Below are 1153433 nucleotides of genomic sequence, written 5' to 3'. Positions count from 1 at the left end.
CCTTTAAAATCCCAATCATGCTCACATGCTCACAATAACAATCACGAATAGCATAAACGTTTGATGAATTCCCTGTCGCTTTTTTCTTCTTTACTGCAGACGAACTACCGAAATTCGTAAACTACAAGAAAAGTTCACGATGTATGTATGTATGTATGTATGTATGTATGTATGTATGTATGTATGTATGTATGTAAGTATCCAATGCCTACCCACTTCACTTTACGTGATTCGGGTTCCGCATATTGCGGATAAATGGGACGTCTGTGACACATTTTTCTAGTTGTACACCACTTCGGCGGGCCACACTGTAAATGATGTGTATCTGTGGAGAGTTATGTCGTATACTAGAGTGAGTGTATGTATAAATGTTTGTGTAAGTGTAGTATCTGGAATGAGTGATGATGATGAAGATGAGGAAGGAAGAAGCGGAAACCCGGTGCCGTCACGTAGCCTACTCCTGTCGAATAGCACCAAGGGGGCCGCCAGGCTTAACGTCCCCATCCAATGGACGAATCACTATCAACAGTGACATATGCCTTCTCTTCATATGCATTGCGGAGAGATTTTGGGATTCAACCCAGGCATATTGGTGCACAATCTAGTGATTAGAAAGTTCAAGATGTTTAATTGCTATTTGTATTTGAATTTTAATAGTTTTTAATGTTCCCGAATCTTTCTTTAACGTAATATTTGAAATATTTTCTTCGAGAATACTAATTTAATATGACAGTAACCAGTTATGTGTCATAGCAGTTCCGGAGTTATAGTCCTTATTCTAGTTGTATAAATAAAATCAAATATTTCATTCAAGCCCCAAAACTCGTTTCTTACAAATTTAAAACAATTACATCCCGAAGTAAGCTCTTTCATTGACACCGAAACTCCAGCTCTTGAGCACTGATGCAAGATCCGTCCCCTGCTACTGTCCAATCCGTCAGATCTCTCAAGGGCTTATACGAGCGGCTTCACAGAGCTTTCCTTTAAGGGACAGCGTAATAAAATCACACGGCAGACCCCCCGGGATATAAAGTTCCGGATACCGGAATGAGAACTTGCTTGATTTATAAGAGATAGTAAAGCAAGCGTACAGTCTAGATAAACGACAAGTGAACCAAAATAAAGTAGCTCACTTCTCAAAACACATCGTGAGGGTTCTGTATACCAATTGAGCTTTGCAGTGCTTATACTGTTGATAAAGAAAAAAATAAGGGATTAATCGTTGTTCCTGCAATAACTCCTATGTGCAAAATATAAAGTTTTTCAGTAGGAAGAGAAAACACATTTATTCATCCTATGGCAGCCGTACATAGGATCAAAGGTGGAGAGAGAACCGTTTCCTTTGGGGGGGGGGTAAAGTTAAACCATAGAATCCCCATATAACGGGGTTTTGGAGGACATGATTTGCCTCCTTCGTTATAGCTTGACCGTGGTACAGTATATCGGAATATGATTATTTAATAAAGGTATTTTCGGGGGGCATGTTTCTTACAGTGTTACATCCATATCCGCAATGTTACGGGCAGAGTTGTATAGGGCTTGAACTGGAGGTCTACTACAAATTATAACAGGGCATAACTTAAAACAATCTCTCCTTTTCTCTCTCGTAGGTACAGAAACACATGCATACATCAATAAAACTACGTAACAATGCTAATAGAAACTTTTTTATATGAAGCTTATCTTCCTGAAGATATATTACGAAATGTAAACTCTAATTATTTTATTTAATCTCGTCTTTAAGTTTACACATTATACAGCTATCACTTTTCTTTTTCTGCATTGTTGTCCAGTATGTTATTTATATTTCTCCAAGTGGCGGCCTGAACACCTGCAGATGTTAAACACATGAGTAGGGCCTACAGACCGTTACAAAGCAAAACATTATAGTTCTTCCATTCTTCAAATGAGATATAGAAATTCTTAAACATTCAGAAATTTTAAATAAATATTATAGTCCAGACACATGGTCTGGAGACATTAATTCGTCAAAGCACAGAAACTTAATCATAAAAAAAGGAAAAAAGATCTTTTGAATTCAATATTTTCTAACGTTAATTAATATAAAAAAAACAGTTCAGACAAGTTTGGGGGTGGCAGTGCCCCATCCCCCCCATACTCCGCCTATGCATAGGAGACTGTAAATTCTTACATTTTCGAAACTAGGAAATATAATTACATAAGGAGATTTTATTTGCTGTATCACTATTTAAGTTATTAATTACAGCAAAAATCTCAAAATCGATAAATATGTCACATAGGAGTTATTGCAGGAATAACGACGATATGCATTTTAGATACGGAGAATAGTAATGTATGTATGTATGTATGTATGTATGTATGTATGTATGTATGTATGTATGTATGTATGTATGTATGTATGTATGTATGTATGTATGTATGTATGTACGTATGTATGTATGTAAAAACTGCGGTGGCTGACTGGTCAAACCTTCATACTGTCACGCAGGCGGCTCGGGTTCGATTCCCGGTCAGGTCTCGGATTTTTTCATTGAAAAAATCCATAGTGACACTTGCGGCGGACAAGGTCGCAGTTGGGGTTTTTCCCGAGGTTCTCCCGTTTTTCCTCAAATTAGGCATATACATCATTCCGTCACCATTTCTCCATTTCATTATCATTCGCCGGCCGGCGACGCATGGAGGGTTGGCCAAGGGACGAGTGGGGTTGCTTGCTCGAAACCTGGGCATACAGAGAACCTTAGTCTGGTCGGTTGGTGTGGGTTTGGGAATGCGTCACCAGAGGGCTAGCGCAATAGATCTGAACAAGGTCGCAGTGCTGGGTCATAGTGCCCCCCTCCGTTAAATTCACTTCAATGTATGTATGCATGTACTGTACGTGTGTACGCATGTATGTTTGTATGTATTATTTCATTCACATTGAATATGTGTTAACACCGATGTGAATGATAGTAATTACTCATATGATATAATTATAACCAATAATAATATAATATTTAGTTATTATTATAACAATTATTATTAGCGTGAAAACTTTAATTGAAAGAAGTGCCCTAACGGAGCACCCTAAATTAAGGGAAACGTAATTTAAAGTATACATAATATATACCTTTACTCTACCATTACAAATTAAGAACAGTTCCAAGCTGAAACACGCGAGTGCAATTAATCACCTGTCAACTTACGCGAACTATAGCCTATTGATTGGATGCCAACCTAATTAACATTTACGCCTTATATTGGAAGAACACTGGTTCTCACGAGGCTGAAGGTGAGATAGAAAAAAGAGAAACATTGCATAGTTTACGAACCAAGGGACTTGAAGCGTTGTGAGATGAAACGCCGTCTTGGGTAAGTGGCGGCCATGTTAGAATTTTTCCGTTAACGATGACAGACGACGGTGTGCTTGGAAACGCACGTGGACTTGTGAACAGATCACAGGATTTGAAAAGGCGCTTTACAGATTTTAAAACCCATCAGTAATGGAACCTTTAATTTAGTTGCTGAAGAATTTTACATAGCTAAATCGCTTAATAATAATGTTTCATTAATTAATGTACAATTACCTAGTTCCGGTAACCCCTTATTTAAATTAGCCAATGGAAACTCTTCTCACTGCGGCACGTACCCCCCTCCACTTACGTCATGACGTGTTTTCTCATACTGTGTTATTGCACCAGTCACTACCACGCTACCGACCAGGCCACATTACTTCTCTTACTACGCCAACACCAAAGATCTCGTAAGTGGTTTATCATCACTTCATTTTTCTTTCTGTTTCTATACAGGTCCCTTAACTGTCTGTGTCTCAATTTTAAGCTGCATATATGTTTTGCAGATTTCAATTTTTAAACAAATTTTGATCTATAAGCTGCATACATGTTTCTGCAGGCTTTAACTCCAAATACTTTTATGTATTAATTTTTGAGACCTCATAAAAGTTTAACTGTCATATATATATATATATATATATATATATATATATATATATATTCGAGTGTTCATAAGTCAAATTTTACTTGTTTTTCTTATCATTGTATTTTTATATTCTCACGTCATGTACCTTAACACATTTCGATGTTACTTGTACATCTACGTCTTTATATGAAAGCTTAACATCACGCAAGTCTGACCTTGAAGATGCTATTATAATAGCGAAAGCGCTAGTCAAAGATACGCTCATCTAACCTATGTAATATTTTGTATTTTGAATAGACAGTTATTGAAGGACTTTTGATATTTTTTCTTTTAAAAAGATCACAGGATAACAAATAAATAGTTCTCTATGGTTTCGCGGGCTAACAGCTGAGTTAAGTTGATGAATTTGAATTCCCCTACTTCTGGTTTGTTGCGGAAAATGGTGCTACCACCAATCGATTCTTTACATAGGTTCTGGTTATCGAAATTTTTTTGAACAACCAGTATCATACAGTTTTCGAGAAAAAAAGGCTGATACGGGTGGTCCGAAACACCCTGTATGTATACAGAGTGGAAGGCAACCTTTTACAATACTTCTGGGATATGATATCTCGAATTATGACAAACAAGAAAGTCTAATAATATTTTGTTCTCAGAAAGGCGGTTTTCGGAAAAAAAGGTCTTTTTTAACTTGAAATTATGATTACGTTTTTCACGAAACTACTCAAAATTGGACTTTTATTTCATGTAGGATGATAGAATAAGCTATGTATGTCCATGTTACAGTAGTATTTGTGTGGAAAATAATACAGATTTCGAATAAATTGTGTTAATAGTCTTGTATACATTGCATGGGAACAGGGCTGTGACACGCTGGCAACACTATTTCTTACGTACGCAAACCATGTGACTGAGCTACGGACGATACGGAGCGAACGATACGCTTACATTCACTGCGTCATTATTTCAGGCTACGTGCAGTTCGAAGCAGTTGAAACACAACAAGATGCCACAGTTTTGTAATCGTCAGTATCTGGATATGTTTTAATTTATGGCCAAACTGGCCACAATGCCGCTGCAGCTGCTCGCTTATACCGTGACAGATAACTGGATCAGGAGTGTGAAAGTTGTAGACACGCAACTGATGGACACTTTGAACAATGCCTTTAAAAGACACTGTAGAATGGTGTACAAAATTTAACAGTATACCTCACGTTAATGTGTATTATTTTCATTTAGTTTCAAAGTTGTATATTTCTTCCAAAGATTGTATTATAATTCAGTTGGAGTGTATTTCTTCCAAAGATTGTATTATAATTCAGTTGGAGTGACATCAACTGTGTGATCCTCAATGTAAAATAATACTGTATCTAAACGATTAATTTTGTTTTATGCATAAATTTTCATTCTATTATTGATGAAATTGCCTTAAAATGTAACGGAAACTACGTGTTTGTTCGTATAAAATGTAGTGCTGAAACGATATAATAGCGAACATTTCATCACAGATAACGAATAACATAGTTCTTGTAATTAACATGTTACGATTACATAAATTTTTATTTGACTGCATTCTCAAGAAAATATTTTTGTTTACAATACGGTATGTGTGTACTGTACATCTTCTCAAAACCCCTGCCAAGTAGATGATTGGAGCGGCATTCAGTATCCTGGGATGCGATGATCTCGCGAAGTAACCACTGCTACTGTCTACAACGTTGCAACATTGCAACATTCGTTTTCTCGAAATATTAAAAAAACTATTGGTCGTATGAAAAAATATTATTTGACAAAATGTTCCCAAATGACATGATCAAATTCAGTTAATTGGCTATTTATCCATGAAATTGCTTTCAGGTTAATATATAGGTTTTTTTATACTTATGTTATATTTCATAAAATAATGTTATGAGAATGCGCTATGACGTGAACTTATTACAAAACTACTGTTACTATACAAAATGTCTCCTAGAAAAGAAAGAAGCATTTCATTAAAAACCTATAAAACTGTCTTTGACATGACTTCACTGCAGTATCATAAGATCCACGTGCATAGCAACTGGGTTATTGAGACATGTCATGATCGAAAGTTCGACGTAAAGATTGTGGGAAGTATTTTCGACGTGCTGAATGAGATATGACTTATCACAATAAGTCTCTAAGTCTAACAGCGATCAAGAACTTTTGAGTCAGAGCCACCTGTCGAGTTATGTCGTTATATACGTCACACAGGTACGAGTCTAGCGCTTTACGGGAATACGAGGATCAAACAATAACAAATTCCTTACATAGAATATTGCAATTTCCTGGATATTTTAAAATAGATCAAATATGTGACTGCGCGCATTGCAATCGAGAGTAATTTTATTTCGTGAGATCGTGTAGTAACATATGTATTTTCAACAGATTTAAATTGCATTATACATAGTTTAAGTTGGCATTATTAACAGTGTAGAAATCACTTTTTATCCTGACGAATTTTTAGTACAATGAAGAGCATGTTCCAATTTTTACGCCTTGTCGGCGTTATTTTAATGTGATCAATAATAATTCGTGTCTTTTTGTATAGCAAGTCATCGACGTATTTTTATGACTTTCAGTAATTCGTTTGTTTCTGTACATGTGTAGCATAATTTATTACGATCAATAATAGTTTGCTTCTTTCTCTGTAATCTGCTTCTACCATATATTATTACTATCAATCGATTGCTTGCTCTATATAACACCAAATACCTTACTATAATAATATCGGACAGCTGTATACTAGCAGCATTGACGTGAGTGCGAAACATCGCGGACCTGACATCTAGCAGAACGGCGTGGAATTACGTCCACAAATAAAAAAAAATATTAACATAACGGGAATCGGACTATTGTTTAAAACGTGAGGTACTAATGTAGAATAATATACGAGACGCTTAACAAAAGTTGAATAGTATTTAATGTCGCCTAACATTATTTTATATGAAAACTGCATATTATGAGAAATACTGCTTTAATGCTTTATATACGCGTTGCTGACACTGCAAAGATAAAATTGGTGGTAATCTGATGCTTGTAATAATTAGTAAAGGCATCTGGACAACAAAAATTTAATTTGATAAACCTCAAAATTTCCAATACATTTTAACTTCTATTCATTCATTAGGCCTAAATAAAAAAAACTAATTTTTATTGTTCTATCAACACATAGACAAAGGCATTAGGCCTAATAAAGAATTTTGTTGACTCACGTTTTATGATCCCTCGGAAATCGAAAGTACGATTTGGAGCAGTTTGTAATGCTGTATTGTAGCAATAATATATGCAGCACATATACACCCTGACATTTTAACATAGCAATGATTAATAAAACTATTAACTAGACCAGCAACAATATACATTGCAGTTCATTACAGCTTGTTTCGCGAGTATCGCCACACCGGCCGCCCAGGTAGCAGCACCAGCGTCGTTCGCGCGCAGAACTGCTAGCTGACCGGTATTATTATAGTAAGGTATTTGATAATACTAGGGCATTCGATAAGTACTCCTAGCGGTGACCATTGAAATATTATACTACGTAATAGAGCAGGGATTGTTTCATAAATTTGCAATAAGCCTATTGAAAGTCTGGAAGTAGCCATATTTTGTATATACAATGGCTTTTTATAATTTGTAGTACACAATACAGCCCTAAAGGTAGGAACAAAAGCGTTTAATAAAAATCCAAGTTGCAAGAGAAAAACATGCAACTCTGTGTTTAGGACATTACAAGAAGCTTGCAAGAGAGAAATCCTACCATACTGAACTACTACAAGTTGGGTGGAATCGAGGCATTCGCTTTTAATCAACAGTTCATATCGGAATAGCTGTAGTTTGATCAGTGGGAGAGATATCCAGAAATGCTGCTGCAGATGGAATCCGCCGTCTTTCAAAAATTTCACAACGTATTGTTGACATGGCAGGAGACTACATTTGAAGTATGTAATGTCAAAAGTAACCTAAATAAATGTAGTGTGAAACAGCAATTAACTATGTTTCCATTATTTTTCGAATACCCTAGTATATTCATGATCATCATTAGCGCTACGGTCCGATACGAGCCTAGACTTCCTTCAGAATTCCCTACATGACTCTCTACCCATAGAAATCATTCACTAACTTCAAATTCCCAGCTTCTTTAAAGTGTAAATACTACTTTAAAGAAGCATCTAAATACATTATTAATTTATTAATTAATACGTCATCGTTATTGATAGAATTGCACATATATATATATATATATATATATATATACATATACATATACATATACATATACATATACAGGGTCGAATGTAAGGTAGTACATTAAGTGTTGGATGTGATTCCTTAAATATAACGAACAAAAAAGTCTAATACCATTTTGCTCGTCTTTGCGAAGTTTTTTTGAAGAAATAATACTTTTATGCAGACATTTCGATCGCGAATTTTACGAATACTGTCTAAAATACGGTTTAATTTCTTGTATAACAACGAAGAGAACGTTTGTTACATTCACGTTGCAGCAGTATTTTAATTAGAAAATTCACAGATTTCGAATTAATCGATTGAAGATACATTGGAAACATTGATTGTCGAGTCACGTACAGGAGGTCTAAAAATCTGGCATCGCTGTCCGGACGGCAAACAGTTGGCCTAGTACTCGCAACTGATCAGCTGTTGTGATGTTTACATTGCATTAGTGTGTAGTTGGATGTACAGCGATGCAGTTTAGTTCATTTCAAAACTACGAGATGCCAGAGTTCACAAATCATGAGTACTTAGCCTAAGACATGATCCAGGCCGCGGAAGAAATTCGGAACAATGAAGGACTACTGGCCAGAGTTAGTCATAACTGGACTAGAAGATGTGAAAGCTGCACGCACGCTGATGGTGGACATTTTGAACAGTACCTGTAAAATGTGAGTGGAATGTGGTTTACAGAGTTCATTACTCTTTATAGCATTATTAACGCCCGGAATTAGTGATTTATAAAACAATAAATTGTAATGTTAATTACATCTTGTTCACAAAGTTACATCAGTTTTATTTTTTCATTAATTGTAACTGAAAGTTCAATCATAAGTATTTTCACTAATTTTGACAGTTTCCTAATTTTCACGTTATTTCTTGTTATTACTGCATGTAGTTCTTGCTTACATTAAAATTATTACGCCATACTTAGTATTGAATTGTTAGTGTATTGCTTTGTAAGTTGATAATTCTGTATTCATTGTTGAACTGCGCCCGGACACGAGCTATTTTGTCCATTCGGGTTATTAATTCATATTTTCTGACATTAAATTACACAAACTAAACAAATAACAGTTACGTCCCTATCCGGAGTTTACGCAGGTCATTTTTGTGCGAAGATTTATCCCCAGATTAGCTCGCGAAGTATTGCACCGAAGCACAGTACATTTTTTGCTTTCTACAGCCCTCCCCTCATCTGCTGCAAGGTACACGGTGAAAGGTAGTTGAACTTAACCCGCCCCCTTAAAGTGGCTGACCGCATGGGGTGTGGGATATTACTTAAGCGGCATTGAGACATCTTGCAATATTGCCGTCAGAGCTTTCCAAATACTTGTAATTATCTTACTATCCGTAAGTTTTATAATTTATTTTATTTCACAAAACTTAGGCCTACTCTAAATAATGAGATCTATGGCTCCTGTCAATTAATGTACTACTTTACCTTCCACTCTGTATATATCAAAATAACATTTCGGATGGCTGGGTTGTTTCTTTCATGAAAATGACGGAATGCACACAACTTCTTCAAATATAAAAACAAATGAGGATGAATCCGTTAAAACAATAAGTATAGTTTGCCCATTCCATTTATTAAATTCTGTAATTGAAGTATAACCTGGGCCATGAATGAACAAATGTAATGAAATTGTTTAAACAAAGAATGCTTTGCGGGTGGAATCTCAGTAACTCCAATAAGGAGCAATGTTATCATTTTTGTTTCAATTTTCTCGAGTGGTGTAAAACGTTCCACGTTGAAATTCATTAATAAAACTATACAGCGAACAAACAAGAAATTGTTGAAACGCGTTGTCTTAATGAAAGGGAAAATAGGACAGCAACAAAAACAATTACATACAAGGGACAGAAGAACGCTTCACGGCCCAAAAGACAATGAGCCGCCTACCTCAAATTTTCTGAACACAAGCAAGCCCAAGTTTCTACCAGTGCTGGTGGTGGTTTGGTGGTTGCGGTGATGGTTGTGGTGGTGGTAGTGATGATGATAATGAAGGTGAAAAGGTGAAGATGAGGCTACCAAAATGTCATCACATTGGTACAGAACAAAATTGATATAGCAGTCAAAACGTTCTCAGGAGAATTGAAAATGTACACTTGAGCTGAAATATGGAAACCCTGACGATTACATTTTCCCTGTACAGAAAGTAATAAACTTAGGCGAGCAATTCTGCTCCCGGGCTGGCAGGATAATTAGCACTGAACTCTGTAATACGAGATCCCCGCGAGCTCAGGTGCCGCGAGGGCAGAGGCTGTCGGAACAATAACGGAGCAGTTCTGCACAGTCGTTCTATTGTTCGGCGCGGTTCTGTGTTGGAAACTCGCAAATTGCAGCTATAGAGTTGTAGAACTAGGTTCAACGGCTTGTCCACCCTCCCGCCCTTCCTGAGCCAAGGAGTGCGGGAGCCAACAAGTGTACGCTCTAACGAAGACCTTCACAATAAGGGGGAAAAGTCAAATTAATCGTTCTCTATAGGTTGCAAGGTCGCAAGTTCAATTCTACTAGAAACATCTTCAGATGACAGGATGTTTTAGTTGTACGAATATAATAGATGTTAATAACAGTGGCGATTCCTCCATGAAGGGTATGAGGATGATCATACAGTTTAATTTCGTGCCTCTGAGGACAGAAAACATTTTAATTACAGATTTTGATTTTCAATACGTCCCACTTTCTGTCGTGAGTTGTCGCCACTGCACAGCTCAGAAATAATTTCCGAGGGACCATCCAAATATCTTACACAAAAGGTATTTCTAGCAGTGAAGTTAGTGGACGGGGAGGGTGCGGAGGGTGGGATACGGCTTGAGTTTAACCGCGTTTGAGGATATGGCCGCGTATCCTAATACTTCGACCCTTCTTTCTGGGTGCTGGAGCCCCTGTCAGAGACTACAATAAGAATCTTCAAGTATCCTCATAGCCTCCTTTAATGCAGTTCATTGATCGTTTTAAAAGAACAGAATAAAAGAAATAATAAACAATTTAAAATGATATTATATAAAAAAACAAAATGAATAAAAAACAAAATTACATAAAAATAAATAAATTAATCTGCAATAAATACAAGAATTAACAGGACTTTCACATGACAGGGCAGTCGAAAGAATATCTGAAGTTGTATTTGATCATTTAGAAGAATTTAACTGTAGCAAGAAATTAATTGCGCAAACGTACGACGGAGCATCGGGAAATATCGGGCAGTACAATGGCTTAGGAGCCATCTTCGCAATTAAAAAGGAGAGGAGAATCGAACTTCACTACTAATAAATTGCCAGTTCCAGAATGGTGAGTCAAAGACTAACATATGCCCAACTTGTGTTGATTTTGCATCTTCTATTATTATTATTATTATTATTATTATTATTATTATTATTATTATTATTATTATTATTATTATTATTATTAGTTTCTGTCTTGGTCATCAGTCGTCAATCTCATATCCTACATCCTACATACAAAAAATATCACGAGTCGCCACTGGTTAATAATGAAATTGGAAAATGTCAGTTAATGAAGCGAGACGAACCCTGTGAAAAAATGCAATGACTCAATGGACGAATGAAGGGAAAACAACAGAACATAGAATTGATTACTGACAAGTTGCCACTAGTTCAGCTCAAGCGAGACTTCAACCGTAGCACCAGGAGGATCATACGGCAGGATCGTACATACGACATTTTACATAAATGAAACATCACTGTTCCATATTACCCGAATATTCCATAATATCCGAAGTTCCTCTATATGTTTCCAGAACTTTCAAGTCTATTCTTTTAGTATTTCCCAGAGATATTGGTTCCTAATGTACCAATTATATAATAATAATAATAATAATAATAATAATAATAATTATAATAATAATAATTATAATAATAATAATTATAATTATAATAATAATAATTATAATTATAATAATAATAATAATTATAATAATAATAATAATAATTATAATAATAATAATTATAATAATAATAATAATAATAATAATAATAATAATGATTTATTTAACCTGGCAGAGTTAAGGCCATACGGCCTTCTCTAACACTCAACCAGAAGTAAAAACTGTGTTACAAAAAAACACTACAAATTTACAAAGTACACTACAATTTTACACACAAAACTGAATAAGATAATAATAATAAAATGTAAACAACAAGTAAGAAGAAATCAGACATAATATATAACATACAGAAAGAAAGAAAAAAAGCATAATAAAATGTGAACAGCGGGTCAAAATAAATGAGGCATACAAAGTATAAGAAAATAAGAATTATTGATGATGATGATGATGATGATGATGATGATAATAATAATAATAATAATAATAAAATAGTGCAGTACAAAGCATACAATGAATGCAATATTTTTAAGTACACACAATAAGGAAAACTATGATTATATATAGCTCAACTTTTCACATTACAGATATACCATTATGAAAATATGAAAACAAAAATATAAAATAAGTTAAATATCACTAGAACATAAAAAATGTGAATACGTGGAAACATGCAATACAACACTTGTCATAATAGTAAGTTAGTTTGGCAACTCGTCATAAGATAATTTTCTAACTTGGATTTGAAAGATTTCAATATTCGGCAGCCCTTGACTTCAGGCGGCAGAGAGTTCCAGTGACGAGAGGTAGCAACAGTGAAAGATGAGGAATACAGAGGTGATGTGTGAAGTGGAATTTCTAGCGTGTTATCGCGTTGTGATCGAGTATTAATATTATGAAAGCGAGAGAGAGTATGAAAACGAGAGAATAAATAATAGGGGGATGAAGTGTGCATAATTCGATATAAGAGAGAAAGTGTGTGCAGATTTCTCCTCTCATGTAACCTAAGCCATGATAACTTCTCGAAAGAAGGTGAGATATGATCATAATATCGAACATTATAAATGAAGCGGACGCACTCGTTATGAACACGCTGTAGTTTCTGAGAGGAATCAATCCTGAGATCACTGAACAAAACGTCGCAATAATCGAAGTGAGGTAGAATGAGTGTCTGTACCAGTGTCTGTTTTAATTTAGATGGAATTTAATTGATATACTGGGTGTTCATTTCAAAGTGTGTCATGATGTCGCTGTTGTGAGTCAGCGATTTGAAGCGAGTTTCAGCTTTTATGTCAGAGAAGTTGCCTATTAGTCAAGGCGTTCAATCTGAACTTGAGAACGTGTACTCTATAAATTGAACGTCGTAGCAACAAATGGCGGCCTGTAAAGTCTGTGTGCTACCATACCATCTTTCGAACTGTGTTTTGCGCGGGCAAGTCATCAGTTGCGTACTGCAACATTCCACAATACAAATCAAATGCTCCGTGTCCATGTTGACCGTCGAAGTTAATGTCAACAAATACGTAAGTAATCATCTTAACCCTCTCCACATAGCCCGACAGTAAAAAAAGAAACTCACCTCAGTACGTGTTTCCAAACAGTTCACATTCCTGCCACTACAGGTGTTACAGTACGTATCGGTAAGTACTCTTTAGTATGAACGCCGTACTTGCTAGGCAACTTCTCTGGCACATACGTAATACGCCTCTGTGGAAGTGTAGGAAGATTGAATTCTCTAGGTTCAACGACTAGCCATATGACAGCATAAAGCGGGCCATGACACACTTTGAACTGAACACGCAGTATTTTACTCAATCGTTATTCCAAAACCAATAAAAACATTCAAATACAATTCTGACCACAGCTGCTATTATACTTGTGGATTTCCAGTTTCAAATCTTGTAATTTTATAATAATATTTGGTTGAGATACAATTATATTTATCAACTCCGATAATTTAGTAATTTTAACAAACAGATTCCCTTAACCTGGGTGACTGAACAACTGATTTATTTCCAACATTAATGATTTACATCAATACACTGTCTATTCACTGAAACGCCACTGTCTCCGTAACGAAAGTATAGGAGCCCGCTTGACGATAGCCAAAGATGCTGCTTCCCGGTCAGAAAATAAATTGCTCACCCTCTTTCTGTAGTACGTTCAGTCGTCTTGGTTCTGGAAACATGTTCTTTTTTTACTTGGTTATTTAACGATGCTGTATCAACTAACGAGGTTATTTAGCGTCGATGGGAGTGGTAGCAGCGAGATGGTATTTGGAGAGATGAGGTTGAGGATTCGCCATAGATTACCTGACATTTACCTTACGGTTGGAGAAAACCTCAGTAAAAACCCAACCAGATAATCAGCCCAAAGCGGAAATCGAACCCGCGCCCGAGCGCAACTCCGGATCGGCAGGCAAGCGCCTTAGCCGACTGAGCCACGTCGGTGGCCTAACACCTGTTAATCCATGCTTGTATCATAATTCACAGAATTAAATTACATTACGTTACAATACATATGACACTCTTCTCTTGTCTACGAATGATAGGCCTACATGACTTCTTTGATGCGCTGTGTTACTGCGAGAAACAAAATAATACAGGTATCCTTATTGTATATTGGAAGCAATAGTACGTGCGTGCTCTGTGATTATTATCATAGACGTAAGACGTTTACTTCACCTTTTATTGCCTATACGGCCAGACGGTTGGTTGGATTGTATTACAAGATAAACATATTATAGCACCTATTAGGTAATGTGTGTCTATTAACCTTCATATTGGAGAAATTCGTGATTATGTCTAGCTGTAGTTATACACCTATGTAAGCCTAATTGAGATCGGTGTTTGTTTTTAGAAACTATACCTTATGTTTCAATATTTTAGCCCAACTATATTTTTATAGGTATTAGGCCTACTGTATTCAGAGACATACATTTGCTTCAAAGCTTAATATTTCACAGACAAAATAATTTAAAAAAATCAACTTTCTGGAGAAACTACATTTTTTAGTTAGTTATTTAAGAAAGCTGTATCAACTGTAACAATCAGATCTCATGTTTAACTGGGGGAGGTGTGACTACATAAATTCTTGTAACAAAGACAGAAGAGCAGGTTTAGCGTGGCTAAAATTGGGGGCATGGAAGGGTAATAAAATTGTCAACGAAGAAGGAGAGAGTCTTTGTCTACTGTGCGAGGAAAAGGACTCCTGGAGACATATTTTATTGCAGTGTGTCGAATCGGAACATATCCGGAGAAAATATCTACCAACCTCTATGCTAAGTCAGAATAGAGTTCGCTTGCATGTCTTGACCTCATGGGGAATAGAGAATGGGAACAAAAGACTGGATTGTTCCTCTTGAAGACGAGACAGAACAGAACTTCAGCTGTTGAAGTTTGTGATGCGAACTGACGAAGGGATAATGGTAACTACTCAATTATACACTTTTATGCCTGTTTTAGGTTAGGATATATTATATAATGTGTTTTCTTTGTGCCATTTTCATTTTTCTCTGTGTGTTCTTTTGGAGAGTGGTTGGATTTAATCATAAGTGAGGGTGTCAAACCTACAAAGTAGGACTTGTTTTACACAGCACGTACGGTCAGAAGCCCGTGCATTTGATTTAAGAGAAAATTCTGATAATATAGTACATCTGTATGTATAATATTGTTCAATAAATCTATCTATCCACCCATCCATCTACCTATCTACCTACCTACCTATCTACCTAGCTACCTAACCACCTATCTATTAGGTTATTTAGCGTCGATGGGATTAGTGATAGGGAGACACGAATATCCCATATTAAATTACATTTCCATTTGCACTAAGTTATAGATAGCACGCTGGAGTTGTTCTGTTTATATAATAAAAATCTGATTATCAGCAAATTTCGAAGGTTGTTGATCATTATTCTTTCATGAGATCCTAATTTCCAATATTCAATGAAGATATTAATGTTAAATAATTAACAGCAATACTAACAGATTGCAGATTTGTCCTACGCTTATGTTTACTTTTTAAATTGTTACCTCGTGGCAAAACGTCTAAATTGTAGAATATTCTCTTATCACCTAGAACAAGGGTAGGTCTATGTTTCCTATTTCTGAATGCAGGAGGGAGAACTGAAATTTCTCCCCTCCTAACTATTTACTATAAGACGTTGTACCAAATTTAAGAATAGCCTCAACTAGTTATTTAGAGAGAGAAATGTGTTATCATCAAACTCATCATTAACTGTCATGCTTATACTTACTGTATACACCAGGGATGTCAAAGCGCCTGAATTACGTGCTCATACTACAAGCAATACAAATCCAACAAGGTTCACTTTTTAGCAAGATAAAATTGCAATCCTCTCCATTAAGGAAATGTAGTTCGGGTTCTTGAGAGCACGCAGTTTAGGCACTTTGACATCCCTGTTATACATTATACATAGGCTATACTAGTCCCCCCCTTTTAAGAGGAGGGTCACGAGATGGGACTGCTCTCACACGCAGGTCGTTTAGGTGGGGCCATTGTGCTACACGGAATGGCACTTCCAAACAAGAGATTATCCTACGGGCCGCCCTCGAACTCCCCTACAGCCTACAGAATGTCTTTACCTTTCCACTTAGGCATCACTGTGGTGTCTCAACCCCGGTCCTACTAGATACCATTAGCCTAAGGCAATGGTGACCAAAACTCGAACTACAGTGATTACATGCGACAGACAGCCTGTGAAGTAAGGAGACGAAGGAAAGGTACTTGGCATGAAAACTACAACCAGTGGTGATTCCTGTACTAACATCTTGATCAATCCCGTGGATAAAAATTTCAAGCTTTGCTGTATCAGTAATGTCACTGCTGTCATCAAGAGCTAGTGAATAATATACGATTTTTCTTACTTCATTTTTTTAATTTCCTCTTGAATATAATCAGGAATTTTCTAAATTCTTCTCTCGATACTTGGTCGAGAAATTCGTAGTTTTCAAAATTAAAAACTTCTTATGTACAAGTTATTTAAACTATTTTAATCACTACTCTTTTGAGAAATTCTGTTCTATTAAAAGGCTTTAGAGCAAGAGATATTTCAAACCCCATTAGGTAGCTGACTTCCTTACATTTATTTATGTCATCTTTCTCTTACTGGTCATGCTTTAAGACATGTCAATTGCTGGAGTTTTACAGTTCGTTGGCACATAATATTGAATCAGTTTTTCCACAATATCATTATTAAATGAATAACTAATAAATAGTTACCCTCATCTAAATATTGAGAAAATTAAAATTGAGATAATTCCTAATAATTTTATCCTTCTAGGAGAAGATCTAAAAATATCAATATTCATGCACGTACAGGAGAATTATAGAAACACATATTCATGGTCAGTAATAATAATAATAATAATAATAATAATAATAATAATGATAATAATACATTATTCAGTGTGGCAATTAATGGTTCTATATAACCCTAATTGAACCGTTGAGCAAAGTAAACATATTACATTTTGCCCGACAGAACAACAAAAAACTTATCCTTCTCATTCTTTACGAAACCACCTCTTACTGCTTGTAGAGACAGAGTTTGTAGAACGACATGATACTACCACTGCTTGCCTTCAGTACTTGAATGAAACACACAACAATGTACAGGAAACTCCTCGTACCCGTTTGAATGTCTGTCACGATGTAATCATGACACCCGCTTTGGTCACCGCTGGCCTAGAGGGAAAGCTCACGATACATAGCACTACCACCAGGAACTAATGATCACTTATCAAGGGGTCAAGTTCGGTGACGGCCTGCAGCCGACTCTACATCTCAAGACCAAATTGAAGGAAAGAAACGGAGACAATGATGAAAAAGAAGACGCATTAATGATGGCGAAACGAGCCCGAGGTCCAACGCCGAAAGTTACGCAGCATTTCTACTTAAATTGCTTGAGGAAAAGTTTCAGAAAATACCGAACTCAGATAACTTGTCCCAACTAAGTTTTGAACCTGGGCCTGCTCGTTTCACAGTCACACATGCTGACCTTTACTCTACAGCGGTGGATTAATACTTGGCTATAATTTGTGTGAGGATTATGTACCAACTCTAGATTATCTGTAAGCGGTACTCCTTTGATGTATGTATGTATATATGTATGTATGTATGTATTTATTTACACTGCAAGTGGGCAAGCACCCGGTGGCAGTGGTATATACAATATAAACAGTACACAATAAAATGATAAGCAATACACAATAAAATGTACAATACACAATACAATTTTACAACAAATATACAATTTTATACACAATACAATAAGAATACACAATACAATTTAACACAATAATAATAAAACATAAATAAAATATCTAATTTTACAATACAACCTACATAATTATGTATAGGTCCTACATAAGTTTCAATAGTCTTTCACTTTACTCTCATCTCATTCCCTGTAGTGGCACTAGGAAGCATTTCACTGACACTTTAGCACACATTTCACTGACACTCTAGAACACATTTCATTGACGCTATAAATTATCACTGATCGGAACTGATCACTGCACTGTAAAACCATAACTTCACTGACTCACCTCGCTTCACTGATACAACAGTTCAAATAAGTCAAATAATTACATCCTTATGCATAGGCCTACTTATAAACAGAACTACATTTAAACTAAACATTTCTAGTCTAAGGCCCTCTTACACGCTATTTTTAAATAATTTACAATTCAAACCAAGGAAGTAAACCCGTCAGGCTAGATAAATACATGTCACCTTAAAAAATTAAACGTTGAATGTCACCTTAATTTTAATTTGCACTTCATACACAACTTTTTAAGTTATTCTTGAATCTCCTTAAGGAAGGACAGCACTCAAAGATCGCTGCAGGTAGGTCATTCCAATCATTTATAGTTCTATTTAAAAATGAGAATTTACCTACATCCGTTTTCTGTTTCCTACATTTGATTTTAAAATCATGATCGTTCCTACCATAGTACGTTGGCTTTTCTAACCGAGCCGTTATGTCTACCCATAATAATGATGTATAACTATCACGATACTGGACTGTCGCTTAAAACATTAAAACGTTACAGAACAAAAACAAGGCAAAGGAGACGCCTCTAGTCCCATTTAGTGCGAAGTAAATCTCCACTTCACTGAAAGAACCTTACAGGGATTCGTAAATTTTTTTGCTGGGAAATCTACCGCTTGACATACAGTGGAAGACAGTATAATGTGATGTCACTTCCATTCTTAAAGGTTCAATGAAAACCTTGAATGAAGGAGATATTTTCTATGTGTGGTTTTACAAAAAGCGTATTGCGTCTTCTGTAGGAACAGACTGGCAGACTACCACAGCGACAAGGATAGGTTCGTGGCAGTTACACATTGACACATGGACTTGTTCTGCGGGTGGCATATGCACGGGCGAAGCCAAGACAGTAAGAAGAGAAAGCAGTATTGTCAGCATCAGATGTACGACCTGGTACAAGCTGCATACAAATACGCGACGCAACACACTGCAGCTCAGCGACGTACTTAGAAATCGGTCTGTTGCCATGACAATCAAGCAACCCGGTTCTTGAGTTACAGACTTTTTTCCTAAGACGTTGGAATTAGATTATATGTTAAAGCCGTAGGCCTATATTTCAGAATATAATGCGCACCTTTTCTTCAATCATTGACTATTCAAAATCGGGTTCAGTCTTATATTTGTGTGTTCCTTATATTCGCATAAAATGCAGGCATTCTCAAAATTATTTATATAGCCCATTCACACATTATAACGACAGAGGAACGGACGATATTAAGGAGCATATATCTTTTACAGTAAAATTGAGAGACGATAAACTGCGCACATTGTTTTGCCAATACAATATCACTTAGTCGTCATGCAAAGGTGGAGCCGTGCACAACGTGTTCTTGCAACTAAATGTTTTCACAGGAACAAAGACAGTTTTGAGGCTGCTAAGTGCACATTTCATTATTTTAATTTATGGCGCCATGATCCCGTCCCAACTGCTCATGCTACTAAAATTTTCATCAATACAAAATTCAAGTAGTAGCCTACATTAATTTAAAACATCATGATTTTCTAAACCGAAGAAACTGATATGTTTTTTTGTTTAAATTTAATTTAACTGAAATAAATAATTATTTTTTACTTGGAAGTTTAGAAATGAAAGCCAGGGGCCTATTCCACCATTAAATTTGGCAATTTCGCAACTTTCCACTTTTCAACTTTTAAAAAGTGAAATATTTTCCTGTTCCTCGATGAATAATTAGAGACAGTTTGCACGTTTCCATTTCATTTTGAAAAGTCTGTGCGTATCAGTAGTCATTGCGACTTCATGTTGTTCAGCTCCATTTGAATAATTTATTGTTTTTTATATTGAAGAGAAACTACTTCCTGTTTTTGGTTCTAGAATACACCCAATTATTACAAGAACATAATCTGCTTGAGTTGACAAAATTCTAAAACATTCACGGAATTGAGATAAATGTAGGTTATGAAAATTTATCCTGTTTTTATGCACTCATTTTTGGGTTAAACTATTTTCAACCCAAGGCAAAAAGGTACTCAATGTAATGAATTTAATCTCAATGGCAAAAAAACGTTGTTCTTTGCACAAATTCCATGCACTTTTCAGCATATGACATTGCACTTTTCAAAATTATTGTAACGGTGGAAGAGAAGTAATGATACTGTATACCCGTAGTTTAAAAAGTTCCTATACGTTTCCTTTTCACTTTGCGAACCACTTTTGAACGTGATAGTGGAACAGAAACCGCATTGAAAAGTGCAAACTGCAAAGTGAAATGTTGAGAATAGAGATGAACAACGATCGAGAAAGCGAGACTAACAGCGCCCGCAAAGCCGAAAACCCACACGACAATGTTGAATTACGTGACGTCCTTCACGTAAGGACTGGTTATGAGTGTTCCGAGACTCGAGATTGATCACTCCCGAAGTTCCGAAATCCCGAATTCAAGCAGCCTTGAATCGCCACAGTTGTTTATACCTCACTTAACTTTTATCTACTTTGGCAACTATTATACAATATATTTATAAAAAATCAAGTAGCCTATTTGAATCATCTTTACATTTCAGTGTACAATAATCCGTTCCCCAGCCTTTATTTAATTACTACGCCCTTATTAAAAGGGTAGGAATTTCCTTTCCATATGTTTAAGATCAATTGTGCAAGCTCAAGTAAAAAGCTATTCATGTTATGTTTTATGTTTCTTAGAAATGCAAATTTATTTCAGATTTTTTTTTTCTATTTATATAACCATAGGTAATATCTGATAATAGAACCAGAATATTTTGGTAACTAAGATACTGTTCTATTTTGTCTTTTTGTCTCATTTAAACATTTATAATGTTATTTATTTCAATGATGTATGTTATTCAAAGTTACGAAATCTTTTCACGCCGACCAAATGCGATGATGATGAGGCGAGATTCGAAGCGCAGGAGAATGACGAGACGAGACTCGAAAGACAAATGCAACGAACACAGCGAGCGAGAGCGGCAGTTGGTTTTGTTCATCTCTAGTTGAGAAGTAATAATGATAGAATAGGCCCCTGATATGTATTATGTCACTAACGCAGCATGCAAAGAAAACCACTATACTTCATCGCCCTGCAAGGATACAGTCAGCAAGGATTCGTAGGATGAAATGCGTCCTGGGATCAGACAGGGCACTTGCGAACCTCTAAATTTCAAACCTCAGGTTGTCTAAACTGTAGTTAGAAGTCTAAGTGGTGAAACCGACCGCGATGAGAGATTCAGCGGAGTGCTGTGAGCGTAGGCTAAGAGACGGGATGGGGTGAAAAACCGCACGCAGCACATGTCTATCGATCTGACATTTCGTTACTCCTAGTAGCTATATTTCACTGTGCAGCGGCTGCCACAATCTGAGTACGAACCGTAGAGTACATTCAAACAGCCTGAAACACTATCATCCCATTACGAGTGACGTCATTTTAGGCGCCAATGTACTCATGTAGTTCACCATTTGGGCCAGGCTACGTTCTTTTTGTCACACGTTCTATTGGTATTTCATTCAACAGAATTAAACAAAAATACTGTAAGGAGTTCAGGACTATCAACCTGATATCGCACTCGGCGAAGATTCTCCTGCGAATACTGAATCGACGTTTATAATCTAAGATAGGACAGTTCGAAGAAGAGCAGTTTGGCTTCAGGTAAGAAAAAGGTTCCAGGGATGCAATTGGACTACTACGAACAATCGGCGAAAGATACCTAGAGAAGAATAAAGTAGCGTAGTATCTGTGGACCTAGAAAAGACGTTTGACTGATTGGACTGAAACAAACTGATGGGGATCCTGAAGAAAATAGGTGTGGATTGGAAAGAGAGGAGGCTTTGGTGAAGAACTGTTTTCGGATCACGGAAGGGGTTATAGTAGGACGAAGAAGAATAAAATAAGTTTGCTGATTATATGGAGCTGTTAGCAGAAGAGCAGATGATACTAAGGAATATGCTACTGAAGCTAAATGACAGTTATGAGCAGTATGGGATGAAGATAAATACAAACAAGACGAAGACCATGGTTATTGGGAAAAATAAAGAATATAAATTTGCGAATACTAAATGAGGCAATAGAGCAAGTGAACAGTTTCAAATACTTTGGGTGTACTATAAGCACTAACAGATTTGCAGCCAGGAAGTCAAAAGGAGAATAGCAATGGCCAAGGAAGTTTTTAATAAAAAAGAAGGATCTTCTGCGGATCTCTGGGAAAAGAACTACGGAAGAGAATCTTATTTTAATTTAATTTATTTTAACTAGCTAGTTAGCGGGTACAAATTAAAATTATAAAACAAAAATGTCTCTAGCCACTACCGTAAGAGCCAGGCTCGTGTACCGTGTGGTCTTAGCCAATAATATAACATAAAATTTACAAAGACAGTTTACTAAATACAGTAAGTATCTTAATTCAAACCAATAAATAACATACCAAGAGCAAAAAAGAAGAAAGAGAAAAAGAGAGTAAAAAACACAATTAATATAAATTGACAAATCGGAAGAAGCCAGTGATATTCAATAAAAACATGAATATAGTCGAAAGAAATAAAAGGTAAAAAAATACTTACATTTCTTGTTATTATATATCATGAATAATTTCATAAATTTCTTTTTTTAAAAGCTTCACTTCAAAATATTTCAAATTTGGAAAATGGTTTGTAATTTTATTATAAAGTCTTGGGCCGAAACTAGCATCATGTTTAAGAGCTGCACTTATATGACATTTAGGCTCAATTAATGAGAAAATAAACTCTTGTCTTCGAGTACGATTTTCATGTCGATTAGATTTATGTTTTATTTGATTTCTGTGGTAGTAAGTTAGTAAACTATATTTATAAATCTCTTAAATAGTTAATACTTTAAAATCTGTGTAAATTAAATTTGTTGGGTAATCCATATTTTTGGTTAGACAATTTTTTCTTAATAATTAAAGTGCTTTGGAATTGTATGGTGCAGAAACATTCACATTACGACGAAGTGAAGAAAAGTGACTAGAAGCATTTGAAATGTGAATATGGATATGAGGAAGAGTGGAGCGTTTGAAATGGGCAGACAGAGTAAGAAATGAAGCTGTATTGGAAAGAGTGCGTGAAGAAAAAATTGTACTGAAACTCATCAGGAAGAGGAAAAGGAATTGGTTGGGTCACTGGTTGAGAAGAAACAGCCTACCGAAGGATGCACTGGAAGGAACTGAATGCAAGAAGCGTTCGGGATATAAGAAGATATTAGATTATTGACGACAATAAGGTATATGGATCATGTACAGAGACTAAGAGGAAGGCAGAAAATCGGAAAGATTGAAGAAGGTTGGATTTGCAGTGAAAGACCTGCCCTTGAGCAGATCACTATGTATGTATATGTATATGACTAGCAGTGCCCGTGGAAAATAAATGAGAAATTCGCAAAATAGTACATACTATGACATTTAATGTCAGAGCTATTTTATGACTTGTAAAACATAAGCGAATTCTCCCATTAGAGTTCAAAATTCCAATATCACTTCTTTTATAAATCGAGTTATTATTTGTAGACTTTAAGCATTCTGAGTTATATGGCATATTGCAGCTTTCACATGGGAACGACTCTAGAATACAGGTTATTGGCTAAAAACCGTGCCGCAATTTTTTTTATCCAGAAGTAATAGGTTTACTAATTGATTAAAAATATTACTCATTTTAACTTATTCTAGGCCACATTATAACATCATCTAGGCCTAGTAAGCATGCCAAAGTCTTTGGTCCACAGATAATTATTCGGAATACATTGCATAATCATTTTTACTGATCTTCACTTGTTTCAAATGTAATCTTCATCTTACGATGTTTGGTGACGTATACACGTCCGTTGATGTGACATATTAATGAAGATGAAGATTACATCTGTAAAAGTTTCTTTCAACCCATAAGCAATGCTGACTAGATCAGACGCTATGGACAGTACTCTATAACAGAGTCGCCAGTATGAAAGGATAATTCCAAGCCTTTGCAGTGAGATGAACTCGATAGCTCAGTGGTAGAGCGCCTGACCGCAGAACAGGCAATCGCAGGTTTGATTCCCGCTCGAGGTGGTGAAATTTTTCTTTCATACCATGGCATGATTGTGACTATAATAGTATTTAAATTCATTCACTTGTTTCTTCCTTCCTTTGCTTCTAGGCTTGACACGACACGGGCACTAATGCTCGAACAGTTTGCTTACCTGTATACTAGAGTTTGGCGTTCTCCTTTTTAAATTGTCCTTTTACATGAGGAAAATAACACTCTAGACCAGACATTTTCAACCAGTGTGCCGCGAATGATCCGACGGTACTGTGCCGCGATAAAATGAAAATAGTAAAGGTTGTAGCAAAAATTGGAAAAGTGAAACTGGAAAGACTGACGCGCAATCGGGGTTGCCAGGTCAGCAAAGTCAGAATTCTATTCCATTCCAATCTTCAATTAACTAATTGAATTTCAATTTAAGGGAGGAGCACTACAACCCATCACTGCGACCTTATTAGATCTATTGCGCTGACCCTCAAACTAGGCGCATTCCCAACCCACACCGGCTGACTACACTAAGGTTCGCTGTATATCCAGGTGTCGAGCAGGCAACTCCACTCGTCTCTAGAACAGCCCCCCTCCATGTTCCGCTACCCGTGTTCGGGAAATGATATGGAATGATGACGAAATAGAGAAATGTTGATGGAATGATGTAGAATCCTAATATGGGGAAACACGAGAACTCCGAGAACATCCCCAACTGCGATCTTTTCCGCCACAAATTTAACTATGGACCATCAACCTTTAAAAATATCATATTTTACAGGTTTCTATGACAAAAAATCCGCTCTAGTTAGGATGTACTGGTTTAGATTATATGAGTGTGCAGCAGGATTTTAAATTGAAACTTCAATGTGCCATATTGAAAAAAGGTGGTCTAGCTTATTGAATAAAATAGGTTCCTCATAAGGCCACATATAAGGGCAGTTCCTTACACTACCGATGTTATTATTTTAAGTCGTTATCTTCAACAAATTCTACTTCAACTTAGAGTACTTCATGGTGCACAATATTCGAAGTGAAAATTCCTTTGTGACTCTTCGTCGTTATTCTTATACCTAGAGTAAGTTTCTGGCAGGTTGGAATTACACTTCAGTAAACAAAACTAATTCTTCAAGGGATAAAAAAACAAACAAAAATTCTAACGCATCCTGCCTGGACTAGCGTTAAGGAATGTCCTCAGCTTCCATTTATCGAGCGATGATCGATTCCAGATATATATTGTAAAATTTATAACTTTTATATTTTGTGATTTGTATTCCGAACTAAATAAAATTTTAATTAAAAATCGTTATTATAATGCTTACTTATTTACAAATGGCTTTTAAGGAACCTGCAGATTCAATGCCGCCCTCACATAAGCCCGCCATCGGTCCTTACCCTGTGGAAGATTAATCCAGTCTCTATCATCATATCCCACCTCCCTCAAATCAATTTTAATATTATCCTCCCATCTACGTCTCGGCCTCCCCAAAGGTATTTTCACCTCCGGTCTCCCAACTAACTCTTTATATGCATTTCTGGATTCGACTATACGTGCTACATGCCTGCCCATCTCAAACGTCTGGATTTAATGTTCCTAACTTTGTCAGGTGAAGAATACAATGCGTGCAGTTCTACGTTGTGTAACTTTCTGCATTCTTCTGTAACTTCATCCCTCTTAGCTCCAAATATTTTGCTAAGAACCTTTCAAACACTCTTAATCTCTGTTCCTCCCTCAAAGCGAGAGTCCAAGTTTTACAACCATACAGAACAACCTGTAATATAACTGTTTTATAAATTCTAACTTTCAGATTTTTTTGACACCAGACTAGATGACAAAAGCTTTTCAATCGAATAATAACAGGCATTTCTCATATTTATTCTGCGTTTAATTTCCTCCCGAGTGTTATTTTTATTTGTTACTGTTGCTCCAAGATATTTGAATTTTTCCACCTCTTCGAAGGATAAATCTCCAATTTTTATATTTCCATTATGTCACGAGACATAATCATATACTTTGTCTCTTCGGGATATTTGCGCTCCAAGTACCAAATCTCATAACTACAGCGTTCATTTTTAGCCCCTTACCTTTTAGTTGTGTGCATATGGAGTTCACGTCGTTGATTGTTGACATCAGATCGAAGGGGTGGAGTACCCGCTGGGACACACTGGACACGTACACTCGCATTAATATAAAGGTGAACCAATCTGTTAATCATTCTTTAGCGAAACACGTGAACTTCAACTGTTGCAATTTATAACTAAGTGCACGCGTAAAGTATCGAAATTAAAGCTTCTCCTGCGATCACTCAACAACAATTTGTATTTAGAGAAATTTCTCTCAGCATCATAAGACGTTACTGGACCAAACAGCAAATAAGGAACGTTACCGTACTCTCTTTTACTCCACCTTGTGCCAGTTTTTTGCCACATAAAGCGTCTTTGGGAGAACACAAAGCCGAATAACCAGGGTTCTTGTGTAGGACTCCGTTAAGTTTATTCTTAACTTTTTCGCCAACGGTATTACCTTGTACATCTAGAACATTTTGTGATTTGTATTCCGAACTAAATAAAATTTTAATTAAAAATCGTTATTATAATGCGTCTGACATTTTGAGATCGCGACCTTCTATACGTGTAATTGTTTTCGAGAACCCTGAAAAATTATTGTGGATGTACAACAGATTATTATGTACATATCGTTCGCTAAGTGTTGCAGGTCGTGGTAGTTTATGTTGTGTATATTTTTCCAGAAAGTCCTTAAAATAACTATTTTCGAGCTTATGAAAGGTATATTACATTTAATCATTATTTCACATAAATCTCTGTAAAATTCCGAGCCCTTAACCCGATTGTCAGTAGAGGCGGACGATTGTTCATTGCCTACATTGGTGAACAAATTTACGTGGTAAATATGTTTCTTCGAATTACAATGTTGTTTCAAGTACTTACTTTTTCTTCCCCTATTGACGTCTTACACAGAACACATACTGTATATTATAGAGTCGTCATGTGACGTTATATGTTCATTTCCAAAGTCCTCCACAACCTTATTCAAACGATCCTGTAAAGAACGTTCTGCTTTCGGCATTGTAAATGCACTGATCTTGTACAACTAAAGATAACTGACACGGTACGTTCGCTGTGTGCTCTACGTGGACGGTCTGTCTTACAACTCCGCAACTAACCGAAAATGTGTTACACATCATTAGTTTTTCCTATATTATCGCTCAACATTTCTCCGGTAAGATTTTAAACCGAGATAATCCCAATTAACCGAGATAATTCTGTTGGTGAATACAAATTTAACCAATATCTAAGTTTTTTTAGCTAAAGACCGGGTTAAAATGTTTACCAACGTTGGTGAATACGGCTCTTAATAATTTAATTTCTCTGATTCGCCATGTATTATTAATCTTGAGTACTCTACTATAATCTTTCCAAACAACATAACTCAATATGAATTTTTTATGCCCTCAGCCACCCCTTGACCGACCGTGGTGATAAATTATGTTTAATTTAAATTGAACTCGTTCTTATGGTTTAATTTGCGATATAAAGGAAAGACTGTGAAACCTTACAGACGGTATTTCATGCTTCCTTTAAGTTCATATAGCCTGTTTTGAAGGTAAAGCTTTTTAACCCTAAAATTAGACGAATATTTCGTTACACTCGTGATGTATGTTGAGTAGAAGTCCGGATCTCAGAAAGCATTTTGATTTTGTTTGAAAAGTGTTCTTTTGCATTTTCATAGAAAGAAATGTTTCCGCAGCAAAGTGTTAAGTTTGTAGACCCCTGCAAATTGAGACGCTTCTTTCCCTGGCACACATCTATGCGGGCGGGCGGTCATACTTGTATATGCAGGCAGCAAGATCGGTTTGTGACTTCGCAAGCAGAAAACTCGCAGCTGAGGAAATTTATGCTGTGTTCGCAGATCAGACTAAAATCTTCTGCACAGACTTCATGTTAGCACGAGCCACTGAAAGTGTTCTTCTTCCTGTTCAGACGTTCAAGTTATACACTTGAAGACCGTTTTCGAAATCATTCCGTTTACCTAGGCCCAAATGTCACGTCTTTAGCCAAATGGCTAGAAAAATTTGTAGTGACGGCCATGAAATTATACAAATGATGTTTGACTATTATATTGTCCTACATTACACTATACTACACTTCTACATTATGTTTCATTTAGTTACTTGATATTATTATATTATATTTAATATATTGTATTGTATTGCATTCTAATAGGATAATATACTATAGCTTAAAGAAAAATTCTTCGTTTAAGATGGTTTTATTTATATTTTTATTTACTATGAAATAAAATTAAGAAATGAAGGCTTACCAACGAGAGAGAGCTTGTATGAACTGTATAAGTATTTCTGTAATGAAAGAGGGATGGGAAATACTAGAATAAGAGAACATTTAGATATGCTAGCTGCACATTGCAGATTGAAGCGGGAAGTACAACTTAGGAAGGTGAACAAATACTGATTGTAACTACATACTAGAATGAGTTGAGTCTTGCACAAAACTAAAAGCAAGTGCAAGATTAAACAAAAACAATGTTGTTTATTAAATATGTAAATTGTAGAAATTGTATTTAAATAATACTATATCTTTGTGTAAATAATTATTATAAAGTGTGTAATGTAAGGCTTCAATTGATTACTTGTATGTACTTTGTCTGTGATCTATAATATAATAAATATAAAATATTTATATTTTAATTTTTATGCATCCATTAATTAACATTACATTCGAAAGTGTAATTGTATTCAAATTTTAATTCTGTACTATTATTGTATCACTTGTGCTGGGCTATTATTGTCCTATGCCTGTTGACCAGAAAATAAATAAATATATATATAAGTAAATAAATAAATAAATAAATAAATAAAATTACATTACGTTATGTTATGTTAGGCTGGGATTACGATGAACGTTCGTTTTCGTTATGTTTCGTTTCGTTCATCCGTACGCTGAACTTCTACCGAACGTTCAGAGACTGTGTATTATGATCGACATTCGTGACATCACTAATTCCTGTCAATTTTAATTTCTAAAGGAACCATAGATTCTGGATAAAAAAAAGTGTTGAAATATAGTAAATTATACCCACGAAATGTGTACTTCCTCCCTTCAATTATCAACGTATTTAGAGCGTGAGATGTACAGTAAACATTCATGGAAAAAATATGTTTCTATTACAACAGACAGAAAGCAGTATGGCAGTCCTGGGCACAACGGGGAAGTGGAACGGAACTCTGAAACCCCCCCCCCCCTCTAATGTCCTTTCCGCTTCACTGTCTTATAAACAAACGCACAGTGGGCACTGTAAATCAGTGATGGATTTCAGGCGACCAGCGAGAGCGAAAGTTCGTAAAAGCTATGATGCAATCCGTCACTGAGCAGTGCTTAACTGCCGGTCTACTCGTCTCAGCCGAAAAAGGTGGAATGAGGAGCTAAGGGAAAATCCTTATGACTCAATTGAACTAATAGCGCCCAGGCCTATATTATGGCACAAGAACGTAATAATAAGTGAAAATAATAGTAAAAGAATATATTTGGTAGATTTTTGTTACTTACAAATCTTACACAATAAGCATATATAAGCCGTTCAGAGCAGAAGTGGTGTAAGTCAAAAATGGGTAATGAGATTAAAGTAAACATTCTGTAAAATACAGCTCAAAGTAGCAATTAATATTAAATTTATTTAAACTATTAGTAATCAGTGGATAGCACAAGTACATATTAATTGCTACTTAGCGCTATATTTTACAGAATTTTTACTTTAAACCTCATTACCTAATTTTGACTTACACCATTGAACGGCTCGTATATACATAATTAAAATCACAAATTTTTAATAAAGTTACAAATTAATAATTGACCACGTAACGGGTTGCAGTTTTTCATGAATGTCCATATATTTTGTATACACCCGGTATAAGATTAAAATGTAACTGAACTACACCGTCTCTCAGTTGAATTTGCCTCGGAGTTCATGCGAGGTAAAAACAAATTCCATCTGAACTCGCAATAACCTTAAACTAACGTCGGTCGCAGTGGCTTCCCTTTTTGTGACCTTTAACCCCGGTTCAAATTAAACCAAGATTTGAACGGTGATGGTGAGGCGGGGACTCGAAATCATTACGATTACCGTCTCGTCTCTAACAAAGGCAAGTAGTCCACTTGTCGGAACGCCCGGAAGCCGCAAGAAGATGGCGCTAATTCGCGAGAGCTCGGAACACGTAAGAGGCTGGGAATTCGAACAAAGCCACTAGGGGAGGGGGGATCGGAGAAGAGGTTAGGCACAGCTATGGAGTCTCAACTTTGTGTCAATGGACGAGAGAGAGAAGTGAGGCTTTGTACCACTTGTAAAGTTCACCCTCCACCCCATCACTCACCCCTATCCAACTTTCCTCTTCAACCCTTCAAAGTCCAGAGAGAATGGAATAGAACAAAACATAAGACCTTAATCTACATTAGGGGGCGGGACCGTAGAAGCAAGTTGTGGGAAAAGTGGATTATGCTTTGGTTTGCGTCCCGTTTTGGTTCTCGTTTTTTCTTTTCAAATGTTTGGAGGGATTTTGTGTCCTAGAAAGAATATTAACTTTGTTTCGCCACTAGCAGATCTACTTGTAGCCCACTCTTCTTCAATCCTCAATGCAGGCGTTGAAGTAATAATGGTCTTTCTGACTCGTCTTTGGTCACATGGAGAGTGAAGTGGTTTTCTAAACTGGATGCAGAAGTTAAACTTCTTATAAGTTTAAATGGATTTTTAGTAAAATATGTTTGTTGAAATAGTTTATCTACTACATTACTGGTAATTTTTCAATAACCACAATCTGAAGATTTAAATGAAAATAAAACTTTCATCTCGTAAAGATTTAAAATTACACTATTTCTAATGGATCTTCAAATTTCAAAACACGCCTTTTATTTTTGATCGTCTAGTTGATGCAGTAATTGAAATTTAAAATCAAAACGCCAATGTTATAGGTGAAAAATTATTTAATCGCTTTTCCATGAAATACCTCAATTAAAAATAATTTCAGTAATGTATTCTTATCCACTTTGTTAGCATGATGCAAGACCATTGCTTGAATCTGTGCACAAATACAAGAAAAGATGTCCTATTTTCTTGGCTACTTGAATGTGTATATGAAGAATGAAACGTGTGGAATGGACAGATAGAATAAGAAATGAATCTGTGATAGAAAGAGTGGGTAAAAAAGAATATTTTGAAACTTCAGGGAAAAAGAAGAAAAGAAAAGAAAAGAAAAGAAATTGGCTGGGTCACTGGCTAAGAAGAAACTTCCCACTGAAGGATGCACTGGAAGAAATGGTGAACGGGAGAAAAGTTAGGGCAGAAGAAAATATCAGATGCTAGACAACATTATCATATAGCCTAAGGATCGTATACAGGGCTAATAGGAAGGCAGAAAAGAGGAGAGATTGGAGATTGCTAGGTTAGCAATGAAAAATCTGCGCTTGGGCAGAAAACTGTGAATGAATGAAAAAAAATGGTGTTAGCAGAAGGAGGTGTGATATAGATGAGGAGGCGAGACTTCGCTTGTGAGCTGTGCGAGAAGTGAAGGAATGAGCTAAGAGAAAGAGAGTTTGATCCATGATGGTTAACATTATACGAATCTACCAACACGGAAGTTCATCTCAGACTAAAGCCTACTTCCCCCCTCCATACTCATTAGTGATATGACCACGGCACTTGATAAGGTCATAGGACAGATCTCGTTTCTTCTACTGTAGTAATTTTAAGGGAAATGCTACAGGTGCTAAATAATGACCTGTGTACAATATGGGATGAAGATGAATGCAAAAGAAGACGAATACCATGCTTATGGGAATAATAATAGTAGCAATAATAATAATAATAATAATAATAATAATAATAATAATAATAATAATAATAATAATAATAATAATAATAATAATAATAATTTATTTTTGCTGGCAGAGTTATGGCCGTAAGGCCTTCTCTTGACCACCGCTGTGGAGTAACTGTTAGCCTTCTTGGATGTGGAACGAAGCCTTCTTGGATGTGAAACGAGCGGTCTGGGTTCAAATCCTGGTTGGGACAAATAAGTTATGTGTTGGGATTTTTTCTGAGGTTTTTTACTCAACCACTCAAAGGAGAATTGCTGGGTAACTTTCGGCGTGGACCTTGAACGTATTTCGCCTTCATTAGTATCATTCCATTAATCATCTTAATAGTTTATAGATGGACCAGGAGGACATGGCGGACGTGATTCCAGGAACTGCCTATCTGCGACATCTGTCAGCGAGAGCTGTACATATCCAGCGGAGCAGCAGGGGCTTTTAAGCGGACTGTGGGCGACAGGGGTACTGTAGCTACGTCGAATAGATGGCGCCTTGGTGAGTTGTGGAATCCACTGCGACATTTTCTTCAGGTTAAGGATACAGCAGATTCAAGAATATGAATTTTCGAACAGATGTCATCAATCTGAGGAGGTCGCAGAACAACATCACAGGAAGGCAGAGGATCATGTCTCCAGTCTGGACTGAATGCTGTGCCTGAATCAATAGGATGACAACATGTAGTGAATCATGCGCTTGAAGAGCGAAGGCATCTTTGTAGACCACGAATTGCAGAAAGTTATCCTTTTATTGTCATCCGCCTGTGTAAAACTGAAGTCATGAGGTTGATGTGTGCCTAGTCGTTTAACTTCAAGTTTATCTTTTAATTTTAACGAAGAAAACGTTGTTTTTAATAGGTAATCCACTTTATTCATGTTCACATACTTCGCTCGCATGCACTATTCAAAGTTCACACGGACAATTCCAGAATTAACCCGCTGTTCAGTGGCACTACGACTCACAGAACAACGAATAACTACGACTGTTGCTTCTGTCCTGCAGACGGGCCAGGCTTGTCGGGCCCCAATGTGAAGCATTATACTCGCAACTGCAACTTCGTAACATTTCGTGAATTTCCGTCAGTAGCGAACATTGCATACCTCTCGCACCATGGCAGTTGAGCGTTAAAGTGCTGGAGCGCGGGCCCAAGCTCACAATATTTAGTGTCATACAAACTTTGACGTTTTACTGACACACATCGCGTCATGTGACGAAATTTACTGAAACAATTATGAATCCAGTACACTGCCCTGAACAAAATGTAAGCATTTTAAATGCGAAAAAAAAATTCTGGGGAACGAAATATTGGTGCGCCACGGCCCCTGTGGCCCCTAAGGACCGGCCGCCCCTGCGCTTTACTGTCTTCAATGCACTGCCAAATTTATCATAAAGCTTTGAAGTGACAAATGTAAAAGTTCAGGGTAGAATTTCAAGAGTTTATATTAAAATGATGAACTGTTTCTCAATTAATACACTTGTTAATAATTCTGCATTATATATTTTGTGTAACTTTGTACTTATTCCACACCTCCAAGCTACAATTTTACAGGCCTCGCAAAGGATTTTGATGAATGACTTTGATCGTCATACCCAAGCGGCGAGCCTAGTCAGTATCGCTCTCGTAGTAAATCCTCGCCACATACTTGACCGTACCAAAACAATCTCCGTTCCTTTGCTCAAACTATGTAAACGTACAGTTCCTGCAATATTCCGAAGAGTTGGTCTGATGGGAGCAGCTCTGATTTGATGTTCCTTGTATCCAAAGTGGAGCTACTTATAATCGTCCATGCGGGTGAATGATTAGGTTTTATACCAAATGCTCTCCTCATTTACAGGTCGCAAATGAAAAGTGGAAACTTTCACAGAGAAATGAATACTGATAACTAAACCAAATGGCTTCGTATAATGTTAATTCCAAATTTACTTCCTAACTCTCCTCGTTATCAACAATGCTTCATATCATAATACACAACTGGATAAACCCCCAACCTCAAATTCCTTACGAAAAGATATGCAAGCCTGGTTGGTGCAACATAACGTCTCAATTGATGAAAGCAGTGCCAAAACAAAGTTGTGCGAATTAATCTTAGGCAATAATCTAGCACAGAAGACCTATTTAATTGACCAAATATTAGACGAATACAACTATACAGCCTTAAGATTTCCACCTTACCATCCCGACCTGAGTCCCATTGAATTTATTTGTGGGGACGTTAAGTAACTAGTTTGTAATAGAAATACCACTTTTAACCTTCTAAGAAATGAGTGGGGTGTTTTGACACCCCAGTCGCAGTTCTTTTAATTAAAAGCACATTAAAAAGCTGTTCTTATGTAATGATATTTTTTTATTATGCCAAAGTTGCTTTATGTTTTCATATGCCAAATGTTAAAAATAAGACAGTTGATTTATTTTCTTAGAAAACACATAACTAGTAGGTGGGGTGTTGAAACATCCCACATAGTCTTTACTGTCACTTTATAATTATTTTATTTTATTTTGTTTTTATTTGAAATGTTTTGTAGATTATATTCATGTTGGTAGTAGCCTACCGGTTTTAAAACAATGTTATTTAAATATTTAAATGTGTTCCAAATTTTAACTTATCGTTTAGTACTTTACACATGTTGCAGAAACAAACCACTTCAAGATACTAAGACAGTAAGTGATCTTCAACAATGAATAAATTAATTAAAATTTGAAACATATTTAAATATGTAAGTAACATTGTAATGCCACACTCCACACAAAGCATTTCACTAGTCTCTTCCTTAGTTGTTTTTCCAGAGGTCCGCAAAAGGAGCATCTTCTGCAGACTTCTGAAGAAAAAACTAAGGAAGAGACTAGTGAAGTACTTTGTATGGAGTGTGGCATTGTATGGGGCAGAAACATGGACATTACGACGAAATCAAGAGAAACGAATAGAAGTATTTGAAATATGTATATGGAGAAGAATGGAACATGTGAAATGGACAGACAGAATAAGGAATGAAGTTGCGTTGGAAGGATTGGGTGAAGAAAGAATGATGCTGAAACTGATCAGGAAGAGAAAAAGGAATTGGCTGGATCACTGGCTGATAAGAAATTGCCTTCTGAAGGATGCACTGGAAGGATTGGTGAACGGGAGATGAGTTCGGGGCAGAAGAAGATATCAGATAGACAATATTAAGATAAATGTATCATATGCGGAGACTAACAGGAAGGTCGAAAATAGGAAAGATTGGAGAATGCTGGGTTTGCAGTGAAAGACCTGCTCATGTGCAGAACAGTTATGTTTGGATGTATGTAGGCTTATGTTTGTTGTAAAACCGGTATGCTACTACAAACATAAATAATTTATAAAACATAAAAAAATAAATAAATAAATAAATAAGAAAATTAGAAAGTGACGGTAAAGACAATGTGGGGTGTTTCAACACCCCATCTACAAGTTATGTGTCTACAGTGATTCATTGCTGCTCCTCAGTTACTGAGAGTGCATAGAAAGAATCAGCTGTATGTTTTTCTCCTTATTTTATGCAATAAGAAATATAACTGTTTGTAGACATTGTTACTAGTTACCATTGTTGCTAATCTCGGTTTTACAACAATGTTCATTACTGAGGTTCATTTACTGTCCTGTTGCCCTTTTGTGAATAAAAATATACTTAAAAAAAAAGGAACAGAAATACTTACTATCTCAAATAATCAGTTGGAGTGAAGAAACACCCCACATAGTTGCCTGTGTAACAAAATGTATCCAGACCTCATAAGGTTAAAATAAAAGATGTCGAAGAGTTGTGTCGACAAAAATTTGAAGAAATCGGCCAAACGGAATGGAGGTAGGCTATGTCATATTGAATTGAATCAGAGTATTGTGAGAAGGATGGCATTGTGGAAGAAAGAAATGAGAGGATAGTAATTGGAGATAATGGGATGGAAAGCAGCAACGAAGATAAGGAATGTGAAAATGGCCCAATGGAAGATGTCAGGTGTGAAAGAAATGGAGGACGATTAGATTTTTTGTGTTCGCAAAGTGTGTAATATTAAGTGGTATTTAAAACAGTAACACAATATCACTATTGTATTTGGTAATGAGTGTACTTTGTCCGTGCATCAACAGACTGTAAACACGGAGTGCAATTTGCTTTTAAATATCATTTAATGTCGGTAGCTAATATTGTGGGATTAAAAAAAATTAACATACTGCCTGCATTATATTTAGTTAGGGTTACCATCCATCCGGCAAAAGGAGGACATGTCCTCTTTTTTAATCATTTTATCCTGTCCGGCAGGCATTTTAGAAAAATTTGAAATGTCCGACATTTCTCATTTCAACTGGAATTAATATGAATATTGAATAATGTGCAGTATTATGCATAGAATATCAACAAATGGTGAAAAACTATGAAAGAAATTAACTGCTTTCAATGGTTGAAGCTGGAACACATAAAAAACATAAAATATGTTGACCTATTGACATGCATTGAATTCTTACACTTTAAAAATGTCACTATTCATGATTCTAAGCTATTTTACCAATTTTACTCTGCAATGTACAAAGATATGCCAATCAAATTAATTTGGACAAAGATTCAAGTTTATCTAAACAGTGGAGCAAATTCATCAATTCCAATAGTTCTTCGAGCACTGAAACTTTCTCAGAACTCTTAAAAATATGTAAATTCTATTAAAAATATGGCAATTCTATTTGTTTATCCCTAATATCTGCTCAATGGACAAAATAACGGAATCGCATGCTAACGGAGATAGTCACAGGTATCATCATGGTGAAATATAATTTCAAGGACATGTCCTGTGAACAATTCCATAGTTATTTGTTACAAGATAGAAGTTTGTCTCTTCAGGCTCTTCTGCACAAAGTGGGCTCCACCGATAAGTAGGGTACAGATGTAATACTGATCCTGCAACTAGTGAGAGAACTAACTAAGGTGAGCCATTGTTTTTAGGGGAGAGTCGGGTAGTATCGGACATCGGGTAATATCGGACAGTGCATTTCTTTCATCTATCACCATATGGTAGTACCTGAATGACATGGTTACGTTTCTCTGTGCGACATCACAGAAACGTAACGATGTCAATCAGGTACTATCTTCGTGTGGTAGATGAAAGAAACTCACTGTCCGATATTACCAGATGTCCGATACTACCCGACTCTCCCCTATCTTTAATTTTGTTCATACCAATTTTTGAAAAGTCCTGCTTTTTCAGCAATGTTTTCTTATTTTAGATTTCATGTCCTCCTATAGAATTTCTTCTCATGGTAACCCTGTATTTAGTCAAGTAGTGACTGTACTTTCAGTAGGTAAAAGTAGTGTGTGTGTTATCGATGAAATCTGACCCTGCTAACTGTCTGACACTGCACTGGTTATGAAGTATGTTGTCCCCCCCCCTTTTCCCTCGACTGATGATAAAGTAACTCGCATCTTGGCTTCCATTACAAATTTTCATTCGTTTAGATTATAGGGCTATCATTCCATCCGTCTAGAACAAAAGCTATATCTGTAATGTAAGATGTGTGGAACAAAATATATGAAATTATATCAAATACGCATCTTCTAGCAAGAAATTGTATAGTATTCTAGGCTAAAATTATTTGTGCTTGAAACGAACTTTTGAATTTTAGTAATATTGAATCAATATTTTAAAAGATAACAAAATTTATGTATTTTATTATGTATTACAATTACCTATACAGAAATTGTTACCTTTAATCTACAGTGAACTAAAAAAAATTGAAATAAAAATATTAGTAAATTGACAATAAAAAACGAAGGGAATTGCAGAAGAAATATTGAATACGTTACTGAAAGAAGTTGAACAAAAAATTGCAGTCACAGGAGAAAATTATCTTACAGGACAAGGGTTACAATGGGAAATAAAGAAAAGACTCGAAGTCTGACGTCTTCTATTATGAGAAAGAAATGATCGTGGAGGTATCCGGAATTTGGATATTCCTTTAATCAGCAACTACTTTTGATTAGAAGTAGCGCCGGGCGGAGTATAATCAAACTTTTTGTTACCTCCAAGATGAACAAAATCAGTAGGCAAAAGAAAACGTCTCTCCAAATGACAAGGCAGTGAAAGGATATTCTGCAGTCTTGAAGCAAAAGTTAGTTAGGACTGAGGCATTTTTCTCTCTTCCTCTTTTCTAACGTTACACTCAATATATACGTAGAAAATCTGTATTGCTTTCCAATGCTAGAAATTAATACAGACATAGCCTACTCTTAATTAGTTAGAGAAAGAGAAGCAGGGTTAATTCCCAATCAAAGAACAGTACACATTACATTATATTGATATTTATTTAGTAAATTTACAATGCTTTAGGCATCATTTTTGGTTCAAATTATACTTTTGTTGTTTTTCTTCATTTCTCTAATATACGCCCTACCAACGGAGCAGATAATGTAAATATCCTTGAGCAATTAAAGAGATACATTTCAGAAAAATTTGTGTTCTTTTTCTCTATTCTTTGAACAGGATAAATGGAAGTGATAATGTAAGTACCATAGACGAGTATTGTAAGAGAGAGAGAGATTTGAGAAATATCATGCTGTACAAAATCTCTAACATACAATATACAATATTTCAATATCTTGTTCATTACAGAAGTCAGACATGTGGATTTTACTAAATAATAGATCATCCTTAATAAAACTATAAACACCATCTTTTTTAAAGTCATGTCTAAAGAAATCAAAACCTAATATGTATCCGTGTAAATGCAGCTGTAATAATTCCTGTTTTGTAAGATGGCCTGTTGCACATACAGTAACATAAGACTTATGATTCTTATATGCCAAAGCAATTATAAATATGAGATGTAATAAGGTAGTAACAGATTATATAGATTTTAATTCCATATTAAAATGAACACCCTTTATATGACCTCTACCACAGAACAGCGTGAAAACCAGTGAATTGAGTAGCAAGATTTAAATTCGGTTTTTATCTGTTCAAGAATAGCGGCAATTGAGAGACAGATATCTAAACTGGAATCTAACTGCAGATACGGAAGGGGATGAGAAGGGGTGGAGACTTCACTCACCATCACGTGAGCACCAGAGATTGAATCTGGAGAGCAGACCTGCCTCCGAGTTTGTGTAGATACATTTACACGCGAATAAAGCTTGGAAATCTATGTTATTCCGAAGGGGATTGAAATTCCATACAACTGATGCCTCACCCTGTAGGACTGGGAGCGAGATAAATGATGCACATTCAAGCTGCTGCAGCTAAATCAAGTGGGATTACTAGCAACTCAGATCGAGTTGCGTCAGAGATGTTTACTGCCAAATTACAGTTGAAACCTGAGAGCAAAATCCTTGCTGACAACTGACAGACGCCGCAAGTAAACACTTTAGCGTCACGTCAAAGTGTTAAGTGCCCGACGGCGACGTTAAAAAGGTTGGACATCATTAAAAAATGAAAGCGCGGCATTGTTATGAGCTGTCAGGGCTAGACGAGCCTTCGTTGCCTTGGCGATAAACTTGTGTTAGTGCTCATTCATTTGTAATGCATTAAATTTGCAAATAATCCCCTAACTCACTTCCCTGCTCGTATGTCGAGTTCGTCTGAATGTTCTAAAGGCGCCGCTGAATCTGTTTGCTAGACAAGCAAATGGGTTATGGGACTTGGGGATTCCATTCCTTTTGTAAATTAACATATCTAAATCTCTCTTACTGAATGATATTTCACAGCCCTTAAGTTTCACATACTTCACTTAGTTTATATAAATGTTTCACAAACTTATATTTCAATTATTATCAGCTTTTCCAGTTAATTTAACCGTTCACTTATTTTTGTCAAATAGAGTTACTTAATTTACTTTTATTCCCTGAATCGTTTCTGAATAAGATTTGTTTTCTCTTCTACATTACCTCCAGAACGGCCCTAAGGTTCACTCAGCCTCCTATAAAATTGAGTAGCGGATCTTTCCAGGGGCTAAAAGGCATTCAGAGCGTGGTGCAGACCGCACCACCTCATTCTAGTGCCGAGGTCAAGAAAGCATGGGGCTCGACTTCCATGCCCTCAAAGTGCCTTCATGGCATGTGAAGGGGATACCTTTACCTTTTTTTTTTTTTTACTTCTATAATAAGAAATGAACTCGTGTTGGAAAGAGTGGGTGAAGATTAGAATAATGCTGAAACTGATCATAAAGCGAAAAAGGCATTGGTTGGGTCACTGGCTGAGAATAAACTGCCTACTGAAGGATGCTCTGGAAGGAATGGTGAACGGAAAAAAAGTTCGGGGTAGAAGAAGATATCAGATGATGGAAGACATTAAGATATGTGGATCATATGCGGAGATTAAGAGGAAGACAGAAAATAGGAAGGATTGGAGAAAGCTGGGTTTGCAGTGAAAGACCTGTCTTTGGGCAGAACACTATGAATGAATGAATAAATATTTGAGTACACGTTAAAAGTGGAACAAGGTACTGTACATATATACAGACAAAGTGATATTAGAAATATAAAGTGACCAGAAGCGATCTTACTAAATACCAGTCATGTGACACATAGACGGTGTTTTGTTTATGTTCATAGAAGCAGTGCAGGCAATCAGCGACTGACTGGGCGCGCTGACACAGAACGAATGTAGTAAAAAAAACAGGCTTCACCTCAATTAGGCTCCAAAATGATCGAAAGTAGACATTAAAATACAGTTTTAGGAACCTAAAATGTTACTGCAATTACAAGTAATAGTATCAATAATAATAATAATAATAATAATAATAATAATAATAATAATAATAATAATATTCATTCATTTATAGTGTTCTGCCCAAGGGTAGGTCTTTCACTGCAAACCCAGCAATCTCCAGCCTTTCCTATTTTCTGCCTTCCTCTTTGTCCCCGCATATGATCCATATATTTTAATGTCATCTATCAACTGATATCTTATTCTGCCACGAAGTCTTCTCCCGTTTATCATTGCCTCAAGTACATCCTCCAGTAGGCAGTTTCTTCTCAGCCAGTGACCCAGCCAATTCCTTTTCTTCTTTCTGATCAGTTTCAGCACCTTTCTTTCTTCATCCACTCTTTCTATTTCTTACTGTGTCCACTTCGTACGCTCCATCCTTCTCCATATCAACATTCGCTTCTCTTCACTTCGTCGTAATGTCCTTGTTTGTGTCCCATACAATCATAGGCTCCACACAAAGCACTTCACTAGTCTCTTCCTTAACTCTTTCTTCAGAGGTCCGCAGAAGATGCTCCTTTTTCTGTTAAAAGCTTTCTTTGCCATTGCTATTCTCCTTTTGACTTCTTGGCAGAAGCTCACGTTACTGCTTATAGTACACCTCAAGTATTTGAATAGTAGTAATAATAATAATAATAATAATAATAATAATAATAATAATAATAATATAATAATAATAATAATAATATAATAATAATAATAATAATAATAATAATAATAATAATAATAATAATAATAATAATAATAATAATAATAATACTGTGTCAAACATCAATACAGCCACTTTATTGGGTTAAGAAGAGCTTCTAATACAGATTTAAGATTATGTGCAGCACACGTTTACCGTTATTAAATGTTAAGGAGAGCTCATAATACTAATTTAAGTATATATTCAACGTTTTCCGTTATTAAGTGTTAAGAAAAGCTTACAATACAAAATTAAGATTATGTGCAGCACACGTTTTCCGTTATTATATGTTAAGAAGAGCTTATAATACAAAATTAAGATTATGTGCAGCACACGTTTTCCATTGCCAAATGTTAAGAAGCGCTTATAATACAAATTTAGAATTATGAACAACACACTTTTTCCGTTATTAACTTCATACTACAATCAAACATTAACCTAAGTTACATATCTAATGCCTTTGTTGTTTTGCCGACAGTTAAATTTTATGTACCGGTAGCCTACTTTAAAAAATAAGCACATACAATGTTATACGCGTTTTAACAGTGTGAAATCTTAGCCTCAACTGTACCACCCCTACTTGTCGGTTAAATTTTTCAGCGGGAATGTTTGGCAAGAGTGCGGAAGACTATTCCACCAATTTAACTCTTGCTCCCTTAATCGTAAATTAAATATATGGTAATTTTAGAGGTGTAACAGAATTTTAGCATATGAAATCGATCTAGTTCTCAATGAAATTATTTTCTATGAATTGAAGGAGATTAATTAATTCCCAGTTGTAAAGGAAATACTTGTAATACTTCATGGAACACCCGCTATATGTTCAATGCTATTTTCTTAACGTGGAAGTCTCTATAGTACTCTACCAACTGAGCTTACTAGTCTGGCTCCTGGGAGCAGAACACAAAATCATCGTTATAAGTAATGTGTAATGAAAAATAATACCTTTCAGGTTCACTTAATTTTCGTCATTAATTTACAATTTAATCTTAGGATCGATTTTCTTATATCGCGTTAACAAGCCATACTACGTATACTGTATGTGGTTGAGTGAAAATACTGAAATGCGTCATCATTTTGCACATTTATAAATTTTAAGTGTCAATCTTCTTTTCTTGCGTAAACAAAATGTAGCAATTTTATATGCTTTAGTGCTTTAAATGTGCTTGAAACTAATAGTGACATAACATAATCATCTTTAAGCCTTTTTTCGCTCTGTACTGTTTCTAAATTATCTTATTACTGAGAATATGATGTTAACCTCCTGACATTCAGACTTTAACAAATGACGTGTTGTTTATCTGTACTTCCGTTTCTGTGTTTTTCAGGTAAGTCCCATCACTGCCACCAGAGATCGCTGCCGTCATTCACCGAGAGCAGAGATAACAATTGTGTCAAGGGAATGAAACAGTGGGGTGACGTCGCGCTATCTGAGTAAGCCACTGTGACAGATGAAGGGAAACAAGGGACTAACTCGCAGCTCCGAAATCGCCTTGTTATAGTCCAGTCTGATTTAAAATTAATCAGCATCAAAAAAACAGCACGGCTATGTTGCCGCTTGTTTCCATTCAAATAGCATAGCAATTAAATTATATTTTCCTTCTCTGTACAGTTATTGAAACATAGTTCACTCACAACATGAATTTTCATAAAATCATGTCACAGCATTGAATATATTTTTTAATCGTTTATATAATGACTATAGGGCGGATTTTATCATATTTGCACGTTTTATTCCTTAGTTGCAAATCATATGCTAACATTATACTGAGTGTCCCAAATTTACATATACACATTTCGAAACACTATTTCTCAGCAACGAGATGAGACAGAAATATGATTTTGCTGTTTTGTATTCCTTAAGTCCCTACATTTTCAAAATGGCCCCCTTCCGCCACAGTACACTCCCAACAACGACGTACAACAGAGCGACATACCAACTGGATTGTTGCTAATGGAATATCATTACAGGCATGTTCAATCTGAACTGTAAGTTCCTCCAGTGTTTGTGGTTTTGTGGCGTAGGCCTACACTGCGTCTTTTAGAGCTCCCCATAGATAGAAGTCTGGAGGGATTAAATCCGGAGATCGAGGCGGGAACTCCGCAGCACTTCTTCTTCGTCCTATCTATCTCTGATTGAGTGTGCGATCGAGAAAATTCCTCACATTGACATGAAAGTGAGGTGGAGCCCCGTCTTGTTGAAAGTAAAACCCATTTTCATTCTCAAAGAGGTCAATAAGACGTGGAATCGTGGTTTTCAACATTTGCAGATATTTCTCACCCGTTACAGTCCCTTCGAAGAAGTACGGCCCAATTATTACCCTGGAAGACAGAGCACACCATACTGTTACTTTTCTCATATCAACAAACACAATTAAGCACAATTAAGTCACTGCAAAGCACGTCTTCTTTACTCTCTGGCAAAAGGTACGTGTGTAAATAATGCTGTGAGAGAAATGTTCTTTGTTGATAAGTGTTATGATGGGTGATGTTACGTTGGGCAAAATATCTGCGGAGTAAATGTCTTTGGCCGGTATTAACATGGTAAAAATGTCCGTGAGGAAATACGTCCTGAAAGCCACAACCTATAATATTATAAGGCCGTGACAAACATGCCGGCTATTATCGTTCGGTTGTAACTTCAACTCGCGTTCGTAAACAAAACGGAGCGACATGTGCCGTAGAAACATCTGGGTACCTTGTTCATAAAGACATTCGTATCTTACCAGTCTTTATAAGAGAAATTACACACTACACCCTTTTGGATTATATTAAAAAGATACACTTATAACAACTGCAAGAAACAATAACTTCACTTCATTTTAACACACTTTATTCTTGTCTGAATTCAATGCCTGAGTTATTGCAGTATACAACAAGCCACATATATATATATATATATATATATATATATATATATATATATATATATATATATTGAAACAAAATTTACTGCCGATTATCAGACAAGTGACATTTTCGTATGCTGAAAAGCTTCGTTTCACGTCGACTGAAACAGCTGTGGCATATGTGAAGTTTTTTTTACATCATTAATATCTAAGACGAGTTCAATTAATGAACATTCATGATGAGAAATAACATTAGAGATTTTACGCAGATCACTATATTTATAGTTTTCGTTCAATATTGTTTTAATTTCGTTTTGTACAAGTTCCTCTGTTTCATCTTACACGGTATTAAGTTCATACACAATACTTAATGTTTGCGGGCCTTTCGTACACTATCTTTTGTCCACAATATTTTTTGTTCATTACTTTTCGTCCACTCACTTTCGTCCATGTTATCTTGTCCACAACCAATTGTTCCATACACTTTACGTCCAACCATACATTTTGTCCACACGTTTTATGTCCATAACCTTTCGTCCATTTTAGAATATATATTTGTGTTTCCCATCTACAATTACAACATCGGAAACATGGTTATGAAATGTGTAAGAAACAGTCTTGAGTGAGGAACAGAGAATTAACAATGCCGTCGAAGGTTGGCATAGTAAATTAAAGAAACTCATGATTGTTCATCATCCCAGCATTTGAAAGTTTTTGGAAGTCTTGCTGGATGAACAGAAATCAAATGAGCAGGTGATTATTCAATTGTTGGGAGAACACACGCGAGTCCGTGCACCATTAACTCAGACATGTCAATAATCATGAATGCATCAGGGAAATGGTTACAGGGTATGAAGACTACAAGAACGACGGCCGGTTGGAAACATACTTTTACATACTGGCTTTTAAGGAACCCGGAGGTTCATTGCCCCCCTCACATAAGCCCGCCATTGGTCCCTATCCTGAGCAAGATTAATCCAGTCTCTACCATCATATTCCACCTCCCTCAAATCCATTTTAATATTATCTTCCCACCTACGTCTCGGCCTCCCCAAAGGTCTTTTTCCCTCCGGCCTCCCAACTAACACTCTATATGCATTTCTGTGTTCGCCATACGTGCTACATGTCCTGCCCATCTCAAACGTCTGGATTTTATGTTCCTAATTATGTCAGGTGAAGCATACAATGCGTGCAGCTCTGCGTTGTGTAACTTTCTCCATTCTCCTGTAACTTCATCCCTCTTAGCCCCAAATTTTCCTAAGAACCTTATTCTCAAACACCCTTAATCTCTGTTCCTCTCTCAAAGTGAGAGTCCAAGTTTCACAACCATACAGAACAACCGGTAATAGCTTATAACTGTTTTATAAATTCTAATTTTCAGATTTTTTGACAGAAGACTAGATGACAAAAGCTTCCCAACCGAATAATAACACGCATTTCCTATATATATTCTGCGTTTAATTTCCTCCCGAGTGCCATTTATATTTGTTACTGTTGCTCCAAGATATTTGAATTTTTCCACCCCTTCGAAGGATAAATCTCCAATTTTTATAGTTCCATTTCGTACAATATTCTGGTCACGAGACATAATCATATACTTAGTCTTTTCGGGATGTACTTCCAACCCTATCTCTTTACTTGCTTCAACTAGAATTTCCGCGTTTTCCCTAATCGTTTGTGGATTTTCTCCTAACATATTGACGTCATTCGCATAGACAAGAAGCTGATGTAACCCCCGTTCAATTCCAAACCCTCTGTGTTAACATATCTGTGAGGAATTTCATGTAATTTAAAAATTAACTCTGCTGAAGTTCTTCATGAAGAACAAAATGATGACTAATCATATTTATAATACAAACAGTATGTACATTCAACAACACATTTAAATTTAAATAAATTACTTTTTCACCAAATGAATTATATTTCATGTCATCTATTTTTTTCCCATAGAGGACGAAATGGTCAGTAGAAGAAAACATAATGGACGAAGCATGAAAATGGACTAAATGGCCAGTGGGCAAAACTTAATGGACGAATCATGAAATGGACAAATGTGTCAGTGGACAGAATTTAATGGACGAATCATGAAATGGACAAATGTGTCAGTGGACAAAACTTAATGGACGAATCATGAAATGGACAAATGTGTCAGTGGACAAAAAAAGTGGACGAAACGTAGTGGACCAAAGGCCCTATAACGATGCTTTCCATACGTGCAATTTGACTGACTAGTTATCCCCTGGTTTTTTTTTAGCATTCAATGCAAAAGTAGGAATCCATACCTTGACTTTATGTTTTCAACTTACTTTGCATGACTGGGACATTCAGAAGACTTTGTGACACTTACTGAAGCTGCGTCGTCACTGTTAAAGGATTTAAGACTTTCTGAAGACTACCGAAGATGTCACAATGATATCCTCACGTCGCCAACCAGGAACCACATCGCGTAAGTACAGGAGGTGGAAGCAGAGGAAGACCAGGACATTGTTTCTTAAATTATGACATACAAGAAGGTGACTTTACAAACACTTTCTTTGCAACATTGAAAATCAGCCGGTCAAATTCTGGGAAATAAATTCGTACTTCTTCTGAATCCGTGACAGGCGTGGGCGAGGCAAGGAACGTGAATGGTTTTTCTGCATTTGGTTTTAAATTTCCTGTCCTGCCTTGACCATGTAAGATGCCGCATCATTAACGAACATTAGTACTTCGTTGTATTGTACACCTGAAGATCATAGCAATTGCAAGGCACTGCAAAATAACTAAAAAAAATTGTAGATGAATTCACTTGATCTAATTCCAGACACGTAAGCATGCAGGGTCATCCATAGCTCCAACGATCACATTTACCACATGCCGTCCTCTGCAATCCGTTGTATCTACTGATATCCATATATTGTTATCGTTAATGTTTCCTCTGATATCATCAATACTTGTAGGCCTATCGTAACATTCCTGTCCGCAATGTTTTTTCAAAGTTGAGGAATCTGGAATTGACTTTGCGTATACTTACTTACTTACAAATGGCTTTTAAGGAACCCGCAGGTTCATTGCCGCCCTCACATAAGCCCGCCATCGATTCCTATCCTGTGCAAGATTAATCCAGCCTCTGTCATCATAACCCACCTCCCTCAAATCCATTTTTATATTATCCTCTCATCTACGTCTCGGCCTCCCCAAAGGTCTTTCTCCCTCTGGTCCCAGCTAAGACTCTATATGCATTTCTGGATTCGCCCATATGTGCTACATGCCCTGCCCATCTCAAACGTCTGGATTTAATGTTCCTAATTATGTCAGGTGAAGAATACAATGCGTGCAGTTCTGTGTTGTGTAACTTTCTCCATTCTCCTGTAACTTCACCCCTCTTAGCCCCAAATATTTTCCTAAGAACCTTATTCTCAATCACCCTTAATCTCTGTTCCTCTCTCAAAGTGAGAGTCCAAGTTTCACAACCATACAGAACAATCGGTAATAGCCTATAACTGTTTTATAAATTCTAACTTTCAGATTTTTTGAGAGCAGACTAGATGACAAAAGCTTCTCAACCGAATAATAACAGCCATTTTCCATATTTATTCTGCGTTTAATTTCTTCCCGAGTGCCATTTTATTTGTTACTGTTCCAAGATATTTGAATTTATCCTCCTCTTTGAAGGATAAATCTCCAATTTTTATTTTTCCATTTCGTACAATAGCCTATTCTGGTCACGAGACATAATCATATACTTTGTCTTTTCGGGATTTACTTCCAAACCTATCGCTTTACTTGCTTCAAGTAAAATTTCCGTGTTTTCCCTAATCATTTTGTGGATTTTCTCCTAACATATTCACGTCATCCGCATAGACAAGAAGCTGATATAACCCGTTCATATATTTACTAAAAATTCTCGCAATATCCCGTTCAGCAATTTGTTTAGAGGGATTTTGGCAGTTGCAAATGCCTCACACATATCTGGACAAAACCTTTTATTACATGTAGTGTGATGTTCGGTCCCCGACTCTTCATTTTGTTGCACTCTTTCAAGAGCGCTCTTGTGTTTTTCTGTGTTTACGTGCTGTGTAACACTATATGTTCATTTGGGTGAAATTGAAGTTTTGCAAAGTTTACACATAACAGTATCCTGACTAACGTACTTCAGATACTCACCATATCTTTACGTAACATTAATAACTTTGCTAGATATACTGCCTGTTTTCTTCGACTTTTGAAGCACACTTAATAACTGAATCAAACTCGGACCTTGTTCGTACTGACGACTTTTGTCGTGCTTGTACTATTATCTATGGCTTGTTTTTTTTACTGGGTTATTTAACGACGCTGTATCAACTACAAGATTATTTAGCGTCGATGGGATTGGTGATAGCGAGATGATATTTGGCGAGATGAGGCCGAGGATGCGTCATAGATTACCTGACATTTGCCTTATAGTGTGTGTGTGTGTGTGTGTGAGTGTATCCAATGCCCACCCAATTCACTTGCGTGATTCGGGTTCCGCATACTGGCAGAACTGTGACCCATTTCCTAATTGTACACCACTTCGGCGGGTCACAATGTACATGATGTGTATCTGTGGAGAGTTATGTCGTGTACTAGGGTGAGTATATGTGTAAGTGTTCGTGTAAGTGTAGTGTCTGGAATGAGTGACGATGATGAAGATGAGGAAGGGAGAAGAGGAAACCCGGTGCTTGCACGTACCCAACCCCTGTCGAATAGCACCAAGGTGGCCGCCTGGCTTAACGTCCCATCCGACAGACGAATCGCTATCAACAGTGACATATGCTTTCTCTTCATATGCACTGCGGAGAGATTTGGGATTTAACCCGGGCATATTGGTGCACAATCTAGTGATAAGAAGTTGTGCACCGCCATCTCTCCTAGTCCTGAAAATTTCTGACTCCGCCGGGAATCGAACCCAGGCCGGCTAGTCTGGAGGCAGATACGCTACTACAGAGCTAACTCGGCGGAAACAGTGCAGGATGAGATTAAGTACAATTTGCAATTTTAAACAAAATATTCCCACAATACAAATTTAAAAAGAAATCTGCAATTAATTGCTTCAAAACTAGAATTCTATGTTTGATAAATTATTAGAGTAATAATTATAAATGGAAATAATGAAAGTGCTGTGTTAATATAATTGAAGTTGAATGAAATTCCGCAATTTTACACTTAATTAAGGCTTCATAGTTATCAGGTCAAACAAATGATAGACTCTATAATCAGTATGTGCAAGATCAACAGAGATCGACTCTTACATTGCAGAAATTTAATCTCGTATTCATGTTGTTCTTCCCGGATGGAGTTAAATTTCTGCCAGTATCAATGTGCTGACACATACGTATTAAATCTGGGCAACAACCTGAGACAAAAACAATATAAGGTCATATTGAACTCACTTCAAATTTTTAAGAGTTATAAAATAAGACGTCATTTTTACAGCGTTATGATTGGTCATTCAGGAATATTTAATAGTGTCAGACATAAATTTAGATACAATCTTTTTAACTTAATATGATGTTGCTGTTGTTGTTTAGTCAACTGTCCGAATACAGGTCTGGAACTCATAAGTTAGAGCAACAAGGCATCACTCATGACGCAGCTAAGTCAGGAGATAATAGGAGTAGGATGACTAGTTCCTTTCAGCTTCCATTGCATACATCCCTGACTAGTAACATATTATACTAATCAGTCTTCAGATATATACAAATAATAATTGTTCTTTCCCTCACACATATCGTCAAGTGAGATGTATAGCCTACGCCTGAAAATAGATGTACAATACATATCAGCCAGAATCCCAATCAGAGTTTTAAAAAAATTATTATTAAATCAAAATACTCTGTTTGGGTGACGCATAAAATTTTACAAATCGTAAAAATGAAAAAGAAATGAGCAAGAAAAATAAAAATACCTAACTATTATGATGATACGAGTATATTCCGATACTTGAAGACTGGTTTGAAACAAAAAATAATGAAGTGTACAAAGACTACTTCAACCAATTGGAAGACGGCGATATAAACATAATTTGGTCTTTTCTTATAACTCGATCGAGGCGAATGGAGCCGCGGGCGTAGTGTGAACTATCGCGATGCGGTATTACGAACGCAGTAGCAGTAGCGCCACGGCTCCGGGCTGGAGGACACCACTGGCCTTGGTCGAGTAATAAGAACAACTATCACGTTCGCTAGAAAGTGGGTTTGAATTAAATGGCTCTAATCATAATTCTATAAATATTTCTGAAGGGTTTGCTCACTATATCTCATCCGTATATGAAAAATGTAACTCTAATTATATTTTCAGTATCGATTATGGCGAACATATAAATTTACCAAAATTGGTTATATTAGGCCTACATATAAATAATTTATATTATTTAATATAATATATATTATATATTATTTATTTATATTATTTAATAATATATATTATATATTATTTATTTATATTATTTAATAATTACATAATTATTATGTTATATTAAGAGATGAAGTAAATGCAACAATTAAGAAAAAATTAAAAGCAAATCAATATCCTGGACTTAATGGTATTCCTTCGTTTTTTAAACAAGATGTGGAGATAATATATTATCATCTCGACATATGTCTGTCCCTGAAGATATATTGTTTAAGAATGGATAGTATCATCAATTACACTGATTCTAAAGACTGGCAAACATGAAAACTTATGCAGCAATCGGCACATTTCTATATTTAATTCTGAGGCAAAAGTATTTGAGGAAATACTGTATAAAAACATTTTTCTATGTAAAACCAGAATTATCCTGCTTTCAGCATGGTTTCTTTGCCAAAAAGTCAATTATTACACATTTGTTATGTTTCATACAAGAAGCGTATAATAATATAGATATAAATATAAGAACGGATGCAATATACACATATGGATTTCTCTGAATTTATAAAATAAATAATGAACTTTTGACCTACAATCTAATATGATTATCCGTTTCTAGAAATTTAATTAAATCTTCTGCTTGTAAACGAAATACGTAGTAGGAAACTATTTGTGACATTCCGCAACGAGCTATGTGAGTGCTTTATTAGTTATTCTGAATACCTCAATGATCAGATTTTGGACCCCTGTTGTTTTAAATTAAACTAATGATTTATCTGACCCTACAGATGAGGCGAGAATTGCCATCAGAAATTAATGACGTACTTTGGTGTAGAGAAAGTTATATTTTGTTTAATCCGAAAGAGACTAAAGTTATGAGTTATTCACGAAAAAAGTGAAGTAACTGTATGCTATTTTATGAATGATGTAAATCTAGAGTCGGTAACAACACTTAAGGATTTAGGCGTAACATGTTAAATTTTAAATCGCATATAACGTCAACTGTTAATTCGGCTAATAAATCACTTAGATTAATCAAAGGCACTCAAAATTTTTTACCAATCCATCAGTCAACATTATATTACAATGTAACAGTTAGGCCCCAAAAAAAATTATAATACGTATCAATAATTTGGAACTCTGTTCAAAAAGATGAAATAGAACAGTTTTAATTATTCAAACTAAATTCCTAAACATATTTATTTTAAATTGTTCAAAATTCTATGCCCACTTCAAACATCAAGATCATTGCTACGTTAGATCAACGTTCAATACGTAATATCTTGATCTGAATGAAAAGGGGGGGGGAGAGCAACGGTGAATAGTTTAATGGTTGAGTTGTATGGACTTTTTCCATTGCTAATTTCAAAAATTGTAGCAGAACGTTTCGAAGAGTGGATCTCTCTTCTTCGTCACGTGAAAACCTACTATGGGGATCGTTACAAACAGCTAGCCATCAGTCAAACAGGCTAGCTGTTTGTAAAGGTCCCCATAGTAGGTTTTCTACCTGACGAAGAAGAGAGATCCACTCTTCGAAACGTTGTGCTACAATTTTTGAAAATTAGCAATGGAAAAAGTCCAAACACCTCAACCATTAATGTAATATCTTCATCATACGAGATAGCACATACAATTATTCTCTTCTTGAAGAAAATCGCTACAAGTAAAATAGATTCACCAGAAATTTTGAAATGTTACTTCCTTTCTAAGTACCATTCCTCAAATCACGCAAAACTCTAAGTTCTTCTGAATTCACGATCAAAGACAGTCAGTCACAAGAATTCACTTATAATTGTAGTTAATTAATATTTAAAACATCATAATATTAATTTACTAAGTAAGTAGATACTCTTCTCTGGTATTAGATTCTGATTTCTCATTGTACGTATTATAAACTGTGCTGTAAGCACGTTTTATATGACTTGAGACTTTCCCGGCGTTTGATGTAGAATAACACTTCTCGGGTTTTCAGCCAGGTGAGTTGGAGATTTGCTTCCAAGCTTTCAATGGCTAGCTGTGCCATCTTCTTCAGGAAATGAAGTGATGTGGGACCATGTCTAGCCGGCCCGCAGCGGGAAGCCCTACTATTGCATATATACCGGCTAGACATGGTCCCATATCACTTCATTCCCTGAAGAAATGGCAGAGCTAGCCATCGAAAGCTTGGAAGCAAATCTCCAACTCACCTGGCTGAGAGCCCGAGAAGAGTTATTCAGCGTTGTGTTTTGTTTATATATATTAATCTTTTTGTAATGAAGTTATTTGTAGCACATAGGGATGACTCTAGAAACACGTACAGAGCGCTAGTTGGGAGACCTGAGGGAAAAATACCTTTGGGGAGGCCGAGATGTAGATGGGAGGATAATATTAAAATGGACTTGACAATGGGGACTGGATTAATCTTGCTCAGGATAGGGACCGATGGCGGGCTTATGTGAGGGCGACAATGAACTTCTAAAGCCATTTGTAAGTAAGTTTTTTTGTGAAGAACGTATTTCTATGGACACGTCTGTATACTTTCAACTTAGATTAAATAAATAAACAAACATCTAAAGAAATAAATAAGTAAATAAATACATAAATAAATAAATATTTTATACATACATATATATATATATATATATATATATATAGAGAGAGAGAGAGAGAGAGAGGCCTACGGTACCGATACTCGTAAGTTTCAAGTTCTACTTCTGAATAATAAATCAACAGAGCCTATAACTCTACAAACTTCACAGTATTTGAAGTCATAGCGTTTTATTGGAAATTCCGTCTGTTGAACAGCTGGTCTGTAGAATAATAAAATTAGTTATTTTATTTAGGATGCAGAGGAACAAAAAACATTTAATTTTTTGTGACTATTTATGTACTCTGAACGAGAGCTTCATAAATTATTTCAACTGATGCTGACGATCGATAATGATTGGTGTTGGCTGGTATTGTTGATAAGTGGTGATTATTAATGGTGATTATGATTATGTAAGATTATGTATGCCAATATGGCTTATCAGCGCAAAAGCTTCCCAATTAAGGGTCCATGGTTCAATTTTCGGTATGGGTGGAGATTTATCTCCATTCCATGGGACTGGGCTTTTGTCCTTGTCTTATACTTCTCCTGCGACATCTCCGAGATGGCCCTGCATCGTGCTGTCCTCACAGTGAAGGAGGCCCACCAAATGACAGAGTCCAGTATTGGTCCAAAGAAAGGCCAAAACATCTGGATGATATTGTAGTAAGGTCTCAAGAACAAGAAGATTATATATGTTACTCATGGGTGATAAAGCTGATAAAGTGATGATAAAAGACGTTGATAATATAATTGATAGTAATAAATTGAGGGGTTGGAGAGTAAAACATGGTAAGTGACGTTTTAGTGTTTTGGAGTTTTTAGGTAGGTAAACATTTATATATGCAACAGTTTGTGTAGTTACCAGGAAAGTAAAATGCAATACTTCTACCATCTGTTCAGACGTTGAAAAACTAACTACAGTACTGCATTAGATGCAGAATGTAAAATAGAATATTATACGCTACATATATTATCTCATTTTTTACCAAAATGTCAGCTACCATATTCTACGGTCGAGCCTTTCAATTTATTGATGCTGTTAATAACGACGGATGTTTAATGATTTATTATGATTGAATGTGATTGTAAAACAAAACGGTTTACAAGTAGTGATAATGAATTATGTTGTCTAATGATTAATGGCGATTCATCCTTGATGATAACTACTGAATAGTGGTTATTTCAATAGTTAATTATGTTAAAACATTTGCTTAAAACTTTTCCTGGCCACTTAAAATTCGCCTCGAGTTTTAGAACGGCGTACAAAAGTTTTACAGTTCGTAACGGCGTGATCTCTGGGGTACAACTGAATCTGTAAGGAATTACTGCATTATTACAAAGGAATACAAACAGAAATCAGTATCCATGGCAACGCCTGAATAGGGGGGAAAGAGATAGCAAACTAAATCCGAGTTGCATTAAACTTCATATTCTACTTCATTTCAGTGAGTTGATGATTTATACTTGCGGATTACGTTTGTCCAAGTTCTGACATTTATTATGATGCAAGGTCATGTGAAAAGTTGCGAAGACTGTAATTACAAAAAGGCCATTAAGGTTCTTTCAAACAATGAACATGTAAAGAGTAGAAATGATTATATCATGGCTTAAAAATGATTAAATACAAAACGTACTGCAACAAAATACTATATTTCTACGTTCCTGCATTAGGCAAGACATCTCTTGCCAGCATTCTGATCTGTTATGTTTTATTTAACGACGCTCGCAACTGCAGAGGTTATATCATCGTCGCCGGATGTCCGGAATTTTGTCCCGCAGGAGTTCTTTTACATGCCAGTAAATCTACTGACATGAGCCTGTCGCATTTAAGCACACTTAAATGCCATCGATCTGGCCTGGGATCGAACCCGCAACCTTGGGCATAGAAGGCCAGCGCTATACCAACTCGCCAACCAGGTCGACTTCAGTATTCTGATGATGTTCTTATATTTTTCATTACGTTACATATAGTGTGTACATAAAATAATACAACAAAAATACACAGCAATAACGTTCAAACCAATGGCATGATTTATTCACCTTTTTTTTTTTTTTGTAAGAATTACCTATGTTGGAAGTTTAGTTACACAGTTTCAACTTATTATGTGTAAAATAAACAGAAAATAAAGATTTTATTGGTATTGTCTCTTATTGTAATTGCAACAACATTCCATTTAACTTTACACTAATAAAGAAAAAATTAGACCTATGTATTTTTTCACGTAGGTAAGTTTATGTGTAACATTTCAGGTGTATCGTGATTATCCTCACGGTCCGTCTCGCTCCATTCTAGTTCGAAATCTGATAGTGAAACATTAGAAACCATAATTGTGAACTTTTTTGCGATACAAGGATGGTTAAGTACGTACATTACAACAGAATCGAAGGAAAGTTAGAAGAAAACGAGAAGAAGTTGAATCTTTTATATTTCCGAGATTATGTTACGTATTTAACGTGCGTATTGTATACTGCTTTTTTTTAAGATCATATATTTATAATTATAAATACTGTATAATTCACGAAAAATTCAACTTATGAGAAATTAGGGTTACAACCTTGTTCTGGGCACCTATGCAGTTATAGAAAATTGGCTGTAATTCATTGATAGACCTACTATTATGTCTTAGTACTGTTATGAATTGTAACAATATATTTCTCCAACAATAAGTACTCATGTTGTAAATTCAACTTACAAGACCTGTTAACAACAGCGAAAAAAACGATCGTAAAAAAACGTGATTTTAATAGAAGTCATATTTATGCCAAAATCTTCAGAACAAACGTTCCACTGTCAAATTTTTACGTAATGAAATTTATTTTATGCTCGACCATGCCGAAATGTAGTAATTATACACCTGGTAGCAGCCCTTTAATGGACCTCATTAAAATACACCTATTCATTAAAGTTCAGGTGTTCCACCAATCAGAAAACACCATTGTAGCAATATGAAAGCGCAAGTATCGATTATTCTCGGATATGCAATCGAAAGACAACTAGCGAAACGTCACGGAGGCTGGAAATCCAACACTGTGGCTGAAGGTTATGTTCTGTTACTATAATAAGTAGCGTTAATTGTAAATTATATTCAAATAAATTCAATTTGTCATCTCGTTTTTCAATGTCTAAATCAATTTCAAGGTTATATCAAGATTAATGTTAATTTTACTCTCTATATTATATCAAGGTCAATGACATTTGCTCTTCGGAAAAAAATCAATACTTTCGCGTCTGCGCACATCTCACAATTTACGAGATATTGCACAAGGTCACATCCACTGCCCAGTCAGATAAGAATAATATGAATACTTATTAATAACGTCAAGTTAGAAATATGGTCGAGCATAAAAAGTCGTATGAAACTTGCCTATAATGGTAATTAAGACGCTCGTATGAAAATTATGAAACTCGCTTGCGCTCGTTTCATAAACGTAGTCGCGTCTTAATTACTACCATTATAGGCTCGTTGCATAATGTACTATTATACACAATTTTATTGTGAAATATAATTAGAAATTCAGTAATCAACAGTTGTAAATTTAGAGTAGTTGAAACCAGGGAATGGAATTTCATTTCTGGTGGTTAGCTCACATAGAGCCGGTTGTTCTCTCTCCAGTGGAGGAGGAAAACTGACGCGATGGGTTTTGTCGGCCCGCACTTTAGCGTCGTTTACGAACTGTGTATAAACATAATAATATAAACAGTGTTTCGGGAGGTTAACATAGTTGAATCATATTTCCATTAGTCCCGTGTTTATACTTCCAATATGATAAACATTTGAATACATAACTATATCAACATGTAGCACCACTGCCAAGTGTTTAAACAGTCCGCTCATATTAATACTCCAAATACCTCTGAATCAAACGAAACTTCAGCATTTGTTACTTTATCACAACAATGCGCAAAATTATACCAATTCAACAAAACTATCGATTTTCAGATTTAGATGCTACTACAAAGCCAATTGATTAGCAGAAAATTTGCGTCTGCTTATCACGCCGGGAAACCTGACATCAGAACCTTGGATACCCAAGTCGAAATTGTGATGGAAAGGATGCTGTATTTGATTTTACAAGTGCATTCCAGTTTCTACTGCCATTGTGTAGCTGTTTCTTTATCATCAACCTCTCTAAGAGTAATCGTTTTGGCCTTGTCAAGTAGCACTGCAAGATATACTCGTATTTGAATACGTAGTACAGATTTCATTTATCTGATAAGCCACTGATATAGTGAGGATCATGTAAGAGTAGGTCTTAAAGACTAATTTGGCCGTCTCTTCAATGTTGCCAACTAATAGCTGATATCACCAAAGACGATAAAGTCACAATACCATATTATTATAGTATTAACAATAAGTGTGTCTTGTTTATTTACTTATTTACCACATCTCATCTTTATGTTGGGAGATGTTTTATAAATGGTTCAATAATTTGTAAATGAGTATAGTTTTCTCCTAGACATTTCTCACATTATGGTGATAATTAGTAGATTAGTATGATCTTTTATAAAAATGTATTTTGTCTGACAACATGAAATTCATTGTTCTGACTAAACAGTTTACGATTTACAAGACCTAACCTAAAAATGTATTTTGTTTGATCATTTGAAATGATTAGTATGAATTCCGAAAACAGAATACCACTTTTTACTGAATACCCTACTTAAAATACATATTTATAAGTCGTTACCATGCTATATTTCCTCTCTTGGACATTTGAATAAAAATCTGAACACTAAGAGATATATTTCTGTCCATCAGCCACGTGTAAGTCTATAAGTTACATCTTATTTAGTTACGCTTACCTGAATGTAGTGTTGAATTGGAATTACAACGCAAGAGATTTGAATTACGTATTGATATTAATATTAATATCGGTATTACTAATTAATTACGTTCAAATTCCACAAGTTTAGGGACTTCAATTTCATCAGTTTCCTTTATTGCAAACCAAAAGTATTGCTTCCAACATAACAGTTAGAATATAACTTCCAGCTGTCGTATTTGTTAGTATTCGAAATTCGAGACAAAATTGGGGGGAAAAAATTCAACCTTATATCTATTAAATCACTATAATCCATTAGCATATGTAATAATAGGGGAAAATGCTTAGGTTTCAACCTTATGATATTAAGTAAGCTGATCCGGACTATACTGAGAGAAACTGAGCATTACCTTTAGGCGAACAACTAGAGACACAGTTATTTATCTACATCGTAAATCTGTGTTCTAATTCTGAATGTCCAAATGTAATTTGTAGCGATGTTAAGGCAGAACTTGCAAGCTAACTGCACTTTCTCGACCCTTAAAAATGTTGTTGTCATATTTAAAAGGCCGAAAGTGAAAGATACACATAATAATTGTAATTAATAATAATAATAATAATAATAATAATAATAATAATAATAATAATGTTTTTAAAATTTGATTTTATAAAATATAGCGTCCCTTAGGGTTCAATTTTAGGTTAATTGCTCTTTATGATGTATAGGGTTATTCAAAAGTCACGTAATATTTGAAAGTTCACTATGTTTGTTAAAAAGTAAGTTTATAGAAAAATAATAGTACAGTTTTGTTCATAAAATATTGGATACGTTATATTTTCACAGAAAGACGTATCATTTAGTACAAATAATTGTCTCAAATAATTCTCTTTGCAGATAAAATTAGCACTATTAGAAGTTGCAAAACTACTAATCACATAGCAAGTAGACTGAATGTAGTAGACTGCTACAAGACCTTGAAGAAATAAGACACGGTTCATTTATGCAATTTCATCCACAAAACAGATATATGTTGAAGAGAGTGTTGCAGAATTTGACTATCGTGTTAATGTATGCCGTGTGACAAGGAGTTGTTACTTTAAGTGTTAATATCGGGTCACTAAAAACTTTGAGTGTTTCTTGAACAAATTTTACATATCAAGTTATTGTATCAGTAATACACATTTAATTAGAATAATACGAAATTGATATTATTGCTATGAAACACAGTATATTATGAAAAATGGTTTAATTTTTGGAGGGTAGGCCTAATTACTCTGACAGAAACCCATAGTCGTAAAAAACTTTTTGTAAACATTTATTTCCAAAGTACCAAATACTGAGCCTTTTTGTATAGACGGTCTACGTATATAATCACGGTATACGTAGTAGGGAGAAAATGCTATTATGCAAAACGGTGGGTTATCTCTAGAAAAGTCCATTGGCAAAGATATATCAAATGAAGATTACATAAACAGCTGTTATTATGCGAATTTGCTCTAAATTAAATACATATATTCAGACGGTATCTTACATTCTAGTTTCGTCTTCCTCAATGTCTTACCATGCCGGCTGTTGAACCCAAGGTTCGCGGGTTCCATTTCGATCGAGGGCGATGGATTTCAAAAGATAATAAATTCTTAGCTTGACTTCTTCCGGGAGAGAAGTAAAGCTTTGGTTCTATATCGTACAATTCCTGATACAAGTCTCTAGGTAAAATTTGTTAGCCATTTCTCGTCCACGTTGAATTTTGAATCTAAATAAACTTTACAATTGAAAGCGTTATTAAATAAAAACTACTAAGCTTACTAACTGCAAACTTACCAGTACCACTACTACTACTACTACTGTCACTACCTACTACACTACTACTGTCACTACCTACTACCACCACCTACTGCTGCTGCTACTGCCACTACCACCATCACTACTATTACCTCTACCACCACCACTACCACTACTATTACCACCACCACCACCACTACTATTACCACCACCACCACCACCACCACCACCACCACCACCACCACCACCATCACCACTACTACCACCAGGTCTAGTAGTAACTTAACGATCTATTATCACCTACTAACTACTACCTACTAACTATTACTGATACCTACTAATACCACTACTGTCAACTAGTAACAATAAATTACTACCACCTACTAAATACTACTAATAACTACTAATAACTTCTTACTACTAACTATTAGCTATTAACTAACTACTAACTAATCATATACTAATTACTATGACTATTACTACTAATTACTATTAACTACTAAAATAATATTAACCATTAATTAGTTACTACTAACTGCTAACCATTAACTAATTATTATTATTATAACTACCACTATCAACAACTATTGCTACTGCTGCTGCTGCTACTACCACCAACTATTAAACACTAATTACTAACTCTACTACCACCTACTAACTATTAATACTAATTTCTATCACTACCACTACTAAATAATATTAGTACTATCAACTACTAACTATTACTACTAACTTTTTACTACCACTGCTAAATAATATTATTACTACTAACCATTAACTACTTACTACTATTATTAATTACTACTACCACCTACTAATAGTACAGCTATTAACCACAAACGACTAACTACTATTAATACCTACCACTACTACTACTACCACTACCACTACCACTACCACTACCACTACTTTTTTTAGAACAGTACCGCTACTGCGTCACATAACGTAAGATTGATATTTTTCTTTACTAATTTCGGCACCGCAGCCGGAGGCTTATTGTGCCTAGACCCACAACTCTATGAACACACGCACACACTGCAGGACTCCCCCGTTTACTGGGTCAGAGTACCCGAGGGGCCACTGCGAAACACCACACACACTAGGACAATAGACAGAAAACCAGTCCCCGTGAAGAGGTCTGAATTAAATTCCCCTGACTTCACGACCGGGAATCGAACCCAAGCCACCTTGATCAGGAGTCCAGCACGCTACCTCAAAACCAAGGGGGCGGACTACTGACTAAGAAGTTCTTACTGCTATTAACTATTAACCACTAGCTACTAATAATTACTATTAATCATTAACTACTAACTACTACCACCGACTAACTACTACTACTGCTACTATTTCTACCACCTCAGGGAAGTTAAAATTACCTCGAGAATCGAAAATTCGAGATGTGTAAGTTCGAGTGCATTTGTGATGTTTGCTGTGACCTGCAACTGGTCGTAAAAAGCACAATTCTGCTCCTTATAGTGTCTTCAAATATAAAAAAGCGGACACATTTTTCGTATTTGGATTTTATTTAAGCCTACGTACATTTAATGGTTGGTATTTCATTTAAATGAACCATGCACAGTAGTATCATTGATAACAAACTAAAGTAGGCCTACTCAATTGTTGCGAAATATTACGAAGATATGTCTCATCTTCCTGACACCTGGTCATTTGTTGTTTTGTTACTGTACCTACATAGAGTGTCACTGTTCCACAGCAGCGAAGCTTCTGTGATGTATAAGGGTTGTAAATGCATTTTATTGTTGTGGGGAATTCTGTTAATCAAAGCCGGAGTTAGAGCGCAAATTAACCTAAGTTTAGGGTTGCTTTTACGACGAAAACAAGAAGTGAGGGTGCAAATAGCGAGGATTGAAGAAAAGAAAGGAAAAAGGGGGAAAATAGAAAGTTTTATGGCGGGAAACCGTGAACAGGGGGGAGGTGGGGAGGTCCGTTTTAAAACTATTTCCTACTCCCTACGGAGCAGTTCTATGCATATTGCCTCTCCAGAAAAAGAAGAAACATAGCTGGGAATAATAAAAGACAGTTTCTTTCTCCATATGCCAATCTCCTCTGTGTTTATTCTGCGTCCCGCCTGATTTTCTACGGCTGTCACGCCGGCAGAACTCCCGAGTTATGACAGAGAAATCAGACAGCTGTGAGAAAGTTGGACGGAAATTACTACGAGGGGAAATTGGAAGACGTCGACGTCGTCGGTAGGATCTGTCGGGGGAGCCGAGGCGCTGCCATGTCGACGTCAAGGGGGTGACAACAGAGGAAATTCAAGGCAGGATTACAATAAAACGGGCAGAGGGAAAGAAGAACAGGTGGAAAGGAAATGGGAGAGAGAAGACGAGGTGAAGGAAGAATATTCAAATGAGAGAAACGAGAAGCCGTCTTGGTGAGTCAAGACAACTGTGTGAAAGTTTCATGTGAGCGACCCCGGCTTCGATCCCCGGCTGTGACAATCGTGACATTTGTGGTGAAGGAAGCCAAGGTTGCGAGGGCTTTTCTCGGGGTTCTCACTTTTAATTCCGATCATTCCGCCCAAGTTCTCCATTATCATCTCCGGTCAAAAGTTAACAGGAGATTTAAGGAAATCCCAGTGATTGCGTGAAACGTCTAAATTAAAAAAAAATGTAAATTATGCTTTATTTAACAATGCCCGCAACTGCTGAGGTTATATCAGGGTCTCCGGTGTGCCAGAATTTTGTCCCACAGGAGTTCTTTTACATGCCAGTAAATCTACTGATATATTGTTGTTGTTTAGTTAACTGTCCGAACCTCAAAAGTGATACCAAAATATGTGTGACACTCTTCTTAAGTTTTACGGATGATGTAAATGTGACTTTCTGTAAGATACCTCACAATCGTCGTCTTCTTCAGCATTACAATAACATTTTCCTCTCGAGAAGGTAAAAAGACATAAGAGGGGACAGAACCAAAATGAAGGCGTCTGAAGAAGTAAGTTAAGAAAAGTAACATTAAATTACCTCTACCGCTGTGGAGTAACGGATAGCGCATCTGACCGTGAAACGAAAGGGCCTGAATTCAAATCCTGGTTGGGACGAGTTACCTCGGGGTTCTTTCCGACGTTTTCTCTTAACCAATTGAAGCAGAATAATTGTTGGGTAACTTTATGCGTTGGACCTCGGATTCATTTCACCATCATTAAATCACATTACCATTATCATCCATACCATAGCCTGGGTTCATTTCACGGTGGTGCAACGTGCTGTACTTGTAGGCTAACCAATCATTCACAGAATAGGAGTGGTAAGCACAATAAGCCTCAGCTTGCAGTGCAAGCCTTCGGGTCCCTCCTCCGTACAAGGAAATAAACCTTTAAATTGAAATGATTATAACAATATGCATAACACCATACAGTGCAGTATACAGCCTACACGAAAACGATTCATCAAAAGTTGTGAGTAAAGAGTGGGTAGCAACCTAAACATTTTAAAGACAGAAACCATGAGCCACATTAGCTTAGTTGGCAATACATGAGTCAACTTTAAAGCTGCAAATCTGGAGAGTATTTGTGGCTGGTCGGCTGGGACACGAGAGAGAGGTTGATCTAGGGTCGAGAGGGTTGCCTGTTCGAAACCTAGGTACGCTGCGAACCTTAGTGTAGTCAGCCAGTGTAGGTTTGGGAATGCGTCTAGCTTGAGGGTTACCGTAATAGAGATTCAAAGGTCGCAGTACTGAGTCGCAGTGCCCCCTCCCGAATTCCCATTCCATTTGTGGCTGGTCAAATGGAAACAAAACTGAAGTGTTTAGAAAATACACGTATTTAACGGAAAAAGTAACTTTTAAACCAGGCCTGGGCACTATAAACTGAATTAAGTCATAAAGATTTCCCCTTACCTTCCCACTCAACTTTCCCCGGCTGAGACGAGTAGACCGGCAGTTTAGCACTGCTCAGTGACGGATTGCATCTTGGCTTTTACGAACTTTCGGCTCTCGCTAGTCTCCTGCAATCCATCACTGATGCACAGTGTTCACTGTGCGTTTGTTTATAAGGCAGTGTAAGCGGAAAGGACATGAGAGGCGGTTTCAGAGTTCTGTTCCATTTTCCCGTTGTGCTTAGGGCTGATATAAACTAAACTATTAAGCATAGCACCATTGATATTATGTCAAGCAACACAACGTAGCAACAATTCAAACATTCTCTTAAAAATTCTATAACTGATTCGGCTCATTTTCGCTGTAGTCATAATGCGCAATACTAAGGTTTCGTCATCCCCAACTTGTGTGTGATACATTGTGTCCTCCATCACACCAGAGAGGAGAAAATCGACCCGTATCAAGTCAGGTAATTAACCATAAACATGTTTTACAATAATGAAACTTTTAAATTGGCGAAAGAAGGTCCATAACGAAGCGTCTGTGATCCCTAAATACTTCGTTTAGTCCTCATTTTTTACTTCCAAATTTTCTGTAGTACGTTTTTCCACAAACTATGTAAATCAGTAAAATTATGAATATGTGACAAAATTAATGAGAAGAAGATAAATATGAAAAGTCATTAGACATAATGAGTGTGGCAAAGAAGACACAGGAAGGTTGAGAGCGTTAATATTCATATCTTGACATTACGAAATGTGACTAACACCACGACTTCCACTCATGGCGAAGTGCATCAACATTGATTAAAAACGCAGTAATCATAGATTACGAAACGATGGTTAAACAGTAGCCGTGGTTAAAATGTAATTTATGTGCACCATTCATAATCACCGATTACTAAAACTTGGCTAGCTGACACCTCATTTAACCAGAGTAAAGTCTATGATGGTACATTGTTTCTACAAAATGACTAAAGGAAAGCATCCATACCGCTGCAAAGATAATAGTCTACGTCTAAAAACGACTGCGCTCACTATGTTCTACATCGAAATGAACGTATCCTACATTTTCGCGTTGCATTTGTTTGCCTTTGGGCGCTGTTATATTTGTGAGTTCCATTTCTTTGTTTTTCAGTACTTTTGGGTTAAAATCGTACAAAATGGAAAATTGAATCCAAAAATGATTATATCCCAATGTTAGGTTGAAGTATCGATAGACTTAATTACTAGATTTAAATGTAGGCCTATTATATAAAAAAGATGGAATATCCATAAAGGAAAAGGATGCAGAAAATTGGTAGGAATGTGTGTACGATCTTGGACTACACCAGGGAATTGTGCATTATCCTAAGATCCATCCATAACCTCTCTTTGTTCAGCCAGTGACATAGAGAAAGAGATACTGGTATTCGAGTATTCCCTCTTAAAATACAGAAAATAATAGTTACATAGAATCGTAATATAAGCAGCCGATCCATTGGAGAAATATGATTGTTCTTGTGTTATTTCAATTGATCCATTTGTAGATTTTGATAAACGAAATCCCTCCTGAAATTTTCTGTCACCTAATTGCTCGCAAGAATTCTCTCTTTCCACTAAAGAACCTTCACGCTCACGCTCTATCCAAGTAATTCAAGTACTGCACAATAATAATCGTCTTCGAAATAATCACCTGTGGTTATGGCCGCCATTTTGCTTCACTTGCTCTACTAATCGCTGGTTATCTCCTTTAACCGCTCATATTTGGCCGGTTAGAGATTACTGTGGTTAACTTCCTATTTAAGTCGTAACCGAGGTCGATCCACCGTAAAAATGCTTAATCGGGGATTAGGTCACAATTTTAACCGATGGTTACACTAACCGACGTTGATGCACGTGGGCATCAGACTTTATATTATACAGGGTGATTCAAAACCTCTGCGACAAGGTCTGAGGGGTGATAGATCTAACAATAAGGAACCCTTTTTGTTAAACAAACTGTCTTTTGGCGCGTCGTTTCGAAGTTAGCGTTAAAAATGTTTTTGCGCGGGCGTATATCAATGTATGCGAACGTGTGCAGCCCTGTTTGCTTGTTTATTGAGATGTTTGTAAGAGACGAGAAGGGTTGTTGTTGTTTGTTTACGTTTAATGTTCAATACCTTTTCCTTTCAGTTCAGTATAATCATAATTGAGAATGGATGTCTACGCGGTCTTCCACTAATGCGCCGTGGACGAAGAGACCCATCGTCTCAAGGCGCTGATAAAGTCGAGCAAACATTGTGTGGTGAGGGTGATTTCTGTTTTGAAACTGTTGTTGGTACACGTGGAGAGCTCTTCTTCCGTTTCCGCGAGCCTCCCCATAACACATTATCATGTCGGCTAACTCAGGAAAAGTGTAGACATCCATTCTCAATTATTGATAATTAGACTGAACTGAAAGGAAAAGGTATTGAACAATAAACGTAAACAAACAACAACAATCCTTCTCATCTCTTACAAACATCTCAATAAACAAACTGGGGTGAACACATTCGCATACATTGACATACGCCAGCGCAAAAAAAACATTTTCAACGATAACGACGCGTCAAAAGACGTAGGTTGTTTAACAAAAAGGGTTTCTTACTGTTAGATATATCACCCTTCAGAGTTTATCGCAGAGGTTTTGAATCATCCTGTATAACCTCTCTGCCTACTGACAAAGTCAGCTGGAATCGAGTGAAATTATGAAGAAATTTACATGAATATATAGTAATATAGAGTACAGTAAGTTACATAACAAACTTGGTGACACTATAAGACGAAAAGGGTGATGATGTTATAGACGCTATAACATAGACTACATGAGCACAAGAACATTTTGAAAGTAAGACGCGAAGATGTCACGAACAACCCTGCAATATTGAAGGAAAGTAAATAGAAAGTTACGCTATGATATAAAACGAAGCTAAGAAAGAACGTAACTTTAGAAAATGAAGTATATGGAAGTACAGAAAAAATAGGTTAAAAGAGGAAAGATAAAGGCTAGAAAGAAGTGTCAAAAGAACATCGAAAGAAGAAAAGTATAAGTTACCTAGCTTATATTCATATGAGAATGCATGATGAAAAAAAGCTAGTGAAAAACTCTGAAAAGATATAAAGGAATAAAATTACGATGACAGAGCAAGAAAACGTGAAATGAGCAGCTAGCAACAAAGTAACAAATCAAAATGAAAGGCAGGTCAATGAAAGAGAAAAGAGAAAGAGGCGAACACTGGGTTCTTGATATACAGAATACATGAAAAGGAGTTCTTATCTTGAATGCCTTTCCTCCCCCCCCCCCGACATTCAGAAGGGAGCAGTGTGGGAATAAGCTCAGAGGACAAAAATCTACAGCAGTCTCTCTGCAGACTTCAAAGAAAACGCTACATGCCACAACTTGTCAATTCGCAGCTCCGGGACTGAAGTTTCGACATATATTGAAGTATGTCGCAGAAATATAACACAGTGTGTTTCATAATCAAATTTACATCTATATTCTTTCTCAGTAAAGTTCTATGACTGCTGTATCTGTATTTAACGGTTTTTTTAAATAAGACTATTGTGACAAGAGAAAATGTGGAACGAAAAGCAATTATTTATGCAGGATGTGAACGAAATAAACTGCCGAAAAAATACTAGTGATAAAGCATAAATAACCGAAGAAAAGAGTCAAATAATGCTTTTCCATAACTGTCAAGGTATACCTGAAAAAAATGATTTGTGAGTCTAACTTTTTTAAAAATGAAAATAGAATCTGCATTATCCAAGTAATACAATATTATGTAAGCTTATTTGAAGGTCACTGTTCTAGCGAACTGTGGTGAATCCTTCTTTCAAAACCAGGGCACATACTCTGTTGTGTCTCCATTTAGTACTGGCATGTATTGGGCGCAAGGTCAATAGTTGGCATTTACGTTCAGTCGAAATGTAAACAAGACTACTACCAATCTTAAAAACATGGCATTTTAAAAAACAGAAATAAAATTATAAAAATAATTAAATTTCACTCTCTATATTCTCCTTGCACCATATCTATTCGCCTCTTATGCTTTCTATTTTCTATTCACGCTGCCTATTCATTATTTACTTTCATGTTGTTTTATGGTATACATATTAATGTAATTTTGTAACTAGGGTAGTATAAATATGTGTATCAGTGTTATGGTTTGTGATTTGAAAGTTAGCCAATGGAGATGCGTGTACCCACGTATGTGATCTTATGACATCTTATGCCATCAACATTCATTCACAGCATTACCCTTCTGCGTCTCATTCTCCTGAGACTTTCTCCTGGTTGGAGTACAGTGTAACTGTCTTCCTTTACTCCTCAATCTGTTTCGCTCTTTCCGTATCTGTATCATGTCATTTTAGTTGCATTTTAGTTGTCTCAATTATTAGGCAATTCATCGTCGATGGGATTGGTGATAGCGAGACAATATTTGGCGACATAAGACCAGAATTCGCCTTGAGATTACCTGACATTCTCTTCTTACACTTGGAAAAACACTGAAAATAGCCCTACAGTGTGATCAGTACAAGCGGGAATTGAACCCACGCCCAAACGCAGCCTCGGATTAGCAGACAAACACCAGTGAGCTCTATACTAAACTGGAGGCACTACTCAAAGCTTTAAAAGCGTGACGCGAGTGCTGAGAGCCTGAGCGTATTGCTCTCTCTTTCTAACATAGTGTTGTCCTTGTCTCTCTTGCAGTGAACGCTATCTTACACTAACGGTATTTTATTGCTTATTGCGCATGTGCAACATGAACCTCACGAAAGACTCATTGAAACACATTAGTTAGAAAGAGAAAGCAATACACTCTCCAACATGGCGTCTACAGTCACGCTTTCATACAGGAAAGAGCATTGCGGTGGTGCCTCCAGTTTAGTATAGAGCTCACTGGCAAACACGCTACCGTCTGAGCTACGCCAGTGGCTCTGTCACTATTGTTTGTCCTCTATTAACCCTCTCCTTCCATCTCGCTTCCTTCATCCCCCTCTCTCTTCTACCTCCGTCATTCCTTCTTCTCTTTTCCCCACTCTCCCCGCCGTCTAATATCAGACGGTATTTCTCGCTCCTCTTGTATATTTCTACACTCGTAAGACAATAATAGAGTCGGCATGAAGTGGCTTGTGACACCCCTAATTTACAACGGCATGGGAATTGTATATTGCTGGAGGTATGTTTATATTCAGAAGATTACACAGATTTGCATAGTGCCGGGCTACTTTGGAGAAGTGAAGAAAACTGAAATGGTTCGAGGAGAGGAAAAACCCTCTCTCCAACTAATTTTAAACAACTCGGAAAAACTTTTTCACTTCCGTCGAGCTATATATGCCCTTTTCAGTCTCTTTTCTTTCTATGTTATGCAAATAAACTTGCGAGAGGCCGCAGCCGTAAATATCTCTCTCACAATTTAATGCAACGGCAGCGTGTAAGAACTTTTTAATGATCGTCAAAATGCTCACTCAACAGGGGCCGGCATGTACGATCTCGTTATCTCCCTCTCGTTCCCTCAGAATCGTTCTGTTCCACCCTGCGAACACTCCAGCAGCTCCAGACGTGCGGGCGGGTCATTTTGCCTTATCATTACTACCAGTAAATCCCATTCAAACTCTATAAATAATAACTCTAAATGCAATCCAGCCCTCCGTGTAATGTGATAACTAGGGGCGTACAGTACGGCTGTTATGTGAAGTTATAACTACAGTTCAGACAGAGATAAATTTTATACGCCGAAGTCTTGTTTAAATACTCGGAAGAGGTGTAGCTTGGATTTGATCAGCATTGCTGGTGCAATATATATAAGAACTAACAATCTCTTTCAAAGATAGGTCTATCTTCACACATTTCAAAGGACACTAGAACTTAGTAAGAGCGAATGGTAAGAAAATTCATTTTTGACCGTTTACTTTTTGTTCAAAAATGTTCCTTTGGCACTTATAGTCCCGTCGCTCTTATTTCCGGCAGCCAATCACATTGTAGGTCGGCTACATTTAAACGTGTACATCTTGTGATTCGCTGATGAAGATAAGAAGGCTCGATAAATACTTAATATAATCGCCCGCCATTTTGGCTCCTTCGTTGGCGTTCGCAGAAAGCACACGAGGACGTTATTTGCCGCTCAATTTGTATTTGCTGAATTACACTGCGTTTGATTTAATATCATAGGAGCTACGACATGATAATGTTTAACGGTGTGAAAAATAGATCCCTCGTCCTGTAGCTCGGCAACGAAAGAACAAAAATGGCGAACGATACTACCTACCTAGACTTAATAGAGCCTTCACTTTCTAAGACGTAAGCAAAGAGGCGGAGTCACGCCGGAAATAACAGCGTCGCGACTATAGGATGTTGACAGTGGCGCCTCGGGGCCTAGAATTTGTCCGGGGCTGTTTGATTATAGTTTGTCATGCGTGGTACTAAAACTAAAAAAGTCATTTCATTATTGCTCATAAAATTACATTACTTTTACTTGTATTACTCTATTTTACCGCGATACGAAATAAATGAGCCCCAACAGTCGTCCCTCTCCCGGCGCCTTCACTCGCAACATCTGTGTTATAGGATCTAGCATCTCCGTGCACTGAGCACTACTCCGAACCAGGAACTACGTCATACTCTCCTCGTAAGATCTGTACTAGGAATCTAGCGTCTCCGGGCTAGAATTTATCTGTCGCTTCTACAACAGAAGACTATAGCATCTCCTCCGCGCAGATGAAGTCCGAAACTTGACTATAAAGAGAACGAGACTTCCTCTATATTTGAGAGTTGTTCGTAAATATCTGAAATAATATATTACGCAAATTTTTATGCGAGGCTGAGCCCCGAAAGCCCCAAAGGACGAGACACCCCTGGACGTTGACAGTAAGAGGTTTTGTTTGCTTCTAGATATTTTTTAGGCCCAGCAAGGAGTGATGTTTTATACAGGACTGCTACATGTGTTAGTATTGCATCCTCTTTCACAAATTTACCTTTTCTTCGAAACTACAATTTTAGATGTTTATAAATGCTCCATGAGATGCTGTTGTCACCAAATTAAATGAAAATTTTCATACGTGTTCAAGAATATATCACCGGAGATCTAACGTTGAAAAATATTAAGTATCTTGAAAATTAAGGACCAAAAATGTATATGGAAAACACAAGTATAAAAATAAATGTCTGATTTTCAATAATTTATTGTGCCTAAACTAACCTAAATATAATCAATTCCTTAACATTAAAATACTGTCCACCAATTAGAGTCTATATAAAAATATCAATTTGCTTTGTTTAAATGTAATGCGCCTTGAACACTTTGATTACATAACTCATTTCCATAATTAAAAAAAAAAATAACTTCTCAACTACCAGTTCGAGTGAGCTGAAAACGTGTACTCACCTTATTCTTAATGCATCTAACACACAGTTAAAAATTTATTAAAGAAATCGGATTAGAATTGTAAAAATATCAAAACTCAAGATTCACTTATATTCATTGTATAACCACGGATGCTGGCACAAATTTTACGAATAATAAATAAAAATTACCAAATCAAACTCCCATAAATTTACAGAACTTCTTACTGCGAATGAATAATAAATTAAACAATCATTAAGATGAACATAATCAAACCATGCAAGTGTCCCTTAAGGATCCACTATGACTGTGATAAATGTCAGGCCCAACTCTTTTCGCCAGTCCTCGATAGGCATTATTTAGGCCTATGTGAATACAACTTATGCAACAGTCATAGGGTAAATCTGTAAAATATGCAACGTAAAATGCAACGGAAATCCATTAGATTCAAAACCCAAGTCGGTACCACTTTCTCGACCCCTCATCAATTTGAACAGAAGTCCCTCAAGGATCTGTCATTGGTCTTCTAATGCAGGTCGTCCCATTCAACATCTGAGGGTCTCTCACCGCGTGTTTATTACTAATGTGTTTATTACTCACTGCGCTAATCACTATAGGTCAGTATATAGTATAAACATATACATATTTATATTCCTTCTCACGCGTGTTGCTGCAAGAAAGACAAAACTAGAACTGCAATAACACACGGCCTTCCCAGTCTCTTATCGCCCACATAATTATCACTCCAATGGTTGGATTCCTGCACACGGCTTGTCTGTAATGCCTCTGCCCTACAGTTTAGAGCATTTATCAACGACGTTCCCTTTCGCTACATACACGACAGAAAAAGTCACGTAGAGAAATAGTCTTAACTTCCCAACATGTATTTGAACTTAATATCTCCAACGTTTGATTAAGAATCTAGATGGTCAGAAATATCTCAGATATTTGTAAAGATCTATGGGAAATAATAGGTCAAAAATGTAATTAAAGTAGTAACAAAGAATCGAACATTTATTTGGATAGGACATATATTAAGAAAGGGCAATGAATCTTTTGAAAAGATAGCTTTCAAGTAGAATACTCAAGGGAACAGAGGAAGAGAAAGATCAAAATAAACATGGAGACGAACAGTAATTGAGAAAATTACGAAAAAAGGAAAAACATGGGAGGAGGTGAAGAAGCTGGCGCAGAACGGAATCTGACGCAAACATTTTTTTGGATGCCTTATGCTCGTGCTAGAAGAAGAAGAAGAAGAAGAAGAAGAAGAAGAAGAAGAAGAAGAAGAAGAAGAAGATGATGATGATGATGATGATGATGATGATGATGATGGCCATAAGCATGCAGGGAGTGGATTTTTATGTAGTAAAAACTAATATTTTAATTCGTTATAGTTAGAAAGTAGCAAGCAATAACCTATGTATGGTATAAATAATACCATTAGATTTCAAAGTGTTAGCCAATTGTAGCGAATATCTCAACTACGTGTTTGCTGTTTAATTGACGAAGTTCCTGACATTCTACATTATTGGCTTCAGTAGGCGGCGCTCGCTTTCCAAACACAGTTCAAATGAACGGTCTCAGACATTATTTACAAATAGCAAGCGCGCGTCACTAGATTCATTCTCGAGTCTATGTGACCCAGCTCTCCTCTGTTAGGTTTCAGATTGTTGTAAAAAAAGGCATCAGAACGATTCTGACATCATATCCACACAAATATACTGACATGTGATTGTTATCTTTGGTTTTTTAGTACATAAAAATCCGCTTCCTAATTGATGATGATGATGATCTCGAACGTTTCATAATTAATTGCAGGTTCCATCCCCAAGGTCCTAATGCCAAAGAACTGAAGGGTCTCGTACTACTGCATGTTGGTCTGTTATACGCAGGGTGCGAATTAAGATTTCTGATGGGGGGGGGGGAATAGAATCCTAGATAGAGAATACCATACATAAAATTATTATTATCCTCATTCGATACGGCTCAACGCTTGGTCGCACTGAGTTGCTTGTCTTGCATCTTGATCATATTAATAATTATATCCATGAGCAGGCTTAAGGTAAGATGTGTAATTCATAAGTTATTGATTGTTGTCAGCTTGCCTGTGATGATAATGCATCAATATTATTTTCTTTGTTTACTTTATACTGTACTTTATAAAGTATACAGTACTTGTTTTAAAACAATTATATTTTGTGAGGGGAGATAGAAGTTATCCCAGGCAGGGATGTTAATATGAATTTATGAGAGGGGGATAACGTTCCAATAGGGGAGGGGAAATCCCCCCCCCATCCACCCAGTTAATTCGCACCCTGGTTATACGTCAATAATAATCTGAAAGTCATTTGTATATTTATGCAGATGACACTGGCCACCTTGGCAGTGGCAAGACTTAGAGGTAAGCGCTCCGTAGATTACAGTGGATCTTATATCACTCCAGCCGTGGTTCCATGACTGAAGGAACAAGGTCAAGGTAAATTATTGGAAACCGTAATGTTGTGAAACTAGAGGATATCTTCACGTATCGACCAGTTCACGGTTTAAGCAGTGCTACGAATATATTGCAGGAGTATTTGATATTTACACGTTTTTAAATTTGTACAGAGTGTAAGCGATATAAACTGCCAAAATTAGGCCTATATAGGGAGTACATATTGAATAAAATATCTAATGAAATTTAATTATACCTTACAATTTTATTTGTAATTTGTAAAATACCATGTTTTTTAAGATTGATAGCAGTTGAATTATTTGTTCACATTTCGACATAAAATGTTATTGCCAATGACCTTGCATCCAATACACAATACGTATAAATACACAACAGACTGCTTGAGCGTACGTACCGGGCAAAGTAGCCTAAATAATGACTTCTATTTTTTTAAATACTCACAAAACACATTTTTTTTTCTAGGAAAACCATGAAAGTTACAGAAAAACATTTGACTCTTTTCTTCAATTATTTATCCTCTACCACCAGTATTATCTTTTTTTTTGGCAGTTTATACAGTTTATGTCGTTTACACCCGGTATAGGCCTATATTTATTTACATGTACATTTACATTGTGGCCATACTTAAGAGTCCAGAGAGGGTGTGCCGCTCGGCAGACCACAACATTAATGGTAAAAGTATGGCAAAGCCAATTTCCCAATTCCCGAAGTAGTAAGAGCCTTTCGAAGAGAGTAAGTGAAACCAAGGGCGGATTAGGTTAAGTGAAACCAAGGGCGGATTAAGGTTGTACTGACGGCTACCCCAATTAGCATGAGCCGTTCAGAGCAGAAGTGGTGTAAGTCAAAATTGATTAATGAGGTTTAAAGTAAAAATTATGTAAAATACAGCGCCAAGTAGCAATTTAATATGTCCTTCGTGCTATTCACTGACTGTTAATAGTTTAAATAAGTTGAATATTAATTGAATAATTTCAAGGAAAAAATTGTTCCGGGGCCGGGTATCGATCCCGGGAACTCTGGTTGAACGTACCAGCGCTCTACCAACTGAGCTACCCGGGAACTCCACCCGACACAGTCTCAGTTGGTAGAGCGCTGGTACGTTCAACCAGAGTTCCCGGGATCGATACCCGGCCCCGGAACAATTTTTCCCTTGAAATTATTCAAATCTGTTTTACAGGGAGCGTTACCTGAAAGACTAGATATGCATAATATATGGTACGTCACTGTGTACGTTAACAGAAAACCACAATTACAAGTCACACAGAGATTGTGTGCACTCGATGTGGGTCTCTGGCGTTTCGTCAGCCCACGCGAGTTGTGTGGATATAAAGAGAAAAGTAGAGACGGTGTCGGGTGGAGTTCTCGGGTAGCTCAGTTGGTAGAGCGTTGGTACGTTCAACCAGAGGTCCCGGGATGATACCCGGCCCCGGAACAATTTTTCCCTTGAAATTATTCAAATCTGCTTTACAGGGAGCTTTACCTGAAAGACTAGATTTGCATGAATATTAATTGCTACTTTGCGCTGTATTTTACAGAATGTTTACTTTAACCCTCATTACTCATTTTTGACTTATACCACTTCTGCTCTGAACGGCTCAGCTATTTATATGACTCAATTAAATATTCTAAGGTAATTGGTAACTAATGAGGTTTTTTTATTAATTTTAAAACAACAACTAGCTACACTTAATATTATCTAATTATTTTTATCGAGAAACAACTCGCCATAAACGAGATAAATACGAACATAAAGTGAATTAAAACATTTATTTTAAATTATTCTTAATTTAAACCCAGCAGTTCGGCTACGTGTAGATTTAAGGTCCAGTCTACCGAGACGTGTTGCCTTGTCGTTTAGTCTTTGCCGAGAACCTTAAGGTACATTAAATAGAGAATGCAACGACATGGACCACGTAGAAAACCAAGAGCTACGAATGATGAAAGATCGGTGAAGCGGAGAAAAATTCTCCCCGGCACCGGGATTCGAAGCCGGGTTTTCAGCTCTACGTGCTGACGCTCTATCCACTAAGCTACACCGGATTCCAATTTCGATGCCGGATTGAATCCTCTCAGTTTAAGTTCCATCTCTTAGTTTCCTTTTAATGGCCAACCCTCATGCACTGTGTCACAGATGTGTGACAGTGGCACAATGTCCAACACACTAATGTGCAGAGGTGCACTCATTACGAGTGACTAAGTGGAGCTTAAACTGAGAGGATTCAATCCGGCATCGGAATTGGAATCCGGTGTAGCCTAGTGGATATAGCGTCAGCACGTAGAGCTGAAAATCCGGCTTCGAATCCCGGTGCCGGAGAGAATGTTTCTCCTCTCCACCTATCCTTCTTCATATAATAACCCAGAATTCCTGCACGGAAATATCATATCGTCGTTGTTCCTGCAATAACTCCTATATGCAAAATATATAATTTTTCAGTAGGAGGAAAAAACACATTCATTATCCTATGGCAGCTGTACATATGGGACTGTGAATTCTTGCATTTTCGGAAGAAAGAAATATAATTATATATAGGAGATTTTATTATTTTCTGTATCACTATTTAAGTTATTTAATAGAGCAAAAATCTGAAAATCGATAAATATGTCACATAGTTGAGTTATTGCAGGAACAATGACGACATGTACTTCGGTACATCGCAATAATAAGAGCTACGAAATTCATCTTACATTCTGTTGCCATAGTACCACAAGTGACATCTGAGCAAATCTTTCATGTCAGAAGTTTAAAATTGTTCTCACTTGAGCCTCGAACATGGATGTTTCACGTCAGAATGCGACATCGTCACGCAACACGCGGGCCCTAATGTGCTAACTACTTGCCGACATGGTAACTGCAACAGAATTAGCAGGCATAGCAGTGTGTACAATTAAGGGAGCGTAGCGGAGTCGTTCATTACGGATTAATTTAAATTGCTTCGCGCAGCAATACGATACAAGCTCAAATAATCAGCGCATCGTCTGCAGAAGATAATGAAGACACCAGTAGACAAGATTCGCTGAAAATTATCAGCATGAGGAACCGAATCAATCATTTCTACACAAGGAACTTCACATATTCGCATTTTGGCCGCCGAAATATGTGAATAAATGGTTGATGAGTAGGAGCTTCAATATGGAACTCAAATCCTATCTAGGATACAGGTGTTTAGTTGTTTATGTGGATTTCTGACTTATATGAATCGAAAGCCCGAAGTCGTACGAACCATGTAACAACGTCTCTCTCAAGTAGTCCAATGCAATAAATGACTGCAACACCAATATAGCTATTACATAAAATTTGGGGAGAAAATTGCACGAATCTACTTAAAAATACAGATTTTTAATGAGTTCAAATGCGTTCATTTAATTTTGACGTGTTAATTGTACATTCCATTTACATTAGTAAAAAATTAAAATATTTGGTGGAACGACTTTTTATACTGACGTCATTCGGTATTGATAGCCTTGTAAACCATTACTTCATATATGATAAACTCAACAATATGAACGAGTCCATTCGTGCACAAAGAGAGCCGGCATATTCGGTGTACATAACCTAGCTCAAAGAGTTCATTATGTGAGTATCGAATGCCTACCCACTTCACTTGCGTGATTCGGGTTCCCCATACTGCGGACAGATGGCAGGACTGTGACCCATTTTCAAGTTGCGCACCACTTCGGTGGGCCACGTTATGCATGATGTGTATCTGTGAAGAGTTATGTCGTATACTAAGGTGAGTGTATGTGTAAGTGTTCATGTAAGACAGTGTAGTGTAGGGAATGGATGAGGATGATGATGGTGAGGAAGAGAGAAGCGGAAACCCGGTGCCGGCTACGGCCTACGGCCTACACCTGTCGAATAGCACCAAGGGGGGCCAGGCTTAAGGTCCCCATCCGACGGACGAATCACTATCAACTGTGACATATGCCTTTCCTTCATACACATTGCGGAGAGAATTTGGGATTCAACCCCGACGTATTGGTGCACAATCTAGTGATTTGGGGCCGTATTCATAGACATTCTTAGCGCTGGCTTACGATGGATGATCAGCGAACTAACGTTTTTCGTATTCATAAACCAGTGTTAGCGATATGATATGATATGATTTGATATGATATGATATGATATGATATGATATGATATGATATGATATGATATGATATGATATGATATGATATGATATGATATGATATGATATGATATGATATGATATGATATGATATGATATGATATGATATGATATGATATATGATATGATATGATATGATATGATATGATATGATATGATATGATATGATATGATATGATATGATATATGATATGATATGATATGATATGATATGATATGATATGATATGATATGATATGATATGAATCCTGTACAAGTAATCAGTCGATAGCCGGAACTAGTTTAGCACGCTCGTAGCGCGGGCTAGCGAAATACCTATGCATAGCACCGTAGATGTGCACCTCCATCTCTCCTAGTCCCGAAGTAAAAAATTATGGATTTGCAATAAAAGTTTTTATCCATGACCATAACGAAAAACATGCCTTTACTAAATACTTTTGCGTTTGTAAAGTAGGCTTTTATTCAACATTACTTTATTTCACTAGTGAGATAAAGACTTTACCTCAGTTTGAACTTTATCTCACAGTTCATTAGTATTTTCCTAGTACCCGGGTACACACGTATACTTTTCCATTGAACTATTACTCAAGTTGCTAATATATTAGTTACTAGATGTCACTACCTCTACTTCTTTATTACCATTTCTTAATCTCAATCTCCTTCTCTTTTCTCTATCTGCTACGTCGTAATTTGTACATTACATCCATATCTAATATGCATCTTTTTAAAATTTTGTAATAATTTATCTTTTGGGATGCGAGGAGATTTGAACCTGCGAATTTGGGTTTATAGGATTTTAAAATTTTAAAACTTTTAAAACAACACGCGTTAGCCAACTGAGCTAAACAGACACGATGATTAATTAAGTTTTAATATTCCTCTTAAGTTTACAGAAGTAAAATGTGAAATTATTTTAATCACAACAGTCCCGTGAACACTTCTAAATAATCCCTGAAACTTCAAAAAGACGAAAATACACGTTTAAAATGAAAAAATATATATTAAAATTATATAATTAATTATAATTTGTTATTTATCCAACGCCTTAGATACCATTCTTTGAGATGCATGAGCAACAGCCACAAGAGGTGTGTCGTGAAAAACAAGTCATCTATGAGCCTTGTTGTCAGCATCTTGAAACACAATACCACATTACACATTGGACAGTTTTTGGGCTCATGTTCGGTGCCCGTGGCACGATCCCACGTGAAACTTTAAATCAACTTAAACAATATAAAATTTCTGATACAACGATTGATGTCATAGGATCTCACGTGTTAAAATCATCCTTAGCTATAATTAGTAATCATTTGTACCCAACAAAATTTTTATTGTAAATGATTTCCTACGTTTTCTTATCTTAATGTTTTTTTTTTTCTTTCCAAGTGTCACAAAATTGTTTTGTTTACTTATTATTCTTTATGAATTGATTAGTAGGCCGATCTATCGAACCCTTATTTAGGGCGGCTTTTGTTTCTACAAATTATATCTGGCCTCCTACATCATGACCTACCTAGTACACGTATTGATTCTAAAATCCATGCCATGGTATGTGATTACATGAGGATTAATTTTCAACATATTTTCTTTTATAAAACATAATTTTTCGTTATGGTCATGGATAAAATTACGTATGGTACTTGTGAGCGTAATCTTTATTGCACTCGTGTAATTTAAGCACTCGGCTGACGCCTCGTGCTTAAATCTTTCCACTCGTGCAATAAAGATGCACTTACCTCACAAGTACCATAAATAACTATAAGTTAATTACACTTCAATAATGGGTTTGAGGTGTACTTTGACGTGGACGAGAAACAGGCGCGTGCACAGTGCATGCGTTAACTATAGAGAGTCAATACATGGTTAGCATTACTCGCATAATAGATGGATAAATAATAATTACAAGATTTATGTGATATTTTCATGTGCTTATATGAAGTACATCCGTTATTGTTAATAGTTTGTGGCTCAAGAAGAGTTCTTTATTTGTCTTCTTAATATTTAATTCTGTTTGAATGTATTATTATTATTATTATTATTATTATTATTATTATTATTATTATTATTATTATTATTATTATTATTATAGAATTGACTAATAATTGGACACACTTAAATCTAACAGCAAATTTTATTTATTTACCTTATTCCATTACCCTAATTCCTATATAGACGTTACAAGGAATCATACGGATTTCCTCAATCTCCTGTCACATTTTTAAGTCCCTCCCGGTGTTAATATCGTTATCGAGTCACCGGCTTAGCTAAGGCGGTATCGCATTTACCTACTGATCTGGAGCTGCGAATTTCGTTTGACATGATTACCAAATTGCTTTTTTTTCCTGTATAGGCCTATATTATATTAATCACTGTTTCTTTCATACTGTATTTATTCTTTCACTTTTTAATTACTTATTTCATTCTTCCGCCTCTTTTCTCTTGTCTCATGAGAGGCTGTGCGCCAGTTCGGAAGTATATCAACATAATGTGTGCCTGTCGAGTGAAGTAACGAGTATTTATTTATTTATTTGTCTAATGGCTTGTACATGATATTTACTATCATTGACTGGGGGAAAAATAAGAAAGTGGTGAAAAAAACTATGGATTAAGTAATTAAAAACATTCGGGCTCTGGCTTCCCAGTAGCGGTCGACTTCCTTGGAGGATTTCAGAGCAGGGCATTTTGCAAGATGTTGTCTATCCATGTCTTCCTGTTGATGACACAAAATGCAGGATGCTGATGGAAGGATGCCAAGACGATTGAAGTGTTTACCCAGGATGTCATGTTCAGTGTTAAGACGAAAGCTTGCAACTGCTAGTCTTCTGGGTTCAGGAGGTATATCCTTCAGTAATTTCCTACGTTGTTGCGAAATGTTTATATCCAGTTCTTGTTGGTGATTATTTTTTTGTAGTTGCTTGATATATTGTTTTACTGAGCTAAATGACAAAGGTTTCCGTGGGTTTATTTTGAGATTGGCACCCTTCTTAGCTAATGTGTCAGCCTGTTCATTCCCATGTAGATTACAATGTCCTGGGATCCGCTGTAACACAACTGTTTTGCCACGTTCTTTTAAAGTTGCAAGTATTTTTTGACAATTATTGATTTGTTCTGTGTAGGGGTGATCAGTTTTATTTACGGACAAAATGGCTGCTTTTGAGTCCGAGAGGATGACGGCGTTTGTGAATTTATCCATATGGAATAAAAGTTGATTTAAGGCAACATGTATAGCTTCAATTTTTCCATCATAGGCAGATAGATTATAACCAACTGGGAGATAGAAGCAAAAAAGATTACTAAAAATACCAGCTCCTGCATTTCCTTGAGGGTCTGTTTTCGAGCCATCGGTATAAATTCTTATCCAATAGTCTTCCGGATATCTGATGTTGACGGTTTCAAGGGCCAATTGTTTTAAATTTTCTTTACTGTGTTGATTTTTGGTGATTTGTTCTAGGAGGTCTATTTCTGATTGAATTATATCTATCTGAAGTGGGTTTTGTGGAAGCATTAGAGGTTGAAGGAGATTGGGTATATCGAGTTCTTCTTTTAGTTTCTCTGCGTATTGGATGAATCCGTGTTGCGTTTTCAGATACCTTTCTGTGTTAAGGTATGTGGACCAATAGTCGTCATTACTTCTGATCAGTTTTTCATAAAGGATAATGGCTCTTTCTTCTATTGTTGTTACAAGAGGTTTAATGATTGTGAGGTAAAGCATAGAGTTAATGGGAGTAGATTTCACTCCTCCTGTGATAAGTCTGAGTGCCTGGTTTTGTACTTTGACAAGTGGGTTTAGTGTAGTTTTTGGTGCAGTGACTAGAGGTTCGCAGCAGTATAGAAGACTAGGCTCAATATACATCTTGTAGGTTGTTACTAGTGGTTGTCTTTTTGATCCCCATCTACTTCCAGCTAGCCGTTTCAAAATAGTCAAACGTTTTATAAACTGTTCTTTCAGATGTTGTACTTGTAGTTTCCAGGTTAATTTATTATCAAAGGTAAGTAGACATATCTGTTTGGGTAAGGTGATTGTTTTTGTATATTAGTTCTGGGTGAAGGGTTTGGTGAGCTAAGGAGAAAGTTTGAAATTTTGTCTTATTAATGTTGACTTTCATGTTATTTTGAGAGCATCAATTTTCGAGTGTAATAAGAGCTGCATTCAGAGCTTATTCAGTTTTAATTTTAGTTTCAATTTCGGAGTTTCCACTCAAAAGACTAAATCATCTGCATACATGAGACATTTCACTCCTGTAATTTTGTTGAGTTCCAAAATCAGATCGTTGACACAGTTGTTGAATAATGTGCAGCTAGTTGCAGCACCTTGTGGAACACCAGTTTGAAGTAGTTTGGAGTTTAATAGGTGGTTGTTATAATTGACTTTGCAGGATCTTTCACGGATAAAGGCTTCTATCCAATGGAGCATTTTGGAGTTTACACCAGATCTGAGGAGTTCTTGGAGTAGTCGTTCCTTCCATACAGAATCATAAGCAGTACTGAAGTCAACGAAAATTGCTGTTAAGATATGTTTTCTGTTAAGTGCATCCTTTATATGATTGCTTAATTTTGTGACCTGTTGATTAGTAGATCTGTTTGTTCTGAAACCTGTTTGTTCGTTTGCCAATATGTGAGATGTTTCTATGTACCAGTTTAATCGTTTATTAGCCAATTTTTCCACAGTTTTACTCAAGTTGCTAATTAGTGAGATAGGTCTATAATTTTGTATATATGAGGGATCTTTATCCTTTTTTAGGATAGGTATAATCATCGCTTTTTTTCACTGTGCTAGTATGTCACCTGTTTGCCAGATTTTATTCATCCATAAAAGTATTGTTTCCCTGGCTATATGTCCGAGATGTTTGATGAATTCATTGTGGATCCTGTCTTCTCCAGGAGATTTTTTTGTTTTTTAGTTCTTTTATTGCAGTTATCAGTTCTTCATATGAGAAATCCTCATCGAAGACTGGGTTTGGATTCTTACAAGGTTCTTTCTTCATCTTGATAACGTCTTTCTTTAAGATTTTCGACATTTTCATAGCAAGGGGGCTTTTCTTTTGTGCCTGAGCAAAAGATTTGGCAAAAGCATTAGCAATATCATGATCTGATGTAAGTAACTGATTTCCATAATTTACTGGTTCTTTCTTTATAGTGGATCTCTTGTTCTGTATATTGTTTAAAAATTTGTGGGGTTTATTTTGTGCTTGTTGAAAGTTGGTAGTTGAAATAAAGGTGTGGAAGATCTTGTGTTTAGCTTCGTGTACTGCTTTCTTTAGGCTTGCTGCCTTTTGGTGCCACTTCTGAATATCTTCAGGTTTGCCTGTGTGCTCCGCAGTTTTCCTTAGTTTTGCTCGTTCATTTTTAATGTGTTCAAGGTCACTTGTCCAGAAGCATTCATAGTTCTTCACAGTGCCTCTTGGGATAAACTGTTTGGCAGAAGTAAGAATTATGTCAGTGATAGTTTTACCTATTACGCTAGGGTGTTGTGAGAAATCTATTTTGTTTGATGTAAGGTTTGTTTCCAGATTAGCTCTATATCTCTGCCAATCTGCTTTTTTGAAATTCCATGATGTTCTAGTATGTGTTTTTCCTTGAGTTCTGACTGTTTTTAATTTAACTTCTGCTATGACTGGCATGTGACCTGAGCCAGGGTCATCAATTATAATTCGTTTGGTGTATGAATGTATATCAGTTGATACGAAGAGAAGATCTGGAGATGACTGGGAGCCATTGTAGTGAAGATAAGTCTTAGGATCATTAGTATTATATACAAGCTGTAGATAGGTGGTGTTGAGTATGTCTTCTAATTCTGATGCCACTGCATTTGTGTCTTTATAGCCCCAAAGGCTGGAGTGGGCATTGAAGTCACCTATGAATACAGTATTAGAAATGTGATTAACTCTTAAATTGGTAAAGCTTCATTTCTCACACTAGTTTATTAAACGTTGTCGGACCGTAAAGAAAACAACTATCGCAATGTCCATATTATATATGTTGTACAATATTACAGTATTGTGAAATTTTAATTTTCCCACCAATTTTTTTATTGTTCTATTAAAATAGTAGCATATAGCGTTTTAACCTGTTGTATCCTATACGATAATTTGTCAATTTAAGGGTCAAATAACGTAGACAGGAATGTAACTAACAATACGATAAATACATCTCTGTGGAGTAACGCCTTGAATGCCCGATCGTAAAACAAGTGTGTCCGAGTTCAAATCCTGGTTGGGACAAGCTATCTGATTGGGTTCTTTTTTGCAGGTTTTCCCTCAACCAATTTAAGCAGAATTGCTGATCACCTTTCGGCGTTGGACTTCGGACTCATTTCGTCGTAATTTATTCCCATATTATTCTCATCATTACCATAGTCCGAGTTAATTTCACGGTGCAGCGTGGTGTATATGTACAACAGCGCGACCATTCGGTGACAAACAGCATTCACAGAATAGGAGTGATACGCACAATAAGCCTCAAGCTGCGGTACAAGCCTTCGAGCCTCTCCTCCGTAAAAGGGAGAGGGGAAGTAACACTAAAAACTAAATCGTTTTCGGAAATTGACAGAATACACAGGGTGAACCGTAAGTAATGTCATTAATTCTGGTTTATGCTTCCTTTGGTAAAGACCAACAAAAAAGTCAAATACCGTTTTGCTGTCTTTTCAATAGTTTTCCAGAAAAATGTGAATTTTAAAATACAAGAATTAGGAGATCGTGCAACGCTGTATAATCAGCAGGGAGTGCACATAATGCAGTGTTGCTCTGAATAACTCCTTCACCTGACTTACTATGAACAGGAAAGCTAAAGGTCATTGCCACGTACATTGTTTTTAAACCCGTAAGAAGAAATACAGATGATGTACAGTTTAATTTTTGTGTTTAATCTGTATTAGAGAGCGCAGAATGAACACTGCTCATTTCACTTTAAATAAAATCTTGGAATATTTAAAATAAACTGTACAGCCTAATTTTAATTAGATGTTCAGAAATCGCAGACAGTAAGATACGCTTATTTCATAATAAATCCAAAAGATTATAAATTTAAAAGCTTAAGACACATTTCTACTCTCCCAATTCAATTCAATGCTCTAAAGAACGTAAACAATAATTATGCTCATGCCATCTTATACAAACAAAATTTTAAAACATTTGAAACTCTAAAGGAAAAAATAAAAAATACGATATTTTTATTTTACATTAAACGAACTAAATGAAAAATGTTATTTTTTAAACTCTTCGACTTAATTTTAATTAAATATTCGGTGACTACAGACAACAAGAAAAGCTTATTTTACGTTATACAAATCTAATTAATAATTCGAAAACTCTCCGCTTGGTGTACTCCAAGCATTTTCTTCAGTCAATTAGAAATAGTTCCACTTTAATTTTTTTAGGTAGTAACCGGTAAACTTACATACAAGAAATCAAATTTCCCTTAAAAGCAATATTGTGTGTGTTATGTTTACTCGTTGTCTAATCCATCTCTCGCATTACGCGAGCTGCATCTCTCCAGCAAACAATAACCTTTACAGGGTTGTGAGATTCCATCAAATTTTAAAATTCCTCTGCAGAAAGAAAACTTGCATTTGTTGGGTTAAAATTTCTGCAGTTTTAAAGGACAAAATTAAAATTCTTTCAATCTTTTATCATCATAATACATGCTTTTTTAAATTGACTGAGCATATCGGGAATAATTCAATAATTTTCCCAAAATATGCTATGAAATATTTCATGTATTTTTTTTTCCAAAAGGAAGTAAAAATGACCAAATTGTATTAAACTTTTTTGTTTGAAATTTTCAAAGAATGACCCACTGAAATTAAGGACGTTACTTACGATTCACCCAGTATAATGCGAAAGTATGTATCAGCTTGATGACACTTCTTATTTCTCACGTTTAACTGAAATGTATTTCATAAGAAAAAACACAAAAATTCCAATAGGGGTTCGAACCCATGCCTGAGCGCTGCATCGGATCTCGAGCTTCGTTCGTTAAGCCGTTTTTAGTTTTTACGCCACTAGATCTCCAAGTTGTTCTTACTTTCAAATTTCCATCAGACATACGGTACTGTATGTTTAAATGTACGTTTGCAAAGTGCTCCTTTTTTCCTATTCAGGCAAAGAGAGTGCGTAAATAAAAAGTTCTATTGAACAGGGTGAACGTATTTTCGCGGCACGGTAAAGTTTTTGAACTTCACAGTTGATGCAATAAACTTTATATTTGCCTTACAGATGGCAGCAAGCATTCAATAATGGCGGCTGCCTCACAGCTGATCCTGCTGAACTAAGTTTGTAGCCGAGTTCTCTTTAACCGATAGTTCGTGTGTTGTGTTACAAACAGTTACTAAATCGGCAGCTTAACCTCCCCTCAGTTCGGAAACGGAATTTTACGCTCCCCACGAACAAACAGAAGGGAAGACAAGAGCTCCTAATGTGGGAGTGGAGCGTGAATGTGTTGAGATAAAGCTGCACCCATTGTCAAGGAGCTATCTGCAGCACTAGACTTCGTGATAGAAGGAATAGGATGCAGGAGGAAAAGGGGTGAATGGAGAATTAGGGAAATTAATACTGATGTACATACGAAAAAGAAACAAATGTATAAAAATGAACAGTTTTAAAAATAGAAAATATATAAAGTAGCAATAGAGTAAATATTACACAATGAAAGAGCAATATAAAGGAAGATAAATATAGATAAGGAATGAAAAATAAACGATGAAAATCATAAAAGAAAGGCACATAGGCCTACTTTCTCAATATAGGTTTAGATTTTCCTAAAAAAAAATCAGTAACTGTATTACTGAGAATCAAATTAGACTATATAATTTATTTTATTGCTCTATTTCTCAAAACACGTACCTAAACGAAATCATTTAATATTCTCTAATATGAGAAAGAATTAAATTTTCTAGAACGTAAAATAAAAGCAAACAATGAGCCTATAAATAATCCCAAAAGTACATACTAAAATGTTATTTTATTTATACATCAATAACCTATAATGAAATATGAGTATGTCGGTAATATTACACTAATTTATGCAAAATAACAGAAATAATACTGTAAAAATTTCCAATAGGATTTGTCTGTTTACGAAAATTTGCATTTGCAGAGTGATAGAATATTAGACCGTGTTGGAGTAGTTAACAAAGACGTGCAACAAGGATGATTTCTTTCCTCTAATTTAACACACACACACACACACACACACACACAATATATATATATATATATATATATATATATATATATACACACACACACACATTATATGTACGTATATTATATAGTTATACACATACATGTTCTCCGGGAATTAATGATGGGGTTTCATGAAGTTATTGTGAATGTGTACACGGTGTTCCATTCAAACCTCCCTGATTTCAGTTAATCATTGCTAACAGGGTATGCGGATTTATGAAATGAGAAACTCAAAGAATTTGTATTTCGTTTGTTTGAAGTTGATTGTTTTGTCACTACGTTGCGCAACAATCGCAAAAGCAAAAATGGTGACACCACAGCACCGCGGGCAAACGGTGGTGTGATATGCGGAGAAGAAATCCGTGATTTCAACGCAAAGAAATTAAAGAAGAATGTACGAAGGAGTTACACCTGATGCAAAATCAATCGTCTGCTGGATTTACTCGGGGTTCTCTGAAATCCCGCTTGAATTTCTTCCACCTTTTCTTCTGTCACGGAATGCCGAGATCCACCAGATAGTTTTAGAACACTGCCGGTCGTAAGCAACTTTTTCAACCAGGTTTGATAAAAATGTTTCAGACAAAAATTGTTTTATGCTCAAAATCAGAATCTTATGGAAAAAGTTTGGATTCCGATTAAAAAAACAAGTTGACATTGAAATGACCTTGTTAACCCCCACTAAATAAAAAATAACTAATGCCGTTGTTTTTCTCCTTCAAAGGAAGAAATGTTTACTCAAAACTGTACTCTCGCAAACGCGTTGTTTCAAGGTAAGCAGCTGGAGGGGGGAACTATATGTAACAAATAAAAGAATGATACGATCCCGTTTTCATAATAAAATTAAGAATGCACACACTGAGGGGAAAAGGGACGTAGACTGTGATACAAAGAGGTGAAGGATACAGTTGCCACAGAGGACTGAACATTTCGCTTTTGTTTGCTGTTGATCTAGATCAGACGTGGCGAAAATGTGACTCGCGAGCAATTATAGCTGTGCATTTCTCTTGCTTCCTACCTCCCCCAACTCCCACCCTCTCACTCACTGGAGTCAAACTTCGTTCCATTTGTATTTGTCTCTGACCTGAGAGTGGCATATCGTCGCAATGTCTCTCTCGAAACCATGTACTTCTACAAAAACGAAAGTTTCAAGTAGGATGGGAGGACGCATTTTTTGCTGCTAACATGATGAAAATATTAAATGTATGATTTGTTCACAAGTATTACTAGGAAAACGGTTGTATAACATAAAACGGCATTAGCCTATACTACATATCACTTATGAAACATTAAAAGGTTATTAACGTTGATCCTTTTTCAGCAGATGTACGAACAATGCGGTTAGCTCTGCAATTTATTTAAACTCACAGATTTACCATGTGATGTTAAATGAAAGCCAGATGTAAGGACTTGACAAATGTTGAACTTTTCAAATATTTGCCAAAAAATAAATATCCGAAGCTTCGTTCTTTCCCTTGCTCTATTGAAGCCATGTTCGCTACAACTTACGTTTGTGAAAAATTATTTTCAACAATGAAAATAGTAAAAACCAAATTTAGATCACGACTGACAGACAAATACCTTCGTGATCAACTACGACTGGCAGTGACATAATTCCTGATTTTGAAAGTCTGTCGCAGAAACATTCTGAAGACAGCTAATTTTAGGTTGTGATAATGTGTCCTATGTTTTCTTGTTCATTTCTTTCTTCATTACACGTACTAAACATTAGTTTGTAACCTTGTACTGTATAAAATTATATTTAGGTGATTGACGTAAGGAAAATGAAAATTCGTTAATAAGTCAGACAGTAGCTTCACTTCCCCTTCGGGTGTCCGCCTCCTTCCATAAGTGGTATGCACGTTGCAGGTTACACAGTGGCTCGGCACACAATCACATTTTCGCCACGGCTGGTCTAGATCTAGAACATAATGACTTTGAAAAACATTGCCATTTTGATATGAAATTGAATGGGGAATAGAAATGAAGTTGCAGTGAAGTCTATTACTAAGAATATTTTTATGGAACAGAGTGACAGAAATACAGACAAATATTCTTTAAAAATTAATATTTTTATTCTCATCTCAACATAGTTAATATCTGTGACTAGATAGAAGACAAAATTCGGAATGCCTCCTGGCATAGCAGACGAGCCTGTTGCCTTGACAACTGGGGAAGTGTTTGGAAGACAACGAAGCGACTAAACACGGCTGTGTGTTTCTGCACACCCTTCCGGACCGGTTGCGGATCCTGGCAGAAGGGAAATGAGAAACAACGGCAGAGCTTGCTGTGAACAATTTTAATATAAATGTCAGCGCTACCCGCGGCGATATTTCGGCTTACTTGTGAAGTGAAAAGACAGTCGACGACACAACGCAGAGGTCCTTCCCCTACTTATTACACTTCTTCTCCTCTTTTCCGCGTACATAAATTGTTCATAATTTTCATTAATTCTACAGGGACATCATTTTATTTTTACTTCAATTTTTATTGTACCCGAGTTTTTGAATGTACTTCACTCCCACCCCTTCAACCGTCTTCCACACAGATCCAAGACCGCATATACAGTCATAGTAGTCACAGTACGTTCCAAAAATATGTTCGCATTTTCCAGTGATGAAAGAGCTTTCAATATTGAATCATTTTCGCACAGGTACTGTCGTCCATTTGCCTACGTCGCATCCCGGTTTCCCCCACCAGCTATTATTCGCCAGCAAGTGGCTGGGCTGTCTTAGCTCCTTTTTGAAAACATTAATTTCTGTTAGAAATTGGACGTCTATGTAATATTATACAACTATTTAAAATAATTTAAATGAAAGGGCCTCGTTATGTAGGCTAATTAACTGTCACGTGATTTCCCCCCTTTCTACGACCCTACGACAAAACCCCTTGGACGGACAGTAGATAGTATGTCTGAGTAATTTTATCTTTTCGGGCAGAAGTGAAGATTGAATTTACAGTACGTAAGGTACTCTTTTATAGAGTAGGTACAGAATTATTTCAACATGAGTTACTAGTACGAAGAACTGGTAATTGGAATTAAGTACAATAGTCTGTAGTGCGATAATATGCACATAGAACTGAAGCCTGTATCGAAATGTGTTTAATATCCATATTATGATTATTTTTTCAATTTAACTTCATTCTCTATATTGTACGCTAATGTGTTGTAGACAGTATAATATACACTGCATAATGAATACGTCCACATGGATAGCTCAGTTCGTGAGTAAAAACACTCATTTTTAATACTGTACTGTATTTTGATTAAACAAAAACCTAATGAAAATCATGAAACTCAAAAGCGCAATATTTCCTAGTTTACATAAATGGATGAACTATTTTTCTTCCCTCCTATACCTAGTAAAGTGATTTGTTTGTATATTACGTCAGTATCATCGAACTCCAGTCGTGGAAGGAGACAGCAAACGGCGTTGATCCAGATGTATAGACAAGTTAATATTAAAAATGTTAGTAAAAATAAAGTGATGTCCCTGTACATTATATTCCTCCATATGCTCTAGCGACGGAGCTCAAGAGTTCCGAGCTGCTCATTATTATTATTATTATTATTATTATTATTATTATTATTATTATTACTATTATTATCATCATCATCATCATCATCATCATCAGCGTCTGATTTTTTTTGTAAGCGATAAACGCAAAATGTGACGGAGAGATAACAAGGAAGTAGTATAGGCTATCCAGGTTTTGTCATATATGATTGATTCATGGCAGTAAATTTATCGCACATTTTGCGAATATCGCCTGTTTCTGCGAACAATCTTCATTTCCGCGATAAAACGGCAAACTATCGTTTTTTTAATTATTTTAAGGAATACTGTTGCCGATGTTAACTGTAAAAAAAATAAGACACAAATTATTTGAAAATTCTATTATTCTCTTTAATGACCTACAGGACTATGAACATAGGCCTAATGGTTTTTGTATAACATTAAGTTAAGTAAAAATAAGGCTGAATTATTATTATTATTATTATTATTATTATTATTATTATTATTATTATTATTATTATTATTATTATTTCGTCATTAATACTTCAAATATAATGCCTCGTATATTCTATGCTAATTAAAACTGTATGTGGAATGTCATTACATGATGAAAAAAATAATCACGAAATTTTCACAAAATTAGTCACATTTTTAACCAAAAGTATGTCTACGATATATTATTAATTCTTCGCGAAAAAAAATTGAAAAATGTTTACAAAAGAATCGGACTGATTTATTCTTATTATTATTATTATTATTATTATTATTATTATTATTATTATTATTATTAAGACAAAGTATATGATTATGCCTCGTGACCAGAATATTGTACGAAATGGAAACATAAAAATTGGAAATTTATCTTTTGAAGAGGTGGAAAAATTCAAATATCTTGGAGCAACAGTAACAAATATACATGTCACACGGGAGGAAGTTAAACGCAGTATAAATATGGGAAATGTCTGTTATTATTCGGTTGAGAAGCTTTTGTCATCTAGTCTGCTGTCAAAAAATCTGAAAGTTAGAATTTATAAGACAGTTATAAGCTATTACCGGTTGTTCTGTATGGTTGTAAAACTTGGACTCTCACTTTGAGAGAGGAACAGAGATTAAGGGTGTTTGAGAATAAGGTTCTTAGGAAAATATTTGGAGCTAAGAGGAATGACGTTACAGAAGACTGGAGAAAGTTACACAACGCAGAACTGTATGCTTTTTGTATTCTTCACCTGACATAATTAGGAACATTAAATCCAGACGTTTGAGATGGGCAGTGCATGTAGCATGTATGGGCGAATCCAAAAATGCATATAGTGTTAGTTGGGAGATCGGAGAGAAAAAGACCTTAGGGGAGGCCGAGACGTAGATGGGAGGATAATATTAAAATGGATTTGAGGGAGGTGGGATATGATGATAGAGACTGGATTAATCTTGCACAGGATCGGGACCAATGGCGGGCTTATGTGAGGGCAGCAATGAACCTCCGGGTTCCTTAAAAGCCATTTTAAGTAAATAATAATAATAATAATAATAATAATAATAATAATAATAATAATAATAATTATTATTATTATTATTATTATTATTATTATTATTATTATTATTATTATTAGCTATTGTTGTTTAGTCAACTGTCCGAAGACAGGCTTGAACCTCGTAACACCAATAAGGTATCACTCATGGAACAACTAGGCCAGGAGATACCGCGGTAGGGTGGCCAGTTCCTTTTCCCCTCCAATGCATACATTGCCGATTAGCTACATTTATTATTATTATTATTATTATTATTATTATTATTATTATTATTATTATTATTATTATTATTATTAGAGTGTTGATTGTTATTCATAACTTATTTCATTCCGTTCATTAGACACACTTAACTTTAACAGCAAATTGTATTTATTTAGCGTAATTCAAACACCCTATTCCTATATAGATATTAGAAATAATCATACGAACTTCTTCAAATACCCTGTCAATTTCTTATCGGCAGAGGTTAAAGGTTGAAGAACCGTATTTTAAAATGTATACCTTACGTACAAATATTTCCGGGCTCTCCGTGTTCCCTGCAATATTTTGTTTGTAAAGTTACACAAAGGGGTAACATCTCTCAAATTCGGAGCATAGGCATTAATTGAAACAATATTATCGTACCATGTCTGATCAACTGACAGTAGTCTTTCACCAACACAATAAATTGTAGACCTACCCAGCATGCAAAACGCTCATTTACCCTAAGATCCGATATTAATGAAGGTCACTCTCAGGAACATCAAAGGCTCGGGTTCAAAGTTCGCCATTCATATTATGGCGAATATAATATAGTTGCCGGATCACATTAGTTCGTGCACACAAGATAAAAAGACATCACGGCTATATGCAATGTCAATTGCTAAATATCATTTTTTACTAATTATTTTCTATCTTCTATGGAAATGTTATACAGGAGAGGTATGCGATATTCAATTTCATTTACATTATCCGTTTATTTTTAATTCAGACTTCCTGCTTCAGTAGATAGGCCTACCATATTTTCTGTTCTCGTATTTTATTTTACGACGCTTTCAATTAATTGCAGAAGTTAATGAGCGCCGAAACTCAACCTGTGATAGTTCATTTGTTTCATTATTACTGTTAAAAGTACTCTGCAATTTATCTTTGTATCATACCGTAAAAGGACTTGAGTAAAGACTATGTTTTTTGTGTCATTCGGAGCAGACAAATTTGACTGCATTTCAGTAAAATGTGAATAACGATAAATTAATAATATATTATTTATCCAGCGTTGTCTTATTTGTAAGTAAACTCACTGCTAGATTATTCGGAGACCACGGAAACGCAATCACAGAAAACCAAAATGGTCTTCAGTAAACTGTCCTACTGCCTGAAGATAGATATTTATATGGCGTCATTTACGTTAATCGCTGATCATAGGCATACTGTTTAGAAGTCTGTTGCTGGCCTTAGTTTCATTTTATTGTATTTCGGATGGATTTCTCCTATAGATTTCCGGTTTTTAGGCATTCAAAGCTCCCTTATTACTTACACCAGGTATGCTCAAAATTGTAAAAGCCCCGATTACACGGATGATGCTGCACTGCATAACACACACTGTGTACGGACTGGGCTCCGCAACTACATCGCAGCACCGCCCGTGGTATAGTTCTTACACTCTTGCAAATACGGCTAATAAACTGAATTTGAAAAAGGAAAGAGTATACACTGCAATACTCAGTTATTACATTATTTATTATATTTAATATAGTTATGATATAATAATATAGATAATATCATTTTCATATTCCACCATATAGTCTACTTTGCGGTCTATTCAACATCTGCATTCTCTTCTGCAAGTAATCGGGAATCTATTTCCAACGAATTTACTGCAATGCGCTAAAGATGCTCATCTGTTAATCAGGACCTATGTTTGGATTTAGTAACCTTCATTCTCGAAAATAATAATTGTTCGCACACATATGTCGAGGCGAAGGTAGCTAACATAATGGCAACGAATAAGCTCATCTTGTAATATTTAGTTTTGTTCATTTTTTAAATAATTCTATGCTTGTCAAGTCATATTCTCAGTATTTACTTCTGAATTCTACGTTACTTAGTAAATCAATTAACTCGTTCTGGAACTGCACTCTCACGGATTGTACTAAATTTATGAAAAGATTAACAAAAATACTAATATCACTCTCTATACGTCTAAAATCACTAAATCTATGTTCTGTGAATTCACATTTGAGCTGTTGCAGTACAGAGACATAATTAACTATATTTTGTTCAGGCACCATACATCCTCTTTACAAGTTCACCATCCGTGAAGGGTTTTAGTGCCTTAGCTAATTCCCAACATACTACATAGGCTAACTTGCTCCAAAACATAGACTCTGAATTATTCGACTCTCTTCAATGTTTGGCCTTTCATGAAGTGCTTTCAATTCTTGAAGCTGTAGTGCACGTTGCACCCCTGAAAAATTATTTTATCAAAATATCTATTTCTGCTGGAATAAAATCACCGCAATAACAATAATAATAGCAATAATAATAATAATAATAATAATAATAATAATAATAATAATAATAATGTTGGTATATGAAAATAGGCTATATTACAGAAAACAGCTTATCTGTCACTTCGGCATGTTCAGGGTAGCAGAGCCTATAATGTAGTTTTATGTTGCTCAGTAGTATTCTGACAGTACCTTACAATATAGTAATCACTTTCCATTTTCACAGAAACGTACAACAAAAATAGTCTTCCTTCCACACTGTACGGAATGATGTCCACACTTTTGGAGTAACGGTCAGCGCGTCTGGCCGCGAAACCATGTGGCCCGGGTTCGATTCCCGGTCGGGGCAAGTTACCTGGTTGAGGTTTTTTCCGGGGTTTTCCCTCAACCCAATATGAGCAAATGCTGAGTAACTTTCGGTGCTGGACCCCGGACCTTATCACCTTCATCTCATTCAGACGCTAAATAACCAAAGTTGTTGATAAAGCGTCGTAAAATAACCTACTAAAATGAAAACGGAATGATCGTTTGCTTACAGAAGGTTTTGACTGTGTCATTGTTCCGCACTGTTCGTGCATTTACTAAGTACTTGAACTGCCTTCTGCAGCCATCCGTCGAGCTTCGAACGGGGAACAGCACGCTTGTGATTACAGAACGTAATCGGGAGTCAGAGAATGAGCATACCTGACTTACACCATCAATGATTATAGTCAACTACATTTAGATATCTAATATATCAAACTCAAAGCCTAATGTTACCCACACGATAAATGCTCTTCAACGACGCTTATTCACTGTTATTTCTAAAATTTTCACAAAAGCGTAAATAAAAGCGAATATTCAATTATGTTCAAACAGTCAACAACAAAATTCATAAACACATCCCTCGGACCCTATACTTTCGCTTAGCACTGACTCAAGGCTCCACAATGATGTGAAACTATGCTGAGATCCATTTCATGTAATTTCAGGTCAATGAGTGCTTTCACTTGAGCTTGAAAGTCACGTGACGGTATATAGGGAATTTTGTATAAAAAAGAAACATATACATAGTGTGTGTGTGTGCGTGCGTGTTTATATTGAAGAACTTTGAATTTTACACCACTAGACTTTTATTTATTTATTTATTTATTATTTATTTATTTATTTATTTATTTATTTAACCGAGTAGAGATAAAGCCATCAAACCTTCTCTTCCCCTCTACCAGGGGATTACAACTACAATATTAAGAGTACAATTACAATTAATATTAAATTTACAAATACAATAAAAATTAAAGTACTAAAAGATTAACTAATTAATAAAGGCTAGACAGTTTGTTTTAGGAGTTAAGAACAAAGAAAGATTTTTTTTATTAATCAAGTAAAAATTAAACCTATTCTATGCAGTAAGAAAATGCTTAATAAGTTTGTTCTTGAACACTGCTAAATTCCGACAGTCCCTGAAGTCACTGGGTAGGATATTCCACAAGCGCGATAGCGACATTGTGTATGATGACGAATACGATGATGTCTTATATGTTGGAATGGCTAGTATGCGGCTATTTTGCGTGCATGTGAAGAGAGTGTGATACGATGACAGATAACAAACGGGAGGCAAGGTAGGTAGGTGTAGAGGTGTGAAGGACTTGGAAAAGGAGAACAAGGGAATGAAAATTTCTACGTTCGTTAAGTCGTAGTCAGTTTAGAGTTTGGAAGGATGGGGTAATGTGTTCAGCGCGACGGACATCGCAGACGAAGCGAACACAAGAATAAAATTATGAACAAGATGTAATCTTTCAGACTGGTTGACATTGAGGTCTGTCAGTAGAAAATCACAATAATCAAAGTTGGGCATTAGTAGTGTTTCCACTGGTATTTTTTTTAGTCATAGCAGGAGAAATTTTCGAATGCTGTTTAAGGGATGTAGTATGGAAAGCACTTTCTTGATAATATGAGTTACTTGGTTATTCCAGTTTAAATGCGTAGCAAAGTAAACTCCAAGTTTTTTAACACAGGAAACAGAAGGGATTATTGTGTCGTTTAACTTGACGCCCTCTATACGCCCTCTTGGGGATTTAAATCAGGGAGAAAGAGGGAAATCAATCTCACAAGCGTATTATGCGCTCCAGAAAACTGCAGTATATCAAACTGTACTTCAATTAGAGGACTTCGGATATTCCTCCTCCCCCTAGAAATCACTGCATGGAGTATCAAAGTGAGCTAAAATTTTCCGTATCCTATAGGCTGAAACATTGTCTTACGAAATTAAGAAAGTTAGTCTAGGAATCAGATGAATCCAAGACATCATCTTGGAATGAGACGAAATTTTAAAAAACTAAAGCTTCGTGAGGCACCACTCGTTCATAAATTGAACAAAATGGACCATGTACTTAGAGTTCAATTCCTTCGAAAGGAACAAACTCCAGCGTGTCTAGAAATCTTTTGAAAAGCAATGAAATGTGAATTAGATAGAGTGGTCGACAGTTCCAGCACTAATTATTATTATTATAAGGTAAGCCAAGAAATTACATTTGAAATATAGCCTATAAGTAGCGACTTATCATGCTAAAAGCCTACGCACTGAATCACCGCTTAGCAGGCTGTTACTTGCCCATGTAATTTTTCGAACGGCGCCGTACTAAACGAAATCTGTTTCCAGGCGTATGCCCGTTATATTGTCCTGAAGTTAGAACATGTATACAGTTCCGAAACCTTATAGACTTTGATTCGCAGCACACAGTTTAACAACTTAAAATCTACTTTTGAATATCAATTAGGAAGAATTGGAACAAATTCACATTTCAAAGTTACGTAAGCCCAAGATGTTGATAGTATTATTTTTACAGTTGCAATAATGAGTGAAATAAAAAATCCAGATTAATTTTAAATGTAATAAGGCTTAGGCAAATTCTCGGTGAGTTATTCAATTAGTGAGTTGTTGGGATAAGGAATCTACAAGGCTGTGTGGAACTGCGAATATCACGACGCAGAGAGACGCCTAGTCATCATGGAGACGACGTGGACGCACCAATACCGCGTACCGCTGTGTAGCTATTCAGTTTTTCCTCTCATGTAAAAATAAACCCTATTTCCTCTTACACTGCACGCGTCATAAAAAGTTGTGTAGGGAAATTACACGTACCGCAATTCCAACACATTGTGAGAGCGGGAGAAATAGGAGTCAGAAAGTAGGTAGGCCTATGTAGTGGGTAGAAAGAACAAGAAGTGATTTGGGAAGAAAACTATGAATGAATTAATAATACACATACGGGAAGATTCAGTAGATATATAGATAAGTATATGCTCGATGGACAGCCTCTTGGTCTAGTGGTTAGCGACGCTCCTAATCAGGAGGTTTCGGATGCGATCCCCTACTCTCCCAATGGATTTTTCTTTGGTTAGGAATTGTTCCTGGGTGTGTATAGCCTGAATGTTTGTGTTGTCCTTAGGATTTAATTAGATTTACACACATGTCCACACCTGTGGAGTAACGGCTGGCGCGTCTGGCCGCGAAACCAGGTGGCCCGGGTTCGATTCCCGGTCGAGACAAGTTACCTGGTTGAGGTTTTTTTCCGGGGTTTTCCCTCAACCCAATAAGAGCAAATGCTGGGCAACTTTCGATGCTGGACCCTGGCCTCATTTCACCGTCATTATCACCTTCACATCATTCAGACGCTAAATAACCTGAGATGTTGATACACCGTCGTAAAATAACCTACAACTATAAACACATATGCATGACGGCCGGATGGCTCAACTGGTAGAGCAGCTGGCTACGGACGGGAAGATCCGGGGTTCGATCCCGGGTGGTGACGGGATTTTCTCGTTGACAAGCTTCCAGAACGGTCCCGAGGTTCACTCAGCCTCCTATAAAATTGAGTACCAGATATGTCCTTGGGGGTAAAAGGCGGTCGGAACGTGCTGTTGACCACACCACCTGATTCTAATGCCGAGGTCACGGAAAACATTTGGCTCTACCTCCATGCCTCCCAAGTGTCTTCATGGCATTCAACCAGGTAGCAAGTTGAGTTCAACAGTGAACTGACTTTAATTCGAAAAAAAATATTAAGAAAAGACTTATTGAAATGTACATGAACTGATGGATCGTTGAAACTTTATAGAGGCATAGGCCAGCTTCGAGTTTTGAATCAAAAGAAGGTAATAATGCCTCGAGGTTGCAAAAGAAGCATACTAATTTTTTTTATAGTATGCCTATTTGCAAATTCGGATTTACACTAAATTAGTTTCTAATATATGATTGTCATCAAAAGCGATAAATTCAAAATGATAATAGTTTGTGAATGTACATTTCAGATTTGAGAAGCAACTTTTTCAAACACAGGCACATTTATCTCATTAATAAATTATTTTTAATTTATAACTATTGAAACATTTTTTATGATCAATGTTGTTTGCGTTTATGTTTCTAAATACACTATAATTTTATGTTAATAACGCCTTTTTTGGTTTATCTTGTAAATTATCTCGCGACCTCCTTCAATACTTCACATGACTCCCCCAGATGGTCGCGACCCCCACTTTGGGAACAACTGTTATAGAAAAAAGTTAAAAAGTAAAGGTGATAGTGCATCTCCTTGGTTTAGCCCGCAGTGAATTGGACAGAATCTGACCTATACGGACTTCCCTGTACGTTTCACAAGGATATATTTGAATTAATCGATCTAGTTTCTTCGGAATACCAAATTCAATAAGAATATTATATAGAACTTCCCTCTTAACCGATTCATATGCCTTTTTGATATCTAAGAATAACTGATGTACTAAGCCTTTATACTCCCATTTTTCTTCAATATCTGTAGAATAAAAAAATCTGATCAGTAGTTGATCTATTACGCCTAAAACCACATTGATGATCCCCAATAATTTCATCTAGGCCTACATATGGAGTTAATCTTCTCAAATGAATATTGTACAAAATTTTGTAGCATGTCAACAAAAGTAGTATTCCTCGGAAGTTACTACAGTTAATTTTTCCTCTTCTTAAAGATAGGTAAAATAAAATTATGGACTCCTTTCATTGGTCATTCCCAAATAGCAAGTACAAGCTTATAAATTTCGCTAGATAATGCGCTTCCACCCTCTTGTATTAATTCTGCTGCGATTTTATCGATACCTGGAGACATACTTTTTTAGCTTTCCTATAGCAATTTCGACTTCAGAAAGCGTGAGTTCGGGTATCAATGGCTCAGCAGTTTGTATTTGGATTTCGTCCCGATCATTTCTATTTGGTCTATGTACACTTAGTATTTGTCCAAAATAGTTTTTCATCTGTTCAGGATTGAATGAGAGTCTGCAAGTAAGTCACCAATATCATCCTTGATCAAGTTTATCCTTGCCTGTTATTCTTTCTTATATTCCTTTATGCTCTTATATAAATCTCTAATGTTTTCATTCTTCCTATTTGTTTCTACACTGCACCCTTTATTTATTACATTATTTAATCCATTCTTTCACTCATTGTTTCGTTCGTTAATTCATCCATTTTAATTAACTCGTTGATTGATTGATTGATTGATTGATACAATCATTCACTTATTCATTCAGTTACTTATGTGTTCATTCACTCAATCAATTTATTCACTCATTTATTCACTCACTCACTCAATCACTCACTCACTCACCTATTGATTCATTCACACATCCATTCATGCTCGCTATAGTCTCATTATTTCATAGGCCTAAGATGTATTTGGACTATTGCGGTTCAAAATCTGATAGTTAAATATCCGAAATCATAATTGGTAATATTTCCACATAAACGCGTTCATGTCGAAGAGTAACTATGCTTAAAAACTATTTCTAACAGAAGTCATTAAATATGGGAAATGCGTGTTATTATTCGGTTCGAAGCTTTTGTCATCTAGTCTGCTGTCAAAAAATCTGAAAGTTAGAATTTATAAAACAGTTATATTACCGGGTGTTCTGTATGTTCTGAAACTTGGACTCTCTCTATGAGAGAGGAACAGAGATTAAGGGTGTTTGAGAATAAGGTTCTTAGGAAAATATTTGGGGCTAAGAGGGATGAAGTTTCAGGAGAATGGAAGAAGCTACACAAAGCAGAACTGCACGCATTGTTTTCTTCACCTAACATAATTAGGAACATTAAATCCAGACGTTTGAGATGGGCAGGCCATGTAGCACAGATGGGCGAATTCATAAATGCATACGGAGTGTTAGTTGGTAGGCTTTAGGAAAAAGGCCTTTGGGGAAGCCGAGACGTAGATGGGAGGACAATATTAAAATGGATTTGAGGGAGGTGGGATATGATGATAGAGACTGGAGTAATCTCGCACAGGATAGGGACTGACGGCGGGCATATGTGAGGGCGGCAATGAACCTTTGTACAAGCCATTTGTAAGTAATTAAGTCATATTTACGTCAAATGTTTCGGAACCAAGCTTCCACTGTCAATTTTTATCTATTCTTTTTCTTTCACTTCTCACGAATTTTTTTCTCTTTCATTAAATCTCTTTCTCTTAATTCACTATTATGTGTTAGTTTCATTGATGTCCTTCCTTTCATCTTGCTTCAATTCCTTTTTCATTCCCTATTTTTATGTCGTGATTTTTCTTCCGTACATTTTTAAATATCTCTCTGTCCTGCTCTTCACTCTCTTCGTTTCTTTCTTTCTCCTTCCATCTTAATAATTTTATCATATCTCCTCCGTCCTCCAATTCCCTCTTTTTTTAAATTTCACTCAATTTCCTTACGTTTCTCTCTCATTCCCTCTATAATTTTTCCCCTAATTCTCTGTCCTCTTCATCCAAATGCTTACGCTTTCCCGGAGAGGTGTCTGTCCTCATCTTATCGGCCTCGCCGCACTCCACCTCCCAATTAGCCCGTACTTACTGCGAACGACGTTGATAAGAAAGTACTTCTTGAAACACGTGTTTGATTGCTCTCATCCCTCACGAGGAAGGCTGTAACTGCCAGCACTTCCATCTCTCTAAAGGGGGTGGATGCAGCTCTGAATGCAAAGCCGTGCGGCGAGTGCTGAAACTGACAAACGCTTCAGTCTGTCCCTGATAAGGGGATTTCGGACCGGTCAAACCAACTTCTAGTTTGATTACAGCGACGGCGAATCAACGTCGTCGGGCTAAGCTCGGCGGCGTGCAAATCACGCCACGACGACTCCTTTGACAACTACTGATTTATTGTACTGCCTATCTTGTTAATTAATTTCAGGTATAACTCGGAGCTTGTAAAATAACATCCCAGTTAATGATATATATTAATATCACATAAACATTTAAACTTGAAAATTAATATACGAATGCCAATAAAGCAATAACTGGGCACAAAAATGAATAAGAAATTACGCATGAAAACTGAAATGAATGATAAAGAATAAACATTGAAGGGAATACAGATACAGTATAGTAGGTATTTACTTATTTACTTATGGCTTTTAAGGAACCCGGAGGTTCACTGCCGCCCTCACATAAGCTCGCCATCAGCCCCTATCATGAGAAAGTTCAATCCAGTCTCTATCATCATATCCCACCTCCCTCAAATCCACTTTTATATTATCCTCCCAGCTACATCTCGGCCTCCCCAAAGGATTTTTTCCGTCCAGCCGCTCAACTAACGGGCGTAGGAAACTGCACACTAAAATTTGCTACCTGGATTTCGGTCATATAGGAACTGCACACCAACATTTTGTACCTGGATTACTGCCATATGGAAACTGCACACCAAAATGTTTTCTACCTGCTTTGCCGATACTACACATAGTTTTAATTTATCGAAGTATTTTAATTTTATTCGAAATGGAGCGTTTGTTTACATCTGAAAGTGAATGGGGAAATTTAGTGCTGGTATATTAGAATTGTAAATTTTCTAAAGCCAAGAAATTGAAAAACTTCGCTCCATCTAATGTAGTAATAGACTCTGAACTACTGTCCACATTTCACGAGAGGATCTCTGCGAGGGGTGTATGGTCCTTGCGGGGTAAGAGGAGAGAGTAAGCCAGTAACTCGGCGTTCTTGAAGGAGCAGATGGATGGGCGTGATGTCATTGGCCGGCTGGGACAAACAAGACTCAGGCAATGGCCGCCCGGTTCCGAGTTGAGGGATCTTCTCGTGAAATGCGGACAGTAGCTATATATGCTGCAGTGGTGAAACGTGGGAATACGTTATTATTATACTTGTAGGTTGCCGCTTCCATCTTGGGCTAGCATGGTGGCGTAAAATGCAGTGTGTAGGACTGGCGAAGGAGTACAAGGAAGACAGTGAGAGAGGACAGTGGCTCAGGATGGTTTTTGGCATAACGTATTTGAATCCAGAGGAAGTCGGGGATTTCTTCGCTATGGAACTGGTTGAGGTAAAACTGATAGATAGCCTATTAGACTTGAGAAATTTGCAGATTATATACTAGAAACGTACATCTCCGAAGATGCAATTTCCCCTCCTACTGAATGCGCAGCCATGACTGCATAGACCTCTCGCACAACAAATAGCTGAGAATCATTTCACAAGCATTTTAATGTCAGTTTTTACAGCAGTCATTCTTCATTGTATAAATTCGTGAATCAACTTTTGGACATCCAAATTGAGACTTACATTAAACTGCAAAACAATGAAGGAAGGAAGGAAGGAAGCGAAATTTCAATGTAAAGTCAGCCAAATGCAAAAGAAATACATTTTGTAAATTGTGCAGTTTCCGGATAGGATTAGTAAAACACTTGTGAATCAGTGTGCAGTATCCGAATAGGATTAGTGGGTCCCTCGAAAAGCGGTGTGCAATTTCCGGATCAAAGTGTGCAGTTTCCGCCTACCCTCAACTAACACTCTATATGCATTTCTGGATTCGCCCATACGTGCTACATGCCCTGCCCATCTCAAATGTCTGGATTTAATGTTCCTAATTATGTCAGGTGAAGAATACAATGCGTTGTGTAACTTTCTCCATTCTCCTGTAACTTCATCCCTCTTAGTCCCGAATATTTACCTAAGCGCCTCATTTTGAGACACAGATATAGGAATGAATAAAAGGACAATGTGAATAAATTAGACAATAAAAAAACTCAACATTAAAATGAATTAATATACGCATGAACTGTAAAATAAAATAATAATCGGGCATGGAAATCAACAGATAATGAAGATGCAATTCAACATTTAAAGGAACACTGCAGTTTATAAACACTTTTTTGGTAGGTCCAATGAAAACGTCAACTGAAAGAAAATAGTCCTGGTTACTTATTCTGGGTATCAATCAACGCAACACGATTTGTTTTTTTTTTTGGGGGGGGGGGATGTTTTATGGCGCTGTGTCAACATCTCAGGTTATTTAGCGTCTGAATGAAATGAAGGTGATAATGCCGGTGAAATGAGCACCGATAGTTACTAGAATTTGCTCATATTGGGTTGAGGGAAAATCCCGGAAAAAACCTCAACCAGGTAACTCGCCTCGACCGAGATTCGAACCCGGGCTACCTGGTTTCGTGATCAGACACGCTAAAAGTTATTACACAGATGTGGAGAGGATCTGTTTTATGATTGGTGGGTAAAAATTTTGTTTGGCTATCTGTTGTAGTTCTGGAGAGTGTTCAATTGTTTTTTATGTAACGTAAAGCATACGGAATAGCTGGCAACCTCTGCCAAGTGTCGGGTAAAATACTAAATTTTTCGGTTAATGAAATCTTTACCAAACCAGTTAATTTTGTTAAATTTTAGACGTCATTTATTTTCATGATGTTTTCGTTTTGTGGGATTGAATACTGGTTTAAACTCAACGATATAATTTTACGTCATATATTCCTATTGCAACGCTTGCTTTGGACACTGGTTTATCACATTTTTGTCGTCTCCATCATTACCTTGTTTCTCTTGTGTCCCATTCTCTCCACTTACTCCACGCTGTTGACTTAGTACTGATTTAAAATCCGGCAACGTTGCAAGCAACGCTATGCTTACAACGGCACGAGCAATCCCACAACTACATCATCCCTACCTTCCTGTTCCACTCTGTAAAACATTTCTGCGTGTACTATACACTAAATTGTTCCTAATAGGCAGCGTTTTGATGCTAAGACATAAAACATAATTTGTGCCTGTCTAGTGTATTGTTCTAAAGATACACCCTTCCATACATCATATTGGAGTGAAGATTGGTATGCAAGGAGAAGGCAAAATGTGACGAAGAAAGGAAGAAATTAATGATTTATTTTAGGGGTTTCTTCTCAATAACTGTTCTTGTTGTTGTTGTTGTTGTTGTTGTTGTGTAGTCAACTGTCCGAAGAAAAGTATGGACCCCACAAGTGACATCATCAAGGCATCACTCATGAGGCAACTAGGCCAGGAGATAATGGAGTAGGGTGGCCAGATCCTTTCCCCCTACATTGCATACATCGCCAGTTAGCTACAAGTTACAATAATCAGACTTCAGATGCATACAAACAATAAAATTGTTCTTCCTCTGAAACATATCGTCAATTGAGATGTACTGCCTGGTAATAGAGGTACATATCAGCCAGAACCTCAATCAGAGAATTTAATAACAGTTTAAGAAAGTCAATCATAAACGACAATGAACCTTCTTTTGTTTGTTTTAGTTGGTTATTTAACGACGCTGCATCAACTAATAGGTTATTTAGCGTCGATGAGATTGGTGATAGCGAGATGGTGTTTGGCGAGATGAAGCCGAGGATTCGCCATAAATTACTTGGCATTCACCTTACGGTTGAGAAAAGCTCTGAAAAAACCCAACCAGGTAATCAGCCCAAGCTGAGATCGAACCCGACCCCGAGCGCAATTTCAGACCGACAGGCAAGGGCCTTAACGACTGACCCTCGCCGGTGGCTGCTAACTTCTTAATACTGTATTTTGATTTTCTCCGTTTTATACTTTTCTATTTTAATATATATCCGATTTTGTGTACGCATTCGTTTCTTTTTAGTTGGTTATTTAACTACGCTGTATCAACTACTAGGTTATTTAGCGTCGATGAGATTAGTGATAGTGAGATGGTGTCTGCCGAGATGAGGTCGAGGATTCGCCATAGATTACCTGACATTCGCCTTACGGTAGGGGAAAACCTCGGAAAAATCCAGTAATTAGCCCAAATAATTAGCCTACGCGAGAATCAAACCTACGCCCGTTCGTAACTTCAAATCGGCGGGAAAGCGCCTCAACAGACCGATCTACGCCGGTGACTTACATTCGTTTTCCATTATCCGTTAATTATTGCTTCAATTTTCATCTGATTCCTCTTTATGAATTTCTTACTCCTTTGAAATTGCACCATTTATTTTTCCATAGTTTCATTTGTTTCCTTCTATATGCATTTCTTTTGTTCATCTTCTTTTCCTTATACTTACTTACAAATGGCTTTTAAGGAACCCGGAGGTTCATTGCCGCCCTCACATAAGCCCGCCATTGGTCCCTATCCTGTACCAGATTAATCCACTCTCTATCATTATATCCAACTTACCTCAAATACATTTTAATATTATCCTCCCAACTACGTCTCGGCCTCCCTTAAGCTCTTTTTCTTTCCAGTCTCCCAACTAACACTCTATATGCATTTGTGGATTCGCCCATACGTGCTACATGCCCTGTCCATCTCAAACGTCTGGATTTAATGTTCCTAATTATGTCAGGTGCAGTTCTGCGTTACGTAACTTTCTCCATTCTTCTGTAACTTCATCCCTATTAGCCCCAAATATTTTCCTAAGAACCTTATATTCGAACACCCTTAATCTCTGTTCCTCTCTAAAGTGAGAGTCCTAGTTTCACCATACAGAACAACCGGTAATAACTATTTTATAAATTCTAACTTTCACATTTTTTGACAGCAGACTAGATGACAAAAGCTTCTCAACCAAATAATAACACGAATTTCCCATATTTATTCTGCGTTTAATTTTCTCCCGAGTTTCACTTATATTCATTACTTTTGCTCCAAGATATTTGAATTTTTCCACCTCTTTGAAGGATAAATTTCCAATTTTTATATTTCCATTTCGTAGAATATTCTGGTCACGAGACATAATCGGGTTTTACTTGCTTCAAGTAAAATTTATATGTTTTCCCTAATCGTTTGTGGATTTTCTCCTAACATATTCACGTCATCCGTATAGACAAGAAGCTGATGTAACCGTTCAATTCCGAATCCTCCCTGTTATCCTGAACTTTCCTAATGTTATATTCTAGAACAAAGTTAAAAAGTACAGGTGATAGTGCATTTCCTTGCTTTAGCCCGCAGTGAATTGGGAAAGCATTAGATATAAACTGGCCTATAATAATTATTATTTCCATTTAATCGTTTGTTTTTCCCCCACTCAATCCCTTTTAACTGACATATTATCACTCCTTAGTTTCCATCCACATTTTTGTTATCCTATTCCAGTCATCAGTCATCAGATACGAACTGTCCAAACACACTCTAAGTCCTAGGGAATTGTTCCGATGACGTCAGCTTTACTGCACATCCAGTAAAAATTAACACAGAGATCTAATCAACCGTGCAGTGGACTGAACCACCCTCATAACCCGTACCTGGATACCGCCCGCATGGTTTCCTCTGTATGGGTTCATACAATTGTTATATCACAAAGACTGGCCTTATCACAGTTATATGAAAGCTCGGGCGGAACTCTGGAAACTAAGGCGTCACTTGTTCTCGTAAGATGAGGTTCTATGGAGACGATAATCTGCATCAGACCGTCGCGTTGTCATGAATGTGAATGTAACGGTTTGAATCTTATTTTTTAGGGAAGACAGAAATGAACTCTGTCACATTAATTGTTGCTTTATTTAAAGACAAGTTAAAATTATAAATGATTCTCATTTATTGAAGAGTTGAAAGAATGTTTATGAATTGCTGAATACGAAACTATTTTCAAGAGAGTAAACTGTGACCTACTTTAAAGAATTTTATAATTTTCTTAGATGAAAGAATTAAGACAAAAAGAACTCTCATGAAGGTTACATATTCTTTCTCATTATAAATTTTTCTCGTTTCGCAGTATATGGTTTTCATATGAAAGAATGATATTGTCGTCGTTATTATTATTAGGCTATTATTATTATTATTATTATTATTAGGCTATTATTATTATTATTATTATTATTATTATTATTATTATTATTATTACAGACATTGTTTCGTAATTAATATCGGCTTTTGAGGAAAAATTTAGTTGAAGTGTGTTGTGGCAAGAAATTAATCTAATCTTCCATGTAAAAGTCAGTAGATTCTACGGTCTTCAGCCACCTTTCAGCCAGGTTTTTTTTATCCCGCGACGGTACCAGTTTATTTTTTTTTAACTTGGTTATTTAACGACGCTGTACTAACTACTAGGTTATTTAGCGTCGATGAGATTTGTGATAGCGAAATGGTACTTGACGAGATGAGTCCGAGGGTTCGCCAAAAGATTACCTGACATTCACCTTAGGCTTGGGAAAACCTCGGAAAAAACCGAACCAAGTAATCAGTTCAAGTGGAAATCGAATCCACGACGGAGCGCAATTCGGATTGGCAGGTAAGCGCCTTAGCCGACTGAGCTACGCCGGTGGCTTGGTACCAGTTTCTGACTTTTGTTGCTAAGAATTCAATGATAACCATTTCAACGGTTTCCAAGTTTTGGAAATTTTTTCTACACAGGAAGTGGGCCATGGATCAAATCAGATGATAATAATCTGAAGACGCAAGTTCAGAGCTATATACCGGGTGTGGTAGCAGTTCGATTCCTCCCAATTCCTAGATATTCTCCACGGTTGTTCGAGCAGTATGGGATCTTGCATTTTTCCAATTTCAAAGAGAATTCCATTTTGATTAAATAATGCTGGGTATCTCTCTTCATGAACTCGTTCTAGTCTTTCAGAATAAAGATCCGCATCGACTGCATATCCGTTCGGAACAAACTCGCAGTGAATCACGCCTTCAAATTTCACCAGTCATATAACATTACTTTGGGGCCAAACCGATTTTGTTCAACAACGACTTTGGTAGGCTGACGGGGATCGAGCCACTGTTTTAATATGTCAGGGTTGCAGTAATACATAGCCATTTCTCATCATATGTGACAATTATCTTGATAAATCTATCATCCATGGGATTGACGATAAGCCGACGACAGATATTCGCTTCGCGTTGAGCCTGTGAAGTGTCAATTCATGAGGTACAGATGTACAATTTCTGTACGATTTTCTAAGCGTCTTAATGTGGTTATGTATTGCATCTTTTGAAGCACCAAGTTCTTCTGACAACCTAAGAGTACTTTTTTGTGGTTTTTCTTCCAAAACTCTATATACTCTCAATATTCTGTAGCTTAATTCTTCCAGGACGTTGTAAATCTCCTACGCCATTATTGGATCAATGGAACCACCATTCTGCTACATAGTCACCACCAATGACACCTTCACTCCGAACCCTACACATTCTTCGAACCGCGGTAGCAGTTTTATAATCTTGTTTCTAGTACTGCTTCAGAAGGATTCTAATCTGAAACTTCAACAGCGTCCTCTCTAACCCAGAGACATCTAACACCCCGATCTGGGGTGCTCTCTCACCATCACGACATCCACCGCAACGGCTGGACGCTTAAATCCCGACCAGATCGCCGAGATGCCCTCTCACCAACATGACAACTATCGTGACAGCTGGATGCTTAAACCCTCTACTGAAGCACCATTTAAACTCTCACTTGACAGACGCTATCTCGTATATAATTTTGCAACTATTACGTAGCTGGATTGCTGAAATATTACTATTGTTAGAGGGATAGCAGTCTTATTTTCCTATTTTTTGAAATAGGGTACCAATCCAGCACTTGCCTTTATTGCTAGAAATATATTGCATAATAGATTGAGGGAACACAAAAAAAAAACAATCCGGTTGGCCGGCCTCGGGGTTTGAACCCTGGACCTTCCGAATACGGGTCTCAAAACGTAAACGTCCAAGCTAACACACTCAGTAATAGAATAAAGTGAATATAAGAGTATATTTAGATAACTTAAACGAAAAAATGAATAAATATATAAATCGAAGTTCACAGCCTTTGCTCTGTGGATAGCGTACGCGCTGTCCAACTAAATGACCCGATATTCGATCCTCGGCATAAACAATGGATGAGTAGAGTGCTGGCCTTCTATGCCGGAGGTTGCGAGTTCGATCCCGAATCGGGTCGATAGCATTTAATTGTGCTTAAATGCGCAGGCTAATTTCAATAGATTTACTGGCATGTAAAAGAACTCCTGCGGGACAAAATTCCGGCATACCGGCGACGCTGACATAACCTCGGTTGTTGCGAGCGTCGTTAAATGAAACATAATTTCATTTATAATGAATGAGATTTACCTTCTGTACATATAGTTGATTGTACGTTCCATACTATGTTGTAACCTGAGTTTTCTCACCGGTGGCCCTTTGCCATTTAATCAGGAAGGCCCGCAAAGTGTGTCTTGTGTCTTCCTAGTTTTATTCCAATGTTACATGTTCCCCTATATAGCATTGAATTGTAAGTCGGTATCAAAAAAAGTAAAGTCCAATTAAAAAAGAAACAAAATATATTTAAGCATAAAATAAATTAAACAAGCAAATAAGAATTACAATTAAATATGTCATAGAATATGTTATCATTTCCTTCTAGTTTATCAAGTGATGCAATTGGATATGACTAAAAAGACAGTAATTCTACGTCATCATCCATACAAATATAAGGCCCAAGACCTGTTACGGTCTCTGTGGTCATTCTCGGTCCACCTCTTTTTTTGGAGCGGTCCAAAGATCTCTTTCCCTGGGGACGGTATTGAAGCATGATTTTTGGAAGTCTATTACGATTCATTCGTTGGACATGGGTTTTCCAATACAGCTGGTACTCGTTTATAAACTGTCAGACTGGTTGTAATTGAAGTCTTGCATGATATCCTCATTTCTTTTACAGTCCAAGCGACTATATCCTAGTGTTGCTCTCATTAATTATATTTCACAGGCCGTTATTCTGCTGATATCCATACTTCTCATTGTCCATGTTTCACTTCCGTAACATAGTACAGGTCTAGCTAAGGTTTTATACATACGTATTCTTGTGTGTCGCTATACTAGGGAAGGCTTTATAATTTTGTTGATTATTCACATTGTTTTATTGTATTTGAAAATTTTAGAAGTTATATCTGTTTCACCAAAAAATGTGAAATTATAGCCAAGATACGTAAACTCATTTAGTCTTTCTAATAATTTGTTATTTAAGCAAATTTTGCTTGTGACTGGGTATTTCCTACGAAATGCCATGACTTTTGTTTTTTCAATATTGATTTCCATGTCGTATTTTACGCTGATCATATTTAGATTATGCACTGAATACTGAAGCTCAGCTTCATTGCATGCAACTAATGCTGAATCATCAGCAAAGAGTAGACTATCAAACCGTAGAGAAAAATGCTACATAGATGGGAACCCCACCAATTAAACCCTTCTGGGCTAGCAACCCATTAGGTGTTCATTTTATATTGATTTAAAGTGTCATACGAAGTAATTCTACGTATCTGGTGTTAATTATTAAACTTTGCAAAGAAGGACACCAATGAGTGTAATTAAAATCTAGTTATGATCAATATAAACTGTAAATAATATTACTGAGCCAAGAAATTAAAATAATACTTCATCTCGCACCATTCTGTACAAATGTATTAGGGAACTATTAGCATTAGGAAATGCATAACGAAAATAAATAGATTTAACATAATAAGCGTGAAAATAAAAAAGTAAATATTAACAAATATAAAGAAGTGAATTCATATGCAATTTTCATTACAATTTTCTACTATTTTATGGAGCGATATAATTGGATTTCGCTAACCACATAACTCTACTAATTGTAAATATCTGGTGTTAATTAGTACTAATGGGAATGGGATCATAAAATCATAATATTTAATTCATGAACATTACAAATTGTAAATAAATCAGCTACTAAACCACGAAATTCGAACATACGACTTCTCACATGTGCCTAAATTACAGTAACTTCTGGCTCGCAATCATTTCATAAGCACATATTTTAAACATCTGCAATACTTTAACCGTTAAAGCATTTACACTTCACTTTAATTCACTGAGTAACAAAAATTAGACAGATGTAAGCTCCGAGCAAACCTTCTTTCTATTCTTGACATCTGATATCTCCCGCACCATTATTAAATTCTACCACATCCGCTTCTCAGAGTCAAATTTCAACTTTTTACCCGCTTCGTCTACATAGCGCCACCCCGTGCCAGGAAATACCAGCTCGCATTACATTTGTAACACAAATTTATGCAAGGTAAACCTACAGTTTGCTTTTTATTCGTGTTTTTTTAGATATTGTACCAAACAGTTGTTTCAGAAAACAACTTCATAGGAATTAAATGTTTTTATAGAAGTAAGCTTCATTTAAAATTAATTTACTAAAGAAATGGGATCACAGAAATAAATTTATTCACTGAAATAAAATAACATTTTAGTAAGAAACGGAATTAATTAAAGAAATAAGCAAACCCATTTATCCATTTCCTTCGAATGTAATATTTCATACAGAAAAATTAATGTCTTGAAGGCAGCATAAAATATATTTTATTATTATACAGTTTTACGAACTTTGTTACAATTCAGTTTCTTACCATGTTAACAAAGATATTACTGTTCATATTGAGCATATTCCGAATCTCACCGGTGAGCAATCCGATGGCATCACTGTGTTCCGAATTCCACCGATGACGTCATTGATGCTCCACCGGTGTCGCACCGGTGCCATCAACTTGCAGAGGTGGTGGCAGTCTCCATCAGCAGCCATCAGTGAATCTGATTGGTTCTTGTATAGGGCGGGAATTAGCAGAAGAATAACATCGTGCACTGTTGTGTCATGGCGGTGTGTTCTGCTTTAGTTCTGCTGTATTGTTTGTAATGAGCACCACGTAAAAACAATATGTTAATGGCTTATGAGCGAACATGTCAACGGGCCCGTTATTACTAGCGGTTCAAGAAATAAATTGTTTATGCTATCTTTTCTTTGAACGAGATGGGAGTACGAAAATTTCGCAAAATTTTGCTAGCGTAGCACAGACAACAACTTCTACAGTCGCCATGACAGCCATCGATCCTTCCAACAGTTTTGTTCCTTATTTCGCTGCAACGTGACGTCATTGATGCCACCGCATCGGTGAGATTCGGAATACGCTGATTGTTACTTCACAGATAAAACATCCAATTTATATTTGTCTACACATTCCTATGACCATTGTATTTAATATTAACTTTTTTAAAATCCACTCACCTTAAGTCAATTTCTGTTTTTGTCCATGGCTTTTATATTCATAAGCCTAGTCATTTCATTTTGATGTAAGAATCCATAAAAACGCTAAGATAAATGCTAAAATATTAAAATATTCATTAGGGAGAAAATGCAGTGCTAGTTCATTCAAAGAAAAGCAGAAATTTATTATATTATCAGTATTTTTATTCCCACTATCATCCCTACAATACGTTTTTACATCAACAACGCTCTACAAAAACCGCTGGAAGTTGGCATAATAGATTTGAGCGTCAAATTATCATACACCATGCCTCAATTCGTTAATTGATGGAGATCGGTAGGAAAGACCAAAATAATAACGGAATTACTATTATGTAACTGGTTAGAGGCCACCAAATTGTTAGACATACCATTAAAACGTCATACTCCCCGAATTTACGACAACTAGAGCGAATACTTCGGAATTGTTTGGTGTACAAAAATGAAGATGATACATGAGTAGCAAATTACCTGAAGGTAGCTAACGTCTCAAGCTTTATGAAGAAACGTTGCTGCAACTGAATTAGTAAAGTTATGCAATATAATTATAGCAAATCTATATTTTAATTTATGTAATAATGGATTTTTATATGTAGGCCTAAATTATTGTAATACATTTTCCTAGCAATGGTCTCACTCTAAAATGGAAATTATACCTATTGAATATCCTATAATTACCAATTCCTTTTCTGGACTACAGGAATCATGAACATTCTATAATTTGGAATTCCTTGTCTTGAACTTTATTTCGTGGACATTTAAGTAGTGGATATAAAGTAATGTACATATAATTTATGGACATTACCAAGTGGATATTGTGTCTGTGTTTCATTCAAAATACGTTTGAAAAAAATAATTTAACTTTAACAAATATAAGCATATATATTTCTTTTCTCAAAGGCAGAGAAAGGCATTTAGGGTAAAATTGTGATGCGAGTAATATTATGATAGTTCTTTTACTGAGCGAGAGAAGGACCAGTTTTGCACAGAAACTTGTCCACGAACATTCCCTTAATACGTTGACGCAAAAAATCGATCTTCCTCTCGCTTAGTAAAATTGTAATAAATTTTCAAAAATAACTATCACAATATTACTCATACCACAATATTACCAACCTTTACCCTAAAGCCCAGACATGATATATCAGACAATACATAAATTGGTTTCCCAATAAAATTATTATGTCAGCCATTTGATCTGAAGTTTCTTGCTTCAGACGCGACCGAGAGAATGAAATTAAAAGGCCTATAAATTTCTTAGCGTCTCTTTCTACGGGAGGAAATAAGGAGATAATCTCTTAGTACTTTGATTTTTATTGTAATTGTAAATTTAATATTAATTCTAATTATAATTGTAATTGTATTCTTAATATTGTAGTTGTAATAATCCCCTGGGAGAGGGGAAGAGAAGGCCTGATGGACTTATCTCTACCAGGTTATATATATATACATATAAATATATATACACACACATATATACACACGTATATATATATATATATATATATATATATATATATATATATATATATATATATACAGACACACACTATTAAATTTGTATTAAGAACTACGATAAAGAACTTTGATAAACCTACGAATTCATTTTCAATATGAACGTAAGTTATGAAAAGGAAAACAAATTATACATTTTTGTAAAAAAAAATAATTGTCTATAGTAACCACCGTACCCATGGGCCTTCAAAGACGCCTTCTATAAATATACAATATTCGGTTTTATTTGACATTGATGTCGTATTGTAATCCAGCCAATCAGAGTGCGAATTAACGGGGAGGATGGGGGGATTTTCCCACTGTTGGAAAGTTATCCCCTCTCATAAATTTATATTAACATCCCTGCCAAGGATAACTTCTATCCCCCCTCACAAAAAATAATTGTTTTAATAGGAATATATGTACATTATAAAGTACAAAGTAAGCAAAGAAAATAATATTTCTATATTATCATCACCAGCAAGCTGACGATAATCAATAACTTAGGAATTACACATCTTATCTTAAGCCTGTTCACGAATATAATTATGATTATAATCAAAATGCAAGACAAGCAACTCAGTGCGACCAAGCGTTGAGCCGTATCGAATGAGGATATTAATAGTTTTTGTATGGTATTCTCTATCTACGATTCTATCCCCCCCCCCTCATCAGAAATCTTAATTCCCATCCTGCAGCCAATGAGAGTAAATCAGAGGTCAATACACAAAATGACAGTTACTCGTATTTTTCAAGTCTTGTGTACGCAATGCATACTCATGGTTAATGCTAATATGTTGATGTTCTAATCATGGGGGAATCATGGAGAAATGCAAGTGAAAACAGGCAAATTGTAGATGAAGTAATTATTATTACGATTGATACGTATTGCACAGTAGTAGTCTGTAATTACGTCATGTATCATATAAATAGAAATACATTATCATATTCCTGATGAATTAGTGCTATTAAGTTTAGTCGACAAGATGTAATAATTCGACATCCAGCTGTTCCAAGAAGTGTATGCCATAAAAGCAATATCAGTTATATTTTATTATCAAAACCCTATCGGTTGGGTACAGTGTAAAAGAGGTTAGCATTTTTCGTCCTATTAAAAATTTTTCAGACTAATATTTTTCACTTACACATGTATGTAAGAATTATATTCTAAGACCTACTTGTCACGAAATAAGATCCTTGTCTTTAATTTTTTTTAGAAATAATTTTAGATTAGATTTATTGATATTAGTTCACAAAAGTACAAACTTAATAATCTAAAAATGATCTAAATACAGAAAATAGTTATACATTATAAATATACAATTTCCTAAACTACTTAATCTAGCGCAAATCTCAGTAATTTATTGGTTCAAACTTGCACTTACGTCTCTTTTAGTGCATGTTCAAACCAATCGTGACAACCATTAAAATTTTAAAACTTATTTATCTGCTCCTTTTGACAATTTTGTACCATAAACATTTTTTAACCAATTTTTCTTTCTACTTTAATATCTTAAATCTCTTCTATAACTTTCATGTTTATGTTTAGTTATAGATTTAGTTATGCATGTTAACTATTCCGTGTCATCATATCGCATTCAGGTTAGCAGTTGTTGACATATAGCCAGGAGACTGCAATAGCTGAAATTGGTATTTTTCAGTATGTAAGCCAGTCTCAATACTTGCTACATGATTGTCAGAAAGTTGTATGCGTATCATTTATACATACATCTTTCAGTTACATGTAAACATACTTGACGTATTAATTACATACATCAATATCAATTACAGTTATAACATTCTTGTCCATGCTCACATTTTCGTTTAATTCTATTCTACTTTTTATTAAATTTATTCTATTTGTAATCTTATTGACATTAAAAGTCTTGTATGTACAAATTAATTTGGTGGTCTTTAAAAATAATAAAAGAAAACAAAAAGAATTTTACTACTAAATACCTCTTTCTTGTTCAGATTAATTTTTTGGATTAGAAATAACTTTTAAAGACGACATTTCAAATTTACTTTCGCACTCCTTTTCTTTCCTCTCTTTGTTACGCAGGAAGACCCGAGGGCTTGCATCGAAATATCAGTATGTTTTATTTAACTGTCTTTCGAATGAACAGATTTTTAGTATAGAAATTCAACGTGCGTCGGCGAGAAATGACTGATAATCTTTTTTTCGAGCCCTGTTTCTAGGATATGTATGCCATTAAGTCTAAAACACGAAAATCTACGAGTTTCTTCCCTCTCAAAGGAAACTTTTTTAAAGATTTTATCGTCTTTTAAAATAACATCATTCTCAGTCGGATTTGAACTCGTGAACATCGACTATCATGATGACCACTTGACAACCGAGGATTACCCTAATATTTAATCAGTAAAAAAAATCCTTTGTATACAGTATTTATGCACAGAAATTTAACTTCTACACACCCTGTAGTATGTCATGCGGGTTGCTAGTCATTGCACATAAATAGAAATACGAGCAAAAACTAGAGGAAAACGGCTGAACTTTGACTACAGCGAAAAGTTTATTATTCATAACTTTTGACGTACACACGTAACGTTTCCAGCAGACTGATGCATGAATATTGGAACAGAGTTTATTTTACTTAATGAGGGGTTGTGCAAAGCCTGACGTGATAATCCGGCCTGTCACAAGATCCGCTTCCATAATATGGGATAATTGGATGCACCTCCCGTTACGGATTCTTTTCTGTCAAAGTTCACTGTCCATTTACAAAACATTGCGATATTTACCTCGCCCGCTTCTTTTTACTTTTGCCTTATACATCTACTGTCATACGTATACACTCGCGCGCATACACAAATATATAGTACGCGATTACGTATAACATAAACCAAATACAAGATATGCAAGGGATATATCTACTATATAGAGAATAAGCCGTGAGTAATGTCATTAATTTCAGGGAGTTATTCTTCGAGATATCACAAACAAAAAAAGTCATGTTCGAAACTGCAGCGTTGTGTTTGTGGCCAGCTATGTGTTGAGTGACATGAGATCGCCGTCCAGCATTTATTGCATTCCCATAAGGCTGGCAGTATAGGACGCTTCCATCTGAATTAAAATGTTAAAATGTTATGTTTTATTTAACGACGTTCGCAACTGCAGAGGTTATATCAGCGTCGCCGGATGTGCCGGAATTTTATCCCGCAGGAGTTCTTTTACATGTCAGTAAATCTACTGACATGAGCCTGTCGCATTTAAGCACACTTCAATGTCATCGACCTGGCCCGGGATCGAACCCGCAACCTTGGCCATAGAAGGCCAGCGCTATACGAACTCGCCAACCAGCTCGACATCTGAATTAAAAATATCCTTAAATTCTTCAACACATTGCTACAAACTGTAACTTGACGTTGCTTTTACTTTAGACATTGTTGTAATACAATAAGAAAATGTAACCGTGAAAACCATCACCTCACAGCATCAGAAATTAACAACTGAGTAATGTGGTCTCGACCGAAGTACTAGTATGTAACGTTTTGAAAGAACAGAATACTTATTAAATATTTATGGTAAGATTGATAAAGAGCTCTGGTCATTGAGAAACCACTCCATAGAGACATGTTTATGATTGGAAACGAAAACAGAGGCAGCTGATATTTATGAAATTATAATTGCTTCCTAAATCAGCGTTATAACAATGCTTATGTGTGTTAGTTGCAGTACTGTGGTGACAGCTATTATCGCTTGTGATGAGATAGCAGACTGGAGTTCCATAGGTCAACAGCTGCCACGCCTAAGCAATTGCACTGAACATTCAGGTGATGATTAAACTGAAATGGGGATTTTGTTGAAAATTATTTGATGAACATTTAATTTTTATATGTTTTTATGTGAGTATTTGAAAATAATATGTATTTACATAAAAAGGAAAAATGTGTTTTTATGTGAAATAAGTTGTTTTATTCAAACGGTGAGTGTAAAGAAAATCAAAGTATTGGTGTATTACTGGGACCACATGTGAAAGATAAATTGGTATCAGTGAGTTATGTAGATGACCGGGTGATAATGGTGAGACTCCAAGGGACGAAAATGAACTTAGTTCTAGTGCGAGTTTATATACCATATAATGAACTAGGAGACGAGGAAGTGGAAGAAAGCTGTGACAAGATAGAAGAGATAGTTGGGAAGGAGAAGAAGGGAGCACTCGTAATCCTAATGGGCGGCTGGAACGCAGTTGTAGGGGAAGGTCAAGAGGGAAGAACAGTTGGAAAATGTGGATTGGGAAAAAGAAATGATAATGGTAAATTTCTGTAAAAGAAATGCAATGATTGATGGAAACACATTATTCCAACAACATAAATGAAGAAAATATACATGGACATGCCCAAGGGACGAAAGCAGATACCAGATAGATTACATACTGGTACAGGAAAGATTCCGAAATTGCTTAAAAAATGCGAAGACTTTACCGGGACCAAATATTAACTCAGATCATGTCTTGCTGATAGGCGAAGTAGTTATTTGTCTGAAGAAGATAAGAGGAAGACATGTGATAAAGAAATTGAACATGGAAAAACTGAAGAATGAAGAGGAAAGAAGAAAATTTCAAGCAAATTTTCAAGAGAAAGTCGTTACATTAGAATCCACACCTGAGAATACTAATGAGTACTGGACTCGTTTGAAAAGTTGTATAAAGACAACAGCAGAAGAAACAATAGGATGCACAGAAGGTGTGAAAATTAAGAAACCTTGGTCACAGGGAAAATGTTGGAGAAGATTGAAGAAAGGAGAAAATGGAATAACATCAACACAAAAAAGATAGAAGAAACTACAGAAAACTAAATAACGAACTAAGAAGAAAAACTGATAAGGCGAAAGAAGACTGGATGAAAGAGAAATGTAAAGAAATAGAGGATCTAGAGAGAAAAGGAAGATATGATTTAATGTACCGCGAAGTAAAATGTTTGGACTTCACAAATAAGAAAAGCAAATCCATGTGGTTTATAGAGGACGAAATCGGAAATGAAATAACAGACAATCCAGGAATACTGAACAGATGGGCAAAATATGTAGACGAGTTATATGAGACAGGGAATCGTCCAGTTGACTTTGCTGCAGAAGACGAAGCAGCCGTATCAGAAGACGAAAAAGTATTTCCTACTTTAAGGAATGAAATTGAACTAGCGCTTAGGGAAATGAAGACTGGGAAAGCAACAGGAATTGATGTTATCCCCATTAAATCAGTGAAATGTATGGGTGAAGACAAGAAGGAAATTCCATCATTATGCAACGAAATATATGAGAAAGGGGACTGGAATGAAGATTTTACGGAGACAGTGTTCTTTCCAATACCAAAGAAAAAAAATAATGCCAAGAAATGTAACAAGTTTAGGACTATAAGCCTGATATTACACTCAGCGAAAATTTTTCTGCGGACACTGAATCCACGTATATATTGTAAGATGGAAGAACAGTTGGAAGAAGAGCAGTTTGGCTTCAGGAAGAAAAAAGGTACGAGAGATGCAATTGGAATGCTACGAACAATCGGCGAAAGATACCTATAGAAAAATAAAGCAGAGTATATAGTATTTGTGGACCTAGAAAAGGTGTTTGACAGAGTGGATTGAAATAAACTGATGGGGATCCTAAAGAAAATTGGCGTGGATTGGAAAGAGAGGAGGCTGTTCAGTAACCTTTATATGAAACGAGTGAAAGAATGGGAAAAGAAATGTCTCAAGGAAGTGAAATAGGGAGAGGAGTACGACAAGAATGTCCTTTATCACCTACCCTGTTCAACATCTATTTGGAGAAGAACTGTTTTCAGAACATGGCAAGAGTGATAGTAGGAGGAAGAAGAATAAGTGTATAAGATTTGCCGATGATATTGCGTTGTTAGCAGAAGAGGAGATGATACTAAGGGATATGCTACTGGAGCTAAATGAAGCTGTGAGCAGTATGGGATGAAGATAAATGCCAACAAGACGAAGACCATGGTCATAGGAAGAAAAGTAAAGAAGATAGACTTGCGAAATCTAAATGAGGCAGTAGAGCAAGCGGAGAGCTTCAAATACTTGGGGTACACTATAAGCAGTAACATGAGATGCTGCCAAGAAGTCAAAAGGAGATTAGCAATGGTAAAAGGAAGCTTTTAATACTGTAGAAAAAGGAGCGTCTTCTGCGGACCTCTGGAGAAAGAACTAAGCAAGAGACTAGTGAAGTGCTTTGTGTGGCATTGTACGGGGCAGAAACATGGACATTACGACGAAGTGAAGAGAAGCGACTAAAAGCATTTGAAATATGGATATGGAGAAGGATGGAGTGTGTGAAATGGACAGATAGGATAAGAAAAGAAAGCTGTGTTTGAAAGAGTGGATGAAGAAAGAATGATGCTGAAACTGATCAGAAAGAGGAAAAGGAATTGGCTGGGTCACTGGTGTCAAGAAGAAACCGTCTTTCGAAGGATGCACTGGAAGGAATGGTGAACGGGAGAAGAGTTCGGAGCAGCAGAAGATATCAGATGATAGACGACATTAAGATATGTGGGTCACATGAAGAGACAAAGAGAAATGAAGAAAGTAGGAAATACTGGAGAATGCTGGGTTTGCAGTGAAAGACCTGCCCTTGGGCAGAACACTATGAATGAATGAATGAATGAATGAATGAATGAATGAATGAATGAATGAATGTGAAATAAAATTTAAAATATACACTCAGGTGACTTTGTTCGAAACTTAAAACACAATTAAACGCTCTATTACAGTGCAAATAAAATATTTATTTACCTAAGAATCCTAGCCTCAATCATAATACACTCTACTCTTTAATTGACTGAGCATATTGGGAATTAAATCAATGGTTTTTCCAAAACACGGTATGAAATGTTTCATATAAAGCATTTTTATCTGAAAAGCAGTTCAGGTATTTGGTATGTTCTGCATATTCACAGTTCGGTAGATAAGTGGATAGATATAAAGCGAGTTTTCATAAAGTCGAGAATTAATGACAAGTGAAAAATTATGGTGATACCACTGTTACGAGTTATGTCTTTCTTACCTATGATAATGTCAAAAAAGCTGATCCGTCGGGTAAACCTATATTGTAAGAAACGAAGGTATTTGGGACGGGCTTGGTGAGTTTACAGCTACCGCGGTGATCACATCGTGTCTCGGAAATTGTCTGCTATAATTTTGAGGCTATTTTTAATTATTTAAGTAGCTATGTTTTTTTTCCTTCTGTGTGTGGTGCATAGCACTCTCGAAGATTCTCCATAAAAATACGTAGAAAAATAATTCTTTCGTAAGCAGCTGTAAAATTGTAATACAAATATTATCTGCTAGAACAAGACTCTATGCCATAAATACCGAAATCATGAATTCAGCAATTAATCTGGCTATTTCATAAAATCTGCAAACGAAGTTGTTTTATTCATGAAAAAAGCTACATTTTACCTATTACGTGGAATAGACATTTTAAAGATTTCAGCGTAACATATACATTCAAATTAATATGAGCACTGCCGCAGACATATTATACACATACATTACACCTCAGAACTGAAGCTAACCCGCATAGCTACAAATGCAGAAAACCCAAACTCTTTTCCATAGTACTAAAATACGTTTTTCTATAAAAGTTTCAAATATAAAATTTTAATCCTTCTATATTATTATACAACATGGAACTTGAAAAATACTTTTCAATATAAATTATTAACATGAGCAGTACGAGGCGGTGAAGTGCAGCAGAGATAGCCTCCATGCGCAAGCCACCTCCAACACCCCCGCTCTAAACAATACCTCATGTCAGTGCGTGATTAATGAAGAAATTCTGCGGTAGCGGAGGGAGAGAGAGAAAGAGCTTTACTAATTTTTCCCATGTCGAGTCCGAAGGGTCAAGGGTCGATATAAACCGCATGGCTCTGAAAGCAATTGCCTGTCTAATATGATTTAACAAAAGGAAAGTGAGGTCGCAGGGTGGATATACGACTGTCAGACCGCCATAGATCACTCACTGCCGGGGGCAGGAGCCCCTTCCATGACGGAAAAGGAAGAGATTTAGGTGCTGCATAATATAAAGTGATCTTCTTGAAAAAGATATGTCATTTTACAAGTAGGGAGAGAAATCGCGTGGAAGAAGGCTGGTTTGTCTCATGTCTTTACGTTAAAACGTTAGTTCCATTACAATTACAGTATTTATTTTTTAACGTGAAATTTTTATATGCGTTTGACAATCGTGAAATCTGATCGTACTTTCTTTTAATGTGGTGATGTCACCCTAAGCCCGCCAGATCTCTGATTAAATCTCTGCCGGTCAGTGGCCGTTAAATTTCAAATGGTTATTTTTAGTGGGTTATTTTACGACACTTTATCAACAGCTTAGGTTACTTAACGTCTGAATGAGATGAAGGTGATAATGCCAGTGAAATGAGTCCGGGGTCCAACACCGTAAGTTACCCAGCATTTGCTCTTATTGCGTTGAGGGAAAACCCCCGGAAAAAACCTCAACCAGGTAACTTGCCCCGATCGGGAATCGAACCCGGGCCACCTGGTTTCGCGGCCAGACGCGCTAACCGTTACTCCACAGGTGTTCAAATGGTTATCTTACAACGTGGGCGTCAGTGTATTCAAAGCATTAAAACTCTACTCGCATCCCCTGAAATGTGACGTTGCACAGAGGCAGAGATAAAATCCGAAATCTGTACGTCACGCAAGCTAAAAGAGCCGGGCTGTCCCGCTCAGGTTGAGAATATTTGCAGTATTAATGTAAACGTCGAACCAAATATTCAATTTAATTCAATTTAATAATAAATTATTATTATTACACAAATGCAGTTATTAATAAATGCAGGAAGTATAAATACAAGAACATTAATTTGATATAGTCTAATTCCAAAGACCTTAGCTGTGATATTACTTTCCAAATGAATTTAATTCTCTGTAAAGACTACAGGGTGTCTCTAAATTAGACTGACAAAATTAGGAAGCAGATAGATAACCTTCGTGGAAGCATATTTTGTTAAGGAACCCATGGGCTGCGACTCTTCATTTCAGTGCAAGAAGGAATTACAGATCGGAATAGAGTAAGTAGGTATGGGGTCATTCCATATCAAATCAACAAGGCACTCAACCCGACCGACTCAGATTTCTTTCAAATTTTGAGGTTTGTTTGACCTGCCGCGCTAACTAGGACTGCCGAGTTTCATATGTCCTGTGCTTTTCGTTTTATGTCAGTGGCGTTTCAAACATGAAGAAAAATCACATTTTTGTAAGCACGCCGCTTCAATTAAAATTATATATCTCAACAACGTCTCCAGATAAATTTACAAAAATTGGGTGATACATTCTTACTATGTGATAGTTTTTATTACTTATATTGTTTTCTGCATGTATTCAATTACACTAAAAAAACATGGTGAAACAATTTTCATATATTCATATTTAAAAATGCGGGGATTCTATTTTAATGAAAAAAATATATAGTACGCCTCAATTAGTGATATAATGAACTGATAAGTTTCAACTTGGAATCATCATAGGTTACAAAGATAAAAATTATTATGTCACTGCAAGCGTAAGCAAATCGTATAAGTCGCGATAATTATGTCCCACACATTCGTTGTATTTAATTATATTTGATCATATTCTTGAATGTCGCTATGTAATTTAACATGTAGTACATAATTCGAATTCTTTTAATTATTACCTGAAATAAATTATTGTCACATGGATTTTGTTAAACCTGAAGTTCTGTAAGAAATGCTTAACTTTCATTGCTGAGATGAAATAGCCTGATCATCTTTCCAGACAGGATGCTGCGTTGTTTCAGCTGCATTTTAAAACTGCTTAGCAAGTATAATACCCATCCTAAACAGCAGGACTGTATGAAACTTGTGTTCCAGGCACTGCGGTGGATTTTGCAAATCGAAGAGCAAGCATTTTTTCCTCTTCAGTATAGCCTTTTTTAGTCACATAAACGGTATTAATGTTTGGGAGATGATCCCTTGTCCAGTCGTACAATTCCCTAGGTGTAGTTATTTGTTTATCGGATGGTCTCTGCAAACTAGCACAAGCCGCAAACCTTTTAAGTGTCCCACCTACAACGTCGCATGCTCTTTTGCCATGCGATATGCAAAAATAATGCAATTCTGTTGGAAATCCAAAATCTTCTTCATGTAATGTGAGGTTCAGGAAATTTTTTTCTATTTTTATACTGAGCAGAGAATCCATCGGAGAAATACATAATTTTTGTGGTGAATTACAGATGTTTGTTTTAATGACTCCATTAGATATTTTTGAAACAGATGTACAGCTGTAGTGTCATATTTCGGGCAGTGTGAAATTATTACCAGATTTTTAATAGAGACTGTATCGGATGACGATTCGTTATGATATACTGTATTACGAAAGTATGAATGATTATTTGCACATTAGTCCTGTGATATGACTGAATTTCATCTTGGATTACGAAATAATAGTTTTCAGCGAAGTCGCATAACACAACAAGCAGGCAAGGCTGTAGAAATGATTTCATATCACGTAGAAACTTACTTTGTTCAGATGATATAAATGAGTGAGTCAGTAAATCACCAAGTTTCTCCAAGAGACAGTCGAAAAATTAGTCTGTGGGTTTCATTATAGTCTCAAGCGTTGATCGGTCAGTCGTCCTCCACTGCTTGTAGGTCACTGATTCACTGCAGTTTTATACGAAACATTTCTCTAAACCCTCTCTTATTTTGAATGGTTCAGGACATCCTGTACATTTTATATTTCCTGAACAAGCAATTTATATGAGGAGGATTGCACACCATAGTAGCCAAGAAATGTTAAGTTGGAAAGTATAAAGAAAAATTTTCTTGAAATCCACGTAGACCTGAAACTTTAATAAATTGCTTCCGGCATAAGTTTTACATTCTGATAGGACACAAACACAGACAGTATAGTCCACTAACTCCAGCTATAATACAATTTATTTGGTCAGGGTTAGAATTTTTAAACACTGCATATAATTAATTTCTGCTCATGTGATTTACTCCCCGCTTCTTTAATCACAACAAATATTTCTTACCAGGCATCATTCTGCTTATCTCGTCAGAACAACAGAATTCTTTAACTTTACCGGCAACAGCCGCGAGCAAGGGTTTTCCAGGTTTCGGATTTGGTGAACACAAAATTCCCTTTCCCTTTGCCAGGACTTTGGCTTTCCGAATTATGTATTCGAAAGCTGAAAGAAACTCCTTTTTATATTATTCACGCTGCAGCTTTTAGGTAGTAGTGTTAAAATGGTGATTTTATAACTTTTACCTGAATTTTGAAAATTTTCCTGCAACTGAGACAAAATTTCAGAATCAGAAAGGTCCTGGTTTCTCGGCATCTTTATATCGAAGACTTGTCTTTTACAATATTTTCAAATTTCTGTCTCTTATATTTCTCTTGTTGTAGCCTTTCTTGTTTAGTAAGGAACACACCTTGGTCAAAAAGACTTGTATTTAATGAACTTACATTTGCTGCAGAGTCGACGTATTCTTCATTACTAGAGTCATTATGAGGATTCTGCGTAATAGCATCATATTATATTTTTATTCCTTTGCGACACATAGCGCACACCTTTTGTTCCTGTTTTAAATCAGGAAATACATTAAGCATCCACGATATAACACTTCTTAAATTGTTCCTCTAATTACAATGCCCTGATTTCTCGAAGGGATTGCAGCAAACATAGCCCTCTAACTTAAAACGCGACTCCATTACATCGCACAAAACTACCACATACTACGAAAACTAACGACACTGCACTTGAAACAGATTGCACGTTTTGTATAAATTGAAGACTGTATAAACTGCCACACATGACGGCCTGACAGATCGATAACGCAGCTTATCAGACAAGTACGAACTCGTGCGCATGCAGTGTTGGTGTAAGACGGGGTTAAGTGCTATAAACCAATACATTGATATATTTTTTTACTGATATTCCTGAAACGTTTCCAAAATGAAACTTACACCAAGGGGAGGATACTCTTACCTCTATAACATACATTTTTCTCGAAATAATTTATGTCCCTCATTTATAGATATTCAATGTTAAAATGTGTTTCACGTGACTATTCAATAAAGAATTCATTACTTTGATGCAAACCTATTTTTATTGAAACGTATGATCCATTAGCTTTAAAATAAGCCCAAGTTTAAGATTCTATCTCAATTAGAAGAGAAGTTATGAATTATTTTTGTTGACATAGTATGCGACATTTTTACATTTTTTCTCGTATTGACAGAATTGCTGTAGGGATATCGTGCATTATTGAGGGCTAAAATTTTACATAATTAGCCTACTTAACTTAAGGTTCTTTACTATCCTACCAAATTTAATGAAAATCTGAGGTGGTCGGGTTGAAAAGTCCACTTTTTTGTGTTGATTTGACATGGAATGCCCCTATGTGCAAATAACAAACGATTCTGTGTCACGTGATTCTGTGTGTTACTCCAAACAAAGAAAAATACGTACAGAAAGACGAAACCAACGACGCATTAAACTGTGCTGAACATTACAACAGAATGAGTGCAGTACAAGTACTAAACTACGTAGACGGATAACACGGATAACAAGAAGTCGTACCAATGGACTTAAATAAACGTGCTGTAATCGATACCAAATGATACTGAGCTCCGGACGTAAACAAACTGAGTGATAGTAGTATGACACACCACTCTTGGACTGAAAAGAGTGATTATCCGTCCCCGCCTTCTTGCAATGAAACGAAGCGTCGCAGCCCATGGGTTCTTCAACGAAATATGCTTCCACGAAGGTTATCTATCTGCTCCCTAATTTTGTCGGTCTAATTTAGAGACACTCTGTAAAGTCCTTCGTTTGGTTATTTTCAGTACAAGTTAGGTGAAATGGTTCATACTAGCTTCACTTGTTTCGGAGAGCTCTGAATCTTCTCCCCGCGCCGTTTCTTATATTTACATCTGCTTATTCTTATAGGTACTGAACAATGAGAACAGTACTCACGACCAAAATATTCTGTCACTTGGATTTAATAACAAACTAAATATTTACTTAAAGTCACTGTAAGAGCAATAGAAGATTATCCTTACATTAAGTAAAACTATCTAAATTCAAGATAGATTCTAAATTCATGTTTTACACGTGAACATTGTAACACAAAAGTTAAACGCTTTACAGCAGAGCAAAGATAAATATTTTACCTATATGATTCTTGGATAGACATCGATTTGACTTTCCAAAAATGGTGGCAGAAAAGAAAAGATGTTAGAAGGGAAAAAGTATAATAGGCTTATTCATTCATTCGTAGTGTTCTACCCAAGGGTAGGTCTTTCACTGCAAACAGCTTTCTCGTCTTTCCTATTTCCTGCCTTCCTCATTGCCTCCTCACATGATCTATATATCTTAACCCATATCTGCCTAGTGTTGCGTTTTCGAAAGATTCTGCATTAACTATTGTTCTGCAAAAATGCAAAGGAATGAATTACAAATTTAACTTTTATTTCATCGTTGTGTATACTAGAAGAATCAAAGGAGCCTGCAGCACAATAATTAACTTCCATTTCAGTTTCATGTGGCGGTGCGAAAATTATGAAAATAATCAACAAGAAAAAAGTTATGGGCATAAATGTGTTAATGTCGTCCATCATCTAATATCTTTTTCTGCCTCGAACTCTTCTCCCGAAAGGGTTATAATAGTAGATATATGGCTCGTCCCAGGCATCTGTGAAGTTTGCGCATGTGGGCGGAAAGAATGGGTCGAGTCTGTCTGTGCCGGAGTGTATTGCAGGCAGCATCAGCTCGAGGCCCCTAAGGGGCAAGATGCTAGTGATAGATGGTATTATATAACAGAAAGTGTGGCCATATTTCTTAGGGCCATATTCATAGATATTCTTAGCGCGGGCTTCCGGTGGATGATCAGCGACCTAACGTTTTTCGTATTCATAAACCAGTGTTAGCAATATGATATGATATGATATATGATATGATATGATATGATATTATATTATATGAATCATGTACAAATAAGCAGTCGATAGCCCGGGCTAGTTTAGCACGCTCGTAGCGCGGGCTAGCAAAATGTCTATGAATAGCTGTCTTAATGTCTACAGATCCCCTCCCTGCAAGCTCGCTTCGTTCAAGCAATGCCTTCCCCCCAGAGCGGTCATTGGTCCTAGTCCTCCCACATACCACATGCGCAGAGGTCTCGTTTCGTCTTTGTACTCTACAGGTTCCTGGTATGGACCATAGATTCCGAAACTGGATTTGTTGATGGTGGTCTTCTTATTTATAAAGGTAACTCAATAACTGGTGACTACCACCGAGAAACAGTTGAGGGAGCGAGTAACTCCTAACTTGCCACCTACCTCTGTAACAGTGCGAGTCCACTATGGACGAAATAATTCGATTGAGTGGAGATGATGGAAGTGCTAGTGATGATGGCGGTGGTGGTAGTGGAATTAAAATCCTAGTGCTAGTGATAACTCTGCCTTAGGAGTGAAAAACACATTGTTTTAAGTGAAGGTAATAACATTTATATATGTTATACTGTAGGTATATGTATACACATACATACATACATACATACATACATACATACATACATACATACATACATACATACATATTTGGGTTGTATTATGAGCAGTAATATGAGCTCTTGTCAGGAAGTCAAAAGGAGGATAGGCATGGCAAAAGGAGCGTTTAATAGAAAAAGGAGCATCTTATGCGGATATCTGGAAAAAGAACTAAAGAAGAGACTAGTAAAGTGCTTTGTATGGAGTGTGGCATTGCATGAGACGGAAACATAGGCATTACGTCGAAGTGAAGAGAAAATACTAGAGGCATTTGAAATATGGATATGGAGAACAATGAAGCCTGTGAAATGTACAGACTAAATAAATGAAGCTGTGCTGTAAAGACTGGGTGAAGAAAGAATAATGCTGAAACTGATCAGGAAGAGGAGAAGGAATTGGCTGTGACACTGAGTGAGAAGAAACTATTAATATTGAGGAGAAAAATTCGCTCCGGCGCCGGGGATCGAAACCGGATCCTTGGTTCTACGTACCAAGCGCTCTGACCACGAATTTTTCTCCTCAAATATTTATTGTCAATTACAGTGAAACCTGCCTTTGCGGTCACTTCATTTAAACTGTCACCTGGCCAAAAGGCCAATTTTCTCTGGAACCAATTGGATTTTCCATTAGATCAATACAAATTCTCTCTTTATTTAGCGGCCACCTCATGCGCCGGCCAGCGGCCGGGATCTATTTGGATTGGAACCTGACTATAACAGTCACTGTTCAGCAAAAAATCTTTTCACGAATACTGTCTGACCTATTTTTTCGATGGTTAAGAACAGGAAGCAACTCTCGAGGACAATAGCTAAGTGAACAACAGTACACCTCCATATCTTGGTGTTAGTTGGTTACTACTTTATGACTCTTTTGTCACTTTCCACTCCGACCTTACACAGCTATAAATTCTTACTCGTTTTTAAAGGATTGAAACACGGACTTTTTCTATCGAAAATGTCACAGTATGTTTTAGGTCAGAAGTTAACCATTCGAATTTTTATATTTTTTTCTCCTCTTTCTATATTTCTCTATTTGGACCAGCTTTTACGAATTTTTCTTTTTTTCATTCAGTTGATTTAGATTTTAGAGGAACTGTGCAGTTAGTTTGAGAGAGAAATCATGTCTAACAATAAGTTTAGAGTGGTGTTAAGTTTAGAGGTGAGACGAAAAATGATTTAAGAAAGTGAGAAGGGAACATCTGCGAGAAAAATTGGAGAAATATTAAAATATGGAAGGACACAAATAAACGGCATAATTAAGAATAAAGATGAAATATTAAAATAATGAGAGAAAAATATGCGTGGCGGCCAAAAAAGGAAGAGAGAATCTGTGTTTAGTAATGTGAATGATTTCGCTTACGAATGGTTCAAGTGTGCGAAGGTGAAGAAATTGCCAATAAGTGGGCCTATGATTCAAGAGAAAGCTCTTGAAATTGCCAAAAGAACTCAATGTAAGCAATTTTGTTGCTAGTAATGGTGGTTAGAGTGCTTTAGAAAACGGCATAACATTGCATTTCGTTCTGTCTGGTGAAGGAGGTGACATTGCAACCAATGTTATTGAAGAATGGAAAAAATAGACTGCCTTCAATTCTTGCGGAATATGAACTCATGAACTCAGAGACATTTACAATGTTAACGAAACAGGTTTTTTTTCAGGGGCCTCCCTAACAAAACTTTATCGCAATTTGATCAGTGAAATTGGTGTTTCTTTCCCCAAATACGATATCACATCTCCAGCCCCTTGATCAAGATATTATCCAGTCATTTAAACTGAGATACCGCAAGCGAAACTTGAAAAGGCTAGTTGCAAGAATGGAAGAGGCTGACATTAATATGCACTATTGTTGTACGCGCACAGTACTAAAAAGTCACTGAAATTCAGTATTTTCATGCTGATTCATAAAAAACCGCAACCTTAATCAAGCGGCCACCTGATAAAACGGCCACTTTACAAGGTAACTTCAGATGGCCGCTTTAGACAGGTTTCACTGTAATTACAGAGATTATTCTGTAGGACAAATTAATAAATTTTTAATAAGAAGAAACTGCCTACTGAAGGATGCACTGGAAGGAATAGTGAACGGAAGAAAAGTTCAAGGCAGAAGAAGGCATCAGATGATATATGGACATTAAGATACATGGTTCATATCCGGAGACTAAGAGGAAGAAAGAAAATAGGAAAGATTTGAGATTGCTGGGTTTGCATTGAAAGACCTGCCCTTGTGCAGAAAACTATGAATATATATATATATATATTTTTTTTTTTTTTCAGAATGTAAAAATGGCATTTAATTGCTAATTCACACAATATTCAAGTTAGGTAGTATATGTCTATATTTGTATTTTATATTGCATATAACGTAGTCTTTTTCTCATCGGAATTCCAATTTAATTGTGGTGCGGATATAGAGCAAGTGTTTTTGTACGCTAGTACTAACTGTTGTAGAATGTTGTGAGTACATCGCGCTTATCGCGATTACGTCATAATCAGGACTTAGGAGTCCAGCTCGCTACTTAACGTGGCCCTACAATATTACTCGACCAAGGCCAGTGGAGTCCTGCAGCCCGAAGCGCCACTTGTACTTCCCTGCGTTCGTATAGCGTCATCGCGATAGTTCACATTACGCCCGCGTCTTTACTCGCCTCGGTCGAGGTATAATACTCGACGAAATTTCACTGACCATTAATTCCGTCGTTATCATCAACACCACCTTGTCCACGAAAATAACAAAATGTTCCTGTTCGTGAACACTACCATTTCGACCCTTGCTTATTTGGCGTATTTTATTTGCAGTAATTAATATACATATAAAATTAAACAGGTAAAACCAAGTGGAATAACGAAATAATACCAAATTTTAAAATGAAATAAAACTGGAAATTCAATTTAAATTTTATAAAACAATGGCTTTACGTAACATGTTAGCCTATATGATGGAACCAAAATTCAAATATGAAGCGTGTTAAAAATGCAAATTTTTAAACAAATTTCGGAATATAAAACATTTCGCTCCGTCATAAAGGTCTCTCTTTGTAGCCTGTGAGATGAGGAAGTCGATTTATGTGGCTACAACAGCTTGTTAAACAAGTAACCCCTGTAGCATTTGTGATAAGTGACTTTTGCACGATACAGCGACAAGGGCACTCTTGGACCTGTGGTCTGCATTTGGCATGAGCAGTGAAGCAGGTGAATTCCTCCGGGTATTGATTCATTGCAGTTCGATATCGGATTTGGTCAGGAAGCCAATTACACCGGGTAATTAATACTCTGACATCCGTCGAATTTCCGACCATGTCGTCACCCCCAACCACCGCGTCAGAAAGTTTCCACAGTGTGACAGAGAGCCAACCAGATGTATCCATTTTCCAACATGTGCTAAGATTTATACTATACCAACTTATAGTGAGTAAAGTAAAAAATTAAGTTTCAAAATTGCAATACGTCTTGCTATATCGGTTATTTCATTAACAAAACTCAGTTTGCTAACCGCCAATTCAGCAAGGCTCTTTATGTGTGCAAATGCAATTTGCCTTGTTGTGGCAGCTGCTTTTCACCCATCTGTTACGTCAGTTACAGACTCACTAGGAATTTCGAGTTTATCGCAGTGCAGAAACTCTTATTTATTTTTGTAACTCAAATTTTATACATATATTTTTTTGGACGATATGACTAGTATATATTGTACTTACTCGTATTGCTAACATGCATCGTAATTAACTAATACTACACCTTATCTGGTTGCTACGCAAACAAAAGAAAATGAAATGGCGTCATAGATAAATAAAGCACACATGCGTTAGTTGAATTATTACAAAGTCAGGTTTTATTTTGAAATATTGTACAGTTTTTTTCATTACAAAAGTTATTGGCTCATCTGCATTTATTTAAGTAAAAAAATCTTTCTTTCTTCTGAACTTCATAATAAACTGTCTTGACTTTATTAATCAGTTAATCTTTTAGTAATTTGTTTTTATTGTACTTGTAAATTGAATATTAATTGTAGTTAAAAATTGCAATTACATTATTAATAATGCACTTATAATCCCCTGGTAGAGGGGAAGAGAAGACCTGATGGCCTTATCTCCACCAGGTTAAATAAATATTTATACTATACTATATACTATAATAAATACTATACTATACTATAGGCCTATACTACACTATATTATATACTATACTATACTATGCTATAGTATTTAAGGAGAGACTCCAGTAAAAATCATGAAAATTTTCCCAAAAAAATTTTTTTGGTTACTTTAGAATGTCTATTTTCATACTCCACATGGATTTAGTTCAATTCTGATTACAAATATGTTTTTTTTAAGTAAGGCTGTAAGGAGACGTGGCATTTAAAGAGCTGTCAAAATTATTTTTTCATAAAAAAATCTTTTTTTACAAATTTTTTATTACAAATCTAGTAACTTTTCGTTCTGAAGTTGCTCCCTGAAGTTACTAGATGAATGCAGCGGTGGAGAATTTTTATTTACATTAATGTTCATTTTACTTTCAAATACATTTTTCCGTAAGTTTATTTTTCTTCATGCAACACCAACTTCTTTATGCCAAATATTAATCAATCTGAATTAAATTTTTACTTCAAGTATTTATGAGGCAGCTGCATGTTTCTATGAATTTATTTTGCGAGAAATGCTATTAGTTTATTTTGTTGATTTTGTTTCCATGTATTATAGTAAAAATAACATTTTCAAAATTAAAAAAATAATAAATAATAAAAAAGTGAACAAATGAGATATTTCATAAAATTAATGAATAGAAATGTTTCTCTCTCTTGTGAATGTAACAAAAAATGAATCTTAAAAATTGAATTCTACTAAGAACTTAGGTTTGAAAATATTTCTAAAAAGAATAGAAAAAATAAAAAGTCAAAAGCTAAAAACATTTGGTAGTCCAAAATTTGGATTTTATTAATCCTTTACATAGTAAATAAATATGCGCTCAAAATTTGGTTGATAAATTATTAGGAAAAAAAGTTGTCATTTTAGTGGAGTATCCCCGTAAGTTGAAAGTATTCGTATTCTTCAATTCTGTAGAACATGACGTCATTGATACATCTGGCGATGTTCCCACATTATCGCTTACACTATGCAAAATCTTGTCCGCAAACTTAATTTTGCTTTGTATAGAATCCTCAAAATAGCCTTTGCCACATTAATGATTTCCAGCCTTCATGCCTTTCGGGTGATAGAATGTCAGCATTTGTATGTACAAAGTTGCAGACGTTCTCCTGAAAGCATTTTTGGAATGTAGGCTGCTATATGCCACTTAAAACCTTTTCTTAGACTTCTAAGGTACTAAACTATCACATCGGAATCTAAAACCCTCTTCTAATTCTGCATCTTCTGGCACGTTGCCTAATATTTCTTCCATAATTTAATTAATATATAACTTTTTCAGCTTCAGAATAGGGCGTCAAAGTAAAAAATACGCCGTATCCCGCTTAAATGGATCGAGAAAAAAGTGCTAATATGAAGTATAAATAATGGTTTTATAACATAACTTTTCCTATAACTTGATGTAAAAACTCTCCGAGTTTCGGAAAATGGTCAGTGCAACTCGATGTGTGCGCCTCGAGCTACCCTGAAGACATCTAAAAGGTACTCAACCTTCTGCCAAGCGTTCCATAACATTTATGGGGTGATTAGAGCAGCTGCATTTAGGCCTATAATGCGTGGTTTAATTATTCCAAAGTATCAACTGTATTATCACTTTGGTACACAATACTTGTCACAAAGCCCCAGATGAAGGTCAATGTGCGTCAAGTCGGTTGATCTAGGTGGCCAGGCAAGAGTTCTCCTCTTCCGATCAACCTATTGGGAAAGTTTGCATTCAAGAAGCCACGCACTGCTCCATAGTAATGGGGTGGAGCCCCATGTTGCTGCAAACCGATTCTGGGAGGAGTTGATCAACAACAAAAGTTCTGCAACATGTCCAGATACACATTCCCTGTGACTGTTGCCTCGATGAAGAAGAATGGTCCAATGACGGAATTGTCTACTGAATGGCGCCAGACTTGTTTCCATGATAAACGTTAGTGCGCATGCGCATGAACATGCAACTCTTTTTAAACCGTTGAACAGTTTCTGTATCTTGTCAGATGTAAATCACAACGATATCTTCATCTGATTTTAAATGATTTGCATTTATTTCTCGATCCCTCTATGAAAGCAAAAATACCTACATACTCCCTTAGAAACGACAGGCAATTCATATTTCGATCTTCACTGTTTTAATCGCAATACTCTTTTAATATTCCAATTAATAATGATAATATCAATCGTCCAAAAAATAGTATGCAATACACGCGCGTTAAATGCGTAACAGAATGTCTGAAACTGTAAACACTCGACGCAAGCGTCTCGTTTTTTAAGAACTCTTTCCTCGATTCTGTTAGAGTGCACTTACCATCCTTGTAACGCAATATACTATAACGGACGTCAGCTGGCAGTGAAGAGATGAAGTTGCCGTTCTTTTTAAATCTCCGAGGTTTTCTGAACAACATCATGTATAACAGTATAATAACACATTAAATTGATAGCTTACTGTGTAGTTTTGATATTGTGAGAGAAAAATAACAATTTATGGTTGAAGAGAGCAAAGTATGATTTCATTCATGAGTGAAAAGTTTAGTGCCCGAGGCATAGCCGAGGTTGATAATTTCCACGAGAGAATAAAATCGATTTACTCTCCCGCTCTATACAATATTTTATGCAATACTAATATCTAAACTAGAGCGTACATTACATAAGAATATTTTAAATTTAAATTGTAGGCCTATTGTTGGTAATGTGTTGGTTGTAAAGAAATAGTTGGTCTAAATTAGAGATGAACAAAACTAACTGCTGCTCTCGCTCGTTGTGTTCGTTGCATTTGTCTTTCGAGTCTCGGCTCGTAATTTCCGCGCGCCTCGAGTCTTTTTACTTGAGATTGCACACTTGATCTCAAACATATGAAAAGAAAATTTCCAGCCTTTCAACAAGGGCCCAGTAATTAAAGACTGGGGAACGGACCATTATACACCGAAAGGCAGAGATGATGCTTCAAATAGGCCACTTGACTGTTCATACACGCATAACAGTTGCCAAAGCAGATAAAAATTCAGTCAGGTACAAACAGCTGTGGCCATTCAAGGCTGTTTGACGTTCAGGACTTCGGGAGTGATCAATATCGGCGTCTCGAAACACTCACAAGTAGTCCCCAAGTCAACGACGCGACGTACGCAACACTGTCGTGCGGGTCCTCGGCCTTGCGGGCGCCGTCAGTTCTGCCCTCTTGATCGTTGTTCATGTACAGTATGAATGTATGAATGAGTACATTTCATTGTTGGAAATACTGTATGTTGGTTGTAATGTTTTGAGAATTCCGTAACAGAAAAGGGAAATAAACATATAGTACATACAAAGGAACAAGGAACAGTCTGTTATAGTACTTGCTTGTGCCAGTCGTGTTTCGTGGTAGTGCACGGGCAGTAAGAAATCAGGTGTCATTGTGAGAGGTTCAGACATAAATAATGGCAATGGAATCAGAAGATAGTGATAGTGACCTAGTAGGCCCTAATCCCAAAAAAAAATCTGCATCCGGTGTACCAAAATACACAGGACAGAAAAAGAAATTGTAGAAAATTATAGTAAACAATTTCTTAATTTAAAGCCTGGTTTTGCTCTCATGAAACAAACTCTAAAAAGGATAGATGCAGGTTGTGGCTCTTCTGTTCCTGCTCTTGTTGATCCTTCTGAGGATCCTTCCAAAGTAACGAGACAACAAATTGTTCAAAAATCATTTTATGTGCTGATATTTAATTTTTAACAATTATTTCCTTATAAGAATTTTTAAAAATCGTTTTTAATAAAACATTGTGGAGGGAATTTGACAGACTTTATTATTACGACCAAGTTATTAATCAACTGTAAACATCGATGTTAGCACTGCGACCTGTTACGGTCTACTGAGCTAACCCTCGAGCTAGGCGCATTCCCAAATCCACACCGGCTGACTACACTAAGGTCCGCTGAGTATCCAGGTGTTGAGCAGGCAACTCTCCTCGTCCCTAGGCCAGCCCCTCTTTTCGACGTCAGCCGGCGATCGGGGAATGCTATGGAATGACGACGAAATGGATAAATGGTGACGGAAAGATGTAAATGCCTAATATGGGGAAAAACGGAAGAATCCCGAGGAAAACCCCAAGAGCGATGTTAGATACATAATCACAATAGGCCCCTATACGTATTCTACTATATTTCATATCAGATAACTGATAGCAATTGTCAGTATATGCCATACCTCACAGATGTAATTCCACATAATTCTACAACTATGTATCACAATTAATTTATTCATTAAGTATGTTTTTAATTGTATTTTAACTATTTTGTAAAACATTTAAGACATAACTTCCACAGTGCAAAACATTGTGTATATTGCTGTTTATTTATTTATTTATTTGAATATATAATTTCTTGAACCTTATTTTACATTAGGGTTACAGTAAGTTATATACTGTTAGTTTATATTAATATAATAAGAATTCCTTTGACCTGAGTAACCCCGTCTTGCTACTTAAAATTAACACCTATATCTACTACATTAATTTGAATTAATTACAAGTTCTTAAATATATTACATGTAGAATTACAAAACTGTTTATAACAGCATGTTTTTCTAAACACATTGAATAATGTATTATACAAATCTGGCTTTCAGGTAGTAGCTCCCTGTAAAGCAGGTTTGAATAATTTCAAGGAAAAATTATTCCGGGGCCAGGTATCGATCCCGGGACCCTTCGCTTAGCGCGCGAACGCTCTACCGACTGAGCTACCCCAGGAAATATACACGACACCGTCACAATTTTTCCTTTTTATATCCACACAACTCTCATGAGCTGACAAGATGCCAGAACTCAACTATGAGTGCACACAAATACTGTGTGACTTTAAATTGTGGCTTTCTGTTAACGTACTACCAGTTTCTGGTGGCTTTCTGTCAACGTACCTCCAGTAACGGTACTGCGAAAACAATATTATTTACGGTGTGCTGCAATAGAAATTGAACACTTTACTTTGCTATTACTGGACCTATATAGGAAACTGATTAACTGCAATTTCTTGACTAACAAAATTATGTAAATCTATACCTATGAAACATATGATAATAGTTATATGGTAGTTAGTACCTGTAATAATAATAATAATAATAATAATAATAATAATAATAATAATAAAAATAAAATAATAATAAAATAATAATAAAATAATAATAATAAAATAATAATAAAATAATAATAATAATAATAAAATAATAATAATAAAATAATAATAATATAATAATAAAAATAATAAAATAATAATAAAATAATAATAATAATAATAATAATAATAATAATAATAATAATAATAATAATAATAATAATAATAGTAATATGATAATCATAATCATAATAAATATTTGTGCACCACCAGGATTATTTATAACCACACGCCACTGCCACTGACCTACTGAAAAGTATTACATAAAATGTTAATTATCTGATATTAGATTTCCTTGTCGAACATTCGACACAATGCCCATAAGCTACAACGGTTTTAATGAAGAGCTTCTGGCAAGATTTTAACCATCCAGTATCCCATGGCAGTCGTCTATGTTTTTGTACACTGCAGTAGAAGATAACAAGTGAGGGTGGATCAGCGGGGGAGTTCCAAAGCTCTCTGTACAGCTAAATTGGAGAAAGAGAAAAAACAGAAGGAAATTAGAACTGGTCACGTATTAAAAAGAAAACTTAAGATGAATAGGCTTTCGCCGAATATAAACAAAGTCTTCTAGCACGAAATTGGTTTCCATGGTAGAATAAACAGTTGAAATGCGATATGCGATATGAGACTGGGCTGAGGAACGTGATAAGATCCCGTATTGGCGGTCCTGTTTGTAGGATGATAAATATTTCTTCTACTTTGTCGTACTTGAAAGAGTCCCTCACTGCAAGTTAGTGTGGGAGGGGAACATTTCACTTCCATGTTTGTCGAATAAAATATGAGGTGCTTGCATTGAATATAGATGCATGAATGCAGAATTTTTTGACCCCTTATGGAGTCGGAGTCTGTTTTCAGGGTACATATACGCAGGGGTGTGTAAACTAAGATTCACAGTTTACAAATTTGTTGTTAAAAACTACAGTGACATCATTTTATTTTTACTAACGTTTCTAATATTAACCTGGCTATAACTTTGGATTAACGGTTGAGAACCGGAAACACCGTTTGCTACTCCCTTCCACGACTGGAGTTCGATGATACTGGCATAAAAAACAAACAAATCACTTTACGAGGTATAGAAGGGAAGAAAAGTAGTTCATCCATTTACGTAAACTAGGAAATATCAGAATTTTGAGTTTGATAATTTTCATTAGGCTTTTGTTTAATAAAAATACAGTATTGTATTAACAATAAGTGTTTTTACTCACGAACTGAGCTCTTCATTCGGACGTATTGATAATGCAGTGTATATTATGTCTACAGCAAATTAGCGTACAATTTAGAGAACGAAGTTAAATTGAAAAATAATCATAATATGACATGTAAACACATTTTTGAAAATGATGGCCGTTCATTTCGATACAGGCTTCAGTTCTTTTTTGTATATTATCGCACTATAGCCTTTTGTACCTAAGTCCAATTAGCAGTTTCGTCCTTCGTACTAGTAACTCATTTTGAAATAATTCTGTACCTACTCTATAAAAGAGTACCTTACGAACTGTAAATTCAATCTTAACTTCTGCCCTATCCGAAAAGATAAAATCACTCAGACATGCTAGCTACTGTCCGCTCAAGTAGTTTTGTCGCAGGGTCGTAGAAAGGGGGGAAATCACGTGAGAGTTAATTAATTAATCCTTCAATTCATCAGTGGTGTCCTACCGTTCCTGTGCAACAATGCTCTTATTGAAACCCCATAGCGCAGTGTCACAGGTGTGAGGTCAGGGCTCCGAGGTGGCCAGTAGAGAGAAGCTGTAAGATTGGTGGCCCACGGCAAATCCAGCGTTGCGAGAACCTGTGAAAATGCGCTGTGGGGTTTCATCAAGAGCATTGTTGCACAGGAACGGTACGATACAACTGATGAATTGAAAGACGCCGTGCGACGCGCTTTAAAACAGATTACACCAGCAATGCTGAGGTGAATGTCATGCCGAACCTTACGATGCATTATTTTATGTGAGGAGAATGATGGGGGGACATACTGACCCTTTGGACACTTAGAACATACAGTTACTGTAAAGTAGATGTATGTCTGCATTATGACGGGAATTACATAAACAGTGTGTATATTTGACGTATTTATAGAGTTAACGTGACTTTGTGGCCACCCTGCACTACTACTACAACAACAACAACAACAACAACAACAACTAGCACTACCGACAATACTACTACTACTACCGACAATACTACTACTACTACTACTACTACTACTACTACTACTACCACCGACAATACTACTACTACTATTACTATTACTACTACCACTACTACCACCACCGAGAATACTACTACTACTACCACTACCACTACTACTACTGTAATTTGTATCAACGTACCAATAAACAGTAGCAGGAACTACATGATGGTCAATGCGTGCGAAGACATGCATATTGCATACTTTTATGTAGTGCCGGCCACGTTCGACAGGCGGGTGTCATTGTGTGCGTACGGCTGCTTCCGTAGAGTCACAGGCATCCATAGCATGTGAATGTAGCAACGCTTTTATATGTTTCATTTTTATCCGGAATGAACCGGCCCATCGCCTAGCCACAGGCTTGTGCGAAACTAGCCTATCTCTGTGGCAGTTCCAGGCTACAAGTCCACCCTTGGGGCTCTATCACCTCATCACAACTTCCCTTCCAGGGGCTTCAGTGAGCATAAAGGTTCAAATAGTCGAGAAAGGACTTGGCACCATCTCCCCAGCCACTGATTTAAAAAAAAAAAAGATGAAGAAGGTTACAGCTACAATATAGTTTGTGAAGGCAAATTTCATTCCGACAACAATCTCTATTATACCCCTTATTTCCACTAGTTCCATACGATTTTACTTCAGCATAAAAATACATGCCAGAGATTGACGAGAGAGCTCAGAATAAGGGTTGGTAACTTGCAGCACTCGTAGCAATTCATAAACATGACCCACTGAAAAGCTATACCCTTAAATTTTGACGTGTAACGTCTATTGTTCGCTCTACATTCGACCTAAAAAAAAAACAATGAAATGATTTGGTGCACTTACTCTGATGCCATTCGACTTCGATCGCCATCGAAATTCTTACGTCATATCCTATAAACCTAACAATGTTAACTATTATATACATATACAGAAGTGGGGGTCGGCACATACAGAGTGTTAAAAAAAAAAGTATTTCATATTTTGAGAAGTGATAGTATGCACCAAAACAAGGAAAAAAGTCTAACAAACATGGGTCCTAAAACTAAGAGTTCTGAGCACTTGTACATCATCGTTATAAGAGATGCTTAATATGATGTCCATTCATAGTAACGTCTTAGGAAATCACGACTCTTTGAAACACTCCTGATTGATCTCGAATGTGCTGACAGGCATTGATGATTCACTTCTGTAGTAATGGGGGTTGCATACAACAAAGCTTCAAACGTCCCCACAAAAAAAGAATCCAAGTGATTAAGGTCAGGGGATCGAGAAGGCCAACGTACCGGACCTCCCCGACCATTTAATATCTGTGTTAGGTGTTCTAGCACATTTCGGTGAAAATGGGCCGGTATTCCATCATGCATGAACCACAACTCTAGCCTATGAAGGTGTGGCACTTCCTCCAGCGAGACAAGCTATTCGGTTTCTATGAAATGCTTGCACCATTCGTACGCAAATATGGAGGATTGAGTATTGTAACGTTGGCCCCCATCAATGATGAGTATTAGATGAGCGCGTCAACAATGTCTGCCAGCACATTCGAGACCAACCAGGAGTGTTTCAAAGAGTGAGTGATTCCCTAAGAGGTAGGGCAGAAGGATGCATTACTATGAATGAACATCATATTGAGCACCCCCTATAGTGACGGTGAACAAGTGTTCATGGCTCTTATGGCATGAGCTTTAGAACCAATGTTTGTATGACTTTTTTCTTGTTTTGGTGCATACTACCTCCTCTCAAAATATGGAATACTTTTTTTTTTAACAACCTGTATACATAACCCACTTGGAGGACTTCATTATAATTCATAGGGATTTGAAATATAACTTTTTAAAAATATTATTATTCAAAAATGTTAACTACACAAAAATAGTACAAGGTAGCAGTTATTAGACAAATTCGTCCACTGCTGGTTAGCATGTCTGACCGTGGAACGAGCGGGTCTTGGTTCAAATTCTGGTTGGGACAGTTACCTGGTAAAGGTATTTTCCAGAGTTTTCCCTCAATCCATTATGAGAAAATGCTGGATAACTTTCGGCGCCGGACCCTGGATTAATTTCGCTGTCTATTCAGACAGTAGATAACTATCGCAGTTGATAAAACATCGTAAATAATTAATATTAGAAGAGAAAAATTCGCTCTGGCGCCAGGGATCGAACCCTCCTTGGTTCTACGTTCCAAGCGCTCTCACCATTGAGCTACGCCGAAGTCCAATCCACAGCACCGGATCGACCTCCACTCCTCCAGTGTTTTTCCCTTTGTGGTCTGACTCCAAGTTGGACATGATACATCACATATTCATTATGAGGTCTCGCCCACCTCATTGAATATTACACGACTACTATGAAGTAGCCAATGTGTATTATTACTATTTAATACGAGAATAAAGCATTACGGGAAGGGTTCGGCCGGCGCCGTGTATCGTGTCCCGGCATAGCTCAGTTGGAAAGAGCGCTCAGTGCGCAGAGCAGAGAGGTCCTGGGTTCGATTCCCAGTGCCGGTACGAATTTTTCTCGTATTAAATAATAATCATTGGGCATGTATGTTGACATTTTATTAAGTCAACTGCCATTATCCGGTGCTGTGGATTGGACTTCGGTGAAGCTCAATGGTGAGAGTGCTTGCTACATAGAACCAAGGACCCGGGTTCGATCCCCGGCGCCGGAGCGAATTTTTCTCCTGTAATATTAATTGTTACCATAAGAGATATATTCTGTGGGGCCAAAAAATAATAATCTTTAGCAAATAAATCGTAAAATAAACCAACTAAAGAAATCTGTAGTTTATAACGCGAAAAGGTTATGCATCTAACATTCCAGAATGTTGGCCACGTTTATTGTTAATGCGGTGATATCAGGGACTACAGTAGGTCTTGGATGTCTGAAAATATATGTTTAAAAGAAGGTATAGAAGTTTCGAAGCCAGCCAGCGGCGATAAAACAAAAAGGGGAAAAATTAATGTGATATAATGAATTAATTATTGTTCGCATACAAATGAGAGTTAATTACCGTAATAAACATGGTATTACTGTAATTTCCAAATTAATCCAGTTCTCTGTAATAACATATTGTTATTCATTACAATAATTGACATCAGAATCGTTTCGATTATAATCTTTACCTTTGAATGCAAATAACCCGAAAAGCATTTATATAATTATGGCATATGATTTGCAACTAAGGAATAAAACATGCAAATATGTTGAAATTCGCCTCCTATTGATTACATACAGGACCTTGGGTAAAACATATTATTTCTTCAAAATAAGCTAGGTCATAGTATTTCCATGGTTACAATGAATTTGTTTTCATCTCTGTTGTAAAAATGGCTGTAAGATTCAGCTTGGAGCAAAGACAAAAGCCTGCGGCATGGATGGAGGTGTTTCAGTCCTTCACAAATGTTGGCAAAGATATGACGCCTACTTCAACAGTGATCTACCATCTCCACTGCGTGCTCTCAAGTACCCGAACCAGAGTGCTGCATTGGAGTTAAATCGCTCGCTTGAACTCGGTCGAGTGTCGCACCCTCGAGTGAAATAAGATCGGTCGTGATGCGCTCGTAATAAATAGAAGCACAGTACAAGGTCATCTCACAGACATGTCTCATCTTGTATGGAAGGCGACAGATAAGGTACACATATGTTTTGCTCACACGGTAAAAATAAGGCGTTTATGACAAACGTTTAATGGAACAGTCAATGGAACGTACCAAAACGGGAACATGAAGTTATAAATAAAATCGTATGAAAAACTTCGATATACAGTTATTATTGCTAATTAATAATTATTCAATGTTTGATTTACCACATATATAATATGTTAGGTCCATACATAGTGTTCCGCCTATATACTGCGACAATGTAGAAACGTTTTACAAAATATTATTGATATAGCAGTAGCCTAGATTAATAACAATATTAGTACAGAGAAAACGTCACAGATAATAGAATAAAACGAATAATCATGCTGCACAACTGTTACAGACGGAAAGATTTATTCACTAATTATTAGAGATGATTATTATTATTATTATTATTATTATTATTATTATTAGAAAACTTGATACAGTTCTTGCATTATCGTGATTGTGTTCTCCGTTTATAATAATTACATATACATCCAATAACATCTATCAGATGTGGCAAAAACAAAATCACTCCTGTGTGGGGAAGAAAAAAAAATTACCTACAACATTTATATTACATTTTAAAGCAAGTTCTGTAGTTGTACTATGGAGAGGTTAGTTAAACACTGCCAAGTTTTGAAATGATAAACTTCTATGATATTACTACACAGTTCATCACTGTAACAAGAACGAATGTCTAACGCATTTATCGCTCGCGACAATTTTACCCATCATGCATGTGCGCCAGAGACCTGCAAGAGAGCGATGCTTAACGATATCTGAGATCGGTTTTACCGAATGCTCTTCGTGTCTAATCGCTCGAGCTCGGGTTTGGCCTGCGCTCGCTCGAGCTCGCCCGGGGGATCGCTCCCCTGTCAGAACGAGCGCTCGCTTCAACCACTATACGCGAAGCAGTAAGCTATAGTACTACGTAGTACATCATTGGTAAAAATCGAATGAATTCATTTGATTATCAAAACCATTCGAAATAATAGAAATATTCACAATATCACTCGATTATTCATTGATTTTGCTTACCACCACAATAAGCCGTATGAAGTTACACAAAATATGTACTCGCATAACAGAATGTGTTCCATTTTAAGATAATGATAAGAGCTTCGAGTTCAGAATCATATGACGCAAAAATAGAATGATAAGCTTCGAATGTTCTGTGTGGTTGTAGCGTACTGACTCTTCTAACAGCCTCAGTATCTGACCCTGATCTTCATTAAATTAAACACCTGACCTACATGGCGATAAGAAAAAAGAGCGCTGCTCTCAGGCTATAGACCTACGTATAGAATGACTAATCAACATACTGCAATGTTATTGAACAATTCATTCATGCATTCGAATGATTTAATCCTACAATGGAATAATCATAGAAATCATTCGATTGTTTTCAACAATTATATATTTTAGTGGAAATTTAATTAATTATACATTTTTCTTTGTTTAGATTGAAAGAGCCTGAAATGATTTTCTGTATAAATATATTTCATTCCTACTCAGTTTAACATTTAACTTCAAAAACAGACTGAGACACAAATTTAATCGTAATAATATTGTAAATGCAAATGAAATGTTTGGTTGTATTACTATAAAATGTATATAAAACCGAGAAATTACATTTAATACGTGATAACTAAAACTGTCTATCGAAGTATGAAATGCAAATAATAAATTAGTAGCGATATATTTTGTTTCATCTCGAACGTAATATGAACTTTACTCATATTAACTTGGGAATATTTTTATTTTTGATTTTAGTAGGTTATTTTACGACGCTTTATCAACAGCTTAGGTTATTTAGCGTCTGAATGAAATGGTGATAATGCCGGTGAAATGAGTCTGGGGTCCAGCACCGAAAGTTACCCAGCATTTGCTCGTACTGGGTTGAGGGAAAACCCCGGAAAAAACGTTAACCAGGTAACTTGCCCCGACCGGGATTCGAACCCGGGCCACCTGGTTTCGCGCTGACCGTTACTCCACAGGTGTGGACAATCCTATGTACTTTAAGGTATTCTTATCCCTTACTTCTCCGAATTTAGTCCAAGCAGAGATAGTAACTACTTTCCCTTTTTTTCCACTACTCTGACTCTGCTGATTTAACTTTATTTTCGGCATATACTTTTGACATCGTGTCTTGTAATCTTTTACCATCAACAGAGACGGTGTCCGAGCCTCTGCTTGAGATCGATGTCGATACTATTGAATCATCTTCACATTCGTTTTGATGTAACATACTGATTAGACAAGCCTACAATTCACCTACTGCGTACTGCTACCGGAAGAGCACTCATGAATAGAGATGGCCGATATTTCACAAACCGATATTTTGTCACAGGTATTTTTTTGTCACAGATAAACCTGTGACTGATGACGCGAAATATCTGTGACAAAATATCGCTATCGAAATCTGCTCCGTATTCAGTACTCTGTGACTGATATTTTCTCCTCTACGTCGTAATTTTGCGCGTGCGCATGATACGATAACAGCAATCTGGCGGTAGTTTCTCCATCTTATTATAAATGATGTAGTTATAACACGATTTAAATAATAACACCATTGGTTACCAGTACTTAATCTTGTGTAAAATCCTGTCTGAACAACTGTTTCGTTTTGTAATTATTTTCCAATGTTTTTCCGAATACTTATGTTTTATTAATTTTTATTCTATGATTCAATATTATAATGTTAATGCAATACTTAAAATAATTTATCCATTATATCATATACAATAAAAAGGATCAATTTTTGAAACGATTAGGATAATCATATAACCTCAATTTCTCCATACCCAACTACATTTAAAAATGATCAACTGGTTCAGTATCTATAATATAACCTCTTGGTACATGAGGTTAACTTTTGACATATTACTGTTCATTTAGGTAAGTATTGATTTGTTAATGGTACATGTACATAATTTCTTTGTTGGATTTTCCCATATAAATCACTGATGAGTGGTGTGTATAGGGAAATCGTATTCATATTTCACTGCTCTTCAATATTTCCTGCTAATTTTTATCGGTGTGACAAAATATCGCTGTAATTCATGCACATTGTGCTTACATATCGATATAAAATATCGGTGTGACAAAATCACCTATAAAAGTCACAGATATTTAATTGTCACAGTCACAGTTGTCACAGATACTTGAAAATATCGTTTAAGCTCATCTCTACTCATGAACACCGAGCGCTCGTCGTCAGACCCGATCGCTTGGTGTGTTATTTACTTCGTGATTTATCGGAAATATTCGTATATGATCGCTATTCATTCCGTCAGTGCCTTCCTGGACTGATAACGATATCCCGCGCTCGCTCTCTTGCAGGTCTCTGATGTGCGCTACCTGTCAGATTATGCTATGAACTGGCGCTCGAGCGAAAACGTCCGATGCAGACCTCTGACCCGAAAATTTCCTTAAGAGCGGAGATTGCACTTTATCTTGCTAAAAAGTGAACCTTGTTGGATTTGTATTGCTTGTGGTATGAGCAAGTAATACAAGCGCTTTGACATCCATGACCTAGATTAATCATCTGCCATGCTTATGACAACCTACAGAGAATTACAAAGCCAACAGCGGTCGACCACATACAGGCATAGTGTATCTCTTGAAAACATAGTTGCTGGACAAATGGCTTTATAACGTAGTCCAAGCAAATCAACAAGACGATACAGTGCAGAATCTGGTCTCTCCAGATGAACTGTATACAGGATGTTAAAAAAGTATTCAATATTTTAGGAGGTGATAGTATGCATCAAAACGAGAAAAAAAGTCTAATGAACATGGGTTCTACAACACATACTTTGAGATCTGAACACTTGTTTACAGGATGTGCTCAATATGATGTCCATTTATGGCAATGAATTTTTCTGCCTATAATACAGCAGGCTACCACATAATTATACCGTAGTTGACACCCCTGGAATGGAATACTGATACTTCGCAAGGAATACTGAAAACAAAAGTCTGGTTGCGGATATGAGCGGGGTTCAGCAGAGATAGTGTTGTGAATTTTCGTAATCAGCTTGTGTAGGCTGATGAAAATTCTCATGTACTTGAAGAAACAAGGCATGAGCACAGATTCTCAATCTACGTATGGGCAGGCGTTCTTGGCGATAGATTAAGGGCAATACGTGCTACCACAGAGATTAACTGGGGATCGTTATCAGAACTTTCTTATTAACGTATTGCCTACTTTGTTGGGGTATGTGCCATGTCAGCAAAGACTACAAATGTGGTTCATGCATGACGGCACACCAGCACATTTTTTCCGCAATATGCGTGAAGACCTGACGCTGACATTTCAGGACCGCTGGATTGATTGGGGAGCCCCCACACCTTGGCCTGCTCGTTCCTCAAATCTGAATACCCTAGAGATTTGGTTATCAAGAACAACCAGGTCAATTTCAAAGAGCGTGTGATTCCTTGCGCCGAAAGGCACAGGAATGCATCACCATGAATGGACGTCACATTGAGCACCTCCTATGAACAAGTGTTCAGATATCAGAAAGTATGTGTTGTAGGACCCATGCTTATAGACTTTTTTTCTTGTTTTGATGCATACTAGCACCTCCTAAAATATTGAGTACTTTTATTAACACCCCGTATAAGGTCTTGGGATGGATCTTTGGATGCGGCCATATATGCAGATTGTACAGGCCCTATCGCACATGTTAATGCTTTTAAACAATCACAAATTGCAATAGCCAGCACGTTAGCTGGATCTTACTCCCTGCGATTTTTGGCTGTGGAGTTTGCTGAAAGATCGTGTACATGCAACTCAGTCACGTAATTTTTACGATGTGCGAGAGAGAATAATGGATGTAATCGCAGCAATTCCACAAGAAATATACATCCAAGCTCTGCATACCACAAGGAAAAGTTTCCGTACATGTGTTGAACACGATGGTGAACATGTGGAGAAATTTTGAACTTAGTGTATATGTGTGTGAATCACTATCCATATCAGTGTTAACATTTCTAGAAACACGCTGTACTATATCTACAATTAAGCTGTCGCAGATGATCTACCAAGAATGCTCTTTTATTTCGAATTCACTTGACTGACCTGCAATGCGGATTACTGGACTGTATATTAATATATAACCACCGTTTGAGCTGGTCTGTTTCCAGGTTTTTCAGTTGGCACCGAGTGTTTGGTCAGGTTATACAATGCGGTCTGGGTTTCCATGCAACGAACGATATTTTTTTCGGCCTGCTCATCTGTCATGTTTAAACGCGTTCGACGGTTGAATCAGCTCCAGTTGGCTGGATCCATTATTTAATGGCGGACTGTAGTCAGCTGTTATATTTGCTAATAGAGGGATCACTCATGTGCTAACAATTTTCTTCGCTCCCGTACACAGTTATTATGTGCGGTTTGCATTACGGAATGACGTGTGATCGACGAAATTTATACCGCAGGTGGGGACTGATAAAAATTGAGGCGTACGTAGTAAGGAAATGGTAAAGTGTACTCCGCTCAATGGTTTGCTTACACAGTTTCCGTCTATATGCGTCTCTTTGAGTGGCCGAAATGTGTGGTATAAGAACGTTATTTCCTTGAATCAGTGGTGTGCTAGGTGAGAAATAAAACGTTTGTAGCTAAAAACATAAGAGTAAGAAAGAAAAGCTAAGGAATAGACGTGCAGAAGGCCTGGAAATATTCCTGACCGGTTGGTTCAGGCGAAGTAGAACATAAAGAGACTGCGGTAAAGAACTGATGAGGATGTGGGTTGATAAAAACAATGATTCTATAGAAGAACTGTATTTGTTCAACAGTTTAATGATTAAAAATTAAAGATGACCAAAAAAATCTCTACAGGGCAATGACCTCCTCGCGAAAGGTAGTCCCTACTTTGTGGTTTTATTATTACTTAATCTTTTCTTCTCCCATGGTGTATCAGTCCATAAGAGATACGTATGATATATTTTGATGATACAACAAATAAATCAGCGTCGTCGAGTATTACAAAACATATTATAGCGATGAATAAGTCGATAATAAAAATGAGCAGAACACAAAAACATATTAACTCTTTACGTGGTGTAAAAGGAAAGGTGAATGCTCGGAATAGTGCACATCTTCAGGTAGTATTGAACTTTCTGGCTTTTTCCCCTGTGGTCTGGCTTAAAGACTGGAGCCTCGGTCAGACCTGGAATTTTTCATTACTAATCTATAGTGACACTTGAGGCAGACATGGTCGCAGTTGGGCTCGGGTTTCTCCCGTTTCCCTGTATTGGACAACTACATCATTCCGTCAACATTTCTCCATCCCGTTATCATTCCATAGCATTCCCCGAACGCCGGCTGGCGAAGCATGAAGGGGGTTGATCTGGAAACCTGGTTACGCAGCGAACCTTAGTGTAGTCAGCCGGTGTGAGTTTGGGAATGCGTCTAGCTTGAGAGTCAGCGCAATAGATTTTTCAGTAGGTTATTTTACAACGCTGTATCAACATCTTAGGTTATTTAGCGTCTGAATGAGATGAAGGTGATAATGCCAGTGAAATGAGTCCGGGGTTCAGCACCGAAAGTTACCTAGCATTTGCTCAAATTGTGTTGAGGATAAACCCCGGAAAAATACTCATCCAGGTAACTTGCCCCGACCGGGATTTGAACCCGGGCTACCTGGCTTCGCGACCAGACGAGCTAACCGTTACTTCACAGGCGTGGACAGCGCAATAGATCTAGTAAGGTCGTAGTGCTTACTCCTTAAATACAGTTCAATTCAATACTGATGATACATTGTAGATATTTTAACTTTCACCAATGGAAAATTTAGAATTGATAGAGGTTCTTATGAGAGCCAGACATTGATATCAGTAAATCAAGATTTCAGGTATAACTCCCTGTAAAGTTGATTTGAATAATTTCGAGGGAAAAATTGTTCCGGAGCCGGGTATCGAACCCGGGACCTTTGGTTTAACGTACCAACGCTCTACCACCCTCTATATCCACAGACCTCAAAGTGGGCTGACAACCGTCAAGCAACCAACTTCGAGTGCACACAAACTCCGTGTGACTTACATTGTGGTTTTCTGTTAACGAACAGTGACGTGTATTATGCAAATCAAGATTTCAGGTATAACTCCCTGTAAAGTTGATTTGAATAATTTCGAAGTTGGCTGCTTGACGGTTGTCAGCCCACTTTGAGGTCTGTGGATATAGAGGGAAAAATTGGATCGGTGTCGGTTAGAGTTCCCGAGTAGCTCAGTGGTAGAGCGTTGGTACGTTAAACCAAAGGTCCCGGGTTCGATACCCGGCTCCGCAACAATTTTTCCCTCGAAATTATTCATTGATATCAGTAGTTAATGTGATGGAAGTTTACTTCAGAAGTATGATACCGCACATGGAGAGTCCTTGGAGTTAAAGAACTTTTTATACAGACGAAGACGAACTTCAGAAATGGAATATCTGTTCAGGATTTGACTCTTGTAAGGAAAGGAAAGAAATGTTTTGTCCAGAACAACATTTGTAGAAAAGGCTGATACGAAAGTAACAGAAAGTTCAGAAGTTCAAAAAATTGCACACAATATATTCCGTTATACTCGGATATATTTTTTATAAACTTCAGTTACTATGATTAACTTTAGATGACTCGTCAATTATATTTAACTTAAAGTTAAGACGAAATAACCTAAAGTTAGTACTTATACTAAGTTCGCAGTGAAGTATAAGTGAAGATCCATTTGATGTCTTAATCTGAGGTCAATTGTTTATACAACTGGCCAATTAAGAAGTTTCATTTCAGAAATCCATACTGATACTGATGTTTCCTTCAATTTTCCAATCGGCCATCTAACGACTCTAAATTAACTGCGAGGTTGTCTGGAATCGACGCAGTGATGACAGCGATGGTATTATTTGGTGAAATGTGTTGAAGAATTCGTCATGGAATTATCTGAAATTCGTTTTACAATTCGACGAATCAGAAACGCAGACAGGTGATCAGCCCAAGCAGGATTATTTATTTATTTATTTATTTATTTATTTATTTATTTATTTATTTATTTATTTATTTATTTATTCATTCATTCATTTCTTTATTTACTTATTCATTTATATATAATTCATTGATTTATTTTGTTTGTTTATCTATTTCCTGATCTATTTACTTATTTATTTACTTCCTGATTTATTTCCTTATTTATTTATTTCTTGGTTTATTTACTAATTTATTTATTTCCTAATTTATTTGCTTATTAATTTATTCCCTGATTTATATACTTATTTATTTATTCCCTGATTTATATACTTATTTCTTTATTCCCTGATTTATATACTTACTTATTTATTTCCTGATTTATTTATTTATTTATTTACTTATTTATTTCCTGATTTATTTACTTATTTATTTATTGCCTGGTTTATTTACCCATTTATTTATTGCCTGATTTATTTACTTATTTATTTATTTCCTGATTTATTTACTTACTTATTTATTTCCTGATTTATTTACTTATTTATTTCCTGATTTGTTTACTTATTTATTTCCTGATTTGTTTACTTATTTATTTCCAGATTTATTTACATATTTATTTATTTCCCGATTTATTTACTTATTTATTTACTTCCCGATGTATTTACTTATTTATTTCCTGATTCATTTACTTATTTATTTATTTCCTGATTTATTTACTTATTTATTTATTTCCTGATTTATTTACTTATTTATTTATTTCCTGATTTATTTACTTATTTGTTTATTTCCTGATTTATTTACTTATTTCCTGGTTTATTTCTTATTTCCTGATTTACTTAAATTTATTTATTCATTCATTCATTCATTTAACGATTTTGTATGAAAATATGGGTTACCTAGTGTTCATGAAATTTGTGCTAGCGAGATGGTACATTGAGGAAGTAAATCCAAGGACTTACCGTGGAAATACCTAATATTCGCCTTAATTTTTGGAATAAATACGAAAAAATCTCAAGAAGCCAGAATCGATCTCAGTGAGCTACTGTAGTGGTGACGGGCGTAATGTTAAATTGCTATAAAATGAATTATTGTAGCACATCACATGCATTACTAGAATTAAGCTGATATTTCTGCCTCTACTACGTTTTTGGTAACTTACCAAAAGTCAAAATCCCAACAATAAAAAATGCTGTGTATTAAAGTCCCATTTCCCAATGGTAGACAAATGACAAACACAAAACCGATAAACAATGCGGTTTGGAAGTCTCCGTCCAAAACATTTTGCCATCATTACAACCAGTGTACCCTTGTAAAGCAATCAAATAGGAGCATTATCAGCTACAGTGGAACAAGTTCTGTGTATCGGAAAAGTTTTAAAACTGACACAAGCTATCTGAGCGCACCACACAATTTATTGCAAATGTTGTACAGCGTCATTTGGTGTCGCATTGTTTAGTGGATGCAAGGTGGCACGGCGCCAGGCACAGGCCGTGCGCAATTGCGGCGGACAACTGATATCTCAGTCGTCGTGGCAACGACCCTTCCCACTCACAGCGCGCTATCACTTATCTCCATCGTGTTATGTAATAGTATATTTCTTTATACTAGTTCGAACGTAACTTTTGGGGGCTATTTAAAGATAAAGTGGCACAAGTGAAGTCTGCTTTACGTACAGCAAAACTGGAACATTCACATAAGATTTTTACAGAATTTCATTGGGCTTTAGCAAACATAGATGTCAATGATTATTAGAGGGGAAAAATTCGCTTCGGCACCGGGATCGAACCCGGGTCCTTGGTTCTACGTAGCAAGCGCTCTAACCACTGAGCTACGCCGAAGTTCAATCCACAGCACCGGACCGAAACATTGTTACCATAACAGATAAATTCTGTAGGACCAAAAATTAATCTTTGCGTAGATTCTTCCCCCAACAGTGCATATACTGTGGAATCCCGGCCACCAAGTCACTCAGTTGAGTGTGCTCCTTGTATAATGATAGTTGACTTAATATACTTATATCGACATATATGCCGAACATGCAGTAAGGCCACAAAGGGAAAAACACTAGAGGAGAGGGATTCGGTCCGGTGCTGTGGATTGAACTTCGGTGTAGCTCAGTGATTAGAGCGCTTGGTACGTAGAATCAAGGACCCGAGTTCGATCCCCGGCGCCGGAGCGAATTTTTCTCCTCTAATAATCATTATTACCATAACAGATAAATTCTGTAGGACTAAAAATTAAATTAATCTTTACATAGATTTAGCAAACATGTTCATCAAAGGAATGTGGAATTAGAATACGCAAGGTTATTCAGAAGTCATTTCAAACTTTGAGGGCGAAGATGGGTGAAAATTCTAAATCCTACAGTTTTTTTTTTTAACTAGAGAGTTTAATTTCTTACGGCATTCCATCTTTCAGTTGCTATAAGGTTGTTGGGTATGCTACGGAAACCCGTTCTTTAAGATAATCCCACAATCAAATTCGACCGATTTCATACCTGGAGATCGTGCAGGTCATATTCTTGGAAAGTGCCTATTGATTATACGATCGAAAAAAATCCGTGTAATTAATTACTTTGCAGGGATGTAGATACGCCGCGATCCGCCAATTTGCATAAAGAATATGTTTTCTATTTCGTGATTTAGAGTTGAGGAAGTTCTATAATTTACTGTAGTAGCGCTCCCCGTGTACTGTGAAACTTTCTGTTATTCCAGTGCACGAACAGTCGGCGAAAGATATCTAGCGAAGAATAAAGAGTTGTATATAATATTTATGGACATAGAAAAGGCATTTGACATTGGATTGGAACAAACTGATGGACATCCTGAAGAAAATAGATGTGGATTGGAAAGACAGGAGACTATTCAGTAATCTTTATATGAAAGAACGTGTTAAAGTCAAGAGAGAAGAAGAAATGTCTGAAGGAAGTGAAATAGGGAGAGGAATACGACAAGGATGCCCTTTATCATCTACCCTGTTCAACATCTACTAAGAGGATTTGGTGAAGAACTATTTTGAGAACATGGAAGAAGTGATAGTAGGAGGAAGAAAAATAAAGTGCATAAGATTTGGTGATGATATGGCGTTGTTACCAGAAGAGGAGATGATACTAAGGGATACGCTACTGGAGCTAAATGACAACTGTGAGCAGTATGGGATGAAGATAAATGCAAATAAGACGAAAACCATGGTCATAAGAAGCAAGATAAAGAAGGTAAGTTTGCGAATTGTAATAATAAGGAAGTAGAGCAAGTGAACACCTTCAAGTACTTGGAATGTACTATAAACAGTAACACTAGTTGCTGCCAGAAATTCAAAAGGAGGATAGCAATGGCAAGGAAGCTGTTAATTCAAAAAGTAGCATTTTGTGCAGATCTCTGGAAAAAAGTCTAAGGAAGAGACTAGTGAAGTGCTTTATGTGGAGTGTGGCATTATATTGGGGGCAGAAACATGGACATTACGACGAAGTGAAGAGAAGCGACTAGAAGCATTTGATATGTGTATATGGAGAAGAATGGAACGTGTGAAATGGAACGACAGGATAAGAAATGAAGCTGTGTTGGAAAGATTGGATGAAGAAAGAATGATGCTGAAACTGATCAGGAAGAGAAAAAGGAATTGGTTGGGTCACTGGCTGAGAAGAAACTGCCTGCTGAAGGATGCACTGGAAGGAATGGTGAACAGGAGAAGAGTTCGGGGCAGAAGAAGATATCAGATGATAGACAATATAAAGATATATGGATCATTGCGGAGACTAAGCGAAAGGCAGAAAATAGAAAAGATTGGAGAAAGCTAGGTTTGCAGTGAAAGACCTGTCCTGGGGCATAACACTTATATATGCATGTATGGGGTAAAAATTTAAAGAGGAAACTTGACTTCACTGTGACCTGAAGTACAGTAATATGCTTTAATGTTTCACACTTCTATTCAATTTACATTTATCAGTAAAAGTATGTGTATAATAATAATGCAACATGAAGTCAATAAAGTTAAGATGTCTCCCAAATCTTTTTTTCTCATTAAAATATAAAGTTTACTGTGTATTTACTTCGAAAGCATGTCCTACGTTGTCTTGGCATTGAGTTGCTGGTCACCATTTTCGTTTACAAATAGTAGTTGAAACACGCATTGCAATGATTGGATCGTCTTCTTGTGCTTTCTGTTAGTCCCAAGAAATGTCAGGAGCTTGACAAGCACAGAAAAGAAGTTCTCGATAACTATTCCACTTAGTAGCAAATTTGAAACAAAATGCATGTATAAGTATGGTATAGCATACTCCAGGACCCATGAAGATAAAAATTTAGAGCTTGTAAGGAAACATTTTCAAATCTTTTGAGAGTATCCTGAGAATTGACTCTACTCTTTAGGGCAGAAATTGTATGGAGCTTTTTTTAGAGCTTTTCTAGATTACTTTCCTCTATATTCATGGCAGCAATCGCTTACTTTCTTTGACGTATTTTTATTTGCTGTAACTGAAACAGACTCAGCCCCACTTCTGGCAGATGAATATTGTTAGTGACAAATAGTTTAAATATCAGTTGGTTTGAATTATTCTCTTCACTTGATCAGTGCATGCCTGTCTAAACAAATCAGTAGTTATCGTAATTTCTGTAATGAATTTTTCCTAAAAGAAAGGATTAATATGAATATGGATATAGTATGTAGATATATATTTATTTCATTAGTCGTAAACAGATTAGAAAATATTTAATATAATGAAATGTTATTACAATACTCGTATACAAAAAGAGGTAAAAAGATGGAAACAATGATTTTTCAATTCCCAAAAATGAATATCAAAATAGACATCAAACTGACTTTTTTTTTCAAGTACTTTCCGTATCATCCCTTAAAGTAAAGGCACTTGTCCTTACATTCTGTGTCTTTCTTTATTTGCATAACACATCTTTAACCCTTGTGTTTATTATAGTTTTAATTTCCTCTTTTTCGTGCATCATTTCACTATTCTTAGATATTTCATTACTGTTGGCTGTAGAAATTCTTCCACTTAAGTTTCATTCCCTCGGAGTTTCAATATTTTTCTCTGTGCTAGAAGAATGTCATTGGAACAGGTGCCCAAGATAAACTCAGATAACTTCCATCACCTCATACTGTAGATGTCTGTACAAACATGATTTATTTACATCTCAGAGGAATATGCGTGCAACAGATATACTGTTGGGGTACTGCCTCTCCGAACTGAGAGAAAATCGATGTTTCATTGTGTCCAACAACAGGCAGTGAAGAAGCAGGGATCCGGAACGCACCTAACCGGGTGCAAAACATTTTGATCCACACTTTTACATTTTAAAACTGAAGTCATGAGCCCTACAATATATTTTCAGCTGATTATATAACAATACTGTATCAAACCACAAGGTTATTTAGCGTCATTGGGATTGGGGAAAGCCATATAATATTAGTAGAGATGAGAATGAGTATTCACCATGCTATTATCTGACAACTGCCTTACAGCTAGCGAAAACTTCTGAAAAAGCCTACCCAGATAATCAACTCGAGCGACAATCTAACCAACGGCCCAGCGCAGATCCATACATCAGTATGCAAGGGCCCTACCACCTGAGCTACTCCAGTAACTCACGCAAATTTAAAAAGAAAATATTGTAGCAGCTTTACACCAAGCACTCCATCACACCTTTATTGCAACTACAGCATCTCCCCTTCGCTGAATTGAAGGATTCAGAGCCATAGTGGGCTAAGCGCCATTTATTAAAAACTGAGAAAGCAAGGGTTAAAGTTAAGTGAATACCATAGTTTAATGAAGATTGGCATATCATTTAGTTTTAATGTGTATACTTTGTATTAATTGCTATATGTTTCCATTGAATTATGGTGATAACTTCATTTTAGCCCTTGTTTTCTACGGTTTTAGTAAATGGCGCTTGGCCCACTATGGTTCTGAACCCTTCAATTAGTTTCTATAGTTCCAAAGATAATGTTAAATACGAATTATGTATGTATGTATGTAGGCTATATATGTATGTAGGCTATATATGTATGTAGGCTATATATGTATGTAGGCTATATATGTATGTATGTATGTATGAATGAATGTATGTAGGATTACTTCATATGCTGTAAATCGAAGTCACGAGCATCCTAAGTTTGATTTCCACCTAAATGAAGCCATGCTAAAGTATTTATCGGTTTAATATTGCAATGCTCTCAACCCTATTTGAATTCGCTAACCTTCGGTACAACTGTTAGTACGGTATTCCTTAGATCACCGAGGACAACTCGATCCCATGTAACTATTTAGATGAATCAGCATCGTTAAAAAACTTATTCAAAATGCATTTCTATATAAATGTGTTTACTCTACCTATATACAATCCTATATGAATTAATTTTTGTACTCTTGACGACGGGGTTAACTTTTCACTTGTAATGTCTAACTCCTAAGTAAAAATTAGAAAAATAATCGCAACGTTTTGACATGCACGATTTACTCTGAGGTCTCGTGGTACCATGGAAACAGAAGTATAAGATGCATTTCGAACATCGTGGTTTCCCACACGGTCTGTATCGCTCCATTCTGCATTAATGTGTCTCGAGATTTCTCACACAACAGTCATGGAAAATTGGGTATATGCGTTATGTATATACATGAAGATCGAAAAAAAATGCGTTACTACAGTGTTAAACAAAGTGCATATTGTATTCTATTACTTCAATTTGAATATATATAGTCCACACCTGTGGAGTAACGGTTAGCGCGTCTGGCCGCGAAACCAGGTGGCCCGGGTTCGATTCCCGGTCGGGGCAAGCCACTTGGTTGAGGTTTCTTCCGAGGTTTTTCCTCAACCCAATATGAGCAAATGTTGGGTAACTTTCGGTGCTGGATCCTGAACTCATTTCACTGGCATTATCACCTTCATTTCATTCAGACGCTAAATAACCTAAGATGTTGATAAAGCGTCGTAAAATAACCTACAAAAATAAAAAAATAGAATATAGACGTTTCACACAATTATTCTGATTTCCTTAAATCCCATGCAAATTTTTATTCCATGGTTTTAACTTCTCGATCTTGTATCAGACGGAAAACTAGCTAATTGGGCATAGATTTTAGCACGCCGCTGTTCTACCACGCAAATTAATCAAGTCACTATATCCACAAAAACCTTTGACCGAGACGAGATTGGAACTCATGACCGTGGCTTCCACGAGCCATATGTTTTGCATAACCATACTCACTTATCATTATTAAGTATGTTGAATCAATTTAGCATCAAAAAACTATTTACCAGGCGAGTAAAAAAGTATGGAACAATGGTTGTAGCTTCCCATTTTTAATATTATGAAGAACTCTGTAGGCTATACGAAAGTTATGTGGGGCAAAAAAAGGAATATTTTGAGCATACCTATTTAAAAATATATGCTGTATATGTTTTTCATTTATAAAAGCTGTGCTAAAGAGCAACTTATTTTTTTATCACACCATGTACTTAGGTTATTCAGGCTCAAAACATTAAAAAACTATATTTATCACCGATTATAAACTATAATTTTTGTAAAATTTCCTCAAACTTATGATTAATTGTATGAGTACATAAGAAACAGAAGTGCATCAGTATATCAATTTATCACTATTGAGAATAAAGGAGTCATGAAATTAAATAATAGTGCAAAAAAATCTAGCTTAATTTATGGACCTCTTATTGCCCATAGCGTTAAATTATTCATATAACCTCCTGAAACATTTCTCTTTTTACGTAGGGCCTACTTTTACATATGGATAATAAATTTGAGACAATTTTAACGAAATAATTGTTCAAGAACGGCAAAAAATAAGATTTTGTACATTCTGAGACCTAAAAAATTAAAAAATGGGAAGAAATAAGTACATGGTGTCATTTGAAAAAAGAACATTCTTGGACACAACTTTATAAATGAAAAATGCACTTCTTAAAACACGTTCAAAATATTCCTTTTTAGCCCCTATAAATTTTAAATAGGCCTATTGTTAATGTTTATTCATAAAATCAAAAATAGGAAAGCTACAAGCAGTGTTCAATATTGTATTGCAATCTAGTATAACAATCACTCCAAGAAACTAGAAACTATGGTAACAGCGGTGTATCCTTCATTTCTTACCTATACACAGATATGAGATCTAAGCACACGAAGCGTCGTTATTGTGTTCTGTGACGAATATAGCCTATCAATTTTATTATGAACGGATTACGAAATGATATGTAAATTGTGACACAGCCTATCTTACCCTGTCTGACTCGGCGTAGCCTTTAACCGTTGCTATAAAATCCAATATTTTGGAATATGGAACATAACGAAGCGAAGGGCGATACAGCTGAACACTAAGTCCCCTGCGACTACTGACCATGCAACCCGCTCGCTAGAGAACACATTTTCCATTTTACACAATAACTCTTTCCATATTGCTGCCCCCAATCCCTTCCTCGCGAACCTTCTTTCTTCTTTTTATCCATTCCACCACTTTGCTCTACTGAAACCCATTCTACTACTTCGTCTACCAGAGTCTGTACAATTGTAACTCGTCTTTTATAGAATATATGGATCAGTATAGTCCTGTAATGTGTCTAAAGTGTTAGCGAATGACTCTACAAATCCATTCTTCGATTCTCGGCAGCAGAAAAGGGAAGATTCATCTTCCTTCTATATGCACTGGGTTTGTGTCCTTATGTTTTACTTGGTTATTTAACGATGCTGTATCAACTGCGAGGTTATTTAGCGTCGATGAGATTAGTGATAGCGAGATGAGGCCGAAGATTCCCCATAGATTACCTTGCATTCATATTGCGGTTGGGGAAAACCTCGGAAAAACTGAACCAGGAAATCAGCCCAAGCGGGGATCGAACCCGCGCACGAACGCAACTTCAGACCGGCAGGCAAGCGCCTTAACCGGCTGAGCCACGCCGGCAGCAATAATAGACGACATTAAGATATATGGATCATATGCGGAGAGTAAGAGGAAGGTAGAAAATAGGAAAGACTGGAGATGCTGGATTTGCATTGAATGACATGCCCTTGGGAAGAACACTATGAATGAATATCAGTCTTATTTTAAGGGATTAGGTACAGCTTACAGCAGTAAATTTTTTGGAAATATTCAACATTTTTCTTCCAATACTGTATCTTGTACAATAATGAAAATTGGTATGTGTAAAACACTTCCCTTCTGCTATATAAAAAATATTTTTACGTTTTAAAAAAGTTATATATATTATTTTATATTATATATTTTTTCGAAGTTCATAACAGTGGTACTTCACTGTGCAGTGATGAAGCGTTTCCCTCATAACATAAACTTGTCAACTTTTTCATGTTCTCTCTTTTTTTATTTTATTGCTGAAACTCATGTTTACAATATCATGCTCTTTCAACTACATTCCTTAATAAATAATATTCTTTTTATTTTGTGTTATAAGAAAATACTGATATTTGACCACTTTTTCAAAGAATTTATTTTTTATCAGACAATCTATGAAAGGTAGAAGAGTGAACTTGCATCATATTGTAGATATGACATGCATAAATACACACACAAAATTTCATCACAGAATGTTGGATAGTTTTTTAGTGTTATGTGGGAAACGCCTCATCACTGCACAGTGAACTGAATTTTGAAAAAAAAAAAAAAAAAAAAGGTAAATAATTTTTCTTAAATCGTAAAAATATTTTTTTCATACAGCAGAAGGACAGTGTTTTACACATATACAAGATACAGTAATGGAGGAAAAAAAATGTTGAGTATTTCTTCTAAAATTTTACTGCAATAAGCTGTACCCAACCCCTTAAGGCAAAAAAAAAAAAATGAAAATTCACTCGTTTTTCACCACATTAAAACTATCCTCTCCTCTTAAGAGTGAAGACTGCATTAATATAAGGTATTCCTTTAGGAGCTTCATCTTCATCTTTACCTATTTAGCATGCTGACAATAACGATGGTAATGAGTAATAATAATAATAATAATAATAATAATAATAATAATAATAATAATAATAATCTGTCTTTCAGAAATCAGTGTCCTTCCCAAATCAGAATGTAAACATAGCTCTCTGTGAAAGTACGTCGTGTCGTAAACTGACAGAGCTACGACTGGTTGGATCCCATATTAGTGCGGAGAAATTACCAACACGAACACGTTTATGAATATCGCTTTGTGTACACACAGTAAGATAATTTCTAACAAACGAGTCGTTGGCAACTTTCTGGAGAAGCCCCAACAGTGTGAAACCTTTTAGGTCCGCGTAAAACTAGTGTTATTACGTACAGCGTCGCTTGCTGAGAGGCGCCGACGTCGGCGTCGCGTTGTAATCCTCTTCCAACAAGTAGTTACACAGCACTTACTGACTGAGTCCAAATAGCGGAACTAGATGAAACACAATATTAAAAGTAGCGTCGAATGCCAAGCCTTTGTTCCTTCTAACATACACAAACAGTCCATGCAAGATTTATCTCGCACTTGGAACAAAGAAGATGGGGAAATTTGCGACAAAGCAACTCTTCAACTGCGAGAAAGTCACGCGTTAAAACAAGACCGAAATTTTCTAAGTTTTCAAGTCACAGTTTATATTAGCTCTCACCAAGTTTAACGTCAGGTTAAACATTTGATTTAGTGTAACAAAAGTTAAACTGAGAACTGAGATAGAAGTTCTGTGTGTATTATTAATGATATAAAAATAAATAAACCAAATAGTCTATTGAAAAACTTTTATCAGTCAACTATTAGGTCATCATCATCATCATCATCATCATCAATATATATATATATATATATATATATATATATATACATACATATATATATATATATATATATATATATATATCAAGTCGATTACAGATTACTCATATAAGATTTTTGTTATTTAGTTAAACAATTATTTTCTTTATTTATGAAGATAGAAAGTTATTCGTGCATTAATATTTTAGTTATTCAGTCTAGCGTCATCTGCTCATGCTATCAAAACGATAAAAAATTTCGAAGAGACGAGTTCTGCTCTAAAGAAAAAACGTGCAGGGAGAATGAGAATTGTGCGAACACTAGAGAACATCGCTGCAGAAAGAACTGCACGAAGTAACTGAATAACTAAAATACTTATTTGAGTAATCTCTAATCTACTTGATATCTGTAATAATAATAATAATAATAATAATAATAATAATAATAATAATAATAATAATAATAATAATAATAATAATGCGATTATGGTAATCTAGTGGTTAAAACGCTGGACTTATAATCGTATGGACCCGGGTTCGATTTCTGGCGTACCCACGATTTATAACTTGTATTGGGCAAGTTCGTGATCCTGGTAACACAAGGGTTTACTCCGAGAGCTCCGGTTCCCCTGTCGCATACCAACAAAACTCCATCATCATCATCATCATCATCATCATCATATCTCATCGCACGTGCAGCGTAGACCAGCCTCCTATGGCACACCATGGGCAACGACTCTGTCGATAAATTCGTGTACAACAACAGGCTCCGTATGTGTCAATGACGAACAATCAAGTACCCGCCATTAGTAAAAAATAAATAATAATAATAATAATAATAATAATAATAATAATAATAATAATAATAATAATAATAATTATAATAATAATATATCCTCTGATTGAGGTTCTGGCTGATATGTACATCTATTATCAGGAAGTACATCTCACTTGACGATATGTGACAGAGGAAGAACAATAATTGTTTGTATGCATCTGAAGTCTGACTAGTGTAATATGTAGTTAGTCGGCGATGTATGCAATGGAGCGAGAAAGGAACTGGCCACTCTACTCCATTATCTCCTGGCATAATTGCCTCATAAGTAGTGCCTTCTTGGTATCACATGTCAGGTTCAGACCTGCCTTGGGACAGTTGACCAAACAACAATAATAACAATAATAATAGTAATAATAATAATAATAATAATAATAATAATAATAATAATTATTATTATTATTATTATTATTATTATTATTATTATAACATCAAGCAAGATTGCTGAGTGCTAACACACTGGACTTGCATTCGGAAGATGCCGAGTTCTATCTCTGGTGCAGATCAATATTTTTTGCATTGTGTCCTAGATTGAATATAACTAATTTTCAGTTAAATAATTCCAAATGTCTCTAAACCCCAATTACCACGAAATAATAGACTCAGTCAAACAACAACAAGCATCCCCCAACAGTAAAACTACAGGTAATCGCGATATGACCTAGGAGTTAAAGCGACTGTAAATAAATGAAGATGAAAAATAATTTTATTGCTATTATTACTAATTTTACAACTATTATTATTATTATTATTATTATTATTATTATTATTATTATTATTATTATTACCATTATCATTACTAATTTTCCAACCTATCAATGTTCTTCTCTGCCGAACTGACATAATATGCCATTGTAGGCTACTCTAATTGTGCAGATCTTCCAGACAATTATTTAACGTCATCTCTTTGCCTAGTTCTCTAAATATCGAAGTCTTGGTCCCCATGGGTTTGCGACAATTCGGTGGTTCTTCTAAAATTCTCTTATTTTTTTTCCTTCTGGGGCTCTTACTATATACTTATATTATCTGTTCCCTGTAGAAACTGTAAATTTCTTCATTTGTTAATCTTGTCTATTCCGAACTGATTGATTGAAATTCTCCACCAAATATTTTACTAAAAATTTTGCATTCCAAGATTTTCAGTTTCTGTTCCTCTCTTTTCGTAATTGTCTCCATTTCAGAAGCGTAAGTTAGTACAGGAGCAGTCAGCGATTTGTACACATTCTAAGCTTATTCTCCTTTTCTTGGACTTATAATAATAATAATTTTGAAGATAGCTTGAAAACATCAATTTTCTTTCAGAATTCTACAGATAGCCTATTGTCAATATTTTCTAGAAATTTACCTTAATGCAATAAACAACAGCTATACTGTAGTAGCCACCGGCGTGGCTCAGTCGGTTAAGGCGCTTGCCTGCCGGTTTGAAGTTGCGCTCGGGCGCGAGTTCGATCCCCGCTTGGGCTCATTACCTGGTTGGGTTTTTTCCGAAGTTTTCCTCAACCGTAAGGTAAATGCCAGATAATCTATGGCGAATCCTCGGCCTCATCTCGCCAAATACCATATCGCTATCACCAATCTCATCGACGCTAAACAACCTCGTAGCTGATACAGCGTCGTTAAATAACGAACTAAAAAATATATACTGTAGCCCTACATTGGCACAAATACAGTTAAAACAGTTGACGACTTAAATAATTAACAACATAAATAAATTCGATTAACAATAATTAAAAAAATATAAATAATATTTGACGTTATACATCTCTATTAGACCTACAAGGAGAAAACTTATAATTTAATGAAAGGTGTAAGCTGCACGTCACTCATGGTACCATAGAATCATGTGTAAGATGGACAGCGCGTCTCTTGGTTTTCCACACGGTCCGTCCCGCTCCATTCTCTATATTTTAATGTGTCTCAAGGTTTTCTACACGGTGCTCTCCCTCATGTGGTAGATATTTGATTACGTACATTCTTGGCTTTTGTCTTTAAAAATTATATTAAGTTCCTTAAAAAATTTCAAATTATGGTTTATGTAACGACGCTCGCAACTGCCGAGATTATATCAGAGTCGCCGGTGTGCCGGAATTTTGTCCCGCAGGAGTTCTTTTACATGCCAGTAAATCTACTGACATGAGCCTGTCTCATTTAAGCACACTTAAATGCCATCGACTTGGGCCGGGATCGAACCAGCAACCTCGAGCACAAAAGGCCAGCGCTATACCGACTACGGCACCGAGGTCGACTTAAGTTCCTTCAAAGAAATGGTAAAACTAGGACTGAGATAATTAGCCAACAGGCTTGGAGCTCATAAAAATTCTTCCTTACAGCCCTGAATTCCCTTGCAAGGATGCGCTATCGCCTACCTTTCAATTATTTTTCCTCCCATTTGCCATTCTTTTATAGCGTTTTTCCACACGGTCCGTCTCCTCTTCATTACATAATTATTAGAAAGAGTGTACTCATCCTGCCTTCGGTAATATTTGTTAAATCCTTAAATCCATGTTTACATAACCTAAAAATTACGTACCAAGAATAAAGACGTTTCACGAAAATCCCCTGTCACATTTTTCTTTAATCGTATTAATTAATATTTACACTGTTAGCCCCACTGTGAATGGTCTATTCGGACACAAGCAGTGAATATGAGTGTGGTACTGATCTTCGATTACAAAATATAAATACTTCTTTCAGTACACAGTGTTACGAACCCTTGTTCATGCAGTTCACTGCGTGGGTGTACCATTATACACAGCAATGTGAGCCGCTCTTGGTCAGAGGTCCGATTGCAGGAAAAAATAAACCATACATGAGGGGTGGTACAACAGCTACTGTTTTGCGCATCTCTCGTTACATGAGGTGGAAGAAAGTTGAGTGCATTTCAATAATGTAACCAACATGCCGATATACACAGTGATTCACGAGGATTTACCGTCACTTACGCAGCTTATTTCCAAAGACATTCTGAGCAAAATATGTCATATAAACATTTGTCCTAATCGCAATATTTTCAAAGTTACATTAATCTGAAATTGCTAGTAAAATACTTTTCTTCTTTAGTTTTACGAGTAAAAATATTACAAATAGAGAATGAACTATAGAGAAGTGGCATTTCTTTAATTGGCTAGTGTTATGAAGCTAAAAATGTGTTATTTGCTTTGTACAGATTTTATTTTTCAATTTTTAATTAAAAATGATACCATTCTTACGCACTTATCACAAAAATTGTTACAAATCATACGACTTTAGGATTTGATTCTTTATAGTTTAATTATGCATCCTAATGTACAGTCTTAAAGAATTTAGAAAAGTGCCGTGATTTGTAACAATTATTATGATAAATGCGTAAGAAAATGTAGTTCTGTATTTAAGAATAAAGAAAAAAATTCTGCACGAAGCAACTATGGAATTCACAACACATTTTTAGCTTCAGAATATTAGCTAATTCAATAAACGATACTCCAGAATACAGTAGTTCATTCTTTATCTGTAATATTCCTTTGCACTTAAAACTCAAGAATAATGGTATTTTACAAACAACTTCAATTTCTGTAAATCCTCGTGAATAACTTTGTATAATGATAGTGACAGAGGCGAAGTGAGAAAATGTCATTTGTTTGTTCAAGTACGGATGCTCAGTATAAATATGAAATGAAGTCTACAAATTAAAAATAGGTGCTAAAAATAATAATAAAAATGTCTTTTCATCTCATACTGTTACTTACAAATGGCTTTTACAGAAACTGTGTTTCATTGCCGCCCTCACATAAGCCCGCCATCGCAATTTTCCCAGTCTAGGTGGACAAAAATCAAATTTCGACTTGTTTAGTTAGGCATAGGTGAATATGAATTCATGTTCTTTAACATTTGAAGAATGTTATAAGAAATAGCTTTTACTGTTTTATCAGCGGCAAGCTATATTTAGAAGGATATGAACAATGAGTTTTTCCTGACACTTCTCGCTCCTGTTCAGTCGTAGACAGAGAGACTCATTATGTGAATGAAAAAGAGCCAATTGTTAGTGATATATTGTGTTGTGAGACATGGAATCTGTTCAGGTGCAGTAGGCACGTTCTTACTAATATAACTTCAATTATAAGTTTGTAAAGTATTTTTGTTCTTATAGAAGGGTTCAAAAATTACACTTGGAAAAAATATTATTTTAAAGTTCTCCAAATATAAAGTCAGTTTTAATATAGTCGGTCATGTCCGGTTACAACAATTCCTTTACCATTTAATACAACATCATTTAGAGCAGGGATGAGACGATATTAGCTCCCAATCATGGTAGAAGAGCTCGACCTTGATCACGAGCGCATAGCGCATCCACTACATAGCGTCGTAAACGTAGACGTTAGGGATGTACATGCACATGCAGCGAATAAAGGCAGCAATTATTACAATACCTTGCGTTACTAAATTTCTGGCTAAGTAATAGGGCTAATTATTCAATTATTTAATATACATGTACATATATAACAAATCGCAAAGGGAAGGATTTTTTAGGAATAAAAAGAGAAATAGCAAAAGTTAATTGTATGTGAACCATTTTCTTGTTAACAGCAATTATTTATTATTATGTAAATACTTCACTTCATAGGTTAGGAGAAACTAATAGGGTCTACCTGCTCCACGTGTGTGATCTCTAAGTACTTTTGAGTATTTGTTGAAAAAATAATAATGACAGTATTGATTGAAATAGAGTATATTGATTGTGTGATTGTAAAATGTAGTTCTTACTCTCCAGTCGTGATTATGTAATGAGTTTTCTTAGAGCGATTTGTGAGATGCACGTAATACGAAAAAACAAATTGATTAAATTAAGATATTGAGAGCCATCGTAATTTTCGGGGTCAATCATTTAAGGGGAGATGTATAATTTTTAAAACTTCCGGCCAAAATTTGTGAAATTTAAACTATATAAACAGATCTATAATAATATCATCTGTACAAAATTTGGTGTAATTAGATCTAATAGTTTTGAAATTATATTTTTAAGTATATTTTTATATTGACGTTACTAAAAAAGCTCCTTGCATCAAAGTTTTCAAAATGTTTAGTTCATATTTGCTCAAATCCTGAAAATAGTTATTGGAATTAAAAGTGAATTAGCTTTTTGAGCTTAGTAATAGTATAAGTTAAAGTGCAATCAAATATAAAATATTATTTCTAAATTAAAGAAACACGTAGTCTAATAAAAGTAAATATCCAGAAACAAGCAACAAATAAAACATCAACAATACATTTAAAATAAAGAAATAAAAGGAATCTAGATACAATCTACTGACCCAAATGTAAATTAATTCACCTTAGATGTCAATTCCGAAAGCAATTTATTTCTCTCTTCTCCTGAATAATGCCTATATACAGTATATTTTTTCATGTTGCGTCTCATAATGCCGTTTTATGTTGCTTTTTTGCAAATGATACATTTTTTACACAATAAACACTGGACTTCATCACCATGTTCGAAGCATAAATATTGTATCTTCCACTCTTCCTTGAAAGCTTTAAGCGCTTCAGTTCCGTCATGATGCGCTGTGTTCTAAGATCTGTACATCCTTTAGCAATGTTTACAGGTAAAAGAGCTCCGAGCGCGCGCAGCGGGCAGAAAAGAGCTCTCGCTCTAAAGTACTAGTCGCCATCGCAAGACTGATTTAGAGTATTGAATCCCTGTTTTAAAGCTTGCGCGTTCTTGCGCATTTATCTGTAATTAATTTTTTTTAATTGGTGGAGCATACGGTAACTGTTCCGTGTTTGGATCAACAGCAGAAAATAATCATGAAATAAGGAAGTTTTTATTTACTTGTAAGTGTTTTAAGCCTGCACAATTATTCACATGACATCGAACATCAGGTTAAAAATACATTGGGCACATTTTTATCTAAACTTAAACGCACAGTGAATCAGAACGCAAATCACTAGCTGAACAAAATTAATAACTTCTCTGCATTCTAACGGAATGTAATGAAACTTTATACATGCCTTACAGATGGCACACATGTTTTGTGTACAAACACTGATTAAGTTTTCACAATAAAAACTACCCCTTTACAGCGGGTGTATTTAAACAAAATTAATAACTTCTCTCCTATCTAACAGATTTTTATGAAACTTTATGCAGAAGTTACAGGTGAAATATATTTTTTGTCTACAAAGTCTGATTATGTTTTATAAGAGGAACTGCCCCTTTATAGTGGTGCATTTAGACAAAATTAACCTTCAGACTACCAAGCGGGGTCAGAAGAGACCCCGAAGCAAATTTTTTTATTATGTTCGTGTGAAAACCGTATCTGTGCACATTGATACTTCTTGTTATTGTCAGATTTGTTTATCACGTTATGTCTGTCGTGTTGGTTACATAAGTGTTCCATCCCTAAGAGAATAATATTTATTTTTATTCAGTGGGGTCTCTGTTGACCCTTCTTGGTAGTTTGTGTTGTTCAAAACTTTTGTCACCAATTTATTTTCTTTGCCCATTGTTGTTGTTGGTAAACCTTTCAGGCATCTCTTATTGTTTGTCCATTGTTATTGGGAATTTGTCTTCACTTTTAGTTCAGAAGATTACTAGTTTAGATTGAATTGTACAAGATTACTCTTCGTGATACATAAAATGTCAGGAAGGAAAATATATAAATCCATGGCGCTACAGCCCTTTGCAGGGTCAAGACCGACCAGCTGGCTGCTGGCCTCATGTCCACATGCCGAAACAGAGGTGGACGATCATCCAACCAGAATGAAGGTATCGTGTGGTTAGCATGATGATCCCCCAGCCGTTATAGCTGATTTGCGAAGCCGGATTTTCGCTACCTATCATAGCTCCCCAAGTGCACCACGATGCTGGGTGGGCACTGGTCCCATACACTGGCCGAAATTTCATGAGAAAATTTCTTCTCCCATGAGGACTGGAACCAGCGCGCATTCCGTAACGCGAGTCCTAGGCGGGATGCCTTAGAATACGACGCCACGGCGCGGGATAGGAAAATATATGACATACATAATCAGGAACATGTTGGTGAAGTGACTCATATGATACAGAGTGAGAATGAGAGTGAAAATGAAGAAGTAGTTGATCTGTCATAATTAGGAGAGACTAATAGAAGACGTTGAAGAAGTAGCAGATGAAGTAGAAAATAGTGATACTGATGTTACTGAAAATAAAAATGATAAGCAGACTGATGAAAATTACACGAGTAAAAATGGAATGTCGTGGTCTAAAAGTCCACCAAAAGTCACGCGACGAACAGTTCAAAATATTGTTGTAGTGCCTCCGGGGCTTATGTGTGCATCTCAGAGAATTCAGACAATGAATGATGCTTTCAAGATATTTTTTGATGATAGTATTTGAAAAATTATAGTAGACTGTACTAATAAAAAGGCTCAGGCTTTTCATGAAGAATGGAATACAAAAAAAATCCAGAAAAACAGAGACAATGGCTGCCAACAGATTTCGATTAAATGTATGCATTTTTGATAACCATGAGTGTTTTGAAAGCTAAAGGGGAGTCTTTGAGTTCTTATGAACTACAGATTGCATGTACAAAAGAGACATATTTCTGGCTGCACTGTCTCGAACTCTATTTCAGCATTTATTGACATTCATCAGATTTGATGACACTAGTACAAGAGATGAAAAGAGACGAAATGATAAAGTGGCTGTTATCAGAGATTTCTTCAGTTTGTTTGTCGACCACTGTAAGTCCATCTACTGTAAGTTGTGTATTGGGATTGCAGCTGAACAACTTGTTTCTTTCCGAGGACGCTGCCCTTTCATTTTTTATATGAATTCAAAAGCTGCTAAGTATGAAATGAAAATTTGGGCCCTGGTTGATGTAGAATCAAGTTATGCAATAAACTTACAGGTGTACACTGGAAATGAAGGGGCTGCTCCAGAAAAAATCAATGTCGAAGAGTAGTGTTTGATCTAACCAGCTGCCTACAAGGAGGATACGGCATTACGACAGATATTCTTTCTTACATCTATTACACTTGCAAGTGAACTTTACAAGAAATATTTGACAGTGTGTGGAACAATGAGAAAGAATAGGCAAGGAATACCCAAGGTATTATTGCCTAGCCCTAAAAGGGGGTGTAGATACTATGGACAAAATACATACATTCAATGTCCTGCGTCTCCCTATGGGGAGCATAGGGCCACAACAAAAGAGCGCCATTTTGACCTATTTGCGGCCAAGGCCTTCACTTCTCTCCAGTTCTTCTCTAGATTTTGGACTTCTTCTTGAACAGACCGCCTACACGTTATCCTGGGCCTTCCTCTTCTCTTACTCCCCTGAGGATCCCATTCGAGTCCTTCTTTAGCAATGTTTCCTTTGGGCGTCTCAGGATGTGTCCAATCCAGCGCCATTTTCTTCTTTTTATTTCCAGATCAATGGGCTTCTGTTGCGTCTTCTTCCAAAGTAATGTATTGAAAATGACGTTCGGCCACCATACCCCCAATAAGTTTTGTAAACAACGATTCACAAATGTTTGGAGTTTATGAGTGAGGTATTTTGTCACTTTCCATGTCTCACTGACATAGAGAAGAACTGATTTTACGTTGCTTTCAAACAAGCACAGTCTATAGACAAAATGATAAATGAATATTCTGTGAAAACCACAAGACGATGATCTAGTGTCTTATTCCTGAACATTGTCGACATTGGGTGGTGTCTCAATGCTTATATAGTATGGAAGACGAAGAATCCACAACTTCAGTCACGTTCTACGCATGGAAGAAGGAACTTTCTGCTCCAATTTGGGAAGGAGTCGATGATTCCGATAGTGAAACGACGACTTCACCATCCCACAGGATTTCACAAACCAGCAATAACTGCAATGAGATATCTTGTTTCTGAGCGAAAGCCTATGGGAAGAGAAGATGGTGAAGCTCTAATCAAGCTATATAAAAAAAGACGATGTCAGTTGTGCCCTAGAAAAACTGACAGGAATGCTAGTGAATCCTGTGAAATGTGTAAAATAAATGCATGTGCGAAAGCCATACAAAGAAAAAAAAAAAAAAAGAACCAAAACAGTGTGTCTTCCATGCAGTGAAACTGTGAAGTGGACTTCAGATGTGAAATTTGTTACATAACTTAACTTTCTTCTGTTCAGTTGTACACCCTATTTATTTTTTATGAATATTTTTGCTCTTATTGTCAAAAGTATACCTGCCCCAAATTAGTCTGAACTTTTAATTTGAACTCACGAAAGAAATTGTGAAAAAATTGAATGCATAAATTCGAAATATGAATAAGTGTACTAAAGAAGGAAATTTCAGTTAGGTTAACGTAAAATTGGACTTGTATTGTTTCCGAACTCATTGATTAAATATGTTGTATTTTCAAAATGCACTATATTTATAATTTTGTTTAAGTATTTTATTACATACTGTTCTCATTGTTCTTTATAAAGCAATTTATCCTCGGGATCTTGGCTGACCCCGCTTGGTAGTATGTGTTGGTCTTAGAGCTTGGTAGTCTGAAGGTTAATAACTTCTCTCCTATATAATATATTTTATGAACCTTTGTACAACAATTAAGCCTACAGGTAGCATACAGATGTAATCAGATTTTGTACACAAAAATATATTCTACCTGTAACTCCTGTACAAAGTTTTATAAAAATCTGTTATGTAGGAGAGAAGTTAATTCTGCGTAAATGCACCCCTGTAAAGGGGTACTTCCTCTTATGGAACCGTAAATATAATTTGTACACAAAAGAATATATTTCACCTGTAAATTCCGTCCAGTGTTTCATAAAAAATCTCTTAGATAGGAGAGAAATTATTTTAGTCTAAAACCATCCCCCTATAAAGAGGTAGTTCTTCGTACACAAAAGTAATCAGAGTTTGTACAAAAAATATGTGCTATTTATAAGGTCTGTACAAAGTTTCGTAACAATCCGTTGGAATGGAGAAAAGTTATTAATTTTGTTCAACTAGATTTACGTTATTGCACACTGTGGCATCGGTCTCATCCTGAGCAAGATTAATACAGTCCCTAGCATCATATCCCACTCCCCTCAAATCCATTTTAATATCATCCTCCCATCTACGTCTCGGCCTCACAAAAAGTATTTTTCCCTCAGGTCTCCCAACTAACACTCTACACGAATTTCTAGATTCACCCATACGTTTTACATGCTCTGTTCATCTCAAATGTCAGGATTTAATGTTCCTAATTATGTCAGGTGAAGAACACAAAGCGTGCAGTTCTGCGTTATGTAACTTTATCCATTTTCCTGTAATTAACCCCATATATTTTTCTAAGCACTTTATTCTCGAACACACTTGACCTCTGTTCCTCTCTCAAATTGAGGGTCCAAGTTTCACAACCATACAGAACAACCGGTAACATACCGATAACTGTTTTATAAATTCTAACTTTCAGTTCTTTAAAGCAGACCAGATGACAAAAGCTTCTGAACCGAATAATAGCAGGCATCCCATATTTATTTTGTGTTTAATATCCTCTCGAGTGTCATTTATATTTGTTACTGTTCCTCCAAGATATTTGAATTTTTCCACCTCTTAAAGGATAAACGTCCAATTTTTATACATTAGATTTCGTACTACGATCTGGTCACGAGACATAATCCTACACTTTATTTTTTCGGAATTTATTTTTTTCACTGGTCATTTAATGACGCTGTATCAACTACTGGGTTATTTAGCGTCGATGGAATTGGTGATAGCGAGATGGTATTTGGCGAGACGAGGCCGAGGATTCGCAATAGATTACCTGACATTCTCCTCAGGGTTGGGGAAAACCTCGGAAAAACCCAACCAGGTAATCAGCCCAAGCGAGAATCGAACCCGCACCTGAGCGAACTTCAGATCGGCAGGCAAGCGCCTCAGCCGACTGAGCTACGCCGGTGGCTTTTTACTTCCAAACCTATCTCTTTACTTGCTTCAAATAAAATTCCCGTGTTTTTCCTAATAGTTTGTGGATTTTCTCGTAACATATTCACGTCATCCGCATAAACAAGCAGCTGATGTCACCAATTCAATTCCAAACCTTCTCTGCTTTCCTGGACTTTCCCAATGGCATATTCTAGAGCAAAGTTAAAAAGTAAAAATGATAGGTCATCTCCTTGCATCATATACTGTATTACTCAAATCTCTTAAACCTACTATTATTAGTTGAGTATTAAGTGTCTTGTAAATAATTTTCCTACAGAAATTGCCTTAAGCTATAATGTATTTTTTCTAGCTGTCTATAGAGGTAGATTAAAATGGAATCGAAGTATGCAATGATGATGAAAATCTGAAGCATTATTTTATTACCTAAATTTACATTAAGATTTTTCATTTTAACCGCATGTCCTTTTCATAAATATTTCACTCTCAATACACAACCAGTAATTTCGCCAAATCATCGAGGGGCAATTTACATTTTCTGTCTGTTGGCACAAGGTTGTAGGCAGAAAACTAACGCTTAACGTCTACTGATAGCGCGGAAGCATACCCTAGTTTTAGGATTGATTGTGCTGGAATGTCACATTTTGCAGTTTTGTTTCACTTCCCAGAGAAAACATTCGCTGCTTCACTGCGATATTGCGATCGGTAAGTTCAGGATCCTTCTGGGAAATATTTTCTGGCTTTTCGCGTACGTCTGCAACTGGTTCGGATGCTGAGAAAAGTTTCTCCCTGTCATGAGCTAGAAGGTGAAGTTGCTCACAAACTCGTTTCCCTAGCACCATTATTTATAATAATTCATGAAACTTGTTATTACACAAAGCCTGATATCTAGTGATGTTATGATATGATCGAATTTTCTAATATTACAGACGAAACAAACGCAGATATTGAGAACACGCTATAATATGTGGGCGAGATGAATATTTAGATTCGTGAATAGAGAATCACAATATTCAAAGTTAGGCATCAATAAATTTGAATGAGGTTCCTTTTTGAGGCTAAGAGGTAGAACGTTGGTCAAGTGTTTGAGGGAATGAATTACAGAAAACGTTTTCTATGACCAAAATTATATAACTTCATTATCAAAATGCACCCTGGACTTTCAACATTTTCCGTTAATAAGTTCAATAAAAATAAACCTTTATTTATAAATTATATTTTAAGTTATACAATGTAGACTATAAAGTATTTTCTATTTTTTTATATTTCTGTGTATTAACATTTGTATTTCTTGTATGTAGATGTAACTTCACCCGAACACGAGTTTTGCTCATAGGGGTATTCCCGATTATTTATATTTTAAGTAATTTAGCATAATTGGTATCAAATGTCGTATATATTAATTGTAATAAGTCAGAGAGTGGAACGAAGTTCTCATCTTTTTGGTCATGTGAAGACGAGAACAGGTTCAACATGGAAACATTGTCAATTTTATATATTCTCTCAGGAAACATAATATTTAGCCTAAGTCCATATCCAATAAAATGTGATCTTAATGCTTCATTTAGAAAGGCAACTGCACCAATTAAATTAGTTTAGAATACAGTTAACGTACAGACAACTCTCAAACACAAACCCATAATTGAACTCTGTTTTACGTCTAGTAAGTTCCAAGGATTTGTTTCCATGGCAATAATGTGGAAGTAGTTTCGGATTTATGTAGTTGTAACTGGAAATGAAATGGCTTCTTTATACCGTGGTCTAATTTCCTAATGGATTTCTTACATCCGCTTTCTGTATTCATCTTTCCTTATAGTTCAAACATCGTATTCTAGATTGGAGAGTACAGCACAAAGATGGAGTCTCAAACTGCATTAGAATAATTATCAAATTGCTTCAAATGTGTTTACAAATCTCTTTGTAAGCCAAGTTATTCTAAGTTTGATATTACGTTCAAGATACCAAGGGGTATTACATGTGCCTTAAGCGGTGGTAAGAAGTTTCTAAGTTACGATATGAAAACAGGCGGAAGTCCATAAAGTACACAGCGGTTAAGGTAAGGAACTCTGTTGTTCTACTTAATGTAATTTCAATTTCAGTTCTATATTCCGCGAACATTTTCAACAAGAACTTGTAGTAAGTACATTGTAACTAAAGTTATTTAATTCAGAAACAATAGGAGACTCCATGCCGGAAAAATTAACGCAACAATGAGGACACATGCTTTCTCATTAAAAGTTTCACACGTGTCGCAGTATTTCAGTTTGTCATGTTACGGATATCATTACTGTTTGCAGTTTATAATATTTTCTTTAAATGTTATTCAGAATTCATATGTAACTTACTAAAAAAAAACAGTGGCTCAATATACTCTTAGTCAGGTGAAGAAAAAGGTAAAATATCATTCCGCGCTCTCCTCCTCTGCGCGCGTTAATTTCAATACGTCATAATCAGCTGGCAGCAGAATCCGGCAGTAAAATATGACACTTCTACAGGGTAACAATTCACCTACGTCATAAGATGTGGAGGGATGCAGAATTTGTGCATGCCCTAAACGGCCATCTCTTAAAAAAAATATGTGATTGCAAAATAATTTAAAAAGTTCGAGAAAGACCAAGCTTGCAGATCTTTCGTGTGAATAGAATTTCGTATCGTAACAAAAACTTACACTTGCTCTACCAAAACTCCTACAAGCATATATACATTTGGGTAACTTCTGGCGAATTCATTATTCGGTCTTTCATGAAATGATTCGCAAGTATTTATAGTGTCCCTTAATTAGTTATAGCTGGGGACAGAGATCCATAAACTTGGTGGAACCAGACTGTCCTCAGATAAGGAGTTAATCATTATTCTCTTGAGTCCTGAGAGTATAGTATACTATACTTCATACATGATTACGATATAAGATGTATGTGCAGAGAACCGAAGTATAGTATAATATACCTGCATTTGTGCCCTAAATGTATAACCTGCAGACTTTTTTCAACATTTTTCTTCACTTCAGTGATTTCTTTTAGTGTAGAATTATAGCCTATTGGACTTCAAAAATAAAATAACATATCGCTGGCTAAATGTTACAAGCGTGTATGTAGTAATATTTCTGATATAGACATAGAACCTTGTAATATTGAGCCAGCGATATGTCTCAGGACTCAGGAGGTTAAGTGATATGAAATGCGATTGCATATTTAAAGTTAAGTAGATGGGGCATCAGAGTACAAGGTCTCGCAGGGTGCGACGTTATGGTGAAAATAACATCGAAACTACTCAATCAGGTAAAATAACATCATTATTTAACATTTTAACACAATGAAGTCGTTATTTATTAATTTAGATCACTCAACAGTTAATCAGTGATTATATGTGTTAAAAGACTGTATACAAGAATGAAGTGCCAATTATTCGTTTATTAGTTTTACGAATTGCTACAAGTGAATGGTACAATAAATATACCCATTTAACTATATAAAGGTATATTTTTGTTTATCAAGATTCATGTTCAGAAGTTTAATTCTATCTCAGAGTATCACAATAGCACAATTTCTAGGAATTCACACGATATTATTATTCTAGGTGTTTCGACATTATCTTTACCTCCCTGATTACCAATTTAACAGAATTCCTAGGAGTTTCAGTCTAGGCCTACATGTAGGCCTATAACAATTTCTTACCCAATATTTACAATAATAATCAATACCTAAGACGTCACGGGAGGTGGAAGAGAAAGTAAGTTGTATAGCAACAAATGACTCTTCTAGACGCATATACATATTGGCGTATTCAAAGACCACCAAACATGGGTTCATAATACAGTAGATCTTACAATTAGAAGATCACCAGTCTGAGGAAGTTCACCAAGAAAATAAACACATTTATGAACAAACTATTGAGTACTTTAAAGAAAAATAATATCTTAAACACATAGACAAGTCATTTCCAACTCAATGCTCTGTAACGTCATAGCGAGCTTCTCTCTTTCCCCGTAGCAATCCAGGTAGACTCTTGGAGCAAACCACAACGTCAGACCCTATCGAAGCAGTGGTGTATGGCAAACCAATTTAACTTAGCGTTTGTAGAATAATAATAATAATAATAATAATAATAATAATAATAATAATAATAATAATAATAATAATAATAATGATAATAATAATGATAGTAATAATAATAATAATAATAATAATAATAATAATAATAATAATAACATATTTGTGCATTAGGAACGTGATAGGTAAATGCTATTATACTTACATCATTCTGGTATCTTTCTGACACATTTAATTCATGTGGATTTATTATTAGACTAAACTATTAGTCCTGGGCGGTAGGGCCTTTTAATAAAAATTCTTTGTGTCAACCCAAGCTAAATGCAGTTAATTTAGTCGGTTGGCATATTTTACTTATTTAGAAAGTCATCTGATGTAACCTAGATAGCAGAACAACATGTATTTAAATAATTTTATATCTTATTTTCTAGTTTGAAGATATAAATGAAAATGCAAATAACTGCAACAACCTTGAAATTTCTGCAAAGTGTTTCAAAATAACTATTTCTGTTGGAAGTGAAGATGATTTATCAGCTCACAATCGTAAGGGAGAAAGATTAAGGGGAAAATTAAAATGACTGCAAGAAAAATCTGGCATTTACAAAATAAAGTATTCTCATTGTCATCTGTAGAGAAAACAGTTGTGATTTTCAGCTTGTGGATGGAAATACGACCAATTACAAATTTATGTAATAAGTTTTAGTACACATTGTGATAATTCAAGTGGACTTACGGGACCGTAACAAGAAAGGAATGTGATACCCAAAATAACTCGAAACTGTGGCTCTAACGATGTTTTTAAGTCCTGATATTTGTAATTTTATGCAGTACTACAATTTCCTACAACAAGATGCTTAAGACAAATGACAGAAAAACGGCAGTATTCTCCTGAGCCAAATGAATTTATATTTTCTAGTCTAAAGTTGAAAGTGAGTAATTTAAGTCAGACAGAGAAATGTAGTCTTAATTGCAGATGAAATGTCAATTTTACTCCATATCGAATGATGAAATAGTAGGATTACGTAATACAGGTACTGTACAATGAAGTGTGTAATCTGTTTGGCATGAGCTGATAGATCTGCTTTCCTTTCTGTGTATTACTTATTCTCTATACTGAATACACTGTTATACTTTACATTCAACCAGACATAGTAGCTCTGACAATGCACGACCCGCCACAACTACGAGCTCAGCTCTGAACGTTTTCTCTCGATCTCTTCTCCGAGAGGAAAAGCGTGCTCCAACGTCACAACTCGGCCAGTTGGAAATGACTGACATATACGTTATTAATTTTTTTTATTTTGCTAGTAACGTCATTGGTCTTTTTATGAGGGCCTGTGGTGTTATTCCAAACTTCTTTAATGCATTTAGGAAACAATTTGGTTTACCTAAATCTTTAATAGATGCCATTGTCACAATAGTTTTAAAAAATCATGTCAAATTTTAAATAATCATTTACACTCTAAAGATATATTTTAATTAGATTTTAATATACATATTAATTTCTTTTTCTTCCTCTTATTTTACTCTGCATTTATATTTGTAAAACATGTGTCAGTATAATGAGGCTTAAGAGTCTACTTCCGTTGGGAGTCAATAATAATAATAATAATAATAATAATAATAATAATAATAATAATAATAATAATAATAATAATAATACTTACTAGCTTTTAAGGAACCCAGAGGTTCATTGCCGCACTCACATAAGCCCGCCATTGGTCCCTATCCTGAGCAAGATTAATCCAGTCTCTACCATCATATTCCACCTCCCTCAAATCCATTTTAATATTATCTTCCCACCTACGTCTCGGCCTCCCCAAAGGTCTTTTTCCCTCCGGCCTCCCAACTAACACTCTATATGCATTTCTGTGTTCGCCATACGTGCTACATGTCCTGCCCATCTCAAACGTCTGGATTTTATGTTCCTAATTATGTCAGGTGAAGAATACAATGCGTGCAGCTCTGTGTTGTGTAACTTTCTCCATTCTCCTGTAACTTCATCCCTCTTAGCCCCAAATATTTTCCTGAGAACCTTATTCTCAAACACCCTTAATCTCTGTTCCTCTCTCAAAGTGAGAGTCCAAGTTTCAGAACCATACAGAACAACCGGTAATATAACTGTTTTATAAATTCTAACTTTCAGATTTTTTGACAGAAGACTAAATGACAAAAGCTTCTCAACCGAATAATAACACGCATTTCCCATATTTATTCTGCGTTTAATTTCCTCCCGAGTGTCATATATATTTGTTACTGTTGCTCCAAGATATTTGAATTTTTCCACCTCTTCGAAAGATAAATCTCCAATTTTTATAGTTCCATTTCGTACAATATTCTGGTCACGAGACATAATCATATACTTAGTCTTTTCGGGATTTACTTCCAACCCTATCGCTTTAATAATAATAACTTAATAATAATAATAATAATAATAATAATAATAATAATAATAATAATAATAATAATAATAATAATAACTTAATAATAATAATAATAACTTAATAATAATAATAATAATAATAATAATAATAATAATAATAATAATAATAATAAAAGAGATCTACGAATCGATTTATTAGCAACATTTTGGAACATAGGCCTAAGTAGAGCCTATATCGTCACCTGACATGGAATTTGCCGCATTAAATTAATACCTGTCTGATTTTGATAAGGGTGCAGATGTAGCAGCTCTTCTTTAGACTGATTACTGCAACAGCATTGCTCGGTACCTACAAGATTGACACAATTAACAGAGAACAACTTGTACTCGGCGAGAGCTCCATTTAGCACTGTTACAATTCAATGTCTTGTGTTGAAAAGGGCGCATATTAGGCTCCTGCGATGTACAAAAGCGTTCTGGTATTTCATTTCGCGACAAGTGTCATAATTTGTAGTGCTAACGAATGCAAATTGCCGCGTTAAGTTATGACAAGTCTCATGGCAGCTGACGGGAAGTCTAATTACAGGAGCTAATAACTCATTCATCACGACGCAGGTTCGATGCTCCTTTCACTCCGAGCGTAAACTATATTACGACTATTCATTAACATTGCTTCTCGGTTTACGTGCGTCAGCAATGTAAAAACAGCTTCTGCGTTACTTCCTATGTTGCCATCACTTAAGTGGAAATCCTGCGGAACACGCAGACGGTAATTTAAAGGAACAACAGTACGGAAACAAACACAGAATGGAGAGTGAGAAATTGTATATACAAAGGTGACGGATAACGTCAAGATCTGAAAGGCTGAAAGAAAGTAACATGAATTAATGATGCAGAATAAAATAAGAAGTAAGCAATGTAAAGCAGATATAAAAGGATAAAGAAAGAAATAGAAGGAAATAATAATAATAATAATAATAATAATAATAATAATAGTAATAATAATATTTCTTTATTTATACTCGCACAGTTAAGGCCATAGGGCGTTCTCTTACACTCTACCAGGTCACAAACTATACAAGCAGTTAAAATTTAACAAAAAGTTAAATAACAGAATACTAACATATTACAAAAAAATAATAAAAATAATAATAATAATAATAATAATAATAATAATAATAATAATAATAATAGCCTAATAAATTCGACAATAAACAACATGAAAATAATACCATAATAGAAAAAAAAGTAAAATACATTGGAATATAGCAAAAGCAACTCATTTAGTAGAAATGATTAATATGGAACACTTAAGGAAGAATATAACAAAATAGAATGTAATAAAATAATAATAATAATAATAATAATAATAATAATAATAATAATAATAAAGAAAAAAAGAAAATTAAATAAAATTCAAAATAAAAGGCTATGATAATAAATTCATCAGCTGTTAAAGAGAACAAAAAGGGGAAAGGAAGGAAAAGAAATATAGGCCTATAGCCTATATTTTTACAAAACTGTCGCAGAGAAAACTGCTTATAACTGAAAGGAATCTGAATTGAAAAAGTGAAAGATGAAGAGTAGAAGAATGTTTTGTGTTTAGGAATGGAGAGTGTGATATGGTGTTTCGAGCGAGTATCTCTTTCGTGATATGAGGACAAATGTTGAAAACGAGAAGCCAAATAGCTAGGGTTAGAGGTTTGAAGAATATTGAAGAGTAAAGTGAGAGAGTAAATAGTTCTTCGCTCTTTGAGACGGACACAGGACAGCATATTTAGTGACGGTGTGATAAAGTCAGATCTACGGACGTTGCAAATAAATCGAACACGTGCATTATGAACACACTGTAGTCTGTCTGTCAATTTCATGTTAAGGTTAGTGTAGAGAGTGTCACAGTAATCAAAATGAGGCATCAAGAGCGACTGCACTAAATTCTTCTTTAGAAGCAACGGAAGGAAATTTCGAATTCTTTTTAGTGCGTGAAATTTCATAAAAATTATTTTGTGTGTGTGTGTGTGTGTGTGTGTGTGATTTGAGTATTCCAACTTAAGTTTTTGTCCATATAAATTCCTAGATATTTTACTCTATCACTGTAAGGGATAATAGTTTCATCCATTTTAACAGGAGATAAGTCACCTGTGTTTAATTTACTTAAAAGTCGTTGATGTCCCATTATACTTGTCTGTGATTTCTCCGAGTTCAATTTCAGTCCAAACTTTTTTGTCCATGAAATAATTGATTTTAGGTCCTTGTTTACTTCATTTATTGCGTAATTTAGTGTCGAGGTAGGTGCAGATATATATATATATATATATATATATATATTTGTACGTCGTCAGCAAATAGGATATGTCTACAGTGTTTAATAGATTGTGATGGCATTTATATAGATCGTAAAAAGTAGAGGTCCAAGAACTGAACCCTGTGGTACACCTGCACCCACGGTACGCCAGGAAAAAAAACGATCACAGACCCGCACACATTGTTGACGTACTTGAAGGTAGGAGGTAAACCACGACTCTGAACTTTCTGATGAATTAAGGGCTCGGAGCTTGCAGAGTAACAGATCTATGTCAACTGAGTCAAAGGCTTTGCTGAAGTCAAGTGTCAAAATGGTCAATTTTGTTTATCTGAGGCTTCCCGTATGTATTCCGTAACTTCAAGTAATGCTGTGTTTGTGCTACGTCCTGTTCTGAAGCCTGTCTGATACTCGTCAAGTAAATTGTGTTCGTTGAAGAAGTCCGTCAATTGTTTGTGAACAATGCGTTAAGATGAAGGAGACTGAACGAAAAACAATGAAATGAAAAATGAAAAAAAGAAAAAGAGACAAAGAAAATATAGCAAGAAAATAGTACATTATGCAAAGAGCCTATAATGGTAGTAATTAAGACGCGAGTATGTTTACGAAACGAGCGCAAGCGACCATATGCTCGACCATATTTCTAACTTGAAATTATTCATAAGTATTCATATTATTCTTACCTGACTGGGCAGCGGATGTGACCTTGTGCAATATCTCGTAAATTGTGAGATTTGCGCAGACGCGAAAGTATTTATTTTTTTTTTCCGAGGAACAAATGTCATTGACCTTGATATAATCTAGAGAGTAAAATGAACATTAATCTTGATATAACCTGGAAATTGATTTAGACATTGAAAAACGAGATGACAAATTAATTTATTTTAATATTATTTACAATTAACGCTAATTATTATAGTAACAGAACATAACCTTCTGCGATAGTATTGGATTTCCAGCCTCCGTGACGTTTCGGTAGTTGTCTTTCGATTGCATATCCGAGAATAATCGATACTTGCGCTTTCATATTGCTACAATGGTGCTTTCTGATTGGTGGAAAACCTGAACTTTAATGAATAGGTGTACTTTAATGAGGTCCATTAAAGGGCTGCTACCAGGTGTATAATTACTACATTTCGGTATGGTCGAGGATAAAAATAAATAAAGGAATGAAGTAAAAAGGAGTCGTAAAAAGGAAAAAGGAAATGGATAAAATAATATAGAAAGGAAGTGTCGAGATAAAAATAGAAAAGATAAGAACAAAAATTTAAAAGTGATAAAATGTAAAGGAGAAAAAGTTAAATGGGAAAAGTTAAAAAGAAAGACAAATTAAAGAAAAAGAACAAGGAGAAAACAGAAGAAGGAAAAGTTACAACAAAGCATAAGGCAGTAAGCAGAGGGCAGAGTAAGAACAAGGCAATACAGGGAAAAGACAGAGCTAGAGAAAGGCAAAGCAAGGAAAAGACCGAGCAAAGTGCAAAGCAGACTAAGGGCAAGACAGACGAAGGGAAAGGCAAAACAAGGGAAAGACCGAGCAAAGTACAAGGCAAAACAAGGGCAAGACAGAGGAAGGGAAAGGCAAAACAAGGAAAACACAGAGCAAAGTTCAAGGCAGAATAAGGACAAGACAGAGGAAGAGAAAGGCAAAACAAAGAAACGACAGAGCGAAGTACAAGGCAAAATAAGGGCAGGACAGAGGAAGAGAAAGGCAAAAGAAAGAAAGACCGTGCAAGGTACAAGACAGAATAAGAGCAAGACAGAGGAAGGGAAAGGTAAAAGAAGGGAAAGACTGAGCAAAGTTCAAGGCAGAATAAGGACAATACAGAGGAAGGGAAAGGCAAAACAAGGAAAGGACAGAGCAAAGTACAAGGCAGAATAAGGGCAAGACAGAGGAAGGGAAAGGCAAAACAAGGAAAACACAGAGCAAAGTTCTAGCCAGCATAAGGACAAGACAGAGGAAGTGAAAGGCAAAACAAAAAAATGACAGAGCAAAGTACAAGGCAAAATAAGTGCAAGACAGAGGAAGAGAAAGGCAAAAGAAAGAAAAGACCGAGCAAGGTACAAGACAGAATAAGAGCAAGACAGAGGAAGGGAAAGGTAAAAGAAGGGAAAGACTGAGCAAAGTTCAAGGCAGAATAAGGACAAGACAGAGGAAGGGAAAGGCAAAACAAGGAAAGGACAGAGCAAAGTACAAGGCAGAATAAGGGCAAAACTGAGGAAGGGAAAGGCAAAAGAAGGAAAAAACAGAGTGATGTACAAGACGGAGTAAAGTAGAAGACAAAACAAGGACTTTTAACAATCTTTTTTAATTCAAAAATTGGTTTATTAATCTAGAAGTTTTGTCTAGTCACTATACCAAATTCCAGCACAAAGTTTATTCAGGGTACGGAGTAATTAATATTTTGAATTGTACTAAATTTATACGAGCGAAATGCGTACATACGCTTTTAAAAATATATAAAGATGAAAAATTCAGTAGTACCTAACTTAATTTCTAAGCCTCAGTTATTTATCATGCTTGCTGTTATTCGCTTCACTGTTCCCGCAATAGACGGCAGTTCATATTTTTACAGTTGCTCTAACAGTAGTAGGATATAACAGTTCAACCAATGTGTTATGATCAGTCTAGGTGATGACTTTACAGTATGTCGACATCTGCTCACTTGTTTGAAATAATAACTTACTATGTAAAAGAAGACCTAAAAATTAAACATATATATTCGATAAATAGAGCAACAGGGAAGATTGATGTATACTTGTTTATTGTAGAGTTAAAAAAAAAATTAAAAAATAATATGTAAATAAGCTTTAAAGTCTTCTTTTTGTTTTAAATAAACGCGCTTGGTTGAAACTTGCACTAAAAACTAGACGTAAGTGCAAATTAAAGCCAACATAAATTGAAAAAGATATATGATGGAAAATGAGGTATTACATGTATATTTATTGTTTATAATTGCTATTATTTGTAATTTATTAAGTTTTTGTGAACCATTATTATTAATAAATATCCATATCAATGACCAGACTGCGGCCTAGGGTCACCAATTCGCGAGATTGAAGTTTGAAACGCTCGAAGTATACATGATGCCATGACCCATGGGGTGGGATGGCACTGTGAGAGTACAGTTGTTTTCGTAAGAAATTATATTACCGCCTTTCTAATTCTGCTTGGCGTGGGTCCTTGCAATCACCATACGTGCTTGAGATCCTGCGAGTAAACAAGTATATTTTATTTCTTTTCATGTATTTATTTGATTATTTATACACGCATATTTGTGTTAGTGTTAATTTAGCTGTTTAATAGTTTACACTACTGAGGAACATGTTCGAAATTAAGAGCACCAAGCGTTCCCTTCAGAACAAACTTTAAAGAAGTTCGGAAAGAAATATTTTCTTATTAAAGAAACAAAGCACTGAATTTTGCAAATTGTTAAAATTAGTAGCTAGATAGATAGATAGAACTCGATTCTTTTAAAGCAGTGTATGTAATAGAAAAAGGTACATGGAAAATATTTAATTAGGCTATATAGTTAAAACTGGCCTTCAACATCAAAATCAGACATAAAATATCAAAAAGAATTTCATCGAGAGTTGTGTACAATGTTGGTATATGCTAACACCCCTTTGGCGTTTCTTGAAAAAAAGTTATTTGAGTGAAAGTAGGAGATATTTTCCTTTTGATATGTTGCGAATGTACCTTGTAATTCGGTACATTGAATTGTGAAGAAATGCATTTTATGTAAGAATTGAATATTTTTTTCTGCTCACACACAAATGATTATTTTATATTGTTAAAATTTGTACAGTACAATGTAAATTGAAATATGTAATGTTAGGCATTTATTTGTTGTACTAGAAATGCACTGTATATATTAGCTAAATTTGTGAACGTGAACATTTACTTTATGATCCACTGTGATCGCATGTTTACAAGTTGAGGAAAGAAGTAATTGCACTCTGACTCTCCCATTCCCCTCCATTTACACAACATAGTGGTTCGTGCGTTCGTAACTTAATGCGTTTCGATACCTTGGGCTGCAGTCTGGTTATGACCAGGCTTCGAGACTTGGGACCCGATACAATAAGTTTACTGTGCATGTACTATAGTTTGTTGACTCGCTACAAGTAGTGAAAGGTAGAGATGTGTTGAGGTAACAACGTTACTATTTAGAGTAGAGTACGGTAGTATGGGGAAACACACACACATATGTACATTCTGAAAGTAAATATACATTTCACAATGACAATGTCAGAAGAATGTAAAAAGCATTTATTCTCCTGTCTTTTATAAGCATTTGTGTTTAATTATACACACTGTTAATGGTGGAAATAAACATTTGCAATTTCAATTTCTTCATTTATCCTATTGGTCGTCTTTAGGAAGTACAGTTACAGCACCGACACAGTCAAATATATAGTCACGAAGCTCGAGTTTTGAGGGTAATAGGAACAATAGACTGTGCCGGTACTATTTCGCATTGTCTGTAATGAGGCGATAAAAGCGATCTTAGTGGTCAGAAACTAGCTATGGATGCATATTTACTACGTATTGACCTTCGTGACTGTATATACTAGACTGTGGTACCGAATTGCAATGTACTACAAGATACATTTTCAGTGTCTCAAACGTAAACCTTTTTCAGTTGTCTACCAAACACAGTTTGTACTGTGAAAAGCTGCGCTATCCGTCGCATGACGTGATAGGAATAAAACGAAGAAACCTAACATCATTGCAGTCTCTAAGATACAATCCTTTATTCTCGGGTGACTATGTGCACTAATTTGCTGTTTATGTTACAGAATGTTCCATTTCCGTTATTTTTACATAAAATTGATTTCCACTTCTGTTTCACACGTTCAGAAACCGGTGTACTTGGGGTCTAATTAAATCTCTGCTTCATTTCCTCAACTAATTTGAGGGCTTCCGGTATCTTTTGCTCTGACTTTTCTAACCGTGTAATAGTTTCAGACACAGTTTGAAAATGGGTTTGTATAAAAACCAAATTATTCGCTGGAACCTTCAAATCCAGAGCATTTTCCTTTGTATATTTGTTGGCATTCATTCTACAGTACCCCCATCCACTGTACGCTTTACCACTATACTCAGCACACCGTTATGTGGATTTCCCACTGAACTGCTTTATTGGGTCCAAAGTCTCGAAGCCTGGTTATGACTTGTGATCTTAAACCAGTGCATGTTCAAGAAATGATAAACCTACAGGACGACACTGCTTGTCACCCAGTGGGCGCTATGGCGCAACCCTGCTCAGCCGTAATGTCTTGCTTTGCAATATTCAGCAGAGTATTATCCAAGCCGAGTTATAGCATGCGAGTTATCAGGCGACATGACGCACTTTGCTACGTCACACGATTGTTCTGCTGCTAAGCGCCTCCAAAATTCCTGTCGTACAAGATGAGGCCGAGCTGCGTGTCCATGGAATAAGCAGCAGAGATAGGCTATGCAAGCCAGCGAGGGTTGGGAACAATCACCACTTTCGACAGAACTCAGGGGAGGAAAGAAGGAAATGAAAGGGAGGAACGAAGTAGACTAAAGTGTTAAAGAAAATTAAAAGGTAGAAGTCTAATGAAATGAAAAGGACGATTAAAAATTTAACAGAGGAATCTTGGTTCTCAAGTTACCTTTGTATAATATTATGTTAGTGTATTACATGAACACGTACTTTACACGTTCACTTCAGTACATGATGCATTATCTATAGATGACGTCATAGGGGACTACGTAACAGTTCTCTGCTATATAATAAAACTTTATTAACAAATTTTACCAAAACCCTTAAACTCTGTAAGTTAGGTAAAATGACAATACAGTACAACTCATGTTTAGTTACCGGTACGTATTTACACTGCCTGCTCGATCGCATCCATGCATCCGATGGCTGCTTATACTGCCTGCTCTTCAATGGTGAAACACGAATAGGAAAAAATTGCCGCTAGATGGCAGCTCCTAACGGCTAGTGAAATATCTTAGTGGATATAGGTCATTTGCTTTATACGATGAAAGAGTATGGAACGGAAATATCATATGTACTTCGGTACATTAAAATAATATATATGATATGCGTAAATCACTTCGTGATTTAAGATAGCGCTTATTCCGTCGGATCCCGTCCAACTAGTCACTCATAACGAGTGCACCTCAGCACATGTGTGGACTTCAGTCCTCATAGACATCTATGACGTAGTGCAGAGGGCGGCCACTAGAGGGAACCCAAGAGTTGGAACTTAAACTGAGACGATTCTGTCCGACGCCGGGGTGGGTATCCGGTGTAGCTTAGTGGATAAAGCATCAGCACGTAGAGCTGAAAACCCGGGTTCAAATGCCGGCGCCGGAGAGAATTTTTCTCCGTTTCATTACTCTTTCATCGTATGATGACGTAGAATATATGCATGGAAATATCATATGTACTTCGGTACATTAAAATAATGTACATTTGCTTTATGTTTGTAGTATGTGATTAAAATATTACTTTGTGTCGCTACACTAATAGCTGCTTATTCCTCTTCGTTAATCCATTACATTCTTTGCTCTTGAAGGAACAAGAAAAACGGAAAACTTTTTCTGTGTGGAACTTCCTTGCGTTACTAAGTAGATGTTTGACATATTTATCCACATGGGATTTCTGATACAAGTTTCTGATGGTTATTATTCCTAATATAATTCAATACGTCACATTTGCACAAAATAAATAGAACTTTTTTTTCATAGTTTGGAGCAGACATACGGACGGACATAGTATATTTGGTGCTGCCACCTATTACTTCAGCAAAATAATTGTTAGAATGATCTTATGAGCAGGCAATATAAGTAGCCATCGGATACGTTCAAGCAGGTGATGCGTATTTCACTCGCAAAATTTGAATCATTCACCTGAACAACGCTGTAATTAATATTTTTGTTGAAGATAGAACTGCTTTATATCTGTTCCCCTTCATGTTATGGGAAACTTTGTTTCTGCCTAAATCAACAGTTGGCACCATTACACATAGGCTATATGAAATCACTGTTTAGTAGAACAACGTTATAATTTTCGCAATTTTTACATTTTTTTTTTTTACTTTGATATAAAATTACTTTTTCTTGCTTATAACGTTATTCGAGTGAATGATTAATTTATAGATGTAACACTTTTAGACTATTTTGGGCGTGGCAGGCGACTTAATTGAGAGTAGGCGTAATCTAGAATTACTGCACGTTTTCAGTAATTATGTAACAATGCATAAAATACTCACTATTGAATAATAGTAGGTTATATTATGAAATTAGTTTATAATGTATTACACTTTATTGAACGATTAAATGTTTAGGAATGCCATAACTACAGATCTATAACATTATGGCCCGGTTTCTTCAACCTTTGTTAAATTATAACTGTGTTATTCCATTTCAACTGTAAACTTGACAATTGAAGCATTTCTTCAACTATTGTTAGTACTAACAGACTGTTAAAACCCATGTTAATTTAACTGCCAAATTTCATGCAGTTAAATAATTTAACTCTCTGTTAGCATAGAAACATTCAATATGCTGAACTCTTATGTCTTGATTATTTAGAAAATGATATCCGTGAATACATAAGCGGATGATTTCAGTGATTTGACAGACGTTCGTACAAAGGTATAAGCAATTTGCTGTCAAGACTCACTTTTCGCTTTCAACGTAGATCCGTTTGTTTGTTTTTTTTTTTTTTTGTTTGTTTGTTTGTTCCCAATAATTGATTTATACTGCGAAATTATTTACAGTAGAAGGCTTCTCTCGAACGAAGAGAAATTATTAGTCCCACGATTTCTTTTTGTTCCAGTGATTTCCATTTCACAACAGCAATACCAATACGTCGCTCCATGCTATTGTGATATAATATATGTTTTCAAATTCATCTTTTGGATACAATATCGAAATCATTAGGGTGATCTTCTCACTGCTCCTAATTATTTACATTTATGCTGAGAGGTAGTTCGTGTATGATGCTGCGCTTCCGTCATAATCAGGATGAGCAGCATGAAAACTAATTTGATTTACAATTACTATGATAAGAGGAACGAAGGTGTAAACTACTGTGATACAGACGACGGAAAGAAGCAGAAATCAAACCTGAGGGAATAGAAATACTTCTATCCTCTCTGAATGAAACAACGGAAACAAGCGAGAATCGCAATTGTAAGAGTTCAGAAAACAGAATTGAGCCTAAACTTGGTTACAGGTTATGGTTGAACTCTAGAATCTTTGGTCCTAACAGAGAGTTAAACAGATAGTGGACTTAACAACATAGATCACTTTTTATTCATTTTGCATTTAGTTTTCTTTTTCTTTCTTTCTTTTTTTTTTTTTACAGATATGGAATTATTGGCATTAAACCATGCTATGCGCCTGCGTGATTTACATTTTGTGTCTGGCGTATGTTCTTAGATTAACGTTATTAAACGTCCAAAAGAAATTGAAAAGGGAATGGAATGAAATGAAATGTAAAAATGATGGAAGAAAAGTATTTACCTTAAAGTGAAGGAAATACAGAATGAAAAAATGTTCCAAAGTCTTCTTGAAGAGATGTAAGCGCTGTCGCTCCCACATCTCAGCCCTACCACTCCTACGTTCCCGCTCTGAACGTCTTCCTAAACAGCACGGACTACACGCGCATTCACGGTTTGAGCTAATGTAAAGCTGTCAAAAAAAAAAAAGTGGCCGCACTCGTGAACAGCGAATATTTTCAAAGTCCACTTCGGGTCGCGGCGATGTTACACGATGCATGTGCTTGTACAAGCAGTTACGGAACTATGAAAGTGTTCCATATCTGCGCCTCGTAGACCAGCGGTAGAGTGCTTGTTTAATGATTCAAAGGTTGTGGGTTCGGGCCTTCTTCAAGTTTTCATTTTATTTTTTAATCGTTCTTTAGCGATGTAAATTATATTCAAATTATCATTTATATCCAGTTATCGTTCTTTATGGATATCACGTTATTTATATTTTGTTATCGTTCTTTAGAGATATGAATAAAATTCAGGTCATCATTTGTATTCTGTTATCGTATTATAACGATATGAATAATAATTATTATTGTATCTCCAATGGGGGTTAGCCCTATTTTACATATGTATGTTAGGGCTATAGTTTTATACACAAAAAAGATAAGCATAAAGAGAAATGGAAAAGAAAATTAAATTAGCTTACGCGATGTAAACAAAACATAAACAATCCGTAAATTAGGCATTGCGATTGCAAAACAAATATCAGATATCAATTTGAAACATACAAAAACATTAACAACACACATACGTAACACTACTACAACACAAATATGCAGATTTCCGTACCATACATCATAAATTAATACACAATAGTCATACAAACGCAATCAAACTATAATTACGACATTGCGACAACATCAAGCATCCCACAACTGACTCGCATACATAACAAATCAAGCATCCGTTACAACACATACACTTCAACATAGTAACCACACATTTAAAAGTTACAAATTTGGCTCCAAGAAGAATAAATAGGACACTGTTACTAATTACTATTCCTTCTACAATTTCTTAAATACATCTGTAATAAATCTGTGAAATTCCGATATGAATAATATTCACATTTTTTATATTGTTATCGTTCTTTAGCGATTTAAATAATATTCAGGTTATCATTTATATTCTGTTTTCCTTCATTAGCATTATAAAACAATATTCAAGTTATTTATATTGTTATTGTTCTTTCGCAATATATTAATTAAACAAACCGATATTTATCATTTATATTCTGTTATCGTTCTTTAGTGATATTGTATAAATAATATTCAAGTTATTTATATTGTAATCGTTCTTTAGCGATATAAATAACATAAATTTAATATTAGGTTTGGAAAAATCCATTTGCATAATACTGGTATTAGTTTTTCTTTTTGTATTATTACATTATACTATCTTGAACCACAATAAATTGAAAAGGAGTAACGAGGAATTGAACCTGAGACGTTGACATCTAAATTCCGACGTTCGTCCGCTGAGCTACGAGAGCAAAAGTGTGGAAACATTTTCGGAAAAATTGGCCCAATCACACTCTAAGATTTTCTGATGATTCGTAGAAGCTAGTCCAGGATGCGGGGGGCAAAGGCTAATTGAGATTTCCCGGTCTCTGACCGGGTCAAACATCCTCATAGAATTAATATTTAACCCTTGCCGTGACTTTCGGTGAAGTCCGGAGGGCCCAATTAGTCAAATCCACTCTCCTCATCTCCACGCTTGGGCCCCCTGGAATTTAATAAGATGCGAAAGAGATAGTGGTGTGCGGAAAGCAACGGGATGTTACCGCATTTAGGCCTATCCTTCCCAAGAAAATTGCAAACATGAACAAAGGAAGCTTTTAATAGAAGAAGAAGGATCTTCTGCGGACCTCTGGAAAAAGAACTAAGGAAGAGACTAGTGAAGTGCTTTGTGTGGAGTGTGGCATTGTATGGGGAAAGAACATGGACATTACGACGAAATGAAGAGAAACGAATTGAAGCATTTGAAATGTGGATGTGGAGAAGAACGGTGCGTGTAAAGTGGACAGACAGAATAAGAAATAAAATTGTGATTGAAAAAGTGAGTGAAGAAAGAATGATGCTGAAACTGATTAGAAAGAGAAAAAGGAATTGGTTGGGTCTCTGGTTGAAAAGAATAATAGACGACATTAGGATATGTGGATCATATGCAAAGGCAGAAAATAGGAAAGATTGGAGATTGCTGGGTTTGCAATGAAAGACCTGCCCATGGACAGAACATTTATGTGTGTATGTTCAGAATGTCTGGAATATCGTGTCTAAGAACAGTCGCTATATGCAAAGACTAGTCAATTCCATGCCCACCCGACTGCAAGATGATCGAGATAAGAGGAAGATAGACTAAATATTGAATTGTGGCTTTTTGTTTTGGTTTTTGAACGCTTAATTATTTGAATGTTTTAAGGCCGACGCCAGTAAATTTGTTTTGTTTATGCCACGAAAGATATTTTATTGAGAATAAAATCTTTTTTTTTCCATTTGCAGCCACAATATCATAATGATAATGATAAAGTCATGGCATAATATATTAATGAACGTGATGTTAATTACTAAAATAATGGTAAAAGAGAAAGGAGCCATTATGTCTAGTTTGTCTCTCTCAAAAACAGAACAAAAAAGGACATAAAAAGCACGAGGTTGTAGTCGAACGCAGGACCTCATGAATAAGAGGCCTGAACGCTACCATTATGCTATCGAATAACACACAGTATACTTCAATTATAACTGTAGATATCAGGCAACGTGGTCCAACAACATGTAACATCGCCTGGCTCCGAATTGTAGCGAAGATACCCGAAGGGAACTTTGTTTGAGGAGAGCGGCCACTTTTTCTTTTGACAACTGTACATGGCTGCCGTGACACGTCTCTCCATTCTACAGCCAATGAGTCGAAGGAGTACAGGGTTGTTTCCGATCTCTGATAACGATTTTGGAATGACGTCATGTGTGTCAGGAGTCACATGACAACTGAACTGTGGCGAGAGGTGACAGACCAGTAATTAGTGATTTCATAGAGTGCACGGTGTCTCACAGCACCAATGCCCAAGAAAATCGAGCCTTTTTGGAAGGGGCACATTAAGAACCTTTGCGATGCCAAGTATAGTTAAGTGCAAATAGGCCAAATAGAACCCTGCAAAAAACATGGTTTCGTTATTTCCAAGAAAGACTTCTTCTGTGTACTTAATAAGAGTGGTAAAGCTCGGATAGAATTAATTTGTAACAACTTCTGAGGTAGTGCGGCTTGTGACGTGAGGTAGATTTTCTTGCTTTTTTCCCCTCTGGAATTAATCTCATTTGCCAGTCGTATTAAAGTACACAGAAGATGTATTTCTTGGAAGTAACAAAACCACGCTTTTTGCAGGCTCCTATGATTTTCATTTAACGCTATTATTTCACTGAGTGAAGCACATAAAATGACGCCGGAACGTATTTTTCGGAAAAACAGACATACTTTTGGTTTCGCTACGTTTATTTATTTAAAAATCGATTCTAAAGTAATATGTTTTAGACATCGTTACCGAGTTTTTGTCAGCATACCATGTCGAATACAAAGACGTAGTTGTACGTAAAAAAACGAAAAATTTCAAAATGCGAAATTAAGGAAGTAGAGAAGGGAGAATGACAAGACAAAATTAAAAATTTTATGTCTTGAAGAATTGATGGAATAAGTAATAGGTCGATGGTATTTCGGCGAAATTAGCCTTAGAACTTTCCTTGGATGTATCTTACATTCGCGTAGCAGCTGTGTAAATCTCGGAAATAACTCAACCAGGTAACACTGAACAATAAATTTTTACCTTTTTGTCTTGCTCCGAAATAGAAATAGGTGAGTATTACTAATATGAGTGCCCTAAATCTGAATTTAAAATCCAAATTGCCCCATCATGTACCATTTTCTGGAGAAAATGAATTGAATATTTTATGAAAAAAAAAACTTTTTTTTTAATTTTTCACTGCTGCAGGTTCACTAGGGATTCAAAATGTCTCATAATGCTTGAAAAGTGTATACTGGATACAAAAATAATGTTACATAGTTTAAAACACAACAATTAAAATATTTCATGCGTATAATGGAAAAAATCTTGGACTTTAAACTACATTTAAAAGAATTTTCTGGATGACTTCCGTTTATAACTAGATCCGGGATTGTCTTTTACAAGGATCCAACAATAGTCTGCAAGCATGCTGGATGATGATCTTCCTTTATATCGCCTTTCCATTTCTGATATTTTCTTGATAAAATCTTTTCCCATGCTCGTCGCTTACCGCTCCAAGGTTAGGAAGAAAGAAATCCAAATGAGAATCCAAAAAGTTTATTTTGAGAGACATACTACACCCTATTTTCTCATATGCACTTGGAATGGTTTCCACAACAAGTTCTATGTAGTTGTCAGCCCTAGAATTTCCAAGGAAATTTGAACAAACATCTTTAAAAGTGCGCCATACCAATTTTTTTTTTCTGCAACAGAAAGTTTTTCCTCAAACAAAGAGTCAGCCATGACATTGTGAATTTGTGGACTGATGAAAAAACACTCTTTTAATTTGCCTTCACTCAAAATGGTAAACTTTTCTTTTAAATACTGAAAACCACACCCTTGTTTGTTCATTGCGTAGACTTCACTTTGAACTATTATGAAATTTACAGGATAGAAGGACCAATATCTGTTTATTATAATTATAAGTACAAAAGAACATGCTAACAACCATAAGAAAACTGAAATAAATCATAAACTCATAAAATGCATTAGTTTTTTTTTTTTTTTTTTTTTTTTTGGTTTACAATCTTAACCCGCGCCACGGAGAAAAATTCTTGTTGTTCAGTGTAATCAAGGTTCGAATCCAGGATTCAAAATACGAATCCTGCTTGCCAATCTCAGGCGGTCGCGGCCGTGTCAATAAGTAGAGGATAATTCAATAGAAGTAAGCGATAATGATAATGATTATGATAATGGTGATGATAATGATAACGATGATGGTGGTGATAATGGAAGTGATTGTGGTTGTGGTGGTTATGGTGATATTAGCATTTACGGCAACGTATCATAACGGAAAAATTAGTATCAGATCCTTTTTACAAAAAAATACAGTGACTACAATTTCAGCCAGCAGAGGATTGAACTCATATCCTCTAATAAGGAAAATTAAGAGCAGAAGCGGATGCGAAATGGAATCTTGTAACTCGTCGCCATGGCAACGCGTTACATAATTATAGCGCGTCAGAGGCATAATGCGCGTTGCGTGTAGGCCAGTTTTTTGGTTGCAGTCTAGTGTAATTTAATTGTTAATACAGAATTTGTTAGCGGCGCAGGTAGCGCAGGGCTAATAAATCAAAGAGATGCGCGCCACAGCCCGCGAAGAGGAGGGTGCGCAGCCGGAAAAGTTCGCGGATCGCTACACGAGCTAATATGCAGGGGTGCCCGACCTCGCGCCACAGGCCCGAATTAACAGTTTCACTTCTGCAAATGTACAAAAATTCAGCTGACATACGACTGGGAAAAATAGTCGAAGCAACGCAAGAATAAACAGGGACCGTGCAGGGTTGTCCAACGTCCTGACACATAAGTAAGTATGCCAAAAATCGCAATAAAAGAGCAGAGTTTACATGCAAATTGTAATAATTTAATTTAGCCCTGAAGAAAACAACAACAACAAAAATGTCTACCACTTCAGGGAAGATTTAAGACTGTATTTTTGTACATGTTATTTTACTAACAATAAGCAAACTTAAACTTCAAAAATATGTGAGCCTTGAGAGCAGAAGTGTATGTCAAAAATGGGTAATGAGGGTTAAAGCAAACATTCTGTAAAATACAGCGTAAAATAGCAATTAATATTAAATTTATTTAAACTATTAGTAGTCAGTGGATAGCACGAAGGGCATATTAATTGCTACTTTGCGCTGTATTTTACAGAATTTTACTTTAATCATTACCCATTTTTGACTTACACCACTTCTGCTCTCAACGGCTAATACAAGAAATGTGAAAGCTGAAGCCAGGCAGCAAAGATGAGTTCATTATTGTCATTCGTGTTGAGGCGTCCACATCGACGTATTTGTGCATTCTTTCCTGATCATGTCTAGGCAGCAAAGAAACTGTATCTTGTCAATGTTTCCTTTGACATGGAAGCCACGGTGTGTTATTTTCATTAACTGCCACAGATGTCACAATAATTTTCAGAAAATGGGAGGAGTGATGGTAGGAGGAAGAAGAATATAATGCATAAGATTTGCTGATGATATGGCATTGTTAGCAAAAGAAGAGGGATATGCTAGTAGAGCTAAACGACAGCTGTAAGCAGTTTGGGATAAAAATAAATGCAAACAAGACGAAGATCATGATTGTCGAAAGGAAAAAAAGTAAAGGTGCGAATTCTAAATGAGGCAGAAGAACAAATGGACAGCTTCAAATACTTAGGGTGTACTATAAGCAGTAACATGAGCTGCAGCCATGAAGTCAAAAGAAGTACGGCTATGACAAAGGAAGTTTTTAGAAGCATCTTGTGCAGATCTATGAAAAAAAAATAAGGAAGAGACTAGTTAAGTGCTTTATGTGGAGTGTGGCATTCTATGGGGAAGAAACTTGGACATTACGAAGAAGTGAAGCGAAACGACTAGAATCATTTAAAATGTGAATATTGAGAAGAACGGAGCATGTGAAATGGACAGACAGAATAAGAAAGGAAGTTGTTCTAGAAGGAGTGGGTGAAGAAATAATAGTGCTGAAACTGATCAGGAAAAGAAAAAGAAATTTACTGGGTCATTGACCAAGAAGAAACTGCCTACTTAAGGATGCTCTGAAAGGAATGATGAAGGGAAGAAAAAGATATCAGCTGATATATGACTCATATGCGAAGACTAAGAGGAAGGCGGAAAATAAGAAAGACTGTAAAATGATGGGTTTGCAGTGAAAGATCTGACCTTGGGCAGAACACTATGAATGAATTAATGAATATATACAAGAATTTCAATCGAAATTTAATACTGTGTAACAAAAGTTATAAATGATTTGGAGAGAAATTGGTTGATCCCACATGGTCTTATTCTAGATGTGTTGAAATAAACAAGTATGCTTCAAATTCTAAAGCTTGCAATTGGAATATTTGTTAATGATCTCTTCTTGCGAGATAATACGTAGAGCAGTGAAGCTTCAGACTCGAATGTCACAATGAGGCCGAACATATTCATAATTTTTAATCAAGAAGGGAATAAAACAGAACAATCAGATATGATGTAATGTGCTATGCTGAAGAAAGATGCAGTACGTAACAAAATAGTAGAACTACGCTATTTACTGAAGCAAGCAGTAGCATTCAATATTTCTAATTTAAATTTCATGAAACTTGGAAAACAAAAGACATGTCTACACTCACCAGCCGGAAACCAGGCGGAGGTCAATTTCAATTCAGCGTTCTCATTTACTTCGCAACGTACCTGTAAATAAAAAGTATTAACACTACACTCAGGTGAAATTTGAATTTTATTTATCGTTTACACATGTCATGCTGCATACAAATAGGCTCTGTACAAAATACGAATTATCAACTTACCTACTTACTTACAAATGGCTTTTAAGGAACCAGCAGGTTCATTGCCGTCCTCACATAAGCCCGTCATCGGTCCCTATCCTGTACTATATTAATCCAGTCTCTATCATCATATCCCACCTCCCTCAAATCTATTTTAATACTATCCTCCCATCTACGTCTCGGCCTCCCCAAAGGTCTTTTCCCCTTCAGTCTTCCAACTAACACACTATATGCATTTCTAGATTCGCCCATACGTGTTACATGCCCTGTCCATCTCAAACGCCTGGATTTAATGTTCCTAATTATGTCAGGTGAAGAAGATAATGCGTGCAGTTCCGCGTTGTGTAACTTTCTCCATTCTCCTGTAACTTCATCCCTCTTAGCCCCAAATATTTTCCTAAGATCTTTATTCTCAAACACCCTTAATCTCTGTTCCTCTCTCAAAGTGAGAGTCCAAGTTTCAGAACCATACAGAACAACCGGTAATATTACTGTTCTATAAATTCTAACTTTCAGATTTTTTGACAGCAGACTTGATGACAGAAGCTTCTCAACCGAATAATAACACGCAATTCCCATATTTATTCTGAGTTTAATTTCCTCCCGAGTGTCATTTATATTTGTTACTGTTGCCCCAAGATATATGAATTTTTCCACCTCTTCCAAGGATAAATCTCCAATTTTTATATATCCATTTCGTACAATATTCTGGTCACGAGACATAATCATATGCTTTGTCTTTTCGGGATTTACTTCCAAACCTATCGCTTTACTTGCTTCAAGTAAAATTTCCGTGTTTTCTCTAATCGTTTGTGGGTTTTTTCCTAACATATTTACGTAATCCGCATAGACAAGAGGCTGATGTAACCCATTCAATTGCAAACCCTGTCTGTTATCCTCAATTTTCCTAATGGCATATTCTAGAGCAAAATTAAAAAGTAAAGGTGATAGTGTATCTCCTTGCTTTAGCCCGCAGTGAATTGGAAAAGCACGAGATGGAAACTGGCCTATACGGACTCTGCTGTAAGTTTCACCGAGACACATTTTAATTAATCGAACTAGTTTCTTGGAAATACCAAAATATTCAATAAGATTATTATATAAAACTTCTCTCTTAACCGAGTCATATGCCTTTTTTTTTTAATCTATGAATAACTGATGCACTGTACCCTTACACTCCCATTTTTTCTCCAATATCTGTAGAATACAAAAAATCTGATCAATAGTCGATCTATTGCGCCTAAAACCACACTGATGATCCCCAATAATTTCTTCTACGTATGGAGTTAATCTTCTCAAAAGAATATTGGACAAAATTTTGTACGACGTCAACAAAAGTGATATTCCTCGAAAGTTACCACAGTTAGTCTCGTCCCCCTTCTTAAAAATAGGTACAATTATGGACTCTTGCCATTGTTCTTATATTTTTTAAAATTTAAAAAGTATTTTGAAAAATTACCATTCCTACAAATTTCAACATTTTTGCCTAAAATTTGCTCCACATTCTTTACAAACTCCCTGAAACTTAACTTGCTATTCACTTTTTCAGATCATTCTTCAAGAGCAAAGAAAATGTTATTTGATGCAATCAAATATAAAAACATGTTGAAATTTGTGAATGTCTAGTAAAGAAAAAAATACTTCCACCAAAAATCTTGAAGTTTAAGGAAAATTCAAATAGCACGCCTTTAAGAAGATTCACAAGAAATTATGCACACAGTACAAAATTTGGAGAAGGAGAAGTATTTATAGTAAAGCAATGTGTAAGAAAAATGCAAATACATACTGTAAAATTGGGTTTAAAATTTTAAAGCGCCACGCAGAGCGTGCAACCTTATAATTAAATGTCGGCCGGAAAAGCTGATTGAAGGTGCCTATCTGTATGAAAATTTGTGAACAGGTTCTCTGAACCACATACAATGTTTAATGTTGAAAATGAAAAATTGAATTTAAGAAATCGACAAAATTTAACATTAGAGTAACCTTTATGAAACGAAAAAAAGTATAATTGAAACGCTACATTTGTAATTTTAACGTCTTCTTTCTCGTCTTATTCCCCACTATTTTACAATTTACAATCCAATGTTGTGTAGGGGACGGTGCTTTTGGACCAACACTAGACTCTCTCACAATGCAGACCTCACAGATCGTGCACAGACCAAGTACAGAGTCATTACAATATACAGGGTGATTCACGAGGATTTACCGCCACCTACGTACCTTATTTCCAAAGTCATTCTGAGCAAAAAATGTCATATAAACATGTGTCCTCATCTCAATATTTTCAGAGTTACACTAATTTGAAGTTGGTAGTAAAATATCTTTTTTCTTTAGTTTTAATGATAAAAAAATATTACTCAGAAGTATAATTTCTTTAATTGGCTACTGTTCTGAATTTGAAAGTCATATTTGATTTCAGATAAGTTGGAATTATAATAGAAATGGTTATATGGTTTCAGTCAGCAACTTATCGAAGTATATACAGTAAGTATAGAATAAATTCTGTCACATCACATTAAATTATATAATATTTCACGAATATTTTCAACTTATATAAAGTCACCTTCTGGTGATAGACACAATAAAAGCAACAAAATTGAACATAGGTGATATACATTAGGTGAACACTTGTATACATTACAAAATTAAAATTTTAGACTCATTATAAGAGAATATAAGTGTGGCTCTAACAAGTCACAACAACGTGCGACATATAATGAATAGAGAGTTAAAATAGTCATGTAATATTTTAAAGACCACATTTGGATTAATTCCATAAATGTTGTGTAACTAATAACAGATTGTATGCCTATATTTCAAATTAAAGTTTAAAATATCTAAAAGTTAAAAAACGACGGAATTATCCACAAGTGATGTAATGTTCAAACAAGCAAAGTCTATAAGATGTAGATATTGGCATTCTACGTGTGTTTTCAGTCGCTCGTAGCGATGAGTTGTAAAAATATCTGAAAGATTAACCAAAAAGATGTTTGTTTATAATGTAATTTGGGAAAGAGAAAAGCATGAATAGTGCTTTATATTAATACTTACAATACGTAAGAGAGTGATGTATCCAGATGTTGATGCCATCTCATCCCTGCGTTACAAATGCGACTGATCATGTGTACCTTATGAGATGTGGACAAGGAAACGAAAGGAAGTAGCTTGGCAAAACTATTCGATGAATGGTTATTTAGTGATGAGGTATAGGGGGTTTTGAAACTTCGGAATCTGTTCATTAAGTAATTGTATATTATGATAATAATTTCTGCTGTATTAATAAGTTGCGGGTCATTCACTATTTTCAAAAATTTCAAGGTATTTATTGGGCTGTAGTAATTAAGTGTGTAGAAAATTTTGATTTGTTTCTGTTATTAATGAAATTAGATTTGTGTTCCTTGAACCTAGTTAGAAAATTAATTTTAGTTTGACCTATATATTTCATATTGCAATTTGTACAGTCTAATTTGTAAATGCCACTATAGGCTATAGATGTTTGTTATTATTCTTGATTCTATTGGGGATTATTATTGGTTTTATATATAATGTTTATATTTCTTCTTTTGAAACAAGCCGATAATTGATTATTAATTTTCCCTATGTAAGTCATGGGGTTACAAACTTTAGCTTGTTTGGAATCTATTGGCTATAAGGTAGTGGGCACCTTGGTTTTTAATTTTCTAATTCTATTGTGGATGAAGTTCTGGATCATTTTCTTATTAAAACCATTTTCTGCAGCTAACTGTATTATGTATTTATATTCTGTTCAATAAGTTTTTTATTAAGAGGTGTGTCTATTAAACGGTCAACCAAATATCTGAATTTACAGATTTTATGAGAATGTGGATGATTGGATGTTTGATGTATGGTGTAATTAATTGACATAAGCTTCCGAAAAAAATTATATAGAAATTTATATTTATTTATTTTAATATTTAGGTCAAGAAAATTTATACTTCTATTTTGTTGTTCTTCTTCTTACGTAAAATTTAATTTGGGATGTAGGCTATTAAAAGTATTGACAATAGGTTCTGATTGTGAAGTGCCATTGTGTATTATTAAAGTATCATCAATATAATGGAGGTATGTTTTAATACTATGTTGTTGTTGTATATTCGGAATATGTTGATTTTCTAAATGTTGAATAAAATTTTCTGCTCGAAATCTGACAATGAATCTCCCATGGCTAAACCTTTAGTGTGTTTATATATCTTATTATCGAAAGTGAAATAATTATGATATAAGGATTTGCGTAATAAATTTTCAATTTATTTTACTAGGTCTAGGTTAATGTTAATTTTAATAATTTTGTAACCATTATTTGGATGGTTTCATCTATAGGGATCTCTACATGAAGTGTTTCAAATTGACATATAAAAGCAATCTGTTAACAGGAAAATTTTCATTGTTCAGTAGTAAAGAAGTTTTTTTTTTACAATTTTTGTACAGTTACCCTTAAAAGGAATGAGACGACTCTTGGTCGTCGGAAGTTAAAGTTTTACAGCGCGGTTCACTCGATATCGACGAACGAGACATAACATGAGAAATACGGCAAAAATTGTTACGAGGACCACAACAAGGACAAGGACCAAAATAAGAATCACGAAGAAGACAGCCATTTAAGGCAACGATTTCACAACATAGCTCGAGTCACAAGCTATCATTGCTTCTCTGTACCGAATGGCAATGGTCTGCTATGGGATCTACATTCTAGACTGCTGTTGTCACTGTCTTGTCTCGGTAGCTCATATAATAGCGTGTCGGTTCCACTGCTTAACCGAAACGTCTCGTGTTCGATCCAGGTGAAACTTTTTTTTATTGAGGTGTAATTAATTTCTTCAGAGTTCCTAGACTATCTAATTTGTCGAAAAATATGAATAATTTATGCCCAATTTCTGGTCTTACAAGTGGGCTGAACCTCGTCAAAAAAATAAATCTTACTTGACAGTTAAGAGTATTTTTCCTCAAACAAAAATCACAAGAAACAAAAAGAGACCTGTCAACTTGAAATCTTGTCCACATGCCATCAGCTTCTATTACAGCTCTAAGTCGGTCCGGCATGGATGTCACGAGATTGTGGAATAAATTCTAATCCCCGGCGAGATCTTCCCAGGTTTCAACAACTTGATCCCACAATTCGTCTCGATTTCGAGGGCATCGGTGGGCATAGGTGGCTATCCTTCTCTTTTTCAATTCCGCCCATAAATTTTTGATGACATTCAAATCAGGTGACTTCGGAGGCAAATTAATGATTTCGATCTCGGGTCTACTTTGAAACCATCTTTGAATGCTTGCGGCATAGTGCACGGGATGGTTATCCTGTTGGAACAGCAATGTTCTTTTGGGAAAACGTTCTAGGGGCGGAAAGAAGGAATATATTTTCCAGAATGTGCTCGTACGTTCCCGAATTAAACCGGTCATCGATGAGTTCTATAACGCCAAGTCCATCGCAAGACATCCACCCCAACACGATATCACAGTCTACTGCTTACAGTCACGAAGCTTGAGTTTTGAGGGTGCTAGAAACAATAGACTGTGACGGTACTATTTTGCATTGCCTGTAATGAGGCGATATTAGCGATCCTAGTAGTGAGCAACAATCTAATGTTTGCATATTTACTACGTATTGAGCTTCGCGACTGTATATACTAGACTGTGACAATATGCTAAAGCGCCCCGATCTTTCACGTCGGTGCACATAGCGCTGATCATGTGGGAGACCATCCTCACGATAGACACGGACAGGACTTTCGTAGTCACTCGAGATGGTTGTTTCGTCGGAGAAAATTACATTTCTCCAATCGAAATCCACTCGATTGGTAACGAAGGCAAGACGGTCGACAGCTTGTGCTTCCCCCAATATTTCCATTTGCGCAGCCCTCAACCACGGTTCCTCAACCTGGTGATCACAGTCTGTGAAGAACCGGGAAAGTTAGACGCTGCTCTTATTTCATTAGCAGTCCGAAAGGGGTCCTGTCGAACTTCCTCGAATAAGAGAACATCCTCTTCCAATGAAGAAATCCGCGGACGCCCAGGAATAGGGCGATTTTCGACCTCCCCTGAATTTTGGTAACGATGAAGCCCACCTCTCGGCTGTACTTCCAGAAACACCGACCAAACGGCCAGCAGATCTAGCCCCATATCCAGCCTCAACTAGAGCCATAACTCGCTGTCTCATGTCACGTGGTTCGCCATTAAGATGAGAAATGAGGGATGATGGTAATACTTTAGTATAGACAATGACTATTTAACGTGATATAGAATTATTGAAATAAGGGTCATCTTGCACAGTAAGAGTTAATAAATCAACTCTAACTTAAATATTTAAATAACAGGATATAACAGGAAGTCCAATTGTTGCGAAGCTAATCAAATTAAATCTAATTACATTAAGTAAACAAACCCCAAGTTATGACACCTCATTGCTACAGCTAAATTGTAAGTTATTAATATAAGTATTGAATAGGTCCGTGATTGTGTTGGACGACAAAACCAAACATCGAAAAGTTCGAATCTTGCCGAGGAATGTAACTTCTTGCTTTTTATAATGTAAATCAGACTTGTAACTACAATCATTCATATTTCTTAATATTTATTAATATTTATAGCCAACATTGAATTTGTAAAGAAAAGACTTTAGAAATCTCATATGGAATTTGTGATTTGTAGTGGCATAGACATAGATTATCTCTCGGAACTTTTCCGCAAAAGTAAATTAAATTCACTCCTTGAAACTAGAAATCTTAGTCGTAAACTCATTTCCCCACCAGCATACAAGCTGAAGTAGCACAGCCATTGATAAAAGTTTTGTGCACTGAATTAGACTGAATTCCTATTCGGCAGCACCTTTAATCAATGGCTTGTATGAACATGATAAACAAATCCTGTTTCCAATGTTACTGAACAATTTCAAAATATTAATTTAAAAACTATAAAAGGGTCGTAAATGCTGTATCTAGTGATTATTTACATTTATGTCTACAAAATGAATCTTGGAAAAACGTATATGTTACTGGTACTACTGATATTAAGAGTAAATGTATTGCATTTTTCACTTCAATTCAGAATCACTTCAGTGGATGTTCTCCACTCAATGTTTTGAAAAAATTCAAAATAAAATCATGTAGATAATGCAGGGACTTAAAAATCTCATGTATTAAAAAGAAGAATCTATATGTAATGAGCTGCAATGTAACTATCCTCATATTCTTAAATACTACAAGAAGTACAGTGTAATTTATCAACATTTATGAAAGAGGGAAATAGAACACATTTGAATAGAAAAGCACAAAATCCAGATAATGCAATTAAAGCTATTCGGAATATTATTAAAGTTAGACTTGTAGATATCCTAAGAAAGAAAGTATTTTTTCATTAAAATTAGTGATTATAAAGTAGAGGATCCCAAATCTATTGCAAATTCTTTTAACGTCTTATAGCATATAGTACATAAATATTATTGACAACTTAAACATTCAAGATTTTGCAAAAGATACTGCAATTAGTTACTTAATACATGCATTTAATAGTTAGTATTAATATATGTAATTGATCAATAACTGCAACAGTGCTTATACATTCAATCATAACATGAATTAAATTGAATGCACATTAAATTAAACACGTAGATAAAATAGTTAAAATCAACTGAAGGGGTGAGAATGAAATAATCCAAAGCCACACTTTTAACAAAAATTGTTTTGTGCGAGTGCATTTCTTACACATATGGGAAAGCTACTAATAAAATATTGTAATAATTACTCAACAAATGACATGGCCTAAGGACTCTAAACCTTTGTAATCGTTTGTCTGTGTGGCTTAGGAATATATTTTTAATTCATTTTAATTGTTAGTTTTGAATATATATATTTACATTGTATGTGTGTGTGTGTGTGTGTGTGTGTGTAAATGCATTCATTAGATTAACGTTTATAATATTATAACTTGTAATTTTGTAATTTCTGTGATCATTAACACTTAATCTGAGGACTTTGTAAAACTCTATTTCAACGTTATTTAGAAAAAAAATCGTTGATATAGACTAAGAATCGAACTCGCTCTCTTATACACAACACGCAGAGATCTTAGCGTCTCAGCTATTGCAACGACACGAAAGCTTTACTTTCTTTGCGGAGTGTCGATCTAGTCATGAAGGTCCATTGTCGATTTAACTACACGAATTACGTATATATTTATCTCTTATTTACGTAATATTATCATATTTTTTGCAGTTTTTGAAGTGAATTCCGGAACGATGGTAGTAACAAACCAAATAGCTTGAATCTAAGTAACTCAATATTCGTTATCTTGTGTATCAGTGCTCTGGTCTCTGATCATGCGTAGTGTTTTACATCTGAGACTTAGGAATATTCAATCGTCTCATTCCTTTTCAGGGAAACTGTACATTAGTACTATCAATTGTGCTTAAATAATTAACGTTACAATAATATGAGACTTGTGGAGAGGGTGACGTCCAATAACGTTCCTCAAAGCATCAACAAATCAGTGTGCCTTTTCCTCTTGAGGTGACGATCAGGCCGTGCAGGGGGTAGATTCCGAGGAATCTGGTTGATTAAGCTGTTAGAATGTGTTGACAATGTTGCAAATAAGCGTGTGTAGGAAGAATGAATTGGCTAGGTCTAGATCTGAATGAAGTGTTTCATTTCTAATGTACCATGGTGCTCCAGTGGTTAATCCTTAGTGCCCGATTTTGGAATGTTCGAATATGCTTGATTTGGCTTATAGAAGCCGATCCCCATAATGAATATCCATAGAGCCAAATAGGTTTAAGAAGCATTACATATATTAACCTTTTGTTGGAAAGGGAAAGACAAGAGCTGGAAAGTATTGCTTTCAATCGATGAAGTCTGTATCTTAATCTCTGGAGGGTGTAAGTGAGATGTTTATTCCAGGTCAAGCGACTGTCTAGGATGAGTCCAAGATATCGTAGGCCTACTTCTTCATGCTGTGGTACTGTTGAACAGTTGAGGTATAATGGAAGTACTTTTTCTTTTTTGAGGTATGTGAATGTTACTGTTGATGACTTATTTGTGTTCATGACTGTTCTCCATTTTTTGTTCCATATTTCAATTTCTTGAAGAAAGTTTTGAAGAATGGTTGTCACTTGTTCAGCAGTATCTCCTTTGCTAAAGACAGCAACGTCATCAGCGAACTGAGCTACAGTTAGAGAATCTGATTTAGGTGTTGGTATATCATGAGTGTAAATTAAATAGAGAAAAGGGGCTAGAATGCTCCCTTGAGGTATACCTGCACAAATATATCTAATCTGAGACTGTACACCTTCGTATATTACCGAATATATATATATATATATATATATATATATATATATATAATGGGGAATACAGAATGGGAACAAAAGACTGGATTGTTCCTCTTGAAGGCGAGGAAGATTAGAATTGCAGCTGTCGAAGTTTGCGACGCGAACTGAGGAAGGGATAATAGTATCCACCCAACTGTACACTTTTATGTCTTTTAGGTTAGGATATATTATATAATGTGTTTTATTGTGTCATTTCCATTTTTAATATGTGTGTTCTTTTAGAGAGTAGTGGATGTAATTATAGGTGGGGGGGGAGAACCTACAAAGGAGGACTTGTTTTGGGTACAAAGCAAGTACGGTCAGAAGACCCGTGCATTGGATATTAGACAAAATTATAATATAAAATTTGTATGTATAATATCAGCCAATAAATCCATATATATATATATATATATATATATATATATATATATATATAAGAAGTGTGAAAAATTTCATTGCTTTATTTAAAATATTTTTTAGGAAAAGATTCTTAAATCTTTGCAGCACAAATGTATTATTTTATGTTCTCAAATCATGGAACATAACAAAGCCTCGATCATTTTTTTTTTTTAATTTTAACTCTGCACACAATTTCAAAACACAGATGGCACCCCTATGCATCCTCAAGATGTGGTTTCATGGTGGAACATATGTTATGTTTTATTTAACGGCGCTCGCAACTGCCGAGGTTATATCAGCGTCGGCGGTGTGCCGGAATTATGTCCGCAGGAGTTCCTTCACATGCCAGTAAACTACTGACATGATACTGTCGCATTTAAGCACAATTAAATGCCATCGACCTGGCCCGGGATCGAACCCGTAACCTCGGGCATAGAAGGCCAGCGCTATACCAACTGCGACAACCAGGTGCTACAATTTTAGAGTAAGAAAGAAAAACTGTGGTTCTTCTGAACAACCACTATGCTGAAAAGAGTTAATTGTAGAAAAGTCCTAACTGTATAAATTAGAACACATGCCGCGTGTTAAGAGGAAATGTCAATGAAAGTGCCGTACATTGCTAAAAATTTAATAGCTCCATTAGTGTGTGCAATAGCGTTATGAAATATAGATACGATGCATGTAACATGTGAAGTATTTATGAAAATTTTCATGAACATTGAATACGGTATGTGTTTTGGACAAGAGTGACTTAAAGAATTTTAATAATTTTAATTTTAATCGTGTACTATTTTTACAAAACCAATGAATATAACTGATTGAAATTTGTACACTTTATACATAATCAGATAATTCTTAGGATTTTTTCTGACACTTGGGTCGTCTTATATGTTTTATATATGTTATTTTAAAATAATATTTCAAAATTTATTTTTCTGTGCAGCAACAAATTTTGTGCTAATTGAAAAATACACCAGCTATGATGATTTGCTTGATATTGAAGTAGGACAAGTACAAAGTTAAGCAAATATTTGAAATGTCAGCACAATCTATCAGTTTCTGGGTTATGGGTACAGTGAAACATGCCTAAAAGAGAACCTGAATAAACCGGAAACCTACCTTAATCGTAATTTATGTCTGGTAGCCTCACGTTATAAGGTATTTTATACAGTTTAAAATGGAAACCTGCCTAACGTGGAAACGGAACAATATTGCCAGTGCCCCGAGAGAAACATTGTTGAATAAAACAGAATTTCTACCAGTGTAATACAATACAATACAATTAAAATGTCAGCAAAATCTATTAGTTTCTAACTTATAAGTACAGTCAAACACGCCTAAAACAGAACCTGAATAAACCGGAAACCTGCCTTAAACGTAGTATTTCTCTGGTACCCTCAAGTTATAAAGCATATTATACAGTTTAAAATGGAAACCTACCTAACGTGGAAAAGGAACAATATTGCCAGTTCACGAGAGAAAAATTGTTGAATAAAACGGAATTCCTACCAGTGTAACACAATAAAAAAATACTGCAGGCAAGAATATCACTCACTGCCTTCTGAACAGATAGTTGAATAGCCTATGATGAAATGCTCGTTCTGTGGCGCTGTACTGATAACTAGGGACCGTATTCTGGCTCAGGGCGTACGGAGATAAGGTTAGCGTTTCCTCAATTCTAACACCTGTTAATTTTATTTCTACAACAATTAATAAAACCAATTTATAAACTATATTGACGTGTCGTCATGTTTCGCGCGCGACACAGGTACCATTAGGGAACATTTGCATCTTGTTTATGATGCAGTTGGACGTTCTATACATGATGATTCAAAACTAGACTCCGCAGACTGTTCACAATGCATTCTACTCATAAAGAATGACATTAAAATGGCCTTTCCTACAATTTAAACTATTTATTCATTTATTTAAGTTTTTTATTTTTACTGGTAGAGTTACGGCCTTCTCTTCCACTTATCCAGTATGTAAATATTATAAATAACAGCAATACAAAAAACAATGGAATAATAATAATAGTAATAATAATAATAATAATAATAATAATAATAATAATAATCGTAATAATATTGTAAGGGCAATATTTAGATATGTTTAGATACATGCAATTCTAAGAGTTAAGCAATTGCAATTTTGTGTTAAATAAGATAATTTGGACTAAAGGAATAATTAATATGAGGCGTTCCGTATGAGAAGGGCGAACCCGCCAAATTTACCTGTAGAGATAATCTATGTTCAAAGTATTTTACCTGTAAACGAGATAAGGGCGAAGCCGCCAAGTACACGTCTGTAAATAATGGTCATTACTTTGTACACCGAAAAACGAATACCTTTATTTAAAATTCCAATTAAATGTCCAATTTAATATTCCAACTTAATAGTGATCATAGATGACATGAATTCATCAATATTATGGGAATAATTTGAGAACAGTGTATTAGAAAAAGTAAAGGGCGTAGAATGAACTCAAAAGTGGCAGACATTTATAACAATATAACAACAGTATAATAATAATAATAATAATAATAATAATAATAATAATAATAATAATAATAATAGACCTAATAATAATAGTTAATAAAAACACTTAATCGCACTGTGATGTGAGGTCGGCCTGTTCTTAATGCGACATCTGTTCACACCAACACTGGTTACGAGCTTAGAAATATAGGCATTCTGGTGGTCATAATCACCCAACTCCCAGAAATTACGAAATACAGGTTGTATTTTCTCCATACCTAATGCGTTGAAGCACTCACAAGTACATTGCAGGCCTATACCGCGAGCTTGCACATGTCGACATGTTTTCTTACTAATGTATGATTCACCTTTTTTTCCTTTTAATCTTTGCTTGTACGTTTATCCATTTTTCGACATGCCTCTGACATTTCCTACAATAACCAGATATGCCTGGTTGATTATTACTGTCACTATTACTCATAATAAGCTATTGCAATGTCCATAAATACACGTAATTCCTTACCACGCTTGTACTCGTCCGTGTGGTTACAACAACACACACAAAGAATGAAGCGCGCCTTCAGGCGGAGTGGCGTATTCGCCTTTCTCGTACGGAGTAATATGAATATTATGAACCTGTCACAGGCTACGCAGTTTCTCCAATCTTACAAACAATGATAATTTCGATGTAGTAAGGGAGAGCCCGCTAACGTCAGCCAGGCTTATGTTTCAGATATGTGTCTTAAATATTCGGAGGAGTAAAAAACACAAAATTCGACCCTTGACGGGCTCGCCCTTCTCTTACGGAATGCCTCATATAATGAAGAAAAATTGAAAAATAAAAATTATTTTCTACAAAAGTAATATTTGAAGAAAGATCATATTATTCTTGAGACGAAAAGCAATTTTTTGACAATCGGCTTTTGGAAGTAGTTAATATCTGACAGCCCTTTTACACTATGTACACTAGAATACTCTATTTTTACTATTTACACTAACATAAAGAATATAAGCTTACATTTATCACACATATTTACACTATTATTATACACTATTTACCAAATAAGTCGGCTATACTTACTTACTTACTGGCTTTTAAGGAACTCGTAGTTTCATTGCCGCCCTCACATAAGCCCGCCATTGGTCCCTATCCTGAACAAGATTAATCCAGTCTCTACCATCATATCCCATCTCCCTCAAATCCATTTTAATATTATCTTCCCATCTACGTCTCGGCCTCCCCAAAGGTCTTCTTCCCTCCGGCCTCCCAACTAACACTCTATATGCATTTCTGGATTCGCCCATACGTGCTACATGTCCTGCCCATCTCAAACGTCTGGATTTTATGTTCCTAATTATGTCAGGTGAATTATACAATGCGTGCAGCTCTGCGTTGTGTAACTTTCTCCATTCTCCTGTAACTTCATCTCTCTTAGCCCCATATTTTCGGCTATAGTATTATTATGATAAGTCGGCTGTAGTATTATTAAATAATATACCTTGCATTTCAATACACAACACAGCACATACAAATGTAAATAATGTGCGATCAATTTAGGCCTATATTCTTCATGATAGCGTAAATAAGTTAAATTGTAAATATTAGTGTATTGTTAAAGTGGTCCAAGCTTTATTCTGCCCAACTTAACCAAATAAGAATCGCGTGACAGCCAGTCAACTACTTCGCTTGCATATGCATGCGTGTCGTCCACTTAAAAATCCAGTAATACTTAATCCTGTAGTCTCAGTGACACAAAGTACGGTCCTTACTGATAACCTTCAGATACAGACCTACCCCTCTACAACTTCAATCCGTTAGTTTTGTTGTACTGTGAGAGTTATTACTTATCATTCACTTCAGTTTATTAATGATAATGGCAGGGAAAAATAGAAAAATTTTACCCTATATGGAAAAAATTGAACTCATAGGAGCAAGTGAAATTCAGAAGGAATCTATTTTGCAATTGGAGAAATTTGCATTAACCGCAAATAATTCAGAACTAATACGTCTTTTATCAACACTTTTATAGCACCGGAGTGTCTTAGACTTAAAAAAAATAGGCTCTGTTTTATGCTGTAATGTGTCCTATACTGCAATTACCTGTTAATTTATCATTAATGGTCCTTAAAATGTAAATATTCTGTATGTGTACTGAGATAGCAGTATAGAGCTATAAAAATCAGTCAACCTTGCATAAAACGGAAACCTCTGTAAAACGGAAATTATTTCTGTTCCCGAGCACTTTCGGTTTAGACAGGTTTTACTGTACAATATGTTTTCAAAATGTAACATTAGGAAAAAGTAGCGTGAAGTTTATAATTACTATAAAGAACAGTGGGAAGACACCATGGATTTAATAATTATTTTGAGGCATTTCTTGATGCAATTTCTAAATAAAATACTGGAACCTAGTCTTCGAAAATCATAAAATAAAACTTAAATTAAAAATCAAATTATTTAACATTCTCATCATTCTTATGGACATTTCCTCTTAATTTTTATTCGAAAAACATACATAAATAATTTAGTGTGCAACCGAATATGAGTTTACGTTTTAAGGTTTGCACACACAAAAGAAAATCGCTATAGTCCTCAAATTAAAGCATTTGACTTTAGGTACAAATTATGTTGTTTAAGTAGATAAATGTAATCAACTTCCACAAATTTATGAAATAAATAGCTAAATGAATATTGTAATAATTTCTATTTGTTTATTAATATTGTCGCGAATCGGTATTTAAAAGTTACACTAATATTAAAATATATTACCGGTATTTATTCTTCGGATTACTCTCGCATAATGAGTGTGTTTACAAGGGAATCTCACTTTGATGAACTTAACTAAGGACAGTGACTACCAGCGTTGGGAACTGGTGAAATCTGGAAACTTTAGCCTTAGTAACTCGGAATAAAAACTTCACAATGGAAAGCAGAAATAATTCATTTTTTCCAAACGTACGAATCCGCAGAATTACTGGACAGTTCATTTTATTTACCTCGTCGTATTAGACAGAAAGAAAACTAAAACAACCAAAAAAATGATGAAATCAATGTGAGTTCGTTGCCGTTTCATCTTTTCTTTATTTAAAAAATTACTTATTAAAATTTGAATAAATACATATAGGCCTATCGGTATTACATTGTAAATCAAGTGAATTTCTCTCAGATAAACTGACTGAGAGATGCCACACTGAATATGAGCGAAATAAACCCAGTAATTAGGAGAAATCGCTGTACATAAACGGAGAAAGAAACAGACAGTCTATATACTCTACTCGAAACTACTTTTTTTAGCTAGTTATTTTTGAAAAAATATCTAAATGTTATTTGTATCATCACAGAACTGTTTCCTGTTTCTAGTAGGCCTATACTCCTCCTCCTTGTACATCTCTCCCTGCTTCTGGTACTTTTCCTCACACTTATCTTTCTGTTACTTCCCAAGGTTCTCCTCTTCCTTCTTTGTAACTTATCTTTCTCATTAACTTTCCTCTTGCTTCTGTAACTTAACTTTCTGATGAATCTTATCCTTCTTCTGTTTCTTTACCGCTTTATACGTTTATTTTTTCTAGTAGTTCTCCTGATAATCTCCCCCTGTTACTTCTCCTCCTATTATTTCTTTCCTTATACGTCCCCTCCTACTGTTGTTCCTCTTTCTAATACCTCTGCTCCTGTTATTGGCCCTCCTAATACCTCTCCTTCTCCTGTCCCTTCTCCTTCTAGTATGTTCTATCCTTCTGTAACTTCTGATAGATTCATGCTTCAGTTACTTCTGATACGTACGAGTATAACACATTTCATCCTTCAGTTATTTCTGATATGCCTCGTCATTCTTTTACCTCTGATACGTCTCATCTAGAGATGAACAAAACTAACTGCCGCTCTTGCTCGCTGTGTTCGTTGAATTTGTCTTTCCAGCTTCATCTCGTCATTCTCGTGCGCTTCGATTCTCGCTCATCATTCTCGAAATATATAGCATTTGGTCGGCGTGGGAAGGTTTGTAACTTTGAATAACATACATCATTGAAATAAATAACATTATAAATGTTTAAATGAGACAAAAAGACAAAACAGAATAGTAGGCCTATCTTAGTTATCAAAATGTTCTGGTTCTATTACATAAATAGAAAAAAAAATCTCAAATAAATTTGCATTTCTATAAAACATAAATATAACGTTAATATCTTCTTACTTGAGATTGCACACTTGATCTCAAACATATGAACAGAAAATTGCTAGCCTTTTAATACTGGCCTAGTAATTAAATAAAGATTGGGAAACGGATTATTATACACTGCAAGGTAGAGATGATGTTTCAAATACGCTACTTAATTGTTTATACATATATAACAGTTGCCAAAGTAGATAAAAGTTTAGTCAGATATAAACAACTGTGGCGATTCAAGGCTGCTTGATGTTACTTCTGATACGCCTCGTCATTCTGTTACCTCTGGTACGTCTCATCCCTCTGATACTTGTGACACGTCTCATCTTTCAGTTACTTCTGATACGCATCGTCATTCTGTTACTTCTGATAAGTGTCGTCATTCTGTTACTTCTGCTACGTCTCATCCTCTGACACTTGTGACATGTCTCACACTTCTGTTATTTCTTATAAGTCTCGTCATTCAGTTACTTCTGATAATCTCATCCCTCTGATACTTGTGACACGTCTCACACTTCTGTTACTTCTGATAAGTCTCGCCATTTTGTTACTTCTGATACGTCTCATCCCTCTGATACTTGTGACACGTCTATTCTTCAATTATTTCTGATATGCCTCGTCATTCTGTTACCTCTGATATTTGTGACACGTCTTACCCTTCTGTTACTTCTGATAAGTCTCGTCAATCTGTTACTTCTGATACGTCTTATCCCTCTGATACTTGTGACACGTCTCATTCTTCAGTTACTTATGATACGTCTAATTCTTCTGTTACATTTTAACACATCTCATCCTTCAGTTACTTCTGATACGCCTCGTCATTCTGTTACCTGTGATACGTTTCAACCCTCTGATACTTGTGACACGTCTTATCCTTCAGTTACTTCTCATACGCCTCGTCATTCTGTTAACTCTGATACGTCTCATCCTTCATTACTTCTGATAAGCCTCGTCATTCTGTTACTTCTGATAAGTCTCGTCATTTTGTTACTTCTGATAAGTCTCATCCCTCTGAAACTTGTGACACGTCTCATCCTTCAGTTACTTCTGATACGCCTTGGCATTCTGTTACTTCTGATACGTCTCATCCCTCTGATACGTGTGACACGTCTCATCCTTCAGTTACTTCTGATACGCCTCGTCATTCTGTTACTTCTGATATGTCTCATCCCTATGATACTTGTAACACGTCTCACCCTTCTGTTACTTCCCTTCACAATATCTCTCCCCCTCCTCGTATTTCTCCATCTCTTGACACTTTTTCTTATTCTCTTTTCAAGCTTTCGGTTCCGTTGAGATTTAATAAAACACCCTTCCTACCTTTCCTCCGGTCACTTTTTTTTTTTCCTCTTTTTTTTCGTCCTGTTATGTCCTTTATCTGCGGTTATTTTTCTTGCTGCTCGTATTACTCTCTTTTGATCCTTATTCTGCTCTTCATCAACCACTTATTCATATCTTCTCTACCCTACTGTAACTCTTGTCTGTATAAAATTAGGCAGTAAGTTGAGGGTTACACATTATTCTACATCTCCAACGACCGTCTTCCCATGTAAGCTCATAGCCAGTACTGTACAGTATAAAAATTAAGTTAAGAATCTGTAACTGGAGGTCAGAGCGTAGGAACCTAATATTTGGGACAGCCCTGTTACGAGGAGAGTACGTACCCGAATGTACTCCCTCAGTTCGCTGCATCAGTCACTCTTCGTCGCCCTCTCTCTCTCTTCTCTCCGCTACTTTGTACCTCTGTCTCGCTTCTTCTCTTCCTCTATCTCTACACATATATTCACCCCCTGCAGTCCTCCCGCCCGTAGCAGAGAATTTCACACTTCGCGGTTCTACGACTTCAATCAATCACATAGAGGGCTGGTGGCGGGGTGGGGGTGGTGCTCCAACTGACAGGCCCGGGCCTCCGGGCACCCCTACACGATATAAGCCTCGTTCTAGTATAACTTTGCTTGCATAATTAATCTTCATAGCCAAGAGCTCTTATGTTGTAGTTTAGAATCGGCTGAAGGGGGAAATGGGGTGGAGACGAGATATAAAATGATAGGCACCCCCACTCTCCACCTCTCCTAGACTACTGTGCATTCTTCTACTGTCCGCGGAGTGGAATTCTAGTGTTGGCTGCCAGGCAACATCAGTCATCTGTTTGTACGGGCTAATGCACATGAATCCGTCAAGAAAATCAAGGGCGCCGACTTGGACTCCGATCAAATTTGTCATGTTTGACAACAGCGAGGAAATAGCTTTAAGCCGATAAAAAAAAAGTTCAAGAGCTTTGTAATAATTTGATTATAAATGCAAGAAACAGGAATATGAGTTAACATACATGGTGATTCAAAAGGAATAGTAAATATTTTAAGGGATGATAGTATGGATTATTCTTAGTAAAAAAAAAACATATATCTAATTATCAATGAGTGTAGAGCAGCGGTGACCAAAACTCGAGTTGCAGTAATTACATGCGACAGACAGCCTATGAAGTAAGGAGACGGAGGAAAGTTACTTGGCATGAAAACTACAAACAGTGGTGGTTCCTGTACTAACATCTTCATCAATCCCGCGGATAAAAATCTCAAGCTTTGCTGTATCAGTAATGTCACTGCTGTTATCAAGAGGCAGTGAATAATATACGATTTTTCTTGCTTCTTTTTTAACCTTTCTCTTCAATATAATCAGGAATTTTCTAAATTCTTCTCTCGATACTTGGTCGACAAATTCGTAGTTTTTCAAAATTAAAAACTTCTTATGGACAAGTTAGTTAAGCTATTTTAATCATTACTCTTTTGAGAAATTCTGTTCTATTAAAAGGCTTTAGAACAAGACATATTTCAAACTCCATTAGGTAGCTGACTTCCTTATATTTATTTATCTCATCTTTCTTTTCATCACTATGATTTAAGACATGTCAATTCCTGACGTTTAACAGTTCGTTGGCACTTAACATTGAATCAGTTTTTCTACAATATTATTGTTAAATGAATAACTAATAAATAGTTACCCTTATCAAAAGATTAAGAAGATTAAAACTGAGATGAAACCTAATAATTTTATCCTCCTAGGGAGAAGATCTAAAAATATCAATATTCATGCACGTACAGAAAAATTATAGAAACACATACTTAGTGGCCAATAATAATAATAATAATAATAATAATAATAATAATAATAATAATACATTATTCAGCATGGCAATTAATGTTTCTATATACTCCTAATTGAAACGTTGAGCAAAGTAAACATATTACATTTTGTCCGACAGAACACCAAAGAAGTTCTCCTTCTCATTCTTTACGAAACCACCTCTTACTGCTTGTAGAGGCAGAGTTTGTAGAGCGACAAGATACCGCCACTGCTTGCTTTCAGCACGTGAATGAAACACACAGCAATATACAGGAAACTCCTCGTACCCGTTTGAATGCCTGTGATTACATGATGTAATCACGACACCCGCTTTGGTCACCGCTGGTGTAGAGATACAGCTGTTTGTATGTTACCCATAACAAGTCTTGCAAATGGTCGGGAAAAAAAAAAAAACGAAAAATTTCGATTTCTATTTAGATTTCGATTTATTTATTCGTCTGGTAGAGTTAAGGCCTTCAGACCTTCTCTTCTACTCAAGCAGAACTAACTACTACAAACAATATAAAATAAGGTATTATAATAAACTAAAATAGATACGATGGTTTGGGCATAAGTAATAACTATTTCTCTCTCAAAGTCAAGTGATGGTAACATGTGATGTCGGATGTCGATGTCATCCATAGTAAGTGGTCGCATCACTAGACGGCAGTATGGTTATCGCACAGAGAGCAATCTGAAAGCAATGTGAATTCAGTAACAGTTGTGAGTCGACCTCCGTGCCGTACATCCATGGTGTGAATATGTGATAGCATCTCTACGGGGATGGCAATGTGATACGGCTGTCGCACAGAAACCTATGTTACGCGTAATTAATAATGCAGTTGCGAGTTGACCGCCGTGCAGAATTGATGTGACTCAATGGGTTTTTAGGATGGGTATGTGAGCTGTAATGCTACTCGTATTACAACTACAGTGTAAACACAAGTTTCATAATGCTGTATTGTTTATGGATGTTTGATCCCTACCAATACATAAAACCTGCACTTTCATTTGCATAATTAAACATTTCAACTCGCGCCAGCATCTCACAAAAAAAATAGTTGCCAAGACTTATGACCCAACCCTCGTACAATAAAATGATTTTACAAAACAGTAATGGCATAAAAAGATTCAAGTAAAGGGTTTAACCTAAAAATTTAAGCTACATTAAGAAGTAAATTATATTATTTAGTAATTGGTTACGGTATATTAAATAATATTAGGAAAAATATTCGCTCCGGCGCCGGTGATCGAATCCGAGTCCTTGGTTCTACGTACTCTAACCATTGAGCTGCACCCAAGTTCAATCCAGAACACCAACTCGAAACCCTCTCCTCCAATGTTTTTCCCTTTGTGGCCTGGCTCCAAGTTTGACATGCATGTTGACATTTTTATATTAAGTCAACTGCCATTGTACAATGAGCGCACTCAGTTGAGTGACTTGACGGCTGGGATTCCACAGTAATTTGCACTGTTGCTCAAAGAATCTACGTAAAGATTAATTTTTTGGTCCTACAGAATACGTATTACTGACTTAACATAAAAATATCAACATACATGTCGAATTTGGAGTCAGGCCACAAAGGGAAAAACACTGGAGGAGAGGTTTCGATGCGGTGCTGTGGATTGCACTTCGGCGTAGCTCAATGGTTAGAACGCTTGGTACATAGAACCAAGGACCCGGGTTCGATCCCCGGCGCCGGAGCGAATTTTTCTCCTGTAATATTAATTGTTACCCTAACAGCCGTATTCTGTAGGACCAAAAAAAAATCTTTACGTAGGTGCAGTATATTAAGCCTAGTAATTACACACACTTAGTAAAATTAAAAGAAAAAGGAGATAAAAGTATGGGTAGACAAATCATATTTTACATTTAATAATAGTGAGGTGTTTGATTGTTTAATAGATGAATTTTCAATTTCATTTTGAATTTTTACAGCCCCCGGCAATCTCTGATAAGAAGGGTAGAGAATTCCAAGTTTAGCAAGTGAAACTGTGGAAAATAAAGAATATAGTTTAGTGTTACAAATGTTTCTAAGTATACCGCACAATGAGATTGTGGAAACAAATTATCAATATCCTGTGAATGTGCGGTGCGGTGTAATCCACAATCAGTTTATTGGGGTGTTACCAAATCGTCTTAAACGGCGAAGCTGCTTAGACTTTCTGCAAAACGAGATTCCATTATTGCTGCTGGAGATTTCCTTTGGCTAAAAGAATGGGCATGTTCTTCCAGCATGACGGAGCTCCTGTACATTTTAGCCGTCAGGTCACACATCATCTAAATATCACATTCCCCGAATGATGGATCGGCCACGATGGCTACGTGCATTGACCACCAAGGTCCTCAGATCTACTTCCTGTCGGGTAAAGTAAACACAAGGGACGAATTGGTCGTTCACATTATGAACAATACTGCCCTCATAAAAGAACGACAAGAATATCACAGAAGAGCAACACCTACTGTTGTCTACAAAGCGGAAAAAACCATACATTTTTTAACCATGACTTTAAACATCGGAAAATATACTGATAACATATAATCGTTAAGTCATATTGTCTTTCCTTCTTCCATTTGTAACGCTTGTTATGTCTGACATTCAAGCTCCTGTAGCATCAAATCCATTGAAAATTGGACACTTGTTTATATAAACTCTTTTTTTCATTAAAATTTTTTTATTTCATTGATCGGCATGATCTTGGCCTCCTGCAATATGAAATTCATAGCAAAACATTTGGCAATAACTGTCGAAATTACGGTTAATGAAACATCAAAGTTAGACAAATACTTTTGAGGTTATAATATTTCGTTCTGAACTAGACTTTTATTTAGTGATAGTATACAAGATGGAAGTGAAATAACCCTGCAGATTTTACAGATTTTCAGAGCGAATAGCTCATTTTTTGTAAAGCAAAAGAGTGTAATACCGTATTAGTGAAAAGCCCATATTTTTAATGGTTTTTTTTTTCTAAATGTTTAACACCATCTTTACAATTGCGAGTAGGATCGTGATTTTTGTCCATATAAAGAATCATTTATCTCTCTGGCGTATTTCATAGTGTGGACGGATTTCGTATAAATTTAATTTAAAAACCATTAATTCCAAGCCACTGATTGATGCGGCCAGCTTGCAACATTGTAGCCAGGAAGAGAGATGGGAGGTAGTTCACTAAGGCAGATAGACCTGAGTTCGTTGACCTCTTAATCTGTATTACAAGAATAAAGAGAATTGTGTTAGCGGCGCTGTTGCCAGACTGCTGAAACTTTTAACTCAATTTCCTAATTTACCATACATTTAATTACATTTTGCAACTCAATTTCCTAATTAACCACACATTCAATTCCAAAATGTAATTTAAGTTTTTCTATTCATTTAAGTCACTTTCAATCTGTAGGATTATTTTACTTCCACCCTGTATATGCAGTTATTCTATTGCTTGATATTTCTCAAATCTCATTTCTTTCGACACAGGATTCTGAATAGCCTACTGATTCCAAATCATCGTTGTATGTCTTTTCGTGTTTGTTGGTGTTAAATTACACTAGTCAACAAGGTTTTTGTCACAAGGGTGAAAATAGTCATTTTAGATCAATTTTTGTGTGCTGATAGTAGATCTAAAATTGAAAATGTTCCATCACGCACCATTTAAGAGGAAAATTGGAAATTTTGAAAAAAATAATGAATTTACCAAAGAACACGGGTATCGAACTATGGACTTTATTTAAACGGTTACACAGTATATTCATATGTTTCATAACTTATTGTTGCTCAGGATATACTAGAAGTGTATTTTAAGGAATAGGTTCTTTCAAATACATGAGTCTGCATTAATAAGGCGCGTAGTGGGTGATATAATATATCTGTATTACGTTATTGCTTTATGGCGCTAGACTGACAGAAAGCACTGAGAGGGTGGGCTTTTAGAGTGAAATAGATTGCATTTTAGGATTAGCTTAATATTGTTTGAGCTTGTGACAAGTTGTATCGCTGGTTTTAAGTGTTCATTTTCGCGTTCATTTACACTTTCTCAGAATGAAAAAATCTCGTTGTGCGTGTGTAAATTCGCCGGACATCTTTTTGTTACGTATGTGGAGAATTTACGGCAAAATCGCAGCGTCGGCCTTTATCAGATAAGTTAAAACAAGCAAGTTATTACTATTTTGAATGTAATGTGTGTGATGAGGGCAAATCATGGGCTCCCCATATGTGCTGCACAACATGTTACTCAAAATTGATAAAATGGATGAATGGAGAGAAGAATCGAAGTATGTCGTTTGCAGTTCCAATGATCTGGCATGAACCGACAAGTCATGCAGAAGACTGTTATTTCTGTTTAACAAATATTACGGGATTTTCAAAGAAAACAAGATCTAAAATTGAATATCCTAATGTTCCATCTGCAATAAGACCTGTACCGCTTGGACCAAAACTCCCTGTTCCTAATCCTCCGCAATTGGAGGAATTGGTTCTTCCAATAGAACAAACAGATGACTTGACTCAACCATCAACATCCTCTGATCCGCCCTATAGCCCAAAACATCACAAAGAACCCCATTTAATTCAACAATGTGAACTAAACGACTTAATAAGAGATCTTAATTTCACTAAACAACAAGCTGAGATTTTAGGGTCTAGATTGCAACAATGGAACCTGCTAGCACCAGATACTAGAATTTCACTGTACAGGAAGAGACAGGAACGGTTTTCAAAGTATTTTATAATGAAGAATTCTATGTGCGTGTATGTAAATATAGACAGCTTAATGGAAGAACTAGGATTTCAGCACATCCCAGAGGAATGGAGGTTATTCATAGATTCTTCCAAAATAAGTTTAAAAGAAGTGTTATTGCACAATGTAAACACTAAACCGTCAATTCCAGTGGCGTATTCAGTAGGTATGAAGGAAACTTATACAAATTTGTCAGTGTTACTAGATGCAGTCCAATATAAAACATACTGCTGGCAACTCTGTGGAGATTTGAAAATTGTCGCTTTATTGCTCGGACTTCAGGATGGATTCACAAAATACTGTTGGCTTCTCTGTTTGTGGGGTAGTAGAGCGACTGAAAAGCACTACATAGTGAAAGACTGGCCTCCCAGAGAAAGCTATGTCCCTTTAGTAAAACCGGAAAAAGTACTGCTTCCTCCTTTATATATCAAGCTTGATTTAATGAAGAATTTCGTTAAAGCTATGGATAAAAATGGAGAAGGTTTTACATATGTAAGGAATTTTCCGAAACTCAGTGAGACTAAAGTGAAAGAGGGAATTTTTGTTGACTTTCAAATTAGGAAACTTTTGAAAGATGAGAGCTTCGAAAAAAAAATAAGTGTTGAGGAACTAGAAGCTTGGAATGCTTTTCGAAGTGTTTTTAGGTAATAATAAAGCTGACAATTACCAACAGCTTGTACAAGAACTCCTGCATAGTTACCAGAAGCTTGGTTGTAGAATGTCATTGAAAATGCATTTCCTACATTCCCATCTGGACTTTTCCCAGAGAACTTAGGAGCTGTAAGCGATGAAAAAGGGGAAAGATTCCATCAAGATATACACAGGATGGAACAACGATATCAAGGAAGGTGGGATTCTAGTATGATGGGGGACTATTGTTGGTTTTTGTTCAGAGAAGGTGACTCAAACTAAAAGAGGAAAAAAATAACTGTAAGTAACTAAATACTTTTTTTTTAATCTGGCTTGAAGTCTGTATATGGTTGTTTACTTCAATGTAGGGCTCCTAAGTTATTTGATTTGAGATTGTAATCAATTTAATTTGTAAACCTTAAAAAATTATAGTTCATTTGATCCAGTTTTAAATTAATAAAATAAAAGCCTATTTTGAAGGGAAAAAAAAGGAACATAATGCCATTTTTTCTTATTGTAATTATTATTTATGCAGCGTTATTATTTTTTTGTGAAATGTCAGTGTATTTTGTGTGTAAATTTTGCATCTTAGGAATTTATTTATTTTCACTGTTGTAATTGAGGGGCTGGGTGCCAGAAGGGCATTTTAGAAGATGTGCCCTTTTTTGAGTAAAACACTTTATTGTGTTCTCTGATCTGTTATGCATATGATCACCAAGTTGTAGTTCAATACTGTGATCACAGAGGTCAGGAGTACCCAAAATGTATAAGCGTGCATAGGTAACGTTATTACGGTTTGAGTTTTCAACATCAATTTTCTCAAAACTTGCATTTGAGAGAAGTGCCTTTCTTGCACCCAACCCCTCAATTACATATATTGAAATGCGCGAAAACGTTTTTTTTTTTAAATCAAAATATTTCCCCTTCTGTCACACAAAAATGTTACGTGTTACAGATTTTTCGCTGCCATTTTCGTAATCAGCAGGGTCGATTTAGTAAAAATCAGCTGATTTCATTTCTGTGACAGACAAAAAGTTAAAATTTGTTGACTAGTGTTATTAGTAACAGTCGTATGGCTGCCATGACCTTCTAAAGTTTCAATCTGAAAAGATGCATTTGCGAATCGCCTGTGGAAAGAGAAAACCGACAATCTGAAATCTACAATATTACAGTGATAGATGCTATGAGTTGTTCAATTCGACGCATTTTTAAACTTCATTGGTGAATCGGTGTATGAGCGAAATAGTAAAAAAACAAAAACCAAACCAAGTGCTCGTCTTCTACAAAATATGTGCGCATTTCTCTCCCACTAATTGAACTTAAGTGTAATAGCGAATTCGGTCTCAGGGATAGCTATAATTTCGGTCCAAGAATATACAATTATTTAATTAGCTCTATGGTAGCGCGTCTGCCTCCAGACTAGCCGGCCCGGGTTCGACCCCCGGAGGAGTCAGAAATTTATATGTGAAATTTCTATCTCGAGATTGGGAGAGACGGCGTTGCACAACTTCTAATCACTAGATTGTGCACCAATATGCCTGGGTTAAATCCCAAATCTCTCAGCAGTGTATATGAAGAGAAGGCATGTGTCATTGTTGATAGTGTGATTCGTCCGTCGGATGGGGACGTAAAGCCTTGCGGCCCCCTCGGTGCTATTCGACAGGAGTGTCGGCATGGTTGGCGAGCTGGTATAGCGCTGGCCTTCTATGCCCAAAGATGCGGGTTCAATCCCGGGCCAGGTCGATGGCATTTAAGTGTGCTTAAATGCGACAGGCTCATGTCACTAGATTTACTGGCATGTAAAAGAACTCCTGCGGGACAAAATTCCGGCACATCCGGCAACGCTGATATAACCTCTGCAGTTGCGAGCGTCGTTAAATAAAACATAACTTTAACTTTAACTTCGACAGGAGTAGGCTACGTACCGGCACCGGATTTCCCCTTCCTCATCTTCATCATCATCATCATCATCACTCATTCCACATACTAGGTCTACACTTACACATACACTCACTTTAGTACACGACATAATTATCCACAGATTCACATCATGTAGAGCGTGGCTCGCCAAAGTTGTGTGCAACTAGAAAATGAGTCACAGTTCTGTCATCTATCCGCAATATGCGGAACAGGAATCACGTAAAGTGAAGTGGGTAGACATTGGATACATACATCAAATTATTTATATCTAACAATGATGAATAATTTCACTTTTAAAAATGAAGTGTACAGTATAAATTAATTCTGGAAACTTTTCTCCATTCTCACATTAAATAGAGAATGGAGGGAGATGACCCGCGTAGAAAACCACAAGGTACGAACTTTATCTAACAGACCTATGTTTCTTGGTACCACAAGTGACATCAGAGTAGCTTTTCATGTCAAGACGTTACTGTATTTGTCTCTTGTCCATAGACTTTAACGTCAAAGCAGATACACAGATTAACAAAAAGACAGGTTGATAAATTGTGTGTATGTGTGTGTATCCAATGCCCACCCACTTCATTTGCGTGATTTGGGTTCCGCATGCTGAGGATAGATGGCAGCACTGTGACCCATTTTCTAGTTGTACACAACTTCGGCGGGTCACACTGTACATGATGTGTGTATGTGGAGAGTTATGTCGTGTACTAGGGTGAGTGTACCTTTGGGGAGGCCGAGACGTAGATGGGAAGATAATATTAAAATGTATTTGAGGGAGGTGGGATATGATGGTAGGGACTGGATTAATCTTGCTCAGGATAGGGACAAATGGCGGGCTTATGTGAGGGCGGCAATGAACCTCCGGGTTCCTTAAAAGCCAGTAAGTAAGTACTAGGGTGAGTGTATGTATAAGTGTAGTGTCTGGAATGAGTGATGATGACGCTGAAGATGAGGAAGGGAGAAGGGGAAACCCGGTGCCGGCACGTAGCCTACTCCTGTCGAACAGCACCAAGGAGGCCGCTAGGCTTAACGTCCCCATATTATATTATATTAAAATTTCTGATCCCGCCGGAAATCGAACCCGAGCCGGCTAGTCTAGAGGCAGACACGCTACCACAGAGCTAACTCGGCGGATGATTGATAAAGTGTACGGCAATGTGCTTCGCAAAGATATTGTTACTAAGTTCTTGAAACTGAATGAATATAAAGTGTTTTGAAATTTCTTCCAGAGTAGTCTATACCTCACTTTCCAGGCCATAAACAAACCAGAAAGAAAATTCTATTAACATTCTCATGTTACTTGTTATTATGTCAAAGAATGAAATAAATATCCAGCCAAGTATGAAGAAAAGTGGTACGTAACATCATACCCAACTGCGGAATATTTATAGAATTTTCTCACACGAAATTCCCTTCAGGTCTGGGGTTATATAGCGTGAAACTGCATAATAACACAGATCCTATAGCTGATAACGTCTTGGAAATCCAAGACGTTGAAAATATAAATTAAAAGCAGAAATGTGTAGCGTGTTGGAGGCCCATTGCACCGAGATATGCCGAGTCGGTAATGGAGCCATGCCGACTTGCTAGAAAACTAAACTTTTCTCGTTCCCTGAAACTTTCTGTTATATATAGAAGGCGCTGCGTCTAAACTTTTCACATCATGTCCTGGATGGTTTTTCACTCTTCTCATCTCCAAATAGCTTTCCTTTCCCCTCCCCACCCACTTGATAACTGAACTCTACACCTCCTCAACTATTCCATTATCCTACCTGAAAATAAACGCCGCCATGCACTTTATAAATGAAGAATAATATACAAATACGAGTATTTCGATTTCGAATACAGGCAATTGTGAGAGAAGAAACTGCTCATCAGCGACTAGGCATTGTAGGACTCTTTGGTTCATGAAGCCAAGTCATTTATTGGTCTTAAAGATGCCAAAACCTATCAATATCTCCTCAGTATTCACTGAAGAATCAAAGGCATTAAGGACACAAAACCGTATAGGCAAATTGACTGAACCTATCCGACCTATTAGGGCCTCACCGAAGATGTACGATTCTAGCTACAGTGATCACTAGGTAAAAAAACACTGTTTCCGAATCTAGGTCACTTTTGTTGGGGAGATATCTTGTGGACTAGCGTCATCCCTAAGAAAGCAACGCTGTTAAATCTATAGCCTATTTGTTTGGGAAGCTGTCCTCTGGACTAGCGTGATTTCTAAAGCTGGGTCCACACTATAACAAAACACGTTATGTAACAAACTTTATACGCAACATGTTTCCTTAACTTGCTACATGTTGTACTTGTGTTAGTATCAAAATAATATTCTTGTAACAAATTTTATAACTCGATAAATTAAATAAATTTCACGTTGAAAATGGCATCGAGTGCAGAGGATGTAGTTCTTGCTCCTGCCGCTTATGTGATCTGGCACGAAGTAGTAGGCCTTGATAAACGAAAATGTTGGGTGCGACTATCGTTACAAGCTAGAAAACAATACAGTGGAATAACTTTTCAGAAGATCTTAAGAGAAATGATGGTAATTCCTTGGCAGGGGAACTTCGATGTGATGGAAGTTTCAAAAACTTTGTTTTTTTTTTTATTTCTGTCTTTGTAGCCCATATCAGCCGGATCCCGTAATATCCGTTTTTCTCTGAACAGCTCAATTAACTCACAAGTTGCAGTCTTGTTCCACTCCTGCGTACAAGATACTACGCAATAATACAAGATACATGACGTGATGATTCCAGCAAGACTCAGCTCGTACCGTTTTATGCAGCGGGTGTGTTTTATAACAAGTTACATGATGCGTAAACATGTTATATAACGATGTTTTATAAATCTTTTGATCTTTTCCGACACCCAATGGATAACATATAACTTGCTATATAACACAAAAAACCTCATGCTATATAACATTTTCTTCCCGTTTTTACAACAAGTTATATAACTTTGTTATATAACGTGTTTTGTTATATAGCGTTGACTGAGCTTAAGAAACCGCTAAATCTAGGTTCTTTTGTTTCGGAACCTGTTTTGTCGATAAGCGTGATCTCTAAGAAAACAACGTTGCCAAATGCTGTAGACTGGCCTGATTTCTAAGAAAGAAATGTTGCCGAATTGGATTCATTTTGTTTGGGATACTGTCTTGTGAGCTAATGTAAGCTCTGACTAAGAAAACAATATTGGCAAATCTAGGATCTTTTTGTTTGGAAAGTTGTTTTGTGGACTAGCGTAATCTGACTAAGAAAGTAACGTTGCCAAATGTAAGGTTCTTTGGTTTCGGAAGCTGCCTTGTGAATTATCGGTTTAATTTAACGACTTCGTATAAACTGCAAGGTTTTCTAGATCAGAAAATTGACGACAGCGATGACACCGAGTATTCATCATGTATTGCCTAAAATTCGCTTTCCAAGCTGGATAAACCTCGTAAAAATTAAACCATGTAATATATCTATGCCAAACTCGAATCCACGCCAGCTCCAAACCCCGGATTAAGAGATCAACCATTTACCTCTGAACTATGCCGGTGGACTAGGAAGTTGTACTGCGAACTAGGAAATAAACCTTAACAAAAATCTTCCAGACAGAATGCGTTGTGATTTAATTCATTGAACAGTGGCCATAGAGTTCCATTTCAATTTGATTTAGATTTGTATAAACTGCAAACCAACATGCCAGATGGTGACATCTGAGTTGTATCGATTGCTATTGTAGTCCTTGGGTCCGAATTGCGCGGGTTCAAATCACGACGAGGACGATGGAATTTCGAGGAGGGGAAAATATTAATCATGACTGCCTCCAGAAAGAAAGTATAGCTCTGAGTTTCATGTCTTAGATATATAAATCGAAGCAGAGCCCTCTCCCTGATAAAAGATCTTCAAGTCAAATTTGTCGGTCATTCCTCGTTAACGCTGAATTTAGATTCTTAATAAATCCTGCAGCTCAAAGAGGCGTCAATTAAAACACTACCGCAACTACTACCACCACATTCATCACCACCACTACTACATGTTAATACCGAAAAAATATAAATAAAAAATTATGAAGTTTCAGTCAAGTCAAAACTGTTGTGATAGTTTTGAGAAGTTCAAGAAAATTAACATACCCATTTCGGTCATGTACCAATTCAACAATTTAGTGAAAGGATCTGTTGAATTTCAATCGATGAGACTCATGTATCACAACAATATTATGGAATTTATATTGCTATATTTGTCTTCTAGCTGATGACTCGCAATTCGTTATTGCTTGACAGGCTAATAAGCACAGACCGGAACTTTGGCAGAATGCCTTTTTAAATGTGTTAAATCTATCTTCATTTTGAAAGTAAATCTGTATGAATTATACCTTTGTGATTGAAACGTCACAGTTTTATGTTGCCCTTTTCTGCCTTTTTTAATATAAATGCCTAATTTACAAAATAAATGCTTTTTTTTGCCTTTATTTGATTATTTACAATGAAAGTGACTTCACCGAATGTATATTATTTTCTCTCAGTCAGTTCACATTCTCTTTGCAACAATGAGTGCTGCCGTGCAAAAATGTATAACAGTAAGAGTTTTAATTATCTTTTGAGTTTATTTGACAAGACAACAATGATTGCGGGTCTAACGTTATTTTTCTTTCAGTTTTCATTGCGACGTTGTTGTAGCTAGCTAAATATTTCATATCGCAACATATCAGTACAACCAAACACAAAAATGCACTTTCCAAGGCTACTGGGAAGAAGATTTCTTTGCTTCCATCAGTAATTGCAACATCGAGTCGAAAATCTCAATTTGCATTCGACTTATGTAAAGCTTTTCTTGCTGCCGAAATCCCTTTGTGGAAAGTGCAAGGTTCTGGGTCTAGTTGCAAGGTTTTTGTAATTGCCTTTTATTGCGTATTTTAGCTATTTATAATGCCTTTTTGCCTCCTTATTTTAGCTATTTATGATGCCTTTTTGCCTGCATATTTTAATGATTCTTAATGCCTAAACTTCCCGTCTCTGTTAACAAGTATTAAAGAAGGCAATGGAAATTGTAGTGTGTCCATACAAAACAATGAGGAATATCATAACCAAATTATTAAAAAAAAACTCAGATATAATGAAGGAATATATTTTGAACATTTCCTTTATTACGTAATACGACTTATTCCGTATCGATTGATGGTATTATTCTACCACGTAACTTATTATGTGAATAAATGATTGTAAATATCTTTATAATAAAGCCTCTTAGGACTTTTGTTTATATGAAATTATTTTTCGTGCATAATCCGATCCCCGAAATTTGTACAGAACTTTAAGTTGTACACTATAGGGCAAATCCGGTAGTGAAGTCGCGGCGGGAGAGTTCTGATGGTTCTGGTCATTTTCGTTAGATAACAGCACATTATGTTATAGCCAGTTAAATCAAACATTGTGAGTGAATGTGTTGAGTAATTGAATTTGTGGTGTTTTACGGGTGTGAGTTGAAACTGATTTCATGCGGCAATTTTCTTAAATGTAGCATTAAAGTTTTTCTAACCTTTCATACAAAGTGCCAGAAGCACTTTATATCGCAGTAAACATGAAACTACACTGCATTAAAGGTTTCTAACATTCTTCCTCGTGACTTCACGTGATGTTGCCGCTTTGTTCAAAATTCAATAGAATGTGCAGCATCTTTACCTGAAGTTTGGTAGAGATGCCTCAAGAGTTAAAGGGATAAATGGCAAAAGTATAAAATAATTTAATATATTTTTTTATAAATTCATAAATATATCTACCTTGAAGGTCATAGTTTATCTATTATTTTATCTCGCTACTAAGTAGATCATTATTTAAAAAAAATGGCAATGGAATTTTTTTTACAGATTTTAGTATATATTACAACACAAAATGCCTATTGAATATAAAAGAAAGACGAATGTAGACAGGGGCCAGTGGAGTGTGGAGAAACTTCGATAGGCAATTCATAGAGTGAAAGGTAATGAAATATCGTTCAGAGAAACCAAAAGATGTTACAGTGTCTCAGCAAGAACTTTGAAAAGAGAATGCCGTTTCGAAATTTAAATAACGACAGACTTTGACCTTGAAAGTTATATTTTGTTACGAAATAGAAGGGAGTCAGCTCAAAGAGTTTCAAATGATTTAGTAAACAAATTCCTTTGAAGCCTTTACTTCCTCCAAAACTTTGAAAACTCTTAGTCCTGTGATCAAACTACCAGGAAAGACCCAACAGCAACATTGCAAATAACATATGTCTTCACTGACACATTAGACATTGAAGAAAGGCATAATAGGCAAAGAGAAAAGGAAGCCAAAGAGAAGAGGAAAAGCTCAGGAGGAAACAGTCCTAGTACGTCAGGTCTACGAAATTAGAAAAATTTTAAAATGAAGAAGTCGTTCAAAAGCTGAAATCAAGAAAATACTGGCCCTGAGAGTTCAGACTGGAACAAGTGCTTGAGTGTTGGGAAAACTACGTACTTGCTTACAATAAAGAATGATCATTGGATGGAGTGCATTATAGATTGTAGAAAATGTTTTCATGTGTCTTGCTCTCAATACGGAGATCAAATATGTGTTGATTATTGTGGTATGAAAAAAGCATGACAGTTAAACCGTACCAATAAAAAATCAACTTTTTCAACTCTAACAAACTGAGTACAAAACAACCAAATTATAAATAGATACTCTGAGAACCTTACCTACCTATAGCCTATGTAATTAGTGAATATAAATATTTTCAACAAATTGGACGAGTTATAGTTTCATTTACATGTGCTTTATATTTAATTCACAGCGCGGCGTTTCACCCCGAACAGGCGCGTCAACTCTACCAGCACAACCGGGAGAGATGCCTCGAAACCAGTTTTTTTTTTATTGTTGTTATATCAACGAAACTTTAATTTCTACATCTGCTCTGCGTATATATTATAAAAACCCATATATTAAATATATTGCTGCAGAATTTTCAAGCATTTTGAAGCCTTTGGAGAGAAGTTATAAACATAATTTTAAAAAATTCGGCATCACTACCAGATTTACCCTATAAAGTGATGACAGTATAAATCTCACATCCACTGTAATATTTGTAACGCTGTTGAAAACCCATACTTATCCCTCCCCTGCATTACCCTGCCAAAAACTAGGCGATGATATGTGAATGACAGATAAATATCTATTCAGGACTCATGAAGGATGGAGCATATTAAAACTCGAATTCGAATCCCGACGACAGTGAGAGATGGCGATAATGATCGGCGACTGGCACGCAAGGATTTTTGGTTGGAGGTGACGTGTCTCTTGACTAACGCGATTCCTTAGAAAGGAAGCGACGTTACTAAATCTTATTGAGAAAATACTTAGTGGTACGTTTATTATTTGAATTGAGACTGTCTCTGAACATTAGTTTCAAAGTTTAACTTCAACTTGAAATAGATTTGTGTGAATGCAGAACTTACATTACGAATGCATGAATTCTCTACGAAGCTGACATGACTTTCTCATTATACGCTTCAAGAGTATTTGAATGCTATTACTGTGTATAATTTATTTTCGCCAAATATTATTCAAAATAAATACGTGAATAATATTACTATTTATTTTACTTTATTCTTTAGCAACGCTTTATTAACTACTTGATATTAAAGTCGATATACCTGGTGTTAGCGAAATAGCTTTTGGCGATATGAGGCCGTGTATTCGCTATGTGGTTACCTGATATTAGATAAAGGGCTTAACTCCTGAGTTACGCCGGTAACTCTGGATCAAAACTTTCAATAGAGGAGGAATGTTTTTTTTATTTTATTGGGTTATTTTACGACGCTGTATCAACATCTAGGTTATTTAGCGTCTGAATGAAATGAAGGTGATAATGCCGGTGAAATGAGTCCGGGGTCCAGCACCCAAAGTTACCCAGCATTTGCTCGTATTGGGTTGAGGGAAAACCCCGGAAAATACCTCAACCAGGTAACTTTCCCCGACCGGGATTCGAATCCGGGCCGCTTGGTTTCGCGGCCAGACGCGCTGGCCGTTACTCCACAGGTGTAGACAGGAGGAATGATCGCTATGTTAGGAAATATAGAGAAGACAAACCGAAGAGGATAATGTAACTTATATGTTGATTAATTTTCTGGTGACGAATTTATGCAAGGTTGATTTTCCAGAGACTGTGAGAAGAGTGATGAAAGCTGTAAGGGACATGTTGAATGATGGGTAGGGACGACGAGGGCATCTAGTGGACCATAAAGGAAAGGTTGACTCTGTCATAGATCGATCAAAAGATCGATGCTAATACAAAGCGACGGTAAAAACAAAGAAAAATGTAATTTCTGCACTAATAAAAGTAAATAAGAGTGTCGTATAGTGGCAGATTTTTATAAACATTGAAATATACCTAAGTAAAAATATGAACATTTTAAAATAATTTTTTGAGGATGAAAAATATTTTTTCTATTAACCGGATATTCATAATGTGATGAAAATGGCGGCAAATATAGCCAACTGTATTTTAAATATGCTTGCATTTTAAGAAGCTGTAGAGCAAAGGATTTCTGAAAAAAAAAAAAAAAATGTTCCTAAAATACCGATGTTTTTAACTTAAATTTAATTAATATCTGTCAGGTGTGAAGTACATTTGGTAGAAGGATAATCTAAAATCCAAAATATACTTGTAAATATGTGTATGCTGTAAAAATTGTAAAGTGATAAATTCAAAAGTTCAAGAGTAATAGCAAAATTACTTCAACGATATACAACCGCCGTACACTCAGACTACCCAATCCCCTTAAAACAGTGCTTCTTACAAAAACAATATTTCTACTAAAAACTGTGGGTGATGCAAATAAATAGGAGTCATATTTAGTGTTAAATTGGTATATGCTATGACTTCCAGTCATAGTTTTTCAGGAAACAAAACCCTTGTTGCACATTGGAATAATGAGGTGATGGCAAAACTATAATTTCAGTAAAAATCAGGTTCCTCTGAGAAAACTTCCCCACAATCCATTTTTCATTGTACATTTCATTTCACTCAATTTGCTAGGAATGAAAATCTATCCCCTCCCCTGCGAGACCCGCAAAGAGCATCAATACCGGACTAATTTCAGTACAAGTGTAGGTGGAACAGGCTAGCGTCCTTGTAGCGGCAGAGTAATAAACTGGAGTATTTACCACGAGTGGCATAAAACACCATTGGGGTCATGTGACACAGTCAATCAGCATTAACGTCGTCGCGTCACACGTCACTCAGCCGCGCCCACCTGCAGCGCCGAGCAGCACGCCTGTCCATGTCTTCAGCAATGATACGCTCCAGCACCAAGGGATCATGTATTCTTAATGCTGCCTCCAGGAACGCCTTTCTTTTTCACTCCTTTCTCAAAGTTCAAGATTCAACAAGTTATTTCCAGCTCGCTTTGCAGGCCCAGTGTTGAAAAGTGTAATTTAAACATCGAGCGAACATCAGAATGCAAACTTCAAATATGCATAGCTACTATTTTACTACTTTACTGACAAGTTAGTTTTCCTCATTGCCGATTATATAACGCGTTCTGTATTCTTTTATCAATTCTATTCGCCTTGCTGAGACAACAACTACTTCTACGTATGGGCTATTCCATATGAAATCGATCAGTAAAAAACCTCGCATTTTTTAGACTCTAATTTTTTCCCTATTTATACAAGGTGCTGAGGAGAGTGCATTTTCAAAAATATACTATCGAAAGTCAAACGGTTTTCGTATTATTGAACGACAAATTTAGCGTATTTTATAAAAACAAGCCTCTTTCAGCGCTCAGAACTCTGGAACCATTTACTGCAGAACATTGAACGAGAGCTCATTTTGAAGCTGACATTTGGCAGGTTATGTTAATAAGTAATCCTTATTTTTATTATATACATAGAGACAGATAATATGATTTTACTTACTTTTAGGCTTTTTGCCCATTTGTAAAAATGTAAAAAAATATATATATATATTGAGAAAAACCTTGCATTGTTTGGTTAGTGGTACGGCAATAAGTTTCGAGGGTATTAAATAGATTATTTTCACACGCCTAGACTTGAACGGCGCAGTACCGCACGCACTGGCCGATAGCTGAAGATAAGCGAGCGTTGGGCGTCATTTTACTCCTGTGTTTATGAAAACCTGTGATAAAGCTAGCACAGCCATGACTGCTAGACGAGACATCACATGTTTATGTCTCCTGGCCTTGCTTACCTCGGCTAGCTCCCGCCTCACAGTCAGCTGCTTAGTTCACGCACATACTATTTTTCTTTATTTGATATTTTCAATACTTTCTTATCAACGTGCCATCAGTAAAAAATACGTGTTTATTTGTACTTTCAATGCGGAATCTAAATATATATTTTTAAAATATTTTCTCCTTGGCAAAGGCGTCTTAATGAGGAAAAATCTAAATTTCTCCATTTCCATAAAAAGTAAGAAAATCTGTTTATATGTCACTATAAACTTTAATTTCTCAGCATCAAAATAAACCATGATTTTGATCATTGGGTGAAAGGGTTTCTGAGCTACAACAGTATAAAGCTGCAAATTTTATGAAAATACGATAAATTTAAATATTTTTAATCTAAACACTATGAAGTTCTGATGCCTAAAACTTTGCACAAAGCATTGTATCACAGCTCTCTACATACAAAAAAAGTTTTATTGTATTTAGAAATTGTAAAGTCAATTTTCTCTATATTTCTGGCGATTTGAGATGGAATAGCTCGTATGCTACATGGCGGTTACAGTCGCAATAGGCAATGAGAATAAAACGACTGAAAATTCTTAAAAAGCAGTAATTAAATAACACTAATATCAATGGGCTAGTCGCCCTCGGTAGCGTAATTGGTATAGCGCTGGCCTTCAATGCTCGAGTTTGCGGGTTCGATCCCGGCCGAGGTCGATGATAATTAAGTGTGTTTAAATGCGACAGGCTCATGTTAGTATATTTACTGGTATGTAAAAGAACTCCTGCGGGACAAAATTCCTGCACACCTACGACGCTGATATAACCTCTGCAGTTGCTAGCATCGTTAAATAAACGATAATTTAGTTAATCAATGGGCTACAAAAATATTCCTTCATACCAAAATGGAAAAACAATGCACGTATGGAAAATGTTGTTTTTGATATGTCCATTTGTTCCCAACTCATACATTTCAAATTATATACTTATATTCATTCACCTACCTACCTACACATCCATTCATGCCTCTTTCCATTCGTGCCTCCTTCCATCCATCTCTCTATCTAGCAATCTATACACCTATCGCCCAATCCATCTATCCATACATATACCTATCCATCCATCAATCCATGTACCTATCTATTCATCCATCAATATAGGCCTATCAATCCATCCATATACCTATCCATCCCTTCCTTCCTCCCTAACTCCACTCATCCATACATCTTCTACCAATCCATCCATTCATGTACTTATCCATCCATCCACCAATTAAAATAGCCTTTATATCCATCCATATACCTAGCCATCTAAACAATCATGCATTTACCTATCCAATCAACCGCTCATATACATATTCATTCATCCATATACATATCCATCCAACTATCAATCTATCCAGCCATCATCCAACCATCCTTATACCTATCCACCCATCAATCTATTCCTCCATTCACACATATATCCAATCAACTACCCGTATAAACGTATCCATTCATCCATCCATCCATCCACATAGATCTACCACTCCATCCATCCGTAAAATAATCTATCTACACATAATCATATTCATCTATCCATCCCTCCATTTATCCATCCAATCATTCATACGATGAAGGATGGGTGGAACGGAGAAAAATTATCTCCGGAACCGGGATTTGAACCCGAGTTTTCAGCTCCACGTGCTGACGCTCTATCCACTAAGCCACACCGGATTCCCATTCCGATGCCGGATTGAATCCTCTCAATTTAAGTTTCACCGTTTAGATTCCCTTTAGTGGCCAACCCTCATACACTGCGTCACAGATGTGTGACAGTGGCACAATTTCCAACACATCAATGTGCAGAGGTGCACCCATTACGAGTGACTAAGCGGCCGGGATCAGACGGAATAAGCGCCGTTCCACCCATCCTTCATCATATGATGACGTAGAATTTCTGCATTGAAATATCATATGTACTTCGGTACATAATAATATACAATCATTCATACATCTATCCATCCATCCATCCATCCATCCATTCACACACCTATCCATTCAACTATCCGTATACTTATCCATCCAACCACGTAGGCCAACCAATCCATCCATCCGTCCAATAATCTAACTACTTATACATAATCATATCCATCTCTCCATTCATTCATCCATCCATCCATCCATCCATACATCTATCCATTCATCAATCTATCTCTCCATTCACATACCTATCCATTCAACTATCCGTATACTTATTCAGCCATCCACATAGGCCTACCAATCCATCATCCGTCCAATAATCTAATCATACATAATCACATCCAACTATCCATCCCTCCATTCATCCATCCATTCATTCATACACCTATCCATCTATGCCTTCATTCTCACACTTATCCATTCAACTATCCATGTACTGATCCATCCACTTAAGCCCAACAATCCATCCATCCGCTAAATAATCTAACCATACATAATCATATATATATATATATATATATCCATCCATTCATTCGTGTACCCTATCCATCCATCAATCTATCCCTCCATGCACACACCTATCCATTCAACTATCCATATATTTATTTATTCATATCCACATAGGCCTGCCAATCCATTCATCCGTCCAAAAATCTAACCACACATAATCCTATATATCTATCCATCCCTCTATTCATCCATTCATTCATCAATCTTTCCCTCCATTCACACACCTATCCATTCTATTATCCATATGTACTTACTTATCTACCAAACAACCATTCATCCTTGCAACCGTCCATTCATCCATTTATCAATCCACTTACCTACTTATCTATCTACCTATATATTTAGCCATTAATAAAATTGACGTATGTACCTATCTAATTGCATGTATATTTGTACACCTGCCTACATACATACATAGGCCTACTTATGTATGTGGGCATTAACATACCAACATATATCTACCTACTGATATGCATATCAATCTACAATAGGATCGAACAGAATTTCTACTTATGCATTTATCTACCTACTGAATAAACCCTAAGATGGTTTCGCATTTGTTTCAGTTGTCTTTCCTTCTACTCCTCTTCTCGCGAAGCGCCCTCGTCTCCTTGGAGACTAGGCGAGGCAGAATATTGAAAAGTTGGTGGAGACAATATTATATCGGTAAACAAAGTCAAGCGGTTAAAATTAAATCTAGATATCAGAAGGAAAGACGTAGAATTTTCCTCTTGAGTGGTGAAATTGAAACATCGTGTGACATTCTAGAGCTCGTCAAACAAAACAAGAAGCTTTCAGAGATGATTAATGTAAACAGAGATAAGTCCCTGCACATAAATTATCCATCCACGGCGATCCCCGAAACGTAAAGGAAACAAAAGAAGACTGATATCCTTTCATAAGCTGAGAATTTATTAAATAGAACTGTCTGCCAGAAAGCTTCGGAATTCTCAGAGGATATCAACTAGCAAGCCACATCGACTAGAGCAGTCACTTTTCAAATCGGAGACATGAGTTCGAAATTCGCAGATGATAGAAATAATATATTGTTTAATATTCTCCCTGTACTGATATTTTGCTACTGTAATTTCAACATGTATACTTTCTCACAATATGAAATATGAAGGTATAAACCGTAGTATTATAAAAATATTGATTTCTATATTTTTATTCAAATTTAAGATATCATTATCCCTGATACATATAAATCTTTTTCCACACATGCCGTCCGTCTATCTGCCCCTCTATGTACAACCACTTCTCTCAAATTACCAAAAGGACTATGTTCATTTCAGCATCAACGAAGCTAATAAACAGAAATGATACACTTTAAATATAAAATGGCGCACAAATGACTACATGTTCGAAACCGGCTCGAATCGTTTATTGTGAAACCTTTACGCGCTTGACATTCTAGAAATCTGGTCAAACTTTCTGTTACTACGTTGACGTCATTCAAACGCTAGCGTTAAAAGCTGCGTTGTTCAGTTCAGTCTGATAATATGAACAGTAAATGTAAAAGAGTACCGAAATATTCAACTTAATTTAAATTTAATGAAGTATTACTTCGGAATATGTATGATAAGACTTTCTTGTATTAAATTCTAACGTACCATGTTTACATGTTTCGACCTTTTATAGGTCCTTCTGAGGATGACCCATAAAAGGTCGAAACATGTAAACAAGGTACGTTAGAATTTAACACAAGAAAGTCTTATCATACATATTCCGAAGTGATGCAGTGTTAAAAGTTGTGTAATCAAGATGTATAAAAAAATTACTATTCGTACACAAATAGGAGTGATTAATAAATGCGGTGAGCATAAAGACAAAAATAGTTAATTATAAGTAGATACTTACTGTGATAGGCACTATTAATTTTCAAATGAATCCAAGTCTCTGTGATGATGATGATTATTATTATTATTATTATTATTATTATTATTATTATTATTATTATTATTATTATTATTATTATTAATTACAAATTTCAAACAATTCATTAGTATCATATTGATGCCTGTATTATTTCGACTATAATTGCATTGTTGTTTCGAGACTAGCCTCATTCGATGAGGAAATATTTATGACGTACCCATAATTAATTTAAGAAAGAAAGTTAGAAAAGAAACATGGTTGAGATTTCATAATGTGATGGAAACATGGACACGAAAGAAAAAAGTTATAAACAAATTTGAACCTGCGGAAATGAGATCCTTGCGAGCAGTTGAAAGATCACAATTAAATTTAATTATATTTATATAACACGAATAGCAGCACATAAAATTAACAGATACAAGGAAAACTGGAAGTTACTGTAGACTACATTGTAGAAAACTGCCAGAAAATAGAATTCAATATAAAGTGTTACAATTTGAGCTACCTGAAAGGACTATTGGGAGGTCAAAGAAAATACTCGTATGTAGCCTATCTGCGAAGCTGTGACAGGCTATTAGCCTAGCACGTAAAGAAAAATGAAGAATGTAACGAGGAATTTGATTGACTACGTTATTTAGTCTTTTACGTTATCATTATCATTATCATCATCATCATCATCATCATAACTATCATCACCATCATTATCATCATCTGCAGGGTGAAGGCGGACCCTATCACTACGTCCATCTGAATGAACTGTTACGCTGACTCCCAGCTAGGCGCGTTTTCACCCACTAATTACAAATTAATCGATTCAATATAAATTTTACGAACTATATTCATAGAGGTTAGTAGTGTTATTACTTCAAAACTTCACAGTGACATTTCAACAGTATGAGTGAAAACAGCGAATAAGATGTACTGTAAAATGAGTACTAAAATAACAATTATATAGCCTACACATAAATATATTTGAGTATTAATACTTGTCCTATCTGCAAAGACGATCTCCATTTCATATATGATACTAAGAGGAGCTTAAGTTCCCCTAACCACGCATTACATATATAGGCCTATTTTGTGTATTAATACATGCTCTACCTGAAAATACGTATTTCCATTTCATATAAGGTTCCTGAAGAAAATATGGCAACCATAATTTTTTTAATTAATTTTTCCATGGATCTGGTATTCAGTAAATAAAAAGTTCATGTGTTTGTATGAACTTTGATTTTTTATGCATAAGTAGAAAAATAATTCAAGACTTTTCTTAAAATCAAAGTGCTTTGATTTTTACATTTTGAAAAATCTTACATTACGCAGGTAATATGCCCATATGAAGGTAATATGGTCAGAAGAAAGAAAATTGATTATTTTGGAAAGAAAAACATTTATAGGTGATTAATGAAGTTTGAATTGAAAATAATGGTTCTTGGCTTAAAAAAAATATTCCAACAAATAACACTGAACAACAAGAATTTTGCTTCGACTTAAAACAATGTGTCCCTTATGGTTTGATGTGCGCTGGATCCGAAAACGCATCTCTTTTCTTCGTATCACGTAGAAACATCTGGCGCATGTATTTTATGAGTTTATGACTTATTTACGGTTTATTATGGTTGTTGGCATGTTATTTTTTACTTCTATTAAATCAGCAGATATTAGTCCCTTCTATTAAGTAAATTTCATAAGAGTTCAAAGTGAGGTCTATGCAATGAACAAACAAGGGTGTGATTTTAGTATTTAAAGGAAATGTTTATCAGTTTGAGTGAAGGAAAATTAAAAGAGGGCATTTTCATCGGTCCACAAATTCAGAAAGTTGTGGCTGACCCTTTGTTTCAGGAAAAAACTTTCCGTTACAGAAAGAATGGCATGGCGCGCTTTAAAAAACGTTCGCTCAAATTTCCTTGGAAATTGTACGACAGAGAACTACACAGAACTTGTTGTGGAAACCATGTTAAGTGCATTGACAAAATGAAGTGTAATATGTCTCTCAAAATACACTTTTTACATTCTCATTTGGATTTCTTTCCTCCTAACTTTGGAGCGATAAGCTACGAGCATGGGAAAATATTTCATCAAGAAATATCTGAAACGGAAAGGCGGTATAAAGGAAGATCATCATCCAGCATGCTTGCACAGTATTGTTGGTTCCCTGTAAAAGACAGTCCCGGGTATAGTTATAAACGAAAGTCATCCAGAAAATTATTTTAAATGGAAGTTCAAATTCCGATATTTTTCTCATTATACGCATGAAATAATTTTATTGTTGTGTTTTAAACTATGTTACATCATTTTTATATCCAGTACACATTTTTCAAGTATTATGAGGAATTCTGAATCCCTAGTGTGTTATAATTTCATCAGTAGCATTGAAAAATTAAAAACAAATAAGTTTCGTCATAAAAAATTAAATTCATTTTCCCCGGAAAATGGTACATGATGGGGCAATTTTGATTTTAAATTCAGATTTAGGTCACATATATTAGTAATATTCACCTATTTTTATTTCGGAGCAAGACAAAAAGTAAAAATTTGTTGTTCAGTGATAATTTGTGACTAGTTCTATAAAACATTGCAGTTTGATAATAAGAAATGCTGACAAAGTTAACAAACATATATATATATATATATATATATATATATATATATACAGGGTATTTAGAAAAAGAATCGCATATTTTTACAGGCGGTACCATAGGTCGAAACTAGAAAAAAAGTTCTTATAAACATGTGTCCGGAAATAACAGATATCTGTTGAGATATGGGCCATGCTGTATTGTGGCCTATGATCGTCATTCGTTTAAAAACACAAAACAATGATACATGTTTTGAGAGTGGATAGCATTCCTCAACAGAAGTAAACCGAGAATTAGTAGTAAACAAAAAGTCCAGTAGTCTATCATCTTATTGGGTTATTTTATATCAACATCTAGGTTATTTAGCATCTGAATGAAATAAAGGTGATAATGCCAGTGAAATGAGTCCGGGGTCCAACACCGAAAGTTACCCAGCATTTGATCGTATTGGGTTGAGGGAAAACCCCGATAAAAAAACTCAACCAAGTAACCAGCCTCGACCGGGATTCGAACCCGGGCCACCTGGTTTCTCGGCCAGACGCGCTGACCGTTACTCCACAGGTGTGGACGTCTATCATTTTATTTATGTTAGTAAGTATGTACAGTACGTACAGTATTCAGTGGTGTAGCTTGTCTTTCTGTTAACGCACAATGGGCTACCACTTTTCTACGCTTCGTGCGACAATATCTAACCCGTAGGTTTAATGGGCGATGAAGTGGTCAAGGAGGTCCACTACATGGCCTGCCCGATCACCTGATCTAAATCCTTTGGATTTCTGGCTATAAGGACATTTAAAAACATTGGTGTATGTCACACCCATCGAAAATGTATCTACGTTACAGGAGCGTGTATCCAATGCATATGAGTAAATCCGTCAACAACCAGACGTGGTCGCAAGAGTTTTAGATTTACTGGCATGTAAAAGAACTCCAGCGGAACAAAATTTCGGCACACTGGGGACGCTGATATGACCTCTGCAGTTGCGAGTGTCGTTAAATAAACCATAATTTAATTTTAATCATTAGATTTAATGCTTATCTTTGTTCCTTTATCCATATTATTTTATGACATTTATTAGCTGTGGTGAATAACCTCATTTTTCTTAATGTTACCACAGGATTTTTCTAGATGGCTTTCTCAATTATTCATATATAAAGTTCACCTTTTCATTATCCGATATAGAATAAAAATGTCATCAACTGTTAACGTCCATGTCTGAAACATTGTGGTTCTTCTATGGAGATGCTATCTGAGATTTGAGTCATTCTACTACAGGGTTGTTTCTGATTTCTGATAACGAATTTGAATGATATAATGTGTGTCAGGAGCCACACGACAGCTGAACTGTGGCGCGAGGTGACAGGTAGTGAGTGATCTTATAGTCAGAGTGCACGGCGACTCACAGCAGAAATTCCCAAGAAAACCGAGCCTTTTTGTGAGGGGTTCATTACGACACTTTCCAATGCCAAGTACAGTTAAGTGAAAATAAAAGAAGCTTGCAATAAACGAGGCTTCGTTATTTCCAAGAAAGCCATCTTGTATGTACTTAATAAGACTGGTAAAGCTCGAATGGAATTAATTTGTATCATCTCGTGGGGTGCGGCGACTTGGGACAGGGGGTGGAATTTCTTGCTTTTTCCACTCTGGAATTAATCCCATCCGAGCTTTGCCAGTCTTATTAGGTACACACAAGATGCCTTTCTTGGAAATAACGAAACCACGTTTTTTGCAGGCTCCTATGATTTTCACGTAACTGTACTTGACATCGGAAAGAGTTGTGTAGCCCTCCCAAAAATGCTCGATTTTCTTGGGCATTGCTACTGTGATACACCGTGTACTCTGATTATGAAATCACTCACTAATGGTTTGTGACCTCTCGCAGCAATTCAGCTTTCGGTGTGATTCCTGACGCACATGACGTCATTCAAATTCGTTATCAGAGATCGAAAACAACCCTGTATTTGCTATTTTAACACAAATCTTATAACTTGTATTTAGCACATAAATGCCCCTTTAATTATTACTCTGGATCCTCTTCTATATTATTGGCTACAATATTGAATACTGCGGTCCTTCAAGCATCAGTTTACTTCCTCTAAACAGTATGACTACATTTATTGAATATTATCTTTTTCTTTCTCTTATTTTCTGTCCTTGACTTGTTTTGTTTATATTCCTACCCCGTATTTCTTTAGTTTCTCTGTCAATATGTCGTGCCTTTATACAAGTTATTTTTCCTGTAACTACCACAGGGTGAAAACCCATTTGTAGTTAACAAATATTTATTCATTTATTCATATATCATAAATGTATCGACTGCATACACATCGCAGAAAGTGGGTTTGTATGTAGCTTCACTAATAAACAATATTTCGAAATGATCTATTTTGTATCGGCTGTATCAACTACGAGGTTATTTTAGCGTTAATTAAATTGGTGATAGGCCCTAGCGAGGTCGTATTTGGCGAAATGAGGCAGAGGATTAGCTATGAGATTATTTGGCATTCGCCTTACAGTTGGGGAAAACCGCGAAAGAAAAAACAATCAATTAATAAGCTAATACGAGTTTCGAATCACATATTGATCTGTAGGAAAAAGCGCTATCGCCTGAGCTAAGCCTATGGCTTTAGAAATGCTTTGATAATAATAACGATGATGATATTTTTATAACGCAACTCCTTTAAGTTAGGGCCCTGAGAAAAGTGTTAATTTAAATGGAAGATAGTGATGAGACGATGACACAAAAGTGGAAGCTCTACTTTCGAATCGTCTATATTACTTCTCTATTTCATGGGACCCAGACATCTGGATATGAGTTCGTTATAGCATTAAGTAACACTTCCCGATCTCCAGCGCTAATCGCTCCATAGTTCTACTTTATCTCATTAATTATCAGCTCCCGTCCCTGCTTCCTCTCCCCTTTTATCGAACCAATGAATTTTACATCCTTTATACGATCAATCGCATGAGATCAGAAAACAATTTAACCGTGTAATACTAAGGCTATAACTTTCCAACCATCTACGAAGCCCTTCTATTTCCAGAATCTCTGTCTATCCTTATTTGTATAATAAACAAAGAGTGTTATACAATAATGTTTCGGCCACAGTTTTACACAGCGACCGAGTTACAGACCTTCAGTGTCGCGTGGAACCGAAGAATTTATTTATCTTGCAACTAAATTTAATAGGAGAAGATTAATTGAATAGCTGATTTTAGAAACCAGCCAAAAAAAAAAAAAGTTAAAGCGGCATAATGTTCTATGAGGTTATTCGTACATTTTAGTGCTGAAAGCAGTCAAATGCCATCCTCCTGTAATGGCCAGGCATTACATTGAATTTCGTGTTTAGGTCAGAAACCAGTCAAGCGACAGCGCTTAGCTGGTTTCTGCAGTAAACTCTGGGTACCTTGTGTTCATAGTTTTGTGACCAACCGATTGAAAAAGTGTTTTTTGGTTAGCGTAGTACAGGGATGAGATGATATTAGATCCCAATCACGGTAGAAGAGCTCGACCTTGATCACGAGCGCATAGCGCATCCACTTATTGGCGTCGTAACGTAGACAACAGGGATGTACAGTACATGCACATGCAGCGAATAAAGACAGCAATTATTACAATAACTTGCGTTACTAAATTTCTGGCTATGTAATAGAGCTAATTACTAAGTTATTTAATATACATGTACATATATGAACAAATCGCAAAGGGAAAGGTTTTTTAAGAACAAAAAGAGAAATAGGAAAAGTTAATTGTATGTAAACCATTTTATTGTCAAAAGCAATTATTTATTATGTAAATACTTCACTTCATTGGTTAGGAGAAACTAATAGGGTCTACCTGCTCGACGTGTGTGATCTCTAAGTACTTTTGAGTATTTGTTGAAAAAATAATAATGAAAATATTGATTGAAATAGAGTATATTGATTGTGTGATTGTGAAAATGTAATCCTTACTCTCCAGTCGTGATTATTTAATGAGTTTTCTTAGGGTGATTTGTGAGATGCACGTAACACGAAAAAATAAATTGATTAAATTAAGATATTGAGAGCTATTGTAATTTTTGGGGTCAATCATTTAATGGAATTTGTATGACTTTTAAAACTTTCAGTCCACACCTGTGGAGTAATGGTCAGCGCGTCTGACCGCGAAACCCGGTGGCCCGGGTTCGAATCTCGGTCGGGGCAAGTTACCTGGTTGAGGTTTTTTTCCGGGGTTTTCCCTCAATCCAATACGATCAAATGCTGGGTAGCTTTCGGTGCTGGACCCCGGACTCATTTCACCGGCATTATCGCCTTCATTTCATTCAGACGCTAAATAACCTAGATGTTGATACAGCGTCGTAAAATAAAGCAATAAAATAAAATAAAAAATTAAAACTTCCACAATTTCGGCCAAAATTTGTGAAATGTAAACTATATAAACAGATCTATAATAATATCATCTGTACAAAATTTGGTGCAATTAGGTCTAATAGTTTTGCAATTATATTTTTAAGTATATTTTATATTGGCGTTACTAGAAAAGCTCCTTGCATAAAAGTTTTCAAAATTTTTAGTTCATATTTGCTAAATATCCTGAAAATAGTTATTGGAATAAAAGTGAATTAGCATTTTGAGCTTAGTAATAGTATAAGTTAAAGTGCAATCAAAGATAAAATATTATATCTAAATTAAAGAAACACGTAGTCTAATAAAAGTAAATATCCAGAAACAAGCAACAAATAAAACATCAACAATACAGTCCACACCTGTGTAGTAACGGCTAGCGCGTCTGGCCGCGAAACCAGGTGGCCCGGGTTCGATTCCCAATCGGGGCAAGTTACCTGGTTGAGGTTTTTTTCCTGGGTTTTCCCTCAACCCAATATGAGCTGGACTCCGGACTCATTTCACCGGCATTATCACCTTCATCTCATTCAGACGCTAAATAACCTTAGATGTTGATAAAGCGTAAAATAACTACTAAAATAAAAATCGACAATACATTTAAAATAAAGAAATAACAGGAATCTAGATACTATCTACTGACCCAAATGTAAATTAATTTACCTTCGATGTCAATTCCGAAATTAATTTATTTCTCTCTTCTACTGAATGATGCCTATATTTTTTTCATGTTGCGTCTCATAATGCCGTTTTATGTTGCTTTTTTTTTTTTTTTTGAAAATGGTATATATATATATATATACCATTTGCAAAAAAAAAAAAAAGCAACATAAATATATATATTGCACAACAAACACTGGACTTCATCACCATGTTCGAAGCATAAATATTGTATCTTCCACTCTTCCTTGAAAGCTTCAAGCGCTTCCGTTCCGTCATGATGCGCTGTGTTCTAAGATCTGTACATCCTTTAGCAATGTTTACAGGTAAAAGAGCTCCGCGCGCGCGCAGCGGGCATAAAATAGCTCTCGCCCGCAATTATTAGTATCCATCGCAAGACTGGCGTAGTGTTTTTTTAATAATAACAATAGACCTATATCATAGTGAAAAGCCACAAAGTTCAGAAGACGAACCTGTACCTAAAAGGAAACGAGGAGTGGTCAACGAAAACACTTATAAACGTAATACTATACGCAATGCAAGGGTAAAAGGAGAAGGCTATGTTTCTTATTCTGGCAGGGAAATACCTCAGAAAATCAAGCCCGACATTCTCAATTGTAAGTGCAATGCGAAATGGTATTTAAGCATTAATGAGGAAGTGATACATGAAACATGAAGATATGTTCCTTCTCTCGAAAATAAAAACTCTCAAGATACCTACATTCAGACTTTGGTTGAGGTTACTGAAGTTAAGCGTATACGTAAAAAACAAAGTCCAGAGCAAGAGTTCGGCCATGAAAATATTAATGAAGGCAATGTTAAAAGATCTCAATCTTACAATTATAATTTAAGGACTGGTGGTGTACTGAAACATGTTTGCAAGAATGTATTTATGAAAATCCATGGTATTTCACATAACAGATTAGGGAGAATTTGTCAGTTACTGCTTGAAAATACTACCTCTAAAGACATTACATATTTCCTTTAAAAATATGGCTTTCATAACAAAATCCTAAACAATTCGAGAAATATGCCATAAAAATATGTTTCCACCACTCGTTTATTGCAGAAATCAGTGAAGTGAAAAAATTTTTCGTATTTTTACAGCTAAGTTAAAACGCACAAATTAATTTTCCTTAGATAAAAAAAATTGAAATATACACTACTTTCAGCGAAAAATATCAAAACCACTAACAAACCATTTAGTCTGATGCTAGACAGTTTTTATTTTTTTTTTTATTTTGCCACAATTGGCTAACTTGGCGCTTGACTGGTTTCTGAAATAAGCGTTTCAATTTTTTGAAATCATCGATTTTTATTATTCTGTTTTGAATGGAAGTTATCGGAATAATTGGGAGATCTCGGAACTGAGAGTTTACGCCCCATTCTTGTAAGCGTGAACGGTTAAACTAAAGAAATATATAAAAAAAAAAGGAAGAAATGAAGGTCGGGTGACGCAAGGAAGTCAGTTCACAGCTTCAAAATAAGTAATCACTGCAGTTATAAAGATAAACATTTAACAGGAATAACTTTATCTACAACAAAATGAAATAAAATTCTGAAATAAATATCTTCTGTATATGTTTTCATCTTGTCCAAGATCTTTCGAGAGTTTCCGTCCACTAAATTTTAATGTCAATGTCTTCTTCGGTAATTCTTCATCACCCATCTTCATGACATATCCAAACCACCCAATTCTGATACCTTTCAGCTAATGTTGCAAATTTCCAATTCCTAAAATGTTTCTTATTTCTTCATTAAGTATTCCACCTCTTCTTTCTGTTTTTTTGTACTGTGTTGCGAATAAATCTAATCTCTATTGCCTAAATTCTGCTTCGATCAATTTTTTTATATTTGAAGACCTCCTTGGAACAAGTATGCAACATCAAATTCTTTAAACATGTGAGGCGGTCCATTTCAAAACTGGCTATGTGCACTTTCACAAATTGTTTATGATAGAAAAAAATATTACTTCAACTAATAAAAGGAGGTGTTTCATTGGCCACAAGTTTAGAGGAATGACATGTAAGAGCAAAATGGTTGCTACCTCTCTAAATTAAATTCTCATTCTGCAAAAGCCAGTTTTGGTATGACAGGACTCCAAACAATAGAACATTTTGAAATGACACTCAGGTTTTAACGTTAAATATACCAGGAAAATAAACGGTTTTGACAAATAAACAGTCTGCCATGTGATGCATTAATACTTCAAGTAGTCTATTATTATACTCAATTTTTTTTTAAGTGCACATATTCAGTTTTGAAATGAATCGCCTCATGTGACGTACGTGAAAAAAGTAATTTAAATCATTTATAATAATAGATTATTTCTTTTAATAGCTGATTAAACTTGTATCCTTGTTTAGTAAATATAGACCTAATGAAATATTTATAATTGAAGAGTTCAGAACCATAGTGGGCCAAGCGCCATTTACTAAAACCATAGAAAGCAAGGGTTAAAATTAAGTTATTAACATAATTCAATGGAAACATATAGCAAGTAATATAAAGTATACACATTCAAACTAAATGATATGTCAATCTCCATTAAACTATGTTATTAACTTGACTTTAACCCTTGCTTTCTCCGTTTTGAATAAATGGCTCTTGGCCCACTATGGCTCTGAACCCTTCAATTTCAGTTATTTTTCTTTTCCTGAAACATGAAGTACAGTTTTGTTGGTTACATCCTTACTCGGGAGAGATCTTCATTTGTTTGTGTTTCCAAAGCTGGTTTCAATTATGATTTATACATAAGTTTCTTGCAGTTTATAGTTGTTGCCGTTGCTTGCTCTTAGGTTTGAGGAAATCCCTATGATTGCGTGTTTTGTCTGAACAAGCATTATGGTAATAGGATTATGATAAGTAATAGTAATTTACAGTATAATAGAGTAAAATAACACTTTATCCGCGAGAGGGATCTTTAGCGCCCGAGGTGAGGCAGAAGGTGATTATTTCCACCAGAGCATAAAATCTTTCTATTCATTACTGGTATATAAATTTTAATTTCAAATTTTAGGCTCTTTTTTGAAAACTGTTCTTTGTGAAAAAGTTATAAATGATTGAATGTATGGACTGAATTGTTGCTATCATGGAGAGTGTGATGAGAAAGATTAATTCACTGCTGTTTAAGTTCACTGCTGTTTAATTCACTGCTGTTTCACTGTTTAAGTTACTAAGGACAGTGAAATAAGGATCATTTTAGATACCAGTCATGGATTTAATACAATTTTCTGTAAGATTTAAGTGTGTTTATTGAACGGAACGGAATAAGCTATGAATAATAGTCAATCATCCAATAACATAAATGCAATAAAACAGAATACACCATTAAAAAGACAAGTAAAGAATTGTTTTTGAGCCACAGACAACTGAAAATTAACTGGTATACTGTATCCTATATAAACACATAAATATATCCTATAAATACTATTATACTTATTTATCTACCTGTATGTGAGTATGCCGAGCTTGTATTAACTTCCCATAGTTACTCATATACTCATGTGTACGCGTCTGTCTCTAGTCAATAGAATAGAATATTTTATTTTCGATGAGATTGGTGATAGCGAGATGATATTTGGCTGGATGAGGCCGAGGATTCGCCATAGATTACCTTGCATTCACATTACGGTTGGAGAAAACCTCGGAAAAAACCAAACCAGGTAATCAGCCCAAGAGGGGATCTAACCCGCGCCCGAACGCAACTTCAGGCAGGCAAGCGCCTTAACCGACTGAGCCACGCCGGTAGCTGGGGTAATCAATAGTGCTACTAATACCATCACGATTACCACTCATCACGACTACCATTACCACCATGACCATCACTAACGCCACCGGCATAACTAAGGCGGTAGCGCATTTTCCTGCTGATCCAGGGTTGCCCTCGGACGTGACTTCGACTCTTGCTTGGATTGATTACCTAGTTGGGTTTTTTCCGAGGTTTTTCCGAACTGTAAGGCAAATGTCAGGTAAATTCCTAGTGAATTGTTGGCCTCATTTCGTCAAATACCATTTTGCTATCAAATAAAAATTTAAAAACTATTACTAACACTGCCAACAAACACCACGACCATTATCACAACTATCGTCACTGCTACTTTCATATTTCAGTGCCTGTAATGTAATGTATTGTAGAAAAAATTTATGTTTTCACAAATAGAAGTACAAGTAAGTGATTCTTCAAGAGCATTGGGATATATTTCATGTCCATCTCATGATATAACCTGTGTCCCGTAGAATCCCTACCACAAAGAAATATAAATATCTTGTCACTCAGTGAATTTATAAATATGTTTCTCATCTTGTCTTATGTAGAAACTCTCCAAGTTTGATAACAATGAAAATTATGACTCTAGTGCGCATGCGCGGGGTATGACAACAGAGTTAAAATGGCGGAATTCACGGTACAGCAGAAAGTGAAATGTTGTTATTGTTAACCGAACTGAAGTTCTCAATTCAGTGCAAAGACGATTTAGGCAGGAATATGGTGTAAATGCTCCAGAACGTCATACCATTGTGAAATGATATAATCAGGTGTTGGAAACAGGCTCTGTTTTAAGGAAGAAGAGAAGAGGAAAAAAAGCAGTGTCCGCAGCTAAAGTTGAAGATATTAGGCGAGCATTTCAGCGCAGCCCAAGGAAATCAATTCGACGGGGCAGTTCAGAGCTGGGTATTCCGAAGTCGACTGTTCACAACATTGCCCATAAAAGATTGCGACTAGAGCATACAAAATCCAACTTGTGCAAAAGCTGCAACTTGTGCTTCCGTCACACCTGTAATGCTGGAGGGAGATAAAATACCGTCTTGATATTGTTCGGGGCACCAGAGGCACACATGTGGAGATCTATTGAAACTTGGTGAGTTTTTGTAACATAAATATAAGTCCGGTTATTCTGTCACTATTAGTTTAGCAGATATTCAGGTTTCTTTGTGGTAGTGATTCTACGGGACACACTGTACTAAAATCTTCACTCTAGTTTTCTTTCATTTTCTCATTTTCTATTCCACTTATTCATATTTGTCTTCAAACCTCCTTCTCTGCGATCCCTGGTCTATTGAATACATTACCCCGCACTCTGTTGGCAGATGTTGGCCACTCAAGTGCATTTAGCCACTTGTAACGACCACAACGAGTAGGTTACCATTCTCACAAGCACTGGTGTAGCTCAGGCGGCAGCGCGTTTTCCTGTCGATCTCGAGCTACGTTCGGGCGTGGGTTCGATTCCCTCTTGGTCTGATTACCTAGTTCAGTTGTTGAGTTTCTTCCGAAGATTTTCTCAACTGTAAGACAATTTCAGGTAATCACATGGCGAATCATCGGCGAATATAAGGTAACCTATAGCGTATCTTCGGCCTCATCTAGCCAAATACCATCTCACTACCACCAATTCCATCGACTTAAGGACCTAGTAGCTGATACAGCGTCGTTAAAAAATCATACGTAGAACTACGTATGGGTGCAATCACAATATGTCGTCAGGAGTACCTACAACCTGCTTCCGCAACCCTTGCCTTATCCTTTTGTTCTCTACTGTTCTCTTTGTACTCAATTTGTTCACGTTATCTTTCCCATGTTCTTTTTATATTCCTCTTGTCCTTATATGCTCTTCGTTCTCATTGTGTGCCCCTTGATCTCCTTGTGTACCCTTAGTTCTCATTGTGTGCCCCCTGTTGTCCTCGTGTTTCGTTTGCTCTCCTTATGTTAATATTTTTCTCCTTGTCTTCCCATTCTCCTAATATTCCATTGCATTCATTATATTCCCCTAGTTGTCCTTGTCCTCTTCTTCTTCTTCTGTTTCCTTTGTTCTTCTTGCATTCCCCTTGAGCACATTTTCTTCTTCTTGTTTCCATTGTGTTCCTTTAATTCTCCTTGTATTCCTCTTGTTCTCCTTACATTCCCTCTTTTCTACTTGTGTTCGCCTTGTTCATCTAGCTTTCCGCTTGATCTCCTTATCTTCATATTTTTCTCTTGTGTTTCCCCTGTACACTTTGCTTTCCCCTTCTTCTCCTTGTCTTCGTCTTGTTATCCTTATACTCCCTTTGTTCTCTCTACAATCTACATTTGTCTTGTTGTCCTTGTGTTCCCTTGTTTCCCCCCTTGTTCTCCTTGTCGTTTCCTTGTTCTTGTCTTCTCCTTGTTCACTTTGACTTTTCGTTGAACTCGTATTTCAGAAAATGTTATCGGTATCGGTTTATTATTAAATTTATTGATACATTTTTACTCTTTTGCCAGTAATTCGATTTTTTCCCTTTGTATTCCCATTGTTCTCTTCGTATTTCTCTTCTTCCCTTTGTATTCACTTGTTTCCCTTACGTTTCCCTCGGTCGTCATGTATTTCTCTTATTCTCCTTTCCTTCCCGTTCTCGACGATAATAGGGTGTTGTACTTTTATGTGACGGCAAATTCCCAAGTTACCTTCATACCTAGTGAGGAGAAAGACACAGTTCTATACATATTACCCTTCTCATACCTGCGTTGTTGCTCTCCGAAGGAGGAAAGACGAATGAACCTTCGAAACGTTGTGAAATCTAATTCATCACGAACAACGAATAAGTGCAAACTACTTCTCTTCTGAAGATGTAATATCATATTTATGTCTTCTTTCGGTTTCTTCTGTGCTACCCACTTTGTTGCGCATTAACCATTTTCCTTCCGTTACAAAATATAAAAATACGTGCATTAGAGTTCTAACACTTTTGTTGCGTATTGTAAATTTTTCGCAACGCGGTAAAGATACCCGAGAACACTGTAACAAACGCCCAGCAAAGTTCTTTTGAAGATAAAAATAGTAGAGACGTGTCATTACTCGCAACTCATCTGAGAGCACGCTCTCTCAAGACCTGATGGAGGTAATTGAAAATTGCAATTAGTAGAATTCGCCTTTGAAAAGGTCTCTTCTATTCAGCAGCTAAAAGGGTTCCATTTGCCCCCCTCCTTTCACATAATAAGGTTCATTCATCGTCCCCCTTATATTTTACTGATTATAACCATAGCACGAACAAAACTTCGGGGCCTCTTATACATCCCCTATCTTCCCTCCCTCCCCAGACAATTCCAACACCGTATCTAACTCTCTTAAAACGGTCTTCTGAATGAGTAATGGCTCAGGGATATTGAAGTGCTCTCAAGTAAAATATCCCTCGGTTGAGAGAATTTTTTTTTTTCGCGCACTTTACGACCTTTGTCCCAAGTTAAAACTTACAGACATTTCTGGACTAACCCACTAGCATATAAATATCATAGTGCAAGCTCCTTTTCCAGGGATTAGCAAGATCATAACTATGTAGTGTAGGATACAATAATAGACAATAATACATATTACTCTGTGTGAATGGTATATTAGCCATTGAATCGTAAGTATAGACGAGAATATCCCACGCCCTTGAATAATTCGCTGGCTTTAATAATTTTCTGGAAATATTATTTCAAAAAAGAAAATAATATTCCTAACTCTTTAAAAATATTGAATTCTATTTACAACCCTGATTTATTCTGGGGAAGCTAAATCAACTCCACTTAAAGAATCTTTAGAACCGCTCTCTTAATTTTTTAGTTGGTTATTTAACGACGATTTATCAACTGTTAGGTTATTTAGCGCCGATAGGGTTGGTGATAGCGAGATGAGACAGAGGGTACGCTATAGATTACCTAACATTCGCCTTAACGGTTGGGGAAACCTCAACCAGATAATCAACCCAAGCGGGAATAGAACCAAAGCCCGAGCGCAACTTCGAATCGGCAGGCAAGCGCCTTAGCCGACTAAGCTACACTGGTGGCTCCCGCTTACTTGCCTTGAACACTAAGGGTGCTATCCATAGACATTTCGCAGCACGCGCTACGAGCGTACTAAGCTAGCCCCGGATATCCACTGGTTACTAGTACAGAATTCAAATCATATCCTATTGCTAACAATGATTTATGAATACGAAAAACGCTGATAATCCACCGAAAGCCCGCGCTAAAAATGTCTATGAATATGGCCCTAATATCCCTAGAGCCTAGCCCATTGACAGTTATTTTCAATATGCCCATTTCTCCAGTAAAAATATAACGAAACTGTCTCTCCTTTCCATAATTAGACAACTCTGTTTCGACTGCTGGAAACTTCGGAAAGCTTGGTTCATTATTCATTTGTTGAGGGTGCACTGTCTTTATTCTTACGCCAGTCATGGTTACAGTTTTCACGCCACGCTCAGGGTTTTTGCCCGACAGGTCATTAAAATTAGCTCGTACATTCAGAGCATCCTGATTTTCACAGATATATTTACGAAATAACAAAGTAGGTTATATCGAAGACGCAGATGCAAGTCTTAGTCTATTTATAAAGTAATTTGACTAATCTTTCATATTTTATCAACTCTTGTATTCGGTATGGTAGGTTCCAAACCACTCGGCAACGAAGTTACAGAAATCGGGATAGGTTATATCGCACAGACAGCAGCAAGAATTATTCGAGAACACTGTCTTAATATAATTATTGCTGTTAAGGTGAATATCGGCAGTGACAATCAACATCCCTAAGACAAAGACCATTGTCATAGGAAGAAAAATAAAGAAGGTAAACTTGCGAATTCTAAATGAGGCAGTAGAGCAAGTGAACAGCTTCAATTGGGATGTACTATAAGCAGTAACATGAGCTGCTGCCAGGAAGTCAAAAGGAGGACAGCAATGGCCAAGGAAGCTTTAAATAGAAAAAAGGAACATCTTCTGCGGACCTCTGGAAAAAAGAAATAAGAAAGAGACTTGTGAACTGCTTTGTATGAAATGTGGTATTGTATGGGGGCAGAAACATGGACATTACGACGAAGTGAAGAGAAGCGACTATAAGCATTTTGAAAATGTGGATATGGAGAGAAATGGAACGTGTGAAGTGGACAGACAGAAAAAGAAATGAAGCTGTGTTGGAGAGAGCGGGTGAAGAAAGAATGATCAGGAAGAAGAAAATGAATTATTGTTTGGGTCCCTGGCTGAGAAGAAACTGTCTACTGAAGGAAGCGCTGGAAGAAATATTAAACGGGAGAAGAGTTCGGGACAGAAGAAGATATCAAATGATAGACGACATTAAGATATAGTGGATACAAAAAGTGAATAATTTCGAGGAAAAATTGTTCCGGAGCCGGGTATCGAACCCGGGACCTTTTGTTTAACGTACCAACGCTCTACCACTAGCTACTCGGGAACTCTAACCGACACCGATCCAATTTTTCCTCTATATCCACAGACCTCAAAGTGGACTGACAACCGTCAAGCAACCAACTTCGAGTGCACACTAACTCCGTGTGACAATACAAAAAGTATTTGCACACCCTTGTTTTCCTTAATATTAAAATAAATATCAAAGAAAATGTTATAAACACAATTGTAACAGGTAACAGTAGTAAAATTAAGAGATATGTACTTGATAAGAATTGCTTACATTTACAAATTGAAATAAGAATCAGAAAATTTCAATTTCTTGTAGTAAAAAAAGTATTTGCACATTAAAACTCTCAATGGATAAGTCCTGTTTTATTGATTGAATCCTATCCAATATAATATTTTGATGTTATAGTGGAGATTAATACTCGTATGTGTATTGAAGGAAACAACATCAATAAGCGACATGAGTCCGAAAGCACAAGAGCTACCAGAGTCCGTGCGAGGTAGAATTGTTTTTCAACGTTCGCAAGGTCAGAGTTACCGTCAAATTGGAAAAGATCTGTCCCTACCTCTTTCTACTGTGCGTTATGTGTGCAAGAAGTACGAGGAGACTGGAACAACAGACAATAAACCGCGAACAGGAAGACCAAAGATTCTTACAGTTAGGGAGAGACGCCAAATAATCCACACTGTCATCAAAGATACATTCCGAAGCGCTGCGTCCCTAGCTGCTGACATTTCTACAACGTCGGGCAAACAGATTAGTCCTCAGACTATCAGGAATGTTTTGCATAGTACTAAATTCCATGGCCGAACTCCGAGAAAAAAATTCCTACATTAGTGAAACTAATAGCAGGAAACGGTTAGAATTCTCTAAAGAATACAAAGATAAGCCCCTGGAATTTTGGGACAAGATTATTTTTTCCGACGAAAATAAGTACAATCTATTTGGTTCTGATGGAAGAAAATCAGTATGGCGGAGACCTAATCAGGAACTGAAAAAGGAAAATCTTACAGTCACAGTAAAACACGTTGGCGGTCATTTCTTGGTTTGGGGTTGCATGGGATCCTCTGGGGTGGGAAATCTAGCAATAATTGATGGAATAATGAATTCCAGAATGTATATCGATCTGTTTCGCCATAATTTACAACCTAGAGCAGAAAATTTTGGTGTCAGTGGAAATTATTATTTCCAACAAGACAACGACCCCAAGCACACTGCTCACATAACAAAGATGTGGTTGTTGTATACCACACCCAGACGGCTTGTGACCCCACCTCAATCACCTGATCTCAATCCAATTGAGAATTTGTGGCACTTATTGGGCAAAGAAATCAGAAAACACCACGTATCAAACAAGACAGACCTTCATAATGCTGTTATGGAAGAATGGACTAAAATTCCCCCCGATACAACAAGAAAGTTAGTGCACTCCATGCAACGAAGACTAGAAGCCGTGGTTGAAGCCAATGGATTGCACACAAAATACTGAAAGAGACTTCTCTAGTTTGCTTGAATTTATTATTTAATTTACTGGCTGTGCAAATACTTTTTTGGCATCTAAAAATGCAGTTTTTAGTTTGTAATTTTATTTTGTAATTATAAGCAATTTTTCTTCATTATATAAGTCGTTCTTTCCGTGCTGTTACTCATTAAAATTGTATTCAGAAAATCGTCGTTAATATTTCTGTGAACATAAAAAAAACAAAGGTGTGCAAATACTTTTTGTATTCACTGTATATGAATCATATGAGGAGACAAAGGCGAAGGCATAAAATAGGAAAGATTGGAGAATGCTGGTTTTGCAGTGAAAGATCTGCCCTTGGGCAGCACACTGAATGAATGAATGAATGAATGAATGAATGAATGAATGAATGAATGAATGAATGAATGAATGAATGAATGAATGAATGAATGAATGAATGAATGAATGAATGTGCCCTTTTTAAAAATGAATAACACAAAACAATTTAAGTGACAATAAATTAAACTTGTATCATGTACACACATTCCAAGAGGAACATATGTGCAAAAAATGTAGACCTATCTATCTAAAAATTTTAAGAAGTTATAATTTTCATCCACCTCCTCTCTTAAAGGGTACTTACAGGCCGAATTAGACCGTCGAATTTTCAGGAAAGAATCTTGCAATATGGTACAGTTAAATGAAGCAATATAAATGTGAATTGTTTCACTATTTTTGACACACTGTACATAAACCCTTAATGAAGATGGTGATTTCGCTGTTTGTTGCAGGGCTGGCCGCGGGGTTCGACTCGCATCTGCGCGGTCCCAGCTTCCTGCTGGAGCCGCCCCCCAGGCTAGAGTTCTCCAACTCCAGTGGCGGCTGGTTGGACTGCTCCGCTTCGGGCAGTCCGCCGCCCTCCGTGGACTGGCTGTCCGTGGACGGCTCGCCCGTGGGCGACGTGCACGGCGTGAGACGCGTGCTGAGGAACGGCACGCTCATGCTGCTGCCCTTCCCGCCTGCCGCCTACCGCCAGGACATCCACAGCACCGTGTACCGCTGCGTCGCGTCCAACGCTGTGGGACGCATCATCAGCCGCGACGTGCAAGTCCGCGCAGGTACCAGCCCAGCCTACTTGTATCACATTCTGCTCCATATTTCATTTTGGTTCAGAACCATGTCTTTGTATTCGGCACGGTAGGTCGCCAACACTTTCAGGAATTTTCGTCCATATCTTTTCGTCCAATATACATTTTCGTCCAGATTCTTTGTCCAATACTCTTAAGTCCTGTGGAATATGTGCATAACATTATCGGCCAACAGTACATTTCGCTCAAAAAATATTCAGTCTTCGAAAAGTTTGTCCAATGTAGCCTATACACAAGAGTCTTTCATAAGTAAAGAGTCTGTCGAAAAATGAACTATTTTGGATAATTTTTTGAAATGATGTCCATCCTCACGAGAAAGAACCCTTCTCGTCATTTCAAAAATTATCCAAAATATTAATTTTTCGATAGACTCGTTACTTATGAAAACCCCTGTATTGTTCAATCGTTATTGTGTGGTTTGGACATTCAGTCTCTAGAATGGTGTGTGATACCATTCTGACAAACTCCAAGAACCATTGCTGGTAATAGAAAATACAGAAATGGACTGGTATTACCAAGGAAATGCGTATATCAATATCACATAAAATATCTGTCATGGATTCCAAAAATATGTGGAAGAGAAATAAATCATTGCTTATCAAAGAAGCTACCGTAACCAACGCCACTCTTATTGTAGAACTGAAGTAGAATATACTGGGGATGTGAAAATCGGTCAAGCTCTAATGCGCGTTGCGTTACAAATGCAGATTTGCAAAATAAACATACAGGGCCGTATTCATAGACATTCTTAGTGCGGGCTTCCGGTGGATGATCAGCGTTTTTCGTATTCATAAACCAGTGTTAGCGATAGGATATGATTTGAATTCTGTACACGTAACCAGTGGATAGCCGACGCTAGTTTAGCACGCTCGTAGCGCGTGCTGCAAAATGTTTATGAATAACACCCTACAAACATTAATATTGCTGCACAACTTCGTCTACCGGATAGCGCTGCAATGAAAGCAAAAAAAGTGGTCCGAAGAATAGAAGGCATAGCTAGATGACAAAATAAAGCTCTCAGTGAAATTATGAGTCAAGATATGGAATAGGTACAAAATAAGGAGATTTTGGTAAAAATGTCCAACAGACAAAATGTTACTAGAATAATTAACGTAGCAAAATACGACGTAGTAAGACGAGCAGTACCATGGACAAAACTAGAAGTTAACTTTAATGATTCATACACTGTAGGCAAATGAAATTAACAGTTTATTTTGTGTGAAAGAGAAACCGAAAGATTATTAATATGTTTCCCTGAAGACAACCGATAGAACGACGAGGTTCAATAAGATTTTAAAAAAATGAGAAAGTAACAGATTATAAAACAAAATCCTTGTAATAAATTTAGAAAATATTGCATACTTACTTACCTACGTACAAATGGCATTTAAGGAACCCGGAGGTTCATTACCGCCCTCACATAAGCCCGCCATCGGTCCAAGATAAATCCAGTCTCTATCTTCACTTCCCACCTCCCTCAAATCCATTTTAATATTATCCTCCCTCGGCCTCCCCAAAAATCTTTTCCCTCCGGTCTCCCAACTAACACTCTATATGCATTACTGGGTTCGCCCGTACTTGCTACATGCCCTGCCCATCTCAAACGTCTGGATTTAATGTCCCTAATTATGTTAGGTGAAGAATACAATGCGTGCAGTTCTGTGTTTTGTAACTTTATCCATTCTCCTGTAACTTCATCCCTCTTGGCCCTAAATATTTTCCTAAGATCCTTATTCTCAAGCACCCTAATTTCTGTTCCTCTCTCAAAGTGAAAGTGCAAGTTTCACTTTGAGAGAGGAACACAGATTAAGGGTGCTTATGAATAAGGTTCTTAGGAAAATACAGTATAACTGGTAATATAACTGTTTCATAAATTCTTTCACATTTTTTGACAGCAGACTAGATGACAAAAGCGTCTCAACCGAATAATAACAGGCAAAGTACATTGGAAAAGTAGTTTTCCTGTTCCATAGACTTGTTTCACTTGTACTTATTCATCCACAACTTCACGTCCATAATTAGAGCTACAATAAACAACAAGCAACTTTTCAAGATTAACGCACAAACTTCTGTCACGTTTATTGGACAAAATCAGTGTGACATGATTAATGTAACAATAATGATACGTCGGTAGAGCCGAGAAGTCCTACCAGCAAGCACCGTGTTTGTCCACCACAAATTATAGTTAGACCCACCAGGATTCGAAACTGGGTTATCAGCGTAGAAATCCAATGCTTCATGTATGTGACTAATAACTGACGTTTGTTAATGTTTAGACAGGTTGGAACCTCACAAGTGGCACAAATAAGGTATCACTCATGAGGCAACTAAGCCAGGAAGTAATGGTGTAGGTCAGTGCTGGAGTCAATTTGTCAGGTAGCATTGCTGGGTAAGGACAAGGTCGATTCCAATGATAAGCGAAACAATAACACTGCATTGCAACAGGGTGTCTCATATCTATGGCTACTACAAGAACTGCAATTTCCTTAGTTTCGAACGCAGAAATAAATGCAGTATTGTTGAATAGTAGTCATATAAAGAAAAAGGCAAAAAAGTACATATAAAAGCAAGAAAAGGACAAAAAAGCACATATTAAAATAAAAAGGCGTAAATGACAAAAAGGCAAAAAAGGCAAGATCAGACTTCATCAGAATGTTTCATTTCTCATGATTCGTGCACATTTACTAAAAGCCTTTAAATATGAACATTCAACTAAATAAAATATGCGTGTGATACAAAAGAATTATTCCTCCTGGGCACTAGCTTCTGAAGCCCAGAAATTATGTTAAACAAGGGTATAAAGAGTTTTAAATTAAATTTTCTTCTTCCCCAGTATATTTAAGTTAATTTGCATCTTCATATTTGTGCTTATTCATTAACCATCTTCAATTGTATTATATTCACCCTTATAACCTTCACTAAACATCACCTTATCATCTCTATCCCATTACTGCTCTCATCTTCATTGTCTTCATCAATATCTTTATATCCAATTTAGTGTTATGTCCCGCACTATTTTCGTCTGTCTTTGCTTTATTTTTGGTTCCCGTTGTGTGTGAACTATCAGAAGAAAAGTGAATTTGTCTCCTCCGATGAAAAGCACCAAGATAGCACGCTAGCTAGTACTGAACTGTGCTTTAAATCAATGCCTTCCCTACATAATTTAATTTGTGTGAACGGCCGGAAGTCACTCACCAAAGAGTAGCGGGCGGGTCGCATTATCCGGCTGATTGGAAGTCTTCATTATGACGGGTTTAACGCACTGGAATTCACAGTGCAGTGAGCGGAACTAGCATTTAACACTAATTTAATTAATCGGGTGCACAACTCTTCTATTTATTAATATTTTATTGTTGTGAAAATTCAGAAAAAATAAAAGTAGATAAAACTGGAAGGTAACACAACCATACATTACGCTTGTCAATAACTCCGATATAAATTGTAAATAATGACAAATCGCTATAATGGAAAAGTGAAAGAGAGATGGTTAAGGACAGTATAGTCGGAGGCACCGATTTTGGCAGATGACCTCGATGACATTTCCAGTAGGCGAGCCAATATTGTTTGTGTAAGCTGCGAGAATGAGATGCGATAACATTCTGAGTCGTTCATATTTTCATAACAGCAGCTCATATCAATTATCCATATTATGAAACACACCACGGTACAGTCCTACTCAAAGAATACCTTTAATAAATGTAAATGACTTCCGTTCGCAATGATTTTACAATAATATAATAATAATATAATAATATTTATTAATACTATACACTTGAGCTACATTAGGCATTGCAGCCCGAAAGAGCAGAAGCTCGTGCTCGGGCACAGTTCAGATCAATTATACAAAATATATCACAAAATTACGAGAGTTCATTGAGCACAATCACATTAATAAATGGTAAAATACATACAGCATGTAATAACAGGGTCTATATACAAATAGAAAATACAGAAGTACATGAATATTAGAGTAACAATTTTAACTCAATTAGCTTAAACAATTAAATAATTAATCTGATTTGTTTCTTAAATCTATGTGTGTTAAGTGTACTTAGCTCAGGGTAAGCTCTAATTAATGTATTATATATTTTGGGTCCAAAATTTCTGCTGTGTTTTAATCCAGCAGTTGTGTGGCATTTGGGAGTATTTAGAAAGAAACTGTAGTTTTGTCTCGTCTGGTATTCATGAGGATCAAATTTAAATTTATTGTGGTTTTTATGGAAGTAAATCAGCAATTTTTGTTTATAAATTTGTTCTAGATTTGATACGCCAAATTCCTGAAAAATTAATTTTGTTGGGTAATCAAAAGGTTTATATAGACAAATTTTGATAATTCTTTTTTGGAGCAGATTTAAAGGACGGAGAGTCGATTTTGCCATTCCTCCCCAACCTAAAATACCATACTGAATTATTGATTGAAACAGAGCTAAGTACACAGTACGCAGAACATAAACAGGTAAATAAGAGCGTAGAATGGAAAATTTGTGGATTGTTTTACGCAATCTGTTACACAGAAAGGAGATATGCTTGTCCCATTTTAAATGTTGGTCAATAATAATGCCTAAATATTTAACTTGTGAGGATATACTCAAAGCGTTACATGAGCAAGTAGGTAGGTTACAATCATGTATAGTTATATTATTATTTATTTATAGTTGCTCAAGGCCATGTGATGTTAATGAAAATGGTATTAATTTTGTTTTAGAAACGTTCAAAGAAAGTAAGTGAGCATCCAGCCATTCTTTAATAATATTAATACCACTGTTAGAATTTTGATAAGTTTCATTCCAACTCGAACCGCTAAATATAACCACAGTATCATCAGCATAAGAATACAGAGTACCAGAATATTTCTCAACGTCAATTTTAAGTAAATCGTTGATATATATTAAAAACAAAACAGGACCTAAAATCGTCCCCTGAGGTACACCTATATCAATGTTACGTGATTTACTAAGGTGATCATTTATTTTAGTTGCTTGAGTTCTGTTACTTAAGTAAGATTTAAATAATTTTAAAGCAATTCCATTAATTCCTAATCTATCCATTTTATTCAAAAGTATACTGTGATTGACCGTATCGAAAGCTTTTTGTAAGTCTAGAAAAATTCCTAGACATTTATTTCCTACATCTAATTCTTGAATTATTTTTGAGGTAACTGCCATAATAGCATCATCAGTGCACAAATTTTTTCTGAAACCAAATTGATTATCATTTAGTAGTTTATTTTTTTCTAAAAATGTTATTAACCGTGTTTTTATACATTTTTCAAATACCTTAGAGAGACTGGGTAATAGTGAAATGGGTCTGTAATTATTAAGATTATTTTTATCACCAGACTTGTGAATTGGTATCACCACAGCATGTTTTAGGGCTGAGGGAAATACACCTTGAGATATGCACAAATTAAATATAAAGGCAAGTGGTTTAGAAATAGCTTCGATAATAAGTTTCAGGGTATTTGTTGTAATACCATCAATACCAGGAGCCACATTATTTTTTAAACTGTTTACAATATTAATGATTTCACATTCGTTTACAGGAAACATAAACATAGATGATATACTTTTATTATAAAGCTTATAGTGATGAGTACCAAATACTTTCTTTTTTATATTAGATACGATGTCATGACTTACATTAGTAAAATGATCGTTAAATTCATTTGCGATAGTTTCCTTATTTTCAATTGTTATTCCATTTCGACTTATAATTGTCTTTAATATACTATTTTTATTACATTGGGTGTCAGTAGCTTCGTTTATGGTCTTCCAAAATTGCTTTGGGTTATTTTTATTTTTGTTAAATTTTTCAGAATAATATTTGATTCTCTGATTTCTTATTACATTAGTGAGAATATTTCTATATTTTCTGTAGTAATTTAATAAAACATTGTTTTGTGGGTCTCGTTTAACTTGCTTAGCTAACTTATCCCTAGATCGTATTGATTTAACAATACCTGTGGTAATCCAAGGTTTAATTTTTTTGTACTTACTTGAGAATTTGAGAGGGACATGATTAGAATATTTACAAATTAGGTTACAGAGTATTTTATAAAAATTATCGAAACATGTATCTGCGTCTTCATTGTAGAATATAGATTCCCAATTAATATTATTAATATTTGATATTAGGCTTTTATGGTTTATAATTAGCTTATAATTGTCCGAAGGTTCAGTGGCTTCTCTGCTAATACTTTTATTACTGATTGACAACAATGCAAAAGTCATATAATGATCTGTTATTGCGCTTGCATATACTCCAGGTATAAAATTTAAGTTATTTCCCGTTTTTAGGAAAATATGGTCAAGACATGAATTGGATGATGGACGAGTAATGGAATTTAAGTATTTCACGTATCCATATTCATGCATGATATTTAAATACGTGTTGCCAAAATTATCTAATCTATTTTCTAAAATTTGAATGTTTATGTCACCAAGAATAACATGGTTGTTTAAATCTTTGTATATTGACAAGAAGCTTTCAAAATTTTTCAGAAATTCATTTTTGCATAGTTTTGGAGATCAAATACGTCTCCTACATTTTCTAAATTAAATTAATTCTTATTTAAAATGAAAAAGCATTGCATTGCGCATATATGTATATATAATCCTACCCTTACCAGAGCAATATACAAGATTTGTCCAGTAATAATCTAGGGATCGTCTACTGGTGGTGCGACAATTCAAGTTAATAAAATTACGATTCTTCTTAATAATCAAAATATAATTTGGTTAATTGGGTAAAATTGCATGCTGCGGAAGTTAGATTTATATAAGAGTATAATAAATAGGATTGTAATGGATATTACAAGGACAATAACTTCTTCACACGCACATTGTGAATAGAACAGACAAGAAAGCATTTTAAAATATTCGAAATCGTACAAAATATCGGAGAAACCAATTTTCCCTGCACAAATTGCACCAATTGAAAAATATAATTACCATTCACAATAAATACTCTATTTTATGGATTCTAAAAAGTTGTTTATTAATCTAGAGGTATTGGCTGATGACTCTATTAAATTCCAGCACAACATTCATTCAGAATATGTAGAAATTACACTTTGGATTTTACTAAATGTAGAGGCCTACTATCAAAAGGTGTTACATACCCCCTTAAATACTGTACATGTGTTACCTGTGCGATATCCGATGTTTAATTTTTTAAAATGTAATTCATAGTACTGAAACTGCCATATTGAATTCGCACAAATTGTATTATTCGTAATTTTCGTCTCGAAAACCCCTAAGATATCTAATTTAATTTTTGACCCATTTTTGTCCCATTCCACCACTTTAGGGACAAAGTCGGACTAAATAATACCTTATTCGTATTCTGTGATCGTAAAGATCCCCAGATATCGACTTTCATCGAGATCGGATGACATGAGATTTCTCACTCCCTTCTGCCTTTTCATCAGTACCTTAGGATATGGTATTTAAAAAATCTAAGAATGTTTAACCAATATTGTAGAGAGTAACCTTCATTTTAAATTTTACGTCTCTAGTTAAATATAGTTTAGTGAATTTTTAAAATCATCGACTTCTTTCTCTCTCATCTCTGCTCGGAAGTAAAAAAAAAAAAAAAAAAAAGGAGAGTAGCCTACATGAAATTGAATTTTTTTACTTTCCTTATACATTTTAGAAACAATTCTGAAAGATGAGATGAATAGTCTAACCCAATTTTATGAGTGAAGCTTTGTTTTAAATTTAAAGGCTGCACGTCTGCTGGTTAAAAAAAATAAATCGGTATAATTATTTTGATCTTTACTGCCTCCCATTTTCCATCCCTTAATGTTCGTATTTCGTAAAACTCAGTCTCATCTATTGACTAACGATTAACATATTTCCATATATATAACAGATTATATTTCCATTTCGTACAATATTCTGGTCACGAGACATAATCATATACTTTGTCTTTTAGGGATTTACTACCAAACCTATCGCTTTATTTGCTTCAAGTAAAATTTCCGTGTTTTCCATAATCGTTTGTGGAGTTTTTCCTAACATATTCACGTCATCCGCATAGACAAAAAGCTGATGTAACCCGTTCAATTCCAAACCCTCTCTGTTATCCTGAACTTTACTAATGGCATATTCTAGAGCGAAGTTAAAAAGTAAAGGTGATAGTGCATCTCCTTGCTTTAGCCCGCAGTGAATTGGAAACTGCTGTAAGTTTCATTGAGACGCATTTTAATTAATCGAACAAGTTTCTTGGGAATACCAAAGACACACATAGACTACTGTAATATGTGTTTAGTTTTTGGAGGTGACTGTCCAGAGTGCACAAATACTCGGGCGTGCATGTTTACTCTTATGTCCTACCCATTCCAGCTGCGACAGAGATAACAGCCGATCTTGCAGCGGTAAGGGACTCGCTTTCCAGTTCACATTGAGAAAATCCATCTGCCAAAATCCCTGGCGCGACCTATAACAGGAACGCCAGAAAGGAAGAGGGAGTGAGGGACTGAAGTGGTGCAATATACGACTAACCATGTATGCGGAAACTGAAAAATGGAACATGGGAGTGGTCTAAACGAAGAAGAAAGAGAGAGAGAAAAACAAACAGGTATGCCTAAGTAACAAAACTGCAAAATATAAAAATAATAATTTGTTCTGCAGACAAAATAGGCCTAATGACAATGGTCTTAATAAAAAAGATGAAGAAATAGGAATAAAAGAAATTGAAGTTGGAAACGTAAGTGCCCCAAAGGTGACATATACTTTCTCAAGTGTATTTTAGCATTCCGAAGCAATTTAAATTTCTATATTTTGTTACACAACATTCTTTATGACAATTTACAATACATCTCGATTAACTCGTTCGAAAAATACAAATATGCTGACATCTGAACGAACGCAAGAGTAAAAAATTCACATAAAGCAACACTTAATAGAACAGAACAAATAGGGGACGTCAGGGTGTGAATTAAGATTTGTAATGAGGGGAGGATAGAATCGTAGATAGAGAATAACATACATAAAATTATTATTATCCTCATTCGATACGGCTCAACGCTTGGACGCACTGAGTTGCTTGTCTTGCATCTTGATCATAATAATTATATATAAGATAAGATGTGTAATTCCTAAGTTATTGATTGCTGTCAGCTTCCTGCTGATCATAATACAGACATATTATTTTCTTTGCTTACTTTATACTTCATAAAGTACATATACTCGTATTAAAACAATTATATTTTGTGGGGGGAGGGATAGAAGTTATCCCTGGGATAATTCCAGTTACCACTGCATAATCTGTTCCTCGTTACTATAAACTATAAAGACAATCTATATATAACATAGTGTATATATATAAAAAAAAATATTCTATAATCAACAGACTGACTGACTAATCACCTTAAGCCTTGTGTGTAAGTTTCTATTAATCGTCAGTCAAAAGATAAGACGGAGTTTTACGAAATACGAACATTAAGGGATGTAAAATGGGTGGTAGTAATGATCAAAATATACTGCTTTATTTTTTCAACTAGCAGACATGCAGCCATTAAATTGAAAACAAAGGCTCCTTTATAAAATTGAATTAGATTATTTATCTCAGCTCTTATTTCACCATACCTCTTCTTTCGGTTATTTATCGAACGTGTCGATTTCTGTCGCTTCCGCAACTCATTCTTGTACTTCATGAATGTTTGTTACTAATTCATGCCTTTTTTTTGCCTGTCGCTTCATGAAGTAATAAACATTTGTAATAATTTCTTGGTTCTGGTTATACAATGTTTCTTTCCCTCCCCCCTTTTAATTTATAAAAAGTGACAGGCGAATTCTAAAATTATTACGAACAAAAGTCATTTACGGCACTCCTATGAATTGGACAGTACTGTGGTGTGTTTTATAATAATGGCGATACGAGCTGCTGGTGTGTATAAACAACGACTGACAGCGTTATCGCAACTCATTCATGCAGTCCAAACAGAACAACATTTGGCTCGCCTACTAGCAATGCCATCGAGGTAGAGTTGAGCTTAAACGATATTTTCAAGTATCTGTGACAACTGTGACTGTGACAATTAAATATCTGTGACTTTTATCTGTGAGTTTGTCACACCGATATTTTATATCGCTAAGTAAGCACAATATGCATGAATTATACCGATATTTTGTCATACCGATAAAAATTAACAGGAAATATTGAAGAGCAGTGCAATGTGAATACGATTTCTCTATACATGCCACACATCAGTGGTTTATATGGGAAAATCCAACAAATAAATTATGTACATGTACCATTAACAAATAAATACTAATCTAACTGAACAGTAACATGTAAAAAGTTAACCTTATATACCAAGAGGTTATATCGTAGGTGATTGTAGATATGGAATCAGTTGATAATTTTTAATGTAGTTGGGTACGGAGAAATTGAGGTTATGTGATTATCCTAATCGTTTTAAAAATTGATCCTTTTTATTGTATATAATATAATCGATAAAGTATTTTAAGTCGTGCATTAACATTATAATATTGAGTCAGAATAAAAATTAACGAAACATAAGTATTCGGAAAAACAACAGAAAATAATTACAGAACAAGACAGTTGTTCAGACAGGATATTACACAAGATAAAGTATTGGTAACCAATGGTATTATTATTATTATTATTATTATTATTATTATTTTTATTATTATTATTATTTAAATCGTGTAATCACTATATCATTTATAATAAGATGAAACTAGCGCTGAAGTAGTTTCGGCAATTTCAGATGTGAAAATCATTGCATTTATAAGGAATTTTTTTGTGGAGAGACAGTTCCTCAGGTTAAACTAGCGCTGAGGTAGTTTCGGTGATTTCGGAAGTGAAAATCGTTGAATTTGATTGTTTGTGGAGATGCAGTTGATCGTATATCCAAGGCATAACAAAGCCTAAACTAACCAAACCTAACCTGTCACAGATTCGTATATGCAAGGTGTATAAGGGGAATACGAAGGAAACTACCTCAAGGTTAGTTTAGCCAAATAAGTTTTATCTCGTTCGGTTTTAATTCTATAGGTGCTGTTGTCGGCTTGTGAGAAATGCTTCGAAAGTTCGGAAGAGCATAACGTTCAGTGACACGGAGTGAACTAACATGATTTACGTTTGATACCCCTTATTTTCAAATGTAATTAATTATCCCATTTATGTGTAAGTGTAGGTCTATTTTAAAAGTGTGCAAGGGCAATGAGAACGATTTGTTGGAGCAGTGTCTGCTGGATGTCAGATCTTTTTGGAATTTATAAAATTGACAATTTTTGCTAACTACCCCCATATTATTATATTTAAAAGTTGAAAATTACTTGCAAGTTGATGATTTTAACAATATCTAGATAAATATCACTAAATATCAAGTTTAGAACATTGATTAGGCCTATTAATTGGGTGAAATAACACCCCACACGAGTACCAATGTTAGGAAGCACTGTGCGATTTCCTAAGAGTTAATAACCATAAACAACACACCGGTAATGAACTTATTACAAATAATTTTATTTTAAGTTTAATTATTTTAATTAATACTACCCTGCACTGTTCGTGTTAGAGCTATACATTAAAACTGGATCATACATAAATGAGAGAAGTACATGTAAAGTTATTAAAATAATGTAGGCTCCTGTAACTATTCTGTTTGTAATTAATAGTATAACCCTAGATCATATATATTAACAGATAGCTCTTTTATATAGGCTTTAGGGTTTGCAGTCGAGGCCGGCTTGATGTAGTTCAATAATCGTCAACAGATGGCACAATGACCAACACCATCACGAGACACGAACTCTGAACCGGTCTGGTCGGTCTAAATCGATTATTTCTTGCTTACGAGATATTCTCGTAAGCAACGGTATGTACTGTCGACAATTGATGACCATGGATAAATATTATTGGCCTATATGACCTAGGCAAGTTCGGAACGAGGGAGATCTAATTATAGTTGTCACGTGGGCGAAGCGGAGAGATAAGATAAAGTACGCCTTTGTATTGAATAGAATACAATGCAGAGTCTCGCGCAAAGCCAATCTACCTAGAATTTTTAGACCATGTTATAAAGTTATCGGTGGGCTAAATTATGATTCGTTATCTCTTCTGTTTTTATATATTTGTCGTGAATATTATTTATATTATCAACTGAGTGTATAACATAATTTATCCGTTAATTGATATTTCACTAATGATAAATCCAAAGAACAATGGGAAATAAGGGACTAAACACTGAAAAATAAATAAAATAAGAGAATTTGACGTTCATAATTATAATGTTGTCGGAGTTTTGTTATACTTTACTTTGAATTATTTTAATTTGCACCACAAAAACTTATGAAAATTAATGTTAACATTACCTATTTAGTTATGATAGTATATTGGAAAATTTGTGCATATAGCCTGGTTACAATATATAAGTAATCCTATCCTAACCTAACCAATGGTAGTCTTGTTTATTTCAGACATGTTCGTATAATTATACAAAAACAAGAATAATCTAGTTTGCAGCCTGTGATATTGTCTCGTTTACAGTATTATATAATATACATATTACGATATTTACTAGGTACTTTAACAATATATAGTTAATAATATAAAATATACAGGCCTAATCCATTACCAAGAAATAGCCCTTCCCTCACATGTTCAATACTGTTTACCTCAAAAGGCCTTCAAACCTTAAAAACTATTAGAAACTGGATTAAAATAGTCATGTTGATGTAGGCCTACAACATTACATTTTTTGTCACTACTCCTGATCCCATTCTAACAGTTTCAGGTTTTGTAATTTGTAACAATACTAACAATACTGATGGGTCATTCCATAGTCACACACGTAACATTTTCGAAGTAACTATGATCTTCACAGGATACTTAATCAAATACTTAGGAGTTCATGAAAGACACATAATTGTTTTTTAACGTAAGCATTCCAAAATATAAACAGAAAATCATAATGAAAAGGAATAATTAATAATGTAAAAAATATTAAATATTATATGGTGTGACACATGAACATTCTCTTGCCACTTAATTTATTACCAAAATGGAAAATGTTCATATTATTGTGCCAAATGTCATAAATGCATTTAATTGTTTTTGAAACAATTAAGACATTTGTGAAGTACATGTAACTGCTAAATCGCATACTTTAATAAAAATAACAGTGCCATTAACAAATAAAATATTACAAATTATATTGTGACACACGAACATTTGTGTCAAGTTGATTACTAATCTTTTCAAATGCATATAGAGATTTACCGTATACACTGTGTCTACAGTTCTTATTATACAAAGCAACACTTGATTACACTAAAGTGTCCACACCTGTGGAGTAACAGCGCTTCTGACTGCGAAACCAGGTGGCCCGGGTTCGAATCCCGGTCGGGGCAAGTTACCTGGTTGAGGTTTTTTCCGGGGTTTTCCCTCAACCCAATACGAGCAAATGCTGGGTAACTTTCGGTGCTGGACCCCGGACTCATTTCACCGACATTATCATCTTCATATTATTCAGACGCTAAATAATTTAGATGTTGATACAGCGTCGTAAAATAACCCAATAAAAAAATACACTAACGTACACTTTCAGATTTAAAATATCCACGGTTGTTTACAACTATATGTGGTGATATCTCCTGTGTAATGTCACGTAACAAATACATCAATATAAGCTATCCACTTTTTCTGCCATTTGTAGTACTTCCCTTTTTTTAACAACACAGACGCTTTAAATTCTTCGCCACTACAAGCTTTTGTAACTTCCTCTGCTTATCTGACGTCTTTTTTTAAATTGATTATTTAACGATGTTGTATCAACTACTAGGTTATATAGCCTCGATGGAATTGATGATAGTGAAATGATATTTGGCGAGATGAGGTTGAGGATTCGCCATAGATTACATGACATTCGCCTTACAATTGGGGAAAACCTCGGAAAAACCTCAACCAGGTAACTTGCCCCAATCAGGATTTGAACCCGGGCCCACTCATTTCACGGTCAGATGTGCCTACCATTACTCCACAGCAGTGGACCGAACATGGGTTATGTACATTAATTCTTTTGACTTTCGGTTAGCTTTCTTAAGAATACGCATAAAGAAATGTAGTGTTTTCCAGGCTATCCTTGTAATATTAGTGACTTATTTCAACCAGTTTGTTACTAAAATATATACAGTACCTAAGTGTTTACTTGTGACACTGGTGATCCATTTAATTGGTATATGAGACGAATTTAATTTTGTGTTTTACAGAAGGATACATATTGATTTATTTTTGCTCACATTGATTTTAATTTTATTTGTTGTAGTCCAGTTTTCAATAACGTCAAGCTAGTTTTGCAAGGCGGTGATATAAGATTTATCACTAATTTTTTCTGTATATTATACAGTCATCCACGAATAACCTTGCCTGAGAAGTGACATTTCTAGTCAAATCCTACAATAATTTTCAGTAAATATTTTGCACCGAGAAACTATTATACATTTAATTTTACTTCTGAGACCAGTGAAATATATGCCAATTTTATTAGAAAGGTGCATGTATAATTATCCAATAGCATGATATTATCTGCAACAAAAACTAAAGGGCATGAAAGAAAAGAAGAAAACATTAATGCTGTGGTTCTTAGAGTTCCATTAGAGTTACACGTTCATTGTCCACTGAAAGTTGTATTTCTCTATTGAAGTGTAAAAGAGAAACTCTCATAAATTATGTCAGAAACAAAGAAAGGCACCACCCAAATATGTGGGATAATTAATTTAATAATGTTATTACCGGGACTTGAAAAAAGCAATCATATGTAATGGGTGGGGAAAAAAATACTTTTTAATCGTGCTTCTATAGTTCGACAATGCTGACTATTCAGAGTTTTGCCTGACAGGTGAGCTACCATAAATTCCTTGAAGTCCTAGTTATTACTGAAGCCAAATGTGTGTCTCTTGTCAAGAGTCCATTTTATTTATACTTGTTAAGACATCATTCATAGACTAGTTACCGCTTTCAGTTTTGGTACTACATACACTGAAATTAATCTATTATTATTCGTCCTATTTATACATTTATATTGAATGATTCGGTCTACCTTCATAACACATCTCATCAACAATACTCGATAAAGTTGAATTAGCTTCCATGCTGCGTTATATTTATTTTGTCATGTTCCTATAGCAGGAATATTAAATAGGAATTCCTTAAAACAGATTTATATTCACTCCTATGCCTTTATATAGAATACCAGTACATATACTGTATTTCTTAAGATTTGGTTACTTTATAAACAGTATGTTAGTGCAAGAATTCTTTTTTTCATATTTAATAATTCTGGCATGTGTCAATAAATATGCTTGAGACCTCTGTCTCTCTGAATTACTCTTTACTAACTGGAAACATATTCCAAATTTATATTTTAAAAAAGTATTAAAATATCCTCACAATTTAGAGCATAACAATTCCCGAAATAATCATCCTACATTAAATTATTAAGATAAAAATGATTCAATCTATCGCTTGTAACAATACCTTTATGGTCCTAATAAATTAAGAAATAATTTACATCCAACAGATTTATTTTAAAATGGCCTGCAGTTATTATTTTGAATTTTATTGTACCTTAATAAATTGAGTTAAGGTACAATAAAATTTCATCAAGTTTCAAACAAAGTAATTCCGTCTTTCCAACAGGGGGACAATAAATACTTAAAGTAATGCTAAACTCGAAAACTTATTGATGCAACTTATTTTCATATTCTATACCACTAACACCAAAAAAAAGTGTCCTATTGTTCATACTGATTCAAGATGAATAGTTTCTTAGTGTTTGTCCATTCCACTTTTTTTATTGTCCTTCCCATTTCTATTTCTCTCATTTTTAGTAGGTACTTCACATGTAGTATATGTTTTATTTTAATACATATAATGACCATGAAGATATTTGGATATGTCTTACAAAATTCTTGCTGAAGACCATTGTGATAATATTCTGCCGCATCTGTAGTTTGTACATTTCGAAATTTTCGTGCTTCAGCCCAGAATTCAGGCGGGGGGAGGGGAGGTTGATGTGCCAATGTAGTTTTCCAGAATATAATAATATTCAAAACATTCTCTAATAGGAGGGGCCTGTGATATTAGCTCTGCAAAAAATCTGATATCGGTACTTCTGTTGCTGGTAAATAAGAAAGAACGAAATATAAAAATTTTTAACCACTTTCGGATTTCAGGTGCTTTGTGTCTCAGCTGCTGGTTTGATATACTGTTTGTTTCCTTTAATTCCAGAGCAAAAACTGTCCTAAGCGAAATTTACACTCTGTAATTTTAACACTGGGAACATTTATTTTGGCAGCATTGTGTGATGCTATTTCACAATATAACAAGAGCTTTGAAATGATTAACTGCTAACTACTTACCTGGGTGAAGCGGTTCCTGTGATTTCTGAAGTGAAAACCGTTCAATTTATAAGGAATTTTTTTTTTTGTGGAGATGCATTTGATTGTATATGCAAGGTGTAAAAGTGCCTAAACTAACTGACCCCAGTGCTGTCATGGAGGCCACACGAGGCCATATATCGTATGGAACCTACCATTTTTTTTAATTAATCGTATGGGGAAATGAAAATTTTGTCTGTAAGGAGCCATACGGCATATGGGTGCCTAAGTTTTGTACGTGGAGATCTATACAGGTCTTAGATCATCTCTTCCTGTTCCTACTGTACCTACCGCCTATTTTGTTTGATGTTCATAAACAAAAATTATTCACCTCTTCAGCACTGGAATCCAGAATTATATAAAATAATGGTTGAAAAACAAGAAGTGCTGCAAATATACACTCCAAGATTCATCGAGACAAGTGTGCATCTATGGTGTTGCTACATGGTGTATTCTTTAAATCAAACTTGTACAATTAAATTGTAAAGCAAAACAATTTCTTTACTTCTTCTTTAATATAAAAAAATAATTAAATGACAATTGGAGAAATAGAGAGAGGAGAGTAAAATATATTTCAAGGGAGAAAACAAGGGGTGGGGTGTATGGCCAAGAAAAAAATTACCATGACAGCACTGACCAAACCTAACCTGTTACAGACTCATGTATGTAAGGTGAATAAGCTGAGTATGAAGGAAACTACCTCAGCGCTAATTTAACTCTTATAGATGAACTATATAAAGAACTTCAAGTGTCAATATTGTCTCAAAGGTTTCTGTGTAACAAACTTCATTTAGAAATGCCCATCTGCGATTATGTTAACTGTGGAAGAAGGAAGAAATATTGTTGTCATATGAAGTTACTCAAATTTCCAATTAAGGACAAGGAAAGGCTACGAAAGTTATTTTTGATTTCACCCTTATAAATTGAACGATTTTCACTTCAGAAATCACCGTAACTACCTCAGCACTAGTTTCAGTAATTTAAGGACCAGTATAAAGTAAATTTGATTAAAGTGAGAAAGAAATTCGTAAGGGAGGCGGTCAGGAGGGATTGAGGTTGTCTACTAATTCGTTGCAAACAACTATTATAGGCTATTTCATTTGACTAACGATGATTTGTAGAGAGCAAAATACCTACAGTAGGGTAAAGAATCTAAATCAGTACGTTTGAGAACGGATATAAAAGTGTCAGGAAAATAACAGAATTACCGTATATTGCAATTAACTCTGCATTGGCAGAGAAACCGCACAGGGTATCGTAAATCTGCTGAAAATTAGAAAATTGTGTAAAAAAATGCATTCAGAGCGAATTTTCCAGCCTGGTAATATCTCGCCCACGTTATGGACATAATTCAATACCGTAAGACTGATATACAACGAATACTAGAACAATTTGTTAACCAAAGACGATGTTCAGTAGTTATTTAACAACATACAGAGCAAATAAAAACACAAACGCATATTCTAGCAATAGTTCAGATGAAAAGAAAATGATTAGTACGACCGCTTATTCGTAAAAAGAACACTGCCAGCTGTGTAGCCTACATGAAGCAATATATCAGGTCTACGTTATGAACACGTTGAATTTAATGTGGACGAGAAACGTACAGTTATTATTTATCTGCTTCCATATCGCATCATATAATACACCTGTAAAATGAAAACATATAGGCCTAGAAAAGAGGAAACAAGTTTGGGTGGAGGTAGTTGTAATTCTTCCCCTTTCGGATAAATTTCAGAAGAGGGATACCTGCTTTTCCTTCATATTCAAAAATTGTAATCTTGTTCACACAAAATAAATTAGTGCCTTTTCGTGATCATCATGATGTGCATTCAACAAACGCAGACAAATCTGATCTTTTTAGTATTTTGTGATAATTGTTGCTAGGGAGGTATTGTATACTGAAAATTAAAAACAATTAGATTTCGTACATCAAATGATGACAGATTATATATTGAACGCAAACAACATTATATCAGCCATGTACCAAAATGTCATCTATGTGTGTTGATGAATTTGGGTAAAACAAGCTTCTGTATACTACAATTTAGCGACACATCAAAGTCTTATTGTAACATAACCTCACATTACAATGAGAAAGAAATTTGGAGGTGGCATGACGTAAAAAAGTTATCCCACAGTCGTATTACTCTATGTACTGTTCAGGTACTCTGCCATCTAGTGTTTGTTATTGCAAGCTCATTTCTCGACACTAGCGACGCATAGCGTCCGTTATTTTCCAGTTGCGTCTAAATTTAATATAAGCTTGGTCAATCTGTTTTATATATGATCTAGGGTATAACTAAAAAAGTATTGTTACTGAGTAAAAATTGAGTGGAAAATACTTATACATTAATATATATTCACAGTAATATGAAAATGTGAAGATCTCGGGGGACTATATAAAATATTTATAAAACATATATTCAGACTTAATATGAAAACAAAATGTCAGATTCATGATTATATTATTATAATGCCGCTAATAACTTTGCAACACATCATCACTTTGAAAAAAATAATATTGAATAAAATATCACGAAAAAATAATCAAATACCACCGCCCGATTGCTGTTATTGTATCATGCGCATGCGCAAACCCACGACGTAGAGGAGAAAATATCAGTCGCAGACGTTGCAACATTCACAGAGTACTGAATACGGAGCAGATTTCGATAGCGATATTTTGTCACAGATATTTCGCGTCATCAGTCACAGGTTTATGTGACAAAAAAATACCTGTGACAAAATATCGGTTTGTGAAATATCGGCCATCTCTACCAAAATCGCTGACTGTACTACATGAGGGGAGATAAAGTACGACAGAACAGCAACAGGACAAAATCGCCGAAGCTTTTAAAAATGTTAATCTTTCAATAATTAACGGAGTGAGACGAATTGTGTGGAAAACCTAGAGGCATATTAAATATAGAATTGAGACGGACAGTGTGGAGAACCACGATGCACGAAGTTCATCTTACACTTCAGAGCTTAGAAAACCTTTCATATCAAAAGCTGTAATTTTGATCCTTTTGTAGGCTGAGTAGGCCTACAGACGTTCCCCGTCAAAATAACAGAAGTGCTTGAATCGAGATCCGTCTTTGTTAACTGATGTTCATATACCATATTAAAAACATAGAAACGTAGGTACAATACAACCAGTGAGCAATAAAATGGCTCCTAGTTCAAGTTTCGAAGTTACGTTTATAATAAACTTTATGTAACTGAGGAACTTCACGAAACAGCACAACGCATCTGAATTTGAGTTTAAAATCGTGTACTTCCAATATTCCTTGCATGAATTGATTTTTAAAGAAAATCTTATTACTGAAACGTGGAAACTGTTTTCCCTTCCTCCGTTCCGGATGTTTAGTTAAAGTTATTTGAGGTTACGGAAATCGAGTTTTGCTTTTAATTCGGTTATCGGGCTGTCAAGAGTTCTTGTTTGTCGCCCCCTCTTTTCCGCCTCTGGGATCGCAACATGCCGTCTCTTGCAAGCAGCAACAACTGCCAACCACAGATTCATAACGCATTTTGTAGTATTCAATGGCATGCCCTGTTGTGTGATGTATTGTTTTCAACAAACAAGGAGGTCATGACGATTGTGGCAATGTATGATATCGTAAACAGACTTCGAATTTCGCCTTAATATAAGATTAACATATTAGAATTTTCATTATTTAATGTTTATTTTATTTCATAAATTATTCGCCTTTTACAGGTAATAAATTAAAGCGTTTGTAATCCAATACTTATTCATGATTAGGCTCCGTATTTCAGCTACTGGAAAGAAGTTGCCTGATTCGAAGTATATGTGACGTCACAGCGCAGGTACAGGTATGTTCGTATACAAAATAGTTACGCATCCTCTGCCTTCTTCCTCTAGAAAGTAAAATCGGGACGCAGTCAAAATTAGTAGTGTTATGGATCACTGCTCTTACTAGTCATGTTATTTAAATAACTACATCTTTGTGGCTGATTGAAGGTTCATTGTAGAGGTAAAATGCCTTAGGTAAGATGCTCAAGCGTGTAATAATGCAGGGCATATTTGAGGATACTTAAACTAATATTTTCACTGTCAATATAGACAACATTACATATAAATTGTGTAAAATAAACGTAAACGCGACAAAAATAGTGCACTGAGAGACACTGCAATACCAAAAGGCACAGAAAGTGTGTTGAACGTAATCAAAAGAACCAGTACCAGCACAATCTGAAAATTATGAAGATAATAACTCGACGTTTAGCATGGATTTGTGTAGCCTACAATGATGTTCAGTGCCAATATTCCAATTAATAAATTAAATAATCTACATTTTAGGGAATTTCTAGAGAAGTACATAAAAAATTAGTGGGTTTTCAGTAATGAGCGAACAATATCCTAATGAAACGCGAAAAAATATCAGACAATAGGAATACCTTGTACTATATCAAGCACTAATAACGTCATGTGCCATTGAAAGAATTTCTTACAATATAAAATCATTTCAAGTTCTGTAATTTACGAATGCACATTATTATTCACCGCAAAGATCACGACGAAAATGAACATCACGGCTCAAGCATGTGTTTACTAGTATAGCTTCAGAATGTCGGCAGTTGACTGTACTCCATTAACTCGCAGCGACGACCTGTTTGTTTATATCCTTATCCGTTGCATTACCTGTGTTCGGCGTACTATATACCCAATGTGTCTTTAACTTCAGTCCTTATGTAGCTGGAATACGGAGCCTATTCATGATCAATATTAAGTTCCATATGTACCCATTATACGCTGCGTTCAACTACTCCCTCCGCGATGCACTGCCTGCTTGTAAGGACAATATGCATTCCTATTTCTCCCACCCTCACCCTTATAGAACTAGACGTGACTCAGTACGAACACGCGAAAATGAACCTTATTAAATCTAGGATTGACTTACGACAGGAACAGTTGTATGGCTGTGGCGCAGGCGCGGCAGTGCCAGCGTGATCCTTACCAGAATTTATTTTCACATGTACATTCCAGATCAAATCAAGACGTTCCCTTCGAGCTCCGGTTACACATCTTTCATTTTTACGAAGGTTAGGTTTGGTTAGTTTAGGTTTTTATTAACCAAGTCTGCGCATTCCGCACATGCGCAGACAGCCAAGATGATCCTGTCGCGAGCCGCAGGTCTACACTTGTTTTCTGTACCGGTAATCAAAGAGACCAAGAAGAAAATTACAATGCCTTTCTCTATCATTCTCGTTCCAAAATGACTGTACAATCATATCCTCGTCTCTCGGTAGCTTTCCATTGAAAAGAGACGTTAAATGGAGGAATGCCAATAAAAAATACATTTTTCCAAGAAATAACAGGCCTGCATATCTTCCTGTTAAGTTTCAAGTGTTCAGGAACAATTTCGTAATCAATGATTTTTACTCTCTGTAGTTTCTCTTCATGCGCTATCATTAAAAATATATAATTACATAGGGTACATATAAAGGGTGTTTAAAAAAGTATCCAATATTTTAGAAGGTGCTAGTATGTATCAAAACAAGAAAAAATGCCTAATAAACAAGGGTCCTACAACACTTACTTTCTGAGAACTGAACACTTGCTCTTAGGAGGTGCTCAATGTGACATCCATTCATGGCAATGCATTCCCCTGCCTTTCGGCGTAAGGAATCACACTCTCTTTGAAATGGACCTGGTTGTTCTTGATAACCAAATGTCTAGGGGATTTAGATTTGAGGAACGAGCAGGCCAAGGTGTGGGGCCTCCCCAATCAATCCAGCTGTCCTGAAATGTCAGCGTCAGGTGTTCACGCTCGTTGCGGAAAAAGTGTGCTGGTATATCATCATGCACGAATCACATCTATAATCTTTGCTGACATGGCACATACTCCAACAAGGTAGGCAATACGTTGATAAGGAAGTCCTGATAATGAACTCCAGTCAATCTCTGTGGTAGCACGTATGGCCCTTAATCTATCGCCAACAACACCTGCCCATACGTTGATTGAGAATTGGTACTGATGCTTGTTTCTTCAACTGCATGGGAATTTTCATCAGCCCACACATGCTGATTACGAAAATTCACAACACCATCTCTGCTGAACCCTGCTCATATCCGCAACCAAACTTTTGTTTTCAGTATTCCTTGCGACGTATCAGTATTCCATGCCAAGGGTGTCAACTACAGTATGATTATCTGGTAATCTGTTGTATTGTAGGGCAGAAAAATGCATTTCCATAAATGGACGTCACATTGAGCACCTCCTATGAACAAGTGTTCAGATCTCATGAAGTATGTGTTGTAGGACCCATGTTTATTAGAATTTTTTTCTTGTTCTGATGCATACTATCACCTACTAAAATACTGGATACTTTTTAATACCCTGTATATACTGTAATAAAGACCTATATAAATTACATAATTTACTATCATCCAAATAGCAATTCATTGTTAACTCTACCGTCGCTTAGTGCTTCATGACTGAGCTCACAGATATCGTTACTTGTCAACAATGTGACGTTGAAATATATGTTAGGTTTCTGCCCACGAAATTCCTAATGTATTAGGCCTATACTTTTATATTTTTAAAGCTGGTTCATTAACAACCCAGCACATTCGTAATCACAGTCGCATTCATACAGATTCTAGACAGCCAGGGAACTACTTCTTATCTAAGAAAAATTTCCCAACAGCTGAGTCCACGAATCGAACCCGGGACCGCCGGTTCTGGAAGCCAAATTCTGACTGCTAGACCACGGAAACAGTCCAGATAAGTTTTACTGTTCTGGATTCTACACAGAAAAGATATTAAATGTAATCTAAGGAAAAAGCGCTATATTTAACTTAATTAAAAAAAAATTGTACGTTTAATTTGATTAAATAATTAATTTTGTAGAAATTTGGTAAAATAAATAGTTGCATTGTAAACATTTGTAATATTTTTAAATTTAGGAAAATTGGCCGATATAAGGCTTAGTACTTCGGTCCTGAGGTTTATCAGGTAGGCTACACATCTGGAGAAGAGACGTACTGTAGCTGTCTGGGTTGAGGCTAGGATGGTTCATCGCCTGTCAGCATCGGGTTCACGAATGTCACCCAGGCCGTTTGTCGGACTGGAATAATTATGTCATATGCAGATTTACTTTGTAATTTTCTCACAAACTTCTAGGGAGGAAAGAGAAGATCAATATAAGCAACTTTCATATAGGAAAATGTGTAGACAAATACTTCGTTTGGTAATTACAGAATGTGATGCGTGTGCTAACCGATCTAAGTAACTTTGCAGAATAATATCTTTGCCTATTTGTCTAGCCTTTATGGCCACACTGTGCTATATATATAACGTTTCACTGATTCTGTAGAAAATTACACGCGATTAGCAAGAGACTTTACAACTAGTGAACGTTAATCTTTCAAGATAGATGAAGCCTTTTAGTATGTGCAGTCATTTACCATAGAGGGTTAAACTTTTAGAGAGAAATCTCAACGAGACGTAGAAATCACTCTAGACACACAGACGACTTGTTCAAAACCACTTAGTCGCGGTCACGAATATTGTAAACTTATGTTTTTCTTTTTTAGTTGGTTATTTAACGACGTCGTATCAACTACTAGGTCATTTAGCGTCAATAGAATTGGTGATAGCGAGATGATGCCGATGATTCGCCATATATTACCTGGTATTCGCCTTACGATTGCGGTAAACCTCGGAGAAAACCAAACCATGTAATCAGCCCGAGCGGGGATCGAACCCACGCCCGAGTGCAACTTCAGATCGGCAGGCAAGCGTCACCATAACTTACCCAGACAGAAGTGGAACTTTTATATTTCAAACTCAGTTCTTGAATGAAACGTGTGACCAAATTTAATCGTCTACAATGTGCACGTCCGTCTGGGGTCACGGGCATCTTGTTGTTACAGACGACAATAGCGGTAAAGGCCAGTGGAGCGTGAGGCTATGGGTATTCACGACCCTGGGAGGCCGAAGCATGTTCCATAAGGCGAGGACAATGCGGCAGCACAACAGAGCTCTAATTACGTAGCATACAAGACATCCCCTGATAGGGCACGGCCGTCATTTGTCACGCTGCCCCCGGCGACGCAACCAGCAGGGACAACACTGTGAATACTCGCTGTTCGTATTGGGAGATGACTGAGAGGAAAAAACACTGGGATGCAGTCACGTAGGGGAGGCTGTGTGATAAAAGAAGTGGAGGATACATCGGAGAACGATACAAATTAAGAGACAGGATTAAAAATAAGAGGAAAGTTACAAAGGGAAAGGAAGAGATGACTATAGAGGTAAGAGGAAATAGGACAGATATAGAAAGGAGAAAGATAAATTAAAGGAAATAAAGAAATAATTAAAATAAGTAATCAAGAAGACACGAGTAGGTATAATAGTGAAGCAACGTAAGGGAGAAGTGTATGAAGTGCATGATATTCTACAGTACAGTTGAAGGAAATGCTGGTAGCAAGATGGTATTTGATAGACTCAAACAGAGGACTGGCTATGAGATTATTTGATATTTGCCATACTATTTGGAAAATCACGGAAAGAAACAAACTAGGTAATAACCGCAAGTAGGATGAAAAATGTACTGTAATGAAAACGAAGAACAGTAAAGTACGAAAAACAACAACGGTAAAGAAGCAAAAGAAACAACATAGAAGGAAAAGAAAGAAACAGGAAGAAAGAAAGAGATAAGACAAGCTAGAACAAAATATAAAAGAAACAAATAGAAAAAAGTAATCGAAAGCAGAAAAATAAATAAGCAAACAACAAACTAATAAACGAACAAACAAGAAACAAAAAAGGCAAAATAACAGAAATGAATGAACACACAACAGGAACGAATAAACAAGTAACAATAACGAATAAACACATGAGACTCCAACCTGTCTTTGGACAGCTGATTAAACAACGGGAACAAATAAACACACAAAACAGAAACAAATAAACAAACAAAAACAGAAACAAACAAACAAAACAGACACAAATAAACAAACAAAAACAGACACAAATAAACAAACAAAAACAGACACAAATAAACAAACAACAGAAACAAATAAACAAACAAAGAACAGGAACAAATAAACAAACAAAGAACATGAAGAAATAAAAAAACAAAGAACAGGAACAAATAAACAAACAAAGAACAGGAACAAATAAACAAACAAAGAACAGGAACAAATAAACAAACAAAAAACAGGAACAAACAAATAAAGAACAGGAACAAATAAAGAAACAAAGAACAGGAACAAACAAACAAAGAACAGAAACAAATAAACAAAGAAAGAACACGAACAAATAAACAAAGAACAGGAGCAAATAAACAAACAAAGAACCGGAACAAATTAACAGAGAACAGGAACAAATAAACAAACAAACAACAGGAACAAATAAACAAACAACAGAAACAAATAAACAGTCAAAGAACAGTAAAAAATAAACAAAGAACAGGAACGAATGAATAAACAAACAACAGAACGAATGCAACAGCAACGAATAAACAAATAACAGCAAATGAAACAGGAATGACAATAACAAATGAACAACAGGAATGAAAATCAACAGGAATACAAAGAATAAGTATACAAAAAAAATACATGAAGAATCAGTACATAAACAAACTAAAAAACCAATTATCAATATTTAACTGTAAAATGAGAGTAAATAGTACAAAGAGGGCATAATGGAAGAGAGATCTTTAAAATGAAAAGGATTAAATTCAATTAAAGAAATAAGGTAGACGAAACCTAGAAACGAATGGAAGAATGAAACACGAAGAAAAGGGTACAGATGTATTAAATGAAACAAAACAAATAAAATAAAAAACAGGACAGACGTTGAAAGATATACATTAAATTTAACAAGAAACTAAAAGACATGGATAATACGTCGAAAAATATGTACCAGTAGGCCCAATGAAGGAAAGAAATCCAATATGGTTAATTAATGAAAGTAATAAATAATGAAGAAACAGAAGCACAAAATGGAGGAAAACGCACAAATAAAATGGAATAAAAGAAAGCACTGAGAATAAAATATCATAAAGAGAAACACACTACTACGAAATATTAAAAAGGAGGGTACTGAATATATACACATGAAGTATTAGGCAGACAGAAAGAAGGTAAAGAAAAATGTAGACTGAAAACGATATAGAATAAAATAAGAATCATAAAAACGTTCTTGTGAAAGGAAGAAAGGAAAGCATATAATAACGCGATCCAGAGTAGCATAAATAAACGAATAAAATTTCCTCTCGTTCGTTCCTTCATTCGTTCATTCATAGCTTTCTGGCCAAGAGTAAGTCTTTCACTGTAAATCCAGTATTTTTCGATGTTTTTTCTTGGGAAAATTAAAAGTGCAAGTCTAGCTTTCAGGTAAAGCTTCCTGTGAAGCAGACTTGAATAATTTCAAGGGAAAAATTGTTTAGAAAGTAAAAAGAAAATAATATGCAGCGGAATAGAGATGGAAAAAAGAATGAGAGAAAATCAGAATGAAGGCACAGGTATGTATATAAAACATAATACGAGTTAATTAATTAATTAACTAAAGAGGAGAAGAAAAAACAAAGATAATGAAAAGCATAATAAGCTAATGAAGTATTTACAAAAATTAAGGCATAGAGAAAGGGAAGAAAATGAAGAAATTAAAAGATATAATTAATGTGAAATAATTTATGCATAATTAAAAATTATTTAGTTTATAGAAAAAGTGAACGCAAAAGGAGGAAGGGGAGATAATTTAAATTGAAATGAAAACGATAACAGTTTAGGAGAAAGAGGACGTAAAGAATAATAAAGAGAGAGAGAAAGAGTATAAGAAATGATAATTAAGCATCTAGTGTAATACAAAGTAACCCAATAAAATCTATATAATTTTAATTAGTTACAACTTCCTTGCGGAGTCAATGTAAACTTCAAATTGAATATCATCATCTTAGTGACTCTGAAGAAACAGTGTAGGTGGGCTTGGCCGAAATTAACACGACTGTCCCTACTGTTTTCTTTCATTGGAAAGCTTTGTAATGAAGATCGCAAACATGCAGTAGGACTCACTCTCTTGGGCAGCGTTTGTTTGTTATAAAGGGAATTTTACAATGTTATATTTCTTCAGATCAAATTTTCTGGACATTTCAAGGTTAAAACTAAAATTCTTTCAATCATTCATTATCATAATATATTGCTCTCTTTAATTGACTGAGCATATTGGGAATTATATCAATGGTTTTCCCAAAAAAAAACTCTATGAAGTGTTTCATGTAAAATAATTTTTATCTTGAAAAGAAAGAAAAAGCGAGCAAAATTATATTTAACCTTTTTGTTTGAAATATCTCAAAAAGAATAACCCTCTGAAATTAATTACATTACTTACAGTTTATCCTGTATATGAAAATTAATAATTATTATGAAATATCAATCCAATGTTTACTCATACTTAATTCCCAGATTGTGATTGAATATACCATGGACACCCCTGTTTGTGATAACCTTCAATAAAGCTAATCGTATTGCCGCCATTTTTATCTTAAGAGGTTAGGTAGAGCTTACAGCAGTGAAATTTTGTAAATATTCAACTTTTTTTCTCTATTACTGTATCTTGTACAATAATGAAAAGTATTATGTGTAAAATGCTGACCTTCTTCTATATGAAAAAAATATTTTCACGATTTTTAAAAAAATATTTACATTTTTTTTTTTCAAAATTCAGCTCACTGTGCAGTGATGAAGTGTTTCCCACATAATTAAAAAACTATCCAAAATTTTGTGATGAAATTTCTTGTGTGTATTGATGCATATGAAGAGTCCACTGCAAGAATGATGGATGTCACTTTCTTATCGAAAATGAACCAAGACTGTCTATGCATAGCTTAAGACATATAGAATGTACATAGAGAGTTATATGGCATTAACACTGATAGTCATTGTCCAGTAACGATCGGAAAATCACAGTTAAGCTCTGAGCGCTAAGCATTTCAAACTTTCAATTGCTTCTCCTGCAAAATGTATTCCAAATGACATCCATCATTCTTGCAGTGGACTTTTCATATCATATCTACAATATCATGCAAGATCACTTCTCTATCTTTGATAGATTGTCTAATAAAAAAAAATTCATTTTACAAAATGGTCAAATATCGGTATTTTCCTCTAACACAAAATAAAAAAATATGTTATCTATTAAGAAATGTAGTTGAAAGAGCATGATATTGTAAACATGCGTTTCAGCAATAAAATGAAAGAGAGAGAACATGAAAAAGTTAACAAGTTTTTGAGTGATGAGGGAAACGCTTCATCACTGCACAGTGAACTGCACATTCTGAATTTAAAATATATAATTTTTTAAATCGTAAAGATATTTTTTCGTATAGCAGAAGGACTGTGTTTTACACATACCAATTGTCATTAGTGTACAAGGTACTATAATGGAGGAAAAAAAATGTTGAACATTTCGAAACATTTTACTGCTGTACACTGTACCTAACCCCTTAAAATATCCAACATCACCAAACAAAACTACGAAGTAACCCACAGGATACCCACCTGCAACGGCGATGGGTAGCTTTCATTGCTACATGCGCTATAATTTTTAATGAAAAAAGCATGCACTATTGAATTAGTTTCGTGCGCTATTGCGCGCATTGCTTGCATGCTTACAGTTCAGAAAGAAGTTTAGCCGTGTCGATACACCTTTACTCTTACATGACGCTTAGGCAAATTTTGTTGAATGACCCTCCAAAAAGCAAGAAGATAAAAATGTTGAGAGAAAATGAGAAACAAGAAGCGAAGTAAGAAAGCAGTAAAATAAAGGTAAAGTACAAGGAAAGCCACAAATAATATTCCCTGGTAATCGCGCTTTTCCTTGCTGGCGTCAGCTAAACAATTTATTTACTCTTACAGGAAGAGTGCCGGCCGTTAAAACGCAGACCCCGGTAATTGCTCGCAAATCTCCATCCTTAGTGAAAGCTTTTATAAGCTTTTTAACCCTTACACATTCATAACACCCAACACCTTCTCGCTTATAAAAAATTTTCGTGAGTGGAACGCTCAATGCCGCCCCTGCCCCACGCTCTACGTACTGTAAGAAACTGGCTCCAATACATGGAAGAATAAACGGTGCATGCGTACTGCAAGTAACATGATGTTGTTAAATTTTTACTTAGAATTATATATCAATTCATGTGTGTTTCTAGGCATGTTATGTATCTAATAGTTGACTCAAGCAACTTAAACTTACAGAAGTCCAGTGATCCTATCCCCTAAGGCAGCGTTTCTCAAAGTGTGTTCCCCGGAACCCCGAGGTTCCGTAAGCAACTCTTGAGGGTTCCGCCAATTCCTGATGTGAAAGTATTTACTTTTTAATCTCTAAAATATGTTATAAAAACATGAAAAAGAATAAGAACAGAACTGTAACTGTTTATTCAGCTATTCTGTTGGCAATTATCAGGACAATTAACCTAGATGTTGATACAGCGTCGTAAAATAACCCAATAAAATAAAAAAATACATAAATAAATAAAAAAAGGACAACAATGGGTGCCATTTACGGCAAACCGATCACTAATGCACAATGTTAAAGTACTAATGGGTGCGCTTGAAGTAACTTAAGTGTCTGCAGCGAACACATTTTCCAACAATAATGCACATGTGTAAATTCTGTGGTGTTCGGGTAAAGGGGCATAAGTCATTTTTTTGTCCAGGTGGAATTTTGTTCCCCAGATGAACACACAAGTTAAATTGTACAAGTGGGTGTGCAAAAATCAAAGAATACAAGCAGTTGATGTGTTTTATTTGTGTAGAAAATTATTTGTAATAAGGGTTCCAAGTTTAATTGTCATTTATCTCCGAACTCATTTTTATGACTTATCTCCCTTTACCCAAACACCACAGAATTGTATGTGGAATTAATTGAAAATTCTGTGAAGGATGTTTCGCAGAGTTGTTTTGATGTTCCTTCAAGAAGGCACAGGAAACTTCTTCTGGAGAGAAAAGACCATTATTTTAAAGTTCAAAGAGAGTTGTGTTAATTTTGTTTCTCAAAGTTTATTTAATATCAGAAATAATGTCAATTGTTTTAAAGAAAAATTGTGCGACTTATGTCATCCCTCTTTCAAATCGTGTAAACAGAGACCTATCATTGCGAGCTACGTCATCCTATTTTTAATACAGAGTGATACCGAATCATGGATCGGTGACCTAAAACAGGATCATTAAAACAATCAACATCCAAGTGTGCCACTACAACTTTAACTATCCCTAAAAATGTATGTAGGTCTGATGAAGGCGAAATGGAAACACCAGGTTTATAAAATAGCTGCTCATCACCTGAAAATGTAAAGGAGCCAACATTCAAAATACAACATGAACCTGTAATTAAAAAACGTAATTATAATGAGAGTTACTTAGCCTTGGGTTTCATGGATGCTGAAAATTGTCCTCAGTGTGTAATATGTAGCAGAATTTTACCTAATAGTTTTATTGCACCTTCAAAACTACGACGCCATTTTGTAACAAATGATGCTCAGTTTCATGACAAGAATACTGATTTCTTTGATAGGAAACGTCGTGAGTTACTAAATTCACAAACGTTCTTAGCTCAGACATCTTGCAGTACAAATGAAAAAGCAACAGAGGCATCTTTCATTGTAAGCTACAGAATGGCTCAGGCAGTTGGGTCCCACACAGTAGCCGAAAAATTAATAAAACCCTGCGCAATTGACATAGTTAAGTGCATTATCAATGAGAAGGAGGATAAACAATTATCTTCCGTGCCGCTTTCAAACGACACAGTAGTGGCATGCTCGTCGCATTCAAGACATGGCCGGCTCAGATCATGTCAACTTGCACTACAGATAGACGAGTCAAGTGATGTAGCAGACCTGGAAGTTGTACTCCGTTACCATTATGAAGATGCTATTGAAGAAGATATGCTATTACGTAAACCGCTGCCAGCTAATGCAACAGGGTCTGAAATTTTCAGGTTTGTTATTGAGTACTTGGAAAAAAATCATATACCGTGGGACAATTCTATTCATGTCTGCACGGATAGTGCAAAGGCAATGGTTGGGAAACCAGCTGGTGCATTATCGCGCATAAAGTCAGTTTCAAAAAATTGCAAAAGCAGTCATTGTATTTGCACCATCAAGCTTTGGACACAGGAAAAATGCCACTGTCCCTCAAAATGTTCTTAATGAAGCAGTAAAAATCGTTAATTTTATCAAGTCCAGACCACTAAATTCATGACTCTTCAAAATCATTTGTGAGGACATGGCAAGCTTTCATAAATCTCTGTCTATCCATACAGAAGTGAGAGGACTTTCTCGGGAAAAACTTTAAGTAGACTCCTCGAACTTAGGGCTGAGGTGATCGCTTTCTTCATTGATCACCATTTCGAGTTGTACGATCGTTTGAGTGACAAACAATGGCTCTTGAGACTTCCCTATTTAGCTGACATTTTTGTCAAAATGAACGAAGTAAATGTGTCATTGCAGGGGAAAATGCTAATATATATTCACTGCAGTAGATAAAATCAGGGCTTTCAAAAGAAAATTGCAGTTCTAGATGAGAAGTCTAGACAGTCGTGAATTTGAGAGCTTCCTTGCTTTGAAAGATTTCCTGAAGGAGAAAGAAGAAACTCTCCGAGATCTTGAAGAAATCAATGAAGAATTTGTAAAGCATTTGGAGGATATGTGCCACATTGTAGAACAGTATTTTCCAAAACAGGAAAGTGAAAAAAAGAAAAAAATTCTGAAAACTTGTGGGTCAAAACTCCATTTGACATCAAAGAAAAGCCGTCTTCCTCGCTTCTGAAGAATACAAAGCATTACTGGAATTGACGTCTGATTCATCCCTGCAACCTCAGTTTAAGAATCTCCCTGTGATCGACTTTTGGCACAGCCAGAGAGTACCCAGTGTTATCACAGAAAGCTATTACAATTCTACTTCCTTTTGTAAGGACTTACCTATGTGGAACTGGGTTTTCTGTGTATACGTCTATCAAAACTAAATACCGAAACAGACTGGATGCAGAACCAGACATGAGACTTTATCTTTCCAACATTAAACCCGATATTAAATAAATATGCAGGCGTAAACAACAAAAACATTCGTTCCACTGATCTATTTCAAACAGGTGATTTTTTCTAAAATAAAATAGATTAAGTACTTGATTTCTAGTGTGAATTACAAAACAGTGTTAAAATGCAAGTGGATTTTATTTCATTTATGCTTGTTATATATTTACTGATCTTTGTAACAGAAGCAAATATATTTCAGAAAGATTTATAATTTTTAATACGAGTATATTTATAATGTGTGACTTCAAAAAACATATTTAATGTTAGTGGTAAAAATAAGCCAGGATTAGTAATATTTGTAACAACAGAAAATACAGTTCAACAACATTTATAATTTTTAATTATGTGTACCCCTCATTTCTCGTGAAAAACAACAACTGAATAGACTACAGTGGACTATAGTGGACTTTATGTTGTCAGCAAACAGCTGGATACAATAAGAAGATTTATTGATTGATTAATTGTGAATAATTTGTGATATCAATAAAATGTGTAATGTTAGTGGCAAAAGTACATTTGGTAATTTAATATTTGTCTGTAATACATACATACATACATGAAAAAATGTTATGTTTTATTTAACAACGCTCGCAACTGCAGAGGTTATATCAACGTCGCCGGATGTGCCGGAATTTTGTCCCCCAGGAGTTCTTTTACATGCCAGTAAATCTACTGACATGAGCCTGTCGCATTTAAGCACACTTAAATGTCATCGATCTGGCCCGGGATCGAACCCGCAACCTCGGGCATAGAAGGCCAGCGCTATACAAACTCGCAAACCAGGTCGACTACATACATACATACATACATACATACATACATACATACATACATACATACATACATACATACATACATACATACATGGTAAACACACACACTCACACACATACACAAAATTACTAATATTCCGCTGGGTTCCATAGTTTTATTTTGGTTTTAAAAGGGTTCCGTGGATAGAAAAGTTTGAGAAACGCTGCCCTAAGGAAAAAAAATATTGTTGATATTCTCTATTACAATGAAGAATTAAACAAAATAAATTCTATATTATGCGATCTTAGAACAATCACGTCCAAATTATTCAACTTAAATTCCAGCCTTAGGTGTACCTATCATAGTTTTCTACCTTCTCGGGAAACGTCTGTAATCTCATTGCAGATGTTTAATGGAATAGATTATACATCTTGATTACACAACTTTTAACACTATATCACTTCGGAATATGTATTACATGTCTTTCTAGTGTTAAATTTTACAGTACCGGGTTAGCATGTTTCAGCCTGTTATGGGCCATCTTCAAAACTGGTTGGTGCTGGTCTTGGCGTCTTTTGTTTGTTTCCTGTGGGGGTGTGTTTGTGTAGTGTAATGTGGAGTCAAATAGTGAGTGTGTTCTGAAATTGAGTTGTGTGTTGAGAATTTCATTTATATATGTTTTTATGTGTCTTCGTACATGTATTATTCTGGTGTGTTTAGTTTCTGGATTTTTGGTTAAATATGTAGAAATTCCATATCTGTGTTTATGTCTCTATAGGTGCGGTTAGCATTTGTGATATGTTCTGCATATGAGGAAGTGCTTTGTAGTTTTGTTATGGCTGTGATGTGTTCTTTGTAACGTGTTTGAAATGATCTGCCTGTCTGTCCTATGTAGAATTTGTTGCAGATGTTTCTTTACACAACAAATAATACTCTACCAAAGTATCTCAACACACAAGCAACACAAACAAATACAACCACGCAGGCGTATACTAACTCAAATGCAACACTTACAACAACTTCTACATAGGATAGACAGGCAAATCATTTCAAACACGTTACAAAGAACACATCACAGCCATAACAAAACTATAAAACACTTCCACATTCTAACTTTCAGATTTTTTGACAGCAGACTAATGACAAAAGCTTCTCAACCGAATAATAACAGGCATTTCACATATTTATTCTGCGTTTAATTTCCTCCCGAGTATAATTTATATTTTGTTACTGTTGCTCTAAAATATTTGAATTTTTGCATCTCTTCGAAGGATAAATCTCCTGTTTTTATATTTCCATTTTGTACAATATTCTGGCCACGAGACATAATCATATATTTTGTCTTTTCGGAATTTACTTCCTAACCTATCGCTTTACTTGCTTCAAGTAAAATTTCCGTGTTTTCCCTAATCGTTTGTGGATTTTCTCCTAACATATTCACATCATCCACATAGACAAGAAGCTGATGTAACCCGTTCAATTCCAAACCCTCTCTGTTATCCTGAACTTTCCTAATGGAATATTCTAGAGCGAAGTTAAAAAGTAAAGGTGATAGTGTATCTCCTTCCTTTAGCCCGCAGTGAATTGGAAAAGCATCGGACAGAAGCTGACCTATACGGACTCTGCTGTAAGTTTCACTGAGATACGTTTTAATTAATGGAACTAGTTTCTTGGGAATACCAAATTCAATAAGAATATTATATAAGACTTCTCTATTAACCGAGTCATATGTCTTTTTGAAATCTATGAATTCCTGATGTACTGTAACCTTATACTCTCATTTTTTCTCCAATATCTGTCGAATACAAAAAATCTGTCAATAGTCGATCTATTACGCCTAAAACCGCACTAATGATTCCCAATAATTTCATCTACGTATGGAGTTAATCTTCTCAGAAGAATATTGGACAAAATTTTGTACGTCGTCAACAAAAGCGATATTAATCGAAAGTTAATCTTGTTCTCCTTCTTAAAAATAAGTACGGTATAATTATGGACTCCTTCCACTATTCTGGTACAATTTCCTTCTACTAAATAGATAATGCGCTTCCACCTTCTTGTATTAATTCTGCTGGAATTCGATCGATATCTGGAGACTTGAACTTTTTCAGATTTTCTATCGCAATTTCGACTTCAAAAAGTACGGGTATAAATGACTCAGCAGTTTGTATTTGGCCTATGTACATTTAGTAGTTCCCAAAATAGTTTTTCTATCTGTTCAGGATTGAATGAGTGTCTGCAAGCAAGTAACCATTCTCATCATTAATCCCATTTACCCTTGCCTGATATCCGTTCTTAAATTCATTTTTACTCGTGTGTGTATATATATATATATCGAATGTTTTTATTGTTACTATTTGTTTCTACCTCATTCAGTTTTTCCTTCAAGTAATCTTTCTTTTTATTCCTAAGTGTACGACTTGCTTCCCGTCTTTCATTGAAATAATTATCTCTATACGCCTCAACTGGATCCTGTAAGATTTTCAAATTGTCCTGTTTCCTTCTTCCTGTTCATGGAACAATCTTCATCAAACCAAGATTTCTTTTTCTTAGTTCCATAATAACCTATGTTCTGCTCAGCTGCAATTTTGATACTATCTCTGATATTTTCCCACACGCTATTAACATCAAACTATTTCTCAACTTCGTCGGAGCTTCCTAAAACGGCAAACCTATTTGAAATTTCGACCTGATAGTGTTGCTTAATTTCCTCGTCCTTTAATTTCAGAATATTGAGTCTCCTAATATTAACTTGCTGCTCTACTCGCTTGGCTACTGATAATCTTCCTCTTAATTCTCCAATTACCAAATAATGGTCAGAATAACAGTCTTCCCCCCTGAAAGTTCGAATATCTACTATACTAGTATAATGATGACGTGATTTATTTGGTTGTGTGTCAATCCATCTGGAGAAGTCTAAGTACACTTATGTACAGTATATCCTACATCTACATTTATATAATCAAATCCATCTTCACATTCATCATCAAATCCAACTTTATTTTATTTTTTACTTTATCTGTATTTATTTACAGTCGTTTTAAATCCCAGACCATATCGCTGTTGGGGATGAGCTCTTGTATTGTCTATTATTCCATGCTAATTGGGGGCAAATCCAGCAGTCTAACTTTTTTAAACTGCAACGTAATTATATTCAGTCGAGGAAAACAGGGAAAAACCTTCACCACATTGGTCAACATCGGGGATCGAAACCTGGACTTCCTAAATGTGAGCCTACAACAATACCACTGTACCGCCTCGTTCGGTTAACTTTATTTTATCATTAATATATAGGCCTATTCATTGTTATCATAAAATCCATATTTTTTTAAATAAGCTTATTTTTATCATCCGTACACAATTTTATCATCATATCCTTCTTACTCGACTTCCCACCGTCAAATCAACTTCATTTTCATCAACTCATTATTTTATTATCAAATTCTTCATCTTAAAAATAAGCAGTATTTCATCATCATCATCTTCACTACCATTTCAGCTTCGCAACCCATTTATAATAATCATCATCATGGTAATAACGTTAAACTGCTTAAAAATCTCCTTTCACGCTCCGGGTCAACATTATTCAGTCAGTCAGTCTGGTATAATCGTTTGAACACTTCGCTCATTTCTTTTTCATCTTATACTCCGTGTTATTGAGATGTCATGTAATTGTAACCTAAATTTATACTTTATTTCTGTAACATGTAGTTTACAAGGAGTCGTTTCCGTACATAACAGAATACAAGACAAATATATATGTTTTGCGGGATTCGAACCAATAATCGTGGAATCTTAATAGCAAGAAAGCGCTGTCTACACCATGTCTCTCAACAATTTCTAAGCACAGGAAATTGGGATTTAAATCATGGCAGATTATGAAAAGTGTGTGACTGACATCGTACGGAACAGGCTTTCTTCGATTTCTCTTCGTTTCCTCTCCCCAACCGCTTTTTTTCTTTCGCAACTCCTCATGGTTTCTTCACATTCTCGAAAGTTAAAGGGATTTGAACAATAAAGTGGCACTCCTATTACTGAGACCGACCAATTCAACTCGCTTGTATTTTAACCTCGTGATTCGGGAGTGGGAACTCGACGATGCACTATAGCAGTAGTCGTCAACTGCTGTGTATTGGTGCGCGGGCAAAGTTCCGAAGCAAGTGCATTACAGGAGCGAACAGCACTGAGTACTCGTCGAGGTCTTCTGAATGACGGTGACGGCTCGACGGTTTCAGGACCTGCATGATTCCATGATTTGGAAAGTCTTGAATGTATTTTTTAAATATTCGCGACTCCATATTCCGCGTCTTTGAATTGAATTGCTGTTGGAACTCTTGGCTCTACAATGTGATCGGGATTGAAGGAGAAATTTGCAACCAAGAAAAGTTTGTGTGATTTTTATAACAATCTTCCACAGTTCCGATTTCGACGATTGCACAGACATACTGCTCGAATCTTGTGCTTATTTAGGTCAACATACATTTGCGAACAGTTTTTTTCTTTTATGAAAATTAACAAACCTCGACATGGAAATCAACTGTCAGATCACAATTTAAAATGTGCACTAAGACTGTGCACCACTCAAACAGTGTTTTTAAACATTGAGAAGTTTGTGGGTGAAAAGAGGATTAAAAAATCTCGAAAAATAGCTGCCATTGTTGAGTAAACTGCTATTCGTGTTTCACAAATAGTAGCAATATTTATATTTACTCTTTTTCTTTCATAAACATTTATAGTTTCTCATTTCAATTATTTATCTCCTTTCAAACCTAAAATAGTACCATTCATTATATTCATGGTTTAGTTAATGTATGTTTATGTATGTAGTAGCAATCGGTGTTTAATTTAAAAATACATATAAGATTTTTATTAATTTGAATATTAAGTAATTATTTAATTGAAATTGTGCCAGTAATATGTAAAATTGTGCTGCCGCTGTTTTAATATCTTATTCTGTTTGCATATGTTAAATATTCTAATGCAATAATAAAGTTAATGTTCATTTATTCAAATCATGTCCAATGTCTTGCTCATTAAAAACAAACACACCGCCACTGCACCTCTGCTCCGTTACCGCACACTCGGTTGTTCAGGGCAAGCGAGCGAGCTAGAGAGATGCACAGTGCAAATCAGTTGATGACCACTGCACTATAGTGATGAGGAAAGTATCTCGAACCAGATGTGTCACACGGACCACAGAATGCAAATGAATAATATAACTCATCAATTTTGGCGTTTGACGATCATCGAAGCGTCGATGGGAGGGATCAGCACTGAAACATTGCTCCCAAAAAGAGTAATAAATTATGACGTCTCTTATTTGGTCACTGCCAGGTTCGAACGAGCGCCCACTGATTCATACAATTGAACCAGTGATTTGAGAAAAGGCCAAAGGGTCAACGCGCACCAAAGCTTCATCAAGAGCTCCGCCCACTCCCAATTCGTAATTATTCACTTTTTTTAACTATTTCTGTCACTGGTGACATTTCATTTTGCACTGAAAGTGAAGCGAGAATGCGATTCTGCTGTTGATAGAGTATTTAACAACCCTGATTCATCAACTTAGGTTATTTATTACTGCTGATGGTTGTGTGACAATAAACCACAGTTCAGATCAATTACGTTTATTCAAACAATGTCGATAGTCTCTTTCTTTCTTCCCTATTTACAGATGAGAATACTCTACATTTGTGACCTCTACGGAGAAGAAAAATATTTTTACAGGAAGCTAAATTTATTCTATTTCGCTCTACTGCCGTGACGGCAAGTTGAAAGGGAAATTAAATAAGTACAACATGTAGATTTGGGAAAGAAGTCCATAGGCCTATACGAGCCGTGTCTGCCTTTTCTAAGCACAAATATAATAGACTATACACGTACCTTTCAATAAGTGGACTGCATGAGGAATTCTCTTTGGCGCACGGAGTTCATTTTCACTTTATAACTTTAATATTGTTTAAAAAACATAGGATTCCAACAATTCACAATATGGAGAAAATGATAATACAAATAATACTTAAGTACTCCTTCCAGATAATTCAGTAACATTTGTATTTTATTTATAATATACCTCACATCTCTCCCTCATCCCGTAGGCCTAACATCAAGATCTGTCGAGATCAGAAAATCCCTAGCCTCACTCCAAGCGTTAGAAGTTGTCGTTGTCCTCCAGTGGATACCTTCGCATGTTGTTATTTCACAGAATGAGATTGTGGACTCTCTAGTAAAAAAAAAAAAAAAAAAAAAAAAAAAAGAGAGACTGAAATATTGTTACGGACGACCTTCCAACTTTCGTATCACAACTTGAAACGATTAGTTAACCATTCATTTAAGAATGAATATCTCCAGATCTTCAAATAAAGAATGATAGCAAGAAATGAGCTGGTCTTGTTGACAAGTCAGAGAGACTTTCTGATCACCCCCGTAGAGAGACTGTAGCTGCCATAAGGATTGGCACAGGACACGACTGCATAGCAGAATATTTAATATAAACTGGGTATTTTACCATCACCTCAGTGCGACGTTTGTAATGTCGAAAATTCTATTATGAATTGAGAACATTTAAATGCTTGTAAAAAACTTGCAAATTTTAAATCCTCTACGGGGACTTTGTACTGGTCAGCCAGAAACCAAATGATGTTGAATCAATCTGGTTGAGCATTAAATACATACATATATACGTACATATACCTGACCTGATTCATGAAATTATATAAATACACTGTATTAATTTATGTATCAGAATACATATTTCAATGTATTCTGGATCTGGTAGTCATCTTCAAGAGGTCGTTGCTGTGGAGTGACAGCAAGTCTGACTGTGAAATGAGCGGGCCCGGGTTCAAATCCTGGTTGGAGCAAATTATTTGGTTGAGGTTTTTCCAATGGTTTCACTCAGTCAATTGAAGCAGAATTACTGGATAACTTTCGGCGTTGGACCGCGGAATCTTTCATCATCATAATTAGTCTACACTTCCCCTACTTCATCATCATCTTCATTTCTTTCCCATATTTCGGGCTTTCTCCGATGTAGAGTCGGCTGGGGGCCGAACTTGGACCCCGTGGTATGTCTTTAGTTGCTGGTGGTAGCGTTATGTACCTGGCCCCCCCCCGGGGCTCATGATAGATCGAGGGACCGGGGTTGAGGGACCATTGTAATGCCTACGGGGAAAGATAAAGGATTCTCTAGGTCAGTCATCGGCACAATAAAATTGTACTAACGATGACATCAGGCAATGCAACCAGCAATACACATGTCCTCGTATGGTTGTGGGTAAGGTTGAGGGCCCGCTCAGACATCAGTGGCGTGCAGCTATCACAAACTTCATATTTACTGTACCGTAAGTTTCAAGGTGCCATAGAATTCTAAGTTTTTTTGTTTTTGTTTTGTTTTGTTTTATTTTTTAACTTTTCATTGTTTGAATTTACTAAGGCAGACGCCAGTAAGTTTGTTTTGTTTATGCCACGAAATATTCTGTTTTCAAAATTCCATTCTGTTTCTTTTTCAAAATTCCACTCTATTTTTAAAATTCAATTCCCTTTTCAAAATCGCATTCTCTTTCCATAATTCTCTTCTTAAAAATTAATTCTCTTTTCATAATTATATTCCCTTTTCAAAATTTCATTCTCATTTCAAAATTTTATTCTTGTCAAAATTTAATAATCGTTTCAAAATTCTACTGTCTTTTGAAAACACCATCCTATTTTCGGAAATTCACTGCTTTCGAAATGCTGTTCTCATGTCAAACCCTCATTCTCTTTTCAAACTGTCGTTGTTTTCAAAATACTACTTCCTTTTCAAAATGTCATTCTATTTGCAAAATGCCATTTCCTTTTCAAGCTGTTATTCTATATTCAAAATGTCATTCTCTTTTCAGAATACCATTCTCTTTTCTAGAATGTGTATTTCCTAAATACTATTCTATTTCAAAATGTCATACTATTTCCAAAATATCATCGCTTCTACAATGCCATTCTGTTTTCGATAGTCATTGATTTTAAGATACAATTCTGGTTTAGAAATGTTAGGCTACTATGCTTTTACTCTATCAATTCACATTGTTTTAGGAATTTATTCTATTTCAAAGGTTAGTTCTCCTTTATAATGATATATATTTTTTTAATTTAATTCTGTCGCTGTGAGATTACCTTATTTCAAGAATTTTGTTCTTTTTCAGTACCTTCTTTATGTGTATAAATGTCACTATTTTTCAGTGGTGATCCCATTTTGAAAAGTCCATCTTGTTTTCAAAATATCTGTTTTCAATGTCCATTCTCATCTCAAAGGTCATGCTGTCCCACCAACACACGGTGCAATGACAGTCCAGCAGCGCAGCGGAAGAATTAACAGATTCCTCCTGGGAGTGGGACGTGGGCAAAATGAAATAAATTCCAATTGTACCTGTCCGTCGTAATGAAATGCATTATTCGTCCAATATTCACCATTTCCGCTGCGCCGGGATGGGTCCTGTAAAAACAAGAGTTCCGAGAGAGGCTGGAAGTAACATTTATTATGCAGTAGAATAAAAACAGAAAAACTCCACTTTTACAGTATTATATTCAACTTTGCAGCGCTGAATCTGACGCATTCGATGCTACTTTGTTTCCCATCTTAGCTTACAGATGTCTACTTTTCCTGCAGTGGACAAGTATGAATAAAACACTAGCAACTTTTCTGGCTTGTCTTTATCATTTTTATTATCTATGTTGCAGTTTCAAGAAAAAGGGTACAAGATGGAACTTCCATTCATTTTTCTACGTCTTCGTTCTCGTATGGTTCTTTATATTTGTTTATTTTCTGCCATTCTCTAGTTTTTTATTTCTTCCTGTGTCGACATTTCTGTAAGATTGTTTCTATAGCAACACGATATCTGTGTCGAGGTAGTTTCTGCGTTATATCCTCCTTTCGACTAAGAAAAATATAATATGACAGCAGAAAACCCCAGTTTCAGGGGCGGACAAACGATACCCATTTAGTTATTTTATAACCATGTCTGGCGAATTTAACAGACAACCTGTAGCTATGCAGGTTCACTCAAGCAGGAAATATTGCTCTCGATACTTACAACAACTTTACTTGAATTGATTAAAACATTACTAAACATTGAAACTATGAAACTATGGGATTGAACTCAAACACTACAAAACTATCGTCACAAAATAAAACTTGCAAGAGATAAATTCCTAATAGTGATTTTAATAATATCATTAATTGAAAGAGTCACTCTTCTTACTCCACATTAACATAATACATGTGGTTGGTAGGACACGAAATGTGGTAGACCAAAAATTGACATAACAGAATAGTTTTCAAGTTAAATATATTATTAATAATACAATTTTAACAATAAAATCAGTCTTCTTACTTCAAGTTAATGCAGTCTATGTCAAAACTATATGTTGACTGGAATACACACTTGAGCTCATTAAGAACTAATTATAAGAAATAGGTGGTAAATTCATCTTGTGTGAATAATTAATTTACTGAATTTTAAGGTCAGTCTTCTTACGTCACTTTAACACAAACCATGCTAAATACACAGTTTAAAATGGAACGTTTTTCTGCATACCACTCGAGAAAAATTATTGTAATAAAAAATTGCATAACATTAACCCTTATAGAAATTTCGCCGATATAACCCGAAATTTATTTGTTAGTTAAGAAAAGGTATTTGTTCATTCATAGCCTAAGTTATGCTCCTAGAGCATTGATCAAACTGAATGCCCAACCAAAATAATACATCGAGGGCATCATACCGGAAGGGCGTATCAATAAATGCAGCGTTACTGAAATATTTAAATATAAACTATTTGTGTTTTAAAACAAACGTTTGACAATCACAATGGGCATGAGAAAAATCTAAGAGTGTACTTTGTTATGTAGGCAAGGATAGAAGAAATTATTCTATATTTAAATGGTTCTAATACAGGGATGCAGAACTGAGGAAGATAGGGGTGATAGCATGGGGAAAGAGTTTGTTCCCCGTCCACAATCCCCCGGCCTTGAATTACGTAACTATTACGTCCGCAAGCTCACTGAATACATATTTCCTCTTCCCCTACCATATCCAATGACGTGTGGGGGTGAAAGAAAGGGATGAGTCACATCTTCCGGCTTGTAACGTGTGCCACATTTGTAGCACACGTTTGCATCCCAGCTCTAATATAAAGTTGCAATTTTGTTCATACGCCCTTCTGGCATGGTGCCCTCGATATGTTTACTTTACATTAAAAGCACTAAAAATGCACAACTTACAATATATTTACAGTATTATGTAAATGGATCCGTCCTCATTTGTTTTCACATTATAAAAGGATATGTGCATCGCAGAATTTCCGGAAACTGCAACATTTATCAAATGAAATAAGCAACCTACAGTTAGTATGTTACCGGATCCATCTTCATTAATTCTTCCTATATTTTAAGAGATTATGTGCAGCACAGGATTTCCTGAAACTGCAACCTTTATGAAATGGGAAGAGCAACATATACCTATTATCAGCTGTTTCTATACTGGATGTGAACGATATAAACTGCAAAAAATACTGGTGGCGAGCATAAATGAGTGAAGAAAAAAGTCAAATACGGTAATGTTTTTTTGTACTGTAGAATCAGGTGACTTTGGACAGTTCGTAACTTCAAGTCTTTGTAAATAATTTATGAGTAATGCTGCAAGTACCGGTATCAAAATTGTTTCAACAGTTTGATCTTGACCTACACAACTAATTCTATGAAGAAAATATCGCATTTTGCAAAATATCTTATTTTACGTCTTTCTTAATAACTGACAGGTGACTTTGGACACAGCTTTATTTTGCTTAAAATATAAAATGTTTCAGCATGGGTGACTTTGAACACAATTATTGTTTTTCAAATTGTATATTTATAGCAAAGACAATCATTGATAAGATTTAAAACTGAACATTGAAACTTATATGGAGGCAACCACTGACCAAAAGCAGTTCCTGAAAACCTGACTAAATATGGCTGTTTTGACGTCTCGATGATTCTCATTAGATGTTTAGAACCTCTTCTACAGATTATTTTCTTTCCTCCAGAATCATCCGTTAAGTTTGTTTCTTCGTAATTAACGATTGATTGAGGTTGTACAGTAGTGGCAAAAAAAAAAATCGTACCGACCTTTGTAGCTGATTTCGGAGCCTTGTTCACTCCAGAGCACGATAGACTGGTAACTAAGACTTTCGTGGTTCGAATCCTGTCTGGGAAGGAAACTTCTTTTTGTTCCTTATTCAAATGTATCCCCAATACATTTCGATTGCTGGTAAAATTCATGTTCTGGGAATAACAAGTTAATTAAGTAGTAAAATATCACTGCAATCGAAAAGTATTGGTAATATATTTGGATAAGGAACAAAAAAAAGTTTCCTTCCCAGAGCAGAATTCGAACACGGAAGTCTTAGTTACCAGTTTATAGTTCTCTGGAATGAACAAGGCTCTGAAATCAACTACAAGGGTCGGTCCGGTTTTTTTGCCACTACTGTACATCTTTCACAGTTACTTTGAGCTCTTGGAAATATTCAATAACAACTTAATATGTTACTGCAGAAGATGCACGCTTTATGTTTTGGCAGCTTGTTTGTGAAATAATGTTATTCGTAGTTGTTAGAATGCGAAGTCATACAAAACTGAAAGTTACATAAGAAAATCGTAGCTTTACACACAGAATTAATTGAATTAATATGAATGTAATGCTGTTAGTTTATCTCTGTTTGTCCGTTATTTTTTCAGCTGAATTTTAAAATTTTATATATCTCTATTTGATTTTATCCTCCATTATTAATAATTCACCTTATCTCTATAATGAACTGAACACAGAGTCTGCTTCAAGTACGACTATTTTCATACATAATTATATAACCAACACAATGTTGTTTTAAAATCATTGCAAATCAGACACAAATTACGAAAGGACTGCTCGCATCGAAAGCTTTTTAAAAGACTGGCGCTATAGATCGTTTGGGTTAATTCTACATTTGATGCCATGTCATTCAGCTCAAATACGTAACACTCCCAAATTGTTTGCAATCAAATTGCACCAATTGTATTAAAGTAATCGGGAGTTGAAAGCTTTAATACAATTCCCAATACGGACCCTATCTCAATTTACTTGTTCTTGACCACTGCATAATGATGCAGCGCGTTTCCAAGTGTTGAAGTAAAAATTCCATAAGCTTCATTGCTGCGATAATTACAAGTTGACGTACAATAACACTCCATAACCTCCTGAGTCCTGAGACATGTTTTGTTTTATCTTTAAAGTTCAATGTAATTCTACAAAAAAATAGTCACTGAAATGAGGAAAACGCTGAAAAAACTGGAGGTTACAGTTATGGCACTATACTTTGAGTCTTTGTACATTCATTGAGTCTTTGTACATTCATCTTACATTATATTTATTTTATCCTTAAGATATAACTAGGGCTCGGAAGTTTAAGACCTAAAAGTTAAAAATGACAGTGAGTATATATATTTAGTTGTGTGTTAGAATATGTAAGGTAAGCGTCTGGTTTACACTCCTTTGGTATTCAAAAAGTCTTTGATCAACACATGGTATTTCGTATGAAAAGAATTGTTTCTTGTGTAAACCGCGCCACATATTTTGTTATCTGTGGGGAGGATACTGTAATCTTCCTTTTGTTTACGTTTATTGTCGAAAAATTGTGAATAGATTTCGGAGTCAATGTTCAAACGGCGTAACAAAGTACCTAGTGATAACGAGGATTCTACCTGAGACAGAGGGAAAGTTGCTTAGCTTGAACTATATTACGTTGCAATACTAACTTTAAGGTCTTCAACTTCCGAGCCCTAGATATAACGTTTACTGTGTACTTAATTTTAAAGGCATGTCTTACGGTGCCTTGGCGTTGAGTTTCTGGTCGCTATTTTCATTTACAAATAGTTTAAACACACATTGCAATGACTGAGTTGATCTTCTTGTGCTTCTTGTGTCCTATGATATGTCAGGAGCTTGACAAGCACAGAAAAAAAGAGCTAGGTAACGATTCCACCTAGCGGAAAATTTGAAATTAAATGCATGTATGTAGTACATTATCACAGTCCAGTATATACAGTCACGAAGCTTGAGTTGTGAGGGTGCTAGGAGCAATAGACTGTTCCGGTACTATTTCGCATTGTCTGTAATGACGCGATAGTAGCGATCCTAGTGGTTAGCAACTACCTATGCATGCGAATATACTACATATTGAGCTTCGTAACTGTATATACTAGACTGTGATGATATACTCCAGGACACAGGAGGTTAAACACTACTATCTCCACGCACAGACTTCATTTCTAGTTCCAACGAAGACTTGTATAATGGTGAAATAACGACAGAATCACTTATTGAGGTGCTAAGAGAAAATTATTCGACTTCGATTTTTTTCGCAACAAGCATTACAATATATCAGAGGTTGCACTCTGGTACTCTTTGAGACAATCATGGTTAAAAGTTGAAGATATGTACAAGTATATCTACATACGTACAGTACATACATATTCATATTCATTCATAGTTATAGCCATGCATATAAAATCATGTATAAGAAATTATCTGTATAACTAGACACACACATTACATACACTATACTATAAAAACTCAAATACATGCACGCGTAATAAAATAGTTTTGAATTGTCGAACGGAAATGTCTCAATTTCTTTTAATAAATGTGAAATATCGAAGCGATGTCGATGTATTGTTACAGTTCACTAAACCTAAAAGTAATATGCAGGCTGCACGTGTACTTGTCGATACGCCATCCCGTCTGATTGAATTTTGTGCAAAGAGACAGCAGGAATCTGGCAATTCTTCCAGAACTCGTTTTGCATGGGGAATCCCGTGGGATCCGCGGCAACACCGCCGTTGTCGAGGCAACGCAGGCAGATTTCTGTGTGCATTTGATTAGAGCATCCCTTGTGCTACATTTCCTTCACACCTCTTTTCTTTGCCTCTGTCAGTTGTAGTTATTGGATTTCTTTGTGTCGCGCTGTGCCTTACACGAGGGTTGCTTCAACCCTCACAAAGTGTGTGTACACCATTACTCCCTCAACCCTCTAACACGCTCCTCATTGTATCCACTGGACCGCAGCCAAAGCATGCGAAAACAAAATCAAGATTTCAATTTTTAGTCTGTTCGTTACGCATACAGCGATTGTGTGATTTAACCTATATTCTTACGATTTTATCTTGTTTTTCCCATCCAAGTACAATCTGAATGTGTCTTTTTATTCGTATTCTCCTTTAGTAGTAGCTACAGTAACACAAAAGTGGAAATATTTTTATTTCTATGATACGAGAGTAAAATTATTGCATATTTTTAGTTTCAGCGGTGGTTAGAATTTATAATACTTCATACGCTTACTTGTCAAGTGAAAAACCTCCTGAATTATATTGGATTACTAGCCGTACCCGTGCGCACCGCTGCACCCGTTATAAATAAATATAAAGTAATTACATAATTAAAATAGGACGTTTGATCCAGGGAACATTCGTGTTTGATAGAAGGATAAATCGTTTAATATGTTACTTAATTTAAATTGCATCCAAATAATTAAAATGCGATCATTTTGGTCCAGAGACACTCATTTGGTGCAATGACAATACCTTTAACATGTTTCTTAATTTTTATTACATGCAACCATAGTTTAACGAAGATTGACATCATTTAGATTTAATGTGTATATTTTATTTTACTTGTTATACTCGTAGGTTTCCATTGAATTATGGTAATAACTTGATTTTAACCCTTGTTTTCTACGTATTCAGTAAATGACGCTTGGCCCACTATGGTTCTGAACCCTTCAAATAAATTATATTATTATAATATTACATATTATATTATATTATATTATATTATATTATATTATATTATATTATATTATATTATATTATATTATATTATATTATATTATATTATATTATATCAGAAGTTACTGTAATAACATTATAGCATTATGTCCATCCAGAGAAACTACACTTTCCAATGGTGAAATAATAATTAATTATACAAATCGGTTAATTTAGCTTCCGATATTACTTCATACAAACACAGAAACATTCTCTGTAGGCTATCTTTCATAGCTTTCGATTGTTGCTGTCCAAGGCCACTTATAGACGAAGTCATTTGTTTTTTAGTTCATTACACGGCCTTAGATGGCAGTTATTTTAATATTAAAACTCATTTATCTCAGTAAATATCGGTCCTATCAAAATTTTTCAAGAAATAAAACTTATCGCAAATTATTTTTAAAGAAACGTGTGTTATGTAACATTTTTCACAAAAATCAATAATGAGCGAGATATTTCGATTTATTTAATTCAGGCTCCCTTATAACCCCCCCTTTTAAATAATGTATTTTGAATGCCATATAGCCTAAAATCTAAGTTACAACGAACCTAATTTATATTCCAATTTTCATCGAAATCTGTTCATCCATTATCGCGTGAAAAGGTAACAAACATACAGACAGACAGACAGACAGACATAAACAAAAATTTCAAAAAAGCAATTTTCGGTTTCAGGGTGGTTAATTATATATGTTAGGACCAATTATTTTTGGAAAATGCCAAATTTGATTTGTTGTGCTACTGTAAATTTGCTGTTTCCTTTTTGTTTTTATTGCCAATGGCACTATTTTAATTGTTGTTATTGTTAATGTTACGGCTTTGCCACTGCTGTCATTGATATTAATGTTAATATTCCTACTCTTGTTATTACTGTAGCTACTGACATTACTGTTGTTGCTCTCGTTAATATTTTTGCTGTTTTTCATAGCTGACATTGATCCTGTTGTTGATTGGTACTGCTTTTTCTATCTTCATTGGTGCTGTCACCTTTGTAAATGTTATTACTTCCGGATTTATTTTATTGTTAAATATGATTCTGCTTCTATTATTGTTGCCAATGTGTCATTTTATTAGTGTTGTTACCGATAAGTTATTACTAGAGAGCGCATTTGAGATTTGCAAATCGCAAAGTTAACTGCAACATCGACTATAGGTACGGCCATAAGCAACACGTAAGGCAGTGCAATGTATACTTGGCCAAAATGAAAGTGGCTGGCATCTAAGAGACTAAGTTCAAATCGGGTATTTCCATGAGCGCTCTGGACAGCCAGGCTTTGTTCAAAAGATTGCGTATATTCTTCTAGTAGTTATAATGGGGAACACAACTATTAATCACTAAAATCTTCCAAGAAAATAATTCATATACGAGATTTAAAACAGACAGATCGTTCGGAGTGTTTAAACAGTGAATATTGTAACACAAACACTAAATACTGTATAACAGGTTCTCAAGTGGAGTATGACCATTGCTCGTTATAATGCCATTCTGACTGCATTAAAACTCCTAGCGTAGTTTGTAGAGTAATAGCTAAGAGTTCGTGAAGTGTAAGTTCAAATCTTCGTGGAGTTACTAAACTTTATTTTTGTTGCCTTTTAAATGCATCAGTCATTTTTTATCTTTAGAATACTTTTCGCTTTATTATTATTTCGTGTTAATAGAAATTTTGACGCTAGATGGAAGTAACACTAAAGACGACAATTAGAGACTTTCATATTAAAATGCTGTGTTAATTGTTTTATTAATCCCAGCTGCTTTGCACTCTATTGCCTAAGTAACATTCAGTAAATATGTTGACTGTTAAATAATTGACAATAATTAATTTGCAAGTTGTGCTACAGAGAATATGATTATTATACGAATCTAAATCCGTGATCTTCAGGGGCTAAATGTAGTAATTGTAAACAAGAAGAGAAACCATAATTCTGATGACAAAATATCTTGATTTCCTGGAATTAGAACCACAAATTTTCACCAATTTTGTAATTATCTGTAAGTAACATGAATTAACATAAGCAAAATTATTTGATTATATTACACTAAAAGGAGTTGCAAAAAATAAAAGAAAGTACAAAACAAAAAATTCACTACGGAGATTCGAAGCATGGTATGGAGGTAGCCCAAAATAGCGCCTTGTATTATGGAGTTAACTAAAGCGGCGCACGGAGGTTTACGGTAGTGAACTGAGCGCTCACTCGAAGGGACTTAGAAAATTTTCGCTGCTCAAGAGACCAGCCATTTTCATTTTGATCAAGTGTACTGTCCTCACATAGACAGAACCACAACTAAACTCGGCGATATAGTAGTTTCAGTTACATACACGAGTATTCTAGTGTTCCATGAATGCACTTTAAAATATTAAACATCTATTGCTTACATTTCACATTATTACCACGTTTATTTACAAGATACACAATTCAGAGTGTTACAGCAATATAATACACATACAGTATTTACAATGAGTTTCTACAGTTAACCACACATAGAAAATGTATATTATCTTACTTTGCACTACTTTACCTTCCTTCATTGTTGCACTTGTTGCAATGACGAACAATATTTCTCATCAGGGATGAGACGTGAACCTCTTACGATATTCAGTTAGGCAGTGTTTATACTGCGAAAACCTTTTCTCCACAAAGCATGATGTGGAAGAGGGGAATTAAAATTAAAAATATGATACCTACCGATACATCTTTATTTTAGTCTATTTCGCAGCACAATGTCAAATAAAAATTCTTAAAATTACGGAACAAAAAAAAAAAAGAAAGCAATTAAGGAAACTAGAGTTAGATAGATAGATAGCTTTATTGATATTGTTCACAAAAGTACAAAACTTAATAATTTAACAAAAGATCTATATACAAATGTAGTTCTACATAATAAATATACAATTTCCTAAACTAATTAATCTATCGCACATCTCAATAATTTATTGGTTCAAACTTGCACTTACGTCTTGGAAACTAGAGTTAAAAACATAATAAAAGTACTGTCCTCTCGCCAAAATTGTCATTAGAGAAGTTTTGGCATCCGAACTCTTCAACAAAAAAACTGTAGCTTCAAATGCCGAGATTTATTAGTTTTCGATATATCTTACCGATGTTGTGATATAAAGGTAAATAAATTTTACGAGATTAAGTAAAGAAGTACTGAAGAATGACAAGAATTACAGTGCAAAGTAAAAAAAAATTCTGTACATAATGCAGATGTACGAATAAAGAAGTGAAGACGTGTGAAAAACTAAGAGAGGAAGTTAACAAATGTGCCAGCAAGTGTAGAAGTACGGGAGTAAGCAAATAACTGGAGAAGAATGGCAAATAAATGATACGAAATCACGTCCACTACAAGTGAGTTGTGAGCGTGAAGTCACCATACCTGACAGATGCCAGCCTGGATGGCGCAAGCGGTAGAGGCACGGAATGTCTTTATCGCTTGGCCTGAAGGGTTATGGGTTCGAGTCCCGCTTCGGGCACGGGTGTTGTGTACGTAATAGTTTAAGAAACCAGAAAAACAGAAATAAGGTAAACAAATAGAAAACTTTAGGGAAATGGCCTCTGGCCGGTAAAATTATTAAAAAAAATAGATAGGCCTACAACTCTACCCACGCTCGTGACGCCAATGAAGCATTCTGTGTAGTAAACTTGTATTCTTTCAATACACACCTCATTTGCGCTGTTTAGTTATTACTGCTGTTACTGATTGCAGTATGTATGTCATCGTGGATGCTGCTTTTATAGCTATGCTATTTTTGCTATTCATAATAGGGATATTATTAATAATATTTGCAGTGTCATTTTCGTTTGTGTTGTCATTGTTATTAATGATGCCAGTTTAGTAAAGACAACCATACATTGATGGAGGAATTGGAGACGAAAATCATTTCTATTTGACGTTAGACGTATATGTTCGAAGTACAAGAGACAAAAAATGTAACTTTTTTACATTAAAAGTTTCCTTTCACGTCACTCGTGGTACCATGGAAACAAATGTAGGCCTAAGTAATTTTCCATGCGGTCCGTATCGCTCCATTCTCTATTTAATATTCCCCGAGCTACAGTAGAACTCCGCCAATGCAAACTAATAGGGGTCGGGGCCTGTACGGATTATCTAAATTTCGGAGTAAGCGGAGAGAGAGAAATGCAAGCAGGAAAATTACGGCTTTTACTCTCCCTACCCTTCAATGTCCACCGCTTTGTTCAGTTTTCGAGATCACCGCTGGTTATTATATGTTTTTCGTAAAAGAAATCTGACAGATCATCATAATAGTATACGAACATTGAGTTTCGGTTCAAATAATATTTTTTTTCTTCCTGTTCTCTGTCTCTCTATTAGGATATTCAGATTACCCGAAATTTCGCATTAGAGGGGTTCAGACTAGCGGGGTTCTACTGTATTCCACACAGTAGTCATGGAAATATTAGATATATGGGTTATGTATGCAGCGTGAACCGTAAGTAATGTCATTATTTTGAGAGGGCTATTCCTCGAGATATTTCAAGCAACAAAGTTTAATACAATTTTACTCAGAAATAAAAATTCTGTATATGAAACATCTCATAGCATGTTTTGGCAAAGCCATTGATTTAATTCCCAATATACTCAGTTCATCTAAGAGACCAGTGTATTATTATAATAAATCATTGAAAGAATTTTAATTTCGTCCTTAAATATGCAGAAATTTGATCCGGACAAATGTAACTTTACGTTCTGAAAAGAAATTTTAAAATGTTACATTTGTTCGGATCAAATTTCTGCACATTTAAAGAACAAAACTAAAATTATTTAGACGTTTATTATCATAATACACTGCTCTCTTAGGCGCATTTCACCACAGAGAAGACGTGCCCCGGACATCGGCGGAGGGATGATGGCTTTTCGAGCCTCTCCCATGTTAAACAAATGAAGAGTCCACTGCAAGAATGATGGATGTCACTTTCTTGTCGAAAATGAACCAAGACTGTCAATGCACAGTTTAAGACATATAGCATGTACATACAGAGTTATATGGCATTAACATTGATAGGTCCACACCTTTGGAGTAACGGTCAGCGCGTCTGGCCCTGAAACCAGGTGGCCCGCGTTCGAATCCCGGTCGGGGCAAGTTACCTGGTTGAGGTTTTTCCGGGGTTTTCCCTCAACCCATTAAGAGCAAATGTTGGGTAACTTTCGGTGCTGGACCCCGGACTCATTTAACCGGCATTATCACCTTCATTTCATTCAGACGCTAAATAACCTAGAAGTTGATACAGTGTCGTAAAATAACCCCCCCCCCCAAAAAAAAACATTGATAGTCATTGTCCAGTAATAATCGGAAAATTACAGTTAAGCTTTGAGCGCTAAGCATTTCAAACTTTTAATTGCTTCTCCTGCAAAATGTATTCCAAATGACATCCATCTCCAAATGTATCAATGCACACAGAGAAGACGGGATGGGGGCACGCCACTCCGAAGTCAGCGCTTCGCTCCTTTCGAGTCACGAGTGGCTCTTCAAAGCGACATGTAGCATTTGACTGTAAAAGAAAAATTGCGACGATTTTGAATGTAATATTCAATTTTATGAAGAGATGGTGTAATATGCTATATAGCAGCACTGGTGGGACATTATATTATAATTCTGGAAACCGTAGGGATACGTGTTCAATTTTTTATCACATCCTCTACTCCAAAATATCTGAGAACTCCCTTTGAATATCTTACAACATTGCGGAATCAACATCAGACTATATTCTCTATTCCTCGTCACCGCACCTCTTTCTATTCAACCTCTTTTACCATGTCAGTTTGTCGCGTACGGAACTCCATACCTCGTCATATCAGGGATTGCCGAACAGTTAATTAATTTAAATTAAGAATTAAAATTGCATACTTTTACACGGAATTGATCTGTGAGTTTTAGCCGAAATTAATAGGTTAATCTATGTGTTTGTATAAATTGTCGTTTAGACCTATTATAAAGTGGAAATAGGGTATTTTTTAAGTTGGTTGTTTAAAGACGCTGTATCATCTACGAGGTTATTTAGCGTCGATGAGATTGGTGATAGCGAGATGGTATTTGGCGAGATGAGGCCTAGGATTCGCCATAAATTACCTGGCATTCATCTTACGGTTGGGGAAAACCTCGGAAAAAACCCGACCAGGTAATCAGCCCAAGCGGGATCGAACCCGCGCCCGAGCGCAACTTCAGACCGGCAGACAAGCGGCTTAACCGACTGAGACACGCCGGTGCGTTGGATATAAATTGTAATTACTTAATTATGTATCACGTTTAGTCAATATTTCATTATACAGTATGTAATCTCCTTAATGTGAATGATAACGATTTTATATTTAAATATTACTACGTTTTATTGTTTCAATATATATATCACTTCCTGTAGCGTGGAAGAGAAGGCCTCATGGTCTTAATTCTACCAGAATAGGCAGACAGGACAGGACAGGACAGACAGACACGCAGACAGACAGACAGACAGACAGACAGACAGACAGACAGATAGATAGATAGATAGATAGACAGACAGACAGACAGACAGATATGCTGTACATTCTTCCTTTTTTCAACCACTAAGAGTGCACACAAAATCTTATCTGTTTTTTAATATTAGCAAGTTGTACGAAAGCTAGGGCATCCTCATCGTCTGAAGAAGATATTACCCTAGATCATATATATATATATATATATATATATATATATATATATATATATATACCCAGATTGCTCGGCGTTATAGGTTTTGACGGTAACAACTTTTATAAGGTTTACTATGCTGCCATCTACTTGTTACATAAGGAGTCACGTCATAACTCCGATTTGAATTGCATTAGCGACTGTACTGCCATCTCGTGTGCGTTTATGGCGGTTGTTCTCTTCAAAGTGCAACCGATTTTAACATAGAAATGAGCAATCTATATGTGATCTGGGATATTACGAAAGCTGGGCGACGTGCAAGTGTCGCAATGGTTTTTGGCCTTCAGTATGCTTTGCCAACGTCATGTATGTCCGCTTCGTATCTCCGCCCGACGTCCGAGCCACGTTCTGTCTACGTCTTCTTTGTGTGAATTGCGCCTTAAACTGACTGAGCATATTGGGAATTCAATCATTGGCTTTCTCAAAACATGCTATGAAATATTTCATATAAAAAATTTTTATCTCGGAAAGAAAGCAAAAGAAAAAGCATCATTGTATTAAACTTTTTCGTTTGAAATATCTCAAAGAATAACCTGTTGAAATTAATAACTTTACTTACGGTTCACCCTGTATATGCATATTAATGTCAAATAAAATGCACTGTAGTACTGAAGAAAGTGCGTATTGCAATTTATTACTGTAATTCGATTATAAAAACTACCCGCGATCATTGGAATTTCCTTCAATCTCCTGTCAATAATAAGGGATCCTAGCATTTCACTAACAATTTCGAACCCTATTTTCGATACATAATATCTATTTTTACAAGCAATATCGCAAATGTAAACTTGAAGTCTTTAGGTTATAAAAAGAGTAGTATAAGAACTACACAACACAAAATAATAGATTTTCTACTATACAGTACCAGGAACCACAAATGTTGAACATGTATGTCATACTCACTTTTTTGCAGCGCCTATTTGCGTAGTCTGTGATGGTTCATATTTCTGAGAAACTCCACCAGCTTGTCTCTGCGCTATTGGGTTCTCGATGACATCAATACCACAGCACCTGTGCCACCTGGAACCAAACACAGAGTCCTGCAGTACACGATCATGAAATATGGACGACACCCACCGGTCGAGCGGGTGACATGACGGGAATCGACCGGACGTGGATAGCGGATGCTTCCTGTGAACACACACTGCCTACCTGCACCGCAGAAATCGCTACAGACCTCGTCTAAATAACGAATTCCAAACAGACGCCAGTATGACGCAGTGGAAAAAAAAAATAATAACATGAAAAATTATGTAGCACAGCATTACACACGTTATCGCAGTACCGATCACAAATTAGAACTAACCTCTATGTCCATTTTCACAACAGAGTTAGCGCTTTGATAGAGCGATAGACTGTAGCTAAAGTTGTTCTCCGACAGCTCTGCAGCACAACGGAGATTATTACATCAACTAGGTTCGATCGACGGTGTTGACTGCAGTCATCCCTTTTGGACAAGATCGGAGAGTTAAAAGTTTTTCTATAGTTCTCCCGATTCCTCAACATTACACATTTCCTTTCATGAACACTGCTTTCTACTCTATACTTCATTTATTTCGTTAAAAAAGAAAAAAGTCGCGACAATCGAATTGTCGCGTAAGATGTATTTGAAGACATCATGTTTAATATTAAAAGTCCGTATTTTTTCGACACGTGTTTGCATTGGTTCCATAATATTTTCAGTTGCTGTAAACAAAATAATAATATAATAGTTTTATGATAACTAAAGTGGTCCATACTTGTGGAGTAACGGCTAGCGCGTCTGGCCTGAAACCATGTGACCCGGGTTCAATTCCCGGTTGGGGCAAGTTACCTGGTTGAGGTTTTATCCGGGGTTTTCCCTCAACCCAATATGAGCAAATGCTGGGTAACTTTCGGTGCTGGACCCTGGACTCATTTCACCGGCATTATCGCCTTCATCTCATTCAGACACTAAATACCTAAGATGTTGATAAAGCGTCGTAAAATAACCTACTAAAATAAATAAATAACTAAAGTGAGATAGGCCTTAGTGTCGTGCAATGTTCGAACATGAGAGGGGATATGAAGATACTACAAACTTCACCCTACTTCATAGGGATCCCAACAGTACGTGGAAGCAGAGCATGTAAACTAAAATAATCAAACAAATTTATGCTACAGGACATGGCTCATTTTTGTGTTCGTACAATATTAGAGTCTAAAATCCCTTCCTTATAATAGTAGACAGAAAACGCATGGGCATGGGTGGGCAACTCGTGCTCTCAAAATGTCAACACAATCTCAATGCAGGTAGAACGGACTCTGTACTAGCTGTACTGTCTGTGTGCGGTTCTGTCAAGACACAAGTTCGATCGCGTCTGCAGTAAGTGTCGGCTCGTTTTAAGTGAAAAACAATATAATTCCCAGATCATTTCGCTTTAGTTACGAGTAAAAAAATATTTTTTTTATTAAGAAGAGAGGTAAAGCTCGTATTATGTTCTATTACACTTTCTTACCATAACATTTTATGTTACAAATAAACAGTGAAGGTTTTAGTAAAGAAACACTGTCTGCATCTGCTTTAGAACAGCTAAAGGTAAAAATTAGATATCAACAAGGTGAGACTGATATCAAATATCATTAGCACGTTGTGCGTGCTAGTTACAGAATTGCGCGACATATAATCGACTAGCAAAGAACATTTATGGATAAATTTGAAATGTGGTAGCATCATGTAGAACTTAGACAACTTCACTTTCTTTGACTATAAACTATCTTGAAGACTGATAAGAAAACCTTCTTATCAAATATAAGACCCTACTTCAAGACCTACAGTAGAATTCACTGCTAAGTTTGGAGAAACAGTGACAATTGACAAGGAATTGACATTTTTCTGAAATCTTTTTGGTTTACGCCGCCGATAGAAAATCCTGAAAATTTATAGCTTGAATTAATAAATCTACAGAACAGCATGCCACTCAGATTCCAGCGAAATCAGGAATCGAACTGTTCGTAATGTTGCCTAAGTAGAATTTCCAAATATACTCTTTATATACTATATGTGTTTAATACAAGAAAGAAGTGTAAAAGCTCTCAAAGTAAAGAAAGAGCACAGAAGTAAGCTTATTTCATCTGCTGTGACATGTAAAAAACACTTCCTTGAATTTGTTATTGTTTGCGAATACAGACTATTACCTTTCTAAGAACAGAGGAATACTTATTAATGTATAAACGCTTGTAAAGTCTAGCGTTCTACGTTTCAAATTGTCCACATCTGTGAAGTAACGGTTAGCGAGTCTGGCCGCGAAACCAGGTGGCCCGGGTTCGATTCCCGGTCGGGGCAAGTTATCTGGTTGAGGTTTTTTCCGGGGTTTTCCCTCAACCCAATATGAGTAAATGCTGGGTAACTTTCGGTGCTGGACCCCGGACTCATTTCACCGGTATTATCACCTTCATCTCATTCAGACTCTAAATAACCTAAGCTGTTGATAAAGCGTCGTAAAATAACCTACTAAAATAAATGAAAAAACGTTTCAAATAAGATATATAATAAGAAATATTAACAAATAGTGTAATAATAAATAAGTTCGGAATATGTATGATAAGAACTTTCTTGTGTTAAATATTATTAACGTACCTTGTTAACATGTTTCGACCTATTTTCGGCCATCTTCGGAACTGGTCGTTGTTGGTCTTGGCACCTCTTGTTTCCTGTGTGGGTGCGTTCGTAGTGTAGAGTCAAAGAGTATGTGTTTTGAAATTGAGTTGTGTGTTGAGAATATCGTTGGGGTGTGTTTTTGTGTCTGTATATTTCATATTGTTCTAGTGTGTTGAGTTTCTGGCATTTTGGTTGTATGTGCAGTATTTTCATGTCTGTGTTTATGTATCTGTAGGTGTGGTTGGCATTTGTGATGTGTTCTGCATATGTGGAGGTGTTTTGCAATTTTGTTATGGCTGTGATGTGTTCTTTGTAACGTGTTTGAAATGATCTGCCTGTCTGTCCTATGTAGAAGTTGTTGCAGGTGTTACATTTGAGTTTGTATACGCCTATGTGGTTGTATTTGTTTGTTTGTGTTGTTTGTGTGTTGAGATGTTTTTGTAAAGTGTTATTTGTTTTGTATGCGATGTTGTACTTTAATTTCTTGAATGAGGTTGCAATTTTATGTGTGATTTTGTTTTCGTATGTTAGTGTGATGTATTTTTTGTGTTCTTGTGTTTGTGTTGTATTTCTCTGTTTTTTGTGGTTTTGTTTTGTCTTACGTATTATGTTGTCTATTATGTTGGGGTTGTATCCGTTTTCTTGTACTATGTATTTGATTGTGTTTAGTTCTTCGTTGTAATCCTGTTGGTTCATTGGTATGTTGAGTAGTCTGTGTACCAATGTTCGGAATGCAGCTTGTTTGTGTTGTGTGGGGTGGTTGGATGTGTTGTGTATGTGTGTTGTTGTTGCTGTTATGGGTTTTCTGTATACTTTGCTTGTGTCTACTTTTCTTATTGTGACGTCTAGAAAATTTATGGATTTCTTGTTTTCAATTTTTAATGTGTAGTGTAGCTTTGGGTGTATTTTGTTTATGTGTTGATGTTGGTTTTGGATCTGTCTTTTGTTTCCTTTCTATAGTATTAGTATGTCATCTACGTACTGTGTCAATATATGATGATGTCTGCGTGTTAAAAGTTCTGTAATCAAGATGTATAATAAATAAGTGTTGCAGTTATATATTCGTAGCATCTTGAAAAGGTTGTATTCAGTTTGTGATTCCAGTACTAAACTAATTTACAAAGCTAGAAAATAATATAATTTTGTTATGTGTTCAGGTACAGTCTGTCTAAAATTACTATAATTATTGTACCATGCGTCATTCTGAAATTCAAATCGTGGAATAGATATCACGACCACCTGCATGAGCCGCCAGAGCGCACCGTGGCTTTTGCAGCGAAACTACAAACAACTTGTAACTGCTCCGGCTGGCTCCGTCTGCCTTTCTCTCTTTCAAGGTTTTTTAGCACTTTGGGAGCACGAGTTGCCCATCCGTGCGCATGGGCGTAGTCCTACTGGTGTTCGGGAAGCAATCTATTCTGTTTGATGACCATCATAAACTATAAAACAGAACGAAATGCCATATTTTGATACCAGAGATGATAATGATGGGAAATTGTGAAGAGGTTGATGAGCTTTTGTGGGTAAAGCTAAAGAAACACCTACAAATACCCTCGCAATATTTGTTTCGTTCACCACGAATGTCATGTTTAAAGACAGGAATTTACTCACAGAGACTACAAGGTTAGATATGCATAGAGTGTTCATTGCTGAAAGAGAAAGTGAGCGCAGCTATACTATTTTCCACCTTATGAAACGACTAAACAGGGAATAACATCACGTTTCTGTCTGTAGAGGCTCAGTTGCCACATAGATAATTTCTATTTCCTTCATCTTATATTCTTCGCTTCATTTTCATGTTGAAGCACTCAGGAAATTCTATGCTTCTTTTAATCACAGTATTAGTAAAACTTTTACACTAGCAATAACAGCGGCAATGATACAGCACATGAAAGCAACTACATGTAACACACGTGGCTTGGCGCCATAAGTTTGGTAACATTGTCCCGGTGAACAAGAGAATATCGCACCGCGTTCTGTTGTCATTGTAATGACAATAATAAACTTGTTAATTAAAAATACACTTAAAAATAATACCAATAATTAATACAAATAATTAATACTAACAATAATTTATAATAATAATAATAATAATAATAATAATAATAATAATAATAATAATAATAATAATAATAATAATAACAGGTAATATCCTAAATTAAATGAAGCACGATCACTTAAAATAACATTTGAAATAAATCGAATTTGTATCTTAAATCTAAGTTCGAACTAAAACCCACGAGTATGGTATGTTCATATCTGCACAAGTACCTTTCCACATTACACTCATTTCGCTGTCAACTCATTCACTGCACTGGAACTACGACACATTTCACTGATTCTATCCTGATTTCACTAACACTTCAAAAACATTTCACTGTTCAAATACTTTGCACTGCCACTATAAACTATAAAGCTTCCCTGACAGGAACACGTTTCACTTACATAACACACTTCACTGACACAACATAATTCTTCACTGATACAACACTTCAATAACAAAATGTCATTTACATCCTTTACATACTGTGTATAATTATCGTCTATTAGTAAAGTCCTTAAGCCTATTTTTAAATACGTTTTTGGTTGTAGGTAAAGCCTTTAGTAAGTCTGCAGGTAAAGCATTCCAGTCAATGATAGTACGATTGAGAAAAGAAAACTTTCCAGTCTCCGTCCTCTGTCTTCTTTCCCTCAATTTATATGAGTGGTCGTTCCTTGAAGAGTAATTTGGCGGTTGCAACCTATTTTTTTATTTCTCTCCAGGCAGGCTCACCTCTGTATGTTTTGGACAGTGCGCATAATCGACTTCGCGTTCTCCTGTCCGTGAATGTGTCCCATTTTAATGGTGAATTTTTCCGACAACACATGAGAGCCCGTTTTTTTTTTATCTTTTCCAGTGTCTTAATATGTTCTAATCTGTAAGGATCCCAACATGCAGCACCATATTCCATTACTGGACGTACTAGTGATTTATATGCAATCTCTTTGGATTTATCAGAGTCTTTTCTTAGTACCCTCATCACAAAGTGTAACGCTCTCCATGCTTTTCCCGCTGTGTCCGTAACGTGTTCCCCCCAACCGAGATCGCTGCTAAACAGGGGCGGACGCAGGATTTTTTTTCGGGGAGGGATTTGAGGAGATAGTAAAAATGGAGCAATGAGAAATAAGTTTATATACTCACAATTTGTTTCCGAGTCACAAACATTTACAAGTTGTATATATTATTTTAATGTACCGAAGTACATATGATATTTCCATGCAGATATTCTGCGTCATCATACGATGAAAGAGAGAATTTTTCTCCGTTCCATTACTCTTTCATCGTATTTACAAGTTGGCCTGAATAGCGTAGTCTGTATAGCCTTCTGTGCTCGAAGTTGCGGGTTCTACCCCAACCCAGCTCGATGGTATTTAAGTGTGTTTAAATGCGACAGGCTCATATCAGTCGATTTACTGGCATGTAAAGGAAGTCCTGAGGGAAAAAATTCCGGCACACCGGCGACGCTGATATAACCTCGGCAATTGCGAGCGTTGTTAAATAAACCATAATTTTTTTTAATTTTTAACATTTATAATGACTGCAGTACAAAAACAATGACAGAATGACATTTTCAGAAGAAGGTGACGAGGCTTCTTAGACATTTCATCCAGTACTTCATGAGCTTTTACTTTTACATTTTTATGTATATACATCAAGGCCAGTGCATTTAATCTGTCTGCTCCCATCGTGCTCCTCAAGTAAAGTTTTCAAATACCGCAATGTTGAGAACGACCGTTCTGGTGTTGCTGTAGTTACAGGCAACGTGCAGAAAAGTTTCAGCGCCTTGAGAGTGCATGGAAAAATAATTTCATTGCACCTGTTCAAAGATGATATAAAATCAGTAGGTATTATGCTACCTCCACACTCTCGCCGAGTCGACCCGAGTGCCACTCGGCGAGTCACTCGGCGAGCGCAAACCGTGTTGTTGCGAGCGATGTACCCGTCCACACTCTCGCCGAGCCGAGGCGAGGCGAGGGGATCAGTTGTGACGTGTACACGATGGAAGCTACCGAATTGCCGCTGCATCAGCTCTGTGTGCTCTTAGTTATTACAACTATTGGTAACATATCACACCAAAAAAGTCGGAAGCCTCGGAAAAAAAAAGATGGTGGATGAAGCTATACACAAAAATCGGACGAGATGAATTTGCCGATATTACATTATTTCTCATTTAGTATAATGTAACTTGTCTATGAACATTTCCAACGTGGCAACGATTTTATTATTACACAATATATCGACTCTAATGTTATCACAATATCTTAATAGGAATTTATAAATGATTAATAAAAATATCACTATTCATTTGTTTGCCAAGATACTTAAAGCCATTTAAAACTACATATTAATTTATATTGCAGGGACATGATAGAAAATATCTTTAACTAGCAATTTTTGTGAACCATCAGGAGAATTTGATAACTTCTGTATCGCCAATTTTTTCGAAGAAAGACACAACTGAGAAAAGCGATACCAGACAAATTGCGACTCGCCATATTGGCAGCTAGAATAACTGAAATATATTGAACAGACAGTCGCGGAAATTTGATAAGTGGTGGTCCTCCAGCTTGGGATTTGGGCGAAGGACTAACAACCCATCACCGTAAAAAAAAGAGCTTGTTGCGAAACCTCAATATAAAATGTATCTTTTGAAAAAGTGGAAAAATTCAAGTACGTTGGAGCAACAGATAAATGACACTCGAGGGGAAATTAAACGCAGAATAAATATGGGAAATGCCTGTTATTATTCAGTTGAGAAACTTTTGTCATCCAGTCTGCTCCCGAAAATGCTGAAAGTTAGAATTAAAAAAAAAACAGCTACTATATTACCGGTTGTTCTGTATGGTTGTGAAACTTGGACTCTCACTTTGAGGAACAGAGGTTAAGGGTGTTCGAGAATAAGGTGCTTAGTAAAATATTTGGGGCTAAGAGGGATGAAGTTACAGGAGAATGGAGAAAGTTAAACAACGCAGAATTGCACGCATTGTATTCTTCACCTAAATAATTAGGAACATTAAATCCAGACGTTTGAGATGGGCAGGACATGTAGCAAGTATGGATGAATCCAGAAAAACATATAGAGTGTTAGTTGGAAGACCTGAGGGGAAAAGATCTTTGGGGAGGCCAAGGTGTAGATGGGAGGATAATATTAAAATGGATTTGAGGCAGGTAGAATATTGTGCTAGGGACTGGATTAATTATGTTCAGGATAGGGACCGATAGCGGGCTTATGTGAGGGCGGCAATGAACTTCCGGATTCCCTAAAAGTTATTTGTAAGAAGTAATTGAGTACAAGAGTCTACACCAATGGTATTCACTAGAAATTAAAGGGGAGCCGAAAGTGGAAAATAGGAACTTGCCGAGAGCCACAATGCATTTTACAGTATTGAAGCTTAAAAAAATGCGCAGATTTTTAATTATTATATCATTTGGTGTATTATTATTATTGCTATTATTATCATCAGCATCATCGTGATCATTATCAAATATTTATAATACATTACTGATATTTTGAAGTTAAAGGGCCGACTCTGCTATCCTTATGCAAATCATACGATACGAGCAGGTTGATTTGATGCTTTATTTCACCTGTAATCTGTTTTGAATGAGTTTGGAAATTTAGAAAATAAAGTGTCACATACAGCTACAAGACACTCCTTAACAATCACCGAATCTATAAATAGCTTAATGTCTGCTGCGTGGCACGATGCTTTTGTTGTCAATTCATTTTTATGTACAGGGAATACATTACTTTCTATACAGATATTACGGAATTTTTAACATTTTCAGTTTCTCTATCTTTGATTGGGAATCTTTTGAGTACCTGTTACAAAAATTTGAATGCACACCATGTCTATTAAGATAAAAACATTTATAACATAGTATTATATCAAGACATAGCAAGACATGAGATATGACACTGCTGTACCTTTTTAAAAATGAAAACAAATGCGCCTCGTTGTTGAACACCTTCACTGGCAGTAAGGATGCAGAGTAACCAAAGATTTCCCCAGTTGCACATTATTACAGAAATTAAAAAGAAAAGGTAAAAAAATAGTAATAGCAGGCCTAATATTAATTCAATAGCCGAAAATCACTTTAAGAGCCGCATGCGATCCGCGGGCCGCGTAGGGAGAACCACTGGTCTGCACTTTTTGTTATTGTATCTGGGGTCACGCTCGGGTTCACCATTCGCTTCCTTTGACTCGGACACCAAAAACCGACACGGAGCGGAGCGCAGGCGAGTGCGAGTCTTGGCGAACGCGAGTCTAGGAGAGACACGGCGAGGCGAGGCGAGCGCACCGTCCAAACTCTCGCGCTCGCCTTGGCTCGGCTTGACTTGGCGAGAGTGTGGAGCTAGCATTAGGTGAAGATTTTTCTGATCAAGGAAATTTCTTCTCCACATCTTCAATTCACTGGAGAAAGACTCTGGTGATGCATGAACATCATTGGGCCACTGATTTACTATAGCCTCAACAGCAGTTTCTAAATCTTCTTCTGATGCTCGCACTATGTTTTTAGGCAGAAAAGTTTGTATGGACTTTACGATTCCCTTATGACTTAAAAACCTGTCCTTGAGCTGACGAATGAAATAGTCTAAGAAGAGAAGGAAAATTAAGAGCCTAAAATACTCTTCATGACTCTCTTCTTGAAGTAAGAACGCTGTGTTTGTCTTCCTGCAGTTCTTGTAATTTAACATTTTAGCAAAGAGAATTTACGTGGAAAACCCTCTAATTCCTATGTACATTCACGAATTGTTGTTGTCTAGTGCCTTACATCTGGCAATGAAGCCATTAGCAGTACGAATTAAAATTAATATTATTTTCGTTTCTTGTTTCGTATTTTTCTCAAAATTTCGGGAGGGGATATATCCTTTTAATCACCCCCTTGCATCCGCCCCTGCTGCTAAATGTTATTCCGAGGTATTTACATTTGTTAACTTCCGGAATGGTTTCACCCCCTAACGTATACAATGCGACTATTTTATTTCTTTTCCTTGTAAAGCTGATGGCTTTGCTCTTTAGAGAATTTATTTTAATTTAGTTGGCTATTGCCCAATCGTTTATTCTATTTAGGTCAGTCTGAAGAAGAGTAATATCTTCATAACTTTTTATTTCCCTGTATACCATACAATCATCTGCGAATAAGCGAACCCTAGACAAGATACTAACTAGCAGATCATTTACAAAAGCCAGGAATAGAAGAGGCCCCAAGACACTCACCTGTGGGACTCCGGAAGTAATTTCAATTGGGTTCGATAATTCCTCCCCTACCCGTACTCTCTGAGTGCGACAAGTTAAAAACTCCTTGATCCACTGGAGTACTCTGAAGTCAATCCCCGTTGGTTGTAGTTTAACCAACAATATATCGTGTGGGACTACATCGAATGCGCGTGAAAAGTCAATAATCACTGCATCTACTTGGCTACTGGAATCTATTCCGTCTTCTAAATCCTGACATACAGTTACTAATTGACTCTCACATCAATAGCCCCCCCCCCGAAATCCATGCTGACAGTTATGTAACCAATTTGAGTTATCCCAATGCTGCCTTAGATAAGCTGAAATCAAGTGTTTCATCTGTTTGCAAACCACAGAGGTAAGGCTGACCGGTCTGTAATTTTTTGTATCTGAGCGAGACCCTGACTTATAAATTGGAACCACTATTGCATCTTTCCAATCTCGCGGGACAGTACCATTGTTAATTGATATTGACGGGATTCATGACGTAACGACAGTTTAAGCACAACTAACCTCTAGTATATACAGTCACGAAGCTCAATACGTAGGGATTCATGACGTAATGACAGTCTAAGCACAACTAACCTCATACACAGTCTAGTATATACAGTCACAAAGCTCAATACGTAGGGATTCATGACGTAATGACAGTCTAAGCACAACTAACCTAATACACAGTCTAGTATATACAGTCACGAAGCTCAATACGTAGGGAATATCCATCCATAGATAGTTGCTAACCACTAGGATCGCTACTATAGCCTCATCACAGACAATGCGAAATAGTACCGGCACAATCTATTGTTCCTAGTATCCTCAACACTTCAAGCTTCGTGACTGTATATACTAGACTGTGCTAATATGCTCATGTTGTGGTATAAATTCCTACCTTTAGTCATGTTCAACGAAACCGAAGAATAAACCCGATCACACGATTGCTACCAAGACGTGCAGAGATATTCGTCCAGAGGCTGTAAACTCAACACTAGCACCACTGCGATAACAGACAGTAAATTAATGAACCACTTTCACAATGTAATCAGTATCTCTTAGACCTTGACACATTACAGGAAGAATACGTTTTCCTTCCTATCATACATTTTTCAGATGATAAAATCCAACATATTATATACAGAAGGTACTTAAGTGTCGATTTCCTGCTTGCAGTGGTGGCACAGGCGTACAAAGTGGAAGTGGAGGTGTTGGGGGCTTCTCGCGGGTGCACAGCCGTACTGCGGTGCGTGGTGCCAAGCTTCGTCAAGGAACTGATTCGCGTTGTATCGTGGGTTCAAGAACCTTCGTTCTACGTCTACCCATCACTACAAGGAGGTAAGTGTACAAGTCTATAACTCTCCACACTTATCCATCCTTCCATCCATTCATCCATCATTATTTATCCATACATCAATCCTTGTATAATACATTCATCCATTTAGTCAATGTGGCCATATGCATCCATTTACCCATATTCAAATTATAATTTTACTATACATCCATCATCTATCCAACTATCCATACCTATCCATCTATCCCCATCCATCTAAACTACTCCATCATCTATCCATCTATGGATCTATCAATTCATATTAACCCACACTCCTATCTATCTACTGTATTCACCCACCCACAAATCCAAACATCTCCATTCACCCACCTATGCATCCATCCATCTATCTATATCCATCGATCAACCCATCTATTCATCAATCCATCCGCCCGTCCATTCATTCATCCATACAACTATATACTCATATCATTTACATATTCTCATCCATTCATCCATATATACATCCACCCACCTACTCCATCGAAACATCTCCATCCATCCATCACCTATGCATCCGTCTATCCATATCCACTCACCTGTCTATCTAACCATACACCCACCTATCCACCCATCAATCCACTAGCATATTCATCCATATATCTACCTACCCATCCGTATCTAATTACACTCATTTATCTGTATTCCTACGTCATTCTATAATTAGCAATCCATTTATAGCCTATCCATCCACCCATCTATATCCATGCATCTTCCTACAACACTTACCATCAGGTCAACACCGATCCACCCATCTGTGTATCCATGCATCCAAATCTAACGATACGTATTCACCCGCCATCTATAATAATCGGTAATCCATTTATAGCCTATCCACCCAGCTATATCCATGCATCTACCTACAGTACATCCATCAGTTCAGCATCAATCCACTGATTTGTATATCGATCCAGCCATCCAATATAACTACACGCATTGATTTGTATTCATCCGTCGTTCTATAAAATCAGCAATCTATTTAAATCCTAACCATCCAACCGCCTATATCCATGCATCCACCACAGTACATCAATCAGTTCAATATCCATCCATCCATCCATCCGAATAACTACACACATTGATCTGTATTCATCCGTAGTTCTATTATCAGCATTCAATTTATGGTCTATCGACCTACCTATATCTATCCATTACCTACAGTACATTAATCAGTTCAATATCCATTCTTTCATCTATATTTATCTGCAAATGTTTTGGCTTCCTCTTACCGTTAATGACTTATTACTTATTTTGTCTTCATTCTACTTTATACTACTAAGATAATAGGTTAGGACTTTTGAGTCATGGAGCAACGACAGCATGGATGGTACTGCATTAACAACAAATGAAAATTGACGTGCTTCGTGGGATTCAATATACTACCCCCTTTAACTGTTACCCACACCAAGGACGGTAGAAACGTCTTGCAAACCTTAGTTGATGTTAAACAATAGTTTCTGTTGATATAACACCGTTAATTAATCAAAAGGTAATAGCCGCGTTCTACACGTAATCCAATCTCACATACAGATGGTGTTGATGTTGGGTCTGGAACAAACAGCATAATAGGGGTCCAGCATTGAGCAAACGCAGCAGTTCACACAGCATCATTAAATAAGCAATTAATCTATACACATTTCAATCATTATTACTATTACGGTTGACGTTAAGTACCCTTGGTGAATGGTAAAACGCCATTAAATATCAATCAGACTCGCTGCGGTCGAAATTGCTTTGATACCGTGACGTCTGCGTAGCAGCCCGGACAGACGGGGTATGAATAAGTGAACAGTGATGAATCTCTACTTGGCGGGTGTCGAAGTGGCTACCGGCTGCCCAGAATAACCACGTACTCCGAGAGAAAATTAAACATATTTTTATTCCAATACCTCACAACTTAGGACAGTTAAATTGGCGAGTTGCTGGACACTTAGGGATGCTATTCATAGAGATTTCGCTAGCCCGCGCTACGAGCGTGCTAAACTAGCCCCGGCTATCGACTGGTTACTTATACGGGATTCATATCATATCGCTAACACTGGTTTATGAATACGAAAAACGTTAGTTCGCTGATCATCCATCGGAAGCCCGCGCTAAGAATGTCTATGAATACGGCCCTAGATGATCAACAACTGAAAGACACACTTCTGAGATCAGCGAGCTTAAAAACTGAAATCAATTGTGTTGACAAACATAAGAAATCAAATTATCTCTTAGCAATGACTAAAGAAACAAATGAAGGGTTCAGAGCCATAGTGGGCCAAGCGCCATGTAATAAAAACGGAGAAAACAAGGGTTAAAGTTAAGTGAATACCATAGTTTAATGAAGATTGACATATAATTTAGTTTTAATGTGTATACTTTATTTTATTTGCTATATGTTTCCATTAAATTATAGTAATAACTTCATTTTAACCCTTGTTTTCTACGGTTTTAGTAAATGGCGCTTGGCCCACTATGGTTCTGAACCTTTCAAATGTCGTTTACTTCAATACAACGAGCTAAATGCGTGTTGTGTTTCACAGAATTTGAAAGAGTAACATCAGTTCAACGTCTTTTCCTCGGGAGTATTGTGTTCGGAGAGCTCTGAAGTACAAATCGATAATATTATGGTATTAAATGTTTAAAATGAGCCTATATGCCACGCATTGGTGGACATAGGCGTGTTCTCGAAACCGAAGCTATTGTTATCGCTGCTATAACAGCAAATCCTAACAAAATTCTTAGGTTGGTATTCACAGTCAGTGACTTTTAAGTTTAACGAGAATGACTTTATTAAGTTGTACCTATTGGAACATGTTAACTTACATGATTTTTGTATTCATAGTTGCCTGTGAAGGAGTACTTCTTTAAGATTAATTCATTAATGACCAGTTTTTCCAAATAATGTTTTTTTTTTTATTTAACAAATGTTAAATTAACAGCCTGTTATAGTAGACCATGATCCCTAAACAAATATTGACAAATGAAAATTGTATGAGACGTACTTACTTACAAATGGCTCTTAAGGAATCCGTAGATTCATTGCCGCCCTCACATAAGCCCGCCATCGGTCCCTAGCCTGTGCAAGATTAATCCAGCTGCATTATCATATCCCACCTCCCTCAAATCCATTTTAATATTGTCCTTCCAACTAACACTCTATATGCATTTCTGGATTCGCCCGTACGTGCTGCATGCCCTGCCCATCTCAAACGTCAGGCTTATTGAAAGTTTTCATAACAAGTTGTTTTTTACGGTGATGTATTGCTAATTGTATGAGACTAGTGCTAAATAATAATTATAAAGTAAGATTATAGTTCTAATGCTAAAGTAAGACTTTCTGTTTTGAAAATCTCAGCATTGGGATCAATAGATGATAATGTGGGGATGTGGGTGTAGTCAACTCTATGCAAAATTCCTGGAAATTTCCGTATCATATAAAATTCTCTAATAATTCTTTCTGCTTTCTGCAATTGCCGCTGAAAACTTTTTGATATGTTTACCCACTGTGCATTTTGAAACACAACTGACATCTATATATATAATTTGAACTGGTAATGGAAATTACGGGAAAACGGCTGAACGGATTTTAATAAATTACCCCTCATTTTGAAGCTTGGAACCCAAAGTTTTTCAGAAAAATAGTAATTTTCAGTTAAATGTCAATTTTCCTACATCGTTTTAGTATTTTCCAAAATCCATCTGTCGTCAGTTTTGAGAAATACATAATGGGTTTTCAGAATAAAACAAAACACAAACACACTACAATAAACAATATCACACGAAGGCTATGACCTGCAGGATTGCTGACATATTTAGAGTTCAGATAGCTCAGATTCTCTGACATCATAATTCCATTTGTATAACTTTATCAGAACGTTTCTGTAATATTGGTTATTAAAAACTTCATGACTTATTAAAAGAATTTACAGGTCAGATTCTCTGGTGTGGAATTTTCTGAATACAGCTGTCTGTGTATTGGATATTAAAAGCTACAAAACTTAAGAATGTTTGATGACATTATTACCATTAAAAATGAAATATTATTATAGTGAATGCCATGATGTATTTATCACTAATCATACAGACTAATGCTTTATTGACGACATGAAAGTGAAGCCTTTTTGGTTTATATACTTAGCCGTAGGGAATATTTGAAGTTAGACTTTCATTTCTATAATATTTACTGAGTGACGGCTATATAGTCGTATATACAAAACTTACATAAGATAACAATATTGTTATTAAAAATGAAATATTTTTATAGTTATTAATCAAGTGGTATGGATCTTTTCGATATGATATTTAATGGTGGTTTGGTGTAGATATTTAAAGCTGAAAGTTAGAGTTTATGAAACAGTTATGTTACTGGTTGTTCTTTATGGTTGTGAAACTTGGACTCTCATTTTGAGAGAGGAAGAGAGATTAAGGATGTTCGAAAATAGGATGCTTGGGAAAATATTTGGGGCTAAGGGGAATGAAGTTATAGGAGAACGGAGAAAGTTACACAACGCAGAACTACACGCATTGTATTCTTCACCTAATATAATTAGGAACATTAAATCCAGATGTTTGAGATGGCAGCGCAAGTAGCACGTATGGGTTAATCTAGAAATGCATATAGAGTGTTAGTTGGAAGACCTGAAGGGAAAAGATCTTAAGGGAGGCAGTCGTAAATGGGAGGATAATATTAAAATGGATTTGAGAGAGGTAGGATATGATGGTAGAGACTGGATTAATCTTGCTCAGGATAGGGACCGATAGTGAGCTTATATGAGGGCGGCAATGAACTTCCGGGTTCCTTAAAAGCCAATTGCAAGTAAATGATATAGATATTTATATGTGTGATTCTCTTCAGTATTGTCTGGAGGAAGCGCAAAAATTATAATGCCTAAGGAAAGACCAAAAGGTATTACTTACTGTTAAAATAAGAGGCCTACAAAATGTTGTAGTGTCCCGATCACTTTAGTAAGATCTCTTGGCAGGATAAAATTATTCTACTCTCTACATTTAAAGGTAGTTCACGAAACATGCAGCAGCTATACCAAGACGCTATGTCTATTGTTGGGAAGCATGGTAAATCTGATATTTTTATAAATTATAACTGTAACCTACAACCCGCAATGACCTGAAATAGCTATTGCTTCACTCCCATATGTAAAACCGACTGATTGTCCTTAGATTGTTACTTGCGTTTTCGCATTGAAACTCAAGAACTGAAGATGTATAGGTTCAATAAAAAGTATTTAGCATGAAGAAAACCATTTAGAGGGGTATGTTTCATTATTATGGAAGCAAATAACTTCAAAATCTGTGGTATTCTTCATTGGAAATAAATTTGAAAAATTTTAATTTGAACTTCTAATGAACATAGCAGCATTTGCTGCACATGCCACTAGTAGGCTATAATTAGTTGAATGCCAGTATCATAACATCTTACAGTCAATAGTATCTGCTGTATTAAGTAAGTGGCCTATTTCAGTCTGTAGGATATTCAAGTCTGAGTTCTATTTCTTGCAAAATTTTGAATCCTACTTGTATTGAAAACAATATCGTGTCACAAACTGAGTATCATTCATAGCATTGAAGTCATCTTTCCTAGGTATTTTGCCACATTCACGTCCCACATTTTCTAAATATTCAATATTGGCTACAGTATAATAGTTAAGCATCATAAAAAGCAAGCAATGTGATAATCAGTTGGCTTTTAACCCTTAAATTGACAAAGTATCCTATAGGATACAACAGGTTAATAGGCTATATGCTATAATTTTAATACAACAATAGAAAAAAATGGTAGGAAAATTAAAATTTCACTTCCGTAACAAATACAACATCCAAAGTATCACGGTGACAGGTCTGTTGTTGGGGTCCCGAGGAACAGTCCCTAAATTTTTTGTGACGTGGAAAGGGAAATATAAATTAGGCAAAGATATTCAAGACGAAATTGTGCAAAACATAATTAAATACTTAGTTGCCATCTTAAAAAATCACCTATATGGTAAACACTCCACATAATTCTTTAATTATTTTGTGATTGAAAATCTGTATTTTATCATAAATTTTTATCTATATATAATTTTTCATGTGCCCATTCATATACAACCATTATTGTAAATTGTGTGTTATTCTGTGTCTATAGGCAAGCCTTGGAAGGTCAGATAGTGAAAATAAAAATAAAATGTATAACATATAAAATATGTAAATTGCGATTGCTGTTTTCTTTACAGTCCGACACGGTTTAATAAACTAGTGTGAGAAATGAAGTTTTGCCAATTTAAGGGTTAAAGTTTAACTTTTTCATATAATCTTCGTGTATTAACATTTCAAAGTATCTTTTAAATTTTAATATCGTCTTATCACTCATATACTATACTAAACACATATACTAAATACAATTAATACCTTAATATAATAATACCGGACAGCTAGCAGTTCTGCGAGCGAACGACGCTAGTGCTGCTACCTAGGCGGCCGATGTGTGATACTTTCCAAACAAGCTGTAATCAACTGCAATGTATATTGTCGCTAGGCTAGTTAATAGTTTTATTAATTAGTGGTGTGTTAAAATGTCAGGGTGTATATGTGCTGTTTATAATAATTGCTACAAAATTATAGTATTACAAATTACTCCAAATCGTACTTTCGATTTCCAAGGGATCATAAAACGTGAATCAACAATATTCTTTAGTAGGCCTAATTCCTTCGTTTTTGTGTTGATAGAAAAATACAAATTAGCTTTTTTATTTAGACCTAATAAATGAATAGAAGTTAAAATGTATTTGAAATTTTAAGGTTTTATCAAATTAAGTTTTATTGTTGTCCACATGTCTTTACTAATCATTACAAGCATCAGATTACTATCAATTTTATCTTTGCAGTTGTCAGCAATGCGTATATAAAGCATAATTGTAAATTCATTCTTAATGTCAGAATTTATTTTGTCTCACTAAACCAAAGAAAAAATATGTAACAATTAATTACGGAAAGTAATATGAAGTATGCAATATTTCTTATAATATGCAGCTTTTATATAGGATAATATTTTTACATTAAATATTATTGAACATTTCTTAATTGTTTCATTTATATTATTCCACATTAGTAACTCACGTTTTAAACAATAATCCGAATCCCCTACGTTAATATTTGTATTTGTGGACGTAATTCCACGCCTCTCCGCTAATGTCAGATCTGCGATATTTCGCACTCACGTCAATGATGCAAGTATACAGCTGTCCGGTATTATTATAGTAAGGTATTTGCTAAACATTCCCTAAACAGAGACACAAAATATTGCTATCACAACTTCTGTTCGAACAGCTGTGGTGTCATCGACCTTATTTAACTATTTGTCAAATGAGTTAACTGCCTAAAATCCTACATTTAATTAAAAATAAAGAATAGTTAACAATTTGTTCAGCCAAAGTAGTATTGAAGACATGAAAAACTGTGTTTAACAAACTGTTGAAGTAATTTCAAGAGAAAAATTATTCCGGGGGCAGGTATCGATCCCGGGACCTTTGGATAAGCGAGCCAATCCTCCACGGACTGAGCTACCCAGGAACTTCACCCGACTCAGTTTTTTCCCTTTATATCCACACACATCGAGTGGGCTGACAAGACGCCAGAAACCCACATCGAGTGCACACAAACACTCTGTGACTTGAAATTGTGGTTTTCTGTTAACGTACCTACAGTACCTGGCGTCTTGTCAGCCCACTCGAGGTATGTGGATATAAAGGGAAAAATTGAAACGGTGTTGGGTGAAGTTCCTGGGTAGCTCAGTCACTAGAGCGTCGGCGCGCTCAGCCAAAAGTCTCGGAATGGATATTCGGCCCCGGAACAATTCTTTGGTCGGCGGGAAAAGGCACATAAGTAAAAAAGTCGATTTTTCTGTTGTACCTAATCACATAAATCTAATATTTTTTCTAATTTTTTAAATAATAAATTTTCTTGTATTTTAAATTGAAAAGGGTCTTACTTTAACATACATGAATTTCATTATTATACTTATATTCAGTTAAGAGTAAATTAAAAAGAAAGCCTCTCCTGAAAAATTATTTTTTTTACTTATGTGCCTTTTCCCGCCAACAAAAGAATTTTTCCTTCGAAATTATTCAAGTCTGCTTCACAGGGAGCTTTATCTGAAAGCTAAATTTGTACAAAACTGTTTAGAGTTTAACAGCCGTTATACAGTATATTCTAACAATACTTGGAGAAACTTGCCGTGTTAGTTATAGGTATAGGCTATAATAAAGTTGAACTTCACAGTATGGGAAATAGCAATATGAGTTAGGCGTTTTCCTTTTATCTCCAAATTTGTGTGCATGGCTTCTTTATGATTAAATTATTGTTGAAATGGAAGAAAATAAGAAAGTCAACCATTTTACTTCTGTCGAAAACTGAATAGAGATCACCAATGGCGATTTATAAATAATACAAAAAGTAGTGTCAGGCCGGTATTTCCACAAATCTTTAGATTTTGAAAATTGATTCACTTTCACTGTAACAGTAAAAAGACTTTGTTTTCCATTCATTTTATTAATGCTTAATATTTAATATAAATTGCCTGGATCAGGATATTTAACATTATCAATATTCTAATTGCATGCACATTAAAGAAATCAAACCTCATCTATACATTGAACACCTCATAGAATATTATAGTTATTGCTACATTTTAGTAACATGGAACTTATTGTATTCAAAACCTTCCGGTGGCATAAAAGCTCAGAATTTGCAATGATGGAAGAACTGGCAAACCTCTTTAGTTCGGTTTTGCAAGAGAATTCGTTCCACTTTCGCAAGTATTGATTCCAAAACCGTTCTTTTGTGAAAACGAAATTTCCTTTTGAATTCAAGATCAATATAAAATTCAAAGCACTCCATGATATTTTGCAATTATCGCATTGGGACGCGAATTTAAAGCATTTCAGTAATTTTCTCTACCACTTCTTTAAATTCGTTATTCATTTTTAGATTAATCCTTAGGAACCGTGTGTCCATAGTGGCCAGCTAGTATTATGGTCATGACGGCATATAATATATTATACATTGTATGTTATATATAAAATACGTTGATATTCTTTAATTTTATATAACATTAAGGACATTAATGATTAAAACAATAAAAAAATTTTTGTAATGTTTTTAAGGAGCAAAATCACTTCAACTGCAGATATCTGAAACCTCGTCATTTCCATGAGTACCATTGCACCGATTGTTTTACATAGGCCCTCCCCATCCTTTACCACACATTTGTGTGCAGTAGTGGTATAAGTTCTTCTAAGGGTTAAAACTGAAATATGTCAGAGATCCTCTTCACTTCATAGAGTTTAACTTATTTCATCGCATAAGTAGAACTTGAGCGACTATGAATTACAAAAAGTTAAGTTTCATGAAGTTAGGCTTTGTAAATTAAGTAAACTTGTTTGGGCCTAAATCTGAAATAAAGACGAGATTAAAGTTCGACTCTAATATAAGTATGGCCATAGACGACTGTCCGCAGAGATGGCTATGCCATACACGCCTTTTAAACTTTATCTAAAGCTGTACCCCTACCGCACGAAAAGTGTTTACGTGAAATGGTTCACATTTGCTCTTCATACCACAGTTGGGGCAGGAACAACACATGGACACGGTCTTACAGAAAGATGGCGCACCACCTCACTGAGGAAAAGAAATTCGTGAGTTCCTGAATAATATTAGAGATCAACTGGTGAGATTTGATGAGCAATTACATGGTCTCCAAATTCTCCAGACTTGACACTACCTGATTTACTTGTTTGAAGTTTTGTACAGAAAAATGAGTATATACAGGAACCTAACGATATTAATGATCTCAATGCAAAAATTCTTTCAGCTTTTTTTAGAAAGTTACTCCGAGTTGCAAGATCACACATGAGAAGGGATTAGTCTTACAATGTGAATAGTATTGTGTTTGGCGAATCCACGGGCCTCACCTCATCTCACTGTATCTCGCCAAAATATTGTAACAAAATTGTAGAAAATTGTAAAATTGTAAAATATTGTAAAAAATTGTAATTGTAATCTTGTAAAATTTTTACTTGTTCCACATCTTAAAGCTTCATTGCTAATGTAAGATCTATGGAATACAATAAATGAAATGAAAAAAATAAAGTCACAATGGTAGACACGATGAGGTTGTAATGTGGGAAAAATTTCCACTCTTCTGCAATATAATTATAGATTACTGAAAAATTAATAGTAACCGTTGTCATGTTACAGCGTTTTCATTCAGTCTTCCGGAACAGATCACACTGCATATCTAATTATTCTGGCATGGTTGAAATACATAAAAACAACATAAATAATAACCTAATAATAATAGTAATAATAATAATAATAATAATAATAATAATAATAATAATAATAATCTGTCTAAAACTGGATTAACAAAATGTAGGCTACACATCTTCCAGTGCCCAATATTCTAGTTTTTATATTAATTTTAAACATTCTCTCCAATCCTCTCTGCTAACGCACTGTCCTTCCTCCAATCTTTTTCCCTCATTGTTGTTTTAATTCCATGAATCCAGGTAGTATTAGGTCTCTCCCTTTTCAACTTCTCGGGCGTCAACCATTCCAACACTTTTTTTGGTAATCGTTCTTCACTCATCCTTTTTACACAACAGTACCACTGCTATTGCTTATGTTGTACATAATCCAGTATTGAATTTTTAACTACCATTTTTATATTTTAGTATGTTGTTGTTTTATTACACTCTGAGAACGACCAGTTAATACTTGCGCAGGAATTTGAAGACCTAGAATATATGGCACGAAAACTATTAGGAGGAATATACAAGATAGTGTTTAACTGTTAACATGGACAAATCCAATTACATGACAATAAAGGATCAAACTCAAGACTTTATATTAGAAGAAGATATGGGAATATTTAAACATTGTGAAAATTATAAATATCTTGGAGTAATAAATGCCAAAGATGGGAATCAAGATCATGAAACCAAAAGAAGAATAACAATTGGAAAATTAGCAATATCAACCTTAAATAGCATTCTATGGGACAGAAGTATTACCAAAGAAAATAAATCACAAATGTTTAGAGTAATAGCACAGTCAAGAAGCTCAATACGTAGTAAATATGCATCTATAGATAGTTGCTAACCACTAGGATCGCTAATATCTCCTCATTAGCCTACAAACAATGCGAAATAGTGCCGGCACAGTCTATTGTTCCTAGCACGTAAGTGTGGAACTAACAGATGGTGGACATTTAAGATCATTAAGAAGAAATTGACTGTTTGGAGTTGGGTTAATAGCGAGAGTAGAAGAGTTATTAGTTTAACAGGCTGTCGAGATTGCATGCTAATTGTAGCTATATTAATAGAAAGTTATGGTGAAACCATATACATAAGTTGTGGTACACCATAACTAATATACATGTTGATGACAAATAAATAAATATCTATCTGTCTGTCTGTTTGTCTATTGTTCCTACCACCCTCACAACTCAAGCTTCGTGACTGTATATACTAGATTGTGGTAATAGTAAGAAGTATAGCAACATATGGAACGGAAACCTGGCAGATGAAACATCAAACAATATTTAAATTATTAGCTATGGCAATGTACTTCGGGAGAAGATCGGCTTTAATATAATAATAATAATAATAATAATAATAATAATAATAATAATAATAATAATAATAATAATAATCATAATAATAATGATGATGATGATGATGATGATGATGATGATGATGATAATAATAATAATAATATATTCAAAGGAATTAAGAAGTAAACATTAAGAAGCAGTACGTATTTTTTCTCTATCACAAAAAGCAGGCTCTACTTTTATAAGGGGGTGCAAGGACGAAGTGCCATTTCTTGTCCAACTTTTTTGATCACGTTTCAAGAGAAGAGTTTTTTTCTCTTCCAAGCCAACTCCTCTTTCTATATTAATCAAAGTTCAGTAATGAAGTAAAGAAGTTATAGGTCCACCTAACAATTAAGTGAAAGCCTTCAACTATTGAACAAACTTCTTTTTCCCCCTTCCCAACAAGTCCGAACTCCGCAGTACAACCTTGCGCCTGTATGTTCTGTTTAGACAACACGCCAATCAAACCAGTAGAACGTGCAGTCCTACCCCCATGCACTGTTTTCGATTTCTTGTAAAATTTCTGTACACTTAATTTCATCATCTCTCTGTATTTTCTTTCAAATTTTATCCAATTTTAGCAGAGACAAGTTGACATATTGAAAACTACATCAAGTACTAGAACCAACCTCGTGATCTTAAATTCAAATATATCAGATCCTGAGTTACGCGCATTTCCTGTTTATTCAAGCAGAGTGCTTTGACCTCTTAGGAGACGCTATTCTCTCGTCACTATAATTTACATAATGTCACTGCACCAAGCAAACACATGACATTTTACTTACAAAATATGGCACCAGAAGAGTAGCTTTTGTACATATTTCAAACTGAGAATTCATGGTCTGGCCTGTTTGACAAAAAACATGTCTACAGTGTCATCTCCTGCTATACATACAGTTGTGCCTCGATCTACACCAACCTGCCCTTTTGTCCTACTCCACAGGTATTTTCCTGTTTTATCCTGCTGTACAAGCCCTACCTTGTTCTGTCCTGTATTATAGGTCCTGTCTTATTCTGCCTTCCTCTACAGTTACCGACCTGTTCTATAACATCTATAGAAAGTGCTTATTAATTACTAATGCTGAAACCTCTCCTTCCATGGACACAAGGTTGCCTACCATACAGTGTCAGTATTTCTAAACTCTTCACAGCGTTCAAATGTACACAAGAGCAGGTTTCAGACATACAGACAGAGTATACTTCGGTGGAACATAAACACTGCGTACTACCTGTTCGGAACATTTGAGTGAAATAGGCCTATAACCAATGTAAAGTTGTTACTCTTGGTAGTCCTCTATGGCGTGTACAATTCAATTAAAGCCTACATATATTAGAGAGACTTAATATATCAAGTATTGACAATAACACTGCACTACAGGTTAGAAATCGACTGCCTTTCCCTGTCATTAGTGTTAACTTAAGCCCAGTTGTTCTACATTTATTGCCTAGTTTGTTAATGTGTGTTCAGTTCATGTGTGTAAACATGTAGTGATGTTTAGATTACATTAAAACATGTTTTGTACTAAAAAGTGTGTTCTTGAAAATTGCATACGGTAAATATTACTGCGAAATTGCCCGAGCAGTCTAAAGAACGCACGCGTGGGCCTTTTAAATATCAAATAATTAAATAATATTCCACTGACTCTTGTTTATATTTTAATATATGTATGTATACTTTTTGACCATGTCCATGCATTTTTATGCCTTTGACAATAAAGTTTACCCATCTATCCACCACTCACCCACCCACCCACCAATTCATCCATCCATCCATCTATGTAAGTAGATGAATGCCCTATCCCATTTATTATTTGTCGTCTGTCCGTCCGTCTATTTATTTACCTAGTCGTTTATTTATTTATTTACTTATGTACATATTTATTTATTTATGTATTTACTTATGTACATATTTATTTATTTATGTATTTAATTATGTATTTACTTATGTACTTATTTATTTACTTACTTACTCTTACTTACTTACTTATTTATTTATTTATTTATTTATTTATTTATTTATTTATTTAGTTATTTATTTATTTACTTATTTATTTATTCTGGCGAAGTTAAGGCTATCAGGTTTTCTCTTTCATTTACCCCTAAACAAATGCTCTGCAGTGAACTATCTAGTTCTATACTTCGTTATGTTATTTTATCCGCTCTGCAGATCTCACCCTTTTATTTTTTTTTCAGCGAGTGCCCTGCCCTACAATGACGTGTCCTATAATACACTGGCTATTGCATTTTTTTTTCATATAATTAGTCTGTCCTGTTCTAGTTTATAATGTTCTATTCTGCATAGTGACCTGTGCTTTCCTGTTCAGATCCATTGTTTCCGTCCTGTTCTCCCATGTTCCATAGTGCCCTATTCTGTTCTGTCTTGCTTTACAATTTCCTTCAGTGTAGTTCTGCACTTGCTTTGATTTACAGAGTCGTTAACTGGCATGTTTGCCCTGCACTGCAGTGTACTCCAATGTTACCTGCATGATATAATATCTGTTTTGCCTTGTATTACAATGTCCTTCATTATCCTGTTCTCTCCTGCCACGTCATGTCCTGCTTTACCACGTCCTATTCTGCACCACTCCATACCTAAATGCCTGTAGTGAAAGGCCAAAGAGCAAAGCAGAAAGCTTCATGTCTACAATTTACTTTTGAGTTCATTTAATCGCATTTCTTGAGAGTTCCACGTCTTGTTTGTAATCCCGCGTCCTAACATCGTTTCGGTTGCCAGGTTACGTAATTGACGCATTACAGGAACCTTAAACAAGTCGCGTCGTCGTTGTTTTGTACAGATTGAACCGTGATACAAGAGAGTCTCGCAAAGGAAATTAGAAACATATTCATCAGTTTGAATAGCATTTAATAATCTCTTTTGAAGCGCGCCTCGCTCCTAAAGAAATTAAATTTTCATTTTTGAGATGGAATAAATTCCTTTACCTCAGTGTATGTCACTCACGCAATATAATGAAATGTGAATAGCGACACGTAAAAAAAAAAAAAACTAGACATCTCGACCGGCGACAGTATGATGAAGAGATTGTGCAAGCTAATAGAAGAAACTGAATAACTGTCGAGCATAAATAGTATTCTGCAATACAACACAGACACCATTTTATGCGAAGTGCTCGAACAAATTGAACTGAAGTACAGGGACATCATTTTATTTTTACTTCAATTTTTATTCCACCTGAGTTTTCGAATGTACTTCACTCCCACCCCCTCTACTAATAAACTTCCAATCGTCCTTCATGTAGAACCAAGACAGCGTATGCAGCCAAAGTAAACAGTACTGAGTAAGTGAGTATAGTACGTTCCGGATATGTTCGCGTTTTCCAGTGACGAAAGAGCTTTCAATAGGTACTGAATAATATTTTGGCATAGGTGCTGTCGTCCGTTTGCCTACGCCGCATCCCGGTTCCCCCACCCACTTCTGCTCGCCCTTCTGTAAAGGCTAGCGGCTGGGCTGTCTTTAGCTCTTTTCGGAAAACATTAATTTCTGTTAGGAATTGGACGTCTACGTAATATTATACAACTTTTTAAAATAACTTAAATAAAAGGGCCTCGTTAAGTAATTAACTGTCACGTATTTCCACCCTTTCTACGACCCTGCGATAAAGCCACTTGGACGGACAGTAGATAGCATGTCTGAGTAATTTTATCTTTTCGGATCGGGCAGAAGTGAAGACTGAATTTACAGTACGTAAGGTACTCTTTTATGGAGTAGCTACAGAATTATTTCAAAATGAGTTACTCGTACGAAGGACGAAACTGGTAATTGGAATTAGGTACAATAGTCTATAGTGCGATAATGTGCACAAAAAAACTGAAGCCTGTATCGAAATGAACGGCCACCATTTTAAAAAATGTGTTTAAATATCCATATTATGATTATTTTTCAATTTAACTTCATTCTCTAAATTTTACGCTAATGGTCTATAATATACACTGCATAATGAATACGTCCGAATGAATAGCTCAGTTCGTGAGTAAAAACACTTATTGTTAATACAGTACTGTATTTTGATTAAACAAAAATCTAATGAAAATTATCAAACTCAAAATCGCGATATTTCCTAGTTTACGTAAATGGATGAACTACTTTTCTTTCCTCTTATACCTAGTAAATTGATTTGTTTGTATTTTACGCCGGTATCATCGAACTCCAGTCGTGGAAGGGGGTAGCAAACGGTGTTTTCGGTTCTCAACCGTTAATCCAAAGGTATACCCAGGTTAATATTAGAAATGTTAGTAAAAATAAAATGATATCCCTGTATAAGTCAGTTCGCTTGGTGATCCAAAGCTGGGCTGGGGCGTGGATTCTATTCCCTCTTGGAGTGCGGTATGCCTCAGCTCAGTCCCATGTCCCAAGAAGACAAACTACTGTAACTCAGTCCCGAAATACACATCAACGAATCCCGGACCAACATTAATTAAAAAAATATGCTCAACAAAAATTCTCTTCTCATTTTCAGAGTCTTAGGGTACTTGCAGAGTATTAGCAGATGTGGTAAAAAATTCTAGTCAGCATATCGCTTATTGTCGTATAAATTGATGCTACATAAATTAAAATTAAACAGTGGCAGGGAGACATTTAAAAGTAGCTGATGTCACAAAGTGTAGGCGAGATAGTAGCCCATTATTGTATTTGTCTATTTGAGCTCTGATAAAGTTCTTTTTTATGGAATAGTATTTGATTTTTTTAAGGATGTTACTGCGATTTTTAATATAAGTGTCACTTTGTAAATTCAACAAGTTAATAATCACAAAAGTACTTGACTTAGGAAAGTAAATGATGCTGTTTATTTTCGAATAAAGTGACTCGCAGGAATTTGTAGTTCTTATTGCTGACAGCAGTTTTTAATCTATCTTTTTCGTGGGAATTCATAATTTAATGCTATGTACAGTATGTCTTCAGCAGATAATCACTAGGGCCGTGACATCGATATATTTTTATTAGTTTGAGATGAACATATGACGCCGGACAGAATGTCGTCGGCGTTTCAAGTACAGGCAGCGGAAGCGAATTTGACACACGCCTAAACAAGCACGTTCCATATTTTGTATACGATTATTGGGTATTATAAAATCAAGATAATACAATCATTGTAAGAACGGTTGACATCGGAAAGGTCTAAAATGGTGGTGAGTTTGGTAGAGTTTCGCATTACAGTTTTAGAATGTCGAAAAGGTAGGCTATGTGACTACGATTTTGCTTTCCCTATATTTAACTGTTACATTAATTTATTTATCACATCTATTCTGTAGCTTACTTTACTTGCATGTTGTTCGCCGGTTTCGGTTCCTGCTGCAATAAACAACAACATTCATTTTCAAAGTTTCAAATGAAAATGACCGCTGAATGTCGGATACTTATAACCTTGTATGCGGAAAAACTGCGTTCAATATCGGCTAAAATCAACGGCGCATATGTAAAATATTTCACATCATCTATTTACATCAACTTTATAACAATCACACTTGCCATATGACAAAACTCTTGCAATTTTGCATAATGTATTGAAACCACATTGATTTTTTGTATTACTGTGTTTATTTTCGCACACACTTTTTGCTTATATCATCATACGCCATATATGTTTTCGGCATTCCAAAATTGTAATGCAAAACTCTAAATATAAAAAAAAATCTTTTCAGACTTAAGTTTAACCACCTTCGTGACAATTTAAGTATGATTTCCAACAATTATTCTCAACCTTAACATTTTAGATCCTTCCGATGTTAACTCAACTTATACAGGGTGTTTGAAAAATACGGGGTATAATTTCAGGCATGTATTTCCCAAATGTAGACAATCAAAATAGTTCATTACAACATGTGTCCGGAAATGCTTTATTTCCGAGTTATGGCCTTCACAACATTGAAATTCACCGGAACGTTTTTCTTTCAGCAGGTCGTTACCGTCAAAGGAGACATTAAGAGGGCACTCTGACAGTTCATTTCGAGGCGAAGGTTACATTCAGTGTTGTGTAGGCGTTAGACTGTGCGACATGTATTCAAATCAAGAGCTGGCAGAGATACACTTCATGTACGGTAAGGCGGACGGCAATGCTGCGCTGGCTCGTCGTTTGTACCAGGAGAGGTACCCACAGCGACAATGTCCAAATCGGAAGACATTTGTACGTCTCCATTATCGTCTGTGCGAGTATGGAAAATTTAACTCTCCTGGTTTGGGAAGGGGACGACCAAGATCTACAACTCCAGAAGTACAGGAGGAGATTCTGGAGGCTGTGAACATGACTCCTTCTATCAGCACACGAAGGGTAGCGTTGCAAGTCAATTTAAAATCATTGGTTTATTCGTCTCCGGTGCCTGATTTGGAATCCCTTCGGAATCGAATTGTGGTGTGGCATGTTCTGAGGACATACGCAAAACTCCTGGAGTTTGGGATCGTGTTCGCAGGTCAATGAGACATCGATGTGAGGTCTGCTTTCAAACAGGAGGTGGACATTTTGAACATCTTCTGTAATGACAACGACCTGCGGAAAGAAAAACGTTCCTGTGAATTTCAATGTTGTGAAGGCCATAACTCGGAAATGAAGCATTTCCGGACACATGTTGTAATGAACTATTTTGATTGTCTACATGTGGGAAATACATACCTGAAATTATGCAACGTATTTTTGAAACACCGTGTATACTGTATAATGATTGTATTGTCTTGATTTTATAATAAGCAATAATTGTATACAAAACACAAAACGTGCTTGCTTATGGCCGGTTCACAATAAATCAGGAACTGAAACGACAACAAGAACGAGAACGGAAATAATGTTAAAATACGTGTATTTAAATGTGAGCGTTCACAATACTTAATTGCGAATGCTCATATTTAAATACATTTATTTTAACAATATTTCCGTTCTCGTTCTCGTTGCCGTTTTCATTCCCAGTTTATTGTGAACCAGCCTTTAGGCGTGTGTCAAATTCGCTTCTGCTGCCTGTACTTGTAACACGTCGACTACATTCTGTCCGGCGTCGTATGTTCACCTTCAAACTAATACAAAGATACCGATGTCACGGCCCTAATAATCACAGAACTGTTGAACTCTTCCGTAATTTGCTTGTATTATCATAGAAACATGTATAAAACAGTCGTCCATATCTTCCGGCGATAAAAATGGTAATTCAAAAAATAACTTGAGAAATTGTCCTATTTCGTAAACTTTATTACGATAGTCTGTTGTCAAATGGAACTCTTGGATTATCCTACACCAGTTTTGCGCGAGAACGAAACGATATCCTTTAAGTTGTACACAAGGGAAAAGCACAAAATACAACTAAATGAATAGTTTTGTCGAAGTCTGCGAATACTATTGTAGCTGTCATTTTTTAAATTTAATTTACAACATTCAGAAACCAAATATTGCAATACAGTGATGTATGTCTTCGTCTATTTATTTGGAAATAAAAAGAAAACCAGAGGTATAATACCAGAAAAAAGTAATGGGCTTATTCTTGGAGGTCGTTTCATAGCGCGATTCATATGATAAAGTTCGTAAGGATATCGACACGTCGCGTGGCTTTTCGTCTTGTCTCAGTAAGTAGCTCAGATAACTTTGTCGTTTGCCTGCCATGAGGAAGGGAGCCGGTTCGTGCTTCATTTCAATGAGTTTATTTCTTTACCTCTGAATAATGTTAATAATAAGTAGAGACGAGAATTCCATGCAAATGCATGTTTTTATAGAAACATAAGACATAGCTAAAACTTTGTCATTATCCATTTCATTACTTTCCGGTTCCAAGTATGTACTTTTTCCGTGCATATTTGCATGTTTGGCCTTTTTGGGAATAAAAATATGTATATTGCTTATGTTTAGCTTAATCATGATTTTTAACAAAAAAAAAAGCCGCCCTAAATAAGGGTTCGAATAGATCGGCCTACTAATCAATTCATAAATAATAATCATTAAAACTAATTGTGTGACAATTTGAAAGGAAAAAGAAAACATTAAGATAAATGATACGAAAACACAGGAAATCATTTACAATAAAAGTTTGTTGAGTACAAATGATTACTAATTATAGCTAAGGATGATAATATACACCTCAGTTTCTCGATTTTTATGTCCCTTATTTTAGCTTCAGGAATCAGGATTGACGAAGGAAAAGAAAAGAAAAAGTAAGTAACAGAAAAATGAAATAAAATGTTAACATTTTCAAAATAAGATGTTTCACTGGACGGAAGTTCACCTTTACAACAGTTTAGCGATAGGCTAACCCTCTATAAACTGCGTGTCATAAATGGATTTATTACGTTGGATATTTTGAGAATAATAGGAAATACAGGGGGTTAAAGGAAACTGCCAACAAATAATTTAGGTCAAAAGCACCCTCTTTCAGGGAGGTTTTAAATACTCTCTCTCTCTTTTCCAGTACTAGTAGCAATTTAGATTCTTCTAAAGTTGGAATCATTCGCTAAACTGCCTTTGCAGTGTGTGAACCTCGTAAGTGGTTAATTTGTTTATTCTGTTTCCGTGTGTTAAAATGTGGTTGTAATATGCCACCAATTAAAGGTTCCAACAATATATTTTTTACACAGCGAATTAAAGGAAAGGATTTTATTATATCTTAATATGGGGATGTCGTATTCTGCGATTGTTGCAGTGAAGAGGTAGCTAAGCACTGCTATTCTCTTTCCGAATATTTTCTATGACAGTTATTCTTTGTAAAACATTGCAAGATTTCTTTAAAATAAACTGGACAGGGTCATAAACGCGAAACCGGTCTACGGATTCTTTTGTTCAGTGAAGAAGGTTATTTGAGGCGAAAATTTGAATGAAGTAATTGACCTGATACTGTCACAAATATGTTCATTCAAGTTTGCACCCATAACTTCTTGGAATGTAGAGAGGTCGTTCTCTGCCTATAAAAAACATATTGATTGACAGGTACAGGAACCTCACCAATTTAGAAATGTTGTTAGATGTTAACTGTGCAAAAAATGTGAAGTGAAATAAGAAATTTGAAACAAAAATGAAAGTGCATATTTTAATATATTTTTTCGCTTGATCGTGCTTGTTTCATAGTTTGATAGTGCATGAATGCATGCATATTTTGAGATTTTATAGTGCATGAAATTCTCGTCTCTAATAATAAGCTTTACAGTTTTGGGATCGATGTTTCAGTTTGTTTAACAAAAGTGGAATAATTACTACAATCTCCTAACAAGCTATAATAATTGGACATAAGCGACTACTGAACACATTGAACAACAGACATATTCCAATCGTTACAGTAAATGCCACTATTCCGTACCATTCCGTCGTCAGAAACCTTGGCGTTTACTTAGACGAAAATTTAAATTGGGAATGCCAAATAAAGGAAATATCCAAGAGAGTATGCTATACCATGCATTCTCTTAACCCGTTCAGAAACTTACTCCCGCCAAAATTAAAACAGACTTTAGTGCAAACCCTCGTATTACCACTGTTTGACTATTACGACATAATACTTACAGATTTGACAACTGAACTTTCGAACAAGCTACAGCGTGTGCACAATATGTGTGTCAGATTCATCAGCAATGCTCGCAAATTTGACCATATTACACCTTCGTTCAGATATTTATCCTGGCTGCGACTCAATAACCATAGATCACTTCATTCGCTTTCCCTTCTGTTTCGAGTTCTCCACACTTCTACTCCAAATTATCTTCGTTCCCGTTTAACTAATCCTGCAATCACAATCTAAACACCAGGTCACAAGAGAGCCAAATCCTAGCAATTCCTCCCCATAGAACATCCGTCTTTCGCTGTCTCCGTCCCTCGTTAATGGAATTCTGTACCTCAGAAGATTTGGGGGCTGCCAGACAATAACTACTTTCAAGACAAAGCTAAACAATTTCTTACTGACGCAGACAAATTGAAGTTGTAATTATAATCATAATCGAATTTAATGATTTAATTATATTTAGGTATGATAGTTATTATTAATGTTATTATTAGTACATAATTATTTCATTTGAGTGTTGGGAAGGTAAAAGAATTGTTATGTATTGTATTGTATTGTATTCATTATGTTTTGCTCCTTAGCAATATAGTAATTTTGTATTTTTGTATCGCACTGGTTGAGTGGAAGAGAAGGCCGAATGGCCTTAACTCTGCCAGATAAAATAAACCATTATTATTATTATTATTATTATTATTATTATTATTATTATTATTATTATATCATTATTAGAGTGTAAGGTAGTAGTAAACAAGGCGGATATAAACATAGTATTGCGGAGGAGTGCTTCATTGACGTATACAATATTGTGACATGATCTTTGGTTCCTACCTGGTTTCTTGGCCGAACTGACTTGATGTGCGGAAATGGGACTGAGTTGAAGTGCAATCTTGGAGTGATTACTTGGTTGGGCTTTTCCGAAGTTTACCCCAAATGCAAGGCGAATGTCAGGTGCCATAGCGAATCCTCGACCTCATCTCGACAAATGCCATCAAGCTACCAACAATTCCATCGACAAGTGTGTACTTACTTGCATACTTACTGTACGTATGCACGCACGTGTACTTACATGTGTACCTACGTGCGTACTTATGTTTGCACTTAAGTGTGCGTATACATATGCACTTACGTGTATACGCACATAGATAATTACGTGTGTACGTGAGTGTGTACAGTAGTGGAAAAAAAAAAAAACCAGACCGACCCTTGTAGCTGATTTCAGAGTCACAGATTGAAATTTTGCTAATCACAAAACACATCCATCTTGTATAATTAATTGTAACAATTAAATTTATTGCATTTGTTCGATTCTTACCGTCTTTTGTTTCCTTCAGTGCCTCAAACTTACAGACGAAAAAACTTTGAGAGTTTTATTTTCACCTGGCATCAATATTACATTTCTACCTCTATTCGGCAAGGATAACTGCTTATTTTTACATTAAATAGCAGTACATACCTCTGGCTTCACTATCCATATTTAAATTACCACAGTTTGACACAATACACAGCACAGGATTCTTTTGTATCAGCTACAAGAGTCGGTCCGGTTTTTTTTGCCACTACTGTACTTATGTATGAATGTACGTATGTGCTTACGTAAAGTAAAAGTAAAGCCATGGCGCTACAGCCCATGAAGGACTAAGACCGACCAGCCGGCTGCTGGCCTCACGTTCACATGCCGAAGCAGAGGTGGACGATCATCCAATCAGAATGGAGGTATCGTGTGGTTAGCACGATGATCCCCCCAGCCGTTATAGCTGGTTTGCGAAACCGGATTTTCGCTACTTATCGTAGCTCCCAAGTGGATAAAGACAATGGGTGGGCTCCGGTCCCATACACTGGTCGAAATTGCATGAGAAAATTTCTTCCCCCATGAAGGCTCGAACCGGCGCGCATTCCGTAATGCGAGTCCTAGGCAGGATGCTTTAGACCACTACGCCACGGCGCGGGACATGTGCTTACGTATGTACGTATAATGTGTATTTACGTACATATGTGTTCAATCCAATTCAATTTATTAGGCCATTAAACATACAAGTAATAGGTTTCGTCACATATGATACATTTAAAAACCACACAATATAAATAAAATTAATTGAAACAATAAAAATTAACTAAAACAAATCACAAACGATAATTAATACTAACAAGATGTAATGTAATTGTTTTATGAAACAAATAGGCTTCGCCATATATGATATATTTGAAAACAAAATATATCAAAATTATAAATATTAATTAGAATATATTAAAACTATAAACATTATGAATGTAGGCCTATTATGTATGTATGTATGTATGTATGTATGTATGTATGTATGTATGTATGTATGTATATGTACAGAACGTTCATTTCAAAACTTCTCAGTGTAAATAACTATGATATGTAAATTGAATTTAATTAAACAAAGAACACGTCAATTTAGATGTTGAGAGGAAGTTTAAAACCAGTCTTCACTGATTTTTAAGTATCACTCCCTCACCCCCAGCCACACCCACTTTGAAATTACAAATGACACCCCTATCTTGTGATACTTAAATTTGGAAGAGTATTCAGTTGTTTATTCATCTCATTCATTTGTTTTCGCATCTTTTATTTTCTATCGTCGCCTGGAAATCTGCATTGTTGTTATTGTCAGTTTATTGTACGCTGAAAACAGTTTATTTTGTGTAATTTCCTCAATTTAATCAATAAGGATGATTTATTTTCTTATTTGAACGATATACATCATTTTCAAATAATTTAATACGCGAGCACAACTATTACATGAAATACTGAATAGTCTTTGTAGCTTTACTCTCTTCAGCTCTAATCAACAATGCCAACAATCCAGGTTGCCAGGCGACGATAGAAAACAAAAGATGCGAAGACGAATGAGATTTATAAACAATTGAATACTCTTTCAAATTTAAGTATCACAAGATAGCGGTGCCTAGTGACTGGGAGTAACGGGGCGAAAACTGGTTTTAAACTTCCCCCTCAATATCTAAATTGACGTTTTTTCTGTTTAGTTAAATCCTATTTAAATTATATAGTTATTTAGACTGGAAAGTTTTGAAATGAACTCTCTGCATGTATGCATGCATGCATGCATGTATGTATGTACGTACGTATGTATTATCTTAAGGAACTTCACATTCCTTTTGTTTATGTAATGTCTATTCTTATAAATATTATCAAGGATTCTCTTCAAATATTACATCATCATCTCTATTTCAATTAATCAACTTATATTTGCCTTCAACAATTAACTTTCTTTTTTCTTTAATGTATCACATCACATTATTGTACATGTTTATTGTATTCAGGACCCTTGTGGTCACTCAAAATTCTTTGAGCTGATGTCTATAATTTAGAAATTTATTGTGTGTGTGTATGTATGTATGTATGTATGTATGTATGTATGCATGCATGCATGTATTTATGTATGCATGCATGCATATTGGCCTATGTGTGTATGTGTGTATGTTTGTGTATGTATATATGCATGTTTGCGTGCATGTGGGAAGAGTTAAATAGTCGAATTCACGGATTATAATGAATGTATGAGTAAATAATTATGAAAATTCATCCATGAATAAATAATGCGTAAGAAGGAAGAATTAATTAAAAATTAGTAAGTAAACTAATGAATAAGTATAATATAAGAATGAATTTTAAACAGATAAGTAAATAATTGTTTTATTTAACGACGCTCGCTACTGCCAAGCATACTTAAATGGCATCGAATTGTGACGAGATCGAACCCGCAACCTTGGGCACAGAAGGCTGGCACTCTATGAACTGCGCCACCGATGCCGACATAAATAAATAAGCAAATTGATGAAACAATTAATGCATAAAATGATGAATGATTAAGTAAACTGGTACAAAAATGAATAATGCATAATTGTTCCTTTCCAGCTAACAGAAATTGTCAAGTTTCTTGTATTGTGTAAATAAAATTGTAGAACCATGACGAGCCTTGCCTGAAGAAATCTGCCACTGAGCAATAGTTCCCTTACACTCCTTCTGCTCCTATCGGATAAAAACATTACTATCTTAGGTAGTAAAAGCGGAATAGGGAATTAACTGGCAGTCACATGTGATTCTTTTAAGCTATGAATAATGCCGGGGGTTGATGTTGATCTAGCCTAAGCAAGTGTAAGGAAACGTCTACGGTAAGCTCCATTACGTCAAGTCGAGAAAGGAGGTAGGCATGCACTGTAACTTGGCAGGTCTTTTAATTCCAGCGTAAAGGCAGGCAAGGAGGGTGGCCTACATTGCGGGAATTCTTGTTCGATCGAATGCCCGCAATCGGCAACGTATCCCCACTGGAAGCCATCATTCGTGACTATCTCGAATGGAAACTGGAAACTTTACCCGATCTCCTGACGTGTGCTATTAGACGACTGTATGCAGAACCCCAGGGAGATAAAACAGCTGTCGTGACATCTCCGCTTGAGCCTATCTAAGAGCAGCGTATTTCTGGAAACATAACCGACGACGCTGAAAACCAGCATTCCAACAACAAAAATGTTCATAAGTTAAATTTATGACTTTTTTTACATGTATTATTATTCAATCGGAGCTCTGCCTTGCTAAATCAAAAGGTCGTATCTGACATGGAGTAAAATTGTCAGGAGAGAACATTTTGTGTTTATTTTTATGCCATCCACAAAAATAATGGTATTTTTTGTGATTTCGTTTATTAATATAATACTTTTAGACAATTTTAGCTATAGTAATACATTAACAAATTTTCACTTTTTTATGTGAGAAACAGTAGATACGGCTATTTGCTTTAGTAATATTTGACAATTTTATTATGGAATAAGTCGTAAGTGAACTGACAGCTTAGCAAAATAATTGATATCAACAATGAACACAGAATTCCTGGTTCCATGTCTTTTTGATATTCAATCCTTGCTAGCTTCACTTTAGATTGTGTGAGTTATACCTCTGGCATGTGGAACAACAGTTCGCTTGTAAGTCATCTCCATGTTTGTGCACTTTCCACTGTTCACATTTGTAGCATTCTTCATTACAAAGCTGAGTGAAAGAAATATTATTTTCTGCTATTACCTTTCTATACATTTCATAGAAACACTTATATCCTTGATGTACGTCTTGAAAATTTCCATACTTGTCTTTTCTTGTAATGTCACTTGGTAGATACTTTCTCTTTGGTGCATGTTCTCTTCTGTTGTGCGAAATAACTGGATTGAAACTCTCAATATGTTCTTCTATTAAACTTCTATTTTAATTTTGGGTTCATGTTTGCCTCTTCGATCTGGTGGAGAGGTTGTATTATTTTTGCTAATAACGTTTCTCACTACCCTATCATTGTTCATGTCATATCCTAGAGTAGCCAGAAAAAAAAAATTGCACACTTCCTTGGTTTCACTTTTATTATCATTACTACATGGTAGTTTGTATGAATAGGTAAAAATTCTTCTGCTATTCGACCCTGAAGTTTTTCTCTTTGCAGAACTTTTTGCTGTATGTTTGAAAATAAACGACTTTCTGTCCTTAGACGTCAATGCCCAAAATTCATTATTAATTTGTATTTGTTTTTCTCTGCTAATATTCGAAGAACATTTTTTATAAGTCATGTGAACAAGAAGCTTTAATAGAGTGTTTGTGTTTTTCTAATTCTAGTTTAACTTGTTTTCTCTCTTGCAACGGTGTTTCAAATAATCTCCTTTTACGAATGCCCTCCCTTTTTGTAAGACTATTACTATTTTCAGTTGTATTTGTAGTTGTTTCAGTTATTTGAGCATTCATGTCAGAAGACACATTACTTATTGTGACTTCTTCATTGTCACTATCACTAATTGAGGAATCTTCACTTTCTAGGTTGATAGTCAGGATCAGTCTGATGGGAACCGCCAGTTTGTTGCATTTTAGGTGATGCAGCTAGTTTCTTAAGTTTTCTTCTCAATGTTTTATTAAGTGCAAGACTTACCATAAGTTTACTTCTTTACATATGACTTAATGGTTTTAGCATCTTCACAGGTCGAGAAAACTGCAGTAAAGAAATGGTATTAATATCATTGTTGCGTCACAGTTAACGATTGCTTTGTTCTTGTTAAACAGGTTATCACCTATCATTGATTTTAAAATAAAATCTACAGATTAATAATTTCACTTAGCTTATTTGACTTCATATTCTGAACTGAATTTGTCTGTATTCTACCACATTTGTTTGAAGAAAACTAACACAGAATGAGAGTTTGCAATGCCGGTACTAAAACATTGTTTAACAATGCTGCCAATAGAGGGACTAAAAGGGAAGAAAACATCGGAATTATGCAAAGAAACGATTTAATTCACTTTCAAATAAAGAATACATAATAAGACCAATCGACACTGTGGCTAAAGGAAATACCAAGTAAAAAAGTCGTATGTACAATTCTGCAGTGCTTGGGAAAAGTGACATAAGTTATTTTTCACAAACGTTTTTGATAATATATTGACAACTTACACTGGTTTATGTCGATTTGATTTTTTTCCTGTATGAATTATTGTAATGGGAGGAATACCTATGTATTTTTTTCCAAGCGAACAGATGTTCCGTAAGTTGTCAATAAATTATCAAAAAAGGTTTGTGGAAACTGACTTGTGTCACTTTTCCCGAGCACTACAGAATTATGAGAGCAGAAACGACTTTTGTCCTTAGTTGATGTAAGATACGACTTCTAACCCTAGCATAGGTGTACTTGAATGTAGATACGTCAAACTATTTAGGCGAAAAAGCGTAATTTAGAAAGCAGATATGGCCTTATGCTCTTGTATAGAGTTGTGTTATCATGTTTACATTCCAAAACTGCTGTTACCTCAAAATACATGAAAACTGCAGATACGACCTTTTGCTTTAGCAGGGCAGAGCTGTCGTTCTCTCGTGAAAGTAGTGTACTATGACGATTACTTAAATTTGATTAGAGTCCTTAGTAAATATAAATATAGATTCTGAACAGTAAAGACTACAAGCATCAATAAAAAAATCGTAGATAAAAATTAACAGGTACATAGGCTACATGGCTTTACTATACTACACAATATCTTTACGTAGAACTACGTGTGGGTGCTATCACAAGGAGAACAATGGGAATACAAAGAGAACAAGACGAATGCAAGGAGAACATGGGAATACATAGAAAAGGGGGGAATACTAGGATAACAAGGAAATATGAAGATAACAAGGGGAATACAAGGTTGAAAGGAGAAATACAAAGAGAAGGGCAGACAAGGTGCCCAAGGTAAATACAAGGAAAACAAGGGGCGTATAAGCAGAAAAAAGAGGAAGACAAGGAAAAGGGTAAAACACAAGAATAAAAACGAGTTACCAAGGACAACAGCAGCCATATAAGGAGAAAAAGTGAAATAGAAGAAGCACAAAGGGAATACAAAGATAATAAGAGAAAGACAACGCGAATATGTGGAAGACAAGAAGGAAAAGGGGGATTACATAGAGAACAAGGAAAAAACAAAGACAACTGGAAGATAAAGAGAACGTCAGAAGTCCTTATGATTATTAAAAATAGTATTGTATTATCACATCGTCATCATCATCATCATCATAATTAAGCTTTCAAGTATATAGCCCATTATTGACATGTTCCGGTCTTAGTATTCATATGTTAGTTTCTTAATATGTCTTACCTCTCTTCTTCATTTAGGAGTATATTTCGTTTTTAATATTGGTAATCTTGATCTGAACATTTTCTTTACATATCCAATCCACTTTATTATGTTACTATTTTTCAAAATGGGGGTTATTTTCAGTTCTTGCGAAATTGGTTTGAAGTCTGGTTAATTATACCCTGCAGTTCTTGGCATAAATTTCATCCAGATTTGAAACGCTCACACTTGTCTTCAACTTCTCGTGTTTTCTCTGGTACATGTACCGCATTGCCTGACCAGGGATTCCGCGGCCAACGCCTTCGTGGTCGTAGGAATAGGATTTTGCTAGTGAAGTTGTTATTAAGTTTTGTTCAGAATTTGTGAGATGTTTATATCGGCATCTGTACACTTCTGAGACCATACAAATTATGATGTTTGTATTTACTAGCACTGGAATTGGGTATGCCCAGGACCGAGTATTTATGGATATCGCGAAAATCACGACATAATAGATATACAATAGATTTTTATTAATCTTAACGAACTAAGTGATTCTGATTAATAATATGCAAATAAAACAATCGCGACAAATAGCGAAATAGAGTTCTAATAGCGAAATAAGAACAAATTTGCGAATTATTACTATTGCGTCTATTTATAGCAAATTTCATATTATGAGTTTTTTCTGATTTTTTTTTAACTTGAATTTGTTATATATCCGAGTAGGCTATATTGCATTGCATGGTATTCCAGGTGTTCTGATTACATTAGTGAACTCAAAAGACGGAGAATTCAACACTTCACTAATAATTTGAAAGTGTTAATTTGAGGATTGCAAGTTTTCTTTTGGTTTTTAATGAATGTGTGGTAAATACAGTATCAATCCAACAAATATTGTTATTGGCCATAGCGCACCTTTACTAGAATCCAACGAACCTTTAATGTCAATTATTTGGAAAGTAATATTCATACTGAGTTAATACTCCCATTCCAAAATAATTGTATTTTTCAAAATTTCAATTGATCTCCGCCAAGAGTACAAATCAATATCCAACAATCTTTACTGACACCAGTATTAAAAAACACAAATGATAAAATTAATCTCCATAAATACCTGCCCCTGGGTACGTTCCTGGTGGCAGTGATATACAGGCTTCGCTTTTTTGTCACGCTGAATTTATCGAGGAATATAACTTGTACAGAGGGAGTTTAAATGTCTGGCGCTCACTGCATAAGTGGCGGTACAGTAGGCTTATGGTAAACATAGACAATAATGGAGCATATCATGACAACACTGCAACTTAATTTTAATGGTTTGCACAATCGAAACGTTTTGAACAATATGTTTGCCACGCCATTGATTACAATTGAATTTCAAAATTAATAATCTGAAAATAAATATACAACAGAAGTTTTACACATATATACAAACAATAATTTACACCAATTTATTGAAATAACTACTATTACAATGACAAAAAGTATACATTCTAGGAATATGTTACCATTCCTTAATCATTTCCCAATTCCGAAATAAACAACTGCAGTGTAGATAATGACGGTGACATTTGTTTCCTGGTGCACCTTCTCTATGACAGAACGAACGGGATCACAATAAACTCATCGAACTACAAACATACGTAACAACGTGCAGACCTACATAACACAAGTCAGAACTCATAGAGGTCTTGTAACCTGCTTGCACCATTGACTGACGTCATTAATATACCAGGAGAAACTACTCCATCCAATATAGCTCTTGTAACAAACATGCGAAGTCTGGTGATACATAATATACAATAACACTACAATTACAGCAATAAAACAACATAATTACAAATTATTATTATTATTATTATTATTATTATTATTATTATTATTATTATTATTATTAACGGAAAAAAATGGAAATTTTACTTGAAGCAAGTAAAGAAATAGGTTCGGAAGTAAATATCGAAAAGACAAAGTATATGATTATGTCTCGTGACCAGAATATTGTACGAAATGGAAATATAAAAATTGGTGATTTATCCTTCGAAGAGGTGGAAAAATTCAAACACCTTGGAGCAACAGTAACAAATATAAATGACACTTGGGAGGAAATTAAACGCAGAATAAATATGGGAAATGCGTGTTATTATTCGGTTGAGGAGCTTTTATCATCCAGTCTGCTGTCAAAAAATCTGGAAGTTAGAATTTATAAAACAGTTATATTACCGGTTGCTCTGTATGGTTGTGAAACTTGGACACTCACTTTGAGAGAGGAACAGAGATTAAGTTCCTGGGGTAGCGTTCGCGCGCTAAGCGAATGGTCCCGCGATTGATACCCGGCCCCGGAACAATTTTTCCTTGAAATTATTCATTAAATGCAGATGTTTGAGTTGAACAGGGCATGAAACACGTATGGGCGAATCATAAAAATGCATACAGAGTGTTAGTTGGCAAGCCGGAGGGGAAAAGACTTTAGGGAAGGCCGAGACGTAAATGAGAGAATAATATTAAAATGGATTTGAGGGAGGTGGGATATCATTGTAGAGACTGGATTAATCTTGCACGGGATAGGGACCGATGGCGGGTTTATTTGAGGTCGTCAATGAACCTCCGGGTTCCTCAAAAGCCATAAGTAAATATTATTATTATTATTATTATTATTATTATTATTATTATTATTATTATTATTATTATTACACTAGTCTACAAATTTTAACTTTGAAAATTGTGCCGAAATGAAACATTGTTACTATCCACATATTTGCCATGCTGAATCCAAAAATGGAAGCCATTTTTCAGCACCACCCTCAGATTTTCAGTTATTACCCTTATTACACATCTGAAAAGTTCGATACTGTCTAAGCAGTTTCACATTTTTAATATCTAATGCAGAATGTATAATCATTGTCTTCCACTAATATAGTGGTGTTAGTACTAAAAATAAAGTATCCTTTATGTTGTAATGATGTAAACGGCTGCTTACATTTACATAGTGGAAGGCAGGCATCGCTTTAAAACACTTTTTTGTGTATGTTGTAGTATTCTCTCTCTTTGTATGAACCAGCAGTAAACACTCATCGTAGATGGATCCCATCTCCTTTATAATGCTGTTCCATCTGTAAAATGTCTTGATGAAAGTGGTCCCTTTATTTGTCACGCACTGCGCCCAAGTTTTTAGGAAAAATATCTAAATGAGAATGCAAGAAGTGAATTTGACAGACATCCTGTATCCACAATTCTTATAATTTTGAAAAAGATTCTGAACTACTTCGTCATTATTTTCTTCCTTCTTGTAACCGAGGAACCCATTCACAACACTTATATATCACTCCCAAGCTGCACTTTCGTTTGGAGTTAATTTTTTCTAAAAAAAAAAAATTGGTCATCCATCACTTTTTTAATCTGAGGTCCAATGAATATTCCTTCTTTTAACTTTGTATCACTCAAACTAGGGAATATTCTTCGTAGATATTTGAAACCTTCGCCTGTTGTGTCCATACCTTACGTAAAGTTCTTCATGAGCCCTAATTTAATGTGTAAAGGATGGAGATATATTTTTTGTGGGTCAACTAAAGGTTCAAATATTACATTATGTTTCCCAGGAGTGAAATCGTCTCTTCTTGGCCTTTCCTTGACTATATAGTGATGCTGAGTATCTCGGGTGTCCCAAAGGCACAGGAAAAAGGATATTTAGTGAATCCATTCTGCATTCCATGCAGAAGACTTTAAGATCCCGCAAATATGCCAACAATGGTTTTCATATTTTAATGGCTTCAAGAATACGACACATATTTTTGTATGTTTCTTTCATTGCTGCACTGTATGCTACAGATGTGGAGGGAAGTTTATTGCCATTGTGTAACAAAACGGCTTTCAGACTAATTTTAGAAGCATCTATAAATAACGCCACTCTTCAGCATTATGTGTAATATCTAGTTTGATCAGTCCATTTACATCGCTGCATGCACAAACTCCATAATCTATGACTATGAAAAATGGTAATAGATCCTTATTTATGTTTCTAAATACTGAAACATTTGCATCTTTATCCAGCACCTTCCATTCCTGAAGACGAGATTACAGAAACTCAGTCAGCTGTTTAGTTAAGTACAAATCACGTATACCAATCATTGAGTTCCATTTGTTATTAAATGCAGCTTTTCTTCTCTCTCTTCATCTGGAATGTAGACGTCATCCCTTGATGTAGAGGGCTGCACATCATCAGATGACGTTATGTCAGATTCGATTCTTCTTGCTATGTAGAAGGTGGAATGGGAACAGGTAAATTTTCTCCGTGGGGTATTGGTCTTATAGCTGACGGGAGATTAGGATACTGAATGAGTCTCTTATTTTTTTAAGAAAATCTAGTCACATTGATTAAGTAGAAATAACAATCATCTTAGTGATTTTTTTCTTCACACCATACCATTGGTTCGGAAAGTTTTTACAACTACGCCTTTGCTTCTTCATTTCATTTCACACAGAACAGCTCACACTACTAACAAAACCTCTACACTCGAACTAAACAAAGTACAGACTGTCTCTGTTTTCATTACCAGGTACCCTGTCAGTCTATCTTATCTTTCAAGTATCAACAAACCATGATTCAGATGTGTCAATGGATATAATGGTATAATGGATAGAAACCAAAGAAGCGCTACATGTATACTAGGTATTGAAAAATGTGTATAAATTATATATTTGCAACATTAAATTATTGAAATTTATTTCATGTGTACGTATGCATACATCAAAATTAAACGTAGGCACTTGTGGCTTCCACCAATTTCCTCAAGCGGCCGGTAATGGAATCCACAGTCTTCTGGAGTAAGTTGAGCGGGGCATTGGTGATAATGCCCTGAATCTGTGCTTCCAATTCTTTATAGTCTCTGGACGGATTGTGGCATTCCTTCCTTTCTCCATATGGCACCATCTCGAACGAAAACAACGGAATTCCACACTTCATAGCGAGCAGCAATCTGCGCTCTCACGCGAACAAATAGGTGATCGACCATCTTTGCTATTGTTACGCGAACCGCCCCTCACGGCCACCATCTCTACTATGGACGAGCAAAAGTTCATACTCTATTTAATGATCTATATGTGCACACAATTTTCATTATGGTTCCATCGATATTACAAATTCTACAGTCAATTAATAATACCTAGTTACTTCCCTCCCGCACTGTATTTATGGCTATTCATAAAATATAACATTGTTGCAGTGCTCAGAAACCTGACGTGATGGAAAAAATCTGATTACATATTCGTAATCAGCGCATCAGACTTGGTAATAATCAGCATTCTGTTTGTCGGCACAAAAAATGTTGTAGACTAGTATTATTATTATTATTGTTATTATTATTATTATTATTATTATTATTATTATTATTATTATTATTATTATTATTGTGAAGACAGATTTGGACCAACAATCATTTCGTAACGCTAGTTCAAGGAACAACATTGATGTCCACGCAAAAGACATTATTGTTATACTACACCACACCCCAAAAATTATGTTGTGTTTTGTTACGTTACGTTACATTATATGTTTTATTGTATATCATATCATACCATACCATATATCATATAATGTTGTCATGTCATACCATACCATATCATATCATATTACATCATATCATACCATACAGATATCATATCATGTCATACCACACCATAGGCCTATATCATATCATACCATACCATACCATACCATATATCATATGTCATATCATACCACACCATATATCATATATCATATCGTATATCATATCACAAATTATATATTATATTATATTATATATTACATTACATTACATTATATTATATTATATTATATTATATTATATTATATTATATATTATATTATATATTATCTCCGGTGGGCGGGCAAAAGGGCTTAAGTCATTACTTTTTGTGATATAAGATTTCCTTCATTAAACTCCTTTCCTAAAAGAAATCCAGTGACGTCTACAATAATGAAAATCATGAAATAGCCTAAACATGTCACTTTTCGGATTTACAGCACTTGTTTAAATCTTTGAAAATTCTTCCTATAAATTTTTCATAGAGTGATTTAAGTCATTTTTCCCGCCCACCAGAGATCATCGTATTGTATTGTATTGTATTGTATTGTATTGTATTACACTCTCGCAGAAACGAATGTGACGTGTTGCCAGTCCTGTACTGGTATCATACGCGTAGGTCTATGAAATTTTTCATAGTCAATTTTGTCATACATAAATTCTTATGCACAGATTAAGTGACACGGATTGTGCCTTTCGGAAACCATCCTAAAAATGAAGTAGGTAAGGAAATTAAAGCTGTAAAAAGGAATTACAGAGCTCTTGAAGCTGAAGCAGACAGCATAAGTATGATAGCAGCCATTTAATTAAATTGGACAATCCCAGTGTCTTCTTCAGTGCTGCAGTGTCATTTGCAGGAAGACAATATCCCTCCCGCGCAGGGAGATTTCAGCTTGTAAACGACCCGCCTGCACAGTGGCTATTACAAGTCTCGACATCAGGAGTTCTGTCTAAACGGTTATGCCAGCGCCGCTATCAAGTCTTCACGCTGCTAGCGGGCCACGGCTCTGGTCTTATTCTGATCACATGCGTACTGTGGCTTAGCTTGGCTTGGCTTGTCTGTCTAAAAAAATATGGTTTATTTAACGACGCTCGCAACTGCAGATGTTATATCAGCGTCGCCATTGTGCCGGAATTTTGTCCCGCAGGAGTTCTTTTGCATTCCAGTAAATCTACTGACATGAGCCTGTCGCATTTAAGCACACTTAAATGCTATCGACCTGGGCCGGAATCGAACCCCAACCTCGAACACAGTAGGCCAGCGCTATACGACTGCGCTACCTAGGCCAACTTGTTAGTCTATCCGAGGTCCGCGTGTTGAAATCTAAATTCTTTTTAAAGACGATAAATTGTGTTAGTTCTATTTTGTTCTCCCATGCGAGGCGTAAAGAAATAATATTGTGATGCTGTAAAAACGATTTCAACATTTTCCCAATATACAAAATTTTCTACGTCTTCTCGATTCTGAAAAAGGGTTTTCGACATATCATCTGTCTGTCTGCCTTTTGATTAGCGATTTTTCCTGAACTACCGGGCGGATTTTGTCCATAAGTAGTATCTATGAGCCACTTTATACAGAAATTGTACAAACCTACTCCTATTTTACTCAACACTTAATGTAATTTTTTTTGCACAATAAAAAATGAACAAAACTGCTATTTACGCAAAATAGGCCCCTGATATTATATCAGCTTTCCATTGTTACATAAGATAACGCTATATGATATTAAACGAAGTGCTGTACTAGTATTAAATGAAGTTGAGTGATATTAAATAAAGTGATATATTAAATAAAAAGGCATTTGAATTGAATTAATGTATATATTACAATAGTGAATTAAGTGATATGACTTTAAATAAACTCGTATAATATAATATAATATAATATAATATAATATAATATAATATAATATAATATAATATAATACTTACTTACTGGCTTTTAAGGAACCCGGAGGTTCATTGCCGCCCTCACATAAGCCCGCCATTGGTCCCTATCCTGGGCAAGATTAATCCAGTCTCTATTATCATAGCCCATCTCCCTCAAATCCATTTTAATATTATCTTCCCATCTACGTCTCAGCCTCCATAAAGGTCTTTTTCCCTCCGGCCTCCCAACTAACACTCTATATGCATTTCTGGATTCGCCCATACGTACTACATGCCCTGCCCATCTCAAACGTCTGGATTTAATGTTCCTAATTATGTCAGGTGAAGAATACAATGCGTGCAGTTCTGTATTGTGTAACTTTCTCCATTCTCCTGTAACTTCATCCCTCGTAGCCCCAAATATTTTCCTAAGCACCTTATTTTCAAACATCCTTAATCTCTATTCCTCTCTCAAAATGAGAGTCCAAGTTTCACAACCATACAGAACAATCGGTAATATAACTTTTAGATTTTTCGTCAGCAGACTGGATGATAAAAGTTTCTCTATCCTATAATAACAGGCATTTCCCATATTTATTCTGTTTTTAATTTCCTCCCGAGTATCATTTATATTTGTTACCGTTGCTCCCAGATATTTGAACTTCTCCACCTCTTCAAAAGATAAATTTCCAATTTTTATAAATGTAATATAATATAATATAATATAATATTAGTACATTATGCAACGAGCCTATAATGATAGTAATTAAGACGCAAGTATGGATGTTTATGAAACGAGCGCAAGCGAGTTTCATAATATTCATACGAGCGTCTTAATTACCATTACAGGCAAGTTCCATACGACTTTTTATGCTCGACCATATTTCTAACTTGAAATTATTCAGATGTATACATTTTATTTGTATCTGACAAGATCGGAAGTGACCTTGTTCTAGGTCGTGAATTGTGAGATGTGCGCAGACGCGAAAGTATTGATTTTTTCCGAGGAACAATAATGTCATTGACCTTGATGTAATCCCGTTAAACTTGATAAAACCTTGATTACTGAATTCGACATTGAAAAACGAGATGACAAATTGAATTTATTTTAATATTATTTACAATTAACGCTAATTATTATAGTAACAGAACATAACCTTCTGCGACAGTATTGGATTTCCAGCCTCCGTGACTTTTCGCTAATTCTCTTTCGATTGCATATCCGAGAATAATCGATACTTGCGGTTTTATAACAGTACAAAGCTGACTTGTCATTGGCTGAACACCTGTACTTTAATGAGTTGGTGCACTTTAATGACATGCATTAAAGGACTGCTACCAGGTGCATAATTACTACATTTCGGCATGGTCGAGCATAAAATATAATATAATATAATATAATATAATATAATATAATATAATATAATATAATATAATATAATATAATATAATATAATATAATATACAGTCTGATCCGTTTGAGTATGGATAATATTAATTTATTATTATAAAGCTATTATTATAGTAGTAAAAATTTCTTGCTGTTTATATTATGACTAAAATATGGGAGTTACCATATGACAATCAACAATGCATAATCTGAAAGGGCAAATGAAAATCGTAGATGATTAAAATGACTACTACAAATCAACAGCGAGCACAATGTATTCTCTTTTTTATTAGTTTGTTATTTAGCGACGCTGTATCAACTACTAGATTATTTAGCGTCGATGAGATTGGTGATAGCGAGATGGTATTTGGCGAGATGAGGCCGAGGATTCGCCATAGATTACCTGGCATTCACCTTGCGCTTGGCGAAAACCTCCCAACCAGGTAATCAGCCCAAGCGGGGATCGAACCCGCGCTCGAGCGTAACTTCAGACCGGCAGGCAACCACCTTAACCGACTGAGCCTCGCTAGTGGCTCAATGTATTCTTTGGTATGCTAAATTTGAGAGTGTTAAAAGCGTTCAAAGGGAATTTCGATGTGAGTATGGTGTGCGTAATGTACCGAAATACGATTCCATAATGTTGTGATATCGAACATTTGTAGAAACAGGTTCTGTGTTAAAAGAAACATGCAGGAGATCGCAGGCGAAATCCAGTACGAGAAGCAGCTATCTCTTGGCTTGATCCCCAAACTCCCCAGATCTAACCCCTCCTGACTTCGTGTAGGGTTTTGTTAAAGACATTGTTTATTCACAGAAACCCAGGAACATTGATGATCTGAGAGTAAAAATTACTCAAGCTTTTCAACAAATCACCTCTCTTATGTTACAACGAACATGGGCTGAATTGCAACACCGTTATGAGTTGTGCAGGGTGCGCAATGGGGATCATGTTGAGCTCTGAGGAATCTCCCATCTTTCAGTGTTGTATGCACAAAGTTTCAACAAATAAAGTTCAGTAGTAAATGTTTTGCGGTGTTTCTATTTTATCCATACCAAACGGATCACTCTATAATATAATATAGGCCCTAATATAATATAATATAATATATATGGCCGCGAAACCTTGTGGCTTGGGTTCGATTCCCGGTCGGGGCAAGTTACTTGGTTGAGGTTTTTTCCGGGGTTTTCCCTCAACCCAATATGAGCAAATGCTGTGTAACTTTCGGTGCTGGACCCCGGACTCATTTTACCGACATTGTCATCTTCATCTCATTCAGACGCTAAATGTTGATAAAGCGTCGTAAAATAACCTACTAAAATATAATAATAATAATAATAATAATAATAATAATAATAATAATAATAATAATAATAATAATAATAATAATAATACTAAAAAAGCATTACATAAAAGTAGCACTAGTGTGTTAATTTTCTTCCACAGGATACGATATTATAATCATGAATTTAACGAACGTGAAAATTGAAATGGTATGTGAGAAAAATTAAAAATTTAATTAATTGAAAAGTTATGTACAAATTTAGTAGTGATACATTTATGTACAATCTTTATGCGTTTATATAACACAGCGCACATTTATTCCATAACAAAAGTCTCCAACATTTTCAACTTACTAACTTTGAAATTTATATATGGCAATAAAAACAGACTCACTAGTTACAAAACTTTATATCCCTGAAACGTATAACTCTATCATATTTTAATTTTATATCATGTTACTGCATTGCTTCAAATCCTTTTTTAACAAAATTGTAATAAAATTACATTATTTACAGTCGCAATCAATCTGAAGATTGTCATAATGGCTGACCGCATCGGGATTACCATGGCAACAGTATTTCTGACAACAGTTGACAGTCGTTCACTAAAGAGTTCTCCGACAGATTTACACCGCATTTCGCTTTTGTTTCCGCCTTGGTGCTCCCATTCTATGTCATCGTCACAAACACACGCGTCGTCCCCAACAGGGCTTTCTTTCTGGATGGATAGGCAGCGATACCAGATTACTCTCTTGAGGGTGGATTAAGGAAGAGTGATTGTACTATTGGGCAGAAATGTGACTGATATTCTTTTCAACCTACAATGTAACAATTTTTACATTCTAGTTATGAAACTACCTCACTCTGAAATACATAAAGGCAGAAAAGAGTGTCATTATATGACATCTTTTCATTGCACATATGAAAGGTTCAGAGCCATAGTGGGCCAAGCGCCATTTATTAAAAACGGAGAAAGCATGGGTTAAAGCTAAGTAAATACCATGGTTTAATGAAGATTGACATATCCTTTAGTTTTAATGTGTAAACTTTATATATATTTTCATTGAATTATGGTGATAACTTCATTTCAAGTCTTGTTTTCTACGGTTTTAGTAAATGGCGCTTGGCCTACTATGGTTCTGAACCCTTCATATCATGAAACAATTTTAAACACATCATTAAGATATTTTTAGAAAATTTGTGTCATATTATATCCAGATACATTCTTATAGGTTTCTTTTCTTCCGAAATCTAAAATATCGACAGCATTTAATTCTTCACCCATTCAAATTGCTATCATGAAATCCACAATACCAAAAAAGTGATAAGGGAATTTGAGGAAACCCCAATGATTGCGTGAAACGTTTATATTCGAATTGAAATAATAAGATACAATTGGGCACATAACCCATATGTCCAGTACTTCCGTGGCTATTGTGTGGCAAACCTCCCGTGAGTGAGTGAGTGAATGAGTGAGTGAGTGAGTGAGTGAGTGAGTGAGTGAGTGGAATTGGAGGAGAACATTTAAACGGCACGCGGAAACGCATGCTTGCAAAGTTATTTTAGGGCTGAGTAAAGCTGTTTGTATGAGCTCCTAGCCTGTTGGCCACTTGTCCCATTCCGACTTTCGCCGTTCCATATAAGGAACATTAGAGAATTTTGGAAAAAAGAAAACGCCGAAAATGGACGTAACCTAATAGCTACCACATAAAGGGGGGGGGAAGTACGATAGAATAGCAGCAGGGCAGGATCGCCGAAGTTGTTAAAAGTCTTCATAGTTGAGTGGGGAACGGTGGCTTTGCGGTCCTCACAAGAGAGGGGATCGGAACCCCAGCGCTGTGCGAGTTACACTCGAGTAAAATCGCCCTCGAGTACCGAAGGCTAAGACTTCAGAAGATTTTAATTTGGAAGTACATAAACTTATGTAGAGTTGGAGATATAGGTTCATGGTCCTTTTTTTAAAGCTCATCCTGACATTTGTTTTAGCGTTTGGGAATACTACAAAAAACTAGAGGCAGGATGAGCTGTATCAATTTAAGGAGACTAGCTATAAGATGACTATAAAATAGGCCCGATTGTCCCTGAGGGCATGACGGACAAAACGTGAGGAAGAATGTGTATTCTCCTTATTGCATTGTATTGCATATATTTACATTCCATGGTATTCGAACATCGCTTCACAACTATGGAACATGTTAAAAGAAACTTAATAATAATAATAATAATAATAATAATAATAATAATAATAATAATAATAATAATAATAATAATGATTCATTTAACCTGGCAGAGTTAAGGCTATACGGCCTTTTCTAACACTCAACCAGGAGTAAAAACTGCGTTACAGAAACACTACAAATTTACAAAGTACACACAAAACTAAATAAGATAATAATAATAATAATAATAATAATAATAATAATAATAATAATAAAATGTAAACAACAAGTAAGAAGAAATCAGACATAATATATAACGTAGACAAGGAAAGATAAAAGGATAATAAAATGTGAACAGCAGGTCAAAAATAAACGAGGCCTACAATGTATAAAAAAATAAGACAATTATTGATAATAATAATAATAATAATAATAATAATAATAATAATAAAGAATAGCAATAATAATAATAATACTAAAAATAATAATAAAATAATAATAACAGGCCTAACAGTAATAATAATACTAATAGTAGTAATAAAATAGTGCAGTACAAAGCATACAATGAATACAATATTTTTAAGTATACACAGTAAGGAAAATTATGTTTATATATAGCTCAACTTATCACATTAGAGATATACCATTATCGGAAAATATGAAAACAAAAATACAAAATAAGTTAAATATCACTAGAACATAAAAAAGTGTGAAATACGTGGAAACATGCAATACAACACTTGTCATAATAGTAAGTTAGTTTGGCAACCCGTCATAAGATAATTTCCTAACTTGGATTTGAAAGATTTCAATGTTCGGCAGCCCTTGACTTCAGGCGGCAGAGAGTTCCAGTGACGAGAGGTAGCAACAGTGAAAGATGAGGAATACAGAGATGATGTGTGAAGTGGAATTTCTAGCGTGTTATCGCGTTGTGATCGAGTATTAATATTATGATAGCGAGAGAGAGTATGAAAACGAGAGAATAAATAATAGGGGGATGAAGTGTGCATAATTCGATATAGGAGAGAAAGTGAGTGCAGATTTCTCCTCTCATGTAACCTAAGCCATGATAACTTCTCGAAAGAAGGTGAGATATGATCATAGTATCGAACATTACAAATGAAGCGGACGCACGCGTTATGAACACGCTGTAGTTTCTGGGCGGAATCAATCCTGATATCACTGAACAAAACGTCGCAATAATCGAAGTGAGGTAGAATGAGTGTCTATACCTGCGTCTGTTTTAATTTAGATGGATAATGATACAATCTTTTTAGTGAATGGAGAATAGAGAATGCCTTCTTACATGTATATTTAATATGCTAAGATTAGATTCGAAATGCACTCCGAGATTTTTTACGGTAGAGCTAAACGGGATGATTGTTTTATTCAGTTTCACAGGTGGAATATTCAGGTCGTTGACTTCAGGAATTAATCTACGGTTCGCGAACAGAATAGCCTGTGATTTACATGCGTTTAGGTTAAGCCCAAATTGTTGAGACCAGGAAGAGATGGAATCAAGATCTTCATTAAGACTATTAATGCTATCATTTAGTGCATCAGGACGCGCTGAAATATACAATTGAACGTATTCTGCATATATTTGATATCTGCAGTGCTTAAATGATTTATAAATTCCATTTATATAAATAGAGAAGAGCAAGGGGCCTAATACTGATCCCTGAGGAACTCCTGTATCTACAGTACGCCAGGATGAGAAACGATTATTAGATATGACACGCTGCTGGCGGCCAGTAAGGTAGGAGTACATCCAGGTGATAGCACTATCAGAAAGGTGTAGCGTCTGTAGTTTAGTCAATAGTAGATCGAAGTCAACAGAATCAAAGGCTTTGCTATAGTCCAATAAAACTAGTACAATAGCCTGTCGTTTATCCATGGCTGCGCGTATGTCCTCAGTAACATTCAACAAAGCAGTAGAAGTGCTATGGCCATTTCTGAATCCTGATTGTAAAGGGTCTAAAAGATTAAATTCTATTAGGTAGTCTGACAACTGCTTATGAATGATGCGTTCCAGGGCTTTGGATAAAATGGGAAGAATGGAGATTGGCCTATAGTCTTTTGCAGAAGTAGGTGAATTTACTTTAGGAAGTGGGCGTACCAAAGCTGTTTTCCAGAGTTGCGGATAAACAGATGTGATAACTGAAAAATTGAAAATATGGGTTATTACAGGAAGCACCATATCAACTAACTTATTGATAAAGACTATGCTTATGTTATCAGAGCCTTGTGCTTTAGATTTAATGCTTTTAAGAGCCCTTCTTACTTCAGAATCAGTAATGTGCGAGAAGAAAAATTTTTCGCGAGAAGGAGGAGGATTAGCTAGGAGAGTATTAATTGTATTTAGTTTTGACTGTTTTTCAGGTCGTATAGTGGGAGGTGAGGTAAAGTATTCATTGAGTTTATCAAGTGGTATGTTTATAACTTCAGCTTCTGATGCTTTCTTCCCTACTCCCATATCACGTAAGTTATTCCAAAGACACCGCGGGGGAGTGGACGGGTCGACGAGACTCAGGGCGTGACGGCGTTTAGCATTCCTAATGCTTTGTGTGGTTTTGTTTCTAAGTTTTTTGTAGTTGTTAAAGTTTTCGGCAGATTTGTTGTTTCTGTACTTCCGGAAAGCAGCGTCACGTGACGTCATAAGATTACGAATACTGTCATTCAGCCATGGGGCGGGTCGGTGGGTGACTCATCTCTACTTTAAAGGTGCATGTTTGTCGAATAATTGTATTATCATGTCATTAAAGGTGGCAACTTTTTCATTAACTGTGATTAAATTAAAAATAGTATGCCATGGCATTTGTAAGACGTCAGAAGTTAGTTGGTCGTTGTCAATGCCTTTTAGATCTCTGTAAGTTATTACCTTAGCTGCATTTTTTGGGCACTGAAGAGAGTACTCGGCAAAAATAAGATCATGACCAGATATTCCCGGAACTGGTAACTGTCCTGAAGTTAGAATTCTATCAGAATTATTCGTAATGATTAGGTCAATTAAAGTATCGGAAGCAGGTGTGTGGTGGGTAGGATTGAGTGGAAGAATTGTTAGATTGAAAGTTTCGAACAAATTACGGAGTTGATTAGTCCCATTTGATCTGACAGCCAGAAGATTTATATTGAAATCCCCCATAACTAAGACATGTTCATATTGCGGTAAAAGATCGGCTAACGGGCTTTCTAAATCGGATAAATGTCCAGCTTTGGGAGGCTTATAAATAACTGCTAAGAGACATTTATGAAGACTTGCTTGTATTTCTACGAACAAATATTCGGGTCGTAATGCATCGCCTTGTGATTTTAGAATAATTTTAGGGTGCAGATCATTCCTAATATATGCGCAAACTCCACCCCTCGTTTGTATAATCTGTCATTTCTACATAAAGTATAGCCGTTTAAGTGAACGAGTGAGGAAGACAATGAGGGTTTTAGCCACGTCTCGCTAACAAGAATACATTGGACATCTATATTAGTGAAAATAGAAGAGAATTCCTGGAAGTGAGGAATAATGCTTTGACAATTCAAGTGTGCTATTTTCAAAGATTTGGAGTCAGGTGAGAAAGACTGCTTTAACAGCTGAGAGGTAGATAATAGAGGGGTTGGGGAGGATGACAGACAAGTGGATAGAGTTACGGGAACAGGTTGTCGACAGTGAGGAGGGTCGGGGAGGCTAGACGCGCCATCAGCCTGAGGGCATGTCACAAAAAGCGGGACAATATAGACAATAGTGCCAATAGTAGGTCTGCTACAGGTACAAAGTCTTAATTATAGTCACAGTCTAGTTGAAATACATAAAGACTTTTACAATACACTAGTACAATAGAAGGGTTAGTATCGACACTTAATACAAGGCAGAAATATTCATGCAGCGTTCTTCAATGTCATAAATTCACCCACAGAATAGAAGGTATGAGAAATTAGCTACTTCTTTAATTTGACTTTAAATAGTCTTATGTTTTGAGTTTGATTTTTTATATCCATAGGGAGGTTATTCAAAAATTTTAGTGTCATATAACTAGGACCGTGACATCGGTATGTTTGTATTAGATTGAAGGTGAACACACGACGCCGGACAGAATGTGGTCGACGTGTTTCAAGTACAGGCAGCGGAAGCGAATTTGACACACGCCAAAGCAAGCACGTTACGTATTATAAAATCAAGACAATACAATCCTTGTATATAAGGGTTAATATCAGAAAGGTCTAAGATGCTGGCAAGGTTCAGAATAATTGTTGGAAATCATACTTAAATTGTTAAAATGTGGTAAAACATATGTCTGAAAAGATTTTTTTGTAATATTTAGAGTTCTGCATTACAGTTTTACAATGCCGAAAACGTAGATGGCGCCTACAATTTTGCTTTTCCTATATTTAACTGTTACATTAATTTATTTATCACAATTATTCCGTACCTTGCATGTTGTTTGCCTGGTTTCGGTTCCTGCTGCAATAAACAACAACTTTCATTTTCAAAGTTTCAAACGAAAATGATCGCTGAGTGTCTGATAGTTGCATGCGGAAAATCTGCGTTCAATATCGGCTGAAACCAAGGATGCATATGTAAAATATTTCACATCATCCATTTCTACATCAAGTTCATAACAATTGCACTTATCATCTGACAAAACTCTTGCAATTTTGCATAATCAATTGAAACCACCTTTTTTTTTGTATTAGCCTACTGTGTTCATTTTCGCACACACCTTTTTGTTTATATCATCTTGCAGATCATGAAAATGACCGCTGAGTGTGGGATAGTATAACCTTGTATGCGGAAAATCTGCGTTCAATATCGGCTGAAACCAAGGATGTATAAAAGTAAAATATTTCACATCATCCATTTTTACATCAAGTTCATAACAATTGCACTTATCATTTTACAATATTCTTGCAATTTTGCGTAATGAATTAAAACCACCGTTTTTTGTATTACTGTGTTCATTTTCGCAAACACCTTTTTGCTTATATCATCTATCAGATCATTCACTTTTGAGATGACATTATTTATCGAAATTTGCTCCACCAATTTCACACCAGTATTTTCGAGACATTCGATAGTAGAGGGGATAGATCCAAAATTATATGAAATATATTCACACTGTTTTTTAATATTTAGGTCACCAAGAAGAGTTTCGGCATTACTTATGGAAGCTGCATCGTTTCCGCCAAACATCTGCATGACTCCTTTTACCCTTATATACAATGATTGTATTGTCTTGATTTTATAATATGCGAAAATAGTATACAAAACACGGAAAGTGCTTTCATAGCCGTGTGTCAAATGCACTTCCGCTGCCTATACTTGTGTTCACCTTCAATCGACCTGAAACTAATACAAATATGCCGATGTCACGGCGTTACATATAACGCATTTACTAAGGGGGGATAAGGAAAGTGTGTCCTTGGCTTAGAGACTGATTGAGGATGGAGCATGCATGCCATCCTCATTCTGAATATAGGCCTAAGTGATTCAGTTGTTGATGGCAACATCCGTTGCGCAGGATGCCGGGCTAGCCGTGAAAGAGAATCCAGTCCCTTCAGCCAATATGGAATTTGAGGATGTTTGGACAACCTCGAGCCACATTAACTAGAGAATAAAGCGAGAACACAGGACCGTGGAAACCACTTACAGTATTTTTTTTCCATGGGATCACGAGTGACGTCATCCTATTACAAGAAAATGAAACAATTTTATTCATATAGGGTTCCACTTAAACATATTACCATCTTCGTCACCAAGAGCATGCTCCATCTTCAAAGAAACTGATCCGACCATCTCATCCTCGGTCTGCCAATGTTTCTTCTTCCAGCAGATCTGTATTTTGATATTACTTGGTGCACTGTTTTCGTCAATTCTGTCTACATGATCATTTCATTGCTGCCTATATCGTATTATTATATCCACTAGATTTTCAATGTCCAATTCCCTTCTCACATCTACATTCCCCCTCTCATCCATGGAGTCTATAACCTAGCACCTGTCGTAGAAATCTCATTTCAGGCATCTCTATTTTTCTTTCTTACTAGACTGATCAGAATTTTCACGCTCGGAAAGCAATGTCGAACTTTCCATTATTTTACAAAGTTTAGTAGCATTGTTTTGTTACAGTCCTTACAGTATTCTTTGGAACGAGGTAGAATTATGAAATTTATTTATTATTATTTATCATTTAAATTTAAATATATACAGAATACAGACAACCGTTATTTATAAATTCTTGTTATTTGCCACATATTGTTGGAACTTATTCGAAGCACTATGTATTGCATCTCTATTGTCTGTATAATTATGACACAATATATTCACGTTAATTAATATCACTTTGCTATCGGATATGTGTTTTGTATAATTTTTTTGCCATTAAATGATTGATTCCTCTGAAAGCCATTACTTTTTTGCCATATGAATTGTTAAGGTAATACTCGTATTCATTTGAAATGTTTTTAATTGATGGATATCTCGTTTGAAATTAACTCCTAAGGCTGCAATTAAAATACAACTTCAGGGAATAGCTCGAAATTTTCACGTGAAATAGAACACAATCTCAAACCCCAGCCCAAAACTCAAAATTTTTATACTTACTTATTTGCAAATGACTTTTAAGGAGCCCGAAGGTTAATTGCCGCCCACACATAAGTCCGCCATCAGTCCCTTTTCTGAACAAGATTAATACAGTCCCTAGCATTATATCCCACCTCCCTCAAATTATTTTTTATATTATCTTCCCATCTTTGTCTCGCTTCTCCAAAGGTCTTTTTCCCTCCGGTCTTCCAACAAACACTCTATCTACCCATTTCTGGATTCGCTTATACGTGCTACATGCCCTATCAATCTCAAACGTCTGGATTTAATGTTCCTAATTATGTCAGGTGAAGAATACAATGCGTGCAGTTCTGCGTTGTGTAACTTTCTCCATTCTCCTGTAACTTCATCCCTCTTAGCCACAAATATTTTCCTAAGCACCTTATTCTCGAACACCCTAAACCTCTGTTCCTCTCTCAAAGTGAGCGTCCAATTTTCATAACCATACAGAACAACCGATAATATAACTGTTTTATAAAGTCTAACTTTCAGCATTTTTGAAAGCAGACCGATCATTAACACAAAAAGCAAAAGAAGCTTGTTACAAATTCTGAATGCCGAGCAGGTGATGACGATAAACTGTGGACCCCTTATGCATGCTGCATAACGTATTATTGTAACCTTATTCAGTGGATGAATGGTGATAAAACTCGAACTATGTTTTTCGAGATTCCGATGGTCTGGAGTGAACCAACCAGTCATGCTGAAGACTGTAATTTCTAACAAAATTGTGGGCCATTCAAAAAGAGCAAAATCGAATCTTGTGTATCCTAATGTTTCATCGTTATTAACCCGTACCACATGGCTTTAAGCTCCCTTCTCTAGTCCGCCTTAACAATAATGAAAAAATTCTCTTCACATCAGAAACAAAGAGATGAATCATTTGAACCATGTACATATTTTGATCCTAAGAGTGAAAAAGGCTTTGCTATCTCAGAAGGCAGTTTCTAAAGCTAAGTGATGGGAATAGTTATCGACCCTCAAATGGGAAAGCCTTTGCGCAGTAGTTAATGGTTTTCTTGGTAATAGAGAAGCTGAAAATTATCAATAATTATTGCAAGAACTGTTAATTAGATATCAACAGCTAGGATGTAGAATGTCGCTAAAATATATATTTCCTCCAATCCCACTTCGATTTTTCCCCCAAAACGTCGGAGATGTGGGCGACGAACAATGGAAGAGATTCCATCAAGATATTAAAAATAGATTAGGTATGAAGGAAGATAGAATCCTCATATGATAGGCGACTACTGCTGGTTTGTGGTTGGAGACAGTGACATAGTCTGCAAGAAGAAAAAGTAACTCGAAGAGTTTTATTTATAGAAGATAAAAAAGAATGTATATTGTATACTTCAATTTACTGGCAAACAGGCTTACAAGGGTGTCTCTTTTAATAAAATGGACACTTCTTCGACATCACTAAAAATATAGAGCTCTCTGTTACTTTTTATCTATGTTCTCTTTATTACATAGCTTATTAAAATAAGTACAGTAATGCTAATATCAGTATTACATGTAAAATAAAACAATTGAGTGTTTTGGGCGAAATCTACTGCTTCTCTGTAACACAAAAATGTTACGTCTTAGGACATTTTTACTATCAATTTTGTGTTCAGGACAATAAATTTAGTAAGAATGACCTAATTTTGTCCATGTTGTAGACGAAAAGTTGAAATTTATCGACCAGTGTAAGCCTTTCTTATATTCCTTTATGCTCTTATATAAATATCTAATATTTTTAATCTTACCATTTGTTTCTACCTCATTCAGTTTTTCCTTCAAGGAACTTCTGTACCGTACTCATAAACGGACTGACTACATGCCGTAAATCACTTTTAGGATCAGGAATAATGAAAACATGTATTTCTGTGAACAAATCGAAACCGATTTATTACAGACCAAAATTTGCTTGTCCTCATATTTCGTATGTTGTGAAATTCAACTCTATAACGTAATACTGAATCTAAGTCAGAACTTCATTTAATACAAAATCTTCACTCCCATTCTGATAGCTGTCTTGGTAACCATGGATATTCATTTCCTTAACGAAACAAAAATAAAACAAAACGGGACGCTTAAATTTCCTTAAATGAAGACGATAATAGAAGTTGTGTTAAGTTGCAGGTCTTTGAACTCTAGACCTCACACAAATTCTACGGAAATTATCTCCGTTGATGACACAGGTACAGCAACAAAGCCAGTAACATGAAATGAAGCCTTGGGAGGGATGAAGAAGAAAGGAGAGGAAAAACGAAACAAAAGACAAAGCGGAGAGCGTAATTTTGCGCCGAGTTATGGCTAGGCGGAATTTAAGATGTGGTACATACGACACTTCGCACAGAGTGTGGGAGGGGAGGCACCGCTTTCACATGGAGCTTGTGTACCCACCAGCTTTGTTTATTACACAGATAAGGCCATACCAACAATGCTGAGTATGTCATTATAAAACATTTTAAGAGAAGTGAGAAAAGAGATGTGGCAAGGAGAGACTGGGAGATGAGCACTGAAGTACAGAACAAGAGGAAGAGGACAAAGAGACAGAGCAGGAGAAGAAAGAAAAACCAAAAGCCAACGGAAAGAGAGTACAAGAAAACTGAAAAATAAAGACGAAAAAAGTATAAGGGAAAGAACAAAAGAAAAAAGAGAAGTACAGAGATAAATAAGGTGAACAAGAGATATGGAATTGCCTATCTTGACAATTTTTTTTACTTGATTATTTAACGACTCTGTATCAACTGCAGGATTATTTAGCGTCGATGGAAATGGTGACAGCTAGATGGTATTTGGCGAGGACGCCGAGGATTCGTCATAGTTTATCTGACATTCACCTTACGGTTGGGAAAAACCTCGGAAAAAACTCAGCGACGTAATCAGGCCATGCGAAAATGAAACCCGCGCCCGAGCGCAACTCCGGATAGGCAAGCGCCTTAGCTGACTGAGCTATACCGGTGGCTTTGATAATGTTAAATTGTCTTACATAACGAGCATTTTTTTTTTTCTAAAATTCTTGCGACCAGACAGCTGATTTTTTACACTTTACTTGACTTTCTGCTGAAACAGTAGTTTATCCTTCGTTCTTTCTTCATTGAGAAATACTTTTCCCCCCACGTCTATATTTTTTCAATGATTTTCAGTCCATTAACTCCTGTAACACCTCAGAAATTTAACAAATTTAAACAAAAATTGTTTCAGTAGATGTATAACATGCAAATAAACATTTCTTGAACATTTCAACTTTGTAGATTATAGAGTGGCTCAGTAAAGGTTCCTTTTGCATATAAAAGCTAAACTTACGAAAAATGAGCTTTTAAAAAAAACTTAGGCTTATAAACATGTACCATGACCCCTCCTAAGAAAAACGAAAAATTAACAAGCATGTAACTTTAGTTAATTATAAGTGATATAGCAATTTTGAAGAGAAAAAATCGAAAAAGTAAATTTAAAACAGTAATTTGTAGTGTAAGAGAGTAAAATCTGTTTACTCTCGTGTGTTACATAACATAATTGAAGAGTCCACTGCAAGAATAATGGATGTCACTTTCTTGTTGAAAATGAACCAAGACTGTCAATGCATAGCTTAAGATATATAGAATGTGCATAGAGAGTTATATGGCATTAACATTAATAGTCATTGTCCAGTAATGATCGGAAAATCACAGTTAAGCTTTGAGCGCTAAGCATTTCAAACTTTCAATTGCTTCTCCTGCAAAATGTATTCCAAATGACACATATCATTCTTGCAGTAGACTCTTCAATTGATCTACCTGGTATCTAAACTTAATTTTAAATTGTAGCGCATTCCTTAAAATGTGTCTCCTGTAAAGAAATTATAAATGTATGGATTTTATTATTGCTAATATTGGTTGTCAAGGAGAGAGTGATTTGAACATTTTAATTCACATATGAATTAAAACTTTAATGAATACAATTCTAGTATACTCATAAGTGATGTACCATTTTAAAGAGGGAAAACCAAATAATAAATTGGAGAAATAATAGATAAATAAAAATTTTCCCACAAAATCCATTTCTCCGTTAATGGGTTAGGTGTAGCTTACAACAGTAAAATTTTTGGAAATATTCAACATTTTCTTCCTCCATTACTGTATCTTGTAAAATAATGAAAATTGGTATGTATTTTTCAAAATTAAAAATGGTGGCAGTTCACTGTGCAGTGATGAAGCGTTTCCCTCATAAACTTGTTAACTTTTTCATGTTCTCTCTCTTTCTCGTATTTTATTGCTGAAATTCATGTTAACTATATCATGCTCTTTCAACTACATTAGTCAATAAATATTTTTTTTTTATTTTGTATTAGAAGAAAATACTGATATTTAAACATGTTTAACATGAATTTGTTTTTTTATCAGAAAATCTACCAAAGGTACAGGAGTGATCTTGCATCATATTGTTGATATGACATGTGTAAATACGCACAAAAAATTTCATCACAAAATGTTGGATAGATTTTGAGTTATGTGGGAAACGCTTCATTACTGCACAGTGAACTGAATTTTGAAAAAAAAATGTAAATAATTTTTTTTCATCGTAAAAATATTTTTTTCATATAGCAGAAGGACAGAATTTTAAGCGTACCAATTTTCATTATTGTACAAGATATAAAGATATAGTAATGGAGAAAAGAAATGTTGAATATTTCCAAAATTTTACTGCTGTAAGCTGTACCTAACTCCTTAAAAGCAACAGAGAATAAAAGATTAGGATAAGTAATAAGGAAAAATCTGACAAGAGATTAATCGAATCCCAATAATTAGGTGAAACGGTTATGTTGTTCGTGATTGTTAATGTGTGGGTTGTAAGAATGTTTGCGATTTGAAATAAAAGTTTCATTTTTTTTTTTTTTCATTTCTATTTCCACACTCCCCGAAATTAAATTTAACAAGGGGAACCTTCCTCTTGTCCACTTCATACTCGCTTCCTCATTCCATTAGGCCCAGCCTCGAGACAATGAAATCATTGATAGACGAAACGATTCACACTACAATATGATGTCAATGGACTGTTTGAAAATGTAATGAATACTGGTATCATTACAGAGACTTGGATTCATTTGGAAATTAATCATCACCATCCTCTTATCGTGTCCTCCTTTTGGAAGGTCGATTCCAAATATGCCTCCATTCGTCTCTGTCTTTCCAAGCTTTCTTCCTGTTTACTTCATCCCACTTATATCCCCATTCTTGTAAGTTCTTCTGAATTTGATTTATCCATCTTACGCGTGGTCTTCCCATTGGTCGTCTTCCTTTCACTTTTAAATTTAATATTCTCTTTGGCAGCCTTTCCCTTTCAATTCTATTAAGGTGCTTAAACCATTGTAATCTCTTATTTTCTAATTGTTTTGTTAATTTTTCAACCTTCAGAGTTTCCCTGATTATGTCGTTTCGTATCCTGTCTCTTCGTGTCTTCTGTACAATACCTCGCAGGGTTTTCGTCTCTTAGACTTGAATTCTCCTTAGATATTTTTTGGTGTATGTCCAGGTTTCTGAAGCATATGCCAAAACTGGGTTGAAATAAGTTTTATACATTGCCATTTTGCTCTTTGTGGGTACATCTTTATTCCAAATTAAATGTTTTATTAAATTGTATACATTTTTCATTTCTATTTCCATACTCCCCGAAATTAAATTTAACAAGGCGGAACCTTCCTCTTGTCCACTTCATACTCGCTTCCTCATTCCATTAGGCTTAGCCTCGAGACAATGAAATTATTGATAGACGAAACGATTCACACTACAATATGATGCCAATGGACTGTATAAATTGTATACACCCAAACTCTAAACTGGCTACGGCTTAACGAACGTAGAAATTTTCATTCTCTTGTTCTACTTTTCCAAGTCCCTCACACTTCTACACCTACCTACCTTGCCTCCCGTTTCAGTTACCTGTCATCATATCATAATCTCTTCACACGCACGCAAAATATCCGCATACTAGTCATACCAACACATAAGACATCATCGTATTCATCATCATCCACAATCTCTCTCTCGCGCTTGTGGAATACCCTACCCAGTGACATCAGAGACAGTCGGAATTTAGTAGCGTTCAAAAGCAAGCTTATTAGGCATTTTCTTACTGCGTAGAGTAGGTTCAATTTTTACTTAATTAATAAAAAAATGTTTCTCTCTTCTTAACCTTTACAGTAAACTGTCTAGCTTTTATTAATCAGTTAATCTTTTAGTACCTTGATTTTTATTGTATTTGTAAATTTAATATTAATTATAATTGTAATTATAATTGTAATTCTATTCTTAATATTGTAGTTGTAATCCCCTGGTAGAGCGGAAGAGAAGTCCTGATGGCCTTATCCCTACCAGGTTAAATAAAATAAATAAATAAATTTGAACTTTACTGTATTCTTTTGCCAATAATTACATGCTGTATTTTTTCCGTTTGATGTAATTTCTATTCCCCAATAGTTAAATCTATAATTCTGTCTCAGGTGTACGAAGCCATTCAATTGAGTGTTCTAAACCAAACGATGTTAACTGACAAACATCCATGCCGTAGACAGTATTTCTATCTAAACCCGCAGCCTTAGCTATTGAATATACAGTATATCACTTGTGGAATATAAAAGATAAAAAGAAAATATCTCAAATAATTAAATTACATCCTGACAGGCAGGGAAATTTCTTCGTAAGATAATAAGACTTCAGATGTCAGATTTTTCTCAGAAAAAAAACTTTGTTTTATATTAATATTGCAAAAATATGACAGAAAACAATATCGTCCTTCATATTGTTTTGAAGCAAACATCATTAAGAATTGTGCGTTGTATATAATCTTATTACATCTAGGGGTCTGTAAGGTTATATAACACGAAGAAAGAATAAAAGTATACGCTCACGAAATATAATTTCCATCTCGTAATACGCCTTCATTAGGCATAAGAACCCACTCGAAAGGCCGGCGCGATTCCCAGAATTCTTTGAGTGTAACGTAATGCATCGGATGTGGTATACAGGGTATTGTAGGAATTTATCATGAAAGAAAGAAACATAAATGGAAAAATTTAATTACACAAACAAATCTGTATATACGAAGAATTACTAAAGGAAGATGGTCTGAATGTATATGAAAGACATGATGTTTCGGAGATGTTCGAACAAAATCTGATAGCTGATAGCTTGCAGACTTTTTACAGAGAAGAGATAATATAGGCCTACCCGCATTTTTTCCTCTCTTGTGAGCCCTGTCCCTGGTAAGCGGTTTGTGTCCCCTCTGCTGCAAGCTGTGCCCACCTGCTAAGCTCTCGGTTATGATTAATTGACTCGTTGATTAATAGAGAGGAGGGTTATTGCGATGAGAGCCAGACCCTCGGATCCAGCTAATGACGAAAACGGAAGAAGTAATGGTCAGCCAGGGGCTGCACATAGCCTGACAGTAGAAGTAGTATTAACAGCGATAAATGTAGTAGCTGTTGTCAGTGATGTTAGTAATAGTAATAGTAGTAGTAACAGCAGTAGTTGTGCCACGTCTTTGGTTTAAGTGCCAGCTCGCGCTGGTCTTCCATCCAGGCTGCCCGGGTACGATCCTTGGCCAGGTCGTGATGGAATTTGTGATGGTCAAGGTATACGTTACAGAGGATTTTTTTTCTGGTTACTCCCGAGTTTATCATTTCATTAATACTCTCCACCTCCCACACATTTAATCTGTCATCTGCAATAGTAAAAATAAGTTAGAATGTAGTGTTGAGTATAGTTCGGGTTTCCGATGGTGATATAGGAAGGACTTAGGGCTCCGGGCCCTTGGGGCTTACAGGCTACTCGTCTGCTGATGAGACTTGGCTCTATCAGGCCTAAGGCAGGATGTTCCACCTGTTATTATCGAATTGACGAATGCACCCAGGTTACCTGTCGGACTTGGATAATCATCGCATATATCTAAGTTGTGTTATGTAATTAATTAAGATGATATGTAATTAAGTTGATATGTAATTAATGTGATATGTAATTAATTAAGATGATATGTAATTAAGTTGATATGTAATTAATTAAGATTATATGTAATTAAGTTGATATGTAATTTATGTGATATGTAATTAATTAAGGTGATATGTAATTAAGTTGATACGTAATTAATTAAGATGATATGTAATTAAGTGATATATAATTAATTAAGATGATATGTAATTAAGTTGATATGTAATTAATTAAGATGATATCTAATTAAGTTGATATTTAATTAATGTGATATGTAATTCAGTGATTTGTAATTAATTAAGATAATATATGTAATTAAGTTGATATGTAATTAATTAAGATGATATATAATTAAGTTGATATGTAATTAATTAAGTTGATATGTAATTAATCTGAGATGTAATTAAGTGATATGTAATTAAGGTCATATGTAATTACTTAAGTTGGTAATAGGTGGGTTTAATAGAAGTACTTTTAAGTTAGGTTTACTTTTGCTTATTGTAGGCGTTATTATAGCATAGTTTTTATTTATAGTGCTAGGTTTATTGCATCTATTTAATTATAGTTAGAATTAAATTTACGTTTATTTTATTTTTATTGCTGTAATTATTATTGTAAATTTTATTAATATTTATTGCAATGTTATTATTGTATATTATATATCACTGCCACCGGGTGTATACCCAATTGTAGTGTTTAATACATACATACATACATACATAGCGCATACAATGAGCCAAAGAGTGCGTAAGTGTAAGGACCCTGAACTCGAAAAGCCAAGACAGAATACTGGTGGTGGTGGTGGTGGTGGTGGTGGTGGTGGTGGTGGTGGTGGTGAAGTCTTACGTTAGTAGTCAGTGAGGGAAGTGAGAGGGCATGCGCCTGTATGGAATACCGCCACTGGTTTATAATGGCCAGAAAACATATCGTTAGTGAAAAATGACATACCGTCACTGTAAAAATGTGATCCATAAAAATTTGTTTATACATTTCTTCACAGCAAAGAGTAGGGTCTACTATCTGCTTCGTAAATCTGAACCATAATCTCAACGTGTATTTAGACATGTTTATTTGATAAGTCAACCCCTGGAATGCTCACAACGGCAGTATTTCAAGTATAAAAGGCTATGGTCTGTGCCATTGTTGCTAATTTAGTGACTGTCATTTTTATTGTTGCACATTTTATTAACAATTAAGTAAGGCACTTTGAAGCTTTAAAATTATTTTTAATAATCAGTCTCAGTGGACACTGCAACTGCAAAATAATCTAGTAAATAACTGAAGTAACTTGAAATTATTTTATTAAGAAATTTAATCTGTTGCGTAAGCTTCAAAGATTCGCTTTACTGGCTGTACGAAACACTTTATTGTAGAGGAGAGTCGGGTAGTATCGGACATAGGGTAATATCGGACATTGAGTTTCTTTCATCTACCACACAATGATAGTACCTGATTGACATGGTTACGTTTCTGTGATGTCGCATAGAGATACGTAACCATGTCATTCAGGTATTACCATATGGTGGTAGATGAAAGAAACGCACTGTCCGATACTACCCGATGTCCGATACTACCCGACTCTCCCCTATGCATCATGCATTAGTATGCCTTTTTTAAATCGAGGTATGCCAGGGGAAAATCTTGGGGTAACATACCGCCTCTGGTTTTTTCCCACTTCCCTCTCTGTAATAGTAGTAGTAATAGTAGTAGTAATAGTAGTAATACTAGTATTAGTAGTAGTAATAATAGTAGTAATACTACTAGTAGTAGTAGTAATAGTAGTAGTAGTAGTAAGAATAGTAGTAGTAATAGTATTAGCACTAGTAGTAGACTAGCGTTGGTAGTAGTGCCTGTTTTATCAATTGAGCAGTATGCAGTATTTATAACAGCGAGATATTTTATCAATTTGAGTTCGATAACTCGCCATGGGATTACAATTCATTCCCCCTACAGCGGGCGAAAAGCTCTGAAAAATGAAGGAAGATAATCAGACGAAACGGATTTGAAACCCAAGTCGCATGAGTCCTGAAGTGTAGACCGTACACCGCGCTTGTATTTCTTACTGCCTTTATACTGAACATGCAGTGCCACAGATTAAGTATAGCCCTGTATGCCAGACTCATTACCTATTGTAACAATTCAGTGTTTATAGGAAGTTGTTTTAACTCTTGTACATCCTGTAGAAAACTAATTAACGAGCGGTATGAGATCTTTCATGAGTATAGATGTATCAGATTTTATTCTTGCCGACGTTTATCATCGGAATGAAATATATTTTGTGACGTGTTAAAAGCTATGACTCTTCTCTTTGAGAAATACACAGACAGAAAATAATCAAGTGAAAGTAAACGTGTATGTTTTTCATTCTTTGTAAACAATGTTTGTTTTCCACCTTATATTCGTGTGTGTTTAACACTGCAAATATTCTCATATGTTAATGTAATCGTAGCTAGCTGAAAATAGCACATGCAAACTAGAGCCTGCAGTGTACTGGGGGGAAGAGAGATCATGTTCCAGTACCGTAACGTATAAATGGATTTTATGAGAGATATAAATAACAGTCGGATTTCACTTTCTGCTTCTGTTCATAAAAAGTTATGGTGTCTGTCAAAGTAAAATTGTACTCCCTGCAGTACCCACACATTTATCATGCTGATACATGTTGTTTCCGAGTTAAGGATACATTCATTATTACACTGCCGTGATCACACGAAACTCGTTCGTTTCCACTTATATTAGCTGTTTTGTGCTGACCAGAGTTCAGCCTTTCGTAGCGATAAAGTTTTTGGCTTTTAAAATGAGAGTTAAGCCAGACTGAGTGAACTCACTTGTAACAAATTTTGTTCATTATTATATCAGATTATAAACTTTCGCGTCAGCTAAATTCTGATCAAATTATAGTAAATGTTGTTACATGATATTTCAAGGTTTCGCATCATCTTGTGATTAACTTACACGGATATAATGCGATATTTCAGATTTTGTGATCACTTACTAAGTTGCATAGTTATGACATTTTTATCATTTCGATTGAATTGTATTTAAGTTATCACGTGAGAGTTCAAGATTTGTTACCAACATGGTTGTTATTAAGTTACACAGTTATTCGCATCCACTCGGGTCTTGACCCCAAGTGCCCTTCTACGTAACTTCTCCAACGTGTCCAGCAAATAATAAGGATTATTGTTAAAAGTGTTGTGTTCTTATGGGAGATATTGTGATTATGATTTATGTCCTTAATGACTGCAATGAATTGGTAATATATAATCGCAAGATTTATTTATTGTAAAAAATGCAGGGGTCCTTATAGACTCCAAGTTCCAGTCTGGGCCCGTCTACCTAACTTTTTCAACGTGTCCAACGGAGAGTTACATGTTTGTACTAGGAGATTTCATTCATTCATATCAGTTGGATTTGATTAAATTTCATGTTTATACTGATATTTCATTCATTGATATTAAATGGGTTGTGATTAGGTTACATATTTACAATGTGAAATTTCATTCACATCAGTTGGTTGTGATTAAGTTACATGTTTATACTGATATTTCATTCCTTCACATCGGCTATGCTGTGGTTAGGTTCCATGTTTTCAATGTCAGATGTCATTCATTCACATGAACTGCTTTGTGATTAGCTTACATATTTATAATGTGAGATTTCATTAATTCACATCAGCTGGGTTGTGCTTACGTGTTTACCGTGTGAAATTTCATTCATTCGTATCATTTCGGTTTGATTAGATTACGTGTTCATAGTGTGAGATTTCATTTATATACATCAGTTGCTTTTATATGTGTATAATGTGAGATTTCATTCATTCACATCAACTGAGTTGTGATTAGATTACTGTGAGATTTCATTAATTCACATCAGCTGCGTTTTGTTTGAGTTGAATGTTTACACTGATAATTCATTAATTCATATTAGCTGGACTGTGATTGGCTTACATATTTATAAAGTGAGATTTCATTCATTCACATCGGTTGGGTTGTGATTAGCTTACATGGTTATAATGTGAGACTTAATTCTTTCACATTAGTTCGTTTATGATTGGGTTACATGTTTATAGTTTGATATTTCTTCATTCATATTACTTGGGTTGTAATTAGCTTACATATTTATAATGTGATATTTCATTCATGGACGTCAGTTGGGTTGTGATTAGCTTACATGGTTGTAATGTGAGATTTCTTTCATTCATATTAGTTCGGCTGTTATTTATTTATTTACTTATTTTTTATTCATTTATTTATTTAGTATATTTATTTCTACTGGCAGAGTTAAGGCCATAAAGCCTTCTCTTCCACTCAACCCGTGTAAGAACAACAGTAAATATAAAAATGACAGAAATATATACAATTAATAATAATCATAATCATAATAATAACAAAATAAAAACAAGTTTAGTTACATGTAATTCTAAGACTCAAACAATTACATTAATGTGAATCGAAGTAATTTTTAAAATAATAAAGAAAATTTATATATTAAATATTAAAAGTCATATATTAGAAAAATTATATTTTAGGAAAGCTCACATTCTAAGCAGTCTATTTGACAACCGGGTTTTGAAATTAGTAAATGTCTGACAGCTTCTTAAGGTATGAGGTAGGGAGTTCCAATTACGAGAAACTGAAACGGTGAATGATGAAGAGTATACCTTATTTTATTTCAAGGAGTGCAGTTCGGTGTTCAAATAAGCCACCGAACTGCACTCCTTGAAATAAAATAAGGTATATCGGGAAGTGTTATGATGAGGTATACTCGATATACCGGTGATCTGAGATCGAGTATTTAGGTTATAGTTGGAGCATACACAAGACGAGACGACAGATACCTTGGAGTTGAGGTGCGCAGAATTTGAAATAGAAGAGAAAGGCAGTGTAAAGTTCTGCGATCGTTGAGCCGGAGTCAAGATAAAGATTCGAAAAATAGTGAAATATGATCGCATCGTCGGACATTGCACACCTATCTTATAAACATATTATGAACACGTTGCAATTTATTCGAGAGATCGGTGTTAAGTTAGTGACATATTTACAGTGTAATATTTCATTCATTCACATTAGTTAGATTGTGATTAATTTATATGTTTATAGTATGAGATTTCATTCATTCACATCAGTTGAATTTTGATTAGGTTAGGTACGTATTCATATTTTGAGATTTCATTCATTTACATCATTTGGGTTTTGAATAGATTTCATGTTTATACAGTTACATTTAATTCATCCACATCAATCATGTTTATAATGTGAGATTTCATTAATTTTCAACAATTGAATTGTGATTAAGACACAAACGTATAATGTGATGTTTCGAAGTTTCACATTAATTGCCTTGTGATTGAATTACATGTTCATAATGTAATATTTCAAGTTTTCTCATCAGTTAGGTTGTGACTGAATTACATTTAGACCTAGACTATTAATGTGAGATTTCAAATTTTCACACCAGCTGCGTTGTTGTTAAATGTTTATAATGTGTTATTCCAAACATTCATATCAATTGAGTTGTGACTGAGTTACATGTTTATAATGTGAGATTTTAGTTTTTACACCAATTTTGTTGTGAATAATTTACAAGACTATAATGGAATATTTCAAGCTTAGGTATGAGTTAGTTTGTGCGTAATAAGAGAATATTTTAAGTGTTTGCATAGGTTTGATTTTGATGTGGTTACATAATTTATATTGCGAGAATTCAAGCTTTCACGTACTTCGTATTGCTACTACTAATTCCACAATTTAGGATATCTGGCCGACATCTTCGGCTGACCACTAGGATCCAGAATACAAAGCAGAGGTTAACTTAAAAATAAAATACAATATTATTTGCGGAGAGAATACAAAACAACGATAAACTTAAAAATAAAGTACAGTTTGATTTCGGAGAAACATGAGATGAAAGTACAATGAAAAATAATGAAATTAAGTAAATAATATTACGTAGTGTTATACATAGTGCTCCTTATGATTAGGTTTTTCTCTGGAGCGGTTGTTTGCGCGCTTTCATTCGGAGTCCTCCGGTTACCTCCGATTGATGCCGCGCAGGTTGTATATGTGCTGTGGAGCAGACATACACTTTCCGCTGAGCATTCCTTTAATCGGATCAGGTAGTGATTCGAGTCCGCTGACGTCCGCGTATCTTTTAAAATAAGTTGTAATTTGTTGTTGTTTATTCTCTCTTTTATGTTAATCTCTCTCTCTTTTTCTTCGACTCTTTTTTTCTTGTTTTGCTTGAAGTGCTACGTTAGCTGACAGATTTTTTTCTAGTTTTGAAATTTATAGTATATGTGGAAAGGCGTAGCCTATTAGTTTTATGTCATTGATCAAATTAAAAACATTCAATCTAACTGCAAAACTAACGCAGAAGTAAAGCTTTTCAGTAGCTAATGTAAACATTTATACTGTAGTTATCCTAAAAACTCTCGCTTAATCGCAAACAGTGTTTGTCAATTATTATTCTAATCGGTTCAGTTTAACGTAAAATATATTAAGGGAGCTTCAGAATGGAACAAAAGAAACGTGGGCTATCAATGGGTTAAAGTTTACTGTCCAACATAATTTATTCAGATTCTTCACCGGACAGGATTGTGATTAGTGTGTTAAAGGGTGTCAGTATTTGAACTGCCTCTTCTAAAATGCGCCACTCTTTCTCTGTAATAAAAATATAAGCGGATATCAACTAAAGGATAATTGTAATTATATTATTACCACATGTTTCTTTAGTTACATACAGAAACTCAATATTTTAATCCAAACAGTAAAATATAGCTCAAGTTGTCTAAATAGCAAAATATAACTCAAGTCGTCTTTTAAATATTTCATATGTTTTTTATTGCCTCGAAAGTTCAGTTTTAGAGATATTTTAAGACTTTTTCCTATACTGTGGGCCTTTGGGAACAATAGCACTAAAAAAATTTAAAAAGAAATCGTATCAAATGTTTTGCGTAATTGTTTTCATCAAGTTCGCGATTGTGCGATCACTTCAAATGGTCTAACAAATTCGAAGTTCCACCACCCTTTGAGTAAATTAGCCCACAAAGTTTACAGTGTGCGACTTTATTATTACCTGCAACTAAATTAAAGAATTTCCATGCGACGAATATCCGATTTGGTGCCATTTTATTCCACTCACAACTACCGTCAGTCCGTACGCGCCGGTCGTCCTTGAGATAACTGTCGCTTCGCTCCGAACCACCGCATCCCTCCGTATGTCCCCTGTTCCACCTACGGTAGTACCGGAGATCACCGGTGGAGAGCTTTATTCGTAATCTCCGATTCCTCCGCGGTAGTAGTCACTCCGATGAGCAGCACTAGTTATACAAGTGATTGTGTAAAATGGATAATGAATCTCTCAATATCATTAGACAAATTTTGTTCGTCCTCATTAGAAAATTTAAGAGAAAGTTTTCCTAGCGCCAAAAAGAAGTCCTTTCACTTCCCATATATTAAAATTAATTTTGTATCTCTCACTGAATTGAGGAATGCATGGGTTGTAAATATACTTCTTTTCATCGTTAACGTAACTGCTTGTTGATCATCCTTCTCAAAACGGACAGTGAGGTCAAGAATGAGACTTCTTTGATTCCAGCGATCGATGACTATAATGTCTGCTCTTCTGGTTGACCCATTCTCAGTCTTCTTCTTAAACCTCTCACTTTGCCTTCAGAAGAGTGGTTGCGATGGAGCTTCTCACTTTATGGTGGCGATTGTTCCTCAGTAGTTCTCCTTTAGGGCAATAACCCAAAGCATGCCCAAGGGTTTCTACTTCGCTGCATCCTGTATGACGACAGTTTTGATTTTGGAAGAAACGACCTGGCACAGATCGTACTGCTGCGATGTTTGTGGACATCTTTCATGCCTTCTAAAATGAGGTATGAAACCATGTGCCTGATTGAGATTTTCTCTATGACAGTTCAACAGTTCCAATATATCGGTTACCTTAGTGATACAAAATGTAACCGTGTAACTTGGATCCTATATCAGAAAGTTACTCTGCAGTATTGGTAGCGAATATAGTCTACATGTAATTACTGGCTTTTCCTTTCATTGTAATTCTTGTTTTTTAATCGGTTATTAAAAAGTCTATCAGAATTTGAGGTTATCTGACGTCGGTAGAATGGTGATAGTGAGATAGTGGTTCGGTGAGATGAGACCGTGGATTACCTGACATTGGCTTTATAGTTTGGGAAATAACCCAACCAGGTTATTAATCTAAGCGGGAATGAAACCCACGCTCGAACCCAGTCTTACCCATCACCTAAACGACTGTTCCTTCCCTGTTCATGGAGCAAATGGTTCCGAAACGTTGGATGTCACGGTGATGTTGAAAATTGTTATACTCTTAAACATGATTTTTTCGTTCCTTTTTAAGTAAATGCTTGTGACATCTTGATGGAAAAAAGAAACAAGACCAGTTAACGGGACTAATAGATGTATGTCACCTATCAGTGACGTGTATGCACACCGCTGACATTAGTCACTGCCTGATATGAAGGTTAATACCGCAGGCAACAACGTGTGTCCCTTCTGCGCAGTGAGAGTCCGGCAGGAGGGCCATATTATTGCATGTCGGTGATATTTCACCAGCAGTTTAATTAAACGGCAGTGTCCAGAGTGCCTCTAACCATATCGATCACAAGCGAACTCACACACACATTACAGACTGTACTTATATACCAGTACGCTCTTCCACCATCACTTTGTGTCAGACAGTTTAGGGGATAGAGTCCAGTCCTACTTTCTCTTGCAGTCTCATTCGTCCTCCCTCCCTCTCGCTTTCTCTCCCCCTTCTCTTGCCTTCTCTCTTGCTCTTTTTTTTTTAATTCCATGCGGATTTTGTGCAGTGGCGGAATTCCATTATTTACCGCAACTAGAATGTGGGTTTTTAAACATAGTGTGCTTACAAATATATCCCATACACTATACATTTTCCTGGAAAGAAGAAGATTGTTCAGTAATCTTTATATGAAATAACGAGTGAATGTCAGGACAGCAGAAGAAATATCAGAAGGAAGTGAAATTGGGAGAGGAGTACGTCAAGAATGCCCTTTATCACCTACTCTGTTCAACATCAACTTGGAGTATTTAGTAACGGTGAGTTTACATGTGCATGGATTCATTGGCGCCAATAGCTATTGGCGCGCAAGTAAAAACAACTTTCACGTGTAAACCTTTACTGGCGTGCAAGTTTCGACATATGCAATATTTCGAAAAGTTAGTGGCATTCTAACTCTTCAATGCGCCAGTGATGACGCATGCGCAAGTGGACATTTCTGTTGCACGTGTAAACATGTAGTTTCTCATCGGCTCGCCAGTATTGTATAGTACATAGTCCGCTGGTGCTTTTGCATCAAATTTTATACATTTCATTAATAAGACTGAGTAAGTGGAATTCTAAGATAGGCATGAAGTTTCTTAACGTAGGCCTATATGAAAAACACCAGTGTTTGTGGAATCTGAACTCTAACCTTAAAAAAAATAGAGATGTCAGAATAGACGCTAATGAAGATATGGTAAGGGCAATGAAAATTCATGGATTTGGAATTCCCCAGGTGAGATCAAAAATACAATTCATACGAGATGCGTACACCCTAGAGGTAAGGAAAGTAGCAAGAAGCATGAAATCTGATGCTGGGACAGATGACATCAACAAACCTAAAGTAACATGGTTTCCAGTTGCTGATAGAATTTTTCACCAAGTGGTGCAAATGAGAGAAAGATTGCCTAAGGAATTTTGAGTACTTTGTAAAAAACGTTACAATCTTAATTTATATACATTTCTTCTTCTTCCTCTTCTGACTTTCCGGTTTAGACACTTTTTCTGTTTTCGTTCACTGTTCTAACCATTTTGTTTGTGGTCTTTCCTGATATTTTCGTCCTATAGGTCTGTACGATAGAGCTACCTTTGCTTAATAATTTGTATATACAATTTAAGACTGGAAATTCAAAAGGGGCTAAGTGCCGTCTATGGAAAAATGAGATTTTGATGTGTGTTCGTCCTATTTACCTATGCAAATATTATACCCATTAATTTATTCATAGTTTTCTATGTAAAGGCAGGTCTTTCACTCCAAACCCAGCAATCTCCAGTATTCATCCACTCTTTCTAGTACAGCTTAATTTCTTATTCTGTCTGTTCATTTCACACGCTCCATTCTTCTCCATATTCATACTTCAAATTTTTCCAGTCGTTTCTCTTCACTTCGTCGTAATGTCCATGTTTCTGCCCCCATACAATGCCACACTCCACACAAGGCACTTCACTAGTCCCTTCCTTACATTTTTTCCTGTGGTCCGCAGAAAATATTATTTTTTCTGTTGAAAGCTTCCTTTGCTTTTTGACTTTCTGGCAGCAGCTTTTGTTACTACTTATAGTACATCCCAAGTATTTTAAGCTGTCCGCTTGTTTAACTTAGTGAAGTGTAGATAATATCTGAACCTCTGACTAGAACTTTGATATTGTAACTTATACTTTGGAACAGAATACAAATATTATAATGAAGCAAAATATTCCAATGTAATTCCCGATTTCTATTTTGGAAGTTCTCTTGTGTCGGTACCAAACTTTTGAATTTAATGGTACTACATGTTGTAGTAGATTATCAGAATTCTGTTGTCATCCTTAAGTGATTTCTGTAAATTAATATTTGCTGTGGAAAGTTCTTTTCGAATTCTCGCAGTGTATCTAAATTCTCCCTCCGAACAATCCGCTTTATCACTCCTATAGACCTTTTCTTTCATGTTTCTTCATTTATTCCAAGTTAGAAATCATATCTTCAACCACAAAAGTTGCGACTATTAGGCAAGCGCCATGAACATGTTCAACTTCAGTTGACATATTGTGTCCTCGTGTGCAACTTGAAAATGACACTGGCGAGGCAAAATACAGAAATCTGTGTAAACCTTACCGGCTCAAAAGTACGATTGGCGTGTTAACTGCTGCCAATAAATCCATGCATGTGTAAACCCACCTTAAAGAACTATTTTCAGAACATGGGACGACTGACAGTAGGCGGAAGAAGAATAAAGTGCATAAGATTTGCTGAAGATTTGGCGTTGTTAGCAGAAAAGGAGACGATACTAAGGGATATGCTAGGCCTACTGGAGCTAAATGACAGCTGTGAGCAGCTGTGGGATAAAGGTAAATGCAAATAAGACGAAGACCATGGTTATAGGAAGAAAAATACACAAGATAAATTTGCGAATTCTATATGAGGTAGTAAAGGATGTGGACAGCTTCAAATACTTGGGGTGTACTATAAGTAGTAATATTAGCTGCTGCCAGGAAGTCAAAAGGAGGATAGCAATAGCCAAGGAAGCTTTCAATAGAACACGGAGAATCTTCTGTAGACCCCTGGAAAAATAACTAGGAAGTGCTTCGTATGGAGTTTGGCATTGTATGGGGCAGTAACATGAACATCACGAAGAAGTGAAGAAAAGCGAATAGAAGCATTTGAAATGTGGATATAGAGAAGAATGGAACGTGTGAAGTGAACAGACAGAATAATAAATGAAGCTGTGTTGGAAAGAGTGGATGAAGAAAGAATGATGCTGAAACTGATCACGAAGAGGAAAAGGAATTGATTGGGTCACTGGCTGAGAAGAAATTGCCTACTGAAGGATGCACTGGAAGGAATGGTGAACAGGAGAAGAGTTCGGGGTAGAAGAAGATATCAACTGATAGACGACATTAAGATAAGAGACAAAGAGGAAGGTAGAAAATAGGAGATTGGATAAAGCTAGGTTTGTAATGAAAGACCTGCCCTTGAGCAGAACAATGAATGAACGAATACATTTACGACACGGCGGGGCTCACCGTTAACCGAATGGGTAGACATCGGCTTTTCACCATGATAATCGGGGTTTGAATCCCGACTTGTCCAAGTGGAACTTTTGATGGACAGTGCTTGTTGGTACTTTCTCGCAGGGTATAGCCGTTTCTCATACCGGTATTTCACTATTGCCCCACTGATAACCGTAATCATCATGTGGGACTATGTACGAGTAATTCGCCTCTCATGGTCAACCGAGACGGCTAAAAGAACTACAGCTTCAGCGCGTTGCCCACAAATGGGGACGCTTGGGTGATGACGTAAGTCAAGTGCTAGTCATTGTATAAAAAAAAATTCTGCGCAGTGTCAAGGATACACCGGCACCTAGAATACGCCACCCAGTTTCGCGAATGAAATTAGTGTACAGTTGCGTTGGCTAGACAGTTTTAATTTTTGTTTCGATTTACAGATGCAGAGTATGAGTCTTTCATAACAGAAGTAAGTAATGAAGTGCATGCAATATATTTTCTCTTCATATGAAGCGACATTCCAAAATTAGTCCAGTTCACAACAAATTCTTCGCTATAATTCACTCAAAGTGTATCGTACGTGTCTATTATCATTTAATGTTGCAGAACTCGCCATTATAAATCAAATAAGTTGTCGGACAAATTTGTAGCTGCTCTCGATACCGAGATATTACTGAGAGACGGCGAGCGGCATGGCTAATTTTATGCTTGACTTCAGCGCCCTCATGCCCGTAGCGAGTAAAGGTGATGTCTTTTGGCGTAGTCACATAAGTTACCTGGGTTCATTACTTAACTACTAATAACATTACGCAAATCTGGCTTTCAGGTAGTAGCTCCCTGTAAAGCAGGTTTGAATAATTTCAAGGAAAAATTGTTCCTAGGCCGGGTATCGATCCCAAGACTCTTCGCTTAGCGCACGAATTCTCTCCCGACTGGGCTACCCCAAGAACTGTACACGACACCGTCACAATTTTCCCTTTATATCCACATCACTCAAATAGGCTGACAAGACGCCTGAACCCAACTTTGAGTGCACACAAATACTGTGTGACTTAAATTGTGGCTTTCTGTTAACGCACCTCCAGTAACGAATATATTAAGCGAATCTGGCTTTCAGGTAGAAGCTCCCTGTAAAGCAGATTTGAATAATATCAAGGAAAAATACTGTTCCGGGGTTCTGGCGTCTTGTCAGCTCATTTGAGTTGTGTGTATATAAGGGAAAAATTGTGACGGTGTCGTGTATAGTTCCTGGAGTAGCTCAGTCGGTAGAGCATTCTTGCGCTAAGCGAAGAATCCCGGGATCGATACCCGGGCCCGGAACAATTTTTCCTTGAAATTATTCATTACTAATAACATTACCATTCGTCTGTGACATAATGTTATTACAGTAAGCTTTTCAAATTCTGTATTTTTTTTTTTGTTTCATCATAGATCCCGTAAACGGGTGCTTACATTCGGTGCAGAAAAAGGCGTGACCTACGTTAATAAAATACGCATTGGAGGAATTGAAAGGCTGAAAGCATTCCGATGGCCTAGATCTAACGATTAAACGAGAACGTTTTCAACACATACAGTCTTCATTTAACACAGCTAGGACAACATTTCCGACACCTTACCTGGGTAAGATGAACACTTAACTTAGCAGCGTTAATGTAAGTCTCGCTTGCCGGTCCATCCTCTCCAGTTAGCCGAGAGGCGAAAGTCCGTGTGTACGGTGAACAATTAAATTGTTAGCCCTATACATGATTGTAATTAAAAAAAAATAGCGGTCTATTTCAGCCAAGAAAACTAAATTGTTTCTCTGGATTCAAAACTGAACAGAGAAACGAAGTAATTGGAAATAAATTTTTCTCATAACATCCTCAAGAAAGTTTTAAGGAGGTAATTACATGCAAGGAGAGAACGCTTCCAACGAAGATATGAGTAGATCTACTGTTGTTAATGTATTAATATAAATCAAGTCATCCACACCTGTGGAGTAACGGTTAGCGCGTTTGGGCGTGAAACCAGGTGGCCCGGTTTCGATTCCCGATCGGGGCAAGTTACCTGGTTGAGGTTTTCTTTCAGGGTTTTTCCTCAACCCAATATGATCAAATACTGGGTAGCTTTCGGTGCTGGACCCCGGACTCATTTCACCGTCATTAGCACCCTCACCTCATTCAGACGCTAAATAACCTAAGCTGTTGATAAAGCGTCGTAAAATAACCTACTACATACATAAATCAAGTCTTCCCTGTTTTTCTGCAGATAGCCTATTTGTGTCGCTATGTTTCATGGTAGGTACAACGGTCATTGGTGATACATGGCCTCCTAACAATCTGTAGTTTACCATAGCTAAAAATTGACATAGTAATTTATTGATGTTTCTGGGGCCTCACATTCAACACAGTTAACAGAAATGTTGCAAAATAAGTCTACGCAATATTCAGTAGCTGAAATTTGAAAACATATAAAATTAAAAATAAAAAGTAGGCCTACTATTAATTAATTATAGTGTCTGGTGCATAGCTCATGCCCGACTAATCTCACTGTTTCTGTTTTTTCCCAAATATAAAGCCTCCCTTCCACTGATCCAGCTATCTCTCTGACTTTGTATTTAGTATAAGCGAAGTGCTACGTCTTTATGAACGAGATCTACATGGAACCCGACATCATTAATGTAAAAACCGATAAAATGTAGGTATGTAACTTCGTCAAGTTTATATCTACAAATAATTGTTCTTTACACTGCAAAAAAATTTGAACACACTGTAGATGTGTATTTATGCGGCAGTGTATGTAGGTGAACGCACAGATATGAGCATCCCTCTCCCCCTCCCGCAGTTTTGGACACGCAGTCCAGTCCTTTCTATCCCTATCTCTATCCCTCTCGTTTTTAAATTCCGAGCGGCTTTCCAGCAGTGGCGGAATTCCTTTCTGTACCGCAGCTGGGCAGGCGAGGGAGTTTAAAAATGAGCAAGAGTTACCACACAACAAGGGTTAACGATGAAAAATGAGCTGCATTATGAAGTATTCGAGCCTCCTACGATGGAAGTACAGGAGGGAAGATGAAAGGAACAGAGGAGAGGAAAAAGGGGAAAGCGGAAACAAAAATTGAAAGAGGGAAAGAAGCAGTAAAGGAATAAGGAAAATGCAAAAAATGAAAAGAGAGTAAAGAGACGAAACGAAAGGGAAAAAATGTGAGGAAAGTGGAGAGATGAAATGAAAAGGAAATTGAATCGAATGTGGAAATATGAAACGAAAGTAAAAAGATCAGACGAATGGGAAAAAAAAATTAGATATAATGAAGAGATGAAGCGAAAGTGGACAGATAAAACGAAAGTGGAAAGATGATGAAAGTGGAAAGATAAAATGGAAGTGGAAATTGAAAAGGAAGTAGAAAAATGAAACGGAAGTGGAAAGATGAAACGAAAGAGTTATATAGGTTGAAACGGAAGTGGAAAGACGAAACGAAAGTGAAAAGATGATACGAAAAGTAGACTAGTCAATATAATACCAGAAACAGTGAAAGTGTCTCATTTTAATAACATTAAATACCTACATAACCTGTCATATTCTGTAACTCCTGAAATCATTATTATAGACAGATCATCAAACAACAAAACAAAGTAACGTATATAACACCGTAGGAACACGCGAAGTACTTCTAATACGTACGTTACAGATCGTACGTTCACACCGTTCAACTCAAACAATGCCTAAAGAAGTTTCATTTCAAAACATTAAAAAAAAAGAGAACAGCCAAGGAGAATATGGTACTATCAAAGAACTGTGATGACAGAATATTAACATGAAATGAAAATTGTAAGTGGGAAAAGAGCACAAGAAAGATCGAGAGAAGTTGAGACGTATAAGAAGGGAAAACGATATGATAGGAGTAAAGAAGAAAGCTAAAAGAAAAAGAAGGAAGGATAGAAATTACAGAAAGAGCTTACAAAACACCATCAACAAATTACACAACACAGATATGAAGAACAACTTTTAAATGAAGACACATTACTCGTGCATGCAACTGGAACAGATTCGTATGTTTTACATATACAGGATCATTTCAATGCTATTATTTGTGTTTCATTCAGGTTTAATAACACTTCATATCTGTTACGTTCTAGTGCATAAATGAATATATAAGTGTATAAATGGATACGGGTGTTTGGATACATAATATTATACACGGTGGAAGAGGTATGAATGCATTAATTTTAAGAACAGATTCTTTAGTGTACAAGTAACACAAATGTGTAAAACAATTTTGGTCTCCGAAGAAGGACTTTGTTTAAAGAAAATAATTTGTGTTTAATATGTGCGTCTCATTTATGGATAAGATTTAAGTTACGGATACGTTTCCGCAAGGGAAATATGTAAGCGAATTGTAAGGCAAACAAGTTATAATTTTTACACAAATCGCTCCATTTTACTGTATTTTCGTTGTAAGGTAAGTAATTAATAAGGAACTTATCGTGACTGAAATCCGGGTTAATCTGGCAACTACGTAAAGGTTTCTTCGCCAGTATAACTTTCAGTTGTGTTGATACAATGTAGGCAGGCAGTAACGAAATCAGTATTGCCAGTCTTTTCGGAGAACAAGTTGTCAATCAATAAAGGACGATGTCACAGTTTTCGGTGGACACGCTCTTATTTATGGAGAATCATTCCTTCCATATTGTATTTGTGAGTGAGTGTGATACTGGGCGGGTGGTATAGAATCTTCAGTGCTTTTCTTTCACACTGTGGCCAGCGCACTGTCAGCGTATTCCGAATCTCACCGGTCCGGTGGTATCAATGACATCACGTTGCAACGAAAATAAGGAACAAAACTGCTGGTAGAATCGATGCTGTCATGGCGACTGTGTAAGTGGTTATCTGTGCTACGCTAGCAAAATTTTACGAAATTTCCGTACTGCCATCTCGTTCAAATAAAAGAGATCATAAACAACCTATTTCTTGAACCGGTAGTAATAACTGGTCCGTTGACATGTTCGCTCATAAGCCATTAACATATTGCTTTTACGTTGTGCTCATTACAAACAATACAGCAGAACTAAAGCAGAACACACCGCCATGACACAACAGTGCACGATGTCATTCGTCTGCTAATTCCCGCCCTATACAAGAATCAATCAGATTCACTGATGGCGGCTGATGGAGACTGCCACCACCTCTGCAAGTTGATGGCACCGGTGCGACACCGGTGGAGCATCAATGACGTCATCGCTGGAATTCGGAACACCGTGATGCCATCGGATTGCTCACCGGTGAGATTCGGAATACGCTCTGTGGCTCGCATACCGGCGGCAACAGCTTGGACTCCCGCCGAAACAGTTATACAATAATATCCCCGCAGCTGGGACTCCCGCTGCCCACGCATAAGATTTGCGCATGTTTGTGGCAACAGCAGGTTGTGTGAGTAAACAGCAGTCATACTGAAGTTTGTTTCGTTCCTGTTCCATGCGTATATGAAGCCATTGTCTAGTTTCTTTCGTTCCTGTTCCATGCGTATAAATGTACGAGTTTTAAGTTACGAGTGTTATCAGTTTGTTTCGTTCCTCTGCCATGCGTATATGAAACCATTATCTAGTTTATCTCATTCCTGTTCCATGCGTAGGCCTATAAATGTTTGAGTTTTAATGCTAATTAAGTTACGAGTGTTATCAGTGCCTGCGAAATTTTTCATAATGCCTCGATACGATTACACATTATCACACAGGATTTTTATCTATGACACGTAGGTGACAACAAACTCTTGTAGGGAAGTTAGAAGGCGGTTTGAAACACAATTTCCCACACAGAGAAACCGTGCGGGACTTGTGAACAAATTCAGGGAAACGGAGTTGATTTGTGATAGAAAGCGAAGAGTAAGACGATCCCCTGATTTAATTGAATGCGATTTTTATTTTTGTGGGAACTTAAAAAATAAAGTGTATGCAACAAACTTCCATATAATGGAAGAACTAAAAGAAAATATCAGGCGAGAAATTGACTCGATTGAACTCTCGAGAGTGAATGAAAATCTCCTTAAAAGATGCCAGAAATGTGTATAAGGAGAAGGACATTTCCAACATCTCTTATGGTAAGGTATGTGCTTATTATCATTGTAATTGTAACTATGAGAACGTGAAGCGTTAACGGGGATAATATAACTGTTTCGGCGGGAGTCCCAGCTGCTGTGGCCGGCGTGCGACCCGCCGTGCGCTGGCCGCAGTGTGAAAGAAAAGCACTTTAGTTGGTGTACGAGTGGACTGGGAAGCCGAGAGTTTCAATAGACGAAGGGATGGATGATTACTTGATTATTTTTTCATTACTTTGTAACAAAACACTGTCGTCCGGATTAGCCTGGCGTAACGAGTCCAACAGAATACGCGACCTCTCTGGTATTAGCCTGATGATGGAACCTGTATGTAGTTCCGAAACGTTGGAAATGTCACGTTCCAGGACACGGTGGATTACCCAAAAACCATAGTTACAGTGAAAGCTAAAAACTCACATTATTCAGACATGTTGTTAATCAATAGCGAAGAGTTAAAATTTTATGAAATGGTACAATATTGTAGAGTTAACGTGCACTGCATTGAAAGGCTGTTCGCTAGTACGAATATATTACTACTGCCCCAATAAGAGTACTTCACAATTGACCATGCAAACTACTATCTGAGCCACAGACCACTGAATAATCAACAACTGGCCCCGGGCCTCGGGTTCTTTGCGCTTTGTTTGAATGCTGCTCATAGAGCCTGTGTGCAAGCAACAATGTAAATATCTCTCGCCAAACAGTGGCTTCCGAGTTGTCGGCCAGGTACGCACAAGAGCTGCTGCTGCTGCTGGGATTTTGCAACGGAACACATGTCATATATCCATCCTGAAGGTTGTGATACTGCTGAGGATCACCGCATAATTCAGCCAGTAACGCCTCTGCTTACTGAACCGGCAGTGAGTTCGAGTGGGAGAGTTTTCTTTTGCGAAATTGTCCCCAAGTGAGAATCTCGTAACCCCTTGGCTAGGGTGACCAGACATCCTCTTTCGTCCGGACATGTTCTCCTTTTTAGGCCTTTGTCTGGGGTCCGGGCGGATTTTAAAAAAATCAAGAAATGTCCTCCTTTTTGTAACTGTATGCCTGATATTTTTAAATTATCTCATTTGACGCCTTTTTCAAGTAACTTGCCTATAGATGGCAGCAGCTTCGACGGAATATACTATTTGCCAACGATCATAATAACTTCCTTAGCGCACGAATGCTCTCCCGACTGAGCTAACCCAGAAACTATACACGACACCGTCACAATTTTTCCTTTATATCCACACAACTCAAATGGGCTGACAAGACGACAGAACCAAACTTTAACAGCACACAAATTCTGTGTGACTTAAATTGCGGCTTCTGTTAACGTACAGTTTCCCTGGAAAAGGATGAGACGATTGAATATTCCTAAGTCTCAGATGTAAGACACTGCGCATGATCGGAGACCAGAGCACCGATACACAAGATAACGAATATTGAGTTACTTAAATTCAGGCTATTTGGTTTGTTACTAGCATCGTTCCGAAATTCAATTAAAAAACTGCAAAAAAATATGATAATATTACGTAAATAAAAGATAAATATATACATAAATCGTGTAGTTAAATCGACACTGGACCTTCATGACTAGATCGACACTCCGCACAGAAAGGAAAGCTTTCATGTCGTTTCCATAGCTCAGACGGTAAGACTTCTGCGTGTTGTGTAGAAGAGTGCGAGTTCGATTCTTAGTCTACACAACAATTTTTTTTTGTCTAAATAACGTTGAAATAGCTAAGTCACGTTGAAATATAGTTTTACAAAGTCCTGAGATTAAGTGTTAATGATCGCAAACAATACAAAATTACAAGTTATAATATTATAAACGTTAATCTAATGAATGCATTTATACACACACATATATACAATGTAAATGCATATATATTAAAAACTAACAATTAAAATGAAATTAAAAAAATACATAATAATAGACAAACTTTTACAAAGGTTTAGAGTCCTTAAGCTATGTCATTTGTTGAGTAATTATTACAATAATTTATTAAGAGCTTTCCCATATGTGTAAGAAATGCACTCGCAAAAACAATTTTTGTTAAAAGTATGGCTTTTGATTATTTCATTCTCACCCCTGCAGTTAATTTTAACTATTTTATCTATGTGTTTGCATTCAATTTTATTCATGTTATGATTGAATGTATAAGCACTGTTGCAGTTATTGACTAATTACATATATTAATAATAATTATTAAATACATCTGTTAAGTAACCAATTGCAGTATCTTTTGCAAAATCTTGAATGTTTAAGTTGTCAATAATATTTATGTACTATATACTATAATACGTTAAAAGAATTTGCAATAGATTTGGGATCCTCTACTTTATAATCATTGGTTTTAATGAAAAAATATTTTCTTTCTTAGGATATCTACAAGTTTAAATTTAATAATATTACGAATAGGTTTAATTGCATTATCTGAATTTTGTACTTTTCTACTCAAATATATTCTATTTCCCTCTTTCATAATTTTTGATAAATTACACTGTACTTCTTGCAGTATTTAAGAACATGAAGATCATTACATTGCAACTCATTACATATAGATTCTTCTTTTTAATACATGAGATTTTGAAGTCCTGCGTTATCTACATGTTTTAACTTTTGAATTTTTTCACAACATTGAGTGGAGAACATCCACTGAAGTGAGTATGAAATTAAGTGAAAAATTCAATATATTTACTCTTAATATCAGTAGTACCAGTATCATATATGTTTTTCCAAGATTCATTTTGTAGACATAAATGTAAATAATCATTAGATACAGCAATTACGATCCTTTCTTAGTTTTTAAATTAATATTTTGAAATTGTTCAGTGACATTGGAAACACATAGGATTTGTTTATCATGGTCAGACAAGCCACTGAATAGGAATCGAATAGGAATTCAGTCTAATTCTGTGTACAAAACGTTTATCAATGGCTGTGTTACTTCAGCTTGTATGCTATGGGAAAATGACCCTACGAATAAGGTTTCCAGTTTCAAGGAGTGAATTAAATTTACTTTTACGGAAAAGTTCCGAGAGATAATCTATGTTTATGTCACTACAGATCACAAATTCCATATGAGATTTCTAAAGTCTTTTCTTTACAAATTCAATGTTGGCTATAAATATTAATAAATAATGTAAGAAATATGAATGATTGTAGTTATAGGTCTGATTTACATTATAAAAAGCAAGAAGTTACATTCCTCGGCAAGATTCGAACTTTCGATGTTTGGTTTTGTCGTCCAACGCACAACCACGGACCTATTCAATGCTTATGTTAATAACATACAATTTAGCTGTAGCAATGTGGTGTCATAACTTGGGGTTTGTTAGTTAATGTAATTAGATTTAATTTGATTAGTTTCGCAACAATTGGACTTCCTGTTATATCCTGTTATTTAGATATTTAATTTAGGGTTGATTTATTAACTCTTACTATGCAAGATGCCTCTTATTTCAATAATTCTATATCATGTTAAATAGTCATTGTCTACACTAAAGTATTATCGTCATCTCTCATTTCTCATCGTAATGGCGAACCGACGTGACATGAGACAGCGAGTTATAGCTCTAGTTGAGGCTGGATATGGGGCTAGATCTGCTGGCCGTTTGGTCGGTGTTCCTGGAAGTACAGCCGCGAGATGGGTTCATCGTTACCAAAATTTTGGGGAGGTCGAAAATCGCCCTATTCCTGGGCGTCCGCGGATTTCTTCATTGGAAGAGGATGCTCTCTTATTCGAGACAGTTCGACAGGACCTCTTTCTGACTGCTAACGAAATAAGAGCAGCATCTAACTTTCCCGGCTCTTCACAGACTGTGATCAGCAGGTTGAGGAACCGCGGTATTAGGAGCCGGAGGGCTGCGCAAATGGAAATATTGGGGGAAGCACAAGCTGTCGACCGTCTTGCCTTCGCTACCAATCGAGTGGATTTCGATTGGAGAAATCTAATTTTCTCCGACGAAACAACCATCTCGAGTGATTACGAAGGTCCTGTCCGTGTCTATCGTGAGGATGGTCTCCGACATGATCAGCGCTATGTGCACCGACGTGAAAGATCGGGGCGCTTTAGCATATCGTGTTGGGGGTGGATGTCTTACGATGGACCTGGCGTTATAGAACGCATCGATGGCCGGTTTAATGCGGAAACTTACGAGCACATTCTGGAAAATATATTCCTTCCCTCCGCCCGAGAACGTTTTCCCGAAGGAACATTGCTGTTCCAGCAGGATAACCATCCCGTGCATTATGCTGCAAGCATTCAAAGATGGTTTCAAAGGAGACCCGAGATCGAAATCATTAATTGGCCTCCGAAGTCACCTGATTTGAATGTCATCGAAAATTTATGGGCGGAATTGAAAAAGAGAAGGATAGCCACCTATGCCCACCGACGCCCTCGAAATCGAGACGAATTGTGGGATCAAGTTGTTGACACCTGGGAAGATCTCGCCGGGGATCAGAACTTATTCCACAATCTCGTGAAATCCATGCCGGATCGACTTAGAGCTGTAATAGAAGCTGATGGCATGTGGACAAGATTTTAAGTTAACAGGTCTCTTTTTGTTTCTTATGATTTTTGTTTGAGGAAGAATACTTGTAACTTCCAAGTAAGATTTATTTTTTGACAAGGTTCAGCCCACTTGTAAGACCCAGAAATTGGGTATAAATTATTCCATATTTTTCGACAAATTAGACAGTCGAGGAACTCTGAACAAATTAATTACACCTCAATAAAAAAAAAAGTTTTACCTGGGATCGAACACGAGACGTTTCGGTTATACAATGGAACCGGCACGCTACTATATGAGCTACCGAGACAAGACAGTGATAGCAGCAGTCCAGTATGTAGATCCCTTAGCAGGCATTTGCCATTCGGTACAGTGAAGCAATGATATTTTGTGACTCGAGCTATGTTGTGAAATCCTGGCCTTAAATGGCAGTCTTCTTCGTGATCCTTATTCTGGTCCTTGTCCTTGTTGTGGTCCTTGTAACAATTCTTGTACTATCTGTCATGTTATGTATCCCTACGTCGATATCGAGTGAACCGCGCTGTAGAACTTTAACTTCCGACGACCAAGAATCGTCTCATTCTTTTTCAGGGTAACTGTACCTCCAGTATCTACTACCTAAAGGCCAGATTTGCATAATATATTTTGTCTACTACCTGAAAGCCAAATTTGCATACTATATTCTTCGTGTATAGTTTCTGGGTTAGCTCTGTCGGGAGAGCATTCGTAAGCTAAGCGAAAGGTCCCGGGATCGATAACCGGCCACGGAACAATTTTTTCTTGAAATTATTCAAGCCTGCTTTACAGGGAGCTATTACCTGAAAGCCAGATTTGCATAAGTTCATAATAACTCTCTTTGCTCCCCCTTGTTATGATCGTTGTTCAAAGGTTTATTTTTATTTTACTAGATTATTTTACGACGCTTTATGAACGACTTAGGTTATTTAGCGTCTAAATGAGATGAAGGTGACAATGCCGGTGAAATGAGTCCGGGGTCCAGCACCGAAAGTTACCCAGTATTTGCTCATATTGGATTGAGGGAAATCCCCGGAAAAAAACTTTGTTCTCAGGTAGCTAGTGAACCGAGAGATCGAGATACGAATGTAAAATGAAAACGAAATTTTTTGTCATCTTTAATAATTAATAGTTGCCTTCACAATCATATTTAGCTAACTGTAAAATTATTATTATTATTATTATTATTATTATTATTAAGTTTTTCATCATTATTCTATAATAAAATAGATATTAACACACTCTTAAGTGTGATATAAGTCTAAATCTGTACTGTAAGTATTTTGTAATAAAATAGATATTGACGTAATTTAAAGTATAATAGGCCTAAGCCTATATCTAACCACATATTTCTTCCTCTTTTTTCGAACAATGTCCTCCTTTTTGAAGCTTTGTGTCCTCTTTTTTATCGATGTCAATCTGGTCACCCTACTCCTTGGCGAATACTTCTATGGACACTTTTAAGGTTTCTAGACACTGAAAGTAATTTTCACATTTTCGCTAGCAGGCCCTGCTGTTCTTCTACAAAAGCACTGTGCCTTAATCAGCGGATCAGTAGTGTAGATCATTAGCAAATTGTCCCCTATTTTCAAACTCGATGCATTCGAAAGTTGCAAAGTGAATGTAACACATGTGTTTGGCCAGGAAGCATTGCTATATAATTGACACGCTTGTTCACTAATGGTAGTAGGCTAGTCTCATCTGTGGCTCAAGTGTTAGCTCAGGCGACGCGGGTTCGATCCTCGGTCAGGTCTGACAGAATTTGTAATAGACAAAGCAGAGATTGCAGAGGATTTTTCTCTGGAAACTCCTATTTCCCTCTATCATTCTGCTAACAATATCCACTTTCCCCTCGTTTCATTTATCATCTGTGTTATTAAAAATCATCTGCAGAGAAGTCTTGAGAGTAGTACGAGTTTCCTATCGTATTTGTATTTCTAAGGATGGGGTAAAACGGATCATGCACCGCGACCTGAGGTCTATTGTGCTAAGTCCTACGACCTGTGGCTATGATGAAGGTAATAAAATTATACTTTTCAGGGGATTCTGACAAAGTTCGCACGGTTTTATAAAGTGTTGATCGAGATATTTAAATCGTATTGCAAAGTATTTCTCACATTCGCATAAAATTAGTTGAGGATTCTTCTGCTAGTTGAAAAACTCTACATGTGGAGTTGTCACTCATCCTAAAAGATGAAGATGTTTCTTCAATTGGCAGTGTCTCGTTTGGAAACCAATAGCTAGTTTGATGTGTTTCCTGGTAGACCAACAAGTTCTGTGCTTTTTTTATGAGTAGGTTCCTGGTTGAGCTCTATTGTTTGTCTTTGGCCTTTCATATTCTTCAAAAGATTGAACGAGTTTGCGATACTGATGTAGGAAAGGCTTGGAGCTCCAGGACCTGTTGCTTATTAGCATAGGTAGGAAGTTCGGATATGAAGATAGAGACTGGATTAACCTTGCACAGGATAGGAATCAAAGGCGGGCTTATGTGAGGGCACTTCCGGGTTCCTTAAAAGCCATTTGTAAGTAAGTAAGGAAGTTCGTACCAAAACAGTACGGTAGATTTCAGTTGAATACAGCGAGGAGTATAATTGTCAGCCGCGCCTCGCCCTTCGATACATAGTATGTTCACATAAACAACGCATAGTGGCATTCTATGTAGCTGTGTACAGTCGTGAATAGTTTGTAGAATATTGTTAATTTATATTAATATTTTATATTCTGAACAAAGTGAGCTATTCTATTGTTATTGTATTATTTACGAGTAATTTTAATATTATGCATGATTCCAAAGCAATTATGCAAACAGGAGTGTGTAACACGTTTATTTTTTTCTGAATTATTCTTCGTTATAAATGTTGACGTCACGTGCTGCTATGCATTCGGTTGCGTTACAGTCCAAGTTCAACATCGGAATTACGATACGAACTTCCCAGCTGACATTACAGTAGAAGTGAAACATTTTCTTGAAAACAATTATTATTGGTTTAATATTATGTGCCACAAACGAGATACACTATTAGATTCACAAAGTAGTTGTTCACTTGATGATAGATATAATGTAGCATATTTCAGATTTGCTCCAGTAACGTCTTGTGACGTAGAACGGATATTTTCAGAGTACAAATATTGGTTTTCTTTCTGAACATAAAATGAGTATTTCTTTTGTTAAAATGAAAATGTTCACTGTTACTTGTTATAAAGAGGTTAGAATCATAATTGTATACTGTGTACGTTATTTTTGTATATAGGCCTATGGGTAAATTATTTTAGTTTGGGATTTAGGAAGTTTATAATCACATATTATTATTTCCTATATTATTCGTTTATTATTTTCTTGTTCTAAGGTTGTGGACGATTGGAGTATATATTTGGTTATCACCCGGCTGTACATATTTGTCGCTCTGGTTCACTAACATTGAGAGATGGGCTATTACTTTTCATTCACACAACTTAACAGTTTTGGTACCAACTTCCTAGTTTTGCTTATCAGGCTACTCGTGTGGACAGAACCTGGCTCTATCAGGGGCTGAGACAGAAGGCTCACCTATCAGCATCGGCTGATCACGGAAAGCTTGGGCCTTCGGGCCCCGGGGGTTGTGAGGCTACTCGTTCACGAAATAGGATCTGGTTCTGTCAGGGGCTGAGGCAGGGTGGTTCACCTGTCAGCGTCGGATTCTCACACAGGCCACCTGCGGACTCATCCCGGGTCATGCCCTCGAAAAGCCAAGCCAAGTCAACTTAAATAACCCCCATTTCAGTTTGGTTAATAGGTATTCCCTCTACTCAAACTCTTTACCATCCGTGAAGGGGAAGATGCTACTGTCTATCTTACTAACGTTCGACTCGTTGACTTTGAACATAGTGAAAATTCTTATTATTGAAAATGTTTACCGGTAATATATATTTCGAAAATCTATACTAAGCGTTTGTATTTCATTTTACTGCTGTTTATATCAACTGGCACATTAAAAAGCTACTGACAGCAGAAGATAAATGTTTTCTTCGCCGCTACTTGCTACTCTAAGCATACACAATGGGACAATCTGCACTGTGTCACTCCCCTCTGACTTCGTAATACAAACTAACATTCCTTAATTTAATTAATTATTAGTTGATAATATTGTAAGAACGGCACTGAAATATACTGAAACATGTAATTGTCAAACATCTGTGTCACTGTATTTTATATCCACTTACGTACTTTATGTAATATTTTATTTTCTTGTGTGTACAACTTGAGGGGTGCAGGTATAAGAGGTAACAGCTATCTGTCTGTTACTGACGGACTCAGGACAAGTAGAAGGGGAAAGAAATGCCTTCGTATCTCTCAACTTGTACCTATGAAATGTTGTTTAGTCTGGTGTGCTGTGGGGCTTTTTCGAACACTTCATAAAATTTTATTCGCAACAGAAAGTAAAATTGATTCTGTACGTAATAAAATAAATCATTTATTAGAGTCTTACGGATCTGGGATCATGTTACTCAACTCATTTTACTGTCATTTCGTCTTTTTAAAGGAAATAACATATCATGCATCGCCTTTTAGTGTTAATTTCAAATTAAGACCTATTAGGCCTATTTCTGCACTAAAATTATTATATTTAATATGCATCGTTCCAGTGTAAACTAACTTTTAGATACTGGATACGAGCCATAACCGCCCTGTAGTCTAGGAGAAATGGTTGTACAGAGCAGACAAACAGGAAGAAGGCATGCTTAGCTTGGCTTTCCGAGGATCAGACCCGGAACGGATTCTTTGCTCTTAAACTTACATAGCCCGTTGTGCAACAGGTTGTCTGGTGGCATTCGTGAGTCCGATGCTGACAGATGGGTCATCCTACCTCAGCGCCTAACAGAGCCAAGTCCCAACAGACGAGTATACCTGGTAAGCTCAGGGCTCAGAGCTCCAAGCCTTCCTGTATCAGCACCGGGCACACGAACTACCACCAAGACTAATGTAGATGACAGATGAAATTCGGGAAAGGCAGGAAGTGTTAGTTGAATTATGCAGGGAAACAAAAAAATCCTGCAATATCTGCTTTGTCCACCACAAAGTCTATCACGACCTGGCCTAGAATAAAAAAAAGGCATGCAAAAAAGTGACAGGGGATTCATCGAATTCCTAAAATACTGTAACTGTGTGAAACGTTTATGCTGCTCGAGATTGTTGTGAGCATAGCGTAGAGTGTAAAGATGCTCGAAATTTTAGATCAAATCTTGACGATTTTTTCACTTTTGTATTTAAACTTCCCGCAATGAAGTTTAACAAGGAGAAGCCTTCGCGCTAATTACTTACATAATTGACTGCTTATTTCAAAGGCCTAGTCTCGAGATAACAAGCAATAATAATTATAACTAGGGTCGTGACATTGGTATATTTATATTAGTTTGAAGGTGGAACATACGACGCAGGACAGAATGTAATATACGTGTTTCAAGTACAGGCAACAGAAGAGAATTTGACACACGCCTAAGCAAGCACGTTCCGTGTTTTGTATACGATTATTGCGTATTATAAAATCGAGACAATACAATCATTGTATATAAGAGTTAGCATCGGAAAATTCTAAAATGCTGAGGTTAAGAATAATTGTTGCAAATCATACTTAAATTGTCACAAATGTGGTAAAACATAAGTCTGAAAAGGTGTTTTTTTATATTTAGAGTTTTGCATTATAGTTTTGGAATGCCGAAAACGTATATGGCGTATGATGTAAGCAAAAAGGTGTGTGCGAAAATGAACGCAGTAATACAAAAAAAAAAACTGTGGTTTCAATGCATTATGCAAAATTGCTAGAGTTTTGTCAGATGACAAATTTATAACAATCGCACATGTCATCTGGAATATTTTACATATGCGCCCTTGGTTTCAGCCGATGTTGACGCATTTTTTCCGCATACAAGGTTATACTACCCGAAACTCGGCGGTCATTTTCATTTGAAACTTTGAAATGAATGTTGTTGTTTTTTGCAGCAGGAACCGAAACCAGGCGAACAACATGCAATAAAAGAAAGGTACGGAATAGATGTGATAAATAAATTAATGTAACAGGTAAATACAGGAAACATATACTTTTTCGGCATTCTAAAACTGTAATGCAAAACTCTAAATATAAAAAACATCTTTTCAGACTTATGTTTTACCACATTTGTGACAATCTAAGTATGATTTCTCAACCTCACCAGCATTTCAAACCTTTCTGATATTAACCCTTATATACAATGATTGTATTGTCTTGATTTTATAATACGCAATAATCGTATACAAAACACAGAACGTGCTTGCTTAGGCGTGTGTCAAATTCTCTTCCGCTGCCTGTACTTGAAACGCCGACTACATTCTGTCCGGCGTCGTATGTTCACTTCAAACTAATACAAATATACCGATGTCACTGCTCTAATTATAAATTGTTGATATTGGAAATCATTCGCACATCAATACTCGTATGACGGTAATAATTTGTTTGAATTTGCAATGAATAATAAATGTCATTACAGAGAATTGAATTCATTTGGAAATAAATTATGTGCTTTAGAGTCTAAGGTTGTAAAGTAACGGTTAGTATGTCTGACCATGAAACAAGCGAGTCCAGGTTAAAATCCTGGTTGGGACAAGTTACATGGTTGAGGTTTTTCCGGAATATTCCCTCTGTCGTGTTCGTAGCCCTCGGGTTGACAGACAGACTGGAGTTGTAGGTTCGTTGCAGAAACTAAATTCTCGGTGGTCGTGACAGAACAGCTTTATTACCATATGCATGCAAGTAAGCGCGTTTACAATATGTGAATGATTTAAATAGACTTTCGGCAGACTGAATAGAGGGGACGCTGGTCAAAAGTTCTTTCTCATTTAACCACTTGACTGTCGTCTTCCTTGACCTTGGTGTCAGGCTTCAATAGAAGTCTTACATTTAGGTGTACTTACTGGCTTTTAAAGAACCCGGAGGTTCATTGCCGCCGTCACATAAGCCCGCGATTAAGATTAATCCTGTCTCTACCATCATATCCCACCTTCCTCAAATCCATTTTAATATTATCTTCCCATCTACGTCCTGGCCTCCTCAAAGCTATTTTTCCCTCCGGCCTCCCAACTAACATTCTATATGCATTTCTGGATTCGCCCATACGTGCTACATGCCCTGCCCATTTCAAACGTCTGGATTTAATGTTCCTGATTATGTCAGGTGAAGAATACAATGCGTGCATTTCTGTGTTGCGTAACTTTCTCCATTCTCCTGTAACTTCATCCCTCTTAGCCCCAAATTTTATAAATGTTATAAATGGGGCGAATCTGTCAAATGAAGCAAAGCGTTTTAATTCAAGCGTTACAATTTAAACGAGGCAAGACTGACTATATGAAAACAGAATAGTTGGAACATAATTTTTGTAAGTTCAGATTTCAGTCCGACGAAATTCTTACACATTCTAATGAAATGATGAGTTCAATTACACAATTTCAATAGTACCAATAAAATTGTTACTTGTCATTACACCTCAACCCATTAAGAACAAATGCTGGATAAGTTTCGGCGCTGTACCCTGGAACCATTTCGCTGGCATTATCAAATTCATCTCACTCAGAGGCTAGAGAATCATTGCAGTTGCTAAAGCGTCGTAAAATAAACCAATTAAAATATATTAAAAGTAGACGAGATTAAAATTCTTATTACCTTATAGTTTTCCATTTAATATCCCATTTTAATTATCCTGTCTCCCTGTATAACAGAAGAATTGCCCAAGTCGAAAACTGTGCCATGCGTTGTGTTAATAACGTGCACTAACGTATCCGGGATCGAGCTTTTTATAGGCAGTCAAGCGGCGTGAACATTCCGAAGGGCAGCAGCCTTGGAATATCTTGACACGTGGTGCACACCCGCTCCAATTAAGCGCACATTGCTCCAGGCTCGTGCCGGCCGTAATTACTGCCCGTTATTAAATTGTTACCTAGTGGAGACAGCTCCGAGGGTTTTATCCAGTTCCTCTCCACCTGCGCGCTCCAGCAGAGTGGTTACTTATACATAGCAACTGCTGTCTGATTGCCTACTGCTTTCAATTGAATTCAATTTACTGTCAGATAGTGAGCAATTAAGAATGAATTCACTGAACTAAGTGGTAACACACTGAACCTCCATTCGGCAGATCCCGGATTCAAATCCCGAGGGAGGCATTCTGAACCATAGTAAAATAATCTAGAAGTTTAGTTATTTAAGGGAACCCGTCTGTTACAATTTACCAAAAAATACTATTTCAAATTTTCATAAAAATATTCCGCATTAAATTTTGAACATTTCTTGATATTGGTCACATAACTATGTCCCTGGCTGTCTCTAAACGACCACGTGTCAAGAATCTTTAATTGCCACGCCGATTATGAAGCGAATGTTTCTCAAAATTATATTTTTTGTACTTTAGGTACATTTATCTCAGAAAGTATTAAGCCCATAATAGTGAAATTTCCCACGGGGCATGAATTATTAACTGCGGAAGAATTTAGCGCATGGTAATTTTATTTGCAAGAATAATTAATCCAGTATGTATCAATATTGAAATGAAAAATTATTCACATTAGCCTATATGAAAGAAAGTAATATCAATAGATATGTTGTTTTTCAGAAGCTTTAAACTACACTGATTTATTACTAGACCTAAATAATTATGTTGTTATATGTATCCAGTAGTTTCAAATCTATTGATTTAGTATTTTAAGAGAAATACTAGTCTAGTTGGCAGTGGTTTGGATTATGCTTACTTTCTGATTGCATTGTTAACTGGATGAAGATTGCTAATTTTTTCTTAGAACTGCTAATGCTTTCCATATTAGCCGTTGGATCAGAGGTTCCGAATTCAAACCTGAATGGAAGATATGGCATTTTAATAATAATAATAATAATAATAATAATAATAATAATAATAATAATAATAATTTATTTCCAGAACAAAGATACATATTGATTTTTTTAATATAAGAACTTTCTAGCACCTTTAGAAAAAGTAAGTTACATACTCGTGCTCAGGGGGCATTCCACATAAGTTAATGTAAGACATTTTATTGAATAAGAGTAAAAAGTAATAAAAGAAAAAAGAAGAAGAAACACATAGCACAATAATTGAACTTTAAATTTTCTCTGTTAACAGCAATTTTAATAGATTTTTTAAAATAAGAAGCATTAGCAAATTGTATGTTTGGGAATTTATCTATTATCATGTTATAAAGCCTTGGACCGAAGTTGCTACTGTGACTATATGCTACAGTTGTGGTACATTTAGGAACTGTCAAGCATATGTTGTCTGATCTTTTGATTTTATATTTATGTGAATATAAATTAAATATGCTTCGGTTTTTATGTACGAAATTCAGTAATACATTGTTATAAATTTGTTGGAAGTCAAATACTTTAAATTCTGAATACAGCAGCTATGAAGGATATTCAAGAGGTTCATTAAGGCATATTTTTATTATTCTTTTCTGTAGCAGAATTATTGGCATGAGGGAGGTACTATAAGCACTATCCCATCCTATAATGCCGTATTGTAATATAGCTTGTACTAATGCGAGATAAATCAGTCGTAAAGTATGGACAGTCAAGTAATTTCGTAGGATGACAAAATAGTGAATATTTTTTTCTTAAACTATTGCACAGAAAAAGAACATGTTTATCCCAACGTAAATGTTGGTCGATTCCGAGATATTTAACTTGGGGAGATTCATTTAGAATAGGACAGTTACAACTGTTAGAAGAACAATTGATGTATGAATTCTTAAACACAAGAGCGAATCAGGAGATTTCATAACAACAGATGTTAACGAAAATGGTACAACCGTGGTGAATTTTTAAAGGAGGTAAAATCATCAATATCGGTATTTAAAGTAGTCGATTGTTTTAAAGTAAGTTGATGTCTACATACGCGGGACTGAGTTGAAATGTAACCTTCAAGACTAGGGGACCGAATTTGTTTACATTTGAAATGGGACAACACGTATTTGCACGTCTCGCCTGTACTTGTCACTCACCACAATGCCCGACTACGCCACTGACATCCCATTCTACTCTCTCTCGTGCTATTCACTTCTGTGACTGGGCTCTGCTGGAAAACTTCCAGCAAAAATAAACTTACATTTTTTATTGTTATCTAGAGACATCCTCGTCTTCCTCTTCAAGCAGACAGCGAGGGTGGATGAGTATGGGTGAGGGGGGGTCCAGACCGCACTCTTGACACGTATAACAATGTATAAAAGAGGGGAAAAATTCCATGAGACAAGTGCTTTAAGGTGATTCCCCTAGTTATGTTCCTTAAATCCAGTCGTTATATTTACATAACGATCGTTGCTACGCGCCTCTGTGTAAAGACCTTCACTTTCTTCTGTTTTGTATCATCTGCTTTTTTGTATACCGGGGAATTCTAAACTCGCTTCAGAAACTTCTTTTATGAGTATGAAATGAGTCTGTACGCGTATCTCCAGCTTTCGTCGCATCATACCTTTATAGGAATACAAGAAAGAAATAATAAACTTATACTTAAAAACTAAAGGCAATATTAAGGGTACACAATAATTGCTATCTTCCATATCTTTAAAGCTAAATTCACAAAAATTGTATCACTGCAATATCTGGTTAATAACACATGTACAAAATAACATCAGTCTATGATAAGTGGTTTGAATTTTATCAATACGGCATCTTAAGGAGAGATGACGGTATTTTTTAAAACGTTTTTCCTATTTGGTGTAAAATATTAAATTTTTGTATGTAGAGAGCTCATGGCTATAGCAACTTAACCAGATATAAATATTTTGAAAATAATTATTTGGGGCCCAGATTTGAATATATATATATATATATATATATATATATATATATATATATATATATATATATATATATATACCCAATGCAGGTTGTTACTAAAACCGATATATCTAAGCCATTTTCAAAGATAAATTCAAACAGCTTTCTACATTTTACTTGTAGAAGCTACAAACTAGCTGTAACAGAATTTCGATATTAGTCCCTACATTTGCAAAATAAACAATTAAAATTTAATAACAGTTTTTTATTTTCTTTTTTTGCAAACAAACAGATATATTTTTAAAATGAAATCAACTAACAAAATTCTGTTACAGAGAAACATTTCCTAATAACCTAGAGAAGTGCATTCTAAACTTCATGCATGTATTTTAATAGTTCAGAAATTATATCTATTTTTGTTTGGCAGTGTAGCAATAAAATGAAGTTACTGGAAACAACACTCAAAGGGGGCATATGATTTAAAAACCCAGAGAGCAGGAACTTTAAAAATGGTGTCTCAACATCCGATAAGGGCACAAATAGACTACCCACAAAAACGTAATGCAATGTATTCCACGCGTATCACAGAATATTTGGAAGATTTTTGTTTTTAATTTCCTCATTTTTTACCAAAAAATACCGTCCTTTTCCTTTAATAAAATATTGTATCGCTTTCTTTATATGAGAAGTCCCTTGCGCCACAATTTACATTATTTTTAACTATATACACTTATATATACACTATATTGGAACAAACATTACTATTGGATTTTGCTGTACAGTCAATCGGTAAATTAGTAGGAATTTTTTGTAACTAGTAATATTTTTATTTTGTATTATTTTATAATAAAAATTGAGTAATTTACTGATCAATTTTACAGCAAAACCCTATAGTAAGTTTTGATCCCTTGTAAATATATAAGAATCCATGTAAGTGAATATCAGTTAAGAATAATGTAAACTGTGGCTCAAAGAAATTTTTATATAAAGCGATTCAATATTTTAATAAAATATTAATGAAATGCAAACCACTTACCATAGTAGGGTGAAATTTTGTACATTTATCATTATTAACCAGATATACCAGTGATCAAAATTTGGTGAATCTGGCTTCAAAAGTATGGTAATTATTGATTGAACTATTGTGAACCCTCAAAACTATGAAACTTGGAAATTTCAGTATAGTGTCCTCTTAAATTCATCAATAAAATATTTGAGTACACAAGCATTTGTTAAATGCTGAAGATGTACAATATTAATAAGTCATGTGGATTCATCCTATTTCTATAATTGCGTGAAACATTTGTGCTGTTTGTGATTGTTACTGGGATTGTAAGTATTTTTGGAATTTTCAAAAAAAGTTTTATTTTTTATTTTTGTCTTCATATTGCCTGCATTTAAATTTAACAAGGGAGAGTCTTTTCGTTAATTACTCCTCAATTGCTTTCTCATTCCATGGGGAACAACAATGTAATTTATAGTCTAAGAGTTTCACACATCAATAAGATGTCACTGAGTTGTTTGACATTGTAATGAATAATCATATTCACTATAGACAATCGGAAACATATGGAAAATTAATATTAGAGTCAAGTACTTTAGAATGAGACTATATCAAATCAATTTGTCTTTATACAACCCGTTCAATTAATCACCTTCATTTTAGTACGAATAATAATGAATTTATTATGATGTCACAATTATTTGTTTCCTCTTTATATTTTATCATGCCTGGCTGAATTCGAAACTAATTGAAGCGGTGAGATCAAAAACCATTCAAGTCCATTTACACAAGTTTCGAGAAAAATGCAAGATTATGTTCCGCATATGTGGATGTGTTTTGTAATTTTGTTACGGCTGTGATGTGTTCTTTGTAACATGTTCGAAATGATCTGCCTGTCTGTCCTATGTAGAAGTTGTTACAGGTGTTACATTTGAGTTTGAGTTGCAGAACACGTCACAAATGCTAACCACACCTACAGAGACATCAACACAGACATGGAAATTCTACACACCCAACCAAAAAGCCAGAAACTAAACACACTAGAACAATACGAAATATACAGACACACAAAAAAAAAACATCCAAATGAAATTCTCAATACACAACTCAATTTCAGAACACACACACTTTTTGACTTCACATTATACTACACAAACACACCCCTACAAGAAACAAAACAAAAGGCTACAAGACCAGCAACAACCAGTTCTGAAGAAGGCCCATAACAGGCCGAAACATGTTAACCAGGTACGATAGAATTTAACACGAGAAACACATATAATAGATATTCCAAAATAGAATAAGTCTTTCCCCGCACCGAGTGTGGCCCCGTTCCAATATCTGTGCTGAAACAAAAAATAGTAGAATTTCAAATGTTTATTCTAACACTATGAGACAGCCGAATGCTATTGTTATTAATAGTTACGCCATGAACAAATGTAACTTGTGTGACTAAGCCCAATGACGCCACCTGCATTCGCTATGGGCATGAGTGCGCTGAATTTGGGTACAAAATTAGCGTTCCGCTTGGTCTCTCTCAGTAATATCTCGGCATTGAGAGAAGCTACAGACCTTTGCGACTGCTTGCTTGACTTATATTAGCAAGTGCTGCAATATTATCGTGATATTAAACACGTAATATAAATTTTGAGTGAGAAATAGTGAAAAGTTTGTTGAGAGCTGGGATTAATATCGGAATGTCGCTTCATATGATGCCAAAATAGGCTTGCAAAGCATGGCCTTCAATAATTTATTATTTCTGTTATCACTGACCCATAATTTCCATTTGCAAACCGAAACAAATAAAACATTCAAGTTTATAGTTTCATTCCGAAACTGGGCGACGTATTCTACGGTCGGTTTATCCCTAATGCAGCGCATATTTTTTCTTTCTAGTGTGTTTATTTCGTTAGTTAACGACCTGTATTAACTGCGATACTTAGCGTTGATGGAATTGGTGATAGCGAGATGAGAGCGAGGATTCGCCATAGATTACCCGACATTCGACTTACGGTTGGGGAAAACCTCGGAAAAAACCAACCAGGTAATCAACCCAAGTGGGAATCGAACCCGCACCCGAATTGTATCCCTGATCGGTAGGCAAGCTCCTTAACCGAATGAGCTACGCCCGTGGTTTTTTATAGTGCTGAAAAGTATCTGTCGTCAATTTATGTAACAGTTTGTCGTCTTTGGACTTACAAGATATTAAAACAACTTGAAATAAAGTGAAAGTATAATTTCAAAGGCTAAAAGTTAGTAGCCTGAATATTTTTTGGAGATTTTATGTTGAACATAAAAATTTTAACGTACAGACCATGCGTTACAAATCTACGTTGCTTTATAGGACCCCTCTACATTCATCGAAAATATCAGGCCTACGACGCTGTTAAATTAACACTCTGTATGTATCATCAGCAACCCATGACCGGGTTCGTTTCCATGCTGCACAATTCCTATAAATTTCATGGAATTGGGGTACGCCTGACATATCTTCAGGGCTACCAGAGAGCTTCATGCACAATAAAGCTTACCGTTAGGCCGTTCGCACACGGAGCTATTCGGAGGAACGGAACGGGTTGGCGATTCAACTTACTAATGGTAACTTAACTCACTAGCAAGTTAGTCCGAGTGACAGAAATTGTACGTAGTTTCATGCATTCGTGAGTAGAAGGAAGAAATTTTTCGTTATGCAACCATGATATCCAGTACATAGTTTAGTGGGTGACATATTCTAGTGCCGGATATCCCTGATACATCGCAGAGTAATTTTCATTAAAAAAATAAAGCTAAGCTTAAAACTCAGACAGACTTGCAACAAACCTATGCGAGTAAACACTTCTAAAGTTTAAAGACATGGTTAGACTGGATAAACTACATATGAGGAACGATTCTGGTATCTACTGATACTTTATTTCAAGCAAATAAAGAGACAGGTTTGGAAGTAAATCCCGAAAAGACTAAGTATATGGTTATGTCTCGTGACCAGAATATTGTACGAAATGGAAATATAAAAATTGGAAATTTATCTTTTGAAGAGGTAAAAAAATTCAAATATCTTTGAGGAACAATTACAAATATAAATGACACTCGGAAGGAAATTAAATGCGGAATAAATATGGGAAATGCCTGTTATTATTCGGTTGGGAAGCTTTTATCATCCAGGCTGCTCTCAAAAGATCTGAAAGTTAGAATTTATAAAACAGTTATATTACCGTTGTTCTGTATGGTTGTGAAACTTGGATTCTCACTTTGAGAGAGGAACAGAGGTTAACGGTGTTTGAGAATAAGGTTCTTAGGAAAATATTTGGGTCCAAGAGGGATCAAGTTAAAGAAGAATGGAGAAAGTTACGCAACGCAGAACTGCATGCATTGTATTCTTCAACTGACACAATTAGGAACATTAAATCCAGACGTTTCAGATGAGCAGGGCATGTAGCACGTATGGGCGAATCCAGAAATGCATATAGATTGTTAGTTGGGAGGCCGGAGGGAAAAAGATCTTGGAGAGGCCGAGACATAGATGGGAGGATAATATAAAAATGGATTTGGGGGAGGTGAGATATTATGGTAGAGACTGGATTAGTCTTGCTCAAGATAGGGACCGATGACGGGCTTATATGAGGGCGGCAATGAATCTCCGGGTTCCTTTAGAGCCATAAGTATGTAAGAGTAAAACTTTATTTATGTTAGATCGTTTATTTTAAGCTCCAAAGTTTAAGAGATTCAAACAGACTTGCAACAAACCTAAACGAGTAAGCACTCCTAAAGTTTAAAGACATGTCCAGACTGGATAAATCACAGATGAGCAACGATTCTGGTATCTACTGAACCGTTCAATTGTGTTATATGCTGATGCAGCCCAAAACCGCCTTCATAAAATCAACATTTCGCATTATATTTGCACACACAGGGATTCGTTAGCTCTGCGGAGAGGGGGTTTAATTATAAAGTCGTAGTATTTATAATTCAGCGGGCTCTGAAAACGTCCGAAACGAGAGGCATTAAACGATTAGTACGGAATAGTAGGGATTTAATTTTGTTGACCACAGGCGGCATCCGTCGTAAAATTGCGCGCAGTTACCGCTACAACGGCGTAAAGAGCGTTTTGTAAATTGTGTTGTAACGTGGATATCGCTAATGCACTGCATACTTTATGAGAAAATCTTCGTTGCCATTTCGAAGCTCTTTACAACATCAGCTTGCTCATTACAGTTTATGAAAGGTACGTAAGCCTATTAGAGTAGTTTTGTTTCTATTTATGTGCTCTTATACCCCCGTCCTCCCACCCCTTTGCACCGTGTATTTCTTGAATTATTCCATACATCTAAATATGTTCTCAGTTACTATTCAAAGTGGATGTGTTTTCATACAATCCCTTGTAAATGTAGCTAGTTTGTTACTTTTTTTTTAAGTCTCTATAGCAATACGTTTGTTGTTAGCAGTGGGTTTATGCATGGTTTCTGAATACTAAGTGTCTTTTCTGTACTCACAAATTATATTGAGGATCTACACACTTTAATAACCTTGCGTTTCAGTTAAATTACTCCCCTTTCATGATTAAATTACAACCATTTTAACAAAAATATAAAAACACTGCTGTAATACATGCTGCAAAAAAGAAAAGAAGAAAACTAAATATTCTATCACTTTCTTTAGCATTCATGAAATAACGAGACCGTTTCGTCACTCATTTCATAGCTAAGATACAAATAATATTTTCAATAGTGATTCACCTACTACTCTCTCAAACAGAACAGAGAAAGACAGCACTGTTACAATGAAAAAAGCGGTTTCGTTCATTCCTAAAAATATAGGTCTACATTTTCAGCATGTCACGTCACTAAAAAGTGATTTTCGACTGGTCTACCCGTCTGTCTCTCTATACATCTGTCTAGACTGACTCTTTTAGCCTCGTCTGTCTGTCTCGCCTGTCTCTTTTCCTGGTATGTCTTTCTGTCTCGTCAAACTGTCCCTTTGGCCAGATTGATGTACCTACTCATGTGTCTAACCTACATTGTCTATCCTGCCTGTCTCTCAATCTCGTCTCTCTGCCTTTCTGGTACGAATATCTGTCTCTGTCCTATCTGTCTGTCATCTCCATCTCTCTCTCTCTCTCTCATTTGTATTTGTCCTGCTTATCTGTCTCTTTGACTGGTCCAACTACATCACTACATCACTGACTGACCTATATCTGCCTCTATACCTTTGTATGGCCAGCCTGTCTCTTTGTCTCGCATACCTGTCTCTCTGACCGATCCAACTATATCACTGCCTAGTCTGTCTCTGTCTCTCTGTATAAACTATCTTTGTATGGCCAGTCTGTCTCCTTCTTTTTAATATCTGTCTGACTGATTCAACTATATCACTGCCTAGTCTGTCTCTATCTGTCTCTCTGTATAAACTATCTTTGTATGGCCAGTCTGTCTCCTTGTTTTGCATATCTGTCTCTCTAGCTGGTTCAACTATATCACTGTCTAGCCTGTTTCTGTCTGCCTCTTGTATAAACTATCGTTGTATGGACAGTCTGTCTCCTTGTTTTGCATATCTGTCTCTCTGGTTGGTCCAACTATATCACTCCTGATCTATGTCTGTCTCTGTGTATGAACTATCTTTGTCTGGTCTGTCTGTCTCCTTATCTTGTAAATCTGTATTTCTGGCTGCTCTAACTATATCATTGCATAGCCTGTTTCTGTCTGTCTCTCTGTATAAACTACCTTTGTACTGTCAATATGTCGCCTTGTTTTGCATATCTTGCTCTCTGGCTGGTCCAACTATATCACTACTGGTCTGTCTATGTCTGTCTCTGTGTATGAACTACCTTTGTCTGGTTTATCTGACTTGTTGTCTCCCTGGCTGGTCTAACTATATCACTGCCTAGCTTTCCTCTGTCTGTCTCTCTGTATAAAGTACCTTTCTTTGGACCATGTGTCTTCTCTTGTCATCTGTTTCTCTCATTGGTCCATCTGCATCACTCCCTGGTCTCGCTCTCTCTCTCTCTTTCTCTCTCCTTGTACATCATATTTATGTCTATCTGTCCGTTTGTCTGTCAGATCTATCTTTGTATGACATATTTCTTTCTAGTATGCATTTCTGTCTATTCCAGGGATATAAAAACGCCTGAATTACTTGTTCATACTACAAGCAATACAAATCCATTAAGGTTAATTTATCAACAAGATGAAGTACAGTCATCGCCCTTAAGGAAATATTGTGCGAGATCTTGAGAGCACTCAGTGCAGGCGTTTTGACATTCCTTGTCTATTCCCTCAATCCGTAAGTCAGTGCATGGCAATTTTCCTTCAAGTAGAACTAATTTGTTGATATTCAGCATCTACCGAGTTAGTTCAACTGGGAAGGATGTGCATATAAAAAGTAATCTTTTACCACATCGTTAGTACTTGTTTATGCGAAGGAACGTTAATAGTGAAAGATGTAGTAAATTACCACAAACGAGTACATTTTTAATTTGCTATCATATGAACAATGATAAGAAATTGTAAAGGTGCAACAGAACATCGTAGCGCAACCGCGCTGCGATCCTATCTGGACAGCGAACGATACTTCGCAACATCGGCGCGTAGCGTGAGCCCGCAACCTGAGCGTTACGGACCTAGAGGCGCTGAGTTGCACCACTTGTCGTTTATTCCAAGGAAAAATCAAAGGATCCAGGGGCCCGTTTCACAATCCTTACAAATTACAAACTAACAATTTAAAATAACAAGTAAAAGATTACAAATGCTTGTAAATTGTGTTTCACAATGCTATTTTATTAGTTTGTAAAGTCTGACGAACTTTACAAAATCAGCTAAAGAAATTTACAAATACGCATTATTGGTTACACAATATCGCCAATGACAGTTTACAAAAATCGCTGTATTTTTACTACTATCGATACATATGTTTATATTTTGTACTAAAATAGATTAGGCCTATTCTAAGCTTGCTGATTCATATTTCACCAACAGAAAATATAAAATATTGTTTTAAAAAATTAAAAGTATTTAGATTTTTATATATTGGCGACAATGGAGTCTCATGTGATGTGATTGGTCGAGTATACCAATACGTCTATTACTTAAATGACCAAAGTTAGCACAAAATTCAGTCAAATAAGTAAATAACAGATTTGGTCTACGTACAAATGTGCAATTGATAAAATAATTACGATGTCTAAACACAAAATCAGGTTAATTTTTTGTGTTGATCCATCAGTATTTATTAATGTTTCATCCCTAACCTCACAAACATTAGTAGATAGATAGAGAGATAGATTTATTCGTTCCATAATATTCTCACATTTGCTTTATAGCATAGAATAATGAACATCTCCAATTCTTACGTTTAACAATAAAATGCAATACATATAAAATGCAAATATGAAATATGTACAGAATTAATACCTTAATAACAATAATATTTATACAATGTAATATGTTTACCATTTAATAGTAGGGGAGACTGTTGTACCTTTAGCATAGTGTACCTTTGAACATTTTTTGTTTTTTATTTTTTGCTAATACCTAGAGGACTCAAACTGAAGTAGATTGTAGGGAAAGCCACTAAGTAGATCTGGTCGTAGTTTTGGTTTGATTTATTCCAAAATGTGAGTTCTGTGAACGAAAGAAACTTTTTTAGTACCAAAAGTAAACATTTCGTTCATTGATATATGTTATCTAACATAAAACCCGATTGTATATGTTACCATTCATTAAGTACAATGTGTTCCGTATCATCTGGTGAGTAATAACATATTTTAATTTTCATGATTTATTCGAATCTCTAGTTTTGGGAGCCATATTTGCTTAAACGTGCACCCTCTTATACCTTTGAACACAGAACATCTTGTACCATGGAACATGTTCCAAGGTACATAATACTATTGCTTTTTGTCTTTATTGTATTTTAAGATCATGTCACAAAGTAAGTCCAGAATTAAGAGGTCCCCCAATTAACCCGAATGCCTTGAAGAAAGTTGTTGAAGCAATTCTTGTACCTCCAGGAAATAAAATCTAAATCAGAGAAGCCTGTTATGGTTTATGATTGCAATACATTTTAAATATGATAGTCAGTTCTTACAACTATATTCCCACCTATAATACATGTGTTCCAACTTACAAGAGGATATGTTCTAAGGTACATGAACCTGTTGTACCCTTGAACATATTACATTTTATTTTTTTCATCCTTAATAGATGTGTAGAACAAGGAAATATATACACGAAGTTGTAAAGGAATCTTCAATAATTATTTAAAGTGTTTTTCAATTTTAAAAATATCATTTCCCAAAATTAAAAAAAAAATAAAATGTAAAAAGTGTTTAAAGGTACAACAGTCTCCCCTACTATAATATTTACACAGCACTGTGAAATGTCAAGAATTCATCTGCAGAATAGAAAGTGTGGGATATTAAGTAATTTTTTAGTTTTGCCTTAAATAATGCAGGGTTTTGGCTATGATTCTTAATGTCTTCAGGAAGACTATTGAACATTTTTATCTACATGTAACGTACTCCCCTTTGAAAGCATGATAAATTTGATGATGGCGTATGAAAATCATTCCTTCTGCGAGTATTTATACTATGTATGACTGAGTTAGTTGGAAAATTTTCTTTATTACATAAGAGGAAATTTATTGTAGAGTATATGTATTGATTTGTTATGGTTAGAATCTCTAATTTTTTTTTAAATAATCTACATGATTCTCTAGCCTTTGCTCCAACTATTATTCTAATGGCTCTTTTTTATAATAAGAATATATTTTTACTATCTACAGAATTTCCCCAAAATATTATTCCGTAGGACATAATGGAATGAAAATAGGCAAAATATATTGTCTTTTAGATACTGCTGTTTAGAATTTGTTGTAACAACCTAATTGCGAAGCATGCTGAGCTAAGTTTGGGGGATATTTCTTTGATATGATTTTTCCAATTTATTGTATTATTAATATGCAAACCAAGAAATTTGGTTGTTGATGTTTCTAGTAGAGGTATATTGTTGATAGTTGTGTCCAATGTGTCAGAGATTTAATTTTAAGTGGCTTTAAATTGAATTATGCTAGTTTTATTAATGTTTAATGCTAGTTTATTGCTTGTAAACCAGTCATAAATTTTAAGGAGAATTGTTTCTGTTTTATATTTGAATGTGGCAAAGTTCTTGTCTGTAATTATGATACTTGTGTCATCTGCAAATAGTATAGGATAACCTATTCCTTTTATAATATGGGGCCAAGGTCATTTATAAAAATTAGAAAAAGAAGAGGCCTTAATATAGATCAGCAGCATAAAAATTCTGTGCTATAGTAAATAACATTTGGTGATCAAAAACCTGCCCCGAATTTAACTCTTTTAACAACACCAACTACCCTGTGCGCACTTTTGCACACTGATATCTTAGAAATTCCGTGCTTATCTGCTAACCCACGGAACTGACTGCATCCAATGCAAAACAATACAGTTCTCGCTTTGAGGTTAGGGCATCACTTTTCTCTTTTGGATGTTGGATATATGATGTCCAATATCCTGTAGGAGAGATTCCAGAGAAACGGGACTCGAAACGACTTCAGAATACCGCATAAGTAGTGTCGCTATTGCATTATTGAATTATTTATTTTTGGTGCAGGGAACTTCTTTATTAAGTGCGAGTATTTATTAAATACAGTCTTCGTATATAAATACTTACGCGGTATTCTGAAGTATAGCGCGGGACTCATTCGGAACCTTTCATTAAATTTATACAATGATACGAACGTGCTATTAATTCTTGGCCGGAGAATTTTACGTATACGTCTTCGTTTGATTAGGTCTAAATTCAATATCTTCGTCTGAGTCACTAGAACTCCTTAATAACATCAAAACTGCTTTAGTTTAATTCTTAATACTATCCAGTTACTCAAAAATTAATTTAATAAGTATTTCTTTCTTGTATTTATTCATAATTTGTTGCACTATCAAACTTTACACATCTCAGAGGTATTGTAGAAAATGTGCTAATTTTACAAGTAAAATTTACATGTTTGTAAAATTACTCTTAATTGTGAAACAGAATACTTGTAAAGTGAGCAAAATTTAATTTGTAAAGATTTGATTTCCTTTGTAAAGTTCAACATTACAAACAAAGATTGTGAAACAGAAGTGTACAATTTACAAGCAAAGTTTACAATTTACAAAGATTGTAAACATTGTGAAACAGGCCCCAGAGCGTTGAAGTTGCAGTAAGTGTGGACGTGCATGTAACACCTATTCGTGCCGCATGTGTGGCTACAGTGCTAGTGCACTGGCCTTCCATGAAGACGGTCCGGATTCGGTCTGCATAAGGGTTTTCTCGGGGTACTCTGTTTCCCTCTTTCATTCCAACTTCTCCTTCATTTCAACAACTGGATAAAGCGGACCGCACAGCAGCGCCGACTATGCTCGCCACTAGTGACCTGGCCGTACCGAAATAAGACAATCGAAATTTCGCTAGTAAATTCGCGACTATATTCTTTAAGCATTATTTCAAATGCAAGGTTTACGGAGTATAACGGCGGTCTTTTGAATGCACTAGAAGAAAATACAGATATAGTAAGATATTATATCAGATTATTACAGCGAAATGAAGGAAAAATATGACGTGATTTAGGAAATATCACTGAAATCGACGAAATCAAATTTCGTGGCAATCGTCGTCAAGCGCTAGCTATGGTACGTAATTATAACCGCATTGGCGTTGTATTTTTGGTTCAGAGAAAAGAGTTCGTCTTTATGAAAGAAACGTTCAGCTGCCATGAAATTAATTATTGCTTTCATAACATTGCTTATCAATTTTACGAAAAAATTATCATCAGAATAATGAGCGACTAGAAACATCACTAGTGTCCACCGCTGTGGAGTAACGGTTAGCTTGCCTGACCGTGAAACGAGCGGGCACGGATTCAAATTCTGGTTGAGGTTTTTTCCGGGAGTTTACATCAAACCATTAAGAGCAATTGCTTGGTAACTTTCGGCACTGGACCCTGGACTCATTTCGCTGTCATTATCACCTTCATAGCATTCAGACGCTAGATAACCATAGATGTTGATCGTCTGACCGCCAAACCAGATAGTCCGGGTTCGAATCCCGGTCGGGGCAAGTTACCTGGTTAAGGTTTTTTCCGGGGTTTTCCCTCAACCAAATACGAGGAAATGCTGGGCAACTTTCGGTGCTGGACCCGGACTCATTTTACCGGCATTATCACCTTCATTTCATTCAGACGCTAAATAACCTAGATGTTGATACAGCGTCGCAAAATAATAATAATAATAATAATAATAATAATAATAATAATAATAATACTTACTTACCTACTGGCTTTTAAGGAACCCGGAGGTTCATTGCCGCCCTCACATAAGCCCGCCATTGGTCCCTATCCTGAGCAAGATTAATCCATTCTCTATCATCATATCCCACCTTCCTCAAATCCATTTTAATATTATCCTCCCATCTACGTCTCGGCCTCCCTGAAGGTCTTTTTCCCTCCGGCCTCCCAACTAACACTCTATATGCATTTCTGGGCTCGCCCATACGTGCTACATGCCCTGCCCATCTACAGCCGTAAGACCTTCTTTCACACTCAACCAGGATTAAAACTTGCTTACATAGTTGAACATACAACTGGATCGGAATTAATTACATACTGATACAATTTAGGTACATAATGAGATCAAAAGAGGTAGTTACATAAAAATTTACCTCATAAAATAAAAATAAACGTAGTGGAATACATATTAATATTATTAGAATCAAATACGAATCACATAAAAGCAGAAGCCGATAATTCAATAAAAAATGTACACAGTAAAAATAAAAATAAACACATTAGTATACATATTAGTCTTAGATTACAATTAAGTAGGATTCACGTAATTAAACTAGAAACCGACAATTGAATAAAATGTACACAAAAAAATAGATTGAGTTAATAATAAAAAAACAACACAGTGGGATACATATTGGCGTTAAGTGATAAATAAACACGATTTATGTGATTACACAATAAAAATAAGAAACAAAAAAATAAAAATAAATATAATGGAACACATTCCATTAAATGTTTGGAACGCGTTAGTTCTGGCAACTCATCATAAGATATTTTTCTAATTTACATTTAAGGAAATTAAAGTTCGGCAGCCCTTGACTTCAGAAAATAACCCACTACAAAAAATATTCGTACATCACTAGCGAAGCGAAAAGCACATTCGACCATATTCAAACAAAAGAAAATGAGAGCGGTGTTTTAGTTCCTACGTAGTATGTCTCCTCTCACATTATATATCCCCTCATCTAATCCACTCCTAACTTGTCTCATTCCTCGGCCTTATGTCGCTTAGCTATCCCCTCATTTAATCCACGAAACCTTTTAACTCGCAATATGTACGCAAATAAGTTGCGTTGCAAAATGATTCAACTCCTATACTTATGGCAAGTACGGGTTTCCGATGTTAATCTAGGTTCTAAGGGCTTGAGGCTCCAGGTTCTATTCGGGCTCTTTAGTAGATGATGAAACCTTACCTGTATGGTCAAGGAAAGATAGCCCACTTGTTAGCGTAGGATTAATTTCAATCAATTAGTTAATCAATCAACACCCATTCGTCTGTCTGTGTGGGCAGTGAACGTGGAATGGATCGAGCAAAACACGTTGCACTTTATGAAATTATACAGAGGAAAAGAAATTTTGTGAAATGCCAAACACCACAAGAAATGTTAACAAAAGTTTAAGGAACGATGCTTGGGAGCAGCTGGCGCGACCACGGATGTTACGACCCAGCGTTGCGGACCGATGATGCGGAGCGAACCATCGGATGTCGGTATTCCAGCGTAACAGTCAAAGGACTCAGCTCTGAAGTTGCAGTATGTGAGGACGTTGACACAAATACGTTGGACTGTGCATGCCGACGTCACACTGGGATGTTAATGATTGCAATTTGAATTTTATTGTTTCCGAATTATTATTAAATTCAGCAAACCATGCTGCACCAGTACCATGTTCATGCGTTATACTTATTTATGTTTATTTTATGTTCAACTTCATTATTATTATTATTATTATTATTATTATTATTATTATTAGCATCATCATTTATATCCATACGACTATTTTATTGACACTGATTATTTCCTGATTTATTGTAGTATTCAATGAGATCCAAAATTGTAACATCTATGTTAATTCACATTCGGAAACCAAAATCACTGTCCATATACAAAATATTACTGTCAATAATACGAATAATCAGCAAGTATGAAGTTATTGGCATATAAAAATATCTCAATAATATATTATTATACCAGCAAGTATAAATAATAATAATTATTTGTATACATACTGCTGATGTCTATACTTCGCTCAAACACACTCCATAATGAATTACTTATTAAAAATTAAATACACGCAAACACTAAAAAGTAATTAACACTTCTTAGGAACACCAAATTGAAGTTACTCTCAATTTCTCAATTGTTAATTGAACGTAATTCAATACACCGATACGAAATGAGTTTAAATCACCGCCAATTACGGTGGTCAACTCCCTAGATTTTAACTTATTAAACAATAAAGTACTACAATAATTAGGCATAACATATTTCTTCTGTCTGTGACTTTCTATTCTTACAGTTCTGCATTACGTGTATTAAAATCATGACAATTTACTCGTAATATTTTATTATATTCAGTTTCGTCATGCGTAAACAGCATTAAACATTTATAAATAGAAGTATAGGCTATACAAAGAAATACCAAGATTCTGTATTCCTAAAAAAGAAAAAAAATTACAAGGTTTTGTACTTTAAATAACAAAATCGTTCTAATAACTCGTTTCTGAGCAATAAAGACTCTGCTAATATTTACAGCATTTCTCCTTAAAAGGTACCATGGTTAAAATGAGAATAATATATAGATAAGAAAGAATGTAGATTCAACGTAGACCTAAGCTGTAAAAATAGCAAAATTTACGCTATTTAGCTTTTTTTAAAATAAAATCAATATAGGCCTACCACTGTAAAGTGTTGTCGACAAAAAATTCAAGAAACCTAATATTATCCACAGATGTAATACAACAATTATTAAAATTGATAGATGGATGGATGGACGGACAGGCAGACAGTCAGACATATTTATTCGTTCCATAATATCTTACAGTTGCTTTAGAGCAGCCGCGGCGAAAATGCGACTCACGAGCACATTGTGGCTTGCAGTGCATTTCCCTTGCTTCCTACTTACAACCCCCACCCTCTCACTCACTGGAGCCAAACTCCGTTCCATGTATATTTGTCTCTGACCTGCGTGTGGCGTATCGTCGCAATGTCTCTTTCGAAACCATGTAACTCTATAAAAACGAAAATTTCAAGTAGGATGGGAGGATGCATTTTTTGCTGACAATACGAGTATGATGAGAATATCAAATGTATGATTTATTCACAAGTATTACTCGGAAAACGGTTGTATAACATAAAACGGCATTATAAGTTACTACATGTTACTGATGAAACATTAAAAGGTTAAGTGTTATTATTATTATTATTATTATTATTATTATTATTATTATTATTATTATTAGTATCATCATCATCATCATCGCTGTACGTCGATCCTTTTTCAGCAAATGTACGAATAATGCGGTTAGATCTTCAATTTAAATTCACATATTTACAATGTGATGTTAAATGAAAGCTAGATGTAACGACTTGACAAATGTTGAACTTTTCAAATCTTTGGCAAAAAAATAAATATTTGAAGCTTCGTTCTTTCGCTTGCTCTGTTGAAGCCATGTTCACTACAACTTACGTTTGTGAAAAATTATTTTCAACAATGAAAATAGTAAAAATCAAATTTAGATCACGACTGACAGACAAATACCTTCGTGATCAACTACGACTGGCAGTAAGCGACATAATTCCCGATTTTGAAACTCTGCCGCAGAGACATTCTGAAGACAATTAATTTTAGGTTGTGATAATGTGTCCTATGTTTTTTTGTTCATTTCTTTCTTCGTTACACATACTAAACATTAGTTTGTAACCTTGTACTGTATATAATTTTATTTAAGTGCTTGAGTAAGGAAAATTAAAAACCGTTAATGTCAGACAGTTGCTTCAATTCCCCTTCGGGTGTCCGCCTCCCTCCATAGGTGCTATGCACGTTGCAGCTTACACAGTGGCTCGGCGCACGATAGCATTTTCGCCACCGCTGCTTTAGAGTATAGAATAAAGAACATGTCAAATTCTTTCGTTTAAAATATAAAAATGCAAATATTAAATATATTATACAGAATTAATACCTTAATGACAATAACATATTATACAATAGAATATATTTACCATTTCATAGTATTAAAATATTTACATTACCAATATGTGAAATGTCAAGAATTCGTCTACAGAATAGAAAGTGTGAGATATTAAGTACGGTAATTTTTAGTTCTACTTTAAATAATGCAGGATTTTGATTATGACTCAATGTCTTGAAGACTACTGAACATTTTTATTGTCATGCAAGGTACTCCCTTTGATAGCATGATAAGTTTGATGATTGCGTTTGAAAATCATTCTTTCTGCAGGCATTTACACATGTATGGCTAAATTAGTTGGAAAATTTCTTTATTACATTAGAGGAAATTTATTGAATTGTATAATGTACTGATTTGTTGAAGTCAGAATCTCTAATTAAAAAAAAAAATGATCTACGCGATTCTATAGCCTTTGCTGCAACTATTATTCTAATTTCTCTTTTTGTAATAATATATTTTTACTATCCCCAAAATATTATTTCGTAGAACATAATGAAATAAATATAGGCAAATATATTGTCTTTAAGATACTCCTATTTACGAATTGTTGTAACGACCTAATTGCGAAGCATGCTGAGCTACGTTTGGGGGTTATTTCATTAATATGATGGTTGCAGTTTAATGTAGACCTATTATTAATATGCAAACCAGTAAATTTGGTTGTTGATGTTTCTAGTAGAGGTATATTGTTGATAGTTGTGTCTCATGTTTCAGAGATTAAATTTGAAGAGGTTTTAAATTAAATTATGTTAGTTTTATTAATGTTTAAAGCTAGTTTATCGGTTGTAAACCAGTCATAAATTTTAAGGAAAAGTGTTTCTGTTTTATATTTGAATGTGGCAAAGTTGCTGTCTGTAATTATGATACTTGTGTCACCTGTAAATAGTATAGGATAATCTGTTCCTTTTATTAAGGGGCCAAGATCATTTATTAAATTAATTTGTTAGTCGTGAACATTGTAATTGGGCTTTGCCTGTTATGTTCATCAACAAATGAATAAATAAATAAATAAATAAATAAATAAATAAATAAATAAAAAGAAGAGGTCCTAATAGAGATCTTTGCGTGACCCCTGTATGAACATTTCTCCATGTTGAAGTAGGTTTAAAGGTGTCACTGAATGCGTTGATTTCAACTTTTGTTTTCTGAAATGGAGATATGATTCAAACCACTGTTATGCTATGCCTTTAATAACATATTATTCTACTTTTTAAAGTAGAATTTTATGGTTAATACAATCGAAAGCTTTGGAGAGATCACAAAATATCCCTTCTACTTGTAATTTCCTATTAATTGCTTCCAGAATTTTATCAGTTAAATTAAACGAAGCTTGCTCACTTGATGTATTCTTTCTGAATCCACATTATTGTTCTGAAATGAGAATGTTGCAGCAATTAAGATGTTGATATACTCTTTTATAAACAGAGTGAACAATAAGTATGGAATATTGCTAATAACTTCTTAAATTTTACAAAAAAAGCTTTATACAAAAAGCTGTTGGAGATAAACCATACAATATGATACCAGTGTTCGAAAAAAGTTAGATTTCAGACATAAAGGGTGTGACAATAAAGTTAATTTTTTTTAATGATACTCTATATTAAAATTTACATATTCCGATTCTCCATTAAATGTTATGTTTGAATGCATACAAATTTTACCTACCGAGTTAGTTCTGTGGTAGCAAGTTCTACATCCAGACTAGCCGGTCCGGGTTCGATTCCCGGCGAGGTCAGAAATTTTCATGTAAATAGTGATAGTGATTCGTCCGTCGGGTGGGGACGTTAAGCCTGGCGGCCCTCTTCGTGCTACTCGGCAGAGTAGGCTACGTGCCGGTACCGGGTTTCCCCTTCTTCCTTCCTCACCATCATCCTCCTCACCCATTCCCTACACTACACTTACACATACACTCACCGTAGTAGCCTACACGACATAATTCTTCATAGATACACATCATGCATAACGTGGGCCGCCGAAGTGGTGTGCAATTTGAAAGTGGGCCACAGTCCTGCCATCTATGTGCAGTATGCGGAACCCGAATCACGCAAATGAAGTGAGTAAGCATTAGATACACAGATAATATTAAAATGGATTTGAGGGCGGTGGGATATGATGGTAGAGACTGGATTAATCTTGCTCAGGATAGGGACCAATGGTGGGCTTATGTGAGAGCGGCAATGAACCTCCGGGGTTCCTTAAAAGCCAGTAAGTAAGTAAATAATGTTCCTAGTTGTTTTGATTTCATTAGTCAAGTTTAGAATAAATTGTTAAAGTAAAGTTATTTGGCTTTTAAGATTACTTTGTGTTTCATTTAACTGATAAAATTCTGGAAGCAATTAATAAAAAATTACAAGTAGGAGGGGTATTCTGTGATCTCTCCAAAGCCTTCGTTTGTATTAATCATAAAATTGTACTACAGAAATTAGACCTATTAATTTGCGGTCATTACTATTCCTACTTTAACTATATTAAGTTCTCTTTGTTTTGCATGAGATTCTTATGTCTTGTGTAATCCAATTATTTTTAGATGTTTGAGAATTTTTCTGCTTTACAAGAAAACTTAGTTCAAAGATATTTAATAATGTATTATGAAACGCATTGAATTTACTATTCATATCTTCATTGACATATACTGATTTCCAGGTTTCATTTTTTAATTTAGCTTCAAAGCCCTTTAAAGATTCTTCATTTATGATTTTTAACCTAATTTTAGTCTTGTGTGTTGATTCAGCAATGTTATTGCATATTATTGTACGGTTGCCAGAAATCGCATCGTCACTGCCACTCTTTCTTGAACTGAATGTGGTATCCTTCTTTGCAACATTAGGCGCCAGCAAATATTTAAAGTCTGTAGGTGAGATTCTGGTAAAAATTTTTATAATGTCCACCAACTGTTTTGAACTTCAAGTCGGCCAGAAAATTTGAATCACCACATTTATTTCTACTTGTATATGATATGTAACTATGTTTGCCACCATTGTCTCTGTTTCCGTTTCTTTTTGCACGCAAAATGCAAATAAATATAGGCTGCTGCAACTACGTCCGTGATTGAAAGTAGGAGTACCTGAACTGGCGGACGCTGGTAGGTTAGGGCCCAATTTTACCACACTTCGTTACAGTAACGCTAACAGCATGTTAACTAACGTGTTGTTAAAAATTAAACATCCTGTTAGTGTAATAGTGTTTCACCAACCATTTGAGGTAGTTTGGTTAGGTAACATGATGTTAAGAGTAATGTAACAGGAATCGAAGAAGCAGTGATTGTATGAAAGTTTACTGAATGTGCCTTTAGTTGGTGTAGTCATTTGTTTTAGCGGGGAATTGTATTTTTTACATTATGGAAGTATTGGAGACTAACATAATTACAAAGGAAATCGAGAAAAGAAAGTGTAAGGAGCAGTAGTTTTACCTCATACGAGAAATATAATTATTTTAATATATCTAGCAATTATATTAATGTAATTGAACTCAAACGTAGTGATGGAACTTTCATTAGGAAAAAGGAACAAACATGGGTCTCTTTAACCCAATGTTTTCAATCGCCATTTGGATGTGAAAACGCAAACTATGAAACAAATCAATGTTATGAAAATATTAAAAGAAATGCTAAGACGGGTCATGCACAAGACACAGTGGAACATTTGAAAACTGACAGTGGTACTTTCACTCTCAAAGTTGATATTTGTACAAAGATTCTTTCAATTATCCAGGATCAAATAGAACCAATAGAAAATGAAAATAATTGTGATGCTGAATAACCGTTAACATTATTTTCATATCTTATATATCTAACATATCTTCACACGTTATTAGTCATAATTACATGTGAACTCTTAAATCAGTGAAAGAAAGAAATATCGTTTTGAAAATCTGCAATTATATCTGAGTATTAATACGAAACAATAATCACAGAAATGCTTACGTTAATAAATACATATCTTCTCTTTACTGTGGATGCAGTGCTAATATTAATATGAATAATTTTAGTATTTATGAACATATCTATTCTGAATAATTAAAAATGCTGATGTAGTGATTGCAGCCAATTGTTTTTACTGCAAATATATCTCGATATAATAATGCGGCGTGTAACATATGTTCTCTGGCAGCCATTATTCACGCTGTAACAGGACGTTAAGGATTTAACTGAGGGAGTATGCTATGTTAATTTAACAGTGGGTTTAACATGATGATAGCAGTAACAACAGTTGATGAAACATCACTTCCGTTAAGTTTACTGTTAAACTGCCTTAACGTAATGTTAAATATTTAACAAGGATTGGTGCAACCGGGCCGTCGTGTTGCGGACTTCGGCGCGGGTTTAAAAAGTTCATCCCGCAACGTAATAGCGCAACCACCGTGCGTAGCATTGCCCTGGCGCGGGTCGTGGTTGCGCTACGGGTTTGGCGCGCATATCTGTACGAGGCTTAAGATGTCACTGAACGTGATAAACCGAACAATAATTATGATGACTTACACTTTTACTAAGTCATACTAGGCTACTTTTGATCAATAAAACGATACGAAAGGACGTCTTTCAACCAATCATGGCTCCTTATCGCTCAATTTTATCACTTTCCTAGCATTTGTTTATTTTTTGCTTCCGTAGCATTTCTTTGTTTTATCACTTCCCTAGCATTTGTTTCTTTTTTTGTCAATATTTCAAACTGTAAATTCTTTACGGTACTATAAAACATGCTTTGCGATCGTCATATTTTTCCCTCATAGTTAGTCGACTAAAAATGGCGGCTTCATTCAAAGTTTTTGTGAAAATAACAGTGAAATAGAATTTTAGTAAGACATTTAATATCTATTTTACTGTATTAGAGTACTTTATTTCTTCTATTCTTTATATGCTTTCTTCTGTTTTTATCACCTCCCTACCATTTGTTTCTTTGTTTGCCAACATTTCAAACTGCAGATTCTTGAAGATACCATAAAACATGCTTTGCGATCGTCATTTGTTTACCGAATAAATAGTCAACTAAAAATGGCGGCTCCGTTCAAACGTTTTTGTGAAGGTATAACCAAAGCCACCGTTTCTGGCGTGTGAAATAAGTAATGGGAATGTTGCGAGCGAGTATCTTATCTTTGTCGCAGTGTGTGAGGGAAAAAGCTGACAATTATGATTGACAGACTGCTGACGTGACTTCTGTTTAGGAGGTGGCACCTCTCTCTGCCGGTGGCAACAGATGCCCTGACTGGGCAAAGTACTCAAGGACACACCCCAGAAACGCTAAGTGGGAGTATCTTGCCTCTACCGAAATAAGTTTACAATAAGAGTGACAACTGTGACTGGCAATTTGATGGCTTGGCGTGTATTTGGGTGGTGCCGTTCTCAGCTACACTGGAAACAAGTGCTCACTGACTGGCTCTTTACTTAAGGATGCACGCCAGAAACGCTGGCGCTGGCTATAACATTAGTGAAGTAGAATTTTAGTAAGTCAATTAATATTTGATTGTATTAGAGTCCTTTATTTCTTCTAATTTTATATATTTTCTTATAATCGTGTAATAGTCAAATCCCACTCGTGTTTTGATTTTCTCTACATAAATCAATCTAGTGAGATTACTGTTGATAAGTAATTGCTTTGGAATTCAAAATATATTTCAACTTCATAACACAAGACTCTGTAACAAATTTTATTCATAAAAGCTGCACTAGATATATTTTCATAGGGAGTGAACTTTTGCCTACGAGTGTACCTGAACTTTACACGTAGCGCATTTAATCACAAATCTTAACTTAGGTCTGAGAGGTTCCACTCTTTGACATGAGCAGCTTGTAATGCTATTCTCTCCCACATCCCACTTGAAGACCATCTCAGTTTCATAAGAAATGTTATGTAAAACTTCACTGTAGTTAGCCTATCTTTTAAGCAAGTTACAACAGCTGTAGTGAAGGGGACTTGTTTATCGAGCGTAATGAATATGTTTAGTGATGTCATATTAACATGAAGCGCTGGGATGCCCTCGGGGGGAACAAGAAAAAGTAGAGCAACTCCTAGATAATTTTTACAGTATGTTTCAAAATAAATATCGATATAGAAAGCCGCTTAATTCTTTTTAAATTTTATGATTCATTTTATCGGTTATGTAACGAGGTTATCTAGCAGTGGTAGAATTGGTATTAGTGAGATGGTATTTCGTGAAGCTGAGACCGAGGATTCCTGACATTCGACTTACAGTTAGGGGAAATTTCTAAACAATCGAACCAGTTAATCAGCCCAAGCGGGATTAGAACCCATATATACGTGCAGCTTCCGATCAGAAGATCAGCTTCTTATTCCTCAATTATGCCGATGGTTGTATATTGTTTCGCTTTTCGAGAGCTGGACCCGAGACGTTTTATCAACTACTATAGTTATCTATAGTGCTGTTGATCGATCAAAATATTTAATCGATTAACGATTTGGAAAAATGTTTGAATGTACTCTAATACACAATTATTGTTAAATTTAATTAGTGTTCGGTGATAACCATAAGTATTAAATGTTGTACCCATATCTGTATATATTGTACCGTTATATTACAAAACAACCATTTTAATTACTTATTAACATATTTATTTTGAGGCTTATAATTTATTGTCAATTTCTCCTGGAATTTTTGAGACAAACATAAATAACAAAAAGTATGAAGACTCACCTAGTTAATACTACTTCATCCATGATTTTAACAATGTGAGTGAATTCACATGCTCAGAATTAAGTGCCGCTCTACATTTAGTAACAATGTTTCCTGCATCACTAAAAGCGAGGAAAAAAAAAATTTTTCTGTCAAGCACTTCTCCACGATCGTTCAATTTAAATCCAAATGTTTCATAGAGTTTACCTCTCAAATTCTCATATGACATAGTGGAGTTTACACTTTTCACAAACCACAGAAAACTGATTTTTTTCCTTTATCAAACTAAATACAAAACCTTTATATACAAACTCAGTACAGAAACTGCAAAAGTACAGCGGTCGAAACAGAAGATTGTAATCGAATTATCAGATTTCAGAAAAATAAGAAGGTAGTTACGCTGTCACTTGCACACAGTGTAAACTTGGCTATTTTATAAGGGATGAGGGGGACGAATCCCAGAAAAGTATATATTTCATATGATAGGAAGATGAGCTGACAACAAGGTGGAAGTTTTCTTGGAAAACCAAAACTTAATAAGGGTTTCGCATTGTGTTTCAACTTTCAATAGAGGTAGACTAGGCTATTGTCCTCATATCTCCATCGCTTTCTCGAAGTGTTTGTGCAAAGATTTTCACTAGAAAATAACAGTATTATTACAGTTAGAAAATGACAGTACTATTGTGCTTTTAAGTAAGCAATTTCCGAGAAAGAAATATTGTCGGAATTTTTAGTATGAGTTTGTATTAGCAAAATAATAATTAATATCAACTACAACAGATTAATTTTAATCGACTCGATTATTCGATGAAATATGTTTGATCGATTAATCTTATAACAGAAATTGATCGATTAATCGATTAAATCCCACATCACTAGTTATCTAGCGTCGAAGTGAGATGAAGGTGATAAATGCCGGTGAAATGAATACGGGGTCCAGTACCGATCGTTACCCAGCATTTGCTCATATTGGGTTGAGAGAAACCGGCCCTTAGTATTTATTTTATTGGGTTATTTTACGACGCTGTATCAACATCTCAGGTTATTTAGCGTCTGAATGAAATGAAGGTGATAATGCCGGTGAAATGAGTCCGGGGTCCAGCACCGAAAGTTACCCAGCATTTGCTCATATTGGGTTGAGGGAAAACCCCGGAAAAACCTCAACCAGGTAACTTGTGCCCTTAGTATAACAATGACATTTACCGCATATTTCCAATGAATATAGTTAACAAATTCATATCGCATATTAAACTTTAGTACTTCAGATGAAATTCCTGTATGATACAGACAAACAATAACAGAAAGTGGTGATATTATTTTGCTTACTGCAATAACAATAGAACGTGAAGGTGATGTACTTATGTTGCACTCAAAGTTGTAGGACACGAGAATACACCAATAAAAAAAATCTGCAGTCGGCATAGTAATAACTAAAAGTAAGTCATCAAACTGTTTGGCGTAGTCTTAGAAACGATAAGTTAAGGGTATTAGTTAGTGCTATTTATAGTATTTTCGCGTGTAAATATGAATATACAAATTATTTTTTCCCTCTGTTTCTATCAAACACAGATTAATGCCCTTTACACAATGTGATAAAAAGATGTTGGTGAGTTGTGAATTATTTTCATTGTTTTAATATAGGTAGACATGGCAAAAAGAAAAGTCCATTGAAAAAGAAAATTTGCGATTGTCAACAGTTAGGGAACACCTATTACAAAAAGTATTATCTTACACTTTTCAAACTGTCCTCCATGTCAGAAACCTATTATTTCAGGAAATTAGTGGAGTAACAACAGGGTATATTATTTTTCGCAACGTGATTTTGCGTCATCTAGCGTAATTTTTTGCTAAATTGTGTTTATGTTGGCAATATTAATTCGGTTGATTCTGCACCTACTAATATGAGTTTTAGGTAAATTACGTTTAAGTTGTTCCCAGAATAAGTTAGTGACTGTTTCGTATTTATTATATCCAAGGAGAAACCAAACAATCCGAAGATAACTGAATTGTATGATTAACCTTTCGCCCAGATCACATAACAGATTGATCAACATTATAGGCTTTGAAGCAAACAACTTGTATCAATTTTACAATGTTGCCATCTACCGACTGCAGAAGAAGTCACGTAATAACTCCCATTTGAATTGCATAGGGCAACTGTACTTCCATCTAGTGGTCGCTACCAATCGACAGTGGCGATTCTGGTGGTCGTTCTCTTCCACAAGTTACCGTTTTTAATATGGGGATGGCCAATCTGTTATATATGTTATCAGGGATTTTCGATAACTTTGTATGACAAGAAGGATGTAATTTGGGCAGAACCGTTTGCAGTTACCACAAACGTAACCAATATCTGAGAATCAATTCATGGAAAGTGCAATACATTCTTCTAAACTCAACGTCCTAACGTACTGAAACCTTGGCCGATGTAATAAATTCCCTCAAAACAGTAACATTACATGAAAATCAATGGTACACATGAGTCCCCCCCCCAAAAAAGAGGGCACTTGAGGATAAGAAGGTAGGTTAGACTTACTTCTCGACGCGACTATGTAAAAAGAACTTTACATTTCTACATGACCTTTACAGTGAAAAAATAACAAACCTAAAATTTTAACAATTTTATTTAAATAGTTCTGTACTAATTAAATCATATTTTAAGCACACCAGGTGTGTAGATGTCAGTCTAGTCCACCGTTGTGGCTGAGGGGTTAGTGAGTCTAACTCCGAACCCAGCGGACCCGGGGTCAATACCCGGTCGGGACGAGTTCCTGGGTGAGGTTTTTTCGGGAGTTTCCCCTCCTATGGATAAATATCAGGTAACTTTATCAGGTGATTGGAACCCCACTCATCTTCGCCACTTCCTTTCCTCCCCTACCATCCCGTTACTTCTGGTTTTCAGATCACTCTACAGGCGGCCCTTCGAAGCTTCTGGCTCTCTCGACCGGCCTCCGTGGATTTTATTCATGTGATGATGGATAGCTTCTGCAATGGAACCCGGGGCAGACCTTCTCGGGGGAGGACTTCCGCCTCGGACCGTTAAGGGAGCCTTGGGGGAGGGGGGAGCCGAAGCAGGAGTGGTACATGGACTCTGTTGGCTGTAGGGACCGGTCGTTAAGAGGGTCAAGTAGTTTGGTCGATGCGTGTAGAAGATCAGTGGGCACGCAACTCATATCGGGGGGTGTACAATAGACCTCAGGTCGTATTGCGTGGGATGTTCCCTCTCTCCTTCCCTCCTAACAAGGAAAAAAAATGCTGTCAGTCTGCACCCTGGAATATGATCAGCTTATTCAGAATTCAATATTCAGTATCGTATGTTGGTAGTAAAGTGCGACGGAAAATATTCCCCGAACGCGAAGGAGATATAACTACCAATCCTTGAAAATAAAATCATTGACTTCTTTCATGGGTGCTTCATTTTTCGGCACTTGTTATGGCCGAAAATGAGTCCCTTGATTTGACGTTGGTTAACACTGCAACAATGCTGATTAATTTGTTTTGTGAGGTAAACCTTTTGCACAACTTTATCACGGAAATCATGGTAGTTTCTGCTCAATTACTCTGAATTGAGAACATTCACAAATTATGGCTTTCGACATTTCTTCCTGCTCTTCAAAAACCAATTTTGTGTTGAAATTATGTTTTCTTATCTTCGATATTCGTAAAATATTAGAAAATTATTTTTTTTTTAGTTATGTACATCATTATTAGTGGTGATGATGTTGGTGATTTAAATAGCTAAATATTACATTGTACAATATCAAAATGAAATTTCAGTATTGAACAATTTGGCATAGATTCAACTTTTCATCACCAAGGCGACCTGGATCCTGGGAATTGTCAAATTCTGTAATATGACGATCATCCTCATGGATTAAACCAATTAAAACTGCTCCGTCTCCAAGTAATTCTCAAAATAATATGATGCTCAATGAAGTATTGTGGCCTCGAAGTTACATATTACCTGTGCATTATAAATTATTACTTTTACACATCCGTGAACCTCATAACAGTTTCCAGCTCAATGCTCAAGTTCTACCGGCTATATGATTATGAATGTATTCCAATTTGTGAGGATATTGAGGTTCGCTCTCTTTTTTTACAGCTTTGCAGAAAGGGTATAGGCCCATAAATCAGCACCTTCATATTAAAGCCAGGTTTTATTAAATCTGGTCCAGTTTTATAACATATGAAAAAGATATTTCCATAGCTAGCAATCCTTACGCAATCATTTCTGGGAACTATTAATTCAAATCGCAAACCAATATACGATTTTGTATTCTAGGTTGGGATTATTGATACTTCCAAATACTCACTGCAGGTACGGATAACAGTGTTCTAAATCGAACTCTAACCTCTCAAACGGTACACATTGCTCGTTACCAGAGGAGTGTACTTTTTTATTATTCCCTTTAGGCTATGTGTATACCAGGTATTTGTTTCTGTTTCCATCTGACTTCCTACAGTGCATTCTAACACCTTATTCCTTATTTATGTCACATTTTACATTACGATGCCTAGCGAAAGTATTGTAAGGTTTCAAAAAATAGGCTATACAGGGTGATTCATGAAGTATGGCCTGCGCTTTTTGAATCAATTCTGTTGGCTATTTTGGAGAAAAAACACATATAACATAGATTCGATGTTTATTTAAGGAGCAACAGCTGTTTCAAGTCTAGAATAGTAGACGCAGTTGTTAGCAGAATTAAAGGGAATCAGTTCGAAATATACAGAAATATTATTAAAAAGTAATATATTAAGGGATGTTGAGGGTGAAATTTTGGTCATTTTCAGTCAAAAATGGCATTTTCGTTTTCTTGTAAAAATTGAATTAGCAATCTCTTATTTATGTGTTGAGCAAGTTTCAATGCTCTGCAGCGCTAGAAGGCATACAAATTACGTAATAATAAATAACTGCAACCTTAAACTTCAATTCTATGCAGATTTTACAAGCTGTTTTCTCACACTTTTTTCAGCACATTTCGTCAAGTTCGAAGAGTAAAGGCTCTTACAATTTTGATGCTAAATATACGATATTTTTACTACATATTTTACACTGTGATTAACAAATTAGCGCGTGGGTTTTATGATTAAATGAATGTTTTTTAAACAAATAAAAATATGTGGTAATGGTAGTGGTAATGGAAAATTTTTATTTTTAGGTTTGCAGTGTTTATAAAAATGTTTCCCTCCTTTTGTAGTAAAGATATAGGAAAACTAATGCGTGACATTTTTCTAAATATGCCACTGGTATTTAAAAAAATTGTCAAACATTTTATTGAAAAATTGAGCCACAGATTTCATTTTGAAATATGCAAATACTTTCAAAAGAATTTTGTTAATAGCTCAGAAACTAAGTTGCTCACAAATAAAACTTAACCATATCATTATCCATCACACCGTGATTATGTGTACAAAAGATCAACGATGTAGTTTGAGAAATGTAGAAAATAGAAATTTCACCCATCACGTCCCTTAAATACAAATAAAGCACATATCAGTTTCAAAACAGATTTTAACACTTCAACTCACTTGGCCTCACGGATGTGAATCGCGCGCGTAGCATATCGAATAATAATAATAATAATAATAATAATAATAATAATAATAATAATAATAATAATAATAAATCCTGACGTTTGAGATGGGCAGGGCATGTAGCACTTATGGGCGAATCCAGAAATGCATATAGAGTGTTAGTTGGGAGTCCGGAGGGAATAAGACCTTTGGGGAGGCCGAGACGTAGACGGGAGGATAACATTAAAATGGATTTGAGGGAGGTGGGATATGATGATGGAGACTGGATTAATCTTGCACAGGATAGGGACCGATGGCGGGCTTATGTGAGAGCGGCAATGAACCTGCGGGCTCCTTAAAAATCAGTAAGTGAGTAATAATAATAATAATAGTAATAATAATAATAATAGTCTAATCTTTAATAAACATTCATTTTTCAAATGAATGGCCATGGGAGTGGCACAGTCTTTGAAAGTAGTTGTACAGTACAGTGTTTGTTTGTACAGTTCTGATTTCATTTGTCATGAATAGAGCTCGGACTTCATTACCCCACTGTTAACTGCGCAGCAAGTATATTTAAAATTGAAATAAATATAAAACACATTCCCAACCAGTTTCTCAGGTAATGCTCGCTTCCTTAAGGTAAAATCAGGCGAAGAGTCTTACAGAATAATGAAACACAGTTTTCCTTGTAATAAATGTAACATTATTTTGCAAAACTTTCAAGTGGAACAGGAAAGACGTAACACTTTTAAAAAGATCGAAAAATATATATAAATTAATATACTTCTGTGCATAATAAAATTAGTCATTGGTTCACCGATTTCAAACAAATATAAAAAATGAAATGAAGAGTTAGAGCTGGGGACGGAGCGAGTAGGACTGTTGAGTTACTCGGTTCTATCGGTTTGATATGCTTGGAGCCGAGCACCGAAGTTACTCGGTTAACCGTAGCCGCTACCGGCAAATGCAAACGTTCAAAGAGAGTTCATGTCTTTCACTTAGATAGTTCTAGCAAACAACGACGTAAGTACTACTGTATTTAAATGTTTTCTGCGGCAGGACAAATTATTTCCGACACGAGATCATCCTTATCCCCAAAGCGGGCTGAAACCCTAGTATTGTAGAGGAATTCATCCTATATATGACCTGTCAAGTGGGCCTAATGAACACTGACAGTCTGTAGGCCTACATATTACTGTATTTGTATGTAATAATAATAATAATAGTAATAATAATAATAATATTATTATTATTATTATTATTATTATTATTACTATTATTATTACTATTATTAAAGTCCAGGATAAAAGAGAAGGAACCTATTTGAAGTGAATAGAAGCATTTGAATTGTGGATATGGAGAAGAATGGAGCGTCTAAAATGGACAGACAAAATAAGAAATGAAGCTGTGTTGGAAAGAGTGGATGAAGAAAGAATGACATTGAAAGTGATCAGAAAGAGAAAAATGAATTGGTTGGGTCACTGGCTGAGAAGAAACTGCCTACTGAAGGATGCATTAGAAGGAATAGTGAACGGGAGAAGAGTTCAAGGCAGAAGAAGATATTAGATGATAGACGACATTGAGATATGTGAATCATATGCGGAGACTAAGAGGAAGGCAGAAAATAGGAAATATTGGAGAATGCTGGGTTTGCAGTGAAAGACCTGCCCATGGGCATGTATGTATGTATGCATGCATGTTCACTGATATTAAGAAATACACGATAAATAAATACACTTGTTTATGCAAAAGAACTAGTAATTGGCTGATTGACTTCAATTAATTACAAAATAAATACATAAATTAAATACAGTTCTATATAACATAACAAAACAACTGACAAATAAATGACAATATACACTCTGAATGAATCAAACGAGAAGCTTCTGTGACGCTCACTCAAACTAGCACGACGACTGTTGCTTCGATATTCTAGCTGGGAGTGTCCGCTCAGAGCTTGTTACGTCATAGCTATACTCTATATACCGCTAACCTATTTCCAATGTTCTGGTGAATGAATCCGAGGTCTAGACATGAGAAAACGCAAAAAGTCAATTACAGTAAAACTGAAAGATTGATATCTGTAAAGCACTGCAAGGCACAACATTCAGCAGTATCTGAATATTCAATCTGTTCCTCGTCCAGAGAGTGTTCGGCCGCCAGATGTAATTGGATTGCAGTTTGATATCTCCGTAGTTTAACTGCAAGAGATCGACAGGGGCCGAAAGGGGAGTTGCCCCATTATCAATCACTCGTAGAGAGGGCATGTCCCTCAAGCATCTTTTCAGCCACCATGTTCTTTTAATTCCACCTATTCATCACCTGCAGACAGAGGTCGATTTAACTCTCCGATAACCTTGTTTTTTAATTCATCTATCACCAGGTCAAATGAAAAATTCAAACAACATCTATCTTCAACTCAGGCAGAATTATCGACTTCTACAGGAGAAAGTCAGAAAAGTTTCGTTCTTGTGCGATAATCTTACTGGATAGAAATTCGGTAGAACCAGTTTTGATGTCTGACGGGAATTATTAAATTTATAAATGTTTCATTTCTACAAGGAACATAAAAGGTGACAGGGGATTCATGGAATTCCTTATATTGCCTGAAACGTTTATGCTGTACGTCAGTGGTCCTCTATAAGAGACTGCGGCCCAGTAAATTCTTTTTCCTTAATACGAGGCCCGGTCTCAACACATTTACTCGTAAATACCTGTCCAATGTTTTTAAATTTCCTAAGTTAACTAAAATAAGTATTAATAATTAAGTATGATAAGTAAGGAGCGGATTCCTATGTAATTAAATATTTTTCTTGCGTATGATAAAACACAATTAACAAAGTTAAAAATTCCGAATGTCAAGTTTCAAGTTTAAAACTCGAATTTTATTTCACATAAAAACACATATTTTCACAAAAAAATTATGTAAATACATATTTTCAGGAAATCTATTATAAACACATAAATCTTGGAGTTTTTTTACTTAAATAATTTTTTACAAGAACTTTTAAATATTTTAAAACTAAATCAATTATATCACTCAGAAATACGTTATCTTTTTAAGAATCCTTGGTTGCTTCGTGTTTCTATGGGCTGTGTGGTGTATCCGTGATCCATTTTTGTAACAGTATCACTTCAAGTTCTGAGAACTGCTAGGTAGCATATCAGTGTTATTATATGAGAATAAATTAACATGGACAAGATGGAGAGATTTCGCAACACATAATTGAGAATGTTTATTGTTGCTGAAGATGATTTCATTCCGCGTTTTGTTTGTGAAATACAACGGATAAGAGCTCGGGTATAAATATTATTTAATTTAAACAAATCTCTCGCCTCTCGTTCATGCCAATGAAGTGAGGAAATACATCTTGTGATTCCCCGTTATCGGACCATAAGCATAATTAAGCTGCGTAGTGTAGACGTGGTGGCGTCGCTATAGGAAGCTTTTCTCCGACATTGTCAGTCAGTAGCTAGAAACATTTTTTTACGTTAAGACGTCTATCTATTAGCCTCTTAAAATGCCTAAAATCAAACCGAGTTTAAGATCGCGTCTACAGCGATATGTAGATGAATTTAAAAACATTTTTACTACCGACAGAAAAGTGTTATTTTGCCAACCGTGTGGTAAATCAGTAAGTGCAGATCAGAAGCTTTCAGGTAACCCAACATTTGTCTGGAAACAAGCACATTGCCGCTGCTTCACGTGTGCATTCACGGCAAAACAGTGGATGTAAAAAAAATGTGTAAAGTTGCTCAAGTATTGGAGGGTGTGTCCGTAGGTAAAATTGACGGTGTAAGTGTTTGTGACATTCCTCTCTTTAAATATGCACGTCTGACGTCCTGTGATGTGGAAAGATTGTTTTCACAGTATAAGTCGTTGTTCAGAGATAATTGGCATGCATTTGTGATGGAGAATTTGGAAATGACCTTTGTTGTTCACTGCAATGCTCGGACAACTACTAGCAACTGATACTCAAGTGTGATTGATGAGTACCTAGTAACATTTTTTTTTTCAAACTAAGTAAGGTATTTTTGTCTTACTTAAAAAATATTTTTTTTTATTTTTAGCAAATATTTTCGTACTTTTTAGCACATAAAAATAAATATATTTAAATTTTTAGCACATAAAAATCCGTTCCCTAATGATAAGACTTAAAAGACCTTTGGGAAGGCCGAGACGTAGACGGGAGGATAAGATTAAAATGGATTTGAGGAAGGTGGGATATGATGATAGAAAGTGGATTAATCTTCCACAGGATAGGGACCGATGACGGGCTTATGTGAGTGCGGCAATGAACCTACGGGTTCCTTAAAAACCATTTGTAAGTAAGTAAGACTTAAAGAGTATTGATGCACTACGAAAACGTGTGACGTATTGAAAAATAATATAATTTATTATCAGTTACTTAATTAATCAAATTTTGTAGAAATGTTGCAGTTTCCTGAATTAATTTATAGTAATTTTCATTGAAATATAATCTCTTTCTAACCACCACTTGTAAACTTTGTAACATTGATCATTATATTACATTGATTTTAACGATATTGATCCAAAAAAGAAAAGGTAATGGGAAGAATGATTATGCTGTGTAACTTACAACAGAAGTCAGTTGAGCAGTGGATGCAGCAGAAGGATATCGAATGTAAGCGAAACACTTATCACATATACACACGCCAAATATTTTATAACGTCGTTGTGCCTGCAATAACTCCTATCTGCTAAGTATGAAATTTTTCAGTAGGAAGAAAAAACACGTTTATTCTTCTATGGTAGTAGTGCATAGGAGATTATGAATTCTTACATTTTCGAAAGGGGGAAATACGTGTATAATTAAATATAGGAGATTTTATTACTTGCTGTATCACTATTTAAGTTATTTAATAGAGCAAAAATCTAAAAATCGATAAATATGTCACATACGTGTTAGTGCAGGAACAACGACGATATGCAATGTATGTAATTTTATGTATATAAATATATGAATCTCCCAATTGTAACACTATTTCCAACACCAATTAATATTATGAATTTTAAAATGTAGCACATTAACACAGCAATAATTATAATTTATTGAAAAAATTACCATTAGTGCTTAATATTTTGTATTTGTATTACATCTGAGAATTTTTAAGGTTTTAGCGAGACTTGTGAGACTTTTGTTGCTGTCTTCTGTTCGTTAGCTTCTTAATTTTGGGATGAATCGAAGTGATAGCCAAACGGAGAAGTCAAAGTTGCAGCAAGTGGTTCTTCTGTTTCGTTTTAAGTACGGTCATGAGAGAAAGAAAACGTAGTTTCACAAAGATATGTGGTGGAAAAATAATTTGAAATGTTTCTTACTTACTTACAAATGGCTTTTAAGGAACCTGAAGGTTCATTGCCGCCCTCACATAAGCCCGCCATCGGTCCTATCATCAGCAAGATTAATCCAATGTCTACCATCATATACCACCTCCCCCATATCCATTTTATATTATCCTCCCACCTACGTCTCGGCCTCCCAAAAAGGTCCTTTTCCCTCCGGCCTTCCAACTAACACTCTATAAGCATTTCTGGATTCGCCCATACGTGCTACATGCCCTGCCCATCTCAAACGTCTGGATTTAATATTCTTAATTATGTCAGGTGAAGTTTAAAGCGTGCAGTTCTAAGTTGTGTAACTTTCTTAATTCTCCTGTAACTTCATCCCCCTTAGCCAGAAATATTTTCCTAAGCACCTTAGTCTCGAACATCCTTAACTTCTGTTCCTCTCTCTAAGTGAGAGTCCAAGTTTCACAACTATACAGAACATCCGGTAATATAACTGTTTTATAAATTCTAACTTTCAGGTTTTTTGAGAGCAGACTGGATGACAAAAGTTTCCCAACCGAATAATAACAGGCATTTCCCATATTTATTCTGCGCTTAATTTCCTCCCGAGTGTCATTTATAGCTATTTGTTACTGTTGCTCCAAGGTATTTGAATTTTTCCACCTCCTCAAACGATAAACTTTTATATTGCCATTTCGTACTATGTTCTGGGCACGATGCATAAGTTAATCATAGGCTTTTCGGGATTTACTTCCAAACCTATCTCTTTACATGCTTCAAGTAAAATTTCCGTGTTTTCCCTAATTGTTTGTGGATTTTCTCCTAATTTATTCACGTCATCCGTATAGACAAGCAGCTGATGTAACCCGTTCAATTCCAAACCCTGCCTGTTATCCTGACCTTTCCTAATGACATATTCTAGAGCAAAGTTACAAGGTAAAGGTGATAGTGCATCTACTTGCTTTAGCTCACAGTGAATTGGAAAAACATCTGACAAAAACTGGCCTATACGGACTCTGCTGTACGTTTCACTGAGACACATTTTAATTAATCGAACTAGTTTCTTGGGAATACCAAATTCAATAACAATATTATATAAAACTTCTCTTTTAACCGAGTCATATGCCTTTTTGAAATCTATGAATAACTGATGTAGTGTACCCTTATGCTCCCATTTTTTCTAGGTTTCTAAATCTGAAAAATTTCCGATCTTTATAAATTAAGTGGCTTGGTCATTGATATTTGCTAAACAGATATTATTTAGTTAGATTTTAGAATTTAGTGTCCAGAAACGAATTGGATCTGCGCTTTTCGACAAAATCATGAAAATTATTCTCCTAAGAATATTTGCGCTACAAAATATTTATTCGTGAAGAAAGGTTAGAAATGTAAGCTGACAAATTCCAGGAGAATATCCAGCGGCCCGGTCTAATTGATCCCGGTACCGGGCCGCGGACCAGCGGTTGATAAACACTGCTGTACGTGATTGTTATTGCGAGAATGATTGAGATTGCAATGATGTTTCGGATTTGATGTAAAAGTCTCATACAGTATAACCTCGGCAGTTGCGAGCGTCTTTAAATAAACCATAATTAAACGTGTTTCTTTTCCAAGTCTACTTGATACCGAAATCACAGATCTAAAGGACATCTTTTAACACGTCCCCCTTGCATAATATAAACTTATAAATCACTGAAATAAAGAAGCCTCAAAATACATTATCCACTTATTAAATAATACGTCATTGTTATTGTTGGAATTGTCTATATAAAAAGACGACATCCTGAATGACTGGGTGATTTATTTCATGGAATGCTATGATACAGATAACCTCTTAAAATATTAAAACAAGTTTGGATCCGCCAATATAATAAACAAGGTAGCGCATTCCATTTGATGATTGTTATAGTAAAAACACAACTTGGGTCACGAATGAACAAAATGAAATTCCTTAAGTAACGAAAGCATTGAGGGTGGCATCGACACAACTCCCATTAAGGGGAAATGCAATTTTTAAACAATTTTTCTCGAGTGCTACGCAGAAAAACTTTCCACGTTAAAATTGGCGCACGCTCACTCTACCGAACAATTATTTCGTGAAAATATTGCGAATAATGCAAGTAAATGTTGTATAGTGCCATTTTATTCAGGGAAAGAGATCTATGTACCGTAAAAGTAGGCTTACAAGACGGCAGTTCAACTTTATTTGCCTTCCAAAGAAGCCATGCTAATGGTCACGGTCATCAGTGTCGGTTAATGTAACCACAGATCAAAATTGCCACGTAACCCCTGGTCAGGGATTTACTGTGCATCGACTTAAATGGTAATCTCTAACCGCAGGTCTTATTTGAGCGATTAAGGGAGGTAATCAGTGATTACTTAGGTTCGGATAAAGTAGCTGTAACAGGATCCGTGTGTTTTGTTCACAAACATTAACTAGTTGTCTCGTGTCCCCCAGCCGACAGTAGTGACGATGTATATTCAGTTTCTATCGGCTGTACTGTCCATTCACTAATGTTTTAGCTGGGCGTGGGGAGCGCTCTTCCCAGCAGGTAGAGTTTTAGCTAGTGGAAGGGCGTAGTGTTTACTTAGTATGAAACAAGTCAAGGCCCTATCCTATACAGCTATACAGCCTATCCTGATACAGTTATTTTACCCGAGCCTTAATGATTACCAGGTTTCGAGACTTGGGACCCGATAAAATAAGTTTGCTGTGCATGTACTATAGGTTGTTGACTCGCTGCAGGTAGTGAAAGGAAGAGATGTGTTGAGGTAACAACGTTACTATTTAGAGTAGAGTACGGTAGTATGGGGAAACACACACATATGGACATTCTGAAGGTAAATATACATTACACAATGATAATGTCAAAAGAATGTGAAAAGCGTTTATTCTCCTGTCTTTTATAAGCATTTGTGTTTAATTATACACAGTGTTAATCGTGGAAATAAACATGTAGCAATTTTAATTTCTTCAGTTATCCTATTGGTCGTCTTTAGGAAGTGCAGTTACAGTACCGAATTGCAATGTACTGCAAGATACATTTTCAGTGCAAATCAAGCTTCCAGGTATAACTCCCTGTAAAGTTAATTTGAATAATTTCGAGGGAAAAATTGTTCCGGGGCCGGATATCGAACCCGGGACCTTTGATTTTCAGTGTCTCAAACGTAAATCTTTTTCGGTTATCTGCCAAACACAAACCAAAGCTGCGCTCTCCGTCGCATGACGAAAAAAACCTAATATCATTGCAGTCTCTAAGAGACAGTCCTTTATTCTCGGGTGACTCTATATCCACTAATTTGTTGCTTATATTATTACACAGTGATCCATATCCATTATTTTTACATAAAATTGATTTTCACTTCTATTTTACACGTTCAGTAACCGGTGTACTTGGTGTCTCATTAATTTTCTGTGTTATTTCCTCAACTAATTTGAGAGCTTCTGGCATCTCTTGCTCTGACTTTTCTAACCGTGTAATAGTTTCAGACACAGTTTGTATGAAAACCAAATTATTCGTCAGAACCTTCATATCCAGAGCGTTTTCCTTTGCGTATTTGTTGACATTCATTCTACAGTACCCCCATCCAATGTACACTTTACCACTATACTCACTACGCCGTTATGCAGATTTGCCACTGAACTGCTCTATTGGGTCCGAAGTCTCAAAGCCTGATGATTACTATTAAAGTAAAATGGCAACCAGACTCGCAGCTGACGATTTCGAAGACAAATTGTTGAATTTTGACTACTTAGATGGGGATGTTGATAAGTATGGAGTTGTGTTATTGTAAAGAGAGAATTCTTACGAGGAATTGGTGATAATATTTCAGGAGAGATTTCGTTTATCGCAATCTACCTTGTCATTTCAGCTGCAACAAATGTATCACCTGGAGTACCCCACAAACAGAAACAATCCTATCTCTCCTATGTACCGGCTGCTCGTAACATTACGAATCTACTGATATTTTCTATATTTTAAATTTGCGTAGAACAGTTATAGTATGAATCATTTACGATGTAAGACTAAGCAATGTCATACCATCGCTTCGCTCCAGGTGTAGGCCTGCCTTTCTTCCTACGTCTCAGGCTGAACGAAGAGAGGTAATGAATGGATTGTGTGATATTGCACAGTTCCCTGATTTAAGTGGAACTCTGGATTCTCGTATTAATGTCCTTGTGGTCTGTGCTTCAGCCTTGTCCTTCATGGATATAACATTTTTACTTTTTGTTTCCTATTACATGTTTATATCTAGTAATTAAATCTATGAATACTTCAGACTCACGTTGGAATATAATAATTTTCCCTTTTTAGTTTTCATTACACCGAGACAACGAATTGCAACCCGAAAGCATAACAGCGCTGAAAGGCAAACAAATGCAACACAAAAATAGGATGATGTTTCGTTGTAAAACGGCGTAAGTATAGGCGTTTTCAGACATTGATTATCATATTTGTAGCGACTGGGATAATTTCCTTGTGTCTTTTGTAGAAACAGAGTACAGTAGTGGCAAAAAAAAACCGGACCGTTCTTGTAGCTGATTTCAGAGCCTTGTTCACTCCAGAGCACGATAGACTGCTGAGACTTTCGTGGTTCGAATCCTTCCTGGGAAGGAAACTTTTTTTTTTTCCTTATTCAAATTTATTCCCAATACTTTTCGATTGCTGATAAAATTCATGTTCTTGGAATAATAAGTTAATTAAGTAGTAAAATATCGCTGCAATCGAAATGTATTGGGAATAAATTTGAATAAGGAACAAAGAAAAGTTTCCTTCCTAGGCAGGATTCGAACCACGAAAGTCTTAGTTACCAGTCTATCGTGCTCTGGAGTGAACAAGGCTCTGAAATCAGCTACAAGGCTCGGTCTGGTTTTTTTTGCCACTATATCATCACTGACTTCACTCTGGTTAAATGAAGTGTCAGCTAATCATGTGTAAGTAATCGCCGATATAAATGGCGCATGGAAATTACATTTTAACCATGGTTACTTTTAACTGAGGTTTCGTAACCCATGGGTACTACGCTTTTGACAGAGGTTGATGCAATTCCCTATACGAATTTCATTGCTTTTTATGTCAGTTAACTCTCGAAACTTACATTCTGTAAACATCATTGCAAGTAATACACGACCTACACCTTATATTCCGCAATGGCGCTTATACGGCCAACTATGCTATTTCATAAAAAAATCATATTTTTTAAATTAAAAATATCATTAGAGGATGCGTGAAATGAAATTTGAACTGTTTAATAAGCCACAAGTAGGCATATACACGATTTTTTCTGAAGTGAAGCATAATAAAATTAATTACAATTGAAATTAAATGAGAGAATTTTGGACAAAAAGCTCAGACACGTCAAACTTTGTATTTATAAAGGAGTCTTTTTATGAATAAAAAATATTTCTGCGGCTATTGTTGAGCGAGATATGTCATGGAGAACATGTTTAAATAACACCCTGTAGCTTTTTAATACCATTGAATGTTTTATACTGAAGAACTATAGTATGCTTCTGGTTACTACGATAACAATTTTATTGTTTTTTTAGTTGGTTATTTAACGACGTTGTATCAACTACTAGGTTATTTAGCGTCGATGAGATTGGTGTTAGCGAGGTGGTATTTGGCGAGATGAGGCCGAGGATTCGCCATATATTACCTGGCATTCACCTTACAGTTGGGGAAAACCTCGGGAAAAAATCAAACCAGGTAATCAGCCCAAGCGGAGATCGAACACGCGCTCGAGCGCAACTTCAGACCGGCAGGAAAGCGCCTTAGCCGACTGAGCCACTCCGGTGGCTAATTTTATTGTTGATATAACTTATATGAATATGTTTTATTAGGCCGAGTGTTGTGGTCGAGGCGATATCGTCTTGGACTCGCATTCGGGTTCAAATACGAGAAAAGATCGATCTGTTTGACAAGTGGTTAAAAACACTTTTATTGATGCAATCAACATAACAAATATGTTCTGAATAAAAAAAATATAGAACTGAGATCCACATGATAGTATTTGCTGACAGAAGACGTACAAAATAAAAAATATAAAAATAGGCACACTTTTTAATGCAACTCATTTAAATCGACCAGTTATTTCTGAGTCAATTCTTAATAGAATGAATTCGAAATTCAGACAATACGAACTGCAGTCTCCTATCAAAGCCGTCTTCCAAACTCCTGCAAGGGTTGTGCTTTATAAGGATGTTATCTAGTACTGTGCAATATTCTCTGTGCTTTCGACATTTCTAATGTCGATTCTATTTTATGGAGAGAAAAATGTGGTTCCTATTTGACCATTAGCAAAACCAGACCTGCAGAACTGTAGCTCCTCTGAGCGAATGCCTTCGTAACCCTTCTACCCCACCCACCTTTTCTACCAGTGCGGTAATAGCGTTCTAGTTGCGCTCGCTATATCAGCATTCATTCTCGCGGCGGAAGGTACACAATACGCTATCAAGAATTACAAATGAACAGATAATAATATCCTTAGGAACATACCTTTGGAAAGTAAGAGAAAAACGAACGAGGGAAATAAATAAGTTTAAAAAATGTCAAATAGATTTTAAAATGTATGTGTGCATATAATGTAAGAAGGTCTACTTATGTAGGTATATGTATATATAAATATTGGTAAGTGAGTGTTAGCTATATGACCGGAGGTCAATGCTGTCATTCAACATTGGAACGCACTGCAGCCAAATAAATAAATAAACCTACTGTAGCTTGAAGAGAACTGGAACATGGCAAAATCTAAACCCGTGAAGAAATACTACTTCCAAAGGAATGGGAATATGATTATTTTGTTGTTGAAGAAGACGAAAGAATTTATTTATTTACTGTGTCCTCTCCAATTTATTTCTACTCGTCAATTCAATATTAAACCACATTTCAACAAAGTCCATATTAAGAATTATGGAATAGACAAACTTTCGGGTAAGTTCATAAATTAGGAACTGTATATTGTATACGTATTTATATACTGTTAATTTAAGGACATCATTCGTTGTGTTCATTTTACATTGAAATGAATAGTGACATTTATATTAACTTTCAAGGTTCATTACTTAAATGTTACAAATTTATGTTTCCGTAGGTGATGATAGAAGGAAATTTTTGAAAAATCTAAAGCAGGTTAGGCGCAAAGAAACCTCAAAGACACTACCGACAGAAAATCTAGCATGATCGTAAACCTTGAAACGACATAATGCATTATAAATACAATGACTTTATTACAATTCTTTTTGAAAATTACAGTGCAGCCACTGATGGACCTTCAACACGCAAAGAATGTCAACAACTCTAAGCAGAAGTCGATCATCCCCAATAGAAGTGGTGTGAGGCTGACGTCTTATTTCCCGTACTTACGGGTTCTGCAGGCCTCAGCAAAACAAAGAGTTTCAAATCGTTGTCTACCAACTTTTTTTGTCTTTGACATATCCGTATTTTCTTAATTTTCCTTCTAATCTACTGACGGTTGAAAAATAGGTGGCTGATATGGATGAATTTCGTTAAAAATGTTTCATAGCCTACCTCTTGTTTTGTATGCGTCTTCTATCGCCAAATCCTATCATAATCGTCCACACCTGTGAAGTAACGGTAGCACGTCTGTCCGCGAAACCAGGTGGCCCGAGTTCGATTCCCGGTCGGGGCAAGTTACCTAGTTGAGGTTTTTCCGGGTTTTCCCTCAACCCAATATGAGCAAATGCTGGGTAACTTTCGGTGCTGGACCCCGGATTCATTACACCAACATTGTCACGTTCATCTCACTCAGACGCTAAGTAACCTAAGATGTTGATAAAGCGTCGTAAAATAACCTACTAAAATAAAAGCTCTACCATAATCAGAATCTCAATTATCTAGTTTCTGCTAAGAGCATCTTATTATGTTGATTTCATCCATGTGCTTTCGCAAGAAGGGACTAACAAAATGTATCAGCTATAAAATTGTTGCCATAGCAACTATAACCATAGTGCTTCTATATAAATCAAATGAAGTACTGCGTTAAAAATATGCTCTTCCAGATGATATTTAAAAAAACTATAGGGTGTTATTTAAAAATGTTTACAATAACGTTACAATTTGCACATCAGTCGCACACAAACGCGTATTTTAAAATCAATTAATATGACTCTAATTGGAACTTACATAGATGTCAGCCCTGAGCATAACGAGGAAGTGGAACTACACTCTGAAACCTCCTCCCATGTCCGTTCCGCTTCCCTGTCTTATAAACAAACGCACAGGTGGACACTGCGCAACAGTGATGGATTTCAGGCGACCAGAGAGAGCGAAAGTTCGTAAAAGCTATGATGCAATACGTCACTGAGCAGCGCTTAACTGGTAGTCTACTCGTCTCAGCCGGGGAAGGTGGAGTGAGGAGTTAAGGGGAAATCTGTATGACTCAATTGATTTAATAGCGCCCAGGCCTGGTATATATGAAACATCATTAACAGAATTTAAAGTAAATTCAATGATTCTTGGAATTTTTACAGCAACATGAAACTTTAAAATGTGCTTTTCTCAAAACTTTAACTTTTGAGTATGCATAGTCGTTTCCCTTTTGAATTGGCCCGTCGTTTTGTTTCCGTAAAGATATTTCTTTCAAATACATCGTTTGTCTTGTCTGTGCTTTATGTTCAAAATCTGCTCATTTGAAATCATGTGTTACTTTCGAAAAGCCCTATATTCTGTAATGTTCAAAGCAGAATTAACATTACTCCTAGTTCCTACCTTCGTCGGAAATCTAAACATGGAAGTTCATTGGTCGTAGTCACACTAAATCATTGAAATACGACTGGTTTTGTTTCCAGACGGGAAGTACCACTTGCTGCCGACAGGGGAGCTGCTGGTGCATAATGTGGAATTCAGCGACCAGTTCCCCTCCTTCAGGTGCAGAACAATGCATCGCCTCACACGCCAGGTGGTCGTCAGCTCGCCAGCGAACGTACGCATCACGGGTAAGTGACATTGCCATGGAAACTGTCGCGCTCACAAGTCATTTGTTTCAATTTATGGAATCGTGCATCAATTGTTTCGCAATTTCTACTATAATAAGGCATTGTGAAATGAAACGTGTTTTTTTTCGTCTCTTCTTTGAACCATGTTAGCTATGAAGATTTTGATTTGTCTGCAATATCTTTCTTTACAACGTTTTCTCCGCACACTGCCATTTGGAAATGTGAAACAATTATTTGTAAGCAGGCTGCGTACTGCGCGTGCTGACAGTGATCTTCGCTCCGTCCGTGATAAGCACGTGGAGTTCCAGGCTGCAGAGATGCAATTTGGTAGAGCTAGGGTGACCAGATTCACAGCGATTAAAAAGAGGACACAAAGCTTAAAAAACGAGGATATTGTTCGGAAAAGAGGGCAGAAAATATGTACTTTGATTTAGGCTTGGGCCTATATTACACTTTAAATTACGTCAATATATATTTTATTACAAAATGTTTACAGTGCAGATCTAAGATTATATCATACTTAAAAGTATATTAATATCTATTTTATTACAAAATAATTATTGAAAACTTAATAATAATAATAATAATAATAATAATAATAATAATAATAATAATAATAATAATATAAATAATAATAATTTTACGTTCCGCGCCGTGGCGTCGTGGTCTAAGGCATCTTGCCTAGGATTCGCGTTACTGAATGCGCGCTGGTTCGAGTACCCATGGGGAAGAAATTTTCTCATGAAATTTCAGCCAGTGTATGGGACCGGTGCCCACCCAGCATCGTGATGCACTTGGGGAGCTACGATAGGTAGCGAAAATCCGGTTTCGCAAACCAGCTGTAACGGCTGGGGGGATCACCGTGCTAACCACACGATACCTCCATACTGGTTGGATGATCGTCCACCTCTGCTTCGGCATGTGGACGTGAGGCCAGCAGCCGGCTGGTCGGTCTTGGCCCTTCAGGACTTTAGCGCCATAGATTTTAATAATGATTTCACAGTTAGTTACATATGAAAGTCAAGGGAACTATAATATTAAAGAGAACAGAAAATATCTATTTAGACTTAGGCTTAGGCCTATATTATACTTAAAATGATGTCAATATATATTTTATTACAGCTTACTTATAATAAAACTTAATAATATAAAATTATTTTACAGTTAGCTACATATGAAAGCACCGACCATGACAAATAAGAGCAAAGAGAGTTATGGCAAAAATATATTTCGTCGATGCTACTGCCACCTGCAGGAAAATTACTTGAAAAAGGCGTCAAATCAGATAGTTTCAAAATATCAGGCATACAAGTTACGAAAAGGAGGACATTTCTTGATTTGTCCGGACCCTGACAAAAGCCTAAAAAAGAGGACATGTCCGAACAAAAGACGTCTGGTTACCCTAGGTAGAGCGTTTTTTTTTTTTTTTTGAGTTTCAGAATTAGATCCCTTATCGAACACATTTGTTACGAAAGAATGAACGAACCCCTTTTGGAATAGAGTTTAATAAACAGAAGATTAATATAAAGAAATTATTACAACATAGTGTAGCTATTTATGGAAATTTGTGCAAAAATGAATTGCATGTTGTATTTAAACCATAGTATCTATTTTTTTACCTTAGTTTAAGCTCTCCCTTTTAGGTTCATTTATATGACCCACGCCATACGGGCTTACAGGGCCGCAACCTGTCGGGAGAGGAATTAATCTATTGGATCACATACATACTTTTTTGACGACACAAGGACATGGAGCACCTCCCCGGATGAGGGATCAGCTCAATGCCAGGGCCACCTCCGATACAACACAAACATTTGACATTACACATCATTCACTCACACATATGAAAGGATTAAGGGAAGGATCGCCGTCCATGGCCGGACTTTCAAGAGCTACAATCCCGGCATTTGCCTGGAAATAACTGAGGAAACCATGAAAAACCTCAGGATTGCTGGCCCCTGGGATCGAACCCCAGACCTTCCGAATGTAAGGCTATCCCGTATTAAAAATTAGGTGAATTTAATAGGTAATGTGGTTTTGTGCGCAATCCAGAAAACTAAAATTATTTTACTTTGGTGCATATTTAGCTGATCATTATTTTTATTAAATTATTAATACATAATGATAATATTCTTCTGTTATATGTTTTTGTGGAATTGGGTTTATGGTAAATACCTGCTTGTTACATTATCAAGGTTATGTGATAGCTAGGCCTACTAGATTATACCCATTTTCAGTTTTTTTCCCCTTCAAAATTTTGTACAGCTCCTTCAGTGGAGCAGCGAATCTCGGCGTGATACAATTGGTTAACAGGCTTGGAGCTCACAGATTCAGTTTCTCTCAGCCCCAAAATTCCTTGCAAGGATGCGTTTTCGCGTAACTTTTGAAGTCTCTCCTCCCATTTTCCCCTCTCCTTCATTCATTCACATTATTAAGCTTTTGTGCATCCTTCGAATATTACTTCAAGGTAGGAACTATAAGCAGTAATATTATTTGTAAAATGACAAAGGAATTGGATTATTATGTAACCCATAAAGTACTGGATTACCACAAGTCCGTGCATTAAATTTAATGAATTGTAGAAAAGGTCGAATGAAACATTTTTTGTCAGACAACTTAGGGTCGGCGTTGCGCCATTAGCCCGCTAGATGGCGGACGTGTTGTTTTTTCAGCTGGTACACTGGCGTTCAAAGATACTGACCCTTACTATCGATAGTGAACGATAATTTGTTCGTGGTAGTGTCGCTTCTGTAGTTATTACATCTTTGAAAGGATGGCAAAGATAACATTCCGTGTCGCCAACAGTACATAAATATACCGACATTATAAAATAGAAAATTTCATTCCTCTCTAATGATTGTAAAAAAAACATTAGAGTTAGAGCAAAATGTCAATTATGACAATAATTTATACTTAGGCCAAATCCACATCAACATTTTCCCAATACTTTTTACCCGTCTCAATAGTAGTAGAACTATTTCAAAGTTTTGTTATATCTTTGGTTCTGATTTATCCCGTGGCTAGAAAGTTAGCTTACACGATTACAAAATTGAAAGTCAAATATCTTTGAACGCCAGTGTACGCTGGTTAGTCCCATCTTACTTCCAGCCCGTCTCAATGGCGAAACTTACATGCATCTTCTTTAAAAAAAAAAAAAAAAACCCTTCCCCTTTCCTGGAAGAGGTTCCTTTGACAAGAAAACGTATGGTGGTCACCCGGCACATTTCATAGATAATGTACATACGTTTCTGAACAATGTTTTTCCATGTAGGTAGATTGGCTGTAGCGGACCGTCGCTTGGCCACCAAGATCTCCTGATCTCACCAGCCTTGAATTATTCTTATGGGTAAGTGAGTGTACGCCACTCCTATAAATTATGAGGAATACATAAGAAACAGGATTTTGACCGCGTCGGACTCGATACATACCATCCCTGGGATCAGTGAGACAATTAGACAGGCAAAGGTTCGTCATTGTGTTTATAGTTCTCATTGTTTTCACTTTGGACACCGCCTCTAACTTTCCACAGGGGAAGCAGGCAACAGCTCTATCCAGTAGACTGGCGTGTTTCATTTGACGCATTGTTCCCATCTCTAACGCCTTCTAGCAAGCCAAGGGCGTGACGTCGATCCTAAGTTGTCTGACAATTTTTTCTATCTCTTCTACTAGGCCTATCACTTAAACTTAATGCGTGAACTTTCTAGACACCCGGTATATAAAGATAAAGTACGTGTGAATATCTTGACACTCATTTTTAGTTGATATGTTAGTCTGGACAGTTACTGGTAAAGGGTTTTTTTATCGACTGATAAATATTCTGTTTTATGAATTGAATTACTAGCCCAATTTATTATAGGTTTTACAATGCCAGCTAAATGTAAATTCCAACTCAAACCCATCCTCTGATATCAATTAGACTCTACCAAATTCAATTTCTGTTGTTACCAGGACTTTGAAAAAGCCTCGACTCTGTAGATAGGAACAAATTGTGGAAAATAATGTATAAAAATGGCTATCATAAACATCTGGATCAAACAGTTAAATGTCTATATAGAAATACAAGAATAATAATAAATGTAGGCACATTAAAATCAGAATCCATAAAAATAAACCAGGGAGTAAGATAGCGTTGCAGTCTATTTTGTATTTATATTGATGATATAATTAATAAATGGAAGTTTGAAGTAACTCCAGGCATACCTATTATTAGAAACAAATACCTCAATGTATTGCTCTACGCAGATGATATAGCAATAATACAAAACAGTGAAGAGAATTTACAACGTTCCGTATATAAGCTGAATCAAATTGGAAAATAATATAATTTAAAAATATCCATAAGAAAAAAAGTTGTGGCCCATCGAGGTAAATACCCTGTGCGCTCAAAAATAATAATAGAGAACAAAATATTGGAATATCTTATTTTGATTATTTTGGATGTAATGTAAGTTGTGACAGAGACAGAGACATTGAAAATAAATGGAATAAATTTCAATGAATATGTTGGGCCATAAATAGAACTCTGAAAAATAAAACTCGAAAATATACGAAGTTGAAGTTTTATAAGATTATGGCTGTACCAATATTAATGTTCGGAGTGAGTCTTGGATATTACAAGAAAGAGATAGAAGCAAGATTCAGTCAGCTGAAATGAGATTTTTAAGTAGGATAAAAGGCTGTACAAAGATGGATCGGATACAAAATGAAGTTATACGAGAAGCATTAATTATATACAGCATAAATGAAAAAATAGAAGAGTATAAGGATAATTGGAGAGACCATTTGGGTCGTATGAATAATGGAAGAATCCCAGTCCTTGTAAATAATTACCAGCCTCAAGAAAGAAGAGATATAGGGCGCCCGAGGAAAAGATAGCCCTAACACTGTGAAGACGGAACAGGCAAGATGCCTAATCCCTGCAAGGTTGATGATGATGATGATGATGATGATGATGATGATGATGATGATGATGATGATGATGATGATGATGATGATGATGATGATGATGACGACGACGACGACGACGACCAGGACTTCCACTTAGCGATGGTATTTTCCAGGCCTAAATGAAAACAGAGCGTGTCATATTTTAAATGAAATGCCGTGTTGTTAGACAGGCCTTAATCATTACCTGGTATAGTGCTCCATATTACGATATTATTTTTGTTTCATGATACATGCTCACAACGAAATTATATTAAAACAAGGTTCCTTCGGGTGAAATAATGATGCTGAATATCTTCTCTACTCTAAAATTTTACGTCATTATGTAATTCGTAAAATGCACCCCCACTCATTACTCTCGTTCTGTCAGTGCAGCGCTAATGCGTAAGTGAGTTTGACATGTTCGCTTCAGGCTATCAACAGTTTATATACGATAATGTGTGTATTATGTTAACCTGCCTAATAGCTACCGTGTTCCTTGCAAAACAGGTATATGTTCTCCAGTACCACATTAAAATACCTAATGCGACAAGGAAGACTGACTCTGAAGCTCAGTAAATATACACGTATTATTAGAGTAAAAAGGCTTATAAAATTACCGTAGCATATATCTCCTTATGTCTTTTCCAGTATTCCTGTAGCCTACTACTGTTTCCTATCCTAGTAACCATATACAGGCCTAGTTAACATAGACTGTAATATTAAATTAATAATGCAAATACGAGTACATTTATTGATATAGTAACGATTTTCTCACGCTAGCCTTAGAAATTCTACGATTTCTGTCCTAGCATATTTATAGATAACATAATACATAGTATTAATGTGACATAAGAGAAGATTCAATAACCCATAAGTGAGTAAAATGAATTAGCAGCGATTTTCTTATGCCAGTTTTAGAAACTGGTCGATTTCATATTCAAACACAAAGAGATAATATAGAATATATAAACGTGGTGTAAGAAAAGACATAAAAATGTTTCATTGTAAATTAATAATGCATGTACGAGTAAAATTAATTTAAGACGATTTTTATGTTAGTTTAATATCTCAATGATTTCATATTCTAGAAACCACATGAGGAGCATACTTTCATAATCTGACATGTCCATTTTCAGAAAATCCTACAAATATGTATCTATGTAATAAAAGAAGATTTTTGTGCAGGCCTATTGGAATTCTATAAGAATGTACAGAAAATAATAATAATAATAATAATAATAATAATAATAGTAATAATAATAATAATAATAATAATAATAATAATAATAATAATAATGTAGTTTCATATTTCGCCACAAAATATTTTGCTCATTGCAGAGGCATAAGTTTTTGGCATCTGAAGTGTATTTTCTGAAAATGGACATGTCAGGTATTGAAACATTACTCCTCACATATAGTGAACACAGATTATATTAATGTGACATAAGAAAAGGGTTAATAATTGTACAGTCGCTCCAAAAAAAGATTGAGAGCTTAATATTTTCGAAGTATCTTTGGGCACATCTATGCATGTGTTATACCATCTATTAAAATTAGCTCATTTTAATCACTTATATGAAGAAAGACAAATATCGCTTTTAATTAGGTATATTCGTCAACGTTTAAAAGTGTGATCCCATTAATTTACTTACATTTTTTGTTCCAAATAACTTCGGGAATCACCTCCATAAACTGGGGAAGGACTTCGTGAATCATTCTGTATATATTTATTATAATTTCATTGCCCTAATTCTGGTTATAAACGTTACATGCAATCATAGAGATTTCTTTAAATGCCCTGTCACTTTTGTATGTAATTTTTGTTATTAGAAAATATATAACTCTATAAACTGCATTTACTTAACAAAGATGATGTTAATTATTGTACATTAGTATGGACATCTAGTTATTAATAGTTGCATGTAAAGTTAACATTGTACCAAGTATCAGGTTTGGTATTTGGGTCATTTCGTATGTATCTTAGCAATTTAATGAACAGATTAAATTGAGACTGCCTCCTTGGTCTGGTGACAGCATGCTGACTTTCAGATGTGGAGGCTTCAGGGTTCGATTCCAGGGCTTCGCTCTCGGGGAATTTTCCTTAAAGAATAAATATTCTCTGGATGTCTAGAGTGTGGAAATTTGTATGAATGCGAGAGTGTCGGGTTATTAATTGAACAATCTTCAAAATTATCAAACATAGAATATATCAGGTCTATGGCTGGGCAGAAATCTGAGCACAAATTTCAACGCCATATTGTTGACATGTAACGCCATCAATAAATACACCATCGCAAATACCCCATCCCTGGAAGCAATAGTTTGGCATAAACTAGATAAGAAAAGAAATTTACATTCACTTCTCCTTCTCTTCGAAATCTTGAACTCTTCTATTCCTTCGTACCTGTCGTCTCGCTTCACTTATCTTTCTTCCCACCACAATCTGAATACACACTCTCGCCATGAAACAATACTAACAATAGGCTACCAGCGCACCTCCTCATACTCATCCTCTTTCACAATAGCCCTGCCAAGACTCTGGAATTCGCTACCTGCTATATAGCAATGTAGCATGTTGTTAACTGCTTTGTACAAATTTGATCTTCAATTTTTAACTAAAAATTACATCATTCTCAAGCACTTATCACAAAAATTGTTACAAATCATATGACTTCAGGAATTTGATTCTTTACAGTTTGATTATGCATCCTAATGTATAGTCTTAAAGAATTTACAAGAGTGGCTTGATTTGTAACAATTGTTGTGACAAATGCGTAAGAAAAATATAATTTTGTAGTTAAAAATCGAAAAAATTTTCTACGAAACAACTATGGAATTCACAACACATTTTTAGCTACAGAATAATAGCTAATTAAAGGAATATACTCCTGAATAGTTCATTCTTTATCTGTAATATTCTTTTACCCTTAAAATTAAAGAATAATTATATTTTACAAACAACTTCAAATTAGTGTAATTCTGAACATATTGAGATTAAGACACAGGTTTATATGACATTTTTTGCTCAGAATTTCTTCGGAAATAAGCTCCGTAAGTGGCGTGTAAATCCTCGTGAATCACATTGTATATTATGATGTAAAATGTGAGATATAGGCCAATTAGTAGAATTAATGAAAATATTGTTCTGATAATGAAATTGTTCATATTATAATTCTTGATTTAGACGTAAAAGTTAAAAAGTGTTTTTATTTACAAAAATATTATGATTCTATAAGAACACACATCGAACACATGGAACAATTAACAAAGCCGTTCAAGCATAGCTGTACTCTCTACAAGACTCTATGCCACTCTGAGTTGATGTACGCAATACTATTCGCATAACTCACGACATAGTTAACTTCATAGGTTCGGTGTCCGAACTTCCATCCCTAGTAATCATGTCAATTTTAGCGTCGACAGAATTTTGTATCCTAGCAACAGCACTACATTCACATTATTCTACCAAAGCGATACAAGAGCAGCCGCTTTAACTTGAATTCTTCCTTTCTGCGGTCATCGAGCATCGCCTCTCGTTTGTTAACGCTCTGTTGTATAGCCATCGTACAAATGATCCACTTTCACAGAAAATCCGACTCAAATTGAATGTCCTGTGGCGCGGAATAAAAGCTGACAAACTCTCGTAATACCTCGAGGAACTTCTTTCGCATGTTCCCTAACAACACGGAAAGTCCGCACGCCTTTGGAAGCATAGAAGTCCAATACTTGCGGGTGTAATTCCAAGTGATTACGAAGTAAGATGGCAGTGCGGTCTACTGCGAAATTGTACACCAGTTACTATGTATGAAATGAAACTTATTTTAAATGTTCATCGTGGAGAGAGGCTCCCAAACTATTGTGATTCGAATGGAGTTCGCGGAATCAAGATGTTTTCAAACTGAATTTTAATTATGCTTAATTTAACATGTTCTGTGATTTAATAGATTGTTGGATTTTTATCTCAGCCTTTTGAGGTAGAAAGTTCAAAAGGAATTAGATCGTCTGATGGGTTTCTATTACCTTGTATGTCTACCTATCTGTCATTTTTTTTTTTTTTTTTTTTTTTTTTACTTTTTAGCAGGTAATCTTTTCGTACTTTGATTTTTATTGTAATTGTAATTGTAAACTTAATATTAATTGTAAGTTTATTCTTCATATTGTAGTTTTAATCCCCTGGTAGAGAGGCAGAGAAGGTCTGACGACTTAAACTCTATCAGGTTCACCACCACCACCACCACCATCACAACTAATTTCTCTAAATTTCAGTATTCACGTTCCAGTATCATCAGCGTTTATCAATCAGGATAAAATTGAATAAACGATAAAGAAATTAAACTTGTGGTCTCACCGAGTTGACAAAGAAAAATTCTATTTATTTCCTGTTCTCAATGACTTTTTAGCAACAAATGATGATGAATTCTCCTGCAAAATAGTTGGAAATATAAAATAGCATCCTGATTCATTAGCATTAACATTAAGAGAATATTTTACTTTCTGCGATCAAAAAAAAAAAAAAAAGATATTTTGTGAAAAAGTCCTTCTTGGTAACAAAAATTAGTTTACACGTCAAAGAAGAAGAAAAAGTAATTGTTAGAATTATCTTCTTATTCGAGCTTAAAATCTTGTTTCCTACATGACCCAGATGCAAATTTTGTTGCATCCACGGCCCATTTATCCCGATGTTTCCCGGATTATAACATTATTTAATGATATTTGCATCAACATGCAGGGTACAGGAATGATTGCCCATACTAGGTGCGGGGAAAGACGTACCTCTATTACGTCAAAATGTAGAGCGTAGTAGCCTATTTGTTAAGACACAAGTTCCCATTATAATATTAATGCAGTGGCGTGTAATCTTCTGATTAATCTGTAAATTTTGCAGATTATGATAACGCAGTTGATGAGTTACTAGCAATCATGTTTCTCTCGAATTCAGTATAAAAATGTTGTTGGCTTGATGGTTGGGGCACGAGGAGCTATTCTCAAATTTTTGGAGCAGTTTGGTCTTCACAAGAACTACAGAAGACATATTTCTTAGACTTTGAGATTGCAGCGCTTGAAGTGTTTCTTTCCATATTAAGAAATCATTTATTTGGCAGTAATTATACATTTTAATATTTTTATTCTAAAAGAAAATCATACCCTTTAACTGTTGTTACTTTTTTGTAGATTCTTTTATATATTACAGCAATAATTATTGTATTTTCATACAGTGCGTCTAAGGATAGAATGGACTTGCCAGCTGTTTACATGTAAATCTAGCACTAGATGTGGCAACTCTCGCCCAATTCAAGGCCGCCGCGGTCCACTCTATCTTTAGACGCACTGTATTAGACATCTGTAATGTTATTATAAATTTTCAAGGTGTCTATATCACTTTTTTCAATGCGGCAGCCCTCTAATGATGGAAGTTTTGTAAATTAATTGCCAAAATTAATAAATTTAATTAATTATACTAAAATGCAGCGTGAAATTATTCTAATACAAATTGTAACATTATTCCGCTTTATTATCGATTAATGAAAACCAAATTGTGTTATTTGAATACCCCATGCCTTCGACATTTTTCGGCTGTGACTATGAGTTCCGTATATCAAACTAATCGTCCAAGAACTCATACTCTTTGTGAAAACATTACTTGTTATTCAGTACATCTGCGCTGTTTTCTCTTGCATAAATTGAAGTTTGTAATGGATATTCTGTTACACATTGTATATCGTCTGTACATCTTCAATTTCGGTTTTCTTCGGCAAACAGAAACATACTTCGTTTCTGGCAGTCTCTCAAAGAGTTCCTGATTAATCGAGAGCACTACTACAACTACAACTACAACTACACTACTACTACTACTACTACTACTACTACTACTACTACTACTATTACTACTACTACTACTACTACTAGTAATAGTAGTAGTAGTAGTAGTAGTAGTAGTAGTAGTAGTAGTTGTAGTCCAAATTGCTTTGAGGTTAAAATTTTATCTAAAATCATATGCTAGACAAACTCGCAGTGGAATTGTCCTAAAACGGCGATAACAGTAGATATGGTATTAAGAACAGATCCAATAAACGCTATGTCAAAGCGACACATTAACCGTTACGTGAATGATGGATTGTTTACTTGAGATATTTTATGTTGTTAAGCTGTGACGTCATGTTGTTTCCCGCGCAGTATTTTTAATCAAGTTAGGATGGAATGCGAAGCGCTTCGCGGCACGTATCGATTATAACACTGATTAATTTTCCGAGATACAGGAAAGCTCATTTGCTGTTGCAGTGTGTATTTATTGCTGGCGTCGTATTACCATGACCTTTGTCCACTTTATTCGAGTATAATCGAAAATGTAATCCAAACAGCGATTAAAACTTAAATTTGTTATAAATCATATAACGTTTAATTACTATACGAACATAAACCGGTCCTCCACGTGATCTTCTTTCGAACGGCGTATTATCAACTAATTCAGACGATTAGTTCAGGCAGTTTCGAAATCATTAGGATATAATGAAATGTGTTTATAGGTCTATTTCTTTCTTTTTTTCAGACAAATTTAAATTATGTAGAGTGCTAGAAACCGTACATTTTTTCTGACGTCGGTACTAGAACATAGTGCGTGGTAACCATTAAAGCCTTGGTTTTTCTGAACCGACGCATGCAACGTCCGAGGTGCGAGGCCCGCCTCGCACAAATCCGGACGACATGAGAGATAGTGAGTGGTTTCTATGGCTGCGCTGTGCGCAAACCTCGCATCTCGCAATTATAGAAACCACTCACTATCTCTTGTGTAGTCCGGATTTGTGCGAGACGGGCTTCGCACCTCGGACGTCGCATGCGTCAGTTCAGAAAAACTAAAGCTTAAGATGACTCAGCCTGACGTTACTTAAACGACTGAAACTCTCGACATTATCTGGACTTGAGCCCAAATTCCCAATACATACTCTATCACTGTACCGACAGAAAATATGTATGTTGTATAGTCAACTGTCCGAAGACAGGTTTGAACCTCATCAGTAACACCAGTAAGGCATCACTCATGAGGCAACTAGGCCAGGAGATAATGCGATAGTGTGGTCAGTTCCTTTCCCCCTCCAAGCATACATTGCCGATTAGCTACATATTTCACTAATTAGACTTCAGAGGCACGCTAACAATTGTTCTTCCTCTGACACATATCGTCAAGTTAGATGTACTGTCTGATAATATATATAGGGTGATTCACGAGGATTTATCATCCTTTAGGGAGCTTATTTCCGAAGACACTCTGAGCAAAAAATGTCATATAAACATGGGTCCTATTCTCAATATTTACAGAGTTACGTTTAGTTATTGGAACGCATTGCTGTGAACGCGGGATCTGGGTCGGCGTGCAGTCAGCAGCCAGCGCGAGCGCTACGGAAATCAAAGATAGCCGTATGCAGCTACGTAGAGCGACGAGTGCCGTTCACAAGTGTGCGGCCAAGTGTACTCAAGCGGACGGCGACATCTTTTAAAATGTGTTGTAAACTCTCCAAGACTGTATATTAGGGTGCAAAATTGAACTGCAAATAATTAAGTCGGTGGAAGTGGCGTGATTTGTAATAATTGTTGTCATACAGTAAGTGCGTAAGAATAATGTAATTTTCTTGTTAAAAATAGAAAAAGATGTCTGTACGAAGCAACTAAGGAGTTCACAGTACACTTTTAGCTTCATAATACTTGTCAATTAAAGAAATGATACTTCTGAATGGTCCATTCTCTATTTGTATTATTCTTTTACCTTCAAACTAAAGAAAAAACGTATTTTACAAACAACTTTAAATTAGTGTAACTCTGAAAATATTGAGAATAGGAACTATGTTTATATGACAGTTTTTGCTCAAAATGTCTTTAGAAATAACCACCGTAAAGGACGGCAAATCCTCGTGAATCACTCTGTATATCAGCCAGTACCTCAGTCAGAGGTAAAAATATGTATATCAGATACAAAATGTGGAAAATATAATTTAAACATAGTCTACTCACTCGTCCGTCTGTCCACTCACACGCCATCAACTAATTCGTCCAACCCACCAACTCATCCGCCATTCACTAGTCGTTTTTCCTCAACCCAATATGAGCAAATGCTGGGTAACTTTCGGTGCTGGACCCCGGACTCATTTCACCGGCATTATCACCTTCATTTCATTCAGACGCTAAATAACCTGAGATGTTGATACAGCGTCGTAAAATAACCCAACAAAATAAAAAAATAAATAAATAAACATTCACTAGTCCAACTTTCATTCTTCCAACGCTTGTACACTCCATTTCTCTATACACTCACTACTTCACCCTTCACCCTCTTACGTATCTATCCACTCAATCTTTCAACCACAAACTCACTCGCCCATTCATCCAGTCGAACACACTCATCCGTCCAACCCATTCACTCACTCACTATTACAACCTCTCACTCGTGAACACACTCATTCGCCTAACCTCTCACTCGAGAACATACTCATCCGAACTCCCAGTCTTGAAACCACCTTTCCGCCCCACCTCTTACTCATCAACCCACTTCCTCCTTCAACTTCTACTGTAATTCAACCTGCACACTTGGCCTTCTATTACTAATTCATCCATTTATTCGGCCACATACACATCCGCCCATTTCTTCGTCTTTTCATTCCTCCATTTTTCAGAGTGGAATGTCATTAATTAACGTTTCTGGACATTGACAGTTTGTTACTACATTTTTAATGATATGGCAGTCATAAGATGAAGTACAATGTAACATAATTCTTTACAGTCTATTTTAGATCATTACAGGCACTTAAATCATTTCCAATGTTGAACAGAACTCGTCCCTTTCTTAAATCATGAAAGAAAGACAGAGAACTGCAATCAGTCTGTCTCTACTGTGAGATGTATGAAGCTCTTTATAACTTCCTGAACGCTGCGAGAGCAATGTACTGGAAAATGTATATTAGGACTATGAAGAAAGGGGTCGGAGCGGTAGGGGGAATATTTGAGGAAGGATGGAGAAGAGAACAATGGAGATCTCAGCTGTATATACACATTAACAAAGAGCGTAACTAAATATTCCAAGACCAAGAAGAAGAGGAAAAGGAATTCGCAACATTACGTATAAAAGAAACTTCTTTCTACTGTTCAAGCGCGTAGTCCGGAAAGAAAAATAAAAAGATATAGCGAAGTTCAAAATTACCTCGCTGTTAAACAAATTGAATAAAATTCTCTCTCCTCTACTTAGATGCTTTCGTGTAGGAAACTTTTATTATTCATGTATGTATGTATGTATAATAACAACAATAATAATAATAGTAATAATAATAATAATACTGCTCTGCATCTGAATTCGTTTTGAGTATTTTTATAATAATTTTATGACGCTGAAAAGGAATTTTCTCCAGAACGTCACATTCTCCTGGAAATAAAGAAATAAATATTTGGCTTTTACCTAACTTTTTATTACACTCTAGCTTCAAAATTGATTACAATTTGTCAGTAAATTATAAGAAACAATGTAAAAACCAATAACCTGACACATACAAGTTTGTACTGATCAAGTAATTTTTTTCGTTAAGCCATTTTATCATAACCTTCCCCACGGATAGTCTTTCTCTTCAGTGACCAACAATAGTGGCCCATCATATTATTTGTCCAACTCCCATGATATCTTTTTCAATATCCTTTAAATCCTGATGAAAACATCACCATGGTCCTCACTGTAAACACCAAGGTTGCTTGGGAAGGGGTCTAAGTGTGCATATCAAAAATGCAGCTTGACACTCATGTTACATCCAAGAATTTTCAAGTCATTCAACAATTCTTGAACAATATGTTTGTAATATTTATTTCTATAGTTACCCAGAAAGTTTTCAAAACATTTCTGAAGCTTTTCCAAGCTTTTTTCTTAGTTTCGGTTATGGTATCCTTAAACTTTGGATCATTCATTAATTTTCTTATCTGTATTCCAGTAAATACACCCGCCGTAAGGTTTTCGCTAGCCATTGTACTAAACACCCTGCAAATGTATTTAAAACAGTCGCCTTTCTTATCCAGAGCACGCACAAACTACCTAATTTAATATGCATTGGAGGGAGTAATATTTTGAACGTTTCACAAGTGGTTCATGTTTGATATTCATCGAGCCAGCAAACAGAAATCTTCGGAGTGATCATTATTTCTGTTGTCAATGCTCACTCTTTGCACGACTGTTTCATTCGAACAAGAAACAAAGGTGTTTGATGTAGCCTATTTGTAGGCCCAGTAACAGGCTTATCATCTTGAAGTCACCACACAGAAGCCACTGATGGTCTTTTTAATTAACACACTGCAGCAAATACTTAATGCTTTCATAACTTTCCTTCATATTAATGAAATCAATGACAGGAATAGACCCCAGGATGATACTGCATCTGTGTACCTGTTTTTTTTTTTTTACAGTGACAACGTTTTTAGTTCTTTTTAGCATTCTGGTTATTGTATTAATAACTAGCCGTACCCGTGCGCTCCGCTGCACCTGTTAGAAATAAATATAAAGTAATTACATAATTAAAATAGGACGTTTGATCCACGGAACATTCGTGTTTGATATAAGGATAAATTGTTTAATATGTTACTTAATTTAAATTGTATTTAAATAATTAAAATGCGGTCATTTTGGTCCAGAGAGCAATCATGTGGTGCAATGACAATTCCTTTAAAATGTTTCTTAATTGTTATTACATGCAACTATAGTTTAATGAAGATTGACATATCATTTAGCTTTAATGTGTATACTTTATATTACTTGCTATATGTTTCAGAAGTTACTGTAATAACATTGTAGAATTATGTCCATCTAGAGAAACTACACTTTCCAATGGTGAAATAATAATTAAACAATTAATTAGCTTCCGATATTACTTCATACAAACACAGAAACATTCTCTTAGGCTATGTTTAATAGCTTTCGATTGTTGTTGTCCAAGGCCCCTTATAGACGAAGTCATTTGTTTTTATTTCAGTACAGCGCCTTAGATGGCGTTGTTATTGTAATTTTAAAACTCATTTATCTCGTTAAATACCCGTCCTATCAAAATTTAGTATAGAATAAAACTTATCGGAAATTATGTTTAAAGGAACTTTTGTTATGTAATATAATAATAAGCGAGATATTTCGATTTATTTAATTCAGGCCCCCTTATAACCCCCTTTTGAATAAAGTATTTTGAATGCCATATAGCCTAAAATCTAAGTTACAACGAACTTAATCTATATTCCAATTTTCATATAAATCGGTTCAGCCATTATCGCGTGAAAATGTAACAAACATCCAGACAGACAGACAGACAGACATACAAACAAAAATTTCAAAAAAGCGATTTTCGGTTTCAGGATGGTTAATTATACATGTTAACACCAATTATTTTTGGAAAATCGAAAATTACCAGAAAAATTTCGGCTACAGATTTATTATTAATATAGATTGTGTTTTATGTTTTGTGAATAATTTTAGATAAGGGCGTAAATAGCCATTGTTGCTGAAGCGCCCTTCTTAAACCTCACTAACTAACTAGACCCAAGGATATTTCCGTTGTGAAGTAACACAGCTTTCAAGCTTGACTGCGATGAATCGATACAAAGTCTCCACTCAGAGGCTCTATAGTTCACACCGAGCCACTCTACCAGTCCTGGTATTATGTCGTTGGAGTAAACCCATATTCATATTCAGATAAAAAAGATATATCCTGTTCCCGTTTTCTGTACCATGCGCAGTTAGTCCCACACGCAAGGAAATTTTTGGCTTTGAGTCTTGAACCTAAACGTTCTACACTTTCTTTACATAAACTGAGCTCACGGACTAAGTCATTAAGTTCTGGCTGAGTAAATAACGTGGTGTGCTATTACTAAAGCTGGATTGAAAGCCATCACTAGAGACGAGAATTTCATGCACTATAAAATCTCAAAATATGCATGCATTCATGCACTATCAAACTATGAAACATGCACGATCAAGCGAAAAATACATTAAAATAGGCATTTTCATTTTTGTTCCAAATATCTTATTTCACCTCTCTCTCTCTCTCTCTCTCTCTCTCTCTCTCTCTCTCTCTCTCTCTCTCTCTCTCTTTTGCACAGTTAACAATTGGTTCCTGCGAGGTTCTGTGCTTGTCAGTCATTATGTTTTCGTAGGCAGAGAATGACCTCTCTACATCGCAAGAAGTTATAGGTGCAAACTTGAATGAACCTATTTGTGACAGTGTCAGGTCAAAGTCTTCACTCAAGTTTTCGCCACAAATAACCTTCTATGGCGAACAAAAAAATCCATAGTCCGGATTTGCATTTATAACCCTGTCCAGTTTGTTTTTCGCCGCTACACCCATTTTCTCACCGGCATAGCTGAGGGAATTCTTTGCAGATTCTTTTCTTTTTTGCATTCTTGCAATATGTGAAGCAGATGCGACATGTTGGTTGACTTGGAAGTTTTTAGTACATTTTATCTGAAATTATAATATACCTTACAGTTATCTCATCACATCAACATCATCATCATCATCATCATCATCATCAACATCATCAGTTAGCGCTACAACCCGGGGTGGGTTTTGGCCTCCTTAACAACAGTCTTCTACCTTACTCTGTCTATATATGATTTAAAAACGGACACCGTAATCTAATTAATTATATTAATGAAGTTTGTTTTGTAATTTTTTTTACAAAAAACAACTGCCATAGAAAATATTAGGAAACAGAATAGCAGTGCTTAGCTCTTTACTGCAACAATCGCAGAGTACGACTTTTCCATATGATCTAATTAATCCACTGTGCAAAGAGTACACTTTTGGGACATTTAATTGGAAGCATATTAGAACCACATAACACATGCAAACAGAATAAACAAACACATTAACCGCTTACAAGGTTCACACACTGCAAAGACAGTTTAGTGAATGATTCCAATTTTAGAAGAATCTAAAATGCTACTACTACTAGAAAAGGGATAGAATTTACAATCTCTCTGGAAGAGGGTGCTTTTGACCTCAATTATTTTTCGGCAGTTTCCTTCGACCCTCTATATTTCCTCTGTACTATTCTCAAAATATCCAACGTAATAAATCCATTTATGACACGTAATCTATAGAGGGTCGTCGATGAAGTGTTGTAAAAGTGAACTTCCGTCCAGGGAAAGGTCCTCTAACATCTTATTGTACAAACTTAATATTTTATTTCATTTTTCTGTTATTTAGTTGTTTTTTCTTTTCCTTCTTCAATCTTGATTCCTGAAGCTAAAATAAGGGACATACAAATCGAGAAACTGAGGTGTCCACTCAAAGCCATTAAAACATTAATTTAAACTGAATATAACTTATATTATATGCATTATTAAGCTGAAAATTGCTTAAATATGCATTATACATGTTTTTATTCCCAAAAAATGCCAAAACATGCAAATATGCACGGAAAAAGTACACATATTTGGAACCGGAAAGTAATGAAATCGATAAGTACTAAGTTTGAGCTATGTTCTATGTTCCTATAAAAACATGCATTTGCATGGAATTCTCGTCTCTAGTCATCACGGTCTGAAGGTGACAAATGTTGCTCTTGATCACTGTCACATTGAGGATGTGTGCTTGATGATAGATCTGGTAAGGAGGGTATGGGTTGATTTTGGTCATGAAGATCCCATAGCAGATCGTAGATTGGAATACACTATGCCCTTGTTCCTTGCACTGTAACCATGAACTTTCACTAGCAGTCGTCTGTGTGACTTACGGGTTTCCTCTACATCATAGGTATAGCAAATGTTCTGCTTTTGCTCTTACCGTCCATCCACATCCTCAAACCTTCGAACGTCATGTGCTACTTACTGTATGCGGAGTGAATGTTTTATCCTGGTCACCTAACTTCAAGCCCAAATAAGCTCTACCCATCTTTCACGAAATCTATGATATATCTTATTTGAAGAGTCCACTGCAAGAATGATGGATGTCATTTGGAATACATTTTGCAGGAGAAGTAATTGAAAGTTTGAAATGCTTAGCACTCAAAGCTTAACTGTGATTTTCCGATCATTACTGGACAATGACTATGTGTTAATGCCGTATGACTCTCTATGAACATTCTATATGTCTTAAGCTATGCATTGACAGTCTTGGTTCATTTTCGACAAGAAAGTGACATCCATCATTCTTGCAGTGGACTCTTCATTTGTTACACAAAAAATATGCCGCATAAATATACCGAAACAGATCAGGACTGGTTACACAACCACGTGAAGCCATGGTTGTTACTACATTCGTTCTGTGCCAGCGCGACCAGTCAGTCGCTGATGGACTGGACTCCTTCTGTGAACATAAACAAAACACTGTCTACAGTCGCGCTCAAACCTCCTGACGTTTGCAGGTGTGTCTGCTTATCGGCGATAGTCAATAGCGGCAGTGCTGCGTTGCAACATACGGGCTACGCAGACCGCCGCATAGTCGCGGCTTAGAAATCTCAAAATCAAATAACAAGTGCGCTGGGAAAATTGGTATGTTGTTGGGACCCTGCATGTATATATGATGAATGTTTAATGTTTTCTGAACACATACAAACAAAAATCACTTTTCTACCCCCAGTGGTTTCAATTTTATGGGTTAATACGGTAAAACCCCGATAAGACGCTGTTCAAGGGACCGCGTGTAAACCTCGTATTAATCGGGACCGCGTATTAGACGGGTATACTAATTTTGACTTATATTCAGTATCTATTAGCATTTTTCTTTATTGAAATACATGATTCATGAAAGGTAATACAGCATTACTCCATTTTGTAATTACTATACTGTACGTCAAAGACATTTACATTTACAATATATACTGTATTCAGTTCTTTCGAGAAAAGTAATTTATAGTTATTTGTCGCGTGCGTGTTTCCATATCCTCATGTTTATCACCTTCACTTTCCTGCGCTTACATCCTTCCGACGTCACAGCTGCAGAGATTAAGTCGCGATTTTTTATTACTGTGCTTAATGCGGATGATGGGATTTCTAATGAATCGGAGAGTTGTTTCTGATTAAGAGTACTGTTTTCATCGTAATTTCGTAAGATTTCCATTTTTTTCCGTCACATTTGCCTCTGTCTCATTGCTTTTGTGCGGACTTCCAGCAATGAAGCAGTGGACGATGTTTATACAGCTGCGATGCGATAAGGAATGTTTATAATATCTAAGAATTTTGAGAACCATAAACTTACAGCTTCAAACAAAGGGTCTCTTCAGAATATAAACAGAGTTATCTCTTTGTGAGGGGAAAGAAGAGAGACTACTAAATTGAAATGTCAGTTCGATTTCTGATGGTGATGTGTGCAGTGGGCTCTGTTTAAAGTACGGTAAATGAAAGTGTAATGTAATATCTTTTTCGTGTGTTGGCAATTTGGCATTCTCAAAACAATTAATATGTCTCTTAGTGGGAATGGTGGATCGAATGGATATGACAGTAAAATTCGGAAAATGGTGTTTAGAGTTCATAATTTCTTTAGGAAATAGTCTTCTGAAGAAATGCGTAAAAATCTCAACTTTTCAAAATGTCAAGCACTGACAGCCGAGGCGTGTTCTTTAAGTGTCTCTATAGTGTCCCGGGTATGCAGAGAAGTTAAAAGATCGCAAACACAGGGTGCCGATAAATTGTTCCATTCTCCTAGAAAGCATATAAATGTTCCTAAAAGAGTTACAAATCTAGACGTCTTCCAAAAAGACGTTGTACCACGTACAATTTTTTACTTTTACAATAAAGGAAAATTTCCGACAGCTGACAAACTAACCGTAGGCCTACCGCTTAGAAAAAAATTAATTACTCAGGTTCAGTTTCTTCCACTAAAAGATTATTGAATTGGTTGGGATTCCGCTACAGGAAAACCAATGATGGGCGAAAATATCTAATGGAACGGAATGATATCGTTGCCGCAAGACTGAAGTTTCTGCGCAAAATGCACATGATCAGATCATCAGGTGACATTCGACCCACATTTTACCTTGATGAAACGTGGGTCAACAAAAATCATTCTCTGAAATATGTTTGGCAATACTCAAATAGAAATGGAGGTCTTAAAGTGTCTTTAGGAAAGGGAGGTAGACTTATTGCTTGCCTTGTAGGGTCAGCTGAAACAGGTTTCGTTCCAGGTAGTAAATGGGTATTCAGATCAAAGAAAACCAGTGATTATCACGAAGAAATGACGGCACAATCATTTCGCGATTGGTTCTTAAACAGATTTCTAAATCATCTAGAGGAAGGGAGTATAATTATAATGGAAAATGCTCCATACCATTCCGTTAGCATTAATAGAACACCAAATACCTCCTCTAAACAATGCAATAGAACTAATTTGAATCCGGGTGAAAAGGGAGGTCGCTAGAAACAGCAAAACTTTAAAATGTCGGATGTGGAAGAACTTGTAAATAAGGAACTTGTTAATGTGACAATTGGGGACTGGGTAAAATGCGTGAAACACGCGGTGAAATTACAAGAGGAAGATTTCGCGAAAGAGATAACATTTTAGAACCAGTGGTCATTAATTTACAAGAAGACAGTAACACAAATGAGAGTAAAACTGATGGTGAGGGGACTGACGACGACGATGTTGGCTCACCATTAGCTCTGCCACTGGAGCACAAAAGGTACGTTTTATTAATTCATCATTTTCCTTAAACGAAACACAGGCATATAATAACCGCTATTTTCGTAAGAATGTGCTCTGACAGCATGGACATAATGCTATTTAGGGCCATGTCAATTCAATCAATTCATTTGTACAGAAAATTACTATTTAAAATTAATCCTATCATTCAATTTATTTGATCAAACTGCGTCTTTGTGCTATTCGACAACTTTATTAACCCTAATAAAAGTAAAACTTACAAAACTGATATATATTCAGCGGGTTAAGTCTGACTCAACTAATTTTTCTATATTTTGTGACTTTTAATTTAATTCGTGCAAACTGAAGATAATAATAATAAATATTAGTATTATTATTATTATTATTATTATTATTATTATTATTATTATTATTAAGTCTTCTGCATCTCCCTATTAAACCAACCTCAGGTAAAGGGTCGCGCTCCACAGTTTTAAAAGTACTGCCGCTGAGAGACAGAGACGGAGAGAGTAGTTGTGACAACATCGCGCTCGCATGTTGCTGGCTTTCGCGAAACGTCAGGAGGTTTGAGCGCGACTATAGTATTTAGTAAGATCGCTTATAGCGGCGTTGCCAGGTTACAATACTAACATGACTTTGTCTCTGTATATGTACCTTCTTCCATGTTAACTTGTACACCGGCGCTAAAATATGCATTCATTCATTCATTCATTCATTCATTCATTCATTCATTCATTCATTCATACTGTTCTGCCCAAGGCCAGGTCTTTCACTGCAAACCCAGCATTACACAATCTTTCCTATTTTCTGCCTTCCTCTTTGTCTCCGCATGATCCATACCTATATCGTAATGTTATCTATCATCTGATATCTCCTTCTGCCCCGAACTCTTCTCCCGTTCACCATTCCTTCCGTGCACCCTTCAGTAGGCAGTATCTCGTAACCAGTGACCTAGTCAATTCCTTTTCCTGTTTCTGATCAGTTTCAGCATCATTCTTTCTTCATCCACTCTTTCCAACACAGCTTTCCTTCTTACTCTGCCTGTCCATTTCACAAGTTCCATCCTTCTCCATATCCACATTTCAAATGCTTCTATTCACTTCTCTTCACTTCATCATAATGTTAATGTTTTTGTCCCATACAATGCCACACTCCACACTAAGCTCTTCACTAGTCTCTTCCTTAGTTTTTCTCCAGGGGTCCGCAGAAGATGCTCCTTTTAATTAAAAGCTTCCTTTACCCCTGCTATTCTCATTTTGACCTCTTGGCAGCAGCTCATGTTACTGCTTATAGTACACCCCAAGTATTTGGAGCTGTCCACTTGCTCTACTGCCTCATTTAGTATTCGCAAGTTTATCTTCTTTACTTTTCTTCCTATGACCATGGCCTTCGTCTTGTTGGCATTTATCTTCATTCCATACCTCTCACAGCTGTCATTTAGCTCCAGTAGCATATCTCTTAGTATCATCTCCTCTTCTGCTAACAACGCCATATCATCAGCAAATCTTACACCATTCTTCTCCTCCTACTATCACTCCTCCCATATTCTTAAAACAGTTCTTCACTAAATCCTCCAAGTAATGTTGAAAAGAGTAGGTGATAAAGGACATCCTTGTCGTACTCCTCTCCTTATTTCACTTCCTTCAGACATTTCTTCTCCTATGCTGACTTTGACTTGTTTCATAAAAAGGTTACTGAACAGCCTCTTATCTTTCCAATTCACGACAATTTTCTTTAGGATTCCCATCAGTTTATTCCAATCCACTCTGTCAAACGCCTTTTCTAAATCCACAAATACTAAGCTTATATACACTTCTTTATTCCTCTCTAGGTATCTTTCGCCGATTGTTCTTAGCAGTCCAGTTGCATCTCTCGTACCTTTTCCCTTCCTGAAGCCAAATTGCTCTTCTTCCAACTGTTCTTTCATCTTAGAATATAAACGTCGATTCAGCATTAGCAAGAGAATCTTCGCCGAGTGCGATATCAGACTGATAATCCTGAACTCGTTACATTTCTTGGCATAACGTGTATAAATTCAAATATTTAAAATTACTGGAAAAACCTGAAGTAACGGAAATAAAAGGATTGCATTTTTTAATTTTACGGAAAAATCCGTTCATAAACCGTCAATCATTGATAGACTTAGAAATCCTGGCAGAGCAGTGTAATAATAATAATAATAATAATAATAATAATAATAATAATAATAATAATAATAATAATAATAATAATAATATTTTATTTAATCTGGTGGAGCTAATGCCATCAGGCTTTCTCTTCCACATCACTACAAATATATATACATTACAACATTTTAGGAGGGCAGCGAAGGGAAATAAGAAAAAGATAATAAGGAAAGATACAAAAATAAAAATAACAAAAAAATATGAAAATGAACATATAAAGGAACACAAAAACACGTAAAAGAAAGACAAAAAATATGAATAAAGACGTAGATAAATATCTCGGCGTCTGAGAAGCGTCTTACAACTTCTAAATTCCATTAAAGGGGGACTAATTGTAAGATAAAAATCTTCCAACTTATCTCATGTTTAAAAGATGTAATAAGCGACATTAGTAACATGGCGCACAGAAAACACAAATTAACCCATATTGTGTATAAATAATTAGTGGGTGAACTGAGTTTCATTAAAAGACGAATAAAATTAACAGATTCTGTAGTCCGAGAAGCTAAAATGCGAAGAGAGCCGTGTGCGTGACAAAAGAAACTCTACACTTTAATTAACGGGGAAATTACGGAGAACAAATTAAATGAAACAGAACTAATGGAAGACAATAAGGATCAGAGGATGAAAAGAAGATGAGCGAGAAAATTAAGGAAATCACATTCTCATAACTTTAAACTACATAAAATGGGTTGAAGAAACTCAGAAGTTTCCTATCCTACTAAGTTCGGGGGGCCCGGCACCGATTTCCCGTGTGTTGTATATAGTAACACATCTCACACTGGATGTGATGCAGAATAATGATGATAATAATAATAATAATAATAATAATAATAATAATAATAATAATAATAATAATAATGCAAAGTACCGTGATGCAATATTCATTCATAAATTCATTTAGTGTTCTGCTAAAGGGCAGGTCTTTCAATGCAAACCCAGGATTCTCCAGTCCTTCCTATTTCCTGCCTTTCTCTTTGTTTCCTCATATGATCCATATATCTTAATGTCGTCTATCATCTGATATCTTCTTCTAACCCGAACTCTTCTCCCGTTCACCATTCCTTCCAGTGCATCCTTCAGTAGGCAGTTTCTTCTCAGCCAGTGACCCAACCAATTTCTTTTCCCCTTCCTGATCAGTTTCAACATCATTCTTTCTTCACCCACTCTTTCCAACATAGCTTCATTTCTTATTTTGTCTGTCCACTTCACACGTTCCATTCTTCTCCATATCCACATTTCAAATGCTTCTATTCGCTTCTCTATTCGTCATAATGTCCATGTTTCTGCCTCATACAATGACGCACTCCACACAAAGCACTTCACTAGTCTCTTCCTTAGTTCTTTCTCCAGAGGTCCGCAGAAGATGCTCCTTTATCTATTAAAAACTTCCTTTGTCATTGCTATCCTCTTTTTTACTTTCTGGAAGCAGCTTATGTTACTGCTTGTAGTACACTCCAAGTATTTGAAGCTGTCCACATGCTCTACTGCCTCATTTGGAGTTCGCAAGTTTACCTTCTGTATTTCTCTTCCTATGACCATGGTCTTCGTCTTATTTGCATTTATCTTCATCCCATTCTGTAATGCAATATAATAGTATATTATTTATTTACGATACAAGTGTTAAATGCTATTTTACCTTATCGAGGACGCAGGCCGACTGGAGAAACTCTACGAACAAAATGAAATCATTTCAATGTGTGCCGAACACTAAGCTATTTTTTAGACAGACATTCGTACTGTACGTGTTGATATAGAGATAAAATTCCTCCCGGCTTCTCCACTGTTGTATTGCCCATCACTGTCATACTTAAATTTTATTATACTGTAGGTTGGCGGCAGTAGAGCATACGTCTGTAGAGCATACGTCTGTAGAAAGAAAGATAATCCCAGGTATTCCCTATCTTTTTTTATAATTACATTAAATTCCTAATTGCTTAATATATAGGCTAGGCCTATTAATAAAACAATTTACTGAATAATTTGTGTAAGTTTCTTAAGCAAAGCAGTAATCTTCAAACGCAGGTTTGGCATTGTTTACACCGATTTGGTTGAGATTTCTGCTATGTGACATTGATGGAAAACAACTGACAATGGGAGCAAACAGTTAAAAATCAGTGTTAAAATAATTTTCGCACTAGTGTTCCAAGTACTTTTTGCACACTACCGTATAATACTCCATTTTCACACTTCTGCCACAATTAGAAGATAGAGTTTTAGGAATGGCTATCAACAATTCATTATTATTATTATTATTATTATTATTATTATTATTATTATCATTATTATTATTATTATTATTATTATTATTATTATTATTATTATTATTATTATTATTATTATTATTATTGCATATAGAGTGTTAATTGAGAGACCGGAGGGAAAAAGATCTTTGGGGAGGCCGAGATGTAGATGGAAGGATAATATTAAAATAGGTTTGAGGGAGGTGGGATATGATGATAGAGACTGGATTAATCTTGCACAGGATAGGGACTGATGGCGGGCTTATGTGAGGGCGGCAATGAACCTGCGGGTTCCTTAAAAGTCATTGTATTATTATTATTATTATTATTATTATTATTATTATTATTATCATCATTATTATCATTATCATTATCATTATCATTATTATTATTATTATTAGGCTACTAAAACCGTAAAAAGGTGTGAAGGGAACTGCTTGGCAATTGAATCGTGAGTCGCCTAGAATCAAACTGCACTTTATCCAATCGTCTGATTTGTCAGAGAAGACGAAAAACTACTGCAGTTAGGCTCCAAATAGTCATTTTACTTCTAAAGTTAAGGCAGATAAATCTTATTTTGACTCCAAACGAACAGTTTATCACATTCCCTGCAAAATTATGCAATGAAACACACCTTAATCCCATATTTCATAATTTGGTAAAAATGCAGTTTGATTCTAGGCGACTCAATTGCAGCAACCTCACATGTCCATTTGAGTAAATTTTCCAGAAGGCACAAAAAACTAATTATCTTCAAGTTCAGTATTTTGAAATTTATATATACATTTATTAAAGCATAATAATAAAATGTAGTGTTAGACATACATGAACTCTAATGTTTGTCCTTAGTACTTTCTAAAAAAAAAATCTGAATTGCCTGGACGCGTAGAGTTTCCGCAATAATTCATGACTGGTAACCATCATTTTATTCCTTTCAAACAATTTCTAGGCAAACAAGTCGGAGAAGGACAACTTTTTAAATTCTCAAACATTTTAAATGTATATTTAAAAAAAGAAATTGAAAGAAGTACAATATACAAACATACAAAAATGGAAAATTATATAATTGGTATATTTCATTTCTCAGATTTCTTTAAACCATTAAAAAAACAAAGGAAAGTAAACGGAAATCTTTTTTTATAAATAATTCCACATATTCTGGATTTGTGCTCCTGAAATTCACTGTAACTTATTGCCGCAGTGAAATGTACACCGAGCATTGGGCGTTTGGGGTTTCTGCACCACTTGAAAGGCTTGTGTATGAATATTACAACCATTTGAAAAATTTAATTTGAGAAAAAAAAAAAAAAAGGATTTTAGGGCCTCTGTAATTCATGATTAAATTAGTGTTCCCGAAACTAAAATTACAATCTTCACGAATGAACTGCTCTTAAATTAAATTGTAATTTAAACCAAAATCAAATCAACAGAAAACACAGAGTTAAAGATCATCGTAGGTATATTCTTCCATATTAAACTTTATTTTCCCGTGCAATTAGAATATTCTGTTTAATGCTGTCAATAACTTATTCTTTCTCTATGCGTGAGTATCGGTACTTCGCATTAGTGAGATGGAAATTTGAACATGCATTTGTAGTCTGGAATTCTGTTACAAGTGACTCGAATAAACTATCCAATAATTCAAATTGATATGTTTGCATAAAGATCTCTTCAGTGATTCCGAGAATAACAATAATAATAATAATAATAATAATAATAATAATAATAATAATAATTTATTTAACCTGGCAGAGTTAAGGCCAAACGGCCTTCTCTAACACTCAACCAGGAGTAAAACTGCGATATAAAAAAACATTACAAATTTACAAAGTACAGCGCGCGCGCACGCACGCACACGCACGCACACACACACATACACATACACACGCACATTAAACTGAAGTAGATTACAATGTAAACAACAAATCAGTAGAAATGAGACATAATATATAACATATAGAAAGAAAGGAAAAGGCATAATAAAATGTGAACAGTAAGACAAAATGAATAAGACATACTTAGCATAAAAATTAGACAATTATAATATTAATAATAATATTAATTATAATAACAATTAATTACTAATTATGATTTATTTAACGACTCTCGCAACTGTCGAGGTTGTATCAGCGTCGCCGATGTTCCATAATTTTGTCGCCCAGGAGTTCTTTTACATGCCAGTAATTATACTAACAATAACAACAACAAAATAGTAAAGTACAAAGCGTACAATGAACACACACCAAGGAAAATTATGATTATGAGTAGCTCAAGTTATCACATTGTAGATATGCAGTAAGTTACCATTATCGGGAAATATGATGAAACAAAACCAAATTAAAAAATAAAATAAATATCATTAGAATATTAAAAAAAAGTAGTGAATATTATGTGAAAACATGCAATACAACACTTGTCATAACAGTAAGTTAGTTTGGCAACTCGTCATAAGATAATTGCCTAACTTGGATTTGACAGATTTCAAGGTTCAGCACCCTTGACTTCAGATGGTAGAGAGTTCCAGTGACGAGAAGTAACAACAGTGAAAGGTGAGGTATACAGAGATAATTTGTGGAGTGGAATTTCTAGCGTATATTCTAGTGGAATAACTACGAGAAAATGTTCAATTTCTACAAATGTTGCAGTTCATATTCATACCAAGTTCTTGACGCCTCTTTTTATTCGAGATCCTTAAAGGTAATGAGTATTTTAAAACAAAGTAAACTCTGGGTTTCGTCTTTTTTATACGTTTTTATATATTCGATTATGCATTGTATTCTTCATCCAAAAACTGATTAAAGAGGATACCTACTTACTTATATGTACTGCTATATTTTATTTCTCTATGATTTCGATAAAAGAAAAAACCTACGCAGAAACTAGCACTGAGTTTGTTCCGATGATTTCGGAAGGGAAAATCTGCCATTACACTACCTTATTACTGGCAACATCAGAAAACAAAAAATCATCAGCCATTTGTAAGTAAGTAAGTAAGTAAGGGAAGTTAGTACTACGTACCCGCCGTCTTTATCCGCAAGGAAATGCCTCTGGTACTCATTTCTGTTAGAGACTGAGTAGACTCCAAGAAGGATTAGATCAATAGAAATCCATAACCTCATCGGTAGTCGAACCCGCGACCTCCCGGCTTGCATCGTTGTGCCTTAACCACGACGCTACTGCACGCGCCACTAACTACATAACAAACACAATTATGGTATGTTAAAATTAAAATGCAAGAAGAAAGAAACCTGTGCGAATTTAGATTTTTGGCTTTAAGAATTAATAGGTCTACGAGTATTTTTCATATATTACAATTACACAAAAATTCAACGAAAATTGAAATCTGCCGTCAGCTGTTTTTCATTGCTTGTCCCGTATAATATACAGAATATTCTGTTAAATTAATAAATTAATTAAAATTCGTGAATAGTAAAGGAATATACGAAATGAGTAAATAAAAAATAACGTAGGTTATGACAATAGACCTACTTACCAAATTAAAATGTATTGCTCAAAGTGATCACTCTTCGCTCCCAAATATTTCTCGCACCTTCGAATAAAGAGCTGCACTCGAGTGTTATTAACTCTTCCTTCCTTCCTTCACTTTCGTATTTATAAAAGTTCTTTATTATACAGATTCCGTAATGTCCACATATGAAGAATTTTATAAGCGTACGATTGAAAGAGACTTTATTTCCGGAGACTCTCGTCTAAAACGTTGCTTCAATTCTTCGTAACTTTGCTTTCTCACTAAATATGCCACAGTACAAATTGTCTGAAAGCAATTGTGCTTCCTTTATTTGTCAAACACCGACACTCACAAAATAATAATGTCACATTGAGCTCAACACGCGACTTAAATCTTCACTCCAACGATCTGGTTTGTGAAATGTTGGTGAGATTCCTCATCACAGCTTTCCACAACATTCATGACCTTGAGTGAGCGCCTAGAAACTCCACCGCTCGTTGGATCTCACAGTCTATAAATTTATTTTGTTACGTGTGTTTCAAGGATATAAAGTAGTGTTTTAAACAGATCACGCGTCCATTTATATAACTAAGAAAATTTTGAGTTACTTTTTTTTTTAGTTGGTTATTTAACGACGCTGTATCAACTACTAGATTATTTAGCGTCGATGGGATTCGTGATAGCGATATGATATTTGGCGAGATGAGGCCGAGGATTCGCAATAGATAACCTTGCATTCACATTACGGTTGTGGAAAACCTCGGAAAAACCCCAACCAGGTAATCAGTCCAAGCTGGGATCGAACCCGCTCCCGAACGCAACTTCAGACCGGCAGGCAATCGCCTTAGGGACTGAGCCGGTGGCTGAGTTACATTTTTCTTCAGTAAAATTTCTGACGGGTACATATAACACTTTTCTCAGAAATTGTTGAAGCTGTAGTTCTCAGATTTTATACACATCTCCCAAGTACTGCAATTTATATGTGAAAAAGAATTCATTAGATAAAGTGTATTGTAACAATGGTTATTAGGGGAGAAAAGTTCGTTCCGGCTCCGGAATCGAATCCGAGTCTTTGCTTCTACGGACCAAGTGCTCTAACCAATGAGCTACGCTGAAGTTCAGTCCACAACATAGAACCAAGGATCCGGGTTCGGTCTCCGGCGCCAGAGCGAATTTTTCTCCTCTAATAACCAATGTTTCCATAACAGATATATTCTGTAGGACCAAAAATTAATCCTTACGTAGATTTTTCGCCCAACAGTGCATAATACTGTGGAATCCCGGCCACCAAGTCACTCAATTGAGCTCCTTGTATAGTGACAGTTGACTTCATATATATGTCGAACTTGGAGTTAGGCCACAAAGGGGAAAAAAAACTGGAGGAGGAAGATTCGACCCGGTGTTATGGATTGAACTTCGGCGTAGCTCAGTGGTTAGAGCACTTGGTACGTAGAACTAAGAACCCGGGTTCGATCCTCTCTAATAGTTATTGTACCATAACGTATATTCTGCAGAACCAAAAATTGTCTTCATGTAAAGTATATTGTATTTAAACTACTTATGATAAATAGACTAAACCGTATCAATAGACATAAAAGTAATAGAAGAAATTTAAATTATGGTTTATTTAACCACGCTCGCAACTACAGCGTCGCCAGTGTGCCGGAATTTTGTCCCGCAGGAGTTCTTTATGCCAGTAAATCTATTGACATGAGCCTATCGTAATTTAAACACACTTAAATGCCATCGACCTGGGCCGTGATCGAACCACCACCCTCGAGCATAGAAGGCCAGCACTATACGAACTACGCTACCGAGGCCGACGTAATAGAAGAATCTATCTACAAAATTTTGATTTTTATACCTCTGATATTTTCTAGACAATTGGACACGTAGGCCTATGCTGTTATTATTATTATTATTATTATTAATATTATTATTATTTCCCCCCCTCATATTTCATATGTTTCAATAATCAACTGGTGACACTAAATGTTAAAAATGTGCACACTTAATTTTTCTACTCTTCCGTTCTGTTTTATAGATTTCATACATATTAATGCAGGAATTTACCTCTGATTGATATGTACATCTATTATCAGGCAGTACATCTCATTTGACGATATATGTCAGAGGAAGAAAAATTGGTTATATAAATCTGAAATCCGATTAGTGTAATATCCTAACTAGTCAGCCGTGTATGCAATAGAAGGGAAAAGAAACTAACCACCTTGTCCCATTATCTCTTGGCTTAGTTGCCTCACGAGTGATGCCTTATTGATGTCACTTATGAAGTTCAAACTTGTCCAGGACAGTTGGCTAAATAACAATGCAGATATTGACAACATATTACTCAGTTACAAAACAAAAACAGTCTGGCTATTGCTCACTACGTATGATGGAGGTGTGGCTGATATGTAGGGCTACATCTATTATCAGGCAGTACATCTCACTTGACGATATGTGTCAGAGGAAGAACAATAATTGTCTGTATACATCTGAAGTCTGATTAATGTAATATGTTACTAGTCAGAGATGTACGCACTGGATGGAGGAAGATACTAGCCACCCTCACTTATTATCTCTTGGCTTAGTTGTCTCATGAGTGATGCATTATTGGTGTCATTTATGAGGTTCAAACCTGTCTTCGAACAGTTGACTAAAAGAAACTATGGCACACGCTACTCAGTTCCTTTCAACATCTTTGTTCAGTGGACTATGCTATTATGTGTAGGTACCACGTTTGTAAGTTAGTCAGTTTATATTATTTACACCCTGTGTATTTTCTAAAATATAAATTGTTTTTCATTCTAATAATTTTTACCTAGTTTTAATGGATAATACATACAGAAAGTCTCACAAGTGGTTCGACAAATTTTTACGAGAACTTTCTTGGAATACGCGTAATAAAAGGGATGCCGTAATATCGTATAGGTAATCTCATTAAAGTAGCAGCTTGGTACCTGCAGGGAACGGCAATCAAGTGATGTCCGCAGGAAGTCAATGGTACCTTATATTTTATACATGCATTACATCGAAATTAAAACACGTGTTGAAGGACAACGGCACTAAATTTCTTTGTTCAGTAGAATATCCTGTACCAGCTTTATAAGTTTGGTACCCTATATAATATCACTTTATATAGTTACTGAAACATTGCAATTGTGTTCTACTGCATTAATAAAACGCTTAGATGTAGAATAATGGTTTTAATGCACACTATACAGGGAGTCCCATAAACAGCTCTACAAATTCTTAAGACAATTTGATCATGGAACGTGTAATAATTACAATTCCGCAAGACCGTATACCCCACTAAAACCGCACTAATAGAGTTGGAGCTTATGTGCTTCAGTTTTCCAGCAGTCCTTATTTTGTAGAACAAATGGATCTGGAACGCTCGGCGCCCAGGGAGGGCAGCAATTAGGTCGTGACCGCAGGAAGCCAGTTCGCCGCTGCTGCGTACTTTACTGCTCGCAGTTACAGGTCCGGGCAGCGCAGCAGATTGGTCGCGGGGGAATTTTCAACCCTCGCCTCCCCTCTCAAACTCCTGCTCGTTATTTAATAACGAGGCAGAAACCGAGGTTCTACTGCGCCCCAAGGACCAATCAGTTCCAGTCTAACAACCAGACAGAGAGTCTCGTCTACCACTCTCTATGCACCGATGTAAGACTGAAATTAGGAGCAGAGAAGGATACTGTGGAGGGATGTCGTTACTTCGGCGCTGTCTAATCTATCAATTTTTATAACTCAAGTTTCATTTTATTTTATTTGGCTCTCAACTCACGAAGTTAACTTATTTACTCTAGTAGCAGCTAGTACAGCTGAAGATCTCTACTGAACATATCAAAATTTGATTTTGATTAAGACATTTCTCGGTTTTGACAACATACATTTCAGGATCTTGTGCTTTTGCACCTTATTATAGATGTAAAATGCACCCCACGTTTTCTAGTTTAGTAAGCCTATCTGCTCCATCAATACAGAAGGCAACGAAAGATCTGTGGGATCGGCAATTTCTTACTTGGTTATTTAATGACGCTGTATCAGATACTGGGTAATTTAGTGTCGATAGAATTGGTGATAGCGAGGTGGTATTTGGTGAGATGAGGCAGAGGATTCGCCATAGATTACCTGACATTCGCCTTACGGTTGGGCAATACCTCAGAAAGAACCGAATCAGGTAATCATCCCAAGCGGGAATCGAATCAACGCCAGAGCGCAACGTGAATTTGAATTAAAGATGAACAACGATCGAGAAAGAGAGACTAACAGCCCCTGCAAAGCCGAAAATCCGCACGACAATGTTGTATTACGTCGCGTCCTTGACGTGAAGACTGGTTGTGTGTGTTCCGAGACTCGAGATTGATCACTCCCGAAGTCCCGAAGTCCCAAAGTCAAGCAGCCTTGAATCGCCACAGTTGTTTATACCTGATTGAACTTTTATCTACTTTGGCAACTGTTATATAGGCCTATGTATAAACAATCAAGTAGTCTATTTGAAATATCATCTCCACCTTTCAGTGTATAATAATCCGTTCCCAAGTCTTTATTTAATTACTAGGCTCATATTAAAAGGCTAGGAATTTTCTTTTCATATGTTTAAGATCAAGTGTGTAATCTCAAGTAAAAATATATTATGTTTTATGCTTCTTAGAAATGCAAATTTATTTGAGGATTGTTTTTTTTTCTATTTATATAACCATAAGTAATATCATATGCAATAATAGAACCACAACATTTTGATAACTAAGATACTGTTCTGTTTTGTCTTTTTCTCTCATTTAAACATTTGTAATGTTATTTATTTCAATGATGTATGTTATTCAAAGTTGCGAAATCTTTCCACGCCGACCAAATGCTATTTCGAGAATGATGAGCGAGACTCGAAGCGCACGAGAATGACGATACGAGACTCGAAAGATAACTGCAACGAACACAGCGAGCGAGAGCGAGAGTTAGTTTTGTTCATCTCTAGTTTGAATATAACACCTTGATGCGCATGTTCGTAGAGTTTTTGTTTTCGATGCAATAGGGCATTTGTAAAAAAAATATGTTTGAAAATTGTCAGTCATTTTTTGTGCACCAACATTATAAAAACTCTTCATCGTTAGCTAAAAGCATTCACTATACGCGACATAAAATATTACCATGTCAACCAAAACGTAATCACTTCTATTATGACAGCATAACTTGTTCCATAAGAGTAGGAGCTCACTTACTGGAAGGATTCGATTGGCGCGTTCCGATTTTAATTATTTGCATTATTTTAAATGGATCATCGCTCATTTGGCCGTATCGCCTCTGTCTGCATGACCGGATTCCGTCCAGAATTCTTGCCAGAGAATTCTAAACGAATTTCCGTACGGCCCAAGATCGAAATAATGAATGTCATGGCAAATATATCGATTCAAGGCCTCCAATCGCGGTAATATTGAAGGTATAATGAAATGGATTACACGAAGCTTATTTTATGAAGTCCAACAGTTTGAAGAGCTTTACAGTTTATGAAATTAGGATTATAGCAAAGTAATATGGAGAAAGAACATATGGGATGAAATTGGGAAAATTCTAAATTAACCAGGTAAGTCCTTCATAGTTTATTTAAGTTATAGACCTATTCATTTTATTTCCAGGTTCAGTTCAGAACACTACAATGAAATAATGCGATCTAGCGATAAATTAAAACACTACTTGATTAATTCGGAAATGCGAACAAGAGAGCGATATTATAATGCAGATCCGAACGCACCGAACGATTTTTTTTTCGGTAAGTGAGCCCCTACCTTAATAGTGAGTTATGTAATTAGTACGTGAACGTATCTTTAGCGGACGAGTATGGACGAGGCGTAAGCCGAGTGAGTAATATCATACGAGGCCGCTGAAGATTTCACGTACTTGTTACACACAATATTTTTTGGTACTCAGTCCGTAAAGTAGTTTCTAGAACTAGTATTAAATTAAAATTTAATCTTATTTCTAATATTTACTCATATTGGCATGTCGTGCCTTTCTATATATTACAATGTATTACAAAGACTGCCGCTTGAATAATGTGTTATGGTTACGACAAATTCAATCCGTAAAGTGTTATGAGGAAGTAGTTTCTAAAACTAGTGTTAAATTAAAATTTAATCTTATTTCCAATATTTACTCATATTGGCATGTCGTGCCTTTCTATATATTACAATGTATTACAAAGGCTGCCGCTTGAATAATGTGTTATGGTTACGACAAATTCAATCCGTAAAGTGTTATGAGGAAGTAGTTTCTAAAACTAGTGTTAAATTAAAATTTAATCTTATTTCCAATATTTACTCATATTGGCATGTCGTGCCTTTCTATATATTACAATGTATTACAAAGGCTGCCGCTTGAATAATGTGTTATGGTTACGACAAATTCAATCCGTAAGTGTTGTTATGAGGAAGTAGTTTCTAAAACTAGTGTTAAATTAAAATTTAATCTTATTTCCAATATTTACTCATATTGGCATTTCGTGACTTCGTATATATTACAATATATTACAAAGGCTGCCGCTTGAATAATGTGTTGTGGTTATGAAAAATCAAATCCGTAAAGCAGGCCTGTCAGAAATCAGACTCTAAATGTGCAGTTATGTGCGCGGATCGCCGGTCTGTGCAGGTTGCATCAATCAAGCGTTGCTCTTACCCGTTCTTAGCTGGAGGGGTCTACAATAATCCATTCTGTGCTTCTAGGGTTGGATTAAATAGACATTTGGACATTATAAACATAGTTAGCAGAACGAAAAAAAAACACAGTTATTATCATTGTCTATACTTGACAATTGTAATACAAGAAACTTTAGGCTTCCTCAGTTATACTTCACAAAGTAGTGGTTTGTAAGGTATAATTTACTAATATGATTTTTATATAATATTTGAAGAAAAAAATTGCAGTAATTTCGAAACAACAAGAAACGAACAAATATTTCATTTTTTCGTAGTAGGTACTAATTATTTTAAAGTAATAGACCCTACTATTTCAGTGTTCGTCAAGCTTTATTATTTACTGTGACCATTGGTACACAAATGTTGAAGAAAATATTATACTCTCAATTAATTACATGCAGTAGGACATTGTGAAGTTTGTACATTGAAATCATTTCTTTGCTGTATGTCAATATAAATTAATATTAATGTTAATATTAATATTAATAAATATAAATTAAGCTTAGAATTTAAATTCACATATAGTTTATTTGAAAACGTTGACAGTAAGTATCGAAAAGTTGGGAGCGTTACCTAAAGAAAATATTAAAAGTGTAGTTCACAAGTTGTGAAGCGACAATATTCTCTTTATATCAGATTTAAAGATTTATTAATATAAGTATATTGAATTAATATTGTGACGTGAGATGGAAAATTTGCCATTTTATATTTTCCAGAAAATTTTTCCGCCTTGAAAATAGTTGTTTTCTTCTTTCCTTACAACCTCAAGAGCCTCACATGTATTCCTCACTATATTCTCATCACTTACCAGTTTATGAAATGAAAGTCGTCTAACCTTTGATGGCTGTGTTAGTACAGACTCCAAAACAACGCCAATGTCAAGTACGTTTTGCCGTGAGCGTACTGATTAAGAAATAAGCGCTGGCAATATCATATTTTGAGAACTTTACTAATCTGATCTAAATTGTCACCTCAAAACACTATTACCTCGACATAGGCTGATGAAAGCCTTTCATTTTAAAATAATTATTACTGTTGGCTGAGGAAAATATTATAACAATTATGTTACATGATTCGTAATTTCTCTTCTCCGTTATCTGTGAACTCCTCACTTTATATATCATAACTCATTCACAGGCACAGCCAAATCGGAACTCGTACTGAAACTGTGTTACTGAAACAGAAGCTGATGCAGGTATTGTATAACCCTGTCGCGTTCCCCTCCAAGGCGATTCACTCCCTCCAAGTAGGGGAAAAGAGAGTGCACATCGCACAGAGACAGTTGCACAATGTGCGCGACTGCACAATGTGGAGGGTTTTGACATGCCTGCCGTAAAGTGTTGTCATGAGGACTTGATAGGATTGATTCCTATAGTAGTACATTTTGCAGGCCGTTATTTGTTTCTAATGGAAACACTTTACGGACTGAGTACCAAAAAATTAATATTATGAAACCATTTGCCGTGCAATAATATTTAATCAGGTCTGCCAGAGAAAAATGGAACGAAAAATAATAAAAGTGACGCTAAAAGACCGAATCCGCAATGTGGACCTCAGGAAGAACACGGACATGAAAGACGCAGTACAGGTTGCAGACGAACTCAAATGGAAATGGGGAGGCCACTTAGCTAGGATGTGTGACACCCAGTGGACATACAGAGTGACCATGTGGGATCCCAGGATCGGGAAGCGGAGTGCAGAAAGACAGAGATCCAGATGGGCGGATACATTCACACAGAGAGCGGGGAAGCAGTGGACGAGGTGTGCAAGAAGCAGATCAACGTGGAAAAAACTGTCGAAGGAAACGTCAATCGGTGAAAAGTGAAATGTGTTTTAAAGTGTCAGCAGCAAGGCGAATGAATATGTGAATAGTGACATGATGCAAAGTGCGCGGCAGAACCAGTGCATAGCGACCGTAAACCAGTGAAAGTGCTTCATATCCAAAACGAGAGATGATGAACAAGAGAACAAGGTCGAACACTCTCTAGGCTAGCTCACCTAAAGAGTGAATTCTAAATTCTAAATGTTTAATATTTCACTGCACTGGTGTCATAGTGACCCTTTACTTCATAGTCAATGAGCACAGTATAAATGAAACTACCTACCATTACAAGTAGATATGTTATTCTTTGTTAATTGTTTTATAATGCCGGTGTTCAAAAATATCGTATGAAACACGTTTATAAAGCTATAAAGTTATCGCATTTGTGAAAATTATGAAAATCGCTTCACTCGTTCCCTGAACATTGAATCATTAAATAAAATATAAGATTATAAACTACATAGTTTTTAGAATACACTATTAATTTTATAGTATTTATTTTCTTACTTAATATTGAATATAGGCCTATCTTGAATTTGTTTAGTTTTAAAGAAATTTATGGGCTAAAGAAAACGGAGTGTCAAATATAAAAAAGAAACATTTCCGACATATCCTTTAGTTTGAGTATAACCGAGGAGTAAAGGAATCGCAGGTTGCTAGAACTATTTGAACCGTTTACGGGGAGAACGTAATCGATGAAAATATGGTATGTCCCATATTTCTCGTTTCAAATTGTCCCATTTTGACGTGAAAGATTCTGCATGTTTAGAAAGACCACCCGACTTAGATGAAGACCATTTGAACTAAACAGTTATTCACATCAATTAATTCGGGAATTGGCCAATATGATGAATTGTGACCAATCAATCCTTGTACGACATTTGCATTCCATGTGCAGAGATAAAAATTTGGTTGTATGAGCACCGTAAAGCTTGAGTAAAAACAGCGCATTACCATTTGTGCTTTTTTACTTTCTTGTCATCGTTTAGTTCGTCGTTACATCGATCGTTTTTTTCCCCTGATTGTTATAACTGACGAAACATGGTGTTTTTACAACAACATCAAGAACAGAAATAAATGAATGAGCCCTAACAAAAAAAGAAAAATAATATCTCGTGTACTAAAGCTGATAGTCATCTACAAAACTAATGTTGTGCATTTCGTGGGACAAAGAAGGCGTAATCAACTATAAATAGCTTTGTAGGAAAGTAACCATTACTGATGAGATTTATTGCCAACAACTCATTGGACCTGAGGTCGCAATTCAAGATCGAGAAAACTGCATCAAGTGATTTTGCAGCATGATGATATCCATCCGCATACTACTAATATTACAAAGGCGGTTATCCAAGATCTCAGTTGGGAGGTTATTCTACTTCCACTATATTCTCCTGAACTTCCTGCTTCATATATTTTATCTTTTCCGTTCTTTATCCAAAAATCTCCGGGAAATCTCAATCAATAACGAAGCGTCTCTTCAAAAAACAAAGTATTGTCACTTTTAAATCCCTTGATTTTCAGAGCTACTTTCGGTATAATTTCGATTTTTACAATACGAATTATGAAATTATACCGAAGCTACTTTGAAAATCAAGAGAATTAAAAGTGACAACGATGTTTTTCTTTCTCCTGCAAAATCTTTTTAAAAACACAGCGGATTTTGGAGGCGCAGCGACGATATGCTTGATTATTCGGAATAACAACAAATAATAATTTTCAGAAATTAATCAGAGCACCGATACGAGTATTTTGAGATAGGCAATACATATTCACTGACGTCTGGATTTTTTGCTGTAAGGCAGTAATGTTATTTATGCTGGTACATTAGTAGGAATTCCGCTGGAATCATCGCTTATGTATTTTGCAATTATCCCCCTACAGCATCAACTGACATGTGATTTTTTAATATAAATGAATACACAGAAAATTCACCGTACTCTGAACCTTTAATTAATTAGTACGTAATTTAAAAGCTCTAGGGCAGACAAATTGTTCACAAAAATTGTTCAAAATTCCAACCGTTCGCTTCAGAGCAAAGTTGTAGTACAGCTGCAGATACTGGCGAGTTTTATTAAAAATACCAAGTATATCGCAAATATAGTCAAATTTTTACCTTTTCGTCTTCTCTATTGACTGAAGTCTCTTACACGAAAGTTTTGATGTATAGCCTTAGGAAAAAAAATCATAGGGATCAAATCAAGCAAACATATAAGATGTATGACCTTCACTACAAATCCAACGACACGCATACTCTCCATAAAAAATATGTATGTATGTATTTATTCACACTGCAATGGGTATATACCCGGTGGCAGTGGTAACTAATTACACTCAATAATGACAATAATAAACTTATTAATTAAAAATACAATTAATAATAATACTAATAATTAATACTAACAATAATTTATAATAATAATAATAATAATAATAATAATAATAATAATAATAATAATAATAATAATAATAATAATAGGGAATATCCTAGATTAAATGAAACGATCACTTAAAATAACATTTGAAATAAATCTAATTTGTATCTTAAACCTAAATTCGAACTAAAACCCACGAGTATGATATGTTCATATCTGCACAATTACCTTTCAACATTACACTCATTTCGCTGTCAACTCACTCACTGCACTGGAACTACGACACATTTCACTGATTCTATCCTGTTTTCACTAACACTTCAAAAACATTTCACTGTTCAAATACTTTGCACTGCCACTATAAACTATAAAGCTTCACTGACAGGAACACGTTTCACTTACACAACACACTTCACTGACAACATAATTCTTCACTGATACAACACTTCAATAATAACACATCATTTACAGCCTTAAATACTGTGTATAATTACCGTCTATTAGGAAAGTCCTTAAGCCTATTTTAAGTACATTTTTGGTTGTTGGTAAAGCCTTTAGTAAGTCTGCAGGTAAAGCATTCCAGTCCCTGATAGTACGATTGAGAAAAGAAAACTTTCCAGTGTCCGTCCTCTGCCTTCTTTCCCTCAATTTATATGAGTGGTCGTTCCTTCAAGAGTAATTTGGCGGCTGCAACATATTTTTTATTTCTCTCCAGGCAGGCTCACCTCTATGTGTTTTGAACAGTGCGCATAATCGAATTCGTATTCTCCTGTCCTTGAGTGTGTCCCATTTTAATGGTGAATTTTTCCGACAACACTTGAGAGCCCGTTTTTTAATCTTTTCCAGTGTCTTAATATGTTCTAATCTGTAAGGATCCCAACATGCAGCACCATATTCCATTACTGGACGTACTAGTGATTAGTATTAGTATTACAATGCGTTAGAACCAATTATCTCTGAAACCACATTTCCTCACTTAGTCTTAGTGTAACATCCTTCAAAATAATAAGGTGTTTTAAAAAAATCTGACAGTAAATGTACCTGTGCGACGGAAAATCATGGAACTTGACAGTGGCATAAAAACATTTACTGTCCAATAACATGAAAACCAGGCGTTAGAAGGTGCACGTAAATTCTCTATCTTAAAATTCTAGTATACCATGTTCCCTAGCTCACCTATTTAATGTTATCCTCATTCATCCTGCATACAGGATAAAAGGAACGTATTTCCTTTATTCCAAATCACAGGACATGTGTACATGAAAAAATTAAGACAAGATTAATACTAAACAAGATTTTTCGTAAAAATAATTAATATTAAGTAGCAACGTTACGGTGAAGAAACCTCAAACATACGACCTTATGAGCGAAGACTTTCATGTTCATATTGAACAAAGACCGAAAGTTCTGGGTTTTTGACAGAAGTATAAATGTACACACTGTAGGCAAATTAATCTGTTGGATCATTTCTCGCGTGTAATAACTCTGCATAGGCTCTCACCTTTATAGACAATCGGCATTAATGACAGTAGGGATGTCAATTTTATTCCTCGCCGCCTTTACTCCCAAGGAAATACCCTGGTTACTCATTTCAGTTAGAGGCTTAGGACCATAATATGGCCGGAAGAATTAGATCAATGGAGAAAATTCATGACTTTATCGGGAATCGAACTCGCGACCTTCCGAGTTTAGAGCGTTACGTCTTAACCGCGCGAATCCGAGAAGACACACATTACAGCTTTACGTTTATTGGAATGAGGCACAAACAGTAGAAAATAAACGTAACTATTGTAAAATGTAATCTCTTTAGCAAGTTTAAATATTTAAGGCTACCAGACGTGCATAATTACATTATATTTAATGCTTAAATTATCTTAAAATTCATAATTTACTACCACAGTTATTTCAAATGCCACTTGATATAAATTATTGCAACTAAGAGCAGTACGGTATAATTTAATGAATTAGGACAATACTTATTTTTTGAAAAGTAATTTTCACATAAGGATATAATCACAGTTTTAGTGGTTATCATTGTTAATATTACGGCACATATTAGAAAACTGAACATTTCTGAAACGGTAAAAAATACTGATGTTTGTTTATAAGCGTTAAGAAACAGACTGCATTAAAATATTAGATCTCCGCGAGATTTACGCATGTGCTTTTAACCAATTTACTCCAACTGCAATTTACAGGTTAGGAAAGGCGCCAAAGTGATTTGATTACCCTCAAACAATTATCTTTGTTTCAAGTTTGCTATTATCTTTTGAATGAAAGCGTATCTCAGGAAGATTTCGACACTGCTACCTCTATCAAAATTTTTGTTTTTGGTTTTAGGAAAGTTCGAAATCCTTCATAGAGTATTTTTAGTACCACTTTGTTCGTCTATCTCTTTTTCTCTGTGTGAATCTGCCTGAATGTATGAAACTACTCATCTTCCATTTAACCAATCTTAACTGAACTTTATATTTTGATTTTCATTGATATTGGAAAAATATGGAAAGCCATAATCAATTAGTTCTGTATATCCTTCGCCTTGATTCTAAATGATGTACGAATTATTAATGACGTAGGAGAAATGACACCTGGAAATACTGCAAGGTAACATATTTGAGTCTGATCTGGTTGTAGCCGAACATTGATGTGAAATTCACGTTGAAAAAAGATATTCCTACGTCCCCAACAACACTACAGACACCATCTACACAAGGACATTTAGGCTTGCCTAATTTCTCACCTACTAATACTTCCTTCGAAGAATTATCGCCAGTTCCGCTGCTAACATTTTCATCTGGTAGCAAAAGAGTAAGAAAACTGCGTCTCAAAACTATAGAAAACAACTGAAGAAGACTAAATAACTAAAATAAGTTAGGCTTTCCCACAGAAAGAAGCCGTCTAATGTTCGGCATATAGGTGAAGGAAGTTAGTTCATCAAACAATCTGAACAATCAAAATAAACCTATTGTGCCGCGTGTTGTGGGTATTATTACGATGAAAATGCTAGAGATCTTTGTATTCAGTGTGTTGGAGAATACCAAAAATGATTACACAATGCATGCGTAGAAAATGGTACCGATAAAAAAATTCATATGAGACCAACGGGATTAGGAGTATTATAAAGTATTTAGAAATGTTTCAGGAGCAAAATTAGTGCTGTAAATGTTGGGTTTTAAAGTGTTTCCTATGTTTGTAATCCTATGTCGAAATCTTCCCCATTATGGGAGAAGTCGACACTTCGACATCAGTTTGTATTTTTTTTTTTAATACAGTGATACAAAATTATCACATTGGCACCAGATATATGAAATGTACGGAAACATGTCCATTCACACTAGGGGAAAAATTGAAATAAAATTTGCATAATTTTGTTTCAAAATTAACATTTTTCCTTAGCGTGTCATCTACTTAAATGTCTCTACCTACTTTTTATTTGTTAATGTAAGTCGAGTACATAAAATAGAATTTGCGCTCATTTTAAATTTTATACTACGTTATTATCAGTTTCATTGACTATTTCTGGCACTAACGTCAACAATCATAAAGCTATACATTGATATGTTTGGTGAAAAATCACTGCCAAATGCGTGACGAGGAAATAGTGAGAACTTAAATTGACATTGTCGCACGTTGTTTGTTTGATCTGCAAAACAGGTAGAATTATTTGTCACAAACTCAATTAATGATAGAACTAACATCTCAATATGTGTGCAATTTGACTGCTGTCATAAATACATAGTTGACAATGTAAATTAAATGAATAACTGCTTATTACTTAATCAGTGTCCACTGTATTTGTATTTTTAGGCTGACCTTATGACCCAGGCGTCTGTGTCGGAGACGTGATTGCTCCCATATTGCGGGCGACTTGCTAGCATTTCAGCTAAGAGAATGAAAGCAAACTAGGAATAACCAATAGATCTGAATAGACTCAATCGTAATAAAGTCAACTCCTTTATTATTTTTTAATTTAACTGCGAGGTTATATTGTGATCTCTGTAAGATATGATAAAATACGGACACAATAAAATTGATTTCCATTTTACTGCCATTTGCCTGCCAGTGCGCAGGCACGTGTTGTACTACCCTAATGGCTATATCTAAGTAGTCTTCAAGGCATGCCCACCGGGTACGACTATGGTTTCAAGTCTTGCAAATCATTGTCTTGGGTAGCATTGGATGCGACAATCCATGTGCTTATTGTCCTTTAAAATGTTTGGTCGTCTTATATGTAATGCTGGTCGTTATTTTATAACTTCTCCAAATTTGTGCTAACACAGAAAAAAAAAAACTATGTATGATACACATTCGTAAAATTATCTGTTTAACATTCATGTGTTTGCGAAACTCGGTCTTTTAAGTTTGGTGTATGAGAGACTTTAATGATTTTCTATAGTTGGGTAATGCAATTTACAGGACGCTGTGATCATTGTATTGTATGCGTGTGACAGTCATCATCTGTTAATACAAAGAATATAACATCAAGGTTCTAAAATATGATATTAGAGTGCTTCTAAAGCACTGCTAAAGAGAAGATTATAAAGCTGCTGCTGCACCGCTGCTTGAAGAATGTGTGAAGTAGAGAGTGAAGGTGTCGTTAGTGAGCGTACAGCATAACTATGGTTCCAGCGTTTCAATAATGGAGAAGGAGACACTAAAGATTTACAACATCTTGGAATGCTAAAGGTATAGAATATTGAGAAAACATGCAGAGTTTTGGAAGAGAATCCACAAAAATGTGCTCTTAGGTTGTCAGATGAACTTTATGTTTCAAAAGATGCAATACATCACCACAATAAGACGCTCAAAAAATCATACAGAAGTTGTCGATCTGTACCTCGTGAATTGATACCTGAACAAGCTGAACACAGAGCGAATATCTTTCGTCAATTTATTGCTAATCCCATGGATGATAGATTTATCAGGAGAATTGTCACATATAATGAAAATTGGATTCCTTCTGTATTGCCACAACTCTAACATCTCAGAGCAGTGACTCGATTTCCAAAAACCTGTCAAAGTCGTCGTTAAACAAAATCGGTTCGGCCCAAAAGTAACGGTAAGTGTCTGGTAGAATTTTGAACATGTGATTCATTAGGAGTTTCTTCAAAACGAATGTGTAGTCGATGCCATTCTTTATTCACAACATCTAGAATGAGTTAATGAAGTTTTGAGAGAGAGGTAGTTGGTATTAGTTAATGTAAATACAATTATCTTGCAACAAGACAATGCGAGACTTCATACCACTCGAACAATCGGAAAACAAATATACGAATTGGGAGAAATCCAATGCTACCACATCTCGCATATAGCCGTGATCTTGCGCCTTCAGATTACTATCGTTTTGGTCCATGGTCCATTTCCTACGTGGAAGAAAGTTCCAAAATTTGGAAGCCATTGAAATGGGTAACACCGAATTCTTCGAATCAAAAACCAGAAACTGGTACAGTCATGACATGACAAACCTTGCTGAAAGGTGGCTTGATACCATAGAATCGAATAGCCTTTAGTTTGAAGATTAGATTAATATTTCTTATCAGGACAAACTCCAACTAAAATTTTGCTCTAAAACCGACTTTACTCATGAGACTGTATCTGTATCGAGATTCCTAATTATTATTTATCACCAAAACCACTAAATACTATGGACAGACCTGCTGACCACGGGATTTACACTACCGGTCAAAAGTTTTCGATCACCTATCACAACTATGGATTGCGGTTAAAACAGGGATTTTGTTTTGAATATTCTAAATGTTAAATGTTATGTTTTATTTAACGACGCTCGCAACTGTAGAGGTTATATCAGCGTCGCCGTATGTGCCGAAATTTTGTCCCGCAGGAGTTCTTTTACATGCCAGTAAATCTATTGACATAAGCCTGTCGCATTTAAGCACACTTAAATGCCATCGACCTGGCCCGGGATCGAACCCGCAACCTTGGGCATAGAAGGCCAGCGCTATACCAACTCGCCAACCAGGTCGACTTGAATATTCCATCATATAATGCTAGGGAGAGAAAATAGGTCCTGTTTATTTTGTTGGTCTATTTAGTTTTTCCGATATGTTTGTACATTGATATAAAGTATATAGTTGTTTTCATAGCTGATCGAAAACTTTTGACCGGTAGTGTAGACGAGGGACTTCCCGAATACGAGTTTATTGTCTTACCACTGATGCATCCGGTTCGATGGAAGCAACTCTTCTAGAAATGGAAACCGAATAAATTCGTTGCAGATTCAGAGGAAGAGATATGGCAAACCCATCAACAAACTAGTTATGTAGTGTATTCGTTTATGCAACCAGGTGATAGTGATGACGATAGTGATGATGTTGGACGACGACGATGACGACGACGACGACGACGACGATGATGATGACAATCTTGAAAAACGCTAAATGCAAAGTTTCGTTAAGTGTATTTTTTATCCCCCGGTATCATTAGCATACAAACTCCCTTTAAAGTTTGGAAACTATGGCCCATTTTTAGGAAGAAATAGATCGTGTAATGGTTTGATGTTAATTCAGAGTAAATCGTGAGTGCGCCTTGCCGCTTCATGGATCCATTTCAACCGTCCTCCTCGTATATTCTCATCCGGTTTAACATCCTTTTTTTGTTCTCGTACGTACACCGATCTGGTTAGAGAGGAACCTTCCACAAATGTGTTCCGGAAATGTCTGTGAAATACAAAACTGGTGAAAATAGCGAATTAAAATGTCATGAAGTGACATCTGATCCAATGTTGAAATATACCCGTGCATTGCTGTCGCAGAAATTAAACCGCGTGTGATGTAGGCAACTTCTGCTACTGTGTTTTATGGCCGTATAAATTTATCCGTAAGCTACAGGCGTGTTCTAATAAATTGTTGCTGTTATTATACATAAATATTATCATCAATAGACTATATATAAGCTAGTACCATGATTTTAATTATTATCATCATAAATGTAGATAGTATCATCGCTATCGCAGCTAGTATCATCATTATGATCATCACAATAGTTTTACTAAAAACCACTATCAACGTAATGGATATTAGTAATGTCATCAAAATCACAGATAACATGACTATCTCCACAGATTTAGTACCATCGTCATCAATGTCAATGTATCACTATTATTCTTGGCATAATCATTTTCAATATTAATATCATCACTACAACTGCCACTATCATCAATTTTATTATTGTCATAATCAATTTTATACATAGCATAATCAGTTTTATACTCGGTATAATCAATTTCATACTTGGCATAAGCAATCAATTTCACCCATAGCATATTCAATTTCACATTTGGCACAATTAATTTCATACTCATCACAATCAATTTCTTCCATGACATAATCAACTGCATATTAGCCATAATCAACTTCGTATTTTCCATAATCAGCTCTTAATTTTTTATAATAAATTTCATTTTTTTCATAGTTAATTTCATTCATGGCACAAAGAATTTTATACTTGCCATAATCAATTTCATACTGGCCATAATACATTCTCTTCATGCTATAGTTAATATCATATTTTTTTGTAATTAATTATTTCGTCCATGGAATTTAACCATGTTACAATCAATTACATGCTTGCCATAATCAATTTTATCCATGGCATAATCAATTTCACTTTTGCCACAATCAAAAAATTATAGTAGCTAATATGACCAGTATCATACGTCCTATTATAGATATTATTGTCAGTATCACACCCAGTATCATCACTATCATAGCTAATATCAGTATTGTAGCTAATATGACCAGTATCATACCTATTATGGATATTATTGTCAGTATCACACCTAGTATCATCACTATCATAGCTAATATCAGTATTGTAGCTAATATGGCCAGCATACGTCCTATTATGGATATTATTGTCAGTATCACACCTAGTATCATCACCATCATAGCTGATATCAGTATTGTAGCTAATATGACCAGTATCATACGTCCTATTATGGATATTATTGTCAGTATCACTCCTAGTATCATCACCATCATAGCTAATATCAGTATTGCAGCTAATATGACCAGTATCATACGTCCTATTATGGATATTATTGTCAGTATCATACCTAGTATCATCACCATCATAGCTAATATCAGTATTGTAGCTAATATGACCAGTATCATACCTATTATGGATATTATTGTCAGTATCACACCTAGTATCATCACTATCATAGCTAATATCAGTATTATAGCTAATATGACCAGTATCATACTTATTATGGATATTATTGTCAGTATCACACCTAGTATCATCATTATCATAGCTATTATCAGTATTATAGCTAATATGACCAGTATCATACCTATTATGATATTGTCTGTATCACACCTAGTACCATCACTATCATAGCTAATATGAGTATTGTAGCTAATGTAAGCAATGTCATAGCTAGTATAACCACTATAGATACGCAGTAACATCACTATTATAATAATATCTAGTATTGTCAGTATCACACCTATTCTCATCAGCATGACGGCGAATATCATCACTATCATAGCTATTATAGTCAGTGTTAAAGTACTATTATGGTTACTAAAGTCACGATTATCGCAGATGATTATCTTCGTTGCTATTAGTCTATCATAGCTGTAACATCACAGTTAAACTATCATTACAAGGTACGTACTAGTATCGTAGTCAGCGTCCACACCTCACCTGTGGAGTAGCGGTTAGCGCGTCTGGCCGCGAAACCGGGTGGCCCAGGTTCGATTCCCAGTCGGGATAAGTTACCTGGTTGAGGTTTTTCCGGGGATTTTCCCTCAAATACTGGATAACTTTCAGTGCTGGATCTCGGGCTTATTTCACTATCACCTTCATCTCATTCAGACGCTAAATAACCTAAAATGTTGATAAAGCGTCGTAAAATAACCTACTAAAATAAAAAATCGTAGTCAGCACAATAGTCACTTTAAAAACATATCCCTGTCACCTTTAGCATTCTTATCACATTATTCCCTTGTTAGAAGTGGCCTACAAGTCGCCGTACTTTCATATCCATATCGAAAATTCATCCTTTCTTCCCAACACACTTGTTCCCTTGGATTATCGTAGAGAACCTTGTTTAAAAACAGTTTCCTCGGGCCTCTAGATTGTTCTGGGGTCTGTCTCATTATACAAAGATGGATAACGTGCCTTCACTTCAGCACCTCCGGGTCGATACGCGTTTACTTATTCATTGTCTGTCCGCAGGTGATGCCTCCACTTTCGCAGTAACGGAGTCCTCAGACTCTTTATATGCATTTCTTCAGCACTTTGAAACTAACATCACACAGGATGTTTCTTATGTCTATTACCTCCATCGGTATATTCTATACCTATCTTCACCGTCAACATGGTAACAATCACCGTTACCACCTGCAACAAGATCTTAAATATAGCCATCATTTTCACCCGCTAAGCAGTTACTGTTATGTCTGTTTCGTTAATGCACAAATTCGCCAATGAAGTGTAAGAATAAGTTGATGTTTCTCTGCAATATTATAGATTATGCCACTTTTGTCTTTTCGCTGATGATTCGCAGTTGTTTCCCGCTTCGTAGACTACATAAGTAGTTAGAAGCCAATTGGAATTGTAGTGTGGACATTCAAATCAATTAGGAACACCATAGCCTAAATTGTCAATGAACTTAGATAATATAATCAATAATCAATTTTCTCAGCATCAAATACGTCCAATAAATTTATTTTTCCCGCTTCCACTGATCACATTATCTTGTTTTCAGGGAAGTAAGTGGAGTTTACCGTGATATTATTGGTTGCTGTTGACGACGGGACGTAAGTCATATTGTGAAAATAGTATGTATAGCAACAAACAAAAGAATACACAAAAACTCGACGACCCTCCCAACAGTTTTGATATTAAATTATCTACATCGAAAAAATATACAGGGTAATCCGTTTGGGTATGGATAAAATAAAAACATTTACTACCGAACTTTATTTTTTTAAACTTTGTGCATATAACATTGAAACATGGGAGATTCCTCAGAGCTCAACATGACCCCTATTGCGCACTCTGCACAACTCATAACTATGATGCAATTCAGGCCATGTCCATTGTAACATAAAAGGGGTGATTTGTTGAAAAGCTTAAGTAATTTTTACGCTCAGATGATTAATGTTCCTGGGTTTCTATGAATAGAAAATCTCTTTAACATAACCCCACACGAAGAGATCAGGTGGTGTTAGATCTGAGGAGTTTGGGGGGCCAAGCTAAGAGATAGCTGCTTCTCGCACTGGGTTTCGCTTGCGAACTCCTGCATTTTTTTTTTTTTTTTACAGCGGAGAACCTGTTTCTACAAATGTTCGATTCCATACATTATGGAATCGTATTTATGTACAGTTTCCATGGAAAAGGATGAGACGATTGAATATTCTTGTCTCAGATGTAAGACACTGCGCATGATCGGAGACCAGAGCACTGATACACAAGATAACGAATATTGAGTTACTTAAATGCAGGCTATTTGGTTTGTTACTACCATAGTTCCGAAATTCACTTCAAATACTGCAAAAAATATGATAATATTACGTAAATAAAATATAAATATATACGTAAATCGTGTAGTTAAATCGACAATGGACCTTCATGACTAGATCGACACTCCGCACAGAAAGGAAAGCTTTCGTGTCGTTTCAATAACTCAGACGCTAAGACTTCTGCCTGTTGTATAGAAGAGAGCGAGTTCGATTCTCAGTCTACATCAACGGTTTTTTTTTTGTCTAAATAATGTTCAAATAGCTAAGTAACGTTGAAATAGAGTTTTAAAAAGTCCTGAGATTAAGTGTTAATGATCACAGACAATACAAAATTACAAGTTATAATATTATAAACGTTAATCTAGTGAATGCATTTATATACACACATATACAATGTAAATGTATATATATTAAAAACTAACAATTAAAATGAAATTAAAAAATATTCCTAAGCCACACAGACAAACTTTTACAAAGGTTTAGAGTCCTTAGGCTATGTCATTTGCTGAGTAATTATTACAATATTTTATTAGTAGCTTTCCCATATGTGTAAGAAATGCACTCGCACAAAACACTTTTTGTTAAAAGTGTGGCTTTGAATTATTTCATTCTCACCCCTTCAGTTGATTTTAACTATTTTATCTACGTGTTTCCAATAGTGTTTAATTTAATGTGCATTCAATTTTATTCCTGTTATGATTGAATGAAAAAGCAATGTTGCAGTTACTGACTAATTACATAGATTAGTACTAATTATTAAATGCAACCGTTAAGTGATCAATTGTAGTACCTTTTGCAAAATCTTTAATGTTTAAGTTGTCAATAATATTTCTGTACCATTATACTATAAGATGTTAAAAAAATTTGCAATAGATTTGGAATCCTCTACTTTATAATCACTTGTTTTAATGAAAAAATATTTTCTTTCTTAGAGTATTTACAAGTTTAACTTTAATAACAATCCGAATAGCTTTAATTATCTGAATTTTGTACTTTTCTATTCAAATATATTCTATTTCCCTCTTTCATAATGTTTTATAAATTACACTGTACTTCTTGTAGTATTTAAGAACATGAGGATCATTACACTGCAGCTCATTACATAGAGATTCTTCTTTTTAATATATGAGATTTTTAAGTCCCTGCGTTATCTACAATTTTTTTTTTTTTTTTTTACTTTTGAATTTTTTCACAACATTGAGTAGAGAACATCCACTGAAATGATTCTGAAATTAAGTGAAAGATACAATACATTTACTCTTAATATCAGTAGGACCAGTATCATATACGTTTTTCCAAGATTCATTTTGTAGACAAATGTAAATAATCACTAGATACAGCATTTACGACCCTTTTTTAGGTTTTAAATTAATATTTTGAAATTGTTCAGTGACATTGGAAACACTTAGGATTTGTTTATCATGTTCAGACAAGCCATTAATTATAGATTCTGTCGAATAGAAATTCAGTCTAATTCTGCGTACAAAACTTTTATCAATGACTGTGCTGCTTCAGCTTGTATGCTGGTGGAAAAATTACACTACGACTAAGGTTGTCAGTTTCAAGGAGTGAATTTAATTTACTTTTACGGAAATGTTCCGAGAGATAATCTATATGTTTATGTCACTACAGAATAGCCACCTATGCCCACCGACGCCCTCGAAAGCGAGACGAATTGTGGAATCACGTTGTTGACACCTGGGAAGATCTCGTCGGGGATCAGAACCTATTCCACAATCTCGTGACATCCATGCCGGATTGACTTAGAGCTGTAATAGAAGCTGATGGCATGTGGACAAGATTTTGAGTTAACAGGTCTCTTTTTGTTTCTTATGATTATTGTTTGAGGAAGAATACTTCTAACTTCCAAGTAAGATTTTTTTGACGAGGTTCAGCCCACTTGTAAGACCCAGAAATTGGGCATAAATTATTCATATTTTTCGACAAATTAGACAGTCGAGGAACTCTGAAGAAATTAATTACACCTCAATAAAAAAAAAAGTTTTACCTGGGATCGAACACGAGACGTTTCGGTTATACAGAGGACAGTGGAACCGACACGCTACTATATGAGCTACCGAGATAAGACAGCGACAGCAGCAGTCCAGAATGTAGATCCCATAGCAGGCATTTGCCATTCGGTACAGAGAAGCAATGATATTTTGTGACTCGAGCAATGTTGTGAAATCGTGGCCTTAAATGGCTATCATCTTCGTTCTATTTATTCTGGTCCTTGTCCTTGTTGTGGTCCTTGTAACAATTCTTCTTGTATATGTCATGGTATTTATTGTTACGTCGATATCGAGTGAACCGCGCTGTAGAACTTTAACTTCCGATGACCAAGGGTCGTCTCATTCCTTTTAAGGGTAACTGTACATTAGGTATGCACACCACACTCACGTCGAAATTCTCTTTGATCTCTTTTAACACTCTCAATTTATCATACCAAAGAACACATTGTACCCGCTGTTGATTTGTAATAGCCATTTTAATCTACGATTTTCATTTGTCCTTTCAGATTATGCATTGTTGATTGTCATATTATATGGAAACTCTCATCTTTTAATCATAATGTAGCCAGCAAGATATTTTTCCTACTATCATAATAGCTTTATAATAATAAATTAATATTATCCATTCTCAAATGGATAAGACTGTATTTTGATTACTCAAAATGTGGGAGTGGAAAAAACATGATATGCAATTCGTGAGTTAAGTAGAAGTTGCCAGTGTCGGACTGCTTAATTGCAAACTCGTCGTCCTCTACCAGTAAAAACTACTTACCTCCCTTAATACACACATAGCTTGTGACGCTTGTCGCTCGTGAATTTATAAACAAAATGAACGCCTTTTACAATATGATTTAAGAAAGTCGACCTTCCTGGTGTAGCGACTACGACTGTAGTTGTTAGACCTGAGGGTTTAAGGGCGACTAAACCTTAGCATGACTTCTTCCGAAATATGTTGATAGATGATATTTTCGCGAACCGTATTTGAGAATTCACTATGTGATTACCTGTCATTCATTTTACAATGGGAAAAGCTTCTGAAAAAACCTACAGTATAGTCTATTTTTCATATAGAAAGAAGCTTCCAGTTCAAATTTCATTTGATCTGACCGCCTACATTTCGATACGGGATTACTGTGTAGGACGTTTCAGAACAAAAACTAATTCAACTAAAGAAATATATGAACGCAAAATACAGAACAATAAAATAATTTCATCTAAAAAATATTATAGGTTTTCCTAATTCCCTCGTTTTTCTCATTGTTCTTAAGGATTCTTTCCGATGGGCAACAATGTTGCCACGTCCCATTAACTATTTGCTATTGTCCTCGTTTCTGCTGTACTGGAATCCAATAGCTTTCAGTTTTTTCCGTAATGAGGAACGTGAAATTATAATTTGTAGTGTTTTGTGTTTTGCGATCTTCCGGCAAAACATCGTCTGGGTATAGGCCTACGAGTATAAAGCAAGTACTGTCCGTCTGAGGCTTTGTGATTAAATATGTCCATGTTCTAACAGGAGATACGCGAATACATTTTCTGGAAGAACTTTTAACTTTTTTTTTTTTCACGGTTAAATTTTCTTTCACGTAAATTATAGGTTATAACTTATACTTCAATTTTAGATACACGCCTCGCTTTAAGTACGTATTCTCTCCAAAACATGACCAGAGCCCGGCAACAAACACTTCAAAGTGCGCAGAAACCAAATGCCCCTACTCATCATTCTGGAGTGATGATTGAGCAGCCATTCCAGTTGTCACGGATGTTACATTTTTACTACTTTCAAACTCTATATTAGAGGTCTCTAAAAAGCGTATCTTCTTTCGTGCTCTCGGTGCAGTCCGCCGAACACAGTGTGCTGTAAGGCTAGAGAAGGGGAAGAGACCCGTACCTCAACAGATGGGAACGATCAGTGGGGGATAGCAGCAACGATGTGCTTATGTTTACAAATAATAACAACAAAATAATAAGAAATATCATACGTTTGTATGTTATTTTGACACATATGAAGCTGGAGCCCCGTCTGTTGCTATTGACACAAACCATTGCAAATTCAACCTCTTCTGTTCTATGGTGTCTTTCAGTACCTGGAAAAGATCTTCTCCAGTTGTATTTTGTAATTACATCTAGAAGACATTCAGACACAGTAAAATGTTCATTAAGTCCTCGGATGAAAATGGCTAGGTGAGCTTTGTCATTTCTATCATCTTTGCTTTCGTCCAATGAAAGTGAGTAAGCTACAAACTGGTTAATTGTGGTTTCGACTTCAGATTAATTACATTTACAATCTTGAAATTCCTTCTCTGAACTGTAATTGGAAACAATTTAATTTTCTTAAACTTTGACTTTGTTGTGGACACAGTATTTTAGTAACGTCCTGTATGCACGATTTTACAAATGATGCTTCTGTAAAGGGCTTAATTGATTTTCCAATATTCCAAGCTAGAACATAGCTAGCAAGAAGCTTTTATTGTTTAAGAATGAGGATACGTGTGTGATTTGTGTTTGTATTTTCTTATTTTATATTTATCAAAATATTTGTAGGCCTACGCATTTCACCTAAAATTAAACGAAAAACTATATGTTTGTCATGCAAAACTGAGTGTAAACGTTCTGTAATATACTGATTATTATGTATAACCAATAGTTATACAGATAGCCCAAAAATAAATTCTTTTCACATGTCCACCAAGCCTGTAATTTTATGATATTCTTTGTGAAGAGTCGAGTATTGTCGTCGCATGTTGAATTTTAACACACCCTTAAAAATTTTCGAAAAAATTAAGTATTTCACATTCTTCCCACTAACACAAAAATATTTTTTTTCCTATTCATCCTTGAATGTACTACATCCATGATTAGAAGATATTGTGAAACGGTGGAACACGCCGACCAACACAATGATAAAGGCAGTCCGCCACTGCACTTCGTTTGCGCATAAACATTGAGTACAGTATAGGTGAGGATGGGTGAGGCGGAGCGCGCTCATTACGTACTGGCTTCGGTTCCGTTCAGGGGCTTACTCGCCAGAACGCTTTTGGAGACGTCTGCTCTATATATTGAAAATGAAATGACTTTTGTCAACTTTTATTATTAGAATCAATTTAGAAGATCAGTATCATTTTACAGAAAGAAAAAGTTTTTGAATAAAAAAATGTATTATTATTGCAGAAAATAAAGAAAATGTTCCGTCACGGATGTTACAAGATTTGTGAACTCAATTCACAGCTTATTAACAAAAAGTGTAAAACTCAGGTATCTGCCTTAAGCAAAAAGAGATTCATTCTCATATTGCCCATGTGAAAGCTATGCAAATCCCATGGCATCCAATTAGTTCACAAGAACATAATCGGTAAATATTTTATAGCTGTTTCTTCTGTGTCAGGGATATTACACACATTTTGTCACGAATATTACAGATGAGATAATATCCTTCATTTTTCCAGTTTCAAAGCAACTGTAGCATTTCTAAGTCAAAATATTCGCTTGAACTGTAAGATTAATTGTTGTTAATTTAAACTATTGAAAATGAATGGCAGAAAGAGTACAGTACAGAGTAAAAAAGTTCCTTGATCTTGAAGCTCTGGAATTAACAGTCCAACTATAAAAATATTTCAACAATCGCTCCTTCAAAAATACACATTAACAGCTGATCTGTCTGTGAGTAAGTGCTGTAAACTTTGCTTCTGTGAAGTACGGTTTACTCTAGATAGTGCAATATAACATTGCTATATTCCTACTACGTTAGCGTCATTTCAGATCTATCTTAATGTGAAAAGTGGCCTACTTCTATGTAACGCTTCCCGCTATTAGTTAGTGGATATGAAAGTATGACGTCATACGCTAAGCAACAACGGATGCGCTATGTTTTGGCCTAATCTCTTGTTACCCTATGTCGGAAATTGTCTTCCATTTCTTTCATTGTCATATTCGCTCTGGAAATACATATAAACACCTCTAACACCTATTAAATAGAAAATAATTAATAAGCACAACACCAGCAATCAGCACGCCAATCACAATATCGACCACCTTGAATGGAAAGTAATTGAAGAGCAAAGGGGAAAAAACATGATAAGTCCAAAATTATCGATTTTCTGTTTTAGATGTCATGTAATAGCTCAGGTAGTGTTGATTTGTGTAGTTCTAACTGTACAGAATAACAACTTAATAAGTCCAAAGAAATTTGAAGAATGGTAACCCAAATACGAGAGACAATAACGGGTCTTGAAAATTTTAACTTGCTCTTCTGTAAAAACAGTAAAACGTAACTTATCAGGTTTCACCTCTGTACTCTTTAATTGTAAATGAGTGTTTTTAATAATCCGTGGCGCTACAGCCCGTGAAGGGCCTAGACCGACAAGCCGGCTGCTGGCCTCACGCCCACATGCCGAAGCAGAGGTGGACGATCATCCAACCAGAATTGAGGTATCGTGTGGTTAGCACGATGATCCCCCCACCCGTTATAGCTGGTATTCGCAACCGGATTTCGCTACCTATCGTAGCTCCCCAAGTGCATCACGATGCTGGGTGGGCACCGGTCCCATACACTGGTCGAAATTTCATGAGAACGTTTTTCCCCCCATGAGGACTCGAACCAGCGCGCATTCCGTAACGGGAGTCCTATGCAGGATGCCTTAGACCGCGACGCCACGGCGCGGGACATAAGTGTTTTAGTTGGTTATTTAACGACGCTGTATCAACTATGAGGTTATTTAGCGTCGATGAGATTGGTGATAGCGAGATGGTATTTGGCGAGATGAGGCCGAGGATTCGCCATAGATTACTTGGCATTCACCTTAAGGTTGGGGAAAACCTCGGAAAAAACTCAACCAGGTAATAAGCCCAAGCGGGGTTCGAACCCGCGACCGAGCGCAACTTCAGTCCGGCAGGCAAGCGCCTTAACCGACTGAGCCACGCCGGTGGCTTAAATGAGTGTTCAGAAACTAAACTTAAATAGGTTACAAGACTGCCTAGACTGAGTGAGGATAACAAAGAACGTTCACGTGTTGCAGGAATACCCTGTGAAACAGATATACGTAAGTAGCACACCCCAACTCCTCTTGTTACTGACTGGCAAGGTTCGTTCTAATATTTAAACTCAACGGCAGAAAGCTCCTTTCTGTATATAAAAAAAAACTAAATATAAATAAAAAGGTCAAGCTGGATTCCTACCCACGTTCGAGAGTGGCCGCACATCACGAGTTTCACTCCTTATGTCGAAATTATTCTGACTGCACCTGGTAATCAGCCCATGTGCATTCGAAGTTCGAACCCACTCCAGCGAATTTCGGAGAACATTTTGTCATTACAGCTAGATCATCATCGTTAAAAGAATGGCCTACAGCATAATTTATTTTAACATAGCTCAATTCGTAGATGAACCTTGGATTTTTTCATTACAAAGAAGTAATGATATTTATATTCATTAAATGTAATAAAATATTAGTTGGCTTCGAGCCATTTGCACTTTCGAAAAAGTGAGTTTCCGGCATAGAATATTATACATACTGTACATGCTTTTAGCGATATTAATGGACTGAGGGACGAATCAGGATTCCACTACGATCGGAACTAGAGGCGATTATTCAGTGACCCATCAGATGAAGCTAAAAAACAATGTGCGCTGTGACTACATGCCAGAGGGTAAGTTTTTTCTGCTCTTTCATTATATGAAGGAAAAAAAAAGTACTCTCATCGTGAAAAAAAAATATCCGCTTTTAGATAAAGGCGAAATATACAGAATTATTCAGTATTCCCGATATCTAAGAAGTGATCTGTTGTCAGCCAGACTGTCTTTCTAAATACGAACAGCTACTTATCCACAGATTCTACTCATATTGAGTTTTTTAAATCAATATTTATCTGTTATTTAACGATGCTGTATCAATTGCGAGATTACTTAGCGTCGATGGAATCTGTAAAAGCGAGATGGTATTTGGAGACATGCGCTAGAAGATTCGCTATGGTATTACCTAACAATCACTCTACAGTGTGGAAAAAATATTGAAGAAATTCAAGAATCATAAGATTCTAACTCAGCGTCGGATCAGTAGGTAAAATCGCTACCCCTTGGTTACTCCGATACCCTCCGTAAGTCAATTCAACTAGAAATTGTGTATTCAAATATACTCACTTTTACGGAAAACTCTAATCAGCCTTTATTGAAATCAAAATAGGATACATAATAACTTGTAGTTAAGTCTATTAATGGTACAAGTATTAAAATCATAATTTGATTTTAAGAACAAAATAATAGTTATCTGCGATACAAGTGTTAAAAATAGCATTTCATATCGTGAGTAGAGAACTCTGCGAAACAAGGTCGCAGACCAAGTGTAGCAAACATGCGAACAAAATAAAATTACTTTTACCTTCCAAAACATGCGAAGTAGATTAATTTTCAAACAGTCGTTCAGTATTTATAAAAAAATAGGTAATTTAATAATTTATTTACATATTGTACTTGAAATTGCTGAAACTGACACCTGGAGGCAAATTTACGAACTGCAGTTTACAGTAGGCCATTGAACTCTACGCTTTACAACTGAAACGGACTTTAGCATTACATACGGCAAGGGCTGAAGCAGACAAGGAAGGAAATACCGCAATATCGCTGTCTTTGTCTGCAGCATGTTGTCCTATGCAGTTTGCTTGTGTGGTCTTGTGCGAACTTAAACTTACATTCTCCGATTTGTTTTTTTTTTTTTTCTATTATACTCGTATGAAGCAAAAAAGTACTTATAATTGGAGAACAGTGACATCGTGCATAGCATTTGGCTGTAATAACTTGCAAGATAAAATAATTAAACAATTCCACATGCAAGTATACACTAGTAACTAAAAAACTAAAACTTACTGTTGAGTTCATTCTGATACTTAACATTTATAATTCATCTATTATTTATAATGTCGAATCTAATATATCGGAACACTGTTGTGACACTATATCGTGGAAAATGAATCACTAATAGCAAAACATACACAAACTTATATTGATAAAGGTAAATATTTATTGGTCATGTATTGTGGGTACCTATCACCAAAGCATGGCGCGGCGCGTCCTCAGGTTGCGAATAGAGGAGACGGCCTCCATGTATGGAGGGTAGCTGTGGATATATTAAATAAGCAGTCGTGAATAGACGATAAGGGGTGGTCCTTCAGCTTGGGTGTTGGGCGAAGGGCTAACAACCCATCACCGTTACGAAACCACACAATAATGGAATGGGACTGATTCTCTGGCACGACCACAGCAAAGGAACAAGATTATGAGATTTAGTACTTGGAACGTAACTTTTCTTTATAGAACAGGAGGGGTAACATTAGTAGTAAGAGATCTAGCTAGATATAGAATAGACTTCGTGGGAGTACAAGAGGTTAGGTTAGATGGGAATGACATTTCACAAATAGGAGATTACTTCTTATATTATGGGGAATAAAACAGTAATCACCAATTAGGAACAGGATTCTTTGTTCATAAAATAATAAAATCAGCTATAAAAAGGTCGAACTTATCAGTGACAGGTTATCGTATTTAGTACTTAAGGGTAGATGGTGCGATATCGTAGTTATAAATGCTCACACCCCTACAGAAGAGTAAGATGACCATATAAAGGATAGATTGTACGGGGAATTGGAACTCATTTGATCAGTTATCTAGATATCACAAGAAAATTTTATTGGAGGATTTCAATGCTAAAATAGGATGGGAGGATATTTTTAAACCAACTATTGAAAAACAGAGCCTACACGTCAATGTAATGTCACTGGAGATAGGTTAGCCAACTTTGCCACATCAGACAATTTTATTGTCAAAAGTACAACATTCTCGCATAAGAATATACATATATAAATATACTTTGACTTTTCCAGATCGATTGACACACAACCAAATAGATCACATCTTGATAGATAATCGTAGACATACTAGTACAGTAGACATTCGAACCTTGACGGGGGCATACTGTAATTCCGATCATTATTTCGTAATTAGAGAAAGACTATCAGTAGCCAAGAGAGCAGAGTAAGAAGTTAATTAGTAGATTCAACAATCTGAAATTAAAGGACGAGGAAACTAAGTAACTTTATCAGGTCGAAATTTCAAACAGGTTTGCCGCTTTAGCAACTTCTGTCGAAGTTGAGGAAGAGTTGGATGTTAATAGCATTTGGGAAAATATCCGAGATAATATCAAAATTCCAGCTGAGCAGAGCACAGGTTATTATGAAACTAAGAAAAAGAAACCGGGTTTGATGAAGATTGTTCCATGATATTAGAAGGAAGAAAACGGGCAAAATTGAAATTCTTACAGGATCCAGTTGAGGCGAATAAAGATAATTTTTCAATGAAAGACGGGAAGACGTCGTACACTTATGAATAAAAAGCGAGATTACTTGAAGGAAAAATTTAATGACGTAGAAAGAAATAGTAAGAATAAAAACATTCGAGATTTATATAGGCGTATAAAGGAATTTAAGAAAATTATCAGATAAGGGTAAACGTGATCAAGGATGAGAATGGTGACTTGCTTGGAAGCTCTCATTCAATCCTGAACAGATGGAAAAACTATTTTGGACAACTACTAAATGTCCACAGACCAAATAGAAATGATAGGGAAGAAATTCAAATACAAACTGCTAAGCCATTTATACCCGAATCCCCACTTTCTGAAGTCGAAATTGCGATAGAAAATCTGAAAAAGTACAAGTATCCAGGTATCGAACTAATTCCAGCAGAATTAATACAAGAGGGAGGAAGCGCATTATCTAGCGAAATTTATAAGCTTGTACCTTGCTGTTTGGGAAAAGGAAATTGTACCAGAACAATGAAAGGAGTCCATAATTGTACCTATTTTTAAGAAGGGCGACAAAACTAACTGTAGAAACTTTCGAGGAATATCACTTTTGTTGACGTCGTACAAATTTTTTTTTCCAATAGGCCTATTTAAAAAAAAAGATTAACTCCATATGTAGATGAAATTATTGGAGATCATCAGTGCGGGTTTAGGTGTAATAGATCGACTGTTGATCAGATTTTTGTATTCGATAGATATTGGAGAAAAAATGGGAGTATAAGGATACAGTGCATCAGTTATTCATAGATTTCAAAAAGGTATATCACTCGGTTAAGAGAGAAGTTTTATATAATATTCTTATTGAATTTGGTATTCCCAAGAAACTTGTTCGATTAATTAAAATTTAACTCAGTGAAACTTACAGCAGAGTTCGCATAGGCCAGTTTCTATCTGATACTTTACCAATTCACTGCGGGCTAAAGCAAGGAGATGCAGTATCACCTTTACTTTTTAACTTCGCTCTAGAATATGTCATTAGTAAAGTTCAGGAAAACAAGAGAGGGTTTGGAATTGAACGGGTTACATCAGCTTCTTGTCTATGCAGATGACGTGAGAGAAAATCCACAAACGATTAGGGAGAACGGAAATTTTCCTTCAAGCAAGTAAAGCTATAGGTTTGGAAGTAAATCGCGGAAAGACAAAGTATATGATTTTGTCTCGTGATCAGAATATTGTACGAAATGGAAATATAAAAAATTGGACATTTATCCTTCGAACATATGGAAAAATTCAAATATCTTGGAGCAACAGTAACAAATATAAATGACACTCGGGAGGAAATTAAACGCAAAATAAATATGGGAAATGCGTGTTATTATTCGATTGAGAAGCTTTTGTCATGTAGTACGCTGTCAAAAAATCTGAAAGTTAGATTTTATGAAACAAGTATAGGCTATTAGCGGTTATTCTGTATTGTTGTGAAACTTGGACTCTCACTTTGAGAAAGAAACTGACATTATGAGTGTTTGAGAAGAAGGTTCTTAGGAAAATATTTGGGGCTAAGAGGGATGAAGAAACGGGAGAATGGAGAATGTTACACAACGCAGAACTGCACGTGATCCCGCACAGTGTATTGTATTCTTCATCTGACATAATTAGGAACATTAAATCCACACGTTTGAGATGGGCATGGCATGCAGTACGTATGGGCGAATACAGAAATGCATATAGAGTGTTAGTTGGGAGGCTGGAGGGAAAAAGACCTTTGGGGAAGCCAAGACGTAGATGGGAGGATAATATTAAAATGGATTTGAGGGAGGTGGGATATGATTATAGAGACTGGATTAATCTTGGTCTGGATAGGGACTGTTGACGGGCTTATGTGAGGGCGGCAATGAACCTCCAAGTTCCTTAAAAGCCTTAAGTAAGTAAGGGCCTTTAAATTAAATAAATACAATTTTGCATATAGTCCAGTGATTTACACTGTCTCGAATCAGACAATACAAAAACTGTAATAATAATGATAATAATAATAATAATAATAATAATGATAATAATAATAATGATAATAATAATAATAATAATAATAATAATAATAATAATAATAATAATAATAATAATAATTTTTCAAGTTTCCCACGTATGAATTCCCACCTAGAACTAGAAACCAAGCTTCCAAACTCCTACCATTAATACTTGCCAACTCGGATATAACAACATTTCAGTGAAGCAATTTCTCGACTTTCTCAAAGCGTTAAAGATTAGTTGTGGAGAGTTGGTAACCCTGCCGTAATAGAAGGGGTAAATCCGATTTTCGAATCCCTGCGTTCCAGTCTCTGTCAAATAGTTGGAGAGAACTCGCAACGTGAAGCCTGGAGATATTAGGGCACAAACTGACTGCGACAGGTAAACAAGCTCAATGAATTGGGTTGCTAAGAGCCGCGCAGCTGAAACAAAAGAAGAGCGCGATGCGATGAAGACTGCGAGAAGGAACTCTCCAGCAAGAGTTTGTTATGAATTGATTCTTTACACAGGCTGGTTGCTTAGATAATCACCAATTTATCAAGCTTTATTATTAGATATTATTATTATTATTATTATTATTATTATTATTATTATTATATTACTATCATTTTATTACTATTATTCTCCCATTTGTTCATGACTTAAAACACATATCGATCGATCAACAATATTGCTGAATACCAATCTGCTCAGGGCACGTGCAAGTTAGAGATCAAGGCGCTACGCTGCAAAGTTGAAGGTTGCGGGTTCGATTCCCGATGAGATTATGAATCTTGCCTGTTGACCTATCTTTCATGTTGTATTATGACCCTGGAAATCAACTCAGCCTCTAATAGAAATTTGTAGTCGAGAATTTATTATTATGCTTATTATTATTATTATTATTATTATTAATTGTTTTTTATTAGTTGTGTTTATTATTAATTGTCATTATTGAGTGTAATTAGTCACCACTGCCACCGGGTATATACCCATTTGTAGTGTGAATAAATACATACATACAATATTTTGGGGGACGAAGGCTAAAAGTACGTAAGACTGACAACCCCTACTGCTACTAAACACCATCCGTGGAATCTCTGAACTATAGACGCGCATGATGTCACTCGGGAGAGGGCGAAATCTGCCCTTCTCTTAACTTTCTCTTTCTTCAATCCAGAAGTGTTCCCTCTCCCATGCAATGTTCGCTGCCAGACTACTCATTTGACCAGTCACCTATGACGCTACATGGTCAGAAGACTGGTTTTCATTGTCATTTCATCGCTGTTAATGCCGATTGCAAAGATGGAAGTCGTAGTCTCCCCTTGCTGTGTCTGTGCCTCAAGCACTAGCGCACTGCTTTCCCATTCAGGCGTCCCTGGTTCCATCCAGGGCAGGTCGTGATGGAATCTGTGGTTGACAAAGACGTTGAACAGAATAATATATCGCATCAACACGCTGCAGGGTTGGTCAGCGGTAGATGGCAGTGTTGGCGGATTATAAACAACTCATAATATGTACATAGAGCAGGGATCGGCAGAAATGTCATCGTGATCGCTAGCAATTAGTGATGAGATAAACTGCTCTTCTGTGATCACTGTTCGATCTGTGATTGCTCATTTATGATCACAGTGATCTTAGACAGTGAAACAGTGATAAACAGTGATTGAACTGTGAACTTGTTCGAGGTGAAAACTGAACAGTTCATTCTTTCCCGCTCATCAGAGCGCCTCACTGCGGATTTTTCAATGCTCTCGATATTTCGCACATGGTAGGAGAGGATGAGAAAATGTTGAGGTTCTGTTTTTGCATTTCACAGAAGTCAAGTGTAACCATAATACTGAGATGTAAATATAGGTGTTTCATCATTTTAAAAACAGATTAAAGATTTGAAAGTCAGTATTTATTCATTCATTCATTCATTTAATCTAATGCTATAGACCAACATTATTTATCTTCTGATTACCCAATATAATGATTGTCCATTTGATCTTTTCCAGTATTCCTGAAGTGAAATATTACATATATAGGAAAAAAACGGAAAATTAGTAATTTGACATAATTCACACATCACTCAGAAGATGAATGAAACATTGTTATTTTTTAAATCATTGTCATATTTTGTAACATTTTGTTATTATTGTAATTTTACTAGTTGAATGGTGTAGCCAATTAATAACGTCACTGCTTAAAATAATGGAACCAATTAAGCAATGTAAAAACCTGCCAGATTTTCGGCTGTCGGCTGACAATAGTATATTTTCCGGCTTTAAGAAATTGAAATCTCCCAGGATCAGCCTGAAACGCACTGTGTATTGTTAAAATCAGGCGCTCACAGTTCGCGGGCGTAGTTATTCTCAGTTTTGTCACTAGGTAGCATAAACACAGCAGCGCAGCACACGCAGTGGTAAAGAACATTAACTAACTGAGCAGTTTAGCCCTCGAACCATAATCACTGTTTAAAGAACTGTTTAATCACGGGTGTGATCGTGATTTTTCGATCACCGTGATAAAATCACAGGTCAGTGATTTTCTGCTCATCACTACTAGCAATAATGACGTCGCAGGGGCAGCGCTGTAAACTGTCTTTGTTTCACCCCCTCCCAACTCGCCTACAACTCAAGTACACAGGCATCTATCAGTGGCGGGTTACCTGATTAGATTTAGATTGCTTCTTTCTCAAAACCTTCAACGTATGTTTAAGGTAAAATGGAAATTAATAGTATTTGTTGTGCACATGGTGACAATGTAGACGCCTCTTGTATTCTATTCTAATAGGCACTTATAAGTCGAACATCTACCGAAATTACGACACGTCATAAGATTATCACGAAATCATAGTAAGCATGAACTTATCAAATGTAATTGTAAACTGAAATGTATACAGTAGAAAATAAGTACAAACATGATTTTCTTTTCGTAGGGCTGGACGAGACGAAGCAATTAAACATAAAAAAAAACTAAATTAAAATAATAGTTCCGATACTAAAATATGATGAAACAAGCTATGAGTCAAAGGGAACTCCATGCAAATTATTGCTTTGAAAATCCCAAAATCATCGAAGTCCTATAATGGACAGTTCATTAAAACAGGTCTGAATAAAGTTGGTAACATTATTAGTCTCCAATAATCTGATGTTTTCAACAGAATGAAATTATCCACACGGACAATACAAAGGAGGATGAGGGATATTGAAACACTAGCTGAACTAGAAATAAAATCAAAGATGCATAAACAGTGGTCCAATCTCTCGCTTTAGGTGGGAAACACAGATATTGATAGAGTAGAATTGGTAATGTTAACCCGCGGAATTACGAAGGATCTCTCTGTATAAGAATATTTGCTCGATCTCATTGCACTTAAAAAAATACAACAGGAGAGCAGTTTTTCAAGCATGAAGAAAATATATAGAAGAAATGAATCTGAACATAAAGCAATTTGTATCTGTAGTAACATACGGGACTAGGAATACGACTTTTAAAAAGTCTACTAGATGGATTAACGTGTTATTAAGACAGCTGGAAATAAGTGAGGACATAAAACATTGCCATTGTATAACACACCAGACTGGCTTAGATACATTTAAAATGCTCTCCATACAAAAAATAATAACTTATGTGTAGTCCTATCATAGGTCGCCTGCCGCTACCCTACATAGTTGCTATGTCTGCCTCTATATTCAATATATTTCGGAACACTAACTTGTTTCTCAAGGAAAACTTCTAATATCTAAACAAAGATCGTGACTAGCAGACGAAAATTTACGAGTTGTATTAAGAGTGGCAATTTGTGACGTATTTTCCCAGGTTGTTGTAGCACAGTAGAAATAAAGATGAAATAAAATACAGGGTGGTTCAGACCACTCGTAACAGTCATTTATTTCGGAAACTAGTGCATTAAATTTTTCGAGAAAAAATATTTATGACTAAACCACATGTGAACTTTCACTTGAGCTTAATTTCATCAATCAGCTCTAACACGCCGAAGTGTTACGAGTCACTGACAGTGTTAGAAGAAGAGCACGGGTGTGTGCTGCTCAGAACGGCAGACAGTTTGAACATTTATAAAAATTAATGGAATTGTCCAGTCTTTCAGTAAAATGTCAACATTAATTGTCTTCTTTACATTTTCGTCTTTTAACATTTCTCAATATTGATGGCATTACCTTTTTGTACGTTTTCTCATTGAAAGAATAGGAATTAATAAAAACGATTCCTATGAAAGTTGTTTGCTTTGAAGAGCTCTATCAAATGGTACCCTATTTGACCCATGCTCCCATTTGAAATTTTAAAGTGATACGCCACTGACCCTACTTCCTGTTAGAGCTGATTAATGAAATCAATCTCAAGTGAAAGTTCACATGTGGTTTAGTAATAAATATTTTTGTCTCGAAAATTTTAATGCACTAGATTCCGAAATAAATGACTTACGTGTGGTCCGAATCACTATTGCCTTTTCGTACGTTTTCTTATTGAAAGAATAGGAATTAATAAAACGTTTCCTATGAAAGTTGTTTGTTTTGAAGAGCTCTATCAAATGGTACCTTATTTGACCCATACTCCCATTTGAAATTTTAAAGTGATACGCCACTGACCCTACTTCCTGTTAGAGCTGATTGATGAAATTAAGCTCAAGTGAAAGTTCACATGTGGTTTAGTCATAAATATTTTTTCTCGAAAATTTTAATGCAATAGTTTCCGAAATAAATGACTGTTACTGGTGGTCTGAATCACCCTGTATAATCTGTTCATCTGTAAATCAATATTGTGTAGTCTGCGTCAGATGATTGGGTTGAGAGTCCGCCACTGGGATCCGAACGGAGTGCTCTGTACTCCTCGATTGATACTACATGTTATGTATTGCGGCTTGCGTCCAGTGATGTCATCGTGAGTACAAATTTGCCGACGGCTGGTATAGAAGAACCGGAGACCTCAGGGTCACTCCCCTGACGTGAACATGACGACTTAAGTTTCCTCTTGAAAAATCTGCCATTACTTTGTCTCTGATATAATGCAACTATATTTCATCAGCAATGAAATAAGACAAACCCAATTTCCTCTTAAATAATCTGTCATTGCTTCGTATCTCGTCCAATAGGACTATATTACATCAACAACAAAAGAAGTCCAATCCAAATTGCTACTGAATAAACCACCATCGCTTCGTCGTCCGTTTTAAGCGATCTCAAGTTTTATGTACGGTAACCGGACTAAATCTCTTGTTGGAAAAAGAATTGTGCTGAATCAGCTGGATTTGGCTTCTAAACGGCTGATGTGTTTTTTCTACCGCTATGTCATGAGATAATATTTCCTACTACCAACTTTTTCTTTTCCTCAACAGTTGAAGGGGGAGTTTAGGGCAAAAAAAGTATATATTGCTCTTTTGCGAAACATGTCAAACACAGAGGGTTTTTACAGGGTTTGTTTTGGTGCAGAGGCAAGCCACTTGTTGTAGCTGTGTAACTGGCAGCATTAGTTTTATTATGCCCGTAAAACCCTGGGCGGGTGGGGTAAGTGGGGACGGGCGCAGAGATTGTGGCCCCACGTTTTATTTCTTACCGTCCATTTACCCTGCGTGCTTTCACCTGATGACCCTATCTCAGTATTGATTATCAATTTACAAGTGACTTTTGTTGTGAAGGAATATGCTTTTCTAGTTCTCCTCGGAGTAAATACCAGCCCATATTCACATATATATCATCATGTCAAATGTAAGACATTCCGGTTTCTATATAGGAGTTCCCAGGTTCGAGTCCAGTATGTAGTCAATTTATTCTTAACTCAATAAGTTCAAATTTCGAGTGGTCAGTTTATTTTTTTCATTTCATCGTATTCTTTCTTTCTCTTTTTTTTTCCTGTTCCTTTCTTCTTTCATGTATTTTATAATTTTCTTTGTCGAGGTTTAAATGCATTTTTGACCCACACATTAAACAGGTGTACACATAGGGGCCTCTGGTCGTGTAGTCAGCATGGTACAGGACCGTAGCAGATACAACGCAGGGCAACACACTACAAGGAACAATCACTTAGACGGAAGGTAAATCTCTTCTATTGCACAAGCTGTGAATCGAACCACGGAACCCTTGGATAGGAAGCGAGTACGCTCTTAACTAAGCAATGCGACGGACTGCCTCGTTACTAAACTAAATATAAAGATAGGGAATTCTGAACATTTCTTCTTAACCAATTCCTTTTCTTTCTCTTTACATGGAGGAGGGACCAGAAAGCTAACACCGAAGCTTGAACGGCCTATTATTATTATTATTATTATTATTATTATTATTATTATTATTATTATTATTATGCTTATGCTTTACCACTCCCTGTTCTGTATACATTCTTGTTGGTTGATATTAGAGGAATCAATGTTAATAAATTAATTGCTAATGTGGGAATGGCCATTGAGTCCGAAACGTTTCTTTCTTTCTAGATATCGTGACGTCACTGTGTAGTGCCATGTGTCGATTCAGTAATGAGAGAAAGTCTGGTAAAGTCCCAATAGAGTGCTCTTTCATCCTCTGAGAGCGTTCTATGCCTTCTCAGATTAATGTCATCTGTACACCAGACACAATAGCCTACTATATCGCGCCACACCATTTAGGGGTTATTCTATTGCAATGATGACAATGCTTATTGAAATGGAAAGTGATAGTGGAAAGATAAAGGGAAATGGGAGAACCCCGAGAAAAACCCTCATGAACCCTTCCTCTGTCCACAACATAAGTTATACAACATTTGTCACAGGAATTCGAACCTGAGTCCGCAGTTAAAATAAACCAATGGCTTATCATCTGAGCTATCAGGCCAGCTAGGAGAGCGCAGTGTAGGAGATTATTGTAGGTCTATAACAATCCTAATACAAAAGTGTGAACAACAAAAACACTTAATAGAACATAACTAACCATTATTTATTTTCAAAGAACGATAGTAAATTTACTTAGACGTTAGCAGTAGCTATGTGAGATTAGGCTGGAGAAAACCTTTACCATTTCAAGCAAAAGAATGACATAAGAGGTGTCCTTTCATTGTTACAATACTCTATTTTTGGGTACCAGAGTTGATTTTCTAACAAAATGCACTTATTATTTATAGAAATATCACTGATGCGTTGTTCCTAATTCACACATTTCTTCTACAGTGAAGTCATTCTTATGCATCCCTTTTCTGTCGTATGTCGTGCCATGACAAATTATCGTGCGTTCTGAAGGAACATCAAAATAAATTGTTAGTTGTATGCGCGTCGCGTCGTGCACAATGAAGTGTCGTTCCCTTTCAAAGACTATGTCGTGTTATCCTTCACAACGCAATACGACACAAGACTCCGAGGAGCATTGAAGGGAATTAAACCTTTTATGCATAGGTTTTGCGTCGCGAGCTCATTCCTGATCTAAGAAAAATCATCAAAGAGCCAATTGGCTATTACCGTTAAGATGATTAATTCCTACGCGTTCGAATCTTCAAACAGCCAAATTGGCTATTACCTTTTCGTGCCTAGACTTCTACCACTTCTCCTCCTAGTTGGTACCATCGCGTTTCTAACTCCTCCGGATCAGATCGCTGTACTACTCTCCCTTTCCTTCCCCGTATGTTGTAGCTAATCAGTTACGACCATTCTCGGCTTTCCCCCTCGAAATCTTCTAGCGCTCCTTCAGTGGAGCGGCGAAATCCGAAGTGAGACAAGTGGCCAACAGGCTTGGAGCTCAACATATTCAGTTTTTCACAGCTCCAGCTCCCCCTTGTAAGGACGTGTTTTCACGTACCTTTATAGTTTCTCCTCTCCATTCATTCATTCATTCATTCATTCATTCATTCATTCATGAGCTCAGTAGTGAGTTTATGTTCATAGAGCCCAGGTGACCTGCGCGAGCTATATGTGGAGTTTTCTTACTTCAGGAACAATGGAAGCCAACGATATATTTCATTTATGGACGAGAATCAGGTCCATCACGTGGTCGTCATATGAAACTGAAGTATCATAGTCTGATGAGTCACTAATGCCTTTACAAAGTTAATATAATTTTGTATTGCTCTTGTTTCTGAAAATCTGTTAAATTACAAAATAAAATTATTTCTACTTAAGTGTTATTCTAACATTTTCTCAGGTTCAAAACAGTTCAAAACATAGTCCCCGTGTCAGTTTCTTTCTGATTTACGTGTTTTATATATATATATATATATATATATATATATACAGGAGAGTTCATTGAACGATGCCTCAGATATTATACAGGGAAATCATTTCGTTTTTACTAACATTTCTAATATTAACCTGGTTATACCTCTGAATTAAAGGTTGAGAACCAGAAAGATTGTTTGTTACTCACTTCGAAGACCGGAATTTGATGATACCAGTATAAAATACAAACAAATCACTTTACTGGGTATAGGAGGGAAGAAAATTAGTGCAGCCATTTACGTAAACTAGGAACTATTACGATTTTCAGTTTGACAATTTTCGTTATGATTTCATTTAATCAAAATACAGTACAGTATTAACAATAAATGTTTTTACTCACTAACTGAATTATCCAGGCGAACGTATTCATTATGCAATGTATAGTACACTGTCTAAAGTGCATTAGTATACAATATGGAGAGTACATTTAAATTGAAAAATAATCAAAATCTGCATATTTTAAACAGATTTCGATACAGGCTTCAGTTATTTCGTGCATATTATCGAAAACGTTTTTAAGCATATCTTCTGAAATGTAATGTATTGTTTCTTGAATGTAATTCTTTAATTATTCTATTGTTGTAGAATGTTTAGCAAACACAATTGTTTTACAGTAACCCCAAAAGAAATAATCCAAAGCACTCAAATCAGTCGACATGGTGGGCCATAATCCTGTGCCCGTTGAAGTAAGTCTGTACCTACTCTATAACAGAGTATTTTACATACTGCAAACTAAATCTTCCCTTCAGCCCGATCCGCACAGATAAATTTACTGAGACATGCTATCTACTGTCCCTCCAAGTGGTTCTGTCGCAAGATCGTATAAAGGGGAGGAAATCACGCGAAAGTTACTTACTTAACGAGGACATTTTACTTAAATTACTTTTAAACGCTTTATAATATTACGTAGACCTCCAATTTCTAACAGCAAATGTTTTCAGAAAAGAGCTAAGACAGCCCAGCCACTAGCCTTTACAGTGGGACCAGCAGAAACGGGTGGGAGAAACCGGGAAACTGCGTAAGACACAGTACCTGTGCGAAAATATGATCCAATAATGAATGCACTTTATTCACTGGAAAACGGGACAATATTTCTGGAACGTACTATACTCACTCAATCAGTACTGTACACAATGACCGTAAGACGACTCTGACTGCATTATGCAGTCTTGGTTCTGTGTGGTGGACAGGTGGAAGTTTACTAGTAGAATGGGTGGGAGGGAAGTACATTAAAAAACTCAGTACAATAAAAATTGAAGTAAAAATAAAATGATGTCCCTGTACAAAAGTAACTAAAGACCTATCTTCCTGCTCTCTCAGTTCTACATACAGGGTATGAAGTGCACCTCTTAACATTCTTGCAGTATTTTTCGGGTGAGTATCCCAACGTCACCATATTCTACGTTTATGCAATTTTCTGTGGAGCAGAATAAGGGGACATGCATCCATTCTCTACTACCAAATTTCTACTAATTAATTCTATAGTCATGTGTTGCGTCATAATGTAATATCACGGCAAACGTAATGCATTGAAAGTGACCGCAAATTCAGACGATATTTTGTCGTGGAACGACACACAATAGAAAACAGATGCATAATAGCGGCATAATACGTTCTACTCATGATGTTTATAAAGTGAATTTCGCATATAACTATAACTCTTTTACTAAATATAAATTAATGATCATTTATTTGTACATGAATTCATCAATCACTGAAAGTGTGAGTAGTGAGATGAAAGCCCAAGGCCATGTGTGAGGGCACGACGTCCTATTCAACGAAAAAATTCAATATGGGCGAGGAATGGCCGACAAATTTTATTATTTGGCCTGGAGTACTCTACGAGGGACATATTTTTCTATATATATTTTTTTTAATGCCGTAAATCTATGAAACGGGACCCACAGTTTCACTCATGCTTCCCTTCCGAAGAAAGTCATGCTTCTAATTTTATAGAGCTGCAAAATGTATCGCTCTTGGTAAGTTTTAACCCATGAACTTTGGATCCAAAGACTAGCATGACATTCTCTAGGCCAGAGCAGGGCATCGGGAGCGGAACTAGACTCTAAACGGGGACGCTTAATATTCATCCGTTACTGAATCATCGCTGCGCGGTGTTCGGCGGGGAAGAAAGGGGATGAAGAGAAACCATATGGCTCCCCATGAGACAGTAGAATCCGCTCTTGCTGCCCAGCCCTGCTCTAGGCAAGACCTGGATATTAATACTTCGAATGAGTCAATAATCTTTTACTCTCCACTGTACCTTCCCTGACTAAGACAGTAAGTAACGTTTTCATTCGATAGGAGCAGACAGTAAGTTAGTAAGGTAACCATTGCTCAGTGACGGATTGTGTAGGGCAGGTTCATCATGGAAAATCGATCTTACTGCAATTTTCACAAGGCATTAGAACTAGAATAATTTTGCTTAAAGAAGGACAACATAGCGCTAGATATGTTATATACAAATCTATGACTAAGTTTATAATAAATTTAAATATAAGAGGGCATTTTAGGCTGTCCGTATGAATATGCTACAATAAATCATCATGATTTTCTTTCAGAAAGACGCGAACTATGAGGCTAGAAAAACTGAAATATAAGTCACAAGCTTCCCGACGTAAATACTGAAAACTCTGTAAGAGTTTGTTGCCGAATTTTCATAGAAAATTCTAATAATCCTTATCTGAAGGGTGAGTTTTAAAAAAACGGTTTAATTGTACCAGTGGATGTAATAGGCTCTTAGGAACTAAATTCATTTAAAATTTCAGTAGCAGAATAGAACAAAATGGAGTTTGATATTGAAAGTCAATTATGAATTAAAAAAATATTTTGTGGTTTTCGCTTGCATTAAATTAAAGCACTCATGTCAGCAACAATGCATAATTTATTATATTTATTAAACGAGGTAATTCTATTTTAACAGCAATGAAGAATTATTGTTGGATCTTGTGATATTAGTTTAAGTCTGACAGATTTTCATGTAGTTTGGCTTCTCAGACTTTCACCGACATCTTATGAAGCAAACATACAGACATTTTTAACAAGCAGAAAATTCCTTCCACCCTCAAGTAACACTGAATAATGTTGTATTGAAACAGGGCTGAACAAGTAGAAATTTGCACATTTAGTGCTCTCGAGTTTCCAACTGTAGTTCAAGACAATAATTTAGTCATTTTTTTATTTAATGCCTATTAAAATAGGATAAAGACTTTATGGTTAAAAAAAAAAAAACATAAAAACCATTTGTCTTGTACTCACTGTTGTGTTCTTCCATGAAATATGAACAGAAAATTTGATTGATTGAATATAAAATCCGCCACTGATGCAACTACAAATACGTGACAGTAATGCAAATACGTGACCAAAACTCTAACAGCAGTGATTACACGCGAGAGACAGTCTACGAAGTAAGGAGACGGGGGAGAGGTACTTGGCATGAAAACTACAACCAGTGGTTGTTTGTGCACTAGCATTGAGTTCATCAATCCGCAAATAAAAATCGCAAGCTTTGCTGTAACAATAATGGTATTACTGTCATCAGTGCCAATAAAAAACATATACAAATTTTCTTGCTTTTCTTTAAATATTCGTCAATGAACACAATCAGAAATCTCCTGAATTCTCTTCGGATATTTAGTCGAGAAATGCGTAGTTTTTCAAAATTAATTATCAACTTTCATTGGACAAATTATTTCAGCCACCTTGATCATTACGCTTCTAAAAAAATTCTCCTCCGTTGGAAGGCTTAAGAGAACGAGCTATTTCGTTCGCCACTAGATAGCTGGCTTCCTTACATTTATTTATGTCATTTTTCTCTTCATGGCGATGATTTATGGCTGATTTCAATTCTTGAGGTTTAATAGCTCGTTTCAATAGTACACTAGCACGTAATATTCAATCAGTTTCTCCATATTATTATTATTATTATTATTATTATTATTATTATTATTATTATTATTATTATTATTATTATTGGGCGGCCGGGTAGCTCAAACTTTCAGAACGGCCCCGAGGTTCATTCAGCCTCCTATAAAATTGAGTACCGGATCCTTCCCGGGGGTAAAAGGTGGTCAGAGCGTGATGCCGACCACACCACCTCATTCTAGTGCCGAGGTCATGGAAAGCATGGGGCTCTACCTCTATGCCCCCAAATGCCTTGATGGCATGTTACGGGGATACCTTTACCTTTTATTATTATTATTATTATTATTATTATTATTATTATTATTATTATTATTATTATTATTATTATTATTACTACTACTACTGCTACTGATAATAATGCTATCAGTATTGTTATTAATATTACCAGTATTATTATTAAATCAATATCTAGTAAATAATTGATAATAGTAATAAAAAGATTAAAAAAATAAATAAAATGGAGATGTAGCGTAGTATAGTAATTATTTTATTCTTCAAGGGAAGATATAGGCCCATATATTGAGGCACGTAAATAAGAATTATGGTAACACTTGCTGATAAATAATAATAATAATAATAATAATAATAATAATAATAATAATAATGTCTGTTATGCCTGTGTATTCAGCGTAATGCCCTGTAATGTCGCTTCTATATACTACTACTAATTGAACCGTTCCGACAGAACAGTGATTAAATTTAAATTTCTCTTCTCATTCTGTACGAAAACTTCTGAGACACAGGGTTTGTAGAGCGACATGGTACCGACACTGCTTACGACACAATGCGCAGTGTACAGGAAACTCCCCTTACCAGCATGAATGTCTTTGATTACACGATGTAATCACGATATTGTAGGGCCGCGGTAAGTAGAGACTTCTGAGAGCGGGGAAGTGGGGAAAAGAGATGACAAACTCGTCACCTCTGTGTGCATTCTGTGGACCTCAGATAACACTGAGTATCACCAGTACGAAAACATTACCTCCTCACAGTTTGTATTTAGCAATGGAGCAACTAAGATCAACTCGACGGCGTGGCCAAGTAATACATAGTAGAGAGAGGAAGATTATAAAGAATATAATAGAATGTTGCGACGAAGAGGCTCGAAACAAGAGGCTAATCGCTCCCCTAAGGCAGGCCACGTCCAGAGCTGCTAAATACGCCGGCGTTAGTAATGCAAATGTCATGAGAATCCGGAAAATAGCTAGCGAGCGACCAGATGACATTGAAACAACTCCTGGTAAAAAGAGCTAAGACTTTATTTTTACTGTCATTACAGCTCATTCCTGTTTCATCAATAATTCGCATTATTTAAAAATAAATTTTAAGTCGATTATTTATTTTTTCCTCTAAGGAAATTTTACACTGATAGTACGCCTAATTACTAGTAATTCAGAAATTTCAAAGCTGATTTACAAGCTATTTTTCATTTAAATAATTTGGTAAATTAGCTATATACTGAACACTGTAGATGGTTTTAAAAACAAATAACACCTGTCAAATTATCTGCAAAAGTGAACCATCCAACTGTAGATTTATATTTGAAGACTTCGAATAAATAATGAACTAAGTTATCATCATCATCATCATCATCATCATCATCATCATCATCAACAACAACAATAACGTCGCCCTCGGTAGCTCAGTTGGTATAGCGCTGGCCTTCTATGCTCGAGGTTGCGGGTTAGATCGCGGCCGAGGTCGATGGCATTTAAGTGTGTTTAAATGTGACAGGCTCATGTCAGTAGATTTACTGGCATGTAAAAAACTCATGCGGGACAAAAAATTCCGGCACACCGGCGACGCTGATATAGCCTCTGCAGTTGCGAGCGTCGTTAAATAAAACATAAATTAAATCAACAACATATAGCGCTGGCCTTCTATGCTCGAGATTGCGAGTTCGATCCCGGCCGAGGTCGATGGCATTTAAGTGTGTTTAAATGCGACAGGCTCATGTCAGTAGATTTACTGGCATGTAAAAGAACTCCTGCTGGACAAAAGTCCGGCACACCGGCGACGCTGATATAGCCTCTACAGTTGCAAGCGTCGTTAAATAAACTATAAATTAAATCAACAACATATATCGCTGGCCTTCTATGCTCGAGGTTGTGGGTTCGAGTCCGGCCGAGTCGATGGCATTTAAGTGTGTTTAAATGTGACAGGCTCATGTCAGTAGATTTACTGGCATGTAAAAGAACTCCTGTTGGACAAAATTCCGGCACAACGGCGACGCTGATATAGCCTCTGCAGTTGCGAGCGTCTTTAAATAAAACATAAATTAAATCAACAACAACAGCAACTACTACAACAACAACTTATAGCGCTGGCCTTCTATGCCCGAGGTTGCGGGTTCAATTCCGGCCGAGTCGATGGCATTTAAGTGTGTTTAAATGCGATAGGCTCATGTCAGTAGATTTACTGGCATGTAAAAGAACTCCTGCTGAACAAAATTCCGGCACACCGGCGACGCTGATATAGCCTGAGCAGTTGCGAGCGTCGTTAAATAAACTGTAAATTAAATCAACAACAACATATAGCGCTGGCCTTCTATGCTCTAGGTTGCGGGTTCGATTCCGGCCGAGTCGATGGCATTTAAGTGTGTTTAAATGCGACAGGCTCATGTCAGTAGATTTACTGGCATGTAAAAGAACTCCTGCGGGACAAAATTCCGGCACTCCGGCGACACTGATATAACCTCTACAGTTGAGAGCGTCGTTAAATAAACCATAATTATATCAACAACATTGGTACCACAGCCTATTGCAGACCTTGACCGCCCCTACAGTGCTCCAACATTTGTTTCTATCTTTCGCATTCCTTTTCCAGCCATGTACTTTCAGTAAGAAAGTGTCATTTTAAAATATTCAAGGTGGCCAGTCTATGTATATATTTGTATTTTACTTACTTATTATCCTTCGAAGAGTTGGAAAAATTCAAATATCTTGGAGCAACAGTAACAAATATAAATGATACTCGGGAGGAAATTAAACGCAGAATAAATATGGGAAATGCCTGTTATTATTCGGTTGAGAAGCTTTTGTCATCTAGTCTGCTATCAAAAAATCTGGAAGTTAGAATTTATAAAACAGTTATATTAGCGGTTGTTCTATATGGCTGTGAAGCTTGGACTCTCACTTTGAGAGAGGAACAGAGATTAAGGGTGTTTGAGAATAAGGTTCTTAGGAAAATATTTGGGGCTAAGAGGGATGAAGTTACAGGAGAATGGAGAAAGTTACACAACGCAGAGCTGCAGCATTGTATTCTTCACCTGACATAATTAGGAACATTAAATCCAGACGCTTAAGATGGGCAGGGCATGTAGCACGTATGTATGGGCGAATCCATAAGTGCATATAGAGTGTTAGTTGGGATGCCGGCGGAAAAAAGACCTTTGGGGAGGTCGAGACATAAATGGGAAGATAATATTAAAATGGATTTGAGGGAGGTGGGATATGATGGTAGAGACTGGATTAATCTTGCTCAGGATAGGGATCAATGGCGGGCTTATGTGAGGGCGACAATGAACCTCCGGGTTCCTTAAAAGCCAATAAGTAAGTAAGTATTGCTTAATGTTTAATAATGTCATAAGGAATTTGTGCAGTACACACTAGTTTCAGTAGTGAGTTTATGAGCATAAATAAAAGTTTGCCACTATGGCCATAGAGAGTTGTCTTGTTATCATTTGCGGAAATTCACTTCATCTGTAGAGCGAATGTTTTTTGTACGGCAGTACTATTGCAGAACGCTGTCAAGGCGTCTCTGTTATCGCGATTATGTCATACATATGTGATCAGGGGTCATTCTCAGACTAGGGAGCTCAGCTCGCTACTTACCGCGGCCCTACAATACCTAGTTTGGACACTGCTGCAGTAATGTAACTAGTTTGGCTTGTAAAATAGAGAAAAGGGGGAAAGCTTCCCTTCTCGGCCTGTTAGTCCCCAGGGCTTCTTTAGTTAATGAGGATGACTTATTTACTGTTGTCAGAACTTTAATTTCCTAACCAAACATGCTTGTCGTTCACAGATCTCCACTTTAAACTGCCACCTCCTATTCCATTTTGTCGTATCCTCTTTCCGACAAATATGTTGTAGGCCTACTGCTGGTTTATTGACATGAAACGTCTGTGCTTGAGTGTCAAACTGAACAAAATGTTGCGAAATGTTCAACATCTGGCGTCTGCAACAGCAATGAATTGTCACGCAATTATGACCATAGGCAAATAACATAGAAAGAACTTCAACTCAATTTATACTGTAAATTGTATAGTAGTCTGTATAGCTCAACTGATGAATTGTTTATGATTATAAATTGAATTAATCTACTTGATATTAATTGCACAAATTTGTATAGCTTAATGAAAGTATGCTACTTTGTATTGTATATATTTGTATAGTTTTGGCCGATGAATTGTATATGCTTTAAATTGAATAGTAATATATATAGCTCTATTGATAAATTGTTTGTGTTTGTAATTTGAAGTAGTTTGCATGATATGTATTATCAATTTCTGTATATCACAACTTGTTGAATTGTTTATGCCTTAAATTTAATTAACTTACTTGTTTTGTATTATACATATAGCTCAACTGATGAATGATCGTTTGCGTTTGTAAATTTAATAACCTGATTGGCTATGTATTGTATGCTTTTAGTAGAGCCATCGATGTAGCTCAGTCGGCAGACTCGCTGGGCTGCTGATCCGGAGCTGCGTTCGGGCTTGGGTTGGATCCCCCTTTGGTCTTTGGTTTCTTCCGAGGTTTTCCACAGCCGTGGGACTGAAGCCGGATGGTCTATGGCGAGTCCTTGGCATCAACCCCTTTGATTAGATTACCCTCCTTTGATTTGATTACCTGGTTGGATTTTTCCGAGGTTTTCCCCAACCAAAAGGCAAATGCCGGGTAATATTTTGGCCAATTCTCGGACCTCACCTCATCTCACTACATCTCGCCAAAATATTGTAAAAAATTGCACAAAATTGTAAAAATTGTAGAAAATTACTAAATTGTAAAACTGTAAAAATTTGTAAAAATTGTAATTGTAATGTTGTAAAATTTTGACTTGTCCCACATCTTAAAGCTTCATTGCTCATGTAAGATCTATGGAATAAAATGAATGAATGAATGAATGAATGAATGAATGAATGAATGAATGAATGAATGAATGAATGAATGAATGAATGAATGAATGAATGAATGAGAGACTACTATACTGAAGCGACGTTAAAGCCAAGCTAAAGGTGGGAAAAATCGAATAGGCTATCTCATGTTATACAACCTGATCCCAATTACAGATATCTATTATAGAAACAATATTATTATTAGCATTTTTCATATTACTTCCCAGAGAAGTGCAATGGTTTATCTATAGTCATCTCACTAGATGTTTTGATTTATCTAGAGAAAATCAAAACTCCAGTGGCATTCAGTTGATTATTACACGATTAGAAGAAAGTATATAAAGATTAGAATAAAGAAAGTAATCTAATACAATAAAATATTAATTGACTTACAAAATTACTAAACTGTTGAAAATGTATTATTTTACCATCTCATCCAACCATGGGGAAAAATGGCTCCGAAGGGCCACTGCATTCAAAGCCTCCTTACCTCACTCCAACGACCATCTCCTCCGCCTGGTGCTTTGTAGACACGCTTCATTCAGTGGCGGGTATGGCTTCGATCTCGGGACGTCAGTTTCAGGAGGAGTGGCAGAAGGAGTTTTTTATTACTTACAAAAATAAAAATGTCTGCTGCTTAATATGTGGGTTTAAAATGGCACATATAAAACGCTTCAATATTAAACGCCACTTTGATCGAAAGCATAAAGCGAACTTTGGTGATCTTACAGGTATTTATTTACAATTTTAAAAGCTATTTTCGTAATATTTGTGAAAAGATACAAATCAAGATATGTTTATGGTATTTTCAGGATTTAGTTACCTATTATTTTATTAATTAGCTATCTGGAACTGAACTTACTTATTTAAAACTTTGAGTGCATATTAGGCCTACTTGATGCGTTCTCTTTCCATGAAAGATCTTCAGAAGTAACCGCAATGGACAAGGAAATGTGTCTGTTCAATAATCCATTTGTATTTGATATTACCCAAGCATCAGAGCCACTATAGAGATGCAAAAGATAACGCCACTAAAGTGTTTAGAAAAAATGTATTAGATCTCTTTAAATACCTACCAGAGGAGCACGTCCATAATCTGCGCACATTTGCAATGTGTATTGTATTTATGTTTGGCTCAACTTACTGTTGTGAGCAGTTTTTCTTTTCAAAATGAATATGATTAAAATTATCTCCAGGTCTAGGATCACAGACATGCATTAATTTCAGTATTACGGTTGAGTTGTACTTTAGAGCCAAATATGTAGTCTACTTTTTAGTTAATAACAAGAAACTCCGAGCGCCATCAATAACAAAAAATAAAATGAAATAAAAAATAAAAAGTAGCAGTCTACAGTAGTAGCCCATTTCGTTTCATTCATATCTCATATATTTTGTTTAATATGTTTTCAAGTTAAATGACAATAGAGCTTAGTTACTTTCTTTAGTGTTTTTAAAAAGAAATAATTGATTATGTTGATTACTATATTATGTTTAATATGTTTTCAAGTGAAATGATAATGGAGCTTATTTACTTCATTGGTTTTAAAGAGAAACAATATATTATGTTGATTATTATAGTGTTTAGTATATTTTACAGTTAAATGACAATGGAGCTTAGTTACTTTATTGGTTTTAAAGAGAAACAATATTATTATGTTGATTATTATAGTGTTTAGTATATTGTACAGTTAAATGACAATGGAGCTTAGTTACTTTATTGGTTTTAAAGAGAAACAATATATTATGTTGATTATTATAGTGTTTAGTATATTGTACAGTTAAATGACAATGGAGTTTAGTTACTTTATTAGTTTTAAAGAGAAACAATATATTATGTTGATTATTATAGTGTTTAGTATATTTTACAGTTAAATGACAATGGAGCTTAGTTACTTTATTGGTTTTAAAGAGAAACAATATATTATGTTGATTATTATAGTGTTTAGTATATTGTACAGTTAAATGACAATGGAGCTTAGTTACTTTATTGGTTTTAAAGAGAAACAATATATTATGTCGATTATTATAGTGTTTAGTATATTGTACAGTTAAATGACAATGGAGCTTAGTTACTTTATTGGTTTTAAAGAGAAACAATATATTATGTTGATTATTATAGTGTTTAGTATATTTTACAGTTAAATGACAATGGAGCTTTGCTTTTTTCTTTATTGTTTTTAAAAAAGAATCAATGTATTATGCCGATCACAAGGCAGTTCAAGAATTTTTCTTGCACATGATAAAGGAATGGTTATACAATTGAAGAATATATAATTTCCCTAATGACAGTAGTGGCTGTAATAATTATTGTATGACACAAGTACTTCATATAAACAAACGACTATAAAGATTTTGAAAGAATAAATAAGAGCGGAGAAATTACTGATGCGCAAGGTGTGTCGACTCCACCATTGCACTTGACTTAGCAAAACAACTGCGTTACCCCTCGCCCGGTATGGCATAATTGCGCCCCGCGGTCAATTGGGAGGCCTAGGCATGGCATAATTGCGCCCCTGAAGAAATCAGGTAGCAGATGGGACATGGCATAGTTGCGCCCCGAAGAAATCAGGTAGCAGATGGGACATGGCATAGTTGGGCTCCGAAGAAATCAGGTAGCAGGATGGACATGGCATAGTTGCGCCCCGATGATCAAAGTACACACGAAAGTGATTGTCATAAAATAAATAAATTACTTTAAAATATTACAGTGATAGCTGTATTGAAATCAGGTAGGCCTAGCGTATGATCAATTTTGCTATTTAAAATAACACTTTTTTTTTATTGATCACACACAATAAATGAACTGAATTTTTTGTTTCTACATCGATATCTTAACCCTACGGTACAGGGTTTCGAAAATTGAAACTTAGAACCATTATCAATTATTAACTCTTCACCCTTTTCACTAAACTTAACGTTCATTTTAAATTAACCTCACTATACGCCACAGACGGTGTGAAAATCACTAATAAAATGTCAAGACTGCTAAGGCCCCATATTTCAACGGCTCACTCATTTGAATATGTCAGTTAATAAAGTACTGCCAACTTCATGATGTTCATTTTGACGGTAGGCTATTGATAATCACTGCATAAACAGTAGAAAAACAGTTAATAAAGTACTGCCAACTTCATGGTGTTCATTTTAACGGTAGGCTAACGATAATCACTGCATAAACAGTAGAAAAACAGTTAATAAAATACTGCCAACTTCATGGTGTTAATTTTAACGGTATCGATAATGAATATAAATCGAATAAGAAATCAATAAGGTTGGTTGATTACGAGGCTCGAGTTTCCGTAGTGTCTTTTTCTCTACCTATTTCATCGGGGCGCAACTATGCCATGACCTTTTCTCTACATGAAGGGAACGGGGCGCAACTATGCCCACAAAACAGGGACCCTTTTTTATATGCTGCATTTTAACTGCCCGTGTGGCGCAACTATGCCCTGCCCCCCCCCCCCAGCCTGCCAATCAAACGAATGTGGGGTGAGTAGGAACGTTCCCTCCCTACTTTGCTGATAGTCCCCATAGCTGAGTTCTCATCATTACAAATACTCGTATTCCGATAGATGACAAGTGTGTTATGATGAGCTCTTCTCTTGTTATCCCTCCTGCCAACTATACAATCTTTATTAAACTCTATGGACAATTACTAGTCAAGAAGGCTTTGTTGATTCAGTTTCAATTTTTTTAAACAGTTGCATTCCATTTCAATTAACAAAATATATTATCAATATACAATTTTATTTCTCATACATGACTATCCATAATCCCATATAGAAGAAGCTATAACATAACCTAAATAATATAAAAAAGATAAATGATAGAAAAGGTTTAATTAAGGATGATGAAATAAACATGAATCATTTTGAAAGGTACAATTATTGGAAGTCGATACAATGTTGGCAAACAAAGAAACAAATGTTAGGGAGGTGATAAAAATTGTAAGATAAGCAGCCATGATTGGTTGAAACACGTCGTTCCGTACCGTTTTTTTTGGTCATAAGTAATATGACGTAGTAAAAGTACAGGGACATAATTTTATTTTTACTTCAATTTTTATTGTACCTGAGTTTTTTAATGTACTTCACTCCCACCCCTTCTACTAACGAAGTTCAACCATCCTCTACACAGATCCAAGACCGCATATACAGACATAGTAGCCTTACGGTCATAGTAAACAATACGTTTCAAAAATATGTTCGCGTTTTCCAGTGACGAAAAAGCCTTCAATATTGAATTATTTTCGCACAGGTACTGTCGTCCATTTGCCTACGTCGTATCCCGGTTTCCCCACCAGCTTTTATTCGCCAGCTTGTTGCTGGGCTGTCTTAGCTCTTTTCTGAGAACATTAATTTCTGTTAGGAATTGGACGTCTACGTAATATTATACAACTGTTTAAAATAACTTAAATAAAAGGGTCTCGTTAAGTAATTAACTGTCACGTGATTTCCTCCCTTTCTACGACCCTACGACGACATAACCACTTGCACGGACAGTAGATAGTATGTCTGAGTAATTTTATCTTTTCGGATCGGGCAGAAGTGAAGATTGAATTTACAGTACGTAAGATGATCTTTTATATAGTAGGTACAGAATTATTTCAACATGAGTTACTATTACGAAGGACGAAACTGGTAATTGGGATTAGATACAATAGTCTATAGTGCGATAATATGCACATTAGATCTTAAGCCTGTATCGAAATGAACGGCCACCATTTTAAAAAATGTGTTTAAATATCCATTTTTTGATTATTTTTCAATTTAACTTCATTCTCTATATTGTAAGGTAATGTGCTGTAGACAGTATAATATACACTGCATAATGAATACGTCCGAATGAATAGCTCAGTTCGTGAGTAAAAACACTCATTGTTAATACTGTACTGTATTTTGATTAAACAAAAATCTAATGATAATGATCAAACTCAAAATCGCGATATTTCCTAGTTTACGTAAATGGATGAACTACTTTTCTTCCCTCCTATACCTAGTAAAGTGATTTGTTTGTATATTACGCCAGTATCATCGATCTCCAGTCGTGGAAGGAGGTAGCAAACGGCGTTGATCCAAAGGTACAGCCAGGTTAATATTAAAAATGTTAGTAAAATAAAATGATGTCCCTGTATAATAGTCAGTTTAAATCAAATCTTTAACCACAATATGCATACCACATCTTGTTCAACATATGATGATGTTATGTTTTATTTAACGACGCTCGTAACTGCAGAGGTTATATCAGCGTCGCCGGATGTGCCGGAATTTTGTCCCGCAGGAGTTCTTTTACATGCCAGTAAATCTACTAACGTGAGCCTGTAGCATTTAAGCACACTTAAAAGCCATCGACCTGGCCCGGGATCGAACCCGCAACCTTGGGCATAGAAGGCCAGCGCTATACCAACTCGCCAACCAGGTCGACTTGACATATGAATATAGGCCTAAATATAATGGTTGAACATTAAACTGACAACCATTGACAACACATTCGTTCTCCTACCCGATCTGTTCAAACGTAGCAGGTTTGCTAACATCTAATCACCGACCAACCGAAAAGATATGGCTAATGTAGCTATTTTATCTCATACCGAAATTGTAAAAAGGCTATAAAAAAGAAGAGTTTATGGTATAATAATAATAACAATAATAATAATATAATAGTCATAAAACTGACAAATCTGTAGATAATGGGTATCGGTATTCGTAATATTTGTTTAAAATTGTCCGATTGGTACCACTTATAACCAATTTCTTCCCGTCATTCCCATCGGAACACAGCTACCACACTCAACGCGGCGAAACAGGCAACTTCTATGAGGATAAAATTCCCATCATAAGAGTTAAATCCCTTCACTATGACGTCACTTGCTTAGCAACGGATCAGACTCCGTATTTTTATGGTGTTTGCTAGAGGGATGGACTTATATTTCTTATTTCTCTCAATATATTATATATATATATATATATATATATATATATATAATTTGAACTGTTAATGGAAATTACGGGAAAACGACTGAATGGATTTTAATGAATGGCCCGTCATTTTGAAGCTTGGTATCAAAGGATTTTCATAAAAATAGTAACTTTCAGTGAAGCGTTAGTTTTCCTACATAGTTTTCTTATTTTCCAAAATCCATCTTTCGTCAGTTTTGAGAACTAATTGCATTTCAGAATAAAACAAAACACATACTATAATAAACATTAAAATTAAACACTTCATTATTGATATCAATATAAGTATGTGTATAGAAAAAATCAAGTATAAGGCTGCGGCCACAGTGGAAGCGTCGAGCTGCGCGGTACCGCTCTCGAAAAATTGAGGAGTGGGGAGGAAAGAGCGTTGGTGTGGCCATATAGCGCAGAGTTGGTGAGCGGCGCGACGCGGCATGGAGATGAGAACATGGCAGTGTTTGCTTTTAGGCAATTCTTATCTAGAAAGAACAGCTTAAAATAGGAATGAAAGAGAATTTTATGTTCATCTATCTAATAAGAGATGTGAAACTCTGAGAATTTCATCGTTTGTATGGAGAATTAGGGACATTTCCAGATAGATATTTGAAGTATACTCGCATGCCTATTACAACTTTCGACTATTTTCTAAATAAAAATAAGGAGGGACTACAGAAGCAAGCCATCAAATTTCGGAGATTTATCACTATTGCACAATGGCTAATCATTATATTAAGATACAATTATTTTAAGTTAAAGACACAGGATCATGAATTCTTCGAACAATGATGCAGGTAGGCTATACTGCATATAAATTAAATTAAATAAAAATAGTCCTACGAATCCTTAAATTTTTGTGTTGACGGAATTAAGTCTCATTCATTACGAATAATTGCATGGGCTGCATCTTACATGGCAAAAAACACATGTTTATACTTACGAAAATTTAACATTAGAAATGAGCAGTTTTCAATAGTTTTCATTTTTTTCATTTTGGTTTATTGCATTTAAAACTTCTTACAATTGTGTGCTGTGCAATTTTAATTTTTCCACTGCACTTATACTTACTTTTCACATGCGGCAAAAGAGATATTAAAAATTGTGCTCCGTACCACTGAAAATATGCTCTCTTGCCATTGCTTTATTAACAGGATATCGAACTACTCGTACTCTAGTTTCAGCATCAATTATTTTTTTTATATTATTGTGTATGTATATATATATATATATATATATATATATATATATATATATATATATATAAGGTCCTATTTTAAATAACCAATTATTGATAAATAGATGTAACAAATATATTTTTATATAAGTGATATATATTTAAATAATTTAGATTTATATTCGAGCCCTTGGCTTTGGTGTTGAGGCATTCGAAGACATATTCGTCTGAAGTGATACGTTATCATCGCTGATAATTGTCTTTACTTTCTCCCAAATCAGGACTGTTTGGAGTCGATGGGATCTCCTGGAAAGAAGGAAAGATTTCCTACAGTCCTATCAGAAAGGACGACGTCCTTCATAAATATCGTCAGGTCGGAAAACGTCCATAACGATATAGGTATTCAAGAGCTTCGGAACCGCTTCGTATCTTTGGGAGCTTCTGGAGTTGCTTCTCAAATTTATCTTTTAAATTCTACTACTTATTTTTGCCACGTCTTCTGAAATAAAATGCAATAATGAATATTTACTGTAATGAATTAGTGACTAAAATATTAATATATTCTAATATTAAGTCTTCTACTAAGTTAAAATGAAGAAACATTTAAGGTAAATTTCTAACATTACTCTTTCTTGTAGGTTTATAACCACAGGGACATCATTGCGATTACTGGCATTTTCCTTCAGGGTAGGAAAATTTATAGCAATTGTAATGGCAAGACAAACGTGTGAGCTAATCTAAAATGAATCGATTAAAGAATTTATACCATAACCAAATAAAGAAAATTTAAACGAAGTAATCATTGATTACTACGAACGTTGTGGTTCCCTAATTGCTTCGTAACAAACGGCGAAAAGTATGGTCAGGTAAAGGGTCCTGATAAATTCGGTTCCAGATATTTTAATTTACGTAGTATTGCTACAGAGTATTGCTGCCGCAGACTAAACATTTTAACCATTGATTTGGTGGGAAGAGGAAAACACAGTGATGGAGGCACTTTCACAACTTTACACTTCTCAATTTGTTGAAGACCAACAGGTTCAATGTGCCTGAACTATCGAACTCACATGTAAAAGTATCACTTGTACTTATTGGAGATGAAGCCTATCCTCTAAAACTTTATCTTATGAGGCAATATCTAGTGAGAGAATTAACGCCTAGAGGGGAAAATTTTAATCAACGTTTATCTATTGTTCGAAAAATAATACGTGGAATGTGCTTTCGGAATATTGCGTGCTAAGTGGCGATTCACGATAAAAATATGGACACAAATGTGAAAAGATCCAGCACATATTATAATCTTCCATTTGAGAAAAGATTGCGACAAAGAATGATTTGCATTATCATGAAACGACTTTACAAATTAGAGAACTGATGATGTGCAAACTCGTTAGAGCTCAGATCGCAGGAATAATAGTTGCAGTGAATTTGATAGACAAATAAGGATAACTTCACTGATTATTTCAATCAGTCGCAGATGTTAATATAACATTATAATTTGTACTTAATAGATTGTGTTTTTTTCATAACAGAAGTGCCAATTTCTTGTATGAGATTGTGAATAATTACTTTTGACCTAATAGTTTTAATCCTACCGATATTTCTTTGCTTTAACGATCGTTAATCGTAACAACAGAAATATTTAAAGCATATAATTGTACCTTTATTTGGGAGTTGGAATATGTTTAATATTGTACGCAGCACTGAGTGTTTATCCCGACAATATTCTACGAAGTATGATTAATAATAATAATAATAATAATAATAATAATAATAATAATAATAATAATAATCATCATCATCATCACACGACATATTATAAAAATATTCGCGTTCAGTAAAATGTCTTCCTACATATTTCTCGTCATGGAGAGGTTTTTAAAGTTCTTCTCCCAATTATTCCATAGGAATATTCGGGTTTTCACTTCTTAAATGATAACTTCTTTCTCATTTCTTGACAATTCATACTTGCAATTGTGAGCGGCGCCGCTAGAATCTCAAACAAGAGCGAGCGGCCAGCGGCGTGTAGCGTTGTCCTTGAACCAACTTCCCCTCAAAAATGCCGCTCCGCTCACACTATGGCCAGCTGCATTTGCTAACACGCGTTTGTGATTCATCCACGCCGCCACTCAACGCGTCGCGCTGCCAGCCGCTTGCACTGTGGCCGAAGCCTTAGTTTAAAATAGAAATTTCCCTTAACGTGCTGTAAATCTATAACACGAGACTCCTTGCTTTACTTCCTCTTCTTTAGAACCCATAGTGAAGATTATGCCACCCACCCTTTAATATGCATCACCCTCTGCCGGGATGGTTAGCATGGTTATTGATTACATCTGTTTAACGCTGAGAAAGACAGAACGTTCAAGGCTGATAATATAAAGTGTCATATAACGAGAACAAGAAGAAGAAAATTACAATATCGGTATTCCCGACAGCGAGAATGTAGCTTGAGACTACACAGAACAAATTTCTAGCTTGTGTGAACTAAACACAAAAGTTTTCTCAATGGTATGTAGCGTGTAAAACATGTATGATATGTAAACGGGGTGCTTTTAGGACTTTTAGTTCTCTAATTATCTCGGGAAAACAAGCACAAGTGGAAATGGCCCGAAGAATTGAGAGAGGCAGAGGAACACGTATGACGAACGGCCCCTTTTGAAGCTAACCTGTGTGTAATATTTGTAAACACTGAAGTGCATTTTACCAGGTAATGAGGTACTTCTGCGAATCCTTGCCTTTGTAGCGGGACAATGCTGCAAAGCCTCCGGAGAAACGTACGTAATAAAACATTCCATACCCTTCCTTACCTCCTAACAATATGGTTACCCTGGCAACGACCTGCACCTCTTGTGTTACAAAGGGAAACCAGAGTTGGTTCCGACAGCTTGTGTGAAAAGTCAGTATCTCACGAAATGGACATAATCTTTAAGTAAAATAGTACCGGTACATTGATGTATGTATATGTGTGTTTTCTAACAGAAAATTGGACTAATCATACAAGGATCAAGTTCTGACTTTAAAAAATTGCCAACTGACATTGATTATATTGTACTCCGTAGATCTTATACAGTATCAGTAATGTAAATTTGGTCCACTGTTTGGCTGAGGGTTAGCGAGTCTAACTCGGAACCCAGCGGGCACGGGTTCGATTTCCGGTCGGGACGAGTTGCCTGGGTGAGATTTCTCGGAGTTTTCCCTCACTCCTATGGATGAATATCAGGTAACTTTATCACGCGATTGGACCCCTACTCAACTTCGCCACTTCCTTTCCTCCCCTATCATCCTTTCATTCATCATCCCGTTACTTCTGGTTTTGAGATCGCCCTACAGGCGGCCCTCCGAAGCTGCTGGCTCTCTCGACCGGACTTTGTGGATAGTATTCAAGTGATGATGGATAGCTTCTGCAACGGAACCCGGGGCAGACCTTCTCGGGAGAGGACTTCCGCCTCGGACCGTTAAGGGAGCCTTAATGGGGGGGGGGATTACCGAAGTAGGAGTGGTATATGGATTCTGTTGGCTGTAGGGACCGGTCGTTAAGGGGTCAAGTGGTTAGGTCGGTGCATGTAGAGCAGCCGTGGCGAAAATGTGACTCACGAGCACATTGTGGCTCGCAATGATAGCTATGCATTTCTCTTGCTTCCTACCTCCCCCAACCCCCACCCTCTCACTCATTGGAGTCTAACTCCGTTCCATTTATATTTGTCTCTGACCTGCGTGTGGCGTATCGTCTCAATATCTCTCTCGAAACCATGTACCTCTAACAAAACGGAAGTTTCAAGTAGGATGGGAGGACGCATTTTTTTACTGCCAATATGATGAGAATATTAAATGTACGATTTTTTCACAAGTATTACGAGGAAAACGGTTGTATAACATAAAACGGCATCATACTACATGTTACTGATGAAACATTAAAAGGTTAAGTGTTGTTATTGTTATTATTATTATTATTATTATTATTATTATTATTATTATTATTATTATTATCATCATCATCATTACGTCGATCCTTTTCAAGCAGATATAAGAATAATGCGGTTAGATGTTCAATTAAAAGTCACAGATTTACAATGTGATGTTAAATTAAAGCTAGATGTAAGGACTTGACAAATGTTGAACTTTTTAAATCTTAGACAAGAAATAAATATCCGCAGCTTCGTTCTTTCGCTTGCTCTTTTGAAGCCATGTTCGCTACAACTTACGTTTGTAAAAAATTATTTTCAACAATGAAAATAGTAAAAACCTTCGTCATCAACTACGACTGGCAGTAAGCGACATAATTCCTGATTTTGAAACTCTGTCACAGAGACATTATGAAGACAGTTAATTTTAGGTTGTGATAATGTGTCCTATGTTTTCTTGTTCATTTCTTTCTTCCTTACACGTGCTAAACATTAGTTTGTAACCTTATACTGTATAAAATTATATTTAAGTGCTTGACGTAAGGAAAATGAAAATCCGTTAACAAGTCAGAGAGTTGCTTCACTTCCCCTTCGGGTGTCCGTCTCCCTCCATAGGTGCTATGCACCTTGCAGCTTACACAGTGGCTCGGCGCACGATCACATTTTCGCGACGCCTGATGTAGAGGATTTTTAGGCACGTAATTCATCCCATATGTAGGGGGGTGTACAATAATCCTCAGGTCTTGGTGCGTGGGATGTTTCCTCCCTCCTAACAAGAAAGAAAAAATGTAAATTTGAGACTTGCAAAGTGAAAATATTGTAGAAAAGAAATTATAATATAGTTAATGCAATGTTAACTCTCTAACATCTCTTAGAGTTTTGGGTTGTCGTTACTTAGTCAACAATGTGACACTGAAACGTGTTCAGATTTCTGCCCGGTGATAGGCTAATAGCATGAATTGTATTTTTAATTCAAGACTGGTTAATTAACAATCCGACACAACCGCATTCATACAAATTTTCAGACTCAAGACCTTTTCTTCTTCTGGGAAAATTCTCCGAGAGCTGAACCCGAGGATCGCACCCGGACAACCAGATCTGGAAGCAAGGCATGCTGATCACGAGACGATCCAAAATGTATAATACATAATCATGAATACATCCTAAATAGTACATTAATTTAATTTACAAACATAAACAATTCATCAGCTGAGTTGAAAGTATGAATCTGGAGAAATGTTGATTTGATTGCAAGAAGTCGACCTGTAGTTTGCTAAATTCAAAGCGAGATGCCGCCGATACTTTCAAATTAAAATATAGTTGTTGTTGTTTAGTCAACTGTCCGAAGACAGCTCTGAACCTCACAAGTGATATCAAGAAGGCACCACTTATGAGGCAACTAGGCCAGGAAATAATGGGGTAGAATTGCCAGTTCCTTTCCCCCTCCATTGCATACATCGCCGACTAGCTACATAATACACTAGTCAGATTTCAGATTTATTTTATTTATTTATTTATTTTTATTGCTAGTACGTTTGAAATGAATACAAGTTAATAAATACAATGAAAGATAAACTAGCCCACTCCTGAATGAGTAAGACTCGTACTCAGGAGGGGATTCCAATACAGACAAAAATAAAATTAAAATTGAGAGTGAATACAGATTAAATAGTGTTTAATATGTTTAAACCCAAACTGTAAATCCAATACAAATTTTTTAATTTTTTTTTATTAATTTGGAGAGGATTCGTGGTTAAAATATTATTGGAATAAAATTGACCCATGCTATGATAAAAAGCTGCATCGGTTTTACATTTCAGACAAACGCAGAGAATTCATATTTTTAGTTATTTTATTTATGTATATACCTTTCAAAGTTACTAAAATTTCTATGAAAATATTTTAATAAAATAATACATTTGTTTAATGTTGAAAACTTTGAAATGTTTAAACAACAATTCAGTTGGGTAATCTTTCTGCTTTTTTAGACAAATTTTTAATACTTTTTTCTGTAGTAAAATTAATGGATAAAATAACTGATGCATACATACAATTGTTCTTCCTCTGACACATAGGCTTATCGTCAAGTGAGTTGTACTGCCTGATAATAATAGATGTAGCCTACATGTAAGCCAGAACCTCAATCAGAGGACATAAAATATAGTAGGCCTACTATAAGGGGATGAACAAGAGAGATCGTTCTCAGTCTGTACAATTTTATGAAGAAATAATCAAAGCAGACTAAAATAAGATACAGACAGGCAAACAAGGTGTCTCTAACAAGAGTGGAGAGGATTTTGCCTGAACAAAGATAACATGGAGCTGAAGGAACATCAACAAGAAACGTTGATGGCAAAAGACGCGCTACTATATTGACGACTGTCAAATGATAGGACGAACGATTCACAAATTCTATCGTTTGCACAAAATGTTTCCTACAATTTCGAGGTTATTACCCATTCCACACGAAATCACCGAACACTCAGCGAGGAGCATTAGTTTAAGATGTATTTTAAGAGAGTAAGAGTTAAAGCATAAGAAGACGGAAAAAATGTAACTGTACTGTTCGACAGGCAAAGAGTAGACTATCATCTCAGTCATAAAGTTTAGAGTGAACGGCTGATCCATCCTCTACTGCAGTGATGCGGTGCTTACTAGTAGTTCCGAGCGCGGGCTTTTTTAAGCTCTCTCTTTTCTCTCTGAGACTCATTGCTAATACAGCAGTAAGAAAGGGTGTACAGCACATACAACGTTGCAGATCATTTTACAATAAAGATTACAATAAAGACTTGTTTTAATGATAAGTAGAAGGTTCAGTTTTTATACATTGAACATCGCATTGAAGTACAGTGTTTAATAAGTTATATATATATATATATATATATATATATATATATATATTATTTGTAAAAAAAATGTCAAACGTCAGTACGAAATACAACACAAATACAGATATAAACATCATTCTGAATAAGAGAGAAATTGAGTTTAGACAAGACAACAAAGGTGCAACTATCATTTAAGGGGGCACTGTGGTGAAATAATGCTGAAAATTTAAGAAAATTCATGTTTTTTTATGATCGTAATTATATGATCTAACCATATACTGAAGTGTGGCCAAACATACGGTGCGTGAATTGAGAGAAAAGCTTTTTTTAACCCTTAAATGGTAACGGGTGAAAATTCACCTTTGAGAAATTTTGTTTCTCTGCCGTGCATTGGTAAACCTGTCTAGACTGTTGGCTCTCTTGCTATGTATCTTTCTCAAGTGTAGCTTCTTAACCATTGTTGAAATATATTTGAAATATTTTTAGTTGCTGTAGTATAGCTCTACAAAGCAGACCTGGGTGAGTTTTCACCCATGTTACCATTAGTGTTAGATTAGTAATTTATTCAACTTCTTAGTACATGTGTCAGACGAATTGCAATTCTCTTCTGCGTTAGTTTGATGAACATGGAGTTTATTATTATTGACGGTAAGAAATGTACTTCCGGTGAGGTAGAGAAGATAATAATGAATGAAAATATTGATGATGATGATGGAGAGGGGAGTGTGAAGGACGATATTTGTGAACAAGATGATGTAGTAGATGATATTATTGAGTGCAGTAGTGACAATGAAAGTGATTTTACCCCAGAAAATGACGACAGCAGTGATAGTGCAGATGGTGTTGCAGTTCCTGAAAAGCGCAGAAAACCAGAAAATTGCTGGTTTGAAAGTAAGGACAATAATATCATCACTCCGAAGAAGTCAATCCTAAAAGGGAAAAATGGTAAAGAGTAGACATCCAAACACCCTGAAAGACAAAAGGTGCCTTCTCGAAATATATGTAGAACAACCATACCCGGGCCAAAAGGTGATGCTCGAAAGGTAAAAAGTCCCGAAGACAGTTGGCGTCTTTTTTTTGATGAGGGTATGTTGCAAGATATTGTTCGTCACACCAACAAAGAGATGGTTTCCCAGAGACTGAACTACTCGTCTGAACAGAGGTATACTGGAGATATCACTTTGCGAGAATTAGAGGCATACATAGGTCTACTTTATATCAGTGGGGCCAGAAAAGATAATCATATGAGTGCCGAATTTCTGTGGGGTACATTGGGTATTCCAATGTATGTTTCAGTTATGTCACTAAAGAGATTTCGATTTATAACAAATTGCTTGAGACTCGATGACAAGCAGACCAGAGAAGCCAGAAAGGCTGCAGATCCTTTTACATATATTCGGGAACTATGGAATAAATTTTTTGTTTACTGTCAAGAATATTACAAGCCATCAACAGAATGTACTATTGACGAACAGCTTCTGGGATTCAGAGGTCGCTGCAAATTCCGTATGTACATCCCCAATAAACCGGAAAAATACAGTCTCAAACTTGTGTTCATGTGTGACTCTCATTCTAAATACCTAGTCACAGGAATACCTTACATAGGAAAAGAAACTTACAATGGGCCTGAACCTTTAGCACAATACTTGGTGAAGGAATTAGCAAAACCAATTTATGGCACCAATTCCAATATAACTACTGACAATTGGTTTACATCTTTCCCCCTCTTGTCGGAGATGTTGGCTCATGGTATAACTATGGTTGGTACTGTACGAAGAAACAAAAAGGAGATTCCTCCGGAAGCTCTTCAGACCAAAGGACGACCAGCAAATACAACAATGTTTCTCTTCGACTGCAATACTAATCAACAATTGATATCATTTTCACCAAAGAAAGGTAAAATTGTATTAGTAGCCTCGACCATGCATTACACACCAAGAGTGTCTGAACAAACAAGGAAACCAGAAGCTATTGAATTTTATAATGTAACTAAAGGAGGGGTGGACTCGTTTGATCAAATGTGCAAGAAATATTCGTGCAGTAGACGTACAAGACGCTGGCCAATGGCAGTATTTTACTGATTACTGAATGCAGCAGGAATCAATTCATTTATTGTTTGGGCTTACGCATGCGCAGCCCGTGGAGGAAAGACACCCAACAGACTGGAATTTCTTCACAAGCTTGGTCTTGATTTGTCAACGAAATTTATGCAAGAGAGACTGACAATCAGGAATCTTCCTAATGATCTTCGAGTGAAGATAGAATCCATATTGAGTGAAAAGAATTCTTTACCGGTTAGCTCACTGAAAGAACAGAAATCATCTGAAACAGGACGACGACAGGGACGTTGCAAACTATGCAAAAAGAGTGACAAAAAGTTTGCCGTGAAGTGTAGTGTTTGTGAGAATTTCGTGTGTGGAGATCATAGGGAAATAACCTGCAAGAATTGCACACCATAGAAAATAAAAAGTGTGACTTTTTCTCTTAATTATAAAATATACACTGGAATTTTTTTTAATTCTATGGTGCAAGAAAACTTTCATTGCTTCTAACAATATTGTCAATTTATGTTAAATTTCAAATTATTTTGTGTTGAGCTATGTTGTGTTATGTTTCAAGTGTGTTTTAGTATATAAAAGTCAAATGCAGCATTATAAAAATCTTAATTTTTGTGTTGGGTGAAAATTCACCCATGTTACTAATAGTGTATAATAAACTGATGTTACCAGTTAAGGGTTAATGCTGTTTTCACGACTATAATATTTTAAGCAGTTTATTGAATAAGAAAAGCTCCTTGAACAACAGTTATTGTCATATAGGTCTGAAACTTCTCACAGGGGTCATTTAAATTTTGATAAATAAAATTTAATTAGCATTTGTATGAAATATTAAGTTCCTTCGGGGAATATTCATGTTGCACTTAGATTAAATTTAATATGCTGTAATAGTAAATTCATAAAATTTGAACATTTATTTGTCTCTCTATTTAAACTGATCTCTAAATCCTAATTAATTTTATTTCCATAACTATTTTCAAGATTTTGAGCAAATATGAACTAAAAAGTTTGAAAATTTTGATGCTAAGAGCCTTTTTAGTGACGTCAATATAAAATATAGTTTTAAAAATATAATTTCAAAACTGTTAGACTTAATGACACCAAATTTTGTACACATGTTAGTATTGTAGATCTCTTTATGTAGTTTACATTTCACAAATTTTGGATGAAAATTGTGAAAGTTTTAAAAATCATACGTGTCCTCTTAAATGATTGACTCAAAAAATTAAGATGGTTCTTCAATAGCATAATTTAATGAATTTATTTTTCCGCGTTATGTGCATCCCAAAAATCACTCTAAGAAAACTCATTACATAATCATGACTGGAGAGTATGGACTAGATTTTCACAACCACACAATCAATATATACTTTATTTCAGTCATTATTCGCATTATTGTTTTAACAAATGCTCAAAAAGTACTTACAGATCACACACGTGAAGCAGGTAGACCCTATTAATTCCCCCTAAAGAATGAAGTAAAGTATTTACAGAATAAACAGCTGCTTTTCACATGAAAAATTAATTAAGTTCTTCTCTTTCTCTTTTTGTTCTCTCCTCTCCTTTGTGAACTGTTTACATATGTACATATATATTAAGTAATTATTACATAGCCAGAAATTTAGTAACGCAAGTTATTATAATGATTACTGCTTTTATTCGCTGCATGTGCATGTACATCCCTGTTTCTACGTTGGAACGCTATGTAGTGGATGCGCTATGCGCTCGTGATCAAGGTCGAACTCTTCTACCGTGATTGAGAGCTAATATCGTCTCATCCCTGCTCTACTGTATGGGGAAGATAACTATGAGGCCTACGTAGAAGCCACAATGATAGAGGATAGGATGGAGATCATAATAATAACAAATTACAACGAAAGCAGTAGTGATAGTGTATTGGCAAAATTTTCTAACAATAACAATAAACGCACAGTCTGTAATGTTTTATTAGATTTGGTTTTCGTGACTTATTGCCATTGTAGGTCTATTTACACGAGTTCTGAGTGTACTTCTAGTGTCAAGGCGATTGACAGGCGGGTATAGGTTGGGGACTGCAGCTGGTTGGGAGACAACATACAAGTTAAATATTGACTCGCTTCTTAGCTTAGCATTTAAAATTTCAGGAGCCAAAAAGATCTGGAGTCAATGGATTTTCAGGATGCAAAAATCCGGAGCGCAAGTCCTACGGGGGAGACTTTAAACCGTATGTCCTGTGTCGAAATTTTCCGGTACTTTAGAGACTTCCAAGCCTAAATTAAAGCCGTTGGACCAAATTTCTTCTCTCTCGCGTCCTAGTAATATCTCAGTTGCATACTGGGTGGCGTTTGAGGCGACTAGCTTACCAATTACCCCTCTTCCCCTGTCGGAAAATATGTATAACTAAATTCCTTGTAGGTACTGAAACATGTCACGGTGTACCTATGTTCCGGCATCGGGAAAATGGGTTAAATACATAACAGTAATTCAAAATGCTCACAGGAAATCTAAGAATTTGCTTGTTTTCCATTTTATTCTCTTTATACTCCAAGTGTTTACTTGCAAAAATGCGTTCAACACCGTCCTGTTCCCTTTCACGTCTACCTCGGCACAAGCTCATTTGTAGACCTCTGAATTCTCTTGAAAACGGCCTACCGAGCTGCGCATGCAGTCGAGAATTTTATTTATAACCGAACGGCGGTATAATATAGTTGCGCCTCGCGGTCAATTAGGAAGCCTAGCCATGGCATAGTTGCGCCCCGAAGAAATCAGGTAGCAGAATGGACATGACATAGTTGCGCCCTAATGGATATAGTACACACAAAAGTGATTACTTTTTTTTATTAAAAATATTGTATTGGTATCGGTTTACAAACAAAATTGCAGTTCATTTATTGTGTGTAATAGACAAAAAGGTGTTATTTTAAATAGCAAAATTTTGATCATAACCACGCTGCGGACTTGCACATTGATAGACAAAGTGTATCGAACAGTGTTAAAAGAAAAGCTACGGAAGACATTTCTGAGAGACCCATGAAACTCATTTGAATATGTTAGTTAATAAAGTACTGCCAACTTCATGGTGTTGATTTTTACGGTAGGCTATCGATAATCACTGAATAAACAGTAGAAAAACAGTTAATAAAGCACTGCCAACTTCATGGTGTTCATTTTTACGGTAGGCTAACGATAATCACTGCATAAACAGTAGAAAAACAGTTAATAAAGAACTGCCAACGTCATGGAGTTGATTTTTACGGTAGGCTATCAATAATCACTGCATAAACAGAGAAAAACAGTTAATAAAGCACTGCCAACTTCATGGTGTTCATTTTTACGGTAGACTATCGATAATCACTGCATAAACAGTAGAAAAACAGTTAATAAAGCACTGCCAACTTCATGGTGTTCATTTTTACGGTAGGCTATCAATAATCACTGCATAAACAGTAGAAAAACAGTTAATAAAGTACTGCTAACTTCATGGTATTCATTTTTACGATAGGCTATCGATAATCACTGCATAAACAGTATAAAAACAGGTAATAAAGTACTGCTAACGTCATGATGTTCATTTTTACGGTAGGCTATCGATAATCTCTGCATAAACAGTAGAAAAACAGTCAATAAAGTACTGCTAACTTCATGGTATTCATTTTTACGGTATCGATAATGAATATTAAATCGAATAAGAAATCAATAAGGTTGGTTGATTACGAGACTCGAGTTTCCCTGATGTCTTTTCCTCTACCTATTTCATCGGGACGCAACTATGCCCACAAAACAGGGACTCTTTTTTATCTGCTGTATCTTACCTTACCGTGGGGCGCAACCATGCCCTTGGAAAGTCTGGAACGTTTGCTCGGTCGGTTGCGAGCGCTCGGGGTTGCTGCACTAAAATTGCATTATCTTTTAATCCCTGATACACAAAATAACCTACCTAAGAAGGTTACCATTTTGTTTTTATTTCAGAGAGCACCAAACGTAGGAAGTATTTGAATATTTAAACAAGGAAACATAATTTTTAAAGAACACAATTCTTTAAATTAAATAAATGCTTTATATGATCTATAATGTTATTTACATCCACCTTGTCGAACTCATTATAAAGCACTAATGAAAATGTTTAATGTAGCTTAGTAAATATATGATTGCATAAAAAGAACAGAGATTTTGTGATGCGTTTCAAATTTCTTCAAAACAGACATAATTTATTTCTGTCATGGTATTTAATAAAAATAAATCAGATCTCCATGTTCACTTTGCTTAACATTTTTACAATAAAGTATATTAAGAGATACTTAATCGCAGATGATGATTGAAGTTCGAGCTACTTATGGTAAGCTATATGCATATTCTATTATTCCACATTCAATGGCCATATCACGAAATAAAAGGATGGATTAAAACAAAATTCTTGCTGAAGTTATTCCAAAATTAAAAGAATCAATGGAAAAACGGCCATTTGGTTTTAAAATAAATAATATTTGTTCTGCTGATCTAGAATTTCCTCCTTGGTTTCTTTAATGTATTTACTTTTGTCCTGTGCCATTACGAATACAAAATAATATATTATAAGTTAACTTTTCCGTTCAACTAGAGCAGCGGTCACCAGCACAGAGCACCCTCAGGCTAGCGTCCCTTACCCGCGGATAAGAAGGGTGCATCCGTAGCTGCTGGCGGGTATGCTCTATGCCTCTCTGCCTGCTATACGACGGGGCATATGATTTTGCACGGAATACCCTTTACCCATTTCAGTGAGTGCTGATGACCACTGAACTAGAGGATAAAGACTAACATATATTTTTTTTATAATTTTTTAGTGCTGCTTTTACTTTATATTTATGTTCTTATAGACAACACAGTCCGTTAAAATTTTATTTTATTTTATTGATTTATTAATTTATTGTTATTTAAATATTTTATTGTAATTTTTATTCAATCTGATAGACTGCATACCTACTAGGTTCACGAATCAGGTGATCGCGCATCAGGCAGTTTAAAATTGTCATAGCGCATACTGTAAACACAGTGACCCAAGACAGTTTTCAGTCTATGATACCCTTCAAGTGATCGAGACGATCGGTCGTCCGTGATGCTTCATTAAGTGTTTTGCTTTCTGCGGAGTCAGGACGGTAGTAGCATTAGTTTATTGATATCGTCGGCTTTGAGCCAAGCGGCCATTACAACGTCTTACACGTGCAGAATACCCTCTTCAACCATTGTAATAAATAACAATAAATATACATAGGCCTATAAGAAATTTTTTTCTGGCCAAAGGGAAAGTATATGTGTTGTATACATATTTTTTTTTATTTTAGTAGGTCATTTTACGACGCTTTATCAACATCTTAGGTTATTTAGCGTCTGAATGAGATGAAGGTGATAATGCCGGTGAAATGAGTCCGAGGTCCAACACCGAAAGTTACCCAGCATTTGCTCATATTGGGTTGAGGAAACCCCCGGAAAAAACCTCAACCAGGTAACTTGCCCAGACCGGGAACAGAACCTGGGCCACCTGGTTTCGCGGCTAGACGCGCTAACCGTTACTTCACAGGTGTGGACTGTGTTGTATATATAGGCGGTTTATTGCCGAATGTATGTGTTACCTGTTTATATGGTTGAGATGTGTGAAGAGTGGCTTCGTATTTGTTAAAGTGTAAACTGTTTTGTTTCTGGTGCGTTTCGCGACAGCCAGCCTGCTGCATATAATGTAGTACGAAGCTAGCGACCGGCCGATCGCTCGTTTATCACGACTCTCGATTGGTCGTTCTTAATGAAATACAAAGCTGTACTCCTTTTCAAATTGCGAATATGAAGACTAGACGTATTACTTCCTTGACTAACCAGTAAAGATGGGTAGTGAAGATGAACGACGAGAACAAGCACAAGAAAAAGTACAAGAAATTTTTGATAGCAGGATGATATTATTCATCTTGGCACATAAAAGGTGTCTCTAAAAAAATTGCATGTTTCCGAAAGTAGTTGGAGCTAAAGAACCCGCATGGAAAACTGTAATTTATGAACACATGTATTATTTTCATTATATCTCAATCACTCACACTGTAAAAGAAATCTGCAGTACAAATTGATGCTGTTGACTGTATGCATATGGGCTATCCCATATGAAATCGATCAGTAAAAAACCTCGCATTTTTTATACTCTAATTTTTTCCCTCTTTATGCAAGGTGCTGAGGAGAGTGAATTTCAAAAATATACTATCGAAAGTCAAACGGTTTTCGTACTATTGAGCGACAAATTTAGCGTATTTTATAAAAACAAGCATCTTTCAGCGCTCAGAACTCTGGAACCATTTACTGCAGAACATTGGAACGAGAGCTCATTTTGAAGCTGACATTTGGTAGGTTATGTTAAGAAGTAATCCTTATTTTTATTGTATACAGAGAGACGGATAATCTGATTTTACTTACTTTTAGGCTTTTTGCCAATTTGTAAAAATGTAAAAAATATTGAGAAAAAACCTTGCATTATTAAGAGGGATTCGGCATTGTTTGCTTAGTGGCTCGGCAATAAGTTTCGAGGGTATTAAATAAATTATATTTACACGCCTAGACTTGAACGGAGCAGTACCGCACGCACTGGCCGAGAGCTGAAGATAAGCAAGCGTTGGGTGTCATTTTACGCCTGTGTTTATGAAAACTTGTGATAAAGCTAGCCCAGCTATGCGCTAGTAGACAAATCATCACGTGTTTGTCTCCTGGCCTTTCTTGTCTCGGCTAGCTCCCGCCTCACAGTATGCTGGTTACTTCACGCGTGGACTATTTATTTTCTTTATTTGATATTTTCAATACTTTCTTATCAACGGTGCACCAGTAAAAAATGTGTGTTTATTTGTACTTTCAATGCGGAATCTAACCATATACTTTAAAAATATTTTTTCGTGGTCAAAGGCGTCTTAATGAAGAAAAATATAAATTTCTCCATTTCCATAAAAAGTAAGAAAAACTGTTTACATGTCAATATAAACTTTAATTTCTCAGCATCAAAATAAACAATGATTTGGTCATTGGTGAAAGGGTTTCGGAGCCACAACAGTTTAAAGTGCTAATTTTATGAAAATACAATAAATTTAAATATTTTTAATTTAAATACTATGAAGTTCTGATGCCTCAAACTTTGCACAAAGCACTGTATCACAGTTGTCAACGGACAGAAAACGTTTCATTGTATTTCAAAATTACAAGGTCAATTTTCTCTATATTTCGGTCGATTTGAGATGGAATAGCCCATATACAAATAAAGAAGCCTGTCTTTTTTCCGGTGATGAGAATATTAATCTGAAACGCAAGACCAGCATTAATGTACAGGCAATCTGTGATGCAACTGAAAGATTAAAAAGTATCGATTTACAATGACCAGGCAGTGTACACGACAGTAGAATCTGGCGACAAAACTTAGTGCAAGAGCTACTGCCACGATTAAATAGATTTGCCTGTTTGCAAATGAGGAAGATTCGAGAGAAAAAAGCATCAGGAACTTGACCTTTTCCATCACAAATACGACACCATCACCGGGGTTCGAACCCTGTCAGTCTGGGTAGAGGCACAGAATGTCTCTATCGCTTGATCCGAAGGGTTGTGAGTTCGAGTCCCGCTATGGACATGAGTAATGTGTTCGTGTTAGTTTTGAAAAACGGAAAATAGAAAAAAGAAAACAAAGAAAATTTTATAAGTTGTGTCATCTGGTCGATAAAATTGCATTTGATAAAAAGAAAATAAAAGACCGTGTTTGTAGTCATCTTGAGCCCGTGCTCTGTCAACTGTACTACTCATAGGACATAGATACCCAAAGACACCAAGGCTCCTTACTATCGTACAGACGTCATCCGAGTATATATGTTGCAACTTTGTGTCATATTTCAAGCTTGTATTTTGTAATGAAATTATGCAAGATTGGATGCTTGTGTAAAGAGTAAAGTTTCTTCATCAAAGAATCACATGGCAGATTGTGTCCGTGAATTTTTTCACCTTGTATTTTAACACATCATTTTAAAAAGTAAATTTTTCAAATCAAGATTTCAGGTATAACTCCCTGTAAAGTTGATTTGAATAATTTCGAGGGAAAAATTGTTCCGGAGCCGGGTATCGAACCCGGGACCTTTGGTTTAACGTACCAACGCTCTACCACTGAGCTACTCGGGAACTCTAACCGACACCGATCGGTTAGAGTTCCCGAGTAGCTCAGTGGTAGAGCGTTGGTACGTTAAACCAAAGGTCCCGGGTTCGATATCCGGCTCCGGAACAATTTTTCCCTCGAAATTATTCAAGTAAATTTTTGTTGATAAAAATTTACCGTCAATTTAATTAAATCCCAATGACTAAGTGAAACGTTCGCACTTGAATTGAAGCAATAAAAGCTATTTTACTAGTCAAGAACGAGTTTGAGGAGGTACACCATTGGTCTGCAAAAATGTAGTGAAATTAAGTTTTTTTTTATATCTCAGCTATTATAAAAGCTAAATGAACAAATCTTTTCATGCCTAAAATACACATACATTACACTTTGTAAAACACTATTCAGAATATTGAAATGGCTAATAATTACCTGTAAAAATAATATCATATTTGTATAATTTTTTACAACCTTAAAGCATTTACTTAATAAAATATGCAATTAATTAAATATCTACACGATTCTTTTACTGGAATGTTTTAAAGAGCTACATCAACAACATAGTCCAGGATTTTTCATCTATTCCTTCAGATTTTTTTTTCTTAATCCTTACCTTCAATAGGTATTAAATTTTCTAAAAATTGTTATTAAGAAAAATATATTTCCTGAATGCTTACATAAAATATCCTAGATTATGTTGCGGATGTAGGTCAAGTCTGGTGACCTAGAAGGCCAAGGGCCATAGGTCGGATCAGCGGCGGTAGCACGTCCAATCCAACGGTGTGGTAGATGGTCAATTCGGAAATGTCTACGAAACCACCTTTGTATCATTGTTACTGAATTTGTTTCCGTAAGCTGCAGAACCCACAACGATTTACGTTTGGCGTTGCTAGTTTTCAACAATGTCTCCCATTGCAACAGGAATACGAAATACGTTTTCCGAAACTTATAACTTGAAACTCTGAAAAGTTGACTATCATGTGACGTGTGCCATGTTAATTTCTCATTAATACTTAATTAAGAATGCTCATATTATGAAAGTGTTATAATAATTTTCAAACCAGTGTGTAATTTGCTTATTTTTTTCATTCATCCATCTGTTCCCAAATCTCGGCTAGAACTACGCGCTTCCTGCAGCTCACGATCGTTTCTCGTTTTACCTCGCACTCGCTCAGCCACTCACTCTTCTATGATAATAACTATCAAGTCGTCTCTTCTCTTTTCGAGCATGCAGACTTAACGAGTGTGCGGCGTGGTCTAAGCTTCAGGGGCCGGATTAAAACCGAAGCTGAGTCTAGATCAAACGGAAGAAGAGCCTTTCTGTCGGTCTTTACGGCACTTCCGTCGCTCATTGACTCTGTCTTAAAGAGACTTGGTTCTTTATTTTATGATCCTTTTCAAATACAGAGAAGACAATATGACTAAAATGCAGCAATAGTGGGCTGATGACTGGAGAAAATTCCTTTCACAGTTCGTTTATTGACAACTGATCTAGATTTCAAAACTTTGGTTCGATCTAGCCCGATCATGTGAGATTTGGGAAGTACAAGATGGTTTTTGCCAGAGGGTCTCCTCCGTACATCTCAGCTTCTCTTAGCACTGTAATCCTACAGAGTGGTTATTACCCTGTCATTTCGTCGTCTTACAATAGCTATTGTTCTAATATGAAAGCGACGAAATGTAAATATGATTATACAAGGGGGATGTGCAGTAAGGAATGCTTCAACAGTTCAGTTTTCTTATTTCATCTCCCGCCACAAATATTTCTTATTTCTTCTTTTGTTTAATCATTTTATCCTGCTTTTATTATTTATTTATTTAATATGACAGGATTAAGGCCATAAGGCTTTCTCTTCCATCCTACCAGATAGCATATATATATATATATATATATATATATATATATATATATATATATATAAAGAAATACAAACACTGATGAAAATAAAAACCCTATAGAGGGTCAACAGGGTCAAAAGAACACTATAGAGCTCTCATCGAGCTAATACAAGAAAAAAAAAGAAAGAAAAACAGAGATAGCAATGACGATAGTGATAACTGATAATAATAATAATAATAATAATAATAATAATAAATACATTACATATTAATTGCAAATTTTACAACAGCATAGTTACAATGTCATGGGTTAAGCCGATCTTGCGCAACCTGACAGGTGTTCAACAAGCAATACCATGAACTAGAATTTGAATTTTGATATTGTCCGACAGTCTTTGACATGGTCAGGGAGAGAATTCCAGAGGCGTGAAATCGATATGCTGAAAGATGATGAGTAGAAAGATGTTCTGTGCAGAGGAATAGAGAGAAGGTTCGAGGTAGTGAAAGGTAAACAAAACAAGATGCTAGGTAAGAGGGTGTGGAGGTGTGGATGGTTTTAAATAGTAATAAGAGGGAGTCAAAGAATCTTTTTTAAGTGGATTCCAAGACAACAATTCTAGTGACGGTGTTACATGATCGAATTTTCTAATGTTACAAACGAAACGAACGCAGATATTGTGAACACGCTGTGGTCTATGGGCAAGATCAGTATTTAGATTCGTGAATAGAGAATCGCAATAATCGAAGTGGGGCATCACTAAAGTTTGGATCAGGTTCTTTTCAAGGCTGAGAGGTAAAACGTTGGTTAAGTGTCCGAGGGAATGCATTATGGAAAAGTTTCCTTACATATGTAGGTCACTTAACTTTGAAAATTTAAATTTGAATCTAAATACACTCCTAAATGTTTTAATGTCTTACTATATGTATTGTGGTATTATTTATTTTGGTATTTGATACAGTGGCTAGATCTATTTTCTTTAATGCTTACTGGTGGCCCGTTATTATGGTTTGTGATTTTTCTTATTTCTCCACCTCCATCCCACCTTAACTTCCTCACTCCCTTCATCTCCTCTTTCTCATACTTCATTCTACCTCCTCATCCTCACACTTCATTCCACCTCTTCTTTCTAACTCCCCGTTTTCATCTTTTCCTATTTTCTTGTCCTTTGCTCCTTTTTTCTCTTCCTTTATCCTTCTCACCTGTATTCTTGTTGTCTCTCTCTTTTCTTGTTACTCCGTTTCTGCTGTCTTTTTTCTCTTCTTAGACCATTTTCTCCTTCGACTCTTTTTCTTTACTTCTATGTGTATATTCACATTCCTTCTCTTTATTTTGAGTCACTCTTCTCTAAGCCTTCTGCTTCTCACTATCCCTCTCTTCCCCCTCTTCCCATCTTATTTTTCCTATTCCTTTTTATTTTCGTTCTCGTTTACACATGTTCAAATATTTTCAGTCATTATTACCCTCTGTTGTTTTATAACTGTGTTCACCTTTTGTGCCTGTATTCTATTAGATATTAATCACATGACTTTTAAAGCGTTGTTTCATACTGAAGTAAGTGCAGGTGAAAGACTGAAAATATTAGCAGAGTACCAAAATTACGAGAGGTGTAGAAATGGCCAACATTCAAGGATATTTATAGCGGCTACCATCCGCTCATAAGCTGCGTAACCACTTGACCCGGAAAGACCTTACAATGACGTAAAGGCAACAGTTACGGCTGCGTAATATTCAGAACTTTGTGAGTGTGTAATGGCCGCAGCCTGCGCTGAATGTGGAAAAAGAATGCAGCACCGTGCCCTGAATAAGCGATGATCAGCGTAAATACCGAGCCCTGCGAGCAAGCAAATGGCCCAATTTAGACCGTTCTGCGACGTAAGCAATATACCCGACAGGTACACGAAATGCGGAAAGAACGTACCAGTCAACAAATTGGAAGCCTACAAGTAATTTAATTGCTTAAAAAAAAAAAAAGAAAAAAAACTCCAACGACCCTACTGCTTGGAATGTGCAACCTATTTCCTTATTCCGTAACTTCTGGTGACCAGATTATACTCAGCTTAGCTTACATTCCCATCATCTGAAGATTGTTAAAAAAGAAAAACAAAAACTTTATCAAGGGATGCACATTTTTTCATCACTCCATATATAAAAAAATTGTATATTGTCTGTCTATTGGTCCATCGATATTGCCTAAATTTTAAATGGCTTATTTGTAAACATTCATTATATATGAAGCAATTCATGCGATGATGATGCACTGGAAATTAAATATTTTCCTGAAATAATGAGTAAAGTTTACCGGTAAGATGAACTTTGTGCGGCCCCTTTCGTTTTCTACACTTCTCAAACTTTGTAAATATCAGTTTCATAGCTAAGTGAGTAGAAATAAATATCCTTTTTCCATGCATACTTGCATGTTTTGGACTTAAGGATCAATTCATAAATAATGCTTGTTTTTAAGATTTTAGGTTTCATAAAGCATATTTAGAGGTTTATCTTGCATATTAGGCCTACGTCAATTTGTATGGTGTTAATGTATATTTTATGGTAAATTACATAATACTTCAGTTTGTAAATGTTGTCTCTTGAAATAATGTAACCAACGAATAGTAGCCTAATTATATAATTTGACAGAATAATAAGGACTAAAATTTAAATATGAATGTAAAATTTGTTATTTCTGTTACGTGTAATATTTCATGTCACGAAAGATCGAAATATTGCATTAATTTCATAGTGAATGAAGTTTATACATTAAATATTTCATTTTTTCAGCAGTACATAAAGTGAATAGCAGTGTGTAAAACGATTACTAACTTTTTACGCACTGGTGTTTTGAAGACTCACTTTACGCACTGATAACAGTAAAAACAGTAAAATGCAAATGTAAGACAAAAACGAAGTAGGAATATATGCATAATCTAGAACAGAGTCGACCTGGTTGGCGAGTTGGTATAGCGCTGGCCTTCTACGCCCAAGGTTGCGGGTTCGATCCCGGACCAGGTCGATGGCATTTAAGTGTGCTTAAATGCGACAGGCTCATGTCAGAAGATTTACTGGCATGTAAAAGAACTCCTGCGGGACAAAATTCCGGCACATCCGGCGACGCTGATATAACCTCTGCAGTTGCGAGCGTCGTTAAATAAAACATAACTTTAACTTCTAGAACAGACCTGCAGAACTGTAGCTCCTCAGAGCGACTGCCTTCGTACCCCTTCTACCCCACTCACCTTTTCTACCAGTGAAGTCATAGCGTTTTAGTTGCACTCGGATGCATCAGCATTCATTCTCGCGCCGGCAAGTACACAATACGCTATCAAGAATTGCCAATGAACACATAATAAAATCCTTAGGAACATACCTTTTGAAAGTAAGAAAAAAATAATTGAGGTAAATAAATGAGTTAAAAGACATGTAAAACAAATTTTAAAATGTATGTGTGCATATATATAACGGGTATGTTGATACGTGAGTGATAGCTATGTGACCGGAGGTCAATGCTGTCATTCAACATCATAACGCTCTGCAGCCGAATAAATAGATAAATACGTAGTTAAATACATAAATACTCAATACGCGTACTGCAGTTTGAAGAGAACTGAAACATGGCAAAATCTAAACCCATGAAGAAATACTACTTCCAAAGGAAATGGGAATATGGTTATGTTGTTGTTGAAGAAGACGAAAGAATTGCTTATTTACTGTGTCCCATCCAATTTATTTCTACACGTCATTTCAACTAAACGACATTTCAACAAAGCCCATATTAAGAATTATGGAATAGATAAAATTTCGAGTAAGTTCATTATTACGAACTGTTGCTATATTGAATATTTGTATATACTGTTAAATTAAGGATATTACTCGTTGTGTTCATTTTTGTATTGAAATGAATAGTAACATTTATATTAATTTCAAGGTTCATTACTTAAATGCTACAAATTTATGTTTCATTAGGTGATAGGAGGAAAGTTGTGAAAAATCTAAAGGAAGCTAAATGCAAAGAAATCTCAAAGAAACTACCGATAGAAAATCTAGCATTATCGTAAAACTTGAAACGACATAACACATTACAAATACAATGACTTTATTACAGTCCTTTTTGAAAATTGCAGTAACGCCACTGATGGGCCTTCCACACGCAGAGACAGTCAACAACTCGATCATCCCCAATAGACGTGGAGTGAGACTAACGTCATATTTCCTCTACTTACGGGTCCTGCAGGCCTAATCTAGAAGAAGATATAATAATGTACTTCTATATTTTCTTCAATTAAGTGAAAAATTAAATGATAATTAATTACTTGATAACTAACAATCATGATTATAACTAGTTTATCGAGTAATTCATTTCTTATTATTGTGTCGATCGAAAAGTTAATAGTGTTTTTTTTTTTTTTTTTTTTTTCGCTGTTACAAAAGCTTTCCTTCGAGATGAATAGAAGACAGAAATTAGTCAGTAATATGTTCCCCTACATTACTCATGACCAGAGAACGGAAGTTGAGCCGTGCCCACGACCACGGCCGTTCATCTAGTACGTCACTTCATCCGTCAGAGCGCTCTCAGACGTCACAGTATAGATAGCGCTATCAATCCTTTCATTTGTTCTCTCCAAATAACCCTATTGGCCGGTTCATTAAGTCTCACGAGGATAGAGGGGGAGAGAGTTTACCTGTTTTAAGGGAGATACACGGAACGTCACTCGGGTTCCGGTACGCGGCAGATACACTTAACAAGACTTAGGCCCTCGTACGCGGGAGATACATGGAAACAGTTGGCTCAGATTCAAGCTCTCGTACGCGGCAGAAACATTTTTAACAAGACTTAGGATTTGCTACGCGGCAGATATAGACAACGTGACTCGGGCTTTGTATGTGCTGGAGATAGATCAGTGGAGTAGTTAAATTGCGTCGTGTGTGTTTGGGATTTTAGTGGATCGTAGTTTGAAACATCGCTTGCTAGTGATACGTCTTGGGGGCAAGTTTTAGTATTTGCATCGAGTAACATATTTGTGAGATATATATATATATATATATATATATATAGGTGTTTGAGGTAAATTGTATTGGGAATTATGTAATGAGATATGATTTGAAACGTGAGTTCATGTTCCGAGACGGTTAGAATGATAGAGCAGCGGTTACGGTCTCACATATTGTTTTAGTGTTTTCCCTGCTCCATTTTATTGTTGGTTTCCTTCGCCGCTATTTTGTTATCATATGCGTCGAGTTAGTTGCTATTTAAACGATCCATGAGATTGGAATTATCGTCCGTTACTTCTTACGTGTATCTGTCTCCATCTCTCTCTCTCTCCGTTGGGTGTTCATTTTGTGAAGTGCAGAGATTTGTGTTACTGCAATTTGCACAGTTTATGTGAGCAATATGTGCCATGGGTGATGTATAGTGATCAGACATGTAATGCCTTATGCTGGGTAGAGTTTCTCTCTTATTGAGCGTACGTGTATTTATAGTTTGGTTAGTCAGACTGAGTGGTATCTATGGTCGAATGCATCATGTATTAAGTTAATGTGCTGGCTGGGTGTTGTGTTCAGATTCATACTCAGATAGTTAATATATATATATATATATATATATATATATATATATATATATATATATATTTAGAGAGTGGTTCATGAACATATGGTAAATAGGTTAGTCACAGATTGTCGAGAGACGGCCATATTAGATGGTTTAATCACTTATAAGTGTGTTGGCCTCAGCCTTGTGATACTTACATGATTTACATATCCTGGGGATATCATTTCATATTAGTTTGTCCTATTTTCACTCACCTATTTCATATTTATTGTTATTTCATTTTCCATTTATGTACATTGTTACTTATTATTGTTAATTATATTTGTTTTACAAATTCACACTATTCATTTCTAAAAGTCTTCCACTGCGCAGAGCGTGGTTGTAAATGGTTTTGAGTGATAATGGTTATATATGATTTTTTTTTTTTTTTTTTTTTTTTTTTTTGGTGCTTAGGATTTGATATAGTGGTACTTGTAAATTTCTTGTGGCTGTTTTCGATCAACTGTTTGCATCTTTGCAACACACTTTTGAGGTGCATTGGATTGATTATTGATAATAGTGTGAATTTGTTGAATTTTGATAATTTCCTTTTGACTTGAGATTTATTTGACATTTATTTGTTCAAGTATGAAGGATTATTTTGTTCAAATTGGTTGGTGTTGGGATCTCTCGAAGGCCACCTTGATTTTCGAGCTGGAGCGTGCTGGCATATCTACGGATGGTAGGAAGCGCGAGTTGCAGTTCCGATTTTCCCAATACTTGGAGACGTTGGACCCGGAGACTGTGAGTAATATTCGCCTGCGAGTTGAGGATGAACTTAGAGACAAGTATGCTATGCAGGGGGTAGGCTCACAACCTTCTGCGGTTTTTGAGCCAAAAAAACGAGCTTCCATTCAGGTGGAAGGCGAGGGTCCGTCTACTCTCTTATTAGGTGGGGAAAAACAAATTGATCCCGTTAACATGACACAATTGGATATAGAGAAAGGAAAATCGGGTAGTGAGAGAAGAATATTTTCTTCCGATGTAAACCAGTGCCATATGAAGGTATATTTGGATTTGGTTAGAAATTTGCGGTTGACTGATGGTAAGAATTCGAGGTTATTGATGGGATTTTTAATGGAAAGCATAGGAATCCATGCCTTGGGATTAGTTGAGGATCGACAGTTTATATTGGGTTTGATCCCGCGGACTAGTGGTTTATTATTGGAGATTTTTGGACGGGGTATCCGATTTCTATGGGCATGGCCCATCCTTCTCGAAAGAGTTGTTTTGGAACTTCTTCCTTCACGTTTGCGAGAGGACTTAGTTAGAGATTATTTATCGCGCCGATTTCAGTTTCCGGAAGAGAATTTTTTTGAATTCCTCGACTCTGTATATAGGGCCAATGTTATTCTACTGAGTCACAATTGATAGATTTGATTTTGCAAAATATGAGTCCGTGTATTAGATCACACTTCGTGTTTCAATCTAGGCCGCGCACGATCGAAGAGTTACGTGAGTTGGGGCGAAGTGTAGATAATTCCCTGATAGCAGAAATGCAACGGGATAGATCTTTGCCATATCATTTTCGTTCGCGTGAACAGTGTTCAGGTACGCGTCCGTTGAATCCTGTGAGTCAGCCTAAAAATTTTATACGAAAGAGGCCTCTTACGTGTTTTCGATGTGGCAAGTTGGGTCACATTAAAGCTCAGTGTCGGGTCCTGCCTCATAAGGATTTTCAAGATTCTAGCAAACCCGAACGTAAAGAAATACCACGTAATCCGGTTTTTAATGTTAATAAAAAAAAACACGCCATAGTCAGGCTCATGTCTTGCCTTGGGTCTGAGTAAAATTTGGAGAGGTTATTATACCCGCTATCTTGGACACGGGTGCTGCTGCATCCATAATTAGAGCGGACTACGTTCCATTTTTGCATCATGTGAAGAAGATACGGAGTAAGCAGTCGATCAAGGAAACATGCCAGTTAGGTGATGGCAGTGATGTCCCTGTTACTACCTTGGTGCGGTGCCATTTCCATATTAACGAGTATTCTTGGACTCATGCTTTTAGAATTATTGAACATTTACAAGTCCCTATAATTTTAGGAAACGATTATATCGTGAGGTCTGGCATAGAGATTTTCCCTTGGGATAGGGCGTATGGATTTCATTTCAGGCCAGAAGAGAGTTGGAAGTGGGATGAGAAACCCATAAGTAAGAATCTTCCGGTTAATCTCGTGTATTCGGAGGATGCCGACCCAGAACCCATTGGCGCTGGTTTGCCATGTGTTGGGGACTTAGGTCAATACGGTCATCTTGTTGAAGAATTCCCTGAGTTGTTTGTAGAGCGATTGGGTTGTATGCGGGGAAGGTCATGTGAGATAGAACTGCTAGATAGTACCCCCGTTAGGTCCCCGCCATATTCTTGCTCCCCTCCCAAATTGCAGGTCTTAAGGGAACAAGTTGCTGATCTTCTACGGCGTGGGGTAATAAGGAAAAGTAACTCAAATTACGCTAGTCCTGCATTTTTGGTCTCTAAGCCACATGGGAAATTTAGAATGGTTGTTGATTATCGTAAACTTAATGCTAAAATAAAATATGATTGTTTCCCCATGCCCACTTTAGAGAGTGCCTTTCAACATTTCCACGGAGCTACCGTTTTCTCGGTTCTTGATTTGAATTCATCGTACTACCAAATTCCTCTTACTCCGGAGAGTAGGCGTTGTACCGCCTTTATCGTACCATTTTGATTGTATGAGTTTAATAAATTACCGATGGGGATTGCGGTGGGATCCCAGATACTGAGTAGAGAGATAGATCGGTTGTTCGGGGATATCAAATACCAATACGTATTTAATTATGCGGATGATTTGCTGATTTACTCTCGATCTCGAGAAGAACATCAGGAGCACTTGCGAGAAGTCTTTAGTAGGCTTCAACAAGCAGGTATTACCTTAAATAAAGAGAAGATCAACTTGGGGCCACGAAAATAAAGTTTTTAGGACATCACTTGTCCGCCCAGGGCATTGAAACGGATCCCGACTATGTGCGGGCTGTGATGCAATTCCCCAGGCCCGCCAATGTTAGACAAATACGTAGGTTTGTAGGCATGGTAGGATTTTATGCGAGTTTATTCGAGATTTTTCAGAGATAGTGTACCCAATTAACCAATTGAAAAGAAAAAATGCTGTGTTCGTTTGGGGAGATGTTCATCAGGCCGCATTTTATAGGCTCAAGAAGGCCTTGTGTTCTGCCCCGGTCTTGAGGTTGCCTGACTTCTCGAAGCCCTTTGTCCTGCAATGTGACGCGAGTGATCCCGCTATAGCCGCTGTTTTAAATCAAGACATTGGAGGAGAACTGGCTCCCATAGCATACGCTAGCCGGAAGTTGACCCCTTTGGAGAATAAGTATCCCATATATGAAAGAGAGTGTCTGGCTGTCGTCTTTGGGTGCGAGAAATTTAGGTCTTTTCTCGAGCATAAGGAATTTGTTGTTCACACCGATAGTGAAGCCCTCTCCTATCTGAGAAACCATCCTCGGCAGTTGGGGCGAATTGGTCGTTGGATCCTCAGGTTGGCCGCTTTTAAATTTAACATCGTTCATATTTCCGGGAACGACAACATTGTCGCGGATTGCTTGTCACGAGTGTTCCAAGAGGAGCCAGCGCGAGAGGAACAGTCCAGTATTCCGGTTAACATCTTGGGGCAGTTGCCTGCTACCTTCGAGGACCTCCGGGAGCATCAAACTAACGATGAAGAGTGTATCGAGTTTTGTACCAGAATAAATAATCAAGATCCTAAGGTTAGGAATTTTCATATAGAAAGGGGATTCCTGGTCTACCATCCTAGGAAGAGTAGAGTGTTTGTTCCACAGGCGTTAAGATCTATGGTTTCCCATTATTTTCATGACTCCATGTTGGGAGTCCACTTAGGAGTAACGAAGACTCTTGATAGGATATCCAGAGAATTCTTTTGGCCTAACACGAGATCATATGTACGGGACCATGTCGCAAAGTGTGAGCTTTGTCAGAGGGCCAAGCCTCCCTCTAACACTCGAGTTGGATTGTATTCTGCGGAAACGGATTCTAGACCTATGCAGAGGCAATTTATTGATTTTGTAGGGCCTCTGGTGCGAACCCGTAATGGGAATAGGTGATTTTGGCCATGGTAGACGGTTTTTCTAAATTCGTCTGCCTGTTCCCGCTGAGGGAAATGACATTGAAGCTAGTAATTAAGACTTTGCACTGCCAAGTGTTTGCCCAACACGGTGTTCCTGAGAGCATAATTACTGATGACGCCACAGTGTTTGCGTCGAAAATATTTAACGAAATGTGTTTTCAGTGGGGGATTAGACATGTAACCACTTTCCCTTATTATCCCCAGCCGAATTTGGTGGAGAGATTTAATCGGAATTTGAAGTCTGCCCTAATTGTTTTTCATCATGACCACCAGTTGGCCTGGGATGAACATCTTCATGCCCTTCAGATGGGTTTCAACTCGGCGTATCATGAAGCCACAAAGTCCACCCCCGCTGAACTATTTTTAGGCAGGAGTCTAAATCATCCTCTGCAACTACAATGGAAATTGAAGTTGGAGGAACCCAAGTCGCAAACTGAGTTAGAGGCCCAATGGCGGGATGCTATTCGCAACTTGCGCGACGCAAGCAAAAAGACTGCCGTCCGTTATAATGCCGTTCGTCAACCGCATAAATTTCTGATGGGAGATAGAGTTAGGGTAAGATTATTCCCGCAAGGCTCCGCTCCGAATCAAGTATCGGCCAAGTTGATGTTTAGATGGTCCCAACCCTTGACCATTTCCAGATTTCTTTCCCCTGTCACAGTCGAATTAAGTTGCCCAGATAAGGGCTGTTCTATTCGTAAAGCCCATGTCTCGCACTTAAAATTAGTGGAGAGAGAGGAGAGAGTAGCTTACCCTGTTAACGAGGTACCGAGTTACTGAGTCCGGGGCTCTGCTGTGTGTCCTCGTTATTTGTTTATTTTAATGTGTTGGTTATTTTTTATTTATTTCTGATCACCAGGGAACGGATTTATATGGACTAAAAATATATGAAATATGTAAATATATATGTAGTTATTTTTACCAAAATATGGAATTAAATATGGATTTTTACCAAAATATGGAATTAAATATGGACTTAAAATTATAAAAAAATGACTATGTACGTTAAATATTGGTACATTTTAATCAAACTAAACAAAAAATATAATGGACGTACCTTATCTTCCAATGTAGTTTCAACAAAACACAATTTTTATTGTCTGTTACCATAACAATAGGTTACAAACATTTCTTTCAAGTGCTGAAAAGTGAATCTTCTTCTATTGTCTCTGAGGATAGATTTATACTGACTAAAAGAGCGTTCGACGTCACAAGAAGTAACTGGTACATAATTCAATTTCACAATGTCTGCTGGGGATAAGTCCAAGTTAATCTTCACTGTTGATTCACCACTCATCACAGCAACAACCTTTTGTAGTTCTTCATATCCAGGGTTTTTTGAAAGTACAGTGTCCACCTTAGCTCTTACTGCATCTGCAACTTTACCTCTACCACGATTCAGTTGTTCCACAGTACTATTTATAATTTCAAAACTTTCAGATAGTGAAAGGTGCCTATTTTGGAGACTTTTGAGCGTTTTTATGATGCATGAAAATGTATGCTGAATGTGAGCTAAGTCATTCTTCACACTTATGTCACAGGTAACTGTTTTCGCAGTATCAATTGAGACTGCATCTTCAGAGTCCAATGCAAGGAGAACATTGTTAATAGAGTCTATATGTTCGGCATAATATTCAACTGCTTCTAGCCATGTACCCCATCTAGTTAAAATTGGCTTTGGTGGCAATGGAATTTCAGGGTACATTTCTTTCAACACGTTAACTCTACTGGGAGCTTTGAGAAATACTTTTTTCACTGATGAAATCAACAAATCTACTTTAGGGAAATTGTCTCTGACCACTTCTGCCACACGATGAAATGCATGCGCCACACAAGTAAAATGAGTCAATTTAGGATATACAACAGATAATGCTTGTCCAGCTTTGACCATATAAGGGGCAGCATCGCTAATAAAGAATAACACATTATCGTACATAATACCCTTTGGCCACAGGATACCCATAGCTTCGTTGAACAGTTTAACTATAGTTTTGTTATTGCACTTTTCTAGAACATCACAATGTAAAAGAATTCGTTCAGAATATTGTTCACTTAACAAACCGATAACTACATTACCAACAAGTCTACCTTCTTTGTCGGGAGTCTCATCAATGGAAACCCAAATTGAACTATCTTTAATTTCATCTCTTATCTTCTGTATTGTCTCATCGTAGATGGATGGAGCATACGTCTTCCTAAGTGTTGACTCATCCGGGATTGTATGTTGAGTATATTTTTCAAGGAATTCCCTGAAGACCTTATTCTTTAGTTTGTAGAGAGGAATATCAGCAGAGATGAGAGAACGGCACAGGTCGATGTTAAACTCAGATCTTACATTCGATGTTGTTGGTTGTGTTAAAAACAATTGTCTCTGCTTGGAATTTAGTTGTTTGTTGGCCTGATGTTTACTAGTTGTAATGTGTTGTTGCACCAGGAACTTTTGTGTAGATGATACTGCACACTGACACAAATTACAAAATAATATTTTATTGTCAGTTGATAAACCATCTTCTTTAAATTCTGAAATGTAACTTGTTAGTTTTGATTTTAAATTGACTGAATGACGTACTTTTGGCATATTTACCGTCTTTATAGTATGATTTACAAAACTGAACCTATGTGTACTCTGACTGGCATTTAACTGTTGAGCTGCACAACTGAAGTCTGTTAAAAATTTTAAATTAAATTAATACAGTTTTGTAACTTACTTTCCCATTGTTGATAGGACTGCTAATTTTCAAATAACTCTGATGTTAAAGGGATTACTGAACATGTGTTTAAATCTCTATTGTTGAAATGTATTTTTAAAAGTTAATGGAATTTTGTTTTGTTTTATTGTTAAACCTAATATAATATGGACTGTTTTATATGAAATATGGAAAATATATGGAAATTAACGAAAATATGTACTAAACTCTAAAATATGGAAAAATATGGAAAATAAAAGTATGATTTTTCAACCCTACACATTGTGAAACATAAAGATAATGCAAAATATAAATTATATTAGCTTTATAAGTAAATATGCATTTACATATAAATCCTTTCCCTGCTGATCACTGTATTTTGCTATTATCCTCTGTACTATTTGTATGCTATATGTTTGCAGATTTTGTAATCCGGCGCAGTCTTTTCTATATTCCCTTTTAACTTCCCTAAATTTTCCAACCTACCATACCTTAATAGAGTGCTGTCTATGAGAGCGAAATCATCGTGGGATTAGCATGCACCGAGGATTTGACGAGCGGGCACTCGTCCGACATTGGCCGGGCCGCCGAACGGATTCTGGGGACGCCTGGGTTCTATTCTGCGATACTCGAGCCTCTTCACTTCTCGACTTGCGAATCTTCCAGGATGCTTTCCCGGAACTCGCATACTTGCATCCACACGAAATTTTTGGAATTTCTACGTATCTGTTAGGCTTCATGTGGTTGGCCGTAAACAGTAACCGCCGGTTTATGGGGACCGGTTGGCATCTGTTTTATCCTCCAAGTGTCTTTTGGAGTTACTACTTATTCTTCTTCTACTAGTTGCAGTTCTACGAGCGACGACTGGTGTATGGGAACCAGTTTGGACTTAGGGTCCAGTATCATCGGTTGCAGTAACTAATGGGATGCCGCTCCGGACATTTATTCCAGAGCAGAGGGCATCGGTTTCTGAAGTAACAAAGAGTTCCTCCAGTTGGGGCTGCCGGAGTGCAGTCAGGAAGAACCGGGGAGTGACCAGGGGCCACTTAAGTTGCTGAGAATCGTCGGGGGCCGAGGTGCCCGAATTGGGGACGTGGATTTCCCAGTACCTGGAGCCGTATTGATGCCGCGCAAGGATACCGTGGCATTATGGAGTTCCAGCGAATTGATACTACACCCAACGTCCATGGATAATTTCAACCGTTGCTGGTTCACCGGTTGAAATTCAGCGCAGTGGGGGAGAGTGAGCCGTGCCCACGACCACGGCCGTTCACCTAGTACGTCACTTCATCCGTCAGAGCGCTCTCAGACGTCACAGTATAGATAGCGCTATCAATCCTTTCATTTGTTCTTTCCAAATAACTCTATTGACCGGTTCATTAAGTCTCACGAGGATAGAGGGGGAGAGAGTTTACCTGTTTTAAGGGAGATACACGGATCGTCACTCGGGTTCCGGTACGCGGCAGATACACTTAACAAGATTTAGGCCCTCGTACGCGGGAGATACACGGAAACAGTTGGCTCAGATTCAAGCTCTCGTACGCGGCAGAAACATTTATAACAAGACTTAGGATTTGCTACGCGGCAGATATAGACAACGTGACTCGGGCTTTGTATGTGCTGGAGATAGATCAGTGGAGTAGTTAAATTGCGTCGTGTGTGTTTGGGATTTTAGTGGATCGTAGTTTGAAACATCGCTTGCTAGTGATACGTCTTGGGGGCAAGTTTTAGTATTTGCATCGAGTAACATATTTGTGATATATATATATATATATATATATATATATATATATATATATATATATATATATATATATATAAATTGTATTGGGAATTATGTAATGAGATATGATTTGAAACGTGAGTTCGTGTTCCGAGACGGTTAGAGTGATAGAGCAGCGGTTACGGTCTCACATATTGTTTTAGTGTTTTCCCCGCTCCATTTTATTGTTGGTTTCCTTCGCCGCTATTTTGTTATCATATGCGTCGAGTTAGTTGCTATTTAAACGATTAATGAGATTGGAATTATCGTCCGTTACTTCTTACGTGTATCTGTCTCCATCTCTCTCTCTCTCCGTTGGGTGTTCATTTTGTGAAGTGCAGAGATTTTTGTTACTGCAATTTGCACAGTTTATGTGAGCAATATGTGCAATGGGTAATGTATAGTGATCAGTCATGTAATGCCTTATGCTGGGTAGAGTTTCTCTCTTATTGAGCGTACGTGTATTTATAGTTTGGTTAGTCAGACTGAGTGGTATCTATGGTCGAATGCATCATGTATTAAGTTAATGTGCTGGCTGGGTGTTGTGTTCAGATTCATACTCAGGTAGTTAATATATATATATATATATATATATATATATATATATTTAGAGAGTGGTTCATGAACATATGGTTAATAGGTTAGTCACTGATTGTCGAGAGACGGCCATATTAGATAGTTTAATCACTTATAAGTGTGTTGGCCTCAGCCTTGTGATACTTACATGATTTACATATCCTGGGGATATCATTTCATATTAGTTTGTCCTATTTTCACTCACCTATTTCATATTTATTGTTATTTCATTTTCCATTTATGTACATTTTTAGTTATTATTGTTAATTATATTTGTTTTACAAATTCACACTATTCATTTCTAAAAGTCTTCCACTGCGCACATCCAATCCTTCTCATGTGCCGTCCACCTGGCGAAAGCAGCCTATATAAGAAAGATAAAGAGGAGTGGATGATCGTACCACCGCCGCCCTAACAAAGTTTAGGCATTATGAATCATTACAATAGGCAGACAAAAGGCATCATAAATAGCTAAAATAGGCAGGCAAAAAGGCATTATAAAGAACTAAAATAGGCAATAAAAGGCAATTACAAAACCTTGCACTAGTGACTAGACCTACAAGTTTGGTCTTTCCACAAAGGGAATTCGGCAGCAAGAAAAGCTTTACGTACTCGTAAACCCAATGCAAATTGAGATTTTCGACTCGATGTTGCAATTACTGTTGGAAGCAAAGAAATCTTCTTCCCAGTAGCCTTGGAAAGTGTATTTTTGTGTTTGGTTGTACTGATATGTTGCGATATGAAATATTTAGCTAGCTACAACGTCACAATGAAAACTGAAATAAAAATAACCGTTAAAAATTACGTTAGACCCTCACTCAACGTTGTTTTGTCAAATAAACTCAAGCGATAATTAAAACGCTTACTGTTATACATTTTTGCACGGCAGCACTCATTGTTGCAAAGAGAATATGAACTGACTGAAAGACAATAATATACATTCGGTGAAGTCACTTTCATTTTAGCGGTTATAGAAATAAATTAAAATATACCTGTAGGCAATTTTTAATAATAAATTAATAAATAATAGAAAAATAATCAAATAAAGGCAAAAAAGTACTTATTTTGTAAATTAGGCATTTTTATTAAAAATGGCAGAAAAGGACAACATAAAACTGTGACGTTTCAATCACGAAGGTATAATTCGTACAGATTTACTTTCAAAATGAAGATAGATTTGACACATTTAAAAAGGCATTCTGCCAAAGTTGCGGTCTCTGCTCATGACTGTCTACTAAAGCGAGGGTAGTTTTTCGATTCCAAGTCTGGAGAAATCTACTGGTTTGGAGTTAAAGAAGTCGTCAAGCCAAGTTTGTATGGCATCTTCGTTATCGAAGGAGTTCCATTGAAAATTGTTGGATAAAAACGGAAATGTAGTAATCTGAAGGCGCAAGATCGGGAGAATATCAGAGTTGGGGAATCATCTCCCAGCCAATCTCCTGCTTTCGTTATATTCGCGGAATGCGGGCGTGCATTATCGTGTTGCAGCAGCACTCGATGCACTATTCCCGGCCTTTTTTCTTAAATTGTGGCCGCAAGGGGTCTGAGTTGTTGACATTAAGTGTCAGCAGTCATTTTTACATTCCTGGGAAGCAATTCTTAGTACCCGATGCCTTCTTTACCCCACCAGACATATAACATCATCTTCTGTAAATGGACACTAACTTTCGTACGGAGTGTTGTGCATTGAAACAACAGACCAATTTCTTGGAATGCTTTCTCCGATGGCATTCTCCGCGTACACGACACAATTTTTTCGAGCCGCGTCCTCTGTCCTTGCTCCTGTAGTAAACTCGAAAAGAAAAATATGTCAGAATTTTTCTCTTTTTTCCCCACTTGACACTGAATCTTCTTTAACTATAAATAGCATAAGCTTTTTTCATACCTTCAACATTCAAGACTTATTTACAAGCACAATACTCCAAATGACAAATAACAAACGATAAATAATTTTCTAACAACGTAATGTTGTGATGAACAAAAACGCTACCAACTTATGACTAATGTATACCCTGGGACATTGTGCAGTATTAAATAAGATTTTTCACTTTAGCCTTAAAAGTGTTTAAGGTCGAGCAGCCCTAACATCTGTAGAAAACTAATTCCAAGAACGGATAATGGCTAATATAAAATATGAAGATTACGGGACTGGTCTGTTAATAGGGACTGACAATAGTGTGTCGTGTTATGACTGAGTATACAGATTATGAAGTGTGGACAGATTATGGAATCGTGATGCAAGGTATGCAAAATCTGATGGAGAAGGGAAATAGAATGTAATGTGCGTCTGTGAGCCAGTCGGATTCAATACAATTCTCTGAAGGAAGGTGGGATGTTATCACAGAGACGGGTATTGTATAAACCGAATGCAATGGTCAGATCGTAGCTGAGATCACATAATAGAACGTCACAGTAGTATAATTGTGCCAAGTTAGGATTAAGATTAGTATTGATTTACAGGGAAGAAAATTGTTTAGGCATCGAAGTGAGTTCAGTATAGAAAATACTTTTTACATTTTATGTTTAGTCTGTGTCTCCCACTTTAAGTATTCATCCACATTAACATCCAGTTTTCTACATTTGCACTAAATGAGATTTCAGTGTTATTTACAACTAGGGAGGTGAGAACAATTTTTTTATTTCGTTAGAAGTCGATGATTCCCCAGTAAGATAGCTTGTTATTTTTCAGGGTTTAGACACAATCCGAACTTCTGTGACCGGAAGATTACGGATTTTAAATGTGAATTTAATTTTGTTATACAGCTAGTCACCGAATCGGGACTGGCTTGGATATACAGTTATGAATCATCCGCATAATGCTGTATTGTCTCTGAGACATCGTTTATACACATACTGTTATTGCAAGTTATCTTGAACTTCCTGAGCGAGGACAGAGGAGCAGAGGGAAGGAAGCGCGTAACATGGGTGGAGCCAACTGAGTTGTTTGCGCATGCTCCGCATCATACTCTCTTGTCAGAAACATAGTACTATTTCCTTCACTGCGTACCACTAATGATACCATGGAGCAGCAACCACAGGGTAGTAATTATGGTGAAATCACACCACCGCGGAGAAAAAGTAACGCTGTTATCCACAGCGAAGAAAGAGAAATTATCGCAAATAAAATTAATTGTTGCGAGGAAGAAAAATTAAACAAATGTTTGCTGGAACCTCTTGATAAAGAATATGAGAGAGCGGTTAAATACTCTGGCAAAAGTATTAGTTCCGTGAAGAGAACTAAGAATAATATTGAATTAGAACCAAATGAACCTCACACTACTCCGGGAAAGAATAGGTATGTAATGTTTAGAAATTATTGCTATAGTAGTTATGTACAATAGTGTGTGTACTGTGAGCGACATAATGAATGACTGTTGTCAGTTACTATTTTGTTATAGTTCTACAAAACATATTATTTCATTCAAGAATTAGGACTTGTGTAAAGTTGAAGTGGACGACTTCGGTCAACATATCATTCGGTATACAATCGAAGAATTCTATCTTGTTCAGAAAGTAGTACCTACGATTAAGAAGATAATTCCGAATGGATGATGTCATTGACGAAATAATAATTAATTTTGGACCAAGCGATGAAGACGATGACGATGATGGCAGTAATGATAGGGATATGGATTGTGTATAATTGTAAATTAATGTAAATTCAAATAAAAAGCCTGTAAAATATTGTTATAAGAATATGTACATATCAGCTGTAAGTGTAAGTCATGTAGACCTGTATAATGTATAGAAATAGCTGTAGTAATTCCGCCATTGTCGGTCCCCAGCCCGGGTGAGTGAGGAGGAGTGTACACATGATCACATTTAAATACTTACTGATTAGAGATTAATTAAAACCTGCTACGAAACCATGTTCTCTCAAAACCAGAGTGTCGTGAGATAATGATGTCTGTATTGAACCAAGTTCTTTTACAGTAGAGAGCCGTAAAGTGAAAGAACCAACGTTTTTTTAAAAGAGTCACGTTATCCGAGGGAGGGGAATCCTTGCCATGCCGTTACGTTAATGAGTACATGCCGTACCGATCAGTTCGAAAGACAGACTTAGGGAATGTAAGGTTCAAGATAACTTGCAATAACAGTATACAGAGTGATTACGAAGATTTACCGTCCTTCACGGAGCTTATTTCCGAAGACATTCTGAGCAAAAAATGTGATATAAACATGGATCCTATTCTCATTATTCACAGAGTTACGTTTCGTTATTGGAACGCATTGCTGTGAACGCGTGATCTTGGTCAGCGTGGAGTCAGCAGCTAGCGCGAGCGCTACGGAAATCAAAGATAGCCATATGCAGTTACGCAGAGCGACGAGTGCCGTTCACAAGCGTGCGGCCAAGTGTACTCAAGCGGACTGCGACATTTTTAAAAATGTGTTTTAAACTCTCCAAGACTGTAAATTAGGGTGCAAAATTGAACTGCAAATAATTAAGTCGTTGGAAGAGGTATGATTTGTAATAATTGTTGTAATAAGAGCATAAGAATAATGTAATTAATTAAAAATAGAAAAAGATGTCTGTACGAAGCAACTAAGGAGTTCACAGCACATTTTTAGCTTCATAATACTTGCCAATTAAAGAAATGATACTTCTGAATGGTTCATTCTCTATTTGTATTATTCTTTTACCTTCAAACTAAAGAAAAACCGTATTTTACAAACAACTTTAAATTAGTGTAACTTTGAAAATATTGAGAATAAGAACTATATTTATATAACATTTTTTGCTCAAAATGTCTTCAGAAATAAGCTCCGTAAAGAACGGTAAATACTCGTGAATCACCCTGTATAGTAGAAGTCCTAAAACAGAACCCTGGGCAACTCCACGATGAGTCACGATGAAAACCTTTTACTAAGAGAAACAGTTCGTAAGCGATCACAAAGATAAGATACGATCCAGGTGATAATGCTATCAAAGAAATACAATACACGTAACTTGACGGGGAACGTATCTACTCGTATATGTATAAAATTCAATAACTTGCTGAAATAAAGTAGTTAATACTGTCACCTGTCAAATGTACATTGGTTTCGTACACCTTAAGTAATTCTCAAAAGGATTGCAGTTGTGTTGTTGGAACGTAAAGAAACTCTCTCCTTATCAGGGGGTTCCAGAAAAAATTGCGAGGTAGCATAACCACCCTCTACCGCTTGTCGTCAGGTAGGTCGCAATAAGTATTAGAAGGTCCAGCCAGCATTCCTGACTTGTGACACATGTCGATACTAAGGACAGAGTGAATTTTTAATTCCTCGTTACAGAGCAGGTAGTGATGGCTTTAGCTGTCAGAAGGCTTATGTTCGAAACATGTAAAGCCCGTATGTTCGGCAGTGACATCACGTAAGAGGAGCAGGGCCGTCGACATCTGGCGGGCGTTGTCAAAAGCTCAACAACAGACATGAGCCGTGCGTGGACGAGTGGTTATGCATTTTTAACAGCGGGTGGCAAACAAGGGACGAATTTAACAGCAGCCCGCCTCATGAAACATCTGGCACCACCATATTTTATGGAGTTCGATATGGAGTCATAACCATGGCTTCAGCGACAGTTGAATTTCCGCGGAGTCGAACTATATATAGTTATTATTATTATTATTATTATTATTATTCCAAATACATAAATGTAGCAAATACGCTAATTATTACTGTGAACGATCGCCATCAAATTATAAAAATGGAATTACGAAGGAAGACAAAAGAAACGTCAAACGGAGTAAAAGAAAATAAACTTGAAACGAACTAAATGACTAAAAACAAAGAAGATTGAGTTCAGGGAGGGGAGGGAATAAAAGTGAAAAAGAAATTGTTTAAAAAAGTAAATGAGAAGAAAGACTAAGATATGAGCAACAAGGTCAGGAAAGAAAGGTGAAACACAAACAGGAAAGGATAAAAACAAATAAATATGCCTATCAAGAGAGTGAAGAAAAGAGCCATTAAAGCGGACAAAAAGCTGGACAGAGAAGAGAAAAGGGACGAAAAAGGAAAAGAGTCGATAGAGAAAAGAAAATATAGCGTATAGAAGAACCACGGCAAGAGAAAAAATGGTCAATACAAAATAATGGTCGAAGAAGGAAAAAGGGGCAATAGAAGAGAAAGGTTCGATACAAAAAAGTGTAAATACACGAAAAACCACAGACAGAGAGAAAGTCCCGAATCAGGAAAACGTGACGATAAAGGATAAAGCGCCGATACAGGTAAAACCACGCAATAATGTCATATTGGATGGTGGACTGAAAAAGAGCTAAATAAGCTACTACATAGGTAAGAAAATATATCATTTCAAATGTTGATTCAGACTTAGGGGTTCTTAAGCAGTTAGCATCAAGTTGTCTGCACTCAAACCATTATGACAGTACCAAGAATTGAAACACGGATGATGTGAGTGACTGATTGGTATGTAATCAAGTAAACAAGCTACATTTAGTACAGTACAGTCGACAGTAATAGTATTTTTCTGTTGTTAATTAACTCGAATGTACACACCACTCGCCGCTAGATTACTTGATTACATGCCCGTCAGTCACTCAGATCCTCTGTGTTTGAATTCTTAGTACTGGCGTAATGGTTTTCAGTGTAGACACATCTTTACATATTTGATATGAATTTATTTGCAACAAATGCAATATAGCCTATCATACAAAATGTATGAGTATACTATGAACAGTGTTGCATTAATAGACACTATAGCTACAATATGTACAATATCAACAGTGGTTTATTATTAATAGACACTATATTCACAATATCAATACGTAAAAGTTTGTATCTTTAGAGGTAGATATTTATTCTCAGTTGCTATCATACAGGTCCACACCTGTGAAGTAACGGTTAACGCGTCTGGCCGTAAAACCAGGTGGCCTGGGTTCGATTCCCGATCGGGGCAAGTTACCTGGTTGAGGTTTATTCCGGGGTTTTCCCTCAATCCAATATGAGCAAATGCTGGGTAACTTTCGGTGCTGGACCCCGGACTCATTTCACCGGCATTATCACCGTCTCATTCTGACGCTAAATAACCTAAGATGTTGATAAAGCGTCGTAAAATAACCCACTAAAACAAATAAAACAAAGCTATCATGCATGCATCCATTACATTGTCCCTTACGTAAACAAGTACTTTTTCATAGGCATATTTTAAATATCTCTTCCATATTGTTGTTTCACTTGGCAAGCTCCTTTTCGTATATTTTTCCATGAAACTTTTAAAACATGGATATTTGTAATTTATTTGACGGGATATCAATCCGTACCATCATGTGGCATGTCTGCAAAATATTCGGATTGTGTGCTTGGATATGCGGTAGAGGGCATTATTCCCTCCAGTTCGTTTGAACCCAAAAACTGAATTTGTTGATAAGTCTGTTACCACGGCAAAGCTATTCAGTATTAATTTTTTTTGTTGCCTCTTATTTCTGAATTAGCTACACAGTTTGAATTATTTCATATTGCCGTTAATAGAGAAATAATTAGGACTGAATTCCTCAACATATTGTTTTATATTTTGATTTGTAGTTCTGCTTATGAATTCGAACTCTCCACTACCACTAGAGTACGAGACAAGGAAGAACCTTCACTTGAGGATAGCAGCACAATGTTTGACTGCAAATGCCAAGAGACTGCAAGGGGGAGGATATTTTTGTAGCTTGCGACGTCGCTGTGTATGGTTCTGTAACAACACAACTTAATATCCTATCACTCTGTCTTTAGTGCTTAAGAACCTCTAAACCTGCAGATCAATAATGGTGCCAGATATTTCACGACTACAGCTTCTTTCCAAGGGCGGCATTTAATGTTAAAGAAGAAGAACTACAATTATACAGTACTAAACTTAATTACTGCGATGATTCAAAGATTCTCGGTGCACGAATTCCTGCATTCGCGGACATAGGTTCCCCATAATCAGTTGCAACATCTGAACGGAGATCAATCAAATCTATTCACAATATTAGACTTCAATTCATTAATGTCTCAAGAACGACGTGCAAATACTCCATTTTTCAGAAATCTTCATAAAAATAAATCACACGCAAAAAGATCTGGCGATCTCACCGGCCAACGAATTTTCTGTTCCAGGAAATGATATACTTTTCGAACTCCCGTACAGCGGAGATCGATAACTTGCAGAATGCGCCCCATCATGTTGAAACCAAGTTGACTCGTTCACTGGAAACCTCTCCAGTTCATTGGCCAAAAAGGATGGTCCATGTATCGATCCGAATTCACAGTAACGGCGTGATCATTGTTATCCTAAAAAAGTAAGCCCAATGATTCCTTTCGAAGACAACGCACATCACATCGTCACTTTTCACTGGAAGTTGGTGTAAGTAACGAAGATTTTCCCTAGATCAATGTCTAAAGTTATGTTTTTATTCATGAAACCATTGAAATGAAAGTGCGCTTCATCTTTCATCAAAAGGTTTATAGGAAACTTTCATCTCCATTACTTTTGATAAAAACAGCTCGACAAAAGTAATTCTGATATTAAAATTAAAAAAAATCAGTTCTTTAAATATCTGAATCTTATTAGGATGGAAATATAAATATTGTAACAATATCCTGCCCAAAATACGGCAAACCCAACGAAACAGCATATCGAGGTTCAGAAGGCGTGGATTCCGCATAAAGAGGTTCCATAACGTCGACGTTCTCTGGTGTCTGGACAGTTTTACTTGGTCCTACATGATTCTTGAACTTGTTTCCAATTTCTCAACACAGGTGTGTATAGTGTAAGCTTTCGGAACCGGATCATGACGCCACAATTGAAAGTGGTGCTAGAACTCTGGTCTTGTAGCTTCTACACAGTCGTTGTTCTTGTGAAATGGTTTTATTGCAATCGCACTACCTTCACCCGACCTTTTATCCATGACTCTAAATGTAATGTCAGAACAAAATAGCGTCATTAGAATGTGCCAACATAAATAATGGTTTTGAAATGCACAAATCAAAATCTCTCCTTACTCCGCGCCATTTTACGTATACTCGCTCAAAAGAATAAGTACAGTACGATTATTTAGTCCTGACAGTCGCCGGAGATGTGCGCCTGGATCAGGCAAGTTCATTTAGGGGTGTTTGGGTTAGTCACTCGCTTGTCTTCAGAGCGATCGGATGTCATGTGTGCTGTAGAGCGGTGTGTTTCTAGTACAATTTAAGGTGTACTACATTCCTTTACCGACCGCTCGCCCTCATTTCTACTCCAGAACTCTCCCCACTACTCCTATTACTTCCCCTCTTTCGCATCGCTGAACTGTCAGGACTAAATAATCGGTCTCTATCTTACACGTAAGATTTGTTACAGAAACAACTTTCTTGTGTTACATCGAAATAAAGTTTGTAATTTTACCTTTACCTTAGTTGACTAGTTTCTGTTTCAACAAGCAAGGACCTCAATAGTTCTGATGATGGTTAACTGTGAAGCCGAAACTACGTAGTCAACTTAGGTAAATTTATCAACTCTGTTTCAATTTAAGACAAAGTTGTTTCTATAAGAAATGTCAAGTGATATAATGTGTTAAAAGTGTATAATCAACAATTATTTCTCACACAGTTGATTTCCATTTCATATTAGAGTAAAATTTTCTGTAAATTGTTACTTTGCTCAAGTTTAAAGTATTTTTTTGATGAATTGTTGCGTTCATAATTATTTCTTGGCGCAATTGGTACTTTATTTTGTTGCAGAACTTTCTAAAAATGTGTTATTAATTTTATGTGTCAGTAGGACATTCAAAAACTGGTATTGTTCTTTTAGAGATTCTACTAACAGGATGACAGGTGCGAGAAACATATTCACTCTAGTCGACCTGGTTGGCAAGTTGGTATAGCGCTGGCCTTCTATGCTCAAGGTTGCGGGTTCGAACCCGGGCCAGGTCGATGGCATTTAAGTGTGCTTAAATGCGACAGGCTCATGTCAGTAGATTTACTGGCATGTAAAAGAACTCCTGCGGGACAAAATTCCGGCACATCCGGCGACGCTGATATAACCTCTGCAGTTGCGACCGTCGTTAAATAAAACATAACATATTCACTCGTCACTCAGTTTCACTCGCGAATTTTTCCAATTTCACTTTTTTACTGCTGATTGTTACTCAATTTAGACTGTATCCTGGTTTCTTACGAATCGTTTGACACCACTGCGAACATTCCATCGCTTCGCATTTTCGAGTTACACTGCTTCGGCTGCCGCGCGACCCACCAATTCGTGCCTCAATTTTCACCCTCCCGCATACTGCTCGATGACGTCATCCGTCCCAACTCAAGGTCATGTTGGATACATTTATCCTTCGTCTGTCGATCACAGTTTACTTCATTGGAATATGTCATGTAGTTTAGAAATTATAGACACGACAAAACTGGCCTGAAAATGTGTTGATAGACTTTCCGGGATGACATCCTACGGGTAGTACTCGTACTGGATCGAACTTACGGACATATTCATGTCAAAAACTAACGACATAATTGCTTTCTCTTGATACTAGAGTTCAATTCTTCGTACCCAGTCTCCTTTCCCTCTCGAGTGTGACCCAGATATGTGTGTGCGCGCCTTGTAACATATTTATAACACAATACGTTATATCACCTACTCAGTGCCACGGACTGCAGGGGGATATCTCCGCCACAATATGGCGTCAAGTCCCTCGGGAAGCCGTAAGACAGGCGGATATGTGTTTTCACTTAAAATGATCCTGACCATTTCTAGAGGACATTTGTTTTACACCCTCAGCTAAGACGTAGAAAATTCTCAGCTCTAGAGCTCAATTTAAGAACCTTTCTGCGTTGAAGCTGGTCTCATAATTTACTGCGATGTCAAAACAAAAGGAAGCCCTAACGTATTGGAAATAGAGGAAAGAGTGCAAAAAATGAGGGCTTAGAAAGCGACCGAAAGAGACTTCAGTCTGGCCACTGGGCGGATATATCACAATATGCACCAGCGATTTCTTTACGTGTAAAAGTGACTCAAGCTGTGTGACGTATTTCATCTGAACACTTAAATGAAAGATGTATACAGGATGGACGTGAATAAGATACATACTAGTCAACACTTACCAAACTACCAAATCTTATCTCTATTTGTAACAAACAGTGAACTGTAATAAATGGCTATCAGTAAAAATAAAAATTATGAACATGTAACAATAAATAATGAAATTATAGTAACACTGTTACATAGTTCAGATACTTAGATTATACAGGGACATCATTTTATTTTTACTTCAATTTTTATTGTACCCGAGGTTTTTAATGTACTTCACTTCCACCCCTTCCACTAACGAAATTCAACCGTCTTCCACACAGATCCAAGACTACATATACAGTCATAGTAGACTTACGGTCATAGTAAACAGTACGTTCCAAAAATATGTTCGCGTTTTCCAGGGATGAAAGTGCTTTCAATATTGAATCATTTTCGCACAGGTACTGTCGTCCATTTGCCTACGTCATATCCCGGTTTCCCCCACCAGCTTTAATTCGCCAGCTAGTGGCTGGGCTGTCTTAGCTCTTTTCTGAGAACATTAATTTCTGTTAGGAATTGGACGTCTACGTAATATTATACAACTGTTTAAAATAACTTAAATAAAAGGGCCTCGTTAAGTAATTAACTGTCACGTGATTTCCTCCCTTTCTACGACCCTACGATATAACCACTTGGACGGACAGTAGATAGCATGTCTGAGTAATTTTATCTTTTCGGATCGGGCAGAAGTGAAGATTGAATTTACAGTACTTAAGGCACTCTTTTATATAGTAGGTACAGAATTATTTCAACATGAGTTACTAGTGCGAAGAACGAAACTGGTAATTGGAATTAGGTACAATAGTCTATAGTGCGACAATATGCACATTAGAACTGAAGCCTGTATCGAAATGAACGGCCAACGTTTTAAAAAATGTGTTTAAATATCCATATTATGATTATTTTTCAATTTAACTTTATTCTCTATATTGTACGCTAATGTGCTGTAGACAGTATGATATACACTGCGTAATGAATACGTCCACATGGACAGCTCAGTTCGTGAGTAAAAACACTCATTGTTAATACTGTACTGTATTTTGATTAAATAAAAACCTAATGAAAATGATCAAACTCAAAAGCGCAATATTTCCTAGTTTACGCAAATGGATGAACTACTTTTCTTCCCTCCTATACCTAGTAAAGTGATTTGTTTGTACAGTATATTACGCCGGTATCATCGAACTCCAGTCGTGGAAGGGGGTATCAAACGGCGTTGATCCAGAGGTATAGGCAAGTTAATATTAAAAATGTTAGTAAAAATAAAATGATGTCCCTGTAGTATAAATAACAAGTCGCATTAAACACACACGATGCAAAATTGAATAAGGTTGAGCACCATTTTCAAAATTTACTACCATATTTCACTAACAAGTATGCCTTGAAGGTGCGACCGATTTCGTGTGGATGTTTATGGCTGGGGAATTCCTTTGTCTACACAGTGGTATTCTTCTCGTTTCGCTATGTTTATTTGTTCAAAAGTTAAGAGATTCTAATGTAACACTTTTTGTGGACATCGTTACGTTACCAAGCTAGAGTGCTGATGCAAGATCTATGGAATACAATGAAGAAAATAAAAAGAAATTCAAAAGCGGACATCTGAAGTCAATGATAATAATATGAATTAAAAGTTTTACTGACCTTACTAAATGTTACAATGAAGAAGCAACAATTATATATACAGAGTGGAAGGTAACTACTACACCAAAATGAAACTGGTAATAGATCACGAGAAGAGGTTTGAAAAATCTAAATACGTTTTTTCCCTAACATTCACCGTTTTAGAGGAAATCGTTGTTTCTATGAAATATTTGGCAACATCAAGGCTACTGCAATAACTCGAGCAAGCACCCATCTCTAACCTTCTTCTCCTCCAGTGTTGCACTCAGTCGGAGACACGCGACAGATCGCTACGTTGCAAGATTTATTTTAACGATTTTCGCAATTATTCAATTTACCTAAATTCATGGCTAAACGGTTTAATTAAAAAAACAGACTAAAGACATCAACTATTCACATTATTTTTTACTTATCTGCTTACATAGCAATTAGCCATTTCTCTCGGGCAATAGAGCGCTGCAAACATTGGGCAAAGACTTTCTTTTTTCTGTTTCACGGTGCTTCATCAAAGGAAAAGTGTTATACAAATTTTGTTATATTTAACATGTAGAATCACCTCTTAAGTGTTGGTGCATCGGTCCCCGTCCACCCTGTATATATAGATATTTACAAGATGAATCTAAATTCAACCCACAAACTTCCACGAGTTATAAAGGACATCCACCTAAACAATTTAGATATAGGAAATCAGTGATCGTCAGAAACTAATACTGTAATTCTCATAAGAGATGGGATGTTGGTTATTTTAATTAGAAAACTGCTTATGCTTTATCGTCTTACTTTTAACTTTGCTTGTAAAACAAATATAATTTACTATTTTAACAAACCTTAATTAACTAACAAAAATCAAATTAATAATCCAGAATTGTACAGACAAAAAAAATAATATAGGTAATTCGTTATCTTATGGAACCAAATTCATGCGTGCGCCGTAGCTTATAGCAAGAACATTATGGTGAGGGTAAGTGCGCTAGCTAGCTGCAAGTGGAAGCGTAACGAGGAAAGCTTCTCAGTCCACTTTTTCCTAATCCATACACGCGGTAGGTTACACGAGATACCGATTGAATCATACATGAATGTAATTATTGCACAATTACCTAACACAAATAAATTATTGTATATATTGTTCGAAGTGAAATCCTCCTAATTCGATATTGGCTCTGCACCTCATAAACATCTGACGGTTCAGTGCTAGTGAATGTGTGAATTTTCCATGAGTGAATCACTTTGGGCGAATATTCCTGGATTAATATTCTTCGACGAATTTCAAGAGAATTCCTAATATTACTGTTCCACATTGCAACTTCATACGTAACCTCGTTAAAATATTAATTTAGAGAAATGGGGTCAATATCGAATGAAAGCAGCAAAACACTAGACGATATTGTGGACGATGGATAGGTAGAGAGAGACCTGTAGTTAGATTACCGGATTTAACTCCTTTGGTTTTTGTGCATGGGGTTATACAAAAAAAGTCCAGATTACACAACAGACAACACCACATCAGAAGCATTGTAGAAACCATTCCTACAGGGAGATAGAACTGGACTACCGAGTCTGCGGGAGACGGTTTTTACGTTTGTTGCATGGCCTTCGTGCAGGTCGCGTGCCGCCCTGTCCACCTGCTCTGAAAGTCTTGTACGAAGTATCGTAAGCATTAGAATAAAAAATTTAGAAAAAAAAAGACGTAACTTATAGAAAGAAAGGACCTTACACCGATAATGTGGTGGGGTGTGTGAAACCCCAGAACAAGAAAAACGTCTGCACTGTTCAACGATTGAAGTTCAACTAACGGCCCATATGTCAAAGGAAACTAGAAGAAATAATATGAAGGTACACAGAGGTTCAATTTGCCATCGCAAAGTCAGAAATTAGTCCAACATATGAGTTGGGGTTTGAAAAACTCCACCAGAGTGACGCAGAGTTAATAGTAAATCCTTTTTTCGTCAAATGCTAGATATTCCGTTTTGTATACATTATGTTTAAACCTCATGTAGCATATTCTACAATCCATTATCTGCTTAAACAATTCAGATCATCGCAATCTTCTGCCACTACTAGTTGATGATCTGCAAATTGTAAGGTATAATTATAAGGTACTACCATCATCATAGTGTATCCTTTTTTTCTTTCCGTTTGAAATAACAATTGAATCGCTGATTACAAAAACATCTTAAGTCACATTTTGGTTGAAATTGAGTTGAGCACTGTAATGGCTACTTCTCACATAGATGCATCAGTCTCAGAAAAAAGTAACAGGGAATTTTAGTCTACAGAATCAGTTATGTTTATAACTGTTTATATACCAATCTATTAACCCCATATAATTTTTATCAAGTTTCCATGAAATTATTTATTTATTTATTTAATCTGACAGGATTAAGGCCATAAGGCCTTCTCTTCCGTCCTATCAGATAGTACATATAAATACAAAAAAGCATTAAAGACGCTGATGAAAATAATACAAATTAAATTAAAGCCCTATAGAGGGTCAACAGGATCAAAAGAACACTATAAAGCTGTCATCGAACTAATACAAGAAAAGAAAAAAAAGAAAAACAGAGATAGCAATGATGATAGTGATAACTGATGATGATGATAATGATAATGATAATAATAATAATAATAATAACAATAACAATAAATACATTACATATTAATTGTCAATTTTACAACAGCATAGTTACAATATTTACTATATGTCATGGGTTAAGCCGATCTTGCACAACCCGACAGGTGTTCAACAAGCAATTCTATGAACTAGAATATGATTTTTTAATTTAAATTTGAATTTTGATATTGTCCGACAGTCTCTGACATGGTCAGGGAGAGAGTTCCAGAGGCGTGGATTAGATATGCTGAAAGATGACGAGTATGAAGATGTTCTGTGCAGAGGAATAGAGAGAAGGTACACTTAGCGGCAAAAAGAATGGGCCGGCCGACAATTTCTAAGTTCCAGAGACATGCATTGCGCATGCTCGTCTCGTCAACGCCATAGTTCACTAGGTAACACATAATTAAACCATTTAAATTTGCTGTATTTTGTTTAAGAGGCTGAAATATGTAATAAAATCGAATGGCGGGTTGATTCTAGATACATCAGGGCCCTTGAAGAGTGAAATAATAATAAAATTGATAAATACAAAATCGACCGGAGCGAATATGAATAGGAAAACCATGTATTATGCCGAACTGATATAAACAGTTGCAGTAGCATAAGTTGTTACGGCATTGGTATACTGAACACGTTAGTACTAGTAGCTCAAGATTCGAATCTCCCCCAATCTTCTTTTTTTTATGACAAATTTGCCATCATATGTGTCTCGCAAAGCTATAATTATGTGGCGATATATCTTAGAATATGCCCAAACTCTAATAAATAATAAACCTCCCTCTTTCTTTCAAGCAATACTGCTTTCTGTTAATATAACGTTCTGTCTCGTCATTACGCTTGAAGATGGCACAGAAACAATAACTCATTGCCCTGGTTCCAACAGGACTTCGATTGGAGAAATGTAATTTTCTCCGGCCAGGTAATTGTCTCCAGTAACATTCTGTGTATGCTACTCTCCGACAGGACTTTGTTTGGAGAAATGTCATTTTCTCCGACCAGGTAATTGTCTCCAATAGCAATGACAGTACTGCCCTAGTTTATTGCATGAATGACCACCGATACGCTTCGCGTGAGGGTCGCGTTTTGGGGGTGGATGTCATACGATGGGACAGGACTTCTGGAACGCATCCACGGTCTGTTTACGGCAGAAGTCTACGAACACATTTTGGCAAATGTAATGATCCCTTCCGCCCGAAAACGATATCCAGAAGGAACACTTTTCTTCCAGCAGGATAATCTTCCGATACACACCGCCAACCGGATTCAAAGATGATTTACGAGGAGGCGTGATGTCGACCCAGTCGACTGGCCTCCAATGTCACCAGATATGAATCCGTTTCAAAATTTGTGGGCTGCAGTCAAAAGAATCCTACGGTCTAATTGGGCAGAACAACCACCCGTTCGGACACCTGAGGAATTCTGGAACAGAGTTCTAGATGCAAGGGAGAAGACGGCCAAGAATTTAGACCTGTTTCATAATCTTGTGGACTCCATGCCGCGCATAATGAGGGCAGATGTTGACGCAGGTGGTTTGTGGACGAGATGCTAGTCCCCACCACAGCCTTGTTTTGTTAATATATTAACAAATTGTTTGTTTTTGTTAATTTAATTATTTATTTGTGTTTGATATGCGTCCGTTTTTTTAGGATGTGAAACAAGTATTTTTGTTTATACAGGCCAGGTCTCACCTATTAATAGCCCACAGATGATGGGCAATAATATTTTTACAAGGCAGGCATAACGAAGTTTGTTAACAAATGCCATTTCACATTTAAACTAATAAATTAAGTAAAAGTTAAAATTAAAAAAAAATAACTTTACCGTACCAGGAGGCGAACTCACAACCTCTGGCACGGATGCCACACACTTCTCGTAAGGTTGATTACATTATAGACGGATGACTTTCAATGAAGAGACACCACAGCAATGCCTTGCACTGGGTTACGTTTACACGAGTGAACCGAGCGATAGAACTTAGCATTTCTATCGACCAAGAGTCGGCCCATTCTTTTTGCCGCTAAGTGTACATGTTCCGGGTTCGAGGTAGTGAAATGTAAACAAAACGAGATGCTAGGTAAGAGGGTGTGGAGGTGTGGATGATTTTAAATAGTAATAAGAGAGAGTTGAAGTATCTTCTTTGTTTAAGTAGACTCCAAGACAACAATTCTAGTGACTGTGTTACATGATCGAATTTTCTAATGTTACAAACGAAACGAACGCAGATATTGTGAACACGCTGTAGTCTATGGGCAAGATCAGTATTTAGATTCGTGAAGAGAGAATCGCAATAATCGAAGTGGGGCATCACTAAAGTTTGGATCAGGTTCTTTTTAAGGCTGAGAGGTAAAACGTTGGTTAAGTGTCCGAGGGAATGAATTATGGAAAAGTTTCCTTACATATGTAGGTCACTTAACTTTGAAAATTTAAATTTGAATCTAAGTACATTCCTAAATGTTTTAATGTCTTACTATATGTATTGTGGTATTATTTATTTTTGTATTTGATACAGTGGCTAGATCTATTTTGTTTAATGCTCGTTGATAGCCCATTATTATAGCTTGTGATTTCTCTGGATTTAGTCTGAGTCCAAATTTTGAAATGTGTATTATATGACTTCAGATGTTTTTGCAATCAGCAATTAAATTACGCGTATTATGAAATATTTAAATGTTATGAAAAAGACATTAAATTAGATAGACAAACAGTTCTTAATTTATTTCGAATAGAATCTCATAGAAACAAGCTGAGGCCAAGGGATAATTAGCAATAATCGTTTATGGAGGCAAGTAGCTAGGCTAAACGATCGACCCAGAACTGGAGGATTTATGAGGAACCGATTTTCATGGAATGTGTCAATTCCACATTTTCATAGAAATGCATCAATGCTTCCCCTTCCACCATACGGGTTGGTCGAAACATACACCTGCACATAGCTGCGAAACACCTACAAACCACATTCACGTTAGCCCGACCACACGTAACGCTAGGACGCGTGACTTACCTGCGAAACACATCAAACTCTATTCGTATTTGATCTGACGCCGACCCAAGACCCAACAGACCATCCATTTCACTGTGCAAAATTGGTGCCATCCAACAATACACAAAGCACATGTCATGTTAACTAGATGTGGTGTATAGCTTTCTCTATTACTTGACAATGGTACACGTCTACTGACATGCTATTCTGTGATTGTGATTAAAATTGGAACTTTTACAGGTCAAATGTGGAAAATATAATATTATCACTATTATCAATAATAATAATAATAATAATAATAATAATAATAATAATAATAATAATAATAATAATATAGGCTACATTAGGATTAAAATTAGACTTCTAACTTTTATAGGTCAAATGTGGAAAATACAGTATATAAGTATATTATCACTTTTGTCAATAATAATAATAATAATAATAATAATAATAATAGGGCCTAATAATAACAATAATGACAATATTAATTATTATTATGAGGAAGAAGAATAAAGTGCATAATATTTGCTGATGATGTGGCGTTGTTAGCAGAAGAGGAGACGAAACTAAGGGATATGCTACTGGAGCTAAATGACAGCTGTGAGCAATATGGGATGAAGATAAATGCAAATAAGATGAAGATCATGGTCACAGGAAGAAAAATAAAGACGGTAAACTTGCGAATTCTAAATGAGGCAGTAGAGCAAGAGGACACCTTCAAATACTTGGGGTTTACTATAAACAGTAACATGAACTGCTGCCAGGAAGTCAAAAGGAGGCGGCAATGGCAAAGGAAGTTTTTAATAGAAAAAGGCGCATCTTTTGCAGACCTCTGGAAAAAGAACTTAGGAAGAGACTAGTGAAGTACTTTGTATGAAGTGTGGCATTATGTGGGGCAGAAACATGGACATTAAGACGAAGTGAAGAGAAGCGAATAGAAGCATTTGAGATGTGGATATGGAGAAGAATGGAACATGTGAAGTGGACAGACAGGATAAGAAATGAAGTTGTGTTGGAAAGAAAAGGTGAAAAAAGAATGATGCTGAAACCGAACAGGAAGAGGAAAAGAAATTGGTTAGGTCAGTGGCTGAGAAGAAACTGTTGAGGGATGCACAGGAAGGAATGACGAACGGGAGAAGAGTTCGGGGCAGAAGAAGATATCAGATGATGAACGACATTAAGATATATGGAGATATTAAGATATGAGGAGACAAAGAGAAAAGAAGTAAAATAGAAAAGATTGTTGAATGCTGGGTTTGCAGTGAAAGACCTGCCCTTGGGCAGAACACTGAATGAATTATTACCATTATTATTAATTTTTATTATTACTATTTATTATTATTTTTATTATTATTATTATTATTATTATAATGACGGTGTTAACACATTATTAATTACTAAAAATTAATAAACATTACAATTTTATTGTATTAAAATTAAATCAATGGCGCGATAGCTCTTGGTCTCAAGTCAATATGTCTCAAAGATGAACCATCATCCAAATAGTTCGTAGGTAATGTCTGGTAAGCACTAGCTGGCTTATGATACCGTATTACGATACCCATTGTAGCACCCCAAATTACACATGATGCTATGAGAACCGTACCGTGAAGATTCAAACCGGTAACCAATATTCTTTTCACATAATATGAACTTCTCATAAGTAACACCAATAAGACTGTGTTTACATGCGTTCGTTTTATATAGAGAGATTCGAACCCTGGTCTTTGAAACGAGAAGAAAGATCTTTACCGCTAAGCCATAAAGGCTTCGTAGGGAATATATCGTTTCTGCTCATAGGAATGACTCTCTCTGTATCTTGTATGCAAACTTACTAGCATAGCAGTAGGAGGGGGATGAAGTACTGAACGTAAACACAAATTCAAAACGTGACGGCATTAATGGAATAGATTGTTCATAGTTTTAAAGGTATTTTTCTACTACTACTACGCATAACATAATTTAAACGTTTGTCTTAGTTTTGCAGCTTTCTCTTATACACGTAGGCCTATATTATTGTTCCATTTTTCTTGTTTTCTTGCTTTATCCAACATTTCTTGCCACCAAGTAACAGATACTTATTGCAAACTAACTTCAGTAAAAATTCAGGGCGCGCTTCCGAACAGGGGCAGCGGTATTTCCTCTAAGGTTATAGCCCAGTTTAGGTGTGTGTGTGTGTGTGGTGTGTGTGTGTGTGTGTGCGTGTGTGTTAATCGAAATTAGGTACTAGAAAATATTGAGAATAGGACGCATGTTTATATGACATTTTTTTCGATTAATACACACACACCTAAAGTGGGCTCTAACTTTAGGGGAAATGCCGCTGCCCCTGTTCGGAAGCGCGCCCAAAATTCCATTGCATCTAGTGATCGTTAAGGAATTAAGGGCCGAATTCATAGTCAACACTTATCGTAAGAAAACTCTTAAGCAGTTGCTTATAATCGTTTCCAATTCATAAATCCCGCTGAAGTGAACACTTACTCAAATAAGGTAACTTGTTTGTTTAATCAAGTATTTCCTCATATACATTGTAATCAACTGATTCAATATACAGTGGATGATGATTATGATTTTGATTAATTGAGTCCTATAATGAAAATTAAAATGTGTTTCTGAAAAACAAAATATATATAGATATGGAAAACCCTTTAGAGATGTACAATAACCAACAATTTAAGAGGAGATACAATTTAAGAACAATGTTGTGGATATTCTGGTATCTCTCTTTGAAATTCACAATATAACCATGAGGCTTACCGATTTCACCACTGCTGAAAATACTGGTTGCTTTGGGATTTTATGCTACAGCATCATTTCAGGTAGGTTTGAGTGGTACTTTTTCGAAAAGTATTGATGTCCCAACAAAGAGTTATTTCCATTTTCGTTTGTATTCTACCCAAGGAATAAGCTGTTAAAATTTGCGTAATTATACAACTTCCACTTTGTTTACCATAAAAATAACTGAAAAATAAATTAAAATGATTTACTTACAGGAATATTTCCAGAGTTTGCATTTAAACTCAACTGCAATTTTGTCCCATGTCAATTTCTTCTTTTGGACAGAACAATTGTCAGGTTTTTTTTTTTCTTTTTCCTTTCGACGATATCTCTACATTTCATATCTAGTTCTCTTAGCTCACTTCTTTCTTCTTCTGTAAAATGCTTTCTCGACATTTTGTATAATTTTTAGAGCTATAATATTTACTTCTGCATTTATGTACGATAATAATACCGATTTAACAATTTGAAGACACTGAAAAGCAATTGAGTGTACGAAAGCTCTCACGTTTAGCCATGTTGCCATATTTATTTCGATGTCAAGGGAATGCTCAGTGCATATGAAAGAGTAGCGTCTTTGCAATACGATCTGAAATTTTCTCATATGTGACGACTATGAATTCGAACCTGAGTATCTCGTTCATAAAGTAAACAAAAGTGTGTCGAAAAATGGAGCACATTGCTAAAGCTATTTCGTGTCCATGGTAACACTGGGTATCGTAGTCAAAGAGTTAACGTGGTTTTGCAGTAATTGGAATCCCGTGCAATCAGAACATAAAACAGCAGTAAATCATAGTTAAAGGGTATAATTATATCTACAGAGGAAGCGTGAAGTCGTCAATCAATCAATAACGTTGTGAAATATTTTCCGCCACACAGATCAAAAGGCCGCCGCGCCGGCACGCCTGCCCGCCCACGTGCCCAAGTTACACGTACCGTAGTAACCTTTTATTTACGGCGTTGTCGATATTCCAGGCCAGAGGTTACTTTCATTTCGCGTGACGTTCGCCTATAGAGCATTTTCCACTTTTACTGAATGCAGTGAGTGTATTCAATAAATTATTGTTCTCATCCCTTATGTAAAAAGTTGGAATCTTTTCTCTATTTACCTTTTAAAATAGGCCTAACCTAATTGTAAGTTATGTATTTTTTTTTATTTTAGTAGGTTATATTACGACACTTTATCAACATCTTAGGTTATTTAGCGTCTGAATGAGATGAAGGTGATAATGCCGGTGAAATGAGTCCGGGCTCCAACACCGAAAGTTACCCATATTGGGTGGAGGGAAAACCCCGGAAAAAGCCTCAACCGGGTAACTTGTGTCCCGACCGGGAATCGAACCCGGGCCATCAGGAATTGTATGTATGTATGTATGTATGTATGTATGTATGTATGTATGTACGGTCCGAGTCATCGTTTTTGGAGTGTAAAATAAGTAATGGGAACGTTACATTTGTGTTTTACATTTGCCGTAGTCAATCTGACAACTGTGTTTGGCAAATGGCTGATGTGACGTGTATAGGAAGAGGTACCATTCTCAGCTGCACTAGCAACATGCTCACAAACTGAACACTATATATCTAGAACACACGTATATATATATATATATATATATATATATATATATATATATATGTGTGTGTGTGTGTATGTATGTATGTATGTAGGCTACAACGATTTCTTTCGAAACGTTGAAGACTAATTTTGTTTGTATTAAATGTGTATCAAGTAACACAGTTTTACAGAACACAGTATTAGAACAAGTAAATGGATTTAATTATCTAGGATGCAAATTATGATATAAAATTGATGAAGATGTACGAACAAAAGTAATGAAATATCAACATATACCTATTGGGCACATTGAATCAAGTTTTCTAACATAAACAAGTTAAAGAAATCCGCGCTGTATCACAGATACACCTGAACGTAGAATACGTCACTCAGTTTTGGGAATTAAGGCACAGTTGAGTTGATTTCAATGTTAATTTTTGTCTCGGTTTACAAATGTGTAGATGATAAAAGAGGTAATTAGGCTAATGAACGGCATGCAATGCATTTTCTCTTCATATGGAAGTGATATTTCGAAATTAGTCCCAGCTCAGAACACATTCTTCACTACGATTCACTCAAAATGTATCGTACGTATCTATTATCACATTAATATCGCAGAACTCGCAATTACATATCAAGCTAGTGGTAGCACTAGTCAGTTTCTGCTCTCGATGCCAAGATATTACTAAGAGGCTCGCGACGGAACAGTTCGGCTGTGGCGCATGCGCGGACCTCTCATGCAGTGCCAGCGTGATGCTTATCTGAATTTATTTTCGCGTGTACATTCCAGATCAAATCAAGAAGTTCCCTTTGTGGTCCGGTTACACATCTTGCATAAGACGAAGGTTAGGTTTGGTTAGTTTAGATTTTTATTAATCAAGTCCGTGCATTCCGCGCATGCGCAGACAGCCAAGATGATCCTGTCGCGAGCCCCACGTGCTTGGCATGGATAATTTTACGTGCAAATTCGGTGTTCTTATACCCGTAACGAGAGGAGATGGCGTCATTGGGCGAGGTCACACAGGTTACATTCGTTCATGGCCGAATATTAATAATTTTAGCATTCGACTGTGGCTTATAGTGTTGTTACAGTAAGGTTTTGAAATTCTGCCACATTTTGTTTCACCACGGATCCCCGAACTGGTGCCCATACTCGGTGCAGGAAAAGACGTACCGTCATTTGCCATAACTATGGTCCTGGAACACAACTATGCTCCATAACACTATTTAAAGGGTGTAATTTATGTTATGTTATTTGAAGTGTTGTATAGTGAAGAAGTGTGTTGTGTCAGTGAAGTTTGAAGTGTGTTGTGTAAGTGAAGTGTGAAGTGTGTTGTGTAAGTGAAATTTTATGGTTTATAGTGGCAGTGCAAAGTATTTGAACAGCGAAATGTTTTTGAAGTGTTAGTGAAATCAGGATAGTATCAGTGAAGTGTGTCGTAGTACCAGTTCAGTGAGTAAGTTGACAGCGAAATGAGTGTAGCGCTGAAAGGTACTTGTGCATGTATGAACATATACTCGTGGGTTTTAGTTCGAACTTAGGGTTAAGATACAAATTAGATACTTTAAATGTTATTTTAAGTGATCGTGCTTCATTTAATTTATTTTTTATTTTATTTTATTTTAGTAGGTTATTTAGCGTCTGAATGATATGAAGGTGATAATGCCGGTGAAATGAGTCCGGGGTCCAACACCGAAAGTTACCCAGCATTTGCTCGTGTTGGGTTGAGGGAAAACCCCGGAAAAAACCTCATCCAGGTAACTTGCCCCGACCGGGAATCGAACCCGGGCCACCTGGTTTCGCGGTTAGACACGCTAACCGTTACTCCACAGGCATGGACTCATTTAATTTAGGATGCTCATTATTATTATTATTATTATTATTATTATTATTATTACTATTACTACTAATTATTATTATTAGTATTAATAATTATTATCAGTATTATTATTAATTTATAATTAGCTGTACTTTTTATTAATTGTGTTTATTATTGATTGTCATTATTGAGTACAGTATAATTAGTTACCACTGCCACCGGGTATATACCCATTTGTAGTGTGGATAAATACATAAATACATACATACACACATACACACATACACACATACACACATACACACATACACACATACATACATACATACATACATACATACATACATAGGCCTACATTCAAATGTTGTACTCCATAACGTAGTACCTCGTTTATCTATACTTTTGCTATACTGAAGTTTGAAGTCAAGTCACTGCAACTATCTACGAACGGTCTATGTTACTTCTACAATGTTCTTTGAATAGTTGTATCGTGGACCACAGTTATGAGAAATGACGTTATTCTATATAAAAAGAAAACAGGCCTGACAGGGACTGAAATCCATACCTCCTGTGTGACAGGCTGATTAGGATGCTTATTAAATAGTGTTATATAGTTAAAAAAATAAACTGTGAACAGTAACATAATTCAAAACATGATGGAGGAATTGCATTGTTATGAAATGTATATTAAACCATAATGATCTAAGGTATCCTGCCTAGGACTCGCGTTACGGAATGCGCGCTGTTTCGAGTCCTCATGGGGGAAGAAATTTTCCCATGAAATTTCAGCCAGTGTATGGGACCAGTGCCCATCCAGCATCGTGATGCACTTGGGGAGCTGCGATAGGTAGCGAAATCCGGTTACGAAAACCAGCTATAACGGCTGCGGGGATCATCGTGGTAAACACACGATACCTCCATTCTGGTTGGATGTTCGTTCACCTCTGCTTCCGGATGTGGATGTGAGGCCAGCAGCCGGCTAGTCGATCATGGTCCTTCATGGGCTGCCGTTCCTCGAATTATTATTATTATTATTATTATTATTATTATTATTATTATTATTATTATTATTATTATTATTATTATAGGCCTAATGATAAAATATGCGTGACTAGCCTGACATTAATCTTTTAATTATCACTCCCTTCCAATTACATGATCCAATGAGAGAGAAGGAAGAGAGCGGCTCTGATCCGCTGGGCCTAATGTTAAATGCAATACTAGCAGGAGTATTCAGATCCTGCGTCACACGTCTTTCTTTGCTACAAATCTCACAGCCATCTGCTAGAAATTGAACCCTAGTCTCTTTGAAGACAAGCTATCAGCTGACCAAACTACGCTCAAACCCCTTCAGTGTTGCAGTGCACCAAAGCCACTTGAAGGGACTTACGCCATCTTGGACTGTAATAGCCCTCGACGGCGTGGCAGGCATGCCAACTATTGAGCTATCAACATTCTACGCGATGCTAACGCTCCACACACAGATAATTGAGTACTGTGCCAATACAACACACCAGGGGTGGCCTGACATGTTGCTTACACCACTTCCTTTTCGCCATCATTTTATTTTTATTACTTTTTAGTATCCGTTTACTTCTAAAACTTCATATCTTGTCATGCTTCGTTATATTCACAATATGCTTTTCTTCCCTGTTAGTCTTGTCATTATCAACACTATCTCGTGGTATTAACATTTGAGAAGGATCTGACCTGTCAAAACGAGCTCTTAGCGGCTAAGAAATTTAAAAAAATATACAGAGTGGACCTCTCGAATGTACCTAACTTCAATTGTATGTGACTGGTAAACGGTTGAAGATGGAAAACTACAGTAACGTTTATATGAAAGGAAAACTCAACAAGTTTCGATATGCATATCACCATATCTCTACGTGAACTCCAGCTGTCACTGTGACGATATCGAGGCGATGAACGATTTCTTGCCAAGCACGTTGGAGATTGTCTTCTGGAATGCTCTCAATAGCCTCTATGATGCGCTCCCTAAGATCACGAAGGTCTCTGACTGCAGTGGCGTAGACTTTATCTTTGACGTAGCTCCAGATAAAGAAATCGTATTGGCGAATTCTACTCGTTTGGGTTTGTCATCCGGCTTCAGACGTTGCATTAACTGCACTTTGTATGCGTACAGTTTGAGACATTTGTGGGCAATTCGTTGCAATGTTGATTTTGGTACTTGAAGTTCCGCGAATCTCTTTTTAATGACTTCCGCGGCCTTCGCTCATACGCGGCTTGAACATTTGCAACCATTTCGTCGGATGTTCTACGACCACCACCATGCTTCTTCAACACCGATCCTGTAGCTAAAAATGTGTCGTGCCACTACTTAATGCTTTTAGCAGTAGGAGCATCATGGTTAAACACTCGCCGATACTTCCTTTGAACTCTAACAATTGATTTAAACTCCGCGCTTTCATCTGCGGTGTCGCCATTACCGACAGGATTCGAAACTTGTTCTATCTTCAACCGTTCACCAGTCACATACAATTGAAATTAGGTACATTCGAGCGGTCCACCCTGTATATGTAAAACTTCAATTTACTGGTTAGGTCATATAGTATCGTATTAATTTTCCAGTACAAATTAGTCTGCAACTTCCTGCAAACGTTAATTGAACTAGGTGAACATAACAGAGTGTAACTCATCTGAGTTCCTGGACATGAGGGTATTACAGGGAATAAAACGTATACCTAGCTAGACACGGATATTTAAATTCATTTCTAGGGTCAGAACGTGTTCTGGGAATTCCACTGTCAACACTCCAGCCCATTTCACAATTTTAACAAATTGCAAATTAACAAGTTATAAACCCAGAAGTAGAGGACTACAAAGACTTGTAAACTCTTTTACACAATGAAATGTTATTAATTTTGTAAAGTTTGAAAAGCTTTACAAAATCAGCTGCAGACATTTACACATGCGACTACGTATTACGTAACGTTATCATTGATAGATTACGATATATAGCTTAGGAGCAGAGTTAATGTTGGCGTATTTTTATCACTATCAACGGGTAAGTTTATATTTTAACCTAAAATAGATTATACTAACTGATTAAGGTCACCAGACGTCATAATATGGCAGGGACAGTTCCAGTTTTCAGAGTCATGTCCCTTAGTTCCCGCGGGAATCGAACCCACGCCCGAACGCAACTCCGATTCAGCAGGCGAGACTTTTGTAATTGTAATATTATAAAATATACCGACAGAGTCGTTGCCCAGGGTGCACCATAGGAGGCACACATTTATAAATGGACGTAATAAGGACATGATCTCACGTAATTACTGTACACTTCTCGCATTTCATCAAGTAAATCAAATTACAAAAATAAAATTAGTCACTATTAAAATTCCTAGCATGTTATATATGCCACTCTTGCAATTAATCATATAATATGACATTGTTGAATCAGTTTCACAATAAAAAAAATCAATCATAAGATTATTCGCGTTTTCATGGCTCATAAGTCGATATCTCTGTAAGTGCAGAAGCGTAAAGGAAGCAAGAAGCAGTCATGGAGCGCGCCTAGTATTTGTACCCGATTGAGCAGAATTACTAAAGGTTGTACCTCCGGTAATAAATTACCCATTTGGGCCCAGCTTCCATTCTGAGGAATATGGTCACCTTAATAGCATATAAAATTTTAAAAATCTCCAAGAAACATTTAAGTCTTTAGATTTTGGTATATTTACAACGATGAAGTTTCGTAGTGTGATTGGTCGATTATAACAACGCGTTGTTGAATATACGGTTCGAATGACCATGGGAACCGCAAAATTCAACAGAATCATAATCGTTCAGCTTGGAAGTGTAGCAAATTCAGCGATTTTCCCTATAGATCTAGCGTTTTTCAATGCTAGTTTAGCAGGTATACTTACTTACAAATGGCTTTTAAGGAACCCGGAGGTTCATTGCCCCCCCTCACATAAGCCCGCCATCGGTCCCTACACTGCGCAAGATTAATCCAGTCTCTATCATCATATCCCACCTCCCTCAAATTAATTTTAATATTATCCTCCCATCTACGTCTCGATTCCCCAAAGGTCTTTTTCCCTCCCATCTCCCAACTAATACTCTATATGCATTTCTGGATTCGCCCATACTTGCTACATGCCCTGCCCATCTCAAACGTCTCGATTCAATGTTCCTAATTATGTCAGGTGAAGAATACAATGCGTGCAGTTCTGTGTTGTGTAACTTTCTCCATTCTCCTGTAACTTCATCCCTCTTAGCCTCAAATATTTTCCTAAGAACCTTATTCTCAAACACCCATAATCTCTGTTCCTCTCAAAGTGAAAGTCCAAGTTTCACAACCATACAGAACAACCGGTAATATAACTGTTTTATAAATTCTAACTTTAAGATTTTTTGACTAGATAACAAAAGCTTCTCAACCGAATAATAACAGCCATTTCCCCATATTTATTCTGCGTTTAATTTCCTCACGAGTGTCATTTATATTTGTTACTCTTGTTCCAAGATATTTGAATTTTTCCACCTCTTCGAAGGATAAATCTCCAATTTTTATATTTTCATTTCGTACAATATTTTGGTCACGAAACATAATCATATACTTTGCCTTTTCGGGATTTACTTGCAAACCTATCGCTTTACTTGCTTCAAGTAAAATTCCCGTGTTTTCCCTAATCGTTTGTGAATTTTCTCCTAACATATTCACGTCATCCGCATAGACAAGAAGCTGATGTAACACGTTCAATTCTAAACCCTGTCTGTTATCCTTAACTTTCCTAATGGCATGTTGTAGAGCGAAGTTAAAAAGTAAAGGTGATAGTGCATCTCCTTGCTGTAGTGAATTGGAAAAGCATCAGAGAGAAATTGGCCTATACGGACTCTGCTGTAAGTTTCGCTGAGACACATTTTAATTAATCGAACTAGTTTCTTGGGAATACCAAATTGAATAAGAATATTATATAAAACTTCTCTCTTAACTGAGAGTTTAGCAGGTATAATTTGTGAAATTTGTATTGCTCATATAAGGACTTAGCGAATTTTTTTAACACTTACAGCGGTAAAATAATCTTATTTTACACTGACAGTATAGCAATTTAGCTGTTTCTGTATTTTAGCGGGTTTTTAAAAATCGAGATGGCAACACTGCAGCATGGCTCCGTTCTAGGTTACTGATGACCAGGCTTAGGATCCGGGACACTTTAGCAACCAATGTACGCACAACTTGACTATAGAGTTCCTTGAACGTAGTAGACAGGCATACTGTGAATATAAACAACGACGTCAATGTGCTGCGTTATATTCTACTGTTAATAGTACAATCTAGTGACGGTGCAAAATGAAGTAGAATACATATACTTCGCACGAAAACATGACGACCTTCCCTCATCCCCTTCACCAGTTAACTGCAGGCACGCGCAAGGGATAAACCCTTAGCCGAGTTGCCAATTCTTGAAGTCATTGTGATTTGCGAACGTTTTTCAAACTGTGTTCCGTGAAACCTAGATTTTCAGAAAGACTATATTATTTTTGTAAATATACCTTAATTTATAATTACTAAAACAAAATTGGTATAAAAATGAACAAACTTATTTTAAAAACACTTTATATTTATATTTTCACTAACATGTTTTGCCTAAATAAACAAAAAAATGCAGACTTCTATAATAAGTGTTAAATTCTCATGTTATTGAAGTTCTAGAATTTTATACTTAATTAAGAATGTTGCGGTGGTACAATTTTCTGAAACTGTGATCATTGAATAGTTATAGAATTTATAGTACAAAAGAATAAAGTTAGATTTTATCAGCTTCGCCTTGGGTGATAATTTCCACGAACGCATAAAATCCGTTTACTCTAGTATGCTATACAATATTTTATTCATTACTGGTATGTAAATTTAATTTTAAATTGTAGGGCTTTTCTTTGTACTGTGTTGTTGGCGAAGAAGTTCATATATATTCATTTTACTATTGCTAATATGTTGGTTGTCATGTAGAGAGTGATTTAAAAACATTTAATTCACTGCTGTAAGTTAGAAAACTTTTAAGCACTGCTGTGAATAATGTCATTATTTAGGTTGCTAAGGACGGTGTTGCTGTTGGCGATATCTCTTTCGCGTACTGTTCACATACTGTTCGGCGAAGTAAATCACGTATAAAATCGTCTATCTCACCGAATTATGTTTTAATTTGTTTACTTTCTCTTTAGATGGTGAACCGTAATTCTTAATTTCTATGCCCATATATCCAACTCCGCCGGTTGCGTCCGATGTTAAGTGATTAAGATTTATACTTATTAAACTGCCTGAACTTTCGATTACTTTATGGATAGAATTTCTAACGTTAGACACAATTTTAACACTTTGTTTTCTTAGCTACGCTCCTCTGCAAATAAGATATTGTGTTTTCTTCGACGGTGTTATTTGTTGTTCTTGTCGTGATGGTCCTGGATCTTCAGGTGTATCAGGAGGCCTGACTGCGGATCATCTGCTCCAACACTCATTAATCATGGCCGGAATAAATTAGACATATTGAAGCGCACAACGGTATAAAAGAACACGTCGACAAAGACACTGAGGGGTGAAACCCAACAGGTAGAGGCAATGACTACTAGATTTGGCAATGCTGGGATCTATTGTATTTCTGCCACGCGGCTAGGGGTTGAGTAGAGGATGGGGGTTTATGAGGGATTACCAATTCCAAGAACAGAGGCCGTCATGTTTCCGAGCCAACTATACCTCACAAATGTTCATGTCCCTCGGCGACGCTGAAGGCGTTAGCATTACAATGAATTACTATGTACGTACTTGCAACTATTTCGAAAAAACTGTTCAATATGAATTGAAAATACACTGTGATGCTCTGAGTTCGTTTCGTAGGGAGAGACGGAAGAACACTGTACCTCTGATCATGATCCGGATTGTACACTAACGCACAGGTAAACAAAACTCAATGCGCCACCTGATTCCATCTGTACTCCGTTGCACTGTAAATTCACTTCATTCTTAAGTTGCTAATGGCTAGCCTAATGAGAATAAAATTTCAGTTTTGACAAAGATAAGGGAGGGAAGCGATATCCGCACACTCAAAGCTTACAATCTTTATGGACTCCATGGAAGTGGCATTCGGCATCTATCCAATGAAAAGCAATATAAATTTGAAGTTAGGCTACATTTCTTCTCTTGTATGTTGGATATGATGTTATATTTTGCATCGGGTATCATTTGAAACCTTTCATTATATTCATATACAGTAGTAATATGAATGTGTTGTTCGTATTTTTTACTCTTATTATTGGGTTATTTTACGTCGCTTTATCAACGTGAGTTTATTTAGCGTCTGAATGAAATGAGGGAGACAACGCTGATGAAATGAGTCCGTGGTCCAGCACCGATAGTTACTCAGCATTTGCTCATATTAGGTTGAGGGAAAACCACGGAAAAATCTCAATCAGGTAATTTTCCCCGACCGGGATTCGAACCCGGGCCTCCTGGTTTCGCGGTCAGACGCGCTAACCGTTACTTCACAGGTGTTGACTGTTTGTCGTGTTACGTCAGAGCTTTTTCAGAGGGTACTATCTGAGTACCGCAACGCCTCACAACTGAATACATGTTCCCTTGACATTTAATTCTGATTAGTTCGGTCCTTTGCTGTTGCTAGAGTGTTATGTTTACGGTGATTTTAATTCTTCAGTAGACAGTATTAGTATTATTGTTGCGTACATTGCTGTTGCTGTGTTTTGAGTTCTGCGATGTCACTCGTGTATTCGCATAGTGAATATGCAGACATGCTTTTTTTTATGAATTTTGAGTATTGGCTGCTGTTGAACAGAGACGACGTTTACCGAATCGAAGGATTTCATCTAGCCGTGTGTCGTCGTGTTTATCGGATGTTATCTGAAACTGGCAAGCTACCAAGTGCTTCACTGAGGTCGAAAGGAGAACCGCTACCTGATATGAATTTACGGGAAAACATACTGCAAATGGTACAAAGGATTCCACGGCTGAGCACTCATAGAAAAGCTTCACATACTGGAGTGTCTCGTTCGCGTATATGACGAATCATGCAACATTGGTACAATTCATGAAATGCATAACAAGAACAACCTTAGTATACAAACATACTGTATCTTTCAGCAAGAGTTTAAATCGCCAAGAGATTCCTTACCTTTTTTTTCTTCTTCGAGAAGCGGCAACTCTGTCAGTTGTCTATCAGTAGTGCTTCTCCTTCTTAGTTATGTCAACCTGCAACACAAGTAAAATATTTTTCTTAACACTATTTCTCTAATAAAAAAGATTTTAAACTTTTAAGTTAATTTTATTTACTTACTTACTTACAAATGGCTTTTAAAGAACCCGAAGGTTCATTGCCGCCCTCACATAAGCCCGCCATCGGTTCCTATCCTGTGCAAGATTAATCCAGCCTCTATCATCATATCCCACCTCCTTCAAATCCATTTCAACATTATCCTCCCATCTACGTCTCGGCCTCCCTAAAGGTCTTTTCCCTCCGGTCTCCCAACTAACACTCTATATGCATTTCTGGATTCGCCCATACGTGCTACATGCCCTGCCCATCTCAAACGTCTGGATTTAATGTTCCTAATTATGTCAGGTGAAGAATACAATGCGTGCAGTTCTGTGTTGTGTAACTTTCTCCATTCTCCTGTAACTTCATCCCGCTTAGCCTCAAATATTTTCCTAAGCACCTTATTCTCAAACACCCTTAACCCATGTTCCTCTCTCAGAGTGAGAGTCCAAGTTTCACAACCATACAGAACAACCGGTAATATAACTGTTTTATAAATTCTAACTTTCAGATTTTTGGACAGCAGACTAGATGATAAGAGTTTCTCAACCGAATAATAACACGCATTTCCCATATTTATTCTGCGTTTAATTTCCTCACGAGTGTCATTTATATTTGTTACTTTTGCTCCAAGATATTTGAATTTTTCCACCTCTTCGAAGGATAAATCTCCTATTTTTATATTTCCATTTCGTACAATATTCTGGTCACGAGACATAATCATATACTTAGTCTTTTCGGGATTTACTTCCAAACCGATCGCTTTACTTGCTTCAAGTAAAATTTCCGTGTTTTCCCTCATCGTTTGTGTATTTTCTCTTAACATATTCACGTCATCCGCATAGACAAGAAGCTGATGTAACCCGTTCAATTCCAAACCCTGCCTGTTATCCTGAACTTTCCTAATGACATATTCTAAAGCGAAGTTAAAAAGTAAAGGTGATAGTGCATCTCCCTGCTTTAGCCCGCAGTGAATTGGAAAAGCATCAGATAGAAACTGACCTATACGAACTCTGCTGTATGTTTCACTGAGACACATTTTAATTAATCAAACTAGTTTCTTGGGAATACCAAATTCAATAAGAATATCATATAATACTTCTCTCTTAACCGAGTCATATGCCTTTTTGAAATCTATGAATAACTGATGTACTGTACCCTTATACTCCCATTTTTCTCCATTATCTGTCGAATACAAAAAATCTGATCAATAGTCTATCTATTACGCCGAAAACCGCACTGATGATCCCCAATAATTTCATCTACGTACGGAGTTAATCTTCTCAAAAGGGTATTGGACAAAATTTTGTACGACGTCAACAAAAGTGATATTCCTCAAATGTTATCACAGTTGGTTTTTGTCCCCCTTCTTAAAAATAGGTACAATTATGGACTTCTTCCATTGTTCTGGTACAATTTCCTTTTCCCAAATAGCAAGTACAAGTTCATAAATTTCGCTATATAATGCACTTCCACCCTCTTGTATTAATTCTGCTGGAATTTGATCGATACCTGGAGACTTGTACTTTTTCAGATTTTCTATCGCAATTTCGACTTCTGAAAGTGTGGGTTCGGGTATAAATGGCTCAGCAGTTTGTATTTCAATTTCGTCCCGATCATTTATATTTAGCCTATGTACATTTAGTAGTTGCGCAAAATAGTTTTTCCATCTGTTTAGGATTGATGGAGAGTCTGCAAGCAAGTCACCATTCTCATCCTTGATCACGTTTACCCTTGGCTGATATCCGTTCTTAAATTTCTTTATACCCTTATATAAATCTCGAATGTTTTTATTCTTACTATTTGTTTCTACCTCATTCAGTTTTTCCTTCAAGTAACCTCTCTTTTTATTCCTAAGTGTACGACTTGCTTCCCGTCTTTCATTGAAATAATTATCTCTCTTCTCCTCAACTGGATCCTGTAAGAATATCAATTTTGCCTGTTTCCTTCTTTCTACTACCATGCAACAATCTTCATCAAACCACGGTTTCTTTTTCTTAGTTTCATAATAACCTATGCTCTGCTCAGCTGCAATTTTGTTACTATCTCTGATATTTTACTGACAAAAAAAAATATTTTTATCTTCCACCATTTCTTCGGACTTATGGGAAGAAGATAGCGAAATTTGACTTTTTTCCCCTAAGTGATGAGCAGTTTTCGTTGTTTGTGTGTAGAAATATCACTAGTAACAACTTAGATTCGAAATTAGTTTTGAAAAAAAAAATAAGGGCCCAAATTCTGAATAAGAAAAACAGAATAAATAAATGAATTTAAAGGATCTAAGCAACTTTTAAATATAAATTAAACATTTCTATGAATGTTCTTTAAAATATCTGGAACACAATTTTTATATTTGCTTTCAAAATTTTAAGATAAACAATTACTTGTTAAGAATTAATTTTAGAGGTATTTTCATAGAAATATAGCGACATATTTTTCAAATTCAACAAAATAACAAAATCCTATTCCAGAGGAAAGTTTCCTATTACCTAAGAATGTGTGTTTCAAATATGATGCATATAGCATTAATAATTCCGAAGATACATAACTTGTTATATGGAATAAAGCAAAGAATTGAAGTCACGGAAAACTGCAATCAAAGTTTAGTGTAATTTGAAAGCTATGTGCTGCAATCGTTTAAAAATGGCGTCACAGCAGGTGAAAGGACCATAAATGTACAGTAAAGTTTATTTATTGTACTGTTCATATATCATAGGTTTGATGCACACCTGTCAGGTTGCGCAACTTCGGCTTAACCCATAACACATAATACATGTAACTATACGGTTGTCAATTTTACCCTTAATACGTAATGTATTTTATTATTATTATTATTATTATTCGTATGTTAAATCTATTTATCAATAATTGGTTATTTAAAATATAGGAGCTTATTTTATTTTAGTAGGTTATTTTACGACGCTTTATCAACAGCTTATTTTATTTAGCGTCTGAATGAGATGAAGGTGATAATGCCGGTGAAATGAGTCCGGGGTCCAGCACCGAAAGTTACCCAGCATTTGCTCATATTGGGTTGAGGGAAAACCCCGGAAAAAACGTCAACCAAGTAACTTGCCCCGACCGAGAATCGAACCCGGGCCACCTCGTTTCGCTGCCAGACGCGCTAACCGTTACTCCACAGGTGTGGACTATATAGGACCTTATTTATATATATATATATCTATATACATTATATGATAAAAGAAATAATGAATGATATAAATTATAATTTATTTAACGATGCTCGCAACTGTAGAGGTTATATCAGCGTCGCCGGGGGGCCGGAATTTTGTTCTGCAGGAGTTCTTTTACATGCCAGTAAATATACTGACATGAGCCTGTCGCATTTAAGCACAATTAAATGGCATCGACCTGGGTCAGGATCGAATCCGCAACCTCGAGCATAGAAGGACAGTGCTATACCGACTACGCTACCGAGGCCGACTTAATGGACATAATTTATTATTATTGTTAAATCCAATTTCATAATAAAATTTCAACTAATAATCCAATAATAAATGTAAATGTAATTATTAATATTATTACTATTATTATGACTACCTTCATTGCTATTTTGTCTTGCATTAGCTTAATAAGTGTCTATACGTGTTCTTTTGATCCTGTTGGCCCTTCATAGGGCTTTAATTTAATTTACATTATTTTTGTCAGTGTTCGTATTTTTTGTATTAATGTGTGTTATATGGTAGGGTGGAAGAGAAGGCCTTATGGCCTTAATTCTGTCAGATTAAATAAATAAATAAATAAAAATATTTGAAATTAAGGAAAATTAGTTACGGGAAAATTAAATCAAAGTTTAGTGTCATTTAAAAATCCTGCGCACCTGAGTTTTTAAGATGGCATCACAACAGCTGACAAGGGCATAAAAGTGCATGAAATTTTGTGCAATTTGTCTTTTTCATAAATCACAGAGTAAGTACTTTACAGAGAAAAAATGTTTTTGGAAAAAGAACTAGTTACGAGAAATTGCTATCAATGATGTCATAGCAGCTGACAAGATCATAAATGCGCTGTAAATGTTGTTACTCGAAATGCCTTTTTCACATATCAAATATTATTTTAAAAGAATTTTTTTTATTATTTATTTTACTGTCTTTTTATCCCTTCAGATTCATATGTTTCGGAACTACTTACAGACTCTTTCTCAGTGTAAAAATCTGCCAGACCTGAAGGGTTCCCTGCTCTGGTGTATAATGTTCTGATTACTCAAGCATAACGTACCTAACACTGTAAGCGACCCTTCAAAATCTGGTATTACAGAGCGTTGTGGATAAGGTTCTCTTACTGAAGTTTCAAAACTTACTACGATTTACTGCAACTCTTATGCATCTGTGCTTTGCACTGAAACCTGTGGGAAACATAATATATAGGCCTACCCAGAGTGACAGAATAGTAACATTCTGAGTAGGCTACAGTATATCATATGAAAGGAGTCTTCAGCACAGTAAGGGGATATTTTTGCTTCAGACGTAATTCGCATAATTCGTCCATAAATCTTACTAAGCTCTCCGAAACACTATGCTGTGCAACAAAAATATGCTTAGACAAAGTAAGAAGAACAAGCATAAATTAGTTTAAAATAAATCAGTGAGGGTATCTAAGTTGTCCATTTATACTTTAACCATGGCATCAGGGAATGGTAGAATAATATTAATAAACATTTTAAAATAAGGACATTGTGAGTAGAATGGGATGAAGATAAATGCAAACACGACGAAAGCCATGGTTATCGGAAGAAAAATGAAGAAGGTAAATGTGCGAATTCGAAATGAGGCAGTAGAGCAAGTGGACAACTTTAACTACTTGAGTTGTAGTACAACTAGTAACATGAGCTGCTGCCAGGAAGCCTAGATCATATTATATACCCAGATTGCTCGCCCTTATAGGCTTTGACGGTAACAAGTTTTGTCAGGTTTACTATGCTGCCATCTAGTTGTTACATAAGGAGTCACGTCATAACTCCCATTTGAATTGCATTAGCGACTGTACTGCCATCTCGTGTTAGTTTACGGCGAACGGGTGGCGATCCTGGAGGTTGTTCTCTTCAAAGTGCTATCGATTTTAACATGGGAATGAGAAATCTGTTTATATATATGATCTAGGCAGGAAGTCAAAAGGAGGATAGGAATAGATGTGTTTAATTAAAATACAGTTTGAAAACACAATTTGGCCCCGTGAACTCATTTTGAATCACTTGCGGAAAAAGGTTGAGAACCGCTGCTCTACGCAGTTCAAAACCATTCCTAACGAAGAAACTTTTACATCAGGCGAAACGTGCAGTAGGCCTAAAGACCTCAACTGCAATGTAGAGCGTGATTTTTGCCACCCCTAGTGAAAGTCGCTTTGATGCCGGTCGTTTTTGAAGTCGTATGTTGCTGGTGTCACAAACAGCATTTCGACAAGTACGAAGCCATGCAACTGCATACTTGGGCAACGAAACTGATTGTTTATCACGTGATTTAATGGATGGCGGCTGTGTACGATTGGCACGCCTGCTCGGGCATAGCTGTGTCACTATTTATGCCTCGATGAACATACGAGCTTTGAAGTCCAAGCTCGAAGCCCTAGAGACGCGAAATGTCAAGTTGTCGAGGAGTGTAAAGAGATGGAAAACAGTGTGTGTCAGACAAAGGACGATCAAGCACACTTGTAGTATCATTGTTTAAAATGTAAGTACTTTTTGTTCCAGGGAAATATGTTTATGGGAGTTTAGAACACTCCACGTTCCGCACCAAAACAAAATTCGAATTTCTGCCGTCCTCTTTCGCGGCTTCAGACCAGGTGTAGGTCGATGAATTTTAAAGAGCAATAAATCCTTAAGAAGGCTTTCTCTGAGAGGAGTATGAAGCTGGCATTCCTGTCATATACGAAGTTAAAGGTGTTTAATAATAATAAATTCACAGAGTAAATCCTTCATATAAATGAAACATAAATTTCCTCTACTCTTCTTCGTTATTCCTTTTTATTCGGTGGGAAATCGACTTTGTTTTTAGAAAAAATTGCTGCTTTGCAGTAAATTCAGTAGCACTTATCAACGCATGGCAACACTCCTCCGCAGCAGTGAGGTCGGTTATGTAGTCATTGCCAACATCAGACCTGATGCTACGTAACTAACCATTACGACTCATAAACACGTTTTCTTTTCACGTGGTTTTTGGCAAATATTTTACATTTCCACACTAAATAATTTACGAATTTTATTATGAACAGTATCGACAGTTAATATCAATGATATTATACAAGGTGGGGCAATGTTGATTTACCATTTTGAGACTTGTAATGATTTTTTCTAGTGTTAATGAACTTTATTCAAAACACTGATACATAAGAGACACATACTGCTATTTATCATGATACCAATAAATCAATTTTTTTGAAAACTACCCCTTTCAAATGCCCCCATCTCTTTCGATGCACTCACATAGCCGTGAAACAAAGTTTTCCATTACGCGTATACCCATGGCTGTATAGCATGGATTTCACTCAAATTCTGTTTGTTGACAACTGAAAATGTGCTTCATCGGACATTATCATTCGCCGAATTAGATCTGGCTGCTGTATTATTAATTCAATAAATTGCTCTTTGAATATCCTCCTTATAACACAATAGTGGTCTGAAAGTTGATGAATAATCTGAAGTTTGTATGGATGGAAATCGAGATCTTTAAACAAAATCTGATGCAGTGACCTTTTTGAGATTTGAAGTGTTTGTGCATGTATGTGTGCTGATCGTCTGGGACTTCGTTGAAAATCAATCCTTACGCGATCGACGTTTTCCGGCGTCCGTACAGTCTGTGGTTTCCCTCCATGCTTTTTATCTTCTGTAGACGCTGTAGTTCGAAACTTATTTACCCAACTGCTTATGGTGTGCCGGTCTGGAACATGACCATGCCTTCCAATGTTAAAATGTTGTCTAAATATTCGCTGCGTCAGTACTGCAGAATCACCATTTTTTAGTCTCTACAGCGAAAGCACGATGTGCAGCTGACCAGCGCTTTATGTTGTTTACTAAATAGCATTGTTTGTGGATTGCCTTGCAACCAAACATTGTAATACACTAATTTCATGGCCATCTAAGTTATAACACGTCTAGTATATACAGTCACGAAGCTTGAGTTGTTGAGGGTACTAGGAACAATAGACTGTGCCGGTACTATTTCGCATTGTCTGTGATGAGGCGATAGTAGCGATCCTAGTGGTTAGCAACTATTTGCGGATGCATATTCCCTACGTATTGAGCTTCGTGACTGTATATACTAGATTGTGGTTATAGCTTGATGAAAATGATAAATGAAGGGTTCCGAACTATAGTGGGCTAAGCTCCATTTACTAAAACCGTAGAAAACAAGAGTTAAAATGAAGTTATTGCCATAATTCGGAACATATAGCAAGCAATATAAAGTATACACTTTAAAACTAAATGATATGTCAATCTTTATTAAACTATGGCATTCACTTAACTTTAACCCTTGCTTTCTCAGTTTTTAATAAATGACGCTTGGCCCACTATGGCTCTGAACCCTTCAAATGAACTTTTCCCCACCTTGTATATTATATTACATGGTTCAATAAGTAACACACCACTTTTTTTCCGGTCAGGTTTCATTGGAGATGAATAAAGTTTTGTACATAGCATTAAGAAACTTTCTTGAATAATTCCTTTACTTTTATAATTTTCCGTTAGATAGAAATGATGCAGTTAGTGTTCAAAATGGCGATTGCACATGAGGTAAGTGCAAAGCGGTTCTGAGATGGAACTTCCTTTTGCTGAAAAAAAAACATTACAAACATTCACAGGCTCTTTAAACACGTAGGCCTGTATTATGGAAATAAAGCCTGATCATGGCCTAAGTCTTCTGGGACTCTGAAGGGGTAATTCTGATTCACACATAGCTTGCTGGTGAAACAAACTCAGAAGTTTATGTGAAGAGCACTCTAAAGAGACTCTAGAGACAATTTAATAATTTAATTTAATTTAATCTGGGCCTTCTCTTCTTCTCAACCAGACTCTATTGAATACAAGAGACTTACATATTACAGTAATAGTCACAATAATATCAGAACGTGCAATGTATGTATGAGAAACAGCCCATGGACGAGATTAAGGTTCTTCCGCGTGCCCTGACAGCAGTTGTATAGGCTGTACAAATAGGAGCGACCAAATGACAAGGATGAAAAGTTAACATTTTGAAGTCGAGCTTTAATAACTATTTATACTTTTGTTTACACGTTTTGAATAAATGCAATACAATTGTTTCACAGCAGATGTTATACAGGGTGATTCACGAGGAAAGGTAATACATTTGTGATGTGAATTCTGAAGTCATTCTGAGTCAAAAAGTTCATATGAATATAGGTCCGTTTTCGAACGGTTACGGAGATATGGCTCTTTGATTTCACAAAAACTTCCGGGATTCCATTGTACTAACTCGCATTTAGAGGCAGATAAAGGGCAAATTTAAAGTTTATATGCACGTATGCATAGGCCTACATACCTAATATTCTAGATGTCGGGGTCGATGTTTTCGCACATTTTCAAATGTACCTTCTTCTGCTTCAATGCATTGTTGCGTTCGGGAGTGAATCGTGCTCATCGCTCGGCAGAGTTGCACGTGGCTGTTCTTTGTGGCGTGCAGCATCTAAAATACGGTCGATTAGCGCCTCTCTCGTTTTCACCTTCCTTTGGTATACCAAGTCTTACATCCAACCCCATTGACAGTAAATACTCTTCGATATGGTACTCCTCTGTTCGGAAAGCGTCGTTCATACTCAGCGACGGCACGCAAGGAACTTCCATCGCACAAACCATAAACATACACAATATCGGCGTATTCTGTAGTCGAAAATTTATAAGGCATCTTGAAAAACACAACTTAACACTTCTGATAACTGTTCTTGTACTACTGTACTGTAAGTAGCTGACTGACCTGCTGTGAACTGATAAGCGATAGTGTAGCCTATTTGTGTTATGCGCGGGATCTGTGTCATTACATCAGACAAGGGCAGGCTATTGGAAATTTGTAATGCCTCATCACCGCGATCCGTGACCTTGTCTCATATCTCACATCAGCAGCATATGGTAACGACTGATTCACATTGGGGCGAGACGTTTTACCAAAAAAATGCATCTAGCTCCGCCATCGTTCGAAAACGGACCTATGTTCATATGAACTTTTAAACTCAGAATGACTTCAGAATTCACATCCCAAATTGTTTACCTTTCCTCATGAACCATCCTGTATATGTACGATTTTGTATAACAAACAAAACAATATGGAAAGAATAACTTAAAAAACACTCCGTTCACGTATACAACTTTCGAAACTGCTGGAGTATTACATGATTTTGGTCATAATAATGATACTGTTATGCCAAAATAAACCTTTTAAGATAAAATTTTTCCAGAATACCTTCGATATCTGCCTCACACCAGCGCTTATCACGATCGAATAGCTTGGCACTTAATCTTGGCTTTGTTAGGTTCATGAAGACCTATCGGTATGTATGTAGTGGTGAAAATCGTAATAGACTAATTTTCGCTGCAAATTTACGAATCTTCGGATAAGTTTATAGATTAAGGCATTGTAAAAGGTAAAGAAGTCCTTGTCCTTATACCTACATTTCAGCAGTGCAGTATCTGAAAGATCAATTATCTTTAGCTGCACCTCTGGAGGCAAATTGCCTGCATTTGCAGAAGGGGCCAACAGAATCATGTTAGTAGATTTACTGGCATGTAACAGAACTCCTGCGGGACAAAATTCTGGCACACCGGCGACGCTAATATAACCTCAGCAAGTTTCGTGTGTCGTTAAATAAAATATAATTTAATTTTTAATTTTTTTTAATAATGTTTGTGTTATGTTCACACTAAGACTATTATAATAGTTTAATTATTAATACAATTGAAGACCTCCCTCGAATAATGATGTAACATCAAATTTTGCTTAAGTGGGATTATAGTGGAAACAGTATGCAACAACGATGTGTTATGTGATGCTGCGATCTGCAGGTCATACTCGTAATATTAAATGAGCTAGAGACAATTGAAAGTAGCGGTCCGAGGAATACAGATGTAACATCGGTCAAGATGGCAGCCAACTACTCTGTTGTGATAACTGCAGTGCATAAAAAAACTATAACTAACGGACGTAAACGCAAGATTAATATTGACGAATGGAAGGATGTCAAAAGGAAATCATTAAAGGAGCATGAGAAGGACTATACAACAAGGAATGGTATAGTGAAATGTGCAAAGAACCTCCAAATTGTGTAAGTGGAATAAAGATGTAACATCATTACAAAGTCTTTATTTATGTTTAATACCCGCATTGTATACAAAAGTTTCCGATGTTATTGCTAACATACAGACAAATGCATAATGTAGTCATTATTCTATTCATTATTATTACAATATAAAAAATTAGTTCTGTAGGTTAGACGTATTGTTGGTGAGATTGAAATGTTAATACATTTCATTGTATAAATTTAAGTGAAAATGAAATAAATTTGTCTTAATTTATACATAAGTTATATTGAAAAGTTTAAGTTTGTATGGTATATTTGATATTTCAGGAATCTGTTTGGAAATATAAATATGCTGTATGCAAAATTCTCGACCATGACACAAAACTACGCTTGTTTACGGATTATTATAATAAGACACACGATGAGCAGTCATCATTTCTTGTTCACCAGTGCATTGAATTGTGTGACATTGGAAGACGTTACAGAGAAGAAAATCTCTCACTTAGGCAATGTAGTTTCAAGTATTTTCTGTTCATTCGAAGTAAGAGAGTGCAAGTGTGTTTAAAGACTCTTCTTCAGGTATATGCTATCAGCTCGGAACGCACTACAAATTTTGCAAGCCAAAATGAAAAACAATGAGCCATTAACGGATCAAAGAGGCAAGCATATGAATCGCCCTTATCCTACCACAAATGAAACTATAGACTTGATTGTTCAACATTCAGTCATTTCATACTCAGGAAAGTCACTATAGCAGAAAAAACTATATGCAGTTACCTTCCACCAGATTTAAATGTACCGACAATGCATTCAATGTTTGAGGAAAAGTATCCAGACACCCATGTATCACTTCACCAATATAGAGATGTGTTTAGATCTAGATTCAATTTAAAATTTGGGCTTCCACGATCAGACACATGTCAAAAATGTGACAGGTATTTTGTACAACTTTCCAATGCTACAACTGCTGAAGAGACGAGAAGGATTGAATTTGAAACAAACTTACACCATAGGAAAGCAGAACAAGCCTACGCTGTGTTGAGGGAGGACATAGAAATAGCTAGGCAAAATAATATTCTCGTAGTCTTATGCGCAGACTTGCAGCAGGTTTTGTTTTCACCTATGTTAACACACTCCAATATATTTTATCAGAGACAGTTCTCAACTTACAACTACTGCGTTAGTAATGCTGGCTCTGGTCAAGTAACTATGCATTTATATCATGAGGAAGTTGCAAATCGAGGAGCCTCTGAAGTTGCTTCTTGTTTATTTTCCTATATCATGCAAAATTTCAAACCATTATCTGCTAGGGAAACAAGAAGTCTTATTGTGTGGTCGGATAGATGTGTGTCACAGAATAACAATCACAAAATGCTGTCACTTCTGAGGCATTTTGTTTTGTGGGGATATTTTTCTACCGTAGAGCAAAAATTTCTATGCAGTGGACACAGTTTTCTGCCCTGCGTCAGACATTTCGTACTAATAGAAAAACAAAAAAAAGGAGTGCAAAAGTTTATGTACCATTCCAATGGGTTGAAGTGATAGTGGCCGCAAGACCAACAAATCCATTCCAGGTTACTTACTGTACATGGAATCAGAGGACTTCAAAATTTTGATACGTTGGACAAGAATGTCATTCAGCCCAAAGAATTTAAAATAACAGAAGCAATGTGGCTTAAATGTTCACAAGATGATCCCTTTTCTGTTTATGTGCGAAAATCTCATGGGACTTTACAGTCATGGGTTGTGTATCCATTTCACAAGAAACAGCGTGAGAGAAATATTATACCTGTCACTATTCCACCAGCTTCACTGGAAACTTTGTATCAAAGTACCTTACCCATCAAAAAAGAGAAGAAACGAGATATTACACACATGTGTGAGTTTGTTACTGATATTGAGCACCGAAAGTTCTACATGGATTTACCTGTTTCCAACTAGAGTATAAAGAGTAGTGTCATATCGTGCTGTACATTGATAACTTTTTTTTTTTTTTTTTACATTTTACTTTTTTTCTACTTTGCAGTGATTTTGAGCATGTGATACCTATGTTGTATGAACATGAGATTGTACTGTCCTTAGAAATAAAGAATCTTTCATTTTTCTTCATAACTTTTCTCTTATATTTTAGTCTTTTTCTACTTTGCAGTGATTTTGAGCATGTGATGCCTATGTTGTATGAACATTACATTGTACTGCCCTTAGAAATAATGAATCTTTCATTTTTGCTCATTTTCATACGTTTAATTTGTTTTTTAATCGATGATACATCCCTATTCCATTGTAATCTCAAAACAATTTCTATTATTTCAAAACTATGAACTTGAAATGTTACTATTTCTTATCTAATAATTGAATAAACCCTCAAACAATATTATACTTGTAGCTGTAATGTTAATGACTTAAGAAGAGCCTATCAGACGTTTTTTGTTCATAACATAAAAGTAGTATTTTGTTGGTTACACCGTTATTCGAGGGAGGTCTTCAATTACTTTATGATTAAACATAACGAGATAAAAAATTATGTCAGATAATTTAATTATTTCTGTAAAATCTAAACGCAAAGAAAAAAAAATAGTAGAGGACTTTTCCATTAATACTGTTCCAAGGAGTCCACTGCTATGTAGTAATGATTAGCATGCCTGACTGTGAAACGAGAGGGCCCGGATTCAAATCCTGGTTGGAACAAGTTACTTGGTTGAGGTTTTCTCCGGGGTTTTCCCTCAACCCAATATGATCAAATGCTGGGTAACTTTCGGCGCTGGACTCTGGACTACTTTCGCTGGCATTATCATCTTCATCTCATTCAGACCCTATATAACCATAGCAGTTGAAAAAGCGTCGTAAAATAACCAATTAAAAATATATTCCAAGAAGCCGTACCTTAAAAGGACCTTCATTGAACACCTTCCACACTCTATATAGCCTACTGTATTAATAAAACTTGACCTGACTGAAAACAAAATGTTCTACGTTTTTGTTTTCCTCCCAGAAGAATAATACAAAGTTGTTTTCCTTGCAGAGCACCGAGGCATTGTGTCGCCCGCCATCGTGGAGCACACCGGCACTGTGCACGTGGCTCAGGACGAGGGCGCAGTCCTGCTCTGCGTCTCGCAGGGTTGCCCAACGCCTGACTACAGGTAGGCTATGACAAGTTTTATTAGCAGCGGAACGAACTAATAGGCCTCTACATAGGTCTTACTAATAAAAACTTTTATACAGACGTTTAACTGCCAACTTACACAGCGAATCGTTCGTTTATAGGTAGTGTGTAAATTCCTGAATAATAGTCATTACATACGTCAAGTATAACAATATAACTGCTGTATAACTACGTCATAGTTTCTTAATTATTTTATTACGAAAGGTAACAGAATAAATGAGATTCTCTATTGCATCCGATAGTGAGAGCTAGTGTGTCGTGTTAAGGATAGTACAAGTGGACCTGCTTAATGATTACGCTATGTTTGCTCAAAGAGTACAGCTACAGCATATTATTTTAAATTATTCTATGCTCTTTGTTTTGTTCTTCTATGGTTACAAGGCAACCATCATCATAAATGACAATCGATACGAACAGCTGTTGAAATACGGCCATTTTTTGCTCTATATACAACCCTTGAATAGGAGGTTTCGAGTGTATAACTACTGCATTCCCTTGTATAGTTACAAGATGCTTATACATCCATCGCTTATGCATGGTTTATTAGTAACGTTTTCTGTGCCAACTCTGCACAAGTTTATTATAAAAAGTTATACACAGTTTATTAGTAAAACTGATAGTTGGCAAGAATTTCCAGTTTTAATGTTTGTTGTTTTGCATCCTAGTAACCACATATTGTGGTAATGGGGCATAATAATGACTCTTATGTACAACTGGAGATAAAAAATACATGTAAGAAGGTCCCAACAACGATTTTTGTCATGTCTATGTTAATACGAGTTCTTAACGTAGCAACGAGGTGTAATTAACATAAATTGTTTCGAAGAGGAATATCAAGATTCGACAGTGAGGATCAATTTCAAATTTGACATTTTTATTCATACAAATCATAAAAAGTAAGAGCAAACCTCGTGTTCGGGTGTATTTCCACTATAACACAGAAATACAAATTTAATGCACACAAATATTATTATATATAAACAAAACAAAAAAATAAGAACATGAAACAAACTGTATCCATAATATCAATTTAAGTATCATTTATAAGTAGATGTAAATCTTTTTAATGAAATTAAAAACAGAAACTGTTGAAAATTAGGGTGATTTTAATTATGGAATTATATAATCTTGGATCTAGACTAATACTGTGGTTTAAACCTGCTTTTGTAAAAATGTTTTGTTCTCATAGACATTCTTAAAGCGAACTTCCGGTGGATGATCAGCGAACTAACGTTTTTCGTATTCATAAACCAGTGTTAGCAATATGATATAATATGAATCCTGTACAAGTAATCAGTCGATAGCCGGGGCTAGTTTAGCACGCTCGTAGCGCGGGCTAGCGAAATTTCTATGAATAGCATCCTTAAGGTATAATTTTAGTCAACTGGTCAAAAACAGGTTGGAACCTCATAGTCAATAAGGCATCACTCTTGAGGCAATTAAGTCAGAAAATAATAAGATAGGGTGACCAGTTTCTTTCCCCACCTTTGTACACATCGCTGACTGTTAACATGTTTCACTTCAAACTTAAGATATTTACAAACAAATAAAGGGAAGAATGATATAATCCTGAGCCAAAAAGTCAGTATTTGACAGGACAGTGTATTAGAAGTTTGAATTCCAATACTATTTGGTGAGATATTATAATTTCTTCAGTGTATATTTCTGTTATGTGTTGAATAAATTGTGTAATATTTTAATTGTAGAATCTCCGTGTCTGTAAGAAACAAAATCACTAAAAAAAACTATTTTTGTTGGATTATCTCATTCTCATCTCTTCAATTGTTCTTCCTCTGACATAAGACATATCGTCAAGTGGGATGTACTGTATGATAGCTAGAGCCCGGAATGTTAGGTGCTAAAAGTTAATATTGTTCCTTGGTATAGTTTATGAAATAGAAGCCATACCCCACTTCTTTGACACTCATTCTTGTCATTCAGTATTTACCCTTTGGTACCGTTAAAGGTCTTTAATCCTCTTAACTACCACTTACAAATTAGCGCACGGTTTACACAGTTCTGTGACTCTGTTGTCTATTACTATATATTGGACTCCTGTGAACTAGGCTTAAAACCCTGTTCACGGGTACTACATCTATTCATCTATCACTCAATGTCATTCCTAACTTTTAGCACCTAAAATTCCGGGCTCTAATGGTAACAGATGTAGCCTATATAGCAGCCAGAACCTCAATCAGAGTTAAATAATAATTAATTAATTAATTAATTAAAATATAAAATTACCTACTCAACCAAGAACTAAAAGCAATGTAAGAGTCTATCCTAAGAAACAGCTAGGCCTAGAACGGAAAATATTGTTAAACAAGAATTCAGAGAATTCGCACAGCCAAATTCCTAACAACAGTAAATTCACACAATAGACGCGAATTCCTGAGTCAGCAGATGCTGCACTCTTCAGTTTGTTTCATACCTCAATCTACAAACTGCGAGTAGAATCATACGATTGAACGTCCACAGAACAATGGAGTAACGGTTCACAATGGCGGAGGGCTTTTGCATCAAAATCCAATAAAGATAATTTTATTCCTAATGGTCATTCGAGTTGGGATTTTTATCTGCCAACTAGGGAGATTTCAATGCAAGTTCATTCTTGCACACAATCCAATACAGAACTCGTTACGTAACTTCGCAATTCTCCTCAATGGAACAAAGTAACGCATGCATTTATTTCTCGTGAAGGCAGGTCTTATTTAACCATCAGTTGTATTCTGAAAACGCGATTTCTGATTTCCAGATACTTCTAGATCTATCACATAAATTTCTGTATGAAATAAATTCAGTATGACGAACATATGATATGGAGATGAACTCGGGAAGCCTACGTTATTTTCAGTCTTTTAAATCGTAATTCTTTACTTCAAATCGTTTCCGTACTATTTAAATCAGTGGTTTACATTGTTAGAGTAGGACTGCGAACCCCTGTTTTTAAAATAACTACGCCATGCACCCTCTACTCTTCAATTTTTAATGTGTGTACTCGTATGGTAATTGCTTATGCAAAACAACTTAGTTGAGGAAAATGTGGGGTAAACGTTATCTATTAGTAAAAATAGACCACAAAACGACAATGAAAAGTATTCCTACATAAAAAACATAAATTTAATTTTCCTATCACTTATTATACTTGTACAAAATGCTGTACATAATGTCGATCTCTCTAATTGTGATTCCAAAAATCAAGACTGTTCATTTTTAATCCCTTTCACATCCGGTTCAATATTTCCTACCTTTTGTCTCAAATCTCGGTCAACATTCAGACAATTTCTATACTTACGAGTATTCTTCATACAATTAAAAGTCTAAAATATTTCTTCATCAAAGGACGTGAAACAGAAGGGATCTAGATGTTACATTTTTCAACTAACTTCTGATAAGCATAACTTTTAAAGTGAGGGGACGGAATAATTATATTTCTTTGTCCTAATTGATGCACATTTTTCATTTTTATATGCAGAAATACTATTGCTGCAGCAACTTAGATTAGATTAGATTAGATTAGATTAGATTAGATTAGATTTTATTAAAGTCATGAGTATTATACAAATACTATGGACATAGTCATAATAAAAACAAAACAGAGTGAATAAGATATATTAGAAACAAAAGATATTAACAGAGGCCTCAAAGTATTCACCGATACTATAAAAGGGATGATTAATCATGCAGCTTTTTAAAACATTCTTAAATGTGTTATAGTTAACAGTGTATCCAGACTTATGTAATCTATTAAACATAAATACTACCATGGACATAAATTGTTTTTTAGTTGTTTCCAGTCTAACATTAGATTCAGAGAAGTGAAAATAGTTCTATACTTGTTTATTGTAATTAGTGAATATTTTATCTTGTATTATAATTATGATGATCAGATCTGTGATAATTTGCTAAATATTTCTTTACCTTCAGCAAAGAAGTGAAGATGTAAAGATTAATAACAGTCAGAATAGCCTCATTTATGAATAATGGCTTACAATGCGCATCGTAAGCAGAACCAGTTAAAATACGTAAGACTTTTTTTTTTTCTAGATTAGTTTTTGGGAAAAAGTATGGCCAAAATTTGGGGGAAAAAATGCACCACGATAAAGTAATAGCGGAAAAGGCTAATTAGGATTTCCCGGTCTTCGATCAATTCAATTAAATTCAATTTATTAAGCCATTAAACATACAGTGATAGGCTTCGTCACAAAAAAAAACATACATTTGAAAATACACATATAATTGAAAACAGTAATTAGAATGAAAACACAAAACATTTTGAAACTATAAAATTACTGAAAACACTTCACTCTTATGTAATAATTGTAACTAATCTAAATAACTTTATTTATTAAAAATAATTTCGTATAAATTTATGTTAAGAAACTCATCTACAGAGTAGAAAGGATTAATTAAAAGCCAATTATAAAATCTAGCTTTGAACCTATTGGTTGGTAACTTACAATATTGACTGGGAAGCTTATTATATAATTTCATCCCCAGGACAGAAAAATTTGTACTAGTTTTATGTAATCTACAGTATGGGATATTAATTTGTTCACTATTTCTAATTTCATGATCATGTATATTGGCTATTAATGAGTAATTTCTATATTTTGTCGAGTGTAAAGGACTAGGTCGTATATATATATATATATATATATATATATATATATATATATATAAATTTATGACAGTTAATATCTGTGATTGTTTGAAAAGAGGTCGACAATGTTCAAGATAGCCTAGTTTGATTGACAGAATTCTAATGACTTTCTTTTGCAAAATCAAGACACTCCCAAGTTTGCTACCATTTCCTCAGAAAATTAAGGCATACCTAATTATCGACTGAAAGAACGAAAAGTACGCACATCTTAAATAATTTTGAGAAACACAAGTCACTAATTTCTTTAATAACTATATAACTCTTGATAATTTTGTGCATATATATTCGATTTGTTTTTCCCATGTTAAACTGGAGTCTATATAAAATCATAGAAATATGGTATAGTTCTGCATGTTGTCCTTTTTTATTACATGATTTAGGGTGAAAGTTATGTTGATAGTCTTTTCTTGATTAAGCAAAACACCATTAGATTCAAACCATAAGGTCATCTGTGATAGAATGTCATTGGTTAGAGTATGTAGTTCATTCAGAGTAGAGCTAGTACATAAGAATGTAGTGTCATCAGCATACATAATTGTTATAGCTTATGAATTTAGGAAGGTCATTTATTGCTACTAAGAATAGCAATGGGTCAATTATTGAGCCTTGTGGAACACCATAATGTATACTGGAGAGATTTGACCAATTTTCACCTATTGAGACTAATTGCCTTCTGCCATGAAGATAGGTTCTAAAAATATTTAGTGTATTCCCTCGAATACCATAAAATTCTAATTTTGATAAAATTAAGTTGTGATCAACGCAATCGAACGCTTTGGAGAGATCACAAAACACAGCATTAACTTGTGACCTATTTTCAAAATTTCTTAAAATTTCGGTTATTAAAAGCTCAATTGCATCATTTGTTGACTTCCTTCTTCTAAAGCCAAATTGGTTAGTGCTAAAGAGATTTGAATTTTCAAAGTAGTCATAAATTTGATTGAAAATTACATATTCAAATATCTTAGATAGCACTGGAATGATAGAGATTGGTCTGTAACTATTTGGACTTGATCTAGTGCCTTTTTTATAAATTGGGATTACTTTCGAAATTGTTAGTTCATCTGGAAATAGACCTTGTTTTAGACAAATATTGATCATATTTGTAAGAGGAATGTAAATTGAATTTATAATTTTTTTTAAATAATTTGACATATCATAAACATCTTTTGAATTTGATTGTTTCAAAGTTATTATTATATTCCATACCTCTTCAGCGGTGACCTCTCTCCATTTAAAAGTGCATGAGATTTTGTCATTTTAGATTAGTATTTCCATAGGGGGTAGCTCAGAGCATTGAATTTTGGATTTGATTTTGTCCACCGAGTCAATGAAAAATTCATTAAACTCTTCCGGCGATATATTATGATTGTTTATTTGATTTTGAGAGTTACTAGACCTTTCTTTATTTATCAGATTCCAGGCATTTGTTATCAGAGTTGACAATTTTGTGTTATAGTCTAGTTTCGCTTGAGTTAATTCATTTCTGTATTGTTTCTCAATTTCATATAATTTATTTTTAACTGTGAGCAGATCAGTCTCCCTATAAATATCACGTAGCATTGGTAAATGGGTTTTCATCTATTTTAATTCTGCAGAGTACCATTTGTTTTTATGTTTTTTGCTAATATTTAGTTTTACATTCTTGACTTCGAATGATAAGTTAAAATATTCTAAAATTAAATTTTAAAATGTATTAAAAATTTGAGCTGTATTAGGCTCTTGAACTTTGAAGAAGGATTCCCAATCAATATAGTTTCTATAACAACAAAATTTCATTACTCTTTCAGCGGTAAATAAACGCTTTTTAATAATTTGAGGTTGGTTATATCCGCTTCTCAAGTGAATATTTTATTGTAATAATAAGACAGAGTGGTCGGAATATGGAAAATTTTATACCTGAATGGTATATGATTCCCGCTGACTATTTATGAAAATGTTGTTTAGGCAAAAACCCTGATAAAACTTATATTTAACTCTTACGCTGAATTTCGGTGAAGTCCGGAGGGCCTAATTAGTCAAATTCACTCTCCTCACCTCCACGCTGAGGCCCTCTTGGATCTTTTAAGGTGCAAGAGAGACAGTAGTGTGCGGAAAGCCATGTAATGAAAAAATCTCTTAGATACTTCTAATAGTATCCGAGATGTCTTTTAACACGTATCCATATCACTTTACTTGTGTATTTAAATTTATTCTTTGTCTTTAAACTTTACATTTTCCCCCTAATAACACAAAGAGTTGGTGCTTGTGTGTGTGACATCTTAACAAAATGTACTAAAATCTTTGCAGTGGAAATTATAGAAGAGAACAGCCTATGTGTCAAGATAATATTGAAATAATATAACGTATAAACAGAGCTTCTAATAATCAAAATGGGGAAGAAATTAAGGAAAACATTAAAAATACTAATAAGTTTATATTTTCCATAAGCTTCGAGCAGAAATTTTTAGAAATAATTTTGAAGGAATAACAAATAAATACCTACAACACTATTTAATAAGCATTAGAGGGTGTTAAATTACAAATAATTACGTGAAAGGGGATTCATAGGATCTGTGTAATTGCGTGAACGTTTATGTTCACAAATTGGGGGTTATTATGATATTCAGTTATTTAAGGAATTAGCTCTTAATTATAATGATTTTGAATGTGACTGAGAGTGAAATAAATTTATTGTAATTTACGTCTTGTATTAATAATGATTATCAGTATTTTTCCTCCATTTCTTTATTGAATTTATACCTTACAATGAAGTTACTGTGTTTCATCTGAATTGGTTTATTGGAGACCCATTAATATGGATCCGTGATAAGAAAAATTATAAATTATAACTTAATTCATGCAAGAAAGTAAGTCTGTCCCTCTGTCATTGCATGTAAGAGTCTAATACTAATTCGTTGCTAAGCAAGTGACGTCAGAATAGTGTGCCGTACATTAGCTTATTGTCTTTGCCAAGCAACTGGCGTCAGATATTGAAATTTTCGTAACATTTTATCCAATATTGATACTCAAGCTTATTTCATACTGATCCGTTGCTAATCAATTGAAGTCAGAATAGTGTGACGTAATTCATTACCGTTTCTAAGTAACTGACGTCAGATGTTGATATTTCATAACATTTTATTCTTTTGACACTCAAGCATAAACATTTTACATTAGGCCTAAAACAATCAAAGGCCCATAAAGAGGAAGCGAAGGAATAAATGAAGATTATTATTTAGTATTTATTGTTAATAGTTCACAAAAGTACATAAACTTAATAATTTAAAGTTGATCTATTTTTTTAGTTGTTATTTAACGACGCTGTATCAACTACGAGATTATTTAGCGTCGATGAGATTGGTGATAACGAGATGGTTTCTGACGAGATGAGGCCAAGGATTCACCATAGATTACCTGGCATTCACCTTACGGTTGGGGAAAACCCCGGAAAAAACCCAACCAGGTAATCAGCCCAAGCGGGAATCCAACCCGCTCCCGAGCGGAACTTCAGACCGGCAGGCAAGCACCTTAATTGACTGAGCCACGCCGGTGGCTAAGTTGATCTATATACGAATAGTAATTATATATGTCCCGCGCCGTGGCGTCGTGGTCTAAGACATCCTGCCTAAGGCTCGCGTTACGGAATGCGCGCTGGTTCGAGTCCTCATGGGGGAAGAAATTTTCTCATGAAATTTCGGCCAGTGCTCACCCAGCATCGTGATGCACTTGGGGAGCTACGATAGGTAGCGAAATCCGGTTACGCAAACCAGCTGCAACGGCTGGGGGGCTCATCGTGCTAACCACACGATACCTCCATTCTGGTTGGATGATCGTCCACCTCTCCTTCGGCATGTGGCTGTGAGGCCAGCAGCCCTTCATGGGCTGTAGCGCTACGGATTATTATTATTATTATTATTATTATTATTATTATTATTATACATAATAAAAATACAATTTAATATTATCTATCACATATCTATGTAATTTGTGTTGATTCAAACTTGCACTTACGTGTGGTTTTGGTACATGTTTAAACCAATCGTATTAACTATGAAACCTTAGAACTTATATATCTGCTACTCTTGACAATTCACTACAATAAACAATTGTAAATCAATTTTTCTTGATACTTTAATCATAAATTCTGTTCTGTGACTTTCAAATACTGTATATGTTTAATTTTAGGTTCACTTATACATGATAACTAATTATTCCATATCATCATACCGCATTCAGGTTAGCAGTTGTTGACATAGACCCAGCAGACTGCAATAGCTGAATCGGTATTTTTAGTATGTAGGTCAGTCTCAACTTTTGCCACTTGCTTATCAACAAAATTGTTTGCGTATGTAAATGAAGATTAAGAGAAAGAATGAACGCAAATACAAGTAAAAGAAGAGGAAAAATATTGGAGGAAGAAGTCTGTAAGATAAGACGAGAAAAGAGTAAGAAAATTTACGTAAGAAAAAGAGAAAAGACATAAGAACATAAACACAAGAAAGAAGAGCGAAAAATAATGACACGAAAATGATGATCCGGAAGAGAAAGAACAGCATTTAAGAAAGAAGATGAAGTAGAGGGAGATAGAATTTCGAGAAAGGAGTGAATGGAATAAAAGACCTTGAAGGAAAAGAGAACTTCAGACAAAGGAGGAGATGAATATGAAAACAAGGAAGAAAAGACGAGAAAGAAATAAACAAACAAAGGAGGAAAGGAAGAAGGAAAGACAGAAACAAAAAAAATGTATTTGTTTGTTTGTTCATTCATTTATTTATTTATTTAATTTATTGCTAGTAAGTTTGAAATGAATACAAGTTAATACAATGAAAGATAAAGTAGCCCTCTCCTGAACTAGTAACACTCATGCTCAGAATTGAGAGTGAATACAGATTAAAAAGTGTTTAATATGTTTAAACCAAACTATAAATCCAATACAAATGTTTTTATTTGTTTATTAATTTGAAGAGAATTCGCGGTTAAAATAATATTAGAATAAAATTTTGCTTAATAATCTGGGACCTTGACTCATGCTATGATAAAAAGCTGCATTGGTTTTACATTTAGGTTCAGAGAAACGCAGAGAATTCGTATTTTTAGTTCTGTATTAATGTATATACGGTACCTTTCAAAGTTATTAAGATTTCTGTAAAAATACTTACTTACTTACTCACTCACTCACTCACTCACTTACTTATTGGCTTTTAAGGAACCCGGAGGTTCATTGCCGCCCTCACATAAGCCCGCCATTGATCCCTATCCTGAGCAAGATTAATCCAGTCTCTACCATCATATCCCATCTCCCTCAAATCTATTTTAATATTATCTTCCCATCTACGTCTCGGCCTCCCCAAAGGTCTGTAAAAATATCTGAATAAAATAAAATAATAAATTTGTTTAATGTTGAAAACTTTGAAATTGAAAGAAAGAAAGAAAGAAAGAAAGAAAGAAAGAAAGAAAGAAAGAAAGAAAGAAAGAAAACGGAAAGAGAATGGAAGGAATATAGGAAAAGAAAAGAAACAAGGCGAAAAACAAGCACTGAGAACATAAAATCATAAAAGTAAAACAAGGACAGAACCGCGTGCACCTAGGCCTCAGCCTGGATCTTGCGAGAATTACTGCGTAAAACACGGAAAACATGAATGCCTTTCAGATGACACGTTTGTTTCTTGAACTGCAAGCGATGTTCATTTGTCTGTATCGACGCGTGTGGTATCTTACTTTCCTCTCCGAATTCATTAGAGATTACATCTCGCAGTACAATAGCTAATCTGTGACAATTGATCCCGCTACATGGGGACGCATCTGAGTTAATTACTGGGAATCCGTGCTGACGACAGACAGGGCTGCTAATAATAGTCACTCTGATTGCGATGTACCAAGAAGTCAACTGTGATGCATGGACTCCAAAACTGACATTATCATCTTCATGGTCTCGTGTTCACTGGGTTGTGATTTCAACGCTTGCTGCACATACCGTACTGCTAACAATAGATTTGCCGATACAACATTATTTTATGTTCCGACTTGTAAAGCATGAGCTGAATATGTTAAGAAATCTGGGATTATGTGAAATATGACAATTGAGACCAATATGACAATCGCTGTAATTTTGCATTCAACAATTTTGCATTTATTATTATTATTATTATTATTATTATTATTATTATTATTATTATTATTATTATTATTATTATTATTATTGACTGCGGGTGTTTGAGAATAAGGTGCTTAGGAAAATATTTGGGGCTAAGAGGGATGAAGTTACAGGAGAATGGAGAAAGTTACACAACACAGAACTGCACGCATTGTATTCTTCACCTGGCATAATTAGGAACATTAAATCCAGACGTTTGAGATGGGCAGGGCATGTAGCACGTATGGGCGAATCCAGAAATGCATATAGAGTGTTAGTTGGGAGGCCGGAGGGAAAAAGACCTTTAGGGAGGCCGAGACGTAGATGGGAAGATAATATTAAAATGGATTTGAGGGAGGTGGGCTATGATGATAGAGAATGGATTAATCTTGCTCAGGATAGGGACCAATGGCGAGCTTATGTGAGGGCGGCAATGAACCTCCGGGTTCCTTAAAAGCCAGTAAGTAAGTATTATTATTATTATTATTATTATTATTATTATTATTATTATTATTATTATTATTATTATTATTATTGACTTGAAGCAAACGTTCGTAGCGTTTTTTTTTTCGCTGTAACAAATGTTTGTATATATGAGATGAATTAAAGACAGAAATTAATCACTAAATATATAGGGTGTTAAAAAAGTATTCAATATTTTAGGAGGTGATAGTATGCATCAAAACAAGAAAAAAATGTCTAATAAAAATGGTCCTACAACACATACTTTCTGAGATCTGAACACTTGATCATAAGAGGTGCTCAATGTGACGTCCATTTATGCCAATGCATTTTTCAGTCCTACAATACAGCAGACTACCAGATAATCATACCGTAGTTGATGGAATACTGAATAATACGTTCCAAAAAATACTGAAAACAAAAGTTTGGTTGCGGATATGAGCGGGGTTCAGCAGAGATGATGTTGTGAATTTTCGTAATCAGCATGTGTGGCCTGAAGAAAATCCCATGCAGTTCAAGAAATTAAGGCATTAGTAGCGATTTTCAATCAACGTATGGGCAGGCGTTCTTGGCGATAGATTAAGGGCCTCACGTGCTACCACAGAGATTAACTGGGGCTCGTTATCAGGACTTTCTTATTAACGTATTGCCTACCTTGCTGGAGTATGTGCCATGTCAGCAGACTACAGATGTAGTTCATGCATGATGGCATACCAGCACATTTTCTCCGCAATTTGCGTGAACACCTGACACTGACATTTCAGGACCGCTGGATTGATCGGGGAGGTCCCACACCTTCGTCTGTTCGTTCCCCAAACCTAAATCCCCTAGACTTTTGGATATCAAGAACAACCCGGTCAATTTCAAAGAGTGCGTGATTCCTTACGCCGCCGAAGGGCAGAGGAATGCATTGCCATGAATGGACATCACATTGAGCACCTCCTATGAACAAGTGTTCAGATCTCAGAAAGTATGTGTTGTAGAACTCATGTTTATTAGACATTATTTTCTTGTTTTGATGCATACTAGCACCTCCTAAAATATTGGATACTTTATTTTAACACCATGTATTCTCCTACTTTAACTATGACTATTAACGCTGGGATAGTTTTTCGAATTCACGTCTGAAGAAAGCTTCTGGTTTGGAGTTAAAGAAGTCGTCAAGCCAAGTTTGTAAAGTATCATCGTTGTTCAAGGAGTTCATTCACATCAAGATTATTGGATAGAGAACGGAAAAGGTTGAAATCTAGGCCACAAGATCAAGAAAATATGAGCAATGTGGAATCACATCTCAACCAAGCTCCTGTATAGCTGCTTTCGTCATGTTAGCGGAGTGCGGACATGCATTATCGTGTTGCAGTAGCACTTTATGTAGACTTCCCGATAGATTATTGGATAGAGAACGGAAAAGGTTGAAATCTAGGACACAAGATCAAGAAAATATGAGCAATGTGGAATCACATCTCAACCAAGCTCCTGGATAGCTGCTTTCGTCATGTTAGCGGAGTGCGGACATGCATTATCGTGTTGCAGTAGCACTTTATGTAGACTTCCCGATCGTATATCTTCAATTGCAGCCGCAAGGAGTCTGAATTGACAATAAATTCCACCAGTTATGGTTACATTCCTGGAAAATAATTCGTAGTACACTACGCCTTCTATATCCCACCATCATAACATCATCTTCTGTGGTTAGACATAAACGTTTGTACGGAGAGTTGTGTGTTGAAATGACAGAACCATTTCCTTGCAGTGCTTACTATGATGGTATTCCCCTCGTGCATGACATAAATGTTTCGAGCCGTCTCGGCGCTGTTCTTTTGCTGTCTATTAAACTCAAATAGAAGAATATATCGGAAGTAATATTTTCTTCCACTTGACATTCCATTATCTTTAGCCCACAAATACCACAAACTTCCTTCAAACCCGCTCAAATTCAAGGCGTATTTACAAGCACAACCCTCCAAATAACAAAAGACAAATGACAAACGATAAAAAGTCTCCTATCAATGCAGTGTTGTGATGAACAAAATGCTACGAACTTATGAATCAACCTATTATTATTATTATTATTATTATTATTATTATTATTATTATTATTATTATTATTTATTTATTTAATTTAATTTGGCAGAGCTACGGCCAGTAGACCTTTTTTCGCCCGGTCAGACTCTAATTCTAATTGAATAATTGGCTTACAGTAGCTGTTACATTAATATCTAGATCGTAAAACTATATGAAAGTGAATAATGAAACTAAAAGTAAACAATGAAAGTTAAGTAAGTAATATTAGTGATACAATAATAAACATCAGTAATAATAATAATAATAATAATAATAATAACAACAATAGTAATGAGATAATTTAAATATTTATTCTGTGATATATATAACCATTAAATATTGAGAAACTTGAAACAGCTATTATTGTTAACAAGAATTGTGAGAAAAATATTTCCTTAGTCTATTCTTAAATTGGTTTAATGTCTGACAGTCCCTGACATTACTCGGTAGGGAATTCCAAAGTCAATGAACAGCTACAATGAAAGGGGATAAATATGAGGCTGTTCGGTTGGAGGGAATGGATAATATTGAGGAGTGAAGTGATCATGTGTCTAGATTAAGTTGGGTAGTAGTAGTAGGTTATTTTATGACTCTTTATCAACATCTAGGTTATTTAGCGTTTGAATGAGGTGAAGGTGATAATGCTGGTGAAATGAGTCCGGGGTCCAACACCGAAAGTTACCCAGCATTTGCTCATATTGGGTTGAGGGAAAACCCCGGAAAAACCTCAACCAGGTAACTTGCCCCTACCGGGAATCGAATCCGGGCGACCTGGTTTCGCGGCCAGACGCGCTAGCCTTTACTCCACAGCTGTGGACTAGATTAAGGTGGGTGGATAAATTTTGGAAACGAGGCGCAAGATAGACAGGAGTGGAGAAATGTAATATCTGAAAGAGGAGAGAAAGACAGTGGATTTTCCTACGATCTTCTAAACGGAGCCAGGACAACATTTCGAGGGATGCATACGAAACGGACGCACATATTATGAACACGTTGCAGTGTCTGCGCCGAAGTAATGCTTAGGTCTATAAACAGAATATCACAGTACTCGAAGTGGGGCTTAACGAGTGTTTACGCTAATTTTTTTTTCATGGAGAAGGGTAGAAAATTCTTCAATCGCCTACGCTCCTTTTCAACTGAAGAGAATGTTCAAAGATAAGATGGACTTTAGGCCTAAATCTGTATAAACCTAGAAAAGAAGAAAAAATTCCACAAGAAATATAATAGAAAAAGTATAATTATCATTAAGCTTTAAAAATTATTTAATAAAAATATATCTTTAATTGTCAAGAATGGCTGAAATAAAATTTTATCAATGTTTATATTTGACCTAGTTTGACTATTTGTAATAAAAATTTTTCACTCTGAAAAAAATGAAAATTAATAATCATCAACATAAAATAATTAAAATCTCGCAAAAGTTGCATACATAATAATTTAAAAGCACATATCTTCTAAGATTTTTTCTTAAATAAAATGAAGAGATATATAATAATTGAAGTACCATATTATGTTTAATAACATACGCAGAACTATTTACACTTCTGATTGCGAATATTCCAAGTCTAAATAGCCTGCAGACCTAGTCTCTTAACCAGTACTATTGTCAAAGAGGGGCACAATGTATTGGATGTCTCAATCTAACGTGGCACACGCTTGGGATTTCTCGGTGCAGTTGGTCCCTAGTGAGTGAAGGTCAAACTGCATCACACACTTGCGACATGTTCCTAACTAGCCTGCCATTCAACCATTGTAACAAGACGTGTGTCTATTCAGAGTGCAACATTTCTTAAAAAGCATAATTTTAGGTGTTTTTTTAACATCGTGTATATATGTATGATTTTTATGAATGTAAGGATCCGTTTGTCAAATTGAAAGACTATTTGCAGGAAGATTTCCTGGTGTGAAAATTCCAGCTTGTGGTAAGTAAATTTTGGGAAGTATTACAGATAAGCGCAGAAAAATGGGTCTTGACGAAAAAACGGTGTATAATCTTGGCTACTGAGGGGAAATCCCTCAGAAATCCATTAGACGGCTTGCCCAAAAAGCGCAAGAATGTCACTTTGTTCCTCGCATAAAGCTATCAAATCAAAAATAAAATCATACAAAATTATTGTCTGTCATGAATTACAACTGTGCGATCCTGAGAAAAGGCATACATTTTTTTAACCCTCGTGCTACCAAGAGGGATAATAGTATTACTCCACGGATGATATTCAATATTGTTTTCATTTTTCTCCATATTTCTTCATGTATTTGTCCGTTATATGTCTACTTACACTTTGAATTAAGAATAACATAAATAATTAATCTATTTTAAGATGTAATTCACATTATTCATGTGGGGTGATCTTATTATCCTGTTGGTACAATGTGTCATGAAAATTTCAGGATTTAAAATTCAATCTGTACCTTAATTTCCTTCATTTGTGAGTTTGTGTGCTTCCAAATTATTTCATTTTGCGCTACTTATAAAAATTGTTTATTCTTATTTATATTATCATGACGCATTTTCCCAATTTTCTTATTTTTATTTCTCTGTGGTAGGGTTTTCCTAAAAGTGATTTTCTTAGAAACAATTATTAGTGGAGCCTTTTTTCGAGATGCTCATTGTAATAAGGTGGTGATCGAATATTTAATTTCAACAATGAACTAAAATTTATTTTATTAGGTTTATATATAATTATTTATTTATTTATTTATTTATTTATTTATTTATTTATTTATTTATTTATTTATTTATTTATTTATTTATTTATTTATTTATTTATTTATTTATTTATACACTTTTAGAAAGAAATTTTTATTCCATTTTATTATAAACAATATTTTTTTTAGCTATTCACGGTTGTACAGAAGGTATTTGAATATTTAAATTTCAAGAATAAGCTGAAATGATTTCCAATTTTGTATGTTATATCACTGTGACTCTCTTTGCTTGTAAATGTGTTTTCCACCATCTAAAAACCATATACCGTTTAGTTATTTGTCTTGAAATGGAAGGGAGGCAAATTTAAATTTACTCTATATGTTACCTCATAGTGTCACCTTTAACGTATCTAAAGTTCATGCAATTTGGTATACATTTTCAACAAAATAAAACAGGACTTTTGAACCACTCTGTATTTTTTAAAAATAGGATGATTATTTTATATTTTCGTCATCATTCCGTAACATTCCCCGATTACCGGCTGGCGACGCCCGGAGGGGGCTGGCCTAGGGACGAGGGGGATTGCCTGCTCGAAACCTGTGTACGTAGTGAAGCCGGTGGGGATTTGGGAATATGCCTAGCTTGGGGGTTAGCACAACAGATCGTAACAGGTCCCAGTACTGAGCCATAGTGCCCTCCTCCCGTAAATTCCATTCCATTCCAGGCCTGCCACTTAGGATAACATAGCGCCAATTCAGCGTGCAGCGACGTAGTAAATATCGCAAGTAATGTCCAATACCTCTAAGAATGGTCTTTTATGTAACCTATGCAGGTATGTAAGTGATAACATGAAAAAATCTTTCCGAATGCACAAAATGTATACGTATTGAGAAAGTATGTGTTATTTGATTCTGTTTATTTTAGAGACGTTTCTATCTCACTCTTGCCTTTTGAAGTTTACTGACTCTGTAGCCTACCTGTTCTGTAAACATACAGTATAGCTGCTCTACATGTTTTAACTCCCACAGCAACGCGTCGCTCTTCAAAAGACAAGTTTGGACAGAGGGGCAGGAAAGTTACCGCAAAACACCTACACAAGGCTTCTAGTTTGTTCAATTCATACAACACAAACTTGTGAACGAGTAGGGAGGAAAAAATAATAATAAAATTCGGAGGACAGCAGCGTGTTTGTGGGTTGGTGTGCAATGCAACAAATCATTTTCACCACCGCTGGACGCTTGAATTGCACACATCTGAATATTCATGCCGGGAGAGCGAAGTCACACGTCGGTGTCTGTTTGGAAGAGATAACTCAGGTACACACATTCAAAACTCTCATTTTTATTCCAACCCCCTCCTCACAGTCAATATCATGATCCGTAATGTTACCCTACACAATCTACATAATAGCGCAATTTCGAATCTCTGTAACAAAGAAATAGGTTAAGCGAGTTTAGAGATACTTTCTAAAAACCTTTATAAGCGTTGTGTCCTGTTGAGCTTTCTGCATTTCCATTGCGTCCCACTCTTCCTACTTTGCCGAGGGCTCATGGAACATAAAACTTAGAAAATATTTGCAGTCTTATTCGAGAAGTTGCCTGCAGAGACATGTCTCCAAACCAAGGAACTTGGAGGAGCAACAAATAGCTCGTCGATAACTTTGTCTGCAGCTGTCTATCTTATACGGCCGTGAATTAACTATGTATCCAGTACACTTACAAGGGAAGCACTCGAGTTGTCAGAAATAAATATTGGATATTTCTTTATAATTAGCAAGAAATAATGACGTAGTTATCGAATCTAAAAAGAAACATCTGATTTTGCAGTGCGTTTAAGCAGAGGCGACCTTCAAACTTACATATGTAGTATGTAATATATCGCAATATACACCGTATCCGGCTTAGAGGGATCGAGAAATAAATGCTCACCATTTAAAATCAGATGAAGATATCGTTTTGATTTACATCTGACAAGATGCAGAAACTGTCAAAGTTTATGCACCAATCATTTAAAAACAGTTGCATGTCCATGCGCATACGCACTAACGTTTATCGTGGAAACAAGCCTGGCGCCATTCAGTAGAACATTCCGTCATTGAACATTCTTCTTCTTCGAGGCAACAGTCACAGGGAATATGTATCTGGACATGTTCCAGAACTTTTTTTGTTGATCAACTCCTCCCATAATCGGTTTTTCAGCAACATGGGCCTCCACCCCATTACTATGGAGCAGTGCGTGGCTTCTTGAATGCAAACTTTCCCAATAGGTTGATCGGAAGAGGAGAATCCTTGCCTGGCCATCTAGGTCAACCAACTTGATGCCCATTGACCTTCCTCTGGGGCTTTGTGACAAGTGTTTTCTACCAACGTGGTACAGTTGACATTTTGGAAAAACTGAGACAACGCATTATAAATATAGCTGCGCTAATCACTCCACAAATGTTATGGAATAATTGGCAGAAGGTTGAGTACCTTTTAGATGTCTTCGAGATAGCTCGAGGCGCACACATCGAGTTTCACTGACCATTCACCGAAAGTCTGAGAGTTTTTACATCAAGTTATAAAATGTTATAAAAACATTATTTATGCTTTAAATTAGCACTTATTTCTCTATCCTTCTGAGCGAGGGATACGCTGAAAAAAATTCCAATTTGCGTTTGACATAGGACTTCATACATCGGAAAAAGGTCATTATTTGTAACAGTTGTCATAAAGTACAGTTACATAAAATAAACTTTCTTATATTAATGGGTACTTCACTGTTTGTCATTCACCGATATGAAGCCAGTTGAATACTCCAATTTACCGACAGAGTCGTTGCCCAAGGTGTGTCATAGGAGATTGGTCTAAGGTGCACCCGCTCTGGCCCAAATTTGAATGTCGGACTCGTGAATTGGATGACTGAGGTTTACTGCATTTTCTAAGTCCAGGAATACCAAATAGTGCAACCTGTTGAACATATCTCCTCTATTGCTAGCTCGAGCGAGTTGCTTTTCCCAGCGAGGGATTTGTCGCAAGCTACTTACGTATTTAAATCGAGTTTGAATTGTTGTTATCTTTCTGGGCCTTCCATCTTTTCCCCTGAAAAAAGCAACAACTTTTCCTTTCATCTCATCAGCAATGGCGACAGCTGATCGAGTGTCAAGAACATACATTCTGATTGGGACGATTCGCTTTCTTCTGCAAGAGACTTTTCAGATTGTGAAGACGATCTTGTATCTGTTGTTTTCTCGTTGTCTTCGTCAAATAGCTTTCCAATCAGCAGTACCTATTCTTCAAACCAGGCATGAGGTCAGAGGACTATCCTGTGTTCGAATTCCCAAATAAGTTCGGCTTTCGGTTCGGTTTACGATAATTTGTTCATTACGAGTCACCGGCACGAATTCGATGTTCCTGGTTGTTTGGACGATGATACTTGGAATGGCCTAACGTTTCACTATTATAGCAATTACATAGCATAATTGTATAAAAAGTACCGAAGTTTAAGTATGATTTAAGCATAAAGACAGTAAAAATTCATATGTTTCTTTTTATAATCGATAACCACGTCATTAGCTCTTGCTAATGATGTAGAAATATCCAATATTTCTTTCTGACAACTAGAGTACTTCCCTTGTTAGTTTCACTGTCCTCTTGAAATCCATCGACCTCAACATAGTTCAAACAGTGATGTAGGATATAATGGTATTGTTTACCATCTGCTTCTATCCGTTCATCCACTCAGCTACTGCAGAAAATACCCAACTACTGACCTACACACGGCCGTTCACATACAACGCAACGCGATTCGGACTGGATTGCGACTTAAAACGTTTGCATCAAACAACTTAGATCTGGGATATCGAATAATGGAAACACTGAAAGACACATCTAAAGGCTGGATAGATCATTCCTTAAATAGGTTTTATGATCGATTGGCGCGTTGTCAAGCAGCTGAGTGCTACCAGTTCTAACATAGAGTTCACATGTTTTTGATATTATGTCAAAATGAAATTAATTTAATTTCAATTAAGTACAGTAATTTTTTCGTGTAACCTCCGGGTTCCTTAAAAGCCAGTAAGTAAGTAAATGAAGGAGCAAAACAATTTTGTTTTCGTTTTGTAGCAACTTTAATTAGGTATTGCTAAAGGACTCTTTGTGATGGATATTTTTTGAATAACTTTTAATGAGCATTATTCGAAAATATTAAAATATACTGTATATTGGGAGTTCCAATTAAAGCAGGAGACCTAGTATCACACCAGCTAAATAAAAAAAAAACATCGATTTTGAGTTTGCAATAAATATATTATGGTCATCCTCGCACACCGAGTTTCATGTCAATGAACCACACGCTTCAAAAGTTATTTATGTGGTGCGGGATATGAAAATAACCCTGTATATTGTTTGTAATATATTAATCTACTGAGATATTTACTTTCTCTCTTTCCCCCCCCCCTCTTCATTTTTACAGTCCTTCTTCCTTTGTTGTTTGCTTTCTTAATGACCCAAGCGTCACACTTTACTTGTGATCTAATACCAACAAGATGTCGATTACACCTCCCATAAGAATCTCATCCTGAAACAACACAGGACAATTACACTGACAATGGACCAACATCCATGGCTTAGACATGAATCGAGTCTTGTCAAAATTGTCCTTTAGCAAGGCCAGATTTCGCATTCTCTACCACACACACACCAGCAAATTTAACACATTTATATAGCTTCGTTACAGACAAGCCATATTCGAATTTAATAAAAAGAATACGAGGTAAGAGGGCCTCGAAAGTTGTTGCTCCACAGTAAGGATATCTCACCGAAGAGAATCATGTTTAAATTTAACATGAAACATGCTTCAAGATTGACAGACGTTGTCAAACTTTACTATATTCCATGTGTTTAATGTAACAGCATTTTCCGGGAATTTCCATAGTAACACGTCTATATAAAGCAGTGACGTTTTATACTGCAGAAATGCCAATATCGTAAATGCAGAAGTGTCACATATCACAAATCCATATTTATGGGATGCCTAAGGTTTGAATACAGGGTTGTTTCCGATCTCTGATAACGAATTTGAATGGCATCATATGCGTCAGGAGTCACACGACAGCTGAACTGTGACGCGAGGTGACAGATCAGAAGTGAGTGATCTCATAGTCAGAGTGCACGGCGACTCACAGCACAAATTCACAAGAAAATCGAGCCTTTTTGGGAGGGGTATATTATGACATTAGAAATTCGATCCGAACAAATGTAACTTTTTAAAATTCCTTTTCAGAACAAAAAGTTACATTTGTTCAGATCAAATTTCTGCACATTTAAAGAACAAATCTAAAATTCTTGCAACATTTTATTATCATAATACACTGCTCTCCTAAATTGACTGAGCATATTTGGAATTAATTCAGTAGATTTCCCAAAATACGCTATGAAATGTTTCATATAACAGTTTTTTTTCTCGAAATGAAGCAAAATAGAGGAAAACTATATTAAAGTTTTAAAAATATCTCAAAGAATAAACTTTTGATATTAATTATTATTAAGTACTAAACATAATGTGTACAGAGAAAAGAAAAGAAAAAAAGTACGTATCCCTTGATATTAATGGCATTACTTATGGTCCATTCCGTATATTTTAATGGCTGTGTAATCACTTCCAGGAAAGACACTCGCCAGTTTAATATGGATAGAAACAGTTCACAGAACAAGACCTAAAGCTACAGGGACATCATTTTATTTTTACTTCAATTTTTATTGTACCAGAGTTTTTTAATGTAGGCCTACTTCACTCCCACTCCTTCTCCTAGTAAACTTCCACACGCCCCCCCACACAGAACCAAGGCCGCATATGCAGTCAAACTCGCCTTACGGTCATAGTAAACAGTACTCAGTGAGTATAGTACGTTCCAGAAATATGTTGGCGTTTTCCAGTGACGAAAGAGCTTTCAATATTGAATCACATTTTCGCACAGGTACTGTCGTTTGTTTGCCTACGTAACATCCCGGTTTCCCCCATTCGCTTCTATTCGTCCCTCTGTAAAGGCTAGTGACTGGGCTGACTTAGCTCTTTTCTGAAAACATTAACTTCTGTTAGGAATTGGACGTCTACGTAATATTATACAATTGTTCAAATAACTTAAATAAAAGGGCCTCGTTAAGTAATTAACTGTCACGTAATTCCTCCTCCTTTCTGCGACCCTGAGGCAAAACCTCTTCGACGGACATTAGATAGCATTTCTGAATAATTTTATCTTTTCGGATCGGGTAGAAGTGAAGATTGAATTTACAATACGTAAGGTAGTCTTTTATACAGTAGGTACAGAATTATTTCAACATGAGTTAGGTACTAGTATGAAGGTCGTAACTGGTAATTGGAATTAGGTAGGCTACAATGGTCTATAGTGCGGTAATATGCACAAAAGAACTGAAGCCTGTATCGAAATGAATGGCCACCATTTTTAAAAATGTGTTTAAATATCCGTATGATTATTTCTTAATTTAAATTCATTCTTTATATTGTACGCCAATGTGCTGTAGAAAGTAAAATATACACTGCATAATGAATACATCCGAATGGATAGCTCAGTTCGTGAAATAAAAATACTTAATGTTAATACTGTATTGTATTTTGATTAAACAAAAACCTAATGAAAATTACCAAACTCAAAATCGCGATATTTTCTAGTTCACGTAAATGGTTGAACTACTTTTCTTTCCTCCTATACCTAGTAAAGTGATTTGTTTGTATTTTATGCCTGTATCATCGAACTCCAGTCGTGGAAGGGGGTAGCAAACGTATTTCCGGTTCTCAACCGTTAATCCAAAGGTATAGCCAGGTTAATATTAAAAATGTTAGCCTAGTAAAAATAAAATGATGTCCCTGTATTTCTTCACGTACAAACTGATACAACTGTCAGACAAGGACTCGCGTCATATTGAACAACACGTGGCTAACGAGAAAGACAGGCTACGACGCGACGTCACATTCTTAGTCATAATATGGCCAACATCGAACAAGTTTATATGTAAATGCACGTTTAACATGTGTTTGATATAGCAATTCCTTTGTTTTTTAGAACTTTGAACATGTATTTATATTAGGGGATTGTTAACATGGCCATAACTGGACCGTGATAATCACGTGACTCCGATTCGTGCCAAAGCCTGTCTTTCTCGTTAGCCACGGAACAACAGCGCCAAATCACAATTCAGTTCTCGTTATACACGTGACACGGCGACTTGTCCAACATAGCATCTTCCCCAATCTACAGTAAGTTATTTATAAAATATCGTAATTCTTCGTACAGAATTCTGTGTAAACAATCCAACACCAAAGTTTCTACGATAAAACCTTAAGCACGACCGAGCTTCTACGAAGCGTCAAAACTGCGCCTTTACTCTGTGTACACAACGGTGGAAAATAAATCTCGCACTGTATCAATTTTCTCTCAAAGTGAACACATACACGAACAAAGCCTCTTATATCCCTGTGTTGGAAAGCGATAAATGCATTATGTTAGTTAAATCTAGAACCGCTTATATTGTCAGACTACCTGCACAAACACCCTGCAGATTTATTGCACAGTATTATCGCATCATCCCCTTTAAACGTCCCTGCCTACAGAGTACACGCACATTCGCTTATAATATTAATTAATTTTGCTAATCGGTATCCATTGTGGCTGAGGAAGACTATCCATTTCAGCATGTGAGGCATAGTTGCACTAAAAACCAAACACTTCAACACACTCCATTGCGTTTTTATTGATATCACCTCTTATCAATGACGGCCTCATTTGTGTACCATAATGAACGATATCAATCACCTGCTTTATACCAAACACTCAACGATTCACCTGAAACGCGACCACAAAATGTAATCAATCGTTTATAAAGAGTGATCAATGCAAAAGACCTTCTATCATCGATTTATGAGGTTCAAGCTAAAAACCAATATTTTTAAAAGACCAAGACATTTTGTTAATAAAATCAGTAGTTTAGTCAAATGCATTCATTACATAAAACCTTTAAAAAAATTAACGTTTGAATTCTGAATGATTTTAAAATTGTTGTATCGATATTTAGTATTACTTAAATATGTTCTTCTATCGCTATAGCGATTTTGTTATAACAAAACAGTGTCGACTTTAAAAATGTTAAATCAATTTTCGTTACAAATTCAACATAGACTACTCTTCTTTCACGTAATAATGCGAGTTTATTCTATTATAACAAAACAATGTCGGCTTCAAAATTGTTACATAATTGTGCATTACAATTTGAATATGCTTTTCTGTAGCCGTAGTAATGCGTGTTTATTTTGTTGTAACAAAACAATGTCGAGTTCAAAACCGTTAAATCGATTTTCATTAAAAATTGAACGTACACTTCTTTCGCATAATAATGCGTGTTTGTTCTGTTACAATAAAACATCGTCGATTTTAAAAATCGTTACATTGACGTTCAATACTATTTGAATAGGTACTCTTTTCTGTTGCCATAGTATTGTTTGCTCATAGTGTTACAATGAAAGATATGTTTAGAATGGAAAAATTACACAATGCTATAAATAAAGAGCTTCGGAAGTTCTTGGTAAGAAAAGAAAATACGTAATAGAAAATGAGTGTGAATATGGGACCAAGACATTGAAAAAGCAATCAAAGAGAAACAAAAATGGTACTTGAAATATGTCAAATTAAAAATACAGAGAGAGAAATTACAGGTCTGTATAAAAACTATGCTAAACGAGAAGTATGGATCATACATAAAGAATCTTGGGGTAAGTTCACATCCAACACAGAAAATTATACATGGGTCATTTAATCTATTTCGTAAAAAACACACCATTGTTACTTGAAGAGATACAACGGCTCTCTGAAAAGAAAATAACCTATTATATGCACACAACTTAATATTGGGCCAGAGAAATAAATTTAAAGTTTCCTCGTATGTACAAAAACCTAATCCCTAGAATTTAGTTTGGTTCACTTTCTGTCTAATGACCGCCCTCAACCATTGTGGCATATTCTCAATTATTTTCTGGGTATAATTTGATTAATAAGAGCCCACTCTTCCTGCAGTACTTTTTTGAGCTCACGTTTTGACTTAATTGCTATTTTTCGCAGTCCCCTTTTCAGCTCTTGCTAACAATTTTCGATTGGGTTTAAGTCTGAACTTTGGAGAGGTGTTTCTGCTACTTTCGGGTAGTTATATAACAACCACATTCCGTTCTTCCAAGCTTTATGTTTTGGTTCGTTGTCCTGGTAGAACTTAAAAGTGTCTCTAATACCCAACTTTTCAGCACTTTTATGAAGATTGCTCTTCAGGAGATTCAGATAGTTATTTTGATTACCCTCGATGAAGGCACCTCCAGACCATCACACTTCTTTCATCGTGTTGAACTGTAGGCTGCAAGTTCTTAGTTTTCAGTTCATTTATTTTGCACCATACAGTTATCCTACCATCAGATCCAAAAACATTTGTCTTACTTTTATCAGCAAAAGGCACATCTTTTCACCAGTTTTATCCTTATTAACATATTCTTTTGCGAATTGAAGTCTCTTTCTTCTATTGACTTCACTTATGTATGGCTCTGCAATTGTATCCGCTTTCCTAATTACACAACGCACTGTCTCTAGACGTACTTTCTTATTAAAGCTATCCAACAATTCGGAAGCAAGTTTTGGTGCACTTATTCTTGGATTAGTTTTAACCATTCTTAGTACGAAACATTCTTCTCGCTCGGTTAATTTCTTTGGTTGACCTGTTTGTGATATACTCTCTATCATATCCTCTTTTTCGTATCATCTTATAATATTTCTAATACTACTCTTGGGAAAATTTACGATATTGACTAGTTGTACTTGGCTTTTACCTCTTGCATGATAGTATGCAATCAAACGTAATGTTGGGTCCTCTTCGCCCCATATCACTCTTGTTAGATTCAGTACGTCCACACAGCACAGAGACCGTACCTGACTCCCTGAGACTGAACTGAATAATAATAATGGATAATAACACTGAACGGCCCAATATTAAATTGACGCACTCTTGTGGTATTTCGAGGATAATAATGCAAGTAATGCCTCCTCATGATTGAAATATTTTTACCATGTTATAGTGACCATAGTACAATAACGAAATTTTCTTACTTTTCATTGTACAATATATTTATATCCATGTATTTTACAATACACTTATATTTTAATGCAAAATGTGATTTTGCACGTATAGTAAGGATAACATTGGCCCAATATTAAATTGATTCACTGTACAAATATTGTTTTTATCTGAACCTGAAAGGAATATTTCTTTTGATAAAATGAAAATGTTCATTGTTATTTTATCCATATAAATCTATAAATTCTATTCTGACATTACAATGCTATATCTTTACCATGGAATCATTATTATTTGTACATAAAAATCAGAGAACATAGATACATGAATATAATTATACTATAGCTAAGACTATTATGATCAAATGGATATTCTCATGACAAATTAGAGGTAATGTAAATACCACTAACAACACAATATTGTAACAATAATAATTCACAGAGTGATTTTATTCTACTTAAAAATTTCACTTAATGCTTTAATTTAGAACAATATAATGTAAAAAACATATCAAACTGTCTTATACAAAATAAACTTTAATTCAATTATAATACGGCTAAGAATCATAATAGTATATTTTGTATGTTATTTTTATATGTATGGGTAAATTAATTTAGATTGGGAGTTACGAACTTCATAATTACAAATTATGGTTTTTTATATTATTTTCTTGTTCTAAAGTTGTGGAGTATAGTGTGAACGATTGGAACACATGTTTGGTTACATGTTAGTCGGTCTGCTTCACTGACATTGAGGGACACTTTTACTTTTCATTCGGTAGACATATAGTCCAAGCTCACACAACTTAAAAGTTTTGGTACCAATTTCCTAGCTCTAATGGTGAGACCCCTTTTTCCTCACATTACACATTTCATGCCAGTGGGCGCACAAAGGTAGAGTAGAATGTACAAATAGAAAATAGTAATGTCAAATTTGGTATCAATTTAAAAAGAAAGCAATTTAATTACGTCTTTATTTAACGCAAACCTCCCTGTGGATTATCACCTTGATGAGGTAGGGAGGCTTAGTACCAATGAACCAGACGATCAAAACCGGGAAGCTTAGGCTTGCGGTTAGATAAGAGGTGAGGGAACTAAGAATAATCCACAACGTGGGAGCAACGGACCAATCTGGAAAGCTGCAAACACGGAAGACCACAACGGCAGATATGGCGTGGAGATGGGAACATCGAAACGGCGAAAATGGCGGAAGTGGCAACCCAATCTCTGGGGATGAAATAAGAGGCCCAGCTCAGGGAAACAAGAGTGAAGACCTCAACGGCAGAAGGCGCAAGAGGCAACCCTCCCTGCGGGGTTAATACACAAGGAAGCAGGTCCATAGGCTTTGAGGAGGCAGCCCCTCCAAAGGACTAACCCTGCAGAACGTTAGTACCGAACTCAGGGGACATTTAAAAATACTTACAAGCTCCAAAGAGATAGCCGGACTGACCTACGGATGACGACAAAAGCAAACCATAAGGACAAACGTTTTGGAATTCAAGATCAAATTAAAGTAGCAACCTGGAACGTTAGAGGAATACATCACAAAGAAACCGAACTGGAAAGAGAACTAAAAGAAAGAGAAATAGACATAGCAGTGATAACAGAAACGAAAAAGAAACAAAAAGGAAGCCAAGACCTAAATAACTATACAATGTCTTATAGTGGGGTTGAAATAACTGAAAGAGCTCAAGCAGGAGTAGCAATATTAGTAAGCACAAAATTAAGAAACACAATAACAACATATGAATGGGTAAACCGGAGAATAATGAAAATAAGATGCAAAATACCAAAAGGAAATCTTACACTAATAGGAATCTATGCACCAGAAGAGGGCAGAAAGCAAGATACAATAGAATTCTATCAGCAACTACAAAAAGTAATAGATCAAACAAATAAAAATGATTATCTAATCATAGCAGGTGATGTAAATGCTCGTACTGGGAAAACACCAATCACAAATGTAACAGGAAATAATGGAGAAGAAACATTAAATAATAATGGAAAAACGCTACTAAATTTCGCATGCTTTAATCAACTGAGAATAACTAATAACTACTTCAAACATAAAGAAATTCATAAATATACGAGAAGTGAGAGAGGATCATGCTCAATAATATATTACATTATGGTTAACCAAAAAATGAAAAACCTGGTTAGGGACACAAGAGTCTTTAGAGGAAGTGACATTCACAGCGATCATTTTCTACTGATTAGCAAAATAAATATACAAAAGAAATGGTGTAGAAATTGGAATAAAGAATCAAAAAAGAAAGAAGAGGAAAAACAAGAAATCTATAAAATAAAGTTACTAGAAGAAGAATCGGTACAAGACCTATATAAAAGAAGGTTAAGAGATTATACAAACGCAGAAGAGCCAAAAGAGGAAATTGAAGAAGAATGGCAATGTATTAGAGGACTCTTACATAAAACAGCAAAAGAAGTTTTAGGGACAAAGAAAGTAGGAGGGAGGAAGAAAGGCTTAATAAAATGGGATCCCGAAATTCAGAAATTAGTGAGTGATAAAAAAGAGGTTTATCTGAAATATCTTAATAACAAGAATGATCAGAATAAAATAGAATATAATAGAGCAAGAGCATTAGTAAAAAGATATACTAGGAAACTAAATAGAGAACATTGGGAAAACTACATAGCAGAAATGGAACACAATTTACATGGAAGACAGGACAAAGTATATAAATTTATAAGAAGCCTTAATTCCCAAGAAAAAGATAAAACAAATCTGATAATTATACAAGATATAGAATTAGAAAATTATTATAAGAAATTATGGACTGATAAAGAAAATGAAGAAGAAACTATAGGAAAAAACAAACAGTACATAGAAGTAGATGACTTAGAAATGCAAGAGATGTTAGAAGCACTAAAGAAAAGTAGGAATAATAAAGCATGTGGAATAGACAATATAAATATAGAATTATTAAAATATGCCCCGAGAAATTTTCAAGAAAGGTTATTAAATTTTTATAACAAATGTTGGAAACAAAAGACTACGCCAGAAGAATGGAAAATAGGGAAGATAATATCGATATTTAAAAAAGGAGATAAAACAAACCCAGAAAATTATAGGGGAATAAGCTTACTATGTACAACATATAAAGTATACGCAAAAATAATAAGCCAAAGACTATCAAATATAGTCGACATAATAATATCAGAAGAGCAGACAGGTTTTATGAAAGGGAGAAGCTGCATAGATAACGTTTTTACATTAAAGCAAATAATTGAGAAAAGAAGGGAATTCAACTTAGAAACTCATATCCTTTTCATAGATTATAAGAAGGCTTTTGAGAAAGTGTCTAGACCAAAATTGTGGAATATATTAAATGAAAAGGGAATCCCATTACATTTGATAGAAGTAATTAAAGATATGTACGGAAAAACAAAAATAAAAATAAACCAAAGAGAACCTATAAGAATAACAGGAGGAGTTAGACAAGGTTGTCCATTATCAACCACTCTTTTTAATATATATCTAGACGACATGATAAGATCATGGAAACAAATAACAACAGGAGGGATTAATTTAGGAAATATGATAATAAAAACGTTAGCCTTTGCAGATGATCAGATTTTAATTGCAAAAACAGAGGACGAAATTCAGAGAATGATATATAAATTAAACGAAATATCAAAAAAATACAACATGGAAATATCATCAGGAAAAACAAAGGCAATGGCTTTCAAGGGCTCTTATCCAGTCCGGACAAAGATAATTTTAGAAAATAAAGCAATAGAACAAGTCTCAAAATTCAATTTCCTAGGTTGCGAAATATCATACACAACAGAAACAGATATAAATAACAAGTTAAACAAGTTTAACTATATAACAGGGACACTAAAAAGAACCTTGAAAAATAAAGCCAGAAAAGACTCTCTAATGAAATTATATAAGACGATGGCAGTTCCTACAATTACTTATGGATCCGAAACATGGACAATGACGGCACAACATATAGCTAGAATGCAAGCTGCTGAAATGAAATTCCTCAGGCCAATAGCAGGATATCAAGGAACAGACAAAAAACACAATACAGAAATAAGACATCAACTAAAAGTAGAGGAACTAAATACAACAATAGTGAAATATAGAACAAATTGGGAAAACCACCTAACAAGGATGACGAACAATAGAATACCAAAAGCAGCATACAATTACTCACCACGAGGAAAAAGGAACTTAGGAAGACCTAAGAAAAGATGGAGGCAGCAACAATTTGGTGCCGGAACAGGCTAATGAAAGGCCTAAACCGTGACGTAGAAGAAGAAGAAGATTTAACGCAAAATAGTAGAATGTTTAAATTTTCATAGAAAAACTTATCACTGCTATAGCTAATATTAAATTGTATGAATTCAGATACATGCGTCCGAGGAAAACTACTGTAAAGTAGCGAAAGTTCACAAGATATCGGAATCCATAGGTACACAAACAGACATACATACAGAAAGATGAACGTAATTCTTAAAGCTGACAGAAAGAACTATAGTGATCTGTAAAAAGAAAAGTGTATTTTCATACATAATTGAATGTGGACTTTCTGTAGTTATTACAGTATCCAATATAATGAAAATATATAATGAAAAAGCAGAGCGCTATTCTGTATTCATACAATAAACTGCTGTTGCCATGAATATTGCCAACAATTCATAATGTCTGCCCAATGTTTAGCGTGCAGTATTTCATTATGTGTTATTTATTACTTGATCAGCAGTGCATTATCGCTTGCAGTGCTAGCATATGTTTGCCTGTATTTGTAACTCATTATTTTCAGCTCGTTGTCAGTTACTTTAACCACGTTACACTCCATAACAAGGCTTATTCGATTAGGTGACCAACGCAGAATTTATCAGGCAAATTATTACCAATTCTCCACTGCTCCAATCTTTATTCAACTGTTCTTTTCCCGCTTCAACATTTTATGCTTCTTCTCCCGCTTTTCTCTAGCTCTTTACTTTATTTATCTTAAACTAATTCGTAATCCATTCTCTTTCTTCATCTCAATTATTCGCATTTACACATTTTTTTCCTTCTTTATATCTCTGACTTCTTCAATTTTAACTTCGTTGTTGTTTCCTTTTCGAGTCTTCTTTTTCGCCATTTTTGTCATCAAGGCCTTTAGCCTTCGTTCTTCTCTTTCATTACATATCTTCGTCTTTCCATCGCTTTTTACTTATTTCCTATTGTCTCTCTTATTCCTCCTTTTTATATTTCCAATCTCCTTTTTTATTTTCCTCAGTTCTCATCCGACTCTATTTCCCCCAATCCACTTCATACACTTTTCCTCCACTCAACGTCCACAGTTATTTCTTGTTATCCGTCCATCATCCTCATTTTCTCAAATATGTCCACCTTCACAATCTTCTTCCCTACTTCCTCTATTCACTTCCATAGCCTTTTATTCTTCGCATTCATTCTATTTTATCATTCTTCCATTTTCACATTTCCTTCTCATTCTCACTCTTATCTTACTTTATTTTCCTCCCCATTCTCACTCATATACATTCCTCAAAACAAAAAAGTTATCATGTTTTTCATTTGTTACATTTCTAGTACAGAAAATAACTTGTACAAAATGAATTAATATAAAAAATATCTCGTAGTTTATTGCCATCTCCTACAATAGAAAACTCAAATCAAACGTTTAGTCCTCGTGTTAAGAATAAATACAGTTGAAGGTGTCTAAAATGAAAATTAAACTTGTCAACATTGTAAAATGAAAATGTTTTCTTTTCTCTATTCAGTCTCAGTAATGTGTGTTTCCTCCTCTTTCTCGAATTACGGCAGCACAGTGATTTGGCATACTTCTGATTAGTTTGCGAATTTTAGGTTGTGGAGTTCCTTGCCTCCTCTAACTGTTTGAGCGTTTGTAGCTGATGTGGACGCTTACGAACACTTCTTTTAAGATGATTCCACAGATTTTCTATTGTATTAAGGTCCGGATTGCAGGGAGGCCACCCTGGAACGTTGATGTGGTAATGGGTAAGAAAATCTTCACGCTGAGAAATATGGGGACGGGCATTATCAAGGGCCTGTAAAAATTTTTCTCCCATACGTTCTGCTACAGGTCGTACATGGGGATTACGAACTTCATTGACATTCCTGTCATCTGTCAGACCCTGATTTCTCCTCCTCCCAATCACTACAAGCTCTGTTCTCATGTCCAACGTAATCCCTCTCCAGAGCATAAGTGAACCTCCTCCAAAAGGAACTCTTTCAGTGACTACATCTTCAATGTGACGCTCTCCACACATCAACACGTGCATAATTACCAACAGAGGAACTTTGGTTTCAACTCAAAACATGACTCGTCTCAACTGCCAATTTCTGTGTTCCTCTGCAAATTATATTCTCGGTTGTTTGTGTCGCCGTGTTAAGCGTGGCACTTTTTTTGACCTTCTGCACCTGAGATTGTTTTCATGCATTCTATTACGTATTGTTTGGTCACTCACCCTTTGTCCTGTAGTGTTCTGAAAATCCTCTTGGAATTCTCGTGCCGTACGCCTGCGGTTTCTTGTTGCAAGAAGACGCAAATAACGGTATTCAGCAGGAGTAGTTTTTCTTCTACGACCTGAACCTGGCTTCCTGGTTGTAGTGCGTCGTTCATTATACCGTTTCCATAATTTGGAAACAGCGTTCTGACTTATTCCAAGTTGTCTGGCTACGTATCACTGTGAGTGCCCTTCTTGAATCAGAGTAACTCCCGGGCTTGCTTCCTCCACTGTCAAACGCCTGTTTACCCTGTTCTCAATATGAACGTGTGCTGCCATGGCTATACACACCTGTACTACGTGCCTACCGACAGAAACAAGATGTTCACCCATTCTGTTTTGGGCAGTGTTTTGCTTTGACTCCATCTACTGGTAGTTCCTCAAACTACCAAAGGTCACAAATCATATTCACTACATAAACATAGAGTCCATTTCACTTTGGGAAGAAAGCTATTTCACTATCTATTGTGTGTTTCACAATACACTCATCTGAACTTTGGCAACTTTTTTTATTTTGATGAGTGTATATCTTCTTCTTTTCTTCCCTTTCTCAATATCATCTCTGTATTCCGCCTTTCCTCCTCACTATTAAACTCATCTGTCTCCTGTTGTTTTCCTCCCCAATTTCAATCTCATCTGTCTCCTCTTTTCTTCCTTCATAATGTTAATCTCGTCTTTATGCTCTTCTCTTTCTTCCCAATCTCAAAGTCTCCTATCTCCTCTTCATTTCCTCCTCAATTTCATTATCATCTGTCTCTCTTCTTTCCTCCCCATTCTTAATCTCAACTATCTCCTCTACTTTCCCTCTCCTTCTCAATCTCATTTGTGTCTTATGCTTCTACATACTACTGTATATCGTATTTTACTGTCCTTTCTTTTTCATTTTTACTCATCTTCTTCCTAATCTAAGTCTTCGCCTTATCCATTATCAATCGTCTATTCTACTACCGTTTCTCCTGTATTCAATTAGAGAATTGTGCTCAAATAAGAGGACTCCACGCAACATTATTGTTATTATTATTATTATTATTATTATTATTATTATTATTATTATTATTATTATTATCTATACTAATAATAAATCTGTAGCCAAAATTTTTCTGGTAATTTTCGATTTTCCAAAAATAATTGGTGTTAACATGTATAATTAACCATCCTGAAACCGAAAATCGCTTTTTTGAAATTTTTGTTTGTATGTCTGTCTGTCTGTCTGGATGTTTGTTACCTTTTCACGCGATAATGGCTGAACCGATTTATATGAAAATTGGAATATAAATTAAGTTCGTTGTAACTTAGATTTTAGGCTATATGGCATTCAAAATACTTTATTCAAAAGGGGGGTTATAAGGGGGCCTGAATTAAATACATCGAAATATCTTGCTTATTATTGATTTTCATGAAAAATATTACATAACAAAAGTGTCTTTAAAAATAATTTCCGATAAATTTTACTCTGTACAAAATTTTGATAGGACTGATATTTAATGAGATAAATGAGTATTAAAATTACAATAACAACGCCCTCTAAGGCGCTGTACTGAAATAAAAACAAATGACTTCGTCTGTAAGGGGCCTTGGACAATAACAATCGAAAGCTATTAAACATAGCCTAAGAGAATGTTTTTGTGTTTGTATGAGGCAATATCGGAAGCTAATTAATTGTTTAATTATTATTTCACCATTGGAAAGTGTAGTTTCTCTAGATGGACATAATTCTACAATGTTATTACAGTAACTTCTGAAACATATAGCAAGTAATATAAAGTATACACATTAAAACTAAATGATACCTCAATCTTCATTAAACTATGGTTGCATGTAATAACAATTAAGAAACATGTTAAAGGAATTGTCATTGCACCAAATGATTGCTCTCTGGACCAAAATGATAGCATTTTAATTATTTAAATACAATTTATCCTTCTATCAAACACGAATGTTCCCTGGATCAAATGTTCTATTTTAATTATATGTAATTACTTTATATTTATTTCTAACAGGTGCAGCGGAGCGCACGGGTACGGCTAGTTATTATTATTATTATTATTATTATTATTATTATTATTATTATTATAAAACATTCTTTTGACTACGTTTTTATGTACTGAAAAAATGTGAACTGATGTCTCAGTTGTGCAGGAAATACCTGCAATCCTCGAACCAAAAAAAAAAAAAAATACTGATCCTAACATTGCTGAGAAATATCGTTCTGAAGATTCGCTGAAACTTGTTGAAAGGAAAAGAACCCGGGTAATATTGTGTGTCGTATTTTGAAAGAGAGGGGGTTCTTGATCAACTGTAGCACTCATTTGCCCACTTCGCGTTTGCTAGAGTGTAACATAACGATACCTCTCCACATATTTTTGAAGTGTGCGCTGCGATAATTCCGCCTCCAGTGAGCGTAGTCAGAGAGCTCTCATAGACGGCTGCCCAGATAATCAAATTTATGCGTTAATTTTTACTGGCAACTTTTACGTTCATTCTGCAAGCTGGCTCCACAATAAAGCCGACATTATCAAAGGGCCTACCAATACGAGTACACCTCCCTGCAAAAGTGGAACAGAAATCACTACCGGGAAAACTTACAAAGGAAGTTGTTCATAGGAATTTGGATTATGAATTCGGGAAAAGATTATTCTACGAGTAGATAGATTTCAATTCCTTACTCAATTCCAGAACTAATTAAATTACAAACGGAAGATTATTTTTTAGAAATAAAGTCCATTACTTCAGTGTTCAATCTTTCTGCCAACAATTGAATGTGGTATCAAAAATCATATCATGCACGGCATTAGAGATGGGAAAAGTTGTTATTTTCTCGTAACAGTTCCAATTATTGTTCCAGTTGCTTGAAAATACTAGGTTCCAAAAACCAATTCCGAAATAACAGTATCACATGTAACTTGTGTGTAACTAAATACAAGGTGCAGTCCACACCTGTGGAGTAACGGTTAGAGCGTCTAGCCGCGAAACCAGGTGGCTCGGGTTCGATTCCCGGTCGGGGCAAGTTACCTGGTTGAGGTTTTTTCTGGGGTTTTCCCTCAACCCAATATGAGTAAATGCTGGGTAACTTTCGGTGTTGGACCCCAGACTCATTTCACCGGCATTATCACCTTCATCTCATTCAGACGCTAAATAACCTGAGATGTTGATAAAGCGTCGTAAAATAACGTACTAAAAAAAATACAAGGTGCACAGTGGTATCTTGGAACATGCACGTATCACTAGTATCTGGTGGAAGAGTAGTTTTTTGGAACAGGTACGTACTACTAGTATGTAATGTAACAGTGGTATTTTGGAATATGTACGTACGACTATACGTAGCACATCCAGTTCTTCGTACATATCTTTTCCTCCACAGTTAAAAAATGAAGGGAATATTTAAACAAGAAACAAATAAATAAAAGAAATGAAAATAATCCAGATAATTAGAGAAACATTTATCGGGAGATCTGAAGAGTAATTTAAAAATCCGAAGTCTGTCTTCTAAAGCCAGAAAGCTGGCAATTACAAAGACTCATTTTTATTAAAATTCCCTTTCTTATTTCACATAATTTATTTTAAAAATTCACAATGTAGAATCTGTTGAACTTCTTACCACCAAATGGAATAACTGTCTATCAAATATTATTGTTTTCCCATGGTAACTGCTTTCACTTCTGTTATAACTAATGACGAAGACTAAGTGCATATCGACACCCCTCAGTTTAAGATTTTAATTTTAATTTTATTAGGTTATTTTACGACGCTGTATAAACATCTCAGGTTATTTAGCGTCTGAATGAGATGAAGGTGATAATGACGATGAAATGAGTCTGGGGTTCAGCACCGAAAGTTACCCAGCATTTGCTGGTATTGGTTGAGGGAAAACCCGGGAAAAAAACCTCAACCAGGTAACTTGCTCCGACCGGGATTCGAACCCGGGCCACTTGGTTTCGCGGCCAGACGCGCTGACCGTTACTCCACAGGTGTGGACCTCAGTTTGAGATAGAAGACATCATTTCTTAATTGCATTTTCAGTGCTTTTCTAATGTATTCTCGATAAACTATCCTCGCTAAAGATTTTTGTGAAAAATGTTCAAGCATTTTTTTCCTATTTCATGAAGTACTTCTTTTAACATACCAATTTCTAATCTATGTTTCCTATCCAGTCTATTTCGCACATTTTCTTCACGAGCCTAAATATTGTGGAAGTTCTTCGAACAATTGCAACATCACAGGTTTCTCCAAACCTACTCATGCTTATCTTCTAAGATTTCCCTTTTCAAGATTTATCTTTTAGGATTTCCCTTTGCGATACATATGTTAAAAATAAACATATGTGTCGCAAAGGGAAATCCTATGTTCTAATATAAAGGTTGATCCGTTTGGGAAGATATAAAATAAAAACGTGATAAAATGAAAACTTGTGCAATTTATTGTTAAATAATTTGAAGAGTCCACTGCAAAAAAGGGGGAATGTCGTAAATTTGTGAAAAATGAGGTGAAGGTTCAGTACTATAGATCAAAGGGAGTAGAATATAATACACTTTGTTGCACTGCAAGAAAGATGATAGTTCCAGATCTACATTATTTTGAAGAATTGTTATACCACACAAAGAGTGAGAATGTCAAAGTTTAAATTGCATTTCCTGCAAAATGCAATACATTCGAAATTCCCCCTTTTTGCAGTGAACTCTTCATTTGTATACATGCATTCTAAAAGGATCGGAGTTTTGTCCAAATTAGACCTCAACGTACCCACCATTGCGAACACGACACAATTCATGTCTTGAGGTTAATTCCTCTCATGTGTGGTCTAACATCTCAGAGGTAACTTTCTCAAAAGCTGAGAAAATCTTTGCTCTGAGATCATAAATATCCCTGGGTCGCTGTGCATACACATCATTCTTTAAAAAACCCCACAGAAAGAAATCGGGTGGTGTCAGGTCTAGGGAATTTGCAGGTCACATAATTGGACCTCCTCGACCACACCAGTTGCTACCAAACGTGTCATCCAGGTAGGGGTAGAGTTTTAGGTATTTTCTAACAATACTTTGACATTTGTATAGCACAGCCATCTCTGCAGACAGCCGACTTTTCTTGGGACTTGCTCTCATAGCAGCGCTGACAGCAGCTTCGGTTTCAGGAACACGTTTATGGCTACCAGTATGTGGCATAACAACAGACCCAGTTCCTTCAAACGTGCGAAACCATAACATTATCGACTTGTAACTCGGAACCCTCCGAACGCCACACTCTCGTTGAAACCGCCGTTGAACAGACGTCACACTTTCAAATTTAGCAAACCACAAGACATATTTCGCTCATTGTTGTGCAGTAAGCGGCATTTTGTTTATTCTGTCGTTGCTGAATAACTTCTTTTGTTTCTTGTGCGGTAACAATGATAATACAAAACTCTCATGCTTCAGTAGGCTGTCACATTGGAACTGAAATGAATTCTACAGCACCCCTATTATAAATTTTATAGTCATTTTATGTGTTCCCAAAGGAATCAGACTGTATATTTACCATGTTATGATTGCAATACACAAAAAAGGACTGAGGACACATTGACCACAGTTATACTTATAGCTGTACAGAAGCATCGGGCAGCTTAGAATTTCATAACACTGTATTTCGTCTAGCCCGTTTGAATCCCACTAGAGGGATCGGTGCACATCAGAGGGAACTGCTTGAATTACAGCCAACATAACAGCAGAATTACCTCTCAAATCTGACTGCATCCGTCGCTGCATTCCCTGTAGGCCTATATTATACAGAGTGAACAGTAAGTAATGTCATTAATTTCAGGGTGTTATTCTTCCAGATATTTCAAACAAAAAAGTTTAATAGCTACAGTTTTGCTCGTTTTTGCTTCCTTTCCGAGACAAAAATCGTTTTATATGGAACATTTCATGGGGTGTTTTGGGAAATCCATTGATTTAGTTCCCAATATACTCAGTCAATTTGAGAGAGCAGTGTATTGTGACAATAAATGACAAAGTCTTTTCCTTTAAATGTGCAGAAACTTGATACGTGCAAATGTAACATTTTAAAATTTCTTTTCAGAACGAAAAGTTACATTTGTTCGGATCAAATTTCTGCACATTTAAAAGACAAAACTAAAATTCTTTCAATCATTTATTTTATGAGAACACACTACTGTCTTAATCTCACAGAGCATATTGGGAATTAAATCAATGGCTTTCCCAAAACACGCTATAAAATGTTTACTTAGTACTGGTTTACTGTTTTCGAATAGGTTCATGGTCTCTCAACAACCGGCAGCACTCGTAGGATAGATATGATCGCTTTCCAGGACCGTCGTAGAGGTTTTTATAATTGACCCTGCAGTTTGTTTCGAGACTTGCAAGAGCCAACCGCAAGATGTTCATAAGAGAAACAATTCATCTATGAACCAAAAATCCCGTATTATCACAGTCTAGTATATATAGTCACGAAGCTTGAGTTGTGAAGGTGCTAAGAACAATAGACTGTACCTATACTATTTCGCATTGTCTATAATGAGGCGATATTAGCGATCCTAGTGGTCGGCAACTATCTATGGATGCATAGGCCCATTTACTACGTATTGAGCTTCGTGACTGTATATACTAGACTTTGGTATTACCGAGATAAATATAATTACAACAGATAGAAGTAATAGGTTTGATGGTCACAGCCAGAGGATCCATCCCGAAGCAGTTTGTTAGCTTTTGCAAGGCCTTTCATTTGCCATCATCTATAATTACCAATGTTTGTTTACTTTCGTTGAAAGGTTCGATTGCACTGTTAAGAAATCACCTCAGATAAGACATTGCACTGTAATTTATTTTTTCTCTTTCTTGCATTGGTTTTGTATTCATAACAAATTATCCATGTAATATGTACTATTCAAAATTTTCTTTTGTAAATGGTATACTTTGTCTTCTTGGAAATCCCTGTTTAGGAAAAGTGTTTGATTTTATTATAATAATAAAACAATATCTTGAAAAGGAAGCAAAAACAAACAGAATTACATTAAACTTTTTTGTTTGAAATATCTTAAAGAATTGCTTCCTGAAATTAATGACATTACTTACGATGCATCCTGTATAGAGTAATCAATAATTATGTACATTAAAGTGGTACACAGTTTTTTACACTGTAAAACAAACTAATGATTTCATATAAACTATAACCTGAACCGCTTTCATTATCGAGATATGGCAACACTTTTTGATGGTAGTGGTGTGGACCTGAAATAGTCAAATTACTTTAGATCCACAGCTCATAGGAGACACGTTACACTCTACCCAAGCAACTGCTGTGGGATACAGTCGTCTGGAACAATGAGGGAACCATATTCCGACAAATGGATTGGACGTAGCGGACCTGTTCCATGGCCGACACGGTCGCCCAATCGACACCCTGTGACTTTGGTTATAGTGTCACATATGGAGTACTGAGGGTACGCCACGCAACCCGAGAACACTTTTTGAACGCAAATGGAAGCGGGAAATAGGATTCTAAATAGGTCAAACATCTTCAAGAGCACACGATCGTCATGACGCAAGTGGACTGGATTATGCTGGGAATGTGCTGGTAGACACTTCCAACGTTTCCTGTAAAGTGCAATGTGCCACTATCCGTGCAAATATCATATCGTGTGAAATACAAAGTTGTCTTTGTTCTAATTTCCCATTCTCATTACTTGGTAACGCAGTGGTTACTGCAATTATGTTTATATGTAATCAATTGATCGTTTTTCAGTGTGAAATACTGTTTGCCACTTTAATGTGTATAATTTCCGATCATCCTATATCAAATTAGAAAAGAACTAAAAAGAGTAAAAGAATAAAAGCCATGGATACAGCTTTCATTTAGAAATTGAGATCAGACAACTGTAACGAAATTATTCAGGAGTTACGGGTCCTACTCCGGTCTATTAAAGAAATCTGACTAACATCCTTAACGGTAACGAAATCACGACATTGGTATCGGTAACGACATCAAAATATTAATGTCGGTAACAATAATGAAATACCGACAATGACATCGATAACGAAATCATCACATTAGTAACAGTGACTAAATCACCATATTGACAGGGGTAACGAAATCACGACTTCGGCATCGGTAACGATACAACCTATTGGCATAAGTAAAAATTAAATTATTGTTTATTTAACGACGCTCGCAACTGCAGAGCTTATATATCAGCGTCGCCGGTGTGCCGGAATTTTATCCCGCAGGAATTTTTTTACATGCCAGTAAATCTACTGACATGAGCCTGTCGCATTTAAACACACTTAAATGCCTCTACTTCGGCCGGGATCGAACCCGAAACCTCGAGCATAGAAGGCCAGCGCTATGCCAACTACGCTAGCGAGGGCGCCTGGGCCTTGGTAATATTACAACTTTTTGACATGAGTAAAGGAAACACGAAATTGGCTTAAATAACGAAATCATGACCTCTGCAACGGTAACGAAATGAAATTAGGGCATTGCCATTGGTAATGTTATAACTTTTTGACTTGAATAAAGGAAACACGATATTGGCTTAAATAACGAAACCATCAACCTCTGTAATGGTAACGAAAGCTCTTCCCTAGCTTTTTTCCTTTTCCTTCCCCTTCCCTCGTCTCATTTCTTTTCATCCGCCAGTTCTCTTTTCTCTTATTCCAATTATTAATTTCTTTTCTTCTTGCCTATGCTCTCTCTTTCCGTTCTGTTATATCCTGCCCACGTTTCTTCTTTACTTCACTTCTATCCCCCATCCCTTTCATGGAATATGTTAAAAATATAGCTCAACAATTGTTGTATCTGTTCCAATAAATCTTTCCATGAAATTATGTTTTCTTTCTGTAAACGACACAAGGAAACATTTTCTGGGGGGATCCCCTTGTAATTGCGCTCGAGTGGCCAAAATTTGTATAAGCACTTGTTTTGATATTAGTAACATACTGAAATAAAAATATTAACTTTTCTATCTGCCCCCATGAGCATGTTTTCTTGTGAGATGAAGGTGATAATACCAGCGAAGTGAGTCCAGGTTCCAGCGACGAAAGTTACCCAGCTTGATCTTAATGGGTTGGGAGAAAACTCCGGAAAAATCCTCAAAAAGGGAACTTGTCAGAACCAGGATTTGAACCCGGGCCCTCTTGTTGCACTGTCAGGCATGCTAACCGTTACTCAACAGCGGTGGACAATTTCTTCTTACAACCGTTTTTTGTTAACATTATGTATTAGTAGGAGTGACATAAAAGAAATCGAAATCTTAAAAAAATTTGAACTCAATAAATAATTCAGGTGCCTCATAAATGTTTTTATTCGCCATAGCTACCTAGCGCTCGGAATTTGTCCACCTCTGATTTGTATAATAAGTAAAACGTATCTAGATACTTTAGATCTAATTAAAGTTTGAAATTAACAAAAGAAAAATATATAAATGTCCGCACAAACTTAAAATAAAACAAACTGTGAGTGCGTGCTTTACGAGTCTCTATGCATTACAGTCATTGGCTGTAAACATTTTTAGTGTTTTAAGGGGTTAGGTACAGCCAAAGAGTTTGTAATATATAACTAGAGACACCAACGGCGCTAGTTTCGCGTACAAAATTGAACCGCTGTTCGGCTGCCATTAAAGGGAGCTGATGCTTCGCCGGGAGTGCGAGCAGTTCATGCTTATTGAGGAGTACGAATAAATATAAGTACACTTGAAGGGAAATAATAAGAAAATGGTGAAATACTGCGCCGCAAATAATTGTTCGAACATAGCTACTATTGTAGGATGCTCAGGAAAGCATGCATATCTTAATATTTGGAAGAATGTTCCAAATTCAGTTCCTCCTTTGAATGTGTTTACAGAATGTCGGAATATTTCTTGGATAAAGTTTTTCGAGAAACACATTAATCAGGTTTACAAGGTTGGTTTCAACAATGTCTGTAACGGTTAGGTGCCATCATATTACAGTGGATTATAATAGCAGAGTGCATAAGAAAATCCTCAGACTATATCTGTCTAAAACTGTTTTGTTTCACAATAAATGAATTAATAATGTAATTTCCGTATTGTACAGTATGTACTTCTAGTTTTTGATTGTACTAAATGCAAAGAAATTACTGAAAATATAGCTGATGGCCTAGTTACGCCTATTATTACCACTACTACTAGGCCTACTATTACCACTACTACTAGGTCTATTATTACCACTACTACTAACTAGGTCTCACTACTACTAGGCTACTAATACCACCAAAACTAGGCCTATTATTACCACAAACACTAGGCCTACTATTACCACTAATACTAGGTCTACTATTACCACTGCTACTAGGTCTACTATTGTCATTACTACTAGGCCTACTATTGCCACAAAAACTAGACCTACTACTACTGCACCTACTATTACCATTACTACTAGGCCTACTATTACCACTACTACTAGGCCTACTATTACCACTACTACTAGGCCTACTATTACCACTACTCCAAGGCCTATTATTACCACTACCACTACTACTAGGCCTACCATTACCACTAGTACTAGGCCTACTATTACCACTACTACTAGGCCTACCATTACCACAAAAACTAGGCCTACTATTACCACTACCGGTACTACTAGGTCTATTATTACCACTACTACTAGGCCTACTATTAGCGCTACTAATTGTATTAAAAAGTCTGTACTGACCTGTAACTTGGTGGTCATCAACTACACAATGAAGAGATTGTTTTATGATAAAATTTATTCTCATTATATTTTAAATCTGTTTCCAGAATTTTTATGATCTCATATTTCACCACTAAATATTTTCTAAGCACCATATACCTTCCTCTTCCTTTGCATGAAAGGACTGAAATATAGATCAGTTGAAATATTACAGTAAATATCCATTATTATGTCCTTAAAACAATACTAGTAATACTGAAAATTAATGCTGACATTGCCATTATTCACTATTTCACATACTTATCCCAAGTGTATATGGGTGATTTAATTTATTTTTTAGAATATCGCCAAAGATGAACCATTATAATACTTTAATAAATATAGCGCTCCTCTGCCATTCATGTTTATTTCATCACGACTCATCCTTTGTAAAAGATGTTTAAAACAGTGTCTATCACCAGGCTATATCAATGTATTGTGGTACTGTTTTCGAATTTTGCGCCGCAAACACTCCCTTTAATGGCGGATGCTAGCCGATTCAATTTGTGACATTTTTCTTGCCTGCCACTCACGGGTATGTGTCTCTAGTAAGTATTACAAACTCTTTGGGTACAGCTTACAGCAGTAAAATTTTGAAAATATTCAACATTTTTTCCCTCCATAACTGTATCTCGTACAGTAATGAAAATGAGTATGTGTGAAACACTGTTCTTCTGTCATATGAAAAAAGTAATTTTACGATTTAAAAAAAAATATTTACTTTTTTTTTTTCTTTAAAATTCAGTTCACTGTGCAGTGATGAAGCGTTTCCCACATAACTCAAAAACTATCCAACATTATGTGATGAAATTTTGTGTGTGTATTTATGCGTGTCATATCTACAATATGATGCAAGATCACTTCTCTATCTTTGATAGGTTGTCTGATAAAAAATAAATTCATTTTTAAAAATGATCAAATATCAGTAATTTCTTCTAACACAAAATAAAAAAAGATATATATTATTTATTAAGGAATGTAATTGATATTGTAAACATGAGTTTCAGCAATAAAATAAAAGAGAGAGAGAATATGAAAAAGTTAACAAGTTTATGAGTTATAAGGGAAACGCTTCACCATTGCACAGTGAACTGCCACCATTTTCTAGATGGCAAAAATATTTTTTTTTTTCATATCGCAGAAGGACAGTGTTTTACAGATACCAATTTTCATTATTGTACAAAATACAGTAATGCAGAAAAAAATGCTGAATATTTCGAAAAATTTTACTGCTGTAAGCTGTACCTAACCCCTTAAATGAAAAATTGTTCCTTCTTTCTGACGAAATACAATTTCTTCTTCCTAATGACGTGCTCTCTAGGAAATTCTTCTATTTGGAGCACTCATTTCTAACCGCCTAGCTCTGTTTTGTCCAGTCAACAGCAGACCTGAAGTAAGTGGCGTTGGATGCCGTTAAGCTATACTTCGTACATAGCCTATCTACACTGTTGCGGATTGCTTGGAGGCTTTAGGTAACCAAAATCAGGACTCTACTAATAACACGATTGAAATAAATGTCATCTAGTTCGATCAGGTATACGATTACGATGCGAGCATTACCTTGAGTTGGCGCCGAGCATGCGCCAGATGTGGGTGGGAGCCACAGCGATTGGTGGCCATTTTGGGAGAGAACGAAAATTTCCGGGGAGTATATTTCGCGATGTGCTAACGCGCTAGTTTTGGTGCCAAACAAAAGATCTCGTCTATAGGCTATCCGTAGATTTAAGACAGACGTATTCACGTAAAACCGTCGGCCGTGTCCCCGTCACAGGCACATCCCGATTTGTTTTCTTCTGATCCTCAACTCTTGACCGGTACAACTTCAGTGAAGCATCCTGTCTTGAAAACAAACTCTCACTCTTTTGTTGCAGATGGTACATGATGCAGTCGGGCGCCGAACCCGTGACAGTGCTGCCGGGTCCCCGCACTCGGCTACTGGGCCCCATCCTGGTCATCGAGGCCGTGACCTCCGAGGACGCCGGCATGTACCGCTGCTCGGCCAGCAATGCTGGCGGCGAGGCGAGCGCAGAGCTGCGACTCGTGGTGCAGACGCCGCTGCACATCGAAGTCACGCCCCCCCTGCTCTCCGTCCACCTGGGCGGCAACGCAGAGTTCAGGTGCGTCGAGCCGTCGCAGCAGACGGGCCCCGCGCTGCTCATCACCTGGTTCAAGGACGGCCGCCCGCTGCCCGGGCCCGCCAGGACCAGCGGCGACAGATTGCTCATCTCGGGGGTGGGGCGCGAGGACCGCGGCATGTACCAGTGCGTGGTGCGGCGCGCCGAGGGCGAGACGGCGCAGGCCGCCGCCGAACTGCAGCTAGGGGGTGAGTGTTGAATACTATTACCACAGTCTAGTAGGCTTATATACAGGCACGAAGCTTGAGTTGTGAAGGTGCTAGAAACAATAGACTGTGCTGGTACTATTTCGCACTGTCTGTAATGAGGCGATATTAGCGATCCTGGTGATTAACAACTATTTATGGATGCATATTTACTACGTATTGAGCTTCGTTACTGTATATACTAGAGTGAGCTATTACGATGTTGGACGACGATCCAACACGTTGCTAGAGACTCATCCTACAAACGTCGTTAACTTTATGAAAGCTATATACATTGCTCGGTCGATATAGGAGAAAGTCAAAGTTCACTTACTTAGATACTCGTATAACACGCGAATCGGCAAGTGGTAGAGCATGAAAGTCGAGGAATATTATGGACAGGAAAAAATCAATGATGAAGAAATGGGTATTAAGAGTTGTTAATGCGTTATAAAAAGTGAATCTGATACAACGTTAATACAAATTAATTTTCTTTCCTAGAATATATCTAATCTATTAAATACAATAATAAATGAATAAAAGAATTAAATAAGGAAATAAATACATAAGTAAATAAATATTAAAACAAATAGTCAACTCTGGATATAGTGAACTCGGTTATAGTGAACATTCTGGCTATAGTGAACGTAAATCGCGGGAACGGTGAATTGCCACAAAATTGCGGTTGGGGCAGTATGAGATATATGAATTGCCACAATGCCATATGTGAATTGCCACAAAGCCATATGTGAATTGCCACAAAGCTATATTTGAATTGCCACAAAGCCAAAGCTGATACATTTTTGGTAGGCCTACACGAAAAACATCACTAACTCACATTCTACGTCGTTTTCAAGAATAAAATTTTCGCCTCTATTTGTCTTTATGATCATTGATTTCAGCACTTCTTGGACCTCTCGTCTTGATTTAGGCAATGCAGGATGTACAGCTGATTTGGCAAAATATACATTTCGCCTTAATAAGTTCAAGATTCGCTGTTGTCAACTCATGTTCATTGTCATGATTTGCCAATTCAACACGAATCGTTTTTAAAAGTTTTTCAGATAAATTTTCTATTGCTTTTCTTTTGCAAGTATTGCTTATTTCTTGTCGATTTAACTTTACTTCGGCTAAGCTCGTATAATTATGAGTAAAGTCACACGTACCCATGTCACATATTTCTTCAGTTAATCCTGTTGTGTAAACCTTCGCTCTGCAGCTTCTTTGGACACACCGCCATGGATGTTTGTTACTTTTAGATATATAATGAATATAAAATTTAAAATTGTTTATCAATAAAAGTTGTTTACTTTTTTCACTGTAAGTCAAATGCACTGCCATCACTAAAAAGGGTAGAAGTGAGTAGAACAGACACTGATAGGAACATAAGCAACTTGATCGACACAGGTACCAACCACAAAATTTACCGCAAACAGTTTTGTGGCAATTAACGTATCTTGCAGATACCAACTCTAAAGTTGACCGCAGGTATTTTGTGGCAATTAACATATCTCGATCTTATAACTATCTTCATCCGTTCGGGTTTTGTGGCAATTCACCCGGACCCGTAAATCGTTGGTCCCGACCCGCATACATTAAAAAGTACATTAATATTTCCGTTTATAGTGAACCCTCACTTCAGGTATAGTGAACCTAAAACTAGAACTTCCCCAAGAAAATCTAATTTTAAAATGGCCAAAATGGTAATTTAGGAAACCCTTTCTCCTATAAACTTCCAAGAGTATGTTCAGAATAAAATCTCAAACCTTGTACTCCATAAGTGCATTGAAAGACAAAGGATTCATTCAGCTTCCTGGACAATTTGAAACACGTTAAAGAGAATAGTGTACGCAGTAAGTGATAAAGGAAGGATTAATTCCGATTCTTTTAAAAGACGTTATTAGAAAAATAAGAAGAGAAAATGTTTCCTTTTGTGAAAGGGAGTAGAGTGATGACCAAAGAGTAAATACAAGAAGGATTACAGTATTATGGCCCTCAACTCTTCCTCCCGCATCTTTGTAAAAGTGAAGCCGGGGAAATTCCAAGGCCGAGTACACAGTAGCATACCTCTAGTGCAGTGGTCGTCAGCACTCGCTGAAATGTGCAAAGGGTACGCAGTGCCGTCCCATGTGCACCGTCGTGCAGCAGGGATAGAAAGAGAGCATACCCACTAACAGCTACGGAGTGCACCCTGGTGCACTGCGTTTTCTGCGGGTAAGAGATGTTAGTCCCAGCGTGCTCTGTGCTGATGACCCCTGCTCTAGTGGGAAGGGATGCGAAATCGGTCAGTGCCTACTACCTACATGGCCAGATTAAATTCAAGTTTCGAACTGTGAACATCAGGATGTCGAAGCGGAAAGTGTTTAAGTTGGAAAATCAAGAGAACATTAGTACTGATATTGAACGTGCTCTGTCCCAAACGGGCATTAACTGTGTGTATAGCAACGTCAGTAGTAGGCCTATAAACACAGACACTTCGATTTTAGTGAACCTCGGATATAGTGAACGAAATATGCTGGTCCACAGAGGTTCACTAAATCCGAAGTTGACTTTACATAAATACAAAGGCGTGAGTGAGTGAGTGATTGAGTGAGTGGGTGAGTGAGTGAGTGAGTGAGTGAGTGAGTGAGTGAGTGAGTGAGTGAGTGAGTGAGTGAGTGAGTGAGTGAGTGAGTGAGTGAGTGAGTGAGTGAGTGAGTGAGCAATGTCCTTAATATTTGCGCCGTTTTCTAGTCGTTGAATAATATTTACCGGTACGCTGTCAGTATTACTTGAGCTAAACGTTTTGTGACATGATTCCTCACCAGTATGCGGGGACTTAGATTCTGACCACGTTGTGCTGTTTTCTGCTTCCTTTACACTCAAACGTATTGCATTAAATCGGCGGAGCAGTATATAGTATTTGTTGGCGTACAAGATGAACTTTACTTATTTTCTTTGTAAATGGGTTTGAAAAACAGGGTGCGTCTTATACGCCGATACTAAGTTCGTGAATTTTTTTATTTTAGTAGGTTATTTTACGACGCTTTATCGACATCTTAGGTTATTTAGCGTCTGAATGAGATGAAGGTGATAATGCCGGTGAAATGAGTCCGGGGTCCAACACCCAAAGTTACCCAGCATTTGCTCATATTGGGTTGAGGGAAAACCCCGGAAAAAACCTCAACCAAGCTCGTGAATGGGTCAAAACTTCATGGAATACTGTGAAAACTGAGACAATGGTTAAATCATTTAAGAAGAAAGGAAATGTAGCCCTTTCACATGCTATGAAGATACTTGGGAGCATAGAGGTAGGGCCCCATGCGTTCTTGACCTCGACACTAGAATGACGTGGTGTGTCGGCACGAGGCTGTAATCCAAGATGTTAGGGACATGAGTTAAACACATGAAATAATTACACTAAATGTCGAAAGAACTCTGAAAACTGTAGAAAAATGTCAGTGAAACATTACAGGAAAATAGAGTACACCGTGAAGTGTTTCTGAACAGCTGAACACCAAAAGGAATGCCTCCTAACCAGCTTAAACTCAAAGTAGGTGCTGTAATTATGCCACTGCGGGATCTTATTCCATTGCGGGTACTCTGTAGTCAAACAATATCGATAATAAACGTCTACAAAGACACATTATACAAAGACATCATTTTATTTTTACTAACATTTTTAATATTAACTTGGCTATACCGTTGGATCAACGCCGTTTGCTGCCCCTTTCCACGACTGCAGTTCGATGATACTGGCGAAAAATACAAACATATCACTTTACTAGGTATAAGAGGGAAGAAAAGTACTTCATCCATTTACGTAAACTAGGAAATATGGCGCTTTTGAGTTTGATCATTTTCATTAGGTTTTGTTTAATCAAAATACAGTACAGTATTAACAATGAGTGTTTTTACTGACGAACTGAGCTATTCATTCGGACGTATTCATTATGCAGTGTACATTATAGTGCCTACAGCATATTAGCGTACAATATAGAGAATTAAGTTAAATTGAAAAATAATCATAATATGGATATTTAAACATATTTTTGAAAATGGTGGCCGTTCATTTCGATACAGGCTTCAGTTCTAATGTGCATATTATCGCACTATAGACTATTGTACTTAATCCCAATTACCAGTTTCGTCCTTCGTACTAGTAACTCATGTTGAAATAATTCTGTACCTTCTCTATAAAAGAGTACCTTACGTACTGTAAATTCAATCTTCACTTCTGCCCGATCCGAAAACATAAAATTACTCAGACATACTTTCTACTGTCCGTCCAAGTGTTTATGTCGTAGGGTCGTAGAAAGAGAGGAAATCAAGTGACAGTTAATTACTTAACGAGGCCCTTTTATTTAAGTTATTTTAAACAGTTGTATAATATTACGTAGACGTCCAATTCCTAACAGAAATTAATGTTCTCAGAAAAGAGCCAAGACAGCCCAGCCACTAGCTGGCGAATAAAAGCTGGTGGGGGAAACCGGAATACGACGTAGGCAAATGGACGAAAATGATTCGATATTGAAAGCTCTTTCGTCACTGGAAAACGCGAACATATTTTTGGAACGTACTGTTTACTATGACCGTAAGGATACTATGCCTGTATATGCGGTCTTGTATCTGTGTGGAGGACGATTGAACTTCATTAGTAGAAGGGGTTGGAGTGAAGTACATTAAAAAACTGAGGTACAATAAAAATTGTAGTAAAAGTAAAATGATGTCCCTGTAGAAGCCCGTGTAATCGAAGAATTTAGACCTACTGCTATCATACCGCGCGTACCACTTATTCCATCTAATACTAATATGCATTTGGAATTCATAAGAAGATAGTTTCCTATACGGTCAGTCTTTTGAATGGTCATTAATAAATCGTAGGGAGAGACGTTTAACAGAATCTGTCTATACCTTCCGAACCCTATATTGAGTCACTGGCAACTTATACAGTATGTTGCTATTTCAAGAATTCAATCATTGCACTCATTAAATGTTATATCTGAGAAGAATGAGTTTGTTAGTTGTGTTTACCACTAATTATGTTCATAAATTAATAAAATGCATTTATATTTATTTAGTAAGTTTTAGATACGAGAGACGGCGTATGATACCCCGGGTACAACTATTTTTATAAGAACGAAACAGTCTTAGGTCCGTCACCTATGCAGTATATGACGAGAGGATTGTGTTGATGTGAAACTTCTATATTCTCACAAACCACGCATGTGAGAAAAAATAAGCCTACTTATATCATTGAAAATAACCTCAAAATTGCAACCCATCACCCCAGAGATACAGTGTGGTTACTAGGATTAATAATTTGACTTCATTTCTTCATCTCCTAACCAGGGTGCGAATTAAGATTTCTGATACGGAGGGATAGAATCCTAAGATAGAAAATACCTCGTTGGGTTGGACCTCGGACTCTTTTCGCCATCATTAAGTCACATATCATCAATTCATCGTCATGCATACAATAGCCTGGGTTAAGTTCACTGTGCGGGATGTTGAACACTACAAGCGTCCAACCGTATCGGAAGTAAGTAAGAAGTGCTGTTTTTTCTTGAAATATTATTTAAAATTAGAATGTTTCGCCTTTTTATAATAATTGATTTGAATGCATTTTTTAATGTGTGTGCTTTAGCGATATTTCAAAACTTTTTTATTCCTGAAAGGTCAGCAGTTTTGTTACCTGGAATGCCGCAATGACAAGGAAACCATTGCAAAACTATTTGTTTTGTTTCTGGAGATGAACCACAAACTTTTTTTAAGTAGGTTATTTTACGAAGCTGTATCAACATCTTAGGTTATTTAGCGTCTGAATGAGATGAAGGTGATAATGCCAGTGAAATGAGTCCGGGTTACAGCACCGAAAGTTACCCAGCACTTGCTCAAATTGGGTTGAGTGTAAACTCCGGGAAAAACCTCAACCAAGTAACTTGCCTCGACCGGAATTTTAATCCGGACCACCTGGTTTCGCGGCCAGACACGTTAACCGTTACTCCACAGATGTGGACGGATCACAAAATTCTTTATACCCTTCAGTTAGGTTGAATTGGCATGTTTGGCAAGGGCTTCAATGGCTGTTTTGCAAACCGAAAGAATAACTTGTTTTTAACGTTTCAGTTCTAAAGATAAGGTTTTGCAGAACACTCTGTATTACTAAGACTTTTCCCGTCCAACTTAGTAGTTTCCGTATTACTTAGATTTTCCCGTCCAACTTGAACACTCAAATAAGAACAAAGAACATGTTGTCTCGGCCCCTGAACCTGTTTCAATATCTGTAAGCGATTCATCTCTATAACTTTGAAGCCACTCTTCTTGTGTTAGTTTTGGTGAATACTTTCTAACATAATGGTCATAGTACAATGGGCTTTCATAAAACTTTCAAAGGCTACCGAATTACTGGCAGTGAAAGATATGGTCTGCCTTCTTTTCGGTTTATATACTTTTGTTTCTCTTCTTTAGAATTCAAATAAAAACTAGAACCCAGTGAGAAGACTTGAGTCTGATTTTGGAGTGGTCTTTGGATCAAGATCCCTTTCTTCTATTTTTATACCACTACTAACGCCAGCACTACCACCAACGGTGGTAATAATACTCTCATAATATGGGGTCAGCTTAACGACGGAGTTCCACCTGACGAAACAACGAATGCCCTAGGCAGGGTTCTAACTCTCTACCGTGACTTCCACGCAACACAAGCATCAAGCTGTGTGCCTTCTGTAAATTTTGTAGTCGCAGCTACAGTACAAGTGTATTATCGTGTTGGAGAAATTACTGCCGCACAATGGCTTACTGTATTGACATTTGAGAGACTGAGAGCAAGTTTATTATGTGACATACATGCTCGGTTGGGTACAATGCCGTATCTGGAGCCGCCACAGTTGGGCGTGTCACCGATAGCATTGCTATTGGCCCTGCTTTTCCACGAGAATGTGCAGCATGTAAAGTTTCACAGACGATGCCCTACCACATTTCTGTGATGTAATGGCCTCAGTAATAGCTATAGGAAATGCCTACTCGTGTCGATGATATTTTGAAGGACGAATATCCAGTTCATCGAATGTGGACCGAGCTACGCACCTTTGATGTTGTATAGATCCTATGATTGTGGATTCAACTCCCGTCTGAGTGAGAAGAAGTCCTACAAAAATCAGGAAATCGAAGCTCACTTCGAATATTATGTTCACTGTGAAACATTATAAAGTAAATATGGAATACAAAAATGAGCGCCAATAAGTCAACACACGCAAAAGTAGTACGTCCTTTTTTTGACAATGCTGGTGTTGGATAATATTTTACAACGTTTTGAAAGTTGTTTTTACTTTAAATGAATCGGTTATTGTTGAAAGGAACGAAGTCCACTTTTTAAAGTTTTGAGATAATCGAAAAAAAAACTGTTTTGTGAATAATCTATCGAAGATTAAACCAAAATATATTTCATGTGCACAATATAATTTCGTTTTGGTTTAATCTTCGATAGATTATCCACAAAACAGTTTTTTTTTTCGATTATCTCAAAACTTTAAAAAGTGGACTTAGTTCCTTTCAACAATAACCGATTCAAATATAAAAAACACAATTTCTTTCAGATGTCACTAGTTATTCTAATAAGTAATTATACTAATATAGTGCTTCTTAAACGGGAGATCATGTAAAATGCTGAGGGTGTCGCGAGATAATTCACAAAATAAAACAAAAAACACCTTAGTAATATACACTTTTGTGTGTAGAAATATAAACAACATTTAACATAAGAGTAAAAAGATTTCCGTAGTTATACAGTAAAGCAAAACATAATTTTACTAATGTGACAAATATGGCTGTGTTTCAGAAATTAACTCTCTCTGTATCCTGTATTCTTACTTACAAATGTCTTTTAAAGAACCTGCAGGTTCATTTCCGCCCTCACATAAGCCCGCAATCGGTCCCTATCCTCAGCAAGATTAATCCACTCTCTATCATCATATCCCATCTCCCCCAAATCCATTTTAATATTACCCTTCCATCTATGTCTCGGCCTCCCCAAAACGGTCTTTTTCCCTCCGGTCTCCCAAATAACACTCTATATGCATTTCTGGATTCGCCCAAACGTGCTACATGCTCTGCCCATTCTCAAACGTCTAGATTTAATGTTCCTAATTATGTCAGGTCAAGAATGAAATGCAAGCATTCTCCTGTTACTTCATCCTTCTTAGCCCCAAATATTTTCCTAAGCACTTTATTCTCAAACACCCTTAACCTCTGTTCCTCTCTCAAAGCGAGAATCCAAGTTTCACAACCATACAGAAGAACCGGTAATATAAGTGTTTTATAAATTCTAACTTTTAGCTTTTTTTTTTTTTTTTTGAGAGCAGAGATTGTATGTTAATATTTCATATATGATTAAGACAACTTCTTTGCCACTGTTATGTATTCGATTTATTATGTTCCGGTCACTAATACTAACAAATAAAATAGTTTATATAATTCTCAGATTATATCGATTTTTTTTACACTTATGCCACATTTACAATTTGTCTACAATAGACAATAAGTAACTATTATAAAAGAATATGACATAAGTGGAGGTGTTACCCCAGGACAACACTCCAAAAGAAAAATAACAATGTTTTAAATAGCTGTAGTAAAAATGAATGGAAGGTCAAGAGCATTGGTCCTTTTAAGTCTTCTTATTGTTTGACTATTATCCAGCAAATTTAATGCATGATGATTCGGATGTTGATTTAATCGGTGCAGGTATTTTTGCTGAACTTAGAGATTTCTTCTATTATATCGAATTGTGCGGAAAAAGTTTCAACGTAAATGAAATTCTCAATATATAAAACAATGGACCAACAATGGAAATAAAATTAATGTTAAAACTAGGGAAAAAAGGTAAACGTCATATGGATTTGTTGCGGAAAGTATAGGTTACTGATGCAGTAAGTATACAAACCATTTCCAAGTGAGTCAACTTTAGACAAGTTACTGCGAATAGTACAGACATAGAAACAAAATCTGAGCGACTTGAATATTCCAAGTTCCAGTTACAACATACTGCGCATGCTCAGTTACATCCTCTTTCATTGAGGCAGAATACGAACATGAGAACTTGTTGAAGTGAGACTGTTTGTAACATTGCGATATTTTTCAACTGGAAGGGATTTGAATATTTCAAGATTTCTGCTGTAATGACACTATCGTCTATCATTTATGCTTAGCAAAAAGAAAAGAAAAAGTACCTCCTTTGATGGTAAATCTGGAGAAGTGAAGAATGATAAATAAGTTTATTAATAATTAGCTGTACCCGTGTGCTGCGCTGCACTTGTTAGAAATAAATATAAAATAATTACATAATTAAAATAGGACATCTGGTCCAGGGAACATTCGTGTTTGATAGAAGTAGGCTATAATTCGTTTAATATGTCACTTAATTTAAATTGTACTTAAATAATTAAAATGCGATCATTTTGGTCCAGAGACCACTCATTTAGTGCAATGATAATTCCTTTAACATATTTCTTAATTGTTATTACATGCAAATAATTAAAATATGATCATTTGGTTCAGAGAACATCCGTTTTTGGTGCAATTTGGTCCCATCAAAATTTTGCTTGGAATGAAACGTATCGGAAATCATTTGTAAATAAACTTTTGTTATGCAACATTTTTCACAAAAATTAATAATAAGGGAGATATTTCGATTTATTTAATTCAAGCCCCCTTATAACCTCCCTTTTAAATAAAGTATTTTAATAGCCTAAAATCTAAGTTACAACGAACTTAATTTATATTTCAATTTTCAATTAAATCGGTTCAGCCATTATCGCGTGAAAAGGCAACATACATTCAGACATACATACATACATACATACATACATACATACATACATACATACATACATACATACATACATACATACATACATACATACATACATACATACATACATACATACATACATACATACATACATACATACATACATACATACATACATAAAAAAAATTTAAAAAAAGTTTTCGGTTTCAGGATGGTTAATTATACATGTTAACACCAATTATTTTTGGAAAATCAAAGATTGCCAGAAAAATTTTGGCTACAGATTTATTAATAGTATAGATGCAATTCTTACAAACAGAAATTTCAGAATCAGGTTCAATCCTCGTGCACGAAGAGAAAAGTGTTAGTAGAATGTCATTCTTAGGAGATATCTCAGTTTAATGATATGTAGGGTGAAGTTCAGTTTGAGGACTAGGTGTATTCACAGAAAGAATAGGAGTTAAAAGTTGTATTATTGAGATAAACAGGAACCTCTGATTTCTTTAGAAATTTACAGTAAGTGCATGAAACTTCCATAATGATGGTTCATATTCATCGTCTGTACCAATTCCTACACACCGCTATCCCAATCTATTTGGCTTCTCGTTTTCTAAATTTATCCGCCTATCAGTTAAGTAGAATTGGTCCACACCTGTGGAGTAACGGTTAGCGCGTCTGGCCGCGAAACCAGGTGGCCCAGGTTCGATTCCCGGTCGGGGAAAGTTACCTGGTTGAGGTTTTTCCGAGGGTTTCCCTCAGCCTAATATGAGTAAATGCAGGGTAACGTTCGGTGCTGGACCCCGGACTCATTTCACTGGCATTATCACCTTCATCTCATTCAGACGCTAAATAACCTAAGATGTTGATAAAACATCGTAAAATAACCTACTAAAATAAAAATAATAACAATTTACTCATTACACCTTACAACAAGATATCTTTATATTCTTCATCCTATACAGTTTCAGTTGCTAGGAATTGGAACTCGCTTCCAAGTGATGTTAGGGGGTGTTGGACAATAACTTCATTTATGTCAAAATTACATAAATTCTTACTTAACATATTAATTACTGATTAATATTTTGTTACTTATAATGAAGCTAACATGTCCATTCTTATTATTACAATTGATTTCTCTAAATAAAATTAAAAACCTTTAATGGCAAAATCTCATGACATTAATATTCTCATTATATCAATATATTTTAGATTTATATCTTACTCCCTGTAACATAGTTATAGTAAACTTATATTAAATTAATTCTCATAATTTTAAACAACTAGCTATCTCAACTTAATTGTAATTCTTTACATATTGCATATAGACTGAATTGAATTACATTAGCTCATAAATTATTACCTTTTCTTATAGGTTTTATCTCAATTTAAATAAACATGTACTAGTCCTTAAAACTTAACTGAAGAATATTGCTGGAGAATTTATTGTGTATTGTAAATATTCATAATTTAAATATGTATGTAACTATTGTATTAAGGCTGGTTGAGTGGAAGAGAAGCCTTATGGCCTTAACTCCGCCAGCGAAAATAAAACATTCCATTCAATTCTATTCATTAGCGCTTCGACGTTATTATCGTTTTTAATTCCTTCCGATAATTAGATGGCAAGGTATATATTTTTCCCATCACACCTTCACGATTTGCATTTAGCTTAATTATCTTAAACACAACCAACAGTGTGTCAAGTATATTTAAAGATAAAACACACATGTTAGATCAATTATACAGTGTTCGTAGATTTGATAAGAAACATTAAAGATTATATATTACAGTCATTTGAACACTAATAAATATAATTATTAAAGAAATTAGTAATAGACATGTTTCGGAGATGCTTCTCCATCTTCAGTGACTATTTACCACGACTGCAAAATGAAAACAAATGTAATTAATCTCATGTATAATTATATTTAAAAAATTTAATAACAAATGGAAAATATGAGATGTCTGAATAGTAATATTTAAGTCTTTCAATAGCTGGAAAAGTCACTGAAGATGGAGAAGCATCTCCGAAACATGCCTATTACTAATTTCCTTAATAATTATATTATATTTATTAGTGTTCATATAACTGTAATATATAATCTTTAATGTTTCTTAGTGTGTCAAGTGTTGTAGTCCGTTTGTTTTTATTCACATTATGACGCTTTAGATGAGTATCATTACTCAGGTAACATCTCGTGTAATTCAATGAAATATTGCATTATATCCAGATTATCTCGATCCCTTGAATACTCCACGTCGGGGGTTATAGCACACGCGCCATCGTCCCTGGTTACTCCTCGAAATGCTGAAGGAAATACTGATGAGCACCTCTACACCAACTGTCAGAATCCCCACCACTTTGCAATACTGATGGAAATCCGCATCTCCTTCAGTACTGGCCATCCATCACTCGAACTCACACACGATCTGTAATACTGTCAGTATTTGTTAATAATGACTACTACAAACCGTGTAGGGTCGGCAATGAAGTTACAACATGAAAAGAAAAATGCAATCGTCACTTCTGCGAATTTCTTTGGCCAAAATTATTATAATATATAATCTTGGGCAAACATTAGGCAATAGCAGCATTATTACGACTTAAAATTATTGTCGAGTCTACTATTTTCATAAATCTTTCCTACAATTTCAAAATTATGTTTAATGCTGGCGCCATTTATTATTTACGTAACATCTACGGTTGTTATGGATCCGTTTCATTAAATGTATTGTACATGCGGCTACATTCAACTAGCATCAATGTGTACCATTTAATATTTATCAATCCTTAATCCTAGATTTAATTATGAATAGTTGGTTTGTGTGTCCCAATTAGATATGCAGTTACATTTATTAATCAGTGCGGAGAATTAAACACATTGTAATCCCTATAATGACTTCTGTACGCTTCTGTATTTTAATGTTGGAATATCAGCGTGCGTTAGTATATACCTCGCCTTGTTTTCTCTTGTTTCAATGGCAGACAACAACCAAATGCGAATACTGCACCACAAACACAACAATAAAGGCCTAATCCCAGATAAAATTTGCTACAAGCCTAAGAATAAATGTTTAATACTCAGATCTTTGTATTTATGTGAACATATCAGGCTACAACATAAATTCTTAGTTCAGTACAGTTTTGTTTCCGATCTCTGATAACGAATTTGAATGACATCATGTGCGTTAGGAAACACACTGACAGCTGAATTGCGGCGAGAGGTGACAGGCCAGTAGTGAGTGATTTCATAATCAGAGTGCACGGTGCATCACAGTAGCAGTGCCAAGAAAATCGAGCCTTTTTGGGAGGGGTACATGGCAACCCTTTCCCGTTGCCAAGTACAGTTACGTGAAAATCACAGAATCCTGCAAAAAACGTGGTTTCGTTATTTCCAAGAAAGGCATCTTGTGTGTACCTAATAAGACTGGCAAAGCTCGGATGGTATTAATTACAGAGTGGAAAAAGCAAGCAAATCCACCCCCGTCACAAGTCGCAGCACCCACGAGATGATACAATTTAATTACATTCCAACTTTACCAATCTTATTAAGCACATAGAAGATGCCTTTCTTGGAAATATCGAAACCTCGTTTATTGCAAGCTTCTTTTATTTTCACTTAACTGCACTTGGCATCGGAAAGCGTTGTTATGTACCCCTCCCAAAAATGCTCGATTTTCTTGGCACTGCTACTGTGATACACCGTGCACTCTGATTATGAAATCACTCACTACTGGTCTGTCACCTTTCGTCACAGTTCAGCTGTCGTGTGACTCCTGACGCATATGATGTCATTCAAATTCGTTATCAGAGATCGGAAACAATCCAGTAGTCATGTCGATTGAATTCAAGCAATGAAAGAGTCACATGCGAATCATGCACCACCATCTGAATTCAGCTGAATTATGTATATTATACACCTGCAACATCAGAAGAAGGAAATTGTGGATATGAGGAATGGCCAACGATCTCGCTTGATTCCTTATAGAACTGGATTTATATCTGACACAATCAAATAAGAACTACCTAATAATAATTATTAGACTGTTCAAAACTGTTAACATTTTCGATAGCATAGAAACAACACAGTGAAGTAACTCTGGTTACAAATCAAGATAAAAATGAAGGCTAAATTTAAAATATATATATATATATATATATATATATATATATATATATATATATTCGTGATTACATTTTCCTATGGAATAAATTTCGACTATTCCTACGTATACAGCAAATTTCTGAGTAGCTTTCTAGAAACCTGGACATGAATAGGAAGACTGGACTCGTCAATTGAAAACTAAGCTAGTACGAAATTTTCTCTATCGACAAGAACCAACCACGTCTCTTGTACAACATATTACAGCTCAAAATTCCATCAGTATCAGTAATTGTAAAATGGAGCATGACAATGGAGAACAAGGAAGTTATTACTAACAAAGGAACAGAAGTGATTAACAAGAAACTGATAAACAAGAAAAGAAACAAAAATAACGAAACAAATGATGAAAAGGTAAAACGATCAACAAAATAATGATCAGGACAAGGATGACAATACTATGAAGAAGGATATTATGAGAATAAAAATTATCATAAAGAAGAAAAAGATGAGGATGGAAGTCTCGATAAAGATTTAAATTATTAAACAAATAATCTTTATTGAAAATACATCTGCTAAAGAAAAATTACGAGTAGAAGAATGAAAAGAATGAAGAACATTTTGAATATGTAAATTAGCAAAAAGAAAATTATGAGTATGCAAAGATGAAGAAATATAAAAATAATATAGAGAAATGATGAGAACTAAGATAAAAACGGAAATTATGAGTATGAAAATGTTGAAGAAGAAAATTATCAACAGTAATCTCACTAGAGGTTTTGATTTATCTAGAGAAAATCAAAACTCGAGTGGGATTTAATTGACTATTACACGATTAGAAGAAAGTACCGTATATAAAGATTAGAAGTAACAAAATGTACAATAAAATATTAATTGGCTTACGAAAATACAACTGCCTTCAAATGTATTATTGTACCATCTCAACATTACGCTAGATGGCAGTAGTGTCATCTATGGAATCATCATTGAACTCTGTGGACTGCTACTAGTCAAGAAGGCTTTGTTCATTCAGTTTAATTTTTATTAAAACATTTGCATACCATTTCAATCATCCGGATCCCAGTAATCAACGTCACTTGACAGATGATTTTCAATAAATCTTAGTATTAAACAATCTCTGATACGTGACTATCCATAATATATAGCAGAAGCTATAACAAACATAACCTAAATAATATAAACAAGTGTTAGAAAAGTTTTAATTAGGGATGATGAAATAAACAAGAAACGTTTTAATTAACGATGATGAAATAAAAAATAAACATGAATAATTTTAAAAGAAACAGTTATTGAAAGTACAATTTTCAAATTTGAATGTTTTGGTGGTTGGTGGTTCAGTTGATGTTATATTGGACGTGTGCGTAAAAGAAGTGAACTCGTTGGTGTACATGGTGTATCCATCAACTCATTCAGGATTTCCGAATGGTGCTCTTCATATATGACCAGTGATCTTTATTAATTCTTGTTCTTGAATGCCAAAATGCGAGTCATATTTAAAAGTGATGTGCATCGACTGGAGTGGTTTGTAATTTTCTGTTTTTTGACGGCCAGACCAGTGCAGTTTGAAATGTTGGCAAACAAAGAAACAAATGCTAGGGTAGTGATAAAAATAAACAAATGCTAGGGACGCGATAAAATTAAACAAATGCAAATTAAAATTGTGCGATAAGCAGCCATGATTGGTTGAAAGACGTCCTTTCGTGCCGTTTTATTGGTCGAAAGTAGTGTGACGTAGTAAAAGTGTAATAGTCAGGATAAAAACATTCCAGTTATGACGATGAAATGTTGAAGAAGAAAATTATGATGATGAAAATATGAAACAAGGAAATTATGACTTATGACCATGAAAATGTTGAAGAAGAAAGTTATGATGATGAAAATACGAAAGACAAAGTTATAAGGCTAAAAATGTCGACGTAGGAACTTATGAGGATGAAAGTGTTGAAGAGAGAAGTTGTGAGAATGAAAATGTTATAGAAAGAAGTTATGAGGATGAAAATGCTTAAATATAAATTATGAGGATTTGAATGTACTGAAGAAGGAAGTTAAAGAATAAAAGATTGAAGACGAAGTTATAAAGATTAAAATATTGAAGAAGGAAGTTGTGAGGATGAAAATGTAATACAAGGAAGTTACGAGGATAAAAATGTTTAAGAAGGAAGCTATGAGGATCAAAATGTTACAGAAGGAAGTTATGGGAATGAAATTGTTTAGAAAAAAATATAAGGATGTAAATGTTGAAGATGAAGTCATGGGCATAAAAATGTTTACGAAATAATTTATGAGGATTAATATACTGAAGAAGGAATTCATGAGGACGAATTTTTTATTTTATTGGGTTATTTTACGACTCTTTATCAACATCTATGTTATTTAGCGTCTGAATGAAATGAAGATGATAATGCCAGTGAAATGAGTCCGGGGTCCAGCACCGAAAGTTACACAGCATGTGAGGATGAATTTACGGAAGAATTTATGAGGATTAATATATTGAAGAAGGAACTTATTAGGATGAATGTTATAGAAGGAAGTTACAATGATGAAACTGTTGAGGAAAGAAGTTATAAGGATGAAAATATTGAAGACGAAGTTATGAGGACAAAAATGTTTACGAAAGAATTTATGAGGATTAATATATTGAAGAAGGAATTTATGAGGATAACAATTTTATAGAATGAAGTTACAGGGATTAAAATGTTAAGGAAAGAAGTTAGGCTATAAGAATGAAAATGTTAAAGACGAAGTTATGAGGACAAACATATATAGGCCTACGGATGAAGTTAGATGATGATTAAATATTGAAGAGAGAATTTATGAGGATTAAAATTTTACTGAAGCAAGCTCCGAGAATGAAACTGTTTAAGAAGGATGTTATAAGGATAAAAATGTTGAAACAAAGTTATGAGGACAAAAATGTTCACGGAAAATTTATGAGGAAGGAATTTATGAGGATGGAAGACACTAGGATGAAAATGTTGAGGAAGGAAGTTATAAAGATTAAAATGTTGAAGACGAAATTATGAGAACAAACATGTTTACGGAAGAATATATGAGGATTAAAATACTGAAGACAGAATTTATGAGGATGAAAATGTTATAGAAGAAAGTTACGAGAATGAAAATGTTGAAGACGAAGTTATGGAGATAAAAATGTTAAAGGAGGAATTATGAGGATTAAAATGTCGATAAAGAAAGTTAGGAGGATGAAAATATTTAAGGAAATTATGGGAATAAAATTGTTCAAGAAGGAACTTATAAGGACAAACAAGTTTGCGGAAGAAGTTATGAGGATGAAAATGTCGAAGAAGGAAGTTATTAGGATGAATAAATTGAAGAAAGAAGGCATGATGAAAATATTGGAGAAGGATCAAATATTCATTATATGAGGTCTCGCCATCCTCATTGAATATTAACACGACTACTATGAAGTAGTCAATGTGTATTATCACTATTAAACCGAGAAAAATTCGTTCCTGCACCGGGAATCGAACCCGGGACCTCTCAGCTCTGCGCTGAGGGCTCTTTCCAACTGAGCCATGCAGGGGCACGATCCACGGTACCGGCCGAACTCCTCTCATTGTACTGTTTTACGGCCTACTACCTGCATTTAAACCTATGTAATATTCAATGGGGATGGTGAGACTTCATATAATGAATACTTGATGTATTAAATGTTTACAGTTATCACAAACTCTTGTTGAATATGGCCATAAAAGTCATTTAAATATGCGCTCCTGCATATTGACTTACATAGGTTTAAACGCAGGTAGTAGGCCGTAAAACAGTAAAATGAGAGTTCGACCGGCACCGTGGATCGTGTCCCGGCATGGCTAAGTTGGAAAGAGCCCTCAGCGCGCAGAGCTGAGAGGTCCCGGGTTCGATTCCCGGTGGCGGAACGAATTTTTCTCGATTTGATGGTGATAATTGGAGAAGGAATTTGTGAAGATGAAAATATTGAAGAATTTTTGGTCATGAAACTCTTGAAGATGGAAGTTATGAGAATGAAAATGTTGAAGAAGGAATTTATGGGGATGGAAATGTAGACGGAAGTTATGAGAATAAAAATGTTGAAAAAGGAATTTATGGGGATGGAAATGTTGTAGGCGGAAGTTATGAAGATGAAAATGTTGAAGAAGAAGATTGTGATGGTGAAAATGTTTAAGTAGGAAGTTTATGAGGATGAAAATATTGACGAAGAAAATTGCAATGGTGAAAATTCTGATTAAGTCGTGTTGATCAAAATGATGTAGAAGAAAATTATGAGGATGAAAATGTTTAATAGACTTCCATTATTATTATTATTATTATTATTATTATTATTATTATTATTGCGAGACGTTGGTAACGACGTGGACAGAACAGGGCGATCATGATGACGGCTAAGATCATGCGAAAAGTAAATAGTAACAAAAAGACACAAGAGATGGCAGTGTGAACGTTGTCTGCTCTGCACTGAAACGAATTCATTACAAAAGTTGGTTAGAATTTAATTACTTAATTGGGTTGAGAAGTGGACGCGGCTCAAACACACAACTGTTTCCAGTACACACGTATTTACATTTACATTTGCATTTAAATTGCGTGTGCAAATGCGTGTACGGAATTTTTTAGTTGGCTAAAATAATCATTGTTTCTACACACGTGCACACAGAACTTAATCAAGGCGTTAAAATAATGGACCACCTGTTAAAATTATTGCTGTTTGAATTTGATGGCCAGTATCTGAATAACCTGCGACAAAAAAAAGAGTATCCCCCAAACGCCCACGACGTCACCTGTGTAAAGGCCGCACTCTTCCCACGACCCCGCCACCAATTGCAGCGGCACAATGATTGCACTGTGGCGCAGAACTGACAGTTTCAATTACTCCATGGTTCGGGGATCACAGATTGTTAACTACACGCCCTGCGTACCCATAACACAATGTGGCTCGGGGTAAGAACTCATTATGTATCGGTGAACAAGACAACATTGAATACGGCTTAGGCACAATATCTTTCCAATATGTAATAAATTATATTCACAGTAACAAAAAATGTATCAGGGGAACCAACAGTGTCGGTATACATATATTGAAGTAAATATGTATCGTTCTTAAGTTAATTTAAGCAAATAGTTTGTTACCAAGGATCAGTGGCGTAACTTTTTATAGCTGGCCCTCCCAGCAAAAATTAGAATCTGGGCCCCTTTCTTTAGTGCCATTTTTTTCATATTTTCATAATTTTATTTTTTACATATAATTTGAATAAAACAAAATACTCCATTTGAAACAAAATTAAGTGAACAGAACTGAAAAAAATTTAAATGACATAAGTACTATTTTACTAAGGCTATAATTACACAATAATAGGCCTACTAAGATAGATGTAATGTAAAGCTTAGTTCAACAAGCTCTTTTGTCTTCTGGTCTTTTGGGAAGCAAATGATTCAATCAAATCATGTAGATCAAGGCTTGGGGTTTTTCACATTCAATACTTAATACACTGAGAGCACTAAGTCTTTCTTGAATCATGGTACTGGAACACTGGGATTCGTTCCACCACAAGTAGTTTGTGTCTGACAACTTGGTCGAAATACTGTCTATTTTAGTCCATTTCGAAACAGATTTTTCAAGTTCTCTTTTCCATTTGCGTTTTTCTGCACCACTTAAATGTTTATAATTACTTTCAAAAGGTTTCATTGTCACAAAACACGAGAAAAATGATTAATTAAATCTAGTAACAAGAATACGTGTTGCTATACAAAATTTCTTTATTTCAATGTGCGTTTACTGTTTATATGCTGCGACTACGGCTGGCAACCTGATGACATAAAAATACACCACGAGAAACAATGTCTCCATCCATAAAAATCACTCTCACATTTTCAACGTTGGCGTCACTGGAGTATGGTTCTGGGCGACTCTACTGAGGCAATCGGCGGAGGTATATGATGCGAAGTACTGCCAGTTGGATCATCGTATGCACATGGCGGTCATGACCACAGATTTCCATATGCCAGAGAGTAAAAAGAATGGCTATGCGTTATGGAAAATATTTGAACTGTAATTCGCACTCATTTTCAAATATGCGTCAGTAACCACTGAACGTTTTCGGCCCCCCCTGGCCTCGCCCCCCCCCGCGACGCGGGATCTGCGGGGGTGTAAATTACGCCACTGCCAAGGATAACCGTGGTACTATTTCTACACAGGATGATGTATCACTCAAGATATTACTGTTTAAAACTGCAAAAGCCTTTATTTGTATAATTATTTGCATGCAATTTCCAAACTATTTGACCAACCTAGAATGTAATTACCTACGTATTTCAAAGACCATGGTTTCTCACTTATTCTGTAGGCCTATGCTGCATATCTATACCCACCTCTAATATTTAATGACACAAGTGTAAACACAATTCAACACCAAAGTTTTTGCACGTTGTAATATTCCAAGGGCAAAAAAGATTTAATCATTGACGCTGATATTTATTTATACGAGATTAAGCACATGAAACATATTTTAAAAACTCAGGAACACTCGTATGAGCAAATCTCGTGTTCGGTTTGAGCTCTAGTTCCATCTACATACAAGATATACAAAAGTTAATACACATAAATTAATTTTAAAACCATATTATATATATACGTATTGTCATTAATTTCAGGGAGTAAGTCTTTAAGATATTTCAAACAAAAAGATTTCCTACAATTTCGCCTATTTTTACTTCCTTTTTGAGATAAAAATTGTTTTATATGAAACATATTATAGCGTGTTTTGGGAAAGTCATTGATTTAATTTCCAATATGCTCAGTCTATTTAAGAGAACAGGTTATTATAATAAATGACTGAAATAATTTTAGTTGTGTTCTTTAAATTTGCAGAAATTTGATCTGAAGTAACGTAATTTTTCGTTCTGAAAAAAATTTCAGAATGTTATTTATAAGTAGATGTTTAATTTTTTAGTGACCTTAATAACGAAAAATATTGAAAATTCAAGATACATTTTCATTAAGGGGTTAGGTACAGCTTACAGTAGTAAAATTTTGGAAATATTCAACATTTCTTTCCTCCATTACTGTAGCTTGTACAATAATGAAAATTAGTATGCGTAAAACACTGTCCTTCAGCTACTGTATATGAAAAAAATATTTTTACGATTTAAAAAAAAGTATTTACATATATTATTACGATGTACCGAAGTACATATGATATTTCAGTGCAGAAATTATGCGTCATCATATGATGATGGATGAGTGGAACAGAGAAAAATTCTCTCCAGCACCGGAATTTGAACCCGGGTTTTCAAGCTCTACGTGCTGACGCTCTATCCGCTAAGCTACACCGGATTCCCATTCCGATGTCGGATTGAATCCTCTCAGTTTATGTTCCACCTCTTGAGTTCCCTCTAGTGGCCTACCCTCATGCACTGCATCATAGATGTGTGACAGTGGCACAATATCCACATATGTGCAGAGGTGCACTCATTATGAGTGACTAAGTGGTCGGGATCCGACGGAATAATCGCCGTCTTGAATCACAAAGTGATTATTTTTCGCATATAATATATTATTACGACGTACCGAAGTACATAATATATTTCGGTGCAGATATTCCGCGTCATCATATGATGATGGAGGAGTGGAACAGAGAAAAATTCTCTCCGGCACCGGGATTTGAACCCGGGTTTTCAGCTCTACGTGCTGATGCTCTATCCACTAAGCCACTAAGGATTCAATCCGTTATCGGGATGGGAATCCGGTGTGGCATAGTGGATAGAGCTGAAAACTCGGGTTCAAATCCCGGTGCCGGAGAGAAGTTTTCTTTGTTCCACTTATCCATCATCAAATTATTTACATTTTTTTTTTCAAAATTCAGTTCACTGTGCAGTGATGAAGCGTTTTCCACAGAACTCAAAAACTATACAACATTCTGTGATGAAATTTTTGTGTGTATTTATGCATGTCATATCTACAATATGATGCAAGATCACTTCTCTATCTTTGATAGATTGTCTGGTAAAAAATAAACTCATTATAAAAATGTTCAAATATTTTCGTGTAACACAAAATAAAAAATAATATTATTTATTAAGTAATATACTTGAAAGTGCGTGATATTGTAAACATGAGTTTCAGCAATAAAATAAAAGAGAGAGAACGTGAAAAAGTTAACAAGTTTATGAGTTATGAGGGAAACGCTTAATCACTGCACAGTGAACTGCCACCATTATGAATTTTGAAAAAAAAAATATATATATAATTTTTTTTATTCGTAAAAATATTTTTTTTTTCATGTAGCAGGAGGACAGTGTTTTTCAAATAACAATTTTCATTATTGTACATGATACAGTAATGGAGGTAAAAATGTTGAATATTTCCAAACTTTTACTGCTGTAAGCTGTACCTAACCCCTTAAGGAGTTACATAATCTTGGTCCTATAGTGATAAGTCTATGGTTACAAAATTTTACACAAAGTACCTACATGGTTTTAAAAGTCTTTATTTTGTGATCATTTTGCATGTATGTTTTATTATCCTTCACTTACCCTTTTTAACTTATCGCGACTTTCTCAACAGTCTAGAAAATCGTAGGATGGAGGCCTATCCTTTGAGCAATTGACAGATAAATTTGGCGAAGTTGAAATTAAAATTAAAGTATGGTTTATTTAACGACGCTCGCAACTGCAGATATTATATCAGCGTCGCCGATGTGCCTGAATTTTGTCCCTCAGGAGTTCCTTTACATGCCAGTAAATCTACTGACATGAGCCTGACGCATTTAAACACACTTAAATGTCATCGACCTGGCCCGGGATCGAACCCGCAACCTCGAGCACAGAAAGCCAGCACTATACCAACTACGCTAACCAGGTCGACCGCAGCTACATCTTTACACATGTTCATGTCTACACTTTCTTTCCAATGATTCTTCGGCATAGATATAGCTACTTACGACAAAATGAGATTTTTGTGATCAGTATAATACTGTAAATATATCACAGTAAATCAGTCTTAATGAAACTTAAATTGTTGAATCGAAAGAGGTTTAATTGATTAAGCAATAAAAGCGTCATTTAGGAAGTTCATCCAGTGTTTGAGAGTCTGCTTACCTGTAGAAATATAGCCTACAGAGTGTTCCAGATACTTTGAGGATATCTGACAAAGCACATTTCCATCTCAGTCGTAGTCACTTAAATAATCTCCTTTGACAGACTACGTATGAATTTTATGATCTCATGTATGTCACTTCCAAGCTCAAACTCAACACTTCACAAACAATATTGCCAACAATGACAAGGAGTTAATATTTTCTTGGAACTGTCAATCTGATTATATATTGTAACAATATACAATCAATGACTACTGATAAGCAAAGACTTTACAGAATGAAATGGAAAATGAAAAGCAATCTCTAGATTATTTATGAAGAAACAGATAGAAATGAAATGGTGCAAAGTGGAAAGTTTAAGGGTCAAATAAGCACCTGGTTGAACAATGATCTACTACAAAAAGCGGACAAAAAAGTCGACAACCCAAAAGAAGCTGAAGGGTATAAGCACATTGAGTGTTACAAGACGGGTCAGAATATTTCATTAACCCCTCCTGATTATTATTATTATTATTATTATTATTATTATTATTATTATTATTATTATTATTATTATTATTCACAGAAAAAATATTTCGTGTTTCTAACTAGATTGTACTCGTGATATTGTCAATTCCCATTTCTATTCCCGCTGCATTATTTGAAGAATTAAAACTAATATTTAAGACTTTTTTTACAATATGTGGTTCTTATTTTATTTAAATTTATCAATGCTTTTTCATCTAATCCCCATAGCTCACAACCATATAATAATCTAACTTCAACCGTCGTAAAATAAATTCTGTTTATTATTATTATTATTATTATTATTATTATTATTATTATTATTATTATTATTATTATTATTATTATTGTGATGATCTGCATTGACAAAATTCGTTCTTACTGGACACATACAAACATAACAATAATATGGTTATTTCATAATAATTATTCCTTGACTATTGAAATTTCTCATAACTTTATTGAAATGACTGCTTTGTGTGAGCCTGTTTTAGTCCGTATGTGCAATAATTGTTCCCTCCGAGTCTTGCAACCAATTTTCCGATCCTGAAATCCTGCAGTCGGGTTTCACAGCACTGACGTAATGGGAAACAATGACTCCTATTGTGAACAAAGCATAAACCTCTGGTGTAAATTCGTCGTCCCTTGAATCATAAACGTGAACATTCAACAGTAACCATAGAAGCGTGAGTTCCAACATGATCGGACCTTTCATTCGATCAATATTGACAATTACAGACGCACAGGCAACGAAGCCTTTCACATACCTCAACTACGACAGCGCATTCAATCTGCTGGTCCACACTCTGCTCATATGACAAGAGTTGGACTCCGATATTGTCAATACAGGGTGATTCATGACTAGAGTGCGTGACTTCAGGTGGTAATTCATCAGGTTAATGTGATAATAATAAAGACATTCCAATATCGAGCGCCTCCAAACATGTACCAGCCGTTTCCTGCTCTGTTGCTAGCCAATAGCCAACGGTAATGGGTTCCGCTTTCACCGTAAAATATTATTCAATCTTGTAATTAATCTGCAGGATTAAGGGTATAACTAAATGCTATCAAATTTAGAAGTAGACTTAGGTATTCCACCGAGTCCTGGAGCTTAACATCTCGAACATTTGGGAACTATTGTTGTGTTTAGATATCTTGGCTGATCATGACATTCTGCGCAGTAAACCATGGAAGTCCATTTGATATTGCTAAGGAAAAAAGGGGAGTATAAGTTAGTCGCTATGCAGTTTTTGCAGAGTTCTTTTCCTTGTGAAAGTGTGTAATATACTGACCATTGTAAAAACATTAGTATCGTAATAGAACCAATGAATATATTGTAGTTTATTTTTGAGTGGAAGAGTGAAAAGAGAATATTGCATTGTATTAAGTGCGTGTATCTGGATAGCAGTGAGTGGAAAAACTGTGATCGCCCATGGAGTGCAGGTACGTGACCAATGTTTTTCGACATAGCTATAACTTACGTCAGCATGCATGCAGTTCTCCTCCTTCCTTTCCTGCATCACTGAGTATGCTGAGAAAATGACTCGTTCCACATCACCCCTACTCAAATGTTCGCGCACAACAATAGCCAAGCTTGCGCCATTATTTTATCTACACTAAGCTCACTAGAGGTTTTGATTTATCTAGAGAAAATCGACTAATGTGGGATTTAATTGACTATTACACGATTAGAAGAAAGTATAGATTAGAAGAAATAAAGTACTCTAATACAATAAAATATTAATTGACTTACTAAAATATGTACGAAACTGTCTTGGAAATGTATTATTGTACCATATCATCATTAAAGTAGTGTGCTATGATGAGCTGTTCTCTTGTTACCAGTTGTGCCAACTATATAGTATTCATTGAACTCTGTGGAGGCTTTGTTGATTTAGTTTCATTTGTATTAAAACAATTGCATTGCACTTCTATTATCAGTATATATTAAACAATCTTTGATACGTGACTATACATAATCTCATACAGCAGAAGCTATAACATAACCCAAATTATATAAACAAGATAAATGATAGAAAAGTATTAATTAAGGATAATGAAATAAACATGAATCATTTTAAAAAGGTACAATTATTGAAAGTACAATGTTGGCAAAAATGAAAATGCTAGGGAGGTGATAAAAACGAACAAGTGCTAGGAAGGTGATAGAAATTGTAGAAATATAGCCATGGTTAGTTGAAACACGTCGTTCCGTGGCCTTTTTGGTCAAAAGTAGTATGACGTAGTAAAAGTGTAATAGTAATTGTAATAATACCCTCTTTTATTATTTGGCTCCTATCTCTGACCGACACATATCTTGAAAGAAAAAAGGGAATATGATTTCTAACTATAGCACTGTTGCTGCTTAAATTAACTCCTTAAATAGAGACAAAAATTATTCCTGACACGTTGAGGAGGTTGCCACCAAGAGTACCTTGTATTATTGCGTGCACTTAAACTGCGCAGAAAAGTTTCCTCTTGTGAACCGCGCATCACTCGAATATGACTAACAAAACTCACTGCTCAGGAGACCGGCCAATTTCATTTTGATGAAGTATACATGCATGCTGCTGGAGCCAACTCCAAAAGGAGTTCTAACATAGGTATAGGAAGACAGTGATCTGTGAAGCACAGAAATTTGGCACGGTCGGAATGACCAATTAGCAATTGTATTGCTGTTTATGAGGATCCAGGTGAAACTGCACATTGTGCTGCCAGACGATCTAGAGACTACCTTGCACTTTTCTCTAATGATAATCCAATTTTTCTTCTGTTAAAACAGTAATTCTCTTTTCGATTTCTTGTCCAGCAATGAATTAATAGTGTAAAACTTCTTACAAAGTCCTTTTAAGGGCTTGGTATATTTATACCAGAATATCATCTCAACATTTAAATCTACATCATACGATCTATATTTAGCAGGAGGATTGACTAAAAAAAAAAAACACGCGCTGTTCCACACTGTACTTCATGTTTTAAAGCAGCGGTGACCAAAACTCAAACGGCAGTAATTACACGCGAGAGACAGTCTATGACAGGCCTGCACAAGGTTTGCGCTCTCCGACCCGGCTCACAGCTCATGAGCGGAGGCAGATATTGACTGCGCTCTGTATAAGAGTTTACTGGAAGAAGGGGTGATCTCGTACAAAATGTACACAAAAGAAAGTACTATTACGAGTGTTTATGAAATGAATTCCTGTTCAGTGTTTGCAGTATTATTAATTAATAAAGAAATATTTATTTTACAGAAATAATAGAAATTCTATATCTACTTAAATGTACAATATAATTTTGTTATATTTTTATTATCAGTATATGAAAATGGGGCTTTATTCTGTTGGCAGCTAAAGGAACAGCAGCCTACTAATCGTAATGAAACATCAGTTAAAGATGTTCCATGGCTGCCTTTATTAAAGTTGATTATAGAAAACAGTTGCCACAAATATAAATGTTGAGCCAAACATAGCAATCATATTCACAGCCAGCCTGTGTAGTCGTGGATATTATTGCGAATGTTTAGTCTTGTAAAACTCAACCAGGCTAGTAGTATTATTCCAACGATCTTTAGCCCTTAGGTCACATTGAAGATCAATAAGTTAGAGCTGTAAATCGTCAAATGTTAAATGTTATGTTCCGTCTTTTAGATTCCTCCATACTGTACTGTAGCAGTAGGTAAGCAACGTGAAACAGTTACTGAGAATACACACTGCACTCCACTAGATAGCTGAGTGGTCGTTTCCCTCTCCTCTACCTAAAGCAAGTCTATGTCATTCTGACGTATCTTCCTCTCCGTTTAGGTGAGCGGTAAACACAGCTCTCCGGTCCCGAGGGAGCGCGCGCGCTCATCGAGCGCTGTTTGTGCAGATATGGTCTATGAAGTAAAGAGACGGTGGAGAGGTACTTGGCATGAAATCTACAACCAGTGGTTGATCGTCCACTAATATTGATTTCTTAATGAATCCGCTAATAAAAATCGCAAGCTTTGCTGTATCAGTAATGTCACTACTGCCATCAAGAGCCATTAAAAAAAAAATATATATATATACATATATATATACATACATACATATATATATACATACATATATATACATATATACATATATATATACTTGCTTTTTTAATATTCCTTATGAACACAATCAAAAATCTCCTGAATTCTCTTCTGGATATTTAGTCGAGAAAGTGCAGTTTTTCAAAATTAATTAACGACTTTCATTGGACAAATTATTTCAGCCACCTTGATCATTACGCTTTTAAAAAACTCTCCTCCGTTGGAAGGCTCAAGAGAACGAGCTATTTCGTTCGCCACTAGATAGCTGGTTTCGTTACATTTTATTTATGTCATCTTTCTCTTCATTACGATGATTTATGGCTGATTTCAGTTCTTAGAGTTTAATAGCTCGTTTCATTACTACACTAGCACGTAATATTCAATCAGTTTTTCTATATTATTATTATTGTATTATTATTATTATTATATCAATAACTAGTAAATAACTAATAATAGTCATCAAAAGATTTACAAAAAATTAAAATGGAGATATGTCTAGTAATTATTTTATCCTTCAAGGGAAGATTTAGGCCTATATATTGAGGCACGTATATAAGAATTATGGTAACACTTGCTCATAGATAATAATAATAATAATAATAATAATAATAATAATAATAATAATAATAATACCTGTTATGCCTGTGTATTCTGCGTAATGCCCTGTAATGTCGCTTCTATATACTACTACTAATTGAACCGTTGAGTAAAGCAACATATTACATTTTCTCCGACAGAACAGCGAATAAATTCCTCTTCCCATTCTGTACGAAACCTTCTGTTCCTGCTCGTAGATACAGAGGGTTTGTAGAGCGACATGGTACCGACACTGCTTACCTTCAGTACGTGAGCGAGACAGAGCAATGTACAGAAAACTCCTCTTTCTAGCATGAATGTCTTTGATTACACGATGTAATCAAGATTCCCAGTTTGGTCACCGCTGCTTTAAGGACTTCCTCGGCTTTACATACTGCGATAAGAACAGCTGACCAGATATTGTGAGTTAAGTAGAGTCAGTCCGATCGTCTGTACCATGAATCATGGATGAATTTCCCATACGCGGAGTCTTTTTAATTGGTTATTTTACGACGCTTTATCAGTTGCGATGATTACCTAGCATCTGAGTGATATGGAGGTGATAAAGCCAGCGAAATGAGTCCAAGGTCCAGTGCTGAAAGTTACTCAGCATTTGCTGTCAGTGGGGTGAGGGAAAACCCCGGATAAAACCTCATGCAGGTAACTTGTCCCAACCATGATTTGAACCCAGGCCCGTTCGTTTCACAGTCAGAAATGCTAACCGTTGCTCGACAGTTATACGGAGTCTCCATGGTAGAGGAAACTGCCAAGATTGGAAGCCCCACTCCCACTAAATTATGCATTAAATTGTGTAAGTTAAATTGGTGGAAAACCTAAAACATAACTTTAAAGATATCTCTCTTTTTCTTGTCTGGAATCGAATGAAGATAACTGGATTTGTAGACGAATATACCACTATATGGACCACAGAAGAGGCCTTATTTTTTTAATTGATTTCTCCTGTAAAGTAATTAAGGGGAAAATTGAATTGTGGATTTGTAAGCCCATTCTTTCTTCATCCTGGACTGAGGCAGGGAATTCAGCCTATTGTGTGTATTGCATAATTAAAAGAGTCTCTTCTTATTCCTGCAAAATGTTCTCTCACAGTTTAGCATAATACAATTAGAGTAATTAGTTCGTAATGCATTTAAACTGTACTTCGCTTCCAATTAAGGGCTTTAAGGTCACGATTCAATTTCCATTACAACTACTCCGCGCCATTATCAATACAGTCTTAGTCCTCTATTATTGCGTAGTTCACACTTATAGCTGCCGTGAGACAGGGCGTTCAGAAAGCCAGTCCACATAGTATAATACCAACAACTTTTAGAGTTTGTTATTCAACAGTGCGCGAAGGAGTTGATCTTAGTGGTCGAAATTTACAGCGATTGTGGGTTAAACCCTACCGGTAATATAATGAATCTTTTAAGACAAAATAATTCGAAATGATCACTGGAAGTTTCCAACAGCTGTAAAGTGAATGGTGAGTAATCCCCATGGCAAATCCTTATATTCATCTCGCCAAAATGCAATCGAAACTACAGTAGTTAAGGCACAGTTGATGAAGTGTCTATAGTAAATAACAAGCTGAGCCCAAATATTCGTCATTAAAACATCACGTGACGTTACTATAGGCCTACAACTGGCAAAACTCCGTTGTAGGAGGTTACTAAACCTTACTGCTGTGCTGGAAGCGGAGTCTGGAGTTTCCATCCCTTAATCTGAACCAGACGTGGGCATTTAAAGAGATGCGCCGTACTACTCTGATTGCTGCAACACGCATCACCTGTTAACGTAATACTCAGCGGTGGATCGCGTGAAGTATTGAAACACGGAACGTTAAGTAATTACGCAGGACAAAAAGATACACAGTTTTCTACAAATGTTATTTTTATGAATAATGACAATGAAAGAAAACAAATTTTCCAAAACAAATACAAACTATTTTACAAAAAGCTGAAACATAACTGTATTTATAATTTAAACAATTACTGTAAAAACCTTATACAATGATATAAAACGTACAATTCCACAACAGTTAAAAAGTAATGCCATAATCTGAACCTATTTGTTTTGAAAGGGCATCAGTCACTAATTTGCATCCTTTCAAAATAAAATTAAGAAACTAAGGAAAAATAGATTCTTAACAAAATATCAAGCAGATTACCAAGAAACAGAAAAGCAACAATTAGGCTATTTTTTAAACTTCTTACTGTAGTTCTTTGTTGTTTTGTCAATTTACGTCAATTGACTCATGTCCTTAAAAGAAAGGATTCGTTTATTCTTCTTCGTCACGTAAATCAGCAAGTGTTTCAAAATTGGGAGTTATGTCAGACATTGCAATTGTGAGCTGATAGAATAAATTTTCGTCTGAAATGCGTGATCTTGATTTGGATTTTACAATGGCCAACTGAGAAAAAAAAACTGTTCACAAATAAAGGTTGAGCCAAACATAGAAGCAATTTTCATAACAAAACTCCGAAGATGTGAATATTTTACTTTGCAAAGTTGTTTAAGCTTATAATCTAAACCAGCCATATTTGTGCACTTGCACTTGGGGTTTCGCGGCCAGAAGCGCTAACCGTTACTCCACAGGTGTGGACTACTATTATTATAAAAAAAAATAAAATAAAAAAATTTGTTCCATTAAAACGAGTCTTTTCATAATGTCGCTCAACGTGCTAGTAAAATTTTGTAGCATAATAAGCACCTAACGCTTTCCCCTTCTTCGCAACAAAAGAATTCATTTTTCCATTCTTTGTGGAAATAATATTTTTGGACTTTTTTACTTCAGGAGCTTCCTTAGTGAGCGACATTTTTTTAGCGAAATCCACCGCTGATCGCCAGTGCTTCAACCGGTCGGACAGGTACCCCAGCTAGGGGTGTGGAGGGAGGGAAATCACGTCCTTGCGTTCGACTCCGTTCGACATGTACTACTGACGCCCACGTCTGATCTGAACCATTGTCGCTACAGATTGATAAGTCATTTGACGCATCACTGCTATCAGTACACGCTAGTATTGGCTGACAGGAAGGAGGAGGTGAATAGTATATTGTGTCACTCTTTAAGATTGATGCATGCGCAGATCAACGGATTTTTGTAAGTTGTTTCCCTTTTTATAATAGCATAGTTGGAAAAAGAACATTAGAGAAACCAAATGACGTAATCAATCCAAAAAATCGAAAATCGAACCAACGCCCGAGCGCAAATTCGGATTAGAAATAGAAATAATAGAAAATAATGAATAATAAACAATAGAAATAATAGCAACAACAATATCAATAACAGCAATAACAATAGCAATAGTACCAATAACAATAGCAATAACATCAATAACAGTAGCAATTACAAAAATAACAGCAACAGCGATAGCAATAAAGCAACAACAATAGCAATAAAAACAACAATAACCATACCAATAATAGGAACAATAGCAATAACAATTACAATAGAAACAACAATACCAATAGTAGCAACAACAATAGCAACAGTAGCAACAACAATAGAAATAACATCAATAACAGTAGCAATAACAATAATAACACTAGCAATAACAGCAACTATCATAGAAATAACAGCAACAACAATAGGAATAACAATAACTGCAACAACAATAACAATAGCAACAAAATAGCAATAGTATCAATAACAATAGCAATAGCATCATTAACAGTAACGTTAACAATAATAATACCAATAACAGCAACAACAATAGCAATAGCAATAACTGCAACAATAACAACAATAGCAACAAAGTAGCAATAGTAGCAACAACAGCAATAGCAATATCATTAAGAATAACATTAACAATAACAACAATAGCAATAACAGCAACAGCTATAGCAATGACAGCAACGACAAGAGCAATAACATCAAACACTAACAACACTAAAATAGTTACAACAATAATAATAACAATCACAAAAATAACAATAACAATCATAACAATAACAATCACAAAAAGAACATTAGAAATTATAAAAAGAACAATAACAATCGCAAAAAAGTAAGAACAATAATATCAACTCTAATAACAATAACAAAAATATTATTACTGGTGTTCCAGTGGATCTGAAATTCGCAGATTGAAACCCGACCGAGGATGATAGAATTTGAAAATAAATAAAACACCTGTGTTTTCTTTCGGAAGAAAATCAAGGGAGTGGACCCCTTCTTGTAGATTTTCGGTGCATGGTTTTTTAGTCTGGCATCATCTACTGTGCATCATCTACTGTGTTATTTAGCGTCCGTGGAATTGGAGATAATTTGGCGAGATTAGGCCAAGGACTCTCCATGGAATTACTGACATTCGGCTTACAGTTAGGGGTATCCGCGAAAAAAAAAATCAACCAGGTAGTCACCCCAACCAGAGATCGAACTCATGTCCGACCACAGCAGGAAAACGCGCCTGTTACCGGACCGGTGGCCTCAGCACATAAAGGAACTCTGTCCTTAATCTAGGATTCCAGGCAAAATTTGCCGGCTGTCTTTTCCACATTATTATTACTATTATTATTATTATTATTATTATTATTATTATTATTATTATTATTATTATTAGAGACAGTCAAAATTCGTGACTCGCGAAATCGCGAGAAACCTAAGAACCAAATAAACATTGTTTAAAACATGATTCACATAAAAATATATAATTACACGTTTCAACTCGCGAAAAAACGCAAAAATCCTATGACTCGCGAATTTAGCATATTTTCTTTCGTTATTCGAGAAAAGACGCAATTTTTCAGCAATTAAAAAAAAACATTATCTAAATTTGTAAATGTTAGAAGTTCTGTTTGAAAAATGCACAAGGTTTGGAATGCTGGCGCAAGATGGTGTGAGTTGAAATGGTTTGCAAACGGTCTGATGCAACTAAAAGCAGTTTGAAACCTCTCTTTGATCAGGTGCCAACCTTAAAGAATCTATCACCTGATGTAGCAGTACACGCATTCAGTGAACTGAAGGACATAGTTAAAATAGTCCTGGACTTTCAGTGCGAAAAGGTTTGCTGTCGTTACGTGAAGATCACAGTGATTTTGTGGACAGAGAACTCCAAGCCATATGGGTTCCAGTTTCTGATGTTGACTGTGAATGTATTTTTTTTTCACAGTTCTCGTGTGTGCTAACAAATAGAAGAAGAAACCTTACAATTACAAACTTAGGACTGTTGTTTGCGTACAACTTTGAATGTTAAATAATGTTAACTACCGTATCTTAGAATAACTGTTGTCAACGTAAAACTTTGAATATATAATTATAATAACTATTACCTTAAGCAACATAATAATTTAATAAAACAGGGTGAAAATTTAAGGTTTGCTCAAGAAATTTTCGTTTTCACTCAAGAATTTGTATTCCTTTTAACCAAGCATTGTACCCTTTTTTATTCAAGAATTTTGACTGTCTCTAATTATTATTAATTGAAAAGCTGATTGATCTGTTAAGGACTCATAGATAAAGAAGTAAATAAAACATAAAAGAAGGCAAAATAAGTTATATTATGAAGATGACATATTATAGCCTCATTTATATATTGTGAATTCCGAAAATAAAAACAATTTCTCATGTTATCAGCAGATTTAGAAATGTTGTTATTGAAATTCTAATTACTTACCTGAGCGTTTCATGCACATTTTAATCTTTTAGCTAAATTGCATTGTGCATATAAATGATTATTTTCGCACTTATAAATAATTGCATCATATTTTCATAAATGTATTCTCGTAATACATATTTCAGCATAGGCCTCGTAAAAATATTATAGAAAAATGTTAAAATGTGTCTGAAATTAGCTATTTTTGTCAAATAGCATTACGACTTTAACTTACTAACGGATTAGAAGAAATAATTTGTCTTTATGGCTTCGAGTTTCCGGTGCACACTGTATTTGAATTTTCCTTCTCTCTACTGCGTTGTTCGTCATACAAGGGCAATTTTCTCTTATAACATTCATTACGTTCTTCATGTTCCCCATTGTATTGCGGAAACAATTAGTCTGTGTTATCCTACAGTAGGTAAGCTAGTATTCACAGTTGAAAACATCTTTCTGAAACCTGCCTTCTTATTTAACTGTTCAATATATGCGTCTATTTTAATATTTCACTACCCCAACATCTGTTATAACCCGTTGGGAGCCACCGGCATAGCTCAGCAATGAAGGAGTTTGTTTTTTTATCTGGAGCTGCGCTCGCTCCTGGGTTCAATTCCCGCTTGGGCTGATTATCTGGTTGGTTTTTTCGAGGTTTTCCCCAACTGAAAGGCGAATGTCAGATAATCTGTGGCGAATCCTCGGCCTATTCTTGCTATCACCAATTCCATCGACACTAAATAACCCAGAACAGGCATGGGTATAACGGATCTTCCGGACGTGTTTACATCACATGAACTTGGCTTCTCTTCAGCTTAGGGATGTATAGCTGTCAAAAAAGAAAGTGACCGCACTCGTGAACAGCGAATAATAAGGGTGATTCATGAGGAATTACCGCCACTTACGGAGCATGTTTTCAAAGACTCTTTGAGCAAGAAATGTCATGTAAACATGGGTTCTATTCTCAATATTTTCAGACTTACACTGATTTGAAGTTGTTTGTAAAATACCATTATTCTCTAGTTTTAAGAGTAAAAGAATATCACAGATAAAGAATGAACTATTCTTTAATTAGCTAGCATTCTGAAGCTAAATATGCGTTGTGAATTCCATAGTTGCTTCGTACAGAATTTTTTTTCGAGTTTAACTACAAAATTACACTTTTCTTACGCACTTCTCACAACAATTATTACAAATCACCACCACTGTTGTAAATTCTTTAAGACTGTACATTAGGATGAAGAATTAAACTGCAAAGAATCAAGTTCCTAAAGTTGCATGACTTGTAACAATTGTGATAAGTGCGTAAGAATTATGTAATTTTTAGTTAAAAATTGAAAAACAAAATCTGTACAAAGCAATTAACACATTTTTAGCTTCAGAATACTAGCCAATTAAAGAAATGACACTTTTGAATAGTTCATTCTCTATTTTTAATATTCTTTTACCCCTAAATCTAAAGAGAAAGGGTATTTTACCAACAATTTCAAATTAGTGTAACTTTGAAAATATTGATATAAGGACATACGTTTTTCTCACATCTTTTGCTGCTTAGATTAGTGATTCGAAGTTTGTGAGTTCGAGCCTTGTCCAAGTTATCATTTTATTTTATTATTGTCCGTTAGCGATATAAATAATATTCAAGTTTTCTTTTGTATTCTGTTATTCTTTAGCGATATAAATAATATTCAAGTTATCATTTATAATCTATTATCGTTGTTTAGCGATATAAATATTATTCAAGTTATAATTTGTATTCTGTTATAGTTCTTTGGCGGTATAAATAATATTCAAGTTATCATTTATGTGCTACTACCGTTTTTTAGCGTTATAAGTGATATTAAAGTTAACATTTTACTTTATTATCGTTCTTTAGTAATATAAATAGTATTAAAGTTATCATTTATTTTTTGACCCAGTTAATGATGATACAGACGTGAGATGTCTTGATACACAATAATTAGTCTCCAACTCCACCCATGGCAGTCCCCATGACAATTGAGTGGGGTAGACGAGTCTTATTACATCTGGGGCTGGGCGGGGCTCCACAAAAACATCAAAATAAGTAGGAATTACTAATTAGGAGCGACGTCTGTTTCGTCAGTAATTAGTGTGTCAAGGGAGCCCCGAAGCAAAGCGCTCTAACGGCGTGGCCCCCCAGTTTGTAACGAGGCCCCGAAGGGACCTCACCGCAACCTGCAACGTTTCCATATTTAACTTCTTTGAATACTTTATGATGACGCACTACTATAAAGATGGGTACAGAGTCTGATTTCCACGTCAGATCTCGGAGTTCAATTCCCAGCAGTTCACTACGTCTCGTTTGGTTAATATAGTGCATAAATATGTTTCACCATCGTCATTTGCACACTTTATGTCCATGTATATTTTCTGATTTTATATTTGAACTACATTTTTTTTCCTCACTAGGTAAAACGTTAAAATGGCCTATTATGGTATGTAAAAATCTATTTCCACATTTTTCGGCTCTCCCTGGTCGCCCAAACTCCACCACTGATGTACAGAGCCTAACGGAGTGTTTGTTTATAAGGCGGTGTAACGAAAAAAGAAATGGGCGGGGGTTTCTTCGTCCCTTTCACTTTCTCTCTTATGCCCAGAGCTGCTCTTTACAATCAACAACCGAATACAAACACATGACACATCTGATTGCATATACGAGGGTGTTTCAAAAAGTAAGGTAACAAGAGCATTCATGGACAAACTGTATTTCACAGGCACATATCTACTGATACACAGTAGTAGGGCACTGGTACCATTATTTTTCAACATAGTCACCATGCTTGTCCAAATACTTGTTCCAACGGTAGACTAAGATATCGATGCCGCCATTGAAAAAATCTGCGAAAAGTCTCTGAACCCACGTCATGACGGCTTGCTGAACGGCCGAATCAGAGTTGAATCGCTTACAATCCTGGTGCTTTAACGGTCCAAAGAGATGGAAGTCACTGGATACCATATCGGGGCTGTAGGTAGGATGGTCTAGTACCTCTCACGGGAGCGCCATTTCGCAGCATACACCTCAACACTCTTCAGACGCACATACAGTACGTACTTTCACGTTTGTCCATGTTGCTGTGTGCACAGCCATATTACAATTGATATTTCTTGCAACGGCCTTACGCAATATATGTGCCCTATAATGGCTGCGTGATAAAGCTGTGGTCTGCTGCTGGGGCCCTGGCGGAAAATTCGAACAAGAAGATGTCACCCATGAGAGCTCTTGTTACCATACGTTTTTAATTATTCTCATAGGAAAAGTGATAGGATAAGTCACAAAGGACGTAATCATAGAGATGTACCAATATTATCTTATTCAGTTTGTGTAGTCTAGTGTATTTTTAGTTGGTTATTTTACGACGCTTTATCACCATCTTAGGTTATTTAGCGTCTGAATGAGATGAAGGTAATAATGCCAGTGAAATGAGTCCAGGGTCCAGCACCGAAAGTTACCCAGCATTTGCTCATATTGGGTTGAGGGAAAATCCCGGAAAAACCTCAACCAGGTACCTTATCCCGACCGAGAATCGAACCCGGTCCACGTGGTTTCGTGGCCAGACGCGTTAACCGTTACTCCACAGTTGTGGACAGTCAAGTGTAAAGTGTAGATATGTTTTGTATATTACAGTGAACATAGTAGTAATAATAAGAATATATTATTATACTATTATTATTATATTATTATTATTATTATTATTATTATTATTATTATTATTATATTATTTGGGATTACTGCCAGTATATGCATATTTTCTACTGCACATACATATTCTGTTTTGTTACTATAAAATATAACAAAAGACAACGCAAGGAAACAAATAAATGTAAGATAAAAATACAATACAACATACAGGCCTAATTTTTATTTTTTCTTTTAATGTAACAATACATAGGCATATAAAATTTGAAATTGAACGCCTGAATGTTGAAACTTGGTATGCAATTTAAATTTACTTTTTCCTTCTCATTTTTCCTAATATCTCTGGAAAACATTGAAACAACAATACTCAGAAAAAAAATATCTACACCGAAGAACGTTCTGTTGATAATTACAAAGTATAAGAAAAGATAGCATGAGGAAATGAAAAATACCACATACAAATAAAATGAAACAAAGGAATTTTCTTTTCCCAAATTCATATCTGGACTGCATGATATGTTCTACATTCAAAAGTATGTCTAAGTATCGAAATATTTAAAGACTCTAGACATGTCGTTTCTGTAAATGAAGTCCATGTATTTGTCCATATTCTCTAATAGCGATTTATAGTGATTATTTACTTCTCTGCAAAACAATGACATCCAACATTGCAAGTAAGAACATGTTAAATGTTAGTGTAGCCTATACTTTCTTTCTTCGTCAGTTCTACCTCCCCTTGTATTACCGACATACAATCCAATGTGGTGTAGGGCAGGGTATTATCACAGTCTAGTATATACAGGCACGAAGCTTGAGTTGTGAGGGTGCTAGAAACAATAGAATGTGCGGTACTATTTCGCATTGTCTGTAATGAGGCGATAGTAGCGATCCTAGTGGTTAGCAACTATCTATGGATGCATTACGTATTGAGCTTCTTGACTGTATATACTAGACCAGGCCTGCACAAGGTTTGCGCACTCCGACCCGGCTCACACTTCATGAGCGGAATGCAGATATTGGCTGCGCTCTGTATAAGGGTGGACTGGAAGAAGGGGTGATCTCGTACAAAATGTACAGAAGGTGTTCATGAAATGAATTCCCGTTCAGCGTTTATAAAACTATCTTGGACTATTATTGATTAATAAAGAAATATTTATTTTACAGAAATAATAGAAATTCTTTAACTACTTAAATGTACAACTTCATTTTCTTATATTTTTATTTATCAGTACATAAAACAGGGTTTTATGCTCTTGGCAGCTGAAAGGAACAGTACTGATCTAATGAAACATCAGTTATAGATGTTCGAAGCCTGTCTTTATTAAAGTTGATTATAGAAAACAGTTGCTAACAAATGTAAATGTTGAGCCAAACATAGCAATCATTTTCACAGCCTGCCTGTGTAGTCGTGGATATTATTTCTAAGGTTTAGTCTTGTACAACTCAACCAGGCTAGTAGTATTATTCAAACGATCTTTAGCCCTTAGGTCACACTGAAGATCAATAAGTTCAAGCTGTAAATCGCTAAATGTTAAATGTTATGTTTTATTTAACGACGCTCGCAACAGCCGAGGTTATATCAGCGTCGCTCGTGTGCCGGAATTTTGAGCCTTCGCATTTAAGCACACTTAAATGTTATGTATGACACTGTTTCAACTGGTGTTGAAGGAATTTATTATGATAACTTTAAACTTCTTTCCAATTAAGACAAGATCTTGGAACCTGGAATTAAATTCATTTTGAATTTCAATTAATATTTGATATAATCGTTTAATATGGCTTCATCACAAGCAATTTCTGTCGTTCCAAAGTGAGCCATATTATCTTCCCGAAAGTGACTTACTAAAAGTGTAAGTTTATGACTGAAATCCCGTAATTTATTCAACACATCAACAATGAGCTGGCCTTTTCCCTGAAGAGAGATATTTATAAACTGTTGAAGATTAATAAATTCTAACGTACCCTACCTCATGTAATAATGCAACTTTCAACTCCTGAACCTTTTCACTGCGATCTTCACCAACAAAACCATCGTATCTCTATGTGTGGACCAGTAATGACGCATTACATTATGTTTTCCTTTTTCTTTCAAACTCTGGTTGGCAAGTTGGTATAGCGCTGTCCTCCTATGCCCAAGGTTGCGGGTTCGATCCCAGGCCAGGTCGGTGGCATTTAAGTGTGCTTAAATGCGACAGGCTCATGTCAGTAGATTTACTGGCATGTAAAAGAACTCCTGCGGGACAAAATTCCGGCACATCCGGCGACGCTGATATAACCTCTGCAGTTGCGAGCATCGTTAAATAAAACATAACATCTTTCAAACTTTTGTGGCAGATAAGTATTGACTCCAGCTGCTGTGAAACAATAAGCATTCTCCCATGCAATAGGCTATTGAAAGAATTTGCCTGATGATCACTTTTCCGTCTTTTAGATTTCCCCATTATTTAGCCGTAGATAGGCAAAGTGAAATAGCTACTGATAATACACACTACATACATCAGACAGCTGCGTGGACTATCCTCTACCTATAGCAGGCATACGTCATTCCGACGTAACTTTCCGGCGAGCTGTTTGGACAGCTCTCCCGCTCCGAAGGAGCGGCCGCGCTCGATGAGCGCCGTTTGTGCAGGCCTGTACTAGACTGTGGTATTATCTTTTAACACTATACAGGAATACATTGCGAGTCTTCCTGGCCGTGTGGTGACCTCGGCACAGAGCCACCGTTCAGACAACACACAAGGGACAAACACACAGTCCAGTGGACTGAAGTCAAATCTCTTCCGTTCCCCAAAAGGAGAATCGAATCACAGACCGCTTGTTTGGGAAACTCGTACGCTATCGACATAGTCAAATTACATATCCTTACCTGGGAAATTTTCTAATGGTAACTAAAGAACTAAGAAAAAATAAACGTAGAGCAAAAATAAAAGAAAAGAAACAGGTAAGCTGTCTCCACTTCGATACAGATCTCGAGTCCAGTATTTAAAATTAAATGTCGAAATATCGACAGAACGTAGGTAGTAGAGATGAACAACGATCGAGAAAACGAGACTAACAGCGCCTGCAAAGCCGAAAACCCGCACGACAATGTTGTATTACGTCGCATCCTTGCCGTAAAGACTGGTTGTGAGTCTTCCGAGACTCGATATTGATCATCTCCCGAGTTGTTTATACCTAACTGAACTTTTATCTACTTTGGCAACTGTTATATATGTATAAACAATCGAGTAGCCTATTTCAAACATCTCTACCTTTCAGTGTATAATAATCCGTTCCCCAGTCTTTATTTAATTACTAGGCCCTTATTAAAAGGCTAGAAATTTTCTTTTCATATGTTTAAGTTCAAGTTTGCAATCTCAAGTAAAATATATTAATGTCATATTTTATGGGTCTTAGAAAAACAAATTTATTTGAGTGTTTTTTTTTTTATTTATGTAACCATAGGTAGTATCATACAATCGAATCAGAGAATTTTGGTAACTAAGATACTGTGCTGTTTTGTCTTTTTGTCTCATTTAAACATTTATGTTATTTATTTAAATGATGTATGTTATTCAAAGTTACGAAATCTTTCCACGTCGACCGAATGTTATTTCGAGAATGATGAGCGAGACTCGAAACGCACGAGAATGATGAGACAAGACGAGACGAGACTCGAAAGAAATGCAGCGAATACAGCGAGCGAGAACGGCAGTTAGTTTTGTTCATCTCTTAGTAGGTAGGTAGTTATTAGAATATAAAAATTGTTCAAGTGTGTAGTTCGACGAAATTAACATGTTATTTGAAGAAATAAGGTTTATTTTCTTTCTTTTTTTTCCCCAGTGATAGTTTGTAGTGTACCCTTATTTCTCTGGGAAACAACTGGCACTCAACGAAACGAGTAAAACACACTAGATAAATTATATACACTGGAGAAATTATCTTAATGGTAGCTACAGCCCATAACAAAAGTATACGCGGAGAAAATAAAAAGTGTAAAATGAAAATAAAGCAAATAAGCTACCTTCCCTTCGATACAGATCTGGACTCATAGGAATGTCCAATATTTCAAATTAAATATCGAAACATTGAGAGAGCGTAGGTATGTAGTTTGAACAAATGAAGTTGATTTTCCTGTTCTTTTTCTCCTATAACGGTTTATACTGTAACCTAACCTCTCTGCAAAACAATTGACACTCAACGAAACGAGTACAAACACACTAGACACAAATTATCTACACCGGAGAAATTTTCTGTTGGTTTGATAACAAAGTAACTACAGGTAAGGGGGGGAGGGTATTCCCCGTATAACGTATGTATGTGTATATATATGTTCAATATCACGTGATTTGGATGTGCTATAGACGAGAGGGGGGAATGTTATCGCTAATGAACGTGAACAAAGGCCTGGTTGGTAATGGATGTGCAAGAGAGAGATGGAGAGGGTAAGAGGAATGGTACTGTAATAGACAGAGCGGTTCTCATCAAAACTCGATTTTATTGGAGCTCGGAGGTGTGTAAAGTAGCGACGTCCTTTGAAGAACAATTGAATTAGCAGTAGCGCATATACTATGGGTGAAGTACTAACAGCCCGTTTCATTCTGAATGGAAGTCTTGCACGGATGGGTTAAAATAGAGTAGAGGCAAAAAAATCTGGGGAAAAATGTCAAAGTGAATCTTTTTTTATGGGATCTATAATAAATTTAATTATAAATGACATTAATAAGAAGTGAAAGAACGTCGCATGACGTTAATGTAGGGTAAAATTATTTTACATTAAGCTACATTGGCAGTAAAAGCATTAAATGTAATATTCGGGTAACTAATTCACGGCATGAATGGAACGTTGCTATGTTTCGTGGTTCGTTAAAAATAAAGTGAAATGTGAGGTTAGGTTTCCTGAAAATAAGAGCCTACTCCTGCGAAGTGATATGCATAAGCTGATTACTGGCATCCAAATACATCAATTTCAGAATTTGTATTTCAGATCCGAGCAGAGATGTAAAGACGAAGATGACATATACTTTCTGACTAAACTAGGTGTTTTACGTGTTTTGTAGCAATTCACTTGTTTTATAATCTTACGAATATAATTAACATTCATATTTTATTTTCTTTACTTACATTAGAAAAGAATTTATAAAATAATCTATGTACTTAAGTAAGCCTAAGAAAAAAGACAGTTTTCTAAGGACTACACAAAATTAATTTTTATTATTCAGACAGTTTACAATGTATATCAACATCTTCTGGCAGCCAAATCAGTAAATTTATCGTACTGCAAGAAAACACTTTACCTTATTCAACTATTGTCTTCTCTTAACTGTATTCCAGAATTCCCTTCTCCCATGTTGTCACTGGTTTTTCCTCTTTTCCTTCTCCTTGATGGAATCCAATCATATGCCATCCTTGGTAATCTTTCTTCATTCCTTCGCATCACGTGCCCGTACCATATTCAGTTGTCTTGTCGATATATCTTCTACAATGTTCTTCTTAACCACCATTTCCTCTCTTATTACATCATTCCTCATTCTATCTCTTCTTAAAATTCTTGCAGATATTCTCCAGTAGTCCATTTCCAATACCGAAAGCTATTTTTTTTTTAATATTATTTAATGGCCAAGTTTCTGCATCATACAAAGTTGTACTTCTAACAATTGATTTATAAATTTTATGTTTAGTTTCTTTTGTGATTTTTTTTATCCAATAATACCTGCTTAAGAGTTAATATTGCATATTTTCCTTTCTTTAGACGTTCTTTAATTTCCTTGTCATTTCTTCCATCATCAGTGACTATAACCTAAATATTTATATTTGTTAGTATATTTAATAACCCCTTTGTTTTCAATTATCAAATTTTGTTTCTCTCTTCCTATAACTACATAGATTTTTCAATATTAAAATTTAGTCAGGATACGGCCCGGTACGCCGTACCTTCTAAAATAAAAACTCGCTGTTACCATACCGGAAAAAAATTAGACTCAAAACTATTTTAATTATGTATAAATAGTCTTTAATATACAGTATTTTGAAATAGAGAATGTTAGTTATTTGAAAAACATTTTGATTTTGATAGCTGGCATAAACGTAGCGGCTGGCATCTCATATCCTTCATTGTTTTATCGAAACCCATGGTCTGGCACTTCAGGAGTAGTTGTGATTTGTTAATTTCGAGCTTGCATAGCGCCATGATAATTCTACTTATTTTGTGTTGTGCGAGGAATTCGCTCACCAAAAGCGACCGATGTGCTGGGGCATTGTCGTGATGGAGGAGCCAATTCTGTCCTTGCCACAAGTTGGGTCTTCTTCGTCAAACTGCACCACAAAGACGACGAAGAATTGCAACATACGCCTCCTTACTACAGTTCGACTCTCAGGAAATGTACGAGACCCTGGATATCGAAGAACACTTCAAGCATTAATTTCCTCTTTGTTCGGCCGGCACGGAATCTCTTTGCCGTGGTGAGCCGGGAGATTTCCACGTTGAAGACTGCCGCTTTGGCTGCGGGTCATAAAGGAAACACCATGTTTCGTCACCTGTAATCACTCTGTGCAAGAGAGTTGGATCCTGGTCCATCCTATCAATCAGGTCTCCACTAACCAGTTACCACTCTTCCCGCTGCTCATCTGTTAGGCTTCTTGGAACAACGTGCTCACACACACGTTGCATTTTCAAATCATCGTGGGAAATGCACTGCACAGAACCTTTGCGAAATGCCTAACAAAGTAGCCACATCATCTATTGACTGTCTGCGGTCTCGTCTCATTTCTTGAGCAACTCGAGCTATCATTTCTTCTGTTGTTGCCGATCTAGGTCTTCCTGAACGTGGATCATCATCCGTTGGCTTGTGTCACTCTGACACTCGGATCCGAGACATTGCTTCTTCTCTATACGCTTGGCGCATGAGTGTCAAAGTCTCCGTAAATGTTTTACCGAGTTTAATACAAAATTTAATCTTACCTCTCTGCTCTTTCAAACTCACTATACCACATATACCTACACGTCTTCACTAAAATAAAGCTGAGACCTGCATTGTATTTCCATTGGTTTCCGGCTATGTTAGTCTTCCCCATTCTCAGGCGCAGTCGCACTGAGTCTGTACGCCTGGAGAGTAGGTCACATACCACACTGACAAGGCAGAGAAGTTGCCTATAGAGCATGGCGTTGCCACCCGAAGTTCCGGTACTTTCTGGCTCTCCCGGCTCACCACGCAAAAGAGATTCCAGAGTGTTGTATATTTCGAGTTTATTCCTGAGAGACGAATTATCAGTAAGGAGGCGTATGTTGCAATTCTTCGGCGTCTTCGTGATGAATTTCGATGAAGAAGACCCAACTTGTGGCAAGGACAGAATGGGTTTTCCATCATGACAATGCCCCAGCACATCGGTCGCTCTTGGTGAGCGAATTCCTCGCACAACACAAAATACCTGTTCATCCACAGCCACCATATTCTCCAGATCTTGCTCCAGCAGATTTATACTAATTTCCAAAAGCCAAATCCCTATTCAAGGGACGGTGGTTTGCGTCAGCCGAAGAGATGAAAATTCAAGTGACAAGCGCTCTGTGAGAAGAGACCAAAGATGGGCTGTAGGAATGTGTAGAGATGTGGTATGGACGCTGGCAGAAGTGTGTCACTGCCCAGGGGACGTACTTTGAAGGCGGTGTTGTGTAAATGGTTATATGCCATCTGCAAAAAAAGGTATCTACACATGTTCGCATTGAGTCTATACGCCTGGAGAGTAGGTCACATACTGCACGGATAAGGTAGAGAAGTTGCCTATAGAGCATGGTGTTGCCACCCGAAGTTTTGTTACTTTCTGACTCTACTAATATAAGTAATAATTATTTCTTGAGGCGCCATGCCATAAAGTTAGTGTTAATTATAATTAACACTAACTTTATGGCATGGCGCCTCAAGAAATCTGCTATACTGATTTTCTAATTTCAAAACTTGTGTAGATGCCTTTCGCATAACACAAATTTTATGACGTGGCGCCTCAAGAATTCTGTTGCACTGATTCCCTAATTTTAAAACGTGCTCAGGTGTAATACTAGCAGTTTGCTAGAGAAGAGAATTTTCGTGCGTTCATGAATCTTGAGTCCAGTTATGTATTATAGATTCTATTCCAATTTCAACTAAAGAATGTGAATGAAGATTACTGTGATGAACATATCTGCACTAAGAAAAGGAATACTCTTCCAGTAAAAGAGTTCTTAGACTTTTGTTCCTAAAAAGTATTAGGCCATCAGTGTCATCGTTTAATTTCTTGTCTTATATGCAATTGTAGCTGCGATCTGGAAGGAGCTCTGCAGAGGCGACTGCATGACAAAGAATTAACTTTGGAAAAGAAGTGCAATACGAGTCTATACTGAGTCTAATCTGACCAAGGACATTTCAACAGTACCCCCTAAAATTTGTTTCCAACTACAGCACTGGTGTGACTATATAGGAATATGCTTTTTCTAAATCTAAAACAAACTATATATGCAATTTTTTATTGTAAACTACTGCCTTTTAAATGATCTGATTCAACCAGAAAAGATTGTCGACAGTAGATCTTCCTGCCCTAAACTCCACTTGATCTTCTGTTTCTCTGTTCTTATATTCTTCTTGCAGAGGTTACTTTAATATTTTACCATACAAACAACTAACAGCAATTGTAACAGTCAGTCCTCTATAATTATTACATTAATTTTTTTATTCCTTTTTGTATATATTGCATATGTATCCCAACTTCCATTCTATAGATATGTCTTCATCATTTATACATCTTTCAAACAGTTATTTTAACTTTTCTCAAAGTTTGTTCGTACCATGTTCATAATTCTAAATGAAGATGTTATTAGTATTGTATGAATAGCAGTCCGCATACAGTATTGTAATATTTCATATCGATTTCTTTCTTGCGAAAATGAATATTTAATCGATGTAAAATGTGATTTGTGTTCCACGCCGTAGCCTCGTGGTCTAAGGCGCCATACTTTCAACTGGGGATACGGAATTCGGGCTGGTTTCAGTCTTCATGTGAGAAGAAATAATTTTCATATGAAGTTCGTCTAGTGTATGGGATTGATACCCACCCAGCCTCGTGAATGGAAAATTTGGAGCTACAATGAGTAGCAATCAAGCAAAGCTGATTCAATGACTGAGTGACAGATGAATGTACTGACTACATGTTATCGCCTTATTTGTCGGTTCATCGTTCACCTCTGCTAAAGGTAAATCGCTGGTCTAATGGCGCCATACTTCGAATTGGGGATACGGAATGGGATTTGATTTGGTTTCAGTCTTCATGTGGGAAGAAATTTTCACATGAAGTTCGGCTAGTGTATGAGATTGGTACGCACCCAGAATAGTTATTGGAAAATGGGGAGCTAAAATGAGTACCAGTTGGCCGATAGGCCGAAAAATAGATTTTCGGTATCAATACTACCGAAAACTTTTATTCATGTAAAGAATCTCAAATTTGCTTTATCAGAGCATCACAATACTTTTTGTCCTTGAAGCAATGAAAAGACGTCAGGAATCGAGTTTTTGCTCCTATCACAAAAAAAAAGAGAGGGGGAAATAATGAAAACACGATGAATTATTCCCAGGGAGTTCAAATAAAGTGTTCATATTTTTATTATAAAATTCAAGAGTACGGCTTGAATTATTTAGAGAAACGAAAGTATATGCTGCAGCAAAAAGTATTACACGAGTGTTCTATATTTACATCCTACAGCCATAGAACAAAACGTCAATTCACATTCACAGTCCATGGATCACGGACTATAACCCAGCAGCATCGACAATCCCTGTTAGCTTAGAGCAGCGGTTCCCAAACTTTTTCAGCCACGGAGCCCTTTTTGAAGCAAAAGTTTCTCGTGGAGCCCCAAGAAATGTTTACTTTTTAGTTTTATCTGTCTACGTTCTATGAAGTATATTTCACACGATACATAAAAGGAAGTATGAAATTTTTATTTCAACATCTAATGAACTTAATTTGCAGCATTTGCTCCACAAGCCACTAGTGCGTGTATGTATGTATATATATATATATATATATATATATATATATATATATATATATATATACATACACGCACTAGTGGCTTGTGGAGCAAATGCTGCAAATTAAGTTCATTAGATGTTGAAATAAAAATTTTTCAGATTTATTTTAAGTGAAGAATACCACACATTTTGAAAGTTATTTGCTTCCGTAATAATGAAACATACTCCCTCTGAATGATTTTTTATGCCAAATACTTTTTCTTGAACTTATCCACCTTTAGTTTTTTAGTTTCAACGCGAAAACGCAAGTAACACTGTCAGGACGGTCAGTGGGTTTTTCATGTGGGAGTAAAGCAATAAGTATTTCAGGTCCTTGTGGATTGTAGGTGAAAGTTAAAAAAAAGACAGGTTTGCTATTACTTTCGAACAATAGACATATCATCTTGGTATAGCTGCTGCATGTAGAGCTTGAAATGTAGAGGGTAAAATCATTTTATCCTGCTAAGAGATCTCGCTGAAATGATCGGAAGACTACAAAATTTTATAGGCCTCTTATTTTATCAGTAAATAATACCTTTTGGTCTTTCCTTAGGAACTGTAATTTTCGCGCTCTTTCAAGCCAATACTGAAGGAAATGACGCATATGAATATCTACACCACACCGCCATTAAAGCATATGAAAAAGTCCCAACCCCACTTGATTAATAACTATAAAAATATTTGATTTTTAATAACAATATTATCATCTTACGTAAGTTTTATAGCCGTCATTCAGTAAATTATAGAAATGAAGATCTAATTTAAGGTATTCTCTGCATCTGCTTATATAACCCCAAAAGGTTTCAATTTAATACGTATAATTAATGAAAAATAGTCGCATCATGGTATCAACTATAATAATATCATCAAACCACCTCAAGTTTTGTAAATTTTAATATCCAATACACAGCTGTACTCAGAAAATTGCACACCGCAGAATCATACCTGTAAATTATTTTTAGCAAGTCTTGAATTTTTAATAACCAATTGAATTTGAACTCTAAATATATCAGCAATCTTGCAGGTCATAGCCTTCGTGTAATAGCCTATTGTTTATTGTAGTGTGTTTTGTTTAATTCTGAAACGCAATTAGTTCTCAAAACTGACGAAAGTCGGATTTTGGAAAATAGGAAAATTATGTAGGAAAACTAAAGCTTCACTGAAAGTTACTATTTTTCCGAAAATCCTTGGATACCAAGCTTCAAAATGACGGGTCATTCATTGAAATCCATTCAGCCGTGTTCCCGTAATTTCCATTACCAGTTCAAATTATATATATATATATATATATATATATATATATATATAACTTATATATATATATATAGAGAGAGAGAGAGAGGAAACAATAGTAAGAAAGTACCGCATATAATTTATTTAAATCTACAAAATGATATTAACATATAGTTAAGATATTTAAAAAATGTTACAATATTACCTACATGTAAACCCGAAGTTAACGTGAAGAATTTGCCTGTTTCTTGCGACAGAGTTTGTCAATGTCCGATGTCCTAGAACCCAGTTGAAGACGTATATCGTCTTCTGTGTCCAAATAAGTTCGATATTTTGTTTTTGTAGCCGTGTACCTGGAAAAGATCGTTTGTCTGAGGTACACAGTAGGCTACCAAAAGACAGTGAGAGAAATTTAGCTTTTGAACTTAATATCAAAAGATCCTTCCCTAACTTAGCCCAAAATTCGAGAAATGGTTTGCTTTTAAATTATGCCTGACAGTCGCTGTTCGAAACCGTGTCTATAAGGACCTCATATCTGAAGAAGTGAGTGCTACTATTTTTGACATCACTGGAAATGGATCTACAATCCACTCATATTTCTTTAGAATCGATTCCTGAGAGTCCCTTGGAAGGTATGAATTGATATTTTGAAGCAAACCGTCAAGGTGTTCTTTCATTATTGTTATGAATGAGACATTCATTGTTATGTTATTTTCTTCTATAAAATTTGAAGTCAATGAGAAACGTAAGATCCTTATTGTCGACGCTTTCTACGTAGAACGCTATCTTTTTTCTTCAGTGCGACAATTTCGTCATCAGCATCGAATATAGTCTTCCGTTTACCTTGTATGTATGTGCTGAATTCATTTTTGAAAAATATCTGCCAAGTAACATAATTTGTACATCCATTCCTGATCATTCTAATAATCTGCTAGCAAACTGTTCTGGTAATTCAAAAGTGAAGAAACTTCGGTTCGAAGTTCATGTAATCGGGACAACGCTTTACCGCGCGACAACCATCTCACTTCTACTAACAAAGCTGATAATTTTGATGGCGTTGTCTAGTACCTGCTTTAATAATGCTGGCATTTTTTCGTTGCTAGGGCGTGTCGGTGTAGTACACAATTACTACTTGTTCAGTTTTTAAAACTTTCTTGATCCTTGTAACAGCGCCAGCAACAGGACCATCATGGCCTTTGCGCCATCTGTGCACACGTCAATGCAATTGTCCCACGGTATCGAGTTTTCAATGAAGAAAAAATTTCAGTACCGCTTGTAGAGGATGGCAATGGCTGCAGAACAAAATATTTCATGAAAGAGCCTGAAAATTCATACCGCACAAACATCATTAACAGAGCTAATCCGGCAAAGACCGTGGATCTGTCAAGTTGTAACGAAAATTTCGTTTAACTGATACGGGAAATCATGATATTTTTTACGTCTTTTCATAGATTCTGGATTCGATTATGCAGTGTTATTTGATAAGGACAAACTGGAAATTAAGTTTGCAGTTTTCTCATCCACCATGAACTTCACTATCTTCACAGTGGTTTCATAAGCGTTTCAGCAAGTGTGAGGTTTACCACCAAGAGTCTGGTCATGACGACGTTTTCAGTGCTTTCTCGTTATTCGTTTTTACAAGAGGTAAAATTTTGTCTGAACTGCATGGAGTTCGTCACTTTTTCTTTCGAAGCAGTCTGCAGTTTTATTTGTGAATTTTTGAATTGAGAAATGCTGTCTAAGCTTGGCAGGGAACATAGAACTATTGGAAAAAACTTTGTTACATGTCACACACTGTGGACGTTCATCAGCAAACTCAGTGAATCTCATGTCCAAATATAAATCACAATGAAATACATTAAAGGTGATATGTTACAGTTGTATGAACACTAATAGTGTTCATACAACTGTAACATATCACCTTTAATGTATTTCATAATCAATGAACACTTGTATTATTGACCTAACATGTGTGTTTTATCGTTAAATATAAATCACAATATTTTCGTTTGTTACTTTCAATACCTCTACACTAGGCATCGTAGACTCTGAGACAGGATCATGTTCAACATATTCCGAACTTAATTTCCAGGAATTCGCGCTATCTTCTTTGAAAGTAAGGTTATAGCTGTTGTTATCTCCCTTTGACTGAGCACTGGTTGATGGCTGATGACCCTTAGGTCATAGGGAGTCCGTCTTAACCCTTTCTTACCTATAGATACCATATGGCAATAATTAACTTTATAGCATTTATATATTTGTGTGTTACATATGAAGGTAAATTTTGCTGGATAACTTCTATTGTGTGTTACATATGAAGGTAAATTTTGCTGGATAACTTCTATTTCAATACATAATTTTCATCAATATAGTTCTGTTTCAAATGTTGCCACTGCCGTAACTTGGTCACTGAATTGGTCCTAATACAGCTATTTGTTTCAACATGGATTGCTTGTAAATTTAATTTGGGTTAGAGAGGGTTAAGCCACAGTTCCGGTTCAACGAAAGTTTAGCTATCACATCTGCTATCAAATTAACATGCAGGTATACAGTATATATATATTTTTTGAGGTAACGTAACAGTCGATAGATTGTAGATTCCACGTACCACGAATAACAAACGCTGCCTGCCCAGTGTATAAAAAATAAAATAAATTTCGAGAATCATTGAGGACTTGGCAAGCAAGAAAGAACGAGATAGTTCCAGTGACGAGTAGATCTAATATTAATGTTTCCATGTAGCAAGAAAAACGCAAACTACTTTCTCAGAAAGTATTTTTCGCTTGATGGAAGTAGTTTCCGTTTTCCCCGCTAGAGACTAGATGGAATTAGCAATTTTTGTCATCTTCATAACTTCCGCGGACGGAGCCCCTGATAATCATTCGCGGAGCCCTAAGGGCTCCGCGGAGCACACTTTGGGAACCGCTGGCTTAGAGCAAAGAGGCAAATTGGGTTATTTTACGGCGCTGTATCAACATCTAGGTTATTTAGCGTCTGAATGATATGAAGGTGATAATGCCGGTGAAATGAGTCCGGGGTCCAGCACCGAAAGTTACCCAGCATTTGCTCGTATTGGGTTGAACAAAGAGGCAAAAAGAAAGTGGAAACGAGATAAAAGTTGAGAAACAGAAGACGACGCTAGGCTCAAATAAAAGAAGATCGTGTAGATGCTAACACTTCATGGTGTTTTACTGACGCTCCAGATTCAACATCAAAACCTCGAGCTGTGCAAATGTAGCGATTTATGAAACGAATAAACAAGGGGCAGTTCTGTTACTTCGAGTCGATATCGCTTCCATGACACACAAACGTAAATGAGGAAGCTTATCTATTCAATATTCAAAGAGACTTCCATCTTCATTTCGCTGATAGTTACGAGTATAAACAAACAGCTGCCGATCTAGCGCAATAATGAATTCGTGCCATGGCCTCCTGATTGACGTCTTCACTTTCAAAATAAGCGAGTTTATATTGTCAGACTGCAACTTAGATTGAAGAAGTCTGTGTAGTTGTTAAATGAACTTAATTTTTCCTAAATTATTCACAAGAGGAGATTAAGAAGTTTTGTTACACTATTAATTATAAGTTACAGATTAAATGGCTTGTGAAATATACTCATTTGGGTCAGGATACGAAAGAATTGATGTCGCAGAGATTATGAAATATAGGTACACCGTTTCTCATTAAATGTCTTATGAAATAATGCAGACTTTGCGCCAGCAATAATGCGAAAGAATTAGTGTCACAAAGATTATGAAGTATACACGGTTTCTCACTAAATGTCTTATGAGATAATATAGACTTTGGGCCAGAAATAATGCGAAAGAATTAGTCTCACAAAGTTTATGAAGTATACACGGTTTCTCATTAAATGTCTTATGAGATAATATAGATTTTGGATAAGAAATAATGCGAAAGAATTAGTGTCACAAAGCTTATGAAGTATACACGGTTTCTCATTAAATGTCTTATAAGCAGGGAACGGATTTATATGGACTAAAAATATATGAAATATGTAAATATATATGTAGTTATTTTTACCAAAATATGGAATTAAATATGGATTTTTACCAAAATATGGAATTAAATATGGACTTAAAATTATAAAAAAATGACTATGTACGTTAAATATTGGTACATTTTAATCAAACTAAACAAAAAATATAATGGACGTACCTTATCTTCCAATGTAGTTTCAACAAAACACTATTTTTATTGTCTGTTACCATAACAATAGGTTACAAACATTTCTTTCAAGTGCTGAAAAGTGAATCTTCTTCTATTGTCTCTGAGGATAGATTTATACTGACTAAAAGAGCGTTCGACGTCACAAGAAGTAACTGGTACATAATTCAATTTCACAATGTCTGCTGGGGATAAGTCCAAGTTAATCTTCACTGTTGATTCACCACTCATCACAGCAACAACCTTTTGTAGTTCTTCATATCCAGGGTTTTTTGAAAGTACAGTGTCCACCTTAGCTCTTACTGCATCTGCAACTTTACCTCTACCACGATTCAGTTGTTCCACAGTACTATTTATAATTTCAAAACTTTCAGATAGTGAAAGGTGCCTATTTTGGAGACTTTTGAGCGTTTTTATGATGCATGAAAATGTATGCTGAATGTGAGCTAAGTCATTCTTCACACTTATGTCACAGGTAACTGTTTTCGCAGTATCAATTGAGACTGCATCTTCAGAGTCCAATGCAAGGAGAACATTGTTAATAGAGTCTATATGTTCGGCATAATATTCAACTGCTTCTAGCCATGTACCCCATCTAGTTAAAATTGGCTTTGGTGGCAATGGAATTTCAGGGTACATTTCTTTCAACACGTTAACTCTACTGGGAGCTTTGAGAAATACTTTTTTCACTGATGAAATCAACAAATCTACTTTAGGGAAATTGTCTCTGACCACTTCTGCCACACGATGAAATGCATGCGCCACACAAGTAAAATGAGTCAATTTAGGATATACAACAGATAATGCTTGTCCAGCTTTGACCATATAAGGGGCAGCATCGCTAATAAAGAATAACACATTATCGTACATAATACCCTTTGGCCACAGGATACCCATAGCTTCGTTGAACAGTTTAACTATAGTTTTGTTATTGCACTTTTCTAGAACATCACAATGTAAAAGAATTCGTTCAGAATATTGTTCACTTAACAAACCGATAACTACATTACCAACAAGTCTACCTTCTTTGTCGGGAGTCTCATCAATGGAAACCCAAATTGAACTATCTTTAATTTCATCTCTTATCTTCTGTATTGTCTCATCGTAGATGGATGGAGCATACGTCTTCCTAAGTGTTGACTCATCCGGGATTGTATGTTGAGTATATTTTTCAAGGAATTCCCTGAAGACCTTATTCTTTAGTTTGTAGAGAGGAATATCAGCAGAGATGAGAGAACGGCACAGGTCGATGTTAAACTCAGATCTTACATTCGATGTTGTTGGTTGTGTTAAAAACAATTGTCTCTGCTTGGAATTTAGTTGTTTGTTGGCCTGATGTTTACTAGTTGTAATGTGTTGTTGCACCAGGAACTTTTGTGTAGATGATACTGCACACTGACACAAATTACAAAATAATATTTTATTGTCAGTTGATAAACCATCTTCTTTAAATTCTGAAATGTAACTTGTTAGTTTTGATTTTAAATTGACTGAATGACGTACTTTTGGCATATTTACCGTCTTTATAGTATGATTTACAAAACTGAACCTATGTGTACTCTGACTGGCATTTAACTGTTGAGCTGCACAACTGAAGTCTGTTAAAAATTTTAAATTAAATTAATACAGTTTTGTAACTTACTTTCCCATTGTTGATAGGACTGCTAATTTTCAAATAACTCTGATGTTAAAGGGATTACTGAACATGTGTTTAAATCTCTATTGTTGAAATGTATTTTTAAAAGTTAATGGAATTTTGTTTTGTTTTATTGTTAAACCTAATATAATATGGACTGTTTTATATGAAATATGGAAAATATATGGAAATTAACGAAAATATGTACTAAACTCTAAAATATGGAAAAATATGGAAAATAAAAGTAGGATTTTTCAACCCTACACATTGTGAAACATAAAGATAATGCAAAATATAAATTATATTAGCTTTATAAGTAAATATGTATTTACATATAAATCCTTTCCCTGCTTATAAGATAATATACATTTTTGGATCAGAAATAATGCGAAAGAATTAGTGTCACAAAGCTTATGAAGTATGCACTGTTTCTCATTAATGTCTTCTGAAATAATACAGACTTTGGGCCGGAAATAATGCGAAAGAATTAGTGTCACAAAGCTTATGAAGTATACACTGTTTCTCATTAATGTCTTATGAAATAATACAGATTTTGGCCGGAAATAATGCGAAAGAATTAGTGTCACAAAGCTTATGAAGTATACACGGTTTCTCATTAAATGTCTTATGAGATAATATAGATTTTGCATCAGAAATAATGCGAAAGAATTAGTGTCACAAAGCTTATGAAGTATACACTGTTTCTAACTAATATCTTATGAAATAATACAGACTTTGGGCCGGAAATTATGCGAAAGAATTAGTGTCACAAAGCTTATGAAGTATACACGGTTTTTCATTAAATGTCTTATGAGATAATATAGATTTTGCATCAGAAATAATGCGAAAGAATTAGTGTCACAAAGCTTATGAAGTATACACTGTTTCTCATTAATGTCTTATGAAATAATACAGACTTTGGGCCGGAAATAATGCGAAAGAATTAGTGTCACAAAGCTTATGAAGTATACACCGTTTCTCATTAATGTCTTATGAAATAATACAGACTTTGGGCCGGAAATAATGCGAAAGAATTAGTGTCACAAAGCTTATGAAGTATACACTGTTTCTCATTAATGTCTGATGAAATAATACAGACTTTGGGCCGGAAATAATGCGAAAGAATTAGTGTCACAAAGCTTATGAAGTATACACTGTTTCTCATTAATGTCTTATGAAAAAATACAGACTTTGGGCCGAAAATAATGCGAAAGAATTAGTGTCACAAAGCTTATGAGGTATGCACTGTTTCTCATTAATGTCTTATAAAATAATACAGACTTTGGGCCGGAAATAATGCGAAAGAATTAGTGTCACAAAGCTTATGAAGTATACACCGTTTCTCATTAATATCTTATGAAATAATACAGACTTTGGGCCGAAAATAATGCAAAAGAATTAGTGTCACAAAGCTTATGAGGTATACACTGTTTCTCATTAATGTCTTATGAAATAATACAGACTTTGGGCCGGAAATAATGCGAAAGAATTAGTGTCACAAAGCTTATGAAGTATACACTGTTTCTAACTAATATCTTATGAAATAATACAGACTTTGGGCCGGAAATAATGCGAAAGAATTAGTGTCACAAAGCTTATGAAGTATACACGGTTTTTCATTAAATGTCTTATGAGATAATATAGATTTTGCATCAGAAATAATGCGAAAGAATTAGTGTCACAAAGCTTATGAAGTATACAGGGTTTCTCATTAAATGTCTTATGAGATAATATAGATTTTGGATCAGAAATAATGCGAAAGAATTAGTGTCACAAAGCTTATGAAGTATACACTGTTTCTAACTAATATCTTATGAAATAATACAGACTTTGGGCCGGAAATAATGCGAAAGAATTAGTGTCACAAAGCTTATGAAGTATACACGGTTTTTCATTAAATGTCTTATGAGACAATATAGATTTTGCATCAGAAATAATGCGAAAGAATTAGTGTCACAAAGCTTATGAAGTATACACTGTTTCTCATTAATGTCTTATGAAATAATACAGACTTTGGGCCGGAAATAATGCGAAAGAATTAGTGTCACAAAGCTTATGAAGTATACACCGTTTCTCATTAATGTCTTATGAAATAATACAGACTTTGGGCCGGAAATAATGCGAAAGAATTAGTGTCACAAAGCTTATGAAGTATACACTGTTTCTCATTAATGTCTGATGAAATAATACAGACTTTGGGCCGGAAATAATGCGAAAGAATTAGTGTCACAAAGCTTATGAAGTATACACTGTTTCTCATTAATGTCTTATGAAAAAATACAGATTTTGGGCCGAAAATAATGCGAAAGAATTAGTGTCACAAAGCTTATGAGGTATACACTGTTTCTCATTAATGTCTTATAAAATAATACAGACTTTGGGCCGGAAATTATGCGAAAGAATTAGTGTCACAAAGCTTATGAAGTATACACCGTTTCTCATTAATATCTTATGAAATAATACAGACTTTGGGCCGAAAATAATGCGAAAGAATTAGTGTCACAAAGCTTATGAGGTATACACGGTTTCTCATTAATGTCTTATGAAATAATACAGACTTTGGGCCGGAAATAATGCGAAAGAATTAGTGTCACAAAGCTTATGAAGTATACACTGTTTCTCATTAATGTCGTCTGAAATAATACAGACTTTGGGCCGGAAATAATGCGAACGAATTAGTGTCACAAAGCTTATGAAGTATACACTGTTTCTCATTAATGTCTTATGAAATAATACAGACTTTGGGCCGGAAATAATGCGAAAGAATTAGTGTCACAAAGCTTATGAAGTATACACGGTTTCTCATTAAATGTCTTATGAGATAATATAGATTTTGGATCAGAAATAATGCGAAAGAATTAGTGTCACAAAGCTTATGAAGTATACACTGTTTCTAACTAATATCTTATGAAATAATACAGACTTTGGGCCGGAAATAATGCGAAAGAATTAGTGTCACAAAGCTTATGAAGTATACACGGTTTTTCATTAAATGTCTTATGAGATAATATAGATTTTGCATCAGAAATAATGCGAAAGAATTAGTGTCACAAAGCTTATGAAGTATACACTGTTTCTCATTAATGTCTTATGAAATAATACAGACTTTGGGCCGGAAATAATGCGAAAGAATTAGTGTCACAAAGCTTATGAAGTATACACCGTTTCTCATTAATGTCTTATGAAATAATACAGACTTTGGGCCGGAAATAATGCGAAAGAATTAGTGTCACAAAGCTTATGAAGTATACACTGTTTCTCATTAATGTCTGATGAAATAATACAGACTTTGGGCCGGAAATAATGCGAAAGAATTAGTGTCACAAAGCTTATGAAGTATACACTGTTTCTCATTAATGTCTTATGAAATAATACAGACTTTGGGCCGGAAATAATGCGAAAGAATTAGTGTCACAAAGCTTAGGAAGTATACACGGTTTCTCATTAAATGTCTTATGAGATGATATAGATTTTGCATCAGAAATAATGCGAAAGAATTAGTGTCACAAAGCTTATGAAGTATACACTGTTTCTCATTAATGTCTTATGAAATAATACAGACTTTGGGCCGGAAATAATGCGAAAGAATTGTGTCACAAAGCTTATGAAGTATACACTGTTTCTCATTAATGTCTTATGAAATAATACAGACTTTGGGCCGGAAATAATGCGAAAGAATTAGTGTCACAAAGCTTATGAAGTATACACGGTTTCTCATTAAATGTCTTATGAGATAATATAGATTTTGGATCAGAAATAATGCGAAAGAATTAGTGTCACAAAGCTGCCTGAAAATAATGACATTACTTACGGTCCATTCTGTGTATAGCTCCATGAGCTGCCTTCTTTTTGCAACGAAACTATTGGGAGCCCAGCTCCAGTGCCATTGTAACTTACTACCAATGCTCGGAATCAAACCGTTCTTGCACGTATGAAACAAGCAAAACATTAATTTGACCAAAAAGTGGAGCCACCTCCTTTTTGCAGGGAGCCCTTCAAATGGTAACCATAACAGATACTTCTGTAGAACCAAAAATTAATCTTTACATAGATTATTCGCCTAACAGTGCACATATACTGCAGAGTCCCTGCCGCCAAGTCACTCAAATGAGTGTGCTTCTTGTGTGATAACTTAATATATGTAATGTAGTATGTCGATATATATGTCAAACATGAAGTAAGGCCACTAAGGGAAAGAACCGAAGGAAAAAAGATTCGGTCCGGTGTTGTGGATTGAACTTCGACGTAGCTCAGTAATTAGAGCATCCAGTGCGTAGAACTGGGGGTCGCGATTTCGATCGTCGACGCCGGAGCGAATTTTTCTACACTAATTACAAATGGTACTAGGTATCGCGTTACGGAATGCGCGATGGTTCGAGCCCTCATGGGGGAAGAAATTTTCTCATGAAATTTCGGCCAGTGTATGGGACCGGTGCCCACCCAGCATCGTGATGCACTTGGGGAGCTACGATAGGTAGCGAAATCCGGTTGCGAATACCAGCTATAACGGCTGGGGGGATCATCGTGCTAACCACACGATACCTCCATTCTGGTTGGATGATCGTCCACCTCTGCTTCGGCATGTGGGCGTGAGGCCAGCAGCCGGCTGGTCGGTCTAGGCCCTTGACGGGCTGTAGCGCTACGGATTATTATTATTATTATTATTATTATTATTATTATTATTATTATGATTATTATTATTATGATTATGATTATGATTATTATTATTATTATTATTATTATTATTATTATTATTATTATTATTACAAATTGTAACCATAATAATATTTGACACATTACACAGATAGAATAATTGTGCGCTCATGAAAGGTTTACTTCAAGTAATTTAGTTTTTATATATTAAGAAAAATTTATTCTTGATTAAATAAGTTACTAAAATATACTTCAGTTCCAAACTATGTACTACTTTACGACTGATTGAGTAAATATGGGCTAACAAAAATTTTAGACCACAGTGAGATCTGTATAAGGTTGTCTAGTCAAGTGTCCGAAGACAGGTTTCAACCTCTCAAGTAACGCCAATAAAAGTATCACGCGTGAGGCTACTAAGCCAAGAGATAATAGGGTAGGGTAGCCAATTCCTTTCCTCCTCCATTGCATACATCGTTGACTAGGTACACAGATTTCAGATGTATACAAACAATTGTTCTCCCTGTGACACATTACCATCAAGTGAGATGTACTACTTGATAATAAAATTAAAACCGTTTTCTTCATTACACAAACTCCGTACTCACTTAACTTCAAAGAGTAGTGGCTAAGATTTCGGTCTCACCTGATAATATATATAAATATCATGCAGAACTTCAATCAGATGTTCATTAAATAGGTGTAGGTTATTCATTTTTGTTTGTAAGAGTTGAAAAAATAATATTTTTCTATATTCATGTTCATTCACTTTGTTCCACTCATTATACTTAGTACAACATAGTTCGCAAAATCCGTAATATTTCGTAGTCTTGTAGCAAAAGCCACATTTGATGCCGTTTGATTTTTTAATGATAATTTCATGGTAGTCCACACCTGTGGAGTAACGGTTAGCGCGTCTAGCCGTGAAACCAGGTGGCCCGGGTTCGAATCCCGGTCGGGACAAGTTACCTGGTTGAGGTTTTTTTCCGGGGTTTTCCCTCGAAACAATTTTAGCAAATGCTGGGTAGCTTTCGGTGCTGGACCCCGGATTCATTTCAGCGGCATTATCACCTTCATCTCATTCAGACGCTAAATAACCTGAGATGTTGATACAGCGTCGTAAAATAAGCTACTAAAAAGAAACAAAAATCATGGTCTTGAATGAGTACGAATTCAAAGATAACATGATAAATATGTGAAATTTTGTTTACTTTATCTAATAGAATTTTGACAAGTACATTGCTGGATTAAAAATGTGTTTCCTAGAAAAAAAAAACTCGTTTTTCTCGCAAACTTAATTCTGTAAGTTGGCCCATTATATGGGTCATTTTATAATATATAATAAATATAAGAATAGGTTTGTTTTATTGGACGAAAATATTCAGAAAACCTACCTCAATACCGTCTGTGTGTACTGTAATAATTATTTCTAAATGCGTTAAACAACATTACAAATTCGGTCTTAGATATGTAAAACCGAGTATTTTAGACTTGAGACTAACGTTAGGAAAAACAGGGTTCATAAACCCATTAGTACCTACTCCAATAACAGAACGAAATTTATTGTTAAAGTGACAGCGAAACCAAATATTATGACTTAACTAATATCTCTGATGTTAATCCAGGCGTGCAGATAAATCTGAAGACGAATTCCAGAATTCCAGAACTCCAGTCAACATTTCGCAGTTGTAATTAAGCGATTTAATTCAATTTCATCAGCCGTATTTTCTATCTTTCAAGTTGGCAGCCTCTGAACATGCCTTATTCACTCGAGATGGCAGCACCGCAAGAAGACGCGGTGTGTTTGGAGCGTGATATCTTAATTAAATCAACTTCGTGCCTTCACACCTTCTCGGCGGAGGCAGCATTTCATGCGGAAAGGTATTGTGAAGAAAAGGTGAATGGGTGTTAAGACCAACACATCGCAATTCACGAGATAAAGATATTCAAAACGAATCGATCATAATCATCCTGACAACAACGTTCTGATATTTTATCACATGCAAAATTTCTTTACCTATTATCCGATTAATATAACTTCAAACCTATATATCGTCGGCCTACAGGTGAAACACACTAAGTCGAAAATCACAGTTTTGAGATAAAGGCGATAGAATAATTCCTTGATATGTACATTGTACTTTCCGCTATATTTACTAACATTTTAACAAATTTTGTTTGAAGATATCACCATACATATGTATTAGTTATAATTTGCATGAAAAAATCTTCAATCTTATTATTAGAGGGACTATTAATATTAAATTAATGGGGATATTGAGGACTTAATGTCTTTCTCCCGACAGTGGACACTAAAGGGTGCTATTCATAGACATTTCGCTAGCCCGTGCTACGAGCGTGCTAAACTAGCCCCGGCTATCGACTGGTTACTTGTACGGGATTCATATCATATCGCTAAACACTGGTTTATGAATATGAAAAACGTTAGTTCGCTGATCATCCACAGAAAGCCCGCGCTAAGAATGTTTATGAATACGGGTGTCTTTCATTGACTATTTTAGGCAGTGGATATCTAATTTCAACAGTTGCTGTTGACTCTCCTGCATAATTAAAATGGAAATGCCAAATGTTTTAATGTTACATTTCCTACAGTTACTGATATTTTATCCCAATATACAGTTTACGATAAGGAAAGATTTTTTTTCTGGGAAAACTATAAAGTTTTGACCATATGTTGTCTGGACATTTTTTGATCTTGTGTAGACCAGACGTTCTCAACCTGGTGCTCTCTTAATGACATTTGGTGCTCTCGTCATGAGAGTTAAAATATGCTCGCGAGCACGAATGTCCCCGAGGTCCTGTTTTAAATTCAAACTTTGTTGTACGTGCCGGAATAAATAGTGTTCCTATCTATCCATTATAATATGTTAGAGACCTGATAGACCTTCTCGTATTTCATTGTGTATAACCCTTTTAAATACAGTGTGGACTTGATCAGAAAAATCACAATTATTCAAGAGAATAATATGGCTGCTCGTGTGGAACTTTATTTGATAGATTTCCAGTCTTTCTTAGCGATGAAATATTTGTTTTAAAATGAGAAATTCATAGCTTTGGGGAGCAGAAGCTCCAAAAAGGCTCCAAATACTGCGGACTGTTTCTCTCAAATGTCTGCCCATGTTCGTGACAGTGTATCTAAGTGAAAAACTTTCTCAGAAGGCAAGATCGAGAATAACTTATTACACAGGACTATTTATTTGTAGCTTAATGGCAGAGGCGTATACTGGTTAAAGGGTTTGGGCTACCGCTGACCCTATTATTACACAAAATATATCTAACAATTACTTTAATTTTAATTACTATGGTAAAACTAATAATACAAAATTATTACATTATGTTATATTATAAACTTTTTCTTTTGTAATTTCCTTGGACTACCGCCGGTAGGCCGCAAAATACGCCCCTGCTATATGGGACTTGTCCTTGGATATCACTGAAATTCTGAGTAACTTTACAGTTCAGAGATATCCTGCTGAGTGTTTTAAAATATATATATTTATTTATGTACACCTATTGGTCTATTGAACCTATTCGATTTCTTGGTGATCGCTCATTTAGTATTACGTATGGGCAATGCTCACAATCTTCAAAAGGTTGAGAACCCCTTCTGTAGACCGTCCCCGACCACTGTGAGAAGGACGGCACATATACCCCTTTTACTTTGTATATACACATATTAGTCTGATATATATCGAAATACAATGTGGAAAACTAAGTACAAGATCATCGTCAGAATCACTAAAACTGATTAAAAATTACTTCCATCTCTCTTCCTGTTAATTCCTTTATATGTATATACTTAGTTTCTCTTCTTGCCGCTCTTCACCATTAGATCCCTAATGCCGTTGTCCTTTCTTCTTCTGCAGTTTCCCTTCTTCCTCTCGTTATAAGGAGTCTAGCGGATACCATACTAAATGTTGGAGCCAAAGTTTTTGGATTCGAACCTGATCAAGAGCAGTGCAGTTTAATCCTTAGCATAACTAGCCAGCTTCCTTTGGGAGAGAAGTAAAGCTGGGAGCCCAGTTTCGTAGATGTAGACTTTCGTAAGAGAATCCTGTGCTGTAGAGGGCTCCAGGCAAAATGTGCGAACATTTCTCGCCCATGGTGAATTTTGACGTACGTAGTTCAAAGCGTCATTAAATAAAATACCACCATTGCCATCATTCCGTTCCATTGCCATTTTACAACTCCTTCCTTTCGCTGCCTTCTCCTCTCCCTCATTCTTTCGCCGCCTCTAACTCCTCGTCATTCCAATTGCTACCTTCTCATCTTTATTCCTTCCGCTGCCTCTACCTCCTCATTCCTTTCGCTACTTCCTCCTCTTTATTTCTTTTGCTGCCTCTTCCTCCTCATCACTTTTCTGTCTCTTTCTTCTCATGTTTTCGCTGCCTCTTCCTCCTCCATATATTTCTTTTGCTACGTCTATCTCCTCATTCCTTTCGCTGTCCCTTCCTCCTCATTAATTCGCTGTCTCTTCCTCCTACTCATTCATTTACTGCCTCATCCTCCTCATTCCTTTCGCTACCTATTCCTCCTCTTTCCTTTTGCTGCCCCTTCCACTTCATTAATTCGCTGCCTCTTTCTCTTACTCATTCATTTCCTGCCTCATCCTCCTCATTCCTTTCGCTACCTATTCCTCCTCTTTCCTTTTGCTGCCCCTTCCACTTCATTAATTCGCTGCCTCTTCCTCTTACTCATTCATTTGCTGCCTCATCCTCCTCATTCCTTTCGCTACCTATTCCTCTTCTTTCCTTTTGCTGTCCCTTCCACTTCATTAATTCGCTGTCTCTCCTCCTCATTCATTCGCTGTCCCTTCCTCTTACTCATTCCTTTCGCTGCCTCTTCCTCCTACTCATTCCTTTCGCTGCTTCTTCCTCCTACTCATTCCTTTCGCTGCCTCTTCCTCCTACTCATTCCTTTCGCTGCCTCTTCCTCCTACTCATTCCTTTCGCTGCCTCTTCCTCCTACTCATTCCTTTCGCTGCCTCTTCCTCCTACTCATTCCTTTCGCTGCCTCTTCCTCCTACTCATTCCTTTCGCTGCCTCTTCCTCCTACTCATTCCTTTCGCTGCCTCTTCCTCTTACTCATTCCTTTCGCTGTCTCTTCCTCCTACTCATTCCTTTCGCTGCCTCTTCCTCCTACTCATTCCTTTCGCTGCCTCTTCCTCTTACTCATTCCTTTCGCTGCCTCTTCCTCTTACTCATTCCTTTCCCTTCCTCTTCCTCCTACTCATTCCTTTCGCTGCCTCTTCCTCCTACTCATTCCTTTCGCTGCTTCTTCCTCCTCATTCCTTTCGCTGCCTCTTCCTCCTACTCATTCCTTTCGCTGCTTCTTCCTCCTCATTCCTTTCGCTGCCTCTTCCTACTCATTCCTTTCGCTGCCTCTTCCTCCTACTCATTCCTTTCGCTGCCTCTTCCTCCTACTCATTCCTTTCGCTGCCTCTTCCTCCTACTCATTCCTTTCGCTGCCTCTTCCTCCTACTCATTCCTTTCGCTGCCTCTTCCTCCTACTCATTCCTTTCGCTGCCTCTTCCTCCTACTCATTCCTTTCGCTGCCTCTTCCTCCTACTCATTCCTTTCGCTGCCCCTTCCTCCTACTCATTCCTTTCGCTGCCTCTTCCTCTTACTTATTCCTTTCGCTGCCTCTTCCTCCTACTCATTCCTTTCTCTGCCTTTTCCTCCTACTCATTCCTTTCGCTGCTTCTTCCTCCTATTTCTTTCCGCTACGTCCTCCACCTCATTCCATTCTCTATCTATTCCTCTTATAGATTTCTTCTGTTACCTTCTCATCCTCATTCCTTTCACTGCCTCCTTCTCATTATTCCTTTTGCTACCTCTCCCCCTCTTTCATTTCGCTGTCTCGTCCTCATTACTTCCTTCGCTGCTTCTCCTCTTTTCTTTCGCTGCCTCCTCATTATTTCTTTTGCTGCCTCTCTCCCTCTTTTATTTCGCTGCCTCTCTCTCTATTTCCCTTCGGTCTCTCTCCCTATGTCCTTTCACTCTCCCTCTCTCTCTCTCCCTATTTTCTTTCGCTGCCTCCTCCCTATTCTTTCCGCTGATTCCTCATCCCTATTCCTTTTGCTGCTTCTCCCCTCGTTCCTTTCACTACCTTTTCCCTACTTTCTTTCGCCCTCTTTCTCCCATTTTCCTTCGCCGTCCCCTTCCTCTTTTATTTCTCTGCATTCCCTTCCTTTTCCTCTCTACATCCTTCTCATCTTCTTCTTTGCATCCTCCTTTTCTTTGCTACATCCTTTCCTTTCTATTTCGCTGCGTCTCCTTTCTCCAGATATTCTTCTTTGCATTCCCTTTTTTCTTTATTGATTTTTCTCCAGTTTCCCTTGTCTCTCTTCTTCCACTTCCTTCAATTTCTTCTTTATCTTTCTATTTCTACTCTGAATTTCCTTTTCTTGTTTCTATTATAGTTTACGTAAGTCTGTTTATTCATTTACTTCTTGTTTTTTTTTTTTTTACTCTTTCGCTTTTCATTCTGTTGAAGCAACTTATTATAAATGGTACATTGTCGTCCCTGTACAATGTAGTAAGTGATGGTGGCTGGTGTAGCCTCAGGATAGGACGAGTTCATTAAGAGTAATAAATTGGTCTGGTTAGAAGCAACACACACATGTACACAGAGACGAGTTGATTTCGTACGTCCAACTCCTTTATTCCAGAAGAAAAAGTGGGTTAAAAATCGCAGAATAATGAAGTCAGAAAGAAATAAAAACAGAAGCACATAAAGACGTCTTATAGATTCATGGAGCGAGAAGCCCATCCTTAAGAAAATCTCAGATGAATGGGGAAGCGAGGGGGTTGCAGCAGGCCTTGTATTTCCAGAGATAATTAAACATGGGGAGGTGCAGATGAAGCGACTGTAAAGAATAAGAGGGTCGATGAAGTTGGGGGTTGGGGAAGAAGAGTCAGATAAAAGGCCATTAGAGAATCTAAGTAAAATTATAGAAAATTTTCGCAAGAGTAAATACAGACAATACAGGCCATCTGTACGTAACAGTGAGTAATTACAGAGACAGCCGTTTGAGTGCGCTGGAGTGGCTGCTACGGAAGCTCTGGATTACTTTGCCAGTAAGGGTGATACAGGAGGCCCTGGAAATCGTTCACAGGCGGCAATGGGACTAGCGTCGTCAATTGAAGAGGGGGAAAAAGTGCGACAAACGCAATTGGAATCCGTTTTATAGGAGTTGCAAAGTGGCTTTGAAAGTGTTTCTGGCTCTGTTATACGATGTGCACTGCCTGTACAATAGATGAAATGAAAATAGGACGGTAACAAAATTGCAAATTTATGCTGATGGCTTACGTTCAAATCACTCTGATCACTCTATGAGACAGGAGTGAGGTTTTTACTAGCTTATTCTTTAGACATACAGAAATTAAAATAAGCGATGGAAAACCAGGCTCTCCTGCAAATATCAGTAGAAAGTTGTTTTCTAATTGCAATAAATTCTTATCACTTTTGCTAAATAAAACAAATTAAATCTAATTAGAACATATCTTTATATATACATATTTAACAAAATAATCTGCCCTCAATGAGGGTGACTATAAAGATCCAGAATAAAATCACTACAGAATGATTAGAAAGACAAAAATGATTAATACAGGAATTGTTAAGTAAAAAGAATAAAAGAATGCAAACCCACTAGAACTATTAATGCCAAAAATATAAATGGTAATGTAATATTTGGATTGAATCCTTAAGAATATTCAATAATTCTTTTCTAATTTCAAATAATCGGAAATCGAGTGCTTTTAAAATATTCCATGTGAATTCAGGAAGTGTGCCACGTGCACCAAATAAAAGACCAGAAACACTCCACTACTAGTCTGTTATATTTCTCACTTACGTACGGGATGCAGGACTCATAAATGGATCTCTTCTCCTACTCAGCGTGCTGTGCCTGCAGGGCATCTCTCTCAAACGGGATTGTACGATCACGAACTAAGAGTATTCCCTCAGATTGAGTCCTGTGGATGGCTACAATATCAGCTCTTCTGTCCGAATCTAAGGATGAAACGCAGTGGATCTCCTCGTTTTCCTCCCATCCACGACACTTGAGGACATCAGCAATACCGGTCCTTGCCATATGGTGTCGATTGTTGCCCAGCAGCTTCGTTTTTCGACAGAATCCCAACACGTGACCAAGAGTTTCCGTCTCGTTGCAGCGGAGGTGGCGAGAACGGGTTGTGTTGAAACTTCAGCCAGGCACAGATCTAACCGCAGATAGATTTCTGGACATTTTGATTGTATTAATGTATTCTGAAATTTATAAATTTGCTTTTGATGACATCCAGGAATTTGCTTTGGGGTACTCAGAATACAGGATAACTCCTTTGCCCTTATGAGGTAATTTACATCATGATTCAAAACGTCTGTTCTGCAAGATCTCCCTCAATTGTCTACCTTTAGTGTTGGAAGCAATAGAAGACTTATTGATGTTTAGTCTACGTAGACTCAGTTGCTGTTCAAGGTGCAGGTTTCTTACAAAGTTAAGATGCATATCATTAATATGGTGAAGACGATGGCAGATGTTGTAATGTTGAATGCTGGCCTCCCACTCTGCACAAAGAATTCCCAAACCTCGGACCTTTTTATTTGCGTATAACATTGAATTTGGCGTGTCATCGGGCAGCATCATAATTTCCTTCACAAAACTTCTAATAATTTTGTCAAGATCTCGTAAGAATGTATCAGATAACTGAGATAATGGAGCACATTGTAGAGGGTAAATCAAACCTGGTCATATATATTCGTTTATGATTTTTAATTTTTGTTTTGATGTTAATAATTTTGTTTCGACGAGTCCATCCAGGTCTGAAGGTAGCTTTTTTATAGTTGTTTTATTGAAGGAGATTTTATCTGTGAAATCTATTCCGAGATATCTTATACGCTCATTTTTATCACGCATCGAAGAAATAACAGAGACTTGTAGAGAGATAATGTCATCTGCACAGAACTTGCCCTTTTGTAAAACTATTGTCTTGCTTTTAGCTGGATTTATGTGAAGACCAATTTCAGTTAAGCTACTTTCAGCTAAATCAACAAGCGATGTAGCATTTGCTTTAGTGCTACCAATTAAAGCAAGGTCATCAGCGAAGGCTAGAGCAGACAAATGAGCTGATAAAGAATAGCCATATTTAGTAGAAATATAAAAATCAGTCACATTTTGCATCACATGATTGATTGTCAAATTAAATAATATGGGTGATAACGGAGAACCCTGTGCTACGCCACAATTTAAGGCTATAGGTTTTGTTTTGTTTTTTTTTTTAATTTGATTCAATTTGAATAGTAGTTTAATTCATGGTGCTCCAGTGCTTCAGTGGATGATGGGGAAATTTTGCAACAGTCTAAGTTTTGAAGAATGTGTAACCATTCCCTATGTGCTGGTTCGTGTACGACAGTCAATGCATAGCAGCGCGCCCACGCCTGAATTGAGATGGGAGGATCGCATTTCGAACATTTACTCTGAGTCATTCTACTTAGGCTATACATAAGGAAAAGACTATCTCTAAAATGCTTCGGTTATAGACATATGTGTATATGAAATATTTTAATTAGGTATTCTTTTGTGTATATAATAATGTCCTAAAGTTTGTTGTAGCATTTTAGAGATATCCTATATATGCCTGTAATTTATGATTTGCATAGTGAGAAAGAAAAACTTTCAATTCTTTTAGCACACCATCACGAGTAATAACACTTTCAATATCTACGAGTACCGAAAGAACGTTATTTTTTTATTTTTTGTTATTATTACAATGAGAAAAATACATATTAAATATAATAGATATTTAAAACTATTATATACCTGAAACAAAATGAACATGTCGAATATTAAAACAAAACGGAACTATAAATTAAAGAATTTACCTCCGTATAAGCAAAAGCTCGTCATCGGGAGTTCAAAACCGCACTGTAGATAAGCAGAAAGAAGTAAAAGACAAAAAAACAATCAATAAAACAAGCAATAAAATAGCACAGATTACAAAAACAAGAGCCTATATCAGCTATGGCCAATCAGAGCACTAGTCACTGGTCGCACTCTGTTCGAGTCTGCAAACCAACTCCCTCCACGGGATGATTGACATGTTAACCGTACTCAGTGCTGTATCTCAGCAACGTCTCGTAGGAGGACAGATAACGTTTAACGTAACAAACATGTCTCTTTCTAAGGAGCTTTTGGAAGCGAAAAAACAAAAAACGATATTATTTTCACAAAGAGTAGGAAGACCATTTTTTTAAGAGAAAGGCCACATTCGATGTTTAATGTGCACTAAAGCAGTGGTCGTCAGCACTCGCTGAAATGTGCAAAGGGTAAGCGGAGCCGTCCCGTGTGCCCCGTCGTGCAGCAGGAAGAGGTAGTGAGCATACCCGCCAGCAGCTACGAGTGTACCATGGTGCACTGTGTTCTCCGTGGGTAAGAGACGTTCTGTAAGATATGTAGGGGAGTCTGGAGACGGTACGCAGGGGAATCTTTAGCGCGGAGGCCTTAGGGCAGTGGTCGTTAGCACTCGCTGAAATGGGTTACGGGTAAGCAGTGCATGGCGACATGCACCCTCGTGCAGAAGGAAGCATATCCGCCAGCAGCCACGAATGCACGCTGGTATTGTAAGAGAACTGTGGGTAAGAGAAGCTAGCCCGAGAGTGCAGTGTTCTGATGACCGCTACCTTACGGCATGCATACCATCCCATTCCGGGTAGTACAATAGGCCCATGTAAGCGGCCTACATGCCAGGGCAGTCCTCAACCCGTGCCCCTCCCATCAGAGGGGATTAATGGAATTCGAGGTAGATAGTACTGGCTGCCAGAGAGCTGCAAAATAGTGCTTACAACCGGTTTAAATTTGACCGGTTAGAGAACATCCATCAAGGTCGTGCAACCGATCGAATATTCGATTTCCAACCGGTTACCTCTTATGTTTTGCAGGTAGGCAGAACACCAGGTGCACATCATCATACATGAAACCCACATTTTCTGGGTACACAAACGGAGTAACAATTGAAGGAAATTTACTTTGTCTTATTAAAAATGTGTCTGCTTGATATAGGTCTACAATTATTGATTGGACACTTTAATACACTTCTCTTCATAACTAACACATAAATGAACAAATGGACACTGGTAACAATAAAAGGAAATAAGTGTAATGCAGAATATGAAGTCTGGTGCGTAAAGAAATGCAAGATTAAAATAAATTACAATTACTTACTAAAGAGAAGAGCAAATAAGTACAGAGACCTATATTCCAGTGCAATATTTACATTTTAAACTCAAAATGCATCCTCTGAAACAGTGGTTGTTAATATGTAATGCCTTTTAATTACCCTAACGAGCTGCATTATTTTTCATGAATAAATTATTTTTTAAGAAGGTAGAGTGTTATTAACAAAAAGAAAAGTACTCTGAAGCTCAAATGCTTGTACTTTCACGAAGCATGTTGTTCCCCTTGAAGATACCCAAATGTAATACCTAGACTGAATGAATAAATCAATCAATGAATCTATGACTGAATCAACTAATGAATCAATGAATTAATCAATCAATCAGTAAATCAATGAATCAATCAATCCATACATGAATGAATCAATGAATCGATATATGAATGAATCAATAAGTTGATGGATGGATAAATGGATGATGAATGAATCGATGACTGACTGACTGACTGACTGACTGACTGACTGACTGACTGACTGACTGACTGACTGACTGACTGACTGACTGACTGAATGTACTAAGAGAGGAAGAATTATCAACTAATGGTAGGCCTACAAGTTAATAAATGCGTCCTTGCAAGGGCTCTTTTAACGCCTGCATGGTTCAATGTGGTCTGCCTTTGCCGTCCACCCACAAAGAGTGAGAAACAACTTGAATATTCGATAAACCGAAACTGAGACACTCCGCGAGATGTGCGAGCTTTGCATACTGACTATAGAGCCAGGCGTTCAATAGCAATACAGTGGAAGCAGTTCGACAGAAATCAAGTTCCACTGCTTACGTAGGAGAATTATACACGTCCCTATATATACGGGCACTAAGAAATGGGTTTGCCATTAGAATGGGAATTGATTCTATGTCTTGTAGTGATACTTTTGTTAAAGGAAAACAGAATATTTTATTGATTAGGACATCCATATTTAATCACTGATGTTAAATTAATGAACTCTTCTTTTTCTATTTGAGAATTGTGCCGTTTGTGAGACGGAACTGTCGAAACCTACTGTGGTACTAGAAGCTCATACACAAGTCTCGGAGCGGGCAGGAAATGCAAGTACAGTACTGTATTCGTTGATGGATAAGCAATAAGAATTTGTATTCATTTCACCTGCCACACCCACTACCCTTATTGGACTGAACTTTGAATTCTGTTCAGTCGAACTTAGAAGAGTCCACTGTATATAATTTTTGTAACCGGTTGTGCATGACTCTATCGGCTGCCACACAGCATCATGAAGAGTGGAGCTACAATAAGACACTTAGTAAAATCCAGTTTCATACGCCAGCTATAAAGATCATTATGCTGACCACATGTTACTTCTGTACTGGTTGGATGCGGATATTAGACCGACAGTCGGCTGGTCTGTCTTGACGCTTCATGGGCTGTCGCGCCACGGGTTTAATTAATTTTGTTTTCCATACTGATACAGGCAAGTAGTTTCTTGCAGTTTTCTAAAACCAGCCTTAAGTTACATTTCCATAATCATCCAGAGGTCTTTCATCTCATATCGCTACTCGTATGAGAAGCTTTTTTTTAACAAAGCACATGAATCCAAACAAGCATAATCTGAGGAAATGCATTTTCCACCAAACAGAAGGCACTTTGCTGAGAATTTTAAAAGGAATAGACACAAAGCTACTTGTAATACGAGAACATTTGTCGAGGGAGACTGCTTTGAGTTCACGCCAGCACGCTAATTAGCTTCTTGAACCCGGACCACACAAAAACAAGTCTGGTTAAAACATCAACTTTTTTAATGACGAACCTTTTAATTAACTCGTCTTGACGTACATATCTTGCCTGATTCCTCTATTCAAACACACTGAATTAATCCTGCCTAGCTCTACCAACGCTTTTAGATCCATACAAGAGCCAAATAAATCCTCGTGTATACAGTTTGTCTGTAATTCCGTAAAGATAACAGAAATTTAGGTAGACCTATATACTGAAATAAAACACGACGGGATGAAACGCTTAAAATTAAAGCAACAAGTCAAAAAAGTGAAGGGGAATTTAAGAAAATTCCAATGATTAGGCGTACGTGAAATGTTTATATGCGAATTGAAATAATGAAATGCAATACGTACCCTCACGCTCAGAAATGGCCGGAAAATATGAACAGATCACTTGCGCTCCAAGTCTACTGTTTGAAACAGAACATGCAATCAAACATTATAATAATTGAGAACAAAGATATATTCAAGGGATAAATTAGAGACTTAAGAGAAATTCAGGCTACAGGAGATCTTTCATTTTCTGTGAGGAAGAGTGTGCATTGTAATGATGGAAATTAAATTATTCCGATATTCATTTCAATCTGTTTTCGGTGGGCTGCAAAATATTATATGCCTACACCATATGACATACAAATTTTAAACTATAAACTTCAAAATGCATATTACAATATAAGAAACAAAATCAAAATAATCTCTTATTAGGAAATAGGCTGCTAGAAAACAAATCGATCCAATTTATCAAATCACTCATGATCATCCTACAAATGTATTGTCTGAAATAGGGCATAATATCAGTCATTGCAGTATGTTGTGTGTGTGGGAAATCTCAGACCTCGAGTGACATTTATTAGGACTATTTCGTGAATAAAATAAAAATGTAAATAATATATCTATAAAATTCGATCACAAAATGTTAAAGACTGTATATTAACGAATACTTAACCTATTCAGACATTGTGAAATTGAAATACTCGTAGATGAATATCGATTACTGCAATAAAGAAATTCGATGTTATTATTCAGTAATGCCACTTGCGAAAAGTGAAATAGAGGTTTAACAATGTTAATTACATGCACTGCACTTTTCTCTTATTATTATAACATAAATACATTTTCATTATCTGTTGAAATCATAATTTAATTTAACAGTAACAGTGGCGACAACTATATACCAATGCTTATGTGTTCACAGCGAGACATGTTGCTACACAGTGAAGCCATCTCTGAATAGATAGGCCTAATTAAAATGAATTTTATTACGCCATACGGAAGGCAGTTTGATCAAGGACATTATTACTATGCAAGGTCTTTGGGTTTGATATGCGATGATGTTACATAAATTTAAACATTGACTTTCTATTAATTGTTTAATTTCATTCACAAAATACAAATTTTATAGACTACAATTATAGGTTAAGTTACCTGTGGCAGCAGGACCAATGTCAGCTGTGCCTTATTTCGACCGTTACAATCAGTGCTACAAGAAAGCATTTTTACAGCTCGACAAACGCATTCTCGCTGTAGTGTGTAACGGAACTAAAGCTGCATCTACACAGTTCAATATTCCAATCGCGTATGCGTGCAATCTGGGAAGAATATTGAAAGAATCAAGTTTAAAAGGTACGTTAAATTAAGATGCATGAAGATTTTGTGTCTACATGGTGCACTGTTTTGAACGTCTTCACTGCGTAAATATATTAATTAATATTAAATATCAATCCTATATTCATTCCTTTAAAGTTGAAAGAAAAGTTTAACCGTGTAGTTGCATCTTAATGTATTCATGATCATAAATTTACGGGGAAACAGTTGGCGACAACGACTAAACAAAAGAATGACCATGCGATAAATTGATAGCGATAAATCTAGCGGCAAAAATTATCGCAAAGTGTGACTGTGATTGGTTGGAATTCAAAATTTCCTTAAACTTCATTGGTCGAAAATGGAATGACGTCATATAAACGAAATAGTCGTCTGTAAACCTGGATCTCGATTTTGATTTAGTAGCTTAATTAATTAACTAAAGAAATTATTAAGGCAACAACAGTGGGTTAGATAATTAATTGGTATATATTAGTCTTACATTATTATATTTGTGAATATTGGTTATAAACATTTTCAATTATGATTGTTCTTTATCATATAGGCTCTTGCTTTTGTAATCTGTGCTATTTTATTGTTTATTTTGCCTTCTTTTTACTGCTTATTTACAGTGCGGTTTTAAACTCCCTACCGAGCGTTTGCTCATACGGGGCTAAATTCTTTAATTTATATTTCTGTTTTATGTATATAATAGTTTTAGTGCATCTTTTACGTATATAAATATAAATAAAAATGAAAACAAAAATAAAAATAAAAACTTGTTCCTATTCTTAAAACACTTAGTTTTGTGCCAGTTTCTTACTCTCAAATTTTTTTACAATCTTAGAAAAGTTTTGTCGCACAGAAACTAGGAGGCAGTGCGCATGATCAGAGGACTTGCAACCTGAGTCACAAGAGGACTAGTTAAGGTAATGAAATTAGTTTTGTTTCATTGTAGGTTTGCTCATGCGCACTGCCTTCTTTCTGGGACAAAGTATCTGTGCGACAAAACGTTTTTATAAGACTGTATACGTACTACTACCGCACCTTGTATCGGTGTCCTACAGATCTAAATAAAAACTGAAAACTTAAGTCAATTTTAGAATAGACGTATCTCAGCATTCTTCGTCACTCAATTGTCGACAAAAGCGAAGATGATGGCACACTAACAAATAACAGTGATACAATTATTATGTAAATGTTTTTAGGTAAAGTTTGTCCCTAGTACCAACTTGATATTTATATACAATGTTCATGACTAGAGACAGGATTTTCATCCAAATGCATACTTTATATAAGCTTGCTACAGTTCTCAAACTTTGTAAATATCCGTTTCATGGCTTAGTGATTCGAAATATGTATGGTGCTCATTTGGATGTTTTGGTCTTTTTAGTGGTAAATTAATACATAATGCATGTTCTTTAGATTTTAAGTTTAATAAAGCATATTTTGACGTTTACAGTATGTTATATATTACGTCCATTTTTACAGTTTCACTGCATATTTTATATTAAATCGCATGATACTGCATTTTATAAAAATGTTGCCTCGTAGAGTTTGGTATTTCTGAGCTTACAATATTTGAGTATATGTACTGAAAAATATAAGTGAAATGCTAGCGGTTTGCAGGGTTTCTACCTGGGGACTTTGAACCTTGCCAGCTAATCCTCTCATTGTATTGTCACACTGGAATTCCACATTCCTGTTCTATACAAATCTTACCCTGAGACTAAAATTATTATTATCAAAAGGATGCATCTTCTGCTCCCTCCTATACTTTGTAGTTTGGCGACAATAGCACTAACATGCTTCCCCTAACTTGCCTTTAATTTGGAAAGGTAGATAGGTAGAAGGTCTATAGTAGGCTACATATACACGTGTTTTGTGAATTAGCTACTGTTTTGTGTTCCGTGGTGATCTGTGAAGTGTTGTAATGCCCCTGATTAAATTTTCGACAAGAGATCTTGTGACACAGTGGATCAAGGGAAAAGAATATCTTAGAAATCTGGAAAGACTGTTAGTAGTATATTGTGCTATTAGAGAATAAATTGTAAGTTTCAATTTTGATAGTGCATGTTTTCAATGTTTTTTTCCTTCACTGTGCACATTTGGCCATTTGATAGTGCATGGATGCATGCATATTTTACGATTTGATAGTACTTGAAAATCCTGTCTCTATTCATGACTAATAAAAATTAAAAAGATTCGTCCAGAAGGCCACATAACGCTGTTCTGTATAGACGTGAGAATTGTGAAAATAAGTACTCCGCTGTCCGTACACATTTTTGTATTTATATGGTGTTAACACTAACGATGAATAAACATTGGCAATCAGTTGTGAAAATATTTTCGGTGTAGAGTTCGTTTTACGGTGAATTTAAAGAGCAGATGTTTTCGCTTATTTTTATCTCATTCAACTAAGCTTAAAATTATAATTCCGTACACAAAACCCTCTGAACTTAAAAAACTGACAGGGTATTTAAGGAAATCAAACGATTGCGTGAAACGTCTATACTCGATTTAAAGTAATAAAATACAATACATAAGTTACTTTCTTTAACACTATAGTGTATTTTATTTTATATTCATGTATGTACATAACCCACATAACCAGTATTCCCATAACTACTGGGTGGAAAGCCTCAATAAATGAATTAGTTAATCAAAAAGGGAGAAATGAGGATGAGTAATATTAAAAGATTCAAGAGTAGGGGAGAGAGAGAGGCAGGTTGGCTCAAAATTTACGTTTCATTTATTTCTGTAATTTGCATAGCATTTTATGAAATCCTCAAAGATGGTCGTTCTACGTGATTCTTTGGCTATGTGGAGATATATTTGAATTTAGATTTCACCACGATTTAAATTTAAAATTTTGTATTATTTTGAAACTTGCAGATTGGATCAACTTACCCCGCCATGGAGGCAGGTTGACACAGGGTGTGGGATAAATTGGCTACATTTTAAATAGGAGCAAACTGTATATAATATTAGTTTTTTTTTAAATTTAGAATATATTCCTTTACACAGACAAATGATTCAATAAAATGAACACACATAAACACTCAGATAAAGGAACTGAATCCTAGAAAAACAAGATGGAACAATTAATTTTGAACTTGTAAATGACTATATATCATAATATTGTCTTATTAAATAATATCTGAGAAAGAGTTTATGCATACAAACTTTTTGTTTCCATTAATAAAACTTTTATGTGCCATAATTTACACTCCAGGCACCGTCATTTGGTGCACATTCTGAGTAAGATTTAACGCAAATACAGGCAATATGTTTCCCTGTCTTCTTCGTTACTTTCTCTTCTTGAATTGAGGATCGTTTTTGCAAAACTTGCTAACTGAAAAAACTAAATTTTACAGAAGAGACAAAAACCTGAATGAAGACAAATAGGTTATAGGTGCAACCATCACAATTTGACACGCTATAATGATGAGAAATAATTCAATTTTACTAAGATAACTTTAACATCGTGTAGAGACCTGCTTTATGTTAACGAATCCACCAAAATCTAATTTTGAAAAATTTTCAGTTAGCAAATTTTGCAAAAACGGTCCTCGATTATTCTTTGTCTTTCGACTGGTCTTAAGATTCCTTTTCTCACTAATAAAGTCTCCTCTTGTATTTTTGTTGAACAAATTCGTTATTCTTTTTCGAATTTCTCTCCCATAGTGCTTTCTTAACTGGAGAGTCAATAAGTATCGCAGTAGACACTTTTTCCCTTATGTCCTCATCCGTAGCTTACCTACAATACCGAGTGGGAGTCTGGAATGGGATGTTAAAATCCTTGGCCCCTTCGCCACACTTCTGTTTTCTAACTTCACAGCACTGACAGCTCGTAGCATCTTATTATCAGTAGAAGTAGTTGCTCAGTCAGTTTTTTATGTCCTCATTTTCTTATTGACTGCAATGAAATAATTTTTTTTATATATTTACAATCAATTAAATCGAACGTATATAGAAACAAATTGTATGAATAAATAAATTATGTATTGTATAATTTATATAATTATTTAAAGTAACACAGCGCGGTAGATTAAACAATGTGCCAATCTGTCCCCTAACAACTGTGTCAACTTGCCTCTGGTCTAGATATTTAATTTGGGTTAGAAATTACGAATTAGAATAATGAATGATTTGGGTAAGAAGTTACGAATTAGAATAATGAATGATCGAAATGAAATTAACACGAAACAGAGCCAAATAAATGTACTTTTCAACTATGTATTTAAAGTTCATCTAATATTACATATGTACCCTGTAAAAAAATGATCACGAGATTACTTTTGACTTCTTCCTTCTACCGCTTGCAACGAAGGTCTGACGCTTCCGTGGAGCGTGCTTTATAAAGCAGGGATCATACTGTCTGCGTGGTGCTGCAATCCATCGGATAACTACCGAAATAAAACTAGTGTGTCAACGTGCCTCTGTAGCCAACCTGCCTCCATCTCCCCTATGCGTCCTTCTGAGAGTTCTTAGGGCTCATCTTAACATTTATGTGAGCTCCTAGCCTAAAATCATTCGTCTCACTTTATTCACACTGTCCCATTCAAAAGACTTAAATATATCATGCAGAGGAAAAATCCGTAAAAACCGTGAACAAGAAAAGGAACGTAGTGAATCAATGAGCGAGCGAAAAAATGAATAGCGAAAATAGGAGTATGTACATTTAAAAAGTACGCTAAAACGAGTGCATTGAAGGAAAAAGGGGCTCAGAGGAAGTGTCTATGTAAGTTCCTAGCCTTTGTCCATTTGCCTGACTTCGTTCACATTATCCCACGAGAGACTAAAGTCAACTTTGCAGGAGGAGAAAACCGTAAAAACCGTAAAGTAGAAAGAACGTTACGACTGGGGAAAATGGGAGAAGAAACATTTCGAAGGTACACGAAAACTCGTTCTTTAAAGGAAATAGGGCTCAAAGGAAGTGTCTATGTAAGCTCCTAGCCTTTGTCCATTTACCTGACTCCGTTCACACTATCCCACGAGAGACTAAAGTCAACTTTGCAGGAGGAGAAAACCGTAAAAACCGTAAAGTAGAAAGAACGTTACGACTGGGGAAAATGGGAGAAGAAACATTTCAAAGGTACACGAAAACTAGTTCTTTAAAGGAAATAGGGCTGAAAGGAAGTGTCTGTGTGAGCTCCAGGCCTGTTTCCCACTTGTCTCACTCCGATTTTCGCCATTCCGTTTCATTTCCTTTTACTTTAATATTATTTTAAGACATCTTTGAATATTCTTAAGCCACTAAATCCTGAGCGGCCACGATGATGATGATGATGATGATGATGATGATGATGATGATGATGATGATGATGATGATGATGATAAATTAATTATTATGACAAGGAAACCAGAACATAGAGACCTTTGTGTGCCGAGTTCATAATCCTTGCAGCACAAGAGATTTATATTAAAACGGCACAGATGGCGTTGCGCGGCATCCGTCATAGTGGATATCTCTGGCATTGTTGTGTGACAAGTGCCGCATACATACTGCAGCGCTCATTTACCACAGAAGCGTTAATATGTCTCATGCCAGGTTTCAATTGTTGATGTGTGACTAATTAACTGAACTGTTACAAGCCCCCTCCCCACTCACGTCATAACTTACAATTTTACTCGTTACAGTTAAATATGTCATTAGCTTCAATGAGTCCCCCCCTTTCTCTTCACAATAATTTATGCTGCCAATCCACGCACTGTCAGTCAAATGACGTAGGCACACACGTGACGGATGATGTCGGTTCAACGGTCTCCCGGTCGAGTCCAGTTAAATCCATATCAACGCTTCAAAAGCGACGCTCATTTCTTTGTGGTAATGGTAGTTCTGAAATTACACAGTCCATCATCATGAACGAACTGAGGATCATGTTATCCGTCAAGCATCACGCTGCTGCTGGTCACGCCACCTGTGTCAGGGTCACTCGTGTGTTTCCGTTAAAGTATGGACATATCTTTTTGGACGATAGTAATCCCATCGAACTTCCCGTTATCGTTGACTTTACAACTTGATGCAGACCTCGGATTTTTAGGAAGTAAGAAACTTTATTTTAGACACACAAAATAAGTCTCAAAGACATTAAAATAGCGTCTAAAATACTATTTCCACACATTAAACTTACTATTTTAGTCATCAAAATTACTTTTATAGTTATTAATAGGGTCCGTATTCCATCTACCTAAAGACTGAAGTTAAAGACACATTGGGTATATAGTAGGCTACGCCGAACACAGGTAATGCAACGGATAAGGATGTAAACAAACACGTCTCGCTGCGTGTTCGTGGATACAGTAGAGTCATTCCACGTCAAATCGCACAAAATTATACAAATTTTGACCATATTTCTGATTGTGTTTATATATTTTTTTTTGCAAACTCTATGGGTCTAATAAACCAACAAGTGTATTTTTATTTCCTCCTAAGTCCACGTGCTTTTAAAATATTACATGTTAAAATTCGTTAAAAATGTCGCACAATGCAACATTTAAAGCGTCATATTTCTGACGATATTGATGTTAAATTTTTTTTGAAAAATACATTTAAAAACTTAAAGTATTGTCTTTTATTAAATATTTACTAACTAATTTTAATATAGTTATTACAAATATTTTTTTATAATTCAATTTTTAAAACATATATATCAATGTGAAATAGCCCTAATAAAAATCTAAAAAAATGCCTACTAGGTGCACTGAAGTACTCTTAATAATACCAGAAAAAATCAGAATGGGATCTCCAATAGTTTAATGGAAATTTAAATACTTATGACAGAATGTGTAGCGGTCAGAGCAGTAGCAGTGGACGGGAAGCGTTAAAGCGCGCTGGGAGGTTTATTGGCGCTGGATGATTGACTGAACGTTGCAACATTACGCCCAGTACGGATCAAGTCACTCGAGGAAACACTTAATTTACTTATTATGATATCTTATATAATTGTACATTATGCTTTTTAAATGTTTCTTTTCATGCACACTTTAAATTTTCATTCGCCTACCTTCTTTCTTGAAAGACAATTGTTTTACTAAATCTTCAGTTTTTGACAACGGAATGAAAGAATGTAATTTTAATGTACCAGTTATTGGTTTTAGATTATGGTATCTAGCCTGCAAATTATCAGTGTGGTTTTTGTGCTTATTCCATGGACAAAATATAAATGACATGTTTGAAATGTTTTTTGTGACCAATCAAACAGTTTTTTTTTTTTTTTTTTTTTTTTGTGTTGTTATAGGATCTTGTATAGGCTAACTCTCGTGGCAAGTCTTTTAACAGTATCTCCAATGCCATCATTCAGCACTAATTCCATAATCGTCTTCATGTAAGCAATTATTTTTATTTTTTTTTTTTAACTTGATCCATTGGAAAAGTAGATAATTTTTTTCATATCGCTGAATTCTTGCTTTAAGAAACTGATTGCTTCGGATTGAAAAAAGTGAAAGGGATCGGTGTCGTTTTTCATGGTTTCTGAGATGACAATACTTTTGTAACGAATTTCTGATCTCCTTTGAAATATACTACGAAACGATCTATCTGTCTGTCTGTCTATCTATCTATTTATTTAAATATACAGAATAAAGAATATAATTACAAACAAGAGAAATAGAAATAAAATAATACAATCAATATAAAAAAGGAGATACGGTAGTATTAACAAAATTTGAGACCGAATGAGCAGCGCTCGTGTTCGGTCGCAGTTCAGATATAATATTAATAGGCCTATAAGAGAATATAAAATAAAATAAAATAGGAAGTAAAATTAAAATTGAATTGTATTGTGGCTTGGCATATGTTCCAATGCACACCTTGTATTGAATCTTGTATTAGAAATGAATAATTTTCAGAAAAGTCTGCAATAACTATGTAATTTTCAGGTTGTACTTTCTTTGCATTCCGTCAAAAATAAAATATGGCTGACTTTTGAAGGGATGACGATGCATCTTCTACATGAAGAACTTTACATGCTAGGGAGCGCTTTACTTTTTGAAACTTTTCACAGGGGTATCGTTTTTTTTTTTTTTGTATCTTTCTTTTCTTGATAGGGGATTCTATTGACATCAAACTCTTGTTTAATTCCTCAATATTAGTGATTTCTAGCACTGTATCCATAGAACTGCTAGAAGAAGAACTGGGACAATCACTTTCTCTGTCAGCACTTTCATTTGATTCATGTTTATTAATATCACAAGAACTACCGGCTTCACATATAATTTCACCTGACCTATCCGGAAATTGATTGATTTTTACGGAACGAATCACATATTTGCACATTCAGAGACTCCTTTAAATTGAGCTTTATCAATAAGTCGCGACTTACGCGTCTTAGTGTACTTTTCTTTTTAAAAGCGTGATTAGGAAGGTAAATGGATTTAAACACTTGTTATACATTACGCGATCTTTACCGTCACTCATGTTGTATAGAAGTCACGTCTCTCCGTGAAATTCAAACCCAAACTGATTATTTTCTCTTCTGTATTTTGTCTCCTGCCATCTGTTTACTGTCATAAAGTTTACTGCCTTATCCAACCTTGCTATCATCAAACACTTGGCTATATTACAGTATAAACATACAGTACTGTGAAGGGCTTCCCCTCTTAGCTGAGCTGACAATAATAAAATAATTTAGATAAGATATTTACCGTTCCTTAAGGTATTAATTATTTGATGATTAGTATGGTGACATCAGATGCAACGGGAAATTTCGTAAAACTTTCCACGGGCAGCCTTCTAGCCTATGGCTGCAAGCAGTTCATTAGCTGGGCATCGCGAGCGCGTGCATGCCTCCGGAAAATAAATTGTTACAAATGTATGGGTGCCGACCCCATATTTATAAATGCAGTAGTTTACAGATAATACATCATCGAATAAGTCTATATTTTTTCAGATTTTTAACTTGGCTATTTAATATAGTAATTTTGCTTTGAAAAAGAAATGATTAAAAAAATAGGCCAAATTTTAAATTTATTTGTGATAGAACTAAAGTAATAAAAAGTGTTGTATTTAGTCTTTCAAATGCGCCAAACCGCAAATCTCAATTATATGTAGACACAGAGTTCCAAGTGAGTTTATGTAACAGTGCGCGCATAATTTGCGTAACTTCAAATAGTCATAACTACACAAATAATTGATAATTGTGAAAATAAAACAACACGGGTCTGCTTATTTGATGTCTGGAATTCATGAAAAAAAAATTCGACCATTTCCGAGGAGGTCGTGTTTTGTTGCTGTGCGATTTGACGTGGAATGACTCAGCCACTCCCGACATTTTGTAGCTATATACTAGTAAACGCATGCTTGAGCCGTGATGTTCAATTTCGTCGTGAGTTACGCAACTTGAACATATGCGAAATAATTTTATATTGTAAGAAATTATTTCAATAGCACATGAGGTTATTGGTGCATGATGTAGTACAAGATATTCCTATTGTCTGATACTTTTTTCGTGTTTCATTAGGATACTGCGATAGTGCATGTAGCTCATTACTGAAAACCCATCAATTTTCTACGTACTTTTCTAGAAAGTCCCTAAAATGTAGATTATTCAATTTATTAATAGAAATTTTGGCACTGAACATCATGGTAGATACACAAATCCACGCTAAACGTCGAATTAATATTTTCATAATTTTCAGATCGTGATGGCACTGGTTCTTTTGGATTACGTTCAACACACTTCCTGTGCCTTTTGGTATTGCAGTGTGTTCCAATGCACTGTCTTTGTCACTTTTACGTTTATTTCACATAATTTATATGTAATTTTGTTTATTTTGACAGTGAAAATATTAGTTCAAATAGCCTCAACTATCCCCTGCAATATTATACGCTTGAGCGTCTTACCTAAGGCATTTTACCTCTGTAATGAACCTTCAGTCAGCCACAAATATGTAGTTATTTAAATAACACGACTAGTAAGAGTAGTGATCGATGAGACTACTCACTATGACTGCGTCCCGATTTTGACTTTCTAAGGGTAGAGAGCAGAGGATGCGTAACTATTTTGTATGCGAACGTACCTGTACCTGCGCTGTGACGTCTTATATACTTAGAATTAGACAACTTCATTCCAGTTTATAGGTAGTTGGAATACGGACGCTAGTTATTAAAATAATTTAATATAAACTAATATTCTATTATCAGGCAGTACATCTCACTTGACGATGTGTCAGAGGAAGAACAATTGTTTCTATGAATCTCAACTCTGATTAGTGTAACATGTAGCTAATCGGCGAGATATGCATTGAAGGGGGAAAGGAACTGACTACTCTACCCCGTTATCTCTTGGCCTGGTTGCCTCATAAGTGATGCCTTCTTGAGGAGAATAAATTCTGAAAACAGAATATTAACTAATTTAATTCAATTACTTACTAAATATTTGCTTATTGCCTCTAAAATAAACTTTCCATTAACTCTGATAGCATAAGTTGTTGGTTGAAGTTTTGTAAACAAAATTCCAGAAGTTGGATACAGCACTCTGTCATGAAATATTTGCAGCTACTAAGCTTTACGTAAGTCCTGTTGAAAGCACTCCACTGAGGAGAATGGCTTCATTAATAAAGTCTGCTTCGTATTATTCTGGGCAAGTCTAGTTTAATAAACAGGCCTACTATGATTAATATGCTATTCTATATGTGATTTATTCTAATGCGATACCTGACTGCGAGTTAAATTATGGTTAGGTTTACAGTTCGTTTTATTACGAAGTTTCTGAAATTAATTAAATGAGGAAATTAAAATACCTATTTATTACAATATCAGGACAAAACTAATCTTCCATCATAGATGACATCTGGAAAATACTGTATTTACTGTACTGTTATTTCAGAGGAATTCTGTATTATTTTTCCTTTAGAATTTTCAGTTTTTTTTTTTCCACTACGGTCTGACTAATAAAAGCTCTATATACAGACGATTAACTGTCTTATACTTATACAATGAGTAGCTCGTTTATAAGTCGTGTGTAAATTCCTTACTAATAATCACTACATACGTCGTGTATAACAGTATAACTGTTACACAGCTACGTCATAGTTTCGTCATTAATTCCTTACGAAAGATAATAGAATATCTGAGATTCTCTATTACATCCGGTAGAGCGCTCTAGTGTGCTGGGAATAAATCTGAATAAGGAACAAAAAAAAAGTTGCCTTCCCAGACAGGATTCGAACCACGAAAGTCTTAGTTACCAGTCTATCGTGCTCTGGAGTGAACAAGGCTATGAAATCAGCTACAAGGGTCGGTCCGGTTTTTTTTGACACTACTGTACATATTCTATTTTATTACTATAATTCGGGTATAGATGTTACATGCAATCATTGGCATTTCCTTAAATTTCCTGTTAAATTTTTGTTTCCGTTCGCTGTTTGATCTAAAAAAACTGCGAACGTTTTCGAAAAAATGACATCGTGTTAAAATTTTGACTGTGAATTCACAGAGATTGTTTAAAAATACGAGTTCTTTTTGTAGTATTGTGCAAAGTAAGCTTTTTATGATTGTGTTTTTGGTAGAGATTTAGTCATAAAAAGTAAAAAGATATCGATTAATTGGCTGGAAAGGAATTACAAATTTCACTCACCTATAGCTCGTAAAATGTCTGCGGAAAGCCGGCAAAGCTAAAGCAAGGTATCTCAGATTCATTCATTCATAGTTTTCTGCCCAACGACAGGTCTTTCACTGCAAATCCAGCATCCTCCAATCTTCCCTATTGTCCGCCTTCCTCTTAATCTCCGCATACTATCCATATATCTTAATATTGTCTATCATCTGATATATTCTTCCCAGATCTTCAGTTCACCATTCCTTCCAGTGCGTCCTTAAGGGGAGAGGATGGTATTTCTTAAAACTTTTTTCCTATTTGGTGTAAATTATTAAGTTTTTGTATGTAGAGAGCTCATAGCTGTGGTAACTCAACCAAATAAAAATATTTAAAAAAATATATTTAGGGGCCCAAATTTGAAAAAAAAAATATACCCAATCCAGGATTGTACTAAAACCGATAATATCTAAACCGTTTTTAAAACAGATTCAAACAGTTTTTGCTATGTATTTGCAAAAATGTGTTCTACAAACTGTCTGTAACAGAATTTTGATATTAGTCCCTACGTTTGTAAAATAAACAATTAAAATTTAGTAACAATTTTCTGATTTCCTTTCTTGCAAACAAACCAACGTATTTTTAAATGAAATCAATTAACAAAATTCTGTTACAGAGAAAAGTTTCCTAATACTCTAAAGAATGTGTCTTCTAAATTTCATGCATGTATCTTTAATAGTTCAGAAATTATATTCATTTCGTTTGGCAATGAAGAAAAAAAAATAAAGTTACTGGAAACCGATAAAAGCGGGCGTGTGATTTAAAAATCCATTGCACAGGAAGTTTAAAAATGACGTCTCAGCATCCAATAAGGGCCCAATATCCACAAAATGTTATGCAATGCATTCCACACATATCAAAGGGTATTTTAAAGAAAAAAAAATTGAAAATTTAATTTACCGGAAACAACAATAAAAGTGGGCGAGTGATTTAAAAATCCATAACCCAGGAAGTTTAAAAATGGCGATCCACACATATCACAGAGTATTTTAAAGATTTTTTTTTTAATTTAGTCATTTTTCATAAAAAATACCAACCTCTCCCCTTAACTAAGCGTTGCTACGGAAGGCACAAGTAAGCGCTAAAACATTGAGTTTAAGGTTACCATTGATTCGAATATGCCTTAGTATATTAAGCTTGTTTTGATTTCGCACTTACGAATTCCAGGGACAGATAGATGCGTATATATTTCGATATTCAAAGGAAGTAAGCCATGAAGCTGTATGCAAAGTGTAACATTCATCTCACCATATCTCAAAATGTAGATTTTGGAATTACTTCCTTTTGACTGCTGAGGTTAGATATTGCATTTAATTTTCTCGAAAACTCAAAATTCTTACATGTAAAAATATTTGACAAATTTGCTCAGAGTCCTTAAATAAGCAGTTTAAAACCCCATGTCCCCCAATATACCAGTGGATACCATATTAGGGAAGTAGCAATTGATGTCTTAGGACCAACATTCTATAGTCCCAATTTGACCAGCAGTGGAATCGAATGCGACAATCTGTGCACAAGTGCTGATAACCTCTTGTGGAACGGTCCGTTAATTCCCTTCTCGGTTGCCTGCCTTAATGCCCATCCTATAGTTCTCATTCGAAGCAAAATCGACGAAGAAAACGTAGGGAGAAAGTGGAAGGCGTAGAAAAAGGGAGGGAAGTGCTTGGAAGCTAGAGGAGGAGCTCCGGATCTGATGAACTGGACAGAGTGATCGTAGCACAGTGTTTTGGGAGCTCAGTTTTACATTTCGTCTGCTGGTACAGTCGCAGACCGCTCATTGTTGCCCTGGCAACGAATGGACGATCAAGTCTGCTCTATAATTCGCTAACTGCTAATATAAATGGAAGTATTTTTTTTCTCTCACAAGAGTAAAACTGTTTTAAAACATCACCTACAATGTTTGTCTGAGAGTAGGTTACCATGACGCCGTATCAACTACTATTCAATTCAATTCAATTTATTAAGCCATTAAACATAGAGTGATAGGCTTCGTCACATACATTTGAAAATACACATAGTAAAGTTTAATTAGAATGAAAACACAAAACATTTCGAAACTCTAAAATTGATGAAAACACTTCACTCTTAATGTAATATTTGTAACTAAATATAATAACTTTATTTATTAAAAAACAATTTCGTATGAATTTATGTTAAGAAATTCATCTACAGAATAGAAAGGATTAATTAAAAGCCAATTATAAAATGTAGCTTTGAAACTATTGGTTGGCAACTTATAATATTGATTGGGAAGCTTATTATCTATAGGTTATTTAGCGTCTATGATATTGAGGATAGCGAGATGAGGCCGAGTATTCGCCATAGATTATCTGACATCCGCCTTACAGTTGGAGAAATCTTCGGAAAAATTCACCCAAGTAATCAGCCCAAGAGGTAACGAACCCGTGCAACTCCGGATCGGCAGGCAAATCCCTTAGCCGACTCAGCTGCGCCGATAGCTGGTACTGCTATTAATGAAATGTTTAAGCCTATATTATAATAATCTTTGCTTTAAAATTTTAACTCAAAATGTTACTGTTTCATAGATACTGCTCTTAATGAAATGTTTAAGCCTATATTATAATAATCTTTGCTGTAAAATTTTAACTCAAAATGTTACTGTTTCATAGATACTGCTCTTAATGAAATGTTTAAGCCTATATTATAATAATCTTTGCTGTAAAATTTTAACTCAAAATGTTACTGTTTCATAGATACTGCTCTTAATGAAATGTTTAAGCCTATATTATAATAATCTTTGCTGTAAAATTTTAACTCAAAATGTTACTGTTTCATAGATACTGCTCTTAATGAAATGTTTAAGCCTATATTATAATAATCTTTGCTGTAAAATTTTAACTCAAAATGTTACTGTTTCATAGATACTGCTCTTAATGAAATGTTTAAGCCTATATTATAATAATCTTTGCTATAAAATTTTAACTCAAAATGTTACTGTTTCACAGATACTGCTCTTAATGAAATGTTTAAGCTTATATTATAATAATCTCTGCTATAAAATTTTAACTCAAAATGTTACTGTTTCATAGATATTGCTCTTAATGAAATGTTTAAGCCTATATTATAATAATCTTTGCTATAAAATTTTAACTCAAAATGTTGCTATTTCATAGGCTCTTAATGAAATGTTTCAGCCTACATTACGATCTTTATTGTAAAATTTCAACTTAAAATTCCGATACAACTGCAACACAAGTACCGCTCTTAATGAAATCTTTAACCCCATATTACAATAATCTTTGCTGTAAAATTTAATTAAAATACCGGTATACTATAACACAGGTACTGCCCTTGTGTGTAAAGTGCTTGTCCTCAACTGTGTTGAAAGATATGTTGGCAAGTATCGTCATTTCACACAAATCTCTGCAAAATTCGTCCGCTGGCACTGAATTGTTAGTTGAAGGTACATCATCAGACTAACTTCTCTCTACCAATTTTAAGATTTATGTGTGTTTTTTTAATTAGTGTGCTGCTGTAAATATCGTCTTTTAGAACAGATTGTGTCAGTCCTACATAAATTACGTACAATTATGGCGCCACTTACACAGATACACTGCCTTCCGAATTCCTCTACTCATACCTGTACTTTCGCACTTGTTTTATGCATCTACTGTATTTTTCAACTAGTAGTGCATAATATCATAAACATTGCTAATCTGAAGTATACTGTACTTGTTTAGGAGTAAGGAACCTGTTTTAGAGTGACCATGTAGAGCGCGTTATTTGTTGTTATTGTGAGCAGAGTCTGTACTGAACGTGCCTATTGTGTATTCCGTGCACACATACTCAATCCAATGTTTTGGGATTAAGTAAACGGTCTTTAGTGATAATTATGATATCGTGTGCTGTATGTGATGTGTGATATGATAAGACAGAATTCTCTTATGTGACATGTTATGTGGTATATGGTTGAGATGACATATTAAATCCTATGATCAGGGCCCGGTTTTTATTATTACTATTACTATTATTATTATTATTATTATTATTATTATTATTATTATTATTATTAGCGATAAACTCGAAACGTGACAGAGATTCATGAAGAAGTATAAATACAGTTTCATCATGAATGTGATTGATTTATGACAGGAAATTTGTCGCGAATTTTCACGAACTTCGGCTATTTCTCGAAAATCTTCATGTCTGCGATAGAAAAGAAAAAAGGACACATTATAAAACCACTTTAAAGTAATACAGCAGTTTCGATATGTTCACTGCAAAAGAATAGGGAGACAAATTATTTGGAAATTTTATTACTCTCTGTAATGGCTTACAGGACCATTGATAACTGTGCTTTAAGTTAAATAGCAATAAGACTGATTTAAAATATTATTATTATTATTATTATTATTATTATTATTATTATTATTATTATTATTAACATCTTTATTTCACCTTGAATGTTGCAAATTTGTACAATGTCGTCTACGAAATTATTGCTATTTAATATTGTGTATCAAGAGTATAACATTGCACGTTGAAAAAAAAATAATCACGAAATTTTTACATTTTTATAAACATATATGATATATTATTTTACGAAACATTAAAAAATGTTCATTAAAAAACCTGGCACTGGCTGTGATACATATATGGTGGATTCAAATTGATAAATTGAAAAGCACGAGAGAACCTCTTATTCTTCTATATTGCCCTCAAAAAACATAATTTCATTTATGATAAAATCTGGAAACTAACCCTCATCAATATAATAAAGGTCCTGGACTGTATGGGAAATCCATTTAACATTATTTCCGTTCTCGTTCTCGTCGTTTCCCGGTTTATTGTGAACCAGCCTTTACGAGTACTGTGTTTTATTTGATTTAGAAATAAGATTTTTCAACATAAGATAGGCTATATCAAAAGAGTTTTTCTAAAAATTAATAATGCTCTATACTATAGCATGTTATATTCTGACATGATTACAGCTAGTGGACCTTTTCATTCTGTGAATTGGAGGATAAATTTGACATTTTAATCAGCGGCAACCACAAAATATTCAAATCCCCTGGAAGCCGCAAACGAACTGGGAAATATCCCTTTTGTGTAACATGTACTGTATGACGTACAGGGCTATCATAGTACTAACAAAAATACACTTTGCCATAGGTTATAGAGTAACCTACGGCAAAAATTAATGAGATGCATGATCATGGTTGGGGGGCATTAAATTTGATACAGCGGGGGAGAAGATTGGAATCATATTCCCCAATGTATTTGATGTTGTGGCAGTAATTTCAACATGACACACACGCTAAAAACTGATTAATATATTTAACTAATTTTCAGGGAATCCTTTCTTGACTTCATAACCACAAATGATCGACAGATACTGTGTGTGAAAATTATAATAAAGCTCTAAACTGATATGCTGAGATTCATGTCAAACTGCAATTACGTACAGTACTACTGAAATGGAGCTAGCTTTCATAATAATAATAATAATAATAATAATAATAATAATAATAATAATAATAATAATAATAATAATAATCATCATCATCATCATCATAATCATCATCATAGTGTAAAATATTTCTCAGTTTCCTGTTGGTAGGCCTACGTATTGCGATACTCTCGACCACAGACCACAATAACAAAGCCGTTACATTATAAGATCTGCACTTCGTGATCAAGAATGAGGAATATCCTAGTTACATAACATATCTACAGTATTATTTATTAGTAAAAAGAGTGATTCACGAGTAGTTACCCCCACTTACGAAGCATATTCCCGAAGACATTTTGAGCAAAAAATGTCATATAAACATGGGTCCTATTTTCAATATTTCAGAGTTGCACTAATTTTAAGTTGTTAGAATACCTTTTTTTCTTTAGTTTTAAGGGTAAAAGAATATTACAATTAGAGAGTTAACTATTCAGAAGTATAATTACTTTAATTGAGTAGTATTCTGAAGCTAAAAATGTGTTGTTAATTCCTTAGTTGCTTCGTACAGAAATTTTGTTCAATTTTTAACTACAAAATTACATTTTTCTTACGCATTTAGCCAAAAAATTGTTACAAATCACGTCCTTCTTGTAAACTCTTTAAGACTGTGCATTAGGATGCAAATTGAACTGTAAAGAATCAAGTTGCTAGGAGTCGTGTGATCTATAACAATTGTTGTGATAAGTAAGTTATGTAAGAATTTTTTTTTAATTCTGTAGGAAGAAACTAAGAATTCAAAAACACATTTTTAGTTTCAGAATACTAGCCAGTTAAAGAAAGTATACTTCTGAATATTTCATTCTCAATTTACACCATTCTTTTACACTTAAAAATAAAGATAACAGGGTTTTCTTAACAATTTAAAATTAGTGTAACTCTGAAAATATTGAGAATAGGATACATGTTTATATGACAGTTTTTTGCTCAGAATGTCTTCAGAAATAAGCTCCGTAAGTGGGTCATCCTGTTTATGTTTTTACAACATAATTTCGCATGGAGAATTATACATGTTGGTGTGAAGTTACTTTGTAGCTACATACATACATGGCCGCGTCTGTGGTTCAAGTTCTAGAGCGCTAGTCTTTCAGCCAAGTGGCCCGGGTTCAATCTCCGGCCAGGTTGTGATAAAATTTTTGGTGAACAAAGCAGACGTTACAGGCTGTTTTTTCCGGAGTACTTCCTTTTCCCTCTATCATTCCGCCAACATTCTTCATATCCCTCTCATTTAATCTATCATCTACAATAGTAAAACTAGACTGAGATGAAGTCTTGGAGTAGTACGGGTTTCCGATATGGGAAGAGCTTCCGAGCCCTGGAACGTATCAGCCTACTCGACCGCGAAATGGAAAATGGCTTATCAGGAACTTCATCTTCGGATTCACGAATGACACCCAGCCACCTGTCAGACTTGGACAATCATAGCTTATATAGGGAATACAATGGGCCACACGTGCTTAAGTGTATTTATTTATTCAATCATTTATTTACTCTGGTGGAGTTAAGGCCATCGGGCCTTCTCTTCCACACCACCAGAAATAGAAAGTGTACGCACCCGTTCCTGGTCCAGCCCTCGAAAAGCCAAGCCAACAAATTATATGGTTCAACTTTATAATGGTACTATGGTTATATTACCAGTACTCAAAATCTCACCACAACCATTGTTATTACAAATTAATATACTCAACTATTACAACTATGATACACATATACAGCATTCCTTATCTCAGAATTATCAGAACTATAATAGAAAGGTCCCGCGCCGTGGCGTCTCGGTCTGGCATCCCGCCTAGGACTCGCGTTACGGAATGCGCGCTGGTTCGAGTCCTCATGGGGGAAGAAATTTTCTCATGAAATTTCGGCCAGTGTATGGGACTGCTGTCCACCCAGCATCGTGATGCACTTGGGGAGCTACGATAGGTAGCGAAATATGGTTGCGAATACCAGCTATAACGGCTGGGGGGGATCATCGTGCTAACCACACGATACCTCCATTCTGGTTGGATGATCGTCCACCTCTGCTTCGGCATGTGGGCGTGAGGCCAGCAGCCGGCTGGTCGGTCTAGGCCCTTCACTGGCTGTAGCGCCACGGATTATTATTATAATAGAAAGAGAACGTTATTCCTTTCCTCACATTTATCATAACTATAATACAAATAAACAGAATTTCTTTCCTCAGAATTATCACAACCATAACACAAATAAACGTAATAATTCCCTTTCTCAGAGTTATTAAAATTATATTAAAATAAAATTTCATTCTATTCCTCAGAATTATCACCAGTGTAATAGAATGCATTATCCCTTACTTCAGAATTATTATAATCACTGTAGCAAAATTTGTCATCCCATTCTTTCGAATTATCATCAGTGTAGCTTAATTTATCAGCACGTCATTTCTAATTAGGCCTGTTATCAACAGTAATCTCACTAGAGGTTTTGATTTATCTAGAGAAAATCAAAACTCTAGTGAGATGTAATTGACTATCACACGATTAGAAGAAAGTATAGGCCTATACAGATTAGAAGAAATGCAGTACTCTAACACAATAAAATATTAATTGACTTATTAAAATCCTATTTCATTAATGTTAGCTTCACCAAAACGTTTGAACGGAGCCGCCATTTTCAGTTGACTATCTATGCGTTAAACAAATGATGATTGCAAAGCATGTTTTATAGTACCAGTACCGTAAAGAATTTGCAGTTTGAAATGTTGGCAAACAAACAAATGCGAGGGAAGTGATAAAATTGTAGCGATAAACAGCTATGATTGGTTGAAACACGTCCTTTTGTATCGTTTTATTGCTCAAAAGTAGTATGACGTAGTAATAGTGTAAAAGAATTATCATCCCTTTCTTCAGAATTACTATCATTGTAGCAAAACTATTATTTTTAAGAATTATCATTAATGTAGCAGAAAATATCACCCCTTTCTTCAAAATTATCGTCGGTATAACAGAAATTATTATTACTTTTCAGAGTTATCACCATCAGTGTATCAGAATCTTCAGAATTACCATCACCATTTTAGCAAAATATATTATCCATTTCTTCAGAATTACCATCATCGGTATAGAAGAAATAATCATTCCTTTTTCAGAATTATCATCGGTGTAGCAAAATGTATTATTATTTCTTCAGAATCATCATCAGTGTAGCAGAATTAATCATTTATTTCATCAGGATCATCAGTGTAGCGGAATTTATTATCACTTTCTTCAGTATAATGATCAGTGAATCAGAATTTATTATTCCCTTCGTCAGAATCATCAGTGTAGCAGAATTTATCATCTCTTTCTTCAGAACCACCACATTAGTATCACAAAAACTAACCACCCTCTTCTGATAATAGTAATAATAATAATAATAATTATTATTATTATTAATACCAATAATAATAATTATTATAATTAATACCAATAATAATTATTATTACAATTAATACTAATAATAATTACAATTAATACTAATAATAATAATTAATACTAATAATAATAATAATTAATACTAATAATAATAATAATAATAATAACAATAATTAATACTAATAATAATAAATAATAATTAATAATAATAATTACAATTAATACTAATAATAATAATTAATACTAATAATAATAACAATAATTAATACTAATAATAATAAATAATAATTAATAATAATAATAATAATTTATTATTAATTAATTAATACTTTATTATTATTATTATTATTTCTTGTAATATTCATGTAGTATTTTTATGTGCTTCAAAATAAAATTCAGTGAACTACATAGCATAAGTCGAGTATCTCTATGTAAATAATATTTAACCAACTGAATTCGCAAGTGCGATATTCTTCCGTTATGGACGTAACAAATGAGAAAGCACTGATTCCTTCAAGGTGTGTGACACTTTCTTCAGATTGAGAGGTTTTAATTATCTGTGTACTTACAGAAATGGACCAGCCATTACCAGTTTAGTCTCCAGTAAATCGAAACGAAATACGTTCATTTAATAGTCATATCCCCTCAGAAATATGGCGTAGACCTGGACAACGGTATTCCCGATAGCTTTAATTTGAAGGTGATATTCTTGAAGAGGGGAAAATGGAACTATGACAAACCCCATTTAAAGTAAGAACATGCAGACTAATTCTGTTCAAATATTGGACCTCCTTTGTTTCCACGAACATAATCGAGTTAGTGAAAAAAATAATTCGCATTAAGGATTTCTCTGTCTTAAAAATTCTCCCAGATCTAGAGGCAAGTGTAATAATCGGAATACCACTAAGGACAACGCGTTACAAATGCTTTCTCAATACTTTAACGAAACAAAATTGTTTCCTGAACAAATTTATACTAATTTTGAATTGGTATGTTAATTAATATTGTCAAGTTAATTCACAAACCAAGGTAGGAGAACTTTTTATTAGACATGTTTCTGTCTTGTTATTGATGTAACTGAAATAAAATTCACAAATAAAACATTATGTTTGTTTATACCCTATTAGGCCTATATGCTGATGACGAAGTTCTATTTGCAAAAAGAGATGATAATTCACTATTAACAGCATTCGATATTTTCTTTTTTATGTTTTAGTAGGTTATTTCACGACGCTATCAGCATCTCAGGTTATTTAGAGTCTGAATGAAATGAAGGTGATGATGCCGGTGAAATCAGTCCGGGGACCAGCACCGATAGTTACCCAGCATTTGCTCATGTTGGGTTGAGGGGAAACCCCGGAAAAACCTCAACCAGGTAACTTGCCCCGATCGGGATTCGAACTCGGGCCACCTGGTTTCGCGGCCAGACGCGCTAACCGTTACTCCACAGGTGTGGACCATATTTTATAAAATTACCAAAAATTATAATATAAAAATCTTCTTAACGAAATTCGAAACTATGAAATTTTTCGGAAGAAATTTAAGCAGAGTGGAAATAGAACCTGAATCACGAACACAGATTAGCCCAAATAATTAGCTTTCATCGCCTAGTCAAGGCAATAATAAAAAAGTTATTATTTTTTATTATTGCATTTCCTAATAAATTGAGTGGAAACGATTAATAGTATGATACATACATACATACATACATACATACATACATACACACATGCACACACATACATACATACATACATACATGTGATAAGTTGAGCTATATATAATCATAATTTTCCTTACTGTGTGTACTTAAAAATATTGTATTCATTGTATGCTTTGTACTGCACTATTTTATTACTACTATTAGTATTATTATTACTATTCTTATTTATTATTATTATTATCACCATCATCATCATCATCATCAATAATTGTATTATTTTTCATACTTTGTATGTCTCATTTATTTTGTATGTATGTATGTATTTATTCACACTGCAATGGGTATATACCCGGTGGCAGTGGTAACTAATTACACTCAATAATGACAATAATAAACTTATTAATTAAAAATACAATTAATGATAATACTAATAATTAATACTACTACTAATAATAATAATAACAACAACAACAGGGAATATACTAAATTAAATGAAACGATCACTTAAAATAACATTTGAAATATTCTAATTTGTATCTTAAAACTAAGATCGAACTAAAACCCACGAATATATGTTCATATCTGAACAAGTACCTTTCAACATTACACTCATTTCGCTGTCAACTCACTCACTGCACTGGAACTACGACACATTTCACTGATTCTATCCTGATTTCACTAACACTTCAAAAACATTTCACTGTTCAAATACTTTGCACTGCCACTATAACCTATACAGCTTCACTGACAGGAACACGTTTCACTTACACAGCACACTTCACTGACACGACATACTTCTTCACTGATACAACACACTTCACTGACACAACATAATTCTTCACTGATACAACACTTCAATAACAACATATCATTTACACCCTTTAAGTACTGTGTATAATTACCGTCTATTAGTAAGGTCCTTAAGCCTATTTTTAAATACATTTTTGGTTGTTGGTAAAGCCTTTAGTAAGTCTGCAGGTAAAGCATTCCAGTCCCTGATAGTACGATTGAGAAAAGAAAACTTTCCAGTGTCCGTCCTCTGCCTTCTTTCCCTCAATTTATATGAGTGGTCGTTCCTTGAAGAGTAATTTGGCGGCTGCAACCTTTCTTTGTGTATGTTATACATTATGTCTGATTTCTACTTACTTGTTGTTTACATTTTATTAATATTATCTTATTCAGTTTTGTGTGTAAAATTGTAGGGTACTTTGTAAATTTGTAGTGTTTTTTGTAACGCAGTTTTACTCCTGGTTGAGTGTTAGCGAAGGCCGTATAGCCTTAACTCTGCCAGGTTAAATAAATCATTATTATTGTTGTTATTATTATTATTATTATTATTATTATTATTATTATTATTATTATTATTATCATTATTATTATTATCATTCATACATACATACATACATACATACATACATACATACATACATACATACATACATACATACATACATACATACATACATACATACATACATACATACATACATACATACATACATACACACACTTCTCCGTGTCTTGGTACAGCAACGATCATTTTTACGTGACAGATGAATGCCTAATACAATGTAGGGGTGTAGACTAAATACATCGTAAAAATTTAATATTGCGTTGCTAAGTGAAGCTGAGGAATAAAAGAAGAGTAACGTGAGGCATATAAATTCTCTTTATGCTCAGATATACGCCGTAGAAACCCTCTTTCCCGACGACTGAAGAAGCCATTTCTTTGAACACTTGTTCCGACATAAGACTTTCTGCGGTTTGTAATGTCGTTGCGCTGGTCTGTGTTCGTGATTCAAGTCCTCTCCCCCTTCCCATCCTCACACACACATACACACACAAAGACTAGACTGCAGTCGCCTGGAAAGGCTGCATAGTCAGAAAAGGTGACTGTATTGGGTTCCCTGAAAGTGGAGTGGCAGTGGTCTAATGGCGTGAACCTGTTCTGGATGGCACTTGACAGTTAAGGCGCACGAAATTCCTTATTCGTCTGTTTTATTTACATCACTTCTCTTCTCTTTTCTATTAGAAAGGGATTTCTTCACAAGCAGCCATTTCTGCATAGGTCAGAAAGTCTTTGAAAAGAACTTTGGTATTTAATGACCTTCTCTTTTAGTATTTTCGCGCAAATGTGACGTAAATGTAGTATATTCTATTTGTCTTTATATAATTATGTCCTTCTGACGGTTTCTAACGTTTCAGTTCACATTTAGCGACTTTAATAAAACTGAATGATATAGCTAACAGAACTCCTAGGACGTCGGCTTCTCGTAGAGTAGATACCCGTTCAAATCCTGGAAACTTCAAGTCGAATATATGGCTAGCAGAGACTATATTTTAAAAGATTTTCTCAAGCTACTTACGTTTTCCTTGCCATCATGATGTCAGCATTCTCCTCGGAACAGAGGTGCCCGAAGAGGACCATTTTTAAGCTACAACAGCCTATACTCGTAAGGAGACCGCATAGCGATCAAAAATCTCACTCTGCTCTTGTGATACATCTGGTAACAAAACACACCTGGATCACATATATGGGTCGACTGACCGATTTTAGTTATTACTTGTACATATTTATTTATTATTTATTCACATATGTATTTATTTACTTATTCATTCATTTGACTTTTTTATTTAAATACATGTAGGCGAAAGACGGCTAAGTCTCCGCGGCTCTCAATAATGCGCACCTCCCTATTTCCCCAAAAAAGCATTTATTCTAGCCGTCACTGGTGCTGTCACTTTCCGGTCACTATAAGGAAATGTCTTGTAGAGGAGAACGCCATATTACCTTATGTTGTAGTGTGGACCAGTCAGCTTCAGAATGTTGTCTATTTCTTGTTATTTTGCTGCAGTAAAATCTAAGGAATATGAACAATTTGTTGCTTCTTTTATTATTTTACATACTTGTTTATGTATTATATAATACATATATATACATATATACCTTATTTTAGTAGATTATTTTACGACGCTTTATCAACAACTTAGGTTATTTAGCGTCTCAATGAGATGAAGGTGATAATGCCAGTGAAATGAGTCCGGTGTCCAGCACCGAAAGTTACCCAGCATTTGTTCATATTGAGTTGAAGGAAAACCCCGGAAAAAACCTCAACCAGATAACTTGCCCCGACCGGGAATCGAACCCGGGCCATACACCTTATTGGTTGTGAACAGTTTTCGATACTAAATTTTAATTTTATTTGATCTAAGAACAAAGATGTAATATGTGGCGGTTTCCTGGTAATTCTGCGCAAAATAAAATGTCAATTCTGTATACTGCACAGAATTGAAGGGTTCAGAACCATAGTGAACCAAGCGCCATTTATTAAAACAGTAGAAAACAAGGGTTAAAATGAAGTTTCAATCACAATTCAATGGAAGAATATAGCAAATAATATAAAGTATACACATTAAAACTAAATGATATGTCAATCTTAATTAAACTATGGTATTCACTTAACTTTAACCCTTTCTTTCTACGTTTTTAATAAATAGCGCTTGGCCCACTATGGCTCTGAACCCTTCAATTGTCCACGGTGCATAGAATTATCCTCTTATGATTCATATGGCATTACATAATATATTCTTTAACAAAACTATTCCCCCTATTTTTATAGATATCTAAGCGACCTGGTAAGAAGGGACGAGAGAGGAAAACAGAAAGGGACAGTTACACAGAGGACCAAGTCAAATTGGCGTTAAATGCTGCAAATTCAGGGCGGTCTATCCAGGAGGTTAGACGTTCATTCAGCATATTGTAGTGTCATGAAGAGTGCAGTGGCTGTGAAACAGAAAATGATTTTTATGCGATTTTTTGTTTAAAACTGATACAGAGGCTTAGAAGAAATAAAATATATGAATGTATTGTTATTGTTTATTGAAACACATTCTAAAAAAAAAGAAAAGAATAAAATATTAGATTTTTCTTATAACCAAAGTACTCTTGAATGGTAGATAGATTTTTATTTGTTTTTTATATGCTTATGTAATTCAATTTGTAATGTTAAATTTATTGCAATTTGAATATGTCTCGATATTTTTTTAATTCTTCGGTTTAAATTGTGTCCATATTTGCATTACTGTGCTCTTGAAATTTATTATTTAATAATTTTTATAGTGTTAATTTCTCATGAAGAATGATTTATTTTTTTCTTATATTGGCAAGAGAATAAAATGAAGACAGTCATCATTTATAAATTATGACTCTTTATTTTAATTATTGTGCGTAGAATTACCTTCCACATGCTTGTAACTCTGAATTATGTGCGCAGAATTACCATTTCCACTGCGCATTTTTATTAGCCGACATGTATGGCAATTAGCCTATGCACAAAGGCCACGTTTTGTTTGATATATTTGATTTCATTTATGCATTTGATTTGATTTATTTTATTTTATATTGTTTATTCATTTAATTTATTTATGTATTTATTCATTCATTTATTCATTTAACTTATTTATGTATTTATTTATTCATTCATTCATTTAACTTATTTATGTATTCATTTCTGCAGTCATTTCTGCAGTCATTCATTTATTTATTTATTTATTTATTTATTTATTTATTTATTTGTTTATTTATTTCATTTGTGAATTCGAAACCTGACGGGTCAAAACGGAATTTGTGTGTGACAAACATGGTGGTTAATGGTGGTTTTAGCAAAGTACTCCCCTTTCTCTTACAGGTATTCTATTGCTGGCTGAATCACGGAAAGTCAAATACCCGCCATTTATTAAAAAAAATAATTTAAATGTACATTAAAAATATTTCGTATCAAGTATTGTGATATTTCATTATTCTGTACAATTTCGAATCATTCTCTTTCTCTATTTCGTCAAAAGCTTTCCTATAATCCACAAAAGTGATGTGTATATCTATCTAAATTTACTGTGTATTATAATGAATAGGCTTCGTTTTCCAGCTACCTATAAACTGGAATAAGTTGCCTCATTCTAAGTATATGTGACGTCACAGCGCAGGTATAAGTACGTTCGTATAAAAAATAGTTACGCATCCTCTACCCTCTTTCTCTAGAAAGTCAAAACCGAGACGCAATTATAGTGAGTAGTCTTATCGATCACTGCTCTTACTAGTCGTATTATTTAAATAACTACGTCTTTGTGGCTGATTGAAGGTTCATTGCAGAGGTAAAATGCCTTAGGTAAGACGCTCAAGCATGTAATATTGCAGGGCATAGTTGAGGATATTTGAACTAATATTTTCACTATCAATATATACATTACATATAAATTGTGTAAAATAAATGTAAAAGTGACAAAAAAAAAGTGCACTAAAAGACACTGCAATACCAAAAAGCACAGAAATTGTGTTGATTGTAATCAAAAAGAACCAGTACCATCAAAATTTGAAAATTATGACGATATTAACTCGACGTTTAGCATGGATTTGTGTAGCCTACCATGCTGTTCAGTGCCAACATTCCAATTAATGAATTACATAATTTACATCCTAGGAAATTTCTAGAAAAGTACACATAAAATTAGTGGGTTTTCAGTCATGAACGACATGCAATATCCTAATGAAACATGAAAAAATATGAGACAATAAGAATATCTTGTACTACATCATACACCAATAACGTCATGTGCTAAAATTGAAGGAATTTCTTGCAATATAAAATCATTTCTAGTGACATCCGCATATGTTCAAGTTCCGTAACTTACGAATGCACGTTATTATTGTATTCACTGCAAAGACCACGACGACAATGAACATCAAGGCTCAGGCATGTGTTACAAGTATAGCTTTAGAATGTCGGGAGTTGACTGTACTCCACGAACACGCAGCGACGACCTGTTTGTTTATAGCCTTATCCGTTGCATTACCTGTGTTCGGCATACTATATACCCAATGTGTCTTTAATTTCAGTCTTTAAGTAGCTGGAATACTAAGCCTAATAATGAATATATTTTTGAGGTCATATTATAATATGTACCATTCTTAAATCTATCCTGAAGAAGGAGAAGAACGAAATCGTAATTATAATAATAAAGATTAATAATAATAATAATAATAATAATAATAATAATAATAATAATAATAATAATAACAAAAACAATATATGTATCAAATGCCTATCCACTTCACTTTACGTGATTCAGATTCCGCATATTGCGGACAGATTGTAGAACTGTGACCCATTTTCTAGTTCAGCTATCGTAGATCTACTTTCATTAAATACCTAATCTCACTACGAAAGAATATCTTCTGCTATTCTTCTTCAAAACCCAGAGAAAAACGAAGAGTCACTTGAAACGTCTTTCAATCAGACACTAACAAACTTACGTTTCTCTGCATGAGACCATGAAACTTTTGATAAATATGTGTGCAAACACACGAATTTAACATTTTTTTAAGTAATTAGAAGAATCTATGGGGATTTGTAATTTTTCTTCATGTTTTCATATCTAAAAATCTCAATTAGAAAATTGCAAATAAACAGGAAATACCGCTTTAAAATGACAAAAAAGCATTTATTAGTAAGAAACACCTTAAAAAGGCAAAATAAAAATTGGCTCTATCACTTTGATTTACTCCAAATCACATTTATATCTATGCAAATAATATTAACAAAATTTGAGAACCGAATGAGCAGCGCTCGTGTTCGATAGCAGTTCAGATATAAGCTTAGTATTGAATATAGGAGGAATATAGAAAATAAAATAAAAAAGGAACTAAAATTAAAATTAAAATTACAGCGACAATGAAATTATGATAAACATTTATATATGCTTATCATAGAATACTTATTATTATTCGTATAAAATAGTGTTAAGTGAATATCTTCCGTTTGTTATGCAAGGCCGCCTTAAATAACCGTGGAGTCATTTGTTTTGACTACGAAGATGAAATAAAGTAGCTATATTAAAAAGGTTTGCAATGCCAAAGGAGACCAAATATCTACGTAAATGTAATCAAGACTTCTGTTTCCTTGGAAACGACACGAACTTCAACTGAACCAGAATATTCATGTTGAGTCTATTAATATTTATATACTGTATATTGTTACATTGCTGCAGATTCTCTCACTGAGGGCATCTGTTGGACATAAATATATAAATAAATTGTCAAGAATATAGTTCCTTTGAAATATCAATTTTTATTCTTTCTTTAAAAAGCTGAGACGAATTTTAAATAATTCAAAGTCTCGTATTATATACGCAGGACATATTTTCGTACACAAGTAACGACGGAAGATGCGGTATAAAGAAGAAGAGGTCCATTCTAACGAGAAACCTGACACAGGAGAATATAGAAATGCCTTGCACGTCGTTTATCTTGCCGAAAGACAATTTTATACGCTGTGCTGTATCTCTCGTGCTCCTCTATCTGTAATCTACAGAAAAAAGGCTGGATGCGTTCGAGCATTTTATCCTGCAACGAAACTTGCAGATGTTCCTTATGATCAATAACAACCGACTTATCGGGCGTGAGTTTAGCATGCGATAGAGTTTCTGAATTCCTTTCCCAAAACCCGAGATTCGAATACCAGCGAGACCAAGTGGAAAATGTTTGTAAAGTAAGTTGACTGAAGTGGTCCTGTTTAGTAAGAAAACAGAGAGAATGATACAATATGATGAAAATGTAAGTGAAGTCAAAACAGCAGTCGATAAAGGAAACGAGGAATAAACTTGGATAGGAAAGACGAAAAATGATACTACAATATAAAATTGAACAAGAAGATTGAGAAAGTCCCAAGAAAAGACAACAGTAGCATGCAGTTCTGATGAAAAAGAGTGAGGACGAAGAAATGTGGAGAATATGGGAAACGACAGGAAAATGACAGGAAAATGGAAAAATTCAGAAGGTGAAAGAAGATATTACTTACTTACTTACAAATGGCTTTTAAAGAACCCGGAGGATCATTGCAGTTCTCACATAAGCATGCCATCGGTCCCTATCCTAAGCAAGATCAATCCAGTCTCTACCATTATATCCCACCTCCCTCAAATCTATTTTTATAGTATCCTCCCATTTACATCTAAATAAAGAGCGGTTGAAAGGAAAAGAAAAAGACCGGTTGGGAGAAAAAGGAAAAGAACGATTGAGAGGAAAAAGCAACGAGCGATTGAAAAGAAAGGGAAAAGAGCGGTTGATAAGAAAAGGAAACAAACGGTTAAGAAGGAAAAGAAAAGAAAAGCTTAGAAGAAACTGAAAAAGATAATTGAGAGGAATAGGAAAAAAGCGGTTGAGAGGAAAAGGAAAAGAAATGTTGAGTAGAAAAAGCAAAGAGCGATTGAAAAGAAAAGGAAAAGAGCAATTGAGAATAAAAAGCAAAGAGTAGTTGAAAAGAAAAGGAAAATAATGGTTGATAAGGAAAGGAAAAGAGCGGTTGGGAATAAAAAGCAAAGAGCGGTTGAAAGAGAAAGGAAAAAAAGCGGTTGCTAAGAAAAGGAAAAGAGTGGTTGGTAAGAAAAAGGAAAAGAGCGGTTGGGAATAAAAATCAACGAGCGGTTCAAAGGAAGAGGAAAAGAGCGGTTGATAAGGAAAGAAAGAACCGGTTGAGAATAAAAAGCAAAAAGCGTTTGAAAAGAAAAAGAGCTATTGAAATTAAAATGTAATGAGCGATTGAAAAGAAAAAGGAAAAGAGCGGTTGAGAGTAAAAAAGCAAAGAGCGATTAAAAAGAAAAAAAAAGCGGTAAGAAGGAAAGGAAAAGACCGGTTGAAAAGAAAAGGGGAAAAAGGAGTTGAGAAGGAAAAGGAAAGAGTACTTGGGAAGAAAAGGGAAAGAGAGGTTTATGTTTAGTATTTTGTGCGAGATCGTGCGCATTTGCTTGTTTTCCGCACAGAACCAATACGCGGTAAGTGTGAAATACCACATTCAGTATTCCCAACGTAACACACATAACAATTTCCCTCTTCTTACCGCTTAAGCGCGACATTCATTTTACTGCTTTAGGCTTTTAACATATTATTTTTAGAGACGTTTAACATAGTAATAATTATAAATTGGAAACTTACCACTGCAATTTCACCTAAATTGCAATGTTAATTATTGTTTTTAAATATTTGCAAAAATTAAGTAAAGTCTACTACTCCACGAAACTTATTGCATTCCTGATACAAGTAACATTAAGGAAGCCGTGAAAAATCAACAAGATTCCAGATGCCGATGTTATTACTGCAATATGTTATATAAATAATATTGTTAAAATATTAAAATGAAAAATAAATCATTACATAACCTTACCGTTTGTTTTAAGTTCGCATTTATAGACTGGGGGAAAAAAAGACAGACGTATATCACGGCCTGCTGGAGTATAGTAAACACAGAAAACATTTTATAGCAACAATGTTGAAGAAAGATATTTTGGTTTTCCGAAGTTGCCGTCATTAAACAGAAACCAAGATGGAGATTTCATTGCAACTAATTAGAAATTCGTCTTTCAGGTATGTAATAAACTATCTTCGCACAAAATAATGTACGATACACGAGCGGTATGTTTGTTTTCATGTTCTCGGAAATTAAAAAAGCTCAACTACGTTTCGCTTTTTCAAACTTTTCCTCGAACATGAAAACGTCAACATACCGCTCTTGTAACGTATATTACTATTGTTTATAAAAGTCTGCATTTAAAGTAGCATGAATGTTAAAATAGTCTATAGATCGGTTATATTTTTCTTTGATTAACCCACGTGTAGCAAATAAATGTTCTGTAAAATGGATGCCAATCCTATAACAAAGAGACGCTCATCAATAAAGGTATTGACAGACTATTGGACTCTACAAAGATTCATGACGACAAGTAGAAGTTCTGCATAGGCTCGATAAAGATTTTCAAAATATAGGAGGCTGGGATCATACTGAACAAATTTTATTTATCTCTTCAAGATATTAAAACGCTATGATGATATATTTAAAGTTCACAGTGATTTTTTGTTTTTTTGAGTTCATGTAACTATTAATAGGCTATTTTAAAATCAAAATTAATATACAGTATTTCGTTTAGCATCATTACCGGATAAATTCACTTAAAGATATAGAATTTGAAAAAATTATATACATAAAACATACTAATAACTTAAAAAAATCTCTGTGCACAAAGAGAACAACAGAATATTCAAAACAACTTTTTTGCCACCAGAGAAGATTAAAGATGTCGGCGAAAATGTGGTAATGTTTCTACTGAGGCAGAAAAAATCGACCTTTTCTCTCCTTTAACTTGTTAGCTATTTGAGTATGAAATCCTGTATTCAGATGAACTTGTAGTATTTACAGTAACGTCTTACAGTAAGATGTCTCTCACACTTTAAATTCTCCTCACGTGCTTTGAAGGTGAAATCCATGCAGGGACTTCCCCGTGAACAGCGCACAGTACATTTTGGAGCACGTACTGTACCACTGAGTTCGATAGCACAGCCGAGAATAGAAATGGAGTAGACATACGGAAAAGACCCGGAAAAGCTGCAGAAAAGGCATCGGAGAGGAAATCAGATGATGGAAGCAGGCTCGCTGCTCAGCGGAGTGTTAGACCGCTCACCATCCGATTAGAGACGTCATTAGTAACGGATAACTGAACGATATCGTTACCATAGCGACTCTGTTCGGGGAAACAAATGCAAGTCTAGTTATGACAGCTTTATGATCACATCCAAATTCTCTGCATATTCGTGTTGAAAGTTCTGTTCTCTCTTTTCTTTCTGTAGGGATTTGTATGTTGGAGGAAAGGACTTCTATTACCGCGCACGTAAGTCGATATTTGGGTTTTAAGTGCAAAAACACGTAAGCCTACGAACTTGGTCAAACGTAGCTGCTTGGAAAATTCAGTACAAAAAATTCGTTTTAGAAAGGATTTAAAAAGCTTTCACGGCAGTCGGTAGGTTGTGAAATTGTCGGGTAGTTTCGCAGAGTTTATTTCAAGTATGTGAAGAAAATGTGATCGTTGCTTGTTTTTGTCTGCATTTTGCAAAGCTACAAGATCAGTTGCTAAGTGACGAGAGAGAACAGCGCTCACTCAGGAAAAACTTGAAGAGTGCTAGCGTTTCGATATTGTATCATTTAAATAACACTTGACGTTACTACTAATGCTGCTGTATTCCTTTGATTTACTAATAATTTATGAGTTGAAAATTAAGTCTTCACAGAAGTTAAAACATGCCGATTGATCGTGCAATTTAATTTTCAGCGAGATACATTTGTATATACACTTCTATAGCATATAAAACATTCGAACTTGTTGAAAATTACATACGGAACGAAAGACGACAGAGAACGACCTGCAGTATACTCGTAGTAAAGGCAACAGTTAGATATCGCTGCGCCTCCAAAATCTGCTATAGTGTTCTGCTCAAGGGCAGGTATTTTACTGCAAAACCAGCATTCTCCAGTCATTCCTATTCTCTGTCTTTCTCTTTGTCTCCGCATATGATCCATATATCTTAATGTCGTCTATCTTCTGATATCATCTTCTGACGCGAACTCTTCTCGCGTTCATCATTCCTTCCAGTTCATCCTTCAGTAGCCAGTTTCTAAGCCAATTCCTTTTCCTCTTCCTGATCAGTTTCAGCATCATTCTTTCTCCATCTACTCTTTCCAACACAGCTTCATTTCTTACTCTGTCCATTTCACACGCTCCATCCTTCTCCATATTCACATTTCAAATGCTTCTATTCGCTTCTCTTCACTTCGTCGTACGTGTTTTAAAAAGATTTTGTAGGAGAAAGAAGAAAGCATTATCACTTTTAATTCCCTTTTAATCTTCAAAGCTACTTTCGGTATAATTTCTTCATTAATCATGTAATGAAAGTATATTTGAAAATCAAGGGAATAAAAAGTGACAATGATTTTTTCTTGCCCCTGCAAAATCTTTTTAAAACGCATAGTGCATTTTGGAGACGCATCGACGATATGCACCAGAAGATCTACAGCAGTCCGTGAAGATTATAGTGATCGTGGTACTGATACGAAGCATAGGGATGATTGTCCTAATATTCATCGATTGCATTGATAGTGATCTTGTATTAATATGCCTGCATCGATTGTGGTATTCTTCCTACACACACTGATAATGATTTTCGTGATTCTAATATTGGTAACTGTGGTTACTGTGTTGTTGATTGTAATGGTATTCTTTTACTACGGTAGACTTTTCTATTTTCAAGTAGGCCTACTACTGTATTTTGCCCCAATGATTTGAAATAGCACATGGACTATTATGGAAATAAATCTTTTGGCCATCACTTAGGCCCGTATGCACAGTCTCGTTTGATACCATTCTTCAGATTGTCTTGAGAAAACGCCACAGAAACCGTATGCATTCAAGTTTTTGAGACGCGCTTGAGACTATCCCAGGATGTTATTGAGACTGGGCTGAGACTGCCAATGAGCGGTCTTGATACGATCCCAGTCGGCTATGAGAAAAAATGGCGACTAATTTAAATGACGATTTCATCTAGTTTCTTGATTTTATTGGAAAGGAAGACATTGAATATGAACCACTTTGTAAGGAAGATATTTGTGAGAGAATGAAAATCCACTAGAATTTTACAATAACGAGCGGTTTTATAAAACTACATATTCACAAAAGACACTATTTTAATGACATTTTTATTTGTATTGTTTCCGATGGAAGAACCAAGAACGGGTCGTGGACTTTCTATTCCAAGAATTCTGCAATTCCTGACTTCCCTAAATTGTATGCAAGAAGAGACTTTCAAGAGAGTATAACTTAAAACTTATCACAATTTAGAGTTGACGGAAGCTCGGAAGGCGGTCTGCTGCTTTATGCGCCGTAGCATTTCTGGCATGTGACGTCACAAGCTTGTATTGTAGAACCAATCGGAATCAGTAACAAATGATTTCCGAGTGCGTTTGTTCACGTGCGAGTGTTTCAATACACTGAATAAGTAAAACTAACATATACCATGTGTGTAAGATAAATAAATGGAAGAAGATACTGTAAAAAGACGAGTACTGCACAGGCAAACGCGGGAAATAATGTTTAAAGTATATAATAATTTAAAAAACGTTGACGAGCAGAACGCTGCCAGTCATCATGGTGCTGGCTGCAACGTTGCCAACGCGCAAGAAACGACTGCAGAAGTATGTGGTGTAGGCCTACGTGTGCGAACCGTGCAAAGAATTGTTAGTGAAGAAAACAGGGTTTGTTTGGTGTCATGCTTACAGTAATCAACAGCGAAGAGCATTATAATTTTTTGAGAATTCAAATTCTCTCCAACTTTATTTGTACTGCATGTCCGCGTGAAGTACGATATGGCAATGTCGCACGCTCTCTCACTCACTCTATCTGTTTCTCTCCGCGCAAACTCTAGCACAAAATCGCCTTCCGAGATGTCGTCGACTCTAGGCAAGATACGAAACTTTATCCTCCTGTGTTAGGTCGTAATAGCCAAATTAGCTTGTTACAAGTTGGGTATATGTATTTTAATAACATTAAACAATGTGCGAACGTAAACAGTGGTAATTCGTGAACACTGATCACGTGATCAACAATGACCACATGAAACATTCGCCCTCAAAACGAATATTTTCAGCATAATTGCAGGATTGTCTCAAGATCCAGACAGAACGGAGTACGCGACTGTGCATACGAAAACTAGAGACAGGTCTTAATATTTCTGGTCTTGGGAAAGTCTTGAGAATGGCTTGGGGTTGACTATGCATACGGCCCTTAGTTTTTAGTTATTTTTGAGGTGGCTGCGTGGTCTAGACCATCAGCCTATCTCAAAGATGGCCGGGTTCGCTTCAAAATTATTAGACAGTAGTAAATATGTAGTTAATGTGGGTTCCTGGAAAGCAGGGATGTAACAGGACCACCATTAACGAATGATGTATGAAATGTATAAAATTTGATGGCAATAAACATAATAAAGAGTGTCCCAACATGAATGTCGGATTTAAGAACATTAATAAATGTAAGAAAACATTTCCGACAACCCAACATCAAGAAAATCACGCATGTCCCAACAATGTTTTATTAGTTTGGCGACACTATTACCTGTTCTGTTACCTGTTTTTGTGGCATTTATTCACATTAAATCCGGAGTTCTTGTTGGGACACCCTTTATACTCGTATCTCACGAAAATGCTCAGTTTTTAAATTTCCACAAAGTGACAAAAAACAGAAAAACTACACACGTATAGGTATGTCAAATAGCCCACTATTCTAGAGCTGACATGTATTCAAGATAATGTTATAGTGCATGTAAAATTATTGTTTCGACTCTAAATCAATTGTTGCAGGAATAATAAACTACACTGCACCTATCTACGTATTCAAAAAATGCATCGAGCCGAAATAGACATTTGTCTCCTAAATCCATTTTAATATTAGAACGGCAATAAAAAGCATTATCGGAACACGTAATATTGATATATGGACATGGTCTGCACAACTCGTAACACGGAGGATCTTCAGATACCGCTTTTAAATCCGCGCATCATTAATAACTCGACACATTTAGCAAGCACCATTACGTCGTTCCCTGAACAAATCGAAATGCTACTTTTATGGGGAGCTCATATTTTTATACCCTATTACAATCTGCATTTTCGTTTCCATAGTGATTTATATTTACTAATAATTGCTTAAAACGATACTCGTTTGTTTAATGCCTCCAATAACAACTAAGCTTATTTTGAGAAAGAATTAGCTTGGGTGGAAAGCATCGATATAATTACAGTATATGGTTGTTGTGTTGACAGCGATTATAGTGGACATATTATGGTGGTAGTGTCAATGGTCATGGTGGGTTTCATTCTTATGGTCTTGGAGACTGTATGACATTGTTAATGATAATAGTGCTAACGCTGATGACATTGTTGATTTCTACGGCAATGATGCCATGCATAAATGTGATAATTGCGATGATAGTGTTGATTACTGTACTGTTAATAATATTAATATCGTGTTGATTCCGGTCGTATTTGCGATGAACACAGTGGTTCTGATAGTGATGATTGATGATACAGTGAATAATCGTTTGCGTTTGTAAATTTAATAATCTTATTGGCTATGTATTGTATATGTTTAGTAGAGCCATCGATGTAGCTCAGTCGGCAGACTCGCTGGCCTGCTGATCCGGAGCTGCGCTCGGGCTTGGGTTGGATCCTCCGTTTGGTCTCATTGATTGGTTTCTTCCGAGGTTTTCCTCAGCCGTGGGACTGATGCCGGATGATCTGTGGCAAGTCCTTGGCCTCACTTCATTTCACCCCCTTTGGTTTGATTATTTGATGAAAGAGTGATGGAACGGAGAAAAATTCTCTCCGGCGCCGGGATTTGAACCCGGGTTTTCAGCTCTACGTGCTGATGCTTTTATCCACTAAGCCACGCCGGATACAACCCCGACGCCGGTTAGAATCGTCTCAGATTAAGCTCCATCTCTTGAGTTCCCTCTAGTGGTCGCCCTCTCCACTACGTCATAGATGTCTATGAACGCAGGACCGAAGTCCATACATGTGTTGAGGTGCACTCGAATGAGTGACTGGTTGGCCGGGATCCGACGGTATGGGCGCCGTCTTAAATCACAAAGTGATTTATTACGCATATCATATATATTTTGATGTACCGAAGTACATATGATATTTCCATGCAGATATTCTGCGTCATCATATGATGAAAGAGGGAACCCAAGAGATGGAGCTTAATCTGAGACGATTCTAACGGCGTCGGGGTTGTATCCGGCGTGGCTTAGTGGATAAAAGCATCAGCACGTAGAGCTGAAAACCCGGGTTCAAATCCCGGCGCCGGAGAGAATTTTTCTCCGTTCCATCACTCTTTCATCATATGATGACGCAGAATATCTGCATGGAAATATAATATGTACTTCGGTACACCAAAATATATTTGATTATTTGGTTGGATTTTTCCGAGGTTTTCCCCAAATGCCAGGTAATGTTTTGGCAAATCCTCGGGCCTCACCTCATCTCACTACATCTCGCCAAAATGTTGTAAAAATTGTAGAAAATTGCAAAATTCTGAAATTGTAAAAAGTGTACAAAAATATGGCAAAAATTGTAATTGTAATCTTGTAAAATTTCGACTTGTTCCACATCTTAAAGCTTCATTGCTAATGTAAGATCTATGGAATATAATAAATGAAATGAAATGAAAGTGGTGAACGTGGTAGTTGTCTATCGCTGGTGATTAAAGACAGGCAAAATATGAAGTTTCTTAATCTAAATCAGCGATCCTCAACCTATGGGTCCCGACCCACTAGTGGGACAACGGGCATTTGGTGGATCGTGCAAGGGGCCCACAAAAATTTGTAATACAAACGCCTGCAAAATAGGTTTCTCTTTCGATGATTAAAAAAACTGTAGTATTCATCGACAAAAGTCACAGAATTGTAAACATTAATGTTTTTTTTTTTTTCTGTTTCAGTGAACTTCTTGTGTACTACGTCATATCATTCCTACGTTGCTAGGGAACCTTCATAGCACGCGTGCTATAAAGAGTACATTATGCAGTATGTTTACCTCCGTAGCAATCTGTTCATAATGCTGGGATTGCATGTATAATGATTTGTAGATTTATTTATAGTCAATTTACCTGCGAGGTCATATCGCAACTGTCTGCTGAGAATGGCCCATTATTGAAAAATTAATTTTCCAATTTTCTGTCATCTACCGACATGTAGGCCTACTCGGCATTTTAAATTCTTGATTGAGGCTGTTAGAAGCAAAGGGATGTAAGTGACATTTCTAAAAAAAACTATTTAAATGAATCCAGTGTTAACTAAAGCATTTAAAATTTAAGTGGTAAAGGGATATACCTTATAACCAAATCGCACATTAACATTTAAAATTAAAACTTCACGGAATTTACGAATGCTTAGTAACTTTTAATAATATTTTCTCGAAAATAACTTAAGTGCACTTACACCCCTTTCCTTCTGACCGCCTCAGTTTGTCTACTGTATTATCAGCGAACATCTTGTTCATCAAATAACAGGCACATCACCCAAGCGTCCCATCTGTGAACGATGCGTCGTAGTCGTAGTTCCTTATGCCGCCGTAGATGTTGCATTGGGTGCACTATGAGAGGCGAACTGAGGAGTTTTTTTTTTTTTTTCAAAAGTTAATATCTCCAGTTTTTTAAATTTCACAGGAGGAACAAAAAACTGTATTCATTGTTAAAATGTTCATTATTTCCAAAGTTTTGATTAGGCACCTTTTTTCATTGTTCTTTAATTATAAAAAAATATTTGAGATATTAAGTTTTGAAAAATGAGTGGAGTTATTAACTTTTGAAAAAAAAAGGTCGAAAAATGGATGGAAATAGGCCTATTAAGTTCTGAAAAAAAATTAGAAAAGCATGAAAGCAGCTGTTTAGTATTTGAAAAGTTAATACTTTAATGAAAAATTTGAAAATAAAATAATTATCAAATAATAAAATGGAACATTTTAACAGGTTTTAAACACAAAATTATTCTTCTTGATTTTCTGTCTCCTTGCGTTTTTCAACAGGACTGTCCTTTTCAATAAGAAGTTTCGCTACTCTCAAGATTCTTGATTTCAATAGATTCATGCCATAAGAAAAGAAATTTTGACAAACAGGCACATTGCCATCCGCAACAGTTTGTACAAAATACTTCACACTAACCTTTTTCTGTGTGTTTTTCCTTGCGGCATGTAGACTAACACGTCGACGCTGCGGTTCGCACACACCAAGAAAGCGGACTAGTGTCCTATCCTGTGTTACTTTATCATATATCTGATAAATGTAGGACGATTTTTCATTAAATCGGCATATTTTGTTACCAAACTGCACTTAAAACTTTTCGAATTATGATTGCATGGGTAGTGGATCTAGATCTGAATCAGTGTACTTCATAATTTTCTTGCTTCTTGATTGTTGACTTCGAATATGTTCACGCTTCCGAGATCCTCTCCTCATTTATGATTGGAAACGAAAACAGAAGCAGCTGATGTTTATGAAATTATAATTGCTTCCTGAATCAGCGTTATGATAACTTTCAAGACACTCCTAAATGACACAACAATGCTTGTGTGTGTTAGTTGCAATATAATTTTTTTAGTGGTGATAGTTCTTATCACTTGGGGTGAGAGAGCAGACTGCAGTTCCACAGGTCCACAGATACAGTAGGCAATTCCGAGAAACAGTTGCCAGCTGTCATGTCTTAGCAACTGCACTGAATATTCGGGTGATGATTAATCTCAAATAAGGCTTTTTGTCGAAAAGTATTTGATGAAAACTTAATTTTTATGTATTGTTGCGAATATTTGAACATATGCATTTAGATAAAAAAAATAAAATATGTGTTTTATGTAAAATAAAATGTAAAATAATTACTTAGATGATCTTATTCGAAACTTGAAACACAATTACGAGTTTCTATTACAGTGCAAATAAGATATTTATTTACCTAAGAATCCTAACCCTAATTATTACATTCTAGAAGACTCAAGATTTCATAAAATATAACCATAATTACTAAATCAGCTATGTTTTCAGTTTATCACTAAGAAATGCAAAGTCATAAAAAGCCAGCCTTACTTATCGTTATACTCTTTCGTTTCAGACGCACCACCCGTGCTGCTATACAGCTTCATCGAGCAGACGCTGCAGCCTGGTCCAGCCGTGTCCCTCAAGTGTAGCTCAGCCGGTAACCCCACGCCGCAAATCGCCTGGACTCTAGACGGGTTCCCGCTGCCCAGCAACGGCAGGTATGTACGAGTGGCGACAGTCTGTTGTTATAACTGTGTGGAAAGCCATTACTTTTATCGCCATGGAAACGACCGAAACATATGGGTGCAATTACAGTGGTTGTAACTGGATGATAGAGACAAAAATTTTGCCAAATATACGAGAATTCCACCACGTGTTGGAACAATAACCACCATTTTACAATCGATACAACTGTTCAGAAGAACGTAGACCGAACTTTTATGCATTCGGCACATCCATAAACATTAAACTAGGTCTCAGTTTCATTCATATCATTTCACTATCACCGCCACTGTCATTTCAGCGTGATTACATCCGTCTTTGTCAACATCATCATCATAAACTTAAAGATCACATCATTAACGTCATTATATTAAACATAGTCATGTTTTGTGACAAACTTCCATATTCTGGTCAAGCATTTACCAAAGCTTTCTACAACTTTTTTCTTTTTTTTTTTCTGTGTTTCATTTAATTTAAAAGTTAACAATAGGCCTATATAAATTCAATGGTTTTCTTTGGGAAAAACAGATTACAAATGAAACAAAGACAAACATATTTAAAACAATAGTAAGAAGTATTATGATTAGTACCGTCTTGTGTGCCAGGGCGTACGGAGATATAGTTAGTTGTTGTTCATACTCTATACACTATATTGACGTGACGTCATGTTTCGAGCGCGACACAGGTACTAGTAGGAAACTTTTGCGTCTTGTTTGTGATGTAATTGGCATTCTATTCATGTTTCCGAACTAGATCCGGCAGGCTGTTCACAATGTATTCCAGTTATAAGACTGATATTACGATGATCTTTCCTACAATTTCAATTAGTTATTCATTTATTTAATTGATTTATTTTTACTGGCAGAGTTATTACAAATAACAGCAATACAGAAAACAATGGAATAATAATAATAATAATAATAATAATAATAATAATAATAATAATATTTTTTTAATTTTAATATTTAATCTTCCTGAACTTGGTGAGGTTACCAAAGACAAAGAATGTTAAACAGTAACATTTAAGAGGGCATTAGAAAGTCTTACAAGAAATTTGTTTACAATAAACTAGAATTTACAGTAGATAATATTTCACATAATGAAAATTTACATTAAAATAAAAAATACAGATAAAAATAGAATGAAAAAATTCAATTTGAATTGAAATACAAGTGTCGCCGTAAAATCTGCATAGAACTCTTTAAAGCTATCATAGAAATTTTCTTAATTGTTGTTGTTGGGACTCCAAATTTATGACAATGACACGAATTGTTTTGTTTTGGTCCTACTAACGCCCATCATTAATCCGATGACTTCTATATCCCTGAGTTTATATGATGTTTTGTAATAAGGGATAGTTGGTTCATAAATTATCCTTTTCTCTAGATTAACCTCCTCGGGTTTATCCTGATGCGTCTCGAATCTGATGGTCGGATCCAGAATATAACCTTTTGTCTCTCCAGGTTTAAATGTTATAATATCAATACGCCGAAGACTTCCAGTATCCGCTATTCCATGGACTTCTTCATAGGTAGTGTAGCTATTGAACTTAAGGCATGTTCCCATTACAGACCTGATCTTATGATGCCTGCTGTTACGAAGAGTTTCGTCAAATGGGCATGAACCCAAGACATGAGCCAAAGTTTCAACCTCACTGTGGCATCGCCTACAGTGGTTATAATAATAATAATAATAATAATAATAATAATAATAATATTAAAAGCAAAATGTTGCTAGGCTATGTATAGACACATGTAATTCTAAGAGTTATGGAATTACAATTTAGTGTTAAATAAGATAATCTGGGTCAAAGGAATGATTAATATAACGAAGGAAAATTGATATATTAAAAATAAAAATCATATTCTACAAAAATAATATTTGAAGGAAGATCATATTCTACACACGACAGTCGACCTTTGAAAGTAGTCGGTATCTGACAGCCCCTTTACATTATATACACTAGAACAGCCCTGCCCACTTGGGGCATTCAGCTCCCAGGACATACAACGAGAGACGGGGGCGTCTTCCTAGCGGACATCCCTCTCTCATTGTAACATAACTAAATACGTTATTTACATATTTTCTAACTTATTTAAAACAGCAGTAAAATTTAAATGCACTGTAAGTATTGCCTCAAATATAAACGGTTTATATTACTTATAAGTAGACTTAGGTCTATATGTTACTTTATTTGTATTTCTAATAACAGAATAAATAGAACAGATTTACTTCTGTTATTTATATACTTTAGAAAATACGCAAATAACTTATTTAAATTATAGTAGGAAGAGGGAGACGTTCGCTAAGAAAACGCCTATGTACTCAATGGTATTTTCTAAACTCCGATCGCTCTAATAATATGGATTCGAACAATCCTCATTGGAGGGGAGGCGCGCAAGTTCCTTTATCCAGGATATAGACTGGAAAGAAAAACATTTCTTTCTTCAAGTAGATGAATGATCGAGATGCCTGATTGTCAATATAATGTGGAGCGCCTCTATAAAACAAACATGCTAAGATTTTTGATTTCATCGTAGAAGAGAGTCATACAAAAAAGACTCAGGATCTTTTTCTTTTAAGTGGTTTATTTTGCGACGCTTTATCGACTGATAATGTCAAAGAAATGAGTTCAGGGTTCAGCGCTGAAAGTTACCCACCATTTGCTCTTGAGAAAAATCCTCTGAAAAATCTCATCCAGGTAACTTTCCCAACCATGATTGGAGCTATCAACAGGTTTTGGCAAAAAAAATTTACTTAATCTTTTTTGGAGCAAAGTCAACAGAATAAAATGTAATTTAGAAATTTTTTCTCAACCAATTATACCATACCTAATTATGGAGTGAAGTATTATTCGATATTACTATTGTTGTTTAGTCAACTGTCCGGAGACAGGTTTGAACCTCGTGATACCAATAAGGCATCGCTTGTGAGGAAACTAAGTCAGGAGGTAATGGGTAGGGTGGCCAGTTCTTTTCCCCCTACTCGATTATTATTCCTCTACTATGAATCAGTAGATAATTTTGCAGAATAACATATTAATAAAACATAGTTTTACTGAACCTGTTACATAAATAAGCAATATGTTTATACCATCTTGTATGTTGATTAATGATAATACCTAAATATTTATCTTGTAAAGTTTCTTCGAAATATGGACAATTACACTTACTTGTAGGGCATGAACAATAAGAGTGTTGTGTTTTAATTTTGAGATTAAAATTTGAATTTAGTTTCTGAATACCAGTTACATTTAGCAGAAAAGAATTAACTTCGATTTCATGGTGTTTAAATAAATTAGATTTCAGCTGAACTCAGCGCATTCATGGCAAACTCTGTATGCTATTTTCGAATGGTTATACATCATTAATAGTTATTTTCTAAGCTTTATATGATTCACAATGCAACACGTGTAATTAAGTAACTGACATGTGAGCTGTGCCAGAGGGGATAGAATGAGTTATCAGAAAGAGAGTTTGTTTCATGATGGTTAATATTACACGGAAGTTCATCTGAGGCTAAAATCTATCTTTTCCCCCTCATACCCATTGGTGATATAGCCATGGCAAATGATAAAGTCATAGGGCAGGTCTTGCCTCCTTTACTGTACTAACTTCTATAATGTCATTGGTTTTAGATAGCACAGTACCACCGACAGAGCGCTAGCAATGATACCTTCAAAGAGGCCAACGTTTATAAAGAACTAAAATTAACATCAATGCAATTACACGTGAGGTTAGCTTTAGTGAAATTTTTGCGTGGGACTGTTGAAGCAGAGATGGTGAAAGGTTAGATTACGTTAGATCAGGTAAAGTCAGCTTTGGTTTAATCTTTGCGTGGGATGATTAACGGCATCAGTTACTAAAGCTTTTCATTTTTTAATAGCTGGGAAGACAACGTCAGGTTAGCTTCAGCTTCAGTTCAGTAATTATCTAAAAATGGTTGGTCGGAGTTTCTTCTTCGTTAAGTGTTTGTAACGATCGTTTGCTGTCTGGTAAGCACCAGACTGTGCCAGACCTAATGGTGATGCTGAAGACAATAATGCCGGAAAAATAAATCCGAGAACCAAACGCCGAAAGTGACCCATCGTTTACCCGAAGGACTGAGGAAAAATTCAGACGCGGTTTAGTAGCTATTAATTTCGTGTGTTGTTATTACTCAATCTCGTCTTTTTTTTACTTCGTTATTTAACGACGCTTTATCAACTACTATTCTTCACCTGACATAATTAGGAACATTAAATCCAGGCGTTTGAGATGGGCAGGGCATATAGCACATATGGGCGAATCCAGAAATGTATATAGAGTGTTAATTGGGAGACCAGAGGTAAAAAGATCTTTGGGGAGGCCAAGACGTAGATGGGAGGATAACATTAAAATGGATTTGAGGGAGGTGGAATATGATTGTAGAGACTGGATTAATCTTATTATTGCGATGTACCGAAGTACATATGATATTTCCGTAGCCTACAGGAATTCTGCGTTATCGTATGATGAAGGGTCGGTGGAGCGGAGAAAAATTCTCTCATCGGGATTCGAACCCAGGTTTTCAGCTCTACGTGCTGACGCTCTATCCACAAATCCACACCGGATTCCAATTCCGATACCGGATTGAATTCTCATTACTGTGTTAGACATTGTGCCACTGTCACACATCTGTGACACAGTGCATGAGGGTTGGCCAGTAAAGGGAAACTAAGAGCTGGAGCTTAAACTGAGAGGAGAGTTGCTATACATCTTGATTACACAACTTTTAACAGTATATCACTTCAGAATATATAGTTTATTGTTTTCACGTGTTAAATACTAGGTTAGGGTACCTTGTTGACTAGTTTCAGCCTGTTGTGGCCTATCTTTTATAGGTCATTTGAGCAGAATTGTCACATACAGATACATCTGATGATTAAGATTTAACGAGTTACGACCTGTAGCTGTTCAAATCCTAAGAAAGTAGAAGCGGTTATGAGCACAAATAAATGCAATCAATTAAAATGAATTAAAATATTATTACAAAATTCTCTATTGAACAGAAAACAAGCATAGCTCAATTTAAAGCAAATTTTTAAATATTTATTTAGAAAGGAAGACATCTGTAAGTTCTGTCCAATAATAGACTTCTATCGCAGAAATTCAACCGACGCATTTTCAGGCCATTTTCGTCCCGTCTACAATTTCTAAACCGCACAACATATTTCAATGAAATAAACGGCGATCGGCAGATGAAAGATTAATGTAGGCTATTGATTTGGAGAGCATGACATCATCTAGCGATACGCGGGAGGAAGGACGAATTTGGCAGATCGCGCTGCAGCCGAGGCAGTGTAACTCGAGAATGGGAAAACATAGAACGTTCGCAGCGGTATTAAACGATTCGTAACAAACCAGGTTACAATCTCAATTGAGCAAAAATTAGCAGTTAACAAGATAAATTGAAAAAATTCACGAGTGAATTTGAGTGAAGGGAGAAAGTTCACAATGTCGATGAATATGCAGCGCTGATAAGAGCAGTCGTAAACGCAGCGGGGAGCAAACCATAGAATACGATGGTTACTATAGCAACCGACATGTTTACTCTCAACGCATACAAGACGGCTACTTCCAGGATGTTTACTGTCAATGCAGAGCAAATTAGTCTATCAGTAACGCATAAAACTTGCGGCTCTGTTTCCGATACATTATAACCTGATTTTTTTTCACTTCAACGCACTTGGCAGAACTGATGTTAATCGCGCGCGTAGCACTTCGTAGTTCGGCACTGCTAATGAGTGGACCAGCATTACAAATAATTATTGTTCTCTTGTTTGTACTTTCGTCTATTACAGTACACAAGGTGAGCTGCTACTGCAGTAGAAAAAAATAGGGGGCAACCAGCGAATAGAGATTATATAGAATGGACACCGAGCGAATTTTCTTGTTTTCTTTCTCTGTGCGCCGGCGTTTAGTTCCACTTTCAAGCGCTAGAGGTTAGTGTAATCGAGGACACGCTAAGATAATAATTGAGTATACAGTTGAGACACAGGATCCAAACATCTCCTACCTTATTGCATAATCCAGTAACGCTTTGCTTCAAATAAATTCAAGTTAACAGCTTTTCTTTCTCAGTGGCAAAATAGTTGTAATAATATTTTTTCTATGTTTTATATATAGTAAATTATATTATAAAATATATAATACATTATAAAATTACGTATCAAAATCGTTTAATTTGTATACAATATAATATAGGTATATGGTTTTATTTCTCATAGGAGTTTTGTTTTTCCATTTTCAGCGCTATCAAATCATTACATATTTTAATTGTTATTGAGGTCAACGTCTCAATTCTCATTATTAAGGAACTCTAGAGTCTAGACATTACAGTTAATGGCGGATTTATTATTTCATCCGTCCAATTTATTTTATTTGAGTACATAATATACCCAGATGTATTAAGTCTATGTGTTATATTTTCTCTGTGTCGACTGCTAGCTGGTGTGATGTCAGTGCCAACTCCTGGGAGAAAGCAGAATCTCACGCTCAAACTTGTTTGAAGATCATTGAAATCAGTCCTGCTATATCAAAGGTACTGACGCGAAGTGTCCATACTGTATAATTATCTATACGCTGGTGCTACCATCAAGAAGATGGAAGATTGCGAATGCTGATTGTGAAATTTTTAAAGAATTCATAACCATAATATTCCTTAATTTATTCCTGAAATAACGTATAATCAACGATAGTTTTTTATCTTCTTCAACTCTAATCAGCAATAGTAGGCTTAACAATCCAGGTTGCCAGGCTACGATAGAAACAAAAACGTATGAGAACAAATTAATGAGATGTATGAACAATTGAATAAACTTCCAAATTTGTCATAATAACAAAGTATCATTTTCAATTTCAAAGGGGTTTGAGGTGGAGGTTGAGATCTGAACAGGAATTAACGCTGGTTTCAAACTTCCCCATCAGTATCTAAATTTACATATTTTTAATTTAATTTAAATTAATTGAAATAAATAGTTATTTAGGTTGGGAAGTTTTGAAATGAAAGTAACAGAGTGCTGTCGTTCTCTCTCTGCAGCAAAGTATCATTTTATCCAATTCGGTTACGCCACTGTTGTATTTATGTTTTAAATAACAGGAGATTGTTGTACGAACTCTGTGAAAGACAAATTTACAATGCACTAGACAACACTATAGTTTAATATTTACGCCCATTCTGGTCTAGCATACTTATCTACGTTGTACAGATCACTTTTAACGAGCTACAGTAGTCACGCCTGTCCATACTTGAACAGATCCAAAATAGCTTCCTGCTTGTAGTGTACATGGACTTAGGCAGTTCATGCATGTATCCCGCAGCGCCACTATTCACTCGCTCACTGCTAGCGTAAGAACTATTTAATGGTGGAGATTTCGATGCGTTTTTATAGCCGGTTTCCGCAGCTTTATGTTGGTCAGTTAAGTTTGTTGGGCGGGCAGATTGCAGTCCCGAGTCGGAAGGAAAACGGGAATCTGTTTTGTGGAGCTCGAGACTACACCACCCCGGATTGATGGCTGCCTTCCTCCCAGGGGCCGCCGTCGACACTGAAACCTTCAGCCACATTACGAAGCAACACAAGACGTTTTTAAATCCCCATATTAAGAGTCAGACATTAACAAGAATAATCACATAATAATAATAATAATAATAATAATAATAATAATAATAATAATAATAATAATACCTTTGGGGAGACCGAGACGTAGATGGGAAGATAATATTAAAATGGATTTGAGGGAGGTGGGATATGATGATAGAGACTGCATTAATCTTGCTCAGGATAGGGACCAATGGCGAGCTTATGTGAGGGCGGCAATGAACCTCCGGCTTCCTTAAAAGCCAGTAAGTAAGTAAATAAGTAAGTAATAATAATAATGTTCGACTATATCTACTTACTTATGGCTTTTACGGAACCCGGAGGTCCATTGCCGCCCACACATAAGCCCGCCATTGGTCCCTATCCTGAGCAAGATTAATCCAGTCTCTACCATCATATCCCACCTTCCTCAAATCCATTTTAATATTATCCTCCCACCTATGTCTCGACCTCTTCTAATGTTTTTTTCTCTCCGGCCTCCCTACTAATACTCTATATGCATTTCTTGATTCACGTGCTACATACTCTGCCCATCTCAAACGTCGGGATTTAATGTTCCTAATTATGTCAGATGAAGAATACAATGCGTGCAGTTCTGCGTCGTGTAACTTCTTCCATTCTCCTCTAACTTTATCCCTCTTAGCCCCAAATATTTTCCTAAGCTCCATTAACCTCTGTTCCTCTTTCAAAGTGAGCGTCCAAGTTTCACAACATACAGAACAATCGGTAATATAACTGTTTTATAAATTCTAACTTTCAGGTTTTTTGATAGCAGACTAGATGATGATAAAACCTTCTCAACCGAATAATAACAGGCATTTCCCATATTTATTCTGCGTTTAATTTCCTCCCGAGTGTCATTTATATTTGTTACTGTTGCTCCAAGATATTTGAATTTTTCTATCTCTTCAAAGGATAAGTTTCCAATTTTTATATTTCCATTTAGTACAATATTCTGGGAGTCCACACCTGTGGAGTAACGGTTAGCACGTCTGGCCCGGGTTCGAATCCCGGTCGGGACAAGTTACCTGGTTGAGGTTTTTTTCCGGGGTTTTCCCATCAACCCAATTTGAGCAAATGCTGGGTAACTTTCGATGCTGGACCCCGGACGCATTTCACCGGCATTATCACCTTCATCTCATTCAGATGCTAAACAAACTAAGATGTTGATACAGCGTCGTAAAAAAAATAACCCACTACAATATTCTGGTCACGAAACATAAACATATAATTTGTCTTTTCGGGATTTATTTCCAAATCTATCTCTTTACTTGCTTCAAGTAAAATTCCCGTATTTTCCCTATTCGTTTGTGGATTTTCTCCTAACTTATTCACGTTATCCGCATAGACTCCTTCAATTCCGAACCCTCTCTATCATCCTGTAAGTTCGATTATAATTTCATAAAAATAAAAACCAAATGTTTAATCATTTTATAGATTGCTTCCCTTAAAACGGCACAAAACAAGTAAGAAATAAGTCTGACATAATTATGTGGAATAAGCCTGACTCAAGCATTGTCTTTGCGCATTATAAATTCCACTTGGTATCGCAGAAATTTAAACCAAGGACTCCAAATTTGAAAGCAAACTCTGATGTTTCAGATGCACCAACTATGCACAGGAAACTCGCCTTAAATTTAGGAGACTATAAATTGAATCACCCTGTACAATAAGACCCCATCTGTTCGGTGGAAGCTATGCATGTAACCATAGTAACGGGAGATGTATGATTAATAGTCTCTAATGTCATAATTACACGTTATTGTCCCGTAAAATGCAATGCGGCTGCATAATTAATAACACAGCATTTGTATCTATGGTTCCGGTCACTGGGTAACAATAATGGAGAGCGTTGAAACGAAGAGTGCGATCTCTAAGGTCGATTATTCTACTGCTCTCACTACTACATGGAATTGTTCTTGAATCATAAGAGTGATTTCATGTTGAATCAAACTCATAATGGTTAAAAGACACTGTTAATAATGATTATTAGAGGAGAAAAACTCATCCGGTGCCGGAGATCGAACTCGGGTCCTTACTTCTACGTACCAAGTGCTCTAACCACTGAGCCAAAACGAAGTTTAATCCACAGCACGGGATCGAATCCCTCTCTTCTAGTGTTTTTCCCCTTTGTGGCCCGACTCCAAATTCGACATGATAGTAAGTCAACTGCCATTGTACAAGGAGTGTACACAACTGAGTGAGTTGGTGGCCGGGATTCCACAGTATATGCACTGTTGAACGAAGAATCTACGTCAGGTATGCTCAAAATTGTAAAAAGCCCCGATTACACGGATGATGCTGCACTGCATAACACACACTGTGTACGGATTGGGCTCCGCAACTACTTTGCAGCACCGACCGTAGCATAGTTCTTAGACTCTTACAAATACGGCTAATAAACTGAATTTGAAAAAGGAAAGAGTATACACCGCAATATTCAGTTATTACATTATTTATTATATTTAATATAGTTATGATATAATAATATCATAGATAATAACATTTTCATATTCTACCATATAGTCTACTTTGCGGTCTATTCAACATCTGCATTCTCTTCTGCAAGTAATCGGGAATCTATTTCCAACGAATTTACTGCAATGCGCTAAAGATGCTCATCTGTTAATCGGGACCTATGTTTGGATTTAGTAACCTTCATTCTCGAAAATAATTGTTCGCACACATATGTCGAGGCGAAGGTAGCTAACATAGTGGCAACGAATAAGCTCATCTTGTAATATTTAGTTTTGTTTATTTTTTTAAATAATTCTATGCTTGTCAAGTCATATTCTCTGCATTTAGTTCTGAATTCTACGTTACTTAGTAAATCAATTAACTCGTCCTGGAACTGCACTCTCACAGATTATACTAAATTTATGAAAAGATTAACAAAAATACTAATATCACTCTCCATACGTCTAAAATCACTAAACTATGTTATGTGAATTCACATTTGAACTGTTGCAGTACAGAGACATAATTAACTATATTTTGTTCAGGCACCATACATCCTCTTTACATGTTCACCATCCGTGAAGGGTTTTAGTGCCTTAGCTAATTCCCAACATACTACATAGGCTAACTTGCTCCAAAACATAGACTCTGAATTATTCGACTCTCTTCAATGTTTGGCCTTTCATGAAGTGCTTTCAATTCTTGAAGCTGTAGTGCACGTTGCACCCCTGAAAAATTATTTTATCAAAATATCTATTTCTGCTGGAATAAAATCACCACAATAACAATAATAATAGTAATAATAATAATAATAATAATAATAATAATAATAATAATAATAACGTTGGTATATGAAAATAGGTTATATTACAGAAAACAGCTTTTCTGTCACTTCCGCATGTTCTGGGTAGCAGAGCCTATAATGTAGTTTTATGTTGCTCAGTAGTATTCTGACAGTACCTTACAATATAGTAATCACTTTCCATTTTCACCGAACGTACAACAAAAATAGTCTTCCTTCCACACTGTAAGAATGATCGTTTGCTTACAGAAGGTTTTGACTGTGTTATTGTCCCGCACTGTTCGTGCGTTTACTAAGTACTTAAACTGCCTTCTGCAGCCATCCGTCGAGCTTCGAACGGGAAACAGCACGCTCTACATTCGAAGGTTGTGATTACAGAACGTAATCGGGAGTCAGAGAATGAGCATACCTGATCTACGTAAAGATTAATTTTTGGTCCTACAGAATATATCCGTTATGGTAGCAATGATGTGTTAATATTACTAATAGGATTGGCTTTAAGCTTCAGTTGCAATGAAATACATGTAAACTCATCTTAACGATATTCTTCTTGCAAATTTTAGATTTTGCATTGCAAGATTTCTATCCCAGCAACTGAAAAAAGCCAAAACAGAAAAACCTATAGATAAAATACTCATTAATAAACCCAACTGACAAAGTCGATAAGGCAATAATTCTTTAATATACGCGGGGTGCCTATAGGTAATAATGTGTCATACACATGATGTAAGAAAATTGACTAATCTTAAATAATAATAATAATAATAATAATAATAATAATTATTATTATTATTATTATTATTATTATTATTATTATTATTATTATTATTATAATATTAGCACAGTTCCGAAACTTCAAAACTATACAGTTGAAACAGTGTTAATAGTCTAAGATTAAATTTGTAACTGATAATAATGGATGTAAAGTGAACTTAACAGCGAAATTCTTATGTCAGTTTTAATATTAACACAATTTCGTATCTTATTGCATGGTATCTTATCTACCATTTATTCTACAATAATGTGCTAACGCAACAAAACGCGCAACTGTCATTTCGTGTTGTTAGGCAAGGAATCCTTTCGTTTCCAAGACTTTTACTTTAAACTTAGAGATTGGTTATGATGGAAAATCTTACTTTTTTTACTGTATGTAAAGATTATTTTTTTTTTGTCCTACAGAATATATCTTATGGTAACAATGGTTATTAGGGGAGAATAATTCGCTCCGGCGCCGGGGATCGAACCCGGATCCTTGGTTCTACGTACCAAGCGCTCTCCACTGAGCTACGCCGAAGTTAAATCCACAGCACAGGATCGAATTCCCCTCTTCTAGAGTTTTACCCTTTGTGGCCTGACTCCAATTTCGACATATATGTTGAAATTTTTTTATATTAAGTTAACTACCATTATACAAGGAGCGCACTCAATTGAGTGACGTGGTGGCCTGGATTCCACAATAATACGTCTCGCGTCCATGTTAAAGAGCAACTGAGAAAAAAAAACATTATTTTTAAGTACACACATCAAAATTGTCTAAGGAACAGATGACATTTTATAGAAAATTATTTGTACACCCAAATAAATCATAAGCATTGGCTATACATAAGTGAGTTACTCATTTGTCTATCTATTAGAGACCATGGTAACCTGTGTTTTAATTTATTGACATTCATTCATTCATTCATTCATTCACTCATTCAGTGTTCTGCCAAATCACTTCAAACCCAATATTCTCCCTATCTTTCCTATTTTCTACCTTTCTCTTTGACTCTTCATATGACCAATATATCTTGATGTCGTCTATCATATAATATCTTTTTCTGCCCCAAACTCTTCCCCCATTCACCATTCCTTCCAGTGCATCCTTCAGAAGGCAGTTTCTTCTCAGCCAGTGACCCAGCCTGATCAGTTTCAACATCATTCTTTCTTCACCCATTCGTTCCAACACAGCTTCATTTCTTATTCTGTCTGTCCACTTCACACGTTCCATTCTTCTTCATATCCACATTTCAAATGCTTCTATTCGTTTATCTTCACTTCGTTCTAATGTCCATGTTTCTAGCCCATGCAATGCCACACTCCATACAAAGCACTTCACCAATCTCTTCCTTAGTTATTGACATTATTACATTGGAATTTCTTATTTTAGTGGCTCAGATAGTACAATCATTTTATTAGTAATGGAGGAGTTTGGTAACTTTAACAGCGTAAAACATGAAAGAACTTTTCAAAAAATAGAAATGGATGCTCAACGTTCATTTAAGCCGCGATGACATGTTTATGGCGATTGGTGTAATTGAAAATGATGGAACATAAGCTGCAGCAGTGAGGGCTCTGAATATGGAAAAGTCATAATAACGCGAATTTGATAGTCTAGAAAAGGCCTGCACAAGGTTTGCGCTCTCCGACCCAGCTCACAGCTCATGAGCGGAATGCAGATATTAGCTGCGCTCTATATAGGGTGGACTGGAAGAAGTGGTGATCTCGTACAAAATATACACAAAAGGAAGTACTATTACGACGTTCATGAAATGAATTCCCGTTCAGTGTTCGCAAAACTATCTTGGACTTATACCATTAAGTACGAGAAAAATTCGTACCGGCACCGAGAATCGAACCCAGGACCTCTCAGCTGTGCGCGCTGAGTGCTCTCTAACCAACTGAGCTATGCCGGGACCCGATTCACGACGCCGGCCGAACTCCTCTCGTAGTATCGTGTTACGGCCTTACTGCCTGCACTTGAGACGATACACGTCATATATGTACAGGAGCGCATATTACATGACTTTATGGCCATATTCAACAACAGTTTCTTTAAACTGTTAACATTATATATGTATCAAATATGAATGAGGTCTCGCCCACCTCATTATATTTTGCTCGACTAGTATGACTAGTCAGTTTGTTTTTAATAATAATAATAATAATAATAATAATAATAATAATAATAATAATAATAATAATAATGATTTATTTAACCTGGCAGAGTTAAGGCCATACGGCCTTCTCTAACACTCAACCAGGAGTAAAGACTGCGTTACAAAAACACTACAAATTTACAAATTACACTACAATTTTACACACAAAACTGAATAAGATAATAATAATAATGAAATATAAGAACAAATAAGAAGAAATCAGACATAATATATAACATACAGAAAGAAAGAAAAAGCATAATAATATGTGAACAGCAGGTCAAAATAAATGAGGCATACAAAAAAAAGACAATTATTCATAATAATAATAATAAATAAGAATAGTAATAATGATGATAATAATAATAATACTAATAGTAGTAATAAAATAGTGCAGTACAAAGTATACAGTGAATACAATATTTCTAAGTACACACAATAAGAAAAATTAAGATTATATATAGCTCAACTTATACATTAGAGATATAACATTATCGGAAAATATGAAAACAAAAATATAAGATAAGTTGAGTATCATTAGAACATAAAAAAAATGTGAATACGTGGAAACATGCAATACAACACTTGTCATAATAGTAAGTTAGTTTGGCAACTCATCATAAGATAATTTTCTAACTTGGATTTGAAAGAATTCAATGTTCGGCAGCCCTTGACTTCAGGCGGCAGAGAGTTCTAGTGACGAGAGGTAGCAACAGTGAAGGATGAGGAATACAGAGACGATGCGTGAAGTGGAATTTCTAGCGTGTTATCGCGTTGTGATCGAGTATTAATATTATGATAGCGTCGTGAATCGGGTCCCGGCATAGCTCAGTTGGTTAGAGAGCACTCAGCGCGCACAGCTGAGAGGTCCTGGGTTCGATTCCCGGTGCCGGTACGAATTTTTCTCGTACTTAATGGTATAAAATCAAACTGACTAGTCATACTAGTCGAGCAAAATATAATGAGGTGGGCGAGACCTCATTCATATTTGATACATATCTTGGACTTATTAATTAATACAGAAATATTTATTTTACAGAAATAATAGAAATTTTATATCTACTTAAATGCACAATATCATTTTCTTATATTTTTATTTATCAGTACTGTTGCCAGCTGAAAAAACAGTAGTCTACTGATCGTAATGAAACATCAGTTACAGATGTTCGATGCCTGCCTTTATTAATGTTGATTATAGAAAATAGTTGCTCACAAATATAAATCTTGAGGCAAACATAGCAATCATTGTCACATCCAGCCTGTGTAGTCGTGGATATTATTGCTGATGTTTAGTCTTGTAAAACTCAACCAGGGTAGTAGTATTATTCAAACGATCTTTAGCCCTTAGGCCACATTGAAGATCAATAAGTCCGAGCTGTAAATCGTTAAATGTTATGTTTTATTTATCGACGCTCGCAACTGCCGAGGTTATATGAGAACACTTAAATGCAATCGACCTGGCCCGGAATCGAACCTGTAACCTCGGGCATAGAAGGCCAGCGCTATACCAACTGCGCCAACCAGGCCCACCTATAACTTATATGACATTGTTTCAACTGGTGTTGAAGGAATTTATTATGATAACTTTAAATTTCTTTCCAATTAAGACAAGACTTTCAGTAGGTTATTTTACGACGCTATATCAACAGCTTATGTTATTTAGCGTCTGAATGAGAAGAAGGTGATAATGTCGGTGAAATGAGTCCGAAAATTACTCAGCGTTTGCTCATACTGGATTGAGGGAAAACCCCGGAAAAACCTCAACTAGGTAACTTGTCACGACTGGGAATCCAACCCTGGCCACCTGGTTTCGCGGCTAGACGCGCTAACCGTTACTCCACAGGTGTGAACCTTAAGACAACATCTTGGACCTGGAATTAAATTCATTTTCAATTTCAATTAATATTTGGACATAATCGTTTAACAAGGCTTCATCACGAGCAGGTTCTATCGTTCGAAAGTAGGCCATATTACCTTCCCGAAACTGACTTACGAAAAGTATAAGTTTACGATTGAAATCCTGTAATTTATTCAACATATCAACACTGAGCTGGCCTTTTCCCTGAAGGGAGATATTTAAATTGTTGAAGAATAATATCTTTAGTATCTTTATGTTTGGACTCGTAATGGCGCATTATGTTACGTTTCTTTCTACCTTTCAAAATGTTGTGGCAGATAAAGCACTAGTATTTACTTCAGCAACTATGAAAAAATAAGCCCATGCAACATTGAAAGAATTTGCCTGATCACCACTTTCTCGTCTTTTAGATTCCTTCATACTGTACTGTAGGAGTAGGTAGCGCAACGTGAAACAGTTACTGAGAATAACTTACGCACTGCATTCCATTAGATAGCTGAGTGGTCGTTTCACTCTCCCCTATCTATAGCAAGTCTATGTCATTCTGACGTATCTTCCTCTCCGATTCGGCGAGCGGTAAACACAGCTCTCCCGCTCCGAGCGCTGTTTGTGCAGGTATGGTCTAGATTCTAGAAGAACACCTACGTGAACCGAGAACTAAAATTGTGTCATTATTCCTCTCCAGACCATGATGGAGCCTCTTTGGAATTTGTGAACCCCTGTACATATCTTAGTCTCTCTGGTGCACTTAGTCGTCTCCATATGCATATTCTTCTCGAATATGGATGTAGACTGAAGAGCGATTTATCGGTGAAGAAAACCAGACTCCACTGATCATTGTCCAATCACCATGTTGCTGACCCCACGAGCTTCTCGATTTCCACGTCGCGTAGCTGGACACCTCAATGGGCGACGGACATTAAGATCTCTTTCATGCAATCTGTTTCTAACAGTCTGTGTTAATACAACAACATTCCCAACGTTCTGCAACGCATTCTTAATATGTTAGCAATTGAAGTCCATTCTCTCAAGGCTCTTAGCACAGAGATTTATCTTATACGGCAGTTCTAATTATCTGTTCATCTGGGTGAACTTCTTCTGGACTGCCAAATTCGCGATATCGACTCCACATTCTTAATCTTATGTCTTTTCCAGTATCCAAAACCCTCGCTGCAGCAGCTTGTGTTCCACCATTTTTAATTACACCAATCACCATAAACATGTCATCGCGGCTTGAATGACGATATTGAGCATCCATTTCCCTTGTTTTAACCAATAAACTGACTATCCTGAGCCACTAAAATAAGAAATTCCAATTTAATAATACCAATAAACGAAAACACAGGTTATCATAATCTCTAGTGGATATAGGCTACAAATGACTGAAATTTCTTTGCAGAATGAAAAGTTACATTTGTTCGGATCAAATTGTTTAACATTCAAAAGACAAAACTAAAATCCTTTCAAACACTTATTATCATAATACAAATAAATCAACTAAACTGTTCCAGCTTTTTTTACCCATCTCTGTAATACATTCCTCTCTTAAATTGACTGAGCATATTGAGAATTCAATAAATGGCTTTCCCGAAAAACTCTATGAAATATTCCATATAAAGTGAAAAGGAAGCAAAAACGAGTAAAACCGTATTAAACTTTTTGTTTGAAATAGGTACCTCAAAGAATAATCCCTGAAATTAATGACATTACTAACGGTTCACATTGTATGTAGCTCTTCTGGTGTACTTCAACTTGAAAACAACATAAGCAGACAGTTTTGTAAAAATACTTCAAAATGTGGAACAACGATCACGAAATCAGAGAGAGTGAAGAGGAGGAAAGGAAGAACCTTATACGCTTCATAAATATAGTTATCTCGATGTACTGCACTTCAACTTGGAAGTAAACAGCAGCACATATGTCTGTAAAAAAATACTTCAAATGCGGCATAACAATGTCTGGGATCTGTTGTAGCGAAGAGGAAGAACATAATACGCTCTATAATGTTATCTGCATGCACTGAACTTCAGCTTGGAAATAACGACAACACACACTTTCGCAAAAACAGCTAGTTAGGAATGCAGAATAACAATCTCGTTTAATAAAACGAGTACGAAGAACATAATGCGCTCCGTAAATGTACGAGGGAGGATCGAAAAGTAATGCACAATTTTTTGTGGCAACGTATTTAATAGGTAAGCAAAACGAAATAATGCAGAAAAAAGCTACAGGTTTTACCTATTTTTCAACACAGGCACCAAGTCTCTCGACACATTTACCTCATCGTGAAACCAGATTCAGTACACCTCGTTCATGAAACTCACCTGAGTGACAAAATATTCCATAGAACTTCAGTTTTCAACTACTATCAAAATATGGTATCATTGAACTTTAACTTTTAACATACATATATCTTACATTTATATTCTTGTAATTATTAACAACCCAAAAGACATATACATATGCATCACTTCTTGAAAGCATTTTATCATTTTACAAGTTGTTTTTAATTATTTGACATATGATAATGTTTTTACACAGTTTTATTTCATTACTAGCTCTACCCGTGCGCTCCGCTGCACTTGTTAGAAATAAATATAAAGTAATTACGTAATTAAAATAGGACATCTGGTCCAGGGAACATTCGTGTTTGATAGAAGGATAAATCGTTTAATATGTCACTTAATTTAAATTGTATTTAAATAATTAAAATGCGATCATTTTGGTCCAGAGACCACTCATTTAGTGCAATGATAATTCCTTTAACATATTTCTTAATTGTTATTACATGCAAATAATTAAAATATGATCATTTGGTTCAGAGAACATCCGTTTTTGGTGCAATTTGGTCCCATCAAAATTTTGCTTGGAATGAAACGTATCGGAAATCATTTTTAAAGAAATTTTTGTTGTGCAACATTTTTCACAAAAATTAATAATAAGAGAGATATTTCGATTTATTTAATTCAAGCTCCCTTATAACCTCCCTTTTGAATAAAGTATTTTGAATGCCATATAGCCTAAAATCTAAGTTATAACGAACTTAATTTATATTTCAATTTTCATATAAATCGGTTCAGCCATTATCGCGTGAAAAGGTAACAAACATCCAGACAGACAGACAGATAAACAGACAGACATACAAACAAAAATGTCAAAAAAGCGATTTTCGGTTTCAGGATGGTTAATTATACATGTTAACACCAATTATTTTTGGAAAATCGAAAATTACCAGAAAAATTTTGGCTGCAGATTTATTATTAGTATAGATGTATGTATTTTATATTTTATAATTTTATTTTTTTACTTTAGTGGGTTACTTTACGAAGCTTTATCAACATCTTAGGTTATTTAGCGTCTGAATGAGATGAAGGTGATAATCCCGGTGAAATGAGTCCGGGGTCCAACACCGAAAGTTATCCAGCATTGGCTCATATTGGGTTGAGGGAAAACCCCGGAAAAAAACTCAACCAGGTAACTTGCCCCAACTGGGAATCGAACCCGGGCCACCTGGTTTCGCGGATAGACGCGCTAACCGTTACTCCACAGGTGTGGACTTTTATAATTCACTTGTGTTCAACTTATCTAATTTATATTTTTCACCTGATGATGATTTCTTTGAAAATCGAAAATTTTCGTAGATACAACCAAGAATTATAATGTGATTATTGTAACAAAACTTGTTTTTGTACCAATCTGCTAAGTTGTTGGCTGAAATTATAATACAATTTTCTTTATTATATATTATTCAACTTATCTGAACTTTAACCTCAACATTACTTTTAAAAATAACACAGTTAGCTCAGAACAAGGCAGAAGACCGTTTTGTGTTCCGTATATTGTGATTGTATTTATAATGTGGCGACCTTGGGAAACGGATAATAACAATGGTCGTAGACGTAAACCCACACAACAGCCATTAGGGCATGGTAAGATTGTCCAACAAGAAACAGTGTTAATTTTTCTTAATATTTATACGTATTTCAAAGACGGTGCGGGTAAGTGCCGGACACCACTGAAAAATACCGGTACTGCTACAGAAGTGTCTCGCGCAACAATAAAGATAATTATCTCTGGAAAAGGTAAATCAACAAAAGAAAACGCCGATCGAAATATGAAAGAAAATATTCGTAAAATCGATGGTTTCGTGACGAACTGTGTATGAGTTTTATCAACAGTAATCTCACTAGAGGTTTTGATTTATCTAGAGAAAATCAAAACTCGAGTGGAAGATGATTAGAAGAAAGTAGGCCTATAATATATAAAGATTAGAAGTAACGAAGTACTCCAATACAATAAAATATTAATTGACTTACGAAAATGCAACTGTCTTCAAATGATTATTGTGCCATCTCAACATTACAAATATACGCTAGATGGCAGTAGTGTGTTATGACTAGCTGTTTTCTTGTTATCAGTTGTGCCAACTATGGAATCTTCATTGAACTCTGTGGACGGTTACTAGTCAAGAAGGTTTGTTGATTCAGTTTCATTTTTATTCAAACAGTTGCATTCCACTTCAATTATCCGGATCCCAGTAATCAACGTCACTTGACAGATGATTTTCAATAAATCTTAGTATTAAACAATCTCTGATACGTGACTATCCATAATATCATATATCGGAAGCTACAACATAATCTAAATAATATAAACAAGTGTTAGAAAAGTTTTAATTAGGGATGATGAAATAAACAAGAAAAGTTTTAATTAAGGGTGATGAAATAAAAAATAAACGTGAATGATTAACTTTAAAAGGAACAATTATTGAAAGTACCATTTTCAAATTTGAATGTTTTAGTGGTTGATGGTTCAGTTGATGTTATATTGGACGTGTGCGTAAAAGAAGTGGAACTCGTTGATGTATGGTATGTTTCTCAACTTATTCAGGATTTCCGAATGGTGCTCTTCACTTATTTGTAAATAGAGTTTCAGGGAAGATACATAGCTATGACCAGTGATCTTTATTAATTCTTGTTCTTGAATGCCAATGCGAGTCATATTTGAATCTGTTGTGCATCGATTGGAGTGGTTTGTATTTTTTTTTTTTTAAGATCAGTTTGAAATGTTGGCAAACAAAGAAACAAATGCTAGGGAAGCGATGAAATTAAACAAATGTTAGGGACGCGATAAAATTGTGCGATGAGCGGCCATGATTGGTTGAAAGACGTCCTTTCATACCGTTTTATTGGTCAAAAGTAGTATGACATAGTAAAACTATAATAGTCAAAATAAAATAGCTCCAACGTTAAATAAACTTCTCAATGCAATGCGTAGTAAAACACAAGGCACCCAATATGAGTTTCCATATCAAAGAACTACTTTAATGGAACTCTCACATTCAATGGGGTTTAAATGTAAAATTCATGGATCTCAACGAGCAGCAATGGAATCATTACGAATACGGATGTGGCGTTCCTCGTATTTACGGAATATAGAGTATTATCGACAACTGGGTTATGAAGAAGTATACTTAGACGAAACATGGTATGATACCCAGGACGGAGTTAAGTGTCGTTGGTCAGATGGGTCAAACTACTGCAATGACATTTTTTTCAGGTAAAGGACAACGAATGGTAATTTTACATGCGGGGGGCAAGAAATAGTTTCATTCCAGGAGCATTATTCGTTACCCACCAAAGTATGTGTGATGCCCCGGCTGATTATCATGGGACTATGAATTCTCAGGACCGTATTCATAGACATTTTTAGCGCGGGCTTTCGGCTGATTATCAGCGTTTTTCGTATTCATAAACCATTGTTAGCGATAGGATATGATTTGAATTCTGTACTAGTAACCAGTGGATAGCCGGGGCTAGCTTAGTACGCTCGTAGCGCGTGCTGCGAAATGTCAATGAATACCACCCTAAAATCTTTGAAGAATGGTTTGAGGAATGTTTGCTAAAACGACTGGAAGAACCGTCTGTCATCATTATGGATAATGCCCCATACCATTCCCGTATTGTAAATCCTGTACCTACCACTAGATCAACAATAGATGTCATTGAAACATTTATACATTAAAATAACATCCCTTTGCCCACGTCAGTCTCAACAACAAAGTTACATCTGCTACAAGAGATAAAACGTACCATCATAGAAAAATGATGTATGTAATTGACGAACTATCATCAAAATATGGCCATGTTGTACTACGACTGCCTCCCTACCATTGTTGTCTCATTGCCATAGAATTCGTTTGGTCGGAACTGAAGAGATATGTCCGGTCAGAAAATGCATTGGGAAATAAATCTGTTCAAGAAGTACGTGATTTATTAGCCATTTATATGATACACTTCAAACTCATTTAAATGCCTCATTTTGTCAGAGATTTTAATAAACAAGGCAGTAATTAGCATTCGTCACTATAGTAACGTCAGCAAGCTTACCAATTAGAAGCTGTCAGTGCCTTCCGTGATTTCTCCATATTTGTTATTTCAGGTATTTACTCTGTATTTAGGCCATGGATCTTTAAAATTTGTACCCAGAGATTAAATTTATGTTCCAATTTACACATTGTCCAGTTTTTAACACAACAGCTTCAAAAAAACACTAACTTATTAAATTTATTAGAAGTATTCCTCTAATAATTTTGAGTAGTATTAGTACGATAGAGTTACAATCAAGCAACATTAATTTTCGGTCTGAAACTTGAGTTGTACAGCAGGGAGACAGAGTTATATCGGAAGCGCAGTAAATTTAATTTCCCAAATCATCAGCGAGTCTCAAATGAACAAATATAATAATTATTAACCAAGTCGTCCGGAAGAAATTACAAACATCGTTGCAAACAAGGATTCCAAGCTTGTAAGCGTTTAAAGGTGGAACAGTGCAATCAATGTAGCAAATAGTGTAATCTATACTAATAATAAATCTGTAGCCGAAATTTTTCTGGTAAATTTCGATTTTCCAAAAATAATTGGTCCTAACATATACAATTAACCACCCTGAAACCGAAAATCGCATTTTTTTAATTCTTGTTTGTATGTCTGTCTGGATGTTTGTTACCTTTTCACGCGATAATGGCTGAACCGATTTATATGAAAATTGGAATATAAATTAAGTTCGCTGTAACTTAGATTTTAGGCTATATGGCATTCAAAATACTTTATTTAAAAGGGGGGGTTATAAAGGGGCCTGAATTAAATAAATCGAAATATCTCGCTTATTATTGATTTTTGTAAAAAAAAATGTTACATAACAAACGTTTCTTTAAAAATGATTTCCGATAAGTTTTATTCTATGCAAAATGCTGATAGGACTGATAGACTTTTAAAATAACAATACAATACATTTTCACCGCCGCCTCAGATTGTAGCGTTGTTGTTCCTGCAGTAATTCCTATGTGCAAAATATAAAATTTTTGAGTAGGAAGAAAAAACACATTTATTCATTCCATGGCAATGGTACATAGGAGATCGTGAATTCTTACATTTTCGAAAGAAATAAATATAATTACATATCACTGTTTATGCTGTATCACTATTTAAGTTATTTGAAGGGTTCAGAACCATAGTGGGCCAAGCGCCATTTACTGAAGACGTAGAAAACAATGGTTAAAATTAAGTTATTACCATAATTCAATGGAAACATATAGCAAGTAATATAAAGTTTACACATTAAAACTAAATTATATGTCAATCTTCATTAAACTATGGTTGCATGTAATAACAAATAAGAAACATGTTAAAGGAATTGTCATTGCACCAAATGAGTGCTCTCTGGACCAAAATGATCGCATTTTAATTATTTAAATGCAATTTAAATTAAGTAACATATTAAACGATTTATCCTTCTAACAAACACGAATGCTCCCTGGATCAAACGTCCTATTTTAATTATGTAATTACTTTATATTTATTTCTAACAGGTGCAGCGGAGCGCACGGGTACGGCTAGTAACTTAAATATAAAATAAGTCTTCTGATTATTGTAGTTGTGTGTTGGGTAGGTGAGAATTATATTGCATAATTTCTGGGTTCAAAACAATTTAGTTCTTCCATTAGTTTGCTAATGTCAGGCCTATTAAAAAATTATCTTATGTAATTTAGTAATTTCCCACAAAAAAGCTGAATAATCTTTTCCTGGATACATAAAACATATTCTCTAAAATCACAAAATTACAAGATAATTCAATTCATTTATAAAGTGTATGGCTTAAGCTAATGTGTGTAATGAATTTAAAAAAGTATATAAATTAAGTAGGTCTACTTACCAGATTTAGAACAGGTACTTTTTCTCCGCATCGAGTACCAGTATCGTCACCCATTCCGGGATTCCTGATGAAAAGAAATATTTTCAGAATTTCGTATGCTTACTGTAACAACAATATAAGTAACAGCCGCATGATAAAGCTATTAGTAGTTAGGCCATGAACCAATGTAACTTGTGTGATCGCGCCCAATGACGCCACCTCCCGTCGCTACAGGCCTGAGGGCGTAGAATGTACGTAGGAAATTAGCCGTGCCACGCGGCCTATCTCAGTAATATCTCAGTAACCAGAATAGCTCTAGACCTGTCTGACCACTCGTTTTTAATCGCGAATTCTGCAATATTGATGTGACTATTTCGCTCATGTAAGAAAGAATCAATAGTGTGTAAGAAGCTATTGAGTTTTAATCAGTCAAAGCAATTATCAACTACAGTCTTGTATAAACAATCCTTCGTAGCAGATATTCAGATGTTAAATATGTTATCGAACCTGATGTTCAGATATTAAATATTTTCTTTATTTATTTAACAATACAATGGGCTGTGATAATGCGTGATGGCCGTTCTAGCAAATGTAAGTATTACATGTATTAATTTATAATTAGAGCCCGGATTTTATGTAATTACATATTCTGTTCCTATATAATAACTGTAAGGAAAGCTAAAATTTCAGCGAATCACCAAAAGGATTATTATTCCGAAATTTTAAGTTACATGTTTTTACATATGAAGAGTCCACTGCAAGATTGATGGAAGTCACTTTCTTGTCGAAAATGAACCAAGACTGTCAATGCATAGCTTAAGACATATAGAATGTACATAGAGAGTTATATGGCATTAACACAGATAGTCATTGTCCAGTAATGACCGGAAAATCTCAGTTAAGCCTTGAGAGCTAAGCATTTCAAATTTTCAATTGCGTCTCCTGCAAAATGTGTTCCAAATGACATCCATCATTCTTGTAGTGGACTCTTCATATTTTGGTGCATAATAAATGTTTTCGCATTTATTACATATTTCACATATTTTGAAGGATAATTCATATTTTGAAAAAAAAATATACTTTTTTCACCAATTTTCCATTGACTTAACTCGTAATTTATATACGTGTGAATTTTTTTTATAAAGCTTGTTCCTTCGTATCTAATGCATAAAAATAATTTAATAATTTGAAAATAATAACATATTCTGTCAAAAAAAATGGACATCTTTTTGTCATGCTAACATTTTGTGCATCCCTTAAATACAAACAAATACTTATGTGAAGGGCGAGTCATTGTACTGCTACCGCGGTGAAGGAACACTGTTTTGACATTATTAACATGGTGAAAGAAAAAAAATAACCTTTTTATCTGCCTCCATAAGAATGTTTGCTTGTTAGATTTTAAGTTGCGTATTTTTTATTTATTATATAGGTATTTATCTACTCACTTTGCCATTTTTAGCTACATATTTTGCCAATTTAGCTGCATATTTCTTATTTTCATATTACATAAAAACTGAGCTCTATTTACATATAGCGTAATCTCTTTCTGCATCTGCAATATTCTTAGATTTGACCATATAACGCCATCTTTTGAACCTCTTTCATGGGTTCATGGGAGCAGAGAACAGCGCATTCTTTATCTGTTCTATTTAGAATATTACCACAGTCTAGTACATACAGTCACGAAGCTTGAGGTCAGGAATGGGACGATACCGCTTTTTGTCGATACTCGATACCCGATATCGATACCAAAATTTTGACATTGATACCCGATACTCGATACTCAGTTGTTAAAAACATCTTTGTAAATTTTCCACATGATATATAATGTACTGTATGCTGCTGAATTGTTAGACACAAACGAACTACACATTATAGTATTGACAGTAACACTATAACCTGCCAAAGCAAATCTCGTAGCCGAAAGGGGAGGATTAGGGAAAGTATAATATGGTGTGTATTTTATAATGAATTCTAATTATTTCCAAATATTAAGAATAGCACCTTTTTTTCTTCTTCTCTCAAGAACTACTACTGTAGGTAGCTAGGTAGCATCACTGCTTTTATCTTAAATTACAAGTATTGTAACTAGTTCTAGGAATATAAGTTTATTCAGCTTTATATTTACAGTATTGCTTACATAGTTATTTATAACCTAAGCTGTTTTGAAAAGTTGACAGCTATAAGCTGAAAAGTCGGTACTCATCCCAAACCAACAGTTTTTGTTATTCAGTTTTCACTAATTGAACCAACTGGTAATATGAAAAGAGTAGCGACGTCACATGCATTGCATTGGACATATTTCTGTTTTCTAGTCACTAATTGTGGGAACTGTGCGTGCTAGGTACAATGGTTTCTGCCTTTTGGAAAGAGGATCTTACCATGATCAATTGATCACACTACCTGCTGAAATTCTTGGATTTAGGAATGAATATTATTTGAAATGCAGAAATTGAAAGTACCGAAAAGGTATCGAAGACTTATCCCGATGTATTAGACATGCTTCGATACTACTGAGTATCGTAGGTATCGAGGTATCGCCAGGATATCATATCATATACCATATCATATCAAGCAATATCATATCATATCATATCATATCATATCATATCATATCATATCATATCATATCATATCATATCAAGCAATATTATATTATATTATATTATATTATATTATATTATATTATATTATATTATATTATATTATACTTTGGGGAGGCCGAGACATAGGTGGGAAGATAATATTAAAATGGATTTGAGGGAGGTGGGATATGATGGTAGAGACTGGATTAATCTTGCTCAGGATAGGGACCAATGGCGAGCTTATGTGAGGGCGGCAATGAACTTCCGGGTTCCTTAAAAGCCAGTAAGTAAGTATATTATATTATATTATATTATATTATATTATATTATATTATATTATATTATATATTATTGGTTATTTAACGACGCCATATTAACTACGCTTATTTAGCTCCGATAATGATGTTGGTGATAGATGATATTTTGGGGAGATGACTCCGAGGATTCGTCATGATATTAGGCCCTACTTGATATTCACCTTACAGTTCGGAGAAACATCGTCCAGGAGGGATTCTAACTCACGCCCGAATGAAGCCAGTACAAGTCCCGTTCGCTATCCCTATACCACGCTTTGGCCTGGTGACCTGCTTTATAAAGAGTCCCACTTGGCTGATCTCTTCAGAAGTACAATGCGCCAACTTCCAGGTCAAAGGCAGGACTCTGAGCAAGCCTCGTATACTTAATTCAGGATCCGAGAATTCGAACCGGTGTCCGGGAGTAACAAGTTCCCGTAGGAGGACGAGAATAGATAAGAAAGTTTGTTCCCTCTCTTGTGAATTCACTGACCTGTAACGCTCTATGTTCGGGTCTGGGAGGTGGCGACGTCTTTGCCACGGGCGAGGGAGCAGGTGCACAACCCGGCGCTCGAAATGGGGCCATATAGCCGTGCAGTCTGTTCGCAAGCACGACACAGCTCTACGAGGACAAATCAATTCCCGTTCTGTATTAGTAAGATTTCTTATCATGGCGAACCATGAAGATAAAACAGACAGCGTGCATGTAACATGACAAGACTGACTCTAATGTTCAATAATTTTATTGTAATTGATAATAGCTATCACGTACCTACACATAACTTGACAGCGATTTTCTTCTGTCAGTTTTAATATCAGCACGACTTCGTATCTTAGCAACCATATACGGAGAATTCACGAGGCTTTACCGTCCCTGACGGAGCTTATTTCCGAAGATATTCTGAGCAAAAAATCTCATATTAAATTTGTCCTAATCTCAATATTTTCATAATTACACTAATTTGAAGCTGTTTGTAAAATACCATTATTCTTCAGTTTTAAGGAGAAAAGGATATTACAGATAAAGAATAAATTATTCAGGAGTATCATTTCTTTAATTAGCTGATATTCTGAAGCTAGAAATTTGTTGTGAATTCCATAGTTGCTTTGTGCAGAATTTTTTTTTTTCGATTTTTAACTACAAAGTTACATTTTCTTACGCATTTATCACAAAAAGTGTTACAAATCACGCCACTCTTGTATATTCTTCAAGACTGTATATTATCACAAACAACTGTAAATTATTGTAACTCTGAAAATATTGACACATGTTCATATGACAATTTTTGCTCAGAATGTCTTCGGAAATAAGCTCCGTAAGGGACGGTAAATCCTCGTGAATCACCCTGTATATTAACAAAAAGTACACGGGGTGATTCACGAAGTTCTTCCCCGGTTTATGGAGACGATTCCTAAGGTTATTGGGAACAAAAATGTAAATAAGTTAATGGGATCACATTCATAATTACGGAGTGATATTCGACAGCAGAAGCTTTCGCATAAAAGTTGCACACGCCCAAAATAAACACCATATCAGTATACTCCTCAGAAGAAAGCTTGTAACGCATCGTGATGTAACTTACACAAGAGATAACAGCTTAATAAATAGTGACTATCAACAACGTTCACGTATTATGGTAACAAACATGCCTAGCACTCCATTCAATATGACGCATTTCGAAAATGTGTTGTAATTCCGTAATATGAATGTGATCCCATTAATTTATTTACATTTCTGGTCGCAAATAAGCTCAGGAATCACCTTCATAAACCGGGAGAGACTTTGTGAATCACCCTGTATACAAGTAACGAAAGAATACTACGGACCGGTTTCACCAACGCTGATAATTATGTTACCCAGCTTTTTGGATCTAAAACCTACGATAACGTTTTTTTATGTTTAATCAACATAATTACCTTGTAATTTACAATTCATTTTTGATAATCAGATAAGTCGATCTTATTGTTACATATATTAATATATTAACGCGTTTTTTTTTTCAATCTTTATGGCTTAACACATTAAACAAAACCAAGTTACATATCACAGTTTTGTATATTTACATTTGTACGAACGTTTTCACCCTCCAAGGGCCATCATCAGGTAAAACAATATTAAAACAAATACAATACAAAACCCTTGTTCGCCCAATTATGGAATATGGAGCAGTAGGTTGGGATCCGTACAGACAAAACCAAATCGATTCAATGGAAAATGTCCAACGCAAGGCAGCAAAATATGTCAAAATGGGAAAGGGACATGGTGAAGAGATAGTAAAAGACTTAGGGTGGGAATCTCTCAAATCAAGACGACGAAAAACCAGACTCACCGCATTGTTTAAGGCACAAATGGGACACAAAGCATGGACTGACATCAATGCTAGATTAGCAACACCATCATACTTAGGCAGGGCAGATCATATTAGGAAGTTTAAATATAGAAAACAAAGAACGGACGTGTTAAAATTTTCCTTTCTTAACCGCACAATAGTAGACTGGAACAGCTTACCTGCGACAATCTTTCAGGGTGGTCCTCTCAAAATCAATACATTTAAGGAAAGGTTGAGAAGTTTAGACTGTAGGTGCAGTGTAATTATCTAAGTTGTGTCATGTAATTAATTAAGTTGATATGTAATTAATTAAGATTATATGTAATTAAGTTGATTTGTAATTAATTAAGGTGATATGTAATTACTTAAACTGGTAATAGTTGGGTGAAATAGAAGTACTTATAAGTTAGGTTTACTTTTGCTCATTGTTAGGCGTTATTATAGAATAGTTTTTATTTATACTCTAGGTTTATTGCATCTATTTACTTATAGTTAGAAATAAATGTAGGTTTATTTTATTTTTTTATTGCTGTAATTATTGTATAATTGTAATGGTAATATTGTATATTATATATCACTGCCACCGGGTGTATACCCAATTGTAATGTTAATAAATACATACATACAAAATATCAAATGTCTAAAATCAAATATATAAAAATGTGCAAAACTGTTTATCATGATACATGACATATGAAGAAAATCTCATATTATAGTGTGCACAAATGAACATGTTAAAATAGACTAGAACAAATGTATATTAAAACGTATCGTGAAGAATCATTACTAACATGCCTGAATGGCTGTGTCTTGTATGCTATGTACGATATCAAGAAAATGCATTGGTTAATGCTTAATATACTTTACGTACGAAGATATACATTACTACTAAATAGTACTGAATTGTTGCATATTAATGTAAATGACGCTATCATAGAAGGTTAATAAATGTCCCATTTGATGGGTATGTGATGAAACCAAAAGAATGATGCAGGTTATCAATATTCAGTTTTCCAACTTATATGAACTTATATTTTATATGTACTAAAATGTAAGTTGCAAAATATGATAGTTACTTATAACACAATGTTTTGTATACACGACCCAGAAGTATCACCAAATGTTGAGTCAAGAATGTTCCACTGTGGTCAAATGTTGTTCGATGTAACGATGGGTTGGAGAAGTTGTTTTACAATGGTCATATAATTGGTTTTGTTTGGTGTGTTAAGCCATAAAAATTGAAAAAAAACTTTAATATATTGATATATGTAACAATAATTATCTTGGTTTTGTAACATTATCTCGGTTTATATTTTATCCGAGATAACTGGCATAAAAGTAAACTGGCACGTAGGCAATTGGAACATCTGATTAACATGAGGGAAAATTATAGTGACAATGAATATGTTCATAAATAGGCATACACACTTTTCTGGAAACGACCTTAAGATTTTTCCCGTGTACATTTTAAGTTCGAAGAGTCACAAACAGGTTCAATTCCTTGAGAATTGAAGCTGTTTCTATTTCTTACCACTTATTGTTTTTAATTTTGGTTGTAACTTCATTAGTTTTTCTTTTCAGTAACATTTAGGCCTATATGTTTTTGCACATATTTCAATAACAGATCTTTCTCTTGGTATGCCATGTTAAGTTTCTTTCATCATCTTTCATCAACGCTTATAGTTCTTTATGGTAGGAAATTATATTTATAATTCAACTACACCGTCGAAATATTCATATTAATTTGGTTTTACTATTGCTATAATCAAGAGCTCGTCCAATGCTAGTCAATTTTTCTTCCAAGATTGCCTCGTCTCGAGCAGTACCACAAAGACTGTGCTGATTTTAATATTAGCATTATAAGATAAAAGTGAATTGAAACAATATCTATGTTCTAGAAAACTCAGTTAATAAATTGTATTCCAGACAGTGTTATTAATAGAGTTTTAAAAAACTTAGCAAGTAAATATACCGGCTTTGGTAAAAGCGGCCCTAAGAGTAGAATCTAAATTAATGACACACATGAAACTATTATAGCTAAGCGATTTTCTTATATCGGTTTTAGTATTAGAACGATTCTGTTTCCTAGCAACAAAATACAGTTAACGTATGTTACGTGTATATGACAAAAGAAGACTTTCTCTCTGAAGTTCGATGTATATTAACACAGATAAAGTTAACTTACTAACTATTCTCTTTTAGCTATGTTACCAACGTCATAAAAACAAACAACTATTATAATGCGTCATAACAAGAATGGCTTTGTTAATAATACAATAAAATCAACTAAATGGTCGGTATTAGTGCTGGCACAATGATTACGTGCATATACTGTAATAATATTTTGTTAACATAAGAAGTTTAAGATTAACTGACTTCAGTGCTGTTGCACAAACAATCTCTTATGAAGTTAGATTGGCTTTAATTCTGTTGTCTTTTGTATTTTCCAAGATTTCCTTTCGTAAATTTTGCAATTAGCACGATTTTGTTTCTTAGCAACGTGACATGATTGGTTCTAAGATTTAATTCCAACTAATAAAAAGTGACAGGGCATTCATCGAAACACTGTAATTTCATGAAAAGTTTGTATTCTTCGTGAATATTGTTGTGAGCATGGTTGTTATTGTAAGGATATTTGTGATTTGAAAAAGTTTTGATATTTCTTTTAATTTCTGTCTTACTTCCTCATTACAAAGGCGGAGTCTTCTCGTTAATACTTCATATTAATTCCTGCCTCATTCCAGAAGGTCTAGTATCGAGGCAACAATGCAATTGATAGTCGAAACGTTTCACGCATCATTAACATGCCAATGAGACGTTTGAAATTGTAATGAATAATAATACAAATATATGCCATTAGGAAAGTTCAAGATAACAGACAGGGTTTGGAATATGGGTTACATCACCTTCTTGTCTATGCGGATGACGTGAATATATTAGGAGAAAATCCACAAATGATTAGAGAAAACACGGAAATTCTACTTGAAGCAAGTAAAGTGATAGGTTTGGAAGTAAAGACCAAGTATATGATTATGTCTCGTGACCAGAATATTGTACGAAATGGAAATATAAAAATTGGAGATTTGTCCTTCGAAGAGGTGGAAAAGTTCAAATATCTTGGAGTAACGTAACAAATATAAATGGCACTCGGGAGGAAATTAAACGGAGAATAAATATGGGAAATGCCTGTTGTTATTCGGTTGAGAAGCTTTTGTCATCTAGTCTGCTGTCAAAAAATCTAAAAGAAAGTTGTTCTGTATGATTGTGAAACTTGGACTCTTACTTTGAGAGGGGAACAGAGATCAAGTTTGTTTGAGAATAAGGTTCTTAGGGGCTAAGACGGATGAAGTTAAAGGAGAATGGAGAAAGTTACACAATGCAGAACAGCACGCATTGTATTCTTCACCTGACATAATTAGGAACAGGGCATATAGCATGCATGGGCGAATCCAGAAATGCATATAGAGTGTTAGTTGGGAGACCGGAGGGAAAAAGACCTTTGGGGAGGCCGAGACGTAGATTGGAGGATAATATTAAAATGGATTTTGAGGGAGGTGGGATGTGATGATAGAGACTGGATTAATCTTGCTCAGGATAGCGACCGATGGCGGGCTTATGTAAGAGGGCAATGAACCTCCGGGTTCCTTGAAAGCCATAAGTAAGTAAGTATTAATAAAATCGTATATATGAAGTCTTCCAGTAATCACGTTACTAACATAATGTAGAGGGTTGGTACAGAATTTCGTAAAATGGTCACAGGAAAACTCTACAGATACCCTGAGTATTATATAAAATGGACACCTAAATAACAAGATAATGCTAAAATTTTTTAACAGTATAAATCATCTGAAATCTGAAACGTTCTCCTTGACTAGACAACAAATGTACAGTACACAATACACGGAAAAAATCAGTATCTACACGCATACCGCCTTGATCTAGCGACAATCAGCGAAGCGAGTGTGTCGGTAGAGTAGTCTGTATAGCAAGGCGTGTTGCCTTCGGCTTCCAACCAAGCAGCCCGTGCTTCGATTCCCAGCGTGGACAATGGAAGAGTGTTACTTTCCACTCATAGAACTGCGTGCTTGTCCCTTGTCATATGTTGTCGTGTGTTGTGTCAGAGGTGGCGCTGTGCCGTGCTGACCACAGGATCGAGGAGCCCGCGATATCTGCCCATCGCATTGGAGTGTCACTGTTGATAGTGATTCGTCCTTCGGATGGGGCGTTAACCCTGGCAGCCTCCTTGGTGCTATTCGACAGGAGTAGGCTACGTGTCGGCACCGAGTTTCCCCTTCTTCCTTCCTCACCATCATCCTCACTCATTCCCTACACTACACTTACACGAACACTTACACATACACTCACTCTAGTACACGATATAATTCTTCACAGATATACATGATGTATAACGTGGCCCGCCGAAGTGGTGTGCAACTTGAAAATGGGTCACAGTCCTGCCATCCACAATATGCGGAATCCGAATCACGCAAGTGAAGTGGGTAGGTATTAGATACACAATAAATGCACAGTCTGTAACGTTTTATTAGATTTGATATTCGTGACTTCTTGGCATAACAGGACTATTTACACGAATTCTGAGTGTATTTCTATTGTCACGGCGATTGGCAGGCGGGTATCAGTGGACGCTACAGCTGGTTGGGAGCCAGCATACAAGATGAATAGTGACTCGCTCCTTTGCTTAACATTTAAAATTTCAGGGGCCAAAAAGATCTGCGATACTTACACCTGTGGACAACGACATTCGTTATCTCAAGTTTTTACATCCCTGTGTCGCCACTGCAGACACAAAGTAAGGTGACAGGGAGTCAAGACGAAACAACCCACTGTCCTGCAGTGACAACTTAACTCCCTCTCTGAGGAAGCAGCACAGAGAAATGAAAGCGGACTTAATAATGCTGGATTGGCCCAGACTTTACAACCTCCGCCGTATTGACCGTGCGAGGCGCGCGCCCCGAGCAATAAAAACGGAAACAAAAGCGTTTTGAATGCCGTGTACAGTTTTCGATGTCCCTGCCGTGTCTGGCTGTCTTTTATCTATTATAGAAAGGTCCGAGAGGTAATCTAATCTTATTGACTGACCTACTATTCCACGTCGTCTCGGAACTTCTGCCCACCCACCTCTTCAACATTTTGTCTAACTTCAGTTCCGTTTTGTTACAGCGAAGTCTGCAATACGCCGTAATTTCATAAATCAGGTGAACTATCCATAACTCTTGAATGAAGTTCGTGTCAACTTCACTCTCTCACCTTTGTCTCTCCATCTCCCATTCTCTGTTCCTCTCTCTCTCTCTCTCTCTCTCTCTCTCTCTCTCTCTCTCGGTTGTACCGCTTATCTCTACTATTTCACATTTATCTCTCAATTTTTTTATCTCATTCTGTTATTTTTCTCATTCTTTTATGTTCGTTTTTATGGTACTTCTGAAATATGTTCCTATTTCTTCCATTATTTATTATAGTTATGCATTTTTCTTCCCTCTTTAAATTCATTTCTTTCGCTTTTCTCTCCCACCTTTCTTTCGACTCTTTCTCTCGTCTCGTCTCGTCTCTCTCTAACTTTTTCTCGTTGCTCTCTCTCTCTCTTCCTTCCTATCGTCTCTATATCTCACCTCTTCTCTCATCTCTCTCTCTCTCATTCTCTCGTCTCTCTCTACCTCTTTCTCTCAGCTCTCTCTCCCTCTTTCTCTGATCTCTGTCTCTCTCTCCCTCTTTCTCTCGTCTGTCTCTCACTCTCTCCCTCTTTCTCCCGTTTCTGTCTCTTCCTCTGGTCTGTCTCTCTCTCCCTTTCTCTCGTCCCTGTCTCTCTCCCTCTTTCTCTCGTCTCTGTCTCTCTCTCCCTCTTTCTCTCGTCTTTGTCTCTCTCCCTCCCTCCCTCTTTCATCTCTCTCTCCCTCTTTCTCCCGTCTCTGTCTCTTTCTCTCGTCTGTCTCCTCCCCCTTTCCCTCGTCCCTGTCTCTCTCTCCCTCTTTCTCTCGTCTTTGTCTCTCTCCCTCCATCTTTCATCTCTCTCTCCCTCTTTCTCTCATCTGTCTCTCTCCCTTTTTCTCTCATCTCTGTCTGTCTCCCTCTTCCTCTCATCTCTGTCTCTCTCTCCCTCTTTCTCTCATCTCTGTCTCTCTCTTCCTCTTTCTCTCATCTGTCTCTCTCCCTCTTTCTCTCATCTCTGTCTCTCTCCCTCTTTCTCTCATCTCTGCCTCTCTCCCTCTTTCTCTCATCTGTCTCGCTCCCTCTTTCTCTCATATCTGTCTCTCTCTCCCTTTCTCTCATCTCTCTCTCCCTCTTTCTCTCATCTATGTCTCTCTCCCTCTTTCATCTGTCTCTCTCTCCCTCTTTCTCTCGTCTCCGTCTCCCTCTCCTTTCTCTCGTCTCCGTCTCCCTCTCCTTTCTCTCGTCTCCGCCTCCCTCTCCTTTCTCTCGTCTCCGTCTTTCTCCTCCTTCCTCTAATCTGTCTCTCCCACTTTCCCTCATCTCTGCCTCTCTCCCCTCTTCTCTCGTCTACGTCTCTCTCCCCCTTTCTCTCGTCTTCGTCTCTCTCCCTTTTCTCTCGTCTCCGTCTACCTCCTCCTTTAATCTGTTTCTCTCTCTTTCTTTCGTCTCTCTTTCTCTCCCTTCCTATAGTCTCTATCTCTTTCCCCTTCCTCTCAATTATGTCTCTCTTCCTTTTTCTCTGGTCTATGTCTCTCTCCAACTTCCTCCCGTTTCTCACTTTCTTTCCCTTCCTATCATCTCTATCTCTCTCCTTTTCTCTCTCTCCGTCTGTCTCTTCCTCTCTCTCTCGTCTCTGTCTCTCTCCCCCTTTCGCTCGTCTGTCTTTCTCCCTTTTTGTTTCGTCTCTATCACTCTATCTCTCTCTCCTTTCTCTCGCCTCTGTCACTCTCCCCCTCTTTCTCGTCTTTGCCTCACTCTGCCTTTCTCTCGCCTCCCTCTCTCTCCTGTCTCCCGTTTTTGTCCCTATTCTCCATTCGTCACTGTTTCTTTCCTTTCTTTCGTCCTTGTGTTTTTTCATCTCATTTTTGTTCCCATCTCTCTCTGTCCATTTCTCTCTATTTTTTTTTCTTTTTTCTTTGTTGTAGAAACTTCTTTATTATATGAGAGCGAATGCCCACTAAGGAACATTAGTTTTACACTTCACTTTCAATATTCCGCAGTGCTACTATTTAGTTGCAATACTGATTCCGTAAATAGTTAAATGTTATATACAGAGTGTAAGGGGTATAAGTGTCATTTTTTAACTGGTTATTATTTATGTCATAAATATTAATAACATATAATATTCCTAAACCGTGAATGACACTATAAGTTGTTTTATCGAATACCCTGTACTGAATTGCCAACGGCTCGGCAGTAGAGCTATGGACAGGGAGCTTGAACTCAGCTGACTCGTACTTCTGTCTGTGCAGAGTACTGCCTGCGAAACGTTGCCACGTCTCTCACGCCAGAATATTAACAAATTTAAGCATGCATTTTTATTTAAATTCCCGAACACACAAATATTTATTTAAACTAATTTTAACTCTTTGCTAGATGTACCAACTGATGTAATTGTTTTCGTGATTTTAATAACGATATAAGCAGTATAACGTAAATAAAATAACAAAATAAATATTTTTCTCGGAAAACTACCAAGTTTTGACCCTATGTTATATGGACATTTTTTGATCCTGTAGACCGACCCAGACGACTGTGAAAAGGACAGCACTTATACCCCTTACACCCTGTATGTGTACTATTAAATTCTAAATTATCAGTTGCTTAACTCTCCACTGAACTCTTTTAATTGAGTGAAGAACCACATGGACCTTCAATCCTATGAAATAAAAATGTTGTGCATTCCTAACAACATCCGTGGTAAATGAAACTTTCAATTGCTTGCTTCCGATTCTCTTTATGCTCATAGGCATCCTGTGTTTTGTTGTTTTTTTTTTTTTGGTATTGCTATAGTTTGTCTATTTGTGCTTCACCTTGATACCGTCAACACCAAGCAACTATTTGTTTAATATTTCGTTTCCCAAATATCTGCACTTGAAACTTTCAATATCAAAACATCGACAGAAGTGGTTACGCATATCTGCTGTTAACAGCTTTCCCGTCCTTCAAACAAACACCCTTCGTAATTGATTAGCCAAATGAATTACTATATCGAGAGGTAATTATTATTTGTGTCAAAGATGTTTCATTGTCCACGTAAAATCGGTTGTCTCATTTAGACTTGATTTTTAATAGAGAAGGACTTAATTTTTTATTCGAATTAGACGTGTTAATATACACGTAACACATGCAAGTTTCCTATGCAATCCGCCACTGATGAAAGAAGCGTGTGTGTTTATGATTCTGTATCGAGAAATATGCACAGCATTACCATGGAAAAAAGTAGTACAGTAATTGTATGGATGGAAGAATAAATTCAAGTGACCTGAAATTTAATTTGGTTAATAAATAAAACACTTCCAAGTGAATATTTTCATTTTTGTGTTATTGTGATACAGTAAATTATGCAGGGAAAATATTTATCACAATCATAATACCAGATAATTATGTATAATCTACAAAATTTATTCAGTGGTCCAATGGTTCCCTTGGTAACAACTTATTTAATCCGAAGTTCGTAGTTTCTAGCTACACCTTTTCCAGTTGTATTTCAGAAAATATCAATTGTATTTCAGATTTGTCATTTGTATTTCAGATTAGTCAATTCGATTTCAGATAGTATCAATTGTATTTCAGAAAACATCAATTGTGTTTCAAATTTGTCAATTGTATTTCAGAAACTATCATTTGTATTTCAGAAGTTATAACTGGCACCTTATTCTCCAATGTTAAATGCAATCGAGATCATTTGGTTTAAAGTGAAGACGTACGTAATGGAATTCCTGATGTCATAGCTCATGGTGTTGTAGGCTAATTTACCTACTGTAGAAAGTAAAACTGCTAAAGCGACACACATAATATTGCCAGTGTGGATTGTGCTCGTGTAGGACAACAGTGCAATTCATCAAGCTAAAGCTTTAGCTATGGTGAATATGCCTGTCAGACGCTAAAATGCAATAAAGTTGAGGAGTTTTAAATTCATTTTCCATTTTTTTTAAGATATGTTAAAATCTCAAGTAGACCTACATTTGTTATTTTGTGAAATAAAAGTGACTATGCAATCTTAAATGCATTGCTTATTTTCTGAAATACACTTGATACCATCTGAAATACAAGTGACAAATCTGAAATACATTTGATACCATCTGAAATACAAGTGACAAATCTGAAATACATTTGATACCATCTGAAATACAATTGACAAATCTGAAATACATTTGATACCATCTGAAATACAATTGACAAATCTGAAATACATTTGATACCATCTGAAATACAAGTGACAAATCTGAAATACATTTGATACCATCTGAAATACAATTGACAAATCTGAAATACATTTGATACCATCTGAAATACAATTGACAAATTTGAAATACAATTGATAATTTCTGAAATTAAATTGACTAATCAGAAATACATTTGATAATTTCTGAAATTAAATTGACTAATCTTATATACATTTGATAATTTCTGAAATACAATTGATATTTCCTGAAATACAACTGGAAAAGGTGTAAACCTACAGCGATGTATTTTAAACTATAACAATCAATGCATGGTATGGCTTCCTCAAGTACAGAACAAATTCTGGACTGTAGGCCTATCAGAGATACGCTGGCACATAGAATAAGTCACAAAGTTCCGAGGGAGTGAAACTGCAGTTGTGTTTTTTGAATGCTTTATATTTGTTTTAGTTCACAAATGCAGAGTATGGATCTCTGACAATAGAAGTAATTAATGAAGGACATGCAATATACAGAGCGATCCATATAAACCTTCACTTATAACTTCTGACCCAATAAAAGCAAACATGTGCAATCTGTCTGAATTAGAGAGCAACTGTGGGAGATTCCTCAAGAGTAAATGTTGAAATTGTCCTCCATATCCATCCATACACAACTGTACTCGTCGCACCATATTCCGTGACGTTCTAAGAAGTAGATTCTCATTTCTTTGTAGCTCTCTGACATGTGCCATATGAGTAGCCTGTCTCCTATCTCAATCGGTGCAATGATTTCTTTGATGAGTTCATGAAACGTCCTCGAACAACATCAACACAATCTCGCTGAGGAAGGAGCCAGTTGTCTCCAGCTTTCTTACCATCGATAAAATTGTTGGCCTGGTTGAAACATTGTGCATACCGAATTTTCTTCGAAATGCCCGTTCTGTTTGAATCAAGAAATTTGCCTTCCAATACTTTTTCACAATAAAAACACGCTGCCGAATTGAGAACTGCATGTTTACGTTATGGCGGCAAATAGCAGAGACAGCGCACTAATTCTGTAGTGCTCGGGAAAAGTGACACAATCAGTTTCCACAAACCTCTTTTGATAATTTATTGACAACTTACGGAACATCTGTTCGCTTGGAAAAAAATACATAGGTATTCCTCCATTACAATAATTCATACAGAAAAAAATCAAATCGACATAAACCAGTGTAAGTTGTCAACAAATTATCAAAAAAGGTTTGCGAAAACAGACTTATGTCACTTTTCCCAAGCACTGCAGAATTACTAATAGGCAACAACAGTCATAATAGTCTGCAATGGTTGATAAAGATACCAATATAGATTCTCCAAGAGTCACTAAGACCTTTAAATTCAATTTCAAGTTTATACTAGCTTCCACAGAGAAAGTATAACTCATTAAAATTGCAAATGTTTACATGGATCACTCTGTATTTTCTCTTCTTATGACGTGACATTCCGAAATTGGTTCCATCACGCAACAAATTTTTCACCTCTCAAAGTCTACCGTACATGTCTATTATCCATTTAATATTGCAGAACTCATAATCACAAATGAAATGAGTGGTCACACAGGTTCGTAGTTATCCTCGATGCCGGAATATTGCTGAGAGAGGCCATGCAACACGGTTAATTTTAAATTTCACCACAGATCTTGTAATGCGTGCCTATAGTCGATGCGGGGAAAGACATGTTCTACGTCAAAAGCACAATAGTTTGCACTACATTACGCACGAATGAGTAAATTCCTCCAGTAGCTCAAAACAAATTTAACAATACCACTACCACCACTATTACGAACACGAACACCACCACCACCACTATCACGAACACGAACACCACCACCACCACCACCACCACCACCACCACCACCACCACCACCACCACCACCACCACCACTACTTACAGCTTTTAAAGAACCCGGAGGTTCATTATCGCCCTCACATAAGCCCGCCATCGGTCGCTATCCTAAGCAAGATTAATCAAATCTCTACCACCACATTCCACCTCCCTCAAATCCATTTTAATATTATCCTCCCATCTACTCTCGGCCTCCCCAAAAGTCTTTTTCCCTCCGGCCTCCCAACTAATACTCTACATGCATTTCTGCATTCGCCCATACGTGCTACATGCCCTGCTCATCTCAAACGTCTGGAGTTAAATGTTCCTAATTATATCAGGTGAAGAATACAATGCATGCAGTTCTGCGTTGTGCAACTTTCTCCATTCTCCTGTATCTTCATCCCTCTTAGCCCCAAATATTTTCCTAAGCACCTTATTCTCCAACACTCTCAAGTCTGTTCCTCTCTCAAAGAGAGAGTCCAAGTTTGACAGCCATACAGAACAACCGGTAATATAGCTGTATTATAAATTCTAACTTTCAGATTTTTTGACAACAGACGGGATGACAGAAGCTTCTCAACGCATTTTCCATATTTATTCTGCGTTTAATTTCCTCCCGAGACTACTACTACTAGTAGTAGTGGTAGTAATAATATTAATAATACAAAATAACTGAAAGCAGTGAATGTACAGTAAAGCTTTCTTGACAGGACTTGGGACATGAAAAATTCGTAGTAGGTCTACCCGTAACAATTATGTGTAAAATTTGTTATTTATGCAATAAGAGCAAGAAATGAGAATTTTAGAGGAAGTCTGCCTATAGATATTAGAGGAAGTCTGCCTATAGATATTCTTGTGTGAGATACAAAAGGCTCTCTGGTGGATATTTAAGGTCAAGTTCGAACAAGTAGTTGGAATTGGAAAAGAAGACAATCAGAATAAACTGAGCCTGAAATTGGTTTTCCCAATGGTCTCTCGTCAAGAACATTCACCGAATTGGTCAACATTGATTCGTATCTCCCAATAAGGCGAAAAGAACCCAAAGAATTCAGAGCATTCGAGAACAAAATTGAAAAGTATTTCACTCACTGCCTCTAGTTGAAATCTCAAAGGACTTCTCTCTGCAAGAACAACATAGGGACAAAGTGACGATTACTGCTCAAAACTCCTTCTGTCTCAATTCCGGACTGTAACAACAACAGTCTATTCACTTCATTGCAGTTGCTAGGATACTTGTGCCGTTTTGTGTTCAATTTTTTATATAAATTCTGCGACATGCAATATGCTGGAAAAGTTTGTCATGAGACCGACCCGTACTTTCTCGTACGTATTGCGAGTTGTCCTCTGTCTTTACCATACTAGTCGTTTAATCCTAGTTTCGCATGTTCACACCCGGCCGTGGGCAATAGATTTTAAAAGACGATAAAATGCTTAATATGGCCTACTCCGAGAGGAAAGTTTTGCTGTGCGTACCAAGTTGTCGATTTACAGCACATGAAATAACCTTGTCTCTAATAGAGATCTCAAAGCTATAAGCTTATACAAGGTGTTAAAGAAAAAGTATCCAATATTTTAGGAGATGCTAGTATGCGTCAAAACAAGAAAATAATGTCAAATAAACATGGGTCCTACAACACATACTTTCTGAGATCTGAACACTTGTTCATAGGAGGTGCTCAATGTGACGTTCATTCATGGCAATGCATTCCTCTGCCCTTCCGCGTAAGGAATCACGCATTCTTTGAAATTTGTTTTAATACTTTAATAATGAAGTCCTGATAACGATCCTCAGTTAATCTCTATGGTAGAACGCCTGCCCATAAGTTGATTGAGAATCGGTGCTGATGCCTTGTTTCTTCAACTGCATGAGGATTTTCATCAGCCAACACATGCTGATAAGGAAAATTCACATCATCATCTCTGCTGAACCCCGCTCATATCCTCAAACAGACTTTTGTTTTCAGTATTCCTTGCGATGTATCGTCATTCCATGCCAGGGGTGTCAACTACGGTGTGATTATCTGGTAGTCTGTTGTATTGGAGGACAGAGAAATGCATTGCCATGAATGGACGTCACATTGAGCATCTCCTATGAACAAGTGTTCAAATCTCAGAAAGTATGTGTTGTAGGATCCATGTTTATTAGACATTATTTGATGCGTACTATCACCTCCTAAAATATTGGATACTGTTTTAAACACCCTGAATATTTTCTTGCCATTTCTCGCTAACGATTACTTTTGACGGCGAATAACTTCTGCAAGAGACAATGATATAGCTTGGTGGTAGGGATCTGGTCTTCTCATCCGAGGCTGCGTTAGATCATGTATTCGAATCTCTCATGTTTACTTACCAAGTTTGGGGGGGGGGGGGGGTTAAGGATTAAATAATATTATTACTACGACAAGCAGATGAATACACCCTATATAATAAAATGATCAGGTAATAAAGGGGGTGATCGTGTGAAATGAATGGGGAAATAGAAAGAGAAAAAATTAAAGGAAATGCTAAAACGCGTCCTTGCAATGGAAGTTGGAGCTGAGAGAAAATATAGTGTGGATTCCAACCCTATTGGATACTTTTCTCACTCCAATTTTCGTCATTCTATTTGAAGGAACATTAGAGAATTTTTAAAGAGGAACACTCTTGTTTCCGTGGTACGATGAGTGATGTCAGAGTTTACAGAAAACCTTGTTAAAACGTTATACTTTTTCTCTTCTGATAAACCTATAACGAATATAGAGAAGTGTTACAAATATGGAATACCATTTTGTATTTTTCGTTTTATAACCTACATGTTTTGAATATTGAATGTAAAGTATCGTCCTGTTTATTGCTGCATGTCCTTGTGAATGGTAGACCGGACTTGGAAGTTCGTAAGATGTTATAAAATGTTTGAAAAAAATAATTTCCTCAAAATCTAACCTATTTCCTTCATAACAATGGAGGTACAAATATGGAATACTATTAACAAGTTACAAGATTAACAAAATTGCAGTGTTAAAATGACCTCTACAGTACTAAGAAAAGCATAGAACAAGCTTTCAGCATCTTCATTAGAACCATACACAACAACTGGTAATATAACTGTATTATAAATTCTAACTTTCAGCTTTTTTGACAGCAGACGGGATGACAAAAGCTTCTCAACCGAATAATAACAGGCATTTTCCATATTTATTCTACGTTTAATTTCCTCCCAAGTATCATTTCACGGGGAGCGCATTGGTAAAATATTTGTCATCCTATTTTTAGCCAGTGAAAGTTATGTGCATGTCTTGGCTGGTGCTGATAAGTCTATCGTTGTGGCGTGGCGTCCGGGGAACGCGAGTGATTGGTCCACTTGCATTAGCCTAACCTTAAATGTGAGGACTACTTGAATTTGTTACATGAACAGGCTTTTCCATTCTTCGGTCTACTTGTGAAGGATGGTAGGTTCTACTTTTCCAGAAATTTTTTAACAGGATAGAATGTCACCACACTAAGGGGACGTTGTTCTTCATTCTCGGTTCTAGCAGATGGATTGACAGACGAAAACTTTGTCGAATGTCCTCCACATTCCCGGGATCTAACGCTATTGAACCTTTGTCCTTTGAAAGCAATAGTATAGGCCTATGCAGAGAAAGTCATTGATATTGACCATTTGAGAGAACACATAGTTGCTGCTTTCGATGCCATCACACCTACCACATTGCAAAATGTTCTGCATGAGTGGGAGGAACACCTAAGAGTGTGCATACAAGAACATGGACAACAGATTGATCAGTGTTATAAGATATGCTAGTAACTTTTTACTGATTAAATATAGGTTAAAGAACTTCCATCACTGCATTTCTTCTGAAATCCTAGCCTTATGATGTATCGCATCATCCCCTTTCCATTTAAAATTGTTGAATTGAATTCGATATGCCTGCCAACAATACGGCGAACGTCCCCTTGACACACACATGGTTCCTCCTGGATCTAACCTGTTTCTATCCTGACCAATTGTACCCAACATAAACCTTTTATATTTTATAGGTGGTGATAAGGAACTTTTGATTCACTCGGCATTAAAAGCTTTTGTTTGATATTTTTATATAATTCATTTATTATAACTGTCTAATGAAGGATACACTAGAAAGAATGATGAACAGGAGAAGATATATATGATAGGCAGCAGTAAGATATTTATGGATCGTATACGGAGACTAAGAGGAAGGCGGAAAATAGGGAAGATTGGAGTATGCTGGAATTTCAATAAAAGACTTGCCCTTGGGCAGAAAACTATGAATTAATTTATTCTGGTATTCCCTATGCAAACCACATTGGTAATAAGGATGACTGTGAGAAACGAAAATCGTTACGAATAAACCACAACGATACGGTTAATTCAAAATGATAATCATTTACACCATTACGTTGATCCCTATGCATTTCACCAAGATCTCCGTAATCATTGATCGTAGAGTGGTACTTCCTAACTTCCATCTTATTAGTTCGGTGCCGTTTATCACGCACTAATTGTTCTGGGGCGTCATTTCTCGTACAGTCTTCATATTAAATATTTTAGTAAAAATATGCGGGTCATTTAAAATAAACCAGTAATAGTCCATTATTCAAATCCTGATTACGATTATTTTCATGTTTTATTACATATATTAAACTACCAAGTAAAATAATTGTATAGATTTTGTAAGATAGCCTATTCCTAGGAGAAATTGTGCAAAACAATTCAAGAGAAGATTTCTTGGTATTCCACACATGCTGCACTTAACATCTTCGAAGTTTCAGAACTTCATGTAGAGTTTATATTGAGAGTAATATAACAAGATCTGAAGGAACTTGAGCGATTTCCCACTAGACCCACACATCACTTCCGCCTCGTCTGAAGACTTAAAATTTTCCGTAGCTTCCACCGTATTACCAATAGAAAATATTCTTCATAGTGTAGAGAAGATCAGTTGGGACATTGTAGTAGAAACCGCTGAGGAAATTACAGGGAAATAGTTATATTTTAGAAGCATCTAAAATAGCTAAAAACAGTATAGACTTCTCCAATTCTGAGAGACGTAGGCTCATATCTAAAGAAGAGCAATTATCACTGTTCTCACTCCAGATGAAGGCCATGTAAAATAACAGTTATTTAGAGTAACTATGTATAACGGACAAAACAGAGTAGGTGGCTTCTCAGATTTTACTATACAGAATAAATCGTAAGTAATGTCATTTATTCTGGTGAATAATTCCTTTAATGAAGAGTAACAATAAAGTCAAATAGCATTTTGGTATCTTTTGAATAGAACTCCAGAAAAACATGCATTTTAAAATTCATGACTTGTGCGATCATGCAGTAGGGAATACAGGTTAGTCTGTGTTGCTCTGAACAACCATTCACCTGGCTTGTTTTTGATAGGGGAGTGGGAGGTTATTGCCATGTATTTTTTTTATTTTAGTAGGTTATTTTACGACGCTTTATCAACAGCTTAGATTATTTAGCGTCTGAATGAGATGAAGGTGATAATGCCACTGAAATGAGTCCGGGGTCCAACACCGAAAGTTACCCAGCATTTGCTCATATTGGGTTGAGGGAAAACGTCGGAAAAAACCTCAACCAGGTAACTTGTCCCGACCGGGAATCGAACCCGGGCCACCTGGTTTCGCGGCTAGACGCGCTAACCGTTACTCCACAGGTGTGGACTTATTGCCATGTACAGTTCTCCAAAAAATGAATGAGATGACTCTTGGTCGCTAAAGTTAAAGTTCCACATCGCGGTTCACGCGATATCGACGTAGCCAGGAAGACATCTGGTCGTGCATGCGTAGGCCTATTTAAAAAATGTTATGTTTTATTTAACGACGCTCGCAACTGCAGAGGTTATATCAGCGTCGCCGGATGTGCCGGAATTTTGTCCCGCAGGAGTTCTTTTACATGCCAGTAAATCTACTGACGTGAGCCTGTCGCATTTAAGCACACTTAAATGCCATCGACCTGGCCCGGGATCGAACCCGCAACCTTGGGCATAGAAGGCCAGCGCTATACTAACTCGCCAACTAGGTCGACTCCTATTTTTATCCTACTCCAATGTACACACCAGTGAAAATGTTATCAGCTATCTATTTCTGGTGTAGGTCTTTTTTACTCCTCGACCGTTTACCTTGCATGAAAATTTGAAATAGGCCTATACCGTGTAACATGAAAGTCATTCGCCAAAGTGGGAAAACAATATTAATTTTGAAATGACAAATGTAGATCCACAGCAAAGACAGCAAGGTACATTGTAAGGGCCACAACAAAGACAACAAGGACAACGACAAGGACAAAGATCAGGACCACGATAACATATTACAAAGTGGGAAAACAATATTAATTTTGAAATGACAAATGTAGATCCACGGCAAAGACAGCAAGATACATTGTAAGGGCCACGACAAAGACAACAAGGACAACGACAAGGACAAAGATCAGGATCACGATAACATATTACATGAAACACGACAAGAATTATAATAAATACCACAATGATAAGGATTACAAGGACCAGAACCATAAAAAGGACTATTAGAAAGACAAAGACCACGATAAAGACAAAGATCAGGACCATGATAATATACTACAAGAAACATGACGAACACCACGACAAGGCTTACGATAAATATCACGACATGGACCACGATAAAGATTACAAGAACCAGAACCACGAAAAGGACTATTAGAAGGACAACGATAAGGATCACGACAAAGATATCAACGACCTTCATAAGAATCACGAAAAGACAAATATATGAACGACAAGGACCACAATAAGGATCACGACGTGAACCACGACAAGAAGCACGATAAGAACTACGACAGAGACCACGGTAAGGATCAGGACATGATACACGACAAGATTCATAATAAGAATCACAATAAGGATCACAAGGACCAGGATAAGGATTACGGTGTGAACCGCGACAAGCACCATGACAAGGATCACAATAAGGTCAAATTATACCCCAAATATTTAAATGAGTTTACCTGCTCTAACGTATGAGTTCTAATGCAAATTTTACTCCTAACTGGCTGTTTACCTTGGAACGCCATATATATATATATATATATATATATATATATTGTTTGGGGAAATTTTCATATTGAAATTTTGTGCTATTATATTCAGGTGATATATTGAGTATTGCAGCTCGTCTTCATTTGTAGCAAAAAGAACCTAATCGTCTACATGTAATAATGTATCTAGAGTACAATTTCGGAAGACCGGGATATTTCCATGAATTGTTAGTCCGCAATGTCTGATGATGGAGTTGATGTATATATTGAATAAAAGTGGTGAGAGGGGGTATCCTTGACGAACTCCACAGTTTAGAGTCAAGTCAGGACTTTGTAACTATGTAGGCTATTTCATTTGTTGGTACTAGGCTACTAAAACTCCTCATGTTGTCAGAAAACGGCTATGAATTAGGGCCTTGCATTCATTTTGCACATATAAAATGGTGCAGTCTTCAGAGCTGCTAGTGGCCTCACATCTGCTTCAGTATTAACATCGGCTTCTCCAAAGTGTCGTCATTCAATCTGTACTATTTTGCATGTGCTTTTAGAAAGTTAATACATTTTGTCCCCTCAACAGTAGCTCCATTTAATCTAAAAAGATAAAGTTCACGGTTGGAATCGTGCCACAACTTTCGAGACGCACTGTACGTAATTTCGGTGGTGCTGGAAGTAAGAGAAGCATCACTCCCGAGTCTGCGCTCAGACGGAATGGGAGATGGCGGTGAAAGGAAGCTGCGAAGCGTGAGAATGGGGAAGAGTCACTGCGCTCTCAGAAATTTCTCTATGAATGCGTCCTGCCGCCGCCGGCCAAGTGAACAATGCGTCCAGCTCCTGTAATCCCCGCAACACGCATATACTCCTCTGTCATGACCTCACGCGAAATTTGTCTGTCTGTATTACCTCCATTATTTCGCGAGACGTGTGTGTAAACAACAGGGATAGAAAGTTCTCCGCAAAGTAAAACTCACTATTTCACTTGACATTTCTTTTAGTTTAACCTACGTATTTTATTTTCTCATTACACAAAATAATATAGAATAAAGTATTGCTCATGGTTCTAAATTAACATTTCCACGCCCCGAAACGCTCTGTTATTTTCGTGGACAAGCTGGTGCTGTTGATGACAACGAAGGAATTAATGACCAGTGAGATGACGCTGATTATTACCATGATATACAGAGTGTTAAAAAAAAAGTATCCAATGTTTTGGGAGGTGATAGTATGCATCAAAACAAGGAAAAAATGTGTAATAAACATGAGTCCTACAACACATACTTTCTGAGATCTGAACACTTGTTCATAGGAGCTGCTCAATGTGACGTCCCTTCATAGCAATGCATTTTTCTGCCCTACAATACAGCAGACTACCAGATAATCATACTGTAGTTGACTTCCCTGGTATGGAATGATAATACGTCGCAAGGAATACTGAAAACAAAAGTCTGATTGCGGGTATGAGCGGGGTTCATCAGAGATGGTGTTGTGAATTTTCGTAATCAGCAGGTGTAGGCTGATGAAAATCCATGCAGTTGAAGAAACAATCAACTTATGGGCAGGCGTTCTTGGTGATACATTATTAGGGCCATACGTGCTACCACAGAGATTAACTGGGGCTCGTTATCAGGACTTTCTTATTAACGTATTGCCTACCTTGCTGGAGTATGTGCCATGTCAGCAAAGACTACAGATGTGGTTCATGTATGATGGCACACCGCAATGAGCGGTGACGCTGACACTTCAGAACCGCTAGATTGATTGGGGAGGCCCCACACCTTGGCCTGCTCGTTGCCCAAACCTAACTTCCGTAGACTTTGGGTTATCAAGAACAACCAGGTCAATTTCAAAGAGTGCGTGATTCTTACGTCGAAGGGCAGAGTAACTGCCATAAATGGACATCACATTGAGCACCTCCTACGAACAAGTGTTCAGATCTCAAAAAGTATGTGTTGTAGGATCCATGTTTATTCGAAATTTTTTTTCTAGTTTTGATGCATACTAGCACCTCCTAAAACAGGGATGTCGAACAGCGCTCTCGAGCTGTGAACTGCAGAGCCTTCACTCCTCCCTTACCGTGCAACGGTTGAACACAGGTAGCAACAGTCCGGCCGAATGATAGTAAACAAAAGCGAAACTGCGGCGGCTGGTACTTTGATAATTTTTATACATATTACCAATTGATTAGGAACTCAGTTTATATTTGCACTTGATGAACTCTGATAAACAAAGAATGTAGCCTACATGAGGATGAATTATGATGATAATGATGATGATAATAATAATGATAATAATAATGATAATAATAATAATAATAATAATAATAATAATAATAATAATAGAGTTTTATCTACTTGGTCATTCCATGAATGTTGTTCGTTAGTGACGGAAATAAATCATAATAATGTTAATATCATTTTTAAAATATCAACTTTGTGTGTATGTGTTGTAGCAGTACAACTTCAAGTTCAGAAACGTAAACTGTTTTGATGTATAAAATTAATTACTTTTAGCGTGACTTGAAATTTCTTCATAGTTTTTGTTACAGATTCAAAAATATCTCCTCCTCGAATTCGATCCTTTAGTGAAATGACATGTACAAGATCTCCATGAACATTGAAATCTGAATCGACACCCCTTATGAATATACTGTAGCTAGCTGCGCCGTATTTTTCCGGTCGGTACTTTCATTAAGAGCTATAGTGAGTAATATGTGAAAGTTTTCATTCTTGCTATCAGTTGTCCCTCCAAGTTATCTCCCATTTAGGATACGCGCTCTGCAACAATATTACGAGACAAACATATAGATTTAAAATCATTAACGTATTCCGGACATATCCCTTTTGCAACAGCTAAGACAGCCTTTCACAAATTCTCTGTCAGTAAATAGCTTTGAAGCCGTTGCAATAATTTCACAAATTTTGTAGCCAGTACGAACCAAGTTTATTCTACTAACACCCGATGATGATGATGATGATGATGATGATAATGATGATGATGATAGGTTTTCTGCATTCAATCTTGATTGTAATTCTTCTACAGCCTTTTCACGAGTGAAACTGGATAACTTTTCTGGTTCATAAGCGTCAGCATGACGTGTAGAATTAAAATGCATTTTAATATTATGATGGCTAATGTATCCAAGTTCTTTTCTACATATTAAGCAATGTGCCTTTCCGCCATTTAAGATAAGTAAATATTTATCTGAACACTCACTATTGAATCGTCGTTCCATATCCATATCAGCCGCCAGAGTTGATAAACACACTGCGTACAGAACACTGCTACAGCGAGCTGACTGACTGACTGACTGACTTTCAGCTCAGCTACGGTAGGAAACTCGTTTCACAGCTTGAGAGCGCTGTTCGACATCCCTGTCCTAAATTATTGGATACTTATATATATATATATATATATATATATATATATATATATATTACACTGTACTTAATATTGAAATATTTATATACACATCAATTAATATTCTGCAAAACTTTCAGACATATCTTCGGAAGCGGACGAAGGCATGCATCTTGACCTGAATATGTCTATAGAATGAGATGAAGAAGATGAATGATATATGAAATCTAAATTCTTTTTCAAAGAGGGAAGCAGAAAATAGGAAAAACTGGAGAATGGTGAGTTTGCAGTGAAAGACTTGCCCTTGGACAGAACACTATGAATGAAAAAAAAATAATATTTTTTTCTACACGGGAGGGGAAGGGAAATGGACCATGGGAATGAAAATTTCAACCCGGCATTTGCCTAACTGAGGAAAACCATGGAAAAACCAGTCAGGTTGGTCGGTCCGGGAATCGAAGCACAGACCTCCCGAATGCAGAACTAATGAGCCACCTCGCTCGGTACTATTTTATTTTATTTGCATCATTCCCGGAATAAATTGACTCGTAAATAGTAAATATCAGCAAAATATGAACAAATTCCGACCAATAATTATAATTCAGGAGAACGTATGCAAGAGACCACTTTTTCTGAAATACAGTAGTAGTGCTGGAAATGTGTACTAGATAATTATTGGAATATCACAACACTTTCCTCTTTTACTTTACATAATGAGAAAGTAAAAATGTAACTGGGGCAAAGAATTCGATTGTTCGGAGACGAACATAACCAAAAACGTCAAGCCTAAAATCTACATTACCATAATGAAAAGCGTACTGAGGTACTGACCAGAAACACTGGCAATTAACGGAAGTTACCAAACAAAAACTGAAGGCAGAAGACGATAAGAGTAGCTATCTCTACTGAATAAAATACGAGAGAATAATCGCATTCGTCAGATATTGATGGTGAACTTGTATAGTGGAAAGTGTCGAAAAGGAATAACTTATCTGGTACGGTCATGTGCAACGAATGGAGGACCAAAGACTTCCCAAAATTACTATGAATTGGATTCCACCTGAAAGGAGGAAAATATGTGGATCTACAAAAAGCGGGAATCTCTATTGGGATCACAAGACGGAGGACTGGGAAGACAGACAGAAAGGCATTTGAGAGCCAAAAGTAGCAGCAATTCTTTATAAACCGCACTAATGTATGACTACAGTCACTACGGTCTTCATCTTTCGTTCTATTGCATGAAATATAGTGTTATATGTTTCGTACATAGTACTTAATAACACCTTTAAAAACAGTGAACAAGGCCGTGCTTTCTGTTCTTTGCTATTTCTTTTATAATCTTTCTGTCTGTATTTAATTTTCCTTCACATTTGCTAACAATAAGTAACGCAATAATAAATAATATACAGCGTGGAAGTGAAATAACCCTGCAGCTTGAAAGAGAAGCTAAGGTACACTTAAATTAATAGAAAACCTATAGGCCTATTACATATTGTGATTAAATTCACGGTTAATTAGAAAATTATGTTGGAAGGTCCAGCGCTCTGGCAACATCGCCGCTAACATCGCTGCTATTTCTTCTCGCAAGAGGTCAATGAACTAAGGTCTGTTTCCCTAGGTCAGGCATGTCAAAGTAAACCATAGAGGGCATTTACCATAGCCGTGGTTCGACTTTTCTACAGTGACCCGATGATTGACAGCTCAGCTGAGAGTTCGACTGCTCGAAAGTTAAGTTGCTAGTCTCTTGTCATAGTAAACATACTAAAAACATTGACTGTAGTCTGTTTCAAAAGATATAAAGTTTTTTGTTTTTGTTTTACTATTAATTGAGTTTACTTTTTTAAAGTGTACCATTATTGTAATATTATAATACAGTTTTCTAGTGGAACCAAGAACTAAAACATTGATAATTTGTGAATATCGAAAGTTCTTTTTTTCAAGTAGGGTACAATTATGTGCTCTAGAATACTTACGACCGAAGTAGATATTTTCTTGTGCAATATTTCAAGTGTGGGATAATGTAATTTCAGTGATTTAAAAATCTACTTATAAACCTATTTTCCATACTTCAAGATATTAAAAATATTAGTGCTGTTGATCGATCAAAATATTTAATCGATTAACTATTTGAATTGAATCGATTAATCGATAGATTAATCGAGTTTTGATAGAGTTGAAAAAATACTGTAAATTATTGTTAAATTTAAATTGTGTTCGGTGATATGCAAAGTATTAGGCTAAATGTTTATTTATCTGTATATACTGTATCGTTATATTACAAAACAACTATTTTAATTTCTTACTAACATATTTATTATGAGGCTTATAATTTATTGTGTCAATTTCTCCGGGAATTTTTGAAACAAACATAAATAACAAAAATTATGAACACTCATCTAGTTAATACTGCTTCATCCATGATTTTAAACAAGTGAGTGCATTCATATGCTCCGAATTAAGTGCCGCTCTACGTTTAGTAACAATGTTTCCTACATCACTAAACACGAAAAAACTTTTTTTTTCTGTCGAGCACTTCTCCACGATCGTTCAATTTAAATTCAAACGTTTCACCGTGTTTACCTCTCAAATTCTCATATGATGTAATGGTGTTTAAACTTTTCACAAACCAAAGAAAACTGCTTTTTTTTCGTTTATCAAACTAAACTACAACCTTTATATACAAACTCAGTACAGAAACTGTAACTGTAAAAGTACAGCTGTAGAAACAGAAGACTGGCCCCTATTGTAATCGAATTACCAGATTTTAGAAAGAGAAGAAGGTAGTTACGCTCTCACTTGCACACAGTGTAGACATGGCTATTTTATAAGGGATGAGGGGGGCGAATCCCAGAAAAGTATGTATTTCATATACTAGGAAGATGAGCTGACAACAAGGTGGAAGTTTTTTTGGAAAATCATAAAACTTAATAAGAGTCTCGTATTGTCTTTCAACTTTCAATAGAGGCAGACTAGGTCACTGTCCACGTATCTCCATCTCTTTCTGACGTATTTGGGCAAGATTTTCCCTACGCTACCTGGTTTACAGGTAGAAAATAACAGTACTATTGTTACTATTATGTGTTTTGTGAACAATTAAGCAACACGTAAGCAATTTCCGAGAGAGAAATATTGTCGGAATTTTTAGTATGAGTTTGTATTAACAAAATAGTCTAATAAATAATTAATATCAACTACAGCCGATTAAATTTAATCGACTCGATTATTCGATTAAATATTTTTGATCTATTAATCTTACAATAGAAATTGGTCGATTAATCGATTAAATTCCACAACGCTAAGAAATATCTATAGTTTAGAATGCATTATGTTTTACGTGAATAATATATTATGTAATTAGCTAATTAGATATTTTTCAATAAGCATGTTTAGTATTACAGTTTCCGACTAAACCGCTTGTATGAATCTATTTCAATGCGAATATATTGTACACAGAGTTTTGGATTTTACATAATATAGTAGGCCTATCTTAAATTGAACACTGAACGTAAGAACATTGTAACATTTGTAAGTATCCCAAGGTTGTAGTCGTGGTAGATTATTTTTATAGGAGACGACTGCTACGCAAGCCACAACCCTCTCGTACGGTTGACCTTGACAAGACTCCTACTGAATATATCTCTCTCTCTCTCTCTCTCTATATATATATATATATATATATATATATATATATATATATATATATATGACTACAGTGTTGCATCTATTTCGCATCGTTCAGAAGCTTGACATAAGTAGGTTTTAAATTAGCTTTACACGAAAACCGTCCACACTGTGGAAATACGCCAGAGGAATAAATTATTCTTTATTATATTTTCCATTGATATGGACAAAAATCACTATCCAATCTGCAATAGTTACGGAATAAGAATGTGTTAAATATTTGTGGAGAGGAAACATTTTTTCTGAGACAACTATGAACTTTCCACCAATATGGCATTACACATTTTTGTTACATACAACACGAGTTATTCGCTCTAAAGAGCTGCAGGGTTATTTCACTTCCACTCTGTATAAGAGATGTTCACAAAACACACATTTGGAGCATTTAAAGTCTTAAGTCGTACTGTCTAGCTGTCCGTCCATCCGTTTCTGCCAGTTCGCTCGTCCGTTACATCGTCTGTCAGTCCATTAGTTCCGTTCATTCATTAGTTCCTTTGTTTCTCTTTATGCTACATTTCGTTCGTTAGTCCCTTCGTTTCTGTCTGTGCGACATTCCGTTCGTTAGCTTCTGACTCTCCGAGATTCCATTCGTTCGCTTCTATCTATCCGACGTTCCGTTCCTTCGTTTCTGTCTGTTCGACATTCTGTTCGATCGTTTGTCTGTCAAGACATTTCGCTCGTTCGCTTCTGTCTGTTCGACATTCTATTCGTTCGTTCCTTTATGTCCAACATTCCGTTCGTTCGCTTCTGTATGTCTACATTCCGTTCGTTAGCGTATGACTATCCGACATTCAGTTCGTTTTTGTCTGTCCGACATCCGTTCATTTCTGTTTGACTATAAACAGTAACATCATTCTCAACATGACAAACATGCAATGCCTTCAACTTGACAGAATCTTTTTGTTCTCTCAGTTATTATCGGATTCACATTCTTTAATCTAAGCCTTTTTTTTTTGCAATAGAGGAGACCGTTGTACCTTTGAACAATTTTATTTTAAATATAAATCATTTTTATTTATTTATTTCAAGTTACAAATACATACAATAAGACAAAAAGCATATTCTTTATCAAACCATGTCTCTAATATGCATGTTAGACAACACATTTTCAACTTTCAAAGAAAAACAAAAATTTGAACATTTGTTCAGAGGTACATGATGGTCATGTACCATTGAACACACTCTCGTGTACCTTTGAACGCATCGTTACTTAAGTGAATTTTTAAGGAAACTGAAGAAAAATTGTTCATCACATATCATAATACAATTTATATTAATGGAAAAGTTCTAGAAAGCATCAGTCTGTCCATTGTTATCGAAATTTAATTTGAAAAATGAAATAAAAAAATTAATAACATCTCCAGTGTCATATAATCACTTTAAATTAAATTCAGGGCTGTTGCAGAAATCAACTTCAAAAATAAGTTGCTCATTCTGTCGTCAGTATTTCACTGGTTTTGGTAGTTTCATAACGATATCTACTTCATTAACGTCAAAAATGCCCTCACTGCCATAAATAAATTTATTTCCTTTATTCTTTTCAAATATTTCACCTGATATTCAGTAGCCACATTATCAGATTCTAATATTTCTCCTACGTAATGATCAGGGATCACTTTGAAATCCACCTTTCGTTTTCAAATTCATCTACATCTTGCAAAATGCCAGTCACCATTTCATCATCTCCATCGCTGCTATCTTGCAAAACCGTAACTCCTAAATCATCATTTTCTGAATCACTCTGTAGAACCTTTTTCGTAACTTTCTTACTTTTTTTTTTTTTTTGGTTGACTTTGCTTTCGTTTTAAGTTGTTGTTGCTCATATCTCATTCTTATTTCTTCATTTTCAGGACTATTTATCTTAATCCTTGTTCTTCATAGTTTTCTTCCTCTATTATTAGAACTTCTTGAGGCAGCTTTGGGGTAGGACCGAATTGCCATTAGAGAAATAGAGCTAGTTTGCTTATTTAATACCTCTTCCACTGGTGTTGATGGATGTGTGAGGTATAATTCAACTTGCAATAATGAATTAGTCGTCTGGTGTGTTTATAGCGTTGACTAAACAGACAGAGTAGCTTCTGATTTGTTAAAAAGATTTTGTTTTGTGTCGCTTCATGAATAGTCGCATCCACTCCTTCCCAGCTATCTCATTAACATCTCACTGGCATGCAGCCTTCTTTTTATTTGCAATTGTATGCCAACTCTCTAGCAGATTTCTTACTCAAACCAAAATTCATTTTAGCACAGGTTTTTAAATAACCAACAAATACTTCCCCCTCCTCTTCAGAGAAAACTTTCTTTGTATCACAGCGAATATTGTATGCAAGTGGTTCACTTGACCCCGAGTTTTTGTAATTTTTAACATGTTTATGAAGAGTCCCCAATTTGACTTTATGAACTTTGCAAGCTTTGCGCAATGATATTCGTTTGCTTGGTAATTACAGCATTTATTGCATCTGTATCAATATGATCCCTCGTTTTGCCAGTTTTACTTCTTGCCATTGTTGGAGTCGAATACACAATAATAAAAATAACTTAAAATTTGGTAAAAATTCAAGTGACGAATAATTACGCGTGTTACTTTTTCAGTTAAGAACTTATTATGATAGGATGGTACAGTCTATATAATTATTTACTAACATCTTGTACCTATGAACAATGTTCAGAGGTACATTATGTACAGTAATAGTGTTCAAAGGTACAAGACTATGCCTGCTTTAGAAAAAAGCATACTGGTAGGTTTAGGTTAGGTTCAACAAAAATACTTATTACAATGTATTGCTCACAATATTGTAGACAACCAAGCTGTGATATCAAATATTTGAAGTTAAACAAAGCATGAACACAAATAAAAACTGAGCCAACAAAATGTTCGTTTTCATTGCTCAAAACATAAACTTGATGACGAAGACAAAATGGCTGTGAGGAAAAACCTCTAACTACAACATTAGTGCACTCTGTAATTTACTTGACAAACTAGTATTAACGGCAACCACAGAATGGCATTGTTAGTACAAAAAAGTTCCAAGTGTTCAAAGGTACACTATGTCACTATGTACACTATATCTCTTTGTATAAGAACTTTCAAGAGAGTTCTCACCTGATTTTGTAGAAAATACCTCGTCACGTACCAAGTCTAAGCCAATCACATTTTAAATAATAATAATTTAATCTTCGGAATATTTATGATATGACTTTGTTATGTTAAAGTCTAACGTACCTTGTTTACATGTTTCGACCTATTGGACCTATGTTGGACCAACAACGACCAGTTCTGATGATGACCCATAAATAAGTCGAAACATGCAAACAAGGTACGTTAGAATTTAACACAAGGAAGTCTTATAAATATTCTGAAGTGATATAGTGTTAAAAGTTGTGTAATCAAGATGTATAATTTAATCTTGTACAATCCGCGTCACTTGGCAAAACGTCGCTAAATCCTCCAGAACAGTGGTTTCCAAAGTGTGTTACGCAGGGATCCGCCAACACTTATTAGGGGATCAGCGGTTGATAATATATATTTTGAAATAAATAACATATAATACTACCGTTTTTCTCGACGGGATTGTACAGTACTGTACGCGAATGTTTGTGAAAGTTAGCATTTTGGCATGGATAGATGACCAGATCTCACCCCTGAGTGAGCTGGCCTTCGAGCTGTTGTAAAAACACGACATTCTTTTTTCAGTTAAGGTAGCCAGTTTTACTGAAAATTTTTGTCTGAATGGTAAGGATGGCGAGTTATTAGTTAATTAGTTCTTATCTGCTTGGTGTGTGTGAATGTTTGCAGTTTTTTCTCTCGAGACCAACAATGTAACGTTAGGTTTACACGGCGACAGTTTAGAGCGAGATTAGATCTAAAGTATCAGGAGAGCTCTCTAAAGGAGTGTTTACACGGTGACTGAATATAGCTTCTCTAAACCCATTAGCGAGCTCTCATGAGATTTATATAATTCTAAACTCTAATGTTACTCTCCGGACCGTTTACATGGTGCAGACAGTTTAGAGTGAGAGAAAGTGTTACGAGCATATAGAAAAGAACAGGCTGGTCAGTGCGTTTACAACTATGGCAGAAACACAACGTTTTTCTGCCGCTGTAGCGTGCAGTTCTTCTGAATTGAAGAAGGCAGAGGAGAAATAGATTTACGTGGGAAAAACCCTTGATATCTCGCCGGAACACGCATGGAGCTTACACATAGGACTGTAATTTGCATGAGGATTGTCATTAGTATAAAGGAAAGGCTGTTGGTCACATTACGCTTCCTAGTTCCTAGCAACAGGTTTATACCATAACACATTATTTTATTGTTCTTAACAGAATAAATTATGAATAATAATAATAATAATAATAATAGTAGTAAAAATAATAACAATGATGATGATGATGATAATAATAATAATAATAATAATAATAATAATAATAATAAATAAACATATGAAAATGGTAGACTACATTGCTCATGTAAAATGTATTAAGTTTCTTTCATTATGTTCGAAAAGGTATGGTGTATGAATTGAACAACAGGAAGGTAGTGCCTGAGTTTATAATATGTAATATCTTTTCATATAAAAAATGACAACCATTTATTTTAATATAATTGATACGTAGAAGTTTTGAACTTACGTTTATTGACCATCCTATTGTACGAAGCATTTAATACGCAACGATGAGTCCTTTAAATGCCCCAAATGTCAATGTCAATAAGTGTTCTGCTACAAATATCTAGAACCGAACAGCGCTCTGAGCGGCGGAATTGCATCTGTACATTTTCACGGCGAGAGTTTAGAGAAGAGAGGGCTAGAGATTATAGCTGAGTATAGCTCGTGCGGAACCTGATGAAACTTGGAAGGAGAGAACAGTATTGTGGTGTGGGATCGAATACCGAACGATGTTATGTGACGAGATGCAAGCGAGACTGAACAAGCGTTACCCCCTCCACTCTTAACCGCCCGTAGAACTGGTTTCTCCATCAAGGTCAAGCTTCACCAGGTTCCGTTCGAGTTATATCACCGTGTAGACGGTTTTGAGAGTAGGTATCTCGTTGACTCTAATTGGATATTAGAGAGACTAAATAGAGCGGCCTTGAAAACTGCTCTCGCCGTGTAAACACCCTGGACAAAGAACTCGCATATGCTCTCAACTCTCATCATAGCTACTCTAAATTATTCAACTCAGTTGAACTTTTTCATAAACTCTCGCGACAGAAGCAGTATAAATGACGGCCGAAAACAATGGAGTGTCGAAGACACGAAGATTGATTGATGCATATGAATTGGAAAGTTGTTTGTGGAATGTGTTTAACAAGAATTACAAGAATAAGGACCTTGAGAAATCAGGCTTTGTCAAAATTAGCTGAGACTGTTGAGGCGTCTGAATTTGGCTTTTAGTTTTGCTAATTTATTGTAATTTGGCCGTAATTTTAGCAAGGTTCATTGTTTTAGTTGTTAATTTGTGGGATTTATTCCTGCTTATTTATTTGCTGGAGGAGGTACAGCGAAAGGTCCATAACCTCCAGTAAGTGCGAACTGTAATAATAATAATAATAATAATAATAATAATAATAATAATAATAATAATAATAATAATATTATTATTATTATTATTATTATTATCATCACTATTTTATTATCACTATTTTATTTTTATTATTATTATTATTATTATTATTATTATTATTATTATTATTATTATTATCACTCTTATGTTATTATTATCATCACTATTGTATCCCTTTGAGAAGATTAACTCCATATGTAGATGAAATTGTTGGGGATCATCAGTGTGGTTTTAGGCGTAATAGATCGACTATTGATCAAATTTTTTGTATTCGACAGATAATGGAGAAAAAATGGGAGTATAAGGGTACAGTACATCAGTTATTCATAGATTTCAAAAAGCCGTATGACTCGGTTAAGAGAGAAGTTTTATATAATATTCTTATTGAATTCCCAAGAAACTAGTTCGATTAATTAAAATGTGTCTTAGTGAAACTTACAGCAGAGTCCGTATAGGCCAGTTCTATCTGACGCTTTTCCAATTCACTGCGGGGTAAAGCAGGGAGATGCACTATCACCTTTACTTTTTAACTTTGCTCTAGAATATGCCATTAGGAAAGTTTAGGATTACACAGAGGGTTTGGAATTGAACGGGTTACATCAGCTTCTTGTCTATGCGGATGACGTGAATATGATAGGAGAAAATCCACAAACGATTAGGGAAAACGCGGAAATTCTAGCTGAAGCAAGTAAAGCGATAGGATTGGAAGTAAATCCCGAAAAGACTAAGTATATGATTATGTCTCGTGACCAGAATATTGTACGAAATAGAACTATAAAAATTGGAGATTTAGCCTTCGAAGAGGTGGAAGAATTCAAATATCTTGGAGCAACAGTAACAAACATAAATGACACTCGGGAGGAAATTAAACGCAGAATAAATATGGGAAATGCCTGTTATTATTCGGTTGAGAAGCTTTTGTCATTTAGTCTGCTGTCAAAAAATCTGAAAGTTACCTTTTATAAAACAGTTATATTACCGGTTGTTCTGTATGGTTGTGAAACTTAGACTCTCAATCTGAGAGAGGAACAGAGATTAAGGGTGTTTGAGAATAAGGTTCTTAGGAAAATATTTGGGGCTAAGAGGGATGAAGTTACAGGAGAATGGAGAAAGTTACACAACGCAGAGCTGCACGCATTGTATACTTCACCTGACATAATTAGAAACATAAATTCCAGACGTTTGAGATGGGCAGGACATGTAGCACGTATGGGCGAATCCAGGAATGCATATAGAGTGTTAGTTGGGAGGCAGGAGGGAAAAAGAGCTTTGGGGAGGCCGAGACATAGATGGGAAGATAATATTAAAATGGATTTAAGTGAGGTAGGATATGATGGTAGAGACTGGATTAATCTTGTTCAGGATAGGGACGAATGGCGGACTTATGTGAGGGCGGCAATGAACCTACGGGTTCCTTAAACGCCAGTAAGTAAGTATTGTGTTATTATTATTATTATCATTATCATTATTACTGTGCAATTATCACCATTCACTTGATGTGGAATATTTTCTATATTCCTTTAATACTATTGATAATGCATCATATTAATTTTAATAACGCTCACCTAGTACATTACAAACAAATCACATAACTGGTACAGTGGGGTCTGTACCGGTATCTGTTAACAAGAATATAGTTATAATTTAACAAAAGGAAATAGGCACAACTATTACACTGTATTAGTAGAACCATTATAAACACAATATAATTAAAGAAGATTAACAATGTTATGTGAAAAATTATTGTTTTTTTTTCTTTGAACACTCGGTCTCTTTTGAGGAGCTTAAACACAATCAGTCATTTTCATCGCAAATTCTGCACACTTTTTTTTTAACATTGGAGGTAAATTGGACTTTGGGCCTTGTAGCAAGATATTTTTTTTCCTCTTTAATTTTGGGGGGCACAAAGCACATCTTCTTTTTCTTCTTCTCAAGAACCACTTCTTCAGCTGCATCCGTTGCCTTTCTTTCATCAGGAAGCCTGAAAATTGTCTTTATACAGGGTTCCTACAAAAAACCTTTCCGGTGTCGAACACATGTAATTTACGTGCTATGAATCTGGGGTGCATGAAAATATTACCAATGGAAAGAGAAACTACAAACGTTTAGTTTCTTAACTTAAAGATGTTCAATGTGTCCCCCCTCCTTAGTAACACGGCACACATCAATCCTATAGTCAAGTTCCACGTAGGTACGCGGATTTTCCGATCTTCAGATTCTGAGGTTATGTCTGTTCACCTTACCAGAAAGTTGAAAAGTGACGTCGTCAGAAAACACCACGTAACGAATAAATTCATTATCGTTTTCAATTAAAGTCTACATACTTGTGCAAAAATTTCTTCGTAGCACTTTGTCCTCTGGTATTAGGGCTTGCAGCAACTGTAGTAGGTATTGATGGAGTCGCAACCGCTTGCGAAGAATCGTGCCTTTAAATCTGTGTACCATTTACGGATTTTAGGCCCACCGGGTGGATCTGCACCAAACTTTGTTCGGTAATGCTTTTGCACATTAATAACAGACTGGTTCACATGAAAATTAAGCTCTTCTGTCGTCTATAGCAGCCATTTCGCCTCAACAATGAACAAATTTGTTTATATGCACTATTATGAGACGTGTTATCAAGTAGGGAAGCAATGTTAACATAACTGAACTTTTTGAGTTTCTCTTATCATTGGTACTATTTTCATGCATCTCTGATTCATAGAATGTAAATTACATATGTGCCGACTTGAGCTATAATTTGCACATTTTTGATCAAGACTATCAACTCTGTCCTTCGTGCAATTATAGTATTCTATACGAATAAATAAATAATGACTCACCCAACAATATTAGTAACGCAAGTGTTTGCGCGGTCAGGTTACACAACTGCTGACACACTGCTCAGAACTTAGATGGGTGATGATGTCATAAAAACGCACTGACCAGCCTATTCTTCTCTAAATGCTCTCTCTCAACACTTTCTCTCACTCTAAACTGTCTGCACCATGTAAACGGTCCGGAGAGTAACTTAGAGTTTAGAATTATATAAATCTCATGAGATCTCGCTAATGGGTTTAGAGAAGCTATATTCTGTCACCGTGTAAACACTCCGTTAGAGAGCTCTCATGATTCTTCAGAACTTCGCTCTGAACTGTTGCCGTGCAAACGTAGCATGATTATTACTTTAGACCTGTATTTCAAGAGTTATGTGCAAGCTTGTGTAATCTCGGACGCAACAGTCACGAGAGTTAATGAAAAAGTTCAACTTAGCTGACTAATTTAGAGTAGCTATAATGAGAGCTGACAGTATATGCGAGTTCTCTGTTCAGGGTGTTTACACGGCGAGAGCAGTTTTCAAGGCCGCTCTATTTAGACTCTCTATTTAGATATTAGAGTCAACGAGATACCTGCTCTCATAACCGTTTACACGGTGATACTCAGCTATAATCTCTAGCTCTCTTCTCTAAACTGTCGCCGTGTAAACGTAGCATAAAAATAAGTTTTTGTAAATGTGCTTGGATACATCATGTCTTAATTGTAAAAAAAATTGGATTGACAATGTTCTTTAGTCAGCAATAAATTTTTACACCTCTTTTTAAAAAGAAACGACTTTCGCCCATTGTTGTGCACGCGTTCTGCTTCTGCTATTTTTATTGTGAAGTCAGTTTTTATTAGAGATGAGCTTAAACGATACTTTCAAGTATCTGTGACAACTGTGACTGTGACAATTAAATATCTGTGACTTTTATCGGTGATTTTGTCACACCGATATTTTATATCGATACGTAACATGAACTACACCGATATTTTGTCACACCGATAAAAATTAGCAAGAAATATTGAAGAGCAGTGAAATATGAATAGGATTTCTCTATACACACCACTCATCAGTGATTTATATGGGAAAATCCAACAAAGAAATTATGTACATGTACCATTAACAAATAAATACTTACCTAACAGAACGGTAAGATGTCAAAAGTTAACTTCATATACCAAGAGGTTATACAGTATTATAGATATTGAACCAGTTGATCATTTTTAAATGTAATTGGATATGGAGAAATTGAGGTTATATGATTATCCTAATCGTTTTAAAAATTGATAATTTTTATTGTATATAATATAATGGATAAATTATTTTAAGTCGTGCATTAACATTATAATATTGAGTCATACATTAAAAATTAATGAAACATAAGTATTCGGAAAAATATTGGAAAATAATTACAAAATGAAACAGTTGTTCAGACAGGATTTTGCACAAGATTAAGTACTGGTAACCAATGGTGTTATTTAAATCGTATAATAACTACATCATTTATAATAAGATGGAGAAACTACCGCCAGATTGCTGTTATTGTATCATGCGCACGCGCAAACCTACGACGTAGAGGAGAAAATATCAGTCACAGTACTGAATACGGAGCAGATTTCGATAGCGATATTTTGTCACATATTTCGCGTCATCAGTCACAGGTTTATCTGTGACAAAATATCGGTTTGTGAAATATCGGCCATCTCTAGTTTTTATTCATTCAGTACGAGAAGGCTTATGTAAGGTGTTCGTGTTCAACCACGTGTCTTAGATTCCAAACATACTAATATTAATTTAATATTACGAATAATTTTAATTTTCATATTATACAGTGTCGTCTTAATGGATCGGTGGCTAATAAAAGACAATAAAAATGACAGTTCTACAAATTCAGAAATCAGTCGATCACCTTGTGATGTATCACCCCAGTGCTGCCAATTTAAAAACGGGTGATCCAACCAAAAAAAAAAAAAACGAAAATATGATTAATCATATTTGGCTCTTGGATTTACGTATACAGGCAATAAAATTACTCCGAACGCCCTTTCTGTGGTATGTAACAAAGTATTAAGTAACAGTTCTTTATTGTCTGCAAAACTGCGTAGACATTTGAAAACAAACCACCCGAATGTAAGAACAAAATATACATTTTTTCAACGTAAACTTTAAGGATTAAAATTGTCAGAATACGTTGATGAAAAGTGCGAAAACCGACAACGAAAATGCTACATAGGCGTCATACCGGGTGACTTGTGAGACGAGGAAATAACACCATTCTTCACATTAGCAATTTGAAGGTTTTTTTTATATAATTATGCATGTAAATACTGAAAAAATACACGCAGTCCATAAATACTACTGAATGTTTATGAACTCATGGCTATGCATGGTAATTAATGTAGTTTTAGACATATTGTCTATGTTAAATATGTACAGAATATAAATATGGAGGCATATTAAATTTATATCTATATTAATCTAGCGATTAAAATAATTTAATTTAATTTGAGGGTCCGTGAATTTTTTTTCGAGTCGAAAGTGATCCGCGATCAAAAAAAGTTTGGGAACCACTGCTCTAGAAGTAACAATGTTTGTCCAACTCCGAAGCAGTTTGCAGCGCCCCAATAGCAGAGTAGACATTATCAAGTTTTAAAGCAGCCGACCGCCCGCCCGCACCCACGCCGTGGTACAGTTACTGTTATTGTTATTCTGCCTTATCGAAGCATTAGCGGTCGACTCCTACAATAGCACTGGGATGTTAACTACAGCTATAACTAATCTGTCCCTTCTGCCCGGTTAAAAGGCCTAACCGCAGGTGTTGCGCACCCTTAATCCCACCTCTAGCATTACATGACACACCACCGAACACTACAACCCCTCCGACCATTAAAGTTCGTTTATATTAGGTGCAACCCCAGTCAGCACTCCTGCTACACAAATATATACAGTGCAGCGAAGTGTCCACTGGCTAATTTAAGACTTTACTACTGAGCTACAGGAATTTTACCATGTCATATGTACAGTATTTCATTTTATGCAAACAGCGTTTCGCATCTGTTTATTCAGTGTTGTCATGGATGTAGATAAAAGTATTTTAAATTGTGAAATTTCCCAGCAGATCCAGCAGCAATGTTTCTGTATCAAGAAGTTACGACTTCCCACTGACAGAAGTTGAGCGAAAAGATAGTGATATACAGAGTGTAAGGGGTGATATACAGAGTGTAAGGGGTATAAGTGCCGTCCTCTTCACAGTCTTCGGGAATAGTCTACAGCAGGCCTGCACAAGGTTTGCGCTCTCCGAGCCGGCTCACAGCTCACGAGCGGAATGCAGATATTAGCTGCGCTCTGTATAGGGTGGACTGGAAGAAGGGGTGATCTCGTACAAAATATACACAAAAAGAAGTACTATTACGAGTGTTTATGAAATGAATTCCCGTTCAGTGTTTGCAAGACTATCTTGGACTATTATTAATTAATAAAGAAATTAATATATATTTTACAGAAATAATAGAAATTCTATAGCTACTTAAATGCACAATATCATTCTGTTATATTTTTATTTATCAGTACATCAAAACGAGGTTTTATGCTGTTGACAGCTGAAAGGAACAATAGCCTACTGATCGTAATGAAACATCAGTTACAGATGTTCGATGTCTGCCTTTATTAAAGTTGATTATAGAAAACAGTTGCTCACAAATATAAATGTTGAAACAAACATAGCAATCATTTTCACAGCCAGCCTGTGTAGTCGTTGATATTATTGCTAATGTTTAGTCTTGTAAAACTCAACCAGGCTAGTAGTATTATTCAAACGATCTTTAGCCCTTAGGTCACATTGAAAATTAATAAGTTCGAGCTGTAAATCGTTTAATGTTAAATGTTATGTTCCGTCTTTTAGATTCCTACTGTGATAATAATAATAATAATAATAATAATAATAATAATAATGTTTTATTTTCGCTGGCAGAGTTAAGGCCATAAGGTCTTCTCTTCCACTCAACCAGCCTTAATCAATACAATACATAAATTTAAATTACAAATATTTTCACTACACTTAAAAGGTTCTCCAGCAATAATCTTCACTACACATTTATTTAAATTTAGATAAATCTATAAGGTAAAGTAGTAACTTAATTTATGAGCTAATTTAATTCAATGAATTATAATTAATTTAATATTTGAGTACTGTGATAGTAGGTAAGCTACGTGAAACACTTACTGAGAATAGGCCTACACACGGCACTCCACTAGATAACTGAGTGGTCGTTTTCCTCTCCTCTACCTATAGCAAGACTATGCCATTCTGACGTATCTTCCTCTCCGTTTCGGCGAGCGGTAACTACGGCTCTCCCGCTCCGAAGGAGCGCGCGCGCTCGTTGAGCGCTGTTTGTGCAGGTATGGTCTACAGGATCAAAAAATTTTCATACAACACAGGGTCAAAACTTTATAGCTTCTCCAGAAAAAATATTTCTTTCCTTATTTTATTTGCGTTATACTGCTTATATCATTAGTAAAATTACGAAAACAATTACATCAGTAAGCATATCTAGCAAAGAGTTAATATTGGTTTAAATAAATATTTGTGTGTTCTATTACGTTTCCGTGAAATTAAATAATAATGCATGCTTAAATTTGTTAATATTCTGGCGTGAAAGACGTGGCAACATGTTCAGCAGGATTCATGCTGCTGACAGCAGTCTGGACAGACGTACAGATCAGCTGAGTTCAAGCCCTCTGTCCATAGGTCTCCTGCCGAGCGGATGGTATTTCAGTTCAGGTATTCGATAAACAACTTACACAGTTCAGAAATATCATGATATGTTATTAATTTATGGAGAAAGTCGTCGTAACTCAAGTGCGGAAAGAAGTGAACGGTTTCCGCAAAGAAGGTTACCTAATCGGCGAATTTTGTAGCAGTTTCTCAACGATTATTAGAAACTGGGAGTCTCTTACCACGTTTCGAAAATCACACAACGGGAAATTTCTTTTAAAATAATACTGTTTTACGGAAGCGGGAGAGATTAAAATTTTGCATTAAAAAGTTCGTGTGATTTTGTGCAGTAAACCATTATTGTTTATTGTTTAGATGTACAATAAAAATGGGAACAATATTGTTAAATAGAATGTAAATTTAACAATGTTCTATTAATGACATTGAAAGTTTGTATTGGCTGCTCGTTTTATGTAAACAACAGTTGTCCTGGCCCACTCCTGCATTAGAACAGAGCATCTGTTTTGTACGGTATGTCTGTACCCGCTTGAGCTCTACTGTATACTTGTAAACCCCCTCCTTGTCGATCCAGCAACGTTGCAAAACGTCTAATATTGTAAACTTTAATAATTAGTTAATATTGCAATTAGAAAAAAATGAGGATATTGTTCCCTTCCTTATGATATAAATAATCATCAGTTAAAATAATGGCACTTACACGCTGTACACTGTACTTCCTCATTACATATTTCGTGTACTCGCAAAAATTTAATTATGAATTCAATTATTATTTATAGTTTACTGCTTGAGCTCCCATTCGAAAAATATGGCGAAGTGAAATCAATTTAAACGCACTCGCCTAAGTCAAGATATTGTGGTCTAGTGGCTAAAGTGGCTAAAGCGCTGGACTTATAATCCTGTGGACCCGAGTTCGATCCCCGATATACCCTAACTTACAGTATAACTTGTGTTGGGCAAGCCCGTGATCAGGTAACAAAGAGGTTTTCTCCGAGAGCTTTGGTTCCCCTGTGGCATCCCAACAACTCTCCTTCATCGTCACCATCTCATCTCATCGCGGTGTAGCGTAGACCAGCCTCCTACGGCGTATTCTGAGCAACGACTTTATCTGTAAATTGATCTACACGACTGGCTTCATATGGGTGAATGACGAACAGTCAAATATCCGCCATTAGTAAAAAAAAAGTCAAGATAGTCCCCAACTGTAAAGCGAAGGCGAATGTCAGACTTAACTCGCTAAATTTCATCCCGCCATCACCTATCACATCGACGCTAGGTAACCCCATAGTTGACAGAACATCGTTGAATAGCAGATAAAGATATTTCTGTAATTAATTTTGTAAAATGCCCAAAAAAACAACTCTATATACACATTATTCTTAAAAGTTCCAACAAACTGTCGGAGTTGGTTCTACACACACACACACACACACACACACACACACACACACACACACACACACACACACACACACACACAAAATAAAAAATTCCATTCACAGAATGTCCGCAATCGAAGTATTTCAGAGCTATAGCCAGGGGCAGGTAATTATGGAGATTAAGTACTTGAAGTGTTCTTCGATATCCAGGGTCTCGTACATTTAGAGTTTATTCCTGAGAGTCGAACTGTCAGTAAGGAGGCGTATGTTGCAATTCTTCGGCGTCTTCGTGATGGAGTTCGAAGAAGAAGACCCAACTTGTGGCAAGGACAGAATGGGTTTTCCATCATGACAATGCCCCAGCATATCGGTCGCTTTTGGTGAGCGAATTCCTCGCACAACACAAAATACCTGTCCTTTCACAGCCACCGTATTCTCCAGATCTTGCTCCAGCAGATTTCTATTAATTTCCGAAGGTCAACCCCCTATTCAAAGGATGGTGGTTTGCGTCAGCCGAAGAGGTGAGAAGTGACCAAAGATGGGCTGCAGGAACGTTTCGAGAAGTGGTATGGACGCTGGCAGAGTGTGTCACTGCCTAGGGGCCGTACTTTGAAGGCGGTGTTGTGTTATATGCCATCTGCAAAAAAAGGTATCTACAGATATTCGCACTGAGTCTATACGCCTGGAGAGTAGGTCACATACTACACGGACAAGGCAGAGAAGTTGCCTATAGAGCATGGCGTTGCCACCCGAAGTTCCGCATTTTCTGACTACTATAATATAATTAACACTAACTTTATGGTATGGCGCCTCAAGAAATCTGCTACACTGATTCGCTAACTTCAAAATTTGCGTAGATGCCTTTCGCGTAACACAAATTTTATGATGTGGCGCCTCAAGATTTCTGCTGCACTGATTCGGTAATTTTAAAACTCGTTCAGGCGTAATGCTAGCAGTTTGCTAGAGGAGGGAATTTTCGTGCGTTCATGAATCTTGGAGTCCAGTTACATATTGTAGAGTGCTTTTAAGTTGGTTATTTGACGACGCTGTATCAACTACGAGGATATTATTGATTCTATTCCAATTTCAACTAAAGAATGTGAATGAGGATTACTGTGATGAACGATATCTGCGCTAAGAAAAGGAATACTCTTCCAGTTAAAGAGTTCCTAGACTTTTGTTCCTAAAAAGTATTGGGCCACCAGTGTCAGCGTTTAATTTCTTGCCTTATACGAAATTGTGACTGCGATCTCAAAGGACTGCAGAGGCGACTGCATGACGAAGAAGTAACCTTGGAAAATAAGTGCAGTACGAGTCCATACAGAGTCTAGTCTGACCAACGACATTTCAACAGTACCACCTGAAATTTGTTTCCAACTACAGTACTGAAATAAGATCAATTTCTGTAACACATTCTTCAATCTTTGCTTCAAACGGAGACTATATTTTGACGAAGAGGTTTTAAGGGGACCAGTAGAGAACCACAGTGATTCGATGTGAATTGCTTGCAGGTAGTGGTTCCCTACTTCTAATGTGAACAGTGAGAGGGGCACAAATCTTCGTGCGGACAATGTGGAAATATGCTCACAGTTTATTTTTCATGATGCTGATAAGCCTAAACAAAAAGGGAAAAATATAACAAAAAGTTTTATATCAAATATAACTTACATTTAAGTGACAAATTATTTTACGAAATACACGCCGAATTGACAGGTTATTTCGAGAAATAATAGCACGTTTAACACCGAAATTATCCATATTTTATTTCACCACAAAATACGGTCCTATAAAATAAAATACGCTACAGTGTTGAAGGAAGTACATATTTTATTTTATTGCTTTAATTCGGGCATATACGTTTCACGTAATCATTGAGATTTCCTTATATCCCCTGTCAATTTCTTCTTTGAGAGCATGACAGTTTATTGTTTCACTTTCGTAACACAACTTTTATTGATTGAGCGAGGATAAATAATTTACCGAAATGTGCGTACTTACGTAATTGCACTGGACATAGGAGTAGTAAAAAATAAAATACAGTGCAACGTGAATTACAACCCTTTCTCATTATGTGTATTCCATTAGTAAAGGTCACAACCTGAAAATGCAATATTTTAATGATAACCGAGCAAAGCTGTAGGGTTGGGAAATGTGAACTCCGATACAATTTCGCTGTAAGTACGGCCCGGATTTTTATGTAATTACATGCTCTACTCCTTCCAATCTAACAATCTATAAAATATAAATGCTAGCCAATCATGCTATTACAATGGTATGCTAAATACAGGGTTACTACAAAACAAATAGACACGTTTAATGTTTTATAAATTCAATACTATTAATGTTATCAGGGATCAGTTTACACTGTTCCATAAGGCAATTTTTCTAGTTTACTTTGGGAACTCTCAAAATGTTCACTATAATATGCTTCTTGTGTCACAAGTCACACATCAAGGCGCTTGCCAAACTCAGTGTGGCAAACTTGCATAGACACTTTCCACAGCTCTCGTGATGCTTTATTTCATCTGATCTAAATCAGGGGAACGTAAACCTTGTCCTTCACGAATCCACAAAGAAAACATTTGCACGCGTGAGATCGGGGCTCCTTGCTGGCCGTCGTATCGTCTGTTACAAGGCTAATCCAGCGTTGTGGAAGTGTTTCGTCCAGATGAATTCTAACACCCTGGTGCCAATGAGGCGGTGCTCTATCCTGTTGGAAGATGAAGTTCCTTCGTCAACAGTTCCTCAACTTAACACCGATATCACAGATGGTCATCTTAGCTATTATGCTGGCGCCAGTGCAACAATCAGCACAGTAGTACAAACAGAGTGCATCATCGGAAATTCTGCGTTTCCTCATCTTACCAGCGCAAAATGCATGTCGATTTCACAGCTAGTGTTTTTATACAACTCTGAAAGTGTCTATTTCTTTTGGAATAGGCAACTATTATTATTATTATTAGTATTATTATTATTATTATTATTATTATTATTACCATCATCATCACCATCAACAACAATAGCTTTCAATATTCTGGATCCAGTTGGTCTGTTAGGTCTCCATTCCTTTCTTGCCGTCTTGGTAGCTCAGTCGTCAAAGCTCTGGTTACAACGACCACAGACCCAAGTTCAAATCTCGATAATGGCGGAGTTATACTTCCCGTGGACGAAATCAGAGATGTGAAATTTTTCTGGGAATTTTCTTGTTTTTCCCCCTCATAATTTCACCAGTATTCGCATAATTCCTCTTTCATGATCATCTCCTTCTCTAACGAAACATAACACAAATAGTATCTGTTACAGGCCCTTCAACTTTTCCCAACTGTCACTTCACTGTCCTTCCATTTCGTCTACAGTTTTTCGAGACTTTAAATCAGGGGTCGTCAGCACAGAGCACACTGGGGCTAGTGTCTCTTACCCGCGGAAAATGCAGTGCACCATGGTGCACTCGTAACTGCTAGCGGGTATGCTATCTCTTCCCGCTGCATAACGGTGCACACGGGACGGCACCGCTCACCCTTTGCACATTTCAGCGAGTGCTGACGACCACTGCTTTAAATTTTACGAATAATTTCGAGGGAAAAATTGTTCCGGGGCCGGGTATCGAACATTAAACGTACCAACGCTCTAACAACTGAGCTACCCGGGAACTCTAGCAGACACCGATCCAATTTTTTCTTCTATATCCACAGACCTCAACGTGGGCTGACAAACGTCAAGCAACCAACACTGAGTGCACACTAATTCCGTGTGACTTAAATTGTGGTTTTCTGTTAACGAACAGTGACGTGTATTATGCAAATCAAGCTTTCAGGTATAACTCCCTGTAAAGTTGATTTGAATAATTTCGAGGGAAAAATTGTTCCGGGGCCGGGTATCGAACGTTAAAGGTACCAACGCTCTATCAACTGAGCTACCCGGGAACTCTACCAGACACCAATCCAATTTTTCCCTCTCTATCCACAGACCTCAAAGTGAGCTGACAACCGTCAAGCAACCAACACTGAGGGCACACTAACTCCGTGTGACTTAAATTGTGGTTTTCTGTTAACGAACAGTGACGTGTATTATGCATATCAAGCTTTCAAGTATAACTCCGTGTAAAGTTGATTTGAATAATTTCGAGGGAAAAATAAATTTTACATTTCTTTTTCCTGAACACTCAATAAGTTTTTGACACATCTTAATGAAACTTTGTATGCTTGTGTGTTTTCCACATCTTGACAACAAACTTTTTCGTAGCCCTAGCATTTTTATTTAGTAGGAAGAAACAATATTATGGATCATGAAATTATTAAAATAATAATGAATTTTTCAAAAATAAAAATATATTCCTCAAAGAGATATAAGTAAACGAATTTAGTTTATGTGGTTCATGCAATTATTACAAACATTTTAAATCAAGAAACATTTTAAAATAATATATATGTGGAAAATATCAGGATAGCATGTAATAATTGCATAATTTTCATCAAAAATTAAATTACTTAGTCTTATAGTTATATGGGGTTGAAATTTGGGAACTTTCATTGAAAGTTTAGATTTTCGTTAAATTTTACATCTAAAATTATTTTAAACTTTCCTCTTAATAATAATGTTACATTCTTGCCAATCTGACGTGTGTTGTATCAGCGTACCTGAGTAAGACCCAGGAAAGGGAAAAGGATCGTAGCTTTAGGTATTTTTGGCTGCCTTACACAAAAAATAAAAAGCTAAAGCCATAATAATTATAACAATTTAATATAAACAAACAGAGAGATAAGTTAATATAGAAATACAAAAAAAAAAAACAAGAAATTATAAATCTAATAACAATATAAGTAGTGAGAGAATGAAAGAGAGAAAATTAATGTCTACCATCAAAATGAAAGTAAGAATGGCGATGTATCACAGTGTAAATTAAACACTCATTGACAATACAGTCCAGATAGACTCGGGCTCTAATAAGTTATATAAAGTTATAGTCTCCAACCTTTAGCTGAATTAAAGTTCAAATCCTTGGGAAGCACCCCATAACAAGTGAGCCGCTATGTACATTAATGGCGTAGCGACATCAGATAACTTCCCTGTGGGTTTATGGACGTTAACGATCCCTCGTAGTGTAGAATATGAAAATTAGGAGTGCTGGCCAGCGCGCTGTTAAGAATGAAACAGACCATCCCTTAGTCTGTAAAGCGATGATATCCAAACGATGCTCCACCGGTGAATTATACCACACAGACGAAAGTCGTAGCTATCCAAATCAGAGGGGTCACCCGACCACCGCGACCACGTAATACGATGAGTTGACGACTATCTCAGCCGAGACGGGAGACTGCACGTTTCTCTCTTGATGTCGTAACTCCGTCGAGTTCTCTCACCAACTGCCCGTTCGCCCGGTCTCCCAGCCGAGGCCGGCGATGAGTGTCATTCCTCCAATCAGCGGAGGAGAAGATCAGGGTACGTTCAGGAAAAATAAACCAAACAGTACAGCCACCATAAACAATAAAATTGCCCACAGCATAAACTACATCACACATGTTTAAAATTCTTTGCAGACATTTTCAATACAGCGGTATCTTTTCGTTTAAATGGCTAGTACACAACTTAGATCTTATCATTTTTCTTGCCTTCCAGTTTTCAACATTTTTCCATACATAAAAAATGCTCCTTGCGACTCAATTCTTATCTGATTCACATGAAACTTACAGGAATTGTAATGTGTACAAGTATTTTAAGTTGGTCTGAGTTTTGATGGCTCTTGCATATTACTGTACATTTCCGCATGTTGAAATAGTAACTTTTTTTTTCATATAAAAATCAGAAAAGCAAAGTTAGATCCTATTCTTTCCACCTAAGATATTTTACACACAACAAAATCTAGACTAATTTTTGTTTATAATATATGCATGTACTTTTGTTCTCCAAATTGACAGCTCTTAAAATTAAAAATTATAACGCGAGAAACCATAAAAAGAAAGAAAATTGTACTAAATTAAAACTGACTCAGATTATTGATATTCAACATAACATTATCTATGACTAGTAATATTATATGGATAAAATTCGATAATGATTGCTACAAAATTATTGAATTTGAAATTTTTAGCCCTATTTCGCCTTAATTAAAAGACATGTATTGCAAGGTTGCCGAATATCATTTCACCAGGACTGAAAAATACAAAGATAAGTGCACTTAATTCTTACAATTGAAAATTGTACTTCCACCCTTAAATGTCAAGAAAGTTACCAGGAGAATGGAACTATAATGTTAAAATTAATATTTTGCGTCTAAACTTGAGTAAAAACGTTATTTCTAATCGATATCTATATCGAGTCAAACATTATCCGAATCTCAATCCCTGACTAATTCTTTCAGTTAAGTATAGTACTAACACTGAACGCACACAATAGAGGTGCACCAAACTGGAATTATCCTCGTTACAAACAACATTGTTGACACGACCACAATATAACGCGCAACAACAAGGAACCTTGTTACTGTTATTGCAAGTTATCTTGAACTTCCTGAGCGGGGACAGAGGGGCGGAGGGAAGGAAGCGCGTAACGTGGGTGGAGCCAACTGAGTTGTTTGCGCATGCTCCGCATCATAATCCCTTGTCAAAAAAATAGAATTATGTCCTTCACTGCGTACCAGTAGTGTTAACATGGAGCAGCAACCACATGGTAGTAATTATGGTGAAATCACACCACCGCGGAGGAAAAGTAACGCTGTACAGCGGAGAAAGAGAAATTATCGCAAATATAATTGTTGCGAGGAGGAACAATTAAACAAATGTTTGCTGGAACCTCTTGATAAGGAATATGAGACATCGGCTAAATACTCTGGAAAAAGTATTAGTTCCGTGAAGAGAATTAAGAGTAATATTGAATTATAACCGAATGAACCTCACACTACTCCGGGAAAGAATATGTATGTAATGCTTAGAAATTATTGCTATAATAGTTATGTACAATAGTGTGTGTACTGTGAGCGACATAATGAATTACTGTTGTAAGTTATTATTTTGTTATAGTTCTGCAAAACATATTATTTCATTCCAGAACTAGGACTTGGGTAAAGTTGAAGTGGACAACTTCCATCAACATGTCATTCGGAAAACAATCGAAGAATTCTATCTTGTTCAGAAAGTAGTACCTACGATTAAGAAGATAATTTCGAATGGATGACGTCATTGACGAAATAATAATTAATTTTGGACCAAGCATTGAAGACGATGACGATGATGATGACGGCAGCAATGATAGCGATATGGATTGTGTATAATTGTAAATTAATGTAAATTCAAATAATAAGCCTGTAAAATATTGTTATAAGAATATGTACAGTTTCCCTGAAAAGGAATGAGACGATTAAATATTCCTAAGTCTCAGATGTAAAACACTGCGCATGATCAGAGACCAGAGCACTGATACACAAGATAACGAATATTGAGTTACTTAAATTCAGGCTATTTGGTTTGTTACTAGCATCGTTCCGGAATTCACTTCAAAAACTGCAAAAAATATGATAATATTACGTAAATAAGAGACAAATATATACTTAATTCGTGTAGTTAAATCGACAATGGACCTTCATGACTAGATCGACACTCCGCACAGAAAGTAAAGCTTCAGTGTCGTTGCAATAGCTCAGACGCTAAGATATCTGCGTGTTGTGCAGAAGAGAGCGAGTTCGATTCTTAGTCTATAACAACGATTTTTTTTTTAAATAACGTTGAAATAGAGTTTTACAAAGTCCTCAGATTAAGTGTTAATGATCACAGAAATTACAAAATTACAAGTTATAATATTATAAACTTTAATCTAATGAATGCATTTATACACACACACACACATACAATGTAAATGCACACTCACACACACACACAGATAGATATATATATATATATATATATATATATATATATATATATATATATATATATTAAAAACTAACAATTAAAATGAAATTAAAAATATATTCCTAAGCCATACAAACAAACGATTACAAAGGTTTAGAGTCCTTAGGCCATGTCATTTGTTGAGTAATTATTACAATATTTTATTAGTAGCTTTCCCATATGTGTAATAAATGCACTCGCACAAAACAATTTTTGTTAAATGTGTGGCTTTGGATTATTTCATTCTCACCCCTTCAGTTGATTTTAACTATTTTATCTACGTGTTTAATTTAATGTGCATTCAATTTAATTCATATTATGATTGAATGTATACGCACTGTTGCAGTTATTAATTACATATATTAATGCTAACTATTAAATGCATGTGTTAAGTAACTAATTGCAGTATCTTTTGCAAAATCTTGAATTTTTAAGTTGTCAATAATATTTCTGTACTATATACCATAAGACGTTAAAAGAATTTGCAATACATTTGGGATTCTCTACTTTAAAATCACTAATTTTAATGAAAAAATATTTTCTTTCTTAGGATATCTACAAGTTTAACTTTAATAATATTCCGAATAGCTTTAATTGCATTATCTGGATTTTGTGCTTTTCTATTCAAATGTGTTCTGTTTCCCTCTTTCATAAATTTTGATAAATTACACTGTTCTTCTTGTAGTATTTAAGAATATGAGGATAGTTACATTGCAGCTCATTACATATAGATTCTTCTTTTTAATACATGAGATTTGTAAGTCCCTGCATTATCTACATGATTTTACTTCTGAATTTTTTCACTACATTGAATGGAGAACATCCACTGAAGTGATTCTGAAATGAAGTCAAAAATACAATACATTTACTCTTAATATCAGTAGTACCAGAAACATATACGTTTTTCCAAGATTCATTTTGTAGACATAAATGTAAATAATCACTAGATACAGCATTTAGTACCCTTTTTTAGTTTTTAAATTAATATTTTGAAATTGTTCAGTAACATTGGAAACAGAATTTGTTTATAATGTTCATACAAGCCATTTATTATAGGTGCTGCCGAATAGGAATTCAGTCTAATTCAGTGTACAAAACTTTTATCAATGGCTGTGCTACTTCAGCTTGTATGCTGGTGGGGAAATGAGTCTACGACTATGATTTTCAGTTCCAAGGAGTGAATTTAATTTACTTTTGCGGAAAAGTTCCGAGAGATAATCTATGTCTATGTCACTACAGATCACAAATTCCATATGAGATTTCTAAAGTCTTTTCTTTACAAATTCAATGTTGGCTATAAATATTAATAAATATTAAGAAATATGAGTGATTGTAGTTAGAAGTCTGATTTACATTATAAAAAGCAAGAAGTTACATTCCTCGGCAAGATTCGAACTTTTCGATGTTTGGTTTTGTCGTCCAATACATAAGCACGGACCTATTCAATGCTTATGTTAATAATCTACAATTTAGCTGTAGCAATGTGGTGTCATAACTTGGGGTTTGTATACTTAATGTAATTAGATTTAATTTGATTAGCTTCGCAACAATTGGACTTCCTGTTACATCCTGTTATTTAAATATTTAAGTTAGAGTTGATTTATTAACTCTTACTGTGCAAGATGACCCTTATGTCAATAATTCTATATCACGTTAAATAGTAATTGTCTACACTAAAGTATTATCATCATCCCTCATTTCTCATCTTAATGGCGAACCGACGTGACATGAGACAGCGAGTTATAGCTTTAGTTGAGGCTGGATATGGGGCTAGATCTTCTAGCCGTTTGGTCGGTGTTTCTGGAAGTACAGCCGAGAGGTGGGTTCATCGTTACCAAAATTCAGGGGAGGTCGAAAATCGCCCTATTCCTGGGCGTCCTCGGATTTCTTCATTGGAAGAGGATGCTCTCTTATTCGAGGAAGTTCGACAGGACCCCTTTCGGACTGCTAACGGAATAAGAGCAGCGTCTTACTTTCCCAGTTCTTCACAGACTGTGATCACCAGGTTGAGGAACCGCGGTATTAGGAGCCGGAGGGCTGCGCAAATGGAAATATTGGGGGAAGCACAAGCTGTCGACCGTCTTGCCTTCGTTACTAATCGAGTGGATTTCGATTGGAGAAATGTAATTTTCTCCGACGAAACAACCATCTCGAGTGATTACGAAGGTCCTGTCCGTGTCTATCGTGAGGATGGTCTCCCACATGATCAGCGCTATGTGCAGCGACGTGAAAGATCAGGGCGCTTTAGCATATTGTCATAGTCTAGTATATACAGTCGCGAAGCTCAATACGTAGTAAATATGCAAACATTAGATTGTTGCTCACCACTGGGATCGCTAATATCGCGTCATTACAGGCAATGAAAAATAGTACCGTCACAGTCTATTGTTTCTAGCACCCTCAAAACTCAAGCTTCGTGACTGTATTGTGATATCGTGTTGGGGTGGATGTCTTACGATGGACCTGGCGTTATAGAACGCATCGATGGCCGATTTAATACGGGAACTTACGAGCGCATTCTGGAAAATACTCGTATATTCCTTCCGCCCCTAGAACGTTTTCCCGAAGGAACATTGCTGTTCCAACAGGATAACCATCCCGTGCAATATGCCGCAAGCATTCAAAGGTGGTTTCAAAGTAGACCCGAGATCGAAATCATTAATTGGCCTCCGAAGTCATCTGATTTGAATGTCATCAAAAATTTATGGGCGGAATTGAAAAAGAGAAGGATAGCCACCTATGCCCACCGACGCCCTCGAAATCGAGACGAATTGTGGAATCAAGTTGTTGAAACCTGGAAAGATCTCGCCGGGGATTAGAATTTATTCCACAATCTCGTGACATCCATGCCGGACTGACTTAGAGCTGTAATAGAAGCTGATGGCATGTGGACAAGATTTTAAGGTGACAGGTCTCTTTTTGTTTCTTGTGATTTTTGTTTGAGGAAAAATACTCTTAACTTTCAAGTAAGATTAATTTTTTGACGAGGTTCAGCCCACTTGTAAGACCCAGAAATTGGGCATAAATTATTCATATTTTTCGACAAATTAGATAGTCTAGGAACTCTGAAGAAATTAATTACACCTCAATAAAAAAAAGTTTCACCTGGGATCGAACACGAGACGTTTCGGTTAAGCAGTGGAACCGACACGCTACTATATGAGCTACCGAAACAAGACAGTGACAACAGCAGTCTAGAATGTAGATCCCATAGCAGGCATTTGCCATTCGGTACAGAGAAGCAATGATAGCTTGTGACCCTAGCTATGTTGTGAAATCGTGGCCTTAAATGGCTGTCTTCTTCGTGATTCTTATTTTGGTCCTTGTCCTTGTTGTGGACCTCGTCACAATTCTTGCTGTATTTCTCATGTTATGTATCATTACGTCGATATCGAGTGAACCGCGCTGTAGAACTTTAACTTCCGACGACCAAGAGTCGTCTCATTCCTTTTAAGGGTAACTGTACATATCAGCTGTAGGCATAAGTCATGTAGGCCTATATAATATATATAGACATAGCTGTAGTAACTCCGCCATTGCCGGTCCCCAGCCCGGATGAGAGAGGAGGAGTGTACACACGATTATATTTAAATACTTGCTCATTACAGGTTAAATAAAACCTGCTACGAAACCATGTTCTCTCAAAACCGGAGTGTCGTGAGATGATGTCTGTATTGAACCAAGTTCTTTTGCAGTAGAGAGCCGTAAAGTGAAAGAACCAACGTTTTCTGAAAAGAGTCACGTTACCCGAGGGAGGGGCATCCTTGCCGTGCCGTTACATTAATGAGTACATGCCGTACCGAGCAGTTCGAAAGACAGACTTAGGGCCTGTACTACGATCGCCTGTTAAAGCTCCAGATTCGTATACTCCAGTTTAGCAATCTGGAAGTTAAATATTTTGTTCTGTACTACCAGCGGATTTTAACTGCAGGATTGTTATCCGGAAGATATAGTAACATTTTTATTACGTTGGCAATGAAGTTACTGAAAATGTAGTAAAATTTATTGCGTTGGTATACCTTTCCCCGCGTATTTCATGTTTATGTTCCGTGTTTATATGGTACTATTTATTTTGAGGTTTTATTGTAAGCATTATTGTTATTATTTATTATAATGCTGAAACTCCAGCCAAGAAAATAACAGAGTGAAGAACAGAAAATTACACATACTGTATGAAGAAACTTTACATGGAAGCAAAAGGTAAGATTTTAAAGGTTATGTTTCTTTTCGAATAGTAATAATTCCTACAATATGATAGTATTTTAGTTTTAATTAGTAGGCCTAAAAAGGACGGGTGCGGGTTCCAGCAAAAGTGCGTTTTTCTCCATAATCATTGTTTTATTCATGTGTAACTGCACAAGAAGTGTAGGTGGCAATTATTTTTGTATTGTAATTAATATTAAGTGTGCTTTCAGTTTGTTGTATAGCCTACATTATTAGTGAATAGGGCCTATTTCGGTAATTTTTTTTAGAAATAATGTACTCACGGCTCCAAATCATGGGTCGAAGGCATAGTAACTCGTTTAAAAAGAAAAGTTCACTGATACTGATAAATGATAATAATGAATGATGTTTTTGGCCTGGGATTTCTAACCAACATTAGTACAGCAAGGTACACTGTTCCTAGCAAATTACCAATATTTCAGCATGTTAGGCCTACGTATTTTACTGTTAGTAAATGGGCGGATATTTTGTATTAGGCCTATAATACCATTCGATCACAGATAGGGCCTAACATTATTTTTTAAAAGAACAGCATGAGGTGGAGAGACGTTTCCACTAAAATGCAATATCTGTTGCTGCTACCAGTTCGACTATAATCACTCACTGTAATGCACATTCAACACCTCGTAAAATAACACAGAAACAGAAGATATTAAGTTTTTTCCAAAGTTTCTATGTACAGTATAGTCATATGTTTGATATTGTACTGACAATCGTCCAGTAAAAGCTCTTGCTTATTTAGGTATAGAAACTTAGATAAGGGAAAAAGAGAAATACAGTATATTTTCTAATGTTGTAGGTTGCATATGGAATTAACCTAGTTTTACTTCCTTTTTAGTAATATAGAATGAAGCATGGGAAGAATATAGTAACATCAGCACAAACACAAGGACCTGAAAACAGCTGAGAAGCAAATTTTAATTCTTGGAAAAGAACACAAAGAAAATTGCTGTTGCAGAGAGACAATGCAGGCTACAAACAATTGGAGCCCCTCTAACTGAAGCAAAACCAAATCCAAACTTAGCCAAGGTAAGTGATTTAATTCTCCTATCAATTGAGTGATTTCTCAGTGATTTTTATTCATATTCAATGCATAAGTTCACTTATATGTTAATTTATACAATTATTACATAATAAGCAGAGGAAATTGTATAACACAAGTTTGAATTCTTTTTATTTATTTATTTATTCATTCACTCATTTATTTATTTATTTATTCATTCACTCACTTATTTATTTACTTACTTTTGTTACAGCCGAAGTAGTAACTAAACCAAGTTCCACTGATACCAGTGCAGCTAATAACACGAATGAGGTTAGTGTGTAAGGAATTAAGAGTCAGAAGAAGAGATGATGAGCTTTAGAGATAAAAAAAAAATATTAGATTCTTGAAAATTGTTATACAAATTTAATTTAATGTCGGTATTACATTATAATACTATTATTTCTTTTTTATTTACAGTACCATTCAGGTTCACAGTGCAATTCTTTAGTTTTTGAAGTGAAACTGGACATCCCAACAATATCTCCAGGTAATTTGATTTATACTACAAAACGTTCTTTCACATTCTACGTATACGATGCTTACTTTTCCAATCCGAAATAGCTGTAACATGTAAACACATTTTCAGCCAACATGTTGAAAATAAAACTAACACACATACTATATGAAATCTGCAGCAAGCAGTAGATAAATTAGATGCAAAAGTTTAAAAAAAATGTTAAAATATAAATTGTACATAATGATGAAATGGTCACAAGAAATGGATGTCATAAAAACTAAACATCATTGTATTATAATATTATGTGGGATTTGAGTGGGAATTTGAAATTTATAAATGTAGGCCTAAAAATAGAAAATACACTAAACTGAAGAATTTATTTTGAGATTTCTCTGTAATGGGTTTGTAATTAGATTAGGCCACATTATGTTAAGTTGTATTTCAATTTTACCGTGAGGATTCTCACTTTGAAACTTGTGAATGATTTCTTGTGTACAGAAAAACTGAAAAATATCTTTTCATGAGGTAAAACAGAAACTGACTACACTCTATTTACAATAGAACTATTTGCTTGGTTTTCTCTCTCTCTTTTTTATTGCAGCTTCACTTTCTTATTGTTAAAAATGAGTTTGGATTAATAGCACGTTAGAAAATACAATACTGTTACAGCTGCTGACTTTGAAGTGTCCACACATTTATGATAAAACATCATCTTTCTCCAGAATTAAATATCTTAAGAATTAATTCCACTCTTAAAATATTACAGAGTCAGCTGGTGCAGCAGATGAAGGTCTTCCACTGTACGGTTATTTACACAGTGTAATGAAAGTAAGTTTTAAGTGAAATTACTGGTTTATTCAGTGTAGGTAGAGTAGGCTAAATTCAGAAAGATCTGAATATAAGCATATATCCCTCTCTTAAATATTTCACCTGATAATGGGATAATAGCTGATCGAGTTACACCCCAAGGAGGCTTAAAAAAAAAAGAAAGAAAGAAAAAGCAAGCCTCTGAGGAATGCATTAGCCACATTGAAAAATCTTTCTCCATCTATGAACTGTAAGTTTAATGTTGACTTAATTATACTTGAGATGTTAGAAATGCATGAACTTCAGTACAGTGATTTCTTTAAAAAATACATTAGTTGAAAGTTGGATGCTAACATTATAACAAAGAATGATTTGAAATAAAAGTAAGTTATGTCCCCTCATGTTTGGAAAGAGATGGGGTTTGGAATATCAAAAGTAAGATTTGGAGTTTTTACATTACTTTTTCCTCCTCTTTAATGGGTGATCTATCTACAAAGACATCTTCAATTAGTGGCAGAAAGTAAATGCTACAATAATCACCCATTCTTTATGTTTTAACAAAAAATATGTTTAATTTTGTTGACCAGATTTCTTTGACCTGGATGACTGGGAGATTACTTCTTCTCATCCTTCTAATGGAGTGATAATCTCTTGCAGCTGTTCTTGATCCCTGTGGTCTCTGGCCTCTGCTTTATCTGCTAGTCTTCAGGATTAGGTTCGAGTCAGGTGATAATTATTAGGTAATCTAAGGTTTCTGGTTGGGTTCGGGTCTGGTTCAGATCAGGCCGAGATGGGCCGGGCCTAAGAATTATGTCCCGTGCAGATCTCTAACAAATGGGGCTTATAGCTGAAGTTGGCTCTGCCACAGTTTTCCAAGTTTTGTGTATTTGCATATGTATTTGTGTTGTGTTTAATTACAGTTACTATGTACTATTATGTATTAGCCTGTATATTATTAATTTGTAAATATGACATGTACCATAGCATATATAATGAGACAGTGGATGTAATAAATGATTATGCTTATTGTGTCTCCTGAAAAATGTCGTGTTTTGTTCACACAAAATAAATAAATAAATTTTAAATTTAATTGCAGCTATAGTGCATCTCTCTTGTTTTAAGTACACATTCACAGAGTACCTGAATACAATTGAAGTGTCAGCTGGAACAAAGTTGTAAGTTACAAAATTTTCATTCGGTGTGTTTCCGTATAATAATGTTGTATGTCATGTTACCTTGCTATACTCCTTGGCTTGCAACTGTCCATCAATGCAGTACGTGAAATTTGTCCACTCAAAAGTTTGCTACCCTCATAAGAACAAAGTTGTACGCATATACACATTTTTGCAGCTCCTGTACATTTTACCAAATATAACTTATAACGTTGTTCCAGCCGACGCTTCAATTAATGTGCCTCTTGAAAAATGTTGTTTTACAATATTTTGCTTATGTAAAATAAATTTGAATTGCAGATACAGTGCATTTTTATTGTTTTAAATAGCCTACAGTGTACCTGGTCATAATTTTTAAAATGTATTTATCAAACCTTTGTGTTTGAATCATCTTAGCCTGTTAAGACATCACTGTGAGGGATCCAAGCAATAAAATATATATAAAAAGTAACGATATGAATATGTTTGCATACATGAATCACTAGGCCTAGCGTGAATGAAACAGCTCCCTTGCAAAACATAAATGCCAATTCCAAAACTTTCAGGAAATGAAGAAAAACTGTCACGTCTAAAATTCAATAAACCGTTACAGTTTGTTAAATAATAATACTGTATATAGCAAGCATATCTTAAGTCTGATTAGTGAAATATGTTAGGCCTACTCCTACTGGTGAGCTATATATGCAAGGAAGGAGAAGGGAACTTGCCACCCTACCACATTATCTCCTGACAGTTGTCTCATGAGTGATGCCTTATTGGTATTCCAATCTATCTTTGGAGAGTTGACTAAACAACTAGCAGACACAAAATGAAACAGTTCTAGGAAAACTTTAATCAAGACCTATAATATATACATAAAACCTGTATTAAAATACTATTCAGAAGTATTCGTAACAGCATCAAAAAGAGACAGAATCCCTTGGGGGGGGAAATGAGCCTTGCACTTAATTACTGGAGCAAATAAAACTACTCCCAATGAAGCATTAAAAGTCATCACTTCAATTAAACCAAGCAGCAAGTGCAGCACTAGCTCGATTGACAACAGTTCCTGCTGTAACTTCGTGGACCCCACAAAAATATCCTACTGTTGTCAATGTTCTCCCAGTGGCATAGAATCTCAATACCAGTAGTAGTTGGTCCATTGGAGGTAATTATTATTTCTGGAAAAATATATAAAGAATGAGATTTGGTTACAACTTTACCGGTAAATCTTTACAATAGCGTTACCAAAAGAAGGCAAGGACTCCCTACAGGATAGCCTGTAAGAGAGAGGTTTGGATGTAGTTTTGACATTTTTTTTTAGACAATTGTAAATATATGCAAATCATACTAACCTGTCACTAACTCGATCTTACGAAAACTTGTCTTTTCCCTTTAATTAGTAAGGAAACACAGTAATGAAATGAATGTGTTGCCCTTCCCTGCCGCCTACCCGTCTATCTCGATAGAGCGATCCCGCCTACCCGTACCTCTCCACCGCACTCCACTTTCACAGCAACTTTCCACCTTCATTTGGGAAATTGGTGTCAGCACTCAATTTTTCTTTCGTTTATGGTGCATATGACTTGATTAGAAGCCAAATATGTGAATACATTTGTATCTTAAAGTGGTAACGCAATTGTGAAGAAATGGTAGTTTACCATATAAAGGATTTTGATATATTATATACTGTTATTATTTTTATATAAAAGTATTCTGAAACTGTTATTATTGTAGGTTGCCCTATATTATTATATCAATCATCTTCATACCTTGTAAGGGCAACAGAACACCTGCATGAAGCAACATTCTAACCTCACTTCTACTGTATTACAGGTTACTGTACTTCAAAGTAATTATTATAGTGCTATTATATACAAAATATTGATGTAATACCTACAGAAATAGTGTAGCTTATTATTAACTGTGTACTTACGAGCTGTGTCTTGTTTCAGTTGATAATTGAGTTCATGTAGTAGGTTTCGTTATTCGAAACTGTCTAAAAAATTTCTCGTCATCCCATTCTTCAAAATTATTTGGACGCAGCCTAATTCGTTTTGCTGTTCTGATATAACGAAGCATCTGCTCCAGAACTTATCATCAGAATCAGTATCAAAATTAAATTGATCCTTCAAATCACCAGCTGTACGACGTGCAGCCATCTTGATTTCAACACCGAGTTCCAACCTCCGGATAACGCCAATCTGCTACTCTGCCTCCCGGATTGCTAATCTGGAAGTTTAGCCTCCAGATTGCACATAACCAAAAGTCGTAGTACGCAATTACAACCCAACTTCCGGATAAATATGACATCTGCCGGATAAGTTTAAACTAGAACTTTATCCGAGAGTCGTAGTACAGGCCCTTAGAGGATGTAAGGTTCAAGATAACTTGCAATAACAGTACACATCTATGTCAAGTCATCAGGTGTAATGGCTACGTATCGAAATATTTATGTAGTTCAACTTATGTGGGTTTATTGTAAAATTCTTCCTTCCTAAAAAGTAAGTATTTTTAAGAATAACCTATTAACTTATAACATGAAATTAATTTTAGTGCTGAAATTATGTCTCTCAAGTGTACTAGTACGATTATCAATGTTATTATTCGCAGGGGTATCATTTTAGTTTTCACTTGGGAGGGCAGATATTTAGAGCAGACCTTATATGGTATATCACATGGCATATTCTCTCCCTATTTCTTTTGAAATGAACTATTTTCGAAACAGTAAGCTGGGGTAACTGGACCGCTGGAGTAAACTTGACCATAAAATAAAAAAGTAATAAAATCATATCAGATGTGCTGAACAAATAAAGTTCATTATTTTTTCTACATTTTAAAATTCTTATTATTTCAAGTTCAAATAGTTCTGAAATCTTGGTTTATTAAGTTTTATGGTCAAGTTTACCCCACCTTACAGTAGCGTTCATTTCCATTTTCCATACATAGGCCTAGTTTTAACTTCTTATCCTATTTATACGATACATAATTTACATCCACTTGTTTTTAATATATCTTTTTATTAATAAAGACATTTTAATTTCAGTTAAAAAAAATTTACTTCTATTTACAGTAGATAACAACCACTCATGTAGCAAAGGATAACATCTATGTTTCACTTGGGCGAAGTCATTAATTAGCTAGCTTTTTATTTCTTAAGCGTTTATGAAAGTGGAATACTTTAATAGCCTATTAAAAGTATAGTCTAAGTTTTCACTTTTTTCTTCTTTAATAGTACTACTCAATTATTCAATTTTGAAATCTTAAACTCAGGGGGAGACTCGGGGGGGAGTGGCAATTGCCCCCCCTATCATTCCTAAATAACACCTTTGATTATTCACTTCTCACGCTATACAATTAACGAGATTTTAATTCGTCTGAATTTTCGACTAACAATACCAGATTAATCTGCAGTATTCACAGGAAAAATATGAAACTTAGGCCTACTCATTCTTTATAAAAACTTACTACTTTCATTTCCATGACGATAAAATGGCAAAATAAAAACTCAATAACATCCTTTCACGAATTGGTCCGACACATTCGTTTAACCCAGGAAGATATAACAACAATCACAATATTGCCTATAGCATTTTCATTGCGTTACTACGGCAGCAGAAGCCACTACGATTCCAGAGCAAAAATACAGCCCTGCGAGTTACCAGTCAAAATATAACTTCAGTTTTATTATTGCCGTTACTATGGCAACAAGGAACCACAAACCCATAGCAACGGACAGGAAATCGCTGTAGGCGAGAGCGTTAAAACGAGATTTCACTGCAGTTGGCACTACACCAAGAGATTCTACGATGTTATTGATAGCGGAAAGATGGAGGGAGAGCGCAGAGAGTACATGTAAGTATGGCTTACATTGTAAAATACTCCCAGGGAGCAAAATCTTTTTGTGAAGGGCTCTTGCGGAAATGAGATGCATCCTGGAGCATGCAGCCATCGACGACAAAGACTCGGGGCAGGGGGAGGGAGGCTCCTCCTGAAGGAAATATTGAAGATTCATCGCTTGCCGTATACGCAACAGTGTGTAGGGGTCTTCAACCTGTCACACAGTAGATGAAAGAGGCCAGCTAACCTTTCTCGTATGCAGGCTATTGTCATTGCCAGCACAATAGGCAGACGACTCATTCCACCCCCGTCTGCCTCATCCCCTTCATACCGATTGTTTACAGCAACAACCGTTTATCTCTCTGCATACAGTTCTGCAATAGGGATATTTAGAAGTTCCTGTTAAGCCAAGAGGTTGTGCAACATTTACATTTTTCATTGCTGGGAAGTGTCGCATACAAATATAGCGTTTTGAAGGTTTGGTCTACTTCATTTTCACGTGAACTACAAGGTGAAGAGGATATCCTACTCGCTTAGGTCGTTACACATGGCTAATGGCGACGTGCATCAACCTCGATTAAACACGCAGTAATCATAGGTTACGAAACGAAAGTTAAACAGTAATCGTGGTTAAAATGTAATTTCTATGTACTATTCATAATACCGATTACTTAACATGATCAGCTGACACGTCATTTAACCAGCGTAAAGACTATGATGCAGTGGCGGCTCGTGCCGGATAAATTAGGTGAAGGTCAATAGAATTCTAGGTAATTTCCTGGAATCGTTATATACCCGTGACTCGCGAATGCTTTTGTAACCTATACGATGGGCATATTGAATTAATGTACTATATTCACCATTTTCTTAAGTTTTATGAAAAGCACAGCATATAAAATAAACAAATTTTCAACATTTTCGGAAGCTAAGTCCCCTTAATACCGAAGAATTCACTGTCCCAACAAAACTTCCACACAATACATACCACAACATAATAAAACAACCACAAGTCCACATGACATAAAAAAGACAAAATCTAACACATTTTATACAACACATCAAATTAAAAGAGTACACAAGAAATAGGACCCATAACAAAATTCAAAATCACAATCATAATCGTAAACTGTTTTCATATTTTAAATCAACTTCGGAACATGCAACTTCCAATATAAGCTTACCTCTCCAGTAAAATCAAGCAGCTACGATTAAATCAAAGCAGTATTCTGTTGAACAGAAAACTTACACTTGAACGGAAAAGAAAGGGGCACTAGTAATTTCATCTCTTACAAGTTCATTGATGCATTCAGAAATACAATCAATTATTTCATTTTGAATCGTTTTAGATTTCCCAGAAAGAACAGGCCTAATTTTTTCATAGTGATTTCTAATTTTCATAGGGCCAATGAAATGAGAGCCAATAATTCTTTGAAATTCCCCCTGTTCTGTGACGAAATACTCTCATCATGACAGCGAAAAGCCAACTCCTGCTTGCTTAGAAACAATACCGTATCGATTGTGGTGTGCATTACCAGTCTATTTAAACGTACGTTTTCATTAAATTGACTTACGTATAACCTATAACTTTCCTTTAGTGCATCCGCAATGGTGTTCATGTTCTTCTGCAGTGCCTTTAATTGCAAAATACATTTAATGTGTTCAGCTGAATCTGCATGGCTGTAAAGACCGCGATTGACATTTCTGAAATCGCAAAAATCCAGTTGAATTCCAAGCGGGTTTCTTGTTCCCCAGAAGAAGACAAGGCCAACAATATAACTTCTCGTTATAGTGACCCCCACATAACCAGTTGCAATCGGCATACCGCGAATCTTGAAACTGAATATTGTATGACCGACCACCACTTTTCACTTTTTTCGTAGTTATATTAATGTGACTTGTTGTTCTGCGGTATTTTAAAATATCTTGCTTATCTTCTGCACACCAACGAGAGAACGGTGTCTCCAAAAGATTACACACTAAATCGTTTAACGGATTCATGTTTTCATCGCATTAATACACGTAGTAACACCTTCACACTTCGCTGCACTTGTCACAACAAAGAATACGTAAAGCGAAATCATTGGTCAGCGCGGGTTAAATGTACAACGTAGTTTCAAATGTTATGCCAACTTTCTTTATTACAGGGTACTCAAATTATTTCAAAATCCATACAAAAATAATATATTCAAGAGGTGCTAACGTTAAAAAATACCAAAATATATACCTTATATACTAAATTTAAACAATATTTAACTTCTTTACAGAATATTTTATGTTTTCTTATTTAGTTGCAAAATATTACAGTTTGCCACCCTGATCCAATGTTTGGACGAGAGAGAGATTCTGTCTTTCAAGAATAGAGAAAGGAGATGAATGCCTGCTCCACAGACCCTCATAATAGCCTCGCAAAAGGGACCAGTAATTCATAGTAAGCAACTCGTTGTCATGGCAACCGGGTGTGTTTACTGAAGGCGAAAAGGAAAGCCTCATTCGGACCTTCAGCTGGTCTGCTAGCCACGTGGCCTGACTGGTGAGGGGTTCGTGTGAAGTACTGCAGTGAACGTTAACTGAGCGGATTACGCCGAACAAGATATTAAAAAATAGAGCAAAATATGGTTTAGTGAAGAATTCATTTTATTTTAATTTCTTGATAAAATATATTTTATTAAAGCACGAAAAAAGGGGTGAAGGTGGCCTTCATGTACTTCACTTGAATAACCGCCACTGCTATGATGGCACACTGTTTCTACAAAATGGCTAAAGGAAGGCATCCATTCCTCTGCAAACGTTTAAAAACGACTGTGCTTACTCCGTTCTACATCGAAACGAACGTGTCCTAGATTTTCGCGTTGCATTTGTTTGCCTTCGGCGCTGTTATGTTTGCGAGTTACATTTCTTTGTTTTTCAGTGCTGGTTAGGTTAAAATTGTACAAAATGGAAAGTTAAATGCAAAAATAATTATATCTCAATGTGGATTTGAAGTACTGATAGATTTAATTACTATATTTAAATATATTATACATGATGGAGTATCCAAAAAGGAAAAGGATGAAGATTAGTACGAATGTGTGTACGATCGAGAACTCTATTTATATCAGGGAACTGTGCATTGTCCTAAGATCCATCCATAACCTCTCTTCGTTCAGTCAGTGACGTATAGAAAGAAATAATCGAGTGTTCCCTCTTAAAATGCAGAAAATATCAGTTGCATACAATCATAATATAAGCAGCCAATCCATAGGAGAAATTTGACTGCTTCTATATTATTTCAAATGACCCATTTGTTGCAGCAGAAATGACAATGGAGCTTTGATAAACGAAATCCTGAAATTTTCTATCATCTAATTCCTCGTAAGAATTCTCTCCTTCCACTAAAGAAACTTCACGCTCACCATCATCTCTATCCAAGTAATTCAAGTACTGAACAATAATAATCGTCTTCGAAATAAGCACCTGTGAATCCGGCAGCCATTTTGTTTTGGCCTACTAATTACTGGTTATCTACTTTAACCGCTCGAATATGGTCGGTTACAGATTACCGTGGTTAACCTTCTATTTATGTTCTAACCGAGGTCGATGCACCGTAAAAATGCTTAACCAGACGTTAGGTGACAATTTTAACCTGTGCTTACACTAATCGACGTTGATGCATGTGGGCACAAGTCATGTAACTGACCCATTTTAACGAACCAACCCATGGTAGCTCAGTGGCAGGGCTCTGGCTTACGATGAGTGCTGACTCTGGTTCGGATCCCGGTGATGACGGAGTCATATTTGTAATGGACAAAATAATTGTTTGCTGAAAGTTTTTCTCCAGATTCTCCCGTTTCCCTCTATCATCATTTTCCATTTCAATATTCATCATTATCATGTCAGTAGTAGTTAAGCAAAATTGCGCGACATGATGTAGACCTAATACTATACTGAAGTGCAGATGGCATCAGTCCGAGGTAGCACAGTATACATTCTAAGGTGGAAAGGTATTCTAATGGGACTTCATGTGACGTTGAGGTTACATGGCTGAATCGACAGATGGCATCACATATTTGAGCAACTTATCTATAAAGAGATCAGCGATACGAACTTCATAATCGCTCAATAAAAAGGAGCCGTAAGGCACAATAATCCTATTAGAGACTTTGGTGCTAGCCTTTGGGCTTCTCCTCCGTATAAAGAATGAAAAAACCTACGAAATATAATATTTTCTGAAATTATGATATTCTAAATTTGCAAAATAAGATCTGCATTCAATTTCTTTTTCCTCTTTAAGTACTGGCTTAAATATGTATTCGATCACTTGCATTCGCTTACGGTAGCGAACTATGCAAGCCGGTAATCCCTTATTAAAAATATCATCTTCAATTGTGTACAGTCTTGCCCAGTTTCTAAATAATTTGTGGTAAGAAAGAATTTTATGCTCAAGACGAGAATCGAACCCGTGATTTCATAATTTCTTATTAGGAATACTAACCGCTAAATTACGAAGCCGTAGTCTGTGTTATACAGTAGAATCTGCTTATTAGATTATATCGCAATTTTAATAGCATTGATAGATAACATCGCCTCAAGTGCTAGAACCTTGGTGTACTGTAAGGTTGCATTGTATTCTACGAATGATATTAGGAAAACTGCCGTATTCTCGATTCTACACAGTCATTTCGTATTCTATGTTAATCAATTGCAGCTTTACAACATTAGTAATAGTAATGGCTAGCTTAATTCGTGTAGACAACTTTAAGGCCTACAAAGCTTTATGCAGAAGTTTCAATAATTAGCACAATTCCGTCTATATTAGCTAATAAATAATTTAATACGGAAGTACAAAATCCATTTTAGAACTATTTCTGCAGCAGTTAGATAAGTTAAGTCGTAAGACAATTAGTATACATATCTTTAAACACTTTTAAGTTCCTTTAAAATTTACACTGGACACCCTATTACGTAAATGATTTGTAACAAAAACATTTTGGGACATACTGCCTATAGCAATAATTGCTTTTATCACATAAAGAATGACTAGAAACATTTTGTGTTAAACTTTTAAAATCAAGATGTTTTTTTTATTTCATATTATGTATCATTCCCTTACAAACTGACCTGTATATACAGGATGGAAGTGATATAACTGTGCAGATTGACGGGGGCAATAGAATGCATTAAAAGTTATCATGTCTTTTGTACTTAAGTGCATGGTTAATTAAAAAATTAGACAAAGTCCGCGTAGATTAGCAACAACGTGTCGTCGGTTCACATACGAAAACACACACGCACTCGGTCTGAACAGCAGACAACCGTCCCTTAGTTACTCTAGTGCTGTTAACCTTTTTATTTAATTTTCAAGAAAACCGTCCATTTTATTGGAAAACGGCAAAAAGGATAAATCATTTCTTATCAGTTTCTCTAACGATAAGAGTAAAAATCATAATTGTACGGATAGCTATAGCGCTTACATTTGGTCCATGTAACATCACAAATCTTCACTGTCATCATCATCCATCAAGCCTTAGGCTTTTCCGCCTATAATGCTTACATTTGGTCCATGTAACATCACACATCTTCACCGTCATCATCATCCATCAAGTCTTAGGCTTTTCGTCCTATAGCGTTTACATTTGGTCCATGTAACATCACAAATCTTCACCGTCATCATCATCATCCATCAAGCGTTAGGCTTTTCCGCCTATAGCGTTTACATTTGGTCCATGTAACATCACAAATCTTCACCGTCATCATCATCCATCAAGCCTTAGGCTTTTCCGCCTATAGCGCTTACATTTGGTCCATGTAACATCACAAATCTTCACCGTCATCATCATCCATCAAGCCTTAGGCTTTTCCGCCTATAGCGCTTACATTTGGTCCATGTAACGTCACAAATCTTCACCGTCATCATCGTCCATCAAGCCTTAGGCTTTTCGTCCTATAGCGTTTACATTTGATCCATGTAACATCACAAATCTTCACCGTCATCATCATCCATCAAGCCTTAGGCTTTTCCGCCTATAGCGTTTACATTTGGTCCATGTAACATCACAAATCTTCACCGTCATCATCATCCATCAAGCCTTAGGCTTTTCCGCCAATAGCGTTTACATTTGGTCCATGTAACATCACAAATCTTCACCGTCATCATCATCAATCAAGCCTTAGGCTTTTCGTCCTATAGCGCTTACATTTGGTCCATGTAACATCACAAATCTTCACTGTCATCATCATCCATCAAGCCTTAGGCTTTTCCGCCTATAGTGCTTACATTTGGTCCATGTAACATCACACATCTTCACCGTCATCATCATCCATCAAGTCTTAGGCTTTTCGTCCTATAGCGTTTACATTTGGTCCATGTAACATCACAAATCTTCACCGTCATCATCATCATCCATCAAGCGTTAGGCTTTTCCGCCTATAGCGTTTACATTTGGTCCATGTAACATCACAAATCTTCACCGTCATCATCATCCATCAAGCCTTAGGCTTTTCCGCCTATAGCGCTTACATTTGGTCCATGTAACGTCACAAATCTTCACCGTCATCATCGTCCATCAAGCCTTAGGCTTTTCGTCCTATAGCGTTTACATTTGATCCATGTAACATCACAAATCTTCACCGTCATCATCATCCATCAAGCCTTAGGCTTTTCCGCCTATAGCGTTTACATTTGGTCCATGTAACATCACAAATCTTCACCGTCATCATCATCCATCAAGCCTTAGGCTTTTCCGCCAATAGCGTTTACATTTGGTCCATGTAACATCACAAATCTTCACCGTCATCATCATCAATCAAGCCTTAGGCTTTTCGTCCTATAGCGCTTACATTTGGTCCATGTAACATCACAAATCTTCACCGTCATCATCGTCCATCAAGCCTTAGGCTTTTCGTCCTATAGCGTTTACATTTGGTCCATGTAACATCACAAATCTTCACCGTCATCGTCATCCATCAAGCCTTAGGCTTTTCGTCCTATAGCGTTTACATTTGGTCCATGTAACATCACAAATCTTCACCGTCGTCATCGTCCATCAAGCCTTAGGCTTTTCCGCCTATAGCGCTTACATTTGGTCCATGTAACGTCACAAATCTTCACCGTCGTCATCGTCCATCAAGCCTTAGGCTTTTCCGCCTATAGCGCTTACATTTGGTCCATGTAACGTCACAAATCTTCACCGTCATCATCGTCCATCAAGCCTTAGGCTTTTTGTCCTATAGCGTTTACATTTGGTCCATGTAACATTACAAATCTTCACCGTCATCATCGTCCATCAAGCCTTAGGCTTTTCGTCCTATAGCGTTTACATTTGGTCCATGTAACATCACAATTCTTCACCGTCATCATCGTCCATCAAGCCTTAGGCTTTTCGTCCTATAGCGTTTACATTTGGTCCATGTAACATCACAAATCTTCACCGTCATCGTCCATCAAGCCTTAGGCTTTTCGTCCTATAGCGTTTACATTTGGTCCATGTAACATCACAAATCTTCACCGTCATCATCGTCCATCAAGCCTTAGGCTTTTCCGCCTATAGCGCTTACATTTGGTCCATGTAACGTCACAAATCTTCACCGTCATCATCGTTCATCAAGCCTTAGGCTTTTCGTCCTATAGCTTTTACATTTGGTCCATGTAACATCACAAATCTTCACCGTCATCATCGTCCATCACGCCTTAGGCTTTTCCGCCTATAGAGTTTACAATTAGTCCATGTAACATCACAAATCTTCATCGTCCATTAAGCCTTAAGCTTTTCCGCGTATAGCGTTTACATTTGGTGTATGTAACATCACAAATCATCATAATCATCTATTACTTTCTTCTTACATTCTGCATAATAAGCAAGCAAGAAGTTGAAGACCCAGAGGCAAATTGAGACGAGATGTACTTGACGCTAAGGAAGGGAAGAAGAACAAATTTCAACTTAACAGGATGCAGAACTTCGCTATTAAAATTGCCCAAGTGGTAAAAGACGTTTCTGAGACACAAAGGAAAAGACCGCCGACTCTCTGTCCTCAGACGAATCAAGTCAATTTATTGATCTGAATTAAAGATTAATAACATGATGAATTATGATGGTGATGACGGCCGTAATGGTTAAAAACAATAAAACCGTCCTACTCGCCATTTTATCATGCTGTAGTTATATCACTTTAATTTACTTCCTTCGATGTAAAATAATCGTTACATAGACCACTTTTCCCCGCAACCACCTGCATCTCTGCTGTGCTGCCATGGACCAGGCATGGCTTCGCTTGAATGGCGTGTCATTTCAACCCTCCTGCGACGCGGACATCCCATAGCAGTATAATTTGTCAATCCATCGGCTTTCAAACTTCAGCAGAAAAAGTCACTGATATAATATATTGTGTGAAATTCGTATACATGTAACTTCTTTCTCAAGGGAGCGATTCTTATAGAAAATGGATTGTATATTGTATGGATATTGAATGAAGGAAAATTTTTCATTATGTAACAGAAATAGGAGAATTTTCTTTCTCGTACATGCTAACAATTTCTCTTCAGTAGACTGAATAATACATGACCTCGTTTTACAGGCGTGTCACTTCTTTTGTCTACACGAGCGCTATATAACAAGATAGCTATCTGTCAAACGTGCATCAGAGTTGAGCGAACGAGTTGCAATACTTCACGAATGAGAGAAGTTATACATGAAATACAGAACTGCAACTGAAACAAGCCATTCACTGTGCTGAACTAGAATAAAATTACTAGTTCAAGTTTATGTAACGGAACAAGAAGAGATGTTCGGGAGCTCAATTTCTTCTTTCTATTACAATAATAATGAATATACGTATGTGGAATGACGAATGAGCGAACCAAAAGGGGTCAACGAAGAAGATGAGCAGAAAGAGTGTTCACAAAAAAGAACAATAGTGACAAAGCATAAAGAGAAATAATATTGAAATGAAACTGAAAATAAAATAATACAAAAAATAATAGAAAGTAAGAGAAAAAATGGGTAAACTAATGAGAAGGGGAATAATCTTGAACATCTGAATTGACAAACATCCCAAGTCCATTGAAGTAAATTGTTCAGGAGAGCAAAACAATACAGAATGTAAGGGATAAATGTGCCCTTAGTTTAACTGATGATTGTTGATGTCATAAGGAAGAAAAAAATGTCTTCACATTTTTTTCTAATTGCAGTATTTATCTAATTATTAAAGTTCACAATATTAGGCGTTTGGCAACGTTGCTGGATCGGGAGGAGGGAGTCTACAAGTACACAGTACAGCTGAATCGGATACAGACATACCGGTACAAAACAGATGCTCTGTTCTAATGCAGGGGCGGACCGTTGTTTACCTAAAACGAACATTATATACAAACTTTCAATCTCATTAATAGAACTTTATGGTAAATTTCTATTTTATTTAACAATATTGGCAGTATTGGTTCTTTTTTATTGTAAGTCTAAAAAATAAACAATAGGCTAATGGTTTCCTGCACAAAATCACACGAACTTTTTTTTAATGCAACATTTTAATCTCTCCCGTTTCCATAAACCGGTACCATTTTTAAAGAAATTTCTGCTTGTTTGATTTTCGAAACTGGGTAAGAGACTCCTAGTTTCTAATAATCTTTGAGAAACTGGTACAAAAGTTAGCAGACCTTCATTGCGGAAAACATTGAGGTACATCTTCTTGCCTCACTTGAATTAAGACTTTCTCCATAAATTAATAACATATGATATTCCTAAACTGTTAATAACATTGTGAGTTATTTATCGAACACCTGGTAGCGAACTGTCATCCACTCGGCAGTATACCTATGAGCAGGGAAAACTCGCTGACATGTACAGTAGGTACAGTACATCTGTGCAGAGTACTGCCTGCTCAACACGTTGCCACGTCTCTCACCCCAGAATATTAACAAATTTAAGCATCCAATTTTGTTTAATTTCACGAAAACGTAATAGAACACACAAATATGTATTTAAACTAATATTAACTCTTTGCTAGATATGCCTACTGATGTAATTGTTTTCGTAATTTTACTAACAATATAAGCAGTATAACGCGAATAAAATAAGAAGAAATATTTTTTTTTTTCTGGGAAAACTATCAAGTTTTGACCCTATGTTGCAGAGACACTTTTTGATCCTATAGACCGTCCCCAACGACTGTGAAAAGGACGGCACTTATACCCCTTACACCAGTGATCATCAACTCGCGTATGAACGTACACGGGCAGTGCTTGGCTGATGCGTGCTTACTGTACCGGGCAGAGGACCGGTCTGTGACATTGCGTTCTAGTGAACAGAGGCGGTTCTTGCTATCCATTCAAACAAGAGATGTGAGGAGCAGAAAACACTTCAAAACGTAGGCCACACTGAAGGAATACAATTTACAGATGCATTATAAAACTCACAGTAACGAATATGGCAGATACGAAGAGAAGAGCATGTAGCATTAATTCAACAATTGAAGGAAACTGAGCTAGAAGTTGTTTAAGACCACAATGTTAGTAAATCGGCTGTGCGACTCAGTTATAAAATTTCACTTGTAATAGTACGATATTATAAACCTTTTAAAGATTAAAAATTTGAAGAATGTTTAATTACAACTGAAGAACTTTTCTCACAACAAGTGTAGGAGTTTGAATCTATCATTTTGTCTCCTTCCACCGTGATGCATCCCATCCGAGGTCTAGCCCAGGACGTTCAGGTGCAACTAGTAGCCTAATTATTTGTCGGTCTGTCATTTGTTGTTCTTTGGCAGTAGATGAAAATACTTAGGTAAACGATAATCCCCAACTGGTGATTTTTGTAAGAGGCGTTATTGAAAACCTTCAGATTAAGGGGAGCTCTTATATATTGTTCTCATAAAGGATACTACTACTGGTTCCGATATTTTCTTGCAGAGGCTGTAGAAATTATTTTGGACTCCCTTGGAATAAACTTATATCCTTGGCAACCAATGGTTCTCCTTCCATAGTAGGAAGTAAAACGGGTGTAATAAGGAATCTAAGGGACGAAGTGAAAAGCTTTAATGTATCCTATGAAGTTATTTCTATTCACTGCATTATACACCAACAGAATTCATGTGTAAAACAAATCGAAATGGTGTTATAGAAGTAGCCCAGTTGGAAAAACCACCAACACAATTATATCGAAAATTCTCGCTCATTGTCAATTTAAGTCTTTCTTGATGAATGCAATAGCGAGTATGGCGATCTGTCATATTATAGTAAAGTACGGTGACTAAGTGGTGGCAAATTATTGAATAGGTTCTTTGAACTGAGGGAGGAAACATCATCGTTCACGGAGAAAGAAGAAAAGTCTGTACCATAAGTGAAAAATGAAAAAATGGATTTGTGAAGTTGCCTTCTTAATGGAATTATCTGAACGCTTTAAATTGTTTTCTACAAGGTAACAACAAGATTATTACACAGTTATACGACAGAGTGAAGGCGTTTAATATGACACCACCTCTAGTTATGGAATGTTAGCTTAACTAAAAGGATAAGTTACAGCACATTTTTCAAAATTAAAAACAATATAGGCATACTAGTTTCTTAATACTTTGGATTTCGAAGAATATATTCACACATCATGTCGATCTACGCCAGGAATTTGATTCGAGATTTAAAGACTAGGAAAATTTTCAATTTGATTTTCGATTATTATTTGTAATTAGAACTTATTGATTTACTTTACGATAGTGAATTGAAGGACAAATCTCAAAACAAAAGAAGTTATCAGACTGTTATATGAACTTTCCATGTCTTAGATTTCCCCGATTGTACAGACATCCATTTTCGGATTCACATATCTGTGCGAACAGTAATTTTTTTCCTATGATGAAGATAAACAAGCCATGTCATGGAAGCCAAGTATCGGATCACAACTTAAAATGTGCTGTCACATTATGAACTATACAAAAAATAGTTCCAATCGTTGAGAAATTGCTGAGGGAAAAGAGAATTAAACAAATCCCGAAAAATCAGTGCTAATGCCAATGTTGAGTGGACTGAATGGAGTTAAATTTCTGCATTACTATTCCTAGGATTTTATGTGTTTTGTTAAACACTTTCCCTAACAGAAGCAGTTTATACATTTACAGTAATTGCCATGCATTACCCGAATAATTAACATGAAATATGTATTACATTTCTGAAAGTAATTATAAATTTATTAACTTCTAACTTTGTTGAAAATAGGCTACAATGTTCTTTTTAAAATTGCTTAAGATAGTTTATTTAGTTATTTCTATTCAGCCCGTATCTTTTTTATCAGAATACAATCATAAACCTATGCAGTAAATTCATATTGTGGCCCCGCCTCTGAACGTCTTACCTGCCCTGTTACGACTTTCCGCGGGCGAGCGGGCAAGGCTTGATGACGACACAGTGCTCTGAGTTGGGGACCACTGCCTTACACCCTGTATAAGTTTGCAATATTTGTAGGATCCAAAAACACAGACTTAGAGTGGGAGTTAGAATTTTTATGAGATGGTAGCCTATGCAAAATACAACATGTCAAGGCTAAAAGTGTATTGGGTAAATATTGAACTTAGGATGTTCGTCAATTAGAAAAAGACTGTTAAGAGAAAAATGAAGATAGAAGAACATGAATCAAGAGAAGAGGAAAAGATATCGGAAAAAAAAGATAAAACAGGGCTGAAAAGAAGATAAAAGGAAGAGAGTGAAATTAGATATATATAAAATTGAAAATTTAGTTAACCACCGTTAAAGGTAAAAGTAAAGTCAAACCGAAAATGGCGAAAGGACGAGAAACGTGAATGTGAACATAAGAATCTGACAGGGGATTTAAGGAAATCTCAACAATTGCGTGAGAAGTCTACAAGCTACTCGAATTGCAGTAATAAAATATCCTACAATAAGTATAGTACCAGAAAAAAGTAATAGCTCGACTTCTGAGGTTATTTCATAGTAAGATTCACACGATAACATTCATTTTCTGCAGCCACACAGTGGTCTGGTGGCTAGAGCGACAGATTTATAATCCGTAGACCCGGCTTGAATCCCCGACGTACCCTGATATATAACTTGTGTTGGGCAAGTCCGTGGTCCAGATAACATAGATGTTTTCTCTGGGAGCTCCGGTTCCCCTATGACATTCCAACAAATCATCATCTCATCTCATCACGGGTGTAGTAGTGTAGACCACCCTCCTATGGAGCACCCTAGGCAACGACTATATGTGTGTGTGTGTGTGTGTATATATATTATTGTTCTTGCCTTCGTTCGAAAAATTAAATAAGCGAGAATATAAGGAGGAGGTATGAGATCAGTATTCGTCAATATAACACTCGCTCGTTTAACTGATTCTATTCTACATCTCTTTTGCCTAGAACGAATTATTTTAAATCGATTCATAGATCTTTTATATCTGTTCTGTAAATTGTGTGACTCCTTCCGTATTGATTATCTTAATATTGGAAATATCGAGTAAGAAGCTGTTAATAGTGCTACCACACGTTTGGTAACGCGTTTGCCTGCTGATCTCCGGAGTTGAGCTCACGCTTGAGTTCGATTCCCGCTCGGGCTGATTATCTGGTTGGGTTTTTCCCCCCGAGGTTTCCCCAACCGTAAAGCGAATGTCAGGTAATTATGATGAATCATCGGTCTCATCTCGCCAAATATCATCTCGCTATCACAAATTCCATCGATGCTAAATAACCTAGGAGTTGGTATAGCGTCGTTAAATAATCAAGTAAAATAAATACGTGTACTATAATTCGTTTGACACTGCGTATTATCATAGTATTACAAAATACTGAGTAATAGGCCTACACTCGCTGAACACATGGAAAATGATAAAAAAAACACATTAAAATAATGAAAAGTTCCCACTATAACCCGTACCGGAATCTTTACACGAGCTGTTTTCTGGCGCAACCATTTAGCCACTAAGTCACGTGTTATAACGTTAATTATTTTGGTTATTCGTTATCATTCAGACTTTTTTCGTCTTCGAAGAACTATTTTGGAAAAATTGTATTAATTCAGTTTAATTATAAAAAAACATATCACACATAGGCCTACTACATCCTGATTCCAATATCTTTCACTTCAATGTTTTACTCAGCAAACGGACACGTCGTATGGTCACAAGTGTTGTAAACGGGCGCTCTTGCCGCTGGACACGCGCAGGAAATCTTTCGTTCATAATTGTAGCTACATATAGAATAATACACTAATTATATGCAAATAATGTCTTTATCTTGAAATCCGAAGAAGCTGTATCAATACCGCTAAACAGGAAAAAAGAGAAAGAGGAAGACTACCCAAAAGAATAGACAAATTCGATTACTCGTAGTCCTGAGATCGGGATTGGTACAGTCTGGGCGACATTAACTTAACTGAGTCACTGCAGACCACTCTTAACTCCCCACTCCATCTTCCCCGGCTGACACTGATGTTTTGGTGCTGTACGATCAGACAGGAAGGTCAGTGATGGGTTGTATCAGGCGGGCATCATAGCTTTTACGAACTTTCGGTTCTTTTTTTTTTTTTTACTGCGCTGTATCAACATCTCAGGTTATTTAGCGTCTGAATGAAATGAAGATGATAATCCCGGTGAAATGAGTCCTGGGTCCAGCACCGAAAGTTACCCAGCATTTGCTCATATTGGGTTGAGGGAAAACCCCGGAAAAAACCTCAAACAGGTAACTTGCCCCGACCGGGAATCGAACCTGGGTCACCTGGTTTCGCGGCCAGATGAACTAGCCGTTACTCCGCAGGTGTGGACCTTTCGGTTCTCACTGGTAGCCTAAAATCCATCACTGATACACAGAACCTTACTGCATATTTGTTTATAAGGCGGTGTAAGAAAAAAAAAGACATAGGCGAGAATTTCTCTGTCCCTTTCACTTCCCTTCTTATGTCCAGGGCTGGGATAGGTCAATGGCCCTAAACCAGCCCTAGGCATACAGGATAAGGGAAAAATAAACTTATTACTCTCACCCATGTTCTTTTCGCTTACATCGCTTCAGAAACAAACACATAGTAAGGCACTGTGCATCAGTGATGGATTTTAGCCGACCAGTGAGAGCCGATAACTAAGATGCCTGCCTTATACAATCCGTCACTCAACAATGCTTGCCTTCCTGCTACTCGTATCGGTCCGAAACATAACCATCTCTGCCGGGGAAGGTGGAGTGGGGAGTTAAGGGTTAATCTGCAGTGACTCGAGTTATTAACTCCCAGGCCTGGCCTAAATCTTGTAGAGATGATGATGATGATGATTATTATTATTATTATTATTATTATTATTATTATTATTATTATTAGACTACTACTACTACTATTATTATTATTATTATTATTATTATTATTATTATTATTATTAATGTTATAATGACGACAACAATTGTATTCACTTAGGCTGGTATTCATAGTCGACACTTTATATCACCACTTTGCAAAGTGACACTTTTGACGAAAGTGGCTCTTTCATATTAGTGGTATTCATAGACGATTGAAGAAGTGCACTTTACAAAGTGTCACTTTACGTCAGCAAAGTGTAGAGTTACAATTTGGTTGGTAACAGAAGTCCCACAATGCCTTTCAAAACAAGTGAACAAACAATAACAAATTAATGTGTAACCTACAAATTACAATGCTTGTGATTTGAGTTGGGACCCTAATTGATCGCACGAGAAAGAAAATATATATTTAAAGTTGTTTTATTTCAGTTTCTAATTTTTGTTTCCGATAGTTTAGATTATTTCAGTCAGTTCAGATATATATTTTATTAAATAGGTAGTGATACTGCTGGTGAAATTAGGTTAGATTTTGTACAGTACATAGCTGATCCATTAATTTATATAGTTAGATTAAGTTTTGTACATATCTTTTTCATTGATTTATGTCGCTAAGTTAGGTTTTGTATGTAGGGTAAATTAAGCTTACTCCATGATACTAAGTAACTCCGTGATAGTTTGTATTTCCTATGTCACGTCATTGCTTCTACTCGTGGTGACTTAAAAATTTGTCAGTAGATGGCAGGAAGGTGTAGTTTCACGATGGCAACGATCTGCGCGCTCTGGCAGTTCTGTGGGAGCGTTTATTACTTTCTTTTGTCAGTTTTGCTTTGAAAGTTTGTGGGTCTGAGGTCTTTGTGCAGCTGCAATGAATTTATTTTTTAATTTCTTACGCGTTATTGCTAGACTTCTAGATTTTCTAACAACAACTGGTAAGTGTTTAGTGCATGTTATTTTAAAATTTAAATATTATTGAGTAAATACTTTTCTTTATATAGTCTTAACAATGGCGACACATTTCTCAGCTTTTTTCATCTTTTCAGGTGAGCCGAAGCTATGGCGCCAAGTACGAAAAAGCAAGATAAGAGATCTTACACATCTGAAACTATTAAAGAAGCACTCAGACGTGTCAAGGGGGATGGGTGGACTATTTATAAAGCCAGTAAACAATATGGAATCCCCTGGAGCACACTGAAAGATTATGCAAATAAGTTTTTATACAATCCTTGCAGTGCCAGTGTTTCAAAAATAGGAAAACCCTTCGTAATGCCTGCCGAGTTAGAGATTAAAATTGTAAAATATGTCACAACTATGCAAGATATGGGTTTTGGCCTTACAGTGAACCAGGTAAGAATGGTTGCCTTCAAGGTCGTTGAAGCTGCTGGGATAAAGCATCCATTCAATCGTGAATCTAAAATAGCTGGTTGGTATTGGTGGGATAGATTTAAGCAAAGATACAATCTAACCCTCAGGACCCCAGAAAACCTATCTTTGAATAGGGCAACCATGGCTACAAGAGCCCATCTCGAGGACTTCTATGACAAAGTGGAATCTTTGTTGAACAGCCTGGGCATCGCTGACAAACCATCGCGGCTATGGAACTATGAAGAGACGGGGTTAAGTTACGTTTTGAGAAGTGGTAAAATCGTGTGCCGTGTGGGTAAGAAATGTGTTTATCAACAAGGTTTTGGAGAGAAGGGGCAAACTACCACTCTCTTATGTTGCATCAGCGCCTCCGGAATGGACATCCCGCCAATGGTAATTTTTAAGGGTGTCAGGATGAACGACAGGCTGGCTCAGACTCAGATGCCTTCTTTGATTCGCCTCTCTCCTAAGGGCTGGATCAATTCTGATCTTTTTCTGGAATGGTTCCAGCATTTTATTGAGTCCATACCACCTGCAAGACCAATGGTCTTATTCATGGACTCGCATGCTAGTCATGTCATCCCGGAAGTCTTATCCACTTCAGGAGATAATGATATTCACATTGTGACATTTCCGTCACACACCACACACCTCCTTCAACCACTCGATGTCGGGGTTTACAGACCACTGAAGGAAGCCTGAAGGAAAGAACTTTCAAAATTCATGGTTCAGAACCCTGGTCAGAAACCTGATCGATACAACTTCAATGAGTTCTTAGCTATAGCATATCGTGTAGCATTCCAGGCCACAACAGTGAGCAACAGTTTCTCGAAGACAGGAATATTCCCCTTAAACAGGTCTAAAGTGTCAGATGAAGCTATTGCTCCCTCTCTTGTAACCGAGGCAACGGGAGATAGGCCTAACACAGAACAGGAGCTAGCAGCAACTGGTGTTGATGAAGTGCTGACATTACCGGTCAGCAAAGCAACTCCAAAGTGTCGTGTCCCAGGCTGCAGTCCCAGGATCGACGGACTCCCTTTGAAGACGTAGGTTGTACGTAATTCTTGATATACCGGCGACGACCCCAGATGTTGGAAGATGAGTTGAGTTGAGTTGAAGAAATAAATAGAAGGATTACTGTGCTAGCTCACGTTTATTAACGGTTCTAATTATATCAGGCCGAAATGATACCCGAAGCTTAGTCACAGAATTTAAGTCGTTAAATGAAAACAGATACAAAGTTACAAAATGTTAGCGTCGACTAGCGCAGATTGCGCGTCAGAAAATACACAGTTCGCAAGTGAGCGCGGAAACAAGAAATCACAAGTGAGCGATAAAGTACAGAGTTCGGAACTGAGAGTTCGCAAGTGAGCGAAGAAACACAGAATACGCAAGTTAGCAAGGGGTCAGGGCGAGTCAAAACGTATATAGGGAACAACAGCCATTGAGGGGGAACACCTGTTTCGTTAGCGTCCCTCACGCGTTGAGTTACGTGACATGGGACATGTTCCCTTCAAAACATAAGAATTGTGACAACAATTAGGGCATAAAAATCCCGATAAGTTATGACTAGCCCAGCCCCACCTGTGAGCTGTGAGGCAGCTTGAATTACCATTTAAGTTACTTTCAAAGCCTTTTAAAAGTTTCTGTACAAAAGCTGAAATACTTTTCAAAAGAGGTGAATGCTCCTTAGAATTGTTTCTCGTAGTCTGTCAGTTTTCCATTCGTCTTCATAAATGTCTGTCACACTAAAACGATATTTCACTTGAAATGTTCCAAACACACAATAACGTCAAATACATTACCCTACAATATAGAACCAGTGGTCGACCTGGTTGGCGAGTTGGTAGAGCGCTGGCCATCTATGCCCAAGGTTGTGGGTTCGATCCCGGGCCAGGTCGATGGCATTTAAGTGTGTTTAAATGCGACAGGCTCATGTCAGTAGATTTACTGGCATGTAAAAGAACTCCCGCGGGACAAAATTCCGGCACATCCGGCGACGCTGATATAAGCTCTGCAGTTGCGAGCATCGTTAAATAAAACATAACATTTAGAACCAGTGACTTTTAATGTAAAGAAAAGGAAAACAACTATTCTAAACTTTAGACACTGAGGTCATTTTCTGAGGTATTCACTACAAAAGAAACCAAGAGGTGACCCAACAAGTAAGGTATTATCACCAAAGGAAAAAGCGTCAACTTCGAAAACTGGCCAGAAAAAGAATCCAAGGAATAAAAAGGAAGACATTTGTGGATCATGTGGGGGACTTTATTTGGAAGACACAAAGAAGAAAAATGGCGCCAAATGGATCCAGTGTCAGTTTTGTCTTGTCTGGTACCACGAAAAGTGTCAAAATGTAATAAGTGAACTTCATTTCATGTGTGGTGATTGTGAAATATCAGATGACAGTGATTAGAAACACAAAAGTTGACTATCACGGAGTTACCTCTATACTATCACGGACTAACCTGAATATCACGAAGTAACCTGTTTTCTTTACAATTATTTTGAAATTATTTATATTGTTTAAACAACAAAAATACCAAGTTGCAAAATAAATATGTTATTGTGTGATCATTTCTCTGTATGTTTTCAGTGCCAACACTTTGAAATACATGAAATAAGTCTATTTTTTTTTAATCTTAGTATCACGGAGTAAGCTTAATTTACTCCGTTCCACTAATTTATATAGTTTGGTTAGATTTTGTACATATCTTTTATTAGTTTATATAGTTAGGTTAAGTTGGACTGAGTAGGTTAAGTCTTGTATATAAATTTGTATCGTTAGGTTAGGTTTTATACGTATCTACTTCATTGATATATCGTTTTATTTCCTTTATTTTCATTTTTGTATTTTTCGTGAATAGTGAATAGAAGTAAAAAAAAAAGAATGAAATAAACACATTACTACTGCTATTATTATTATTATTATTATTATTATTATTATTATTATTATTATTATTATTATTATTATTGTTATTATTTTCTCTCTCTCTCGTTTCCATTATTACCTGCTCTTCAGGAATATTTTGAATGCCAAATTTTTCTACAATGCAAAACAAAATAGGCCTAATGGTATGAGATCTCTTTTCATGGTGAGGTTATGACTGCACATGAACTAGAGATAGTATCTCAGGAGAAGCAGCCATTTCAGATGTATTGCTTACCGTCATGAAAATATATATTATCAAAACAGTAATGATTATATCAACATCAAGGTAAACCTTATCTCAAAATACAGATAGTCAACAAAAATCAAAGTCATTTTAAACCCAATATAATTATGGAATCTGCTTAGAAGGCAGGCACGTGAGGTCTCTCAATGCTAATTTAAGATAGTTATGCCTACATTAGATTGAAGATAGTTTATTATTATTTAGGTTAAAAAATTCACTTCAGTAATAAAAAATAGGTTATTAGGCATATCTACCTACATATCACTTCATCGAATTGAGGTTCATAAATATACGAATGTTACTACAGAAATACCTGAACTATAATATTATAGATATTAATGTATGGTACATATCTGTAGCATAGAATTTTAATGCAGTCAATAACTGTATTATTGGAGGCACTGGCAAACCTCTATTATTCGTTTTTGTCAACCGGCCATCGAAAAGATGAGTAGTCTCAATAACAGTTTCTTTATCAAATCGGAACAGTTTTTTTTTTTTTAATTCTATATCATTATAAAATTTCACGGGATTATCTTTATGCCTATCCCTAATGTAGCGCTTTCGTACATTGTCCACTAATTGTGTCACCTCTTCCGCACGTTCTAATAAATAATTCGACAACTTCCAAGACGTCCGCCATTTTTCTACAAAGTGACACTTTCGCCTCAAAGTGTGGTCGGAAATATATCTTCATCCAAAGTGTTCCTTTGCACCAAAGTGTCTACTGTGCAACGGAAAAGTGATACTATGCGTCTTCCAAAGGACACTTTAATCGAAAATGTCGACTATGAATACCAGCCTTAAACTTACTCAAGTCTGTCGTACATACTACAAAATATAATTTATTATAGGAAAAATATATTCACTAACATCTACCCAACAAAAAAATAAAGTGATGTAAACGCATGTACAGACCGATTATTTAGTCCTGACAGCTCGGCGACGCGAAAGAGGTGAAGTATTATGAGTAGTGGGGAGAGCTCCGGAGTAGAGATAAGGGCGAGCGGTCAGCAAAGGAATGCAGTACAGCTTAACTGTACCGGAAACACATTGCTCTACCCTATGTGTGACATCCGATCAATCTGAATGCAAGCGACCAACTTAATGGACTCGCCTGACCCAAGCGCACATTGTCGGCGACTGTCAGGACTAAATAATCGTACTGTACGTGGTCTTAAGATCCCTGATTGGCTCTTCGAAGTATCATCCGTTTACTGATTTTGTCAATTTCCTTTTATTCCATAAAATGTTCATAGCGAAATATTTTCATTTTGTTTTTATTTTAAATTTTTAAAGATAGCTTCAAAATAAATACAGGATGAAAATTAATTAAACCGACAAACTCCGGGAGATTGTATGGGACATCAAAACGAACACTGTTCTCCAATATCATATTGTGCTGTGAGGCATTACTGTATTTCGCGTGGACACCAGATCTTAATGTAACACAAACCATTGCCATGCTTTATTGCTTGAGTCTCTTATGAAACCTTTACACACCGAAATCACTACAACAGATGTTCAAAAACATTTACACACCAAAATCACTGCAAAAAATGGTCAAAAATACCTCCATTGACCTGTACACAAAGGTTACGTCGGCGGGACATGGATTACCTAACGCGGTGAAAGACTTCAGGATATTCGTTTATTTCCCCTGCTGCAGCAAATATCCGAGCCACCAGACCGGTTTACTAAAGCATTACACTGGGTGAAGACGTACAACAAAATGTGAATTTGTAGAGTCGTCATGAACTGAAGAACGCATACGCCTTCTGCTGGCTTAATAAAGTCTCTGAGGTAAATATGACAGAGAAAACAGTTTGTTCTGGTGTCCCATACAACCTCCCGGAGTGTGTCGGTTTAATTACTTTTCACCCTGTATATAAAGAAGAACGATTTTCTTCTGTTATTGCTATGTGAAGAGATCTATTCATGCAAATCAAGCTTTCAGGTATACACGTCACTGTTCGTTAACAGAAAACCACAATTTAAGTCGCACAGAGTTAGTGTGCACTCAATGTTGGTTGCTTGACGGTTGTCAGCCCACTTTGAGGTTTGTGAATATAGAAGAAAAAATTGGATCGGTGTCTGGTAGAGTTCCCGGGTAGCTCAATTGGTAGAGCGTTGGTACATTTAACCAAAGGTCCCGGGTTTCGATACACACCCGGAACAATTTTTCCTCTGGATATTATTCAGATCTATTCATGTTGTTAAATATGGTGTCATGAATATTTAACCACGGCAGAGTGATAAAGTCCGGTTTATAATTGATATTCTATGACTCTATGGTTTACATCAATTTATTCTTTCACTGGACTGAGTATATCTAAAAATCATGAAAATTTCTTAGTCACACCGACCCTAAAACTACAGAGCGCAGCTATGTATCAGAAATATGAAATACAAACGAGAGTGCATTTGTATTTTTTATTTCAAACAAAAACCCCATTAATTATTTTTAACTGAGAATAATTCCTGGATAAATTGACTCGTAGGTAACGAACATGAACAAAATTCGACCGATAGTTCGGAAGAAGTCGCTGCACACAGTCGCCATGATCAAAATATTTTTTTTCGATATCGGGGAACCCGAAAACGTGTATTTAAACAAAATTCCTTAAATCGATTCTTTTATAGCTTTGAAATACTTATTCTTTAAAAATTCCTCAATGGAAAAGAGGAAAAAATACTTCACTAGTTTCGCTCAGCTGTGTTTGAATCTCCATCCCTCTGACCCAATAGTACCTATCCGTTCTAACAGCAGAATCGCCATAAAGATCTCACATTTTTAAGATGTGAGGTTGCAGTGTAACTAAAATGGCTTCGAACTGGTAACGCACGTTCTGTAAAACTTAATTCACCCATTTTCTTAACATCCTGTGTTTCCTTCTAGTGCTTCATTCGTTCGAAGTAATATTCCTTTACTCTTCAACAGAAGTAATGTACCAGTTGGGAACAATTTCGCCTCTTGTCTTTTACAACGCACACAAAGTTTGAGGGTGAATAGGGTGGTGGGAAGATACTGACATGTGACTTTACTATACATTCCCCACCCCTTCTACCTTCCTACGGCTGTTCGCGAACAGAGAGAACCAAGGAAAACTTGGATCCCAAACTTCTGAAGGTCAATAAGCAATGTTATGGATGGCCTAGTAGTAGTCATTGTCGCTCAGCAACGTCGCAAGAGTTACGACATGCGGTCTCGAACGCATAAACAGATCACTCACATGCACGAACCGATTTTAACTAAATTTAATATCTGCAAACGACTATTTATAATAATTTCAAACATGAATTCACTCTCTAACGTCATAAAATTAGCCTATTCTGTTTTCAAGCTCCAATATTGTCTGTTATGAATTGATCTGTTTATAAATGTACCGGTATTGTACACAGTTAATCAATGCTCTGACCTTTATTTTAGGATAACCAATTGAAGGCGAATCAACATCAATAAATTGATTCGAAAAACAACTGTCTAATATTGTCAAAAATCAATGTGTTAGTAAGGAAGTAATTGGATTACTTTTCTGATTCTGACGGATGGCATTTCCATGACTAGCATGCTTTATCAGTTCAGTAACTTTCTAAAACCATGAATTCCATAAAATCTTTTACCACAAGAAAGTAAGAGAACAATACTTATTTATTCATTTATTTATTCATTTTATCTATCTATTCATCTATATCCATCTATATCTATCTATATCCATCCATCCATCCATCTATCTATCACATCATTCTGCAGGCCTACTCACGTCATGGCGGATTAGATGTATTCCAGTTCTTAACCCGCCATCCCCACTATATAATGATTAGTACAAATTAACAATGTATATGGCAACCTATAAGTATTGTATATACTAAGTACGTATCTGTTTAATATTATTATTATTATTATTATTATTATTATTATTATTATTATTATCATCATCATCATCATTAAATACACACTATTATATTAATACTTCTAAGTTTGCTAATCTAATTTATATATAATTCACCATCAGCATGTAATAAAAGGCAAAGGTAACGGTATCCCCGTAAGATGCCATGAACGCACTTCGGGGGCATGGAGGTAGAGTCCCATGCTTTCCATGACCTCGGCACTAGAATGAGGTGGTGTGGTCGGCACCACGCTCTGACCGCCTTTTACCCCTGGGAAAGACCCGGTAATCAATTTTATTGGAGGTTGAGTGAATCTCGGGGCCGTTCTGAAAGTTTGGCAACGAGAAAAAAATTGTCACCACCTGGGATCGATCAACATATAATAATAATAATAATAATAATAATAATAATAATAATAATAATAATAATAATAATAATCATCATCATCATCATCATCATTATCAGAATTATTGTTTTGTAATTGTACTGTTTGATTTGTTTTGTATTGGCGTGTTATTTTGTGTTTTGTATTGTTATTTGTTATATTCTTTGTGTTTATTGTCTAATTTTGTGTATGTGTGTGTTTGCACCCTTTTGTATTCTACCAACATTACATGTGAATATCTGCTCACTTCTAATGTAATAAAATATAATTACCGGTAGGTAGGCTAATTCACTCATTATCTTAAAACAAAGTTCATAGAAACAATTTTACATTTATTCTGAAGACACACTCCCGTAAAATTACAGACTTCAATTTTACAACACTGTAATGTAAATGACTTACAGTATTTAAGTGAGTTTAAGCGTTACTTACATGACCTCAGAAGGCAAGGAAATCCGAAGGTAGACCTACGCACATCGAAACTTTTATCTGTGTGTTGCAATTCCCTGCAGTTTCGAAGACACAAATCTCTAACTTCAATAATTATTTTATGTTTATAATGTACAATATAATAGTCACTGCAAACTTCATTAAACATGTTATGCTAAGGAGCATTAGTACAGCAAAATATATGACCATACTGTCCCCCGTGGCACAACCAGGTATTCTGGAAAGGAATATTAAAATAAGATGTCATGCTTGCGAGAACACGAATCATGGCCTTATGTATTCTTCTACACCGTGAATAAATCCAGTGAATCGAATCACGAAAGCTGTACTCAAACTGATACATATGAAATCCTCACCGGAAATGCTATCTTTCTTTATCACTGGTTGTACTACAGTGAATATTAACCATTAATTGAAAAACTTAAAAAAAAAAACAACCAGTTGTATCTGGGAGGGGGTTCACCGCGTTATACAGTATGAGCAAAGTGTATGTATGTATATGTATGTATGTATGTATGTATGTATGTATGTATGTATGTATGTATGTATGTTTTCTCCTAAATAAGACGAATGTCAGGTAATCTATGGCGAATCCTCGGCCTCATCTTGCCAAATACCATCTTGCTATCACAAATCCCATCGACGCTACATAACAGAGTATTTGATACCGCGTCGTTAAATAACCAAGTAAAAATGTATGTACTTTTTATTTTATTGGATTATTTTACGACGCTGTATCACATCTAGATTATTTAGCGTCTGAATGAAATGGTGATAATGCCGGTGAAATGAGTCCGGGGTCCAGCACCGAAAGTTAGCCAGCATTTGCTCATATTGGGTTGAGGAAAACCACGGAAAAAAACTCAACCAAGTGACTTGCCACGACCGGGATTCGAACACGGGCCACCTGGTTTCGCGGCCAGACGCGCTGACCGTTACTCCACAGGTGTGGACTGTATGTATGTATGTATGTATGTATGTATGTATGTATGTATGTATGTAGCGTATGTATGTATGTAGCCTATGTATATATACAAATATGTGTACTGTACATTTATAACATAGTATCATTGTAAACTACAACAGGACATTATATTATAATCAGTTAATAGCCTCATTAAAGTTAAATATAATATGAAATTAGTATCGAAACAGAGGAAGACGTAATCAGTAGGATTTCAGCGTAATTATTTACTTTAATTGCAACGTGAATTTATCGTATATGCCACTTGTTAGTGGTAGCGTCATGTTGCACTGTTTTACTCTCCGCCAGCTTGTAACAATAAAAACACTAAAGGAATTCACAATTTCTATTGGAGAAGTATGTAGTTTCTCATTAGTTATTTCAAATGAGTCATTTCACAGTAATTAAGAAAAATCTATTAACATTTATTTTATTGATTTAAGAAATTTTTGGAGTATTTTCATTTCAACAAGTTGTTCAATATTTGAAACAATGAATCTCAACATGTTCAATCTGAAAGAAGTACTTGCCTGCACGAAGACAGAAGTTGCAACTCCTTGAAATCAAATATAAAATAATAGTCCACTTAAGATTTTCACTTTATTTATATATTCTTCTAACCTTTGGGATGAACACACACTTCAAAATCACTAATATAAACCTACGCACACACGAAAATTAAAAAAAAAAAACTCTACCAGAGAACGAAAGAACAGTACCGTACCGAACCGCCATGAACTCGAAAACACGATGGAATAGATACTAACTAAAGCCTCTGAAAGGCAATTGAAGACATGTTGCGCAAAAAGGACCTATCTCTCAAAATGGAAAATTTCTAGATTTATGCTGATATCTCTTGGCTGCAAGGGGTACTATTTATGAGTAGTCTAACAACAGGAAGCGTCGTGAAGGTTGAATATATCCCATCAAGGTTCTTGTGTTTATTGCCCTGGTCTTACAGCATTTAAAAAATTCAATTTTTATTTAAAAAATGAGGATTAGACCGCTTTGCGCACATGTTATCAATTATAGCTGCCCTCTAGATACGTTTAGATGCCTGTCCATATGCTTGATATGTCATCATCCAGTTAACGTAGCAAAAGCAGAAATGAAACGATTCGTACTTACCATTACCCCCCGGAATAAGGGTATATGGTGAATGGTTTCCCTATGTGCTTATAGCCTACCTTTATTCCGGGGGTATTCAATTATTCTTTGTTATAGAGCAAACTAAAGAAAGTGATAACGTATCTATACTAATAATAATACTGTAGATAACCTAATTTTTTTGGTGATTTCCATTTTTACAAAAATAATTGGTGTTTTATATTATAATGAACTATCCTAAGACTCAATATCGCATTTTTTTTTATTTTTGTTTATGTCTGTACATATGTTTGTTACCTTTTCACTCGATAATGGCTGAACCGATTTCTATGAAAATTAGTATGTAAAATAAGTGAATTCCCACTTATATTTTAGGCTAAATGGCATCCAGAATACTACTTTCTTTGAAAGAGTTGTTATAAGGGAGCCTGGAGTAAATAAACCGAAATATCTCGCGATTTTTAGGAGAATGTTGCATAACTAAAGTTTCTTTAAAGCATGTTTGTGACAAGTTTTATTCCACGCAAAAGTTTTATAGGACTGATATTTAACGACATAGATAACTTTTAAAATAATAATACGTTTTATGTCAGTGCCGCCCCAATGAGACATTATATTACTTACTTACTTACTTACTTACTTACTTATTTAATTACTTACTGGCTTTTAAGGAACCCGGAGGTTCATTGCCGCCGTCACATAAGCCCGCCATTGGTCCCTATCCTGAGCAAGATTAATCCAGTCTCTATCATCATATCTTACCTCCCTCAAATCCATTTTAATATTATCTTCCCATCTACGACTCGGCCTCCCCAAAGGTCTTTTTTCCTCCAGCCTCCCAACTAACACTCTATATGCAGACATTATATTAGAGTCATAAATTATTCTTAAATTTTATACTTAAAAGATATTATAAAATGTATGAAAAACTTACGAAAATATGTTTCAATAGTAACATTAATTCGTCATTGGTGAGGTGGTGACTGTGAGTACCCCAGCCGTTGTAAGAAAAGAAGCCTGCTCCAGGTAATGTGCGGAGATATTTTTTTTTTCTTTTTCATTGCTTATTATGCTGCCTGCTTCCCTAATTTTGAAGAAAACCTAGTTAAAACAAATAAAATTACTTGATTATATAAATAAAAAATTCAGTTTGATTATCTGAGACCTACGATACAAGTTTCTAAGTTGGGGTAAGTGCAATCCCCATCTCACCAGTTACGTGACTAGAAAAATACCTCACCACTTACAGGTTAAACATAACCAAACCAATAATAATAATAATAATAATAATAATAATAATAATAGACAATTATTATTATTATTATTATTATTATTATTATTATTATTATTATTACCGGTATTACAAATTGGAGAATGCTGGGTTTTCAGTGAATGACCTGCCCTTGGGCAGAACACTATGCATAATAATAATAATAATAATAATAATAATAATAATAATAATAATAATAATAATAATAATACCGGTTATTATTATTATTATGCATAATGTTCTGCCCAAGGGCAGGTCATTCACTGGAAACCCATCATTCTCCAATTATTATCATTATTATTATTATTATTATTATTATTATTATTATTATTATTATTATTATTATTATTATTATTTTGCTATTATAATCATAATCTTAATACAGTGACTAATATAAGCTACAAGTAGATTTCTTTCAGCCCCAATATAGTTGATCTAAAGCCTTATGAGAGGTGTTTCTACTCATCTCATCTTTACCATTTTAATTGAAGACTTATCATCTGCTTTGTAATCCATGTGTTGTCCTCCCAGGCAATTCCTGTAAGTTAACAATTTCTTACGATGTAAATAACACAAATTTTAATACGCATTTTCCAAAACAACATTCGAAACTATAGGAGAGTAATATTATGTCGGTCTATATTAAACTAAAATTTAAATGAAACATATCAACTGAGAGGCAAAGTAAAAATCAAATCTGTACTTCACAATCTGTATTTATTTTTAATTAGTAAAGAAATAACTGGTCGTAATTTGACTTTCATAATGTGTTATTCTTTCCGCAATTTAAAGCTCAAATCATCACATATTTACTTTGTTTCCATATTCCATCAAATGAATTAATATGCATCCAATCTAGAGCCGATTTTAAACCAACTTAATCCCTTACTGACGTCATATACATTGAAAAGCAGTTTGTACAGTCATCCACTCATGAATATAAAATGTATATACGATCAACGCAATGTAGTTTCATTTCGTAGTTCGATTCAGTACAGGTTAAATGTTATAACCCTCATCACAAAATATGGTGTTGGTTTCATTCAACAACTTCGATTGGGGTGGGTAAATAGAGCGATATGAGCTACGATCTACTGTGCTCTTGCGTACGTTGGAATCACGCTTGGGCAGCTTACTCGTATATATGTGGGTTTGTATTTTCCGAGACTTTCTCAACTGTAACGTAAATGACACATATTACCACGGAGAATCCCCAAACTCATCTAGTCAGAATACCATCTCGCTTTCGCCTATTACATCGACGCTAAAAACTAATACCATTCACAGTACGATAAAAAAAATACGAATTCATGTGAAGCACATGAAGTGTCAACTTGTCATTTTGCATTTTTCTTTCTGTTTAAACTTTCCTCTATGCACACTACCTATTTGTGTACAATATATATATATATATATATATATATATATATATATATATAAAGGGTTTCCACCTTATGGTTTTCTTTATGTGCAGTCTTAGAAAAAAGTTTTGTCGCACTTTATAAGTCCTAGAAAGGAGGCAGTGGGCATGATCAGACATACTCGTACAACGGAACAAAACTAATTTTAATTTTAGTAGGTTATTTTACGACGCTTTATCAACATCTTAGGCTATTTAGCGTCTGAATGAGATGAAGCTGATAATGCCGGTGAAATGAGTCCGCGGTCTAGCACCGAAAGTTACCCAGAATTTGCTCATATTGGGTTGAGGGAAAACCCCGGAAAAAACCTCAACCAGATGTTTTGCCCCGACCGGGAATCAAAACCGGGCCACCTGATTTCGCGGCCAGACGCTCTGACCGTTACTCCACAGGTGTGAACAACTAATTTTATGACCTCAACTAGTCCTTCTCTTGTGACTCACATTCTCTGATCATGTGCACTGCCTTCTTTCTGGACTTATGAAGTATCTGTGCGACAAAACTTTTTTCTAAGACTGTAAAATATATAAACAGGATTTCCACTTCATTTACGAGTTTCCGTTGTTAGTCCTTAGCCTACAGAAAAAGCCAACTTAGCTCCGTTAAAAGAGGGCGCAATAGATTAGAACCAGAATTTTTTATACTCGAGTTCAGCTAACTGATAACGAACATTATTCGAATGGTTTTGAGCCACTTCTGTTTGACTTCACGACTAGTTAATTCCATTCCATTCCATATTAATTCCGCTCCGTACATGTAACATGTAACATGTTTTACCTATTGTACATAGTAGCCTATATCTTAAGCCTTGGTTTTTCTGAACCGAGGCTTTATTAGACTGCCGAATTGCAGTCTGGATTTAATAAGTGGGACTGGAAGTTCTGTTATCAGATTTTACTGTTAACGTAAGAAAATAAATATTTTTACAAGCACCTTCTCTACTTGTTATAAAACGGTTCAGAACTAAAACTGAATGGAGGGTCAGTGGCTCAAAAGCATTGTGTGCCTCAAATCCATTGCACAGTTAAAAGACTTGTGATTTGCAAATAATCTTGATTCTCTGACACGAAATATGAGGTTCTGACAGTGCAAACTTGTGGCCTGTTTTCCAGATTCGTGATTGGCCAGTATGTGACAGTGCACGGGGACGTCATCAGCCATGTGAACATCAGCCACGTGATGGTGGAGGACGGTGGGGAGTACACGTGCACCGCGGAGAACAGGGCAGGCAGATCCTCGCACTCCGCCAGACTCAATGTTTACGGTAAGCAGCCAGGGGTGACCACAAACTTCTGCTTTTAAAGGAGCAAGAACAAATTAAACGCTGGGCTTAAAGGAGACGGCCCGTTGCAATGATCAATACTCCGTCAGCTACAGTCACTTTTTCCAGCCCTGTTTTTGTTATGATAATGTACGTCTGTGCTGCAGAGTCAGGATGAACGTACCTCTGTCTGCTGGAGGGTTTGTTACGATAGAGACCTGTTTTAGATCCCAGGAAAGATTTGCAGAAAAACAAAGCGATTTTACGGTTTTCCTTAACAGTTTTTTCCCCTGTTTCTATCGAAATTCCTCTTCGAGACTGGCGTTGAGAACCGGAAAAGGTAAACGGAATCTGTTTTGGGAAAAAAGTCCGAGATATTTTCAGGCACTTCACCACCTCATAATCATTATGATATCAGGAAGTGTCCGGTCTTATGAGTCAGTAGCGCATATATTCTCATTACATGGAATTTTTCAAAAGTAAGGCAAATTGCAATTAACATTGAATGAGAAGGTTTCGTAAGAAGCTCAGACACGTCAAACACTGTACAGTTTTTAGAAAGAAATAGGCTATTTTTATGGAAACAAAATATTGTGCGATTTATGACGTCATCGAGAACATTTTTAAATCAGAGCCTACAGTTTTCAATATCATCTGAAAGAGTATAATTTGTTTATATTTTATGTATTACTTCGTTTATTTTATACAGAAGTCTTAAGGTTATGGTTACTAGCAGAGTACTGCAAATGTTTCGCTCGCTCGTATTCGATCGAAGGTCCCGCATTCGAGGGTATTTCCTTCGAGCGAAGAGCGCTCTAAACCATGTTAACGAGCGAACTATGCTCGCATAAAAAGAGATTCGCTTCAAGCAACCGGAAATCATTTAAGTTTTTACTCGGAAGAGCACATAGCCTACAGTACTCCATACTGTACCTTATGAATTAGCTAGAGCAGAGCTGGGTACATTACGTGATTCTGAGAAATGAGCGCTGTGTGCTTTAAAGAGCGGGTCTTGCGAGCGCTGTGACGTATGCATACCGTACGTCATACAGTGTCGGTGCAGTGGTGACTCTGCAGTATGATGGCGAACTTTGAAGACGGAGCTTCCGCTCATACACTAAAGCGGCCCGCTACTCCCAATGCGTTTAATGTGTCATGGGAGGGGGAGTTCTTTTTGGTAGAGAGCAGTGGATTAGCAAAGTGTTTAATTTGGCATAAAACACTCTTAACTGATTATGAAGTTCAATATCCAAGACATTATTGTTTACAACATGCTACTGAATATGACACATATGTTGGTAATGAACGCCATAAATTAATACAACTTAAATAAAATGTTTCTCAGCTACATTATATTAGAGTATCTATTTGATATTTACATTGCATAATAAGTTATTATACATTTAGTAATATATAATTTTAAATTATACAAGTATTGTGATATATCGTAGTATAGTATATTACAGTTCTTGATATATCATATATCATATTAGGCCTATATATACTATACTATGATATATCATAATATTTCTATAATTTAAAATTATATATTACTAAATGTACTATAATAACTTATAATGCAATATAAATATCGAATAGATACTCTAATATAATGTACAGCTGTCAAAAAAAAAAGTGGCCGCACTCGTGAACAGCGAATATTTTCAAAGTCCACTTCGGGTCGCGGCGATGTTACACGATGCATGTGCTTGTACAAGCAGTTCCGGAACTATGAAAATGTTCCATATCTGCGCCACGTAGACCAGCGGTAGAGTGCTTGTTTAATGATTCAAAGGTCGTGGGTTCGGGCCTTCTTCAAGTACTCATTTTATTTTTTAATCGTTCTTTAGCGATGTAAATGCTATTCAAATTATCATTTATATCCAGTTATCGTTCTTTATGGATATCACGTTATTTATATTTTGTTATCGTTCTTTAGAGATATGAATAAAATTCAGGTCATCATTTGTATTCTGTTATCGTATTATAACGATATGAATAATAATTATTATTGTATCTCCAATGGGGGTTAGCCCTATTTTACATGTGTATGTTAGGGCTATAGTTTTATACACAAAAAAGATAAGCATAAAGAGAAATGGAAAGGAAAATTAAATTAGCTTACGCGATGTAAACAAAACATAAACAATCCGTAAATTAGGCATTGCGATTGCAAAACAAATATCAGGTATCAATTTGAAACATACAAAAACATTAACAACACACATACGTAACACTTCTATAACACAAATATGCAGCTTTCCGTACCATACATCATAAATTAATACACAATAGTCACACAAACACAATCAAACTATAATTACGACATTGCGACGACATCAAGCATCCCATAACTGACTCACATACATAACAAATCAAGCATCCGTTACAACACATACACTTCAACATAGTAACCACACTTTTAAAAGTTACAAATTTGGCTCCAAGAAGAATAAATAGGACACTGTTACTAATTACTATTCTTCTACAGTTTCTTAAATACATCTGTAATAAATCTGTGAAATTCCGATATGAATAATATTCACGTTTTTTATATTGTTATCGTTCTTTAGCGATTTAAATAATATTCAAGTTATCATTTAATTCTGTTTTCCTTCATTAGCATTATAAAACAATATTCAAGTTATTTATATTGTTATTGTTCTTTCGCAATATATTAATTAAACAAACCGATATTTATCATTTATATTCTGTTATCGTTCTTTAGTGATACTGTATAAATAATATTCAAGTTATTTATATTGTAATCGTTCTTTAGCGATATAAATAATATAAATTTAGTATTAGGTTTGGAAAAATCCAGTTGCATAATACTGGTATTAGTTTTTCTTTTTGTATTATTACATTATACTATCTTGAACCACAATAAATTGAAAAGGAGTAACGAGGAATTGAACCTGAGACGTTGACATCTAAATTCCGACGTTCGTCCGCTAAGCTACGAGAGCAAAAGTGTGGAAACATTTTCGGAAAAATTGGCCCAATCACACTAAGATTTTCTGATGATTCGTAGAAGCTAGTCCAGGATGCGGGGGGCAAAGGCTAATTGAGATTTCCCGGTCTCTGACCGGGTCAAACATCCTGATAGAATTAATATTTAACCCTTGCCGTGACTTTCGGTGAAGTCCGGAGGGCCCAATTAGTCAAATCCACTCTCCTCATCTCCACGCTTGGGCCCCCTGGAATTTAATAAGATGCGAAAGAGATAGTGGTGTGCGGAAAGCAACGGGATGTTACCGCATTTAGGCCTATCCTTCCCAAGAAAACTGCAAACATGAACAAAGGAAGCTTTTAATAGAAGAAGAAGGATCTTCTGCGGACCACTGGAAAAAGAACTAAGGAAGAGACTAGTGAAGTGCTTTGTGTGGAGTGTGGCATTGTATGGGGAAAGAACATGGACATTTCGACGAAATGAAGAGAAACGAATTGAAGCATTTGAAATGTGGATGTGGAGAAGAACGGTGCGTGTGAAGTGGACAGACAGAATAAGAAATAAAATTGTGTTTGAAAAAGTGAATGAAGAAAGAATGATGCTGAAACTGATTAGAAAGAGAAAAAGGAATTGGTTGGGCCTCTGGTTGAAAAGAATAATATACGACATTAGGATATGTGGATCATATGCGGAGATTAAGAGGAAGGCAGAAAATAGGAAAGATTGGAGATTGCTGTGTTTGCAATGAAAGACCTGCCCATGGACAGAACACTTATGTTTGTATGTTCAGAATGCCTGGAATATCGTGTCTAAGAACAGTCGCTATTTGCAAAGACTAGTCAATTCCATGCCCACTCGACTGCAAGATGATCGAGATAAGAGGAAGATAGACTAAATATTGAATTGTGGCTTTTTGTTTTGTTTTTTGAACGCTTAATTGTTTGACTGTTTTAATGCCGACGCCAGTAAATTTGTTTAGTTCATGCCACGAAAGATATTTTATTGAGAATAAAATCTTTTTTCTTTCCATTTGCAGCCACAATATCATAATGATAAAGTCATGGCATAATATATTAATGAACCTGATGTTAATTACTAAAATAATCGTAAAAGAGAAAGGAGCCATTATGTATAGTTTGTCTCTCTCAAAAACAGAACAAAAAAGGACATAAAAAGCACTAGGTTGTAGTCGAACGCAGGACCTCATGAATAAGAGGCCTGAACGCTGCCACTATGCTACCGAATAACACACAATATACTTCAATTATAACTGTAGATATCAGGCAACGTGGTCCAACAACATGTAACATCGCCTGACTCCGAATTGTAGCGAAGATACCCGAAGGGTACTTTGTTTCAGGAGAGCGGTCACTTTTTCTTTTGACAGCTGTACCTGAGAAACATTTTCTTTAAGTTTTATTAATTTATGGTCATATTATATTATATTATATTATATTATATTATATTATATTATATTATATTATATTATATTATATTATATTATATTATATTATATTATATTATATATTAACAGGATGACAATAATGCACTTAGTGAATCGGCTATGAGAATTAGCTACAAAATTTGCCACGAAATTGCAAAGGAATTGAAAACATTCAACGAAGGTTAATTCATCAAGCGATGTTTAATTATATTGGCAGATGAACTCTGTCCACAGCAAGTAGGGGAAGTGGAAGCCATGCGCCTGTCTCGTAGAACCGTGGTGAGGAAATTGCAGTATGTGCGTATGAGTTATGTAAATAAGCCTTATGATTTGTATGTGTGCATAGAGCGAAGTTTATTTCATTAAATTAATAAGAGTGTTATAAATTCTGTAATGTACAATGGATTGATGTAATACCCTTATAAACTATTATGTGCTGACAGACTGAATGACTAGAACAACTGTGGCTCTTGTTATATTAATGCAGGGAAGGTAGCTATAATGCGAGTCCGCCACTGCTTGAGCATTCTGCTCTGGCTTGGAATTGAAGCGCCTTGCGGAGCGAGAGCAGCTCTGGCCGACTAAATGGAGCCGCTCTCATGCCCGGCCCTGAACTAGAGCTAAATGTGATGCCATGCTGGTATCACTTGTGAGATTCAGACCTGTCTTCGGACAATTGACTAAACAATATGTTCTATGAGAATATCAAGGATAAAGTAATATAATATTTATGTTCGTTCTGACTTTTCATTATATTTACCATATTTTGTGCTCAACTTGACATTTTCTCGTTTTTTAATGTTTTATCTAAAGTCATCTCACTAGAGGTTTTGAATAAAAAAAGATTATGTTTTATTTAACGACGCTCGCAACTGCCGAGGTTATATCAGCGTCGCCGGTGTGTCGGAATTTAGTCCCGCAGGAGTTCTTTTACATGCACAGTAAATCTACAGACATGAGCCTGTCGCATTTAAGCACACTTAACCAGGCCGACTAGAGGTTTTGATTTATCTAGGGAAAATCAAAACTCGAGTGGGATTTAACTGATTATTGCACGATTAGAAGAAAGTATATAAAGATTAGAAGAAATAAAGTACTCTAATACAATAAAATATTAACTGACTTAGCCTACTAAAATACTAAACTGTCTTGAAAATGTATTATTATACTATATTTCGTTAGATGGCAATAGTGTATTATGATTAGCTGTTCTCTTGTAACCAGTTGTGCGAACTATACAATCTTCATTGAACTCTATGGACGATTAGGTACTAGTCAAGAAGGTTTTGTTCTTTCAGTTGTGTATTTTTAATCCCACTACACGAAACTTAAATAATTTCCATATTAAATTACGTCTTTGGATCAGAAATAGAAATTATGCAAGAATTAATACCGTATTAAATTGTGTCTTTCGTTCAAAAATAAAAATAATACAAGAATAACTGCTGAGAGCAACGAAATTAAATAATGACTAGTGGCTTGTGCAGCAAATGCTGCTGCAAACTAAGTTCGTTAGACGTTCAAATAAAAATTTTTCAGATTTATTTTCAATGGAGAATACTTGTCTTTTTGGTAGTTATTTGCTTCCATAATAATGAAACATACTCCCTCTCAATGGATTTTTTTAGGCCAAATACTTTTTCTTGAATCTATCCAACTTCAGTTTTTGAGTTTCAACGCTAAAACGCAAGTATCAATGTCAGGACGATAGCAGTAGCTATTTCAGGTCATTGTAGATTGTAGGCAAAAGTTAAAAAAATGTCAGGTTTGCTAAGCTTTCGAACAATAGCATTTTCGTATTACTGCTGCATGTAGAACTTGAAATGTAGAGCGTACAATCATTTTATCCTACTAAGAGATCTTGCTGAAATGATCTGGAGACTACAAAATTTTCTAGGCCTCTTATTTTATCAGTAAGTAATACCTTTTTATCTTTCCTTAAGAACTGTAATTTTTGCGCTCTCTCGAGCCAATACTGAAGACAATGACACATATCAATATCTACACTACCCCGCCATTAAGTATATGAAAAAGACCCAACTCCACTGGTTTAATAAGTATAAAAATATTTGATTTTTAATAACAATATTATTATCTTACTTAAGTTTTATAGTTATATATAGCAGTCACTCAGTAAATTATAGAAATGAAGATCTAAATTAACCTTTCGTCACTCGCACTGTTGGACTTTGTCCAACACATTTTTATCTTTGATTATTATTCCTCTCATAGATCATATTTTGACTAACACCCCAATTCTATTCCATTATTGACATTTCTAGATATGTTTACGAAACATTTCATATATATTAATTGCTTAAAACAGTCAGTACTGTTTGAAAGGTACTGGAGTGTGCACCGTTTGACTATATCCAACGCGCTAGCGGCCGTGTAAGCAAATTTGTGCTCTTGCTATTTCTAGTTTTCTTAGCAATTTCATTGACAAAAAGAGATATTGTACGCATGTATGTATGTATGTATGTATGTATGTATGTATGCATGTATGCATGTATGCATGCATGTATGCGTGTATGCATGAATGTGTGTATGTATATATGTATACATGTATGTATGTAATTATGCGTGTATTTGTGTATGTGTGTATGTGTGTATGTATGTTTGTATGTATGTATGCATGCATGTATGTATGTGTGTATGTATGTATAAGAATAGTCTCGTTTACATATTCTAGCTATGTCAAAGTTGAAGACATTCCTGGAATTCTGCAAAAAATGGAAGAAGAAGCAGAAGAAGAAGAGCACAAAAAGAATGCAGCTACTAAGAACAATGAACGTGATAGCGAATTTAGTGACGAAGAATGTGAACACAGTGAGCATGAATCTGAATCAGAACTGGAGGTAGATGAAGTATACAGAGGAGTGTTGAAATTCCAGGTTGTGAACACAGTGAACATGAATCTGAATCAGAACTGGGGGAAGATGAAGATGCACAAAGGAGTGTTGAAATTCCAGGTTATGAACACAGTGAACATGAATCTGAATCATAACTGGAGGAAGTTGAAGGTGCACAGAGCATTGTTGAAATTCCAGGTTTTGAACACAGTGAACATGAATCTGAGTCAGAACTGGAGGAAGATCAAGGTACACAGGGGAGTGTTGAATGATTACAAAATAGGCCTAAGCATATGAAAGTCCATCGATTTTTTATTATTATTATTATTATTATTATTATTATTATTATTATTATTATCATCATCATCGTCATCATCATCATCATCATTATTCTTGTCTCGAAAAGAACAGGGCTCAAATATTATATATACTTATATATACAGTCTGTATATATTAATACGTAATATATACATATTAATATATAATATAGCAAAGAATTCGCATATTTAGATAAAAAAAACTGATTTCTTGAATAATTAATTGTAGGTTGGACGAAATCCAACGTGCGAGTGATTGTGTAATAATTGGGCATGCGAGTGATGAAAGGTTAAGATATTCTCTACATTTACTTACATAACCTCAAAACGTTTCTCTTTCATGTCATCAATATAGCATCAATATTATGTACAATTAATGAAGAATAGACGTATCATGATAGTAACTATAATAATATTTAATTTCTAATGGTAATAATGTCATCAAACCACCTCAAGTTTCGTAGATTTGAATATCCAATACACAGCTGTACTCAGAAAATTATAAACTGCAGAATCAGTTTTTAATAACAAATTGAATTGAGCTCTAAATATGTCTGCAATCCTGCAGGCCATGGCCTTCGTGTAATAGCCTATTGTTTATTGTAGTGTGTGTTTTGTTCTGAAATTCAATCAAGTCGGCCGTGATTCAATAAAATTAGTTCTCAAAACTGACAACAGGTGGATTTTGGAAAATAGGAAAATCATGTAGGAAAATTGACATTTCACTGAAAACTACTACTTTTCCGAAAAACTTTGGGTGCCAGCCATGAAAATGAGGGGTCACTCATTAATATCCGTTCAGCCGTTTTCCCGTAATTTACCAGTTCAAATTATATATATATATATATATATATATATATATATATATATATATATAGATTTATGTTTCTTCTGTAACAAATTTTTCTCACACAATACTTTTAATGGCTTAAAAGTTTAGCCTCCACAGCCAGACTAGTTTCCCAATCTATGTTAACTGGAAAAATTCTCACGAATGAATGTGTTCTGCTCGTCTCGACCGTCACTCGCTCTAAATTTAGTGGCGAGCGATAAAGCCTCGTACACTCGTAGCCTCTAGCGGTTTAATAGCCAACTACATTATCACTTTCTCACGTCCAAGCGAAATTAGTAAATTGCAGGGCTCTGGACTTACTACCGTAACAGTTTTATTGATGAAATCAACATAAAAGTCGCCCTCGGTGGCGTAGTTCGTATAGCGCTGGCCTTCTATGCTCGAGGTTGTGGGTTCGATCTCGGCCGAGATTGATGACATTTAAGTGTGTCTAAATGCGACAAGCTCATGTCAGTACTGGCATGTAAAAGAACTCCTGCGGAACAAAATTCCAGCACACCGGTGACGCTGATATAACCTCTGTAGTTGCGAGTGTCGTTAAATAAACCATAATTTTTATTTCAACATAAAACAAGATGTTCTTAACAGAAAATGGGAGCATTGAGATCCTGATGATAATTTTGTAGGATTTGGTGATATAAAACGTGCAACGCAACAAGAGGTATAGGCCTACACTTTTTTTTCTCGAAACTCATCTATTGTAAATCTGCCTGTCACCTGTTTCTCAGTGAACTGTGAGCAGAATGAGAGATCATGAACTGCAACCTTCTATCAAAGTCATCTTCCATACTCACACAAGAGTTGGGATTTATAAGAGTGACATTTAGTACTGTACAACATTCTCCAAGCAATAATTACTTTCAGATATTTCATGTAGATTCTATTTCACAGAGAGTAGAATGTGGTTTCTCTTTGACCTTTATCAAAACATCAAATTTCAAATCGTAAATGGACTGTCTATCAGATCTTTTCATATCTCTGACATGTCCATGTTCTCTGAATTTCGCTTTTGTTCTACTCACAGTTGACTGGGAACTAAGTGGATTATTTGAGTGAGTTTCGTTAAAAATGGTTCATACCTCTTATAGTGTAGCCTACGTTTCTTACACCAAATCCTGTCACCAGCAGAATCTCAATGCTCTCATTTTCTGTTAAGAACATCTTGTTTTATGTTGACTTCATCAATAATCTGTTCTCAGAACACACGGATTACCAAAATGTAATATATACAAAATATACTGTAGAATGTATATATATATATTTTGTAACTTTGGATTGTCGATCATTATTCATATTACGCCATTAGTATTAAAGCACGATTATCAGCAGACTAAACACCGAAATAAATTACTTTTATTTATTATTGTTAGTCAAGTAAGTCATTGTTTCATATCTTTAAACTTCATATACATTGCATTACAATTAATTAGAAAATTGCAAATAAACAATAAAAATTGTATATCTTGATTACACAACTTTTAACATAATATCACTTCGGAAAACGTATTATTGTCTTTCACGTGTTAAATTTTATGTTACAGTGCTAACATATTTCGGCTTGCTGTTGGCCATCTTCAGAACTGGTTGTTCCTGGTCTTAACACCTTTTGTTTTGTTTCCTGTGGGGATGTGTTTGTGTAGTGTAATGTGGAGTCAAAAAGTGTGTGTGTTCTGAAATTGAGTTGTGTGTTGAGAATTTCAACAGCTTCTACATAGGACAGACAGGCAGATCATTTCAAACACGTTACAAAGAACACATCACAGCCATAACAAAATTACAAAACACCTCCACATACGCAAAACACATGACAAATGCTAACCACACCTACAGAGACATCAACACAGATATGGAAATTCTACACATCCAGCCAAAAATCCAGGAACTAAACACACTAGAACAATACGACATATACAGACACACAAAAACACATTCAACAGAAATTCTTAACACACAACTCAATTTCAGAACACATACACTCTTTAACTCCATATTACACTAAAACAACACACCCCCACTGGAAACAAAACAAAAGGCGCCAAGACCAGCAACAACCAGTTCAGAAGATGGCCAACAGCAGGCCGAAATATGTTAACAAGGTAACATAAAATTTAACGTGAAAGATACTAATACGTTTTCCGAATAAATATTGTTTAAAATGACAAAAAAAAAGTCATTTATTATTGAATTAATAAGAAACGCCTTAAAAAGGCAAAATAGGCAAATAAAAATTGGTCCTATCACTTTTATTTACTCAAATCACATTTATATATATGCAAATAATGATTTACTTCCACCCAGTAAAAAAGGCATTTTGACAAACATCCGGGCTCTAAATTCATTAGTGTTATGAAGAGACTAAAATCATGAGAAGCAGAAAAAGGCGCTGATATGATTGTCGAGATTTAGATATCATCACGGAAAAACATTAATATGCTACGAATTTTCTACTGCATCGAGGGCTTGAACCAGGATCCCTTGACGTGATTGAGTCGCCTTATCTCTTCTAATGCTGCGAGTCTATGCTTATTATTCTTGTTTCATTGTCGCCATTCTGCCAGCGAGCAGAACAATGGCTGTCTGCATTAGCATTCGATACGGCCAAACAAAGGGGGATATAAATGAAATTGTGACCGAGTCCCCCAAACATTTCACGCCCATTCAATTTTATTGATCACGTACTTCTTTCCACCATCAGTACGTACAGAGAGAGATTTTTTTTAATTGTGACAACACAATGAAAAGGGTTTTCATTTTAAAGCTACACTAATCTAGCTACAATCTACATTACCTACGTACTTCTGGGGAAAATCCAATAAAATTTTTTGAGATACAAAATTTATCACATGGTATGTATTTTTTTCTCGCCATTTCTATGATAACAATTTCGTTTCGCAGTTTTCTTTTTTATTTACAACGTTTCCAACTATTGAATTCAATAGTTCTGTGACGAACTATTTTCACCCCTAATTTGTATTTTCTATTCAACTCTCCTTTTTCGAAAATATTCAAAATGGAAGGATCTCATGACTTCATATTATTTCAAGTTTTCCTATGCCGCTTCATGTGCGTTTTTTCTACGCCTAAGCCAGCGGTGCGTATTCAAGCCCGTACAGATTGCTCTGCGCGCGAATTAACTTGCATCCCCTGGCCTACTAGAACGCACCGAAAGAGGGATAGCGGTACAAAGGTTGTCCATGCATACGTTAAGTAGAGCAGTAATGTATAAACAAGGACCGTATATCCTTAATATGTGGAAAAATGAAGTAATCAGAGATGCTAAATAGAAATGATTCAACGCAAATTAGAGCTCTTCTGCCGCCCTCATTCCGCAAATAAAGGAAATTTGCCTCCAGAGTTGCAGCTAAACTCAAATGATCTTCACATACTACTATGCTAAAATATACGTATAATGACAATGACTTTTTTCGCTCTTACAGTTCCTTAAACTATGAACTGTGCCCGATGATTCGTAAATTAGCAGCGAAAATTAGTGTATTACGGTTTTCAGCAGCACATACGTACAGGTTGGTTTTATGAACCTAACAGAGCTAAAAGACTGAAGGACATGGTAAGCGGCCTATACTTGCATTTCTTCTTTAAATAAAATTTTGCGAGACGTAATAAGGCTGGTGTGAGACAGAAGTGGAAGAAGAGATTTTGACGAAATATTTTTATCTTAAAAGTTCATTTTCGCATAACAGTAATGCTATTAGTGATGAGCAGAAAATCACCGACATGTGATTTTATCACGGTGATCGAAAAATCACGATCACACCTGTGATTAAACAGCTCTTTAAAAAGTGATCACAGTTCGAGCGCTAAACTGCTCACCAGCTGAGACAGTTCATGTTCTTTACTCACTGCATGCGTTGCGCTGCTGTGCTTATGCTATCTAGTGACGAAACTGGGAACAATTACGCCCGCGAACTGTGAGCAGTGAGCTCTATACTGAGCTCCAGCTCTTTAAACAGTGATCACAGTTCGAAGACTAAACTGCTCACCAGCTGAGACAGTTCAGGTTCTTTACTCACTGTGTGCGTTGCGCTGCTGTGCTTATGCTACCTGGTGACAAAACCGGGAATTACGCCCGCGAACTGTGAGCAGTGAGCTCTATACTGAGCTCCAGCTCTTTAAACAGTGATCACAGTTCGAAGACTAAACTGCTCACCAGCTGAGACAGTTCAGGTTCTTTACTCACTGTGTGCGTTGCGCTGCTGTGCTTATGCTACCTGGTGACAAAACCGGGAATTACGCCCGCGAACTGTGAGCAGTGAGCTCTATACTGAGCTCACTGACTGAGCGCCCGATTCAATGTAGCCACCTCAGTAGATTTCAGGCTGATCCTGGCAGATTTCAATTTCTTACAGCCAGAAAATAAACTATTATCAGCCGACAGCCGAAAATATGGCAGGAGTTTACATTGCTTAATTGATTCCATTGTTTTAAGCAGTGAAGTGTCTACACTATTCAACTACTAAATCTACAATAATAATATCTTATCAAACATTACAATGATTTAAAAAATAGCAATGTTTCATTCATCTTTTGAGTGATGTGTGAATTATGTCAAAATTAGTAATTTTCCGTTTATGTAGGGTAAAGCTAGGAGAGAAGACGCACTTTTCAAAATAAATATATATATTCAACCACATAAGACATATTGAAAAACAAACAATATTTATTTATTCATTGATTATCACTTGCTTCAGGAAAAATATTAATTTCACACTGAAATCAATTATATATTCATTTTTAATCATTTTTCACAAATCCTGTAATGCGTCATCTTTCCTACTATGGTATTCATAGACGACGCACTATGGGTAGGAGAGATGCCGAACGACAAATTGAATATTGAGTATACACATTATGGACTTAATATTACTATGAGTATTTTCTGTCACAAAATAATTATAGTTACAGTTATATAATACCTATAATACTAATTGAGTAACATTTTAACTCTTCATTTAATGAAAGTATTTTGTAATTTCCATCGTAGTAACGACTTTAACATCTTTACTGCCTTTTCCGGCAATTACTTCTCCAGGCATTGTTCAGTTGCAGCCCTGTTTCATCTGCGTTCCAAATATTGCCTGGCTTATTTACCAGATCGTTTTCCACCATAATTCTTGATAGAAGCTGAAAATAATCAGCAACTTCTTTCCTGTTCATCCCTTCAATCCTTGCTCGTGGAGTACCTTCACCCTTTCTTATGGCAAGCTCAGGATTTCGATGCATGAAGGAAGCCAGCCATACTTTATCAGCTTTCCCGTCCTCAGTATTAAATAATGTTGTCTTTATAACGAGAAACTGCGCCATGTTGAAGGCCATCTCCCGAACATATTTCCTTTTAGGAGAAAAACTAACACCTTGCAGCTCAAGAATGTGTTTCACCAACTTTTTTTCTGCCTCATTCCCCAGCTGTGAAGATGGCCCTAGAACACTTCTGTTGAAATTATTGTTCTTAACTCTGGTCCTTAAAGTTTTTCCGGTATATTGTACTGTTTACTTGCTGCTCGTAGACACATTCTCTTTTCCAGAACAGCGAGGCCAGCATTTCTTAAATCTTCTTCACTCCAGGAAGCACGATTAGATATTCTAATATATTTATTTGGCATGTTTGATAACCTTAAATTAAAAAAAAAAAAAGATAATTAAAATATGAAGAAACACGATTTGTCATTCTAATTTATTTATTTAGCATACTGGGAACTTTAAAATAATTTAGAAAACTCAATGAAACTTTACAGAGACATGATTATATATTATAATTTATTACTGTAGTATAATTTGAAATATTCCATACGCCAAAACTAGTTACAAATACCCAATTACGATTTAAAGAAACGTTATTATAATAATTTAGACGAACTGTGTAATAAAATTTCCGTATATACTTTCTCTAAATAAAATAATAGATCATAAACTGCGTCATCTTTCCTACCATGGTGATAAGTCATCTGTCCTAAATTGGTAGGTGAGATGACGCACCTAGCTGCTTAATAGAAAATATGGCCGAACGGCGTATAACCAACATTTTACAATTCCTAAGTATCACTGCTAGAAATATGCTATATAAAAATATTAGACATGTTGAACGAAAATTCAGGCACTTACCAACGATAATTCATTGAAGAAAGTCGATGTAAAATACACAATAATACATATAATCGCGGGAGAATTTCACTGCATCAGCACACTTCCTTGTTACTCTCGCTGAGCTTAGACATGAGGCGAAACATAGTGGTAAACTGGGAAACTAAAGCCTGCGTTGTCTCTCCTACCCCCGTCTTCTCTCCTAGCTTTCCCCTATATAATATTTCACTCAAGAATACTGGGCAAGATCAAATGGACAATCATTATATTCGGTATCCAGACGACAAATGTTCAGTTTGTCTATAACATTGAATGAATGAATGAATGAATGAATGAATGAATGAATGAATGAATGAATGAATGAATGAATGAATGAATGAATGAATGAATGAATGAATGAATACTGACTTTCAAACCTTTAATCTGTTTTTAAAATGATGAAACGCCTATAATTACAACTCAGTATTGTGCTTACACTTGACTTCTATGAAGTACAAACGAATAACCTCAACATTTCTCGCCTTCTCCTACCATGTACGAAATATCAAGAGCATTGAAACATCGTAGTGAGACGCTCTGATGAGCGGGGAAGAATGAATTGTTCAGTGTTCACCTCAAACAAGTTCGCAGTTCAATCACTATTTCACTGTTTAAGATCACCGTGATCATAAATGAGCAATCACAGGTCGAACAGTGATCACAAAAGAGCAGTTTATCTCATCACTAATTGCTATTATGACGAAAATGATGTAATACTCCAGAAGTTTCGAAAGTTGTGTACGTGAACGCAGTTATTTTTAAATTTTCCAATCAATATTGTAATGTAATGTATAAGGAACATTTTGTTGGTTATTCAAAATCGTACATATATAACCATATGTAACATATCTTCTGCTGTTAAATAATTGTATTGCATTCAGCAAAAATGTGTAAACAAAAGTATACACAGTTATGGTATCTCGACTTCATAATGTTAATTTTGTTCACCTTTGTCTTTTGGTTCCTCCTATTTGTACAGTAATATATACTGTTGCCAGATAGCACGTGAAAGAATCGAATATTGTTTGCGCGTTATTTCTTACACATCCCTGGTCTAAGTAATTAGGTAGATTCTGTTCATCTCCAAACCTGACGTCTCAATATGCAGGAGAAGCTTGCCAATCCATTCTGGTATGATTTCCAAACAAATTATTTATTTGACATTTATTTACTATTCATCAATGAGCAAATTCAAGACTGAACAAGAAATGGACTGTTACCTCAAGACTCATGCACACATCAGTTAATGGTCCCAAGGCGGTCTCAGGACTAGCCGATCTGTTCACATACGTAGGATCATTGTCACGAGCTCCCTTGAAAATCCTATTTTCTCCTCTATTTAATCGTACTTCTGTCTTACAATGTGTGTGTTTGCATTTGTGAATGTGTGTGCGTGATTTTCACGTGGTGATTTATAGTTTTCTGAAGCAATGCCGTGTTTTATTTGTTACTGAGTACTTACTTACAAATGGCTTTTAAGGAACCCGGAGGTTCATTGCCACCCTCACATAAGCCCGCCATCAATCCCTATCCTGTGCAAGATTAATCCATTCTCAATCATCATATTCCACCTCCCTCAAATCCATTTTAATATTATCCTACCATCTACGCCTCGGCCTTCTCAAAGATCTTTTTCCCTCCGGTCTCCCAACTAACACTCTTTATGCACTTTTAAATTCGCCCATGCCCTGCCCATCTCAAACGTCTGGATTTAATGTTCCTAATTATGTAAGGTAAAGAACAGGCCTAAAAAGCGTGCAGTTCTGCGTTGTGTAACTTTCTCCATTCTCCTGTAACTTCATCCCTCTTATCCCCAAATATTTTCCTAAGAATCTTATTCTCAAACATCCTTAACCTATGTTCCTCTCTCAGAGTGAGAGTCCAAGTTTCACAATCATACAGAACAACCGGTAATATAACTGTTCTATAAATTCTAACTTTCAGATTTTTTGACAGCAAACTAGATGACAAAAGCTTCTGAACCGAATAATAACAGACATTTCCCATAAATAAAACATTATTATTATATTATTATTATTATTATTATTATTATTATATTTATTCTGCGTTTAATTTCCTCCCGAGTGCCATTTATATTTGTTACCGTTGCTCCAAGATATTTGAATTTTTCCATCTCTTCGAAGGATATATCTCCAATTTTTATATTTCCATTTCGTACAATTTTCTGGTCACGAGACATAATCATGTACTTTGTCTTTTCGGGATTTATTTCCAAACCTATCGCTTTACTTGCTTCAACTAAAATTTTCGTGTTTTCCCTAATCGTTTGTGGATTTTCTCCTAACATATTCACGTCATCTGCATAGACAAGAAGCTGATGTAATCCGTTCAATTCCAAACCCTCTCTGTTATCCTGAACTTTCCTAATGGCATATTCTAGAGCGAAGTTAAAAAGTAAAGGTGATACTGCATCTCCTTGCTTTAGCCCGCAGTGAATTGGTCAAGTATCAGATAGAAACTGGCCTATATGAACTCTGCTGTAAGTTTCACTGAGTCACATTTTAATTAATCGAACAAGTTTCTTGGGAATACCAAATTCAATAAGAATATTATATAAAACTTTTCTCTTAACCGAGTCATATGCCTTTTTGAAATCTATGAATAACTGGTATACTGTACTCTTATACTCCCATTTTTTCTCCAATATCTGTCGAATACAAAAAGTCTGAACAGTCGATCTATTACGCCTAAAATCGCACTGATGATCCCCAATAATTTCATCTACATATGGAGTTAATTTTCTCAAAAGAATATTGGACAAAATTTTGTACCTCAACAAAAGTGTTATTGAGTACATTGTTGTTAATTTTACGTGTCTTATTCATCATTCTTCTGATGATATTGTCAAGAGAAAAAATATGATTGGTAATATTCTTCATGCTGATGGTTTAAGCTACAGAGATATTATCTAATTTTATGGAAACTTAATATGAGACATTTTCTACAGGGATTGAAATATCTTAAAAGCAATTTTGTCTTTGGCTTTTCCACAAATTGTTACACAATTCAGAGTAGCCACATGAGCTCTTTTCCATTTGAAATTTAAAAGTTGTGTCTAATATGGCGGCTTTCAGTATGATAGATTGTCTCATTTATGAGTGTATTGGTTGGTTCATTGGTGTTACAAAGAATACGACCACCTATATTCATCGAACATACAGTATCGGACATATAATAAAGTGTTTCCAGACTTTTGGATCGCTCTGTAATTCAATAAAATAAACTATAAAATATGATATAATTCGCAGTATAATAAAGAAACTGAATTATCGCGACACGGGTAAAAAACGTAATAAGGAAATAAATTATATATCCTCTTCCTGGCTATATTTTTTCTTATTATACGAAATACATATGAAATGTTAGTATTGCGATGCTGTAATAGTATATTATGTAACAACTTCATAATGTTGAACTTTATTGCATGAGTCTGTGTTTAGGAAACGAGCAGAGCGTTATTTTTTTTTGTACGACAGCATTATAAAACAATTAATAAATTTGTAATGATAAGTTGTCTATGAAGAAATGGGTTGCTATGATAAATATTATAGCACAGAAAATCGTTCCATAATATCTTGGTGTTTGATCAGAACATGATAAGTCCAAAGTGGTCTTTTTAGCTGAAAGTGCAGCCCTATATAAAAATAGTTCTGTTTCGTTTGGTGTAGCCGTGATATTTTCATTCACATTTGTATGTAGGTCTGAACTAGAATTATGATGCCTATGGGAAAGGTGAAAATAAAATGCTTGTATCTCAAAACAGCTTTTTTGGAGTTATCATGTTTTGACCAAATACCACAGATATTAGTTTTATAGTACTAGTTGTGTCGTCATAATAGAAGTCATGACGTTTTAGTTGGCATGGTTATAGTTTGTGGCACTGGTGCGATAATGTGGCATGATTTAACAGAGTTTTACTAACGATGAATACTGTTTATAGTGCTGGATTACAATATATATATATATATATATATATATATATATATATATATATATATATATATAGTCATAGAAATGTATGCTTCACGGCATTCCTGATAACCAAAAATTCGGTTATGGTATTCATGTTGATTATACACTATTTCCGTATGGTCATAACTCATGATCAGGGCAAGGGATTTGGAGTACTATAAAGTATTGGTGAAATATTGTATATACAGCCAAAGTTGTTGTAAACTTGAACCGAGCTACTTCACTAACCAAGCAGGAGTACAGTTGTCAATAAAAATTACACGCAACTTGTTGCGAAATTATTTCAGAACCTGCACAGTATTTGCTCCGCCAGAGCATAAACTAAACCGTGCAGTTGTGTTCAAGTGTGTCAGTCAGCAGTTCGTGCACATTTCTTGCAGAGATATGCTGAAAAAATAGAAATACAGTGTATACAAAATTAAGAACAGGTATTTCAGAATTTGATGGTGTGTTTATTATTTAAAACAATGAACTATTCTGCAAATTTTGTAAACGTTATGTGTCAGATTCTAGGAATTAAACGCAAAACGGCATGTAAGTGCTATTAAACACAAACGTGTTTATGATGACAAATGAATTCTGGGACTCGAGTTGCACTGCCTCGGCTGCTGCGCGATCCGCCAATTCGTGCCTTAAATTCCCCCCTCCCCTGCGTATCGCATCACGTTTTGTGATGGCATCCTAGTACTGGACCGAACTTACAGACATATTCACGTCAGAACAATGGATATAGCACACTTAGTAAAATTTCAGAACACAATCCTGATGACGTCATTATAGATGTACAGATGCCTCAAACTAGCAAGCTACATCGTTCGCGCAGGCGCATAGAGCACATCTCCCCTACCACTGTCCGCCTACTGCTGTGAACTGCAGACTAGAACGGTACAGTTCAGTTCTAATAAAAGTTGCGAAGGCTGTATTCTGTGTAAGAACATGTCTATGTGTGGCTGCCGTTTGTGATAGAACTATTGCTTCTATTATGATGAGTAGTGCATTATCGGGCAAAGTTCTTCATAGTCAAACTCGCGAGGTGATATATAATGTGATGGAATTCGTGAAAAAAGAAAGGAAAGCCGGGATATTTCTCATGGACGGAATGAAGGCGCGGGAAAGAGTGACAGCAGCAATAGGAGTTTCTAAGATGACGTTAACTAGGACTGCTGCAAACAACACTACATTCAAAATGGATGACGACATAGCACTGACAAGAAAAAAAAAATTAATGAAATCACGGAAGAATCTTGGAAGAAGAAGTGTGAAAAATCCATGAAATATGAAAAGGAATATGTGAAGCAGATTCTTCTAATAGAAGAAGATGTGGACAATTACATTATTCATTTAAGTGAGGAGTCTGGAAAATAAGAAGAAGAAGGAGAAGGAGAAAAAGAAGTAAGCAGCGATTCAGATGGAGATTTATAGGGAGTAAAGGAGATCCCTTTGGCATGACTAAATAGAAACTCAATTGTCTCTTCCTTTAATTGTTTATTCATATTGTGCAGGTAAATAAGTGATCTGTTTTCCTCCATTTACAGTAAAAAATTAAAATTTAATGACAACACTATAATCTACACTTTGAGCACATACAAACAGAAGAATGATGGAAGATTTAGATCAATCATATATTATACTAATTAATATACATTTACAATTAGAAAATAAATCTTTACCACCAATAATATTAAAAGAATTATTATGTATTAAAATACTGCTCGATATATTATACTATTATAGGGAAGATGCACCTTGAATACGTTGTCAAGAGGTCAACTTTTCAGATAATGTGACTATACATAAGTATCGGCCCCCTTCGTTCGCTGTACTACCTCCCCTCTCCAGGCAGCTTCCTAGCTTGAGTTATCTGTACATTTAAGTGATGTGCCTAGTTTGAAGTATGCTGCAACTGTGTCAGTGAATGTGGAACGCGGTTTTTCCATGTGAAAAGCTAAGTGTTTTCTCTCATGTAATAGGTGTTGGTCTCAATGGAAATTTTGAAAATGATATTCACTGTGCACTATAAAAAGTCACACAAGGATTCTAAGGTTTATGTTTGTTAATATTTAATGTGTAATATTATAATATTTGCGATGTCGAGAAAGAATAGGCCTATGTATATATATTGTATATATATATATATATATATATATATATAATTTTTTAAGGGCATCAATCAATTGACGTAAATTTTGGGAAACCAACAAAAAAACTGTGTTAAGAGGTCTAAAAAATGCATTTTTTTCTGATTCTTAATGATGTATGTGATATTTTGAGAAGAGTTTTTAACATATTAATTATTTATTTTTTATGAATTTCCTTCATTTTCACACGATGAAAATTAGTAACATGTCCTTTCAAAAAAACAACTGGATTCAATTCGAAATGAAATGTTTATTACATATGTAGGCCAATATATTCACCTAAACTATGTAATACATTCATTTGTTCTCAAATAACTTTGTAACAAGCTTCTTGTAATTTTCCATGACTGAACTGTACTTCTGCTTTATTAATGCAGTAGCTCTGTTCCAGTTCACTAAACCTTGGGCTATACTCGTATATACTAGTTTCACCATTAGGCATTACCTTATAGCGCTCCAAATCCCTTGGCCTGCTCACGATGAATATAATTGCAATGAAACACGCTAGAGATTTGAAACAGCTACTAAATGAAAGAATAACTTTCCAAGTTTTGTCCTATCATGGTTTCCATGCTTACCCACCGATCGATTGTTGTTATTATCATGGCGAACATTTTTTAAATCGTATAGAACTTAGCAATGAGACCACTTTCCATATTTCCGGGCACGTGAGAAGATGGACTCATGAAAATCCACATGTCATTGTTCGCATGAGGAATTCCAGTAATCAACGAATCAAAGATAGACATTCATATTGCAGGTTGAAGAAGAAACGTACAGTACGTCAAAGTTACGTCTTTAGACTAGAACAGTACTTGATTTGGCTGGACTCGGCTATTCCAGGGCTGGACCCTGAAAGGGTCCTTACACTAGGCATGATTTGGCTCTTTATAACTTACATTATCCGATGCCGACAGGTAGGCCAGATCCCATCCACATACGAGTAGCCTAGTAAGCCCCAGGGGCCCAAAGCCTCAAGCTCTTTCTGAATCAACATTGTGATTACGGGACTGACAGGTGGGCCATCCTGTCTCAACCCCTGATAGGTCTCATCCGAAGACGAGTAGCCTGATATGTTCCATGGGCCGTAGCTCCATGCCCTTCCTACGGCTGCTATTACACTATCAAAGTTCTTTGACAAAGAATATGATAAAATATTTTATCAAAAAACTTTCATAAAAGATAGGATTTGAGGTATATTACACTACACAAAATCTTTCATAAAAGATAACCTAAAATTAGGAACAAAAGCTCACCAAACACTTGTTCCACAACAGTTAACACGTATTCCGAGGATTTGTTGATACTGATATTTACCTGTTAAGTTTATGATTTGTTAAAACTAATATTTACGCGTTAAGTTTATGATTTGTTGATACTAATATTTACGCGTTAAGTTTATAACACCATAAATGAATAACAGTATTATGCTTTTTTTTTATTTTGCAATTCATTTTGCGTAATTTTCAGAAAAGTCCATGAATATGTTAGAAATTTATTTTATCTTTTCACTCGTTGACTTTACTACTTTATATACGTATTTTGTTAGGTGTTAACCTTTACATAATAAGTTGTGTGATGTATGAACGTTTTCGTTGAGCATTTCAACATCATCAGATACAAACTGTCATTTTACTGATTCTTTTCAAAAACAAATCAGAATAGCATTAAAATCAGTACCACATATTATTCCAGAAACAGAAGCGAACAAATACATAAACATGAACCCTTCAATACCAACCCTAAAGGCTTTGCCTAAAACTCATAAAACTGTTCTCTCAATGCGACCAATTGTTAATAGCATGAATTCACCCAATTACAAACTAAGTAAATTCTTGCAAAAATGGTTACAACAAACCCTTAATTTGAAAAACATATACTCTATAAGAAATACAGAACACTTAGTAAATGAACTAAAAAACATCACGATTAACAAAGATACAAAATTAATATCACTGGACATAGAAAATTTATACACGAATATACCGGTTCAAGAAACAATAGAATTAATTAAAAGAAAGCTCAGTGAAAACAAAGTTAATGATTCCATAATCGAACAAGTAATCAAGTTACTAACACTTTGCACGTGACAAAATTATTTCACTTTTAATCAAAAAATATATAAACAGAATACTGGTTTAGCAATGGGGAGTCCTTTATCTGGCATCCTAACAGAAATATTTTTGCAGCACATAGAAGAAAACCATGTTCAAAATTTATTAAATAAACACAATATAACATATTACCGCAGATATGTAGACGATACCATTATAATATATAACAACAAAACGAATAGTGATTCCATCGTACATGATTGCAATCAAATCCATAACAACCTAAAATTTACAATTGAATTGGAAAAGAATAAATCCATACCATTTTTGGATATAAAAATAATAAAACAAAAAGATAGCTTATCCTTTGATATTTATAGGAAACCAACACACACCACTCACATTATACCAGCAACCTCAGAACATCCTTTTTCTCATAAATTAAGCACGTTTCATTATTTATATCGCACAAAATACAGAAAAGAGATACAAAATATTCTTAACATCGCAAAAGAAAATGGTTATAGCAGAACCTTAATTAAAAAACTAATACATAAAAAAGAAAATGAACAAAGAACGAAAAGTTCATCTACTTTATCCAGGAACACTAAAGAAAATAACAAAACATGGTCAACGTTAACATACAACAAAGTAATTTCTAACAAATTAGCAAACTTTTTCCAAAAAGAAAATATAAAATTAGCATATAAAACCAACAATAAATTAAATAATAATAGCAACAATCAGTTACACCACACCGATAAAATTAACATGAAAGGAGTATACATGTTAAAGTGCAAAACCTGTAGTGCCAAATATATTGGGCAAACAAAACGGAATTTTAAAACAAGATACAAAGAGCACATTTCCGATTTTAAACACAACAGAACAAAATCTAAATATGCATCCCATCTCATCCAATATGGACATGAACTTGGATCAATAAATGACACCCTAACAATAGTCAAAACATATAAAGATAATACACAAATAGATACGGCAGAAGAATATTATATTTCGAAATATTATTAAAAAAAAGATAAATCATTGATTAATGAAAATTTACCCAATTTACAAAACACACTATACAGCATGTGATGCGGTGTATTCATACGCGCACAACTTACTTCTTTCATAAACTGTGTCAGACACAGGTACACAGTCTCCACTTAACCAGTACACGACCAACATCCACAGAAAACACTTCTACAACAAGTGAGTAATAATCAATGTATGCAGTTAATATAATTAAATATTTCCGACTCACTCTAGCAAAGTTAGAATTTGTTACCGACATTTACATTTTTATTTAGTTTATTTCGTAGCCATCCCTTTTTTCCAACATCAATTGAAACCGGACTTTCAGGCAAATTTATATAACAAATTGCACCATTTGTTTTAACTAAGCTAATATTAATTTTCAACACTTAATTTCTTTCAGCGATCTCAGACATTCGATTCACACCATGTTAAATAAACTTCTACAACATCACTACTGGATTGAATAATCATCCGTAAGTTTCATTTAATACATTACAAATACTAAAATTAAATCCATCAGTTTCAAAATTAGATTAACTACCTACGACTTTGATTATTTTCAGCGTAACATGAGCAACAACAGAACATACGCCCATCATCTAATTAACTATAAACAATTTAAACCCAACATATTGGCATAAATAATAACACCAAGATCTGCAAAATATAGACAGTCATAACAGGCTAGAATCTTACACCATGATATGGAAAAGTGAATGCCTTGTAACAAACATTGTAATTTGCAAATCCTCACATGCATAGTAAAGCATTGAATAGAGTTAGCTCATTTTTATATTTTAATCTCACTTTTAGTCTCATATCATTACATCGCTCATAATATTGTTCACATGTGATGACTTGCAAAAAAAATATCCATGATAATATAAGTATATTTTAATTGTTGACATTTGGGGTATCCACAATTGAACATTATAAAACTAATTCATATAATTTTTAATAGGTTTTATCCCCATATGATAGTAAACGTGTATTGTATGTGTAGATTGTGTAGATAACACTGAGAGTATTGATATTGTAAAATGACAGTTTGTATCTGATGATGTTGAAACGCTCAACGAAAACGTTCATACATCACACAACTTATTATGTAAAGGTTAACACCTAACAAAATATATAAAGTAGTAAAGTCAACGACTGAAAAGATAAAATAAATTTCTAACAGTATTATGCTTGTTTAGCTACAATTAGTTCAATTATTACATAAGCATTTTACTGAAAAAGAAATAGAAAAAGAAACGCCTGCGGATTAAACCGTAGACTGCAAAACTTCGTAAGAGAGATATCCATCAGAACTTATTGAAAGAGCTACAATGCGAGGACTTGAAAAGTTATACAAATTATTATAAATTATTATTATTATTTTATAATATTAATATTATATTATACAAATTATTTATTTACAACATTTAATTTCTTTCATACTCCAATGTCAGAATTTTTGTGGTAGTAACAGTCCAGTTATATTTGCGTTCTGCCATATTTGTTTTAAGATATAGAAATCTTTTATCAAAGATAACAAGATGCACTTACATTTTATAAAAGATCTTTTATCAAAGAAACTTTTATAAAAGAAAGCCCATTACAGTGTCATATATTTTATAAAAGATCTTTGTCAAAGAACTTTGATAGTGTAATAGCAGTCTACAACAGCATCGGAAACTCGTACTATCGCCAAGACTTCACTGCAGTCTAGTTTCACTATTGCAGATAATGCATGAGGTGAGGGGAAGGTGGAGAGTGTTGGTGAAATGGTAGAAAGAAACGGGAGTACCCCGAGAAAATCCTTCTGCAAAGTCTGATTTTTCCAACACAAATTCCATCACGACCTGGCCGAGGATCGAATCCGTGCTGTCCGGATAAGACGAACCTGCTAGCGTTGAGCTACAGACGCGGCAGAACCGTACTTACGTAACATCGTAACTAAACTAACAATTTAGAAGTAGGCCTGTTACTAAATGACGTAACGACGGAGGATATGGCATTTCAGACTGCACTGTTTATTTGCATGTCGCTATCATTTGAGGTTAGATTGAACACGTTCTCTATAATTATACTGTCGACGGAATCAATTTTGTGTGTTGTAAATGCGGTGTCGCAGAACTTTCCTACAACATTGGACTAGGAGAATAACGGCAGTTTGCGAAGTACATTAAGAACTCCAAGCAACAGGTAACGCCACAAAGTTTGAACATCTGAAAATCTGGAAGTAGTCCCCAGCCAGTCTGATCAGTGAACGTAACTAATCTTTTAAGGCTGCGAGCAGCTATCCGTAACGACCCTGACCGCCCGTTCCACAAATCCGGACCGCTACAGAAGTTTTCCTATATCAGACAAGAAAATTACCCTCCAACTGCATACATGGGTCCTACTTAACGCTCAAATATTTATTATAGCCTATATCCGCTAATATATTAAGGTTCGCTTGTTGACATCTAGTCTAGGACGGTAGAGTTTTTACAACGACAAAAATGTTTAGAATGGGCTTCTTCAGATGAGAAGAAAAGGCGGAATCCCTCATTGCATAATGAAGAATTTCGTCCATGAATGAGATTACTATCATTATGTCATATGTAGACCGTCAATTCGCATAAAAATGCACGTTTTTATTGATACGTCTTATTTAAGACGAAGTACTCATACGGCATATCTTTACGTCTCGAATGAAGAATAATTAATCGAATAAGACCAATTTCATTTTGCGTATTGTGCATATTTGAACATTTTGGTGAAAATGCGTATTTTAATTTAACATTACATATAATTGCCCATTTTGCTATTTTTCACGTTTTTCATTTTACAATGAAATGTTAAAGGGTTGCTTGAAATGAGAGGGATGATTGTCATAACTACGTCCAAATAATTCGTGAATAATGGGGATGACCAAACATTTGTTTGGTTGTTATGTGCTTCAGTTTAGATAGCGCGTAAAGGCTTGTCTCCACTATTAAACATTTACAACAACATGTTAAATATGGACATTTCAAGTCTCAGTTGACTTAACATGTTGACTGAGTATGTTGAAGTTACTTTTAACATGTTGGCGTGTTTTCCAGAAGCAATGGAAAACATGTTATGTCAATTCATTTGCTCAAGCAGCGTCGGTACAGTTCGGCAAAGTTCGTATAGTTTCCACAGTAACAACTAACTTCCGATTTTGTGGCGCGTATCTTGATCATTTTTATACTGTCATTGGCCCTTGGTGTTGACTGATCATTTTTATACTATCATTGGTCCTTGGTGTTGGCTGTAAGTTGTTCGAAGTAATGGAGTGGACGAAAGAAACTACATTAGAATAAAATTAATGCACTGATGGAAAGGCCTTGTTTGTGGAATGTATCTGCAAAAGATACAGAGAAAACAAAGAAGGCCGATTGTTTTAGAGAACTGGAATTATATTATTTAATTGTTCTCGAGAATACAATAGAGAGTTTTCGCACTCTCGTCATACGCTAAACGTTTTGACGTCAGTAATGGTCGTATTTGGTAATGCGTGTTAACGTTCGTAAAACTTCGGAAAGAATAAGTATACGATATTACCCGCTCCTTTAACATCTATCATGTCATAGGTCCTATCCTAGATCATATATTACTATAATCTAGGGTCCTATGATAGTCAATCAATCGCGCTGTAATTTAATTGAGATGAAATGGCTGCTCTTAAATTGTTTCTTTCTTTGATGTAACAGGAAGTATTTTTGCAGCACTATAGTCCACACCTGTGGAGTAACGGTTAGCACGTCTAGCCGCGAAACCAGGTGGCCCGGGTTCGATTCCCGGTCGGGGCAAGTTACCTGGTTGAGGTTTTTTCCGGGGTTTTCCCTCAATCCAATATGAGCAAATGCTGGGTAACTTTCGGTGTTGGACCCCGGAATCATTTCACCGGCATTATCACCTTCATCTCATTGAGACGCTAAATAACCTAAGCTGTTGATAAAGCGTCGTAAAATAACCTACTAAAATAAAAAAAAATAAATAAAAAATAAAAAATGCAGCACTATATTAAAATCGTGTTGTAACATTCTCAGCAAGTTATTGAATCCAATCGATCTTCAACTTTAAGCTCGTTTCGAATCTCTTCTGCATAGTGTCTTTTACTAAAATATTGCCGCACCCACATTCTCATGTTCTTCCTTTTCAAGGCCTTGCAACAAGCAATAGAGGCAATTACAAAAGTCAAATCATCATCTGAGTCCACTGTCCAAGGTTTGAAAATAAGACACTATATACATACTAGGTTCAAAAAGTTCCCGGAATTTGCTAGCATCATAGAAACAACGTACCTTAAACACTATTCTACAGCATTCCCTTCAAAATAGTTGCCTTCCGCAACAACACACTTTTGCCAACGCGTGTAGAGTTCCTGGAAGCAGGCCTGGAAGCCATTTTGTGAAACCCGTCTTAGTGCTCTCGTCGCGTTTGCGATAACCTCTTCAGCATTGAATCTCCGTCATTTCAGATGACTTTTCAGACGGGGAAACAGAAAGTAATCAGGTGGTGAGAGATCAGGAGAGTATGGTGGGTGATCCAAAGCAGTTATGTTGTGCCTGGCAAGAAAATTCTTTACAATAATTGCGCGATGAGCAGGTGCATTGTCATGCATAAGGAACCAGTTGTTTTCTACCCACTTTTCTGGACGTTTCCTTCTCACTGCGTCCCAGAGGCGACGGAGGGTTTCTACGTACAATTCTTTCGTTACAGTACGACCTTCTGGAATGAACTCATGGTGCATGAGACCCTGAGAGTCGAAGAAAACTTCCAACATAACTTTGCTTTAAGTGTGCTTAAATGCGACAGGCTCATGTGAGTAGATTTACTGGCATGAAAAAGAACTCCTGCGGGACAAAATTCCGGCACATCCGGCGATGCTGATATAACCTCTGCAGTTGCGAGCGTCGTTAAATAAAACATAACATTTAAAATAACTTTGCCTTTGGAAGTGTCCCTAGGAAATTTTTGCTTCCGAGGAGATGTTTTCGATTTCCACTCAGATGACTGTCGTTTAGGGACTGGGTCGTACAAGTAGCACCAGTTTCATTTTGTTTAAGAAATCACCATCTTCATCAGCCATACTGATCATGTCCCCAGCAAAACACAGAACTTGATGTTTGTACTTTGCTCTGTGGACATAATTACAAAATGCGACGAACAAACGAAACACTATGATAAACAATTGCCTACAACTCAAAACCAATAATTGCCATTATCAACAAACTTTAAGGAAATGACATCATGAATGTTACCAACAAAACAAATGTATAATATCCCTTGTTATATATTAATACGAAAAATGGTAGTAAAATTCCGGGAACTTTTTGAACCTAGTAGTATATTAAAATCGCATAGACTGTTTATGGTGGACTACGCAAAGAAAGTCAAGTTTAACATGTTTAACAGTGTGGGCAAAGTGTTAAATTAAATTAGCATTAACATGTTCAATCAACATGTTGAGATGTTAACGGTAAACAATTTAACATTTAACATGTTATTGTTAAATGTTTAATAGTGGAGACGAGTCTTAAGACGTAGAAAAGAAAATGCTTATTCACAGTTCGGAAATGGAAGACTACGGATAGCCAGCTCTTAAGTTTCAGCGAATTACTATAGATGGGGACGCTGGTTCTTCTGGTCTCCAGGAGAGACTGGAATTCCTAATAGCTCGCTATTCGTCCCTGCATAAGGCCATTAAAAAACTGAAGATCAGGGGTTCACTTCTCCTTGACACCTTGGCTGTAGTTGAAAATGCAGAAGAAAGACTGAAAGGAGAAATTTTCTAAAACATCCATCACAATTTGCCATAAAAACAGTAGTGTAAGTCATTTGCAGAAAGTGGTATGTATTAAAAGGGAGATGATATCTGGTCTAAGTACTGAAGATAGTACAAGGGTCCCTCTTTTTAAGTTTGCCCCAGTTACCTATAGCCTGTGAGGCTGAGCATTCATTTTCAGCATACTGACTCATATTAACTAAAAAGACGTTCCTTTACAAAATAAAACCTGGAGAAATCCTTATAGTGTGTCATTTAAACTACAACAAAAGAAATTGCATCCAGAGAAGTGAATTCATTTTATATTTATTATCAGAATTTTTTTAAAGTTAAGTATATACGTAGTTAGAAGTTATCTGAAACTTTCATTATTAAATATGCATTGAAGCTTCATAGTCTCTTTTTATTTTTACTATATATTTAAGTGTATTCTTAAGATTTTTAGTGCATAGTTGCATGCATATTTTGGTAGTTTTTAGCGCATATAAATCCCGATCTATGCAAGTGAAAGAACGCTGATCTCAAATTATGTGATTCCAGTTTTTAAAATCAGCCGACTGTGATAAATGTCTTCAACATTGCTTCTTTTGAAAGTGAAATAAAGTCAGAATTTCCTCGTCTTTTCATTAATGACGTGAAATACCCTGTTCCCGAATGAAACGATTACAGATATTAAAATCAGGCATTTGATAAACTGCATAGTCTAGGCAAAAGCTCTGGAAAATAATGCAAAACATGGACATCCAGTTCATTTAATAAAATGTATAAGAAGTCTCTATAATGGTACATTAATTTTTCAAGTGACTTACGTGACTACTCTAGTTAACATAAAATAAATCATAGTGTTAGATAACGATGTGTATTGTCGTCTAATCTGTTTAAAAAGAAATCCTACACAGAAAAAGAAGAAAAATAATCTGTGATTAAAATTGGAGGGATTTATATCATTTTAGCTTAACCAGATGACCTGATTATTGCACGAAATACAGAAGATAAACTTATGAAGGTAGTTAATAACTTACAGTTACTTGATCAAATTTAGGAAAGAATACACACATCAAAAAAATTTTGCATCACCTGTCAACCAGACCTTCAATAAATGACAAGACTAAGGAAAGGTAAGGAATGAAAATGTATTTATTTTTAACAGTTGTTGACAAATTATAACAATAGTGTGGATGGCCAAATGAAAATTGAATATTGGTTAGAGTACCAAATCTCTATCCCAGCAACTTCAATAGAGTGCAGTGCGTCCTCTTGCATTGATTAATGCTTCAACTCTTCATGGCATACTGTCTACCAGCACATTTATCAACTGTTGATCCATTCTGTCAAGAGGAACTCTGCATAGGACTTCGAGATTGCGTTGGGGGTCAGGGCCCGCAAGAATGGCTCTCTTTAGTTGATCCCAGACATGCTCAATTGGATTCATGTCTGGAGAACATGCGGGCCATTCAAACTTGGCAATTCCTTCACGATTACGGAAGTCATTGATGACAGCCGCACGATAGACTCTGGAGTTATCGTCCATAAACATGAATGCTTCTCCGAAGTCCTGATTAAACGGTGCTACTATGGCTTGAAGAATGTTGTCCCTATACTGTGGGGCCCTCAACATTCCTTGGATCGACACCATTATGTCCAGCGACCCCACATAATGCCACCCCAAAACTTCACTGACCCGCCACCTTGCTGCATTCGATTGTAGGGGAGTTTGAGTCATGCAGCATTACCCGATTCTCTCCACACACGTTGTCAATGATTATCTGACACAAGGCATATTCGACATTCGTCTGTGAATAGAACTTTGTGCCAATTTTGTACAGTCCATTGGTGATGATTTCTTGCCCAGGTGTAACGTTGTCCATGGTGCCTAGATGTAAAAATTGGGTCTTGCCATGGACGTCTGGAGTGGAGTCTGCTATCATGTTATCGGTTTCGTACAGTCTGATTGGATACGCGTCTCCCTGTCGCAGTTTGAAAGTCATTGTTAATCATCCAGCAGTATTCTCAGCGTTTCTCATGACAATAATTCGCAGATATCGATCATCACATTCTGTTTTTGCCCGTGGACGACCATTACGAGGCATGTCGTTGACATTACCCGTGTTTCGGAAGCGATTCCAGGTTCGTACCACATCACTCTGGTTCAATCCTAAGCGCCTCGCTACTTTCCTCGAAGATAGTTCTTCCTGACACAGAGAAACAATCCTCACACGGTTGAAGTTCGTAATTGACCGCCTTGTCATTGTTCAACCTCCTTAGAATTAAATAAAACTGTTTTACCCTGAGCTATTCACTGAGAGATGAGATTTCTTGCACTTCTATTTACATCTGTTTACTTTTTCAGTCGGTTTCTAGGGTAGACTTCTACTGTTTCTCAACATTGTTTACGTTTTTCAGACAGTTAAAAGGATAGCTTTCAAATGTTTTTTTATGAACATTGCTTGAAGTGGAGCATAAATACGTCTTCTACAGATGATGCAAAACTTTTTTTGTTGTGTGTATGAACATTTCTCAATCAAAAACTAAGATCATAGCATTTCAGGGGGAAGTATCCAGTAAAAGCAAAAATAATTTTAGAAAATACTGTAAATATTTTGAAAATTTTCACTATTTTAATTACCTGGGTTGCAATAGGCTACTTCTCATAATTGAGATACAGATATAAGAAATAAATTAAATAAATAACAGATTGTGTGTGTAACCACTCGGAAAACGTTAAAGACAACAAACACATATGAAAAATTACAATTTTATAAAACCTATGGAGGCATGGGTTCCGTTTTGTTACATGGCAGTGAATTCAGAAATATGAAACAAATATATTATAGCTGTATACAACTTACAGAAATGAAATTTCTCTTATCTATGTTAGATTATACAGAACAGATAAAATAAGGAATCAAGAAATAAGAGACTAATAATACTCGTATATTTGCAATTAATGATAAAAATAAAACACTACCGAGATAATTAGACAGATTATTTAGACAGGATGTACCATAATAGAATTTCTAAAATGGTGATGTCATACAACCCCAGAGGCCGAACAGATTCAGGATGTTCAAGACAAGATGGAACGTGGCCGGGAAACGATAATACTTGATCTATAGCACACCCTCCATTAACATTCTATTATAATTTCATCGTCCTGGATAACGTCTGAAATTTAAAAGAGATGTTGGATAAAAGAAACGTTTTACTATTTTTCTACAGTATGTCATCTGTCGAATTACTACAATCTCCATAGCGACGGAGTGAGCTCGGGGCAGGTGTATTAATAGAAATGCGATTACCTGATTTCGCGCGCTGACGAAGTGCTGCAAGAAGAGCTTCTTTGCCTTATCGCCGGCCTAATTCGATAAATTGATTGCTCGCACAGTCCTCTTCATTACTGCCCCTGGCACAGCTGCTTCCCGCCGATGCTATCACACCTCTCCCCATGATACATAGCACCCCTCACAATCTCCCCTCTTAAAGGAGACTCCAAGTCTAAGCGGTTTTGCTTCTCACTGTCTACAGTACCTTGTTCGTCCAGCCGTAATATACTGTCTGTGGTATTCTGATGCTTGTAAAGTTTAGCCCTTGACCCTAAGTTCGCGACTTCATAACCGGTCCGGTGCGATTGTGTTTCTTCTTACTTTAAATTTTATGGTGCTTCCGACTTCAAGGATCTTCACATTGTTTTGTGGATCTCGAATGTTCCCTCTTTAGCTTCTATATACAGACGTTTAACTGTCTTATACTTACGCAATGAGTAGCTCGTTTATAAGTCCTATGTAAATTCCTTACTAATAATCACTACATACGTCGTGTATAACAGTATAACTGTTACATATTTACGTCATAATTTCGTCATTACTTCATTACGAAAAGTAATAGAATATCTGAGGTTCTCTATTGCATTCGGTAGAGCGCTCTAGTGTGCCGTGTTATATATCGATAGTACAACTGGCTCTGATCGATTACCACACTATATTTTGGTCAAAGAGTACAAGCTACAACAATATTATTATAATTATTCTGGGCTCTTTGGTTTGTTCTTCCGTGATTACAAGGCAACCATCATCATAAAATGACAGTCGATACGAACAGCTGTTAGAGGGGCGGCCATTTTTTCTCTATTTACAACGCTTAAACAAGGGGTTTCGTGTATATAACTACTGCAAAGTAATTCCCATTGTATAGTTACAGACTGTTTATACATCCATCGCTTATGCATGGTTTATTAGTAATGTTTTCTGTCCCAACTCTGCATAAGTTTTGTATAAAAATTATACACGGTTTATTAGTAAGACCGTAAGAATTTATAATATGAATTAATATATACTGGAAAATCCTTAGGATAAAAGGAACTGAAATCCCCCTTGCCATTTTGCGTTATTTCTTTCTTTTTAGTAGGAAATTAACTTTATTTATAGAAAAAATTGCAACATCGCAGTAAAATTCAGTATAGGCCAGCCAAGTTCCGACTGCCGACGCGACGGCAGGAGTCCACACTACTGAGCTCGTTGCATGTTTCCTGTCTGTAGCGATAACAGTGACCTCATCTCTAATCGGTAATAAGAAGTTGGTGGGCCTATAGTACTTGCATCCCTCCTCCCCAGCAGTGAGGATAAATGATGTAAACAAACACTGCCTGCTGCACGCGTCTATATTTCGGTAACAACGTTGCCAAACATCCATTACTCATAGTGATATACTAATAAAGTATTTAAATATTCTTAAATCTTAAACGTGACAGAAATATTATGCAAAACATCTGTTAGAACTGAGAACTATAATCAAAAGACGTTTATAAAATGTGTTTTTCTAAATGTGTTTAAAATATAATGGAATAAAAATTCATCATGTTAAATAATTACATAAAGTATATCATATAAGGTATAGCTATTACGTTTTTTAATAGTTTCAACATTTTTAAAATTTGAAGTTTTTTAAGAAAGTTTTATGTTTTAAATAATTATTTCTAGGAAATCTAAACGCAAAGGAACAAAATGGTACAGGACTTTTCCATTCATACTATTCTAAAAATTCGTCCCTTTAAAGGATGATCATTACTATTCAAGGGCTCCCTGCAAAAACGAGGTAGCTCCACTCTTACAAAGTTGTGAAAAACTACAAAAATGATTCTAAAAAATTCAATTTTTAACTGAGCTTCTTTCCTTTTTCGGAGTATGTCCAAGATACCTAGGAGTTTCATTTTATCATTCAATTATTTATTATAATTAGGAATTCAGGTGGTTAAAATATAAACAAATAATACAGCTACCCCCTTTTTGCAATAAAATTGGATATAATTAGACAATTAGTGTGTCAGTATCATATCATAAACTACAACACAAGACATAACTATTTACATCATATACATACACAAGGTGTGACTAAAATGTATGTCAAAATTTTAGGGCAATCATACAGAGGATGAAAAAATATTCTATGAACTTTCGTCCGGAAACGCTTTATTTCCTTGTTACAGCCCTTCTTCTACAATTCTTCTTGCATTGTATGATGCGGTACATTATGAAATAAAAATAGCATACCACATGAAAATCTGTCTTACAGGAAGTGCTAAAAAATGATCCTGTTGGAGAATGTTGTATTGTCTCGCCTTCCAAAATGCGGGCTCGAAGACTCTCTTCATCTTGCACCAGGGTTCCATACATACTGTAAGCTCTTTTAAATGACCCCACGAATAAAAGTCTAGTGGGTTTAGATCCGGAGAGCGCAGAGACCAAGGAATTGATCCATCTCTACTTATCCATCTGTCACGGAACCTTGATTTAGAAACTAACATTGACACTGAAATGGGCAGAAGCTCCATCGTGAATGAATTACGTGTTTCGTCGTATTGCTAACGGCACAAAGTGTAAGCGTACAAGCGAGGTGTGCTGTAAGAACACTTCATATCTTTCTCTGTTGAGCCTGGATGAAAAAACATGAGTTCCCACCAAAACGTCACCAACAATGCCCGGCTCAAACATTGATATTTCCACGAGTTATGCTATTTTTCCCATAATTTACCGCATCATACAATGTAAGCAGAATTGTAGAAAAATGGCTGTAAAAAGGAAATAAAGCGTTTTCGGGTCAATGTTCATATAACATAACATTTTTCATCCTCTATACGAAAGGAATATGCCCCCTAAAATTTTGACATACATTTTAGTTGCATCCTGTATATATACATAGATATACGTTTACATATAGGTTGAACCGTAAATAATGTCATTAATTTCAGAGAGTTATTCTTTGAGATATTTAAAACAAAAAAGTTTAGTAAAATCTTCCTCGCTTTTGCTTCCTTTTCGAGATAAAAATTGTTTTATATAAAACATTTCATAGCGTGTTTTGGGGAAGTCATTGACTTAATCCCCAATATGCTCGGTCATTTTAAGAGAGTAGTGTATTACGATAATAAAATATTGGTTTCGTCCTTTAAATGTGCATAAACCTGATCCGAACAAATGTAACATCGTTCAATTCCTTTGCAGAACGAAAAGTTACATTTGTTCGGATCAAATTTCTGCACATTTAATAATTTTATTATCATAGTACACCACTCTCTTAAAAATGACTGGACATATTGGAAATTAAATCAATGGCTTTCCCAAAATACGCTATGATATGTTTCATATAAAACAAGTTTTATCTCAAAAAGGAGCGAAGACCAGCAAAATTGTATTAATATTTTTGTTTGAAATATCTCAAAGAATAACCCCTTGAAATTAATGACACTACTTACGGTCCTCTCTGTGTATACGTAGCTCCAAGAGCTGCTTTCTTCTTGCATCGAAACTATTGGGAGATGAGCTCCAATTCCATGTAACTTACTACGAAATGCTCGGAATCAGATCGTTCTTGCACTAAAATGTCGGGCATATTTATTAATGTATGAAACAAGCAAAACATTAATTTCACTAAAAAGTGGAGCCATTCCCTTTTTGCAGGGAGGTCTTCAATTACTGTAGACTATAATTTATAATCGAGATACAGAGTGTTAGGGAAATATGTACCAGTTTCTTCAGCAGGTGATAGATAAAATCAATACTAATGGAAAGTTCCTCTCCAGCTTTTTCCTTACTGTAAGGGATTGTTCAGTAATTAGTAATATACTGAGCTGTTTTTTTTTAATAAGCTTAACATGTCAACGTCTGCAAGTTTCGGTGGCTCTCCATTTCTTTGCTGACATAGGAAACTCTTATTCTCATGGTAATGTTTTATTGACTGATTTACTCTTTTGTATCTAACAAGGTACATTCGCTACTGATAATGGTATAAAATCAAATAAGATGAAAAGTTCAGTTGTAATCAATGTTTACGGTACCACGTCTTGTAGCTGCCCATAGTGGTAATCATCCAATGTTTATGAGCCTAGATAGATAAATGAATACGAAAGGAAACTCAGCTATAAATAATCATTATTCTACTAATTTTAGCCGTCCTTACATATACAGACTACTTAAACATATTTGTGAGTATTGATGTAGAAATCCGTTAAACATAATTAATGTAAACGACAATAAGCACATTGGATGAATGATGCATTTCTGCAGTTGGGAGTTGAGCAACTCGAATCTTCAGTGTCCCAGATAACATTGACAGGAGCTTCAAAGGCATCACATTTAACTGGAAGCATGTTTAATCATGTTAATAAATATGGGGGCACTGAACTGATTATGGCTAAGTGCATGCAGGTTGATGATAGCGTTACGGCTCTGGAAGTCAATATCAATGTTGAGTAAAATTCTCTCACAAAAACGTTTGGTGAACTTCTTCCATTGACGAAAAAAGTATACATCCAAAGGTTGAACAAGGAAATCTGCACCAGGTGGAATGCCTGTTACCATATGTGTCTATCCCCCATATTCACTAACATGATTAAGCATGCCTGGAAGAAAGCTACTTTTCCAGTTGAATGTGATGCATTTGAAGCTCTTGCCAATGTTATCTGGGACACTGAAGATTCGAGTTGCTCAACTCCCAACTGCAGATATGCATCATTCATCCTATGTGCTTATTGTCGTTTACATTTGTGCTTAACGGATTTCTACATCAACACCCACAAACATGTTTAAGTATATGTAAGGACAGCTAAAAATATAATTATTTATAGCTGAGTTTCCTTTCGTATCCATTATTATACCAATATGTATCTAGGTTCATAAACATTGTATAATTGCACTATGGGCAGCTACAATTGGTACCATAAACATTGATTACAACTGAACTTTCCACCGTATTTGATTTTGTACCATTATCAGTCAGGCACTTCGCGAATGTACCTTGTAAGACGGCATGTACAATCGTGTTGAGAGATGAATAGTCTACTCTTAGATGTTACTTAATAGCCAGTTGTCTATTCTCTAAAATTGAGACAGCTCACCCTTGCTGTGCTTTACCGTAGTTTTCCTAAGACGGTAAGACAAATGTCGAGATGAGTCCTAAAATAAATTTCGACATTTTCCAAATTAAAACCTTAAAAAAACAGAGCGTGTCACCTTGGGTAACTGTGGGCGAGCTCACTTGATAGTCACTCGCACAACACAAGAGTTATGATCCCTTTTCTAGCGAAGATAGGGACGCCCCTCTCTCACCACCCGCTGTCCAGGCTTTTAACAACTTCGGCCACTCTACCCTGTCGCTGTTCAGTAGTGCTTGCGACTTTCCTTCTCATATGATAGCTATTAGGTTACGTCCATTTTCGATTTTTCTCCTTCAAATTTTCGTAAGTTCCTTCAATGGTACGGTAGAAACTAATGAGACAAATGGCCTACAGGACTGGAAGACAAATAGATTCTTCCTAAAGTACCAAATTCGCTTAAAACTACGCTTGAAAGCGTAACTTTTGTTTCTCCTTTTCTGGCATTGCGTTTATTACTCCTCGCTATCAACTTCACCGTTTCATTTGTTGGTTTATTGCATACACCGTGAGCATAAAAGATTTAAACAATTTCCTTTAATTACTACATATATTTTATTTTATTGAACTTAAACCTGTGAAATCTTTACAAGAAAGAGAAAAATCTTTCAAGATTTTAAAGGTACTCAATATGACACGGCATCGGTCGATGCTGTGATGCAAATTGTTCCCGTACTCTTCTCAGCATAGCACCATTAATGCTGAACAGCCCTGGTAATCCGCAGCAAGATTGTGTGGTAAGGGTGGAACAAACACGGCTTCCTTTGTGTAGCCTCACAAAAAGGAGTCGCGGGGCGTTACATCTGGCAAATGGGGAGGCTACTTAAATTATGCAAATCGTTCTCTCCTGCACGTCCTATCCAACGCCGTGTTATATGGGTATTAAGGTACCAGCGTACTTCGCGGTGAAGATACGGAGGTGCGCCATCCTGTTGAAAGATGAACTCATCTTTGTCATCATTTAGCTGTAGTATCAACCATTCGCTAAGCATATCGTGATAATATGCTCCTGTTACTGTTGGTTCAGCGGAGAATAATAATAATAATAATAATAATAATAATAATAATAATGATTCTATTTAACCTAGCAGAGTTAAGGCCGTAAGGTCTTCTCTTACGCTCAACCTGGATTAAAATTTGCTTTCATAGTTAAACATACAACTGGATCGGTTTTAAGTAATTACATACTGATACGATTTAGGTACATAATGAGATCAAAAGAGGTAGTTACATAAAAATTTACCTCATAAAATAAGAATAAACATAGTGGAATACATATTAATGTTGTTAGAATCAAATACGAATCACACAAAAACAGAAGCTGATAATTTAATAAAAAATGTACAAAGTAAAATGAAAATAAGTACATTGGAATACATATTAGTATTAGATTACAAGTAAATAGGATTCACATAATTAAACCAGAAACCGACAACTGAATAAAATGTACACAATAAAAAATAATAGACTAATAATAAAAAAATGATAATTAAAAACAACACAGTGGAATACACGATTTACATTATTACACAATAATAATAATAATAATAATAATAATAATAATAATAATAATAATAATCCGTGGCGTTACAGCCCGTGAAAGGCCTAGACCGGCCAGCCGGCTGCTGGCCTCACGCCCACATGCCGAAGCAGAGGTGGACGATCATCCAACCAGAATGGAGGTATCGTGTGGTTAGAAAGATGATACCACCAGCCGTTATAGCTGGCATTCGCAATCGGATTTCGCTACCTATCGTAGCTCCCCAAGTGCATCACAATGCTGGTTGGGCACCGGTCCCATACACTGGCCGAAATTTCATGAGAAAATTTCTTCCCCCATGAGGATTCAAACCAGCGCGCATTCCGTAACGCGATTCCTAGGCAGATGCCTTAGACCACGACACAATAAAAATAAGAAACCAAAAATAAAAATAAATACAGTGGAATACATGGCACTAAATATTTGCAACGCGTTAGGTCTGGCAACTCATCATAAGATCTTTTTCTAATTTACATTTAAAAGTACATTATGCAACGAGCCTATAATGATAGTAATTAAGAAGGGAGTATGGATGTTTATGAAACGAGCGCAAGCGAGTTTCATAATTTTCATACGAGCTTCTTAATTACCATTATAAGCGAGTTTCATACGACTTTTTATGCTCGACCATATTTCTAACTTGAAATTATTCAGATGTATACATTTTATTTGTATCTGACAAGATCGGAAGTGACCTTGTTCTAGGTCGTGAATTGTGAGATGTGCGCAGACGCGAAAGTATTGATTTTTTCCGAGGAACAATAATGTCATTGACCTTGTGTAATCCCGTTAAACTTGATATAACCTTGATTAGTGAATTCGACATTGAAAAACGAGATGACAAATTGAATTTATTTGAATATTATTTACAATTAACGCTAATTATTATAGTAACAGAACATAACCTCCTGCGACAGTATTAGATTTCCAGCCTCCGTGACTTTTCGCTAATTCTCTTTCGATTGCATATCCGAGAATAATCGATACTTGCGATTTTATAACGGTACAAAGCTGACTTGTTATTGGCTGAACACCTGTAAGCTGAGTTGTCATTGGCTGAAAACACCTGTACTTTAATGAGTAGGTGTACTTTAATGACATGCATTAAAGGACTGCTACCAGGTGTATAATTACTACATTTCGGCATGGTCGAGCATAAAAGAAATTAAAGTTCTGCAGCCTTTGACTTCAGACGGCAGAGAATTTCAGTGACGAGAAGTAGCAACAGTGAAAGATGAAGAATAAAGAGATGATGTGTGGAGTGGTATTTCTAGCGTGTTATATGTGACCGAGTATTAAGTTATGATAGCGAGAAAGATTGTGAAATCGAACAAATAGTCCGTATATCTTTTCACATGACTGCGCAGAGCACATTAAGCCTCGGTGAATCACGCTTGTGTTCAATATAAGCACAGGATTCTCATATCCCCAAATTCTCACGTTATGACGATTGATTTTTCCACACGCATGAAACATTGCCTCAGCGCTGAATATCAGTTTGTCAGCAATATTATCATCTTGCAGTCCTTGGAACTTGATGCAGAAACTGTAAAGTTCCAAATGGCAGTTAGAGCTACAGAGTGTAGTCGATATGGTTTCATGTCCAAGTGCTCACATAGGACTTTCCACACAGTTTACTGTGGAACCTCGAGCTGTCTGCTGGATCTTATAAAGATTTCTGAGACTTTCTTCGAAACACTAACGAAATCTGTTCATTTTCTGATCAGACAAAGCAGGGCAACCTGTCGACTTTCCCCTACATAAGGATCCCATACATTGGAATTGAGCTCTTTCCATATCTTCTTCGAAAATTGCGTTGGATGGTGAATAGACAGTTACAATGAAAATCTAAAACGCAGAAACTTTTATTCTATGCAGAAATTGTCATTTTTCAACAACAAAAATCTCGATAGTTACCATAGTCACATACAATAAAAGTGTAGACATTGTTCTGTAATTCCAATCAAATTCCATGGCCGTAGCTTCCATGTGATTAATATAGGATGGCTGCGAAATCGTCTAAATCATTTGTGCTCACCGTATTAGCTATAATAAAATAATTGCGAATTATGAATGAAATCACTGGCTTTGATTTAAACCATTAACATCCAGTCTTAACAGAATTATATAAATCTCTGATCCTAAAATCACATTATTTCCTTTTAGTTGCTTAATTCAGAGTGAAAACAAACATGGCGTACACGAAACAAACATTGTGAATAATGACATGGAGATTGTGTCTGAATTTCTGACAATACGAATCGAATCCTGGACTCTTCTACGAGGTCAAGTGCTCCAGAGTGAAGAGGCAGATGCCTCTTGAGAGAAGCACTTAGAAGAAGAAAGGTTACGTCTCGCGGCGGGGCTCTGTGTTGACAAGTTGAACCCAATGATATAAATGTCGGGGGCGTACCGGAAATAATAAGAGCGGGTTGGTCGGGGCGCCTTTGTGCTCTGGCTTCACCCGGCTCCATCAATCATCCGTCCAACTCTCCTCTCCTGTCCTTCTCCCCGCGTCCTGTCATTTTATTTATTACCTTCGTTTCATACCCTGTATTTTTTATTCCAGTTGCCAGTGTATAACCTCTGCTTTGTACACAATAGACCTACAAAATGGAAATAAATTTGGGAAATCCATCTTTTACGTAACTTTGTAACTAAAGAAGTTATTGAAACACGATAACTTGGTAATAATGGAGGAATGGTGGCATGAAAATGACACGAAACATTTCTGCTGTGTATCAGGGATACAGTACTGTTCTCCAACCAGGAGATCAACCGTGAAAGGAATGTGCTTACTATTGCGACATGTATTGGAGCGAAGTAGATATATAATATTATCGTTATAACGTCTGTTTAAAAACCATGCGCTCTCCTGCATTTGTTATTTCCTGTATGGAGAGATTAAAAGACTAGGAGATTAACAGTGATCTAATTTTGTAACTAGAGTAGTATAAACATGTATGTATCAATGTTATTGTTTGTGCTGTGACAGCGAGCCAATAGAGATATGAGTACCCACGTGTGTGACCTTATGACATCAACATTCATTCACAGCATTACTCCCTTTCGTCTCATCCGGCAGAGACTTTCTCGTGGTTGAAGCACAGTAGAAGTAGAAGTAGAACAGGCCTACGTCACCCAGAATGAAACTACAATTGTGTTGGTTTGAATGTTTTATTTTTGTTCCTGTGTCTATGATGTATGTATGATGAAAATAAGGTATTATAAATACTATATTAATTATGTAAGTACTTATTTTATGTAAATATCTGCAGAATTAATTACATGCCTTACTTAAAATTTATATTTCGTAAACGTAGTCAAGAATGGCTTTTGAGTGTAATCAAAGTAGCAAAAGTTCATCCTCTTTCACAGTGATAATGGAAGTAAAAACCGAAGTACGTACTCCGAATAAATCTGTTCTTTAGCCATTTTATATTACACTCTTCAGTGTTTTCTTGGAATAATATTCTGTTCTCATCTGCTGATAAACCACCTGAAGAGGTGACGGTCAAATGGTTGAAATCATGTAAGAAGACGTCAAAGAGATTTTTATAATTGCTCAATATGCTCAATATACTGCAATGGCGTGGCGTACTCTTTACGGAACTGTAAACAATCGTATAAGCAACCCCAACCTCAACCAACTAAAAATTGCATTATTATTATTATTATTATTATTATTATTATTATTATTATTATTATTATTATTACTACTACTACTACTACTACTACTACTACTACTACTACTACTACAGTAGAACCCCGATTATCCGTCACCCTATTAACCGATTCGTCGATTATCCGATTGTCTCTCTCTCTCGCCGTTCCCCGTTTTGTTTTTGCTGCAGAAAAAATATGAAGTACTGTACAGTATTTAGTACGAATTTTTTTTACAAAGTGTTCTTTTACAAACTTTTACCCGTACACAGTATGGTCTACTCTTCGAGTGGCCGTACTGTTTAACTTCTATGCAAAATTTCTTCCAGAGGTGTCAAAACAAAACGTGTTTGCCGCAAAAAAAAAGTGCAAGTCAGTGAGTGGTTTGGGAAAAGAAACACTGTGGTTCATCTCGTATCAGAATACGAAATTTAAATTACAATTGTGCGCAATTTAATAAAAGAAACAAGTATAAAGGGTATTAATACAACATGAGACCTGTACTATTCCTTTCATTCCACAGACAGCAGTCATAAGAAGTTTTCTCAGCCATTAAAAACCCGTCGTTTAAAACCAGGCTTAAATTAATGAACTTCTAATCTACTACATATAGAGTGCGTTAAAACAAAAGACTACAGTGGAAATTACGAAACCTTTTATAGTACGGTTTATCCGATTTTTTTCGATTAACCGTTCACTCCACCCTCTTCATTACCACGGATAATAGAGGTTCTACTGTACTTACAAATGGCTTTTGGAGGAACCGAAGGTTCATTGCCTCCCTCACATAAGCCCGCCATCGGTCCCTATTCTGAGCAAGATTAACCCAGTCCCTAGCGTTATATCCCACCTCCATCAAATGCATTTTAATATTATCCTCCCATCTACGTCTCGCCTCACCAAAGGTCTTTTTCCCTCCGGCTTCTCAACTAATACTCTATATGAATTTTTGAATTCGTCCATACGTACTATTATTATTATTATTATTATTATTATTATTATTATTATTATTATTATTATTATTATTAGTATTAATAGGAAGCGGATTTCTATATAAATACACATCTATTTATGATGTTAAAATCAATAATATTTTTTTGTATTATGTTTGGGTATCACGGTATGCAGAACTGAAAAATGCAATTTTTATTTTCCGTGATTTAGTTTTAATGCATTATTATTATTATTATTATTATTATTATTATTATTATTATTATTATTATTATTATTATTATTATTGCTGTACTTTATTATACACTACATATGATCAGTTTTCTCCAATAATTATTAGTCGGTTCACCGTTATTACACCTTTTATTATTATTATTATTATTATTATTATTATTATTATTATTATTATTATTATTATTTTATTTTTGTACTTTATTGTACAGTACATATGATCAGTTTCCTCCAATAATTATTAATCGGGCCATCGTTATTACATCTTTTATTATTATTGTTATTATTATTATTATTATTATTATTACTATTATTATTACTATTATTATTACTATTACCATGACTATGATCATTATTTTATTTTACAGTACTATAAGTTTTCATCGTTTTTCAACAACATTAATAATATTATGTACTTGTGTAAGTCACTGGAGTAGCACGGATTTGATTCCCTCTTGGTCTGATTATTTCCTGGAGTTTTATCTTCCAAGGTTTCCCCAACTACAAGGAAAATTTCAGGTAATCCCATGGCGAATTCTCGACCTCATCTCGCCAAGTACCAACTCACTATCAACAATTAATTACTTAGAAATCCATACAGCGTCATCAAATAACGGACTGAAAAATACATGTATAGAACTGCAATGTAGCAATAGCGAAATCGTAACTGAAGGTAAAACCCAGCCTTGGGAGACATTTCTTTCGTTAGCATATCTCTTAGGATCATTTGGAACAGAATTCCGATCTCATTTGTTTAGAAACCATCAGCTGATGAGGTACGACTGTGTCACATCTGTAGGCGGCCAAAAATGCAATCTTGAAATAAGGCGCTGAAACCAATTTTTAATACGCGTTCGATGTACTGAAGTATTACGTGAAACACTCCGTAACTCTCAATTCCCCGCTGAAATTTACACGAGGTTGCATAGCTCTGGAAATAATAGTTAATCAACAGCTACTATAAAATTCAACGCCGGGGAGAGTGAATATTTTATTCGGAGTCGCAATAGAATGGTGCATGCAAGCATTATTGATGCCAAAGTGTTAACAGGTCCAGTGTGAATACTACTGCGTTTCTATGACAACCCTGACAAGCTCATAAGTAATTAAAAGGCTGCCTATTACCCGAAGTGCAGGAGTAGGCCTTTGACCCATTCAGGAGACCCAGCACAAATTACCTTCCTGAGGGTTGGTACTGAAGTTGTCATTAGCTAGGATTGTAATATCGCACTAATTTATAGGTCGCCCGTCTCACTCGCTACGGCTGTGTAACAAGTAGGCATTTGTTCGACTTCATTGCCTGCCCGTACACAGTGACGTAGGCACACTCTAGTAGTAACAGTAGTATTAGTAGTATGATAGTAGTAGTTGTAGTTGTTGTAAACGTCTACACAAGTGATGTCAAAGCAAGCGCATTTTTCTGACCTTGACGTCGTGCGCTAGGTATGGAAGGAGGAAGAATTACGTATATAAATAAGCAGACTGTTGGATTAAGAAAACAGTGGTGTACAAACTTCAAACGGAACGTGAAATATTATGTCGTTATTTTTATGTGGCTTCTTTCTGTTTGATATTTTCTATATTGTCTGTAAAACAAAAGTACTAACACCAATTTCTTAATATTGAAGTAGTATTTTAAATGTTAATAACATAATAAATAGTTGAGAAAGAATATTCACATAAATTCCATAGTACATACAACTATACTGTACTAAGTGAATGAAACACATCATTCATAAAGAAAGTGATATTCCAAAGAAAGAGACTAAGTATGACATTGGTGGTATATTTAGCCTTGTAAACGTAATCAATAAACTAATCAAAATAATATTATAGTATAAAGCAAAGTTACCTAGATATATGTTTTAACTGTAACTAATATTACATAACAAAACTCTTATCGCATTATGCTTTTAAGGTGATATCGGTGCGCAACTTCCTATCATCAGAATATGAAATTATTTTCTCGAATTCTGCTGAAGCTATACAGCTGACGTTTTACCAACACATGGACACATATCTTTTGTTTATGATGTAACAGTAGTTGCTTTGTTAATTCAATTCCTTACAAACATTTTCCATACAAATATTTTAAAAATTTTCAATATACTATCTTCAGTAATACGTATTTACGATATATTAGATTTACGAAAACATTGCTTTAGTACCTGTAATGCTACTAAATAAACATACCTGAAAATTTCACTTTTCTGCAAAAAAAAAAAAAAGTTGAAGAAATATTCCTTTGGAATAAAGAGCAAACTTGTGAAAAATGAGATTAAAATTAAAACTTACATTCTTATAATGCACTTATACTACTTCTCAGGCAAATCTAAAAATTAACATAGATACAGTTTTAATAAGTTCTCTTCCCTTTATATAGCTCGACCAAGCGGCATATACTGCCTCACTCGTCTGTCTCTTTCCTTCCGCTGTAAAGCACTCAGGCTCTCCTGAGCTCTAAAGCGCGCTCTTGCGCCTATGGGCATCAGTTGACATGACTGGTCTACACCCTTGGTCAGGAAGAACAGTAGTCATTGGGAGATTAGGAGATAACTTTTGAGTTATTACTCATCACTCGACATATTCTGAGTTCTAACTCGCATGTGTATTAATAAACATACTTATCTCTCCTCAGGATGGCACTGACCTTTGATCCTTGAGTGACAACTCTACATGACGTAGCAGACGAACAACATGTCACTATTTCATATTAATAAATGTTACTACTCACTCATAAAGTTGAGTTGACACTACCAACCTCGTAGGTAGATTCAAAGTGGATGAGCGAAGTTAAAAAATCGTAATGACGAGGTATATTATTGCTGTATAACGCAGAAAAAAAGGTATAAACTTAGAAGAGGATCTTGTAAACATAGTTACAAAGATATGTACAAATTTAAGGAGGTTAGCGGTTAGCGCGATATTTCTTGCAAGATTCAAACGGGAAAAGAGGAAGAGCTCTCGATAATGAAATGAAAATGAGAATTTTCTTATGATATGTGGGCGATTCAGGTTTTCAAGTAGGCGTTCCAGAGATATGAGCATTTCCCAAGGTACTGTGTCATTTTTCATTTCATTTATTGATCTATTCCATCTCATATCTACAATATACTGTTTTCATGATAAACTGGGACACTGTTTGGCTGTGAATGGGTCTCATTTTGAGCAACTGTTGTAAAGTTTGGTTAGTCATCATGTTTTGTTTAGTTTTATGGCCTACTCAACATGATTTTACATACTTATTTGTTTCAAGTTTGAAGTCCACGAAACAAGTTTAATACAAATGGGTAAAATTTCTACACATTCATACGTAAAACTTAACAGAGATTCAGAATATATAAATTTTAATATAGAGTATAACATATAAAAAATTGAAATTCACTGTTACATCCTGTATGCCTGAATAGCTAACTTTTTTCGAACACTGGTATCATATTATATGGTTTATCTCCAATCGTTTTTGTATAAAACTTTTTTTTGTAAAATTAAAATTTAAGAAGTATTAGCAATATCCCATAATTATTGTTCACTCTGTGTAGGTGTTATTTAAAATTTTCTTGATGACGACAAAAATATTTTGCAAACACCCATTGAACAAGATAAATAACTTCGCTCTGTCTTCAGCATCGCCATGTTGCAATTGCTTGAAAATGATGATTTCAGGGAGAGGGTTGTGTTCAGTAATGAAGCGATCTTCCATCTCAGCGGTAAAGTCAACAGATACAACGTTCGGACCTGGGGTTCACAGCATCCTTGTCAAAGTATTGAGCATGTCAGAGATTCCCCGAAGTTGAACGTCTTTGCTCTCGTATGCAGAAGGAAGCTTTACGGGCCATTTTTCTTTGCTGAAAAAACCGTAAATGGATGTTCGTATCTCGACATTCTCCAGAATTGGATGATGCCACAACTTGAAGAGGACTCGCACGATTTCGTGGAGACCAAAGTCCATCTCAATGGACATCTCCTGCAGCGGTGGATAGGTCGCACTGGTCCTGATGATGAAGCGTTGTTGAGATGGCCCCCGAGGTCCCCAGACATGGCACCGTGCGATTTCTTTTTGTAGGTCTTCGTCAAAGACAGATTCTTTGTCCCAGCATTGCCTCGAGATTTGATGGAGCTGAGAGAGCGGATCCATGGAGTCTTTGCTGCCATTACAAGAGACATGTTGATTCGATATAGGAAGAAATGGACTATCGATTATATATCTGTCGCGTCACTAAGGGCGTACATACTGAGTTTTTATGAGTTAATTTAAAAAGTTTTGAGATATTACCTTACTTTTGGTATAAAAATAATCTCAATATCACATCATGTGGGCCGAGAATATTGTTTTCAAAAAGGTAGGTATATTCTTTTTCGAACACGGTGTATTTTATAATGTTTATATTTGTTACATACATCTATCATGACGGCCGAGTAGCTCAGTTGATAGAGCAGCTGGCTACGGACTGAAAGGTCCGGGGTTCGATCCCAAGTTCGGATTTTTCTCGTTGCCAAACTTCCAGAACGGCCCCGAGGTTCACTCAGCCTCCTATAAAATTGAGTACCGGGTCTTTCCCGGGGGTAAAAGGCGGTCAGAGCGTGGTGCCGACCACACCACCTTATTCTAGTGCCGAGGTCATGGAAAGCATGGGGCTCTACCTCCATGCCCCCCCAAGTGCCTTCATGGCGTGTGACGGGAATACCTTTTTTTTTACCTTTTACATACATCTATCATAGGCTTATGTACGAGTAACCAAGGACGGTATAACCTAATTGCATCTTCATAAAGTATATCGATACTTCTAAGTTTCATTTTCGAGAACTGCATACATACTACATACACACATATACATAAACATAACCACACTTGGTATGAACTCTTGGTACTGACGTAATCCCCCATTGTTCTTGGTTCTGTACTACTTCGACACTCCTCGCTGATGACATGTATAAATATGATGCAGTGTGTTGACGGTATTTCATTAATTAATATTCATTGCCGCTTACTATTTGTTTTCTGGATTTATTTTCGTTCCGTTTGAAATGTGACGCGGTTGATGGAAACCTCCAATTAAGGCTAATCCTCGTATCCATCCCATTTAAATGTTCCACGTTGATAAATTTGCTGGGATTCGGTCCTACTCTGCACACAGAATGCCCCGAAATTCGCGTTCCGTGGGCTGCAACACGGAACTTTCAGTAAATGAAAAGTGCTGCAAATTAATTTAGAACAAGAATCATTGAGTCCTCGTTCTCTCCGGAGGTAAAGGCGGCTGGAGCGTGGTACTGACCACATCACCACCTTTTCGTGCTGAGATCAAGAAAGTATGTGAACACTACCTCCATGCCTCCATACGCCGTACAGTGTCACGAAATACCTATACCACATCACTGTGAAGTTACTGCAGCGTTGTTGTATAACCGATTAAAAAGTGACAGGGAATTCATCGAATCTCTTTTTGTATGAAACGTATATGCTATTCGTGATCGATACTGTGAGCATGGTTCAGACTGTAGGGAAGTTTGGCATTTGAAATAAAAGTTCGATGTTTATTTCCATTCCTGTCTTCATATTTCCCATCATTCAAATTTAACAAGGTGGAGCCTTCTCGTTAATTACTTCATAATCGCTTCTTCATTTCATGATGCCTATTCTCGAGACAACGATGCAATTGACAGTCGAAACAATTCATACTTTAATATGACGCCAATGAGTTTTTGGAAATTTTAATTACAGAGAATTGGATTCATTTGGAAATTAACACCACAATTAAATACTTTAGATTTAGACTTACCTCTGACTGTGATCCTAGCTGATACGTATTGTACTTGCCAAACTTAGACGACCCCAGCTCAGAGGAAAGAAGTCACATCAACATGCTCTCGATGTTTATGTTTATGTTATGCAATTGGCCGCGTCCGATAACTGAATTTCTTTGTAACAGTGTTGCCAAACAAAGATGGCCTCAGCTCGAGTAGAGAGGTCAGCTTATCTTGCCGCAAGAGATAACTACTAACTTCTCTGTTAAAAAAACATCGTATTTGCCTCAGCACAGCGGCTAATTTAGAGTCATAATGTGACAACGCTGCGTAACTGACAGGCATGCACCGTATGATTTATTATGTTTTGGGTAAGGCACGAGTCAGCCGAGTGGTGTGAGTGAGGTCGTCTAAGCTTGGCGAGAACAGTTATGTACATCTACGCGTATTATCAGGCATCTCACTGGATAAGTTATGTGTCTGAGGAAGAACAATTTTATTGTTTATATGCATCTGAAATCTGACTAGTGTAATACGTTACTAGTCAGCGATATATACAATAGAAGGAGAAAGGAACTGGCCACCCTAACCCATTATCTTCTGGCTTAGTTGCCTCATGAGCGATGCCTTATTGGTATAACTTGTGAGGTTCAAAATTGTTTTCTGACAGTTGACAAAACAACACCAACAGAATTAGACTATATTAACTGTTTCTGTTTTTATTATAATGTCACATTAATTTCTTTACCCTTTGTTTTATCACGGCTGGCTGGATTCAAAATTACTATGCTTTAAACTAAGGTTACCAGACGTCCTCGTTTCCCGGGGACAGTCCCCGAATTTTGCCTTTTGTCCCCGGAATTAATAATTTGTACCCATAAATCCCCAGATTTTCGATGCCAACTATTAATATGGTTTAATGATTCTTGCGCACTGATATGGATGAATTTTGGTAATGCAAACTTGCCGCTTTTTCATGATGTCATAATAAAAATGAAGGTGAGGACGTAACTGTATACTTCGCTCCAAAACATGATGACCTTTCCTCATCCCCTTCACCACTTAACTGCAGACACGCGCAAGGGATAAACCCTTAGCTGAGTTGCCAATTCTTTGAGGTCATTGTGATAAACCAACGTTTTTCAAACTGTGTTCCGTTAAACCGTGATTTTCAGCGAGACTATTATCTTTGTAAATATACGTTAATTTATAATTACTAAAACAAAATCGGTATAAAAGTGAACAAATTTATTTCAAAAACAGTTTATACTTATAAAATATTTTCACTAATATATTTCACCTAAATAAACAAAGAAATGCAGAATTATATAATAAGTGTTAAAGGCTCTTGTTATTGAAGTTTCAGAATTTCATATTTAACTACAGGTGTTGCGCGGGTAATTTTTCTGGAAACTGTGATCATACAATAGTAATTTATAGTACAAGAGAGTAAAATTAGATTTTATCCGCTTCGCCTCAGGTGATAATTTCCACGAACGCATAAAATCTGTTTACTCTAGTGTGCTATACAGTATTTTATAGTCGAGTCTTCTATAGTGTTATCAAGTTTAATAAAAGAACAGAACATTATTCAATCATCAATTAAGCAACTTTTAACATCTTTAGAAGAACTGGTTCTTATTCCACATCAGAATTAGGAATATTTCTTGTGAATTTTAAGAAAATGCTGTTAAATTTCTCAGTTCTTGTGTTATTCATTCACAAGATATCTATTGAATGTATATTGCTAAGATCTCCTCTATAAACAGAAAAATTTGAAGAGAGAGTATTTTATTTTTTTTCAAATGTAGATGGGCTTGACCTGGATGAAGATAACTTACATGATGAAATTTACTGCTTGAAGAAATATGTGACTTCAAGAAAATATGTGGAATAAAGGAAATGTCGCTCTTTGCTCAAAATTGAGTGAAATTTTCAAATTCTCTCTGAGAAAATGACTACCTGTGCAAAACTCTAGGAGTTTATTGAACTGTATATCTTGCCTCCTGGAAGTAATGCTTCAGTGAAGAGTTTTTTTTTCAACGAACATAATGTGGACATCTCAAAAATCCGAATGAGTTTGGGTCTTAACGTGCCCTTTAGTATGAAAATTGTGATAATGTTAACAGGAGCATATGATGAAAAAGTAAACGACAGTGAACAGTTTATTTTATTACGTTTATTTACAGTCGCTTTAATTTCAAGGTCATACCGCGACTATCTGTTGGGAATGGTACATTGGAGTTCCACTTTGCTGCATATACCGGTTAAACTATAAAACGTCTTTGCATATACCGGCTAACCTGTCATCTAGTGACCATTCTCAGATATGTCTACCGTCAGGTGTTCTAAAGTATTATCTGTACTCTTAGAATCCGACATTTTTTTAAATAACTAGTTTTATATTTTTTTATCATCAAGAAAGTAGGCTTACAATAATTTTAAAAAACCAACCCTAGGATCTTCCGAATGAGAGTCCAGTAGCCTACACCTTTGAGCCACATCGCTTAGTAGTTATGTTATCTAAAATACTGGAATTTATGAACTTTATCGATAAATTTATATTCGTTTTGAGAATACACATAGAAAAGGAAATCTCTAACGGTCTACGAAGACTCATAGCTTCGGATCCTTAAACCTCCAATAAACTATGAAATTTCGCCACCATATAGCACTTTACACATTATTATTTACACGAATTATTGGGCGTACTCCACTGTTGGACCAACTTTTAAAACGCGTAACCATCCTGGCACTTCGATTAATCCTCATACTAATTCTGCTATTCCTTTAGTTGTGAGATTATATTCATATTATGTATTAATTATTTTTTAAGTTAATACTGTAGGTATACTAGAATGTATTTTCCTGTTTGTGATTATGTATTTAGTCTCTTTTTTTATTATATATATTTTTTATTATTGTTATTTTAAAGTTAATACTGATTGTGTATATGTATTCAATCTCTCTTTTTTACTTAATTATGTTTATTATTATTTTTAAGTTAATATTTGTATATCGGTATGTATTTTTCTGTATGTGATTTGATCCTGGTTGAGTGGAAGAGAAGGCCTGATGGCCTTAACTCTGCCAGGGAAAATAAAATTATTATTATTATTATTATTATTATTATTATTATTATTATTATTATTATTATTATTATAGATTCAAAATCTCCTATATCCACTTAGGCTTTTGAAAGTAACTAGTGGCGAACAGAGGAGATTTTGAAACTAATAGTGCTTTAACAAGCCTTTTGTATGGAAATTAGTGACTTCGGAACTCAAATCAATAGAACTCATCCATGGCAATCTATTGGACTCATCCTTGGCATTCTATTGATGTGCATAACACAATTGTGAAAAAGAAAAGTCTTTAGGGAATTTTGAATCTGAAGGATTCCTTATGATGGTCCCAGTTCCCTAGTAGACGTTTACGACAACCATGACATCTTCTAGAACAGTGGCAAATTTGAAATAGTTGCGTAATACTTTATGTGTAACACATAAACTTATTTTATGAATAACTCTGTACTTTTCCTTACAATGTTACCATATTGCTTAATCTTCTTAGATTTTATCACGAAAAATGAGCATCGCATATTTTTTTTTTTTTTTTTTTTTTTTTTTTTTTTTTTTTTTTTTTAAATTCAAATCCAAGTGCAAGGGATCGAGTTTCGGAATACTCTAAATACTATAGACCATTGCAATTATTTATATGTTACACGTCCGGTTTGATCCCCTACTGATTCGTGTTTCTGGCTGATTTAAAGCTCATCTGCATCATAAAACTCACAATTAAAAAAAAAAAACATCACAATGTACTGAATGCGTTGTTGCGTCATGAACTCGATGCGCGACTGTTTAAATATCGGCGTGCTCTCAACAATGCCTTTCAAGCGAGCTTTTTTTTTTTTTTTTTCTAGATTTTAATTAGGTTTCGAGAAATGGCTTCTGAACAAATGGCTCCACACAAGAGTTGAGTCGAGTCCTATTGTTAAAATAGAGGGCACGCAAGTCGATTATAATCGAACCAGGTCAATTGTTTCGTGTAGTACAATCCAGCACACCGTATTGAAGTTTTGAATGTAAAAAACAGCATCTAAAAGTAACATATCCAGGAGGCAGGGCATCATGAGAGGCAAATTCGTGTTTTATGTGGTCTAGAAATCACCTTAGGAACTTCATGTTCACTTATAAGTCTTTGAAGACAAAAATAGAATCTAAGTTAAGTTATAGGTCTAATATTTTTTATTACTTGTTATATTCGGATATTCAGGACAATCTTACAAATGTAGTAAAAGCTAGTTTAAACAAACAAAAACATAAACAAAAAATATATATGCAAGGCCTACCAAAAGTCTAAACAAACCAAACCTAACCTGTCACTGATTTTAGACCTTACGAAAACTCGCTTTTTATATATTTGTTTAAATTGATTTTTACTAGGCCTAGTTCAAACAGTCTTTGACGGATTTCGAGTTTCAACGATAACAGCTCTATTACACATGAGATTTGTTCCAGCATGGTTCAGAATCGACTCGAAATTGCTTGCTCATACCAGTAACTCAGTATGTGTTCCAATATGACTTGAACTGATTCAGAACTGGGTCTGAACTCCCAACTTTCTGTTCGAACGTGCTTTGGAACTCGTTCGGAATGGTTTAATCTGAGGTTAAGGTTAAAGCGCTTCGAGACTGGACAGGTTAAAATTGAAACATAATCGATCATGGGCGATTTGGAAAGTAATACTAATATATTTTATGACAAATTATGTTCAGAAGATGAATATAATTTTAATATGAAAAGAAAATCAGAAGACCGTGAAAGAACAGTTCAAGAAACGTTCCAACAGTATAAAATCCCGATCTAGATCTGAGAACGTACCTACCCAATTGGCGCATGCGTCGAAATAGGCCTATGTTCGATATTATGGTTCGTAATTCGTTCTGAATTGCTTATTGGAACAAACCTACAATCATAAAGTGTGTAACATCAGGGCATACTCAGGATTAAAGGCAAGGTTATGTAAAGGTACTCATGCAAAGCTTTAATATTAAAGAAAACGTTACACACTTCCGAATTTAATTTACTCTGAGTGCATTACTGATTTTTCTAGCTTTAATTTTGATATATTATGAAACAAGTTTATAATGTTGTACTTTATGGCATGAGTCAATTTTTAGGGAACGAGAGAAGCATTACAAACATGTTTCATACGTTATTTTTGTCGGACAACATTATAAAACAAAATTAATAAAGAAATAACATCAGATTTATAATGATGGGTAGTTTGATATCATGATCTATGAAGAAAGAGGTTGCTGTGACAACAATGATGTATTAAATATTATAGCATGGCAAATCGTTTCATAATGTTAACTTTGACGTTTCAGTTGGCATGTAATATTTTTACGGCACTAGTTTAATACCGTGGCATATTATGCACGATTTTAACTAATGACAAAGACTGTTTATAATGCTGATGTACAAAAAATTAAATACATAGTGTATACTATGAGTTTTTATGCTATTAAGTTTTATATATAGGCCTATATAATATAATATATTTAATATATAGGTGGCCCAAAAATGCTCTGTGAACTTTTTGAGATGATTTCACATAAAAAATTAATAAATTATTAAAGTCCACATAAACAGATGTCAAAATATCCAATGTTGAAAACCGAAGCGTTTCTGAACTAAGTCCTTTCATAACATAAAGATATTTACAATAATTAGTTTTCAAAATTAACGTACTTACTAGCAGTTACGAAAATAAAGGAAAGAAAAGAGAAACTCGAATTGCATAAACGTGATCTCACAGGTTCCGAGGTATGTAAGAATTTCTTCCTCGACACTATAGTAGATTACGATACAAGGTTGGGAAGTACTCTTTACAAAATCGAGGAAAAGTTTGAAAAACGAGCAGAGCGAGTTTTTCAATTTCCGAGATTTTGTAATGCACTTCACAAACGTGTACTTTACAATCTTTTTGCACGACCATATTTTTAAATTGCAAATACAACAAATTTTGCATTAAAAATTTAGAGCAATAATAATCCCAAGTCTTCACAAAACTGCTCTGTAATGGAACTAAGTAACAATAAGTGCACTGTAATGGGTCTATTTCAGTATAGTTTTATGTTATGAAAAATGATTTCCTTAGCAACAAGTTTCTGTGTGGGAATTCTAACTTTCAAGGCGTAACAGCAATAGCTGTAAATACAACAAAAACACGATCGTGAAAAATAGTTATTTATGCAACAAGAATAATCTTGATGATTATTATGGCATGAGTGGATGTTTTTCGCACGAACGATAGTGAGTGCTACAATTTTCACGAGTGTCATAATAAGATTATCCACGAGTTGGACGCAACACATTATGGCATCTTCGCATTATAAATTGCACGAAATGAATTATGAAATAGGGATCCATGTTCGTATCGATTAGTTGCACCTGGCATTGACACTGAATAAAGAGAAATGTGTCACGTTGCAAGTTATGTTACAAATGTTTCTTTATTTTGTTAATATAGTTTCTCTGAATCACAGAACTGTTTTATGTTATGTTGCAAAAGTGATACAAAATTGTTAAAGATTGGAAATATAATTAATGATATGTTACCTTCTCTTCTGTCTTGCATTTCATTTCTTGTTACGTCGCGCGTACAAGCTGTAAGCAAGATAGCAAGCGTTCCGGTATTGCGTCCAGCGAATACGTCATTGCTTTTATTGGCACGCGTGCTGTAATAAGGTGATTATAGACGATATCGGATGTAATAACAACCTGTTTATAATGCTAGGATGGCATAAAAGAATTGAATAACATATGATCGTTCATTGTAATGGAAGGTTACCTGCTCTCGACTGTCATGTGTGAACATTTGCTTTGATTATGATGGAGTTTGTCCATAAACTTTTTTCACTTGCTTTTGGGTCCATTTTTTAAATCATTGTTTACTGAACATGAATAGAGCCCGCTGAGGAACCAAGTCGGGCAAGACATTCTGTATTGCTTGGTAGTCCAGCCAGCACTGTACCTACCTATAATTGCAGGGGGATTCAGCAGCGATGGTGATGAGTTAGAATTGGGTTCGCGGGTGGTAATATTGGCAGCCGTCCACATCGCTGGAAGCACTGAGAAAAACCCGCAAATGATGACCGAGGATTGCAGGCGGCTCGTCGAATACAAATCACTCCAGATAAAGACACACACGTAGTCTTCGTTACGGCGTCGCGTAAAAACGACGCCTGCGGCAGGGTGGTGGGGGAAGAGGCTTCGCGATGGGGCGCTATGCTGCTCACGTCCCGAATCAAAGGGCATTCCACTCGGCACCGGATTATCAGCACGTCTCCACACCGGATGCTCTCCAACCCGTTTCCATCATTGTTTGTCCCGGCACTATAAGCGTGACTGATTCCTGTTACACCTTCCTTCATTCCGAGGCGAAAAAGATTGCTTTCTCTTCAAGAGCAAGAAACAAGACCTCCGGGTACGTAGAACGCTTATGTCGTAGTTCCAAGGCTTCGTGGAAGCCACGTCCTGGCCTGGGTTCGAATTCCTCTTACAACGGAACCTTCAGCGATCTCAGTTGTCTACTGATCCGAGGCTGTGCTAGAGCCTGAATTCGAATTCCGCTAGGGCTGATTATATAACTTCTTTTTTTCTAAGTTTTCTTCAGCTATAGGGCGAATAGCAGCGTTCATAAAACGCGGACATTAACATTTTCTTTTTTTTCAATTAAAAGCGCGCAAAATCTAAAGTCACAAATACGTCACTTCAGAATATATGAAAGGGGCACACGAATTTTCCTTCGCACTTGTTTAGACTTAGGACTTTCTACTGCTACAATAGCAATACATACGTGTACGTACAGACCCAGAAACAAATTTTTGGGTCACCAGAATTTTCCAAGTTCAAGTTATAACTACTGCGCATGGTCAGCACCTAAATTTTATTTCTGACTCTATACGTACAGTAACAATAGGTATGGTTAAAAATTTGTAAGCGCTCTTTCCAGCAAAAAAATTAATATATAAATATAAATAAGTAAATAAAAGGCACAAAAGCAAGCGGGAGAAAACATATCATATGAAGACATGGGGGGAATAATGATGGTCCATTTGTTTCATTTTTAGATTATGGTGTCAGTTGTTAGAGAAACTCATGTAGTTTCATAATGTATATTCATTTGTGTCAAAAACGGTACGGGTCCCGTGATATTCTTGATTTAATATAAGCTGCAAGATGAAGACTGATGAGAGTCCTAGTATTTGACGAAAAAAAGATGAATGACCATTCCAATCTTTCTTTAAAATTTAATGCTTTAGTTGTTTTTAATTCGCAATTCTTACTATTATTTGTGTGATTGGTGTTACATTGTTGGAATTGAAGTCAAATTTTATTTCTTTTGTCGTTAGTGAAGCTAAATATCAGTTAGTATTGAGTTAAATGTGGTGAAAGATTGCTGTTGTGATGGATCTACATACAAACCCAGAATTGAGTCAAAGTACGAAGAAGAAACGAAAGCTTGGCCGTGTATCGATGATACAAAGAAAGCTGAAACCCAAATACATGAAACAGGAGAGGGCTGTAAGTGCACTAGATTGAAGTGTTTTCAAAACTTTAGTGAACTAAGTAGGATTGGTATTATCAAACATGTTAAAAGTCTGCCGGGTCGTGATGCTCAGAGATTTTATTTGTTTCAAATTGTTTCAAATTTAAAATGTTTCAAATTTATTCATAATTTACATTTGAAATGGTACATTTCAATAGATACCCGAAATGAGCATAAAATTTTATTTGAGTGGTTTAATTGAAATAAAACACTTAAAATGGAGACGCCCTAGAATAGGTCAAAATGAAGCTCTTCTTCATGATTAGACGTATTCGTACAAAGTTCGAACAAAGAAAGATGGTGTAGTGATGGACGTATCTGTTTGTTACAAAGGTTTCTTGGCTCTCCATGGGATATGTGCAAGAACATTACAGACATTCAGGAGCAGTTGAAAGAATGTGGAAAGGTTGTACGATGGAAGCAAAAAATCGACTACATGCTATAAGTGATGAAACTAAGAATGCAATTCATGACTATATTCAATATCAATATCACCAACTGCAGTAACAGAAGTACCTAAAGACTGGTATGAAATTATACTGCACAGCAGACGTAAGCCAAGGCCATTCCAAGTTGTTGAGTGCAATCAGACATGTTTTAAAGAATGGAGAATACAAGAGTACGTTACAGTGGCGTATTCTGGTTTAAGGGCCTGGGCTATCACTGACCCTATTATTACACAAAATATATTTTAAAGTCCCTATAATAAAATTCCTTACCTATTTATATATGAATTTCAGACGTCTTGATTAGGACGAAAATACTTTGATGACTTCGTCATTGAAATTACAGTTGGGCCGCTTGCGAAGTTTCTGTAGAAATGACTTTTCAATGGACATCAGTGCCAAGCCGGATAAACGTTCTTGTGTATGAGTTGATCTACAGTAGGATTTTATTCTCTTCAACGCAGAAAATTTTCTTTCTACTGATGCTGACGTAGCTGGTATTGTCACAATTAATGTTGCCAATTTAAGGACTTCAGGAATAACTTGGTTCAGCTGGTTTTCATATATGGCAGATAATATTTCATGGATAGGTTTGTTCGAAAAATGAAAGACCTCTGCTAAATATATTACACTTAATTCATTTTTCAAACGTACTTGATCAAAGTGACTGTTATAGGACTGAAATAATTTGTTTAGTGCCTCATTCGGGAAGTTTTCTCTATAAGCAGAAATTTTTTTAGAATCTAGAAGATATGTGAACTGAAGCTTTCCATAATCAGAAAATCTGTCAGTAATTTCTATGTGCATACGATCTAGTATGCTGTAGTACAGCTGCCTGCCTCCTTTTCTTCGCTTTAATGGTGGTTCCATTGTATTGGCTGAAGAATTTTCATTTTCCATATTACTCCATATGGACGGAAACCCACTACGTCTGAACTCGAATATAGTATTTTTTAACTTTGATACCTCTTGCAAGCAGTATGCTATGTCTAGACTTTTTGTCTGAAGAATATTGTAGAGCACATCTGTATGTGCGAACACTCTAGCATAGACTTCAAGAAGAAATATATTCTGAAACTGTGTGAAAAAAATACAAATATCCTTGAGCCTGCACAATTACATCATCAACCCAGCTTTCTTCAGAGTCATTACAAATGATATTTTCAAAGAAAGCAGTCAGTTGTTCTCTGTATTACTTTACTGTATTTACAAGCCGAGATGTAAAATTGCATCTAGTTGGTGCTACTTTTGGGAGTTTCTTTTTCATAAATTCTTGAGTTTTTCTGATCTTTTAGGAGATGATGAGAAAAATGCAGTTAAACCCGACAGTGTTTTGAAAAAAAAATGCGGCATTCTGGAATGGATGAAGTAGTTTGTTGCAAAACTAAATTGAGAACATGGCTGTAACAATGGATAAACAGTGCTTGAGGATACTTTCCTTGAACTTTTGTTTTTAAGCCATTAATATTTCCCGCCATAACTGAAGCACCATCGTATGTCTGTGCAATTAACTTATTGCCGACATTGTATTCTGCTATAACACCTTCCACATGCTGAAACCAAGCAGTAGCAGTTTTGCCCGAACTGACATTTGTGAATCCTATAAACCGTTCTTGAACATTGGCAGTACTATCGACGTATCTTAAAACAGTGGGCAATTGACTCTGATTAGAGCAGTCACTTGTTTCATCAACAACAATGGCCGCAAAAGGTGCTTCTTCTATTTCAGATTTTATGTTCTTTATCATAACCCCACTTATAGCAAATATTAAGTCATTATGAATTGCGGGAGAAGTACCACGAAATACTGTTGAACTCTCAAGATGATTGGCCAGTAAATGGTCAAATTCACTTAAGGAACTTAAATATTCAATATAATTTCCTCTATTGTCTGATTCCACACTCTCATTATGATCCCGAAAAGCCAATTCTTGTTTTCCTAGAAAGCAGACTGCGTTAATAAGATGTAGTAAAATCTCCCGATTTTTTTTCCACAGGAGCATTGTGTTGGTTGATATGTAGAGCTTTTTGCTTATCTAGCTGTAAATCAATTCTTGTCTTCCCAAAGTTTGCAAAGTTCATGCTACTACAAATATGAGCTTTTGATTTGTCGTGTTTTAGGACTGCCGTTCGAAGGGAGTTGATATTAGAAAACCCTCTTTTGACCACACATTAGTTTCGCGGCTAAATAATAAACATGGCCAGCAAAATAGTTTAGACAGTTTAGAACTACCACACAACCAATTCCACTTACCATATGATGTTGAAGTGAAATGGCGTGTGTACTCACGCTGTTTTTCTTTTACGTCCATGGACAAATTTAACTCAGGAGTTGGTCTTTCCATTTTCACAATTTCAACTTTCTCGTTGTATGTACGACGGTTAAAAGGCACTTTTAATAAACCTTCTATTACACAGTCATTTTCAACACAAACCTCTCCAGAAACTTGTTCTGCCATATTTTTCACAATATCACTTAATTGGGAAATTAAAAACTTAATAATTCACAATTAATATAACTCTTAGACACTCGAATAAATCACAAATTTAAAATACTGCACTGCAAGAACACAATTAGAGTAGCCAATCTGCAAAACCAGCTATTTGCAAGTTAGACGAATTTTGGCAAATGAGGAAAATTGTGTAAAAACTTAACCACAGATGCTAGAGGCATGATTTCTAGTTTAATGAATGGGGAAAAAATATTTAGTTTGTCTTCCTACAGCTCAGAAATATATGATTAATAGGTAATTAGTTATTTTATATATTAATTTGCAAATAGCAGGTTTTGCAGCCGAACAGAGCAGTTAGCAGGATTTACAACTCTATAGGTAGCCATATTAACGATACATTAATTTGAAAAACCTGGTATTTGATCAATGTTAACAGTTTATCTGACAAGACTAACTTGGAAACAAACTGACGGTAGAAGAGAACATTCTTATTTTCGTTACATACCTAAATATTATTAAACACACAAATATTGTACTATAAAAAGTAAAAAAGGAGAACAGAATACCAATGTTATAGTTTGAAGGTTTCCTTATGTACTACTGTTTGTGAAAAGCACACCCAGAAAAAATGGCCCGAACAACCCAAAACTCGGGAGATGTGTAAAACAGAGTACCAACTGTAGTGTGTTCGTACGAGTCCCGCTTCAACTTGTCCTATAGTGATGGTCACATACGTGTTAAGTGCTACCGTGGTGAACGCAGTCTGAGAGCCTGCATTGTTGAGCGGCATTGCGGACAAGTTCCTAGTGTGATGCAATATGCGATCACGCTTTCTATGTACTCAGGCAATCTGAAATCCAACCGCTACATTAGAGAGGTCTTAAGAGTCCGAGGTACTGCCCCTCCCTCAGGCAACTCCACATGCCATATTTCAGCTGGACAATGTCCGGTCACATGTGGCGAGGATTGTGCAAGTGTTCTTCGAAGAACGACGGGTATCACTGCTTTCCTGGCCTGCACGTTCGCCAGACATTTCGCCCATCGAACATGTCTGGGATATGGTTGGTCGGCAACTTGTTCGTCATGGTCCTCCAGCACAAATCTTGACGCTTTGTGGACTCGCATACAAACTGCGTGGAGGGGGATTCCCCTGGAACATATCCAGGAACTCTTTGATTCCATACCACGACGCTTAGAAGCTCTGATTGCAGCGCATGGAGGCTTCATTCCATACTGAAATCTCACGGTCACAGATCAGGTACAGTTCTGTAATTCTAATCCTTGTATATTGTCATGTATCTAAACTGTAATATCAATTTCATTTCAGTCACATGTATCCTTCTTGGTGTTGCAATTTCTACAAACATCAATGTAATATAACACTTTAAAAAATATTCGGTTCTTCCTCATCCATGAGTTCGAAGTCCACTACATCCGTATGTTCATCCTCATCTTCACTCTGGTCTGCAACAGCAAGGTCTTGCTGCTGGTTGAACATTTCGGTGTAGAAGGTCAGGTTTGCATTCCGAAACCAGACCTACCCGAAGTGCAATTCCAGAAGTCTTTCAATGTCCCTGATGTTTGCTTCTTTAAGGATAACACCCACTGGAATGTAGTCCTTTTGGAAATGTTTACCTTTATTGTTTAAACTTTTGGATTCGCCTTTTCACTGGTACCATTCTCTTCATCATCTGTATCTTCTCTCTCAACACTAAAATAAATTTTATTTATTATTACATTCATGAGCTAGCGTGCTAAGCGTACTGTTGCTTCGCGCCTGCGAAGAAACCGATCACGAGAGCAGCAACTCACCCGGCCTTACACTGCACTTTGGAAACAGAAAGGAGCGGGGGGATGGGCAGTCGTGCGACCGGACAGCGTGCGCGGTACGGTCACAGGCTACCGCTGACCCTATTATTACACAAAATATATCTAACAATTACTTTAATTTTAATTACTGTGGTAAAACTAATAATACATAATTATTACATTATGTTATATTATAAACTTTTTCTTTTGTAATTTCCTTGGACTACCGCCGGTAGCCCCGGTAGTCCGCAGAATACGCCCCTGGTACGTTATATGTACCTACAAGACCTCTGACACAAGTAAAAGTGGAAATTGAACAGCCACGTATTATGTCATTAAGATCTGGGAGCTACAACACATCATGGGATACAGTAGTTATATCACAGATACAAGGAAAACACCTTCAAGGCTGCAAGAGGGAGAATTCACTCTACCAGACCCTGCTTACACCGAGATCCTACCAATACCTTTTTTTAAAGTGGAAAGATTTGAAGTTATTTTTTACAATTAATATTTAGTCTCTAATTTACATCTGTAGCACTACACAATATTTTACTTATTTAATTTTTTACTTCCAGGAATTGTCAAAGCTTCTCACGAAAGAAGAATGAAAGCTATTCTATGGCAATATACCACACTGTGAATGATTTCAGAAGATATGTAAATACATTCTCTTGCTCCATTATTTTATATAATTATAGTGTTAAATTGCATTTATGGTTTTATACACGTCCAAGTTTGAGTTAAATCAAGTAAAGTAGGATATTAACAGTGTTATACAATTAAGGGTTTAGACATTCACCTTTATTTTCGCTTTTATTTGTTCATTACAACGTTATTGTTGCTCATTCTCCATTGTTGGTAAACAAAACTTCACGAAACTTTGTGAATCCATTGTTATAATATGTATGTGTAATTTAATTGCAAGAATTGTATCCATTTAGAGTTTCAAACTTAAAAATTTTAATATCTCAGAATAATGAAAATGTGACATTCATCATTATTCCCCCCATGTCTTCATATGCATACATTAAAAAATGTCAGGTATTGTGCCAGAAGAGAGATTGACAGAGTGCTGTTTTAAAGAAGGTCGGTTGATTTATCTTTCCAAAAATATAGTGACACTAACAATGAATTGGAACTAATTTCAACTAATTCTATTGGGTAAGGTAAGATGTTTATTAGCCTTAAGATTCACAATGAATTCATGACAGCATCAGAATAAGTAATAGGCCTAATAATAGGCCCATAAGCCTCATGTCCAACTTTTACAAATTATTGACGGAAGTTATAACACGACGGCGAACAAAACCACTAGACGTAAACCAAACATCTGAACAAGCGGTCTTCCGCACAGGATTCAGCACAATAGACCACCTACAAACTATGAGAAAACGGAGGAATTTCGCGTATCACTTTACCCACAAAGTGGGCGTACCTCATGTATTCGTATTTCACTTACTTTTTGAATGTTGGTACCCCCATTTTTACGTTGGTACTATGCTACCATTGTAACCGTGCAGTTGCAAACAAAATGGCTGACCAAAGTCCGTTTACCATCGAACAAAGATTAGTGAGAGCGGTTTGGCTTCATGAAAGACATCATATCGGCGACACCGTGGGAACAGTGAAGATGAAATTTCATGACCGCTTTGTGTGAAACCGCCACGGAAAGCAACAATGTTGAGGTGGGAAAAACGTGCATTCGAACGGGTTGTGTGAAAGACCGTTCCAGAAGTGGAATGCCGACAACTTCCAAAGTTTCGTTAATGAGTCAGCCCACCAAAACATGCTTAGTGAATGGTTGGTGCCACAATTGCAATAAGCTGGTATCAACAGGACGGAACACCAGCACACCAGCACACTTCGCACTGCAAGTGCGCCGATACCTGAATATGACCTTTCCCAACCGGTGGGTTGGAAGAGGATCTGCAGATGATCAAGCTCCTTTTTCGTGGCCTCCACGAAGTTCCGACCACACAGCACCTGATAATGCTCTCTGGGAGATCATCAAGGACAAAGTGCGAAATCACCCCTATAACACAGCGGCACAATTACAAGCAAACGGTCCAAAAACTCCAGTATCTTTCCATACATGAAGGAGTATATATATCTTGGGCAACAATGTTTCTTCAAAGACAGAATGGACAAGGAAATAAAAAGAAGAATCTTTCTAACTTGGAAAGCATTCTGGGTCCTTCAATTTATATTCCTATTCAAAGCTCTAAGCAGTAGAATCAAATTTGAAGCATTGGAGACTTGCATATACCCCATAGTACTCTATGAGTGTAAAATATGGTCACTAACCGAAAAACAGACGAACTCAATATCAAAGAAAAATGCAATGCAAAATCTTAAGAATATTTCTGAGAGAGAAAATATCAAATATGACGCTGTATCAGTTATCATCAACAACGTACATAACACAACTAGCCATCAGAACAAAATGGAAATGGGGAGGCCACGTCGCAAGACTGAGGGACGACAGATAGACTTTACAAGACTACCGTGTGGGACCTCTGTGTAGGCAAACGGCTTCAGAGCGGATCTCGGCGCAGAAGGGCGGACTTCTTCAAGGAGAGAGCAGGCCAACAGTGGTCCCGAGTGGCAACAGGAAGAAGTGAATTGAAACACCTCGAGAGTCATCTGAGCAGTGTGTGAGAAATGAAACTGTACAAAGACAATCAGACAATACCATGAACTAAAAACTCACTACAAAAAATAAAATTCAATACAAAATCAAGTACAACTTCTAACGCGAATAAGTCCGCCACGTTAGAAAAGTTACAGCTTTCCCTCTAGCAGCAGGCATTTTGCTCTTCACGGGACACAACAAGCTATCTCTACCTGTATCTAATATATGAAATTATTTAATTTAAATTCTCAGGGAGAAAAAAAAAATATATATATATATATATATATTGATATTATATACAAGGTACCGCTGTGTTTAGATAGCTTGGCCGGTGTTATGCGCGAACATTTGAGTAGAGGTGCTGTGGAATGAGTCAGTTTCTCAGCAGATCCAGTGGGGCAGGAGAGGGAAAGAAGAGAACTACATGCATACTGACGTAAGTTACAGCTATCTTGAAACACATTGGCCACGAACGTGAACTCCATGGGCGGTCATAGTTTTTCCACTCACCAATTCCATCGACACTGCATAACTTCGCAGTTGATACAGCTACATTATACAGAGTGATTCAGGACCTTTGCACCGAACTCCGAGGAATGATACTTCTAACATTGAGGACCATTTTTTGTCAGAAACCCCATTTTCTCCGACGTGTCGTTTAGGAGGTATACATCCCAGTTGAAAACGCATCGTTGCGTATATTAATTTCAGTAGCAATGTCTACAATGTTAAACCGGGTCACATCTCATTTCCTCGCTCCTAAATAAAAGTTTTCTTTTATAGATTTACAATCTATTAGCTATTTTAATCTCAGCCATTCTGCTAACTCTGCAACGATGAATATGTTCAACAAACCATAAGGATATTGAAACTTTATATTTTACTCGTATTTTTGGTGTCGGCTTTAACACCAAATCCTCGAATTGTACACTTGTATGCATACACTAAGTTCACAAGAAATATTTTGAAGCTGGCAACTCTGTAATTTATTTGTCATGATGCATCAACTCCTACCTAGAACATGTACGATTATGAGAAGACTTAAAAACTTCAATTTTCATGACGAACTGTACTTCACACTATGACTGACTGTTGTACACTGGCTCGCAAAACGTTTGTCCGATATACTGAACAGTTTTTCTCGTTCTTAAGTTGGTATTTGTACTCACTCTAGGACAGTAGCTTACGCGGCAGGTAGTCTCCCCACAGGAAACAAACCATTCCTTCTCACAACAGAAAGATTGAACCAAGCTACTTAGTAAATTTAAAAAGAATATGTTTATTTAGTGGTCTAGTGATGTAAATAAATTTAATAAACATTGCATTTTATAGCGTCTCCTCACGCCACGGTTCTTTGCGTTATAATGCGCCTATGGCTTATTTTTCTTTGGCTGTTAAGGTAATAACACTACGCTAATAAAATTACATTGATTAAAGGTGGCACTAACAATCAATAGATCAATATTTTAAAAAATCGGATAAATAATTTTATTAAGACAAATTTTTATGGGTATGTGTATAATTTAAAACTTGATTGTCAATTATATCCCGCAGGATACAGCAGTATAATTTATATTTTGCACACATAAAAAAAGGTTTGCTTATTACTCTCATATAGTAATGGAACGAAAATGTGTACAACGAACTAAAAAATAAGCAAAGCATATAGGAATAGCAAATGTCTGTGCTTTTAACACCAAACATGATATTGGAACCATATCTGATACAACAAAGATGTGTAAATGGAGGAATTGTTCTGATGAAAAAATATAATTATATCAGGTTGCAACATGCGCATGCTAGGTAGCATACTGTATTTTCCAGGACGTGGATATATTGCTGGGAAATCAAATTCTCTTCAATTTTATACAGAGTGCTTCCTCATAGCCTGGAAATTCATCCCCAAACAGCGACAGAAATACGTCCACTGCGTTGTGTTGATATTACGTAATTCTGCCTGGAACCTTGTGGACCCAATAGGACGAAATACCTGAATACGCCTATGACTGGTGTTTGAGAAAATCTTTTAATATGAAAATATTAAATTTTTCCATGGATATTCATAATATTCTTGGCAAAAGCGATGTGATGTATTCTATGTTTATGATCCAACATGGTATTTATACGTGCAGGGAAGATGAAAAATTTTCCTGGAATATTATGTAATACTCAAGGGAAATAAACAACTTGTTTTAAACATTTCGGTGCAAAATAGACTCAATGTTTTATTTCTGTCTGTTACATATACCGTTATTGCTCTAAGAGGTTGTCTTTGGTTCGATTAGCTAGGTATATACCTGCAACTCAGAGTTCAAATTGCTCCCTTCCCAGGACGACATGTGAAGTGGGGTATGTAGACATATTGCCAACATAATATCTCACAAAGTTCACTTCTACATTATTTCATAGGACAAAAGTTTTGCGAGCCAATGTACGTTGTACAGCACGCGTCCTTTGGTGTATATAAATTAGGTTCGGTTCTACATGTGAATCATTCCATTGAACACGAGTCCGCGAAATTATAAGCCTGCGTCCTAGCACTGAGATAACAGAGGGATGTTATATAGAATTGAGTAATTGCTCAGAACTGAACCCCGGTCTTCGGGAAAGTTTTTTTTTATGTAATTAAAGAACTGGGTCAAACCTTTACAAATATTGCACTGCCTCTTATCACTGGTCAGCACCAGTCTCTCTCGTTCTCTCTCCTTCGCTCCCTCTGTGTCTCTTTTTCTCTATTTGTAGGATTACGTTAGGTTCATGTCTGCTCTTATAAATCAAAGAGAATTATTTTTGGGGGTTGTTTTTAGAGCGCTGCATGTAATCAACCCTCTTTCTCTTCACATTTGACCGGACATGCGCATTTTTTCTCCAGCCATTACTAAAACATTACTTCCGCTTGGCTGAATATGTCGGTCTGATTTCAAACTCGTTTAAATAAATGGTCCGGCGTTCCTACTAATGCATCGAATGGAACGTTTTTCTCACTGAGACTTAAAATTTTATGAAAATGATTAATTGTTCTCTCTCACTTTGTATCCCCTCTGGTATATTCTTTTTCTTACCCTTAAACTCACCATAAATCTCCCGTAACATCGTCAGATTAAGATTTCTTAACAAATTCCGGGAAAATTCTGTGATCGTTTTTTTGGACAGAGCGACTGTGGAGACAGGTTTCTTCAGAATACTTAAAGTTCTCATGTAACTCTTATTTCACTACTGTTCCATTTCCTCCGCATCATCATCCTACTGTCTATAAATAATTTTAGTAGTTGAAAAGAAACATGAGATGAAAAATTGCCAAAATAATAGACGTTCGAAAGGAAACTAGCTGTTTTATAGTGGTAAAACCGCGCGTACAAGCGGTAATCAAGATAGCAAGCGTTCTGGTATTGCGTCTACGTAACATGAGAGTCTGTGTCGTACAATTATTAATACATTCAGATATCTTACTATTTTGGATTTCTATGAAGTTACGTACGAGTATTTAATGGTATTTCAAGAAAATCAAATACAAACGAGAATATCATCATGGGAGGAGTGATAGTAGGAGGAAGAAGAATAAAGTGCATAAGATTTGCTGATGATATGGCGTTGTTAGCAGAAGAGGAAATTATATTAAAGGATATGCTACTGGAGCTAAATGACAGCCGTGAGCAGTATGGGATGAAGATAAATGCAAATAAGACGAAGAGCTTGGTCATAGGATACAGAAGATAAACTTGCGAATTTTAAATGAGGCGTCCACACCTGTGGAGTAACGGTCAGCGCGTCTGGCCGCGAAACCAGGTGGCCCGGGTTCGAATCCCGGTTGGGGTAAGTTACCTGGCTGAGGTTTTTTCCGGGGTTTTTCCTCAACCCAATACGAGCAAATGCTGGGTAACTTTCGGTGCTTTGACCCCGGACTCATTTCACCGGCATTATCACCTCCATCTCATTCAGACGTTAAATAACCCAGATGTTGATACAGCGTCGTAAAATAACCCACTAAAATATAAAAAAAATCTAAATGAGGCAGCAGAGCAAGTGGACAGCTTCAAATACTTGGGGTGTACTATAAGCAGTAACATGAGCTGCTGCCAGAAAGTCAAAAGAAGGATAGCAATGGCAAAGGAAGCTTTTGATGGAAAAAGGAGTATCTTCTGCGGACCTCTGGAAAAAGAACTAAGGAAGAGACTAGTGAAGTGCTTTGTATGGAGTGTGGCATTGTATGGGGAAGAAACATTGACATTACGACAAGTGAAGAGAAGCGAATAGAAGCATTTGAAATGCGGATAAGGAGAAGAATGGAACGTGTGAAGTGGACAGACAGAATAAGAAGTGAAGCTGTGTTGGAAAGAGCTGGTGAAGAAAGAATGATGCTGATCAGGAAGAGGAAAAGGAATTGGTTGGGTCACTGACTGAGAAGAAACTGCCTACTGAAGGATGCACTGGAAGGAATGGTGAACGGGAGAAAAGTTCGGGGTAGAAGAAGATATCAGATGGTAGATGACATTAGGATATATGGATCATATGAGGAAACAAAGAGGAAGGCAGAAAATAGGAAAGACTGCAGAAAGCTGGGTTTGCAGTGAGAGACCTGCCCTTGGGCAGAACACTAAATGAAAAACATGATAAAGAAACTCGTAAAACATAGGCTTATGTAGGCCTAGAGAAAGTTTCTCATCTTCGTGTGAGACTGATTTTTATTCAAGTAAAGAAAGAGGGGAGACAGTCGTTCACTGCACTACGATTTATTACGCGCAAATAATCCCCTTGATGAGGTGAGGTGTGGTGATCTTACAGTCCGAGGATGTACAGTAGAACCTCGATAATACGAACTAAATGGGACAGGAGATAATTCGGATTATCAATTCGTTCAATTACACTATCTGAACTACACAAGAAGCATTACAAACTATTTATTATAAAATAATTTGTTGTTGTAGAATAGTACATTATGCAACGAGCCTATAATGATAGTAATTAAGACACGAGTAAGTTTGTTTATGAAACGAGCGCAAGTGAGTTTCATAATTTTCATACGAGCGTCTTAATTACCATTATAGGCAAGTTTCATACTACTTTTTATGCTCGACCATATTTCTAACTTGAAATTATTCTGAAGTATTCATTTTGTTCGTATCTGACTGAAGATCGTAAGTGAACTTGTGCATAGCTCGTAAATGGTGAGATGTGCGCAGACGCGAAAGTATTGATTTTTTTCCGAGGAACAATAATGTCATTGGCCTTTATGTAATCTAAAGAATAACATGAACTAATTTTGATATAACCTGGAAATTGATTTAGAATTGAAAAACGAGATGACAAATTGAATTTATTTGAATATTATTTACAATTAACGCTAATTATTATAGTAACAGAACATAACCTTCTGCGACAGTATTGGAATTCCAGCCTCCGTGACGTTTCCCTCGTTGTCTTTCGATTGCATATCCGAGAATAATCGAAAACCTGAACTTTAATGAATAGATGTACTTTAATGACATGCATTAAAGGACTGCTACCAGGTGTATAATTACTACATTTCGGCATGGTCGAGCATAAATAAATGTACAGTTGTCAAAAAAAAAGTGGCCGCACTCGTGAACAGCGAATATTTTCTAAGTCCACTTCGGGTCACGGCGATGTTACACGATGCATGTGCTTTTACAAGCAGTTCCGGAACTATGGAATCATTCCATATCTGCGCCTCGTAGACCAGCGGTAGAGAGCTCGCTTAATGATTTGAAGGTTGTGAGTTCGGGCCTGGTTCAAGTTTTCATTTGATTTTTTAATCGTTCTTTAGAGATATAAATACTGCATTACTCAAATTATCATTTATATTCTGTTATCGTTCTTTATCGATGTGAATAATATTCAAGTTGTTTTTATTTTATCGTTCCTTTAGCGATATAATATATAATATTCAAGTTATAATTTGTTATATTCTGTTATCGTTCTTTAGCGACGTGAATAATATTCAAATTATCATTTGTATTCTATTATCGTTCATTAGCGATATAAATAATATTCAAATTATCATTTATATTCTGTTAGCGTTCGTCAGCGATATAAATAATATTCAAATTATCATTTGTATTCTGTTATCGTTCGTTAGCGATATAAGTAATATGAATTTAATGTTAGGTTTAGAACAACACAGCTGCCTAATACGAGTGTTAATTTTTTTCTTCTTATACTGTTATATTATTACAGTATACTATCCTGTAACATAATAAATTGGAAAGGTGTCACGAGGATTTGAGCCTGATACGTTGACATTTCAATTCCGAATTTCGCGACGTCCGACGTTCCTACGTTCTTCCGACTGAGCTATGTCATTTACCTGGTATTAACGTAATTCAGCGCATTGTCAGAAACACTACAACTGAATATTCATTTCAATTATATTCTGAATATTTAATAATGATATAAATGGTTACGTTTATGACAATAATATTTGTAGTTGTAATACCAACTGCAACAGCAGCAGTGTTAACAGCAGCAATGATTAAGGACGTATTGCGTGGATACAGTTCAATACAGATTTTTCGAAAACAAATTACGACACTGAGGTCGAGATTATAAAATAATTATATTCTTCTTAACTCTGTGGACTTTATATTTGAGAATGATATAGTTATTAATAGACTTCGTGGAATTGCCACGAGAATCGCAAGGTTTACTGCGCACGAGGTATAGACTGTATGAGAAGAGGACGTGCAAAGAATAAAGTATGCCTCCCATGTAAACGCTGAGCAGTATACTGCGGTTACAATAAAACCTGTACCCTGCATTCAAGAAATATAATGATCATTGAAGTAGGAAATGTCTAAACGTGTAAATACACAATTATTTTATAGTGAGATATATTAACTCTTAAAATTTAATGTAAGATACACACATCATCCTTGAATATGTGCATTGCAGTGAAGAGTTACGTACATTTTGAGCGACTGCAAAGTAACCTCCTCCGATGGTCACTTAAACAGTTTTTATTTTGGGAAAATGTACGTTGAACATCACACGATGTAATACGTAATACATATTTGAAGAACGGAAAGTCACTACTTTTTAGTACACCAACTTCAGATGTCTTGTCGTGACCTGATAGTACATCATTTATAATACGAAGTTGTGAATAGGCAGAATATTAGCAATAATATTTCTCAACTTACATTTCACTCTTTCTAAAATTAGTGAATTATTATTTTGGATAACGGTTTGTGATACTTTATTCATTATATTAAGGGCTTCTGAGAGTTGTAGTTTAGACGATTCTAACAGGATTTTAAAATTAGAATCAATGAACAGAATATCTTCCAATAGCTGTTTAGGAGGCAATGATTTTACAGCTACAACAGCGGAACTGTCTGTGCTATCCAATGCATCAATTACCTGCATTATTTTGCCGTAATGTTCTGCATAATAACCACGTTCCCCAACGGGTCAAGACTGGCTGCGTGGGTAAGGGTATTCCAGGGGCAATTGTTTGGAACAGCAACACTCTCATTGTAGTATGTTTGATTGAATTCTTGTCTGCACTGAACATATTATGTTAAGCTTTGACTATTCCAACCACAGTAATGCAAAAACAAGTGCTTACATAGGTATACATTAGCTGTAGCTGCTCTATCTATTTGGACCGGTCACATCTCTTAACATGAACTGCTTATACTACGAGACCGGGCTGCCGCTCACCTCCTGTATACTACCGTACATCGGCAGCCTGATAGCATGCTGCGTGTGGCAATTCAACGAAGTCTAGTTATTAATAAGACTCTAACAAGTATTTATATTATTATTTCCTAATTGAAGAATATATATTTTTAGTATAATGAATGTTTTGCTGTTATTTTAAGACCTAGGTAGAGGCTAATTCTCTGAGGAAAGCACGACGCCATTTCTGCCTGCGACTTTGACTGACATGGCTCCACAAAGAGGTGCAGGAACGAATGAAAGTATAATACGGGCTGTAGTTCATTTTGGTTTTTCGGCATCCGAGGCAGGTAGGCGTTTCAACGTTTCAGAAAGGACAGCCCGGAGATAGGTGTAGAATTATCAACGCTCGGCAATTTTTGGCCGAAAAGCTGGGAGTGGTAGAAGGAAAATTTCAACACCACAACAGGATGCCAGATTAGTGGCAGAGGTTGAAAGGAATCCCTTTCATAATGCTGCTACTTTGAAGGCAGTTGTTAATTTCCGTGGCCACGACCAGACCGTGAGAAATCGTTTAAGGGCCGCCAATTTGAGATCTCGACGTGCCATTCCTAGGGAAGTTCATAAGGAAGAGCATGTAGAGGAGCGTTCAGTCTTTGCAGTGGGAAATGGTGATCGGGATTGAAAAAGAGTAATCTTTTCTGATGAAGTCACCTTTTCTATTACAAAGAAAGGACCCACTCTTGTATATCGTCCTCCTGGTACCCGATTTGACCACAGATACGCTGCCATGCGTGCTCGCAGTGGTAGAGTATCTGTGTCGTGTTGGAATTCTTCAATTTCAGCAGGATAATCATCCAGTCCACACACCTCAATTGATTCGGGACTGGTTTGCGAGGAGACAGGATATTGAATTGATAGACTGGCCTCGTCGCTCTCCGGACTTGAACCCTTTAGAGAATATATGGGAACAAGTAAAGAAGCATATGCGGAAAAATTTACCCAATCCCCTTCCAAGGCGCCCTGATTTGTGGAAGCTCGTCCATGGTCCCTGGGATGCCGTGACTGAGAACAGTCGGTATTTGAAAACACTAGTCGATTCCATGCCCACTCGACTGCAAGATGTGATCGAGATGGGAGGAAGATGGACTAAATATTGAATCGTGGCTTTTTGTTTTTTTTTTTGTTCTTTTTTTAACTTTTAATTGTTTTAATTTTTAAGGCAGACGCCTGTAAGTTTGTTTTGTTTATGCCACGATAGATATTTTTGTTGAGAATATAATCTTTCTTTCCATTTGCAGCCATAATGTCAATAAATAATGACACAGTCATGGCATAATACATTCATGAACCTGATGATAATTACTAAAACAGTCATAAAAGAAACAGAAACAATTATATTTTCTCTCTCTCCAAAAAAAAAAAAAAAAAAAAAAAAAAAAAAAAAAAAAAAAAAAAAGCATTACGTTGTGTTCGAACGCACGAATTTACGAACACTTGCCCGAAACGCTACCATTACGCTACAGATTAACACGGAGAAACTTTCATTCTGACTGTAGATATCAGGCCAAGTGGTCCAACAACATGTAACATCACCTGTCTCCGAATTGTAGCGGAGATAGCCGAAGGGAAATTTGTGTCTAGAGAGCGGCCACTTTTTCTTTTGACAACTGTACAATAAACCAAACATAACAACAGTGATCGCTAAAAGCTGTGTCGTGACACATGTCCCTGGCTGTACTTGAGAAGTTACCCATTCCACCCCTCTCTCTGCAATGGTGGTGTGCAGGTTGCATTTCTTATTACGTCACCATTTCGTGGTGCTTGGCAACTACTGAGTTAAAACATATAGAACACAAGAAACGAAATAAATGATAATACTGTTGCTTCAAGTAATGCCGGCCCGATTTCTCCTTTTTATGTGCTTCCCGGTATTGTATTTACATTTGATTATGCATTCGGATTATCGGACGTTCGGATTACTGGGGTTCGGATTATCGAGCTTATACAGTAATAGTTTCAGAGAGATTCAGGTCTCTAACACTCGTCAGATTGAGAGAACGACCTCGCATTGCAGCAGGTCCTGCCAACTGGCGCTCCCAACTAGCACCTGAGTGATCGCAGAGAGAACGTTGTAAACAGGCTGGCTATATTCATGTGGCATTCTCGAATTTTTTTGGTGACTATTACACTTTTACTACGTCATACTACTTTTGACCAATAAAACGGTACGAAAGGACGTCTTTCAACCAATCATAGTTGCTTATCGCACAATTTTATCACTTCCCTAGCATTTGTTTATTTTTATCGCTTCCCTAGCATTTGTTTGTTTTTATCACTTCCCTAGCATTTGTTTCTTTGTTTGCCAACATTTCAAACTGAAAATTCCTTATGGTATTATAAAACATGCTTTGCGATCGTCATTTGTTTCCCGCATAGATAGTAGATTGAAAATGGCCACTCTGTTCAAACGTTTTGGTGAAGGTAACATTAGAGAAATAGAATTTTAGTAAGTAAATTAATATCTGTTTTATTATATTAGAGTACTTTATTTCTTCTAATCTTTATATACATTCTTCTGTTTTTATCACCTCCCTACCATTCGTTTCTTTGTGTCCCAACATTTCAAACTGCAATTTCTTTACGGTACTATAAAACATGCTTTGCGATCGTCATTTGTTTACCGCATAGACAGTCCACTGAAAATGGTGGCTCCATTCAAACGTTTTGGTGAAGCTAACATTAGTGAAATAGAATTTTAGTAAGTCAATTAATATTTTATTGTATTAGAGTACTTTATTTCTTCTACTTCCCACTCGACTTTTAATTGTCTCTAGATCAGGGCTGAGCACCAAGAGCGAATTCTACTGCCTCACGGGGAGTCATATGATTTCTCTGCAACCCCTTTCTTCCCCACCGAACACCGCACAGCGTTGATGCCGTGACGGATGAATATTAAGCGTCCCGTTTAGATTTTGGATTCGTTCCCGGTGCCCAGCCCTGTTCTAGATAAATCAAAACCTCTAGTGAGATTACTGTTGATAAAATGAAATGAAATGAGTTGAAACAAAAGGTGTTGGAAAGAAATGCGTACATTTTAGAGAAACAGAACAACTTAAGGAAAATGTGAAATTATACGAGTTGAAACACAGGGCGTTGAAAAGAAATTTTATAGCAACAGAAGAACTGTAGAAAAAATGTGAAATTATACCAGTTGAAAGAGAGGGCTTTGAAAAGAAATGCGTGCATTGTACAGGAACAGATTTTTAGTAGGTTATTTTACGACGCTATATCAACATCTCAGGTCATTTAGAGTCTGTATGAAATGAAGCTGATAATGCTGGTGAAATGAGTCCGGGGTCCAGCACCGATAGTTATCCAGCATTTGCTCATATTGGGTTGAGGGAAAACCCCAGAAAAACCTCAATCAGGTAACTTGTCCCGACCGGGATTCGGAACCGGGCCACCTGGTTTCGCGGCCAGACACGCTAACCGTTACTACACAGGTGTGGACTAGAGGAACAGAAGAACTTCGGAAAAATATAAAAAGCATCATCTGGAGATTGAAGCCTAGTTAGCGAAATACAGGGACATCATTTTATTTTTACTTCAATTTTTATTGTACCTGAGTTTTTTAATGTACTTCACTCCCACCCCTTATACTAATGAAGTTCAACCGTCCTCCACACAGATCCAAGACCGCATATACAGTCATAGTAGCCTTACGGTCATAGTAAACAGTACGTTCCAAAAATATGTTCGCGTTTTCCAGTGACGAAAGAGCTTTCAATATTGAATCATTTTCGCACAGGTACTGTCGTCCATTTGCCTACGTCGTATCCCGGTTTCCCCCACCAGCTTTTATTCGCCAGCTAGTGGCTGGGCTGTCTTAGCTCTTTTCTGAGAACATTAATTTCTGTTAGGAATTGGACGTCTACGTAATATTATACAACTGTTTAAAATAACTTAAATAAAAGGGCCTCGTTAAGTAATTAACTGTCACGTGATTTCCTCCCTTTCTACGACCCTAAGACATAACCACTTGGACGGACAGTAGATAGCATGTCTGAGTAATTTTATCTTTTCGGATCGGGCAGAAGTGAAGATTGAATTTACAGTACGTAAGGTACTCTTTTAAAGAGTAGGTACAGAATTATTTCAACATGAATTACTAGTACGAAGAACGAAACTGGTAATTGGGATTAGGTACAATAGTCTATAGTGCGATAATATGCACATAGAACTGAAGCCTGTATCGAAATGAACAGCCACCATTTTAAAAAATGTGTTTAAATATCCATATTATGATTATTTTCCAATATTTCACTTCATTCTCTATATTGTACGCTAATGTGCTGTAGTCAGTATAATATACACTGCATAATGAATACGTCCACATGGACAGCTCAGTTCGTGAGTAAAAACACTCATTGTTAATACTGTACTGTATTTTGATTAAGCAAAAACCTAATGAAAATGATCAAACTCAAAAGCGCAATGTTTCCTAGTTTACGTAAATGGATGAACTACTTTCCTTCCTTCCTATACCTAGTGAAGTGATTTGTTTGTATATTACGCCAGTATCATCGAACTCCAGTCGTGGAAGGTGGTAACAAACGGCGTTGATCCAGAGGTATAGGCAAGTTAATATTAAAAATGTTAGTAAAAATAAAATGATGTCCCTGTATAAGCTCTGTGCTATGGGACGGACAATGTTACTGTTTCGCGTATTATCAATTTGTGATATAAATTCATTTATTTATTCTACTGCTCTCATTGATAGTACTGCAGATTCATGCTTAGAAGTTTTCAGTCCGACGATAACAAGAACGACAGTGACAATGTAAAAAAAAAAAAATACTTTTTTCTACGACCATACTGAAATGAAGTTATTATGCAGTGATCATCTGTATCGAAATGACATTCATTTCGATACAGGTTATAATTTCGATATAGATTTCTTATTTCAATAAATACCATTGATTTCGAGATGTTAAATGCTTTAATCAAAGTGTAAAAGTGTAGTAAACTCAATTAATTAAAGTATTGCTCATTTTTACAGCTTCCTCCATTATTTCCATTTCATCAAAATTTATTGAATCAGACATTATTCAATAATTGTTATATTTCAGTTGACGTTAAAACATACAAAAGGAACTGTGATTTCATTTCTTTCTTTTCGTACCTTATAGGAACTGCAAATAAGAATCACTTGCATTCTTTTATTTCCCACTGTCTCAAAAGTCACTGTTTTGTTTCCCCATTATCTAAAACTATATTCATACTTCCATATTGTCAATGTATTCGTAAAGAAATATGTATCTAAACATTAACTTTCATTTTTAATGAATTAATTATTTTTTGTCTAACCTTACTACAGGTTGAAACTGACTCCGACACTCGTGTCTCAATAGCTATCATTATATGATCGTTGCATAAATAACTAATTATTATAGCTACTCATCAAAAATACAAAAGGTAATAAAATTAAAGCCAATCTAACCTCATAAGAAATTGTCTTGAGTAACAGCACGCAATCCACCCAATAATGCATATTAAGAAACAATTTATTGCTTGATTTCCATTTATATTAAGTCTAGTGAAGTATTTTTTAAGCCAGTTGCTGAAAAATTTGAAAACGTTTTATAGACACACTGTTTAGTGTTATAAAATGTAGATACAGTATCTAACCCATATTTTTAATCAAATACTTTAATGTGAGAGTTTATAATAACTGATTTACGGAACTTTGTTATACTGTATTAGCTCAATATTTTATGGTGGTCAGCAGAATTTTTATAATTATATAAAATGCGTATTTTATGTTCAGTAGAAAGCTATAATATACAAGAAAAATCAGAGACTTAATTAAATTATTCTATGAATATGGATAGATGACTGCCACACTGGTGTTCAAGTACCATTTTAGCATTACACCGATGTTACATGATGAAAACCTGCAGCTGATAAACGCAGTTATGTAAAACAAAAGAAATAAATAAAAACAATTGACTCATGTTGCCAAGGAAAACGAGGCATTGAGGCTGCGATATCCACTGAAATTTAGAGCTAAATATCCCAAGCCATTACTCACGTACACAAACGATGAGGCAATTTTAGGATCCGCCTCTCTAGTGACATAAAATGGAATTTTTATTGCTCCATGTTCCATCCATGATGACACTTGACTCTTCTTGGAATAATCGGGCACGTTCTATCGGAACGGTTCTCCGTCCTCGAATATAAGCAATTCGAGTCAGATAAGCCATGACAACCGTGATTCCGTCCCCTTCCACTCCCCTCCCGTCTCCTAGATGTCGAATCTATGGGCGTCGTTAGACTATATCTGCCACCCCACTTCTGCTGTGATAGATATGCGGAGAATTCGGTTCATCTGGATACGCCTTTGTAGTGTATCGAACCAATAGGCAGTCTGAGTAGGCTATATCTTTCGAGTTTATTTTAATGGTACTATGTCTTCAATTTAAATGTTATCTAGACATCATGAAAAATCTATATTTAGTCTTCACAATGATTTCAAAGCATATAGATCCGAAATAAGCAGACAGATGAGCGTTGACTTGCTGTTTTATTATACATTACGCAGTAATTGAGGACCTAACATTCTAAATGTGCTAAGTACCAAAAAACTTTCTGAGATATTGACGAAAAACACACTGCGCAATGCATTTTGAGACACCTACAACACCGTCTTTTGACGCACGAATCAGTCACTTACAGTTGAGCTACGACAAAGACAATTTAGTATGATATTCTCATATGGATGTTCCTCCCTTAGATTGAATAAAATTAAATTTGAAAAATTGGCACTTAGCACATTTAGAATGTTAGATCTATTAAACACTTATTTCACAGATTTCTTTTCGGAGACTAATGGACAAATTTTCGGCAGATAGCTCGGTTTTCCTGTCTTTTTCAGTCCACCATTGCTCTACTGTCAACCGTTTGGACTTTGGAGTAGTGCTCAGCATGCCTAAATACGAGTCACGGGCCCAGGATCGAATCCTTGTTGAGACAAATTACCTGACTGAGGTTCTTCCGGGGTGGGTATTTCCTTAATTCTTCATGTAAGTGCTGGATAACTTTCGGTGTTTGGTCACGTCATCGATATTCACTTTTCATCCAAGTTACATTGTTGATAGCAACGAACGTTAATTTCCCCGTCTTTCCATATGTTCAATAATAATCAGGCCTAAGAAACCTACATTAAACCAGTCAAAAAATTATATCTTGGTACATTTGGAAGAAAATCGCTGAATGCATGAGAAGCACGAGAGCCGGAGCCTTTCTTAAAATGCACATCTCGACTCGTATTCCGAAGCTGTGATCGGGGGCGGGCTCGAATTTCGCTTGGGCCCATTACCTGATTAGTTTTTCTTTCCGAAGTTTACCTAAACTTTAAAGCGAACATTAGATAATCCTACAGAGAATTATCGGCCTTATTTTGTCAAATATCTCGCTATCACTAATTCCAGAGATACTAATAATAGCGTAGTTCAGCCCTGGGTATAAAGGGAAAGGGAAAAGGAAAGGAGATACCCCGTCCATGTTCTTTTCTCTTACGCCGTTTTAGAAACAAAACACATACTTAATACATAAGACACTGTGCATCAGTGGTGGATTTTAGGCGACCAGCGAGAGTCGAAAGCTATGATGCCTGCCTTATACGATCCGTCACTCAGCAATGCTTGCCTTCCTGTCTACTAGTATCGGTCCGAAACATAACTGTCTCTGCCGAGAAAGGTGGAGTGGGGTAGTCTGTTAAGGGGGAGTCTGCATGACTCGATTGAACTATTAGCGCTCAGGCCTGACGTAGTTGATACAGAGTTCTTAAAAATGCTATTAACATCCACATAATTCTAAGGAGTTGGTAGATCTATATGTGATAACAGAATGTTGTTTTTTTATCAGTTACGATCTTCAATCGTTTAAAAAACAGACATTTCTAATGTATATTCTAGATTAATATAGGCCTACTGTATTTATGTGAGAGTTTATAAAATAAATACGGATTTGAAAAATTATTTTACTAACAGCTCACTAGTTTCTGGTGGTCAGTGGAATTTACATGATTGAAGTGACTCTCCGACTGCCTTATATACAGACATATAGTTTAAATGAAATAGTTCATACTACATAATTACACACAAACGATTTTATTTAGTTGGTATGGCGTAAACTGTCGGAATTACTGGTAATTTCTGTAGACTATCAGACATTTTTGTCACAACATTACTGTACTTTACTATTCCTTCATAATAGTGAGAAATTAAAACGTGACTACGAAAATTAATTTTTAATTTTTCTAGCGTTCTTATAATCCATAAACTTTGCTATAATTTTATTAGCATATACATACATACATACATCCTCTGATTGAGGTTCTGGCTGATATGTACTGTACATCTATTATCAGGCAGTACATATCACTTGACGTGTGTGTCAGAGGAAGAACAATAATTGTTTGTATGCATCTCAAGTCTGACTAGTGTAATATGTAGCTAGTCGGCAATGTATGCAACGGAGGGGGAAAGGAACTGACCACCTTATCCTATTATCTCCTGGTCTGGTTGCCTCATAAGCAGTGCCGTATTTAGGTAATTTCCGCCCCTAGGCTCGCAGTAAAATGCCGCCCCTCACATTTAATGAGCATACATAACATGTAAATTTAGTAAATTGGTAATATTTGTATTATGACCCGCCCAAAATATCCTACAATGTTCTACATCTTGCTCCTCGCTCGGCGAAGACATTTTTTCACATTCTCGTAGTGCAGTGTCCTTGTAATATCACTTTCAATCTATAGAACTGCCAAGTTACAAAGCCTTTCGTCTGTCATTTTTGTTCTATGGTAGACTTTCAACCGTTTGAGAGCGGAAAACGATCGTCCAGCTGAGCAGTTAGTTGTGATCTTACACAGGAAAATCGAACAGCAGTGTCCAGGTTAGGATATTACCACAGTCTAGTACACACAGTCACGAAGCTCAATACGTAGTAAATATGCATCCATAGATAGTTGCTAACCACTAGGATCGCTAATATCGCCTCATTACAGACAATGCGAAATAGTACCGGCACAGTCAATTGTTCCTAGCACCCTCACAACTCAAGCTTCGTGACTGTATATATTAGACTGTGATATTACACTGCAAGGCTTCCTGTCGAATTTTTTTGTGAAAGTTGTATCAAGTAATTTCTTGGCCACTTGATTTCTGGAGCACTTTGAAGTGCAAACATTCGTGAACAAATTCAGGCTCGATATCGGTCGAAAAGTGTTCTTGAAGTTTTCTGTCTCCTTTATGACGTCTTTTCCACATGTCACATGGAACGTTGTGAGAAACCAGAACTTCTTCGAGAGATTTTCATATGACACTTTCCTACGATTCATTTCGAAACCCCCGCATTAACTCGCCGTAACTCGCAAACCGGTACAGGTTTTGAGTATCAGCCACTTTTAAAAGTAATTTCCATTCTTTCTAAACCATCTAACGTGAAAAATAAAAAAGTTTGTCGCTTATCAACTTTTGATATGTCAATGTCTATTTTGAACAGGTGACTTCGAAGTTAGTAATTATTTTTTCTCACTGTCCAAAACAGATTTTCATTCCAAATTTTTTCTATGCTTTCCTTAGACACTTATCTATGAATCTTAAAAATTACAGTGCAATTGATTGTCTCTCATAGGGTCTACAACATTGTTTGAGAGCGTACTTCTCTATTCTTGATGGCACCAGCAAATTGACGGTCACTTGCCGTTAAATGTGAATGAGTTGCCATTGGACGTGAATGTGATGGTGATAGTCTGTGACGTTGACGTTCCGTATAATGTGAATCGACCTGTAAGGTTCAGACCTGTCTTCGGACAATTAACTAAAAAACAACATACATAGGCCTACATACATAACAAAGGCCTACATAGTATTCTGCCAACTGGCAGGTCTTTCACTGCAAACCCAGCATTCTCCAATCTTTCCTATTTCCTGCCTTGTTCTTTGACTCCCCATATGATCCATTATATTTTAATGTCGTCTATCATCTGATATTATTCTGCCCCGAACTCTTCTCCCGTTCACCATTTGTTCTAGTGCGTCCTTCAGTAGGTAGTTTCTTCTCAGCCAGTGACCTAGCCAAGTAGGCTCTATTTGGAATTTAAATACAAATTTCACTAATCTTGATATGTTCTTTTACTTTAAAATTTTTCGGCTTTTAAAGAAATTTATATTCAAGAGACACTTTTAAAATATATAAGTTAATCATACTAACGTATGACTATAAACAAATAAGAATGAGATGCTGGAGGTTTGACACCAGTCAACCGAATATTTTCTTGAAGTTACAGATGTAAAATTTGCTTCTTAATAAATTGAAAATTATCCACATTTATTCATTGTATCTCAGTTTGCCTTCATATTTGTATTTATGTCACATGCTGAGAGACCCAAGACAAAATATTTCATTATTTACAGGACTACCGTACATAAGACTGATTCCTAAGGTGACTGCAGTAGCTGGTGAAGCCCTACATCTCAAGTGTCCAGTAGCTGGCTACCCCATCGAGGAAATTCGCTGGGAAAGAAGTAAGTTTTATGCTATTTTTTTAGCTCTCATTATTACTATTTTATGAAAACGCATTTATTACTTTCATTTTCAAGGAATCTTGTACTTTGTTAGAATTTTAAAAAATAATGTCATTATAATAATAATAATAATAATAATAATAATAATAATAATGATTTATATATTATTACAATCCACACCCCAAGTAGTAATATATACTATATAGCTATTTGACACAGATATAGGCTGATCATAATTCCTTGAGGCAAAAATAGGAGCAAAAGTGATTAGTTATGTTCTTAAAAGAAAAAAGATTGATTAAAAATGGTTTATCTCATAAAATGTTTCTACATCAAACAATCAAACAATCCAATTGGATTAAATATAAATATTAATAAAATTCCATTTCATCCATACTTTACAAGTTAAGACATTGTAGGGTTAATTATTTTAATTTTAACTTGCAATAGTTAATCTTGACAGAAAACACACACAAAACTTCAGCTCGATGTGAGGAGGGGGGGGGGGGGAGTTGCATTTTACCACAACCATACAATGAGTATTTTCCAGATGATATTACTTTACTTAAATTTTGGCCTCTCAATACTTCATCATAAAACCTATCATACTCGATGTCACAGTGTTGTCTTACAGTTAGCATAGCTCTCATTGCTTCAACGTTTAATGGGAATTTCTCCTTCGATCATATAAAATTCATAATATAAATGGAAGCTGTACTTTCTGACAGAGGGAAAATAAACACTCTAAAAATCTAGGCATTTTTCATCCATTAAAAAAACGTGCACCAATCCATCAGATAAACAATACTAATTTTAGGTTACGATTGACCAGTATTTAAGAAAATTTAGTTTTAAAATATTTTTTTTTATAAAAAAGGGATAAAAATGATATTTTTACTAACAAGCAAACATTCTGTTGGGGGCAGATAAAATAGTTAAATATTTTTCTTTCGCCATGTTAATAATGTCAAAAGAAGTGCTTATACAAATTTTGGCCACTCGACCACAATTACGATGGCCATAAAAAAATAAGTTCGCCAGAAGCCGTTAACAGAAAGAAAACACAATTTCATTGGAAAAATTTATTGAGACAGACACAGCAATTGTTGAGCTATTTTCCAACATATTCTCTACCGGAACTGAGACATTTCTCATATTTTGGGATCGACAGAGAAGTGTAGACGGCCTGTCAAAGGCTGGTTGCGTTTCCAGACGGCTGAGTAGGTTAGGTTATTTTATGACGCTTTATCAACATCTTAGGTTATTTAGCGTCTGAATGAGATGAAGGTGATAATGCCGGTGAAATGAGTCCGGGGTCCAGCACCGAAAGTTACCCAGCATTTGCTCATATTAGGTTGCGGGAAAACCCCGAAAAAAACCTCAACCAGGTAACTTGCCCCGACCGGGAATCGAACCCGGGCCACATGGTTTCGCAGCCAGACGTACTGACCGTTACTCCACAGGTGTGGACTCCAGACGGCTGATTTCTACGACACAAGGGCACAAAAATTGTTCTCATGATATGACAAATGTCTCAATTCCAGTGTGGGGATATATTGACAAATAGCGCAACAATTGCTGTATCTGTTTTAATAAATCTTTCTATGCAATTGTACTTTTTTGTGTAAACGATCCTAGGGAAAATCACATTCTGGCCGGTCTCGTAATTGGGGTCGAGTGGCCAAAATCTGTATAAACAATTCTTTTGACATTATTAATATGGTGGAAGAAAAAAAATTTATCTGCCCCATCAGAATGTTTGCTTGTAAGACGGCAGGATGGTTAGGAAAATAACAGTACTGTCCCATTCAAAACGGTACTTATGGACAGCCTATACAGATATTTTTTTGGTAATACTTGTACCCGTAACATAAAATAATATAGTATACACAGGTAAAATTTTAGCTCAACCCTGAAAGAGTAGAATACGTGCTCAGCGGCGGATGTTTTATTTTTATTTTAACTGTAAGTTTTCATAAACCATATCTACAAGAAGAACATATTATTATTATTATTATTATTATTATTATTATTATTATTATTATTATTATTATTATTATTATTATTATTATTATTATTCTGTACGGTAACACGTACGATAACGTGGTTGTACGGTAATTACTGACGTCACCACATTAACAAAAAGTGTGGCCAGACTTCTCAAATGACAAGCGCATAAATATTATAGGTTAAAACAAGTAAGATCCCAAAAGTTATATCCTATGGAATAAAACAAGTATTTCGTCTGTGATTAGATAATTACACGATTATGTAGACCTACAGAGATTTATAAACTTCGATGAAAATATCCCACATTAATTTAATTTAATTTTACATTCTCTTTCGGCCCTGGAAGATGCATGCTGGTACAATGTTGCAAGCATGTTTAAAGTATGTAGATGTTGCCTGCTGAACCTCTTAAAACTTTTTTTTTATTGAAATACAATCCATAAAATTGCCGCCCTTATCTTCTTTTTTCTCCTCAGATTCGACTATTGTAGAAATTATTTCGCCCTCAGCTTTCAGCACATTTCTTACCAGTTTTCAACATGTAGCAGAGAAAAAATTCAAACTCTATTTGACTGGTGAGATATCACACTCTCCACTCAATAAATATACAGAGACCCGTGCACACATAACAATGGATTAAGATAAAAAGAGTGTATCATACGCCACTAGATAAAGTTAAAAGTTAAATTGTGAGTAGGGCAACTGTGAAGCATAAGAACATTAAAAGTCTAACGGAGCTTTACATGCTGTATATGGCTGGTACCTTAACTTTTATCGTCTTAAAATATATATAGGCCTATATATTTTTAATCATAATAAGAAAACGAAATAAAAAGCATATTATTTAAAGTTTCATTTAAGAAACTGTATTTTAATAAAGGAATAATTTGTAAAAAAAAAAAATATATATCTAATTAAAACATTTTTACAAAAATAACTAAAAATGACAATAGCGTTCTTTTAAATTCCATGACTACTACAACGAAAAACAACTTTCAACTACTTTTAAATTGTTTGACTGCTTTCTTTAGCCAACATTTTGCAGAGTGCAATGGTTGTTTTTTATATTCTAAAAACTGAATTTTTTTTTCTTATCATCATCTTTCAAAATAAATATTGTATAACGAATTATATATGTAATAATGTCAGAAAGAATGTTAGTTTCGTTTATTTTTGTGTTTAAGTGTCTACATTTCGTATTTATAAAATTACTAGAATAATGCACAATTTAAAAATAAGACGTTAGCCATGTATTATAATAGCAATAAATTAGTGTAAAAGTAATATAAATATAATAAAACATATTTCTTTAAACGAAGACGCATAATTGACAAATAAAGCATAAATCTGGTTCCTGTAATAATGAGCTTTAGATACATAAGTACACAAAGTTCTTAAGAAAATTATATATAACTTAGGCCTAGATATTTAAATGTAATTAAAAACTTTGCTCAGTGTCAAAATGCAGACACTCTAAACTTCAGAAACACTTAACAGATGTTTAAAGACTGACAAATTATCTTAAGAAGAAGAAGAAGAAGAAGAAGAAGAAGAAGAAGAAGAAGAAGAAGAAGAAGAAGAAGCTATTCAATAAGATGTATTCTAGGGACTAGGGTAAATTATTATGTCTGAAAGCACACATCATATTCACAAATTCATTCAGTGCAAAATACAGTGTGCAAAATTATAATTCCTAGTTTGGTTGAATAGTGTGTGAACAGAAGGGAGTTGATTCTATTCTCAATGTGGGAGAAAATCCCCCTTATTCCCTCCTTCAAGTCGTACTCTGAATTCTAACAGTTCTTCAGAAAAACTCCGTGCAGTTATCGAATTTTCCAAACAGCGCCTCATTTCTAATTACAAAGTACGTACAAGAACTTTGAACGTTGTATTATAAAGTATAGGCTACCGCAGGCCTTGCTTTCAACGAAGTTGGGCGTTAAGTTACGTGGCTTTTAGAGTTCTTTGCTCTTTTCACATACTTTCTCATATTATATTAATTTTGTCTTTATAACAAATGGTGAAGTATTTTCATTTTGAGATTGATTGCAGGAAACTGGTAGAAACTAATGCTCACCTTAAAGCAACCTCTTTATTCTACACATCACAATTTTGACAAGAGTTCCTAATCCACTCTCTGCTGTTATTATAGACTATCACTGTATTATAATCTGTTTTTTATCTGCGGATAAAGAAAGAAAATAAATTCAAATTCATACAACGGAAAAGAATATTTTCAACGAGTATGACACAGTAATTCGAATAATAAGAAAGTATTGGTAAAATAACAAAAAAGTCAAATATTAATTAATTTCTTTACTACTACTATAGAGGATTTCACGTTAAGAAAAAAGTATTGAGCATAAGGGGCTATTCCATTAAATGATCAGTTGCCATAGAAACGCCTATCTACCACATAGCTTCTACAATGCACTAGGCAAGCCCCATAAAACCAATGCTTCTTTCTTAACGTGGAATGATCTATAGGTCCTACTACTACTACTACTACTACTACTACTACTACTATTATTATTATTATTATTATTATTATTATTATTATTAATGGTACGGTATAATGGTTATCATTCCCACCATTCATTCGAGAGGTCCGGGGTTCGATCCCAGGGGTTGGCTTTCGTGACTTGGTTTTTCATAGTTTCACAAGTCCCTCTAAGCAAATGCTGGAATAGTACCAATTAAAAGAGCATCGCCAGTCCTCATTACTCCGTTATCAACACTTATCATTTGCCCACTGCTGTGGAGTAATAGTAAACATGTCTGACCGTGAAACGAGCGGGTTATGATTCAAATCCTGGTTGGGACAAGTTCCTGGTTGAGGTTTTTTTCAAGGTTTTCCCTCAACAAATTGAAGCAGAATTGCTGGGTAACTTGAGCCTCGGACTCATTTCGCCATCATAAATATGCTTCTCCTCTTTCATCATCATCATCATCATCATCATCATCATCATCATCATCATCATCTCCGTTTCTTTCCCATAATTCGGGCTTGCTCCAAAGTAGAGTCAACTGCGGACCACAACTGAACTTGGACCCAATGGTATGTAGCATTACTTGCTGGTGGTATTGCTATGTACCATGGGCTCTTCCTGAGCTCATGGTAATTCGTGGGACCGGAGTTGAGAGACCACTGTGATTCCTGTGCCGAATGGTAAAGGGCTTCTGTAGGCTGCAGAGGAGTTCAGAGGCAGCCCACATCTGAATCTGCAGCACTGGGGACTTTAGGGCATGCACATCATTCCATTCTGAGTAGTACAATGTGCCCATCTAAGCAGCCTACGTGCGAGGGCAGTCCCCAGCCCGTGCTCTTCAACTCTAGGAGGACTAATAGATTATTATCATCTCCTCGCAATAGGACTGCCACCTATTCGTCAAAGTAGTAAACTCACCATAGTTGTGCTTGGTGGGTTCAATAGTAAACCACTGTAATCTGGTAAAGTTGGAAATTATTATCATCATTATTATTATTATTATTATTATTATTATTATTATTATTATTATTATTATTATTATTATTATTACTTACAAATGGCTTTTAAGGAACACGCCCTCACATAAGCCCACCATTGATCCCCATCCTGTGCAAAATTAATCCAGTCTCATCATATCCCACCTCCCTCAAATCCATTTCAATATTATCCTTCCATCTACGTCTCGGCCTCCCTAAAGGTCGTTTTCCTTCTGGTCTCCCAACTAACATCTATATGCATTTCTGTATTCGCCCATATGTACCATATGCCCTGCCCATCTCAAACGTCTGGATTTAATGTTCCTAATTATGTCAGGTGAAGAATACAATGCGTGCAGTTCTGCGTTGTGTAACTTTCTCCATTCTCGTGTAACTTCATCCCTCCTAGCCCCAAATATTTTCCTAAGAACCTTATTCTCAAACACCCTTAATCTCTGTTTCTCTCTCAGAGTGAGAGTCCAAGTTTCACAACTATACAGAACAACTGGTAATATAACTGTTCTATAAATTTTAACTTTCAGATTATTATTATTATTATTATTATTATCATCATCATCATCATCACCTTTTTTTATATATTATCATTACTGTCATTACTACTATTATTACTATTATTTAATTTTGTTTTGTTATTGTATCACTTTTGCTGGACTATTATTGGCCTATGCCTGTTGATCAGCATATAAATAAATAAATATATTTATTCATTTATTATTATTATTATTATTATTATTATTATTATTATTATTATTATTATTATTATTATTATTATTAAATGATAGTGTCAGCATGAATATGAAGGGTGTGCCTTTTGATTCTTGTTTCATCTGAAGGTGGCAGGGAGTTGCCAGATGACCTGCGTCAGAAAGTGCAGACAGACGGGACTCTGGTCATCACTCCTGTGCAGAAGGCGACCGATGCAGGGGTGTACACGTGTTCAGCAAGGAATAAACAGGGTCACAGTGCTAGACGCAGTGGAGAGGTCACAGTCATTGGTAAGTTTTCTGTTTCTTCAGAAAACACATTTCAGGGTCAGAGTTCAATAGAGAATTCTTCACATTCTAGTGGGACACAACTAGAACGTTAATGGTTTATAATTTTTTTTCTGTTTCTTACATCACAATATTTAGAAGGGCATAAAAGCAATAAACCCTGAGAATATGGCTCACTGAATATTATTCTACTGATATAGTTTGATAAATGAATCTGTGTTGGTATGGTTTTATTTCCAAAATTGCCATCTTATTTCTTAATCATCCTTAGAATTCATGAGTGCTCAGAACATGCTTGGTTGGTTCATATCCGATACTGAGCATTTTACAATTAAACGATTAGCTCTGCTCGATTTTCCTCTTATTTGTTAATTATTTTGAATTTGTACACTTCAAACATGCAACATAAGCAAGGAGTGGTGAATATATAGTTTAGACAAAAAATCGGAACTGTGATGTCGACTGCCAACAGAAGAAACATTATATAAATCTGTAAATCCCTCACCTGATCTTATATTTTTATGTAAGCACAATTTATTTCCACACACAGAAGAACTAAAAGGCAATGTAAGGAAACAAATTTCTCTCTTAAATTACCAATATGCCTTCATATAAATTCCATCTTTTTAAGGGGACCAAGTAGTGTGAACTATAGCTGACTATTTTAAAATTTATTTCTTAACATTTAAATGGACACGAGACGTATAAAAGAGACAATTTTAGGGCCTAAATTACTCGTAATAATATAAGCCCATATGTACATTATATCTAAAAAAAAATGCAACATTTTTAAACCAAAAACGAAAATGTGATTTTTGGGCATCTACACTACACTGTTTCCTTAAGGAGGTTTCAGTTACACCCAGATGTAGGCAGATAATATTTTCAACAACTGCTATGAAGTGAATCAATACCTACTGTTGTTAATGTATTAATACAGGTCAACTTCATTTTATTTCAATCAAAAATTATGCCCCCATATTTTGTTAGCGGTCCTTGCCAGTATATTATGACTTGCAAGCTGTGCATAGCTTAAAACTGACACTGTTGCATCCAGAATTCCAATTCTTATATGAGATTTTTGTAATTGATTATTGTTTATTGAGGTAGTAAGATCAAAATTAAAAATTAATTCATCTTGATTACATACTTTTAACACTTTCTATCACTTAGGAATATAGTTAATATAATCACTTTCTGATGATGGCTGACATAACTAGTCAACTACGTAATTACAACTTAATTTATTTTAACACATGAAAGTGATTATATTAACTATATTATTAAGTAATAATTAATGATAATGATAAATAGCAGACTTGAGTTTAAAAGTGGGTCAACCATTTTGGAGTAGTGGTCAGCATGCCTGACCGTGAGCAAATGCTGGGTACCTTTTGGCGTCGGATCCTGTGTTCATTTCGCCGTCATTATCACCTTCATCTTCATTCATTCTGCCTACTTCCACACTCATACAGGGCGGGGCACCAATATGCGCGGCATTAACGAAAAGAATAGTTTTGAAGTGGGTAAATGTTGCCTGGAATTCTCTCCTTCAGGAGCAGACTTCTTTTATGGCTTTACTGCCGAAGATAGCCTAGTTATCATTCTTAAAGGTTAATTGAAGGAAAATTCTCCGTTGAGATTGTAAGAGGCCGAAAAACCTAATAGGCCTACTTGCAAGGAAAATAATAATGATGATGATGATGATGATGATGATGATGATGATGATGAAAGTCCATTGCTCTCAGTTAGGTTCGAATCCACAAATCTCGGATCTAACGGATATCATGGTAACAGTTTAATCATTGTTAACGAAGCTGACGTTATTAATGTAGAAATATGTATATGGAACGTACACTTACAATCTTCATCTAGTCATTGTCCACGACCTGTTTTTCTTCAGAAAACTAAGGATCAATGTATACATCAGTGGAGTAGCTTGGCTTCCGAAAGAGGGGAGGCAATCAGGATAAATTTAGTAATAATAATTATCCTTAAAATTCATTAAGTATAAGGAAACAATTTTACGTCTATAATCCAAAAAATCACAGAAGTCTGAATAGCTAAATAAAAGTAATACTCTGCTGACAGTCTTACTTTATGGTTTATAATTAGACTTTGGAAGATAAGGCACTGAAAATGGTATTTTAGGCGACTAAAAAGACTCTAAAAACAACAGAAATAGGGCAATAAAAGGCATTAAAATTATATTGAATCACTTATGATTAATAAAGTAAACATCAATAACTTTATAAGTAACTTAACAAAATGCACTGGAAAAGTATTTTCTCTGTTACATAGGCTTGTTTCGCTTGTACTTATCCATCTACAACTTCACGTCCATAATTTGAGTTACAATAAACAACAAGCAACTTTTTAAGATTAACGCACAAACTTCTGTCACGTTTATTGAACAAAATCAGTTTATATGCTGAAAAAGATCTCTCAACGTATACTGATGTGACTGGAGCATACTGTACTTAATGCCATCCTGGCTACATTAAACCCCTCAGGAAGCTCACCGCCATTCTCACTTAGCACATTATACACAGAATTAATTATTTCATAGCCAGGGTTTCTTGACAAAACATTAGCTTTTCACATACTATATTTTAGTAGCATTCTTGTCAGGAGCTTCTTGTAATTTTTTTTTTTTTTTTTTTTGCAGACAAAAATAGGGGCATGAATTCACACAAGGACAGACTAATAGCTTCTAATTGTTTAATAGTGTCTACTACAAAAGTGAAATATGCATCGATATATGCCAAATCTTCCTTAAGTCTTTTTTTTTCTTCAAACACATTGTGCTGCTTTGATTGACAGGGAGTCCTCCTCAGAAAATTCGTTTACAATTAGTGCTATTTGTTCAAAGTTCTTGGCATAGTATTTTACTGATCTCAACCATGTTCCCCACCTCGTAATTACTGGTTCAGGGGGTAGGGGAGTACCAGGTATCTTCTCTCTGAATACACTAATCCTTGAAGGGGATTTAAGAAAAACTTTAACCGATGAAACAACTTTCTTACTTCCTCAGCAACTTGATGCAGGCTATGGACAAAACAAGTTAAGTGTGTGAAACAAACAAAACAAATAGCAAGGAACCCGAAGGTTCATTGCCACCCTCAAATAAGTCTGCCCTCAGTCCCTATCCTGGGTAAGATTAATTCAGTCCCTACCATCATGTCCCACCTCCCTCAAATCTATTTTTATATTGTCCTCCCATCTACGTCTCGGCCTCCCCAAAGGACTTTTTCCCTCCGACCTCCCAACTAACACTCTACATGCATGTCTGGATTTGCCCATACGTGCGACATGCCCTGTCCATCTCAAACGTCTGGATTTAATATTCCTAATTATGTCAGGTGAAGAATACAATCCATGAAGTTCTATGTTGTTTAACTTTCTCGATTCTTCTGTAACTTCATCCCTCTTATCCCCAAATATTTTCATAAGCACCTTATTCTCGAATACTCTTAACCTCTGTTCTTCTCTCAAAGTGAGAGTCCAAGTTTCACAACAATACGGAACAACCGGTAATATAACTGTTTTATAAATTCTAACTTTCAGATTTTTGAGATTGGAGTAAAATGGCTTCAAAAATTGAGCTGTTGTAATCATTTATGCTGCTGCATCTGTTAACAATAACAGTACTCATTGGTCTTCAAATTTTAGAATGTAGACTTAAATATCATGCTTTTAATAAAAATAACTCACCTGAACAAAGGAGTTCAGCAGGTAGGCTATCCCGTCGTACAGAATGTCATTGCCGCGTGATGCTGTTTACACTGCTTCTCCCCTCCCGCCGCGACTTCTCCGGCACTTACAGTAACTTCTTTGGGTGTTTCACATGACGAAGAAAATGTTTTAATACCTTGCATACTCATTAACATCAACTTCGTGTTTTCACACCTAGTAGGCTAGGCCTACATACGCAAACATTATGAGTGCCTGGGGTACCCGGTAGAATACACTGTTTCGGTCTAAGGGACGCAAAGCTAGAAAACCCTATCTTTGAGCCTGGATGACTGTTCTTAAATTCTATGTAGAGCTCTTTTAGATTAGCCAAAAGGAGCCGTTTTTTGTTTTTTCACTCTTCTGTCGCTCTCTTTCACAGACTTTGTAATTTAATTCCTGCTAATATCGTCCTCTAAGTAGAAGTTCGTTGAGTGCACATTAGAAAATTTCTCCTTAAATTGTGCGATCATTTCTTCGTCGTCGTTACTTTTATTCCCTACATTAAATATTTTACCAACTGTTTTGTTCACTACACTGGCTTTCTTTGCAGCGTATGATTTGATGCGCGACAACTTAGTTTAGAAAAAGGAGACTGTCCAAGGGGCGTTAATAATTGATTTAAATTGCTTATTGTGGCCTCCTCTTTTAATTTCTGGTGAAACATACTCTTCTTCACTAGATTTCGACTCACACACATTCTTCTTTGCTCGATTTCCTCACATCACTTTGTTCACTACAGCCCGCAGGTACCATTTTTTATAATTTGATAGAACACGAACTGCATATTGCATCACTAAATTCGGTATTTTTTCTCGCATCTATTCCATAACTTTTCTATTACCTGTCTTTCTCGTATGTCCTTGGAGTCCGAAAGGGTTACAACACCACAAATACAGAAAACGACTTTCATATTTTGGCATTTTCAATCTAATCAAGCACCACTGCTTCCAGACGTGTACTGTCACCTCTAGCTGCGCGATCAAGGTCAGGGAGAGGACACACGGGTTTGGGTTACTCATCGAGTTATGACGTCTCGCAAACGCTATAGCAAGCGATTTTCAACCGTCAGAACAAAAATTAATAATTTTATTAATTTAATTACTCATAGGTTCTTTTATATTAGGTCATAAAACTTGGGAGATGGATTGAGAATAAGATTTTCTTCAATAAGAATGAAATTCGCATGAATTTAAAATGTTGCATATATAAAATTGCCGGTGCTTTTTTTCAATGAAGCGTCTTTATGAGCAGCCCTTAATATTATTCGAATTAGTCTCAGATATTAAAATATGGTTGTTCAGGTTTACAATGGCGTCTCTTTAGTTTCGATAACACTTCATACAGAATGTCTAGAATATTTCAAATTATGGAAAACATGTAACTGCCACCCATTTGTCAGTCATCCGTAAGACTAAAATGTTAATGATATGGCGGTCATAGTTGACAGTTTAATTTATTTTTATGATAACATTATTATATTAAAAGCACAAAAAATTCATGACATCACTGGCATATTCTTAAAATTTTCTATGGAATGATCCAGTGTTGTTATTGTTGTTTAGTCAACTGTTCAAAGACAGGTCTGAACTCCACAAGTGATACCAACAAGGCACCATTTATAAGGCAACTAGGCCAGGAGGTAAGGGGTAGAGTGGCCAATTCCTTTCTCCCTCCATTGGATACATCGCCGATTAGCTACATATTACACTAATCAGATTTCAGATGCATACAAACAATTGTTCTTCCTCTGACATATCGTCAAGTGAGATGTACTACCTTATAATAAATGTACATATCAGTTAGAACCTCAATCAGAGGCAAAATGCAGTGTATTATTTTCAAATCCACACCTGTGGAGTAACGGTTAGCGCGTCTGACCGCGAAACCAGGTAGTTCAGGTTCGATTCCTGGTTGGGACAAGTTACCTGGTTGAGATTTTTTCCGGGGTTTTCCCTCAACCCAATATGAGCAAATGCTGGGTAACTTTCATCGCCATTATCACTTTCATCTCATTCAGACGCTAAATAACCTAAGATGTTGATAAAGCGTCGTAAAATAACCTACTAAAATTAAAAAGAAACATTATTTTCAAATGGTTTGTTTAAACGTTAGATACCAGTACTTTTATTTGCAATTATTATCTAATAAATTGTCTCTCCATTACAATATCCATCAAAATGTATAAATGAAATTCTTAAATTCCTTGTAATTTAAAAGTTACAAATATAGTTCCTTACTATGTTGCCTAAATGCAATAGGTCTAATATTTTCATTTTTTTATGATATGCATTCATAATATTTAAATATATATCTTATTAATATTTTCATTAAATTTACAGTAATTTTACTTTTCTGTATTGACATGGAACATTTAAGTGGGCATCTATTTGGGAAAATGTCCATTACCATTTCTGTAATACTCCAGCCACCTCCTTAGTGGGAGCACACCGATGCAACCTGCAACATATCATTGTTCCTTAGTGGCAGTGGGCCGATGCAACCCAAACATATCATTATTGAAAAAATAAATTAAGTTTGAATTTCATCGTAATTAGGGTCTATATGTATTACATTGAAGATACGGCATTACTAGTAGCTTGAGTAGCCACATTCCACCCAATTATATAGATTCTACAAATCCCCTGCCTTCCTTTCTAATCCGAACTTTGTTATTTTCCTCCGATATACTTAAAATATGTAAAATCAAATTTATATAATTAAATTTAGTCAAGTTTCCTGTATTTTACTTCATATACTGTTGTCTCCTTCTAAGGTACCGGTATCTATAATGAAATCAAATTTTCATAATTAACTTATAGGCTATTTAGTTAATTTTCTATATCTTATTTCTAACATTGCTGTACTGTACTAATGTGCGTATAAGAACAAAAAAATGTGTGTATCTATATATATATATATATATATATATATATATATATATATATATATATATATATATATATAGAGCAATATATGTTTTTAAAGTCTATTTTAATATTTCAGAACATAATTTATGTGCCTAAATGTAATATTTTTAGATTTTAAATACCCGAAATCTATTTAAGCTATAACAATGAGTAAATCGTTTACATGATTTTGGCGGTAAGGGCATGGACAGATGAGCTGACAGATTCACGAAAACCACTTATTCGTGTTTAATAATTATGTATTAAGCCTATTAATATTATATTATGTGTAGAGACGCAAAGTATAGTATAATATACCTCCATTTGAGCCCTAATTGTAACCTACACAATTTTTTCAGCATTTTTCTTCATGTCAATTACTTTTTTTTTAAGTGTAGAATTATATTGAACTTTGAAAATAAAACAATAAATGTCTAAGGACTCAGGAGGATAATTACTATTACTATTAATACTATAACTATTATTTATTATTATTATTATTATTATTATTATTATCATTATCATCATCATATTTACTAGCAATATTATGTTTTATAGTTGCAATAGTAACATATCTGACTACTGATAACATCACAGTGACTTAAATTTTGAAATGATACATAGTATCATGCGGCAAACAATAGCACATGCTGTTGTCGATAGAGTGAAGAAACGTTAAAAACAACCTGGAAGCAACTAGCTGACTATCACAAGAGTTGTTTTCGAGAAAAATGATTTTTAAAGTTTAAATAGTTCTCCAAAATCCTAATTTGTGTACTTTTACTTCGTGATCCTCTTATAGTGTTTACTAGAGTATTGTTAACCTTTCCTAAAAATACTTTAAAGTCAATTTTAATTTAAGAATTTAAAAGAATTTAAATGTGAGAGGATGCTTTGAAAAATTGGACTTAATGCACTTTACCCACCCACCTGCCTATTATTCGTTTATTCTTATTTTATTATTTCGTGTTTATACAATGTTTTGACTCGGGCTGAATTTGAACATGTGGATGATGTGAGATGTTAGCTTCCAAATATATCTGCTTGTCACAATGGGTTCCAGGGGAAAAAGGTAGACAGAGAAATACAGAAGGATTATGCTTCCTCCCTCTGAGGGTATGTGAAGTTAACACACTTTACCAGCCACCATCGTAGCTCAGTTGGCTAAGATGTTTGCCTGCCAATCAGGAGTTGTGCTCGGGCACAGGTTCGATTCCCGCTTGGGCTGATTACCTAGTTGGGTTTTTTCCGAAGTTTTCCCCAACCGTGAGGCAAATGTCAGGTAACCTATGGTGAATCCTCGGCCTCATCTCGCCAAATATCATTCTCACTATCACCAATTCTATTGATGCTAAATAATCTCGTAGCTCATACAGCATCATTAAATAACCAAGCAAAAATAAATACAAGTTTTCCACCCTCCTGTCTAATTTCTTTATCTGTATACAAATAAAAACCTTTTTCTGAAAATAAGAGGGGAAGTAATGCTTCCACCACATCCATGAACACTACTACACCCCTGGTATACTTTGTTCAGTGTAGATAACATCGCATATCAAGCATGAGAAATTGTTAGCGACATTTCAATGATAATGTTGGATAGCTTGCAATGATGACCAAAATAATAAGATGGGAGAATTAAATAACTATGAATATTTCTAAATATTTTAGGGCTACAGATTCATTTGCTAACCAATACTGTAATTTTGCCACATAATTTTACCGTATAAATTTAATATTGTGATGTGAGACTTTTCAATGGAAATATGTCTTATTTTACCACAAGTACCGGTACCTATGTGCTGCTTCAAGTTGGCTGAAATATGTTTGTATTGCCATCTTCACGTTCCTTGTAAAATCTTTAACATCAGTCAGAAAACCGTCGTGAAAAGATTAAAGGATAGGTTTTATGTAATTGTTGATTTCAGTTTAAGTAACGAATATCTTAATTTATTTTTTATATAATAACTGACATTGGATGACATGGAAATTAAGCAAAATTATACGCTTTTATAAAAATTTAATTCATTATTATTTTACAACTATCTCGAATAATTTAAAATACATTACTTAAAAGCAAAGCTTCAAATAGTTTCTTAGATTAACAATTAAACAGAAAATATTATGTTTTGTCATAGTTTAATTCTATTATTTTATAAATATTATACATTTTATATATTAATTTTGCACATTTAAAACTGTATGATGATTCTATGAAGCTATTTTTATTTCAGAAAGCAATGCACAAGACAGGCTGTTGTTGATGTATTTTCATAACAACATAGGCCTACAATTTCTATCAAAGGAATAATATGACAATGGTGTACAGGATTTTGTTGTAAGTAGATAACACAGACGATCTTAACAAGGAATTTCATATTAGAACTTCTGTTTCCAGACTTCTGTTAGCTGTACGTACTATGACAAGGATATTAAAATGGGTATTAGTATTTGTTTCTTCACAACAAAACAAACAGCGTGAAAACTCGGTACAAAGTAGGGATTATACTGTAAAACACAAAGGAATTGAAAGCTTTTATAGCCTGTTGCATTTGATAGTTACATTATTTTATCTCTAGACAGAAATACCATATGCATAAAAAAACTTTATTTTATTAATCTGAAATACATATACGAAAGTGCCACTTGAAAATTCCAGAAATGAATTTACAAATACAGAACAACTGATGACAAATCCTTAAATTAAAATAATGAATTACTATTAAACGATTTTCAATTGTCACGCAAGTAGCTGGCAACACAAAAAATGATCATTTGTTTCAAAAGCTTAAAAAAGCCAACCGCTGAGACAATGTGAACATTAATCCAGAGATTCACTGAACTAAAAGAATGATGAAACAATAATATTTAATACAAAGTGACCAATTTGCAGCAGAATCTCTTATTTTAGACCTCAGGGATTTGATAACATCTCTCTCCCTAGGATATCTTGACATTCATTGGTTTTTAGTTTTTACCTACTTAATGGTACAGTACCGTTACATTATTGATATTGCAAGAGGAAATGATTATGAAATTGTTTTCAGTGATAAATTAACAGATAACCTCGGGAGAGAAATTTGTTGTTCTTGGTTCAGTGTCTAGGCACATGACTATTAAGTCATTCACCATCTTGCACTCGAGTAGTTTTGTATCTTCTTGTAAAAATAGGCCTACTGTGCATCTTTTGATGTGTGCCATGTTCATCTTCATTTGCATCACACAATTTATGGGAATGTCCTGTCCTGTGCAGCTGATTTGCCAAACAATTATGATGTATTATCAACCTGAATATCGCTACAGTATTATGTAGTTCTTGGAGGAATATCTCAGAATAAAATTTTCCAAGTTTTATATTTTGTTCCATCCGAATTTTGTCGTTTTTGGGTAGATGTGAATTTACTGTACTTTTTATTAGTTGTTTTACAGAATAAAATGGAAGTCCTTTATTAGTTGGTTGTAAAATTGCAGTGTCCTTTTTAGCCAAAACGCCAAAGTTTTATTTCCCTTTATACCACAATGGGAAGGAACTGTAAATTATTCTTTTTTCCTACAGTTTAGTTAGGTAATACTCGTAGATAATTTTCTTACAATTCTGAATTTTAGCCCCTTTTGTAGACTTTTGTGAAATTATAGCTTGTATGGTTCCCTTTGAATGTGATAATGCGGCAATGTTTTGGAATTTATTTCATCTATACACGAGGTTTTACAAAGACATACAAATAGCAGTAACTTTTCCTTCAAAATGTGTTGTACATTCTCCTACAGAATGATAAAACGAAAAGAGAGGACATGGTTCCTCCAAATCCTGCTCCTCTTCAATGTGATATAAAGGATTCATCTGTATAAATTTGTAACTACTCCGTATGTGCGTATCTTGTCTCAGTTCTTTTTATAGCTAGAATCTTCAAAACTAGTTTGTGTTTCAGATAATGATAACGGTATTTTAACATTGTCCTTGAGGATCTAACTGTGTTCTAGGTGAATGATATTTAATGGGTTGTCTTTCATTAATAAATGTTGTTTCCTTTGAGAAATATTCAAGTCTTTTTTGATTTTCTGTACTAATTCATAAAACTTTTCTGTGCTTTTAATCTATCCACAGTTTTGTTATTATCCAACTATTTCCTAAACATAGCAATCTAATTAATTTCTCATATTATATTAGCGTTTGCTCTTTTAATTCCTCAATTATATTACAAATATTTGTAAGAATCTGCATAGCAACAATTGGAGCTTTTCACTGCTTCAGTAATTATCTTAGGGCCTGATTTTGAAATAAGTTGAGTTTAACGAGATAATTTTTGGGTGATGGTATCAATACTTCTCCACAACATTGGATAATTGGTGTGACATAAAATGTTGTATTGCATCCTCATTTTTTCCTGCCAGTCCTTTTAGAAGTGAAATTCTTTTTGTTCTCTTCTCTGTAGGCTTATTATCTACAGTAAGCTTATGTGGTTCTTCCATGAAAGTTTATCATAAAAAATAATTACGTACAAAATAAAATATTTTGCTCCACTAGTCAGGTTTTTATTATTATATTGTAAAGTTCTGTTAATCTCTTTCTTGCCAAGCGAAAAAAATATATATACCGTATCCTTTTTTCAGTGTTTATGTGCAATGGGCAGTATCTTATCACCAGGGAACGGATTTATATGGACTAAAAATATATGAAATATGTAAATATATATGTAGTTATTTTTACCAAAATATGGAATTAAATATGGATTTTTACCAAAATATGGAATTAAATATGGACTTAAAATTATAAAAAAATGACTATGTACGTTAAATATTGGTACATTTTAATCAAACTAAACAAAAAATATAATGGACGTACCTTATCTTCCAATGTAGTTTCAACAAAACACAATTTTTATTGTCTGTTACCATAACAATAGGTTACAAACATTTCTTTCAAGTGCTGAAAAGTGAATCTTCTTCTATTGTCTCTGAGGATAGATTTATACTGACTAAAAGAGCGTTCGACGTCACAAGAAGTAACTGGTACATAATTCAATTTCACAATGTCTGCTCGGGATAAGTCCAAGTTAATCTTCACTGTTGATTCACCACTCATCACAGCAACAACCTTTTGTAGTTCTTCATATCCAGGGTTTTTTGAAAGTACAGTGTCCACCTTAGCTCTTACTGCATCTGCAACTTTACCTCTACCACGATTCAGTTGTTCCACAGTACTATTTATAATTTCAAAACTTTCAGATAGTGAAAGGTGCCTATTTTGGAGACTTTTGAGCGTTTTTATGATGCATGAAAATGTATGCTGAATGTGAGCTAAGTCATTCTTCACACTTATGTCACAGGTAACTGTTTTCGCAGTATCAATTGAGACTGCATCTTCAGAGTCCAATGCAAGGAGAACATTGTTAATAGAGTCTATATGTTCGGCATAATATTCAACTGCTTCTAGCCATGTACCCCATCTAGTTAAAATTGGCTTTGGTGGCAATGGAATTTCAGGGTACATTTCTTTCAACACGTTAACTCTACTGGGAGCTTTGAGAAATACTTTTTTCACTGATGAAATCAACAAATCTACTTTAGGGAAATTGTCTCTGACCACTTCTGCCACACGATGAAATGCATGCGCCACACAAGTAAAATGAGTCAATTTAGGATATACAACAGATAATGCTTGTCCAGCTTTGACCATATAAGGGGCAGCATCGCTAATAAAGAATAACACATTATCGTACATAATACCCTTTGGCCACAGGATACCCATAGCTTCGTTGAACAGTTTAACTATAGTTTTGTTATTGCACTTTTCTAGAACATCACAATGTAAAAGAATTCGTTCAGAATATTGTTCACTTAACAAACCGATAACTACATTACCAACAAGTCTACCTTCTTTGTCGGGAGTCTCATCAATGGAAACCCAAATTGAACTATCTTTAATTTCATCTCTTATCTTCTGTATTGTCTCATCGTAGATGGATGGAGCATACGTCTTCCTAAGTGTTGACTCATCCGGGATTGTATGTTGAGTATATTTTTCAAGGAATTCCCTGAAGACCTTATTCTTTAGTTTGTAGAGAGGAATATCAGCAGAGATGAGAGAACGGCACAGGTCGATGTTAAACTCAGATCTTACATTCGATGTTGTTGGTTGTGTTAAAAACAATTGTCTCTGCTTGGAATTTAGTTGTTTGTTGGCCTGATGTTTACTAGTTGTAATGTGTTGTTGCACCAGGAACTTTTGTGTAGATGATACTGCACACTGACACAAATTACAAAATAATATTTTATTGTCAGTTGATAAACCATCTTCTTTAAATTCTGAAATGTAACTTGTTAGTTTTGATTTTAAATTGACTGAATGACGTACTTTTGGCATATTTACCGTCTTTATAGTATGATTTACAAAACTGAACCTATGTGTACTCTGACTGGCATTTAACTGTTGAGCTGCACAACTGAAGTCTGTTAAAAATTTTAAATTAAATTAATACAGTTTTGTAACTTACTTTCCCATTGTTGATAGGACTGCTAATTTTCAAATAACTCTGATGTTAAAGGGATTACTGAACATGTGTTTAAATCTCTATTGTTGAAATGTATTTTTAAAAGTTAATGGAATTTTGTTTTGTTTTATTGTTAAACCTAATATAATATGGACTGTTTTATATGAAATATGGAAAATATATGGAAATTAACGAAAATATGTACTAAACTCTAAAATATGGAAAAATATGGAAAATAAAAGTAGGATTTTTCAACCCTACACATTGTGAAACATAAAGATAATGCAAAATATAAATTATATTAGCTTTATAAGTAAATATGTATTTACATATAAATCCTTTCCCTGCTTATCACGGTTCATTCTTTCTTATGTTCTCCCACACTTCCTCTAAGCTTCAGTTTCAACCAAATCATCTCAATGAAGAACCTAAGCCGTTGATAGAAGGAGTCTGGAATGTGAAAAGTAGTAGTAGTAGTATTGAAATGTTTTTTGTCTTATGATTTTCATAACAGAGGAAGGTTTCAGGTAAATGAAAGTTATGCCACCTATAATAAAAGTGCATTATGTGTATCGTATTGCAGCTTTTCGATTATATTGAATTATTGTTCTCATTTCTTACAGCATAAGTGACCAGTACACTTAGATATGTAAGAAACAAACCTCCTACATTAAATAAAGATCTTCAGGGTCTGTTAAAATATGGAGTAAAATCTTCCTGTTTAATATAATCAATTTTGCTAAAAAAAAATCCATAATCATTTGATTAATCAAAGCGTTTCAAATTAGCAACATTTGTTACTAAAAGTGACCTCACTAGAATTCAGGAGATGATGCGTACCATATCGAAACTGGTCAATTATGGTGAAATACATGGTTTAATATTAACATAGTGAAGCAGTTATTTATTTCATTACTTAACAAATCTTCACTGATAAAATTTCATGGTAATTCCTTATTTACTAAGTGATGTTATAAAATTAACACTAAATACCTACTACCTATTTTACAAACCAAAATTGCAATTAAAAAGTATTATCATTCAAGATGTCAAGAAGTATGTATTGAAATTTAAGATCTGCGGCATTTAAAAGTACTAACTTCATTGTAAAATTCGTATCACACGAGACCTGGAATAAGCGCCAACTCTGTTATGTCCAATGTGCTCGACTAGCCCAAACAAATGCACTCAAGGTAATTTCACTTAAAACTAGTTGTATTCTTCCAATGTAATGAAATAATATAAATTTTGTCCCAGCCTTAGTTGTGGGATAGTAATGAATCAGAAATACATTAAATTTAGTTTCTAAAAGATCTCAAACGAAGCACTTAATGTGAAGATTTAATGCCGTTTGTTTTATCTCTCACCACAAGAACACATCAGCACACTCGCAAGCTGTACATCCCCACCAGGTGCCACCAAACAGGAGAAGCCAGAACAGGACCTCTGCCACTCTAAACACATATCTGTAACCCTGAATACGAACAAATGTCTGTTTTCTTATTAATTCCAGTTCCTCCCAAACTTAGCGCATTTACCTCAGACATAACACAGCACGTGGGTGAGCGGGCGACGCTGACCTGCTCGGTGACGAAGGGTGACCTGCCACTAACCATTGCGTGGCTCAAGGACGGGAGGCCGCTGGACCAGTCGCAGAGGGTGTCGATCACACAAGTGGATCAGTTCAATAGCATTCTCTTGATTGAAAGTTTATCTCCAGATCACAATGGCAACTACTCGTGCGTGGCACGCAACCTGGCAGCCGAGGTATCCCGCACACAGCAGCTAGTGGTCAATGGTAAACAACAGACTCCGTGTCTGTGCTATTTTTTTTCCAATCTATTCTCTTTTTTCTGCTCTCATGTTTTTTATTCTTCTTCTAATTCTTCCAGTTCCTCCTATAATTGAGCCTTTTTCCTTCCAAGACGGGCTTTCCGAGGGCATGCGCACTCGCACGGTGTGTGGCGTGAGCCGAGGTGATCCCCCGCTCGCCATCACTTGGCTCAAAGATGGCGGCACGATTTCCTCTCACCTGGGAGTGAACGTGTCGGCTCTTGACCCTTATTCTAGCCTCCTCAGCATTTCTAGCCTTGCTTCCACCCACTCGGGAGATTATACGTGCGTAGCCTCCAACCCGGCCGCCGAGGTCAGGTACACGGCCAAGCTGCAGGTAAAAGGTAACGAATTCCGACTCTCTTGCTTTCTCTCTCTCTATCTCTCTTCTCGTATCCGATTTTTTCCCTTTTTTGAATTCGAGAAACCGCCCGCCCGTACGCCCGCCGTGTCTTTACGTTTCCGTTGCTTTGGCACATGGGAATGCATCGGTGATTGGAAGCCCCAGGTTTGTTTCACGAAGGTAATCGTTGCACCTCTTTAGTTGTGTGTTGTCGTTTGAATCGTCTTTATTTCTATGGTCTGCTTTACTGCATGGGTTGTCTTTTTACCCTTCGAATCCGTCTGGGTCTGCCTCCAGACGGACGCTCTTTGAACCTTTTAATACTCCTTTTACACTGCAGTTGTACACTGTTTCGAGTTTTGTATTGTTGTTTTATTATTATGATTATTATTACCATTAATATCCCTCACATGTAAAATGCTTTTTGCAGCGTTATACCACCAAGTAAAAGTAGTTAAATCCTATTTTGAGTTCTTGAGATCTCCATAAATTCAGTATTGTCAATGTTGTGCGATTAAGTAGAGTAAATTGTCAGCTTCTTTTTTAAAGTTTTTTAATGCATCATTCACTCACTCACATTTATGCCGCATCGTCATTTTCAATTATTGTACACTTCCCAAAAATATGTTTTGCACATTTGTATTATGGTTGTCAGAGTTGCCACACTCACAAAAATTAGATGACTTCTGTTATATTTGAAATTGTTGTTAGAGATTTCACGTTGTATTTTATTTTTCTTGTCATGAAAATCTCTGTGTGCAAAATCTTGAAAATGAATCTTATTATGAAGTAATACAAAAATATGAATTGACTAAGTTAGGTTAGGATGAAATGCTTCTGATCTGACTGACCACAGCAGGCATTGTGTCTTGTGCGCAGTTCCACCTCGTTGGGTAGTTGAACCGACCGATGCCAGCGTTGAAAGAAACAAGCATGTGACCCTGCACTGCCAGGCACAGGGTGTTCCACAGCCAACAGTGATCTGGAAGAAGGCAACAGGTAATGAATAAACTTTCAGTCCTTTCTCATGGAACTATCTGTAGTAACTGACTTTGATATTATCACTGATTTCCTAATGCTGATGTTCAGAAAAATATCAACTACTAAAACATTAATGTTTCTACACGATTTAATCTCATGAACTACTTGTGTCCATGTCTTTAAAGCTAATAAATGGGGTCTATTAATACGAATAATTCAAATCGTATTTCTTCAATACGGTAAATAAGTACGTACAATAAAGATGAAGAGATGGATAGATCAAGAAAAATATAGCATTAAGAGTGTGAAATAGAAACAGTTTTAAAATAAACTCTGTAATAGAAAGAAGTCTAAAAATAAGAAGAAAGAGTGTGAGGAGAAGGAGGAAAGGGATGAAAAATAGGAAGTAGAAGAGGAAAATGAAAGGAAAAAAAATTGATTGAAGAAGAAACTACATATACGGTATTACTTTCGTACATTTATACTAAATGAATGAAGTAAAGTCTGATCCGTGACAGAAAGAAAAAAAAAGGTGATAATGATGATGATGATGATGATGATGATGATGATGATGAAAAGGGGGGGAGGAGGAGGAGGAGGAGGAGGAGGAGGAGGAGGAGGAGGAGAAGGAAGAAGAGAAATTTGCTGAGGAAAAAGGAAGAAATTTCTTACACAGTGCTATAGTTGGGCTGGAAAGGACCGGAATACAGTTCTGGTTAAAATTTTAGTTGGACTTCACCATTCTGGTTAAAATTAATATGAATTCAGCATTCCAGTATAAATAGCCTTCTAATTGTAGCTAAATATTTATCGGTAAAAAGATTCTGTTTTTTTATCGGGTTCAATATTCGAGCAAATTTCAATTTACAGTAGACTTCAATTAAACAGAAACACACTATCTTAGAAAAAGATGGAGTGAAAGTCAGCAGTCCAGTGCTATGCATGCAGACAGAGAATGCACTCTGTTGTATAAAGGTAAAGTTAGTCTCAAAAAATGCTGCCAAGCTAGTTAATTTGCAGTGGCACCAAATGAAATTTTCTTCTCACTAAGTGATGAACAAATTACCTGAATTTGGTTAACACAAAAAACTGGCCTCCTGAGACTGATATCACTGGTGTTTATGAAAGTGTGTGCAGATTCCACGATATTTTTCGTTTGGTAGAAAAGCGACTCTTCATAACTGTTTTCCGTGAGTTTATTGACTGTGAAATTGAAACACATGAACTGAAAATTTTAAAACAAACAATCAACACTCTTCCAATTTGAACTTCAGAGCGCAATATCAAAGATGAGAAATGCTCTCCTAGTCTCTAGGAAGTGACTTGATATTCATAGCAGTGTTGGCCCTCCACTTCAAGAGTTCAATCCATACCTTTATGTACAATCGTGGTTGTGAGATGGCAGATGAAAGAGCATGTAGGAAACGACAGCCAGTGAAAGAAATTACATATGAGGCAATGTGGGGTGTTCTGAAATAGACTCTAAGATAAGTTACATTAAATTTTTTTTTCCCAACTACAGCATTGTGTTTACATAATGAAGTAATGGGAAATTTACACATAACATGAAGAATGGATAGAACAGAGAAAAATTCTCTCCAGCACCGGGACTTGAACCCGGGTTTTCAGCTCTACATGCTGATGCTTTATCTACTAAGTCACACCGGATTCCTATTCTGATGCTGGATCGAATCCCCTCAGTTTAAGTTCTACCTCTCAGTTTTCCCTTTGGTGGCCTACCCTCATGTACTGTGTCACAGAATATTGACAGTGGCACAATGTCCAATGCACTATGTACAGAGATGCACTCATTATGAGTGACTAAGTGGCCAGGATCCAATAGGATGAGCGCCGTCTTGAATCACTAAGTGATTACTTATGCATATCATATCATTATGATGTACCGAAGTACATATGATATTTTCGTGCAGAAATTCTGCGTTACCATATGATGAAGGATGGATAGAACAGAGAAAAATTCTCTCTGGCACCGAGACTCGAATCCGGGTTTTCAGCTCTACATGCTGACGCTTTATCTACTAAGCCACACTGGATTCCAATTCCTGCACGGAAATATCATATGTATTTCGGTACATCATAATAATAATATTACACATAACAATTATACGGTATTCCGGTTCAAAATTACACTGTCATTTTATAATTATTTGGCACTTGAGATGGTTATTCAGGTAGAGTAATTGTCTTCAAACAGGAAATAAATAAATATTCCCTTTGTCATAACATCCAGAATTGTGGTGGGAGCCGCATCACGTCAGAAAAGTAGCTTGAGTTTTAAATGACATTAAAATATGAAATCGGAACACATTTAAAGTTTATCACTAACAGGAAAAAAAGAAGAATTAAAGAACGAGAGGAACAGACAGGAAGAATAAAAATGAAGCAGAAAATGGAGAAGAAAAATAACAAAAAAAGTAGTAGAAGAGGAAGGTGAAGTAAGAAAAAAAAACGTTTTCTTTAATCATAAAATCCTATCCTGTCCCATATCCCAAGAGTACAGAACCCCAACACAGTCCTTTCTTATGCTAATACCTACCCAAGATTCATGATACCACATGTTTCTGCTATGAGAGATTACATCTCTGTTAGAAAATACTGTTTATCTGAACTACAAATTTCTGTTGATATGGCGTCCTGTTCTGTGAAACAACTCCGAGAAACCCTGAAAAAGAGAGAATTTAAAAAGTGGTGCGACTATCCTCAAAAAGATAGAGGTCTAGATTTGTTTGTTGAAGTACCAGCTGCGAATTCTTGGATAGTGATGTGTTCCGTCTGTCATTTTCTGAATGGAGGGAGGCCTTCAAAATGACAGCACAAGTAGTACCTGTCCATACTCTCTGGACGCTCTACTGGCACAAGCCACTCAGTGAGTTAGAAAACATTACTCCATGTGCTAGGGAATTGTCACCAGGGAGAATTAGTAAGAATTAAATGATACGAAATCATCAGGACTCTCTTAGCAAATTCTCTTCGATCAAAGAGCTTAGAAGTGTATGAGGAATTGCACTGCATTGCGGAAGGTGGAAGCACACATCAGATTGACATCACTAATTGAAAGAACCAGAAATAATCGACCCAGCTATCCACTATGAAACCTCCGTATCCCAATATAAATTGCCTACTGATCTCAAACAGGATGGTGTTTTGTCGATAATTACGTACTCAGTATTCATAATATGGAATCACTTGTATGGTGTATACATAGCATATAAATTGTTCAAATTAACACTTTATATAGTAATATTTTTCAGTAAAAAAAATATTACTTGTTATTTTATTTACACAAAATTGTATTTTGGGCCAGATAAATAAATTCAAAATTCAATTTCTTCCAAGGTTTAATAATGCATCATTATAATCCCTTTTAGTGGTATTCTCTTCTTCTCATTTATGATACGAATCTCATATCTTTATAGAAAGATCAGCTCAAATTCTTAATGATAAACAAGCCCAATAAATGTCAAAAGACAAAACCTGGAAAAACATAGGTCACACGCGAGAGGATTGCAAGAACAAACACGGAAGGATTCAGTGGCATACTGGTTATGACTGCCTTCCAGCACACCTCTAAAGGATGAATATTCTACAATCAGAAGCCTGGACACTATGCCAATAACCTAACACGAGGTTGGATAAAGACCACATACTCTAATGCAGGAAAGATCCAGAACACTGGGCCTCGAGGAACATCTATACATTGTATTGGGATGCAAAGAAGCTAATGGACTGAAGTTCACCGAGCTAGCCATATGACACACACATACACATACACACATAATTGATTTCTGAAGCATAATGAATCGCATTTATAGATTACATGTCAGACAGTCTCTTCTATTCTATGTACAAATCTTGCACTTGAGGCTTTCATTATAAAAATCCTATCCCATACCGGTTCTTGTGTTTTCTAAGAGTATGGTACAAGTTTTTTCGAGTCAGGGGTTTGTTAATGATATCTCAACTAATAATGGTGTTACAGGAAGCAAATCTGGAGAATATGAAGAAATCAGAGAGCGTGTGTACACCAAACTCTTAAGCAATGGCTCGCTCCTGCTGCAGAACGTGAAGGAGGATCGGGAGGGCTTCTACCTGTGTCAGGCAAACAATGGAATCGGCACTGGTATAGGCAAAGTGGTGCAGGTCAAAGTCAACTGTAAGTTTGACTAAATAATTTATTTACAGTAATTACCTTCACGGAATAATACGAAGTAACTTACTATAGGATTAATATTTCTGTATTATCTTCAAATCATTGCAATTGGACAACTATGGAATGGAATGAATGTCTAGTTTTGGAGTGACAATAAAAAAAAACAGGAAACGTAATTTCTAACAGATATTTTACCAATACTGGAAAATGATAAGTAAATATTTTCTCGAAACTGATTATTCATTGTTAGAGACCTCTAAATAATACTGTATGGAAAATTACGTAACAAAAGAAATTTTGTCTTTAGATTGCGTACTAGATTTTTCTCTCAATATAGGCTACCTCTCATAAAATATGATTTTCTAGTAGGCCTATATATAAGAGGTATTACATAAAATCTTCATAGTTCATTCAGTACAAAAAAAAAAAAAAAAAAAAAAAAATTAAGAGTGTTAGTACCGCGCAGCAATTGCAAACACAGCAAAAATAATTGAGTAATTTCATCATACAATCAAGAACTCTTAAAACTATTATAACCTTAACAATAACCGACTGATTATGAGTTATTGTGTTAGAAAGTACTAAGCTTGTAATAAAATGTAAGGTCTACATTAGTCGAATGAATAATGTTTTAAATATTGTATAAAGTAATGAGTTCTGTGTTCTATGTGAAGAATAATTGTATGACAAATCATTTTACACTATAACCAATTTAGACATTTTATCATATCTTTCAATAATAGAAAATGTAAATTAATCATGCAATGGGAAGTAGACAGGAAATATTTTGACTGCCTTGACAGACAACAATCAAATTCAAAATCGTTTAATTGATTAAAATAAGGCTTTATTTTAGGATAAGACATTAAGTAAGATCAACATTTTGTGTTACCGGTAGTTATTACAAGAATATAGTTACTGGACTGGGCATAGTGAAAATTAATCCCTAAGGGGAAATGTTACCAAATCATGAGAGTAGAGCACGTAGTGAGTTGTTTATGATGGTTATTCATATTATTTTCTCCATATTATTCATCGTGCTCAAAATTTTTGGGAATTTAGACCATGTCATAGATGTATAAATATCACGTAGGTGCGTAGGTCCTACTGGTAGCCTACGTCTGTGACACTAAAAAAATATCTCTCAACATTTCTTCAATACCAGTTTCGAAGTTTATTTGTAACTTTAGGGGGTTAGGTACAGCTTACAGCAGTAAAATTTTGGAAATGTTCAACATTTTTTTCCTCCATTACTGTATCTCGTACAATAATGAAATTAGTATGTGAAAAACACTGTCCTTCTGCTATACGAAAAAAATATTTTTACGATTAAAAAAATTATTTACATTTCCCCCTCCCCCCCTAAAATTCTGTTCACTGTGTAGTGATGAAGCGCTTCCCTCATAACTAAAAAACTATCCAACATTCTGTTATGAAATTTTTTGTGTGTATTTATGCATGTCATATCTACAATATGATGCAAGATCACTTCTCTACCTTTGATAGGTTGTCTGATAAAATATAAACTCATTTTAAAAAATGTTCAAATATCAGTATTTTCTTCTAACACAAAATAAAAAAAATATATTATTTATTAAGGAATGTAGTTGAAAGAGCATGATATTGTAAACATGAGTTTTAACAATAAAGTAAGAGAGAGAACATGAAAATTTTAACAAGTTTGAGTTACGAGGAAATGCTTTATCACTGCACAGTAAACTGGCACCATTTTGAATTTTGAAAAAGAAATGTAAATAATCTTTTTTTTTTCAATCGTAATTTTTTTTTAATATAGCAGAAAGACGGTGTTTTACACATACCAATTTTCATTATTGTACAAGATACAGGAATAGAGAAAATAATGTTGAATATTTCCAAAAATTTTACTGCTGTAAGCTGTACCTAACCCCTTAAAACGTTTTATGTAAATAATAAACATATGTCCAATAAATTAACACTAACAATGTAAATAATATCTTTCGTTACAGAAGAGACGGCTTGTGTAATTCCTTTCCAGGAAACATGGTCGCAATCAAAAGTATAAAAACAAAACTAAGTGGAAATATAGATAATTCAATATCTCGTGAAACCAAATGTTTGTGTGCACCGTCACATATAGTAAGAAACTTATGGTGGACATAAGTGAGTAGGAGCGTAGCGAGGGAGGGAAGCTTCTCATTCCACATTCTTCTTCTCCTGATGCACAGATTGGTTTCAAGAGATATCGAATGGTCTATACTGAAGCTTGTGGAGAGACAACAGAACAGGGTAAAGTTGCTATGTAAACGTAAAATAAAAGCAGTACAGGCAACAGTACCAGTAGTGAAGGAAAGTGGCTGTAATGTTTGGCACATGTTTTACCATACTGACTCCAGTTTAGATGATCTGAGAAGATTTGGCTATTAGGGTGGTTATCTTTGGATTGGAAGGTTCCAAGTTTGGTTCCATATAATGGAAAGATATTTTTATATTCTCCATAACTTTGAGGCCAAATAAAACAAAAAATGTCTCAGGATTCAGGAGGATAGAGATGAGCCCTCTTATTGAATCCGTAAAAGAAGGCATAGGAATTCTGTCTCTTTGTTTGCTAAGTGGAACAGTTTTACTTCCATAAAAATATTGGATTTTATTAACACAGTTCAGTGCAGCAGATATTTCTTTAAAGGAACTCTTCAAAAATCGTAATGAAGTTGTTCAATCAAAGCATAAAACAAGATAGTCTGAAAAGATGCAGTTTTGATTTTATCCGTTTCTAGTAATAAAATTATTTTCTCTTTTCAAATTCATTACATCAATTGAATATTGCTTCAATTACTTGATCACTGATAAGACAGTAGAGTAGACTGCAATATTATTTAGTTTTGTGAGCTTTGTTCATTTTAAGCACAGTATTTCTCTGAATCAAACACAGATCATGAAGTAAATTCGTAAAGGATGATAAGTATTTGAGGTCTCAGGATTATTTGAAAATTTTTTCGTTCCACTCGAACACTGGAATTGACCATTGCATGCTTCCTTTCATAAATATTCTTAAAGACAACATTTTATCTTTTGTTAGATCCTCTTTCGATTGGTTTGGTTTGCTTGAACAACTCCATTACATGTTTTGAAGAATTAAGGTCCAGTGATGCTTATTGTGGTGTGTTTACAGCATCCCCCTATTTCTCAGCCCCCTCTCGAATAGTGACAGTGAAGAAAGGAGATACGGCAACATTGCAGTGTGATGTGAATGGAGACAAACCAATCAATGTGGTGTGGATGCGTGGCGGCAAGCTGGAGTTAACACCAGCCTCCAACTACAGGTGACTTAAAGTTCCTTAGCCTGAATCTATTTGGTTTGTTATGACTACGAGTTAAATCATGTTATAATGTGGTGTTATGATGGCCATGTTAGTTTTTTAGGAACTAATCTTACGTGAACCTCACTATACATTATATTACACTAAAAGCCATGTAAAAGGTTTAATTATGAAGAAAATGAAATTTTGCTCCATCTCCTTCGTTTTTATAACCCTAAGATACGTATTCGTTATATCAACAATCCAGATAATATATAGAGTTGTTGTTACTTTCAATGCGCACACATTTAATATTTTAATCTAGATAATGCCAGATAAAGGCCAAAGTGCAACAAGTTTCTAATATAAAAATCTACCTACATCATATTATTTTTTTTTTTTTTAAGTAAGAGAAAATTCTACCATCCACTATCAATCCCTATATCATCATCATCATCATCATCATCATCATCATCATCATCATCATCATCATCATCATCATCTACAATCATCGTTCACCACCACCACCACCATCTACAATCATCATTCATCAAATATCGTCATCCATCATCCATTACCATCATCATATCACAGGCAAAACATGAAATTTCATATTCTAAACCATTCCTGCAAGTGTTTTTTTGGTCATCTTTCATCTCTTATTCTTTTTACATGACCATGCCATATTACTCTTCTTATGTCAGTTTCCTCTATTACATTATTTTCCTGTTTATTCTCTTTTTGATTTCCTCATTTGTAACAGTTTGTAATTATGAAAGTTCACAACTTCTTCTTCCAAAATCCATTTCGGTCACCTCAAATTTTTGTTTTCTCCATACAGCAATAGGTATGCTCTGAACTGTTGGTTCATATATTCTTTTTTTTTTTTTTCCTTGTTCTATTAAGTTGATCGACCATAAAATTGAATTTAATTAATTTGTTTTCTTGAGCAATTCTACTGTGTATTTTCCATTAGTTCCCTGTATGTTCCACGCTCTAATATTCAGCATCCTTTTTCGCATTCATAGTCGACTACAGTTTTATTCTATACAATTCTTGAGAAAATTTTTGTTGCAAAATTTTTTCCAAGTAATGGGTAAAAGTTTTTGTTGTAAACTGAACAACAATCTGCGAAAAGAAACCAAACCATGAAAAAGTCACAAAAATAATTTTGCTCCTTTATAACCTTTGGAACTGATTTTTCCTTGGAAATTGGATTCATTTCAGATAAATTTACTTATATCAGAGTAATGAAAAGGTCAAATAGGTGATTTCAGCCTCACCTATTACATCAAAGCCTTAATCCCTAATTTGTAGGACCAGAATTTGTAACCAAGGTTTATTCCTATAGATAGGTAAATTCAACTCTGTAAGAGCCGCTGTGTTTACATGTATTTAACTGCTTTCTGTGCATGAATTCAGGGTCTCAGTGAAGCAAGACTCAACGCCAGAAGGAGTGAGTGCAGAGCTCCAGATAGCTGCAGCAGAGGCAGCTGACAGTGGGGCGTACTTCTGCCAAGCCAGCAACCTGTATGGTCGGGACCAGCAGTTGGTACAACTGCTTGTGCAAGGTGAGAGTCGTGAACAAAGTGGGGCACATACAATTTTGAAAGTGTGGAGAAATCTGAAATTAAAAACAATGATATCGAAGAAGTAATCCTAAATCCAGAGAGAGTTGTTTCACTAGTTAATAGCTATAATTTTTCATTGATTGCCCTTTTTAAACTACAGGGGCTAGTAAGATGTAACACGATAATACTGTGAAAATAGGACAGTGGTATAATGACAAGAGTGCAGAAAAACTGCCCTGCAACTGTTCTAATCGTAGGATCTGCTTGGAATCGAACCCGATATTTTGGTAAGAAACCTTTAGTTGGTATACTAGAGAATTCGCAGGTAAGGGTAGACTGCAAGTTTTCATCGGCTGTTACTTTCTTTAGACATATTTACAGTTTTAAGTATCAGTATACTTCATCAAAATAAAGTGCACAGAATTAATAAGGTATGTTTTTCTGCATGTACAAGGATTTATATTTTTCGAGTAAGGTTTAGTACTGGTATGACAGGGAGGGGGATTGCAAAAGAAAGTCTCGCCCAAAAGTGGGTCGCGCCTTCAGAAAGTTTGGGAACCACTGTTATATATTATTACTAGCGAAAGAGAATGATTTTATCTGGTCCTACACTTGTGACTGAAACCTTTGTTTCGCAATGTCTTTGAAATGGATACTCAGGTTTCGACTTGCTGCTTCGACTCGTAGCAGTGGCCTATAGCATCTGATCATTAGCTCGATATGGAGTGATAAAGTGTTTCTGTTTCGGTCCTTTTAACTCCTCTCTATTATTCAGAACCTCAATGACACTCAGTGCAGCAGTGTAGGCATTGTTGGTATTGCTTACTGTATTATAGCAGAGTTAAATGCACCATCATCAACAACAACAACAACAACAACAACAACAAAATGAATTGAAATATCATTGAATCGGTCGGAGCTAAAAGGAACTAAGTCAAAATATGCAGTTTTTTGGTTATGCAATCATTTGAACAATGGATGTCATGCACATCAAACGGTGGAAGAAGGAACTAAGTCATATTTTTAAATGTTCTTTGGTCTTCAATAACATAAAAATATTAATATGGTAGAATGTTTTTTTGCTTCTCCTGAAAAGTTGTGAAAAGTGACTTAGTTCCTTTTAGCTCTGACTGATTTATTAATACCAAATTAAAAATATCCAGACAACAGGCATTTCTTAAGAGACAGAACAGAAAGGTTCCAAAAATTCAAGAAACAGAATGCTGTTCCGCTCCGCTCCAATCCATTTCAAGCCCTTATAACAATTGAGAAGTCTTGCCCACTATCCTTCTTTACCCAACCAACTCGGAAAGTGAACACAATATGATGTGCCATCTCCAGTTCTTTGCTGTTGTTTATTTCTGTTGACAAAAATAGTTTCAGAAAATGGACGCTACTGTTAATGTATATTTAAATGCAAGCTCATTCATTCATTCATTCATTCATTCATTCATTTTACTAATGGCGGGTACTTGACTATTCGTCATTCACCCATATGAAGCTAAGTTCTGTAGGCAAATTTACCGACAGAGTCATTGCCCAGGGTGTGCCAAGGAGGCTGGTCTATGCTACACCCACGATGAGATGATGATGATGATGATGATGATGGTGGTGATGATGATGATGATGATGATGATGATGATGGAGATTAGTTAGGATGCCACAGAGGAACTGGAGAGTCAACATACCAAAGGCATGCCATAAGAGTATTATAAATTAGCGAGAGCATCCTCCTGAGTCGTGAGAGTATAGTATAGTATTGGTATATAATACTTCATCCATGATTATGATTTAAGATGTATGTGCAGAGACCCGAAGTATAGTATAATATACCTGCGTTTGTGTCCTAACTATAACCTGCAAAATTTTTTCAGCATTTCTCCTCATGTCAGCGACTTTTTTTTTTGAAGTGAAGAATTATATTGAACTTCAAAAATAAAACAACAAATGTCTCAGGACCCAGAAGGATATTGAAGAGAACATGTTCATAACATTACGCCATGTACTTTTTATATTCAGAGCCTCCAAGAAGTCCCACCAACTTGGAATCTGTGATGATCAGCAGTCGATCTGTTAACATCCAATGGCAGCAGCAGGCTACCGATTCAACAGAAGTAACAAAATATCTGGTGCAATATCAGGAGAATCACGGTGAGTGGTGTTCGTTAATTAAATGTACTGCCGACAAAATTATCCTGTAGCACTGCTTGTGAACAACGAAGTACACATGTGCCAAATGTTTCTTACTCACATTTAACAACTAACATTTATATTAAATGGCTTTCCATGGCTTACCAAATCACTTCTTCCCACCATACAATCCATTTCTAACCGATCCTGTTTTGTTCTTCCTGTTTATACGATTATTTTATTATTTTAAGAGTCAAGTTTTACATAGTTGTCTAACATCATCTTAGATTGGGAATGGGTTTGAATACTGCTTGGTCTTATTACTGGTAAGTGTTTAGATTTTCCTCCCTCGGAGTTTACCCAAGTAAAAAGTGAATGTCAGGTAATCCCTTGGCGAATCCTCGGACTCATCTCGCCAAATGCCATTTTAAATCACCAATTCCACCGACAATTGATACAGTGCCTTTAAATGCAGTAACCTATTAAAAATCACCATTACTCTTCCCACTCATTCTTGTTTTTCCTATATATTCCATACAATATTAATTTCAGTTGTTTCTGTCCAGATTTAGATCTAGGTCTTGAAGTAGGCCTATCTGCCTTGGTTGCGGGTGTATGAATGAAAATTGATCTTATGATACCTCGTATATTTTGAGTTTATATTCTTGCTGCCAAAATTTATTTCGCCATAAATTGAGGGGCTCAGTGGAAAAGGGGCCCATGCCATATTCCTGTTGATTTTTAGTTTATTGGACAATCCGACAGACCTCTTTTATGAACTTCCAGTTTTATGGCTTGTACCTACCGGACATGGTAAGCATTTATAAATGTCTCTTTTATACTTGAAGAGAAACAATCTCAGTGGAATAAGTGCTTTTACTACAAATTTACTTTTTGTGGCATGGACCCCTTTTCCACTGAGCCCCTCAATTATTGAGACTTCATTAATCCAAGGGCTTTAGCTTATTAGCTGCTCCACAGTTTTCCCTTTTCCAGCTAATTGTGCCTCGTACAGAAAATAATCAACCAATAGAATACCGGAAGAGAGAAAGTTCACCAGATTAAAATTCTGATACTTCGTTATATTAATAACATTCGGTACTCATCCTCCCCAAAGTAACTGCTGGAAGTGTTACCCGTCTTGTGTGATATATAATTCACGTAACATCACTCACAGAATCTGTTTCAATGAACCTATTCACTAAATGTAATATTGTTTATCGTGTGTCAGTCTCTGGCATGTCATCAAGGCAGATAGAGGGGAAACGGGAGTGATGGGACAAAATGGGCTGAAGCTTGTGGGAGGGTGATGGTGCAACGTTGTTAGGCCCCACGTTGGCGTCAATTGTCGTATGCTGGTCTCCACTGACGTCCCTCTCTGATGTGTCGTCGAGGTGAGGAGAGGGAAACCGGGAGTGACGGGACAAGAGGGGCAAAGCTTAAAGGGGAATGATGTATCGATGTTAGGCCCCATGTTGGGCGCCAATTGTCGTACACCGGTCTCCATTGATGTTCCTCTGACATGTCGTCGAGGTGGATAGAAGGAAAACAGGAGTGATGGGACAAGAGGGCCAAAGTATAACAGGGAATGATGTATCGCTGTTAGGCTCCACGTTGGGCACCTATTGTCGTGTGCTGGTCTCCGTTGACGTCCCTCTCTGACGTGTCGTCGACTAACCACTAAAATGGCGATTCGACTATTTTCACGAGTTCGTCTCTCTTTACCTGCATGGCTCGTGAATCTTCTAATGCCTAGCTTATTTCACCACACCTGACTGGTGTTTATTTAGTTCTTCAGGCATCAGCTCTTTCTGTGTACATGCCAAGAGAAAGGGAATGAGGGAAATATAAATAGAAATTATGATGTGAAAGCTGTATGGTTGGTGATCCCTGTCCCTCGATACTACCTGGGTTGTCTGCAGGGGCGGCTTTCGAAGGGGGGCTGCGGAGCTGCAGCACCCCCAGACATTTGTAGCTCTTGTCTCGTCTTATGTTGTGAAATATATTTATTATACAGTCCCTATTTAGCGGCTCGAATTTTTTTTTTTAACCTCTTCCCTTACTATTTATTTTACCAGTGTTGTGAAAAAAAGTGTAATATTTTTTTATTTTCGTAAAGAGGTCATTTAATATTGCAGAATCACTGTACATCACTAATTTTCTTACATATTTAAAAAATCACTATGAAGTAGACAATGGGTCTCAAACGAGTTAACTCGGGTTAGTAAATTTTGACACATGTTAGCAACCCGAGTTAACTCGGGATAATAAGGGAAGTGGTTAATTTCGCTCTCATTGACATGCACACACTCGTTAGTGAAGTCACTTCCTCCCCTGGTACTGCCAGAGCGAAACAAGAGACAAGGACGGATTGGTGAAGCCACTTCTTCTCCTGGAGCTGCCAGTCTCGTTTCGGATGCTTTGCGCGTTAGTTTTACCCCTCCCCCTACTGCCCCTCGCCATGAATCCAGAGTTTTCAGGCGCTGCAAAATTTGCAGCTGTTTGGCAGTAGCGCGCAGTTTTAAATACATTTTCTTCAATGTTGTGAGTATAACAAGTACAACAATGTTTAATTCTGTACAATATTTACAGTCTATTCAGTTCAGTACCTTAACAATTCAGGAAAAATGTGAAATTAAGTGCCCATGAGTTGAATCTCACAATGGAAAGAGCCGCTAAACAAAATAGCCTACAAAGCTAGCATATTTTTTGCTAATTTATCCAGTATCCCTGCTTTCTTCTCTCGATCTCCACACAGTCTGTATTAGATTAATGTGTTTCAAAGACAATTCCAACAGCTGGGGCAACAAGATGGAGTTTTAAAATAAGAATAGTAAATTATGTTCATGAGAAGAAGGAGCCATTGCTAGAATTTTTTCAAACCATAATGGAATCTGAAACATCTAACAACATCACAACAAATGAGGCAAGCGCCCTGGTGCGTACTCTTGAAGATCCTGAATTCAATTTCTGGCTCAGTTTTTTTTCATTTATTGATATATCATGTAGATATATTATACAACCAACTACAACATCGCCAGTTAGATATTTCTAAGGTTCAAATCTGCATATAAAAAATTAACTTATGGTTTATTTCACGACACTCGCAACTGCAGAAGTTATATCAGCGTCGCCAGTGTGCCGGAATTTTGTACCGTAGGATTCTTTTAAATGCCAGTATATCTAGTGACATGATGACATGAGCCTGTCTCATTTAAACAAATTTAAGTGCCATCGACCTGGGCCAGGATCGAACCCGCAACCGACTATGCTACCGAGGCCGACTCTGCATATCAAGCTTTGTTAATCCCATACAGACAATACGGAACAGTGAGTGCACAGTTGAGCAGCGAGATCTGTGAAAATGAAAACCCTAAAAAGCGTCGTAAGGTCGAAGGGATTCAGACAAGGGTTGCGGCAGCCAAGGAAGTGTGTGACCTCATTTTCACACAAGCTAACACCCGATTCCAGTTAATAGGTTATCTGATATTATTTTCTCTTCTGTGTCAAGAAAAATTTGAATGCTACAAAAGCTCATTTCCTGAAAATGACCTAAATGTATGTGTGAAGCTTTTTCCAGTGTTCGATAAAGACAAACTAAAATCGGAACTCACTGTGTTGTATCAGAGACAAGAATTCAGAAATATCAGTGACGCAATCAAGCTCTTGCAGTTTCTTCTATCTGAGAACTTGCAGGCCTCATTTTCAGAAGTTGTGGAACTACTACGCACATAGCTATCACCATACCAATGACAACTTCCGAACCAGAACGTTGCTTTTCGTGTTTGAAGAGAGTAAAATTCTATCTTAGAAATACGATGAGAGAAGAGAGACTGACCGCATTAGCTATGTTTTCCATTGTAAAGACTATGTTAAACGACATATCGGATTTTAATAGGAAGATGATTCAAAAGTTTGCAACCTACAAGACAAGGCGCATGGAACTAATCTTTAAATAAGGTAAGTTGCATGGTTTATTTTTGTATGCAGCCCCCCTGAATTCAACACCCACGAGCCGCCACTGGTTGTCTGTCTGTCTGTCTGCCTGTCTGTCTGTCTGTCCTTGACAACCAGTAAAGGCACGCAGTGACTCATCTACGAATAAGTGCAGTTTATTATATTGTGTTGTGTTTCGCAATGTTACCATACATATCCAATGCCTGAACGTGTACACATTTTGAAAACACACACATGGAAAAATAAATCTTGTGACAGAACAAAGGAAAACTTACGACGTAAATTTCGAGGCTGACCAAGTCCATGTAAAAAAAAAAACAATACTAACTTTAGTGGGTGGGTTTAATGAAACAGGTTCTGTGAAGAATATAATATCAGTTATGTATCATACAATACTTCCAGCAGCTGTGAGAAGGGTGAGTACCGAATGTTATTAATATACCGGTAATATAGTACCGGTACATAACTTTAATCCAGTGAAGAGATGCGAGTTCGTGGAAGCAAGCAGAGGTGGTAGCAGGTGGGACTTGCCACTGGTCAGCTGGTGGAAACAGTGGGAATGTTCGCCGGAATTCACTGTACTGTCATACTTCAAACTGTAATTGTTTCAAGATTTTAAAATTTGTTTTTTAGCTTCGATTAATTTGAATGATTAAAACCAGTGATCAGCAGATTAAAACTAATTCTGGTCGCTGCCCTGTATTAAGATTTAGTGTATTTTAGCCAACCTTGCTTACAAGTATCTCATCAGGGGGCAGTGATGACCTGTAAGCATTTCTGTCACTACATTTAAAATTCTTCGACTAATAATGTGGCGGATTTACTAACTCAGTGGTACCAGTATGTAGTCTTTGAATAAGAACTTTGTTCTTCTTATAACTTATGCTTCATTAGAAACTCTTCTGGATTTAAAGAGATCTTCTTCCATTGAGTAAAACACTTATAGAAAGGCTAATAAAAGGCTTTGGTCTAATACTTGAGGATGAAATTAACTATTTTGCCTCTTCTTACTCTGATTAAAAAATACTTTAAAGTAAGTTATTGATCCAATTTTGAAAGAAAAATCAGTTCGAAAGATTAATGGTTATAAAGGAGCAAAGTTATTTTTGTGACTTTTTCATAGACTGGTTTCTTTCTGGAGATTGTTCTTCACTTTATCACAAATAGGTAAATAAAAAGTTGATGTACCTACCTAACTTAATTCTGTGTTCAACAGGTCCTTGGCAACAGATCGAGCTCACAGGTTCGCCACTCCAGCACACAGCCCTGATTGAAGACCTCAAACCTGCAACCAAATACGTGTTCCGAGTGGTTGCTGAGGGTCCAGCAGGTCTCAGTGGGCCCAGTCCAGAGTTAACTGTGAGAACTGAACCCCAGCGACCGGCAGGCCCCCCACTCAATGTGGCTGTAAGGCCTGTGTCTTCTACGGAGCTTCTGGTCACGTGGTCGCCACCCCTTGCAGAACTGAGGCATGGAGACATCCAAGGCTACAATGTCGGCTACAGGGAAATTAGGTACGGCTGATGATAGCCAATTTGCGTCTGATGTCCTATATCCCCTAGATTGATTCTCAGACTGGATGAAGGGTTAGAAACACACTAAGTCAAGTCGCAAGGAATAATGAAATCAATTTTGTGTGATTCCTGAACACTGGTATCGCAGATAAAAGGAGGATCATGCTTTGGCCAGAAGGGAAATTTTATTCTTCCCTATTGGATCAGAAATCTTCATGGTCTTCTTGTAAGAAGTCGAAGCAGTGAAGGAAGGTACTTTTAAGAAATTCAGAACAGTCTGGAGTGAAGAATCAGCTATGAGATAGGCCATTTCCTCAAGTGCGTATGATATGATATCAATAAATCTCTTCTAAAAAGAATTTTAAACAGTGACAGGGATTCTGACGTGACACAGTCACTTGCTGAAGATTCCATATGTAGGAGATGTGTGAAAGAACAATAAACTTCGTCACACAAGCAGTTCCAGTGTCCAGAATTGGATGGAGACAGGTATGATATCTTATGAAGTGCTCTTCACCTTCTGAGGATTTAATGAAGGTTAAACCAGCCGGAAGGGTTTCATCAGTTGTAGTGAAAGCAACCTAAAGGTGACCCAAAAATCAAACCTCTGATATCCCAGACATCCCAGTTGAAGTTGTTGCTTTTGGCCAGTTTGCTATTCATTATTTAAAAAAAAAAAAAATGCTGCAAGACTCGTAAAGAAAAATCCAGATGGAGATGCTACAAACAGAAGATAACTGGTTTTATATTGGAAAGGTACCATACTCGGTACTGGTGAATCTGTTCTGGGGGTTATGAAAATGAATTTGGGTATTAAATGCAGATGTAGAAAGGAAAATCATAACAGTAGAAACGGATAACTTTCAAAGAACTTCAAGAATTTCTAAATTGAAACATGTTAGAAATGAAAGTATAAGCTATGGAAAAAATGAATGCCAAGGAAAACCTAATAAGTTGAATTGAAAGAAAACAGTTAAATTGATTTGGACACCATTTGAGAAAGCCGGAGCACAGATAGTCAAAAAATTATATCAATGGAAATCATCAAGGAAAAGGGGAAAGAAAAACAAAAGAAAGAAACATGAAGGGAAGACATACTAAAGAATATAGAAAAACTAGGAGCCTGAAAATTTAAGATACCGGTACGTAAGAAAGAAAGCTTTGGAAATAGGTGTACCTTTTCAATCCTGAGTGGATAAAGGCGCAAGTAATGAAAACGAACAAAATTAATAATACAAATATTTACAAATTTAGCAGTGGCGTGCTGTACATGGAAGGCAAGGCAAGCATTGCTTCCCCTCCTCATACAGCGAAAAAGATGAAATGTAATGCAGAAATTATATTTCAAACGTCAGAATTAGACTTCTCTGATCTTAAAATGTCACCAAATTCTTTCCCTGAGCGCCTGTCCTGGTTAAGACAGATTTGTTATTCATATTCTTAGCTCGAGGCGTCTATGCTGCCATATATGGATTCGTTTATTTCCGTTTGATGATTTTGCTGCTAAAGAGAGGTGAATTGCTTTGGTCTTGAAATATATTTAGGTTAGTTGGCTGTTATCAGTTCTGTATTATAGGCTACATATAACAATTTGTATTATTGCTACCCTCACATAAAATTACACCACGACCACATGCCACTAAAAGATAGTAAATAACAACAGTAATTAAAAAAATGTTATAAATACGAGTATGATGGTGATCATTGGCTACAAAACCAGAGATAATATTATTAGGGGCTGCAAGACAACAAACACTAAAAAATAGATTAAAGGATAACCTTTGCAATTCAATGTATTTATCCTGACATTCATTCTGATAACACTAAATATATTCTCAATATAATTTCTTCTTATTATCCTATTATCTAACATTACTTGAAATATATTACCGGTAGTTTAAATTTGCTACACAGTTTATATTTCATTGTTTCATTAAAAAGTCAAGGTATTTTACTATTTAATTCATATCTGTAACTTTTATCGAGCTCAAATAATTTCGTAATCTTTGTAACTTGTAAGTTTATTTATATGTCTGCATACTTTTTACTGGTTGAGTGGAAGAGAAGCCCTTATGGCCTTAACTCTGCCAGCTTAAATAAATTATTATTATTATTATTATTATTATTATTATTATTATTATTATTATATTTTCTGCCAGAGAATGTAGATATTTCCTCTCAAGTCCAAGTTGCTGGAAGAATTGCAAGATCTGTCAATAGAAGGTTCACCGGGCACCCAAAAAGCAGATTTCTGACAGTAAATTGGCAGTTGTAGTATCATAGCAGCTTTCATAAATTGTTTTCTTTTTTCAATCCACTTCTTGAACCTGGTCTTTCTCATTATTTTTTATACCTGTCAAGTCAGTCACATAAAATATTAGCTTCAGTCAATCCCTTTTTAAAAGCAACAATATCTGCAAAGCAATTGGCCACTTTGTTATCTATTGCTTAAACTTTTTCATAACAATCAAATCCCTTGCCAGTCAACATATTGGTGAGGGCACGTTTAACTTTGATATATTTATGATTAATAAGGAGAGAATTAAAGGAACATGACCCAATACATGGTTCAGAATTTCATTCTCCTTTGTACATCATTTACAAAGGGTAGTGCCATTAATACCTCCATTATTACCTGGTACCCCTCGAAGATTGTCATAATTGACTTCCTGGCCAAAAAAGGAACAAACATCACACAAACTCAAAATAATACAATCTTCTTTCATGTCTCAAAAGTCAGATAATAATTTTCAGTTTTAATGACCTGACTGACAATCGCACCATGCGCTGACTTCTGCAGGAAGATAATATATATTTGAATCATGTAATTTTTATTTTATCATTCAGCATTCATTTTATATGTCCATGTCATATACAATCTAGTTTTAAATATTTAAATATGTAATCAACATGTATCTTAGCCATAATGTTTCCACACGAAGTACTGTATTCATATTCTTGTATTGTTACATGTTCTGAAGATGGCAGTTTATGCCGAAAACATTTAACTGTGTTACATGTTGTAAAATTTTGCTAATTATAGGATTGTGAGTTTGATAAGCAATTTGACGGACATTCAGTTATTGTAAAAGAGCTTATCAGACCCATACATAATGTTCATCAAATTTCAAAAGTCAGAATCAAACACATAGTCCAGTCCTTTTGTAAACAGGAATTCCTGAAGAAAACCGAAGGCAAACCTTGGAAAATTCTGCTAGACAGTAATAACATCCCAGATTTATCACGAAAAAAGATTATCGCTATATTTTGCTTAACCACTGGACATAATTCTCTCGCCTCTCATCTACATCAGATTAATATCTACTAGCAGCCACAGTAGAAATCAGAACTCCATCATGGATAAAGAACATTTGCTACAATGCCCAACAACAAAGAAAATAGATGCTGATTTACCATCGCAGCTCACCAAATACTATTGGGACGCCAGCAGGAGAATTGAAGAAATCCAAGATCCTTAGCACCTGCCAACAACAACATTTAATTTGAATATGGATGACCACTCCAAAGAAGTTAAATGGATTTGATCGGTCATGAAATCTTTGGCATAAGAAAAATTTATCTTACAAGGAACTGAAGGAACATTATCTAAATGTAACCTAAACTCTGTTTAACTTTCTTTTTAAATTTACATAATTTCGGTATATTAGTTTTCTTATTCTTCTGTATTCCATTAAAAATTAAGTTTTATATAATTTATTTCCATTTTCTTCACTATTCTATTAAGAATTTAAGTTTATAACCTTTCTTTCCTTTCCCTTAAGTATTTTATTAAGATTTCAGTCTCAAATACCATCTTACTGCTATTTCAGTGCCAACTCGCAGACCTACAACTTCACATCAGTAGGAGGAGATGGTGAAGAAGGGGGAGGGGAGCTACTTCTGGGAGGCCTGGGCAAGTTCACACGCTATGCAGTGGTGGTTCAAGCCTTTAACCAGGTGGGACCTGGCCCTCTGTCGGAACAGGCCACTGCGCAGACCATGGAGGACGGTGAGACTTATCACATTCCTTCAGTAGTTGAGGTGGTTGCTATTCATATTTGACAGAGGATGATAAACATTTTTAATGTGGCTTATTTTGGAAAGGAGACAAACTTGGATCCTGTTTCGTACAGCCAGTATTTGTTATCGGTGTTTGAAAGAACTTTAACTGTAGGTACTGTAGGAGAGATATTTACTAATATCATCGTTTCATTTGTTTTATGAAATGAGGAGCAAATTTTCAAAACCTGACATCGTCACTTTTCAGAAAATGCTACAAATATGTGTCGCTGCAATAAACGAATTTTTTTTTTCTATGGTGAAATTTGATAAGAATCTATAGCAAAAAACATAATCTTAAATATCGGTATTTTAGCACATAAAATATTTTGTTCATTGCAGAGATGTAAGGTTTTGGCTTCTGAAGTGTATTTTCTGGAAATGGACATATCAAGTTTTGAAAGTTTGCTCCTCAAATAAGACAATGATGTAGATCATCTTTAACACGACAAAATCTATAATTATACCAATGAATTCCTAAAAATAAATAAAGATGAAAATTAAAGAAGGAATTAGATTTGTGGAAAAGTGTCACACAATTTCAATTTTGATTTTTACAGTTCGTTTAGCTAAGGCCTCAAAACATTTTATTATTTTGTCATTAGAATACAAATCTTGGTTCATCTTTCAGGCCACTTCCTTTTTTTAATTGATGGTTTTCTGTAAAATGGTGTCAAGAACAAAGAAATGTCGTGTTTTCAAACAGTTAATAATAAGATTGTTTTACGATAAATTGAAAATTTCGAACTTTAAATATTAAAGGAAAAGTAAATCATCATAAAATGACATTATTATTATTGTTATTATTATTATTATTATTATTATTATTATTATTATTATTATTATTATTATTATTATTACTACTACTACTACTACTACTACTACTACTACTACTACTATTACTATTATTGACAAAATAAATTATGATATCCCGAGAGAACTCACAACCACATCATATTACAATTTGTAAACAATCACAGGGAAAACTGGAAAAAAACATGTCAGAAGGATGGATAGAACATGTATATCTAAACAAATCCTGCAGTATGCTCCTCATGGAAGAATATCTGTTGGTCGCGCAGTTAAGAGATGGACTGATGTGAGACCATCTGGTCTAATACATGTTTTGGATAAAGGATGAGTGGAACAGAGAAAAATTCTCTCCAGCACCGGGATTTGAACCAAGGTTTTCAGTTCTACGTGCTGATGCTCTATCCACTAAGCCACACCGGATTCCTATCCCGATGCCGGATTGAATCCTCTCAGTTTTTAAGTTCCACCTCTTGGGATCCCTCTAGTGGCCTACCCTCATGCACTGCGTCATAGATATAAGACAGTGTCACAATGTCCATACATATGCAGACGTGCACTCGTTTGACTAAGTGCCTGAGATCCGACAGAGTAAGTGCCGTCTTAAATCACTAAGTGATTATTTTTCACATATTATATATTATTACGATGTACCATAATAATACATGTTTTGGATGATGATGATGATTGCAAATAAAGACACACTAATTCTAAATGCTGAAGAATTTATTACGTGTGAGGTGTCAGTGTCGAACTGCGTTATATTACTAACACTGCTATGGAATATTTCAGTTCCCAGTGTGGCTCCTGAGGATGTTCGCTGTGCAGGTCTGACATCACAGTCGCTCCAGGTGAGCTGGCAGCCCCCGCCAACATCACAGTGCAATGGCATACTGCAAGGCTACAAGCTTTTCTACGAACCTGTCTTGGATGACCACTGGCAAGGTAAGTATATATACTTCCCGTGACTTGAATCTGAGACCCTAATGGTCGGAGACAACCACTGTTGTATGCGGGGCTACTAGAAGTGTCATTTTTACAGTCTGTCACTCAAGAGTTGTGGACTGTCTAGTCCACACCTGTGGAGTAACGGTTAGCACGTCTGGCCGCGAAACCAGGTGGCCCAGGTTCAATTCCCGGTTGGGGCAAGTTACCTGGGTGAGGTTTTTTCCGGGGTTTTCCCTCAACCCAATATGAGCAAATGCTGGGTAACTTTCGGTGCTGGACCCCGGACTCATTTCACCGGCATTATCACCTTCATCTCATTCAGACGCTAAATAACCTAAGCTGTTGATAAAGCGTCGTAAAATAACCTACTGAAATAAATGGACTGTCTAGCGACAACATTAGTTATGAGCTCAGTGAATCTTAGTCATTGTACAGTTAGTAGCATCACTGGTGAGAGAAATGTTTTTATTAGTAGTAGAATAGCAGAGGCAACCTTTTACCCATATCAATAGTGCAGTGAGTTAGTTTATAGTGTAATCTTCCTAAATTCTTTTCATGCCCGCAGACATTTACAAATAATTTATTTCCCATGTTAAGTCCCTATGTAAGTATAGTTCACTACTTTACATAGTGTGCATGCGTGCAAAACTGTAATTATTATGTTTTAAATAACACTGGATTCCAATAAAGGATGCAGCTAATGCCATATGAGTAGCCCTACCGGTACTATTAGAATGAGTACAAGATTTTTTCGTTTTTGCACCATGCCATAGATGCAGAAACATCCTAAGTTTCGGAGCAACTTGTAACCTGAGCTTGATCCAAAAATGGATCTTACGCTTAGGCCTAAATATTAACTTCCCTGTAGGTTTCGCATGAAAATTTTATAGGGGAAAATGTTAAGGAACTACATCGAAATGCACTAATATATAGTATTTTATTTTCTTAACAGGAGATTAACTACCCTATACCGCCAATGTTAAATTTACTTATTTATTGCACCATTGCTTCAGGTTTCTCAATGTTAATGGTTACCTGTATATATATCACAGAATAAATATTTAAATTATCTCATTATTATTATTATTATTATTATTATTATTATTACTATTATTATTATTATTATTATTATTATTATTATTATTATTATTATTATTATTATCTCAGGAACTACTTAAGATATCATACTGAATTTTTTACAGGGTAAAGGTACAAGGTTTCTAAGCAAATTGACGCAGATTTATCAGGAAATACAAGTAAAAAAAAAATTTGTTTTTTTTTTAAATAATATTGATTTTATTTTATTATTTTTTATGATCAAAATAATAGGCATACATCACTTAATGTGCGTCCATTTGATTACTTTTTTTTTTAGTTGGTTATCTAACGACGCTGTTATCAACTACTAGGTTATTTAGCATCGATGAGATTGGTGATATCGAGATGAAGCCGAGGATTCTCCATAGATTACCTTGCATTCACATTACGGTTCGGGAAAACCTCGGAAAAAACCCAACCAGATAATCAGCCCAAGCGGGGCTAGAAACCCACGCCCGAATGCAACTTCAGACTGGCAGGCAAGCGCCTTAACCGACTGAGCCACGCCGGTGGCTTTGATTACTTTATTGTTACCAACATGGGATCAAAACATAAAAACAACATTATTTTAAAAATTAAAATTATTTTTATAACTTGTATTTCTTGATAAATATGCGTGAGTTTGCTTAGAAATCTCGTCTCTTAATCCTGTAAAAATTTCAGTAGTCACTGAGATAATGAGTCATTAAAGATTTAAAGAAACAAATTTAACATTGGCAGTATAGGGTAGTTATTCTCCCTTAATAGGATCAGAGGAATTAATTAAATAAAATTCTGAAATGTAACTTCATTTGCTTCATTTAACATTTTACATCTGTTTCTTCTACAGTCAATCGTTCAATGCCTATCATCATTATATGATTCAAATATTTGCAAAGTGATTCTCTTAAGGGGTTAGGTACAGCTTACAGCAGTAAAATTTTGGAAATATGCAACATTTTTTTTTTCTCCATTACTGTATCTTCTACAATAATTAAAATTAGTATGTGTAAAACATTGTCCTTCTGGTATTGCTATATGAAAAAAATATTTTTACAATAAAAAAAATTATTTCATTTTACGATGTTGGATGACGTATATACGTCCGTTGATGTGACATATTAATGAATATTTAAATACTTATATAGTCACAATCATGCCATGGTATGAAAGAAAAATTTCACAACCTCGAGCGGGATTCGAACCTGCGACTTCCTGTACTCTGGTCAGGCGCTCTACCAACTGAGCTATCGAGTTCGTTTCACGCCAAATGCTTGAAATTATCCTCTCATACTGGCGACTCTGTTATAGAGTACTGTCCATAGCATCTGATCTAGTCAGCACTGCTTATGGGTGGAAAGAAACATTGTAAATGTAAACTTCATTTTACGATGTTGGATGACGTATATACGTCCGTTGATGTGACATATTAATGAATATTTAAATACTTATATAGTCACAATCATGCCATGGTATGAAAGAAAAATTTCACAACCTCGAGCGGGATTCGAACCTGCGACTTCCTGTACTCCGCGCCTTTGGCGTGAAACGAACTCGATAGCTCAGTTGGTAGAGCGCCTGACCGGAGTACAGGAAGTCGCAGGTTCGAATCCCGCTCGAGGTTGTGAAATTTTTCTTTCATACCATGGCATGATTGTGACTATATAAGTATTTAAATATTCATCAAAAATTATTTACTTTTTTTTCAGTTCACTGTGTAGTGATGAAGCATTTCCCTCATAACTCAAAAACTATCCAACATTCTGTGATGAATTTTTTTTTTAATGTATTTAGGCATGTCATATCTACAATATGATGCAAGATCACTTCTCTACCTTTGATAGAATGTCTGATAAAAAATAAATTCATTTTAAAAAATGTTCAAATATCAGTATTTTCTTCTAACACAAAATAAAAAAATATATATTATTTATTAAGGAATGTAGTTAAAAGAGCATAATATTGTAAACATGAGTTTTAGTAATAAAATAAAGGAGAGAACATGGAAAAGTTAACAAGATTATGAGTTATGAGGAAAACATTTCATCACTGCACAGTGGACTACCAACATTTCGAATTTTGAAAGAAAAAAAAAAATATATATATATATATATATAAATAATTTTTTTAAATCGTAAAAATATTTTTTTCATATAGCAGAAAGACAGAATTTTACACATACCAATGTTCATTATTGTACAAGATACAGTAATGGAGGAAAAATTGTTGAATATTTCCAAAACTTTTACTGCTGTAAGCTGTACCTAACCCTTAAGGTTGATATTTCAGTCTTGGACAAATTTAGCAGTGTTCAAAGAAAGTAGGGTTCATCATCAAGAGAAGTATAGGAAGGGCAACCTACGGTACATATTAAATACATTACCAAGTGTCTGTCCTGAGTAATAGCTGTTGGTAATGGATTCTAGAGACAATAAGACGAAAAAAATCTTGCTCCACTTTCTTGGAAAACCACGAAATTCTTGAATTGTATGTGACTGGCACTCGAATATTTGCTGAATGGTTCTCATAAGGCTGGTGCTTCAGGGTTGGACGAAATAGAGACAAGGAAGACCACGGCCTTGACAGCAGTACTAACAGGCCTGCGCAGGTTCACCAACTACAGTGTGCAAGTACTCGCCTTCACAAGGGTGGGTGATGGTGCCATGACCAAACCCATATTCTGCACTACAGAGGAAGATGGTAAGATTTCCTTTCATTCTTCACTGTCCTCGGCTTCGTATCTAGACGTTTGTTGGATTTTTGACGGAAATTCATGAGCCACACACATTTCAAGTTACAGCAGTGCAGTGGTAAGGATTGAAGACTTTTGTAAGCATTCTGACTGTTCTTAAATACAGTTCCCTTTTATGCAAGATAAGCCACATGTTTGAGTAAAAACATCATGGCATGTTCGTGGATGAAAATATCAGTGTCTCGAAGATGATTCACCCTTTCTCATTATACATTTTAAGCTTTCTACAATTATTCATTTCCTTTGTCATGTTTCAAATTATATTAGTGTTTGTTATGAAACACATTTTAGTGGGGCAAAATACCATCCTGGGATAACTACCGGTATTGAAAAAATCATATTTAAGAAATTACCCCTAAACTAAATTCAACATGTTTTGCTATTAGATCTATGCAAACGATAGTAAATATCAATATCTTAAAAACAATATACGAGGGGGATCCAGGAAATAACGACCGTCCACACATACCTGCCGCGCAGCTGACTCCCCTTCCTTGTTTGAAGGTCAACTGGCTTCCTTAACATGTGTTCTCATAATGTTGTGAGTACTGGTTGCAACAAGTCGCCATTGTGCATTTTGTGTTACTTCAAAATGAACGACGTGATTGATAATCCCGCCGACTGTGAGGTGAGGAGTGTGATTCGAGTTTTGAATGTCCGACATTTGAAACCTGCAGAAATTTACCGGCAATTGAAAGAAGTGTATGGTGATACTGTAATGAATGAAAGAAATGTGAGAAAATGGTGCGAAATGTTCAACAATGGGCGAACAAATGTCCACGATGAAACTCGACCTGGACGCCCATCACTCATCACAGAAGACCTGAAGACTAAAGTGAACGACAGAATCTTGCAAGACAGGCGCACATCACTCGACGAATTGCATATTGCCTTTCCTGACATTTCTCGTTCTTTGCTTTGCTTGGTGAAATTGTGTCGCAACATCTTGGCTACCACAAAATCTGTGCACGGTGGGTTCCACGGCAACTGAGTGACCAACACAAAACTCAGAGAATGGCCTCAGCATTGACATTCTTGATGCGATATCACACAGATGGAGACGCCTTTCTTGATCAAATTGTGACTGGTGATGAGACCTGGGTGTCTCACAACACCCCAGAGACCAAGCGCCAATCACGTCAGTTGCATCATCCCTCATCACCCAAGAAACCGAGAAAATTCAAACAGACTCTCTCAACACAAAAAGTCATGGCTACTGTCTTTTGGGATCGCAAAGGTGTTCTTTTGCTGGATTTCATGCCAAAAGGCACTACGATCAATGCAAATCGTTATTGTGAGACTTTACGAAAACTACGGCGAGCCATCCAAAACAAGAGGCGAGGAATGCTTTCGAGAGGAGTTGTGCTTCTTCACGACAACGCCTGCCTGCACACTGCTGCTTCAACTCGAGAATTGCTGGATCAATTCGGTTGGGAAATCTTTGATCATCCGCCCTATAGTCCAGACCTTGCTCCTAGCGATTTTCACCTTTTCACTAAGCTGAAAGACTTTCTGGGTGGTACGCGTTTTGGAAGTTATGAAGAGTTGAAGAAGACAGTGAACACCTGGCTTAATGAACTGGCGGCAGAGGAGTATAACACGGGAATTCTAAAGCTAGTGAACAGATACGACAAATGTTTAAATGTAGGTGGTGATTATGTAGAGAAGTAAAGGAAGCTTCAGTCATGTAACAGACTTTGTTTTTTCAAATAAATATATTTTTTTTAATTATTACAACAAAACGGTCGTTATTTCCTGGATCCCCCTCGTACTTTGTATACTTGCACTCGGTAATGAGTTTTGGAATAATATTCTGGGGAAATTCCACAGAGAGTAACAGTGTATTCCTACCACAAAAAAAAAGAGTAATTAGAATAATAGTAGGTGCCGAATCTAGGGAATCGTGTAAGACTATTTAAAAAAAAAACTACAAATAATGCCCATGGCTTGTCAGTATATTTTTACATTAATAATCCATCTCGTATGTAAGCGTGAAAACTTTGTAACTACAGTGCGACCACGTTAACATTCAATCGCGAGAGGGGAGGTAAGAGCGTTACGAGCAGAGTGGTCGGGGGCGACCTGGGTTGGCAAGGAATGAAGGAGAGGAGACTGTACAGTCAAGTTTACAGTACTGTAGAACAGCAATAGCAGCACAACGCATTTACTAAAACTAAACAGTTATCTTCAAGTTACTATTACGTCTGCCGTTCATGAGTGATGAATAATGCTGTTTATGCCAATAATAATAATAATAATAATAATAATAATAATAATAATAATAATAATAAAAATAATTTAGTAATAATAATTTCATACCTTATTAAGCTTTATGTACGTCTAGACTGGAAGCAGATGATTCCCTATCAGAATCGGAGTCACTCTCAGAATCCAGCCCACCAAGATTAATGACAAGTTGCTCGATTTCGTCGTCCATCAAGTGATCACGTTCCCAATAAGCACTTTCGAGTCGTTTTACATGAGTTACAGCGTTTTTCCACTCGTCTACTGTTACACTTGACACGGCTTGTATTGTGCGATTCCATATTTCAGCTGCACTCTGATCCACATTATGATTCGCAATTCTCCGTTTTATAATACTCCAGATGTACTCAATGGCGTTTAGGTCGCAATGATACGGTGGTAATCTTATAGTTTCATGTCCGTACATTTCGAAAATAGAGTCTACTCGGTACTTCAGTGGTGGACGTCGAACCCGCACAAGGTCCACTAATTCTACCTTTGTCATGTCGGCTTCGTAAGCAACATTATGTCTGTCCAGCCAAGCTTCAATTTCTGTTTTTCTCGACGCCGTTGTTGGAGGTTTATCATACTGCACGGAGTGATATGGAGCATTATCCAAAACAATGAGACAGTTTGGCGGGAGATTGGGGATGAGCATTTCTTGGATCCACTTTGAAAAATTCTCAAAATTCATTTCATCGAGGTAATCGCCACTCTTGCTCTTCGATTTGAAGATTAGAAATGCTTTAGGAACAAACCCTTCTTCACTCCCAGCATGAACAATTATCCAGCGTTGTCCGACACTGTCATTCTTTAACACACCATCTGTTGTATTTCTTGCCAACATTTGCTCACGGCGTAAGTAGGATGAATCCACGTTTCATCCAGAAATATCACTGTTTTCTTGTTCTCACCCGCATTGTCATTGTTCCTTATTCTTCTAAGATATTTTGCCCTCCATTCAACAATATCATTCCTTTCCATTAGAAATAATCTTCTATTCTTGCATTTCTTAAATTTAAATCCAATATCTCGAAGCAATTTGCGCAAGAATTCTCGTCCTCCAAGGAAATTACGTTCACTTTTTAGAGTGGCTAACACATTTTTTAAAGTTGGAACCTCCTTCTTTATCGCATAATAATTGTGAACTGTTTCTCGAATTCCACACAAATCGAAGTCATCGAGGTCTATTTTCTTGGAACTGCATTTTCGTTTATTACCCGGGGATTGTAGTTTGTCACCAGCAATATCCGCTAATTTCGATTCTTTTCTGATTTTACATAGGTGGATTCGGATTTCCCAGTAAGAGCGGCAGCGCGTTTAGTCGCATTTTCGATGGGGTGTTTAAGTGTTCCGAAAGACTTTTCTGAATCACATTACTCTATCACTTTTCTTATGATCTCACGGCCCTCTCTGTGAATAGTTGGTTTCACTTTGGAAGACATTGTACAATAATTATCGCTTACACAATCACATACATAGCGCACTATACTCACTGCACAGACTGTACATTTACCAACTAGCTTATCTGGGTTCAAGAGAGCATCAACTAAACGTAGGCAGAGTGCCCTCTTACCCTCCCTCTCGTCGCCTACTTTCCGCAATTTTTGTTAGTGTGGTCGCACAGTAATTCAACAGTTCATAGCATAAATACCCGTAAAAAAAAATGACTTTCATACTCCATCGGCAAGTCCATTGTGCCATCAAAAAGGATTGTGTTATATGGCAGTAAAAATTTGTAATAGCTTCCCTATCGATATAAAAAATTAAACTCAAAACATAAGATTATTTAGGGCCAAATTAAAGAAGTACCTAATTTCTCACGCCATCTGTTCTGTAGGTGAATTCATGACATTCAACAGTGCTTCATGAAATTGATACTAAAATTTTGTGTTGCACCATTAGACTATATTGTATACCTCGTCTGTATATATTTCAACTAGATTGTGACTATAAATTAAGATAATCCATGTTGAATCTTTCATACACTACTTTTAACACTTGAATATAAATAATTGATTAAATGACGATCTTACACAATTAACACGAGTAAAATTGCCATTTAATCAATTATTTATAAATTAAGACTTAATAGTAGGCTAGTATTAAGTTTTTTGACTTGTTCCATATTCTAGTTGTGAAGCAATATACGAATACTATGGAATGTTAATAAATACAATACAATACAATACTAGAGCAAGGCACTGACAAGACAGACATTTTCTAGATGTTCGTGCTGAATCTGGGAAAGGTAGCAATTATAAGCTGGTTAGCATGATTCATATATTGTTACAAAAGAAATATTTGACTATGATGGAAGTTGTCTTACCTAGGTATCCTATCTTCTGCATATCACTTTGAACATAAAGTAGTAAAAGTACGGTAGTTGTTTATTTTAAATAACTGAATAGTTATTCGGTTATATATGTTAAAGGAGTGTAATCAAGAATGAAAAAAAAAGAAACATAAATAAAGTTAATTAACAATTATCTATTTACATGCAATTGTTTCAGCTCCAGGGTCTCCTGCAGATATCAAGGTGGTAGTGAGCTCCCCACAGTCCCTTCTGGTGTCATGGTTACCCCCTACGGAACCCAATGGTATCATCACCAAGTACAATTTGTACACTAGGTACGAAAACAAGTCATTTCTTGTGCTACTCAGAAGTTCAAAATGAGAGAAACTTCTACTGAACTTAATTTCTGATAGTCCCAGAATATCAGTTCTTGTAGAACATGGAATATGAATTGATTAAATTTTCTTTGAAAGTGTTTTTAATAAGAACATCTTTTATTCCTCATAATTAAAATGCAAGTTGGACTTCTTTATTGCTGGTGATGAATAAAGAAATTCACGACGTTTCGAATATGAGTGAACTTGAAGATGAAAATAAAGCCAATCTTCAAAACGTTATTTTCTTTTTCATTATCAGCAATACAGAAAGTCCAATCTACATCTCTTCTAAACAATCCACGTTGCTTTCTGCCCTATTTAAATTAATATAATGCAAATAAAAAAGACAAAAATTGTATATATTACACATACCTGATTAATACAGGGTAAAACTTTACAAGCACTAACACAGTATACAGTACAAGAAATTAATTTGATTGCCATACACAGGATTGCTAGCCCAAATATCCAAATTGTGGATAGATTAAAGACACAGAAAAGTTTTACAAAGTTAGTGCAGGGGAAAAAAAAACTTAAGTATTTCTCAAATGAAATAGAATTTATTAATGAAAGAAAACACCTTAATACCATTCACAGAGAACACAGTTTGGCCCTTGTGGAAGATGTGAAAGTCATGATCGGAAAATGGAGAGCTATAGTAAGCAACGTAATCCAGTCTAGCAAACCAGGTTCAATGTGCTGACCACATGTTACTTTCGTATTGGTCGGATGATCGTTCACCATTGCTGTGGCAAGTAAGCTCGAGGCTAATAGTTGCCTGATAAACTTTGACTCTATTAGGGCTTTTGAGCAACGGATTACTATTATTATCATTATCATTATTATCATTATTATTATTATTATTATTATTATTATTATTATTATTATTATTATTATTATTATTGTCCACCACAAGAGTACTCGAGGGTAGAGCTCAGATCTCCACCTAACAGTGCTACATAACACGAATTGCATTATCAGGATGGTGGATGGCAGGGATGAACTGAACCACGGCAAGCGCAACCTACCAAGCCAGCACACCAGCTTTGAGGCCAAGGGGCTGCAGCAGCATGTGGAATACCAGTTCTGGGTCACTGCGTCCACCAGAGTGGGTGAAGGGCAGAGCTCCCGTGTCGTGGCCCAAGTGCCCACCAGCAGAGGTAAGTTGCACAAGAAATATGATAGGAAAAGCATCTGAATTGACAAATGTAGGCAGTTATTTATTTAAATACAGAGACTCTCTTACAAAGACTACGTGGACTTCAAAAGCAGACATCATTAGACAAGTTGAGACATTTGAGATGTAGTGTAGGCATATGTTTATAATCGTTCATGTACAGCCCAAGTATCTAATGATGAAGTCAGGTGAATAGGCAGAGAACAACAATTATGTTTTAATGTGTTGTTAACTAATGCTGGGTTCTTGGCAATAAAGTCATAAACTCTCCTGCTCTCCAATATAAGAAAGTGATATAGAAAAAAATATAACCGTTTTAATGTATGTACCATATTTTTATGTTATGGCGATTACATCACCTACACACAATCCCAAACTGTTTGAAGGACCACACCTGCCATTGGTTAGCGAGTCCATACGACTTAGCCAAAAGGATTGTCAGACTTCACTGACCATATCCCCTCTTCACTACTTAAGGGATGCTTATGCATGCCATGCAGTGAGGGAAGTGGGAAAAAACCAGAGGCGGTATGCTACCCCAAGATTTTCCTCTGACATACCTCGATTTAAAAAAAAAAGGCATACTCCCTCCCTTAGAACATAGACATAAATTATGTATACAGTAAATTGTTTCGTACAGTCAGTAACGCGAATCTTTGAAGCTTACGCAACACATTAAATTTTTTAATAAAATTGTTTCAAGTTACTTCAGTTATTTACTAGATTATTTTACAATATCCTGTGAGACTTATCATTTAAAATAATGTTAAAGCTTCAAAGTCGCATACCGTCTCACTTCCCTCACTGGCAGGTCAGCATGCTAGAATGACATTTCCTCCATTTTCGATGGAACAGCTATACTGCTGTGACTTACAAGCGAACATTCTGATGGGGGCAGATAAAAAAGTTAATTTTTTTTCTTTCACCATGTTAATAATATCAAAAGAAGTTCTTATACAAATTTTGGCCACTTGACCGCAATTACCTTAAAGAACGACTTTTCCTGACAAATCCAACAACCCTACTGCAACTGGAATATGTCATCTCACAAGAAATTGCCAATATTCCAAGACATTATCTGCAAAATGCTGTGCATGGTGTCGCAGGCAGAATGTTGTACATCGAACAAGAGAACGGTGGACATCTTCCCAATGTTTTGTAAACCCCGTTGTTTAACCAACGCTGTGATGTTTTTGTTTTTTCCCTATCTCAAATATTATAATATTTATAGCGGTTTAATGTTTGAACTGACTTTTGAAATACTCTATACATATCGGCCAGAACTTTAATCAGAAAATTTAATTGAAAAATTGCACACGACAAAATTCGCACACTTCAAACAAATTACGTTGTTGTGCCTCTGTTGATTAAGACAGAAAGAGAGAAAAATCAGTAAGCAAGAAAGCTACACAAGTACCGTATTCATGTTTCATTGACTATTACGGAAGTCTCTTTCCTTCTGAAAAGGATTGTAATATATTAACACATATTGGTACCATACTGCTTCTGTTTCAGTGCCTGCGCGCATTTCCTCTTTTGGAGGGCCAATAGTGCGTCCATTCAGGAACACAGCTTCGTTGGCCTGTCAATCCGTGGGGCAGCCAGTGCCGAGACGCGAGTGGCTAAGGGGTGACCAAAGTCTGCGAGGGGGCACCAACCACAACGTGCAGATAATGGACACTGGGGAGCTGCTCATATCCAACCTGCAGCAGAGTGACTCTGGCAACTACACGTGTCAGGTGGGCAACACCCACGGCTCAGACCACATCCAGTACACACTCATCGTGCAAGGTGAGCATACAAAGACTTTCTTCTTCTTCTTCTTCTTCTTTCTCATCCTCTTTGTCTTCTTATTTTTCTTCATTCATATTTTTCTTATCATCCTCTTCTCTCCTTTTCTTACTATTTGTAGCACTATCTGTAGCATTTATTAATTTTATTGTCTTTAGGCACTATACAGACAACTGACAAAGACAATATTAAAAAAAAGTAGTACATAGTACATTGTTAAAAAAATAAATTACATATTAATATTACATGAATTAAAATTTAAAAATTCAACAATTGAATAAAAAGCATGCTTTACTAACCATGTGTATACTCTAGTTTTAAAAGCATTACTATTTAAATGTTTTAAATTTTCAAGCAATTTATTATAAAATTTAGATCCAAGGTACAATTAACAATTATGGGAATTGTTTTACATTTGATTTCGACCTGATATTGTAATGGTGTATGTCACATCTTAAATTAAAATTTGCCGAGGAATCACGTACAAAGACTAAAGAAAATAGGTGTGGATTGATAAGATATAAGGCTGTTTAGTAAACTTTATATGAAACAATGAGTCAAAGTCAGGATAGGAGAAGAAATGTCAGAAGGAAGTGAATTAGGGAGATGAGTACGTCAAGGATGCCCTTCATCACCTACCCTGTTGAACATCTACTTGGAGGATTTAATAAAGAACTGTTTTCATAACATGGGAAGAGTGATAGGAGGAAGAAGAATAAAGTGCATAAGATTTACTGATGATATGGCGTTGTTAGCAGAAGAAGAGATGATACTAAAGAATATGCTACAGCAATGGCGCACCCAGGAATTTCTCTTGAGGGGGGTCCAATAAATGAATGTGAAATTACATAAATGCACACACACATTTTTTTTTACAAAACAAAGTCTAATCATTGTGGCTTTTTCTTTAGTTCGTTAACAATATCTTGTGGAGAAACTGTGATATCACGATGGATGTCAAATAAAAAGTATTATGTATATGTACGTGACTCATTTAGGTGAAATTATAGATAACGGAATTATATGATATGATACCTGATGGACCCCCCCCCCCCCAGGTCGGTGCGCCCATGTGCTACAGGAGCTAAATGACAGCTGTGAGCAGTATGGAATGAAGATAAATGTAGATAAGACTAAGACCATGCTCATAGGAAGAAAAATAAAGAAGGTAAACTTACTAATTCTAAAATAATGAGGCAGTACTGCAAGTGGACAGCTTCAAATACTTAGGGTGTACTATAAGCAGTAACATGAGCTGCTGCCAGGAAGTCAAAGGGAGGACAGCAATGGCCAAGGAAGTTTTTAATAGAAAAAGGAGCCTCTTCTGCAGACTTATAGAAAAAGAACTAAAGAAAAGACTAGTGAAGTGCTTTGTATGGAGTGTGGCATTGTATGGGGCAGAAACATGGACATTACGACGAAGTGAAGAGAAGCGAACAGAAGGATTGAAATGTGGATATGAAGAAGAATGGAGCATGTGAAGTGAGCAGACAGAATAAGAAATGAAGCTGTGTTGGAAAAATTGGGTGAAGAAAGAATGATGCTGAAATTGATCAGGAAGAGGAAAAGGAATTGGGTGGGTCACTGACTGAGAAGAAACTGCATACTGAAGGATGCAATGGAAGGAATGGTGAACAGAAGAAGATATCAGATGATAGATGATATTAAGATATAGTATGGATCATATGAGGAGACAAAGAGGAAAACAGAAAATATTTCCATACATGTTGGATTCAATTAGTTTTATATTTATTAATTTTTGTCAAAATGTATTCAGTTTTTAATTTACTATGAATGTTTTCATTACGTTTGTGATCCTGCTAAATGCAGTTAGATGTTTTCCTTTAATATTACATTTCTGCTGCTGTCATTCTTGATTTGTCTCGTTTCAAAGCCCATATTTCGCATCCACACAGAAGTGTATGTAGTGGTAATGTGTCATTTAATTTTAACTTAGTTTGTTGTAAGAAGAGTTTTTAAAGTTCTATTTATGACGGCCGTGACTTGCAAAAATTTAGAAAGTTTTGTTGTCACATCTTCCTTTTTTCATAAGATAGTGTGCACCCAGATAATTGAACATTTTTATTTGTTGTATAAATTGTATTTAGAATCTTGTATGTCTTGGTCTCTAAATGCCATGGTTTTGGTCTTATCTGTAGAGTTGTTAAAATTTAGACTATTATAATGTAGCCTAATTGTTATTGTAACTATAATTTATACAGAAAGTTTCAGTGACTATGCTACATACTTTCAGGATTGGCAGAGGCGGCCTAATGCAGCAATTTTTGGAATAAAAACTGACTCCCAGAAACGGCTTGGTTGCGAGTTATAGCCCAAAATAATTGCCATTAAATGCTGGAGCAAGGCAAATCTTCTCGCATGAATGCACATTCGAATGCCCATTGCACAGGAAACTTTAACAGCAGATGTTAATAAATCGTTCAATATCAGCAAGATTGCACTGAATACTGGTTACAGAAGATATAAACAAGAGTATGACAGCAATAAATTCCACTTTGTCGCCAGTGAAATCTTGAGGATATAAAAAAAAAAATTACCAATCACTGGAAAGGTTTCCCTGTACAGTAGGCATCACAATGTGATTACATATAGTAATTATGCGTTTCTGATTCTCAATTACTTTACGACCTTTTTTGCTGAAATGCCGACTGTAATAATAATAATGAATATTTTAGTAAATTTTGTGTATATTTCATGCATATATCAATATTTATTTTTGCGTATATATTCAGGCACTGTGAATAAATATATAAGTTAGACTATGTACAGCTTGATTCAGAGATTTTGGCCCCTGTAAAAAGTAAGTAGATAGACTAAGAGCGAATTACTCATCACTACTGGCGGACTGGGTCACATAGGTCAGGCCGCGCAGTCATAACACCAAACACTTCTTTCTTATGTCACGGTACCGGTACACTCCGCCTTAAAAACACAATATTCTTCCACACGTCCTGTTAGTAACCACTACGTCTGTTGACTAAACAATGTCATGATGACTTATATTATCTTGACATGAGTGTCCCTCAGCTACAAGCATAGATATTATTTTCATTCTTCCTCTTCCCTCTTATCCTCCTATGCACATTTGTGATTAAATTTCTTTTTTATGACGCAACACACAGCTCACTCACTAGCCAAACAACCAAGGACAGGGGCCAATAACGTTGAATCGAGCTGTAACAGAACAACTTCTATCGTGATCTATTGTTTGCAGTTCGACCATCTTCGCCTATGCTGTATGTTACCAGTGCGACAAGTAGTAGCATCCTGCTGCACTGGAAACCGGGTGACAATGGTGCTGCCCCTCTCAGTGGCTACATGCTCAACTACCGAAGAACACATGGCGATCTAGAAGAGCTTACTCTGCCCAGGAGGGCCACCAGTTATGAACTGAAGGTTGTGGACTGTTGTGAAATATTTCATTTATTGATTATACTGTACCGATATACTACTGGCGACATTAAAGCAGAAATATTAAGACACTTCTTCTCCACTCATTTCACGATAGATGGGTAATGGATCGGTAATTAAGTAGGTGGGTAGGAAGATGGATATTAGAGAGAAATATAAATACAGACAGAAATCAGTCAAAAGTAAATGTGAGTCATGGGGAGATGTAGCAATTCAGAGCAATGAAATCGCTAATAGACTGACCTACTATAGGATCAGAAAAATTTAAAGGACTTAGGAGTCTCTGGTTGGTTTATCTTTTGGAGAGTTGTTGATTAATGAACCCAAAGGGTATTGTAAAACTATCAAAAGTCACAAGTGCTCATGCTCAAAAAATTCAATTAACTAACCACGTAAGAACTGATCTGCTTGCTGAATACTGTGAGATGAAAAGACATCTACTCAAAAAAGGAAAGTAGGTTAAGTAGGTTATTTCCTCTTTTTCTAGATGTTGAACAGTAGATGAAACTTCTAGGAAATTATTATATGAATACGAAGCTTCAGTACGGCAAAAAAAAAAACATTCAGGTGCTACTACGTAGAAATAAGTAGCTGTCAGAAATCCCAATAAACAGCATAGTAATTCTCGCTAAAGATACAAGACTATTCAGAGAGCAAGACAGGTGATGTACACCACACCTTGGAGGATATGGTGCACGAAATTAGTTACTGACTACAAATCTCACTTCGTCTAACATAATCTGATTCCATCCAATTCAAACTACCTCATTCCTCCACATCCAATCTAACCTCATTCCTCGGATTCAATCAAATTCAATTCGATCTCATTTCCTCTCATCTGATCTAATCTCATCCCTCCAATTTAATCTCATCCCATTGTATTAAAGTCCATCCCATCTCTCCTCATGTGACCCAATTTCCCAATCTCATTTCACCAATTATATCAAATTCAATCCAAACTCAACCCTTCCATCTGATCTAATCTCATTCCTTCAATTCGATTCCAACTTATCATATCCAGTCCAATCTCATCTCATCCTATCCCATCTGATCTCATCTAATCTGATCTAATCTAGTCTAATCTAATCTAATCTAATCTAACCTAAGCTAATCTCATTCCTGCAATTTAATCCCATCTTATCCTATCCAATTCAATCTCAGCTCATCCTGCCCCATCTGATGTAATCTAATGTAATCTAATCTAACCTAAGCTAATCTCATTCCTACAATTTAATCCCATATTATCCTAACCAATCCAATCTCATCTCATCCTGCCCCATCTGATCTAATCTAATGTAATGTAATCTAATACAACCTAAGCTAATCTCATTCCTACAATTTAATCCCAGCATATCCAATCAAATCCAATCTCATCTCATCCTGTCCCATCTGATCTAATCTAATGTAATCTAATCTAACCTAAGCTAATCTCATTCCTACAATTTAATCCCATATTATCCTAACCAATCCAATCTCATCTCATCCTGCCCCATCTGATCTAATCTAATGTAATGTAATCTAATGTAACCTAAGCTAATCTCATTCCTACAGTTTAATTCCAGCATATCCAATTAAATCCAGTCTCATCTCATCCTGCCTCATCTGATCTAATCTAATCTATTCCACCACTGTGGAGTAACAGCATGTCTGACTGTGAAACAAGCAGGCCCGGATTCAAATCCAGGTTGGAATAAGTTACCTGGTTGAGGTTTCTTCTGGAGTTTTCCCTCAGCCCATTAAGAGCAAATACTGGGTAACTTTCGGCACTGGACCCTGCACTCATTTCACTGGCATCATCTTCATTTCACTCAGAAGCTAGATAACCATTGCAGTTGATAAAGCATTGTAAAATAAACCAAATAAATCTAGTCTAATCTCATTCCTACAATTTAACCTCATCTTACCCTATCAAATATCATCTCATCCTACCCATCTGATCTAACCTAATCTCATTCCTCATATTTAATCCCATCTTATCATATCCTATCTCATCCTCTCTGATCTAATCGAACGTGTTTCAGGGCCTGCACTGTGGCAGCACGTACCATCTGTACCTGGCTGCCCAGAACAAGATTGGCAGCTCTCCTCCGAGTCCCACCCTGTCTGTGAAGACACAGGGCCGAGCCCCCGGAGTGCCTGAAGCCCAGTCACTGCTGTCACCGAACTCAACGTCCGTGTTGCTACGACTCCACGTGTGGCCTGACAATGGGTGTCCACTAACTTACTTCGTTCTGCAGTACCGACCAATCAATAATCCACATTGGACACTTGGTATGCTTGAGTCATGTCATTACAGGTCGCAATAAATGTATTTTTTCAGGTAATTCATACAGCATTATAGTAAAATTATTTTTAATAGAATTTAAGACGTTTAAGACAGAGTTTAAGTAAGAAGTCGACTTCCATGGGTCTGTATCACCCTTAACTCAAGTTCCTCGATTCGGCTATTTGGATACCTAGCTGTTTTAGAAGGACTGGATGTGTTTTCCTTGCTTTGTGAGTTTTCTGTAGTAGTGTCCTTACACCATGTTCACTATTTGTGAATGCCTAATGGTTTTTCAAAATTCTCACAAGAGTGAGAAGAAAACGGGAAAGAGGAATCGATCGTGATACCTGAGTATCTAGTGCACCAGTTTCCAGGTGGCTCAGTTAGCCAGTTATACAGCTTATTGCTTGACCAGTCGATCAGCCCAGTCTTTCAGTCAATCAGAGAGTTATTCAGGTGTTCAGTGAGTGAGTGAGTCAGTCAGTCAATTACTGGTTGGTCATTTAGTCAATTATCTAGGCAGTGAGTAACTCATACTGTTAATTGATTGGCCAGTCAACTCATTCTGTCACTTATTTTTGCCTCTTCTGCATCCAGAAAGAAGGTGAGATGCATTTATTGTTATTATGTCAAAAAACTAAAAATTTAAGAGAAGTATTTATAGAAGAAAACATTATCGATTACTCGCGAATTCCTCTCAGTGACAGTCTCTATTTGAAGGGTTCAGAACCATAGTGGGCCAAGCGCCATTTACTGAAGACACAGAAAACAAGGGTTAAAATTAAGTTATTACCATAATTCAATGGAAACATACAGCAAGTAATGTAAAGTATACACATTAAAACTAAATGATATGTCAATCTTCATTAAAATATGGTAGTCACTTAACTTTAACCCTTGTTTTCTCCATTTTTAATAAATGGTGCTTGGCCCACTCCCTGAACCCTTCATTTAATTAGAACAATCCTCTTTCTTAAAATTCCAATTCTTGACCCGAAAAATGATTTTGTCACAGTAAATTAAAGAGGTACAATACTGATTAATAATGGAATTACCGTCTACTTACGAATTCCCTTCAAAGAATTTATATTGTTACTGAATGTCACTATTAACAATTTGCTTATTAAAAATCTGTCGTTATAAATACAGAGTGAGTCGTAATTATGTACTATAAAGTATTGTAGAGTATTCTATACACCAAAACAAACATATTTTGTCATATAAACGTATAGCCGATACTGCATTGTTATCAAGATATGGCAACATTACGTTATTTCAAAACTAGTCTATCAATTACCCGTGGCTAAAATCGGAACTAACAGTCGGTGTATTTTGCTTAAGAAATGCGATCAGCTGCATTTTCATGAATTAACCATTCGCAGAATATCCTCCGATGTTCAAAATCAATCTCTCCTTGCAATTCTTGCACACGTTGTAGATGATATGAGTAGAGTAATGCCTCATGTACAATTCTCCACACTGACTTCTGAGACATGTGATGATGTGCAGCTGATCTTCGTGTATTTGTACCTGGTGAACAGTCTACGGAACGCAGTATGTTTTCTTCAGGAACAGCAGTCCTGCGACTTCACAGCCTATCGGCATTGTTCATCACAGGTGCAAAGCGACCGGTTTCCCTAAGGCGATGTTCCACTGCTACAAATGTTTTTGGAGTTGGGTGTTGTCGGGCAGGAAAACGTTCAGCATCGATGCAAGCAACAGCAGCAGAATTATTTCTTACTTCACCGTAAATCAAGATCATATCTGTCATTTCACTGTTTGTGTATGGTTCCCCCATTCTGTATTAGTGCCAACTGTTATGTTATGCAATCCAGCAAAGTAAAAATAACACTAATCTCAGTTACAATACTCACATCATGAATCAACAAAACACCACCATAATTACAAGACATGGCCAACTATGAATACATCTCTTTTTAACCACAAAAAAACACCGACTGTTAGTTTCGCACAGGACCTGATTTACATTTCAGAGACCCGGAGTTTAATTTTCATTATGAGGCTCCTTCTATTCATATATGATAACTAGGCCTATCTTATTTTATTTAAGTTCTGTCACCTATCTCCTTTCAGCATGTATTTATTTAACAGAGTTTTTTTTATTCATTCTCTGTTTTGAGAAGAAGGATTAAAAATAAAGTGGACCCATAAGGTGTCATCAGTGATTATGGTGATCACAACCACAAGACAGGTCAGACTGATTCCATTGGTTGTACTACCATTACTATCACTAGTTTACTCTGGTGCAGTAATTCAGGAGTTTGAAAGCAGTATACATTTTTCCTAAATTCTGGCTTAGACTTGTACAAAAAAAAATACCTTGGCTCTCCACAATTTAGTAGATAGTTGTGGCGGATTGTTGTCTCTGTATGTCAAAATCTTCATTAGTCTGTGTTAAAACATTCTTAACTTTTTGAAACTAGAGGTCTCTGTAGGTAAAGGAGTTACAGTACTGCTAGTAACATATGAACGAACATATTTGCTCAGTGATCAGTGTTGTTTTTCCTGCTGTTGAATTGCAATTTTTATTGGCTACTAACTCAAATTTGCTTGAGAATTCTATTTTTAATTATGGAAATTCCTATAAAAACACTTTAATACTACCACAATACAACAATAATGGTCCTATACCAACAAAAATTAGATAAGCTGCAAGGTACACAAGCACTAGGAACTTGGTTTAACACTCAGTACCAGTAGAACTGACAAAATTGAACACATTAAACTCTGCAATAAACTTATTACTCTAAACGTAAAACAATAAAGTGATTTTTATGCGTTTTCTACCATAATAATTTATTACGTAATTACTTATTTCCTCAATTCTGATTTCAGTTGCCAGAGTTGTTGTCTATTTGATTTGTATAATTCATTTAAAAAAGGCTTGTTCCTGGATTTTGAGGCCCCCAGAATCATGAGGCCCTGAGCAGAGGCACCATAGGCTCCTGCCTAAATCAGGCCCTGGTTCCTCAATGTTGCCATATCTTGATAACAATGCAGTATCAACTGTATGTTTTTATGGAAAAATATGCTTTTTTGGTGTATAGAGGTACTCTGCAATACTTTATAGTACATAATTATGACTCACTCTGTGTAATAAATCACATTTGTTTAATGCAGATAAAAATCGGTATTTCTTAGCGACTGTCACTATAATCGAGGTGTTGTACTAATCATAGCCGCTATAACCAAATTTGACTCATCATGCCGCTGGTGAGTCTGAGTAAAATTTTTAATGGACAAAGATGGTTTTTATATCCCCATTGTCATAAATCCATCATTTCTTACTCAGAATTATATCCATAAAATGATAATTATACATTAGCATAATGATACTGCTGCTATGATGTGTCCACAAATCAGATACAACATGACAGTCGACAACATGAAAGTACTCATATACCTAGAGATAAATCACACACACGATTTCAAAGAAATTACTTTGTAAGTAAAAAAGTGACAAGATGAAGATTGGCATTTGGAATCAACTTACAAAAATTGACACGTCATCATGCAACTTGGCACAAACTGATGAAGTTTAATTTTGATTGTATTTGTAACAGTGTCCAATGCCTTGAAGCCACAACGAAGATTCACCATATCAGGCCTAAATCCAGCATCCGTCTACCAGCTCAAGGTTGAAGCTCACAACGTCGCAGGCTCTTCCACTGGAGAGTACACGTTCATAACGTTGACAAAAGAAGGAGGTGAGTAAAAAAAAAAAAAAGTGGTATTTTCATAACATATAGACAATTGAAAAAACACTGCCTTGATTACTTTCCGATTTGCAATTAATCAAAAGCATATCAGTCATTCTGATTTTTATTATTTTTGTCTGTACTGAAAATGTATGTTTCATTCAAATTTATATTAATTGCCTGCTACTAAGAAACGGAGTTGGAGAACAGACACAAACATAGAGAGTTTTCTGACAAAGTGATTGTAGCACAGAGATTCTTCGAAAACTTTCACTTGTTCTTCAAAACTCATTTCATTATTTCTCCAATATCATTGCACAGACGATCAATTGACTTTTTTTTTAAAGTCTTGTTAAACAATCATCATCATCATCATTAAGCTTACAAGAATATAGCCCACTGTTGACTTATTCCGAACTTATAATTCATCTGTCAAATTCTTCATTGATCAGCACTGCTATCTTCTTCCATTTGCAGTACCAGTGCCTATATTCCATTATTAATTTTGGTAATCTTGATCATCTAGACATTCGGTTTACATGTTCAGTCCAATAATACGTTTTGTATGTTGTTATTTATTTTTCAAAATGGGGGTTACTTACAGTTCTTGCAAAATTTCGTCATTTGGTTAGAAGTCAGATCTACTGTTTTTAGCATAAATTCCATCTTTACAGATTTCAATATGGAATTATTTTTGACTCTAATAATCCAAATTTCACTATCAGGGCTATGAGTGTTGCATATATGTATAACCTTGCATCTTTAAATTCTTTTATAATTTGTTGAGTTTAGAAGTATTATTAATAATTCCAGATATTTTTAAAACTTCGAAATTTTAATGGTGATGTCTTTTTTATTTTCATATGAAACTTTCTAGATAGTCGCATATACTTACTTGCTTGTTAATATCGTTGTTAATTAAATTTTGCTTCTCTTTGAGTTTTTAACTCGAAATGCCATTACATTAGATTTTTCTGTTGAAATCGTTAAATCGTAGTCTTTCAGAATTTTATTCTACAGTAGAGTCCCAATTATCCAGACTACATGGGGCAAGGGCAATCTGGATAATATGGAAGGTGAGGGCGCTATGTGGTTTTTGATCCTGTAATCTTAAAGGAACAAGGGTCGGACCCAGTAATGTAGAGAGACGTTACCGGTACTCACATGTACATAATAAACGACTTTTTATTCATAATATAGTAGGCTACAGTATGTAATTGATTTCAAAAAACATTGTTATTGTTCAGTATTGTATATACGTACACTACTGTAATTAAAAAAAAGAGCGATCTGGATAACATGGAAGATTGGATAATCGAAGTTCGGATAATTGGGACTCTACTGTATTTAATTTGTAATTTGCAATCAGTAAATAATCTTCTGAATCCAATATTATGAGCTGATCATCTGCGAATAGTACCTATACTATAATTTCCACTCTGCTATTTTAATTCTCCCATTATTCATTTGTTTCCAGTGTCCATTTAAATATTGAATACGGTAACTTAACGTTGGTGAAAACTAACAACTCTGTCATACTCCTTTGCTAATATTCTCTTCTTGTGAGAGCTTAGTATTAATTTCCATTGCTATTTTCTTTTCTGGGTAAATAACTACTAATGTTTGTACTATATTGTTAGGAAATTTTTTTGATTCTAGGATTTCAAACAGTTTCTGTCTGTTATAGAAGATCTTTTTTTCGATATTCTAAAATTAACTACTATGTATTTTTAGGTTATATTTCTTCCTGTTCTCTATTAATAATTTCAGAGCGAATGTTGCATCACTGCATGTTCGGCCTTTTCGAAAGCCACTTTGTTCTTCAAACATAAACGTTTCTTCTGAGTACGCCTACTTTTGTAATTTTTTATTTAAAATCTTAGCATAAATTTTGTAGCATGTGTTAAGCAAACAAAGACATGCCAAAATACAAATAGCAAATAAAAGAAAGATTTTATAGCTTCACTTCTGAACAAACGAAAGAATTGTGTTAAGCAATGTCCGTAAAAGGCAACAATATTGTGACAGCGACGTGAGATTCGAACTCACGACCAGCGTCCCGCATGAAAGCAGATCGCACAGGCTGCACGGAACATTGAGTGACGTCGCGCGGTGGAGAGAAGAGAGAGGGTGTATTACGTCACGCGACGAGTTTGCGCGCGCATCTGGTGCTGGTAGAGAGGAGAGGGCTCTGGATTTCTCTGGAATGCCATCTCTAGAGACGGGTGGAACCTTCGAGGTTACGTCGGTGTGGTTATAAATTACGGTCGCGAAGGAACGACAGCAGTTTCAGAGTTTTCAGTTATTCAGTCAGTGAGAAAGCCAGAGCAAGCAAGCCAGCCGGAGTTCGACTCGAGTGTGCGTCCGCATCTGCGTCAGCATCCGAAGGCCTGAGTTCGAGTGCAGTGGACCGCAGTTGGAGGGACCTGAGTTCGAGTGCAGTGGCCGCAGTTGGAGGGACCCGTGTTCGAGTACAGTGAACTGTCTCTGGAGGTCTGTGGTTCGAGATACTGTGAACTCGAGTGACTGAGATAGAAGAACTGTGAACTGAGAACTGGTAGTTCTGATTTGTAAATAGTACTGTGTAAATATTAGTTAAGATTAACAGTTCATTGTTGTGCGTAATAGTCCAAGTAAATTGTCATTGTCGTCGGTGGAGTGCTATAACGAATACTGTGTTGAGTGAAGATCCAATTGTTGACGAGAGCGTTAAGGTGAATTGTAGAAAGGAATTATTGTTGTGACGAATAAATTACATTGTTGTTACTAATAAAATTCACAATATGTTTACTAATAATAAAGAGATTACAAATTGAGAAAGATTCAACAATGAAATGAAAAGAATAAAAGATGAAATGATTGACTGATATCCAATTCGTGTTATTGCTATGTAATCGTGGTAGCTAAAAACGTATTCTGAAGGAAAAATGTATTAGCAATGACTTTCTGACTGACTGCTTAACCAATCGACAAGCTGACCAATCAGTCATCTAATTGCTTGACTTATTGGAGTGAGTGCGTGACCTGATCGTTCTTACCTGACAGGCAGATTGAATAACTTAATAACTCAACTGATTTAATGGCTGACTGACTAACAGACTGACTGAATAAATGCATTGACTTAACTACATGTCTGACTGACTAATCAACCGAATACATGCTAGACTGAGTGACTCAGACGGATTTACTGGCTGACTGACAAACCAATTGATGCCCAGCTTACAGATCAACCAGCTAACTGACTGCTTACTGATAACTGATTGATGAATAAAGAGATTGAAGGAGTAACCAAACTGATTGATTGATTGATTGATTAAACATCAAGTAATTGACTGACCATTTGAGTAATTGCCTGAATTAATGAATGAGGTGACTGATTTACCTGTCTGAATAACACGTGAAGTAAATAACATGACAGCTGAAGTAACCATAGACCAGTCACTGTGGTGCCAGCTGCTATCTAACAGCCGTGCTGTCTTTTGTGCCCACAGACCCTCCACCCCCCGAGCTGGTAAAGCGCGGACACACATCGCAGCCCTTCTACGCAGACATGAGGGTGATGGTGCCACTGGTGATAGCCACATTGGCGCTGCTGGGCGCTGGAGCAGCTGCCGGGCTGTGCTGGAGAAACAGTAAGTCAGCCAGCTCACTACAGGCAGTGACGAGCTCCAGTGCAAGGCATGTTACACTTCTTGTAGAGTCCATCCATGTTACAGAGCAAGTGCGGCCACTCAAAGAGTCCCTGGACAATCAGCAGAACGCTGAGGCCCAACGTGAGCGCTACTATGCCACCATCCACAAGGTGGCACTCCAGGCGGGTGGCGACAAGATCCCAGGTAACGAGCGCCACTCCCATTACTGCTTTCTCATTATACGACATGCCTGTAAAGGCTGGGTGCTTGAAAAGAGTGTTTTAAAATAAATATATTTTTTTCGAAGTTCTGAAAACATTTAGTAATGCCAGTAATCTTAAATATTGAATTTGAATCATTTATGAACATTAATATTGAAATTATCATGTCTGCAATATATGTAGAATGATACACGGAACTAATTCTTGGTGTCCAAACGTGTATATCCATTGGAATCTGGTAGGTAGTAATTGCGCTTTACTTAACAGCACTTCCAACTGTAGATGTTATTGAGCATCGAAATTCAACGTTGAGAAGAAATGGCCGACGAATTTTACCTGAAGCCCTCTCTCAAGGATAGGTTTCCTTTATGTCCCGTAAATCTACGACACGAGATCCACAGCTTTACTTCCGTACTGGAGGAAGTTGTGCAAAATGGACTTTATCGTCCTTTAAATACATCGCCCCCTGCCTGGCCTGATCCCACGAACCTTTGATTCAATGGCAAGCATAGTAACTACAAAACCACCGAAAACGACATATTTGATTTGTTGGTCATTTGGTTTTCAATTCTTTCTTTTCTAACTATGAAAAAAGAGCTGCAAGGCGAGAGGTTTCAAAGGATGTAGAGGTGAAGATCACCTGTTCAACTATCCTGTTGAAACTGACGAAAGATGGTATACAACACGTTTTTCAGAAGTGCGTAGAATCTATTGTTGCCTAAGGAATCTTCTCCGAATAAGAGAAGGTCAACATGCTGGCATCAGCCTCTGATTCTGAAGGATAAAACGAGTTCACCAGCTTTCCAAAAGGCACTTGGTAGAATTCATTGTTAACAGGTGAATATGGCAACTAGCAAAGTTGAACTTTGACATTGGTGAGAAATCCACAGTAAATTTTGCCTGAAGTCTTTTCATTTAGGTATAGAGTTATATTACATACTGATAATCTAAAACAGGGTTCTCAGCTTTACTTTCCTTCCGATGGAATCCATGCTAATGATTTTATCGTAACTTAAAAATCCAGCCCTCTTGGGCAGCTTTGAAACAACGATTCTTGTATCCGCTACCAGTATCATTTGAAATATAGGACCAAAGTCAATTCTTTTCTTGAGAATTAAGGAGAAATTGCCGATTTCCAGATTTTGATGGAAGTTCACGTGCTGTATTTCATTTGCTAAATGATTCCAGATAGAACTTGTAGTATTTAATAAAATCTTTACAATGTGATTGACACAAACTTCCTTAAAAGAACAACGTAGCAGTCACCATATAAACTGTGTAATGAGAAAGTACCGGTATGTGCCATTTCTTTGTGTGTGGACTAAGTAACCCTTTGAGCAGTGTAGCTGTACAACACAATCCTGCATGTCATAGCGTGTGCTCGTCATTGCGAACCCTCTCCTCTAGCCCCCCCCCCACTAGTACTGTGCATATTAAACATGTATGAGCCTCAGGTTTATCCATCAGATCCGTTAAGATTTACATTTAATATGATACTTACTGAGTGATGCATATTTGACACTGGAAGAGTTATGAGAATGTTTATGTTTACTTGAACTTCATAAAATCCTCTGCAGCTCACTCATAGTAGAGTGCAAGGAAACAAATCTCTCCATTTATTATTTAATTTTTTAATCTTTAAAGTTATACTTGAGAGTGGAATAACAGTCCATGAAGCGGTGGTGTTGAAGATGATGACGATAACAAGGGATGATAATGACTGTGGAGGTGATGATATTAGGTTATAAGACTTATAATAATTGCGATGACGATGACGACGACGACGATGATGATGATATTGGTAGTGGTCGAACCAGGTGGCAATAATGGCGAAATTATGACGATAGCAACGATAATAACATTGATAACGATGACAGTGATAAGGAGAATATAGATAATGATAATAATAATAATGTTTATGTTTCTTTTTTGCTCTGTTATTTAACGACGCTGTATCAACTACGAGGTTATTTAGTGTCGATGGGATTGGTGATAGCAAGATGATATTTGGCGAAATGAGACCGAGGATTCACCGTAGATTACCTGACATTTGCCTTACGGTTGGGGAAAACCTCGGAAAAAACACAACCAGGTAATCAGCTCCAGTGGGAATCGAACCCGCGCCCGAGCGCAACTCCGGTTCGGCAGGCAAGCGCCTTAACCGACTGAGCTATGTCTATGTTTACGTTAAAAATGATGTTTAAGATCGTAATTATGATAAGACAATGAGAAGGAAAAACAGGATATGGATTATGATGATGATAATAATAATGTTGGGACAATAATTACACCAAAGACATTATTATTATTATTATTATTATTATTATTATTATTATTATTATTATTATTATTATTAGTATTATTATTATTACTTGAGAATAATTATAATAATGATTTTCTAGTATTAACATGAAAAACTAAGTGGTTACCTAGTTACCTAATGCATAATTAAGGAAGTTAATTAGGTAATGGTACCGCTTTGTTTTTCATATTAACAGTAGAAAATCGTTACTATTATAATTAACTATAATTATTATTATTTTAAATTCTAATTATGATGGCAAAATGATAGTGAAGGTTATGATGAAAACTATGAGATTATGATTATGAGAAAGAGAAACAAAAAGAATGGGGAAAAGCATTAACACAAAGAGGATGATAATAATAATAATAATAATAATAATAATAATAATAATTGCAACCATGATATACCGACCATAATATTATATTCATTTATTCATAGTGTTCTGTCTAAGGACAGGTCTTTCACTGCAAACTCAGCATTCCCCAATCTTTACTATTTTCCGTCTTCCTCTTAGTCTCTGTGTATGATCCATGTATCTTAATGCTGTCTATCATCTGGTATCTCATTCTGCTCCGAACTTTTCTTCCGTTCTCCAATCCTTCCAATGTATCCTTCAGTAGGCAGTTTCTTCTTAGCCAGTGATCCAGCCAATTTCTTTTCCTCTTCCTGATCAGTTTCAGCATCATTCTTTCTTCACCCACTCTTTCCAACACAGTTTCATTTTTTATTCTGTCTGTCCACTTCACACACTCCATTCTTCTCCATATCCACATTTCAAATGCTTCTAGTCGTTTCTCTTCACTTCGTCATAATGTCCATGTTTCTGTTCCATACAATGCCACACTCCACACAGAGCACTTCATTAGTCTCTTCCATAGTTCTTTTTGCAAAGGTACGCAGAAGATGCTTCATTTTTCTATTAAAAGCTTCCATCGTCATTGCTATCCTCCTTTTGACTTCCTGGCAGCAGCTCATGTTGCTACTTACAGTACACTCTAAGTATTTGAAGCTGTCCACTTGTTCCACTGCCTCATTTCGAATTCGCAAGTTTACCTTCTTTAGCTTTCTTGCAATAACCATGATCTTCGTCCCATACTACTCACACCTGTCATTTAGCTCCAGTAGCATGAGCCTTAGTTCGTCTCCTCTTCTGCTAACAATGTTATATTACGTCCAGTAAATTTCATGGACAAAAAATACTACTGTACTGCGTTCAAAGATTCAGTACTTTTCACAGCCCTATGTGAACAATGCGAAATTTACATAAAAATACATTTTCCTACAAGTAGAAATTTTAATGCTAGGCAAGTGTGTTAAAAATTTGTGGTAAGCGTGCGAAGTATTTTTAACAGTGACTTTCAACTGTTTGCTCTGATTGTCAATTGTTTCCCAATCAGATGTCACATGGCAGCAATCATAACCGATTAATAAAGTGCTTGAAACAATGCTAAGCTGTTTTAAGAAATGACTGTTTTGATTAAGAAGCATACACATATTAAATAAATTGCTTCAAGAATTAATTTATTGATAGCTATATCAAACAATGAAGAATTAAATATAATAATAAAAAAAATTAGGTGGCACCTGAATTTGAAGTAGGTACCTCTCAATCTGCAGTTCAGTACTGTACCACTGAGTTACGCCACAGCTTGTACTTATTGTGATGAAGTTTGACTATTAGAAAGAAGGGAATACAGCAGTGGAGAAGTCAGGGAGAATTGTCTCTATACCAGAACAGACGAACAACTTTCCTAAAAAATACTATTGGAAAGAGGGGAATATGGCAGTGGAGTAGTCAGGGGGAATTGTTCCTATACCAGAATGGACGAACAACTTTCCTAAAAAATACTATTGGAAAGAGGGGAATACGGCAGTGGAGAAGTCAGGGGGAATTGTTCCTATACCAGAATGGACGAACAACTTTCCTAAAAAATAGTGTGCGATACAAATGTTAAAAATTATTGTACAGTATTTTGTTCTTAGGGTTGCTTCACTTGGCCCTCGGCCTCGTTTCGCAGACATCTCTACTTACAATGCTATTTTATCACTTGTATCGTAAATAGTTATTATAGCACAATTTTCACTGCAGTGACTATTTGATGATACAAACAAAGAACATTTACTGGTATGTACTCTCCACCTAAACCCAAGCTAGCCAAATTGCTTCTTCAAATGAAAGTGCACATTTGAACTCTACGGCAGTTTCACAGACAGGAACTTTTCTCTTGAGCTGTAATAGACATAGTAGTTCTGTAAGATCACAAGTTAAGAACTATACTTCTAAAGAAAATAGACACTTTTGATTTTTGTCAAGACAAAGTAAAATTAATTTTTATAGAACTTTAATTTAAGTCCATAGACCTTAGATATTTTTAGTAGGTTATTTTAAGACACTTTATCAACAGCTTAGGTTATTTAGCGTCCGAATGAGATGAAGGTGATAATGCCTGTGAAATGAGTCCGAGGTCCAACACCGTAAGTTACCCAGCATTTGCTCATATTGAGTTGAGGGAAAACCCCGGAAAAAACCTCAACCAGGTAACTTGCCCCGGCTGAGAATCGAACCCAGGCCACCTGGTTTTGCGGCTAGACGCGCTAACCGTTACTCCACAGGTGTGGACCCTAGTTTAGGAAAAAGCTAGATAGAATAAGAATTGAGATCTTTTAAACTTTAAAGGACGGTATTGAGAACTAACTACGGTTCCATTAAGCTGAATAGTGAATGGCAATGCAATTTCGGTACCGAGTTAAAAAGCTTGATAATATCATTACGTTTATAAAAACAGGAACACTACAATGAACTAGACTTCCTATAAAAATGGAAGATCAGACACGGGCAGAGAAAGTTTCTGCCAATAACTCATCAGATACTAATGCTACTAAAATCATAAAGAGTCAAAAGGATAAGATATATATATATAGCTTGCATTTTCACGATAGTTGTGAATTACATTTTACTAGCATTATCAGTTATATTCTTACAAGATATATATATTATATAGCCTATGAGCTATTCCATCTCAAATCGACCGAAATATAGAGAAAATTCACCTTAAAATTTCTAAATGCAATGAAACTTTTTTGTACGTAGAGAACTGTGATACAATGCTTTGTGCAAAGTTTGAGGCATCAGAACTTCATAGTGTTTAAATTAAAAATATTTAAATTTATCGTATTTTCATAAAATTAGCAACTTTAAACTGTTGTAGCTCCGAAACCCTTTCACCCAATGATCAAAATCAAGGTTTATTTTGATGCTGAGAAATTAAAGTTTATATTGACATATAATCAGATTTTCTTATTTTTTATGGAAATGGAGAAATTTAGATTTTTCCTCATTAAGACGCCTTTGCCTAGGAAAAAATATTTTTAAAATATATAGTCAGATTCCGCATTGAAAGTACAAATGAACACATATTTTTTACTGATGGTATGTTGATAAGAAAGTATTGAAAATATCAAATAAAGAAAAATAGTATGCGCGTGAACTAACCAACTGCTGTGAGACGGGAGCTAGCCGAGACAAGCAAGGCCAGGATACAAACACGTGATGTTTCGTCTAGTAGCGCATAGCTGGGCTAGCTTTATCACAAGTTTTCATAAACACAGGAGTAAAATGACGCCCAACGCTCGCTTATCTTCAGCTCTCGGCCAGTGCGTGCGGTACTGCACCGTTCAAGTCCAGGCGTGTGAAAATAATCTATTTAATGCCCTCGAAACTTATTGCCATACCACTAAGCAAATAATGCCTTATCCCTCTTAATAATGCAAGGTTTTTTTCTCAATATTTTTTTACGTTTTTACAAATTGGCAAAAAACCTAAAAGTAAGTAAAATCAGATTATCTGTCTCTCTGTGTACAATAAAAATAAGGATTACTTTTAACATAACCTACCAAATGTCAGTTTCAAGATGAGCTCCCGTTCAATGTTCTGCAGTAAATGGTTCCAGAGTTCTGAGCGCTGAAAGAGGTTTGTTTTTATAAAATACGCTAAATTTGTCGTTCAACAATACGAAAACCGTTTGACTTTCGATAGTATACTTTTGAAAATGCACTCTCCTCAGCACTTTATATCAGGGGCGTATTTTGCGGCGTACCGGCGGTAGCCCAAGGAAATTACAAAAGAAAAAGTTTATAATCTAACATAATGTAATAATTTTGTATTATTAGTTTTACCATAGTAATTAAAATTAAAGTAATTGTTAGATATATTTTGTGTAATAATAGGGTCAGCGGTAGCCCAAACTCTTTAACCAGTATACGCCCCTGCTTTATATAAATAGGGAAAAAATTAGAGTATAAAAAAAATGCGAGGTTTTTTACTGATCGATTTCATATGAAATAGCCATATATATATATATATTTTAGTAGGTTATTTTACGACGCTTTATCAACATCTTAGGTTATTTAGCGTCTCAATGAGATGAAGATGATAATGCCATGCTATATATAGTGAACTCTCTAGTGTATCCAACCAGCCCAGGAAGAATGCTGTTACAGCCTTTCGCCTAATAGTTGGTCACGTGTCATGACTGTTTGGCAAAAAGCACCTCCATCGGATTGGCATCTTGTCCAAACCGTACTGCACACTGTGTAATCAACAGAAAGAAATGGAGAAAAGTCACCTTAGTCACTGCCTATTATTATTCAACACTTCAGAATGGGACTGTTATTGGGATGCTAGAAGACAAATGATTAAATTTAATGTTTTTTTTTTCAACAAGCCATTAGAAAGAAAAAACATATTATATATTATATTTTAATGGCTTTTTTTGTGTTGATGATGATGATAGAGATGATGATGGCGACCACAATAAATTGATTCACTTGTCAAAATGCAGACATATTCTCGTTGGGCAGATATAATAATGAGACAAATGTAAAACATAATGTTTGATAACCTTCAAATCTAATTTTGACATTATAGCAAAGTGTAAAACAGTGGAAAACGTGAGGTTCACATGCTTTTTATGCATATTGATGTTTTATGTAATTTCTGTACATATCTTCTTTATTTAGATTTGTGCTCTTTAATATCTCCAAATTAGACATATTAATTACTTTACTGTTTATATGTTTGTAAACTTGGTCCTTTGTGCTTGTCAGTAACTGTTAACACCAGATAAATAATTCTGATGTGTTTTATGCAATTTTATAATATCGACAAATAAATAGTGAACATAATAATATTAAAATTTATTAATTAATTTCATATTTTAGCAAGAAGTAGTGTTTGTAGGCAATTCTGAAAATTACATGTAAATACTAGTATAATGAAGATAAGAAGAAAAGGAGAAGAGACAATAATGGACTGATTTTTATAAAGATCTGGGAGGGGGAAGTTCTAATTTTATTATAAACAATTTTTAAACCAAATTAATCCATACCGTACTGGTTCTTAGGGAGAAAGGAATTGGCCACCGTACTCCACTATCTCCTGGCCTAGTTGCCTCATGAATGATGCCTTATTAGCATCACTTATGAGGTTTCACTTTTCTTCAGACAGTTTTAAAATAAAATACCGTTACTTTTTATGCTTTTAATTTATTGAGCAATTTAATTTCACTTTGATACATAAGTCATCATAAGAAGGCCAGTGATTAATTCCATTGGGGTTATTTCTCGGTTTCAATTCCACCAAACCAAATCAGACCTTTTCGATAGAGCAGTAAAGAAGTCACAAAACTATTTCTTTTTTCGAAAATGAGCTGCAGGGAAAGAGAAAGGTTTGACTTAAATTTGTTACGAAAGAAAGTATAATGGCAGTACAGCGAAACAAATGAAGAAAATTTCTTACTTTATTAGAAATGAACAACATGATTTCATGAACAACATTAGCTTTGAGAAATGAATTTAGCACCATCATGTCAAAGTATAGCCTATCTATATGAGTTTTGTAACTTCTGAGGGCTTGTTGGTTGGTTGGTGTCTAATGCACTGCATTTAGCAATGAAGCCATTAGCAGTCAAGCCTTTCAGTATTTGCTGACAATATTGCCTTCTGAAGACACAGCAGTGCAGACGTGTAGATGTTCCTCATAAATTTTCTTGTTATTGCTGCACAGGACGTATAATGATAATGATAGAATTTTAAGTTTGTTGAAGTGGCATGAGAAGCAGTCATGGCCAGTGGTCATCCCAAAAATGACAACTGCAGTTCTTCTGTTGGTGTGGAGAAGATATTCTTGGTTCTCTAGGAGTGATTTCCATTTTTATACTGCATTGTATCTAAAATTCTGCTCTTGTTAAGAATTTTTCTTGTTTTCCTTATACTTTATGTTGTTTGATTGCACAATAAGGGATGGTCCTATGTTGAGTTTGGAGAATTTCTGAGCTTCTTTTTTGCAAGATAGTCTCATTTATCATTTCCTATGATATTGCAGTGTTATGGTATCCACTGTAGAGTGATCTGTTTACCTATGATCTGAGATGAGGAATGATTTGACAGCATATGCGAAAAAATTGGCTGGAATGCTGTGTCTGAGAACTGGAAAGACTAGTCGATTCCATGCCCACTCGACTGCAAGATGTGATCGAGATGGGAGGAAGATAAACTAAATCTTGAATAGTGGCTTTTTGTTTTGTTTTTTGAACTTTTAATTGTTTGAATTTTCTAAGGCAGACGCCAGTAAGTTTGTTTTGTTTATGCCTCGAAAAATATTTTTTTGAGAATATAATCTTTCTTTCTTTCCATTTGTAGCCATAATGTCATAATAAATAATGATAAAGTAATGGCATAATACATTCATGAACATGATGTTAATTACTGAAACAGTCATAAAAGAGACAGGAGCAATTATTATATATTTTTCTCTTTCTTAAAAAAAACATAAAAAGCACTAGGTTATGTTTGAATGCACGACCTCACGAATACCAGCCCGAAACACTACCTATCATTATGCTACAGGAGGACACTTTAATTATAACTGTAGATATCAGGCAATGTTAGGGTTCCCAGAGATATTGGAAAAAAAAAATTGGACACATGAGTTTTCACTAAGTAAGTTTAGTATGCGCACCCATCAAAATGCCAATCTTTCAAAGTGTGTGTGTAGTAATTACTACACAAACACTTTACTAACTAAGGGTAAGTAACAAATAATAAACAAAATTGCTAGGGAGCATATTTGCATTAAGTTTAGGCTTATTTACGTAAGTCGCCTTCAAATTGTTTTTACTGAGTTATTATAGAAATAGCTACAAAATACACTACTAACGTGACAATATTCTTATAAATCAAATCGCCTTGCAATATTTCTCTGAAGAATTAATTTCACTTAACATTGTTTATTTTGAAGAATCATGTATGAAATCAACACAATACTGACTGAAGAATGATTTTACAACAAGCATTGATTTTACTGTTTTTACAGACAATTTATTTTTCTCATCAGTCCATAGAGCGTTCATGAGAGAAAATAATCTTTCGACACACGCATTTGTTCCAGGGTACACATAATGAACTCCACTACCCTCTTCAAATTTGAGAGTTCTCCTTCAATACTGTTAAAAAGATCCACCCAGGCTTCATCTAAACGTTTGGTATTGCCATCACTCACCTTGAGAAATTAATAACTCACAATAATAAATTGTTTCATAATAGCACATCTACAATACAATGATGAAGTATGATGTTTGTAATTTGTAATGTAGAATAGACATTGTAACTTTTCCATTTTTTCTCAGTTTAGAATTCTAAAATATGGGACAGAAAGCTGTCCCGAAGACTTTTCTCAGGACAACAGGATGCATTAGCGAAAAATGGGATGTCCCGTATTTTATGGGATGATCCCGTATTTTACGGGATGTCTAGAAACCCTAGGCAATGTGGTCGAACAACATGTAACATCGCTTATCTTCGAATTGTAGCAGAGGTACCCAAAGGGAACTTGGTTTCTAGAGAGCGGCCACTTTTTCGTTTAACAGCTGTGCATTCCCCTGTCTTCATTTGGTTTCAGGAAGCCTCAGCAGTTTTTTATATTGTTTGAGGAATTGTAGGGGGACGAAAACAGACGTATTTTCATCATAAATATATGATCTGAAACATACATCAGCTGAAATCAAATTCTCACACCTTTTCGTAATTCCAGTGGCCGAGTCATATTTGTTGTAGTCAAAGCCATGGTTCCTGAAGATTTTTTTCGGTTTCTCCCATTTCCCCCCATCATTCCACCATCTCTTTCTATTTAAAAAATGCAGCATCATTTCCATATCCATTAAAATAGTGCAGCTGAATCTAGTATTGTCACTGGAGTATAGATGGCATCAGTCTGAGAAGTCGTATTATGCCATTCGGGGTGAAAGAGTATTCTAGAGGGACTTCACCAGACCTTGAACCTGCATTGTTGAATCAATAGATGGCACCATGTAGCTGAGTCACGAAATCAACATTTGTACCCCAGAAATCGTTCCCACATAAAGGAGTGGTAAAGCACAATAGGTTTCAGGCAATGGTGCTAGCCTTCAGATCCCTCCTCTGTATAAGGGGGAGAGGAAGTGTGTCAAAATATGGCTTGTTATTATGCCTGCATTGAAATAGCTAGTTGTCATTTTCATGAGCTTTGTGATGAATGAACAGAATGATGAACTTTAAAAATAATGTAGGTACTGAACTTACCATATTAGCTATTAAAATTTGATTTCAACTAATATACAATATTTTGTTATTTTCACCAGCATAACGTCATAATTTGTTTTATAATTCAAAACTTTCACGGTGTACAACGCCGCACGAGATTTTTGGATACTTGCACCATGCCATAGATGTAGAAACATCTGACATTTCGGAGCTACAGATCAGCTCCATTATCAGGGAAGGAGTAAATATCTGTTGAACTGGAGAGTTGCTCTTTGGAAATGGTTCCAACAGAAAAAGAACTTCTTTCTTTGCCTTCGATTTTTTTCAATGATTGATTCAACTTTCAATAATTCTTTAAAATTTCCTCTTTAATCTTCTGGTTCAAAATTGATATCCTACAGATTTATCCAACATTTTCATCTCAACTGCTTCCAGTTTATTTGTCCTTTTGTCTGGAAGTCCAGACTTCACTTCCATACAGCAGATTGCAAAGGGGGAGTATTTTGTTTACTTTTATTTTAGATGATTTTTTTAAACTAGATCAGGTTCTACATTGTCGTTCATTGATCCTACAACCTGTGTGAATTCTGTATTTATTTACAAACATCTTTCCCATTTTTGTTTGATCTTGTTTATTTGTTTATCAATACACCATGACATGATAAAAGGCTTGAAAATGGGAGGAAATTTTTAATCAGTTATTCAACAACGCTGAATCAACTACAACGTTATCTAGCGTTTATGGGTTTGGTGACATCGAAATGGTACAGTATTTGATGGAATGAGGATTCATTGTGGTACTACCTGACATTCGGTTTATAGTATGGGAGAACTTTGAAAAATCCAACTACATCGGTGTCTTGGAGGTGGAAGACTGTAGCAGGTACACTTCATCTCTAAAATTCTGGAATAAGTGAAATTCTTAAGACTTCTTAATAAGGGTGTCCTGTACAAAAATCTGTTATTCTTGGTCAGACTACAAAAAAATGACAGGTGTATATATTTACTATGCTGCGTATTTTTACATAGAACTATGTGTGGGTGCGATCACCTGTTGACAAGTGCATAGCTTTACTATGCTGCATATCTTGTTGTAGAACTGCATGTGGGTACGATCACTTGTTGACAAGTGCATAGCTTTAATATGTCGCATATCTTTATGTAGAACTACAAGTGAGTATGGTCAGCTGTGGAAAAGTGCATAGTTTTACTACGCTACATATCTTTACATAGAACTATGTATGGGTGGTGCCACAAATGAAACTAAAACAATACAAGGAGAATAAGGAGAATACATGGATAACGAGAAGACAAGAAAACAAGGAGAACACATAGAGAACAAAGGGAATAAAATGAAAACAAGGGTAAGATAAGGAGAACTAGGGGAAGACAAGGAGAACAAAGGGAACACAATGAGAACAAGGGGAGACAAAGAGAGAAAAAAGAACACAATGAGAACAAGGGAAGGCAGTAACAAAAAGGGGAAGGTAAAGAAAACAAGGAGGAGGCTGCATTTTTATGAGATGGTCAATTCCCAAGTTATCCCTGCAAAACTAGTGAGGAAAAAGACTTAGGCCGGGTGCATACAGAATCAGATGTGACGCGACACAGTGCGGCAAGATGTGACTTTTGCTTTACAATGCCTCGCGACAGCTTAACACAGTCTGCTCGCGACAACTGATTTGATGGCTGTGTGGGTTTGGAAAACTGGCCTAAGCTAGAAAATGGCGTCAATGAAAGAGGTCTGTCTATATGAGAAATTATATTGTGTTTGGTTATTATTTCCTAAGGATGCCTAACACACCTAAAGGTCTTAAAATTAAAACTACTAATATACTGGACAAACGTCATTTTGTATGTTTATGACTAGTTCACGACTCACAATAAAGAAAAATAATATATTAAATCAATACTGAGTGATAGTATAGAGATAGTATAGAAGTAAGCTGGCTACAAATTATTATTATTTTTCACGTGGTGCTTTCATCTTATTTGCAGTTTCTCACATATTTTTGGACATCAAATTATTATCGTGATATTGTTTCAAAGATTTTACAGAACGTATATTTCCTGTACTAAAACAACTAATTTATCCGCATCAAGCTCCATTATGAATAATGTGCACTACACAACAATATAGTATTTGTAGATAGTGAAAGCGTGCAATGATAGCCACTACTAATGCATGTGCAGTATACTCCAGCTATCAGACAGTCTCCTCACGACGAACTTCAAGCAGTCATTCGATGTTATCTCACCTGAAAGAGATTGTTTGACTCCTGGTGTCAGTTACCTCATAAGGGGAAAGGTGTAGTCATTTATGAAGAATATCCAAGAGCCAATTCATGGGTCAGCACCAAAAAGAATTTGTCGTCTTCGGAATATATTAATGCAATCAAGATGTCCTGCAACCTTACTGCAGTGCGCTCTGTTCCTGGCAGAGCTTTCAGCACGACCCGTTGCCGTCAACCTGGCTGCAACGAGACAGAAACTCTTGGTTATGTGTTGGGCTTTTGTCAGAAAGGAGAATTATTGCGTAACAACAGACATCATAGAGTCCGTGGAGCTATCGCCTATCTTCTTCAGAACAAGGGTTGGGAAGTTCATGAAGAGGTCCACTGCATTTCTGAAGACGACTCTCACAGAAGAGCAGATATAATAGCAATAAACAGGCAACAACAAAAGTCTATTATCATAGATCCAACTATACGCATGGAGAGAGATCTAAACCAAGCTCATCAGGTTGCTCAGGAAAAGAGGGCCATTTATGAACCTTGTATTCCCTACCTTAGTGCCAAGTATAACATCCCTCTCTTCAATTGATTAGTGACAGATTTAGTTTTTGGTGCTCGGACTTCTTTACCAAAATTTACATATAATTTCTTAAAACAATTATCAATATCATCTTTTGAAATTCAAAAAATCATCTCGCAAATTCTTAAAGATTCCCTGCAGATTATACAGTTTCATTTATACCACTCAGAAGGCTTTAATTAAAGATATGCTAATTTTAAATAAAATCTTTTATTTATAAGTATAATTTTATAGTCATCTTCTAAGATTTTATTTTATAATTGATATTATTACCTTTTATTTTTATAACAATATTCATATTTAATTGATTATATTTGTTTGCTATTAATTTCCGGATCCTCGTGGTCATCCTTAATTAACGAGTTATTTCTCTCTCTCTCTCTCTCTCTCTCTCTCTCTCTCTCTTAGTACTGCTACATTAAAATGATTTTATGAGTACTGCTACAATAATTTTGAAGATTCAAGCGAAAGTTTCATCGTTATGAAAATGTTAGGATACAGCTGTCCAATGTTACAGTATTATGAAAGCAATAGCAGTCTTTCTCAAAGTTTGAGAAAATTTAGGGCACTTAGCAATTTAAGGCAAGGCCCATGTTTCGGTCATAATTACGGGAATTTAAACAGAAGTTTTGAGATGCCAGGTTCTGTTGCTGACAAGAAGAAATCTGGAAGACCAAAAGTAATTGATGATGTCACTGCTGCTGAGGTGCTTCAGACAAGTATTGAAATAAGTAGAAATAGTTATTGTGAAATTAGTAGTGTCAATCAAGTGTTTGGGTATCTTCAAATGAATTATAGAACAGTTTTGATACCTCTAAGGAAACATCTTAGTCTGTAGTTACTCATAAAACTAAAACCAATGTTCGCACTCAAAGAAAGTGACAAGCAGAAAAGATATGATTTTGCTTTATTTGTGCTAGCAGAGATTCAACTTAATGATCAATGGCTGGACAAAGGTTTCTGTACCGGTACAGACGAAGCACACTTCTTTCATAATGGTGAAGTTAACACACGTAATAATATAGCAGAATTTGGTCTGTAAATAACTCACAGATTTATAATTCAACATTTGTTAAACACGACCAGGGAGGACATATTTCCAGTGTTTTGTAAAAACCAAATTCCATTGTTGCTGAACACTGATGTTTATTTTTTCTACCTCAAATATTATAATATTTATAATATTTGAAGTTTGAGGTGACTTTTGAATGATATTATACTTCACTTTATAACAGCTTTAATTTATTCTCGCATTTCTCTAATGCTCATTGCACAAATACAAGTTTGGTATTGCGCAATTTCTTTCCTCTATGAAATGAGTTTGGTTTGGATGGCATATCTATTATGAATGATAAAAAGACTTTCACGGTGTTGAACGTGATACGTTTTTATTTGGGTTTTTGTACAGTTTCATGGCTGTAGAACCATATTCTATGTTTTGAAGCTACCTATTGCTCTATCATCAGGAACGGGAAACCTATTTGTTGAATCCATTACCAAGAGCTAATCTGTAGGACTGGACGTCTAATGCAATGCTATAAGCATCCTTCCCAAACAGTTTAGTTAAGTATTAATAAAAGTATGTATAGAGCAAATTTTTTTTGTTTTTTTCGCCACGTCAATGATGTAGAAATATCAAAGCTATCAGCTCCATCATGAAGGAAAGTAAGAAGAAAGAAACCTATGCGTTGGCTCTGTTACCAAGAGCTCTTCTTTTACATTTGACGTCCAGTTGTGGAGAACAGTCTTGGTAAGAGATCCAACTTTTATGTTCTTATGAGTGAGCCCCTACATGACTCCGAAATGTTGGACATTTCTAGAATCCTTTGTGAGCTACAAATGGGCTCTAATGTCTGAAGAATAAACATGTCGTCAACGCATTACATCCTCAGGTGCAGAATAGGGGCTTCATATTCCAGTAGAAATTCATTAGGTATAAGGTTAATAATAATACTAAATCTGCTGATTTAAAATGAGCGAAAGTGAATCATTAAAATGAGAAAATTAATCCCTTTAAAATTTTTCACTTATATTGAGTGTGTACACATGCCTGATAGCATGTAACAGAATCACTGCACACCGCACTGCTCAAAAGGTTAAGTTACTTGCGAAACTGCGAAAATGTAAGGACCCTAATTGCAGGTGTTAAAGAAGCACTGCTCAAGGATGCAGGAACGATTGTGTCAATCACTGATATTCCAGAAACGTCTGAAGACATTTCTCCATACGCAACCTTCCAACTGTCTGGCCCAGGTGGCGACCCCAACAACACTCTGCTCCACAGCTTCATGTACCATGAGCAGGCTATGACGGAAGGGTGTGCCTCACCCCCACCGGCTGGGGTAAGTATCTAATAACCAATGATCATATTATAATGACATTCAATAATTCTGGTCACATCATATTATATTTAGGCAACACGTATATAGAAAGTAACATCTAGAGGAAACGAAAAGGCATTAAGACAGACTTTACAACAAACTATGAGAGAGAAAGCATTATTTCTTTGAAACAAATTGGTATACACGTTAGATGAACATTCAATGTTATACAGAACCTGCAGAATATTACTTTTTAGCCAAAGGAGAAACATTCGGAAGTCCATATTTTTCATAGGAATATGCTAAAAGAGTGACTTAATTCCTTTCACCTTCACTTCTGAAATGGGTTTACAGTCTATACAAATTCCAAAATTTTATGTTTCAGTGTTTCGTTGCTGAATTATAATAATTCACAATACAAATTTGTTTGTAACAGGTACCGGTAATTAAAATTTACAGTATTTGTAACATACTAGTAATTTTCCATAGAATTTCTATTATCAACTCTTTCTACAAAACTATGTTGGTTATCAAAAGAATAAAATCATTTACTTCCATGTTATTGGCGAGCCACATACAAACTTAATTTTGAACAAAATTATGTATTGCAAGAAATACCAATCCCTAATATTATCACATTAATTTAATTTAATGGAAAATAAGTAAGTAGCCCTAAATCCATTATATTTCAATACTTTACTAGAAAGCTTAATCAATTCTGTAAAATTCAATAAATATAAATAGCATATTTCAAACGAACAACATGTTTGTTTACCTATTTTAACACTGAAATTGTCGACCTGGTTGGCGAGTTGGTATAGCTCTGGCCTTCTATGCCCAAGGTTGCGGGTTCGATCCCGGGCCAGGTCGATGGCATTTAAGTGTGCTTAAATGCAACAGGCTCATGTCAGTAGATTTACTGGCATGTAAAAGAACTCCTGCGGGACAAAATTCCGGCACATCCGGCGACGCTGATATAACCTCTGCAGTTGCGAGCGTCGTTAAATAAAACATAACATTTAACATTTAACACTGAAATTAATAGCTGACTCTCTCCTAGAAGAATACGTCATAAGGACAGTGGGACCTATGAAACGAAATGGTAGGACACATTACTGGATACTCGAGACTGTGCGAATGTTAATAATCCAGGATAAGTGTACCAGTTCATGATCTAGCAAAAACCAGTAAAATTTCGATGATTTAATGATATGAAATTGCAAATAATGGATGTGTATTATGTTTTTAATTTTTCAATCAAAAAGCTTAGGAGACAATTATAAATAAATTTAATGTAAATATTTTAGTTAATTTTGACAATGTATTAATTCTGGTAATATGTGCATGATTTGAGAATTGCACGGAGGTCAACATGGTGCAAGATTTTTGGGTAAACCCGTTCAGGCTGATTGCCTGGTTTGGTTTTCTCCAACTGTAAGGCGAATATCAGGTAATGCCATGGTGAATTCCTGGACTCATTTCGCGAAAATACCATCTCGTTATCACCATTCTAGATAACGTCGCAGTTGATACAGCATCGTCAAATGACATTTAAAAAACTCTGAAACGGATGTTTCTGCATCATTGACAAGGTACAAAAACCCAAAAATCTCGCAACACTCTGAAAGTACTGTCTTGATCAGTAAACCATCACCATCACCATCACCACCAACAACAACAACAAAACTGCATATTATACTGTATATACACTACTACAACTGAATGCAACATTTAATTCATGATTGTGCTAACGTTTGCTGTCTTCATAGGTGGTCAAAAGCTCACGGAGAAGAGGCAGCAGAAAGACAGACGTGGACACTGATGATTCTGACTCCGATCCAGAACAGCTCACATCAAGCCGCACTGAATCCTCCAATCAGCTTGATGCGGGCAAAATAAAACACAGTGAGTAAATGTCTGCTGGGCATATCGTTGAACAATGCTCAGGGTACCTATATTGATGAATTCATTTATTGTATTGTTATACAGGTTAGATATTAAGTCCTTATTCTTCTTCTGCTCATTTTTATTTTCTTTTTCTTCCTGCTTTCCTTGGACACATGATAAGAGCCAATTTCACGATATTTTCTGCATATACTGGTATCTGCAGTCAATGTCCAAATATAAGTATAAGGATCTGACAATATCCACTCCATTTAATTCTTGATCATTGCTACTACTTATAGCTTTTAAGGAACCCGGAGGTTCATTGCTGCCCTCACATAAGCCCGTCATCAGTCCTTATTCTGAGCAAGATTAATCCAGTACCTACCATCATATCCCATCTCCCTCAAATCCATTTTATATTATCCTCCCATCTACGTCTCGGTCTCCCCAAAGTTCTTTTTCCCTCCAGCTTCCCAACTAGAACTCTATTTCTGGATTCGCCCATATGTGCTACATGCCCTGCCCATCTCAAATGCTTGGATTTAATATTTCTAATTATGTCAGGTGAAGAATACAATGTGTAACTTTCTCCATTCTCCTGTAACTTCATCCCTCTTAGCCCCACATATTTTCCTAAGCATCTTATTCTCAAACACCCTTAACCTCTGTTACTCTCTCAAAGCGAGAGTCCAAGTTTCACAACCATACAGAACAACCGGTAATATAACTGTTTTATAAATTCTAACTTTCAGCTTTTTTGAGAGCAGACTGGATGACAAAAGCTTCTCAACCAAATAATAGCAGGCATTTCCCATATTTATTCTGCGTTTAATTTCCTCCTGAGTGTCATTTATATTTGTTACTGTTGCTCCAAGATGTTTGAACTTTTCCACCTCTTCGAAGGATAAATCTCCAAATTTTACATTTCTATTTCGTACTATGTTCTGGTCACGAGACATACTCATATACATTATCTTTTCGGGCTGCAAAAGGGTATCTGTCGGATACAGGGGGGAGAGCCATTAATCCTTCCCATTGAAGGCTTTAAGGAACCAACCTGGACAAATACCCAATATCCCATCCCTACCTTCCCGTGGTGCAGCTGTTAGTAAGCATAATTTTACGAGCTGAACTAAAGGGAGGGGCTACTCATTCATTAGCACTGGTCAGCTTGATGAGTTATTGACTGAACTTGGTATAATTTTCCTCTATCCAATACCTAATTCCCTCTTTACCCTTTCTTATCCAGTCCTCTGACTGAACTCTTACTTTCTTCGACCCCGACGGCATTAGAGCATTCGAGGCCAAGGGGTTCATTTCCCTTTCCTTCCTCCTCTTTCTACTTTTCTGTTCCTAGTGCTGACCTGTTATGACAATAAAATCGCCCTCCAGTGGCTTAAGGAGGGAAAGCTGGTGATCAACAAGATCTCCCAGCTAGGTCCAATGGACCCGTCCACCAACAGCAGGTGTGGTCCTCCAGACATTCTGGGGGTTGTGTGTGAATGAAGTAGCCACCAAAACGTTAAAATATGGTGTTCACTTAAATCGGCTACAACTTGCCATTTAACCACTCCAATATGAAATGAGTACCATTAAGGTAAAATTATCCGAAGATAAAATAGTCCCCCAATCGGGTCTCCGGGCGGGGACTACTTTAATGGTACGGAATCAACTAAACATCTTACAATGGAATGCTGGCGGTATAACATCAGCCAAGAAGACTGAACTAGCCAATATACTCTCAGATAATAATATAGATATCTTCCTTATTCAAGAAGCAAACCTTAATGCTGACCAATTAAAATATTTTAATTTTAAAGGTTTTAATATGAAACTGTTACCCAAAGGTAGACAGATCAGTAGTGGAATTCTCGCAGGTACATCAAAGAAATTAATTACAAATTTTCAAATCATAAAAGAAATGGATAATCAAGACAAATTAGAACTAATAAAAAATTGAAGTATAGAAAAATCAACAACATTTCAAAATCTACAGTGCCTATAACCCACCTAATAATCCCCTTGATCTAACTTTGTTTGATATACAAACTAAAACTATCATAATTGCTGACTTTAACGCCCACCCCCAACTTTGGGGCTACAATAATGTAAACCAACCTGGAAAAATGATCATGGACCTTCTAAATACTACAACCGCAGAACTTGTCTACAGAAAAGAAGATCCCCCTACTTTCATTCATTATTCTGGTTCTGGTACAAATCCAGACTTATTACTAGTAACATCAGATACCCATCACGAAACCAAGAAAAAAATAATTTAAGACCCTGGATCTGGCCATAGAGTCATCATTGCTTCTATCCATCTCCACCAAAACCGAAGACAGGAACCCTACAATAACAAAACAACATGGAACTTTAAGAAAGCGAATTGGAAACTATTTACAACAGAACTCGACAAACACCTCAAGGTCAACACACCACTAATGGAAAATACAAACTCAGATAGATTGAACAAATATTTCTGTGAATTTCTTCTTAAAATTGCAAAAAAGCACATTCCACGAGGCAAACCAAAAAAACACACCCCATTCTGGACAGAAAACCTGAATTTATTGAAACAAGATAGAGATAAAGCAAGAACCAAAGCAGAACATAGCAAAACACCAGAAGATACTCAAGATTGGAGGAAGAAGACTGCCATTCTTAAAAAAACAATCATAACAGCGAAAAAGAACAGTTTTAATAAATTTATTGAAAATATTAATTACAGAACTGATAGCGCTAAAACATATAACTTTCTGAAGAATATTTCCAATACACAGGAAAATACTAGCCAACCTATTATTCATAATAACAAAACACTAACAGATAGTAGAGATATAGCAAACGCATTTAATAAACACTACTCAAACTCTCACAGATTACATCCCAATATAAAAAAAAACTGACAAATTTATCAAAAGAGAATTACATAAAAATAATAAAAACAATATTACTAGTACAAAACCTGAAATATTTCATCAAAATTTTACTTCCAAAGAATTAACTCTAGCTATACAAAATTTAAAAACCAAGAAATCTCGTGGCCCCTATAACATTCATTCCGAATTTTTGAAACATCTGGGGGAAAAAGCCAAGTCTGTACTTTTATCCATTTTCAATTTATCATGGAATACCTCAATTCCTGCAGCTTGGAAAAAAGCAATCATTGTACCAATTCACAAAAAAGGGAAACCTGCTCATGATTTATTTTATTTTATTGAGTTATTTTACGACGCTGTATCAACATCTAGGTTATTTAGCATCTGAATGAAATGAAGGTGATAATGCCTGTGAAATGAGTCCGGGGTCCAGCACCGAAAGTTACCCAGCATTTGCTCGTATTGGGTTGAGAGAAAACCCCGGAAAAAACCTCAACCAGGTAACTTGTCCCGACTGGGATTCGAACCCAGGCCACCTGATTTCGCGACCAGACGCGCTGACCATTACTACACAGGTGTGGACCCTGCTCATGATGTTAATAGTTATCGACCAATAGCACTATTAAGCATGATAGCAAAAACCATGGAGTCCATGATCTCCAACAGATTAACTTGGTATTTAGAATCCCAAAATATTTTATCACCAAGACAAGCCGGTTTTCGACAACTACACTCTACCAATGAACAAGTCATATGCCTCGGCCAAGAAATAAAAGACAGTTTTAACAAGAAAGAAGATACCTTGGCAATATTTATTGACTTTCATTTAGCATATGACTCTGTTTGGAGAAATAAATTATTACTAAAACTCCAGAAATTAGGTATCTCCAGCAATATGTTCAGATGGATATCAGAATTCCTTAGTCAAAGATTCATTGCCACTAAATTCAATAACTCACTTTCTAGTTACAGACAAACATATCGAGGTCTACCTCAAGGCGCTGTCCTCAGCACAACTTTATTCAATATGTATATAAATGACTTACCCTCCCTATTAGAGGAATCAAACATGAAAACAGCACTATTTGCAGATGATATGGTTTTGTGGACTTCCGGATCTTACAGACATAGAGACAAAATTCAAAATTCTGCTCTTAAAGCTCTAAATCAACTACATGAATGGAATACATCAATTTTGATGACACTCAATTTAAGCAAAAGTAACTACCAAATATTTTCACTCGGTAAAAAAGAAAGAGAATTCAATATCCAATACAATGGCCAACACCTTCCTAGGACTTATGAATCCAAATATCTTGGAGTTATTTTCGATAGTAAGTTAACATGGAGCAACCATTTGAAATACATTTCTGAAAAAGCTCGTAAAAGATTCTCCCTTCTAAAAAGACTAGCAGAAAGAAATGGGAATGCTCTACGAATACTTTGAACACTACATACAAAATGTTTATACAGCCAGTGCTGACATACTGCGGAGAAATTTTAATTACTTCACCTTTCATAAACGAAATAGAATATGTTCAAAACCAAGCTCTCAGACTCATTACTGGTGGAATCAAAACAACTCTAATAGATTCTATGAGATTCCTCACTAATATTAACAGCATCAAAATGACAATAGAAGAAAAAGCACTGATTCAATATGAAAAACTTATTAGATTACCAGGAAACAATTGGCATTCATACAGTCCTCTCTGTAGATAAAAACTCAAAAAAGTTTCATATCCATTGTTCAAGAATTAAAACAGAAAATCAATATCCCGAATTTAAAAGAAAACTTACAAATTAAACCAAACCTTTTAACTCTACTAAATATAGAATATAATCAAAATTTAACAGAAGAAATACTGAAATCAGAAATAAACACTGAAATACTGAAACAATTGTCTTTAGAGACAATTAATATTAGGTACCCTCCACAAAACTGGCTTCATTTATACATCGACGGATCCTTGATCTCCAGAGAACAAGGTGCCGGTGCAGGTGTTACGTGCTGTCTCTTCTCACTTTATAGATCTCTTGGATATGGAACAACAAGTTTTGATGGTGAAATCATTGCAATAAGTGAAAGTCTCAGGAATCTTCTATGCCACATCAATAAATTTAGAAATGCAGTTATATTGTCAGATTCTAAAGCAGCTATTCTATCAATGGTCTCTAAACACACACCTTCATCTCAAACAGCAGAAATAACTAAAATGCTCTCTCAATTAATATCACTCAATAAAAGAATTGTATTCCAATGGATACCATCCCATTGTAGAATCCTGGGAAACGAGAATGCGGATGCTTTAGCAAAGAAGGGCAGCACTGCTACTTGCAGACTTGTTACTAAATCTACATATTACTCTGTGAAGAGATTTATTAAATATACATACTTAGACTTCAACAAACAAAATTTGATAACTCAATCCCAAGGGAAAAAATGGAACTCTCTGCATCAAAATCCACAGTTAATTCCCGATTTACCACGAAAATCGTCTGTAGCTGCATTTAGATTGGCAACAGGCAATGATTGTTTGGCCAAACACCTGCATAGAATTGGAATATATCAGTCCCCTAACTGTCCATTGTGCAACTCAAACCAAGAAATGGATTCGGAACACCTGAAAATCTGTGCTTCAGTGGCTGGTCATGATAATATCTTTGATAAATATTGGAGTGCAAGAGGTCAAATGACTTTATTGTCAAACGCCTGGCATTAGAAAACAACAACAACTTTATCTTTTCGAGATTTACTTCCAAACCTATCTCTTTACTTGCTTCAAGTAAAATTCCCGTGTTTTCTATAATAGTTTTTGGATTTTCTCGTAGCATATTCACGTCATCCGCATAAACAAGTAGCTGATGTAATCCATTTAATTCCAAACCCTGTCTGTTATTCTGGACTTTCCTAATGGCATATTCTAGAGCAACATTAAAAAGTAAAGGTGCTAATGCATCTCCTTGCTTTAGCCCGCAGTGATCATCGCTACCACAGGATTGAAAATTAATTCATTGGCTCTTCTTTGAAATGAAACTAGGAAAGTGATTCCTCATTGCTGTGATACAGGAAGAATAAATCTATCTTTGCAGCAATTTCATCATTGAGCACTGTCACTGCAAATGGGAATTTTATCTCTTGCTGCTACGGAGTCTTGTGGATTTTGGTTCCTTGAATCTGTAACATTGGAAATTTGACTTATTGTGGCTACTGATTTAAAAACAAATCCTTTGCTGTTATGAAACTAGGAATTTGCATCTTATTATGCAGCAAGTTGCTGTTCATCTCCTAAAATCATCTGTGTAGTGCATCTTGAATTTTCAGACTTCTAGTTTCCATGTTCTTTATCATTTTTTCCCTCCATGTTTTTTTCTTTTTGACTTTGTCTTCCTCTTTTCTCTGGTGGTTTCAGTTCATATATTTTTTTGCTGCAATATATATGATAAATTACCTTTTACTGCTATGAAATTGGAAATCTGAATCTTTGTTGCTGTGAAGATAGGAAGTTGGTTCCTTGTTGTTACTAAAATTTGAATTTTATTCTCTGCTGCTATAGATATGAGACATATTGGTATGAAACTGCGAATTTGATTCTTTGTTGCTATAAAATTGGATAATTGGTTCCTCACTGTTGCCAAATTTGGAATTTAAACTTTTTGTTGCTGTGGAAATGAGAAATAGATTCTTTGTTTCTATGGAAATGAAAAATAGGTTATTATCTAGCTATAAATTTGAATCTCAGTTGCTATGGAAATGTAAAATTAATTTCATTGTGTCAAGAAACTGGGAAAATGATTAATTGCCATGAAGTTGAAAATGTATCAACTTCTACTATATTAAGACATCACCATTATCCTACATGGCCTTGTTTCAGACTTCATCTATCATGGAGCACAATCAAGTACGTCATCGGATATATCGCCAATGTCAGAACAGAAATCTCTTCCCAGGAGGGGAAGATCAAGGTAAGGTTGCACTTTAGTATGCATCATCACAGAGACACTTTCAAGACGGCTAACCCGTGGAGGATGATCCCTCGTCTGTTTACTCCCAAAGCAGTTGCAGATGGCTCGTGCCAAGCCGAGCGTCCCTGCGCACTCTGCTGCCGCCCCTCACTGTGGCAGAGACGACTTTCGGAGTGCGGCAACAGCAATCAGAGTCTGGCGAAACGCCCGACCGACCAGAGCTCAGCGAGGCAGAGTGCGACATCGACACACTGAAGAAATTAAAGCTAGGCCTGCGATCCTCCCTCTGGTCCCGGCCGACCACTCACAACAACCAGTCCGACTATTCCATAGCCGTCTAATCAGTGATGGCTGAGAGTCACTGCTGACAGGCTTGGATATCACTTTCGGTAACAAAATCATTGCTAATTTACTTGGGCAAATTCAGACATCCTTCATGACAATTAAGGAATTACTTAAATAAAATTTGTTTCTTGGTCCTTCAGCTTTATTCAGTTCACCAGATGGATGAACTCTGTGTTCTGAAAATGATCTAAATCACTTCACAACTACCAAGGAAAAGTTGTCACATTGATATCACAGATTTGTTTGGGTATAGCTTTGGTGATTACGTTATTTTTTTTTACGACACTGTATCAACATCTCAGGTTATTTAGCGTCTGAATGAGATGAAGGTGATAATGCCGGTGAAATGAGTCTGGGGTCCAGCACCGAAAGTTACCTAGCATTTGCTCGTATTGGGTTGAGAGAAAACTCCGGAAAAAACAACCAGGCTTTGGTGATAATACACAAAAAAGATAAATGTACCATGGCTTCCTTTCCTATAGGCATTGATTCTCCCAAAATACGATAAATTTAAGTCATTTTTTCGGATTTTGGCACTTTCTTTAATCCACAATCTTGAGATGTTCTTTGGGTAATAGTATTTAATAAACAAAGGGACAATTGCCTCGGTGTTTTCGCTAATAAGTAAATAAATAATTATTTTAAAATAATGATTTCACTGTAGTAGAAAATCTTTTGTTACGCACTATACTATGTATAAAATAGAGAGTTGTAATACTGGATTGTCACAATATGATAATTTGAGTAGTCTAGTTTTTTCTTCAATACATGATATGTATTGGAAACATCTATAATACTTCCTCGGCTATGGCTTCATTGCCATGATACCACAGCATTGGCTACCAACCAACCAACCAACCATAATACTTCCAAAAAACTTTAGGTTTATATGGTTCTGTTTCACTTACTATACTTTACTAAATACAGCAATGTGAAACTTTCTTTATGATTATATAGGTACCTACGCAGAATGTACTGTTTCAAAGCCCGATTAGAATTCTGAATAATTTGCTCTAACAAAAGTGTCAAACATTATGAGTGATTCATATATCCCTCACGTATTACCCCAAAACAATAAAACCTGCTATGGTAGGCTTATATCACAATTATAAAAGCATTGCTAGCACCAGAGGCCTATTACAACTATAGCAAAGCAGACAGTAATGCATATACCACAGACTCTAGTATACTAAAAAGCTTGTATATTTAATTTTTTACGGGAAAGTAGCATCTGTGAGAGAGAGAGAGTCAAGACACATATTCTCTGATTTTCGATGTATAAAAAAAAAAAACAAGTCAATAGCTTGTTCTTCCAGCAGCTCAGATCTTCTCTTTCTTAAAACTCACCTTCAACCCCCAGAGTTGACTAAAGTACTTCTACAGCTTAAGATTGGAGGTGAGAATTTTTTTCCAGGTGTTTCCCCTCAACTTAAAAAATGTAATTTCACCAACATTCTCCATTTTACCGTAATGTTGCCTCAGTTCACGTCATTAATTTCATAACATGTGGTCTGGAATGTTATAAAAACTTCAGTGATGGGTGAAGATGGCTAGACATTTATGGGTAGGCCTATACTTCTGAGAGTAATTTTCACTACCATGGACCAGTGAATAATGTCAGGGATGCCTAGATCAAGATTCAATCCTGAGTTGGGCTGGTGGTATTTAATCTGGTGACTTCTAGGGAAGCAAAAAGAATACCCACTGAAGTTTATATTTGACACAAATAAGACTTTGTTAACGAGAACAGAAAATATAATGGAGAGGTGGAGAAGGTACTTCCAAGAACTACTGAGAACCAATAATCCTCGGATATCTTAGGGGAAGAAATAGAGAATGAAGTAAACGAAGAAGAAACAATAGATCAAGATAAGAGGCAAGATCAGGAAATTACAGTAGAAGTACGGAAAGCAACTGGCATGACAGCATTACTCCCGAGATGATTAGATATATGGGAGAAAAGGGAGAGGATATCCTTTTGAAGATATTAAATTTAATATGGAAAGAGATCGCAAACAATGGCGAGCTCTTTGCAAAACTTCGACACCATAAGATAGAAGAGGATCGGAATACGTAAGTAAGACTTCTAGGGAACTCAAATTATCTACAGACACTAGATAAATCGATTAAAATACCATTTCAGGTCGTTTATCTCAATCCAAAATACCCAGTGCCACATCTATCAAAATATTTTAGTTCAAGGAATTTTTCCAGTATTTTTTTCCTCAAAATGTATGTCCCCAATGTCTTAACCACTGTTTACCTCAAACACATTATTCCCAAGTACCAGTACATGAAACATTGCTGAAGTTTACCTAGGTATTGAAATATTATTACAAATTAAAATTATATCCAATTGTTTTAAAATAAAACAAAATTCTCAGTTCTTACAATCTGAGCTGGAGGAAGTTTACGCTGATTGACAACTACATGTTTCAGTTTGTTGATTACCATTTGAAGCCTATAAATCATCTTGACTGGGTGCATGATAATACATGATGAATAGTCTGTCCTATAGATTGTGTAATAGTAATTGTCATATATTCTCATTTAAGTGCGAAATACCAATAAACTTTATCATTTTTATTATCCCTTCTGCAAAATGTATATCCATTTATCCATTAAATATATTTTCTCTTCTCGAGAACTTACAGCAACTTGGGGATTTAGAACCATTTCTACAAAAACCATGAATACAATATAACTGCAACAAAATTACTCATTTTGTCATGGAAATGAACATAAATATCTGGTATTGTTGGAAAAAGTGATTTGGAATATTTTCTTGGAAAAATGTTTTTGGAGAAAAATGACTGGAAAAACTGCCCAACAAAATTAAAATGTGCATATAAATGTCAAGACGAAGACCATGGTTATTGGAAGAATACTGAAGAAGATAAACGTACGAATTCAAAATGAGGCAGTAGAATACGTGAACAGCTTCAAATACTAGGGGTGTACTATAAGATGTACAGCAGTAAAATCAGCTGCTGTCAGGAATGAAAAGGATAGCAATGGCAATGGAAGCTTTTAATAGGAAAAGGAGCATCTTCTGCTGACCTCTGGAAAAAGAACTAAGGAAGAGACCAGTGAAGTGCTTTGTGTGGAGTGTGGTGTTATATGGGGCAGAAACATGGAAGTGAAGACAAACGATTGGAAGCATTCGAAATGTGGACACAGGAACGAATGTGGAGCATATGAAATGGACAGACAATATAAGAAATAAAGCTGTGCTACAAGGGGTGGGTGAAGAAAGAATAATGCTGAAACTGATCAGGAAGAGAAAAAGCAATTGGCTGGGTCACTGGCTAAGAAGAAACTGCCTACTGAAGGATGCACTGAAAGGAATGGTGAACGGGGAAAAAGTTCGAGTCAAAGGAAGATATCGGATGATAGGCAGCATTAAGATATGCAGAGATTAAGAGGAAGGCGGAAAATAGGAAAGAGTGGAGAATGCTCGGTTTGCAGTGAAGTTAATTCTGCACTCTGCAATCTTCCTGCCAGTTGTCCAATTTGGCCGTGATACTCTCTTTAGACTTGGAGGGAAGAACTATTATAATGTCGTAATGAGCCATTGACTGGAATAAACCATAATTGGAAGGTGCATTGCCTGAGCTATATGCTGGATGCAATAAAATATCAATGCATTCCAATTCTTAAATCTTGGCTCGTGTCAAACATGATTGATAGACTCGAGCATTGGCTGGTGAATAACTCGTTTTTGGTTGACTGACAAGATGGATGGTGATTATGCAAAACACAATTGTGTGCCCACTGCCCAAAAAGTGTGTTATAACAAAAGAAAATCGTATTACTTAGGCGACAGAGAAGCACATTCAAATCATAATAAATTCCTTTATAAACTTTAGGAATACCAGTATATCAGAAATCAAATGTTCAATATAAAAACTGTAAGAGTATGCCTTTGATTTTTATTTTATGTAATACCTCTGAATGTCCCACCCCATAGCATTATGGTCTAAGGCAATGAAAAAATGGCCCAGGATTCTTAAATAATCACAATCTTGTTCTCTTCTTTGTTTACGTTAAACTGTATTCTAAACAGTACCGCTGTATGTCTCATTGGCTGGAAAACCTTTAAAATATAAACTTTAATTTTTAGACGTTAGAAGAGAGTAAATGAATGAAAAACGAATTCTGAGGTCCTCATTTGTTGTGGACACAACTTATAAAATACTGAAAACATTGTGTTTTTTTTTTTTTTTTGCGCTGGGCATGTGATACAGGTTTTCTATATAATTTGAGCCTCCTGAATACGAATATGACAATAAAAAACAGTGGTTGGTTAAGATTTTTGAGAAATTTTCGAATTTATATCCATTTAAAATACTGCTTTATATAATGAAAATACGGTTAAATATTCACTGTTCAGAAGATTACAGCTTTCCTTTTCTGCATTTTCCTTTATACTGGGTATCAGGTACATCACGAGCTAAAGTCCAACAATAGTCTGCTAGCATATTCGTACTCTACTGTCCTTGGTATCTTTTTTCCATAGTTGAAATTTCTATATGAAAGTGCTCATCATGCTCATCACTGAAATCGCCACAATTTTCGGGGGAAAAAGTCAAATGGGAGTGAAGGAAGTGAATTTTCAGGGACATGTTACAACCCAGTTTCATATGTCAACAGTAAATTTTGTACTAGTTCTTCATAGTTCTCACTTCTACAGTTACCCAGAAAATTTAATACAACTTCCTTGAATGCAATCTAGGCGGCCCTCTCTTTTTGTTCCAAGAAAGATTCGAAGTGATTGTCCTTCATTATTTTTCTAATTTGTGGTCCATTGAAAACTACTACTTTTATTTTTGAGTCACTAATAGCAGGAAATTTTCCCTGGATATGTTTAAATGCTTCAGTTTCATGATTCATTCCTTTAACAAAATTCTTCATTAACCCTAACTTAATGTGTAAAGGAGGCAAAATTACTTTACTTTGAGGTACATGGGGTTGATGTATAATATTTTTCTTCTCTCGCTCTAGTGATGGTCGTTTTATTTTATAATGCTTATCTCGAGCGTGACTGTCTCATCTGCACAGAAAGCAGCAAAATTTTGTGTAATCTAATTCCATTCCAAGAAGCAATGCTACTACATTCAAATCCGCACGTATAAACCATTCGTACTTTGAATATTATCATTAAAGCACACTTTAAAGAAATACATGTCTTACACAGAAAACTAACACCACGGAAATCTCCTGGTAAACTGACGCGATTTCATATGGCGAACATGTTTCTCCTCCTCCAAATGGAACCGAAAAGGGCAATAAAACAATTCCCACTTCTAGAAGTGGTTTTGACAGGATGGTGTATTGAAAAATATGAACTACAGTGATGTAATTAAAGCTCACAGTGAAACAAATGCACATCTCAAGTAAAATCAGGTAAATTCATGCGAATTCATACCGCAAACCTGTTTCACCTCCTCCAAATAGACTCGTAAAAGGGCAATAAAATAATTTCCGTTTCTACAAGTGCTTCTAACATGGTGGCCTACTTATACTAATATTGTTTTCACATAATGGATCGTCATATTTGTAAAATAAAATAGTTACACATGAAATATGGCGATTCTTTTAATAAAATGCATAGAAAATGAATTATATTGTACATCTCGAAAACCCGAACTGATGGAAGATTTTGTTTGTTATTCTTGAATTCAGGAGGTCGAAATTAGTAAGAATTTGTTAGTTTTATGTCTGTTGCAAAATGACTGTTGACCAGTGAAATCTGTTCACGTATAGTTGGGTCATTTTAAAATTACTATCCACACATCAATACCTGATTTCAGTAGCAGTTCCATATTTCTTCTTGCTCTAAACACTATAACTCGTTGCTCAAGTCATCATCTTCAAACATTTCGTCTTCATAGTTATCATTCATAATACAACAGAAAATTATCTCTGAGCAATGCTTTTTATATCGTTTGGGTACTTCCCTTCAATCAGGTGATAATTTTAGCATCATTTGACATGCTGCTTCAAACACAAAATTTTATATGTTGCTTTAAAAATTACAAACACCAAAAATTTAACATGCTATTTTAGAACAAATCCATGGTAACCATTTTAATTATTACTATGTGTATATTATTGTCTCCCTGAGCTCTTCTCCAGATTTATTTTTCTTCCACTCCCATCTTTCTGTACTTCTTCAACTATTTTTTGAGTATTGCATTATTTTGACATTTTTCACATTTAGCATCCTTACTGTGGTATAAATTATATTCATTTCTTCTTCAGTAAATAAAAGCATATAACTTTCCTGTTCACTGTTTATTCTATACCTATTGTTGATCAGATGTGGTTTCCTTTGCAAACACTGCAGTATTTTCTTTATTTCTTTCTGTTATTTTAAAATAATTTCTGATAATGAATCTATCTTTATACAAGTATGGATCCTACTATAGTCTACTCGTATCGTGTGCTAATAATCACTATGACCTCCGTTCATACTTCTTGCTCTTGTCAAATATTTCATTTCATCATAATACATACATAATCTCTCTAAAGTACCAGTAGCTTGGTATGGCACAGTCACTTCTGCATCATCAACTCATGCCTGCTACAGACTACTACATTCCTTTCGAAATTTTTAAAGACTGCTGTGAAAGTCAGAAAACAAACTTTCTCAAATAAAACCATACAGTACCTTTCATAAAACGATTATTGTTTCAGGCTGTGTGAAATGAATTGACAAAAATATTTGCAATTCCGAGAAAAATGCTTCTAATGTTTCATTGTTAACATCAGTAATACCAGTAGGCCTACTTCTTTTAAGATCAGATTGTTATGAAGTGTAATTATTGAGAATCTGACCATACTTACATGAACTTTTTGACTTAACACTAGTAAATTCTGAAGAAAAAAAAAAAAACTGATGATGTTAATGCACATATTTAATTTAATTTCTCAAGCATTGCTATCTATCCAAGATAGCTGTATGCAGATTTTTTCTTTCATAAAAATTATTATAATAATGAGGTGTAGTGTGGTGATCATGAAGGAATGTCATTAAGAAGTTTATAGCAGTGAATTTTGGTTTCCAAGTTATATCCATGTCTGACTGCTAAAACTTTCTACTGTATGGGCATTAAATTTTTATATAGATGAAAGGATAAGTGGGACAATAAGGAATTCTGCTCTGTGGCATGGTTCTAGTGTCCACCAACATCAACTAACTTGTGGACAGACAAATCACAGAGGAGGAAGTGATATATTTTCATTTATACATCACTTAATACTGGATGGCTTCAACGAAGTGACACAAAATTCTATTATCTTACAGTGTTTCATCATAAACAAAAATCAAAGACTTCTCCCCCACAGGTCCAATCAATTTTGTATTCCTAGGCTAGGGTACCCATGTGACAATTCTTTACAGTCTTAATTCACTGTGGACCCTGTGTTATTTGCCGGAAGGTGCGATGCAGCATCGTCTCATGTCACTTCATCGTCCCCAGTGTTTTTACCCGACATTGTGTACCTGTTTTTAACACAAGACATTAAAACAACAAAAAAATATATATATAATATAAGACTTGTTTTTTATGTATATATATATATACCACATGTTTTAAAAATAAATTATGTAATTTCATTGATATGCCTACATTATTAAATGTTTCCTCCATTTTCCTTATTCCGAACTTCCTTTCAGTTATTTCCAGTGTCTTCTGTGGTACCTATTATGTCATGCTTAGGGCTCCCAGAAGTCCCAGTTTAGCCAGGTCAGTCCCGAATTTCTAACATATTTTGTCCCTCTGCCCTGAAAGTGTGTGTCTGGGATGCCGTATGTCCTGGTTTTCCTACAAAATATAAGATGCTATGTTATGTTTACTGATCAGGAAGAGGAAAATAAATTGGTTGGGTCACTGACTGAGAAGAAACTGTTACTGAAGGATGCACTGGAAGGAATGGTGAGTTCGGGGCAGAAGAAGATATCAAATGATAGACGACATTAAGATATATGGATCATATGAGGAGACAAAGAAGAAGGCAGAAAATAGGAAAGATTGGAGAAAGCTGGATTTGCAGTGAAAGACCTGCCCTTGGGTAGAACACTGAATGAAATGAAATGCTATGTTTATGCTATATTTAAAATTGTCTGATTGCATTAGTAATCGAGATTCAACTGAAATAAATTCTGCTCGTTCCTACAATCGACGAAAATGTGTCAGTATGCACATGACATCAGTTTTTGTCTTATTTTGCCCAGGTTCTAATGCTTCAATAGAGAGAGGATTTTCTCACTTATGAACTCCCTTTCGACTGCAGAGAAGAATAGTCTCCAAGTATACATTGTAAAATATTTACCCTAAAGACATATTAAGAAATGTTTCATTCTCAAAATTATATTAGTTAATATCCAAAAACAACAAACTTGTACAAAATATTCACTCATTAGAGAAGTATTGCTATTGCAGCAAGCACCCATAGTTAATTGTAACTTTTGCTGAGTGCTGACCTATTATTTCATTTATTACTGATACATGTGTACTACCATAAATGTAAGTTACTCCGTTTCTATTGTGCCACGTTCACATAGTTTCATAAAATTTTCTTTATACATGCCCAACAATTTTCTAATGTGTTCCGGTTATTTCGTTTTGAAATCTGGGAGCCTTAGTCATGCTAGTCATACGAAAAAAACCTGCTACTTATGAATTTTTTTCTGGTAGCACAAGACATGTTGGCACGCATTCTGATGTTAGAGCATAACAGGACAAATACTACAGTTGAGCCCCATACTTTTAACAGTTTGTATTTTTGTAAGCTGTATGGTACAAAATTGTACAAATTGCCAAATTCTTGAGAAACAAAGAAGAATTGGGAGGTGGAAGAAGAGCAGAAGGATGTGAATATTAATCATGCTCATTAGGCCTATATTAAGCATTGTAAATTATTGTGACTACTTAGAAACTTAGATCTAATCAATTGGACAAAGTCTATCACCATTTTCGTCGTGGGACAAGAGAATAAATCCAATAAAGGCTAAAGATTGACGAGAACAACAAAAAGGAATATGATTGTATGTCTACAGATGTTATAAAGGCCTAGTACAGCTATAATTTCAGACTGATGAGAGTATGATACACCACTGCAGAGAAATATATTCACATGAAAAGTACTGAGATATATTATACTGTAGTATCACAGTTTGTCAGGTATAGTCTCACAAGCATTTTGAATAGCTTACCGGTAATTAAAAGTTGGGTTATGTCACCAAATAATAAAAGAAATTGGTGAAATTTATGAAAGTAATTAAGCTAGCTCAGCTAAAATCCCTGTATCATATTCTGATTATAGCATAGTGTCTTTATGTTGCTTCTGTTGGCAACGCAAGGGAAGACAACATGGTGGATGTCAGTGGGAAATGGTCTAAAATTTCTCCAACTTTTTTTTTATGAATGTGAATACAATTCAGCATCATATAGCCACTTTTAACTTCATGAAGTCCCCGAAGAGGAATCACAGAGTTGTAGAATTACCACTCCATGATTATGAAGTATGACTAGCGATCGTCTTTTGTTCATTATGAGAAATTGTTATGAGAATTTACACTTCCAAAACTACGAATTCCAGATTGCAAAGTTTACCTCCTCCCACGTCCTATTTATTACCCGGATACTATCAGAAATTTTTCAATACAATATAGCTACTAGAAATGCCACATCATTAGTGAAATGCCTATAGATGTGCAGTCATGCAACCCAAATAACATTTTTTATCTATAAACAGAAAATTGATCCTGCAGCTAATGACCATTGTTTGTTTCAGATTTCATGTAGTTTATACTGCCCATGAACTTTATTCTTTATTCTCTTTGGAAGTTGATTTATTTTTATTAATAAGATTTAAACACTGTATTATTAATTTTTCTCTCGGGTCAGGCTGTAATATGACCATTATTTTTCCTGACTTATCAGTAATTCTAAGAACGTTTCAGAGTGTAGCAAAAATGTAACAAATTAAAAGTTTGGCCCCTATATAATTAGTTTAAATATATAAAACGAATAATATCAGTTGTATTGCAAATTCAATTAATTAAAATGTGTAGTAATGTTAAAGTATGCAGTATTACCGTATCACCTGTCATGGATTCCTGGTGAGAGATTCTGGCAACCCTGGTCGCCATTAATCCATACGACCTGTTGTTTCCCAGTATCGGTCACATTCACTGGATGATCTTATAATAGCCATGCAGCATGCAATAAATGTTTCATGTCCATCTCCTCTTGCAACATAGGCTACAGAATGGTCTAGATTCCCATTCGGTGTAGGTGTTTTGTTAGACAATCATGGTCTGTTGTAAGACGGAAAGACACAACTGCCATTCTTCTTGGCCAATATGGAACTTTCGTTTTTCCCGTGCACGTAAAGCCAAATTATTCTGATTTTTTTGACAAATTTTGTTAAATTGAAGTGTGGAAAATTTTTACAACCTTTGCTCCTTTTTTTTTTGCTAATGTGCCTGCAAACTCGTTCCTTGGATTTTACAATGTCCAGGAATCCATTGTAGAATAATTTTATTGTTCAATTTTATATTCTTATTTGCTATAAGCAGTCAAGGACTTCAACAGATGTAGGGAACTTGATTGAAACCATTGTGCGTATGATAGCCTTAGAATCTGACAGTATTACAGCATTTGTGAAAGTTTCAAGAGGTAGAGCTAAGTGCTAAGCATAATTTTAAGAATTTGTATTTAGTTATATTTTATTCATGTTTATGTTTCTTCTTTTATTACTTAATTTTATTATATTTTAATATTAGACTACATTCTGACAATGCTTAATACTTGTCGGAATATGTATTATATGTCTTTCTCGTGTTAAATTCTATCGTACCTGGTTACATGTTTCGGCCTGTTATGGGTCTTCTTCAGAACTGGTTGTGGCTGGTCTTGGCACCTTTTGTTTTGTTTCCTGTGGGGGTGTGTTTGTGTAGTGTAATGTGGAGTCAAAGAGTGTGTGTTCTGAAAATGAGTTGTGTGTTGAGAATTTCATTTGGATGTGTTTTTGTGTGTCTGTATATTTCGTATTGTTTTAGTGTGTTTAGTTTCTGGCTTTTTGGTTGAATGTGTAGAATTTCCATGTCTGTGTCGATGTCTCTATAGGTGTGGTTAGCATTTGTGATATGTTCTGCATGTGTGGATGTGATTTGTAATTTTGTTATGGCTGTGATGTGTTCTTTGTGACGTGTTTGAAATGATCTGCCTGTCTGTCCTATGTAGAAGTCATTGCAGGTGTAACATTTGAGTTTGTATACGCCTGTGTGGTTGTATTTGTTTGTGTTGTTTGTGTGTTGAGATGTTTTTGTAGAGTGTTATGTGTTCTGTATGCGATGTTGTAACTTAATTTCTTGAATGAGGTTGGAATCTTGTATGTATGTATGTATTTATTTACACTGCAAGTGGGCAAGCACCCGGTGGCAGTGGTATATACAATATTAACAATACACAATAAAATGATGTCTTTGTTTTCGTATGTTAGTGTGATGGATTTTTTGTGTTCTTGTGTTTGTGTTGTATTCTTATGTTTTTTGTGATTATGTTTTGTCTTTCATATTACGTTGTCTATTATGTTGGGGTTCTATCCGTTTTCTTGTGCTATGTATTTGAACACAAGATGTATGTTAATACTTGTATTCAAGTCCATAAGCAATAAATTATTATTATTATTGTTATTATTGTTATTATTATTATTGTTATTATTATTATTGTTATTATTATTATTATTATTATTATTATTATTATTATTATTATTATTATTATTGATGTATAAAATATGCTAATTTGCATGGATTAAGCTTCGATCCATTTAATGTGTAGTATACACCTTTTTAGTTTATCATGATATATCCTTACTTATTATTGTCAGATATTGCTATTTATTTTGTTGCATTTGGTTGCATTGATGACTATTATATTGATTGTATTCCATCTCACTGCCATTTCTATCATTTATTCTCATCATCATTTCTTCTGTTTTGTTTTGTATCTTGTGCTAAACTGTAATTGGCTTTGCGCTGTTGTTTTGCACATTAATATTCTAAATAAAATAAATAAATTATTATTATTAAGTTATTATTATTATTATTATTATTATTATTATTATTATTATTATTATTATTATTATTATAAGAATATATTATCTTATTCTTATATTAAGCATATTCATTTTAACTTCGTTTGTGTTGTTTTTAGCTTTTCTGTATCATGTATTTTTGTAATTATCTATTCATTTTGTCATTATTGTTTATTTGTATTTGTCTCAAATTTAATAATTATTTGTATGCACTGTTTTTGTTATCTATTCAATTTGTCATTATTGTTTATTTGCATTTGTCTGTAATTTTAATAATTATTTGTATGCACTGTTTGGTTATTTCTTGTACATTGTAAATCTTGTGCTGAACTGTTATTAGCCCCAGGCTGTTGTACAGCACAATAAATGAGGGGCTTAGAACAAAAAGCAGGTTAAGTGACATTATTAAAAAAAAAGAGGTAAGTGCGTGTTGTGATAGCCCAAAAGGATGTTTCTTTGGGATAAAATCAGGTAAGTGACCACACTGTGCAGTGCTGCTGTATGGGCATCATTTCACCAAACTAGTGTATAATATTTCATTGCATGTAGAACTTTAACTGTAATTTCCTCAAAACTAGGTTTCCGTCACTTACCTGCTTTTTGTTCTAAGCCCCTCAAATATTAGTAAATAAATAAATAATAATAATAATAATAATAATAATAATAATAATAATAATATTATTATTATTATTATTATTATTATTATTATTATTATTATGCTTCAACTTCTCCATTAAATGCTGTTCTTTGCTCCCTACTGGTTTATAGAAGGAGAAATTCTTGCAATAAATTTGCTCCTCCATTCTCATAGCCTTCTATTTTGTGAGCTGTTAGTGTATAATATGGAGCCAACATTCTAAAGGATATAAGATATTAAGAGTTTCTATAGTTAGTAATTTCAAAAGATCCTTAGGCACGTCATCTTTGACTTACCTTTTATACTAGTTCAATATTAATTGCAATGTCTTTTATGTCCATTGGATTTTATGGTAAGGGAAAGTTTGTATCCTAGGTGGCAAACTGATATTGAATCTGAGCCTCCACACTACCTGTGCAAAACCATGCTGTGTCTTTAGATTGCTGGCTTTGTTCTCGTAGCTGTTCCAATAATCATTCCCTCAAATCCTGAGAAAGTTTTCATGAAGAAGTAATGCTTTTTCTTCTATCGTATTTTTAAAATGGGTCTATTATTTGTGACAGCAAGCATTGCATCAATAGGTGTGAATTTCACTGCACCAGTAATAATCCTGATTTATTGATTATGAACTAATTCAAGTTCCTTTAAGTTATTTTGGTACATGGTGATAAGTGACTCACATCAATACAATATGACAGACAGAACAAATATTTTGTATATTGTATTTAATGTTGAACAGGAACATCCACTACCTGCCAACAGTTTCATTATATGCAGGCACACTGAAGCTTTATGGGCTAATGTAAAAGTTTGAAATACTGACGAACATATTATTGATTTTGCACCAATTTTCGAGCTGTTTTCTTTTGAGCTTCAGTGCCCTTTGGGACCTGTGCACAAAATACAATGTCAGCAGCATAAATAGAAATTTTATCCTTTGAATTGAGTTTAAATCTTTGATTAGGTCATTTTTATAAACATTGAACAGAGTGCAGCTTCTAACAGAGCCTTGCGATAATCCAGTTTTTATTGAGTAATGTTTAGAGGAAGAATTTCCATATTGAACATTGCAGCTTTTCTAACTAAGAAAAGATTCCAGTCAGTTAAAAGGCTTTCCCTTGATATCAATTTTTGCAAATAATAAATTGTCCAATATGTACTGAAACAGCAACCAGAGGTAACCAGATCAAAAGGCCGCCAAAACTAGATAAAACAAGAATATATTTGCTAAAGAGTTCGAAATTGCATACAGGCCTACTGTTGTCCCCAAATTGTGCATGATAAAATAAACACAATTTAAAACAAATTTTTACTGAACAACTTTATAATATCTTTATTGTGTTAACTTTTACAATTTACCTTGCTGACTAGTTTCGAAGTGGTATCCTTCATTGTCTGAAACCTAGTGAAGATCCCGCACTGTCTTCTGAGAACTTTGTTGCTTCTATGGCTGGAAAGATCGCTTCAAGAAACAGTAAAATGTTGTATATAGGGCAGTATGTGGGGAATCCAACAGTGTGGATGAAGACACAGTTTCTCACTGGAAGGACAACAAAATTCGCGAGTTAATGAGGGGGTGCGACCTGAAAGGCATTTTCAATATCGACAAAATGGGTTTGTTTTTCAACCTTCTACCTAACAGAACTCTGTCGATGAAAGGTGAACCATGCCATGGAGGCAAGCATAGCAAAGTTCGTCTATCAGTGATGTTAGGGGTAAATGCTGATGGAAGTGAGAAGCCACGTCCATATGTAATTGGGAAAGCGAAGAAGCCACACTGCTTTACAAATGTTAAAACTCTACCAACTGCATATGAGAACAAACAATGGTAAGGCATGGATGACCTCTGAATTATTTTCTAAGCAGTTACATGCCTTCGATGCAAGAATGGGGGCGCACAATAGAAAGATTCTGCTTATTGATCAATCCCCTGCCCATCCTCAAAACTTGCACCTAAGGAATGTTCACTTGGAATGTTTGCCAGCCAAGCAAATTGCAGCTTTTGGATTTAGGCATTATTCATGCTTTCAAGGCAAATTACAGGACGAGTTTGGTGCAGAGAGCTTTAACTTACATAGAGTGTGTCAAGGATGCAAAAGACATTAAGGTCTCAGTGTTAGATGCCCTCCATTTTATAGCAAAGGCATGGAGGGATGTGAAGCATTCGAGCATTATCAAATGCTTCCAAAAAGCTGGCATCTTTTCAAGAATTATTGAAAAAGTGGAAGAAGAGGATGTGGGCCTACTTGAAAATGCAGACTGGGGAATTCTTCAGCCAGTTACAACATTTTCAGATTTCATATCTGTAGGTGATGTCTTGACTACAGAAGAACAGTCATTGGTAGAAATGATTGACCATTTTCAAACTGAAAGTGTGAATGGTGGTGGTGATGACGATGATGATGATGATAATTGAGATGTTATTTCCACAAGTGCAGAGGCAGTTGCAGTTTTAGGAACACTGCGAAAATATCTTTCTGCTGCCAATGGTGATGACTCTATTTTTGAGAATCTGTATGAACTCGAAAAACAAACAGAGTCATTGCAAAACAAAAATAAAAAAACAAACCAAAATATCAGACTTCTTCACAAGAAAAAACTAGTATAAAAATGTAAATTCATTCTGTGAGTGAGTTTGTATCAAATAAATTATTGTAATTTTGTAATACTACTAAATTGTTTTCCTCGATTTACCACTTTCCCTCAAATTACAGCTTTTTTTTGCTGGTTCCTTGAAAAGTGTAAAAGAGGGATTCTACTGTACACACTATTGCTGTATGTAATGAAGAAAGTGTGGCTTGGCAGAAGAAACAGTCATCCACTTGCAAATCAAGATTTCAGGTATAACTCCCTGTAAAGTTGATTTGAACAATTTTTCCCTCTAAATTATTCAAATCAACTTTACAGGGAGTTATACCTGAAATCTTGATTTGCATAATACACGTCACTGTTCGTTAACAGAAAACCACAATTTAAGTCACACGGAGTTAGTGTGCACTCGAAGTTGGTTGCTTGACGGTTGTCAGCCCACTTTGAGGTCTGTGGATATATAGGGAAAAATTGGATCGGTGTCGGTTAGAGTTCCCAGCTAGCTCAGTGGTAGAGCGTTGGTACGTTAAACCAAAGGTCCCGGGTTCGATACCCGGCTCCGGAACAATTTTTCCCTCTAAATTATTCAGTCATCCACTTTATATTGGATTGAAAAACATTAAAACATAGAAGAGTGGCCTTCCACCACTATTCACAGCAATCCAGTGAATAACATTCATTTCATTAAAGGGTTGGAATTGCTTGATGATATTATGATTCTTTTAATTTCGCTAGAACAGGACAGTTACATAGAACATGACGTATCATGTTTCACTGTCTAACTTGTGCTCACGACAGGATAATCAGCAGAACTCATTCTAATGTAAATGCTTCTTTAGGGTGCAATTACCTGTTAATCACTCACAGACCTTTGTGCAACAAATATGGGGCTATGTGGCTGTCTTCGATAAGAGTCATGGTATAGCACTGCTTCCTTGTTGACCGCTGGTATTGTTACTTTAACATTCGGTAAATTTAATATATCTAATGTTGGTTAACATTGTGTCAGGGATACAGGGATTGCAGGTTTTGTCCACCATAAGATTTGTCTTGAGATCAGTTTTGCTGTCTCATCTGCCTTTCATTGCACTGATTACAACCATGCCATTTAACCCATATAGTAGTACAGCAGAATTCCAATTATCCAGACTAATTGGGAATTGGGCCGATCCAGATGCACAAATCCAGATAACTGGATATAGCTCAAGAATAATTAAGAAAAAGCCAAGTCTGACAAAGTAAGAACCCAATTGAAGGGTACACGGGAAAAACGATCAAGGTCCATCAAAAATCGAAATTGAGTTAATAATGCCATCTTATAGTGGAAAGGAAGTACTATCATGTGGTCTAGCTAGTAATAAGAAATCATCGTTCTTGACATTCCACTACGTCAATTTCTATTAAATACACACATAACAAAGTATTAAGTGCTTAGACTTTAAAATTCGTTTTTCTCGAAACTTTCTAAAATGGACCTTGATCGTTATTCCCGTGTACTCTTCAATTTTTATTGACAAAAACTAAGTAAACCTAGGTATGTATGTAATGTACTATTAAAATTATGCTATGTTAAAGTAAATAAAAATTAAAAATTACGATACGGTATTGTATACAAATTTATTTTAGTATAATACATAATTCTGTATGGCACCTATACTCTATTTTACTTGAAACAGCGCACGTTGCTTTCAAGAAGTCACTCATTTCTATGCCACAAGATCCCACAAGCGCTTGTACAGTATTAATTTTTGTATTTTCCCCCCAAATTGATACGGATAATTGAGGATCCGGATGATTGGGGTCCTGATAATTGGATATCTACTGTAGTAGTAAAATAGAGAATTTTGAGAATTTTTTTATTTCTTATACAGTACTTCTGTCCTTTGGACTTTTTGTGTTATGGTCATGTTACTTCTGTAATATTTTACTATTTTAAGTATTTTTAATACTTTTATATTTTAATATTTCCTTAATGCTGACCAATTAAAATATTTTAATTTTAAAGGTTTTAATATGAAACTGTTACCCAAAGGTAGACAGATCAGTAGTGGAATTCTCGCAGGTACATCAGAGAAATTAATTACAAATTTTCAAATCATAAAAGAAATGGATAATCAAGACAAATTAGAACTAATAAAAATTGAAGTATGGAAAAATCAACAACATTTCAAAATCTACAGTGCCTATAACCCACCTAATAATCCCCTTGATCTAACTTTGTTTGATATACAAACTAAAACTATCATAATTGGTGACTTTAACACCCACTCCCAACTTTGGGGCTACAATAATGTAAACCAACCTGGAAAAATGATCATGGACCTTCTAAATACTACAACCGCAGAACTTGTCTACAGAAAAGAAGATCCCCCTACTTTCATTCATTATTCTGGTTCTGGTACAAATCCAGACTTATTACTAGTAACATCAGATATCCATCACGAAACCAAGAAAAAAATAATTGAAGACCCTGGATCTGGCCATAGAGTCATCATTGCTTCTATTCATCTCCACCAAAACCGAAGACAGGAACCCTACAATAACAAAACAACATGGAACTTTAAGAAAGCGAATTGGAAACTATTTACAACAGAACTCGACGAACACCTCAAGGTCAACACACTACTAATGGAAAATACAAACTCAGATAGATTGAACAAATATTTCTGTGAATTTCTTCTTAAAATTGCAAAAAAGCACATTCCACGAGGCAAACCAAAAAAACACACCCCATTCTGGACAGAAAACCTGAATTTATTGAAACAAGATAGAGATAAAGCAAGAACCAAAGCAGAACATAGCAAAACACCAGAAGATACTCAAGATTGGAGGAAGAAGACTGCCATTCTTAAAAAAGCAATCATAACAGCAAAAAAGAAATGTTTCAATAAATTTATTGAAAATATTAATTACAGAACCGATAGCGCTAAAACATATAACTTTCTGAAGAATATTTCCAATACACAGGAAAATACTAGCCAACCTATTATTCATAATAACAAAACACTAACAGATAGTAGAGATATAGCAAACGCATTTAATAAACACTACTCAAACTCTCACAGATTACATCCCAATATAAAAAAAACTGACAAATTTATCAAAAGAGAATTACATAAAAATAATAAAAACAGTATTACTAGTACAAAACCTGAAATATTTCATCAAAATTTTACTTCCAAAGAATTAACTCTAGCTTTACAAAATTTAAAAACCAAGAAATCTCCTGGCCCCTACAACATTCATTCCGAATTTTTGAAACATCTGGGGGAAAAAGCCAAGTCTGTACTTTTATCCATTTTCAATTTATCATGGAACACCTCAGTTCCTGCAGCTTGGAAAAAAGCAATCATTGTACCAATTCACAAAAAAGGGAAACCTGCTCATGATGTTAATAGTTATCGACCAATAGCACTATTAAACTTGATAGCAAAAACCATGGAGTCCATGATCTCCAACAGATTAACTTGGTATTTAGAATCCCAAAATATTTTATCACCAAGACAAGCCAGCTTTCGACAAGTACACTCTACCAATGAACAAGTCATATGCCACGGCCAAGAAATAAAAGACAGTTTTAACAAGAAAGAAGATACCTTGGCAATATTTATTGACTTTCAGCTAGCATATGACTCTGTTTGGAGAAATAAATTATTACTAAAACTCCAGAAATTAGGTATCTCCAGCAATATGTTCATATGGATATCAGAATTCCTTAGTCAAAGATTCATTGCCACTAAATTCAATAACTCACTTTCTAGTTACAGACAAACATATAGAGGTCTACCTCAAGGCGCTGTCCTCAGCACAACTTTATTCAATATTTATATAAATGACTTACCCTCCCTATTAGAGGAATCAAACATGAAAACAGCACTATTTGCAGATGATATGGTTTTGTGGACTTCCGGATCTTACAGACATAGAGACAAAATTCAAAATTCTGCTCTTAAAGCTCTAAATCAACTACATGAATGGAATACATCAATTTTGATGACACTCAATTTAAGCAAAAGTAACTACCAAATATTTTCACTTGGTAAAAAAGAAAGAGAATTCAATATCCAATACAATGGCCAACACCTTCCTAGGACTTATGAATCCAAATATCTTGGAGTTATTTTCGATAGTAAGTTAACATGGAGCAACCATTTGAAATACATTTCTGAAAAAGCTCATAAAAGATTCTCCCTTCTAAAAAAACTAGCAGGAAAGAAATGGGAATGCTCTACGAATACTTTGAACACTACATACAAAATGTTTATACAGCCAGTGCTGACATACTGCGGAGAAATTTTAATTACTTCACCTTTCATAAACGAAATAGAATATGTTCAAAACCAAGCTCTCAGACTCATTACTGGTGGAATCAAAACAACTCCAATAGATTCTATGAGATTCCTCAATAATATTAACAGCATCAAAATGACAATAGAAGAAAAAGCACTGATTCAATATGAAAAACTTATTAGATTACCAGGAAACAATTGGCATTCATACAGTCCTCTCTGTAGATTGAAAACTCAAAAAAGTTTCATATCCATTGTTCAAGAATTAAAACAGAAAATCAATATCCCGAATTTAAAAGATAACCTACAAATTAAACCAAACCCTTTAACTCTATTAAATATAGAATATAATCAAAATTTAACAGAAGAAATACTGAAATCAGAAGTAAATACTGAAATACTAAAACAACTGTCTTTAGAGACAATTAATATTAGATACCCTCCACAAAACTGGCTTCATTTATACACTGACGGATCCTTGACCTCCAGAGAACAAGATGCCGGTGCTGGTGTTACGTGCTGTCTCTTCTCACTTTATAGATCTCTTGGATATGGAACAACAAGTTTTGATGGAGAAATCATTGCAATAAGTGAAAGTCTCAGGAATCTTCTATGCCACATCAGTAAATTAAAAAATGCAGTTATATTGTCAGACTCCAAAGCAGCTATTCTATCAATAGTCTCTAAACACACACCTTCATCTTAAACAGCAGAAATAACTAAAATGCTCTCTCAATTAATATCACTCAATAAAAGAATTGTATTCCAATGGATACCATCCCATTGTTGAATCTTGGGAAACGAGAGTGCGGATGCTTTAGCAAAGAAGGGCAGCACTGCTACTTACAGACCTGTTACTAAATCTACGTATTACTCTGTGAAAAGATTTATTAAATCTACATACTTAGACTTCAACAAACAAAATTTGATAACACAATCCCATGGGAAAAAATGGAACTCTCTGCATCAAAATCCACAGTTAATTCCCGATTTACCACGAAAATCGTCTGTAGCTGCATTTAGATTGGCAACAGGCCATGATTGTTTGGCCAAACACCTGCATAGAATTGGAATATATCAGTCCCCTAACTGTCCATTGTGCAACTCAAACCAAGAAATGGATTCGGAACACCTGAAAATCTGTGCTTCAGTGGCTGATCATGATAATATCTTTGAAAAATATTGGAGTGCAAGAGGTCAAATGACTTTATTGTCAAACGCCTGGCATTAGAAAACAACAACATATTTTAATATTTTGCAATTAATCAATAGAAATTTTACGTGGCAGAAGCATTCAGGAATATAATAAAAGATTTTCTTCACAAAACATCTTGTCGATCATGGCGTCATATTCAGTTATGTCATGATAAGGATCGTGCACATACAGATCTTCTGGATGAATAAGATGTATGTATGTATATGAGTTGTTAGTTGTTAGATTGTACGAGTATTTATCCAGGTAACAGTGTTATAATGGGTTTAGTATAACATATACGACGTTATCACAATTATCTTGTACAAACCGAGAAACAAAATTCAGGTGACCCAAATTTTGTTTCAGGATCTGAACTATTGGATTCTGGGCTTATAATTCTCAGAAGTATTGCGGTGACGTAATGACATAATGACTGATAAGAGACAAATACTAACTGGTCTATTTAAAAGAAAAAAAAATCATACTTATCTCAGTCCAGCAGCTGGATTAATTCAGAATCAGATTTTGCAATAGGAAGAAATGTGACAATGCTGCATAATTAACAGCACACATCCTATGATTTATTATGCTTTGGATCAAATATGAGTCTGAAGAACAGTATGGCAAGAACTACAGAGTGGGCCATAAGTCACGTTACCCCCCCTCCCCCTCCAAACAATTGCAACAAGATAAACTGGCCTCTCTACTTGGACTGAGGCTGTCTAAGTTTGACTCCTTAACCCATTATATAAGTTCTAGTGCTGCATTCTTGATAAGTTCCAGAACCTTCACTCCTATGTTAGAGTCATTCATACTATTCAACACAGGGTTCAAAAGAATTAGAGTTTTCTTCTCTCTAAGACCTCACATTCAAGCAGAATATTATGTTTTTTTCAGTTTCTGTAAGCAGTTTATGCAGTTAACAAATGAGATCTCCACAGTTTGTAGACATTTCCTGAAATGACTGTGTCCAATTATTAACCAAAGCGCTCTTAAGTTTTCTTCTTTCAAATGCAGAAGAGACTTTGTGAGAGCTTGGATGGGTTTTTAACAAGAGCTTTACCTGAAGATTGGCCAGGATATTTTACCTATCTTTTCTAATGTTCTCTCCTAGTCCATAATTTTATTGCAGTTTTTACATTTGATTTACTAGTATCGTAGGCTGATTCAGGTACTTGTTTCTTCACTGATCTGTCTGCTACCTTCTATAACATGATAGCCTGGTACTCATCGCAGCTCCACTGAGTCGTTCTGTAATAGTTCCTGCATGACTTGACGACATTCCCATGCCATAACTCAAATAAATGATAGGATATTACTTTTAGTGACCTCTTCAGGACTTGTGGTAATACAGTTACACAATTCCTAAAATAATTTTGTTTTTACTCAAAACCAACAGTGCTCCTCTACTATTGCTATGCTTACATCCTTAGAAAAATGATAAAATTCGGTAAATACTCGGTATTGTAACAATTTTGAGAATAATACCGTCTGCATTATTGGGGTCATTATAACTCAAACAGTAAGCAAACACAATTCTTCTAACTCTACACTCAGAACTTTTATTCAACTGTCTAGATCTGATTACTTTTTGGTGACAACGAAAAGTATCACACTGACAACAAATACTCTAGACAGAATCTCAACTCAAGACCCTGAGTTCGGACTTCGAGACTATGCTTTACACCCCATGCATACGCCTAGTTTCTTCTCACAACAAAGTACAAAAGTAACAGCTGTAACAAATGCATTATATTAACATCAATATATTATACAAATATATTACTAGTGTGTACCAACAAAGGCTTCGTGAAGCACGAGCATGTACAGTAGATATAACAATCAGGTGCCCCTGAGCTGGGCAAGCAGGGCCTCATTGCGTCGACACTCAATTGTGAGCTGCCTCACTGCAGCCACATAGCGGCGCTGCTGCTCCACCAGGCTCAGTAGCTGCTGGCTCAACTTGTCCCGGCGCTGACGCTCTTCTGTGCGTCTTCGCTCCACCTGCAAACATGGACAACTAAGTACTTGTTAATTATGAACCTGAAAATCGTCAAGGTCTTCATCCTCCTCCTTTCATATCATGTAATGGGCCTTGTGACACTCAGACCTCATTATAATGCAAAATTAAATATAAACAGAAGGATATGTTTGCACTTACTAACATATTTTTGTTCATGTCAACACATATATTACTGACAACAAAGGTACATTTTATGGATTGCATGGATTTTATTTTCCTTCGAAATTTATCTTCTTTTTTTTTGTGGGATATATATATATATATATATATATATATATATATATATATATTAGTTAGAAAACAGATAACAGCTCGGAAAGCAGTAGAAAAATATACAAACGAATAAAAAGAACATGCCGAAAACAAGAAGTGATATGACAATGAAAAAACGTGGGAGGAGAACAAGGGTAAACGTCGAAAGGAACAATAGCAAGATTCAGGATGAATTCTGATCACAATTGTTTAGTGGGCCATCTCCACAGAATGAACACCTACCATCCAGTGAATGTCCACTATGCTAGACTTTAAGGTATTTTATACATCAAAGCTACCTGTTACTGTGTCCAGCATTGGATAGAAGTCCTGACACTGACATCTGCAAGCTCTACTGGGATGCCAGAAAAAAATGGGATAATTTCCCTGTTTAGCAATACAACGACAACAAAAAATATATTGCTAATTAGTTAGTTCTAATGCTCGTGGAACTGGAGTTCATTCAATTTCCTTCTGGCTTCCCAGAAGCAATTTACAAAGCTATGTTCGTGTATCAGCTTGGATCTTCAAAATGGCTTCGTACTGGAAGAGATGATCATTATTCATTCTATATTCTAACAGAAACAGTGTTCTTTTAAGTGTCATAAATAGCCCTCTAATAGAAATAGGATTCTTTTAAGTATAGCTCTCTAACAGAAACAGGCTTCTTTTAAGTGTAATAAATAGCCCTCTAAAGATGTGTACACACGTAGCAAACAAACAACAAACAAATGATGCATTCGCTGGTTATCCATAATAATGACAGACGAAGTTTTATTATAGCAAGATAGCAAGAGCAGCATTTATTATAGGTAGTCTAACAAAAATAAAGTTCAAAATAAAGGCGATGGTGACAGATGCCACTATATGAAAGTTGCAATGGATATAGAATAGAGACAGTGACTTGCTTAACGATTTACATTAAATTTAATGGGATAGTTTTAGGGCTTCTGTCGAATTTCAGCAACAGACTTTGAAATGTTAGTCTATTATGCAAAATAGGCCAAAAATTTTCAAGAAAGACAAAGATGGGCGAGAAACAATACCTGTTCATGAAAGACTAACACTAACACTTCAATATCTCGCAACAGGGGATTCATATATAATTTTGATGTATTTACTTGAAACAGCTGAGTTCCATGATTTTTCTAAAAATGTCCTGGTCCCGAAACAATTCAATAAGGTTGATGCAGGATTGTATTTATAATTTTTGCCACTCCGGAATGGAACGGTTTTGAAATGATTGTAAAGAATATGATATCACCAATGGAAGAAGAAAAATATTGGACATAAATAAATTCGTTGAAGTCGAATAATTAAATTTTATAACCAAACAGACTCTTTAAATTTCTGGTATTTAACCAATAAGTTGCCAATTTTTGCATAGATCAGGTATTATTTTCTTTGAGATGTCATGAGCTACCATGTAAAAATTAAGTGACTTACGAGCTTTAATTATGTGACGCACATGTGAAATAAAGCCTTGACTGGCATATTATAATCAGACAACTGTACTTCCTCTTACTTATTAGCTAGTTAATTACATATTGTTCGGATATAGTATAAAAATGCCTATTGTTTGGATATATAAAAATTAATGTAAAATTTTTGCCATAAATGCGTGCATGTATAAAATTTCTCAAATTTTCACTGCTCAAGTACGGTACTATTCTCAAAAATTTTCCGTCCAGGGCCACAGCCCATGTATAAATATGGCCCTGGGTTGATGAAATTATATTAATCACTGTGACGAATTACGAACAAGTAACAAATCCTGTCCACATCGAATGCGAACTTCCTTTGATGTACTGACAAACGATGGATCACTTACGAAGGCAAACCAAACGATTGGTGCACCTTCACTGGACCGTCCACATGTTCCGAATTCAATCAGCAAATTCATTCCTTTATTGTTCGTTTGCTACATGTGTACCCATCTTAAAAGAAACAGGATTCTTTTAAGTGTCATAAATAGTCCTCTAATAGAAACAGGGTTCTTTTAAGTGTCATAAATAGTCCTCTAATAGAAACAGGGTCTTTTAAGTGTCATAAATAGTCCTCTAATAGAAACAGGGTTCTTTTAAGTGTCATAAATAGTCCTCTAATAAAAACAGGGTTCTTTTAAGTGTCATAAAATGTCCTCTAACAGAAACAGATTCTTTTAAGTATCATAAATAGCCCTTTGACAGAATTAGGGTTCTTCTAAGTGTCATAAAACACCCTCTAACAGAAACAGGATTCTTTTAAGTGTTATAAATATCACTCTAACAGAAACAAGCTTTTTAAGTGTCATAAAATGCCCTCTAACAGAAACAGGATTCTGTTAAGTGTCATAAATATCACTCTAACAGAAACAGACTTCTTTTTAAGTGTCATAAAATGCCCTCTAACAGAAACAGGACTCTTTTAAGTGTCATAAATAGCCCTCTAACGAAACAGGGTTCTTTTAGGCGTCATAAATCTACAACACGGGACACAGAGCTTTATTTCCTTCCCAGAAGAAGCACAGATACAAAGGCCAGCATGGTAACTGATAGATCTCCAAAGACAAATTTAATGAAGGAAAGTACCTACATACTTTTTTTAGACTACTTACTTACTTATGGCTTTTAAGGAACCCGGAGGTTCATTGCTGCCCACACATAAGCCTGCCATCGGACCCTATCCTGAGCAAGATTAATCCAGTCACTACCATCATATCCCACCTCCCTCAAATCCATTTTAATATTATCCTCCGATCTATGTCTTGGCCTCCTCAAAGGTCTTATTCCCTTCGGCCTCCCAACTAACACTCTATATGCATTTCTGGATTCACCCATACATGCTACATGCCTTACCCATCTCAAACATCTGGAAAATTTTGTAAATAAATATCAATCTTTGGGTACTTTAAATTAAATTTTCGCAAAAAAAAAATAATAATAAATAAATAAATAAAAATCTCTTGGAAAACAATAATTTCAAATTAATTCGTGGTACAAACAAAAATCTGGCGTGTATTTCGCGATTTTAAACTTATGATATTTCGACCTGGAAGAGCCAGAAACATAAAATGTTTGCTTTTGTCAGCTGAAAAACCGTAATTCACAAATCCGTGGTTTGAGAAATCTAGATATCTCTAGAAAATATTTTCTTAAACTGACATGTTAATCTAACAGGGTTCAGTTAACGTGTCAAACTGAGATAACAAAACTCTATTAACAGACACTATTTTAAGACGTTGATTCAACAAATATTATTAAATGTCGAGATGAAGCATAATAGTGACATGAAAGCTAGAAACCATGCCATTTGATGTGATTATTCACTATAAAGGCCTAACTGTGATGTGATAATATAAAATTATAAGGCTGGCAGTCCCTAACTTTCATAAAAATGATAAATTCAACCAATCACAACAGGAGTGACGCAATAATGGTAGATTAAGAACAGAATCAAATATAAGACAAATATGACCAAAAAGGCTTTGTTTGGTGAAAGATCAATTAGCTACTCTCTTTCAAGCAAAGACTTACCTTAGCTTTGTTTTGCTTGATTCCTTCCACGATGGCATCAAACTGTTTCATAAATTGCTCTTTCCCACTCGTAGAAGACATGGCCCTACAAAACAAGACACACCACTATAAAATTCTGTGCAGTGCATTTACTTTTATTTACACTATTCAATTACATTTACATTTCATTCTTGAAATTCATATAATTTTGAAAAAAGTTGTTGGCAATGCTCCTTATACGTGTACAAACACTCTGATTAGAAATATGTACCACAAAATTAAACTTAATAAGAAGTGGCAGGGGATTTGAGGAAATCATCATGATTGTGTGTAATGTCTATATAGGAATTGGGTGATGGAATGAAGCTAAGTCAGTACAATTTGCTGTAAGGTTTAAGTGTGTCTAATGAGCTGGGCCACTAAGTTATTTATGTAACTATTCAATGTTCAATGGTATATTCCCCGAGAGATTAAAATATTCAGTGGTTATTCCTATCTTCAAAAAGGAAGAAACAACGTCTCCAGAAAATTACAGACCCATATCACTTCTACCAGTCTTCTCCAAAATCTTCGAAAAAGCAATGTATAAAAGATTATATCATCATCTAGAAAGATACAACATTTTAGTCCCAGAACAGTTTGGATTTAGGAAAAATAAAAGCATGGAAAATGCAACATTTAGTTTAACTGACAAAATTCTGGAGGCAGTTAATAAAAAATTACAAGTTGAAGGGATTTTCTGTGATTTATCCAAAGCATTTGACTGTATAAATCATAAAATGCTGCTAGACAAATTAGATTATTATGGAATTAAAGGCATTGCACAGCAATGGTTTCACTCATACCTCATAGATAGGAAACAGAAAGTCGAAATCAATACAACTATGAAATCTACCTCAACATGGGAACTATTAATAATGGAATTCCTCAAGGATCAATATTAGGTCCCTACTTTCTCTAGTGTTCATAAATGATCTTGCCTCCTCTAATAAAAAATGTAGGTCATCCCATATTATTTGCAGATGACACAAGTATAGCAATTACAGCCAATAATTCCAACACATTCCAATCTTCAATTGGAGGAAATTCTCCTCAAAATATGTGACTGGTTCTCAGTCATTAAATTAGTATTAAACTGTAACAAAACTAACGTAATTCAATTTAAATCCTGTCCAAATTCAACCTCGCAAATTTAAAGCGCAATAATTAACAATAAGTCCCTAATAGAAACAACAACAACCAAATTTCTTGGCTTAAAAATCGATAATGTGTTAAATTGGAAAAATCATATTAAGAAATTACCCCCAAACTAAATTCAGCATGTTTTGATATTAGATCCATGCAACAGATAGTAAATTTCAATACCTTAAAAACAATATACTTTGCATACTTCCATTCAGTAATGAGTTTCGGAATAATATTCTGGGGAAATTCCACAGATAGTAACAGTATATTTCTACTACAAAAAAAGAGTAATTAGAATAATAGTAGGTGCCAAATATAGGGAATCGTGTAGTACTATTTAAAAAAAAAACTACAAACAATACCCATGGCTTGTCAGTATATTTTTTCATTAATAATCTTCCTTGTATGTAATCGTGAAAACTCTGTAACTAATTCAACAGTTCATAGCATAAATACGCGTCAAAAAATTACTTTCACACTCTATCAGCAAGTCTTTTGTGCTATCAAAAAGGAGTGCGTTATATGACAGTAAAAATTTTTAATTGCCTCCCTACGAATATAAAAAATGAAACTCAAAACATAAGATTATTTAGGGCCAAATTAAAGAAGTACCTAATTTCTCATGCCTTCTATTCTGTAGGTGAATTTATGACATTCAACAATGCTTCGTGAAATTGATACTAAAACTTTGTATTGTACTAGTAGATTATATTGTAAACCTCCTCTGAACTTTGCGCCAATGGCTGAATCATCAGGTATGGTATAATGAGATGAATCCCTGATGTGTTACGATTACGACAATAAGTACTTACTCAGTGTAGTTGTCAAGGATAGAGTTAAGCAATGTTAACTCTTTGCTCAGGTACAGTTTAGTGTCATCCAGAGTGTTGTACAAAGTGTAAAACTGTTTTGTCTCTTTGTGCTTGGCTGCCACTGAAAAAGAAAAATAGAAAAATCACTCTAGAAATGAAGAAAAAGAAAACGGTGCCATGAAATTGGCACATAATTTCGCTTTATGCCTTTTACCTGTTTTCGAAAAAACGCAGTTCTATCTTTAACAATTGAAAACTTGAAGTAAATAAAGATCTAGCAGTCAATATGGCAATCAGAATTGTCCCTTCAGAAACCCAGAATTACCTTTCAGAGTCTCAGAACCTGAAGCCATGACAAGACCTTATTTCCACAGTGCTTGTGAATGTCTGCAATGGTCTTCTGCTCCACAAAAAGAATTTCAAACTCAGCTCTCTTCATGAGCAGTCGCAATTTTGAACACTAACTGCATCATTGCCATCTAATGGAAAATGATGAAACTACATGGAGTTATGCAAGAAAGTTCCAATGTTCTGCATATAAAATTTTGCCCTTCTTCAATGAAAAGAGGCCGAAAAACAAATGTTATGCATTACTTAATGAATCATGTAACATTTCTACTTTCTTTTGGTTTGCTCCCATAAAAGTCTGTCCATCACTAACCTAAATCCATTACATGTAAGTCCTTCTTTAAGGTATAATATTTGTCATAGATTTTTACTAGATAAAATACATAGGGATAACAGATTATTTTTGGTGACGGTACCTTTTATAGTAGCCCTTACTTGTTGCTAGCTGATACTGTTTATCTAATGTTTGGTATATTTAATGTAATGTTGGATAACATTATGTTGACTGTGACAGGGAGACAGGGAATGATTGTGATCCACAGAAGAATTGTTCTGAGCCCTGTTTAGCAGTCCCACCTGGCTTTTTATTGACCAAATTACCATCACGTCCTTTAACCCATATAGGGTGCAGAAAAAATATGTGCAAAAAATTGGAGAGTAGGAAAGGGCCACAAAACTAAGTATTTTAAGAATAGGAACAAGCAGTCTCAGATGTTTCGCTGCGAGGCTGCAGGCGTTAGATCCAAAGCAGCAATTTTGTAGTCTGTTTGTGAATGGTCGAGTGGAAAGAAAACTCACTTACATTACGAAATAATAACATCACAGTCTAGTATAAACAGTCACGAAGCTCAATACGTAGGAAATATGCATCTATAGATAGTTGCTAACCACTAGGATTGCTACTATCGCCTCATCACAGACAATGCGAAATAGTACCGGCACAGTCTATTGTTCCTAGTATCCTCATAAACTCAAGTTTCGTGACTGTATATACTAGACTGTGATAACATGTTGATGGCTAGTCAGAAAACAAACTCTCTTACTGCAGTTTTTTATTTGGTTATTTAAAGACGCTGTATCAACTACTAGGTTATTTAGCGTTGATGGGATTGGTGATAGCAGGATGGTATTTGGTGAGATGAGGCCGAGGATACACCATAGATTACCTTACGTTTGGGGAAAACCTCGGAAAAACCCAACTGGGTAATCGAACCCACACCCGAGCGCAACTTTGGATTGGTAGACAAGCACCTCAACTGACTGAGCTATGCCAGTGGCCCCCTACTTCATTTACTGTAACACAGAAACATAACATATTTTCGGTTGGTCTAATCATCGCAGTATAGTAGTTCTCTTAAATCACTACTTTTATCAAATGTTGTAAGTTTAATGCACAACATGCGTTAAATTAAAAAAATAGCCCATTAACATTTTGATACCATGTGATCACAAGTTTATCATAGTTGGTGAATTTAACAGTAAACATCACATATGGAATAATGGACTTCAAATCAATATGGAAACATTTTGGCAAGCAACATAGCAGTGCAAGAAGGATTAAGACACTACCTGGAATATTTCAGGAGTGGTCTGGATCACTTTTGCTGTAGCAGTAATAGGTCTACTCTGTATTAAGGTTTGCCATCTTCGACAGGTGTGCTATAATCCATGTCCTTCATGGAACCCCAAATGAAAAAATCGCACGTGTCAAGTTAGAAGATCGTGGAGGCCATGCTATTGGACCACCATATGCGATCAACCTTTGCCAAATGTTGTAGTTACCGGTAAGTGATTTGATTGTATAAGTGCCAGTGGTTTATGTTTACATTTGACAAGTTATGAATATATTTCACAAAAATAGCAGCCTAGCTTCAACGTTGACATATGTCGATACATGTAGCTCCATATTGAAGAGTCTGAGACCACTTATTCCTATTCTTAAAATATAGTTTTGTGCCACCTTCCTACTCTCAAATTTTCTGTACGTATTTTTTCTGCAGCCAGTATAAGTGAATGGACATTATTCTAAACGATCACTTACAAGGGTTGGGTAACACTGTTGTAAGAGACTCGATAGATTACACTTTGTCCAATAAAAGAATAAAGGGATATAAACCATAGAACACCTACAGGTCTGTTCATCTTATGACAAAAAAGAATCACTGCCAATTCAGAGATATCAAGACTATATGCATGTGTTTACATCACTTTACTCTTTCGTTGGACAAACTTTAGTTACGGATATTTCGTTCAAGAACTATACTTGTATCATGTTATTATTTCCACTACCTCTGCTTGGAAGAATGTCGCGAATTTGCATAGTTAGGTAATTCATCCTTACCCTGGTTGTAGAGCTCAAGGAACCTACGCTGGTACTGCGCCAGCTCTGCACGCCCAGGCACTTCATCCAGCTGCCTCTGAAGAGCTGCAATGGATCTATTGCGCTTTGCAAGCAGCAGTCGCAGCTTCTGGACTCGTTCACGCTCCTCCTCATACTGTATTGTCACCTGATCACTGTCTTCATCTGGAGTTGCACTCTCCTGTGCACCTCTGCAGGCAATACAACAGTATGAGTCATGAAAAGTCTAAATACACAAGACTATCAAGTGACTATTCTCCACGGCAAATCTCCTGCATATGAGTAGAACCAATTGGAGATAGCTGCAGCATTGTAATATAAATGGCTTGTGTGAGAGAGTGACGGCAATACCACAGCCAGAGGGAGGGAGAAATCAGTTTCCCGTTGTGTTGAATATTTATCATGTTGTAGCTTCTACGATAGTCATTCAATCACACTGTAATTTTTATGATTGATAGGTAAATCAGGAAAGCATAGAAAAAAAATTCGATATCAAAATCTTTTTTAGAGAGAGAGAAAAAATATAACTTCGAAGTGATCTGTTCAAAATAGACATTTACACCTTCAAAAGTTGGTAAGCAGCTAGCTTTTTTGTTTTACACGTTAGATGGGGGGTCAAAGTGAGAGAAATGTTGAAAAAGAATGAAAATAACTTTTAAAAGTTATTGCTACTCAAAATCTTTACTGGTTTACGAGTTATGGCAAGTTAAACTACTGTTTTCGATTCGTCGAAGGATTCAAGACTCAGCCTTGTGTCTGTTAAAAGAAGGTGTCTTTGCACCAACACTATACTCTCTCACAGTGATCATGTGGTCAGCAAGATACACAGCTACCGCAGACAAGGCACAAGACAAGTACTCAGACAAGGATCAAACACCCAGTTTCATGGAATGGAGATAAGTCTCCATCCACGCAGAAAATCAAACCATGGACCAATTGGCTGGGAAGCACATGCACTAGCCACTGAGCCATAGAGGTGGACACACCATCATTAATAATGACAAAAGTAACAACACCAGTAACAAAACACAAAACAGATTCAAATGGTCCAACTCATAAAGAAAGGATGGTGATGGTGGTGGTGGTGGCATACCAAAGAAGAAGAGAAGAAAATGATAATAAAAAAAAGAGATAACGATAATGACAATAAGTACGGAGATTATTACAGTTAATGTGATTATGACAATAAGAAAAAATGATGAGATTGTATATTGTAAAGATAATGGTAACGGACAAGAAGATAAGATGACGATGATGATAGAAGTAACTTACTCGACTAGTTTCTGCAGCTTGCCCAGCTCCAGCTTGCACTGCTCCCTGAACTCCAGCTCCTGCTGCTTGAGGCTCTCGTTCAGTATGACCAGGGCTTGCAGCTTGCGCAGTATCCTGCAACAGCAAATAAACTGCAGCATGTAGGGTGTCGTGATGGAATCTACACTAAGGCTTGTCAATTAACAATCTACAACCCACAGGCTTCCAATATCGAAGTTATGGAAGTAGAGAGACTCACCTCCAATATGCGGACATGAGAAACACGAAGAGAATAAAAAACTGACAGGAAATATATAGAATCTCTTGCATGAAACGTTTATGTTATCAGTTGGGTTACTGTGATATTTAGATTTTTAAAGCATCGTGAATATGATTGAGAGTGAAATAAATTTAATGAAATTTATGTGTTATAGTTTTATTAATGATTATTTTTCCTTTGTTTCTTCACTGAATATGTATTGTGTAACTGTAAAAGTACATTAGACTCTCAGTAATCCGGCCCCCTTCTAGTGTACTTCCTATCACTTCTACTGCAATAGTTTTCAGGAAAATTTGTACCAAAACTATGTGTTATACTGTATTACATATACAGAATGGGCAAAATAAAACTGGCCCAGAAAATCTGTAATATTTACATTTATATATATTTATGCTCGACCATGCCGAAATGTAGTAATTATACACCTGGTAGCAGACCTTTAATGCATGTCATTAAAGTACACCTACTCATTAAAGGTCAGGTCTTCCAGCCAATGACGACTCAGGTTACAACTGTTCAGCCAATGACAGGTAAGCTTTCTACCGGTATAAAACCGCAAGTATCGATTATTCTCGGATATGCAATTGAAAGAGAATTAGCGAATCCAATACTGTCGCAGAAGGTTATGTTCTGTTACTATAATAATTAGCGTTAATTGTAAATAATATTCAAATAAATTCAATTTGTCATCTCGTTTTTCAATGTCTAATTTAATTTCAATGTTATCTCTGTAGATTCTTATGGCCTAGCAAGGTCAATGTGGACATCTGTTCCTCGGAAAAAATCAATACTTTCGTGTCTGCGCACATCTCACAACATACGGGACATTGCTAAAAAATTAATACTATCAAGTTAGAAATATGGTCGAGCATAAAAAGTCGTATGAAACTCGCCTATAATGGTAATTAAGAAGCTCGAATGAAAATTATGAAACTCGCTTGCGCTCGTTTCATAAATATCCATACTCACTTCTTAATTACCTTCATTATAGGCTCGTTGCATAATGTACTATTATACTTATAAGAGCAATGTTTTCTGGTGTTTGAACTCTTTTCGGATAGTTACGATTTTTATCCGCTACAGAGCCTGTTTCACGCCATTTTGCCACTAAGTTTTGCATTGCAGTCTTTGCTGGAGGTTTTGCCAAAACACGTTCACTCTGAAACTCTTACGCAAACAGTTCCACACACCTTCCCCATGAATTGTGCTTTGCATGAGCATGCATTGTTTTATCGTGAGCACCATTTAGTGTTGCATTCAACTGGCCACTAAACACGTCTGATCCTCTCACTCACTCAAATGTAATGACATAGCGAAGCTCGGGACAGAGCATGCAGGAGATGCACATGCGCGGAAATGTGACAGCAACCCATTGTTGCATCGAAATCATTGTCAGGGTCATTTCCACGTCAGTCTTATACATATAAATTCATATATTTCAAATATATTTTCTGTGGGCCAGTATTATTTTGCCCACCCCGTACATGATGGACTTATATGTATAGTACCTCTGATTGAGGTTCTGGCTGATATGTACATCTATCAGGCAGTACATCTCACTTGATGATATGCGTCAGGGGAATAACAATTGTTTGTATACATCTGAAGTCTGATTAGTGTAATATCCTATGTAGTCAGTGATGTATGCAATGGAGGGGGAAAGGAACTGGCCACCCTAACCCATTACTTCCTGGCTTAGTTGCCTCACGAGTGATGCCTTACTGATGTCACTTATGAGGTTCAGACCTGTCTTCAGACAGATGACTAAACAACAGACATATACATATTATACATATGCTGCCCACATGTGGTGCATTCTAGTTTCGATTTAGAAATGCAAGTGAAGTGATTGGCGCAGCTTATAACATTAAATTTAATGACATTTTTAAGCACTCTCAGTAATCTGGCACCCCTCTATGCAAGAACAGCAGGATTAATAAGAGTTTACTGTAATTACAATGTGACCACCATGATGGCACAGTGCTAATGAGCTCGACTAATAAGCCAGGGAACTCAGGTTCAAAGCCCTTCACCCTGAAGTCATAATTTGTGTTGGGCAAGCCTATGATCCAGGCAAAAACTGTTTTCGCTGGATATTCTGATTACCCTGTGATATCCCAACAATTCTCCATAAAAATCGCCATTCATTACGAGTGTATAGGACCACTGCCTATGGTGCACTCTGGACAGTCTCTGACGAACTAAGTGGTCTGTGATTCTCAGCACTAGTAATACAGTATCTATGAGCCAGCCGATAGAATCAGGGCAAATAATGGCAAGTTAAAGCCATGGATAGTAAAATGTTACTTATTTCCCTCCAGGCATTATCACATACGCCAGTATTTGTGGCCTCTGTCATAAAGAAATGGACATTTCTCCAATAAATTAACGAGCTTTTTACAATTCCATTTTAATTCTTAACCTATAAGAATTTAAAATGTATAAATATGTATAAAGACAGCTGAATGTTGTTATTTCAACAATACAGCACCAAACGGAAAAAGCCAAGTGTCTATCTGACAGCTTCCGACTAAAATGCACCATTGAAAATTATTCTTGCTGATAAATACCAATCATGCAACACTGCACCACAATGTATCATGGCACATAATTTTGCAGCCTCTCATTTAAATATATTAATGTGCCGTAATACAACATATAGGTGAGCAGAACATAACAGGACGAGGTGAGGAGACAAAAAGCACGAAAGAATACTGGGAAGAAGATGGAGAGGAAGAGAATGAAAACAAGGACGAGAAAGAGAATGACAAAAAGATTAAGAAAAAAAAAGAAAACTGAAGGGACACTGAAAAGAAGATAAAAAAGGACAGAAAAAAATACAACGTGGGTGAGAAGGGAAAGACAAGAAGAAGGAGATTGAGAACGAAGAAGTGGGCGAGACAGAAGGAAGTGGAAGGAGCTTATGGAGAAGGAAAGAGAAGAGTAAAAAAGGTACAGAATAAAGAAAAAACGAAAGAGAAAAAAGAAAAGAAGGTGATAAATGACAATGGAAGGAGTCCATAATTCCACCTATTTTTAAGAAGGGGGACAAGACCAACTGTGGTAACTTTCCAAGAATATCACTTTTGTTGATGTCGTACAAAACTTTGTCCAATATTCTTTTGAGAAGATTAACTCCGTATGTAGATGAAATTATTGGCGATCATCAGTGCGGTTTTAGGCGTAATAGATCGACTACTGATTAGATGTTTTGTATTTGACAGATATTGGAGAAAAATGGGAGTATAAGAGTACAGTACATCAGTTATTCATAGATTTCAAAAAGGCATATGACTCGGTTAAGAGAGAAATTTTATATAATATTCTTATTGAATTTGGTATTCTCAAGAAACTAGTTCGATTAATTAAAATGTGTCTCAGTGAAACTTACAGCAGAGTCCATATACGCCAGTTTCTATATGATGATTTTCCAATTCACTGTGGACTAAAGCAAGGAGATGCACTATCACCTTTTAACCACTTCCCTTATTATCCCGAGTTAACTCGGATTGCTAACATGTGTCAAAATTTATTAACCCGAGTTAACTCGTTTAAGTCCCACTGCCTACTTCATAGTGATTTTTTAAGTATGTAAGAAAATTAGTGATGTAATAATAATAATAATAATAATAATAATAATTTATTTTAGCTGGCAGAGTTAAGGCCGTAAGGCCTTCTCTTCCACTCAACCAGCAAAAAGTGTATATACATATGCATGAACTTACAAAGAATTCAACAATTTGATTTAGATGAGAGTTACATGTATACAAGAGTTCTTTACGAATTAAACAACAAAATACTATGAACTATTAATTAAACACTGAAATAAACTGTGTAGCAGAATTAAACTAAAATAGCCTACATAGAATGTTAATATATTTCAAATGATATTAGATAATAGAAAGAGATTATTATTATTATGATGTACAGTGATTCTGCAATATTAAATGACCTCTTTACGAAAATAAAAAAATATGACACTTTTTTTTCACAAAACTGGTAAAATAAATAGTAAGGGAAGAGGTTAACTTTGCTCTAGAATATGCCATTAGGAAAGTTCAGGATAACAGACAGGGTTTGGTATTGAACGGGTTATATCAGCTTCTTGTCTATGCAGATGACGTGAATATGTCAGGAGAAAATCCACAAACGATTAGGGAAACACGAAAATTTTACTTGAAGCAAGTAAAGCGATAGGTTTTGTCCTGAAAAGACAATGTATATGATTATGTCTCATGACCAGAATATTGTACGAAATGGAAACATAAAAATTGGAGATTTATCCTTTGGAAAGGTGGAAAAATTCAAATATCTTGGAGTAACAGTGACAAATATAAATGACACTCAGGAGGAAATTAAACGCAGAATAAATATGGAAAATGCTTGTTATTATTCGGTTGAGAAGCTTTTGTCATCTAGTCTGCTGTCAAAAAATCTGAAAGTTAGAATTTATAAAACAGTTATATTACCCGTTGCTCTGTATGGTTATGAAACTTGGACTCTCACTTTGAGAGAGGAACAGAGATTAAGGGTGTTTGAGAATAAGGTTCTTAGGAAAATATTTGGGGCTAAGAGGGATGATGAGAAAGTTACACAATGCAGAACTGCACGCATTGTATTCATCTGACATAATTAGGAACATTAAATCCAGACATTTGAATTGGGCAGGGCATGTAGCACGTATGGGCGAATCCAGAAATGCATATAGAGTCTTAGTTGGGAGACCGGAGGGAAAAAGACCTTTGGGGAGGCCGAGACGTAGATGGGAGGATAATATTAAAATGAATTTGAGGGAGGTGGGATATGATGATAGAGAGTGGATTAATCTTACACAGGGTAGGGACCGATGGCGGGCTTATGTGAGGGCGGCAATGAACCTGTGGGTTCCTTAGAAGCCATTTGTAAGTAAGTAAGATGATAAATGAGAAGGAAGGAGAGAGCAAGAGAGAAGAAAGTGGAAAGAGGTTACAGAGGGAAAAGAATAGCAAAAGCAAGTACAGGATAAAGAAAATCATAAAGAAAAAGAAAAGGGGAAAGGTGATTAAATGAGGAAGAAGTAAATGAAGGAAAGCGAGGCGAGAGTGAAATGAAGAAGAGTAAATAGAACTGAAAGGAAGAAAAATAGGGAAAGGGAATTGAGTAAAAAAGGAAGAAAGCGAGAAGACAACAGTAAGAGGGAAGAGAAAAAAAAGTTGAAGGGAAGAAAATAAGGAGAATGAGAGATGAAAAGTGGGAAGGGAAAATGGAAGGAAAAGGAGAAAGTGAGAAAGAAGAGAGAGAAAGAAATGGAAGGAAAGATGGAGAGGAGCAGAAATTGGGCGAGAAGATGAAGGGAGTGTGTACACACCCCTGGTTCTCGTCCGTCTCCAGAGCCTCCAGCTCCTTGAGCACCTGGTCCACTTGGTTGTGGGCAGCTCGCACTTGATGCAGCTGTGCGCTCTCCTGCTGGATTGCTGCCTCCAGCCGCTCCTTCTCCTTCTGCAGCTTCAACTCCCGCTCTTCTAGGGCTGCTTTCTGCTTCTCCAAGGCCACCAGCGCCCTCGCCTGGCTCGATGGTGAACCACTACCTCTCTCCTGCAAATACCATCACAGGAAGCTTCCATTATCATCTAATCAATAAATTGGAGAGATGTATATTGTATAGAAACATAGATCTTAAATTTACAACTGTTTTTAATCTTTATATGTAGGCAGTTAATCAGGCTCTACCATTAAAATCTATTAAGGTAACAACTAAAAACAAAATAAACATTGGTATATTGAAGATTTACGTCCATTAAAAGAAAATTTTAATTCTCAAAATATTCTAAATGAATATAATTACTATAAGAAGTTACATAAGACTGCAATAAAAGAAACAAAGCTATTATATCTGCAATGTTTGGGAAAAGTGGCATAAGTAAATTTCCACAAAAAATTTTTATTAGTTTATTGACAATTTACAGAACATCTAATCTCTTGGGAAAAGAGACATAAGAATTTCTCCCATTAGAATAATTCATACAGAAAAAAATCAAATTGACATTAACCAGTGTGAAGACAGTTTTTTCCCTTCTAATGTAAAATTAACATTTCTGACTTGTGCCACTTTTCCCGAGCACTACAGATATTATGGTAATCTTATTTCGAATTCACAAAATTAACATACCGCTACATAGCATATAGTTAACAAAGTGGCCAATACTAACAGTAAAATTTTCAATATCTCTACAGATATTAATTGTGATAACTTTAATAATTTCTTTGTTAATAATGTTAAGCAAATTAGTGAGAATATACCAAATAGTAATTTTAATTATGTACATTAAATTACTAAGATGTTCAAACCTGAATGTAATTTTTTTTTTGGAAATATTAAAGTTGAGGATACTTTTATGACTATAACAAACTTAGTAAGTGTTTAGATATATATGGTCTAAACTCACAAATACTGAAAATCTCAGAGACCTCATTTATTTAACGAATTCATAAGTTGTGGTAGATATCCTGTCGAACTGAAGAATGTGAAGGTTATACCATTGCACAAGGGTGGTAGCAGGAATATAGAATCAAACTTCAGACGTATATCTATAGTTCCTGTATCTTCTAAAATTTTTGAAACATCACTACATGCACAAATGTCCAGATATTTGAAGTGCATGTGATGCTGTGTATGATTTAGTTGATAACGTTATTAATTATTTAGAAGAGGGTTCACTTGTTTGTTTTCGATCATATATGTAAAAAGCTTCTGATACTGGTATTAATCACACGATATTATGTAATAAACTCACATTTTATGCATTTCAGGATATTGCTGTAATCTTTTAGATTCTTATTTACAACATGGAACACAGATTGTTTACTTAAGTGAATCTTTTTCTAAAGGTAAATTAGTTAAATTTAGAGTGCCCTAGGGCTCTATATTGGGGCCAATCCTCTTTAATATTTATACAAATGATCGACCATGTAACATTGGAAATACTAACAATCATAGTTATTTGTTTGTTGATGACTTTGGATTAAAGGTTTCTTGTAACACTTTAATAAATTTTATGCTCGACCATGCCGAAATGTAGTAATTATACACCTGGTAGCAGTCCTTTAATGCATGTCATTAAAGTACACCTACTCATTAAAGTACAGGTGTTCAGCCAATGACAACTCAGCTTACTGGTGTTCAGCCAATGACAAGTCAGCTTTGTACCGTTATAAAACCGCAAGTATCGATTATTCTCGGATATGCAATCGAAAGAGAATTAGCGAAAAGTCACGGAGGCTGGAAATCCAATACTGTCGCAGAAGGTTATGTTCTGTTACTATAATAATTAGCGTTAATTTTAAATAATATTCAAATAAATTCAATTTGTCATCTCGTTTTTCAATGTCGAATTCAATAATCAAGGTTATATCAAGTTTAACAGGATTACATTAAGGTCAATGACATTATTGTTCCTCGGAAAAAAATCAATACTTTCGCGTCTGCGCACATCTCACAATTCATGACCTAGATCAAGATCACTTCTGATCTTGTCAGATACAAATAAAATGTATACATCTGAATAATTTCAAGTTATAAATATGGTCGAGCATAAAAAGTCATATGAAACTTGCCTATAATGGTAATTAAGATGCTCGTATGAATATTATGAAACTTGCTTGCGCTCGTTTCATAAATATCCATACTTGCATCTTAATTACTATCATTATAGGCTCGTTGTATAATTACTATAAAATAACAGCTTTATAATTATAGTACACTATTACAGGACTGGTGTTCCACTATTAATCTGTCATTAAATAAGGATAAAACTTGTGAAATTTTGTTTACTGCTGCTACAGAATAGATTGATGTTAATACTTCTTTAAAGTTTCTTGCTATTTGTATTGATTTTAGATTAAGCTGGGATGTTCATATACAATATATAGCTAAGAAAATATTTTACTTCAGGTGTACTATGCACAATTACACAGTTTGATTTGTTATGGTATCACGTTATGGGGCAATAGTTCACTTTGTGATGAAATATTTAAGTTAAATTACAAAAAAAAAAAAAAAAAAAAAAAAAAACAAAAAACAAAAAAAACCAAACAAAAAAACACAAAAAAAAAAAAAGAAGAAAAAAAAAAGGTCTTCGAATAATCTATCAGGAATCTTATCTAGCTTACTGCAAACCATTGTTTTCAAAATTAGAGTAATGACTGTCCCAAGTCTTTATATATTTTATACACTTTTAAATGTAAGAAAAGGCAAAGACAAATTTAAAATAAATAATACTCACCATAGTCATTTTACCAGAAAAATGAACCTTTAATAAATTCTATCATTTTAGTATGTCTCAAAAGAATTGGTATTTTATGTCAGTTGAATTTTATATATCGCATTTATAAAATAAAACCAACTGCCCTTCAATAAGAGTGACCACAAAAGAGTTCCTTTGCGCAAATTGCATATACAAACCAGTTTGCAGAAAATGAGAGTGTAAATGGTGTTTTATAGACCAATCATTCTGGCAAAAATTAGAGGAAATATTTCTTTTATTGGTCTTTGGTATTAGCAAAATTAATATAAGAACCACCTTTCACAAGAGGAGAATAACAACAAAGAAAATGGAAAACAAACTAAATGAAATCTAAACCAATGTATTTTCAAATCTCTGGCGCATATGAATAGGTGACCTTTCAAAAGAGTTATGGTTCAGTTACCGAAGTGTACATTTCAGAAAGCATTTGAAGTGATTGGTTTCTACAATGATGATTCTGTCTGACAAATTTGTAAAGAAGATGAGATATAGTTTACTGGAATGTGAACCTCTCGGAAGTAGAAGATAGATATCCGATCTTTTGGAGAAGTAGAAGATCCTAATAATGAGACAAAACTTCTGCAACTTGTTTAGAATAGCACTGTTAGAAATTGAAGGCTGTGACAAAGAATCAAAATGAAGATAATGTTGTCTTAATTTATCTCATTTAATCGACATACGTACACACATTTCATATTCAAGACACTACATAGGAATAATTTCTTTTTAACATCAGCCTAAATGTATGTCTTTACAGTTAGCAACTGCACTACCCAGATTTCATAAACTTCCAAAGGAATAATATGACAAAACTCACCTCGGCTTGTAGTTCTGCATATCGTTCAGCTGCACGAGCAATTTCCTGAGCTTGTAAGTTGACAATGTTACCAACTATACCTGCAGTCAGACGACTCTGCAAAGCAAACATCCAGTAATGTTATTAGACTTTTAAAAGGCAAGTTATTCAACACTGTTTGATACTATATTTCATATACACAAGATATTATAGCTATTTTTTCTGTGTCTTATCTGTTACTTCAGATGTTAATGTCAACTTATGAAATTTCCTTGTTTGCTTATTTTGCAGAAAGTATGGCAAAGGAACCCCATGGAATTGGCTTCATAGGAAAAGAAAATCTGATGTTTTTTCTGCCAGTCATAAAAGTATTCAGAGGAGAGAGGTGAATTTGACAAACAAATGGGGCAGATACTCCTTTTTAACAAAAAGTCTAAATTAAATATAATGAACGTTTTTATTTATTACATATTTATGATAATGTGAAAGTAACACAATGGAAAATAAATGTTATTACATGACAAAATTAAAAATAATACTATCTCAAAATTAAGATTATATGGATCTCATTATTGCATGGTTTAATAAGAGACATGTATTCCATTGCATCACTGCTGATGTGTGAAGTTTCTTGATTCAATATTTTCAGACATAATTATCTGTAGGTAACTTAAATGTTCTGTACATTTAATTTTAGAATTCTACTTATACTGCTTTATTTGTACCAGTACTCAGATTGATAGGCATACTGAGATATTTGGTATTTTAAACCACAACTTCTCTGGTGCTTTGTAATACAGGGTTGTTTCCGATCTCTGATAACAAATTTGAATGATGTCATGTGGGTCAGGAATCACACCTACAGCTGAATTGTGGCGATAGGTGACAGACCAGTAGTGAGTGATTTCATAATCAGAGTGCGCAGTGTATCACAGTAGCAATGCCCAAGAAAATCGAGCCTTTTTGGGAGGGGTACATAACAACTATTTCTGATGCCAAGTATAGTTACGTGAAAATCATAGGAGCCTGCAAAACATATGGTTTCATTATTTCCAAGAAAGACATCTTGTGTGAACCTAATAAGACTAGCAAAGCTCGGATGGGATTAATTACAAAGTGGAAAAAGCAAGCAAATCCACTCCCCGTCACAAGTAGCCGCACCTCACGAGATGATACAAATTAATTCCATTTGAGCTTTACCAATCTTATTTACCTTTCTTGGAAATAACGAAACCTCGTTTATTGCAGGCTTCTTTTATTTTCACTTACTGTACTTGGCATTGGAAAGGACCGTAATGTACTCCTCCCAAAAAGGCTCGATTTTCTTGGGAATTTCTGCTGTGAATCACCGTGCACTCTGACTATGAGATCACTCACTACTGATCTGTCACCTCGCGCCACAGTTCAGCTGTCATGTGACTCCTGACACACATCATGTCATTCAAATTCGTTATCAGAGATCGGCCACAACCCTGTATGTGTCCCAAGTTTGGTAACATTTAAATATAATTGAATTTATAAGAACTTGCAAACAATAGTTTTAACGATAATTTTATTACACTATAACCTTAATAATATATATTTTGGAGATAAACCACGCTAGTGATTTACTTCTGCTAACTTCAAATTGAAACTATAATTAAGAAGAGTCATGAAGTAATGCCAGTACAATAAATAATCAAACTGGATGCTGAACAGATTTAATTTTATGCTTTTAAATAAGCAAAATAAAAGTATAAATACATGCGAGATGTAGAATATCTTCAAGATCATGCAACAACCAGTGTTCTATGAGACCTGTCCGATTTAAATATTCTAATTTTATGTATGTCCTAGATACTAGGTACCGACTGCCTTCCAATTTCAATTGAGCATTTATGTACTATGTACCAATTACACAGATATGTTAGTTATTAAATGTATTGCATGCAAAGTATAATAAAGGAAAGCAATGTATATAAATTATAGTAAGTACAAATAAAAATATGAAAAATGTTATCATACAGCATACAGACCATATTTCATTTACAAGATGGCTGCTTCAAAATTGGACATTACTTATTTTTAAATATATTTTATATTCCTTTTTAAGTAGAAGAATAGCAGAAAACGTGAGATATTACACCAAATACTTCAGCCACCATCTCAAGTAAAATTCGGACTGAATTTTGTCATTATTTATTGCAGTGGTATCAAAATTTTCGATATTTTACATGACTAAAACCATTAAATGATTACTGATAATCAACTAGTATTCATAATAACACGGTTAAGTATTGTTTAAGAATTTCACGTTGTACAATGGTACGAAAATTTTGGTTTTAGAAACACCATGTCCTAGCTGCAGAAACAACTGACGAAGTAACATAATGGCTCTATCATCAGGAAAGGCGAAGATTAAATAGTTATGTTTCATTTTCCGTACCTCAACCTGATAACGAATTTGACAGATAGATCTGAAACACTGGATGTTTGTACAGCTATGACAAGGTGCAAAACCCAAAAAATTTAGCACCAAATCACAGTTGACTATATGATAAACATTTATATTTTTTGTATAAAAATAAATTTAAGAGTCTCAGGTTAATTTTCTATAATTTTATCTCTTAACAAATAACCTCTTTTGGTGCCCTGTCATCTATAGAAACAAGGTGAAAATCACCTGCTACTCATCATCCTCAACTATCATCTTATCAGTGAGGACAATAAATTCAACTTTAAGAGATATAACCGAATTTCTCTGAAACAATCTAAATTCTTTTTCTTGCTTTATGACTAAAAAGTGTAAGATAAATAGTTTTCCAGAAACTTCTTTATAATATAAGTCAGTGAAGTACTGCATAATGCCAGTGAAGTACTATTAAGAAATTATATCATTCTTTGTAACGAGCGTTTTCTTTGCGAAATATTTAATCTAGAGGAAGTAGAATAATGTCTGAGAGTAATCTATTGCAATCCTACAGAAAGTAAGAAATATTGTACCTCCTGCTCTCCCATCTGCGCCATGCTCTTCATCAGGATCTCAATTCGTTGCTGTGAAACATGCACGAAAACACACAGCTTACTACTACTGAAACACAAAGCTAATTCACACCAAAATAAAGCAAACACAACTCAAACATTAGTTTAATAAGTAATACAACATCCATCTCTATAGTATTCCTTAATTAACGTTTTACCTCTTCCAGTCTCTGGGTCTCCTGTGTTTCCGGAGACATTGGTTGCCCTGTTTCCTCATTCGTATCTCCCTAGAACACACAATATCTTTACCTGCAACATTCTAATACACAAATAAAATGCTTACTTTCACACACTTCTAGAGTTCGATACTTCCTGCATTTTAAGGTTATTCATATGAAACAATTCACTATAAAATTATGTACACTGAGTAATCAATTTAACTCCACTGATACAGTTTTATCCATTTGTGTTAATCTCCTAATGTGTTCTGGTGCTACAGCACATTGGCATTTCTGTTGAAATTAGAGTTGAATTCTCAATATCTCCATATTGAGGGCAACCAATACTTTTAGGAAAAAGATTCAATTACTTTATGATTCAGAAATACTGAATTCTCTTGACGTAGCTTCCTTCAGAACAAAACTATAACCGTAAGTCTCATGAAATAAATTGTCAAGAAAGTGTTAAAGGTGAAAACTACCAGCCATTTCTCACTCACGTCAAAATTCAACAGAATATCATAAACAGAAGCCGTAATTTCTGCCTTAAACATGTCCATGCTAGAATTATTGCTTTCAGGTCAGCAGAATCCATATCTGAAGGCTCTGAAAGCCACCAAACTTACTCACAGCAGATTCTGCAGTAGCCGATAAGGAAACTGCTGAAATATTGTACCCATACTCTAGGAGAGTGCTCTGAACTCGTGATTCTTCTTCTTCTGGAGGTGCATCTTTTCGGCGAAAGCGACGCTGTGGTCGATAAACATCCTACAAAGAAGTTTGCATATGATTTACCTATGCAAAAGTACAAGGAAATTTTATGATGAAGGTAAAGTAATGATACAAACCACTAGCAACACTTGCCTTGATTGTACGGATATTCCTTAGAATGCTTTCTTGTTGCGCTAGCACTGCTTGCTCTTCAGGAAGTGGACAAAGTTTATGAAACTGGCTAACTGCAAACGACCTAACAAAATCCCCCATCTCTTCTCTGGTTTCTACTGATCTCTTCACGAGCCACTGAAAAAATAACAAAGTGAAGTAAATGCTACATTAGAGATTTATTATCAGGGAAATGTAGTATTACCTGCACTTAATATGTATTTGTTAATGATAATAAAATTTAAACATGTAATTATCACTTAACACAGAAACAGTCACAATGATCTTCATTTACAAAAGCTGATCTCTTTACCCCTTAAATGCTCCCTTCACTATACAGAGTGTTAATAATATGTGGAAAACCTTTGGAAAATGGATAGAGAACCTAAAAGGAAGCAAAAACGTTCTTGTAAATATATACAGTAGACAATTTCGCTTTGTTTTTTAATTGCAAGTATTTTTTAGTTCATACATGTTTGCTTATTACTAGAGACGAGAATTCCATGCAAATGCATGTTTTTATAGGAACACATGACATAGCTCAAACTTAGTACTTATCCATTTCATTACTTTCCGGTTCCAAATATGTGTACTTTTTCTGTGCATATTTGCATGTTTTGCCCCTTTTCAGGGATAAAAACATGCATATTGCATATTTAAGCCATTTTTTATCTTAATCATGCATATAATATACATTATATTCAGTTTAAATGCATGTTTTAATGGTTTTGAGTGGACACCTCAGTTCCTCGATTTTTATATCCCTCATTGTAGCTTCAGGAATCAGGATAGAAGAAGAAAAAGAAAAAAAAACTAAATAACAGAAAGAGGTTTATTTATGTTCGCACCCATAACTTCTTGCAATGTAGAGAAGTCATTCTCTGCCTACAAAAACATATTGACTGACAAGCCCAGAAACCAATAAATTTAGAAATGTTGTTAGTTGCAAATCAAGTTTTCAGGTATAACTCCCAGTAAAGTTGATTTGAATAATTTCGAGGGAAAAATTGTTCCGAGGCCGGGCATCGAACCTGGGACCTTCGATTAAACGTACCAAGATACTCTTTGTACCATCTAAGAGTTGGCCTTCCTCTACTTCTCCATCTTCTGAGTGTGAATGTTTTTTTGTTTTGTTTTGTTTTGTTTTTTCCCGGAATGATAGTTTCTTGCATTAATTTAAATATACTGAGTGAGTCATGATGGTTAATAGCATTTATGGATCCAATTCTATAATTGTTTTGAGCACAAAATGTCATGTGAATATGAGTTTTATTCTTAATATTTAAGAAGCTACAGCCATTTGAAAATAAAGAGAATGGAAAATGTAGTGTGCAGAACAAAAGGAAATTAACAACAAATACAAGACAAATGCTTTACAAACCATTTTATTAATGAAAGCATCAGTGAACCACATGTTGTGTATATATAATTTTTCTTGTGTCTGTGAGATTTCTCCGTAGATTTCATATTTTCGAGTTAAACTAGGCCAAAGTATTGCACTACCAGCCTTCTCCCTCCTGTTTTCTCCCCTCGTTTTACCACCGAATGCACCACATTCCCCTGCCTTAGCAACTTTCTGAGGGGTGAATCACGGCGATTAATGGTCTGCTGACTATGTGGCCAAAGCCCTGGGAGAGTTTTCCCTAATGCCCACCAGATAGCAGCAAGGCACAGGCAGAGGCACTCATCTTAAAAGTGGGGGAAATGCTTCCTTCCCATTGGCCCGTGTCCACGTGGCATCATTAGTCACGTGACGGGGCAGAGCCATGACTCCTAATACTGTAAAAGGAGCACCTACGCAGCCCCAGATCAGGCTCTCATCTTCAAACCAACTGCTTCTCATCTCCCCTCACCCCAATTCTCTCCTACAACATTTCTGTCTTCGATTCCCTCCCGTTTAGCCTGGGTTGCTTTGGTCATCAACTTCCTTCCTTGAATATCCCTTTTTGTGGACGCTGATCGCAGCCATTGGTATCTAAATTTGATTTTAAATTGTAGCCTTTCCTTTGTAATGTGTTGTTTGTGAATAAGTTATAAATGAAAGAATGTATCAAATTTTATTGTTGCTAATGTGTGGTTGTCAAGGAGAGAGTGATTTAAAAAAAAAAAACTTAATTCATAAGTGCTCTGTGAATGAAGTCACTATTTAGGTTGTTAAGTTTAAATACCAGTCATCAATAAAAATACTTTAACGAAGCATTTGCAATTGTATAGAGTTTTATGCCTAGACTTTTAAAATGATGAAGGTTCAAATTAAATTTGAAGTGTTTAGGTGCATTATCTGAAATAATAATATTGTATAAAGAAATTAGTAATTTCCATGTAAACACAGTTATAAATACTGGCAGTACTTCTATTTTAATTTCAGTGATGATTCATATTAACAATGCATGTTTTTTCTAAGAATTAAAAAAATTGAATCACAATTTTTGGGAAGCACGGAATAATAATAATAATAATAATAATAATAATAATAATAATAATAATAATGATGATGATGATGATGATGATGATGATGATGATGATAATCATCCAGTCACGAATTTAGACCATAATTGGGTTGGTTAGTTTTGATTTTTATCTAAAAAGTTTCTTGAATGGTTTTTCTGGTCGTCTTTTCTTTCAGATTGGCAATTTATAATTTAACTTATTAAAGTTAGTAGACCAAAGAACAGATAAAACATTTATCATTACTTAAACCGAGAATACACATGATGATTGTTTGAATCCACTGTTTGGTAAAACTGCTACAGTAGTAGAAAAAGTATTTTAATTTGATACTCACTTGTATGACTGGAAATATATGAATAAAATCGAGTCCCTGTATCTGATGTGGCTCGATGCGGTGGGGACACTTCATTTCTGGCAGGACAGCCACAATTTTTTCTGTCAGAGCACTGTGGAATAAGAAATAATGAAGTCACGTTTTGCAATAATTCAGGTCCTTTATCAGGTTGTGTGTTACAGTCTTAATTTCTTAAACTGTTATTAAAAAGATACACAAAAATACAATCATTTATTCTGCACCTAAATATAATATCGTCGTTGTTCCTGCAATAACTTCTATGTGACATATTTATAGATTTTCAGATTTTTATTCTATTAAATAACTTAAATAGTGATACAGCAAATAATAAAATCTCCTATATGCAATTATATATCTTTCTTTATAAAATGTGAGAATAATCTCCCATGTACCACTGCCATAGAATGAATAAATGTGTTTTTTCTTCCTACTGAAAAATTATATATTTTGCACATAACTTAGGAGTTAGTGCAGGAACGACGATATAAACTTTAATTTTCTAGATTGCAGATGTAGACATGGCAGTCATTCGTGCACTGTACTAATCTCTAGTATTATCTTCCTACTTACGATAACCAGCATTAAAAAGCAAGATGAATTCAGATCACAGTAAAATGAATTGCTCATAACAAGGGCTGTTTACAACTTAGTTACCATAAATCCTTTAAGAAAGAGGATGAACCGTAAGTAATGTCATTAATTCCAGGGGGTTATTCTTTGGGATATTTCAAACAAAAAGGTGAAATATAATTTTGCCCGTTTCTGCTTTCTTTTCGAGATAAAAATTGTTTTATATGAAAAATTTCGTAGCGTGTTTTGGAAAAACCATTGATTTAATTCCCAAATACATCTCATTTCTCGTGAAAATCAACAACTGAATAGACTACAGTGGACTATAGTGGACTTTATGTTGTCAGCAAACAGCTGGATACATTAAGAAGATTGATTGATTTAATTCCCAATATGCTCAGTCAATTTAAGACAGCAGTGTATTATGATAATAAATTACTGAAAGAATTTTAGTTTTGTTCTTTAAATGTGCAGAAATTTGATCTGAACAAATGTAACTTTTCCTTCCGAAAAGAATTTTACAATTTTATATTTCTTTGCATCAAAACAACGAAAACAAAAAACTTAATTTGCAATGTGGTGGCCCATGTTCTGAGACAAATTCATCTACAGTTTGTATATGCCCATATTGAAGAAGAAGAAGAAGAAGAAGAAGAAGAAGAAGAAGAAGAAGAAGAAGAAGAAGAAGGAGGAGGAGGAGGAGGAAAGGGAGGAGAAGAAGAAGGAGAAGGAGGAGGAGGAGAAGAAGGAGGAGGAGAAGGAGAAGGAGGAGAAAGAGGAGAAGGAGGAGGAGGAGGAGGAGGAGGAGGAGAAGAAGAAGGAGGCTAGAAATGCCTGCCCTTGACATACCTGCATTAGGTCATTCAACAAATGAAAAGACAAACACACATCATCTCTCTATTATTATAACACTTTTCATGCAACTTAGTTCATACATCTCATCTTCTTCGTGGCTACAATATTTTGTTCGATTGCATGTAATATTTAATTTATCATAACTAACAGTGACCGAGTCTCAACATTACAACTTTGATAAGCATCACTGCTTAAGCTAAAATGGCTCGTGTTGTTCTAAGCAGCTAACAATCCGCGATATCCATGAACTAAGCTGCATGAAAAGAAGTATAGTACATTAGTTATCCAATTAGTTATCAATAAATGATAAGAAAAATACATGCTGTATCTCTTTTACTATTACATAATGACTTGTCTAGCTAAGTAATTCAATAAATAGACAAATGCATTTTATTATACCGCTATTTATTAGTAAACACTCATTTCTCTCCTTAGTCATTACATAAATAATAAGGAAAATGCATATTGTATATTATTATTATAATTAGACGGTCATATGTCTTCAGTCATTCAATAAGTAGAGAGATAAATGCATGTTATACAGTACCTCTATTATTATTAAATAGTCACAATTTTCTTTAGTTATTGAATAGTCCATGTAGCTATTTATATTATTTCGAGAAATTTAAAAATTAAGAATACAATATTGCAAAAACAGGAATTACGTACATTTTTTGTCCAATTGTAAGATTTTCTTGAAACAGAAGGTCCACATCAACATCGAAGTTGCATGTTTCAATGCACCATGTCATACCGCCAACAACCTACACAATGAAAAACAACACGTAAGGCTGTTAAGAGATATTACAAGAAGAGACAATTTGTCGCCATCCTCAATATAGAGTGCGATCTGTTATGCTTTCCCCAGGGGTGTGGGGTTTTTCCTATTAAGCGAGCCCCCCCCCCTCCCTCGTTTGCCGCACAATGGAGGGAGTAGCAAGCCTACTTGCTGACTGTCGCAGTCATAGCACAGCTATTCCTGGGTGTGTGTTATGTTGTTCGTTTCTTAATTCGACAGTATACATAAAGTGTATTATGCCTCGTGAGTTCACAATGGCACAGCATGTCTTTATTTATGATTCATATGTGTTAACTCAGTCAGCCTGTAAAGTTCGAAGACGGTTTCAAGAAAGATTCCATATCATAAAACAGTCCATAATCTTTATAATAAATTTCAGGAAACTGGAAGTAGCGTAGGGTTCTCACCGAAGAAAGATTATATGACATTCGTAATTGTTTAGAAAATTCTACTATAAAATCTTTTCATCATCTTGCACAACAAGTGGGAATATCATACAGGTCTGTGTAAAAGGCTACTAAATTAATGCAGTTCAAGCAATACAAAATAACTGTGGCACATGCTCTTCAGCCAGGTGATCCTGCATGTAGGCACACATTTTGTGAGTGGACTCTGGAAAATGTGTACAATGGACAAATAGACCGACATTTAATATTCTTCTCGGACGAGGCCGGTTCCACCTCCATAGTTATGTGTGTACTCAAAACAATCGTTACTGTAGTACTAATAAACCTGACTCCGTACATGAAGTGCTCCTTCAAAATCAGTGTATAGTGAGTCATCAGTGATGAAAGAATCATAGGGCTATTTTTTTTTAGAATACAGTTGATTCTGTTACTTATGTGAATACCATACTAACTCCTTTTTTCAGAGAATTAACTGATAGGGAGTGTAAGCATGCATTTTTTCAAAAGGACACGCCACTACTGCGAATACTGCGAATATTTCCATGAGAGAAATTCAAATGTGTTTACACAAGAGAGAGTAGGGATTTATGGCCTCCTTGGTCCCCCAATTTAACAGCCTGCAATTATTATCTTTGGGGTAAGTTAAAAAATCTCGTGTACAAGACGAACCCGCACACCATGCAAGAACTCAAAGATAATATTAGTCAGGAAATTGTCTGTATTTCTCAAAATGAACTACAGAGACTGATGAATAATTTCCTAAAGAGATGTAAAAAATGTATGGAGAATGAAGGCGGGCAGTTTCAACACCTCAGTTGATAATTTAGTAAGTAATGAGGTGTTAAGTTTGTGTATTGTTGTATGGTTGGTTTGTTTTATTGTTTTACCTTCTCGCTAATCGCTGAGACCCGGCTAACTGGCTAACCAGCTAATGACTGGCGTAAATTTGTGTATTGTTGTGTGGTTGGTTTGTTTTATTGTTTTACCCTCCCGCTAATCACCGAGGCCCTGCTAACTGGCTAACCGGCTAACGAGGCACGCTTGCCCATAGGCAAAACACTCCGGCAGAAACAAAAACTAATCGTACTGTTTAATCAGTAGCTAACTCTGTAAGGATGTACTGTATAATGTAAAAACTTATGAAATTAGAATTTTCCTAGTTGTTTAAAGATTTATTTCAATGAATGTATTCAACTGCACAGAAATCTCGGATTGGAAGGGGTAAAAATGATAACACAGAGAGTGGACTAAATAAAAGGACAATCTTACAATAATAAAAATTTGTAGGAAGAATTTCCAGATTCCCAATTTCTTATTCAGCATCTAAATACTCCATAACAATACTGAAAGAAAAATAATATGCACATTTCCTCTGGATTGAGTACGGGAAGTTTTGAGTTGCATAGTATGGACAGATAACACAGACTGAAGGGAGGTCAAGGTTAAATAATTCACATTCAGCTGACTTCCATTTAGTGAAGTGAAGTTTAGGCGTACACATCAGAACAGCAGAGAATATATACATATTACAAAGAAATTTTACACGAAGTGTCATACTATATTTACAGCAATCAATACTTCTAGCACTTTTACAAAGTAAGCCAATAAATTTTATCCATAAAGTATTACGTCACAAGGCACTATTGTCAAAAGATGAGGAGCTGAATCACTACTAAGTGAACTGTTATTTGTCTATGCCACTTTTTTAATGGCCTGTACTACAGTGGGAAATAAATAAGATTGTGATTGACAATGCATGGGTGAACTCATTAGTACCTAATCAAGACAAGTAGTCCTGCTTTAAAAACAATAAAAACGATATATCATATTATGCACATAAATTTTTATTTCGGAAGAAGTAAAAAACATAATACAATTCTCTTAGCAGGTATATTTTTTTTATCCCCTCAAAATAGGGATTTTGTCACACGCATGCACGCACACACACGCATATTTTATGTAACTATTTGTACAGGGCTATAATATGTATGATTTAATTACAGCCCTAATATACTTTCGGGTAAAATAGGGTTCTATGAACTTGGAAATTCAATAATGATAATAATAATAATAATAATAATAATAATAATAATAATAATAATAATAATAATGATTATTATATATATATATATATACATACATACTTCAAGTGGAATACCTTTTGGAACCAAAAATCTGGACAATCCCAATTAGGCATATCTCGGGAGCATGGCAATTTTATGGAATACCAGCTCATTTATTTACTGTTTCAGCACTTTAATGCAGAGAAGCACATAATAATTATGTTCCATTAAATTCCTACACTATGTGTAATTTGAAATCATTATTAAGCTTAGTCCTAAGTGATATTATTATAATGCCAAAAATTTAAAATTACCTTGTCAAAAGGAGAAAGTCCCTTTATGCGTGCTCTGAAGTAACCAGCTGCAACAAGTAAATCCACTATTTCTTGCAATTTGATTTTCTGTTCCTCATCTTCTCGCACTTCAACCTAATAATTCATTCAGCATCATTAGAACGTCAAATTTTATACACAGCTTCCTTACTCAATCATTTTCACTATTTTAACAAACTTTCCTACGATATTTCAATGTTCTTCTCTTGGCTTATCTTTACATTTCACCTGTAAACCATGTTTCTAAAAGCAAAGAATATATATGAATGTTATTGTCATCTCAGAAAATTTGCTTCTCTAGTAGGAAATATAATATCGGTCTAATCTTGAAAATACTAGTACTTAGCAAGTCCATACTCGAAAAGGTGAGAATATTGCTTTTATAGTTCATTACTTGTGTTTCAAAGACTAATCTGATGCTCATAACTCATAGCCATTTCCCTCATGAACTTATACCTCCTCTCCAAGAAAAAATTATTAAAATTAAAAATTGTTCCCAAATCAGTTTTATTTCTTTTGACACATTCAAGACTCTGAATTTTAACTTAATTTTCTCTATAATTTTATGTGATCTATTTCTACACACACAAAAAACATTAAATGCCAGATCAGAAATTCATTAAATGTTAGATACATTTAATTTATTGGAGATGTACTCAGACAGGAAGACATTTGGCCATGGATGAGTATTTTCACCCAAGCCCCATGATTGTCACAACCATACCCAAAATTACACACCAGTGCAAAATGTTATCAGATGTCTATCTATTTATTAGCCTCCTAGTATAAATCTCGGTTCACGTGCTTACTCTTTCTTTTTTTCTTTTGTGAAAGTATAGAAGATAGCAAACCTAATCTTAATTGCAAGGTCTTAAAAAGCCATCTCAAACGTACTAGACTTTTAAAAAATTTGTTCTGGTAATTATCTGTAAGTACTGGTTTTGGTTTTATATGAAATTGATATTTTAAAACCTTCTGATTATTATTCCTAATGTGGAAACACTTAGAGAAAGTGAGCGGAAAACAATCATAGTTTAGATTTATTATATTTACATACTTACAGATACTGGCCAATTGGAAGTGGGTGGTCAGCCATTTTGTGTTTGATGTCTATAACACGACAGGAACCATTTGGCTCTTGTGTATGCACTGAACTCTCATGTAGTGCTGGTGTGATCCTTACGTGAATTTATTTTATACATTCCAGATCAAATAAAGCAGTTCCTTTCGTGCTCTGGTTACACATCTTGCATATACGAAGGTTAGGTTTGGTTAGTTTAGCTTTTTATTAACCAAGTCCGTGCAAGATCCTATCGCAAGCAGCACGTGTATAAACCGATGTTTGATGATGTCACATTAATTCGATATTATGTAGATTGTTTTCATTTTGTCTCTGCCACTTTGAGATTAGTTCTGATGATGGAAGGAGCGTGTAGTTCTATGTCTCATGATGGTGGTTTGTATGGAGGTTTTATTTACGGATGTCGGATATTTAGCAGAGTTGATGTTCAAGCGGGCATATCCAGATCATCATGAACGCATGCAGAGTCATTCCACATCAAATCACACAAAATTATACAAATTTTGACCTTCATATTTCTGATTGCGTTTATATTTTTTTTACCAACTCTATGGGTCTAATAAACCAACAAGCGTATTTTTATTTCCTCCTAAGTCCACATGTTTTTAAAATATTACATGTTAAAATTCGTTAAAAATGTCGCACAATGCAACATTTAAAGCGTCATATTTCTGACAATATTGATGTTAAAATTTTTTTTGAAAAATGAATTTAAAAGCTTAAAGTACTGTCTTTCATTAAATATTTACTAACTAATTTTAATATAATTATTACAAATATTTTTTTATAATTCAATTTTTAAAAGTTATATATCAATGTGAAATAGCCCTATTAAAAATCTAAAAAAATTCTTACTAGGTGCACTGAAGTATTCTTAATAATTCCAGAAAAAATCAGAATGGGATCTCCAATAGTTTAATGGAAATTTAATTACTTACGACACAATGTGTAGCGGTCGGTGCAGCAGCAGTGGACAGGAAGCGTTAAAGCGCGCAGGGAGGTTTATCGGCGCTGGATGATTGACTGAATGTTGCAACATTACACCCAGTCACTCGAGGAAATGCTGCTAATTTACTTACTAGATATCTTCAAATATTTGTACATTATGCTTTTTAAATGTTTCTTTTCATTCACACTTTAAATTTTCATTCGCCTACCTTCTTTCTTGAAAGAAAATTGTTTTACTAAATCTTCAGTTTTTGACAACGGAATGAAAGAATGTAATTTTAATGTACCAGTTATTGGTTTTAGATTATGGTATCTGGCCTGCAAATTTTCAGTGTGGTTTTTGTGCTTACTGAATGGACAAAATATAAATGACACGTTAGAAATGTTTTTTGTGACCAATCAAACAGTTTTTTTTTTTTTTGGTGTTGTTATAGGATCTTGTATAGGCTGGCTCTCGTGGCAAGTCTTTTAACAGTTTCTCCAATGCCATCACATGGACCTTTACCATGCAATGTTGTAAAGAAGTGTCATTCGGCACTAATTCCATAATCGTCTTCATGTAAGCAATTATTTTTATATTTATTTTTTTTTATTTTATTTTATTTTTTGTATTATGAAATTGATCCATTGGAAAAGTAGATGATTTTTTTCATATCGTTGAATTCTTGCTTTAAGAAATTGATTGCTTCGGATTGAAAAAAGTGAAGGGATCGGTGTCATGTTTCATGGTTTCTGAGATGACAATACTTTTGTGACGAATTTCTGTATCTCCTTTGAAAAATACTACGAAAGGATGTATTGTGGCTTGGCATATATTCCAATGCACACCTTGTATTGAATCTTGTATTACAAATGAATAATTTTGAGAAAAGTCTGCAATAACTATGTAATTTTCAGGTTGTACATTTCTTTGCATTCCGTCAAAAATAAAATATGGCTGACTTTTGAAGGGATGACGATGCATCTTCTACATGAAAAACTTTACATGCTAGGGAGCCTTTTATTTTTTTTAACTTTTCACGGGGGTATCGTTTTTGTTGTACCTTTCTTTTCTTGATAGGGGATTTTATTGACATTAAACTCTTGTTTAATTCCTCAATATTAGTGATTTCTAGCACTGTATCCATAGAACTGCTGGAAGAAGAACTGGGATAATCACTTTCTCTGTTCGCACTTTCTTTTGATTCATGTTTATTAATATCACAAGAACTACCGGCTTCACATATAATTTCACCTGACCTATCCGGAAATTGATTGATTTTTACGGAATGAATCACATATTTGCACATTCAAAGACTCCTTTAAATTGAGCTTTATCAATTAGTCGCGACTTAAGCGTCTTAGTGTACTTTTCTTTTTAAAAGCGTGATTAGGAAGGTAAGTGGATTTAAACACTTGTTATATATTACGCGATCTTTACCATCACTCATGTTGTATAGAAGTCACGTCACTCCGTGAAATTCAAACCCAAACTGATTATTTTTCTCTTCTATATTTTGTCTCCTGCCATTTGTTTACTGCCTTACACAGCCTTGCTATAATCAAACACTTAGCTATATTACAGTACAAACATACAGCACTGTGAAGGGCTTCCCCTCTTAGCTGAGCTGACAATAATAAAATAACTTTAGATAAGATATTTACTGTTCCTTAAGGTATTAATCATTTGATGATTAGTATGGTGACATCAGATGCAACGGGGGATTTCGTGAAACTTTCCCCGGGCAGCCTTCTAGCCTATGGCTGCAAGCAGTTCATTAGCTGGGCATCGCGAGCACGTGTATGCCTCCGGAAAATAAATTGTTACAAATGTATGGGTGCCAATCCCATATTTATAAATGCAGTAATTTACAGATAATACATCAGTGAACAAGTCTATATTTTTTCAGATTTTTAACTTGGCCATTTAATATATTAATTCTGCTTTGAAAAAGAAATGATTAAAAAAATAGGCCAAATTTTAAATTTATTTGTGATAGGCCTAAAGTAATAAAAAGTGTTGTATTTAGTCTTTCAAATGCGTCAAACCGCAAATCTCAATTATATGTAGACACAGAGTTCTAAGTGAGTTTATGTAACAGTGCGCGCATAATTTGCGTAACTTCGAATAGTCATAACTACACAAATAATTAATAATTTTGAAAATAAAACAATACTGGTCTCCTTATTTGATGTCTGGAATTCATGAAAAAAAATTCGACCACTTCTGAGAAGGTCGTGTTTTATTGCTGTGCGATTTGACGTGGAATGACTCTGCATTGCTTTTTCATGGAAGTGGGAGAAATGCATTCACGTCTTCATTAATGTGAGGTAAGTGATCGTAGTTTGTTATTTACTGAACTGTTTCGTCGTTGACATACTTTAGTTTAGGTTAGACTATATTAGCTTAGGAACGTTAAATTGATCGTTATTATAAATTGAAATGTAACTTTGAAGTTGCCTATTTAAAGTTTTTTTGTTTTTGCGAATTTTTTTGTGTTTTGAATTTACTTCCGAAAGTTGGGAGTTTATAGATATTTTTATTTAAGTTATTTAAAATTTTAATGTTTTCCACTCATTTTTCCTTAGTGTTTTTATTTTTGGGGCAAAAATCAAAAATGTATTCTTCTCGAAAGAACAGAACCAGTATGTATAGATATTTACCTTTTTTTTTTTAACTTGGTTATTTAACGATGCTGTATCAACTACTAGGTTATTTAGCTTTGATGGTATTTGGCGAGACGAGGCCGAAGATTCGTCATAGATTACTCGACATTCACCTTACGGTTGAGGAAAACCTCGGAAAAAACACAATCAGGTACTCAGCTCAAGCAGGAATCGAACCCACACTCAAGTGCAGCTCTGAATCCGCAGGCCAACATGCTATCGCCTGAGCTACGCTGGTGGTTATTTGACTTTATAGAAAGAGAAGTGTAAGAAGAAAAGTTTGTAATGTCTAGCCATATACTGTGTGTATGTGTGCACATATAAGAGTGCACACATATACTGTGTATATGTGTGATATGTGTGCACATATGAGTGCCACAGTATGGCACTCTGACCAAGCAAAGTAACTGATCACAGAGTTACTCATATTCTCGTGAAATCATGAAACATTTGAAGTGAATTGTACATGCTGCAAAGCACTATTAAGGAGCTGAAGTTAGAGCTCTCACTCCGAAGTTTCCTCTTCAGAACATCTTCCTGCTTGGTCTGAACTCTTAAAATAGTATTTTTACTTCATGTTCTAGTAATTTCCGAGGAAAAATCGCTCTCTCTTCCTCACCAAGCTAACCTAAACTAGGCCTAGGTTAGGTGAGGTTACAAACGTAGCTCAAGCATTAGCACATTTACCTGTTGATCTGAGGAGTTCAGGAGTGGGTTCGAATCACTTGGACTGGTTGGCTTTTGTCCGAGGTTTTTCCCAACTGTAAAGCGAATATCAGGTAACTCCATGCGAATCCTCGGACTTGGCCCATGTCATCAAATATTATATTCCTGTCGCCAATGCTAGATGGACTCCTACAGAACAGGGATCCTGTACTTTCGTATTTCTTGCACACACAAGAACAGAAGTCTCGCCACCTGTGATGAACCTGAACATGGTCCAGGCCACATACACTCTCTGCTCAGAATCAGTCAACAATTTGCGGCACAAATTCAATAAATAACATCTTCACTGCAGTCAAATATATTTCCCTGGACCAAAGAACAAACATCAATATAATTTTCTGTATTAGAAACGACTTCAGAATACTGTGTAAGTACATATCGTTCCATTAAGAATGCTTTATTGAATTTTGGTCTAGGGGACTTATCTTTTTTATGTACAATTGGGTTCAAAAAGAATGGGCCGGCTCTTGGTAGTTTAAATGACCTGGAGCTTCAAGGAGAAGGGCATGCACACTGTTCTGTTTCTGGAACTTAGACATTTGTCGCCGGCCAATTCTTTTTTAACCTTATTGTACTGATTTATTTATCTATTCTAGTGGCATCAATAAAAAACATGTTTTATTTATTTTTACTTTGCACAGTTTTTGTACAAGCAGTATTCTGAAGAATAGCGCTGTATTATTTAAAGCTAAACTGGCAGAAATGCATGGACATGTCTGCTATCAATTTACCAAACCTTATATTTTCTGAACCATCGCATTTTCACTAAAAATTATCCTGTGCATGCGCATCACAAACGGCGAGGCTATTGTTCTTGTATATGGAAGAAGTGCTACGTAAGTACGGGACCTTGTATAGGATTGCCTAGAGCATTCCACGTTAAGAAAAAAGCATTGTCTAGTATATTGTAGAAGCTATGTGGTAGGTAGACGTTTCTATGGCAACTGGTCATTTGAAGGAATAGCCCCATATACTCAATGTTTTTTTTTTCTTAACATGGAATTCTCTATACCACGGAGTTAATACAGCACCAATCTAAATAAGAATCTGTGTAGTTTTGGTGACATTGTGAGGAAAGCCGAACGACCATTTTGCCTGCAAATCATCAGTGTTCTTTTTCTCTGTGCGAGTTGTATGTTCTGTAAGAATATTAGGCTAAACTAGCGCTGAGATGGTTCCCTTCGTACTCCGCTTGATCCCTCCACTTATACACATTCCATATACGAATCGGTCACAGGTTAGGTTTGGTTACACCATCAGTCACACTAAAATATGTGTTGTCTGAAGATGCCCCTGTCTGTTTACTGTATTCTATACATACAACGTGCAATACGTAGTCCCCCATTTTTCACATAACTTAAACAGATTAAATATTTAGGCTCTACATTATGAAAATGCCAACTTTCTGGAACTTCGTATTTTAGGTTAGTTTTTCAAATTACCTCAACTTCTTTTCCATCAGCATCGATTCGGGTTGACAATTTCGAACTACTTCGTGGACGAGGGTAAAATACATTTCCTATCCCTGACATTTTCTCTTTTAATGCAATAAACTTAGTATGCAAAAATCACACAAACATTCATTGTTAAACGTCAAATTCTTCCTCACTCCAGTACATCGATGTTTATGGGAGTCGATAATTGGATAACTTGGGCACTTCCCGGCAGTGTTGCCAATCACACATTCAGTATGTCACCAGCTGGTCACCAGTCTATAACAATTTCGCTACTTCATTATTTGATTTACTTGTTTTGTTTTCATAGTTTACCAAACAATATATATGCGAATATACTTCTTGTTTTATATAAAGTAAATCGTCATTTCACACAAATAAGCGTATTTCTATTTTTTAATTTAATTTTATTATATTACATTGAACTTACATCAGCACTGAAGCTTTTAAGACGAAACCATAGGCGAAGTTATGGGGAGAGCATGGGGAGCAGTGTCCCCCGAAACTTGTGTTAACTCTTTTTTTTTTCTATTAACGTTAGAAAATATTGAATTCAAAAGATCTTTTTTGCTTTGTTTCTGATTAAGTTTCTGTGCTTAAATTGATGAATTAATGTCTTCAGACCATGTGTCTGAACTGTAATATTTATTTTATTTTAATTTATAAGGATTTCTATACCTCATTTGAGGAATGGAAGCACTGTAATGTTTCTTTTGTAACAGCCTGTACTCATGTGTTAGAAGTCTACAGGTGTTCAGGTCGCTAGCCTACTTGGAGAAATAACATACTGCACAACAATGCAGAAAAAAGAAAAATGATTCCGATATAATGTGTAAATACTTGATTAAATAATAGTACATTATTCAACGAGCCTATAATGATAGTAATTAAGACGTGGTTTCATAATTGTCATACGAGCGTCTTAATTACCATTATAGGCAAGTTTCATACGACTTTTTATGCTCGACCATATTTCTAACTTGAAATTATTCAGAAGTATTCATTTTATTTGTATCTGACTGAAGATCGGAAGTGACCTTGTGCGTAGCTCGTAAATTGTGAGATGTGCGCAGACACGAAAGTATTGATTTTTTCCGAGGAACAATAATGTCATTGACCTTGATGTAATGTAGAGAATAACATGAACTAATTTTGATATAACCTGGAAATTGATTTTGAATTGAAAAACGAGATGACAAATTGAATTTATTTGAATATTATTTACAGTTAACGCTAATTATTATAGTAACAGAACATAACCTTCTGCGACAGTATTGGATTTCCAGCCTCCATGACGTTTCCCTCATTGTCTTTCGATTGCATATCCGAGAATAATCGAAAACCTGAACTTTAATGAATAGGTGTACTTTAATGACATGCATTAAAGGACTGCTACCAGTATAATTACTACATTTCAGCATGGTCGAGCATAAAATAATAATTAGATTTTACATTGCATAATATATCTTCAGGAAGGTAAACTTCATATAAAAAGTTTCTGTTAGCACTGTTACGTAGTTTTATTGATGTATGCATGTATTTCTGTATGAGAGATAAAAAAAGGGAGATTGTTTTAAGTTATGCCCTATTATAATTTGTAGTAAACTTACAGTTCAAGCCCTATAAAACTCGAACCGAAACATCGCGGATATGGATGTAACAATGTAAGAAACATGCCCCCGAAAATATATTTATTAAATGATCATATTCCGATATACTGTACCACAGCCAAGCTATAATGGGGGAGGAGGTAAATGATGTCCCCCATAAGTCATAACCCCGTTATATGGGGATTCTATAGTTTTGCTTTGTCCCCCCCCCCCTCAAGGAAACGGTTCTCTCTCCGCCTATGTGTGGAACAAGTAAAAAATTGTAGGCCCTAATTTTTTTTTTGACGAAGTAAGGTGAGGCCGAGTTTCGCCATAGATTACCTGACATTTGCCTTATGGTTGGGCAAAACCTCGGAAAATACTCAACCAGGTAATCAGTCCAAGTGGGAATCGAATCCAAGCGCAAGTGCAGCTCCAGATCACCAGGCAAGTGCCTTTGTTGACTAAAGCCACGCCAGTGACTCTACAAAAATATACCATACAAAATGATCTCAGCAGGGTACTATTAATAGCTAGCTTACTTATCAGTAATATAACAGTACATTTGGCTGCGAGACAACACATCCTTCAGCAAGAAATTCTTTTAGCTTTCATGAAGAGTTTTCCCAAAACATTATTTTTAGCCATACGGTTCCTTAAATTTAAGTTAGATGGACAAACAGTGGGAGTCTCTTGGTATGTGGTCAGCACGACGCCAAATCTCCAAAAATTGAACAGAATGTTTGCTAATGTAAATGTGTACTCATAGGGTGACCATATATCCCAATTAATCGGGATTGTCCCATTTTCAGGGCATAAAAATTTGTCCTATTTGCGATTTAGTTCTTTTTTCCTTTATATAAAATTATCTTTGATCCTGATTTTTAATGACAAAATGTAAAAAGCTGAGACATTTACTTCTTTTAATGTTAAACTGTTACAGTGTTATTATTTAGACTTGATATCAGTTCAGCATGAGTGAGGAGAGGGCGAGTTAGTGGAGGGGAGAGTAACATGTGATTGTTTTCTCTCCCGGCTTACCATGCAGCAGGATGTCCGACATACGAGATCCGACCACACTAAATACTTTTCCACAACTAACCCAATGCCCCTCAAAGTGAACAGGTATTCTGACAATGGACTCGTTGAGATCACTGCACATCAAGCTAAGCAGGATCAGGTCTGAACACAAGCACTGTAAATTGTTGCGACAGCCAATCAGTGGAGGGATTTGGGATAGCTGCAATTGAATATTTAACTTTTTGGTGTGATAGATTTAATCGAACTTTTACATATTTTCATGGCTGTTATTAAAAGAACTATCAAACTGATCAATAGTTGAAAACTCCGTCGAATAGTTGCAGATGATAGTTCATTATTTAATGAAATAATTTGTATCATGTTATTTGTGAAAAACTGACAGAGAACACTGGGATTAGCTAATGGTTCATGAAAAATTATGTTAATTTTTTTAATTCTTACCGTACAGATGAGTAGTGAAGTGAAATTGCAAACATAGCACAATATTTTCTTCTCACTCCTAGCACACACACACTCTCTCTATATATTTTCACAGAGGATGGATTAAACAGATTCATTAAACAGGAGCATTGGTTTTGTTCACTTGTTTCAGCTTCAGGAAGTTCAGTTGGAATGACTTTTATAGTTATTTACTTGATAAACCTGACTTTCTGAATGCAATAGAAACCTGAAACAAATGTGACTGGAGTAATAAACCAAGGTGAATTACATACGCACGTACACGCATGCACACACACACACAATTATTTATTAATTCAATAAACTTCTCCAAGATTTTAAGAGGACGGGTATAATTACAGATGTCCTTTGGCTGATATTATTATGATCACCATATGTACTACATACTGTTGAGAGGCACAGGGCATTTAAGATTTTCCACTTGCTATCAGTGTGCATCAGTTACATAGAAAATTAATTTGCTCGTACATAATGAATTGTTTTTCACGTTTGGAGAGATTGTATGAATTAATCTGCCAAGTTAGTTCTGTAGCAGCGCATCTGCCTCCAGACTAGATGGCTCAGGTTCAATTCCCGGCAGGGTCAGAAATTTTCCGGTAAAATTTCTATCTTGGGACTAGGAGAGATGGTGGTGCACAACTTACAATCAGGGCTGGGCAATATTTGAAATACATTTGTATTTTGTAATTTATTTTGTAAAGATTTTCAAAAGTATTTTGTGTTTAAATACATAAAATTGATGTAGTTTGTATTTCAAATACTCAAAATACTTTCTTCTTCTTCTTCTTGTCCTTCAAGTTTTGGATTTGGATTTGAAGAATGAACTTTTGTTTAATTTGCCTATCCATTTCAGATGTGCTAGCCATACACTTAGTTTTCTTGCCACAACTGATTTCCTTAATGCCATAAAGAAATCTCCAACAGCATCAATGATCCATCTCCCAACATTTGCTAAATGTTCAGCATTATGCAATGCGTCTAGGAGATCCAAATCCTCAGAAATTATATCAAAAGTCTTGAAATATTCATTAAAATTTCCTTGCCCAACTCAATGGAATTCTCCTTATGATTCAATCTCTCAAATATTGTAATTCAAACATGATATAAACAGTATATGTGAAAAACTGGGATTATCAACCTTCAAAGAGGTTGAGTTTCAGTACCTGGAAGAATATTGTGCAGTTCTGAAACCCACTGCCATAGATTTTGATTTAATGCAAAATTAGAAGACTTGCTATTATGGCCAATTTTTGCCCACATTAATTTCCCTCAAAGACAGATTACATATTCTGTTATTTAGTAATCTACGCCATCTATTGAAAGTAACTCCAATCCTAATAAGTTTGCTTTCATCAAGATTTAAAGTGATGTTTGATCTGACCCCAGAAGCAAATTGAGCAATTTTGGCAGCTTGCTTCCACCTATCATTTAAGATGGATGGCTACCTGACACTGCCTCACCAAATGATAAGAAAAGGAAACAGAATATATGTGTGAAATCAGCTGAGCAGTTCTCTGCTACACTTTTGGTCAGTTCAGACGATGAAGACAATAAAAACAATTTTTATGTTTTCAACTCAAGTACACCAGACTTTGAAAAGCAAAAAGAAAAGAATTTGTCTACTGCGGAGTATAAGCTCATACAATTCTTCAATGGCAAAGGGACAACCCTGTGCACTCTAGAGAAGTACCCAACAGTGAAGCAAGCTTTTATAAAATATAATACAAAGGGATCCTCATCTGATGAACTTTTTGAGAAACTGTTGTTTTGAAAGGGAGCAGTAATTATTCAGATGTAGCATAATTTCATTGCTGACTGGGAAAAGGAAGAATGTTCAGTTACAGAGTTTATATAAAACTTCGAGATAAAAATACTTTTAACATTAATATAATATTTTAGATTTTCAGTAATATTCTTATTTCTTTATATATTGTGTCGAGTATTTGAAATACAAATGTATTTTGGTTGATTTTTTAAAGTATTTTGTATTTGTATTTCAAATACTATTCTTTGAAGTATTTTGTATTTGTATTTGAAATACTTGGATGTCAGTATTTTGCCCAGCCCTGCTTATAATTACTAAATTGTGCACCAATACGCCTGGATTAAATCCCAAATCTCTCCGCAATGCATATGAAGAGATGGCATGTCACTGTTGATAGTTGGATGGGGATGTTAAGCCTGGTGGCCCTCTTGGTGCTATTTGATAGGAATAGGCTATGTGCCAGCACTAGGTTTCCTCTTTTACCTTCTTCACCATCATCATCCTCATCCATCCCTACACTAAACTTGCACGAACACTTACACATACACTACGACATAACTCTTCACAGATATACATCATGTACAGCATGACCCATAGAAGTGGTATACTAATTGAAAATGGGTCACAGTCCTGTCATCTATCAGCAGTATGTGGAACCTGAATCACCCAAGTGAAGAGCGCGCGCATGCGCACACGCACCCACACACACATTGTATGAATTATAAATTGAGCTTAGAGCAAGAATGTGATGGAATATTTTATTAAAGTTCACTACAGATGTCACTTTAAAGATATAAAATTATTTTTCAGAAATTTTAAAACCAAGGGAAGTGCCATATTCATCTTATTTAGTCTAAATATAAACAAAGTCCAGTAAGAGTCTGCTCATCCCTCTATCTTCAACGAATCACACTCTGAAAGCCTACACTTCATTCATCATGGTTCCTCCTCAATGTTTTCCGCATGTGCACCAAGAAGCTCAGCTTCAGAAATTTTCTTCTTTCAACATCTCTCTTCTGAGTTCTCATCTTCAGCTCTCCATCAGACACATCTCTTAAGCTAATCATCTTAAGTCTTTTTCGTATTTTTGTGAGAATTCTTCCAATTGATGTCACTGTTTTTTTATTTTTATTTTATTTTTTTAATTGGGTTATTTTACGACGCTGTATCAACATCTCTGGTTATTTAGCGTCTGAATGAAATGAAGGTGGTAATGCCAGTGAAATGAGTCCAGGGTCCAACACCGAAAGTTACCCAGCATTTGCTCGTATTGGGTTTAGGGAAAACCCCGGAAAAAACCTCATCCAGGTAACTGGCCCTGACTGGGATTCGAACCCGGGCCACCTGGTTTCGCGGCCAGATGCGCTGACCATTACTTCACAGATGTGGACTGTCACTGTTCAAGCACTGCCATCACTGAACATATATTTCTTATAACAATCAATGCATTTTCTTTTAATTTCTAATAATTGATGATTTAAACCTTTTTATGGAAACTTCTTTATGTAATGCAGATTTCTGGTTTTAGTGTAATGGATTTAAACTTAATGGAAGAATCAAATAACACATATAACTGAGAAAGCAACGTAAAAATTCAAATTATTAAAAGACTAGCAGGAACAAAGTGGGGTAGCTCCATAAAAACATTAAATACAACATGCAATTTGTATATCAAGCCAGTTTTGAAATATTGTGGTGAAATAAACAACAGCATCGAACTCAAATATAAACCTACTCGAACATACACAGAACCAACCACTAATTCTAGAATTACAAACACAGGCCCTGTTACTTTATGAGATACTACTGAGATTACCAAACCACAATAAATGGAACAAATATTTAGACACCAAACAGTTTCTAAAAACTCGAGCTGGAATTCTGAAAGAAATCCACAAACTAAAAGAAATGCTAGACATTCCCAAAGAAAAAGGAAATATAATAAACAATTACAGTCCAGTAGAAAACCTTGAAATACAATATTATTTAGATCTAAATGAAACTTTCAGTAAAAAAGATACAAATTCAGAAATAGCAAAACTCATCACACTAGAGACACTAAATACAAAATACCCAGTACATGACTGGACTCATGTTTATACAGATGGATCCCTCTTTGACAATGAGGAAGGGGTTGGAGCAGGAGGAACAAGTAAATTATTTTCTTTCTGCAGAAGTGTTGGAACTAATACCACAAATTTTGATGGTGAGATTGAAGTAATATACACATCAATACAGAATATCTTTAACTGGATAAACAAATGCAATAATTTTGTAATATTATCAGACTCCAAAGCTGCTGTTCAAGCTATAGCATGCACCAGCTACCCTAAAATGCAAAAAAAAATCAAATAAATACATGCCATGGTTCTACAAATTCAAAATCTTTAGAAAAACATATTACAATGGATCCCGGTTCATTGTGGAGTGACTGGCAATGAGACAGTAGATATGTTGGGGAAAAAAGGAGCAAAAATTAAACAAAGAACCCAACAAAATTTTGCATATGAATCAATAAAACGAATAATCAAAAGAAAGATCAATCAAAGCTATCAATTCCAAATTTAAAACAATAATGAAAATGCTCAGTGGAATAAACTGATAATTGAATGTGAAATGATTCCAGACTTTCCCCACAAATCATCTGTAGCAATGTTCAGATTGTTACTGGTCACGATTTCGTAGGTAAATCCTACATAAAATCGAAGTATTTGTGTTGCCAAATTGCCTTTTGTGTGCAAAGGAAGAAGAAATGGATGAGAGACATTTATTAATATATTTTAACATTTAAGGACCCCATCTCTAAATATTGGGAGGCGAGAAGAAGAATGACTTTATTGTCAAATTCAGAGCATTGGATTAAAAGTAATAAAACTCAACATTTATTATTTACTTTGAAACATGTACCTGTTGAATTTGTGTCAGAAGTTACTCTTCTTGGAATTGTTTTGGACACTAAACTGACCTGGGATGGACATCTTAATTATGTGTGTAGTAGATTATTTCGTGTTTATATTTATGTCATCTGAAATCTAAGTATCAAGACTATCTTCGACAATGCTACTTTGCTTTCTTCCATAGTATTACAACTTATGATATACACTTTTGGGACAATAGTGTCCATGTTAACAAAATTCTTATTCTCCAAAGGCGGCCTTACATATTGTTTCCAGTTCCTCTTATGTAGCACAATGTCGCACTTCATTCAAAGATCTTAATTAGAGTCCGGCAAACAGCCTCTTAAGGTATAAACACATTATTGCCACGGTACGGCACGAAATGTGATTTCCTGTGCTGTCACGTTCTGCATTCAATGTGTGGTATTCGTTTTCTCCATTTATTTACGTTGCTTAGAATCACACTATTCCCACGCCACAGACGCCACGTCCTCTCCTGTGTAGCACTCGTGCCATCACGTTTAGATTTTCTGTCGCACCGGACATTGTTGGACGGTGGAGAGCGCGTGCAGGTTCATTATGGAGGAATATATCATTGAAAAAGTAAGGCAATATGAATTTATGTATAATTTTAAGTCATCCAGTTACAGAGACTTAAACATGAGAAAAGAAGCTTGGGAGGAAATAGGAAGAGAGATGAATATAAGCGGTGAGTACTGTATGTTAACTTATTTCCAAGAGCTATTCCATCTCAAATTGACCGAAATGTAGAGAAAATTGACCTTAAAATTTCTAAATGCAATGAAACTTTTTTTGTATGTAGAGAACAGTGATACAATGAGTATAAAAAATGCGAGGTTTTTTACTGATCGATTTCATACGGAATAGCCCATAAGTAAATCATCGATTCAACTTAACCTTATTATTACTACTATTTTATTATTATTATTATTATTATTATTATTATTATTATTATTATTTTAGGAGGTACATCAGTGTAGATGCGACCATACACATAAAAGTGCATATTAACAATGACTACAACAGCTGTACTGAAGACATTAATCTTAATTTTGCGATCTACCTTGACGAACAACATTTAATTGCCAAGGCACTGAGCCTAGAAAATTAAAATATTCCTTGAAGTTTTCTCGCACTTGAAAAGACTCGCGTGTACTGTTTCTTCTCAAGTGGTCTAGGTTTCTTAGGGCACAGGTTGGTAGTGAAAGTGCTTGCACATCAGGCTCAAACATATTGTCTTTACATAGCATATTATGCAGGCAGCATGACGCAAGTACAATT

The 1153433-nt window shown here is 35.7% G+C and overlaps 2 protein-coding genes across 8 annotated transcripts; one reads left to right on the top strand and one right to left on the bottom strand.

Moving 5' to 3' along the window:
- The first annotated feature begins 259540 nt into the window (after positions 1-259540).
- On the top strand, positions 259541-1087957 carry Dscam2 (Down syndrome cell adhesion molecule 2). 5 transcript variants are annotated; one of them, XM_069845581.1, is made up of 31 exons: positions 259541-259864; positions 326750-326911; positions 458192-458338; positions 625217-625334; positions 670474-670925; positions 785224-785368; positions 903963-904114; positions 988325-988435; positions 994766-994927; positions 1009570-1009854; positions 1011112-1011231; positions 1015214-1015387; positions 1018536-1018686; positions 1020085-1020233; positions 1022253-1022384; positions 1027537-1027834; positions 1031665-1031843; positions 1033496-1033648; positions 1037273-1037428; positions 1042238-1042355; positions 1043379-1043557; positions 1045090-1045365; positions 1048601-1048782; positions 1050819-1051068; positions 1054648-1054791; positions 1058274-1058414; positions 1058481-1058618; positions 1074474-1074673; positions 1076422-1076557; positions 1083297-1083387; positions 1083479-1087957. In XM_069845581.1, the coding sequence occupies exons 1-31, from the start codon at positions 259747-259749 to the stop codon at positions 1083726-1083728; spliced, it is 5469 nt and encodes a 1822-aa protein (XP_069701682.1). In that variant the 5' UTR covers positions 259541-259746; the 3' UTR covers positions 1083729-1087957. The 5 variants fall into 5 exon arrangements, with proteins under 5 accessions (XP_069701682.1, XP_069701684.1, XP_069701685.1 ...); XM_069845583.1 differs by lacking the exon at positions 1009570-1009854 and adding an exon at positions 1009949-1010233 and having other exon boundaries at positions 259617-259864; positions 1058499-1058618; XM_069845584.1 differs by lacking the exon at positions 1009570-1009854 and adding an exon at positions 1009949-1010233 and having other exon boundaries at positions 259617-259864; positions 1074534-1074673.
- Positions 1087958-1105916: 17959 nt separating this feature from the next.
- On the bottom strand, positions 1105917-1144588 carry fidipidine (coiled-coil domain-containing protein 93). 3 transcript variants are annotated; one of them, XM_069845578.1, is made up of 15 exons: positions 1144369-1144586; positions 1137508-1137621; positions 1134594-1134688; positions 1132479-1132590; positions 1129676-1129831; positions 1129442-1129579; positions 1128812-1128880; positions 1128615-1128665; positions 1125654-1125749; positions 1121902-1122128; positions 1116296-1116409; positions 1115006-1115214; positions 1112317-1112437; positions 1110341-1110425; positions 1105917-1106554 (listed from the first exon to the last, which is right to left on the bottom strand). In XM_069845578.1, exons 1-15 carry the CDS (start codon positions 1144456-1144458, stop codon positions 1106393-1106395), a joined length of 1839 nt encoding a protein of 612 aa, XP_069701679.1. In that variant the 5' UTR covers positions 1144459-1144586; the 3' UTR covers positions 1105917-1106392. The 3 variants fall into 3 exon arrangements, 2 of the variants coding, with proteins under 2 accessions (XP_069701679.1, XP_069701680.1); XM_069845579.1 differs by lacking the exon at positions 1128615-1128665; XR_011335874.1 differs by lacking the exons at positions 1105917-1106554; positions 1110341-1110425 and adding an exon at positions 1113831-1113957 and having other exon boundaries at positions 1144369-1144588.
- Positions 1144589-1153433: the final 8845 nt, after the last annotated feature.

The sequence above is a fragment of the Periplaneta americana genome, chromosome 14 (assembly GCF_040183065.1).
Source record: "Periplaneta americana isolate PAMFEO1 chromosome 14, P.americana_PAMFEO1_priV1, whole genome shotgun sequence".
NCBI lineage: Eukaryota > Metazoa > Arthropoda > Insecta > Blattodea > Blattidae > Periplaneta > Periplaneta americana.
The sequence above is the reverse complement of the archived record's forward strand: the minus strand, read 5'-3'. Positions and strand labels throughout refer to the sequence as shown.

Bases quoted from the DNA above. Each gene is read 5' to 3' on its own strand.
- Dscam2 (XM_069845581.1), top strand. From the start codon at position 259,747: ATGCTGCTGCCCTTCCCGCCTGCCGCCTACCGCCAGGACATCCACAGC. The intron at 1,018,687-1,020,084 runs GTGACTTAAAGT...GCATGAATTCAG, and splicing joins ACACCAGCCTCCAACTACAG to GGTCTCAGTGAAGCAAGACT. The intron at 1,045,366-1,048,600 runs GTGAGCATACAA...TATTGTTTGCAG, and splicing joins GTACACACTCATCGTGCAAG to TTCGACCATCTTCGCCTATG.
- fidipidine (XM_069845578.1), bottom strand. From the start codon at position 1,144,458: ATGTCAGGGATAGGAAATGTATTTTACCCTCGTCCACGAAGTAGTTCG. The intron at 1,128,881-1,129,441 runs GTGAGTAAGTTT...TGTGTGTTCTAG, and splicing joins CGGCTACTGCAGAATCTGCT to GGAGATACGAATGAGGAAAC. The intron at 1,106,555-1,110,340 runs GTAAGTCTTTGC...CCATGTTTGCAG, and splicing joins TCAAGCAAAACAAAGCTAAG to GTGGAGCGAAGACGCACAGA.